This window comes from Stenella coeruleoalba (genome assembly GCF_951394435.1).
Source record: "Stenella coeruleoalba genome assembly, chromosome: 21".
In the NCBI taxonomy this organism is placed as follows: domain Eukaryota; kingdom Metazoa; phylum Chordata; class Mammalia; order Artiodactyla; family Delphinidae; genus Stenella; species Stenella coeruleoalba.
The window spans coordinates 35,371,323-36,397,849 of NC_137167.1; the positions used below are offsets into that span (position 1 = coordinate 35,371,323).

At 44.1% G+C, this 1,026,527-nt stretch overlaps 2 protein-coding genes and 1 pseudogene across 24 annotated transcripts; 2 read left to right on the forward strand and 1 right to left on the reverse strand.

The window, feature by feature from the left end:
• Nucleotides 1-54,261: 54,261 nt before the first annotated feature.
• On the forward strand, nucleotides 54,262-752,117 carry TENM3 (teneurin transmembrane protein 3). Of its 18 annotated transcripts, none has more exons than XM_079909550.1 (30): nucleotides 54,262-54,278; nucleotides 58,789-58,871; nucleotides 319,671-319,971; nucleotides 343,489-343,767; nucleotides 570,614-570,851; nucleotides 596,078-596,316; nucleotides 619,857-619,979; nucleotides 635,306-635,520; nucleotides 640,830-641,040; nucleotides 641,468-641,569; nucleotides 641,770-641,964; nucleotides 643,046-643,246; nucleotides 649,646-649,831; nucleotides 673,810-673,956; nucleotides 687,249-687,465; nucleotides 688,474-688,593; nucleotides 689,393-689,654; nucleotides 693,108-693,375; nucleotides 694,927-695,070; nucleotides 699,022-699,271; nucleotides 699,949-699,969; nucleotides 708,902-709,134; nucleotides 710,411-710,565; nucleotides 711,358-712,232; nucleotides 728,028-728,203; nucleotides 729,977-730,212; nucleotides 737,904-738,200; nucleotides 742,357-743,968; nucleotides 748,042-748,172; nucleotides 750,223-752,115. In XM_079909550.1, exons 3-30 carry the CDS (start codon nucleotides 319,740-319,742, stop codon nucleotides 750,976-750,978), a joined length of 8,121 nt encoding a protein of 2,706 aa, XP_079765676.1. In that variant the 5' UTR covers nucleotides 54,262-54,278; nucleotides 58,789-58,871; nucleotides 319,671-319,739; the 3' UTR covers nucleotides 750,979-752,115. The 18 variants fall into 18 exon arrangements, with proteins under 18 accessions (XP_079765676.1, XP_079765680.1, XP_079765677.1 ...); XM_079909551.1 differs by lacking the exons at nucleotides 54,262-54,278; nucleotides 58,789-58,871 and adding exons at nucleotides 154,349-154,422; nucleotides 191,222-191,512; XM_079909554.1 differs by lacking the exons at nucleotides 54,262-54,278; nucleotides 58,789-58,871 and adding an exon at nucleotides 148,324-148,402.
• On the forward strand, nucleotides 368,356-368,688 carry LOC307179819 (protein CEBPZOS-like; annotated as a pseudogene). Its single transcript has one exon. The product of its transcript is annotated as a protein CEBPZOS-like (transcript).
• A 50,556-nt stretch (nucleotides 752,118-802,673) lies between the features above and the next one.
• DCTD (dCMP deaminase) lies at nucleotides 802,674-830,770 on the reverse strand. Of its 5 annotated transcripts, none has more exons than XM_079909227.1 (6): nucleotides 829,949-830,770; nucleotides 828,105-828,441; nucleotides 827,619-827,754; nucleotides 808,420-808,536; nucleotides 806,756-806,852; nucleotides 802,674-804,821 (listed from the first exon to the last, which is right to left on the reverse strand). In XM_079909227.1, exons 2-6 carry the CDS (start codon nucleotides 828,432-828,434, stop codon nucleotides 804,743-804,745), a joined length of 759 nt encoding a protein of 252 aa, XP_079765353.1. In that variant the 5' UTR covers nucleotides 828,435-828,441; nucleotides 829,949-830,770; the 3' UTR covers nucleotides 802,674-804,742. The 5 variants fall into 5 exon arrangements, with proteins under 5 accessions (XP_079765353.1, XP_079765355.1, XP_079765354.1 ...); XM_079909229.1 differs by lacking the exon at nucleotides 829,949-830,770 and adding an exon at nucleotides 829,637-829,821; XM_079909228.1 differs by lacking the exon at nucleotides 829,949-830,770 and adding an exon at nucleotides 829,634-829,821.
• Between the last annotated feature and the right edge of the window lie 195,757 nt (nucleotides 830,771-1,026,527).

Genomic DNA, 1,026,527 nt, shown 5'->3' on the forward strand with positions numbered 1-1,026,527 from the left:
AACTTCAAGGAATGAGAAGTTGGAGATCCAGAAAATCCAATTAAGTGTATTATTCCACTGCTAATGTTATGAGTGTTGACTAAAATTGATATTTACTGATAATTGCTTGGAAACTTTACCCCAATTATTAAAAATTAGTAAAGTCCTTTATGTTTTATAATAATTCTTGCAAATATTGTGGTTCTTTGAAAGCTCTTATAGTTAAGACTGGAAAATTCGAATTTAACCCCTTTCCCTATCATGTGACCTGCGTCAAGTTATTTAATGTTTCTGAGTTGCTCTTTAAAATTGGGATATCGATATATAGTGACCATTAAACATGGTAGGATACGGTGCTTTCACCAGTCTTTCCCAACTTTCTGCCTCCGTGAAATGCGTGACACGTGACGTATTTTTCACGTACGACGCATACCATGAGCATTAGCTGTAATACCTGTCTTGTCGCTCTCACATAAGGAAAGACTTTAGAACGCAGATGAATTTAGGATACCTAAATCTGTAAAATAAGTAAAATGTTCTAAATGAAGTCTACCAGTGTTTCACAACAAAGATACTGTGATCTATCGTGTTAAAATACACAGCGAATTTGTAGGTGCCCAACCAAATAAGGTGCTATTATTTCAGTAACTATATTAAAATGGAAGGTCTGTTTCTCACTTTGCAGAAATTTCATCCAGGTAGGTAAACATTTTGCAAGTTTGGCTACTACCTGACAAGTAACAATTAGGAAACTCAGAACTTCATTTGTTACCTGATTTAAATGAAAGATACATTAAGCTGTGTTTTTTATCTATTAACAAGATTCAAGTAAACGAGGTTTAGAGAAATAAATAGAATTGTTACTTTGTGCCTGATTTTAATTGTAAAATAACTTTCAAAAACAGCTCCTCATTTGCTCCACTTAGATAATTTCAGAAAGCAAACCTCTGAGCTATAATTGATAGCTTTCAGTTAACACCCTTATCTCAAACACTTGCTTAGTATAAAAGCTAAATCGTATTCTTCTAGGCATATGTGTTATACGACTTTCATTGATTCCTAAATCTAAATTACCAGAAGTCATTTAAATAATAGTGAGCATTACAATGTGTATATAAATAATCGTTATACGTGAAATTTCCAATATATGTAAAACCGAATTATAATTGATGTCAATTTCTGTGGCATATTTATGAAAAGGCTACACAGCGTATAATTAAGCTTTTTGACCTACCTAAAATTATTTTCATCATTGCTCACCTTAGAATTTTTTGATAGAAACTTTATCCCAACGATCAAGATAAAAGAAAAAAAATACTCTTTTGTCTATCATCTTAAAACTTTCACTTCCTGGGGTTCAATCCGAAAGGTAATGCATCTGCTTAACATCAAGCAGTTTTTAGAACTCTCCTTGAGGATCTTTTTCCCCATCAGATTCATAACCATCTCCTTTATGTGACCATATGATATGTCTTTTAAAGTCTACATTTTAAAGTTATTTCAGGGGCCCACTTAATCAGAGTTACAGAGGCCCCGTGGGTTTCCTTTATCTGTTCCCCCACGTGCATTTTGTCTCAGCATTTCTCGGCCTTGTCTGCTGCTGGCCGCTCAAATCATGGTTTGCCAGCCTGCCTTTGACCAAAAGAATAACTCTGGGTTTGCTCCGTACCATGTATTTGGAGAATTTAAAATAAGTAGAAATGAACTCCATTTTTTGTTAGCTACGAATGCGCCCCTACAACAAATGCCCGCGAAATCGGGGTGCTGGGAGGTTAAAGCTTCCTTCTTGGTGATCTGTAAATGGTACTCAGGAGACTAAAATAATTATCAGAGTGAGTGTTTATTATGCGATACAAAACGTAGTATTTTAGACCAGGAATGGAATTGCAAGGAACAGATCAAGCCCCAGAAGCACAGGAATTAGGTGTGTTCTGTTTCCTGCTTTATCCCCTGCACCTAGCAGGGTGCCTGACATGCAGGAGGCGCTCAAAATATATTGATTAGAGAAATAAACAAGGATGTGGGGGTGGGGGGAGAGAGTGAAAAAGAGCAGGAAAGTCAGGAAGAGGCATCCTCATCCAAAACCCTGAGGCGGCCAGTCTGGAAGAATTCCTGGTTGTTTGCATGCAGTTATGGTCATGAATAGCTGATGGCCTTAGCGAAGGTTAACAAAAACAGCAGATAGGGTTGCTTTCAAAATAATAATTGCATCTTCCCCATGTCCACCTATTACATTCTTCACTCTTTCCAGCCAAGCCTACCATTGTACCTTTACTCTCACCCATCCCCACCGGGCAAAGCTCAGTGCAGAAATCCTAAAGCCAAGAAGGAAGCCGTGACTTACCTGGTGGAACCCAATTGTACAATTCCACCGTGAAAGTCCCAGGAAGCAGTGGGTGTCTGGGAACACACCCTAACAGCAGTAGTGGTTTTAATGCCTAGTGGTTTGTACCTCTTAATCCTCTTGTACTTGGTGCAGTACGTCAGACAGAAACAAATACCATATGTTTTCACTTATATGTGGAATATAAAAAAACGCAGGAATGAAAATAACAAAACAGAAACAGACTCACAGAGAACAAACCAGTGGTTACCAGGCTTCCCCCATTTTTAAACCAGAAATAAAAGTTATTTGGGGGTTAGGGCTCCTTTGGACCCTGCTACCAGTAACAAAAGCAATCGGTACTAAGAAAAGTGAGCTATCAGATAGAAACACGAGACGGTTTGGGGGAAAACTGGCTTAAGACATTCTGGGGCTAATGTCTTGGAAAGCAGAGGGCATGGGGCCTGGCCAGGAGAGGTGCGGCGAGCCGGGCTCTGGGCTAATGGAACCTGCTTGTCACAAGTACTGTGTGTAATGTTTGAAACTGTCTGATGTCTTTTGTTTCGGGTTTGCCTAGAAACAGTCCCTGAGGCAAGATTTGAGTCGTTTAATTGGAAAGGGATGTCGGAAAGCCCTTGGAGGGAAATGGAAACGTGAGGTGGAAGGAAGAGGGAAACAGAAGGTTCAATCAAGAGGTGATCACTTGGGGACCTTAAGAGGCTTCCAAGGAGCTCTGCTGGGACCTCTAAGGGACTGCATGGAACATTCCAGAGCTGTCCCACCCGAGGGCAAGGAGGCTGCGGTGTTTTGTCCACCGTTTCCCTTCTGCCACTGGCTCAGGTTCCCCCAGACGCCTCAACTGCACGGCACTGTGGCCTATCCTGCCATTTTCCTGCCGCATTCCTGCAGCCATGCACCACCCTCGGGCAGACGGGGAGGGCAGGTGCAGTGAGGAGCCCGTACAGGACAGCGAGTGCCCGAAGGGGTGTGGGTAGGGGCGCTGCTGTCACTCCCACCAGTGTAGTTCTTTCACTTTTTACAAATATGTGTGGCTTATAAGTTCCTTGGCTTAAATCAGAAAATCTTTGGTCATAGACCAGTAATAATAGTAACAAGTACTACGTGCACATCTTTAGGGACCAGTTCTCTGACAGAGCCATCACCACGTGTCACTCTCCACACCTGGATCTGGGAACGCTCTTTCCCTGGCCTTCCAGGGTCACGGCCTCCTTGTTACTCATGCTAATCTCCTTCCTTCTCCTTCCTGTTTCAGTCTGCTCATGTATGTCCCATCTGCCCTTTATCTTCGAGGTGTGCTCACCTCCATCTGGATTATCACAGTCACTGCTGGGGCACGGCTGGGAGCTCGGAGTCAGGTTCTCTTGGAGGGCAGGAGGCAGGAGCATGCATGGTGTGTTCACGTGATGAACGGGGAGTGATGGGACTGCAGCAGCGGAAGGGGAAGGGGTCAGATCATCTAGGGCTTCATGAGCTCGTGTAAGGGCTTTGGCGCTTTACTCTGAGTGGAATAAATTAATATCAGTGGAAAACACCGGTGGTTTTGAGCACAGGCAAGTGACCCGAGCTCACTTGTGTTCTAAGAGTATCACTCTGACTCCTCTGGAGAAGATGGGTAGGGAGAGGACCAAGGTAAAAGCGGGGAGATTAGGTAGGAGGTTAGTGCAGGGTTCCAGGGAGAGGTGAGGGTATTCAGGCACCGTGGTAGCAAAGACGGGGTGAGGGACCCAGTTGTGGATACGTGTGGAGGGTGGAACCAGGGAGATGTGCTGTGAGATTGTATGTGGCATTAAGACAGAGGGAAGCTGGAGGCTGTGCTCGTTTCCTAGGGCTGCCATCACAGAGTGTCGCAAACTGGGTACCCTGAACAACAGCTCTGGAGGCCGCAAGTCTGAAAGCAAGATGTCGGCCGGGATGGTCCCTTCTGCTGGCTGTGAGGGAGACTCTGTTCCCCGTGACTCCCCAAGCTTCTGGTGGCCTCAGGCATTCCCTGGCTTGTAGATGGCATCCTACCTGTGGACCTGTGTCTTCACACTGTCTTCCGTCTGCTCATGTCTCTCTGTGTCCAAATCTGCCTTTGCATAAGGATATTGGATTAGGACTCACTCCAATGACCTCTTTTTTTTTTTTTTTTTTTTTTGCGGTACGCGGGCCTCTCACTGCTGTGGCCTCTCCCGTCGCGGAGCACAGGCTCCAGACGCGCAGGCTCAGCGGCCATGGCTCACGGGCCCAGCCGCTCCGCGGCATGTGGGATCTTCTGGACTGGGGCACAAACCCGTGTCCCCTGCATCAGCAGGTGGACTCTCAACCACTGCGCCACCAGGGAGGCCCAATGACCTCATTTTAACTTGATCATCTGCAGAGACGTCACATCCGAATAAGGTCACAATGACATGTACTAGGAACTTAGGACTTCAACATCGTGGGCGGATGGGCGGGGCGGAGGGGAGACACAGTTCCACCTGTAACTGAGGATAAATTCAAGAGTTTTGCACTAAACGACTGAAAAGATGGAATTGCCACCAATTGAGAAGTGGAAGGCTGTAGGCGGAACAGGTTTGGATATAGTCATTTTGAGATGTTTATTAGAAATCAAGTGGTAATGTCGAGTAGGCAATTATATCAAATGAAGAAGAGCTAGGGAGATGAGCCTGGGCTAAAGATGAATTTTGGAGTCGTCATTATACAGATGGATAGGATTTAAAGTCGTGATCCTGGATGAGATGAAGACTGGGCCGAGGACCAAGCCCTGTTCAAAGTTAAAAGAGGAGAGAAGAGAAGGAATGAGCAAAGATGACTGAGAAGGGGTGAGCGGAAAGCGGGAAACAAGGGAGGCATCGTGTGCCTTGGACTGGAAGCCGGTTATGGGACAGACGCTGCGCTCCATGTTCTGGACATGTTATCCCCAATCCCTCCAGCAGCACTACGAAGAAAATGGCCTCCTCAGCTGTGCAGATGAGCCAGTTCAGGCTGAGAGAGAGAGGTTTGCTTAGAGGTAGAGTGGAATTCTGCTGTAGAGCGCGAGCCCGACGGTTCGGCTTCACGTTCCCGTTCTGCTCCATCACTGGCTCTGAAATCTCCTGCAGGGTGCTCTGCCTCTCGTGCCTCAGATTCCTCAACTGTTAAGTGGAAGCAGTATCTACTGCTGGGGTTTTTATAAGGGTTAGAGAAATTCAGACTCAAAAACTTAATGAATTGTTTTTCAAGTTCCTTAAAAGGCCTGTCACCTTACCTGTTAATTCAGTAAACTGGCTACAAGTCACACATCTCCAGAGAAGCAGAGAGAGGATTTGAACCTAAGATGTTCTGTATTGAAAGCCTATCCTATTTCTATCAGATCAGTGACTCTTCCCTGATCATGAGTGTCGATTAATTAATCTAATTAGGGGAATTGATCATTTGGAGAAAATGGAGAGACAGTTTTGAAAGGCTGCGTTAAAGCTGTTTTACTAATAGGAAACGAAGTTTAGAGAGGATAAGGTGTCATATGAATGTGAAAACAATAAAAGAGAATCATCAGTGGGCCCAAGGTACCTGGGTCTAGGGTGGGAACGGCCATCTCTAAAGGGTCTCTTTCTCAGAAAATAGAGCACCTGGCGTAGGTTTTTCAGGGTGGCTAAAAGAGAAAGAGTTTTCTCTCACCTGTCTCTCCTAGAGCTGATCCTTTCCTTCTGGACTTACCATCCGGGGTGGGATGCCCAGGAATATCTGTTTAAAGTTCACGCTGAAAAAAGTGACCAGAGAGAATTAGGACAGGATAATGTTCGCAAGGTCCTGGTTGAAGAGGATTGGAACTGAGAATGCTCAGTGTCAAAGACACCAGGAGAGTCGAGGACAGCGAGTGGCCGTGCAGGAGAGCCCTTTCCCAGTGATGATGAAGCCCAGTTATTCCAAAAGAAGCTGCAGTAAAGCAAAGAAAATAAAGTAGTTTTCACAAGATGTGTAAGTGTGGATGACAGAGGTGAAGGCTGGAAGGATCATCACGGGGAGTGGTAGTGGAGGGAATGAATCATTTTAAAGCAGCTGATAGAGAAAATGAAACCAATGAAAATAGACTCATAAACTTTTAGGGCTAGAAGGACCTGTGGCATCATCTCCTTGAACTGTTTCGTACAAGAAGGGAACCAGGTTTAGAGAAATCCAGCGACATGCCCAAGTTCTCGCAGAACCAGGATTTGAAAGAGCTAGATCAGAAGTGAAGGGTCAATTTTGACAGGCTTTCTTAAAGCCAGAAAGGGAATTTACTGACCGATTTGTCTTTTTAAAAGGGAAGGAAGAACAGAAAGCCTGTACGGAGGGGTCAGGTGGGAATTAAGCGGCAAAAGGACACTTCATATCTAAACCTAGGAAAGTAAGAAATAAAGGACCAGAAATAGAGGAGGGAAACCTGAATCCTGGTCCTTCTTTCTGTTTAATAGGACATAAGAAGACCTTTGAGAAGTAACGCAATGAATGAAGGGTTACAAAAGTTACTATCTGGGTGTAGGGAGACTTTGAAAACTGAACACTAGCAAGTTAAAAGAAAAAAAGACATTTGATAGTTATCTTATTTGTAAACGGGAAATAGCACAAATATTTTCTTAAACTTAGCTATTCCACATTTTTTGTTGAAGAAGCAAAATATACACTAAATTAAGCCTGATTTTATAAAAAAAAAAATTCCTTGGATGACTACCATGTTATGGGCTAGGGAATTCAGCTCGAAATTTATAGCACTTATATGGAGTGTTTTCCTCCGTATTTCTTATGTTTGTATTGCAGTAATGAAGAAATATGGAAGCTGTCTGGCGACCAAATAATATCTGTAAATTCCCATGGATAAAGTCTCCCCTTTATATTTCAAAGTTATTAAGTTCAAGTCCTGTTATGGTTCTGCTTTTATTAGTTTTTCCCCATCAATGCAATTACTGATTGATTAATTCTTATTGGCTTTCTAAAGCAGAAAAAAAAATATGGCTGAAGTAAAGCACTTCGTGGAAAGGAAAAAGTAAAGTATATAAAGAGTGAAAAGCTGAGCAGGGTGGGAAGAGCTTTGCCCTAACCCCGCAGTTCTCTCGCACACAGAGGACTTGAGGCAGGGAGAACCTGGGGCTTACGTGTGGGATTGGAGGCACCAGAGCTGCTTGTGTGAGGACCAGTGTTGTCTGTCAGGCTTTTGGGCAAGTAATGATGCTCAGCATTGGCGAAGCCCCTGAACAACGTACAGCGTACACAGCACTCTCACACCTTTCTTCTCACTCTGCCCTACACTGTGAGGCAGACATGGCGGGTGGGACCTTCTAAGAAAAGTAGCTCAGAGATGTCAACTGATCTGCTTCATAGCACACAGCTAAACATGACAGGTCTAGAGTTCAAGATGAAACGGTTCTCTCTCTCTCTTTCTCCTCTTTTCTTTTTCCATTTTCAACACAGACCTCATGATGAGTTTACTGATAGCCATGGCTGGGGTTCTCTGGGGATAGCTGGTCCACTAGTTACCACCTGGGATCCAGAATGGACTTAAAAAAGCCAGGCAGATTGAAAGCTTCTTCTTGAAGAAAGTTGCCTCGGGCACAAACAAACTAGAAGGCATTTTCCCTGGAGGTCCCTGGTCTGTCTTACCAGCTTCACTCAAAGGTGGCCAAGTCTTGTATTTAAAAATGGGGGTGGTGGGGGGATCTTCAGTTTCCCAATGTCAAAGGCAATATTTTAATCCTCAGGGTAACTTGGTATCTGTGTATGTTGGTGAAGTTCTCTCTCGGATAGATGGTGGTCTCCCCTGGGGGCCCACGTGCCTCCTTGGAAGCCGTGGTTGTCTTCACGTTAACTCGTCTCTCCCGCGTTGCAACCTCTCCTCCAGGGTCCTGTGTCACCTGGGAAATCAGGGTCTGGAAGGAGAGCCAGGCTAGGGCTGCAAGAAAGTTACATCTGTAAAATAGTTTAATATCCAAACGTGTTTATTTACAGTGTCTGCGTTGAGCCACATGAAAGTGCCCGTTTGGAGGAAGTCAGAAATGGTTGAATTGTGGCAATTTCATACGTTCGACCGAATAATACGTGTACCATAATCCCATTTGGGATGTTTAATAAGTGTGGTAAAGTTGGGCCAAATCAGCTTACTTACATTGTCTTGTAATCTTAAAAATCACAGCTCCAGATATCTAATTTCTAATTTTTACATCCAAAGTACCCACTAGCTATTTAACAATAAGTAGAATACAAATGAAAATGGTAGTTCCTTCACTGCGATATAAGACAGTGTTGGATTTGGGCTCTCATCTTTGTAAAATCCTGAAACTTATGCCTATGTTTTTTAATTTCGAAACTGTTTCTCCTCTAAGGAATTACGTATACTCAAAATAAATCTACTGAACTAAGCATTAGATGGTTATTTCAAGAAACATGGAGAAACAAGATAAAAATGGATGGATACTGAGTATGTCTCATCGTTGTACAAGAGGCAGCCCATGGCCCCAGTGCCCTAGCATGTGCCATGCTAATTTCACTGCCATGCCTCTTTTCAGACTGGTCTTATCATCTTTAAGGATCTCTTCCTTCTACCCTGTCTCTCCAAATCTCACTCATCGAGCCCCAAATGTTTTCATAAAGTATTCTTTTATTACTAGAGCTCATATGCTTGGCTGTCTTCCTCAAAGTCTCTATATACCATTTAGTACCAACCCCTTCCCTAGGTAAACTGATTTAGGTATTTTATTGCTTCTGTTAATACTCTGGGCATATCTTGACTCTCCTATTTGCTTTTGGGTACCTCCAACAGCCTTAAGCTCAGTAGAAGGACTTGAGGACCTATATAATGAATAACTATTATTAAAATGTAACAGGTATAATCGCTGTACTTTAAAAATTTAATAACAGAAATCAACATGAATATTCAAATCTATCAATACCAAAACATAGAGTTATTAAAGACAAAAGATCATAGGTAGGTATATGACTATCATGTTAGCTTTTTAAAAAGTATAATTCTGTGTAGAGAAACAAGTTTTTCATCAAAATACAATAGAAAAGAAGAGTACTAAAGTACTTCCATTTAGTCAGGTGGAAGCTGGGCTTTGGTAGGGTTTTGGAAAAATGGGTAAGCAAAATGAGAATTTATCATCAGGTATAAAAAGGGAGTTAATAAAACTAGTCCAAAATGACACAGAATAAAAAGGAATGGGAGCATTCATAAGAGACTACTACAAGGATAAAAAAAAAAAAACCATAGTGAAAAAAGGTAGCACATCCTAGACCAGCTGGCTTTATGCGGAAAGGAAAGGTTTAGTAGTATTATCAGGCTGGTAACTGCTCCAGGCTGCTGACAGATGCCCTGTGGCTAGAGAAGAAAAGATGTAGTGAGTTGATCCAAGAGATGGGCTCCATATGTTTTCATTACGTCCCTAACTGGTGGTGTGACACCCCATTTCAGATAACCCATAGACTCGAATTTGAGATGGTAGGTGTAAAGGGGGAAGTGGACGTTTGTCTGAAAGAGCAGGTCCCACCCACACGAGACTGTGAACCTGGAAGAGATCGAACAAGCCCTGTGGGTATGGATGGCGGGAGGAAGCCAAGCTGGGGTCCGTAATAAATATCAGTGGGGCTAGAAGGGAAAACAATAGGAAAGAAAGACGATGGCTATCAAAGAAGTGATAGGAAAAGCAGTAAGGGATGATTTCAGGGGAGGGAATTTCAGAGAAGCGATTAAGCAGAATGAAATCAACTGCACCAAAATGACAAAAAGACCTCTTTGAACAAGAAATAATGGCTTCTGTGATTTTTTTTTTTTACAGAGAAAAGGGTCAGTGAAAACTTTTCCAAAAATAAACCTTGTCTCCAATAGGAAAAAAGAAATCCCAGGTTTCTTAGCATACTATACGTTTTGGGGAGGGAATGTGCAGTATTGAAAATGAAGGTAGCTTTAAAGAATACCTCCTTTTACACAGAATGATTAGACACAAGCCCCTTCCATTCAGTCAGATGCTCTCCCCGAGAGTAGCTTAGGCACTTCTGTAGCTACATTAATCTTTTTCGGTCCCTGGAGCACCATTAAGCACAGGCAGCAGTAATTTACTAAATTGCATACGCGAAGCCCGAAAGAGTTAACGCGGCTCCAGAAGTGCCTAACATTTACCCTGGGAGTAATTTACACACTGGAAGCATCTGGCTGAATATGGATTCAATTGTTTACTGTACTGTGGGTCTCCCAGAAAGGAGGTCACATGCTTTCTCTTATTGAAAAGTTCTGGGGAACAATTTCTTGCATTTAAAAACTATGCACCTACTGCCACATTTTCCTTTGGTAATCTGTTTTCCGAGTCCTGAAAGGAAAGATAGTTGCAGAAAATAAACGGAGAGTCTTTGATTTGCCAAAGCAAACTACTTTATTTTAATTTTACCTTTGTTACCCGAAGATTTGGGGTTTAGAGGGTGGGAGGGATACCGAGGAACTAGTAGATTTGGGAACAGTCTTTATGTCCGCTCTGGAAGAGGCCATTCTGTAGCTTTGTACAAATGTTTGTATTTTACGTCTCAGCATGCCAGAACACTTTAGCACTATGCTGTTTAATAAAGAATAGAATAGGAAGCCATTAGCACGTGAATCAATGCCAAGTTATTCTCAGCTAGTGTGTCAGTATACATGTTCAGGAGTACTCAGATGTCTACAGAAGCACCTGAGTAGGTATTAAATTTTCTTTTAATTCCTTCTGCATGTTATATGCTCCGCACCGCAGACAGTACGTTATAGGAAGAGACGGAGATCTTACACAAAAAGAACTTGTGACCTAAGGTAGGGATACCGATGAAACAATTACACGTAGAATTCAAGATTGAATAGGACACACATGCGAGATAGCTTTTACCTGCCAACATCATCGTATCCTTTCCCAGAATGACTGAACTCTGAGGCTTAGTATATAATTGCTTATACATCTCAAGTGGTTATGTCCACAATCAACATCTTCTATCTCAGCAACAGAAATATGTGGTCATTTTTATTAGTATTGTGTCCATTTCATTAGAACCTCTGGGGTTGCTAAGCCATATAGTTCCTTATTAAAGTTTGCCCCCTATTTAGGTCAAAGTTTACTCGACCTTTTCAAAAGAGTTACTAAGTACAGTTACGAATATAAGCAGAGGTAATGTGAGAAGATTCCATTTTTTCAACCATTTTCTGTTATGTATCAACTATATTTCCTACATAATATTCTGTTTCCACGTACTAGTCTGTATCCACTGGGATTGAATTTTTCCCAGCTAAAATAATGTGTGTTCTTTATATCTACTTGAGAAAAACAGTGACACAGAAATACGGCACAGCTGAATTCAGTTTTAATATAATGAGCTCTTCTCAAAATCCTAAATCTTTGTACTCTGTATCTGTGCAGTCATAAAACAACAAGAGTGTTTTTAAAACCTGATAAGATGCGCCCTTGACCTTCCCTTCTGAAAAAGAGAAATAATCTTTTCACTCTGATTATCATAGTGTTTATGGGTATGAATTCTCACATATATTTTAAGTGTGACTCTGCCTTTTTGGTGATGGAATAACACGCCCCGTTGCTTTCGTTCTTCCCTCTCCCACTTCTCTCTCCGTCCCTTCGCTGAGGGACTCCTAAAGCTGCCTGGAGTGTCTTTAATCCTCCTCGGTTCTTTGCATTTTCCTCTGATCTCAGAGCAGTTACACGGCACCACTTCAGTCCTCACAGCCCGTGGGCCACCATGCTCTCCTTTGGACTCATCCTACTACTCACATGTTGTATTTAATGCACACACAAGTAAACAAATGTATGCACCAAAATTATTGGGGCATATATCATATCTGCATGTTCCTTTGACCATGAAATCCAAAGCAATTTCTAGAAAATGTATGCCTATAATAACCCCTTAAAGTAAATAAGGGCAGGAATGTTGGTATTTTCTGTTTTATGGATTTTTAGAAGTTTGCATAAAGAAAGAAAAGTGACTTTCTTTTTCCTTTGTAGAATTCTTGACAGTTGTTCTAGCTTGCTTTGAATCATGAATTCAGCATTATTTACTCACATTATGTGTGTATGTGTGTTCCAGTTTACTGTGTATTTGAAAAAACCTTTTGCAAAGGATTATAAACTGTATATTATTTGCCCATTAAGCCAAAGACAAAAGGCTCAGAGTAGCATGTTCTAAAGCTAAGTAATCTCTAGTAAATTATGGAGTAACAATATTTGGCATTACTGTGACAGTAATGCACTAAAGTATATATTTTATAAGAAATGCCAGAACCTCAAAGGCTTTTTGTGGCTTGCTTCTTGTTTAAAACAAACAAAAAAAGCGGTGTGTGGGTCCCTTTAAAAGAAAGAAAGAATTTTGACTCTAAATGTGTCCACTGCTGTGTGAAAGTCAAAATAATTCACTGGAGAGACGATCAGGGAGAAGCCTTATAAACAGAGCAGAGAGATGGAATTATGCTGGGGGGGAAAGAGATCACTCTGCAGCTGTTGCACTCGCCAATAGTGACTGCTGCTAATGGGAAGACATCAGATACAATCTTTAAAAAAAAAAAAGAAAAGGGAAATGCTCATTCATTCTTATGTGTCTTGATTTTTCACCCATATTGTAGCTCATTTCTCTCACAAGTGTAGCAATATCTTAATACATAAAATATGTACTTTGCTGCTTTGAAAATTTTTCATTATAGTAGAAGAATTTTTATAATTGCATCATTTGACATGGTAGCATTCATAAAAGAAAAAAAATCCAACATGTTATAAAATTCTGTACCCCTAGTACATCACATACCCGCTGGAAATATCCCAAGCCTTTATTGGGGCAAATCGGCTAAGGTTCCCATGGAGGAAAAACAATGAACTAATATAGGGATCTCGGGACACGTACTTTTTAATCTGCAGGTAGCTGAGACTGCTTCTCTGATAATCAGGTCATTAATCCTCACTAGGTAAAATAATCTCCATCTCTGACACAGGCGGAGATTATTCTCTTGGTTTCGTGAACGAAGGGAACAGATCAGGGCTTAAACGGCTCAAGGAAAACCACATCCGCAGAGCCTGCAAGGAAACTGATGGTGGACTAAGTCCTACATCTTTGCACGACCCACCCTTGCTTTAATTTCCGCATAAGCAGAACAATGGGAGTAAACCTCACTTCGGATAAGTGTGTCTCGGAAAAATGCTTGCAGATTGATATTTTTCAGGCAAATTGTATTTTAAATAAACAATGAGCATCAGAGAGAAGCCGGGGTGGGTTTTTTCGTAACATAAAGAATCTTTTTATAATGTGACTACACTCCATCGTTTATCTACTTTACAGCTTTTGAGTGTGGTATCGTGGTTGTTTTGAAAGCAAGTGCAGCCTATAATTCAATACTTTTCCATTGCTCTTCTAGTTAAGGTCGCCTCTTCTCTTTCTTCACCTGCCTCTAATTACCTGCTTTCCTCCTTTATGTGTGTTTCACATGCCTCAGTCTAGGACAGAGCCCAGGGTTCTGGCTCCACCCAAATACTTGGCAGGACCCACTAGCCAGGGTCAAAATGCAGCGATTCAGTGGGCTACAAATTCCCATTATTCTATTAGGACTCTGACTGGCTGGATGATCGCTGGTGTGGATTTCTGTTGACTGCCTAAAGCATGTTCCAGAGCGGCTCTTCCGCTCACCTAATCTCTGTCAGCCTCTTCTGTCCACTGACAAGATAAGGCAGTGCATTTTCTTCATCTTTCCTCTTCGGCACTTCAGAAATCTTCATTTCAGCTCACTTCTCCTTCCTTTCTCTCTTGAAGGACACGATGTCCCCAGTGCTTTCAGAGTCCAACTTTGCTTTGTGTATCTTTGACCTTCTCCATCCTGCATCCCCCACTTGGTTGCCTCGTCTGTATCCCACTTCTCTGGCAAGTTTGGCCTCTTCCAAGGGTCGCAGCTCTGTTCTCTGGCTGTCAACATCTCTAGGAGCTCATTTGTTCCTAACCCCAACCTCGTCTGTTTTCTGAAGACCATTAACAACATTCTCCTCTCAAAATGCAGTGGAGGTTTGCTTTGGTGTGAGTCTCCATGACACGTCTTCAGTACACTCCAAACTTCCATTGGTCCAAATCTACAACAAACACCATGGCATGTTTGCTTTCCGTCTTGTTCCAAACACATCTTCTTCCCACCCTCTGCCACTGTGCCCTCTCCTTTCTCCGGTCACCTATGTCCTCCCTCTGTATGTTTTCTTGGGAATCGTACTTAGAGCTCCAAAATCGCCAGGATTAATAGGGAACATAGGAAATTATACGCAGCCATTAAATGATAACATACATCTATAGACACAGGCATGTGTTAATTACGTAGCATTTAGTGGGAAAAATTGAATAGATCTATAAAGAAATTCAACATATGAATCGCAGTTACAGTGTAATGATGGGAGAATGAATATATGTTATTTTCTTCCAAAGTTTTTACAATGCTTATAAATCCCCTAAATTTATATCTCCGTTTATAACGTATCTTCCTTGAAGTCGCAACAGAATTTCAAAACCAACTCATCTCAAAACGAAACTCATCAAATTCTGGCCTAAACCTGGCTCCCTTCTAGTATTTTCTGTTTTGCTCTTGACCTCAATCTACTCCTCTGGCCGTGTCCCCATCTGTTCTCTTCCCAAGGTCACAGAGTTAGTAAGTGGCAAAGGTGGGATTGGAATCTAGGCTGTCTGACTCCAAATGTCCTGCTCTTTGCATCGTCCCAAGCCCCTGGCAATCAGGAAACGTGAACAAAGCTACCTTTGCAGTTGTGTAAGGGAATCCGATGGGAAACACGACCAGCCGGAGCCCCTGAGGGAGGCATAAAAGGCTGCTCCCCCTCGGCAACGTGCACTACACGTGCTACACTACACTACACTACAACGTGCACCCCACGTTGACCGTGGGGCTGAACAATCTTCCTCTCAGTTTGATACAAATTCAAAGAAGTCGTGCTTCCCAGTTTCTCTGGTTGACAGTCCTTTCACACAGCCTTGACCGTTATTCGCGGGATCCACTCGGCCACCGGTTACAGTGGAACCTGCAGAACGAGAAACCCGCTCTGTACGTACGCATACACGGCAGTCCTTCAGCATGCCATTTAAAGCGCAGAACTCCGACGGAATCGCCTTTGGGTTTAGTTATTTTTCTAAATTTCTGTCAGACAACAGCATAAGGAAAATGTCATAGCTGAAGTACACATTTCCAGTTTCCTTTGGCTTAATGGTGCTGAGCAAAAAAAAAAAAAAATCTTTCTTCTCTGGATGAGTGACAGCGTTCCAGCAAATGTCATAAGGGCAGAAGGACGAGCTCCCGGGGTGAGACACTGATGCACAGACATGGGAGGAACGCACAGTGATGTCACTGGAGAGACATAGAGAAGCATGACGAGCTGGAGGAAGACAGGGCGAGCTAGAAGTGGAAACATGGGTAGCTTGGTAATTAAACGGGGTAGGGGGTTAAACAAGGAAATGGATTTTTAAAAAATGAGAGTCAAAAGAAATGAAAACTCCCGGCCCAGTTTCCAGAAGAAACAGGATCTCTCCCTTGCTTCTCGTCCTCACGCCCTGGGTATCTCTGCAGCCTCCCTATCTCATTTCATCGCACGCCTTCCTTCACTATCGTATCTTTTTACTTCTTGAACTTCCTAATGTTCTCTAATTCCTTTTGCTTTATTTTGCCTGTATCATATTTCCTGCTGTGCCACCATTATCATAGCCTAGTTCTCTCCGCATAATATAATATATCACCTTAAATCCTTCCATTTTTAATCATCATCCTCTCCTAGCAACCCCTTACCTATCACTTCTGCTAATCTTCCACTAAGCTGTGGTTGTTCACCCATTTGGGGACTTACTTCAGTGGCAACAGCTCTTTCCGCTTCCTCTGCCTTTGCCTAATGCTGTCTGCAAAGACCAGTTGGTGAGAATGCAAGCCAGGAACAGTACAGTTGTCTTTATTGCCACCATTTCTCTCGTGGTAGATGATGATGATGATGGAATAATAATAATAATATCTAACATTAATTGAATCAGATTATGTACCAAGCACTCTTCTAGATATTTTGCATGAAATTATTCACTTAAATCTCACAATCTCCTTCTAAAATGGTACCCTAACTACTCCCGGCTTACGAAGGAACTGAAATACAGATGTGTTAACTAACTTGCCCAAGGTCACACAGCTCTGCTTTCACTGCCATGGATATAGTTACTTATTAGACACCCGAAAGGCAGTCTGCTCATGTTTTTTATAGTGCCCTCTCTTGAGGAACTTGGGATGAGTTGATCAGTACTCAATCGAAGTACCAGAGACACCTCTCCCTGCCCCAAATCTATCAGCATCCTGTGACCGGACACTTCCTGTTTTCTCACCTCCTGCCCAATGGGGTGCCCCTTTAGTGATTAGGACATCTTTGCCTCACCTTCTTTTCTGAGATGCTAAATCCCAAGTCCTGACGTTAAGACCCACACGTCCCATTCATTTGTTTATTAATTTAGTAGCATTTATGGGGAACTCTTTATGTGCTCGAGGAGATCAGAGTGAAGAGGGTCATTGAGAAGTGCTGGGCTGTGCGCCAAGAATACAATTGCCAAGGAAACGCACCTGTCCTGAAACCCAAAGGGAACAGCTCTGCGTCCTGAGGCACAAAAAGAAAGGGAAGAAGAGTGCGGACGGTGTTTTCCTGGAAACTGTGTTTGGAGGAGAGCTCACTTCAGCTGTTGGCCAAACGGTGTATCTCTCAGCCTAGGTATAAAGAGTGAAATAGTAAGAATAAAGTACCTAATAGGAAGTATGGATTGCTTTTCAAGCTGGTTTATAAATACTGGTTTACAAGCTGCTGAAAAATCTTTAGAAATTTTCTTTAGCATATCTATAAAGCTACCTAAACTAAGAGTTTTCAGGACTTTCCTGGTGGCCTAATGGTTAAGACTCCGTGCTTCCCCTCCTGGGGGCGCGGGTTTGATCCCTGGCCAGGGAACTGAGGTCCCACATGCCACACAGTGCGGCCAATAAATAAATAGATAAAGAGATAAACAAACTAAGAGTTTTCAAAAGGATGATGCCAATATCCCAGTAATATGCTTGCATCTTAAAATCACTTATGACATCTCAGTTTAATCATCTTTCTTTCTTTTAGTTTTTCCTCACTAAGTTTTAGATGACTGTTGATATGAAACAATTAATGTTAAGTCAAACTGGCTGTCTGTGCCCGTAAAATGAGAGGATTACGACATCATAAACCACCTTACGTTAGCTATCTAGGTCATCAGCAATTCTCAGTCTCCTGCGTACGGCTATTGGCGTCAACCTGGCAAAATGTTCTGAGAGAATAGATCTGTCCCACCAAGAGCTACCTTGTGATGCTTACATCTGAAAAAAATCGACAAATATGTGATTGGAAAAATTGACAAACAGGTCAGACTTAATTAAATGTAATGTGATGCACAGATAAATATTATTTACAAGAAATATAGTAGTATTAGCTTCAGACAGCAATATACTTGCTAAAACTAAGCTGAGTCACACGTGAGAGTATTTCTGCTTTACGGTACATATAAAAATAATTCATTGCCAAATTATCAGCATTTTCAGAGTCTAATCAGGGCTAACCTCGGCTTACCACACATGCAAGTATCTTCTTTAGTATGCAGTGCATAGTGGTAAACAGCTACAAAAAGGCTGGTTCTTCTAAGCTGGTACATATTGCCTCTGTAAAAGTGCATATTCTATTAAAGATACTTTTAAAGTGTGTTCTTTAAGCTTCATCCAAGCTCATCATACATTATAAATAATAAGGAAATCTAAGGATTCTTGGATGTACAGCCTGGACCCACTGAAACAATACAAGTAAGCAAGTTCAGAGTGACCGTGAATAACCACATGCATACAAGTAAATATACTTATATATTCTTAGAAATCTTCGAAATCTTCTTAGAATTTGTATCTCATTCTGAGTTCCCCTGACTTAAGTTATTTTTTTTAATTCCTTGAATAGCAATCCGGTATCCTCAATCAGATCTCATAGACGAACACCACATTCCAGCCAACAGATTACAGAAACCAGAGCCATATGTCTTTGAACCTGAAAAGATTACCGTCCTAGAGGCAAGATATTTGATTCTACAGGAGTGACATAGAGCCACTCTAAAGCCACAGGGGAGAATTGCGTCTAAAATCCCACTGAACTGGATTTTCCCTTTGTATAGTCATAAGCCAGCAGGCAAGGAGCCATTGTCAATAGATTGCTACTGCGGACAGAAGCCCACGCACAGCCCACTCCCTGAAGTTTACAACTAAAGGCACCCGAAAATTCAAAACTAATAGTAATAAATAAACATCAATATTCAACCGCAGTACTCCTTGCCTCCTTGCCTCCTTGCCTTAGAGAGCCAATCAGACAATTTGAAAGAAAGAAAGGAAGAGAAGAAGAAAAGCAAAAGCCCGAATCATGGGATTGCATTATTGATTAAAAAAAAAAAAAAAAGCTTCCCAAAATATTTTCTAAGCAGACAACAGAGCAGCAGAAAGTGACCGATTCCATGAGGTAGAAGCACATGCAAATAAAATAAACGAGAAGGTATTCAGCTAACTATTAACAATAATTCGTTACCTCTGTGGTGGGGTTATAAGTGATTAGGGGAGGCTTTTCTGTATTCTGAAGAATGCAGCCTTTAGCAGGAATTGCTTTCATAATTAGGAAATAATTTTAAGGCAAAAGGACATACACATTAAATGAACTATTCTACAAAATATTTTTTCCCGTAAGAAAAAGAAAAACTCCTCCTCTAATTTCTTCTCAAAAATATCAGGACGCTACTTCCTCCCCATCTTTCGGTGTAGACCGATCCTTTTGCTCTTTTTCTAGAGAACAGGAGCCTTCCCTCCGCGCGTCAGTATTGATTCGCACTAGCTTGCCTTCTCCGTTTCAGCAGTGGAAATAAGTTATGTAAAAGGTTTCCACCTAGGGCTTCCCTGGTGGCGCAGCGGTTGAGAGTCCGCCTGCCGATGCAGGGGACACAGGTTCGTGCCCCGGTCCGGGAAGATCCCAGATGCCGCGGAGAGGCTGGGCCCGTGAGCCATGGCCGCTGAGCCTGCGCGTCCGGAGCCTGTGCTCCGCAACGGGAGAGGCCACAGCAGTGAGAGGCCCGTGTACCGCAAAAAAAAAAAAAAAAAAAGTTTTCCACCTAGTTGTTGTTTCAATTAACCTGGGTCCCCGAATGACACATAGGCCTAATCAGGTGGTATGGAAGCTCTCGCCGTTAAGTAATTGGTTTGAACCCAAATGCAGGTGTGATCAAAAGTTGTCACCAACCCATGGCTACTCATTGGCCCATGCAAAATGGGTCGGTGGTGTCAGTCTAATTCCTTATGGACCAGTGTCAGTCTCCTTACATAAAGTAGCACTAATTGGTTGATACTCTCAGCGTGAAAGAGTGAATAAAGAGACTAATCTCTAAAATAGCCTTCGAAGTTAGGCTAAGATGGCAAAGGACAGCACAGCACTGAAGGAGTTACTGCTGTTGCTGTAATGGAAAGGCAGATGTCTATTTCCAGAGGTCTTAGCCCAACCCCTTTTCCACAGGCACTGGATGCTGAACTTAAGGAAACTGAAACTTCTGGAGACTTCTAAAATTCTCAGCCTTCCGCCCCTCACAATCCTGCCTTTTACTTAGATATCCCTAGGGAAATTTGAGCAAAGATATTTTACCAAAAGGCAACCGGCTGGAACTGACTTTGCTAAACCTTTAAAAACTTCTCAAAAGGAGATCTAGCTTCATTATTACCAAACAGTGTGTGTTCATCCCTTTAATTATAGGAAAAATTGGTAGGGCATCGGAAAGTACATGACATATCTTACCTGACATTTGTGCTCTTCACTTTATTAACCATGCCTTTCTGAGCAGAAATAACAGGCTGGAGTTTACCAAAAGTCTCAGTATCTGAGAGCAAAGATTTCCCTTGCCCTCAATTTCTCTCATGTATGGTGTCTTTACCATTTCAAATAGCATGTTTTTAGTCAATGAACATGAAAACAAATGGAAAAGGCAATAATGGATGCATTCTCCCATTAGTGCAACCAGGCAGATTACTAATTCACAAATATTGAGACTAGCACTGATTGAGATGAATGAATTTCTCATAATTTAATAATGCAAATCCCACTAACAGTAGAGACCTCCAGTAACCAGTGGCACTAGAATTACTACGAACGCCAGCTGATAAATGTAATATTGATAGAGCTATCCATCTTGTTGCTTTATTCAGAAATGTTTCTGCCTTTTATGATATTTGTTATTTACTCTGTGTCTCTTCACCTTTTATGTTATAAATGACTACTTTCTTCTGAAATCAGAGGCCTGGAACTATGGTAGCTAAATTTTGCCAGTTAATAATTTTGGGTATTTTATCAGATATAGTCCAAGACCTGACACGTCGGAGAGTCAGCAGCTGCTTTAAATGTGTAGGAAACATTACTAGAAGCGTTTTTCAAAAATTATCTTAGAAAAAAGAAAAAGAAAAAAACCCGGCAACATCGCTTTATCACACACAGAAAAAGCAGGGGAAATGCAAACATGTTCTTAAAGAAAAAATATCCAATGAAGTTCCTTTGTGTCTAGTACGTCTTGACGGGTAAAATGTGCTCTTTAAGACATGGTTTTCGTAGCTCTAAATTCCAGCCTTCTACCGTGAAGCTTCATTAAAGTATATAAATTAATACCACTGTCAGAGATGGCATTAAGTATTCAATAAGACTAGACTTAATGCAATTAATAGCAATTAAAGTTATACTTTTATGATGTCAGACACCAGCATTGTAAAGACATAATTGCCTGTGAGGACTTTTGTACCATATTTATCCTCTAAAACTGTCCAATTTATATGAAAAATGCCAAAAACATGTCCCATATGGGTACCATTAACTTCTTCGATTTTTAGAAGTAATCTGTCTTATCCAGCCTGTGCACATTAGGCTAATTTGCTTTAATTAGTTTTTTTCTCATTTTGTTAATAGGCGTGTTGATGTTACGTTTTTATTTGGGAGGTACAGATGCTAACTTGGCTCATTATGTTGTTGCTATTAAAGGGTCAGTATACTTTGTGATAATCTTGGACTTACCCACTTAAATAGCATCCTTCTTCGAAATGTTAGATGATGTAGCTTATTGAACATAAAAACTATATTGCTGTTCTAGTAATAGTGAGCAACTTGAAGTCTTGCTAATTAATTGGTAGTTAAATATGAGAGAACAGCTTTGCTGTTTCTGCTGTGGAAGGCATTTCTGGATGGACATAATAAATTAGATAAATTAATGAACTGATTTCAGAAACAGTCATTTGTGACTCCTCAGAGCAGTCGTGAGAATTACCATGAATCTATACCCGTGTTTTGCATTTAAGCTATAGGAGGCGTTCAAAATAGGAAACTCTTTTATTTCCTATACCTCGCCATGTCTCATGCCACAAATTTGAAAGACATTTATTTAAAGTCGATCTAGTACAATAATGTTATTGTTATTACTAATCTGTAAAATTTTCGAACTGAACTGCTATAAAGAAAACTAATTACATATATGCAAAGAGCAAAACATATAATTAAAAATTTTCCCTGTTGGCTCTCTGAGGACTGAATTTTTTTATATATATAAGTAATTTAGAAGGTTCAGCAGAGTCCCCAGATGAAACTTAGAGAACTTAGGAGAAATATTAAGAGTGGGTTTGCTTTTCTTCTCCCTTTGACAAATAGATTTAGCTCCAAGTTTTATGTCTTTATATCATGAAAGGTACTCATTCTATTCACACAATCATCTTCTGTTCTTAGTTTATGTTTCGATTTTTTAATATGTTTATGCTGTCATCATGAAATAAACTATGTAAAACCCTGCAATTGTACAATTGTAAGATTGTAATAAAATCATAGGACCTCCTTAAAATCAAAAGTACATTGTGTTACAGTAAGCAATAAAATAATTATTAGGTTAGTTCACAGTAGTTTCTTTCAGGAAACTTCCCATGTAAAGAGTGCAAGTTGGGTGGTGGAAGAGATAATCAAGGAAGAAGTTAAGAAGTTAACTTAGTTAAGTTATTTATTTATTTATTTATTTATTTCCTTCCTATTCAGAGGGATCTGAAGTTACGAAGTTCCTATTCTTCAGATCCCTCTGAATAGGAAGGAAATACAATAAGAATTTTGTTAGAACGTAATTATTTTAAATGTCATGTGGTATACATATATTATTTTATTCTCAACATAAAGAAACATATTTCTTCAAGCATATGTCTGTCAACAAAAAGACATGCTCTCTGAATAGTATTACAGAATAGTTTAGAAGCTTCCTGAGAAAACAGCTTCTGTCGGTTTTTGTGTTTTTGTTTCTGCTTTGTGTTTTGGTAAACTCAGTTTATACTCTGTGTAGCTTGAATTGTTTTCTTGAGGCAGCCAATAGTTGTATTGATAAGACCTATACATTGAACACTTTCTTGTAACTAAAAGAAATAATTAAGAAATCAAAATCATAAAAAGGAAAAACTTAATTGCATGCTTCATCCTACGTAACTGTTCATCTCCAAGATTAAAGCGGCTTTCACAGGCAAGAACATCTCACTAACGAAAAACAGAGTAAATAACAGAAACTGGAATAAATTAGGATGTAATGGTCCTTCACAACCTATCACATAAGCCTTTCAGATACAATTCGAATGTAACAAGTTCTTCTGTATTCCTTTTGTTTCCTTTGTATTATAAAGCGTAGTGATTACTCTTCATCAGGCTTGAATTACTCTTGTTTATATTTAGTTTCTTGTTTCTAAGAAAAATAGAATGAATTACACATCTGCGTTTGTCCCATTTGTACAGTGAACATTCGCTTTAAGTCAGTTGTTCATTAAGAATGGAATGAGTGCTGGAAAAATAGGACCCTGAGAAAATGTATACTTAGAAGCATCTTGGTAACAAAATGCAAGCACAGATACTTTTCATGACAAGTAATTCTCAAAGTGCAACCAGGTTGTATTCCAAAAGGCATTTATATGGGAGTTGGTTGTTTAGGTATACAATTTCCCATAGAAACTACTTTAAATGGTGGTTCTAAGCTTAATTAACCCTGAATATAATTGAATTCTAAAAGAAGAAATAGTCATCTATTTCAGGATTCAAAGCCAGATCCTTCATCCTTAGCTCAGATATTGCCCAGGTTTTAAAATAAGTAGGATTACAGGAGGAAGCTTCTGTCTCTTCTAGCAGGTCCCAAATGGCTCTGTAGATGAATACAGTGTTTAGTCCCTACGGTGACACCTCACCGACCTTCCTCTCCTCCCTTAAGAGCTCCAGACCCCAAAGTGGGCCCCGTTCTTCCTCAGGCGAGAACTCCATCACCCACAGCAGCTGACCACAGCTGGGTGTTCAGACGAACGCAATGTGCTGGTGGACGAGCACTGTTTATTGAGCACCTACTATATGCCAGCTTCCACTGAAGAAGCCACTGTAATGAAAACACAAGATTCCTGCCTTCAAGTTTACCTTCTCCTGTGGGAAGAAAGACACGCACAGAAACAGATAAGCCGATAGTGAGTGGTCAGAGTCATGAAGAAAAGGAAAGGGCGAGGTGACTGGTGGGGTAGGGAGAGTCGCAGGGGAAGGAGGGAATCCACTTTAACTGGTAGAGTTAGGAAAACTTCCCAAAGAGGTGGACTTGAGCTGAGACTGAGTGATGAAGGGAGACATCGTCTAAGACTTGTGGGGGAGGGGCTTACAAGCAGAACACATCAAGCACAGAGCCTCTGAGAGGCGGAAGAGCTTATCAGTTTTAAGGCAAGAAAAGAGAAAAGCCAGTACAGCTGGAGCAGCGAGTCAAAGGGGGAAAGTGGTGGCAGCCTGGTGGGGATAGGAGCCCTGGTCGCCATGGGAGTGTTTTTAGGGAAGAGATGCTGACTTGATTCGATTCCCTTTTCTTCCCCATCATTCTGTCTGCTGAGTGGAGAATGGACTCTAAGGGAAGGTGGCTCAGAAGGGGGTGGAAAAGTCGAAAGTCAGGCTGGGAGACAACTGTGACTTAGGTCACGGTTATTCCAGTGGTACTTCAGAGAAGTGTTCAGGTTTGGATGTATGTGGGGGAAGAATGAACAGGGATCGGCCGTACTTGGAGATGCCTTGGATATAGGGTCAAACATGGCCACCAGATTTTGCAGTCTGAAAAGCAGGTTTCTGGTGGTGGTGTTGACACAGAGGGAAGACTTGGGGCCGGGCCAGTTTGGACTAGCTCTTCTGAGGACTGGATTTTTGTGGGATAACATACAGTGAATGGATGACTGATGGTCCTGTAAGTCTCCTTTGCAACCAGTAAATTTTGATGCACAGAAATAATTTGTGATAGAATTTTAGCCATTATGGTAGCAAAATAAAAAATATAGCATAAGCATAGATATAGATTTAGGGGAGAGGCTGAGAGTAATGTTAGAGGTAAGTCACACTTGCTGTGTACATCAGCCTTACCATTCAAATTGTTTGCACTTGGTCCCCTTCAAACATCATGAATTGTCCAACGTCTCCATCTGATTTCTAAATAGCCCGTCTTTATTTGTGTCATGTGGAGCAAAGGTGGCAGTGGCTATTAACCTTGATGGGTTATTTTGCAATTCAGACCTTGGTAGGTGAGTTGGAGGCTGCCTGTGCAAGGGGGATGCCTTTCAAGTGAGATGAAAAACGTGGACCACCCAACTGAGGCTGGCGAGTGTGTGCCTATGGACGCTTGCTTAATGTCCGTGGAGTGTCATCAAGATGAATGTTTCTATCTAATCTCATGAGGTTAGCCCTGTCCTCCTGTCCTCACAAGGGGAGCACAGGTGCCTAGGGCTCTCTGTTGAAGATCTCTTTCATTTCATGAAAGGCCACATCAAAATGCCAGGCAGGAGATAAATGGAATTGATGTGTGTTTGCCAAGAGCATGGAGGTGAAATCAGTGATGGAGCATCTCACTGAGATATCCACAGCCCAAAGGATGCCTTGCTGGGAATTTGGGTACAGGCTGTGGTAGAAATGTAGCGTGTAATACAGCATAAGTCATGACCTGCAAGTTCCTCAGATTGTTTATCTGTAAAAGAGAAACAGTGAGACTCCCCTAATTCAATAGGAATTCATTTTTAAGACTAGCTAATAAGGAGAAACTAAGGTATTTCAAGTGTACAAAATAATTAAAGTCAGGGCTTCCCTGGTGGCGCAGTGGTTGAGAGTCCGCCTGCCGATGCAGGGGACACGGGTTCATGCCTGGGTCCGGGAGGATCCCACATGCCGCGGAGCGGCTGGGCCCGTGAGCCATGGCCGCTGAGCCTGTGTGTCCGGAGGCTGTGCTCCTCAATGGGAGAGGCCGCAACTGTGAGAGGCCCGCGTACCGCAAAAAAAAAAAAAAAAAAATTAAAGCCAAACCACTTTTATTGCTGCAAGAATAAGATTTATAGTCTTGCTTAAACAATTATATTACTTTACATAGAAATTCTGCTTTACCTTTTACTTGAAAAGTTACGGAAGATTTCACAGTCTCATCAGGGCAAGAAGATCTGTACAGATTCTCATAGTTAAAGGAATTGGTAGCCAAAGTAATAGACAACTAGTCTCCACCACTGCTTCAGCAGCTCTTCAAGCAGTGTTGCTATTTGCCAGTAAAATTCTTTAAATCACTGAAGTGCTGTGGAATGTACAAGTGGTTTTCTTTTCTCACGAACATCTGATGAGAGTCATTGTCATTTCTAAATGTTTGGCCCTTTTTAAAATCATGCACAGAATGCAAAAGTTTTCGTTAGCTGATGATTGCCTACTGACCCTTGTGTTAATCGGAAGTGATTTGCGCTCTACTGGCAATGACTTTGCCAATGTAAGAGGGGTCACTCTTACCAGTAGTACTTACATTAACGTCACCTGCAGAAGCCAATATTGAACAAACTGAAAGAAAAAGAGTAGGAAGCTCAAAAAAATGAGAAATTAGGCTTTGTTCTCTCCTGTACCTGAATCCATCCCTGACCCCAAGATATTCAAGAGAGAAACATTGTTTCCCCCGTATCGTAGCCAGGCACCAAGACCAAAGCACACCTAAATAGCCTGACTGGACAACCTTCCTCCTGTTTATGATGTGTAATTAGCTGCCTGGTTCCCTACTCAGTAATTCCTCCATTTGCCAAGATTCTGGGAGACCATTTAAGCCAACGCAACTCCACCTCAGATGTGAGACCCATTCCCCCCTCCCCGTGACCTCAGGGGAATCGCTCAAAACTTACCAGGCCCTCGCTCATCATTAACCCACTCTTGTTAGGACTTCCCATCCTAGTTCCAATAACTATTTTTGCCTTCTTTATTGTGCAAAAGCCTTGGGCCCACTAGAGTTATCTAGAAGCAGCATAACATACTACTTAGAATGTAGGCTTTTTAATCAGATTGACTTGGTTAGATTCCCAGCTCCAACAATTACTAGTTCTGTGAGCTTGGGAAAGATACTGAACCTCTCTGAACTTCAGTTTTATTCAAATGTAAAATGGTCACAGTAAACTATCCTTTATCCACTTCTGGAAGAATTAGAACTACTCCGTGGAAAGCAGCTAGCAGACCTCTTGCTCACGGTTAATTGCTAGCTGCTACTTCCGTTCTGTGGACTTGGTTTTCGTTTCCTGAGTCCTTCCCTTTAGCCCAAGATTTTGGGCCCCTGTGACAATTGCCAGGCCTTCCTATAGCGCCAACAGTCCTGCTTCTCATCCTCCTGTCACAGGATAGGCTTGACTTCATAGACTGTTTCGTAGTTCCCTCCTACTGAAAAGAGACTTTGTGAATGCTGAGACGAGCATGAAAAGAAAAAAAGTCAGGGGCTTCCCCGGTGGCGCAGTGGTTGGGAGTCCGCCTGCCGATGCAGGGGACACGGGTTCGTGCCCCGGTCCGGGAAGATCCCACATGCCGCAGAGCGGCTGGGCCCGTGAGCCATGGCCGCTGAGCCTGCGCGTCCGGAGCCTGTGCTCCGCAACGGGAGGGGCCACAGCAGTGAGAGGCCCGCGTACCGCAAAAAAAATAAAGAAAAAAAGTCAGGATTTAAAGGCTAGGGAGGTACTCCAGGGCACGGCAAGTCGTCCTGGAATATCCAATAAGTAGATGGTACAAAGGAACCAGGACAGACGAGCGAAGTTCTGAGGTTGGCCTAACGTATCACCTGCTCTGATTCACTTGCACCATCCACTTCTCGGCTATTGCAAGAGAGAGGCTGCTTTACCGGTGACTCTTCAGGTGACTTTGCAAAGACGAGAAAGAATGTTACACGTACACAAAACTTGTGAAGCAATGAGCACACGGTGCTTCCGTGGAATAGCGTCAGTGACAGAGTGTTCCTGAAGTGATACGAGCTTGCATTATTAGCATGTGAAAGAACAGCACGGCGTGAGCTGTCACATGTCACACAAAACCTCAGAAGAAGAATGAGGAGAAACCTCCAGTGTTCTTCAGTATAAAAATAGCCTGTATCCCTCTTCAGATTACAAGCCATCCATACGTCTAGATGACAACACAGTCTAAAAGATGTTTTGTTATGACGGAAACGCCAATAGCACAATGCTCTATTCAGGATAGGACATAGGAGGGATTCATTTTCAACCTCAAACTGCGTCCTCCAGTTTGATATAAATTCGTTATGGAAAAGAGCAGCAGTTCATAAACTCCTAGAAACTTTATGCTTATTAAGTATTTAATGAGTTTAACCTTTATGTTAAATATAAAATAATAAGAAACACTGTACCTTACAAAGTGGCAAAACGTTTAATCCTTAGTTTCATCCATCTGATGGAAATTATCATCTATAAATGTCAGAGATCTTAATTTGGTGAAAACTTAGTCTGTGCTCTGGATTTGGGTTGTCTACCTCACACCAACTGGCGTTATTGTTTCTCTTCAGTCTATTAGGTGGGATTATTTCATTTCCAAAGGCTGTTTTTACACAGGCGGTGTAGCTGTTCAGTGAAATGTAATCCAACTCAGCCCCTTCTGCATCCAGTAAACTCGTCAGTCAGTGCTGGGGGAGCAATCATGGCAATGATGAAATAGCAGTAGTGCTGAAATAAGCAATGGAAAATTCTGCAAAAGCTAAAACTATACCACTGGGACTGCCTCCATCACCACAGCCCTTGTCTGGCCGAAAATCAGTTCTCCCTAAGTCACATTATCAAGTATTTGCTCTTGCTTTGCAGTGTCATTGCCATCAGAAATACTGAGCTCAGTGCGTTATTTATTATGAACCCACAAGGTCTGGGCATCACTGCCTGTTTGGTTGTAGGCCACCCTTAAAATGTTTAAACCAGTGCAAATGTGGCATTAGAAGAAATACATAAGAAGCAATATATTCTAAAATTCTAAAGTATTTCTTGCTTCATTTAAGAAAATGGGAGTCTACAGTCAACCTGGGAAGAGTAGAAAGGTTATCATTTGCTGGATTGGGGAAAAAAAAGAAAGGAAAATCAGTGAAAACTTAGATTTTTGTTAGAGCTATCTATTAAATCCCAAAGACCACTATCTTGAGTCAGTTAGGGAGGAGTTGAAGGGTGACTGTATAACAAGAAAGCCTAAAATAATAATTTTGTACATGAAAGTTCAAACAAGTTGAAAACAAGAGCAATGTCGGAAGTGTTTTGAAGAATTAATTAAAAGTAGTCTGAGGACTGACCAAACCACAGGAAGGTAGTTTTCTCTCTTCCTTCCTTTTTATTTTTTAAAGGAATTCCTGCAATAGAACAAACCAGAAAATCTTATTTGTTCTAAAGCTTCAGAGCTACCCTCACCACCACCACCCACCAAGTTATTTGAATTTAAACCTCTGTCTGAAATGTCTCGCTTTCATCCTGTTATATAACCTATTTGTGGCCAAGCAGTTCGGCATTAGATAGTTCAAATATAAGATGTTTTTCCTAGCTTAATGGGTCTTTGTGTATTTAAATATATATATATATATATTTAAACTATTAAATTGGCTGTGCACAGAAGAAACAGAATAACATAGCAAGTATGGGAGGTCTTTTGAAACTATCATTTGTTTTGGCATAAAAAGAAGTGGTCTCTGTTTCTTGCTCTATATATGCCCAGACTCTGAAGGGAAGTGAACTTCTCTGGGCTTCTGTTTTTCCATCCATTACCCAGAAACTGCCTTGGCTTGAATGTAGTGTATCACACCAAGTTACTGCTCAGGAACTAACCAAACAGGATAGCAAACCAAAACTTCCTGCATGAAGGTTGTTTCTTTTAGGAGCTATAATGACTCTTTCAAACCAGTGGAAAACGACAGTAAATTAGAAGTCCCTCAACTACAACTTTTGCCACTTGCCTCTTTTGTAAAAAAGTGTATTCCTCATAGCACTCCCTGTGCACTTAGAGAATCCCGTTGTATGTCTCTGAAGTGCATTGAGTCCCTTAAAAGAATGTTAGCATATATATTGATATTCGTTAAAAATTCAGAGAGAGAAGCAACATGGCAAAATTCAGAGAGGGACAAACAGCCTTTTTGAAAAGACCATTTAGGTGGATTTTATTCTATATGCAAGACCTGGGGTGTTTCTCAAATGAAGGGAAAAAAGAAGCTAGTTAGATCAAGCTGATTGGCTCAATGATTGTAACTTTGTAAATTCCATAGATCATTCAGCACAGAACCCTGAATTAACTCCATATACCAGTAAAGGAACTTTCTGCATGGGCTTTAAATGTCATTAACGTTTTCCCAGATTTCAGTTGAACTTGTCGTCTTGCCTGTCTTGGTTTTGGGCGTATTGACATCACTGACCATCCGTAATGGTCCTTGAATTGAGGCGTTTTGCTCTTCATACCTGTAGGTCACAGGCCACCTGTTCCTCCCGAGGGCCTACCCTCACGTCCGTGCTCTTACATGCTTTTCCTTAAAGCAACCAAAACTCGGCTTTACTGTCATCTCCTAATACTCAGCCTTCTTCCCAAAGCTCATATTGGCCTTGACCCTTGACTTTTCCTGTCTTGCGTCCTAGACCATTATATTGAGCCTGACGCCAGTGTCAGTAAGCCATTCTTTTAACATAAACTTTGTCACTGGATCAATTGACATATTATACTTGTTCAAGTGGGATACATTGGTTATTTTTTTAATTGGGTGGCTACTAGTGTTTTGAATAATAGTTATTTTCAGAAATACAAGTAGGAGAAGCACAGCATGCAGGTAAGTTAAGTACTAACTCTGCCTGGGAGTCAGCGGGTATTTTTTTTTTTTTTTGCGGTACGCGGGCCTCTCGCTGTTGTGGCCTCTCCCGTTGCGGAGCACAGGCTCCGGACGCGCAGGCTCAGCGGCCATGGCTCACGGGCCCAGCCGCTCCGCGGCACGTGGGATCCTCCCGGACCGGGGCACAAACCCGTGTCCCCTGCATCGGCAGGCGGACTCCCAACCACTGCGCCACCAGGGAAGCCCTAGCAGGTATTCTTGATGACTAAGTACCCACCTACTTTCTGATAGTCCAGCCTCTCTCTAATTACAAGTATATTTCATGTCCATCTTATCAGGATTCTTAGAAGAGAACACTGTGTGTACAGTAGTGTAAGAAGGTGGGCTACCAACGTTTTCTTGCAGTTTAGAATACTGTGATCTAAGCATACAGCCTGTGCTTCTTCCCAATTCCCCTGAAGTTAGACAACTCCGTATAAAAGTTTGGAAATAAAATTAGACCGAATATATTATACCCATGATGGGACACCAGCTTAAAACTCACTAAACATATATGCGTGTTAGTCATTTTGATAAAATATCTTATAATTAATTATAAGAATACATTTAAAATTAAGTGAAATTTGGTTTTCCCATAATGATTTGATTTTTTAAATTTTTCTTTGGGAGTTGACACACCACTGTTACGTGCATAATGACATACTGACTTTGTTTTCTTGTTGTTTAGTCACTGTATTCTTGAGGTTGACTAGGGCAATTATATCCCACTAAAGTTTATCAGTCACTACATTTGTCAACTGCTCCAACTTTTTATAAAGCAGTGATTAGCTTTACAATCCTACACCTTTTTTTTGGCCATGTGCAATTCTCTTGAAACTACTTTTAACCTTATAGGTATTTGGCTTTGAAAAATATTTCTCAGTGCATATGTTTGCTGTTCCATTGAGCATTTTAAACATAACATGTGGTTTTATTTAGTTAATCCATTTATGAATACTGAAAAAAGAAATCAGACCTTTTAAAACTTAACCTTTTTTCTTATTCTCATTATTTTAAGGCCAGTGGAAAAGTACATTTATTTTTGTAAGTCAACAGATATGAGGAATTTTGGATCTGTAACCATATTGTGGTTGGCGTACGTTAAAAATAAGCTAGTCTTGATCAACAATATAGCTCTTTGTAAAAGTATAATGAAGCATTACTTTTTTCTTCTCTTTAATTTAGAGTCACTGAATTGAATTTCATTCTGGAAAAGACATTCACATTATGCTTAATAGTATCCCTGCATGCATACAAAATACATGCATATACACATATATGTAAATGTCTTAAAAATTGACCATCTGGTCATGGAAATGTGCTTTAGAGAAGTTATCGGAATATGGTTGAAGACCATTTTCATGTATGTTACATACATAATTATGCATATTCCAATACATACAGGATTTTCTAGTTTAGAAATAAATAATTATCAGCTGATGTGTTATAAAAAGTGCTGTAGATGAAAATAAAGTAATGAAAATTTGACTTTTCAAAGAAAAAGATAGTATGGACTGTGTTCCTGGGAAAGGCTTGATATTCAACTCGACATTGAAACGTTCTCTCTCTTATTTTCTGATGCCTTTAGTGGAAAAAATAATATTGTGCTTCATATAGCATGGTATTATATTATGCTTTATGAAATGCATACCACTTTTATCATTTTTATCTTATTTTTAGTGTGAAATATTAGAAAATTATAACAGCAACAAAACCTTTTAGTTCATTAAGCAAGTTCCTGTGTCTCATGCTAAGAAGTTGTCTTATCCCGGAATGAACACGTTTAGACCTCATCTGATGTGAAGCCTTAGACGCATTCTACACGATCAGGAGTTATGGGCCTTTTCTCTTGGCTTCTGTCTTCAGCTTCCCTCTAATTTCTCTGCAGCACCTTCCCTAGACACTTTGCAGAATTGCCTTTATATTCAGCCAACATTCTGTATCGAATGTTTACACTCTCAAGAAAACCCTATCTATGCTAGCAGCTACAACTACTACCTATACTTGGATGACTCAAATCCAGACCTCCAGCCCTGGCCTCTCCTTGGGCATCCAGCCCTTGATTCCCACTGCACACCTGAACATGTGCAGTCATATCTCTCTGACGCTCAAAATTGAGTTCAGGATCTTCCCCTCAAACCCTGATGATCTTCCAGTTCTCCCTACCTTGGTGATAGACACACCACACTCACAGTTGCACAACCCAGACATTGGGAGTCATTTTTCATAGCACCCTGTCTCTCGTTCCTCATATCCAGACCCGCTAGATTTTCCCTCATATGTTTCTTAAATCTGTTCACTGCTCTCTATCTCTTGCCATATCCCTGGTCCAAACTCACCTACATCTTGCCTTACTTAGCACCCTAACTTCTTAACCAGGCTCTTCATATCCAACTTTACTACTTTCCAGTCTATTCTCTGTGCTGTGGCAAACCTTAGTTTGATATTCCTGTGTGTAAACTTCTTAATGACTTTCCACGTGCTTTAGAAAAAAGACCAACAGTCTTAACGTAACATACGACATTCTGAATAATCTGGTCCCTGCCTACCTCACCAGCTTCATTCTGAGCCACTTTCCCACTGGCTCCTGTACTTCAATTACTGCTGCATTGTATCTTCCAGAAGGAGCCACAATACTATCTCTAGACTCATGCTGTTCTAGAACCTTCCCGTTTACCATTCTCCATCAAGAGGTGGACTCTATTCACCTTCCCTTTGAACTCAAGCAGGTTGATGACTGCTGCAAACAATAGATTAGGGCACAAGTGATGCTGTGTGACTTTTGATGCCAGGGCATTTTAAAGGAATACAGCTCCCACCTGGCTTCTCTTTTGGGGATTCGTCCTTTGGGAAATGAACCACTAAGTTGTGAGGAAGTCCAAACCTAGCCCATTCAAAGAGACCTCATGGAGAGGCCGAGATAAAGAGCAGCTGAGGCCCTCAGCCAACAGCATATGAATGACCAGCCTTCAGATCATTCCAGTCTCCAGCCTTTAGGTCTGCCAGTTAAGTCCCCAGAGATCGTGGAGCAGAGACCAGCCATCCCCACTGTGCCGTGTCCAAATTCTTGACCCTTAGAATCTGTGACCAGAACCAATGGTTGTTTTATGCCGTTCACTTAATGGGGTGATTTGCTATATGCAGCATTAGATGATCCGAACAGTCACCCTGGCCTCTCTCAGTCCCTGGCTCTGAGACACCATCTCCTGTTTTAGCACTTTTCCTCTCCTGAACTTCTCTACACAGATCCTCAGTAACCACTCAATGATTAATGTTTTCTTATCCTTCAGAAATTAGCTCGTATTTCAGCAAAGGGCAATATAGTTATAAAGAATGCATGACCAGAAGCCCACATATCCTGTACCAGAGGAATGGATGGAAAGAACGGTGGAATTGTCTGATTTGCCATGGACATCAGACACATGGCCTCAGGCATCCTGGAAGCTAAATCTTTACTAAAATCTAAGAAAAACAAGAAGGAAATCAACCCATATTTCATGCCCGGTATTATGTGCTGGATAACACTTTTTGGATCATTTTTAAGTTTTTAGTAATTTCTTACCTCCTGGTAAGAAGTTCTTACTCACTTCAGGTCAAGGTTAGAATAACCACTGTCAAAGCATCTACAGCTGTTGTTCTCTCACCACAGTCTGGGGAATATTCTTACAAGGGTGATAAAAAATGGCGGAGCTGCATTAGATCAGGGAAAACTGAGAATAACTGTGAGCACACACAGGACCACTTGAGACATTTTTTATGAAAGGTCCAGATAGTCTGTTTTATGTTTATGTTTCACTTTCACAGAGTTTCCCATAAGCATGCACAATTTCTTCTGCTAGAGCCGGTAATTCATCAGAGCAGTTTCCCCTTGCACCTTCATTATATTTTAAGCATTCCAGCCTCTCAAATAACCCTCCCACCAATTTACTGGTTCATTATATCAAAGCTCTCTGCTTTTCTTTTTGAATGAATGAATGAATGGTGGGCATGCTAAGAGACAGATGGATATGTTCGATTCTGAAATTGCCTCCAAAGACTCTATCTCAGTCTTGAGCCCAGTACTTTGTCTTATACCAGATTATTGCTGTTATGAAAGCGAAGCTTTGGGGTTTGTTTAGTTTTTATTTCTTTTTTTATTGAGGTATAATTGGCATAGAGCATTATATTAATTTCAGGTGTATGACATCATGATTCGATATTTGTGTGTATTGTGAAATGATCACCTCAATAAATCTAGTTAACATTCATCACCTCATATGGTTACAGATTTTTGTCCTTGTCATGAGACTTTTAAGATCTACTCTCTTAGCAACTTTCAAATGTGCAACATAGTATCATTAACTTCAGTCACAGAGCTATACATTATATCCCCATGACACATGTATTTTATAACTGGAAGTTTGTATCATCTTTTGACTCCTTCACCTATTGTGCCCACCTGCCCACCTCCCGCCTCTGGCAGCCACCAGTCTGGTCTGTGTATCTCAGAGCTTGGGATTTTGGTTTTTGGATTCTACAGTAAATGAGATCGTATGGCAATTGTCTTTCTCTGTCTGACTTATTTCATTTAGCGTAATGCCTTCAAGGTCCATCCATGTTGTTACAAATGGCAAGATTTCATTCTTTTTTGTGGCTGAGTAATATTCCGTTGTATAAATACACAGCATCCTTTTTTTTTCATTAGGAAAACTTTATTGAATGTCTATCCTGTGCCACTTACTTTGGTAGACATTGGACGTATCCCTGTGAGCAAGACGGATGAGTTGATATCATGACAGCTTTTGGGATGGTTCTCTTCACTGCAGAGGAACACCAGTTGGGACAGGGGTGGGTGTTTGCCTCTGTCCCAGATTTTTTCTGTTTCAAGTAACAGAAATCCTACCTCATAGCGCTTACATAACAAAGGAAATGTATATGCTTACATATTCATAAAGGCCAGAGGTAACATTGTGTTCTGGAGAGCCTTGATCCAACAGCCCAACCAACCATATGATCCAGGGTCTGAATTCTTTTTGTCTCTCTATTCTGCCACCTATGGGGTTGGCCTCACCCTAACCCTTCCTCCTCTAGGGGTCCAAAGGGGCTACAGCTGTTCCTGGGGTGTATGCTTCTTCGCTTACATCCAACAAGAAAGAAAGAGCATCCTTGTTCAAGCATTCACACCAAATGCTCTATAATACTCTCTGCCTAAATCAGCCCGTTCATCCATCAGTGGGCACTTAGGTTGTTTCCACATCTTTGCTATTGTAAACAATGCTGCAATGAACATTAGGGTGCATATATTTTTTTGAGTTAGCGTTTCCCTTTCTTCACATAAACACCCAGAAGTGGAAACGCTGGATCATACGGTAGTTCTATTTTTAATTTTTTGAGGGACCTCCATGCTGGTTTCCATAGTGGATGCACCAATTGACATTCCCAGCAACAGGGCACAGGGCTTCCCTTTTCTCCAAACCCTCGTCAACCCTCGTTATCTGTTGTCTCTTTTATGGTAGCCGTTCTGACAAGCGTGAGGTGCTACCTCATTGCAGTTTTGACATGTATTTCACTGATGATGAGCGACACTGAGCATTTTCATGTTATCTATTGGCCATGATCTATACGTCTTCTTTGGAAAAATGGCTATTCAGGTCATCTGCTCATTTTTAAATCAGATTTTTTTTTTTTTTGCCATTGAGTTGTATGAGCTGATTATGTGTTTTGGATATTAACCCCTTATCAGGTTTGCAATTTTTCATTTCTTTTTAAAATTACAGGTAAGGATCCAATTTATGACTGCGATAATAACACTGATTTTTCTCCCTAGTAGGTACGCTAGAGCTTATATTATACAAGCAGATGTGTCCTCCTCCAACCTAGGTTTCTCGGGAGGCCCGTGTGTTCTCAGCCCCATTACCCTGGTTCCGTGTGAGTTGCAGTTGCCATGGAGAGGACCTTCCATTTGCAGAAGAATATTAGTTTCATTACTCTGGGTTCACTGACCACTTTTCCTGTTCCAGCATATTTTTCTTTTCCTACTCATGTCCCTTGTTCCCACTTTACTCTGTGCCTCTCCTTCTCCTCTGATACTGAAGTCAGCAGCTCAGGGACTTGTAGGGACCAGTCTAGAACTGAGGGAAATGCCTCTGGGAAGAAAAGCTATGGCTTGGGGAGAATCTGTTGAATCAGCATCTAAGAATGCCATGGATACAATTAACTGAGCACTCTGAATTTGACCAGGAAAAGTCAAATTTTTCCCAAAATTACATTTTCATTTGAATGAAAGACATAACCTTTCTCTGTGAGTATTCTATATATAATTTTGACAATGTTGGTTACCCTAAAAGTAGTAAAATCGTGAGCTGATATGAAGACACACCAGGCAGCTACCTACTATTAACCTCCCGCTCTATGAAATAGACACAAAGTCAGCAAATATGGGGCCATTTTTGACCCGGGGGAGACGTCACTAATCAATCCTAAAACCCTTTCCCACAAAGCCTAGAGCACACTTCACCGTCCTCACCACAGCCATGTCCTCACCTGTCCATCTAAGTTGCCTCAGAAAATAGAATTTACTTGCCATTTCAGAAAGAGAGGGGAGCGCATTTTCTCCAGAAATCTATGATGAAAACTGGGATTTCATGAGGAACAGAGAATGCCAGCAGGGGAAGAAGGAACCTAGAGATGACCCCAGGGCCCCTCCTAGAGTCTGCTCACTGCAGCACGAGGTTAAATTAGATTGATGAAATTAGTTAATTGTCACGTTGGAAGGCACAGGCAGGCTGATCCTGAGATGAGAAACAAAACAAATAAGTTGCAGCAGGACGGACGGGGCACCAGGGAAGTATTCAGCCTCACAGAACCCCAGGCAGCCAGTCCTAATGAGGTGCACTGGGGTGGTCGTCCTAGCAGAAATCTCTGAGCTCCTGAGAGCAGACGCTGGGACCAGAGACCTAGCTCGAAGGGGTCCACCTTTCCAACTGACGTGCAGAGAGATTAACAGAATATATAATTAATGGTAAAGTTCATTAAGCCAATTACACCACTCCTGGCTGTATCTGCTATAAAAGCAAAGTCCAGTATGAGTGGAAATGCACATTCTTACAAATGATCAAAATGAGACTTAGGTTTTTAAATTAAGGGACGCAAGACATACCCCATTTCTCAAAGGGAATTTAAGGGGAATTAAACTGCACTCTACTGTTTCTCTCTACTTCTTCACAACAACCAGTGTTCAGAGCCACCTTTACAGTGTTAGCTGGCGCCGGGTGCTGTCTGGGGTGCTTCTGTGCGAGCCCAGGCCTCCCCTGGGACCACCACGACTGCCCGCACCCTCCTGCAAAGACCATTTAGTTGTTACAGTGGCTGAGGACTCAGCTCTACATAATGGCAGCCAGGTGGTCTTGTAGTCCGTAAACCCCCTTCCCTCTTGTTAGAACCTTCATAGCGGGGAAAAGAGAAAAGGCACGCTGAAAATTTAGCGTCCTGAACATCTTTGTTTTTCTCCATTTGGACTTCCTGCTAGATTTCATAGAGCGGCAGCGATCACCAAGCACAGTCATTTCTGGTGCAGGTGTTCAGAAACCCCAGAAATTTCATCGTTTTACATTTTTTTAAATTCATAATCTTCCAGTTTTAAGGGGACCATTTTAATCACACTTTGCAGTGTATTAGAGATAAACTTCATTACCTTAGAAACATGGAGTTTGTTCTTTAAAGATCTTGGGAATTTTTAGGCTTGTATCAATGAACCGATTCATAATCTTTATTGATTATTTTGGCAACCTGATATTTTCAGCCCCTTAAAATACCTGAGTGATTAAAGATCCGATCTGACGCCTTAATTTAACGTGGGGTGAGTTGTTCTTTTTCCTGTTTCAGAGACATTTATCCTTCGAAGCAGCACTGGCTGAGGTAAATAAACCCTGCAGAAATGTGCTGCATAAAGCAAAATAGTATCATATCCACTTTTCTATTCTTGTTTCTTCGTCACCTTGAATTTCTCCAGTTCTTGGTGTTCTAATCAAGGCACTTGAGGTTGTCTGATCCACAAAAGTTTCCCAGACAGTGAGACTTCTCACCCCATTTATGAAAATAGACTTAATTCTAAATTCTCAAGTAGGAACGCAGTTTGCTTTCACTCCTTATTAGCATGACCTGTTCTGGGTTTTCGATTTTTTACCTGACACCATGTTTATAAAAGCTGGTTTCACAGCTGCTTTGTCCTCTTCCTCACCGATGTCCCCCATGAAGTTCTTTGAGAAAACCTTGGGCTTCAGCGGGACCTCTGAGTACAGAGTAATTACAGAACTGAGTTGTAACTACAAAATGTGATGACATCCATCCGCCATACTAATGTCTGTAACATTCTCCACAGGCAAAATGTATTTGCTTAACAGAGTATTAAAAATATGTGCTTGGGGCTTCCCTGGTGGCGCAGTGGTTTGAGAGTCCGCCTGCCGATGCAGGGGACACGGGTTCGTGCCCCGGTCCGGGAAGATCCCACATGCCGTGGAACGGCTGGGCCCGTGAGCCATGGCCACTGAGCCTGCGCGTCCAGAGCCTGTGCTCTGCAGCGGGAGAGGCCACAGCAGTGAGAGGCCCGCGTACCGCAAAAAAAAAAAAAAAAAAAAAAAAAATTATGTGCTTGGGTTCAAAATATACCCATAATATCATTAAATAATCACATCATGAACTAAAAATTACTTCTTTGCCAGTGAACACAGGCCATTAGTATATACAAATCAGATGTGTTCTCTTTGTAATTTCTTGAAATTTGTTATTAGTATACTATTTAGATTTTTTCCAGTGTTGATTAGTTTTACGCACAAAATAATAAAGTGACAATCATTTTTAATATTTTCATACGAATTAACTGACAATACAAACAATTTAAAACATAAAACATAGCATTTGTGATTTGGGCCATTACATTTTTTTCCTAGATTTGATCAAGAATTCATTTTCCAAAAGTCATAAAATCCTCCAAATCACCCCCATTGTTTGCCTTGTAATTAATACACATTCCAAACGTGGACAAGATGATGCACAAATTTAGGCCGTCTCTGGATCTTAGACGGAGGCCACAGAGCGGGCTGTGGGCTTAGCTCAAGGCCTCTCAAGGCCAGTCCTGCCCCCCTAGTTATTGCTCCCTTGCCAGTGTTCCCCATGGCTGCCACCCTCATCCAGTCCCCCGACCCCCTGCTGAAGCTCTGCTTCACCCTGCCCCCCCAAAATACAGGTATGAGAAGAGCAAGAAGTTTTGTGGTTCAGGAACGTAGGTTGATGGAGAGGTTGGTTGGCTGGTTTGTCTTTGATCTTCTACCACGTCTAGTGAAGATTATGCTCGTGTGTATAATGAAATGGACTTTTTCCTGGGTTGAGTTTCACTTAGTCATTAAGATTAGTGTAATAGTGAGAGAGATAGCACTGCTTATTCTTATATGCAGTATTTAGCCTGTTCTGCTTTGAAAGGTGAATATGATTTTTGAGAAGCATTTGTTCACCATAAACTCTTTATTAATAAGTTTGTGTCAACATTATGATATCCAGATACACACACACGCAACTTATTTGGATAGGAACCTAAGAAATGTAGTCCCGTGGGTTAAAATAATGATGCAGGCTTTTTAAGCAGTTTTTCTTCTAGTTATTGCATGCTTTACATGAGGCCCATATGATAGGAGGCATAGAATCCTATAAATTGTCACAGCATCAATCTGTGTGACAAACTTACATCAGTACCCCAACCGGAACTTGTCATGAGCCCATGAACATGTTCAGAGAGATTGACTAAGGTGATCTTCCCTTGCTCTTTTACAAGCTAAGGGCACACTTTATGATTAATTTGTGATGTCTTCAGAGGAAGAATAAAGACAATACAGATCTTAAAGCTTTTGCGCAAGGTACGGAGCTTATTATATCAGATGATAATGCAAACCTCGAGAAGCTATGGTGAGGCAGGAGAACACATTGCGTATTTGCCTGGAGCTGGAAGTGGTGCTGTGAATGTTTGGAGTTAGGGAACAGCTAATTCTGAGTGAGTAGTTATTTGGTTTGTAGCCCCAGATAAACTACTGCTTATTTCTGTGCTGGTAATGAATGAGTCTTTTGGTTTTCAATGTTAATTAATTGAGATGGAATCGCTAACTTTCTCCTGGTCTTCTTGTAAGTATACGCAAGGAGAATCCTGAGCCTTTCATTCCCTGTAGCCATCCTCCCTGATTAGCCAATGCCATAATGGCACAAACTTGTATTTCCTTTTTCCTTAACTGTTTGCTTAATTCGGAGATGTGCGCTGAATGGAGAAAAACGACAACAACAAAAGAAGTGGCTGAGCTGTCAGCATTTGGCACGTTTGAAATGACTTAAATGGAGGATGTTTTGCTTCAGAGCGCCTCTGTCTAACAGCATTCTCAGGACCTAGGAAAGACAGAATCGTAATCTCAAACGCTGACATTCTTTGACAAGTTACTTTAGTTCCCTGCATCACTCTGACCTTTATGTAATGAGGATAATAATATTTATCTAGCTTAGATGAAATCTTCCATTGCATTTTTCAGAATCCTTCACACTGATAAAGTGGTATTCCCTCTAAGACTCTGCATGCGTTACAAATGCAAGCCATTTAACAGTTGGGCGCTTCCTGTTACATAGATGTATAAACCAAAAAACCCAGAGAAATTGCATTTTACCACAGATTTTGAAATATAATAAGAGCTAATATTTGCTAAACAATCACTTTGCGTCAGACATCGTACATCATCTCATTTAATTCTAGAACAATCCTGTGCAGGATTTTCTTCTTATTTTCATGGTAAAAGACTAAGAAATCTTCCCAGGATCATCCGTAGCGTAAGTGGCAGTGTCCAGACCCTTGTACAACATCTGTAACCTCCCAGGATAACGAAAAGCAAACCACGCAAAAGTTGTATCTCATGGACGTACACGTGAAACAAACTCGCGGAAACGCCTGAGTCGGATTCAGTTGCCCTCTTGCCTCAGCTGATTGCATGTTTAATGACAGCGTTGTTATTTCCCTTTGCTGCTCTCAGCATCTGATCCCTTCAGTGGATGTTTGGTGTTTCTCGGCTGCCCAGCGCCCTGGGAGCAACTGCCCCTCCCAGCTTGGAGATCTGCCCTCCCTCTCTCCAGATTTGTGTGGAACTGAAGTAAAAACTGCAAATGCCCTGAGTCATGTAAGCCAGATCCTGCCCGTGTCACTTGGGCTGGTTCCAGTGCCTCTGGCGAAGCTCCCTCTGGTCCAGTGTCCTACGTCAGGGATGAGCTGAGGCGTTGCAGACTAGCTACAGTCCCTCATGTGGACATTTCCACCCTCCCTGTACACATAATGTCTGAACGTCCCTCAGTTTTATTGCCAACACCCCCAAGTCGACTACCCAGATTAGTTTGCACAGTATTTTTCACTGAGTGGTCTTGCCTGTATGTACCAGTCCTGGTATGAAAGGATAAAAACAAAGTAAGACTTTAAACAGACTAGACGTTTTACCTCCAGACCAAAATTGACCTGTAGCCTTGCCCTCATTTCTCTCGGAAATGTTATGGTAGAAAAAAGATTTAGTTGGGTTTTTCTGCTTTGTTGCATGAGACTCAGAGGCCTGAAGGAAGCCAACGAATTGCTCTGTTTTTATCGTTGCACGGAGCCAGGAATCTCTGGCCAGCTCCATTTTAGAAGTATCCATCGCTTCCCCTGGCCCTGAAACTCATGACTCGTGAAGCTCTGGGAATATCTTCAATATACTTACTGTGTTTTAAAAGCAGTCATTCAAAGTGGCTATTTGAATTGAATCATTTCACTTCCCAACTTAAAAATCCTCTAGTGGTTTTCCATCCCTTCAGGGATAACAAACACAGTCTTCACAGTGGGCTTCAGGCACGGTGAGATCAGGCTGCCGCCCTCTTCTGCAGCCGTACCTGGTACCACGCCCTCCTCGCCGCTCAGTCCTGCAGCGCGCTGACCGACCGGCAGCCTCGCTTTCCAAACCTTGGCACATCCTTCCCTCTTCCTTCTTCCTCCTCTCTTTCCCACTCCACCTAATACTTCTACTTATTTGTCACGTCCCACTCAAACTCCCACAGGAAAGCGTTAACATACACCCAAGACTGGAATTGACCCTCTGTTGTATTCTTCCATACACCATCATTTATTTTTTCACTAAAAGAACTTTTCAAAAGCAGAAACAGACTCACAGACGTAGGAAACAAATGTATGGTTACCAAAAGGGAGAGGAGGGCTGGGGGAGGGATAAATTAGGAGTGTAAGATTAGCAGGTACAAACGACTATATATAAAATAGATAAACAACAGGGTCCTACTGTATAGCACAGGGAACTCTACTCAATATCTGATAATAAACTGTAATGGAAAAGAATATTAAAAAGAATACATATATATTCATATACATATGTGTATATATAACTGAATCACTTTGCTGTACACCAGAAACGAATACAACATTGTAGATCAACTATACTTCAATTAAAAAATAATAATATTTTTTTTTTTTTTTTTTTGTTTTTGTTTTTTTGCGGTACGCGGGCCTCTCACTGTTGCGGCCTCTCCCGTTGCGGAGCACAGGCTCCGGACGCGCAGCCTCAGCGGCCGTGGCTCACGGGCCCAGCCACTCCACGGCATGTGGGGTCTTCCCGGACCGGGGCTCGAACCCGCGTCCCCTGCATCGGCAGGCAGACTCTCAACCACTGCGCCACCAGGGAAGCCCCTAAAAATATTTTTTAAAGATTTGTCAAATTTGTAGTTATAATGCATTTATCCACTGGTGTAATGGTCTTCTAGACTTCTTACTCTGTGAGGGCAAGAGTGGAGCTTGCCTTGTTAACCACTGTGTCCCTTATCGCCTAGGAATATTCAACTAGACAACAGCTGAACAATGAATATTTGCTGAATAAATAAATGTAAGTGGGAAAATGTAATTTCAAAATGTCAAGAGTAGTCAATCTCTTACTTTCTCCTTTAAATGTTTACTTCTTGAAAAGAACATGTACCATCCTTCTCACCAGAAAAACAAAACAAAACAAAAAAAAAAAAGTTCCAAAAGAAAAGAAAGAAAAAAGGAAAGAGGCGTTTACTGAATTGATAAAATCTTGACTCTACAGAAAAATAAACATACTCTAAAAATATAAACTACGAATTCGTATTTTAATAATATGAATAAATGTAAATATGAATATTATTCCCGCTACGGTGTTCTCAATTCATTTTTTACCTTGTATTTCAAAGTCTAGCTTGTTCACAAAGCATTCCGGAGAAGGAAAAAAATTATATCACTTTCTAGCCATTTCTTAAATATCAAACATCATCATAAAATGTCAAAATTTGGGCTCGAAGTCTGAATCGAACATAATTTTAAACACCCTTTAAACATGTGTCAATAATAACTCTTGTCTCAACAAGCTTAAAACTTTTAATAGCATTTCTGGCCCAAAGTGGATAAGTGGGTAAGGTTTGGCGGGGGCTCGGGGGACCTCGTCCAGCTCTTTTTTTTTTATCTCAAATGTAAAAACCTCTTCCAGCTCTTTTTCTTCTCAAATGTAAAAGCTTGTCCTAAGCAGATGCATTTTTCACAGTGCAGTCAGCGCCAGGTCTAATTGCTTTCCATGTAAATTAAGAGCATGTACCTTTGTTTAAACAGTAATCTAGGTCAAAATGAGGGGCTGGTTTATTTGTTTTCGCTTATTTGTCGCTTTGAAATGGCTCTGAAAGCACGGCCCAAAAGTTCTTCTTGACGTTCATTTTTTATGAACACAGTCCTCTTCTAAACTTTTCCCCCCTCCTTTCCACTTACCAATAACAGCGATCCATTCCACACATCATGAAGGCATTTGAAGATACTGGCCAGCTTGGCTGTTTAAAAAGCTTGGGGTTTGGGGCTGCTACTATTTATTTTTAGACCTTTAATGTTTGTTAAAGCCTGATGAATCTGAGAATACATATAGAGGGGAAGTACGGACTCAATAGCTTTTGAGTTTGTCTCAGTTAGAGTTATAATAGGTTTCTCTTTCCCTCCTGGACACAGACACATTTGGGTTTTTTGTCAAAAAAGATATAGACCTACCCTGATATCAGACAAATTTTGAACATAGGTTACGTCACAGTGAGGAGTTTCTGACTGGCCCTTTCTAGCTTATGGTACCACTGACCTTGTGTGTGTGACCGATCGTTGGCCGCCTGTGTGCGGAAAATTCTATCTCAGTGGGCGCTCCCTCAAATCTGGTGAAAAGGCTGTTCATGTGTTTGTGTGTTTGTCTTAGACATTTCCTGACAGCGGAGTATTTTGTGGACAATATGCCACCAAGGAAGCTTATTTTGAAAGATCAAGGAAATGTTTTTCTCATTTATATAATTTGTAGCAGTATAAGATATCATGTCCACCAAAATCCACTATAATTGTAATGCCTTGGTTGTCGTACTCGTGCCTATGGCGCATTGATGATAAAATAATTTAGAAGCATTCCCGACGCTGTAGAGGTCGTGGAGCTACGTGAGTCTAAATTTTCGGCACTTTCTGTGCCGAAAATTCTTTACACACAATTCTTTGCTGCTCTTGTACTGTTAAGTTATTTTATTTCCCTGTAAGAGCACATTATAATAACGCACTCACAATTATACATTTCAGTTTTTAAATGTGTTGTTGACGACGAAGAAAAAATATTGAAGGTAAACTGGATGGCGGGGGGAGAGCAGCCTTCAAAAGATTAACTATTGGTCAGAAAGAAAACTCAGAGTCAGGATTCTAAGAGTAATATTTTTCCTTCAAAAAGCTGGAACACTTCTTTACAAAGATAAGTAAATAAATAAGGCGGGCATTGTTGTATCTTGTATTTGTTTTGCTTACAAGAAAGTGGATTTCTCAAAAAGTCTGTACTAAATACATCCATCCATCAGGAGTTGAACAGTGCGGGTAGAGGGGAGGAGAGTAAAACTGCGACGCTGTAGCACTTTAAGTAAATCACAAAAGTATAGAACGTTTACTACCTGTTGGGGAAGTGAGGTGGATCTTGACGGTGGTTTGCTCATGAGATATTTATGCATGTAGTATTTATTGACACTCTGCCTTCTTTCAAAAAGGATTTAAGGCAGCTAAATCTTGAGGTAACTAATGTATAAAATGAACTGTCATTTTTATTACTAAAACTGTAAGATGCATATGAAACATTTAAACAGTCTTCACATTATCCTGATTATTTATTTAAAAAATAAATTTATTTATTTTATTTATTTATTTTTGCCTGTGTTGGGTCTTCGTTGTGGCGCGTGGGCTTCTCGTTGCGGTGGCTTCTCTTGCTGCGGAGCACGGGCTCTAGGCGCACGGGCTTCAGTAGTTGCAGCACGTGGGCTTCAGTAGCTGTGGCTCGTGGGTTCTAGAGCACAGGCTCAGTAGTTGTGGCGCACGGGCTTCGTTGCCCTGCGGCATGTGGGATCTTCCAGGACCGGGGCTTGAACCCGTGTGCCCTGCATTGGCTGGTGGATTCTTAACCACTGCGCCACCAGGGAAGTCCCTATTATCCTTATATTGATATGAAAAGGAGAGATGTAAAAAGAAAATATATTGGACTTGGATATTTTCAACTTTTTAAATTCAGATAAACTAAGAGCATTGCAAAGATGAGCCATAGAATATTGAGACTTAGTTGGATCATTCATAATATTCGACTGCTCACATCCTTACCATTGGGTAAATATTCAGGTTGGAGGAAGTTGGTTCACGGGCTCCCCACACAGTTTGAATTTTAACGTCATCGTTTGGCAGAAAACACCTTTCAAATACATCTTGTGACATCATGAGACATCCTACAATGACACTTTCCGAAGTCTCATCTATCGCAAGACCTTAAGATTTGTTTCTATCAGAAATAACTCAAAGTGTGTTATTTAAATTGTTTCATTTTGCACGTCGATTTCCAAAGTTTAAATTGCGTTATTTCTGCTTTACATAAAATTGAAAGTGTGGTAACAACAACTCAAATGAGCAGATAGAGCTTGTTATCAAAAACAACAGCAAGATAAATAAATTAGCTTAATGAAGTCGTGACTGAGAAGTATGTAGATCATGTTATTTTGATCAGCAAAATCAATAGCATACTTTGGTCTCGCTTTGCCATTTTAATACTAAAAGGCACCCAGGACACGCAGCAAACTTGAATCTTTGAAACTTTAGAATTTATGAGAACAGGAATTCTGGAACTCACAAGCAGTAGAATTTGCAGAGCTCTGAAACGTTCTGTTTATTGAACATGAGTGTGACATTTTCTACTGACTAGTACTGTTATCTCACCTCGTAAACCTCACCCAGATCCTTTGTTCTTCAGCTGCATGGGTGTCTCTCACTGTGACTTTTCTCTTGCTTCTGCTGTGGCTATTGACATAGTTCCCAATGAGTCTCCAAGCTGTGGCCACAGTACTCAACATGCAAACGTGACCACATGTCTCCTGCTTGAATCCCTTTGAAGCTTTCCGCTGGCCTCAGAATAACAATGAAAATCCTTAATGCGCCCCACCACGCACTGTCAAGGCTGGCCCCTTCTTGACCACCCAACCTCCTCTGCACCAGCAGAGCCCACGCCCAGGGCCCTGAGCCCCCAGAACTGGTCTCTCTCAGGTCTTCAAGCTCACCATTCTCCCTTCTACCACAGGGCCTCTGGATAAGCTATTCCCTCAGTCTGCGAGATTCTCCACTCCCGTTTCTCAAGCCTCCTCCATTGGGCCCGGGTAAATCCTACCATCTTCCTCAAAGAGCCTTTTCTAGGCCTGTCAGGTCTTTCTGCTGTGTGGTCTTGCACTACTCACCATTGTGCTGTGTATACAGCTATGTTTGTGTGATAATTTGTTTAATAACTGCCCCCAGCTACATGAGGACAAAGGCTGATTCTGCCTTTGCTCACCTTTATCCGTAAAACCTAACAGTGCCTGACACATAAACATGCCCCATCGTATTTGCTGAACAAACCAATATACATGTAACTAAGAAGGTGTTCCAGTCAGCTAGTTTTATCTTCCCGTAATGCAAAGACCACTTCCCATAATGCAAAGACCACTTCCCATAATGCAAAGCCCACTTGAATGAATTTTCAAAGTACTGTGTATAGAAGCCACCACTCTTGCTTTTTTCATGTGTTTCTCATATTAAAATGGAAAGTGAGACACCAAAAACATGCTATTAATTTTGCCGATTAGAAAAAAATTACTTAGATATTTCTCAGCCATAACTTTATTGAACTGATTTTTCTTGCTGAGATTCTCTATAACAAGCTCAGTTTGCTTTTTGAAATGGTTTTGACAGTCCACAGACCTGACTGTATTGTTGTCAGCTTCTTTCGTGTTAAAACCACCCTCATCGCCTAAAGTGTCTCCTCCTCTTGAATGTTATGTATTTTCATAAAGAATCTTTCTAATATTTATGTGTAATACAAGGCTCTAAAAAACAAAATTAAGGAGAACAGGGTTCTGTCTATCTATACTCTGATTCTGTTGAATTGTAAATAATTCAAATCATCTTCATCTCCAAACTTTAAAATACAGCTTCAGATTCTTCTCCAGACTATATTACCAAACGTTTATACCACTTGTATTTTCAAAGTAGGTAATTGCCTGCTATCAGCAGAACTGGGTTTAATAATTTTTCTGCAAGAGTCACCTGCCACCTCGAGAGTGAGACAGTAACTTTCCTTGAATGATGTTATTCCTCTATTTTCATTGGCATATTTAAATTTTGTTGCTGTACATTTTTTTTCCTACGGTGTTAAGCTAATCAATTTTTCTTGACATCTTTATTGGAGTGTAATTGCTCTACAATGTTGTGTTAGTTTCTGCTGTATAACAAAGTGAAGCAGCAATATGTATATATGTATCCCCATATTGCCTCCCTCTTGCATCTCCCTCCCACCCTCCCTATCCCACCCCTCTAGGTGGTCACAAAGCACTGAGCTGACCTCCCTGTGCTATGCGGCTGCTTCCCACTAGCTATCTATTTTACGTTTGGTAGTGTATATATGTCCATGCCACTCTCTCACTTCGTCCCATCTTACCCTTCCCCCTCCCTGTGTCCTCAAGTCCATACTCTACATCTGTTTCTTTATTCCTGTCCTGCCCTTAAGTTCTTCAGAACCATTTTTTTTTAATTCCGTATATGTGTGTTAGCATATGGTATTTGTTTTTCTCTTTCTGACTTGCTTCACTCTGTATGACAGACTCTAGGTCCCTCAACCTCACTACAAATAACTCAATTTCGTTTCTTGTTATGGCTGGGTCATATAGTAGTTCTATTTTTATGTTTTTAAGGAACCTCCATACTGTTCTCCATAGAGGCTGTATCAATTTACATTCCCACCAACAGTGCAAGAGGGTTCCCTTTTCTCCACACCCTCTCCAGCATTTGTTGTTCGTAGATGTTTTAATGACAGCCATTCTGACTGGTGTGAAGTGATACCTCATTGTAGTTTTGACTTGCATTTCTCTAATGATCAGTGATGTTGAGCATCCTTTCATGTGTTTGTTGGCCATCTGTATATCTTCTTTGGAGAAATGTCTATTTAGGTCTTCTTCCCGTTTTTGGATTGGGTTGTTTGTTTTTTTGATATTGAGCTTCATGAGTTGTTTGTAAATTTTGGAGATTAAGCCTGTGTCAGTGGCTTCATTTGCAAATATTTTCTCCTATTCTGAGGGCTGTATTTTCAGCTTCTTTATATTTTCCTTTGCTGTGCAAAAGCTTTTAAGTTTCATTAGGTCCCATTTGTTTATTTCTGTTTTAATTTCTTTCATCAGTGCCTATAGTTTTCTTCATACAGGTTCTCTTCTCCTTAGGTAGGTTTATTCCCAGGTATTTTATTCTTTTTGTTGCAGTGGTAAATGGGAGTGTTTCCTTAATTTCTCTTTCAGATTTTTCATCATTAGTGTATAGGAATGCAAGAGACTTCTGTGCATTAATTTTGTATCCTGCTACTTTACCAAATTCATTGATAAGCTCTAGTAGTTTTCTGGTAGCATCTTTAGGATTCTCTATATATAGTACCGTGTCATCTGCAAACAGTGACAGCTTTACTTCTTCTTTTCAGATTTGGATTCCTTTTATTTCTTTATCTTCTCTGATTGCTGTGGCTAAAACTTCCAAAACTATGTTGACTAATAGTGGTGAGAGTGGGCAACCTTGTCTTGTTCCTGATCTTAGAGGAAATGGTTTCAGTTTTTCACCACTAAGAATGATGTTGTCTGTGGGTTTGTCATATATGGCCTTTATTATGTTGAGATAAGTTCCCTTTATGCCTACTTCCTGGAGGGTTTTTATCATAAATGGGTGTTGAATTTTGTCAAAAGCTTTCTCTGCATCTATTGAGATGATCATATGGTTTTTCTCCTTCAGTTTGTTAATATGGTTTATCACATTGATAGATTTGCGTATATTGAAGAATCCTTGCATCCCTGGGATAAATCCCACTTGATCATGGTGTATGATCCTTTTAATGTGCTGTTGGATTCTGTTTGCTAGTATTTTGTTGAGGATTTTTGCATCTGTGTTCATCAGTGATATTGGCCTGTAGTTTTCTTTCTTTGTGACGTCTTTGTCTGGTTTTGGTATCAGGGTGATGTTGGCCTTGTAGAATGAGTTTGGGAATGTTCCTCCCTCGCCTATATTTTGGAAGAGCTTGAGCAGGATAGGTGTTAGCTCTTCTCTAAATGTTTGATAGAATTCACCTGTGAAGCAGTCTGGCCCTGGGCTTTTGTTTCTTGGGAGATTTTTAATCACAGTCTCAATTTCAGTGCTTGTGATTGGTCTGTTTATATTTTCTGTTTCTTCCTGGTTCATTCTCAGAAGGTTGTGCTTTTCTAAGAATTTCTCCATTTCTTCCAGGTTGTCCATTTTATTGGCCTATAGTTGCTTGTAGTAATCTCTCATGGTCCTTTGTATTTCTGCAGTGTCAGTTGTTACTTCTCCTTTTTCATTTCTAATTCTATTGATTTTAGTCTTCTCCCTTTTTTTCTTGATGAGTCTGAATAATGGTTTATCAATTTAGTTTATCTTCTCAAAGAACCAGCTTTTAGATTTATTGACCTTTGCTCCGGTTTCCTTCATTTCTTTTTCATTTATTTCTGATCTGATCTTTATGATTTCTTTCCCTCTGCTAACTTTGTGCTTGTTTTGTTCTTCTTTCTCTAATTGCTTTAGGTGTAAGGTTAGCTTGTTTATTTGAGATGTTTCTTGTTTCTTGAGGCAGGATTGTATTGCTATAGACTTCCCTCTTAGAACTGCTTTTGCTGCATCCCATAGGTTTTGGGTCATCGTGTTTTCATTTTCATTTGTTTCTAGGTATTTTTTGATTTCCTCTTTGATTTCTTCAGTGATTTCTTCGTTATTTAGTGGTGCATTGTTTAGCCTCCATGTGTTTGAATTTTTTACAGATTTTTTCCTGTAATTGATATCTAGTCTCATAGCATTGTGGTTGGAAAAGATACTTGATACGATTCCAATTTTCTTAAATTTACCAAGGCTTGATTTGTGACCCAAGATAGGATGTATCCTGGAGAATGTTCCATGAGCACTTGCAAAGAAAGTGTATTCTGTTGTTTTTGGATGGAATGTCCTATAAGTATCAATTAAGTCCCTCTTGTCTAATGTATCATTTAAAGCTTGTATTTCCTTATTTATTTTCATTTTGGATGATCTGTCCATTGGTGAAAGTGGGGTGTTCAAGTCCCCTACTATGATTGTGTTACTGTCGATTTCCCCTTTTATGGCTGTTAGCATTTGCTTTATGTATTGAGGTGCTCCTTTGTTGGGTGCATAAATAGTTACAATTGTTATATCTTTTTCTTGGATTGATCCCTTGATCACTATGTAGTGTCCTTCTTTGTCTCTTGTAATACTCTTTCTCTTAAAGTCCCTTTTGTCTGATATGAGAATTGCTATTCCAGCTTTCTTTTGATGTCCATTTGCATGGAATATCTTTTTCCATCCCCTCACTTTCAGGCTGTTTGTGTCCCTAGGTCTGAAGTGGGTCTCTTGCAGACAGAATATATACGGGTCCTGTTTTTTGTATCCATTCAGCCAGTCTGTGTCTTTTGGTTGGAGCACTTAATCCATTTACACTTAAGGTAGATATCGATATGTATGTTCCTATTACCATTTTCTTAATTGTTTTGCATTTGTTTTTGTAGGTCTTTTCCTTTTCTTGTGTTTCCTGCCTAGAGAAGTTCCTTTAGAATTTCTTGTAAAGCTGGTTTGGTGGCGCTGAATTCTCTTAGCTTTTGCTTGTCTGTAAAGGTTTTAATTTCTCTGTCAAATCTTAATGAGCTGCTTGCTGGATAGAGTAATCTTGGTTGTATGTTTTTCCCTTTCATCACTTTAAATATGTCCTGCCACTCCCTTCTGGCTTGCAGTTTCTGCTGAAAGATCAGTTGTTAACCTTATGGGGATTCCCTTGTATGTTATTTGTTGTTTTTCCCTTGCTGCTTTTAATATTTTTTCTTCATATTTAATTTTGACACTTTGATTAATATGTGTCTTGGCATGTTTCTCCTTGGATTTATCCTATATGGGCCTCTCTGTGCTTCCTGGACTTGATTGACTATTTCCTTTCCCATATTAGGGAAGTTTTCAACTATAATCTCTTCAAATATTTTCTCAGTCCCTTTTTTTTTCTCTTCTTCTGGAACCCCTCTAATTTGAATGTTGGTGCATTTAATGTTATCCCAGAGGTCTCTGAAACTGTTCTCAATTCTTTTCATTCTATTTTCTTTATTCTGCTCTGCAGCAGTTATTTCCCCTACTTTATCTTCCAGGTCACTTATCCCTTCTTCTGCCTCAGTTATTCTGCTATTGATTCCTTCTAGAGAATTTTTAATTTCATTTATTGTGTTGTTCATCATTATCTGTTTCCTCTTTAGTTCTTCTGGGTCCTTGTTAAACGTTTCTTGTATTCTCTCCATTCTATTTCCAAGATTTGGGATCCTCTTTACTATCATTACTCTGAATTCTTTTTCAGGTAGACTGCCTGTTTCCTCCTCATTTGTTTGGTCTGGTGGGGTTTTGCCTTACTCCTTCATCTGCTGTGTGTTTTTCTGTCTTCTCATTTTGCTTATCTTACTGTGTTTGGGGTCTCCTTTTTGCAGGCTGCAGGTTTGTAGTTCCGGTTGTTTTCGGTGTCTGTCCCCAGTGCCTAAGGTTGGTTCAGTGGGTTGTGTAGGCTTCCTGGTGGAGGGGACTAGTGCCTGTGTTCTGGTGGATGAGGCTGGATCTTGTCTTTCTGGTGGGCAGGTCCGTGTCCAGTGGTGTGTTTTGGGGTGTCTGTGGACTTATGATTTTAGGCAGCCTCTCTGCTAATGGGTGGGGTTGTGTTCCTGTCTTGCTAGTTGTTTGGCATAGGATGTCCAGCACTGTAGCTTGCTGTTCGTTGAGTGAAGCTGGGTGCTGGTGTTGAGATGGAGATCTCTGGGAGATTTTCGACGTTTGATATTATGTGGAGCTGGGAGGTCTCTTGTGGACCAGTGTCCTGAAGTTGGCTCTCCCACGTCAGAGGCACAGCCCTGATGCCTGGCTGGAGCACCAAGAGCCTTTCATCCACACGGCTCAGAATAAAAGGGAGAAAAAGTAGAAAGAAAGAATTAGTAGAAGTAGAAAGAAAGAAAGGAAGGAGGGAGGGAGGGAGGGAGGAAGGAAGGAAGGAGGGAAGGAAGGAAAAAAGAAAGAAAGAAGATAAAGTAAAATAAAATAAAGTAACATAAAATATAATAAAATTATTAAAATAAAAAATTAATTATTAAGAGAAAAAACCCCAAAAAACGGACGGATAGAACTGTGGGACAAATGGTGGAAGCAAAGCTATACAGACAAAAATCTCACACAGAAGCATACACATACACACTCACAAAAAAAGGAAAAGGGGGAAAAATCATAAACCTTGCTCTCAAAGTCCACCTCCTCAATTTGGGATGATTCGTTGTCTATTCAGGTATTCCACAGATGCAGGTACATCAAGTTGATTGTGGAGCTTTAATCCGCTGTTCCTGAGGCGGCTGGGAGAGATTTCCCTTTCTCTTCTTTGTTCTCACAGCTCCCGGGGGCTCAGCTTTGGATACGGCCCCGCCTCTGTGTGTAGGTTGCTGGAGGGCGTCTGTGCTTCGCTCAGACAGGACGGGGTTAAAGGAGCCGCTGCTTCGCGGGCTCTGGCTCACTCAGGCCGGGGGGGTGGGAGGGGCAGGGAGTGCGGGGCGCGCCTGCGGCGGCAGCGGCCAGCGTGACGTTGCGGCAGAGGCCGGCGTGACGTTGCACCAGCCTGAGGCCCGCCGTGCGTTCTCCCGGGAAAGTTGTCCCTGGATCCCGGGACCCTGGCAGTGGCGGGCTGCACAGGCTCCCTGGAATGGGGGGTGTGGAGAGTGACCTGTGCTCGCACACAGGCTTCTTGGTGGCGGCAGCAGCATCCTTAGCGTCTCCCGCCCGTCTCTGGGGTCCGCGCTGTTAGCCGCGGCTCGCGCCCGTCTCTGGAGCTCCTTTAAGCAGCGTTCTTAATCCCCTCTCCTCGCGCACCAGGAAACACAGAGGGAAGAAAAAGTCTCTTGCCTCTTCGGCAGCTCCAGACTTTTCCCGGACTCCCTCCCGGCTAGCCGTGGCGCACTAACCCCCTGCAGGCTGTGTTCACGCCGCCAACCACAGTCCTCTCCCTGCGCTCCGACCGAAGCCCAAGCCTCAGCTCCCAGCCCCGCCCGCCCCGGCGGGGGAGCAGACAAGCCTCTCGGGCAGGTGAGTGCCGGTCGGCACCGATCCTCTGTGCGGGAATCTCTCCGCTTTGCCCTCCGCACCCCTGTTGCTGTGCTCTCCTCCACGGCCCCGAAGCTCGCACCTCTGCCGCCACCCGCAGTCTCCGCCCGCGAAGGGGCTCCTAGTGTGTGGACACCTTTCCTACTTCACGGCTCCCTCCCACTGGTGCAGGTCCCGTCCCTATTCTTTGTCTCTGTTTATTCTGTTTTCTTTTGTCCTACCCAGGTACGTGGGGGGGTTTCTTGTCTTTTGGGAGGTCTGAGGTCTTCTGCCAGCCTTCAGTATGTGTTCTGTAGGAGTTGTTCCACGTGCAGTTGTATTTCTGGTGTATCTGTGGGGAGGAAGGTGATCTCCGCGTCTTATTCCTCCACCATCTTGAAGGTCTCTTCTCCAAATCAGTCAGTTTATACAGAAAGAATCTGCATCTTATTGTTTTGCTCACTATGCTTTGTTTCGAGATAAAATTGAAACTTGGTGGGGAGTAGAGGTTATATTCACTACAGAAAGACACTGAGGATTTACGATCATTTTAATCAGCCTAAAAGATGAAACCTAAGGACAATTATCACTATACTTTCTCTGCTTTACCTGATTTTACATGAGCATTTTCAACAGGTGTTCCCTCCTCCTTCAGTTTGTTGTTCAGGATGGTTGATACGAATTGAAACGTTAGTTCTAGAATAATGTGACTGTTTTCATTATGAATCCAATCAATCCAAACATCCCTTGAAAAATGTCCATTTAAAATACCCCACTACCCATGAAGATTCTGTTCCTACTCTTAAAAGCAATGATTGCAGCTGACTAGGAAAAAGCTATTTTAATGTATAAATATTAATAATAATTAGAATTAAACAGCATTTTAAAATATTAGCTAGCACTCTAAGTGCTTACGAATATTAACTCTATCTCGGTAAATGCATGGAAGATTTCATTCTCTCCCCATTTTAAAGGTGAAGTAATGAAGGCACAGAGAGACTGACTGTCTCACTCAAGGTTACACAGTCATGGCCGTTCCGTAGCAAAGCTGGGGTTCATCCACAGGAATTGGGTTTCAGAACCTGCCCTTTCAGAATCTTACACATGTGACTAGGACAAGTAACACCAAACGTAACAACCCTAATGGTGCTGTGAGATCATTGAGGGTTAGTGTCAGAGCCAGAGGCCCAAGCCCAGCCTGGGCCTTCCCTCAACCTGAAACATAGGTGCTGTAGCGGGGCTCACCCATCAGCAATTACATATGGAAAGAGCCACAGAGTCTAGCGTTCAAGACGAAAGCAGAGCTATGAACTTCTTGAATATCTGCAAGAAACTGCAGTACACATTTTAAAAGATGAAATTCAAATCCAACTTTCGAGGAACCCTGGAACACTTCCTCCAAACCTTGGGTTTCCAGGAGCCATTCCAAGTCCCCTGGTCCCTTCAGTAGCTCAGCTGGTAGAGCAGAGGATTGTAGTTGAAATCCCCGGTACTACAGAGCCAGAGCCTTTACTTCACTGCTCGTTTGCTCTCCAGTGCACAGTGGCTCCCACACAGAGTCCATGAGATGTTAGAATCCTGTTTTCTTGGTCAAAAGATGCTTTTATTTTATTTTTTCTTTCAATAAAGGAATACTGATCCGTGGGCATAGATCACCACATACCAGAGTTGAATTACTTTTCTCTGCTCAAGAAACCATTTCCAACTTCAGGGTGCCTCATCACTCCCCCCTCCCCCTTGATATTTTGTAGAAATCTCCCTTCATGTGGACTCATCTGTAGCCGTTATTGGCTGTGCAACAGTAGCACTGTGGCCGGGCTGCATCCTTAGACCCCCAGCACTCAGCCTGAAGGAGCACGAGGTTTTTACTGAATCACTATGTTGTACACCTGACACTACTATAATAGTGCATGTTAATTCTAACTCGATAAAAAATGAAAACACAGAGGACATATATATCATATCTGTGTCGTATATCAAGTACCCACTGTGTGCAAAGATCAGATGAATTCATGTGAGAGAGAAGACAAGCACGAATGAAGCCATATATATATAGAGAGAGAAAGGTCTACCCATACGAATATACACGTATTACACAGAGAGATAGTGCGCCTAGGATTGATGAATGTGGCTGACATGATTATGGTTAGAAAAAGTACTAGGAAGTAACCTCACCTCCTCCACAAACTCTTGATCTAAGAGCCACTTACTTCTCTCTCTGATGCCTAGCACAGAGCTTAGAGGAAAGAAAGTTCTCAGTAAGTATCTGTTTAATAAATAAATAAGTGAGGAATTAGAGGAAGGAAGCGAGGGAGGGAGGGCAGGAGGGAAAGGGCTTAGTCAACCAATTGAAACATCCAGCCCTGTCTCCAAAATCACCCATTCCTTGACTCTTGTACATCTCCTTGACTAACCAGTTTTTGGCCAACCCAAGATCCCCAACCTTGGTTAGCTTCACCTTTCATTTTCTTAGCTGGAGACTCATGAAGAGTTTCTTGAGAAAATCATGAGAAAATCATGAGAATCCAGGATAAACCTATCCTGCTCAGTCTCACTGGATCCCTACCCGACCTTGTGTGTTCGTTGACGTTTAACACCTAATCGTGGTGCCCAAGCATCCTCTCCAGTCACTTTCATGTTTCACAGTTTCTCAAGTCATCAGCTCCACCCATGTCCCTCTCAAATGACTTTCTCCTTCCTGCCTCAAAAAATGGCATCTCTCCTCCTTTACAGCCAAACCTCCTGCCTACCCTTGACCTTAATTACCCTCCTCTCCTCAGTGGTCTCTACCTCTGTTGCAGTCACATGCTCAAGCTGACTCATCCGTAAGTTACCAAAAGCAAAATGACCACCAAGAAGACATTTTCCTCAACTCTGTCGTACTTTTTCTTTCCCTCTTCTTGTCGTGATCCAGATTTCCTCCTCCTGTAAGTCAACTTTTATACCCTCTATGTGACCACAATATCTGTCTCAGAAGACACAAATGTTTTCCAAAATCAAATCTATGATTTTCAGACAGTTGTCGTCCTTTCAAATCTACCAGTAGCGTTTAACACTGTGGTGCCTGAAAAAAAAAAGAGGCACAACGTAAAAGCTGAGAATTATGTTGATTCAGTGGACTTGCTGGGGACTTAGATCCGGGAGACAGCCTCTCAGATAGCCCTGAGGGACTGCTCCAAAGAGGTGAGCAAGGAGCCAGTTGGACGTGGCTGCAGAGTCTGATAGCTTGATGGCCAGAGCATCCTTTGTTTACTCATGTGGCAGGTGGCATTCTTCCTCCACAACTGTTTACCAATTAGCTCTTCACAAAACACTCCACGGCCTCCAGTGTGACTCCTTGACCAGATTCTTGTCCTCTGTCTCCTTTCCTGACTCTTCCTTCCCCGACACTGTACGTAGATATTTCCTCAAGAGTAGACCAGCTTCTCTGCATCTCTTGGAGAATGACGTCCATTCCATGACTCCCCACACTGCAACTCAACACTTTCAGCGAATGTATTAACTAGATATTGATGTGGCCCCTTGAAAACAAATACAACGGCTTTCTGAAAAACGAGCTCTTTCTCTTCACTTCCCTTTTTCTAATAATTACATCAATTATCTCTTAGTCAACAATGTTCAAAACCTAAAAGTAATTTCTGACCTATCTTATATCCTCCCTGTATTTTTGTTTCTTTGTTGTTATTTTCATTTTTTGTTTCTTGGTATAGTTGAGAAAGAAGGAAAGGGAGGAACAGAGAGAATAAGACTCATTGTTTGACACTTGGAAGTTATTCCAAAGGACGATGATGCTAAAATGAAAACTAAATGTTAAAACTCAAGGAATGGATTCATTTTAGCTGTGATTGCTGTTTAAAATGACTAAGTAAAATGCAAAAACGAGGAACACATGCATTTTTTCCCTTCAACAGAACCAGAAACAAGTATTTGTAAATTCACACAGTAGTAAACATAATCTTGGGCTCTGGGAATGCAGTGTGGCCTAAAGTTTGTCCTACCCTTAATCTAATTATCATCATGTATAATCGGAATTAGCAACAGGGACTGAGTGGGAGGGGCTTTAAACAAGACAAAAAGGTGGCAGGTCTTAGATAAATTCACAAACATTTCACTTTTCGCAAAGATAAATCAGCATATAAATTTCTTGCTTTTACTACTAGAAGAAAAAAGCAAAAAGGCTCTAGATGGACTCATGAAATAAAGTTTAGCTTAACACACTGCTACGGTAGACTTTTTATGATTATTAAGAATTTTTTCCATTCATGAATGTGGAGATTGGGATTGACATATATACACTAATATGTATAAAATAAGTAACTAATAAGAACCTGCTGTATAAAAAATAAATAAATAAAATTCAAAAAAAAAGAATTGTTCCATTTGTTTTAAGTCAGCAGTAATCTCTCGTTACCATGCATCTCAGCTTTTTAAGAGTTTCAGAACTGAAATTATGCATATAAAACATCAGATCAAGCTTTCTTCCAGTTTATATATTTCACTTATTTTGTTTTAGATTTCCTACTCTTCTGAGACAAAGTGATTTCGAATTTCTGTGCAAGCAAGAAAACTCAAGGCGTCTTTAAAGAAGAAGAGAAGGTAAGTCCCGGGGACAACAATGTCTCCAGACCTACCAGATAAGACAAAAAAGTCTTCTTAAAATACACAACTTGTTTGTCTTGACAAAATAAGACCCTTGCGCTAAGCTGCCGTGTACCTTGTAGCTCATTACTAATGCTGTTAACCTCTGTGAATTAGCTGTAGGTAAATGATTCCAAAAAGTGTGATTAAGCTGATTTTCTTATTCTTTCTGATAATATGAAAGCAATAGCATTTCTACAGCTTTTTTATTTCTGAAAAATTAGCTGAATGAGAACATCCTAAAATATGGAATCTCTGCTTTGTAACTAGAGAGAATTTTCCACTAGGACGGAGTAGACCAAACAATGGATTATAGAGCATGTGTGTTTCCCCACTTTGTAAGTGATTTGTTTGGAAGCTCTTTTCTTCCCAGGGAGTCTTAATCCTTTCTAAGCAGCACTTACATGGCAACCTTAGAGACTTGAACTTGTACCTGGTTATTTTTGTTCTCTCCTTGATATAGCTCAGTGCGTTTTCTCAATGGTAACCATGGTCTAGTAATTTAAAGCTTTTGAACCTTGGAAACAGATTCATTTAAAACCTTATTCTGACGGGTTTCCTCAAAATGAAAAGCGTTTTCTACTAGAAAGCTATGAAAGAATTTACAACAGAAAATCTGATAAATGTCCTGCCCAGGATGTGTATATACAGTGGTTCGCCTAGAAGATCCAGTTTCCTAGAGTAAATCATTCAGAAAGTGCCTGACTCTTTGGCTTAATGGGTTGAATTCTTTGAGTTCTTTGACTTTGCTTGATCGATGGCTTGTTTCTTCTTTTAATACATAATTCAGTAAAATTTTCCCTTGGAGAAAGGGTTTTCTAGATTGTGAAATAATTATGAAATACAAATGTGTAAGAATGACAACATTTTTACGTCAGAAAAATTGAGTTACTAGTACATATTTCTTTCTGATGCTCTTCGTTCAAAGACAATATACTGTTCCTTTTTCAGATGAAAAATAAATCATTGCAGAAGTTTAGAGGTTAAGTACCCACATCTTGAGTCTATGACAATAGCTACGGTCGTGTTGCTGATATAATTTTCTATTCAGGTTACTAGATTTGAATTAACTGTATATCCAAAATAAGTAATCTTTTATTTTTTTTCCTCCTTTGAAGTTGACATAAATTTATACTTGCAGAAGAGTTTTTTTGCTTTTCAGCTTAGAGAAGGGCAAAGAGAAAATAGAAGGGATTTTTTTAACAATACAGTTGTGGTGTAATTGCTACACACAATGGTAGCAACCACTGTTGTTTTCTTTCAATATTCTTTCCCGGCACTTATGTTTTTACTTTTCAGGTAAGCATGTCTCAGAGAAAAGCAATAGGAGAATCCTTTAATAAAGTTCTTGCAGACACACACGCACATCCTTACATGCTCAGTAATTAACCAAAACTAAAATAAAGCTCTGGTGTGAGTGGCTGTTATGTGCCACCTCCTGCATGCAGGGTAATTTTTTCCCCTTGATCTCGGTTTAGGTAATGGGGAGATTCTTCTGTTAAGATAAAACAGTTAATACAAAATAGACTTATAATTTACCATCTATATTTTCCTCAGTAGCTGTTAAGATTCTTTCTAAGAATTTTAGCATTATATTTTGCACACAGTCCATGGAAACAAAGACCCTGGGAATGTATGTGCAATATAGATAGATGATAGATAGATAGATAGATATCTTAGATAAGAAGTGATTTACCCAAGTTGCTTTGCTGATACTTTCCTCAAATTCTCCTCCTGACCTTTCATTCAAATGTGAATCATGACGAAGGCTGTGAAAAACCTACCCATATAGTTTGATAATAGACTTCAAATAAATTACATTTTTAGGATAGATTGTCACTGAAGTATTCTGGAATTAGGTGTGTAGCTCTTCTTATTATGAATGGGAGCTACGCACCTAATTTCAAACACCGTAACCTGAAATGTAATCACCTATGTTTTCTCCTATAAAAAGATAACGCGATATTCAGTGCAAAAGCAGTACTTGGTTCTCTGAAATCCATTGTTGATGAGATTCCTTCGGATCTCCAGCATTTCACCCTAGCAAAAGCTCTTCCTATAAATGCCGTGATCATAAAACATGTCGACCTCCCCTTGTTTTCTAAGTACCCTCTCTTCAAACCCTTCTCTTGTCAGTTCATGAAAAGCACTCTTCCCATACCCGGAGGTTCTCGACAACAAGCATCTAGTCTTTAATAGCTAACATATAAACTCAAATGCTTTAGTGCTCCTCTGAGATTCACATTGAATGATAACTTTTCATATGAGACAGTTGCTGCTATGTAGGTAGGCTGCTGCCTTAGAAACTCACATATAAGCATATATCTTGGTGAAGAAACAAAAGGTTACCTTCCACATACCCCCAAACTCTTCCTAAATCAGGCAAATCGACTGCCTGTTTTCTAGCCTGGGAAAGACACCCAAACCAAACCAAAACAAAACAAAACAATGCTAAAAGAGTCTTTCCAAACTCTATTCTCCAGGAAGATTTCAGAGTTTGCCTGTTATGATTTAGAGGTGATGTTGTGAATACGCTTTAGGGTATAGGCTTTAGGTAATATTTTTCAGTGTGATTGTAAACGTACTTTAAATGTCCTAAGGTTCGCCAGATATTTTTAACTAAGCCCAACAAAGATGCCGAAACATTTCCTCAATTAAAAAAATGACAAAATGATGTTTTGCAAAAAATTGCACCTGGAACTAAATATCACACAATTTCCAAGCACAGAATCTTGCTGTTGTTTAAAAGTTGGTAGGAAGAATGGAAAACACGTAGAATGTGGTCCATTTTAGAATTGGAGATGAGGAATATCGTAAATAATTGAAATCCTCAGATAAGCCAGAGCTTCTCATTTTTAGCCAGTAAGCCCCACCCTTTCCCAGGGCTTTATAAAATTGAACTCAAAATTATAAAACCTTTGATTGTATAATTTTTTTTTCCCTTCGATCAACATTGGTCAAAAGAGAAAGAGAAAAGCAAAGAACCCAATAATACTCAAACTGAATATTCCCTCCCTGCCTTGACTGGGATGGGGCACCGATTATATCACTATTTGGTGGGTAATCAAAGAATTCAACGGAATGAAAGAAACAGCATAAATTAACAATATGTCAAAAAAAATCATAAGCCATTCCGACGATTATAAGTATCTCTGTGTTTGTTGCCGTGCGGAACAAAAGTCAGAATGCTGACTCCAGGTTTTACTTTTCATCTGGACGCTTCGGTGTTTTGCAGACACAGCATTTGGTGCAAGGGAAATGTTAGAGTTTAAAATTTGTGAGATACTGTGGTAATTTTTCACTGTGCTTCTTGGTCCCTTCCTCCTGGGTAAGAAGGATTATCCTGGCGCCTGGCCCCAGCAGTGTGGCTCAAGGAGTCCTGCTTGGCCTGAGACTTGGGAAAGAATGTCTGAGCTTTCTGAAGATGCCAGTCTGATCTCACAATTTGGGGAAGTCTGTACCCAAGGGAGCATTCAGCCTGACTGAGTGCTTTGACTGTTCGTGTTTGCATGTGACTTTACAGGAGGGGTTCGCCAAGTACAGTGCCCATGTCTGTCTTCTGTCATTGAGCCAGTGTGACCCTCAGCCTCAATTAAAAAAAAAAAATTGATGGGGCATAAACAGATTTTCCTGTTAAAATATATAACCTATGGGGGAATAGGAACAAAGGACAAGGTGGTTACAAAAAATTTCCTTTTATTAGGTCACTGCTTTTTTTAAATCGTGAATTAAAATTGAACAGTAATTTACTCTATATTAGGAAGTTAGAGAACGAGCAAAATGGATTTGTTAGGGCTGTCCCAGGGCTAGTGAAGAAATGGCAGAAATAACTAATTAATGAAGAAGAGGCATCGGCACTCACATGCTAGGAAGCACCGCTCGTAATTTGATTATTTCAGTTTTGCCTTATATCAGCTATAAAGCATTGCTCTCACTAAGTTAAGGTTGGTAGATATTCCAAGGCCCCTAAAAAACCACAGTGTCGTTATTCTGGGACCTGGATAGGGGCCATACTGTAAACTGATGTGACAAATTGCTTTCTGCACAAGTGCGTGGCTTGGTCATTGGTCATGAGTTGCCATTTGCATGGATTTGCACAGACGGAAAACTGTGTGCTTGAAGAGCACCATGGGGTGGGTGTACCCATGCTGAGACATGTCCGCCAGCCCCAAGGGGCTTCTTCATGTCCTAATGTCTTCTGCCACCAAAGCCCTGGCCCCATGGGATTCTGAGCGTCCTCTGTCTTACGCCGAGAGCCAAGGCTGTGGAAATGCGTCGCCTGGAATAAAGTGATACCCCTCAGACGCTTCCCATCAGCTGAGACCAGACCACTCGCTTCACAGCTGTGGCCCAGCCCACAGGGAACCATGTAGGAAACCAGTCTTTAAAACACTATCAACAGAGAACAAGTAGGAGGGAGGCCAGGCAAGATGACGAAAAGGCAGAGGAACAAATCTTCTGTTTATTAACTCAGGAATCAGAAAATATCTCCTCAGGGATTATATGGACAGTGTTTTGCTAATAGGTGGTACCAGTTCGCCTTCAGTTTTCCAATCAGTAAAAATAAACAAATAAATGCAATGCTACGGCAGATGTTGTTCGACGTAATGATGGCAGCGTGGCAATACTGTCTATTATTCTTGAACACTTCGCGTAAAACCTCATTGCCTTAAAAACTTGGCAATGGTAATTCACTTCTCAGTTTCTTAATCTGTAAAATGGGAATGATAAACCTCCCTACTGTCCTTTTATGAAGAGAAAATGTGGTTAATATACCAAGGTTCCTATATATATAATGCTCAATAAACTATAACTATTATTATTGAAGGTAGTTATTTTACAAGAGCACGACGTTCTACAGCAGGTCTCTATTTTGAACTTCCTTTTCTAAGACCCATTAGGTAAGCGACAGAGTGCAGATATTTTCAACCTCCTTATATTTTATCATATTTATAAGATATTTATTGACAGAGAAGGGATGAAATTTAAACTTGATGAGTAGAAGAAGGAATAGAAACAGGCAATGCCGAGAATTTCTTTTTAGTGGCTCAGCCACAACTCAAGCAGGCCCCGTTCCACCTCTCGGATCAGACCGCGATGGGAAGATTTAGGGAGGTGCAATGAACGTTGAAGGCTTTACCTCTAGGAAATGTAGCCAATTGCCTGTGTTCTCTGCAAGCCATCTTTCTTGTTAGCTTCTGAATGGAAGACTCTGCTTTATGGAAGATTACCAGAAGTAAATAAGCCTGACAAATAGGAGGGTTAGAATGGCTAGCAAAAAACCTAAACTTCCATGGCTCGCTCCAGAGAACTCCAGTACAGAAAGGGCAGACATCAATCTATTTGCTTCTCTGTCCCCGGCCCTGGCCAAATACTCTGTGTCAAGTACATAGTGAAAGTTCCCGAAGTATGTGCTGAATGCGTGAATAAATGAACCATTTTCCTGGGAAATAATATTCTAGGTGGTCTTTGTTCTAGGAGCTCAGAGATGGCTTCTAATGATCACAGCAGACATTGCCAACCCTGTGTGGAGGCGGCCACTCAGCATTCCTTGGCTTTGAGCATCTTGGATTTCGGCATCACAGCAGTGCTTCTTCCCCTCACCTTTCTGCTGTGTGTATCTCCAGCCTGAGCCTAATTAGAAGAAAGGTGCTTTGAGATCTTTTGATAAACTTCTTTACAACTGTGAAGTTGTTTATGATGTTTAGCTAATGTATTTCTTATTTTGTGAGCCTGACCGTATAAGAAATGTCATAGCAAATGCAGCCAGCAGTGGCCCCAAGGAATATTCTATATGAGATTGTGGTTGCCACTCAGATATTACCTAAATAAGCTTCTTCAAATTCCCTTATAATTCACCAAAAGTTTCTCATATAAGAATTTATTTAATCACTTTGAATGTTATAAGCTAAAAGTACCTTCTCATAGATATCCCCCCAATTTTAGCAAAGTATTTTATTGTACAAATTTAGATACTGTGGAGTTCAAATGATAATGGCTATTAAACTGTGATAAAATATGATTGTCTAGAAAGGGATTGTTACCTAATAACAAAGTATTTTTAATTAGTAAATATTACAGGTTTAGGTGAATATCAAAGTACAGTACTGATGTCATAGATTTCTACCTACTTCTATATCTTTCCTTCTTTTTGCTCATTCCCTTGAGAATAGTATTTCCTTAGTTCCAGATTTTGCTGTTTGATGTTTGCTTTATCCAAATACGTAGGTTCACCAGATAATCACCGTCCTTGTTGATTTGTAACATCTAAATGATGCTAATAGTGACGAATTGTTTCACTACAGCAATTTTCTAGAAGAGTCAAATGCCAAAAAAAAAAAAAAAATCTGACTTGTGAACATAATAAAACTCAGTTGAATTAACAAAGGTGACTTCAGTTGAATAGCACGTTCACGGTAAAAGATATTTTTTGTGCCTCTATAAAGGGAACTTTCTCTTTTCACACGTATGTCATTTAAGTGCTGAAAAAAATCCCTCTCAGACACTGTTTATTGAAAAAAATTTCATGAGCGCCAATCTCACTTTTGCAGCAGTGCAGCAGCCTACCTTTCTAAAAGGGGAGCAGGTGATGCTTTTGAAAATACTGCCTGCATGTTGCAACACATTTATTTAAAAATACTGTTTCTATTACCCTTGAACACTTTGTGTAAAACCTCATCGTAAACGGTGTTGTCACCAGGAATGGTAAGTTGTTTTCATGCAAGAACTTCAAACCCTCCTCTGATGTGGTCAGTTAGGGGAGCTTTTTGTAACTCCTTAGGACCAACTGAGGGGACGTTTTGCTGTGATTTTTTTTTCTAGTTGGGTTCTCATTCCTCCTGACCTACTTAGCATGGGGGAGTCAGCCATCGTCTCTCCCAGTTCCCCAAGGAGACATCGACAGTTCTGTGTGCGCGTAGTTAAAAGTCCAGCTACAGACCCACGCGTCACCCACTCTCTCTGTTCAGTTACTTACCATTGACACACTTGGCGAACAAAAGTTCCCTGGTGCGCGTGTGATCTTAGACTAGGTTTAGACGAAGTGCGATCGCCCTTTATCCAAAGAACGAGGTGTGCAGAGAGAAGTCTGGATGAGTGCTCCCTCTGCTGTGTCACATTTTGACCTGGAGCCCGACCTTAGTAGAGTCTGTGGCCAGCTGGAAGAGTTCCTTTCCTCTGGCCTGGAAAGGGCCCGCGGGAGGTGGGCGGAGACAGCGCTTTGGCTCTTCTCCTCTGCAAAGTGCTCAGCGAGCCGGTGTTTCTGGGAATCGCCTCCCACGTCCTCCACCCCGACTCAAACGCCGCCCGTTAGATCCAGCCGGGAAGCTCAGCGCGCAGAGTGAGCGTATGACGTGTCCCACGTACGCGAGCCATTTCCCTGTTCTTGACGGATTTTTAAGGTCACAATTATATTAATTGCCGAATCTCAAAATCAAGATAAAGTGGCCCTCAAAGAGGGATCTGATGACTACTGAAGGGGGAAAAGGAACATCTAAGAAGGATTTGGGTGTCAGTAAGAGGCGACTGCATCTTAGTTTAGATGGTATTTATCTCTACTGTGCACATGAGCTCCGTGAGTGTATAGAAATATCTCTGGGGGAGTAGAGAGTGTAGCTCAGGGAACAATGAAGAGCGTGGTTTTGGTCCTTTCAGACTAAAAGTGTTAGAACTCAGACATTGGAGGGTGTGTGTGTTTGTTTTTTTAACTGAACTACAGTTGATTTGCAATGCTATGTTAATTTCTGCTGTACAGCAAGTGATTCAGTTGTACATGTATATATTCTTTTTCATATTCTTTTCCATTATGGTTTATCACGGGATCTTGAATATAGTTCCCTGTACTATACAGTAGGACCTTGTTGTTTATCCATCCTAGTTCGCATCTGCTAATCCCAGACTCCCAGTCCTTCCCTCGCCCACCTCAGAGTGCAGGTTTTGTCTGGCCTGCATTGGAGAAAATTGGCTTAGAGGAGAAATTGAGTCCCGCAAAGGCCAGGGCACACCCTTAAAAACATGTTGATTTACTGTCATGTGCTGGGTCCTTGGGAGGGATACAGAAAATGCGTCAAACATGTATCTGACCCGCAAAGAGCTCTGAGTCTGCTGAGGGAAATAGTCATAAGAAAACACATCAAATAAAGTGACGCATGACGCAGCAGAGGTCCCCATGACGTGACGCGGGAATTAAGAGGAAGGGGGAAATTAGTGCAGGCTTTCTTAAACACAGTTCTCCTGTTGAAAGCATTTGCCACAGGGATGTTCCACCCGTCTCCAGAGATGACCTTCAGCCACTGGAGGTTGGCAGAGGGACATGGCTGGTGGGGACATAAAATGCCCGTATTCTGTTGTGGGCTTAGTTCATGTCTGCTCTTGGCAGGCCAATTGGCGTAACAGAGAGAGGTACTTTTGAGGCCCATGGGGCCAGAGCTGAACGCAAATGAAGCACTTCTCTGTTCTTAAAAAGCAACATTTATTCACTTAACAAGTGTTTCCTAAGTGCCTACTTCTGAGTATGGCAAACAAATGTGCTATTTTCTGGACTCATGATTTACAGTTATAGTAAAGGCCACCCTGAATAGTACAATTAGATCGTTTAAGATTTTAAAGTTTAAATGCTTTGAGTACCTAAGATCACTGGAATAATTTAGTTGCCTCATCAGAAAGTCATGTCAGAGGTAAAGCACTAAGGGTTTTCCTAAAGTGTTGTGCCTATTCATTTGCTTAGGGCAGTGGTCCCAAGAGGGGACAGTTTTGCCCCTCTGGAGACATTTGGTGTAATTTCAGGAGACGTTTTTTGGGTGTCACAGCTTGGGGACGGGGTGCCATTGGCATCCAGTGGGTAGAGGCCAGGGATGCCGCAAAAGATCTTCCGATGCACAGGACGGCTACACACAGTCAAGAATTATCCAGCCTAAAATGTCAATACCACCAAGGTTGGGAAACTTTTTGACTTAATTCCTCCTCGAGTCACTAATCGTGAGCCCCAGAAGCAATGAAGGTTCTGCATGGAGAGGCCTGATACGAAGGAACAGACACCCCGGCTAGACAGTCAGAGAACTTGGCTAGATAGCGATCGTGTCATCGGAAGCAAGAGAAAATTGTCCAAAAGTTGGAGCGGAGAAGGAGGAGATAAGCCAGAATGCAGACTTCACTGGGCGAGAAGTAAGCGAACTGAGATCCTCGTCAACAGGCTGGAAACGGGCTTCCAGACGCCAGTGACCAACGTGAGAGCTACAGTAAGAGGCATCACCTCTCAAGGGCCAGCTGTGCTGTTGGTGGCTTGCCGCCCATTGCTGCCTGTTCATTTGCATCAAGGACTTAGCTTTTCTTCTTCTTTTCGAAACTGCCAACCTGGCTTCTTTGCCCCTCTGTGATTTCATTCAGACCTTCACCTCAGAGCCCGTGCCCTGAGGTCCCCCTCATTGGCCCCTACTCCAAGGCCCCATGCACCATACTTTCCACCCTGCTCAGCCTTCCCCCCAGCCGGCTTCTCTACTCTGGGCCACTTAGTCACCATATGGTCACAGCAGCTGGGAAATGGGCACAGAAAGACCTGTCCTTATTGCCAGGGGTGCATTGGGAGCTATGTGCTTCTGTCAACCAAGGATGGGGATATTTTCCCAAATTCTTATTTGTATGAATGGCAATCCGACTCTGGTTCCATTAGGACATTACAACACAAATAGATTTTTATAACATGTCCTGAAAATCTAATGAGCTTTTATGTTTGTAAATTTCATTGTATTTTAGGTCTCAAAGACCTGGTTTAAAGATGGCATTTTAGCAGAATTTTCTATGACCAAATGATACAAACACTCCCAGGCTGCGTCAGGCAGCTTTACGGGCTCTCCACCAACTCAGAATGATTCACGTGGTAGAGGGATTTACAGTCGGAGAACACATTTCCTGTGTGTTCACTTGTTTCTCGTATGAGCCCCGGACAGCTGGGCCTCTTTCAGTGCAGAGCCTAGCATTGAATGGATGCATAATGGAGCTGATAAATTAACAAATGCCCAATGTTTTGAAAATGACAAAACATTCTGATCATTAAGACGACTTCCCCAATGAGTCATGGTTTCTTAGTAATGGGTCTAGAGTCCTGCGAAGCTGACACCCCACCCAAGGCTCTTTCATGTTGCGTCTCTGGGCTTGTCTGGACCCGGACAGACACACAGTCACAGGGGTCTACGGCGGGATGGGACTGTTCCCTGCATCCCAGCGTGCTGAGTCATTTCACGGGGAGCACTGTTCAGGAAGGGGTCCTGTGTGCCTGAGTTGTGCTCGATTCCCTCGCACACCTTCAAGTGGGGAGGTCATTTAAGAGCAGTTCCATCAGAGACGGCCCTCCTCTGCTCTTTAAGGCAGGGGAACCCGCCTTGGATTTGTTTTGTATCTCACCACGGACTGAGCACACCCTGGGGGCATTTAATCTGTTGACTTGAAATGATCTAGGCTGCTGGGCTTGGCCCGATGTGAACCTTCACACTGTAGGACTCAGCAGGTCACTGGAACTCATTTCAGTTTAAATCCAAGGCCCCTGACAGCTCCAAGCAACTGTCTCTGAGGTCTACGGGTCTGGTCAAAAGATCATAGCTTTGACACTAGAGGCAGTTAAAGCAAAGACATGCTCTTCCTTCAAAGTCTGTAGGTTGAAGACATAAGATGATCTAGAGCCAGTTATATTGGTCTCCTAATCAAAAACTGCTGTTACCTAAAGAGTAAAGTGCAAAGTCTGTAGCCCAGGATCCTGATCCTAATTTACCTTTTTTCAATTTTTTTCCTCAATTCCTTCATCTTCCATGTGCTTCAAGCCAAGCTGAAGCGTTTTCATGCCTCTAGGTAAGAAACTCGTACCATTTGCTCTGCCAGGAATGGCCTCCCTTTCTCTCTCTCTCCCTCCCTCTCTCCCTCCCTCTCCTCCTTCCTGCATCCCCACCCATCCCTGTGTAACCCGGTCTGTCTGATTCATTCACTCTCCTGCTCAACAAATATTTATTATGTATCTTCTATGTGTCAGGCGGTATGCACAGTGCTGGGCATACAGAAGTGATCAAGAGGGTCAAGGTCCCTTGTGGAGTTTAAATTCTTCAGCAGCAGCTTATATGAAACAAATTAATTAATTAAGTACTTACAAAGTGGGCCGTATTGTTAGGAGGGACATTCACAGGGTCCTGTGACAGAATATAACAGGAGACTCTTAGAAGGAGAATCACGGGCAACTCTTTGGAGATGCCATTCAAGCTGAGAGTTGGGGGAAGAGCAAAGGGCAGCAAACACGACTCTGAGGCAGGAAAACGCCACCTTTCAGGCTGTTTCCATGATGCTTTTTCCCACCACCAACCTGCCCACTCTAGCCCTCAGTTGGAAATAGCAGTTACTTCCTTGAATTCCCATGTGCCTTGTCTGTTCCTCTCTTGTGCTATGTCTACCTTCATTTATCTCACCTCCCCTAAGGGCAGCATGCATGTCGGATTCACTTTGGAAGTCCCCCACAGCAGAGCCACGATGACCCTCCCCTCTTTCTGTCCACTTTGCCACACCCATCCGCATTCCCCCAGGTGGTTCAGTAGAGTGGAAGCTCAATACTCAGCAGAGGCAGGAGACCTTTCCTTGTGGGGCTGGCAGGTAATGTGATCCTTACTCTATTCCTTTCATAGCCAACAGTCCTAATTGCCTGATCATTTGGTCAACTGTCCTGGCTGAGTAGGAAATGGCATGACACTGGGATGTCTTGTAGAACTGAGAAGTGATAAGCTATTTGCCACTCTGGTAGGCATAGGACATAGTTCTAGGGGCGCGTGGGCAGGAGCTATAAGGCCGTATGATGTAAGTTGGAAGGCCTGAAATGTGTGTATATGATATGTATGACTAGTGACAGCAGAAAGTACTGAAGGAAGAAAAACAGAATCATTATATTAAAAAATGCATGCACGGGATGAGAATGCAGGCTTTGTGAAGCAATTTGAAGTCTCTGGTAACTAAAAGAGTTAAAAATCATAGCACAAGAATCGGTCTCATAAAAGAACAATGCTCTGCATTTGCCTTGTTGTGCTATTGAATTCTACTCGAGTAACTTAGGGGCGGCATCTTTGGTTTAGCTGTCATTACAGAACTCAGCGGTAAATGTCAGTCTCCCCACCAAGATCCCACTGAGTTTTGTGAAATTCTCCAAAAACCTCTCCAACAGGAAAAGTTATAAGCTCTGCCGTGTTCGACGGTCTTAATGTGTGAAACTGACCGAGAGATCTACGACTAACCCAATGCACCTCAATTCCAGCTGGTTTGTTTTTTTAACACTGTCTTTGACACATTACGTTATGTCACGTCCCGATCTGATGGAAAATTACTTCCTGTGTCCAACAAGAAATATATTTTAGGAAGCATGCCGACTACACTTATTTTCCTTGCTGTTTCCAATGGCAGGCACTTTGCCACATCTGTCTTCAGAAGGCCAATTATCAGCAACAGAGGTTGTTCCTGGTAAAACAGACGGGCTTAGGCCGGCATCCTTGTCACGTGCCCACCTCTGATTGCAAACTATAGTGTTTTGCATTTTGCACTATATAAGCAACCTTGAAAAAGACCCCACGACATGAGTTCCGAGAGTGATACTGGGAAGTTTCCAAGTATTCTTTTTAAGAGAGGGACGTGATCCTTTCCTGAGCTAAATACAGGTAGCTGCATGCCACATCCTCTGAAAACAGCAAATGCCCTTGCGTTTCGTTCGTCCGTGCCCTGCCGTGGTATTATTCACAGTTAATTTTTAGCAGCATGGCACAAGTCTTAGAGGAGTAAAGAAACTTTATTCATCCCAATCAGTGAACTGACGGAGAGGGGAGGGGCAGGGGGAGGAAGGGCTGGGAGGAAGAATAGGAATTCTTACAAAAGTTTGGTAATATCTAAAACTGAGTTAGGGGCCCTAGTGGGATTCCTCCCTCTTTTAACAACAAAGTGCAGAGTGAAAGAATATGCTCAGCTTACTTTGTCTTCCTACTTTGTTTGATCGGAAAGAACAATCAGATACAACTGATTTCTGAAGACTGCTCAGAATAGAGAGATCTCAGGTGCCCCCCGCGATAGCCCGTCCTTGTCAACAGGAGGCATCCGGTACTGACACCAGCACCTGAGAACACTCAGATGCTCAACGCTTTCTCTTTCATTTTAAAACCTACTGCTGGGAATTCTCTTTACACAATACATTGGCTGGTAAGTGTTTAGAGAGGAATGGATCCCAAGGGAGAGTAAAGCGTGAACCTCCGAGGCTGTGGATGGACACCGAAGGAATCAAATATTTTAAGGTTTAAGTCGAGAAATGTATCTGGGGGGGATGGAGGGGGTGGAGGGAGATAATGAGAGGAGCTGCAGAAAGAAAGACAATGGATTCTCTCTACCTGGACCCACATCTCTCGTTTGACCCCTGGTTGATCACGTGGCCCTCTCCCTACCCGCACACGACCAGCATCGTTAGGTAATCAAACAGTTGGGCATAAAAGGCAACGTCGTAAGAAGGACTCTTCACCTCAAAGGATTCCAAGGCAAGCTGGAAATCCTCTTGGAGGATTTCTGCCGAGAAACTTAGCACCTTTGTATCCCAGATAAAGGCCTCAAGCTTTACGGGAGAGTGCAGATTAATGGTTTTTTTTAAATCCGTTTTTAAACACATGTATGTCACTGACTATGTTAAAAGAGCCACCTTAGCTAAGGCGCAGGATGCCCTGCGTACATAGTAAAGTCAGAGGACAGGTTACAAGGACTTCAGGTTTGCAAATGCTTAATTTAGTGGGAGAGGAATAGCTCAGAAGTTACCTCCTGGCTCTTTTCAATCATATGATAAGATGGGGTTTTTTTGTCTGCTTTTGGTTTTGTTTTGTTTTTAAGCAAGGACACAATTCCACTGGAGGACATTTGATTTTATCTCCAAGTAGGGTGAGTCCTAGGGCTGTAGATAGTTGTATGGCTACCAATTAACTGCACGTGAAAATCAAGAGCTATGGTGTATTTCTACTCTAGAGCTGTTTGCTGTACTTAGTGAAATACAAACTGCATTTTTTGAAATGCAAAACTTAGTTAGAAACAGGTCAAAAAGCCAATGAGATTTGAGGTCTTATGTTGACCCTACTTTATTTTACCCAATTTAGCAACTTACTAAATACATGTAATAAAATTCAGGTTTGGCTTTGAGAGTCTTGCCAGGAAGAGAGTAAAACTGGCCCCAGATATAGAAAAGAAAGGTCACTTTACTTTGAACATTAAGTAAATTGGTCACGAGCAAATGTGCTCTTGTACCTTTTTTATAGAGGTCTATAGTAAAAATGATAAATACATCCTACTTCTAATATCTTTATATATCTGTGATTCAACTCTTCAATTATATCTGAACCTCTGAGAAATAAATCAGTCTGATTTTCAATTGTTCTTTTCATTCTCTAAGAAACTACTTAAAGCTCCTATCTTTGATTATTAACATTTTCCTTTCTATTCATGAAGGACAACATTTTAATCTTTGAAGAAGCAGAATGGTTGTTAAGATGCTCTGGAGTATGATAAAGGCAGATGATAGAAATTTGAAATCATTTTTTCTTATCTTTGAAGGAGCAAAAACCAAAATTTTGAGGAAGAAACCATAAGCTCTTCCTTGCTTTTTTCTTGGAAGCTAGAGTCAGCTAAGTGAAAAGAGATCAGAAATAGTATCCAGAAATCAGACGCTGAGTGGCTGGGGCAGGATTAGGCGAAAAGAGTTGTGAAGAGACAGGATGAGAAAAGGATGAAAATGGGAGACTTGGTCCATTTTATAAGCAACTCAATGCAGTTTTCATGCTACAGACATGATTTTAAGCAGTATGACTTCAACTTTATGCTCCCCTTGATTTTCAAGAGCAATCAACTTTATTACACTTTTTATCGTATTGATTTCTTTAAGCTTTGCTTTGCCCTTACCAAACAATTTTGAATTTACAGCATTTGAGAAGAACCCTATCACCTAAAGAAAATCAATGTCAAAATTCTTAACCAGTTTTACCAAAATGCATATGAGGAATCACAGATTCTTTTTGCTGAGGTTGCTTTTGTATTTCAGTAACGTTTCTAAAACAGATATTGAGCTAATTTTACATAAAATAGGAACAAAGGTTTTGGTGCCCTAGTGGAAGGGAAGTTCAACGAAAAGTGTAAGTTACTACTCACAGATGCACTCATTCATTTTGAGGAAAATATTCCCGGTACAGTATTATGGTATCTTCTTAGGAGTAGACTATGGGCTACCTAGAACCATCAGCTAAATACATTTTCTATAGCAAATCCCAAGTTTTAAACGTTCAACTTGCCACACACACACAAAAGCTGAAGATGATTTTTAAGATATCATAATACACTTAAAATTGCTGACGTCAGTCAAGGGAATATTTCTGGTGTTCTCACTTGCTATGGAATTAAAATCTCAAAAAAATGACTGTGCAGTATTATAGGTCACATATACCTAGAAATTCAGAAGCGTCTGTTGCCTAGACACATATATGCAGTAACTCCGACTGTGGCATCTGCAATTTACGGCATTAAAATACACGTTAAGGGTCCATGTTCCCTATCTCAATACGTCACCATCTCTGAAAGTTCAGGATCTAGTTCAAATTTTGTTTATGAGGTGGAACTCACCAAATAGGGTTTCACTTACGTGATTCAAAAATGAGTCATTCTCTACAAAATGCCTACATTTGGGCTGCTCTGAGTTGCGGACCAGAACTCCTTCATGGAAAGAGCAGGGAAGCAGTTGCAGATGGTGTTGGAGCTGACTGTTGTCCGTTGACTTATCTCGGTCACCTCTAGTTCCTTGCACAGCTTTCAAATCACTACTGATGGGGAAGTGGGCTCCCCGTGCAAAACGATGACCGGCAGGTGAAAGGCAGTCCCTTCGGCTGATGTGCACGACTTTGGTGGCACGGATGGAGTGTCGGGCCGGGTACCCGCATGGCACCTAATAGCTGCTCACTTTTCCATCTTGGTGCGTGTCTGCCTTCAGTCATCTGACATTAAAATAAAAAACAAAAAACCTGCAAAGTTATTTAAAAGACTAAGTCGTTGGGGTTTTTTCCCTGGGCTGTCACTTTAGACCTTGTGTGAACTTCACACATCAGTTTTCATTACCCTCAGTGCTGTACGAATAGGTCCTGTTGCCATACCTGAAGAGAGTCTTCATGTGATTATTACCTTGTCCAAATACTTTATGGAATGCTCCTCTACATATCCATGTGTGTATTTATTTAGTAATTGGCATAGGGTTATGCAAAATCAGTGGAAACTGTCTTTCCTCTTACATTCATATGTGCTTTTAAAGTAAAAAATAAATTTAAAAATTACCTACTTGATTGTACCCACAGCCAGCAATACTGTATGGTACACTGGACTGAACACTACACAACACTGTATCGTACACTGTATTTTACAATTTGTTAAGAAGGTAGATCTCGTGATAAGTGTTCTCACCGCAGTAAAATAATTTGTTTTAAATTTGCATTGTTGAAGCTTTTAATTTTTTAGCCAGTTTCTAAAAAGCAAACATATTCCTGGGTAACCATTTATGGGGTTGCCATTTCAATCCACTTCACTGAGACTCTCAGCATGCATTTGATTGCGTGTCCAAATATATGCCAGACTTTTGGGCTAACTTGCATTTTGCAAAATACATATCCTATAGTCAGACACTTCATCCAGCAGAAGCCTATCTGAGCACCTATAAGGAGGACAAGCCCAGCTTTTGCAAATGCGACTCCTTCCCAATTTGGTGTGTGTGTATACAGGTTTTTTGGCCATAAAGATATGGCCAAGAGCCTCCATGTCAAAATAGAGCAGTCAAATTTACATCTATTTTCTATTTTAGCTGTAAAATGAGTCAGTACATGTCCATGCTGATTCCTTGGGAATGACGTTGATTTAAAGGCTGTCTTGTTTATTTTTCACACGATGACTGAAATATCTATGCATACATTACTTTTATATGTAAAGTTATACAGTGTTGATGGATTTTGTAGTCTTTTTATGACAAGGCAGTATTAAAAAACCTTTCTTTCCATGACTACCAAAGAAAGCATTGGGGTTAAATGACAGCACTCCCCTAGCTATTTGTCTGTCACAGAGAACAGTAAATTGTAGCCTGTCTCAAAGTTGGTATTTAGACACATTTTGAGATTAATGGTTTTGCATGGACACTTGGGAGTCCAAGTGATTTTGAGATGAGATCTATCAAGAATATCCTCTGGTCCAAACTAAACAGAAGGGCTTTTTGAAGTTGAGTACCATGAGTCCCACGTATATGAAATTTTATTGGTAAACAGACTGCACCGACATCGAAAATTCTATCGCATTCTTTATAGGCTAAAAAATGAAGAAAGATCTTCAGCTAAAGCCATGGTAACTGAGCCCATTAATGTCTTGCTTTTATAAATCCAGACCAGAGAGTTATTTTCTTTTTCTACTGAACATTTTCATCAAGCCTGCACATTTGTACTTAAAGAAGCAGATGTCCAAAGAAACGTTTGATATGATAAATGAACAATCGCAAAGAAAACGTTAGTTAAGTAGTATGAGTCACATGAGAAAACAATTCAGCTAAGAAAGTGCTGATTCATTTATTTTCCATAACACCAGCTTATTTTTAGTGCTGTACTATAATCTGATAAGTATTCTTACAGCTGGTGAAGTTGAACACCTTAAAGGTGGTGAACGAAATATTGAAATATGCAGGAGTCTCACAAAGGGAAAAGTGCATAGTAGTTTAGGCTTGCATTTTTTAGCGGATATGCTGACTACTTCTATAAATTAATTTCTCTATATGGACCTCTCATGAAACTCAGGAGAATACGAGGTTTAAAGTAACAGATTTACAAAGAGTAATTTCTTTTCCCTTTAGTCTCAATGTTGGTTCAAGTAAGCACTTGGATAAAAATAAGTTTTAACACTTAATATTTTAAGCACTTTAGTCATATGTTAAAATTAGAAATATTTTTACTAATGCTCACTCTATTTATTTGATGCTCCCCAAATTTCAAAAAATTACATTTTTGTAAAAGATGGAAGAGGTGAAATCCAGTTTTATGAAGAACTTTTAACAAACAGCTCTATAAAAAAATATTTCCCTGGCAGGTAATCTATGAGAATTATTGAACAAATAAATAGTTATTGAACACCTATTGTGAACAAGGCATTGTGCTAGACAGAGTCAGAGATACAAGTATTGGACGTGGTTCCTGCCCTCCTTAGCACTGTCATTGAACTAGTGGTGTGATGATTAGAACTATGAAAAGATACATGCCAGCAACAGACAGAAAACATTTGCTCACCTATGTGAACTCAAATAAAGAGAAGACTCCAGCCCTGAGGGTCATGAATGGTAGTTGGAGAAAAGCAGAAGAGAGTGGAGTTGGTGTTAGGAACAGAATGAGGGAACCCAAGATATGAAAACAGGAACGTAAAAGGTAAAATCAAGACCAGTGCCTAAAACCATGGATTTGGACACCAAACAGACCTGGGTTCAAATCCTACTTCTGAGTTGCACTAGTTATATAATCGATTGGGTCTCTCTATCTGTAGTCTCCTCACTTGTACAATAGCTGGCTTGCTGGGCATTGTCAAACGTAAATGAGATGATGTATGTGGAGCGCTTAGCGTTGAGCCTCCAATAGGTATGTAATTAACCTTCAATCAATCTTAGCTATTAGCTAATAGTATTAATTTTTTTTAAGTAGAAAAGATCCAATTTGGCCTCACATAGAGAAGTTCTAGGATATAAGTCTAAAAAGCAGAGGACAACTCGGAAAGCTAGACTAAGAAATTTGATTTCATTGGGGACCCACTCAAAATTTTTGCATAGAGAGAAGACATCATGGAACAGTGCTTAGGAACCCTAGTGAGGAGTCGGGCTACAGTTGCTTGTGGAGCAGGGAGAGGGGGGAGACTAGAGAAGAGAAGCTATTCCCCTGGCTGACTAGACACGAGGTGAGGCGGGTCTGCCGTAGGGCATGGAAGCGGAGCTAGAACAGGAATGTTCGGAAAATAAATCGTGCGTTGTGGATCTGGTTAGAGCTGACTCTCTAGGAAGAAACCTACTCACTAAGGGCTCTCTCTGCATATTATTGCTGTAACAGTCACAGCAGAAAAATAGGAACAGAACCTTGGTGGTGTGTCTTTTTTGAGATACATGTTGGCAATTGAGGGGAGGTGGGGAAAGCTAGCTGGAGTTGAACTTCTCACACCCCTTTGTTCAGAAATTTCCCTCCAACTTCCTTCCCTGGGTTTTTCCCCTTCATCTCACACATCCAACACCCCTCTGAAATGAAATACGGATGGAAGATTCTATAGCGCAGAGGAGAATGAAACAGACATATCTTAGCCTTTTTTGCCTACTCTGTTACCAAATCGTTTTTCTTACTGGCTAGTTCATTACAGACTGCTAGGGAGGTGGTCTCTGGCTCTATTGCTTAGGACTGTGATTCCACCCAATGTGCCAGGGGCAAAGGGGACTCGGTAGCATAGCATCAGCTAAACCTGACCCACGTGTGTTGGTCATTTTATGCCTTCCTCCAAAGATACATTCCTAGATTTTCCATCATTTATGAAGTCCGATCCTGAAGATAATGCCACCTTTCTTCTGCTAAAAATAATACGTGTCTCAGTGGAAATAAGCCTTGAATCATCTGAACAACGGGGGAAATCATGCCCTCATCACAGGTTTATCATAAGGGTTAAATGATTTCAAGTGGTTTTTAGTTGAGGAGAAATTCATATCAACGTAACAATACCATTGTAAAGTGAACAGTTCAGCGTCATTTAGGACATTCACAACGTTGTACAACCACCACTTCTATCTAGTTCCAAAACATTTTCATCACCCCAAAAGGAACTCAGCCCCCGGTTGCCCGTCATTTCCCCGTCCCTCCCTCCCGCAGCTCCTGGTAGCCAGGAATCTGTTTTCTGTTTCTGGATTTAGCTCTTCTGCATATCTCATAGAAATGCAGTCACACATCATGTGACCCTTGTGTCTGCCTTCGTTCACTTAGCACAATGTTTCTGAAGTTCATCCACATTGTAGCATGTGTCAGTAGTTCACTCCTTTTATGGCTCAATAGTATTCCATTGAGTGTATGTACAGTACCATTAACCATCACCTGTTAATGAACATTCAGGTTGTCTCTGCCTTTTAACTATTGTGAATAATGCTGCTGTGAACATTTGTGTGAGCATTTGTTTGAGTACCTGTTTTCAATTTGCGGGGCTGGGGGGGTATATATTTAGGAGTGGAATTGCTGAGTCATAGAGTAATTCTATGTGTAACCTGTTGGGGACCAGCTGAACTGTTTCCCACAGGGCCGTATTCTATTTTATACTCCGGCCAGTGATGGTCAAGTGTTCCATTCTTCCAAATCCCAGCCAATACAGCTTTCCCCCATTTTTTGCATCATAGCCGTTCTAGTGAGTGTCAGATGACACCTCACTGTGGTTTTTATTTGCATTTCCTTAATAACTACTGATGGTGAACATCTTTCCATGTGCTTGTTGCCCATTTGTATATCTTCTTCGGAGAAATACCTATTCAAGTCAACTCAAATGCTTTTATGTATGCGAAGTACTAAACATATTGCGAAGAAAACAGTAAGCAGTCTATAAACAGCAGCTAGCAATAACAAAGTTAACAGCAGTAACAACAACAATAATAATAAAGAGATTTGGATTCTGGTCTGGGCTCCACCACAGCCAAAGTTTGTGTCTTTAGCCGAATCCATTAGGAAATAAATTTAAAAATAGAGACGGAGAAAGTGCTGACTCCCTGACTTGGGCTCTTTTAAATTTTGTTGATTTTTTTGCATATGTGAAAATAGGGATTATACTGAAAATACAAGCTTGAATACGGAGGACACATTCGCAGAGCCAGCCACATTTTCCAGTGGCATCTTGGCATCCCCTTTCACGGATCTAGGCTCTGCTGGGACCTACTGTGGGTATCTCTGCCCTGGGAGCTTCCTTATCTTCAGTCCATGCAAGTGTCCTTTCTGTCTTCCTTCCTCTGTCTTCCGTCCTCCCTTCACGTCTGCAGCCCTTCAGACCTGAAAGGAGAGTGAGATTTCAGTGCGGAGAGTCTGGCAGCCTTCCGTCTAGGAGCTTTCAGAGATATTACCTTATCTGCTCGCTGCTGAGTGATGCTGAAATACAACTGCAGAAGCCAGATACGATATCTGGTGCAGGGACCCATCTTAGATGAATGGAGTGTTCATGAAAGGGCCTGGTGAGGCTGGGCTGCCTCAGACTAAAGCAGCTTGTTCATGGCCCATGGCCGTAAACGATTGCTCCCCCATCCCCTGCTCAGGGTTCAGTGTTTCCCAGGGAAGGCTACAAAGATATTATTGCATGGATTTACTGTGAGTTTAAGGCCAAAATAAAAGCCACGGTAGCAATACCATCAACTTATAATATGCCTGACCAAAGCTTTGGAAGATACGACCCAAAGCAATAATTAAAAAAGAATCTTCCCGTCTATATTAAATCCCAGCCGTTTCAAAGGAGAGAGGAAAACCCTAGTGGGCTTTTAAGAATTCTGAGTTACCTGGAGAAACCCAGTTCTGCCTCCTGAGATGGATCTGACTCCGTTGCTGGCGTCTTGGTGATTTCTCCAAGGCCCTTCAGGTGCAGTGAGATTCCCTCTCTCTGCTCAGGGACTAGCCGTGCCTGGTCTCTGCAGTGTAGGATGAGTTTAATCTACTTACTTTCAAACATGTTTTAATTATGTTTTAAAAGTTTGTGCTTCTGTTAACTGACAGTCTGATTTCTCTATCTAGGACTGCTTTTGAGGGTCATTTTTTTTTTTTTCTGTTCAGTTACGTTACCATGATTTTAGCCGTCGTTCTGTACTTTGCATTAGTGGACTTGCACTGTCTGCCAGGAAAAGGAGCTAGAAGTTTCTGGAACACCTTCTGCACGATGCACCATGCTGCGTATATCACTCCTGAGGCAATTCCTGAGATTGGCAGTGACATCATTCCCATTTTACCTGAATGCTGAGGTTCAGAGAGTTCCCATAGTTCTGTAGTCAGTGGGTAGCAGAGTGGGGATTTGAGTGGAGCCGTGTCTAACCCGAGCCTACGTTCTTTCCACCAAACTCTCTGCTGGTAGAACAGAAACACATTTCTAAAGGACTTGTTGCTGGGAGAGTCAGTTGGGCAAAGACATCCAGATTTGTTTTCACCTGAAGGCTACCAAATTTGTAAAGGCTACCAAATTAAGGGGTTGAGAACAGCAGTGGGACTTGGCAAAACGCTTCTCATTCTTGAGACTAATGAGAATAGAGACCCTTTAACTTTAAAAAACAAACGCTACCTCTACGTGGAGTTTCATCGCCATTCACAATTGCTTATACCAAGCAATAAACATCTTTTGGCCCCCAGAATGGGAATTAAGGAAATTTTTCATTATAGCAGTTAAACTGTCTAAATGTAATTGATAAATGTAAAAAAAAAGAAACCCAGAAAAGTAATATAATTCCCTACTTGATGAAAAGAGCTTCAAATGTTATATTCTCAAAAGAATATTTAATTAACTTCTGAATAGGAGTATGAACCTTACTTTCTTTTTATTCTAAATCTTCCTAAAATATTCTGGTACTAGGGTCTTTCCTACCCACACACATGCACAAAGATGTTGTAAAGAAAAACATGGCTGGTGATGTATTTTAATGAATCCTACAAAACATTTGAGTAATGATCTGTAAACATGAAGAACTTTGGTAGTTAAAGATGAAAAAATGTATTAGTGATTTACATTAAAACTTCATGATTTGCATTATCTATGAGTACAAATGTTAAAAATGAACATTTTCTAGTATACTGAAATAAATGTTGTAAATCAGTACAAATTAATAGGCATTAGATTTTATACAAGATTAAATCCGCACGGAAAATGGATTTAAAAATTAGACTGAGAGAAAAAAGACATCGCAAAATGAAATAAAATTATACAGAGTTAGAAAATCTTCTGAACCTAATTCACCGCAAGAGGAAGAAACAAAATGCTTCATGAGTAGGGTTAAAGGTAATAAAGCAAAGTACCTAGTTCCATGTCACTTGTAGACCCACTAATAGGCGGCAAAGTAAAAAGAAAATGGATTTAAAGAATTTGTAGAGGTAACTCTGAAAAAAGAGAATAATAAATGAGGCAGCAGAACTATAATTTGTTTCATCGGAAGCCGAATATTCCAATTACATTGTGACACTGAAATATCAGTGTTCCATTGTACAGGGTTTTGGTATTATATTACATTGCTTTGTATCATAACATCATAAAATGAATCCAGCCACTTGCAGTACACTCTTTCTCAGGCCTTTCCCCTGCTCATTAGAATTGAAGGAGACTCACAGGAAGGACACGATTGGAACCAAATCTCCAGGAATTCCTCCCATTCCTGTTCCGTCTTATTTCACTGATGCCTCCTTTTTGGGCTCTCAACTTGAATACACACCCCATATTTGTTTATTTGTCCTTTTACCAGACTTAGTCTAGTGTGCAAACTTTATATTCAGTTTTGCCAGGTGTGTTACACACCAGGCAAATGTTAATTATTTCTTCCTATTTCCAAAACCTGGGACACTCTCAGGAAAATACACACATGCATTCATGCACACAACACACATACACACACACACGGACACTGACACCTAAGAGATGAGAGAATCAGGTCAGACATCCCTCCTTCTGCTCAGAAATCTTGAAGGGCCTCCTAACTCCCTACATACCAGACACTGGGACTACAGATAAAGAAGGAGTTTCTGCCCCTTCTTTATGGTAAAGACAGCCAGTTAAACAGACCATTATAACGCAAGGCATTATAATAATACAGCATGAGAGTTAACTTAAGATCATTGACTTCAAACTGGGATGTCAGAGAAGCATTCCCAGAGGTTAGACTCGAGGTGAGTGTTAAATAAGGGTTTGTTAAGGCAAGAAGGAAGCTAGGAGTGTTTCCATGTGGAAGCTTCAGACTGTGTGGAGATACCGAGGCATGACGTGACCCAATATATCGTGTACCTAAAAGCATTCCGCATGACTGCGTCGCAGGGTGCACACTACACCTGTGGGCAGGGACAGTGTCCCGCTATTAGTTAGGCTCATGGCCATTCGCCCCTTGACCCCAAATGCTTTATGCACAAGCAGGACATCCTGTCTGTCCTTGCACAGCTCTGAAGTCTCAGATAAAGCCTTACAAACACACGGTATTGAATTGAAGATTAAGAATACACATATACAGAATAAAAATGTCGAATGAGGAAAGTACTTTCCAGCAGTGAAAGATGAGTCAGTCATGCAGAAATCTAAGATCCGAAGATGGAGAGGATTCCAGATTAATAAAGTAAGGTTGGCATTCAATCAACTACTTCCTGAGAGATGGTACTTATTTCTCTTAATTCCAGTCATTGGGGAAGGTACTCTCTGAAAGATCAGCTGTGATCGCAGACTCAGAAGATACTCTCACGATAAGCTCCCGTTCTGTGACGTGAGGGCACCTTTCCACTCTTTCTATTCGGCACCTCCTGAAACTGCTCTGGGTTCCTTTGAGACAATCCCTGCAACCCTTGCTTCTGTTGAAATGGTTTGCTCTCTGCCTCTTCCAAGGACTTGAACCTCAGACCTTTCCCTTTCATTCCAGCTCGTGCTCTAACTTCCCCTTGACGGTGAACCCAGAAACCTCAGGACCCACTTTCAAAGTCTGCTACTGACATTTCAACTGGGCAAAGCATTGGTTCCTTTCTCCTGAGAGGAAAAAAAAAAAAAACTGTAGAAATATAGATTCAGGAAGAGCATTCTATTCAAATAATCTTGATGTATTAACATATAGGGCTGTTCTACCTTCAAAATATGTTCTCATGTTATCCAGTGCCTGACATATTGATTGGCACTAATAAATCTACTCTGAACATTGGTGGTTCTGAGTTGTCTCAGGAAAGGCTCAAGGCATCCCCAAATGTGAACAATTGTATTTGGTCTAATACCCACTCAGCTACCGCCTGGATCCTGCCTAATCATGTGTGTAGATTGCAGAGTCAAAAGTGTGCGTACATCTTCTCTCTGTCCATTCCCGTCATTCAGGACTTAAATAGTGAACACCCCTGATGATTCTTCTTAACCATTTATCTTCTTTGGACAATTCTTGTATTTCAGGGCTTTGTAAATGTGGTTTGGTAGCTACAGAAGCCTAAAAATCACATTCAAACTTTTCAAAAATTATTTAGAAGCCAAAAGAACACTAATGTTTGAGGCAGTGTCAAATCGTAGAAATTTTTTCTTATTCATGAGGAGCTGATTTCAGCAAAAATGATAGATAATGCTATCAATGTCTGATTAGCCGTACACAGCTTGAAGACATTTCTGGCCACCCAGTTGTCTTGTCTTGTCTTCTTTCTATGAAGATATTCCTTTGGGGTACTTTTCAACTCTCAAGTCCATCTAGGATCTCTCTCTGTCTGTCTCTTTCAGTCTTTCTATTTCTCTTATATAGATATAGATATAGGTATAGGTATAAGTGTAGATGTAGATGATATACAATATAAATACATTGCAATACATATGTGTGTGTATACGTGTGTGTGTGTGTGTGTGTATACGTGTGTGTGTGTGTGTGTGTGTATACGTGTGTGTGTGTGTGTATATGTACATATATATATACATACTTTCCATTACTTCTATTATTTCTCCTGGGGAGCAATAGCACAGACGTTGCTCGTCAGATCAAGCAGCAGCCTCGGATGAGCTGTTGATCCAGTTACACGTTCCAGTCGGTCGGCACCTGCTTGTAGAGCACTAGACGTACAGGCAGGCGAAGCCCACCAGGAAGGGGCAGGCACTGGGCAGCATCCTTCTGTTACCACAAGTGGGATCCAGCTGCTCGCCACTCGAAAGCCAATACTCAAGAGGCAAGGTCTATGGAAAGGAAAGTTTGCTTTATTTTGGAGGCCAGCAGTGGGGGGCTGGGGGTGGACTCGCAACCAGAGGCCAGCTCCCCACTGACAGTCAGTGGGCAAGCGCTTTTAAAGGGGAGTTTCAGGGGGGTATAGGCGGAGGGAGGGGCTACCTGCAGAAACAGCCCGGTCAGCTCCGACCGTCATCTTGAAGATGGTCATGCAGTGGTCTGACCAGCGTCATTTTGATGGTCTTAAGTACAGTTAGTCTTCAGTTCCAGGGTTGATTTGTTCCCATTTCCTTGAGGCCAGTTCTCGGAATTGTGGCAGCTTATGTCACGGCTACAGACTGGTCATCATGTAGTTAACTCCTTCCACCTGGTGGGGATTTCAGTATCTACAAGACAGCTCCCAGGATATGGCTCAGAATATTATCTGTAGCCCTTGAAGAAGAATTAAAAGTCCTTGACTTTGCTTTATGACTAAACTATTATTATTTTGTCCTATTTGACTGTTTTCCTTTACTTCTGAATTTTCTCGCTTCTCTGATTAAACTTATGCTTTGGCAAAAGATTTTCTACAGATGAAAGGTGGGCAGAGGACATGGCGGTGGAGGAGGCAGGGGCCATAGGGTCCTGGTCCGTTTCACCCCCACCCAATCAATTTTGCTTGACCTAGAAAACTGCAGGGAGTCTATAAAGCAACTAAATTTCACCTTATTGATAATAAAGCAATAAATGATTCAAAACAATATTTAAAGAAATATACACCCTACTGTAGGCATAATCAAGTCTTCTGCAAAGTAAACTTAAAATTTATCAAAATTGCTGCTTAGTCATTTTCTTTAGGGACTGTATAGTGAGGTGAGGACTCTTTCTGAAGGGAAGCCATTCTTTGGGTTCCGCATGTGGTTCCAGGTAGGGCTCTGAAGTGGGCCAGGAACTTTTTGTCGGGTGTTTCGCTGTGTCATCTCATTTCATTGTCTCTCCTCTTCACAACAGCCGTTTAAGGGAGGTGTTACGGACTGAATTGTGTTCTCCAAACTTCGTACGTTGAAGCCATAACCCCCAATGAGACTGTATTTGGAAATAGAACCTTTAGGTAGGTAATTAAGTTTAAATGAGCTCATAAGGGTGGGGCCCTCATCCCATAATACTGGTGACCTTATAGGAAGATGAAGAGGTACCAGAGATGTTTCTGTCTCCACACATGCCCAGAGGAAAGGCCACATGAAGGACATATTGAGAAGGTGGCCATCTCCAAGCCAGATAGGAAGAGCCTCACCAGAAACCAACTCTGATGGCACCTTGACCTTGACTTCCAGCCTCCAGAAGCATGAGAAAGTAGACTTCAGTTGTTTAAGCCCTCCCAGTCTGTGGCATTTTGCTTGGGCAGCGCAGGCAGACAAATAAAATAGGCATCAGCCTCTTTAGTAAAAGAGGAAACCTAAAGGCAGAGGGATTGAGTAAATAACATGAGGTTGAAGAACTCGAATGGGGACATTAGTCTGTCTGAAGTCAAAGCCCACATTTTCCCGCTCATCACACAGGCTTTCTGCAGAGGCACTCAGTCTTGCCCCAGCTCAGTCCTTACCCCAGGGAGGAACAGGGGCTTTCAGCAGCGTCTTGGTCCATGCAGTTTGGCGCAAGCACCATGAAAACCTGGATTCCCAATGGGCAGGAACTGCTCCCTCATCCACCTCTCAACTCACAGAGCTAGCGCAGCATTGCCTTAGGATCATCTGTTTTAACGCCTTCCCTTTGCAGACAAGGCAGGGGAAAGTGAAGGTCATGGAATTAGGTTTGTGGCTGGCCTTTTCCAACTAGGATAAGACCTTGCCTTACATTTTTGGTCTGCAATAGCACAGACCTGCTATCCTATGCATTTCTTATAAAATACTAAAAAAATTAGTTATTCAGTCTTCTGGCAGGGTCCCAGCTGTTATAGCCTGCTTTTGACACAGATTTCTGGACTAACCTGTTTTTCAAGGACCAAATCATTTTTCTCAAAACATAATACACATGTAACCAGATCAAAACCAGGCTTTAGACATGGACGTGTATCTCTAATGCTTGCTCAGCAGAATCCAGGATGGGGTCTGCTCCCCACATACGGAGCAGTGCATCAACGTGTGTTCAGAGTCCCAGGGAGGGGTGACGGGGAAGCACCCCAACTCAGCAGGAGTGCAAGGAGATTAACTACCATTTATAGCATTTCCCTCCCTTGGAATCACATATCCATCAGGAGTTATATTGAAATGCATTGTAGCCTATTTTTAGCAACCAGGCAACACTAGGAAAATGTCCTAGGAAGGATTTTGAAGAACCCTCTTGGGACTGTAACTCAAGCTACCCTCTTAAAAAAACTTCTTGGGAGGAACAGTTTTTGTTTGAGGAAGAATTCAAAATAAAACTCTACTGAAAAGCACCGACAAAAGCTGTTGTGGTTCTTTAAGCAAAGAAGGAATAGATGGAAACTACAATATTAGGAAATGGGGCCAGGGGGTCAGAATGTTTGGTCTGCAGGTAAGATGTGGGCTCTAAGAAATTAGTGAGGGAGAAAAGAGAAAGATATGCCACACTGGAATTAAATCAGAGGTCCGAACCCCAAGGCAGATGTTCACATACATGATCTATCATACTCTAATTAAGAGTCTAAAAAACACACAAACAGGCACAAAATCCCCAGCGTTCAAAAATGAAACAGGTGGACCTTCAGAAAGCTTCAGAAAGGACAGTCAGTAGATATGAGTTCAGGGCAGGAAAAGAAAGGTGAATGTATTAGCTCCACCCCAATTAAAGATTTTTTCAAACTTTATGTCCAGGTGATGGCAACATAGACCACAAATCGCAACGCCCGCAGGGGTTATGTTGCACGAGTAAATTCAGCCTGCTCTGGCCCAGACCACACCGCACAGCTCAGCCCCGGTCCATTGCTGGCGAGCAACGATGCAGGCCCGGTGTTGCCAGATACTCTGATTGATAAAAACCCATAGAAATCTAGATTCTTATGCAAAATATCCTTTCATGAACGCGGACAACTAATTTTTTGAAATGTTCAAGTACCGTGTAGACAAAGAAAGACTGCTCTGTGGGCTAAGTTTGCTCTCAGAGCTCCAATTTTTTCCACCCTCTTCAGTAGACTGCTTTAGTGGTCCCCCAGAATTCCTTTCCATTTCAAGTCATCAGACTCAGAGTCTACAGATCTATTCCCGTTTTCATTCTCCTTGTCCTGGACCAGAGCCTTCCAAGTCTGCCCATTGCCTTCGTGGTGAATTCTGAATGTTTCAGCTAATGCTCAAGACGCTCTGTATCGTTCCCTTGGCCTCATTCAATGAAATTTTCACCCTGTGCTTCCCAGTGGGAATCTTTGGTCCCACCTGGAAGTACTATGTATTTCCCCCCAAAGAAGAGTTGTTCATTCCTGCATTCTCACCTTAGTTCTTAGTGTATCCTCTTTTTCTTTCTTCTATTTCTTGATAATCAGTTTCCTACTGATCATCTGATCCTTCAAGACATCACTCACATGTCCTCTCTTCCGGGCTCCCTTTCCTGACTAATTAAGCCCTTCCTCTTTCTCACCTTGTCCATGAAGCTTCCAATGTGTCTGTTCTAAGCCCATATGTCGTGCAATTTTGGTGTTTTATGCCTATCTCCTCCACTCAAGCCTGAGAGTTTCACTCAGCAATTAGCAAACCTTTTCTGTAAAGGGCCAAACAGTAAATATTTTCCATACGATCTCTGTTGGAACTACTCTGTTCTGCCACTGTAGTAAAGAAAAAAAAACAAAAAAACAGCTGTAAAGAAGATGTAAGTAAATAGGAGTGACTGTGCTCCCACAAAGCTTTATTTTCAAAACCACATGGCCAGCTTTGGCCTGAGGGCGGTGGCTTGCCGCCCCTTAATCTCCGTGGGCAAGGATTGTGTCTTATTCTTGTTAGTATATAATAGATAGTTAACAAGTATTTGTCAGAGGATGAATTCTTCAAAACTCAATTCAAGTTTACTTCTTTCATAATCTTTCCTTGACACTCAAGGACACAGCAGTATTTTTCACTTCTGAACCTCTATAAGTGCCTGTTATCCAGACACCTCATGGGACTGTCACAATCACTGTGTAACAATCACTTAATGCCACTGTGATGAGCTAGGGTTGATCTATGTAATTTCTAGGCTTCTTTGTTCTCAAATTCTGAGTAATCTGTCATCTTGTACTGCCACCTGCTTGTACATTTTAGCCTTTTCTTTCCCTCTGATAAAGTATAAGCTTCTAGAGAATAAGACCATGCATAATTTTTCTTTAGAATTTTGCTAAAATGCCTACTATGATGTCACTGGCATCGTACACCTATTCCAAGCCTATTTTTAGATCAGCATGGTGTGTGACGCAGACTCAAAACAATAAGCAGAAGGGAAGGCTTCTTGCTCCCGTTGACGACAAAGTCTAGCAAACCAGTGATTGTATGATCCAAAATGCTCCGAAAGAGATGCATGGTTTTCTAAACAAATCCTGGGGAAGAGTGGGGGGAAAAGGCAGGGCTGTCTTCCCGGAGGAAGTGAGACTTGAGTCAAGATTCACTAACTCAAACTATTATGTATAAAATAAGCTGTAAGGATCTTGTACAATACCGGGACTAGAGTCAGTATCTTATAATAACTACAGATGGAGTACAACGTTTAAAATTGCGAATCACTGTATTGTACGCCGGTAACTTATATAATATGGTACATCAACTATACTTCATTTTTTTTAATGGTAAAAAAAAAAAAGAAAAAAAGATTCACCTATTCAGCCAGTATTTATTTAGTGCCTGTTATGTGTCAGACACAATTCTGAGCACTTGGAATAGAGTCGTGATCCAAACAGACAGAAGTTCCTGCCTTCGTAGAACTTGTTTTCTAGTGGGATCTGAAGAATGAATAGAAGTTACGTAGAACGCAAAGAGGATCTGAAAAGATATTCAGGAAAGAGGGAAAGCATAAACAAAGGTCCTGGGTAGAGGGAACGTGGCACAACTCAGGAACTGCAGGGGCAGGAAAGGTCCAGCTCAGAGGTAAACAGAGGCCGGTTGAGAGAAGGTAGTATGACCGTATAATTTTTTTCTCTGAAACAGAGCGCTCTTGAGAGTGAAAGAGGCATTATTAATCATGACAACAAGCAGAAACTGGTACTGTTCCAGAAAACTGGGACGTATGCATAGCCTACTCATAGGTCACGTAAACTTTTTAACATGACTACATTTTTTAGAAAGATCACTTGGCTCACTGCAGATAACTGATCTGGGGAGACGCTGTGTCAAGGTGAGGAGACCAGTGGCTATGCTATTGCAGAAATCCAAGTCATAGATGAGTGTGTCCTAAGCTAGTTGGTGAGTAGCGGTGGAAATGGAGAGAGAGAAATAGACGCTGTAGGTATTGAGGAGGCAGCTTTAACAGGACTTGGTTGATATTTTTTGTTCTAGAAATGAATGGAAGAAAGGGGGGTGGGGAGGAATGGGAAGGGAGTGCGGGAGGAGGGTAGAGTTTAGAAAGAGGTTCAGATGCCAAGACCGACTCTTGGCACCAGCAGCTAAGTCCCCGGGGAGTATTTTGAGCGCTGGTCCTGATGAATCTCAAGGCTGCCCTGAGCATTACAACTTCCATTAGTGATTATTAGTGAGAGTATAACTGCGGCTTTGATCCTGGAGAAAGGATGACAGAGCTAAGTGCTCCCCACCGGAAAATAAGTGCTGGTTTGGGCTTCCATCAAGATTGCAGGCAGAGTTCATGCAGTTTTAGGAAAACTGGTGGTGTCGGCAGCCTTCATGGCTCAAGACGAAGAAGGAAGACCAAGGAGGCGGAGGGTGGTTTAATATTGACGGTTCAGTGTTGGACGCCACACACCTGAGTCCAGGGTAAAAGGTAATAGGAAGTGACAACCAGACTAACAAATAAGAGAACAAGAGCCGTGATTTGCGGACGTTGATGTTTCAGAGACAACCCAAGCTATATTTGGAAGCTGAGTTTAATACATAATTCAAAAACCACCTTAACTCGCTGCAGTTTTAAATGAGATGTTGAAAGGGTCGTCTAGTTCCAGCTCAGAGTGACTCTTCATCAGTCATTTCTCTGGCCAGCATAGGCAGCCCAGGTAGGAGAATTTTGTTTAGTTCTCTGAAAGCTATCAGTCAATCTGATTGCATCTGACCGGGGAGGGCTCGGTAGAGATGACACTTGACCCCGTACCCTCAGGCAAGTCAGCAAGGAAAGCAAAAGAAACTCGGGTGCCCAGGGCTCTCCGCTAAAGGTCAGGAATCCTTTTTCCCTTGCTTCCAAGGCTTCACACTAACCCCACTGTTAGCCAGTTATTTTACCCCTTTACTTGGGGGTACCCATTACAAAACTGTTGTGTGTAAAATAGTCACTTGTCTTGACCACGCAGAGATGCTGAAGAAGAAAAACAAGGCAGCTTGAAGAGTGATCTCCAAAGGTGTGCGCGAGCTGCCCTTGTTCCTGACCTTGTACGTAATCCTGATCCCCTCTGCCCTCTGCATAGCCCCCGTTTGAAAACCCTCTAGGAATAAAGCCGTGGCAGTGGTTCCACCCGAGTCCAGTTGTGAAGTTCAGATTCCGACTCAGGGCTGTGAAATGTTGCGCCTTGATTTCTCTCAAAATCAGAATAGTCAAGTATGCAGTCGTTCAAAGAGATGTTATAGAAATGTATTTCAGGACGCTGGAAGATGTTCATGAGAAATTGTTAGATCAAATATTCGATCATAAGAGATCGTGCTCAGTAGAACTGAATTCTTATTCTTCAAACAGGTATAAAAAAACAACTTGAAGAATATAAAGTAAAATCCTAAAAGTCGTCATCACTATGTAGTGAAATTAGTAACAACTTTCTTTTACTGTTATTCTTTTTTTATTGACCTACAGGTAGCTTACCATGTTGTGTTAGTTTCAAGTGTACAGCAAAATGATTCAGTTATACATACATGTATATATATATATATATTCTTTTTCAGATTCTTTTCCATTATAGGTTATCACAAGATATTGAGTATAGTTCCCTGTGCTATACAATAGGTTTTTGTTGTTTACCTATTTTATATTAAGTGAAGTGAGGCAGAGAAAGACAAATATCATATGATATCACTTATACATGGAATCTTAAAAAATGATGCAAATGGGGCTTCCCTGGTGGCACAGTGGTTGGGAGTCCGCCTGCCAATGCAGGGGACACGGGTTCGACCCCTGGTCCGGAAGGATCCCACATGCAGCGGAGCAGCTAAGCCCATGTGCTTCTGTGAGGCCAGGGCCCGTGCTCCGCAACAAGAGAAGCCACCGCAATGAGAAGCCTGCGCACCACGACAGGGAGTGGCCACCCACTTACCACAACTAGAGAAAGCCCGTGCACAGCAATGAAGACCCAACACAGCCAAAAATAAATAAATAAATTTTTTAAAAAAATGATGCAAATGAATTTATTTACAAAGCAGAAATAGACTCACAGAAAACAATCTTATGGTTACCAAAGGGGATCGCGGGGCAGGGGGGTCTGGGCAGCGGGAGATAAATTAGGAGTTTGGGATTAACATATATGCACTAATATATATAAATTAGTCACAAGTTTTATTTTCTTCTTTTGGATTACCTGTATCATCTAAATTTCTTACAATCGTGCACTACTTATATTACAAGAAAACGTATATCTTAAGATGTAGCATTCAATATTCGTCAGTATGCATGGGAGTCTCACTGTAATGCCATCCAGTAGGTGAAACAGGGCTATAACAAGGCCAATTTAGTGTAATGGCGGAGAACACTGACTCCAAAATTGGGCAGCCTTGCTTTGCCACCTTTGGCAAAGATGAATCAATCTCACTGTGCCCCAGGGTCCTATTTATAAAACGGGGGTCCTAATAGTTGCTAATTCTAGAGTCGTACAAATAGATGAAAAACATATTTACAAATTGCTCAGCATATAGTACGCTTCCAATATACATTAGTTAATTTTACTATCACTGTATTTATCCTTATATTCATCTTGAATAGGTACCAGGAAGGTTCTGCAGTGGAGTGTTACATTTTGTGGACGAAAAGTGCTTGAAAGAGGCTGGCTCAAGTGACTGATGCCACACAGATTATAAAAGCAGTGGTTTACGTGAAGCCGTTAGCCAGAGGGACTGACACTCCCTGTCCTTTGCCGTGCGGTTATCTTGCAGCCTTCCTGATACTTTTAAGTAGCTCTGGCTGCCTGTGGATTCTTGGTCTATCCAGTGCAGAAATTCCAGCACTAAACCTGGGAAACATGCCTGATACCATTCCTGGGTTTTTTAGATCACTCCAGACCCTGAACTGAGGCCTCTATTTTTGGACTGTCTAGATAACGTCAAGGACAGTCATTGGCAATAACAAAACCTTTTTGGCCATGCCATTTTATGGGAACTAAAGAGAATTTGGGGTAAATATATATTCCCGGGAAGGTCATTTCACTTGTTTTTAGGGCTGTGTTCAACAACAAATATATTCACTGAAAATTTTCGAAGCACAATTATACAACTTACCCCTTTAGTTATCAGAGTTGAGAAAGTATGGGAGACTCATCTGGGTTTAGCCCATTTGACCTCTTTGAAGTATAGCAGCCGTTACTTTCCTATCTTACTACTGAGTGTTCCCAAATGCTGACAGACTCAACAGCTACACGTGAACAGCCACCAAATATACAACAATTAGATGGGAACATGGCATCGTGCCTGTTTTCAATACCAAGGTCACACAGAAGCCCATTTTCTCAAGAAATTCTGCAGCATAAACATGCCTATGAACATTCAGTACTCAACCCACTTCATTCTGTGTGACCTTGACGGCCTTTTTTAAGGTGTATTTTATGTGGATTTTCTGTGATAGAGGAAAAAAAAAGAGTTCCACTTTTTCACAACGTACTCTACTAGACCAGCTGTCTTTTTTGAGATGTCAAATACCTACTTTATTATAATGAGACAGTGACAGTCAATTTAAATAAGAATTTATGGCGAACATGAGGCGCTGGAAGGACTTTGGCTAATCACTGTAATGTCCCCAAGAAATGGTAAATGGAAGCGTAAGGAAATTGAGTTAACACAAGTTAAAAGTTCACATACTTACAGAATTATATTAGAAGACCTACAACTTAATTAAATTATCTGAAGCTGCTCATCTAGCTTCTACTGTACCAGTGAACATTTTTGCAGTTTTACTTTTAGATATATATTAAGTAATAGGTTTGGATTGGGTCAAACTGGGAGAACCCTAATGAGGCAGAACGGGCGAAAAGCTAATCCGTCATGAGCATCATTCTGCATCTTTAGACTGAACATTACCAGGCAGAGCTTTCCCTGGTTAGTTGGTTACTCTCATATCTATCATTCTGACATTTTGAATAATTGAAAAATCAAATAGGAATTCTGTGCACAAAAAAAGAATCTGATGGAGAAGAAATGTGTTATTGATCACCTAATCTTTGATGTTTTTAACTCTTCTATTTGTTCTATCAACTGTAGAAGCTCAAGAAGTGATAAACGTACAGAATTTTTAAAATTAAGGGCATCGTTAACAGATTTTCCACAAAGGACAATTTCATGAGATGCAAAAGACAAAATTTAGATATAAAGTCACATAAATAATGTTTGTTTATCTACTTTGAATTCATTTAAGGTCAGTGAGTTCTTAAATCCAAGGTACCATGCGGTAGAATTATTACTTTCAAAATGCTTTGAATACACAGTGCAGGATATTCGATAATTGAATATATGTGGCATTTCTTTCCTGTAAGGTTGCCAACCTAACTTTGTCGAGAAGAGTAGAAAGTCTTCGTAACTGAGGTTTGCCACAAATTACATGTGTGTGGCTCTCTCTGGGGTCAGCCCAGCATGAATCCGTGCTCCCTTAAAGACGGTGCCGAAGCAACTGGGAAGTTTGTGTGCAGTGAAAGAAATGGAACCTTTGAATTCAGTCCTTCATATACAATTTAGATGTAGAACTGTAGTTTTCTTTTTAAGTCATAAAACCTTTGGAGAAGTTCTGCCGTTTCTTTTCTTTTCTGATGGAACTACACGTAAAGAATAAATTAATTGGCAGAATACTTGGTAACATAGACGTGCACACACTAAGAAATGGATAAGAAAAAATATGGCCTCCTGCAGACTTGTTTCTAGCTGCTTGCCTGGGGGAAGAGAGTAAGCTGCCTCCTCTTCACTGCCTTTAGAGAATTAATTCTCATATGAAATGAAAGGTCCCGTCCAATCCTATTTCACGGTAGCTTTGAGGGCTTGACTGTCCCCAAGCGAGAGACTTCCCTTGATAGTTTCCTGCTGACATCACTTTACACCAGAAGGTGGCAATTGTTTCAATAATCACACTAACAAATCTGTTTTGCCATCGGATTAGATTTTTAGAGATAGTGTTCATCTGGTTCTTGTCAAGAAGATGCCTTTTAAAATCAGTAGCATTCACTTGTAGATTTCTTTCTCAGGATGGTTTTTCCACACCCATTAGCTGGCTGAAATATTGTACCTCTTTTAGGATAACGTAAGCTGCAAATTTTCTCTATTTCTCCGTATTAAACCTTGTTCTTTCACCTGAACAAGGAACAGGATGCCATATAAGCTGTCAATTCTAGTGAAGGGATAGCATGATAAAAGTATAAGTATATAGTATCATGGACAATGTGAAGAATGCACTTCATTTTTCCCTTAGAAGGAAAACTGGTGCAGACTTTCTTCAGTTGACCATGATAGCTGAAAAGTGTAGTGCACTCATAAGATTCATGTCAATATACAATGAAAAACCATTCACATATAAATCACAAGGCGTGTATGTCTAACTTAACCTCACAAGATAGCAAAATTCCATCAATTGCTCAATTAAAACGGGGTGGGAGGGGCTTCCCTGGTGGCGCGGTGGTTAAGAGTCTGCCTGCCAGTGCAGGGGACACGAGTTCGAGCCCTGGCCCAGGAGGATCCCACATGCCTCAGAGAAGCTAAGCCCGTGCACCACAACTACTGAGCCTGCGCTCTAGAGCCCGCGAGCCACAACTAATGAACGCATGTGCCACAGCTACTGAGCCTGTGCTCTAGAGCCTGTGAGCCACAACCACCGAAGCCCACGAGCCACAACTACTGAAGTCCGCGCGCCTAGTGCCCGCGCTCTGCAACAAGAGAAGCCACCGCAGTGAGAAGCCCGCGCACCGCAACAGAGTAGCCCCCGCTCGCCACAACTAGAGAAAACCCACACGCAGCAATGAAGACCCAATGCAGCCAAAAATAAATAAATTTATAAAACAAAAAACTGAGTGGAAGGTAAAAGGGTTCTTCATGCTCCACAGTTCACAAAAAGCCTATCAGCTTCCTTAACCGTTTGACAAAATGCACAGAAACCTCCAAAATCCCAGCACACTGGACCTGCCTGAGGATTTATCTCCGAAGACAAGTTTCCAAAACCTGTCATCTGAACACTGTTTGCCATCCATAAAGAGAGAGGAAGAGGAAGGGGCAGAGAATAATGTTGTCTCTGTGAAGCCACAGCATTCGTTCCAGATGGTCTCTTTTTTTCCACAGCTTAGGTTACCTACATGACAAAAGGGGGAGAGGCCAGGGGTGAGCACTTTTTTTTTTGTAAAACTGAGAACTCCAGACATTTGTCATCCAGAAAAAATGCCTGCCTCTCAGCAGGGTAGATTTTTAAAAATTGTTCTTAGCGCCTCTCTCTAATTGGGCTTCCTCGACTTTTCACACAGCCTTTCCCCCCGCAAGTCCACAAAAGCCAAAGTTCTCCCACACCTAGTCACCACTGACAGGCCCATAAATCACACGAGGTTGCAAAGAATTGTTTTTCACATTATGCCATTAATGCCTAGAATGTGGAAAACCATTCTATAGTATAAAACATATTAAAGCAATAAGAAGTAGCATGTCAGATTTCTCATTAGTAAATTCTAATAATGGCTAACATAAAAAAAATGTAGCTATCTGTTAATATTTTTTCTCCAATTCACACTTAAAAGAAAAATATTACAGTGTCTTTTAGTATCCGTGCAACACTCACGGAGGAATTTGTTACACCAGAGTGATCTGGCGTGCCTGAACTAGCGTGAGCAATATGAAAATTTAAAGAGCGCTGAATGCCCATTCTTTAATTTTACTAGAATAATGAAAAACATATATTATTTGGGCTCAGGAAACATGTAAATACTGACTCAAACGAAGCATCTGTTTTGTACATATATATTGCATTTTTCTACTGAATATTTAAAACCATTCCTCTTATAATGTTTTTCTTGCTTCTGTCCCCTAAATGTAAAAAGAAATACGAATCTTGAAAACCACCAACTCTTTCTAACCTCTGTCGTTTTCAGCAAGCTTTTCCCTTCAACTCTGAGGGACTACTCTAAGTTGAAATGTGTAATCTCAATCACAGCTTGTAAATTTTAATAGCGTAAGTAGAGTAGCAATAGTTGCTCTTCCTTTGAAATGCGTTGGCATTGGTGTTAGGGCAGTCGGAGGGCTTTGTTTATTTTTTGGGGAACGTTCGGATGTAAACATTAAACCTTTACAGTGGGACTTAGAGCAAGAATTGTCTTCTGCCTCCCAGCTACTGGCCTGACTGGCTCAGGCCTTTCAGAGCAGCCCACTCTGGAGTCACGAACAAACTGTGACACACCAGATGGGCGTCTCCCAGATGTGGCAGAAGCTAACACTATCGTTATAGCCCTGATCCTGTAGGAAGCTAGTGAAGACACCATTGCACAAGGATTAGCATTTGCGAATTCTAAAAATCTGTTGATATTTAAAAAAAAACCAAAACTTTTTTACCTTCCACATGTCTGCTTCTTGACGCATCTGTCTACCTGCCGTGGAGCGCAGACCCTTGAATATTACATGAGAAACGGGGAAGCGAGCTATGGCTGAGGAAGAAAAGGGGAGAGAGATTTGAAATATATTCATTAGTTTTCTTTCAAGTTCATTTTATGGGCTTTTTACAGGAAGGTGTTTTCTCTTCGTTTTGTTTTTTTTTTTTTTGCTCTATTTCTGGCATCAATTGTGCTGGAGTTTGCTTTTGAGTAAGAAAGGTTGAACAGTAGATTAAAGGTAACATGCAGCAGTAAACTGCAGTAGAATTAGGTTATAGTTGCAAAAATCTCCTTCTTTTGTTTTGTTTTGGGGTTGAGTACTCTCAGAGATAAAAATGGGTCTCTAAATCACAGATTATGGCTCTGAGGAATTGAAAACACATGGACTAAATATAGAGAATCCTGCACTGGGACGCAGAAGGCCTTGGAAAGTACCAACGTTGCAGTTATTCACTGCGTAGTTTTGAACAAGTCGTATAACCTCTGTGGGCCTCGATTTGTTACTTCTAAGATTATTCTAACATTGTAAATGAATATTTTGAATTCTCCCAAAGTGTATTTGGTGCAAAGAAGAAATAGAACACTTTTTTTTTTCTTTAACTTGTATTTCACAAAGAAATCCAGGGCTTCCCTGGTGGCGCAGTGGTTGAGAGTCCGCCTGCCGATGCAGGGGACACGGGTTCGTGCCCCGGTCCGGCAAGATCCCACGTGCCGCGGGGCGGCTGGGCCCGTGAGCCATGGCCGCTGAGCCTGCGCGTCCGGAGCCTGTGCTCCGCAGCGGGAGAGGCCACAACAGTGAGAGGCCCGCGTACCGCAAAAAAAAAGACAAAAAAAGAAATCCAGAGCAGAGCTGCTAACCCATCATAAATATAGTCACAAAACCTCTCAGGTGATCACTCAAACGCATCCTGAACTTCCTCAAGTCCATGGGCTGCCCAGGGCTCAGGGGCTATAGGCTTAGGGTTCCCATCATTGAAATCAGAGACTACAAAAGCAAATGTACTAATTAAAAGAAATGCTTAGGGAAGACATATGGGAACATATGTTTATGTATGACTGATTCACTTTGTTATAAAGCAGAAACTAACACACCATTGTAAAGCAATTATACCCCAATAAAGATGTTAAAAAAAAAAAGAAAAAAAAAAAGAAATGCTTATTTTATGCAGATTTACACAATAAGTTCATTCCTACAAGCTAAGTCTGTTTTCATTCAGGGTTGTTGCAGGTCCGTAGAAGTGAAAAAATGTTTAAAATAACACACTTTTATTTTTCTTTCTTTCTTTCTTTTTTGCGGTACGCGGGCCTCTCACTGTTGTGACCTCTCCCGTTGCGGAGCACAAGCTCCGGACGCGCAGGCCCAGCGGCCATGGCTCACGGGCCCAGCCGCTCCGCTGCACATGGGATCTTGCCGGACCGGGGCACGAACCCGTGTCCCCTGCATCGGCAGGCGGACTCTCAACCACTGCACCACCAGGGAAGCCCAAAATAATACACTTTTAATACTGTACTATATCCTCACGAGTTGCTGTGAGAGTAGATCTTAAATGCTCTCACCACAAAAAAGAAATGGAAATAGCTGACATAATGCAGGTATTATCTAACAGTAGGGTGGTAATCATTCTTCAATATTAAGTATATCAAATCAACATGTTGTACACCTTCAACTTACACAATGTTAATATTCATGTATATCTCAATATAGCTGGAAAAAATAAATAAATTTCAGTTTTCATGACAAAAAAAATAATAATACACTTTTGGGGGGAAACACCCAAAATCAAGACTGTGACCAACTCCGAAGGGAAATTCCTCTTCATTGGATAAAAATGAAGGCACGTGATGTCATATGAGATCGTCTGGTGCTTGATGTCAATGAATACATGAAAATAAAGCATCCGAACTCTTTCTCTCGTATTAAGCTTCCAGACCATGTCGTACCGACTTGCGCTGGTAGAAGATAGCATTACTATCAATGAAGGATGGAAGTCTGAGATCTGACGACTTGCACTTGCTGACTGCCTCCCTACTTCCTTTCACGCTAAATCCATTAGTGGAGATGGGTCGGCATTAATAAACAAGAAGCACCAGATAGCTGTCCCTTCAGGGACGGTTCTACGTGACGCGTGGTCCACACTGCCCACACACGGCTGCAAGATGTTTGCCCTATTCGGTGACACTTTTTTATTGATTTATTTATTCTCTGTGCTTCAAGCCAATTTTTCCCTAGGTAGCTTACACTTCTTATACTTAAAATGTATTAAAAAGTTACAGTCTCTGACAGGGAAGGCTTTAAAAATAAATGGAGGAAAGACTCTGGCATTCGTCTTTGTAACCTTTGGGAGCCTTATAGACGGTTGGGCACTGTGGCCTCCGCACAGTAGGTGCTCTATAAATGCTCATTGAATGGAACTGAATTGAATTGTATTGTCAGATTCGGAACCGTTTCATATGATCGTATTTTCACCTTTCTATCCCACTGTAGTTATAGACACATATCTGACCATGTAGGTGTACATATATATTTCTAAAAATAATTTTACACCAGTGAATCCAGATAAAATATATAGGGAATTTTTCCATCGTGGGTTGATATTGAATACTTTAAGTGTTATGTTTACAAATGACTTTTGTTATGAATATGAAAAGAGCCATAGGGTTTTCTGGATCATAAAGTAACTGTAGGTTAGAACTGTGTCTTATAATTGGAATGCAGCAGCATATAGATCATCTGACCTTATGGCCTTCAGAGGGTATCCCTTGTCACCTAGGGGTTCCTTCAAGTACCCTAAGGGCCAGCAGGAAACAGGAAGGCAGATAAAGGGACATAGGCCACCTCCATCCCTTCAACAGAGAAGTCCACTTCCATGGGTTTGATACAGTAATACATTGGGCTTCTCTGTAGAGAAGTATTCACTGCTTTAAACATAACGAAAGCCACTAATCTTTAACACAAAAAGAGAGAGAGAAGGAACCGTGTTGCTAACAGAAAGCTTAGGCACAGAGATCTTTGCCAAGGTTATGCCACGTAACTATGGGGTGCATGAAGCGTGACCGGAAATTAGGTATCCTGACACCCAGTCCAGTCAGGGCTTGCCTAGGTTGCAGGAAAGTGCTAAGAGAAAAATAGACCTTCCTAGATTAGTCTGGGTCACCCCAACATGGGTCTCTACGGCAGCAACGCAGGGAGTCACAAGGAACGGAAAATCTACAGTCAACCAAGACACCAGCCTTGACCTACACTCCCCGCTAGTCACAATAATTTCCAAGAGGCTAATGCCTAGTAAGGCTTTATCGACTTGTAGAAACTACCAGTCTCCCTCTGTCTCTCCTATTGCAGAAGACAAAACTTTTCCGCTTCTTACCCCTATGGCTGCCAAAAAGTAAACATAGTCATTGGGTTACTTAGAGACGCCAGGATTCTGGTTTTAGTTCATTCCCGTGATATCTAAAATACACGTATTTGCTTAATTTATGACTGAGCCCTTCGATTTCCTATTATTTGTATCTGAGGTTTTACTTTCATAAATCACTATTGCATTTATCTATTCATCTGGTACCACACTAGTTATTAAGAGTTTTTAGCCAATGCCACCGAATATAAATCAATACCATATAGTATTAGCTACAAGTATCTTTGAGGAAAAGACATGGTATATTACTTCATAGTATATTTAATGCTTTTAATATGCTATCATATTCATAAAGGCAATATTGACTCAGTCCAACGGGTCTGTACTCCAAGAACAAAAAGTCATTTTCATTATTAACCAACTGAAGTCTCATTAGACTTGAAGATTTTCAGTATCTGGAGAATTTTTTTTTTTTGATGATCAGGCTCATGCTTTTAAACTCTTAGAACTACTGAACGGTAGCAAACCTTAAATTCTCTATGTAATATCTAAGGTTAACTGAACTTTACCTAGTGATTGCTCAAGGTGACATTATTTTAAAGACAGTGAAGAAATACTTTTAAATGAAACATTCCCCCGATCCGTGGGAATATGTAGGGTGTGCTTTTTTGATGGACAAGCAAAAGCAATAATGTTTAGCAACAGACCACCCCATAGTGGGAACCGCTTTTCAGCCTGGTTTTTGTCAGACCAACAGCTGCTCCATCAGTCAATTAATGACCAGGGACAAAAGGCATTTTTTTAAATCAATTAGCAGCCCCTCCAACTGAATAAAATCCCTGGGTATGCTTTTCAACAACAAAACAAGAGCTAGGAGTGAATACAGCTAAGAAGATCATAAATTCTTGGAAATACAGTTCTAAAAGCTGAAAAAAACATTTAGAGGTTAGTTGGTCATACCATGCCCTTGGCAGGACTCCAATAACTCATCCTAGGAAGACAAGAAATATATATACATTTTTTCAGTATATATAGAAATATATGTGTGTCTGTATACCTAGTGTGTTTGTATGTATGCAGAGAATGAGATTCCCATTATTTCTTATCAGCTGATTTTATTAACAACCTTCACGGCAAGAAATCCATTGTAATCCAGCCTCTATTCCACATTCAGTGGCAGAAACACAGTCATGTCATCCCAAAATGGATATTATTATAGCTATTTATTATCTTCCATAAAATCATTCATAATTTTAATATTACACATGCTTTCTGGCTTCTTTAGAGAAATAATAACAGCTTATTTAATCTTCCTTCTTAGGTTTTATCTTCTAATCCCTTTGTCCTACTTCTAAAATATCATTGTTAATCTAAATCTAATTTTCCTGGCATAATGATTTGAGTATATTAGATGCTTTAACAAAATTGAGTTATAAAATTATCATTTCCCCTTGTAATAACAAAGTTAGTATTCAGATATAGGTATTTAAATACTTTCATTAAGCACATATCCATTGACCAAGTTTCAATGGGCGAAAGTGAAAATCATAATTCCCACTCAAAAAAAACGAAAGACGTGAGCCCTTCCTGAGGGCCAACATACCAACATATATTCACTAAAAGAACATGGCAGACCAGTTTGAGAAAATCAGCTGAAAAACCGGGAGAACTTGCAAAACAAGTTCAAATAACGAGTCAGGAAAACAAAAACTACACTAGGTATATAGACCTGAAGAAATTTTATACCAAGTATTAGTTGGAAGGATGAAAGAGTAAAGAAATAAAGAAAGGGATGCCGAAGTATTACCTAAATATCCGTAATCACTAGAAGCAACTCCAACCTGTAGGGCTGAGGCCACCCAGGTAGCAGCGACTGCAGAGAGTAGCTTGCAACCCTCCGCCAGGGGAGCTAAAGGCAAGAGCTGAGATTTCTGCAGCCTCGGAGCTGAAAGGAGGGGCCCTGCGTACTTGGTGCTCAAACCTCCGAGGTCAGCAAGTGCCTGGTGGTTTGGCTAGCAAAGGGCAGGATGGTACCCCGCGGGGCACGGCGTAGCTGGCGCCGACAGTGCCAAAGGGAGATGGAGGCTTGCGCCTTAGCGCTCTTCTTCTATTGGGGCGGTGCCAACAGGACCTGGGAACAAAAAAGAAGTTTTTATTTTCCTTCCTCCTGCCTTCCAATTGTCTACCGTTTGCGGAAGCCTACAAGTTGCCAAGTGCAAGGGAGTGCGGGAAATGTAGTTTGCGGACTCCGAGCCCTAGCACCATGAAGCAGGGTGTAAAAGAAAGGACGTGAAGCCTAGAGACACTGTGTACCCAGAAGCTGGTTCGCTGCCAGATGTCCCAACTTCAGAATTCTCTCTCACCTCCACCTCACCGTCATCTCTTAATGCCGCGCTATGGAGAGCCAAGTTCTCTGGAAACCATTCACTCCGATGTATGACTAGCTGATTACTCTCCTGTAACCATCTCAAAGATACCTGTAACTTAAGCTATGCTCGTCACCTCCAAATCAATCCTTTACTGTTAGAATTTTAGGAAGAGGGACATGTTGGGGAGCAACAGGATCTTACTTTGCATTTATCAGGCAAGTGAGGAGGTCCTCATGAATTACTGAGTTGGGAAGCTTATTAAAAGCTCGGAGAAAGGAAGATGGTGTCAACGGCAGCACAGCTTTTCCGTCTGTAAATCCACACGTAAAAGCAGACAGAACTACTAGAGGGCAAAACCGAAACTCCCTGGACAATATTTACAACAAAGCTGCATAACAAGTTATCCCACACATGCCAAAATACAAGGAGATGGAGATGAACCACCAATAGCCTAAGAGCTGCATGGGTGCCAAGTCTGTGTAGGAGGATGGTAGGAGGGGGCGTAAGAAGCCCACAAGCCTGGCAGGGTTGGTGCAGTGGAGCCAGGAGGGTGCTCTCCAGTGACCCTCTGGGGCACTCTTCCAGGACAGGGCCCCTTCAGGACCAAACTCTCCATCAGGCACAGTAGCCACAATGCCTGGGGCCCACTGGCCTTTTGGGGACCCATGGAATGTTTATATTTCTTTTAAAATCAGAAGGAAAAATGCACTTTTAGGCCAAAGAAAATGTTTTAATATATTCATTTTAATACCAGCGCAGTTGTAAAGGGTAATTTATTAACGTTTTTAATGGAGGAAGGGGCCCACAAGGGCCTAGGAGCCACAGACATCGTGATGCAGCCCTGGGCCCCCTGCAGAGTAGAAAGAGGCGAGCAGGGCGTGGGGACAATAGTGACAAAGTCAAGGGAAAATCCAGAGCAAGGGTAGAGGGGAAGAGAGCCAGGAAACTTGGGAAAGCGAGCCAGCACACTTTTACAGAAAAGCAACAGAAGAGGGAGCCCTGGGAAATTAGAAAAGCTACCCTGAATCCAGCCTCACTCCTAAAGTTCAAGAAAACTAATTTCATATAGAAAGGAACAACAGAAAAGTATTGAGGTCAAATCCCACACAGTGTTATGATGAGAGAAAGAAGAAACCATGTGGAAGAATAACATCCCAACAGACAATGAAAGCGCACCAGAAAGATGTGTCCTCAAAAAAGATCAGATCGGCAGCCTGCTGTTTCCAAACAAGCTAAGGAACATTAAGAAAACATTAACAAAGTGATACAATACCTGAAAGTGCAACAGGAATCACGAGTCAGAACACCTCAGAGGAGAAGTGACAGACTCCAGGAAAGAGTTATAAATTAAAGGGAAAATCATTTTAGCGATGAAGACTAGAGCAGAAGGAGCACCAGAGCTTATAGACGCGGTGGGTAATGTCTCAGGTGAAATAGAAAGTGAAAAGGAGGGATGTTTAAACATCAAAAAGAAATGAAATAGACAAAAGGGATTCGAGAGAAAATGATCAATATTGAAGGAATGAAAAGGAAATCAAACCAGTGATTGATAGGAGTTTCTGAAGATGAAAACCCAAACAAGAAAACAGAATAAATACTAAAAACAGTAACTTGGAAGAGTTCCCTGAAATAAGGATTCATAGCTACAGATGAAAAGTGTGCAGTGCGTTCCTGAGACTCCACAACTACCAACATCAAGACTAGTAACATCATTGCACTGTAAATACAAAGCGAAAATGGGGGAGCATCTTAGGAAAAAAAATCGTGACTATAAGGAAAAGGAAATTAGATTCTCCTCAGACTTTTCAACAACAATGCTTCATGCCAGAAGAAAAACAGAGTAATATATTTAACATAGAAAGAAAGTGTAAGCGAAGGATTTGCTATCTCACAAAACTGACTTTCAAGTATAGAGGGGACAGTTAAACCGTTATCAACATGCAAGAACTCTGGGACTATCGTTCCCATGAGCCCTTCTTGGAGAATCGAGTAGGGACTGAGCTTATGCCTAGAGAGACATTCACTTAAGGGCTGGTGGTGAGCGTGAAATATATATTTACCAGTAAAAGTGAGAGGAAATGAGGGTTAAAAGGCAGAGAGAGTATATTATGTAATGGTTAGAGGCTCTGACAGTGTAGTTATGACTACTAAAAAATGAGGGGAGAACATATATAAAAAACCTTATTTTAAGTTTTCAGCTATCATATTGGTGGTGATACTCGTACTGTTATTTTGAGATTGGTGTGTGTGTGATATGAGATAAAAGCAGATGCGTTATTATGGGATCTTCTAATTTTATCATTTTTTGTTCCTTAAGAAAAAAAATTCAGGGTTTTAAAAAAAGGGAAATAAGGTGTTATAGAGATGGAGCTATGGAAGGTAGGAAGGGACACTGATGAAATAGAGAAGTTAAGTAAAAGCTTCATAATCTTCAACTAGAATTAGAATATAAACAGGAATTCATGAAATTTAAAGGCATGCATATATCTCCTGGTTCTGTGCATTTAAAAGGGCTAGAAACAATGGTCAGCCTAGTAACCATGATCGCCCCCTGGCAGCTTGTGGACTTGAATATCTTCTTTCACTAAAAAAAAAAACTGGAATTTCTGGGAGAAATGGCTAACTCTATTTCTGGGGCAAAAAATATACAAGTGGAACCTGGAACATCTTCTAACAGAAGGTAGCAAAGAAGCTATCAGAGACTTCGAAGGTCATGTCAGAGGGATTCAACAGCCATCCAAGAGGCTCTACCAGCCAAAGACTGGACAAGTGGAACTTCGATAATGATAAACATTGCAGTCGATCAGACCGAGACAATTTGTTTAAATTCATGAGTTCGTAATGATACAGCTTTTTAAATAAGCACTGGTTATCTTCACAAGATAAGGAATCGATTATCTTGAAAAATGGAAAATAAAGGGAAAGAATCCACTGGGGAGCAACTAGTAGATGAAGTAGGTGTCTATTTATATAAGTATTCACCTAATATGTGAAAAGGAAATGATAGAATTAGAACATCACTATTTTTGCAGCCTTCACGAATGAGTAGATGTGGGCATTTAGGATCAATGGCTGCTAAGATCACAGAAAGTGAGATAAACAGATATCGCGTGCCCCAAATAGTCCTTCCAAAAAACATTGTGGAAATGATGACTAAACTAGGAGGGACACTAGGGGATATAAAGACAACTTTAGCGTTGCCAAAGGGATCGAACCTGGGTCGGACCCAGTCTCTGGATTCAGCTGCCAATGTTCAGGAAATTCAAAAAACAGAGGAGCAAGTTGATCTGCCCTGAGAGTATCGCATTAGCAGGATATAGACTACGGGGAACACTACAGGTGAAACAGCCCAAGCTCTTCAGTAAAATGTAAGAAAATGAAAGGGATCTGGGAGAAACCTATAGATTAAAAGGGACTTAAAAGACATATCAAATTTTTTAATGGATGAGCTAAGCTACCATTTGTAGGAATGCATATTAGGGGGATAAAACTATGAGAAGAAAAACTCAAAGAAGAGATTACTCTAAAAGTCAGAATAATAGTTACTTAGGGCAGAAGGAAGGGGGTTATGACTGAGGTGGGTCAGTGGAAGCAGCTTCTGTTAGACAGTGGGTCTCTTTCTTGACCGGGGTGGGGTCCTCCTTACAGTAATTTATTGAGACACACATTTGATTTGCGTGTTTTCTGTGTCTCTGGTTGAAATGAAAAGATTTTAAAACTAAAAAGCCCTGAGAGCAGCTGTTTTACTGTTACTTCTTCTTTTCCTAAAACAACTTCTTTATCTTATTGTAACAACTCTACCCCTCCTATCCCTCCCTAGACTCCATCCTCTGACATGTTTCTTCTTTCTTCCTTGTTATATTAGACGATCAGTGAATATTAGTCATGATTATAGCGCAGAACATGGTGATCTGAGAGCCCGCCCTGCCCACATACCCCTTCTGAGAGAGAGATACCTGGAATTCCTTATATCTAGGTCACTATGCTTTGTCACGTGGGTCTCTTCTAACCCCACTCACAGTTGATAAAACTAAGGGTCTATAAATTCATTCAACATAGACTTGCTTTAGTTTATGTGGCTAAGTACTGGAATCTGGAATTCAAACTCAAGCCATTCAGCGTCAGAACCCAAGACCCTAAACGTAGTCACTAGCTAAACCAGTATATGTCCTCTCTGTTGGAAAACATGAATGTGATTTAGAGAAGGATCCAGCCCGAGGCTGGACAAACTACAGCCTTCAGGCCATAGCCAGCCATGCCAGCCATTTTTACGTGGTCTGTGCGTGAAGAATGTTTTTGCCATTTTTAAATGGTTAGAAAAATATACAAGAGGGATACTATTTTGTGACCTGTAAAACTTACACAAAATTCACATTTCAGTTTTCATTAATAAAGCTTTATTGGCACACAGTCACACCCATCCATGTACACATTGTCTTTGGCTGCTTTTGTGCCCGCTGGCAGAGTCGAATAGTTGCAACAGAGACCGTATTGCCTGCAAAGCTTAAAATATATACTATCTGGCCTTTTAGAGAAAAAGCTTAGAGACTTCTGAGCTAGATAATAAATGGGTGAACTTAAAGAGAGAAAGGAGAAAACAGCAGTAATCAGAAGCCCTATGGCAGTGGAGTCTATCAGCAAACAGAAGCTATGAGTTAAAGAGGAGAGCAGAGGCAGGAGAGAAGGCAAGAGTAGCTGAGACACCATCATCTTAGAGGAACACACACCACTTCCAACGCTTGTCCCGCGAGACGTGTTCTACGCTCGCTCTACAGTGGTTCACGGTCTCAGTTAGTGTTCTGCCTTATTTCTTTATGTTTCCATGCAATAAACACCAAGTCACCTGGGGAAAAATAAAGCGCATCTCTGTTTCTGGTAAGCTGAAAAGGTCTAACACACAGCTTGGCTTTCGTTCTCTTCTCTGACCCCAGGTTCCCCTCAGTCTTCCACCATGACCACCAACAGTAACAAATGACTTGAGCTCGTGATTGCAGAGCTTAATGAAATGCTTACAAATTCTCTAAAATGTAAGGATCATAAACCAACTTTTTCTTTCCATTCCAGTGCTCCCACATGAGAGGGGTGGTACCGCCTCAGTTTAAATTACCTGAGCGTCCATTTCTTCATGTATCTCCCTACTCGGATTCTCCAGTGGCTACACTTACTGCTCGTTGAGTGAAGCCCAAACTCCAAGGCCTTCCTCCATAGCATCTCTCGCCCCCCACCGACTGACCTTAGCCCAGCCCTCTAGACCTTTCTTATGACAAGCAGATAACAAAATAATTATTGGTCAGGACTGGAGTCTGGCATTTCAAGTTCCGTTCACAGATCTATTCCTTAAACTGTGGGCAAAAGGGAAACTCAAAAGTAGAAGCATCTTGGCTGGTATCCAGCGCTCACGTGTAGGGACTAAGCTTTCCTGGGGGAGAGCTTGCCTACCAGAGCCTGTGGCTGAAGCTGAAAGTCTCTTGGGGCCCAGCCACCCTGATAGAGCACCATACACTCAGGAACGATATGTGACACTGAACAGATGAGTAAAAACTAAGGTGACGGCAACCCTCAGTGGGACATAGCTGAGGCCTATGCAAGCACATAACCCTTTAAGAAAACACTAGGGAGTGGGTTCCAGGAGGAGACTTTGAACTTCCAGCTAGTAAGAACGTGGGAGGGTCCAGCAGTTTATTTAAAAAGTAAAATACTTTTGTGCCCTGAAGTAACGAACCCAGTCATGATCCTGGTGATCAGACTACCCTGTACTGGGAGTTATCCTTCCACATCTGCTCGCAAAACTGGCAAATCCATGAGAATGATGTGATTGATCTGCTAGACTTGTTCAATTGATCCATCCGTCAATCAATTACTAGCAATGACTAGGAGACAAAACTTGATTGTTTGAGTATTTGGGATTCCAGTCAACACCGTGGCCAAGACTCAAGATGCTCTTGTTGGGAATTTAATCTCATTTTATCAAATGATGCAAAACAGCTCTCTCCTAGGAACCCCTCAAACTGAGCTACAATTATTTCAGAATCACATGTATGTGGTGAATCAGTTCTGGGGTCTTCCCTGGCTCTGTCCTGTCTGGAGTCTGAGACCAAATAGGAAGAGAGGTGAGAGCACAGCCTTGGGTAAGAGACTGTCTAGGCTGGCCCTGCCTCTGCCTCTTAGAATCTGTTGACCTTGGTCAGTTTCCTAGCCCCTTTAAACTGCAAGTCGTCTTATCTGCAAACTGGGATCAGATTTGTGCTTATCTCCTAGGGATAGTGAGAGGATTAAATGAGATAAAGTACCTCAAGTACTTAGGAGAGAGTCTGGCACTCAGTAAGTGCTCAGTAAATGTCCCTAGTCTCTCAACTGCATTATCTTTTGCATCAGAAAACCGTATTAAGAGGGGCAATTTAAGGAAACGGTATTAAAGTGAATCAGCTTTATGAGAAATTGTAACCATTTTTTAAATAATAGATCACATTTTATTATGCCTTTAACTTCATAAATTGCTTCAAAATCTATCAATAATCTAGTACAGCAAATATCTTTAGCCCAACTTAGCAAATGTGTTTACTCTAATTTCTTTCTTTTTTTAAAAAATCTTTATTGGAGTATAATTGCTTTACAGTGTTGTGTTAGCTTCTGCTGTATAACAAAGTGAATCAGCTATACATATACATATATCCCCATATCCCCTCCCTCTTGCGTCTCCCTCCCACCCTCCCTATCCCACCCCTCTAGGTGGTCACAAAGCACCGAGCTGATCTCCCTGTGCTATGCGGCTGCTTCCCACGAGCTATCTGTTTTACGTTTGGTAGTGTATATATGTCCATGCCACTCTCTCACTTCGTCCCAGCTTACCCTTCTCCCTCCCCGTGTCCTCAAGTCCATTCTCTACATCTGCGCCTTTATTCCTGTCCTGCCCCAAGGTTCATCAGAATCATTTTTTGGTTTTTTTTTTTTTTTAGATTCCATATATATGTGTTAGCATACGGTATTTGTTTTTCTCTTTCTGACTTACTTCCCTCTGTATGACAGACTCTAGGTCCATCCACCTCACTACAAATAACTCAATTTCGTTTCTTTTCATGGCTGAGTAATATTCCATTGTATATATGTGCCACATCTTCTTTATCCATTCATCTGTCGATGGACACGTAGGTTGCTTCCATGTCCTGGCTATTGTAAGTAGAGCTGCAATGAACATTATGGTACATGACTCTTTTTGAATTATGGTTTTCTCAGGGTATATGCCCAGTAGTGGGATTGCTGGTTCATATGGTAGTTCTATTTTTACTTTTTTAAGGAACCGCCATACTGTTCTCCATAGTGGCTGTATCAATTTACATTCCCACCAACAGTGCAAGAGGGTCCCCTTTTCTCCACACCCTCTCCAGCATTTATTGTTTGTAGATTTTTTGATGATGTCCATTCTGACTGCTATGAGGTGATATCTCACTGTAGTTTTGATTTGCATTTCTCTAATGATTAGTGATGTTGAGCATCCTTTCATGTGCTTCTTGGCCATCTGTATGTCTTCTTTGGAGAAATGTCTATTTAGATTTTCTGCCCATCTTTGGATTGGGTTGTTTGTTTTTTTGATATTGAGCTGCATGAGCTACTTGTATATTTTGGAGATTAATCCTTTGTCAGTTGCTTTGTTTGCAAATATTTTCTCCCATTCTGAGGGTTGTCTTTTCGTCTTGTTTATATTTTCCTTTGCTGTGCAAAAGCTTTTAAGTTTCACTAGGTCCCATTTGTTTATTCTTGTTTTTATTTCCATTTTTCTAGGAGGTGGATCAAAAAGAATGTTGCTGTGATTTATGTCATAGAGTGTTCTGTCTATGTTTTCCTCTAAGAGTTTCATAGTGTCTGGCCTTACATTTAGGTCTTTAATCCATTTTGAGTTTATTTTTGAGTATGGTGTTAGGGAGTGTTCTAATTTCATTCTTTTACATATAGCTGTCCAGTTTTCCCAGCACCACTTATTGAAGAAGCTGTCTTTTCTCCATTGTACATTCTTGCCTCCTTTATCAAAGATAAGGTGACCATATGGGTGTGGGTTTATCTCTGGGCTTTCTGTCCTGTTCCATTGATCTATATTTCCGTTTTTGTGCCAGTACCATACTGTCTTGATTACTGTAGCTTTGTAGTATAGTCTGAAGTCCAGGAGCCTGATTCCTCCAGCTTGGTTTTTCTTTCTCAAGATCGCTTTGGCTATTCGGGGTCTTTTGTGTCTCCATACAAATTGTGAAATTTTTCGTTCTAGTGCTGTGAAAAATGTCATTGGTAGTTTAATAGGGATTGCATTGAATCTGTAGATTGCTTTAGGTAGTATAGTCATTTTCACAACGTTAATTCTTCCAATCCAAGAACATGGTATATCTCTCATGCGACCATTTTTGTTCTTTCAGTTAAAAATAGGCAGTCACCAAAATAAATATTTTTTTACAAGTCTAAAAGTTGACCCACTTAAAAAAAATGTTTCACAAGAGACGAGAGGCTGACATAGAATTATACTCAACTGATATTTACAAAATTTCTATAAATATATATGTTAATCTGAACAGTTTGTAAAAAGTAGGCTCACCATCTAAAAAGTCCCTGTATGTGTAAATGTACCTAGTGAGTTCATTCTAGAGAATTAAACAGTTAACGCAACTAAGACACACTGTTAATATTGCCCAAGGGATTGGATAAATATTTTAAATACTAAAATCTGGTAAGAATAAAGGCAGAAATCAATTTTTCTTTCATTTCACCTATAAGATTTTAATAATTAAGTGCAAAAAAAAAAAGAATTTTACATTTTCTGACAGTACTAGTTTGAATTCAGTCAATTGCCTGATAATGAAATTTCTCAACTCAAATTTTTAAATTACAATGAAAGATAAAGTAGAATGGAATGCCAGTGAACACACAACTGATGGCTCACTTACATCTTCACTACTACACAAATCCCAGCTCACAAAGACCTGCCATCCAAAGATACCCATCACTTATCACGTTGCCTACAGTGGTGCCTTTTTTCTGCTGACCTCAAAACCAAAGGAAAGGAATTCTCTTCAGTCAACTTCAGAAAAACTCCCTCTTTGAAATCAGAGCCTGACTGTTACGGCTCTTTTTAAACCATTATGGGTGTACCATTATCATAATGGTTATATGCATACTGGGTGACAAATAATACTTGATATTCAAATGACCCCTTCCAAGTTTTCTGTAGTGTCACTCCTAAAATTAAGATGAACCCTGTCTTTCACAGACCGACACAGATAAGCAAGTGACCTTTATTGTGTCAGGTGTCCTTTTGGTTTGTTTGCAGGTATTGCACTCTGCATTCTTCTAGAGTCAGATGCAGGTTTTTGAATGTCTGTCACGGCTCTCTTATTCAGTGCAGGTATAAAAGGATGAGAAAATATCAGTCTCTCCCTTTGGCACCAGCCTGGGCTTGCACCAGTGAAGTGCGGGTAAATATTCAACAACCAGCGGGTCAGGGGCCTCATTTGTATAATTTGCAGATTTCTGTGGTGTAAATACTCCCTCCGTGACCAATGTCAACCTACCATGTGATATCACTGAAGGTGAGCCGGGGAAGGAATACACACGATCAGCTTTCATACGTGTTGTGAGCCCATGCCAGCACACCACTGGCTTGAACCCCAGATCTTCCCTGAACCAGTGTGTTCCAGGGAAACAACCAGAAAGCCAAGTGAGACCAGGCGCTCGTTATTCAACACGATCCCTTTAAACGGGCTCCCGCTGCTTCTACTTTTCTTTGGTAAATCCCACCACCACACCTTATTGGTCACTGCTTTCCTGGGACCTGGAAAGTGACTGGGAAAAGCCAGCGAATTGAAAAAGGAATAACCCTTTGCTGGAGCCTTCCTAATGACGCCGAAAGCTTGGCCTCTGTGCACCGGTGCTGAATCAAATCTCAGAGACAGTTCTGGGTGACATAGAAAAGAATAGCTTTAGTGCTTTGCCAGGAAAAGGGGGCCACAGTGGGCTCCGGCCCTCGAAAAACTGTGTGTCCCAACCGGGGCGGGGTACGGGAGGGGGGACTTGATGAAGGGTTTTATACCAATAGTTCACGGGTGGGGTTGCTGACAAGATTAGGACATGTTCAGGGCCTGCGCCCCTCTAATCTGGTCTCAGATAATCTTGAGGAGCTTCTCTGGCCCCTTGAATCTCGCCTCAGGTGGTTTCCTGGCTGCTCCTCCCTTGATTAGCAGCTGTTCGAATGTGCCCTTTGGAACCCGGGGAAGGTCCTGGAGGCTGGAGGGGGACAGAAAGGCTCGCATGCCCAGGAGCCCCACAGGGTCCTGCTCGGTTTCAGTAACAGATCATCCAGGGTGGTCACTTCCGGCTCTTCTTTTACGCGTTGGATTATTTTCCAAGCCTGGTATTACCTAGAAAGCTGAACAGGTAAAGATGCTGGGATTGCGTTTCAGGATTCTCTGGCGTATTTCTCGTTGTGGGGCAGGTTATTTTCTTCTAAGTTTGGGTCCTCATTCTCTAGGACAGTGATGCTCACCTTCCGAGAGCCTTAAGAATCACCTGGGGAACTTGCTAATCATGCAACTTCCCAACCTCCCCCCGGTTCTGATTCAGTAGTTTTGAGTGGCTCAGGGAAGCTGTATTTTAAACCACCGCCCCAGGGAGTTCTGATACTGACTGCTGAGTCTGGGCCACTGCAAGGACTTTTGGCCAACTATGAAGTTTAGAGGGAACACTCGACACAAGACCATCCTCACTTGTAACATCAATTGCAAGTTCAGGGAGGTTTCCAAAACCACTGTCAGGTTTCATAATTCGCTAGAAGGACTCATAGAACTCACTGAAAGTCGTTATACTCACAGTTAACGTGTTATTACAGGAAAAATACAGATTAAAAGCGGCCAAGGGAAGACATGCATGGGCATTGGCTGGGAAAGTACCAAACACAGAGCTTTTGCGGTGCTTTCCTTGTGGAGTCAGGATGCCTCACTTTCCCAGTATTGCTGTGTGATGGTACACATGTGGTCTTGCCAACCAGGAAGGCCACTCACGTCTCAGTATTCCGAATTCTTACTGGAGCTCCATTACATAGGTATGAATGACTGGTTACCCACCCGGCTGCTCTCAGTCTCTAGGTCTGTTGACCCATAGCTCCCACCCTAAATCACATTGTTACTATTTGGCTAGTGGAAGACACCAAAGCAAACAAACATTACCTCCAGGGCAAAGGTCTGACCTCTTCCAGGGCAAGGTTACACTCTTTGCTACACACCCACCCCTTGCAAAACGCTTGCAAAGGTAACTTCCATCAGGAGTCAGACTTTTGCCTTCTCAAAGCCCTCTTGGTCACCGAAAACACATCTCCCAGAGCTGAGCTTTCTGCTTGAGGCTGCTGAGAGGTGCGCTCAGATTTCATTTCTTGAAGATGGTTCCCAGTCATCAGCCACGACCAAAAATAAGTCCTTCACGGTTTTCAGGATTATTTAACAAAAGCGTCAAATACCAGATCCATCTCTGAGCACCTCTGAGGCTTGGCCGTAAGTGCTGTGTAAAAGTTCGCTAGTATTAATAGTGTTAGTATTAGCTGTGCAGAGCTGCCAGAGTTGGCCTACTGTGTGTGGAAATGAAACCAGAAGTGTAATCCAGCTCAAAGGACACCAAGGATGAGAAAATATCCCAAGATGAAAGCTGGGCGTAGGGAAAAGGTACAAGTGGAGTCCCTGCTACAATACAGCCTCCAGGAGGGGGCTGAGATTTGCCCACGTAGAACAGGAGCTCGGACCACCACCCTTCTCAGCTCACCTTCCGTTCTCACCCCACTCCATCTAGTTTGCAGCTGTCTGAAATACATTCTGCTGTTTGGACTTTTCCCCACTGAAGCGCCACTGCCCCTTTGCAGAAACTCAGCTTATTTCCAGTGAAGGATAAACCCATCTGTGAACTTACAGAGTCGTAGCCTTTTAAAGGAGGGCAGTCACCTGAAAAGATTTTCCTTTTTTCATTTAATGACACATTCTGAATGAGTTGATGAAAATCTGGCAGGAAGTTTCTGGATTTGCTGAGTACTCAGGCTTAGATTTTTTCCTTATGATGCTTAACTTCAAGAGACAGGTTCAGTTAGAGCCACTGGATATCTAAAGGACTTATTTCCAAATAGTTTCACAGTCCTTAGAATATTTAAGTCGTTACTTTACCCATTTTTTAGATAGGTAAGTGCAATACAATAAAATGCTTAGCATTTTCAAGGAGCGTAAATCAAGGTTCTTAAAGTCACTTTAAGTTTGTTTTGACATTTTCTGTACTTTATCACAGTCAGAGAAGCATCTCATATATAACACCAGTAAAACAAATAGCACGACTTTGTATGCCCTGTGTTAACCCCTACCATAGCTTGAATCTCCATTTAGACCTGTCAGCTTACAGCCTAGTTTGTAGCATCACCAAACGCCCAGCCTGCACGGATAACCCTACCACTATCCCAAGCCCTCAGACATCACATCTTGCCGTTGCCCACAGGCTCGTAAGAAGTTACAGAAAACACCTTATCTGCTGTTACCATGACTAAGGTTGCTGCAGTTCACACTGAGATCTTTAAAATGTCTGTATTATGAAGTCTTGACGGTGAGGCTCCAGTAAGGGAACTTCAGATATAAGAGATTTTTCTTTGCTTCCTTGAAGCTCTCAGGCCAAGGCAACTGAATCAAAATCACCATTTCCTATATACGAAGATAGAATAGAGAAATACGAGATGTCTTTTTGTAATTAATCCAGACAAGTTGATTCGCAAGATAATACAATGCACCCATTCTACAGAAATGCATTAAGCATTTACATGACTATAGGCATTTTGCTCAGTCTGGGGAATATGAAATGAACAAGACATATTCCCTCACTTCTAAGAGCTGGGAGGCTAATATGGGGAGGGGTGGTTGGATCATGGAAGCAAATAATTCCAAAGGTATTGGCCAGCTGCTCTTCACGGTGGGATAAAGAGAAAACCAAGAAAGCACACAGGGTGGAAATTATGACTCAAAATATTATCTCCAAGGTCTTACTGTTTATGTTCCCCTTATTAAACAACTTAGAGACTTTCATTATTAATTATTTAAACTGAGGCATATCCTTTGCTTTTATAGTGGCATGATGAAACAGAAAATTTATCGTCCAAAAAGCATATTAGTGGTCCTAGTTAGCTCAACTTCTTATACCTAAAGTATTTTATTGTCTGCTAAGATTTCTAAGTCGTTAGCATGCCAATTGTACTAGCTTTAGAACCTGAAGCTAATTTACATGGCCAACATATTAGGCCCCAATTCTACAAAGCACCTGTTTGGAAAATGGAATTTTGGATGATTCCACCAACATTTTGATAAAAAAGTACTTCGTATCAGGTTCATGCAAATGTTGTGATTATGCTATACTTTATATAGAATCAGTGAGATTTGGATAATGTAGACAAAGAGTTTCAGATAGTGACTCATTCTCACCATGACAGAAAGAAAAATACGACACTTAACCTCACACACTATGAAAGCTACCAAATTGATTTAAAATGTTAAAAAAGGGCTTCCCTGGTGGCGCAGTGGTTGAGAGTCCGCCTGCCGATGCAGGGGACACGGGTTCGTGCCCCGGTCCGGGAAGATCCCACATGCCACGGAGCGGCTGGGCCCGTGAGCCATGGCCGCTGGGCCTGCGCATCCGGAGCCTGTGCTCCGCAACGGGAGAGGCTGCAACAGTGAGAGACCCGCGTACCGCAAAAAAAAAAAAAAGACCCTGTAAGAAAATCAATGCATTTCAGCATAAAGACAAGATGAGGAAGGATGCACTGGTGCCTCTCAGGTGTGTCTACAGTAACACAGTCCGGACAGCTCACGTCTGCCCTCTCAGCTACCCTGGTTTTGTGACTGAAGTTGGAACGCCACATTGATGTCTGATTTTCGCTTTCCCCTTTGTCCTCCAGACCTTGTTACAGAAAGTACCCTAGGAAATGTGTTGATGATTTACAACAGAAAGTGAAGTAAAATTAATGGCTCTCTCCCCTAAAATAACACGGGTGGATGAGGCTTAGAAACCCTGAGAACCGCATCCTCCGGACCAGGGGCTGGCGAACTAGGGCCTGCGCCAAATGCAGCCTGTGCCGCATGTTGTCTGCACAGCCCACGAGATGAGAATGGATTTTACATTTTCAGATGCTAGAGGAAAAAAGACTATTCCATGACATGTAGAAATTACATGAAATTCAGATTCCAGTGTCCACGAGTAACAGTTCGTTGGAGCACAGCTATGTTCACTCACTTACGTCTTGTCTATAATGGCTTTCATGCCACTGTGGCAGAGTTGAAGCGTTGCTATAGGGATCCCGTGGCCTGCAAAGCCAAGAATATTTACTCTCTGGTGCTTCAGAGAAAATGTTTGCTGGTCCCCGTTCGAGAATACAGGTATCTGCGCTGCTTTGTAAGGATCTTGAAAGCCTAGTCCAGAATTAGGGAAGGGGGTTTTCAATTTGGGCAGGGGTATTGACAGTAATAAGAGAAATCTTCCCATATGTGATGTTATGTATGATGCCTGATGTGCTTTCAAACTAAAATAGTGGAATTCTCTGAAGATGTAAAAGCATTGAGTAGACACTCAGCAGTTTGGCATAGTTTAGATTTCGGCCTGCCTGAAGAGATGGGGCTGAAGCTGAGGACCCAATAGATCACCCAGACCAGAAGAGAGCAACTGGAAGACCATTATAACCTAGTTAGAGTAAGTAACTTTTAGACTATGATTTTGTGAAAATGTGCAATTTCAGGGCCCTTTAACCAGCTAAGAAGCAAAAGTGATATTGTTAGCATTTTGAAAGCTTCCATATCATTTTTTGTGGGTATTCTCAATTTCTTTGTAATCTAAACCAAAAGAGGTCAACCAATAATGAAATACAAATGGTTATGTACAATTTTCCTCATAGTTTCATGTGAAAATGATATAGATTTCTATTAAAATGTCTGGGATAAAAGGACTCTAAATCTTTATTTACAAGTTTGTTTTTTTAGTTAGCATTCTTTCAGAGCCAGTTTAGTCCGTCAGGTAAATCAGCATTTAGGGATTTTTATTGCTCAGACACTAATGCCGGCTTCTCTTCACATACTCTGTAGTACTCGGCTCCCAGAAGCAATAAACCATAATGGTCTCACTCACCAAAGCCTTTTAATTCATGGATCATAGAGATGATAAGTCATAAGAACTCCTCTGGTGGTGCCCTGTTGTCTAGAATGGCCTGATTCTTGCAAGCCAAACACAGAACACCTTTTCAAAGGGCATCTACTCAATTGAATAAGGATGTTCGCATTCAAGACCAGAGATCAAGTGTTTATGGATGCATGTGTAATAGAAGGATAATACGTTTTGAGACAAATGTTGGCCCCCAGATTGCTATGCTTCTATGGATGGATGACAAGGGAGCTTTTTCCTAACCTACCTTTGGGATTCCACTGTTCACCACCTAAAGCCAGTTTCCCCATTTCAATGAGGTAGTTGCAGGAGATTCATTTTCTTTCCTTGATGGAAGATGGGGGGTTTTTCTGGTTTGTTTTTTCCCAGCTATACTGAGATATAATTGACATATAACATTGTATCATTTTATGGTGTATAGTGTGATGATTTGATGTATGTGTAACTGCAAAATGATTATCACAGTAAGGTTAATTAACACACCATCGCCTCACATAGTTGTCTTTGTGTGTGTGTGCGTGTGTGTGTGTGTGTGTGTGTGTGTGTTGAGAACTTTTAAGATCAACTCTCTTAGCAATTTTCAGGTATGCAATACAGTATTGTTAGCTGTCGTCACCATGTTGTACATTACATTTTGAAAACGTATTCACTTTATAACTAGAAGTTTGTACGCTTAGATCACCATCACCAAGTTCCCCTTTCCCCTTCCCTCCAGGCAACCACGAATCTACTCTCTGTTTCTATGAGTTAAGTGTTTTCAGGGTCCATATATAAGTGAGATCATACAGTATTTGTCTTTCTCTGTCTGACTTATTTCACTTAGCATAATGCCCTCAAGGTCCATCCACGTTTTTACAAATGGCAATATTTTCTTCTTTTTTTATAGCTGAATAACATTCCATTGTATATATTTGTCACATTTCTTTACCATTCATTCATTGAAGGACACTTAGGTTGTTTCCATATCTTGGCTATTGTAAATAATGCTGTAATGAACATGAGGGTGCAAATACATTTTTGGGTTAATGTTTTTATTTCCTTACCCAGGAGAGGAATTGCTGGATTATACAGTAGTTCTAATTTTAATTTTTTGAGAAACCTCCATACTGTTTTCTATAGTGACTGCACCAATTTACATTCCTGCCAACAGCGCACAGGGCTTCTGTTTTCTCCACACCCTCATCACTTGTTGTTTATTGTTAACAGCACTTGTTGTTTATTGTCTTTTTTTTTTGAAGTTCAAGATTCTCTATTTTTTATTAGTTACCTATTTTATACATATTAGTGTGTATATGTCAACCCCAATCGCTCAATTCATCCCCCCCCCACCACCCCACTTTCCACCCTTGGTGTCCATACGTTTGTTCTCTACATCTGTGTCTCTGTTTCTGCCTTGCAAACTGGCTCATCTGTACCATTTTTCTATCTTCCACATATATGCGTTAATATATGATATTTGTTTTTCTCTTTCTGACTTATTTCACTCTGTATGACAGTCTCTAGGTCCATCCAGGTCTCTACAAATGACCCAATTTCATTTCTTTTTATGGCTGAGTAATATTCCATCGTATATATGTACCACATCTTCTTTATCCATTAGTCTGTCGATGGGCATTTAGGTTGCTTCCATGACCTGGCTATTGTAAACAGTGCTGCAATGAACATTGGGGTGCATGTGTCTTTTTAAATTATGGTTTTCTCTGGGTATATGCCCAATTTATTGTCTTTTTGTTGGTAGCCAGTCTAATATGTGTGAGGTGACATATCTCGTTGTGGTTTTGATTTGCACTTCCCTGATAACTGATGATGCTGAGCACCTTTTCCTGTCTCTGCTGACCATTTGTGTATCTTCTTCAGAAAACATCTTTTTGGGTCCTTTGCCCATTTTTTAAATTGGATTATTTGTTTTTCTGATACGGAGTTGTATGAGTTTCTTATATGTTATGGATATAACCCCTTATCAGATATATGATTTGCAAATATTTTCTTCCATTCAATAGGTTACTTTTTCTTTTTCTTCTCTTTTTTCCTTTTTAATTTTGATTGTTGGTTTTGCTGTGCAAAAGCTTTTTAGTTTGATGTAGTCTCACTTTTTTATTTTTGCTTTTGTTGCTTGTGCTTTGATATTATATCCAAAAAATCATTGCCAAGACCATTATCAGTGAATGTTTTTCCATATGTTTTCTTCTAGGAGTTTCAGGTCTTACACTTAAGTCTTTAATTCATTTCCAGTTAATTTTTGTGAGGGATGTAAGATAAGGGTCCAGTTTCATTCTTTTGTATGTGGATTTCCACTTTCCGACACAATTTATTGAAGAGACTATCTCTTCCCCATTGAGTATTCTTGGCTCCCTTGTCAAATATTATTTGGCCATATCTATTTATAGACTTTTGATTCTGTTCCATTGGTCTATGTGTCTGTTTTATGCCAGTACCATACTGTTTTGATTACTATAGCTTTGTAGTGTAATTTGAAACTAGGAAGTGTGATGCTTCTGCTTTGTTCTTCTTTCTTAAGGTTTCTTTGGCAATTCGAGGGGTCTTGTGGTTCCATGCTAAGTTCTTGAACATGGATGTTTTTCCATTTATTTTTATCTTCTTTAATTTTTTCAGTAATGTATTATAGTTTTCAGTGTACAAAACTTCACCTCCTTGGTTAGATTTATTCCTAAGCATTTTATTGCTTTTGATGCTATTGTGAATGGGATCATTTTCTTTATTTCTTTTTCATGTAGTTCATGGTTAGTGTATAGAAACACAGCTGATTTTTTATATTGATTTTGTATCCTGCATCTTTACTGAATTAGTTTATTAGTTCTAAGAGCTTTTTCATGGAGTCTTTAGGGTTTTGTATATATAATATCATGTCTTCTGCAAATAGAGGCAGTTTTATGTCTTCTTTTCTGATCTGGATGCCTTTTATTTATTATTTCTTGGCTACTTTCTCTGGCTACAAATTCCAGTACTATGTGGAATAGGAGTGGTGAGAGTGGGCACCCTTGTTTCATTCCTCATCTCAGAGGGAAAGCTTTTCAACTTTTCATCATTGAGTATGATGTTAGCTGTGGGCTTGTCATATATGGCCTTTATTATGTTGAGGTACGTCTTTATACCCAATTTGACAGTTTTTATCAAGAAAGGATGTTGAATTTTGTCAGATGCTTTTTCTGCATCTATTAAGATAATCATATAATTTTAACCTTTCATTCCATTAATGTACTGTATCACATTTATTGATTTGTGTATGTTGAACCATCCTTGCATCCCAGGTGTATGATCATGGTATACTGTCCTTTTAAGGTGCCATTGAATTAGGTTTGCTAGTACTTTTTTGAGAAATTTTACATCTGTGTTTATCAGGGATATTGACCTGTAGTTTTCCTGTAGTATCTTTATCTTGCTTTGGTATCAGGATAATGCTGGCCTTGTAAAATGATTCTGGAAGTGTTCCCAATGGAGAATGTCTTGGCATAACTCAGGGTAGGGCAGAATATCCAAGTTCTCTTTGTTATAACAGAGAGTCCCACAGAGATGGAGTAATAGAGGAAGGACCAGTTTAAAAGCTATTGTCAATAGAATTAACATTTAAATCAGTTTATCCTCTAGAGCACATAGACCCCAGGCTGGGCCACAATAACACATTTTCTCAGTGGTAAAAGTTCTATCTATAAATCTAGAAAAATTCTATCCATCATATACAATGCCGTACCTATTTTTCCTTCTTACTATCTTTCCTTCTTACTATCTTTTTCCTTCTTACTATCTTTTCCTTCTTACTATCTTTTTCTTTTTCCATCCAAATATCTATCTACTAACATGACCGCGTTGACAGGACTGTCAGTTGAACTCTCCCAGATGAGCTTCCTTATCCTCTCTTCCAGAGCAGTTTCTTGGAGCCACATTCATAAGCTGACCTCTCTTCCCTCCCTTCATCACCTTGTGGGGAACACAGATTTTTGTATACAATACACATCTGACTAGGTTCTTCAGATGAATAAAAATAAAAAAATAGCAGCATCAGTAATAGTGTTTTAAAATACTGTGACCCTTTGTAACATCAAAGTTAATGCTAGTTTTTAGGATTTCACTGGGTCTTCAAAAAGAAAGTAATCAATGACTATTGACATCCCACAGCACAACAGATATTAGATGATAATGTTCTGTTGTGTGTCTGAAAGGATTTTATTTTACTCTTTTTGAAGGGAAAAAACATCAGGCTTCAAGTTCTGTTCCCATTTTTCTCAGTGTTCAGTAACTATCAAATATAAAACTGTACACAAATCTTACCCATTTGTGTACGGGATCTTTTCATTGTTGCATTTATGCTAATCACCACCCCAGAATCTCTACTGAGTGATGTTCTTTAGAATTAGCTGCTAAGACCTTGGAGTTCCAGTTCAGTATTGATTCCGTGTTGAATAAATGCTGTTCACACTTAGTAAAAAGGTCAATATTATTGCTAGTTAAGGAACAGCTACGAAGCCTGTTCTAATGCTGAGACTCTGGATGGCATGGCATGTTTGTAAGACTTTGTTAATTCCACGTTTGACAATGTTATTAAATGAAGACTCCCTTGTCTTCCTCATCTGCAGACTATAAAATGTATAAAGATATTCACATTTTAAAATCTAACTGCTCTTCTGAAAGTTAAAACACATATTCTTAAAGCTGCCTTTTAAAATGATTAAATGGTTTGCAAAATAGTTGGTGCAGTTTAATAAAGGACAATCAACTGTTTTATCTGTAAGTGACCCACACTTGCAGAGACAATATTTGAAAAATCATGCCAGTTCATTTTCTTTGATAAGTCATTAAAAATTTCATTTGTTATCTTAATTTTAGCAGAGGATTTAAGAGATCATCCTGTGCTTTGCTTTTTTTTTCTCTCTTGGGTTGTTTTTCTTAAGGTCATTCCACAATTGAAATGAGCCTACAAAGAAGGGGAAAGGAAGCATTGCTGTCTTGTAAAGGACTCAGAGAGAGGAGATTGAAAGTTGTGTTTGGGGACTCTAGGAATAGGTTCCATCTGTTCATTCTGTCCTTACTCTCTATTACCAGAGATAATTGAGAGTTGACTGGACTTAAATGAATAATGAATATATGCCCAATTCATTTTTTAATATATCGGTGAAAATGTTGGATTACTCTCAAGGAACTAGCATCTCATTATATCTGTATTTTCTTAAATATAAACCCACACCATGCTAGCAAAGTTAGTCTGAAACAACTCAAAACACCAAAGAAGTATTATAACTAAAATCAAGTGGGGGGGGGGAGGAGGGAGGGAGAGGGGAGAGAATGAATGAAAGTCACATTTTTATACTCTGGAAGCATCAGGAAGTGAATCACTCTGGCTACTTTTAACCATTTTGATGAGGCATTACCTAAGTGAACTGCTTCCTAATTTCTTAACCAGAATATGTTGAGGTTATACACATAATTTCAACTTCTAACGATGCAGGGCCAACATTATAAATATTGCACAATGACTTTCTAAGAAGATAGTTCCGTTTTATATCAGCTGAAGTCAGACAACCCAGCTTTTATGAGTACCTCTGTCTACTTCAAATATGTTTTTGTTCAGCATTCCTCTTTTCAATGCCTATAGGTAGACTCTGATTTTCTGTATCTAAACCACTACACATTTCAAAGCCATGTAATCAAGTTTGTTAGAGTTCTCTACAAAGTACAAGTTGCCGAGGAAGAACTTAGAAGTTCTTGTGAGTGAAATGCATAGAATTTAGCCTGAGAACTTTTGAATAACTATTTAAACCACTCAAAACAATTCCTTCTCTTTCTCCTCCTTCTTCCCTTCTTTTTTTCTTGATCATAGTCAAAGTCGCCATACTACTGAGTTCCATATAAGAAGGTGTAAATTTGGGGTGGGATGGAGGAATTTACACTAAAGATTGCTTGTATAATATGTGCGTATATAAAATAATTTTCCTTGAAAAATGTATTTCTGTATATACACGTACACATGTGTAGTGTATATTTGATGTATACATAAGAAACATTTCCTATTAAGTAAAATTAATAATGGTGAGAATGAGAATAAATGAGCGTTCCTGTTGTTACACACCCTCACCAGCATTTGGTGCTGTCGGCGTTTCGGATTTTGACCATTCTAATAGGTGTGCAGTGGTATCTTGTTGTTTTAATTTGCAGTTCCTTAATGACATATGATGTGGAACATTCCTTCATATATTTATTTGCCATCTGTATATCTTCTTTGGTGAGATGTCTGTTCAGGTTTTTGCCCATGTTTTAATCTGGTTGTTAATTTTCTTATTATTGAGTTTTAAGTGTTCTTTGTGTATATGTTTTTTAACATCTTTATTGGAGTATAATTGCTTTACGACTATACTTTTTTTATAATTATACAATTATACAATTTCATTTCTGCTGTATAACAAAGTGAATCAGTTATATGTATACATATATCCCCATATCCCCTCCCTCTGGCGTCTCCCTCCCATCCTCCCTATCCTACCCTCTTTGTATATTTTAAGTAACAGTCTTTTACAAACACTTTCTCCAAGTCTGTGGCTAGACTTCTCATTCTCTTGACATTGGCTTTCACATAACAGAAGTTTTTCATTTTATTGAAGTCCAGCTTATCAATTACTTCATTCACAGATCATGGTTTTGATGTTGTATCTAAAAAGTCACCACTGGGCTTCCCTGGTGGCGCAGAGGTTGAGAGTCCACCTGCCGATGCGGGGGACACGGGTTCGTGCCCCGGTCCGGGAAGATCCCACGTGCCGCGGAGCGGCTGGGCCCGTGAGCCATGGCCGCCGAGCCTGCGCGTCCGGAGCCTGTGCCCCGCAACGGGAGAACCCACAGCAGTGAGAGGCCCGCATACCGCAAAAAAAATAAAATAAAATAAAATAAAAATAAAAAGTCACCACTATATCCTAGAATATTAGGTTTATTGCTCTGTTATCTTTTAGGACTTTTGTAGTTCTGTGTTTTACATTTTTTTTGACATCTTTATTGGAGTATAATTGCTTTACAATGGTGTGTTAGTTTCTGCTTTATAACAAAGTGAATCAGTTATACATATACATATGCTCCCATATCTCTTCCCTCTTGTGTCTCCCTCCCTCCCACCCTCCCTATTGTGTTTTACATTTAGTCTGTGATCTGTTTGGAGTCCGCTTTTGGGAAAGGTGTAAGGACTATATCTAGGTTCACGTTTTTGCATGTGGATGTTCAGTTGTTCGAGCACCAGTTGGTGAAAAGACTCTTTTTGATTTCTGGTATTGCCTTTGCTCTCTTGTTGAAGACCAGATAACTACATTTATGTGGACCTATTTCTGAACTCTCTATTCTGTTCCACTGAACTATTTCTCTGTTCTTTTTCTAAGACCTCACTGTGTTGGTGAGTGTAGCTTTATGGTAAGTCTTGAAGTTGGGTAGTGTCTGTCCTCCAACTTTGTTCTTTTCCTTCCATACCATGTTGGTTATTCAGGGCCTTTTGCTCTCGACATAATCTTTAGAATCAGTGTGTCAATATCCACAAATAACTTGCTGGGATTTTGATTGAGGTTGTGCTGAATCCGTAGATCCTGTTGGGAAGAACTGACTTCTTGACGATATTGCGTCTTCCTGTGTGTTAGCATGGAATATGTCACCATTTATTTATTGCTTCTTTGATATCTTTCACCAGTTTCATATTTCTCCTACTACAGATTTTGTTAATATTTAGGTAGACTTACACCTAAATTTGAAAAGAATATATACAGTAGAATATCCCATAGAGCGGGGTAGGTGAGATCAGGCATACCAGTGGATGGGGGAGGAGCCGTTTGCAATTTTAAATATAGGGCTTTCAAATGAAGCCTCCCTGAGCAAAAGAAATTTGAATAAAGACTTTGAGTAAGCTTGCCTGGTGTGTTTAGGGAACAGCAAGGAGATTGTGGAGTGGAATGAAAAGGGAGGATTCTAGAAGCTGAGGTCAAAGAGGTAACGGGTTCAGATCATGCGAGGCCTTCGTAAGTCATTATAGGGACCATGGCTCGTGTGCTGAGTGACAGGTAGAAGCATTGCAGGATTTCCAGCAAAGGCATGACATCATCTGACATATTTTTTGTGTGTGTGGTATGCGGGCCTCTCACTGTTGTGGCCTCTCCCGTTGCGGAGCACAGGCTCCGGACGCGCAGGCCCAGCAGCCATGGCCCACGGGCCCAGCCGCTCCACGGCACGTGGGATCTTCCCGGAATGGGGCACGAACCCACGTCCCCTGCATCGGCAGGCGGACTTCCAACCACTGCGCCACCAGGGAAGCCCCATCTGACATATTTTGAAAGGTTCACTCTGGCCGCTGGGTTGAGAATACATAGTTAGGGGCGGGCAAGTGCAGATAGAGAGAGAATAGTCGGGAGGCTATTGCAATAATACAGGCAAAAGATGGCTGCAGCTCAACATAAGAGTGATTGAAATGGAGAATAGGTCCAAATCTGGATATATTTTTAAGGTAGAGCTAAAAAGTATTTCCTCATAGATCAGAAGAGGGGAGTGAGAGAAAGAGAGGGATCAAATATAAATATGACCACCAAGGGTTTTTTTGTTTATTTATTTATTTATTTATTTATCTTTAGCTGTGTTGGGTCTTCATTGCTGAGTGCAAGCTTTCTCTAGCTGCGGCGAGCTGGGGCTACTCTTTGTTGCGGTGCGTGGGCTTCTCATTGCGGTGGCTTCTCTTGTTGCGGAGCACGGGCTCTAGGTGCACAGGCTTCAGTAGTTGCAGCACACGGGCTCAGTAGTTGTGGTGCATGGGCTTAGTTGCTCCGCGGCATGTGGGATCTTCCCGGACCAGGGCTCGAACCCGTGTCCCCTGCATTGGCAGGCAGGTTCTTAAACACTGCACCACCAGGGAAGCCCCCCACCAAGGGTTTTGACCAGAGTAACTGGAAGTGTTGGAGTGGCCATTGACTGAGATTGGAAGGATTGCAAAAAGAGTAGATTTTAGAATTCAGAAGTTCTGGTTCACACATATTTACTTGAAATTGCGTCTTTAGGCAACCGTGTAGAAATGACGAGTAGATAATTGCATATATGAATCTGAATTTAAGGAGAGAGAAAGAGATCTGAAGTGGGAATATAAATATGGAAGGTGCCAGCATGGAAACGGTACTGAAGTTTTGAGACTCGAGAGTTCCCCGAGGGATGAATCTAGAAATATAAAGAGGAAGAATGGCTGAGCCCTGGGGCCCTCCAAAATTAAAAGGGTGGGGATGAGAATCCCTGAAGGACCTGAAAAGGCGTGGCGTGTGAAGTAGGTGGGAAATCAGAATACAGTGTCCTGAAAGCCAAGTGAATGCAAGTGTATTAAGGAGGGGGAAGTGATATACTATGTCAAATGCTGCTGACGGATTCAAGTAAAATGAAGACTGAGGATCGACCTTGGGATTTAGGTGGAGAGATGCTGGGCTGCCTCGACAAGAGTGGCTTCTGTGGATAAAAGCTTGAATGGATTTAAGCAAGGTGGGAGTAGAGCATTTGGAGACATCAAGTGGAGGCAATCCTTTATGGATTTTTTTCTACAGGGAGAGCAAAAATAATTAATTAAATTAAAAGAGGCAGCAGATGGCAGAGACGTTAAGATAAAGCTTTCTTTTTTTTAAGATGAAAGCAATAACTATTTGGGATAATGACCAAAGGGTAAAATTACTGATAGCAAATATGATAACATATTTTGGGGGGATTTGAAAGACTATAAAATACATGTTTAAATCAATAAGTAACATCTAGTCTGCAAATTGACCCTTTTGCATCCCATTCAAAATTCTGACCCACTGTAGAATGATACCAGTTAAGTAAGTCTTGATCTCTTATATGATTAAAACAACTAGAACTAAAGTGCGTGTTAGGCTTGACATCCCATCTAAAGTCTATTATATTTTTAACAATTTGCAGTAAAATGAATCTCTAACTGGAAGGTATTTTGGGTGGCATTTTTGGACCACTTGAGACATTACTCGTTATATATTTTCTTTTTCGGAGAGTAAAATAAGCTGAGTTAGTATTGTTATCCAGAAAGAAAATGCCCCAAACAGAAGCCTAGATCAAAGAAATGGACAAAAGTCTTTAAAGTAGAAACACGGCTCACACCTCTTCCCCACTACCCACAGCTAAACCCGTCCCCGCCGTAAGTGACAAAGAACAGATTCTCTCCAGAGTCCAACACCGCAAAAGCAGAGTCTATTTGTCACACTGAGGAGTCAGACTGGAAATAGAAATCGGGTGCTTTACAATGAAGAACCTGCTAGCTGGGAGCAGGTTTAGGTGGGTGGGTTCAGGAGGCTTCTTACTGAGCTCTCCTTCGGGGAAGCAAAGCATCTTCAATCCGTAAGTGTGTTTGTCCTCAAAGTTATCTTCTTGCTTTGCCCTTGAAAACCTGTTGGATTCCGAACCTGATTTGACTGAGCTGCAGCAAGTGCACTTATACAAAATGATGCCCTTTTCCCTCTCATCTGAAATCACATTGCTTTAGTGCTGGTTGACTAAATTAACCATACCTGCTGACAGTGCTGAATCTGGAAAAGGAGCCCCAAATAAAACTTTGCTGGAAGACCACGCCTATGACCCATGGATCCCATAGGGTCTGAGCAAAATCTCTGCCTAAGGACTTGACAGCCCTGTGTTCAGTCAAGCCCAAGAATTACTGACTCTCACCCTATTCTTAGCACAGACACTTAGAAAGAGAACTTTCCTGGGCAGAGTAGGGATAGCATAGCATATTACATTTCAGAACCTCAGATCCATCTTTGCAAAGCGTGGCTTTCTTAAACGAGGTGTAGCATACATACGCTTAAATGCATACGTGGACTTAAATGCATGTTGATGAGAAGAGTCCAAGTGAATTAATTTGTAGGATACCGTATACTCCAGTTATGCATAAAGTCATAGGAAAAATCAGGGACTTTCCATGTAAATGATTAAATAAAAATGATGTTTAAGATACCCACAAGAACCGCCTTTCTATTTCTTAAGAATGTGTGCATAAGGGGTTAATATCATATATAAGGTGGACATTTAATGGATAAATTTAAAAGCGGCTAAGAACATAGCATCCTGTGTATAACTTTCCTAATTGTGCGTTCCTCCAGAGATAATGGATATCATTACCAGCGGCGCCTGTCCTAGGGAACTCGGCAAGGTTACGATTGTTTGTTACAGCTTTGGTTACATTAACACACACATTAATATTTATAAATATTTGATGTCATGTTAATTTTTCATAGAAGATGATTTATGTAATGTTGCTGTGCCCTGTTAGAGGGCATTTGCAATATGCTTCAAAAGGGAACTGAACTGATGCGTGTTCTGTAAGGGGACTTGCCTGGATATCACTGTTCTTACAATGCATTATTTGGAACAAAAGGGTTTCCCAATAAATTATGTGAATTGTGGATTTACTCCATTAACATTTTAAATAAAACATAAAGGAAAAGATCATGCCGAAACTATTTGCTGCATTTTTAAAAGGAGCTCTGTTCTCTCGAAGCAGGACAAAGTTTACTGAAACGCTCTTTTTCAAAAACGAAGTCATCAAGTAAGCAGTGCTTTTAAAATTTTGTTTTATATTTTACGTAGTCTATATAGCATGCAAACTGGGATATTTCCAAAGGGATATTAACTTGGGATGGGAAAAAAATTGCAGTACTCTTGTTTTTCTTTGTCAATTTTCTTTTACTAAAGTATATTTTACTGAGACCAAATTTGAATATTAAGGAAATTGAATATAAATTAGGCAGGATATGTATTATAACTCAAATATAAGTTATTAAATAAATATTTGCTTTAGGTGAAAAATATTAATTTGTTTTTAGAAAGTTTAAGCTGCTTTAGGCAGAATTTTAGTTTATGTAGATTGTGGTGACTTGAAACCAATAATATATAGTATAAAGAATTATAGGTTTGTTTAGTAATTATAGTAATGTTTTCTAAATAGTTCCTCAGTCTACATTACCGAATAGTATTGTTAATAATGCTTTGCCTTTTCATTTTGGTCAAAAGAGCCACAGAATAAAATCTGTAGGAAAACTAAAAAGCCCTCTTATATGGTAATTCATTTCCCTGTTATAATAGATGTTACCTTTTTATACATTTTTCTGTGTAGGAATTTTTTAGTGTCATCTGTAATTATGCTATTAGCAGAAGAGCTATTAATAAAATTTGAGTTTGGGTGTACTTTTTCCTTTTTCAGTAATTTAAAATATCCCTTTAATTGTTCCTTTTTCCCTATTAAAAGAAACTTGAGATTCAAGTTGTCTTTAAGGAGAACAACTCAATACTGACTGATTTTTTCTTTCTGCATATCCAAAATGAGACATCACCCTGTGGTATAACAATAAGAATCTAGTTAGTAAATCTGAGAATTTTGGAAATCCTCATTTAAAATATATATGTGTGTACATATACATGTATACATATATGACTCGAATTAAATATTTTATTCTTCTAATTTATCACCAAATAATAATTGTTACTTTTTAAATCATACCTCACATTACATTAAGCCCTTGAAAAACTCAAAAATTGACTCAAGAAACTAGCTTGGAATTGACATTCTAAATTTCAGTTTGCTCGTACTATCTACTTTCACAAAATTAACAATTAACTTGAGTTAAATGTAATGACTTTTTTCCTCATATTTTCATACTCAAATTAATTCTGTCATCACAATTATTCACATTATAAAAAAATTACACCAGGTCATCAGGGAGGAAAATGCCTTAATTTAAGGTTGCCCAGCAAAATCTGTGGCAACAAGGCACTTGGAAAAATTAGAATAAGGGTTACATCCCCAGGTGATAGCCGGCTAGCATTCCACAGAGTATATCACTATCAAGTCATTTTGAATTCACATAATAAATACCATTCCTTACTGAAAAATCAATACCATTATTTTATTGAAAAAAAACGTTGCTAAAGCAAATAGTTTTAGCAAAGCAGTAAGTAGCAGATAAATTGTGTTAAGCATAGATACTGTGAGCGAGCAGCTAAACGTGCTTAGCTTAGAATATTTATATTACAGACGTGGAAATCTACTTCTATTCCATAATGTGTAATACAAAGAAAAGGAAAATGTGGACATAGGGGTTTTTTTACAAAGAGACAAATTTATATTGTTTAATATTAATCAGAATTCACTCTTCAGAATTCTTGCTTCCTAAAGAAGAAGTATCAAAAAATTTTAAGGGGTAATATTGAATATGATGAAAAAGTTACAAAGTGAAGTAACTGAAATTGTTGGATGCATCAGCAGAACCACCTTGTTTGAAAGACCACAACATGTCACCAATCAGGGAAAACCCAGAATTTAAAAGCTCTCGGTATAAAAGGATAACCAAAAAAGGGTAATCGAAGAATGAATCTCACAAAAAGGATGGTATTGTACTTTATATTATATATCAGACTGAAAGTTCTCTGTGATGCACTGATTCTTTTACAGGTGTAAATATGTATTAAGAAAAGAGTAAATCGAGAAAAAGAAGGTAGATTCTTAATTGTATTATTTTTAAAGCATCCGGGAGTAAATACTGCCAAGACACTGTTAGCTTAGTTTATTTTAAAACAATGGCAAAGTATAAAACTATACTAAGAAACACAGATATACAGACATATCTATCTAATCTATTCATCCATATACAGAAACAGATACCCACATGAATATACACATATATCTGTGGTATCTCCAAATTTATAAATCTATATTGAGTTGCCTAGTAATTTTCCTATTGTGAAGTTTCTAATCTAGTCATAATATTGCAAAGAAACAAAACCACAATCAGAATAGCTCACCACTCCAAATTAGATTGTATCTTTTTTCTAAATTTAGGCAAAGCAAACTTTTTTCTTAAATATACTTCAGATGGAGAGAGTGGTCTGAGAAATTATGATTACAAAAATAATGTACAATTTAATTGAAATCAAGGATTTGGGTCCAATTTAAGTTATCCAAATTAAAGAAACGATGACCCCTTCAGATAAAGGTTTAACTGATTTAAAATACTAACCTGCAAAGCAGTTTGTCTAGATAAACATAAAAAAAAAATACTTTGGGGCTTCCCTGGTGGCGCAGTGGTTGAGAGTCCGCCTGCCGATGCAGGGGACACGGGTTCGTGCCCCGGTCCGGGAAGATCCCACATGCCGCGGAGCGGCTGGGCCCGTGAGCCATGGCCGCAGAGCCTGCGCGTCCGGAGCCTGTGCTCCGCAACGGGAGAGGCCACAACAGTGAGAGGCCCGCGTACCGCCAAAAAAAAACAAACAAAAAAAAAATTATTTTGATGGTATTCTCACCAAAATTTGATATGAAAAAGATACTCCATAGAAAATCAATACTAATAAGGTTAAATGGATCAAACTCCTACACATACAAATCACGTTTCTTTTTGAGAAGTCTGCTTCCCTCGTCCGAGGCAGTGCACTCGGCCAAGTTGCACATTTTCTTCACTAATTAAAAGAAGTAGTTATTGAATGAGTGCAGGGGCTCAACATCATGTATCACTGCAGGAAGAGAGAACCCATTTTTCAATCCTGTATACCTTTTGCTCATCTTCAGATCTGTGCAGGTGGTATTAAATAAATGTTTAAAATTAAGACAAACCTAGAAGACTTGTAGCATCACTTCACAGAAATCATCACATTGAGCCGATGACTAATATACGTTATATTCACTTTGGTTTTTACTACACAAGTTGAACTGGAAGAACTATACTTGGTTAGATAAGTGAAAGATATTAATTATAAGCTTCATGGAAACCTTTAAAAATTTTAAATGCTATCTCATTTGATTCTCACAACATCTTGTGACATAAGTTGATATTGCGAAGACTTTCTGTTCCTTCTTGTGTGGTAGATTTAACCCCAGGATGAAATGAAATTTTTACTTGACAAATAGTTCAGTTTGTTGGTGGTGATAGTGATCTTTGGCGTATCAAGTGGATTTGGGGCCACGACCGTCTTCATAAACTAATCTAATCCTTTCAGTAGCTCTCTATGACATGAAATGTGTTGACGTAAGTGTGAAATCTAAAGGTGGTGGGAATTGGAGGAGAAAAAGAAGTTGTTTCCTATAACTTAATCCTCAACATATGGCCTGTCCGTACATGTAAAATCAATGTGCCCAGTACAATCAATAATATAATAGTTTATCAGTCATTAAGGAGCACAACAAAATACGTTTTATCTGTACTAATATGCATCCATTATGAAGATAACCAAAATTAATAAAGTGAGATCAGGCCATAGTTCACTTTTTTTTTGATTTATGAATATGAGTCTGTTCTTTAAGTCCTTTCTAAAGTAACTCTCCTGGGGCTTCCCTGGTGGCGCAGTGGTTAAGAATCCGCCTGCCAGTGCAGGGTACGGGGGTTCAAGCCCTGGTCCGGGAAGATCCCACATGCCGCGGAGCAAGTAAGCCCGTGCGCCACAACTACTGAGCCTGCGCTCTAGAGCCCACGAGCCACAACTACTGAGCCCACGTGACACAACTACTGTAGCCCGCACGCCCAGAGCCCGTGCTCCACGACAGGAGAAGCCACCGCAATGAGAAGCCCGCGCACCGCAACAAAGACCCAACGCAGCCAAAAATTAATTAATTAAAATTTTAAAAATAATAAAATAAAAACTCAAATTAAAAAAAAATAACCCTCCCATCATAATATATCATATCCATAAAGAAGAAAAGATAATGGGTTTACTTTCTACTCCAGTTTCAGTTATTTATATTAAATTCTGCCTTTGGGAAGAGTTATGGGTAACAGAATGCACAAAGGGTCAATAAGGATGTGCATTTTTCCTTCCACTGTGATCTACTGCTATTCAGAACAGTTGATTAGACAGGTTCATTATTGTTTTGCAGCTACACATACGCCATTATTATCCACATTTACTCCCCAAGCTGTTCTCAGGGACAGGTTTTCAATGATTTGTCATTTCAAGCAGCAGCGAGCTTACAAGCCGCCCTTCTTAACTTTCCTGGTCCTCTGAAGAGAATTACCAGCTTCTGCAAGCTAGAGGCCACTGGAGCAGTCACAGCCTTCCTGGAGAATTTTCATCAGAGCCACAAATGTTTATCATTCAAAATGTTTACTATATCCAGACCTTAGAATAGTGATTTAACTCTATGCTGTGGAGATCAGTGGTTGAAGAGAGAATCATCATTCAGTTCTCAAGAGAGAACTGAAATCTTCTGCAAGTGTAACCTTAAGCCATTATTTTAATACAAGTGCTGATGGTTGCAGTAATTTTGTTTATAGATATAGATAAAGGGATTATAAAATATTGGGAGCAATTTTTATTGTAAATCTGTTTACACATAAAGAAAGATGAATAATCTTGCTGTGGACCAGGATTTAAAGTTGCGTCGAGTTCATTTTTTTCACATTGTAAAATAATTAACTTTTCTCAAAAACAGACTCAAGCAAAAGAAAAAGGTGTTTTCTTTGTGGAATTCTCGTCAGAGTTGTGTTTGTTTTAAGAGGCATTTCTCTTTCATTAAGCTTGACTTTGTATTTCTGTGTCTACATGGTTTTGTGTACATGTATAGAAGGTAAACTAAATTATGATCAGAACTTGTTCTTTTCCTCCTGTTTCCAGTAAGGAAGAAATAGGTGTCATTGCTAAGTGTTTGGGCCCTGGAATCAGGGTTATCAATCCTGGCTCTTGGCCACATTACTTACTCTGCAATGGACTCATCTTTAACATGGGGGAAATAAAGTAACTATTTTTGAAGTTGTTATGAAAATTACAGGAGACAATGCATGTTAGGTGCCGAGCACATTGTCTGCAAGAAAGAACTCATGTAGGCAAGGTGAAGCGGGGTAGGAGGAAGGGCCAAATGACGACCAGGTAGACTAATGATATACTAACGAGCAGTTAAGACAATATAAAAAAAGACTTACTTGAATGTCTTTCCCCACTATTCACAGTAAGGACTTTAACTTTTTAATGTAAGGGGAAACAAGATCACATCCTTACATATAATACTAGTACTTCTTCGTTGAAAGTCATATCCTTCAGAGACAAGTCATTGCAAAAGAAGGAAGTGATGCTAGGGTAGAGAGAACGCTGTATGTTAAAAATTTAAGGGCTTTCAGCAAGAGCAGTACTTCTGAGAACCACCCTGGAGATAGCCTGGGATGCTGACCTGTAAAATGCCTCACTTCCAAAGACAGCTTTTAATATTTTGGACAGATCTATTCTTGATTTCTATTAAAAGCTGTGCATGTTGAATCAGTTCTATTCCATCTCACACAAAGAATTCTTTCATTTCTGATAATAAATAGAACTAATACATATTTAAAGGTTCATTCAAGCTCTACATAATGTTAGAATCATACACATACTATTGAACAATGTAGTCAGCCAACATTTGTACTCGGTGATCCAACCATTAAGACGCATAGAAAATGCTATCTCAATTTATAACTCACTGATTTTTCTCCTCTCGGAAAGAATGATTCAAAATCCAACTTTGAAGTGTTAACTGAATTTTCAGCTGGAATTTCTTCAGACAGATATTCTCACCTTCTTCATTTTGTGAATTGGGGTTTCTTCCTTAAGTAGGAATGTGTCACTTTTGAAAATAATTCAACTAGATTTATTTGCATCGAGTTCTCTTGAATAGGCTAATGATAAAAACTGAAATACCTAGTTGCGTTATGTAAAGCGTTTGGCGCAGGGCAATATTGCTCAGACTTCCCTGTACCTAGGAATGCTCTGGAAAGCGTGTGAAAAGTGCTTATGTATCGGTTCCATCCTTGAAGGTTCTGATTCCACAGAGCTGAGGTAGGGCTCGGGAACGAATATTTTATTAAGAACCCCCAGGTGATTCTGATGCATGTGGTCTAATGGTCACAGTTAGAAAAACATTGGTCTCGGACAACCACAGATTTTGTTAGCCCATTTATTATCAAGATAATCATCCAATTTTAATATGGTAAAAATTCTTTATTATCAAAATCTTCAAAATACTATAAAGGTTGATTTCTTTTCGTAAAAAACTGTATTGAAGTATAGTTGATTTGCAATGTTGTGTTAATTTCTTTTATATAGCAAAGTGACTCGGCTATACATATATATATTCTTTTTCATATTCTTTTCCATTGTGGTTTATCACAGGATATTGACTATAGTTCCCTGTGTTCTACAGTAGGACATTGTTGTTTATCCATCCTCTATATGCTAGTTTGCATCTGCTGATCCCAAATCTCCAATCCTTCCCTCCCCTGCCCCCTAAAGGTCGATTTCTAATAAGCTTGAAAATAGATAAGACTTGTGCCCGGGTGTGATTCAAATCTAGTTTCTAAGTAACACAGCAAGCTCTGGAGGCGGGAGTCCAGAACTCACTCATCGGTGTAAATCGAGAGACTCCGTTACAGCAGAGCATCAGGCTAGGACCCGGACCCACGGCTCCCACGGACTCCCTCTTTTCCTCCCAGCATCCTTGAAGTTTCTCTTCAGTGTAAGCTTGTTCTTCCTTCGCTTTCCTCTAACTCAGATTCTCCCTCTGCCAGTTTCCTCCCTCTTTATAAAAGGCTCTTAGCTCGTAATCTTCTCATGGCCTACTTTTTTTTCTCCTAGATATCTTATCCAAGGGTAAAAGAGGGGGAAGGTACATCCTGATCTTTCATAGATTTTGTGGATTAAAAGTGCTAGATTTGGAGGCAAGTGCTAGGAAAGAAGTGGCCAGTTAACAGGACGCTTACTCTGCCTGGGCCAGATTCTTCTTTCTCCCCATCTTCTCCAGAAATGCCAGGCTCCTTCCATTTTTCCCTAAGCCATACAGAACCCAGAGCTACATCTTCATCAGAGAAACGAAAAATCAGACCTTGCAGCCTTGTCAGAACTTACTTTATTCCAATCTGAGTCTTTTAGCCTTTTCATGGCCTTAATCTACAACTCTCCTCTCTTAGTCATGTATTACGCTACAGAGCAAACCAGTCTCTGCGGTCTTAATGTGGTGTAAGCAAAGTGCACTGAAGTTTCAGTCGAGAGAATACCCCAGATGTTAGAAATACCTATTTCTGCACTGTGCGGGCGGCTTATATTCTGAGAGCAGTGCTGTTTAAATCAAACAATTCCACAATCCACGAAGACGATCGCTTAGCCTTCCAGAGCCCAGGCCCATGTGACTGTGATTGAATTTACCTCTGAAATCAGGATTTATGAACGATCCAGTTGCAATCTCTGAGAGAAGTCGGTCGGCATCAAACACAGGCTTGGGTGAAAGTAAAGAGAACAGATCAAAATTCTGTGTTGCCTTGAAATGTTCTAAAGTCTTGGGGAGGTCGGTTTTCTCACTGTCGCCACTTCTCGTGGGTGTAGTGGTCCATGATGTGCTTTGCTATTTTGAGGAAATAGTATACGAGCGTGAATTACAACCTAAATTACACGTGTGTGTTGAGAGTCGCGGTGGTATTGGTGATGTAAACAGCTTTTCTCTCCCAGCGTTTGCGGACAAAATTCTGACTTCCAAAATCAGTCTCACACACGCTGCACACACTTGTGGGCAAAATGTGAAACTCCCCTCTCTGTTTCCGTGTCTTTAGTTGATATTTCACAGACAAGAAGTTTTCTGGGACTGAACCCTAAATGATCTGTTAATGATTTGGGATTTTAAACAGTTCACTCTGAAAGCTGGTTCCTGTAATCAAGTTTGACATGAAAATAGTACTGTCATTAAATTCAAGGAAATACCATCGTTTAATGCTTAATCACATTAAATTTAAGATAATTTGTATGTCATGAAGCTCTATTTTGGAAACATGAATTCAAACTTCACTACTCAGTAGACCATATATATATACATACATACACACAGACATTTAGCCTCAGAGCACTTGGGTATTGAGTTGTAGTTTCAGGAAGTTGGTATGGAAAAAATACCCAATTATTAATTACACTTCAACGCTTTAGAGAATACATACATGTAATTAAAATGCCAATGATGACAAATATGCCATGATTAATTTCTGTGTTTCTTTCAAGGGGGAAAACTCTTGCCCCTTCACCTGTCTCATGAATTCCCAGGAGTATTCCTAGCCTCCGTCTGGTGCGAACTGTGTTAATTTTTTTTTTTTTCCAAGCAGTCCTGATTGTTTGTCTTACATGTTTTTGTGCTTAATTGTTGTGTGGGTGATGGAAGGGTAGAGATTAAGCTGGATTTCTTACAGGGTCAGTCTACAGAATAAATTCTGAAAGAACTGAGCAGAAGAATTACATTTTCAAGCGAATCATTAAAATTATGGTGAGTAACACATACTATAAAGGATATTAACACATACCTAATAGGTCACCCACACCCACACGGGAGTTTTAGTACTTTTTAGTAATTCCATTTACTTGACACAAAGGGTTTCGTCTGATTGCTCTAACCTATCAGGATACCCTGAGCAAAACAACTGATGTCATTCAGTAAGGAGTTAGGATCCATTAAAGAGAATGCCATTATAACATTTTATACAATCTACAATGCAAATGAGAGACTGTTTCAACATAAAATGGAAAAGAAAATCTCAAGGAGGCTAAAGTATTTTCTAAATCAAAAAGAGATTCGTCTTCCCTCCTCAGGTTTCTTAAATGTATTCAAAGTATCCACTCAAAATTGTGTGATACATCTTTGTCTTCCCAACCTCAGGATTCAGACTTCTCATGATGCGTAGAAAGGTCTTCCAGGAGGATCACCTCCCCCGCCCACGCAAGGTTGTGTTCAAACTCCATCCAACTGTTCAGCTAATTCTTATGCTTCTCCAATTTTACTGGATATGATGTTTTTATTGGGGTTCAGGGAAGCATGGCTAATGGCATCAGCAAGCTTTGTAATTTCTCACTGCCAGTTTTCTACACAACTTACACTTTTGTCACTCAAACTGCACCAGATTCCTCCAACAATTAATCTTAAAGCGCAGGAGTAGGGGGACTTTTAAATGGACCCCTTCTTGGGATTTTGTGTTTAAAAACAGAAAAGTTCCCATGGGTGAAGGGGGTAAGTTAGCTTGTCTAGGCTCTGCCTCTCTCTAAGCCTCACTCTTCACTGCTGCCCCCCCCAAAGGAATGAATTCCATTTCTCTTCTTGTCCTTTAAATGAATAGCATAGTTTGGGTGAAATTATCGGGCAATTGCATGCCTTTTATGCAGATAATGCTATTTGATGAAAGCAGTGTTTTGATCTGCTGAGGATAATACAGATCCAGGGTTGGATTCATTGGTAAGAGTAAAGCTGTCTTCTCTGATAACTTCATCTCAGCATGAGGTCAGACGGGGGAAAACTGGATGGGGGATTAAAAAATGACACAGTCGGAGCAGAATTCAGTTCCCTGCTGTGCTCCTAGCTGCACACTATAGCTTATGTTTCTGATCTGTTATGGTATTGTCTGCCTTTCTCTCTGCGAGCAGAAAGAGATTGCTTAAAACTTTTCTTTTTTCAGCTAGAGGGATTAGCTCTGTGCAGCTTTTTTAATTAAAGAAACTGTATCTTTTTCAAGGCAATTTAAAGCTGCTAGGGAAGGACCATCAACATCTGTAACTTAGGACTATCATCTTTAATAAAGTGTAAGCTCTAAATTTGATATTCAGAAGGAGTCGAAGGGAGCCTAGAAGTCTGTTGTGTTTGGAAGCGTCCATGATGGATCAGGTCGCTAAATGAAGACTAGTAAATAAATTATTTTGTGGAAGTCCTGAATCCAGTTCCATACGAAGTAACTTCCAGCCGCTTTGCTTTTCAGTTTAGCTGAGCTTTTGCTTAACTAAATCTTCGCGATGAGGGTGAAGTGCACTTGAAAAGAGTGTAAGAGGAAATAGATTTGCCTATATATCCTTTTCTTTACCCAGAGATCATTTTTAAACATTTCCATTCCACTGAAAGTGATAACAGTAGAAAATGTCTGCTTAATATGGGCAATTTGCATTTAAACAGTGCCAAGTACAACATTATGGTATTTTATCACCACGAACCTTTGCATTTGTGATCAGCGGTCATCATCTTTATTAATCTGAGGGGAGCATGGATTGAATCTATCTTCAAGTGATGATGAATTTGTCAAGATGTATACATTCGAGTGGAATTTATAGCTCAATTTAACCCAGGTTCATGTTGAAAATCCTCGAGTGTTTCAAATAAGGCCTATATGGTTATCACTTTACAAAGCATACAGGCGCTCTGCTTCAGTTGCAACATACACATCTCCAACTAAATTCCGTGCCAGATCAATTAGAAACAGTCCCCCTGAGAAGACAGGAACAAACAGAGATTGTTTCCCCAATACCAGCTGAACCCTTGTCTTGAAGAAATGAGAAGCAGTCATCTTAGGCTCCTTACTTCTTACCGTTAAAAATCCAAAGGAAATTCGGAAGACAGTAAAGGTTTCATAAATCAGGTACCATTTAATAGAAAATTCTTAGAGCGTCTGCATGTAATAGGTACTTACTACATTTTCCCCCAAATTTCAATAAATGGTACATCTTACTGAAAAAGAGGAAAACCAAATTGGCCTTTGCCTTTTCCTATTATTATCTTTTTTTAATGAGTGAGTTTTTTTTTTTAATTAAATTATTTACTTATTTTGGGCTGTGTTGGGTCTTCGTTTCTGCGTGCGGACTTTCTCTAGTTGCGGTGAGCGGGGGCCAGTCTTCATCGCAGCGCGTGGGCCTCTCACTATCGCAGCCTCTCTTCTTAAGAGCGGAGCACAGGCTCCAGACGCGCAGGCTCAGTAGTTGTGGCTCACGGGCCCAGTTGCTCCGCGGCATGTGGGATCTTCCCAGACCAGGGCTCGAACCCGTGTCCCCTGCATTGGCAGGCAGACTCTCAACCACTGCACCACCAGGGAAGCCCCTCCTATTATTTTTGTCTTTACTACTGCATATTTTTCTGAGATAAGCCAGTTAAGTTCAGAGCTAAATTCATGTAGCTTGCTCTCATGCCTAGAATTGTTAAGCAAAACGGATGGGCAGGAAAGTGGAAGAGCATACTTTGCAAATACATTTTCAAAGTCAGTTCTGTTTCTGACATATCCTTTTTTTAAAAGAAAGTCAGAATGACTGAATACAATGAAAATATTTCATCCGTGTGCTCACTCATTCATTCAACAGCCATTTATTGAGAGTCTTCTATATGACACAACTTTGTGCTGGACCCTGTGGGTTTAAAGAGGAATAAGGCCAATGCCTGGTTCTCAGGAGTTCTTCGCTACTGGGAAAGGCCCCTAGAAGAGATGGGGCCATCGCTTATTACATGCCGAAAATACCACGGAAGAGCTTCTCAGGGAGGGGTGTGTCATTAATTGGTGCTCTCAAAAGTAGATGTTCTAGCGGGCTGAGAGCACAAGACATTCCAGACTAGGGAGTCGGCAAAGGGAGAAGAAGGGAGGGCACTTGTGGAAAAGGAGGGGATTTCCAATGGGTCTGATACTGAATTATAGTCACGTGATGCCTTTTTTTTTTTTAACCTATGCTTACAAGTTAACTTATAGCCTGGATTGTGAAATAGCTAACAGACATTGTATCATGGACAAAATTGTCCTGTGTCACTAATTTATAAAACCTACTAGAGCCTACCTTAAATACTCTATATACTTGTACCTCGAATACACTATATGTATACCTGAAATACAGTACATATACTACTTACTAAAATGTGTATAGAAAATATGACAGATTTTAAAAGACACTCCAGCATAACTTTTTTTTCCTTAACAGCTTTAATGAGATATAATTCACATTCCACGCAATTCACCATGAAAAGCGTACAAATCAACAGTTTGTAGTCTATTCCCAGGGTCGTGCAACCACAGTCTAATTTTAGAACATTCTCGTACCTCCAATCCCCCATCCACTGGCCACCGCTAATCTGCTTTTGTCTCTGTAGTTGTGTCTGTTTGGTGTACTTGATCTTACAGTAGATGATATTTCACTCTTTGGTGTACTTGATCTTACAATAGATGATATTTCATGAGTAGTTTCTTTCACTTACCGTAATGTTTTCAAGTTTCACCCATATTTTAACCTGCATCACTATTTCAGTTATTTTTATTGCCAAATAATATTTCACTGTATATACAGGCTAACTATTAATGATAAAGTTTACATCTTTTAGTGTGGAATAATCTGACAGATTTTAAACCCATATATGGAGTTAACCCGAAACATGAAAAGATGCCTCTGTGTTCAAACTCCTTTGCAGAAGCGCATCTTCTCTGTGGCTCAAGCAAAACCAAGTCAGCAGTTGCACTGCGCCTCCCAGCTGTGTTCTCGCCAAAGGTCAGAGGCGCGCATGGCACACAGACTAATGTCCCCGAAAATCATGGTCCCATTTCAAGGCCTGTTTGTCTGATCGCCACGGCACTCAGTGGCTCCAAAAGGCATGGGCGCCGAGAGAGACCATCTTGCTTGAGTCAAGGTAATGAAAGCATATTTCCCACTACAAAGACTCATTTAATTTTATGACATCGTCAGTGATCAGATCAGAATCTTTGTTTTGCAGTTTCCCTCAACGGAACAGCCGAGGGAATAGGTTGCTTATTTTCGCAAAAGGGGGGTAAACGGAACACCTGACGAGAACTTAGAGCTGCTTGAGACTTCCGTGTGCAGGTTCAGTCCTAGTGACGTACAGTCCTCCAGATTAATTGCTTGCTACCTGCAGAGTGATTTGTTTTCCTCGGCGGCTACCAGCCTCAGCCCCTGTTTTAAGGGACTCATCACTTACTTGTTGTCGGTTGAGACATAACCTCCTTTTGGACGGATGTGGATTATGGGTTTTCCTGATCTTCTCGAAGGAAAGCTGGGAGGTCAGGTGCCCGGGCATTTCCTCCCTTTCTCATTAGCGCCTGGAGTCGGGTCAGTGGGAGAGGGTGCAGCCCAGGCAACTCCCGGATCTGAGCTCGGCGGTCAGGTCTCTGTGGCCTCAGTTTGCTAGAGCAGATGCAGTAAGTCCAAAGAACAGCTCTTAAGTCCAGTGGTATCCACGAGCCTCCTGGGAGAGCCTCCTACCTGCCTGACCTGGTACTCCCTTTCTGCACGCCTGAAAGCCCCGGCCAGTCAAAGGAGGAAGCGGCTGCGGGGGACCGGCCGCTCCCCAAGGGAGGGACGCAGGAGCGGCTGCCACCCAGCCCCTTTGGCTACAGGCTGGGGCCTTAGGACAGAAGGAGAAAACTGACAGCCCCGCCTCGCCCCCCTCCCCGGGAAGGCGCCCCTGAAGCTGACTCTAACCGACAAGCTTCACCTTCAGGTGGGGAGTTGACAGAGCCCCGGGGCCCCGTCAGGTCCTTCCCAAGCCCAAAGTGAACCTGCAGGTCCGGCCACTAGCTTCCTCCCCAGCACTCTTCCGAGGCTTGCAAAGGCGGCAGGCCTGCGTTTCCAGGGGAGGGGGTGTGGACTGCGAGGGGAGCTCGGCAGCTTTTTTTTTTTCTTTCCGGAGAGCTGCGTATCAGTGTGACCAGGGGGTCCCCCCGCGAGGGCGACGCCGCCGGCTCGGTCCCATTGTCCCCTGCACGGCCGGCTGCGCTCACACGGCCAAGTCACCGGCAGCAGCCCGGCGGAGTCTGCAGCGAGCAGCCAGAGGTTTGCAGAACAGGCTGCCACGTCTTGCATTTCTTCTCCGCGCTCGCTCGCGCTTCCACCGCAGCCGAGGGCGCGGCGTGAGCAGCCCACCGTCCCGCCCTCCCTCGACAGCAGATCGGCGAGGCGGAAAGCCTGACGGCCCCGTAGCAGGATGCCTGCTTTCCAGGGGTTCATTTGGAGGAGAGGGCGTGCGGTGCAGTTCGGCCCTGCACAACACCGGCTTCTCCTAAGGGCCTCGGAGGACGGAACTTCTTTGTTAGGGAGGGAAGAGGAGAGAGAGACGCCGCGGAGCCCCCAGCCGAACGCGCGTAGCTGCCGGGAGCGCCTGAGCGCTGCTCTGGACACCTGCATGCTTTGTCCGCCGGCGGCGCCTGGCAGGAAGAGCGCGCAGGGCCGTGCCAAAGAGTTCTAGAGTCTTCTGTCTGTGCTGTAGCCAATTAGTGTGAATGTTCAGCATCACCTACTGAATGAAGAACTTTGAATATCCTGTGACGGGGAGCTGGGCTAGAGACAGGCTCCAAGATTTATTACCATTTCTCAATTCTATGAGTTCTATTGTTTCCTACGCTTATTACCAGCGTTAGCTATAATGAGGGTTCTAGGGGGGGGAAAAAAGAAAAAAAAAAAAGAGCTGAAAAGGAGAAACGCGCCAGCTCCCTGGCCCCGGCTCCCACCGTCCTACCAGTAATGTAGCTCTTCTGGTCTGGCCCCTTTGGGCTGGGGCGAAGTATCTTTTCTCGTGTGTGTGTGTGTGTGTGTGTGTGTGTGTGTGTGTGTGTGTGTGTGTGTGTGTGTGTGTGTGTGTGTGTGTGTGTGTGTGTTCCTAGATAGCAAGGTACTGAAAGAACCAGGGGGAGTGTTACTCGGACACTTTATAAAAGTTTTGAAAACTTACCATGTTTTTATGGGAACTGGGCTACAAACAGTGATTTATGAAACATCTTCCAAGTTTCCTTCCGGTCTTGTCAGGGACACAAGTTTTAAGTAGTTTCTGTGGTTGTCATGTAAAATCTGCGGCATGCCTTCGTAATTGGCAAGTTTTCTCAAGAAAATGAGAATGGCTAGAATGAGAGGGGGATAGTAATTAATCTGACCCCGCTGCCTTGGGTTCCCTCTCCCGCCCCCCAAGTGTGAAATGCACGTGGCAGGAAGGAGACTGATCCACCCCGCGGCGACTCTAGAATCTTCGGCAAAGATGCGCCTGTGGTGCTTAGCTTCACTGGCGCCCAGGGGCCCCTGGGAGCGGGGTCGGGTTGCTCAAGTATTGTTGCTACTTCTTAATGCAACGCGTGGCAGTGCGATTGGTCACCTACCGACTTTGGGAGCTCGGACTGCGGGACTGGATACACTAATGAAAGTTCACGTGTTCTGCGTGTCACTTCGACCCCCAGACTGTGGAGAAACTCTCTCCTAAAGGCTCAGGCTTTTCTAGGAGGCATTGTTCTGGTTTTCCGAGGGCTTAGTCTGTTTCCGCACGTCGTTACAAATGCCAGTGTATTTCCTCCGGCCCGAGTCGGGTTAGATGCAGGTCGGTGGAAGCCTCTGCTCAGCAGCTGGGAGCGAGAGATGGAAAGAGAAGGCTCCAGGCACATGAGCCCCTCTGCCAGGTTTCCAGGAACAGGTCTGGGCGGCACGGGGCACTGATTCTCAACTACCCTTCCCCCACCTCCGGGGGATACGCTCGGGCGCCCCAAGAGCGTGCACGCCCCGGCCCGGCCGCCACGGGGTCCCCGAACCGAAAGATGCCAGCGATGTGCTCGCCTGAGGTCGCGGGCTGGCTGTTCCAAAGGTCCGGCGCAGCCTGAGCTTAAAGCCACCCCGGGAGGGCATCTTCCCGCCGGGGGCGGGCCTGGTGTTGGGGGGCTGCGAGCGAGGGTTTCCCGGCGAACTTGAGGGAGTCGGAAGTGACAGTGCTTAGTACACAGTAGTAAACTTTTATTTTCCTCCCACAGCAAACAACGTCAAGGCAGGGGTAGTGTTTAGCTGCTAATCTGGGGGGAGAACGGGGACGGGGGAGGGAATGAGAATGAGGGGTGCGCAGCCTTTGGAGGCCTCCAGAATCCGTCCCCGGGCCAGCGCGGCTTGCTGAGAGTCCCGGAGCTGGAAGCCGAGGGCGGACGCTCGTACCACCGAGTTAGGGCCGCTGAGGGAGTCTGCGTGGGTAGAGCCTCCTCCCCTGTCCGAAGGTCCTTTGCACTTTTCAGCCTCGGAAGAGAGGACTCTCTGGAAAGGAAGGCACGGCACGGGCCGTTTCCAGACGCTCTGTAAGGGACGGGCCGCCTGCCGGGGGTGGAAACCCGTATTTGCACCCTCCTGCCTCGAAACTCATCTCCCCGGCAGTGTCTTGCCCTCTCACGTCCTCGGGTGACTCAGCTGACCTGAAGTGCCCACGCTGTGGAAGACCAAGGGCAGTACTTTTCGAAGAAGGTTGGAGGTTTGATTGCACGGGGACGTGTTTCCACTAAGGTCGAAAGCGGCCACCTGCGCCCTCCGCCTGCCCCTCCTCGGGCCCCGCGGGGAGGAAGGGGACGGACCCGCACGCGCGCGCCCCACGCACTTCGTTGGCGCGTGGGAAGCGCAGCGGGCGCTGTACATCCACTCGTGTTCGCAACCTGCGGCCGGCGGACCCGTCCTCAGAGCCGAAAGCCGGCTAGGGCCATTCATCAGCGTGAAGTGTTACTCAGGGACGACCCCTAAATCACGGCCAGAGTAGCAGGTGCCCTGATTGGTCACCGCCGGGAGCCTCGCCGCTTTCCCGAACCCGACGCGGCCGGGAGGGGGCAACGAGGGAGGGGCGGCGAGCGCGCTCCAGGCCGGCAAATCCCCGTTGGCAGAAAAAGGCACCAGCCGGGAAGCTCTTTTTTTGAATGAAGCAGCAGAGGAAATAAAGTCCCTGTCATCTTGACTAGTGGCGGCGCGGACGAGGCCGCGATTACAAACGATCAGCGCCCGGTCCAGCTCGGCCCGCACGGGGGGAAAAGCGCATGGTAGGCTTGGCTTCTCTGCTCGCCCTCCCTCCCTCTTTCCCTCTCTCTCTCTCTCTCTCCCTCCTCTCCGTCTCTCCCTCTCTGTCTTTCCCTCTCTCTCTCCCTCCCTTTCTCTCTCTCCCTCCCTCTCTCCCTCTCTCTCTCCTCTCTCCCTCTCTCTCTCCCTCTCTCCCTCTCTCTCTCCCTCTCTCCCTCTCTCTCCCTCTCTCTCCCTCTCTCCCTCTCTCTCCCTCTCTCTCCCTCTCTCCCTCTCTCTCCCTCTCTCTCGCCTCTCTCCCTCTCTCTCTCCTCTCTCCCTCTCTCCCTCTCTCTCCCTCTCTCTCTCCCTCTCTCTCTCTCTCCTCTCTCCCTCTCTCCTTCTCTCTCCCTCTCTCTCCCTCTCTCCCTTTCTCTCCCACCCTTTCTCTCTCTCCCTCCCTTTCTCTCTCTCCCTTCCTTTCTCTCTCTCCCTCCCTTTCTCTCTCCCTCTCTCTCCTTCTCTCTCCCTCTCTCTCTCTCCTTCTCTCTCCCTCTCTCTCTCCTTCTGTCTCCCCCCCTCTCTCTCCCCCTCTCTCTCTCCCTCCCTTTCTCTCTCTCCCTCCCTTTCTCTCTCTCCCTCCCTCCCTCTCTCCTTCTCTCTCCCTCTCTCTCCCTCCCTCTCTCTCCCTCCCTCTCTCTCCCTCCCTTTCTCTCTCTCCCTCTCTCTCCTTCTCTCTCCCTCTCTCTGTCCTCCCTCTCTCCGTCTCTCTCTTTCCCTCTCTCCCTCCCTCTCTCTCTCTGTCTCTCTCTCCGTCTCTCTCGCACACACGCGGACACGTGTACGCGCCTGGGCTCGGGCACTCTCGGCCCGGCGCGTCCCCTCGCCACACCGTTAAGGTCCCGGCCCGCCCGCCCTGCCCTCGTCCTCGTCCCCTCCCCCGCCGCCTCCATCCTCGGGCTCCCGGGCGGCCCCGGGAGCGAAAACGCCGGCCCCGCCTCGCCTGCCGCGCGGGGCGGGGGGGGCGGAGGGGCGGGCGGGCGAGGGGGAGCGCGGGGGAGACGAGAAAGTGAACTCCGCGGCGCCCGGCGCGCGCTGCCCCTCGCCGCGTCCCTCGCCGCCGGGCCGGGAAGGAAGTTGTAACGCCCCGCGCGCCCCGCCCGCCCCCCCCCCGGCGGGTCCCCCCGCGCCCGGCTCCTCGAACGCGGCCCGGGGCTGTGCGCGCGCGCTGCTCGGGTGGACGCGGCGGGCAGAGCGCGGTAAGTGCGGCGCCGCCGCCGGCGCGCCCTCCTTCCTTTCGGGGGCCCGGGCCCGGGCCGCGGCGCCGGGGGGGCGGGGGGCGGGCTGTCCCCGGGGCCGGCCGCCGGCCCCCGCCCCGCCCTCGCGTCGGCCCGGTTCCCGGGGACGTGGACCCGCGCCTCCGCCAGCGCCCGCCGAGCCACGCTGGGGCGGAGCGGAGGGCGGGGACGCTGCCCGGAGCGGCGGGCCTCGACGGGACTCGAGCTGAGAAGCCCGGACGAGGCTGGAGGCGGGCACGTGGGTGTCCCGAGGCGGGCGCTTGAGCGCCCGGAGGCCGAGGCGCCTGCAGCTCGGGGTCCAAGTCCGCCTCGCGAGGGACGGCGGGCTAGGGGGTCTTTACGGCGGCTTCCGGGAGTCGAGGCGACACCTCGGCGGCTCGCGGGCCGTCCTCACCGCCGCGCCTTCAGGGCGCTTGGGGGGTGATCTGCCGCTAAGGCTCGCCGCGGAGGAAGGGTAAGGAGGAATTCCGGCGCGTGACAGCGCCAGGACTTTTGGTTTCCGAAGTCCTTGTGATTTAGAGCTAGAGGGAAGTTTCCAGGGACTTCGGGGTGAGCGCGGTGGAAGTGAAGGGGGCGAGCGCTGTCCAAACACTTTTTACAGCGCCCCAGACGGCTGAGATCCCGAGAAGAGGACTGTGTCTTCATGATACTCTCTTTCTTATCTTCTGGCAGTGTATTTGTCAGACATTTGCAGGCTCTGGCAGAATCCACTGGGTGGTCTTTTCACTCGAAATAGAAATATGTTCAGGCATATTACCTTTCCCTTCTGTTGTCAAAAGGAGGAGGAAAAAAAAAAAAGACAGGACTGGCATCTTTGGAGAGCTTGGAAGAGTATCCCAAAAGATGGTTACTGCAACTGAACAGAACTTGGTGATTTGATTCCTTTCGTGAATTTGTTTAAAATACGACACACACACACACACACACACACAGGCACACACACACACACACACAGCCATCTCCCAGTTGCCTGCCTGGAGAAGTACTTGTAGTCTTTCTAGTATATCAGGAACAGAGTTTAGAATTAAGAGTAACTGTGTAATTAATCATTATCGGTTTTAATGTTTCAGTTGAAACAAAAGAGTTTACAGATATGCCAACAATCTTGCTTTGTGCATTCCTTAATATGTTCATTCATTATCTACTTCTAGCTTGTATTTCTTAGTATATGGCATTCTTGGAAGAGCCTTGAAACTTTCGATTTGTGATTCTAAATGCAGAGCAAATATTTAATTCTTGCTCTAAGAGTGAGAGGCTAGTTCAGTAATATGACTTGCTAATCCCACTTTAAAATGTCATGGCATTCACAAATTATTCCTAAATTCTTTAAGGAGGGGGGGTTATAATGAGTTTAGTTATTCTATTTTGTATTTCAGGATTATGTGTATCTCTCTTCCTGTTGCATTTTCCTTAAGTCTTTTTTCTTTGATGAATTTTAATATTCCTCTTACTCAAAGGTACTATTTTTTGCTAGTAGTAAATATATTTTTAATTTTTAGAAGAATATTAGGAGGAAAAGTAGTTCCTTTGAGTAAGACAAATATATTGTACATATACTACACAATTTTAATGAAAAATGTACTTATATGCTAATAACTGTAGGAGCGCTTATATGTTTGGAAAATACATTCGTATCCTCTGCCAGTAGCATCCACATTAGCCACGCATAGACAGAGAACGTCGACCCTAATGAGGATTGCTCGGTTATTTAAAATAAAGCAGATAAATTTATAGTAGAATTCCGAGTACTTATTTTTCAAAATTGAATCATTTTGCATGGCTCTGTTTATTTTCTAGAAAGCATGTTTTAGGTCAATTACAGAGGCTTTTCTTATTATGATCTTGGAGGCGTGTCATGAGTCTTTTTGGCTAGAAAAGGGAACAACGTGCTTTATTAGACTGAGGACAAAGAAAGATAAGGATGCTTACCTTTGCATAGAAGAAGGCACTTAAATAGAGTGAAAGTTGTACATTTATTTGGAAAGAAAACCTAGCTAAACAGTAATCATCCAGTTGGCAAGTTCAAGCTGGTGCTTCTCATCTTTGCTTCTGAGAACCAAGAGTAATTTTTCTCTTTATAAAGAGTCGGGCAAATAAGAAACCAGACAAAAGTGTATGCCTGTCATCGGAGCAGAATGTGCTATCGGAAGTACCTGATCAGCCTTGAGCTGGATGCACAAAAAATGAGATTTTTGCCATAGCTGTGAGAGTGTTTGGAAATGCTGAAGCCTGTCCTTTCTACAACAGTACTGGGAAGTAAGTCCTGAGGATGGCCATAGTCTGCTAGAAAACCACCATGAAGACAACTTTGTTAGTTTATTAATACTGATTATTTTAATATACTTACCTCCTTCCTATTAAACTGTATTTCTCCCTTTAAAAATTTGGTATCTGGGTGGCTGAGGAATGTCATCAAGGTATTAGACTTACGTGAGGCTGTGTACTCAGCAGCATTAATGAACTGTCTGCCCTCTTCTTGAAGATATGCTGTAGAAATCTGTTAAGCATGTTCAGGTACGCGTTGCTTGTCTAACAATGTTTTATTTGATAGTCAAATGTCCATTTTGACTTTTAGGACATACTTTTTTTTTTTTACTTACATGGAGAATATCAGGAAAGAATACAGTAACTTGCTATCAAACTTTTACTCTGATCCGCAATCAATCATACATCCCTTTGAATTTTTTCAATGAAAGTCGTATTTGTTTTATAAAGTAGAACGAGAGTGGGGAAGAATTTCACATGCATTCAGAATAAAGAAGCGTAACCAAAAGCTAGTACAATAATGCCAAGCTACTGAAAAGTTTCAACAACTGAGTCTTAAATATTATGTCACGTAAGCTTCTTTGAGAACACATTCAGAACCTGATTTTGGAGATACCGGCCATTTTAAGAGTCCTGATTGGCACTTTTATGAGTAACAAAAAAAAAAAAAAGATTTCTTAGTTTCAAAACTGATTAATTGTTGTGTCTTATAAAAACTGATTTATTTTATACTTTTTTATACCAAGCATTACCATTATGAAGCTCTCCTTCTAATTGAGATTAATGTTTCTGAGCAAAGAAGTGGTTTGGAGCGCTGCATTCATTTTGAGTGCTGTTGTAATCAGTTTTAGATACAGCATTCCACAATGGACCAGTTTGCATCCAAACCTGCCTTATTATGTAGAATTAACTTGTTGGTGATTGATAGTAATACTTCTACATCCTGAGAAGTCATTTGTTTCCAAACAAGCGTGATGGTTTGTACGAGTTTCAAAATATTACTTCTCGTCATTAAAACATCCTTCGGGAGACCTAATTTGAACTTTCTCTAAGAACTAGATAAAGCATGCAGAAGCAATTCATTAATACATTTTCAACTAAAATAGCCTTTTTCCCCCCAGTACAATATGTCTCAAGGTGTGTTTTCTCACTCATCAAAAGGTTTTATCATCTTTTGGGTCATAAATGGTGAACGTTATACATTTAGGTTATTTCCTTTTTTGTTTATATCAACATTCTAGTTGAGTTTTTAAGGATTTCTTAAAATTGTAGATCTGCATCTCGCGCGTGGGTGATACTAATTTCACAAGGTGGGAGGTATAATCCTGACAGTGAGGGGTTGTGCATGTGGAGGTTATTCTTCATCCTCTTTGGAAACCTGGAGAGATGGTAGATGGTACTGTCCCTGCGGTGCTGTTTGCATTTGTTTCTTAGTTGTGTCCAGCCGGCTTCAGCTTTATCCGCTTTTTATTCTTTTCTGAAAGACCATGTTAAGATTTTCTTGGGCGTGTAGCTTACTGTGCTATGTGCTTATCGTCTCAGTAAAATAAAATATTAAAAGCATAGACTCTAAGATTAATACAGATAAGTATTCGAATGTAGCCTGGTGTGCAGGATACTTAAGCAAGGATGGAGCTGCTCTACAGATACATGTGAAGTTCCACAGTGACATTGTTCTTTGCTTTCAGGAAGAAAAGACTTGGTGGGAAACATGTTTACTGTATTTTAATTTTCCTCTGTATACTCATAGATTATTTACATTGAATCGGTGTTTTTCCAGTTAAGAACATTCATTTAGAACAGTTTTTAATACTAAAATAGTTGACTTAAGTGGCCATTTTCAAAGCCTTTTTTTAGCCAGCCATTAGAATGTAAACCCTCAAAGCGCAGAAACACGCTCTAAGATATACAGATGTTTCGTATACCAAAACTACTGTAGGACTCATTAATTTGAAAGAATTTTGATAATTTTTTTATGGTTTTGATTCAGTAACTCTGATAACTGGCTAGTTAGAACAGCTACATAGTAGTCTCATAAAAGAGAACGTCTACTCAAACCTGTTTATACTTTAAATAAGTCACTGTACAAATTAATGTCAGTATCATAGAATATACTCATCAGCCATGTAAATGAAGGATTGAAACCATCTCAGATATCATACGATGATGATGATGGTGATGATGATGATGGTAATGGTGAGACTTTTACTGCCCTGTTGGTAACTTTTGCAGTCTTGGAAGGGCTAGTCCTGACTTTTCAAACAAGTTCGTGATAGGTGGCAGTCTTAACTGAGTTCCATGGCTTCAGTGAAATAGCAGATGGTTCTAATGCAATAAGCAGCATGGGTAGAATGGAGTGTATCGTATCGTCAAACTGTGGTTGCGTTCTGTATTGTAGATTAGGAGTTAACAACCACTTAATGGAGATGTGGCCGTTTAAAAGTCATTTTCTACATCTGTAGTGCTCTGGCTCACCCGGAGCGTGCAGAACAGGGAACATCCCTTTTGAAAGTGAAGTGTTTTGGAAAAAATAAGCGCATATATTCACACTTGGAAGTTCCTGGTCCATGACATGAAAGTTAGTGTGGGATTCTGTGTGTTGATAAGGTGTTTTCAGGTATTGCAGGAGCAGGGATGATGTGACTTGCGTTTCCAGGGGAGAGAATCATACTACTTAATAATAATCATATTATCAGGTTATTTCATAATAATAATTTTATAACCGGGTCTACTGGGCCTCTGCCTCAAAACCAAAAGGAGAGAGAGAGAGAGAGAGAGAGAGAGAAGTGGGGAGAGGAAGAGGAGACAATATGAATATGAATATCTTTTAGGCTGTGATAGTCCTTTGAGCATTTTCTGTGTTTAGCAGCGTATTTGACAGGAAAAGCATTCTGTAAACGGCATATATGGTCATTTAAGTTAATTGGGTAAGTACAGGAGAAAATTAACTTCTAAATTTTTTTCACTTTAAGTATGTGCGTTTTAGATCCCTGCAAGAGAATATGAACTTTGTTGGTTTTTTAAAAAAAATTCATCGAAGGAATTCTAAATATTGTATATGGTTCTTCTTGTTGACGGGGAAAAGGAAACATATTAACAGCTCTGTTTTATAGGTATACTTCCTTTGTATATGGGACTAAACACCAACTTATAAATTTTATGTAGAGACTTACAAGAACCATTCTGATTATTTTAAAGGCTCGTTTAGGAGGTAACTTACAAGGTCACTCATCTTTGAAGATAAGGCTCATAACCAGTATATTTCAGTCATTCTGTCATTTTGTCCATGATCAGTTATACTTGCCAGAATTGTTGTGATAATTCCTCTTGAGATGGCCACAGTTTAGACAGAAATAACGGCTTGGTAATGACTGTCTTCCTTCAGTCAGGTTCTGAAGCATTTCTGAGTAGTAAGATGATGTGAATTTGTGGTCCCTACTTCCCCCAGCGGGAAAAAAAAAGAAAAAAAAGAAAAGCTAATCTCTTATTAGAATGGATGATTTCATCTCGAGTGAAGCTCGACGAATCTTTTATGGTTAGAATTGTGGACCTCCTATCAGTGTGAGGGAGTGAGGTGTCTTTGATAACAGGGGCATTTCCAGAGAAGAGGTCCTTCTTTCCTCAGGAGCATGTCCAGCACCTACATGTTCAGCATTTGGCCTCCGTACTGAGAGGTATCATAGGAGAGCTCATGGACTTGGACCACACACTGGAAGGTATGTTCTGCAGAGAGTCACAAGACAAGACTGAAATGACTTTCATTTAATTTTTAATTTTTCACGCAACAAGAAATGCATGAAGTATTTTAATGGGTTTGCAGGAAGCACCTGCAACTGCGTTCATGTTGGGATGTGTTTGTTTTGGTAGTTATCATAGTGAACCTATTAAAAAGTATACTTGTTTTTTATCCTCCATCTACCAAATGCTCTTGTAAAGTGTAACATTTCTGCTAATACTTTTATCAGAGAATTTGGAATTTGTCAACGTGGAGGTGGGAAAAATTGGCAGGCGATTGGTTCTTTCAAATAGCTCTTAAAAAACAAAAAAAGCTGGCACAGGGCTTGTCACTTAAAACAATTACGAAAACCAGGAGAAGACAGATGTAAATTTTATTTCTTCAGAATTTATAATAACTTCCAGCTAAAGAAAGCTGTCGTCAGTCCTGTAGTTCTAGAAGAACAAATCTGTGACTTTTAGTTTTCCTCTGAAGAACAACAGCAAAAAGTGTCATGAACAGCGTTATTACATTTTTATAAGCAAAAAAATGAATACTGGAAGTTGTAAATTCCTTTCTCTTACATTTCGTGTAATGAGAATAATAAAGGTAGGAAAAATACTGTAAACAATAACTAATCTAGTAATTTAAATAGAGAAAAGTGACTCACCCTAATAGCATGAAGGAATAAAAGCTATAATGTGGCCAAGCATGTTTTGTCTCTTGGCTGTCACAGATGTAAGGCATTCTTCCTACAGGGTTGTCGCTGAATTCTGTGATAGTATCAATAATACTTGTAGAATAATTCAATATAATCAAAATAACTAAAATGTTAAACCTTTTCATGTTCACTGATACTTAAAGAGACATTCCTAAAGAATTAGAATGCTTTTGAAAGTAACCGTATCTTCTAGGACAAAGAGACTATGTTTGTTTCCTTACTAAGCTGTTGCTGACTTTGGATCCAGGAAGGGGTGAAGCTTGAAGTGAACGTCTTGCCCGATATTATCCTTCAAGTTAGAACGTTTTCCCTCTATGATATATTCCTAAGTTTGTATTTCTACTTTGAGTTCATTTTCAACTTGTCTTTCTCCTGTGAAGCTGTTAGCATATTTAACATTTGAAATAAATTTTAATTTAAACAAAAATGAAAGTTACGACACTCAGGTAAGGTGCACCTGTCAGACCAGAGTTGAATCCTCACTTTGAGTACATTTTATGTCTTTGCATAACTTTTTCTTGCCAACTATTAATAGAATAGCCTGTCCTGTATTTCCTATGATTAAAAAATCAAATAGAGCAAACTTCTTCCTTAGTACAGTCCCTAGAAAATACAGTCTCTGAAAGAGAAGACTCTGGCATCATAAAAATTTTGTAAACAGTGTTGGCATGTTGATTTGACAATAAAATCCTTTTTCTTTGTTACTAATTTTAAAAATTACATGTGTAGCAGGGCCTTTGAATCAATACTTTATGAAAGATAAAATACTTTAATATTTGCTATCCTGTGTTTTGATGGTGATATAATTTTCTTCTATGTTGTTTTAATTTGTATGACATTAGGTGGTGTAGTATGTGTATAGTGTTATTACTTTCAAGGCAAATATATCATTGCAAAGGATGAAATTTTAAAATTAAATTTATTAAAAAAATTCTTTTTGTAAACATTTGAAGCATAATAAATTGTAGTTAAAAATGGAGCCTCTGGCTTCTCTGGTGGCGCAGTGGTTGAGAGTCCGCCTGCCGATGCAGGGGACACGGGTTCGTGCCCCGGTCCGGGAAGATCCCACATGCCGCGGAGCGGCTGGGCCCGTGAGCCATGGCCGCTGAGCCTGCGCGTCCGGAGCCTGTGCTCCACAACGGGAGAGGCCACAGCAGTGAGAGGCCCACGTACCGCAAAAAAAAAAAATAAAAAATTGCAGCCTCAAACAAAAAAAGTCCTCATTTTATATTTTTTCAAATTCAAATATTGTTTTACTAATATGTGTGTGTGTAAATAAACCCTAAATTTAAACTTTCCACTTACAGCTTTTATCTTTTATCCCACTAATCACAGCTTCAGAGTTGTGTTTATATGGGTACTATGCTCTCTAGTCTATAATTAAGGGATTTTAAAATAGTAGTAATCAAAACATGCACTAACTCCAGTCTAAGTATTTAAAGAAACCTAAAAGGAATTAAGACGATTAGATAAATCTGGTGCTCTAGAAATCATAAAAATACTTTGATTTAACGAATATCCCATTTTACATAATCGAGACACTTGGAGAATATTTCTTAATACATATGTGTGCAATGTCCACACAGATAACGAAAAAGTTACATGTTACAAAAATGAAACATGAATGATGTATTTATATTATCTTCCTTAAGTTGCCCAGCATGAATCTGTAAAATAAATGTTATATTTTAAGATACATCATTTACTGATATTCTAGTTTCAAGTCATCTCAGTAAAATTCATATAATCTTGCATTTCATTTAACTGTGATATTAGCAAGTTGGATCAACCTTGAATCAGTATAGCCAGTAACAGAAGCCTAATCTCTTTCTCTTGAAGTTTTCTATAAAATCTGCACCTTCCAGTAAAACAGTTCCGCTCTACAACGCAGGTGTGTGGGATCTCTACGAACGGGGGAGCTGGAGGGGAGGACGCGTGCTCGTTTGTAAGGTGCCATTAATTCTCCGCACATCATCCGACGAAAGGAGCTTTTAAAAACTGCATGTGCTTCAGATAGGAATTGTAACACGCCAAGGTTGTGAATTTTATATTTAGCTATCAGCAAATGATGATGTGAGTTAACACAGATCATTAACGTATCACATCTTAAATGTATCTGTTTATCACGTTTAAGGTATACGGATTGGTGTGTAGTTACCACTTGAGCTTTGAAAAGGCTATATTCTCTCTTCTGGGACAAAGTGAGAGAGTGGCAGGGACATATATACGCTACCAAACGTAAAATAGATAGCTAGTGGGAAGCAGCCGCATAGCACAGGGAGAGCAGCTCGGTGCTTTGTGACCACCTAGAGGGGTGGGATAGGGAGGGTGGGAGGGAGACGCAAGAGGGAGGGGATATGTGGATATATGTATACTATAGCTGATTCACTTTGTTATACAGCAGAAGCTAACACACCACTGTAAAGCAATTATACTCCAATAAAGATGTTAAAAAATAAAAGGCTATAATTCACTGTGGAAATTTTAAATGTTGAAAAAAAGCAAAGTATTAGTGGTTCTCAATCTTGAAGATTGTTATTAGTGTAAGCCTTGGAGGGACTGTTTTATTATTATTATTATTTTGTTTTTGCCTTTTTTAGAAAAAGTCATTCCTTCTGGGGTATGTCTTATCATTTGATTTTAAGCCTGGAGTCTAAGCATTTCATTTAGGAATAGATGTAAATTTTTAGTGCACATTATGCCTTTTCTTTTCCAAAGGAAGGGATCTCAGTGCTTTCTGGGTGAGGTTTTGGTTCTTTTAGGATTAAGATTCATTGGTATTAATGGCTAATTTTGGTGGAAGAGTGTTACATAGTTTTTAAGTCCTCGTTATTACTTTTAAAAGAATATCCCATCAGGAAGAGGGGGCTCTGCGGACAAGTTGTCACTCTTTGATGAAGGATTATACGTCCTCCCCTGATTCTGTGATCCCGGAATCTGTTACACAGCGGTTTTATCAGATAGCACTAGACTAGCCTGGCCATCATTTCACTTCCTTTAAAAAGTTAATTGATTCCTTTCCTAGATCTAATATTTATGTAGCACTGTAGTCTAAATATATATTTTAGGCATTAATAGATTCAGCTCCTAAAATCCAGAGGTTCATAATTTGATGCAAGATAAAAGTTTTGAAGGATGCTTTTTCCTTACATCAGATGATCAGTGAACTAATTATTGCCAGGTTCTCAGTCCTTTAAGTGGCTTTTGCCTCAGTGAAGTTTGCGCATCTGTGGCGGGATTGAAGTTCTTCGTAAGCTCTGTGCTAGTAATAATAGTGAGAGCAACTTGAGGAAGAAAGAAAAGCATGTGAAAATGAAACCATCACATATTATGAAGGTTAGTTAGTTTTCTCTGTGTATGGAAAAGTGAGCATGTTTTTGTCAGGGATTTTTTTAAAAAGGGTTATTCTGTTATTTTATTATATTCCCATTCAGAATGAACAATTCTAAATACAATTGTGAGAGAAGGGTGTCATGTTCAAAGGAGACCTTTTTTGGTCAAAAAATACATTAAATTGAGTGGTCAGGTGGGACAATTAATTGTATTTATATTCATATCAGTTTTTACTTAGTCAATGTCAATCAAATAGAAGACCAGTTCATCCGTTCAAGAATCAAATATCAAATATTGGTCAATTAAGACATTTTCATTGTAAAACACCAGTGATGCCACCCAAAGAAGTACAGTTTATTAGGACAATTAATTTACCTTAATAAATGGGTTCTTATTTCTGACACTTCTAGCTTCTACAAGTTTAAAAACAGTAGCAAAGCTTACTATAAAAATTGCAAAGTGAGGAAGTAGGTACTTTTTTTTAACAGTTAAAATAATTCTGGTTTTTCTATACTTATTCATTGAAACATACTTTACAAATGTCAAAGATGACTTTATAATGTTCATATTCCTGTGCTGACTTATTATCCTCTTAAGATTTTACGTAAAAATAAATATATATATCCGTTCTGAAAGATATATGACTCTAAAAATGTTTTCCATTTTTAAACATTAAATTGAAAGTATTTATAAGGAAACTACTTTAAAAATTATCCTTTATGATCACTTTAATATGACAGTTGATAATTCAGTCCTTTGTAGAGGATTCTAGACTTTTATAATTGGCATAAATATGATGTTAAAAAATAAACGCCACCTAGAAACTAGCAAGAGGTAACCAAGTTTCAGTTACTTTCTAAGATTTTTAGGGAAGAAGAATTTAAATAAGACCTTAGAATATTTTATGTAAATATTGTACGAATTTGCAGTTTATTATCAGTGAGATACAGGTTTAATACATTTTTGAAATAATAGCCTGGTTTCAAAAGAGTCATCGCGTTTACCATTTCTAATTCTTAGAGTATTTTGCGTATAAAGTAGTACAGATTAAGGATTTTGAAGAGCAGGTTTTCTTTCTATCTTTCATCAGCTCTGTAGCCGAACCCTGACAATCCCTTTCTTCATTATTCTAAGCCAGTATCAGATTCTAATCTTTGCTGTCTCCACAGCTGTTTGAGGATTCTTTTTTTTTTTTTTTTTTTTTGCCAATATGATCACAAATACATGTGTTTTGTGCACCTAAGTTCCTATAACTGTGGATAAAAGAAAGTTGGAGGAGAGAGACTGTGCTGTGTGTAGGTCCATGGTTGATTCTGTTTGTTTTCAAATCATTATGTCAGTGGTTATTGGGAAGACTTGCAAGGATTAAAACACAACAGAACTTTAGGCTGCACTGATACTGAGCAATAAAAATCACTGAAAATTTAATAATTTCTTCAGAACAAGTACATTTTTATGGAGTTAAGCACCACTGAATCGAGTGGTTATGCATTTCCATGGGTCATTTTTCTAAAGTGATGGTCACAATTTAAACAAGATAGCTTTTTTCACTTTTTAAAAACCCATTAAAATACGACATTGTAGAGAGAAATTGATCAGCCTCTTGCATTTATTTTGATGTGCCAAGTTGGAGAATGATTGATGTCACATGGGCACTTAACAAATGTACAATGATTTAACCCCGTGGAAATTAGAGAGAGTGCTTTTTGGAGAAAATTCAACATATTTGCTTGCATTAATATTATTTATAGAACAAAACTGGAAACTCTAGCTATCTATAGCCTTAAGTCATGTTAAATTTATCCCCTTTTGAGGACAGCCTGTCTTTATTTGTAATCTCTTTTATAATATCAGAATTTTCTCCAGTCTCTGTGCACAGTAGGACTGCCTGATCTCTAGGAATACGTAAAGGTACCTTCTGGGATTAGAAAAGTGTAGGAAATTATTGAGTTCAGTATCCACAAAGATGTTGCCTATAAACACAATTATTTTTGTTTCCTTCTTGCTTGAGATTATAGAGAATATCTGTTGCCTGGTGAAAATTCTGTGGAGTACCAGTAGGGCAGGCCGAGGGGTTGGTAAATCAGGCTTCTTTTAGAGAAGACAGACACCATAAGTAGTGCATCCTTCTTCTGCTTCTTTTCATGTAAGGGTCCTGAATGTGGGAAAAGGTATTCAAACCGTAAGGCCAAAATACAAGCAATGCTTAGTTTTCATATTTAGTTTACTTTCAGGGGAGCTGTTGAGAGTTGTTCAGGGGAAGAAGTGTTCTGTTTACCACTCAAAACTTTAAAAATCTCCCCTTTTATATTTAATATATTAGAAATAATTAATAATGAGCCACTGCAGCCATGCCTATAAAATCACGAGGCGATATGAATGGCAAACGCTCCGCCTTGCTATGAATGTCTCTCTACTTTTAGTGTGCGCACCTGATTCACACAGGCATGTTCCCACTCCCAGTTCATTTACATCAAACCCCATGTGTTTTGCCGTTGCTCTGTGTCCAAGTGATTGTGCTCTGGGGAAGATTAAAGGACAAAAGACACGATCTCAGACCCACAGGAAGTTTTCACTTCTAGTTGAACACGACATAAAAGAAAACCGACAGTCATTAAGGTTGTTAAGAAAGCCAAAGGAAGTGATGGAAGGATTACTACTTCGGTCAGATTGGATGCTAATAGCCCATGAATCTTTAAATGCCAGACAACTGAAGGGAGTACCAAAACTAGAGTTTCTAGCATTGGAAACACCATAGGGACCTCAACGGTGCTTGAAACTCTGTGGGACACTGGAAGGGACCCGGGGAGGCCTTTTCCAATGTCCCGTTGCTAACAAACAGTGGGAGTGCCGGGGGGCTCACAAGTGATGAAAGGACTAGACAGACGAGTGGCTCAGAACGCCCGCCTTCTCCTTCCCCAGCCCACGTGCGCATGGCCATTGACGCCCCCGAAGAGGGGGCTTTGGAAGCCAGTGACCTGGGAACAACAGAGGTTGACCATCTGCCTCCTTCCCTGTGTAATAACGTGGCAGACTGTTGCGCACTTGCCCACACCCACCCCGGGAAGGAGGAGACCATCCCCTCTCTTGGGCTCAGCACAGCCGCAGCTTGGAGCACAGTGCCCGCCCTGAGGAAGCCATCGGTAAATAATTGATACAGCATTGAACTCTCCCCTCACTCCACATCAGCGTCAAGTGTCCTCACTGGCGAGTAGCTCCTTTCTCCAAAGGCTTGTGGCCTGTAAACTCAGGTCAGCATCATCCAGGACCCCTCGAGTCCTGAAAGTGCACGATTCTGTTATTCTCAGATTACCTGTGATTCATGTTAAACGTATAGTGCCAGCAAGGAGGTGTCAGCATTGAGATGAGAACAGTAAACACGGCTGTAGCCTGTAGATCTCTGGAAAAAGACAGGAGTTGACGTACAGAGGTCAGGGGACTTCAGGAGTGGGAACCGGAATAGCAACAGAGAGATCCAGGACAAACCGGAATGAATTCACGAACAGGTGACCGCAGCGCCGGCAGGTACCCTAGGTGAAAGAAATTGACCTGGTTATTTGCGTATTACCTTTTCACGTCTCCACCAATACGTGCTCTCTCTCGTATCCCTTCAAAGTATGTAGTTCTCTTTGTCTTTCACTTTTCCCACTTTCGAAAGAGACACAGGGACAGAGAAATGTTTCCTCAGTATGAGAAAAGCAATGGAGCAAGTTTGAAAATAAATGGTATTGACACAGCCTCAAGAGTCAGAGACGCACGGGGTGACGGACTCTGCACTGCAGGGCACAGGCTTCGTCCGAAAGGGGACACCCCGTCGCGCCTCTAGACTCGTCCCTGCCATGTGGAGGCGAAACAGTGTTGCCAGGTGGTGAGATTTTTCACGAAATGCCAGCATGTGAATTATATGCAATCTCTAGATTTTTGAATGTTGGCTCATTAAAACAAAAAAGAAAGAAATGAAAAAACCCACAAAACACACAGATAAAACACAACATGACTGCCGGCTGGGCTGGACAGTTGGGCCACCGTTTTGCAACCTGTGGTGTAGAGGCAGAGCTTTGCATACGTATTTGGGGAGGCCACGAGTGCGCAGAGGATCAGCCCATAGAGAAATCTGCCATGAGCGTGGAGAGAGCGCTTCGGGCCAGATTGTGGATTGTCTTAAATGTCATCCTCTTCTCCCCATTTTGGAGAAGAAAATGTTTTCAGTTTGCAGTACACTTTCTCCTGCTGTAAAACAGAAACCCGGGCTGCCAGCAAGCCCCCTGGGAGCGTTCTTCGTGCCAAGGCGGCAGAGGGCTAAGTGACAGGCGTCTCTAGGCTTTGGCCCTTTCAAGGGCCACATCACAGCCCTCTCTCCTAAGTCTGTCCTCTTCCCATCAGGGACTGAATAGTCGAGACTAGGTCTCAACACTCTGAACACACCTACACTTTGGAGGGAAAGTCCAGGAGCGAGCTATGGCTAATGTAGTTTTTTTTTTTCCTTTTACATTGAATTTGAATATTGTCTGAATCCAGATGCTAACTTCTATAGAAAAGGAAAATCCAAAGTTAAACGTGACGTATTGGATTAGGTCTTACCCATGGCCTTCACTGAGTAAAGAGGACACCTGAGATTCCAGGGGCTCTCAGTGGTTTTCATTGTTTTGTGGTTTCTGAGTTGGGCTCTGGCACCAGAGCGGTCACTTGGGTCCTGCGTCTGTCATTCATTTGCTGTGTGACCCTGGATCCAGCCCCCCCATCCCTGAGCTTCGTGTCCTCATCTGAGCTACAGGTTGGTGCTAAGGGCTGATGGCAGTGTCGTCAGCAGGCGCCTGGCAGGTGCCCTGCACGCTCTCCATGCTGGGTGGTGGTGAGTTCAGTCACTGGAGTGGTTGTTGGTAGCATCTTAGAGGGAACATCGTGCTCTCTAGGATGGCTTCGTGTAGGTTTTGAAGTCAGATTTGGAGACCAAAATTCAAGTCCCAACTGTGCCTCTCGGTTACTTTAAGCTTCATAAAGCTGACTTGCTAATAACATACCACGTGCAGGCTGGTTGTGAGGATGAAGTGAGACAAAGCACGGAGAGGGCTCACGTAGCGTCAGGTATGTCGTTAGCCATAAATAACAGGTGTGAGCGTGTGTGTGTCTCAGGAGAGGACGACATGCTTCTGCAGCGGCCACACTGCTGCATCATTAGCTCTGAATTAAGTAAGAATAACAGAAAAGCAGTCATGGGGCTGCCTCTCTTTACTTGGGCTGCTCCCTAGAATCCTGCTTTGAATTCATGAATAACTCTTAATGGCGTTGATTCTCTGATGTGACAAGTTACCGACGAGAAGTGGTACGTTTAAGGAGAGGGGTTTGGCCTGTGGATACCCAGAAAAGTGACAGCATGCCACGTCTTACCCTGGGGGCGACATACACAGTGCCGATGAGAGCAGCCAGCACTCATGGTGAGGGTCCAGCATCATTTAGAGAAGAAAAGGGGGCAATGGGTGTGACACATTTTACAAATATTTATACGAAACAGGTGAAAAGATGTTTGCTATTTCAAGGAATGTAAGATTCATCTTTAAAATTTACCCAAAGGCACATCCCCTAATGATGGCAGACAACTAGGATATTTTATGGAAAAAAACAAAAAACAAAAACCTGTCTTAACAGGGTCAGCATTTTAAGTACATTCTGGTTCATTTTTTTAAATGAAAATGTCTGATCCCTTTTTTCACATTATCGTTGGAATGACCTAAGTACATACTATTTAAATCACAGTATTTTAAATATTCCAGGAGATTTTTCGTGGAAATTTGGTGCCCAAATTTATCACGTATATTTAAAATATATTGATATATTAAGTAGAAATAATTACGAAACGACCTTGAACACAGTAACCATATGTTTCTATTTCACTAACAGAATTACTTAGCATTTGGATATATTGTATGTTTGTTTCTTTAAAAACTATATGGCACAAAACATATTCACTAACCTATTAGCCCATCGGATTGCTTAATGTTTGCTGATGAGAAAATTGTAAACAGTTGTCTGTGAAATGTTAGTTGGCTCCAGTGGAAGGTAGCCTTGTGTCCTTTTCCAGCTCCAGTGTCTTCATCAAGTTATCATTTATTAAGCATCTGTTATGAGTCCAGCATTGGTTTAGGCTCTGTGAGAAAGGGGCGCAAAAATACGGAAGTGGTACATCTTAGGAGTCCCAAAGGAAGCGTCATAATTAGACAGTAGTACTAACAGCGTAGAGCGGTGTTCAGTCGGAAGGAAGAGGTAACACAAGCTCTATGAGCCATAGGAACACAAGGAAGGGAGGAGCATGGAGGGTGGGGTTAGTTCCACGGCACCTCAACTCCATCATTTTTTTTTTTTTTTTTTCCTGCGGTACGCGGGCCTCTCACTGTTGTGGCCTCTCCCGTTGCGGAGCACAGGCTCCGAACGCGCAGGCTCAGCGGCCGTGGCTCACGGGCCCAGCCGCTGCGCGGCATGTGGGATCTTCCCGGACCGGGGCACGAACCCGTGGTCCCCCGCATCGGCAGGCGGACTCTCAACCACTGCGCCACCAGGGAAGCCCCAACTTCATCATTTTTAAGACAGTATTTCCGGTCTCGGGCTTGAGGACCAAGCTCCCCTGCAGTGTGTGCACACTCACCCTCTCGGGTACACGTGCAGAAGCGTGAGAACCGTCTTCCGGACTCTTCGCCCTCCATGTCCAGTCCGTCATCAGGTCCTGCGCGTCCTCCCTTCTCTGGGGTCTGAACCCACCACCCCTTTTCCTCCTCATTGGCTCTCACCATCCCTCATCTTGATGACGGCAGATGTCCTCTAACTGGGCTTCCTGCCACCAGTCTCTCCTGGCTCCGACCCATTTTCCTGGATTGCCTGCAGAGAGTGTTCTTCCTAGTCTCCTGATCTGAGCATGTCACTCCCGTGAACTCACAGTGGCCCCTCTTCATCTGTCGGGTGAAGCGCAGACTTCTCAGTGTGGTCCTCGGGGTGTATTCTTCACGGTCTGCAGGACTCTGCTGACCCCGCCTCCCAGTGGGTCTCTGGTGCAGTGTGCTGCGCACAGACCAACTTACCATTTCCTCAAGCACAGGGCAAGCCTTCCCCCTCCTGTAGGTACCGGTTAAATATTCTCTGTGAACTTGTTCCTTGGCTCTCAGCAGAATTCATGGTTCATCTCCCTCTGCTCCCGTAGTATAGTATTTGTAGAACTATTTATCATTTACCTCATTCTGCACTTTCAGTTTTTTAGAATGAAAGGGTTCTAACTATAGGAAGGAATGTAAAGGTCATAGAGGGGAAGCGTCTTATTTTTAAACGGGACAAAAGCAAGGCTGGGATGAATACGTAGCTATAGCCACGCCTACTTCTTAGGCGTCCTTGAACTTGACCTCAGCTGCATCCTCCGTGAAGGGCTGGCTTCCCTTTGCCCTGTGACACCTCCTCACACCTCTCCTGCGTCTTAGCTACTCCTCTGCGGCATTCGTGTCTTGGCCTCTTCTCTTGGTCTGCGGATGCTGGAGCTCCTCGGAAAATAGCCCTTACGCCTACTGTCGCATTGTGTCCGCTCTTCCCACCGCCATGACATCATTGCCTCCGTGGTTTCGGTGCTCACCCACGAGTAGACAGTTCACAAAGATTCCACTCAGAACGGCTCCCAGCCGAGGATCTAGGTATCTAGGGGGGCCTTATAATTTGTCATCCAAGCATGGCTAACTTGAGAGCGAAAGTGGGCAGAGGGAATGGTAAGATACCAGCGCAAAGAGCATAAACTGGGGTAGTGCTGGGCCCACACGTCCTCCCTACGGTCGTGCTGGGCACACGGAAGGAACCGTCTGGCATAAGCTCTTGGGTGTCTCAGATGCTTCTAGAACTAACATGGGATCTGACCGTGGGGTCTTTCCCTGAAAACCTCAGCCTCCCCCATTGGCCCCGAACTCAGGGAATGACAGGACTGTCCACCTAGTTATCAAGCCAGAAACCTTGACCAATCCTTGGCCATTTCCTTCCCTCCACTCCCTATATCCAGTTCATCGCAGTGTCTAGTTTATTTTTACTTGACTTGCTAAATATCTCATGAAACCGTATGCCTCTTTTGTCCCCACCGCTGCCATGCTAATCCGAGGTCCTGTGGCATCTGGGTGGGAGCCCTTCAGGGGCTTCCTGACTGGTTCATTGCCATCAGTCTGGATCCCCGTCCATCTTTCTCTGCACATCACAGCCGGAGGGATCTTTTAAGTATGCAGAAAGGATGCTATCATCCCTTGTTTAAAACAGCACATAACACAAACCCCCTTATTATGTCTTTCTTTTCCACTTCATTGTGAAACCCATAAAGCCGGGGACCTTGCTAGTATTGCTTCCCTTTTTTTTTACCAATAACATGATATAGCACTTTATACATAGTCCTTGGTGAACACCTATTGGTTAAATGATAAACGAATGAAAGACTCAGGATTCTAAAACTTGACTTCACACTGCTAGTGCTGGAGTCTCTGTACTCTTTTCCCCCCAAAAGATTTTTAACCATCTTAAGGGGGAGCCTGTTTTTTTTACAATTTTTATTCTTCCTCATTTTGGAAAATGGAACATTCCCATCTACTTTCTGTTTATTCAGTACTTTTCAACCATAACTACACCTTAGAATCACCTAGGGAGTTCTCACAAAAAAACAGCGCCGGGATTTCACCCCAGACTGATTAATCAGAATCTCTGGAGTTAGGACATGGTCATAATCAGTAAGTTTAAAGAGTTTCCCAGGTGTCTCTAAAGCACAGTCAGGATTGAGAAACCACTGATTTAAATCTAATCAATCTTTAAGCCTCATCTCAAACACCGTCTCCTTCAGGGAAACATGCATCTCTCACTTTTTCTTAGGACTTGGTAAATGTAGTGGAGCAATTAAATGGTCAAGACTTACTATTTATTTTAGCATTTCCCTTCCTACGTTGTAACATCCTTCAGAGCCGAGATTATGCCTTATATTTAGGAAGCTTCTGATGCCGGAGAAGTTACTTTATAATTTCGTTTTATTTGAGCCACGTTCACCTGTCACTTTGCAAAGACTTGGGATTCATAAGCAAGGTCAGTCTTTATAAACTGATCTGTGATTGTGGCTGCCTTTGTGGCCGGATGTACTAGCAAATTTTCTTACCTGTTCCATCTGATTCCTGACCCTCTGCTGAGCTGCTCTGAGTCGCGTGGTCAAATGAGGCCCAGACACACGTGTTCCGTGTTCAGCTTGGAGGCGCAGGCTGAGCAGATGTCTTCCTGTAGTGCTTAGGACACCAGCTTTCCAGCAGGATCTCTGAGAGCTTTTGGAAACATTCATACAGCTGCCCTACTCTATTCGGTGCTTGTAGTGTGCAGCAAATTGAAGAGAAACCTGAAAGCAGGCTGGGTCCTCTCTCACTCATCCTTTGTGGGTGAGGCAGGGGCAGGTGGAAAGGCAGATTCTGATACGTATGCATACAGTCATTAACCCGGTAGCTCCGCTGACCCCTTAGTAAAGATCCCATATTTAACGCCGCTGTTTTGCAAGGGTGTTCTCCCACAGGCATAATAAAATAGCAGGTTTTTAAAACATACTTTCTTCAGGCTCAGCTGCAACTTTCCACGGGAAACTAAAAAAGGCAGATAACGTCGCAGCACCTTTTTCTAAAGTCGTTCTTTTGGGCTTCGGCGTTAATGTTAGAACCCAAGGCAGAAGGAAGAGACCTCAAGAGTCGCAGCCATTCAGCACGGATGAATCTCGAAACAGCCATTTTAGGGGCATCATCCCTGGAGCCGATTTTGCCGTCATTTTGCAGCTTCCAGGGGAATCTGTGGCAATTCACCCCCCAAACCACAAAACAGTTAGCGAAAGTGCCCAGAGTATGGAAGTAATATTTTCAGTAGTTTTATGATGGACTTTGAAATTTATTTCTAACCCAATTCCTGCTGCCCTTTAAAAAAAAAAAAAAAAATCCGAGTGTTTACACAGGTATCATTATTTATTGTAATTGCTAAATTCTAGTTTCTTTAAGACTTAGAACGTCATAAAGGTAGAGAGAAGCAAGTTATGTTTAGAACTGAGTTGGTTTGGTGTATGACATTCTGTGTTGGATTTTAAAATGGGATTATTAAAATGAGTTATCTATAAAATGGAGCTAATAAAATGTGGGTTTGGGGGCGCTCTCTGTGCTTAGCTGTGGATCCCAAGGAGCCAGTGGACTTCAAGTTCAGTATTTATGTGAAACCACCAAGATAACATCTCACTGTGTAATCTTTGCTGGGGCTCCAGCTGACTGACTACAATGGCTGGCATTTTCACTGTTCTCACACTTATAAAAATAAAATCAGAAAGCATGAGAGGATACAGAGAGACATCTTGTAGTACAAAATGAAGACATTTATCAGAAAGGATGCCTTCTTTCCTCTTGAAAACTACAAAAAGTTTGTTTCATCCAATTTTGCTTAGGAGTATAAATTTCACATAATTAGGAGAAAGTTGAATGAATAAGAGAAAGTTGAAATAAATAGTTTGTCTTGTGTAAAATAAGAGCTTAACTTCATTTCTCTGTTAGATAGCTCGCCTCACTCTATTGAGTATGCTAATTCCAGTCTAAATGTATAATTAGATCCAGGAAGTATATCACAGCGGTAGAATTTGATAAAGAATGGGAGTGACACGCGGAGGACAAAAGAATTCTTGTGCTTACGTGTATCTTTCAAAGAAATGACTTATTACTTCCCTTGTAGAGCTACACTTGTTTTATGATATAGGCTATCAGTCAGTGCATTAAATTTGGATAATATTATAATGATTTTTAGTAAAAAGCACAAGCTTGAATTTCCATCATGCTTTATACTTCTCAGAGCTAGGTGAGTTATATATAATTATAAATGAAAGAGACTAGATTCAGAAGCTGCACATGAAAGTAACCACCTCATCATCTTACTGTTCTCTTTCAGTATTTGTAAAAGTCTCTGCTGTGAGTGTATTGTTGTGATTAACCACCGCCCTGCCCCCCCCCCGCAAAAAAAAGTCATCTTCATAAAGGCAGTATGCTGTACGTACAAGTTTAGAATGTAGCTTTAAATGTAACACAAATTATATGTGTAATTTATAATTCGGGGAGTTTCTGTTGAATTGTGTTGAATTTTCTTCTCTAAGCTGGTATCTCTTCTAGTGCCTCAATCAGTCATCCTATTTTACCTTTTCATTTGTGTGGACCAGTTTTCGTTTATTATATGTTCTGCAAAAAGAACACACTATGTATAATTATTTATTATATTTGTCTAATTTTTTAGAACATTTGTATTCACAGGCTTAAAAATTATTCACCTAGTCCACAGTGATTAAGGTTTAAAAATGAGAATTATATGGGAGAAAATATGTATGTGTATGTTTATATATATAATATACAAAATATATAAATGTGTGTATATATGTACATATGTATATATACATGCTGTGTATATACAAATATATATATACTATATATAGTATATGTATAAGTATGCACATATATACACACGTTTATATATATATAAATATATATATATACACATTCGTGTTGATGGATTTCATCTCCAAAGATCTGTACACTTGACTGCCATTAATCAATGCTTCTTGAAAATTAATTAGATTAGATTAATTCATAAATCAAGTGGTTGAAGCCTGAAGTCTAGCTAGTTAGGTTGGTTAATTGTGTTCCCTCAGGTAGATTAACTGAATACAAAATTCGCAGTGTAGCATTTCAGTAGACCCAGCCAATTCTACCATCGGTTTTAAACATTTATTGTAAAGCTCATTTTAAACCCTTACTAGAAGATACACTGACTCTACCAAAAACTGAAGTGCAAATCTAAACCAGGAAAAAAAAAAAGTCTCTTGAGACAAACTGAATTCTTATGAAGAAAAAAATGTATAATTTACTACCATCTAAAATATTAATGAAGATATATGTGAGTGTCTTTAGAGAAGATTTTATCTTACATTTATTATCAGAAAGTGCTGTACCTTTAAAATCTTTCTTTTGCCCAAATCAAACGGAATTTCCAGTAATTATGAAACACTTATGATTCTGGACCATTTTGTTTACCAAATATCTGGTGTGAGATAACTCTAATGGAATAATCTCTTCCGGTGTAATTTACTCCAGGCTTGTTAGCAGCAAAAGACCTCTCCGTTGGGGGTTAAAAATATTTAATCCTTTAAAGCTGACGTATATAAGATGTAGCTATGCCAGCTACAGCTGTTTCTAAACATCAGTTACAAAATTATAGACAGGTTTTGAAGCTTCTGTGGCGGGAATGAATACATCTGAGGATTCAACTTGCTGACAGTGTTTATGTAATTTAATCTTACCATCTGGTAGAAAGTAAACATTTCTTTTTTATAAAATTAAAGTTTATCAAGTGAATCTCTTATACTTTCCAATTGTTGTGAGTGACAAATTTAAATGTAGTTTCTTGAAAAAATGAATGGAGATTCCGTGTCCACTATTTTGAGATGAATACTGGATTACAGTTGATGTTGCACTTTAATCTGCATTGGTTCCTTAAACAGTAAACAAATGGGTACTTTCATCTCAGCTAAAGAGTCTGCATTTCATGCTACTTGCATTCCTCTAGATATCATGCATGTTTTTCTTATTTCCATGTTACTGAAAAGAAACCAAGACTCAGCAGTGGTGTATGTCAGTAATCTCAGAAAAAGTGAAGTTACAAATAAAATGCATGGCCGAACTTAAAATAAATTATTTCTTTTTGGCATTCCCTGATTCTTCCCGTTACGTAGTAATCTTCATACAATATGCATTTAGCTGCGATGGGAATTATTTCTTTTGGGCGTTTCCTGATTTTTCCCGTTACGTAGTAACCTTTTCACAATACGCATTTGGCTACGATGGGAAGTATTTCTTTTTGGCGTTCCCTGATTTTTCCCGTTGCGTAGCAACCTTTTCACAATATGCATTTGGCTACGATGGGAATTATTTGGCAATGATGCATTACGTTCACTTTGCAAATAGCCCCTTTCTCTGTTCTTAGAAGTCGGCAAATTAGTAGATTTGTGAAACTGACAAGTTAGTCTACAAACCCTGCCAAGTTCAAACTTTATAAATCTGACCTAGATGTTTTACTTGAAATAAATATGCAGAATGATGGACTCGTGTTTGTAGTTGCACCCTGTGTTAAATTGAAAATCTATGCTCTGTGTTGATGTAATAAAATTTAATACGTTGTAAGTCAGGTTTTGGTTTAGTGGTAATTAGTTTAGTGTATAATTATTACATCTAATAGCAATCTGAAATCTGCAAGCATTTTGATCTTTTTCCAAGTTAAGAAAAATAAAAATCTCTAAGATTTATAACAGAAATAGCAATGATAAAAACACATTAGCTAATTTCATTAGACGAATTATGGAAAATGTTAAGTGACAACGTAAAATTTCAGTGATGATGTACATGTGTCCTGCTGAGCTAGTACAGAAAACATTTTAAAGTGAGTTTTTTCTTATTAAACGTAAAGCAATCTAGTGGGACTTTTGATGTTTCTTACTTTTTAAAATGTGTTATCTGTAATTTTGCATGACAGAATTTAATGTTATTCATGTAAAAACTATAGTATTATGATCGTCAGTCTTTACAAACCAAGGAAATTTTATTAATAAGCTTGAAAATTACCTTTAATTTATTGAGCTCTGACAAGTGTTCCCAAATTTTACATGTAAGTATTGCCTACTTTCAACAGGATACAAAGTAGTTTTCAGCGGACAAAACAATTGTGCGAAAATGCACTATTTAAATAAATCTTCACAAACTTTTTAAAGTAGTAAGTTTAATAAATTTAAAAATGTAATGTCTCCCTGAGTTACTTAGATAGTATTATATTTAATTAGTCTCTCTGTGTCAAAGACTAAATTGGGGGCCAGTATATTTACTTTTGCCATCTTCCTACTTTCTTCAATCGCTTTCTCTAATAGGAACACTATTTTTTTGTATAGGATCCAAGTACTGTCTCATGTCCATTTTTTAAATGATGTTTAAAAGCCTTTTTACTTTCCGCAAATTTATTGTTACTTTAAACTTAAAATTTATGACCCAGAGAAATCTGTTGTAATCCACAACACAGTTCAGTACTGAGTGTGTTTTCCACATCAAAGATCATGTGTCTCATCATTTATCTGTCTGACTTGAAAATGTTTAGGTTAAAAATGAAAAGTTCAATAAATAGTGTGTACTGTGAAGAGCGCCATCTTAGTAAAAGTGGGTGAGTTGGTATCACAAGGCTATTAAATAGTTTTAAATGAATTTTCATAGCTTACTAACTGATTTTTATAGGCAGAACTTAGGTTTACTACAAGTGTATGGAAAAGAAATTTTTTATTTCTTCGATAGTATTTTTTCCTCTTCTACTTTATTAGTAAAGGGTCTGTTTTGACTTCAAAAGGGGTCTTATGATCATTTCCATTTGGCAAGGAGAAAGAAGTGATTTGAAGTAAAATATTCATGAACAGACATAATTAAAAATATTAACGGAGACATCTAAATCGGCTTTTACAGCACACCATTATAAATATTTATTCAGACCTTTGCAAAATGTCCGTTGTGAGGTACACATGTTTTACATAGATATCACTTCAGTTTTCTGAAATTTGATTTTATATTTTTTTATGTTGAATTTCTATGAACACATGTTCTTGTGGCATTAATGCTGAGTCTTTGTACGAGAAGTATTTAAGGCAGACCTAGTAGGAACATGGCATAGAACTGAGGGGGGATGGAAAGAATGCTAAGAGGGCACCCCTCCAATCAGTGGACGGTCTTCAGCGTGAGACAACACATGCCCATTAAGGTTAGCAATACAGGGCTTCCCTGGTGGCGCAGTGGTTGGGAGTCCGCCTGCCGATGCAGGGGACACGGGTTCGAGCCCTGGTCTGGGAAGATCCCACATGCCGTGGAGCGGCTGGGCCCGTGAGCCATGGCCGCTGAGCCTGCGCGTTCGGAGCCTGTGCTCCGCAACAAGACAGGCCGCGACAGTGAGAGGCCCGCGCACGGCGATGAAGAGTGGCCCCCGCTCGCCGCAACTGGAGAAAGCCCTCGCGCAGAAACGAAGACCCAACGTAGCCAAAAATAAATAAATAAATAAATAAAAATTTTAAAAAGGGTTAGCAATACAAAATGCTATATAATCAGGTGCCGAGTGGGAGAGATTTGACAAAAGATGAAGCTGGATTGCGGCTTGAGGCGGTTTCTCAGTGGAGTTACTATCCATGCTTAGTTTGGTAAAACCAACCTCACAGAAATTTGACTTCCTCGGTTCTCTGGCTGTGGAACCAAATACACAAGATAACGCTTAATAAATCAATGATCCATATACTAATTTATATTGGGAAACAACCCGGTGTCCAAAATGTTTTTATTGATTACTTTGGGCACTGTCAATCAGAGCGCCCAAAAAGCCTGAAAAACCGCAGTCATAAAGTGACTGGGTAAATTTTAAATTATCTGGTCATAAATTCAGTGAGTTACTGGGTGAGTCCTACTGTATGCAGAGCCCTACCATATGCAAATACCTTGGTGGGTACTGCCGTCCAGAAACACGCAGGGTGGTAAAGACCTTGTGAATAAGATACATCAGCAGAGTCCAGACTCAAAGTAATAACTCGAGTGTTTCAGTGAGTATTTTGCATGAACCACGCCAGAGCTTAGAGAAGCCTTCCTGTGGTGTCATGAAATGGGTGTTCCTGGTGTGCAGCAATTTTAAAATTCAGTTCCGCGAACCAATGTGAATAAGCACAGAGGGTTGGCTAGACTTTGTGACCACGTGAATAGGAATGAAAAGAAGAATCCAGAGAAGACTCTTACAGTTTCTTCCTGGGTCATGAGAATCAAGGCCGCTTCTGTTTCCAATCTGACTCTCTAACTCTCGTGGTTTTGTCAAGTGAGAGTGGAAAATGGCAAGCGGTTTTTAAAATACTCGTTTAGTCAACAAATGTTTATGATGCACTGGGACGTGAGGGTTCAGCACCTAAGAAACAGCACTGCGGTGTCAGGACCAAGCTGGCTCCTGCTCTCCCACATGGAAGGTGACAGTGGCTCGGTGAAAATCCGATAGGATTTGAGGATTCACGACAAGAGTTTAGGGACGATACGTCAGAATGTTTGGTGATAACGCCTTTCAAAATAGGTCTTAGTTAAACCCTGAGAATAAGTGTGTCTCTGGAAAGAGATGGAAGAGGGAGGGTCTAAGAACTACAATTTAGCAAAATCTTCCATACGGGAGCAATAAAATGATCAGGAGCCAGTCCTGGGAATGGAAGTCACATTTATGGAGTTTGGAAAAGTGTCAAGGCCGTGTGCATAGACATTGGCTGGTGTGACCAACGGTTTCAAAATAGGAAGATTGACAGAGAATACGGAAAGACGCTGAAGAATGAAGTTTGGACGAGAGCCTTTGTGCCTGATTAGGAGGAAACGAGTACCATTTGCCTGTACACTCAAGGACACAGTGGAGACCTGGAGTATGCGAAATGCAGAAAAATCTTATATACAGCTTGTTACACAGATTCAACAGTGAAAGGAAGGCGACCACAAGTGGAATATCTATAGGAGGTTTAAAAATAATGTGTGGATGAATATTAGGCCAATTCCTCTCCTATGTTAAGCTCTCCTCAGCTGTATTTGGAGTACTGATAAGATTTTTAACATACCTTAAAAATGTGCACTTTTGGATTACTTCTTTGGTGGTACCAAACAGAAAAAATTGCTATTCTTTTAATTAAGACTATGTTATAATGTATAACATTAAGAATAGAGTGACTTTTTCGTAAATCATAAACCATCATTCAAAAAGCCGGCTTTATGCAAATTGATTACTAAGAATGTGTTTTTCCCAGAAATTAAGATGAACACTCAAAGATTATGGTCTAGGCATCTAGTTTAACTTGACACCCCATCTTTGTTGTCTCAGGAAATTTCTTTTTATCCATTAAATGAATTTTGATACTAGGGGTAGTATCTGTAAGACTAAGAATTGCTTCCTAAAATAATAGGTTCATGTAAACAAAAGCAAACTTATAGATCATCTATTAGGAATTTAATTTATACACAGTATGAAGTCAGGACTGATTCCTTATTTTCTCTCCTTATTCGTTTGGGATTCTGGAAACATGTGAGTGTATATGGCTGCAAAACAAAAGCTCTGGATAATTGCCCACTTTCATTTCCTAGCTGGCACTGTTTTTGTGTTGTTTTGTTTTGGTTTTTTTTCCTGCTGCTGCTGGTTTTATCTTAAGAAAGCCCTTCTTAACTACTAATTCACACACATGCACACACACACACACACACACACACACACACACACACACACGCATATTTTAACAAGGAGGTTGTACCCTCAAGATCAGATTAACTGAGTGACCCACAGTAGTGGAAAGAGTCAGTTAAATACTTAGGGACAATAGGAGTGAGAGATTAAGCCCCACCAGGGAAAGGGGGGCAGTTGAACCGATATTAGGAAGTAGAGAAAATAATTGAAACTGGAGAACTCTAGTCTATTAATCTGGAGGTTCCTTGTATAACCAATGAGCTTTAATATCCGATTTAATGAAAGACGCTTATTTCACGTGCCAGAGAGCAGAAAAATTAATTGGTAGCTATAATTTAAGTTTGGTCTCCTTTCTAATTGAAAGAATGTCTAAAGGGAGGGGGAAAAAAAGGAAAAACATTTTTATTCCACTCATTTTCAATTTTTAATTTCTTTTTTTGAAAAACTTTTATTACAAGTATTGACATTTTCATTATTTCAGTTGGATATTTAATTTGTTACACACTATCTGTAAGTAGGGGAAAAAAACCTCTTGAAAGACAGCAAGCAGTTTAATGAACTTGCAATCTATTCTGTGGGTTTGCAAGGTGTGAGAAGTCCATTTGTCCAGGAAGAACCTGGCACATGACAGTGTTTCAGGAAGTGCATGTTAAGGCAGATAACATGATCCTGCATGTCTTATCTTTTTACCATGTTCGAAATTAATTTTATTAGTGACTCCTCACAACCTACAATTTTTTTTTCAGAGTGTCGTTTGCAGCTGGCCAGGCCTTGGTGCTGTGTTGAGTTACTGATGCTCCCATTTTGGGCACGTTTCTCATTTATCTTTATCACCTCAGGTCTCTGGTCTGCCAAATATAAATATAAATGTAGATGTAAATATAAATGTAAATATTTGCAAACCACAAAAAGTCTACATGCTAATGAAAACAGAAATATTTCATACTCTGTTTCTTTTATGCCATTCTTTTCATTACTCCCCTGCATAATTCTAAAATCAAGGCAAAAATCCCTCAGCGTGCTTGCACAGAAGAGGCCCATGGACTATTTAAGATGTCTGGAAATAACTTAAAGAAGTCCTGCGTACTTTCATCCTCTGCCAAAGAGACACTGACAGCACAGGAAAGCTGATGGCTGCGTTGTTGTCAGTTTTTCTCCTGGATTGAGGACAGGCGATGCTAGAGCAATATGCCCACCATAAATGATTGTTTGCCCAGTTTGTCTTCTTGAGGGCAGTGTAGGAAAAGCCAGTGCATTTGAAAGGTCCTGCATCATCTCCCAAGTAAAGCCAGACGTGCTTCTGCAAGTCTTACGCTGTAGGGGCACGTGGTGCTCATGGAACACTGTGGTGCCTCAGTAGCTCTGGGAGTAGGGATCTGTGTACACAGCTGAAATGACCCACCGTCCAACAATTAGTGAAGCGCTGTCTGGTAGCTTCAACCATTTCGTGTTGCCTGGTGAATGACTTATTTGATCAAACCTAACTGTGCCTTGAAGAATGTAGCTATTTTAGTGGATGAGTTAGGGCTCATGAGAGGTAGAGCATAAATATTCTCTCTGTCCACGTACTGTCAGACCAGTGTTTTCATACACAGAGGACACGGTGCTTGGCAGAGGGCATGGTTTCCAGTCAGCCTGTAATAGATGATGTTTATACGACGGAGGATTGTATAAATGACACAGTTAGGAGGCAGTCTAGCAGAGTGGTTAAGAGTGTGGGCTCCAGAATGAAACTACCTTCTTGAATTATGGCTCTACCAGGTACTGCCTTATGACTTCGGGCAAATTACCTACTCTCTGTGGTTCAATGTCATTGTCTTTGAAGTGGAGATAATAATAGTGCTTAATCTCATAGGTTTGTAGTGAGGCTAAACGACTCCGGTAAAGACATTAGAATCACGCCTGACACGTAATTAACACTCATGAAGTGTTCATTATCAGTAGCAGTATTACATAAACGAATACATAGGATATCCTTTGGTTTGAAAGTGAATATTCTTCTAGAATCACAAGTTCTAAAGGCAGCTGTTGCAATTATTTGGTAAAGTAATCACTGACATTTAAATAATGTTTTAAAGTTGGCAGAACTCTTTTCACACAGATATTTAAAATTTGATACCCAATTTTGTCCAAGCCTTATGATGAGAGAGGTGGGAGGAGACGTTAGAATTTTAGAGGTGATTGGTTTAAAGTGACTTTCAAGAAAAGATGGCCTATGAGTCAGTGATGAGTGTGGTGAGACCCTGGGGTCAAGCCGGAGGCTCCTGCAGTGGCCAGTGCTGGCGTTCAGGTGGTGCTCAGCCAAGCCTCCTTGCTTCCCTTTACCTTGTGTGAGGTGTTACCATCCCACCAGCAGATTAAGTCACTGAGACACAATCATAGCTTAATTCTTAATTCTTTTTAATGAGCGGTTAGGACGATCCAAAATCGAGCCAGATGAAGTCGTCCCAAACACTTTCGTTTTCTCAATCTGAAAAATATCTTACAAATTCTTCTGCCCACCTGTACCTGGACTTGCCGGTTAGCATCCCACTCAGAGCCCCTCAGAGCATCGTGTCTCCAGGCCCCGTTCCATCTGTGGTCCTTTGGATTCGTCAAGCGGATGGTCCTAAATCACCCAATTTGGGGGAAATTCCTGCGATGACGCCACCCTGAAAATTCCCAAATGAGGTGATTACAGAACTATCTAGAGTCAAGATGGAAATGAAGAATTGTCTTTCATTTAAACTATCAGATGTTTGGCATACATGTTTTCTTTTGTTCTGCTCTCAAAAACTACTGAAACGAATCCAGTGAGCTTGCCAATTCAAGGCTGTGGTTAGATTTGTACTTGGTGATCCTGGCAGCAAAGTGATGTTCCCTTTAACTTGAGTTTGAAACATCTTAAAAAATATTGATTAATTATGATTGCTATGAAATCATTTTATTCTGCATTATCGTGTTTATAAAATTACATTGGTAATGAAGCAAAGGGGGCAAAATGTTAATAAGTAGTCAATTTGGGTAAAGGTGTGTAGGAATTTTTTGTTCTGCTTTTGCGACTTTTCTGTAACTTTGAAATGATGTTAAAATTTTAAAGTTATATAAATTGCATTGACAAAAAAAAAAACTTGTTGAAAGTTTTGAGGTTCAGATGAGCCCACAATTAAACTACTCAAGGGAAGTCTTAGGATTTAATCTAGGGCCAAAAGTTTCTTTACACTATTTTATACATTTTGACATAAAATTTTTGCTCTGATAAGAGTTAGCTCCTGTTAAAACACTCCGTGTTTCACGGATGCAGAATGTTTGTATCTTCCTAGTAGATTCTAAGCACCCCAAGGGCAGGAATGGTATTTTGTAATTCTGTTACATCCTACAAAATAGAGCACCGTATTTAATCCCTATCACCTAGTCAAAAGGTAGATGATCGAATCGCACATCCACAACTTAAACTACTGTGCCTTTAATAGCCCCAGATGTCTCCAAGATTTGTGGCAGCTGAGAACATTCAGATACCTAGATTGACAACTTCTGTTCTTTTAGATAGATGGCATCAATTTCTACTGCCTCACCAAAAAATTATGTGGGCCATGGATAGAACTTCCCTTATAAATTTTACAACCAGCTCCAGAGAGGCCAGGGAAAGCTCATTACCTTCCCAGCACTGTTGACCTTTTCTGTGGCTTTTGTCATGATTCAAACAATGTGACAGAAGCCATCCCCCAAAGAAGAGTTTCATAGAATTCAAAAACTATGAACCTACAAATATACATACTAAAATCCGTGTCTTGCATATTCAGGAATTCTCTTTCTTTAGGCCTTAGGATTTCTCATAATATGGGTGTTTCCCTTCTAAACTGAATAACTCATTTTGTTAGCTATGGACTATTTTAGTTAAATGGTTTTAAAAATTAACAAGTTGAACTCATTACTTAATTATTTCTTAGAGAAAAAACTAAAACAACTTCATGGTCATTTTCCCATAGTATCTGTGAGTTTTAACATTATGATTCTATATTTTACCCTGGGGCCTATTAGGCATTCTCAAATTTTTTCTACTTAATTTCTTTATATCACCTTCTTAAACAGGTGGTGTGGTTATTGTACTTCATCTATACATACCTGTAAATGTTCGATTCCAAATATTTAAAAGCAGAGGTCAGCATTGGAATGAAGGAAACCAGAGTATATATTGTAGAGCGAGAAGTGAAATCATTTGTTTTCACCCAAGCCCTTTCCACGATTTTAATTCTTAACTATTCATTGATTGAGGAACAGTTTGGTGTCTTCAAGGTGAGAATTTTTGTATTAAATAACCAAAATAAAGTTTTTAAATTGCTGAGCAAAAACATATGTAAATCTTGTATTTAAGTTAGATTTAACTCTGAAACGCTTTTAAGGACTCCTTTTACTTATTCTCTTGGTGGTCTTTCAAAAGCCAGGTGTCTGGGATGGTCTCCAGGCTTGTGTAAGAGCACCACAGGCTTTGGACTAATACACGAGCTGCTTTTTATTTAGCGACGCCTATTTACATAATGCCTATTCATTTAGACTCACTTGGAATGTGTGGCCGGGATGAACCCAAACCAGAGTGGGTCAGCAGTGCATGATGTTGTTTTTTCATTGAATTCGTTTTAAAATAGTCCTCTCTTCCACAGCTGGAATGAAAAACAAAAACAAAACTACTGTCGAGGCATTTCTTAATTCAACTTCTGTATCCCGATTTCAGAATAAACACTGGATACTTTATAACAATATATAATAGAACAGGAAATTTAAAAAATCTGTGTCTATTTTTAAACATCTCAGCACTATAAAACGTTATAATTTACGTAACAGTACAACAAAGCATCTATATTGCAAACCTCAAAGTCATCTCTGCTCTGACACCATCACTTCCTTTGCACAGAATACATTTACTTAATCCTTGGATTCAGCTTTCAAGTTCAAAAAGCCTCTTGGTGTGTGCACGTGGCTGTGTGAAATATGAAGATTTTTCTTCGTATGAAGATCATTGTCTTCTAAATATTGTTTATTTTTTAAATACAGCAAAAGTCAAATTTAATATTATGGGATGAGATGCTTCTTTAATTTTAGACTTTGCATGAGTTTTGAATATGTTTGTAGCTTAGTAAAAACAGCCGTAACCTTTGTCATTTTGTTCAGACCTCACATTCAAACCCACTTTTGTGTTCTTCCTCCAGAAGGTTATATGGAATCAGCTTTGTATTATGGGCAGGAATCCACTTCACTAAATTGTAACTTGTTTTAAGTATTTACTTAAGTATTTGGGGGACTGAAGTCCTTAATGGTTGCAGTTGCATGCACACTAGAAATTTGAATAAAACCTGCTTTCAGAGTAAAAAAAAGAAGGGTTTTCTTCTTAAAGTAATGTGAACTTTGAATTAGGAAAATGCTGCTTTGAGAAGTTTATTTTCATTCGTAACATTTTAATGCTTGTTTTTCCTTGGCTTTTACCAAGTGACTTGAACTTGAAAATGTTGATATTTAGTTACATATTTATGGAGGATGATAACCTCACCCGTGTGTTTGCATTACTTGCTTCTGTGTTTTTCCCCAAGAGCAGAGTTAATGTGATGTTAATCTGCTGTTACACTTCAGCTATCTTTTTGAAATCCTACTTTAACATCTTTCTTTAGCATGTATTTATGCAGTGATTAGATCTCATCTTCCTTTATAGCATCTCTAGATGCTATATAGTAAAGAGAGCATTTTTTTATACTTCTTTAAGTTGGATAAGTTTCAGAAAGTCATTCTGTGTGAATAAGCATCTCAGCCTTTCTTATTTCAATATTATTCAGTATGCATGTAACATGTAAATTATTGTTGTGGTACTTCTGGATAATAGTCATTTATTTCTTGTTAACAGTATTCTTATTAGAAACCACATTTGTTAAATAACACTTAATTTAGCTTTCTTTTATTTTAATAATATCTCATTGCTCTTCACAAATCACATCCATTTATTAATTTTTATTTTATTTCGTTTATTACATTATTATTTTTATTTCTGGCTATCATCTGGCCTCAGAAGACTTCTTGATGAAATCTTGACATTTCTGGCGGAGATGAGTTCATTTTTTCTTATCTGTATGGCTATAGGAATGAACCAGCTGGGACATTAAAGCCAATCAAAACCCAGTAACCAAGTAAAGCAACAAGACAATTAAGATTTTGAAAGAAAGAAACAAGTTGCTCTGGAATTGCAATCAAGTCGTCTGTATACATAAACTAATCAGGACTGTTTCATTTCTTCCTTTACTATTCCCCTTGCACCTCGGACCTAACAATAGGAAAGAGTAGAAAACCAAAGCCGTGCTGTGGCTCAGTAACACCCTTAAAAGGCATTTGACTGTGACTGGATGTGAATAAGAATGTTCCCCCAAATCTTCTGCTGAAAGATGGGGCCTCCTGAGGGAGTCTTTAATTGTTTTCCTCTTTTTTCTCTGCGGGAGCCACCGAGCTCAGCTTAACAAAACCAGTTTTAGTGAGGTATCGAAACCAAACCTCTCATGTGGTCAGTATTTGACCCCCTTTTTATAAAGTTAATCAAACCTGTTAAGAAGAATGTACAGTAGCAGAATGTTATATTCTGGGAGGAAATTCCAGAGTATAAAATTCCAGCAATTTGACCCTGTGGTAGGTATTTACTTAAAGGAAAAAAAAAAGTGAACTGATTTTTTTCAGCAGAGCCAATTGGTCGATTCAGTTAAAAAGGTTACTTCATTTACGTGTAGATCAGCCTTGTAAATTCAAGGCAACTGTTTGCAAGATGTGTCTCAGATTGCGTCCGATTATTTATATTCAGCATTGCTTGACTTTCATATCCCATTCGGCAAGTGTAAAAAGATAGTGTAATGCATAATCAGTCACCAGTAATATTTCATTACAAATGAATCAGGTGTAAATGTCCCGTTATGATTTTGGCTGAGGTCTTGCTTGTTTGTTTAATTTGGTTGTAAAAAAATTTTTTTAAAGGGTTTAATAGGTAGTACGTCCTTTGGCTTTAAAATATAAATCAATGGTCACATGTCTGTATGATCACATGTAAACTGTTATCTGACTGATACAAGGAAATCCTAATTTAAATTTGTAAAATTCAGTTTCTCCTTTTGAGGAATCATTGCTGATGAAAAATACTGCACTATCCAATTGGATAGTTGTACCCTCCTAGGTCAGTGATGAAAAAGGGTAGGAAAATTTTAGACTTGGTTCTAATAAAGGTCAGGTTTTTTAGATATGATATCATTTGAAGGGCAAACCCTTCCTTCAAGGATCGCTTCTGTTATTGTGTGATGCCTAAGTGATCCCAATAGAATTCCATTCCTATTTTGCATGAGTGAACTACTCCCTATTAAAATGCTAATAGCTCCTGGTCACTTATATCTCATATCTCCTGGTCACTTACTTCGAAGCTTGAACTTTTACATATCAAATTTTGTCCTGTATGAAGGAGAGAATAAGTTCAGGGTGATGAAGTACAGACAACGTGAAGACAGATTTCTTGGTGTTGGTGTAGAAATTCCAGGAGGTAGGAGAAGGGTACTAAATAGTAAAATGGAAGGTCCCTAGATTGCCCTAGTAGAAAACTGTGTTACGGGAAGCCCTTGAAATGGGTCAGGGACAGGCACAGTGCGTTTCTACACTGGCAGGATTACATGTATCTCTTGGTGATCTAGTTCTTCCAAATGGCAATGGTATGAACTTGCCTATTAAAGCAGTGCTGTCCAGCAGCCTGACTGTGACCCTAGACCCCCTGGGTTCTAAGCTCAGCTCCACTGTTGATTAGCGTGTGTTCTCAGGCAGGTAACTTCTATGAGCCTCAGTCCCCTTCTCGGTAAAATGCCTCCCTGCTAGGATTGTTGGGAGGATGAGGTGGTACGACTGTATGTGTGTGAAGAGAACCCACCCCAAGTGGTTTGTTATTTTAAATCGCTGATTTTTTTAAAGTACCCACATGTTGCAAACACACAAGCAATATAACTGAAACCCAACATACCACTAAATCTATTATGATTAGCTAAGGAAGACCCAGGGCAAATCACTTCTCACCCTTGCATACATGTTCCTTTTTCATTAAATTATTCTAATTAGGAAAAAAAATAACGGAAATCAAGTAAGTGTGATTCAGAATGGAATAACTTAAAATCACAGTCATATACTGTGATTCATTATGCTGAAATGTTAGATTTCAGGGTATCTTAATGGACAAACTAGCTCTTTGGTTTCAGCCATCTGGGGGTTTCAAACCAGAGGTTACTGCTTTTAGTAAACTTCGTTTGAATTTGTAGCAGTTTTCTTACTCCCATGCAGACCAGGATTCACTGCAAAAGTAGTCTCTATCTTCATTTCTCTATCTTCATTTTTACTAGTTATAATCTATCTAGATATTTTCTTTCCTGATTGTTCATCTGCTCAAGTATCATTATTTACATTTTGAGGGGTTACATGACTAGCTTAAGATAAAAAAAGAAACCAGTGGCCCAGTCAGATTTCTAAACTGGACATGTTTAACTGAAACCCTACTAGAAGCAATTTACCTTCTGATGTAGGACTTCCTGTTTTCTCCAAAATGTTTTCACTTCAAGAGACTAACAAAGAAATAATAGTAATCGCTATAGGAAATGCCAAAATACTGTGCAATTTGAATTAAATAGTTGGATGGTTAATTTTTGTAGTATTTGGAAAAGTGGGATCAAATGATTAAAACATGATTTATAGGACTGAATATTCCAATTAAAAGGAATATCCATCAATTTGATGAGAATATTAGATGAGACTTGAACAGTTAACATATCAACAACTGAAAAGGTATGGAGTTGCAGAAAATTAAGGGTGAAATTAGGTTTTCAAAGATGAGAACTGCATTTTAGAAGTTTCTGGGAAATATTGAAAGCTACCTTAATCACCACAAAACTCACCTAGAGGATGTTGCATTGTTTTTAACCAATTATTTAAAGGAGTCAGTGCTTTCATGCTCAAAAAGGATTGAGATAGAGGTCTTCACCCTTATTTCTTGCTTGTGGAAAGGGCCTCGATTGTAATTCATTAATATGCAGTTACAGAACCAAGGACTATTTTGGTAGACATAATTTCTACTCCCGTGAACTCAGGGAAGACTCTAAGAATAATAAGGAACGGACCGGGGAAGGATAATTTCCTTCCTTCTTTTCTAGCTATTTCAGCTGAAGTTTAACATACTGAGAGACCAGATAACATATGTCCATTTTTTTATCAGCATTTTCATTTTTACCATGTCCTGAACCATGTGCATATTTACAGAACTGTCCTGAGTAGAAGCATGCCAAGATTGTAGGAGTTATTTCTGAAAAGGCAGCAAACCTTATCTGGATCATATTATATTAGTGCAACGTGCATTTATTTTACATGTTTGTTTTCTATTTTTTCTCATTCAAGTGTCCTAATGTACTTGATCTTTAGTGGAGAATAAAAAACAAACATGTGAAGTTTCTTCCAGTATCTAACTTAGTAATGTTGAAAATATGTTCCATGTTAAAACTAAAAATGTAGTTTACTACATTTATATAAAACCCAATCTTGATATAGAACGTGGTAGTTCTATTTTATTATTCCAAAGGAAATGTTTTATGTATTTTGTAAAATGCTGACCAGCAGTTTGATTCCTCAACTTCTAAAAGTCCAATATTATAAGAAATGGTTTGAAATTACAGCAAGAATGCTTTAGGTTAGACAAGCAGAATATTTTTGGACAAACAAAGATTTTTAAACAGCCTATACTAGAAGGTTATTACGTTCATTCCCAATAGATCGCTAGGTTTCTAAGACTGAAATTTCTGGGATAGAGGTTAATCACATCCTTTGATTGAGTACGCAGATCACTCTACTGGGCATCTGGGGGGTTACATGGGATGTTTCTTTCCTTAAGGAATTTACATTTTGATGTAGAGGCAAGATAAAATCATACGAAAGCACTCCAAGTCTCTAAAAATGACCATTGTACCAAAAGGCATAGGCACTTAATAAAATATATTTGATGATGCTGAAAATATAATTACAACTATAAAGGGACGCCTGATTGAGTATTTTTTAGAAAAGGAGTGAATTTCTTATGGCTTGGATGCAAATTTTTAGTTTCTGAAAGAATTAAATGTGTTTTTAAAACTTCAACAAACCTTTTCAAAATAAACAGAGCCAGCCTATTTCTGTAATTTTGTCATCTATAACTCAGTATTCTCGGTCTTATTTTGGGGGAAATATAGACTGAACACCTGTCTAATCCTCACAAAGAAGAAACGATACGGTCTTGTGAATGGAAAGATGGGTCCCTTCTTTCTTGATTTAAAATTATTTTGTTACAGTCACGTGAAAACCACCTATTTTATACAGATTTTTGGAAGTTGGACAGAAGCTGTCCAAGGAAGCTTCTCAACATGGCTTGGGTGTCATTAGCTCCATCAGTTCTGAAATCATTTCACTCACTCTTTTTTTTTTTTTAATGTCCATGCCTCTCTCTCGCTTTGTCACAGCTTACCCTTCCCCCTCCCCATATCCTCAAGTCCATTCTCTAGTAGGTCTGTGTCTTTATTCCTGTCTTACCCCTAGGTTCTTCATGACATTTTTTTTTTCTTAAATTCCATATATATGTGTTAGCATACGGTATTTGTCTTTCTCTTTCTGACTTACTTCACTCTGTGTGACAGACTCTAGGTCCATCCACCTCATTACAAATAGCTCAGTTTCGTTTCTTTTTATGGCCGAGTAATATTCCATTGTGTATATGTGCCACATCTTCTTTATCCAGTCATTGACTCCTATTATATCAATTTAGTCACCCAAGCAATCTAACCTGTTTCCTCATTTCCATTAACTTTAGTGCCATCACTGGCTTCTGATCAACTGTTGAGCAAAGTTCTATGTGGACGGCACCATAACATAAACAGAGAGTTCTTTTCAAACACTGATCACTGTCTGAACAGAAACTGTTTTACGTATCCTTTACAATGATCTGTTATTTAGACTATATTGGAAACCTGATCAAAGCCAGTGTGAGCCACACTGAATCTTTGGCTTTTCTGAATTTGAGGTTACCATTGGAGTGAAGAACTCAAAAAGGAAGAAAGAAAACTTGCATTCTTACCTAGACAACAAAGACCTTGTTTAGCCATTACTATGTTGTTATTCTTTTCTGGGTAGTCTCACCAGAAGGAGAGCTCATCAGTTATAATTCCATCGGTACTCTCTCTAACAGCCCTTCAAGCCTTCTGTTCGTCAGAGCAGCGCAGAGCAGCACAGAGCGCTGTAGGCCTTTGGACCCAGCCCTCAGAGCAGGAAGCTGAAACAAAATGATGCCCGTTGACTTTAAGGCAATTTCCTTCCCTCTGTGGAAATTTCTCCTTCTCGTATTGAATCGATTCACCGAGTGAAACTTGACCTCTTGTTGTGGTGCATATACACTTTGCAAAGTGCTCAAGTGATTCAAAATGAAACACCAGTTGTATATAGAAAACACAGAGACCGGACTGTAGTGTGTCCAGCTCCTTTTGAAAACGCGCACGCCTTTAAAATCTGCTTTTCTATTAAGAGAGCTACGTTCACCACACATTAGACTTTCTCTGCTCATTGGAAGGTAATTAAAGTAATGGATTCTAGCCTGAACTACCATTGTAAGCACATAGTTAAGCTTCCTTTTTATATAGAAGCTGGAAAGGGAAAATGGTGCAGTTAATTAAAAGAAAAACCTCTCTTTGTTAAGTGGTATGTTTGACCTGAAGTATTGTGATGATCAGTTTCCTACCTGTGCGTGCACACCCAGGCTTACGTGTGTGTGTGTGTGTGTGTGTGTGTGTGTGTGTCCATGGGAGATGAAACACTCATACTAATTTTTTGTCAGTATCTCTTAAAAGGTAGAGAAAGTTAGTAGATTTATGAGTGTAAGAGATAATATTTGAATGAAATCAGTATAGAATCACTTCTGAAGTATATAATTGTTTAAATTATTCCTTTTACAAAATTTGCCTGTTTCAAACATAATTTCTAATATTTATTGATCCGTGCCATTGAATCTATACTGAAGGAAAATGAGCTTATGTTTTTAATAACAGACGCTCCCTTGTTTGTTTTTAACAACAGATTCCTTACTTCACTGGAACTTGTTACTTTTATTACATATCCTTAACTGGGGAGTCAGGCTAAGCCACATCTACATGCACAGAATGAACAGATCTCAAAAAGGCCAATTTTCTGACTCCTTGATTGGGACTGATAACTGCATTTGTCTTAACTGAGTTGCCAGTTCGTGGCAGTGACATGTTTTTTTTAAAAAAAGTCTGTTTGTATGAGCTCAAATAGCTTGGGTAAGAAGTATACTAATGTATCTCATAAATATTATATGTATTTGTATGTAACTCTACCCTGTTGAATAATGTGCGTTAGGCGTCTCATTTCTCCAGATTTCCTAATATTCAGGCAGTTGCTGTGAGGCTGGAAGTAGGAGGTATTGGCAGAGATACCACTGCTTCTTCAGATCTTTAATAAATGTAATTAGTTGAGTTTTATGCCTTGCCTTTTTTTTTAATAGTGAAGCAATTGCAGTGTAAAAAAGAGCAGTTGTTTGACTATATTATTTAATTAAAGAGACTTTCCTCCCTTATTCTTTAAAAGGAAAAGCAGCTATTCAAAGCATAAAAAGAAAAAAAAAGATGAAAAATAATGGTCTGTAAAGTTTGCAAAGTGCATAAGGAAACCTCGTTAACACTGGATGTTTAAAGTATAAACAAAATCTAAAGTAAACACGAGAAAAACAGAAGAAGAGAACTCTGTTGAAGAAAAACAATACGCTAAATTCATTCTAGTTCTTTTTTAAAAACACTTTAACACATAATGATAAACAAAAGCAAAACTATTATCAGAACTCAGGTAGTAAGTTGATTAATAGCACATGATTCCCTGTAGGACCAAGTTTGTGAAGCTCGGACTGCCTTTTAAAGGTTATATTTCTCTGTTTACGTGCACTGTCCATCTTTGAGTAGCAGAAGATTTAAATTTTTTACAGGCAAGTAATTATTTGTCAACTCTCCTTACATGAAGAATAACACCTAAATGGGAAAGTACCCTTTTTCGAAATATTTTGATCTTTCCTACCCCTGTTTTTGGAAGAGCAGAGCTCAGAAATGGGCTTGCTCATTTCATGAAGGCATTGCTCTGATAGCAGAAGCCATAAAAGAAAAGAATTCTTTGGTTGAACAGAAATTAATTAGGAGAAAATGGGGAAGAAAAGGAAAGCTCTAAAGTCAGTAGCATAAGGAAAATAAAAAAACATTCAAACAGCTGTAATATGAGAGAACACACGAACACATTTTTTAATATAATTATATGAAAAAGACATTTTTATATTCCCCTCTTCTGGCATAAAAAGAGTTTTTTGTCAAGCGGTAACAATTTATTCCTTATGGAAGCTGCTGTATTATTGTCTGATGGCCATTTTAGATCCATAAAACGAAATGGATTAAAGAAAATTAAACAGTATTTTTAAGTGTCTACAGCTTGTGACATGTTAACAACAATCTATGTGAAACAGCACCAGAAATGAAGCTGGTGTTTCCAAGACTTTTTTGTACGTAATACAGTCCTTAGATGTTTAACTCTGAAAGTTTTTTTCGGAATACAACTGTGAAAGTCTCAATAATTTAGAGGAGGTAAAACGAGATACAACCCAATGTAAGTGCATGTTATACATATGTTACACGATGCATACTGTAGGTGTACATATATTTTTTCATTCTGCCTCACATTATTTGTTACAGGTATTTTAAAACTTAGATAAATAAAATGAGTACCTTTTGAGACTCAGTAAAATTGCGTTCTAACTGAGTTTGTCACTGAATATGTGATCTTAGCTAAGCCAGTCAAACTCACCGGGCCTCAGTTTCCCTATCTGTAGATGAGAAGACTGGACGCCTCTTTTAAAATCTCAGGTTGTCTCATGATTCTTATTAGTACTCAGATCATCTTCTGACATTACGTTCAACACCCGGAAATGGCTCAGTATCGCTCAGGACCCTGGATGCCCTAATAAAAGCTGTGCATGTTCCCAGAGGTGTGTAACGTACTGTCAGTGGGTCTCACTTCTGTGTTGCCAAGAATGGCAACAAGGAGGTACATATTTTGAATTGGGTTGAGTATGCCTTGGTGAGCTGCTGTGCTTTTGCATGTAATTAACTGAGTGAAGAAAAACAAAACTGACAAGAAATGAAAGATAAGGCTTGACAGGATCAAATGGTCAGGGTGTCAAAACTCTAAGTAGTTGCAAAGAGGGAAGCCTGATTCCTCTAATAACTAGAGCTCCTTGGAGCGAGGCCAGCAGCCTTCTCCGAAGCACCCTGACCTGCTGAGTGCTCTAGATGTACAATGAATGTTTGCTGATTGACTCACGTCCACTTTGCTCGTCACACATCTCTATGTCCCGTCAGTGGGAAACTTCAACTGAATTGCTTATCATTCAGCATCTTTAAAAAAACTGTATACTATAGTTGAGCAAGGATGATGTTAAATATTTATACAGTAAAGCCTATTTCAGTGAGAGCTGTAAGACTGGGAGTAAATAAAAGTAAGTGGAGAATTTTTCAGTATTAAAAAAAGCAAAATGTTAATCCAGTTCTGTTATGGAGTTTTACATGAACTAAAAGTTATGGTGAGGTATCAGTGTTGTTCCTCTTGTGTTTCACGTGATAGAGTGTAACAGGTGACTTTGGTGTCTGATTCTGGTGGCTCTCTCTCTCCTTGTGCTGGAAGAGGATGTAACTTTAGCTCAGTGAGACTTTTCTGGATTAAGTGGGCATGATTGATCAAATGACACCAGGTCATCCATGCTTTGCACTTTTGTCTCATACAAAAAAAAATTCTCTGATGCATAGACTTGATAATGAGTGGGAGATTTTAACTCTAAATAGTACACCCGTGTTACAGCACAACTAGACACACTAAGGTGTATATATTTTTTAATAACGTAATTATATTAGATCTATATCACTTTATTTTATTTATTTATTTATGGCTGCGTTGGGTCTTCGTTGCTACGCGTGGGCTTTCTCTGGTTGCGGCGAGCAGAGGTTACTCCGTTGCGGTGCACGGGCTTCTCATTGCGGTGGCTTCTCTTGTTGGGAGCACGGGCTCTAGAGCACAGGCTCAGTAGTTGCGGCACATAGGCTCAGTAGTTGTGGCTTGCGGGCTCTAGAGCACAGGCTCAGTAGTTGTGGCATGTGGGCTCAGTAGTTGTGGCTTGCGGGCTCTAGAGCGCAGGCTCAGTAGCTGTGGCTCACAGGCTTAGTTGCTCTGCAGCACGTGGGATCTTCCTGGACCAGGGATTGAACCCGTGTCCCCTGCATTGGCGGGTGGATTCTTAACGACTGCACCACCAGGGAAGCCGAAATGTCCAAATGTGTATATTTTTTAGATGTATGTATACAAGAAAGTCCAAAGTTGGAGAAAAGACCCTTGAGGAAACCAGAGCTGGAGACTGCGCGGCGTGTCACCTGGAGATGAGAAGACTGATTCTGTGGGTGGCACAAAGTCTCAGGCCCGTCCCAGGCTCGCTGCTGAGGACCTCCTGGGGGTACGCCTGGGACAGACGGTTTCAGCTCAGCCCACACGTCTCAGAAGCTGGTTCATTTGGTGTCTGGAATATTTCCAAAAGGGTGTGGACTGCAGTTTGTGCAGAAGCATCCTTAGTCATGCCTGCAAATCGGTAAGCGCATGCGTGCGTGCGTGTGTGTGTGTCTGTGTTTGTGCCCGCCTGCCCGAGTGTCCTTGCATAGCTTACACATACGCTGGCCCATAAGGGGACCTTACTTATGGAGGCTAAAGTCCCCTCTATCCAGAATTATCTCCCCTGCTTAGAGGCACGTTTACGGGCGGGGGTGGCAGGCGTCTGCATCTTTGTGAGTACAATTTGCGGGGTTTTACCCGTAGAATTCTTCTTCTTTTAAAAAAGGACTTTAATTATTCTTAGAACTGTTTTCTGGTTTCCCTTTTAAAAAATCTAAAATGACTAAAACTAAAAACTATGAATGACTAATGAGTTGGGAAGATGAACAGGTATTATATTTTGAGGTCTGTATCACATTTTCTTCTCTATAAATACATTGTTGTATGCATATACATTTCTTCGTAAAAAATTGCGTGTAGTTGCAAATTTAAAGAAAAAGAATCCTATTATTTCCTTAGTTGTGTCCTTAATTCTTTTCCCCCTAAACATGAATTCTAGACCCCTAGAATGGGCTCAACAAATACTTCCTAAATTAATTTGCTCTGACAGTACAGACATTCTTAAGTATTTCTGGTGTGCCTCTGACTATATCAGTAATTCAGATAACTACAGAAAACAGTGGGAAAAATCACACAAATATTTGAACAAACATTCAGTGTCCTTTATGTGCGCCTGTGCTCTGAAAGCTTGCTTGAGCAACTGGACACACGTAAAATTTCTGGCCCCTCGTTCAGTGGGGTTATAATTGGACATCCTCTAAGCACCTCATCTCACATGGTTTATCCTAGCACTGTGCTGTACCAAGGTTCACAGGGCACCTGAAGTCAGTATTCCACTTATGGCTGTGTATGACTCTACTCTGATGACAATGCAGAGACCAGGGGGCGTTTGAGAACTGAATTTACCTGCAGGTGTCAAGTGTACATGTCAGGTTTGTTTCTATTAATCAGTTCTAACTTATTGGTTTTTCTCATGCGCCATGTCTTACTAACCGAAATTTTTCACTGAAAAAAAATTATCAGCGACATAAGCCTGGTATAATGCCAACTTTGCCTCCACAGATAATAGGTTGAAAACAGGGGTCGGGGGGGATATATTGGAGGCTTCCAAATTTTCATATGATATTGAAGAAAAGATTTCCTTTCATGTTGCTTAAACTTCAGAATCCAACTTTATTTCATTTGCCTGACATTGGCATAGATCCAAAAGGTAACATACAATCGTTTACCCATTTATTAAGCGTCTGCGCTGTGCTGAGCCCTTTCCTGCTGCACCATGTTAAGCCTGTGTTGTAAACGTCACGTTAATTTTTATTCAGAACAGTGGCAGAAGGATTTTAGAAAGAAATGTGTGGTCTTAAATTATTTTATGAAAATTTTCATTTTGTGATGAGAGTATTATTGAACTTGAGTTATAAAGAAGCCTTCAGCTTTGCTACAATTTCATTTGTATAATAAGAGCTTGAAATTCTTGGCCTTCATCTGCATAAAAACGGAGTCCAAATTCTTCAGGGTAGCGTTCAAAGCCCTCTTTAATATGAATCCATCCTTATCTCTTGTCTGCTACCCACTCAGCCCTTGAGGTTCTCTGAGTTCTCCTTGATCCCTGGAGACTGTATGCTTCCCGCTCCTTCCCTTCTCCCAAGCTCGAATGGGAGAGCTTGCTTAGAATGCTTAGAATGTCCCTTTCTGCCATTTCCACTCAAGTGCGTGCCTCTGATTAGGCGACGGTCTCAAAGACGGCCTCCCGTGTAACGTCATGACAGATCACCCCGCTGGAAGTTCTCCTTTCCCAGCACACGTTGTATCTCAGTTGCTCAACTTAGTGCAGTTGGTTTTATCTAGAATTATTGCAAGAACTGTTTGTTTATCCTTTCAGGATGGTTAGGTCCTAGATATTAGGAACAGTGCCTACTAGCTTACCTTTACATCCTACATGCATCACCATTTCAGTTGAAATTAATGTGGATTTCCGGCCTCCTGGGCGGAAGTTTGCCCTGCATACTCTTCCTGCATGCCAGGGACCCTGGGGTCCATCAAGATCTAAAGATATTTTGTATCGGGATTTCATTTCAGTCTTGCCACTGGAATAATTGTGTTGTCTTCAAACAGATTAGAGCTGCATTTTAGACTGGTAACTATATCTAATCTACTTTTGCATCCCTGACTGGTTACAGTCTGCATTTTCTGATTATACGAGCCAAGAAATTATTATGGTCTTTATTACATAATTATTTTAGAGAAAGGTTTAGCAAACAGGCCCACAGATCAAATCGGGCCCACCACCTGTTTTGTGTGGCCTGTGTGATTTTTACCTTTTTAAGTAGATGACAAGAAATGATAAGAAGAATAGTTTATGACATGGGACGGTTATATGAAATGTCATGTCCTTAGCGGCCCTCAGGAATCTTACTGGAAATCAGCCACCTGGATTTGTTTACGTCTTGCCCATGGCCGCTTTGTGCCGTGATGGCAGAGTTGGACAGTTGTGCCTAGCAGTGTGACCCACACAGCCTAATTCCTATCTGGCTCTTTACATAAAATGCTTTTCGACCCTATTTGAAAGTATCTGAAATGTATTTGATTAGATGGTCAACTCTTTGAAGACAAGGGCCATCTTTGCCTCTCCTGCCGCCCTTCAAACGCATGTCTCTTTGGCCCTTTAAATATCTGTTCATTGTTTAGTTTGTTGCTAGTTGCCGGAGGTCAGGTTAGAGCATCATGAAACAGCAGACAGGGCGGTTTACTTCAGTAAGATGTGTGCCTCTCGTTACTGACGGGCAGGCAGTGAAAGTCAGCAGAGACTCGAGTAATTTTTGGCCGGCAACGTGTTGATTAGTATTTGGCTACTCCGGCCCGTTTCCTGACATGTCGTTCTTTCATGTTTTACAGAGAACACGAATTCTCCCTTTGCAATGTAGTTTCCATTTATTCCCAAGGGTGTTTCTGCATTCGTTTTTGATTAATGGAATGTTTTCTCCTTTCCCAAGATAAGTGGGGAGAAGTTCAACCTATCTAAATTGCATCTGGTGTGTGGATAAGGGCTGAACAACTCCTTTGTGAGCTAAGCACAGTTAAGTCCACGGATTTAGGTTAAAAAAATAAGTAAATAAACAAAAAGGCACTGGGTCTTTTTTCGCTATGCCAGCCACCGAGCTTTCCTAAACTTTTCTCGGTCGCTGGAAAAATAAAGAGCGGAGGAGAATTCTTGTGAAGTCGTGTCCTGTTTAGGCGTATGTATTGAACCAGGAGTTACTCACCTAATCCTGCACCATCATCATCATGTTTTGTTTGCTTGCTGAAATTCAGCAATAGGGTTTCCGATACTTCTTTCATCCTGACATTAAGGTAAGCCTCGTTCGTCCCCATGGGTGTGTTATTCAGCCTTAAATATACCGTCATGGGTTTGGAATTTAAGGACCCTAGGAGAAGTCTCTTTTAGAGAAGTGTGTTTCATTGATAAACAAGGTTCTGAAAAATGAATGGGGAGAATATGTCAGGAGTATAAAAAAAAAGGAAGTGTGTAACATTCATTGAAGTGTTTGTTAAATAATGTATTCAGTCTGACTGTGTTTCCCAGCCTCTTCTTGGCCCATTATATGTTCTAGTAAATTAAAGCTTGGAAACCTTTGTCAGAGTTATAATACTCCAACTGACATCTAATTCCCCCAGACAATAGGTACAAGTCTGCCAGCCTCTCTAATTCTTTCTTGTCTTTACATTTATTGATTCTTTTGTAGACCTGTTTCATTCAATCTATTACAAACAGCACTGGTTAAAAGTGTGAAGTTTACCACATTTGACCGGAGGCATCTTAAAAAACAATAGTGTCCCAACATACATTCCATACATCCCAGGGGTGATGCTCTTAATCTCAGCAACATTTTCATCTATAATGACTACATTAGGTTTGAAGTACCAGTTTGGTTAAAAAGATCGACGTGTTTATTTTTTGGCTAACCTATTTGGATGCATGTGGATTGGATTCCTGTACTGAGTGTGACCCTGTATTACAAATATTTTCGTAGTTGAACAGCAACCCTTTTTATTTTGAAGTCACCATTTCATCAGAGATTTGAAATCCCCTTATAATTATGCAAGGATTCTCACTCACCTCGATATTATAAATAGATCTATATTTCGGAATGCTTTTTAGAGTTTAGTATTATTGAGGTTGTCATTGAAACGTTTATAAGTACCGCATCAAATAGCTTCCACAACTTGATGTCTCATGTTAAGCTTTTATGGAATTAACATAATACGCTTTTCATTGTATGCCGTTTCTCAGGATTATGCCTTTTCTACACATCTGACATTGTAAAACATACTGTGTAAATAATTGATAATGAACAAACAAATTCTACTTTTGCCCTGGTGTACTTCACCAGTTTCAAGGCTTTGAAATTCTGTAAATAGTTTACGGCACTTATTAGCGCAGGCAAATCAACTGGTATCCTTGATCCAAGCTGCTTTCTGTGCCTGTTGTTTCTGAGCAGAATTGTTAAGTGATCCTTCTGATTGGTACCGAAACTGAACGCCCCTGAAAATCACTGTGGCACGCCAGCTGATGTATACTGATGCATGTAGCGTCGCCAAGCCATGGTTATTCACACCAATGAAATTTATAGAGTTACCGGACTATATTCTGAAACAAGGACTTGGTATATCTTTTGAGAGAGAGAAGTGTCTTTTCACCGCGCTTTTTGTTTACCTATGACTCCTTCCACGGTGCATGTTAAGCAGAGGGTTTTCACTCAGTATGCATTCCTTGGCAAAGATACAAGCATGCTGAAAACCATGAACTGAAATATCAAAAGACAGATTATATGATCTTTTTTTAACTCATAAAAGGATAGACAGCAAGCCAGCTAGCCAGACTAAATAACCCACAGTGGTACAATAGTCCTTCTTGGGTGTGGAAAACGCAAGCATGGGAGAGTGAGAAGTGAAGTCTCAGAAGCTATGAGAGATTTATGACTTAAACATTTCTTCTCTTCGTGGTCTTCGTGTTATTTATAATTACATGAATCTTAACCAGAGGTTCCATTGATTTCATAATGAATTCAGATAAAGATTTCAGCTTCTGAGTGAACTTTAAAGGTTAGACTGTTCTTCATGTTTTTTCTAAAAGTTTTCTGTTGTGATGAAATTTATTTTTTTTTTTACCCTGGAAGTATTCAGACATAAGAAATAGGATTACTTCAGACTGTGGTTATAACTGCAAGGCAGATGAAATGAAATGTAACCAATATAGTTATACACACACACACACATTTATATATTAAGAAGGATTTCTTTATAATACTTACACTCAAACAAGCCACGTAAGGAGAAATTTTGTCCCTTTGTGAGGGGGTCAGTATAACATGAGCAATGTATGATGGAATTTCAAGAATTTCAATCAAAAACTACCTTTTTATGGTATTTGCCATCTCTTAGAGGGGTTTGATTTGCAAGGAAAGCCCGTAGAAAGTGCATTTCCCTTCACACCACCATGCCTGAGCTGTCTCCCTTCTAAATGATGGGGACTTGATTGGTGGCAAGGATCAGCGGTCAACCTCTCCTTCTGAAGCGGATAACAGAGTATTTTAGAATACAGTGCCACACGGAGACATAGCTTTGAAAACGTATTTTTTAAGACTCTTGAAATAACAGCATAAATATAGCCTTTTACTAAATTCTGAATATTAATTCCTAATCATTGCTGAATATCAGTTACACTAATATGAATTTTGAATTTTAATTACTACCCATAACCCTAAATTAACTTGTCAACATGCTGTGGAAGACATTTAAAAAGGAATACAAATGCCAAAAAACGTAAAAGATTTGCCTCTGCTGTAAACGTTAACTCAGTCATAGCTTCAAACACTAATTATGACTTTTTATGAAGGAAACTATGGCTTTCCATTATATTCTCAGAAGAAAATCTCTAACCTTGAAAACCTCCCCGAGGCCCTGGCTAGACCTCAACTCCTGCAAGCAGCTTGTAGCTTTGAAATCAATAACCCTTCTGGCAACTTCTTTTCAGGGCCAAGATGAACTGCCCTAGAAAGAGAGCTTATCTTGGATTGAACTCCAGGAAAGAGCTAACAGTCCTCTGTGGTTTCTGCTTCCCTGTGTTTCTCTGCTTGGAGTCTTCTAAGAATTCTCCCGGAAAGTCAGCACTGGAGAACGGTGCTCTCACTCCCCTGCTGTGCCCTAGGAGGAGGGAATTTACCTGGGCTGAGATAGGGCTGCACCACTGTCTCCCCAAGTCAAGACAAGGATCAGAACTTCATGCAGAGAGTTCCTGTAGATCCTCTGTTTACTGGACGTAACACTCAAGTGGTTCAGGAAGATTTGTCACGTGTCCAGAGGCAGGACAAACCGGCAGGGTAGCATCCAGAAACTCAGTGTGGGATTGCCAGTTCCGAAGGTCAGCGGCTCCCCAGGACCAATCTGAGCAAGTACCAGGGCGGCAGGAGGTGAGCCTCGTCCTTGATCCTATAGCCTCTTGGCCTTCATCTCTGTTCATTGTCATCACACTATCTGGGTGGAAAGTTGCATCTGGACTTGAGCCCCCGGGGGCAGTGAAGTGACTGGGGCTGATTGTGGGGAAAGAATAGAGGGCCTGTCTCCGTTTCTGCTAAAGATTTTTAGTCGTTCTTTTTAGCTATAGCGTTACTTTTTAAAGGAACATTCCGATCATTGAAGACATGTTTTTACTTTTCCTTTGTTGTATCATTTCCCACACATTTCAAGGGAACGTGCCAGGAAGTTTTTAAGACAGTCATATCTTGTGAATCTCACATCTCTGTACCCAAACCAAAGACCCGTAGAGCATCCCTGCCTTCAAACCAAGCGCCGTACTTGCCCTGGGCCTTTTTACATCCTCCTCTCTCCCCGTGAAATGCTGCGTGTCAGTCTGGTTATCCTGACAGCAGCAGAGGGACCCAACACCTGACTTGTAAGAGTTCCTTTTTTACCTTCCTTCACTTTTTTCTGTCCTCAGAACCCCTGCTGTAATTTTGCCAACGTGCTATGATTTAACAGTTTAAGCTCCTTCCAGCAGTTTTCTGACTCCACCTACTATTACTTTACTTGCGAATCTATTTCCTGTACAAATAGCCACCTCCATTTTTATTATTTTAGGGTTTTTTTTCCCATTTCATTGTCCTGATTTTTTTTCTTTTTTGAAGCATAGTTGATTTATAATATTATATTAGGTTCAGGTGTACAATGTAGTATTTTTATAGATGATACTTTATTTAAAGTTATGATAAAATAGTGGCTGTCTTTCCCTGTGTTGTACAATATATCCTTGTTGCTTATTTATTTTTACCTAGTAGTTTGTATTTCTTAATCCTCTATGTCTCTCTCTCCCCTCCCCCGCTTCCCTCTCCCCACTGGTAACCACTGGTCTGTTCTCTGTACCTGTGAATCTGTTTCTGTTCTGTTATATACAGTCCTTTGTTTTATTTTTTTAGATTCCATATAGAAGTGATAACAGAGTATTTGTCTTTCTCTTTCTGACTTATTTCACTAAGCACAATACTCTCTACGTCCGTCCACACAGTTGCAAAGGGCAGAATATCATTCTTTTTGTGGCAGAGTAATATTCCATCGTGATGTGTGTTGTGTGTGTGTATCTTCTTTATCCATCTGTTGATGGGCACTTAGGCTGCTTCCATGTCTCGGCTATTGTAAATAGAGCTGCTGTGAACAGAGGTTGCATGTATCTTTTCCAACTAGTGTTTTCATTTTCTCTGGATGTAGCCAGTAGTGGAATTGCTGGATCATATGGTAGTTCTATTTTTAGTTTTGGGGGTTATTATTTTCGTTTTCCGCAAGATTTTTAACAGAGTTGCGCTGAAGAAGTAGGCATTCCGTGTTTCACTTTTGTTAGCTTCATTTCCCTAATTGTGCGCATCTTAAGTCTAGGCCCGTGGTTAATACTCTTACTACTTAATACCTTCTGTAGCAGTGGATTAGAAACATGCCACCGTGACCCCTCCAGGCACGGAGAGTCTGGCCCAGAACAGCCAGTTTCATCCTGGGGGCTGCACTCCCAGTCCAACAAGGGCAGCTCTGCTCTTCCCCCTAAGAGTTTATTTCACCACAGAGCGTATTATTCAGAGGAAAAAGAAAAGTTTCGAAATCACTGCTTCAATTACTTAATAAAAACTCAATAAATAATTATCCCACCATGGTATGGTATAGGAAGATAAGAGGTTGCAGCTCAGTAATACAAAAAAAAGTATAAAATGCCATAAATAGGTACTGTGGTAATAATAAGCATCTTTTGCATATAAATGGTTGAAATAGAACCACTTTAATTATTTAGCAGATTTAGAGCAGCTACCTACTTACATATAATCTGGACTGGCCTTTCAGCAGGGATTCACAGCGCTCAGAAGCGCAGTGCTGGCTTGTTGAGCCTGTTCTTCTGTTTGGCAAGGAGATAAAGGCTCGCTGGGAAGGCCTAGAGGAGATTCCTGACCCAGAATTCTCACCCTGTTCCACAACACATTCTGCAGATTAGATATTCATTTGCACTAATAAACTTCCAAAGTTCCCGTGGAGGTGGCTTAGTTATCAGTCATTTACACCTTAGTGGGTATTACTTTCATCAGGTAATCAGATTACTTTGCTGAGGGAAGAGGCATGTGGATTGAGGGCAAGGTAAGGTGAGAGGTTACGGGAACTCATGGCGGTAGGAGGGAAGCACCCCTAGGTGGAGTGCCACGGCCAGAGAGGTCAGCATGTGGGCCCCGGGTTGCCTTTAAGACCCAACCAATCCTTTTAGGTATTGCTGTGACCTTGGCAGAATGTTGCCGACAGCCTGCCACTTCGGTGACGGAGAAAGGACAATAGCACAAAACTTAAACGGCTGGTGGCCGTGGATGATGGGCAGTGAGAATGAAGCCAGCGAGCAGTCAGCGTGGTGGGAAAGGGTGCAAACAACAAAGGAAGGCAGGCGTCGGGCCGCGCAGAGCCGATGTGGGATGCCTCAGCCGCCGGGCCAGGGCTGGATGCCTAGAGACCGAGGACTCGGGGATGCGGACAGAGGAAAGGGAGGAAGAGGAGGACGAATCAAAGTGTCGGTACAGCCTGGGCTGTACCGTAGAGGCACAAATGGGAGTGGGCAAGGAGCTAGACGGGGGTAAAATCCAACAGGAAGAAGCCAAAGCAAACCATAAACAAAAAGAGTTCCTAACACGTAAAGGAAGACGATAGGCCTTTGCCTCCCTCTGCTGTAATCTCATTTTGCAGACTGTCTGAAGGTACAATATACGTAAGTAAGATCTGTACCAAAATTGAAGTGTATAGTTTGGATAGTGTTGGAACACAAGGGTGGAAGCCAGGCAGTAGAAGCATTGCCGTAAACTTAGGAGTCACCAGTGTGGCTAATGCTGGTGGTCGACCAGGACTGTATGTGAAGAAGCATCACACACGCACATCTCACGATTCAGTATCTTAGAAGCAGAAGTCACCGGTGGTTAGTGAGGAAAATTAAACTTGCATGGACAGAATTTTCAATGAGTTGAACATTGACTGGTGGGAAAGTGTTTGTGTGTGTTTGTATTTCTGCTTGTTTTCTTAGAAAAAATAATAGCAATAATAGCTTAGCATCCAAGCTTACTACAGGTGTGAAGATCCAGGTGCAGGTCTCAGATCACTAGATGTGGAGCACTAGTGTCTGTACACACACAGAGCCGAGTCTCAGACCGCTAGATGTGGAGCACTAGTGTCTGTACACACACAGAGACAAGTCTCAGGTCGCTAGATGTGGAGTACTAGTGTCTGTACACACACAGAGACAAGTCTCAGGTCGCTAGATGTGGAGCACTAGTGTCTGTACACACACACAGAGACAAGTCTCAGGTCGCTAGATGTGGAGCACTAGTGTCTGTACACACACAGAGACAAGTCTCAGGTCGCTAGATGTGGAGTACTAGTGTCTGTACACACACAGAGACGGCTTTTACAGAACCTCATTGAATATTTTAAGTTACGTTTTGCTTCTGTTCTACCAGGAGGTAATTAGTCGTTTCATTTATGAAAAGAATATTGATATTATATTAAATGGACAAGGCTTTCAAAGGAAGAGCTATAAAAGGTCCAGAAATGATGCACATGCAACAGAACAACGTAGAAAATATCAACATTTCTCGTGTAGTCATAGAAAAAAGATCAGTTCAAATGGGCCAATTTTTTGCTAGAAATACATAGTACAGAAATAGAAACTTTAAGTATTAGAAATAGTATTACTGAGCTCAATTCATCTTTAAAACTTATTCCACTAACTCAGAATCAGACACTGAGAATAAAGGGTTTAAAGTAAAAGAAAATATATCCAATTCACACTTCAGGAAAATGAAAATACTACAGACCAAGAGAACATTCTCACTGAGCTTTTTTTCAATGCTCTCGTTTTAACCAGCTGGAATTATTTTTAAAGTACATCCAATTCAACCTTTTAAAATGACAGATTTGCCTTTTAATGGGAAGTATGTATTTCATCATAAAGATGGAGCACAGTGTCCTTGGCTAAGTTATTCTCTACAGAAGGTTGCTCTTTTTTTGTACTTATGCTTTGCCTATAAGGAAGAACACATATTATAGCAAATTTGCTCCTGGCATGGAAGATTAGAAGGATACAGACAGACTGATAAAGAGCAATTAAAAATGCACACTGTTCACTCCAGGCTCCTGACTTCCTTGTGGTAATGTTCATGGTCATGTAATGAGCAGTCCTTACAAACTGAACCAGCAGAGGGGAGGAATAACCTTAGAAGCTAGAGTTCCGTTTCGTATTCGAAGAAGCGACCACCACAACTTTAAACAACCAAACAGTACCTTAGAAAAGGCATCTCCCAAGCTCCCTAATTTGGAGACATTACTGCACTCTTACTGCAGAATGTCGTAAATCTATACTCGTTACAACATTTTTTATTTTTCTGGCGTAAAAAAGCATCTCCATTTCCTGAGGAAAAACAAACAGTTCGCCGATAACAGTAGAGCGGAATGAAGCTATCTCAGTGCTTATGTTAGTAAAACTGACACATTGTCAATTACGATTGACATTCCTGAGACACGGCATGACTGATGCTGTTTGACAGAACCGGATCTGTGAGAGGAGGGTAAATATTCCAGGACTGTGTACAACGGAGAGGGCTGAGGTCAACCAGAGATGCTTATCTAGAGTAGGACAAAGGGGCAGGGAGGCAGCAACGGTCAATCCAGCAGTGGGAGGGTCTAAAATCACCCCAAGGGAGGGCTTGGAGGTCTGGAGGAGAGAGCAGTGCTCAGAAAGCCTCCCTTATGTAAGAAACAAATAGATAACCTGTCTCATCATAGGGCCCTTTTAGAAGGGCTTATTTCAGAACCCACTGCCTCTGTATAGCCAAACATGGAATTAGGTTTTCAACCTGAGGCGTACACTGTCTTATTAATTTAAGTAGTAAAGTTTTGTGCAAGTGCTCAAGGGTCTCTTAGGAAATCGAATAATAACTATGCATTTAAAGATATTTTGGTGGAAATGCCAGCCCGGAATGGTCTATCCGCACAGTCTCTAAAGCTCTTGTACAATCGTAGAAGACAAATTGTATCACTACCTACAAATGTAAACAGAAACACTTGGTCTGTGCGAAAGTCCTTCATTTATCCATGCATCAAACCAGTCAATTGTCTCTGCTTGTGTCCGTGCTAAAGGCGGTCGGTTAAAAGCGGAATCAGACCCAGAGCCTGTTCCAGCCAAAGGATCCAGTGGGATTTGAAAGCGTGGCGCATCTGTAGCTCTATTGGATAGCAACTTGTGCACCTGAGGGAACTCACACTTTTTGAAATGGGCCTGGGAGTTCCTGGTGAATTTTGAATGCACGACTAAGGTGTGTGTACTGTGCTTAAAAAAAAAAATCGAAGCGCCCAAGGCTGCCTTCTTACCTGTGGCCCTGGACCTTGCCCATGAGTGGGCGCGGAGGCTGACCATGCTTGAGAGAGAAAGGGTGGACTCAGACAAACCCACGGCCAGACAGGCGGACAGGAAGCGCAGGTGCAGATGCAGGGAGCCAGGCGCGATGGGCCTGGGCGATGAGGTCAGAGATCAAGAGGGTGGGCGGGGGCCTGCACGGCCCTCCTAAGCCATGGGAGACGGCGGCATCATTATCCAAGCGGACTCAAGTATAACGTGTGGTCCCTTTCCCTCTTCTCACTTAACTGTCCGCTCACACCCCAACTTCAAGGCGACAGGTAGGTTTCCCTAAGCATGGCTCACGCTTAGCGTATCGGAGAGAAAGAAACAGTGTTTGCCTTGTCCAGCCCGCTCCCAACCTTGCAAAATGTTAGGAGGAAAGACATTGGAAGGAAATTGCCTGAAGAAAAGAGGGCAAAGAATGCCTTCTGCTTTCTGGAGCCCCAAGAGCTGCCTTAAGGTCTTCAATAAATGACAAAGGCAGTCGGGAGACTCGAGCTCCTGTTTCAGGGGCCAAGAGTTGAAGCCACAGACTTGGCTCAGAGCAGACGTTGCCCCTCAGAGCCCACACTCTCCAGCCTTGCTCTGCTTCTCTCCTCTCTTTCTGAACCAGCCCCTCCCGGGCCTGAGAGCTGGGGCTTCGATGGCTGCACTGGAGGAATTCGCTACCTTTCTTGTTCCGGTGGAGCATCTTTGGCAAGTGGTTTCCCGTCGTGGGCTCAGCAGCACAGCCCCTCTAGCAGGACATCTGCTCAGCTGCACCGTTGCCCAGGCATACGGCCTTCGGCCTCCCTCCTGAACACGGTGGAAGCCCAGAAGACCTCCTGAAGTCATGAGAAGTTTAGAGCCGGGGAATGACAGAAAAGCAGAGCCATGTTTCAAGAAAGTGAATTCCATCCAAGGTGCAGAATGGATTCAAGGAGGTGGTCCAGGAGCTGTAGCTTTCAAGGTTAAACACTAACGAAGCACCGGAGTGCGGATGGTGATGGGTAGAGGGCAGAGATACTGAAGGAGGAAAATCAGCCGGACTCAGTAATTAGTTGGCTGTGAGGGGAAACAGAAAGAAAAAGAGTCAAAGATGAGGTTTTGAGCTGCATTACGATTAAAAAATAAGGAATACAGAGACAGCTGGATAGAGTATGAGAGTGACAACAGGTTCAGTCTGAGGCAGATTTCAAATGGTGTTATCCTCATGCTGACTGTCAGGGTGTTATCTTTAGGCCCATATAAGAGTTCAGATGGGGCTTCCCTGGTGGCGCAGTGGTTGAGAATCTGCCTGCTAATGCAAGGGGACACGGGTTCGAGCCCTGGTCTGGGAGGATCCCGCATGCCGCGGAGCAACTAGGCCTGTGAACCACAACTACTGAGCCTGCGGGTCTGGAGCCTGTGCTCCGCAACAAGAGAGGCGGCGATAGTGAGAGGCCCGCACACCGCGATGAAGAGTGACCCCCGCTTGCCACAACTAGAGAAAGCCCTCGCACAGAAACAAAGACCCAAAACAGCAAAGATAAATAAATTAATTAATTAAAAAAGAAAAAAGAGTTCAGATGTTTCCAGAATGCATGAGTGTTATTTTAAGTGTGTATGGTACAATAAGTTGAAAACATGTGAAAACCTTTAGTCCAAACTAATTCTTAACAGGTTTTTTCTTCTTTCTTTTTGTTTTTTGGGAAAGAGTGGATAATTCATAATAAGTTTATCTTGAAAATACACTTGAAATAAGTAAGTGATCACGTTTGAGCTTCCTCGCAGGATTCTGTTAGATGCTCTGTACACAGCTCCGTTTTCAGTTCACCATTTTGTTTCAAGCCAGGTTATCTTTAATTTATTTGTTTATTTATTCATTTTGGGGTGTATTGGGTCTTCGTTTCTGTGCGAGGGCTTTCTCCAGTTGTGGCAAGCGGGGGCCACTCTTCGTGGCGGTGCGCGGGCCTCTCACTGTCGCGGCCTGTCTTGTTGCGGAGTGCAGGCTCAGTAGTTGTGGCTGGCGGGCCCAGCCGCTCCGCGGCACGTGGGATCCTCCCGGACCGGGGCACGAACCCGTGTCCCCTGCATAGGCAGGCGGACTCTCAACCACTGCGCCACCAGGGAAGCCCCAGCCAGGTCATCTTAATCACTGTGTCACATGCTCTGTTCTGCTCAGTGACTCCACATAATCAGCACACCACGTCCTTCCGTTCACACGTTGACTCTCCTGCCCATTATTTTAATGAGACACAGGAAATGGCTCTGGCAGATTCCTGAAAACCTTCTCCTACAAGGCTTACACCCAAGTCCAGTGTTAAATTCAGTTTCATGGAAAATAATAATTAAATGCAAATGGAAAGGATTAAAAAAATCAAAAGAAGCACGTGTCTGTTCAATTAAAATTACAGCTTTTCTCTTCCTTGATACACATAGAGACATTTGCATTGAACGATCTGCTGAGAGATTTGTCTAAAAAGTAAATTCACATAAGCTATTCAGGAACACTGAGTCTGTGTCATTCCCATTTCCCCAGGAAGCTTTGGGACTTTTCAGTTTCAGCTGTGGGTCCGCTGATTGTTCGTCCCGTAAGATTCACATTCATTCTTATTCATTCTCTCTCTTTTTTCTTAACTGGGGTATAGTTGTTTTACAATGTTGTGTTCGTTTCTACTGTACAGTGAAGTGGAATTCCCTGTGTTATACAGCAGATTCTCATTAGTTATTTATTTTATACATACTAGTGTATATATGTCCATCCCAATCTCCCAGTTCATCCCCCTCTCCCCCCCATATGTTTGTTCTCTATATCTGGGTCTCTATTTCTGCCTTGCAAACCGGTTCATCTGTACCATTTTTCTAAATTCCACATATATGCGTTAATATGCGATACTTGTTTTTCTCTTTCTGACTTACTTCATTCTGTATGACAGCCTCTAGGTCCATCCACATCTCTGCAAATGACCCAATTGCGTTCCTTTTTATGGCTGAGTGATATTCCATTGTATATATGTACCACATCTTCTTTATGCATTCGTCTGTCGATGGGCATTTAGTTTCCTTCCATGACCTGGCTATTGTATATAGTGCTGCAATGAACATTGTGGTGCATGACTCTTTCTGAATGATGGTTTTCTCAGGGTATATGCCCAGTAGTGGGATTGCTGGGTCGTATGGTAGTTCTATTTGTAGTTTTTTAAGGAACCTCCATACTGTTCTCCATAGTGGCCGTATCAAATTACATTCCCACCAACAGTGCAAGAGGGTTCCCTTTTCTCCACACCCTCTCCAGCATTTATTGTTTGTAGATTTTTCGATGATGGCCATGCTGACTGGTGTGAGATGATACCTCATTGTAGTTTTGATTTGCATTTCTCTAATGATTACTGATGTTGAGCATTTTTACCCCATTGTAGTTTTGATTTGCATTTCTCTAATAATTAGTAATGTTGAGCATCTTTTCATGTGTTTGTTGGCCATCTGTATGTCTTCTTTGGAGAAATGTCTGTTTAGGTCTCCTGCCCATTTTTTGATTGGGTTGTTTGTTTTTTTAACGTTGAGCTGCATGAGCTGTTTGTATATTTTGGAGATTAATCCTTTGTCGTTGATTCATTTGCAAATATTTTCTCCCATTCTGAGGGTTGTCTTTTCGTCTTGTTTACAGTTTCCTTTGCTGTGCAAAAGCTTTTACGTTTCATTTTCTGAATTAAAAATCATCCCGTCTACAGTAAAATACAGTTAGCAAATAATTCTCTCACACTCACTGGATGGTGTAATTCCCACTTAAGCTGCGACTCTGAAAGCACAATTCGGCCATGCCTTAAAAATGCAGTTGATTCTCCCATCCCTTTTCTGCTCACACCCTCTTTCCAACAGTGTACATTTCACAACTCTCCTTCTCTTTGTGAATATTGCTCTCCTAACTGAAACAGTTCACGTAAGCCAAAAAATTCTTTGCATTTAATTGCTAAATAATCGAACCCGCTAACCTCAGCTGTTTGCATCATTGCTTATAGAAGTTGGGGCCTCTGGATGGCTCACGTGCCCCTCTCCCCCCTCGGGCCCACCTTCCACCTCTCACACCTGACTGCCGCCCCCCATTCTTGGTGCAGCTGGTCCCAGACCCCGGCACCCTGCTCTTGATTCTCTGTGACTGTATTTCCTTTGGGCCCCCCAGCTGCAGTGGAGTATTTCTATGACTGATTTACACCCAGCCTTTCTATTCCTGGGTGCTCCCCTGGGCAGCCCCCAAATCACCAGGCAGCATCTGGCAGCCTGACTCATTCTAAAGCTTCACTTCCGTTCATTGTGTCCTTGGCACCGTGGTTTCCTGTCGACAACTCCAGGAACCTTTTATTTATTTGCATATTCTTCTCACATTTGACTGCTGTCCTCCCCCTGTGTAAAGGTTTATCCCGGAAGCTCGGGGGAGTCTGTGTGGATGCTTTCGACTCACAGAAGGTTCCGAAGGCCCCATCTTACTCTCGCGCACACTTAAAGTGCGTTAGGCAGAATATTAGAAAGTTAAGCAGAATGACAATTTTAAGTCATGCTTCTCAAATTTGAAATGTGGCCTCTCGTCAACTGTTGGGCACTTTATCCTTCTCCAAGGCTGACCGAAAGACATAAAAGCAACTGACTAATTTATTTATTTATATTTATTTATTTATTTTTGGCTGCGTCGGGTCTTAGTTGCGGCATATGGGATCTCGTAGCGGCGCGTGGGCTTCTCTCTAGTTGTGGCGCATGGGCTTAGTAGCTGCGGTGCTCAGTCTTAGTTGCCCCGTTGCATGTGGGATCTTAGTTCCCCCACCAGGGATCCAGCCCGCATCCCCTACATTGGCAGGTGGATTTTTAACCACTGGACCACCAGGGAAGTCCTGCAACTTACTACTTTAGACAAGTCACTGAAAGAAGGAATACTTAAAATGGAAAAAAAAAAAAAAAAGAGCTAAACTAATATGGGATCTAATAAAAATGGTTGGTTGGATTTTTGACATGTAAAATTGTCCACATTCCCGTGTAAAAATGTGTCTTCAGAGAATAGAGCACAGTTGAACTATAAGGTAAAGTGTGGGGTAATTACCCTCCCTCCTCAGAACAGGCTTCCTGGGCCCTTGTTGGAGGCCAGCCCTTCTCCGTTGTAAATTTGGTTTTCCTGTGCTGGTGTGGATGGCTTGCCTCACAGACCCTCAGGATTGCTCTCATTCTTAAAAGGGTAAATGCCACTGCTACCCGGATTTTCCCCACTTAGAAGCGTCTCAGATTCAATCATGGCCCAGTCCTGTGAGAAGAAAGCCACGGGACTGCTTCCTTGTGATTCAAGAAAATGTCTCCCTCTTCCCGCGTTCAAGCCTGGAATTCCTGACACTAGAGAGTGAATCCTTTATGAATGCCTTTTCCCCATTCCTAACAGCTATTATTTATTGAGAATTCCGCCAGCATTCTCTATGGTGGGGCTGTCCCATGTGTCATAGACTTGGATTTATTCATTCAACAACTGTTTGTCGAGAACCTTCCATGTTCCGAACTTGCTGAAGGTCAGTTGCTCAAAATTCTAGTGATTTCTGCCCTTTTCTTCCTTCCCTACAAGTCAGTTCCGGATTCTTTTGTCCTGTCTCCCTTCCCAAGAAGTCAATTTCAGGTTATTTGCTCAAAGAATAAAAAATTAGCAGGAGTTGCTGAGGATTCAAGTTCAGGGAGCTTCTTTTCAGGAAGAGAATTTGGCATATCTGCCTAAGTTCTCTAGACTTTAAAATTCTCGATCCTTTTTTTTGTTTTCATTCTTAAAACTCCGCTCTACTATTATTATGTCTAACTCCCTGCATGCGTTCCTATGTGATGCACTCAACCCACGTATGAGACCCTCGGAAGTCTGCTAAATCATCTGGCAAATGGTCTTGTCGATGTCTGCTGAGCTGCTAGGAGCCTGTGGTTGTTAAGTACTTATTACAGGAGTCCAGCCGGGCAAATTAAGAAAGCTACATGTTTGCTTGTTATTTCAGGACTATTATGCTGTGTTTCTGAGGGGCTCCATCCAGGACCTTCTGACCTGAAAGGGTTTACTGTTCTTTAGACAGAGGTTGCTGTGTGGAATCTGAATTTTGACCTGGCAACAATAAAAGCGATTATGTCTTCATTCAAGGGGGAGAAATGTCCTCTTGTTCCTTTCCTAGTTCAGCCTCTGCTGGAAAAATGTAAAACACTTACTTAAGCAGCTCGAGGTTCGCTTCGTACTTCATATTTTAAAACTAAGCTGGGAGCATTTTCTACTTATAAATGAAGTTGTTTACTTCATTTTTTAGCTTAAGTACCTTATGTAAAGAGTACTCTAACATTTGTGCTCTCCTTTTAAGGTGACCATCCCTCCCAGCCCATATATAAAAAGATCTACCGAGTGGTAGAGCTGTTATTAAAAGTATTAGAAGCTGATATTACTGATGCTTATCTTGGAAGTCCGTATAAGTAACTCATACATCACATAGGGTAGTTAAAAAATCACTCGGAAGAAGCCTTTTTAAGAACCATTATTAAAGTAGATTTGGGCTGTCTGAAAACTTTCCCGATATGTTAACTATTGGACAATATGATCAGAAATCGTTTAAGTAAATTAACTGTGGGGTCCCTAAATATGCCAGTTTTCTAAGAACCAGACATTTATTTTTTGTCATCGGTTTTTATTGTATTGTTTTCTACCCGAAGCTCTGCCTTTGGTACCTCCTTTCTGTGTAACAGGCATCACAGCTGTGCTTAAAATCCCTCCCCAGCAGTTTAAGTGGTTGCTCTTAAGCTGTTTCTAAACATTCATCTGGTTAAAGATGCTGATGCTGACATGATTTGGAAGAAAACATCCTTGTAGTAGGATATTAGTGTGTTTCTCCAAACATTTCACAAGCTTTAAAACTGTAAGTGATGCAAAGGAAAGTTGCCCTTGCCTTGTCTACTGTAGGTATTTTTTTAATCATGCAAGCTGCTTATCGCAGAGTTAGCGTCCTAACATGCCTTTTCTAGCAACAGACTTTGTACTTTATAAGTGCATTGTGATGTTAAAAATTTGTGAGGAGTAAAGGAACTTGCCTTTTCAGAATAAAAAACATTGGATAATCCTGCAGCAGCCACGTCATTAAGAAGTCAGGTGCCAAATCTCGATGCAACTAAACACATCATTTTCTGTGAATCTGCCTGTGGGTCTCTGGTCTGGGGAATAAAAGTTACTTCTCATCAAGACGCCTTTAAGGCAGGAGTCAGCAAACTGTTTCTGAAAAAGGATAAACAGTAAATATTTTAGGCTCTGTGGGTCGAGAGGCCAAAGCAAGGGTAGCATGCAGGTACTCAGTGGCAGAGAAAACAAATTTCCACGAATAACGTTTGCAAGCGGTAGAGTGTTGCTCACTCTGTAAGTTAGGTTTTCTCCACGTGTGGTCTTGGGACCATCTGATGTCTCATCACTGAGTTGCTCTGTTAAACGTGCAGATCCTTGGGCTTCCCTGCATATTAAGCTCATCTGATCTGGCCTTTCCCTGCGGATCTTACAACCTTAGTTTAGTTGGCAACGTGTATCTCCTATCTTTAGGAAATCCAGCACTTTCCATGGACTTTTCCCCTTCAGCCTTCAGATAGGCTCAGGTACCCGCTCTGAAACAATAAACATTATTTGGACGCTGCTGTACTCCAGCTGCCATCCCATCACCCCGTTCAAGCCGGACTCTTCCAATGTGCCTCGTTGCCTCTGCCAGCGTGTTCTTCACATCCTTCTGCAATAGCGTTCTCGTCCTCACCGTTCTATCCAAGCTACAGCCCAAGTTGCCAAGACTCTGCTCTTTCAGATCCTCAGTCGTTGTTATCCTAAACGCCTACCTGGCATCTGTCACTGCTAGCAGCCCACCTTCCCCAAACATATCCCCTTTGTTAGTACCTTTCCTGCTAGAGCTGGGTAAGGTCCTTGAAAGAAAGGTTACCTAGTCCAGTAGATAATCTCTTCAGTAGCCATTAGTCATTTTGTAACTGCATCTTATGCCATCGGAAGGGAGTATTGACTGGGTTTACAGGAGGTAAAATAAAATAAACACAGGAGGTAAATAGGTCCTTACACGAGGCAAGAATCTAGGGTTCTGCGAGGGAGACGGAATCTGAAGGATTTGAACATATGAACATATCAGCCTGGCTATACTAGAGGGTATTAAATATTTATACTTGGAAGAATGTGAGCTCGAAGACCAGAGCTCTGCCCCTGCCTTTTCACTGCCAGCTTCTCCTACCTGTGCAAACCCACCTGCTGCCTACCCTCTGGTGTCACTTTTTTTTTTTGGTACGCGGACCTCTCACTGCTGTGGCCTCTCCCGTTGCGGAGCACAGGCTCCGGGCGCGCAGGCTCAGCGGCCACATGGCTCACGGGCCCAGCCGCTCCACGGCATGTGGGATCTTCCCGGACCGGGGCACGAACCCGTGGTCCCCCGCATCGGCAGGCGGACTCCCAACCACTGCGCCACCAGGGAAGCCCCCAGGATTCTTTTTAAGTGTAAAGATAATATTCATGAAACTCTTTGAACGCATGAACAGCGGATGTGGCTCTTGCTTACAAGAAGTATGAATACAGTGCATGCATTGTTCTTTATACTTTCGTCTCTTTTTTTTTTCTGGTTGAAATCAAAGATGGCATTTTTGGGGAGAACACAAATAAATCAGATTCATATGAGCTTCTATGATTAATTATGCCATAATTAAATATTAACCACTCCAGTATGTCTTATATTTATGCTGTGCCTCCCTTTTCTATTTGAAAATTGCTTAATTACATACAGAAATATGTCTAAAATATAGGCTATATTCTGATTCTGAATTTGAAAAGAAATTTGGTGTGTACATGAAGAGAAACCCCCAATGTTAACCACTTAAGACTTGGTAGATTATTCAGAAATCAAGTCTACTGCTACCTGTAAAAAATCATCATCAAATAATTCAGCTTATTAATTTTTTTAAAAGATCCTGAATCCTTGCATCAAGAAAATATACTGAAATCATTTTTTTCAATGCTGAAAGCATTGAATTTCATCACAGTGAGGCAGAAGCAGTGTACACTACTGAAGTACTTTCTGATTTACCAAAGAAAATATGTTTTAAATACACTTTGTTGTTGTTTTTAATTCTTTGAAAATTGCTGCTTTACTTATCATGTGACTTTGCACAAATTCCTCAATCCTTGCAGGGCCCTCAGTTCATTCATCTGTAAATCGGAGACATTACAATTCCTGACAGGTTTGTTGCTAGGATTAAATGGGTTCTTATACATCAAGCATGTAGCACCGAGCCTAGCAGATATGAAATACAGCAGATGGTGTGCTAATATCTATTTATTAAGATAGTTGAAATGTACAATTTGCTAAACCCCATCCCTGTCTCTCAAAGAATATGAATACATATTCTTTTCTTCCCATTATTAGACTACTTTTAAATATGGAATGGAGATGTAAATGCATAGGGATTCCCTTATCTCTTTCATAAGTTTTATAAAAGATTTGTACATTTTCCAAGCGAAACCGAGACAGATACTGAGTTGCGCCTGACTCCTGGGAGCCCGCAGCGATGTGCTCCTTTGCAGTTCAAATCCAGACTTGAAGCCGCCCCCCCTCCCCCAGCAGGGCTTGCACACGGTTTCCAGAGCTGGAAATCAGACACCAGGCACATCGGGCCGCGAGTGGGACAAACAAGTGGAAGGAGAATGAGGCAGCTGCAAACATTGCACCAGCAGCTAAGAGTGTGCCTGGGGTCCCCTCTGCTCAGGTACTTGGGGCTCCGAGTAATAATATAAGGTCAGCCATCGGAGGCTCTCTTTGTCTCAACTACATAAAAAAAAAAAAAAAAAAAAAACTTATGTCAAGTGAGCACTTTACATGTTGTTCACCACTTAGCCTGTGCTCCCTTGGAAGCTGGAATAGATTGCCTCTCCTGGCTCCTCACGCCGCCCGCTCCCCTGAAAGCTACTGCTTCCTAATCCTTTGATGCCCGCACCACTGAGCTCTTGGGGAATGTAACCGGAAGGACAGAGTTGAGATGTTAGTGTGACCAGTGGAAGAAAATCAGTTTTGACTTCCCAGAGATAGAACTAGTGGTACCAAGGATCACCAGTCACAAACAGATGTCCTTTATCGTTGTCCTGGGTGACGAGATGCCGAAGGGGCGGGATGCAGTGCTGACCACAGGAGGTGGGTTTTTTCTTTACTTAAAGAGTAAAAGAAATTAAGTCTTACGTGGAGACCACATTACGAACGTCAGAGCCCCATCCATCCTACGATTCCTTGTCTGTTTGCTTGATGTTACACATTTGAAGCACGGCGGCATTCCATTAGAGGATTTACACTCTGATTAGCAGTTAAAAGCATTGGTCCGTAAGTTTAGTTGGAGGACTGTTTCCTACTCCAGGAAAACCAGACCTTCCCTGTGATTGGCAGTCCTATTTTAAATGGATATTCTGTTAAGCTTCTAAAGAACTTCTAAGAACTTATTAAGTAATTGAATAAAGCAGAGTGCGTTTAGTATTATAGTTGCACCATATTTCAGAATATCATATAACCTATGAGTCAGTTCAAATATTATATGGAAGTGATAAAACATGGGCTAAAAAGCAAACTGAAATTAAAAAGTGACGTGAATTACCATACTACCCACTAATGCATTCCAGACCCATTTAGTCATCCTTTTTCCTAATTATACTGTTAAAGATTTGGCTACAACTATTTTTATCCTCAGAATAAAGCTATTATACCCCCAAAAGTATAAAGAAATTAAGATAGGCTTTTCATAATTCATAACAAACATGGTTGTTTTGAATGGGCTTAATTATTATCTCGATTCAATTGAATACAATGGTGATTTATTGCCTTTTGAGAGCTGTTTGTGACTGTCTCATTAGGAAGAGTTACTAAACGATACAGTACAATCCATATGAAGGCATATTTAATGTCATCTCCGTAAATAGAGATACCACTTCTTTAGCTCTATTTGCCTGGCCAAAATTCTAAGCAACAAACAAACCCCACTATGGAAATAGAATTTAAAAATTAGTCTATATATTCTTGGCTATTGTCTAGAGAGAAGAAATGCAGCTTTTCTTAAATGAGAGGGAGGAAGATGTGCTGTTAGGGAACTAGGGTTTAAATCTACATGGAAATTTGAATGTATTAGGGAAGCATAATACATCACTTGTTGGAAATGAGATATAATTCTCGTTTCTTGACTCCTAGTGTTTCTTAAATATGTGCTTACTCTGTGATCTCCAAGAAAGCGAAGTAAATTTAATTATAGCATAACTAATAGGTTTCTTTGGCCTGCCATCTGATCTGTAGTTTGACTCTATCCTTTGAAAATTTGAAGAATTAAATGGACATCATAGTGTAAGATATGAAGATTTTTTTATATGATCTCATTTAATCATATGATCTCATTTAATCATTATAGTAGCTGTGAACAGCATTATCTTTCCCCCTTTACAGATAAGGAAGCTATGGCACAAATATGCTATAAGATACGAAGATTTAATTACATATGTGTTCTTGATGAGAGACACATATTTACTGCGATGTTTTTGGATGTCCATAATGAACCTTCATTTCAGGAGCTTAAATTCTATTTATCATATTTATTTTTTAAAACACCCCTCATGAACTCTGGGTAATCTTTTCTAAATTTCTACAAGGTGTAACAGAAACATTGTTAACAAAGCACTTAAACTTTGACAGTGATTGTATTGTTAACATCATAATGTTCATGAATAAAGGGCAGTCTTTCTTACAATAAAATTCATCTGTTAGAGAATGTTAGAGACTTGAGAGTAACTAAGGTTATGGATGTCAACAGTCCTTAAGAATGCATTGGAGATCTTCCTAAGTTACCCACATTCTTGAGATCAAAACAAACACATTAGTTTTCTATTATGTCACCCTTTAACTAAATCATGGTACACAAATGAAATTCCAGCTAGAGATAAGGAAGGTGTCTGCAAGAGTGTAATCATTTATCTTGATAGCAGGCGTGAAACTCTGCTGGTAAAAGAGCACATCAGAAACTTTTGAAGAAATAGCTCTGAGCTAGAGTGCAGACGAAGTGCAAAGAACTCGCCTTGTCACGTGGGCAGTGGGCTATAAATGGTATTCTCAAGAGCTTTCCTAGTGGACAAGAAGAGGCACTCAGTCTAGTTGACTCCTGAGAACAAATGTCATTAAAGCAAAGGGTGATGCGAGTGACTGATTCAATCTTTATTAATGAGAAAAAAAAAAATATGATGCCTCCAAAATGAGGCAGTTATAGTTGGATCGAGGCAAGCCCCCTCTTCACTAAGTGGCCACTTCACTCGTCTAGCTTTTTAAAAAGATGCAAAAAAAAAAAAAGAGGTCAGACAGAGATGTTCTGTGGGGTCCTCCGTGTGCTATTGTTTTCCTTGAAAAAGGTGCTGGTTTTTTAATCTACGTGATTAAAAAAAAAAAAAAAGGAAGAGTTTCCCAGTTTCCTAGAGCCAATCAAAATGTATCGAAAAGATCATGGTATATTCTTTTTGTAATGGCAGCAGAGTCACGGAGTAGAAAATTTGAATCAAGTTATCTGTAGACTGTAGGGCCATGGAAATCTATAGATCCTATAGACTTAAGGCACAAAAGCGGCAGCAGGCTTTTCCTTGAATTCTAGAGGAGATTGTTTTCCACAAGCAGGTCTTGTTGTTTGCACCTTGAACACGTCCACAGAGTAATCTTTACTGCAAAGGACATTGGTTCACTTATTTTTCGCTCTGACTCGCAATCAGGTCTCCAATTCCATTGATCTCTAGATACCTTTCTAAGACTGGGGCTTTAGTGTCTCCAGAAGTCCTCTATGAAAACTCACCTTAGAAAGTAATAAAACATCAATTGGAAATGAACAGCTAATTGTGAATGAGAGCTGGAGAAAAGGCTGCAGCTCCATCCCCCCTAGCCCCTGGGTGGTCTCAGAGTCTATGGAGAATTTATATTCGCTGCTGAAAATCCCTTCTTTGATTTTTTTTTTCTAGTTGATTTTTCCAAAGGCCAGTGAACAGTCCGCATGTAACCATGACAAAACAATGGAAATTCCGCTGTATATCTGTTCTTGTATTTACAAATCAGAAAAGATTGCCAGCATACAGTCCTCAAAACGTGTGATTTCCAGCTAGGTCAGACTATATTCACAAAGGAGACAGAAATACTCCTGAGCCAGACCTGCTGATGGGCTCCTTTTGGGTCCAAATGACTGCACATGTGTAAAAGGTACCTAAAGGTGACCAGGTGAATGCAGTTCCCTTCAAGCTAGCGTGGCCTAATTTCAGCTTGTTCAGTCCCCATGTGACCTTGCCCATGGTCATTGCAGTTCCACTGCACTAGGTCAACAAATTCATGATCTGATGTGCTGTCACTTGGTACCTGTGTCCTTTCTTGAAAAGCATAAATCATCTGGGCATCAGTTGTAGTCTGGTGCATACTGTTTGCCTGTCAGTTTGGCTACCTCACCTCCGTCATCAATCCTAACTGAATAGGAAAAATAAAGATTACGTAGATGCAGTCCTCATACACTTTGAAACAAGGGGATAAACAGGAATGTTGTATTTTAGACAGTATTTACTAGAAGCTCTTTCTCAGTTACTGTTGAGTTCCTAGCTGCTGGCTCTGTGTCTGGCATGTATTAGGTGTACAATAAATGCTGAATCGAGTCATGAATCCTGTTAATAGCATTCAGCCACCTTGTTCAGACAGTGCTTCCATACTTTACTTCCTGTAAATGATCCAGGTCTTTTCTAGAACAATGAGACTTGCATCCCCTTAAAGAACTCCACTGACCACCTTTGTAACCAAAGTCCTTTTGAAATGAAAATGGGTGTGATTCAAACACCCATTTTCTTATGTAAATACATAATCAGTGTTTCAGTGCATTTTTTCCTTCAACATCTTTATTGGAGCATAATTGCTCTACAGTGGTGCGTTAGCTTCTGCTGTATAACAAAGTGAACCAGCCATACGTATACACATACCCCATATCCCCTCCCTCTTGCGTCTCCCTCCCACCCTCCCTATCCCACCCCTCTGGGTGGCCACAAAGCACCGAGCTGATCTCCCTGTGCTATGTGGCTGCTTCCCACTAGCTATCTATTTTACATTTGGTAGTGTATATATGTCCATGCCACTCTCACACCTCGTCCCAGCTTAACCTTCCCCCTCCCCATGTCCTCAAGTCCATTCTGTACATCTGCGTCTTTATTCCTGTCCTGCCCCTAGGTTCTTCAGAACCATTTATTTATTTATTTAATTTTTTAAGATTCCATATATATGTGTTAGCATACGGTATTTGTTTTTTTCTTTCTAACTTACTTCACTGTGTATGACACTCTCTAGGTCCATCCACCTCACTACAAATAGCTCAATTTCGTTTCTTGTTATGGCCGAGTAATATTCCATTGTATACATGTGCCACATCTTCTTTATCCATTCATCCAATGCTGGACACTTAGCTTGCTTCCATGTCCTGGCAATTGTAAATAGTGATGCAAAGAACGTTGTGGTACATGACACTTTTTGAATGATGGTTTTCTCAGGGTATATGCCCAGTAGTGGGATTGCTGGGGCATATGGTAGTTCTATTTTTAGTTTTTTAAGGAACCTCCATACAGTTCTCCACAGTGGCTGTATCAGTTTACTTTCCCACAACAGTGCAGGAGGGTTCCCTTTCTCCACACCCTCTTCAGCATTTGTTGTTTGTAGATTTTCTGATGATGCCCATTCTAACTGGTGTGAGGTAATACCTCGTTGTAGTTTTGATTTGCATTTCCCTAATAATTAGTGATGTTGAGTAGCTTTTCATGTGCTTCTTGGCCACCTGTATGTCTTCTTTGGGGAAATGTCTATTTAGGTCTTCTGCCCATTTTTGGATTGGGTTGTTTGTTTTTTTAATATTGAGCTGCATGAGCTGTTTATATATTTTGGAGATTAATCTTTTGTTCATTGATTCGTTTGCAAATATTTCTCCCATTCTGAGGGTTGTCTTTTCATCTTGTTTATAGTTTCTTTTGCTGTGCAAAAGCTTTTAAGTTTCATTAGGTCCCATTTGTTTATTTTTGTTTTTACTTCCATTACTCTAGGAGGTGGGTCCAAAAAGATCTTGCTGTGATTTATGTCAAAGAGTGTTATTCCTATGTTTTCCTCTAAGAGTTTAGGTTTTTAATCCATTTTAAGTTTATTTTTGTGTATGGTGTTAAGGATTATTCAAATTTCATTCTTTTACATGTAGCTGTCCAGTTTTCCCAGCACCGCTTATTGAAGAAGTTTTCTCCATTGTATATTCTTGCCTCCTTTGTCATAGATTAGTTGACCACAGGTGCATCGGTTTATCTCTGGGCTTTCTATCCTGTTCCATTGATCTATATTTAGGTTTTTGTGCCAGTACCATATTGTCTTCATGACTGTAGCTTTGTAGTATAGTCTGTAGTCAGGGAGTCTGATTCCTCCAGCTCTGCTTTTTTCCCTCAAGATTGCTTTGGCTATTTGGGGTCTTTTGTGTCTCTATACAAATATTAAGATTTTTTGTTCTAGTTCTGTAAAAAAAAATGCCATTGGTAATTTGATAAGGATTGCATTGAATCTGTAGATTGCTTTGGGTAGTATAGTCTTTTTCACAATATTGATTCTTCCAATCCAAGAACATGGTATATCTCTCCATCTGTTTGTGTCATCTTTGATTTCTTTCATCAGTGTCTTATAGTTTTCTGAATACAGATCTTTTACCTCCTTAAGTAGGTTTATTCCTAGGAATTTTATTCTTTTTGTTGCAATGGTGAATGAGATTGTTTCCTTAATTTCTCATTCTTTCATTGTTAGGGTATAGGAATGCAAGAGATTTCTGTGCATTAATTTTGTATCCTGCAACTTTACCAATTTCATTGATTAGCTCTAGTAGTTTTCTGGTGGCATCTTTAGGATTCTCTATGTATAGTATCATGTCATCTGCAAACAGTGACAGCTTTACTTCTTCTTTTCAAATTTGTATACCTTTTATTCTTTTTCTTCTCTGATTGCCGTGGCTAGGATTTCCAAAACTATGTTGAATAATAGTGGTGAGAGTGGACATCCTTGTCTTGTTCCTGATCTTAGAGGAAATGCTTTCAGTTTTTCACCATCGAGAATGATGTTTGCTGTGGGTTTGTCATATTTGGCCTTCATTATGTTGAGGTAGGTTCACTCTATTCCCACTTTCTGGAGAGTTTTTATCATAAATGGGTGTTGAATTTTGTCAAAACCTTTTTCTGCTTCTACTGAGACGATCATATGGCTTTTAATCTTCAATCTGTTAATGTGGTGTATCACATTGATTGATTTGTGTATATTGAAGAATCCTTGCATCTCTGGGATAAATCCCACTTGACCATGGTGTATGATCCTTTTAATGTGTTGTTGGCTTCTGTTTGCTAGTATTTTGTTGAGGATTTTTGCATCTATGTTCATCAGTGATATTGGTCTGTAATTTTCTTTTTTGTAGTATCTTTGTCTGCTTTTGGTATCAGGGTGATGGTGGCCTCGTAGAATGAGTTTGGGAGTTTTCCTCCCTCTGCTATATTTTGGAAGAGTTTGAGAAGGATAGCTGTTAGCTCTTCTCTAAATGTTTGGTAGAATTCGCCTGCATTTTGGATGATCTGTCCATTGGTGAAAGTGGGGTGTTAAAATCCCCTACTATGATTGTGTTACTGTCGATTTCCCCTTTATGGCTATTAGCATTTGCCTTATTATTGAGGTTCTTCTATGTTGGGTGCATAAATATTTACAATTGTTATGTCTTCTTCTTGGATTGATCCCTTGATCATTATATAGTGTCCTTCTTTGTGTCTTGTAGTTGTCTTTATTTTAAAGTCTATTTTGTTTGATATGAGAATTGCTACTCCAGCTTTCTTTTGATTTCCATTTGCATGGAATATCTTTTTCCATGCCCTGACTTTCAGTCTGTATGTGTCCCTAGATCTGAATTGGGTCTCTTGTAGACAGCACATATATGGGTCTTGTTTTTATATCCATTCAGCCAGTCTGTGTCTTTTGGTTGGAGCATTTAATCCATTTAAATTTAAGATAGTTATCGATATGTATGTTCCTATTACCATTCTCCTAATTGTTTTGGGTTTGTTATTGCAGGTCTTTTCCTTCTCTTGTGTTTCCTGCCTAGAGAAGTTCCTTTAGCATTTCTTGTAAAGCTGGTTTTGTGGTGCTGAATTTTCTTAGCTTTTCCGTGTCTGTAAAGGTTTTAATTTCTCTGTCGAATCTGAATGAAATCCTTGCTGGGTAGAGTAATCTTGGTTGTAGGTTTTTCCCTTTCATCACTGTAAATATGTCCTGCCACTCCCTTCTGGCTTGGAGAGTTTCTGCTGAAAGACCAGCTATTAACCCTATGGGGATTCCCTTGTACTTTTTATTTTTTTCCCTTGCTGCTTTTAGTATTTTTCTTTGTATTTAATTTTTGATAGTATGATTACTATGTGTCTTGGCATGTTTTTTGTTGGATTTATCCTGTTTGGGACTCTCTGTGCTTCCTGGACTTGATTGACTATTTTCTTTCCCATATTACGGAAGTTTTCAACTACAATTTCTTCAAATGCTTTCTCAGTTCCTTTCTTTTTCTCTTCTACTTCTGGGACCCGTATTCGAATGTTGGTGCATTTAATGTTGTCCCAGAAGGCTCTGAAACTGTCCTCAATTCTTTTCATTCTTTTTTCTTTATTCTGCTCTGCAGTAGTTATTTCCCCTATTTTATCTTCCAGGTCACTTATCCGTTCTTCTGTCTCAGTTATTCTGCTATTGATTCCTTGTAGAGAATTTTTAATTTCATTTATTGTGTTGTTCATCATGGTTTATTTGCTCTTTAGTTCTTCTAGGTCCTTGTTAAACGTTTCTTGTATTTTCTCCATTCCATTTCCAGTATTTGGATCACCTTTACCATCATTCCTCTGAATTCTTTTTCAGGTAGACTGCCTATTTCCTCTTCATTTGTTTGGTCTGGTGGGTTTTTCCTTGCTCCTTCATCTGCTGCATATTTCACTGTCTTCTCATTTTGTTTAACTTACTGTGTTTGGGGTCTGCTTTTCGCAGGCTGCAGGTTCGTAGTTCCTTTTGTTTTTGGTGTCTGCCCCCAGTGGGTAAGGGTGGTTCAGTGGGCTGTGTAGGCTTCCTGGTGGAGGGGACTGGTGCCTGTGTTCTGGTGGATGAGGCTGGATCTTGTCTTTTTGTTGGGCAGGGCTTCATCCAGTGGTGTGTTTTGGGTTGTCTGTGAGCTTAGTATGATTTTAGGCAGCCTCTCTGCTAATGGGTGGGGCTGTGTTCCTGTCTTTCTAGCTGTTTGGCATGGGGTGTCCAGCACTGGAGCTTGCTGGTCGTTGAGTGGAGCTGGGTCTTAGCGTTGAGACGGAGGTCTCTGGGAGAGCTCTCGCCAATTGATATTACATGGGTCCGGGAGGTCTCTGGTGGTCCAGTGTCCTGAATTTGGCTCTCCCACCTCAGAGGCTCAGGCCTGACACCTGGCCAGAGCACCAAGACCCTGTCAGCCACACGGCTGGAGAAGATGGGCTATGAGTTGGGTGTCAGCCACTGCCCTGTTGTAGCTCTGTCTCAGCTGCCTCCAGAGGTCACCCAGATACACTGGGTTATTCCCATTCCTCAGACCTTGCACCTGCCGGTCTGGGCTTTGAGGATGTCCTCCTGATGCTCTTCACTGAGATACTTGGCGTTCATGGTGGTGAGAGACATGCTGATAGTGTTGGTTCTCTGCAGCTCAGAGGCTGGGACAGTCGGAGCCTTCACGTGGCCAAGTCAGGAGCAGCTGGCCAATGGTGCCAAAGTGATCACGTGTCAGATTCCAGAAGGCTTTCTGCAGCGCCCGAGCAGTAGGCCCAAGCAGCCGCTCTGCTCAGGTGCAGCACTCTGACCGGGAACTCGGTGGGACCTTCACACGAGGATTTCTGCCGGCCCTGGAGCCTGACTTGCCCACCCAGGCAAGGAGCTGAGGAGAGCGTCCCCCGGCCCCGTCTCACCGGAGGCGTGGACACCTGGCTCAGTGCATTTTTAAATTTCATCATTTCAATCCATAACTTTTCTGCAAAGTGATTATCTGAATAGCACTGCCAAAGCAAAGACAGTGGCCTGTGTGAGATTCAGCATATAAGATCAAAGTACTTGAAGTTGTATTAAATAAGATTATGGCATGTGTCTAGGTATTCTTAAAGCAAACTGTTTAACGAGCACTTGCCTAACTTCCTGGGCTTACTGTGTGTCAAGTACTCGTTCAAAGCATTTTACACGTGTTGACTGTTTTAAACCTCAGAATCCTCTTATGAGACAGGTGACATTATTATACCCATTTTACAGATGAGGAATCTGAGGCCCAGAGATATTAAATAATTTGTCCAAGGCCATAGAGCCCAGATATGGTGGAACTGAGACTTGGATCCAGACAGTCTGGCCTGATTTTTGTGCTTATAGTCTTTCCGCAGTATGACTAGCTATTACTTTGTGATATTATTTGGAATATCCCTTTTAAAGTATTCTTTCTATCTTTAGGGCAGAAAAAAATTCAATAACAGTGTTATAGGTATTAAAAATCCCATAAAGAAAAAGGTATCCTGCCTAAGAAAAATATTTTAATTAAATATGGAAATGTGTCAGGGGTGATAAAATTGTTTCCTTGGACTTCAGCCGAAAATAAAGAACTTGAGTAAGACAAGCATCATGATAACAATAAAAACACCTTAAGTAACAGGTAACATCCACGTAACATACTCTGTACGGGAAGCAACGTTCCGGGTGCTTCAGGTGCGTTTTCTTATGTGTAAATAAGTCCTATTTTATGGATGACCAACTTACTTGCTCAAAGTGACCTATGTTAGAGGAAGCAGAGTAGGGCCCCCAATCAAAATAAATCTGACCGCAAAATCTGTGGTTTGAACAATGTCCTCTCATTACGGCAATCATCTTGAGCGCATGGAAGAAAGAATGTATTTGGTGTTTCGATGAACCCCTTAATCGTTTGAAGGTGTTTTAACTGAAATCCTGATTGAATGTGTTATATAAGGTATGATGCTGTTGCGCTTTCAGGTTTTGCCGTAATTTATCATAGCTTCCTGGGTGTAGGTCATTGTGCAATTTCATATGTTATCTCACTTAAACTGCCTGGTGACCCTGATGAGTAGGTATCATTATTATTCCTATTTTATAAAGGAGAGAATTGAGGCCTAGAGAGGATAAATTGTTTAAAGTCACGCAGTAGGTGACTTCAAAGCCCATGACCTCTGCTGCTCCACACAGAACGTTCTACCAAAATAGATTAAGCCATTTTGGTAAGTCAGAAAATGGTCAACTATTGGCCATTTCACATTACACAACCTAACTAGTGAGTGATAATTAATTTAACCCTTCTGTATCTTTAACTGTTAAATACATTGAGGGAACACCTAATATATTTGCAAACATATGCATAAGAAGAAAAAAAATCATGAAAATTTGACAGTACCAATGCCTTGATTAGTGTAGATTATGTTAAAATTCATTTTCTTCACTCATGTATACTATCTGGCATGGTATTTTTTTAAGCTAAGATATATAATATTTTGAATAGAAACTAAGTAGTTGAAAATGAAGAAACATAGTTCATTTCTATTAATTTGAATATTGTCAACAAATGCATTTGTCAGAAGCACATCGTGAGAGTTAAAATCCAAAAGCTTCAAACGGTGGCAGTTAAAATCCAACCTAAGAAAACACACGCGATCGTGCTTCTCTGAAATCCAGTTCTAAAATATCCAAATGATGGTTTAAAATAATTGTTTCAGTTTGCATCGCGAGCTCACGCAGATTGACACTTATCCAGTTCCGCTGTCACTCAGTCTGACGGTGAAGTGTGCTCACCCTCCAAAAAAAAAACGGAAGAAAATAAAAGAAAGAAATCCTTGATTTGGAAAATCTTTTTTATGTTATTTGTCAAGATTTTTGGTACTGTAAATGGAGTACTTAATATGCCTCTGGACAGCCTGGGTTTTTCTATTTCTTGGAACACATTTTAGAGAGCTCAGCTTTCAATGTGGCCACATTGAAAGGGCCCACGTTCTTCGGCCCTTAGGAGTGTCTTCCGTTTTGGTGGCTTGTGACACGTCGGCTTGATAAAGAAGATCAGTGGCTGGTCTCAGCTCTCTGCTGCTGGAACAGTTCAGGGCTCTGACAGCTGGACCTTTTCCTCGCCCTTCCCTTCTTCCTGCAATACCTTATGGGATCACGCAGCTCACTGCCATTCCAAGCAGTGTTCCAATGTGAGAGGACCACCCTGGAGCCAGAGTCACCTTAGATTGACAGTAAATTGTGCATCGGAAGAGGTTCACACTACTTGCTAGCCAGAGACCATTTGACAGGTAGAAATATTTACTTCCAAGTCAAACAGTTAGGTAAAAATCATAGCTTTATGATCACATTACATGATATTTCTTATAATTACCAAATAGCTAGCAGATGGTACAGTGTACATTTTATGTGTATAGCAAGACTATAATTTTCCCCATTTTTATTTTTCCTTTAGTAACTGGTAATGAATAGTGTGTGATATAAAACAGTAATCTACAGCTCTGTGAGGGTCATCATGTAAAAAATATTTTTCTTCTTTTTATTCTTGGGAAATTATTCTTATATAAGGGTTATTTAGGATAAGTTTTGAGCTCCAACATGAGAGACTGGAAAAGCCCTCTCTTTACTGATGAGAAAAATTATTTCAGTGGATTTTATCCACCAAAACTATCAGAACGATGGTGCTTCAGAGTGAGTTAGCCTCTCTATACGCGTAGCTTTTAGCAGAGTTTTGTTTTAGCCCTTCACTTAATCAAACGTAATGAAGATTTATGGGTGTCAAGTTACTCAGGATTCTTGGTGAAAGGCACGATTGTTCTGTGTGTGTCTAAGTACCTCAGCTCAAATCCAGTTACACTGCTGCAGAAAAATGTTAACATTTTTAAACAGTTCTTGATTTCATTTGCACTGATTTTATCAAAATAAGGTCGGAGGGGGAGGACACTGTGCCTTTGTTACATGTGGTAAACATGCAATTTTCTCTTTAAATTTTCCTTTTTTCTTTTTAAAGACAAAATTTTAATTTTTTTCTTTTCCCTGCTAAAAGTTAGCCACTTTAAGCTCAGAGAATCAGGTGAATAATATTAGAATATTTGATCTTTTAAAGGATTTGCCATGACATTTATTTTTTAAAGACCAGAAACTTTATTGAAATTGAACTTTAGAAAAGTGCCCTTAGCATCGTGTTTCTGTCCCAAAATGAAGAGGTAATCCAGGAATTGATATAAGGTGGCCACGACCCAAAATCTGGTGGTGGGCCACATGGGAGAACATTTTAGAGTAGAAATACCAGAGCTAAAATCATAATGATGCTGGCAGCCTAACACTGGAAGCTATGTTAGTTACTGTCTTTCAAATGTAGTCTTGTATAATTAGCTAATAATGGTCCAGCCACCATCCTATACATACTCCATCCTGCTCAGAGGTCATAATAGCCTATATAAATTTAAAATTCCAGAATTTGCTAATAGGTGAATGTTTAAATTAATTAGAGAAGGGCATCAAGAAATATTTTTAGATCTAATATTTTCAACCCTTTTTAATTTTTTTAATCCTGGCATTTGATGTCATACAGACTCAATCTACAAGTAAGACATTTTGGGCATGTCATCAGTCGTCCGCACATACTGTATGCAAATGTCATCCTCGCTTTGAAAATACCTTTTGCATTCTAAGCAAGATCCTATTTTGACAGTTCTTTGTGCTTTTCGCGGAGAGTGCTCGTGGAGAGTTAAAAAGAAGCATCTTGAGTTTCTGCCTTGGCATATTCATTTTAATGTTCTCGTTGCTGTTCTATCACAGTTAACCCCTCAATCAAATCACCTGGAAGCCCTTGTTAAAAGTTCAAGGCTTCCATCAACCCCCATCAGTGATTCCAAGCAGGAGGTTTACACATGTTAAAGCACCAGCATGTAAGTTGTTCTTCAGGGTTGCCCTGGGGAGATTTCTACTGCGTTTTTGCCAATTGAATTATGATGTGAGATGGCATGAATATTGATCAAATTTCTAAACTGAATTTCCCAATTTTTAGACTGTGGTGTAAAGTAACCCACAGGTTGTCGTAACCAGTTCACTATGTTTTTAACAATAGTCACTGATGCGTGGAGGTCTTTAAAACCCATTAAAATGTACAGAATTATCTGCACATAGGCTATCAACAAACCTCCCTGAACTCCTTGCTCCCCACATTTCAAACCAACAACAAAATTCGTAGCCAATGAATTGGTGAGTGTATCTGTGTGTGTGTGTGTGTGTGTTTGTTTGTCTGTGGCTTTGGGTTTTTTCTTCTTGCTTTTTCTTTTTCCCGGTCATATTTATCTGGAAGTATGAGGGGACTGGGGGGAAATGTATTTATATACTTTGTGAATACAGATACATCCTCAAAAGATGAGTAAGGAAATTAGTATTGTACATCGAGTGGTATTTCATATTTGCCAAGTGGGTTTGTTTCCTCTAAAGAAAAAATAAATCACATGTCATGACGAGCTTCCATTTCAAGAGGGAAGTTACGTATTTTACATTTATTAAGAATTTCTTTCTAAGTTTTTCCCATTGTTCTAACGTTTAGTTCTTTGCTTTTTTAATTAATACTTTTACAGTGGTGTGGGAGGAGCATCTTCCACAGTTCTGCGTCTGCTCTGGAGAAATTGCTTGAAATGAGAGCACTAATTTGGGTTTCTTTTGAGTCATGATTAGGGGGCCTGCTCCTGGTCTACACCACTGTGACCTCAACCCCACCCCTGGGAGAGCTTTTAGAGCAAGCCATCCTTTGAAGAGGGTCCAGCATTCTTTTTTTTTTTTTAAATCTTTACTGAGTATAATTGCTTTACAATGGTGTGTTACTTTCTGTTTTATAACAAAGTGCATCAGTTATACATATACATATACCCCATATCCCCTCCCTCTTGCGTCTCCCTCCCACCCTCCCTATCCCACCCATCTAGGTGGTCACAAAGCACCGAGCTGATCTCCCTGTGCCATGCGGCTGCTTCCCACTAGCTATCTATTTTACGTTTGGTAGTGTATATATGTCCATGCCACTCTCTCACTTCGTCCCAGCTTACCCTTCCCCCTCCCCGTGTCCTCAAGTCCATTCTCTACATCTGCCTGTAGGTTCTTCAGAACCTTTTTTTTTTTTTTTTTTTAGATTCCATATATATGTGTTAACATACGGTATTTGTTTTTCTCTTTCTGACTTACTTCACCCTGTATGACAGACTCTAGGTCCCTCAACCTCACTACAAATAACTCAATTTCGTTTCTTCTTATGGCTGAGTAATATTCCACTGTATATATGTGCCACATCTTCTTTATCCATTCATCTGTCAGTGGACACTTAGGTTGCTTCCCTGTCCTGGCTATTGTAAATAGAGCTGCAGTGAACATTTTGGTACATGACTCTTTTTGAATTATGCTTTTCTCAGGGTATATGCCCAGTAGTGGGATTGCTGGGTCGTATGGTAGTTCTATTTTTAGTTTTTTAAGGAACCTCCATACCGTTCTCCATAGTGGCTGTATCAATTTTTTTTTTTTTTTTTTTTTTTTTGTGGTATCCGGGCCTCTCACTGTTGTGGCCTCTCCCGTTGCGGAGCACAGTCTGCGGACGCGCAGGCTCAGTGGCCATGGCTCACGGGCCCAGCCACTCCACGGCATGTGAAATCCTCCCTGATCGGGGCACGAACCCGTGTCCCCTGCATTGGCAGGTGGACTCTCAACCACTGTGCCACCAGGGAAGCCCAGCTGTATCAATTTACATTCCCACCAACAGTGCAAGAGGGTTCCCTTTCTCCACACCCTCTCCAGCATTTACTGTTTGTAGATTCTCTGATGATGGCCATTCTGACGGGTATGAGGTGATACCTCATTGTAGTTTTTTTGTTTTTTTGTGTTTTTTTGGCCGCTGAGCCTGTGTGTCCAGAGCCTGTGCTCCACAACGGGAGAGGCACAACAGTGAGAGGCCCGCATACCACAAAAATAAATAAATAAATAAGGTGACCATGTGTGTGTGGGTTTATCTCTGGGCTTTCTATCCTGTTCCACTTCACTATATTTCTGTTTTTGTGCCAGTACCATACTGTCTTGATTACTGTAGCTTTGTAATGTAGTCTGAAGTCCAGGAGCCTGATTCCTCCAGCTCGGTTTTTCTTTCTCAAGATTGCTATGGCTATTCGGGGTCTTTTGTATTTCCATACAAATTGTAAAATTTTCTGTTCTAGTTCTGTGAAAAATGCCATTGGTAGTTAGATTGAGATTCCACTGAATCTGTAGATTGCTTTGGGTAGTATAGTAATTTTCACTATGTTGATTCTTCCAATCCAAGAATGTGGTATATCTCTCCAATTGTTTGTATCATCTTTAATTTCTTTCATCAGTGTCTTATAGTTTTCCGCATACAGGTCTTTTGTCTCCTGGGTAGGTTTATTCCTCGGTATTTTATTCTTTTTGTTGCAGTGGTAAATGGGAGTGTTTCCTTAATTTCTGTTTCAGATTTTTCAACATTTGTGTATAGGAGTGCAAGAGATTTCTGTGCATTAATTTCGTATCCTGCTACTTTACCAAATTCATTGATTAGCTGTAGTAGCTTTCTGGTAGCATCTTTAGGATTCTCTAAGTATACTATCATGTCATCTGCAAATGGTGACAGCTTTACTTCTTCTTTTCCAATTTGGATTCCTTTTATATCTTTTTCTTCTGTGATGGCTGTGGCCAAAAACTTCCACAACTGTGTTGAAAAATAGTGATGAGAGTGGGAAACCTTGTCTTCCTCCTGATCTTAGAGAGAATGGTTCTGGTTTTTCACCCTTGAGAACAATGTTGGCTGTGGGTTTGTCATATATGGCCTTTATTATGTTGAGGTGAGTTCCCTCTATGCCTACTTTCTGGAGGGTTTTTTTCATATATTGGTGTTGAATTTTGTCAAACCTTTTTCTGCATCTATTGAGATGATCTTATGGTTTTTCTCCTTCAATTTGTTAATATGGTGTATCACGTTGACTGATTTGCATATATTGAAGAATCCTTGCCTTCCTGGGACAAACCCCTCTTGATCATGTGTATGATCCTTTTAATGTGCTGTTAGATTCTGTTTGCTAGTATTTTGTTGAGGATTTTTGCATCTGTGTTCATCAGAGATACTGGTTTGTAGTTGTCTTTCTTTGTGACATCTTTTTCTGGTTTTGGTATCAGGGTGATGGTGCCCTCATAGAATGAGTTTGGGAATGTTCCTCCCTCTGCTATATTTTGGAAGAGTATGAGAAGGCTAGTCTTAGCTCGTCTCTAAATGTTTGATAGAATTCACCTGTGAAGCCATCTGGTCCTGGGCTTTTGTTTGTTGGAAGATTTTTAATCACAGTTTCAATTTCAGTGCTTGCGATTTGTCTGTTTATATTTTCTATTTCTTTCTGGTTCAGTTGCAGAAGGCTGTGCTTTTCTAAGAATTTGTTTATTTCTTCCAGGTTGTCCATTTTATTGGCATAGAGTTGCTTATAGTAATCTCTCATGATCCTTTGTATTTCTGCAGTGTCAGTTGTTACTTCTCCTTTTTCATTTCTAATCCTATTGATTTGAGTCTTCTCCCTTTTTTTCATGATGAGTCTGGCTAATGGTTTATCAACTTCGTTTATCTTCTTGAAGAACCAGCTTTTCGTTTTATTGATCTTTGCTATCATTTTCTTCATTTCTTTTTCATTTATTTCTGCTCTGATCTTTATGTTTTCTTTCCTTCTGCTAACTTTGTGGGTTTTTTGTTCTTCTTTCTCTAATTGCTTTAGGTGTAAGGTTAGGTTGTTTATTTGACATGTTTCTTGTTTCTTGAGGTAGGATTGTATTGCTATGAACTTCTGTCTTAGAACTGCTTGTGCCACATCCCGTAGGTTTGGGGTCATCGTGTTTTCATTGTCATTTGTTTCTAGGTATTTTTTGATTTCTTCTTTGATTTCTTCAGTGATCTCTTGGTTATTTAGTAGTGTATTGTTTAGCCTGTATGTGTTTGTATTTTTTACATGTTTTTTCCTGAAATTGATATCTAGTCTCATAGCGTTGTGGTCGGAAAAGATGCTGGATATGATTTCAATATTCTTAAGTTTACCAAGGCTTGATTTGTGACCCAAGATATCATCTCTCATGGAGAATGTTCCATCAGCACTTGAGAAGAAAGTGTATTCTGTTGTTTTTGGATGGAATGTCCTATAAATATCAATTAAGTCCATCTTGTTTAATGTCTCATTTAAAGCTTGTGTTTCCTTATTTATTTTCATTTTGGATAATCTGTCCATTGGTGAAAGTGGGGTGTTAAAGTCCCCTACTATGATTGTGTTACTGTCGATTTCCCCTTTTTTGGCTGTTAGCATTTGCCTTATGTATTGAGGTGCTCCTATGTTGGATGCATAAATATTTACAATTGTTATATCTTCTTCTTGGATTGATCCCTTGATCATTATATAGTGTCCTTCTTTGTCTCCTGTAATTGTCTTTAATTGTTTTTATTTTTTCTGATATGAGAATTGCTACTCCAGCTTTCTTTTGATTTCTATTTGCATGGAATATCTTTTTCCATGCCCTCACTTTCAGTCTGTTATGTATCCCTAGGTCTGAATTGGGTCTTTTGTAGTCAGCATATATATGGGCCTTGTTTTTGTATCCATTCAGCCAGTCTGTGTCTTTTGTTTAGAGCATTTAATCCATTTACATTTAAGGTAGTTATCGATATGTATGTTCCTATTACCATTCTCTTATTTGTTTGGGGTTTATTATTGCAGGTCTTTCCCTTCTCTTGTGTTTCCTTCCTAGAGAAGTTCCTTTAGCATTTGTTGTAGAGCTGGTTTGGTGGTGCTGAATTTTCTTAGCTTTTGCTTGTCTGTAAAGGTTTTAATTTCTTTGTCAAATCTGAATGAGATCCTTGCTGGGTACAGTAATCTTGGTTGTAGGTTTTTCCCTTTCATCACTGTAAATATGTCCTGCCACACCCTTCTGGCTTGGAGTTTCTGCTGAAAGATCACCTGTTAAACCTATGGGGATTCCCTTGTATGTTATTTGTTGCTTTTCCCTCGCTGCTTTTAATATTTTTTCTCTGTATTTAATTTTTGATAGTATGATTAATATGTGTCTTGCGTGTTTCTCCTTGGATTTATCCTGTATGAGACTCTCTGTGCTTCCTGGATTTGATTGACTATTTCCTTTCCCATATTAGGGACGTTTTCAACTACAATTTCTTCAAATGCTTTCTCAGTCCCTTTCTTTTTCTCTCTACTTTTGGGACCCTTATTCATATGTTGGTGCATTTAATGTTGTCCCAGAGGTCTCTGAGACTGTCCTCAATTCTTTGCATTCCTTTTTCTTTACTCTGCTCTGTGGTAGTTATTTCCACTATTTTATCTTCCAGGTCACTTATCCGTTCTTCTATCTCAGTTATTCTGCAATTGATTCCTTGTAGAGAATTTTTAATTTCATTTACTGTGTTGTTCATCATGGTTCGTTTGCTCTTTAGGTCTTCTAGGTCCTTGTTAAACGTTTCTTGTATTTTCTCCATTCTGTTTCCAAGATTTTGGATCATCTTTACTGTCATTATTCTGAATTCTTTTTCAGGTAGACTGCCTATTTCCTCTTCATTTGTTTGGTCTGGGGGTTTTTTACCTTGCTCCTTCATCTGCTGTGTGTTTCCATGTCTTCTTATTTTGCTTAACTTACTGTGTTTGGGGTCTGCTTTTCGCAGGCTGCAGGTTCGTAGTTCCTTTTGTTTTTGGTGTCTGCCCCCAGGGGGTAAGGTTGGTTCCGTGGGTTGTGTAGGCTTCCTGGTGGAGGGGACTGGTGCCTGTGTTCTGGTGGATGAGGCTGGATCTTGTCTTTCTGTTGGGCAGGACTGCGTCCAGCGATGTATTTTTGGGTGTCTGTGAGTTTATTATGATTTTAGGCATCCTGTCTGCTAATGGGTGCGGTTATGTTCCTGTCTTGCTAGTTGTTTGGCATGGGGTGTCCAGCCCTGTAGCTTGCTGGCCATTGGGTGGAGCTGGGTTTTAGTGTTGAGACAGAGATCTCTGGGAGAGCTCTCACCTATTGATATTATGGGGGTCCGGGAGGTCTCTGGTGGACCAGTGTCCTGGGCTCAGCTCTCCCACCTGAGTGGCTCATGTGTGACAGCTCGCAGGAGCACCAAGACCGTGTCAGCCACTCAGCTCAGAAGAAAAGGGAGAACGAAAGAAAGCAAGAAAGAAAAAGTATATAAAATAAAATAAAGTTTTTAAAATTAAAAAAATTATTAAAAATAAAAAAAGTAAAAGTAATAAAAAAAGAATAAAGAAGGAATGAAAGAGAGCTACCAAACCAAAAATCAAATCCACCAATGATAACAAGGGCTGAAAACTATTAAAAAAAACAAACAAACAAAAAGAGGACAGACAGAACCCTAGGGCAAATGGTAAAAGCAAAGCTATACAGACAAAATCACACAAAGAAGCACACACATACACAGTCACAAAAAAGAGAAAAAGCAAAACAATATATATCTCTATATAAAAGAAAAAAGAGGAAGAGAGCAACCAAATCAATAAACAAATCTACCAGTGATAATAAACTCTAAATAGTAAACTAAGGTAAACATAAAACCGGGAACAAATTAGAAGCAGAAAGCAAACCCCAAGTCTACAGTTGCTCCCAAAGTCCACCTCCTCAATTTGGGATGATTCCGTTGTCTATTCAGGTATTCCACAGATGCAGGTACATCAGGTTGATTGTGGAGCTTTAATCCGCTGCTCTTGAGGCTGCCGGGAGAGATTTCCCGTTCTCTTCTTCATTCGCACAGCTCCCGTCAGCTTTGGACTTGCACCAGCCTGAGGCGCGCCGTGCGTTCTCCCGGGGAAGTTGTCCCTGGATCCCGGGACCCTGGCAGTGGCGGGCTGCACAGGCTCCCCGGAAGGGGGGTGTGGATAGTGACCTGTGCTCGCACACAGGCTTCTTGGTGGCGGCCGCAGCGGCCTTAGTGTCTCATGCCCGTCTCTGGGCTCCGCGCTGTTAGCCGCGGCTCGCACCCCTCTCTGGAGCTCCTTTAAGCGGCGCTCTGAATCCCCTCTCCTCGCGCACCAGGAAACACAGAGGGAAGAAAAAGTCTCTTGCCTCTTCGGCAGCTCCAGACTTTTCCCCGGACTCCCTCCCGGACAGCCGTGGCGCACTAACCCCCTGTAGGCTGTGTTCACGCCGCCAACCCCAGTCCTCTCCCTGCGCTCCGACCGAAGCCCGAGCCTCGGCTCCCAGCCCCGCCCGCCCCAGCGGGTGAGCAGACAAGCCTCTCGGGCTGGTGAGTGCCGGTCGGCGCTGATCCTCTGTGTGGGAATCTCCCCGCTTTGCCCTCCGCACCCCTGTGGCTGCGCTCTCCTCCGCGGCACCGAAGCTTCCCCCCTCCACCACCCGCAGTCTCCGCCCGCGAAGGGGCTCCTGGTGTATGGAAACCTTTTCTTCTTCACGGCTTCCTCCCACTGGTGCAGGTCCCGTCCCTATCCTTTTGTCTCTGTTTATTCTGTTTTCCTTTGCCCTACCCAGGAAGGTGGGGACTTTCTTGTCTTTTGGGAGGTCTGAGGTCTTCTGCCAGCGTTCAGTGTGTGTTCTGTAGGAGCTGTTCCACGTGTAGATGTGTTTCTGGTGTATCTGTGGGGAGGAAGGTGATCTCCGCGTCTCATTCCTCCGCCATCTTGAAGCTCCTCCAACATTGTTCATCTTCTGGACCTTTCCCCACTGGTTGATGCAAAACAGCTTGGGCTCCAGAAATGGGAAAGGAATCTGGACTCCCTGAGTGGTGTTCCCGCATTCAGCACCTTGCCAGTCAATAGGAAGGAGAAAAAGAGAGAGAAGAATGGGGAAAAATGCTTTTGAGCGGATTGTAGGGAAAAATGAGATGGAAGAGTTGTAATGCCTTCCTTGTTTTGGTAAAAATAAGTTAATCGCTGTTAATATCCCTTTTCCTGCCAATATAGGGTTCTATTCTTATCTTGTCGGCCACATTGTCTCTCATCTTTTCTCCTCTAAGTTGATTTGGGAAAGAGAAGAATAGCACAGGCAATAAAATGCGTACAAAAAAATCAGTACTAGATTATATTCTAAGTAACAGAAGTATGTTATAGATTTTTATAGTACTTTTAATGATACTTCTCTGCTAGGCCTATGCTGCCATAGAAAAGAACAGCTAAATCAGTTTAATAATAATAATAATAATAATAATGTAGTATATGTTTTATTACACGCTTACACCTTACAGCTTACAACATGCTTTAACATACCTGACAGGACCACATTTGTTCCTAAAACCAAAAAGCCCTTTTAAGAAGTCAACAAGTATTATCTCCGTTATATAAATGAGAAAACTGAGGCTCAGAGAGGTTAAGCACCATGAATAGATCTTCATAGTTGCTTAGTTTGCACCAGGTGTTTCTGGAATATTGAGTGTTTGTGTTTGGGTATGTGTATGAGGATGTAATCATGGAACCCTGCCACAAATGGAGATAGATTGGTAAAAGAAAGAAATTGAATAGCTGGTAAATTATTAGTACTTCTCTAGACCACTCAGCAGCTACGGGATTGCCCTCTGTGTTAATATAAGCAGTAGAGTGTCCAACAGATCGTTTCAATCCAATTAAAGTGATCTGTTAGGAGTGTGTTTGACTGCAGGCAATGGAAGAAAGATGGTGGAAACGTCCTTCCAAGATTATCCTCTTTTCGAATCCAAAATTTGAGAGAATTTTTTCTGAAAGCTGATGATAGTGTGACGTCTTTTCTGTACTCCACAATATAGGTTATCAACTGATAAATCAAGCCACTTTCTGATTTTAATTTTTTCAGTTAAGTACATTTTTTAATGTTTTAATTGAAAGATGAGGCAACCACTTCTCACAGTTTTTATTTCTCATCGGCATGCGAGATCCTTTCAGTAGCAGCTCTGTTCTTTTTCTTTTTTTTTTTTTTTGCGGTACGCGGGCCTCTCACTGTTGTGGCCTCTCCCGTTGCGGAGTGCAGGCTCCGGGCACGCAGGCTCAGCGGCCATGGCTCACGGGCCCAGCCGCTCCGCAGCACGTGGGATCCTCCCGGACCGGGGCATGAATCCACGTCCCCTGCATCGGCAGGCGGACTCTAAACCACTGCGCCACCAGGGAAGCCCTGTTCTTTTTCTTGCTGAATATTTTCCTGAATAAGAACAAAAGCAGCAAAATTAGACAACGTATGGAAGAGGAGCTCCTGGCTTGCAGGTTTTACCAGGGAGAGTAGCCAGACCCTGTATTTCTGGCTGGAATTCTCAAATGGGAGAAAAGTTTTTCCTGACGTGAATTGAGTAACAATTGTTTATGTACCTGGTAGCCTAGAAGACTCTGTCAAAGGTAGTTTTCCTGGTGAAATAATCCTCTGCTTTCAAAGGTGAAAACTATGGTTATCAATATTTATATTTTACTTTTCAATTTTAAATTTATTTTTATTGAAAAATATTTTGAATATATTTAAATTTTTATATTATAAAGTTGGACATAGAAACACACCAGTTCCTGGTCCCAGGTGAGACAAGGGAGATGTTAGAAGCTATGTACACAGCTCGTAACAGCCCACATCCTGCTGGGCTTGTCCATTTCTGCAGGAAGGCAGTGGAGCACCGAAATTAAGAGCGTTAGCTTTGGAGGCAGACGTCCTTACTAGTTTTGAGACCTTGGGCAGGTTGTTTTACCTCTCTATCCTGACTCACTTCACCTGAAGATGGGGTTGAAAATACAATCTTCTTAGGTTTGTTTTGTGGATTAAATGAAACCCACTCTGAATATCATGTACCTCCAAGCCTTGTATATCCTGTTTGCATACTTAGTACGTGACAGCAATGATGATTATTTTTGGTCTCAGGATGTATAACGTCTAGCAGTTAAGTTTTGAAATGGCCCCTGAGAATGGGTCTTATTTGGATTTAGCATGGAGATGGGGACAAATAAACATGGGAAAAATCAAGGTCCTGGAGAGGGAAGGTGTGGCTTTGTCTCTGCTGGAGGCTCTTGGAGGTTTGCTTTCAAAACGGAGTGGTCACGATGTCCACAGAGGACCACAGACGAAACAGCCGGGCTTCACTGAGAGAACCTGCCCCAGTGACTGGTACGCAAACCTTTCCAACGTAAAGTATGTGGTCGTCAGGGAGCTGGGACTATGGTATATGGATGGTTAGGACATCTTAGGGCTGGAACCGTGGAAAGTCAGAGATAAGTGGAACTGACACCTGGAGATTCACACACGATGATCTCAGGGCCAGGGGAGGAATCTTGGGGTCCTTTGAAGGAGGATCTTCCTTCCACAAAGAGGGAACATGGATAATTGTGGGATTTAAAAGGACCAATTAGGAAGGTGTGAGATGTTTCTCCAAAGTCAATGAAGAGCTGCTTGTGCCCCAGAGGAAAAGCTATAGGGGTCAGGAAAGAGAACGGCTTTCTTACGTAAGACATCCGTGCATCTGACAAAGGGGAAGACTGTACCTGGAGTGAAGGTTAGAACACAGCATCTCACAGGGCTCAGAATTTGCTAGATTGCAGCAGTGACAACTCCTAATCTACCATCACAGATCTAAAACAGCTCAGCTCAGTAAAAGGGACCATTTAACAGAGACCTTAAAATATCTTCCAAGAAAGTGACCTTCAGGAAATATGGACCAAGGACAATTACACTGAGTATTCTGTAATGCGTTAGAACCTTTATAACTTACTCTTGTTTTTGGTGTTGCTATTCCATCCGTTTCCTTGTTGATGAGTGCAGTACTTACATGAAGAAGGCCTGTGTGCCCATTTTCAGAGACAACAAAGACAGAAAGCCTGGGTAGGATGTCCTACTCCATAGCTGGGCCAAGAGAAAAGAAATTGGAAAAGTGAAGAAGGTGGCAACCCATAAAGGAAAAGATGAGAATGAGGATGAATTCCTGGGAGACTTTGCTAAGGTTGAGAGGAATGTACAGAGAACTAACCCTTGAAGGAGACATGAGTCCAAGGGCAAGAGATCTATTTTATTCTTTTTTTTAAAATATTTATTGATTTTTGGCTGTTTTGGGTCTTCGTTGCTGCATGCAGGCTTTCTCTAGTTGCAACGAGCCGCGTGCAGGCGTCTCATTGTGGTGGCTTCTCTTGTTGCGGAGCACGGGCTCCAGGCATGCAGGCTTCAGTCGTTGTGGCACATGGGCTCAGCAGTTGTGGCTTACGGGCTCCAGAGCACAGGCTCAGCAGTTGTGGCACACGGGCCTAGTCGCTCCGCGGGATCCTCCTGGACCAGGGCCCGAATCGGCGTCCCCTGCATTGGCAGGCGGACTCTTAACCACTGCGCCACCAGGGAAGTCCCTATTTTATTGTTGATTGCCTCAATCTAAGCACCGAAACTGGACAAGCAAGATGACTAATGCAATTTAATGAGTTTCTATTTCAACAATGCCCAGTCTCCTTTAACTTGGTTCATCAAGAACAAAGATAATAATTAAGAAAAACAAGAATAACATGAAAATAAACTGGAATCAAGCTGCCAGTTGGGAGCAAGCTTAGATATAGATGTGTAAGGAGCTGCATTATAGAAAACGCAGCTGTGAACCTTGAAAGTTATCAAGCCCTGTTTGGTGACTAAGGCTGGAGGGGCTGAGTGTTCAGCCGCTTCTGTTGAGCAGTCGTCCTACACCGTGGTTCCACGCTGCACTGGTCTATCGCAGTGACTGGGTCCAGACTTTGGTCATAATGCGTCTCTGCAAGTTACTAGCATCTTCCTGCAGTGACTTAATGGCAGTTCAGAGCTTTTCTGTCTTAACTCATCTTTTCTACCGTAACTCCTATTGCTGCTGCCCGTTCCTCTTCTATCTTTTGTAACTTTGGGAGTGGCACAAGAGGCCTCAAGTATAGACACTTCTTTCTATGGAATAGGGACGTAGTGCCTTTTTCTTTAAACTTCCCCACTTTGCATTTGGTGAGCTGGATTTCACTCCTGCAGCCTCAAAGGGTGGGCAGGGCAGTCCTCTTTGCCTGGTTTTCCCATTGGTTTCCCAGAGCTGCCCTTTCCTGGCCTGAGAGTATAGATCTGCACTGTCCTGGTGCCCTGGAGACCCACTTAGGGTCACATGACCACAAGGTCCTGTTGACTTCCTGGTCCCGATGCCTGGGCTTTCAGCCTCAGGCCCTTCCCTGGTGATGGTGATCATTACGGGCCACACAGTTAGAATCTTTCCCGAAGGCGTCCCTGACCGCTCCAGTTTCTGCTCGTAGCACCTGGTCTTTGCGTGAGAAGCAGTGGTTTCTGTGAACCTAGCTACTCAGAAGTCTAACTTCAGTCTAATTTTTTCTTTGTGTGTGTGTGTGTCTGTGTGTGCAGTTTCTTTGTTTTGTCTTTTTTTTTGTTTTAATTTTGTTGTCCTTTCAAAATATTCCGTGTTTCACAGCTTCACGGCAAAGAAAAAAAAAATCCTGCATCCAAACCACTCGTGTTCCAAAAGAAAATTCTTTGAAATCTACTTTTTCTTGTTATGCTAGCCCTGAGGTTCAGGGCTTCTGAAATTTTCTTTAAAGGAAAGCATGTTAAGGGGAAGGGGAATACCCCAGTGCTCTGGGAGAGTAAGTGGAGGAGCAAAAAGCGACCTTCTGACTTTGAGAAAATCACTTTACCTTCAGCAGTGTATTTAGGTTTTCTTATGAATAAAATGAGGATGGACTTGATGTTGTTTAAGACCCATGGCAGCTCTAAAATCTGTAACTCAGAGGTTGCGCAGTCGAAATTGGACGACTAAGTCTTTAAGAATAGATATTTCCCTTCACATCCTGTCCTATTGATTTCTCTCCTGGTGACTCTGCAACGACACGCCAGGTCCTAGCGGTTCCAAGATGAGCGTGAGGAATGAAGTCAGCCTTGTCACTGCTAATTGGTGTCTTCCACAGATAAATTATCTAGTTATCAGGTGTCTCTTCACTTTGTGACAACAAGGCGTCAAGAAAATTCGTTAACAAACGCATAGAGAATGTATTCTTACACTCGCAGGTACATATATATATTTTTTAGGATGAACTCTCAAACTTTAGAGGCGTGGGAGCAGATTTGAGACATTCCTCTTTCACTCCTAGCATTATGGTAGGATTTCTATCTTTGTCTTATTCTGTGAGGTGAAATGCCTTTGTCGACTTGAGCACGGAGGCGTCCGTATCTCCTCCTTTGTAGTTTGGAAGCTTCCAGTTTTGTTGTAGAGACACCACAGTGGTGCGTGTTCCACTGGTCACTGGCGAACGGCACTGAGGTGGGCTGGGGGATGGCCCTCAGTGCCCTGAGCTCCGGCCAGCTTGAGACTTGCAACTCTGTGGATCAGGCTGTGTGAATAAGTTTTTAATGATGTTGATGATGACTTAACACCCACGTCTGTTTGCTTTCTATTGTTGCCTTGCCCTTCAGAACATACGCTGTGGAGAGCAGCTTGATGGAATTTCATTGAGACTTCCTTGACATTACGCCAGCAGCATTTTTATTTCAGCTTTAACCTACTTAGTCTTTCTTTTTTCTTTTCAGTAAACAAATCTAGTGCCTTATGTTGAGGCGAGGATTTAGGAGGAGTTTCAGAAAAATCATTCTTCACGTTTTAGAGGTTGTTTGTAAAAACTTTGCTTACGCTATAAAAATGTTAATAGCTTTTGAAGAATAAAACCCCCGTAATAATTGCCCGTCTATAAGCAGAGTCTTATGGTTTCAGCTGCAATCTATGTTCCCGAGTGGTGAAATAGTAACATAATACCTTCTGCTTATGCATGGTTTATGAACTGAATTGCGCAAGGGGCTTTGTATTTATAAAAATGCATCTCACTTTGTATGCATCTTAACCATTTAACGTCTGGTTTGACAACAGGGCAAAATTTTGTTTTTAAAATGCAGCGATATGACCTTAGGCTCTGTGGATACCATTAAGTGCGTCTTCAAAGAGTTTTAAAAGATGACGTTGTAAGAAGATCAGATCCTAACTATAGGTCCTCAGACACTTGAGGAATTCCTATAGCTTAATTTCCATTTCTCTTGCTGATACATAAGTCATAATAAGAGTAACAAAGAACTTCCTTGACCGTAGTGCATATGACACTGAAGAATGTTTCCAGTCTTAAAATTTGAAAGGACGGTGTTTAAGGCACTGTAGTTAGTTATCTCAACAGGTGGTAGCTGGTAATTGATAATTATATTTAAAGTATGTGCATTCATTGTGGTTACTAGTAATATAGCATTTTTATCCACAGATCTCAAAGCATGTGTGAATAAATATGCATTATTTCCCTATTGTAAATAGCCAGAGACTCACTGAACGTTAATTGGATGTAAGCAGACGCAGAAACTTTATGTCCCCTGCCTGCTTGGAGCTACTAAAAAAAAATTCTTCCCAGAAACTGAGGTAAAGAACACAGTGTACCTGATCTCCAAATAACTAGTTTTCAGGGACGTGGCTCCAGCTCCAGGCATGGCCCCTTGGAATGTGCCATGTCCCCCACGTGTGTCCTCCGCCCAGATCCTCACCCCTAGGCCAGCAAAGCGTTCTGGCAAATCTTGGTCAGAAGAGGCCTCAGTAATCATTCTTCTGTGCCCCGGGAGACTCCCTCTAGCCACGCAGCAGGTGAACCAAAGACGGGGAGGTGACAACATTTCTCCCATCCTTCATAGGACTTCCTTCTGAACCCTGAGTAACCTCTTGATTAGGAAAATATTGATTGGAATACCTACTCCGCAGCAAGCTCTTTTCTTTGCAATAGAGCAGTGACCCCAGCAGACAGTCCCTGCCGTGAGGGAGCCGGCGTTCCAGGGAAGAGAGCTGATCCCTGCAGAGCTTCCTTCTACTTACAGCTTTCACACTTATCTCCGCCGTTCTCTGCCTTTGAGGGTGTCCCGCCCTCTTTAACGAAGGCTTTTCTTTTGCATCCTGTTTTCTGCTTAGCCTTATCGGAGAGGGAAATATTTTTGAGCTTTATTTTCTGTCGTTTGTATTATTGTAATTTTTTAAATGTGTGTTATGCAAACAACAGCGAGACGAAGCATGATTTCCCAGACTATACAGCCCTGCTTCTGCCTCCTGCAATCCCATAATTGTGGCAAATTAGGGGCAACTTTCCCAGCCGTCCTGGCTTATGATCGCCGTGACCAACGAGTGTCTTTCCCGGACCAGACCTGGGGTCTCATTGTCAATGGCTCCCATCCGCCAGGCCCAAAACCGTTCTGTGCTGGAGGAGGGAAGAAACTAGAGGGTTGGCTACCAGGGACTCCTTGTGTCACGGGCTCGAAGGACCCCTGAATCACTTCCTGTTTTCTCCTTATACTTCTTTCTTCCCAGATCGCAGAAATGTTTTTCGGATTTCAATTCCCCAACCTCCGTCCTCTTTCATTGCTCTCGGTATTGTTTCACGCGCTGAACATGCGTGTCTCCATTGCCCGGGGAGAGGGCTGGACCTGTTCTGATCAAGTCCTTACCGACCCACAGGGTGTTGACCTGGGAAGCTGGAGTGGATTCTCCTCAGGGAAAGCACAGGGAGATCAGCTCGGTGCTTTGCGACCACCTTGAGGGGTGGGATAGGGAGGGTGGGAGGGAGACGCAAGAGGGAGGGGATATGGGGATATATGTATATGTATAACTGATTCACTTTGTTATAAAGCAGAAGCTAACACAACACTGTAAAGCAATTGTACTCCAATAAAGATGTAAAAAAAAAAAAAAGAATAGAGCGTGAGGGGGAAGTTAGCTTGGGGCCCACAAGCTCTTCTCGCATTCGTAATTCTGCCTGTGATTCCGTACGATCAGCCCAACCCTGTCATCTGCTTTCACTTGAGTACATTCAGCTCTGGACCTCTGTGTCCAGTTGTCCAGGTTTATATTTCACCAGCAGCTGCTCACAGCCTGAAAAAGTGGCGAGAACTCCGGCTAGCAGTGCAAGGAGGCTCCGGCCAAAGGGTTACGCCCAGGGCAGGAATGTTCCTGGCTCCTGCTTCGTGAGGACCTCTCAGCTGTCACAGGAGTGGCTCTTCTCCCAGAACAGTAGTAAGGCTGCCAACAGCATCGTGTTCTTGGTACCCAAGCTGGACTCCTGGGACAGCTGGTCTGCCTGTACACCACCCACGTGCCGAGCTCGGATGCCCTGGGGCTCGGGGCACCAGCAGACTCCCGGAGAATTATTGAGTGATACGCAGCCTTCCACCACAATTTCTAACGATCTGGGTGTGAGGTGAATCTGCAGGAGAAAAAATAGTAGCTGGAAAGCACCTTAGAGATTAAACTGGCCAGAGTCCTGCCTGGCTCATTTGCATATTTTTTGCATGTGTCTGTGATATGCATTTAAAATCACTTGCCTAAACTTTTCACTAACTCTCCAGGAGAATTCGGGATTCTCATTTTCCACACTACACGGGCATCTCTGGAGTTTTGTTGCTGTTGTTGTTATTGTTAGGCTGAGGTCTTCCGGGAAATTAACTGTTGGTAATTTACATACAAATGTCCATTCCAATCACTGGCTTCCCGACTCTCCTGCCCTACTTGGTTGAAAGAGCTTAGAATTCTGCTTCTATTCAGAACCCTAGCTCTGGCTTCTCACCTGGCCCCAGTGTTGGTCCTGGAGAGAACCCTCCTTCACTGCAGGCTGAGAAAGTCAAGGAGGAAAGGGAAGAAAAACAAAGTACCCCAGCACCTTCCTCCACCGCTATCAGGCCCAAGAGGAACATTAACAAACGGTCTGTTGTGTACCTATTCTGGCCATCTAGTAAACTCTTGTTGGTCAGTCATTAAGGACAAGTGTAGACAGTATAGTCTCAGAAATATGCGGAAGAGGGGGGTCTCCAGAGGGAGGAGTACCTCCGTACCCCACAATCACAGCTCCTCCAAATCACCCACTTAGGGCATCAGCACCCTGAAACTGCTCCAGTGACCTGAGGCTGAGGCATCCCTGCTTCTACCGCTTGGCCAAAACAGGACTAGGAGAGCCCCAAGCAGGAGCGAGGGCAATTCCCGGGTGCCTCCACTGGTTTTTCCGCAGGAGAAAATGTGAGCACCGTGCACCTCACACGTGCACTCCCACAGCGGCATGGTCCCGCCCTGGCTGGTCCCGGGCTCGTCAGTCACACTGCACTCCACGTGCATCGTGGCTTCATTCCGCTCAGGAAAGTGACCGCCACGTATGTGACAGTTTCAGTGGGAAATGGGCATTGCCGATTCCCACACGACTGCCTCAGAGACACACTCCTGAAGCACAACCTGTTCGTAAGTTGCGGGTCGCCTATATTCAATACTTTTTTGGCAGTACGATGACACTATTGAAATTTTATGCTTCTCATGGAAGAGGACGTTCTGGAAGCTGCTTAAAATTCACAAAACGTTGGATTCTCTCTCTCGAGTATATTTCCTTTATTCTTGGGCTGTGTGTTTGACACGTGGTCAGGTCACCGTCACAGTTGTTTTTCCCAACAGATGTTCAGATCTGGCGTCTTCCCAGCTGGCCAAGATGAGCTTAGGTAGATTCTTTGACCAGAGGACAATATTCTAGGTGACAAGATAATCCCAATTTTTTTTTCCCATGGAGCAAACAAAGAATCGCTTTAAGAGGCACCATCACCTTCCATTTCGAAAGAAGCTGCAGGTACCTGTCGTCTGGTCGAACTCTCGCACGTTCTCTTGGACGTAAGCACAGGCTTTTGCTCCAAATATCTGGGCTTGTTTCATCTCGGTGAAGTCACTATTTACACTTTTCAGCTCTTCCAGCTTTCCAGGCCTCTGATGTTGTCGTCACCGTTTCCCTTCTCACATGGGGATCTGAGCCACGGGTGGCTGATTCATTTATTGGTTTGAGCCGTCACGGGGCGGTCCTGGTTTAGGGTTTCTGACAAAGGCAGAAAAGTCTGAGTTCCCTGGGAAAGGCTACCTCTTTCTTCATAAGACCTGCCACTTCTTTCTGCACTGCCAGCCATGGGCTTCCCAAGGCGGTCTCTCTCCAGCCCCCGTCTTAGAGGTGAGAATCCAGGCTTACTGTCCACAAAGGTCCATTTGCCCACTCAGAGCGAGTGGCCCACCTTTGATGGGGGAACAGCCGGAGAGCACAGTTCCCTCCTGACCCTCAGCTCTGACCCCTGCCCCTTGCCTCCCTGCTAGGAGTTATCTTTCTGGGAAGTGAATTCAGCGAGAATATTCACTCCTCCTTTCCAGCACCAAGCCTGCTGCGTGCCACATGTCAAGCTAAAGGCTGGAGTTAGAAATACAACTCGGACGCGGTCTGTGTTCTCAAGTGTGAGCGAATCAGGCAGAGAGGTCGTTGTGATAAAGTCTCCTAAGAGTACTGACAGAGGTACTAACCAGAGGGTGTGGGGACTCACTGGGAGAAACCAGTTTGCAGGAAGATGGGAACAGGAAGACTTCCTGGAGGAGGTGAAATTAGCCTGGGCTGAGTTTTAAAGGATGCATAGAAAACAGACACAGGAAGGACATTCCTCCAAACCCAAAGGTCATGCGCAAAGCAGAGCAGCCATGAGGGCACTGGGGTGGCGAGCACTGAGAAACACTTGCCCTGTTGAGACACAAAACCTGCCCTTGCTGAGCCCGGCCCCCGTCTCAGGACCTCACTGGAGGCCAGTGGCCCTCACTTTGTGAATATCCTTGGGGGCAGGTACCAACTTGCTGACAGACAGACACCTGTGCTTGTTATAGCTCTAAAACGCCTCTGGGATACAGTAATGATTCTGGATTGCAAGCATATGGGCGTTTACAGGGAAAACAAATATTAATAGGTTAAAAATGTTCTGTGTGTCTGTGATCTCAAACATCTCAACATGTGTGTGGTTACGCACGGCCTTTATAGAGATCTTGCAGCCAGAATCTTCCTTCCTCGTGGCGGTTCTCGTGGGGCACTGCTACGTGCTAGTCACCAGCGTTCGTGAAGACAGGCTGTCTGGTGACTCGGGCGCAGATTGCGATGCCAAGCTGTCTGCAGTTTCTAAAGAGTGCAAGAACTGGCCTCAGCGTGCTCCAGGGTTTGGGGCAAGAGTGACAGACGACAAACTTGCAGGGGGAGCGTGGCTGCCCTGGGGCTAAGCAGACACGTCCACAGGGGCCATGTCACGGGCAGACAGACAGAACGCTTCTCCCAGGGAGGGGTACAAGCTCTGGCCCTGGAGGAGGGGAGGGAGAAGGCTTATCCGTGCTTCATCCAGACGGCGCTTATTTATCGAGGTCCTATTATGAGCTAAGAAACAGAGGAGGACAAGATCGCTGCGGTCTCCGTCCTCATTAAGCTTACAGTTTTGTGCGGAAATGAGATATTGAATAAGTCAATGCAAATGGCAAGAATATTTCAGAAGGGAAGGTATAGAATAAAGCAGAAAATGGTAACACCGGAAGTTAACCTGGTTTGGGGTTTCAAGGAGGACCTCGGGGACTGGTACAGGGACAAAGGTGATGGCGGAAGAGGGAAATGGGTGGTGAGAAAGGTGCTCTAGGCAAAGGGAGACAGGACCCCACCACCACGTAGGGGAACCGTTGTCATCGGCTGCGTCATGGACTGAAACTTCAAGAATAATTGTTGAGTGCCTATTATGTGCAAGCACTGCTCTAGTCCCTAAGGATAGAGCAGTGAAGGCAGCAGTCTAAAAAAAATCTCTCTCCTCCTGGAACCTACTTTTTAGGGGAACTTTGTCCCAAAGGCAAAGAGAAGCGTCGATGGTTTGATACAGGCAAGTGACACGATCAAATTCGCATTTACCTCGGGTCACTGTATTAATAAGTCTTAGGGCAGGATCGTTTGTGAGTAGAGTGATGAAGAAATACTAGCAGAATCCCTTTTAACCCAATACTTTAGCCAACCTATAAGCTTCAACATGTTATCGACTGTTTTCTCTGAGAACAAAAATTTACTGAGATTTTGTAGCTGTTGTTTTAAAGATGCCAAACAAGTGATGTATAATTATCTAAACCTCCAGGCTTTACACTGCATAGGTTGTCATATTTCTGAAGTTAACACTTCTGGAATAACATGTTTAAGGGGTGCCCCTGATGGACAGTTGCCTGCAGATCTGCCTGCAATTACTCTTATCGCTGCTGAATCGGGGCAGCTGATAAGAAATGACAAACTAGAATATGTGTGGTTAAACAGACCATCTGCCCATTCATAATTTGGACATTAATTCTCATAAACAGTTACTTCAGCCACGGGAAATGCCCGATTGGCCTTCACGATATGGTTATTCATGGGCAGTTCCTTCTCTTTCATGTGACTTTACAATGGACCTTACAAACATTTTTTTTTCCCCAGCGTAGGTTTAAAATCATTTTACGTAAAATTTACATGTGAAATGTTTATGTGTTAAATCATTTATCTGTGGAAATGGTTTAACAAGGTCATCTGGGTAAGAAGTAAGAAACCTTTCTGATGCAGTAAAACGTGGCGCCCACGGTAACAGACAACCACTGGGTCCGGACGTGAAGCAGCATAATCTTGATAGCCATGAATAATGCAGTAGCAGTGCCCCGTGACCTTGCTGAGAATTCTGAATACAACAGCAAGCCTGGCAGTTGCTTGGAGAACCCTTTAGCCAAAACTCATGCCGAATTCAGGATTGCTGGGTTTTAGAAAAGTAATGTGGTAGCCACGTCCGACAATTAAACACTTTTTAACATTTCTTCCACAAAACTTATGAATGTTCAAACTTAGTGAGATAAATAAAGAGTATAAGGCAGCACAGGTTGTTTTGCCATCAAATGAGTTTCTTTTATTCTCTTTAGAGCTTTCCAGGGTTTAGAATGTGATACGAGACTGTGGACCTGTAGTCGAATCCCAAAGGAATTTTGGAGATTTTCCAAGACCAGCCTCTGGCATTCACATGAAGAAATGGCAAATACGTCTGGAAATACTAGTTAACCACAATGGGAATATATAGGTTTCTTTTGTTTTCCATACTGTAAGGCTCCAGGTGACTTGGTTAATAATGCTCCTTTTAAATGAGTTGGGGAAATGAATTAATGAATGAGGGAATGAAAGCACAGTTAAGTCACAAGACCCCACGTTTTAAACGGCAGCTGTCTCTTCCTTCTTTCTTAGCTGCTTTATCCTCAGAAGGGGAGTCTGGGGTCAGATGAGCCCCGGATTCCCCCCAGCCACATAAGGGTTCTATATCAGAATGACTGCCCCAAAGTTTTCCAACAGCTGAGTCCCAGAGGAGACATTTTAAGAATTGGAAGAAGTCAAGCTCATTCTTTCCTAAGGTCTCTGTCATTACTATCCGCTCTGACTGGAACATTGGCCCCCCAGTTTCTCCTGGCAGCTCCTGGTCATCAGTTAGGTCTCAGCTCAAATGGAACCCCCAGGGCTCTCCCCCCAGGCCACCAGCCGGGGCCCCTTTGCCCTGTTTCCTCGTGGGTCTCTGGGATTCTGGTATGCGTTCACTCCCAGTTGATCTGAGCCCCTCACGAGCGTGTGCTCCACTGGGGCAGGAACACGAGCGTGTGCTCCACTGGGGCAGGGACTTTCTGTTCTTGGCTCAGTCCCTGAGGGCCTGGGGCAGGGAGTGGCAGACAGTAGCTCTCCCCGTGCATTAAGTGAATCAATAAATGAATGAATATTTCCATGATTGGTGGCACATAAGAGACCTGGCCTATGCATAAGGACTGAATCATCTTTTCATCTGTAACTTACAACTATTATAATTTTAGACAATGGGGATGATAGTCTTAGGAAAATTATTTAAAGTGGTTTTTTTTGTTGTTTGTTTGTTTTGCGGTACGCGGGCCTCTCACTGTTGTGGTCTCTCCCGTTGCGGAGCACAGGCTCCGGACGCGCAGGGTCAGCGGCCATGGCTCACGGGCCCAGCCGCTCCACGGCATGTGGGATCTTCCCGGACCGGGGCACGAACCCGCGTCCCCTGCATCGGCAGGCGGGCTCTCAACCACTGCGCCACCAGGGAAGCCCCTAAGGTGTTTTTTAAATGCAAACACACGTAATTTTTCTCCTTCTCTTCTTTATTCACTTACATACTCTAGTGACTCTCACTGATATCTGAGCCTTTTTATGCCAGAAACAAACAAGAGAAAAGAGAGACAGAGAGAAAGGGCTGAGATCATAATTTTTGAACAGCTCTTTCTTCTAGATAAATGCTCCCTCTGTGAAAAAAACGCAAAATCTTTCTGAGACTATTCTAAGATATGTGTCGTTTGAAAAAACCTTGATTATACTTTCGTGTAATATTACAACTGCTGCTCCGTTCAATGTTCAACTTGTTGAATCTTTCCATTATTAGTAAATTATATTTTGCTCGTTTCTAAAAATCGGCAAAGGCTTATTACAGTACTACAGTCTAACATGTAGTATGCTGGAAAACCTTTGATATTTGTATCATACAAATAAGTTGTTTCCTCAAGAGTGAAGTTTATCTGGGAGAAAAAAAAAACAATGGTTGACTCTGGAGTTTTCTCCTAGAAAGAGACCTAGTTGAAAATTTAACACCAAATAGAGACCGAAACAGGGGAGGAAAAAAATAGCGTTGCTGACACTTCAAATGAAGTAAGGAGGAAGGACAGTAACATCTAATTTTTTGTTTGTTGCTTTTAGTAATATTATATCCCAAATAATCACCGAAAGGCTGTAAGAGAAGAAATAATTCCACATATCTGATTACAAAGAATCCCCCCCCCCAAATTGATGAATAACTATTTTCAAAGTGTAAAATAGGGTAATTAAGTTTAGATCTCTTGACACATTTGGGCTTTCTAAAATAAAACTTCTCGGAAAAATACTTTCAGAAGAAATTTCACAAAACAACATTCATTAAAATGGTTGGGAAAAAAACATCAGTGTAATAACAGTTGGAGAGAATGCAACTGAAGAAAACTAGGGTAGCATTTCTTGCTTTGCTCATAACTTCATTGAGAGAAAGTTCGTGGAGGAAAAAAAAGGATCCTGGCCTTTGCCTTAAACTCATCATTTAATAAGACCCTGGTCGGCGCCAGCCACCAAGAAATTGCAAAGTGAGAGTCGCTTCACGCACAGGCACCGACTCTAAGTTCAGGACTATACATGGGCCTCTTGTGCCGGGCCCGTCGTGTCATGGGCATCAACTGGGACCAACCGAGATGCCAGAAGTAACCGTGGATTCAAAGCTACGATCGTAGCAGCAGAAGCTCGCTCGCCACATTCCTTAAATACCTGCTCCGACTCTCATCAGAACCTCTGTCTTATCTGGATTAATCCTTTTCTGGCTCACTTTGATCCCAGTCCCCGGTGGGACCCCTCAGACGCTGAATAAATTGTGAAGCTGTGGTGTCAGGATTAGAGATAAAAGGGGCGATGGAGTCCGTGTCATGAGCATACTGATCTCAGAGTGAAAATGCCTCCGTTTTCTCCAAGTTATCTCATGTGGACTTTGAACAGGTGGACGATTACCAGCACTTCCGACAGCCCTCCTTGGGGGGCCGGGCCCTGGGAGGGCAGCAAAGGGCAGGCTGGAGCCAGGGCTCTCCCTTCGTGGCATTCTCCCTGGGGCCAGCGTCACGGGTTTCCCTCTGTAGGAATAGAGCCTGGAGTAGAGGTGCCGTGAACACCATATTCAGTGCAGCTCAGTCACCTACTAGTTGCATGAATGCCACGTTATGTGGCTTTGAGACCAGACCCGTTTGTATCCCTCAGGTTTGGCCTCTGAGCCGTGTAAATGCTATTGCATTTTTACTACCTCTCTTACACTGTTATTCTACGGGCCTTCATTCAGTGCTTCCTCCTTTGAAGCCCACTTCCCACCATCATTTAGCAACCTCAAGATCATCCCCTGGCATTCTTTGAGGCTTTGGGCATCTGGTTTGAAGATTTTCTTTCCATGCAGTTCCCTTAATCTGCCTCGGTCCTTGGTGATTGAATACGGAAGCGGCAATCTCATCCCTGGAGGGCTGGAATCTTCACAAGACTAGTGGTGGCTGCGCTCCAATTTGCTACTGGGTTTTTGGTGCTCAGCTCGTAAGAGACACTCGATAAATATTTGTTGACTCAGTTAAGTATCCAAACACTTTGATCTCTTCTAACAGCTTTCTTTCCCATTTCTGATAACGCTGCCTTCTAATTTGCTAAGACGTGAGAGGCCATCATACACTGACTCCGTTTCTTCTTTACCAAAAGGAAGCATCTTCGCCTGTTCTTCTGTTCAGTGCTGCTCCATCTTCCTTTGCCCTGTGTGGGATTCCTTTTCCTTCCTTGGGATCCTTGCTTTGTCAATCCTTCTTCCACTATCATACCTTCAGTAGCTTCCTTTTCTCTTTCTTTTCCTTGTCAAGTTATAAAATGCACACATCTCAACCATCTTTTTCCTTTTATTGAAGTATAGTTGATTTACAATGTGTACCAATCTCTGCTGTACAGCAAAGTGACTCAGTTTGACAGATACGTACATTCTTTTTTCAGTATTCTTTTCCATTATGGTTTATCCCAGGAGATGGATATAGTTCCCTGTGCTCTACAGTAGGACCTTGCTGTTTATCCATTCTAAATGCAATAGTTTGCATCTACCAAACCCAAATCAACCATCCTTTTAAAAACATGCCTTCAGCACTGCCTCCCCCTGAAACAAGGATCTCATTCCCTTTACAGCAGCATTCTAGAAAGAATAGCATATACTCCATTACTGGATTATCCCATTAAAATCACACCTCCTCCTCTGCCGAAATGACTCTCAAAGGTCAGCAGTGACTTCCTAATTTCTAAAGCCAGGAGTCTCTTTTCAGTCCCAATCTAGTATTTTGTTTTCCATTGTTGGCCCCTCGCCTTTTCCATCAGTTTGCCTTCTTAAAACTTTCTTGGTTCTCCTGCCTGACCACTCTCTCGGAATCCTACCCTGGGTCTACACACCCGTCATCCAGGTGAGCGAGGATGGTAGCTTGTACTGGGGTAGTAGTTATGGGAGATGGAGGAAAGGGGCTGTTTGAAGAACTATTTAGGTGATAAAATTGACAAGAGTTGGTGACGTATTAGAAGTAAAGAGGAAGAGAAGCAGGCAAGCAAGAGAAGCCCGAGGTTTTGAACTTGCATAACTGGACGGTGGTGTCATTCACTGAGACGGGAAGAACTCCGAATAGATTGTGTGGAGGAAGGTACCCTGAATTCACCCTGACAGTTGCCGAGTTTGAGATTTCTTTGACGTGTCCAGGAAGATATGTCAGGTAGGCTTTTAGCTAGGTCTGCAGTCAGGACAAGCATTCTGAACGAAGGATAAACTAAATTGCTGAGTCATCTGGATACAGGCGGGCACTGAGGACACGGACGGCGCCGTCCAGAGCAAGAGGAGAGGGTGAAAGAGGGGATGATTGAGCCTTGAAAACTGGAGTGCTGGAGGCCAAGACAGGACTCGGGAGGAGCCTGAGAACAAGGAACCAAAGGCGTGTGAGGAAAACGGGATGTAGTGGAGCTTGGAAGCCAAGGGAAGAAAGGGTTCGAGATGGTTTAAAATGGAGGAGACGTCAAAAGTATTGTTAACTAATTCCTAATTTTTATTTATTTATTTTTTGTGGTACGCGGGCCTCTCACGGCTGTGGCCTCTCCCGTTGCCGAGCACAGGCTCCGGACGCGCAGGCTCAGCGGCCATAGCTCACGGGCCCAGCCGCTCCGCGGCATGTGGGATCTTCCCGGACCAGGGCACGAACCCGCGTCCCCTGCATCGGCAGGTGGACTCTCAACCACTGCGCCACCAGGGAAACCCCATTAATTCCTAATTTTACATTGTGTAAAAATGTAAAGTTGATATTCACATCAGCAAAATCTTTTAAAGTGGTTGCCCGTTGATGTCAAATATTGTTTTTCTTTTTATTACTGAGGTTGCAGAACTTAGATAAGGAAAGCAGAGAAAGCAGCCACTATGGCTACTGTCTTCTCCCTCTCAAGAAGGAAATCGTGTGTCTTTTCTGTTATAATACAGAACCGAGGGCAGTAGAGCATTCCGGTGATCGAGACGATCCAAGCATAACTGTAGCTGGTTTGCTTTGGGCTGACTGAACTTTAAGCATCTCTTTTAAAATTTTTTTATCTTGACCGACGGAATTGTTTGAAGCAGCTGTACACGTTGGAACAATTCACAGCTACTCATTATGAGGGTTTATGATGCCAGCCACTGTTCTTTCCATTTAGACGCACTTATTTACATGGCCTCCAGGTTAACTAATTTGTATCTGCTTTCCATTCTGTGATTGTAAAATATGTAAGCGCTGGCCACTGGCCTGCCTCCCAGACTGATGGAGGATATGAAGAGGACGACAGGGTCTCCTGGAATCCGGGGCTCACAAGCCCCGCACTCCAGCGGTCCTGGAACCCCACTGCCCCTGTAAGGGGGTCTGAGTAACCGCCATGGTGCTTAACGCAGGTAGAGAAGACCAATTTCTGTGCAGCCTAACAACATGTAAACTCTTCAGGAAAACTTTACTACTTCACAGTTTGCAGAGAGGTCGCAAATATCACTTTACTTCTCACGTTAATGTACCTTCTTGCAGATCAAGTCATGTTGACTTTACTAACCGCGCTCGATGTATTAACCGCGCTCGATGTTGTTTGTATTCGAATTAAATTCACAGGCATCTTGCATTTCTCCACAAAATTCAATTGCCAGAATCGCTTTCTATTTTAATGTCAGCCTCCATAATCAACAAACGCCTTTAATCCCCTTAAATGTTGGGATACTTTGAGTGTTTGGGGAACCAGCCAAAGGCTTCAGAACCATTTAAAGAAATAAAATAAAACGAGCCATCAACTTTTACACTGTTGTTCGTTTGATGAGTAGAGGTCAGTGGCTCTGGGGATATTGACAGTCCGTGACATGCTGAAATCATTCTCTTTTTACCCAGAAATGGATCATGGGATGAGTTTACTTAATCGGTGGACTTTGTTCCCAAAAACTGTTTCAAGGAACAGACACAATTGTTTCCAGCAGCAAAGTTCTCTTGAGAAACGAAAGCCCAGCACCTTTGCTCCGTGTCACGTGTTGTAGCATCCTCCAGCTGCATTCAGAAGAGTGAAGAGCCAGTGGAAAGGAATTGATCCGATCTTCATTTCTCTGTCGCTGTTGTTTCTTTGTGTCACACATTGCTTTTCAGGTGGTCCCCAGAGTAAACCACACATTTTTAGTGGGGGTGTAAATTTTGTTTTGATTTCCCAGGCTGTACTTTTCTTTAAATTCTGTCACAACTTCTAACTGAAAGCAGGGCAGTGGCCCAGTTTATTTCTCCGTTTAGCAAGTGTGGTCTTTTGAACTGTGGCAATGCACATGTTATTTAGGCTCTTTAGATGAATGTGACAACTGTGGTCCCTGCTAGAGTCTGTCTGAAGCAGGTATCTGAGGATGTCGGTATGTGATGTGTTCACAGGACAGAACACTTTCTCTGTTCCGGGGCCCAGCCAGGCCCAGGAGAAAGGAAGAAGAGGCTGCTGTTTTGTTGTCAACACTGAATTGGCCTTAGGACTCTAAGATGCTTTCTTAACATTTCCGTTATTAATCAATGAAAACCAGTAGAATAATAACTGTCCTCATTGATTTTAGAGATTTGTGATGGTTCATAAATCCAAGAATTCGGGGAAAGCAGTTTCTAATTTCTGTTCAGTTACCAATATAACATTTTATGGAGGGAGCTCCTCTGAATACGTGCTCTGTAGTTAGCAGTGACTCCTTTCCGTGTGTGCCCTCCCTGGTTCTACAAAGAACAGCAAATATCATGAGAGCTAACTTGTCTCTCCTGTTGAACAAACAGAGGCAGTAAGAGCTATAGCAGAGGGCAGCACCTATGGGCACGTGTTTTTCATAAATGGCCTGAAATGAGGTCCCTAGAAGTTGTCGCATGGACACACTGCAGACGTCTTAGGCGTCATCGAATTGTTTAACCCCAGGGTTACCACCATCGGTGGCAGCCCCAAGGCGTAGGAAGAGAAAGAATTAGGGAAGACAGAGGAAGACGAGAAGGAAGAGGAGGGAGACGGGGGAGGAAAAGGGGAAGAGAGAGAAAAGCAGAACAGTGCTTATGGGTCAGAGTTACGGCATAGCCTGTCTTAACTCCCTAGAATAACATTTTAGATACAGTTAGGTCGACACAGTACACGGCCAGCTTGTGAAAGGGTACACACGGTGGAAATGTATTTGTTTCCCAGGACGTTTATCGCGTGGTTATCAAAGTCCTCGCTGACAGGAGGTAGGTAAAGAGAACTGTGCTGGATGGTCAGAATCAGAATCCAGCTGGGGTGGTGGGCTACGTCGAACAATGCTAGTCCTTGTAAAATTCAACAGCGCAGTCCCATCGTGTAAGAAGGCGTCTCATCCACATGAGAAAAAGACAGTTCTGTTGACCTCAGACAGTTAGAATAACCAAATGTGGACTGACTGTCAGGAAAACTTGTGCGATCGTGACTGTATTCATAAGAAAATATGGCAACGTGGATCCAGAGCACGGACGTTCCCTCCTGCCCTCTCTTCTTTCCACTTGCCGTGCACTGTTCTAGGCTCCGGCAGCATAAGAATGAACTTGCTTTCTAGGGAGGGAACCGCCAATAAGTAAGTAAGCAAATAAGCAGATAAGTTTAGATGCTGGTGTCAAACTGAAAATAAAAGAGATTGAAGATGGTGACTGGAGAGAGAGAAGTCAGTTTAGTTAGGATCGTGAGGGATGCCTCTCGGGGTGGGGGTGGGGGTTGATTCGTACATTGCAGATTGAAGGATGGGAAGGAACCAGACATTTGAGAAGCTATGGGAAGACACAGAGATGGGCAAATGTAAAGCGTTTTTTTAAAAAAATGGTGTTTTGAAGAAAGGAAGGCATGAGCTGGAATCTGGTGAACAAGGAGACCATGGTTAGATGGGATGTTGGGAAAAAAAGACAGTGGATTTCACCGTGTGCTCATCAGAGCTGAAGTAGTTCAGCAAGAATCGACCCATAAAGGTGAACACAAAAATGGTGAGAAGTTTGTTTTTAAAGCCATATGGAAGTAGCAAAAGGAACTGCAGAGAATTATTTCTAAAATGAGGACTTTGGGGAGAAGAGCCCTGGAAAACGTCTTTAAGCATCTGAGAAGCGTCTTATTGCAAGGGCTGCACGGTGGGCGCTCCACAGAGGAGCTCTCGGGCCCTGGGATGGGGGCCATCGTGGGGCAGAAGTCCGATCGCTTCGCAGGACGGACTCGAACCGTTAGCCTCTTGTCCAGAAGCCTTGTCCACCTCGCAACGCTGTCAGTGTCTAGTCACAGAGTCTGTCAGGCAAGAATAGACAGAAGACTTTTAAGGCCGGTGACCACTATTCTACCTACGTACATCATCACTCTAACACGGTACCTGGCAGGTGATACGTAGCATATATTTGTTAAAAGAATGAACAAGTAAAATACAGCAGAAATTGGTCCACGGATTGATCTAGGTGGCCTGTAAGAACACACCTGATTCTATAGTTTTATAGTTCTGTGGCATGAGTACAATCAGTGATCTTCAATACTTAGACAAAACAATTTATTGGGGAAGAAAATCGTTAACTTTGGTGAAAAGCCTTTTAAAAATAACTTCTCAAACTGTAACAGATGCACTGTTGCCCTGTCAGCCCTCACAGCCACCTAATGCAAACTCTCCTGTGATTCCTAAAGCACTAGTCATACCGCTGCTGTTTGATAATAACATAGAAAATATTATTTAACTTACAGGGGATTTTTCTGGCCTTTACATATGGGGTTTTGAAAGTTGATCTAAAATGTATCATTTCTAATTGCCTTTAGACTTTCAAGCACATATGAAACAAATTTCATTATTTTCTTCATGATATTTCAGTTAATATTTGCTTTTAAATTTACTGTCAACTCTTTTTAAAGTATAATTTCAATAGTCTTAGCCTAAATATCAAAGGAAAAAACCATCGAAAGTCTTAGATTAGTTTCAAAATTCAGAGTATAAAAATGCTGACATGCAACTCTTATTATACATTGATCAAAGACATGATTACAGCATATTCTTTCATTTAAGGTGATTCTTCTGATGTGTAGCCCCAATCATTCTGATCTCTGCTGAAAAGTGATGACATGGGATATTTTTATTAAACATAGATCTACTAAGTTGGATAATCTAAGTAGATAGTTAAATATACCCAGGACCTGAAATAAGCTTGCGTATACGAAGCCTTGATTTATGAAAGTGGCTGAGACTCAGCCAGTAAGAGTATAATTTAAAAATAGCACCTGCGTCAAATGGATTACAAAGGAAATCGTGGTGGTCGTGGTAGGCGGAGTTTGAGGGCTTGGGATAGAACACAGCAGCTAAAGATCTCTGCTCTTACAGAGTTCCTTGTAACTACTAAAGGTCGCAAATGAGATGATGAATGAGTTATTCATTACAGTCATAGGTACCCGTTAACACTTTATAGTTTACAAAGTACCTTCACAAACCGTATTACCTTTAAGCTTCCCCCGAAAACCCGTGGAAAAGTCATAAAATAATACTAATAATAGTAATACAATAATATGACTAACATATTGAGTGTTTACCATGTGTCAGGCACTCCTCTAAAAACCTGACGTGCATTAACCCCTTTGATGTTTACAACAACCTGTGCGATAGGTATCATTATCCCCATTTTGCAGATGAAGAAATTGAGACACAGAGAAATGAACTCACTTGCTTATAACTACACAGCTAATCACGGCGGATCCCGTGCCCTGGTCCCCTGCGCCGCGGCTGCGGAAACGGAAGCGATGAGGCCATGCACTGGCCCAGGTCACACAGCCACGTGGAAATTGAATTTAGGTTTTCTGACTTCAAGGCCGTGCTTTTCTCAGTGGCCCACAGCTGTCTGGCACCGAGCCGTAACGCCGTTGTATTAATTAGTGAGCCTTTGCTGAGTTATGCTGTGATGACAAACACCACCACCATCTTGTGGCTTGCAACCACAAAGTTTTCTTTTTTTACTCGCACTCCATGAGTTGCAGGGGTTGACTGGGCTCCACTCTCTGTTGTTTTCATGCCAGAAGGAGAAGCCCTTATCTCAGACATGGCTGCGCTCGTGGCAGTGAGGAAGAGTAATGGCGGACCGTGCAATTGCTCCCGCAGCTTCTACTTGAGCACAGACTGCACCACTTCTGCTCACATCTTGGCCAAAGCAAGTCATACAACCAATGGGACAAGAAATGTCCACCTGCCCCTGTGAGGGCACCAAGGAGGGGCCCTGTAGGATGAGTCTGATAGAAAAGAATTGCAAATATTTTGAGCAATTGTTATCTATTTTTTATGAAGACGTTTAGTTAGCTTTTAAAACTAATTTATTTGCAAACTACTATGTGCCTGGCACTGTTCTAGTCCTTTTTCAAGTGTAACATCTTTTATTTTACCCAACCCTCTTGGCTTTATCATCCCCATTTTATAGATGAGGAAATGGAATAGAAACAGAAAAGTCGCCCAACTTGCCTAAGGTGACACAATTCTTAGAGGACAGAGTCAGGTTTTAAACCCAGGTTTTCCTTTTCCAAACCTCACACTTTCCACTTCAGTATGCCTCCTGTCTGTAGGGAAATTGCTAACGAATTTGGTTCAGGTTTGGACCATCGAAGTGACTATTTTGTAACCTTGAAAAACTCTTGTCTGGGAAGGATTACCAGCTAGTAAGGTAAAACCTAAACCATCTGTAACCTATCGGCTATCAGTCATCCCAGCTGGGTTTTCCAGGTTACTGAAGCTTTCACCTTTTAAAATAAGGACTTTTATACTTCTGCTGACTGAAAAAAATACACATTTGTAGCAATTTTTACGTAGTCCACAGGGTATTAGATGTGGGATGATTAATTGGTAATGTTTTCTACATCAGCTCTCTCACTTAATGCCACCAGGAATATTAATGGTGCAACATTTTCAGATGGGTGTAAACATCTGTTATGCAAACAAGGATTTGTTTACATCTGATTGCCTCAAAATATCTAAGGGCTCCTAAAACACAGAAACAGATTTGCTCAGGGTGATGGGGACTTTTTCCAGCAAATCAGAGTTTCTTCTTGATGTCCTTGGCCGCAAAGATATTTTCATCTGAAGGATCCATGGCCTTAATTAAATGGCTGCATTTTGGGGTCTGGATTTCCAGGGGAACCTGTTGGGAACTAAAAAAGCCCTTCCACTTAGAAAGTCATCCTGGGAAGTTGTCTTTCACTGTTAAAATGGAAGGGTGTGGGGAGACAATGAAATCGCTGCTATGCTTTCCCATGCTAGGTGGGCCTTCCTTTCTCGTATAATTAGAGTCCGCTTTTTACAACTCTGAATTTAAGATATAAAATAAGGTGGTTGATAGTTTAGTAATCACTAGAATTCTGTTTTTCCCCAAAGGCATTAGTTTCATCTTCCTTAATGGCAGAAACCTGTTTATGTTCATGATGTGTGCCAACATTGTTTATGTCTTACACGTAAAGGTACTGTCTCAAACTCTGAGTTAAGGTGTGTACTGAACATAAAATTCTTGGTCACCGTGAATGAAATCTCTCAACTACAGTGACTTCTTTTGTTCATTTCGGTCCATTAATTTGAATAGCTGCGTGTGAATTTAAATATGCGATTGCTGATAATGTCCCATGCCCCGATGAGTCCATTGCTCTTAATTATTTAAGTATAGACACGACTTTCCTTTATTATGCTCCTTGTAAGTTCAACAGATATGAAATGCAAAGCTTTTAAGACCGCTAAAATCTCTCCGTCAGATCAGATGTATACTGCTATGAGAGTAGAAATTGCCTTCGCGGCTACTTGGAAAGGAAAAAAAATTAAATAACAACGTGATTTAGTCTGCAGTTGGCAAATCAGCGTACTTAAGATACATGAATATTAAAATCAGGAATGCAGTAAACAGAGCTACTGACTTTCTATTTATCAAGCAGCTGACTTTTAAATATTTTTCCACTAAAATTTTCTCTTTTCTTTTTTTTTTTTAATTTTCTTCATAGACCTTCAAATTTCCTTATATTGTTATTTTTCAAGATCACTGTTAGGTAGAGGCTTATTCTACTCATAGAACTCACCTGCCTATTTAAATTGGCATAATTATTATAAAAAGGCTCTGGGATAGCTTTTGGCTCAGGACTTTAGTTGAGACATTTTATATGTAAAAATGACACCTGGCTAACAAAAGGAGGCAAAATGGCATCTATTCGGTGTCTATTAAGTGCCAGGAGCTTTACTCTGTGTCTCATTTAGCCACATTGCAAAAGTCCTTTAGATTGGGAACAATAGTTACGGGTTTTTTTTTTTTTTGAAAGACAAGGAAACCCAGGTTCTTGTAGGTTAGATGTCTGCCCAAAGTCACAGAATTTAGAGAGTAAGAATTTGGACCCAGATTCCTGTGTGTCAAAATCCTTGGCTGTACTCCCTGATCAGCACTTCCTCCAGACATGATATCACCTTAGGAAAGATGAAGTGATCTTTTTTCAGGAAATAAAGCCCTTGATCTCTCTTGTATCACATATTTTATTTTAGGTTTTAACACAGCCTGTGGACAGCCCCAAACACTGTCTTCTTGCGGAAACATTTTTCCCGGTTAGAATTATACAGAGAAGTTGATGGGATTATTCAAAATTTCTCATGTTTCAGGCAAAGTAGACGATTCTATATTGAAAGCATAATTCCAGTATCTTAAAGAAACATTTTCTTTGCTATAAACAACTTGAGGTTTTCCGTACAATACTTGTCTTCTTAAGTTGCCTTCCGTCCTCTTCTCCCTGCAACCTTCAGGCTCTCTGAAAAGTAAATGATATTATCTTTTAAAATTGAAGCAAACTTTTAATTTTTTAAGATTAGTCACTGTCATCTCATCTGTTTTGGTTGAACAAAGTTAATACTTAAAAGAGGGAGTAAAGATGGCATTTGCTTCAAAATTGAGATACTAAATGTCACAAACCAAGTCAATGGCTCTCTAAAAAATACAGTTTATAGCAAAGAGTAAACTTTTCTGAAAAAAAAAACAAACCCACTTCTATTGAAATGACAATTCGCTTGACTGACTTTCAAACTGATGTGTAAATATTGTACATTTTTCTTTGCTTTTGGTCCATCTACCTCTGTTTCCGTGAGTCTAACTACAATCTCATTGCTAGGACCTTCCAGTGACTCTTTTTTGAACCGTTCTCTCTTATTCTCTTCCTATGTGGAAAAGGAGGTTTGCATTATTGGGTTGTGGTAGACATCAGTTTCTTGATGCCAAAACCTGTTCTGTCTGGTGGAGCATGTTTTCTCAATGAGAGAAAAAAACGAGACTTAATGCCTTTAGGTAAAGTTTACATGTAAATTATGAAACAAAGGATTGTGCTGAAAAAGATCAGGTCTGTGCAGGCTGGATAAAGACAAGGCTGGATTTTGGAGGGCTTCTGCGGCTCTCGGGTGACCCTGTGAGCCGTGCCACCTTCAGCTTTTCCGTGTTCCTCTCTCTTTTGAGAGCCGTTTTTTTGGTAGTTATTGAAGCTTTAAAACATGATAGAAAAGAAATTCTCATTTAAATTTTTTTAAAGCGAATAAGATAAGAATATTTCACCAGACTATCAGTCGACTTAAAAACTGACTTGGAAAGTCATTCTTTCAGGGTTTGGCGCTCTTTGAGTAGGGATGCCTTGAGGAAGGCTGGGGTATTTCTAATCCTTCCGGGTCTTTATAAGCAGCAGAACGCTTTGGTTAACAGAGGAGAATCTCCCTCATTTCGGGAGATGTGACACTGCAAATCGTCACTTGTTTGAAGTGCAGATTCTTTTCATTCAAGCATATTAAACTGGAGGAATTCGACGTGTGTAAAAAGCCTTTTATTCCTTTGGTCACAACCTGTTATTTTCTTTAACTTATGGCTTTTAGTTATCATGTAGTGTTTGCGTCCTCCGTTTCAGATTTCCGAAGACATGTAAATAAAACATCCAACCAGTAGTGAAGATAATATACCAAAACATCAATACCCATTGCCATGAGGAAGCAAGAGTGAGACTGTTATAGTCAGCAAAACCCAGTGAACTACGCACTCTGGGTTCTGGGATTGTTTACACATTGTGTGCGTATATTTCAGTTTGTGCAGAGACACAGTCTGTCTCTAAGGCAATTCAGTCAGTACTCACTGAACGAAAGATTGAATACTTTCTGAAAAATTGGAAACTACCTCGAAATTTGAATGCAGGGCAAAGGAACCAGTTTTGACCCTACTCTTCGGGAGTCGTATATAATTTAAATGCGAGAGCTTAATTTTTGTGTCAGTTGGCAAGGATGACAGCCTCTGGGACCCCCTTGCTTTCCCCATCTGCGTGTTGGCCAGATCTAAGCTCTCCTAAGACAGTTTGAGTCCACAGGAGCTCCATCAAGCCATCGTCATAGCGTGCCCCCAAAGCACAAACCTCGTAAACGTTTTCAAACGTTTCATAGAAGAGCTTGTTAACTGTGTTTAGGAAGAAAGCTGGTCGACAGGGGAAGAAAGAGCTTATTACTATTATTTCTTTTTATTTTTTAATTGAAGTATAGTTGATTTACAATGTTGTTTTAGTTTCAGGTGTACAGCAAAGTGATTCAGATATATATATATATATATATATATATATATATATATATATATTCATTTTCAGATTCTTTTCCATTATAGGTTATTAAAAGATATTGAATACAGTTCCCTGTGCTGTACAGTAGGTCCTTGCTGGTTATCTATTTTACATACGGTAGTGTGTTTATGTTAATCCCAAACTCCTAGTTTACTGCTCCTCCTTCCCCCTTGGTAACCATAAGTTTGTTTCCTGTGTCTGTGGGTCTATTTCTGTTTTGTACATAAGTTCATTTTTTTTGACTCCACATATAAGTGATATATGATATTTGTCTTTCTCTGTCTGACTTACTTCACTTAGTATGATAATCTCCAGGTCCATCCATGTTGCTGCAAATGGCATTATTTCATTATTTTTTGGGACTAATACTTTATTGTATAAATACACCACATCTTCTTTATCCATTCATCTGTCATTGGACATTTAGGCTGTTTCCACGTCTTGGCTATTGTAAATAGTGCTGCAGTGAACATTGGGGTGCATGTATCTTTTGAATTATGGTTTTCTCTGGACATATGCCCAGGAGTGGGATTGCTGGGTCATATGGTAGAAAAGAGCTTATAATTATAAAGTAATTAACCTAGGACCTGCACAAGGGCCTGATCCTCCCTTTATGTTACTCACCTGGCATTATGCTGGGAAAGAAATGAAATCAAAACTTGCACAGAATTGTGTATTTTATACTTTTCACTAGACATTCTGAGGTTCCAGAATTACCGGCATCTCAGGCGAGGGTTTTAGCAAGTGCTTGACAGTCAGCAGCTGGGTGTGGGATTAGCTGGCGCTCTCCTGACTCCCCAGGAAGCAGGTCTTCTGACGGAGAGCCGTGAGTGTAGCCTGAGGGCAGGGCGCAGCGGCCAGAGGGATTTCTCCCTGGAGGTTCTTGCCCTGCCGGAACTGGGTTTATATGTTTGGGGGAGGCGATGGGTCCAGAGCGTTGGGCTGATCAGACTAATTCTTTCACTGCCAGTTCTAAAATCTGGGCTCTATGTTGTTACTACTTTTTCCCCCGTAAATGATAAGACTGAAGTACTGAAAGGTTGTAGTCTAAAAACGTAGGTATATTTAACCGCTGCTGCACCGTGGCCTGACTCCACGTACCCTGAAGTCCTCTGTGTATTCCTCTTCTTTGTTCTTTCTAGGCCGTTCTGTCACTTAATTTATTCCTTTAGAACATGTGCGTTTCAGGGCCCTCGCAGCCCCCATTAAAGGCCTATTGAGTGTCCTGGGGCGCCCCCGGGCTCTGGCCGCTCTCCACGTCACTTGGACATACATGTCAGTTCCGGTTTTCCCGTAAATGACGGGGAAACCGACGCTTCTTCCCTTGTAGGGCTTATTGCGGTTATTGTGATAATTGTAAATAATTCCAACCCAAAATGTATAAGAATAAACTGCATGAGCTAATTGTCTTTTTCCCCTTTGGCCATAGCTATAGAGAAGAATGGATCAAATTAGAATATATTACGGGTTCCTTTGCCGCCCGTCTTAAGTGGGGGGCTATTTCCATGTAAGGTGTGAGTGGCAGGTGACGTCCTACTGAGGAGACTTCCTTTGGAACTAGTGAAACTGCCCGATCGCGTACTGAAGCTGGTGACCACATGGGAAACTATATATAATAGCAGTTAAAAGTTTTTGAGTGTACATTTGCTGCTATATCCTGTAGATAAAACTTCAAAATGAAAATGCATTCATCTACTTCTTAAGAGCCTTCAACTCTCAACATTTTAGTATATTGCCCATGAAGAACCTCGACACCAGTGTTTTGAAGGCAACACTGGTTTATAACATTATGTAAGTTTCATGTGTACAAATTATATTTCTACTTCTGTTTACACTACAGCCTGCTGACCGCCAAGAATTTAGTTTCCATCTGTCACCGTACAGTGACCCCTTTACCCATCCCCCTGCCCTGCCCCCAGTGTCCCTCTGGTAACCACTACTCTGTTTTCCTGTGTCTGTGTGTTTTTTCAACACCAGTTTTTCCGGGTTAGTAACATAATCCCCTGTAATTTTGCTTTCCTACTTTTCTCTCGTAAAGTGGCCTTTGGCCATTGAGTCCCTTGTCCAAAGGAAGACCATAGCATTGCAATGATAGATTTTATTTCAGATGTTTATTTAAAAAGCCTTAGGAATTTTGATATTCTTGTTTCCAGATAGAAAATGATTTTAGCGACTATTGGAACATTTCCATTTGTAATATAGCCCAAGAGAAAGCCAAATGAATGGAAATGGTTATAGGCCAAATTCTGTTGAATTATTATTTTTTTAGCTTACTCTTTTCTTGTTTCAAACACTGCTTAAAAAATAAATAAATAAATAAATAAATAAATATATATATATATATATATACACACACACACACATATATACATATAAAAGCTACCCACTCCTGTACCATTTTCTTCTCTCAGCTTCGCACGGAACTCTCTTAGAGTAGAAACGGTGTCAAAACAGGTTCTGAATGTATTCTGTATTTAAGAGTTACCTGCAGTTCGCAGCTACCATTGGGCGTCATGGATATTATATTTAGCAGCTCTCAAACCTTAGTGAGCAGCGCAGTCACTTGAAGGGCTGGTTGAAGGTGCTGGTCCCACCTCAGACTCATTTACCAGGTGGGGACTGGACCTCAAGAGTTTGCATTTGTAACGTGTTCCCAGGCAATGTTGAGCCCCTTGATCTGGGACTAGCCTTTGATACGTAATGTCTGCATTCAAGTGTGTGTGTGTGTGTGTGTGTGTGTGTGTGTGTGTGTGTGTGTGTGTGTGTATTTATATATATATATATTTTTTGCAAGTTGCACAGTGATGCGGTGGCAGCCACACCCACGGACCGGATCATGATTGTCCTCCAAACCTTAGAGGACGCGGTAGATAATGACTGTTTGGAAGGGGCGGCGCCAGTAACGCCTCTGAAACAATCAGTCTGTTGGGAGAAAGCAAAGTGACGAGAGTGAATTCAGAGAACGTAGTATTTGAGTTGACAAAAGTGGGAGCGTCTAGAGGACGTGGTATGCTGCCCAGCGACACTGGCCAAGGGTGCATTTCCGTGCCTTTCACTGATTTGCAGGAGCACCGGGTGAGTTGTGATTGGCAAAGAAAGAATGTGCAGCCACCAGGGCAAAAAGGAGCAGCTTTGGTTTCCAGTGGGTACGATCTTGTTTAATTGCAGCCCTCGGAGATGGCTGTTGGTACCCTCATTATACTGAGGAGAGACTTAGATTCAGAGAAAACACATAATTGCATAAGGTCATAAAGCTATTATATGATAGAAGCCAGGTACAGAACTATTCATCTGGTCCCCAAACTGCTCCCCTTTATACAGTGTCTAACCTGGTGGACATGGAACAAGGCTTTACCAATGATATGGCGCTCCATGGCCCAGCCACCAGTACATTTTATTGCCAACTTTATTGTTTTTCCTACATGAGCAACATAGTATATCCTGATTGTAGAATATGTGCAGAAGTCAGGAGCATGTAGTCTAAATGTATAAAGGATAAATGTACATAGTATATGGTGTATACATATACTATATGAAAGATACAGTCCATAAATAAATGTACGAAGGATAGAGAATAACGTATACAGAGTGTTGTATATGCTTCCAGCCCTTCTGTGCGTTTACAGACGTGTGCGCACGCGGGTACTTGGAGGGAAATTCTCCTCCGTGTATTATTCTGGTTCCCGGGCTTATTACTGAATCGAGTGGTGAATATGCTGGTTGCTAAACGTCACCAAGTACTTAATAGGAAATATTTTAAGTGATTTATAATGACTTCTGTAGACAATTAATAACTCGTATCCAACAGGAATCCTCACGGGGAAAAACAGATTTAACTTTCGTATCTCACAACTGTGAAAAGAACAGTGCCAGTACACACGCTCACGGCACGTTTCATCTGTGTACCCAGCGACCACATGCTTTCAATCGCTTAGTGTGTGTAAGGAAGCCATTTTCCCCCTCAAAAAATAAAGCCAGAGAAACTGGCCAAGGGCTCATTTGCAATTCAAAGAAAAGGGTATTGTTATGTGAGAAGACAGAATAAGATATTTTCATTGCTTTCTGAGTTTCAGCTTGTTCCTTGTAACTGTGCATGTGTTACAGACTTTAATCCCACCGTGGAAAAAGCCGATCTTTGAGTTTTATAACCATATTACAAAATCTTTTTTTTGTAAAAGACCATGCAAGGACTACCTAGTAAACTAATGTCAGGCTTTTAGAGAGGTAGTTCTAACAGAAGGCAACCATTCCTCACCTCTTCTCAGTGAGCGTTTGTGACATAAACATCAATCTGCGAGGGACAAAGCTTTGTGTTTGGAAAGGACTCCAGAAACTCAGCATTGAACACGTAGTAACTTCAAGGCTGTATTGAAAAGGCTGTTTTTGCAGGGCTGTGCTTCTTGTTTAGTTGGCTTTGGATTTATTTTGGAGGATAACAAACAGCTTATAAATGTCTTAGTAATGAGATAAGGCAGATACCTTTGTCTGTGAAGCTACTTATATTTTGCACCTTTCAATGGCACTCCAAGCTAGAAGATGGCAAAGAAATGTTTGAGAAGCGTGAAGCCCAGTAGGAGCAGAGCTGCCTGTGAAGTGGGTGTTGTGTGTGTTCAGATTCCGGCGATCCTGGCTATTAGGATAAGGTCATCAGATCTGACTATGATACTCGCTTCTACGGATAATTTACGGACTATTTCAGGGAGCCACTTCCAAATTCTTAAAAGTCACTTTTATGAATATTTTAAGAGTTATTTTTTAAGAGTTCCTCTTTCCTCCTACGTTGACTGGTAATATGAAAACAGCAGGCAAATCAGTGTTAAAACAAGCAGCTATATACAGTCACTTTGACAACCCAGTATAATAAGTTTATAGCCTGCTAAAGAGTGTTAAGATGTTACAGGAATTATATTACTGGGACTCTACTGTAATAACAGCTCTTTAAAAATACTCTTGTTTGGTTGTTTTTTGATTTTACCTCCAACTCTGAAATGGTTCTGTTAAAAAAATAAATCATACTTTTCAAATAAAAGTTGTTTCTTATCCACAGGGCTACTCTTTGAGTGTAGCTTTCACACTAACAAATGAGCGAATTACTCTTACATATTATCTGTAACATAGAAAATCAAATCAAGATGCTGAACTCAAAATATAATATTGATAACCCTAAAAAATGATCAGTTACTGGATCACGATGGTTATCCTGATGCCAGGAAATAGTATATGAAATGTGCTATCTGGAGCTTAATTCATGTATTTTTAAAATATTCACTTATTCAGTAATGAATCGAGTATATACCAAAGTTCTAGGCACTGATCTGAACATTCAATATTGCAAGCTAGTAAGTTGTACTGTAAAGTTCTGCGTGTTTTTCAAACAAAACCTTTCAGAACTCCAGCACAGGATTGAATGTTACCCCTCAGAGAATCATCACCTTCGGGAGGCTGACGGCTGTCCCAGCCTCGTGACGGTGACAGTCTTCTCTGTCACAGCCAGGCGATGTGACCTGTAGAACACCCTCTAATGAGTGTAACCACCCATTGTTTGCATCTCGGTGTTTTCAGTTAGACATCGTCTTCACTTGACTTAACTCTAAACTTTTAGGTTTTTCAAATAACGTATTTACTTTTAAAGAATGATGACTTTTATCAAAGAGAATAGGAAAAGTAAGAGAATATAATATCGGCTTTTGAACTTGAAAGATGTGTTCCAAAGAAGGCCACAGTAAGAGCAGAGTACTGTCCCGGTTGGGGTCGGACCCCACCACGACCCTTCAGTGGCAGCGCTCCCACTCTCCTGGTCCCAGGGTGCAGGTATGTTGGTTTAAACGTCAGATCGTTACCTAAGGTGCGTAATTCCGTACGTGCCATCACATCACATGTTCCAACTCTCCTGCATGTGCACTTCCTTATCACGGTGGGTTGCTTCAGCCAGCCCTCCATCAAGGCCAGAGGAAAGGCTCATTTGAGAAACTCCACAGTTGATTTTGAGGATCCCCAGATGGCTCTAATCACTTAACCCTTTTCCAAGAAAAGCTGCCAACATCACAAGCCAACCACCTGCTACTATCTTGGAATCAGTGTATCCTTTGTAAGAAAAGGGGGGAGGCACGAGCACCCCACTTCCGGGCGATGGATACGTGTGAGGATAAATAATGAAGACTTGCATTTTTTACATCAGTTAAGCACCTTACCTGGTAATCTCCTGGCTCCATGGCATGGGTAATAACTAAATGACACTAAATGAAATTTAAAGGCTTTAATTAGGAAATTCTACTCAGATGCCACAAGCTATTTACTTACTCTGTGGAGAGTGCATATACTTAAATTTTACTGCCCTTTTATTCTAATTCAAAGAATTCACAATATCAACACAGAGGTCTTGAAATAGACAAAGTTTGGTGGTGCTATTTGTTTTCACAGACTTGAGAGATTATCGTTACCTTCATATGCGTGTGAGCATATTACAGTGTTTGTCTTTTTCTGTGAGTAAGGGATCAGAGCACTGCTGGGCACCATTGCAGTGGCGTGTGGCCGCCGTGACTCGCTAAATCCTGAAGGGGGTTCAGACATCGGCACGGGCCAGAAAAGACCGTCGAGGACGGGGAAGTGAAGGGAAATGATTTACTTTCACAAAGTATAAATGGCAAAGTACCAGGACAGTTGACAAAGGGAAAGTAGGAGAAAATTGGTGCACGGCAGTTACTCTAAATGCTGCTGAGTGATTAAAGGAATGAGTGAGTGAATGAACTCGAGGTTCATTGAGAGGAGATATCAGCAGAGGTGCCTGGAACGAGGCCCCCCCAGCTCAGGCCCTCTCGCCTCGTAGATGGGAAATGACACAGACCTCCACCACCGTCTCCTGTTTGCCTCTCTGCTCTCTCCGCATCTAAGGTTTAAAACTAAGGGAGACCAATCCTTGAAAAACAAAACTGAAGGCAACCTCGAAGATTGATCCATACCCTTTCTCTAGGGAAAAGTACACCCAAACTGTTTTACTTAAGTTTAAATATACAAATGGGTGCATGAGTGAATGAGTGAATAACTTGGGGACCAGGGTAGAAGGACGCACAGCGGCCCGCGACTCACACTCCAAATCCCCACTTTCAGGAAGTGCTCATGTCGAGTCCAACCTGTTCAGCTCAGCTCTGCTTACCATCTGGACCCTCTGAAGCAGAGACTCTCTAGTCAGAATGTTCTCGATTCTTCATATCCTGAGAGGCCACTTCAAAACTGCAACCCAGGAAACCCCTCTGAAAATGGTGTTATCGTTAGAGTCGACCTGAGAGTGGACCTCGGGCTGACAGGCATCTCTGTAAAAATAAGCTTCACACAAACACGAACTTAGGTAGTGTTTTCCATTTCTATGCTTTACTTTGGTTGGGGGACAAAATCATGTCCCTGCCTCCCTTAATCCCTATAAGGGCAGTGTTCTCTTATCTCTGGTCATTTAAAAACTGTAATTCAGCATATAGAAATTCCTCATGCCACGACAGCCAGCGTCTTGTGGGCTGTTAGTGTTTATTAAAACTGCTCATGTTTCCTTAAAACAAGGCTCAATCTTTGTAACCCGTTGGTTTTCACCTTACAGCAGGGCTCCTTCTTTTTTTTCTTGGCAGTTCAAAGTCTCACCAGCCCCTTCCTCAGTGCCGCTGAAAAGATCTTTCCCTGAAATTCACTCTTTAGGGCACCCATTGATTCAGAGAGATGCTGGTTCAGGGTCAAAAGAATTGCATAGGAAACCAAAGCCCTCCTTTTTCCCCCCCGTTGCAATTCTCGTAAATAAGACCTTTCCATCCTTCCACCCGTGCACTGGGGGAGGCGCAGCACATCGGACACAGGTGGGTCCCGTGGTGCATTTCAATTCTTGTCACAGAAGGAGGGGACATGTCCTTGAAAAGTGTTTTGCCTACTTTCCACCTGAGTTAAGAAGGAGGGCACTGGGAGAGAGGGAACAGTAGGGATTTGGAGATGTTTTGATTTCTTTGCTACGTGTGGTGGTTTTGTCTTTGCACCTCAATCCTATGAGCAGTAGCAGTATTTTGTACGGGACTTCCCATCTTCAATAAATTGTATAACAGGGATTAATTCTCACAGCATCCATTTGACTAAAGCATTATTATCCCTGCATTGTAGAGGAGAAAACTGATTTGCCAAACCCCACAAAGAAAGTCAATGTCAGAGTCAGGATTATCGCTCAGGAGGGTCTAAGAGTCTAATCTCGGCTCTGAGATGCTTTTTAATTTTTAATTCTTTTTTCTGTAGGGACAGATGCAGGCGGATTTATCAGGTAAATTCACTAAGGGTATGCAAGCATGGAAGGCAGCTCTGCCCCAGCTGAGTCTTCGTGACTGTCAGACCAGTTTAAGCTGATTAGATGTAGTGGGTTTTCACAGAATCCTGTCAACAAAGATATAAAATACAGGAAGAATTACTGTATGGCGAACAGAACCAAAACTATTGGTCTACCCATTGCCACATAAGTCCAGTCAAGGTGTAGGTTGATATTTATTGAATAGGCTTCTTTTTGCAAAGATTGGGCAGACTGAGATATTTAATTCATATTCTTTCCCATAATAACAACTCATTTATCTGTAGGTCATTAATCTCAAAACTCAACACTGTAATTCAGCAAGAATCGGGAAATTAGCAAAAGCAACGTCCCAGCAGTCTAAAAATATTTTCTCAAATTCCGTAACCCAAGAGTGCATTGCCGCTGTGCGTTGCTCATTAAAAAACTCTGCAGAGCTGACTTACCCCAGGCTTAGCCCTGCTGATAATAGACCTGAACCAGATTCACAGGTAAAGAACCAAATGAAATGAGACTAGGGCACATCTGCCAGGGACCCACACACAGAACCCCAGAGCTGACCCTCCGACGTCAAGGACAGAAACAAGAACTGTAACAGGTACATAAAAACTCAAAAACCTGGGCTTCCCTGGTGGCGCAGTGGTTGAGAGTCCGCCTGCCAATGCAGGGGACGCGGGTTCGTGCCCCGGTCCGGGAGGATCCCACGTGCCGCGGAGAGGCTGGGCCCGTGAGCCATGGCCGCTGAGCCTGCGCGTCCGGAGCCTGTGCTCTGCAACGGGAGAGGCCGCAACAGTGACAGGCCCGCATACTGCAAAAAAAAAAAAAAAAAAACTCAAAAATCTTGTCAGTCTTAGAGCAATATTTTCCTGTATAGGTGAGCTGTTTAAACACTGTATGTAGTCTTTAAGGACAACACTACATTATAACGACTTTAACGATTACTGTTATAATGGTAAACCTGAGTATTCATTTATTTGGTGAATAGTTCTTGAGCCCCTGGGACTCTGACAGTGAACAAGACAGACACAGGCCCTGCCCTCATGGAGTTTATGGTCTAGAGAGGAGAAAAGTCAGTACGTAAGAACGTGCATTATTAAACGATTTCGGCCTGTGATAAGGGCTGTGGGTGAGATCAACAGACCAGGAGAGAATGACTAGCGGGGTGTCTTTTCAGATACAGGAGTGGGAAGTGTCAGATTTGTAGATACCTGTGTACGAAGGGTGAGATGGAGACAGCCACTCCAAGAACCAGGGGGAGAGCATTCTGGGCCTGGAGGGAAGCTCCCTTGGAAGCTGCCTCCCTGTGAGCAAGGGGAAGTGGGGGAGAACGAGGTTGGAAGTAGCTGTCAGCTCCCATGGGGCCTGGGAAGGCTGTAAACTGAGGCGTGCCGAGGTCTGACTTAAGCATGTCCAAGAGTATTAATTGCGAGTTGGGAGGGTTGAGGAGGGCCGTGAGCACGTGAGAGAGCAGGTGGCTTTCGCCAGGATGGTGATGGAGAAGGGGGTACAGTTCAGTGTCCTCTGATAGAAACAGGACAACCTTTCAGACACGATAATAACAACTGAACTAAAGCCCACTGAGCACGGACCCACGTGCCAGGCCCTGTGCCCTGTCCGTCCCCCTGCAGGCCTCAGAGAGAGAAGCACAGTCATTGTCCCATCTTGCAGCTCAGGAGGATGTAGCTGAGGGAAGTTCAGACTTCTGCCTGGGGTCTCACTGCTGATACACGGTATAGCTGGGCTTGGAATCTAGGTGGTTTGCTCCAGAATTTACACCTGTAGACTTGATCTAACTTCCAGAAAATGAGCATTTCCCATTTCCCAATTCCACCTGGCAGACTTTTGAAAAGCAGGTAATTCAGTCAGAAGAACTAGCCCCCAGAAGTCCAACCAGGGCATGCTATTCTCTACTCTTGTGAGGGAGTCAGTAACGTGAGATGGGTACAAGTCCCTGCTTTGTTTCTTTTAAATTAAATATCTTTATTCTCTCAAACATCTTCCAGGAGAGTGTTATTGATTGTACCACATTTCAATGGTACATATTGATTGCAAGGAGGAAAAACTGTGTACATTCTGTTAGAAGGCAGGTGCAAAACAAAGAAAAATCGGGACAAAAACACTCCAAGAGCTTGGCTTACCCTCTTCAGACTTGAGAAGGAGACCACATTCAACACAAGGCAATTGAAAGCAGTGAATAACCTGTTTTCCAGCGACAAAGCGGCTGTGTAAACTGAGAAATGTGAAGACATGCCATTTCAGAAACTCGAGCTTTACCAAAATATTTTGGCTTAAATTTAATTAAGGAGCTTTGTAGTCTAAAGATTAAAGCATAAAAGTAGTTATCTTTCCAGGAAGGATGTTTCTCCTATTAATGCTTTCAGTAAGAATGGCATCTTCTCAGGTATACATACAGGTGTTCTGTCCTCCAAAGATGGACCTGTTAGAGCGACTGAAAGAGGCAACACGATGTGCAAGGAGTTTATAGGGGACACTTTTGACAGATGCCGGAATGAGTGGGAAGGACAGTCTGAAGGGAAAGAAGATACGGAAATAGGCTCCAAGCAAGTAGAAGATGCTAACACAATAATGCTAATATCATGAGAAGAAATCTCTGGGCAAAGCTGGACTAAGAAGACGTTGTGACAGAAATAGTTACAGACGTAGAAAATAAACCTATGGTTACAAGGGGGGTATGGGAGGGTAGAGATAAACTGGAAGATTGGGATTGACATATACACACTACTGTATATAAAATACCTAACTACTGAGGACCTGCTGTATAGCACAGGGAACTCTACTCAATACTCTGCAATGACCTACATAGGAAAAGAATCTAAAAAAGGGTGGATATATCTATATGGATAACTGATTCACTTTGCTGTACAGCAGAAACTAACACAACATTGTAAATCAAATATACTCTAATAAAAAGTTTTTAAAAAAGAAAATGTTGTGAGTTGCTCAGTATGTAATTCACACAGCAAGACTTGGTTTTTACTTATTTTTTTCTTTAAATTTTTTTTTATTGAAGTATAGTTCATTTACACTGTTGTGTTAGTTTCAGGTGTACAGCAAAGTGGTTCATTTATACATATATATACATACATATGTATCATTTTTCAGACTCTTTTCCACTATAGGTTATTACAGGGTATTGAATACAGTTCCCTGTGCTGTATAGTAGGTCCTTGTCATTTATCTATTTTATATATAGTAGTGTGTATCTGTTAATCCCAAAGTCCTAATTTATAAACCCCCCTTCCCGCTTTGGTAACCATAAGATTGTTTTCCATGTCTGTGAGCCTGTTTCTGTTTTGTAAATAAGTTCATTTGCATCATTTTTTTAGATTCCACAAATAAGTGATATCTTATGATATTTGTCTCTGTCTGACTTACCTCACTTAGTGTGATAATCTCTAGGTCCCCCCATGGTGCTGCAAATAGCATTATTTCATTCTTTTTATGGCTGAGTGATATCCCACTGCATATGTGTATAACACATCTTCCTTATCCACTCCTCTGTTGATGGACACTTAAGGTTGCTTCCGTGTTTTGGCTATTATAAATAGTGCTGCTGAGAACATTGGCATCCATGTATCTTTTTGAATTAGAGTTTCCCTCTTTTCTGGATATATGCCTAGGAGTGGGATTGCTGGGTCATATGGTAGTTCTATTTTTAGTTTTTTAAGGAACCTCCATACTGTTCTCCATAGTGGCTGCACCAATTCACATTCTCACCAACAGTGCAAGAGGGTTCCCTTTTCTCCACACCCTTTCCAGCATTTGTTATTTGTAGACTTTTTGATGATAGCTGTTCTGACTGGTGAGAGGTGATACCTCATTGTAGTTTTGATTTGCATTTCTCTAAGAATTAGCAATGTTGGGCATCTTTACATGTGCCTGTTGGCCATCTGTATGACCAACAGGAAATGGCTATTTAGGTCTTCTGCCCATTTCTGATTGGGTTGTTTGTTTTTCTGATATGGAGTTATATGAACTGTTTGTATATTTTGGAAGTTAAGCCCTTGTGGGTCACCGCTGTGGCCTCTCCCGTTGCGGAGCACAGGCTCCGGACGCGCAGGCTCAGCGGCCATGGCTCACGGGCCCAGCGGCTCCGCAGCACGTGGGATCTTCCCGGACCGGGGCACGAACCCGTTTCCCCTGCATCGGCAGGCGGACCCTCAACCACTGCGCCACCAGGGAAGCCCTGTAGGTTGTCTTTTTGTTTTGTTTATGGTTTCCTTTGCTGTGCAAACGCTTATAAGTTTGATGGGGTCCCATTTGTTTATTTTTACTTTTATTTCTATTGCCTTGGGAGACTGGCCTAAGAAAACATTGCTACAATTTATGTCAGAGAATGTTTTTCCTATGTTTTCTTCTAGGAGTTTTATGGTGTCGTGTCTTATATTTAAGTCTTTATGCCATTCTGAGTTTATTTTTGTGTAGGGTTTGAAGGCGTGTTCTAACTTCATTGATTTACATGCAGCTGTCCAGCTTTCCCAACACTGCTTTTGCCGAAGAGGCTGTCTTTTCTCCATTGTATATTCTTGCGTCCTTTGTTGAAGACTGACCATAGGTGTGTGAAGACTTGGTTTTTAAACTGTAGTCTTCTTACTTTTCTTTAGTGTTATAAAGGAAGCATTTAGGGGTGAGGGCAGGAGGCATCATTTGCACCCAAGACCTCCTCAGAAAGGAGAAAGGAGCCAGTCCTAAGAACCTAGGATCCCTATGTGTACTGGTTCCTAAAAACTAAGAAGCTGTGTACTCCTTGACATGCAATCAGGGATGCCGTCTTGACAGATGGGCCGCCTTCAGTGCTGATGATGTAGAGGCAGAGTGCAGAGAGGACCTGTTTTGGGAGGGAAAGAAGGCAAGTTGGGAAGTTAGGGTTGACTGGGGTCCCTTTTTCTCCCCCTCCTACCTCCCAAATCACTTAAAGCCGGCCTGCTGAACTGCAGCGTTTGATGCATGGAACCCTTGATTTTGAAATGTAGATCAACTTCGGTACATAGGGAGTCTAGAAAATTAAAGGCAAATTGTTTTGATCTTTTACTTGGGTTGTGAAACTTTCAAGACAATGATTGCTTTTAGAGAACATATACTGTGCAGGATACCTTGAGATTAAATGACTATTTCAGGGTTTAAGTCAGGTGGATCATAAATTTAATTGTTCAGTGTTTTCTGTTTATCTGATTGTCGATTAATTAGTTGGGTTGGTTGGTTGGTTTCCATTGTCATCTGTGTAATGGCAGAGTTCCTCCCTGTGTGCCACCTGCCTGGAACCTGGTGTGAGGACTGTTCTTGGGCATCCTCTCTGTTGGGCAGAAAGGGCTGCGGAGGTGAGGGTGCAGGACGTGATCCCGGGCAGGCATTAGACATCCCACACACAGCCGGAAGCTGTTCCAGGGCAGGGACTGCATGTTATACATTTTGTTCCCAGCACCTGCTATATTGTAATTGTATCCCCCCTGCCCAAGATTTGTGGGAATATTACCAGACTTTTTCAACATCACACATGCTGTCATTCACAGATTTTGACTTCCTGTCTACAGGGTAGCAAACAGTGTTCTGGGCCCCTGGAAATAAAGTGGAAATAAGGTCCTCGTTCTCATGAAACACATTTTATGGGGGTAATAAAGAAGTGAAAAGATAAGAGGACGAGATAATTTCAGAGCTATTTTTGAAAAGGTATTATGTGTTAGGGTAATAAGGAAGCTACTTAAATTGGCTGATCAGGCAAAGCCCGTCTGAGGAGGTGGGTGTGTTCAGAGCCCAGGATAACGAGAAGTCTTCAGCTATGCAGGGGTTTAGAGAGGGACCCTTGCAGGCAGAGTGCCCAGACCCTAAGAGAGAACGTCATTGTGCTCCTGGAACAGAAAGGCCCTTGTCACCAGGTGGACACATCCTTTCCTGTTTAAGCACAGGGCATGAGGCTGGTTTGCCCTTTATGGTCAAAACCAGATGTACCTCACTGACCTTTTATCAAGTGAAAAGAGCAGAATTCAAGTAAACTTAAATAGTTATCAGGTAACCATATGTGACATCTTGTTTTAGTTTTTAAAAGGGTAGAACATTCTTCAGGGTATTTGCCCCTCCAGCTCTCTCTGAGATAAACATCTGTGATAAGTGTGTTTAAAAAGAGCATAAGGTTTTGTCAGTCCTTTCATCATAAAAAGGATGTGCAGTGCCTCAATTGTTTAAATGCCAAGAATCAGTAAATATTATTATAAACAGTTTTTCAAGAAAATTGTCAAAGGTATTTTCCCACTGAAAGTGAATTACTCATTGCCATCTTTTAAAACACTTGCTGTCCAATTATTTTAAATAATGGATAGCATTTAACTATGTTATTGCCTAGGGAAAGTACTGTTTCAGTGAACACTGTCAGCTAGAGTCTCTTAGGTTATCTGATTTTCCGTTGTTTATCTTATGCTTATTATTTTCCAAAGCGACGTATTTATTACTGTGGTCAGTACGCATGTATAGACCTCGTCACTTGGCAAATTTTGATCTCTCTCTGCTATGCCGAAAGTCTCCTAAATACGGTAAAATGAACGAAATTCTGTGTTGTTTACTGCAATACCTTATTAAACAGAAAGAGTTGTGTGCACTTCATTTTCATTATTATGAAGAATAATCTGGAAAAAGCAAGAAACACTTATCAAAGACCTTGGCAGTGGCCTTTTTTTTTTAATTTATTTTTTAAGTTATTTATTTTTGGCTGTGTTGGGTCTTTGTTGAGGTGCGCGGGCTTCTCACTGTGGTGGCTTCTTTTGTTGCAGAGCACGGGCTCTAGGCTTGCGGGCTTCAGTAGTTGCAGCACGTGGGCTCAGTAGTTGTGGTGCACGGGATTAATTGTTCTGCGACACGTGGGGTCTTCCCAGACCAGGGCTCGAACCCGTGTCCCCTGCATGGGCAGGTGGATTCTTAACCGCTGCGCCACCAGGGAAGCCCTGGTTGTGGCCTTTTATGTCTATGTCTGAACAAAATGACCCGACTTGAAAATAAAATGGAAATATTAAAACATAGCTTTTCTGTGAGGTCAGATCCTATTACCTGGGAATGTTTAAAGAGAAAGCATAAACCAGGCAATAATAGATTTAGAAATTCTGCAATGTGGTCAGAATAGGATCGGGTTTGGTGGAATTAGTTTATGTTGAATATTCAGAGCGAGATTAGATAGCAGTGTTAACCAAATCCACAGATTTTCCTGGGGTGAAAATAGCTCATTTCAGAGAAAACTTATGTTAGGCAAGTATGTTCTTAGAGGTAGAGAGGGGTTTTTTTTGTTGTTTTCTTTTAAAACAAAATTTTTTTTATTGTTTTCTTTTCCATCTGTTGCAGGGAAATCGGGTATTTTTGAGCACTCTTTAATATGACAACTGACCCTTTTGGCTGAGTCACTTGGCTAGATGTGTCCTGGGGACAAATACGTTTTCTAAGCCGTAGCATGTTGCCTTATGAGGGGAGGACAAAATAGGATAGAGGCCCAATTCTATAACACGGCCAACCACTGAAGGCGACGCCGCTCTCATTGCCAGTAGAGTATTATTTGTTTCTTTATTCTACCAAGTGGCTCAACTCTATCAGTAAATGCTACTCAGCAGGCAATTTTAAATTCTAGGCACCTGAGGAAATTTCTAGACAAAGCCCTCCATTTAAACAGTAGTGCAAAACTACTTACATGATGTTTACAGCTTAGGGAGAGGACATGCAGGTAGCCGGCCGGACTCCCTCCTCCTCAAGCCCAGTTATTGCGCCTCCCCTCTGCCTGGCCTCCATCTCGATCATTCTCTTTTCGCCATTTATATTTTTCTACGCAGACCAGAACTGAGGAATAATTAACTGCCCATAAGAAACTCATAGTAGCTGGGTGACCTGTGCAACCTCTTTGAGTTTCTGTTTCCTTGTTGGGAAAATGGGGATCCTATTAAAAACCATCTCTTGGGATGGATGTGTCTGCATAAACATTAGCTTTTGTCATGATGATGATGAAGGTGGCTGGTAGGAAGAAGGTGACATTCTGGGCCTGATTCTGCCACCGGATGGATTATTGGTCCAACCCCCGCCCCCCCCCCCCCCCCCCGAGTACCAGAGGCCCCTAGCGTGCAAAAAAGGAGCCAGGTGTAAGCTCCACCCCTCTGTGACATTTCACGATTTGATTAATTTAATGCAACAAGCTCATTCAGTGGAGCTGGCATGTCATCAGGAGGGATGAAAGTTGGTGGAGCACAGACTGTGTGCAGTGGCGTAGGTTTGGGGGATAAGAAGAGATTTAAGACAGACCCCTGTGTGCTTCCCCGTGTGCTCTGTGTTTTGTGCTAAAACGAACAGCACAGTCAGGAAGTGCCCCAGAGAGGGAGGCTGTGAACAAGCCCCAGGGCCACCACGTACACAGGATGGGCTCGAAGCGAGCAGAGGGAGAGCCCGTGGGCTCCGGCAGAGGGGCCGATGCTCCGGTCTCATACAAGACCTCAGAACACGGAAGGACAGCTCACCGCATTGCAGAAACCAACAATTTAACGATGCTTAGCTAAGCTAAGAAAACCCACGCCAGTTACTAAAATTACGGCCTTGTCTTTAATGATCTACAGTTTCCTTATTTGCTTTAGATCTTTCATCAGAGCCCCATCTTTGTTTTTTTTCTGGGTTGGACTGTTTCAAGTGTCACACATACATGTGTGTATATGTGTGTGTATATAGTGAGAAAGAAGGAGCGTGTTGTTGCTTATAATATGGCTCTCGGGATTATTATTAGTGTCATCTTCAGGATAAAATATGGATCAGTCCTCTTCATACCCTAGGAGTGCAATGAAATACGTTACATCTAGATGGTATTTTGATAGGCTTGCCTGTGTCCCCATGTGCAGCGGGGGTACTGTGCCATGAGACTAGATAAATGAACAAGCCGTTGTTGAAAACGTGCTTCAAAAAGCCAGCAGTCTATGGACAGATACTCATGTTTACGTAAATATTAAATGTATAAAAGAGAATGAGAGCAGAAAATAAGGACATATGTAACGTTTATGAGCCATTTACCTAGTCTCTGTTTTTCTTTCTTTTTTGTTTTTTTTAATTTTCTTTGAAATGCCTCTATGTTTCCATAGTTCTCAGAGTGTGATTTCTGCCCATCGTGGATCCTCCAAGCCGTCATTTTCCCCACATGCTTTATAACTATTTGCTGGGAAGTCCTTTTCAGCTGGAGCCCACGTGCTCTGGGCTGCCTGCAGTGTCCCTGTGGAATGCTTTTGTCTTTGCCTCTGCTGGGCCGTACAGGTTTCGTATCCGTCTTTATTTAATCCTCAGTCAAGGGTTCACAAGGTTGAAAAACTGTCGCCTTGACCCCCCCCCCGCACGTGGTGGCAGAGACTTCAGGGTCCGTCCGCTCTCAAGACCTGTGACCTGAGCACCTCTATGCGCAGACCGTAGGCCTGTGGCAGAATTCTTCCTAGTCACCTTCTCAGAGATGGGACCGTCCTTTTTACCAGCTATGTTCATGCAAAGCAAATCCAGCTTCCTGAGTCCCCTGGCTCCAGCGCAGGTATCAAAACCCCAGTCCATTAAGCAGGGCCTTCAGGCTAAAGTCCAGTCCATCCAGTTGGAGACCTCTTCGGGCCATTTCACTGTATATAAGTAAATGCATATTTATATTATTATATTTAGGTAATATTAATATATAAAATATACATTAATCTATGTATTGTAAAGCCTGTATTTTATGCAGTTTTTCTGTGGATTTAAGGTTTTGGGGGCGAGGTTTCTACTTCTGATCAATCCATCATATCCACTAGAAATTGTGTTCACTGAGGTTTTGTATTCTTGCATAAAAGAAAAAAGAGGAACATCGATCATTTTCCTCTCATTCACGTAGAATGGAGGTCTTTTCAACAAAAATGTTAGAACAGATCATTTCTATTTTTATGGAAAATCTATTCTCACCAAGCATCAACCAGACTCATTGTGTAAAAATAACCTTTTTTTCCCTCCCTTGGATATCGGGCATCAGACGCCTTATTTCGGGAGCCAGATCAGGCTGTGAGTCGAGATGCTTTGGAAAAATGGCCTCCGTCCAGCCTCCTTCTTGTGGATCCAGGTGTGCCATGAACCTGGGGGGTCGAGTGGACTTTGTAACTTGACTTCTCTGGGCATCATGTATAAAAAGGGAGATGTTCAGACTTAGGAAGGCTGATGGAAAACAGGTGAGAGCGGAGGGGATTTCCTAAATGGGGGTGAAAGCCCTTCCTCTTTGGCCAGTAACTTCTAAGGCACCACCGAGAAATCCTCCAGGGAGCCCCAAGGCGGAGTTCATACACCGCTTGACCGGATACCTCTTTTATGTCTAACCCTACACGAGCCTGGGAGAAAGCAGTGGTAGGTACCGCCCTCTGAACATTGTCAGCCGCTCGTCTGTGTTGGGTAATTTCTCTCACATACTCCTGTTCCTTTCTTATAAAGTGAAAAATTCATTCAATAGGAGATTGACTCTGAGTCTCTTTCATATCTTTAAGTTACAAAACTATCATTTTTTTCTTTAATAGGGACCATCTCAGGCAAACTGGCACATATGGTCCCCCTATCTTTAATGATTAAGTGGGGCAGTTTTGGTAGAGTTTCCTGCGATTTAGCAATATTTAATACTATAATAAGGTGTATTTCGTTACCATTTGTCTATGTAATTGTCACTTTAATAACAGACATATTTGCAGATGTTCCCATAAATTGCACATGAACAAAAATAAGACTTCCTTTTTTCCCAAAGATCTTTTTACCGTTGTAAACTCCTTCACTATTGGATTGAATGTAGCCCAACATTAGAAGGAAAAAAATGCTATTAGAGTCTCCTTTCACCTTGAGTATTTTCCTGCACAGACACAGAAACCAGCAAATGTAATTGTGTCTCATGTACCAAATTTCCAAAATGCTATAGTGATATATTATCCTTTAAAATTTAATTCTTCCTGGAAAGGTACTCATCATTATTCGACAGCCAAGTTTTTATTATCCCAGATTTTAAAAATTAACAAGAAAAATATGGCTTGAAGGCAACATGTATAAAATGCTTCAAATGATTCGAATACCAGTAGACTAGGACGAGAAGTCAGAAGGTCCTCAATGCAGAGCCCTTCCTATGGGTGTGTCCATTTCTAAACTGTTCAGGAGAGAGAGGTATCATCAAGGTCACTGCTAAGTTATTTCAAGGAATGTCGTCAGGATTTGTATTTTTATATTTTGCGTTATCTGACTTCTCCATTATATTAGCATGTTCTCTGTCTTCATGTGCTGTATTAAAAGGCAAAGATAAAATTTTCATTATCCTTCTTTTCTGAGGTTTGCATTACTTTTGCCAAGAGTAGTTTCGGTGTGTTAATAGCATGTAAATATGACAATCGAAAGTGCTTATCTGTCATCAGGAAGTGAAAGTAGGTGTGGAGTACCAATGTTCCTTTGTCTGTAATCTGAATTTTTTTTCATGAAACTACAAAAGAAGCTGGATAAAAATTCATAGGCAAATATCTCCTAGTATATGCTTACCCCAGTAATATATTTCACGTACTATTATTTTAAACAAAGAATAAAATAGAATCGCTTCCACTTTGACAGTCTACTGACAGTTTGTAACAATGAAGATGTTGCCTGGTATTTGGATATAGGAGAAAGCGGTGGGTTTCCAATTTTGATAGATTTGGATATTTATTGCATTTTAAGGAATTAAATAGCAACAGCAAATCTTCTTTTCCTTTAAAAAGTTTATTTTTAATTGCATAATAGTTTCACAAACCCATTCTTGTGAAAAGAATAATTAATGTAAGTGAAGCACATCTGTTTGATCTGCACTGTTAATTTTAATGCACTGTATGTTAAGTTGAGTGAATTTAAGATGGTATTAAAAAGGGGAGGGAGCTTTTTTCCACGTTATACGTACCTTTCTTTGTTGCAATTATTTGTCATTGTTATGTTGTTATGAATGACCTAATTTTACTCATTCTTTGTGTTCTCGAGCCAGATGACATGAAAACAATTGAGGCTGTACCGTACGAACATATTTTTGGGGATTAATTTGGACGTGGTTGGCCTTTATCAAGTCATCCTTAATTCTCAATAGACTTTTCAGGATAAAGATATATATGTAGGGCTTCCCTGGTGGCGCAGTGGTTGAGAGTCCGCCTGCCGATGCAGGGGACACGGGTTCGTGCCCCGGTCCGGGAAGATCCCACATGCCGCGGAGCGGCTGGGCCCGTGAGCCATGGCCGCTGGGCCTGCGCGTCCGGAGCCTGTGCTCTGCAATGGGAGAGGCCACAACAGTGAGAGGCCCGCGTACCACAAAAAAAAAAAAAAAAAAAAAAAGATATATATGTAAACATTTCTGGTTCGCTCCCAAAATGTAGGATTAGAACTAATCTGGAGAGTTTCTTTCTAACTTGTGGATGCTTTGGAATAAGAAATTGCACTAGCCAGCTTGGATTCTCCAAAATTTACAAGAGTGAAGAAAAGCAAATGAATGCTTTGATACTGAGGGATAGGGGGTAAAATGGAAGACTATCTGAGGTTTGCTTTGAAATGCTTCCGACAAATAGAAAGAATGGGAAAATAAGTTTTGAATGCAGGTGATGGGTGTATGGGGGTTCATTGTCTTATTTTTCCTATTTGTGAGTGTGTTTGAAACTCTTCACAATAAAAAAGAAGACTGAGGTGTTATTTTTAAGCAATATAAGAAGTATTAACTCAGAGACTTGTCTGAATGCAGGCCTTTTGACAGAGTTGGTGGAATTGCAGTCTTGCAGTGAGCTATGTGCCTCACCTCAACATTACTTTGTAATAGTGTAGTCTTTCTGCCTAACGGAAGTGTTTATTATATGGCTTTTACCTTTTAAAAACTTTAAAAATATTTCCCCTTTACAAAGTTTGAATTTGTAAGACATGAGAGGTTAATTAAAGTAGAAAAACATAGTTGCACGCGTAAGATTAGAGTTTTATTTCAGGGTTACCAGCAGGCGCCTCTCTCCTCTGGCCGGTGTCACTGTCAGATGAAAATGCGTGAATGCAATTGGAGCGTATTGCGCTCTTGTCACTCTCCTTTCTACTCCATGATCGTAGGTTGATGACTCTAAGTTGCGGGATTTTCCAGATGACCCCAGTGGCGCGTATTCACAGGAGTGAATCTCTCATAAACACCTTATTACGGTTTTGATTTTTTTAAAAATATGTATATATACGTTACATGTTATTTGTGTTATATGTAAAAATGTGTTATATGGTTTTAATTTTTTAAAAAATACGTGTTAATGTCCAGGCAGCCTGGTATTGTGTGTACGTTTGTGGGTTGATATTGGTCAACATCACCCTAAAAGGCTATGGGGTTTTAAGTGTCTTGAAGTAAAATGAAGGGGAAAAGGCTGAACCTGTGTTTACTACTACTGTGGAGAAATCTGACACCCCATTGCATCCTTATTATTTTTCATACCCTAAGCTAAATAGACTAACGGCTGTTAAGAAGCTGTCAGGGGAAGCGTGTCAAACACTAGGTAGATCATGCAGTCAGACTGGTGTCGGGTTGGAGAAGTCAGTAGTTAGAAAGGAAAAACAAAGTGACCTTGTACTCCAACATTGTCTTTACACTGAGTAGAACAGATGAGATTGTGAATTATTCAGACCACTGAAAGCTTATAATTGTTAGCAGTGGTGGCCGCAATACAGGCGAGAGACAGGACTATTTTAGTCCAAATGTCTGATTCTATTAAACATCAAAGGAATCTTTTCTTCAAACTATCTTTGGGAATTTGGATGGCGTGGACCCCATAAAGAATCCCTTCCCCTGTTTGATAGCTGTTTGGGAATCTGGGTCAAAGAGGCACAAGTTAATATTTAGCGTAGATTTTTGGAAATGCAGAGTAAAGGAACAAAGACACTCTTGGGAGACAGGATTTGCTGTTTCAGCAGGTAACTGTCTAAGGAGTCAGTTCCCCACGTGACAGAACAGAACCTCTGAACTCCGAGGGGGTCGCACATTTTATGTAAATGATCTTATCTTATTAATAATAGGTTGAATAGGATTTTAGAGGTGAAAGAAAGTATTCTCCACGTAGCTATTAATTGCAGTTTTTAAAATGAGATTTGTAAGATAATAGTCATTTTACATTTTTAGCAATTTCAGATAAAAACTGGTTTGCCTTTGTCATCTTTTTCATTCACGTACCTGGAATGTGGAGAGGTAGCCTTTATTTAAAGCTGGTTGTAATATTAAATTTTGATTTTATTTTAAAGTTTACCGTGGATTTTTAACTTTATGAGCTTAAGTAGTATTTTTTTAGAAGTTCCTTTATAGTTCATTTTGGATTTTTCTCTCCAAAATGAAAAAATATTGATATTTCTCTCTTGAAAACTCATAATAATATTGATGGCATTTTGAAATTTCCACGACATATTTGAAGAACTGTGTGGTGCCTGTGTGTGGAATTAAAATTTAACGTCAGAATTACTTTTAAATGTCAAGACTTGAAGAAAGACATTTAAATAATATTTACTGCATAGTATAAAATGCTATTTTTTTCTATTTTAATGCATTCCATAAAGATTGACTTACAATGTCAAAAATAATTTTCCTTATGGAATAAATGGCTAAGATACTTACGCCTTGCCTCAGTGCTCCCCCAAAAAACGTATCACTTGGCTTTGTCCTGAATCTTATATCTCTACTAGGAACAATCAGAACAAGCATCTTAATAACACGTATCGGCCCCTGTGTTCCAGATTCTCTTCTAGATTTAGAATGTGCATGGTTTTTGGTACAAAGACTATTTTAAACTATGTATCTTTCTATAGAGTCCTTTTATCGAGAGGAATAGAAGAGGTTCAAAATGATGTTTTATTGGAGAAAAGCAGACCAAACCTTCCCTTACAAAACAACCTGATCACTGTTTTTTGTTTTTTGGTTTTTTTGCGGTACGCGGGTCTCTCACTGCTGTGGCCTCTCCTGTTGCGGAGCACAGGCTCCGGACGCGCAGGCTCTGCGGCCATGGCTCACGGGCCCAGCCACTCCGCGGCACGTGGGATCTTCCCGGACCGGGGCACGAACCCGTGTCCCCTGCATCGGCAGGCGGACTCTCAACCACTGCGCCACCAGGGAAGCCCTGCTCACTGTTTTCATCCATTTCAGTGACAGTTATATCCCCTCATTCTCTAGATCCACCACGTACTCTTCATCATTTTATGTATTAGACTCCAACTCCTAAGATGAGTTTCAAAAAAGGCTACTGCTTGTATGTTGTAAAGAAAACCTTCTAACCAAGGGGGAAAAAACTCTGAATCCATTGAATCCCATAGTTAGACCATTTTTACATCAGACAGAAAAGATGATCGGGGGCTACAAAGAGTTTTCTGGGAAAACAGTTTTGGACTTCACACTTACCTGATCCAAATAGGACTCCCAGGCTTCAAACTAAGTAACCTTTGTAGCTTTGAATATAATAACTTATTTTTCCCTCCAGTTTTATTGAGACATAGTTGACAGCACTGTGTAAGTTTCAGTGTCCAGCCGAATGACTTGACTCACACACATCATGGAATGCGGTGAGGCTGGGGGCAGGGAGAACTGGATGAAGACAGTGAAAAGGTATAAAGTTCCAGTTACAAAGTAAATAAGTACTGGGGATGTAGCGTACAACATGATACATAGAATTAACACTGCTGTCCGTTATACATGAAAGTTGTAAAGACAGGAAGTCCTAAGAATTCTCATCACAAAGAAAAAAATTTTTTCTATTTCTTTAATTTTGTATCTATATGAGATGATGGTTTGCTGAATCACTGCTGAATATAATAACTTATTTTTTAATGAAGGGGTTACTCAGGAAACAATAAGGATTTCTCTCGTCTTAAATCTCAGGTCTTTAATTTGTCAACCATTGGTGCAACATATAGTTACATATATTTAACACAGGGACTTCTAAAGAAATACAGCCGCTCGATTATTTCCATATCAGTGTTAATGGTCAGTTTTGAGTTCCTAGTGTCCAGTTCTTCGATATTGTTGTACCTCTCCTTTGTAGGTTAAATACAGGCTTTTTATACAGTGTAGGTAACGTCTGTTAACTGGAGGAAAATTCATCCTATCTAGGTTAATATTTGTTTGTAAATATTTGGGAAGTTTGCTGAGCATGTCTATTCGTGATAGAATTACATTCGAGGAATTAATCTTCGTATAAATTTTAACCATAATTTTGTTTTCTATGTTTCTTATTTAGTTTTTTTTTTGCAAAGACATAAATGTTCAGCATTTATATTCCATATATATTTATTGAGGCTCTGCAGTGTGCCTGAGTGATTGTGTAAGACCAGGTTCTTGATCTTAAGAAGTTTTCAGCTACATTTTCAAGCAACCTGTGATTATAGGGAGATGAGTTATAGAATGCAAGTACTCCAAGAGGTTAAGGCGCGAATGAATCATTTTAAGCCAAAGTAGCTGGGAAAGGCTGCGCGCGAAGAGGGTGGGGACAGAGCTGTTCTGGGAGAATGGGAACTTTTGGGTGGGTGAAGGCTAGTGACGCATGCAGCCTGGACAGAGCATGGAATTGTGAAGGGATGGGTCCGTGGACCGGCCGGGGAAGCTCAGTCTCTGTTCTCAGAGAAAATGATGTTCTCAGAGATGGACCAATGCTGGAGCAGAGCCAGTCACCATTTTTTAAAAAGACCTTTTTTCAATACCAATTTGCAGAGATTAACATTTAGAAAATTCTGCTTTTCCCTCTTGAGTTTTTCTGAAATGGGTGAAACTCCTGTCTTCTTGGATGGGTTTTGATCTTTCTCTTGCTGACACCAGCTGACAGTTGATGGTCTCCCTGTGGCGGGAGACTTCCCAGGCTTCGCTGCCCATTCCAGCCTGGTCCTCTGATATCGGTGATCCATCTGGCTTCAGGTGTTCACCCAGAGCCCCGTCTCAGCTCTTCTGACTGTCAGGTGGCCTCAGAGACTCTTACTTCAGGGATCCCTAAACTGGAGGGCAGGTGTCTTTCCTCTTAGCTAATCACTCTATTTTAACTGACTGGTTACGTGTTTATCTCCCTGAATTGATTGTGAACTAAACAGTAAGGACAGTGTCTTATTCATCTATGGACCCCCAGATCCAAGGGTTCTTATTAACTGAATGAATGAATGAATGAACGATTAGCTGGCGTACTACCTACCTCCTCGCCTACTGGTGCTTTCCAGAGTAGCTCCAGAAACCTAGTTCTAGCAGAGCCTGATTTCTGAATCCTGAAAAGTGAGGCAGTTGCTTCAATATTCCACATCCTTGGGACAACTCTGCCACAGATTTGTCACTAGAATTCCCAGAACCACTACTAGAAGTGATGTGGTCATGAAACCAAACTAAAATTAGAAAAAAAATTTTTTTCTAGTTTTAAATCCAGAAAAGCCTTTTAAAGGGGAATTTCCCTTCACAGGAGGCTTGGCTGGTCAGTAAGTGCTATAAAAGTGAATTATATATTTATGCATATTATAAATGTGAATACATGAGCACGTGAACTCCCTGAGGAATCTTCCCACACGCCAGCTCCCTCTGATGGGCTCCCACTGGGTGAACACGAGCAGGTGTGTCCCGAACACCGTCTGCCCCTGTCTCCAGCTGATTTTACAGAACCTCCTGGAGGAGAGACTCCAAAGGGAGCCCTGAGGCCAGGAGACACAGCCCAAAAAAGCCTGGTCATGCTGGGAGATGCAGGCACAGGCTCCTCTGAGACTTGATGATACTATCACCGCCCTCCCCCATTTTCCTGTTGGGGAAGCAGCCTCAGAGAGCTTGTGTAACCTGCCCCAGGTCACACAGCTGATTAATTGTGCAAATCAGTATTGAGAGCAAGGCCAGTCTTGACTTTGAGAACTTAGGTCCTTCCCTCATTGTGGAGTCGTCTCTGGGGATGTGGTGGATGAATGCAGACGCGGGGGGAGAGCATAGGGCACCGCGACAGTGCCCGCACAGAGGAGCCAGAGGCCGCGCTCACCCAGAATGTTCTCACCAGGTACTTTCTGGTCCCAAACTCAACTGTGTATACAGGGCTCGGAAGACACGGGAAGACTCCAATTATACCCCGTGAGTCACATTTACATTATGCTTCCCTAGAATGATTTTCTTAGTAATCTTATTAAAACTTGGACGTCTCAGATAAGGGCCCGTGAGAAAAGGTCCCCCCTCCAGTATTTTTTCCACTCCTTTTTCAGCCCATGAAAAAGCTCTTTTTGCCATACGAGTGCCTTCTGTTGTTTGTGGAACGAAGTACAATGCTGAAGAACAATTCGGCACCGTTCTGTTTCTTTTAATGAGAAAACTATAAGGCTCTAGAGATTTTTTATGTGAATGTAGGCTATTGGGGGGGGCATATTGATACCTGCAACTAAGCTGATAGGAAAACAAAGCCGGAACCGTTTCCAAGAGGCACAGTGGTTCAGCGTGGTTTTGTAGAAGCCTTCTGTCTGTCTGTAGTATTCCGTTCTTAGACACATCTGCAAATATTTTCTATGTAAAATTCACCTTTAAAAAATGAAAAGTGCACATCGTGGTAATAGAACTGCGTGTCCCACAGAGCTACACCTTGGTCTCTCAGGATCCAGCCAAGTTGTGGAGATGTTTTCGCAAAATATTTTTTGTTATATTTTTCCGCTGTTACTAAATGTTAGCATTCTATGGCTATTATCCGTATGGTTAGAAAAGGACTGTGTCAGCCACCGATTGAAACAGACATGTTTTGTCACAGTGCCTTTGAGATCACAGATCTGCTTGGCCCTGTGGGTAGCTGCTTTGGGCTTTGATCTTTTCTCCCTTTCTCTCTCTCTCTGAAAATCGGTGTTGAGCATGTGCTCTGCGCTAGGTATTGGGGATATAGCGCACAGGTGATTTGCTCTCTGCCCTTAAAGGGCTTACAGTGAACTTGAGGATGCACATGAGGAAGAGCAGCTTGCCTGACACCTGTGCAGCACATGCTAAGGGAGTGCACTGGAGGCCCCGATGGGCTTGGGGTGTTGCTCTAAGGTTTCCCAAAGAAGGACCGTCGCAGCTGAGCAATGAAGAGACAGTACTAAGGGCAGAGGTGAGACAAACCCAGGGCTCATGGGCTCCTTAAAACTTGAGTAGTTTTCTTAGCATCTCATAGCAAGCGAATTCCATGGTCAGGATGTGAACTTGGCCTGCTAACCACTGGACTCTAGTGCCCCATGGGCATCTCCGTAGGGATCCGTCACGGGGAATTCAGCCCAACCAGACGTGGTAAGCACTGGCTGCAGCAAGGAGAGTGGGCAGTGGCCAGGGCACATGTGGCATATGTACACATATAAAGAGATATATATAAAGGTATATAAAGGCCATTTTGTTCCCTGATGCCCTCGAGCTCGAAGTGACGGAGTGCATTCCATAAGATCCAACTTAAGGAAATGCTCTGGGAATCCAACCCCGAACCGGCCATATTACTGACCACTGGCCCACCGTGTCCAAGACGGCCAAACGTTATGATCATTTCCCATCAAACGTTGGATTCCCATGTATAGACACGACCTGAGTGGGTGGAAGGTCTCTTCCATCCAAGGATGTTTGGAGACCAGAGTTCGGGACCCACTTAGAGTGAAGTGGGTGGAAGGACACATCCCTCTTCCTGTTTCTCTTCGTCCTACTCTTTCTTCCTTTCTTGAGATACAAAAGTTGGCCAGACCCAGTGAGTTCCAACTGGGGAAAGGTTTGCAGCCTTCAAAGGCATCCTGATGATTTATTAACCAAGGGGCAAGAATGGTGGTGATGTGCAGTGATGTTTCTGGTGTCCTAAGACCCCGGGCAAAGTGGAAGAGTAGCCAAAGTTTGCCTTTGGCAGCCTTGCACCTCCCCTTCTGGACTCCACCACCCCAGAACCTGCCGTCCTCCTGTCACCTCCTACTTCTTCGGAGACCTCCACCCTGAGTCCCTTCCAAAGGTTTCCTCCCTTCAGCCCACCTCAATCAAAACTCTCTTTCCCTGAGCCCTCAATTAATTAGATCTGATTATCTAATTAAACTAATTCACACCGAGGTATGAATGAGGCTTAATCCTCCCGGGGACATGTGCATTTTAAAAGAAGAGCTTGTTAACCCAAATGCCTCAACAATTCGTGGAAGATGTAGGGAGGTATTTGGGGGAGCTTGGGGCTTTCCTGGGCCCCCTGCTTCCTAGACCATCACTGGCCTGGGTTAACCCAGTATTCCCTCCACCAAGGCGTTAAAAGATTTGGAGACAGCATTGTACATGCCCACCCTGTGCGTCCCACCCTCTCTGCCTTTGACAGTCGGTGGAGTTAAAAACAATATCATCCCTTAAGAAGAGGGCTTCTACCAATACTGTGAGGCTTCAGCCCTGGTTGTGAAGTGCTTTCTTTTCTTAGAATCAGCCTTCAACTCCTGAAGCAGAGAAGGTCTCAGGATTCCTGGGGGCAAAATGATACGATTTCTAGGCCTACCCTCACAGCAGCCACCCTGGTCGTCCTGAAACAGTCAACATTCACTCTGGCTTTTTTCACCCTAATTTTAAATCCCAGAACAGATTCTGCTTTTTCACATGGGAGAGAGAGAAGCATTTGTATTCCAGCCCTGAACTGACGTGAGGCTGAAGTTGACCAGAGTAGGAGGGTCTGGGTTAGAAGCAACTGTGAAAGTCCCTGTGGTAGCGTCTGACCGTGCCGCTCTCTGGGAAGAGATATATAAAGGCCATTGTGTCCCTGATGCCCTCGAGCTCGAAGTGACGGAGTGCATTCCAGCAAGATCCAAGTTCAGGAAATGCTCTGGGAATCCAACCCCGAAGCGGCCATATTACTGGCCACTGGCCCACTGTGTCCAAGACTCCAAATGTTATGATCATTTCCCACCAAACGTTGGATTCCCATGTATAGACACGACCTAAAAATGTATGGAGTGTTCTTTCTTTAAGGTATGACTCAGAATTGCTGAAAATAAGAATATGGACAAACATAATTTATATGCTCATTATTGATCGTTTTGTCCAAGATCTCTTCTTGATGTAACACTTATTTTTGCTATAAATTTGCTATATGCTTATTCATACTTTTTACCTCTTTTCCTGTTTTTGAACGCATTTAAAGGTCCCATATTCTTTTTTTTTAATTTATTCATTTATTTATTTATTTTTGGCTGCGTTGGGTCTTCATTGCTGCGCGCGGGCTTTCTCTGGTTGAGGCGAACGGGGGCTACTCTTGGTTGTGGCGTGCGGGCTTCTCACTGCGGTGGCTTCTCTTGTTGCGGAGCGCGGGCTCTAGGCGCGCGGGCTCAGTAGTTGTGGCTCGCGGGCTCTAGATCGCAGGCTCAGTAGTTGTGGTACACGGGCTTAGTTGCTCCGCAGCATGTGGAATCTTCCCTGATCAGGGATCAAACCCGTGTCCCCATCTTTGGCAGGTGGATTCTTAACCACTGCACCACCAGGGAAGCCCCAAGTTCCCATATTCTTAACATATTGAGGTAGGGTATGGGCAGGGGCTACAGTTTGATATTGTTGACAAAGAATTGGCATTTTCCATTCTATCTTGAGCGATGGATTAAGAGAATTCTTTTATGTGAGTGCCAACTGATTTTGCATACATTCCTGTAATATTTAAATCAACTGAATTTCTTTGAATGATAAAAAAAACTGTTGTATATTATTGATGATATAAAAAATAGTGTTGCATTCACTCAGGAATGCGTATGAAACAGTGGGGATGTCCTCTCCTGGCTCTTATATTTTAAGATTATAACTCTTGCAGCAAAAGCAGCACTACTAATATACAGTAAGGCTTCAAAGAGCAGAGCTTACATGCAAAAGCAAAACAAATAATACATTGGGAAGCAGTAAAGATTGTGATTCAGCCTTTCGTCTGATTACTGTTCATTTCATGTGCTATTGGAGTTTTTGTCTTTATGTTTCGCTTCACGGAAGGAGTAAGTATGACATCTGGACAAGGCATTCACAAGGGAGGACAGAACTGTTTTCTGTGGACATTTTAGCTGTCAGGGCCTGAAAATTAAAGTGGGAGAACTGACCAGCTGGAGAAAACAAAATAGGGTTATACGTCTTAAGTGATTTGGGTTCATGCTTACTTACATGTTTTAAATTATTATGAGATTATCGCTAGCCTATTATATTTTATTTCACCCCCAAATATTTGTTTACTGTTAAATACATCATGGCTCTTTTAAATTTTTATTTTTTTATTGAAGTATAGCTGGTTTACAATGTTGTGTTAGTTTCCGGTATACAGCAAAGTGATTCAGTTATACATATACATATTCTTTTTCGGATTATTTTCTGTTATAGGTTATTACAGGATATTGAATACAGTTCCCTGTGCTGTACCATAGGTCCTTCTTATTTTTCTGTTTTCTGTATTGATGTGTATCTGTTAACCCCAAACTCCTAATTTATCCCTCCCCCTCCCTTTCCCCTTTGGTAACCGTAAGTCTGTTCTCTCTGTCTGTGAGTCTGTTTCAATTTTGTAGATGAGTTCACTTGTGTCATATTTTAGATTCTACGTACAAGTGGTAGCATATGATATTTGTCCTTCTCTGCCTGACTTACTTCACTCAGTGTGATGATCTCTAGGTCCATCCATGTTGCTGCAAATGGCATTATTTCATTCTTTTTTATGGCTGAGTAGTATTCCATTGTATATTATACCACATCCTCTTTATCCGTTCCCCTGTCGATGGACATTTAGGTTGCCTCCATGCATGACAGCTCTTTTAGAGTGTGTGATCAAACTTGAGCTTTCCTGATAAACATGCAAATAAATCATTAAGGATTTTTTTTTCAATTGTACTTAAAGCCTAGAGGTTATTTTGGTTTATGTGCAAAGCTGTACATCACTAAAGGAGGTTCTGAGCCAGAGTGTTTACGATCAGAGCAATCCTTGATCTATCAGAAGATTTACTGAACGCTGATTTTCTGTAAGGAGTGGTGTTCTTCAGATGAGGAGATAGTGGGTTTCTAGATCACATGACGTACGGTTCCCACCCACACCCCCTGTTCTGGGTCACTCTCACGTGCTCGGCACTGCCGTGTGCCCGAGGAGTCTACTTATATAAGTTGCTGCCTTTGATTATGATGTGTTACTCACTCTTTACTGAAAACAGTTCTTAAAAATATTATGGGATTCAGACAAAAGATCCCATGTTTTAGAAACACACTGCTTATGCTAATTTGCTCTTAATTTCCTGTGTGATATTTCTTTGTTTGGTTCTGATTTTGATAGAATAGCCTCCGGGGAAGGAAAATCATCCTTTTCTTTGGAAGAGAAAGAAGATAAAGGTGAGAGGAAAAAACCAGGGACATAGATAAGGGAGGGAGGCCGGTTCACATACGATTCTTATTTTACACGATATTTTATGGTTAATCTCTCTGGGTCTTCATTTCCTTGGCTGTGAAATGCCAGGAATAGTGTTTACCTCATTATGAGGCATAAAGAAGGCAGCGTATGGAGAGCACCTACCTCTGGGCATGACACGTGGTGACAGTCAATACGCCCTAGATTCCTTTTTATTCTCCTCTCTGCTGGTGAAGAACTCAAATTCAGAGACTCTACATAGCGTTAAAACTGAAACCCACATCGTGTTTATCAGAGATGAGCTGTTAGATTGCTTGCGCAGCTATTTGTCAAACCATGTAACATTACCCTTGTTTTAGATCAAGAACAATAGAACATTGGCAGTTCCCTGTGATTTGACCCAATACTGAAACACAGAATTAACACAACTCTTGAGGTCCTGCAGATCGTACCGGTACATTCTTTTTCTGAACCTTCTTGATCTTTGAAGTCAAAGTGCTACTTTTACATGAATGGATGATTTTATTCCTGTACTTCCTTTCCACAATACAAGATAAAAATAGTAGTCCAACATCCTATGGTTTCTGATTCTTCTTCATTACCTCTTCCGTAAAAAGGCCCAAAGTATCCCTTGGTCCTCAGTCTCCCAGCCCCACCAAGCTTCTCTGGTTTCAGGATACATCTACGTGGATTCCCAAGACCGTGTATTAACCATCTACCGATAATAGTTCCTTGTAGTGTTGACGTTCTCTTATGTGTATCATGTATGTTCTTTTAGGCGGCAAATCCAGATAGGGTCAGGTTTCCTCATTAATTGTCATTTTCGATGTGATTCCAGGGAGTATAGAAAACTGGCCTCAGGGCAGCCAGGCCTCAGAGAAAGCTGGAAGGTCATCTGTGCATTTCCCAGATACCAGTATGGCGCTAGTTACCCCATCCCAGGCCTGGGACTCAGTGCCAGTTTAAGTGACTCGATTCCTCCATCTGCGACTGCTGCCCCTTCCTTCTCCCCGTGAAGGACTCTCTCTGGCCTTCTCTCTGCTCTGTGGCCCATGCCACTCACACCAGGGCCTGTGTCATGGCTTCTACCCGGGCCCTTTGATCACTCAGCTGTCTTCAGGGGTGCATCTCATCTTGTGCATCTCAGATTAAACATCACCTCCTTCAGAGGGGATGACCCCCTCCATCACACATACTCACCTCATTCTTCTCCATCTTAGGAACCTGATGTTTTCATAGCACCTATTATAATCCGTAATTATTTATTTGCTTGTTTATTTGTTTGTCTGTGTCCCCCATAGACAAGGGCAAGGTGTCTGTGCTCTACCATTCTAGCCCTGGTACCTAGCACAGTGCCTGGCACATAATAGGCCCTTGAAAAATAATTGTTGAATGAGTAAATATGTGAACCAGCAAGAAACTCTTCTGAAGGGGCTGTGACACCATGGCAGACTCCCCAAGGCTTCTTAGGGAGAGGACTGTCCAGCAGCTTCTCTCTTCTAATGCAAACATTTGAACCACTGTCAGTTTGGATGCCTCACCGAAAGGGAGGCACATTTTTTGCCAAAGCACGTGTCTTTCTGTTGAGGCACTTCTGTCCATTAAGCTAGGATGTGTGTTTTCACACGTTAGCTTTTATTCTGCTGTTAGAAGGAAGTGGTTAGTACACAGAAACGAAACTTGCAGTAAAACAGTAAATAAAAACGGACCTCGGATGGAGAGATTTAAGGGTTGTTCGGGAAAGTGTTGTCTTGGAATTAAATCGCCAGAGAGAAAAGCGTACGTGGGAGCCAGAGAATTGAAAGGAAGAAATATCAGAGTGAAGAGTGGAAGAAATGGAGCCCCAGTGACTGAAGCACATCAGAGAAACAGATGATGGAGTGGCCGGCCGCAGGGTAGAGTTTTGGCGTTTGAGAAGTGAAGCTGGGAGCTAAGAGTGGTGGGAAGACACTGGCAGAGGATTATGCAGGACTGAAAGAGTACCAAGGCATTAAAAACCCCGGATTACGTAATAATCTGTGGCAGACTTTCAGCTGAGCTAGTTTCTCCTAGTTATTAACAGCCACTTGGCGGAAAAATGAAAAAGATTCAAGCAAGGGCCTTTGTACGTCTCTTCGTAAAACTACGGTTGACATTCAAAGCGTCTTCTTTATGGAGCCCTGAAATGCTAACGTGCAGCTTTACCTCTTGCAACTGCATGGAATCACCGTGGAACAGAGCAGGGAAAGAGAGAGGAAGCCTGTGTTACTCTAAGTGAAGAAGGGCTCAGCTTTGTAAGTATTTTAGAGTGTGAGATGAGGAAACAATAAAAAAAATGTTAAGGGAAAATGGGTGATGACACATAATGCTGCTTCTTGTCTTCGCTCACGTTACACAGGAAGGCTGACCTTTTACTGTGTCTCAAGGTCGTGGAAATTGGGAGCGACCGCTCTGCCTGTTAGAAATCTCCGAATTATAGACCTTCAAGTTAGCAGGAACCTCAGGATAATCTCGACCAACCCTTTACTTCCAGAAAGGCAAGATGTTATTATCCCCTGTTCTAGAGGAGCGACAAGTAAATTAAGTTACGTGCTGTGGTCACGTGACTGAGAAATCCTGATGAGCGAGGATGCAGAGGGGAGCGAGGTGGCGGGGCGGGCTGTGCAGAGGCCGACTCCGGTGCGCTCTTAGGGCCTGCTTCCGTCAGACCACAAGCAGGGTGATTCTCACGTCGCTGTGGACCCAGGGGAAGATTGCTGTATTTAAGTGGGCCGTTGTTTACCAAAATAGTTTCTTTCCTTTTTGAAAGAAGGGAGGAAGGAAGGAAAGAAAAAGGGAGGGAAGGAGGGAGAGAAGGTGGAGGGAGGGAGGGAGGGAGGAGAAACCTCAATTGTAAGAAAGTGTCAGTGGATTCTAGGTCCGTATGGTTGAAAAAGGGAGAGAAATCACCTCGACTTGACCTTTTCTGTATTTTGAATTATGGTATCTGATGACCCACATCTGAACAAACAAAGACATTAAAATGTTGGGTCCTTATTACCAGGTCACAGATCTGACCGTAGAATTGCACACGTTGAGAATTTTAATCCCGACAGTGATGTGGACACATTGATGGCTGATGCCCACGTGTGGTCTCAGAGATGGGAGGTTAGGACCAGCGCTCCTCTGTAAGTGGAAATCAGTTCTCTCCCGTCTTGCATCTGCTCTATGTATATATTAGGTGAATAATATTGTTAGCTTTATAGCTCTTTAATCAGGTGAGGGGCCCCGTGTGCACATACCAAAAGGGAATTCTTCTATTTCACTTGATATCATCTTTACATAGAATTCTCTAGCTGATCTGTTGTATTTGCCATGCTTGATTTCTAGAGCTTCCATTCTGGAAAGCTGAGGCTTCTCTGTGATCCACGGGCTCTTCCCAGACGTCTACAAAACATTGAAATGTTTAAAAAGGGTAGAAAAGTGGTGCCAGACTCTCCATTTCTAAAACAAGTCAATTGGATGATGGATCCCAGAATAATTGACTTCAGTTTGTGCTGAAATGACCTTTGATCTCTCTTAGCCTGGCATTTCCGGCCTAGCTTTGTTTTACAGAAAAAAGAAGCATTCCTTTTATTTATTAGTTCTCTGTTGCTTTTCAATTATAAAGCTATCCCTTGTAAAGAAAAACAGACATTGAAAGAAAAGTGAAGAGGACAGCATCTTACGCACCTTAAACCACAATAGTGAGGATGATTAATAAGCCACATACATGTTTCCTGTTACCGTTCCCCATATTTCCTTTGGTTCCTAACTTTGGCAGGAACTTTTCAATCAGGTAGAGTCTGTCATGTGCAGCTGAGGCGTACACCATCCCATCACCTCTCTATGCGTGCCCCAAATTTCTCTCTTCCTTTACTGAAGATTGCAACCAAATTTGGGATTTGTCTGGGCTTTGTCTGTATGAAAAATTTGTATTTTTAAAATACTATCTATTCAAAGAGGATATTTCGAATCGGTTTCTCCTGATATCTCTAGCTTTCCTTTCCCCCGATTCAGCATCAGGTACCATTTTGACAAGGAGCATGACTGAAGACAGGCTGAAGTTAATTGAAGTTAGCAAGAAAAATATGACTGTCAATTTCAGATTCTTTTTCTTTAATTATTTTTAACTCATGAATAATAAACGGAAAAGAAACGTACGTTTAAGAGCATCTTGAAAATTCCCACTTTGGGAAGCATCAGAGGAGAGGTGTCCCTTGTGACACTCTCTAAAATAGGACATACCACCGGCTTTTGGCAGATGACGTAGGTGTTTTTTAATTTTTTTTAAAGGATGCTTCTTTTGAAGTGACAGAATGAATACACCGGGAAGTGGAAGTCGAGCACACACAGCCGTAAAATGCAATTTGTGTTTTCAGTGACAGCATGGCCGCACTGCCGCATCGGGAATGGGAGTGGCAAACAGCTGTAAAGACAGGGTGGTGTTCTATACTGAGAAAGGTAAACAGCCGGTAGGTACAGCTCCGCATCACTGTGTAAGCTCCAAGTCCCCGTGCTTCTGTAGAGCACCATATTGGACCTTTTGGGCTTGCATAGACAGGGAGAGAGGGGGCCTAACAAAACTCACTTGAATGATACATTTTCTTTTAAAGGCCAGGAAGTTGTTTTATCAACCCTGCTTTCTAAGTATCTAAGGCTGTCTGGACTATTGAATTTCTTTTACTGGAAAAAAATGTATTATTTTGCCCAAAATTTAGCAAAGAAGAAAATCCATTTAAAAGATCATTCCACAGCCTGTTGCCCTTGGACGTTTCCCATGTTCATGCCTCAACCCCATCCTTTCTCGGCGTGTGTGATTTGAATACTCTCTCCTTTGTAAGATGAGAGGTAGCATTTTAGTTTCATGGTGATGCCTGTAGAAGGTGGACGTCATGTTAAAAACACTTCTGGGATCTGGACGTGAAAGTGGGCGTCCCCGGAGCATCATTCTTTGTGGGGTCACCCTGTCACGTGTTTATTCAGCAAACGTTTACGGAGCAGCTGTCACTATTCGGGAGGCCGCTCTGCTTTGCTGAGAGTTCACAATGGAACTGTTTTTAAAAGTAAGATACATAGGATGGGATGCTTGGTCATCCGTGACCACTAGTTTTCCTTTTATCTGTGCACTATTCTCCCTTTAACAAGGCTGAATGCCTTTTCCTTAAAAAGTTAAATGGGAAAGTCATTTATCATGTTTGGTCCAAAGCAATGGTAAAAGAAGATCTAAAACTTGAAGCCAAGAATCTGGTGCTGAAAACGATATTTAAAGAGTGTGTGAGGAACTTCCCTGGTGGCACGGTGGTTACAAATCCACCTGCCAATGCAGGGGACACGGGTTCGAGCCCTGGTCAGGGAGGATCCCACGTGCTGCGGAGCAACTAAGCCCGTGCGCCACAACTACTGAGCCCACGTGCCGCAGCTACTTAGCCCACATGCCACAGGTACCGAAGCCCACACACATAGAGCCCGTGCTCCACAGCAAGAGAAGCCACCGCAATGAGAAGCCCGCGCACCGCAACGAAGAGTAGCCCCCCACTCGCCGCAACTAGAGAAAGCCCGCGCGCAGCAACGAAGACCCAATGCAGCCAAAAAATAAATTAGTTAATTAAAAAAAAAAAGAGTGTGTGATAAATGTGCACTTTATCTAATTCTAAAATGGAAGGATAGACATGGCTTTCTTAAGATTCAGATGGAGAGCTGTTCATCTGATGAGTCATCTTTCCTTGAGAGTGCTGCGTTTGGAAGCATTCTTTCTAATTTCCATGTGAGAAGACAGACTTCTGTCATGAAGACCTGAGCTTCCAGGGGTGAGGACCCGGAATATCCATGTATTGAGAGTCATCACTTTGACTAATGGAGGATCCTGATCACTTGTCACCCGAAGCACCTCTTCACAGCGTGTCATTTTTCCAGCTCAGTTGATTTTTGATATATCTGCCTTTGTCAGTCACTGAGGTGGAAACTTCATCACTCTTCCGTGCTTTTTGAGTTTTTCTTAGTGTTTGTTTGTAATAGGTTTTATGGCTGATTAGTTATGTGAATTGCGGCATTCTCGCTGATGGGAACCCATCTTAATTTCACCGGTGAAACCTGCTTCTCTCATCAACTCTGCCATAAACCACAGGTAGGGTTTGTTTTTCATTTAAACATACCTCGTGGAAATCAGTGTATGTACTTTTCATCGTTACTTAGTGTGAAAATTAATAGCTGAATTATCATTGGCACTAATGTTCGAGCGCTGGCCTTTCCGATTCTGTGATTTCACACGTCGGTTACTATGCTGGGACACGCCAGTGACTAACGGTCAGCCTGTGCTCCGCCAGGCGCCGTCAGATGTCGGGATTTTACCGAAGCCCCACTGAACAATGTTATGACGTGAGAGTAAGGTTTCTGCTTCTGCTGCAGGTGATCATTTCTGCCTTAAAAGCTTTCACAGTGCAACACAAGAATTGGTGTTATCAGTTCTTAAACAGAATAAGTCACATTATCTTATTTTATTTTGCCCAGCGTGACTGCATGTATCTGCCCTAATGATCAACACCTGTCGTGGCTCAGTGCACCAGCTTTATGTCCCACAGATCTGGGTTGGAGCCCTAGCTCTGCTACTTAGCAACTGTGTGACCTTGAGTGAGTTACTTAATTTCTCTGAGTGTAGGTTTCTTTCTTGGTAAAAGAAGGTTTAATAAAAGCATCCACCTCATATGTGTGTTGTGGAAATTAAATGAGGTAAATAAATGTTAGCTGTGTGTGTAAAACTTCTTTTAGTCGCTGTTAGGCAACTTTTTAGGGACGCCAGGGCTGTAGGATCCTCAGGTTCACTGTACATTGTCATTTCTGATGGTTTAATTTTTAGTTTGGAGGTCTTTCCTTTTGTTTTAATATTGCATGGTTATAACGAGAATATTCTACACAACCATTATTTTTCTAGATATAAATTTTAGTATGGTACGACTCATGAAGACATTCGAATGTTATAGGGTGATTTTGGTATAATAGCTTCCTCGCTAGATGATCACGTTCCTATTATTCAAGAGGAAGATTTTAAATAGAGTGTGAAGACTCTATAGGGGATAGTGAAAAAATTACACAAAAGCAAATGAACTAAATCTAGTAGTGGCAAGCGAGAGATGCCCTGAAGATAATATTATATTATCTTTTCTCTTTTGAGATAATTTATTTTTCTGTTACAGCCAGCTCCATTGTCTCATTTGGGGTTTTGGGGACACCATGTTCACATAAATCAGGAAACTATTGATTACTGAAGACTTACTATGTGTGAAACACAAAAGTGGATAACATCAGAGAGGGTCTTTTGGATGGGGTGATTCTGAATTTTTTTTTTTAAGTTGTGCATTGCATAAAGACATTTGCCCCGAGAAGACGGCACTGTCTTCTTTCTTTTTTTTAATTTTTATTTTATATTGGAATATAGTTGATTCACATATGTTGTGTTAGTTTCAACTACACAGCAAAGTGATTCAGTTAAACATATACCTATATCTATCCTTTTTCAAATTATTTTCCCATTTAGGCTATTACATAATATTGAGGACAGTTCCCTGTGCTATACAGTAGGTCCTTGTTGATTATCTCTTTTATGTATAGTAGTGTGTACATGTTAATCCCAACCTCCCAATTTATCCCCCTCGCCACCTTTCCCCTTTGTAACCGTAAGTTTGTTTTCTAACTCTGTGAATCTGTTTCTGTTTTGTTAATAAGTTCATTGGTATCATATTTTAGATTCCACACATAAGTGATATATGATATTTGTCTTTCTCTATCTGACTTACTTCACTTAGTATGATAATCTCTAGGTCCATTGATGTTGCTGCAGAAGGCCTTATTTTGTTCTTTTTTAGGGCTGAGTAATACTCCATTGTATATATGTACCACATCTTCTTTATCCGCTCTTCTGTCAATGCACACTTAGGGATGACTGTGAATTTTGAAGTTGAGAAACATGTGGAGTAGTAGAAAATGACGGTCCAAACTTCACTGACAACCCGTGCCCTTCCCCTTCTCAACGGTTGTAACCAAAGTAGTTCAATCTGCAACAGGAATGACATAGCTCAAAGCTGGTTTGCATGGACACAAACCAGAGGACTTGTTTATTGTACAGATCTTTTATTGTCCTGCGGTTTTCAACCGCTCTCCCTTGGCCTGTTCGTGTGCTGCTGCTGAATAAGGGGTGCCAACACCTGGAGATCAGCTTGTCAAGATATTTTGCGGGGGGGGGGGGGGGGCGGTGCACCAAGAAGACACAGGTGGACTGGATCTGGCACCCAGATCCGGAAAGCTGGAAAGCTGGGCTGCACTGGTTTGTGAGAACGGCACGCTTGACCAGCGCTGAGTATCACATTGTCAGGCCGGCTCCAGAAATTACTACGTTTTTACTGAAATGTGAGCATTCTGCCCTGAAAGTATAGAAGAGGATGTGGTCAGGGCAATAAACAGCTCTACGCAAAAAGCAACAGGTTATTAGCAAAGAACAAGTCCCGAAGGGCCAGCGAGTGAACAGTGCGATTAACCAAGAATGCTTGATTCCTTCACTGAGACTGTGAGGCGCTGACTTACTGTGGAAATAACTGCATATGATTGCGGGTGACTTTCCAGTGCTATTTTGAGTCTTTTATTCCTTTCGACGTGCCACCAAGACAGCTAATATTTCACAGGATGCCATGAATAGTGTTGTGGGGTATTTGCTGAACTAGAAAGTTAGGTGTGATCAGGCTAAAATGTTTTTTCAGTGAGCCATCGACAGGAATGTGGAAGAGTATTATTCAAAATGCATATTTTGCTGGGATTCTGCTTATGGACATTGTAGCCATAGTTTATCCTCTTTTACTACAATTTCTTAGCTAGGTACTTCAGACTTGTGCCCTGGTTCCGCTCCCCAGTTACATTCCTTTGCTTCCGCCAAAGCTGCCCTTTTCTGCCTTTTCTCCCTTGGCCTGAGCTGGAGGGATAATCCCCAACAGAGTATTAAATGTCCACACCGAGTCATGGTGGGTATGGCCTGGTATGAAACACCCAGTGCCAGTGTGGTGAGTGGTGTTTAGGTCCCAGAGACTATTTCATGCCTTTTGTTGTGGGGCTTTAAAGGAAGTGGTTGTTATCCAAGGTGTTCTGCAGTTCGGTAATAGTAGTTGGGAAGGTATTCTTGTAACATTGCTATTTACTCCCCAGGCTCTACAGATCCAACTGAAGGGGGGATGACCCAGCCATTTGGGGGATCTAATGCAAAACCAGTAACAGCTTTGGACACTTCTCCGTGAAGGATTCTGCATTGTCCTGCTCAGATACAGCCTAAGAAGAAGAATCAGACTCAGTCTAGTCAGGCAGTGGGGAATCTGGCCCATCGTCTTCCTTGCGGCAGCGAGAAGTTACCTAGACCTGTACTTCATGTCCCCAGGAAGAGGAAGCAGGGTCCCCTAGTGTGCTGCCTTGTGTGACATTTGAGATACATTTTCTCTTTTCAGTGGCTTATTCTTGAGGAACCAGGTTTTCAGAGCCCACTTAACGATCAGAGCATATATGAAAATGCTTAGCAATTGTAATACATTTTCTAAGCAGCCTGGTGTCCTGCGTTAATCTTCTAGATATTTACCACTTGAATCTCTCTTGCACTGAGTTATCTGGATGCATTTCTATTTATTATTATTGGACCAATATTTCGATTCTCATGGTTTTCCGAACCCCATGTGAGTGAGGTCCTTCGTACCTGAGAACTTTTGCCAATAGCACAATGGTAAATGGCCTCAATCACGTAGCTCTTCATCTGCCTCGCGTTTCACGGTGTTTGAGTTGTACACACTGGAAAAGTTCTGTAGATAAAGTATGAGAAGAAAAAAGCCTTACGTACATTAGTTGAAATGGCATCATGTTGCCAAACTGTAATCAGCCTTAGGGGAGCTCAGTGTCGAAACTGCTCAATTGAATGCTGCCATTTCCCATACAATTTAAAAGGCCTGCAGGCGTGCTGAAGTCCTAGCTGGGTCTTTCAGTTAACACTCTGTAACATGACCCCAAAGTCTCATTTACATCACAGCAATTAAAATATATGCCACGTTACATGTTTACTACTATAGACTGTAGAAACAGTCCAATGAAACGTGTCTATTTTCCAAAAATAATCATGGAAATCTTTATGTTCATGATTTCTTTTTTTCTAGGTGGTCTCACCATTTCGTATGCTCAGAGGGGACTGGTGATTGTGAAGTGGGAAAAGGTGGGGGTGGGGGAGGAATGCAAATCTAGACTAATGATAACTAGTAGTCATTACTGCTCGTTTACCCACGTGAAATCCGGTTAGTAGGCTGAGTCCGGGTCATAGGTGACAGGTGTCCATTATGCAAAATAATTGATGTTATCAGTGCTAACTGGCCCCCCTACTGGTAGTTAGAAGTAGAGGGACCACAAATTAAATGAGTGTTAAAATAATACACCTCCTGGTTGCAGAAATGCTGCCCCTGCACTAGGACAGAAACGCCAATGCCCAGTTGGGAAGGTGATGGACAGGCAGACTCACCCGAGGAAGGTGTTTCCTTAAATTAGAGTCCTTTCCTTAATTCTCCATCCAAATTAATTTTAAACTCCTCCCGGGATATGGATTAGAACTATAAATATTAACTGATATCGTAACTATTTTATAATGAGATGAATAGCAAGCTCAGTTATTTTAAAGCAAAGCCACTGTAGCCAAAATTAGATCATATTTTCTCAACAGTGACTTGCATTTTAGTCACGCCTTTCTTTCAAGAAGCACAGAGCAAATGGACTTACTCCAAGTTGCTGTGGTGGTTTAATATTTATTGAGTAGTCACAATTTACTAGCTTACCTTGAAAGTGTGGTTTTTCACAGTTGTCTAGAATACATCATCAAGGTATGAAATACAGTGGCAAAAGTCCAGCTTCTCACCTTGGCAGGCAGTCAGTGGGAAGCCGAGGAAACGGGATTTCTCTCTCCGTGTACTCCTGCTTGCGCTGCCCTTTCCTGGTCAGGAAGAGCCTTGAAAGACTCCTACTTCAGCAGACGTCTGAGAAAGCAACAATCTCATCTGCGTAGGTCCATTTTCACCCCGTGCCTCGGCTTCTACCTACCACTAGTAACAGGAGAAAAAAAATATTTTTTTGCTTAGGCTGCTTCGTCCCGAGCCTTTATGCTAATCATTGAAAGGGGTCCCCCGGAAGCAGACGCAGCCCGTCAGCGGGGCGCTGGGCTGGATGGCGGCCCACACCTCCACCCCTCAGCACGTGCCCCCAACAAGGCAGGCCTGGGTCAGGCCGTATGTCCCCGACTCACACAATTTTTTATGAGTATGATAAATTACGCACATATTTGTCTGTATGACAGAAAACATCCAGGAGATCTGGAACAGTTGACTAATTGGATATACTTTTCCCATTTTTACTTGACTATTTGGCTGCGTTTATACAAAGTCGTAATATTTGAGTATATTATATATATGCACTTTAAGGCGTGTGATTGAACTTGAGATTTCAAAACGGTCTGTTTCGATGTGAGCCTACACCAAGGCAAGCGTCTTTAACTATCCTGATAGAGTTGTGTTAAAATTCACTAAAAAGCAAACAACGGACACCCAAGAAGAGGAAGACGAAGGAGAATGGAATCCTCCTGATGAAGTGCACAGGTTGCTTGCCAGACTGGTGCTGACGACGTCGGTCCTCTTCCCCACACCCACAGAGACTGAGTCTACCGCCAGCTAAGAGGGTTTCCGTGGGTCTTTGGGCAAATCAAACACTAGGACTGAACCAAAGGCATTTTGAAACCCTGAAGCAACTCTGGAATTGCTCTGTCCCCCTAAGCTTCACCGCTTCAAGGAAAAGTGGGGTTTGGGAATCTCTCTGTCCGCATCTCTGCAGGGAGATGCTGTGTTGAGCGAGACCCTCACCTACAGCGCTGAACCAGCGTTTCTTGCTCTCCGGGGGTCTGTGAAGAAGGGGCCATTTGGCTGGTTTGGTGCTTTTCAGACTGAGATGAAAACTATCTGGTGGGCAGTAGACAGAGGACACGTTTATTATAGTAGTTTTGCCTGTGGGTTAGAGAGGCATGAGTAACTGCAGTTATCTTTATTCTCCACATACATGTGGGCACTTATCAGGTCTCCACCTAGGTGTTACTAAAGTGAAGCTCATGTAGTTCTTTCAGTCTGGAGACTCTCAATCAGCTTCATTGCTTCTCCTGGAAGTCCTTCCTGTTGTTTGCTGACTTTGCTTTTTACTACCGAGATGTAAATATTTGGATGTCAGTAGAGATGCAATCATTTTGAAATTATTGGTGTGGGAACTTTTTTTTTTCCTCATTTTGATAACACAGTATTTCTGAATAAGCTCGTAAAAATCCAAACCCCAAGTTCCATTCAAACAGTTTAGCAAAACGTTTTGCTACAGATGTATAATCTCTTGCTCTCCACCTCATAGAACTGAGCTTTCATACGCTTTTCCCTTTCTCAGCTTCCTAAGCCTAATGATGCTAGAAGTTATTCTTGGACATGGAACAGTGCTTTTGAATTTAATTATAATAAATGGTTCTTATCAAGTAGACATTATGTTGTATGCCAATCACTGGGCTAAATGCTTTTAAAACTGTATCTCATTTAATCTTCATAATACCTCCATAAGAAAGACATTGTCATATGCATTTTAAAGAATAAAAGGTAGGAAAGCAAATCTCAGGGAGTTTAAATAACTTGTCCGAGGTCATAAGTCACATGAATTGTAAATAGTGGAGCTAGACTTTTGGCATCATCTGTCTGATCAAAACCCACCCTGTATTCCAACCCAGTTGTATTAGTATAGGTTTTTTTTTTTTTTTTTTTTTTTTTTTCTGGTACGCGGGCCTCTTACCGCTGTGGCCTCTCCCGTTGCAGAGCACAGACTCCGGACGTGCAGGCTCAGCGGCCATGGCTCACGGGCCCAGCCGCTCCGCGGCATCTGGGATCTTCCCGGACCGGGCCACGAACCCGTGTCCCCTGCATCGGCAGGCAGACTCTCAACCACTGCGCCACCAGGGAAGCCCAGTATAGATTTTTTTTTAATTTGAAAAATCCGGGTAAGAACTTGTTGGCTCTCTCTCTGAGGCCTCTTTTCTTCTGCGTAGACTTCGGTGGCAGGAAGGCTCTCTCCACGCGGCGGCAGGAATGCAAACAAGCGCCATGTCTTCGTCTTCCCATATTAGCAGCTCTACATTGTCTGGTGTTGAGTAAGCACATTCCCAGTGGTTTTGTCATGTGTCCTGGAGCTGACCTTTCTGGCCTGAGTTAGGTCACATGTCCATTCCTGACCCAGTCACTGGATTCTGTGCGGGCAGTTCCTTGACTCCACGATCGGGGTCTCTTTCACCCGAACCCTTTAGAAACCGACGTGGGAGAGGAGCATTTATTCAGGGAAATACGGGGCATACAAAACCCCCACCTCTGACCACAATGGCCGTGATGTAGGGGAGCCTTTCTCCTCTAGTAACTAAACTACATGGGATGGGAGACAAGCAAAGGGAATTGTGACGGGGTCCTCCTCTGAAACACAGAACATCACAGTGAGGTATCAGTTATTTCCTCCTAAATTGTCTTTTCCTCAAAGAAGAAGCTTGACAATATTCCCAATATTTTTGATCTTTTTAACTGGATCTTGAATTTTCCACCTTTCTTACTCCTCAGTTGAATAAATTAAATAATAATAACTTAATTATTGTGGTATTTTCAGTATGACAGCCTTCCTTGACTTTGTACTAGATCTGTTGACATCCTGGCACAGTTTGTCAAACTCTTTGCTGTCATTTCTCCCTCTCCCTCACCTTTTGAAAAACTGTTTTCCTTGGTTTTTGGTTGTTTTGTTTGTTTGTTTGTTTATGGCTTAAACTCCCTCTTTGTTCTAAGATTTGGAAGGAGAGGCTAGTATTAAGAGGACAGACTTGTAATTAACCGAAATGTGTTCCAATTCCACTTGGCTACTTCCTGACTCTGTGTCCTTGGAGGAATCAATTCATCTCTCTGGGCTTTAGTTCTCTCATGTGAAAGTGGAATTTATAATTCTTACTACGCAAGGTTGCTGTGAGGATTAAGTGAGGTCATATATGTAAAGCACCTGGTGTATTTTAAGCACTCAATAAATAATCAAGATTGAAATTAATAATTCATCAAGGAGTTTTTATGTCCACTCTTCACGAGAGGAATATGCCCAGCACTTAGGGACATAATCCTATAGCTCTTCACTTAAGAAGCTCCTCCAGTGGCCTGCAGGTCCCCAGCTGTCACCAGGTCAGTAATACCCATAGGTCAGTTTTAAGATAAAGAAGCTGTAGTTGTTTTTAGTTGTTTCCAAAAGACTTGCTTACTTTTCTCGCATTATGGCTAAAGGTTTGAGTTTGGAGTCGATGCTCCACAGGCCTTAGAGTTTGGCAACGGTTCAGAGACGTAAATGGAAGAACAGTGTGTGGGAGTGTGAGTCCCAGCCTGGCCGCTCCCTGGGTGTCTGACTTGAAATTTTTTTATGAATTTCTCATATTTCCTCACCTGTAAAACTGGCAAATATCAGAAAGTTGACGAGCTGTTGTTAGAAGTCGTAAAGCAGTGTGCAACCTACAATGTAAAACTGCTTACTAAGTGGAGGTTATTGTGACGATTGTGTATTTGAGTGTGACTGGCGTGTCCACTGGGGTGAACACGTACGTTTGAAGGTGGCGTGACAGTCCGCGACCCAGTTGAATCAGAACAATACACCGAGTGCTATCACAGTTGTCTATTTGGTTGCTCTTTACCTAGAGTATATTTGAGGCCATTTGGATGACACAGTCTCATGACACGTAACCGTTTCTTTGATTTTCCCTCTGAACCCGATGGCATTACTGGCAATTTTTTCAAAGGCCTGGCTCATTTTGAAGCACTGGTGAATAAAGTGGTGGCCTCCAGATTCAGAGTTCTGGCTTAAACCAACATGAAAATGCTTAACTACATGTGATGGATATATGTGTTGATCCAGGCAGGCAGGCAAATTGAGAGAGATTACTTACAACTTTACCCTAAAGGTCTGGAAGGTAAGAGAGCTGCATTTGGTTCAGCCGCTCTGGATTCTAGAGGACCTTTTCCCAAATTATTCGAAGTATGGAGATTATGACTTTCCTGGCAGTTTTTCCCTCCTTTGCGGCGGTAGCCCACGTAGCTGTGTTAATATATTTTACTACTACATTACTATCGTCCATTGTTTTTATTAGGGAAAATAGAATCACTTTTAATTTCCAATTTTGCACGTGAATTGCTTTATTTGTTTTTACATCATAGAATATATTCCCACTTTACATTACTGGGTGAATTAACCTCGTTATCCATATTTTTTTTCTTTTTTGATCATTTCCAGTTTCTGTTTCCTTCTACATATAAATAATTTTGAAAGAATTTTTAATGATTTGATCAGACTCAAACCACTTTTCTTACAGCCTCAGGCACTGTTCTATATATTTTGCAATTAAAAATTTTCCAGTATTCACACTTACTCAGTAGCTATTTTAGTATATTTCTCCTATTTTGTTTCATTTTCTGAGTTTTTGCTATCTATGATATAGCCTGAAGAATAATTTTCAGTTTTAAAACAATAAGCTTCCTATTTATTATTTATAAAGGCATAAATATATCTTTACTCCCATAAACTGTTTGTAATATGTCAAGTAGAAATAGGTTACACGATCATTTACATTAAATTATAAATTATATATGACATACATACATTCACACACACATGCATACAAAGGGCCTGAAAAGGTGAACACTAAAATGTTATGTGAGCAATAATTTTAAGGATTTGTTTTGCTCTTAACTGTATTTTCTAGTTTCCACAAAGAACAAAGATTACTGCCTAATAATATGTTTTAAATGAAAGAAAAGCGAGAATTGGGAGTGTGCACTAAATAGTTTTGAGGGGCGGCCTCCTGTCCCCTCTGTCTCAGTAGACATCCCCCTTTTCCCGTCTGCTCCAGCCAGCAGCCTGTTCGTCACCCCCAACTCTTTCCTCTTCCTCACCCTCATTTCAGCCCATCACAGGTCTTTCTGATGCCAAGTCTATCTCTCCCACCCACCCACCTCCCTAAATGCCCACTGCCATTTCAGGTCCCCTAGTCCAAGCTCTCATTCTCTTGCCTGGACTTCCGCAAAAATCTGCCAACAAGTTTTCCCGTTTCCTCCCCAGACCTCCATCTTCCCTGTTCTCTACACTTCAGCCAGAGGGATCTCTCCAAACTGGAAACCTGATGGATCATGTCAAACGTGCCATTTAAAGCTCTCCATGGTCCCCCATTAACGGTGGCATATGGGTGAAACTGCCCATCCTGTCCTGTGAAGCTCTGCCTCTGGGCCTCAGGCTCCCTCTGGACTCATCTCATGCCTCTCCCCTCTCTCGCGCTGCTCCAGCCCTGCTGGCATTTGTCCATCAAGCCCCTCCCTGTCTCCATGTGCTGGTTGAACACGTTCTTTCAGCCTGGTCTGCTCGACTGTCAGCCTCTTTTCTGTGACACATACTTGTGGCCAGGTTAAACCCTATTTACCCAACGGCTCTCAGCCTAAATGTCATTTAAGATCAGTCTTTGTTTTTGGCTCTCGGTCTCAATCAGACCCCACCTTCTATTCTCTGTTTTGGCAACTTGCAATTTCTTGCAGCATTTGTTACATTTTTAGTTGTGCATTTATTTGTGTGACTCATTATTTAAACTCCAGCTCCCCTTTCAGAATGAAAGAGTAGAGACTATGTCTTGTTCACCTCTCCATTCCCAGAACCTCTTACCATGCCTGACATGTATGATGAATGAACAAAAAACTTAATGATCACTCTGCCTTGTGCACAATTCCATGTCAATGCGTGTAGATCCGTTGCATTCTTTTGAGTGGCTGCTGGGTGTTCCTCCAGCTGGTCTCGTCTTACTCTTTCATTCAGTCTATCTCAGCCTTTTAATTGTTGTGACCATTTCTGTTTATATTTAATGCAATTATTGATATGGTTAGGTTTCTCTTTTCCATCCATTTACTTTTAACTTATTTGTGTCTTTGTATTTAAGCATGTTTCTTGGAAGCAGCATATAATTGGGTCTTGTTTCTTATTTTTATTTTTTAATCCAATCTGAAAACCTCTGCATTCTGTGGAGTATTCAGACCATTTACATCTCATGTGATCATTGGCTTAGTTAAGTTTAAGTCTGTCATCTTGCTGTTTGCTTTCTATTTGCCCGTATGTTCCTTGTTCCTCTTCTACTTTCTTTGGCTTTGTTGATGTTTTATGCTTCCATTTCGTACGATTCCGTTATTTCTTTTAACTTACTGGCTGTAACCCTCAGTTTTATTTTAGTGGGTGCACTAGGGTAGGCTTTAAAGTAGACATCGTTAGTATAGCAGACTACCTTGAGGCAGTACTATGCTACTTCACATATAGTATAAAACACTCGCGGTAGTACACTTCCGTTTCCCCACTCCTTCCTTTGTGCTAGTGTTGCACTAAATTTTACTTACACATATGTTATCAAATCCACAATACATTGTTATGATATCATTTTGTTTAAACAGTCATCTGTTTTTAAAAGAGATTTAATAAGAGAATAGCTTGTGTATTTAACCAAACAGCTACCACTTCCAAAGGCTATTTATTCCTCTTGTAGATCTGTATTTCCATCTGATGTCATTTTTTTTTTTTCTGCCTAGAGGACTCCCATTGCATTTCTTGTAACGAGAGTCGACTGGTGATTAACTTCTGTATGTCTGAAAAAGGTAGTTATTCCTCCTTCCTTTTTAAGAGATATTTTCATTACTTACAGGATTCTATGGTGACAGATTTTTTTTCTTTCAGTACTTCAAAGGTGTCTCTCTACTGTCTACTTGCTTTCATTATTTACAACAAGAAACTCTGTGTTTAATGTGCCTTTTTCCTGTGTCTGCTTTCAGACTTATTCTTTATTATTGATTTTGAGCAATTTTTTTTTATAACTAAGTTATTTTTTTATTATTTATTTATTTACTTTTGGCTGCACTGGGCCTTCGTTGATGCACGCGGGTTTTCTCTAGTTGCGGCGAGCGGGGGCTACTCTTCGTTGCAATGTGCGGCCTTCTCGCTGCAGTGGCTTCTCTTGCTGCGGAGCATGGGCTCTAGGTGTGCAGGCTTCAGTAGTTGTGGCGTGTGGGCTCAGTAGTTGTGGCTCACGGGCTCTAGAGCGCAGGCTTAGTAGTTGTGGCACGCAGACTTAGTTGCTCTGCAGCATGTGGGATCTTCCCAGACCAGGGCTCGAACCCATCTCCCCTGCATTGGCAGGCGGATTCTTAACCACTGGACAACCAGGGAAGTCCCTGATTTTGAGCAATTTTAATCACAATTAAATGCCTTGGTATACTTTTCTTTATATTTCTTGTGCTTGGGGTTTGTTGAGTTTCTGGGATCTGTAGGGTTTTGTAGCATTTCTCAAATTTGATTATGTTTCGGTTGTTATTTCATCAGCATTTTTTCTGTTCTCTCCTCTCTGTCTTCTCCTTCAGAGATTCCAGTTACAGCTATCTTGGCCTTTTGAAGTAGTCCCACATCTCACTGACGAAGTATTCATTTATTATTTTTTTCTTTCTCTGTGCCTCATTTCATATAGTTTCTATTACTGTATCTTTAAGTTCATTAATCTTTTCTTCTGCGATGTCTAATCTGCCATCTATCTCATCCAGTGTATTTTCCATCTCAGACATGGTACTTCCATCTCTACAAGTTTGATTTGGTTCTTTTTCTTTTTTAATGTCTTTCATGTCTCCATTTAATTTTTTGAACATATGGAATGCAGTTATTAGTAAGTGTTTTCATGTCCTTGTCTATTCATTCTAGCACCTGTGTCAGTTCTGGGTCAGTTTCAATTGCTTGATTTTTCTCCTCATTATTTTCCTGCTTCTTTGCATGCCAGGTACTCTTTGATCAGATGACAGACATTGTGAATTTCACTTTGTTGAGTGCTGGTTATTTTTCTATTCCTATAACATTTCTAAGCTTTGTTATGGGACAGGTAAGCTACTTGGAAACACTTTGATCCTTTCTCGTCTTGCTTTTAAGATTTTTTATTGAGACCAGAATGATGTTTAGCCTATAGTTCTAATTATTCCCCACAATTGAGGCAAGGCCTTTGTGAATACATTGCCTAATAAATTATGAGGTTTTTCTAGTCTGGCTGGAAAAACTACACACTATTCTTGGCCCAGTTTGAGCTTTGAAAACTGTTCCCTGTAATTCAGCAGTCCTTTACAGGGACAGTTTTACCCAGGCAAGACATTTGGTAGCGTCTGAGCATATCTTATTATTACCATGACTAGGCGTGCTACTGGTATCCAGTAGGTTGAGGCTAGGAATGCTGCTAGACATCCTACTATAGGATATCCCCCAACAGAAAGAAAATTTTCCATCTAATGTATCAGTAATGCCAAGGTTGAGAAACTCTGCTATAATCCTTTCCAGTCATTCTTTCTCTGGCCTCCAGCAGTCCCCTCACACACATGTGCTGGTCAGTGCACCACTGAATTCTCAAGAAGGAGCCTCTGCAGACCTGCAGAGTTCTTTCCCCATGCAGCTCTCTTTCCTCCAGCACTTTGTCCTGCAAATTCTTACCAGCTGTTCTACCAGCCTGTGAGCTCTGTCTCTAGCTTAGAGGTTGGCTGAGCTCTTCCTGGGTTCCTCCTTGCTGTGCTACAGCCTGGAAATTCTTTCAAGGCAGTGAGCAAGGGTACTCAAGGGCTCAGCTTGTTTGTTTCCCTTTCTCAAGGTTCACTGTCCTTCATTTCTTCATGTCAATAACTTGAAAACTTCGTTTCATGTATTTTGTCTATTTTATTGTCGTTGCTATTTTAGAGAGGTGGGTAAATCCACTTCCCATTACGCCATCTTGGCTGGAAGCAGAAGTTGACTTCTTATTTATTATTGCTGTCGAATGTTCTCTTTATTTCCTCTCTTGTTTAAAGAAAGCAACCTTCCTTGTTTTTAATCTTCTCAATCACAAATTATTCACTATATTTATTTTTCTCTGTACCTGCATCTTCTCAACAAGCATCAGTTTTGTTAGTCATGGTACACTCTCCTTTCCCTATGTTTCTTTACACGGTTTTGTTTGTGTTTTAATTTTGTGTGATGATTCGCTTGCATTCTTCTATTTGAAACTGTAAGCTCCAATTTTAGTTATGCTTGAATTTAGCATTATTAAAATAATCACCATAACATGATTTTATTTTTGTTCTTAATTATTTCAATTCTTTGATTTACAAATTTGTCTCAGGAAACAAAATTACCCCTGAAATGAACAATAGCAATTGATTTCATCTTGTGTTCAGTTGACAGTAATGTAACTATTCAGTGAAGGAAACATTTTGAAGTGCTTGTGGTGTGCAAAGTTGTATTTACTGTTGGATTAACATAACTGGTAATAAATCATAAATACTAACTTATTAGGGAGAATACGAATTGTGAGTAACAAAAGGCAAAATTGTCTTGGTATTGTGTACAAATAGCTTAATTTAGATCTTTAATCTAAACTATGCCGAGGTAAATTAGTGTTTCTCTGAAATCTGCTTACTCTTTTGGGTGAGCTTTTCCAAACCATTATAAAGTGAGGAGACAGTCTATGCAGAAGGTATTCAAGGTAACATTCAGGAATTTGTAATCCTTACAGAAAATAAATAACAACGGAAACATGAGTGAATTTGATGAAAAGCTTACTTAATCCTTTGGGTTTGGCCATTTGTTTTTATTTCCGTTGCTAGCTTGACACATAAGCTCACAGAATTTTAGAAGTACAGATGATTTTAGGGATGTTTGTCATGGGCCTGAGAGATTGTAATCATTGGCATCAAGGGTTTTAAAAATATACAAAGTCCAATAAAAATCAGATTACTTCCTAAAGGTACAATTTTAAACTGTTTCTTTGGAGTTAAGAACAGGTTATGAAACAATGTGATAATGTCGTTAAGTTCTGTGGCCAAGTTTCAAAGCATGTTGAAATAATATACAGTATCTGAAATAGAGGATACGATCCCTAGTGTCCCTAAGTCAGGACTGCCTGCGCATTCATTCAGACAAACACTTTGCAAGATATTGAGGAAAAACCAATAGCCAAATAATGGAATTTGCTCTAAGACCAGGTGTGTTTTCCAGAGCGGTGCTGTGGGCAGTAACTGAGTGGTTTTTCAAGGAGCTAATGAAAATTAACCACATCAGTTTGATGTTGTCATATACTTGCTGTAGGCAGTTCAACTGAAAGTCTTCGGTCCCCTTTCTCTCTACTAGTTTCCTTTCCTTTTCAAAGGCCCCGCCCCCTGACGCAGCGAGGGTCCTGTTCGTTAACTGCTTTATGCTAGATATGCTGCCAGTGACCCTCTTCCTCTGGTAGGACTATGCAATCACCATCAAAGTGCTTCAACAATTTAACACCACGGTACGCAGGCCTCTCACTGCTGTGGCCTCTCCCGTTGCGGAGCACAGGCTCCGGACGCGCAGGCTCAGCGGCCATGGCTCACGGGCCCAGCCGCTCCGCGGCACGTGGGACCTTCCCGGACCGGGGTTCGAACCCTCGTCGCCTGCATCGGCAGGTGGACTCTCAACCACTGTGCCACCAGGGAAGCCCAAGCAGCTGTATTTTTTTAACCTTCTCGTCTTCAGCTTTGAGTGCAGGAGATAATGCAGAAAACTGCCTTTTTTTTTTTTTAATTAAAAAGAAATTTTTTTTACACTTTTTTTATCGAAGTACAGTTGATTTACAATATTGTGCTAATTTCTGCTGTACAGCAAAGTGACTCAGTTATCCACCTATATACATTCTTTTTTTATATTCTTTTCCATTATGGTTTATCCCAGGAGGTTGGATATAGTTCCCTGTGCTCTACAGTAAGAGCTTGTGGTTTACCCATTCTAAATGTAATGGTTTGCATCTACTAACCCCAAACTCCCAGTATGTTAATTAATATCATAATTTTAATATCAAATAGATAATTATCACACTGGCCTCACACAACAAATTTTCCCGATATCCTTTATGGATGTGATTCTTAAAACTATGTAAATCACAAGATTAATAGTAAATGTAAACAGAAGAAATTATAGATATAGACAAAAGGTTGGAATATTCTAATAAACACCGTCGATTCCATGGGATATTAATCCAAGAAAACTGCCTTTTGAAGTCACATTGAACTCACTGACTTCCATCAGAAGCATATCAGTAGTTGCAAACGTTACAGTGTAAATTAAATCCTTGAAGACTTTGAACCATGTGCAAAACCGGAAATACAGATGCAAAAGATTTTTTATTGTTTGGAAGCTCTAAGCCCAAAATGTCTTTTTCTTTGACGGTGTATTTGAATACTCTATCTTGATTTTTCGTGGCACTTTAGAATTGCTCCACAAATAAAGAAAAGTCAGATATTTTGTGCTAGAGATGTTGTATAAAGCTCAAGAATACATAAAATTATCTTCTGATTCCTAATTTATTAACATTTAACTGGAATTGATTTTTAAACATTGGTAACATTATTGCAAGGATGCATCTTTGCTCTGATGACGTATGTGCATATTATTACTTTAAAGAACTTATTGACTTACCTGGTTTGCAAGACTGAAAAACTGTATCATGGACTATATAGTAAAGAAAATACTTTTTACATTCAAAGGTCCAAAGGGACAAAGAAAAAGACAGAATGGAAATATGTGTGGTCTGACTTAGACATGGGCAATTTTTTTTTTTTCTGTAAAGGGCCAGACAGCAAATCGTTTAGGCTTTGTGGGGCCATCAGATCTCTGTATTAGTTTCCTAGGGCTGCAGTAAAAAAAAAACACAAATTTGATGGCCTGAATCAACAGAAATGTATCCTTTCAGTTCTGGAGGCAAGAAGTATGGCAGTGAGGTGCTGGCAGGGCCGTGCTGCCTCCGAGGCCCTAGGGAGGCATCTGTTCCCCGCGTCTCTGCCGGCTTCTGGTGCCTGCTGGCTACACCGGGCACCCTTGTCTCGTAGCTGCATTCCTCCAGCTCTGCCTTCAACGTCTCATGACCCATTTTCTTGTTTGTCTGTACGTCTCTGTATCCAAATCCCCGTCTTCTATCTCATAAAGAGACCAGTCATTGGATTTGAAGCCCACCCGAACTTACTATGACCTCATCCTAACTCGATTACAACTACAAAGACCATATTTCCAGATAAGGTCACCTTCACAGATACCAGGGGTTAAGACTTCAACATATCTTTCTGGGAGCCACAGTTCAATTCACTACAGTCTCTGTAGCGACCGCTCAACTCTGTTTTTGCAGCGTGAACACAGCCAAGGAGAATACGTAAACAAATACATGTGCCTCGTTCCAGTAAAACTGTATTTACTAAAGCAGGTCATGGGTCAGATTGGGTCAGGGGACTAGAGTTTACCAATGCCTGGCCTAACTAATTGAAACAAAACTGCAGCAGAGAAGAAAAAATAAAACAATTTTTCCTGGCATTAGTTCATTTTTTAAAACATATTTATTTGGCAGCTCCAGGTCTTAGTTGAGGCACACGGGATCTTCACTGTGACGTGTGGGATCTAGTTCCCTGACCAGGGATCAAACCCGGGCCCCCTGCATTAGGAGCACGGAGTCTTCACCACTGCACCACCAGGGAAGTCCCAGTCAGTCCATTTTTAAAGTATAAAAATGCCTACATATTTGTATATATAGCAACACTTATTTTTTGAAAGATGTCAACTTAGGGCAAGAAACGGAACCTTTATAATGATTTCAAATCCCAAAACTCTATTACTAAAAATGCTTGAATGACAATATTTTTCTGGTCAATGAAAAGGTTTTTGAGGATTATTTAGTTATGAGAGTCTATATAAACCTTTCCTCCAAAGAGATCAAGGCTATTTTGGAAACAAGATTTTCCTTTAACTTGGGCATATTTATTCACTCCAGTAGAAGGAATGTGCCTGTTTCCCTCACTGAGCATATGTTCCCTGAGGGCAGGGACAGTGTTTGATTCAGTGGTGTGTTCTCAGCATGTTAGTCATTCAATAAATATTTATCTAAAGTGACTTGTTTGTTGGAATAACAAGAGTAAATCCGTGTGTTGTTGTTTTAATCCCGTTGTACAAATATAGCCCCTGTCACCGCACCTTGAAATTATTTATTGTCTTAAACAGAAAGGAAAGCTACGTTAAGGGGAATCCAATTTCTATTAAAAGCTATTGGGAGAACTTGTAAAGAGAAAAATGGAGTAATGAATCAGAGGGGGTCAGTGAAAAATGTTAGTTTATAAAATAGGAGTCATCAAAAAGTAGAAAAAGGTAGGGAAGTCAAGATACGTGTCAACAACCAAGCTAAGCTATTAGCAGCTGCTTTCACAGTGCAGCTCAGTTCAGTAGCAGAGACACATGGAGCCCCATGTGGGATACCCTCAATATGGGACGGGTAGGATTCAGTTTGGTTGAAGAGGCGGCTGGAGGAGCACCCAACTTTTCCAAGCCTAGGTTCTGGTATTCTGGGGTCAGTCCAGCTCAGAGTTTCCCCACTCTCCTTATCGCTGGAAGGAAGGCAGAAGTTAGAAAGTGAAAGGTATTCGGAGTCATAATTTTGCTCAGATAGAATAGAATCAAGACTTGTTGACAGCGTAGATGTAACCTGAGTTGACGTGGGCAAATCAGAGTCAGCGAAGAGACTCCGAGTTGGAAGCACATTAGAGAGAGCAGTGTGATGTGTTTCATGATGGCCAAGGATGAAGAGAGGGGCAGAGAGACTCTTCCGGAGAAGGACTCTCAGGAGAAAATAGTTAAATACAAGTCCCAGCCCTAAGGACGTGGAACCCAGGAGAAGACCTGGGCCCACCAGGAATCATTTGTTTCAAGTTGGTTATGGAAACACTCACATAAAAAGTGAGCTTAGGAAAGGAGTGGGGCGGGGGAGACACTGAATGCTGAAGACAAGGCCTTAAGGGACCTTCAGACTGAAAGGAAAGACAAAAGGAGAAAGAATTGAAAGGAGGACCACGTAGAATGTGGATGAGCCCTGGACCACGGTGTAGAATGTGGATACGGCCCTCCCTCTTCTGGGCCCTGTATCTTCAGCAGCAGAGCCTTTTCTACCCACCCTGACCCCTGTCCTTTTAGCAAATTCAGGAAAAAGAGAGTTGCTAGGCAGAGAAACACAATTCGCCCTGCTCCTTCTAACTCGTTCTCGCTACCGGCCCTTGCAGGAAACTATCCCATCAATTTAGCTACTTGCATTGCCTTAAAAATCAAGATAGTGCTGATTAAATTCATTTTCTAGAAAGCACAGTGCTTTTGAAGGAGAGGAGTAGAAGCGAAGGATCCGCTTTTTTCCACCTGTCGAGACATTTAGGTCATTAACACATGATAATTGTGCCTTCTGAAGGAAACGTCTTTGTGAAAAATAATCAAATGTTCAACACACTCGACAAAGTTTTACTTCTGTGAAGCTCCCAATTTGCTCCTAATCTTTAATAAATAAATAAAGAAATAAAAGAAATAAAAGTAGTATACGTTTTTGTAAGAAAAAGAAAGGTATTTTTTTTGAATGGAGAAAATGCAGCAAGAGAAAACTTTTCCATTGTGGAAAATTTAGAAAACGTCAAGACCAACTTTTAGCTAGCTCCTGTATCAAAATTTGTGGCTGACCTTCCTTTTTTTTTGTATTAATGTGAAAAATCAGATCTAGTAGCTTAAACAAGCACCCATAGCTCTCATTACCAGAACGTGTGCCTCACTTTCTGATAATACCGGACATTTTACACTGATTTCACGAATTTTCATTTCTTGTGGGAAGCAAGTTTGCTCAATAAGCAATAATACCCTTACTTTCCACCATTCTCCAGATTGAGGAGACAGCCAGTTTGTAGGCGAATGTGACGCTGACATCATGCAAACCTTTTATCTTCACAGACAGGCCAGTGAGAATGGAGCCCTGAGCACACTTCGCCGGGACTGATGCGCGCCCGGAAGGAATGAAGTATGGATGTGAAGGAACGTAGGCCTTACTGCTCCCTGACCAAGAACAGACGGGAGAAGGAACGGCGCTATACCAATTCCTCAGCAGACAGCGCGGAGTGCAGGGTTCCCACACAGAAGTCTTACAGTTCCAGTGAAACCCTGAAAGCTTTTGATCACGATTCCTCGCGGCTGCTTTATGGAAACAGAGTAAAGGATCTGGTTCACAGAGAAGCAGATGAGTTCACCAGACAAGGTAGGTCGTTGCTCTAGTAACACGAAGCACAGCTCCTGCTAACTTGCAGGGGTCACTTTTTTCCCTTCGAGGTGGTATGATTATTTCTTAGATTGATGTCCTATCCTCTGATTTAGACTTTGAGATATTAGGTGATCCCTGAGTATCCCACATTAAAAGTAGAAAGCCACCTATGGACACATGGACCCAGATGCAGGTATGGACCATGTAAAGAATCATCCCACACCCCACATTTCATACGTGAGGTTGCGGTTCTGCGTGTGGTCCCAGTGTTGGTGCCTAAACTGGAAACCCAGGTCTCCAGGGCTCCCTGCCAGGCTCAGGGAGGTGCACACGGACGCTGTTTTTGTAGTTAGAAGTGGCGTGAGGAAACTCATCTTCCCTCATGAGAAAGTAAGAATTCTTCTCTGGATCATGTCGTGATCCATCTGGCCCAGCTGTTTGTCTGTTTATAGAAGAGCCTGCGTCACAAGGGTTCCATTTTCTCTCTCGAAGGCATTTTGGGACGTTAAGTTTAGGCCTCAAAACATCCTAGTTTCCCATAATGTGATCCATTATGTGTTGGTCATTCCCAGGTGTTTGTTGGACACTTTTACGCTCTGTTTTCTGCCTGCGTGTTCTACCAGTGCAATAGCGACTTCTGTAACTCGAGTTCACAGTCCTAACCCTACTGATTTCCGTGCTTTAAAGACAGTGGCTTCTTTAAAATTAGGCATACAGAGGGACATTTTGTTCCTTCCAACACAGCCTTGAGATGTGGGCGACATTGCCACTAATAAAAATAAGATCCTCTTACATCTGCACTGCACAGTTCATTTACCTAGAACTTAGCATCCCGTAGCTAATTTTATCAAGAAACAAGGAAAAATAAATTAAACTTCAGAAATAAAGAATATATTCATTCTTTTCCAGTCACCTTACAGACAGTGTGACTAACAGTTTAATACTGAACAGGAACAAACTTAAGAAAAAGTAACAATGCTATAAATCATTCCAAAGTTTGAACTTTTCCATGGTTCTTTTCTTCTCTACGTTGTGGAAAGAGCCACCCTCAATAGGTTGAAATAGTGTTCCCTCACCTAAACCAGTTTACGTCAAGAAGACTCATTTGATGTGCCAGAAAGATTGTGTTCCCCGCGAAAGCATGCCTTACTAATTACAGGTATCAAATTATACGAAAGAGGAAAAACTTGCTGAACATTTCAAATCCAGTTTTTAAGGGAAACACGGAGCAGATATTTGAGATAGGTACTCTTGCTAAATTAAGGGACTTGAGTTCACTGTCCCATGTGTGATCGTTCTAAACCCCATTTCTTCTTGCATAATCTCTACACAGTGAACAGAGATTATCAGAGTACATTTTTCACCAGTTTCAAAAACAGCAGGTACTGTAGAAATGCAGGCAATCTGAACCCGGTGTGAAGTCTTACCTTTTGTAACAAAAATAACTTTTAGTGACCTGTTGGCAAAGAAGAAGCTACACTGTGGGATCCTGTGAGAGGGAACAAAGCAGCACGTGTGGCGTGATGCGCCGGGGAAGCGCGTCTCTGCCCCCAGCAAGCGTTTAGTTTAGGCAGAGAGGACGCTTAACGGGTTAAAAATAGCGAGCTGAAGTCTTCACCTCCCAGGCAGCGTTCGTCCAGTGCACACTGTTGCTGATGACACGGCGAGACCATCTGTGGAAAGCCCAGAACCAGAGTCTTAGGGGACCAAACATCCCTGTCACCTAGCTCCTTGCCAGCCAAGGACTAGAGAGTGAACGGGGCAGAGGGAAGGGACAGAGACAAGGTAGCCGACAGGGGCCTCTTGTCAGGAGCGGCCAAGTGCAGTGGTGAGAAGAGGTTTCAGAGCGCGGAGGTGCTGCCACCCAGTTGGCGTGTTCCTAAGTCAGGTCGTATTAAGGACGCAAATGGAAGGCACTGCTATGGACAGCTGAGCTGTGCTGATTCCTCACCTCGTTCCAGTCAGTGTGCTCGGAGTCACGTGCACCATCACTGAACTCTCACAGCACCTCGGGACGTAGGGCCCAGGGGCATCGTCCTTTCACAGGTTGAGACGGTCAAGGCTTGGAGGCCTGAGATCCCAGTGAGCGCCGTGCTGGGACTTGAACCCAGGCCTGTCTGCCCCCAGGTGCTCAGGCTTCTAACCTCTGTGCGGTTGCCAAGGCAGAAAACGGGCAGTTCAGTGTCAACCTTGCCCTCTGGTTTCCTGGAGTCAGTCTTAGCCAATTTTGATGGTACCGATCGAGAGAAATGAGGAGACTGGACACAATATTTGGGAAATAAAATGGACGTGATTTTGTGATCGGGTGGATGAGCATGTGGGGAAGAGGGAGGCATTGCAAATGCTTTTTCTTTCGTCTGCTTTGATGTGGGGAATATTTGTAGCAAGAGCGGCAGATGAGGTGAGGAAGGAACAAGGGAAAGTCTGCTATCGGATGATGTGTTTCCCAAGCACGCATGATGAAGAATCCTCCCAGCCTTTCATTTTCTTTGAACCTGACAAATGTCAGTTTTTCCTCCCTGACTATTATGCTGTGGTATTAATTATTTAATTGACAAAATGTGCTTCCTGCCACAGCTCCTGACATCATACACATAATAAAAATGAAAGATTAAAAATATTAATGGTAGCCAAAGACCGTTGAAACTCTTCCAAAGAATCATGCTAATTGAGCTTGTCCATGGAGTTTCAAAGCGCCTTGCCAGTCCAAATCCACTCCTTCTTTGAATGACACAGGAAAATGCAGCTTCAGCCGCAGGAAGGGGTAGTAGAGACGCCTGTTAATGCAATTACATGGAGAATTCAAATCTAGAAACACAATGATTTTAGTCAACTATAAAAAAAAGAAATGTAATATTTTTATTTTTATCGACCAATTTTATGGCTATTATCAAACTTAATTTTAATCATTTTCTATGGCTTTACTGACTGGCAAGTGGCTATTGTTAATTACGTGTTATATTCAGACACTGTAAAGCTAAGGAGGGTTTCCTTTCCATAGTAATGTGTCGTTTGACCGGTTCTCACACAGATCTCTTTCTCTCCTTTTAAATCTCTCCGTGTGGCTTACTGGCTGGTGGGAATAGTCCTTTCAGCAGCTGTGGAGCTCTCTGTAGGTGTGATGGGGTTAGGCTAATAGTGGCTTCTTTGGCATTCTTGGATACTATTTTCTTTGATTCATCTTTGAAGGGAATTTATCCTGTCAGATCTGAGACACATTTCTTATGAAACAGCTGCGTAAGATCATCCCACAGTTTTTAGAGAAGTGATAAAATAAAAGCTCTTTCCTTCTCCGCACTATATACATTGCCTGTGATGTCCTTGACCAAATGCGGAAGCTCATCAACTCCAGTGAGGAACATTGGCCGTGAAGGCGAAGTTTGAAATGAGGTGATATCTGGAAGTGGGAACACTTTTTTTCCACAGAACCCTAACCCTGGAAAAAAAGGAAAAACACCTCTGAGACAGTCTTAACCCAAAGTGTTTACCCGTTAGTCAGTCATCAGTGTCGTGGTTGTGAATTTCAGAATTTTAAAATGAAAAGCCTACCATTTATTCTTCATTTATAGAATGTCAGGGGAGGAAGGTTACCTGTTTTTAAATTTGAAAAGCAGACAGCCTTATGTCTGTGTTTGTACGCACCTGAAATCAAAATACATAATAAATTTACAAAGTAGGAAAGGGAAGGAGGAAGGTCACTGATTTCTGAGTGGGGCTCCCTGACCGCTTGCTTCTGGTCCCAGCAACTCTCCTGTTTCCTCACCGCTGCTCTGGGATTTGCCTTCTCTTCCTGCTTGTCGCCATCAGGGGTGCTCAGCAACCGCCAGCTCCCACAGACACGACTTCTCACCTCATGGTATTGCTGGCCCAAGGCCGGTTCCAGTAGAGTTGGTGGGAAAGGAGATGCCACAAGCCCTGAAGCCTCCTGCTGCACCTGCTTGGTGGGCTGTGTCCTGAGTCCCGGTCCACCTTTTATACAAGATTCCGGATGCTAGACCTTCCCCTGACCAAATGTGACCCTCTTTTGAGAAACAGAAGGGCATTAGAGGCACGGTCTGAGTTTTTCTGTGCACATGTATCCGGGACTGTGGTATAAGCGTTGTTCGAGTCATGCCTCATTTACCCATCTCCCAAATGGCTCTCTACCCCTCCTGATCTGAGCAGTGATGTGGGTGCAAATGAGGTCTAGAACCCTCTTAGGGTCCACGATGCACGTGCCTTTCTTCTTGGGCCAGATGAACGCTCGAAGTGGGGTGAAGCCCTAGCGTGAGGATCAGAGAGGACGCTGTGGCTTCCCGGTGCCGGAGAGAGGCTCCCCGGCCCCTCCCACACTACTCACGGGAGTGGACGTCGTGCTGCAGGGGCAGCTGTCTTCCTTGCCCCTCAGGAGCTGAGGGAGCCTAAGTGGACGCCTTTTCTCCACTCCAGTACTGAGAGTGCCAGCCCCGGAACCCAGGGAGTAGAAAGGCTTGTCCCCAGCGACTAAGACGACTTGTCACTGCTTCCAAGGCAGCCCCCAGGAAAGCAGCGACAAGCTTAATGGCGCCCAGCACGTAGGAAGTGAGGTATGATGCAAAACAGACGGATCAGGAAGCTCCGAATGCAAATGAGCGATGGGAAGAAAAGGAAAGCCCAAACCCAAACGAAAGATTATAATAAGAGCACTCTCAGACATCTAAGCACAAAAAAAAAAGGCACAGGAGCAAAGCCAGCAGTAACGGCCGAGCGCTAAGGTGGGGAAAGGCATAGTTTAGAAACCAGAAGAAGCAGAATAGGCATGTTGAAGAAGGAAGGGTGGTCACTGTTGAAATCCAAATGACTGGTTCTGAAGACCAAGTAGAAGAAATGACTCAGAAGACGAAGTTCCAGGTAAAATTAAGAACACACACACACACACCCCTTAGCACATCCTCGAGAAATTCTTTAACTTTGTGGATGAAGATATTTTACAAGATTCTAGAGAAAGAAAAACAAGTTACTCTTCTTGTGACTTACAAAAGAAACAAATATAAAACTAATGACTCTCTCATCATCAACAGTGAAAACTAGAAGACAACAGAATAACTTCTACCACAAGGAAAAGACTACAGCCCGGGGGTTCTATATGCAGAGAAGATATCATCCATCTCTCAGAGTAAACGCAAGATATTTAGGGACGTGCAGAGATTCAGAGACTGTATCACCAACGCGCACCATCTGAAGTATTCAAGAAGTGATACCAACTGAATCAGAGTCACTACCTGTGAAAGGAAAGGAAAATGTGGTGAACCACCCACCGTGCAGTGTATGTGCGGTCAAATCCCAAAGGACGATAGAGCGAGTGGAAATGTGCAAGAACCACTGCAAGGGAAGCCCTAAGAAAAGACTAGAAATAAAACTCCTTCCGCATCAGCAAAACCCAATAGTTGGGGGAAGCTGGTAGGGAAATTAAAAGTGTTCCCAAAATCTCATCTGAAGAAAGAGGGGAGAAACAGTCATGGCGCAGAGCTTCAGTGGAGGGGAATAATTGCTATCTTGCATTCATGTGGTAATGAAAAATATGTATTTGAATATGAATGTCAGGGAAGGGAAGGTAATCATTAGTGAAATGAAGAAAGCACAATAGACCTACCTAATTAGCAGGGGGGAAAAGGCATGAATAGCGATCTGATCAATTTAGCAAAAACAGCTCCAAGGGGAAAGAGGAAACAGGCAAAATCATGAATAACCATAAAACAAGACGGAAGACGTGAACTCTCCCGTATGACACATTACATGAAATAGGAATGAGCTGAATTTTGACACAAACAGAAACTAACCAGCTGATTTAGAAACGTTATTGGTATTTATAAGAAACAGACTTAAAATGGTTAAAAAGTGGTTGAGAATAAAGAGATGGATATCAAGAGATATCAGGTGAATACAAACAAAAAGAAAGTAGGATTGGCAGTATTAATATCGGGAAAGGTGGAATTTACAATTAAAAACACTAAACAGGGTAAAGAGGACCACTAAGTAAATGGTAAGAGACAACGGGATGAATACTCTTAAAGTGCATACATTACGCAGTATAGTAGCTAAATTTACAAAGCAAAAGCTTTTAGGGAAAAAATGTTGTTAAAACACATTTATTGAGGGATATGTGGTTCACCTCCTTCAGAAACAGATCTAAAAAGACCAACAAAAACGAACATACTGTATATATTAAGAAATAAGTGAAATATCAGGAAAAAGGAACCACAGGAAAATAGGAAGAAGTAGATCATCATGATAAACTTAAATTAAAAGCAAACAAAAAGTTGATGCTTTAAGAAGTCTAAGAAACCAGAAAGCCCCGATGGTCCCGATTAAAGAATAATGAGAGTGAAAATAAGGAGAGATACTGAAGACGTCATGACGACGAAAGGAACTGCTCCAGACAGCACATTTTCTTAAATCCAGGGAAATTTATTTTTTCTTAGTAAAATTTGATCAACCCCAAATTATTTCAAAACATGGAGAAAAGTCATCAGAATCAGTTACCTCAAAAGAGATTAGCAAGGTGATTAAAAGGGACACCATTAAAAAGTACCAGATAGGTTCCTAGGTAAATCTTACATAACCTTCAAAGTACAGCTAAGTCCATAGTTCAAAAAGCTATTCAACACCAAAAAAATAAAAAAGAAAAGAAAAAGATGGAAAGCACTAAAATTCATATTATGAGGTTGACATAACCTTAACAACAAAACTTGATTAACATGGTACAAAAAAGAAACTATCTAGACCAAAATTTCTTCTCAATATGTATGTAATAAAAATTCTAAACAACCATTTGTATATAAGAACCTAGCAATGTATAAAAACGGTAACAGTCTGGACCAGATTAATAACCAAGTGGTTACTAATCCTGGGTGATGATGCAAGGATTTTTCAATGTTGGGAAATCTATTAACGTAATTAGATTAATAAATCAGTGTAGAAAAGCATGATCTTATCACTAGATGATGAAAAGGTTTGGGATAAAATTTTAAACCCATTCCTGATTAAAATAAAACTCACTAAGTAAACAAGAAGGAAGAAAACAAATATGTTAGTCGTGTAAGATGATCAATCAAAAAAATCAGGGCTTCCCTGGTGGCGCAGTGGTTGAGAGTCCGCCTGCCAATGCAGGGGACGCGGGTTTGTGCCCCGGTCCGGGAGGATCCCACATGCCGCGGAGCGGCTGGGCCCGTGAGCCATGGCCGCTGCGCCTGCGCATCCGGAGCCTGTGCTCCGCAACGGGAGACGCCACAACAGTGAGAGGCCTGCGTACCGCAGGAAAAAAAAAAGCATTCTCAAGGGTAAGATTCTAGGACCATTTCAGTTAAAATCAGTAACACAAAAAGGCTCACCTACCCGCACAATTACTATGCAAAATTGTTTAGACATTTTAGCAATTGTAGTAAGAGAAGAAAATGAAACAATTGATATATATTTTGGAAAACGTTAAAATTAGCACTTTTGCTAAATACGTGATTGATTTTGTACATACAAAAACCATGTGAAATAAAAACCACTAGAAAAGTTTTTTTCAAGTTTGAAGCAAATTGGGTAAATGCAAGATGAATCTATGGACATCGCTGGTAGTATATTTAGCATAATAGCTAAGAGTATATTTTCTGGATGAAGATGTGTGTTTGAGACCCACACCTGCCATTCATTAACCAAGCGGCAAGTCACCTCATTTTGGCCGAGTAACTCGCTTGAACAATCACTTAGTTTCTCTGTGCTTCAGTTTCCTTCTGTGTACATTGTGCTTCTGCTTCAGTCTACAGTTTGCTGAGAATGAAATGAGTTGATATATATAAACTGCTTAGAATAATACCTGATGCACGTCGTATACCATTAAGTACTTATTAAACAATAATTGGCTAAACTTGGCGGTCAGAAAAAAATATCCTACCACAATGGCAACAAACACTATAAAGTTCTCTGGGATAAATGTTAACAAGAGTGGTATAGGACCTAATATGAAGAGATCTGTCAATATTATTGTGAGACAGACAACAGATCTGAATAAATGGAAAGACAGTCAATGTTTTCGGATGGGAAGACAGGTATAAAAATACCAGTTCTATGAAAATAAATGCATAGGAGTCAAGGCTTATGTTTAATTGGAGAAAGTGATCTGAAAATTAACGTGGAAGAATAAATGTCAAAAATATATTCAAAAGTGAGGATAAAAGGGCCTTACCATATATTGTTTAAAATAGTATAAAGCCATGTAATCACGTCTATAAGATACTGGCGTAAATAAAGACAAGTTGATCAGTGGAGTTGGCTAAAATTTCAGAACTAGATCCTAGCATACAGGGAAATTTAGCATAAAACAAAAAATGGTTTTTCTATTCATTGGGATTTGATAAATGGTGCTGGCACAGCTGGTTATCCATCTGGAAGAATATAAAATTGGACCCATATCTTTCAGCATATTCAAAAATAAATTAAGATGGATTAAAGACAAATGTAAAAAATAAAGCAATAAGAACTCTAGAAGTTGATTGGAGAGACTGAATAAAGTAGCAATGACTTGACCCGTGAGTAGCAGAAAGTTCCCCAAACAGTGGTTTAAACACCTATCAGAATTATTTTCTTACAAAACAAGAAGTCCAGAGGCAGACCGTCCAGGGTTCAAAGATGCCATCAGGGCCCCAGCTACCTTCTGTCTTTCTTGGCTCAGTCATCTGTAGCATGTGACCTTTGCCCTACGGATCCCCAGATGTTTGCTGCATTTTCATATTCCTGTTGAAATAGAACCAAAGCAAAAGGGAGAAGTGTTTCTCTCCATTGGACTATTTCCTTTCACTCCCCAGAGACGTCTTCTTGCATCTCTTTTTTTCACAACTGTTATCCTTGGCTACGCTTAGCTGCATGAGAAGAGGGAACATTGACTATTTTTGCTTTCCAGCTTTTATAACAGAGGGAGGCAAGGAAAAGCTGGTTGCGAATCTACACGGCCTGCCCCAGGGACTGTGTACATCCCGAGAATAGAGGAGACCATTCTAACTGAAATAAAAAAACCAGAAGAGAAGCCTTATATGATTATTTTTTACTTAAAATCTTTTATATAAAATATAAATAAGCATACCATGGACAAAATTATTTTGTTGGGAAATATGTTTATAATCCATGTGACAGATAAAAGATACACACGCACACACACACGCACACACACACACGCACACACACACACACACACGCGCACACACACACACACACACACACACACACACACACAATAAAGTAAGAGTGACTTTTACAAATTGAAAACAGAAAGACAACCCAACGGGAAATAGCTTCAATTCACAGAAGAGCAAATTCAAGTGGTCAGTGAACACATGAAAAGGTCACGAGTTTTCCTATTAGTCTGAGAAAAGCAGTAGCTCATCCGGGCCCCTGCATCCGCCCTGCACAGCTCGTGTCCTGGCATCCCTCATAGAGCATCTGTGAACCAGGTGACCACCAGTGATTTGCTGAGGAAGTTCCTCCCGGCTTGGTAAGCAGAAAATGAATGGGAGAAGCAACCATAGTGACAGGTGTTCCTGTTTGGAATTCTGCACACATTCTTTTCAGACAGACAGCCTTGTACATTGGAGTCACACCCTAGAATGTTCTTCCATCCAGGTGACCTAATACACTTGCGTGTTCCATCGGGCCTTCCTCCATGTTGTTTCCATTGAAAAATATACAGTGATCCATTATCAACATCTAAACGCAATACATCGATTCCTACAGCAAGGACTTGCTGTACAACTGTGAAGTTTGGGATTAGGAAGAAGCCAAAAAAAATAAAGACCAACTTGTGAATTGCATCACACAAAACTTGACTCAAAAACTCTTAAAAGGGCTTCCCTGGTGGCGCAGTGGTTGAGAGTCCGCCTGCCGATGCAGGGGACACAGGTTCGTGCCCCGGTCCGGGAAGATCCCACATGCCGCGGAGCGGCTGGGCCCGTGAGCCATGGCCGCTGAGCCTGCGCGTCCGGAGCCTGAGCTCCGCAACGGGAGAGGCCACAACAGTGAGAGGCCCGCGTAACGCAAAAAAAAAAAAAAAAAAAAAAAAAAACTCTTAAAAGTATTGAAATAAACACAACAAAATCCATTTGCAGAATTACAAAAAAAGAAAGAAAGAGAAAGGAAAGAAAAAACAGTAAAGTAGTCACAGAGGTTATATTTGGAGAGTGGGGCTATGAGGGAAAACCTGCCGCTCTAAATCATCAAAGGTCAAAGGCAAAAATAATCCCTGTCTTGGAACCATAGGAGTGGGGAGGAGAAGCACCTTTCCAGACAGGCAGATACCGTTGTTAATGTTCACACTGTCCTGAGGGTTGATTTTCAATTCAGGATGAATTCCAGGCACAGTAGGAGCACGGCACAGGGTTTCTGATTTAGTTTAGGGATGAAATATAAACCCAAAGTTCCTGGTACTAAAGGACATTTTAACCCTTGTGACCCGTACTTTTACCAAGGTCTATTCTCTTCCTTTTCCTCCTGCTTGGACTCATGATACTATTGTTCTCAGCCTTGTTTCATGGTCCATTGTGCTACCTTCTTTATGCCTCTGCATAAACTTACGGTTGGGAGATATCTGAGATCCTCTAAGTCCATTTTATAGATGAGGAAAACTGAGACCCATACTTGTGAAAATGCTCACTCAGTCAACAGCTGGTGAGTTCCAGAGCCAGAAATAAACAGAGTCTGATCCTATTATTTTCCTACTCTTTCGCCTTCCTAATTTACAAGAAAAAACCAAGCCCTTTTAAGAAAACCACAGAAAAAGTTAACCATGTTCTTGAGTATGCTTGCAACCTTGAAGTAAGCATAGATAGCTTAGGTCATAAAAAGGACAAAACATAGAAGAAAAAGAAAGTTGATAAATTGGACTTCATCAACATTAAAACTTCTACTTATCAGAAAATACCTTTAAGAAAATGAAACAGCAAGCCACAGTGTAAGAGAAAATTGTGTATATATATATATATATATATGTATACATACACACATACACATATATATGACAGTATATATGTCATATGCATGCATAATATATACACATATATACGTATATGTCATATATATGACAAAGGACTTATATCCAGACTATATAAAGAGCTCCTATAACTCAATAATAAAAAGATTAACAATGCAATTTAAAAATGGACAAAATCCTTCAAAACTACATGGAAAATACACAAATGTCTGATGAGTACCTGAAACAGTGCTCAACATCATTAGCCATCAGGGAACTGAAAATTAAAACTACGACGACATATTACCACTCACCCACTGGAATGGCTAAAGTAAAAAATTCCGCAGCACCAAATATCTGTAAGGATGTGGAACAACTGAACTCTCATACATTGCTGATGGGAGTGCGAAATGTAGAATGGCAAGATTTTCGGAAACTGTTCGGCAACGTCTTATGTAAAGTTAAAAATAACCTCTTCCTTTTGACCGAGCAATGCATATCCTAAGTATTTACATATAAGACAAATGAAGCTTTATCTTCATGGCAGCTTTCTCCATAATCAGCCCAAACAGGAATCACCAAGTGAATGGATGTAACAAATTGTAGTTCCATTCATGCAATAGAACACAGCCCAGTAATACCAAAGATGAATTACTGATAAAGCAACAATGTGGAAGAACCTCAAAAGCATTCCATTAAGTGAAAGGCTCCACAGTCGTTACTGTGTGACTGTTTATATTCAGTTCAAGAACAGACAAAACCTATCTATAATAAAAGAAGTCAGGGGCTTCCCTGGTGGCGCAGTGGCTGAGGGTCCGCCTGCCGATGCAGGGGACACGGGTTCGTGCCCCAGTCCGGGAGGATCCCACATGCCGCGGAGCGGCTGGGCCCGTGAGCCGTGGCCGCTGAGCCTGCGCATCCGGAGCCTGTGCTCCGCAACGGGAGAGGCCACAGCAGTGAGAGGCCCGCGTACCGCAAAAAAAGAAAAAAAAAAAAAAAAGTCAGAACAGTAGTTGCCTATGGTGACGGGGATTGACTTCAGGGGATACGGGAACTTTGCGGGCGTGAAGAAGATGTGCTGTATTTAGCTGGGCTTCGTGGTGGAAACATACGTTAGAACTCACTGAAGTGTCCACTTAAGATTTGTGTGCTTCACTGCATATAGAATTTACCTAAGCAGTAATAACTTTAGAAACAAACCCCCAAGCTAGGCATGCTCAAACAAGTGTAGCTGGACGTGGGAGGTCTGGGGTTTGCTTTCTCTTTGCGTCCAGCTTCAGCCAAGATGACATTTCACTTGGTCCTGGGACAGTCACATTGTCTCCACTGAACCACAAGCACAGTCCTTTTAGAGACCACCTCTGCTGCCAATGCACTACAGTGTTTTGCTGGATAAAGACATTCTGCCCACTAAGATAATGGCAGCCCAACCTTTCCAGGACAGCACCGAGGGAGCGGAGGCCGACTTGTGGCACGTAGCTGGGACCATGCCTTTCAAATATATTCATCCATTTCCAAATAGAAAAAAAGGTCCATTTTTAACTCTTGGATATAGGTTACATGTTTTGGCAGTTTTAATGTTGGAATTCCCTGAAATGATAAATAATTTTTAAATCTTTCCGCATAGTGTGTGTTTCCAGATAGGTCAAAAGAATTAAATTCATATTTCTGAGATGTAAATCATGCAAGATGTATGTATAATTTTAGAATATCACCAATAGCATTTGGCGGATGTAAAAATAATATTCATAGCTCTGTTGATTAAGATACTAATTGTGTGTCTCTCTGTACCATTTTATCCTGTTTTGGAAGTGAAATGGAATACATCCATTTTTTTCTTACTCTTAGTTTTATTTTGTTCCTTTGTATTTTTTGCATTTTGAAAATAGATTAAACATTCAGGCATGTTGGAAACTGTGAAAGAGGAAAATTTGAGACCCAAGAGCAAAATGCTTTTAATTTTAAAGACCGAGATTTCATTTAGTCTTGGATGCCATTATAGTGAATAATGGGAACTGATCCTAGACTTCAAAAGAAATATGACCATGTGGTCTTACCGTTCAGCACTTAATGCTGCTGTGAATTTCCAGTTCTACCCTCTGTCATCTTACAAAAACGAAAGGAATCTGAAACCCTTTTTCATGTTTTCTGAAATACTTCCTGGTGCTAAGAAAACCTTTTCTTCGGGAGAACAGGGTTTCATAAAGAAAGACAAAAACCTGAAACAGACATCAGATCCCCTAGGCTAATTACTGCAACTCCAAAGTTTATTCCTTTTAAATATGAACTCTTTAAAATGATTCATTTAGAGATCAAAATGATTAATCCTTCTCAGTCACTACGAATGTCAGCGGTGGGATTAAAGGATTTAGATGGCCATGTTTACTCAGCTTTAAATTTCTGTACTTAAAGACACCAGTTAAAGAGCTGCAGTTCATCATCATTTCATGTGAATGTTTTCCTCCTAGTTCCCTCTTTTAGCTCCCCTTCCTAACTGATTATTAACTAATTTGGGCTGTTAAGTAGGTAAGTGCCTCTTTCAGACTTGGCAGCCAACCTGCTCTGTAGATTACCTGCCAGAAGGTGTGAGTAGATAGATAGCTTATAGCTCTCCTCTGGACACAGTAGGGGTAATCCTTGCCCCCTGCCTCGGCCTTTATTGGTCTGATGTCCTGAGCACCCTCTTGCTGCTGAACTTGTATCTGGTTCCTTGCCACACTGCCAACTTTGTATCCACATTGTGAAGCACTGTGGTGCCGCTTCAGTCACAATTATTAAACACCTGCTGCTTCGCGCCAAACCACACGCATATTTATACCAATACCTACTGCAGTTCAATTATCAGATAGCAGCAGATACGTTGTAGGGTTGAAGGCGTATTAGCATCCATCGCTGGGTCCCGGGTTGTTCTAAAGAAACAATGACTGGGTAAAAAATAAAAAGCAAATTCATTTTCAGAACGCTTTTGAGAAAAACCAAATTTAAAGTGATTACTCTCCTTACAAATGGGTACAAATGGTTGCTAATGTCAGAATTGCGCTATTCTGTGGCGGGTATCTAAACCCTTCGTGGTACCTGCTTAAGAAGATGCCTTTTCTTTATAAGTCAGCAGACTCACAACCTCATTTTCTTGTTTGAGCCACCAAGCCTCCTCTTCAGTATCCATGTTTGTCCCCGCCGGGGGCTTCACAAATCTTATCGTGAAGAAAATGCATATTCTCTGGGGCTGTTCATCTAATCCTGCTTTCCCTGCTTGCAAATGCACTTGGGGTTTTCCCTTCTCAGGCTTCTCATCAAGTTCACCGTCAAGTCTCAACCACACACTTCCAGGGACAGGTACATAGAGTTCACAGCCGAGTTCAGGATGAATGCTGAGGGGTGTAACCTGCAATGGCTTCCATTAGACCCGTATTTTGAGTGATAAATTGGATTGTAAATATGGTGTACAGTGGTCATTTCCTTTGTCCTCTAGAAATATTAGATACTAATATCTTATGAATAGGAACATCGAGAAGGCTGTTGAATACTGTTGACGATATTTACGTTTTATAGAGAGAGTAAATGGGGTAGGGAAAGTTAAGGTATTTAGTGGGATTTTAAGTTAATTTTTAAAATGTAGTTTTGTGTAGGATCCTGTTAGTCAAGATTTATACCCTCACTGGAGCTTCTACTGCATGTTCAAGGGTGGGTATTCTGTTCAAAGAGTGACAAATTTAACGTAAGGAAGTTTGGAGTATCCCAGAAATTATGCATTAGGACTCAAAGGGGAAAAAATTCCACACGCTTGTTTTACTCTGTGATCTTCTTATCGTTTTACAAACACAGCAAAAAAGGGAACTCCGGGTAAGATGGTGGTGACGCTGAATCCACCAGTAGCAAATGAGAAATGTTTGTCCAGTTTGTAGTTCGGGGCTGCGCTCCGCCCTTGCAGGAGGATGCCTCCACGTCAGAAAGTATATAATTCCATCCAAGCTGGCAACGGCCAAGGAAAAGGCTTAAAGGCAGTTACAGATTATTTTATTTCTGTGTATTACACTTGTATTGATCCTTCTCTCCATTTCCTACACTCAGTTATCGGGCTTGTTACTATAGAAGAAATAGACGCTTATTTGCCTTTAAAAAAGTCCATATATGATGAAGGGAAAGGGAAGAATGAAAAGAAAAACGTTGCTCCTGTATTTCTTACACAACTTCATTTCTCTACAATAAATGAGGAAGGAGTTTTAAAACCCAGCTTCTCCAAGGGAAGGTAGTAAACTAAATTTCTAATTATTGAATGGGAGCTATTAAACAGCAAATCAAGAAAATATATTGGTTCTCTTAAAAGAAGGTAGACTTTCATCTTTCTTTCTTATATTTTTAAATTAATGAAAATTATCATGCAAAGTAAAAATTCAAAACTATAGAAGAGAAAATTACTGATTTCCTTCACTTACGTCTCCTTCTGTGTGGTCCATCTTGACAGTTAATGGCCCCCTCCCCTTTATTCATGCTCAAAACCATAGGCATTTATATAATCTGTTGGGTCTCTTTCTTAGTTTCCAAAAATGGGATCATACTCTACACACTACTTTGCAACTTGTATTTTTTTTACTTAAAATATATATAATAGGCTTCCCTCCAGCACAGAAAACATAGGTCCAAACCCACTCTTTCTGCTATAGCCAGATAGCCTTCCATTAAGGGAATATATCACGTATTTAACAGTCTAAGAGGTAGACTTTCAGCGCTAAAGAATACTTTAACTTTAACAGACAAAATATTTTCAAAGACTAAGGCAGCATAATAGAAGGCAAAGAGAAAAATGATAAAGAAATAATGAGATTGTGTAGCAGACCCGCAGAATCCGTTGCTTTTTAAGAGAACCGTTCGCGGTTTCAGTACCAGTTCCTGTGCCAATGACTTATATAGTCCAACTCCTCACTGCAAGTTTACAGCATGGTATATACACACTGGCAGTGTGACATAAAAGAGAGCCGACAGATAATAAGCGTTGTGAGGATGTGCAGAAACTGGAACTCTCATACACTTGTGGTCAGAAAGGAAAGCGGTGCAGCCACTGTGGAAAACAGTCTGGCGGTTCCTCAAAAGGTTAAACGTAGAGCTAATACGATATGACCCAGCAATGCCTCTCATAGGTACATACACAAGAGAAATAAAAACATATGGTGTTCCGTAGCAGCATTTCCACAGTAGCCAAAAAGTGGAAACAACTCAAATGTCCATTAACTGATACACAGATAAATAAAAGATGATGTGTCTATACAATGGAATATCATTTGGCCATAAAAAGAAATGACTGCTGGCCCACGCTACAATGTGGATGAATCTTGAAAACACTATGTTAAGTGAAAAAAGCCAGTCGCAAAAGTCTACATATTGTAGGACCCCTTTTCTTTGAAATGTCCAGAGTAGACAAATCTATAGTGAGAGAAAGTAGCTTAGTGCTTGCCTAGGGCTAGAGGGAGCGGTGGGGTGAGAGGGGAAATGGCAGGTGGCTGATAATTGGTACAAGGGTGATGAAAATGTTCTAAAATTGATTGTGGTGCTAGTTGCACGCCACCATGTGTATGCTAAGAACCATTGACTTGTACACTTTAAGTAGGTTCACTGTATGGTCTGTGAGTTAATATCTCAATAAAGTAGTTTTGGAAAAGAGAAGAAACAAGTGAAATAGAGAGAAAGGGCACAATCTAAGCATCAGAGAACCTAGACGTAAGAGGGGAGAGAATACCACGAGTTCTCATGTGGGACCACCCTCCTCTGGGTTCTGCAGTCACCCTGTGTCACTCCGAGGCTAGTCCCTCACGTAGAGGCTTTTCCTTTTCAACTCACCCAGACATTGCAGATGTCTTGCCTAATGGTGAACATCACTCTGCATTGCAGCTTTGAAAAATCCCTTCTTCTTCGGACTAGGTTATAGACACCATGCAAGACATAGGCCATTTTTTTCCAACCCCCTTCTTTTATTAAAGAGGTAGCTATGCTCAGTGCTGGTGGAAAGTGGTCCTTTCCATTTTGTCACATACCCTCCCTCATTTTTCAAAATGTGAACCTTTTTTCAATGATGCCACCTGCCTGGGCTGTTTATTCAGTCTTTCTTTTATAGGTTTTTCAAATTTATGAGTGTCATGAAACAGAAATGCCTAATCTAGTCCAAGCTAACCTTGCCTTTTAATCACAAGAAATTTCCTCCTCAGGTACACTTTGTTCCTCCTGCAATTTATTATGTTGGGACTGTTTCAAATTGTAATGGGAAACTCTGTGGCTGGCCTTGCTGATCAAGGTTATCAAAATTCAGTGTGCAGGAGGTAGATACTGATTTCACCAGTCTCGGCCAACAGAATTAATATAAAGACTCTACAGGGTGAAGAAAGAAATTAAGGTAATAGTGTTAGAAGCATTGCAAAGAACACAATCTGAAGAAACCATGGAAAATAAGAATAAATGTATCCTCATCTCCTTCGTGTTACTTGAAGCCAAAGATGAGTTTGAACAAGACGGTCATGTCTTTAGTCTGGTTCCAGAGCATCTTTGCTGCCTTCTTCTGCCAGTCTCTTCCCATTTCTCCACATTGACCTAAAATCCAGTGCCAAGAACCACATCCCAACCCCAAATTCCCGGCTCCATGGTACCAGAGCCAACTGCTTCTTCTCCCAATCAGGAACCCTTCTTTTCACCATCTTCCTTCTGTTTGTCCAAACTGCCTGAGCTTTCCATAAGTATAGCCCATCTTGCTAAACGTTGCTGAATTGTAGGAAATAATCTAATAGACTAATTCATTCAAATGTAATAGCTAGATCTCCCCAGGGGTGTCTGCATTAAAACGAGGGATCCTACAAGCAAGAATCCTTAACCTAAGGGGGGAATCAGCAACAGTGGAATTTGAAGCACTGGGGAGAGAGAGTTTTGAATGAAGGAAAAGTCAACTTTGGTGGTGATGTGACTATTCTAAAATTATTTGAAAACAACCTTGTTCCCCCCCTCAAATTGTCCATTTCTCTATGATTATTACATTTGCCCAGGTGTTTATTTTTTGTCATTTTTCATTTTGCTTCCCTTTATGCTGGCTTCATTTACATAAAGCATCTCTTTTTTTAATTAAAAAAATTTTTAACTGAATGAACGATTCTTTAAATTCTATAGTGCTTTACAATTTTCAAAAGATTCATACATACGATTTCATATAATTCCATAATAACGCTTTTTTTCTCCCCTCCCCCTATACTGTCCTCCCCACTTCCCTCTCCCCATTGGTAACTGCTAGTTTGTTCTCTGTATCTGTCAGTCTGCTTCTTGTTTGTTTTATTCATCAGTTTGTTGTATTTTTCAGATCCTACATATAAGTGATGTCATACAGTATTTGTCTTTCTCTGTTTGATTTATTTCACTTAGCATAATGCCCTCCAAGTCCATCCACGTTGCTGCAAATGGCAACATTTTATTCTTTCTGTGGCTGAGTATATATATATATATATATATATGTACACTCAGTGTTATATATATAATGGATACTACTCAGCCATATATGTATATGTGTGTGTGTATATATGTATACATACTCAGTATTATATATATAATGGAATATATATATATATATATACACACACACACAGCTTCTTTATCCATTTATCTGTTGATGGACACTTAGGTTGCTTCACACTTGGGCAATTGTAAATAACGTTGCTGTGAACATTGAGATGCATGTATCTTTTTGAGTTAGCGCTCTTGTTTATGTTTTGGATATATACCCAGGAGTGGTATTGCTGGGTCACATGGTAGTTCTATTTGTAGTTTTGTGAGAAATCCCCACACAGTTCTCCACAGTGGCTGCATCAGTTTACATTCCCACCAGCAGTGTAGGCGGGTTCCCTTGTCCCCACAGCCTCGCTAACATTTATTTGTGTTCTTCTCGACGATGGCCATTCTGACAAGGGAGGCGGTATCTCACTGTGGTTTTGAGTTGCGTTGCCCTGATGATTAGCGGGGTTGAGCATCTGTGGCCATCTGCATTTCCTCTTTGGAAAAATGACTATTCAGTTCTTCTGCCCATTTTGAAATCAGGTTGGTTGTTTTTTTGATGTTCTGTGAGCTGTCTATATGTGTTGGAAATTAATCCCTTATCTGTCTTATCATTTGCAAATACCTTCTCCCATTCAGTAGGCTGTGTTTTTGTTTTGTCGATGCTTTCCTTTACACTTTGTCAAAGCATAAAGCATCTCTTAAACCCTGAAAAGTGAAAAGATAGTGGTGAAGTGAGTTGAATGAAGCCAGTAAGTGGCTTTAGATTAGGTCCATTGGAATCAAGTTTAGTGTTCTTTCCCAAGAGAGCAAAAGCAAATTTTAATTTAGTAAGGAAATCTAACAGCTTGCTTTCTAGCTTGCATTTCAGAAACAGACCTTAAGAGTTTGAATCATCGCAAGACACTGATTTCAGAGGGTCAGATGTTTGTTTGTTTGTTTTTAACATCTTTATTGGAGTTTAATTGCTTTACAATGGTGTGTTAGTTTCTGCTTTATAAAAAAGTGAATCAGCTATATGTATACATACATCCCCATATCACCTCCCTCTTGCGTCTCCCTCCCACTCTCCCTATCCCATCCCTCCAGGCGGTCACACAGCACTGAGCTGATCTCCCCATGCTACGTGGCTGCTTCCCACTATCTATCTATTTTACATTTCGTAGTGTATATATGTCCATGCTACTCTCTCACTTAGTCCCAGCTTACCCTTCCCCCTCCCCGTGTCCTCAAGTCCATTATCTACGTCTGCGTCTTTATTCCTGTCCTGCCCCTAGGTTCATCAGAACCTTTTTTTTTTTTTTAGATTCCATATATATGTGTTAACATACGGTATTTGTTTTTCTCTTTCTGACTTACTTCACTCTGTATGACAGACTCTAGGTCCGTCCACCTCACTACAAATAACTCAATTTCGTTTCTTTTTATGGCTGAGTAATATTCCATTGTATATATGTGCCACATCTTCTTTATCCATTCATCTGTCGATGGACACTTAGGTTGCTTCCATCTCCTGGCTACTGTAAACAGAGCTACAATGAACACTGTGGTACATGACTCTTTTTGAATGATGGTTTTCTCAGGATATATGCCCAGTAGTGGGATTGCTGGTTCATATGGTAGTTCTATTTTTACTTTTTTAAGGAACCTCCATACTGTTCTCCATAGTGGCTGTATCAATTTACATTCCCACCAACAGTGCAAGAGGGTTCCCTTTTCTCCACACCCTCTCCAGCATTTACTGTTAGTAGATTTTTTGATGATGGCCATTCTGACTGGTGTGAGGTGATACCTCATTGTAGTTTTGATTTGCATTTCTCTAATGATTAGTGATGTTGAGCATCCTTTCATGTGTTTGCTGGCCATCTGTATGTCTTCTTTGGAGAAATGTCTATTTAGGTCTTCTGCCCATTTTTGGATTGGATCATTTGGTTTTTTGATATTGAGCTGCATGAGCTGCTTGTATATTTTAGAGATTAATCCTTTGTCAGTTCCTTCATTTGCAAATATTTTCTCCCATTCTGAGGGTTGTCTTTTCATCTTGTTTATGGTTTCCTTTGCTGGGCAAGAGCTTTTAAGTTTCATTAGGTCCCACTTGTTTATTTTTGTTTTTATTTCCATTTCTCTAGGAGGTGGGTCAGAAAGGATCTAGCTGTGATTTATGTCATAGAGTGTTCTGCCTATGTTTTCCTCTAAGAGTTTGATAGTGTCTGGCCTTACATTTAGGTCTTTAATCCATTTTGAGTTTATTTTTGTGTATGGTGTTAGGGAGTGTTCTAACTTCATTCTTTTACATGTTGCTGTCCAGTTTTCCCAACACCATTTATTGAAGAGGCTGTCTTTTCTCCATTGTATATTCTTGCCTCCTTTATCAAAGATAAGGTGACCATATGTGCATGGGTTTATCTCTGGGTGGAGGGTCAGACGTTTAAGGAGTTTGGGATACACATACCAATTCATAGGGACGATGTCTTGGATATTCATTTGCACAGTGAACTGTGTTTGCACACCCAGATAACATTTTCTGCTTTCCTTCACCCCATAGATTTTTGCATCAAGATAGCAACAGTGGAAAAGTCAGTAACATGGAAAATGTTTCAAGTTACATTTCAGAGATTAGAAAGCGAGTTCTTACTGTCTTTTAACTTGTCTCTTATTTTTATGCTCCAATGTGGGAACCTCCCCAAATAGAGGGAAGATGCACAGGATCTTATCATTCATTTTCACCCTTTAAAAATTGTTTTGGAAAAATCAACATGTTTGATGGTGATGTTTAACCGTTTTATACCCTTTCCCCCCCTCCCCATTTTAGATATGACATATAAATAGTAATGGATAAGCTCTTTCACATTAACTGTCCATTACATTCCATTAACTGTCCATTACATTGACCATTTTTGGATTTACTTTCATAAGTACAGTCCACACTATTTCTTTTAAAAATATTGCCACTACTATGTCTTAGCTCATTAAGCTTGCCCACTTTCTCACTGTTCAATGAGTTTTTATTCCCTCTTCTTTATTTTTGCCACTTCCTTTATTTTTTATTTCTTTTATAGAAAATCTAGGTTGAATATTTGCACTTGGAATGAGAAGACCCTTTTTTAAAATTTATTTATTTATTTGTTTTTGTTTATTTTTGGCTGCGTTGGGTCTTTGCTGCTGCGCGTGGGCTTTCTCTAGTTGCGGCGAGTGGGGGCTACTCTCCGTTGCGGTGCACGGGCTTCTCATTGCAGTGGCTTCTCTTGTTGTGGAGCGTGGGCTCTAGGTGCGCGGGCCTCAGTAGTTGTGGCACACGGGCTCAGTAGTTGTGGCTCACGGGCTCTAGAGCGCAGGCTCAGTAATTGTGGCACACGGGCCCAGCTGCTCTGCGGCACGTGGGATCTTCGCGGACCAGGGCTCAAACCTGTGTCCCCTGCATTGGCAGGCGGATTCTTAACCACTGCGCCACCAGGGCAGTCCCAACTACTTCCTTTGTTTCTGACATACTTTTTGGTTCAGATACTTATTCACATCTCTCTGAGATGATTTGTAGCTAATTTGTAGCAACAGATTTTCATTATTTATGAGTGTCATTGTCAGAATCCATTTGGAAGTCTGACCGAGATAGAGCAGATTCCGACTTGTGATCTGACCACAGCAATAAAGCAACTAACCGCACGGGTTAAAGTGGGCTGAATCCTTGAGGGCGCTGGTGTTTGTACAGCCAAATGTTTACTGTCTTGTGCATTGTGTCTGGTTCATTTCCTAGAAGATTCAAGATGTTATTATTACAAATAATTTATAAGACCCTCTTTTAAAAAATGTAATGTATGTTATTTCTCATACTAGCCAATTAACTTTAGAATGTTTGTGGAAGTACAAAAATGAAAACTCTGAGTAATATAAATGCTTAATATTCTTCAAAGTTTGGTATTGCATGGTAGCACTTGAATCAGCCTTGGTACTACTACTCTTTTCCTGTATTTGGATTCTAGTTGGTACCTAAATCTTAGACTCTACCATGCCAATGAGACGGGAAATGGAAGGCCCATGTGTATGCATCCTCCAAGCAAACATTTTTGTCTCTCTTCTCACCCCTAGTATCATAAAACATAGGTGAAATTTTCAAGAATAAATACAGGATTGGAAAAGCCATTAATAACGGCAGTCATTTTAAAGTGTCACCTAATTTAAACACTTTTGCTGTAAGTTATTGCAGTGTCATGAGTTTTATTATGCTCAATTTATTAGTAAAAGCCTTCAGGGTTCACAACCATTTATTTTGCAGGGAACTTGATTTTGTCATTAATTTTTAAATACATAATACTCCCGCTTTATTTTTTAGAGTGCACTTTATTTGCACAAATTGGTTTACTCTGATCAATACAGATGTTTCCAGGTGTTTATTAAAGCAAAAAATCTGGGAAGTCAGGTGTCTGCACATTTTCATGACATTACGCTCCAAAAGTTAGTGTATGTTTGTACACACATGATACATGTTCATATTGGTTGTTAAGTTTTAGGTGGGAAAATATAATAAAGACTGCCCAGGCTCCGGTTTCTAATTTTTTCTGATTATTGGGTAACTTATTCTGGAGGGCAATCTTTTCTCTTCCAAAGGAGTGACACCTGGGCGGGAAAATCCTACCGTTTGGGATGAGAGCCAGAACCCAGGAAATAATTCTGACCATTTCTATGGCTTCACAAGTCTGCTAAACACAGTTCTATCAAGGATAACTAAGCCTTTCTCTGGGTTGGGTTTTCCTGGTCTGGGCCTCTTTACCTGCCGGGCTCTCTGGAGGTGTTTATGGGCTGAAATAGTTGACAAAGGAGCTCTGAGCCGTGGTGGGTGGCAAGTCAGAGATGGAGCTCCCTGCACCCCACCTGGACCCACGCGACCGCAGGTCATGTGGAGCTAATGCAGACTACCTGGTGCTGAGAGCTGACAAGACTGGATGCTTAAGTGTTTATTTTAGGGAGATTTTGTTTATAAAAAACTGAAACGAGACATATACTCACTAGCTGTCATCTTTTCTCCCCCTAATTAGGACAGAATTTCACCCTAAGGCAGTTAGGCGTTTGTGAACCGGAAGCCCGAAGAGGACTGACGTTTTGTGCGGAAATGGGGCTCCCTCACAGAGGTTACTCTATCAGTGCAGGGTCAGACGCTGACACTGAGAATGAAGCAGTGATGTCCCCAGAGCATGCCATGAGACTGTGGGGCAGGGGGGTCAAGTCAGGCCGCAGCTCCTGTCTGTCAAGCCGGTCCAACTCAGCCCTCACCCTGACAGATACAGAGCACGAAAACAAGTCGGACAGTGAAAACGGTAAGTTCTTTTTTCTTTGGCTTCGTAATGTTGGCGTTCAGTGCTTCTGTCTGTTTCCGTTGACTCTGGAGGCGTGGCTTGCTTCCTTCCTCCCATCTCTCCTTCCCTTGCTTTCTTCTTCCTTTCTTTGTATTGCAACGCTACTAGTAGCGCTCAAGAAATGTCCTTCGTTATTGCATTTTTTTTCCCTGGGAAAAAATCAATATTCGACGACATCAGATTGTAAAATTATGCAGGCTTTCTCTGTTGTGTTAGCTATACTTTTGAAAAACAGTTTAATCGTGATAAGAAAAAAAAAAAAACCACAAAGATTGGCTTTGACTTATCTTGGACCGTGTGACCTGTTATCCTCGATGGAGTTGCAAAGCAAGTGGTGGTAAAGTTTACCCCACAGCCAGCTCGTAATCAGAGATGTCTTTGTAGATTCCTCTTGAAAATATCTCAAAGAAGTTCCAGAATCTTAGAATGGTTGACTGAGCACACGGAATAGTTTATTAACAGGGCTTAATGACTGAAGAACAAACGTGATCATGCTTTAAACTTACTTGTTGATGACAGCAATCGAAATCTTGGTAAAGAGAAGGGAGTGTGGCCTTTGATGTGCTTTGGGGACTGGATCACTCTGCAATTAAATCGATGCACAAAAACTGGATTTTAGGGTATCCAAATAGCATACTGTAAGAAAAATCGATATATTGGGACTCTTTTCCTATCACCAACACAGAATAATAAACAGTTAATTTCTATGCAATAATAGATTTCAAAGAAAACTTAATTTTATAGCATACTGTAAGAAAAATCGATATATTGGGACTCTTTTCCTATCACCAACACAGAATAATAAACAGTTAATTTCTATGCAATAATAGATTTCAAAGAAAACTTAATTTTTAGTCAGTGCAGCTTCTGGGAAGAATTGTAGCATCAGCAGCAATGCACCGGACAACAAAATGACATTTCTCTTTCAGCATTTAATGTTAACAGCATACTTGCTACTTTAATCTAGTTATTAATGCTGTGTATACGGTGTATCAAAAAAGCAGAGAGAAAATTAAAATGGAAGAACTGCATGACGTGTGAAAAGAAAGATGCTGTTTTACTGATGGTTTCCTTTTCGTTACTTATTGAGCAAGCTTGTCAGCTCTGCTTTGCGACAGGAAAGCAGGTCATTGTCAGCTTTTAGTCTCAGCTCAGTCACCAAACCAAGGGGTAGCTACTGCTTCCTACTGCTTAGCACTTGTTTTCTTGCTATCCAGGGAAAAAAAGGTCTACTTTAAACCAACTAAAGCAATATCTTGTGGAGAATACTTGGATGCATTGAACCAAAGTCAGAATCAACTACTAATAGGCACTCAATGTATTCATTTTGGAAGTGTCAGTTCTTGGTGGAGGCTGGACTTATCCCAACCCCAAACAGGAAACAAGGGCAGTTCTGTCTAACAAAATGAGTCTGAGAATCTGACTGCGGCGTTTTCCTGAGCTAATCCATTCACCTCAGTAAAACCTGTGTTTATAGAAATTTTCACTGACTCAGAAGTTTCTAACCTTAAGTATGTAAGATTTGCCGTCAGTTTTGCTTCCTGTCCCTCTGTATGTTTATGTAACACTCTGCAAGCAATTGTAGGCACAGTGGTTATATTCAGATGTGTTATTTGACGTTTGATTTTCCTAAAATACATGAAAACAGGTATGATGGTTTCAGAAAAGAGCAGAGGAGGGTGCAGCAGGACAATGCGTTCAGTTCTGATTTTCTGCATCATGGACCTTCCGTATCCATGTCCATTAGATATCGTCCCACATTGCGTCAGCATGCCCTTTCTATATACACCCTTTGTAGCATCCCTGTTTCTCTCGCTCTCTCTCATAACGAGTGTATCTTGTTATTGTGTCTGTATTGGTAAAATATAAATTAATTTTATTATTTTTTAACTTGTATATCTGCTAAAACCATCTCACAGTGAATTCCCAAACACATGCCATTTTATTCTTTTCAGAAAACTTAGAAGCGTTGCCACCTCTAGTTAACAGTATCTAACATCCAAATGCCTGGGGGCGGGGTGACAAGCCTGATGACTTTCTCATTCTGCCACCCCTCTCTGTTTGCACTTATTATGAACGAGAGGAGGGACTTGCTGCCCCGGGAATCTCCTACTCCATGTCCTTGGAATGATGTAAAGACAAGGAAAGTTACACTCATCCATTTCTCCAAGTGGTGTTCTGAAGCAGAATAAGAGACACAGGAAGATGGTGTCAGGGGCCTTGCCTCGAAGTTCAGAACATTTGGTAGCATTTGTTGAGAGTAAACAGGTCAGCCAAGTTAAGAGTATAAAGTGTCAAAAACAATGTTTGTTGAGCTGGACAAGTGATGACTTAAACTTGTGTTTACTCTTTCCCCAAGGTTTGGCTGTGGTTGTTTTTTGAAACAACATTTTGATGGTCTAAGAACTCCCAGTGAGGTCAGCTTAGGGAAGAAAACAAAAGAGGAAAAAAAATAGAGATGACCTCTTACTGAACACTGGCTGTTTCATAGATTTCGTATGTGTGTCCATAGTAACATTGCAGATTCATTTATTTGTTCTGAATTTTCAGTGATTAGTTAGACAGAGCAAAATTCCATTTAAAGTAATAAATTACACTGAGATCTAGGGAAGCCTAATTTTCTGATATTTAGCAGACCTTATCATTTTGAATTGTGGAATTAAACAAGAGTATTGAGGGTTTTTTTCCGACATAAGAAACTTCTTTTCTTAAGCTGGGCTACAGTAAAAACTAAAATTTGTAATCGTACACAGGGCCTCCTAACATCTTTATAAACAAGATCCTCAAATCCATTACCTGTTTCTACTATTAGTACTACTTCTAGTCAAATATTTGTAATATAAGATTTCTAAAATAATTCAACTTGGGTATTCTTAAATGCTCTCACGCTGAAAGATTATTGATTTTTCCAGCTATATTTACCTTTGACTTTCGCTTATTTAAATTGTCAAATTTTACTCATTTTCATGTTAGCTTGCCGTGTGTCCTTAGACGTTCTATCATATCACTATAAGTTGAAACAAGAAGGATGTGCATAAAATAGCTCACCAAAGTGAAACTAATTGAGAAACCAGACACTGACTTGTTTTTTCCCCCCAGTTTAGCAGGGGAGTTTGGGTTGACTGTTTTTGCCATTTGAAATAATGTGAATAAGGCTGTTTTCCTCAGAAAAAGATAAAATGTTATTCAACATTTGTGCAATTATGCAAGCTGAGTGACTGATATTCTAGTTATAACTTCAAAGAAGAGCTTAGTCACTGCAAGGGATTAGATTTCATTTATTTATTGATAAGGAGGCCAACAGTTCAAGTTAAGAAGGTGCTAGACCTGCTGTGAGGCTAATGAAATTTTGATGGCCTGAGCATCCCATGAGAGTAAAGGAACATTCGGACCATGTCACACGCCTCCGTGTTAGCAGAGATTCTAAACCAGTGATAAAAGATATTCTTTTGCAAAACTAACTCTTCACCAACCATGGGGAGTTGATGTTAAGAAGCAATTTGAGAAAAACAATTTATTACAGTATATTAAGTTTCATATCAAATTTCAAATGTTAATCTTGTTCCGAATTAAGGATGTGGGAGAAGGCCTCTCTTGACACGAACCGACAACTTTCTAAGTCAACCGCCATGCTCCAGGGCAAATACTGGAGGGTCCATGGTTTGTGACCACCTATTAGCAACCGTCCTAGTAAGCGGCTACAAAATAAATGTGCTGGGCTGCCGTAATCAAAGGGAAGTTGCCAGTGTGCTCTGGCTGGCTGAGGCATCTTTCCTGTCTCTGATGGATGTTAAAAGACCCCTGACTGAACACCCACTCTCCGGCTTTGCAAGTCATCTGATCCGAATTCCAAATATCTATGTAAATGTCAGGAACAAAGAACTTTTTTTTTCCAAAACATCAAGCTTTAAGCTTTAAAAAATGTTTATTTGTGCATCTTTTCCCAGAAGCAGCCCGGCATGTATTATTACCCTTTGTCAGCCGGCAGTGTGGTATCGTGAGGAGTGCCTGGATTCAGAATCACAGCGCTCAGGCTGTAAACGCTTTCATTCGACCCCTAAGACCGTTTGCTCCTGAGCCACTCAGAGCTCAAGGTCCCAACTTTCCCGCCTCTGCCTGGCTACTCGGCCAGTGGTACTGCTGGCCCCAGAGATGTGGAGGTCTTTGTCTTGCTTCTTCTGCCTGTCTCCACGACCTCTCCTGCCCCTTGGGAACCGATGACCTTTGACACTAGACAGACCAAGAGGAATTGGCTCTCCTCTCCTCTTCTACCTCGTTGTAACTGGGGACCTCGAGAGCCTCCTCTGAGGGCAACAGTTGAGAACGTGTTGACAGGGGCAGACCACCTGGGATTGTACTGGCTCCACCACCTCCCCGCTGTGTGGCCTTGGGCAAGTGACTTAACCTTCCTGTGCTACCGTTTCCATGAGGGTGAAATGCAGAAGATCACAAATGACGTGCAGTCCTTATAGGGTTGTTGTGAGGATTAAATGAGCTCGGATGTATAATATGCTTAGAACAACGGTGCCTGGCATCTAGTGAACTCCAAACAAGGTGTCCTCTTATTATTATTTGTGAATGGTGGAAAATTATATGTCCTTCTTAAGTGTTGTGAAGATTAAGTGAGGCGCAAGGTATCAAGTACCTACGTAGTCTTGGCGCACAGCGTGTCCCCTGCCCCCCTTCCATTTTCCCCCCTGTCTGCAGTAGTCAAGTATTTGTACGTTTGGCGAATGAGGGAGAGCGAGTGGTCTCCAGGAGACCCACTGCTGATTTGCATGGCCTGGAATTTCTGTCACCATTTATTGACTCTTTTATTTTTCTCTAAAACCCCACATACTTTTAAATTCACTGTAATTAAATGAACGTACATTGAGTGGTGCTGATAATTAGTCTGACGGCTGTAGACTTCAAAGAGTTAAACGTGCTCCTTCCCTTTCTGGCCAAAGGAAATTTCAAAAGTGATGCTTCCCTCAAAGGCATGTTACTTAGACAGCCGGTCAATTAAAAGGCAATTTAACTGGTGCTCATGAGTTCACCCAATAAAATAAATCCCTCCTGGAAGACTTTATTTCTCACCTGGGGTCTTAGCAATATACCTGTGGTAGGACCTCACTAATGCCACACTAACTGTGCAGATACTAGAGTATTCCAGGGCTAATTTGGCTAACAAGAAGCATAGAGCATTAATGTGCAGTATTTTTAAGTGTAATAGATACTTGCTTTGCCAGACTGAAACACTTCAAAAAACCAATTTACTTGTCCTTTGAAATAGTAGTTTTAAAGACTACTTTCTGTATGGATAGATAAAATCTAAAAGTTGAGCTACTATACTTAAAAAAAAGATATACCCCGGGCTTCCCTGGTGGCGCAGTGGTTGAGAGTCCGCCTGCCGATGCAGGGGACACGGGTTCATGCCCCGGTCCGGGAAGATCCCACATGCCGCGGAGCGGCTGGGCCCGTGAGCCATGGCCACTGAGCCTGCGCATCTGGAGCCTGTGCTTCGCAACGGGAGAGGCTACAACAGTGAGAGGCCCGCCTACAGCAAAAAAAAAAAAAAGATATACCCCTTAAACCAATTTGATAAACTGTTGTAGTGATGTTTACATCACTGTCACAGTAGAGAACTTTATTTTGCGATCCGAATTACCACATTGGGCAAAATATGTTCTCTGAAAAAGTGGGCAGGGCAATTTTTTCTCTCTGAGCAACTGCATATAGTTGAGAGAAGAAATGGAAGGATTTGTAACTCTGCTCTCACCAGTTAAGTTCTAGAATAGTGTGGGAGAAACTGCCAGTGGCGTTGGAGTCCCTGTTACGTCACGTACTTGTGATGCTTCTAGCCGTGACACAGACGTCATTCCTCTCCTGGCTCTTCTTCTACACGAGGCTAACCGTTGAGTTTTCCACAAATAATTTGAAGGGAGGGGGATTTTTGCCTGTAGCCTGGTTCCGTTCCTTCAGCTTGATCTTTCTCCACTCTCAGCCTACTTTGGAAATGGATTGTGAGAATTAAGGAGGAATTCCGTTGCTGCAAGAAATAAATGGTATTTCAGTGTTATTCTAATTTGATGAGACTTTACTACACACGCTAAACCGCACCTTGAATATAAATTCCATTATGGGCTCTCTTCTCGCATGTAATGGTCAATTCCATCATGTCCTACTGTTGTAAATTATATTTTATGTTTTAGGTGCGCTGGGATGTCAAAATAGCAAAAGTAATATGTTGCATGCTTCCTAAATCAAGGTCAGAATTAAAGTGCTGCTTTGCAAAATACAGTCAAATAGCTTCCAATATATAAAAATAATTACATCCCCTTGATGGGTGTGTGTTTGTAGTTTAAACAGCAACTTGTCATTCTTTAAGCAAAAGCTTCCATACTTCATTTTGGACGAAATACATTCACTTCATGGATATGTTACAAGTCACTTGAGCACAAGTAAGTGACGATTTAAATAAAACTTTTAAAAATTTAGTATTATGAAAGTAGAATTCAGAATGCCATAAAGTCCACCACCATGGTTGTTATCACTTAAGTGTTTATATACATTTATATTTTCCATTCTAAGAGGATTTTTGGCACTGCTTGACAGTTTGCTACTTGTCACACGGATATTGTCATTTCTACAAAACAACTTGTATTCTAAGTACTTTTGTTCGAAGTATATGGAATATATGCAGTATCTGTTTAACATCCAGATGTTCTTTTAGTTGTGGAGTTGAAATCAAAGTACAGCATATACTAACACAAATCAAAACTGATGAGGCATGCTATTTTGATTTTTGAATGTGGTTTGATATCCTTGGAAAATCACAGTAGTAGTGGTAAAATTGTTTTAATTAATGAATTGAACAGCAACGAATGCCGAGTCAGGTTCATTGATGTAATTATCACTGAACTAGAAAAAATAAGTGTTAGAGCCGTAGAACCGTAGTTTATTTGCCATTCCAAGGGTGTTCAAGTGTTTGAAAAGCAATGAACTGATTTGGGGGGGGGGTTATTTATAGAATATTCTTCTCAGGTCATAATAATTCTGTTAATTAACATTTACCTACACACAAGTTTAAATGTGAAAAATCTTCTCCCTTATTTACTGAGTAGTTTGAACGAGGGTTTCACTCCGTTGGAATTTTCTTCTCTTTATCAGTTGACTTGAGATAGTTTGCCGTAATGAATAGACTGTAAACTAAGTGTAAAAGCTTTCTGAATGCGTATTGAAATGGATACAAATGAGTATAAGCTTGAGAAAGGGGCAATTTAAAACGTCTTACGAGTAGTGCCTTTAAATATCAAGTCACACAGAAACTGAAAACTGAATAAAGTTGAGCTGTGACTTGGAATTGATTTCTCATTGAGTATGTCAGCTACATTCTCAATCAATGAATGGTAAATGCTAGGTGTCGTACCAGGGGCTACAAAACAAGAAAATGAGTGTGATATAGTCTCTGACTCTAGAAGTCCATAGGCTGGTTGGGAAAACAGGCAAGTGGATATTACATTGTAATTGTACTTTAATGTGCTAAGTAATGTTACAACGCAGTACGTGAAGTCAGTGTCAGCACAGAGCAGATTCTTGCCACAGAAATTGAGGGCAGGAGAGGAAAAAAGGTTTTATAAAGGAGGAAGGAGGTGGCATTGTTACCCAGGCTCAAAGGATGTGGAAAAATGCAAGGTGTAGACAAAGCAGTGAAGGAGAGAGTGTGAAATTCCTGGGGACTGTTCCAAGAGCCAGAGGCTCTTTGGTGCCTGGAACACAGGGTGTTGTGTGGATGAGTTATGAGAGTTTAGGCTGTACAGGTAGCCCCAGACCATGTTGCAAAGGGACTTCATGGCCATGCTAAGGAATTTGAACTTTTTCCTGTAGGTAATGGGAGTCTCGGAAGAATTTTCGTATAGAGGAACATTCCAGTCATATTTACATTTTTGCAAAGTACTCAGAAAGCAGTGTAGAGTGTTAACTGCCTTTCCCACAAAGGGAGTAAGCTCCGTAGGGCCGTGGCCCTGTTCACCCTTGTGTCTCTGTGTTCACCTCACCCAGTGCCTGAATTTGGACCTGAAACTGTAGCTGAGCGAATACATAACTGGAGGTCAAACTTGAAAGCAAATTGGCCAATCAGGTAGTATTATAATTATCAGAGTGAGAAAATACAAACATTTGAACAAAGAACTGGAAAGGAAAGGGAGACAAATTGAAATAGGTTCGATTTGATGATTAATTCATTGCGTTGGTGTTAGAGAAGAGGAAAACATTTAAAAAGACCCCCTAATGTGGAAGTGATGCTATAATCCAAGTTGGAGGTTAAAGCATATTGTTTGTGATAAAGTCAGTAATTCCGAGAAGGACAGGTTGTATTTGAGATGTCTGTGGGACATCAAAATTCAGAATATATTAAGCAATTATATATATACATATATTATATATATTATAAAATTTATATATTATATATAATAAAATGTACCAATACATATAATCATATATATTATAAATTTTATATATAATATATAATAAAATGTAATTATATATATAATTATATATATGTATATATAAAACTCAAGTTACATTTAGTTTAGAAACATTTTCTTTATGATCTCTATCATTGCAGTTAAAGCCATAGGCAAAGAGGGACGTTCCATAGAGACAAAAAGAAAACCAAACAAGATCGGTTCACAGAAGAAAAAAAGAGACAGGACATGATTGACAGAGTCAGAAATTTCCAGAAGTGTAGTAAGTTAAGTGCCAAGTACATCCTTTGGATTGCACAGAGGATCTTAATTTCTGTGTAGTGGGTGTGGTCGTCAAGCTGTAGTGGGTGGGGAGATGAACAGAAGCTATGGTACCAGTAAAGGTAGATTATTCTTTCCAAATCTTAACTAAGAAAGGAGAGAGTTAGACGTAACTCCTGGGGAACACAAGGGCGGGGTATTTTTATATTGGAGGACATTTCAGCCTCTTTCTAAGGAAAGGGAAGGAGTAATGAGAAGATGAAAGTGGAGGAGATTGAGGGGGAAATGAAGTCTGGCCTCTGAAGGATCGGGAGGAGAGAGATCTTTGGAACATAAACTTAGGTAACTGTGAATTCCACAGCACTTTTTATCCTGTAAGGTGCTTTTCATCTTACAGCTTTGTGATAGCATTAGTTTAGTGTTTGCTGTAGGAGAGGTGTACTTTAAAAAGGTACATTTCTATGTACACTGATTAAAATCATAGCATAGCATAGTCGGTGTGGTATAAATTGATGACATTTGATGGACTTGACAGTTCATGTCATTAAAAGGTTTGGGGGAAAATACATTCTTATTCAAAACTGAGATTTTATTTAAAACAGTACTGTAAAGCTGTTAAAAACAAAGAAAAGAAAGAAAAGCACATCCAGAGTTTAACAGGAAACAGGTAATTATCAATTCTGGAGCCTGAAGTAAGAGGATCGTTCTCAGTACTACTCCAGGTACAGATACGTAGGGAACGTTCTGTTTCGTTGATCACTGATGTTTGTGTGTGTGTGTGTGTGTGTGTGTGTACAATCTACATATAAACATATAAATATATAATAAAATAGTTGTATAATAAATACATATATAATAAATAGATATGACAAAATAAAAATAGATACAAATATATAATTATATGTAAATCATACACACGCCTATATACATGTATACATATATAAGTGTGTGTTTATGACCTTTGCCTTAAGGATTAAATTAATAGCTTAAGTATAAGTCTTTCCACCTTAGTAACTGCCACATGGTTTTGCACTAGCTATACTGTGTATTTTGCTTAAAAACAAAATGCATGTCTACAAACATAAAATTATACAACCAGATTTGATTATATTAGCAAACACTCTTGAGGAATTACCAAACATTTATTTTTTAAAAATACTCAAAAGGGAGCCAAAAAAATAGAACACAAGTGATTTGTCTGAGAGAAATAAAAATAGGCTATAAAAAGCCAGAGTGTTAGTATTTGCATATTTAAATTTGGAAAACTGACTTTGTGAAATGATTATTCAGACTAAACTGAATAATTGATTCGTCTTAAATTGGTTAATATCAAAGTAATCAGTAGGAAGTAGGCTTGCTCTTCCAGCTGGTTTTTATAGGGGTGTTAAAGTTCACAAAGAGAGATTTTAAAATTTTGACATACATCAGCTGGAGATTCCTGGGGGATTTGAAAGTGCTTGAATGAAATGTCAGTTGCTGCAGAAAGCAAGTATAAAACATTCCCTTATAATGGACTGTGTCTCATTTACTGTGACTGGAGCACCACTGTATAGATTGTAAGGTACAAAATGTGCTTATAGATGAACTAGATTATTTGAATTAACCTATCTAAAGAGTTTAAGGCTTCAGATAATCATTAGAATTTTTTAAGCATTTAATTATTATTTGCATGGTACTGTGTCACTAACCCAAGTAAAATGATAGGTGATGACAGACATAATAAAAATGGAACTTTAGACCAAGCAATTTTAAATATAAAATGTTATGAGTGTTTACATCTATGCCCTTAATTTATCTATTTTATTTACTTAGCATTACATGTCATTTGAAGACACAGAGAAGCATATGGATAATATTCACTACTTTCTATTTTGGTATTTACACTTTCATTCTTTATCTGTGTATATATTTTTATTTTTATTTATTTATTTATTTTTTGCGGTACGCAGGCCTCTCACTGTTGTGGCCTCTCCCATTGCAGAGCACAGGCTCCAGACATGCAAGCTCAGCGGCCATGGCTCACGGGCCCCGCCGCTCCGCGGCATGTGGGATCTTCCTGCCCGGGGCACAAACCCATGTCCCCTTCATCAGCAGGCAGACTCTCAACCACTGCGCCACCAGGGAAGCCCTGTGTATATATTTTTAAATTAGAATTGCAATTTCTGTTTTGACCTAAGTTTCTCCACATTATTAGATATTCTTCTTCAACATAATAGTTTTCCATGCTGTGATTTATCATAATTTGTTTAATATATGCACTACTTCTGAACATCTAGGTTGTTTGAATTTTCACTTTTGTAAATCGTGTTGTAATAACAATTCTAGTGGCTAAATCTTTGCCCCTAATTCTGTATCCCCTAACACCTTAGGATGAATTCTTGGAAGTGGAATATCAGAGCCAAAGTTATGTACAGTTTAAAGCATTTGATATACCCTGTCAAAATGCCCTGCAAAAAAAACCTGTATCAATTTACCTTCCCACCAGAAGCGTGAAAATGTGTCTCTTTCCACATGCCATTGACAAGGAATGTTGCCATGCTTTAAAATTTTGGCAACTTGATGGAAACATAGTATCTTACTGTTGCAATTTATATTCATTTGAGTAATAGATTGAATATATTCTCATATATGTGTGTATATGTTTGTATTTCTTCTATCATGAATTGCCAATTTATGCCCTTTGCCCATTATTCTGTTGGGGTATATGGAGCAATGGGTCTTCCAGGACATTAGGAAACTGAAAGAAGAGATGACATTCGAGGACATTAGGACGCTGACTCTGCCTTTTTCCACCTTGTGTACATGTGGCCTTGATGAGACAGGTTTGGTTGCAGGAGGACCTGATATAAATAAACATCTCCTTAAATGCAGGCCTTCTGCTCATAGACATATGTGTAAGTTCCACAGTAGTGATGAATAATGACATGAATTCCAAGTATAAAAGAGCTGGGGCACAGCACAGACGTAAGGTCTTCAACTCTATCAGAATTCCACCTTGCTTAAACAGCTACACACTCCTTCTTAGAGATTCTAGGTGCCAAGAAAATCTGTATTTACTCCAGCTCGGAGTAGCAAGTTCATTTCCACAAAGTTTCTACATCCTTATTAAATAAATAAAAAAAACTTGAAGAAGATGATAGTAACAGTGGGAGGTAAGACTCTTTCCATCAGTCCATAGGCTGCTGGAAAAGATACAGGAGATGTAGGTATTCATGTACATTGTATACATATTGTTTTCTTGTTGAATTGCATAGTTTTCACAAAACAAGAATCTTAATAACAGTCTCTTTTAAAATATCTAAAGCTTAGTGTTTTGTAAATATTTTCCTCAGTTTAATTTTGTTTTATTTATTTATTATTTATTTGGCCTCCCTAATGGGCCAAACTGTTTTATTTTTGACACAGTTTTTTAGAAACTTTAAAATATAGTCATCAATTATATTATTTACTTTTTTATGCTTAGAAATGTTGACTTTACCCCTAGAACAAATAACGATTTTATTTTCTTCTCTTTTGTATATTTCTTTTTCTTTTTTTATGTTTAAGTTAGCTGAATTTTTAGATATAGTCTGTGGTGTAGGAATTTATATTGATTTTCTTCACATAATTTGCTTTTGTAAATGTCATTTAATTTAATTAGAGGATACTTCATAATGTCTAATAAATATATACTAATCTACTTAAATTTTGGCAAGGAGACATCAATAAAAATTAGTGCTGTTAAATCTTTTTAAAGAAATGGGGTAAAATTTGTGAGATATCTTATATAAATAGTAGTTTTTAGATACTAAATTCAGGTTTGGTAGTTTCTGAGAGATCTAGAATGCTAACTAAAAGTAAACATTTTCAGGAATGCAGTGTTAACCACTAGCAGTATAATGTGTAGCCTTTAGACATTGCAAAAAAATATAGTAGAAAAACAGACTTAAATAGGTTTGTGGAAGTTACATATAATATCAGAAGCAGTTATTGAGATCTCTTTTTCATGAAAAAATAAAGCATGAAACCTGCAGAGTCAGGATGCGTTATGCACATATTTTGTGAACATCCTTATATTAAATACTTTGAGAGATATTTTTACGGAATAAAATGGACCCTTTGCTCTCAAGCTTATGGACTTGGAGCTACAGGGCTCTACAAAGAGAAAACAATTAGAAGACAAAGCAACTGGATGAAGTACATGGGTAAATTGCACGTTGAAAAGAGAAAAGCGATAAAGGTTTAAAAGAGGAAAGAGTCTGCAGAATTAGTAGCATTCCAGCAGGATTTTGAAGGTGGTACAATATGTTTAAATATGGCAGAAAAGTAGTGCATGCTTACAGCTGGAGAAACTTTAAGAAATGCTTGGAAGCCACAAGCGAACAATGGTAGCCTTCCAAGGAGGCCACCCATAGATTCTAGAAGAATCCTCGGGGAACACTGGAAGTTAAAGTTGACAGTTAAGTGGAATCCACTTGCGAAGAACTGTAAATGTCATGCTGATAGGGCGGAGATTGTCCCTGTGGGTCCTGTCTGTCCAGTCGACATCCTAAAGCAGTGTTGAATGGACTGTATGAAGGCCATCTTGGAATTGATGAGCCATGGTTCAACATATACTAGGAAGACGTTATGTTGAATAGAGAGGCAGGAACAAGTTGTAGCAGGGTTGGCAGGACTTTGTCATGTGAGAAAGAAACATAAAGAGTCAAAGATGAGTGCACAACCTCGAAAAGTGTTGCTGTAGTAGGAAAATAAAAAAAGAAAGGCCATAGAAGATAGTTGAACAGACTGTCATCTGCACAATTACATAAAGCCGTCATACAGAAGAGTGCATATGGCAGTCTGTGAACAGTAAACAGTGTGAAAAAGATGTTACCAAAAGCTAAAAATCGATGTGCATTTAAGGGAATATGCAGTGGTTTTATTAGAAAACAAAATGGACAGTGAATAATAGCAGATCTGGTATAGACTCAAAAGAGACAGTTATTCCTCCATTTTTCCTGAATCATCCCTTAGAACAAGACATTCAGTTACCGTACAGTATCCAGCAAGAATCCTAGTTCATGCTATTCCAGTGCACTAATTTACTACTAGAGTAAGAGCCTTAGCAATTGGAGAACAGAGTCTGAAAATATTTTATCCCCATACATTTTAGTTGCTTCCTGCCAAATCTCAAAACAATCACTGCATAAGATAGATTTCCTGTACTTCTTGACTTAATATCTTTGCCATGGCTATAATGAGGGTTTTGCAACAGACGTATTCCCCACGGGAACCACTGGATAACACCATGATGGTACAAGGAAGGAGGCTGCAAATTAGTAGTAGTAAACCTTATTCCCCTTCCGCCAATGGGTCTCAGTCCTGATTAGGATTTTATGTCAGGACAGTTGAGTTCTGTAGATGGCTTGATAAAGGCACAGCGGTGCCCTAACGCTGGGCCAGTGGGCCCTTCAATGCCGTAAAGGCAAAGGACTTACATTCCAGTAGCTCTTGTTGTCCGCATTTGCATCTGTAAGGGTCTAGATGTGAACCTCATGGTTTCACCATTAGCACGTTGAATGTACTTATTATTTTATCTCAAAATCTTATGAGATTAGTGCAGAGGGTCAGAAGAAGAACGATGTTTCTTTAAAGTATTCTCATAATTTTACCTATCTATTCCAAGAGTGATTGCTACAGGGATAAAAATTGACGAAGAGGAATTTATTGGGAGGTGAAAAGTTTGCACTTTAAGGGATAAGAATATTGCCATATGCACCCATGCGTCCTGGTTACTACCCATGCGTCCTGGTTACTACCACCATATTTCAAGTGGTTTGTACTAAATGTATAGCTCAGTGATAGGTGGCAGCTGTCAGGCAAGGTTGCATCTCCTGAAGGAATATCAGAAAGAGTCAGCGCTTAGGTTGACCCTTTCCATGAAATACATTTCTTATCCTTTTTTAATTAGAAGTTTTCACCCACAAAAATCCTCCTACTCCAACCAATTCTGATTTCGCTCTGATGACGTTCCATCATTCCTGGAACAGTTTGTATTCTTCAGAATACTTCGACATCCCATGGGAAGTGTCACTACTCTATAGAAGCATTTTGGAAAAAGAGTCATTTTGCAACAATGATAATCGGTAAGGGTTTTGGATGTGAACGTTGTGGTTATTGTTCTTTAGAAAAGTCATTATATGAAAATCCAAATGGCAGAGTAGAATAGAGATAGAGGCAGAGACAGAGATAGATATTTGGATTTTATTGAGCACCTATTGTAGTCCGCCTGACACCTTTTGAGGTTAGTATTATCCCTATTTAACCAAGGAAAGAAAACTAAGACTTAGAGACTCCAAATATCTTGCTAAGGTCCCACGGGTACTAAGTGACAAAGCCAGGGTTGAAATCCACCATCTAATTCCAAAACCACTATAATACACAGCCTATTCTTGTGTGGAATCTCCTGGAATCTAGACAATAGTAGAGTGAAGGTCCCCTCAGATCACCTACTTTTCAAAGAGAAGGAAAAAGTCTTATAAATTTAAATGTCTTCCATGTCACCTTGAGCTTCTGTGTAGTTGAATTTGTTTCACACTTCTTAGTCTAAGATATAATTCTCCTATTTTAAGCAAAGAGTTCCATAGGCACAGTGCTAAGGACACTTGATTAGAAGTGGAGAGATCTGGGCTGCTATTCTGATTCTATCCTTAACTCATTTTTTTTATCTTGGATCATTCGCCCAGTGTCTTTGTGTCTGAGTTCCTTCAAACTGTGCCTCCTTATTAAACAGTTTCTTAAAATATGCATTATTATATTTTTGGTTAACCTTACAAAGCTAACGTTGCAAAGTTTTTTCTTGAGGATTTACCTCAAGGGAGGAAAGTCACGTTGGGTTAGGATAAGTCCATTGAAGCGAAGATATGAAGCATGAGAATCTAATAAACTACCTAAAGTAGCAAGAAAAATTAGATTCATTATTTGCATCAATCAGATATAATCCAAGTTTCCTTTGCTTCTGTGTATGTCTAAGTATTACATCTACAAAGAGTGGGACATGGCCCTTAAACTAATACATTATTGCCTACAAAGTTTTGTTATCTTTTGTTTTCACAGTCATTTCAGATTCCTAAAATAAATTTGTTTCACTGCCAAGAGTTTTATCTAAGTGTAAGTATTGTATGGTATTTCACTATATAAGCTTAGGAAATTTGCTTAGTAGTGATATTAAGGAAGCAAGTTTTTGGTGATATTTTGCCATACCTGGCAAGCAGGTCCTAAATGTTTAACAGATAAATACAAAAATAACTTTCTTTTTCTGACTTGTTTCACTTAGCAAAATACACTCTAGGTCCACCCACGTTGTCACAAATTGCAAGATTTCAGTCTTTTTTACGACTGAGTGATATTCCTCTGTGTGTGTGTGTGTGTGTGTGTGTGTGTGTGTGTGTGTGTGTGTGTGTGTAAAGCATCTTTCTCCATTCATCTGTCAATGGACACTTAGTGGGCTTCCATATCTTGGCTATTATAAACAATGCTTCAGTGAACATAGGGGTGCATATGTCTTTTCGAATTAGTGTTTTTATTTTCTTCAGATAATACCCAGGAGTGGGATTGCTAGATCATATGGTAGTTCTGTTTTCAGTTTTTTGAGGAACCTCCATACTGTTCTCCACAGTGACTGCACCAGTTTACATCCCTACCAACAGTGCATGGGGGTTCTCTTTTCTCTGTATCCTCGCAAATACTATATGTTTTCACTTTTATGTAGAATCTAAAAAACAAAACAAACGAACAAAAAGAACAAAACAAGACAGACTCACAGATACAGAGAACAAATTAGTGGTTGCCAGAGGGGAGGGGAGAAGGGGAAGGGTGAAATAGGTGAAAGGGATTAAAAGGTACAAGCTACCAGTTATAAAATAAGTGTCAGAGGAATGTAATGTACAGCACAGGGAATATAGTCAATGATATTTTAATAACTTTGTATGGTGCATAATCTATAAAAATATTGAATCACTATGTTATACATGTGAAACTAATGTAAGTCAACTATACTTCAATTAAAAGAACAAAAACAAAAATGACATTACTTAAATATCTCAATCTTTTAAAAAAGATAATCAAGCCAGTTTTAACAAGCGAAAAACAGTCAATAACATTGTCTCTTCCTCTTTCATGCACTTTTCAAAGAAAGATTTGGTGTGGAACATACATTTTTGTTTTGACCATGGTCATACTTGATCTCCATACATGAATCATTTCTACCCCAAACTTCCCCATGTATTATTATCTGTGTCTTTCCTGAGATACTACAGGCTCAAAACACAATCTGGCTCAGGTTATTATTTCACTGAAAAATATTCATGTGATTATCAGCTTGTTTCTAGGGGAAATGATCTCTAAAAATCAATTCTGTTTTGTATGGCTAAAGAATATGCCAGATACTTGAATATCATAATCTGCAAGTCTGACAGAGACCTTGTGAGATACCAGCTTCACTCTCTGTCAGGAAGTCTGGAGAGATACAACTGAACTAGGTATTGCGATTCTTCTGAATTTACCTGTATCTGTGTTTAATTAGAATTTCTTTCATGACTTTTATCCTAAGTTCTTGGCATGAAATGGAGCAATTTTGGTCCTCATCTTCATGTCATAATCCTTCTTATACTTGAGTAGCAAGACTGTTATCCTTCTTTTCTCAAAACTAATTAGTCCCAATAGTCATATTCTTTGATGAATTGATCCTACTTCCTAGACCTAATCATTTTCATTATTCACTGAGGATCTTCCCAATTCATTATGTCTCCTTGGTTTCTGGGGACCTCAAAACACACACACACACACACACACACACACACACACACACACACACACACACACTCACTCTCTCTCTCTCTCTCTCTCTCTCTCTCTCTCTCTCTCTCTCTCCATTTTAATGACAGTAACATCACATTTCTGCTCGGTTATTTTTAGTGCCTAGGACATGTATCAGCAGTATGTTAAAAAGCCTGGCATCTGTCCTCAAAATATGTTTTCAATGGTTAAGTTCCCTTTTATGGCCCTTTAATTCAATTCTGATCTGTCTTACTGTGATGTTACTGGAACCACTCAAAAGAGCCATTACTCGTTACTCTTCCCTTCCTCTTGCTTTTTCATAAATTTCTTTGTAATTTCAACTTTGGATTTCTTTGGAATTTTCCATGAAACTCTTATTTCCCAGAACATATTTCCTCCTGCAGATTACGAGATCAGAATTTACTTACGGCTGTCTTCTCACATCCTCTGATCTTACTAATTTAGTTCAATTGTATTGTAATGTCTAGTTTACTTTCCTGCTTATTAATTATCAGGCCCTCTCTCCCTCTTTCTCCTTCCTGTCATCACTCTAAATTTCTTTGTAAGTAACTGGAGCACTCAAATACATGTTTCTTTCCACCTGCGGTTCTTAATGAGCCAGGATGAGCAGTAACCGTCTATTTGAAAGGCTGACTTAGTACCTTATTCTTATCTCCCACACTCTGAAAGTCCATGCAGCTTTGAAGAGATCTAGGTTTAAAATGGAATACGATATGTTAGTTGAGGAAAGCCTGCTCTACAAGCATGATATTTCAGTTAGATCTGTTTTAAAAATATACCTTAGGGTACCTTATTTTAGTTTGTCACTTACGGTGTTATATAAGTAAATTATGCAAACCCTCATTAACAAAAATAACTTGTTATTCTTTGCAAACATACTTCCAGTTAGAAAACTGCTGTTGGGGAACAGAATGGTAGCTGTCTTTTAGTAGCCTGCTTTTTTTTTTTTTCTAAGGGGTATAAATCATTAGGAATAAATTGTGTTCTGTCATTGTAGCCAGTAATTGGTGACATTTTCTTGTCACCGTGGGACTATAAATAACAGCAATATACATACTGTCAACAGATTCATTATGTTTTGAAGAATATAAACTGGTCTGTTTCTTTCAACTATACTTTGCATATTTTCTATATTAAGTACGATACTGGTATCTTCACCAATTTTTAAGGAATACTTGACAAAGCAGATTTTGTCATTGATGACTTCAGATTGTTTCATTATGCTTTAAATGTATTTGAATTATTTCTATTTCGTCTGTAGTCCACCTGGAAAATATATTCTTCCAATAATATTTTGTTTGCAGACACTTGATCCATAAAACAGAGGGTTTTTTTTTTTTAGTAGTAGTAAAACATACAAGAGATGCAAAAGACTGTAAACATTTGTGATGCATTTTAAAATAGGTCATGTTATAAGGATAACTAAAAACACAAGAACCTCAAATTTTGTGTTTGTATAATAAATAGTGGTGATCTGTCCCCAGACCGAAGAAAAAAATAATCCATTTGGAAGGAACATTCTTGTGGACTAAATCCTCTAATTAACTTGCTTCATCGATTGTTAAATTAGCACATGACTTTCCAATTTGACTGTCCTGGCAACGTCACATGCCTATCACCCCTTAGACCGCCACCCCCTACGCAGGAAGATAATGTCTCTTACTTTCAGTAGCTCCCATTGCTTTCTGGACAGGAGGTTTTATTTTTCTTTGCCTCCTCAAAATTAAGACAGAGAAGCTCCTGCTGGGTTATGGAGAAGGCCCAACAGAAAGCCCTTTCCAGCTTTATTTGGCCTTGTCTTCCCGGACAAGTTGATCAGCCTTTCCCTGGAAGTCTCTGAAGCGAGACTTGAAGGGCATTACTTGCCGCCAGCTCAGTGGACTTTTCTGGGAGCTCTTGACATCACGACTTCCACACTGAGAGGATGTCTTCTAAGTTCCTCTCTTTGATTTTCTCTTTCCAGGTATGCAACATTTTTGAAGTTTATCTCAGATTCCCTCACTTTGAGAAAATACATTATCCAAGTTTTCCTTACTTTGTTTCTCAATTATTCATTCAACGAACACAGTTAAGGCATTGTTTCTGACTTTTCAGAGGCTACAAAGCTGAAAGCCATGACCTTCCAGGGTTGAGAGTGAAGAATCTTAGTAATAACTCTGTTAGGAGTGCCAGACACTTGTAACTTCACACCTCTTTATCACATGTTTGTGTCTTTTAGTATTTTTGAATTAATTTCTCCTTCTTTGGGGCATTACAGCATTCAGATGTCCCCTTTTCCCTGTAAAGGTTAGCCCTTTAGCAGAGTGGTTCTCTTGCTAATAGAGGCACCAATCTTTTTGTTTCACAGGCTGCGTCTAAGTTATATTTGATTTTGAATTCCGCTGTTTCTTTGTTGGCTTCCTGCTGCTGCTTTGATATCCTTTCTATTCCTCTTCCTGCTTAAAGTCTTACTGCCATCGAAAGCTGCAAATGGAAGTTTTTAAAGAAATTTTCCAAACACAAACTGCTATAAATATTTGTTTAAATGAACTCACATGACTTGCATTATACATTTTTCATCATGGCAATCAAAACTCTTTGCCAAAGTGGAGCTCAATTTTCTGTTTTTTATTCCCACTTACCATTTCCAAATCACTTCCAAAATTTCAACATTATTACTTTGTCTTACTTACCTACTTGAAATCTTTTCACTGCTCTATACTTTCGTCAAATTCAAACTGTTTATTTATTTCAAAGGTAGTCTTAGTTCCTGGTATACAGGGAGCATATATATTACTTCATTCAAATTTCTGCCCTTCTTTTGTACTTTCCTTACCTCTAGAAATTTTTATTTCTTTCCTCCAATTCTCTTGATTCCTGGCTCCATAAAATGTCTGTTCATCAGAGAAGACGGAAAAGAAGTTGAATCAACCTTCTTAGGAAGATTTCAGTTCTCTAAGCTCATCTTTCCTGTTAATTAAACACCAAGTGATTTATCTTCCTCTTCTTTCCTTGACATTCCTTATGAAGTAGTATAATGGACTTGTCTTCATTGTTTGCCATCTCGTGAATGAACCATGTGCTTTCTTGCCCCTTGGCCTTGCTCATGGCACGTTGGCGATCTGCATTACCCTCCCAGCTACCCTTAACGGATCAAAATCCTGCCGATCTTCCGTGGCCCCACTTAAGTACCGTTTCATTTTCATTGTCCCAAAGTGTAAATAGCTGGCCTGCCTCTAATTTCCCGTAGTGTCTAGCCACTGTAGTCCTTCCGTGACATTTAGCATTTACTACATTATTTTGAAGTTATCTATCTACCTGTCTTTTTCCCTTCCCTCTATCATAAATGCCTAGAGAAGAGGGACTAGTCTTCTAAGTCTACTCCAAGGATTGTGTAACGGAAGAGCTACACGCAGAATAGGTGGCAGGTTAAAATTTTCAACAAGCAAATGAAGGAATGAAGCGACTGTAAAGAAATTATACTCCAATAAAGATGTTTAAAAAAAAAAGAAATGAAGTGTCCATTGAACTACCCATGATGTAAGAAAATGGTGGGCGGAAGACAAGAGGAAAATTTAGCTCAATACAGACGAACACTTTGGTCTTCTTGGTGGGAAGGTAAATATTTGTATACTCCGACCTGGAAAAATATTTTATAAAGAGCTTTATGTTGTGGATGATTTTTAAAACCACATGTGTAAAAAGGAGAATGAATGCATTGGCTTCCATGACATACTGTTTTCGTTAGAATTCAGACCATTTGTGCAGCCCTTATTATGGTTTTTGTCTTATTTGCATTCACTAGATTTCCCTTCCTAAATGATTTGTACACTTGCATAACTTGAAATTTTAAACATTAAATTTATTGCACATTGTCGTTATACATTAAAGTTATTTTCATAATCTTGAGTACTTCAATATATCTTATGTTCTTATGCATATAAATTATGTTAAGAATTTTCTCCAGCAAGCTTTGCACTGTCATTTGGAGCACTTTAGAAATCAATATTGTAGAATCCTATAAGAAGCAAAAATATTTCTAAAAGTACTCCCCTGTGTTCCCATTAATTTGTGTATTATCAGGTCTTTATTAGGAAGATAGTTGCTAATGTAAGCCTGTAATAAACAGAGTATAATTGAATGTTCAATGTTTTCTCACCTGGGAGTAATTTTCTTACAAGACCTCTGCTCCATCTTCTGACTAATTGTCCGCAGTCACTCAGTATCACCACATTAATGTCACCAAACATTGCAAAAATATCTACCTGATAGCATTATATTTAAAGATATTCATTTCAGGCCCTTGATATTTTCTCCTTAAACTATTTACGTCAATTTTAAATATCATTTAGAATGCAATAAATGTAATGAGCTGACACGTTTTGAAAGTACAAATTCGGACATGAGCTCAGATTAGTTGAGTTGGTGATGAAGCGCTGGAAGAGCAGCGTGGCGGAGCTGAACGAGTCAGGGTGCCAACCCGGGAAGGGTGGACATCAGACCCTCTCCTTCCCTGCGTTCAGCTTGGTTTTTGGTCAGTTTTTTTTTGTTTTCTGTGAACCTCATCTGGGGAAAATCAGGTATTGTGGTGATATTATATTATGCTGAATGGTATCCTAATATATTATCAAAGCTAAAGACAAATAACAGTTGAAAATGCTAGACACAGGTGGATTGGTGGGAGCAAGGGAAAACCTTTGTTGGTGCTACAGTGCTATATGGTTAGAATTGCGCATTTCCCCAAATCCAGAGCGCAGGAGAGCATCCCTGGGACAGTTCAGGTTTCTCTGTTGTTCTAACATAATCAATACTGGCTCCTTTCACTCTTACAGGTGTCTTGGTTTGGTCACTAAATTAAATGGTCACCCGACCTATTACACAGTTTTAGTTTAGTACCTCTCCTATTTCCCATTAGAAATCCTACACTTGACCTACTTTGCAAAAACCCTCAAACTCTTTGTTCAACAGTTAAATTTTGAATGTGGATATGAGCACAGTCGACTTCTATTCCAAACATTTTCAGTGTTTGCTTGTCTGTGATACAATATGTGTATAAAGCAAATCACATAAATATATGATGATACACATGATTTAAGGTTTTTAATTCAGAAGAAAATTTCCCAAGGAGGAATCTTCAGCGTGTGAAACCAAGAGAGCCTGGTGATGCCGGGATCATATTACACACGCCTGCGTATGGACTCGCCTAATTTGATCGCAAGGGCAAAGCTTGAGGGGATGTTCTATCGCGTGATCGTGGAGAAGCACGTCTCTGTGTGGGAGTCAAATCCGTCATATTTGGCAAAAGTGAAGAGTTCTGGTTTCAGATGGCGTAGCTGAGCTCAGTTAAAGCCAGCACTCGTGGGTGCCCACGGTACCCAAAGCCCTGTGCTCAGCCGTGGGGAGGATACAGAGAGAAGGCAGCTAGCTCGCTTGATGGGAATTGCAGGTCGCAGTGGAAGCTGGGCTGCTCTGAGTTCTTAGCTTCGCCTTGCAGGCTCTGTGCTCAGCTTCTTAAAGCAGTGACGGTGGGTTATTGTTATTCCTATTTTATAAATGAGGGGACCGGGGTACAGAGAGATTTCTCTCTTTATTTGTCTGCCTTGAGTATCTCCCTGTGCCAGTGTGATGAAGCAAACAGATACATCCCGTCTTCGTGGGAGCTTATACGTCTAGTGGGAAAAACAGACCTTCCACAAGCAAACCACACAAATGAAATCACTCCACACCTAAGGCAAAGAACTGGCTTCAGTGGGGGCGCGGGGGGGGGGGGGTTCAGGGTGGAGGAGGGAGGGAAGTCTCTGGATCAGATGGTCCAGGAAGTCTTCTCTGAAAATGTGACGACCTTAAAGCTGAGACTCCGAGGGTCAGAATGAGCGAGTCAGAGGAGACGGCGGGAAGGGTTACAGGTGGAAGGAAAGCACCGTGAAGGCTTGAGGGACGCTTGCTGGGGCATTTGAGAAACTGAAGTCAGGCTGTTGAAGGGTAGCTTCGTGGTCAAGACTGGTGTGACTTATGAAATAAGCTTGGCCAGGAATGCTTGCTTGGCAGAGCTTGGATTTTAAAGGAATGTGTATTTGTAAAACATTATGTTGGGTTCCAGAAGTCTTTCCCCCACCCCAAACTGCAGTGGGAAGCCATAAGAGGGTTGTGAGCAGGGAGGGATGTGATCCAACTTGCCTAAGATCCCAGAGCTAAAAATTCCAAGAGCTGGAATCAATCTCGGGCCAACCTGATATCAGAGCCCAGCTCCACGTTCCAACACACTGTTTCCCCCGAGACTCGACAATAACTGAGAACGTGGCAGAAGGTGCGTGTGCAACGAGGCACCCATAACGCATGTGGTGACTCTAAGCAAGAAGAAATAGCATCTGTTTGGGCTTTCATTTAAAAAAGACCAAGGGAGGAGGTGGCACATGTCTAGAGGCTGGAAGGGCAACTCCGGAAAAGGGAAGAGCATAAAAATGGGGCAGGGGGAAGCAGGCTCTTTGCAGGGGGAAGTGAATAGTCCAAGTCCTGAGCATGTGCCGCCCATAGTGGGTGGCCAGCAAATTGCAAAGGTCGGTTGAAAAAAGTCTGCGTGGGGCTTTTCACTCTAGTCTGGGACCTTTGCTTATAATTCAATAATTAGCAAAGAGTCAGGGGAGGCATCTGAGGAGAATAACATGACCAGAGGTATGTTTTAAAAACATATACTATAATGGAAAAGAATATGAAAAAGAATGTGTGTGTGTGTGTGTAAAACTGAATCACTTGGCTGTATAGTAGAAAGTAATACAACATTGTAAATCTAGACTTTAATAGAATACATTTAAAAAATAAAATAAATTTTAAAAATTAATTATACACACACACACCCCTATATCTAGAGTCCAGAGTCTGGCCCTGGAGTCACACTGCCTGATCCCACGTTCAGATCACACCACTAACTAGTTCTGTGGCCTCAGACAGTTTTCTTCGTCTCTTGGTGTCTCCATTTCCTCATGTGTAAGTGGGGTTAATCATAGCAGCAAAGATTGCTGCCATGTCCTGCCTGCTGTCTGCCACACAAGGTGGGGTGTTGCTCCAGGACCTTGCTCCAGATGTGACGGCCCACGCTCTGGAACCACTGGCAAGAAAATCTTTAAAGGAGTTTTAGTAGCTGCACTTGCGGGCATTTTTGGAGCATACTTTTTGTTTAAAAAGATGAACGCCAGCCAAGATTTTAGGCAAACAATGAGCAAGAAATTTCCCTTCGTCTTGGAAGTTTATTACAAATCCATTGGACACCCTGGAATGTACAGAATCAGAGAGCAAAATCAAGAAAAATGGCTGAACAGCAAAAATTATAAATTTGACCGTTGATCAAGGTTTGCTCTTTTTCAAGCAGCAAGATTAAAATTCCATAGTTGGGGGCTTCCCTGGTGGCACAGTGGTTGAGAGCCCGGCTGCCGATGCAGGGGACACGGGTTCGTGCCCTGGTCCTGGAGGATCCCACATGCCGCGGAGCGGCTGGGCCCATGAGCCATGGCCGCTGAGCCTGCGCGTCCGGAGCCTGTGCTCCGCAACGGGAGAGGCCACAACAGTGAGAGGCCCGCGTACCGCAAAAAAAAAAAAAAAAAAAAAAAAAATTCCATAGTTGACACGGATGGATTTTAGAATATTTAAGGCCAAATGTAAATTCTAATTCAATTAGAGGTTTTATTCTTTGGGCTAACTGTGAAGAAATTGATGGAAAGTTGTTTATATTATAAATGGAGTTATGTTTATACTACTCAGAATCAAGTGGTTCTCAAATAATAATAATAATAATAGCACCTACTTCACAAGGCTGTTGAACAGAGTAAATTAGATGATCTGTGTAGAGTGTTACCAGGGCGCTTGGCCTGCAATCAGTACTCAATGCCTGTTCGCTACTTCAGAAAAAGGGCCAGTGCAGGAACTCCTGCGAGAGCTAATTAAGGTTCAACTAGAGTGAAAGCAAAGGAAACGCTAAGGGACGGACTGTAGAAACGATCACGGCGTTAGACCAGAAACTCCATGAGAGTAGGTACTATGACCGCATTGCTTCGTGTCGTATCCCCAGCGGCTAGTGTGGCGCCTGGCATTAAGGAAGCGTGCAATGCATGTGTGTGGATTTGGGTTGAACTCACACACGATGCAGGATAAATGCACGTGTTCTGCTGGATCGGTTATGCTTGTGCATTGCATCTACATATGCTGTTGATGATACGGACCAGTTTGATAATATCAAGACCAACGTGAACGCAATATAAAAAATAAACTCAGAGGTGGAAAAATATTCAACATTATCATTTCAAATGCCTCCCAACTGTGAGAGTTTATGCAGCTCACACAACTCACCAATTTCCCGAATTTTAACCAAGGCCACGTCTTGCTTTACCATTTCAGCAGGCGCGTGGTTCACTTACCAGTGACGCAACTGAGGTTGGCCCAGGCTTTGGCTGACATCCTGGAATAATTTAGGAAAATCTTAGTGAAAGTTTCTGCGCGTGTCCTCTCTGCCTTCCTGACCTATGTCAACCTCCTCTTGTTGGGCCCCCAGTGCCTGGGGGAAGTGGACGAGTTTGTGGGATGGTGACTGCGCTCACTGCCTCTGTGCTCCCAGCCAAGGACCCACGTGAACCAGAAGCCTCCTTGCACTGGGGCCTTTCCACCGACGTGGTCCCGGAGGGACGTGTGTGCTCCGACCAGGGATGAGATCGGACAGCTGTATGAGGGCCTGACCGGTGCTGAACCCAGGCTTGAGAGCAGGTGCTCTTGACAGCTATAGGAAAGAATTGGTCTGAGAGTCCCCCTGACAAAGGGGACTCACAGAAATTAGAGACAGGAAAAAACCTATTAGTCAATTCCCTTGCCAAAGATAAATTGATCCCTAGTGTGTCTTCCTGGTTTCCTGGCCACTCCAGTTACATCTGTGTCAGTGTGCTAGGATGAGGGACCCTGGGGGTGTGGACAAAAGACTGGGGGCCCCAGGCTGGGTTAGTTACCGGGATGAATAAAGATCTGTAACCATAAAGGAGAAGTAATGATATGGGGGAAGAATAAGAACAGTTGACTCCTTTTGTAGGACTGGAAATTTGAATAGAGATAGAGAACTGCATGAGAGATTCTGCGGTTATTGTTTTCTTAATGAGGAGCTGAGTGGTATTTATCCAGAGCAAAGAAGGGCTCTTACTCAGTTTGTTCCTACTTTGCTGCAAAGTAAAGGCATTGAGCAAATACTGTTGACCCTGCAGGATTGTAATTAGAATATGCATTTTGCTTGTGGAATAGGAATGGCAGGGCAGCCTCCTGGGATAATGCTCTGATACAGTTTATTGAAGAGGGAATTGTATGATGATTAGTTAAAATGAGCATTGAATTGACTATCTATAGTCACTTAAGAGCGCCAAAGAATCTTGTTGCTAAAGATAAGATCATATTTAGATGCGAGTAGGTGGAGAATGAAATCCGAATTGGTTCTTATTTGCTTAGACCGTTTTCCTCATCCGTTTGTAAGGAGAAAAAAGGAGATGATTCTCAAAGAAACTGTGCATTAGTCATGTTTCTTGGTTTTAGTCACAGTAAACTAGATGGCTGATTAATTGAATTGACTTGGATTGTCTGGTATTTTTTCACTACTTCATGTTTTTGGATGTTTTCAAATTACACCCGGTCGTTTTGATGCATATCTCACGTTCAAAATAGCTCAGCTGAACAACATCTTCCCAGTCACGCTCAGCCCCTTTCTCATTCACGGTGGAGGTGAAGGACTTATGCAAGAAGTATTCAGGGCCACTTTCTTCCTCTCGTAAGATGTTCATTTTCCAGCTCATCATCGGGGTCTCACCCCTGGTGCCCTTTCCTTCTTAGGTTTCACATCTCTGGCGCTAAGGCTGCTGCTCCTATCGCAGATGCCTGTGATCCAGGATACTGGCCTGATCCTTCAGCCAGATCAACTCAGCACCAAACGGCAGGCAGACAGAGGGTGAAGCCATGAGCCCTGAGTTCATCTGATCTTTAAAAATCTCTTCTCACCAACCCGTTGTCTTGACCCCGCTTCTGCCTTGTGACCTCGTGGTGTGCGGGTCACCTGACGTCAGATCCAGATGGCAGCTTGATGCCTGATGTCCAGGCCAAGCCCTCTACCACGCCTGTCACCCTGTATGCTTCTCAGCCTTCTAGTTCCGCATCTGGATCCCACGGCCTGGGACCACGTACAACTGATACTGTTAAAGAAAAACTGATTCTGACACTTGTTGAAATGGTACCAATTGAGGTGTCAGATGATCTCAGTGTTATATTTGGGTTCAGCTCTGAATACAAGAACAATTAGGGATTTAACCCCAAGGAGTGGGTTAGGGGCTGGTGGATAGAGCATCGATTTCAAGCATAGGGGAGTCCTGTGGCTTAACAAGGGTCTTGGTGAAGGGCAGGCGGACGTCTTATATAGCAAAGGTGGGGGTGAGAATGTATTCAGCTGCGGAGGGTGAGGGATTCTCTCTCAACTGACATGGCAGGAGTCTTGCTAAAACCGGGCTGTGCAGGCTCCACAAGGAGGGGCGGAGGGCTCAGAGGAGCGTGATTATGCTAGATTGTGTATTTGAAAGTTGCCGAGAGAGCAGCCCTTAAAAGTCTTCTTCACACACAAAAAATTGTGTAACTATATATAGTGATGGGTGTTAACTAGACTTACTGTGGTGGTCATTTTGCAAACATATATACAAATATCAAATCATTATGTTGTACACCTGAAATGAATTTAATGTTCTATGTCAGTTATATATAAATAAAATAAAATTTGATAAATAAAAGAGAAAGTTAGGTTTAAAAAAAATAGTTTGCTCAAGGAGAGAGTGTTTGTCAGTGTGACAAGCAACAGTTTTGTCCAAAAACTTCGTATATAAAATTCAGGTAATTGTGGCTCTACTAGTGGCAGGACTGTTTCCGTGGACAGATGTGTGCATTTAAACTCACTCCAGCTTGCCCACCGTCAGACAGAGGGTCATTTTTGCATTCTCCCTTCCGCCATCCATGTTGGGCTGGGACTCTGGCCTGAAGGTTTCACTCAGGACAGATCCTGGGATTTGAGAAGAACCTTGGAAAATGCCTCCTTGATGACGCTCCCACCTTTCACACTCACCCTGTGAAGCAGATTTTATCAAATGAAGAAACACATATGACTCACATGTGATATTTTATTCAGAGGCAACGTTACAAGGGAAGGGAGTTCACGTGTTCATACTCAGAAAAATTGGCTAGTTTTTCTTTCAGAACATCTTGTGCCGTTCAATTTTTTTTTTCTTGAAAGTATCAACTGTTCTTCATTTAGTACCAGGCCTTGGAGAGAAGATTGCAGAGTAAATGCAGGCAGGCTTGCTGAAGAATTTTCTGGTTATGCGTGTTTACAAATGAAGAGTGTAAACAAAGAAATGCATTTGATGGGACTTCCCTGGCTGTCCAGTGGTTAGGACTCCACGCTTCCACTGCCGGGGGCACAGGTTCCATCCCTGGTCAGGGAACAAAGGTCCCACGTGCCGTGTGGCATGGCCAAAAAATTTTAAAAAGTAAAAAAGTAAAAAAAAAAAAGAAAAGAAATAAAGTTTCTCCTCTAAAAAAAAAAAAAAAAGAAATGCATTTGGTATATTTATTGCCGGCCACACATAGTACAATTTGTACTAAAGTCGCCCTTGAACAAGCTAGAAAGTAAATAGGATGAATGGGCTGTTTTAGCTCCTTTCCACTGGCTTTCAAAAACACCACCAATATTGAAATATTAGTGTTTGCTTTGCTGCCAGAGTGGAAGTTCACTGTTCTCCAAACATACAACCCTCCTCTTCCGGCAGCTCGAACCTTCACGCTGCAGCCTTCCCTCGTCTCCGCCAGTTCCTGCTTACTCCTTCCTCTAATTACGCTTCCTTTCTTTCAGAGTCTTTTCACGACTCTTTTCTTGTTTCCCTTTATTCCCTTTTGCCTGCATTCCACATTTCTTTTCCACCCATGGCTTCATTTGGCTACAGGTGCTGAAGACTAATGTTGAGTCTCAAAACTGAATAAGAAGCACCATCTCCCCCAAAACAGTTGTACGGATTTCCTATTGAAAATAGTTAGCGCTCTCCTGGCTTCGGTGCAAGGGAACTCAAAAGACAGGTCGGCAGCTCTTCAACATCCATCCACGACGCCCCCCAAACCAGAGCTTCCTGGGACGTGTTAGCAAACTGTTCTTCAGCTTCTGACTCATTTTTCCGTACATGAAAGGATTTAGCATAGAGGCATCCTCATGCGTCCCAGAAAGGAACCTCCTTCTGCTTTGAGTGAAATTCAGACTTCACCCAAACAGTAAATCAAGAGAAGGTTGAGCTGGGAATCTGTATGGACAAGCTAGGGATCTTATAAGGTAAATCTGGCCAACGGAAGTTTTATTGTGTATCTTATAACAGGTTACCATTACCCTGTTCAACGAAATTTCATTACAATACTTGATACTTTGTAGGAGCTTCTGCTAAAAGTTATTTTTTAAATAAATGAAAATAAAATGAATGGGGAGTGAAATGTAAAAAAAGAAAATTGAAATTTTTATGAAGTTGTCTGTTTATCCTTTTCTTTGCCTCCGAGATAAACTATTTCAACAAATAACTGATATACATTGAGAGTTTCTTAAAGCGGTTAGTAGATGACAGGTGCATGTATCTTAATTATTTCATGAGATACAGTTTTTTTCTCTTGAAAGAATAAATTATCATTCACATTATCATTTTTAATGGCATTTTATAAAGTAACTAAACTGACATCTAAACTGCATTTTAAAAATTGTGTCACCTTTGAACCTATACCTAGGAAAAGTAATGTTTACCTTAAAAAGATGAAAACTCTACCAAGGATACTATAAATTAACGTCATGTTATGTCGTAAGAGGCAAAATCTCATTGTTTAATGACTTAGAATGTAAGAAAAAGAAGGTGAATACTGAACACACAGTGAGTTACTGTTTGGAGAAAATCAATCGTTCAATCAGTCAGATATCACAGAAGATCTTTGTGGCTTTGGCTTAAAAAATTTTAGCAAACATAACACAGTATGATTAGGAACCCTAGAAACTGTGAAGAGTCAATAACTTACCCCGAGAATGGGTTCTCACAAAAGAGAACCTCACAAGAAACTTTGGGTACTGTTAACCCAGAAGGGATAGGATTTTAGCCTTATATATTTTTGAAAGTGTTTCTGCTTTGAAGAGAAAGAATGATATACAAAACAGAATTCTTAAATTCTAAGGGATAGTAATTGGAAATTAAAGAAAATAATTCAGTCTTGCTTTGGGATTGCTTTCCTCCATATGGTCAAGTAAATATGTAAACACACATCTGTTCCCTCAAATGGAGAATGGGCTCTCACAAATTATGAGGAGTTTATTAACTCTTGGGAATTACGGTATTTTCAACCATCTGGATATCTTGGGTTGCTTTTATTTTCTCCAAGGCTGTCTCTTCTGCATTCCAGTTGTTCCCACCCTAGATCAGAGATCCCTCACCGCTTCTCTGGAATCCAGGAACCACTTCCTACCTGCTCTCCCTAACTTATCAAGCTTCCCTCTCCACCCTCTGCCATGGCTAAAGCAAGCTTCCTGAAACCTGTTTCTTTTATGTTATTTTCCTGAAAAACAAACTTCTGTGATGATGACAATAACAATAATACTGCACTAAATATTTATGGAGCAGCTCTACGCAGCAAGCTGTGTTAAGTCTTTTGATATATTATCTCATTTAATCTTCAAAACAATCTTACAGAATGTGTTTGAGTACTAACCATGTTTGATAGGTAAAGATTTCAGGCTTAAGCATTTAGATACTTTGCAGGGGGTTACGCAGCAACTTTTACTGATTCCTCATCCTTTCACACTGTAAATGTAAAATATTCTTCCTGACTTAAACCATCTACGGAACCTACACCCCTCCTTCTCACTGAGCCACACACTTCTTGTTTTATATTTAATTTTTTTCTGGGACATTTGGTAGAAAATTAACTTCATAGAACATCTGGAAATTTGCTGCTACTTTGTTGTCTTATCACACTTTTGAATCTCAAGTTTAGTTCATAAATGAAATTGAATGCGAAACTCTCTAGCTACCCCAGTTTCTCGGGAACATCTACCTGTATCACGAACCCAAGAGCCATTTTGAAAGGGTTAGGGATCAATGAGCAAAAGGAGCTGACCTGCAACGAGAGCAGACTGGTAACCAGCACGGAGACAGATGAAGATGATGCTCCGGGTAGAGGCGGCTTGAAGACCTTCCTTAGCACTGCTGTCCCCCGTCAGTGTCCTTAAATCTGGTCCCTTTCGTAACTGAAATGTTAAACATCAGTTATGTGGTAAGGTCCCTGCAGAAATGTCATAAGGAGGAAAAAAGGAAGACGCTGCTCTCAATACATCCCACATCATTAACATGTCAAATCTCTGATCCCATTAATGAAACTGGGATGTTTTCCAACTTTTCATCTTGCCTGTAAGTGTGGCGCCTGTGTCGGGAAGAGAGGGAAGCATAGATGAAAGTGCTGGTTTTGTGTTTCGACTCATCTGACCCCCCAACCAGCTGGCCGTCCCCCCTGCCCCACCGACTCTGCTCAGAAATTACACGTTCAAACAACTTATCTAAACCAGACCACTGTTGTAGCCATTTCTGCAAAGTGGCGTTTCACAGAGGAAAGAACGGGGTTAAGGAACTATGCCCAGGCCAGAGAAATCAGACTTCAAAATGGAGCTAAAGTAATTGTGAAGCCATTTTACCTATCGGGAAAAAAACGACCTGTAACAATTTTAAGAATTAGTGATTTTAGCTCAGTGGATGTGACACAAGCAAAGAAATCTGCACTGCAGCTATGTAACAAAGAATATGACAGAGCAGAAGGCTGTGTAACTGTGCATCGTCCTGTAAGCAAGTCACCAGCATCAGTTGTTGTTTCTGGGCAAGCATGAGGCTGCGGTTTCAAAGCTACGCTTTAGTAGGTGACTGTGTAGAGGTCATTTTATGAGCATAGGATAATTCCTTTGAGGGCGCCCAGAGCCCATCTCCCTCAGTCTGGTTTTATGTTTCATTGACTATATTAGCATTAAACTCTTTAAGAATGACAGGCTGCAGTAGGGGATCCCAGGTGGGCTATGGGATCTGCGGGGCCAGCTGTTCCTTAGCTCAGATAATTCTTCTTTTTGAGATTTACAGATCCGTTTGCATTTGACAGACCCTGGCAAGTCTTTGTACTGCCCAGTCCTGATGTTTTTAAAGGAAAGCAGCTTAATAATTCATTAACTGCTGCATTTCCTCTGAGCTTTGTCTGTGTGATGCTGAGCTGAGTCACAGAACATTATAAACGTGAAGATCTTCACAGAAGCCCATTCTTGAAGAGAGCCAGGGCCTCTGTGTTACTTTTGCTGTTGCCGAGGACTCCTCCAAGGGCTCCTGTTGGGTGACCTGGTTGCAAAGCAGCAGAAAATGATCAGCTTGGTAAAGTGGACCCGCCATGTCTGTTTTCAGCTTTGTAAAGTGGGGACCCGCCATGTCAGTTTTCAGCTTTGTAAAGTGGGACCCGCCATGTCAGCTTTCAGCTTTGTAAAGTGGACCCGCCATGTCAGTTTTCAGCTTTGTAAAGTGGGACCCGCCATGTCAGCTTTCAGCTTTGTAAAGTGGGGACCCGCCATGTCAGCTTTGAGGTTGCTGATGATGTGCCCTGACGTGCAAGCGTTAGCGATGTAATGACAGTGGAACGTGTTTGTGGCGTGTTTTGGGGCCTTCCTAAGTTGTCTGTGTGCTCCAGTGAAATTACGCTGTCTCAGCTGTGCGCCTTTCCTTATGTGATCCCTTCAACCTGAAGCACACTTCTGTCCCCATGCCTCTCCCCTTCAAAATCTTGGCCATGTTTTTTTTTGTTTTGTTTTTTTTAATTTTTATTTTATATTGGAGTATAATTGATTTACAATGTTGTGTTAGTTTCAGGTGTACAGCTAAGTGATTCAGTTATACATATACATGTATCCATTCTTTTTCAGATTCTTTTCCCATATAGGTTATTACAGAAGATTGAGCAGTTGTCCATGTTTACAGGTGATCTCATTTTATTGATCCGCTTCAAAATGGCTATCACTTTGGCCTTCTTAACGTGTTTATGACACTTACAGATTCTACTTTGGATGAGGACTGTTAGCTTTTGTCCAGTATTGGGTCGGAATGCCATAATGTCGATTGCCGTATTATCCTGGGAATTCCTGTCTGGAATTTAAGAGAGTAGCTGTTCATTCTGTGCCCTAATCCATCTTTCCCGTGTTTCTTGCCCCTTTCCTAATTGCATGTTATTCTTTAATGTTTTCAAAGTGTTGTGAAACTTATTTTAGCCTAAAAAATTAATGACTTTTAGAGACTTTCATGTTAGACTAATAATAAAAATCATATCTGCCTCTGTGAGTTGTTCTTCCATTTTCAGAGATTTTCACATATTATTTCACCATCCCTTGAAGCTATGACCATGCCCATGGGTAAGAAGGAGGAATCTTCTTCTATAGATAGGAACCGAGTTGTAGAGAAGTTAATTAACTTGTACAAAGTTGCACATCTATTAAATCTCAGAGGTTAAAATCAAACCCAGATGTCCTAACGATTCCAACAGGACTCGCTCCACTTACATATTTTTCTCATCAAGTAATTGTTGAGTGCCCACTGTCAGGCCCTGAATAGACACGGTCACATAAGACACTGGCCTCTGCTCCTAGGAGGCTTCCATCGTAGTAACGTGGCTGCAGAGCTGTTAGAAATGACGGTGCACCCATGTTGCCTCACCACCCAGACTGTGCACAATTAAAAGGCAGCATTCATTTTCAGTAACTGAGTAGATTCAACACATTGAATGGCATTTAATGATCATTTAGCTTGTAGCCTCTTTTATTCAAAGGTCAATTTCAATGTGCTGTATTCTCTGTTTATTCTGTTTATAAATGACAGGGATAAATGAATGGGAAACTCTCTACATAGAAATAATTGGCATCACCCTGCATACAGTTGGCACTTAATAAATGTTTACTGGCTAAGGCAGTAGAAATTTCCTCTATGTTTCTGAACTTATCCTTTTTATAATTGGCTTCTTCCTCTACAAAATGGACCCAAAAGTAACTTTTGAGATACAGTGGGGATATACGGCATACTATTTAATTTAAAGCAATTTCAGGCATAAGTTGAACAAATTGCTTAAATGTTTCGTTCCTTCATTTTAAAAGAGATGCTCCGGATACTAGGGCCTGACCAGCGTTTTCCCTGCTTTCTACTTCATTTCACTCGTAATCCAACCACAAGTCTTCTCAAGTTACTGATATACCACATTGAATGGCTATTTTACCTGTTACGTCCTTTTGGCTCAAGTTTCTAAAAATTCGCATATTCAGTGTAAGGGCTTTGGGATTTAAACAGTTAAGGGTAAGTCTTCCTCAAGGCTGCTCTCTGTTGTCATTATAGCCACCTGCTCTACCATACAGAGTTGAGGTAATTAATAAGAGGCATTAACACGTCTGGCATCACTGGGGAGAGGGAAAAACTGAAATCTGTGGGACAGCTTTAACTGTGAAACAGTAAATGTTGATTCACTCACCATCTTTCACTTTTCCACCCAACCTGAGATCATTTCCGCAAGATGAAATAAATGGTAAGCTCACACCCCAATGTAACTCGCATAGATTTAATTACACGTCACTTGAAATATGTGTTTGACTACATGGTCCAGCCACTGATCCGTAAGGAAAAGCAGAGCTGGTGCTCAAGAGAGAGATGGGGATTGGAAATGCAGACTTGGGGAGACAGATGACCCCGTGCAGCCGTGAGTCATCGCTGAGAGCACTGAGAGCTGGGAGAAGGAGACGGAGGGGAAGCCGCCAAGTCCAGAGGGAGACCTACGCTTGGAGGTGAGGGTGGCAATAGAAAAGGACACAGGTGAGGAACAGCAGAGAAATAGGGACAGACTGAAGGGTGTGAATTAAGAGAGACATTAATTTCTTGAGGAAGTGGGTCTTCCAGACGCAGGAGGTAAGTGAGGAAGCAGTGAGAAACCAGAAGAAGCTGTCGTGGCTATTTTTAAATGAAGTTTAATAGTGAATGAGACGAGCTCTCTGCGGTGCAAAATCGAAAGGAGAGGAAGTAAATGTGGGTAGACACTTATTGTAAGGATCGGTGAGATGAGTGTCTGTGTAGACGGAAGTTAAATACCCAGTGGGGAGAGACATAAAGAATAATAAACGGCAGTTTGCCTCAGGGATAAAAGATACCATCAGAGTGTTTCCTCTTGATGAGATCCATTTCCATCGCCCTCTCTACACAGCACATCATTAAAAATAACTAACAGAAAATGTCCTTTTAAGCGACACATTAGTTTACTTAAATCTTTACCTCTGAATCCTCTTCCTACTTATTTCCCTGCACTTGTTGACAAGTCATTAGGAAAGAGCGTGTTGACTTCAGTATTTCCTGTCATCTAAGAGAGTTGTATGGCTTCCATAAAAACTCGATGGATTAATACTATTTTAAAAACAAAAAAGCAACATGCTATGAATGGTCCTGGCTCTATTCACAAGCCATAAACATAGGCACCTTTAGACAAACACAAAAACAAAATGAAAAACAGGAAAATAATAACATACGGAAATGAGGTGGCTAGAATGTACGCAAATGCTATATAATCGAAATACAGAAATGATCGTTGCACGGGTCTGATTTATTAACATATTGTGCTGCCCAGGAGATACTTTGTATCTTAGAATTTCATAATAAACACAATAATTAAATTACACAGAGTAGACGCTGACAAACGTAGCTAATGGACTTTGCAGTTATCCTCTTTTAAGATACAAGTTTCCTTTCACTTGATCCCTTGCTTGATGTTATTTTTAAATACCATCTAATATCCTGTTATAGATTTTTTTAGTAGTCCGGTTAACAAAATGTCACCAATCCATGAGAGCTGGCAGGAAGTCAATGCACTTTATCACAGAGTATCGCTGGCATGTGCATAATAATAATGATACCTGTAATATGCGTTAACGGTTTCCCTTCCGTATCTCAAAACCATTGGCTTTAATTAGATACCAAGTGAAATGTGACCAGCTTGATATGATGACACAAGAGTCATTTAGAGTTCTTACTCACTGACCAGAAACCACACGCTTGGGCAGAGAATAATTACAATTTTATAGTTGTAATCCCAGGGAAGAATCACTTGTAGGTAGCACATGGTGATTCAAAACAAAATTTAGTTAATAGAAGAAAACAAACACCACCCTTGGGCTATTTGAAGACCTACAGGGTAGTTACTTAGGAAGGTCACCAATGCATTTAAGTTCTGTTCCAGAGCCACGCTTGGCCTGTAACTTCTTATGGAAGAGCTCATTGGTTTCTTTTGCTGCCTAGTTTATATTTATTTCTCTGGGGAAGAAATCTGAGAATGTTTTTCTGTTACAGGGATTTTAATTAGGAGCAGAGAAGAGTGCGTTTATCTACCCTGTGTCTCCTCACCGCCCCCTCCACTTCACTATAAGAACAGAACTGTCCTTGCACAACTGAAGCATGTGTGCATACGGAAGCAGAAAGTTACATAAATATGCACTGGCCACCCATAGGCACCGGCTTGGCTCTGCTTGTGCCAAACATACGATCGCGTGCCAGAGTGATGTGGTGATAAGCAATTAACCGATGAATCGGGTGGAATATATCCTCTTAACAGCTGAAGTGCGGTTTTATCGCAGTTGAGAGCTGTGTAATTTCAAAGAATTCTGTGTGAGCTCTGAGGCATGAAGTTCTAAGTTTTTTGTTTTCGTCGTTTATCTTTTTCATTTTTCATAGACACTGGATTATTTTATGTCATCCTTTCCGCGGTAGCTTAAAAATGTAGTCTAGAGAACTAAATTGATTTTTAATTACGAGTCCTTGATTTTAGACTTCAGGTAAACGAAATTGAACCAGAATATTCTTAAAGCATAAACAATGGGTTGCCTAAATTCCCAGCTCTCGCTTCAAGTATTTGCTAATGTGACATTGATCAATCGACAATTCCCAGACTGAGGAGAAGTGATAGGAATATTGGATAAAAAAATACCATACAGGCCAGAAAGATAAATTGTTTGGGTTGTCCTTTTGCAAGTTTGAGGTCACGATTCATTCATCTTCTTACTTCGCTATATCCCTGTAGCGACTTCACTTGCAGGATTAAATATTGAATGGTGGCAGATCGTTCAAAACATAGGTTCTCATAGTTTGGCATTAGAAGGCTTTTTATGCTTAAAATGGAACTGTGTGCTCACACGACGCTAAAGATAATCGTGCTGACGATCTAGTCTGTGAGATTAATCCCTCAACAATATTATCAGACACTTTTTAACACATTGATTTGTCCCTGATATGACACCTGAAACAAACGGATATACTAAGCATTTTAAGGAGAACACTGAGCCCCTTATGCAGTCTGGTTCTTTCAGAAAATTAACCCATTAGCAGCTTTGGCTGGAAACTTCCAACACGTTATCACAACTGATGTTTGTTACCACAAAAATAAAAGTAAAAGTAAAAGATTGAAAATCCCTTTGGGGGAGTATTAGTTAATAGGGGATTAAAAAATAAAAATCACGGGTAGAATTTTGCCCTCATGGCTAAATATGTAGAATAAAAGTACTAAATTAATGCACTATCTAATAAGTCTAATTAGACCAAGAACATTCAAACCTCCTTTTAGTCTGAAATATTCTGCTTAAAATACTTAGTTTAGCTGTTGCTTTCTCTATGCATTTTAGGGGTTGTTTACTTACAAAGCCCATTAAAAGGGAAATGAAAACATTAAAGGTTAGAAATGCGTTATTTAGCCAGGAGAGCCAAGAGCCTTGAAGAATAAATGCATATACTTTTAAAAAATAAAAATGCTTTATTTATAAAACATAAAAATTAAAGCTTGACAAGGACCGAGAGGTCATTCGGTTTCTCTCTGCCTCGGCAGAATTATTTTTTTTCACATTTCTCTGGATTATCTGAAATGCCCCAGGTGATAATTTTTCACTCTTTCCTAAAGTGGCTAAAATCCAGAAGTTCTTCAAGATAAAATTGTTTTGGATGGTTATGAAAGATTTTGCCTGAAATTTTCTTTTCGTAGAATCAGCTCCTTCTCTCTCCCTAGATTATGCTGTTTCAAATCATTACAATGATTCCATTTTGCTCATAAACAGTCATGTCATATTTCACTTTCTTCCTCAACCTAAGCACATTCGGATTTTTTCCTCATTTTTCTCATTACTCATTCATTCTATTCCTTTCATCACCTGGATTTATCTCTGGCTCCCATCCAGTTTATCCACCTCTTTGTGGAGTGTGGCGGTCTAGGTGAAATTTCACTATTATGATGAAGCCTTATGTTTCTAGAGGCAGTAAAAAAAAACAGTCTTTGGAGTCAGACAGCCCTGAGTTTGAATTCTGCCACTTATGACTCTGAGACTTTCATCTGGTTGTTAAAATCCTCTGCGCCTCTGTTTCTTTACCCGCTAAATGGGACTAATAATATCTACGTCACAGGATAGTTGTGGTTCTTAAGTAAAGTAACAGTGGCTGGCGCCAGGTAAGCGAGCAAAAACGGGGGTTATCATAATTACTCTGCATTTTTAGTTAACATAAATCATCTCAGATTGATGATGGATTTCCTGTAAGATCCTTTATGTAGATTTTTTTACCAAAAGGAGATTTTGTATTTGTCTGTGGCTTCTTTTGAATCCAACTTAGTTTAGGTTGGATTTTATAAAAGAAACAAATCCTTCCAGTCAATATACAGTACAAATGAAAAAGCATGAGATTAATAATAAAGGAATCATGAAATCACACGTATAGTCAAATGCAACTGTACACATCATTATATGTTAGGAATTAAGAAGAGTTAACTGTGTAAGGAGGCAGGAAACCTAGACGGATCTGGACTGGAAGTGAGACCCCACTGAGACCCTGACTCAATCTGAGGAAAAGGAAGGAGCAGACTATGAAGACAGGTAGCAAGTCGTTTTGACATTAACACTTTTAAATAAGAGGTGATGAGGGGAGAGCAGAACAAGGGAATGAACGAGAGTCTGGGAGCGGATGACATAGTTGAGCCCCGAGTGTGTCCCTGGGACCACATGAAGCATTTGTTCTAACCCTAAGATGTGTATTTTATCTCCACTTTATAGATGACTTCTCCAAGGCTACAGAAAGGTTAGAAGAGTGCTTGCCCAGGGCTAGAGGTCAAACACAGGCAAATCCTGACCCTAACAATGTTCTCAAACTTCGGGGAGCTTGCGAATCCCCGGGAGGGATGTCAAAGCTGAGCCCATCCCCCAGCCTCCATTCAGTAGGTCTGGGCTGGGGCTTGAGCGGCTGCCGAGGCTGCCCTGGAGACCACATCTTGAGAAGCGCTGTTGCAGACTTGTATTCCGCTTCCTCTGCGGGTTGATAATTATCAAGTGGAACTGCACGTCGGGCCACCTGTGACTTCATTTAGGGGCTTATGTACGGTAACCCATGAGCAGGCTTTAGGAAGTGTGGGATTCAATACTAAAGAAGGACTTTTAGTCCTGGAGAAACCGGTGCGCTGGACAGTCTGTGAAAATTGAAATTCAAATACAGTGACTCCAGCTACAGGGATCGTTGTCTCAGGAGCAAGGCGGAAGCCCATTTACAGGCAGACCTCGGAGATACTGTGGATTCGGTCCCAGACCGCTACATCAAGCGAATATGGCGATGCAGCAAGTCAGACGCATCTTTGGTTTCCCAGTGCATCGAACAGTTATGTTTATGCTACACTGTAGTCTATTAAGTGTGCAATAGCATTATGTCTATAAAAACAATGTACATACCTGAATTTTAAAATACAGTATTACTGGGCTTCCCTGGTGGCGCAGTGGTTGAGAGTCCGCCTGCTGATGGCAGGGGACACGGGTTCGTGCCCTGGTCCGGGAAGATCCCACATGCCTCGGAGCGGCTGGGCCCGTGAGCCATGGCCGCTGAGCCTGCGCGTCCGGAGCCTGTGCTCCGCAACGGGAGAGGCCACAACAGTGAGAGGCCCGCGTACCGCAAAAAAACAAAAAAAAACAGTATTACTAAAAAATGCCAAAACAATTATAATAGTAACATCGAAGATCACTGATCATAGATCCCCGTAACAGAAATAATAATAATGAAAACGTTTAAAGCATTGGGCGGTTTATCGGAATGTGACACATAGAGATAAAGTGAGCCAATTGTGTTGGAAAAATGTCACCAATAGACTTGCTCCACGCAACGTTGCCACAAACCTTCCATTTGTGAAAAACGCGATAAAGCGAAGTGCAATGAAACGAGGTCTGCCTGTACTATAAAGTGAAACGCAAGGTTGGCCCTGGCATGGAGGACACGTCACTGGAGCCTCTACGTATGAAACTAGAGCACATTGAGATTTTGGGGGGGCGGGTAGGAGGGGGTTGTGTTTTGGTTGTGTTTTTTGTTTTTTACTGAGGGTGAAATTGATTCCAGATCCTGGACAGGTATTAGGCTGTGGGTCATATGCTTATCGCTCTGGAGAGAAGGACGGCAGGGACAGTGGCAGGGAGATACACACACACACACACACACACCCCACCTCTCCTGGGATCATTGACGTTACAACTGACGGACCATTACCGCAGCTTTCCTCTATGTATTCCTCTCTCAGTGGTGCTGTTATATACACAGCACGTCGTAGAAATTTAGCGGTTGTTGACTGCCTATCCAGTTAGTATTAGCTGACTTAAACTTGACTGAGTGTGAGGGGGAAAAGGGGCAGAGAAACGTGCAAGCGTCTCACATGTAGTTATTCTCGCTGTACTGAATTCCTGGCAACAAACCACACGCAAAGAGGAGTTAATAAAGTCTCCATTCTTGATGGGTGAAGACCTGAAATGTGGTTATTGAAGCCATGGCAAGTTGGAGGAAAGGTAAAATGTTACATTTTCAGTTTTTATTTAGCTAATAGCTGATACATCTGTGGTGAGAGCTAGGTTTCTTTCTTTAGGGTAAGAAGACGTCATTACATTAGCATCAGAAAGCATTTGGTAAGTTCCTCTTAGAACATGGCAACACCCTGGATCTTATACAGAATAAGTCCAAAGACTTGGCCTGTCATTTGGGAGTTAAAATGGAGAATTGCCCACACTTCAGTTCAATCCAGTTCAGTTCTATTCACTCAGCCTCACCCAGCAAGTATTTATCGATTGCCTACTTACGTTTACACCATGCACAGCCCTGGACTTGGTTTTGTGATGGATAAATACAGGCCCGGTCAGGCTAGTGAGCTACCCCGTGCACTTTAGGAAGAGCTTCTCAGGTTTGAGATGCGTTGACTACTAAGCTTATAAATCATGGCATACAGCCTGTAATAGCTAAGAGGTACCTAAAGGAATGAGTCGACGTCAAATGCCGAATTCACACCCTGGGTAAAATACAACTTATAAGAGTAAATGTTTCTGGTAAAATATTTTAGATGGGAATGAGTAGACACACTGTTTCAGAATACTTAAGCTGGTAAATTTTTTTTCATCTTTAAATAGTCGAGACTTTGTATTTTCATAGAACCCCCTAACTGAATTCTCAACACGTTAAGCATTTCCTTGGCATGAAGGCAACCGGGCAGGAGCCGGTAGCAGTGGTCCCCTTTGGATTAGCATTTTGCTGTTACAGTCAGCAGGGTGCTCCCGTAACTGGTACAGTTTGCCTACAAGGATATATTTTTGCATGTGAAAATTAGCTGTGCGTTTTCTTGGCATCAGCAATTGGTGATATTTCAACTACCTGGTCAGAGGAAAATTGGCAAATCTGCTTGCTCTTACAGGCTATGGTGAAACAAGTCCTCCTCCCCTCCCCCCGCCAGTCTCTGTATTATGCCATGGCCTATTTGAGCTGTAAAATGCACTACTTGTTCAGTTTTTGTTATAACCTTCATGGAAGGTGGAAAATGTACCCCAAACTGCTGTGCGAGAGGATCGTGGCTCGCCGGCCCGTTTGCAGTTCTATATACAACGAGTTACTGTCCTGAATGTGAAGTTTACGGTGAGTGAGTCTCTGACGGTCTGTCTCCTCACCTGACTGTGGTAAAAGGGTCTCCAGGTACTCTGTGTCTGCAACTACTGTAAATATTGCTACATGTGTGGCATCTTGGTAGTGAAATGTCTGAATTAACCAGCATTCCTTCTTTCCTGTTTTAGAAACTGAAGTTTGGTTTCAAAGGCCATTACCTATTTTATTTGTGTGTCTTGGGGGAAAGAGGAGACAGCTGTTAAGATACTGAAAAGATTTTCTTTTACTTTGTGTCTCGAAATTTTTTTGTTACATGTTAGAGACCTTATGTAATGTTTAATGTTTCAATTTACTGTATGCATTTCAGCCTTAGTATTTGTCATCTTGTTCCAATTTAATGAAAGCTTATTTGGCTATGGTTTTCATTGGAAAGCAGAACACACGTACAACTTTCAGCAATAATATATATTTTTCCTTTTCTTTGGATTTGAACAGCCTTCTAAAATTTTCTCCTCTGAAATTCTGGCAGAGTTACTTCTTCAACATTTGGCTGAGGGTTTGGAATGTTTGAAACATTTGAAGTGACTGGGATCAATTACTGTAACCTAAAATGGATAACCTTTAAGACACAAAGCTCATGCTTTTCTTAATCATCTCCTTAAATGACATTTTTCTGTTTGTATATCGATAAACCACTGTATGTCGGCTAAATAAGGCACATTTCATTTATTTCCAAGTACTGCTGATATTGTAACGCTAGCATATTACATATAACATTAAAGGTATTTTTAAGATATAACATCTTTGTGGATGAAAAAACTAAAATTCAGAAGATGGATAAACTTGAAACAATTTAGTAGTCTAACAAAGTACAATAAATAGCAAAATTGTGTATTTGAAGTGAATCTTTAAAAAATTCACAATACAAGCATATTTTCTAAGCGGTGCTTTTCTAATTAAGGGAACTCCAAGAGTTTTCGGATTCATTCTTACTAGCGTTATTTCGTTACTGAAAGTTTTTCTTTTTTCCGCTCTAAAATCACGGCTTCCTCTGAGGGAGTTGCTTACTTAGAAGGGGCTACGCGGTAATATCCTGTTATTTTTATTTATCAGATTAACTTAGGGCTCACAGTGCACTTTCAAGGTGGAAAGAAAGCAAGGCATTAGCAGCTTCAAGATTTGACTTTTGATACATATAAACGTGGAGCAACTCTGCTGATGGTGCGCAGTGGGTGTGACCCGTGGCGGGCAGATGGCTGTGGTGATGGAGAGAAACATTACAGCCAGAGCATTGCCGCTTCGGCTCCAGTGGACTCAGAATACATTAGCAGGGTCCTCTCAGCTTAGAGTTTTTTCCTGATGATGGATTAGTGATAAACTCATATGCAAGTTATTCCAGCGTTCCTTTGAGACCTTAGCTTTTCATGAATGAAAAGGTCATTTGTAAACCTTCTACATTCTTTCCTTGTTTTTCCCATGGAACTGGATTGCTTTGTATAATTTTACATTACAATATTTTCTCTGAAATAATAGCTCAGAGTTCACTTTTAATGTCCTAAGTATTTGGTTGGTGGTTTGGAGAAACGTGCAGTTCAGTCGTGAAATAAATTACACTCAGTAAAGAGAGAATTGAGAGTGAAGTTGAAATCATCCTATAAGCTACAAGCTCAGACTTTCATGAGGCCAGAAGTCTCCTTGCTCATTTTGTCCTAAATGACTTTTGATTTAAGGCCAAACTTTGTACCAGATGTGTGGTATTTTATAATAATTACATGGTGCAAGCCTTCAGTCATTTTGCACTGAGACCATTCAACATCTGTTTTATCAAAATGGTTTTCCTTTTTTTTTCACGACCCCAGATGAGTAAGAATATTAAGTGAGACCCTGAGTCACATATTTTATTATTTTTATAATGTGACTTTCTCTTGCATTTATCTGTTATAAATTACCACAGACCTAAAGATTTCCTTCAGTGATGAGCATAGCAGAGTTGGTTTCTCTGATATTTGGGGGTTAAAATTTTTTTGGGGGGGGTTAAAATTTTAAAGGCATTCACTTATTGGCCTTTATCCATTTCTTTATCTGTTATAGTTCCAAATACAGATGAAAATGTATGGATACAGAAGTGGATGGCAAGGGGATGGCGTGGGCCATTATTACTATTTTCACTTTGAGACCCCTTTATCTATTCGCCAACCCACTTCACTATAGCTTTTCTTTTTTTTTTCTTTTTTTTTCTTGACGTACAGTTGATTTACAACATTGTGTTAATTTCTGCTATACAGCAAAGGGATTCAGTTAATACATACATATGCATTCTTTTTCATATTCTTTTCCATTATGGTTTATCACAGGATATTGAATATAGTTCCCTGTGCTCTACAGTCGGACCTTGTTGTTTATCCAGTCTCTATATAATCGTTTGCATCTGCAAACTCCCACTCCATCCCTCCCCTAGTCTGTGAGTCTGTTTCGTAGATAAGTTCATTTGTGTCATATTTTAGATTCCAAATATAAGTGATATCATATGGTATTTGCCTTTCTCTTTCTGACTTACTTCACTTAGTTTGATAATCTCTAGGTCCATCCATGTTGCTGCAAATGGCATTATTTCATTCTTTTTTATGGCTGAGTAGTATTCCATTGTATATATTGATATATGTACCACATCTTCTTTATCCATTCGTCTGTCGATAGACATTTAGGTTATTTCCATGTCTTGGCTATTGTGAAGAGTGCTGCTATGAACATAGAGGTGCCTGTATCTTTTTGAATTACACTATAGCTCTTCTCATCTGTGTTACATAGAGTTTACAGATATTGATTAACAAAGACAAATGTCAGAGGTCATAAATGGAGGAGATTCCAGAACCATGTGATGGTGTGGAACCCTGGTTCTCATGCACCTGTTAGTGTTTCCTACCCTCCATCAAGGGCAATTCAAGGGCTGCCCTTTGGTTCAGGTGATGGGCGAGTCTCTAGCTCTGAACTCGGTAGATGCTCCCTTCACTCACTTTATTGGAATATCAAAACACACGGGTCCTTTCCTTTGATATTCTTGAATGTTTCATTCAAAACTGTAGGGGGGAAGACCTTTATTTTAATTGTTTCTGACTTACTGGGCAGAATACCATCTTTGCAGAAACATGTACTCTGTCGGTGTACAGTTTTTCACACAGCCTTTCCACATGCCTCCAAACCTATGTACTAACTGGCTGCTAGTGCAGTAAAAACAGAGCTGGGGCAGCTCTTCAACGCATGTGCTTTTGCACTGACGTAGTACAGTAGGCTGTTTGCTGGGCAGCCAACCATAAAAATAAACGTGCACATCCATGGCCCAAAATAAATCAAAGTGGACAGAATGGAAATTTTCCAGTGAGCTTAAAAGAAAATTTAATATACTTCACCTCTTTGGGGGGAGCGTGAGGGAGTTGGTTTGGTTTTCATCGGAATTTTTATGTGGGTAGAACTTCCTGTTTGCTGCCCTTGCCTAGGATCTTCTTATCCCACAATTATGATGTAAACAAAGGAGTAGAAGAGAAATTATATCGATAAATTTTGGTGGACCAAATCAGTGTTTCATGAGACAACTCAAGTTTTTGTAAACTATATAATATTTGAATATAATTTAAAAGAATAAAATGTGAAATTTATTTAAGATATAACTTTCTCTTCAGTGGAAGGATTTTTTGGCCATTTCTCTGCCAAATTTAACTTGAGAATAAAAGGAAAGATATAACCATGATGGAAATGTATTTCTGTCCCAAAGCCGGTTTTTCTCTTAGATATCTTTGTTCACAGTTTAATTATTTCAAAATTATTTTTAGATTCCTGCTTTGGTCACGTACACAGTTTGTGCCTAAAATAGGACCCAAGGGTCAACCTGAGCAGTTCCGAAGCCAGGCCATTCCATCTTCCCATCGTTCAGATACAGTCTGGCAAAGATGGCAGCTCAGTCAAGTGAAATGTACTTTAAGTCCTAAGGTTGATCAGTCAAGAATAAGATTTCTCCAGTAAGACGTTTTTACAAAGGTACAGTGACTGTTCTTTCACAGTTCAAACAAACAGAGCGTAAGGAATTATTCTGAAATGTAATGATGGTAGCAATAAGAAGGTCTGTAATAAATTAAAGGTGGTGCATCTGTTTTAGAAGACCTCTCCCAGCTTTTCCTTGTTACTTGCACAGGCATGATGCCCTCCCTGTATCTTAACTGTGAGTACAGATACCCCACATTATGTGCTCTCTTGAGGAATTTTAGGCGGTTACTGGCGTACTCTCTGATGATTGGGAGAGTAAAATAGAGTTGGGACATCAGATTAAGTTAAGTTTAAACAGTATCTGTTCTTCAGAGGAGAAGATTAGCTTTCATCCGGTTTTCTAGAAGTGGTGGTAGGTCTTTGCTAAGGCAGGCGTATTCTGACCCCCGTGGGACCATAGGATACCTTTGCAAAGCAGCATACAGTTTAAGAGGAGCTTCTTTTTGTATAAAGATTTCTTTCCGTATAAAGATTATTTTCCTAACTGGTAGGAAGAACGTGGGCTTATCATTGTGCTTCAGAAGCTACCAATTCATTTTCGCAATCACCATCAATACAGTCTGTTTTTTTTAATCCTGAAATTTTGCTTCCCCTCCTCGTTCAGTAAAATAGGAATAACCACAACCCTTACATTATTCCGTTCAATAAGACGTCCTAAGGACTATTAAATATAAAGTTCTTAACAGTTCTTCAGTGTGTCACCTAAACGTGAGAAATCTGTGGACGGTTAACAGAGAGCACTCAGTCTGCATCTTTCCCAAGGTCAGAAGTATTATTTGGGAATATGAAAATCTACACCTGCAAAGGGAAGTCGTTCATCACTTTAAAAAAACAAATTTGAGTTTTTTATAGCATCCAGACGAAGTCAGAATGTAAGCCACCAATAAACTTGCCGGAATCTGAAGAGAGTATCACGATGCAACTCTTTTCATGGATCAAGTACAAATGAAGCCGACAGCGTATGTGCCTAGTGGGAGCGCTGAGAGCTGGAAGCTGCAGACAGTACTTTCACTTTCCCATGTTGACACATCGTGTGTTCACGATGTGAATCTCAAGGCTTTGCTCACGTGAAGCGCGTGCCTCCCGAATCTGAGTTATAGAGGCCCCAAACCGCAGCGTGTAAATAAAGCACGTTTATTAATTACTGTGTTCTGTTAGATTGTATTCAAACAGGATGACACGTGGCAAATCCCATCAGTGTAAGCTTACTGTGGAGTAGGCTATGCAGCTCCCAACAAAGGAGCCTAAGAAAAGTAACCACGTGCTGTGAGCTGAGGGCAAGGCCAAGGTGAAGGCATTGCATCCTCGACTGTCCTTGAACGCCGTTCATCGTCAGGGCTCACACTTTCCACGGAGGCAGGTCTCTTCCTTCACGGATTAGAGAGCGCCAGGAAGGCAGCTGAAAGTTGTTTTAAGGTGGCACTATTCTCGCTAACTTCCGGCCTGGCTTTTTGGTAGGTGGATGAAGAATCAACCCAGCACCCAGGCCTGAAAAAGGTACTGGGCATAGTTCCTCAGTGCCCCCCACCGGAGGGTTTCATCGACCTCAGTTCTCCTGACTGTCACCTGGTTCCCCATAAGGTGGAGTCGGCTCCCAGGCCCCTCAGAGAACATTCCCCCATGTCCCTCCCACACTCCACCTGGCTCTCTGGAATGTCTCCTGTTGGGCTTAGACTTGACGTTGTGTAACTAAGGTGGCAGGAGCAGAGCCAGCGCCCTCCTCACCTCCCTCATCACCTTTCCCTTCTGTATGCGGACGCATCTGGGAGTCGTGTGTTTAACAGCGATACAGTGAAAGCACAGGAAGCGTGTGGAACTCTTCCGGACGCGTAAGGTGATGGCAGAGGATAACGTCCTTCTCCTGCTCAAGGAACTGGACACCCGCCAGAGGCTGCAGCCGCCCTGGGCCATGATTGTCTCTCCTCAGTTTCTTCACCTGGCAGCACCTCCAGATGATTCGTGAGGACCATTCTGACTCTCACAAGGAAGGTGATGCTTTAATGGTTACCTGCTTTTGCTTCTGAACATCCGGTGCTCTGGAACTTCTGCAAGAGCCTATGGAGACAGAAATGTCAGGCAGTGTTTTCATGTTAAAAAGTAAATTTGCAAAAGCACGTTTTAATTTTTGCCTCCAGTTCCACTAACAAAAATAGACTGAAATGATGTTTGATTAATTCCATTTCAGACCTTTAATGCCTGTCCTGTACGTGACAAGAAGATTTGCCATCTTCAGACTTCTAGGGCAAAGGAAGGCGATGAAGCAAACTTAGATGTATGGTGGGAAACAAAAGAATGGTCGCCTTTACATCAGACTTCTGTTTGCTTTCATTCCATTTGTACTGATTAGAATTCTGAGGAGGGGATCTGAGGAACTTTCTCTCCATGGTGTAACTGCAGAATAAGAGGATTGATTTTTGATGAGTGGCCCCTGGAAATCAGTTTTATTGCTTTATACGCACTCCCTGAATATCTCAATCCAGTTCTGGTGGACAGAGTTCAAACACAGAAAACAATCTCACGTAAAATAAATCAGTAATATGAGAAGGAATAAACTTTTGCTTATAAATTTAGAAAACTAATTTTTTTACTTCTAGGTGGGATCTAAGCCATTTAGGCTGAATTTTAATACAATCAAGATCTGTTCATTTAAAGATAAATAGAGACTCTCAGGGTCAGCTGCCTCATTTCACAGCAACTAAATTTATCAAAATATGTCAAAATAACATATTATAGGGAAGTGTGACCCTTGAAACCTCTATAAAGAAAAAGCTAGCAGTAAGTAGTTCGCTCTTTTAAATAATGTCACTCCAACAAGAAAGGAAATGTCACATTGTTTGTTACTTTTTGTAACATTGTAACCTGAGTGACATTGGTGTTGGGACCTGGGACCTTGAGCATTTGCTGAGTGTATGAATGACTGAATGTTGTTACGTACTGACCTTCAATAAGAAGAAAAACTTGGGGCTGAACATATTAAAGCTATAAAGAATGACTCTGGATTTTAAAAGTTTCAATAATGAAATTGACATTTGTGCAAAATATATTGCATCATTTAAAAAAAGACATCCCATTAGATCATTAGCAAGTGACCTGGTTTTCCTTAATACCTTTGCTGCTTTATGCTATCTTAAGGAATTCAGTCTTCAGTCCCAGATCTTCCTTCTATTTTGTCAAAAAGTATTAACAAGGACTAGAATGGCAATGCCGATGCATTAAAAATCCCTTTCAAAAAAAAAAAAATCCCTTTCAGAATTGATACATACGTAATTGATATAAATAACCTTGATATTTTCTTCAAGTGTTTATAGGGAACTCCTGCCCATTTTTATAACCCTGAACTACTGAGTACCTTCATTTCTTTCTTCAGAGATGAGCTCATCTTTAATCCTGACTCGCTCTTTGTAAGAATCATCTAGAAGTATAATCATAAACTCACCATGGGAGAAAGGCAAACAGGGCTGTAACCTAATACCTCAGTGTGCAGTGGGAGATATGATATTGACCAGGGAGTTTCTCTTTTCAGATCCTCTTGTTAGTAAATCATTGCAAGAATAGAGATAAAAATTAACTTCATTGTATTTAAACCTTTTCTCCCAAGTTCCACAAAAAAAGACACCAATTTATCAACCATTCCTCCCAGAGGCCCTTTCGTCCAAATTCCTTAGTAGACACTTGCTTCTGTGACAATGAAAGCTAAATAAAATGTAGGCAGAAATATATATTGGATTCCTGGAAATGTGGGGTAAAGGTTTGGAAGCCAATTGACTGGAGAGATTGTGTTCTTCCAGAGAAAATCTTAGGACCAACTGCAAATATTTATCTTCTGTGGACTAAAAGCTCCCCATTCTTGAAAAGGAGAAAGCAAAGAGAATCCTTAACCTGTGAGCATTGACTTGAGGTGGGCGGTAAGGAATCACAGATAAGGCCGCCAGCTACAGTGGCTAGCATCGGGCGACACTGGACTCTTTTTTAAAAATCAAATTGAACTTGCCCAGTTGAAAAGTTTAAAATAAAAATGTCATCTTTTATACTACACTCTTTTCTAATTAAAGTTCGGCGGATTCAGTGTGGATGGAATGGAATTTATGCATCCATTCAAGAAGCATTCTTCCTCAAGGACCCAGACTTCCTGGCCAGTGTTATTCACAACGAAATACTCAACAAAGGATCGCTTGAGTTGGTCTGTGTGTCTATTAGCAGCCTCTTTCCTGTTAAGTTAGCAGGATGGGCATTATTTAAAGACGGGAAACCTCACCTTAGTTGTACTAAGTCAACAAAGCAGCAAAGAGGTCGGTTCCAGATACCCGAGGCCAGTCAAGGATTCAGATAAACATGGCGGGCAGAGGTTTCAGGTAACTCAAACTTGCTTTATCTATGCTGTGGCACACTGACAAATGAGGTAAACACCCCAAATGAGAGAAAGAAACAAATGAAGGGCCAGGGCAAATAGATGTCCTCCTAGCAACATCTACTTTCAACACTGCAGGGGTTTCTAGCGACCCTTTCTGTCCAGGTAAGGGCCATGCCAGATTTGCCCCAATGGAAAATTTTGGTCTTGCCTCCCAGGCACAAGGCCGGCATTTATCTGACTGGGGCACCTGGCATCTCTCTGGGGTCATCTCCCAGGAGATGTACAGGGTCCTAGAAAAATTAAAAATGCAGTGCTTCTGTTATATCACTATTTCTATGAGAAAATACAGCTCCTATTCCAGTTTGAGTTACAAGGTGCTTATTTCCTCGCGTCCCAGCAGCCAGAGCAAAGGCCTCCTGGTCTCGTTTTAGTGAAATAGCCCCAGGACCTTTGGCTACGCTGTTTCTCCCTATTGGGCTCAGATCCAGCGCTGGGGCTGGATGTTCCTCAGCACAGAAAGCTGCAGCCTTTCCACGTACGTGCTGCTGGAGTCTCCCCGTAGCCACTTCCGGTCCTTCAGAGTTGTTGGTGAGGACTCTGCCCCAGCCATCCACTTGCATGGGTAATTCGTCCAATAGATATTAACCAGCAGAGGGCTTGTTGGTTTTATATATTTAAATCCATGCTGAGGGCCGCACCTTAGTAAGTATATTATGAGCTACAAAAAGAAAAAAAAAAAAGGACATTTTCTTTGGGTATTGACATCTTCAAAAACATCTGTATGATTACCGTATTACATTTTATAATTTTAAGTTCACAAGGATCATGTCCTTCTACTTAAAATCTCTACAGTGTCTAATACACTGTGGGGAACACTCGAAGTCAGGAGTGCTGGAAAAATGTCAATAATGAAGAAGACAATGATGGTATGGTCTTGTGTGTAATAATTCATCAGATGACACTCTGATTTTCTTGTTCTGGAAATGGTGTAGCACCCTCAGAAAGATTTTTAACCCAGCGGCGTGTGTGGTCTGGACACTACTCGTAAGTGGACAACACAGCAGATGTAAGGGAGGGTAACACAACCTTGAGATGCCGGAGGCGGCTGTCCTTCTGTCTTTAGAGAAACACGCTAGTTCTCTTTGCTGGGCCTCGCTAACGATTTGCTCTCATCTGGCAGGTCGCCACACAGATTTTTTTAAAAGGTTTTCTCCCAGGTAAAATAATTTTGTGACTCTCCAGTTACACCACGTTGCTATAATTAATGGGACGTGCTTTCTGCTTGGATGCTCTAGAAGTATCAGTGCCACATGGAAATTAAGAAGCGGTAAGGCAGGGCTAACAACAGCGAGGACAGAGGTGAGAAATCATCTTCAGACTGAGGACTACAAATGGAAAGCACGTGAACAGAAAGAAAAGAGAAAAGTTGTCCCAAATATTTAGATAGAGGCGTCACCCTTTATTTTTGATTTACCATATTGCGTTGCTAATGGGAGAGATGAAAGCATTTTTTTTTGCCATTCACTCTATTTGAACTAAAGTTTATTTTGAGTATTTTCTCCGTTTCCCTTAAAATGCGTTCTGCTGGTCTATTAACGTGCGCGGGGCCAGCGTTTACCATTTTGTATTATGTGACTCACGTTTCTCCCCTTGTCATTGCTTCCCTGTGCTCGAAGCGGGTGTAAAGGAAGGAGTTCAACCCGGGCATTAACCTGCTACGAGGCCCCGTCAGCTGCAGTAGTCTGATACACGGACTTATCCCTAAGCCTGGGTCCAGTGGTCGAGGGCTGTTCTCTAAAGCCTGTCCCTCGTAGCTTTCTTCACTCCCGAGCTTTGAGTGGCTTGTCAGTCTCCAGGTAGGCACCACGGTGATTACACAGGAAGTGATTTCTTGGCGGTAACTAACCATAAGATACTGCATGGCGGGCTTGTGAGTGACAGCATCCCCTTTCCTGTAGAGAGTCTGGCGGCGATGGTTGTGTTCAATGCCCTCTCGCTGTCCCTCCTGGGATCACAGGAGAGAGGATCTGGGAGAGTCTGAGAAATAGGATTTTACAACTAGGAGGTTACTGGGGATGCACTGATTCTCAAGACTTGTTTGCAGAAAACCAGCTCAAGTGCAGTTAAAAATGCACACTCCTGGGCTCCCACCCTCGGATATTCCCATATGGTAAATCTGGAGAGAGGCCTAAGAATGTGCCTTTTAAAGGAGGGTTTCAGAGGATCCTAATTCAAGGGCTCTGGGATCCTTGGTTTAGCTAATGGGGGAGGGCGAGAGGCATGGAAGTGTTCCTTCTCCTAAATTCAGATTCCAAGAGGACACGTCCCTTGTGTGCGTTATGTTCACAGGTTGAGGACGTAGTTCGGGAAACAATGACGATTCGTTAACGCCTCCTTGGTTCTAGACACCGAAACTGATAGATAAAGTATAAAAGAGGAAAAAAATGTAAAGATATATCTGTAATTTAAAAACCAGATAAATATCTGTATGGCTGAGAAAGAAGCAGAAAGTATACAGTAGGTGAAGCTGAGGGAGGCCTGCTGAAGTTTGGGTAGGAAAGCAGTCAGGAGACAGAGGAATTTGTCTCCTGCAGGGTGACTAGGGCTAACAGTGCCCCATCAAAGGCCTGGACCTGAGCCAGCCTGTGTGCTTGGAAGCAGGGGCAGCAAAGTAATGAAAGGAAGCTGGGAGAAAAGGTCTCCCTGGAGAGCTGAGTATCACGGTGGTTGCTTGAAGCAGATGCAGCTGCTAGCCAGGACCTGAGCCCACAGTCTCCCTGACTTGGAGACTGGATGTGTACTATCGCCAGTCTTACGGCAGAACACGAGCTCCAAGCTACTGATCTGGTTCCGGACTGGGCTTACGGGGCGCTGGGGGAAGGCAACCAAAATACCACCAAACAGGGAGATACGAATGAAGAAAGAAACAGAGAACATAGATGGAATACGATTCAAAATGAATATGCAAATCACAATGCCAAGATATAGAAGTAAAAGTAATGCTAAGAAAGTCAGTAATGGCAAAGTTTGGGAGATGAATTCAGTGCATATGAAGTGAAAATAATGTTATAAATAAGTACGTTAGTTATCCTGAAAGTGATAAGGGAAGGAATAGCATGCATAAAGAATAATGAACTATGAAAACAAAATAGACAGAGGGAAACAAGAGCAGAGTACGTGAAAAAGTACTGTTAAAAATTCTGAAAAATATGGTCCTTAAAAACATTAATAGGTAAGATAAACACTGGCTTAAACATAGTTGGAGAAAAATAGTGAACTGGAAGTTAATATTAAGGCATTCAGTTAAATGGAGCATAAAGATTGAAAAAATATGAGCCGGCAAGTAAGAAACATGGAGAATAAAATAATTGCTACAAAATACAAGTTACGGGACTATCAGAAAGAGAAAGAATGAAATAGAGGAGAAGCAGCATTCAAAGAGATCAGGGTTAAGGATTTCTCCAGAACTGAAGCATGACCTGAATTCCCAGACTGAATGTACACACCACGTGCAGAGCGGGAAAAAAACGGATACCTTTGGTAAGAAAATTGGGAATGTTCAGGATAGAGACAAAAATGTTAAAGTCGCCTGAAAGAAGAGACAGATTATCTCCAGAGGATCACCTCTTAAACAGGAAACTTCTGATGAGTGTAAACAGAAAACAAAAGATTTTTTTCAAAATGCTTTTGAAGTGCAGAGAAAAAATAATTGATTTTTTTTTTAATTTTTTAATTTTATTTATTTTTTTATACAACAGGTTCTTATTAGTCATCCATTTTATACACATCAGTGTATACATGTCAATCCCAATCGCCCAGTTCATCCCACCCCCGCGCCACTCTCCCCCCTTGGTGTCCATATGTTGTTCTCTACATCTGTGTCTATTTTTGCCCTGCAAACCGGTTCATCTGTACCATTTTTCTAGGTTCCACATATATGTGTTAATATACGATATTTGTTTTTCTCTTTCTGACTTACTTCACTCTGTATGACAGTCTCTAGATCCATCCACATCTCTACAAATGACCCAAATACATTCCTTTCTTTGGCTGAGTACTATTCCATCGTATGTATGTGCCACATCTTCTTTATCCATTCGTCTGTCGATGGGCATTTAGGTTGATTCCCTGTCCTGGCTATTGTAAATAGTGCTGCAGTGAACATTGGGGTGCATGTGTCTTTCTGAATTATGGTTTTCTCAGGGTATATGCCCAGTAATGGGATTGCTGGGTCATATGGTAGTTCTATTTTTAGTTTTTTGAGGAACCTCCATACTGTTCTCCATAGTGGCTGTATCAATTTACATTCCCACCAACAGTGCAGGAGGGTTCCCTTTTCTCCACAGCATCTCCAGCATTTGTTGTTTGTAGATTTTCTGATGATGCCCATTCTAACTGGTGTGAGGTGATACCTCACTGTAGTTTTGATTTGCATTTCTCTAATAATTAGTGATGTTGAGCAGCTTTTCATTTGCCTTTTGGCCATCTGTATGTCTTCTTTGGAGAAATGTCTATTTAGATCTTCTGCCCATTTTTGATTAGGTTGTTTGTTTTTTTAATATTGAGGTGCATGAGCTGTTTATATATTTTGGAGATTAATTCTTTGTCCGTTGATTCGTTTACAAATAGTTTCTCCCATTCTGAGGGTTGTCTTTTCATATTGTTTGTAGTTTCCTTTGCTTTGCAAACACTTTTAAGTTTCATTAGGTCCCATTTGTTTATTTTTGGTTTTATTTCCATTGCTCTAGGAGGTGGGTCCAAAAAGATCTTGCTGTGATTTATGTCAAAGAGTGTGATTCCTATGTTTTCCTCTAAGACTTTTATAGCTTCTAGTCTTACATTTCGGTCTCTAATCCATTTTGAGTTTATTTTTGTGCATGGTGTTAGGGAGTGTTCTAATTTCATTTTTTACATGTAGGTGTCCAGTTTTCCCAGCACCACTTATTGAAGAGACTGCCTTTTCTCCATTGTATATCCTTACCTCCTTTATCAGAGATTAGTTGACCATAGGTGCGTGGGTTTATCTCTGGGCTTTCTATCCTGTTCCATTGATCTACACTTCTGTTTTTGTGCCAGTACCATACTGTCTTGGTGACTGTAGCTTTGTAGTACAGTCTGAAGTCAGGGAGTCTGATTCCTCCAGCTCCGTTTTTTTCCCTCAAGACTGCTTTGGCTATTCAGGGTCTTTTGTGTCTCCATACAGATTTTAAGATTTTTTTGTTCTAGTTCTGTCAAAAATGCCATTGGTGGTTTGATAGGGATTGCTTTGAGTCTGTAGATTGCTTTGAGTAGTATAATCATTTTCACAATATTGATTCTTCCAATCCAAGAACATGGTATATCTCTCCATCTGTTTGTGTCATCTTTGATTTCTTTCATCAGTGTCTTATAGTTTCCTGAGTACAGGTCTTTTACCTCCTTAGGTAGGTTTATTCCTAGGTATTTTATTCTTTTTATTGCAGTGGTGAATGGGATTGTTTCCTTAATTTCTCTTTCTGATCTTTTGTTGTTAGTGTATAGGAATACAAGAGATTTCTGTGCATTAATTTTGTATCCTGCTACTCTACCAAATTCATTGATTAGCTCTAGTAGTTTTCTGGTGGCATCTTTAGGATTCTCTATGTATAGTATCTATAGTATAGTATTCTCTATGTATAGTATCACTGCAAACAGTGACAGTTTTACTTCTTCTTTTCCAGTTTGTATTCTTTAATTTCTTTGTCTTCTCTGATTGCCATGGCTAGGACTTCCAAAACTATGTTGAATAATAGTGGTGAGAGTGGACATCCTTGTCTCCTTCCTGATCTTAGACGAACGCTTTCAGTTTTTCACCATTGAGAATGATGTTTACTGTGGGTTTGTCATATATGGCCTTTATTATGTTGAGGTAGGTTCCCTCTGTTCTCACTTTCTGGAGAGTTTTTATCATAAATGGGTGTTGAATTTTGTCAAAAGCTTTTTCTGCATCTATTGAGTTGATCATATCGTTTTTATTCTTCAGTTTGTTAGTATGGTGTATCACATTGATTGATTTGTGTATACTGAAGAATCCTTGCATCCCTGGGATAAATCCCACTTGATCATGGTGTATGATCCTTTTAATGTGTTGTTGGATTCTGTTTGCTAGTATTTTGCTGAGGATTTTCGCATCTATATTCATCAGTGATATTGGTCTGTAATTTTCTTCTTTTGTAATATCTTTGTCTGGTTTTGGTATCAGGGTGACGGTGGCCTTGTAGAATGAGTTTGGGAGTATTCCTTCCTCTGCAATTTTTTGGAAGAGTTTGAGAAGGATGGATGTTAGCTCTTCTCTAAATATTTGATAGAATTCACCTGTGAAGCCATCTGGTCCTGAACTTTTGTTTGTCGGAAGATTTTTAATCACAGTTTCAATTTCATTACTTGTGATTGGTCTGTTCATATTTTCTATTTCTTCCTGGTTCAGTCTTGGAAGGGTATACCTTTCTAAGAATCTGTCCATTTCTTCCAGATTGTCCATTTTATTGGCATATAGTTGCTTGTAGTCGTCTCTTAGGATGTTTTGTATTTCTGCGGTGTCTGTTGTAACCTCTCCTTTTTCATTTCTAATTTTATTGATTTGAGCCCTCTCCCTCTTTTTCTTGATGAGTCTGGATAAGGTTTATCAATTTTGTTTATCTTCTCAAAGAGCCAGCTTTTAGTTTTATTGATCTTTGCTATTGTTTTCTTTGTTTCTATTTCATTTATTTCTGCTCTGATCTTTATGATTTCTTTCCTTCTACTAAGTTTGGGTTTTGTTTGTTCTTCTTTCTCTAGTTCCGTTAGGTGTAAGGTTAGATTGTTTATTTGAGGTGTTTTTTGTTTCTTGAAGTAGGCTTGTATTGCTATAAACTCCCCTCTTAAAATTGCTTTTGCTGCATCCCATAGGTTTTGGATCATCATGTTTTCATTGTAATTTGTCTGTAGGTATTTTTTGATTTCCTCTTTGATTTCTTCAGTGATCTCTTGGTTATTTAGTACTGTATTGTTTAGCCTCCATGTGTTTGTGTTTTTTACGTTTTTTTCCCTTTAATGATATCTAGTCTCATAGCGTTGTGGTCGGAAAGGATGCTTGATATGATTTCAGTTTTCTTAAATTTACCAAGGCTTGATTTGTGACCCAAGACGTGATCTATCCTGGAGAATGTTCCATGTGCACTTAAGAAGAAAGTGTAATCTGCTGTTTCTGGATGGAATGTCCTATAAATATCAATTAAATCTATCTGGTCTGTTGTGTCATTTAAAGCTTGTATTTCCTTATTAATTTTCTGTCTGGATGATCTGTCCATTGGTGTAAATGAGGTGTTAAAGTCCCCCACTGTTATTGTGTTACTGTTGATTTCCTCTTTTATAGCTGTTAGAAGTTGCCTTATGTATTGAGGTGTTCCTATGTTGGGTGCATATATATTTATAATTGTTATATCTTTTTCTTGGATTGATCCCTTGATCATTATGTAGTGTCCTTCCTTGTCTCTTGTAACATTCTTTATTTTAAAGTCTGTTTTATCTGGTATGAGGATTGGTACCCCAGCTTTCTTTTGATTTCCATTTACATGGAATATCTTTTTCCATCTCATCCCTTTCAGTCTGTATGTGTCCCTAGGTCTGAACTGGGTCTCTTGTAGACAACATATATATGGGTCTTGTTTTTGTATCCATTCAGTGAGCCTGTGTCTTTTGGTTGGAGCACTTAATCCATTCACGTTTAAGGTAATTATCGATATGTATGTTCCTGTGACCATTTTCTTAATTGTTTTGGATTTGTTTTTGTAGGTCCTTTTCTTCTCTCGTGTTTCCCACATAGAGAAATTCCTTTAGCATTTGTTGTAGAGCTGGTTTGGTGGTGCTGAATTCTCTTAGTTTGGCTTGTCTGTAAAGGTTTTAATTTCTCTGTCAAATCTGAATGAGATCCTTGCTGGGTAGAGTAATCTTGGTTGTAGGTTCTTCCGTTTCATCACTTTTTAATATATTGTGCCACTCCCTTCTGGCTTGTAGAGTTTCTGCTGAGAAATCAGCTGTTAACCTTATGGGAGTTCCTTTGTGTGTTATTTGTCGTTTTTCCCTTGTTGCTTTCAATAATTTTTCTTTGTCTTTAATATTTGTCAGTTTGATTACCATGTGTCTCGATGTGTTTCTCCTTGGGTTTCTCCTGCCTGGGACTCTCTGCGCTTCCTGGACTTGGGTGGCTATTTCCTTTCCCATGTTAGGGAAGTTTTTGACTATAATCTCTTCAAATATTTTCTCGGGTCCTTTCTCTCTCTCTTCTCCTTCTGGGACCCCTATAATGTGAATGTTGTTGCATTTAATGTTGTCCCAGAGGTCTCTTAGGCTGTCTTCATTTCTTTTTGTTCTTTTTTCTTTAATCTGTTCCGCAGCAGTGAATTCCACCATTCTGTCTTCCAGGTCACTTGTCCGTTCTTCTGTCTCACTTATTCTGCCATTGATTCCTTGTAGTGTATTTTTCATTTCAGTTATTGTATTGTTCATCTCTGTTTGTTTGTTCTTTAATTCTTCTAGGTGTTTGTTCTTTAATTCTTGTATGTCTGTGTTAAACATTTCTTGCATCTTCTCGATCTTTGCCTCCATTCTTTTTCCGAGGTCCTGGATCATCTTCACTATCATTATTCTGAATTCTTTTTCTGGAAGGTTGCCTATCTCCACTTCATTTAGTTGTTTTTCTGGGGTTTTATCTTGTTCCTTCATCTGGTACATAGTCCTCTGCATTTTCATCTTGTCCATCTTTCTGTGAATGTGGTTTTCGTTCCACAGGCTGCAGGATTGTAGTTCTTCTTGCCTCTGCTGTCTTCCCTCTGGTGAATGAGGCTATCTGAGAGGCTTGTGCAAGCTTCCTGATGGAGGTACTGGTGTTGGGTAGAGCTGGGTGTTGCTCTGGTGGGCAGAGCTCAGTAAAACTTTAATCATCTTGTCTAATGATGGGTGGGGCTAGGTTCCCTCCCTGCTGGTTGTTTGGCCTGAGGTGACCCAGCACTGGAGCCTACCTGGCTCTTTCCTGGGGCTAATGGCAGACTCTGGGAGGGCTAACGCCAAGGAGTACTTCCCAGAACTTCTGCTGCCAGTGTCCTTGTCCCCACGGTGAGCCACAGCCACCCCCCACCTCTGCAGGTGACCCTCCAACACTAGCAGGTAGGTCTGCTTCAGTCTCCTCTGGGGTCACTGCTCCTTCCCCTGGGTCCTGATGTGCACACTACTTTGTGTGTGCCCTCCAAGAGTTGAGTCTCTTGTTTCCCCTAGTCCTGTCAAAGTCCTGCAGTCAAATCCCACTAGCCTTCAAAGTCTGATTCTCTGGGAATTCCTCCTCCTCTTGCCAGACCCCCAGGTTGGGAAACCTGACGTGGGGCTCAGAACCTTCACTCCAGTGGGTGGACTTCTGTGGTATAAGTGTTCTCCAGTTTGTGAGTCACCCACCCAGCAGTTATAGGATTTGATTTTATTGTGATTGCACCCCTCATACCATCTCACTGCAGCTTCTCCTTTTTCTTTGGATGTGGGGTATCTTTTTTGGTGAGTTCCAGTGTCTTCCTGTCAACGATTGTTCAGCAGTTAGTTGTGATCCCGGTGCTCTCGCAAGAGGGAGTGAGAGGCCAATAACATCTTAACATTATTACAAAATAGTCCCAACCCCATGGATCCCTGAAGGGGTCTCAGGAACCCCCAGCAGTCCACAGACCCCAGTTTAACTGCTGTAGGAAACTGTTTTCAACAGAGGTTCTCTCATTTCAGTCAGAAAGCATCAAAATAAGTGATTTCTATTCCCAGCTAAACTGCCATTCAAAGTATTTAATTCAAGCTCCTAATGGAAGGAGATCAGTAATCACTCATTTAATCAACACTAGCAAGTATAGATCCAGGATAGTTTCTGCACTTGGAGGAGCTTTCAACCAAGTTGAGGACTCAGTCCTATCAACACTAATTATAATAAATCTCTTAAATCAAGAGATAATAATGTCAATGAGAATGTAACTTACTCCGTCAACACAAAATTATGCTAAGGTTAGAATATATTTGCATAGTGAAACAATTATAGAAACTAGCAGGTCATAGTTGAATATTTTGTTCATTGTCTTATACACACAGAGCTCATACAATATATTCCTTCCTGTGTTTAGTTCCTGGAAAAATTTATTCTTGCAAATAAATTTGATTTCTTCCTTCAGAAAGTGGAAACTATGGAACTTAACGGTTTCATTTTTGTTACAGTTGCTAAGAAACTAGAGTCAAAGTTTGTGCCTACTTGCGGTGATTAGACTTTCTTGATATCAGATCAGACCAAACCAGGATTTATTTCCCTAACAGTCTGTGCTCTCTGCTCCCTGTAATTCTGTCAAAATTTACCACTAGTTGTGGCTGTTGCTTAATTTTATAAAGTAGTTGAAAACTATTTGGAAGTATATACTGAGGTTAATTTCTTTTAAAAGGAGAGTTAAGTGAAATCAACCATTTTTATAACCAATTTGGGAAAATACTATGGTTTATAGAAAAATCAGTTTTTAATAATCTGGTTATTTCATGATGTGTCTGCATGAGAAAAGAAAAGTGAACTTTATATTTAAAAAACATGCAACTACATTTCCAAAAGCTACCAGAATCATTTGGTTTTGAAGTAATTCTTTAAAATAGGAATTCTGATTCTGCACTTGCCTAGAAATGTAGTGCATTCAAAACATGTATAATACTGAACTAACCTGAAGAAGTAAATCCTTATAAAATTTCCCGGAGATCTATTATGGGGCTGTTTACGAAATATGAAATAATTGTTCAGAACGCACGCACACACACATGCACGCACACACACACACACACACACACACACACACACAGATAAATGTAGAGACCAAAATCATGTAGAGGAGACAAAGGTACAAAATAGATATCAGCTTTACATTTAATTTTTTTTAAATCTGCTATTACTGTAACTGAAAGATTAAAACAGTTTTCAGCTTTTCAGTGATTTCATTTGTGCCACTTCACTAGATTTAAACCTTGGCCATTGTGTAAAGGTGGGTAAACTTCTTGCCTTGAACACTGATTGGTAACACACTATTCATCAACATATACCATTTCAAAATATTTTAATGCCTATTAAGTCCATTTTTTCCATAAGCCTATGGATTTCAGCTGGATCTTTAACAGGAGGGAGAAGAAAGGTCAGCTCTTCCTAACTTCTTTAACTGTGTTTTCTGACCACAGTGATGTTCAAGCCTCATGGCATATTTGAATGGTCTCATCATTCTGGCACTGTCGTCCTTGATTCCAAAAGAGAACGTAGCATTTCAAATGTCGGAAATGTGCTATAGATTTTTTGGCAACAGGAAGGAATTCAGTTTAACTTTCGTGTCTTTAAGAAATATATAATGTTATGACCAAAATTAGTAGTCAGAAATTATTTTGCTTTGAAATTGGAAAGAACTAATATACATCTATTATGTTATACATGAACCCTTTGACTGGGAGCCAAGTTCGAACATTTCTTTTTACTAGAAATCAACTTCATATATTCATTTATTCACTTAGTGTGAAAAGAGAAACAGGCAAAGACGAAAGCAAAAAAAATTGCAAATAAAAATTTTAAACTAATGTAAAGTAAGTTTCATTAGCAGAGAATTAGCATTTACTTTTTTTCATATATGACAGTGAATAAACAATCGTATACAAGTATTTTAATTATACTAAGTTGCCAATCTGTCTAAAAACAGAAAAACTTAAAATACATCAACATAAAATAAATGATTGCTTATTAAAATTTTAAACAATGATCTCAAAGTGAAAATTGACCTAATTTAAATACAGGTTTTTCAGTCGTGATCTGATACGCGTTTTTTTCTTCACATCATATAGTGCAGTTATACTAAGCTACTTGTAGTCATTTAAAAGGAGTTGTTTGGCGTGCGTGTCATCCTGAGACACCTTATAATAGATCCAGTCCCTCACCTCCCCAACATACCATATGTTTAATCAATTAAAAATAAAACTTTTAACCATACTTGTAAAAGTACCAAGAAATTGTCTCAAGGAAAAGCACCTGGAGCCTACATTTTAGAATCCCTACTGTTAGTTGCTATAATATTTGTGAAAATTTCAATATTATAGGGAATGGGTAGTCTTAATTCACACCCCAGAGGAAGTTGTTTTCCTCTCATTGGTGTCTGTTCAAATATCCATAATGTGTTTTTATTTTCAACAGCTGCTTAATATGTTATTTAAGTTGAAGTATGGTTAAGCTTAGTCATATAAAACCTTTGGAGACATCAAGGAATGTGATATTTCTGACCAGCTGCAAAAATGGTAACCTCTTAGAAAAAAATGAGGATCATAAAACAAAAAGTAGGCAGAGAGCATATTAATCTTTTGCCTTCCTTGTATTTTCCCTCTCATATTGCTTTTGGTTTTTTAAACCTTTAATAGAGCTCTAACCTTTAAAAGTTCTTTGAATCAAGCAATTTTTCATGATCTGGCTGTCTCATGATTGTTTTTATTTCAGTTTAACATTTCTTCTGATACACTACATTTTTTCAAGGTATTTATGAGATTTTATTCCTGAGTTCAGTTGAGGTTAATAACTCATGAGTTAAATCAGGTCGTATGCATGTGACCCAAGTCAGTACTTTTTCTAGGATCCCAACTGGTTTCCCAAAGTAACTGTCACAATATTATTTCTAGATAGACTTTGTTGTAAGATAATAAATCTGTCTATATAGTTATGCAAACCATACTCTAATAAGTGGTCCTCCCTATTAATAACATGGAAATTATCTTACCGACCAAGAAACACCTAAGCCTGCAATACAGGGTCTTTAAAAATCTTACAGTAATAAATTATCTACGTTACTGTCTGCGTCTATACTGTGTTTTCATCATAATTTTGTCACGTACCATGTTGTGAATAAATATGAATGACAAAATGCTTAATTCTAAGGTAGTGAATTTCCATTTCCAATCTAGTATGCAGAATGGAAAACCATAATTAGGGAATAAATCTTCAATTTTTTTTCTCATTGATATAAGATTTTAATGTTTATCAGTTTCTCAATAATCAAATATAAAAATTATTATCACCAATGCAAAAAGTATCCAACCCTTTTACTATTCTGAATGGTATATCCCTATCTTGCATAATTTTTTTTTACATTTTGCTTGCATTCGTGTTTTATAGGTCGCTAACATCCATGTGTAGGACAATGAGAGAAAAAGTATTCATGAAATGTAGTCTTTTATAGCTAAAAATAATCAATGCCAGAAATGGCTTATTATCCAATAAAAGCCTAAAAATCCCTTTGAGCAAAAAAAAAAAAAATTGTTACATTGGCATCCTCAAGGATCAAGAAGCAAAGACAAAAACAGGTATCAGGAGAGAAGAGAGATTATATTTTTCGAAATGATAGTTATATTTTCATGTAAGTTTAGTGAAGAGTTACAAATCCATGCTCTTAGGACAGAGCCAAAGACAAAAAGAAACAAGCCAGGAAGAGCCAATCATTTTGATGTTTTCTTTATGCTTTTAACATAGCTCTTTGGAAATGTAGATGATTGAGGACATTTTTCATGTTTTAAATGTTTGGTATCTGCACATCTCTCCAAAATGAAGATTTACATTTCAAACTTTGAATTTATGCCTAAAGATTTGTGTGTATATGGTTTTTTAATATTCCTAATTTTGAAAAAAAATCTCTCATTTGGCCTTACATTATAATAAAAAAGAATCATGATATTATTATCTGTGCCGGTGCTAACATGAAAACGAAAACATGTTCTAAGGTCTGCCTTGGGAACAAATGTTTTTGAAAATATTGGTGAACAACACAACAAAAAATCAGGCCAAAAAAGTACGAGAACATTGCAATCCAAAGGTATAGCATGGTGGGGTTGCTGTAGACAGTGAAGTTGCTGCAGAGAGCTGGGCGGTTCTCTTAGGTACAGCTTCACTTTTATTTTCAAATAACAAGTCAGGATAACAAGTCAAGGAGACAGAAAACACATATAAAGGTTCTCCAATGAGCATCATCTGTGTAACTATAGAATTCATAATGTTCTCCACTTATTTGTTCTTTACTAATTCTGAAATTTCTGTCTGTGAAATTTTCACAGACACAGAAGTTAGCTACCTGAATGGTTGCTGGGGGTTGTGATAGGGTTCTATAACCTGGTTCCAGTGTTGGGGACCCAGGGTGGAGACAGGAACCGAGGATGTAAGAATTGAAAGGAGGAAATCTAAGACGAGTCCCAAGAGTGATATGGCCTGTCCCTCACATCTGCCTCACATTCTGTCTTTAGGATTATGCATGAAAGTCACAAGGAGATTATATACAGAAGATGATTTTTAAAAATAGTTTTGGAAAATTGGTCTTCAAGTCAATGCTGACAGTTCTGAGTTACCAGGATCTTCTATGTATGAAATTATTTATTTATTTGTTTACTTGTTTATTATTTACTTGTTTATTTATTTGAAGATTCTTATTATTAACCACCATAGCAAATAAATAATTCCTGAGCAAATTGTGCTGGCTGTATGCTAAACGTATGTTACTCATGATTTTATTTAACTTTTTATATAAACCCTATGAAGCAAATCCTGTTATTATCCCCATTTTTCAGATGAGAAAACCAAGGTTAAGAAAGGTTAAGAAATGTGTCCGTTTGTATCCAGTAAGTGGTAGAAGTGAGATTTGAGCAAATCTGTCTGATTGTTATAATGTTGTCCAATTTGCCATGCAACCTTATACTTTGAATGAATTTCTAACTCTCACAAACATAAATTTTGTGTTTTGAGAGGCAGGTATTCTGCAGTTCTAAGATGGATGAAATCTTGCTTTAAATTAATCTCTTTGTAGCTATGAAATGAATTAATACTGGACCGCAGTTGACTTGGTTCAGGCACTGTCACTTGGATTACTATGTAATCGACCCCAGTCACCCATAGAGAATAATCCGTTCATGCATCTCTCTCTTTCTGTCTCTCTCTCAAACACACACACACACACACACACACACACACGCACACACACGTGTACTGTACCACCCTGGTGAAGATTTATTTTTGCCACATATGGCTGATAATTTGAGAGGTACGGCCTCTGGGATTCTTCTATGAAATGATGAGTTTTGTCTGGAAATTTCTAGAGCCTTTATAAAATTAAAAAGTGGAGCATAGGTACAATTGCTCATAGGAATTAAAGGAAAACTTCATGGCTGCTTTGGAGGGAAAACCTTGTGGATAAGATTATGTATCATGAACATTCATATTAGGATTGATAAATGGATATATACCAACCTATAGGTATGTCCAAAGTAATGGCTGTATAAAGATATTCTGGGTTGGAGCCATAATAGCAAACCAATAATAAATCAACAGTTTGGAATTCTGGTTTTTATTTGACCACTTAGAAGATATATCTCGAGGTGGAGACGTGAGTTTTCACATGTCCTGCCCACTTCTCCATTTTGGAAGCCTATATATTATCCGGATGACTAGGAATTGATATAAGTGCAGGGAAAATGTTGAGTGCCATAGAAGAAAATCTAGTTCTTCCAGGGACTGGAGATGCTTCATCACTGGACAGCTTGCAGAGCAGCTTGGCGAAGGTAACTCTGAAATGCATGCGATGTCACCCGAGAAGTGACATTTTGGAATAAAACTTTCCCTGTTAGTCTGTTTCTGTTTCATAGATAAGTTCATTTGTGTCACAGAAACGAACATAACATTATAAATCAACTATACTCCAATAAAATAAAGTAATAAACTTTCCAGGTTAGCCAAGTTGAAATCCAAATTCCTGTGAGCCCTTGTATGTATCTCCATCATCCTTACTCATCATCATCTTCACGTCCATCATCATCATCCTTCGTTATCTCATGGTCCTCTCACTGCCAATCACACTGAGAAAAAGGCGATAGAAAAGATATCATCCCCAAAGTAAGTGACAGGGAAGTGTCACTTACCTAAGCCAGTGGCCAAGCCCTGGCACAATATACTCATCCTTCTAGATCAGAGTTTCTCCCCTTATTACATGCTTTATATATGACTTTGAAAGATAAAATAAATAAGAGGTGTATCGTCTTAATTCCCATTTGTTGCTGGATACTCTCTTGAGCATTTCCAGAAGAAACCAGAAGAGAGAACTTATGTTAGTAAATGCTTAGCCTCTGGCCATAACTATCTTCAGATTCGAGGCAATAAGGACAAGCAAGAAAGCAAATGTGAGAATCAAAGGAAACTCGGATTTCTGCTCTCGCATTCATATGGATCTGTGCTATTTTTATGCTTATTAGGATTCTTTTAAAACAAAAGAAAATAAAATGAAATGAGCTATGAAAAGAAGAAACACTCAAAGCTGTTTCTAATCAGCAGGGGATATTGTATGTGGGTCTAAATCAGCCAGCCAACGTCCTCCCAGCCATGACCTTAGGGGCCGTTATGGCCCGTCAGAATTCCCAGGTTCCTGCTGAAGCTCATCATTCTGGATTACCATCGGTTGAAGGTCAAATTTAAATGCCAGCTTTGCAATTCTGTTAGGCAATTGCCCTGGGAAATGAATCCCACTGCGGTTAGGAAGAAACTGTCTTAAGATAACTTCTTAAATGCTCCTTGGTAAAAGATCTCTCATCTCCAAGCTCAGTCTTCTTTTTTGTCTGTGTAAAAACTATTTGTAATGCAAATGCGTCCCTCTGTCATAAAACACTTCTGAAGCCATGCAAAAATTTTTTAATGCAATAAAGATGACTATTTATCAATGGGTAGCTATACTTTTTTTAAAAGTCCTTTTAAAAGAGTGTAAGCTATAGCATTAGAAGCTGCTAAAGCCAAGCAAGCCGTGGGCTGCAGTCCTTTGAAAATGGCATCATGAAATGAAGTTGCATGTTTTGAAACCAAACAGATTAATCCGGTGGTGGCATGGAAGGCGTCACTGCGTTATTTTGACCTGTTGTCACATTGACATCTCTGCTTCTGTTGTTGGCTTCGGGTAACCTTATAACCAAGTCCCTGCTGCCTTAAAAATTAATTATGATAAGAATTTCTTTTCAGTTCAGACTGTTCAACAATGCCTCACGTGCAGGCTGCAAATTATGAAGTGTAAATTAGGGCATCACTGAGCAGGAAAGGTCCCAAGAAACCAATTTAAGAATTCTCTCCGGATTTGGTGGAGACCTGGAAATCATCCCTTCTGGAGGAAGAATTTGAAATTAGAATCTTGGAATCGACTTGCCATTCAGTTTCACTGTGTATTGGGATCAACCTTCTTAGGAAAGAATGTGCTAAATGTATATGAACAAAAAACAGTTTTTTAATTTTGCCACTCGTAGTACAATTGTTTATTAAAAAAATAGTCACTCACAATTGCCACGTGTATATTAAGCAAGCCATATATATATTAACTGACTTAATACTATAGCAACTCTATGAAGTGGGTGTTATTGGAGCCCCCATTTTACAGGTGATGCAACTGAGGCACAGAAAGTATGAGGTGGGGGGTCACAGAGCTAGTAAATCGCAGTCAGTGTCGCTCCATAGTCCTTGTCCCCAACTTCGAAATGACACTGTCTCAACAATTTGACTCCATTTCTGAACTCTCCTTCATTACATTTACAAAGCAAGTGGTAGATGGTTTTGAAGGTGTAGTGAATGAGATTACTTTAAAAATTAATTTTCCACACACCAGACATCTCTGCTTCCTGTGTCGTTCGGAGGTTTTAGGGAAGGAATCAAGTTGCCCCTGGTGGGTTTTGCTTTCTGCTGGCCCTGGGGCTTTAACCTGCTTCCCTCTGCTTCATCCATTGTCACCATTTCATTTGTTTTCCATCTTCCAAAATTTGTCAACATCTCTTATCTGCTCTCATTGCATTTCCTGTTCCCTTTGTTCGTGTGTGTGTGTGTGTGTGTGTGTGTGTGTGTGTGTATGAATTTAAAATGTTTTCTTTATTGTCATTTTATTTTCAGACTTCTGCTTAGGTTGTATGAAACATTTTTGCTACAGGACTTTGGGAAGAAGAGGTGGGGAAAGGGTAGTAAAGAAAACATTAGTTATTCCTTCACATCTTTAAAACCCTTTCTTCCAGATCATCTTATATTTGGAGAAGTTAAAAGTTTAGTCCCAAATAGCTCTGAATATGAAATCCATAATATAAAAGTTTTCACAGCTGTGATCAACATGGCTGCATTATTCTTTCAGACTGTTTGGCGATGTCCTACCTGAAGGATGCAGTGTTCTAAAAACTTGTGCTCACTCCATAGGCTTTAAAAATGGAGTCAACGAAGTTCAGTGAAATAAACTGAAAGTTAGAAATCAGCAGTGCACAAGGGAACAATACCACTACAAAATACTCTTGTTTTCTAAAATGTATGTAAAGCTTCATATGTTAATACCGCAAATTCCAAGAAGACCAATTTATTTTTAAAACAAGAAACACCTGTTTATTATCAACCGTAACACCTGTTTATTATCAACCATAAGATATTTAACTTTGAGTGAATCTTTTCGACAGTTGCTAATAAGCCATATTTTAAGTTTTAAAATAGTTTTAATATATTCTAATGAGCTACTTATAAGGCATGAGGAAATATATTTAGATGTTTCTTGACTTTCACTTAAATCCAGTGACTATTAAACCTATACCTTACATTAGCTTTAGTCATTCTTTTCCCAGATTATATTGATGAAATAATTAATGAAGAAAAATGTACTTAACCGTTCTGTTACTTTATCTTACTATGTTCTATTACTCAAGGAAAAGTTAAGGCAGGATTATCAGTGACCCACAAACATATTTTTGAAAAAGCATTTTTCACTTGTAAAAGTATGTGAGTGTTAAAATAAAATACATGAAGAAGAAACCCTGTCAGTAAATAAGCTGAGAATAGTCATTCAGTTGTATTTCACATCGTTGACTGGTCCAACTTTTCCTACTTTTTATAGTTGCAATTGGTAATATTCTACAGTTAAATAGAAAAATTAACTAAAATTTTTAAAAACATTAATAGTGGCAATTTAACTAGAAGCTCTTTTTGAAAAAAGTGAAAAAGCAAAAATATAAACGGAATGTTTCTTATAAATTTGTGTGTAAAAGTATCGCAGTAAATCTTCAATGGCAATTTGCATTTTCATCTCAGATTTGAGGCTTTCAGTTAAAGTCCCATTTTCTAGTATTTACCCCTTAGAAAGCAAACATTGTAGGAAATTGTTTTCCCTGTTGATTTTTTTATAAATTTATTTATTTATTTATGTTTGGCTGCGTTGGTTCTTTGTTGCTGCGTGTGGGCTTTCTCTAGTTGCGGCAAGCGAGGGCTACTCTTCATTGCTGTGCGTGGGCTTCTCATTGTGGTGGCTTCTCTTTTTGCGGAGCACGGGCTCTAGAGCGCACAGGCTTCAGTAGTTGTGGCTCGTGGGCTCTAGAGCACAGGCTCAGTAGTTGTGGTGCATGGGCTTCGTTGCACCGCGGCATGTGGGATCTTCCTGGACCAGGACTCGAACCCAGATCCCCTGCACTGGCAGGCAGATTCTTAACCACTGTGCCACCAGGGAAGTCCCTTCCCTGTTGATTTTTATTTTTTTACACATTTTTTTTCATTTTGACTGTTTAATTGCTCTTGTCTCTGATTTAGGGGTGCATTTTTTTAAATGTACATGACCAAAAATTTTGAATGGGGCTTCCCTGGTGGCGCAGTGGTTGGGGGTCCGCCTGCTGATGCAGGGAACGCGGGTTCGTGCCCCGGTCCGGGAAGATCCCACATGCCGCGGAGCGGCTGGGCCCGTGAGCCATGGCCGCTGAGCCTGCGCGTCCGGAGCCTGTGCTCCGCAACGGGAGAGGCCACAGCAGTGAGAGGCCCGCGTACCAAAAAAAAAAAAAAAAAAAAAAAAAATTTTGAATGTAAGAATGTTCAAAACACGGGTTCAATCTGAGGATTTTGCCACGTCATCACCCTTAAAAGAAATAACGAATGTACAAAATTCATATAATCTGCCTTTTATAAGCTAAATCGACCTGTTTTTAAGTTAATTTCATAGAGAAGTGAGTGTGTTTGCTAGGGGCAAGATAGGGTACCAACGTCCTCCTCCCTCCATCCACAGACTTGCCTTTTTAAAAGCAATCGAGGTTAAGAGGAATTTTAAAGGGGGAAGCGTAACAACATAGAGAAAAGTGCCGTTTTTGTGAGCTAATTAAATTTTTGCTGACATTATCTCCTAAAATTGTATTTAACCTCAGCAGCTATGCCCTAAATGAAAGCATAGATACATGTATATGTATAACTGAATCACTTTGCTGCACACCTGAAACTAACACAACATTGTTAATCAACTATACTCCAATATAAAATTAAAAAAATTTTTTTAATAAATCAAAATACTGGAAGTATATTTACTCAAATTTTTTATGCTAGTCACAGAGTAACGGCCACTGGCACAATATAGTTTTCACTTTAATCTGTATTATTAACATTTTATCCATCATTTTCTTAAGTTGAAACAATCAACAGAACAGTATATCAAGCTCTGATGTATTAAAAAATATGTTATGTAAAAACTGACTACTTTTTGATACGGCATAACATAGATAAGACAGATTTCTGAGATGTCATATCAAAATTTAGTGCCTGCACATTGATCCTTATTTTTAGATTTTTTGAGCATATCCACTTCTTACATAATTTTACTTTTATTAATGAAGAAAATCATCCAGGGAAATAACCACACCACACATTCAACTCATCAACTCTTTATTTGTCACTTCACACTAGCTGTTGTGCTTTTAAATAATGGCTTCAGAAAATAACATTTTCCATAATTTAGGGGATTATGTTGAACTGAGTTACAGTCTCTGGAGTGATCAAGGAAGATGTTTATTGTTTTTATTCTTTTTATTACTTAAAAAAAAGTCAAACAACCCCAGTTATTCCGCTTGCCTAAGACAACTACTGGAAACATTTGTATTTCTTACATATCCTAAATGCTGATCTTGTCTAACTCATACTAACCTACTCTGTAAGGATCACAAATCTTCAGATAATCTCCTATATCTTAGTAATTTATTTTCTGTCAAACATATAAAACAAATCTCGGTAAAACATTCCATTAAAAAGGGAGAGAGTTTGGAGGAAATTTTTCCATTGTGGTATGCACTGCATTTTCTGTAGTTTCTGATGAAACACAGATGTTTCAAAGTGCCCACAAGGATGGTTAGTCAAGAACAGATTGATCCCTGGTTAATTTCTGAAACCTTGTGCTTCCATTCTTTCTAGCAAAATCTATTGCTTTCTTCTGCTGAATGAACTCAACTGAACTGGCCACAAAAAGTTGAATCAAAAACACTCAAAGTGGAAATTGAACATATTAGGATTTTACAATGGTTTACTATACATTTCTTTCCAAAACGTTACAAATGTAATTTGGTTTGGGAGTAAATGTCTCTTTTGACTCTAAGCAGTGCCAATATTTACACACAGACCACAAGTTCGGTTCTCATGGATATTTTGCAGTACTCTACAGTATTCTGACAATTAATGGATTTACTCGAGAAAGTAATTGGTTGCATGGGTAGCTTAGCTCCTTCCACACTCCAATACTGGAGAACCACTGAGAATGTAGTATTTTATCTAGTATTGAATCTTTGACTTTGAAAAACCAATGAAAAGCAGATACACTGCCCTAGCAAAATTATAAACTCAAAGAAACGACCTGAAGATAGTTAATACAGCTACCAAAGGTAATGACGAAGGACTGCCGTTCCATCGTTGACACTCAGGCAAATCCCTTTGCAGAAGTATGAAGAAAAACACGCGTGGATGCTTTTCTAATCATTTTGATTGTGTTGTCACATGAGTCTGGACAATTAGAGCCGTACTTTTACCAGAAGTTAAAACCAAATAGGGATTAATTTAGTCATTACTGTACTTTGTGGTAAACTAATTGCGTTTCAGAATATTTAGCCCTTATTTCAATGTCTTAATATATTTAGGGCCCAGATCATTTTCCTTAATATGGTATAAAAACCTGTTATTATCCAATTACTTGATCTGACAAGTCTTTTTAAACTTTATGTGATTCTGAACCTAGACTTAATACTTTTGACAAGTATAATTTAAAATAATAAGATTAATTATTGAATTTATAGAATAATTCCCAATCTTTTGGATAGAAAATAAAATACCTCCATATTCATTATCTGTTGAAAAATATCGAATTTCCAAACATGTTTCCAAAATATTTGCCATTCAGTTTTGCGTATTTGTATTTCTAAGTTTCTTTCATGCTGAGGCATCTGTTCATGATTTCTAGCTTATTTTCAAAATCTTTTTGTGTTAATGTGATATTCAGTGTGATATTCAAATTCTTTATGTGCTGAATGACTTCTGGAGACCCAGTCAATAAGACTTTTCAGATTCGTAAGTTTTTCAAAACATTATTGTGGGTTTTTTCCGCTTGGGGAATAGTCAACTTTTCACTTATACACATTAAACAGAGTCCGTGTTATTATTTTTGTTTTGTTTTGACATTTGGACCTTCAAATATATTCATGATGAAGGTCACATTCGCAGTCTTTCTGAAAATTTATTTTTTAAATACAGCTTTAATTCCAGAATATAGAAGAAAACCCTTACGCAAGCAAAAGGGAGTTTCTGTTTGCTTTGGGGAGGGGTAGTCATATGTCGAGAGGAGCTTCTCCTTTGGGAGAGAGAGGAAGCCGGACTCCCCTGGGTGGAACTTCTTGACTCCCTTTTCAGCAACAGAATTGTTACTCATTAAGGTAAAAGCCAGGCTGTGGTTTGGGTTATATGTATTTTCTGTTAATTCACTTAAAAATGCTTTCCTTCCACATATATTCCTTGTAAACTATAAGTCTGCAGGGTAATATATGTGCACATCTTTATCTATGGATATAGAAAATGACACAGATAAATATCACGTTGTGCTAAAAATAAGCCTATAGTAATAGAAAGGTCAGTCCGGGGCCGTAGGGTACATAAAACAGACTGGATTTTGAGTCATGACATCTACACAGACTGCAGTACTGCTGAATTTTCATATTAAGAGGTTTTGGCTGAAGGAATTCAGACACATACACAGTATGGCCCCAGAAATCTTGCCAAGAAAAGTTGGGTTTAAAATGTAGGGGAACCGATCCAAGAACAGGCCTCAAACATGCTGCATTCATTACGCGCAGCTGCGTACATGAGCAGTGACTTTATCCCCACCTACCAAAACCCTATCCAGAGCTGTCACTTTTTTTTTTGCCAACTTGCTGACCTTTCTGTTCCCACAAAAGGAAAATGTGATTGACAGATGATTATTCAAAACATTTTGGCAATAAAAAAGAAACATGCTAATGTATTTGCTATAAATACAACACTTTTTTTTTTTCTTTTTTTTTTGCGGTACGCGGGCCTCTCACTGCCGTGGCCTCTCCCGCTGCGGAGCACAGGCTCCGGACGTGCAGGCTCAGCGGCCATGGCTCACGGGCACAGCCGCTCCGTGGCATGTGGGATCCTCCCGGACCGGGGCATGAACCCGTGTCCCCTGCATCGGCAGGCGGACTCTCAACCACTGCGCCACCAGGGAAGCCCTTCAACACGTTTTTAAAAAGACATTTCTTATAAGCTCAGTTTTTGTGAGTAAATATTCACTAACCAAAGTTATGGAGAAAACCAGCTTGTATTCAGAATGGGGATGGATACTGCATTCGGTGCCTTTGGAATGTAAGGACTTAGAGATACCCAGGTTACCTAGGTGATAAGGAATTATGATCAAGACCCTTGGCAAAGAAAGAGAAAAACAGGAACCCATTTCCATAGGCCTGGAAGAAACAAATGCCAATCATGACACATGAGCAACGGTTGAGCCAGGTTTTAGGGGAGTGCAGGCAGCGTTAAGAGATGCCCCTAGCTACCTAGTTATAGTTACCTGGTTAGGCCACATGTTCTCTGCTTCCGCTCTCCACCATTGTCTCCATCATGACTGATGTTCTCCCATTTTATCTCCAGATCCAGCTTCCCCAAAACAGGATCTGATCAGTGGAGTCTAGTCTCCATCCCATATAGAGCACAACCCAGAGCAATGACGACAGACCATTTACTGGATGTTGGCCCTGCGAGTAGTTAGTGTTCTTTGGATCAGCTTTTAATTTCCTCCGCCCCTTGGAGACAGAGTTACAGGAGTGATGCCATGAAGCCCAGCAGGGACCCACAAAGCGGTCTTTGGAAAGCTTTGTGTGACTTGTGCGGCTCGTATATTTTATCATAAATGCATGCATTAAAATAATAAAGATATTTTTAAAAAATATATGATGCATTTAAAAAATATTTTACTTTGCTAAATTTTCTGAGCAGAATATTTTAATTTCTCCAAGAGGAAGTAAATAATACCAAAGAAAATAATAAGGGGAATAATTTGTATTGTAACTTTTCCTGTCTCTGATGGGAACTAATCCTTATTAAGGGCACTGGACTGATATAAGTGCTTCCCTGTTCCAGTAAGCATAATGGAAGACTACTGTTTGGTCTGGGCACCAATATGTCTGGCACACAGGGAGCAAAGTCAAATATTTCCCAGTGCTAGGAAATATATTCTATCTTTTGACCCAACAGAGCCTGAGACAACTTCTTTCCAAAGACTCTAACCGACTCCATTTTTTTTTTTTCTGGTGAAATGTATTTGGGGATTTTATGACTGTTGATATTCCACAAACAGGGGGATAATCTTTGCATCTTCCAGACTCAGAGAATTTTTGCCAGTTAACATACAACCAATGTGTGTCAGAAATAACGATGCTGCCTCTGTTTCTAAATTCTTCTCCAATTCCATAATGTCATAGGGCTATTAAGCATTATTTGCTGTTGGACATTAAAAACTGACTCTAATTTTTATTTGTGTCCTTCAAAAATGTTTAATTTTAACTTTTAAATCAATGCTTAATTGTACTACATTTGATGATGAAATTTATTTCCATGCACATATATAAATCACATAAGCAATTTCTTCTATATGTGATATAAATGAGTATGATAAAAATAGAAATGCTTAAATACTTGTTTTTACTTATATCACACCTATATTTTAAATTCTTTAGATCCAATATCAGTTTTTTTAAATAATTTATTGTCTACAGTGATTGATTGAATTAATATTTCTGTTAGTATCAAGGAGTAAAACTATTTTGCCTTACCGATTCAGATCAAATTCAAATGATTGGTTTTGGTGTTTGGCAAATTTCTAAATCTTATTACTGTGGAATCAAATGATTATCTAACAGCTACAGTTGGTAATTAACTGGTAATTCAAAATCTGCCACAAATTTAGTTCAGGTAAACCAATTTTATTCAGTGCCTGCACATAGCTAATACTGTCAGGGATTGAATGCTGAATGCAATGTGAACCCGGCTTTTGAGTGTCTACTATATTTAAGTACTATAATCAGTATGTTTCATAAATTATCTCATTTAATTTTCACAGCAATCCAATGACATAGGTATTACATTACTCCTATTTTACATACATACATGAGGCTCAAAAATGTCAGGCGATTTCCCCCAAATCACACATCTAGTGAGTGGAAGAGGCAGAGTTTGAACTCAGGTCTGTCTGACTCCTAAGCGCGCGGTCTTCACTTTTCATCATGCTCAATGCACTGCTCTCACGGAGGTGTGTGATACAGCTGGGTTTTTTGGTCTAGAGGGCGACAAAAGGTAGCAGGTAGAGGAAACATTTGATTTATTTGAATTTGCTAGTTAATGCGTAGAAGAATGCTGTTAGGCCACTCTTTTTTTGCAGAGAGGTAAAGTGTGTGAGGAGTAGTAGGTGGCTTATTTTATAAAAATTGTTCGGTAAAAAAAAAAAAAAATTGTTTGGTATGTTGAGGAAGGGCAGCAGATGAAGATTAAAAAGAAAGCCCAGGGCTTGATGTAAAAGTACTAAGGTGTCCTGATAAGGAGGTTAAATTTAAGACATCAGCAGGTTTGTGTTTTTAAAACATAAGTTTGGTAGCTTTGGAAAGGAGGTCCTGATAAGGTGACGGAAAGAGGAGGGAGAGAATATTTAGGATGCTCTTACAAAAATCCAGGCACAAGATGATGAGGCTGTCAAGCTGGACAGTGGTTCGTGAATGGAAAGGGAGGGGAGAGATTCATGACCTTCTTGAAGAGTAGAAGCGACAGCACATGGTGATGGGTGGTTTTATGTTGGAGCTGAAGGAAAGACAATTGAAAGTTCTACCGCAGTCAACTAGGTGAAGAGCTATAGGAACTGAACTAAGAAGGGCAAGAGGCAGGGATGGCTTTGCAGTGAGGATGACGTGTAATAGATTTGTGTTTGGACCTGTTGCATTAGAACTGCCCACGGGGAAGCCACAGCAAGCATTGGGAATGATGTCGTAAGACAATCGGAAAAGATGTGCACACGTTTTGGTATCTTTTTTGTAATAATTTTCTCTAACATGTGAAAGTATGTCGGGCTGTAGTCAGGTTAAATGTGATATGTGTCCACTCTTCCATTCAATGATATTAAGCCGATCGATCATTTTAATATCATGAAGTATTTTAAGGCACCACATACAACGTAATAGGTACTGTGATTGTTATCGTTTTCTTAAGATAGTAAATATGCAATAATCAACTGGCATCCAGGGCACAGGAAAGCTTTCAGGTAAGGAAGAGGAGACATCTAAGCGAAGACTGAAAGACAAACAGGACTTAGCCAGAGGAGGGTCCTACACCAAAGAGGAGGAATAGCCTTCGCAAAGTGTCAGAAAGTATAGCTGTGGTAAAAAGTGCAAGGAGAGACTAGGTCACAGAGGACCTTATCAATCCTACCTAGGAGTTTGGATGTTTTCATAGTGGCATTGGGAGCCGTTCAGACTTTTTCAGCCAGGAAATTGATATGATTATTTGCATCTTTTTGAAAGGTTTTTCTGAACATAGTGGGAAGAATGTTTGAGGAAGGCAAGAATAGAGGCAGGTATGATATTGCATGTAAGTGAAAAATGCTGATTGCAGCAACAAAGGTAGAGACCATAGTGATGAAAATTGTGAAAATGGTGGAGGGCCTATGGGTTGACTCGATGTGGGGAATGGGGAAGACAGTGCTGATAAGAAGAAAAAAGAATGGCTTCCAGGTTTCTTTCTTGAGCCTTTGGATGGACACAGAGGTTTTGCTCACTAACACAGGGAACCCAGGAAGAGACAGAAATTTGTGGACGATGATTTATTTTATGTTATTTTACTTTTGAAAGGAGCACTGCTGAAAGCCAGCGTTTCCATTCAACTGTCATGAGGTCTTTATTTTCATTTTATTTTTTATTTTTTGGCCACGCCGGGGGCTTGTGGATCTTAGTTCCCCGACCAGGGATTGAACCCGGGCCCTGGGCAGTGAAAGCGTGGAGTCCTAACCACTGGACCACCAGGGGATTCCCAAAGATGATTATTTTAGCTTTGAACATGTTGCATTTAAGATTCCTGTAGACATCCTGTCAAAGCCATTAAGTGATTGGCTATGAGCCTGGCAGGCAATTGGCATTAGGGAATAACATAATTGGTGAATTAGGCCTTGAGAGGTGACAATGATCATGGAAGTCAGAGAGAAAGAAAAAGGGGGAGAGAGAGAGAGAGAGAGAGAGAGGGAGAGAGAGAGAGAGAGGAAGAGTAGAGGAAGAGAGGGGGAGAAGAAGGGCATGTAGGCAGAGGGAGCAATGTGGCACACAAAGTAGCAGAAAAAGGGGAGATGTATGTTTGAGAAAAATCCTATTGTCAGGTGCAACATAAGACTAAAATGGTCCCCTCCTACGTAACAGGTTGACGATGGGGTTTATGCTGTAGTCGGTAGGGTGCCAGTGAGGCTCTGAGCACAGAAGGGGCATTTGTGAATACAGTAAGTCCACTACATACAAACGAGCTCCGTTCAGAGAGCGCGTTCACAAGTCCAATTTGTTCTTAAGTCCAACAGAGTTAGCCTAGGTACCCAACTAACACAATCGGCTACATAGTACTGTCCTGTAATAGGTTTATAATACTTTTCACACAAATAATACATAAAAAACAAACACAAGCTAAAGAACACATTTTTCATCTTACAGGACAGTGCCTTGGAAAGTACAGTAGTCCAGTACAACAGCTGGCACACAGGGATTGGCATCCAGTGAACAGGCGAGAAGAGTTACTGCCTGGAGGAGGGAGAGGAGGCGGGAGACGGTAGAGCTGAGGGATGGTCAGCCATAGGGGACAGAGGGCGAGCTGCAGTGCCGCTCACGCCTGACGCTGATGGTACAGGTGCTGGAACCAGATGCACATCCGCGTCTTTGAAAGTTCACAACAGGAAGGTTCGTATGTAGGGGACGTACTCTGAGTCATTAGGAAGATCTGACTGGAATGTGGATTGGAGTAGGGATGCAGAGACCATGCAGCAGGCTACTGATGTAATGAGTGTTGTAGATGTAATGAGATTGAGAAGTTGGGTAGGAAGTAAAAAGGAAATTTAAAGAAAAAACATGGATGCAAGAGGTACTTGTGAAAATAGAGGTGCTCCCACTACTTCTAACGGAACATGGTAAGGCCAGGGACAGGAGATGACTGCTCGGATAGTGACAACTTGGAGGAAAAGAGAGAAAAGTCAGAAGAGGGATCTGGTTTGGGGAAATGTGTATCTTGTAAGGTATTTAGAACTTTATGATCATAATTCATAGAATTAAAAATAGAAGAATAGTATATCAGTATATTTTTAAACTTGCTTTTTCCCCCTGTTTTCCTTGAACTTCTAAAATTCTATCCCAGAGGTTAGACCGGATGATATATTTCTTTGGCTATGCGCTACAAGAGAAAAGAAAAAAAGGACTTAGAAATCCATTTGGAAAGAAACTCAGGTGAGAGAACTTAGTCATCCTCACCAAGAGTGACAGTCCTTCATCTTTGCTGGGCTGGACCGCTACGGGATGCGGGGGCGGGTGGGGGGGTGAAGGGCGGCCACAGCGGCTGAACTTACGGTCTAAGCCCATCACTTCAGCAGGGCTCAATGAAACAATGGATACAGAAAAGATGTGGGGCATTTCCATGGGAATTGCTAGGACACGAGTTGTTCTTTCGCTGGCGTCTTTGAAGTCTATAAAAATATAATTCTGGACGTGTACCAAGAAGGGTCTGATGCAAAGTCAAACACATCGAGAAGCCTTGATGCCATTTTCGCTTAAGTAGCCGTCCTGGGGGGTGAGGGAGAGTCTTTTCATGCCCTTTGCAGGGCGTGCTCATCGGTTCCACAGTTGTATGGAAGGTGTGGTCTTGTTCAGGAGGGTCGATTCTCCCTGCCGGACCACCACCGAAAGCTATTTCACTTCAGTTGTATTGCTTCAGACAGTCGACAAATACAGGGTTGATTACGTGACTCCTTCCATCTTACATGTGTACACTGAAGGTGAATTTTTTTTCCTTTAGTGGCTTGACTTGCGTGTTGCTTGTTATGACTGTTTCTTTTCTCAGGAAGTCTTCTTTCCAAGGATAAAAAGGTTTTAATTCCCGTTGAAAAGAAAGGGGACCCCAGGCTGTGGACCCAAGTGTTAAGATGCTTTTGAAGACGGTGCGGGGGAGGGGCGGTGCGGGCAGTTGGAAGCTGCTACGAATATGAGATCAGACATTCTGTCTCCGGCAAGGGAACAGGGTTGACATCAGCTGAACAGGCAACTGCTTGCCTGCCTGTCCTCCTCGGGCCAGATAAAGGCCCAGAAGGAGCAGCTGCCAGCCAGGAGGAATGTGAGAAAATAGGAAATTGATTTGAAATAGGATAGGGAAAAAGAAGAATGAATTTAGAATTTTCAGATATTCCCTTTTTAGGCATAAGTAGTTGCTGTCTCCACAGAGAAAGGTGATCTTACTTCCTCTCTCACGAGAGTTAAGAAGGCAGCAAATTCACAGTCATACAGGTATTAGAAAGGCCTGATGTTGGTTTATTGTTTCCTAATTGGAGGAAAATGGGATATGCATCTGTATTCCACTCTTTGGCAATTCTTCTTGATCCTTTTGAAATAAAAAAAAGAAGTGGAAAATTATAATTGTTCTAATTCTAGGCTCAGGAAAAGTAGATTTTTTTTACCTGCTAGTTACAATGATAATTAATTAAACTTCACACTAACCAGAGGGGGCGGGGCAGTTTTGTGTTTGTGAAGGCTGCAGGGATTCTAATTTTCTATTGGCAGTGGTTCTTTTGCTTTGATAAATACCTTTAGGCAAATTCTATTGCCTCTCTACTTCTTTGTTTAAGGGCGTATGGAGAGGGGGTCATGTTAACAATATTTAGGATCGGTAATAAATAGAGCAGATGTCTGTCTTTGGGGTCATAATTACCAGCCGCTCTGTGAGAAGGCAAGGGGGTTCAGCAAGGAGAAGCTATACTTACCAAGAGCCTCCTATCTGTAGTTCACCTTACTTGAAGTTGTTGGTAGGATACAGAGGCATTGGAAGACAGAGACCTTGCAAGGGATGTAAATCTTAGCTAGGTAGAATAAATAGACGTGGTTGCCGCTAACAGTACAATAACAGACAGTATGATGACAAACACATAATAATACAGCTCACGCACACCTTGCTACGTCTCCTGGCTTCTAAAATGAATCACCAGTGCTGTTCTTATGAAATAAAGAACTTTTCACCTCATATAGACATTGGATTGTGGCTGGTATCTTAACACATGGAATGTTAATATATGGAGTAGAATAAAGATGAGAAAAGCTGTTTTCTAAATCACAGCTGCCTTAAAAAGTCAACATTTGGAAATGACTGAGTGGAACCTTTAACTCATTCCTCAAAATAAACAAACGAAAGCTTGATCTTTATACTGATAGTGGATGGACAGGCAACAAAACAATCAGGGCAGCGGGAAACCAGGGTGGAAAAAAGAAAAGCATTAGGAAAATGAGAAACGAATTTAAATATCCAGTAACTGAAAACTGATATCCTAGGGCATTAAAGAAGTTAGAAGAAACTCTTGCATGGCCATTTAAAGGATTCAGAAGACCTGAGAGATTTTCCATTTTTTAGAGGGAAAAATTGAGGCCCAGGTAAGCTAAGACTTAGCAAGGTCACACAGCCAATGAGAAGAGCCATGTCCAGAACCTAGATTTCCTGATTCCCAGAGAATTTGTAGACAAGTGGAGAAAGCCGTGAAGTGTGGGCTGTGATGTGTCTTCACCGTTTCGATGTACAAATTATCAAAGTTACTTTGTTCCTTTTAGGTTCTTTTCTTTTGCACTGAGCCCATTTTATCATCTGGTGTCTGTTCACATCATCTAAAGTGTGGACAAAAAGATGCCCGCTTCTCTGAGTTACAGCCACGGATCTTCGTGACACTGATTATGACACTACATGTTTTTATTAAAACTGCTAGAAATAATCACGAAGCAATAGAATAAGCTTTTTGTGGAGTGAGTGCCTTGCTGTAATTTAGGACCTTGGTCACTAATCATAAATTGCTATTAATCACAACCTAATCTAACTGCTTTTTTCCAGTTAGAAAATTCCTCATTCTAACCATCCTTCTGATATCCTGCCAGAAATTCCTTGAAGGTAAATTTACCCAGCATCCATTCTAGAATACAAGCAGGAAGCATGCAGTTATTCAACCTAGACTCGTCCCTAACTATGAGAGCCTTTCTACATATTCTGTATGCCAGTATCATCTGGATGAAAGCTATCTCAGACTCTGTGGTTAAAGTGACACAGTGATATATTGATCTAATGAGTAATATTATGAAATTAATTCTAAAATACTCTAACTTGTTCTGCCTTAATCTTTAAAATTCATTTGAAGCATCCCATTAGGCAAACCTTTTTTGGAAGATCTTGCAGAGGCCTTTGGCCAAAAATAACATAGAGTTCCACATATTTTCACAGTGGTTTCTATTTCGGAGTCCAATTGCCACCAGGGAGAGTAGACTCTGAAACACCTGTGCTGTCTGGTGTCAGACTCTTCGCCTGGACACCTGCCTTAGTGGTTGGGATCTTTTGTCTGCCATGGATGGCTTCAGGAGTTAGATTCACCTTGCTTTGCATCAATTAAATAGATGCCCTTATTTTGCCTTTCATTCATCTAGATCTTTTGAAAGACCTAATTCCCTTTGTGCCAGTTCTCCTAAAAGAGACAGTCCCGGAAGCGTGCTACCATTCAGAAGCTGAAAGCCCCCAGGACTAGATGTACTATAACTGGAGTTTTCCGTACCTGACGGCCTCTGTCTCTACCTGTTTTTTACTTTATCCTCTCTCACCTTCCCGTTTTTAGAGAACTCATTTCTTCACATTTACTACTTAATGTATATCTTTGTATGATTTCCCGTCCCTAGCAAGACCCTAAGCACACTTGCTTTTTTTTTTTTTTTTTTTAACAGACCAAGACTGATCCTGGGTAGAAATTTGCCTAAAAGTATATTTTCCCCTACAGAGTATTTTAAACCATGGAAATACAGTTTTCTACTCTAGTTTTAAACTAGTATTGCCCCATGAGGTTTAAAAATGGCATTTTATACCAGAGTACCTAAGGTGTTTCGGGTGCATAATAGGCATTCAATAAATGGGAGTGAAACTCATATCTAAATGTTTTGAAGATGAAAACTGGTTTGTAAACTAGCTCTGTCTCCATTTCCCCTCCATCCCCTTGCTCCTCAACCCTTCTTAAACCTGACGTTCACCCCATCACTCTGTTAGAAGTTGTTCATCTTTAGGTCACAGATTGCTTCTTCCGGCCAATTCAAAGAACTTCACCTCAGTGATCAGAAGTATTTATCTGTGACATGTGGCTTTGTTAACTATCACCCACCTCGTTCCCTACCTATGTTCTTGAAAGCTCTCCGCTGGGGCTCCTTTGTCGTGCTGCACCGCTGATTGCATCCAGTTTCCTAGCCGTGGAATTGTCTCCCGTGGTGACTGAACTTCCTCTTGGAGGCCTCTGTATGTGAGAAGCCCCCAAGATTCAGGCTTGGCCCTTTGCTTTCTCAGCTTGCTCATTGCCTCTCATCTCTTCTACTTTCACAATCTTCATCTACTTTCAGAATTAGCGCTGTTCTAGAATGGGTTAGTAAAGGCACATTACAGAAGCAAACCCCTCGTTTGCATCTGTGAACTCCTTGCCGGGACGCTTAAAGACAGATATCCCATGAAATGCACACTGCACTCCATTTCTTTTGTCTTTGTCTTCTCGTTGGGCCTTCTTCTCATCCTGGGCCTCAGTCTCTAAATCTGGAGTCTGATAACCCAGAGGTTGTGGCTCTCAGCCCCACCCCCAAACCCCCATCCTCTAAAGGAGGTTCAGAGAAGAGCCATTAAGACGATGAAAGGAATAAAAATTAGACCCAAGAGGAAAGGGTAAGATAAAACTTAAAAAAATAATAATGGAGATTATTTAGCATGGCCATGTGGAGCTGAAGGGAAGATTTAAGGAGAATCATCTTTAAGTGTATGAAGGGCCCATATTGAGAAATGGTGACCAGCTGCTTCTTGTTTCTACTGAAGCTTGAACAGGGGCATTTGGGTGTAAATTGCGGCTTTAGAGATTTAAGTTAGAGATTCTCAAAATAGAATTGTCCTTGGTAAACAATGTAAAATATTGTAATGTATTATTTAAAATGCACATGGCATGGTAGAGAGGCTTTTTTTTTTTAAACTAATAGATTCATCTGTGGCTGGGGATCCAGAAGTATATGCCCAAAATAGATCATGTATTAAGTTTATGTCCAGTTTTATAATCCTGTGATTTTTATAATGAGAAAGTACACATTTATAGTTTAAAATTAGTGACCTCAAATAACCAATGGTGCCATTAGGGCACAGTCTCTGCCCTAGAAAAGCTGGTTAGGTTAGGTTGGATTAGGTTGGGGGGGTGTGTGTGTGAAAGAGAGAGAGAGAGGAAACCAAATATTACAAATGATCAATACAAGGGACAGAATCGTTTTAATTAACAAGCACTTTCTTCAATGTGGCCTGTGTTTCCAATGGTCCATCCATCTACCCATCCCCAAACCAGTATTTATTTAGAGTCTCCCTTGTGCAATACACTATGCTGAATGCTGGGGAATCAGCAAAGAAATGGTCCTTGCCCTCATGGGTTTATGGTCTAGAAGGAGTTACAGACAAGTACCAAGGCAGCGGAATAAGAATATAGCATGATGAATGTTAGGAAAGGATATTTACAGAGTTCTATGGGAACACAAAGAGAGGGGCCCTTAAACTATTCTTAGTGGATCAGGAAAGGCTAAATAGAGGAGCTGACTTCCAGCCAACTCGTGACCAAGCAGAAATTGGCCAGGTACATAGCAGAAGTAGCAAGCGTATACTTACATCCAAAATGACATAAGTGCACAGAAATAATTTATGTTCACTAAATAGAACAAAATCTATTCCATGGGACTCTGTTTTGAAGCACCTAAAATTAACACGTTATTGATTATCCAGATTTGTTTGTCAATAAAGACCTGGTAAGCTATTTGCAAAAATGACCTTAATACCTATGGGTTCTTTGGAAAATTTTGGATGGTGTACATTTCAAAGAGTGGCTCTAGAAGTTTGTGTGATTTCTATGTTCTATCCCCTGCATGAGGGATTTGACCTGCAGGTAACTATTGCCCCTACAGACAGCTACCCACCTGGCATCATCACTTCATCACTAGCCATCAATGAATACCTAAATTTCGGCGTCTAAACAAAGAAAATAAATTGCTTCTGGTAATGTATTTGATTTCAAAGATATATGACCTAATGATGTTGGAAACAAATAGCCCGGATTGAAGGGATTAAAGCAATTCAGTCGTTTTTCTTTGTCACATGTGCGTTTCTTAAACATGGACTTTCAAAGGACACACCCCCAAGGTACTCTTATTTTCAAAACCTACAAACAAGTTGAACACAATGAGTTGCTAAGCGTGGACAAACAACACTGCCATCCCCGGGCGGGCCTGGGAGTTCATCTTGCTGTTTTTAGACCTTGTGTCCAACCTGCCAGGGATGCGTAGCGCTCCCTCTGACTCGGCCACTCCTGTGCTTCCCCAGTCATGGAGGTTGACTCCCGCACAGAACTAGGGTTCCACGACCGACTACAGACCCCCGTGTAACGTTGCCTTTGGACGTTTGGTGGCTTGACTTGGGGCCTCAGCTCTTGCTACGTACCTGGTTCCTGGCGACCATACCCCCAGCTAACTCTTGCTGGCGATCTGGATTTCTCTTAAAGCTGTGTCCTGCGCCTGTCGTGCTCTCCCCACTGGAGAGGAATGATCTCTCTGCCTCCCCCACGTCCCTCCCACCTGGATATTTGCCAGCACAGGGCTGAAGCTCACTGAGCCTTTTGGATACAGCGTATTGCCCGAAGCCCCTGCAAGGCGTCCAGACCTCAACCCACGCGCCCAGATCCTGCTTCCCCCCCTGCCTGCCTGCCTGCCAGGGCTGTGGAGGACCCAGCGCGCTCCTGCCCAAGGTCACCCGAGTTAGGACAAAAGTCAGAACCAGTTCTTTGGACACACAAGAAACGTGACTGGAGATAAAGAAAGAGTCATGTCTTCATCATGGATCAGATTTCAGAAGGCATTTGTGTTTCTGGTGAAATAACATAACACCTCTAGAAATAAAGAAGAAGACTTACCTTTTAGAAATGATTTTGGATGTGGGTCATTTCAAACAGTTGTGAAGTAAATAGCTGTGCTGTGGGTGGATTTTTCCATAGCTTACAGCAAAGAATCACCTACGTATTATGCTAGCCTTTTTAGATTTACTGTAGACATCTGTGAAAAGTTACGAATTGGCCTTCATTACAAGCCTTGTTTTGAAACCTTTGTTTCTGTTCCGGTGTAAATGATAATTGAACTTCATTGGAAAAAGGACGCAGAAATACGGTTTTAAATACAGTTTATGTCAGCTTATAACAGAGTCCACATAGCTGTTAGAGATTTTCACGCTACTGACAAAATAACACTTTGCAAAACAGAAGATAAAGTCTAAAATTTTATTTACAGCCTGTTACTAAAGTAATTGTACAATTATTATATACCAATTGATGTCAGTGTACTGTAATTTTAGTGACATAAATGGTTCCTTTGACATATTTGTTATTTAAAGAAGAAAAATATATAAATAAGTGCATAATTTTTAACAAAGTCCATTTAGACAAACTGAATTCTAGAGTGACAGATACCTACTGACCTACGCAATCCCTAAATCAGGTGTTTGGGAATGTTTATTAACTATTTCATTCCTCTGTGAGACTCTAGCTGGCAGAGAATACTAATATGTATATTACTTGTTACCTTAACTCTAAAAGCAGCTTCAAAACGCAGGAGGAACCAGATGTGGTGCCTTTTCTCTCTTTCCCCTTCCAAATCCACAAACGGTCAGTTTTTAGAACAGAATATCATGCTTTCAAATCCTTGCCGTGGATTATCCCGACATATTTTATTTAGAAAGTGAACTACACTCCTAATAACAGTTTTTACTAACGAGTCGCTACTATAATAGGTATTTAGTGCAATGGGTTAAGTGTCAGGCTGAGGACCTGAGGCTGGTTTTAGTCTCTAGCACCCTACGTGGGCTGTTATTAACCTCTTTGAGCTCTGGTTTCCTCATCTGTACAATGGGATAATATTACTTTCTCATTGGGGCTTTAGAGAATTAATAAAAATGGTATCTGTCAAACGCTGCTCCATATGGGGAGAGCCACACGAAGTGCTCAATGTTAGTTTTGATCATATTCATATATTTAACACAGCTAAAAGTGTTTGATTATGATTTTGAGGAACATCTCTGACAGTATGGATTCGGTGCTTAATCATTAGCAAGAAAATCATCACCCTGGTTTTGGTTCAACTCTGCTTTTTCTTCAAGGCTTTTGGCCTAAGCAGGCAGAGGGCAGAAGAATCTTAATAGTAAAGCTAAGTTGGTGCCGATCTGAAGTCACAGCTCACGCGTGGACTTTTTTTTTAATACAATTTGCTCTGATTTGATTTGGTTCATGCATTTTTAAAAATCTTCCTCGTGGTGTGCAGTCATTAGGCTTTTATGCCTAAAGAACTGAATTCAGTTATAAGTAAAATTCATTTAACAGCACAAGTATGATTGCATATGGTTATTTATTCACAACAAATTAGCCACATAATTCAACATATTTGATAGTGTCTGCTCATGGAACTGCGGGGAATTCTGCAGATCTCAGACAAGAAACGCTTAAGTTATAGAAGGCAGTATCCATAATGCTAATTATTCCTGACAGCATCAATATGGCAAACTATAATAGATGAAAATAGCAGTTTAAGGTGTGCCTTATTCTATATCTCTATAGGACACTTTAGTGGACCCCCTGTATGTAAAAGAAGGCAGTGACTTAACGCATGGATGGGTGTGGCCCCAAGCCCTTGTATCTTTTCTTAGGAAGGTATTTGTGGAAACCATCAGTTTGAAACCCCGTCTCTCCCTCTCCTTCCCCGTGGGCTGCTGCTCAGCTGTGTTCAGAGTCAGTCCTTGATCATTCTCAAAAGGGATAATCTCTTGGTCTGATTTGAAAATAATTAGTTTCGTATTCAGGAAAGGTAGAACTAGATCTACATGCAGAATATTCCAAGGTAGTCCAATATAAGAATTTACCTAACCTGTATCTGATATTTATAGATGGGCATGGCTTAATTAGCATTCTAAATTGGAATTTTAATAAATCCTACCCAGCAGTGACCAATTTACATAGCATTTATCTGAGGAAACGAGCGTGCCCAAGTATCAGTCTTCTTGAGATTCATCTTGACCCAAGCGGCGACTTAAGATGTTAAAACCTTTCATTCCTCCATTAGAGGAAGGTTCATCTTCCTGTCTCCTCATGTTCTAGTCCAAATCCAGATCTGCTAACCTGGCATCAAAAATCCAGGGGTACGTATCTGAAGCATTCCCAAGTCCCTGGGTCCTGGAAGACTCTCAAGGTGCAACGTTTTACCTATTTAATTCTTCTAAGATTCCAATTGAATACGCCTTCTTCATATTCCAGGGCCTAAATCATTCTACAGTGTTTACTGGCATTACTTCAGGTAACCCTCCCCTCGCCCTCCCCCATGAATCACACACGTGACAGTGATTTGTGAAAGGATCCTTTTCAAAATATTAGGACTTGGGAGGCTATTTGCCTAAGAAGTAGAAGTCTTTCAGTGCCCCACAAAATATCTATTGTTCTATTTTTTGACCCAGTTTTACTAAGGTGAATTTCAAAACCTTGAAATAACTTTGAAATTTAGACTGTGTCAGAGGCATGTTTAAATACTTTCTCTGATACCTTAATGATGTCCTAATTAAAGAGGGAACATATTGATCATTCAGGGAAGAATAAGCACGATGTTTGTGATCATCAGGTAACAGAATGTGTTTGTGAGTCACGATTTTCGAAGAGCCATTGTTATTGAAAGCAAAGCACACTGAGGTGCAGAGGCTGTGCTTCGACACTGAGGAACAGCAGACATTTCCGTGAATGACAATGGATGTGTTGGATGGTAAGGAAAACTGGAGAGGAAGAGTATTCACCGAGAGGCAGGTGAGCTGTATGCACATCACTGTAGCATTACACGTAGAAGGCGACCAAAGTCAAGGTAGAGATAACCTGAAGAGGGAAAAGAAATTGCTGTTGTTAAATCAAGGAAATTGAGAAAAGGATATAATCTGATAAATGAAGGGGGGGGAACACTGGTCCTTTCTTAAGTAGCCATTTGTTGGCTTACTATTTTTAGATGAGCGTTAAAACGTGGAATGACAGCTAATGATGCAAAGATCTGCTGATTGATGCTAGTATTGCAAGGTGCTGCTTGTTGTCTTTGTTTCCTTATTAATGAAAATACCTGAGGGGTTTGCAGGGCTTGGAAGAAAACACGGGTGAGTCTAAAAACTCAGGAACATTCCGTCATTCCGTTCTTAGCTTAATGGAGGAAGAGGCTGAACGGGATGGAATGTTCTGGAAGAAAGAGAAATTAAAGGAAGGAGGGACGTTGGCTCGGAGGCCACGCAAAAATAACGATGAAAGTGCATCTGGAGGGAGGAGAAGGCAATCTTTTAAAGTAAAGCTGTAGTAAGAGCTTGCAGCATCGAAGTGTCTCGCGTTCAGAGTGAAGCCCCTTGGAACGCCGCATCAGGTAGGTGTCCCGGGTCCGGGCTGTCCAGCCCTGGCGCGTCGTTCACAGTTCGCTCAGACCCCTTGAGCTCCTGTGTGCAGCCCCGGAGACCGCCCTCCCTCCCGGCGGAGCGGGCCCGGCGCCACCGACGGCGCTGCGCTGCTGGGGGTCCGAGTCCCCGGTCGGCACGATCCAGGAGCAAGGCAGCTCCGCCCCCCGGCCCGCGGGCCCCGGGGCCGACTCGAGGGGCCGGGCCTCGGCAACCCAGGCCAAGGGGCGATGCGGGCTGAGCCGGTGCCCCCGCTGCGCTTCGCAAGCGACACACACACACAGACACACACACACACACACAGACACACACACACACCGCGCGCGCCCGCCGGCGCCGGACCTCAGGCCCCGCCGGCGACCCCTCCCGCCGCCTGGGCCCCCGCCGGCCCCCTTCCCCGAGCGGCGCGTCCCGCCAGCTCGAGGACTTCGTTTCGCGGCGACGACGGGGCGCGGGGCCACCGCTCGCGTTCGGACGAAGGCCACACCGCCGCCGCCGCCGCGTGAGGCGTGAAGGCTGGCGGCTCAGGGGTCGGGGTTCATCCAGATGCTGGGCAGGAGGTTTTTTTGTGAGCGCAGCCAGGTCGCGCTTCCGGACAAGGACCGACTTGCAAAGATCCACAGCAAGCCGGAGAAGCCCAGGACGGAACGCCGGCGCTGCACGGCCTGCGCGCGCGCGCGGAAGGCCTCGGATCGGGGCCTCCGGGGAGACTGGCGAGCAGCTCGGGGCGCAGCTCGCACCCCCTGCGCGTGGGACGCGGCTCTGGGGACGCCCGGCCTGCGCGCGCGTGCGTGTGTGTGTGTGTGTGTGAGTGTGTGCGTGCGTGCTTGTGGAAGCGGGGGCGGGGGCGGGGGGCGCGGCCGGGAGCGCTGGCGCCTGGGCGGGGGGCCGGCGGGGCGGGGCGGGGCGGGGGCGGCCCGGCCCGGCGCGAAGGGGTTAAGCGCCGCCGCCGCCGCCGCCGCCCCCGCCCCCTCCGCGGCCGGGTGTAAACAGAGGAGCCTCAGCCTATCATGTCTGGCGGCCGCTCGCAGCCGGAGCCCCGAGCCCGGCGCAGTAACACGATACGCTCCAGACCGCGGCAGCTTGGTAGCGCTGGGCTCGGCTCCGCACGGCCACAGCGAGGGCGCGCGGCGGCAAGGTGGGTGAGCGGCGGCGGCGACGGCGGCGGCTCCGCGGCCTGGGCGGCTCCTCGCGGGGCTCCTCGCGAGGCTCCTCGCGCGGCTCCTCGCGCGGCTGGGTCGCTCGTTCGCGCCCGGGAACCGCGGCGGCGGCGGCGGCGGCGGCGGCGGCAGCCCCGCTGTCCTGCCCTGTGGCGTCGGGATGGGAGGAGGCTCTGCGCGGGTTCGAATCGGGGCCCAGGCAACGTGAGCATCAGATCGGCGGGGGCGCTTTGACCCCTGAGGGGCCGCCTTCGGGGTTTAGAGGAGGCGGAGGCTGAACTCTCTGGAGGACTCTGCGTCCCTCGGAGCGGTGCAGGTAGCTGCGGGGAGAATGGTCTTTTGTTCGCGCGTTTTTAATTAAGTGGATATTTTGTTATGAGTAGTGTCCAGGGCTAACCCAGGAGGTAGCGCTGTGCGTTTTCCCCGCGTTCTGTTACTTTTGCGACGTGGCGTGTTGAATTCGTGGGGAGCACATCTGGAGCTGGAGTGATTTGGGATCGTTGATGTCTCCGGGGTTTCAAAATCCGCCTTGAGCTGGAATTAATCAGCCCTTCGGTTTCCTGAACTAAGGTCCGTCGTGCCAGCGGTTTAGGGCGGGGCGGGGCAGGGAGGGAGGCACACAGTAATCTGGCTAATGATTAAAAGAGCAGCTCTTCTCCTGTAAAATACTCAGCGTGTGATTTTCTTCTGGAGAGGGTTTTGCAGGGCAGAGGCTCTAAAAGAAATCCCGCTTTTCCGTCGTGCTTCGATGCAGGTCGCTCTCGTGGAGGAACTAGTTGGGAATGATTTTTGGAAATAACTTGCGCACTGTCTATCGAAGTCGGAATCATTTACCATTTATGTGTGTATCTTAATAAAATAAAACAAGGATCCGTGGCAGCTCTCAGAATGAGAGGTCACATTTCCTCTCTCTCCCTGTGCTGGCATCTCTCTCTCTCTCCGAATATCTCCTAAATGAGATGTACAGAAAATGCGTGCTGTGTCCCAAAGCCATTCTGTCTTCCGAAAGCCTGAGATAATCAAATTCAGCGCCGTTAAGAGGGTGTAGTTGAAGATTTGATCCCCTTCCACTGAAGTGGAAATACTTTCAGTAATTGAAAGCAGATTCACGTCTGGAGTTGTACAAGCCAAGGTTTTCATTTTTAAAATAAACCTTTTGTTCTCTGGCTTTAAAAGTTCCAGAGAGCCATCCAGAGACCTCTGTGTGCGCTAATCGTTAAAGTAGCCAAGGCTTGAACATACCCAGGGAAGGCATTTGAGAAACACAGCCTCCCTGCCTCCCAGCCTCCCTGCCTCCCTGCCTCGCGGTAGCGGACTGTTGAGAGCAGCCTGCACCGTCTGGGCCCCGCGTTTCGCTCTCTCCCCGGATTCCCAGACGTTCAAATGCAGCTGTACTGTTCAGAACCCCCAAACCCCAGGGAGAGCCCATCTGTTTTAAGAGGTTAAAAAACTTGAAAAATTTTGGTGTTATCCCATTGTATGTTGCGATATACACAGTTTGGTGCTAAACTTTGTAATCAAGCATGAAGTATGCTTCATTTAAGCAGATGCCGATTATACCTCAACCGGTAGATTGAAACGTACAAAATACGATCGCACGTTAACATGGTTGCTCTCTCATCTTTGGAGGCTAAGTGTTGAAAGCTTTTAAAAACTGGCTCTTGAAGACTGAAATGAGGATGCATTCTAGACAAAGAGAGAGTCACTTACTCTCTTTTTAGCTGTGAAGATTGAGAAGGATGGTGGTGTACAAGAGCGGTACCTTCCTTCTTCAGGACAAGGAATCGAAGATGAATTGTGTAGTTATGAGGGAAAAGTGAGAAGAGTTGCACTTTTAACAGTGATAACTGAGATCAGAGAAAAAACAGAAAGCAGTGTTCCAAATATTTTTAATAACTACTTTCTTAAACCTAGTTTGGTGATTATCAGTAAGATGTGAATGGGCGTATTTACAGAGTATGACATGGCAGTTTGATTTCTTAAAAACTACTTGGTAGCTCCGTATTTTACCTGGTTGCCTCGTCTTGATAGTTAATCCTTTGAGCACATTAAAAGAAATATGAAGTGAATAACTTGGTCATGATTTAAATGATGTTTTTGTGAACCTGTCTCACGTAAGAGTCATCTTTTATGAAATCAGTATTTAAAAGATTCAGCAAATCTTTAACTACCAAATAAAATCTTACTACATTTTGGTTGTGTTGCATCACCTTTCTTAGATATCATTGGCCTAGTGTGTGGCATAATAGAATTTAATTTTCCTCAAAGATTCAGAAAGAAAAAAGCAACTTCCTGTGGATGCTTACAGATATCTGAACACTGATTTTCAGTGTAAGATCCTTGTCTAAACATTTAAACTCACGCTTTCTGTGACTTCTATTGACTGTTAGTTTTTCTGTCCTTACATTTTTTTTTTTAACTTGGTAACAGGTGTGCATAGGATCTTCTGTCATCTGAAATCACATATTCAATTTATCACAGGATTCCTTCCTTTCATAATGTAGGGAAGTGGCAAAGGAGGCCTTGTCTAAATGCGGCGATCTTGATAATTAATGCCATAAAATAGATTAAAATGCTGTATTCCAGGTATTCATTTCCTTAAAAGGGCCACCAGAACAGCGTTGCTAAGCACCCGTCACTACTGCAAGTAACAGAAAATGACCCAAATTAAAGAACCTGTTCTAAGCTGTATTCTTGCATTTTCTAAAGTGCATTTCAAAAGGTTTAACCAGACTCATTCAATTAGTGGAGAAAAAAGGATCTATTTTCAGCTCTGATCAGCAATTAAAAGATTGGGCTTTGGAACATCAGTCTCTTTATAATTTATTTTGTTTTCTAGACTTTAAACAATTGTGAATAAAGATTTTTAACAAATCACCTTTCTTACAATCCAAAGGTAAATGCTAAATGTAGGGCAGTATATTTGCTTTAAATTTCTGTCTAATTGAGTAATTTTTATTAGCTTTTCCCTCATTTTAAAGAAGTTTAAATTTTACACTAATATGGTAAACTGCTGCTTCACTCTGGATTTCTAACTCTTTCTTTGTGAACCATACATGCGTGTGTGGTTTAAACTAAAGTGTGATTGTCATTACTTGATCTTATCCTAGATATGAGTGCTTTAGCGCCAAGCCCTTGGGAAGTGTTAGGATATGTTTCCTTAGGGATGTTTGGATGGTGTGAATTTGGTACCACGAAGGAGAGAGAGTGATATGTCACAGTGAGAAAGTAAGTAAGTAAATTAGGGGCAGTAGGGTGCTTTTTGTTGTTGTTGTTGTTTAAGAATAAAGTTAGCTGTACCCTTCTGGGTTAGACCAGAGCTTCTACGTAGTTAGGGCTAAAAACCTAAGCCACAACTGTTGAAGTGTTTAATGAGTTACATCTTCCCGGGACCTGGTTCTTAGCTAATCCAACAACAGTCATAAATACAAGTTGGGGAACTTTCTGGTCGAGGAAAGGATTTGATGGATAAGGGCTGTTAGAGGAATAGGAGAGATGAGACAGGAGTTCCCAAGGTTTAGATTCGGATTATTAGCAAGATTTTTTGCTCTATCACATTGATCTGGGCAAGTTTAACGCATATAAACATAGATATTAAGTTATCAATCTTAAGTGATTATATATGAAGTGATTCCGTATCTTCAAACACTGAATATTTTTACAGCCAACATAACACTTAATTCTTTCTTCTGAGAGAGATATTTTACGATAGTAATTCATTATATTTAGTTTTATCAGATCGTTTGGCATTACAGATTAGTCTAGTAATAGATAATATAAAGTACATGAGATTTGTATGACTTTTGTTATAGTGTTGTCTAAAATGGAAAGTTATTTATTGTAATACTTGTTTACGTCTCAGGCCTTTCAACTTGAAGTCTCAGTTTAGGTATTTGGAGTGTGTTTGTTTTGTGACACGTCAAAATTTGTTTTTCCCCATAGAGAATAACATTTTGATGTGTAGAAATGATTTGATCATATGTACTTTTAGCAGCCTTGAAATGGTATATATTTTAATCTTTTAAGAAACCAGTTGTTTTAAAATTGGTGTTTGTATGTTGATTTTAGTTAGGAACCTAGCTGCTTAGTTACAAATCCTATGTGTTTAAGTTTTGAAATATCTACTCTTACTTTTTTACCACAAAAGGATGAAAACAGCTACCTCTTTGGTATCCCAGAAACAATGTATACCATAGATGTCACTGATGGGAAATTCATTTCACAAGGGAAGAATAATAATTGAAGAGTGCCCACAAATATTTGAGTGCCCATCACTTCTAAATAATAGTTCAAGTTGGGAAACCGCATACTATCGTATTTGGAAAAGTTTCTCTTAAGTGTTATTATCCCCTCTCTTAAAGTTAAATACTATTTCACATAAAAGTCTTCTTTTGTACATTTAGAAAGCATAATGGATTCTAGTGCATTCCAAAATGACTAATAAAAACTAATGTAAACAACACTTTAGGTTTTGCTATTTAGACATCTTAACCTGAAATTTTTTTAAATTAAAATAATGTGTGGGCCTTTCCGTGACATTTTTTTCATGATAGTGTCTGCCCAGCCCTCCTTTTTCCATAACCTTAAATTGTTTCCTGCAGGCAGAGGGAACCTGCTGTCTAGAGACCTGTAAAATGGAGCCTGGAACTCTCTTTCTGCTTTTTCTTTGAAATAAAACAAAACCACCATATATAACAAATTTAACACTGTTAGCGTTTTCTAATTATTTAGCCATTATTTCACTTTACCTCCCGCCTAAAAGTTGTACATTGGTGGAGTCGACACCTGGCTGTGCTCTTAAAAGTTTGTCTTTCAGTTCCTGTGATAGTAGGGGGCAGTACATCTCCTTGATTACCTTTGTTCAGGGAAACGCTGAAAGGCCAGGGTGGTTAAACAAGGCCTTTTGGATCTGTGAGGTCAAAGTTAGATGCAAGGAAAGTGGTTAAATGCATTGTCATCCTATTGAGCGCGTCATCCGTACAGTGACCTTGATGCAGGTAGAAAGAGCCATTTGGCTTTTTTATGACAGCCACCCCTGCTTGTTTTATCACTGACACATCTTTACATCCCCCTTTTCCTGTCTCCTTCTTTTTGTTTTCAAATAGTATTTCCTCTGATCCTAGGCCATCACAGTGAAGGGGAGAATTAAAAATTAGTTTCTTTTTAATTGATAGTAGATTTTCCTTCGTACGTTCGTATCATACATTGATGTGTATGGAGGTATTCCTTCATTAAAAATTAAGGTGATCAGGCTGGCCGACCGTTCTGTATTTGCTTTTAAGGATCTTTTAATGGTGATGATTAGTCTCTTTGCAAAGAAGCTGCTATCCTGCTACTTTTCAAATTGTTTCTCGGCTGTTAAACGGAGAGACCTGCCAACCTCAATTTTAGCAGTGGGAATAATGTTTGTTTTTACAAGTGTCTAGGTATGTTGACTTGAAGGGTTTTAGTAGTTCTGTTGCTGCTGTCCTAGAGCCGTCACTTCCCTTAAAAAGGTAAAACCAAACCGGAAGGGTTTTAGTGTATATTTCTTAACTTTATGGCCAAGATTTTCCTTGTGATGTATTTTATGTCAACTCCATTAAAATGGAATTCTTGATTAAATATTTGGACAGGTATTGTTCAGTTATAGGAAGAATTTTATTAAACACGGTACAAGATCTAACCTTTCTGGAAACTCCAGTTAAAGCAATTAAGTGCTGCATACAAGATTGTTTTCCTAGGCAAAGCCGTCAAACATCAATGATCGGCACTTACGCTTTACTTTTTGCTGAATTCTTTTTATTACAATTAATCAGAACTAAGTACACATCTTTTCATAAGGAAGAAAAAACTTGGCCCATTATCAAAATTCCTCGAATATCATTTCAGACCCTATCATCACGCAATGAATTATGTAACACTAAAATCTGAGGAACTCAAAATCACCAGAAATAGTACCGTCAGGCAAGTCAGATTTTCTTGATCGCAAAGGATTTATGTCTATAAGGACTTTTTATTTTAAAAACAGACGTACTGAATTGAAAAATGTTTAAAATGAATTATCCCGCCCCACCTCCCCCTATTCTGCTCTCACAGTAAGGACCTTAGTTCAGGCTCTTTTCCTCTCATGTGTAGACTTTTTCATGAGCCTTCTCATCTGGTTTCCCTGCCTTCTGTCTGTCCCTCCTTTAATCCAGCCTGCACACTATCATCAGAGTTGTCATTCTGAATCATAATTCCGAGCATGGCCCGTCCCTGCATTAAACCTTCGTTATGTCTTTCGGATCAAATCCAGATTCCTTAAGTGTGTTTTATCAGGCCCTTCGTGATCCCCCCTCTGTACCTTTCCATCCGCGCTTCGGCATTTTTACTTGGTCGGTGCCACTTACCTTCTTACCTTTCACAGGTCTTTCGAGAGCCTGCCTGCAGGGCATTTCTTTGGAGCCTTTGCTCTTTGCCCCAGGCAGAGCTGGCAACTGGGACAGGTTTCTGTTACGGGCACTTGACACATTATACTGTAATCGTCTGTTTACAAATCAAGATCACCTAATCCAGACTACCTATTTTATAAGTGGAGAAGCAGGGCTAACCTTTGATTTGTTATGTATTTACTTAGTCCAAATCTCTGTGCTATACCTTTTATATGGACATTATTTTTATCTCATCTTCAGAATGAGCATTTTAACTCCCGGAGTTAAATACTCATAATCTCCATTTTAAAGATGGGGAAACAGGCCTGGACGAGTTACCTGCGTTGCTAGTCAGCTGTGGAGCGCGTGCCCAGGACGCGCTCCTGCACTCCCTCGAGGAAGAGTGGAGATCACCACATCCCTCCGTTAGAAGTGACTGGGCCCCAGAGCCCCTGACTTCCAGTCCAGTTTTGGCATTAAGAAAAATTATTATGACATCTTAAAACACCTAATATGTAGCAGATGGTTTATGAAGAAAATATTCTTACTCCCTAGTTTATAGATGAGAAAATTGAGGCCAAAGAGATTAAGTGATTTGCATAAGGTTATTCGGCTACTAAAGTGCAAAGGCAGGTTGCTGCCAATCTCAAATTTATATCATTCTTCATTACTGAATTCTTCCTCTAGTTTAAATATTAAATTGGGTTTTGTTCTGACTTCAGTCCTAACTTTGCTTTACATGTAAGTTCTCTTTACTGTTATAGAATAGAATTATGCCAGTATACAACCTTTCCTAAATATTGTCACCATTGAATGTTACAAATATTTCCATGTCCGTTCAAGGCAGATCATGTAATTTATCAGCAAGTACTTACGGAGAGAGTATGTGTTTAGTATTTTACTCTGTTTTTAATCTTCTTTAGATTTTTTTTTTTTAGTGACCCATGATTATAAATGATCATCCGTGATATAGCTAATGTCCACCCCTTGGCTAATACGCAGCAATGATTAGCATCATTGATTAGAAAATCAGTAGATTATGCCTGTATCGACACTTCTATTCCCTATTTAATGGTTTGTTTATTTAATTGATGACTAATGCCTTTACTATTAAAGGCTATTAACACATCAAAATGGTAATTATTTAACCTGGCAAAATGATAAATTATGTTTGTGTTTATTCCTTTGTGCCCAAGGCTAATCTGGTGTTCTTTTCTCTTCCTTCCTTCCTTCCTTCCTTCCTTTCAAGTTTTGATATGCTAAGAATGTCTGCTTAGGAAGTCAAATAAATTAGCATTTAAGCTATTATCTGGTGGTGTGACCTTGGAGAAGTTGCTTGACTTTGAGTTGCACCTGTGAAAGGAGGGAAGTAAACCAGATCAGTGGCTTTAGGTAGTATGGATTCTTGTAGAGGTCCTGTAGGATTTCTTCAGTTAATTCAAAATTCTTGGGAAAAAAAAAAAACCAGACTGCAGATGGTAATAAAACATAGCATGCACAATAAAATATACAATAAACATGTATGTCCTGCTTCTATGCATATATTTGCATTTTTGTGAGGGTGTCTTTGGTTAGGGAAGTTAGGGCTCTATACTGGCTTTTTTGTTAATTCGGCTTGCCTAAGGAATAAGATTGCTCATGCCCTGCAGAGCAAATCTGGAAAAGGTGTGCCCTTACTCACCAGCTTCCAGGGAAATGGGTAATGTTCGGTAGACCGTGTATGCTTTGGCTACGTTTGTGTTTGGCTATAATAGAGATTCGGAAAATGAAGGTGGTTGCCCTCATGATGAATAGATAATTACTATTCCCAAGTTCCATCATAGTACCTTGACCAAAACTTTTTTGAAACTATTCTTGAAATTGGGTTTATTTGCAAGACACAGGTAGTTCTTGTTATATGGTTCTTGTTATATAGGCATGTCTCACTTTGATCAGATACCAGGTCAGCTAGTTTGTTGTTTACCTTCCTTCACGGGCCTAACGAACCAGCATTCGGCTATTCCACAGTATTAGATCTCTACTCGGAGAGAGAGTATCTACTACAGATAAATACATTGCATGAGGCCTTTTCAAAAGAGAAATATCAGTGTTATGTTGAGAAATGACTGCATCATCTGAGGAAGGTGATAACCCCTGAGATGGCCTGCAGAGGGCAATTATTTTCACGTGGGTGAATTCTAGTATTTTTTTTTTTTTAAGAGTTGCGTGGCATTGTATTATAGCCCCTTTCACGTGTCAAGATTAACGACTGAACCCTTAATGGGCAGAACAATTAAATTTAGAAATTTAGAAACTAAAACTTTATAGTTGTTTCTAATGTATAATTGTTTATCTTAAACATTCTTAGACTTTTTTAAACCACTAAGGGCTGTAGGTGTGTGATAATATGTTTGATTTCTTTAAAGTATATTTAAATTTCATGCATATTACATTTCATACAGAAAGCTAAGCTCAATCTTTACGTTTATGCTTCCAGTTAGGAATAGGGACTCACGGTGCCAGGTCTTTCATAAATTAAAAAAAATTATTTACTTTCATGCTCAGATATCAGTATAAACACCTGGTTTATTGAAATGCTTATTAGTAAAATATATTTATTCAAGTAGTACCTCAGTTTCTCAAGAGCTGGGCATTAGAATTTTAAACGTACAAATCTTTCCATGCAGAACATGGGTAGAGTTAAATATTAAAGATTTTTTAAGTATATTTATGGAGAAAGAAAGTTGATAGGATTTTTTTCATTTAAAAAACATCTCCTTGTGTGTATTTTATCAAAAGCATCTCCAGCCCCTATTTCTGGGAATATCTCAATTAGCACTAACAAGATATCTACCTCTAAATGCCTGGGGTGTACTTTAATGAGATACCTCATTGGAAGGAGGCCGATTGTTATTAATCTCTGCAGTGTGGAATGGAAGCACTGTGAAACAGAGATAACTAGTTCTAGGCTCTAATAAAATGATAGATCCCCATCAGGACCCTAGGGCAGAGGACCTTACTATTGAATAAAGGTAAATTTGAGACCAATATTGAATTTTTTCTCTATTTCTTAAGTTCCCCAAGAATAAAATTCTGTATATGTTAGACTGTTCCTTTAGGAGAATTCTGTGTTACACTTATTTTTTGACAACTTGGTCGATCATAAGCTAATGAAAAGCTAGCATCTGAGAGTCTGGCTCACACTGTGAAAATACATGTCAGCGACGAAAATCAGCCTGCTTTTACCGTAGGCTAAACTGTTCGAGGCGGCAAGCTGAAACCCACGGTAGAGCACTGCAGTTCAGCGCCTGAGAAGCACACATACCCACTGCACACTGGTGGTTGTGAAAGGACTGGATGGAGGGAGGGAAGAGAAGGACAGAGATGGGAGGAGTGGTCCAGGGGTGTAGCTATTTCTGTTCCATTTTATTTGTTTAAAATAAAGCATGAGATCTGAAATTAACAACCTTTTGTGATACTGTTCTATACATGCTATTTATCACACAACCTCAACTCCACTTACATATAAGGAAAGACCCATTCTGTATATTTCTGTTAAATTATTAATTAGTGTTAACCTGGTTTCTTTTTAAAATGATGGGCTGTAGTAGTTGTGGCACACGGGCTCAGTAGTTGTGGCTCGCGGGCTCTAGAGCGCAGGCTCAGTAGTTGTGGCGCACTGGTTTAGTTGCTCCGCAGCATGTGGGATCTTCCCGGACCAGGGCTTGAACCCATGTCTGCTGCATTAGCAGGCGGATTTTTAACTACTGCACCACCAGGGAAGGCCTACTCAGCATTTATTGAAAACCTATTGTGTACCACCTGGTATGCTTTTCACCATCCTATTCGTAAATCATATAATTCGGAGTCCATTTAGACTTATTTCTTTCCATTTATGTGTACACTCAGTCAGTAGTCACATAAAGTGCTGATTCCACAAACCAGATGTTTTTTGGATCTGCCTGTTACAATGCAACCACAGTCTTTTTTGTTAATATCCTTCTCACTAGCTTCCCTGACTTTAACTTTCCTCTTCAATACCGGAAAAGCGAATCATCTTTCTTGGGGATCTCCTCGATTTTCTCTCTCCTACTCAGGAAATCGTAGTGTCATATCAAGAAAATATTTGAGCCTGAAGGCAGGAGGAGTAAGGTTGTGGAGAGCAGGGCTTCCAGGCAGAGGGAGGTGTGAGCAGAGCTGTAAGAGTGGAATGTGTGAGGTATATTGGAGAAAAAAATCAAATAACCTCCTTGGATCATGAAGTTCGTGAAAGAGAGATTTGGAAGGTGAGGCTAGAGAAGTTGGTTGAAGCCAGGACATGGAGGACTTGAATCTCAGAGGAAAGGTTTATTTTGATGTTCATTTGGGATCCATTGGGTATTTGGCATAGAACACAGTGACATAACAGAATCTGTTTGGGGGAGGATCTCTCTGGTGGATGAATTATAAAAGGGAGATAGTAGAAAGAGAGAAACCAACAATGAACTTTTCCTACTGTTGTTTTCAATGCATGACTTCCTCTGAAATTTTACATTTTATCAATGTGAGCTTCACAAAGGCAGGAGCCTCTGTTACATTTGGTATGCTCAGAGCCCGGAACACTGCCTGGCACTTGGTGGTGCTCAGGGAATACTTGTTGAATTGAATGAATGAGAACACCAAGACCCAAAAAGATTAAGTGACTTTTTCGAATTTACACAGCTAATCGTGACAGACTCAGGACTGCATATTGGTGCTCTTTTGACTATGCGGTGTGAAGCTGTCATTCAGGTCATTTCTTCTAACATACCTTCTTCTTTCTTCCGTGTCAACTCTTATCTTAACTTCTCAACTCATTTCTTCCAGCAAATGATTGCAAAATATCTCATATCTTACATACTCATTACAGCCTCCATGGAGCTCTTAGTAGGTTGCTTTCATACCCAGATGTAATTGGTTAAATTATTTATTCTACTGCTTGTTTTTTTTTTTTTTTGGATGACAAACTCAAGGTCAGAGACTGTATCTTCTGTTTAGGGTTTTGTTTGTTTGCTTGTTTTATTTTTCAGCAGCCCTCCCCTCCCGGAACACATATACTCAAAACACTTTCTCTGAGCATGGAAGCTTGTTGACTGACTACCCAACCTTCAAATGTGTCCTTTAGTTCAAGTTGTTGAGAAGTTACACACATACAGTTGAAATTATTTTTGTCAGGTTGGAAAAGGACCACTTAAAATTTACTTGATATTTTTGTAATAGTTGAAACAAGTAGTGAAATGAAATTTTTAAGGGTTTTCCAGCTCTCCACTTAAAGCAATAGTCTTGTGAATTTAACTAACTAGGTTATCATTTTGCAACTTAAAAGCAAAAGGAAAAAATTCAGAGATATTCTGATTCTGTGAGACCACCTTGAAATAAGATGCCACAAAAAGAGAAGTATTGTATGAAACCATTGCAAAAACTGTGAGATGACCCACTATCATTGTCTGACTTTTACTCAGTAATATTACTCAGTTATTTTCTCTGTTGTCAACATATTGCTTTATTTTAGTAGAACAGTGCAATTAGTGGAGTAGTTTAGTCCAAGTATCTCTTACTTGTGTAAGTATTTTGTTACAATGTCTTTCCCTGAAAAAAGTGTTATTCATTAAGTGTAATAGAGGCTCTTACTATGATTAATAAAATGTTAAAGAATCAATGTTTTTAAATAGACCAAGAAATTGCCACACTTTTATAAACATTTGTAATTGCCAGTGAATCATTATTAGATGTAGAGATCTTTCCCTCACAGTTGACAGGATAAAAGGTAGAAATACTGTACTCATGAAATGTGAGTTTCTCCAAAATATGAAATGTTCACATACGATTCAAAGACATCCTGATATTATATAACTTTCCAGATTTAAAACTTTTTAGAGAGAATTTCACAATTTACTTCAAAATGAATTAAAACTACGGAAGTATGAGCCAGGCTCATGCTGAATATGCCAGTAATATGGAGTTCTGCAAGGTATGAATTTAGAATTTTTAAAGTTGAAAAAATTCCACAATAAAAACACTCAGGCTTTTTATGCTACAGAAAGATAATTTTAGAGAAATATGTGCTTTCAGATAGATTTTGTGAAAGAACCATAGTCTGTATAGTACTCATTTTTACCTTATAACTTTATTACCTTGTAACCATGTAATGTTATTTTGTATGCCAATTAGATTAATTTTTGTTTTTTCCTTTTTTTGTGGTACGCGGGCCTCTCACTGTTGTGGCCTCACCCGTTGCGGAGCACAGGCTCCGAACAGGCAGGCTCAGTGGCCATGGCTCACGGGCCCAGCCGCTCCGCGGCATGTGGGATCCTCCCAGACCAGGGCACGAACCCGTGTCCACTGCATCGGCAGGCGGACTCCCAACCACTGCGCCACCAGGGAAGCCCTATATTTGTATTTTTGTTTGTTGAATTAGAATCTTTCTGAATATGCTTCTGCTCTCATTGCTCAATACTGCCTGCCTAGATGTGTTTATTCTTTTGATGCTTACTCCCTGAATTAAGTTTTAATCTTTGAAAGTCCTTTGACATATTTTAGAGACAGAATTTCTGAGATAATGTCACTGAGGTTTTTTGGAGGATGGGGCAGGGGAAGGGAGTATTGATTCATAATTCTTAGCAGAGTTGAGTAAAGTGATCTGCATAACCCATTAAAGTTATTTTCTAATAATTAAGTCTTAAGGAAAGAGCTTGAGCAGAGTGAAGTAAATGTTTGCAGTGGTTTTATACAAATTTCTAAAAGAAGACACTAAAATGTTTTGGGGCCAAATATATTTGCTGAAATTTTAGAGAACTGGACATTACTCTTCCAGCTATTTAGTAGTAATAATACACTGCTAGAGTATTCAGTTTAATTTAATGAATATGTATTGAGTACCTACTCTGGGTTTACATCAGTGATTTATTAATAGAAGAAGCTCACGAATAAGTATACAGGTTGGAAAGAAAGTAAAACTTAGTAGTCCTTTGTAACACTAACATTTAATAAATATTGACCTGTTCGTTGTAAAAATAATTTTTTTTATTTTTAAGTTTTCTATTTCTCATATTAGGGGCCAAAGTTAAGTCCACCTCTCATTTCTGTATTAAACTTTACTAAACAGAGACAAAACTAAATCATTACTGAAGGTTGAATCCAAAATATAATACCATTTTGAGTAGTAGTTTTAGGCTGCTAGGCTGATGGCTTAGTTCATATTTTAATGTAAATCACCAAAGAATAGATCAAAACAAAGCACTGTCCTAGCCCAAGAAAGATGCAGTTCTTCATTGGCTGGGTTTTTAGGCACTTGAAGATGTACTCGTTTCCTAGGGCTACTATGACAATTATTACAAAGTGAGTGGCTGAAAACAACAGAATTTATTGTCTCACAATTTTGGAGGCTAGAAGTCCTAAGTCAAGGCATTGGCCGGGCCTTGCATCCTCTGTAGGCTCTGGGGAAGAGTGAGACCTTGCCTCTTCCGGCTTCTGGTGGCCCAGGCATTCTTGGGCTGGTACCCACATCACTCTCATCTCATCTTCACTTAGCGGTCTTCCCTCTGTGTCTCTGAATATCCTCTCCTCATATTATTTATTCATCTTATAAAGGGACATCAGTCATTGGATTTAGGCCCACCCTAATCCGGTATGACCTCATATTAACTAATTACATCTGCAAAGACCTGATTTCCAAATAAGGTCGCATTCTGAGGTTCTGGGTGGACATGAATTTTGGAGACACTATTCAACCCACTATAGAGGAAAAGGAAGTAGCGTAGAAAAAGGAGGTAAAAAAAGTGGTCTTTGCTGTTCTCAGCGTTTTGCTTTCCCATTCCTTAGTGGGTTTAGATAAGTTAGAATTGAGTGTTCATACCTTCATACTCCTATTCTTTTGAAGGTATTTTATCTGCCAAAACTGATTTATGCTTCTTTTCTCCTAAGTCTTATGGGAACTTCCAGTGAGAGAGCCATGGAATTTTGAATGTTTGCTATTAAGTCAGAGGGGAGATCAAAATTTAGTTTTTATACTTCTTTTTGTTATTTTCAGAATTTTAAAAACTAGAAAGAAACAAAAAATGATTGAGACTGCCATACTACAGGTATAGCACTCGGAGAATATAGTTATAACCTTTCTACTTGTAAACTGAGTGTCATAGAGTATGCTGTAGTCATTAATTTTGATAAACTTTATGTGGGTGTGGTCTGTTGGCTCTCAATTTCCCTGTAAGTTTTAAACTTATAAACTATTTTTTAATGAAAAAAAGAAGCAGTTTGATAAATGAACTTTACGATTATCAACAAAGCTTATTTGTAATTTATTCCAAAAAATTACCCTTGGCTTTCAATTTAAGTTGCAAAATTGAAATATCCATATATACCAGAAAATAATTTTTAAAAATCAACTGTGTTTTAATCAACATGTGAAATATTGCTCTGTGAGAATGAATAGGTATCTAGGTCAGGAATTTTCAGAGGTTTGTCTTCATCTTTCAAGACAATAAATGATACACTGAAGTCTAAAGTATTATATTCCCAAGGAGTGATGGATGAGATCCTTTCCTGAGAGCAGCTATTGGTTAATTAGACATGGGAAAGGCCCTTTCTGGGTAGTGCAGGGAGGCTGCAGACAGGGGAAAAGCCTCAGTGCTCAAGCTGTCACCTGGCTTTTCGTTCTGCTTTGGATCACCCCTGCAGGAGGAGAGTTCCTACGTGGAATATAATAATACGAGTATAGTTTAAACCCATCTCCATGAACGTTCACCTTGTAAATATCCAGTCTTATAATCAGAATGTTAGGATGGTCTGTCCCTTTTTGGGGTTTGGGGATGGAGAAAGGAAAGGGATTCTGAATCTGGGACTTTCTACCAGTCAGATATTTTGCAGTGTTTATAGATGGGGGTCATCTACTCAGATTCCTCATTCAGACGTAAGAGAATATATCCACTTATATTTTTGGATGATCAGTCAGCCTTCTCTTCAACTGGTGGGATATTTTTGCTACATGAAGAAATCAGGCATCTCCTCCGCCACCCTTCTGAAGTGCGTGTTTTCCCAGGTGTGACTTGCACGCAACTTCAGTCCAGGGGCTGGTTGGAGGAGGGAGATGTATTTTGTTTTTTATTTATTTATTTTTTGGGGGGTGAGGTGGAGATGTATTTTAAATTACAAACGTTTTCCTTCTTTTCTTGTTTACGTACCATTCACGATTAGAATTGATTTTAATTAAAAATATGCTTTTTAAACAGATATCTGCCAGATCTTCCAAAGCAAGTATATTTTATTATATGAAAGTATATCTGAATCTTATCACAGAACATTTTTCCATGTAGAATATTCCAAAAATGACTGGCCCGGGAGAATTTGGGTTGGGTGCTCTTTCGTCTCCTCTGTTCCCAGTTTACTTCCTCTGGAGGAGGAGGAATCGGTGATGATCTCACCTACAAAACGTAAATTCGTAATGCTATTCATAATCATTCAATTTATAAAAATGCTTGCTGGTTTAAAAATGTTTTAAGCTCAGAGGCAGAAAATACAAGGCACACAAATGTTTCATGGTCATCTATTTATTAAATACCTAGTTTCTCATACTTGTTTCAACAACAGGAGTTACTTTGTTAACTTGTTTTCCTATAGAATTAGGATCCGCAGTGTATTTGGCAGTGGTCAGGTTTCTTCTTTACCCGGGGCCACGCACATAGCATAAGGACAAGACCTACTTAACTGCTCTGGGTGTCGGAGATGTGGATGCCAGTCTGTGCTCTGCTGTCGACCGCCTGACTTGGTTTGGATACAAAATCCTAATCATGACTCAAAAGACCTGAAATTCTTCCATCATACTTTTATTGAAGCTGACATGTAACATCCCTCTTTTCAAGTGTACATTATCATTGACCAGAACTGCGTTCTCTGTCTACACCTACATGGAAATTTTCCTGATAATCAAAATAAACATCCCTTTTTTATGATCAGCTTTTTTAGTTATGTTGATTTAAGAATGAACACTCCAACTTGATATATTAATTCTAGTAGTTTCCCCTTCTAGTACTCTATTAAGGTTTGTACCCACAAGTTCTCTAATTATGTCCCAGGAGCCTTTAGGTAAATTGAAAACAAACAAAAACTCCTGTGTGTGTGTGTGTGTGTGTGTGTTTTAATTAGCCTGTTAACACTATATCTTCTTTGCTTCCAGTAATAGTAGTTACTAATTTATCTATGTTTACAACTATTGGTCACAATTATAGTGGAGTCAGCTGAAATTCCTACACTGCCTTTGTAATGTGATGGGTTCATTTAAGTGCTGGGTTATCTCCTGGTTTTATGTTCTTCATTCATTTAAGTTCTTACTAGGAAAGGAAGAAGAGGAAGAGACTGTTAGATGCCTATGCTTACGTTACCATTTTATTCAAAAGTTAATTTAAAAATTATATTCTTTTAAAAATGTATCCATGATTTTCAAATTGTGAGACTACAGAATCCTCGCCCATGGGATTGAGAATGGGTTTGTCTACTATTTTTGTATATTACTTATTTAAAACTGGTCCTGTTTTGCTCTAGTTTTATGAAAGTTTAAATATTCAGTGAAATTACTCAACAGAAGTGTTAGAGAACAAATCATATTTATGACAGAGGATATGTTTAACATTAGATTGAAATGCCAAAGTACCAGAGGAAACTTAGAAGTATTTTGCAGTGCTTAAGAGGTTGATACTGTAGTGGCTTATACCATTAGAAACCCTGACCTCTCTTCCACATACTTCTTTATTCTATTCATAAATTTAACTTGTGTAAATGACAGGTGGTAGCAAGCCCACACTCAGGGATCTCATCTTCACTAATTCATCAGATGTTTTACCTTTCTATAGTCCCAGATGGTTTTAATATCTGTCTCTATTGAACAGTCACTCAGCTGTGTCCATCTCCATTTTTACTGGATAAATAATAATTCATTATCTCTCAAGTGACTATGATAATTGGATTCCAAAAGAGGATTCAAGATTGGTACCTACTCTCCTATTCAAAATTTGAGCTCTGTGTTCCTGTCTCTTGTACATTTGAATACATTCCAGCTTAAGTGGAATTCATGGCACGGTTCTCTTTTGTTTAAGTTACTTAGAATAGATCTTGTGGGGAAGCCCTAAGTATAACCTCTTTGCTTTCTAAAAATGGCATTTACCATTCCAAAATAAGTCCCTGGTGGTATTTCTTGACTCATTTCAAAGTGACCTACACTTGATTAAGTGAAGTCTCATCTAATAGCTGAAACTCCTCAGACATTTTTAGTGGGTGTTTAAAATGAATACTTTTATCTGAAGCCATTTTAGTCTCTATCAAACCTTTACTTTCCCCCTATTTTCAGATTTAGAAAACAGGTTTATTTCTTTTTTTCAGTTTCCTATGAGTAAAAACAAAATAGATGATGTGGCAGTGGTTCACGTGTATGATTTTAAGTTTATTTGGGCTTGGTGAGGAGAAAACAAAATGGTGAAGAAATAAAAGTTTTTAAGACTGGCTTGCCAGTTTCTTTGATGCTGGAGGAGTATGTTTTTAAGGTTAAATTTTTTTAAGTTAAAAAATGTTGATTTTTAAGGTGAAGAGTGGTATGAAGAGCATAAAATTTTAGCAGCCCCTTGTATTCTCTCAGGGTTTAGAAACTACATACACCCACGTCTATGTGTGTGTGTGTGTGTATATGTCTATTTAATTTCTTAAGTTTTCATTGTGCTGATTTAATACTCCAAGTTTACTCTTGCTTTTAAAAAATCCCTCTATCACAACTGCAGAAGTGAACTTTTAGGTCTGACAGTGAAGCTGAACACTTCCCAGGATGGAGTATGTGCACTTGAAGATCAGATGCTTTAAATGTTACAAGAATGTATTGAAAGGAGAAGCTGAAGAATACCAGCTATGCCACTGCCTCCCAGGCGTTAGTGACGCTGCTCCTGCCACTTGCTTGAACCTTCAGAAAGGTTGCTGACGTCTACTTCTTAAAGTTTAAGCTGTTTCAGATAGATACTCTTTCTAAAGCCACATTTCTTCAAATATCACGTTTATGAGTTCACGCGTTTAGTTAGTGTAAGATTTAGGAAAAATATATTAGCAAAATTTATTACGTATATTATTTTGTTTATGTTTCTGATTCTGAGGCACACTGAAAGTCTCTTAGGCCAATTAAACCACCTACGTGATAGTTTGAGCACTCATTTTTCTTCATTACTCTGAAATTCTTTTAAATTTGATAGAGACTGCATCTTAGAAAGTGAACTTAGGGTTGAAGTTAAATTATTTTGCCAAAATTTGTGTAAAGAGAGAGCAGAATTGTCCTTAATGTGTCTTTGCTCTTTCAGCTACTCATTCTTAATTTCATTTCCTTTCATTAGTCTTTCTTTGCTGTCTGGATTTGATTGACGACGGATTTCTGACGTTTCTTCTCAAAGACAAATTGTAAATAACTCAGTTGCCGTAGAGCTGTGTTGTCTTAATCTCTTAGTTCTGGCAAACTTCTTAGAAAACTCACAACCAGAAAATGATCTGATTTTTTGAAAACAGTCTTGTTGCATCTCTGGCCATGTATCCAAACTCACTTGGGTTGATTCTGTGTTAAATGTCCAGAAGGTTCTCTGCACCAGAAGACAGTTGCAAAACAGAGATGAGACTGAAATATTTCTGTGAGATACCTTTTATTTCCAATGCCCATTTCGAGGATTGTGCCATATAGTTAATATCCTTTACAAAATCTTCCATTTGATGAAAACCTTTAAGTACTGTTGACCCTCTGAAATGACTAAATCGCTGTGTAAGGACTGGGCCGCCTTGTGTGTAGAAGGAGCCTCTAGCGAACAGCCTAGCTGACTGTTTACGTGTTTGGGCCCAGAAAGAAGGTGTTTCCTTCTGCCTTATGACATAGTGAGTCTTCAGTGTTTATCGAGATCCCTAGAAAGAAGAGTCTGGTAGCCGTTTGCAGGCACTGTTTACACTGTGGAAAACGAACAAAAATAACCAAGCCCACAATTTATTTCCTATGGTCACAGAGTTCCTAAAAGAAGGGATCTGCATAGGGCCTTTCCTGCCTACCTCTTATCCCTCCTACCATAGCTTTTTGTCAAGGTTTGTAATGTTTTTTCCCCTTTATTGAGTAATTTCTCCATTGCATTCTATGATTTTCCATTCTAAGACGTTATATGAATAAACTGCATACATTTTCAAGGTGACACTTTTTCTGATACAGCAAAACTATTTAATAAATTTTATATGTGAAGTACAAAAGATCAGAGTTTACTACTTTATTTTTCAATACCTATTTTTAATAATCATAAGTAAAGTGTTTTATGCCCTTCTGAAGTTATTATTTCTGGTAAGGGAGATGAATATTGAAAAAAAGCAAAAATAATGAATAAAATTATGGATATGCTCTGGAAAATACTTGGAAAGGTCTAATTCGGTAAAAAAAAAGGAACAAAAATTAATTTATAATACTTTGACATTACATATACTTTGATATACCAATTAAAAATTTTATGCATGGTAACAGCTGTTTCTAAAAATTTCCTTTTGTAAAATGTCTTTCGTGAGCAGATCTGAATATTAATTTAGTTTACTTCATTCTGTGGAGTTTAAGTAGCTTTACATTTTTATTTGTTGAAAATTTGCCATTTTAGAGAACATTAAAAATAACTTTGTCAGCTTGCCTCTATCTAAAAGTAACCAGTCAGTAAAATTAAGGAATTAGCCAAATATTCTCTATAATGTCATGTAGAAAAAATTTACTGAAGTTTTAATTTTCTGACCAGCTATTTTAGTGCCCTTTAAACGCTGACTTTAATGGTTGATGTATGATGCTGTCCTATTCCTGCTCCTCATGTAATTCTTATCATTTTTTTAGCAAATAAAATTTGACTTTCACATCACATACAGAGTTTTCTTTTGTTTAGTAATTTAATTTCCTGGAAAAAGTATGACGTACAGTGTAAAATTTTAGTTCTATCTTTCAGAATTGCCCCCATCATGTGTCTTTTCATCTTCATACAGTGATGTGACTCTTTGCCACTAGAGGGCAGTAAAAAAATTGATGTTAATAAACATCATTTCAGCCTTTTTTTTTAGCTTTTGTACCACTGTTCTAGACTGTCAACCCTAAAAAATTATCTGGATGTCTGCTTTTCAACCAGAAAGGAAGTACACAAACCTGAATAACATTTACCTGCATATCTTCATAGATTGTAATTTAAAATCATCCCTTTTTTGTTACTAGTAATAAATTAGTTGTGAATCTAGACAAAACATTTAATCATGCAGAGTTTTAGAAACATGATTTAAAATGCTCTTGTTTCATTAACATTGGGGTTTATTCTAGGAATTGAGAACTTTATGGCTCATGGTTGTTGATTAAATTTTATTAGATAGATTTTTCTTTGCACATTTTATTTACTAGCATATTTTACTCGAAGGAATGTTTGTCTTATAAGATGATTTCCACTTTTATTGGAAATTGGAGCTAGAAAGTAAAAGGTTCAGTAAGTGAAATAATTTGGATCCCAATACTTATCCATATTTTTCAGTAACTTAATACAGTAAGTGTTCAGTTTAGTTTCTTGTTAGACACGAAAATGTACTCATTTAGCTTGAAAAGCCAAAAGTCTCTGTAATTTTGACTGTTGTGGCTTTTCTAATTCAGAAGTGGATAGAATTACTGAGTGATAGAAATGTTAAAGTTCTCCAGTGATACTACACACATTTATGATTTATTTAGTCCTGTCATGAAATGCCAAAGACCACTTTTAGGGATTAGTCAACCTATGCTTTTATATTATTTTAACTTACCTTCTTATTTATTTTATTTTATGTATCTAAATTCATTAGTTTGAAAGTTACAAATACGTTTATCATAGTCAGCCCATCATCCCCAGAACACTACAGCCTAAACTCAGGCTTATGAATTCTTAATTACTGAATTTGAGAGTGTTAGTGTCTTGTTGAAAAAGCAAAGCTTACGATATTGAATGTGCAATTTGGAAGAAATGAGGAATGCCATTTGTTTTTATTAAGCTGGGATTTGAATGTTTGAAGAAAGCATTGAGGGAGGCATTTCCTTAGAAATTGAGGTAATAATCCTCATTTGTGATGTTGAAAATATTATTTTTACAGTACTCTCATTCTTTACAAATAAACAGAAGTTTATGCTTGAAAGAAATAGGTTTACTTTATGTGTCTACTGATAAATTGCTTTTTGTCATTTTTCATCCTATGGAGAATGCTGTAGAACTTCAAAATTAGAAGTAGACGTTTTTGATCTCTAAATGGGGTGTCATTTTCTTCTGATGAAAATATCAACATATTGATTTAGGATTTCCAATACATGAGGGACTGTTTTATGATGATATTGCTATTCTTGAAAGATAAATAAGTAGATGGAATTATAAAAAGTCTTTTCCCCTGAAGTTTTGCCTGCACATGTAGAAAATAAAGAGAGAAGATAAAAGGAAAGGAATAGTGATTTGTTTAATGGAATCTATATTGCACTCTTCTTTGAATATGATTTATAGTAACAGGAAGTATTTCAATATATTTTCAAAAATTGTGTCAACAGTTTTGAGAAATTATGCTCCATATTACTGCAGAATTTTTAAAGTGGTTTTCAAGCCATCAATCACAGTTTTATTCTCTCCAAGCTGTGTAGAAGATTCACTTATTTTGGTCACGTGAAGCTTCTTTGTGAAATTGGTACTAAAAATAAAACAAAAACCAATAAGAGCTTAATTTAACAAATCTTAAGTGGAATCCTGAGTTTTACAGTAATTTGACCACCATCCTAAATTTCACGCTCCCAGTCTCTCAAAATGAAGCTTTTCACAAACGAAGCTGTAGGAAGCTGTTGGCACAGTTAATTGCTAAAATTTCCTGGAAGTATAGCATGCCAGTTTCCTAATGGTGGTTTTCAAAATCACAAACTCCCTTCTGTCAAAGTGTGAAAGAAGCATTTTTGAAATACAGTTTTTGAGTTTATTTGCAGGTCTTAAGTAACTAATATAGTAACAAATTTGCTTTAAAAATATATTTTTAATTTAAAAGGCTGTTAGTAAAGATGAAAGGTTAAAATGTGAGTTCTAATCATATTTGGAAATTTGTATATTTGAAAAACATTAGTAAACTATTTAATGAACAATTAATTTTGTCAGTTTAATTTTTCTTTCACATTTAAAAAAAATCAAACAAATATTCTGTGAAGTGTTCTTAGGCTTCTTATTTTAACTCTGGGTTTGCATCTTGGATTTCCAGATATAAACTGAATTCTTGATCAATGACTAAAGTATGGTTTTAATATGTCAAATCTCAGTCGACATCTCTTTTAGGTAATTATTTCAGAGAGGGGAGAATTGAGTATTTATGGAGTAATTCTGAGATGTATGCTGAGTCATTTTATTGATTTTGAAAGACACAAGTAGTTAGAAATTTCCTTTTCTTTTTATCAAATATTAGTTTTTCGGAAGAGTACCTTTTGTTTGTTTTAATATAATCCCCTTTAAGAATTATCTGTTTCTTGGGGCTTTGAGTTGAGAAGTTTTATTTTGTTAAAGTGAATAATTGAGTATTTATAACACAAACTCTGAAAAATAATTCAAAATGAGGCTAAGATTTCCTAAATTAAGATTTAAATGTAACAATAAACAAGGAGACAAAAAAATCCGGATATAAACCTATAATTTAAATAGCTTTTCTTTATCTTGCACTTTTTAACAATAAAAAGACACTTAAATCCCCTTTGCCTTGACTTTTTGAAATTTATATATAATAAGTATTGCTTAGGTTTGGTTTTTGTAGTTTTCAAAAAGAATTTTGGAGTTGAAGATTCATTACACTGTGAAAATCCTCAATTTTGTACTTACGTTGAATATTTTTAAATGATAGTTTATTCTATTTTTAAATATAATTATAATTTACTTCTAAGGGTAATTCAGTCATTTTTTACTTTATATCAAAATTTAAGAGGTGATATTTGCTTTTGTGCTTCATTGTCTCTCCTCCCCGGTTATTTTGATGAGGAACAAAATACAGTATACCAAAGAAGCAAATTTTCTTTGGACGATGTACAACATTTTAGTAAATGCAGATACTGTATCTTAATGGAATACATTTAAAATGCAATATGAATTAAATACTAAAGAATAAGTTTATTAACCTAAAAACAAAAACCATCAATTATAAACTGAATTTTGTTAAATATTACACTTAACTAGTAGGAAAATATCTATGATATATCTGTAACTTATGAAATATAATGTAAACTAGATACTTTTCATTTGGACATACTGAACTGGACATACTGAATTTTTCGTTGAAAAATACATTTGGGAGGACAATTATTGTTTTAAGGTAAATATACATTTTTTGTTATACACTAATGCTTTTGAGTTTATGGCTCCTTTTCTTTCAAAAATAATGATAAAGTAAAAATTATTAATATGTTTAAATCCATATTGTAGATTTATTACGTACTCCTATGTACAGATTGATTTCATTTTCCTTCCAATGACATGAACAGAATATAATGTGAAAGTAGCATCAGGAACTGTGATTTAAACAAATATTACACTTAAGTCTAATCCTGCAAGTATGATTGTTGAATATATTAAATGATTAAATGCTGCCATTGCAGAAGAGAATCTTCACTGCATTTTAGATTAGAAAAGAGAAAATAAAGGATCTTTCTTAACCTTTTGCAATTTTAGTACGATTTTCATTGCTAACCTATGGAAATATCTACATATAGGCCACTATCTTGTACATGGCCAGATTGCATTGCCTCCAGGAGATTTGCATTATTTGAGAAGTGCACATTCATGTCAGTTCCTTTCAGAAACCACAAGTAATTATTACACAGGAATATGATCTATTTTTATGGTCTTCTCCCATAGGATGCCTTCTTTGTAACATAGTACAATGTGCTTAAAAGAGGTCATTATATTGAAATAAAAAGGATTCAAGGAAGCAGATACCAGTGCAGATCTTCATAGATGAATTACATTAGGACTTGAGAGTCACCGCTAAAGTCAGTTTTTTACATTTGTTTTAGCTTACTGCTTGTCATATACTTAAAGTTTGCATTGCAACTAAAAATATTATCCAAATTCTTACTTAAGAACACATGCAGGAAAAATGTACTTATTTGTTCTTCAGGTAATTCTTTCTTTATGAATGAGTCTACATCTCCACAATTTCCTATTCAAGCTTCAAAGCAGGACTCATTAATGCATGTTTTATATATGTATTCACCAAACTACAAAATTGTTTACTTGCTTTACCTAGTGGTGACACTTTTTAAGTGGAATAATAGCATTGTGGTTGTTTCCATGCAGCATTAGAAATATGTCTTTGCAGTAGAAATAGTATATGGTAGGAATAAATAGTAGATGTAGACTGTAGTGTGTGTGTGTGTGTGTGTGTGTGTGTGTGTATAAAAGAGCACAATTTTCAGAGCCCTTATTTAATACCGGCACTTAATTGCAAACTAGCCACTTGAGGCTAGTTTATAGCCAAATATATAATGTAATTAGCCTGAGTGATCATGCAACTCAGTTTCTTTGATATTGGGGCTTTTAGACCCCAATTCCCATGAAGGTGATATGACCATTGTTTCTAGAAATTAAACATGGAACTACCACCAACCAAAGGAGCAGCGTGTCATGTGCCCTACTCAGTAACATGCCATCTGCCTAGAACAGCACAGCACTACAAGAAGACTGTCAAAGTACCCATTAGTATGCCTGTTAAGAACTTCAGGAGAGTAGCAGTTGCTTGCAATTTATTTCTAGCATTTAGCCCAATGCCTGAGATATAGAAGAAAATAAGTGATGATAACAGGAAACATGTGCCAGGTACTGTTCTAAATACTCTGCATAGATGAATATATTTAATCTTTACATCAGCTCTATTTTCATCACCTATTTTACAGGAAACGGAGGTACAGAGAGATTAAGTAACCAGTGTAAAGTCACACAGCTAGTCAGTTGTGGAGCTGGAATTGGAAACTAGGCAAGTGTGGTTCAAGGGTTTATGCTGTTACTTATTTCCTTACCTTTTCTCATATTGATGGAGTGAACCGTTTCCTCAGAAGCTTACAGACTTTATTTAATTGCTTTCTCTTTCACACAACTGATAAAATAATGATAATATTTTACCTAAATTTTTTTTCTTCATGGTTATTTTTCACACATAGAGAGAATGAAAGTTTTAGAAGTTAGTTGGTGTAAATTGACCTTTGAATACAATTTAATTTAACTGATTGTGTACCTACATATGAGAATGTTTGTTAAAATTTTATAGGTCATGAAGATTTAGGAAATACAAATTTTTAAAAGGAAATAATAATGATAAATTAAAATTTATCATTATTATTTCTGGATATTGTAGCCATTTTAGAACATATGAAAACTTTTGCAAATTGCTCCTTATTAGAGTTATAGAGAATTGCGCGATTTATTGTTAATGATCTCGAAAGCTACTAGAGTTTGTATTATCTTTGAATTATTTATCTAAAAAGCTACAAGACAAAATGGACTTTTTATTCAGGACAGTTGATATTGGTGCAATTATTGTCATTTAATATATATGATAAAGTTATCTAACTGCCACAGATACCCCATTTTTAGCGATAAATGAGAAGTTTTATGTTTCATTTTAACTTAGATAAGTAATACCTTTATTTTAAACACTGTTTTTTCATAGTTTTCTATGTTAGTAATTCACATACTTTCAAGAACATATTTTACATGCGCTGTAAATAAAGGTATAACTATATTCTTTCAAACTCAGAAAAAATTCTGGTGTAGTATGGCAATCAGTATTTTCTGGTAATGGGTATGCAAATAGCTTTCACAACACTATCCACATTTATTTTTTAGAAGCAACGTAAGTGTAAATAATATTTTTGCTTAATTACAAGTATATCACCAAAACTACTGATACTGGACTTATGAGAGAGATTTCTTAACGCTTCATTTGTATCCTAAACAGTATTCACTGGTTAATTTTAAAAATGAGAGTGATAGAGGCCCTTTGGCCTACTGGCAACTTTTTGGAAATGAGCATTTCAGATGATTTTAGAAATTATTTTTCTTTATACCCCCAAACAAACAAAAAGTATCATGTATAAATCCAGCAAATGTATCCAATAACATACAGTCACACCCAATTTTAATCCTGACCAAGCAATCGATGAATTTAATCAAATTAACTACAAATAAGTGTTGCACTAGAATCTTATAAAGTTTTCTGTTTTTTTAAACATTTAAAAAATATTTATTTGATTGTGCTGGGTCTTAGTTGCGTCAGGCGGGCTCCTTAGTTGCGGCAGGCGGGCTCCTTAGTTGTGGCTCATGGGCTCCTCAGTTGTGGCTCACGGTTGCAGCATGCATGTGGGATCTAGTTCTCTGACCAGGGACCAAACTCGGGCCCCCTGCATTGGGAGCATGGAGTCTAAACCACTGTGCCACCAGGGAAGTTCCTAGAATTTTACTAAAGTTTTCAATGTTTGATCATTGGCTTTAGAGGTAAACAGTGAACATAGAGGCCAAAAAGCGAGATACAATTCGATGTGACTTATGTTTTTGGTTTTCTGGAAATAAATTTAACAGTATTTTAGCATGTTAAGTATTTATTGAGTAACCACTGGTGTGAGGTACTCTGTGAGCCCCTGGGTATGTTGCTGAGGAAGACAGAATTCCTGTTCTCATGGTCTTTACATCTTTTCCTAAATATGGTCAGGTAAACAGGGAGCTTTACAGAGTGACGTGAGTTATGACAGTGTTAAGGATTCGGTGGGCACGCAGGAGGTGGGCACCTTACCTGCTTTAGAGGATTCCTTGGAACCTCGCTGGAGGAAATCATTACTGAAGTTGGCTGGACATGCATGTTTTACAAAAGGGAAAACACGATTTCCTCTGCCCTCAAGTTGTTAATATAGGTAACATACTCACATAGTAAAGGCTTAAGGTATTTTTTAAGTGAGACCTAAATTAGATTCAGGGAATTATTCAAATATTTGTTCTCAGGTTCTAGTAGGTACACATAGTCGGTGTTCCTTAATATTTATTAAGTGCAGTGGTGTAATTTATTGTAGCAAGCAGAGCCTTTAAATTTTGGGCACAAAATAGAATAGGGAGTCTAGAATATAGTAGGTTGAAATAGGAGATTACATATGGCAGTAATGACTTTTAAGCCAGGTCTTTTTTTATTTTTTTATTTTATTTATTTATTTATTTATTTTTGCCGTACGCGGGCCTCTCACCGCTGTGGCCTCTCCCGTCGCGGAGCACAGGTTCTGGACGTGCAGGCTCAGCAGCCATGGCTCACAGGCCCAGCCGCTCCACGGCATGTGGGATCTTCCCGGACTGGGGCACGAACCCATGTCCCCTGCATCAGCAGGCAGACTCTCAACCACTGCGCCACCAGGGAAGCCCAAGCTAGGCCTTTTTTTAAATAATTTTTATTGGAGTATAGTTGATTTACAATGTTGTGTTAGTTTCAGGTGTACAGCAAAGTGAATCAGTTATACATATATCCACACTTTTTTAGATTCTTTTCCCGTATAGGCGATTACAGAGTATTGAGTAGAGTTAAGCTAGGTCTTGAGGGGAATGGAGATAAAGATTTGTACAGATGATGAGGAACTGAGTGTCTTTTGGATAAAATGGCAAAAGCAAGGGCGTAAAAATAATAATGACTAATTGCTTCCAGGTGATGACAAACAGATCTGAAACACATATGGGTAATATGCTGATAAGTACGTAGAAATGGGATTTCTGGCATAAAAGGGGGTCATTGTTGAAGAAGTTTGGTTTGGGAGACCAGAGCTAGGTAGACAAAAGAGGAGCCTCAGCTTGAAGTCATTAGAGCAGTGGCTGAGTCCAAACTGGAAGAGGGTTCTAAGAAATACTGACAAGAGGAAACAAGGTGGCATGATTTAGCCATCTATTTAACTTCCAGAAAGAAAAGGGAAGTTGTTTTAGATAATGTCACTGAAGAGGATGGAGTGACTAATTATAGCGAGGAAGGAAGAGCTTCAATTTTGTGAATTGGTACGTTATCTAAATAAGTCTATTCTGTATACAAATAGAGATATTAGATATAATGCTAGAGAATGGCCCAGGCTGGGGATGTCAGCTGTATGTTATTCTTATCTATTGCATGTGGGAAGTTATATGAAGAATCAAAACAAGAAAACAAATCAAGGAAGTAAACCACACATTCAAGGGGAAGTGAGAAGTTGGCAGTTAACAAATGCGAGGCAAAGAAGTCGTATCTAAGACAGGATATAGCTGGAACAGTCCAGTGTTATAGGACAGGAGAGCTGGAACAGTCCAGTGTTACAGGACAGGAGAGCTGGAACAGTCCAGTGTTACAGGACAGGAGAGCTGGAACAGTCCAGTGTTATAGGACAGGAGAGCTGGAACTGTCCAGTGTTACAGGACAGGAGAGCTGGAACAGTCCAGTGTTATAGATGCTAAGACAGAAACTCTTTCAAGAGGAGGATTTTCATTTTAATTGAGGGATCTAAAATGGAGACTCTATAAAGAAAAGTATGTAATATGTAATCTAATTTCATGTGTATTTGAAACCAGAAAGTATTAATAATTTAAAAGTTCTGGAAGAATGCTGATGATGGAAGCCTGTGTCAGTAAGAGGTGACGCATGGAAGGAATTATACTAACAGTACGTTGCAACTGGCTGGGGAAGAATATTCCTTTCATTTTCAATTTTAAATGACTAATTACAGAAATGTTAGTCAATGGTTAAAAATAATTCTATATTCTTTTCTTCATTTTAAATGAGTTTATTCCTTTTTGGAAAGTGATCATATAGTCTTGAGAGCATACGTCCGTTCATGGACATGATACGGACATACTGTGTTTGGGCTTCTCGACAGTTTTCGTTGTGCACAGTGGAAAGAGTTTCATCCTTAAGGTAAAAAGAGGCTCCAGCATTGGCGAGTAGTCATGTTTTGGAGCCACAGTTGTATTTTGAAGGAGCGAAGGCTTATCACAGCTAGTGCCTTTTATAACGTGCTCTAAAACACACAGGGAAAATGTGTCCTTGCAGAATAATTTAATTCATTCTCTAATTGTTTGCATTTACATGCTCTCCAAAGCTGTGTTTTCATGATTATTTTTACCAGATACATATTACTATGATGTAACGTGGTGTAGAGTAGAAATTTCCAAACCTGTATTGTGTTTTTTCATGACTTGTGAGATCACCTTTGGTTATTTTAGTAGGAAACTGAGCTTTCAGAGTTTGTATGGATTCGCAGGGTGGGGAGGACGTGCCAGGTCACATAGTGGGCATGTATAAAATATTTAGACTTTAATAGAAAGCAAAACCAGCCTTTATTGAGTTAAGTGTGAACAAGAACACCACACTGTTGAAATGATTGATGGTTTTCTCGTCACTTGTAACAGACTAACATAATTTCACAAAACCTTTGCTTACCACTGACAAATTATTCAAAATTCTTTTGCAGTAGAGATAACAGTATATGCTCCCTAGGCAAGCGTTGCCTCACTCCTTGCACGTCTCCCTTTCCTCCCTCCCTCCCTCCCTTCCCTCCTTCCTTCCTTCCTGATTTTGGAGTTTAAATTGTTTTGTGTCTTTTTAAAATAAAAATCTTTAACATACGATTTGATAACTGTTTTCCATCATTAAATATTTTGTAGGAAAGAGACTATACATAATAGAAAATGCACTGTAATAGAAGGTTAGTAAACTAGAGTGAATGACTCACTTCTTCTTTTCTCTTCCTTTCCTCCTTCGTTTTACAAGTATTTTCAGCACTGATGTATCTGAAGCACAACGCCAAGAGTGGTGAGAGATAAGAAAAAGGCATTAATTCATTTATTCGGCACACAGTCTCTGAGTGCCTGCTCTGTACTGGTTATTGGTAATTTATCATTGAACCAGACATGGTAAGTTCTTGCCATAATGGAACTTACATTCCAGTTCTGCAGTCAGATAATAAAGAAGTGATAAGCCGTGGTAATGGAGGGGCGTGAGACAATGAACACATTGAACAAACGATGCCATAGAGTCACTGGAGGAGACATCTCAGGATGGGGTGGTCAGCAGATGCCTTTGTGAGGATGTGACAGTTGACCTGAAAGGCGAGGCTGGAGTAGCCATGCGAAGATCTGGGGAAGGGTATTCAGAGCAGGAGGGAGGAGCACACGTGAAGGCCTGGAACGAGGAAAGATGGGCAGAGAGGCCGGTGTGGCTGCAGATTTTGACAGAGGCAGAGAACGGTGTGGAGTGAGGTGGGAGAACTAGGAAAGGGGCAGGTCACGTGGCATGTGAAGGCTTCCATCAGTGCTTTGCGTTGAAACAGGGAATGATAAAGTCTGATTTTTTTTTTTTTTTTTTAAAGATCAACCACCCTGACGGACGTGTAGAGGTTGAATAGGTGTTGCCCTAACAGAATATGGTAGTCGGGCAGAGGTCCCCAACCTTTTTGGCACCAGGGACCGGTTTCCTGGAAGACAGTTTTTCCATGGGCTGGCTGGGGATGGTTTCGGGATGATTCAAGCGCATTACATTTATTGTGCACTTTATTTCTATTATTATTACATCGTAATAGATAATGAAATCATTATACAACTCCCCATAACGCTGACAGGAGGCGGAGCTTAGGCGGTAATGCGAGCGATGGGGAGAGGCTGTAAATTCAGATGAAGCTTCGCCTGACCGCCCGCCACTCGCATCCTGCCGCGCAGCCCGGTTCGCAATAGGCCGTGGGCCGGTACTGGTCTGCGGCCCGGGGGTTGGGGCCCCTGTAGTGGGGAAGCCCAAAACAAGTATGTAATATAATAGAAGTAGAAAATGATAAATTCTCTACGAGAGGTAAGACCAAATGCTGTTGGAGACAGCAGTAGGCTTAGCCAGGAAGATCAGGAAAGACTGCAGTGGAGACATGCTTCAAACGTGTGAATGACGTAGACCTCAAGAAAAGGAGAAAGGTATTCCGACAACAAGATACGGTCCAGGGAGCTAGTGAGTTCAGTTTGATTTGAACTTAATGGAAAGTAAGTTTGGGACCAGATCATGGAGGACCTTGAACTCAGGATCAAGAATTTGCACTTTCCTAAAAGCAGTCGGATGCCTTGAAGAAATTAATTGTGGTGGTGTATCACAAACCTTAGTTAATTTGGGCTATATGTAAACTATGTTTTTGGGGGAGGGGTCAGCTAACTTTTCACTAACTAGCTGTGCAGCCTTGGGTCCCGGTTTGCTTTGTCTTTATCATCTGTGAAATGAGAAGGTTAAACTAGCTGCTTTCTATGGTCCGTGTTATTTTTAAAACACGACGATTTTTAATATAATAAATACCAGGAATATTTTTAAAATACAAGACGTTTGAATTTATTGATTATTGTAACAAGTTAGTTTCCATAGGAAGTGTGCAGACAGCATTAGTAGATGAGGTCATGTAGAGTATCTTTATTGCCCTTTTCCCCCAGCTTTTGTGTCCTTATTTGTTGGACAGCAAATCTACCATGCTAGCTGGGCAAAAAGTCCAAATATTTTTTTTTCTCCCTGCAAAATACACAGTATTGAACACAATAATTTTCCTCTCCAATAGCATTTCTCTTTTATTTCCTATTTATATTACCTAGGAGGGGCTATGTAAGATGTTCATTAACCCAAGTACTCATGTCAGAGCGTAATGTTCTGGGGTTGTTCGGTTTTGCTTTTGGTTCTCATACTATTATTTAGAGGTCGCTCGCCCTCTCTCCCATTTAGAAATAGGTAAACCAGTCGTCCACTCCCGTTCTTACACAACAGCCTGAAGCCACCATCTAGCACAGGAAGAATCCTTTAATTCTCACTCTATCCTACTGTAAACTTCTGACCACCAGACTGACAGTACAGTTATTATAAATTGTTAATATCTAGGGGTGTTTATTATAATGTTATATAAAATAGTTGCTCTTTTGAATAATTATAAATATTCAAATATTTTATTAATACACGTGTTCATCAAAGATAGATCTTGATTTTCATCTTGTTTAAATAACCATGATCACCACCTGATACTGCTAGGAATTGCTTCAGTTACTCTGTGATCAATTTCTGCATCTTTAGTCATATAAGGCCCTGTGTATTATCCTTCAAATGCTGTCCTCTTCTTTTTTTGCACAGGTAAGGGATAGTGCTGAATAACAGCGTCCTCTGTGCTCTCCTCTCCCGGGCCTTGTGAGTCAAGAGTTCCCCAAACAGTAATTCATATTGCAGTTGGTATATAACAATGTCAGATTACAGGGAAAAAACTGGTGTACTCTAAGTGGGTGTAACTTTTTTTTTTTTGCGATACGCGGAACTCTCACTGTTGTGGCCTCTCCCGCTGCGGAGCACAGGCTCCGGACACGCAGGCTCAGCGGCCATGGCTCATGGGCCCAGCCGCTCCGCGGCATGTGGGATCTTCCCGGACCGGGGCACGAACCCGTGTCCCCTGCATCGGCAGGCGGACTCTCCACCACTGCGCCACCAGGGAAGCCCAAGTTGTAATTTTTGATTTCATGGAAAGGTAAATGCGATGGACGGTTGTGCTCAAGAATGTTATATGAGGTTAAGTATCTCTTATTTATTTTAGTTTTATACCAAAGAATTGCTCAAAACATACATTTAAAGTGATTTTTGTGAATGATAGTCTTCCTGAGATTGTTCCTCGGCATATTTAGTACAACGTGAAAGGGCTCCGTGGCAACTCTGGTGGTATCTTGGGCCTCATGTTAGGCTTGAACTTGCTAACTGTTGGCCTTGCAGCACCAGGACTCACAGTTGATGCTGAGCTGCCATCTTATGATTTCTCGAAGCTTTTCCACCCACCACAGTCTCAGCTTTATGCCTACTTGTGTTTTTCTCACCCTTTCTGGTGACTTCCCAGTATAGTGACATGAGATACTTGTATAATTTTGAGAAAAAAAGAGAATTGAACATATGCAGATGTATGTGGACCTTCATATCTACTATCTCAAAACAGTCTAGTGAATCCACAAGAACTTCACATTCTCCTGACCTCAGCTGTGAGGCTAGTAAGCCTGCTCTGGGTTTTTACATACTGTTTCACAAAGAAAGATTTATGAGGATTTTCTTTGAATGCAGTGTGGTCAGTATTTTTTTTTAATTAACGAAGTAAACTTTAAAGCAAAAAACTACCTTCAAAAATGATTCCAGCACAAATATTTTGCTGTAAACTTTGGGAGATATTTCTTTATCATGGTTCAGTTTGAGGGACAGGATGTTTGTCAGATGAGTGAATGAATTTCACTACATGTATGTCACTGAATATTGTTAAGCAATACTCTATCTCCTTAATTTCATTACATTAAAAATTTGTGATGAAATGTATATATGTATAAATATATAGTCCATATATGTTTTTTTCTACATATGAAAAAGTTTTTTCCATGTATAGTGAAACTTACAGTTTGTAGTGAAACTTATGAGCCATAAGCATTTGGATGACCTGCTATTCTTCCCTATCATTTGATTATGTTTCACACCCTGGTACATACCTCTAATCTAATTTCAAATTTGGATTTCTTTTTAATTAATTCATACAACATGGTACTCTGTTAGATTTCGGTGTGTAGAGTAATTATATATTTTTTTCATCAATGCATTTTGTTAATGTTAAAGTGGTAGGTAGTGTTTTCAAATTGTTCAAGGATTCCATTGAAAATTGTGAAATACGTTAGGGAAAATTGTGTTATTTTTTTCCCCCATCTTATTTTTAAAGGTGAATTATATTCAGTTGATTATAAGAAGTCTCAGGGGTACTTTTTAGTAGCCTTGAGTTGTTTACCATAGGTTTTAATGCAGGACACCTACAGAATCCACTTTTGACAAGGGGAAGTTTGAGGTACTATTGCATGACACTGTCAGCAGGTGCTGCCGTGGACGTTGGTGTGAAGTAAGAAGGAAGGGATTGGGGTGCAGAACAGTAATTGGAAAGAGAGAAGTAAGTCCTCCCCTTTCAGTTGCTTCACTGACTCCCAATGTTCCAGGTAAAGTGTACCTGCTGAGTGGCTGAGAACAGGTACATGCTAGCATCCCATTAATTTCAGAGGAGTGTTGGTGGACTGCGTCTTCCCAGCAGCTGTGATGAGCTAAAGGAAGGAGATGGACTGGGGGAACAGTACAGAGGTGAAAATAGCCCAGTTGACGTGGTTCTCAAAACAAATGACATGAAGTGTGGGACATCTCCTCACAAGCTGTATTTCTAATTGCCTTCCTGTAATTCCTGATGTTACTATGAATTTCTGTAGATTTGAAGCCACGTCACAATTATGACAGCATATGTTAACACTGTGCAGTGTGGCTCAGTAATATAACGCTAACATTTGCCGAAATGATTTTAAAATCCAGCAGACAGTGAAGTTACCCTGATAAGGAACTGGGGTCGGATGACAGTGATGAGACATATGGTATGGTGTCAGAAACTGTCTGCCAGTTGACACAGCAATCTATACTTTATAGATTGCCTTAAAAATTAAAAGGCAAAGTCAATTATAACTAATTATGATGCTACATTTACTTGAGAAGTTATTATATCCTTTGGGATAAAGGAAGTAAGATTCATGTCAGTCAGGAATCTCTAGCTACAGTTTCCTGGTTCTGTCTTAAGGATTTTTCAGTTTCGTTTGGTGAGAAACCTAAGGCACTGAAAGCCTGAAACCCGGCTATTTTTAGAAATAACTGTAGTAGCTGCTGTACATCATTGCACGTTTGTTCCTATTCTGAACTTCTTATCTGTGCCAAATCTTCAGAGAGGTTACTGGAAGTTTTGCTTGATGACTGCTGAATCAGTCAGAAATGAATTTTAAATTATGCTGGAAAAAATAATAATAACCTGAGTTACAGCATCAAGATATTCCTATTGCTAGTGGTTTCAAATACTCAGTAGAAAATGAAAGTCCAAAATATTACATATTTATTAAATCTTTGTTTCACAATGGTCAACATTTTTTTAACAAGCAAAAGCCAGACTCTCTGCAAATGATATTATAAGACTATTTTAGCATCTTTTAAAGGGGTGAAAAGGAGTGGTTTATATTTTCCTGTAACTTTATGTCATAAGGAGAAGAGCTATGACATTCTTTCTTCATAAGAAGGACATTAAGTTATTAGGAGAAAAGAAAAATTCATCTTTGTATAAACTTCCTAGAAAGTGTAATGACTTTACAAATCAATAGCTGCATATCAAGTTATTGGCGAGCCTTCTTTTTTGCATGCTCTGATCATCAAGCCATTTGTACATGTATGTGAAGCACATGTGTTTTATGTTGAATTGACTGGAATTGACTGCGGCACACATAGGTAGCATAGGCTTCTCTCCTTATCTAGGGAAAAAAGAACATTCTGGAGTAACATTCAGGGTATATGTATTCAAAGAAGACAAGCTACAGTAAACTAGGTGTTCGAGTAATATTATACGTTGTTATCCTTTTTATATATTTAGGATTTCATGTTGGAAAGCTTTCAGGGAGTGACCTAGTACATGTGGCAATGACAAAAGCTCCTTGTAACAATTCAGAGCATGCTTTATGCTTTCTGAAATGGGATTGTAAAAGTCCTCTCAAAAATGACATCCAAAATCGCATTAAAACGCAATTTCCTTTGATAAAGCTTTAAGGCACTCACATGAAAAGTGATACCACTTTGAGTGAGCCTGTATCAGCATTATGTGATGTTGTGTTGCTCATAACTGACATTAATCCATTACGGGTGTGAGGGTCATTTATTTTCCTCATGAAGTCATTAAATACCGTTATTGATTTCTGTTCAGTCAGATTGTACCTTCATTTTATGATCATTATATACATTAATGCTGTCTTGATTTCATGCACTTTAAATAATAGATAGTATATTTAAAGTCAGAGTTGAAAATAAAGTTAAAATAGTAACAGTAATGAAAAAGAAATTCTATAATTGGCTCACTAACCAAGATCATGTTTATTAGAATTATAAAAGTGATACTGATGTTGAAAAACTTATAACCACCCATCTTCAGTGTATTGTTTGCTAAATTAACAGATAACTTTTAATTTATTTCTGTTAATAATAAAGTAAAATTAATAAAACTGGAATGTGGTTCTTGATAATATTTCCCTTTCACTGCCGCCATTTTTATAACTAGTGGTACTGCTGTCTGCTGATTTGCAAATGTGTCTACTGCTCTTCCATTTTCAAATTTCCTCCTTTTTGCCATGTAAATGAAAGCGTAGAGTAAATACTGAGCCAGATTCCTGGTTCTCCAGCGTGTTAGGTAGCAAAATGTGGAAGGAAAATGAAAAGACACCAATATATGATATTCTGTTCTAGAAACACAGATGGATAATACTACATGGTTTTGTTAATAGAAGTCATTTTACGTTAAATTGTTCATTTAATTGAAATGATGTAGGTTGCTGTTTCTTTACACTCCCTTGAAATAATTTAGTCAAGAGCAATGGCAGTATAGAGAACTCTGTTCTTTCCAATGTCTGGTTTTTTAAGACCAATAATCTTTAACTTCATACATTATGTTTTACTAGAAGGGATACTTTAACAGTACTAGGAACTTTTTAACTTTCCTACTTTGGGGATGTTTTAAATACTTCTCTTCCCTGTCCTTTTGAAATTTGATCTAGGAATTATTGATTTATGCAGTCATGAGGTGATGTTTATGGAATCACCTTTCTCCTGGGAAGTCATATGGAAGGTGTTTAGCCTATAGTGTAGGAGGACCAAGTGGTACCAAGTTGATTAGAGCAGCATCTTCAGAGAAGTTGTGTGCTCAGCACTTTTCATAGGCTTCTTGCCTGGCTCATTGAAGGAAACCTGAGCAAAGCTGTGATATTAATGAATTATGACAAGCCTTTTGCCTGTCAGGCAGATGTTCCCGCCTTCCTCCTTTACGACAAAATCTTAATGGAAGATGCTCAGATGGGCGAGCTCTCTGATGATACCCCTTAAGTGCTCGGCCCTTTTCTGATGTGAATATCCAGAGAGCCGTGGAGCTGCAAGTGGCAGCGTTTAATACCGTCTTTCTCATAATGCCTGAATAATTTTCCAGAGTGATCACTGCAGCTGCTGTGAACGTGGTTATTTGTTTATTTTTCACCTTGGTCCTGGTGGAATGCTGACCTAGCTAATCTTCAGGACTCACGGGGAAAATGGTTTCATATTCATAGCTCTTCGTTTGGGCTTTCAAATAAACACAGAACTGGAACTTATGACCAGCCACTTTAAATAATAGAGAAATAAGGAGAACGGATTCTTTAGTTTCCTTTAAAAGTGGGGGAAAAAAGACTTAATGAAGAATCTGGTGAAAAATGAAGACAATCTTGCATATTTTTAATGGCTGTTGGTGAGAGGAAAGGAGAAAGCGTAGGCTGTCGTGGTGAGTTATAGAATGTTCCCGAGATTTCCCTGTGGTCAAACTGCTCATTATGTTAAACAGCCAAGCTTTTAAGCCACTGTAGTTTTCGTTTTATGTGTATTGGCCTTCATTTGCTGAAATGCTTGAAGTTCACAGTAGTAAAGTCATTTTGAAAACGGGATGTAATTACAAAGGTAGCTTATGCTTACCAACAGCTTTTTTCGATCAATTTAATTATCATTACTTGTGGATACTGTAAATTGAATATCCCTTCCCTAATTACATTAAACTCAGGGGTTAGCTGCTTAAACATCTAAATGAGAAAAGTTCATCCTTTGCTATAAATAGGAGAATTGTTCTCTTACTTAGACTGACCTCAGAAGCTAAGCATTTTGCATGATATTGTCAGGTGGGCATTTATAAAGACAGTCTGTAATGGGATCTGTAATGAGGAGCTAAGGTATAATGGCCCTTTGAAAAAGTTAATTTATTCAACATTTTCTTATTGCATGATGGAATTAAAGTTTGTGTGTATGTCCAGACCCCTTTTTTTCTAAGGGGCCAGTCACACTGTTCTTGGTTTACTCCTATTCTGCCAGTCGTTTGAAGCGGTGTAATGTTACTATTCCCGCCTGATGGAAGCCACCGTGAAGGCAGTGGCTTAGTGTTGCCCTTTTAAACAGAGCCAGTGTATTTAGGGACTGGAATGCTCCTTTGTCTGCTTCCCTCTTCCCCCCTTTTACACAAATGAAACACAGGAATTTATTCAAGCCACAGAAAGAGCACCTTTTTCTCAGAAGGGAGAACACAACCGTTTTTGCCTCTTGTGGAAAATTGGCCTTTAATTAGTTGATGCGTGTGTATTCGGTTAGTATTTGTTGTCTGTTCAGCTCAAGTGATTTTGTGCTTTGTAAGAAAACAGAGATTGTTCTAAGTGAGAGATTTGATTGATTTCCTCTTGTTACAGTCGTAAGTTTTGGTGCCTGCAGAGCGACTTGCTTTTATTTTCTTTCTCAATTGTAGCTTCATTAAAAATCTGTCCATTACAGTTGAAACCCTTACAAATGTAAACCTGACTACTTATTTTCACAGGACAGTTCCTGCTGAGCGTGCTTTAAGATTTATCATCAAATCTTGTAAGATGGGACAAATTGAGGTGAGGTGTTTAGGATCTGAAGCAGCTCCTGGGATAACCAGAAGAGATTTTTACGATGCAAACAAATAGCTAAGATCATCAATAGCTAATGACCAATTTTGAGACTTGGATCAAAACACATCCTGAATGTTTTCTGAATTTTTTGATGTGGTATATTATAGAATACAACAGAGTTAAGAAAAAAAAATGTAGACTTGATAACATTAAAGAATTAACACGTATTTTTGAGCTATGGGTTTCCCAAAAGCAACTGCAGGATACTCTAAAGTATACCAGGAGTGGTGTATTTACAGCTATTTAAAGTATTTTCTACCATACTAAATTCTAGAAATATACTTTTGGTGGGATACTAAATAACAAAGTGAAAATACTTTGGATTTAAGTACATCTTTTAACACATTTTTAAAGCTAGTTTCTTAAAAATATGGAGACTCACATAGCAGTTTAGTGGTTAAAGGTATGAAATTGAATGTTCATACAAGTGGCAATTTTCCTAATCAATTCAAACAAGCACTGAACTCTGGAATTACATTTCTCATTTTAGAGGACCAACCATAGGCAACCTAACTTTAAAAAAACAGGCAGCAATTTTATGCTTCTGCTACAATTAGACACAGTTACCAGTTCTATCAGTCCATTAGCAGACAGTCAAGTTTTATTCTTCTTCATAAAAAACAAGCAGAGGTAGACATTTAAACGCAGACGTGTACCTATAAGGCAGGAATTGCAAAGGTCCATGCACGTATAACTTCCAGTAAAGGAATCTTGGTAAAGAGACTGTATAAGCAATAGTTGGGTCACGAAAACTCGGGATCATGTAAAGAAGGAATGGTTTGGAGCTGATTGAGGCGACAGTGCATATGATGCCTTTCCTGTTCAAAATTAAATAGAGGTTTGGGTGGTGGTTTGTTTGTTTGTTTGTTTGTCGGTGTGTTCTATCTTCATCAGCATGTGACATCTTATAGTTGTAAAAGTTGAGGTTCTCAGCCCAGAGTTCATGGGACCAAATATACCTAAGACGTCAGCTTCTTAGAAGGAAGATGCTGACGCATGTAATCGCTTTCTGTAATATCTAGTAGAGCACCAGTATGTAAGTGCTTCTGCTATTGATGATGATAACTGATACACATTAAATTTAGCTTAGAAATTAAGGGCTATTAGGAAGACTGCTCATCATTCATCCTCACTTCTTGGGACGTTCTTATGCATCGCGGAATATTTATGCTGATCTGCAGGCTCCACTCACGGTGTCACGGTCCCTTCTGAGCACTCGGATTGTGTCTCACTGAGGTGGCACCACGTCAGGCAAAATGTTGCTGAAACTTCGCTCCCATGAGCTTTTTCAGTGGCATCGTGTGCACTCTCAAATTCTATTAGCAATCCTTTTCTCAGGACTTCATTAAAAGACATGCTTAAAAATTCTAGATTTCAGTACAATGCCCAGGATGGTTTATAAAGCAACTTTGCCATAGGCAAGCTTCCTCAGAGAACGAAGTGGTTTTACCGTAAGTAATATTAAGCATTTACCAGAATGTGTACACGCTTTGTAGTATAATTCTCCTAGAAGCTTGAAAATAAAAGCACAGAGCCCGTGGTCACTCAGTACATATAAACAGTGCCAGGTCTGTGAAATGACTTGACTTGGGAATAAAACCATTCACCTGGTGATGAAGAAGTGTACGGCGGGCTGAGGTTACTTAAACCAGGATGATCTGAAGAATGCCACTCCAAGTTGGAAGTTAAAGAATTCACTCCTAACGTGTAAGGTCATAAAGAAGAACGTACGTTAGAGCCTCAGCTGAAAAAGATACCTTGACATTTAATTTCCACAATTAGCCTCCGAGGAGTTGGCCCCACTTTTCAGATGGCACAACTGAGTCTCACAGGAGTTACACAATTTTCCCAGGTGGTATTTGGCTGGTATTTGAACCCAGGTGTATGTCACTCCAAAGTCATTCAGTGAAAAGCTGCCTACCATATGCCATGGCCCATGGATTGGGTCGTCAAACACTGAGAAAAGGAGCCCTTCCCCACCTCTCTCTTCTTCTGTTTTCTTTTTGTAGATTCCTTTCTTCACAGCTCACCACTATATTCCTCTCCCATAATCTTTATTGTTTGCCCCCAATTCATGACAAATGAATAAGTCTAAGAAAAAAAGTATGCTTGCAACGCGAATGCATCTTCTACACAACTCCTTAATCCTCCCCTGTTAAGACGTTCTAGAACTCTTATTGCTCAAAGCACCTAGGAACCAAACAACCAGACATCTGATGACAGGATATGCAGCTTAATACGGTTTACTGACTGAGAACTGTATATAAACCCAACCATAGGCCAGATTCCCAGCTACTAAAATCTCTACCACCCTTCTCGCAAGATATATCATTTTCTTCTTTAAAACTTGTACAGACTGTAAGAGTGCTGGATACATAAACCTTGGGTAACAGATGTCATCGTACAGTGTCTGTGTGTTTTTAAAGGGAGTGTTAGAAAAGCTTTTTCCAGCGTGTACCTCTTGAAATAGCAACAGGGCCAGAATCCAGAAGAGTGAAAAATAATTTTTAAATAAGGCACTTATATGACTCCTGGTTTACATAACCCTCAAAATATTGTTCCTAAGTGTCAGAAGTAGTTCTGGTCTATGTCTGAAGCATGGAATTCAGGAAGTAAATGCTTGAGTAGCTGAGACATAATAAAGTGAGCCCAAGTAAATATCTGGAGTTTATCAATGGATTCTTGAATTATTATAAATAATTATTAGGTATCATGTTCCAAAGACCATCGTAAAATATATATATATTACCAATTGTATTAAACGTTAAAGGAGATCCTTTTTTTTTAATTTTTTTATTTTATTTATTTTTTTTTGCGGTACGCGGGCCTCTCACTGCTGTGGCCTCTCCCGTTGCGGAGCACAGGCTCCGGACGCGCAGGCTCAGCGGCCATGGCTCACGGGCCCAGCCGCTCCGCGGCATGTGGGATCTTCCCGGACCGGGGCACGAACCCGTGTCCCCTGCATCGGCAGGCGGACTCCCAACCACTGCGCCACCAGGGAAGCCCTAAAGGAGATTCTTACATGACTATAACTTACTTTCATCTTATTTGTACGGTAAACTTGGCATGCATTGTTTTGACCCTTCCTTTCCCATAATCCATCTCTCCTTCTTCTCGCCAATTGTATTATGTTTTTTTTACCTAAAGTCCAAGGAGTAAGCTAGTACAAGCTTAAATAATTCTTATTATGCCAGCCCTAACAATTGTGTTTAATCTTTACTCCTAAAACTAGATTTAGAGTCTACCTCCTTTTTTCCTTTCTGGTCCCGGAATTGTGATTTATGCTGAAAATCTTACGCCAGATAGGTTTGTCAACTAGGGAAAAATGGACATCCAGTGGCAGGGAAGTGATTGTGATTGACTGATATTATCTTCCTGCTACCTTGGTACAGACGCATCAGCAGACCTAAGTTTAGTATAGCAGCCATACTCAGTCTTATGTTTCACTTGCTAATCATCAAAGGCACAAGTCAACGGTATCTAACTTTACGCTATTCAAAATAGCTTTGTGTACTGACAAAAAGGCATTAAATTTTCATCACAAACTCCCCATCCAGAGACCAAATGTGAAAAGAAGCTTTAGAAAGATGCAAATAAGCGAGTTAATGATTTACAAATATGACAGAGCTTTGATAGTCTTAACATATAAAGAGCTTTTACAAATCAATTTGTAAAAGAGACAATAGAAAAATGGGAAATTTATATAAAGTGACATGTAGATACCTAAGAACTGTGAAAAAAATATTCAGCATTATTAATGATCTTAATGACGTCATTAAGTTGAAGAAAAGCACCTGAGATATCATGTTTCATTTCTCACGTTGGCAAAAGTTTTAAAAGGTTACTGATGTCACTGTCACACACTTCCGGTAGGAGTGTTTCCTGGTGAACGGTTTAAGGAGCACAATTAGCAGCTTTTATTAAAATTGTCAAAAGTATACATTTGTTTGCAATGTCAAAAAAAACCCTCAATGGCCAAAAATCAGGGACTGCTTAAAGTACACAGTTTAACACCTCATCGTCTTTGAAAGTGTTTGGATTTAGAGCTGTATGACCTCTAATAATTGTTGAAAGAATTTATGATTATTAAGCAGAAAGAAATAGGTTATAGAAGAGCACAAATAATATGTTCCTATTTAATATATACACAGTGTATGTTTGAATGAGGAAAGTCTGAAAGAGTGCACCCTAAATGATAACCACGGATATCTCTGGGTGGAGAGAGTTGGGGAGGTTTTATTTATTTTGTCTTTTCATTTCTTTGTTGTAACTTTTTTAGAATGATGAGCATGGACTGCTTATAGATGTAAAAAAGCGAAGAGAAAGCCATGAGGCACTGATCAGCAAATGATGTAGTCCATTCTTATCACCACAGAAAAGTTATGCCAAGCAAATATTTATCTTGCTTTTGGGCAGTAAGAGCCCAATAATACAGATGTCTTTAGTTCAGGAGTGGTGGTACCTCCTGTATTCCGTAAAGTGCTTGTCACAGCTGTACTGATCATCAGCATTAAATCAGTCGAGAAATAGCCCTGAAGGAAAAGGAAAAGGAGGAGAGAAAAATTCAGTTTGAAAGAGAGATTGAGATTTTAAAAAATATTTAAATTTACATCTAAAAGTAAAGGATTGTAGTTGAACACTTATCATATATAATTAACCTTTGCAACTTATCTAATTATGTGACATGGTAGCAGGGTGATTTACCCAGACTTTATACATATCCAGTAGGTAATATTATTCATGGCGCTTTTGCAAGAGGGAGTTGGGTCATATTTTAGAGTATTTGTTCTTTCATAAATTATTTTATAATTAAAGTAATTTAGGTACATGTTTAAAAATTCAATTTCAGCTGAAAGAGCCACCATGAAGACTGGCAATCCCTCACCTCACCCCACCCCATTTCCATGTCCAGAAGCAGCTACGGTTAACGCTTTGAGCTGTTTATTTGATGCTTAAATCCATGTCCATAGATAATATACCATTATTCCTTAATTTATTAATTTTAGATGTTATCTGTTGACGTCTTATAACATGAGACACCTGTCTTGCAGCTTGTCTACTTATTTTTTCTCCATTCTTCCAATATAGGTATATGACTGTTTAAAACTTAGTCATTAAGTATATATTGTTAACATAGAACCGTAGATTGTAATCTAATTATAGTTATTCTCCTATACAGCTCTCTATTTTTTCTTCCTTTGCTAGAGCGTGTTCCTAAGGTCCGTAGACTCAGTACAGGGAAGCAGGTTTTCTGAGTCTTTGCATATCTATACATGTCCTTTTCTCTGCCTTCGTATTTGTTTGACAGTTTGGGGTTTTTTTTTTAAGTAAAGGTCACACAAAATTATGTCGTCTCTAAATGCTGTAGTAAGTAAATTGCTTAACATAGTAACTATTAGAAGGTATGATATGGTTGGTGATGCCTCCCTCTGTGAATAATAGATTATTCTTATCTGTCCTTCATTTTAAAAAAATAACACGGTAGTCAACCTACTTGGAAGTGCATTTGTTCTTGTGCAGGTGTGAATGAAGAGGCCTACGCGTATCATGAGCATTTTTATACTGAATACATACGGCATCTGGAGCCGGTATCCAAAGGCCCTGCTTGCTATTTGGGGCGTGCCTTTTAACCTTACAAGTGCAGAAGGCAGCCCCGGTCCTTGTAGCTATAGGCCTGGCTATGTGTCAGCTGCAGTTATTTCCCATCACTTATTAATCATTGCTTTCGACTGTGTCCGTGAACTGTTCATGTGTTGTTTTCTGCTCTGACTGCTTGTAATTTCCGCAGCCTGGGTCGGAGTACAACAGATATTTGGGTTTCGTGCTGTTACATGTTTTTTCCAGTCCAGCATAGTGATACCATGACGGTGATCATTTTCCTGTTACTCGTACGTGAGGTTGATGAAACTCTTTTCAGTAGCATCACAATACTTATTTGTTGACTGTCAAGGGAACCATAAACTTATACCAATATCATCAATATTGCTTAAAACATTTTGAAACTCCCCCTGTAGAACTACCTTTAGAGTCAGCTTATAGGCCCCGTTTTAAGTCTCGTTCTTATGTTCTAGCCTCTTATTTCTAATTAGGCGATGTTTCCTCAGTGTGAACAGCTACATTCTGTAGCATTTTTGTAACTCCAAGTAGCGTGTTTATTTCCAAAAATAAAATCCATTCTGCAAAGATGGGAATCTATATCACATCTAAAATTGTGTGATGTGGATCTCAAACTTGCCTGACAGCATTCCGAAGTGTTCACTTTGAAAGGAAGATAATCGTTTAAGTATCTAAATCCTTTAATATTAGCCTTTTTAAGAGAATCTCTTTACCTTATTGCTGTACCTCTTACTGCCTCTTCTGCTTCATTTTTATATTCTGTTTCCTCATGACATCATCTCTGACTCTTCATAAATCATTCCTTTGTTGGCCTGTCACCCCGTGCTTACTGAAACACCCCTGAATAACAAGGTAGAAGGAGGCCGGTTTCAGCTTTCTTATTCTTAAACCAAAGCGTTACGTTTCTCTTAGGAAAGGTACACGTTGAGTATGAGATGAACTGAAAAGATGCCTCACATAGTAAAATTCCGGGGTTTTGTGAGTGGAAGAGACTTAGGATGATTGCTAATGAAGATAAATGCAGTAGCTCTCTGATCTAGAAAGGGGCAGAAGTTACTGGAGACCTCAGGAAGACAGAGGCAAGGAGAATTCCTGATTGCGTTTTCTCAGCACATTGCTTAATAGCTAGCATCTGCTTGACTTCAGCCTGAAGTAGTGGCATATGATCCTGAAACTGTGTTGGTAACCCTTAAGGCCCTTCAGTTGTTTTGTTTTGGTTTTTAGGTACCCGCTACATTTGAAATGCTTTCAGTATCTAGAGATCATAAGGTATGGTTGAAAGACTGCATGTTTGAGAGTCAGAAAAACTGAAGTATAATCTGTCTTCACTTTAAGCTAAATTTTCCCATCAGTAAGATGGGTGTAGTAGTAACAGAAATAATAGTAAGTGGAAACAGTGTGTGTAAAGATTCAAGCACTGGCCTGGCACGTGGTGGGTACTTAAAAAAATGTTAAGGTATTCCTTTCTGCCTTCTTTATTATTTCATAAGGTTTGTCTGGGGTGTGTGTGTGTGTGTGTGTGTGTGTGTATTTACACATCTCTATCTTATATGCTGTGCTAAAATGAAAAATAATCAAATGCTAAATTTCTGGTCTCAAATATTTTAAATTCTGGTTGAGCTATAACATAAGTGCATGTACTCCAGGTGTATTTACAAAGTGGGTTTTATTAAATGAACTAATAGCTTTGTACATAAAAGATTAAAGTAAAAAAATGATTACAATTTTTAAGAAGTATGGAGGAGGTGAGTCAGGAACCTAATACCAAACCTTCCATGGAAGAGCTCCAAGACATACTTTTGAATTTCCTTAACTGTGTTTGACCATCGTTCAATCAGTCAGTTGGATGGTTCTTCGTCCCTTAAAGATGACTGGCCGTTATTATCCTGATATTAGTGAATATGGGCTGCTGAAGGTTGTGCATGTTTAATCTTCATGGGCAAATACTATAGAACATCTTTATCTGTCATATTCATGATCCATAAAACCTCTTTTGAAGGTTGCGTATTGCAAAAAGTAGAGCTCGAAAGTAGGTCACAGTCCTAAGAGACACACTGGAATCAACATTGAAATTGAAAATCTATTCTCCATCCGTATTAAGTTTTTAGGTTACCACTAAGAAAAAAAAGCATACTAAAATTAGATGAAATAAAGGAAAACTGACTTATTCAAAATGCAAAGACTAGAATTAATGCTAAAATTTTTTCTTTTGTCTTTTTTTCTTCTATCGTTACGTCTAAAAATTGGAGTTAGTCTAGGTAACGTTAGCTCTTAGATCTCTGAGAATCGATCAGCTTTGCTGTCTTCTTGTTTCTTTCTAGTCCAGGCACTTGTGCCCCTGCACCTTTTCTCTGTTCCAGAAATTCGTTGCCAAGTAACGAAGTAACTTTTATAGTACTACTATAAAAGTCAGTGACTGTGGACTTCAATATTTCAGAACGGAATCAACTCCTCGGTTTGATTTTTCGGGGGTCGTTCTTTCATAGGCAGTTGCATCAGCTTTTTCTATAAGTCAGTGTGTAAGGGGTGGGTTTTCTTAATTTAGTGTTGTCCAGAAAGCTGCCAAAGCATGACACTGGAAGAGGGTATTTTTCCATAAAAGGGAGAACACAGTGAATTGCCAGTATGTACTCTTTGTGGGAGAAGTTTTGGAAACAGGGGTTTATAAATTTTCAGTTTGGGGAAGGAGACTCTTTACAGAGCATTTAACCAAGTATCTGGGAAGCTTTTGCTTCTGAAATACGTGCCTCCAAACATGTCTCTTTAAATACTTTCCAGATAGTGATTGTCTTTTTCTTTGGCAGATAATGGTGAATAGAAATAGGAGAAATTTATCTGGGAAGCATGATGCTTTAATATTAATATCTTTACATTACCTTCTTATATATTATCTATGGATTATTTCGTATACTTAAATTGTGAAGATGGTTTGTGTCTTAAATGCCAGTTTGGTCACCTGACTTGTGCTTTCATGGGTCCTAGAGCAGGTGGTCCCTGCCCACTGAGCAGGTGATACTGGAGGCTCTAGAACCCTGATTCTGTCACTCAGTGGCTAGGCGATCTGAAACAGTTTGTTTAACCTCACTAGGCCTCAGTTTTCTGTGTGTAAAATGGGCATTAATGCTGTTTACCCCACTGAGTCACCGTGAAGATGAGACATCATCTGTAATACTGCCTGTGCCTGGTTCACAGTAAATGTAGAATAAATGGTAGCCACCATTATTATGGTGATCATTGTGGGTGGTCTTTGAAGGGCTAGCTTGCATTTTCCGGGTTATAAATATGTTGTAGGGTAGGAACTGTGGACCTTGGTTTCAGATATTTGCAAAGAATGATTTCTTTCATTTGGGGATTTTCAAACTAGTATATGGCTTTCATTAAAACAATAATTCCTCCGAGGGTTTTCTTCATTGTGATTTTGGTGGTCTAAATCTCATTTGGCAATTAAGCACCAATAATATGGTAGTCAGAGAAGAGGCATAGCCACCTGAATTCTGACCTACTGTCAACAGCTACTGAAAGAACGTTTTGTAAAAATTGTCACCATCATTGTTACTTGAATGTCAGGAAATTATGGAACTACTTATCTTTCTATATAGCTAATCAGTATAGTTCCAGATGTCCCATAGGGAGTAATAAATAATACAATTCTAATACACAGCACATTAGTATATTCTGACGTACTATGTACTAGTCAGTATACAATCAACTGTCTGGTTTTGTGCAGGTGAATAAGAGGTGATGAAACAGGGTTCTTTCTTCTGTTCTTTGAAGACAACCTAACTTAGACTTGCAATTAAGCTTTCCAGCTTCCTGTGTTCTTGTATAGGTTTCTTAGGTAGGAACATTTTTTCTGCATGGACAGAAACAGTTGATAAACTCAACTCCAACAGAGAAATAAATTACATGCCAGCTATAATGAGACATCAACGTCTAGGAAATTTTCTTTTGCTTGTAGAAATGTGGCAGCATGAAGTAAGAGTCAATAATTATTTATTGTAATTCCCTAATGTTGGCTTCTGATGCACATGGAAATGATGATGTGACTAAATTGGACAGAATTATCCGTTATTTAACATGTTCACTCTAATGCACATGGATGGAAATGACTGATAATCTAGCAGGGATCCTTTGTGCTCTAGTGAAGCATGTAGGTGTCCATCCTGCAGGCCAGTACAAATGTATTTCTCACTAAATTTAATGAAAATTACCTTTTCTGATAGTGAGCCAGACACTCAGACCAAAGAATAGTCACTGTATTCTCAGATGTGTTAAACTCCATTTCCACGGTTCCACCTTTTTTGGGGGGCTTATAATTTCTAGTTATAAGATTCTTGTGGGAGGTCCAAGGCCTGTTTCTGTTTTGCCTCATAGAGAAATATAATAAGCACTATATACTACTTGATTTGTTTCATTGATATTTCTTCATTTACGTCCCTTTTGCACATGTATTTGATGCTCTGGTAATAATATGCAAGCCACAGTTGTAAATAATTATTCCCATTTTCTAAGGTACCTCAAGGAAAATGCTATATGGAATTTTATTTTCACATGTATAATTCTTTTAAATAATTGTTGTCAGAAGAACTGAGTATCTCTCTTGGATAAATACCAAGTCTAAAAACAAGAAGGATAGAATGAAATCAATGAGCAGGTGGAAAATACTTACCTTAGGTAGATACAGATATAGAGTCTGTACTTCAGATGTAAGATCGTTTCTGAAGCCAAACCAGAAAACATAAACATTTAACACAAAGATACAAATGTGCCAGTAAGCCTTCAGTTGTGCTTTTATCAAATCCTGTTAGATTTTCTTCAAAGGATCTCTCCCAACAGTCTTTTAATCTCTAGGTCATTGCTGTCACCATAGTCCAATCTCTCCAGTTGGTTTATTTGAAATTTTTTCTAACAAAGAGGTCATGTTAATCTAGATTAAACGTTGCTTTATCAATCACTGTCTCAGAAAATTACCAAAGGGGCCTCTTCTTCTCCATCAATACTAACTGATTCCCCTGGTCCAAGCCTTTCCTGACTTAGCTCACCTCTTGCCCTCCGAGCTCATTTTCTTTACTCTGAAGACAAACCCCTTTGATTCAGCTCAGCCCGTCCGCAGTATGATTAGGTCACGTCCCAGCTGCCTCAGACTCAGGTTTCTCTGTAACCCTCAATTTTGAAACCCTCCTTATCCTTTAGAGATCAGCCTCCAGGACCGGTTACTTTTCTGATTACGCCGATTCTCACTGAGAGTCCTGTGCTCTTAAATTCTCTTGCACGTGTTGCATCAATTGGTTCTGACCACTAGGAAGTGCGGGGCTGGGTTACTGACTGAGCTTTAGTAATTACAGAGAATCTTTGCTCTCCATTTCTACGTATTCACTTTCCCTACAGCATTATCTTCATTGTACTGCTTCTCTTTGCAATGATTTCTTCTAACTTTTTAGCCTTCTTCTATACTGTCATCTTGTAAGCCACCTCACAGCCCTGTTAGGAGAGGTTATCTTCCAGGAGGTCTGAGCGCCCTTCACAGTCTTGCTGCCTATAGGCTGCTCTTCACCCAGATCGTTGCTCAGGCTCGTGTTTATGGCAGGAAACCTTGAGGGGGCTTCCCTGGTGGCGCAGTGGTTGGGAGTCCGCCTGCCGATGCAGGGGACACGGGTTCGTGCTCCGGTCCGGGAGGATCCCACATGCCGCCGAGCGGCTGGGCCCGTGAGCCATGGCCGCAGAGCCTGCGTGTCCGGAGCCTGTGCTCCGCAACGGGAGAGGCCACAGCAGTGAGAGGCCCGCGTACCGCAAAAAAAAAAAAAAAAAAACCTTGAGGGATGAAGTGGCGAGCAGAGGAGCAGGCTTGCGTACTGGTGGCTGAAAGCAGTGGGTTCCCCAGGCTCAGTGTTCCTCAGTGGTGACGCTGACCTCCATTGGGGCCCCTGGGACTTAGGGGCCAAGGCAACCAACGTGCATACCGATGCTCACACTGCTTGCTGTACCATAAGCCGTAAAGTCCTTCGCCTCTGACCCAGGGCTCTCGTGTCTTCTGCCAGCGCTCATAGCAGCAACAGGCTAACTCATGCGGTAGCAATTCAGATAAAACAAAATCCTAGACCAAACAATACTTTATGGAAAGATAGAAGCTATTCCATCAGTTAATATAAAAGATGTGTTCTGAGCCTTTAAAACCGACCCGCTGTGCATAGCAGTGTCCTGAATATGCTGATCATGTAATCAGATATAAGTATTTAGACGTACTGTGCCTGACAGAGCACACATTTCATAAAATCACGGCAGCAGTAACAATAATTAAATCGGTCATTTTGTAGAATTATGTCGAGAATCCTCAAGCTATTAAAATTGCTTGACTTTTCTGCTTCAACTAAAAAAATGAATAGAGAATACATTTAACTTCAGCTTTCCTGTGGGGAGCTTTCTGAAGAGCACTTTCGTATAGAATTAACAGTTTTATTTATTTATCTACCTCAGTCTGTGTTCTCCTTCCTTTTATCCTCTTTGTTCTATTCTTTTCTTTTGATTTTTATTCTCACTGAAGTTTTGAGAATGCAGCAATTATTTGTGGACCAGAAGCAGTAACGTGTCTTTAAATTGTGGTTTTAACTCCAACCTTAAGAGATAAAAGGAAATTATGAGCATAGAAATCAATGACATATGACCTCTGAAGAATGGGGGTAGAAAGTTAGTATTTACAGATCAGTTAGCAGGTGCCAGGTCCTTTTAAAGAGCTTTACGTGCATTATATCATTAAATCTCCCAGTAATCTTAAGAGTTCAGTATTACTGAGGAAGACATTGAACTCTCAGAAAGTGAAAGTAAATAGCGTTAGGTAAACAGCCCAGGTTCCTACTGTGGCAAAACATGAATCCAGCCCAGATAGATCAGCCATCGACACCAAAAGCACTTAACCATTAACTCTTATGTCCACGGAGAGTTAAAGCAAAGGAGATAAGGCAGAGACTGCCATGTGTTCATCAGAACCTATTTTCCCATCTTCCTGGGCAAAAGACTACGTTTCCCAGCCCTCTTCTACCCCCTTGCATCTGGGCAGGAACGTAGGGCTAGTTCTCTCTCTACAGTGGATTGTCAGCAGAGGTGATGGACCAGACCACAAGTGTGCCTCTCCTGTGATCTCTCTGCATCTACTTGCTAAAAGCAAAGGATTTGAAGGATCATAGAAGGTGACAGAGTCACAAGATGGAAGGAACCCAGGTCTCTGAGGCATCACATGGAAGACCCCCCCACTGAACACCAGCAGTGGGCTGATATTAGAATGAAAAAAACTCTTCTTACATTACAGCACTGATATTTCAGAGTTTATCCGTTACAGCAGCTCACATTACCTTACTAACACAGATGGAAATGACCAAAATATCACCAGCAGGAGCACTAGAATATATTTAAATGTTTGATAAAATCATGATGGCATTCGTTTTGCGGGGACTTCGATAAGATTTGATTATTACTGTGCATATGTGAAAGAGCAGATATTATTATTACCTTTACAAAAAGAAAAACGGTGAAAATATGCGCACGTTGGGAGTGGTGTAAAGATAGTTGTAACCTGTGCAACGAAATGCCTCTTTTTAATTGGGCAGGTGATTGAATCTCTGTGAGCCCCAGTTCCCTAATCTGTGAGAGGGAAGCATCCAGCCTCTTTAGGGTTGCTGTACAATTGCTGTACTGACAGTGTGCACTCCTCGAGGACAGAAATAGTGTCCAGTTTGTCTGTGTGTCTGTACTAGCCCTGTTTTAGCACATAGGATGTGTCAATACATATGGAATGAATTTCTGATGGAACAGAACATGATATCCTTTTAGAAAGCACTTTGAGTCAAAAGCCATAAATGTATCTAGTCTGGTTGGCCCAGTGTTAACATGCAGCATTATTTATGAAGAGTCCAAGCAAAAGAAGTGAGATCGGATAGGGTCTCAGAAGCCTTATTTTAGCCTTTGGAGATAGTCTAAGTATCTAACTATAACTGAATGATTTGGTAAGGTATGGCAGACTCACTTGCTGCCAGGGTTTCCTGCTTTGAAAAGGTAAATAACCCTGGTGACTGTAGTTAATAATACTGTATTTCATATTAGAAAGTAGCCAGGAGAGTGGGTCCTGGAAGTTCTCATCAGGAGGAAAAAAAAGTTGTAACTGATGGATGTTAACTGGAATGATGGTGTCGATCATTTTGCAGTATATACACTTGGAACTAACATTAATGTTATGTCAATTATACCTCAGTTAAAAAGAAGGAAGAAAGAGAAAAAGAAAGAAAGAGGTAAAAAACACAAACCACGTTAATATCATGAAACTTTATGCTAGATAACTAACTGAAACACAGAAAGGGAGCTATGTCTTTATTAAAATTATGGAAAAAATGAAATTTACACTTAGTAAAGACTTAGAAGGGAACACACAAAGGAGGTTGGATACAGTTTGATATGTTAGTGATAGAATTATGGAACAGTTTTTTTCTCCTTTCAGTAGATCTGCAGGGCAAGATGGGAGAAGTGTCTAGAAAAGAATTTAGGGGCTAGCTATTTAAGGCTCTGGAATGGAGGAAAAAAAAACACCTTTGGATTTCATTGTGTAGGTACTGGGGGGTGGGTAGGCATCACAAGATTTTTATATAGATCTGTGATTGACTCTGGCTTTTAGAAGGATAATTTGTGGTAAGGGAGTGTGGTAATAGGGAGATAGGGTAGACCATTACTGCAACAATTCAGGCAATGGTGGCAAATGTGAATTTAACCATGTCTTTTTTTTTTTTTTACACCTTTATTGGAGTATAATTGCTTTACAATGGTGTGTTAGTTTCTGCTGTATAACAAAGTGAATCAGCTATACGTATACATATATCCCCATATCTCCTCCCTCTTGCGTCTCCCTCCCACCCTCCCTCTCCCTCCCACCCTCCCTCTCCCACCCCTCCAGGCCGTAGCAAAGCACCGAGCTGATCTCCCTGTGCTATGTGGCTGCTTCCCACTAGCTATCTATTTTACTTTTGGTGGTGTATATATGTCCATGCCACTCTCTCACTTTGTCCCTGCTTACCCTTCCCCCCACCATGTCCTCAAGTCCATTCTCTAGTAGGTCTGTGTCTTTATTCCCGTCTTACCCTTAGGTTCTTCATGACCTTTTTTTGTTTTTTCTTACATTCCATATATATGTGTTAGCATACGGTATTTGTTTTTCTCTTTCTGACTTACTTCACTCTGTATGACAGACTCTAGGTCCATCCACCTCACTACAAATAACTCAATTTCGTTTCTTTTTGTGGCTGAGTAATATTCCGTCTTATTTTCTGTTTTCTGATGCTTTGACATCTGGGGCCTTGCTTACCCTGGAGGGACTGCCCTCCCAGGGTTAGCCGCTTTCTAGAGATAATAAATAACTGGCTTAGGAAGATGTTTTTTCAGTTGCAAACCAACCAGTCCAGAGCCCCCACCTCAGTTGCCTCCTTTATCAGACTCTCCTTCTCTGGGCCATTATCCACATGCCCTGATCACCCCCAGGCCAGACACCAGACAGCTAGGGACAGCCCCTATGCTCAGGGCCCACTGAAATTATTCAGACTAGACAATCAGAAACGTGTTAACCCGCCTTTCCCATTCCTTCCTGCAGAAACCACAGTAAAGGCTCTCCCACAGCCCCCCTTCCTCCCCTTTGCCTCCTGAGCGACCCGGTGCTTCCCCCGTGGCCCTGCATGGCATGGCCCTCCCCCTCCTCTTGGGAACTGTTAGTAACAGACTTACCTTTTCAATTATAATAGTCTCCTGATCTGTTTCCTTACCATACCTCAAATTTTCTATTAGTACTCTATATTTTAAAACAAGATGTTGTGGACCTAAATGAAAGCAGTGAAAATGAGGACAGAGAAAAAGATTGAGAGATGTTTAGGAGTCAGAATTAACAGGTTTTGATGGTGATAGGGTGTGTGGAATAAGCAAATGGGGGGAGAAGATGATTACTGACAGATTTCTAGCTTGATGATACTGTGAGAGTGATAAACTAGAAAAGGTTTCGAGGGGGAAAGAAACAAATTTGGTTTGGAGCTTGTAGAGTTTAGGTACCTGAAAGACATCCACATAGAAATATCTAGCAGTTATCAAGTTGTATCCAGCACCGTGGTTTTGAATCTTTTATCACCATGACGCACAGTAGCAAATACATTTTACATCTGTCCCCACACACAGATACGATTTCTTATTTCACAAAATAATACCCCTTTCTTTTGTGATGCACTCTGACAGTTTTTGTCGATGCCATCCATTGTGTTTCACTTTTAAATGTGAGTTGTAAGTCACCAAATTGAATTTATGAACTACTAAAAAGTTATAACCCATTCTTTGGAAAATACTGGTTGGGGCATAAAAGAAACTTAGACTTGAAAAGATTTTGAAGCCGTAAATATACTGATATTAGCTGAAGCTATGGGACATTTTCTGAGGGCCAGGGTGGGGAGAAGGAACGTTTCCCAGATCGTAGCTCTGTAGGATACCAAACATTTAAATATTTTAAAGCACACAGAGGAAGAGGAGGCAGCTTTTGCTGGGAAGGAATAGTAAATCTTAGTAGTAGAATCACTAATGTTGAGAATCCACCAAGGGAGGACTTCTCAAGTAGGCAGTAATCACAGACGCTGATGATACCAAATCATACGAAGAATAACGAGACTGGATTTGTAATCTAAGATGTCATGGGTGGTAAATGAATGAGATGGTAAGTAGGTAAATGAGAGTAGGTTGCAGTGGGTGGAAAGATGAACGGGAGGTAAGGAAAGGGAAGCAAAGAAGTTCGACTTCTTTTTCGGAGTTTGTTCTTTAAAGGAAAAAAGATCTATCTATCTACCTATCTATCTATCTATCTATCTTTCTGAGTGACAGTAACCAGGAGGGCAGAAAAAGGATTCAGGTGACATCCTTGAAACGGGATGGTTTGTTTGCTAGGGATACATGTTAAAGACTGAATCAATGTTTGCTGAATTGTTTTGAAAAGGGATTTAAAGAGTTAAGAGGAAATAGATGAAAGTGACCAACAGGTGGAAAAATAATAGCAACAATTATAATAAAATTATAGCCATTTAATTATTTCACTTGGAAATGGGTAGCCTAGAAACTAATAGCAAGAATCATATAATAAATAGGGCCCCAGATTAAGAGAGATGAAAAAGAGTCTTGTTAAATTGATATATATTTGAATATATGTGCATATACATATATACACATTTATATATTTTATTAAGAATGTATATAGAATTTCTTAGACGTAAGTTGGTTTGGAGAGACTTAACGAATATAAGCTTTGCTAAGCCTAGGAATGAGGTTTAATGGAGATTGAGTAGGCTTTCTGAAATGCATATTATTAATACATATTTTGGATGATGTAGAATCAGTTGCCTAAAAGAAATGGTAAATTACCACTGGAAGTTATTTACAATTCTATGAGTTTGTGATCTTAGCTGTGTTACAGTAAAAGTCCAATCTAATATTGGTTAAAAAGGTTTAACTAGAACCCGCTATATAAACTTATCCTCATTTCAAACAAAACATTTTTGTGATTCCACACACAGCTTTAAGAAGCAATTCTATAGTGATTGCCCTTGCACCCTGCATTAGTCTCCAATTCAGAGGCTTACCGTGGTCTTGCTAGAGCAAATGTTTATAGTTTACTCAAGAAGTAAAGCTTGTAAGTGCAAACGTCTAACATGGTGCTGTTCATTTCACCGCAAATCTAAATATGCCATTGGTCAGCGATGACCCTGGTGGGCACAGAGTCGGCTCAAATTCTCCACCTGATTTGTCGTGGGGGAAGGGAATGGTGAGTAATGTGAACTGGTGGGAAATTGCACTGGATTGTGAGTCAGGGACTGCAGTTCTGTACCACCTCAAGCAAGTCAATCTCATCTTTAAATGGGACTGAAAATAACTGTACTTCCCATCTCATGGGATTTTAATAATTATTCAATGGGATGAGTGTGGAAATATTTTAAGTTTTCAAACAAAGATAAATATAAGGCAACAGTATTGTGATTATCATGACTAGATCTACCCAAACACCACTGTCAGATTTATTACAACAGCAAGTTCCAGGGTACTTCAGCTCATACCGATGTAGCCAAGTAGACTTTTTACTAGGGTTCTTTTTCCAAGTTACGGTGAGCTCGGTTAGAGGTGGCAGTACTTTCCCTGTTCATGCATTGGTATGTGAGCAGATGAAAACTGTGACATAGGATTAATGTATACCACAGGGAAAAAACCTGAGAAGTGACTAGTTCATGTTTTCTCTAAGTTTTCTCTGGGTTCATCCTCATTGGAGTTAGAAGAATGAGTGCATTTTATATCAGAAACAAGAATTTCAAGACAGGTAATTCCTTCTAGATTTTAGAATATGAGGCAGGTACAATGATTCTTAGGTTTTTAAAAGAAAAAAGAAGGGAATAAAAACAATCAGCATTTTTAAAGAACTTTTATCACTTTAACATGCAGCTAGAAGCAAAGGTAAGTCCAAACCCAGCTAAGAAGAGTATAAAACATATAAATGGGACAGACTTACAGCGGCTGCCAAAAGCATAATGTAAAAGTAGGGAAGGGGCTTCCAAAGTGTCGTCATTATTAAACATCTCAGAGCTTCACAGTAATTGAAGTCCGGCAGAGTCTTCTTCCTCTTTTCTGTAGTCTCTCTATTACCGTGTTTAAAAGAACAAAGTTCGTCATAACATAATAAACTGATAGTAAACATAATCCAGGTCTAGGAAAAGAGCTGATGGTTAGCCAGTTCTTTATACTTTACTTGTGTAAACTTAACATTTGTCTTCAATCATGTCAAAGTATACGTTGCACATGTGCATAGTACCCCCAAAATTTGAAATCCTATGAATGTACGTAGGACAGATGAAGAAGTATGTAATCATGAAAGAAACTGCATGTGACTCTACAAGGAAATAAATACAGGTAATCCACTGCATGTCCAGACCAGTGACCTGCTTCTCCTGGGTTCACTGTACCATGACTGGAGAAAGAGGCCACAGATCCTCTTTTCCTTGATCTTTTTTCTTTCCCTTTTCTTGTTCTTTTCTGGTTTTAAAGCCTCGGGATCCTCCAATTCAGATACACAGACCTAGGTCCAAAAAAAGAAAGAAAATAAGGAAAGTTAGTTACTAACTGTGTTACTGTGCCTCGTAGTAACAGAACTCTTTGGAAATATCATTTGAATCAGGTACACTGAAAACAGTCATATTACCAGCAAACAGTAGCCAGTGTACTAGCCGGTGACTGTGTTAGGCAGAATTCTACAATGACCCTCCAGATTCCCACCCCTTGGTGTACACACAAGCTCTGTATCCACTCCTCCCCATGAGTGTGAGTGAGATCTGTGATTAGCATGGAAAGCACTCCTATGATTATCTTACCTTATATGGAAAAGGGATTTTGCAGATGTAACTAAGGCCCCTAATTAGTTGACTACTGGTTAATCTAATGGGAGATGGTCTTTGGTGGGCCTGACCTAATTAGGGGAGCCCTTAAAAAAGATGAGATGTAGCAGGTGCTCTCCAGGAGGCCTCAGGGAGAAAAGCAAACAGCTGAGTTGTGAGAGCTGCCTGTGTGGAGAGGTGAGCTCGAGGGCCCGAAGACCTCCTTCAGCCTGTAGCTGCAGGGAACTAAATTCTGCCACCAACCTAGATGAGCTTGGAAGGACACCTCGGTCAAACTCCAGATGAGAACAGCACCTTGGCCGATAGCTAGATTTCAGTCTAGTGAGACCCCGAGTAGAGAACCCAGTTAACCCAAGCCCGGACTAGCCTGATCCACAGAAACTGTGACATGATAAATGTACTGTTGTAAACAGCGAAGATCAAAGGCGAATTACTACTCAGCAATAGAAAACTAATACAGTAACACAGAGAATACAATCAAAGGCTGCACGGGAATCCCAAATCTATTCAGAGAAACACTGCACTGTCCAGTGCGGTGTCCATGTGCCCCATGTGGCAGTTGGAACATGGGTAGGCTGAATTGACATAAACCGCACTGTGAATAAACGCTGGGTTTTGAAGGCTTAGTGCCAAAAAGAGAACGTAACATCTATCACCTATTTTTATATGTTGGTTCCATGATGAAGTGATATTTTTGGATAAATTAGAATAAATTAACTATATTATTGAATAAATTCAACCTGTGTCTTTTTACTTTTTTAATGTGGTTACTAAAAAATAGAAACTATATATGTGGCTCACATGTATCTTTGGACAGAGGAGAATTTGAAAAACAAGAAAGAAAACAAAACTCCCATTCCACTACCCAGAAAGAACCATTGTTTATATTTTTATGGACTTCCTTTCTGTTATTTTTAAGGTAGAAATTTTTCTTTCCCTCCACAGTTTATTCCATTACAGTGTCAAGAAACAATTATAGGACAAGAGAAAGACACCCCAGGTGAGCTTAAAATGTTTACCTGAGATGTTACACTTGCTAAGTGAAGGAGCTGACCCCATGTCTCTCTGACTCCAAATCTGTTTGCCTCCAAAACCTACATTCTTTTCCTACATATACCGCAATACCTCTCCTGAAAAATCTTTACAAGAAAAATGAAGAGATGACTCACAGTGTTATGTCTTGGAAAGTATTAAACACAGAAAGGAAACTCAACAGGGCCTGCAAGTTTTACATTATTTTGGAGTTTATATTTCTGGAGTTTCTAAGTAGTCACCAAAATGTTTATAGGGTTGATGGTAAATGTTTTTCTAGAATATATTCACGAGGTATAGGTGGGCAGAGGAGGGTGGATATAGTTGACTTTAGCTGCTAATGCTAGCAGTTATTACTAGTTATGTATAGAATTGAGTAAGTAACTGCTTTAGAGAGAATTCTTTTAAAATGAAATTCACAAGAAAAAGAAGTTACAGGCACACTGGAAAGGAACTAGAACTTTGCAGAGTATGTGATCTTGTGTGTAGAAAATCTTAAGGAATCTTTAAAAAAATCTTCTGGAATTAATAAGGATTGAGCAAGGTCACAAGACGCAAGAGCAATATTCAAAACTCAATGGTATTTCTGTATTCTGGCAACAAACAATCTGAAAATGAAATTAAAACAATCACAGTGGTGAATCCAGCCTGTAGCCTAGCAGGGCGTTTCCACCACAGGTAGATACAGTTCTCTGGCGTGTGGACAATACCGGAGATGTGTATTTAGGGTGTTTTACCCTCAAAACATTTCACATTGCTCTGTTCCAGAATATATACTGCTTAGGTGGAGCGTTCGTTTCTGAATTTAGCTGAGAGTAGCTTATTTCACATCCAAGCTCTTTCAAAAAGCGAACCCAAAAGTTAGGCATTAAATTGTTCCCGCTTAACGTACGAGCCGGCAGGAGAGTTTGCTGCTGCTTTTTATTGCACAGCAGGTGTTGGCATTTCAAGATAAAAACAAATTTTTTCCCTAGAAGTGAATTTCCTTCTTTATGCATCAGTTTTGAACAAGTTAGTATAGGCTTGTACCTTCTAGAGAGTATGTGATTTATTATTTTATAACAGAATGGCTTAAAAGGAAAATAATTATCGTACCATGAATTCATACATCATACACAGTTCCTTCCCTTCTCTCCTGGGCCATAGTTCTAATTATTTTTTCTAATGGTAATTGATAACCAGGTGAATTCCCTTGCTATGGCAGCTTTATAGAATTTTTTTTTCTCTTAGCTTTCTTGGGAATAATAGAAAATCTCCAAGTTCAAATATATGTCAAAGTGATGTACTTCTTCTCTCCATAAATAATAACTGTACAGAAGCCTGTTAAAGGTGGCTTTCATTTTTTATTTCAGATTTGCATCAAAAAAGTCATGACAGTTCATTAGCCCTTGAAGTATCTAAAACTTCGAAAATATATTTCACAATCCAAGGTTAAGTGGGTCATCATCAGTTAGGAAAGGAAGTATCATGCACTGTGTAGAATGTTTCACATATTTCAAAGTGTTATCTCTTGCAGGGACACACACCTCACCACTCTTCAGAAAAGTGACATGCCAATAGAAAGATCTATACTGGCTTATCCTGGAATACCTGTGTAAAGAATAGGCTATGCAGACTTTTCTTCAGGGTGAGTTTCACACTGACTAGCGTAGTTGCCGTCGGTGTTAAAACATTAGATGAAAAGGTTTGTGCAGTTATAAATTACCATGCTTTGTATGTGCTTTTGAAGCAGCACTTGTTAATACCGCTGTATTCGCATGTTGAGTTTTAATTAAGCGGTAACTGTCACCACGGGTTGGCTGCAGAAGGCTACAGTCTCCAGCAGAGAAAGCAGTGCTGCTGTCGAGTCCTACAGGTTGGGTAGCAAATGGGGGGTCGGAAACATAAAATCAGACTATAATTAAAAGTGTGATAGTCACTTCTTTCTAATTTAATGAATAATATAAAAATATTTTAAATGTGTTCACTTATTTTTTTAATCATTTCTTATTCCTTTTCATGGCTTTTATATAAGTATTATGAATGTTCCTGCCCCAGTAGGAACTTGTTTTATTTTTTTAAATTTTTTATTAATTTTATTGGAGTATAGTTGCAAAGTGTAGTGTAGCAAAGTGAATCAACTATACAGATACATATATCCCTTCTCTTTTGGATTTCCTTCCCATTTAGGTCACCACAGAGCACTGAGTAGAGTTGCCTGTGCTATACAGCAGGTTCTTATTAGTTATCTATTTTATACATAGTAGTGTGTGTATGTCAATCCCAGTCTCCCAGTTCATCCCCACCCCTCCCCGTCATATCCATCTGTTTGTTCTCTACGTCTGTGTCTCTGTTTCTGCTTTACAAGTAAGTTCATCTGTATCATTTTTCTAGATTCCACATATAAGTGATATCATACGATATTTGTTTCTTTCTTTCCGACTTATTTCACTCTTTATGACAGTCTCTAGATCCATCAACGTCTCTGCAAATTGAAGTTTTGAGGAAATTTTTTTTTTTTTAATTTCAGCACGTGGTTAGTTTTGTAAACTGGGTGATACAAATTCTGAACCATGAACGTTCTGATCCAGGATTTCATCTTTTCCTGGTTTTTCTTTGATTGATTTGAGCCAGGGTTGTCCTTCCACGTTCACAAAAGAATTTTTCTTACAAAGTGACTTAGATCCAAGAGATGGAGTGTTATACTTTCTAGAAAAATCCCTCAGAAAAGAGGCTCATATGAAGTTCTAACTCAGATGAGCTATCGAGAACTAGCGGCTAGGAATATTTTATACATAAAGGTGGACAATGAAGCGGAAATAATTCTGTATTATTTATTCATGGGCTCTTTTTATCCATTTTCAGGTGCATTTTGAAAGAGACTTAATTGTGATTTCCAGTCTTAATCCAGACTGCACACACGTAGATCAAAGGAAGAATGCTCTCGCCACAAGGCGGTGATTCTGATCACGCCTCACTATTTTCCTTTCTGCTTTCACCCTGTCAACCAAGTGATCACTTCTGCTTTGTCCTTAACTAACTGGACCAATTTTAACCTTTTTGGAACAGGCTATGAGATGGGTAGGACAACCTCCCATGCCCTGTTCTCCTAGTAAGTTAGCAGGTACTGAGAAGGGAGAATAATTGCCACGCCGTAACGTAACAACTTAACTTAAACTTAACGTACTCCATCGTTTCTTGATTGAAGTATTTTAAATTACGGCAAATTTTGTTGCCCAAGAGGAAGTTTTGGACAGTCTGAAAATGCTTGTGTTTAGCAACAGCGTATCTTCTGATGTCTTTTATGACTGGCTTTGGTTTTGGGCAAAGCTTGCTGTATATACGACACGCAGCACACCCAGATTGGAAGGGGTAGGATTTGAGCCAATCCTCCTATTTAAAAGTAATTTTTAAGGACTCCCCTGGTGGTCCAGTGGTTAAGACTCCGGGCTTTCAATGCAGGGGGTGCAGGTTCCATCCTGGTCGGGGTACTGGGATCCCACATGCTGCATGACATGGCCAAAAAATTAAAAATTAAAGTATATTGAAAAAGGTAAAAAAAGAAATTATGATCCAATCCATTGAAAAAAAATAATTTTTGTAGTGAGAGACTACTTGGATAATTGGAGAGAACAGAAACAAGGCATTTTACTTTATTACTTTCTTTTGTCATATCGTGTACGTATTCTATAGGGTATTTATTTTCCTCACGTATCATACTACAAGGGAAGGTATCCAGTTTAGAGGGAAGAATTTGCCATGGAAGTAAAAGGAGCCAGAAGACCCAGAAATGTAACTTTCCTACAGTCCCTTTCGTATCCTTTCCTCCTACTACTTCTGTTATCCATCACTTTCCTATAACTTGGATGAAGCCATCATCCTTTTACATTTACAGTTCCAATTGATTAAGAGGCAGTAGTTACTTAGGCTTATTTGAACAAGAGAAAAAGAATATGTTCACAACAGGGGCACAAATTATGCAATTTATTATTTTGGCAAAAACTTGAATGTGTTATCATTTCAAATGGTAACATGTCCAAAATCTTGCATTGAGAACCAAAATGATATCTTTCAGTTCACTCAGAATATTTTTTTTTAACATCTTTATTGGGGTATAATTGCTTTACAATGGTGTGTTAGTTTCTGCTTCATAACAAAGTGAATCAGTCATACATAAACATATGTTCCCATATGTCTTCCCTCTTGCGTCTCCCTCCCTCCCACCCTCCCTATCCCACCCCTCCAGGCTGTCACAAAGCACCGAGCCAATATCCCTGTGCCATGCGGCTGCTTCCCACTAGCTATCTACCTTACTACGTTTGTTAGTGTGTATATGCCCATGACTCTCTCTCGCCCTGTCACAGCTCACCCCTCCCCCTCCCCATAACCTCAAGTCTCACTCAGAATATTGACTTAACATACCTCCATACTGATGAATCTCTTTTAAAACCTAACCAGCATATGTAAATCCAGACTTAGAATCATTGCTTTCTAAAATGAGAGGGAACCGGGCTTCCCTAGTGGCGCAGTGGTTGAGAGTCCGCCTGCCGATGCAGGGGACGCAGGTTTGTGCCCCGGTCCGGGACGATCCCACATGCCGCGGAGCGGCTGGGCCCGTGAGCCATGGCCGCTGAGCCTGCGCGTCTGGAGCCTGTGCTCCGCAACGGGAGAGGCCACAGCAGGGAGAGGCCCGCGTACTGCAAAAAATAAAATAAAATAAAATAAAATGAGAGGGAACCAAATCACATGCAAACAAAGCAAAACGAAGACCTAGGAGAGGTTCAATAATTTACATAATCCTTTAGTTAGGTATTAGTGTCCATGAGGGTTTTTTTTAAGTTTCTTTTTTAACTTTTTATTTTATATTGGAGTATATCCGATTAACAATGTTATGATAGTTTCAGGTGCACAGCAAGGCAACTCAGCCATGCATATACATGTATCCATTCTCCCCCAGAGTCCTGTCCCGTCCAGGCTGCCACATAACATTGAGCAGGGTTCCCTGTGCTATACGGTAGGTCCTTGTTGGTTACCCTTTTTAAATATAGCAGTGTGTACATGCCAATCCCAAACTCCCTAACTGTCCCTTCCCTCCACCCTTCCCTCCCAGGTAACCATAAGTTCATTTGCTAAGTCTGTGAGTCCATTCCTGTTTTGTAAATACGGTCATTTGTATCATTTCTTTTTATATTCTGCATATAAGTGGTGTACGATATTTCTCTTCCTCTGTCTGACTTCACTCAGTATGACAGTCTCTAGGTCCACCCATGTTGCTGCAAAGGGCATTATCTCATCCTTTTTTATGGCTGAGTAATATTCCATTGTATACATGTACCACATCTTTTTTATCCATCCCTCTGAGTGTCCCTGAGTTTTGTATCCCACCTTCTGGATCCTGTCTCTGCCTTCCACTACACTCCACTCTGCCTCTGACTGGAGTAAAGAAGAATGTGGTGGTCGTGAAATGTACCAAAAAATTGACCATAGGGTTACTTTACAAAGCAGCCTCCCATAGTATATTAAAGATGTAATTTTCTAATTAAAAACAAAGACAGAAACTATAGTAGCGACTAGTTTCAGACACCAAGTTCATCTTTACAACCATGCTGTCAGATATGCATTGTCATGTCCAGTGTTACAGATTAGAATATGGAGGCTTGGAGAGGTTAGTTGGACTATTTGCCCAAGGTCAGACAGCGTAGCAGCCAAAACACAGACTTCACAGCTTGTCTGACTTTGAAGACCAACCACTTTCCATTACACTGTGCTTTCTCTCCTTTGTACTTGACACTTTTCAAGCAAAATCAGTTTGTATCTGTTTGAATAAGTGAACACTGCTCTAAAGTATTCTAGAACTGTATCAGTGTCTGCCCATTCCACAGACGTCCGCCTTGTGTCAGAATTGTGTCGGTAATAAGGGATTTCTGCTACCCATAAGCGTTCCACATCATGCCAGTCTCCTGTGCCTCCATGCTTATAGCTCACTTTCCTTCCCACCATCCTTCAAAAGTTACAGGTCTAAAACTACTCAGCTCTTTGTCAGTTAACAGTGTTCATTGCTGTGTTCAATGCCGTGTTCAAAGTGAAGCCAGCAAGAGTTCCAGATAAATGAAAGACATGTTGATAAGGACCAAGCAAGAGGACATAACGAGGAAAAACACTGAATGATCACAATTGATTTGGTGCATTTTCCACTGTTTTCAACGCCTGACATCCCTTTGCCTATCACATCTCCTTTCTGGGACATCCCTACACCTAGCAGAGGCGGTCTCTGACCGTCTCTTTCAACGTGAACTACCCCTTCCAGTACCCCAATGTGGTTTAGTTGTTGGGCGTTGCCCCTTCTCTCTTCACTTTCCTTTTGCCCAAATCAAACACACAACTCTCTCTTCTTCCTTGAGCGGGTCTGCATACCTGGCATGATTGTTAATGCGTTTCAAGTTACGGGAAGCGCGATAAAGGAAATAGAAGGAAGGTTATCGTTTGTTCTGAGCCTGTGTCCTCACTAGAATGTAAACTCCGTGAAGGTAGAGATGTAACTGTCTTGTTCACCTCTCTGTCTTCAGAGCCTCGAACAGTGAACACGAAGGAGTGAATGAACGAGTGAATTGCACTGATTTGCCGGGAAGCCCCAGTAGCTGCCCATTGCTCTTAGCTCGTTTGCTTTCCGACCTTTAGCGTGGCAGCGCGTCTTTGTTACACAACATACAGGGAGTTGCCATTCCTGTGCTGACTCGCACTACATTCGATTCGCCTTCCGCTTGTGCATCTATGCGATAAGCATCCTGAACTGATAATCACTGCCGTGTGTGATGTTGTTCAAGTGGTCACTTGTCTGTCCTGTAGCTTCTTGACACTAATTAGCCCCTCTCCCTCCTTCTTGAGTTCTTTGACTTTTTCTGAGCTCCTAACAATATGTGAAACCTGCTGGTGTGTATATAATACCTTCTGGCAAATGAAGTTTAGATAATTATATTGTTTTTCCTTAGAGATATAATGTGTTTTCTGTAGTGTTAGATTTGAAAGCAAATATTTCAATTAAAGGAGTCAAACGTAGTTGACAGTCAGAGGAGGTGACGAAGTGGAATAGAAAGTTACGAAACGGGTTCTGGCTGTGTTTTTTCCATTACCTACGTTATTTCCTTCAAACTCGAAACATCCTTCTGTTTGGTTTGTTTTAACTTCCTGAAACTGGGATGTATTTTATAACTGATGTCAAAAGAAACCTGCTGGTTGCCAGGTAGAGGAGTAGATAGTGACGAGGTTATCCCTGTGGTGCACTGCCTAATTACGGATGAGCAGAAGTGATCCTTTAGACTTCTGAGAAGGCACGTGATCCTGTTACCAATGCAAAAACTGGTACTTAATTATATGGCTTAAGGGGAACTAATACCTGCTGGTATTAAAAACAGGAAAAACAAACTGTGTACATTTTATGTAGCTTTTTACCCCATACAGGAGGTAATTAAGTTGATGATTGATGTAGAAATTTATGATATCACACATAAGAGGAAATACAGTTGTGTGAATTTGGGTAGGTCATTTAACTTCTCTAAGCATTGATATCTTCACCTGTATATAAGGAATTAGGCCAAGAATATTTTGAGATCCCTTCCAATCCTAATATACTGTATTCTTGTGTTGAAAATGAATCGTCAAAACTTAGCAAGATTTTAAAACTCCTGGAGTTGTCATCTAATATAACATTCTTTGTTGCCTACAAGGGTTTCTCTGGTGTCTTCTCCTAGATCATTTCAATAAAGGAAATTATAGATATGTAAGTCTTTCAATGAAATCACAAAATTCTGAGGAAAAAAAACAGACTTTCTCTCTGATCTTTTTACGTATTTAGGGAAAAAAGAACTGTTTATTTATCAGCAAAGCCCTTTACCCAGAAGCTAAGGACAAATCCGGGTTCCACTTACTCAGACCAAAATGTTTCTTTTATTACAACAGTGATTTATTATGGTAAGTTATGTGTTCATTCTAAAACCAGCCCATTTTGGAGCTCGATGAATCACTCAGGTGGTGAATCCAGATCCCCTCCAGGATCCTGCCTTGAGTGTGGCAGCCAGCACCCGTACGGCCCCTGTACCCTAAGTACTCAGTACATTACGTGACTGTGCACTGTTGTGCTGCGTCCATGTTTAGCTTCAGTGGCAAATGTTTGTGTTTGCTGCGCTTGCAGCTAAAACTCACCGTGGCGCCTGAGCTTGCCAATTTCTGTTCCTATCGTTCTGAAGCGATTTCAGGGTAGATTCTAGCTTCTGGTATTTTCATAGGGAAGTGGGAAGAAGCACTTGACATATTGGGGTCAGTGCAGTAATGGAACCTGAAAGGGTTTGGGGAGGATGGAGATAAGCACGGGGAAGGGTGCTGTTCAGAGGCGAACCCTAAAATGAACCAAAGTCTCAGTATCACTTGGGCTCAAAAAGACTATGTCCTGACTTATTTTGTGTATTATGGATAAATGGGGCGCACTTCCAAGTATATAAAAATTGCTCAACATATCTGTTTTTCTCTTTTATTAAGCATTACCTTTCTTATCACTTCGGAGTTTGTGAGGGTGTCATGACCATTTTGAAAGACAGGTGTCTTCTCTCTCTGCTCTGCTGCTGTTACTGTTATTGTGTATCTCGAGTTGTGAATCCAGGATGGGTTTCGGGCCCCATTTCACCCTTCTTCCTTCCTGCTGGAGTCATAGCAACTTCTTCCCTCTCTACTCCATTTGCCTCTGGAGCCCAGATAGTCCCAAAGGCCAACCCGAACCTTCCCCCTGCCGTGACCAGCGAGCGGTCCCTCCTGCCTAGCCGTCTGTTGGTTCACTCCCTTGTCCGTGTCTTCATTCCTGTGTTCATTTAATGAATATCTGTTCAGCACCAACTTGAGGGCCAAGTGTTTGGAACGTAAATTCAAATTAGGCACCAACCCCACAGACATGGCTTATACGACAGTATACTGGGGAGAAGCGTAAGTCAACAGCTACCGTACAAGGTGATAAGAACGCTAAGTATATGTAGGTGCGGGTGCCAGTGGTCTAAGTCAGACTGTGGCGAGGGAGAGACGCACACTGCTTGGAGCCTTTGCCTCGTCCAGCGTATCAGTAGGTTTGTATGTGTTTAGTTGGCTTTATGTATTTAGTTCAGTGTCCGTGTCGGCAAGATATCCTAATACCAACCAGTAATGGAAAATTACTTTTTGAGATAACTGGGAATTTCAGACTTTTCAGAGAGAAATGTCTTTCATCTTAAAATTACATCATAGATCCATCTATAGATTATAGGTAGATGTGGCCAACATCTCAACCTGTTCACAAACATAATCGTCTCGGATTCAGTGACTTTCTTCTAGGAAAAGCTCTTACTCAAGGGAATTAAGGTAGCAGTCTCATATTATCTTTCGGTCGCTGAAACCGCCTCTAAATTTGATCCACGTCACCCCTTTTCAACAACATACTGCTTTGAGAAACACTGCAGCTTTTAGCTGAACTTCTCCTCCCCTTGTCCATCATGGTCCATTTTACTTGCACTCCGCCTTGATCCGGACAGGACTGATGGTGGTTTAGAGGGTGCGTAAAATAGGCATGGGGTGTGTGAATTAATTAAAATAGGCATGGGGTGTGTGAATTAAGAGTAAGTGTTGCGGCGCCTGCGTTGCCTGGTGTTGAGCGGGGTTCCTCGACCTTAGCACTGTTGTCATGCGGGCCCATGCAGGTGTTTATTGTGAGAGCGGGGGGCCATCCTGTGCACTGTGGGACGTTTAGCAGCGTCTCTGACCTCTACCTCCTAGATGCCGGTAGCGCCTTCCTAGTCATGACAGCCAAAAATGTCTCCAAACCTTGTCAGACGTCCCCTGGGGGACGAGACGGTCCATCTGCCCCCCCGCTTTGAGAGCAGTGGTCTAGAGGGTAGATGTAGGGAAGCAGAGCTACTTTGGAGGTAGAGTTGTCAAGACTTGCTTGTGGATTCCTCGTGGAGGTTGAGGAAAAGGCAAGGGCGGGCGATGAGTCCCAGGTGGTTGGCTTGCAGACTCAGGGCTTGGGAGTGTTGCTCCTAGTGACGGAGAGGGCACAGGTGGTGTGCGGATGGGACACGCGAAAACCAAAGCATTTGGATTGAGTGGGACACGCCGAGTTTAAGACGTGTATCAGAAATCCAAAGAGATGTCGAGTGGACAGGTGACTTTTAGTCTGGAGCCCAAGGGAGGATTTTCTGCAGCAGTTGGACTAGATGAGAACACCTAGGCAGAGGCTGTAGATAGAGGAGGGAAACAGTGATCTCCGAGTCAAGCTCTGAGTGGTCAGAGGAGGGCTGACCAGCGAAGGAGATGGGGCGAGAAGAAAACCAGGAGATGGTGGTGTTGGGGAAACCCAGGGAGGGTACTGTATGGAATATGCACCTGTGTCAGAGGCTTCTGAGCCGTTCAGTACGAAACGCCAGCTTTTACTTTATTATCATAAAGACCTAAAATTATTTTTAGCTTGCAAAAAATTAGGTCCCAAAGCAAATAAAAAGACAGTAGTCATAGTAGAGACACAAAATGGACTATGAAATGAAGTAAAAATGCTAACATTTGCAAATCGCAAAGACCTAAACCCTGGCTCTGGGTGTGCTGCAGATCTTGGCTCTCAGCGTTCCTCTGTAAAAGCCAGTGTTAGCTATCTACACTCACAATGACCATAAAATAAAAACAGACCGTATCAGGGTCCCCAAGACCACCCCCAGGTTAGATGAGCTGCTAGGAGGACTCACGGAACTCAGTATATAGACTCACTCAGATTTCTTGTGGTGAAAGGACCCGGAGCAAAAGCAGCAAAGGGCAAAGGTGTTTGGGGTGATGCTAAAGGAGGCCGGGCGTAGGGTCCCAGGAGTCCCCAGCTAACGGAGTCACACAGGGCTCACTTAAAGCCCTATTAATGAGTTATGACAACACGTGTGAAGTATTGTCTAACAGGGAAATTCATGAGACACTCAGCATGCAGGGGGCCGGTCATGAAGTCACCCTCTGCCTCGCATGTACCAAAACACCAGACTCACAGAAGGAAAGCATGTATTCAGCATGAACCACACTAGTTATATAAAACAGCCTAAGCATGGTGAGCCACTTTTATCGGTTTGGGGAATGGTGGGAACTCTCCCAGACTCTGCGTTGCCAGATGCCAGCCCAGGGCCAGTCGTGCCGGCAGGTCTTTCTGAGGAGAACCGTCTCAGGCCTGCTGTGTTCACTCTTTTTTTGTACACAGGCCAAAGCCCAGGAAAAAACAAGCGTTGTTGGCACTGAGACTAATCAGAATTTCTCCAGAGCAGTCATTTGATTAATAAACCCTTTCCAGCATATTCCAGGTCCTTTGGCTGGGTAGTGGGCCAGAAACGTTGTCGCTGTGTGTTGGGGGGCAGTCTAGCATGTAATAAAACAATCACAGGCTGTGAGAGCGGACAAACCTGGCTTCTGGTCACGGCTCAGCTACTTATTTCCTCTCGGAACCTCCATTTCTGGTCATAAAACCTACCATTTTGAAGATTCCATGAGATATATACAATGCCTGGAGTAGTGACCGGCACATAATAGACATTCGAAAATAGTGGTGGCATTGATATTGCTGTTAATAATTGCGGGAGTAGTTGTTGCTTTATTATTGTCTTTCTACGGTTAGATGTACCATTTCTTTTCTTGGATTAATCGGTTGTAATATCCACCCTACAGTATTTTCAGCTAAATGGCTTTCAGTTTTTCAATTAAAATTTCAGTTGAACAGTATCAGAGGCATTTTAATAAAAATTTTACTGAGCTTGATTAGTTGATGAGAAGTAAATTGCTCATTTTTGATTACCACATTAACTCTTTCTGGCCATTCGGGTACCATTTAGTAAATTACCTCTTTTAGTATGGCGCTGAAAATGTTACCCAAGTGACCAGAAAGAGTTAATAAGGCACCAGCAGACTGAGCCGTTTACCACCTTCTGACTATCAGATCTGTCTCATTACATTAAATGTTTCCCTTCCTATAATTGTCACTTTCTTTAAAAATGAAATATTGGATACAGTTATTTATTTTTAATAGACATTATAAGCTCAATGAAAAGTAGGGTGAGTTCACTCACAAGCCTAAGGGGGTTTAAGGTATTGGTGTTCGCTGTATAATATAGAAAATAAATCCGACGGGGATAATAAATGCATTCTACACAGTGCACAAGAAGGGCATCGTTTTCCGAGGGCACAAGTGATTCCCTGATTATGATCTGAGTACTAGGCAGTCCTATTGATGTGTCTCCCCAAGTGTGTGAGCACTGAAGAGAATTATGTCTCATGGTATTGTAGCAGGTAAACACGTGGGCCTCTCACTGCTGTGGCCTCTCCCGTTGCGGAGCACAGGCTCCGGACGCGCAGGCTCAGTGGCCATGGCTCCCGGGCCCAGCCGCTCCGCGGCACGTGGGCTCTTCCCGGACCGGGGCACGAACCCACGTCCCCTGCATCGGCAGACGGACTCTCAACCACTGCGCCACCAGGGAAGCCCACAGGTAAACTTTTGTGTGGGCAGGAATCCTGCCTTTCTGTAATGTATATATTATCCGTCCCCCATGGCTGTGTTTCTACCATAAATTCTAATACAGCGTTTAATTATTCAGGAGTGACCCTTACTTTCTCATGAATAGACACCTGCAATCAATTCTTAAACTTACATCTCTGACGCAAATATTTTTCCAGGTGGACTGGAAAAATCATTACCACTCACTTGGAAAAATTACTTGACTCCTGAAGTACTAGTTTTTTCACATGAAAGGTTGTCTTTTCATTGATGTGTTATAGTCTGTAATCTGTGAGCCACTAAGTATTTACTGAGTCGTCACTGTATGTGTAACATTATGTTAAGTGCTTTGAGTGATAAAAAGTAACATATGACTGGCTCACTGAGTCATTTTTTTCAGTAGATACTTCCTAAGCCAGCTGTGTGCTTTTGTACTCTAAAAAGACAAAGATAAAGAAAAAGCAACAAAGAACTTGCAGTTTGGTTGAGGAGATGATTAATGATGACGTTGTATTATAATACTATTGCACCTGTAAAAGTGCAGTGACAGGAATGTATCCAGCTACTCAGGGAGGTCAGTGAGGGAGACCTAACCCAGCTGAGAAGGAATCTGGGAAAATTACCTGCAGAAGATGAAGGTGGAATCTTACAGCATGAATAGGAGTCATCTAAGAACAACGGGCATTTCCCCCAGAGAGGAACGATATAAGGGCACAAAGTTGAGAAAAAAATGACGAGGGGCAGAGGGCTGGTGGTACTATGGTGGTTTGTTTTTGCTGAACGTCACATGGACAGCAAAAAGCAAGGCTGGAAAAGTAGGGAGATATCAGGTCAGCGATATACTATGGTTTAAATTTGCTGCGTTTTTAAACCTAATTGGAGAGAGAAAACTAATGTATGCACGTGACATAGACAGCATTACATGTGCTTGACGGTCACTGGAGTCCGTTGTATACATTCTTCCCCAAAACCCGTGAAGGAGGTAGTGTTATTTCCCCCCATTTTATAGATGAAATACCTATTGTTTAGAAATATTAAGTAAATTACCCAAGGATGCAGAGAAAATAACCAAGGGAGATAGAATTCAACTCTACAGGATTCCAAAACACAAATTTTCAGAGAGATTGAATAATTTGCCCAGGATTACACAGTACGTGGCTGAGCAGGTATTCAATTCAAATCTTTTTTCCTTTGCCTGAGGGCAGGACTGAACATGAGTTCCATTTATGGGGATGCAGGGAGGGAACAGTAAAAGCTCAGAGTAAACCTGGGAGTTGGAGAAGGACAGTGGCGTGTAAGCATCTTACGATTATTGTAATAATCGATATTATGACTCTTCTTCTCAAAGACTCTATAGCAAAAAGCGAGTACTTCTATAGAGAATGGACTTGAGGCCACGGGAGGGGGAAGGGGAAGCTGGGGCGAAGTGAGAGAGTGGCAGGGACATATATACACTACCAAACGTAAGGTAGATAGCTAGTGGGAAGCAGCCGCATAGCACAGGGAGATCAGCTCGGTGCTTTGTGACCACCTGGAGGGGTGGGATAGGGAGGGTGGGAGGGAGAGACAAGAGGGAGGGGATATGGGGATATCTGTTTATGTGTAGCTGATTCACTTTGTTATACAGCAGAAACTAACACACCATTGTAAAGCAGTTATACTACAATAAAGGTGTTAAAAAATTTAGTTAAAAAAAAGAGAATACTTCTTAGGCGAGAATTTGGGCAGAGGGGAGAATCTTATCCCATTTCAACTATCTCTCAAGTTACCGTTGTTTGTTCTTATTGCTATTTTATTTTATTTTAGGACATGTTTCTTCAAATATATAGGCCAAAGATTTATCCTTATAAATCTTTACATTTTTTGTGTGATGGTGTTTGATCCATAATGAATTACGTTAGGTATTATTATATGTTAACAATAATAATAGCACCTCCCTGTCAGAACAAATGTGAGAGTTAAATGAGTTAAAGTAAGTCAGTATGTGTGAAACACTTGGGACAGTGGCTGTATGGACAGGTACTCTATCAAGTATTTATTATTATTATCAGTTTTTCTAAAACAGCATGTGGACTTCACAACAATGAGGAATTCTGTCCAGTAGGTAGATAAACGCCACACACACGCACACACGCGCGCGCACACACACACACACACACACACACACACACGGTGTATTTTTATTTACATTAGATTTGCATGTGTCAGCTATTGTTTCTATTATTATTATTTCTACCCACGTTTCCTGTTGACAGCAAGCTTTCCCTCTGGCCAGATCAAATTTGCAACTTGTAATTTTGCTGGGGCAACAGTGTCCAGTGGCACTGTCCAGGGAAAAACTGGGTGAGGTTTATAAACCATTCTTATAAAAGTAACATCCCAGCAGCTTGTCAAGCCTTTCTTCTAGCAGTGTGGCCACGCTAAACAGGCGAGATGCAAGGCCACGGAATGCAAACATCACAGCCAGTGCCTCCACTGGGTAGCTGAGCAAAAGAGCCGCCAGTATGCACGCCGTGCTCTTTTTAACTTCGGTGAAATTCCCGTTACAAACCCGGCGAGGTTTCTTAGTGGCTGATGACAGCTCACAAGAGGGTCAGAGGATCAGATCTTGGCTGCCAGGGAAAGTGTCCACTTTTGTTTCTTTCCTTCTGCCAAGAAACAACAACAAACAACAACACCGACTTGCTGAAGAAATAAGCAGAGGTGACCATGGCTCTTCCGCAGGCCGGGCTCCCATGCTTTCCTGTCTGACTTAGAAGAATCCTGCGCGCACTTAAACCATTCCTGTGATTGTAAGCATCCATCATTCCCTAGCACAGAGCCCATCCCACCTTTGCGAGCTTACCGTGGAAGTTTCTGTGACGTCACTGCTTCTCAACACACGTGCCGCAAAATTTCACTATTGCCTCTCCCGGTCTCAGAAAGCTTGAGTGTAGCTCGAATAACTGTTAGCTATTTCAGTTGCTTGTTCGGTGGGATATCTTAACTACTCTCTCACTGTATGTCAAGGAACCTCTTTTTTTCCCTGCTTGTTTACGTTTTATGCATTCAATGATTATTCACTAAAAGCCTGAGTGTTGGCAAGATATTGATGTGCTGGATACTGTGAAGGAGTGTCCAGGAGAATGAGAGACATAGGTACAGTTAACTGGATGTTTCAGTTGCAGAGAAACAGGATTATGAGGGACTTCCTTGGTGGTCCAGTGGTTAAGACTCCTGCAGAGGGGCGCAGGTTCCATCCCTGGTTGGGGAACTAAGATCCCGCATGGCGTGCTGTGCGGCCAAAAAGAAAAGGAGAAACAGGAATGTGAGGCAATACAGTGGATAAAGTGACCCGGAAGCTCCGATCCCTAGCTGACACTTCAGCTTCAGGTTATAAGAATATCCTTATGTTTCTAGACTTTCCCCGTCTTGTCCTTCTTTCATTCTCTCAGCGCTGTAATAAGTCAAAGTGTGTCAGAGGTGATTTCTTAAATCAGTTTTCAGAAGGGCTGTCGCATCCAGTTCACCGTGAGCCAAAGCCTGCAAGTGCAAGATGTGAGTTCTCACCATGTAGCCAGCCCTGGCCTCTGTCTCTTCTATGTAAGACTGTCCTCTCGCGCCATCTTCTAACGATTACTTTGAAGCCTTTCACCAACTCTTTGCACCAGCTGTCATATCCTTCTGCTTTCGTGATCCTTTCCTGCACTAAACTAGATTCTCAGCTTCAGTCAAGTAAACCACTTATTACTATTTCCTATCACCGTTTGCTTTCTCCTCTCTCTTGGCCTCTGCACTCGCCAGCCCTTTCCACTCACAGGCTGAATGCCTTCCTTTCTCCTCAACATGAGACCCTTTTTGCCTTTGTTCAAAACTTCCCTTCCCTAGGAGGCCATCTCTGCATAATCTCGTCACCGTTGCCTGTAGTCATTCTAACCTTCCCACTTGTGTTTAATTACCTTGCTAGGCTTGTGCCTTAATGATGGTGTTGTGTGCCTGCCTGTGGGTCCATCTGTGTACCTGTCTCTGTTAGTCCTGGTGCCCACAGTGTTTTCTGAATGTGTGAACAGGTGCAAACTGACATATATTTGTGGTGGAACGGAGGACTTGTCTTGCCGCACACTGACCGCTCTTTTCAGAACTGCATCCTTTGTCATCTTTCCAGTAGCTTAACTGTGCACTTTCCACTGGCCTTTAAAATTTTTTAGTTATTTTAGTTTTTTTTTACAATATGCGCTTTATTGAAGTGGTCTGGAACCAAACCCGCAATATCTCCAAGGCAATATAGAAATTAATTGGTCCAACATAAACTTTTGTATAGTATTTTTTTAAATTCACTCGTCAGACTGGTAGGTACATGTCCATGATTGGGCATATTAGAGCAATAAACTGGAATGGGCAGAAGTACAGCTGGTTGGCCAAAGGTCTACCCAGGAAGAGTTTGATGAAACCATTTTATTAACAAGCGTTTGTTGAGCGCCAAGAAGCGTGAGGCGTTTTGCTAGGTGCTGAGGAGACGGGTCAGCCAGTCCAGACAAGGGTCCCGTGTCTTGAGGAGCTTCCAGTCTAACAGGGTACGTCAGTGGAGTGATCGCACAAATAACGTTGCCACTGAGATAGGGCTCACCCAGGAGCTCTCACCCACGCTGAGATTTGAAGGGTGGGTGGGATACAGATGGGTTGGAAGGGCAGGAGAAAGAAGGCGATGGCAGGTAAGGAGGAGAGCGTGTGTGAGGGTAGCAGGGACGTAGACATGACATGTCTGAGGAATTGAGACGCAACCATTGTGGCTTCAGCATAGCAAAGGGGACATAACGCAATGGCGTTCTGTGTGTAAGGACTTGCCAGAGGACGTGACCAGATTAGCATCTTTTTGACTATTATTATGTATTACTTGGACTATCATGTAGAAGAACAAAGTGGAGAGTGCAAGGAGGTGGTAGTAGAGATGAAGAAAGCAAGTGGGGCTTGGAAGGTATTTATGAGAAGATATCAGCATAGATTGGATGTAAGAGTGAGGGAAAGGAGGTTTCCAGGATGAGACCTACACTGACCATCTGCATGGAAGGATGGGCGTCGTGGCATTTTCTGACTAGGTACGCTCAGAAAGCACGACATACGGGGCTGGGGGAAGGTCATGATTTTGTTTGGAACATGCCGAGTTTGAGCACCTGAGCAAAGATATCATCTGAGCAGTTAGCTGTATAGCTGAGCAGCTCGAGCGGAATGTCAGGGCTGTAGATATAAATTCTACAGTGATCATTGTGTGGATGATAACTGAAGCTGTGGCATGGATGAGATTGCTTTCGCTTAATATGTGATTAGCTCTTCTCTGGGTAGACGTCAGCAAATCTCCAAACACTTCCTGGCATCAGTTTTCTTACCTGAGCAAGAGTTGGGGTAGATCTGAAGCCCTGAACCCCGGGACACCAGCATCTGACAGCAGATGCCGAAAACTTAACCTGCCAGACTTCTTTTGGCTAAGTTCCCCTCAGGCATTAACACTTGCTCCACGGTCTCTGAAGAAATAAAAAGTAATGGAAAGTGGTCACTTCTCATAAAATAGGTGTGGTTTTTAGCCAAGATGATATCTAAGATTCCATCCAATTCAGTGTTTTCCGTGACAGAGCTGTGGTTCTATCATACGATTAAAATAAAACTGAGAAAATAATGTGAAGATGACGACAGCAACAACAAAAATCAGTTTATTTGATGTGCCTGTGATTTGCATGGAAATTCTCCTTTTGGGTTTGTAGTAATTCATTAATAGCTGCGTAGTTTTTGATAGGTGAGACATCTAACTGCTGCTGGCATTTCTGTAATATATCTCAAAGCTACCAAATCATCCTCAGTCCCACTCCAGCCATCCGGGTCTGTGCCACTCACTGTCACCTTTTGTCTGGACCACTGCGATTGCCATCTGACTTGGCTTCTAGCCCACAGAATGTTTTTAAGATCAAAAGCCACGTCCTAGTTCTATGCTGTTCAGAACCGTCCATGGTCTACCAGACCCCGCCTAAGCTGGCCTCTGCCTACCTTGCCGTCTTGTCTTGTTCTGCCTTTGCCCCTGCCCTCTGACCTCCCTTTGACTTTAAAGCTTACCCAGGTCTCCCCACCCCAGCACTGTGGGGCAGTGGGTCTCCGCTTCCCAGAAGGCCGCCCTCTGGCTTGCTGTGGTGTCTCATCCTCTGTCTTGATCTCAGCTTCATGGAGTAAATCTTCCCTCACTCCCCTATCGGAGTGCAGGGCGTCCCCATATTTATCTTTTTCTTTGTCCAGTTTGTTACTTTTCATAACAATTACATTGGGGTTTTTTTTCCCCCCTGTTTATTAATTGTTTTTCCTTCTAGAAAAATTGAAGCTCCTGCTGGCAGGGGCCATGTCTGTCCCTCTCCTACTGTCCGCCCAACACCAGACACCGCGTGGGGAACACAGTGGGTGCCTTACAAGTGGCTGTTGAATCCTTGAGTGAATCAAACATCTACCTTCCTATTTGTGTTTTGCTTCAGTTAAGTAAAATAAGTTTTTAATCTCCAAAAACCCACACTGTCCAGGCAACTGAAATAGATGGTCTGGAAATGTACAAAGCAATAGGGAAGCCCACCAGCGATTTAATTTGTCCACAGATCGTCTAGAAAACGGATGCATTACTGATGGGCCATCGAAAGAATGTCCAGGAGGCGTCTGTGTTTGAGAAGGTTCCACACACGCCTCTTCCTCTAGTTAGGAGAGATCACTCCAACAGGCATTCCTATTGGAACCTGAACACGTATGACTTAATACATCTCTGAACACGTATGATTTCAAGTCTTTGTAGACGTGCAGCATGTTTACACTTGTAAGATCTGATCTGTATGATCCCTGCTGAATGAATCCTGTGTGTTCATTTCCAGATCTTGAATATGCATGCTTTTATAAAATGAATATCTCCTTTTCCATCCCCGGGTCTGCTTTATGTGATTAATTCTCACGAGCAAGCAGGGATCTTGACCTGTAGCTACTTACATCTGCCTGTTTGTTTAGCAGAGCAGAGAATTATAGGAAAGCCTAGGAACAGGGCAGGTGCGTGTGTTTGCTCTGCAGACACCTCTCCCTCCTCAGTGCAGAGCCTGCTGTGAGCTCTTAATTTTAGATTTTCTTGGGTACGATGTTACAGATTTGTTTCTAAACTATGTTATCGTTACCTTTTCTCCTGTGCTTTTTAACTGTTTAATAAACTGTTTATATGTTATCACTTGAATGTGAATCTGTTACTCTTAAATGTTAATGAATAACATTCCTTCAAAATAAAATGGTGAGCCTGTGCACTCTCCCGGATACAATCTCCTAGCCCTGATTTCAGTGGTTTTTTTTTTTTTTTTTCCACCTGGTTCCTTCCATGTCATCCTCTTTATCTGGTCCATCAGTTACTGAATATACGCATTCCCCTCCTCCAGTCTCCAATCTCCGTGACAACCAGAGGTTGTTGCTAAGTGCTGGTTTTATCCAGGCCGTTTTGGTGCCGCTGTGGAGTACGCGACCACCCCTGTCTAATGTGGATTGGTGCCGTTTCCATTGGAGTTCCACTCCATGGCAAGAAGATGACAGTTTGTTGATAGTTTGACTCAGTTCTCTGTTTTTCACATCATGTAAGAAACCAAAATCTTATTTTAAACTTGTTACTTGATATCTCTCTATATCAAATTTCCTAGGAATATTTTGTAATTAAAGATATTAAGGGTCTGAGAAGAAATAAATGCCTTATAGTAGCCATATAAGCAGGATTTTTAACCCAACTGTTTGCCATCTCCTGTCAAAAAAAAAAGAAGTTTCCTTCCTGTATCTGATTGGAATAGAAAAAGGGACCAACCATGACTCACCATTCAGAATTTCTCTAGTCCAAACCCAGATTTTCTTCTTGTTTTAGGGAAACATGAGATGCTTTCAGTTGTAAAGTATTCACAGTAGACACATGAGTTCTAGGAACTTGAAGAATGTCTGTATTGATAACACTGACTCGTCACAACTCCAACACAAGTTGCTAATACTTTGGAGTGGAAAGGCCTCTGCAGCTCTCCTGGGGAAAGGGCGCTTGCATGGCCCTGGGTGGGTAGCCTGTTGATCCTGGCACTCTTTGGTTAGTCACCTGACTTAGATCTTCTACTCCAGAGATGAAAAGTGTGTGGCATATATGTTAACATTCCCGCCTCTGATGCTTATAACAGATACTGATCATGGATCATGGCGGTCTTTCCTAGGCAGGCTTGGATTTTCTTAACACAGCAAATCACTGTCAATTGCCAACCTTGTTTTACGAAGGAAGCATCAGCACTCCTTGAAATCCTTCTAGCTCTAAGTTATTCTTATCCTGTCTCCTCTTCTCACTCCACTGCTGTCCCCACCATGGCAACTAGACTCTGATTTCACGATTGCTTCATGATATTTTCTAAAGGACCCGTCATCTGCTTTTATAAAATGAAAACAGAGATGATGTGATTTTTTTTTTTCTCTTTACATTGCAACCCAGCGATAAGTTACCTAAATGAGCAGGAGAGTAGGTAAGGTAAGGTACAAATTTAGGAAGTCTGTCCCAGGTATAATTCTAATGTGTCCAAGTGACATTGCGGAAAATTTTAATTCTCCCAGAACCACGTATTATTCTGGTTTGTGTGTGTGTGTATGTGTGTAAGTGTGCAGTGCTTGTTTGTGTGTGTGTGTGTGTAAGTTACAATCAGGTAAAATGTCAGCATAGTAATTGTAGACCAGAAAAGTTCACTTCAAAGAATTAATTCTGTTCAAAGGCAGATTCATGATTTGGAAACTGGTGTTTTAAAAATAAAGCCTTTTCCTTCAGTTCTTTTCCAATAAAAGATGGGTGGAGTAGTTACCATTCTAAGATGAAGTCTGTAATAGCATAGAAAGCCCTCGGGATACGGAGGAATGTGTTGAGTTTTCCAGCTCGTCTTGTGGGATCTCAGAACTCTAAGCGCTTCGCTTCTAGTGTTTTTCGGATTCGGGTACGTGTTAGGTGAGTTCTCTGCAAGAACTGGAAGGCCAATGTTAGGGCTGTCGGCATCTCAGAAGCACAGAAGCAGCTCCGTCATTGTTTGAGTCACGCTTCCAGAGCTCAGCACTGTTCACTGAGGAGCCTGCGTCTGAAGTATTTTCTTTGCTTCATTTTCACCTTTGAGATCCTTTAAGAAGTATTTTCTTTTTAAAATATCATGCATTCTTCTTGAGGAGAATTAGTCTTTCAGATAGTATAAAGAAACATAGGATACTTGTAATCTGTCAAGTATAGCTGAAAACCTTAGGGCATTAAGAACAGATAGAATGAGGGCTGGAAAAGCAGCAGCTTTGCAGTCTGATTAAAAGTCTGCTTTTCTCCTCCTTTTAATTTAGTCCGACTATAGTGAAATCTACCCAGGCAAGGAAAACAAGAAATTTGGGGTTCATTTAGGAATTGCAGTTTGTTTTTTTAGACGTACTGGGAAGTCAAAGTGGGAATCCTTCTTTGGGGTTATAATTATGTATTGAAATCTTACTTGTATATGAAAGTAGTTAAAGGACTTATAAAGATTCTACTGAAACCCAACACTTACTGTTTTACAAGGAGTAACTTTTAAAAATTATCCAAGATGACCATAAAATGATTTAGAGATTTTAATTTTAAAAGAAGTCAGCGTTAACGTGGGATTTATAGCAGAAAATAGGAATTGCTAAAATAGCTCAAGTGGTCATATGTACGTATGTATGTATGTGGGTTTACAAATTTAAATACAGAGTGTGAGAATTTGAGTATACTTTGATCCACAGATAAATGAAAAGTAGCTGTACTTACAGGCCTGCTTGTTGAGGGCTCATCCTCAGAGTAATATCATATATCGCTGAACAGTAGCTTCTATTTGCTAAAACTAAACACTGGGGTCACAGTCCCTGAAATAATTCTGAGTTTCTTATTCTTTCCTGCTCTAATTAAACTGTGTCTTTTCTCTCAGGTGATAACATCTTTTGCAGATGTTAATAATTTCAGCATCTGGCAGATTTGTTCTTGATTTTGCTCTGTGAAACCTTATTCTGGCTTTGTTAACCTCTGAAGCTTGCTTAAAATGTTTATTTCAGATTCCCTGGGTTTGCATCACCGGAGGCAGGTTATTAATACCCCTAACACTAGGGTAGTTGGAAGCTCTTCTATTACTATAAATCCTGCCTCTCGCCATGTAAGCTATTTGAGGTTAAGATAGAAGGTGTCTATTTTGTAATCCCTATACCTAATGCAGGGCTTAACATAGAGTAGTTACTGAGTAAGTGTTTGTTGAATGAAAACATGTCCTGAGGACTGGGAATGGAAGATGTTTATTTCAACATTCGCTACAGGGATTGAGCAATATTTCAGAGAGTAAGCCAGGCGGGAATTGATTTAAGGAGTTTCTGTTAAAAAAATCTTTATATATAATTGTACCTCCCTCCCCCCTCAGTAAGACAAAGATGATAAACTACGCCTTCTTTTAAACAGAGCTCTCAAGCTAACTTTTCTGACTCTGACAATATTCTGTTCATGCAAATAATCATTTTTATAAAAATGTAAGAGCAAGGGTTGCAGGATAACTCTTGTGAACTGTACAAATACAAACTCAAGTGAGTTTTCATGAAGAAATAACTTTTCAGACTCTGGTGATTAGAAGTGCTACTGATAGAGTGCATTGCATCTATTATAAAGTGTACTAAGGGAGGGAAGTAATATTCATACTACAAGGATAAAATTAATATAAACATAATTTAATAAGACTCATTCAAAATATCATCACTCTTGTAACTGACTTAATGTGACCCCCTGTTCATTATGCAGACTAGTAAAATTTGATAATTGTGCAGAAGTATTCTAAGGTTGCATCTATTACTGTGTTTAAAGTTAAGTGGTATGTGACATTTGGGAGTGACAAGACTGTTCATTAGCTTGGGGCTTGGCAGACATTTTTCCGGTGTTAGCATTTTCCCTTTCCCTACCATCGCTTAAAAATAACAAAAAAAAAAACCAAAAAACAACAACAACAAAAAAAAAGCTCTTGATTTGCTTTCCAGTAGTGGGTGACATTTTGAGCTCTGATGATTGCCGACCCATTAATTCATCATTTATTGAATAGCTGGTATGTTTCAGGTACTACAGAGATGTACAAGACTTGCTTCCTGCTCCCAGGGACCTCTCAGTCTAGCTGTGTGATATTTAAACCATTTTATTTTGCGTTGGTTGGACCTTTACCAGAATTCAGTTTTGCTGCACCGTTCTGAAACTTGAAGAGTGTTCTGAGAGCCACCAAGCTAATTAGAAGCATAGAAAATGAGACTCTTGTGAAAAAAACTCAAGAAGACTTGAATTATTTAGTAGAGAGGAAAGAAAGCTAAAGGGAGATGTATTAATCGTTTTTGAAGATGTAATGGATGGTGACCATCTGGTCCTAGTTTGGGCCAAAGATGGGAAAAAGAAAAAGTAGGTTAAACTATAGAATGAGGTATTTAGGTTAGACTTGAAGATTTAAGACCAAGTGAGTTATTTTAATACAGGTCCTATTAATGAATGTACTCCAGACAAACTTAAAAGATATTTAAAAATTGTATAAAATATATTTTGTTTCCCCAAGTTGAATCTTGATTGAATTTAGGGATCAGCTACAGAAGGTTCAACACTCTCCGTAGTCTTTCAGAAAATTGTAGAGCTTGACCACAGAGAAAGCCAGCACCTGCCCAGGAGGCACATGACATTCAGTCAGTAAAAAACAAAGGTTCGCAGCAAGGGCAGCCCTTTATAAGAAGTACATCCTAATTCATTTTTATAATCTTAACAACTCATTTAGAAAATTGCAACTGTTTTACTGTGAATAAACCTAAGGGTAAGATGCTGATCCTTTTAATGATGACACTTTCTTTTTAAATATTCTGTCGTTCCTTGACTCAGTTACTTACAGCTTAGGAAGAGGTAAACTAAAGAGTTAAAGACGCTCATTTAGAATTGAAAGGCATTCATGCTGTTGGCTTTTACAGCACTTTTTCAAATTACAGCAGCTTGATAACCTGTGTTAGGATCCCAATCTTCAAAGAAAATGGAGAGTTAAGAGCCCATCTGTTTTGTGATTTAACTTGTTTCAGAGCCTCTGATTTTTAAACCCTTTCACTTCAGGTGCCAAATTTCCTCAAAGCACAAGACCCCTTAACTCAATCTTTCCTCTTTGCCAAACGAACAGTTTTATGTCTGCTCCCTTACCATACAGCCCCTGAAGTCTAATATTCAGGAATAGATTAGGAAGGTGTCTCAATTTTGTCTTCATAAAAACCATCTGTATCATGTTACTTTTGGCCAATCTTAGGCACTAGTATATGTACCTCTGTGGTACCTGACCAAAAAAATTAGCCTGGGAAGGTGAATATCCCTTAGGTCAAAAGCTATTCATTTTTTTTCTCATGCTTTGGGTGAGCAGGGAAACATTTTAAACGTAAAAAGGTTTTCTGATGACTAGCCAATTTTTTTTAATTGCTTGATCTCCGATTTGATTAATCTCTTTTGTGTTTTTATTCCTTAGTTGCAATGCCAAAGCCATTTGTACTATTCTTCTAACATACAAAGAATTTACCTTTGCTCACTTAAGTATTCCAACTTTTGGCAAAAGGTAATTACTGTACTCGTCACATCTAACCACTGACCATTTTTATGGTGTGGTTGGACAATTAGTTGAACTACCTTATCCTTGTTATTCATATTTCTTCCAAGAATTATAGTTTTCTACCTTTTTTTCTTAATGATTGAGACAAGACCAATTATGTTCACTTTGAATGTTGGTTTCTCTGCTTTCAGAGAAACGTGTCGTCTGCACGTTTATCATTAACTGCATATCTTTCTCGAAGAATCATTTCAGCCTATTCACAGATCAATAGGTTTGGAGTGACAAATGATTCCTTCTGCAAGGAGACTGTCTCCCAGGATGGGCCAACCTGCATAAAGTGTAACATACTGTAGACATGATAATATCCAAAGATACAGGCCCATTAACCTGTAATAAGAAAATGTGAGCTCCAAAAGAATCTGGGAAGAGCATAATTGATTCTATAGTAGACGTGTTGTCTACTCAGAATTTTAAAAAGCAACACTTAAACTAAAGGACAAAACTGTCTCCAAATATCAACTAGGTTAGGATCCAGAAACTTGGTCCCAGATAGCTTTACACGGATAGTTGAAGTTAAATGCATATCTATACTACTCTTGCTACCTAGTCATGTTTTTTATTTATGCTATTCTGAAATGTGCAGTTAAAAAATCACACGCAGGAAAAATATAATTCAGAAACCTCCGTTATTCAAAGGGTAATTCGGAAAACCAGCTTAATTCTTAATCTAACTTGTAAACATGTTTCTTGACTCTTTCAAACAAGATTATTAAAAAAAATTATTGATTTGAGAAATGGAATACTTGCTATTTTATATGTGTGTATGTGTATATGTAGATAGATGTTTTTAACATTTATTGGGTACCTACTGTGAGGAAGCTAGTATGCCAGGTAGTGTGTGTGTGTGTGTGTGTGTGTGTGTGTGTGTGTGTGTGTGTGTGTGATATCTAATTTAATGTTCATAGCCCTGAGGAGTTGGTATCATTAACCCTGTTTTACAGATGAAGAATCTGTGGCATGGAGAGGTTAAATAACTTGCCCAGGGTCATAGGATTATCAATTGGAAGTTAAGAGGCAGATCTATCTAAAAGCCATGGAGAAAAAAGTAATCAAAAGAATTCTGAAACAAAGCCCACTTCATCCTATGATGAGGACTTGGGAGACATGGAACGGGGTCTGATTTGTCTTTTTGCAGCTTGAATTCTATTTCCACTTCCCTGCTTTTCCTTTTAAGCTTCCTTTTTCTTCTTTCATGATTTATGTTTCTCTTTTTCTTCACCCTTTCTAAAGCCAAAGCACTGAACAGCTTAAAAAGGTTAAGGAAAAGAGAGAATAGGGAGGCAGAACTACTGCGGTCTATTTTTTATGCCTCACGTGTACAATGGACGCCATAATATCCCTGGTCTTCCAAAAAGAAAAAAAAGGCAGTGAATGTGGTTACTTACTTAGTTCACATTAATGGCCGTGTGAGGACATGCTGAAAATGTATGGTTAATGCAAAGTAAGGGTGTGAGTAACATAAACCATTCTACTAGAATTAGTCTGACTAAATGAGGTAAGGGATGCCAAATCATTGTGTATTATTCACTACAATTCTTTTTTCTTTTACTGCGACTCTTTTGATATCAGGTATAAATATAACTGTGTGTTGTAATCACTGACAACCTATTGTAAAGTTGTGTTTTAAATCAAGAAATATTGTTTGACTCGTTCCCCCCATTAACTGTGATGCTGTTTGTCTTATTTCAGATGTCATGCTTTTATGGTAGACATTATGTTAGGATAATTCTGAGAAATTGGTAGTAGCAATAGAAACTTTTTAAAAAGTATTTCAGTAATTTTAAGAAGAAAAATATCTGTATGGCTTGGAGCTTAAACATAGATTTGGGGCTTAAAGTGCAACATTAGAAATGAAATTCCATGGCTGATTCATATTAGGTGCTCAATAAATGAGCCTTGAATGAATGTCCTAATAAATAAAATATTAATATAAACTAAACAGCATACAAGTAAATAGCATGGCAAGGAAAGTTCAGTATCTCAAAAAAACACAAATGCAGATGTTAAATTACATGCATTATATGAATTTTAAATTGTTACCCTTCAAAATTCAATAATGTATTTACTGATCTTGATTTTATGACACTTATAATATTTTTATAATTTTCTGAAAATTAAATTTTAAAATGTAATTCATAAACCCCGTATTCTCCCAAATTAATTTTTTTAACAAATGCTAAAGAGTTGTTCTGAAAGAATAACTTTCTGGCTCCCAGTGCTTAATTCAAAAAATAATAGTAATACTGTTTTTTTTTCTGTTTAGTCTCTCTCTCCAGCCAGTTGCGCCGCCAGCCTGAGTGTCATTGGCCCTCTTCTTAGGAATGTAGAAATCTGGCTAGACGGTAGAACAGCCTCCCTCCTTCCTAGTAGACCAAGGATTCCTATTGTCGGATGCAGTGGGCATGAAAGCAGCAATTTTACAGCACAAAAGCTCCAATAACATTTACTTCAGTTGGCTGGGATTGAAATGCACGCAGGCACTGCTCAGTCTTGGTTGCTTAAGCACCAGCTTCCCTTGGCTTTTTGCCATTTTGTGCATTTCAAAGAGGAATCCTTTAAGGAAAAAGAGCTTTCCTTGTAACTTGCAGTGGAGTAAACAGACCATTCAGGCATAGTTTATTGCATTACAAACTCAACTATGCAAACTATTCCAAGTGGAATGCAGCAAAGCAATTAGTGAAATCATTCAGTCATTAGAATTCATAAGCACGAATTGTCCTATTAAAAAGGAAAGGTTTTCTTTTCCAAAGAATCACTTTCTATTTAGAGAATGACAACTTTAAAAGTTTTTTCTTACTCAAGTATTGAGGTTTAAGGGCCTCCATTTACAAATATCTCTTTTCCCTTCCCACTCCACTGTAGCCAACACTGCATCGAGTTAATTTGGAGAAGCATAAACATGCACATTACATCACAGGCAAACACTGAAGTGAGGATGAGCCACTCATAGGATGAAGTGGTGACCACTCCAGCCCCACGGTATCATATAGGCAGACAGAGCATTTAGTTATCCTGATGCCTGCTGAGCTATAGGTAAAACTGCACACCCACTGGGTTTCTCTACCTCGTCTCAGTCCCTAGAAGCAGACAAGGAAAGGCAAGAGGGCTGAGCATGACGTCAGCCTGGAAGCTGCCTGAATGCATCAATGATTCATTCATCCCAACGGCCAGATTTTATCACACGTCTAATATATGCTAAGAATGAGTTGTTAAATATGGTTACCAGACATTACCTCCTCTTTCTAAGATTCCTAGGTCTCTGTCTGTTTTTTTGGTGGGTTTTGGGGGAGAACCTTAAAATTATAACAACTCACATAAAATGAAAAATGAAATGACTTTTCTCATTTCCACTCAACATTCTCTCTAATTATCTGTATATAAGTCGATTCTTTATATTAGGCCCAACTGCACATTTCAAAAGGATGTTATCAAAACTGTACAAATTGATTAGCACACTTATTAAAAGGGACTCTTTACTGTTCACCGGGCAACTCTGGTCACTTGTGAACTCGGCACCCTGAGCTTCATTAAAGTTACTGTCTATGAGTAAACGATAATCTGTATTTGAACTTCTGCATTTGTGTCTATTTTTCACATTCTTGTTAAATAAGCCAGGGCTCAGCTCTTAATCAATGTTTTCAAATGTTCATTTCTTTTAATAAAGGACTAGCATCTTATTTAAGCTAACAAATGAGCGTCATTTGCAAAGAGCCCCAAGCAAGGGGTTTAATTTATTAACCCACGTGTTAACAGTCTTCCTTATTGATGCATTTGCCCCCTGCTCTGTTTAATCTCGGTGTAGTCTCCACCCAGCGATGCTCAAAGAGAAGCCACAGGGCGCAAAATCATGGGACGTGGAGTTGGAACTGCAGTCTCCCGTCACACCCGGGACAGACAGATGCAAATGCACTCTTTTCCCTGCCTCTGCACTCACCTCTCTTCTCCTCACCAGCCTCCAGCTACTGTGGTGTCACCACACCAGCCGAGAGGCGGAGAAGCTTCGGAACTGATGGTGTCCCTCAGGTGTGCTTGGGCATAAAAAGCTCCATGTGCATCAGAAGCCCTGTTGCCTGGGTGTCTGTACCACTCATACATAATTGGACTCGTTTCTTTCTGGATAAATATGTATAACTATCAACGTTTCCAGTAGAGTTACCTGCCCGTTGCTGAGTTGCAATCCAAGTTCACTGCTAGTCTGATCGGATTGATTCCATTTCTTCAGAGTAACTAGAAAGAGAGAACTTGCAGATGGGCTTGGTGTATTGCCTCTTTACCTCGCCGTGCTTTCATCTGTGGCTGCAATCTGATTTCCCTTTAACGTATTAAGGAAAGATTTAAATGGCATCTGAGGTGGTCCTGAGTTTCTGCGTTATTTTTCAGTAGTTTGCCCTCGTTGGAGTGGAGAAGAGGGAGGAATAGAAATGACCTGCCCTGTCAGTACACGCCTGTAGTGCAAAAGCTTCAGAAAACAAGGGAAGCACTGCTAATGAATTGTGCTTTTGCTTCGCTGAATCCGCACAGCATCTCCATCAGGTTTTTACAGCTGGACTCTAGCTGTAATTGCTACTGGGATGAGATGCACAACATGGGGTGTTGAAGCTAAGTACTCACAGTGTTTTAGTGGCCAAAAATACATGGCATGGAAGGAGCATCATGCTTCGTGGAATTCACACTTGCATATCTTCATGTTCGTCACCCATTTCTGACATGCCGCTGACTTGCCAGCAGGCTCTCGAGATGAAGGTGATAAAAATGGCAAAGCTGAAAGATGCTGTCTCATAAAAGATACTGTACGTCAGTTGAGAAAGAGGAAGTAGATTGGGAATGTAAATGCATAAAAAGCCGCTGTAGCCTTGTTAGTTCTTCAGTAAAGACTGTTGATATTAATCTCATCAGTGCAAACAACACGAGTGAGCAACAGTTTTAATCCGATTGTAATACGGTGCAAAATGACACACATTAAAGTATTTCTCCTAATGTAAACAAAAATTCTGTATTTCTGTAGCATGAGCTGTCAGACCCCGTGTCCTGATTTGTTATTAGATATAAATCAGTGTTTATGCTTCTTCCAGGGAAGTTTTAAAGCCTAATGTTTCCTTATTTGAGATGTTATAATACTGAGGAGGGTAAAATTGATAGTTTCGCTAGAGAAAAGTACCATATGCAAAATTATCATAAGAATAATCCACATGTCCAGGGTTGATCCACCCTTGTGGTTGTTTAAGGCAGAATCATTGAGGCTTTGAGCTTAATGCAACTCAGCTGGCATCATAATTCTCCAGGGTGTTAGCTGTGACCACTGAGTCTCCAGTCAGGTTAGATTATTCTTTATTTAACATTATTCTCAGCATTTTCTATTTTGTTCGCTTTCTTTCTCTTCTCTCTCTTTTTCTTCGTATCTTAGCTTTGTGTTTGGAAAATCACTGCTCTTTATATCAATCCAGCAAAAAGATTTTGTGGTGCTTACATTAAATAATATCTTAAAAGCAGTTTATATTTATATATATTTATTAATCCTGAGGATAATACAGTACACAGGATTGAGTTATTTGAATTAAATTTGCCAAAAGTGGTGTAATGCAAAGAGTGCCCTAAAACCTCTGAAAGGAGTAATTTTCCTTGTTGCCATAGAAATGAGGAGTTCCTTGTTCTTTGGTCCTCGCTCAGATCTCGCTACTTTTGCTTAATTACAATAAAATAGTAACCACTAATCAAAAGATCCTTTGTTCTGTTTAGAATTCAAACTTTTCTCTTGAACAGATTTACCTGCCTTTCTAGGATTACTTTGTAATAGCAAAGCCAGAAACTGGCAACATGATAGCCTGGAATGAAAAGAAAACTGTGTGCCACGTGCAAGAAGCCTACAATAAAACTTGAAGATTTTCTGTTGGTTTTTTTTTTGCTGCCCCAGCTCTGCTGGATTCATTTCATAAATTTTTTTTCCACTCCACACTGGTCACTTTAAGCTTGATTTCATTCAGAATTACTTGAAAGCACATGCTTCTATTGAAATTTAATTTGCGAAATGGAGAATTGGGAATCCTCATGCATTCTTTCAAGAGAAGCTATCCCTACACTACACACACACACACACACACACACACACACACACACACACACCCCCCTTCATCCTGGCAGCATTGCAGTGCACAAGAGTAAGTTATTAGAATTAAAAAGTATCTTAATGCAAACACCCACAATTGCATACACTCACGCACTTCTATTCATTTAAAAACTAAAAAAGAAAAGACAAAAAACTGGAAAATAGAAAGGATAATTGGAATAATAATACATATTCCACAACTCTGTCTCAGATTTCTTGTTTATTAACATTAAGTTGAGAATGATACCCTGTGAAGATGATTCAGCCATTTAATAATTTCAAAACTTTGGTTATTCCCTCGAGTTCACTTCCATTGCTGCTTCTCCTTCAATCGATGATTTCCTGGTGATACCAGCAGAAGCAGAATCTCTCTTCCCTCTGCTAATAGGGAAGAGAGATTTTCAAGGAGAGCCAGGGCTGTTTCTCTTGTTCTTTCCTATGGTTAATGCCATCAGTGGGTGGTCATGCCTGCTCTGTTCTTGAACAAAGGACTTCCTTCTCAGGAGCAGCAGGAATAAAACTGACAAGTATCACATCTGTTTCATGCTGCTTCTCCAGCTCCCAAGGGCTCACAGCACATACAAAACAGCAATTCTGATGGTACCACAAGGAAGCAAGGCAGCAGGGTATCATAAATGAACATAGCCTGCTCAAGGGAAAGAGGAAGGGAAAAGAAAACATTCAAGAACATCTATATGAAAAACGGCATCGCAGAGGAAAAATAAATGGGCAAAGATGCAGCTTGTCAGAGAAGACAATGCTTTAGACATTGATTTAGAAATAGTCTCTCCAATTAGTAAAATCTGAGTGTTGAGATATATATGTGTGTATGTATGTGTGTGTGTGTGTGTGTGTGTGTGTGTGTGTATATATATATATATATAATGTTGGTTTGTTTTTTTAAGTAGTATAGGATATCTCTCCTCAACTATCTCTCCATTTGTAATACAGCATTGATGGAAATGTTCTAAAACTGGATTGACTGATGGGTGTAAAATTCTGTAGATTTGTTTAAAATTGTTGAATTTATGAATTCAAATTTTAAAATTACAAACCTTATAGTATATAAATGATATCTAAATAAAAGTGTTCAAAAAGTAGCTCATATCTTCATAGTGCTTCACAGTTTAAAAAATTCTTCCAAATATTTAATGACATAGGAGAATGCTTATGACATGATGATACATAAAAAATAGCAAAACAAAACAATACAGTATGATCTGAATTGTGACCGTATTTGTACAAGGAAAAAAGGCCAGGAAAGGAAGAAAAAAAAATGCTTCTGGGTATGTGGATTATGAATGGTTTTTGTTTTTTCCTTTTCCTAGTTTTCTTTATTTTTCTGTAGTTCTGTTTCTCCCATTTTTTATACTGCACATGCATTTTTTATGACGAAAAAAAATTTTAATTTAATGAGAAAGTTTTTGGTCGGTACCTATCAAAATTGCTTATGTGGATGAGCTGTGACTCAGTATCTCATTTCTCTAGATGTATCCTGTAGAAATAGTTATGTAAGTGATTGCAAGTATAAGTACTCAGTGGACATTAGAAGCAAACTAAATGTCCATCAGAATGTCCATCAAACTAAATGTCCATTCATGCTATGTAATAATACTATCCAGTTATTATTTTAGAAGTATATTATATAAGATATATTGTGTATATATGTACATAAACAAGAGTGTGTGAGCTGTATGCACACACACGCGTGTATAGATATATACACACTAACTTGAAAAGATACCTATGGTCTATTGTGGAGTGGATAAAAAGGTACTTTGCCAAACTAAGTATGAAGATTGATTTCGTTTTCTAAAAATCTATGTGTGTGCGTGTCTACGCAAGCTTATGCTATGTAAGTTTATGAGTGTCTTTATTCTTTTAATTTTGAGCCCCCATTTCACCAGATGGTAGAAACTCTTCAGATGTAGTCAACTCTTCAGATATAGTCAAATCAGGGTTTCTTATCCATTTCCTAATCTCACCCTAGGAATATGATGATGTTAATGTCATATTATGGTGAGTGCTATGGATTGAATTACCCCCTCAAAATCCCATATGTTGAAGACCTAATCCCAGTGTGATGGTATTTGGAGATGAGGCTTTGGGGAGATATTGAGGTTAGATGGGGTCATGAGGGTAGAGTTCTCCTGATGGGATTAGCGCCCTTATAGGAAGAAGAAGAGACACCAGAGTTCTCTCTCTATTGTGAGGACACAGCAAGAAGGCAACTGTCTGGAAGACTGGGGGCCAAGGGGAGGGTCCTCACCAAGAACCCAATCGCTGGCACTTAGATCTTGGACTTCCCGGCCTGCAGAACTGTGAGAAATAAATGTCTGTTGTTAAGCCACCCAATCTATGGTGTTTTGTTGTAGCAACCCAGTAGAGATTTTGGTATCAAGATAGGGTGCAGCTGTAACAAATATCTAAACATATGGAAGCGGCTTTGGAACTGGGTATTGAGTGGAGGCTGGAAGAGTTCTGAGTTGCATCCATGCTAGAAATATGAATGTTAAGATCGATAGGAGTGAGGTCTCACGTGGAAATGAGGAACATGTTAGTGGAAACTGGAGGAAAGGGGATCCTTGTTATGGAGTGGCAGAAAGCTTGGCTAAACTGTATTCTCATGTTTTGTGGGAGGTAGAACTTCTGAATGATGAAATTGGGTATTTAACTAAGGAGGCTTCTAAGCAAAGTGTTGAAGTGTCATCTTGGTTCCTTCCAGTGCTTAGAGAAAAATGCTAAAAGAGAATGATAAATCGAGTAAGGAATTGTTAGGCAGAAAGCAATCAGAACTTGAAGATGTGGAAAATGCTCAGCCTACCCATAATGCAAAGAATGAGCAAGCTTGTTCTGAAGGGGCCACTAAGGGTGTAGCTGAACAGTCATTTGATAGAGAAACCATGGGTGCGAATCAAGGTCTCAGTCAGCCATTTCAGCAGAAGCCAGGGATAGAGTCGGGGTTATACCAGTTTAAACTAACTGGACAGGAAAAGTGAGATAAGATGAAAGAAGACTGTCCGCCTTCTTATATCCTACACTACTGGAATACAGAGCCAGTGGTCTAGAAACCTGCACTGTTCTTCAAGAAAAGGGAAAAAGGATGCTGAAAGCAATTCAGAGATCATCAGGGCCGCCGCCTAGGTTTCTACAGGCCAGAGGGCATCTGTGTGAAGCGCTGGGGACAGGGCTACCCAGAGCCTTGGGGGTGCAACCACCACCCAGCAGAGCTGTGGAACCCAACCACTGCCCCGTGGGTCTGGGAGGGAGACCATCCAACCACAGCGGATTACTCCTGAGGCTTAAGATCTGGTGCAGTTTGCCTTAATGAGTTTTGAACTTGCTTAGGACCCATCACTCCTTTCTTCTTTCTTATTTCCCCCTTTCAGAAAGGGGCTGTCTATCCTGTGCCTGTCGCACAATTGTATTTTTGAAAGTGTGTAACTTGTCTGGTTTCACAGGTTCACAGCTGGAGAGAATTTTGCCTCAGAATGAATCCTCAAGTCTCACCCATATCTGATTTAGATGATATTTATTTACTTTTTTGTACAGCAGGTTCTTAATAGTCATCAATTCTGTACACATCAGTGTATACATGTCAATCCCAATCGCCCAATTCATCACACCACCACCTGCACCCCCCCCCTGCGGCTTTTCCCCCTTGGTGTCCATACGTTTGTTCTCTACATCTGTCTCCCAACTTCTGCCCTGCAAACCGGTTCATCTGTACCCTTTTTCTAGGTTCCACATACATGCATTAATATACGATATTTGTTTTTGTCTTTGTGACTTACTTCACTCTGTATGACACTCTCTGGATCCATCCACGTCTCAACAAATGACCCAATTTCGTTCCTCTTTATGGCTGAGTAATATTGCATTGTATATATGTACCACATCTTTATACATTCCTCTGTCGATGGACACTTAGGTGGCCTCCATGACCTGGCTATTGTAAATAGTGCTGCAATGAGCGTTGGGGTGCATGTGTCTTTTTGGTTTTCTCTGGTTATATGCCCAGTAGTGGGATTGCTGGGTCGTATGGTAGTTCTATTTTTAGCTTTTTAAGGAACCTCCATACTGTTCTCCATAGTGGCTGTATCAATTTACATTCCCACCAACAGTGCAAGGGGGTTCCCTTTTCTCCACACCCTCACCAGCATTTGTTGTTTGTAGATTTTCTGATGGTACCCATTCTAACTGGTGTGAGGTGATACCTCATTGTAATTTTGATTGGCATTTCTCTAATGATTAATGATGTTGAGCATTCTTTCATGTGTTTGTTGGCAATCTGTATATCTTCTTTGGAGTAATGTCTATTTAGGCCTTCTGCTTATTTTTGGATCGAGTTGTTTGTTTTTTTAATATTGAGCTGCATGAGATGTTTATATATTTTGGAGATTAATCCTTTGTCCGTTGATTCATTTGCAAATATTTTCTCCCATTCTGAGGGTTGTCTTTTCGTCTTGTTTATGGTTTCCTTTTCTGTGCAAAAGCTTTTAAGTTTCATTAGGTCCCATTTGTTTATTTTTGTTTTTATTTCCATTACTCTAGGAGGTGGATCAAAAAAGATCTTGCTGTGATTTATGTCAAAGACTGTGCTTCCTATGTTTTCCTCTAAGAGTTTTATAGTATCCGGTCTTACATTTAGGTCTTGAATCCATTTTGAGTTTATTTTTGTGTATGGTGTTAGGAAGTGTTCTGATTTCATTCTTTTACATGTAGCTGTCCAGTTTTCCCAGCACCACTTATTGAAGAGACTGTCTTTTCTCCATTGTATATCCTTGCCTCCTTTGTCATAGAGTAGTTGACCATAGGTGCGTGGGTTTACCTCTGGGCTTTCTATCCTGTTCCGCTGATCTGTGTTTCTGTTTTTGTGCCAGTACCATATTGTCTTGATTACGGTAGCTTTGTAGTATAGTCTGAAGTCAGGGAGTCTGATTCCTCCAGCTCCGTTTTTTCCCCTCAAGACTGCTTTGGCTATTCTGGGTCTTTTGTGTCTCTATACAGATTTTAAGATTTTTTGTTCTAGTTCCCTAAAAAATGCCATTGGTAATTTGATAGGGATTGCATTGAATCTGTAGATTGCTTTGGGTAGTATAGTCTTTTCACAGTATTGATTCTTCCAGTCCAAGAACATGGTATATCTCTCCATCTGTTGGTATCATCTTTAATTTCTTTCATCAGTATCTTATAGTTTTCTGCATACAGGTCTTTTGTCTCCCTAGGTAGGTTTATTCCTAGGTATTTTATTCTTTTTGTTGCAGTGCTAAATGGCAGTGTTTCCTTAATTCCTCTTTCAGATTTTTCATCGTTAGTGTATAAGAATGCAAGAGATTTCTGTGCATTAATTTTGTATCCTGCAACTTTACCAAATTCATTGATTAGCTCTAGTAGTTTTCTGGTGGCATCTTTAGGATTCTCTGTGTATAGTATCGTGTCATCTGCAAACAGTGACAGTTTTACTTCTTCTTTTCCAATTTGTATTCCTGTTATTTCTTTTTCTTCTCTGATTGCCATGGCTAGGACTTCCAAAACTATGTTGAAAAATAGTGGTGAGAGTGGATGTCCTTGTCTTATTCCTGATCTTAGAGGAAATGCTTTCAGTTTTTCACCTTTGAGAATGATGGTTGCTGTGAGTCTGTTGTATATGGCCTTTATTATGTTGAGGTAGTTTCCCTCTATGCCCACTTTCTGGAGAGTTTTTATCATAAATGGGTGTTGAATTTTGTCAAAAGCTTTTTCTGCATTTATTGAGATAATCATGGTTTTTATTCTTCAGTTTGTTAATATGGTGTATCACATTGATTGGTTTGTGTCTATTGAAGAATCCTTGCATCCCTGGGATAAATATCACTTGATCATGGTGTATGGTCCTTTTAATGTGTTGTTGGATTCTGTTTGCTAGTATTTTGTTGAGGATTTTTGCATCTATATTCATCAGTGATATTGGTCTGTAATTTTCTTTTTTGTAGTATCTTTGTCTGGTTTTGGTATCAGGGTGATGATGGCCTCATAGAGTGAGTTTGGGAGTGTTCTTTCCTCTGCAATTTTTTGGAAGAGTTTCAGAAGGATGGGTGTTGGCTCTTCTCTAAATGTTTGACAGAATCCACCTGTGAAGCCATCGGGTCCTGGACTTTTGTTTGTTGGAAGATTTTTAATCACAGTTTCAGTTTCATTACTTGTGATTGGTCTGTTCATATTTTCTGTCTCTACCTGGTGCAGTCTTGGAAGGTTATACCTTCTAAGAATTTGTCCATTTCTTCCAGGTTGTCCATTTTATTGGCATAGAGCTGCTTGTAGTAGTCTCTTAGGATGCTTTGTATTTCTGCAGTGTCTGTTGTAACTTCTCCTTTATCATTTCTAATTTTATTGATTTGAATCCTCTCCCTCTTTTTCTTGATGAGTCTGGCTAATGGTTTATCAATTTTGTTTATCTTCTCAAAGAACCAGCTTTTAGTTTTTTTTATCTTTCCTGTTGTTTTCTTTGTTTCTATTTCATTTATTTCTGCTCTGATCTTTATGATTTCTCTCCTTCTGCTAACTTTGGGTTTTGTTTGTTCTTCCTTCTCTAGTTCCTTTAGGTGTAAGGTTAGATTGTTCATTTGAGATTCTTCTTGTTTGTTCAGGTAGTCTTGTATAGCTATAAACTTCCCTCTTAGAACTGCTTTTGCTGCATCCCATAGGTTTTGGTTCATCGTGTTCTCATTGTAATTTGTCTGTAGGTATTTTTTGATTTCCTCTTTGATTTCTTCAGTGATCTCTTGGTTATTTAGTAACGTATTGTTTAGCCTCCATGTGTTTGTGTTTTTTACGTTTTTTTCTGTTTAATTCATTTCTAATCTCATAGCGTTGTGGTCAGAAAAGATGCTTGCTATGATTTCAATTTTCTTAAATTTACTGAGGCTTGATTTGTGACCCAAGATGTGATCTATCCTGGAGAATGTTCCTTGTGTACTTGAGAAGAAAGTGTATTTTGCTGTTTTTGGATGGAATTTCCTATAAATATCAATTAAATTTATCTGGTCTGTTGTGTCATTTAAAGCTTCTGTTTCCTTATTTATGTTCATGTTGGATGATCTGTCCATTGGTGTAAGTGAGATGTTAAAGTCCCCCACTATTACTGTGTTACTGTTGATTTCCTCTTTTATAGCTGTTATTAGTTGACTTATGTATTGAGGTGCTCCTATGTTGGGTGCATATGTATTTATAATTGTTATATCTTATTCTTGGATTGATCCCTTGATCATTATGTAATGTCCTTCCTTGTCTCTTGTAACATCCTTCATTTTAAACTCTATTTTGTCTGATATGAGTATTGCTACTTCAGCTTTCTTTTGATTTCCATTTGCATGTAATATCTTTTTCCATCCCCTCACTTTCAGTCTGTATGTGCCCCTATGTCTGAAGTGGGTCTCTTGTAGGTAACATATATATGGGTCTTGTTTTTTGTATCCATTCTGCAAGCCTATGTCTTTTGGTTGGAGCATTTAATCCATTCATGTTTAAGGTAATTATCGATATGTATGTTCCTGTGGCCATTTTCTTAATTGTTTTGGGTTTGTTTTTGTAGGTCCTTTTCTTCTCGTGTGTTTCCCACTTAGAGAAGTTCCTTTAGCATTTGTTGTAGAGCTGGTTTGGTGGTGCTGAATTCTCTTAGCTTTTGCTTGTCTGTAAAGCTTTTGATTTCTCCGTCAAATCTGAATGAGATCCTTGCCGGGTAGAGTAATCTTGGTTGTAGGTTCTTCCCTTTCATCACTTTAAGTATATCATGCCACTCCCTTCTGGCTTGCAGAGTTTCTGCTGAGAAGTCGGCTGTTAACCTTATGGGAGTTCCCTTTTATGTTATTTGTCGTTTTTCCCTTGCTGCTTTCAATAATTTTTCTTTGTCTTTAATTTTTGCCAATTTGTTTACTATGTGTCTCGGCATGTTTCTCCTTGGGTTTATCCTGCATGGGACTCTCTGTGCTTCCTGGACTTGGGTGGCTATTTCCTTTCCCATGTTAGGGAAGTTTTCGACTATAATCTCTTCAAATATTTTCTGGTCCTTTCTCTCTCTTCTCCTTCTGGGACCCCTGCAATGCGAATGTTGTTGCGTTTAATGTTGTCCCAGAGGTCTCTTAGGCAGTCTTCATTTCTTTTCATTCTTTTTTCTTTATTCTGTTCCGCAGCACTGAATTCCACCATTCTGTCTTCCAGGTCACTTATCCGTTCTTCTGCCTCAGTTATTCTGCTATTGATTCCTTCTAGTGTAGTTTTCATTTCAGTTATTGTATTGTTCATCTCTGTTTGTTTGTTCTTTAATTCTTCTAGGTCTTTGTTAAACATTTCTTGCATCTTCTCAATCTTTGCCTCTATTCTTTTTCCAGGGTCCTGGATCATCTTCACTATCATTATTCTGGGTTCTTTTTCTGGAAGGTTGCCTATCTCCACTTCATTTAGTTGTTTTTCTGTGGTTTTATCTTGTTTCTTCATCTGGTACATAACCTTTTGCCTTTTCATCTTGTCTCTCTTTCTGTGAATGTGGTTTTTGTTCCACAGGCTGCCGGACTGTCGTTCTTCTTGCTTCTGCTGTCTGCCCTCTGGTGGATGAGGCTATCTAAGAGGCTTGATGGGAGGGACTGGTGGTGGGTAGAGCTGGGTGTTGCTCTGGTGGGCAGAGCTCAGTGAAACTTTAATCTACTTGTCTGCTGATGGGTGGGGCTGGGTTCCCTCCCTGTTGGTTGTTTGGCCTAAGGCGACCCAACACTGGAGCCTACCTGGGCTCTTTGGTGGGGCTAATGGCAGACTCTGGGAGGGCTCTCACCAAGGAGGAGTTCCCAGAACCTCTGCTGCCAGTGTCCTTGTCCTCACAGTGACACACACAGCCACCCCTTCCTCTGCAGAAGACCTTCCAACACTAGCAGGTAGGCCTGGTTCAGTCTCCCCTGGGGTCACTGCTCCTTCCCCTGGGTCCTGATGCAGACACTACTTTGTGTGTGCCCTCCAAGAGTGGAGTCTCTGTTTTCCCCAGTCCTGTCAAAGTCCTGCAATCAAATCTCACTAGCCTTCAAAGTCTGATTCTCTAGGAATTCCTCCTCCTTCCGGACCCCCAGCTTCGGAAGCCTGACGTGGGGCTCAGAACCTTCACTCTAGTGGGTGGACTTCTGTGGTATAAGTGTTCTCCAGTCTGTGAGTCACCCACCCACCAGTTATGGGATTTGATTTTACTGTGATTGCGCCCCCCCTACCGTCTCATTGTGACTTCTCCTTTGTCTTTGGATGTGGGGTATCTTTTTTGGTGAGTTCCAGTGTCTTCCTGTTGACGATTGTCCAGCAGCTGGTTGTGATTCTGGTGTTCTCGCAAGAGGGAGTGAGAGCACATCCTTCTACTCCGCCATCCTGGTTCAGGCCCGAAGATACTGAGTTTCAACTTTTTTTCCTGTGTGCACAGTCTAGTTTTACTTGCTCCTAGGGTGCTGCGTGCAAAGACTTTCACCCAGCCTTTCAGACCAGAGTTCTTTATGTAATGTGGCTGTGCCAGCACCTCACACCATGAGCAGAAGCGCCGTGCGAGACACCGCAATTCAGGATGGAGGCGACAGGCCGTGTGCGGAGACGCTGCACCAGGCTCCTGCTTTAGCTGATTTTAAATGAAAGGTTAGACTTCAGAATTGATGCTAGAGCAGTTAAGATTTTTGAGGCTGTTGGGGTGGAATGAACGTATTTTTGGATGCGAGAAAGACGTGAATGGGGGGGCAGGAGCAAAATGCTGTGGACTGAATTACATTCACCCAGAATTCCCATGTTGAAGCCCTAACCCGCAATGTGATGGTATTTGGAGGTAGGACCTTTGGGGAGATAATTAGTTTTAGATGCGGTTAGGGTGTGAGGCCCGCATAGTGGAATTAAGGCCCTTCTAAGAAGGAGAAGAGACACCAGGACACCCTCTCCACCATGTAGGAACACAGGTGACCACCTGCCAGCCAGGAGGAGGGCCTTCTTCAGGAACCAAATTGGCTGGCACCTTGGTCTTGGTCTTCCAGTCTCCGGAACTACGAGAAACAATTGTCTGTTGTTTAAGCCACCCAGTGTGTGGCATTTTCTTATCATAGTCTGAGCTAACCAAGACAGTAAGAAACATCTGGTCTTCTTTCACGCTTTGCACATTGAAACCTATCAGTACCTTTGTTTATGAGTTTGTTACAATCACTGTGGCCTCATAAGTCCATACTAACCACAAGACCTTTAAAATGCTAGCCCTCTCTCAGGGATTTCCATGACCCTTCGATGTACAGAAAGTGTATGGCTGCCCCGTTAGGATACACTAGGTGTGGGGAGGCTTGGGGGCCAGAATCTGTTGTCTCTTTGAAGTTGTCTCAGTTGTCTCATCTGCCTAAATGCCCTACCCATCCATCCTTAGTCTTATCCTACTTCACCATGCTGGGGAAAGGGTGAAATTTTGCTGCTCTTGGATCCATCGTTTGTTCCTGTTATTGTATCCAACTTGGAAGGGGCCAGCATTGAGCAGAGTGCCTTCTCGACACAAGCAACCCTTCGCCTATTTTTCTTCTACTCCAGGTAGGCATTAGTAGTCAAGTGCTAGGGTTGGGAAGGGTGGGTGCTAGAAAAACTCTGAATACTCAAGAATTCTTCTGGAACCTTTCTGTTTCTTGCATAAGTCTAAGCTGTTGAAACTCAAAGATCAAGAGTTTATTTATTTATATTCTGCTTCTGTGTTAACAACTTTTTCCTAAGGTACTGTGTGCTCATAGGATGTGGAGAAAGACACAAGAGAAAAAGTCAATGGTGGTGATGGTTAGGAACCTTGATTAATATTGCAAAATATTACTCCGGTACAGCTGGTATCTTTATTATTTTTTAAGATTGTTTTTGATGTGGAGCGTTTTTAAAGTCTTTATTGAATTTGTTACAATATTACTTCTGTTTTTATGTTTTGCTCTTTTGGCTGCGAGGCACGTGGGATTGTAGCTCCCCAACCAGGGATTGAACTCACAGCCCCTGCATTGGAAGGCGAAGTCTTAACCACTGGACTGCCAGGGAAGCCCCTAACTGGTTATCTTTAGAACTTACTATTAAAGAGGGGAAAGAAATTACTTTATATAATTCTATAATATTTAAAAATAATAATAATCCATTTTAAATAAAAAATTAACCACTTCTATAAGTTTCATATGTATCTTTGATCTAGGACAAGGAAGAAAAATGGGAGGCAAGCATGTAATGCACGTCTTCAGTGTGTAAGGCATGTGCTGGGAAAGAAGCTATTAAAAATGTCATAATAATGCCGAGTGTTTCTCTAAGCCCTTATTGGTTAAAAAGCATTTCCAAGGTTACTTTTTGATTGACCTCTCCATTGAAAAAGTTTGTGTCCATCCTTTCATTTCCAGAGATAGCTCCTTCATCCTGGTCTTAACGGTGTCATATTTCAATGACTGCCGTATCCCTCCCTGCTGCTATTTATTCTCTCCAGTACATGCTTCACACCAATTAATTTTGCTAAAATATTGCTTGGATCATATAATCCTCAGGGCCTTAGAATTGCAAGAGCCTCACATAGTTCAGGAATCTCTTCTGAAGGATCCCGGGCACATGATTTTCCAGCCTTGCCTTGAACTGGTGGGTAAGGGATTAGCTGAGGCAGCTTGTCCTATGTTTAGCCAGCTTAAATAGCTGGGAAGTTCCTTCTTATTGCTCTACCGAAGTCCTCCCTTTAACTTCCGTTAAAATGAGTCCATTCTTTCTTTTAAGTGACAGTCGTTCCACGAAAATAAGAATGTCTGTCTCCCCACCTCAATTCTTCTCTTCACCAGGCTGGGCATCCCCAGTTCCTTCCTTGTTTTATTCATTAATGTATCTCTGAGACTACAACAATTCTTGACACACAGCAAGCATTCAACACCTATTTGTTTCCTGACTTAATGAATGGTTAAAATGCCCCGTCATCACAGTATTGCTTTGGTTCCAGTTTTATAATCTGTAAAGGAAGCCTCAATACATATCCTCCATCTGGTAGGTGATCTGTAGTAACTCCTGCAATGATGTAACATCTGTTTCTCTCTTCTTTTAGCTTCACAGAAATGTCAAATATGTCTCTGCCAAGGTATTTTTAAATCTGTGAGTTTGTTCCGTCTCTTTGGTTTTGTCTCTTTTGTTTTTCAACAGCCTCCAGCATTACAGTATAAATACCTTAAATGAATATGTGTCATCTTATTTATCTCCTATATTTGAAACGTTTACCGTTCCGTTTGAGTTTTTCCCCACAGTGTGTGAAAAGTTCCAGTATTCATTAGTGTTCGTATATAATTAGTCCGTCACTAGGATGAAGCAATATGCCTTTATTAATATGTTGACTTATATCATTAGTAAAGATACTCAATTACACAATTTATAAAGCACACATATGAAGGAATAGAATAGAATTAAAAGAGACATTCCTGATGAAATCAGTCTTGATTACTACCTACTTTTGTTTATCCTGCTGTCTCTAGACTTTTTTTTTTTAACCTCCAAGATGATAAAACCAAAAAAGCTGAGAAAGTAGTAAGTCAGTTAATTCTTCTCTGGTAAAGGTGTATAGGCTATGAAGATCGAGGCCACACACTAAATTATATGTGACTTTAAATCATATCCACACCCAGTTATCACAAATAATGAAGAATTTTCTGTAGTTGAATTTCTTAACAATTATTATTCAGAGGCAGCTATTTCAGATTCTCTGTAAATATTTAATGGAGTGTTGCAACTATGTTAGTTATTCAACAATAGAATCTTTAAAAGAAAAGTATAAAGTCAAATGTCTGAGAAAATGGTTTTAAAATGTTATGCATCTTTGAAATCCGTGTCCCTCATACCAATTGCCATTATCAGTATGTTTTCAAACTTTCTGTCTTAAATCAGTGTCTATTTTTATAGTGCCCTTTTAGGCATCCAGATTACTCTCTTAAGTTAAAACACTTGGAAAACACATTTCCTGCTTCCATACATAAATGGATTAAACATCTAGAGTATTCCGCTTTAAAGAAAATTCTTCTTGGCATTCCTTAAGAAGGAAGGAAGAGAGAACAGTGGGATTTTCACATCTGTTAAATAATCATTAGCACGTAAGATTGAATTCTGTCTCCTTTTTCAACTTAAGACCAGCTGTTGAAGTAAACTTGAAGGGCCCCTTAATTATTGCATATTTCAATCGCTTGTAGGTGATTCAGTTACCTAGTTCCACCACTCTGATCAAAGGCACTCCTTTACTCTGTACACCATTGTTATGGAAAGCATTCCTCATTTGATTGTTCTGCTTCTGAAATGTTCTATAAAAGGTCAGACAGGGTGTCTTTCTCTGATTTCATCATGCCTCTGAGAATAACCTCTGCTACCAGTTGTGTGTTCCTCTGGTGGGTGCTAAGATTCCCCGGGGCCTCTTTCCCTGGCCTTTGTACATGATTGCTTTTGTCACTTCTGTTGCTGAGTCAGGGATGTTTCAGTGCCCATATGATCTCTGGAGTCAGTGAAAAACAGATTCAGGGAAGCGGACAGATTCTCTGTCTGCAGCATGATTTGCTCGCGTTGTCAGAAACACGTTTGCCCGGAGCTGTGCATCCCAATCAAAGGCTTTAATTACATGGAAGGTTTTCTCCCTGTTGTGCTTCCTGACTTTTTGTAACCATGGAATAAAGTCTTAACCTGGCATAACACCCAGCTCAGGAAATGACCAAAATGAAGCCAATGCAGAGAACGTTGGCCCTTCCAGGAAGCATGGTATGAATGATTGAAGATGAAAATCGCATCTCAGCTACTTCCAAATAGATCACAGCACTGAATTATCATGCTGGTGTTGTGTTTATTGTTTCTTTCTCCCAGACCATAATGTACTGAGTCAAACTGGCAGACTATACAGCTAGCCCATGAGCCCTTGAATTCGGCCAAGGGGGTGCTCTCCGTTTGTAGGTAGCCTTTCCATTGACTACCAATGTAGAGTGGCAAAGATGACATATTCTGTCTGGAATACGCTTTCATTCTGCACAGTTACCAAATTTTGGATCTAAAGCTGTTTTTCTAAAATAGTGGATGTCAGAATGTTTTTTTGAGCTCCCTTTATAGCAGGTGTACAATAAACTGCTTACCTGGACACTGTTCTTTTCTATCATATTTCACTACTTTCAAAATTAAATTTATTGGTATATACTGTGACATATTTTAAGACTTAGAAAGACCATATTCTTCTTTACCATGAGGAAAGGGGTGTTTTTTCCCCTAAAGATGTATAAGAGAAATAAAGCATACCTTACTTCATACCACAAAGGGTATGTGGGAAGGGAAATAAAATAATAACTTCTAAATAAAGCAGTAAGTATAAGAGACACAATCTAGTCTGTGCCCTTAAAGTCTAATTTTTGGTAGTAGAGCTTAAAGTGGAGGTTGCTTTTAAAGATCTTTCCCTTTTTGTGTGATGGAATGACTTGTAAGTTAAAATTTTGAGTAGGTTGGCTCTATAGTCAACCTAGGATCAGAATCCAACACTCTCCTATCGTCTCTACGGCTAACGTGTTAGTCGCCATCATCTCTCACCTGGATTCTGCAGAAGATTCTATCTGCAGGGGGTCCCTTGGCACCGCCTCCCTATCTGTAGTCAAGACAGTGGCCTGAGTGATTCTTTTAAAATGTAACTTATCGCCTCACAGCGCTCCCCAGCTCCCTCTTTCACTCCCTCTTTCGCTCGGAGTAAGGGCTCATCTTGCTAAGGGTTTGCACCGTCCCATGTGGTCTGGCTCCTGCTGTCACTGAGCCCCTCTCCTGCTCCGCTGCCCCCGTGGTTGCACCTCTCTGGGCTCGTTGACCCTCCTTTCTGGTCCTGGGGTACACCAGGCATGCCTTTGTCCAGTTCGTCCTTCTTTGGAACCCTTCAACCAGAGTTCTCCCTGTTGAACTCTCTCATCTCCTTCATTCAGCCTTTGCTCAATGAGGCTAACCCGACATCCCTACCCTAGTTTACTCTTTGTTTTCTAAAGCACTTATTGCCTTCTAAGTTACCGTATGCTTTACCTTGCAATTATATTTATTATTTGCTGTCTTCCCACAGAAGAATGGAACCCTCAAAAAGACAGAGGTTTACTCTGTTTTGTTCACAGAGGTAAAACCCAAATGCCCAGAACGGCGCCTGACACATACACAGGAACAACTCAGAAATACTTCTTGAGAGAATGAATTGAATCAAAAAGCTAGTGATGTTGGGGAATTGGTTTTAAGGGAATGATATGAATTCAGTGTTGTCTTATTGAGTTTTAGAAGTAAGCAGTAGTGCTTGAAAAGACAATAGGGCTATAGGTGCAGTTAGGGGAGACACGTGCACCATCTCCATCAGCAAATCCTGTCAGCTCTACCTGCAAAGGATGTTCAGAATTGACCACTTTTCACACGTCTGCCATGTTGCACTCATATAAGCCACCCTCATTTCTCGCCTGGATTGGCTCTTCCTTACTGGTCACCGTGTTTTAAGCTCAGCACAGGGAGTTGGAATGCAAGGATCCGGGGAGGAAGAACACGGGAAGCCGCAGGGGAGCGGGAATAATGAATGGAGAGGGAAGTGCAAGGAGGCTGACGAGGCTTAGATCCAGAAGGAGAAAAGAGTGGGAACGAGCAGGGCAGCCTTTTCCTTGAAGCTGTGGGGAGGGCCTTAAGAAGATCAAGAAAGGCCGAGGACCCGTACCCTCCAGCCCGGACTAAAATCAAAGACACTAACACCACCAAATGTCGGGCAGAAGGTAATGCCGGAGCTCGCATGCGCTGCTGATGAGCAGTTAGTTTGGTCCAAACCCCTTGGAGAACTGTTTGATGGCTGTTTCTAAAGTTAAACATCTGGCCTATGACCCAGCAATTGCACCCTTAGATACTTAACCAAAAGGATATGAAAACATGTGTTAAAAAAGACTCATACAAAAATGTTTATATGCGGCCTCATTCATAAAAACCTAAAATTGGAAGCAGCCTTAATGTCCATCAACAGAATTGGTTAATGGTATAAAAAAGAATAAACCACTGCTATTCACGACACTTTAAATGCATCTCAGAAACATCCCATTAAGCAAAAGAGGCCAGATGTGACAGAGAGCATACTGTATGATTCCAATTACACAGATATATAAAACCCAAGAACACACACACTATCTATATATGATGCCAGACATCAGAGAGTGGCTGCCTCGGGTGGAGGGTTAGGGGAAGAGGAAGAGAATTATCTGGAAAGGGGCCCAAGGAAAATTTCTGGGTGAAGAAGATGTTCACTGTCTTGTTTTGCACCCAGAAGAAGATAGCCATCTATAAGCCAAGCCCAGGAGAGAGGCCCTCAGAAAAAAATCAGTTCTGCTGACACCATGACTTTGGACTTCCAGCCTCTCTAACTATGAGAAAATAAGCTGCTGTTGTTTAAGCCTCACCAAAAAAAAAAAAAAAAAAAAATTCACATACTTAAATATATCTTGTTTTGCGTGATGGTAGATGGGTGTACACAGTCGCCAGACTCATGGAACTGAACACTTAAGATCTGTGCACTACATTGTGTGTTAATTATACCTCAATAGAAACATACGTCATAAAAATGTCTGAGCATATATTGCGAGATTCTGAGATAAACGGGAAGGGAAATGCGGGAACTCAAATGCCATGGCTCAAATCTTAGAAAAGTAAGACACCTCAGTCATTTCCTGAGCTTCATGCTTGAGTGATCTGAGTGGAAGATTAGAAGCAGCTTAGAGCAGCCACTTTAAGGAATGTGACAGGAAATTAACAAGAGAAAACAAAAGTATTAGTGAGCAGAAGTGAGGGCCGGACTGGAGCAGACGGTGTGACCGAGCTGCTGTGGAAGCAGTCAGCGTGGTTTTGTGATGAAGGGTGAATAAATTTGATAGCTGCTACTTGGGAAGTCAGGGAGAAAATTGGAGCCTAGGGTGTTTGTGTCTTTCTGGAACTCTTCTCAGGAGAGGTGAGGTTTGAACTTTGCCTCAAAGAGTAAAGTGGCAACTTAGTAGACAGAGAAGGTGCAGGTAGAGTATATTGCGTTGAACAGAATGTATTATTAGAATTAGCTCCACTTGTTTCTTTTTGCTTTCTTTAATTTGATTACTAGAAAATTTTTAATTATATATATTCAATATATATAACTCACATTATATTTCTTTGGACAGTGCTAGCCTTGAAGCGTGGAGAGAAGTTAAACTCATTGCCATAGTCGAGGCCAAAGCTAATGAAGTTCTGGACTCGTGCAGTGGCAGGAGGGGAACGGGAGCCTTAAAGCTCAAGAGAGGTTTCTCAGGATAGCAATGATGCGCCAGGGTCAGTACTTACATTTGGTGGGGCAGGGATTACGGAGCGAGACACATCAGAGATTGCTCTAAAATGCCCGATTTGGATAATATTGGTTGGGATGGGATGCTATAGACCACCTTAGAGGAAACACAGGAAAAAAGAAGCAGATTTGTTAGGGGTTTAGGAAGAAAGAGGGTAATACCACATCTTGAGTTTCAGGCCCTTGATTTTAATGTCTGCAAACATGAAAGAAATTAAGACCCAGAGAGGTTACTAACTTTGTCAAAGATCAGTCAGCTAGAAAGTAGTAGAACCAGGATTTAGACCCATACCAGTGGTGGTTCTAAATGATTTAAAACTTCGGGAAGGGCCAGTGAACAAATGATAGTTTGGGTTCTATAAGTAGTGACGGGTGTGCTTATTCTGAGTCACATTGCGAGAATGCTGTATACCGTAGTTATAGTTTGCTACAAGAACTGACAGACTAGCCAGGAATGCAATAATCAGAAATGGCAGGGTTCATTTGGAAGTGAATGATTCTTAACTAAGTGCAGGATTACAAAATCTGTGCCATTTTGTACAAACAGCTCCAAATAAATATGTGTAAAGGAGAGCGCCTGTAGTAAACGCTAAGTAAGTAACAACCGTTGTTGTGTTTCCTATCTTAGGCTGTGGAGATGAATCTGTATTATAACAAGGACAGGTCCTATACATGGTTTTTTTTCATATTTAGAAATCATACGTTGTTTTCTTTGCATTTTCTTCTCTTTTAAAATTTGAAGGATAGGAAAAATTCCAGTTAACTGAGACTTCTAGTTATACGGGTTGGATTTTCCTGGTAATATTGATATATTTTGGTGATATGGTCTATGTTTCAGACAATGTAAACTTCCACTGAAAAGTAACCATATAAGAAACCATTGGTATGAGCATTTTAAGAATGAGTGTTTTCTTCTGATGTATATAATTAACACGCAAGACTGCAAAATTTCAAACAGTATGGCATCAGTATAAATTGCTATGAAACCAGAACCAAAGGTCGTCTGGCACACAGCAACTGGGAATGATATGACCCGTTTGAAAACAAAGACTCTGGACTGTGGAGTGAGCGGCAGGCTTGCACACAACACCATATTTTATAAACAGCCATAAACCAAAGATTAGTCTTAAAAGGAGAACATTGTTGTAAAGACAGTTTGTTTATCTATCCAGTTGGTCTTTTCAGCCCCACATAAGTAGCTGTCAGTCTGGAGGAGCATATATTTAAATGCCAAAGACAGCAGTACAATACTTTAGTGCACCGAGTCACTTACTACAGCACTATATAGGTAATCTTGGGCACAGGTCTGCGTTTAATTAGTAAATTAGTATCTTCAGAATCACAATGCCCGTGAATAAATCCAGCAGTAGAGTTGACCTTAATGACATTGTCAATGTTGAGAGACCTTACTTATTTTCAGATGGGTGTACCTATTCTCAGTGTCCTGTCTTTTCCTGAATTTTACCAAATTGATATTTCAAACTGATATTTCAATCACTTCTATTTAGAACTAAGTAGAAAAAACAAAATTAGAAGTATTCAGCTTCAGGAAACTTATTTTAGTGGCTTTAAGACGGTAGAAACAGTTGCCCTAGGTTTGATCAAGAGGCTTACATTCACGTACTAAGTTAAACTCATTGTTGGTAACTGCCTGATTCAGGATTTTGAGAAATTTGTACGGCCTTATTGGTGCCCGAGAGTGCCATATATATTAATAGTAGCTGTTAAGGTCACAGACCGCGGGTGGGCGTGCGGGGATGGGAAGGGAAGTAATGAGGGCTTCATATAGCCCTTCTCTAAGGCATGGCTTTGCCGATTCTGCTTAAGTCAGACAGTCATTTTTTTAAAAAAAACTATCATTTACTGATCATCCTCTATCAGTTACAAATTGTGCCAGGTATTACTTCATTGAATTTCATTCTTCTTGAACCTCAAGAGGTAGTAGCTATTAGTCCACATTTTCTACATTAGAAACATGAGACTCAGAGCCTCAAGCCAAGTTGACCAGACTCCCAAGACATTGCTTAGTTTGTGCACCTCCGTACTGTTGAGATTCGAGTGGCAGGACTCGCCTGCATGATGAGATATTTTGGAACACCGTTGACCCTTGCACAAGGTGGGGGGGTTAGTCCGAGTATAATTTATGGTCTGCGTTTGCAGTTCCTACACATCCACGGATTCAGTAACCACTGACCATGGAGTACTGTAGTATTTACTGCTGGAAAATATATGCATATAAGTGGACCCAAGTGGTCCAAAGCCGTTGTTCAGGGGTCAACTGTATAGCCAGTAATGTGTGTTACACTCACATGAACTAAACACTTTTCTGATATTTACAACATAATGTATCAAATCAATTTAAAACATTTTGAAGAAATTTCTGCAAAGCGTTTTGACAAGTTTTCAAGTATATGCCTCTGAATAAAGGTTTAAGTAAGCTTTTTGACGTGGGAATCAAGTCTCTCGATCATATTTTTAGGAGAGCATCGCAATAGTACAGTAATGATGAAGTTTTGTTTGACACCATCAGAAACAATTGTTTATAAAAAGAAACAGGGCTATAATAAAAGAGAAAAGAAATAGTGAAAATCCAGTATATTTGTGTTTTAGCCTAGTTTTCCATATCGAATGAATGCCATAAATATTTATGACTTCAACACAGTGTATTTGTTAAAATTTCTGAAGATTTTTCTCAAGGGTTTGAGATGGGTACTAGAGAAACAGAGGAAAAGGAGTGCTGAAGCTTTATATCAGAATTGAATTGTTTGTGTGATTTAATATTTAAAAGAAAGTTTATTTATAGTTTACTTCCAGATGGTCCCAAATGTTACAATGTTTGATTCATTAATAAGGAAAAATAGAGATTCATATTTCACACATCACTGAAACGATTGTACTTAAGCAGAAACTCTTTTCACATTTGTCATTATTTATTACTCCTTATTTTTTAGAGCTGAAAACATCTTGTTTTTCAGTAATAAAAATAGATTAACTATAATAAAATAACAACTAAAATGAATTCTTCTTAAGGACCTTTAGCTCAATATATTTTCCACTTCAAGCACAGAAAAGTATTTTAATTCACGAACAGACATAGTTTTGAACATGCTTCCTTCTCCATTTATGACTTGAAATGCTTTCTCACAATTTATACAAATACAAAAAATTTGTATTTTTTATTACAACAAACTTGACAGTTCAGTTTGGTTATGTGAGGCTAGAAATTTACATTCTTTCGTATGCCTTTTATCAGTCGTTCAAAATGACTTGTCATGTCCAATTGATTCTTGTAACATGTAGATTTCTATTCTTTTCAGAATTGCAATTTACCACAGCTTTATTATTTATTATTTATTTATTCATTAATTTATTCTCCATTTAATTCCAGAGAGGATATTCACAGGAAGGATTTACTTAAGGATTGTTTTCATTTGGTATGCATTACTTCATGCATTTATTTATTGCTTTCTCAACTAAATTGTATTTATGAAACTTGTGCTTTATTAGTTCCTTGCTTTAGAAATGAAGGAGGCATCTTTAAGCAAATGAATTCTCCCGAGCCGCTCTGTAAAGAATTATTTAAAATGCTGAACATTTCATTGAGCCATTTATAGATGCTATTATGTATTTTAACTCAAACGCATAGTGAAATATATTATTTTTGCCTTTCTGATAATAATTTCAAGTGACTCATATAGATAAAACTTTAATTTTAAGTGACAAACAACTATTAATACACCTAAATTTGGTTACATTTTTTCTTCCTTTTTCTCTTTCTCTACCTGCCACTGCCCTGGTAACCCTCCCTTCCCACAAGATTTGGTAGTAAGAAAGTAAGCTTCTCAGTAAAACTTATCTCAAAAAGGAAAATCTTCACAGTGCAATTGCAGATGGTAAAACGGTTTATTCTGTTCACAGACACAGAGCATGTTTCCTTTTTTAAAATGACTTTACAGATAGGCCCTAAATCTGGCTGTCTTTACCCCATTTTATCTTGCCAACTTCTGCCAAACTTGACACTAACACGAACTTTTTAATTTTTGCTTTTAGAACTGCAATTTTTACCTTCTAAACAAATGATAAGAAAAAGCCCTCATTACTGAGGAAACAAGTTTATGTTTAAAACTGGTCAACATAAAGATGTAGTAAAATTGTATTGAACACACACACACACATACACACACACAACCAGGAACACAAATAAAACTGGGGAAGTCTGACTAAGAAAGCTGGATGTATTGATTTTGGAAGATGTCATCCCCCGGGGAAGTTGAGTAAAGGGTACATGGATGATCTCTGTATGGCTTCTTAAAGCTGCATGGGAATCTACAATTGTCTCAATAAAATTTTCAGTTACCAGAAAACAAAACAAAACACAACTGATTGGCAACCTTTTTCTTAGAGGGCCAGGTGGTAAATATTTGAGGCTTTTATGGGGACTGGCGGCGCTAATCCATTGCTGTAGTAGAGAAGCAGTCAAATGTAAACGAGTGGGCGTGGCTGTGTTCCTTTGAAATTTTATTTATAGAAAAGGGCACAGCACACTTGCTCTCTGCAGATCTCAGGTTTAAAGAAACACAAGCTTTTAATATTCTATCTGTTGCTCCCTTCCAGGAAAAAAAAAATGGTAACAAAAGCTAATTATATATTTATTAATTCTTTTGCTCTTTTTTTAATTTTTTATTGAAGAGTAGTTGATTTATAATATTATATTAGTGTGAGCTACAACGTAGTGATTCAATATTTTTATAGATTATACTCCGTTTAAAGGTATAACAAAATAATGGTTATATTTCCCTGTGCTGTCCAATATATCCTGTTGCTTATTTATTTTATACGTAGTAGTTTGTACCTCTTAATCTCCTACCCCTATCTTGCCTCTCCCCACTGGTAACCACTAGTTTGTTCTCTATATCTGTGAGTCTGTTTTATTTTATGTAACGCTGTAATTTGAAGCTGATCTGTCTTTATAATTTTCTTAATTTGCGTAAGTATTTATATGTAAAGTATACATATACACTTCAGTTTATTTTAAATATTCTGCAAAGCATTGCTTTGGTATAATGTTTCTTTTTTTAAATAAGTTTATTTTATTTATTATTTTTGGCTGCGTTGGGTCTTCGTTGCTACGCGTGAGCTTTCTCTAGTTGCGGCGAGTGGGGGCTACTCTTCGTTGCGGTGCGCGGGCTTCTCATTGCGGTGCTTCTCTTGCTGTGGAGCACGGACTCTAGGCGCGCGGGCTTCAGTAGTTGTGGCGCATGGGCTCAGTAGTTGTGGCTCACGGGCTCTAGAGCGCAGGCTCAGCAGTTGTGGTGCATGGGCTTAGTTGCTCCGCAGGATGTGGGATCTTCCCGGACCAGGGCTCGAACCCGTGTCCCCTTCAGTGACCGGCAGATTCCTAACCACTACACCACCAGGGGAGTCCAGTATCATGTTTCTGGATATTGGGAAATCAAAATAAATTTACTTGTCTTAAGAAAATAAGAAATCCTTTTTAGACAGAGCACTATATAAAAGGAAGAAATAACATGAACTTTCTCTCCTAAAATTCTCATCTCTAAACACGAATAGTAAACAGTTAAAAGAGTAAGGTTCTAAGCTGAAAAATAGCCATTTTCTTTCCTTTTGCTTCTGTTTATCTCTTCTGGCCAAGAGTTGAATTTCCTCTGGAAGAGTTTAGGCTGGGTTCGATTACTCTCCCTTTCAGAGTGTGATGAAGCATTACTGTAAGCAGAATTAAGTCAGAGTGCACTCAGGCCTATGTTTCAGACAGTGTTCAGAAAATCCACTATACAAGGTATTTGTTCAGTAGATTTTACATTTACTCTGTAGGGCTTTGGGTTAACTTTGCTTTCTCCCCATTCCACCACATCCTGAGCTTAGCTTTAAACATTCAGGTTCAGTTTCCCGTCAATACCACATTCTTTCTCCCAGTCTGTTTCTTTTTCCTTCTGCTTCTTCATCTGTTTTTAATGTGAGTAGCTTGTGTGGAAAAATACCTTGAATGTGGGATTTTAAAAAAGAAAAGAATTTGCTTTAGAAAGACATGTGTATTAAGTTTCACTCGGTGCTGTGGAGTGTTCCCGAGACAGACTTTGCAATTTAAAAGAAGAGGCAAATACAAGCACCACCAGACCCTGGTGTGTAAAAAGAACTGTTTCAGTAACCACAGTTCAACAGAAACATAGGCCAGTCCTGTGTCGGTTTCCAGAATGATTAGCGTGGTTAGAGCCGAATAAGGTTAATATGATGAAATCTTGTGATTTTTAAGTGATTTTAAAAGATGAAAGACATTGCTGAAAATATTTTGAAAATTCTATGCTCGTCCCTCTCTTTTACCCCACCCTTCATTTAATGTGTTGCTAAAGGTAATCAGTTTATTCTACCTCTTAATTATCTCTTGAATCTGACCCTGCATCTTTATCCCCACTTCCAGGGCTTTCATTTATGTACTCAATACAGATATTTACGGCAGATCCATACTAACTCTCGTCACCTACCACCCAGCCACACACACTCCACGTCTATCCTCCAAGCTGCTGCCAGAAGAGTCTTCATTACTCCATCTCTGGCCTTGTCGTCGTTTGCTTAAAACCATTCAGCAGCTCCCTGTTGCTAATACAACAATATGCAGATTTCTGTAGTCGGTGCAGAAGGCAAAGCCCATCAACATCTCCCTCCTCCCTGTCTTTGCCACTTCATTTTCTGTCTCATTTGCTGCCGTCCCGCCCCACCCAGCACCCACCCCAGCACCCACCCACACCCTTTATGCTCCAGCTGATCTGAGCTGTTGCTTCATTCCACTCCGCCTCACCTCCGTGCTCTTGCATTTCCCCAGTTTCCCGTAGGTTCTTTGCCTGAAATTGGCATTGCTCGAGACAACTCAAGCATTATATTATCAGAAAAGCCTTGTGTGAACCTTTCAGAATTGAGGCTATTTCATCTCTTATTTACCAGCTAATATTTCATCTCTTTGCATGTTTCTGTACTCAAGAGTGGGAGGGCAGTATAGTATAGTAGGAAAAAAAACTTTGGAGTCAGACACAGTGGAAGCTCCAAAAGGGCAGAAGAGTACTTACCTCATCATCGAACTGCTAGTAGCAGGCATGTACCTGAAATATTGTAGGAGTTTATTGCATATGTGTGGAACGAAGGAAGGGAGGGAGGAGGTGAATGTGTCCTACTCTTTGGAATTGGGTAGGATAACAGCCCAAGAGGCCTTTCTAGACATACTAAGGGTTTAAATGAAGACCCCCTTCTGGAGTATTGCTATAATGAAGGAATGAACATCTAAAGGGAATTTCTAACCATTCAGTAAGTTACATAGGAAACTGTAAGAGTAATTTCAGAAGTAGCAGTGGAGTCATCGTCAAGTTGATCCACGATGTTAACAACATAGAAAATTTAGTGAATCTGGAAGAGAATATATAAATTGGGGGAATATATTTTGTATTAACATCAATAGCTATGGTTATCATGCACATAAATAATAGCACTTATTTTTCCCAGTTTCAACTATCTTCACAGTTTCTCAACAATCTGTATCACCAAAATATCCTAACATGTAAACATTTCTAAACCATTATCAACATGGCTAAAACCTAACTCAGTATTTTTTTAACTGATGTATCCCTCATGCAATGGTAGGTGCTCAGTAAATACGTGTGGAGTGAGTGAATGACCATTACCAATGAGTCTGCTCAGCTCCAGACGTAACAAGATGGCCATCACTTCACAGCCAGGTTGCTCCACAAGGTCCTTGTACCTTGGAAGAGCATCCACGTTAATCTTCCTCTGGCCTCTCTTGTCTCCCTTCCAAGGGACCTCTGCATGGCTTCCCAAATCGAGTACAGATTCTCCCGCTTGGACTTAAAGCCATCAGTTGTCGCCACTTGGTCTATCCAGAACTCTCTCTCTTACTTGCTTTTCCAAACCAGTGTCACTACTGATCTCTACAGGCTTCCTTGTGACCCACACCTTGACTTTCCTAAATCTTTGCTTCTCCCTTCAAGTTTAGCTAAAGGTTAGCCTACACTTTGGTTTGAAGGGGTTAGTTTGAAGCCTTCGAAACTAACCCCTGCACGAAGCAAATGTTTCCTCCTTCCGTTTCCTCATACAATTGAATGTATTTGTTTGTTCGTTGCACTCGCCTGAGATTTGTGTTCTAGCTGCATCAGGTGTGTCAACTCGAAAAAATGCATCAACTCCTTTAGGCCAGTAAACTTATCTTCTCCTTCTGTATCTCCACAGTCCTTGAACATTACTGGGTAAATAAAATGTGGACTTGTGACTTCCAGCAGCGAACCATTCTTGGGTCAAGAAAGAATAAATTTATGAAAATGAAGCTGTCAGTTGTATGCAGGAGAGACTGTAGTGGAGAGAGTCAGTAGGCAAAAATGTCAGCGCAGAGGTTTTCACAGGGCTTATACCTAGTCAACAGGCAAGGGTTTTTATCAAATGACTGAGAGGTGGAGAGGAAGGGTGATAAATCAGGGTCTAGATAGGGTGACGCAATGGCGATCCAGGGGAAAATACAAAACCAAGGTACAGTTTGAACGAACTAACAACCAACTTGATGATGAACTAAGAGTCAAAACTATCACCAAATTTTCGAGGAGAAAATGGTGATTTCAGTGGAAGAATGGAAAGGTTGAGAAAGAGGATTTGGGCTGGGCAAGGTATATAGGAGGAGAAGGGTGAACCTAGTTTTGGGCAGATTAACAATGCATGGTGAGAAGGCAAGACACAGGTTTTCCAAATTCAAATTCTTTTCACATTTAGGTTGTTAATATATAATATTGAGCAGAGTTCCCTGTGCTATACAGTAGGTCCTTGTTTGTTATCCTCTTTAAATAGAGCAGTGTGTACATGTCAATCCCAAGAATTTGAAGAATAGATACATGTATATGTATAACTGAATCACTTTTCTGTACACCTGAAACTAACAAAACATTGTTAATCAACTATACTCCAATATAAAATAAAAAGTTTAAAAAAAAGAAATAGGTTTCCTTTAAGGTGTTTTGGAATAAGAATAGTGACATTACATTGGCTACAACGGAGTTTTGTCAGTTGTGGCCACAGATTTGGAAACTCTTTTCCCCCAGTAGGAATGTACCATCAGGACTCATGTTCATGGATCACACTGTACCCTGATCTTTTAAAATCACATTAGTTTATTTTAAAGCAAGATTGTTAGGGTACTCCGGTACAAAGTAAGTTAATTGAAACATTCATACTAGTATAATTTTGTTGTAATTCTCATTTCAAATTTAATGAGTCGGTACCTGCTGCAAAGGAAGGGGCGCACTGGGCGCCGACTTACCTGTGAAAAGGCAGAGGATGAAATCCTGGTTCTTTTGAGAAAATTGCATGCTGTTGAGGTTTGTTTCTGCTGTGGCTGTTTCTGTTGCTTTAAACAGGATCTCACAATGCTTGAGGACCATTAGGGGACAGAAATCAAATCTTAATCCGCCTGGATGTATTTTTCTGTTTTCTTTAAAAAAGAAAACTTCACTTTAAAGCTTAGGGAGTTTAATTAAAGTAAGTAGAGACAAAAGTACTCTTTTGAGAGCTGTCATTTCTCTTTCGTGCGACACTATTAATAATGTCGTGTAATGCTATTTTGGAAGTTTGGTTCTTTTGCTGTCTTTTGTCTTGTTCTGACTCTTTTCTCCATTCTAAATGAAAGAGGAATAAAGCACTTAAAGGAAGGTGCTATCCTAAATTCCCTGTCTTCTGGTGCACCACATTATCTGTGACCTCAGCAGTAATTCTTTGAAGAAATAACGCCCCTCCCTCCCCGAGCTCTCTTTTTTCTTCCCCTTCTTCTTTTATTGTGAGTCTCTTCTCCCAACAACGTTTGCAGGGTTCTTCCCAAAGAATTTTTTTTTCCCCAATTAGGATAAACACTAGATCATGATGTGAGCGTTTCATTGTGAGTGTAACTTCCCTTTGTGACAGCTGCGTTAGATCTGCTCAGTTATAAATCTTCGTATTTCTGACTGCCTTGAAATCAGGAAGTGTTTTCATTCTGCTGGTTGTGTGAGCAGCAAGCGTGAAGGGTGGCATGGCAGACGTCACAGCCTCTTCAGCCAACTTACCTGCCTTAACCCAGCGCCAGGGCAAATGTTTACGGCGGAACTTCATGATTCGCTTTGATTGCTAATTATGGGCGGTACATTTTTGAATTTAAAGAGCGGCTCTGCGGTCACTTCCATTTTTACGCGCGCAGTAATGTGCAGTGTATAACGTAGATTTCACAGTACTCATTGTTTGAAAGTCAATTAGTATTCTTTGTTAGAATATCTGCTTCTTCGCTTGAATAATCATTTAATTGCATCTGTCTTTCTCACTCGATTTTGGTGGGTGCTTTTTAAGTCAAATTACGTATTTAAAGTGTAATCGCATTGACGTGCAAAACGCCGATTACTAAACATGTTAATATAAACCATACTTGTATTCTGTTCTCATACTCGGTTTTTGGATCATGCATTCAGGGAAGAATCAAAATTATCCATTATTTTAAGATAACAGGAAAGAAGTAAGAAGTTATAATGGGAAGCAGATACTATTTTGTTTTGAATATAATATGTGAAATTGTTTGACCCTATTTTGATGCCCTCACAAAAATAGAAACATGGCAGTATATGATGAAAGTAAGAAATTAAAGAGATAACAGTTCTTTATAAACCAGAAGGCCAGTAACTTTTAATCATGCTGTCTCAAATATTTTTCAGTAAATTGTGGTGATAATCAAAGGTGAGCCTATGGGATTGTGCTTTGTAGTACTGTTTGATTTGATAACTCTAACAAGCCATTAAAAATGTTAGAAGAAATACCGTATGCTGACATTAGCAACTATTATGAGTTTGTAAAAATAACCTGCCAGCCCCAAGTTATAGTATAAGGACAGGAAGGAAGAACAGTAGGAGCTAGGATCTTGTATTTTTTTTAATCATTTCTTTTAGAGGTTTTTTTTTAAACCTAACATATTTTTGTTTCTTAGCGTGAAAGAGATAAACTGGCTTCAGAAAATTTAAAAAGGAGACAAAACACTGCCTACATACTAAAAAATGTTAAACTCTTTGTAAAACTGAAAATAACACTCAAATTATTTTGTCATCTATGTTCCCCATGTAAAATGCTGCGTAGTTTCCTTAGGAAAAAACAATGCTTCTGTTTCTGCTGCTGGGTTTTGGTCTCTACACCAGTCCATCCCCACACTCAGAATAAAACAAGCTGTTTTCCCATTTAATATCGAGTTTCTACAGACCTATGTTAAAGCTAACGTTTCCTCTTCGTTTTCTTCTTGACAACATGCCTGAAACAAAACTGACAAAAATAATTATTCCCGTGTAAATTAGTATGAAAAGCTTTGGAGTCATACTCTGTGACCATTGCTGGAGTTCTCAATTTCTCAGAACTTTTCTCCCCGCTGCTTGTGAAATAGGAATAAATACTGACAGTTTAAGGTGGCTGTGAGATTAAATAATGTATATTGAGCACATAGCGTATAGCTTAATAAGCTTTAGTGAGTATAAATTTCCTTTGTGCATTTTTCTCTCCATTGTGCAACCCCTCTTTGGCATTTAGGATCTATAAGTTTACATTGAGGCTAGATTTTTAGTAACTTCTTTCTGGAATTACTGGGTAAAACTAATTTACTTATAGCTAGCAAAAAAAAAAAACGTAAAATAGAGGGAACATATGTAGTTTCTTTCTTTTTTTTTTTTTAACGTGAAGAGCATTCTCTTTTAAGCACACAATATTTTTTAGTATCAGCTGTAAAGGAATTGTTACAGAGTGGATATGGACGTGTTGGAATGCTTTAAAAATATCGATCCTAGCTAATGGAGAGAATGTTTTTAAAGTGAACTATTGCCATTCCTTCAGTCAACCACATACAGTAGAAAAAATTCAAGTAAACATAGTAGAAAAGGCAAGCTCTTCCTTATAGAATTAATGAGAAGTGCAGTGATCTGCCATATGGGGAAGTGGAGTTGCGGAAACCCTTTTCTACATGTGCGTTATTCCCAATGTCTAGAACCAGGTAAGGAGACTCTAATTTTAAGTGTGCGGTTATCCAGACAAGATGAATGTGCTGTGCGCTGCTGAATAGAACGTCGATCTTAATGTTAATATTTTTATTCTCCTTTATAATAGACATACAGTTGGCAAAGGCCATGTCTGGGAGGTCCCTAAAGCCCACAGATCACTCAGGAGAGATGCAGCCAGATTTCTCTTACATCAACTATGTAGATGCTGCCCAAGGGAGACACATCCCAGAATAAGCCCCTTGCTGTTGTCCTTTGTAATGTTTTTGATCACTTGTTTTATCTTGAGAAGATGTGTATTTTGTAAAACTCAACGTGACAAGGCATAACAGCAGTTGAGACTTCAGCAACCGAAGCTTTAAACTGTGTGTGTATATATGTACGTACACACACACACACACACACACACACACACACTTAAAACACTCTAGGATTTTAGAATTTTCTTTAAACTGGAAAAAAGACCTTAGAAATCATAATCTACCCCTTAATTTTATAGGTAAAGGGAACCAAGACTGAAGGAGTAGAATGTGTTAATGATAGAGCCAGGATCAAAATATGTTGGCTTGTGTTCAAAGCAAAAAACAAACAAAAAATATGTATATATAAAATATCAATGTAAGAATTTTTTTTTACCTGTATCTTTCTAATCTATATATAAGTAAGATTCTTTCATGAGTCTGGGTGTTTAATAAATGAAGTTGAGTTGTCTTTGATGTGCTTGAGGTTCAGAAATTTTGAAATTATTTTTCAGGACCCTTTAAAAATAAATTAGTAATTATATTTTAAAAAATGAAACATACACTTTTGCGGCACGATCCCAGCCAGCGTTCAGTAGTTAGTGTGCACTGCAGCCGCGTCCAGCTGTGTTCTCCTTACTAGGCACGTGATGTGCCTGCTGACTGAAGAAGGCTTCGTGAGCTATGTGTATCTGACACGTACTTTGCATATATTTTAACAGTGATTTACTAAAAGATTTGGGTAAAAGCAGATATGTTCAAGGCTGCTTGCAAATGGCAATACGGCAGATCCGAGTAGTTTTTTTATCGATAAGTAAATTCTAATAATCCAAGTTTCACCTCACTTTTAAGAATCAGTATGGTTTCCAGCAGAAGGACATATTTATTGTAAACCCCAAGCAGCCTTTGTGAAACCTGATAAAGATTTGTGAAAACAGCCTGCAATAAAGATCACACACGCTTCATATAACACTGCTTGATAGCTATCACTTGCACCATTAAGAACTAAACGACAAAGGATGTAATTTCAGTTCTGGCATGCAATATTAATCGAAAGCCTTTAAAACAGCTTGCTGATGGGAACTAGGACTGTGACATTGAAGAATTATGAGCTGAAGACATCTATCTTAATCAGATTTTCAAAGTAAATGCCGTAAAACATAAAGTTGTTTCATTCATCTTTACATTTTCACGTGTTTCCGTGGGAACATCATTTCCTCGTGTGTTGCTTTAAATGCAAAGAATACGATTCAGTGCTTAGAGTGTGAGTTCAGCCTACAGGATCGAAATACATTTCCGCCAGCCGCCCTGCAAACGCAGGGAATTATTTCTCTAATGATGTACGTTTCTTTCCATCTTTTATGCTAGTGATACGTTATCCTAAGAAAACACTCTAATTGAATGATATTAAGAGACACTATAGAAAAATAATTAGGTGTATATTTGCCTTTATACATTTAGAAATGAGAAGAGAATGTTTTTAAAGACATCCCTGTAGAAGGAAATTACCTTATGGGCATACTCACACATAAACATCTTCTCTGGCCTAAAAAAAAAAGGATTAAAATAATTTTATTGCTTTATTTGAATAAATGGGTAAAGTCTGGAAATTAAGAGACATTATCTCTTCTGATCCCCACATTTCACCCCCGTTTTAGAGATGAGGAATCAGAGAGTTTGGAACATGAAATTGATTTGCTCAGAGCTGCACAGTTACTAAATATCAGACAGGGAGCTTGAACCCAGGTGTTAGGGACTGAATGTTCGTGTCCTCCCCTACCCCCAAATTCGTAAGCCCCTAAGCCCCCCCATAACTGTATTTGGAGATAGGCCCTCTAACGAAGTAACTGAGGTTAGATGAGATGGTCAGGGTGAGGCTTGATCTGATAGGATTAGTGTTCAGATAAGAAGAGCCGCCAGAGAGCTCTCTCTCCAGCCCTGTGAGGACACAGGAGGGTTCTCTTCCTGCTCGTCAGTAATAGAACCCTCCCGGGAAAATGACTCTGCTGGACCTGGATCTGGGGCTTCTAGCCTCTAGAGCCGTGAGAAAGTCAACTCCCGTTGCCAAGGTCACCCCATGTGCAGTATTTCGTTACGGCAGCACGAGCAGACTAATAGTCCAGGTCTTTCTTACTCTTCTCTGCTGTAAATCTATTGCTTACTTACCTCTTCTATGGAAAATTTTAATCAACTGGCATTAAAAAATCTGTAGACTCATGAAATAAAAGATCAGAAGATCTGTGAGAGGGTATCTCAGTCACCAGCTTCTTTTTAAACCTCTATTTTGAGAGGAAGGCTTCTAGAGGCAATTCGCATCCTATAGGAAGACACAGGCTTCCAGCCTGAACAAATCATGCTCACCATTTTTTTTTCTTTCATGCTCACCATTTTTAAAGGTGCAACAAAGCCTCAGAAAATACATATCGTTGATCTCCCAAACAATAACAGCGCCTCACTTTACAGTTTATGGAACACTTTCCTATGCATGATCTCGTTTTGATGCTGGTTTTCATTATATCTCCCAGATTTCGTATTCTTTTCACTCTACCATCCTGCTCTCCATTGGTGCTCAGTCATTAAAGCAGCAGAAGAATGTTTATTGGGAAGAGGCTTTTAGTGTTATGCATAGACACACACACACACACACACACACACACACACACACACACACACACATTATCCCCAAATTAATAATGACAGAGAAGGGAATTCAGCAAGTATGCATATGTCAGCTTAAACTATGACTCTATTTCCTTTTTAATCAAAGAGCATCATAGCATGGTTTCCACTTAACAGATCACCCTCATTGCAAATGCCGAGAATGGGAAGGATTCAGTGGGTTCCATTCGGTCCATGTTGCCTCTAGGTAATGTTTAATGTTTGTGATAACACACATCTCTGCTTAGAGGCCATAATACGATTGGAAGGAAACTAAACATTCGATTCTATTTCTATGTAAGACATCGACAGACAATGTGGACTCAATAAACTGCCACATAACAAATATGATATCAAATAATATGCGAAGGAAGAAGATCAACGGCAAAATTAATATTTGGCGGCGGAGGGGGGGACCAGAGCAGCAGGGTTGCTGGGTACTTTCTCTGTATTCTCTAGTCACTTATTTTTCCTATAGTTCCGGAAATATTTTAAAAAATAAAAATTAGGGCTTCCTTGGTGGCGCAGTGGTTGAGAGTCCGCCTGCTGATGCAGGGGACACGGGTTCGTGCCCCGGTCCGGGAAGATCCCACATGCCGCGGAGCGGCTGAGCCCGTGAGCCATGGCCGCTGAGCCTGCGCGTCCAGAGCCTGTGCTCCGCAACGGGAGAGGCCACAGCAGTGAGAGGCCCGCGTACCGCAAAAAAAAATAAATAAAATAAAATTAGAAAAAGGTTCAGGTAAAGTAGGCTGAATCTTTTTCCCATAATTGATTAATTAGCTGTAATTTTTTAAATGTATTATAATTGTCATCATAATTTTTCAAAAACAGGTCAGTTTTATTTAAGTTTGAAAGTTCCATTCTGACTTTTTACATAGCTGTTTTCACAAGCAGTTTTAACAATTGAAATCTGAAGTAAATTGAAATTTGGTATAAAATGATTTTAATTATATGTACCTTAAGATGTTACTAATTACAACATAAGGTAACAGTGTTTTATTTAGAAAAAAAATTATTTTCAGTATTTATAACATAAGATAATATGGTAGAGTGTTTATGATAAGAATTAATATGGTAGAGTTTTCGTGTTTACATTTGAAGTGAAGTAATTTCTTTTACTATATGTCCCTTAAATGTTTTACGTGTATAACTTAAGATACTATGATGAGGTTTTTTAATTACCTTAAATTTTTAATATTTATAACATACACTAATATGTTTCAAGAAAATATTGTATAGTGCCCGAAATAAAGCTAAAAGCTTTAGAATTCACTGCATGACCCATCCGCCCCGCCACCAGCACTATTCTTTGAGGAGGAGAGAAACTGAGGCTCAGAAGTTAGTTGGTTTATATGTGGTTATGTTTAGTCAGATAAAGCAGGTACTCAACCCTACGTCTCCTGTTTCCTTTTCTAGTACTTTTCCTTCTATACCGGACATTTTCTTTGTGATAAAGAATACGTTATCTGAATAGCATAACAAATTCTGCATTACGTGGGGCGTTCAGTTCGCTTTTCTTATTCTTTGTAAGCCATTATCACATAGTAATAGCTTTTAGTTGCCTTCCAGCCTATTCTTCTCCATACTCCAAAATGTGCTCTATTCATATCATACCATATACTCCATTTCAAGTCAGTAAAGTTTAATTGCACTAAAATCAAATGTCCATTAGGAAATCAGAGAGGAGAGAAAAGCGTCTGTTGATTGTATGTCAGCAGTTCTTCCTTGTCAGGATTGGGACAGATTTTTCCTTTTTTGCTTACTCTCTCAGGTAAAATATTTTTTAAATGGGTAGAAGGATATCCTGAAACATATACTGAGACATTCAAAAGGTATTTAGATCCATTTTTCTATGCATATATAAGTTTTATGTATGATTCTGTAAAAAAAAACGGTTATGGAAAACTAAGAATTCTGTAGAGGATAATGTGTCTGTGGCATTATTGGCGTTAAGTATATTGAAAGAGGAACTACTTTAACAAGCAGAAGGCAGCCATTTCCATTTGCTTCCACCCACTAAAGTAGGTTGGGGTGCTTGACAGTAACAAAAAAGAGAATAGCAGAGATAATTCATACGACATGAAAGAGAGAGGAATACATTTACGTTCTCTAGAATTTGACAGCCATGTGTGTGATATTAGGGACTTTGTAGAAAGCTGTTTAAGTAGCTCCGAAGAAAACTCTATTCTCTCCTTCTGGAATTCCCACTGAATGTATATTGAGCCTTCTTTCATTCTTTTTTTGTCTTTGAATTACTCTTTCTTATCTAAGCAGTCTTGGTCTTTCTGATGCCATCTGAGTGATTTTCCCAGATCTCTTTTCCAACTCACCGGTACTCTCTACAGTTGTATTTAATGTATTGTTTGAACCACCCAGTAAGTTTCTAACTTCAGTGTCTGCAAACACATTCTACCTTTTTTTGTAACCGCTCCTTCTTTTTTCATGGTCTCTTATTCTCATGTTCCTAATTTCTTTTAAATCTGTAATCATTCTAAACATACTTATTGTTTTATCTTATGGCCATATTATCGGAAGTTCAGGGAGATAAATTTTTGCTTTTTGTTTTGTCTGTAGATTTTGACTCAAGGTAGATGTTTCCTCTTAAGTTTTGTAATTTTAGACAGTAAATTCAGTGAAAGTAGGGTTTTTTCTGTGGAAATCCTTTGTGACTTGAGTTGAGAGCGTATTCTTCCAGACAAGTTTTGCATTTGCTTCTTCTGGGTCCTTGGGGAGAGGGGGGTAGTGTTGCTGAGGAGCACCACTTTTAATATTAATTTCTTGGCTTGGGGGTCCCACAACTATGTTGATAGTAAAAGTTTCAACTTCATACTCCGACTCCAGAGAAGCCCAGGCTACCGGCTGAAATTTTTACAAGTTGTTTTCTTCCCCATCTGGGTTCAAGGCAGCACAGCAAGATTCCTTATTGTCTTTCTGCGATGAGAAGGTTTTTTAAGTCTACTCTTAGACTGAGGGTATAGCGCTTTACGTGTCCAGGCTGAATGTAGGGGTCTCAGTAGCAGCTGAGGCATGAATTCTTGACGCTTGCTTGTACGTTGAAATATTACAGAGACTGGCAGGTCTCCCCAGGGAAGCTACAGTGTTGGCTCATGTGCACTCAACAGTTTTCCTCTCCCCTCTGTTTCTGGCCCATCCTTTCTTTCTAATTCAGTTATATTAATCAAGTTCACGTTCCACTGGTGGGCTAAGATTGTTGGCTGTTTTGTTCACTGCTATATCCTCAATGCCTGCAACAGAGCCTGGCAAATGTTAGACAATAGATACACTGAATGAAATCGTCCAAAAGATATTTACTATATTTCACCCAGCAATTCTGGATATTTCATAGCAAGGGAGTTGACAGCTAATCCAGGTTGCCACGTTGCTAGAAACAGAAAATACAGCGGACTCTCAAAGAAAAAGGAATACAAAGGTTGAAAAGACTCAGCCCTTGATGATTTCTTCTAATCCTCATTGCAAGGAATGACCGTAAAGAAACGGAACCAAATTCTCACTAACTTAGTAAGAACAGTAAACCAGTTCACGTGTGCTGATTAAATAATGCCTTCTGGCCAGTACAAATCTTCCTTTTACATCTTCTTGTGTATCTTCAAGGTTTTTCATACTCAAATATCTTTATATAAATAGCCTTACAATCCGTCGTCTGATGGTGAAGGTGATGAGAACAATGCTGTTTATGTTTGTAGTATTTTATGGTTTTTAAAGCACATGTTAAATTTTCATTTGATTTGTGTGCAACTGTCAGAAATGTTTCAGTGACAGATACTGTGGTGACAGTTTTTACACAGTGCCATATTTTAACCAAAGGCTTGCAGAGCTATGTAAATGGACAATTCCCTTTCAAATACCTAGCTTGTGTGAGAATCGCTAGATAAAACAATGAACCAGAGGAGCAGGTTTATGTGAAAGTGATTTTCTGAGTGAGGTGAGGTCTCTCTTCTCTAATTTCCATTATACCATTTCTTATCTTTTTATTATAGTATGGAGGATGAGGGTGAGAAAGGAGAGGAGAAGAAAGCACCTTGAATATGTAAATGTTTTCGTTCAATTTGGGCTCCACTGAGTTCTGGTATGACTAAGTACACATATTTTCTTAACTCAAGTTTTTCCCATTTATGAGGAAAATTCTTCCTACTTAATTTTTTTCTCCATAGGGATGTAATGTCAACTAAATGTCTGCAATATATATGATATTTTCTGAGCAAAGGAGATATTTTTAATGCAATGTCCTCTTTTCAGTGTCATAAAATACTTTGTATTTATAATATGCCTTTCCTAATAGCTCCTGAAATGTAGCCAGATGAGGAAGGTGTTTACCATTTTTACCAGTAGAAAAATTTACCATTAGAAAATCAAGGAAAAGCAACTTCTGTAAGGCCACTGAGTTAGTTGATAATGGAACAAAAGAATAAACTAAATCTAAGAATTACATTGGGATTTTCAAACGCAAAAGCTATCTATGGTTTGGTCCTTGTATACTTGGAGCATCCACTCCAAGCCCTGGTCACTAGCAGCACTGTTTACAACAGCCAAGACATGGAAACAACCTCAGTACCCATTGACAGACGGTTGGCTTAAGAAGATGGGGCATATATCTACAGTGGAATATTACTAAGCCTTCAAAAAGAAGGAAATATTGCCATTTGCAGTAACGTGGATGGACCTAGAAAATATTATGCTTAGTGAAATAAGTCAGACAAAGAAGGACAAATACTCTATGGTATCACTTATATTGGAGTCTAAAACATAATACAAATAAATCTATATACAAAATAGAAACAGACTCACAGGCATAGGAAACAAACTTATGGCTACCAAAGGGGAGAGGGAGGGAGGGATAAATTGGGAGTATGGGATTCACAGATACAAACTACTACACATAAAATAGATAAGCAACAAGAATTTACTGTATAGCACAGGAAGTTATACCAATATCTTGTAATAAACTATAATGGAATAGAATCTGCAAAAGAGAAAAAAAAACCTGAATCACTATGCTGTACACCTGAAACTAATGAAATATTGTAAATCAACTGTACTTCAGTAAAAAAAATTAATATGGTAATAAAATATACAACAGCAAGGTGTTTTACAGGTTTTGTTTTGGTGGCCTGTTTTACGAAAGAGGTCAGTTTTGCAGGAAACTTCAGTTTTGCTTGAGACAGGTGGGAGAAGGTAAAGGTACAGCCAGGAAGTAAAGTGAGAATGAATGAATTTGGTGGTAGAGAAACAAAGGCTTTAACCCCACCATTGCTAATCCCCAGTCAACGGGTGTGTCTCCTTCTAAATGTTTGTCTAGTGCTACACGGTCTGTGTATCTTGTAAATTCCTGGGGGGGTCAGAACCAGAGTTTATTCATACATTCAACTCACTGTCTTTGGTATCCAAGAATTCTCAAGCCACTGGAAGAATGCTTCTCCGGTTCTCTAGTAGTTCAGTCAAGTTAAAAACGTTTCTGTTCTTCCTTGGTTCTCTTCCCTTCCCCCAGCCTCATCCCCTGTCCTTCATCTCCCTCCCCCTCCTTCCCCCTCCCTCCCTCTCCTTCCCCCTCCCTTCCCTCCCTCCCCCTCCCTCTCTCCAGCCCTCATCTTCCATCACCCATTTGTCTTTTGTTAGCACACTCCACTCAAACTGCAAACAATTATCTTAAAGCAGCACAGCTGTCAGCCCCTAGCCTTCCATCTCCCTTCCAAAATAGAGTGCTTCCTCCCTGGGGACATTTGTAGCCAGCCCGCCAAAGCCTTAAGGGGCACATGTGCACATGTGGACATGCACCCACACAAAGGTATTTGTATCTCCCAGCAGCTATTATTTTCTCTCCCCACTTTCCTGTTTGAAAGTCCATTTCCACTCTGGCCCCCGAAGACCTCAGCCCAAGGCTGTGAAGCAGAGAGAGCTGGACTGAATTGCACCTAGCTGTCCGGAAGCTGCCTGTAGTGGCTTTTAATTAAAAAAAAAAAAATTCAAACCAGCAAATATGCCCAGTTAGGTTAAAAAAAAAAAAAAAACATGTTCCTTTTTTTTTCAAATTCTTGTCATGATTCTGTGGTTATAGTAGATGGAAAAAAGAGACCCGCTGAACTTCATGACTAAGAGATCAGATTCCCTCTTCTCTGGGAACTGCCAAGACAGTAGTTTATTTTTGATGCCTGTGATATTTCCGATTCTTGCTTTGTTGCCTGTTAAAGGAAAGACGTTTCCTCTTCAGAGATATTGGATAGTGTGTTCTTGCTTCTCGCGGACAAGGCTCTTGAGTTACTTTGTTTTCCCTCATGATGCTCTGCCCTGAAGATGGCTGTTTCTTCCAGCTTAATAAGTTGCCTTCAGCACTTACTGTATGTCAGGCCCTGTATTTTTTAGATTCCTTTAAATAAGCACTATAAAATAAATGAAGCTCAGAGAGCTATGTAACTTATTCAAGAAAACACCCCATGAAAAATAAGTCTCCCATGTTTATTGTCATTTGTCTCTACGGCCCCTCCACCTCACTGGCTCATACAGCAGAGTTGCTATCCAGGCAAGTGGTCAAAAGTTTCTTTTCTTCCCCCTGTGGAGCTCAGTGAATATGCCTTCATTTGCTTGGAATTGGGTTTTATAATTTGATTAAACTGGAATCTACTGCATTGTCAGATAGCTTTGTGTGGTCTAGTAGGCGGCACACCTTACTGTGTATGTTATGATCCAGGCTTACCCCCAGCTGATAGGTTTAATGGGATGGCCTTCAATGTTCTGTCAAAGAGCTAACTTCTTTGGTGGCAAAGAGCTGAGCACAATGAGTGAAGTCTAGTCTGTCTAATGTTTATTACTATAATGTGAATTTCAACAGAGATCTGCTATCATTTGTGTCCAGTTTATCAAATAAAAACAAGCAGCTGTCAGGCTTTCATGAACGTTCTATGAGCGGTAGGCACTTGAACAAAGAAAGATAGGCTGAAAGAAACAGCACTAGTTAGGTACAGTGTATAAAGTCCGGTAAGCATAGTGCCAAGAATTTAATTTTTTTTAAAAAAAGTGGGGAAGACCACTTGGAAAAAATAACCTACATCTTTTCTAAAATACCTAATTTGGAGGATTTTTAATCATAAGCTTTAAAATATAAGGAAAACGTACTATACTTGGCAAATTATAATGCATATTTTATGTATTGTTTCATATCTTATATATTTATATCTTACATATTCTTGTATATTTTAGGTAATTGCTCTATTATTCACACATCTTAAAAGGTCGATTTTAAATATTGGAACATCTGCCATGATTCAAAAGAAATATTCTGAAAAACCAGTTTCTGTAGTGAGTTACATGGTACCTGCCTGGACGAGATGACACCCCCCTCCCAAGGTCCTGTTATTTCATAAGTATCACCAATCATTCAGCATATTTTTAGGAGTCTTTGAAGCACAAGCCTTAGTGAAGGTACTGAAAAATCCAAAGAGCTTTAAATTAGAGTCCCTGCCTTTCAGGATCTAAGAATTTAGTTGGGGAAATAAGACATGTTTGCAAATTACCTTAGAATTAAAGGCAGTACAGATGTGTAACTGAACCACTTTGCCGTACACCTGAAACTAACACAGCATTGTAAATCAACTGTATTTCAGTAAAAGAAAAGAAAAGGCAATATGAGCAGGCCCCACTTTCTACTTCAACTCCCCCTTCATTGACTTCTTCACCAATAGTCATTCATTCAACAGATATTTACTGAGTATCTATCATCGTGTGGTCCTTAGGGGTTCCAAGGTGACTCTCCATAGAGAGTCTAACAGGGGACATGAAACCTATAAAAGGAGTATAATACAGAGGGAAAAGTGAAAAGAGCCGTGGAAAAGAAAGATAAAAGGGACTTCCCTGGTGGAGCAGTGGTTAAGAATCTGCCTGCCAATGCAGGGACACGGGTTCGAGCCCTGGTCCAGGAAGATCCCACACGCCGCAGAGCAACTAAGCCCGTGCGCCACAACTACTGAGCCCGCGAACCACAACTACTGAAGCCCGCGCACCTAGAGCCCGTGCTCCGCAACAAGAGAAGCCACCGCAATGAGAAGCCCGCACACCGCAACGAAGAGTAGCCCCTGCTCGCCGCAACTAGAGAAAGCCTGCACACAGCAACAAAGACCCAGCACAGCCAAAAATAAATAAAATAAGATAAATACATTTATTTTAAAAAAGAAAAAGAGAAGAAAGATAAAAGACTCTAAGAAGACTCAGGAGAAATAACTGATTTCTACTTGAAGAAAACAGAAGGGCTGTCATCATTCTGAGAGCTTGAAATACACAGGGTTTGGATATAGAAAGTTGGAGGAACATGTGTTTCAAATAGAAGCCACTGCACAGAAGTGGAAAGCTGTGGTGGAGATACAGTGCGTACGGCAAGCTTGACTGGAACAGGGATACATGAAGAGATTCATGGGGGTAGCGTTTGCAAAGATACCTTGAACAAGGATCACATCCACCTTTAGCGTTCACTTTATGTTTTATAGGCAAAACGCCTTTGTAGTTTTCCAGGAATAAAATGACATGTTCAGAGCTGTGTTTCAGGAACACTGAACTTGGTGACTCTGTGAGGTCTCATCTGAAACTTCTTCTCAAGCCTATGCAAAGCCTGTATCAGCGGCTTAGCTTAAAGCAAAGGCTACGGTTGATGTTTCAGCTGTCCTTGGGTGGATCTGCCCACCTCTATTAGGTTCTAAGTGCTGGTCTCCAAGTCCAAGCCCTGTTCTCTGTTGCCTTGTGCCCACCTTGGACCTTGGTCATCGAACTTCCCTGGGTGTTCATCTGTCTTCCTATGAGGTGAAAAGAGAATGTTCTCTCTATTCTCAGTACTTTTCTTAAGCAAACTTTTTGATCTTAAAAACACTTCAAATCATGTAACTGATCATGTTTCCTCTTTTCCGTCTTTGCAACAAGGTAATTTAGAGCCAGGTTTGTACCTTTCTCTAAAGATGTGTAGAGCTATGTACAGCAGGCATTTCGTCCACTCGCCTCATACCTGGCTTTATCTTTCCCACTTGCAGTTTTCTTTCATTCTATCTTCCTCTCTGACTATGTTCAATTTTATTTTATCTTGTTATACTTTATAAAAGTAATCTACCTTGAATAAGTCGGTAAAAATAAGTGCCTACGCCAGCTACTTCTCACGTCCTGTAAGCCGGAATCTCTAGAACTAGCGTTGACCTCCCACCGGATCCTTGGATTTGCTTCTGTTTGTGATTCGTCAGAATTTAAATTCCTGGCCATCCACCCCATCTCGCTCAGACTCTGCACTTATTCCGTTCCATCAAATTTTATTTATTTGTTTATTTCGGTACGCGGGCCTCTCACTGCTGTGGCCTCTCCCGTTGCGGAGCACAGGCTCCGGACGCACAGGCTCAGCGGCCATGGCTCACGGGCCCAGCCGCTCCGCGGCATGTGGGATCCTCCCGGACCGGGGCACGAACCCGTGTCCCCTGCATCGGCAGGCGGACTCCCAACCACTGCGCCACCAGGGAAGCCCTCCATCAAATTTAAGATTGAACCTAGCTTTCATGATCTGGATTTGTGTTATTGGTAGTCCTCCTAATTAGGTAGTCAAATCAAAAGAGGTCCCAGCAGACAGAACACGTGTGCTGAAATAACCTCAGACAACTGGAAAAAGGAAGGATGTTTACATGATGTCTTGCACATTGCAAGTTCCTAACGAATACTTGCAAAAGGAATGAGTAATCCAGAGAAAACAGCAGCAGAAACTAATTAGTTTCAAAACCTCAAATGGAAGGTTTTAACCCACGATTTATATTTTGATTTAAGAATAAGAATCTTCCAGAAACTAACACAACATTGTAACGCAACAATACTTCAATAAAAAATAAAATTTTTTTTAAAAACTAAAAAAGAATAAGAATCTTAAGTTCAACATAATGAAATATATAACAGACCTTAAATCTTTTAATGTTTCAGTAACAATCTTAATATTTATAATGCTTTATCATTTACACAGTGCTTTCATCCGTTACTGACTTCGCAGATCCTTAGAACATAGAAGGTTGATAAATGCCTGTGGGATGAATGAGGACGTGTGTGAATAAATGAATGAATGAGTGCATTTCATTGAATCTTTAGATTGCACTAATACCTGGATGGGACAGTGGTATTGGACTGTGCAAAAAGTTCGTTCGGGTTTTCGTAAGATGCTATGAAAAACCCTAACTAACTTTTTGGCAAGCAATATTTCCCACATTACAGTTGAAGAAACAGAGGCTCACTATGATGATGACTGACAGTTAGGAAGTAAATTTGGTACCCTGACTTCTACGACACTGCTCTTCCTGGACATAGTATAATATCTGATGTGTCGTTTATTCTCTGTAACCTCTCTATAATATAAAACCACTCTTCCATGGAGCTGTGCTTAAACACATGCAGTCATCTGCTTCTTTCCAGGCACAGTCTTAATACTTGGTTATGTGTTGTGTCTCTTGTTATGTATTGTTATGTATGAAATGTTTCTCTTCTTTCTCTCTTTGTTATGAGGCCGACCTTGTCTAGGCCCTCATAACTGTAGCTTTTTTTTTTTAAAGTAATTTTATTATTTATTTATTCATTCATTTTTTGGCTGTGTTTGGGTCTTCGTCGCTGTGCGTGGGCTTTCTCTCTAGTTGCGGCGAGCGGGGGCTACTCTTCCTTGTGGTGTGCAGGCTTCTCATTGCGGTGGCTTCTCGTTGCAGCACACGAATTCAGTAGTTGTGGTTCGCGGACTCTAGAGTGCAGGCTCAGTAGTTGTGGCACACGGGCTTAGTTGCTCTGTGGCATGTGGGATCTTCCCCGACCAGGGATCGAACCCGTGTCCCCTGCATTGGCAGGCGGATTCTTAACCACTGCGCCACCAGGGAAGCCCGTAACTGTAGCTTATTATATGTCATCTTATAAACAGCTTCTTGAAATGTTCCTTAAAGACACCTATAGAGATTCTAATCATATGCACTGATGCTAAGAACAGCAAAGCTAAGTAGTTAAATGATACCTGAATAATAAATCTTAGAATTTTAAACTGTTTCTTTTATTCTCACACGATTAAAACTGTATGCGCTATTTTAACCCTGCCATGTCTGCAAAGGCTAATTTCACTTTAACTGAGAATTAGACTTCCGTAACTTTTCATGAGCACCAAAACAGTGGACCAAGTAAGATTTCTATAGTTTCCAGAATGGGAATCTTCAAGAATAGTGACTGTACAAGGAAGCAACTCTGTTCCATAGATTTGGGTGTGATATCTGTCCCTCATTTCAGGAGTAAGAAATTACTAGTTGTTAAATGATATGATACAGATTATTAGAGACGCCTGGAAACATGGTGTTACTAATATTATACACTGTGGGAGGAGTAATTTTAATTGTTGTACCCTGTAAAGAGGTTTGATACTATGTATTCAAACTCTTACATATCATGTATCCATTTCATGCAACCAGAATTACAATGTTAGACTGTGTTAACAATCACTGCTGGAGTTCACACGGTAGATGAAAGATAGTCCCTGTGTTTCCTGTTCTCTTTTAATATGTGCATTTATATTAATAGCATGATTTAATACAACACTTTAAAATTATATTGCACTCTGAACTGAAGTTAGTCAAAAATTGACATCTTATGTGTGCGGAACCATAATAAGTTTAGCATTAAATTAAGGAGTCATCTGTCTGTTGGCTAAAATGTAGTATTTGTGCATTCTAGCATGTCCAAAGCTAGGTAATGAGAATGAGAAGTGGGTCTCAAATGTTCCATTCATTTGCGTATTTTAACTTATGACTTATTAGCTTTAGAGAATTTTTTCCTGGTTACAACCCACTGTTGTGTTTATATTTTGAAGTTGCTGGATCCTTTATGATTCCGGTTTAGAACAAAATATTTGTACCACTGACATAGTGGCATGAGTCGCTCTGATGACTTACACCAAAATGTAGTTCTCCTGCATACTGTGAAATTGGAAAGTCTGTTCTGCATGTGTGCTAATGGATGTAACAGTCATTAAGTATATGAGTCTTCTGACGTTGTAATCAGCTGTGATTCAGTCTGTTAAATATCCATGAAACAACATCTGCTTCACACAGTGACCTTCTGCTGAAGAATACTTAGCGTCTATTAGTAGATCACAGTGCAGATCTGCCTTATTTGAAATGCGCTAGAGTAGTCTACTGCTGTTTAGCAACTAGCTTGTAATAATTTATTGCAGTTAAATAAAGCTTAAAAAAACTCCATTAAATAATTATAGGGATTATATGCATTTCCAAAACCTTTGTGTTCTACAGAAATTACCCATTTAATTTCAGGGTTGGTTTGTTTAAAAAAGCTGAAACCTAAGAGCACATTATGGGAGCTGTCAGATGCTGTTTTCTGTAGGTGTTAATAAAAGCAGATGAAAAAAAAATCTGAAACAAATTAAAACCAAAAGCAATTTTACCATCTGTGGTATATTAATTAGAACTTTGTGTATCAAGGGTAAACTTACTCTTAGAGAATGTCACTGAACACCCGCTTAATAGAACAATAGGCAAGTGTATCAGGTTATGGATTTACATGCATTTTTTTTTTTTTTTTTTTTTTTGCGGTACGCGGGCCTCTCACCCCTGTGGCCTCTCCCGTTGCGGAGCACAGGCTCCGGACGTGCAGGCTCAGCGGCCACGGCTCACGGGCCCAGCCGCTCTGCGGCATGTGGGATCCTCCCGGACCGGGGCACGAACCCGTGTCCTCTGCATCGGCAGGCGGACTCTCAACCACTGCGCCACCAGGGAAGCCCTGCATGCAGTTTTTAATGCTAATTCATCTACAGTGGATCCCCAAGAAACTGGTAGTGTGTATAGATGTGTATGTGCATATACACATAAATATAATGTCTCCATTTCTTTTTTCAGAGCAACCTGCAAACAACCAAGGCCAGTCCACCCTGCAGCCTCTGCCGCCTTCCCATAAGCAACACTCCGCACAGCATCACCCATCCATCACTTCTCTCAATAGAAACTCCCTGACCAATAGGAGGAACCAGAGTCCGGCCCCGCCGGCTGCTTTGCCCGCCGAGCTGCAAACCACACCCGAGTCCGTCCAGCTGCAGGACAGCTGGGTCCTTGGCAGTAATGTACCACTGGAAAGCAGGTAAGCCTTGAAGTTGAGACTTTCAGAGTATTTGATTGTTAGGACCACACAATGTACCTGCATGGAGAATGCGTGTTTGACAACAGTCAACAAACCATATTTTTTAAATATCCGAAATAGAAAGATAAACTAGTCCAACCCTTTCCTCACCAAGAGAGATTTACCATTCTTATATACTCTCTGATTTGTCTTCTCTAGAAACAGTTCCAGATGACTGGTGCTCTTTTAGTTGCTGGACCAATGAAGTTTCCTATCCTTTTCACACATGTTTTAGCCTACAAGAGATGAGAATAAACGGCTTCAGTGAACCTTCTCTTTGCTACCGTTTTTCCTTATCTACAGATGGTCAGGCACGTAGAGAAAAGGATGGAAATGCAAATGTGTTTCTCAGCTCATGACGCAGTGACCATATCGAGCATCTACTTGGTTCCCGACATCCCTGCTTTTCACAGACTCCGTTTTGTCCATCACATCCTAAAATCGTAGTGGACCCCCACTGATGATGCTTCAGCACAAGTCAGAGGACCATTTGTTAAGGATATTTTCGTTTCTTGCAATATGAGGGAGATGGGACCTTTAAGGTTCCTTCCATCATTATTTCCATTCATTTTTAGACAATTCTGTTCGAAAATTCTTCCTTATGATTCCTGAAATTTCCATCCTCTGGTCTTCATCATGCAGTTGAGAATCTGTAACTGTACAAAATCATTTTGCCCCGTTTCTGCAGCATGGCCCGCTCTCGGCATGGCCTGTGGACCCCTTCGCTTCCAGAACCTTCGCCAGCTCAGTGCTCTTTCTCTGACACGTGCTGGTGCTTCAGTGAGGTTCTTAATGACGTCTAGCACATCTCGGGCCACAGCTAGCGACCTGCTCACACAGAGTGTAGGTCAGTAGGAGCTATTTTGAGCTAATTCGTTTCATTTTTAAATATCTCCGGGTACAGAAAATCTTACCTTCTTCCTTTGGCCAGGACCTCAACAGTCAGCATCTCCTTTGTGTCACGCATCACACAAGCAAAGAGTGTGGTGCCCTAACTCATGGGTCTCCTATTGGCAGCTTTGCGGCCATGTTCCTCTAACACTCCTATTGGTATTTATTTCTTTCCTGCCCTAAGGTTCCAGTAGGTTCAGAGAAAAAGACTCATCACCACATAAAGCCAGAAACCAGAGGGCTCTGAACCCCCTGGGAGGGTGCCCTGCCCCGTAGAGCCCCTGGCTAAAGTCAGCATTTAAATTAGCTTCTGGGTGAAGAAACGGGTCTCATGATGAATAAATTCCTTTTACTTTTTTTTTTTGCCATTAATTGCATGATCTAAACCAATTCTGCCCTGAGGACGAGCAAGCAGGATGTCCTCACAGTTAGTTGTCAGCAATAACGTATTTCTGTCTTTTCTTTTACTCTTGACCTAAAAAGAAGTTTCCAAAGAGCCCTTGTCTTTTCATCTACAGTGTCAGCCAAGAGTAGTTGGGTTTGATTATGTATTTTGTAATATTGAACACTCTTCTGGGAAAAATTCGAAAGTGCAGGAGAAGTAGGCCAACAGCAGGATTTTCACTTAAAGACGAAGCATCACGTACACAGATTCTCTTCTTAGCGCAGAGCTAAACTTACATTAATTAGCACACACTGAACAATCAACGCTGATGCACTACTGTCATTTGGAAAAAAATTTATTAGGAAAAAAGTAATTTTCCAGTTGAGTCATCAAATTGAATATGGATAATTGCATTGTAGTTGACAATAATTGTTTTGACAGATATTTATGAAATATGCCAAGTTAGGTCATCGGAAATGTGTTTAATTTAGGGGACGTGGTAGTTAGCACAAAAGCCTCAAAAACCAGTGATAGGAAAGTTGGTATTCCTTGAAGCCACGTCTTATAGAGCAGGTATTTGGAATAACCTGGGGGAAAGATAAGTGTGTTCTTGTTATTCCTCACGTTGTGCTAATGAATATTTGTTGCTGGGAAGTTAGGGAAGAAAGTAGCTCCTTAGAGGACAACCCACAGTAGCTACATGTGAAACTGTAGTTGATTTCTCTAAGTTCAGACCGTATGAGAAATCACTCTCAGGGCGATTTCAAAGCCGTACCATTTGAAATTCCATTTCAAAGCAATACCGTTCGTGAACCATCAATGGAGTTACATTTTATAGTTTTATGAATTGACGTAGTAAGAAAATCTATCAGTTGATATTCTCACACACATATATAGAAAGTATAATGAATTTGAAAATTGTACATCATGCTAAAATTTTTCAATCTGTAGTATGATTTTGTTATTTTCGCCTTTTCCAATGTTCACATCTTATAATATTACTAATCAAAAAAAAATGGCATTTCAACTTGCAGGTACTCAGTGAATCAACCTAGGCAGAGGTGTGACAGTTTCCCACTGTCCTGACATAGTGCCACTGTGGTTTCTTTAATAGTCTCGCTTGGCTGGAACTTGAGGTGAACAACCAGTCTTATTTATCATTGATTTTTCCTTTTTTAGTTAAGGTTCCCTATTGAGCATGATTCTCAGTTTCAAGTATGTTAACGACTTTATCCAGACTTGTGTCTGCCTTTGACTATTTTTTAATCTAGTGGAGTTTCGTCTTTGGTAATTATTGCTATTTATACATAGACTCATCCTACTGATTGTCACTTTTCTGAAACTGTCATTTAAGGGATGTGAGCTATAAAGATGGAAACTCAGTTCTGTGTAGATTAGGATCTCTGGTGTTTTTTCCCTTTGTCTCTTCCCCTTTTCTCCTTTCAGCGTATCCTGATAATGGTTACAAGTGGCGTGTAATAACCCATGAAAATCTCAAGTCATTTGCACCTAAACTTGGTACAAAAGACGTAAAAGATGTGTCCTATCTGTTTCAACAGTAGCTTTCCTTTTGATTTAGTAAAAAGCATGTTTTCTCACCAGCAGTTTCTTGCTTCCGTAAAAGTGTGTATGTCCTTTCTCTAATGAATTTAGCCGTTGCTGCCGCTGGAGACTGTCGATGTTATTGTGTACCGTGCATTTCCACCCACTAAACAGAGTAGCTCTGGTCGCCCATCTCCAGCGAGTTTCAGATCTAGAGTTACATCAAGATGCGAACAAGCATTTGCCATTTATAAGCATATTCTTATTATCTCATCATCTCCTAAAAGTAACAATCAGGGCCTAGACGGAACACCAGTACTTGCTTAGAACTTTTCTGAAGACTCCTTTTCTTTGAGCTCAGTATTTCTTGTACTTTGTATAATTCATTTGTAGGGCATCTGATAGCCTATAGCTCATCCTTTGTTTATTTTATACTTCAGCTGCTTCCGTACATAATAATAGCTGCTACCAGAATATAGAGCGGCTGAAGAAAAGTGTACACTTGACTCAGGATAGCACCACTTAAAGGTGCAGTACGAAGACTCGCATTGAGAATCCTGACCTTCAGCAATTGGAAAGTTAATTGCCTGCAAGTTGCTCACTTACATATGTGAATTACGTAGCTTAGTAGTTACCTATTAGATGTTAACCAAGTGGTTCATGTGTAGCTATTTAATAAAAGATTTATTAAAGTTTCATTTATTGAAGTCTACTTTGGCCTTGATAGTTCATTAGTGATGTTCCCATAGCTTTTTACCTTGTAGCTCAGCAATGCTTTGCTAATTATTAATGTATGAAATTGCATATTAAATTAGCTTTTTATTATTGCATTTTTAATTCAAATATCAAGATGTCTTGGGCTGCTTTAATGTGAGATCAATTGCTACATCTTTTAAAACAAACCTAAACAGAAGTATCATTTACTAAAGTAAGATATTCTCCTTTTTTTCCCCCCTCTTTTATCTTCACTCTAAATGGTTCTGAGGAAAAGGAAAGACAATCAGGTCTGAGTCAGCCTTGCCTATTAGAAGTCTAGGCAGCAACACACACATCCTGGCCGTATAGTACCAGGGTAGAGCTTTCCCAGCTGAAAAATTGTACCTTTACCTACAAGCTGGTAACCAGCTACCTTTAACAAGGCAGTAAGTAGTAAGATCCTCCGTAATTAAAGATACAGCTGTAAGTAAAATATACCTGGGAAGGTAATCTACTGACTTAAGTTTACTGAGTAATGCCATATCCTTTTGTTAAAGATAGTTTGAGGAAACCCAAGGATACCTGTGGGAAAAGAGAAAATCACAAAATACAGTAAAGAGGTAAAACTGAAGAAGCTAAAGTTACTGAACGTAAACTTCAAAATCAGATGTGGATCTAGGATAAGAAATTCTTTTTTTTTTAATAGTAATCTTTTATTTATTCATTTATTTTTATATTTATTTTTGGCTGTGTTGGGTCTCCGTTTCTGTGCGAGGGCTTTCTCTAGTTGCGGCGAGTGGGGGTAACTCTTCATCGCGGTGCACGGGCCTCTCGTTGCGGAGCACAGGCTCCAGACGCGCAGCCTCAGTAGTTGTGGCTCACAGGCCCAGCCGCTCCGCGGCATGTGGGATCTTCCCAGACCAGGGCTCGAACCCGTGTCCCCTGCATTAGCAGGCAGATTCTCAACCACTGTGCCACCAGGGAAGTCCTAAGATATTCTTAATTAATCTTTGAGAGTCTCACCATCTCCATTTGTTTTTAAAAATAAAAAAACCAGTAAACTCATCTAAAATTACATACTAATGAATCGTAAAAATCAAGGAATTCCAGATCTCTTGAAATATTTCACCTTTAATAACTTACGGTATTTGTTAAAAGGCCCATAGAGGGATATGTGTCCAGTTGTAAGAGTAATAGGAAGACAGAGGAAGACGGATGCGTGATTCAGGAGCATTTGCTAGGAGGTGTTTATATTTAAGACTTGTTTCAATTTGTGGCTTAAAAATTTTTGTCTCAATGAGAGGAGGGTAATTCCAGCAGCTGTTGCAGCCCTAGTTCAGCGCCTGTGCTCTATCGTGACCATATAATCGATCATCAAACTAGGGTAATATGAGAGTGAAAGGGGACTGAACAGTTACACCGGAGCTACAGGCATGAACCAAGGCTGTGGTGGGCAAAGAGGCACATGGCTACCCTGCGAAGTTTTATTCCCAAGAGTAAAGTTACTTTGTAAGTTCAAATTATTTTATACATAAGGTAAATAATAACAGAGATCAAGTTAGAGGCAGTGGAAAGGCAGCCCTTGGTTGAATACAGGTGTGACTCCTACTTTGAAACTTTCTAGTTTCTGTTGCCGACATGTAGCAAATATTTAACCCTTTGTCAACCCCTTCACAGAGAAAGCTTCTGTTGGCCCCCAAAATGTGTCACTCCTAGAAATGATACATAAAATGGTCGTCTTTATCTTCTTCTCACAGTATCAAGAGAACAGGAGGGGGCATATAGTGAAGTCAGCATGTTGAATGACTTTTTTTTCCCAAAAAGTTCAAATTTAATTTCTTAAATGTAAAATGTTAAAGGTAAATCATATATTAACTAAAAATGTTAAGCAAAGATAAATTTGATCCTGGTTTTACTCGAAGATCCATGTGTCTCTGGCAACATTATAATTTGGTTTCCGAAACCATTCTCTTATACTGAGAGAGTCCTCATTCTAAAATAAAGTATGAGATAAAGATTCAAAGATGATTACCAAGTGAAAGCAAAAGCACCATGTTTAATACAGGATGCTACCAACCACTGTTGCAATGCTACAGTCTCAATTCGGCTGTTTAGCAGGCATCCTGCCAATAATTGAAATGAGAAAGTAGGCTGTGGGCTGATTGTAGCTCTAAAGTAAAGGTCATTCCCAGGAGTCAATATTGATATATATTCCGGAATAAAACCTAGTAGATCTAGTAGAGATATAAACACAGTTTAGCATCATGAGAAGAACATGTGCTTTGCAGTCAGACCTGATTTTTTTTTTTTTTTTTTTTTTTTTTTTGCGGTACGCGGGCCTCTCACTGTTGTGGCCTCTCCCGTTGCAGAGCACAGGCTCCAGACGCGTAGGCTCAGCGGCCATAGCTCAGGGGCCCAGCCGCTCCACGGCATGTGGGATCTTCCCGGACCGGGGCACGAACCCACGTGCCCTGCATCTGCAGGCGGACTCCCAACCACTGCGCCACCAGGGAAGCCCCAGACCTGATTTTTAATCGTAGATCCCTCATTTAAACTCTCCACGTAGTCATCTACAAATTATTTACTTATTTAAATCTGAGGTCAATTTCCAATGCAATAATAATGCCTACTCATAATAGTGTTGTATTAAATGAAATAATGTAAACAACTCATCTGGCAGTAGGTGCTTCATAAATGTTTTTTCTAAATATGACCAAACAATAATAATAGTAATAACAACCATTGCATAGGATTAGATAACCCAATTGCTTAACAGCTGAATGAATATCTTTTATTATTAAGTAGCTCTCTTCTCTCCAGGAATGAAGAACATATTTGTCTTAACTGGAATAATTATGTCTAATTTATCTTTATGAGTTAGGTAGTCCAAGCCTTAACCATAGTTTTACCAGAATAAAATCTCTTGGTTTTTTTTTTTTTCACTATTCCTGTCATTAAACAAAAAGTACATGAATTTTTGCAAGTCTGTTAATTTTGTTCTTGAGAAGAAAAAAAAAATCTTCAAATTATAATGAAAGGTAACTATTCATATCCCTGAAACATTTAGTTAACTAAAGTAATAAATGTTTGGAATTAATCCATAAAAGCCTTGATACATACATTGTCTTCACATCAGTCAGAAGTTAGACCCCAGTTATATTTAAGGTTTTTAAAGCTTTAGGTATCTTTTGAGTATGATGAAGTTACTGTACAAAAGAGTAGGAGTGTTATTTTGTTTAACTGAGGTGAACCAGTTTTTTTTTAATAGTAATTAAGATACCAAGAAAGTATGTATTAATCATTTGCTGTAGGCCTTAGATGATTTTTGAAAGCATAATTCCAACCAGTTGCAAATACTGTATACTCCGGTAATGTTTGGTTTTGGATAACATCAATCTGTATAAAATATTCATATATGATAACCTGAATTTCCATAGTATCTGGAGTAATGAATTCTTAATTACTTCTAGCACATTTCTGGTCGCTTCTCTGAACATGATCAAAGTAAAAGGTCGTCTGTGCCACTACTCTGGTCATAGCTAATGACTGTGATTTAATCAGAATCTTTTTCTGGATGTGACCCACTCATTTTGAGACACCTCTCTTCTTCCTCGGCAACTGTTTTTGGAAGTTTTAAAAAAATTCTTTTACTCTTCACTAATGTCGTCCGTGAAAATATGTTTCAGTCCTCTTTCCTTGATTTTGTGTGTGTGTGTGTGTGTGTGTGTGTTTGTTGTCTCTACTTAACATCATTACTACATGTTGATTTTATCTTTTCCTAGAATTTATTGTGCAATTTTAAAACTATGTGTTTCTCTCTAAAATTTCATCCCCTGGTTTCATCACCAATTAATATATACCCTGTCAAAGACAATTGCTTTTCTTTTCCTGCGTTTCTTCATTTTGCCTTGACATTCTTGTGCCTGTTTGATTTCTTTCTCCCTTAATTGCAAACCTGAGTCTGTGTCGTATTACACCATTCTCAGAACCCTTTCTTCTTAGCCCATTAAGATTAAATTCTTGAACATGCAATTAGCCAACTAAGTTTAATAAATTCTATTTGATAACCCCTCTGATTCTGCTAAAACCATCTTTATGATTTCTTAGCATCTCACCTCATATTCTGAACCACTTAAAGTGCTACCACCAGAAGTCATCTTGCTCCAGTTACATCCTGCACTAATAGAATATTGCTTCTTTCTGGTCATGGTGTACTAGACACCAGATCTGGGTTAAAATCTCAACATCCTACTAGCTATATAACCTTGGGCCAAGTACTTATACATTTTTACCTGATAACCTGATAACCTTTGATGATACTCCACAAACATTTTATAAGTGTTCCTTGAAATATCATATGTAAAGTATCTGGCATTTCAGTTTCTTTTTTCTTTATTCTCTTCTTACGCTGTACCTTTAAAAATAAAATAATTGAGTTAGCATTTATAAAGGTAAATGACAGCTACCAAGGCAGTGAAGGCAATGACAATTACCAGGAATTTACGCTGATTAACTGCTGTGAGCAATTAGGTAGCATTCTCAGCTTTGGAGCTAGGTATTTTGTTATTGTGAGAATGATCACTATATCCTCAGTTTAATTGGGTGACTTCCTAGAGGAAATAAATTATGAAGTAAATTTTCAAAGACAGGGTTTGGGTTTGTTTTAGAAAAAGCTAACAGTGATAATATGGGGAAGAAATTATCTGAGATAGTGGTGGAGTAGTGATACTTCATAAAATAAAGCCTGAATGCATTCATTCATTCAGCAGATGTTTATGAAATGTACCCATATGAAAAACTCAAGTTTATTATGGAGGACCTGTAGAAGGTATGACTGCTTCTGAAAAAGATTGGACTATATTCCAGAGCAAATTTCAAGGTGGGAACTGATTTTAGAGATTAACTTCTTTGTAAGGTACATGGAGATTTAGTAAAGTGCCTGAGATCATGTGGTCACTAGCATTCAGCTAGATCTCAGGTTCCAAATTCATTACCTTTTCTTCTTGTAGTGTCTCCACATTTTTTTTATTACATATGAAAGAGAAAAATAAAGTACACAACTCCAAAATATATGTGTTTATCAAATTAAAAATTATACAGTTGTAGCAATGTACTAATCTTATGCATGTTATCATACATATATAAAACTAAAACTTGAAAGGATGAAATGAAATAGATAATATTTTTATTTTTTATTTTATTTATTTATTTATTTATTTTGGCTATGTTGGGTCTTCGTTTCTGTGCGAGGGATTTCTTTAGTTGCGGCAAGCGGGGGCCACTCTTCATCGCTGTGCACGGGCCTCTCACTGTCACGGCCTCTCTTGTTGCGGAGCACAGGCTCCAGACGCGCAGGCTCAGTAGCTGTTGCTCACGGTCCTAGTTGCTCCACGGCATGTGGGATCTTCCCAGACCAGGGCTCGAACCCGTGTACCCTGCATCGGCAGGCAGATTCTCAACCACAGCGCCACCAGGGAAGCCCCGATAATATTTTTAAATAATTTTCTTTTATTTAAGTCTATTAAGTTTGTTCATTTAGTAAATTATTTATTAAATATACACTTATGAAGTAATTACATATCAAAGTCATCATACTTTAAACATTTTTCAATCCTATCAATTATATATACTTCCTTTTGACAAATAAAAGTTGTATATATTTAGATTGTACAATTTGTCTTTTTAAGGTGTACATGATGATTTTGTATATGTGTGTGTGTGTGTGTATATCTGAGTTAATTAACGCACCCATCACGTCACATAGTTATCTTTTGTGTAATGTGTGGTGAGAACACTTAGGATCTACTCTTTTAGCAGTTTCAAGTACACAATATAGTATTATTATCTGTAATGACCAGGCTGCACAGTAGCTCCCGACTTACTCACCTTGTAACCGAAAGTGTCTCCCCAGTTCCCCTGCCTCCCAGCCCTGGTCTTGGCAACCAGACCATTCTGCTCTCTGGTTCTATGAGTTTGATTTCTTTTTTTTTTTTTTTTGGCCGTGCAGCACAGCATGTGGGATCTTAGTTCCCTGACCAGGGATTGAACCCACGCCCCCTGCATTGGGAGCACAGAGTCTTAACCACTGGACCGCCAGGGAAGTCCCGAAGTTAATTTTTTTAGATTCGACATATAAATGAGATCATACTGTATCTGTTGTATCTTGGCTAATTTCATTTTCTAGCAAAGTAATTGGATGTTTTTGCAATTTCACATTTTTAAGTAAATGAAGGCAAAACCCACTAAAATTCCATGTTTTGCAGACATTTAAGCAGTTTAGAAAACTGATAATTGGCATAGGTGGCAATCACCGTTCTTGGCAACAAAATTATAATGAAAATAATTCCAAATGCACGTCTTCAAAATATTCTCTCTGGACTAACAGTTCCTTCAGAGCAGCAGTACTTTCTTACTCATTCTTGAATAATACCTGCACCTTAAAGAGACATGGATAATTTTTTCAAAAATAAATTCTTGGTAGCATACTACTGACAGCCACTTGTCATCACCGAAAAGGTCAGCAAATTTGGACCCATTTTATATGTTTAACCCATTTTTATGGTTTATAACTCTTTGGGGGTACTTTGCCATGAGCTCGCTGGATAACCTTTAAGTGGTTAAAAAAGATTTTCAAGATCACTCCACTACTCATCCCAAAGAATGAGTGAAGAATTTTGTATTGCATCAATCACACACAAGCTGCAAAAACTAAAAGGTGAGGACGTTACTGGTAACCCCTCCTCTTGGTGAGCTCTTTTCTCTGTCTCAGGATACCTCATGAACATTAATGACTTTCCAACAAAAGGACTGGCTGTAAGCTCCACAGTCATCCGTGTATTCAATATCGTAAAAGCCTGGTATCTTATTTTTTAAATACGAGATAAATGCAGATAGAAGGGTGCTTTACACATGCATTAAGATACAGAGCTCATTGGGCGACTACTACTATATTACATAACTGGTTAAAAACGTAAGCTTTAAGGACAAAAAGTCATGACTTTGCCCCTGTACTAACTTTGCCAAGTTAAGGCTCAGTTTTCTCATCTTAAGAAAAAGCAGTTTACAATCACACAGAGTGGAGATTTTATGAAGTTTAAATTACATGATTTTTTCTTTGTACACAGTAAATAGGTCCTCAATCAGCCTAATTTAAACCACTCACCACTCTTTGCACTGGTTGTTTTCTGTTTTGTTTTGTTAAATCCTTCTTGTTCACTGTCACACATCTGATTGATTAGGATACCTTCAACATCTCTTAACAACCCTGGAATTCTTTTATTCTTCATCAACTTACATCGACACCTGAAATTCTTCTCTTTACCTATATTCACACTTCCTTCTCAAATTTATAGAAAGAGCTTTGCTGAGCAATTTTAAGCCATCAATAATTAAATGAATTAATAATTAAGTAGATTAAATCTTGTTCAAATAGCACATAGGAATTTTTTTTTTTAATAAATTTATTTATTTATTTTTGACTGTGTTGGGTCTTCGTTTCTGTGCGAGGGCTTTCTGTAGTTGCAGCGAGCAGGGGCCACTCTTCATCACTGTGCAGGGGCCTCTCACTGTCGCGGCCTCTCTTGTTGCGGAGCACAGACTCCAGACGCACAGGCTCAGTAGTTGTGGCTCATGGGCCCAGTTGCTCCGCGGCATGTGGGATCCTCCCAGACCAGGGCTCGAACCCGCGTCCCCTGCATTGGCAGGCAGATTCTCAACCACTGCACCACCAGGGAAGCCCAGCACATAGGAATTTTAAGATCTTTTTCATTTCCATCTTAATTTTAATATATTTAGTATGTAATAACTGCCAACAGTAGTGTAATTGATATCTTTTAATTTATTTATTTTTTCTTTTTTTGCGGTACGCGGCCTCTCACTGTTGTGGCCTCTCCCGTTGCGGAGCTCAGGCCCCGGACGCGCAGGCTCAGTGGCCATGGCTCACAGGCCCGGCCGCTCTGCAGCATGTGGGATCTTCCCGGACCGGGGCACGAACCCGTGTCCCCTGCATCGGCAGGCAGACTCTCAACCACTGCGCCACCAGGGAAGCCCAGTGTAATTGATATCGTAAAACATGTAGGAAAATATCTAATATAGATTTGGGCATTTGATACCATGGCTACACAGTTAAAATAACTAAAATATAACAAAGACTATTAAACTATTTTAGCCATCTTGATAATGGTTAAAAAAAAGTCTGCATATTTAATCTGGTTGTTCAGTTCTTTTTTTTTTTTTTTTTTTTTTTTAAATTTTTATTTATTTGTTTGTTTATTTATTTATTTGGCTGTGTTGGGTCTTCGTTTCTGTGTGAGGGCTTTCTCTAGTTGTGGCAAGCGGGGGCCACTCTTCATCGCGGTGCGCGGGCCTCTCACTATCGTGGCCTTTCTTGTTGCGGAGCACAGGCTCCAGACACGCAGGCTCTGTAGTTGTGGCTCACAGGCCTAGTTGCTCCGCGGCATGTGGGATCTTCCCAGGCCAGGGCTCGAACCCGTGTCCCCTGCATTGGCAGGCAGACTCTCAACCACTGCACCACCAGGGAAGCCCTGGTTGTTCAGTTCTTGATGCTCCCAAGCAAACTGTATAACATGACTTGTTACTTGATTATAAACATGTCTAAGTTAAAACAAGTCATAATAAAAATACTTTGTCTCCTATTGTAGACCTATTTATTTTTTACAACTGTGGTTATACTTAAATTTTATATTTTATGTCTCTTGCTTAAGACTGAAAAGTGAACGTATAAGACAGTAGAGAATTCACTAAAATATATTTCCCACAAATCACCTTAAAACTGTCTAGAATTTTGCCTCCCAATTTTCAGAGATCAGTTAACACATAATGCTGTACTTACCACGTACCTGTTGTACATTCAGTATGATTATAAATTGATACAGAGGCAATTGCTAAAATGTATAATTATTAATACATTCATACTGCAATTTTTTGTAAAATATTATAAAGCAATTTTTTTCTCAAACCTCTTGTACAACCACTAATAGCTCATATTAATTCAGGTGACAGCAGTGAAATGTATCTTGTTTATAAGCTTTTCATTTAAGACATTTTTCTTGCTGGGATCACCTCCTAGTGTGAAAGTTGTCCAAAGATAATAGCACATCAATTCAAAAGTGTAATAGATTTGAGAACACAACATGCTATCAGCATGAAATAGTTTATCAGCCTCACTCACTCACTGTGTCACAGCTAGAATCATTACATACTTTTCTGTTTTCATGTCAAAATATGTAATTTACATTCTAATGCTGATTACTCACTTGGAGGATGTTTAATTTTCTTATTTAGAATATTTTTCTTTAAATGCATACCATAATTAATTTAAAGGTAGTACAAGAAGGGGCATTTTAATTAGTAGGAGTCTAAAATATTTCCTTTTTTTGCAATTCAGGGATGCACAGTATATTATACTGTAAAGCATTTTCAATTAGATTTATAATAATAACACCTTCTATTAGAAGCAAAATAATTAGTCCATTTTGTTTTTTGGGGTTTTTTTAGAAAGTACACTTTTTTTTGGGGGGGGGCTGCGTTGAGTCTTCGTTGCTGCGTGCAGGCTTTCTCTAGTTGCGGCAAGCAGGGGCTACTCTTCTTTGCAGTGCGCGGGCTTCTCATTGCAGTGGCTTCTCTTGTTGCGGAGCACGGGCTGTAGGCGCACAGGCTTCAGAAGTTGCAGTGCTCGGGCTCAGTAGTTGTGGCGCACGAGTTTAGTTGCCCTGCGGCATATGGGATCTTCCCGGACCAGGGCTCAAACCCATGTCCCCTGCATTGGCAGGCGGATTCTTAACCACTGTTCCACCAGGGAACTCCCAATTAATCCATTTTGAACGAGCCCTGTCCAATTCTTAGAAAATTTACACACACACATGTACACATCACCTTTTCTAGACTCGTCCTATTTAGAAATTAGCAGAAATTAAATGATCAAAATGCAAAGTCAAAAAATATTGAGGTTCAGTTTATCATTAACTCACTCGAGGTAAATTTTATTTTTCTTAACTGTTTCACCTTTTTAATCCCCGCTTGAGACAAGCCTCTTCTGGTTTTAGGTCCCGTTTGATCATTTTTTATTCTTAGTTAAAGCTTTTGGCCAGGGCTGCCGCTACCATAGTGGTTATTGAAGAAGTTAGTTAAACACTAGTCCTCCAAATACTTTTTACTTTCCTTCTACCAGTTAAGTACTACTCTTCACTGGTTCTGTCACTCCCACCCTTGAAAGCACGTTTTAATATAATATGTAAAGGATGAAAGAAAAAACTTCACCCGTAATAATGAGGATTCAGTGGGGGATTTCTGCTACCTCTGAACTTCAGGGAAACAATTTTTTTTCATCGTGTAGCTTTGTGGATCCGAAGCTACCACTGCTGCAGCCTTTGTCAGGGTGTGTGTGGTGGGGCACCCGCCGTGGCCAGCGCTGGGGGCAGCACCTCGATTGTCACTGCTTTGTCCTCAGCTGCTTCAAAGGAGAAGACTTAGGGAGAAGGCATGTTGTGTGGGAAAATACTCTTATTTTTTTCCTTCCCCTCAAAGCAGCAGATGTGTAAAGGAGTAAGGAGGTTATGTTTGTGTGTGTGTATACAGTGCTTTTTAAATGTTTAGAACTGAGTTTTCCAGAAGTCTCTTCTAATAGATAAAGAGAATGAGTAGAGATAGCTGTTTCTTTCCTAGATAGATTTTAATCCAGGTAATACCTTGAAGCAAAGTTTTTAGAGGAAAAAAAGAATATATAAAAACAATTCCAACCAAAAAGGTTAAGAGTAGAGAAATAGCATCATGTCTATGAAGAAAAGTAGTGAAACCTTTTGGGAAGCTGTAAATACCCAAGGTGAATTATCAGCTAGCCTTCTACATGACTCACAAGTCCAAGTGTCAAGTTCAAAGAGAAAAGGAAAGAACTCCCTAAAAGAAAGTACTTGTGAAATAAGGTAGTATATTGCTGAATGTTTGATAAGCACATGGAAATATAGATACCTCTAGGAAACGGAAGAGCCAGGAGAGAATGGATACTGGTGTCTAATTTAGAGATAAAGTAAAGGCCAATAAACATGGTAGACATTTAAAAGTAGCAATGAGATTAAAAAGGATGAAGCAACCAATTTCTTAACAGACAGGTGAAACTGAAAGGGAGGAACAATGAAGGGGGGGTATTGGAAGTAAGGAACTGAGTGAAATGACACAAAGCAATGAAATATCTAAACCATTTGATTCTGAGATCAGATGGATTGAGCCTCGTATTGTACAAATTACAGTTGCTCTAAATTGACTACTTGAAGTGAGCTAGCAGCAGGGACTGTCTAAGCAGGAGTCTTTTGAACTGACTTTCTGTTTTGTTGTACCATCTGGATGGGAGTCTTGAATAAAACGTGGTCCCTGGACCAGCCGCTGTGGCTGCTGGCGTTGCACCCCAGAACTTTTCTAACAAGTCTGCCAAGGGATTCTGATATAAACTGAAGTTTGAGAACCATTGCTTTAATGTATGTAATGGTCTCGAAGTACCTTCCTCCTCATGTTGGTGGCCTGACCCTTGAGTATGTAAGTTCACAAGGCCCTACCAAAATCTGTGCGTCCGTCATCAGTCTGATGGACCCGTTTCCATGAGAAAGATAGGTGACTGTAGAATACTTTTTGCAGTCTCACACAGATGTTAGTGTGGGTGGGCTTCTCCCTGAGAATTCATAGCAGCCTCTGCAATCTCTTAGTTCTGGACTCGTCCCAGAACTGCGTAGGGCCATCATCCTTGACTGATGGAGGTTTCTTTCCAAACAGCCAGGTATTTAAGCACAGTAAGTAATTGCAGATGTCTCTGGATATCTATTGAGAATCAGTCGCTGAAAGGTAAGGAAAACCAATAGGAACCCAGCCTTGAATAGAAACAGCTAATTTTCTGCACGCGCTTGCTTTCTTTAGTTTTCTGTTTAGTAGCTGCCCCAAATTTTATATTTGCTTGCATCATTATCCTAAAGCACACCACTTAGATAAACTGCTTTTTCAAGCCTCTTAATCAGTTACCAAATGCTGCTAAGTATATATTTAGCAGATAATCCACTTGGCTTTGGAATTGAAAAATCGGAATTTGATAGTGAAAATTCTGAAGACTGTGATAATGAAGCCCAGGTTTTAAGGTTCAAAGTGCTCAGACAATAGTTAATATCATCTTTCAGTTTTATCATTTCTTATAAATATATACAGACAGGGCTCCCCCGGTGGTGCAGTGGTTAAGAATCCGCCTGCCAATGCAGGGGACATGGGTTTGAGCCCTGGTCCGGGAAGATCCCACATGCCGTAGAGCAACTAAGCCCGCAAGCCACAACTACTGAGCCTGTGTGACACAACTAGAGAAAGCTGCACGCAGAAACGAAGAACCAAAGCAGCCAAAAATAAATAAATGAAATAAATAAATTTATAAATAAATAAATACTGACAAATATTTGGGTCTGTTTTAACTCATGCAATATTTAATGTATATACTCTCAACGATAGATTACAGGTAATTAAGTGAGTGATAATGGGCAATATGAAAGATAACACAATAATTAAATTTTGTATATTTTGAATCTTTTTAGAAAGTATTTTATCTTAAAATGAATTCCAGGCAAACCATCCATTGTTTGGGCATCATCAAGTGACTAAAACTATTTTGAACTCAGTAGTTAATTTTAGCCTTCATATATTACCAGGTAAATTTAATCCACAAGTGTGGGATTCATTTGCTTTAAATCTGAAAATGTCATTTCAGAAGAGCTGTTTGATGTTGAGGAAATCTTATGAGACCTTTAATAAGCCTCTTAAATCCAGAAAGTTATACTTTGCCAGAAGGAAAAAGAACCTATAACTTAAAATTTCCTTAGCTCCTTTTTTTTTGGTGGTACGCGGGCCTCTCACTGTTGTGGCCTCTCCCGTTGCAGAGCACAGGCTCCGGACACGCAGACTCAGTGGCCATGGCTCACGGGCCCAGCCGCTCCACGGCACGTGGGATCTTCCCGGACCGGGGCACGAACCCGTGTCCCCTGCATCGGCAGGCGGACTCTCAACCACTGTGCCACCAGGGAAGCCCATCCTTAGCTCTTAAGTGAGAACTTTGGATTCTGAAAGTGTTGTAAATTTGGCCAAATATTGCCAGTCTTTCTTCTTACTGGCACATTGTCTTTGAAATCAGAGCATACAGTTTGCAGCAAGCAATCTATATTATGGGTAAAATTTTTATTGATTTGCCTAGAAACATAAATAGAAGGCAAGGCATCAAGACATTTAAACAGCTCACGTTTAGTTTGATGTAAAGTACTCTCTCTATTCAACAAAGACTATAAGAAGAGGAAGAAAGCATGACTTCCTGTGCAATGGAGCCTTTCTCCCCATAAGATGTATCGGGTTTTAGACAATAGAAATAGCTTTCCAGGTGTCTGTGTGTCACCAGTGAAGGTTTCAGCTGTGCCTTAGGGACAGGAACTGAACACTCACTACTATTCTCTTTTCATCCTAATCATTTGCTTTGTTTGCTCATCTCTCAAAAGGTTTTTACTACTGTATAAAACATGGAAAAAAAAAAAAAACCTTCTTTTCTATGAAGATAACCAATTATGAAGTTAATCTAATTAAAATTTCGTTCAGTGGTTGCACACTTTCTTTTTGACTTTTGTCTTCTATCCTAATGCCCCACTGAGGAAATGACTCACACGGCTTTAAATGATGCTCTAACACATTTTCCAGGGATGCTTCTCATTCGGTTCCTATAATTTCCGACTTATTAAACCATGTTCTTGAGTTTAGAGGAGTATCATGATTATGTTAAGCTTCTGAACAAAAGACTAACATTAACCTGTTTCCTGGTGACGCTTGTAAGCTTACAATTTAATTGTATTTTATAAGTTGTTTAATTTTGTACTTGATGTTAGGATCTTATAAAATGAGCAGTGAATAAATTGATATTACATATAATATAGAAAGGCACATTTAAATTTACTCCAAAAATCTGATTATTTTTCCACTAAAAATCTTAACAATAGTAAGTTTTATGGTGATTACTTTGGAAGACAAAAACGATCAAAAGTGAAGAGTTACCAAGGAACAAAGTTACCTGCTGAGAGATTGAGGAAAACAGCAAGAAAAAGCAATTGTACGTGGTCTGAGGTAAAGGTAGATAGAAGTTATGACTGGACATATAGAAGTAATTCAGTGTATTGTGCAGGTTCCGTACTTAAAACATGACATTTCACTTGAGAGTAGAAGGAAATGTGAAATGAAAATGTTACTGTGCCCATTCTTGGTGTTTGCCAAACAAATTAAAAAGAGGAGGTTGAGGTATAAGAACTCAGAGAAACTTCTCCACCCTGGCACAAGAAAAGAAAAGAAAAGAATGAAACAGAGAAAAAAGCAAAGGAGAAATGCTGTAAAGGAAAGAATGCAAGATTCTCTGACTGGTTGAATACTGGTTGGGAGGAGGGGGCAGGCAGAAAAGAATGGTAATTGAAAATTACCCCTAAATTCGTCAGTTAGAGAAACATTAAGGACAGAGTTACCGACGGTGACCAAAAGGTGGGAATGGAGACAGCAAGAAGGACAAGGAGATTCAGTCTGTGTCCCTACTAATTTCCTTTTTTATTTTATATTGGAGTGTAGTTAATTTACAGTATTGTGTTAGTTTCAGGTGTACAGCAAAGTGATTCAGTTATACATATACATGTATCTATTCTTTTTCAGATTCTTTTCCATATAAGTTATTACAGAGTATTGAGTGTAGTTCCCTGTGCTCTGCAGTAGGTCCTTGTTGATGATCTGTTTTGTATATAGTAGTGTGTATATGTTAATCCCAATCCCCTAATTTATCCCTCCCCCAGCTTTCCCCTTTGGTAACCATAAATTTGTTTTCTAAGTCTGTGAGTCTCTTTCTGCTTTGTAAATAAGTTCATCTATGTCATTTTTTAGACAGTAATTTAAAATTTGTGGCATGACCTAGAGAAAGCGCCATCACAGAGTCAGTTAGAAATATATGCTAGAACCAAAGGCGGAAAGCTGAAACGAAAAGGCTGGTGTGAAGGCATATCAACAAAGAAACGGATCTTTCAACTTCAGAGGAAAAACGAGCAACTATTAATTGTGCTTAATACTGAGTGATTCTCCCCATTTATGTTTTCGCTGCCTCACGGCGTTACAGTTAATGGTGCCACGCGGTTCCACGGTGCTTGTCTGTTTGTTGTTGTTAATAGAATCCCCCATCAAGGTTCCAAAGCCACAAAGCAACTGTTAGTGTTCGGTGACCTTCTGCACCGGCTGCCTTTGGGGCTTTGAAATTGATTTTCCCCCTCCCAGTCTCCGATAGTTTCTCTTCAAGTGTGCATCTCTCATTTGTCACCAGAGTGAAAGTGGTGGCACAAATGGCAGCGGAAATGGAGACAGGTGCCGTGCAGGGCATCATTAGGAACATCAGAATAAGCTCAGGCTGCTCTGGTATGCCCTGCGTTACAAGGAAACTGCTTCTGCGTTATCGCCGAATACAATGGGGCATATTCTCACAGGATCCACTTGTTTCATTCCCAAATATGGTCTGAGAAGGAAAGAAAACCCTGTCTTTGTTCTCCAAACCTCATGTGGATGCCGGGTCAAGAGCATATGTTTTTGACAGTAATTTTTGCAGAATTTTTGATATGTGAGAAGCATATTCCCAAGGCTGTGTGACGGGTGAAGAGTCTCAGGGTGGGAAAGACCATCATGACACACAGGAGTAGGTGCCTTAGAGAGTATTAGGTGATAAAAGAATTTTCTGGAAACTCCTTGTATACTTTTCATGTAGCTGAATTCCAGTATTCATTTATCTGTTCATTTATTAAATATTTGTGGAATTCTAGACCTAAACTAAGCATTGTGTTCGAGCTTGAAACAGTTTTTTTAAAATCCTGGACTTAAAGATACAGGTAAGTCACAAAATACACTTGTCAGTGTGTGGTAATTTCTGTACTGCAGTGGAAAGGACATTGTTGACTTTGGAAAGACGGCATCCTGTCTGAACCTAAAAATGGACAGATTCCTACCAAATCTGAAACCAAGTGTTCTCTATAGAAAGTAGGTTGACATAGACCTTTTCTACTAGTCTAGTTAATGTTTGAGAGGTTTTTCCATGTGTATTTTAACATATCTGTTTTGAGGCTGTAATGATTCTTAAAGGAATCATCCTCACATGAATGCCATCATTTGTAAGTGGTTTCAAAATACATCGATTTAAGCAGTCTTTACGAATTTTTTCTATACTTACACGCTAGAAAGCCATCTGAAAATATTGAAGGCCAGTCATTCTAAAATACAATTGAAGGTGATTTGGTTTCTCTTTCAGTGTTTTATAATGTTTCTTTATTTACTATGCACTCACATCTCCAAGGCACTAATATGATGCCACCCCCAACATGGTTAGTCATTTAGACAGAGGAAGGGGAAATGCACTTCAGACCTTTAAAGTCAGTGGCCAAAATAACCCCCAAAACAGTCAAATTCTATTTTCTCTTGCAGCGACAAAAGTAAATTTATTTATTAAATAAGTTAGGGGACTTCCCTGGTGGTCCAGTGGTACAGACTCCGTGCTTCCACTGCAGGGGGCACAGGTTCGATCCCTGGTCGTGGAACTGAGATCCTGCATGCCGTGCAGCACAGCCAGAAAATAAATAAATTACTTGAGTTTTACAAAATAAACTAAAAGACTGTATGACAATATCAACAGTACAGTCCTAGATTTATTTAAAAATAAATACAGTTAGAAACTCTTTGAAAGTAAAGAGTCTTCAGTTCTACTAACCTTGATGAGCAGTGTATTTTTGAGTAATATATCTTTGTTTTCAACAATATCTCACAGTTGCATTTTGGTTTAAGAAAAATAATAATTTCATAGTCGTTCAAGCCTAGTTCTTGAAAGAGTTCCTTGCCAGGATCACCAAAGCAGATGGACATCATGTATTGATACCACAAATTTTGGAAACTAGAAAAGGGATGTCTGATTTGAAGTCAGCATGTGTCTAACTCCTTGTCCCGAGCCATGTTTTCAGTGTTAAGGCTAAGGTCATAATCTTTCATGGTCCATAGGCTGAGGTTCAAACCCCATTTCCCGTCGAGAAATGACCCAAAGCGCTCTGAATAAAGCTCTGACACGTTTTCCAGGTTCGGGTTTTGCTATAATTTCCAACTTTTATTTATTTTTATTCCATCATTTGTTTATTAGCTGTGGGTCTTTGTCCAAAAGGTGCTTAATTTCTGTTAGACTCACTGCCCACATCGGCACAATAGTCACCATTTTATTTATTTTACAGGATTTACGGAGCAACAGTTATGTACCAGGAACTTTCTAAGTCCTGAGAATACTTAGAGGCGAATGAGGCTTTGGGGAGTTTACATTCTAACTGGAGAAGACAGACCAGAGGTTTGGGCAGTGGGTATAGTATTCATATCCATCAACTGAGGATACTAGACAAACAACTTCATGTTTCTATATTTCCGTCTCGGTTTTATTTGAAACTCTCATCCCTGGGAACTTGGCTCGGGTGATTTGGGTCTCGGTCTCCCACCCCACCCCGCCGCGATGCTGTGAGTACAGCAGGGAGTCCCAGGCGCTTGAGTCTTCACGCTGTTTCCTCATTATCAGTCGCAGTGTTGCTGCCGCGACAGCTGCGTTCCTGTCTGCGCAGGCCACTTTGGTCCAGTTTCTCTGCTACTCTTGAAGCCGTAGAGGTCACTCTGCTTCCTGTGAATCACGCTAAGATGCAGAAATCCCAGGGAGGGTCTCCACAACTTCATCACCTCAACCCTCCACCCACTAGTTTTCTCTTGGGCACCCTGTGACCTCTGCCGGTCTCTGTCTGAGGTCTGAGGACACGTGTCTTCCATTCTCAGGGCTGCTGATCCGCTCCCTGGCCTCCGCTTCTTTCTCCAGGCACAGTGAATCCTCTGCTCTCAGCGCCTTCTCCCCCATTTCCCTCTTCCTCACGCGTGATGGGAAAATTGTCTGGTCTAAGGGGAATCTTTACCTCCTAAACTTGATTTCTTTCCGACGTTCTGGTTATATCCAGATGCTGTCTACTTCACCCCACCCAGAGGTTCTTCCTGGTACCAAAGACCAAGGCAAAGGCGTCTGTCTTTGGCCACGGGCCTGCATACTGGTCGCTGCTCACATGCTGCTTGTTTCGGGGTGCTTGGCTTCATCGGGTCGCTCGCTCTGCCCTTTCCGTACCCTCCGTCGAGGTATAGAGACAGCCTCAGGCTTCCCTGGAGACCCTCAGCCCCCGCCTCCCTCCCAGCCCTCCCCCGGGCGGGTTTGTCCCACTGGGCCCTGTGGAGCCCTCTGCTCTCATCAGCTCCCCGAGGGTTCTCTTCCTGCCCCCCACCTGGAGAGAAACCCCTATTTTACGTCACACTGCGTTTCTCCCGAACATTCTGGTTATACCCCAGTCCACCCCATTTCACCCAGTAGACTGGGCTTTGGGAAACCGGCAGGACTCTCAGGCTGTTTCTGCTTCTTGTCCTGTCTCGTGTCCCCTGGGGGCAGTGCAACAAGGCAGCTGCTGGAATTGAGAAAGGGGTGGAAGCGCGAAGACAGAAAGCGGGGGAGATTTAAGAAGAAAAATGCACATTTAAAATAGCATTAAAAAAACTTAACCCACCGCCCAAGTAAACAGATGGGCAAGATAGGAACTGACTGTAATAAGCGCTTTGGGGGAAGTAAGCGTGATGATATGATGGAAAGTAAAGGGAACGGGGCTTCAGTAGGATCTCTGTCTGGTTCCATTATCTTTCGTGCCTCACCTTCTCCTTCTCCAAGAGGGGTGGGTATGTATCCTTCAGAATGCGTTTTGTTACTCCTTTCCACCTGCAGGGAGGAAGTAGTCTGTTCCTGTGGGCCGCTGGGACCCTTGCTCACTCACTCTTCATGTATAACCGTGAAGAAAGTGAGAGCCTTGATCAGGGGGTCAGCTGCAGCTCTCAGGCCACATCCAACCTGTCACCTGTTTCTGTAGTGATCATGAGCTAAGAATGATTTTTCCATCTTTAAGTGATTGAAAAAAAGTCAGAAGCAGAAGAATATTTTATGACATGAAATGAAAATTCCGATGTCCATAAATAAATGTTATTTGAACACAGCCATCGTCAAGCATGTATCGTCTGTGGCTGCGGTCACTATAGAAGCAGAGTTGCGACGGTATGGCCAGAGAAGCTTAAAATCGTGACTGTTAGGTCCCTTACAGAAGAAGCTTGCCTGCCCCTGATCTGGACGATCGGGGCCCTCCCTGGTACCACACACTCCATCTTCTCCAGCGTATGTGCCCTCCCATGTGTGGGATCGCCAATGTCAAGTTTGTAAACCAGGGAATTCCTTCTGTAGACATTGCTTGTGAGGGTGTTATATTCTGATTTGGGATTGAAAGTCTTCAAGCGATACTTTTGGGTCTTTTGGAATATAGATTCCAGTGAGTGAATTTGGGAAGAAAACTAGCTAATGCTTCTTCGGCACTTCCCTGGTGCCAGATGTAAGCACTTCACGTAGGTTACTTCATTTAATCTCATAAAATGCCTATGTAGTAGGTACTGTTAGTATTCCCATTTAATGGATGATAAAACCGAGACGCAGAAGATTTGAGCCACTTAGAAACTTCGTGCAGATAGTTATAGGTGAAGTCTGGATTTGAACCCAGACAGTCCGGATCCAGAGCCCACATTCTTAATACTTATGCTGAATATAAATATGGTAGTAGGTGCTAACAGTACTGCTTCCAACATACCATTTAATTCAGGTTATAAACTTTAAAATTTGTTTTGTAAAGTTGTTCCGTGGGGGAAAATGGATTCACAATACAGTCGCTAGTATAATTTACAGAAGTAGTTACTTATCATTTGCATCTGTTCTAATTTTGTGGTTGACAAAGCATCTTTAGACGCATTAACTGGTTTACAACCCTGTGAGATAAGTAAATCATTTTACAGATGAAAATAGGATCATAAAAGGAGGAAATGTTAGACCAGGAACTTAAACCTCAATCTTCTGATTTCTAGCCTAGAATTTTTTCCACTATACCTGTCAGGCAAACTTTCATGACTTTTACCATATCTGTACACCAGCTACACTATTATTCACTTAATAATTTTCTGGAAATGGACTCTGTAACTTAAATACCTGGTTCGCCTTTCATAAACAATAATATTTGTAAAATTATGACTTTGATGTTTTCATTTCTGAAGCACATGGTGCTTAGTGTATTCCAAGTACACTACAGTAAGTATTAACTCATATAAGCCTCATAACAACCCCGACAGGAAGATACTATTATTATCTGTATTTTCCAGATTAAGAAACCAAAACACAGAGAGGGGTTAGCTGTCTTGCCCAAAGACACATACCTAGTAGTAGTAAAGCAGGATTTGAACCTCAGCAATCTAGCGTCCAAGTTCTGTCCTTTTAACCCGTTAACTTGTTTGATATACTCAATGTATTTTCTAATACCCATTAAAATAGGTACATTGTATTACAATTTAAAATAGTCAGCTGTGACCCATCTAAAATCATCTTGCATAAAGACTGTATTGTACCGTGGTGGAATATTCCAGCTTATTTCCTATAGCCTCCTGCATAGAAAAGAGAGAGTAGTCTGTTGACTTAATTGGATGTGTTATTAGGGAAAATGATAGTAAATATTGGGACACAAACTAAATACGCAATGAGATACTAGCATAATATGAAATGTAATCTGTGAAAAACATGGTGCTTTTTTCTAAATTTGGGGACTTTCATTGTTAATAGAAATCTTAAAACGAGTCATCTTTCCTAAAGAATTCCCTATACAGCACTCCTGTCGTGTGATCGTTCAAATTTCTGCTTAAACATTTTCAAGGTAAGAGAGCAGACCGCTTCTTAGAGGCAGTTTACCCCCCTGTCGTTTGGCTCAAGTCATTAGGGAATCTTTCTGTAGTTGATCTAACAACTTGCTTCACTAACCTCTTCATTTATTTAGGCTGGTTTTAGAAAGTGTTCTGTGAGTCCTTTCTTTCTCTCTCCCTCCCTCCAGCAGGTTTACTTTCCTGGTTATGTTTGACATAAGCGAAAGATAAGATTAGTTTGCCCCCCTGGAGAACTGACCTGCTGCCTGTGGCCAGGCTTGACGGTACCCTTTATTGGGGAGGGGAAGGATAAGAAAGTTCGCACACACGTCCAGAAAAGAAATCAGTCTGTACCACGTGATCGGGTGTGCTTGTGTTTGTAGGAGTACATATTCTCAAATAGAGCAAATCCACACATAGCTATAAAGTAATATAATTACTTCTCTTAAGTGAAATGTGAAGATGTTCTGAAGGCAGTTCATAAAGGGAACTTCCACAATGGTTTTGTGCAGGAAATGGTACGATTAGAACAACTCTGCGGTCTCCCAAGACACCTGCTTGAAAGGGCGGTGATCATTTGTGTGCGTAAATCCTCCTGTGTTCATTACAAACCAGTCTCTTTCATCCCGGAGTCATTTTTCTGAGTTGGGTTTTCTGGTTAAAATATTTTCTTAATTTCTCATTTTTTGAATTATATGCAGTAAATGATTTTAAAGCCAGAGAGCGAGCGAGAGGAGAGCTCATGCCTCGCCGTCTCTGTCTCTCACATTTTAATCTATTTGTATCTTATTATGATTTTTTTCCCATCCCGCAGGCATTTCCTATTCAAAACAGGAACAGGGACAACGCCACTGTTCAGTACTGCAACCCCAGGATACACAATGGCATCTGGCTCTGTTTACTCGCCACCTACTCGGCCACTACCTAGAAACACCCTATCAAGAAGTGCTTTTAAATTCAAGAAGTCTTCAAAGTACTGTAGCTGGAAATGCACCGCCCTGTGTGCTGTAGGGGTCTCAGTGCTCCTGGCAATACTTCTGTCGTATTTTATAGGTAAGAACACATTTCTAGAACTCTATTTATTTGGTCAAGGTGTGTATTTGGAGGTTATATGTCATGGGGGAGGGGCTGGTACTGATATATGATAAATCGCAGAGTATTTTAAGTAATTTCCATCATACGTAGATAGATGGAAAAGCTGCCTTTGCATGAGGCACGAGGTCTGTCTTGGACACACAGTGGAGTGTCTGTGTGTGTCGGATCTGTCCCTCGTGAGATATGGGCAGCTCTGTGGCATTTCATGTCCAGGAGATAATTGATGCGCTTGTAGGCGGAATGAACTCTGTGCAGGAATCTCCTTCAGGGCAGTCGATAGGAAGCTCTGTGCTCCTTGCGATGTTACTGTCTTTCAGCCAGCTCGGCTGTCTAAATGTAAAACCCATCGCTCAGGGCCATCCTCTTGCACTCAGGAAACACTCTCTAGAGGACCGACCATCTGTAAAACAATGGCTGGATCACGCGCGCTCTTCTGTGTGGATTTGCCAGCTTTTCCAATGTGGTATCGATCATGGTTTTTGTCACCCACATGATGGGAGCTGCTAATAGAAGTTGTAAATATGCCTTTCCTCTAACTGTTTCAGAGCATAGATGAGTGTTCACACTATTGGAAAGTTGCTTATCCAAGTGTCAGAAATGACCACATCTGACCTTGATCTGCTTCTAAGTGTAGGGCAAGGCCCGCCGCATCGAAATGCAAGTGGTGTCCACTGAGATAAATCACAGGCTGTGTGTTTTGCCAACAAGAACAACAGCCAGTGATGCATCCTCAGGTGTACAAAGCGATGTGTGATGCCCCATGAAATTCTACAGCTGAATAAGAGCATCACAGGGCTGTCTGTAGAATGGTATGACGCTTTTGTGGTGAGCCAGTTTCTATCATTAACTACAGTACCCCTTAGTTATAAATGATGTCCTTTGGAAAGTGAAATAACCATTTTGAGTCACGTCATTTAAGAGGAAAATAGAATTTTAGAGCATGAAGGGAGGAACTTTAGAGGTAATTGAGTCAGGGCTGGCAACTCGGTGGCATGTGGAGTACTGTGACTTCCGATCCTTTGACGGTGGTCGACATCGCTAATGAATCCGGGCACCCTTTCCCACTAAACCTGCACACAGCCTCGTTATCGTCATCGCAGGGCTTCGTACAGCCACTGTCCATCAGAGATGAACGCGAGATGGAACCTTTCTGTCTTTTTTCAATCTAAGTTAACTCCCTCCTTGTAAAAGTGGTCAAACCAGGTACCAAAGGGGTTGCCACTTGGCCGAGATCACACACTAATGATGTACTGCTGTGCCGTTCCATAACGCTCGAGGGACACGAGGAAGGTCACAACAAAAATCTGTGTTCACAGACAGATTGCTAGTATTCAGCTAAAAACTGTCCAGCCATGAAGAGCGTCTCTTCTGGTTACTGTATACATTACTCGTACTTGTCAGCAGCGTGCTGCTGAAGAATTTTAAATGCTTTCTGAAACGCACCGGTCACAAATGGGATGTAATAGATTAAGCATGTGTATTTGTATGGGATTTTTTTTTTTTTTTTTTACTATAGTACATGCTAAACAGGTAGATATGTACTATGCACGGTCAGAGTTCAGTGTCTGTGCTGTGGATGTGTGGTCAGACATCCTTTCTGATCTTACGTACCTGTGTCCTACCAGTTGTTAAATATTTTGAATATCAACTCTGATACCATTTAATTTTATTTACATTGCGTGACTAGGAAGAAAAATAGCATTTTAATGTGAGATCACATCCCTATTATTTGTGAGCCTTGTACTCTCTTTAAGGATCCATCAGTGAATATAATTGAATATCAGACGAAAATAAAGACTTAAATGTTCCCCTTTTTTTCATATTTCCTGTTTTGACTGTTTAGTGGTTAGCATCCCAGTTTACACCTACCAGTACCACTATCATAAATGTCTCCCTTTGATTTTATCTTTCCCCACATGGAAACATACAAATTATATAATTAATATACTCACGTACTTTTGTTAGTTTAACAGATATTTGTTGAACATCTGTTAAGATTCAGTTACTGTCCTAGAAATTAAGCTGATACAATCCAAGTGTTATTTGCCAAAAAATTACTTTTATCATCAGAGAATTATCTCATCATTTTATTGCTTTAATTAAGCACAGATATACCTAGAACTTTCACTGGTCTTCCTGTACTTCAGTAACTAACACTCTAGCATGATGGTTTTTTGTTGTTGTTTAGATCAGGTAAAGCATTTCATGTCTGCATCAGTTAGCATGATAAATCCTTTCGAGAGTGAAGATACTGCCTTTACCCTTGAAAAAAAAAAAATAGGACACTTCTGTCCCCGGGAAGGCTGTCCTTTTCTATTGAGTGTGTGCGTAAAGCAGAGAGGGGGATCTGTCCGGCCAGATCAGCCTGATAGCCCCACAGTCGATGGGAGACCAATGTCATCATCACACTGACCTCACAACCTTCAGCAAAAGGGCAGCCATCCTTAAATTTTCTTGTTTCCATTCCCTTAGAGGTCCCCTTCCCTCATATTGACTGTCAATATAAAGTCAAAGCCTTAAGAAATAAGTAAAATAGAAGGCCTGAGAAATTATTTCTCGCCTAGAATTTTCTTTCTCACCTTCCAGTAAGGTCATGAGAAGTTATGAGATACTGTAGCGTTAACAAGTCTCTTCTCTAAGATAAAATTATCTCAGGATAGTCAGAAAGGGAGGAAGGGAGGGGGACAGACTTTTCTGTTTGGTTGTTTTCCCTATCCCTATAAAAAATTTCAGAGACTAAAGAAAGGCCAAGAAAGAAATTAAAATTAATTCCCATAGGTAAGTGTTATACCTTTGCATAGGTAACCACTGCTAACTCTTTGGTGTCTGCCCTTTGAGATATTTCGCGATGCACATATACATCTACAGTCCCATATTTTTAATTCATTTTGTACCAGACTTTCTCATTTATCATTCATTAAACATCATTTAGCAGCTCTTTTTTTTTGCGGTACACGGGCCTCTCACTGACATGGCCTCTCCCATTGTGGAGCACAGGCTCTGGACACGCAGGCTCAGCGGCCATGGCTCACGGGCCCAGCCTATCCGTGGCATGCGGGATCCTCCCGGACCGGGGCACAAACCCGCGTCCCCTGCATCGGCAGGCGGACTCCCAACCACTGCGCCACCAGGGAAGCCCTAGCAGCTATTTTTAATTAACCGGTTTCCAGGGGGCTTCCCTGGTGGTGCAGTGGTTGAGAATCTGCCTGCTAATGTAGGGGACACGGGTTCGAGCCCTGGTCTGGGAGGATCCCACATGCCGCAGAGCAACTAGGCCCGTGAGCTACAACTACTGAGCCTGCGTGTCTGTGCTCCGCAACAAGAGAGGCCGCGATAGTGAGAGGCCCGCGCACCGCGATGAAGAGTGGCCCCCTGCTTGCCACAATAGAGAAAGCCCTTGCACAGAAACTCAGACCCAACACAGCAAAAATAAATTAATTAATTAATAAACTCTTACCCCCAACATCTAAAAAAAAAGTTCTCAAAAAAAAAAAATTAACCGGTTTCCAAAAAATGCAGTGACTGTTCTCTTATGCGCGTGTGTGTGTGTTTATATGTGCAGCTGGGTTCCGTCGATCAAATCTTTGGTCGGAATAAATTATTTGAAAGAAATTTTCTGTGCCAAAGGACCATGGCCAAATTACCCTCAGTTTACACAACTACCAGTGCCCCTTAATATCAGTATTTGTAATCCTTGGCAATCTCTTAAATTAAAACATTTTATTGTTGTTTTCATTTATTACTGGTAGTGCTGAATATCTTTTCAAATACTTATTGACCATTTGTATTTTTTTTATGTATGTGTAGGACTAGTGTAGTTTCCCCCATGTTTCTATTGGGGCTTTTGTTCTTTTGGGGGGGCAGTTACACATGTTTATTAAGGATATGAATCATTTGTCATATGTTATATACTCTTCCGATTTATTATGAACTTTGTTTTTGGTTGTCTTGCCATATACCATATAGAATTTTTTAAGTAATCAAAGTTATCAATTTTTTTCTTTGTAATTGCTTTTTAGAAATATTTATTTACTTATTTGGTTGCGCTGGGTCTTAGGTTGCGGCCTGCGAACTCTTAGCTGCAGCATGCATGTGGGATCTAGTTCCCTGACCAGGGGTCGAACCCAGGCCCCCTGCATTGAGAGCACGGAGTCTTAACCACTGTGCCACCAGGGAAGTCCCTTTCCTTTGTAATTTCTAATGTTCGTGTTATGCCTATAAAATTCTTATTTACTCCAAGTATTATTTTTTAAGTCACTTAAATTTTCTTCTGGTACTTTTATGGTTTTTCAGTAACCATTTTTAGGTCAACATTTTTCCGGGCGCTCCACTAGGTGCTAGAGGTTCAAATTAGCCCTTCATTCTAGAAGCTCTCAGTCAAGTGATAAAGACATGTACGCAAACACACTTTTAACAGGACATGCTTTCATAGCAACTTGATCCGAATGAGCAAATAAAGAAAAGGAAAGAAGGACACACCTACTCCTGGCTGAAGATGTTGGAGGAAGACTTGATCTAGCAGGTGATATTTGAAAAATGCAGAGGAGTTCAGTTCACTAGGTTTGACCTCAGAATGATTGGTGGGAGATGACCTTGAGAAGAGGTCCTCCAAGGCGTGGAAAGGCAGAAGCGTGAAATGTCCGCAGTGGTGTGCGTGGAGGCTCCCGGTGTGCCAGCCCTGTGTGTGGATCACCTCGTTCATTTTCACGGCAACCCCGTGAGTTATCGTCTCCGTTTAACAAATAGGAATCTACCGCCTAGAGAGGCGCTTCACCTAAAGTCACATAGCCAGTAAGCAACGGAAGCTGGACTGGGAACTACCAACCACCCCAGGACACTGTACTGCCTCCCATGGGGTTTTTTTTTTTTTTAATATTAAAAAATATTTTACTTTAGACTAGTTTTAGGTTTATAGAAAAGTTGTGAAGATAGTACTGAGAATACCCATTTACTTCACATTCAGTTTCCTCTATTGTTCACATTTTATATTAGTAGGGTATATTTGCCATAATGGATGAACCAATGTTGATATGTTATTATTATTAACTAAAGTAACACAGATGATGAAACGAAATTAATTTTAAGGCAGGATGAGAAAATATTTTTTTCTTTTTTTTTGATCGGAGTAGAGTTGATTTACAATGTTGTGATAGTTTCTGCTGCACAGCAAGGTGAGTCAGTTATACATATACATATATTCACTCTTTTTTAGATGCTATTCCCATATAGGTCATTACAGAGTATTGAGTAGAGTTCCCTGTGCTATACAGTAGGTCCTTATTAGTTGTCTATTTTATATATAGTAGTGTTTATATGTCAATCTCAATCTGCCAGTTTACCCATGGGGTTTTTGAAGCGCTGAAAATAGGGAAGAAATGAAAGCATAGCAATGAAAAAGGATCACATTTATGTTTTCCAAAGATTGCTCTAGTGGCATCCCTGAATGTGTAATTCGAAGACGTAAAGTCCAGACTCGTGCTTTTCAGACTTGAATTTGCCTAGGAATCATCGGAGGATCTTGTAATCGCGTGTTCTGATTCAGCAGATCCAGCGTGAGAACCGAGAGTCTGTATTTCAAACAGGCTCCCAGGTGATGCTGCCGTGGTCTGTGACCAGCACTCTCAAATGTGATGCTTAATGACGGAAATGTTTCTACACGGTCCAGTTCAGTAGCCACTAGAAACATGTAGCTATGGAGCCCTTGAAATGTGGCTGATGCAACTAAGGAACTGGAGTTTAAATTTTATTATTGTTAATTAATTTGAACTCACAGCTACATGTGACTGATGGCTACCATTTGGACGGTACAAGTATGGACAACCTCTTACAAAACTAGTCTAAATGAGAGATCATGAAGCCATGTTGGGATAGGGAAGTGAGCGGAATTGAGAAACTGTAACTGACTCATAATGGAATAGATGTGCCACGATTTATCATATACCAATTCTTGAAAATCAAATGTTCAGGCCCGTGCATGTGGCAGACCTCTTTTCAGCAGAGTCACATGTGATTTTCTTTAGATCACTGAGCTCCCAATTAAAATCATTCTCTGCTGCATTAATGTTTAAGTTGATGTTCCCTTGGACAATGAAAATTCTGATTCCCAAACACAAAGGTTGAGTTCAGTGATACAGACCTTTCCAAAAAATACCTGTCCCACTTTTTCTGGGCCCTAATTTACTCATTCTTCTTCTTTGTTTCTAAAATCAGAAAAGTATAAAGATGGGCAGTAGCCAACAGTTGTTCACCAAAGAATGGGTAGAAAAGAAGTGGTCTGTTGGTTACTACTGCTTCTGCTTCTGCTTCTGCACAGTTACAGAATGAGAGGGTGTCTTGATTATTGCTCTTTACTCACAGAATGCTCTTTTCCCTGTGGGGGAGATACCCTGAAATTTTGATGTTCTACACGTTGAAATATGTCCAGAAATCTTATCATGAAGTGTAAACGTTACTGAAGCGTTATTAAATACAGATCAAAATGTGCTGGAATTACTATGTTAACACCAATTAAAACTGCAACAAAGTCAAGTCAAACTTCAAATAACACCGTTATGGACATTTAACCTCATTAACATGACCATATACTGCTAGCAGAGTCTGAAAATCCACAGAATTTCCCCTTAGAGTAGTACCAAAAGTATTTGCGCATGTAATTTAAATCTAAGGAAAACTAGAGAAAACAAAAATCGTACCAAAATACATTATGCTGGCATATTTTCTCAACTTGGGACCCTTTGGGCCAGATTTATTCCAACCAATAATCCCTATGGCAAGGTTTTTGTTTATCACAGCTTATTGAGATATAGTTCGCACACCATATAGTTCATCCGTTTAAAGTATACACTTCAATGGCGTTTCATATATTCATACAGCTTTGCAACTATCACCACAATCAATTTTCGAGCACTTCCATCACCCACAAAAAACCCTATATCCCTAAACACACACTTCATATTGCCCTCCAAAACGCCAATAGTTTTTTTTCCCACAGAAATTGAACTTGTAAGGGAGTGGTTTGTGGGCTCATTTCCCAATGACAAGAGATAACTCAGCATTGTTTTTCTCGTGAACTTCTGACATAGGCTGCTAACCAGAGAACTACTCACATTTTCAATACTCCTTTTCAGAAATACATACGTAGTTATTTATTTACTTTGAACAGCTGCTACCAACCGATTCCTAAAATAGATGTTGTCATATGTCTGCTAAAAAGGCTATTTAACAACATAAGCATTCCCTAGATCAAGCAAAACATAACGTGTCGAATCCAGGTTCATGGCAGTGATGATTCCTTAGCAGTTGTCTGTCCTACTTCTTTGTCTGTTTGGATTTTATGAACATTTTTGCCTCGCCATGTACCTTGAAATTGATTATGGTACTAGCTATATATACGCAACTCAGTCAGGAGGACAAATAAGCCAGCCCTTTATGCTTCGAGAAAAGTTAACCATTTAAATGTAGATGGCAAAATAAAATGTGTTGTGACGTTCTTGCTCCTTTTTGGACGTGTCTTTATGATAAACGCGCTGCTTTATCAGGTTCTAGAGCACAGCCAGGCAGTGAATTACGTACCATTTCTCACTGCAGCTTCTTCCCTTAGCTCCTAGTTGCATTACTTTTAGAAGATGCATTTTGTCTGAGATAGAATGGTAGCATTTTAATACTAATGTGGCGTCACCCAATGTAGAAGAATATATCGTCTGTATTTTAGAGAACTGAAGATTGTAAACTAAAAATTTTTAATCAATATATCAATATTTTATTTTATCCTTGGATACATAAAATTAAGAACATTTTAAAACCTGATTCAATGGTGAATGATGGCTCAGAATAAAACAGTTTACCTCTAGGAGAGGAGGAATATAATAAAAACATACTCCTGCAGTCTTCTGAGCCTGTAAATTCAAAAAGGAAAAGATGTACTACAAAGCCAGTCTAGACAGTTGTGGCTTTTTCTTTATTAAGGACAGCACTTTGTATAGGTGAAAGTGTGCTTTCACATATGTACACCGTTCTAACACCCACAGAGTTTTGGCCATCTTGTCATGTTTGCACTCCATCCTGACTTTCAATATGAACTCTATTAATTTGTAGAAAATATTAGTTTTCTATGTCTAGCGTATCATATAGAAAGCTAGAAAAAATTGAGAGATCACTTAAAAGTCAGTTCATTCTCCAGCCAGCTCTGTATAATCATATCAGTGACTACTGAATTGAACCTAAAGTGGGAAAAATCAATATATTGTACACCCAGGGTTTTTTGGCGTTATAAATTTTTTCTTGCTATTTATTAGCACAACTTAAAGATGTTTAGTTTTAAGTTGATCTTAATATTTATTTATTACTCTAGAGAAAAAGGAGCTCACTACCAAAATCAGGAAATTATACAAATGTAGAACGTACGCTCTTCCTCTCCTCCCTAAAAATAATTTATTTACTCTTAGCTTGATATGAGTTCAGCTAAAGTAAATAATACATGGGAAATACTAGAAACAGACTGTATTTTCCATTCAAATATAAAAATCTCCCTGACTTGAAAAACGTCCAAGGGCGGCAACAAGAAGCAGTAGCTTTAAAGTCAGCTGAACTCCAGTTTGTGCCGTACGTAAATATCTTGTCTGTGAAATATGGGGCTGTTTTCTCTGTTGTAGGATATCGTTTTTGCAGAATGTAGCAACGTCTCCTGACTAATGACAAATGGAAAGCAGAAGGCAGTATTTACCATTTCAGTGGTATGTTGCATAAATATTTAATTGGTGTTGCATATGTCATTTGCTTTTACATTAGTGGTACTGAGAGCGGTGTGCTCCGAGAGAAATATCTACATACAGAGGAGCGAGCGGAAAACTAACTGGCATATATGAGGTTAAAAAGAGAGCTTGATAGATTGCTAGGAATCTTAGGAATGAATTCACCATAAAAACTCTACATTCCATTGAATCTATATTCCAACAAAGGTCTCATCCTCAAATAAAACAGATCACAGACAATGCCAACGTGTATAGGCCCTTTTTAGTTTATTGTTCCTACTTCATTTTAGAATGTCTACAGAGCACTCACACCTTGTCCATCTTCCTTTTTTTTCTTTTTTTTGCGGTACGCGGGCCTCTCACTGCTGTGGCCTCTCCCATTGCGGAGCACAGGCTCCGGACGCGCAGCCTCAGCGGCCATGGCTCACGGGCCCAGCCGCTCCGCGGCATGTGGGATCTTCCCGGACCGGGGCACGAACCCGTGTCCCCTGCATCGGCAGGCAGATTCTCAACCACTGTGCCACCAGGGAAGTCCTGTCCATCTTCCTTAAAAATAAGATTCCACAGTTTCTTTAGTGGCCTAATAATATAATACCAGATAAGGAAGTGACCCTTCATCCATCCATCCATCCATCCTTCATTCATTCATTCAGCATTTATTTCTTGAGACACCGTGATGGATACCACAGTGAACAACACAGTCCTTGCCGTCTTAGATTATATCTTAGCGAATGCAAACACTGAGCGCCTAATTATAATCATGATGACTAGTTAAAAAAGAGAAATAAATGTAGAAGACTAGGACAGTGCATAAAACGCAGTACTTACTGAGTCTGAGCATTAGAGAAAGGTTTTCCTGCTAAAACCAGAATAATAAGTAGGATTATGTGTTTTGAAAAATGCTGACATAAGGACCAATTTTAAGTGTTACCACGTAAACTTAAATGTGGCCCCAAAAATCAGTTCTCAGGAATATTAAAACCAATACATTGTGATATAATAAAAAAATCTAGATGTGTCTGAGGGAAAATAAGTTACGATATTCATTGATTTTCTTTGTCGAGTTAGTCTGGCTAGAACCCTCTTGGTAGTTAACATCTAGAAGTGGAAAGAAATGTTACTTTGGATATTTGGAGTAACTAGATTTAAAATTTCCATACGAATTTATAGTCTGTTTTTGTTTGTTTCTCTCCCTTAGGTTTAGATAACATACTTTCATGCTTTAAGATTTTATTTACAAAGTATACCCAGAAAATAGTTTTAAAACTGTTAAAAGAAATGATATCTCTGGCTTCTTTTCCAAACATTCACGAGTACTCTATTAACCTATTTTGAAGGTATTCTTAAACCACGTGTTTCCATATGTCAGAAGTTGTTTGGAGACAGAGATCATGTCTCTCTGCATTTGATAACCCATCCAATTTGCATTATTGCGTCGGGCCTAGAAGTGGAAAGAACGTTACTTTGAGATCCTTCCATTGGACGGTTTAAGCTCACATCATACAGCAGGGTCCCCACGCCCTGGGCCGTGGACTTGTGCCAGTCTGGGGCCTGTTGGTGAGCGAGCAAAGCTTCACCTGCCGCTCCCCGTTGCTCCCCGTCGCTCGCGTTACCACCTGAACCATCCCCCCTGCCCCATCCATGGAAAAGTTGTCTTGCACGAAACCCAGCCCTGCTGCCAAAAAGGTTGGGGACTGCTGTCATACAGTGAATCAAAGAACAATTATATTTTTTAGCTAGAGCCAATTCTGTATACTACTAATTTGTTTTGGGAGAAAATCTTCAGTGTTTTTAAAGATAAGAACTTCCAGTCTTTTCCTGAGCTGTTGGATTTCATCACTGGTGACTTATCCAGGTTTCCAAAGAAGCTCTTCCTAACGCTTCTCTCCTGGTGGCTTTCTCCATCCGCGAGGCTGGCGTGGCGTTGGCGGACTCTCTCCTGGGCTTGTCTTTTCTCCCTAAAGCTTTAGCCACAGGCTGATCCTTTCGGTCTGCTCCTCTGCTAGTGAGCTCTTTCTCCCCTTTATTGCTTTCATTTCCCAGGGCTGTAGAAGGGTCCCCAAGGCTCCCTAGAATGTACTGCATGTAAAGCTGGGACATGAGGCCCTTGGCTCTGAGGAAAAAAGACGTTACAAGTGCTTTTGCATCTTGCAGATTTTTATTTGTTTTTCCCAGGCATTGCCTTTCAATTATTTCCAGTATCACAGTCAATTTAATTCCATTAAACGTAGCAAGAATCGAATATCCCTCCTAAACACTGAATTCACAGAGAAGAGTATGACATAATCTTTACCACAATGATCTTATGTGGGAAAAAATGATGTCAAATTTGAATATCACATTACAATATATTTTTAGCATGCTGTTTATAAGTACAGAGCCTCAAGGCAGGAAGATCTGAGTCTCTAATCCCACCTCTGTCACGTACTAGCTATTTGATCTTGAGCAGGGTACTTAACCTCCGTAAAACTGGGTTTCCTCATCAGTGTAAACAAGATTAGTAAAAGTAGAGCTCTTCGGAATATTTAATAAAATAATTATTAAAGGACCTGCTGTATAGTACAGGGAACTATTTTCAATATCTTGTAATAACCTATAATGGAAAAGAATCTGAAAAAGAATAGATATATATGTATAACTGAATCACTTTGCTGTATACCTGAAACTAACACAACATTGTAAATTAACTATACGTCAATTTTTTAATGGTTAAAAAAAGAAAAAATAATAATTACTGTGCCTATAAAAATGTAAGTGCTCAGTTGATTTTAGTGATATGATTATTCCTTGTGACAACCTAGTAAACCAAATATTATTATCCACAGTTTTTAGAAAGAAAAGCCTTAGGCCCAGAGATCAGTGACCTGTCTAGCGTTAAAGCCAATCAGTGTTTAAACAGGGACCGTGATCCAGGTCTTTCTATTTTGAGTCCAGAACTTTGTTCCACTATATCATAGGGCATTGTCTCTCATAAGATTTAAGAACTTACAGGTGATGCATGGACAGGAGAATAAATGAGATGGAATGACAAACTGGGATATATATTCCCTTTTGAATTCTTATTCTGTTATATCAGATCATGTCACATGGGAAGATCTCAGAAGATGTTCCCATGTCATGACACCTGTCAACACTTCTTTCACAAATAAAGAACGGTTTTGCTGGCAATAATTTCTATGTAATTTTAATAACATAGTTTACAGTTTACTCTGTTTATTCTTAGTGTTGCCTTCTGTTTATACTGATTTTTCCTTTAAGGTAATACTGTAAAAATTTCATTTTAAAATAAATGTATTTAAAGTTTTAAGTCAGTAATCTCAAGGAAAACTAAATTAGATATATAAATATAAAAATATTTATTTATAAAATAACAATACCATAGAAGGTTCACAATTATACAATAAAGGTGACAAGCACATTAAAAAAGTGCATAGGGTCACTGCTGAGTGGACCGAAAATGCTGTAGGTCTTTGCCATTGGGTCTTTTAATTTCATTCTGGATCCTTAATCTTTTCATTACCTACATTTGTAGTTTTAACAAGCTAGCTTCATGATGTAGTTTGTGAGCCTATGTGAGTTCCATAGAATTTGTACATAAAACCTAACCATATTATTTCAGTCATTTCAAATCACAAATTTTACCAGCATTTTCTATTTTTAGCATAAAGCTCTTGTTAGATAGATGCGTTTTACTTCTTCAAAGAAATTCCTTATGGTCTCAGAAAAGAATCACATATAGAGAAGCAATACATGTTGAAAGTGGGAAAGTGGGTCGTTTATTTTTTAGGAAAGGAGCCTGAGACCACCACATACAGAAGCCAGTGGACAGCAAGAGCAATCTCCAGGAGATCACAGGTGACCTCCTCTGTATGTTGCTTTGAAATAAATTTCCACAAATGCTTCATAAATATCCATTACTTATAGTTAAGTTCATAACTGAGGAAAACTGTTCTCCAAGTGAGCCCTGATGAATGGGGAGCACCTGGGACGCTGGCTTCCTGAGATCTTTTCCAACCCTGCCTGATGAGTTGAGACGGTCCAGGCAGACTGATGGGATGTGTTGAATTTACCGCTACCTATGAGGTACCGGAAGTGGTGGCATGGACTCTGCGTCACTCTGCTGTCACAGGCAACAGAACTTGATAGGGCGACACTGACTAAATCTTTGTTGATGAATATGAATGTGAACAACACACTACTTGAGCTGGTTGTGCCTGGATTCCTGGAGGGTCATTGATTTTGTTAAAAGTTGTTACTTGATAACCAAACGCATGCGTGCTCACGCGTGCGCACACACACACACTCACAATTCATATTCTCTCTTTCAAATGTGACTTCTCAGGGGAGAGTGGACTATTAGGAAGGGATGTTTTGAAGGGAATGTTTTTCTGGATTTTGCCGTAGTTTAATATAGCAACCTTCCTCTAAGAGTCTCCATATACCTAATAGTTGGATCTTTTAATAATGATGATTAAAGTGTCTTAAAATTTAAAAGAGTTGTAATTTTCAGGTCTATTCCACTTTTTCCAAAAGGTCAAAACAAGTCAAGGAAAAATTGTATGCTTAAGTAGGTCACTAACATCCATATACGTTTGTTGCATAAAAGTAGGATATAGCTCTTAAATAACCTTTTCGGAAGAAAGGAATGCAGATGAAAATTGAGTCAGTACGACAAGCCTTTGAACAATGAGCAGGTCCATGGGGTTTCAATCCAGTGGTGAAGCTGCTAATAACTGTCACTAGTGAATCCTCTGTTACAAGCATTTCGTGATAACAACAAACTCAGTATTTTGGCAAGCAGGGAGTAGTCTATAAATCATGTAAATGATTTCGTTCTGTATCTTGAATGTTCTTGGAATAGGTCCTCTTACCATATTCTTTAACGTTGACAGCTGTTACCTCAAAGATTCTCTAGCTTATTGATGATGACTGGCCCCTTTGGGCAGTTAATCACGATGGTGAACACTTTACTCTTTCCGTTCGTTTGGAGCAGGAATGCTTCTTTCATTCAGAGAACAGAACCTGAAAACAAGAGGAAACTAATGAAACACCAGGAAAACAATCTGTTTTATAAATCCCGACTTAACTCCCTTGGTGACAGAAACAATGGCTTGATTTTCATAAGCCTCTGTCAGCTTCAGCGCTGGCTGTCAGGGCAGCTGCAATTGCTGTTTACTAAGCAGCATCTTTAAACGTATTGCACTGAATCTACATAGTAAAGAAAGAAAAAAGGCAATGAAATTTAAAAGTAGAATTTTTTAATGTTATCATTTTCAAAAGAGCAGGAGTCTAATATTCTGGCAGAAACACACCTGCAGAGCTGAATCACTGTCCAGGCTCATCAAGACATTTTGAGAGCCCTGATTCTACTTTCCCATGAATGACAGTGCCAGGAAAGGATAGAAAGGAAAAGGGCACAGTATAGAAATAGAAACTATCAGCAGGCATTCCTTACTTCCCTTTCCCCAAAACACTGTTACTTCATAAAGCCTGGGATTTGCAGTATGTCATCTTATAATGCTCAGAGAACCTTGCTACGTCAAGTGTTAGTTCCTTTGAATATCAAAATATCCTATAGGTGGAATAATTCCTTGTTTTAATGATAATTTGAGCACGTATTAATATGAAAGCGTTCAAAAGAAGTATTGACTTTAAAATAACCGTATTTGGGTCAACAAGGTATAGACTGTTGAAATAATGTTAGCCTTAAAACTTAATAACAGGGCTTCCCTGGTGGCGCAGTGGTTGAGAGTCCGTCTGCCGATGCAGGGGACACGGGTTCGTGCCCCGGACCGGGAAGATCCCACATGCCGCGAAGCGGCTGGGCCCGTGAGCCATGGCCGCTGAGCCTGCGCGTCCGGAGCCTGTGCTCGGCAACGGGAGAGGCCGCGGCAGTGAGAGGCCCGCGTACCGCAAAAAAAAAAAAAAAAAGTTAATAACAAATAATAAGGGGTTCGAATGCCAAAATATTGCCTAACACATTCCATCAACATGTATATGAACACAGCAGGAAATCCAAAACAAAAGCTAATTTATGGAAAACTATGTATTCCTAATGACAATTTAGACCAGTAGGGATCCAAGTTACAAACTGCAATCTTTACATGAGACGCTTTCATTTTACATTGAAAACTTGGCTGCACTGTGGAAGCATGTATCAAATCAAATCATTGCCCTATATTTAAGAGTGTCCTTCTTATTTTTTCTGTAAAATCTAATCATTGTACATGTGCGTCATGTATCTTTATGTATTCATGAAATTGAAATATAAAGTGAAGGAATTTTGCTTTCAAAACCCAAGATACCCAAGGAATCGTATGCATAAACTGATAGTTTGAGCCCATGCAATGTTACTTTATTTTAAAGTGAAAACAAAGGCGCAACGGCATTGGTATTCTAATATATTGATATCTTATTGATGCCAGATGGTTTTTTTCCTATGCTCAATGATTTAGCCCAAATATTTATTTAAATTTTAAAATATTATATTGACATATCATACAATATAAATCTGGAAGAAACCTTTAAGATCGAGTGCAGGCTCTTCAGATTTTTATATAAATAAGCTATCTAAGCCTCAGAGAAGCCCAGGGACTTGCCAGGTTTCCACTAGTTAGAGCCAGAATTGAGACTTGGACCCAGGTCTCTTAATATAAGCTAAAGGCTCCACAAGATGCCACAGACAATCTATGTTGAAAACTGTGTTCTTAAATAAAAAAGATCAGATTCTGATTTTCTTTTCCTGCAGCTTCTGATAACAAGTTCTTAATGATTCTTTCTCAGAAAGAGAACTTTGCGGGGGGAAACGTACCATGGTGGTTGTGAGGTGAATTATAAGACAGGAAAGCTTTAGACCTTAGCTTGCTGAGATGAACTTTAAAGGTTTTGGAGGCTAACCCCAAGTGCACTGAAAACACTTTCAGGATATTTTTTAGCTTAGTTTTTCTTACCAGAATCTGGTTCTCATGTTATCTCACATTTTTTGTCTTTGTGATAATGTTTGCTTGATCTTGTAATATTTTGTAGATGACAAATGTCAGATACTACAGCTGATTTAAAAGGGTTCTGACTGGGGATCATCGTGGAAGTCCATGTTCTCCTGCCTTGAGAAAAGGGAGGAATTGCACTAGGTGCCTTCTAAGACTGCTTCTGACTGTCACCAGTCTCAGATTCTCTGTTGTCACCCCTATTTCTCAGGAACCAAGCTACAGAGAGCCAGCCCTCTAAGAGCAACTCTAAGCAAAATATTGAAAAAGCTGAGTTACATATTAAATTTTCCCCATAACTGTCTTCTCCCATTTTTCCACAGCTAACAGCCTGTACTTTTATTCCCTTCCCCCACAAACTCATCTTTTTCCCATCAAAGTACCTATGTTAACCCCCAGCTGCAGCGATCCTTTTCTGCTTCTCCTACAACCCCCCATTCCTCACACAGCAGAAGGTAAAAAATTTATTCACATATAAGGTGTTATGTTTAAGGTACAATAATATAAAGTGTTACGGCGGTGTAGAGTGGATAGTAATTCCAGGAAGACTTCATAAAGAGGTGTCACGTGAACTAGACACTAAGGCGTTCGTGAGATCTCGTGGGGCAGAGTTTGAGGGAGCTACCTTAGAAACCAGGAATTATGAGGAACAAAGGCATGGAAGCAAGAAAATTAAGGGCATGATCTAAATGGTAGACCAGCAAATCTGGCGAGCTCATGGGGTCTGTGATATCTTCACACTGTTGTGCAACAGATCTCCAGAACTTTTTCCATCTTGCAAAACTGAAACTCATTAAACAATATCTCCCCATTCCCCCCCATCTGCAGCCCCTAGTAACCGCCCTTCTACTGGCTGCCCCTTGGAGTCTGACTATTTTAGATGTGGCCCATGTAAATGGAATCAAACAGTATTTGTCTTTCTGTGGCTGGCTTATTTCATTTAACGTAATGTCCTCAAGGATCATCCATGTTATGGCATGTGGCAAGATTTCCTTCCTTTTTAAGACTGAATAATATTTCATTGTATATTTATGTATATACACGACATTTTCTCTATCCATCTTTCCGTCATTGGACGTGTGGGTCACTCCTGCCTCTTGACTGCTGTGAATAGTGCTGCTGTGAACATGGATGTGCGAATATCCCTTTGACACGCCTACTTTCAGGGATTCTGGATCATATGGTACTTCTAGTTTTGATTTTTTGCGGAACTACGAAACTGTTCTCCATAGTAGTCGCACCATTTTACAATCTCACCGGCAGTGCACAGGGGTTCTGATTTCTTCACATCCTCACCCAGCCAAGTTATAATGTTTTTAAACTACCAGTCCATCCGGGAGGGCCGTGGGCTGATAGTCATTAACCCAATATGTGAATTTGTTTAATCGTATTGCTTTCCTTCTGACACCTGAGATTTACACTAGTTTATTCTAGTTATCGGGGTGAGGGAGGGGCTGTAACAGGCTGTCATACTTGCCTCCCCTGCAGCCTCATAGGAAGGAATGCCTAGACGCCTTATAGAGAAGAGCACCTACAGAGAGGTTTAGGGAAGGTAAAAACATGCCTTCTTCAGCCAAGCTGTGTATCAGATGGCTACTTTAAATAAAGTATTTAAGTATAATATGTAGTTAGAAAAGTGTACAGAACGTAAGTGAGCACACCAGTGGAACTGCCTCCCAGACAGAGAAATGGAACGTTACCAGCTCTCCAGAAGCCGCCACGGGCTCTCCCAGTCACCACCTACCCCCTTCCCCCTAGAGAGAGTCACTCTGGGGGCTTTTACCTACTTTGGAAGTTTATACACATGGACTTAGTCAGTATTCATGGTTTTGTGAATGTATTTGTGAGATTTTTCCATATCATTGCATCTGGGATGGGTTCATTCATTTACATTGCTGTGTGGAATTCCATTGTATGATTATTACTCTAATTTGTTTATCCATCTTACGGCCAGAAGACATCTGAGTTGCTTCCCGTTTGGGGCTATTACAAATATTTCTGTGAACATTCTTGTTCATGCTTTTGGTGCCACGTGTATACATATTTCTTTTTTTTTTTAACTTGGAATGTGAATTACAGTTTATTAAAATTAGTGATATTGTTGGATTCAAATTTCTCATCATACTCTTTGATTTCCATTTGTCCTATTTGTTCTTTTTTAAAATTTTTTATTTTATTGGAGTATAGTTGCTCTACAGTGTTGTGATAGTTTCTGCTGTACAGCAAAGTGAATCAGCCACGTGTACATACATCCTCTCCTGCTTGGATTTCCTTCCCACTTAGGTCACCACAGAGCAGTGAGTAGAGTTCCCTGTGCTATACAGTAGGTTCTCATTAGTTATCTATTTTATACATAGTAGTGTGTATATGTCCATCCCAATCTCCCAGTTCATCCCACCCACCCCCTTCCCCCTTGGTGTCCATACGTTTGTTCTCTACATCTGTGTCTCTATTTCTGCTTTGCAAATAAGTTCATCTGTACCATTTTTCTAGATTCCACATATATGCAGTAATATACAATATTTGTTTTTCTCCTTCTGACTTACTTCATTCTGTATGACAGTCTCTAGGTCCATCCACGTCTCTACAAATGACCCAATTTCGTTCCTTTTTATGGCTGAGTAATATTCCATTGTATATATGTACCACATCTTCTTTATCCATTCCTCTGTCGATGGACACTTAGGTTGCTTCCATGTCCTGGCTATTGTAAATAGTGCTGCAATGAACATTGGGGTGCATGTGTCTTTTTGAGTTATGTTTTTCTCTGGGTATATACCCAGTAGTGGGATTGCTGAGTCATATGGTAGTTCTATTTTTAGTTTTTTAAGGAACTTCCCTACTGTTCTTTATAGTGGCTGTATCAATTTACATTCCCACCAACAGTGCAAGAGGGTTCCCTTTTCTCCACGCCCTCTCCAGCATTTATTGTTTGTAGATTTTTTGATGATGGCCATTCTGACCAGTGTGAGGTGATACCTCATCGTAGTTTTGTATACATATCTCTATTGGATATACAGGCAGACTTTTGTAGACACACTGGGGAGTTAACCACCATTCATAAGATTTTTTAATATGGAGAAAATGTATTCCAATTCCCAACAAGCAACTTACAAATGATCTTGCAAAAATACAACCATTTATAGTTGGTAAACATCTTGTATTTAGAAGCCAGTTTTATCACGTGGACAACTTTTGATCATGTTTGCTACTGTCAAAAGAGAGATAAATTAACAATTTGTGTTAAATTTTTAAAAATTTCTTTGATGTGAATGCTCAGTTTTGATTCAGGTTAAGTAGGAAAACAGCACAGTGCATAAAAAGGAATCCTGAAACAGGGTCAGGAGATCTCGTGTCCTGAGTCCTCTTCATGCACTAATTTGAAAAGACACTGAGTGTGTCACTGATCCCCTCTCTGCCTGTGTTTCGTCCTCATACAACAAGGATAATGACCCTGTCACATGCTACATTATTAGAAGATGATAGATATCAAGGTATTTGAAAATGTGAAAAACACATGGAATGCTTAAATCTACATGAGTACTAATTTCTGTAACTTTAAAATACACACCTATACAGCTTACTTTAAGACTCTTGGAGTTAACCAGAGTAGCCTGTTATTAATTGAATCATCATCATCATATTACTGTAGAAGTTTTCTTTTGAGACAATATGCTATGTGGAAAAGTATTGTATAGAAGGATGGTGATTGGAATATACAAGTGTTACTGATTAATATCTTTCCGGCCCTCAACTCCAGATACTGTCTCTCTCTGCCTTTGGTTTCCTAGATGTGGTAGAGAAGCATATCTCTAGCCTTTGACCCGCACAGAAGTTACGTTCGACTCCTTCCTGTGTGGATTTTCACACTCCACTGCTCTCTGGTAGGATACATATCGTGCTATGTATTCCCTTTACTACCAGAAGGTCTGGGTTTAAGGTCACGGTCCACTGCTTACTTGCTTGGAACCCTAAACTCTCAAAAAGTCTCAGTTTTTGCAGATTTAAAATGAAAAAAAAAAAGTAACTATTCAACGAAGTCTTTGTGAAGCTTAAATGAGATACCGGGTGAAACAGAAGCACAGCACTTGACACGTAGGTTGTGTTCAATGGATATTTTATTTTTTAAAAATATTGCATCCCAGTGGTCTAACACAAAGGACCCTGTCTGTGGCTGAGAGAATGCCTGGTGTGGCTGCCAGCCTGAACCTTCTCACCTAAGCCATCGCCCAGAGGGGTCCAGGGCTCAGCAGAGCACAGAGCTCCCCGCCTCTCCTTGGCACTCTTGCCACACCCTCCATCAGGTCCTGCGCAAACCAAGGATCCATTGTACCGTCATGAAGAGTGGCAGCAGTGCCTTCTCATGGGTTCAAGTCTGCTTTCCAGCCTGGGCATTAAAGAATTGGGATCATCCTTCTTTATTTACAGATGTTATTTTACTTCTCTAATTCTCCCTTTATTTGTCTGCCAAGAGAGCTCATGTAGTTTTATTATAGCAGCTTTCAGGAATTTCTGTAGCACTCTGACTTTGAGTTTGCTGCCTCTCTATCTCTCTCTCTCTGTCTCTCTCTGTGTTTGTCCCTGTCTCTCTCTGTCTGTCTCTCATTAACTTTGGAGTCAGTCTCACCCTGTATTTACATAAAAATCTTAAGTTACACGTAACAAGTGTCAAGAGCTTCACTCAACACCAAACACCAACGCTTTCAAAGTACATATTTCAAAACAGTGTTTAACAAGATATAATATTATTTGGTATGGCTCTCATTATATGACATCCTAAGTAGAACCAAAATCCCATTTTATTGAGATTTTCTGTAATAAAAAATACATGATAAAGCTGTTGCCCATCTGACAGAAAGTAAAATAGCTCCAGACGCAGCCATAACACTACTTCCTAACATTTGACGCCTGCGCCTGACCCCATGGACCGTCTCTCCTCTTCACAGTCTATTAAAACCAATAATATGAGCAAATCTATCATCCAGGAAGACTATCTGTGCTACATAAAAGCTCACAATGATGATACGTTATTTTGTGTAGAAACTTTGACCCTTTTGGAATATTTATCATTGCTATGCGAGAGTGTGCCCATCAAAACTTTTACTGGATGCGGACCTCGCACCCATTATTTTACTCAAAAATTGCCGAATTATCTGAAACCTTGAAAACTGTGTGAAGCGATAAATTTTTAGAAAGCTTCTGACATTTTGCCACTCAAACACTACATAATTTAATGCAAAATGACATAAGTTATACCTCTTTACAAGTTGACAGTTTGTATGTTGGAGAATTCTATAACCTATATCTTAATCCTTGAAAAAAATCAGTCTTTAAAGGGAATTGCTGGAAAACTGTAATTTAAGCAGGGAGTCATGAGTATATACGTTTGCTACAGATTGTACAGAGTGGATACAGCTATGTTCCTATCTATGTTTAGTATGTTTCTTACTATAGGATGATTTTATATCAGGTATTGTTAACAGAAGAATGTGACACTGGTAATAGAATGTCACCAAGCTGTTGACTCTTTTAAAAAAGTCAATCAATTATATATAATGCTAGTGGACTTTTCACAAAACTACTTTTCATAGAGCATAACACTGACTAGTCATTAATTCATTATTAATAATATAACATTCCATTTTTAGGCATTTATGTATTTGTTTTATATTTAAATATTTTATATTTATTAATTTTTCCTTAAATTACTATACTTTTATCCACAACAGTATTGTGTGACATTTTAAAACCTTAGAAAATACAGTCTGTTTCTTTGACAGATACTTAGCGAGATCTGCTCAATAGCAGATACTGTATAAGGCAAATGAGATACACAATATTGGGAGGGATGCTTCACCCAGTCAGGGAGTGCCTTCCCAAGAAGTTGATACCAACCATCTGAGGGAACAAGAGGTATTTTGCAGTGGGTGGAGAGCATTGCAGACAGAGGGGACTGTTTATTGAGAGGGTCTATGGTCTGGTCAGGTGACTGCAAATGGTTCAGTAACCTGGAGTAGAGAACAAATAAATAAAAGACCTATACACTACGGACTGTCCTGCTAGGTGCCTTAACGTATACTGTCCAGAAAGTTTACATCAGTTAAATAAGATAGGTTTATCCGGTCTCGTTTTGTAAGTAAACCTAATGTTTAACAATATTACATCATTTGGGACTTCCCTGGTGGTGCAGTGGTTAAGAATCCGCCTGCCAGTGCAGGGGAGATGGGTTCGATCTCTGGTCCGGGAAGATCCCACATGCTGCGGAGCAACTAAGCCCGTGCGCCACAACTACTGGGCCCATGTGCTGCAACTACTGAAGCCCGCGCACCTAGAGCCCGTGCTCCGCAACAAGAGAAGCCACCGCAATGAGAAGCCCGCACACGGCAATGAAGAGTAGCCCCCAGTCACCACAAGTAGAGAAAACCCGCGCGCAGCAACAAAGACCCAACGCAGCCAAGGGAAAAAAAAAGTGGTCAAAGAAGACAAAAGCCAATCCAGAATTCTACACTAGTGAAAACGTCTGTGAAGAACGAAAGTGAAATAAAGCTATTTTCAGATAAAAGAAAAAACTAAAAAAAAAAAAAAAAAAACTATTAAAAAAAATTACATCATTTGTCTAAGGTTAAATCCTAGATTGAGGTTGAACCCAAATCTAACTACATCTAAAGCCTGTCCTCTTTACACTGTACTAATTTTGTTTTGTTACTATATATTGGATATTTAATAAGGGCTTTTTACAGTGATTGTTATCATACTGTCTCTAACAATACTTTTTAAACATGTCTTTCTCCACCTCTCTGGTAAATTCCAACATGTATAATGAATATATACTGTCAAATAATGTTGAAAAATTCTCCTGCATGACATAGTAATATGACAGTGGGTTTCCCCATGGACACTTAGCCTTCCTTAGGGACTAATTCCTAAACTACATGCTATAGAGCACAAATGAATGTTAAGTGTTAATGGTTAATACGACAGTGATTATTATTCTAAATATTTTTAATAAATAATATATAAAATGATAGATTATGTTACATTTCTCTTTATAATTATATTATCTAGTTACGTATTTTCTAAGTATTTTACATCAAGAAAATTAGTAAACACATTTACAAAATTTGTATCAGTTTCTAAGATTATCAAACCCACGTCAGAAACTCTATATGAAATTACCTGATACCTATGCACGTTGCTTGATCTGTGCTCTTGCTGAACTGTAAGTCATAAATTCGAAGATTATTTATCTTAAATTTAGAACATTCAAATATTACTATATTTTGTGCATCTGAATCCATTCTGAACGTTTCATGCACCAAATTCGTCTGTGGGGCCAGTTGTTACCTTAATCCAAGAGAATAGCATCACATCTCTTGAGAGCCTATAGATATTGCAGCAACGTGTTGTACCTGTGCAAGTGGCCTGTGGTCATGTAAGTTTGGCAAGTACTGCTTGAGAGCATACCACCGCTTACTTAAATGACGGTGCAGAGTAGAACTGGAACAAAGCAGAACAAGCAATGATTCGCTCCTAAGAATTTCCCGGTACCAGTTAACTGAGTCATATCAACTCTGTATCAAAGTGCTGCCGTGTTGCACTGAGGAACTGTTTGTTTCTAATTTCTATTATGCAATCGTCTTTGGTATTCCAGAACATGGAAATTATAACTTTACATGTGACTCTTGTTATAAACATATATACCATTTGATATTGTAGCTAGAAGCAGCAGACCTTTAAACAACTTGTATTTTTTTACCCCCAGCAATGCATCTCTTTGGCCTCAACTGGCAGTTGCAGCAGACTGAAAATGACACATTTGAGAATGGAAAAGTGAATTCCGATACCATGCCAACGAACACTGTATCGTTACCTTCTGGTGACAATGGTAAGAGAAAGAATTATGTGTCCTGTGTTTTTCTTTTAACATCTCTTTTCACATTTCATCTCTTTTAACATTATAAATAAAATAAATTTATTTTTACCCATGTAACATTCATCTTTATATGGGAGAAGGAAAAGGTTTCGGAATTACAAATATTATCTTTTAATGAGTGACTTTTATTCATTTACCTGAAGGATTGGAAATTCACATTTTTATTATAGGAATAATACAGTGCTCTGCCTTCTGAGTCGATGGCTAGGCTTTTCTGCCTCTCCTTCCTGCGAGTGTGCATTTTGTTTTATTTCTAGTCTGTAAATAGATTATAATTCAGTGTATCACCTCATATTACCTCGGGTATATTGAGCTTTCTTTGTTCAGCTAGTATGTGGAGTTGGAATACTATCTTCATTTTGTTTTAAAAGCTTTTACATACAAAACACATGAAAGGATTCTCATTTATTGACCTTTCCTCTGTTTGCCCTTTCTTTAAACCTTCAAAAGTTTACGCTTTGAACTAACAGACTTTCAAATCAACTGGCTCTGAGTTTAAAAATGGAATTTAAGCGGTTAGAGAATGCTGTATTTCATTTTTTCAGAAAAATATGTACATCTGTAAGCACATTTATACCTATTATTTTTATATATGTGTGTGTGCTTGTATGTATGTCTTGGCACTTGGCATCCTCTGACTTTTTGCAAAATGTCCTAATACTTTATGTCTCAAAGCAAGCAGATCAAGACACCTTTTCTGTCACGTGAGAAGTACATCCTTTGCCTTTAAGCATTGCCCTGGCTCTTCTTCCTCTTCGTTTCTTCTTATCTGGTACTTTTGTTCTGCTTTGGCATCTCTTATGTTCACCCTCACGTGGCTAGTTTCTTTGCGAGACTAGAAAGAAGCTATAATATACTTATTTGTATTTATATATATGCTGCTATGTTACATGTACCCATTGGCTGTGACTAATGCTTTTACCATTTTTTTTTTGTTCTTTCCCAGCTTCTGTTTTATTTTAACAATAACACTTTATGACACTCCTCTTCCTTCTTGGGGAGGCTGAGAGGTTTTATAAGACATTAGATTTTCATAGTAATGATAAATACCGCTACCCCACCCCTGTATGGAGTCTTTTGATACAAAGTGCTGTACGTTCCAAAAAACTGTAATCTGGTGGCTGATGACAGTGACAGTGGAAGTCAGTGCACAGTGGATTAAAGAGGAGTGAAGAAAAGCTTACCTAGTTAAAATTGTTGGTGGGAAATTTCAATTAAATGAAATATAATTACTTTAAACAACTGTTTAATTTTTTATGCACTGATAACACACACATGAACAGATCCATCACTACACAGAAATTAAGAGTATTTATTTTTGATTTATAGAGATCGCAGTTTAGACTGTCTTTTAAAGTGGATTGTTCCCACGAAAATGGCCAGACCGCACTTCTTAACCACACATGCAGGGGCTCTTTTACAGACTGAAGGGAAAAATGCTTATCGTAGACGTTTCGTTTATTTTACAACATCCTAGCCTTTCATTACGATCAGAAGGAAAACAGAGTGTGGCTAATGAGTGTCACAGCCCTTGAAATGTGTGATGTTGAGAAAGCTATGGCTTCAGAGGCCCTCCCACAGCCTCGGTGCTGGTTCTTGGGATTTTCTATTCTATTTTATTGAATTTCCCATTTATCACAAATGCTAGTTGAAACTCACTCAGATAATTTTGCAATTTACAAAGGATTGTGGGCCACAGTTTCAAAAACACGGCTCTGAAAGTCCACTTCCCTAAGAGGGACTGAAGTTCCCATGTGATCACAGAACACATGGGGTGCAGTTGACAGGTGCCAGTGGAGCAACTGAATACAGTGATTCCCCTACATACAAACGAGCTCCGTTCCAAGAGCGCGTTCGTAACTCCAATTTGTTCATAAGTCTAACAAAGTTAGCCTAGGTACCCAACTTACACAGTCGGCTACATAGTACCGTACTGTAATAGGTTTATAATACTTTCCACACAAATAATACATTAAAAAACAAACGCAAAAAATAAAGAACACATTTTTCATCTTACAGGACAGTGCCTTGGAAAGTACAGTAGTCCAGTACAACAGCTGGCACACAGGGGCTGGCATCCAGTGAACAGGCGAGAAGAGTTACTGCCTGGAGGAGGGAGAGGAGGTGGGAGATGGTAGAGCTGAGGGATGGTCAGCAATAGGGGACAGAGGGCGAGCTGCAGTGTCGCTCACGCCTGACGCTGATGGTACAGGTGCTGGAACCAGATGCACATCCGCGTCTTTGAAAGTTCGCAACAGGAAGGTTCGTATGTAGGGGACGTACTGTATGCGTGTAAATGAAGGACCATCTTCCTAGCCTCCCACATAAGGAGGAGAGGACAGATGCCCCAGAATGAGTTAGATATACTGGAGAATGGATCCTGCAGCCTGCCAACCGGACAGGGGCATTCGTAGGAATTTCTCTTTATGGAAAGAAGGCTATCTCGGGGCTCAGAGTTTGTCCAAAGTGTGACCTAAATAATAGTCTCACTTGTTATCTTTATTATTTTTCCAGTAGCCCGAAAAACCCTAAATTGGTAAGGAATTCTTATTTTCGTTTTTCCAAGTAAAGGTTCTGGGTATGTATCTCTTAAATACTTATTTAAATACCGGAGTGCAGCGGGCAGGAGGGGACTGTATTTGCAAGAAGGGAGGTATCTTACAAACACTGCTTTTAAGCATCCCTGATGAACCGGCAGAGACGGTGCGCCATCATCTGCTACTTCAGTTTTATAAACTGTGCAGAGAACCAGATCACATCATCTCTAGAAACTCTAGGAGATTATAACCCTTAAGAAATTCTTGCAATTCTGAATGAAGCTCACTGGGAAAATTAACCGTGCTAAGGATGATGGGGAAATTACTTTGTGGCTGCTAGACGCAGTGCTCTTCTTTATGCAGTCCTGTTTTATTCTTATTTTATAAATACAATTCTAAGGAACAGTCATGGTGCTAACAATCATGGTGCTAAACTCCCTGCTCGCTTTTAAGTGAACACTGAACCAAAGCTTCTAAATGGTATTTAGTATTTAAAAGAAGAATTTCTATTACACGCCATGATTCTTTCCTGATTATTCCTAAGACGTTCTTTGACTACAGATTTTAGAGATGAGATGTCAAGTGTGAGGTCTCAGGCAAAACTGATAGAAGTGGGCAACGTGAATAAAGAGGCAAGGATGAAGTTTTTAATTCAAACACCAGTCTCTTTCCAGAAACTAAAATTATTCCGCTGGATCGAGGAATTCACTTAGCCTAATGTGCTGGAGAGCATCGCGCAGCCCTGTATTCAAATCCTAGCTCTTTCATCTGTGTACTCTGTAACCTTGAGCAAGTTACTCAACCTCTCTGAGCCTCAATTTCCTCCACGTAAAGAGGGAGTAATGCCTGTCTCTCGGCTGATCAGCTTCAACAGTCTGGCAGCCCTTCTGTGTTTTCCTTGCAAGCTCTCTCCCCACACGTCTCAACGGTGGTTTCCAACTCTCCTACTATCCTTGAAGCTTCAATCCCTCAGCTCCCAGCAGATGACCTTGTGTTCTGTTCAGCAAAAAAACCAGAGACCTTGATTTCCTGTAAACACAGCTCCATTCCCATGTGCATCTCGATCTGTCTTTCCATCCTTTTCTTACTAATCTTTCCAAGAGCGTTCTTGATCCCATTCTGTACTTCAGAATTTCCTCTCTCAACTGGCTGGCACCTTCCAATCAACATTTGAACATTCCCAAGTCTCTCAAGTCTTAAAAAAAAGAACCCTTGAGTCTGCCTCCTACCCCTGCCCCACCCCATCCTTCTCTTCTCCCCGTGTAGCCAGCCCTTCTGGAACACGGTGTGTACATCGCCGTGAAGTCATGTCTTCACCTTCCACTTACTCCTGTGATAGTGTGGCTTCTTCAGGCTCCTTCCTCATGACTGTCCTCTGCCACCATCACTCACAGACACGGATGTCTTCCCGACTTATCGGTTGTCCTGCCAATAGCATCAGTTGATACTCTACGCTCTTTATCACATTTGAGCTCTTGGTAGCATTCAGTAGGTAACCTATCACTCCTAATTGAAATAGCCTTTTCCTTAGCTTCTGTGATACCATTTCCACTTTCTTCCTGATTTTTTAGCAGTGATTTCTCAGTTTGTTTAGTTGACTCATCTTCCTCTACCCGATCCCCAAACATTGCCGTCACTCAGAATATAATCTCTCTGGGTCCTCAGATCCATTCTCCCGACTTCATGTACGTTCCATGTGCTATGTGTTATGTCACATTCTTTGTGCTCCCAAATCAATAAGTGCAGCCTGGATCTCTCTGTCTTGGAGCTCCAGACATCAACTATGAAAAATCTATCCAAGTATCTTTAGAAAATCCCCACTTGGGTGTCTTCCAGGCATCTCAAACTCCATATGTCTAAAACTTGAACCCAACAACCAATTTGGTTATCTGTTACTGCCTAACAAGCCACATCAAAGTCCAGTGGCTTCAAAGAACAGTTTGTTATCATCTCTCATGGTTCTGTGGATTAACTGGGTAATTTTTGTTTTTTTGCTTGGGTCGCTCATGAAATTGCTTTCAGATGTTGCTTGATCTGTTTGAAAACTCCACTAAACTGAAATTCAAGGTAGCCCACTCACAGGGCTAGCAGTTGATGCTGTCTGTCGACTGGAACGTCTAAACATGGCCTTCCACTTGGCTTGGGCTTCTCAGAGCACAAGTTCTGAAGAGGAGTGTCCCCAGAGGGAGCATTCCAAGAGACCCAGACAGAAGTTACAAGGCTTCTTATAACCTAGAGCATTGGACACTCCGGGATGTCACTTCCGTCATATCTGCTTGGTCAAGAAAGTCAGTAAGATCAGCCCAGATTCACGAGATGGAGAATTAAACCCCACTCTTGACTGGGGAAATGGTGGGGACACATTGCATAAGGACATGTGGGATGGGAGATGTTGTGGCCATCTTTGGAAAACACAACTAGCCCATCATCTTTCTTTCCAAATTTGCCTCTCTTTCTATATCAGGAAATGGCATCATCATTCACCTAGTTACCTGGGCCAGAAGCTTAGGGGTCATGCCTGACCTCTCCCACTCTCTCACCTCCCCTGTGCAATCATTCATCAAGTCCTGTCAATTCTAACTCCAAAATATCTCCTGGATCCCATCAACTCTCACCTGGATTATAGAAGCCACCTTCTATCTGGGATGTATATCTCTAGACTTGCTCATCCGTTCTTCAGATACAGATTTGAAATATCAGTACCCTACTTGACGCCCTTCAGTGATCTAGATTCTGGTCAAACGCCTTTAGATGACTTAACAGGGTTCTCCACAATCTGGCTGTCACACCATGCTATAGCATAGAAACAATAGAGCGGAGAGTTAAAGGCTATAGGGTCTTGAGCCAAACCACCTGGTTTCACATCCTACGGTAGTTCTGACCATTATTAATGCCTTTGATACTTGGGACAAGTTACTGTATAGCATCTTTGTGCTTCAGCTTTCTCATCAATTAGAATGGTCTTGAATAGTCAATGTAAATACTTAAAATGGTGTGCAGTATATAGTAAATGCTTGAAAAATGTTAGTGGTTATAAGCATTACTATTTAATATGTGTCTTCTTTGCTAGAGTGTAAGGCACACTGTTTTTCCACCTCTCTGTTCAAAGCTGTCAGCACAGTTATAGGCATGTAATAGATGCTCAATAAGTACTGTCCAATGAGTGAATGAAAATAGGATGACTAAATGCTATAAAGGATATAAAGGGCCCGACACAGTGCCTTGCATTAACTGTACACAAAGCAGGTGTTGGTACAGCAGAGCGATTAAGGATTAAAGCTATGCACTTGTTGGGTGGCTTTAAGCAAATTACCTTCTTTAACCTCCTGTTTCTTCATAGGGTAGTAGTGAGGTTAAAACCATTTAATGCATGTAGGGGGCCAAGCAGTGATTGGAACATGACAGGAAGGTTATACATGTCAGTAACTATTACTTCACTCTTTTTTCTGCAATTCAAGATTACGTACTTGTATTTGTAGCAAAATTCTTAAGAATGTAGCTCCTTAAATCAGCATCAAAATATCCTCTAAAGCAATATTAGAAATACCTATCATTAGTTATTTATATTTTTAGTTATTTGGATTTTATGAAGAAATCTATTCCTTAATCCTCCTTTGAATGCATAGTATTCATTCATTCTGCATTTATTTATTGAGCATATAATATTATGTGCCATGCACAGAGCATGGTTCTGAGAACATAGCAGTGAGAAAAAAAGACAGTCACATCTGTTGTTCCCAGAGTGTGTGAATTACTAGGCAAGACAGGATTCAAGCAAGCAATTGCAATGAATTAGAAAATGCACGGTAAGGAAAAGTAGAGGATACCAGGGCAGGACATTTGACACTAGCTTTATTGGAAAGAAGCAATAAGACAAATGCTGAAATTCAGCATAGGATAATTTGGGATAATGTAAGACAAAGTATGCAGGCCACAAATTCTGGTTAGTGTAACTCTAGCAAATGACTTCTCCAATCAAAAAAAAAAGAAAGAAAGAAAACTTCCAGTTTTAAAATAAATAAATCATGGGATATAATGTACAGCATGGTGACCATAGTTAACAAAACTTATCATATATTTGAAAGCTGTGAGAGAGTAGATCTTAAAAGTTCTCATCACACATGAAAAAAATGGTAACTATGTACGGTAGAGTTATCGTGGTGATCATTTCACAATATATACAAATAACGAGTCACGTTGTACGTCTGAAACTAATATAATGTTGTACGTCAATTAAATCTCAACAACAACAAAAAACCTTTTGTATGAGTACAGATTGAAAAACTACATATACGTGATTCATCCTCTTTAAACAAAATAATTCAAATTGCTTTTAAATTTTTCATTGTTATTCAGCATGTATGACTTTTCTCAAATACTAGCCAATTTCAGATAATTAGATTTTATAGCAAGTTAAAGATTGCCTGTGAATTGAAGAAATAGAGCTAACGGGGCTGCAAGAGCATTGAGTTTTATTCAATATTGTATATAGTATTTATGTTGTTGCGTTGTATAATAGTTCCTTAATTAGGTGCTATATTGATTTTGTCCATTAAACTATGTTTGCAAGGTAGTGTTTTAATTCACTTAGCTTCTGATGTAACACTCTGTATCCACGATGTTAAGTTATGGCATGTGGTTGTTTATAAAAAGATATGTTCTCTCAGAGCTCTCAAAGTCAGGGTATGAATCCAAGGTTAGGTCATCGAATTGGAGGGTGGGCTATTGATTGTCTATAAATGGCCCAACCTTGCTTCCTGACGTCTTAATTATTAGTGCCGCTGTGGGACTTAAAATGATATTATCATTTACCTTCCTCAGCAGTTGAGTTGGACTTTCACAGTTGGCTTTATTTTCTGCCGTTCCATTTTAATCATTATAGGCTGGTTTACTCACATGATGTGCAGGCAGCAAATTCGTGATATCTGTGACCAAAAAATGCCGTATTTTTTAACTTTGGGTTGTTTTCTGATATCACAAAATAATATTCAAACATACCAAACCTCCTAATTACCGGTATGATTTTAAATACTACTCTGTTTTGTCCTTATAAAATCTAGGGTTCGTAAACTATTATTCGTAAAATATCTCAGAGTACAGAGTTCTTTTTTTAAGGCATTATCTGAAAAATGCCACTTTACCGATGTGTTTTATATAAACTGGGTATCACATAAGAAGGAGAGGAATAACAATAACTTTGTGGTACTCAGTCTCTTTATGTTTTCACACTCTGACAACTGTATTTTAAGACATTAAGACTGTTGTGACACACGCTTAACTGATGAAAGGAAAAATCACAGTTAGTGGGTGAAAAGACGGCTAGTGGCTCCCACACTGAGGCACAACAGGACAAGTTGGGAAAAAAATCTTCAAGATGATACTTTATTGTGTTTGAAGATGTGGTACATCTCACTCTTACTGTGAAGGCTTTAATTGGTTTGATTCCTAACCCACATGCTTTGAGTTTAGAATAACTACAGGGCACTCTGTTGCCCTGTCTATTTTTTCCTCCATCTTTCCTCCTTTTTCTCTTGGTAAAACCTACAGACAACCTTAGTGTTTCCTATGATCATTCCCAGGTTCAGACTCTGGGGGCTTAAGGATGGAGTGATCTCAGTAAGGGGGGCTGGAGAGCACTAAAACTGGCCCTTCTGTTATTTCCTCTGAAGCCAAAGTTTTCTGGAATTCAGGACATGATGAAAGACATCTGTTTCCAGGCTTTTATCTAGGAGGACTGATGAGCTTCAGAGGAAGAGGTTGTCCAAGTATTTACAAGTTTATCAAATGGTGTGAATAGCTCGCGGACTTCCAGGTGTGTTTACGGTCAATAAAGAGCGTTTGAAAACGCTAACAGGAATGACCACACTTGACTTGGCCAAATTAGAGGAGGGCCATGACTTGAAAAGCAACAATGCAGAATTTAAAAAGACAAAGCCCCTTCACAAAACTCTAGTCTCCTGACATTCACATAGAGGCTTTTTAGCAGGAATGTCCTACTGATACTAGCTGGCAGTTCTGTGGACTTAAGCGGAGGAAACTCTGTGATGTCCTTATAGCTCTATATCACTGATTATAATGACAGGGTCAGGTCAGCATCTACCCTTTAGAAAAGACACATTCTGAGACTTTAATTCAAAATAAATCCATTCTAAATAGTGTAATAATTTGAAGCAGAAGTGCCCTTACAAATTAGATTCACATTTCATAGGAAAGGCTAGAATAGATCAGTGATCTTCAAACTACTTTGTTCCTGTGCCTCTAAAACAAAATATGTGTACAAATTGACATTGAATTTTAGCACAGATGTAGAGGACAGACGTACGGACACCAAGGGGGCAGCGGCGGGGTGGTGATGGGAAGAACTGGGAGACTGGGATTGGCATATATACACTAATATGTAGAAAATGGATGACTAATAAGAACCTGCTCTAGGCAACCATAATACTCTTAAGTGTTTTTAAAAATCCATTTTATTCTGTACTGACTTTTGTTTACAATTATTAGTTGTACATATTTGGATGAAATCAACCTGATTATGATATAAATATGTTGAGCATTTTGATAATTATTAAATGTAAAAAGTGAAAATGTATTTAAAATACCTCTGAATGAGATGAATGGGGACTTTTTCAAATAGTTTATGTATTCACTGATGAATATTACTTATTACAAGAGCAAAGCAAGGTTCAGTATCAATTCTGTTCCTGTTATCCTTTGTTATAAGTATAAACATAAGAAATCTTGCTACAAGATAAGCAGAAGAGAGTGGAAGAATTTTTTTGGAAGGATGCCGTTCAATGATTTGAAATCCTTATTAGACCACATTGTGATCTGTTTCCAAAAAGTATATTTAGTGGTCTACAAGCTGTCAACTTCATCACATTTCTTCTGTAGTTTTATTGAAAGCAAAGAATTAGCAACTATCTGCTTTCAAAAAGATTCATTATGCAGTTTTCGAATCAATACGATTTCTCAATTTCTGTGGAGAACACCAGAAAAGGCTTCACCAAGGCTTAGCAAAATACATACTGCCAATTACACCTCTTATTCTTTTACTTCGTGGCACTTTATCTGATACATGCAGAATGGACTGGAAAATGGAACCATTGTTCATTTTCATTTACCTTAGGTGTAATCTCTCTTGAATGCTTTTATCATATTATATACTTTCAGTATCTCTATTTAGTTAGCTCACTAATTTATGAGGAATACCCACTATATCATTTACTGGCAGAGCTAGTTCCCATTAAAATCAAACATTTTCTGTCAGAAAAAAAGTATGACTTGTTTTTTCAGTTCAAATAAATTAATATGCGTTTTGTCACAACTGTCTCAGCTCCGAATTCCTATGCTAGGCAGGCAGTAGAGAGATGAACAAAGACCAAATCCTTGCCAGGAGTTTGACCATTGGATTAAGTAAGGCATCATTGCCTTTAACATTTCTTACTTTATTGATGTTCTCTTTGCAATCATGAAACTCTTCTGCAAATGAAAAGCATTCATGGACAATGTTTGGGTGGGTGATGGGGGCATGAAACAATAAGGTTCTCCCTCCCTTTTGATATATCGGATATTAAAACGTGCCAACAGTCTTAAATACTCCATTTCTCAACTTCACCGCACTTTGCCTTTGATAGAAATACGTGTAAGACAGGAAAAACACTAAAGCCCTACCGTGGGTTTATGGTGTCTTGATTAAAGGAGGTTTATGAACAAAAAATACTTTCAGTTTTGCCTGTTTGACACACTGGAAACTTTATGTTCTAAGACAATGTATGAAGGGAAGATTCTGGATGTGTGAGAGGTGTGCCTGTCTGTTGTAAAGAAGTCTACATATGGAAGTTGTTGAGGTTCTAGAAGTTAATTCCCATAAAATACTCTACCCCTCTTTCCTCATTGGAAAGTCCTCAGGTTCCCTAGGGGTATGACTACTCTTGTTTGAAGACTCCTTGACTAAATGACCTCCAAGGGCACTTGAACCCTGAGATTCTGTGAAGCTTTTTCATTACAGGTACACAAGAAGACTATGATGGTAGCTACTGCTGCCCCATTCAAGCACATCCACTCAGTCTTGGTTATTTTGTCTTACAAATGAAAGAACCTTCTCTCTGAAAGAGAGCCACCTGTTAAATTAGCTGTGGGACTAATGGATAAGTAGATGCACTTATTGACCCATCAGTGGGTACACATATCTTTTCAGTGAGAAAGATTGTAACACCTCAAAATAGAATATGGAGAAGCAACAAAGCAAAACCTGAAAGCCTAGAAGTCAGAACTTGATTACTATTTCCAAAGCTAACGCTCTTGGGCAAAGATGGTGTTTCGGAAAAACAGCTCCAGGATTAGTACCACTTAATGCTTACCAGCTCTCAAAGCATGTGTGCGCTGTTAAAACTACTAAGCCACTTATACCAGCAGGAGATAGGGTGAAGACCAGAGAGCCGATTCAGTCACATAAGCTTCAGAAAATAACAAGAAACTTGTTAATAACGGTAAAGTATAATAATAGCCTTAGAAATGTGTGAACATAATGAGTCCAAATATGAATGATCTCATGTTTACTAACATGTTAGTGGGAAAAAAGACTACTCCTCCACTGGATGTGTTTTAAATAGCACCGTGTGGAAGTCAACCGAAAGACAAAAACGTATTGGGAATCTATAGTAAATTATAACACAAAGAATATTTTGTTATAGTATCCGTGGCACACAAAACTGCCCATTACTTCCTAATAAATTATGTCCTAAAATTGAAAGCTAAGCAGATTCTCTGGTATCTTTCAGTGAGCTAACATACCTGATTTTATATGGAATAGACAAACTTAAAACCCAGTAATTTGAAATAAATATTTTTTAATAAAAAGCAAAGATTATATGGATGACTCTATAGTTCTGGAATTGTGCAGACCCCGATTTGCATCTTGACTCAGCCGTCACTTTAGGCATGTAATTTACTTCTTTGACCCTTAATTTCCTCATCTCAAAATAATATCGACCTCACAGAGTTGTTTTGAAATTTAAAACAGGTAGTACAGGTGAAACTACCTGGCATGTTGTAGGTTCTCACTAAAGGTTAATTCCATTTCTCTTTTCCCCCCTCCTTAATCTTCTTGGTAAAATCTAATTTATGAGAAATTTAGGTTCTTGTGCAAAAGCTTCCAAAATGAAAAGTAGAACTTGATCTCGGGTATTTTAAAATTCCTGTGAATAACGGAAGATATTTGCTTAGATAGCAAGCAAAAGTAATCTCTCTATATTTTTTATCTTTTTATTTATATATTCTAATTTTGCTAAAATGAATATTTATTAATATCATAAGATACATATTTTAAATTTCAATGAATGATGCATGATTTATAGTCTGTGAGTTGATACCTGAAAAATTACAGTGATTACTATAACCCAATTCTGAACTTTTATTTTCAAGAACATTTTATATTAGTAAATTAGTTCAACAAAGATAGACCTGGTAGGTAAAGGACTGTTAACTGCCGTGATTATAGACATCAGGAAAAAAGAAAGGAAGTGAAACTGTAAATAATGACTTTTTCTTAAGCTTTCTTTTACAGCCCCGTCCTGCCTCCTACCTAGGTTATTGCAACTGTATCCTAACTCATCTCTCCACTTCTGGGCTTCCCACACTACTGCACTTTAATGTCCTTGAGACAGTGATTTCGTGTCACCTTTTGCCCGATCAGAACCTTTAATGGGTCTCTGTTTAGGTGTAGCTGTCCTTTGCACCTGATGGTCATATGTCATTGTAGGATGCAGTAGTCCGGATAGAAAAGAATCCCAACACTTACTGATAACACACTCTCCCTCAAACTTCATTCACACTTATCCATAAATGTGATTTGTTGTGAATTACTCTAGACCCTAATGGCCATAACCTGGATATCTACCATAAACGTCTGTTCCTTACTAATCTTTTTTTTTTTTTTTTTTCTGGCTGCGTTGTCTTCGTTGCTGCGCGTGGGCTTTCTCTAGTTGCGGGGAGCGGGGGCTACTCTTCATTGCAGTGCACAGGCTTCTCATTGCGGTGGCTTCTCTTGTTGCGGAGCACGGGCTCTAGGCATGCAGGCTTCAGTAGTTACAGCACATGAGCTCAGTAGTTGTGGCCTATGGGCTTAGTTGCTCCACGGCATGTGGGATCTTCCCGGACCAGGGCTCGAACCAGTGTACCCTGCATTGACAGGCGGATTCTTAACCACTGCGCCACCAGCGAAGCCCGCTTACTAACCTTGAATTGTTTCTCCTGATGACACGCATGCGCACGCGCGCACACACACACACACACACACACACACACACACTAAAACATATTAACAGATAAGTGCCTTTGTAGCATTGAAGTATAATTAACCCATGTTAAATCTATTTCAAGTACCTATTTTTAAAACATGCCATGAATTATATGCATAGTAACACAATGCCTATATATATTTATGTATATACATGTATACCTACCTTCAAGAAAAGGGGTGGAATAATGCTCTTTGACAGAGTTGAAAATACAAAAAAGCTAGTGGGAAGCAGCTGCATAGCACAGGGAGATCAGCTCGGTGCTTTGTGACCACCTAGAGGGGTGGGATAGGGAGGGTGGAAGGGAGGGAGACGCAAGAGGGAAGAGATATGGGAACATATGTATATGTATAACTGATTCACTTTGTTATAAAGCAGAAACTAACACACCATTGTAAAAAATTATACTCCAATAGAGATGTAAAAAAAAAAATAACACACACAAAAAACATTTTTTTAAAAAAGGAACATGAATTATAAAGACCAAATTCTTTAACCTGGTATTCAGGGGCCTCCACCATCTGATATCATTTTTCCTTTTCCAATCTTATCTTTCATTACTTCCGTGACAGACCCATTAATGTCTTCCATTCATTTAATACCTACTGAGAGCCAAGTGCTTTATATAGAATACCTCATGTAATCCTTATAGCAGTCCTGTGATTGCATTATTACTAGCCCCATTTTACAGGTGAGGTTTAGAATCAGAGGTTCAGTATATACCTTCAGGTCACACTGCTAGTTATTGACAGAGCTGGGAGTCAAACCCACGTTTATCTGACTCCTGCCTTTCTTAACTTCTTTTCTAGCCAGATGGACGTCTCTGCTCACCGTCACCCTAACACAGGTTCAGTTCCATTGCCATGTTTTTAGTTGATATTCACCCCAACTCAGAAACCTTAGCCTACTTGTCCTACAAAGTTTAGCTCAGAGCTTACCCCTTCTGTGAAATCTTTCCACCTCCAGCCTTCAGTGATACCACTTTGCTCTGACCTTTAACCATGTGTTGCTTTAGATGGTCATTTAATTTATTAGTTTTTAGGTGTTGTCTTCCCAACCAGGTAACTAGTTGCTTGATGGCAGAAGCCATCAAAGCCAGACTAATCTCTAAGATTCTATTCTCTAATTTATATTTCTTCTTGATACCCACAATTCTGTGTCCCTAGTAAACACTCAAAAATGAACTCAATGTTAAATTAATAATTCTTCATAGATGGAAGACTCTCCTCTGTCATTAAAATAAAATAGTTCACAACTCTCCAACTTGAAGTCATCTAAATTTTGGATTCACAACGTATCCGGTGTTGTATAATAGATATTTTATAACATTATGTAATATCTGAATTAATATTCAGATCAGTGTTCTTAAAAAGACAAATTCAATACTGTCAACGTTGTGACTTTCAAAAAGATTGACTTGATAGAGGATAATCTGCCCACTTCCATTCTCTTCCTTTGCGTTCATGGACCCTTTCCATGGAATAAGAGACAGTGTGGTTTTGTGTCCATTTAAGGCAAATTGTAAAACCTTCTCTATCACTAACCCCCTCAGAATGAGGAAGAACCTTAATGAAGAGGGAAGGAGGCGGAGTCGTACCAAAAAAGAGGATTCTTGGATTTGTTTCCCAAAACTGGGAAGGAGATGGTCTCTAAGAGGGGTCAGAGATTCAGGGAGTGGAGACTCTGTTCTCAACACATTGAAAGGCATTGAGAGGGCTAACACACGTGCGCGGAAGGCTGAAGGTGACGTTGAGGTAAAGATCAGAAGGAAGAGAAGTTGTGGCAGCCTACGTTAAAAACTTCGTGAGAATTTAAACTTACCCCTCCTCCTTCCCTTCCCCTCATAACGTGCCCCCTGCCCCCTCTCAACTGCCCTTCAGGCATCTGAATTTTCATTCATTCTACTATATGGTTTGGAGGGAACTACATGAATCTGTGCCATTGACTGCTTTTGTTGTTTGCTTAAGGATTGATTTGGAAACCTCCATAATCCATTCTGCAATTTCCAATCCATTAATTTACACTTTGCAGGGTTATGGTATGTTTAGAATGACTGGTAAATACCAGACTTGGATTAATCTCTCCCAAGAAATAACAACACATATAATTTGTAAGATAATTATGTTTCAAGCGATCAAGAAAGACTGTAGGTGTGAAAACAGTTGCAGTAATAGGCATACCTTGGGAGGAAGTAAAGGGATGTTGACTTAAATATCTTAAAGGATGTGCTCAGTCAGAGTTGGTTGAACAATATCTAACAAAGAAAAACCTTTTAAAGGAAAAATTAGAAATAAATAAGAGCATTTCATTTATCAGAAGAAAATGAAATTTTTGAGCATTTAAATAAAAAGAATTTTTTGAAAGTCAGAAAGCTGTTCTGTTTTTTGGCTTTGTTTCTTCTTAATTTTTTGTTCTTTTTCAATGGATCTCTTACATTCAGGAAAATTGGGTGGATTTACACAAGAAAATAACACCATAGATTCCGGAGAACTTGATATTGGCCGAAGAGCAATTCAAGAGGTTCCTCCCGGGATCTTCTGGAGATCACAGCTCTTTATTGATCAGCCACAGTTTCTTAAATTCAATATCTCTCTTCAGAAAGATGCACTGATTGGAGTATATGGCCGAAAAGGCTTACCACCTTCCCATACTCAGGTAGGCTCTGTTACCAATAAAATGAAAACTGCTAGTTTACATTTTTAAAGTCATTCTGTTTCTTAAGTTCAGCTGTTTAACTGTTTGACCACTTCTGTGTTGATCTTTTACAGTGAAAAGAATTTTGAATATAGGTGACACTTATCTTGAGATTTTTGAATTAGTAGGAAGAACAGCATTTTCTTCCTGACTTGCTTTAATCATTATTGATTGATTAAAATGTGCAGAATTTGTGAGTAACCTGATGAATATTGAATAGCATCTGAGTACGTAGTAAAGCACCATAGATTTTCCAAGTGTTTTAGAAAGATTCTGTGATCATTTCCAAAGATCATACTCCTTTCATGTAATAGATGCATGACATTTTCATCTCAAACATGTATTCATTCTGTTGAAAATATATTATATACCTTTTACTTTATGTCAGATTTACTCTTTGTAAAGAAATTATGGGAACATAAACAGAAATATCATGATATAAACTTTATCAACTCAAGCCATGATTCCTAGTCTACATATGATGAACACTGAAATACAGAGATAAAAGAGCTTTCATAGGTCACCAAGGATGATCACAAAACAATTCAAATGCCCCTATATCGTAGATTCAAAGAACTTTAAAGTCAATTTGCTTTCATGAAAACCACCTCACAACTGTCACAGATCGATAATCCCACAGATTTTTCATAGTCTAATATTGGCTCACGGTGTATAAATTGGAAATTGTGGTTTAAAGAGGTCCCATTATGTCTAAGAGAAATTACTTAAATTACCTACCACAAAATTGGAGCCCGGACTTTTCCCCAAAACAGGAATTGCAAAAAATGTAATAGATGGTTAATTAAAATTGACAATTAGATGAGCTTAAAGTTAGGCTTGAAAATCAGTTTATTTACTCGTAGGATTTCACGCCGACTTTAATTGGATTTGTCCAGTGAGGACCAGAGGATTTTCATGTATGCTTTATATTATGTAATTTTGTGAGAAATGCTTTTTCTATAACCTCGGAATATAAATTATAAAGAAAAATTGATCCCTATACTAATAAAAATAATATCTTTAAAAAAAAGATGAGTAAGAAAATTTGAACGTGCTCTCTCTAATGTCATGGATCAGGGAAAGTTTCATATACGTACATAAATTATACAGCTGTAAATTTTTGGAATGTCATGCTTTGGTGTATTCATTTTTCTGATTTAACGTTTTTCATATCTACATTGTTAAAGTAATTCCTTTAATGTTTACATGTCAACTTCCTCTTACTGTGTACTGGGGTCCAATTTTAAATTTTAGATTACAATTGCATTTGACTCTAGTTAATGTTATAGGTGACACTGACTAAGATGTAATAACCGGATTTTCTTAAGTGGAAGTGGCCCTCTCTGACTTCAGTTATAGCAGATAGATTGCATTTAGTAGAGCAGTAGTCCAGTGAAATAGGAAAAAACATTTTTTTTTCCACTGGAATCACATACAGGATTAAATTATTTTTGTATAACTCAAGAAACATACCTCTAAACTAAGTACAATAGCGAGCTTGTAACCTAAAAATTCCAAAAATTAATTTCAGAAAACATTCTCTAATGCATTGGGCACTTTAAAGGTTTATTTAAAGATTTAGGGTTGACTTATTGGAGGTTATATATACCATATAAGACTAGGGAATAAAAGGTGTCGTTTCAGGTTTTCTTATAATTCTTCTGGTATTTAAGCACAATATACGTGATAGCCACTCTTCTTTTCTCCCACAATATATGTGTTTAAGTAGGTTATGCATTTTCTTAAGCTCCACAGTTATTAGAGTTCCTTCCTGCAGTTTATTCAGAATCAGCAGAGCAGACAGCTGGTTCTGAGTTCAGTGTTGAAACATGAAATATGCTGTAAAGCAGCCCAATTGAACGTTTCTCTGTTTCTGGGGAACGTTAAATAAATCAACCTGAAATAATTAAAATTGGCCAAGCATACAGAATAATCCCTTGAGGTTTGAAAGTCTTTGTGACCCTTTGTAAACCCTTTGTAAAACTGTCCATATGATTGTTACCACGGAATCGACTGGCTTTCTTCTCCCTGATGCTCAGTTCATTCTCCTGGACAGTTAGAAACCTAAGGAAGCAAGTTAACGCTTTACGGTTAATAGCGTACTGTATCCTTTAAGTGCATCTGCATCAAGGCTATTTTAGAATAGGAGTCGGAAACCTGGGTTCTTGAGCACACACCCCTGCCACTTTCTGACCTTGTGACCTTGCACAAGTCTAACTTCCTTGTGCCTCAGTGTCTATCTGTAAAATGAAGGAGTTGCATCAGGTGATCTTTAAAATCACTCCCTCCTCTATGTCAATGATTTACAGCAAGAATCTACCGCCACCAAAGAGTTGATTTAAGAGCACAGTTAGGTATTCATAGATTCTGCGTTCTCATCATTTTGATAACTGAAATGAGTTAAGAATATGGAAAATCTGTTCAGAAACGAACCACCAAGATACCTTTATCAGGTATAAGCTTTGTCTCATGATTGCTCCTCCAAAGTGGTGAGACTGAATTTTGTCCTAAAAATAGCATAAGATTCTAAGACTTGCTGCGCAGAAAAATCCAGAGGAATCTTACGAAGAGGTTTCACAGAGCAAAGCTCTCAGATTTGCCCACAAGTGATTACTTTACACCCTGGGAACAAAGGTTATTAAATTTCTGCCCCACATAGTTGGTTTCCTTTTCGTGGAGATAGCTTCAGTGTTAGATACGGGACGTGTCTTTAGGTATTTGGGTGCCCTCCTGAAGTTGTGTGTGAAATGCCCCCCGAAGGGCCTCGAACTGGGTAGATACTCAACAACCGTCAGCTACTCCCCGCCCAGCCTCACTTTATTGTTCACACTGTGATGACAAACAATGATCCCTATGATAAAGGTGGCATTTAATAGGGTTTGTTAGGAGAAAAAAGTGTTTATGTGCAACGGGACCATAAAAAGAAACTTTTTCTTGTCTTTTTGCCATGCTAATGCAAGTATTTAAATCTAATGAGAAAATGAATGGCTTATTTGAGGCAGAGGCACCTTTCAAATGTGCTGAATTAATTTCCTCTGATAATTTCGGAACAGAATCCCAGTGAAATTTTGCAGTTCAGATATCCATACCAGTCATTATTTTCATCCTCATAAGCTGTAAATGAAAAAGTGTTTGAATGCTGATTACGTTGTGGCTTTTTTTTATATTTCTCACAGCTAAATGATGTTATAATGCAGTTTGACTACACCAAACAATAACAAAAAAAAGCTTTTATATTTAAATTTAAAATTTAGTATGTCGGAAGCTGAATTAGATATTCTAAATTCTGTCCAATAGTAACAGTAAGAGGTCTGTGTACAGTGGCAACGTATTTAACTGTGATTCTTAGAATCCCACAACTGATTTTTTTTCAATTTGATTGTATTAAGGGATTCAGTATAAATAACCTTTCCTTAGGAAAGATGTGTGATGAAATTCCATTTAAGCAGTCTATCAGAAAGTAGAATATTGATGATTCACATGTGTAGTGCTTTAGCATTAATGATTTGTATTTATAGTGCTGTAGTGTACTTTTCACCATAAATACATACCTCAGGAATAAAATGAAACTGGGTAAGAGTCTATAGACACTATTTAAGAAACTACTGTCTAACAAGTTTATTAAAACTGTGTTGGAAAGTCTTTGCAGTGTCTTCCAAATTCACTGAATTATCTCTGGCTACAAAATTTTACCCCACTATTACCAGTCACATTCCATTTTTTTTCCTATTTATTTATTTAGTTATTTGCTTGTTTATTTATGGCTGCGTTGGGTCTTCGTTGCTGTGCACGGGCTTTTCTCTAGTTGCGGCAAGCGGAGGCTACTCTTTGTTGCGGTGCACGGGCTTCTCATTGCGGTGGCTTCTCTTGTGGAGCATGGACTCTAGGCGCACAGGCTCAGTAGTTGTGGTTCGCGGGCTCAGTAGTTGTGGCTCACGGGCTCTAGAGTGCAGGCTCAGTAGTTGTGGCGCACGGGCTTAGTTGCTCCGCGGCATCTGGGATCTTCCTGGACCAGGGATCAAACCCGTGTCCCCTGCATTGGCAGACAGATTCTTAACCACTGTGCCACCAGGGAAGTCCCCATATTTTTTAAAATTATCTTCAAATTCTCCAGTTACATTCTTCCAACTACCCAATGTTCATGATTAATCTTGCTAAAACAAAAATTAAGTTTAATGATGGTTGACTTCATGATCATATTTGGGCCGGCCATCCCTTCAAAATTCCTCCATTGTTTAATTTTTTAGACTTTTGATCAAAGATGTAAAGGCATCTTGTTATATGTTTTTGATCTAACTGTAACTAAGTAAAAATCCATGCCTTTCTCCATGATGCTCGGAATGGTTACATCAGGGTCACAGAGAGGGGTGGAGTTGGGGTAACGGGAACAGCCCAAGCTTTGGAGCAAAGCGCACTGGAGTTCACATACCACCTGCGCCAATGACCAGATATCTGACCCTGCTCGAGCTTCTCCAGCTTCAGTTTCCTTCATCTTTGAAGTGTAAACATTAATGCCTTCCTAGAAGTGTTGCTAGGAGGATTAAAAATAATCCTGGCACAAAGTAATTATTCAGTAGCAGTGGTTACTACTTGAGTATTAAATAGGAGAAGATCTTAAGAGATCATCTAATGGTCTAACTAAAACAGAGCTGCTGGGTTTGGAATAGTATAGGTTTATGGTTGTATCCCCAAACTGCCTAAACTCACAAACTTAAAAAAAAAATTTTCATAATTTTATTGAAGTATAGTTGATTGACAATGTTGTGTTAATTTCCGCTGTACATCAAAGTTATACATATATATTCTTTTTCATATTCTTTTACATTATGGTTTATTACAGGATACTGAATATAGCTATACAGCAGGACCTTGTTGTTTATCCATCCTATATATAATAGTTTACATCTGCTCATCCCAAACTCCCAATCTATCCCTGCCCCAACCCCCCTCCGTCTCTAGGCAACCACAAGTCTGTTCTGTAAACTCACAAACTTTTTATCAGTCAGAAGAATTAAATGTTTGGAAACCGTATTGCGCATCAAGGGAAGAAATGGTCTGTGATGTTTAAATACAACAATGGTATTTGGTGTGCAGTGGGTAATCTCCATCACCCCTGTAAGTGCGATGCCTAGAAGACCTGTCAATCAGGAACTTTTTTCTACCATTGTGTTTATTAGAGTAAAGGAGAAAAGTTTGGAAAGGAAAGAGAGGAGCGGCCACAACCGTACTCTTTCCGACTACTCAACAGTTCTCCTTTTCCTCATTCTCAGTACGACTTTGTGGAACTGCTGGATGGCAGCAGGCTGATTGCACGAGAGCAACGGAACCTGCTTGAGTCCGAAAGAGCCGGGCGACAGGCGAGGTCCGTCAGTCTCCACGAGGCCGGCTTTATCCAGTACTTGGATTCTGGAATCTGGCATCTGGCTTTTTATAATGATGGGAAAAGTGCAGAGCAGGTGTCGTTCAATACCATTGTGATAGGTAAGAACTGTCTTCAAAGCATCACTTCCGGGCTTCCGGCGTCAATACTGTGTTGCATAGAAATGCAACTGTCTTCACCAATTTGAATGATCCCTAGGATGTTAGAGCCTGAGGTAAAAGTGAGAAATATTTTTTAAATTGTTTATGACTGGTGACAAACCGTGAAGCACTGGAAGACAGTAGCACTTGGAAGTAGCTTGGAGGAGGACAGTGCATCGCGAAAACGCTTTAAAACGTCTGCATTTGAAATGTCAGTGTTTTGCTTTACTATTCGAATAATCTGGTATGAATGAATACTTTTGGGGGGTTATGGAGCAAGCCACCCATGCTTCCTTCAAGCTGTAGCTAAAATGATCGAAGTGACACAGTTTACCCTGCACGAGAGGCAGGCTGCACAGCAAGGACTGCTTCTTTCTCTTTTCTTCAGAGTCTGTGGTGGAATGCCCCCGGAATTGCCATGGAAATGGAGAGTGTGTTTCTGGAACTTGCCATTGTTTTCCAGGATTTCTAGGTCCGGATTGTTCAAGAGGTATGCAACTTAGATTCTTTTCTTAAGCCAATATAAATAAGCTGTAGAAACACGAGCAATTCAGAAAGCTCTCAAGACAGGAAAGAAAAGAGGGGAGAAATGGCAGATTGCTTGTTCCAACGATGTGCCTGTTCTTGGAGAATCTCGATGGGAAACGTGGCTGTTAATTCCTAATTCCTCTGTCGTGTTTTATTTCACAGCAGCCTGTCCAGTGCTGTGTAGTGGCAACGGCCAGTACTCCAAGGGCCGCTGCCTCTGTTTCAGTGGCTGGAAGGGCACCGAGTGTGATGTACCAAATACGCAGTGTATCGACCCGCAGTGCGGGGGTCGTGGGATTTGTATCGTGGGCTCTTGTGTTTGCAACTCTGGATACAAAGGAGAGAACTGTGAAGAAGGTAAACATGTCAAACCTTGCAGAGGTTTGTCGTTATAGCTTCGTAAAGAAACAGCTTATATGTCTAACCCTTAGTTTGGCAGATGAATCTTTTTATATGCCTCCTTCTGAAAGTAATTTTGATTTTGCATTGCTTCATGAACATTTTATCTAATAAAAAGAAGAAAATACCGAGGAGTCCTTTAGCTCTCTCTCAATTGTGTGAATAATTTTTTTTTTTTTACTCTGAGAAAGTACACAAACATTTTTGTCTTAGAACCAAAGGTGGACCGTTGAATTCTTTTTTTTTTTTTTTTTGCAGTTTTTCACCTTGATGCCAGCTTCTAAATCTGGCATTTTGGCCTCTCTAGAAAGACAGAATATTGAACATAGTATACTGATGGAGAAAAACACATCATGGGCTGGTGCCATACTGTATAGAATGTTGATAGTCAAGATGCTGTACTGTAAAGTGCAGTTGGACTGTTTTTTCAAGAAGCACCATTTCCGTTCTTCAGTCAAATGGATTTTATTGATCTGCACACACAAAGTGATGCAATTAAGTCTCTGGAATTAAATTTTCAGGCCATTGACCCTACAAGTGTAAAGTTTTATTGAGTCAAATTGCTAAATTAAATCTCGTCGTCACCTAAAGCACATTAAAGTGAATTAAGAGAGATGGAGAGTCTGCAACTCATTTATTTTTCAAACATTTGAGGGTCCCATACAGCTGTCAGTATTCAGCGGTTATGGATTAGGTCAGCTGATTCAGATTTTGTTATAGAGAAGCCGATACTTATTACTCTCTGATTGGGCAGAACGGAAAGCAATCGTCTGAAACCTCAAGAGCAGAAGTGTGTAATTCACTGGAATTGCAAATCCTTGCAAGAGTCTCAGTTACCTGATGGCACGGTTCTTAATGCTTTACTGTATACACGCTCTGCAGTTTTCAGAAACAAGTTCTTGCAAATAAACAGTGGGTTAACATTTGAGTATCCAAAGCGTTCAGGTAAATTAGACTGAGGTGTAATTCTTTGTTCCATATGTACTTGTGTATATCTTCTAGATTTGACCATAAATGTGTTCTCTTTTCTCTCCACTAGCTGATTGTCTAGACCCTGGATGTTCTAATCATGGTGTGTGTATCCATGGGGAATGTCACTGCAATCCAGGATGGGGTGGTAACAATTGTGAAATCCTCAAGACGATGTGTCCAGACCAGTGCTCTGGTCATGGAACATATCTGCAAGAAAGGGGCTCCTGCACTTGTGACCCTAATTGGACTGGCCCAGACTGCTCAAATGGTGAGGTTCACACATGCCATACGATTGAGCGCTTAATATTGTTTAGCTACAGGTTACGACATTTTAATTTTTAAAACACACTTATTATACTTAATACAGATTTTATTAAAGTGAACATTTATAGAAATAAATATTAAAGTAATGAAATTTGTTATCTTATAATATGGAAAGAAACAGGCTTAGTCAATTTGTCATTAAATTTCTCCTTCAGTATTAATGTAAAGAAGAATCTTTCACTTGTGTAAAGCTCTCTCTCTTCTTAACTCTGAAGCCCTGTGTACAGCTTGGAGATCTAAGCACATTAGCTCATAAACAGAGAAGCTTCAATTAAAAAATTATGTGACAACAGAAAACTTAATATTATCACAATAAAGAGTAAACATATATAGATATTATGGTGTACATAATGGTTCAACACTGAGTTTTTAATTGTAACTGTATGATTATAATAGAAATGACAGGTAGTAATTTTATCCAATCAGTCACGTTGTTTTTGAGCGCCAGCTCTGTGCATGGCTTTGTGATAAGACACTGCAGGGATAAAAGAGTGTCAGTCATCCCTGCCCCGTAGAATACTGGCTTTCAAGTTTTTGACCATGACCTAAATAACGTGTGGTCTTAAATACATTTTTACATTGTGACCTCATATACATATATGTGCATCTACTCACATCACTGAAACAAAAGGTTTACAAAGTGATATACACTGATACTTTCTCCCAAGTCTATTCTACTTTTTTTAATGCCGGTTGCAACCCATGAATTAATTCCATGACCCACTCGTTAGTCGTACAGTTTGAAAAGATGCTGTTCTAGTCTAGATTACAGTTTAATTGGGGAGATGAGATAAGCGCACATGACATACTTAGAAACCAGTGTGTTCCAGTGTAATATTCTGTTGAGTTACATGGACTGATATGCTAAAGTCAGTCAGGATTTAGATCCTGCCTTGATGCCTACTGAAAGTTGTCACGGAGATTTGTGACATTTCTTGCCTTCTTTTAAAGATTGTAGTTAGTGTGGAGGTTGAGGGAATATTTTTTGACTAGGGGAACAGTATTAGAAAGTACTTACGAGCGTGGATTCTGAAATCCGATGTTTGGGTTCATATTCAATCTGTACTACTTGATACCTGTATTCCCTAGGGAAATTACTGTATGCTTCAGTTTGCTCATCTATAAAATGGATTGAAGCATAAGACATTCTTTCCAGAGATGCTGCTGTGGGAATTGCTTGAATTGATGCATGTGAAGTAAATACTTAGTACAAAGCTTAGCCCATGATAAATTCTAAATACAGCTGCCACCACCTTTACTACTACTGCTGCTGCTGCTACCATTACCAAAGACACGACTGTGAGAATCTCACTACATACAGGGGACAGTGATGACAGAGTATTTGGAGGTAAAAACTGAGTTGGGCCCAATTATGAGGGACACATTAGACAATGGAGAATTCACTAACAATAATGATGCCCTTGATACGACGAGAACAGTGGTCCAGAACTACCCCGTGGATCAGACGTCAGAGAGAACAGTGAAACCTGAGCACTAGAAGACACCGTGGCGGGCTTTCCCAGAAGGCACCATGGGGGCTTTCCCAGAAGGCACCGTGGCGGCTTTCCCAGAAGGCACCGTGGCGGGCTTTCCCAGAAGGGCGAAGGGATGAGACCACAGTCCCTTGGAGTTAGTGGAAATGAAAAGGATAAACTGAGGGACGTTTAAAGGCAAAACAGACAGGACTTGCTGAAAAAACGGAACATAAAATAGGGTGAGAAGAGCTGGAAGTCTGAGGCAAGGGAGATTGGGGTTGGTGTTCATGTCTCTGAAAGAGGTGAGAAAGTTGGGAAGAGGTGAGAATCACCAAGTCGGCAGAACGCAGGCGCGGCAGTGGGAGGCGAGTGACAGGTAGAGACGGTGACAACTTCTGTTTGGACCAACTGAGCAAAAATAAATTAAAAAGCAGGAAAAGAAGAGAAGGAAGAATGAGGACAAGAGAAGAAGGAGGAGGAAAAGGAAAAGCAGAGGAGGATAAACAGAAGGGGGGGCGAAGGACAGATTTTATGAGCAGTGTCAGGTACATAAAAATATCGTGCAGAAGCCTTGGATTCAGACAATCCTTGTCTGCTCTTAACCCTGCCCACACCTATTGCCCTCTGAACACCTGCTGCTTAACAGTAAGTGGTTAAGAAACAGGGATTCTGCAGCTGACCTGCCTGGGTTCAGATCTAGGACTGGCTATTTCCTAGCTGTGTGATGTTGGACAAGTTATGTAACTTCTGTGCCTCCGTGTATCTGTAAAATGGGAATACTAATAGTGCCACCTTATATACAATTGTTGTAAGGGGTAAATGACTTAGTATGTGAAAAGCACTTATGATAGGGCTTTATGCGTAGTAAGTACTCCGTAAGTGTTAGCCATTAAGAAGGACTGGTGGTGGCATTGGTAATAGTTATGGTGGTCGAATTCCAAAGGCTAATTGTAGGTCATCATACTTAATTCCTCATCAATTCAGAGGCACTTCCACATAAAAGTATTGATTGGATATAGTTCCCCAAATGTGAAATTTATGAAATGAAACTAATATAATCTGTTAACCTAATGGCATAAGCCTAAATGAAATCTTGCCAGTAGCTAATTAACATGCTTATTTTAAGGGAGGAAAAAAAGACTCATAGTTTTTACAAATCACTCTTTCTTGGCATTTTGAGGAACTTGGGTAACAGGTTTGCTGCCCTATGCGTCAATATCGGCATGAAAGATTCATGGGCCGCTCTTCACCTATTATACGTTGAATCTCGGAAGCCCAAACTAAAGAAAGTCTTATATAGGCTAATTTGTGGTATTGATGGAAAACTTCTGCCGACCCCGTAAGTAGATATCCTAGTTGGAGAAACAGTTTATGAGTTTTCTTCCTGCTCCCCCCCTCACGTTTCTTTTTCCTCCTTTCTTTTCTTCCCCTCTCTCGTCCCCTCTCCTCCCTTCCCCTTTTCTCTTTCTTCCGCCCCTCCTTTTCCTCTGCTTCCCTCATCTGTGGCCATACATTGTTGGAGGCAACCAGGGTTTACAGTTGCTTAGTATTGCTTCACAGAAATGTGAGTTGATTCAGAGAGCTTGGAAAACCAGAGACTGTGGTTAGAAAATGCGAATGTGTGACGGTTAGAGTTGGCAAGGAGTATAGGGTACACAAGTAAAGACCCACATTGGGGCCAGCACTATAGGGGGCCTTGAGGATCTCACTGAAGGGTTTTAAGAAATCATCGCCAACCAAGGTTTATCAAGCAAGGGCACATGGCATTGTTTCAAATAACACATGGGGACTTCCCTGGTGGCGCAGTGGTTAAGAATCCGCCTGCCGATGCAGGGGACACGGGTTCGAGCCCTGGTCCAGGAAGATCCCACATGCCGCGGAGCACCTAAGCCCGTGCACCACAACTACTCAGCCTGTGCTCTAGAGCCCGCGAGCCACAACTACTGAGCCCGTTTGCCACAACTACTGAAGCCCATGCGCCTACAGCCTGTGCTCCGCAACAAGAGAAGCCACCGCGATGAGAAGCCTGCGCACCCCAACGAAGAGTAGCCCCTGCTCGCCGGAACTAGAGAAAGCCCACGCGTAGCAACGAAGACCCAACGCAGCCAAAAATAAGTAAATAAATTACACATTAACTCATTTTGTCCTCCACTTAAAAAATATAATTACAAGAGCAAAATAGGCATTTAGCTCTTTCTTTTGAGTTTTTATTTACATTTCCAGCTTCTATATTAAAGATGTAAAACTCCAATTAAAGTTTATAGATATTACTTGTATACAGTTACTTGATTCGGGCCTCTTACACCTCCATCAGTGAAACAGGCATAATAATACTAGCTATAAAACAATACTTGTTTGAAATATTGTCATTCTAGTTTGTTTCCCACAGTTATCCAAGTAGGCAAGGAATAATGAAATAGCCCCTTTTTTGTGTTCTGTATAAAGTTACTTAATACATTACCAGAATTATTTTATAAAGGATGGTTTGTAATTGATATTAAATAGCTCAAAAGTTAATTTGGTCTTCTTCATAAAATGGTATTGCTATAAATAGCAAAAAAAAAGGATATAAATGTTAATTAAAAGATTAAATTGGTTGCCAAAATTACATATCACTTTTACATATTTAGACTTATTTTTTTCATACTGACGTAACTATTTTGCTAGCTGAAAATCTAATTTTACCTGTATACAAAATGACCACTTAGACATAATGAGTGAAGGTCTTCATCCTATTCATCTTTAAATCCCTAATGCAAAATACACACTTAACACATGTTAACCTCTCAATATAGAGAGTTGAATGATGAACACAGTATGCTTCTTTGGGAGAAAGTAATTAAGCACAGGAAAAAACTTCATTAAACTTTGCTATTTGCTGCCAAAAGACAGAAAACTTACTTAGAATTATTAGTAAAGATCTCAAATACGCATATAGTCGTCCTGTGAAAACACCTGGGTTCACGGGCCTCCAATTTGTCTGCAATTCTCATTGAAAGTTTACAAAAACACCGTTGTTAATTCCCATTTGTGACTTAGAAGTTTACTTGCAGTAGAATTTGGAATTTCTAACCTATTGAATCCTAAAGCAAAACACTTTACCAGCTGCCTCTTTTGTTGTTGTGGAAATGACCTTCAGAGATCTAAATTCAATAGGAGAGTAGATTTTACACCTGATGAAACATTTGGTTAAGCTGCTGAAAGAGAAGAAATGAATTATTTCCATCAGAAAGTTTATAGGTTTGAAAGCAACAGAGGTTTCCTCTCTCTTCAGCAGCAGTTTGTCCATTAATTAGTCCTTCAATTCCACTTCAATTAAATTAACTCTAATTAATAAGTTCATTACAAAGATTGACGCACCTTGCTCAAAGCGAGCTTGCTAATCGCTGCTAAACACCTTCACCCTAATGAAAAATTGATTCGATTGAATAAAAAAGGGAACCTCAGAAAGAAACCTCGCTCTTCTGAGCTGAGGTGACGTTCTGTTCCTCTGAAGTTAATCAAACCATCTTGGATCTTTTAATCAAAAATTTAATTCAAAGGAGATAGAAAATGTGGCATGAAAAAACCACATACCACTCTCCTCCAGTTCATAGTCCTGGCTCTTGTTTACAACTCTCACTGAGCCTGGATGTGGTGTCTAAAAGTCTTCAGCCCTGTGAATTCCAGTGTCTGAGAAACGTTTTATTTGGTCAATGAATGGGGACATGTGATCGTGTGACTACATAAACAGTGATTATTTCTTAATTTTAAAATTCAGCTGTAGTCGTTTTCTGTCTGTCAGAAACGATCTCAGGTTTTTACTGTTGAAAGAAAACCAAAACTAAACAGTAGTCTTCCAATCTTAAGAAAAAAGCTCATTTTATTTAACTTTATATGTGAAGAGTGAAAAATAAAATAACCCTCAAAGTTCTCTGTCTCTCTCAATTGGTTCTAGTCAAAAAAAGCTTCTAAGAAAGTTTTTTAAGAAAAAAATTATTTCAGATGCCTGAATTCTATTTTAACAACCTAACCTGTTGTTACCGTTCTTAAAGTCCTTTGGTCACTTGTGCCCTTTTCAGTAATTCTAGTAATTGAAAATCCTTGCTTTGCAAATGCCAGAGCCGGCAGTTCTATATATTATTAAACCGGCTTTCTACTATGGTTTTGCTTAGCAACTTTTATCTGTCAACTGTACAAATATACTTAATAGGAAAAACAACAGCTTCTTTTATTTAACCAGCACGTCTCTGTGTCAGGAGCAAGCTAAAGTGCATACTAAAGTAGATTCTTTTTTTTTTTTTTACGCTTTTTTTTATAAAAGATTCTTTTCAGTGGAAGTTTCTGAATATTTAAAAAATTTAAGCCATAGGATTAAAAATAATCCCTTTTCAGTTTTTGCTCTATGGGTGAAACCTAACTCCTGTTAGATACCTGACATACACAGACACTTAAATATTTCGTAAATTTTATATCAATTTGATGTATGTGTGCCTGTGTTCCTGGCTGTCGAAAGATACTCCTGGAAACAGGTATGTGTGCGTACATAGTTTCCTCTCCTTATGAATCATTTGTTCTGTTTTGTTAGTAGCGTGTGTGTGTGTAAGCACATATATAATACAGAAAATTGTTTATAACTACCATGTGCATTTTACGCCCAATCGTGGCAGCATATAAAATGGAACAAAGAAAGCAAACTACGTCTGTCGCTCCTAGCCCTCGATGCTGCCATCTACTTAGTAGGTAAATGCTTTCGTACGTATGCTCAGCGACTTTGTTCTTCACCTTGTTGACGCGCGGAGTTTGAGACGAAGCGCTTCTCCCTCGCTCCCCGTCTCACTCGCCGCTGCTCTCCTCTCCTGCCCGGCTTCCTCTCTTTCTCCCCCCAGAGATCTGTTCCGCGGACTGCGGCTCGCACGGCGTCTGCATGGGGGGCGCCTGCCGCTGTGAAGAAGGCTGGACGGGCCCAGCGTGCAGTCAGAGAGCCTGCCACCCGCGCTGCGCCGAGCACGGCACCTGCAGGGACGGCAAGTGTGAATGCAGCCAGGGCTGGAACGGCGAGCACTGCACCATCGGTAGGCCGGCCGCGCCCCGCCCCGCCCCGCCCCCAGAGCGCCCCGCCCCGCCCCGCCCCGCCCCGCGGGCCTGCTGCTCACCTCGGGAAAGCTCCTCCCCCCCCCCCCCCCCCCCCCGTTAGCTTTTCCTGTCCTGTGTTCAGAAGGAGTGGCCGCTAAGGAAGGGTCTCAGGTCCCAACGGCAGCCCAGTTCTTTTTAGAGCCGCTGTCTCAAGTATCGAGTGTAAGAATGTTCTGTGCATGGTGCTGGGGGACGGCCGCCGAGACTGACTCGCATAAGGCTGATTTCGCCGTGTAACGGCAGTATTCTTTACTTGAAGAAAGAGACTCCCAGTATGTAGCCTTTGGGGCTTCTGTAGATTCCAGAATCACACGTCTTAGCACCTGTCCATCTATTTGCGTCTCTGAAAGGAGGCTGGAGTCTTTATGACTTTATCCTGTAGCACCATGAGGAAGAAAGCAGAATAAAATACACCCATCTAGCTTTTCCACAACAGTTTTATATGCTTAACACTTCTTAAAATACGGTGATGTTCTAGCACGTCTGTTGGTTAAATAAGACAAACAGGTGTTTAAGATCAAACTCTTAGTATATAACTGGTATTTCGCCTGGATACAGAAGCACCCGGAACATACATACTAGTTCCATATTTTCAAGGTCTTCAGTGCCTTTGCTTTCACCGTTTGAGTCACTGAAATGAAAACGTCTATTTAAAGAAAATACAACAAAAGTAAGTAATACAGTGCTACCTCACTTCAGTGAAAATGTACAATATTAATTAGAAATGGCACAGTCCTACAAAAATCTCATAATTTGAGGAATGGTTTTTCTCCACATTTATGTCTGTAGGGTAAGATTGGACAGAGCTGTTGGTGGCGTCTTGATGTAGTGAAGGATTTCTTCTTCCAAGGCATCTCTAAGTTTATGTACTTCACTTTAAAAAAAAAACGCATTGGTTAGCCAAGATTTTTTTTCACAGGAAAATTGAAATCACTTACATTTTATAAGCTGTCACAAATGGCATCTCTGCAGAATTTCCAGGAAGGCTCTTTTCAAATCATCTGTTTCAGGGGTCCCACTATCACCCCCCCCCCACCCTCACCGACATGTGGTGATCCGCTGGAAGGGCCCTCTCGGCACAGTTGTGCTCAGGGCTATAGACGTTTCCAGAAAGGGGAAAGACTCATCAGGTGGTGTCTGCAGGAATCCACATCCAGGTTTTCCAGGCTCCTTGTCTCCCACCAGGAGAGGTCACAAGAACCATGCCCCTTTCTCCAGCAGGGAAATGCAGCAACATATGTGCAGTGTTTCCGCCCGTTTGAGGTTGAGAGTTAAAAGGGTTTTATTGGGGCTGCTCAGCGAGGTAGCCTGTGTCAGCCACAGCCGTGAAAATTCCAGGCTCTCCAAAGAAGAGCAGATGTTCAGTGCTGCAGGTGCGCAAAATAACCTCATCAGTGTAGGGAACTCCACCTTTCCAGATGCTGGCCAAGGGCCAGCCCTGCAGACGTCTGAAGATCAGGCCTTTATGTTAACTCTTACCTGCGAATCATACCTACGGTGTCACCTGTTGAAGGTGAGCTACTGCCAGCAACTGGGGAGCTTGTAGTCCTACTGGGGTAAACTGCAAAGTGCTCATCCCCAGCAGCTGGCCCGGATGTGGCTTCCCCTCCTCTGCTCTTTAAGGGAGGCTCCGCAGGGCAGTGCAGTGACTGCCTGTTGTTCACGTGAGCCGCACTTGGGAGCTGCTACGGTAAGGCGGAAAATGGTTGACGGTCACGATTTGCGTATTTTCTGTGGACATGCAGAGGGCAATGTAATATCCCTGTGACCAAACAGCATCATGCTGCAATCCCAGAGTGCACGCACACGAGAGGCGGGGCAGGAACAACATACCTCTAAACATACACCATCGTTGCTCATGACCCCAGCACCCCCCTCATCCTAAGTGAACTGATTCTAGCTAGAGGGAAAATGTTATATATTTGACTATTTGTAGCCTGGGAAGTACAACCCACACTTGTATATATAGCTTGGAAAATGAGGAGGTGTACTATAAAGTTATCCACGAGCAGATTTAACTTGCCAACCAGCAGTCACCAAACAAATCATTCTCTGGGTGTCCTCATTGACCTTGGTCATATTACATGGTTAATTTCCCATGGAGGAGCTGTTCTCGAACAACTTTCCAGTTGTCTAGGAACAAACGGGATTTTTGCTAGGCGCAGGTCCTTTTGTTACAATTTAACGTGTCTTGCTGTGGTTGTTAATAATTCCGTTTTCTATTGTTTCGTTTTATTTTGTTGCTTTTATACTCTGTATGAGTAACAGCGTGGAAGTAAAGGACCTGTGTCATTTAAAAATAAATCTTTGAAGTGAACCGTTTAAAAGATGTAGAGAACCTTTAAATCATTGTTTTGCTCTTTTGTACTCTCAGAAGTAGTTATTCCAAGTTTTTGCATACGAAGATCCAGTTGCCTTTCCCTGTCTACTTCCTACCTGTGTGTATGTCCACAGTGAAGTCTCAGGGGTCCTTTAAAAGGAGGCCTTTGTGAGCCACTGATTAAACAGCGCAGGAAACTACAGTATATTTTCTCGTTCAGGAGAGTTCCTGTTCTGTTCATTTCGTCTCAATTTCAACAGTTAGGCATCTGGCTGGAAGGAGCTTTCACTTTATGAAAGGACGCTCGTAAATCAGCAAGATTTTTTGTCCCTTCTCCATGTTATGTGCCGTCTCATTGAATACAAACAGGGAGGTTAATTGGAAGAGAGATGGAGGAGAAATTAAACAGTTAGAAGCAAACAGAAGTTCCCAATAGAAAGCAAAGAATATTCTTCATTAGTCATCTTACTGTCTTCATAAAGTTTTCATGCTTTCATAAAACCATAGGCATTTTGAGAGTAAAACAGGTTATGAGTTTAGAGTATTCACTGAGCACCCAGCTACCTGAAGGGACTCCATCCTGATATTTTTATGAGCGTGTTTGTACTTTCCTCTCCTTATGAATCATGTATTCAGCGAATTCGGCATATTCGTCCTCAGGTTTGTTGTCCCAAGTCCTTCTTTTTTCTTGAGTTAGACTTTGACTAGTGATGTATACAGATAAAAATGAAACAAAGGGAAATCCACTTGTAGCAATACTATGATTAAAATGAATATTTCTCCCTTCCTCCCCAAAACCCACTTAGGATTGTTGGACCCTTTCATTAATAAAGAGAAGTTACATGGTTGAACCGCGTGGAATAAGCACCAGCGATGTTACTGACGTGGTTTAGTACTGACCGCGCCGGCGTAGGTGCTCAAGCAGCACAATGTCATCCTTTGTGAGCGAACGTGCGCAATCGGCCAAATGATTATCATACTCATTCTCCTCTCTGTGTTTTTCATAAGATCGGACACACGTAAGAACATTTAGAGGATCCAGAAGCTAGTTTAAAAATACTAAATATAAGTAAGTGGTTTCTAAATAATAGTTGACATAATTAGAATGTTATTGTGGCATTTCTGTATGGAAAAGCTTAAACAGTTCTGTACTGTGAGAGCTGTGGTGGTTCAAGGTCCGATCTCTGAACTGGGAGATACTTGGCCTGATTCAGTAAGCTCACCATTTGTAATGTATTCAACTGGAACCGGAATCTGTAAACAGGCAAAGGCAACTCAGTTGGTTTGGCTCTCTCTTTTCTTCTTGCTTAGGAAGAGAGGGGCCAGTTATCTGATTGGCCTGTGCTTGGAATTAATGGGGCACAGAAGCAACATAAATATCACGCCAGCCTCTACTGAGCACATGTTTGGAGGCAGAATCCGTAAAAGTGCAACGCTAACTAAATATCCTGGGCAATGATAAATCCTAAGTACCAAATTTTGAGTAGTAGTAACCTGTACCTTCTCCAGGAAATACTCTTTTTAGCAATTGCTGGAGAAAAGTTGCCCCTACAAGCATCTATTTGTATTGGAGAGCAGGGGAGGCCGTAGATGAGACTGTGACCCAAAGGGTGGGGAAGGGGGGAGATTGGATAACAGCTGCTTGTTATCTACGCGGGGGTTGTTACAAAGGTGAGGAAGGCTCAGATCTCTGTGGATGGCGAATCCCCTTCTGCAGCCTGATCTGCATTTCCCATTGCCCCACAGACACAAACAGAGAAACTGGGCTTACATTGTTTAAAAGTTGCTTAGGTTGGAAACATATTTAAATGGTGGAACAAGATCCCAAAGGAATTTTCGAGTCTCCGTTCCAATAAGTATTAGCGCAATAGCATAATTATGTAGGTGTGAATTGGGAGGCGTTGTTTTTTGGGTTTTTTTCCTTTCTGTTAGTTAGAGGAATGTTTTAGGAGAGGAGTGTTTTTTCACTTTCTTGCATCCGCAGAGTATCTCAGGTTTAAGAGCTTTTGGAGTTTGAATCTTTGCTACATCATTTACTTGGTGTATGACCCTGTGCGAATCATTTAACCTCTCTGAATATGTTTTCTCATAGATAAATATTATGTACCTCAGAGTTGTTAGGATCAAATGAAATGCTAGGATGTAAATCACTTATTAAAGTGCCTAGCAGTGTTCACTAGAGTTTTTATTTTGTTGTTGAGTATAAGTGAGTCAAACTGTAACCCAGACAACGTTTTGGGTGCTGAAATTTTTTTTTTTTTTTTTTAAACGGTAAAACAAAATGGCTATCCAAGGAATTTGCTTTAAGGAGTTAATGTAATTTCCATTTCATTGTTATAAAGTGTGACCTAGTCTCACACTGACTATGGCTTAACAAGAGGTTAATATGTTTGGGATGGCGGTTTTAAAAACCACAGTGATGAAAGACAGGTGGAGTCTATTGTGATATTTTTCTTCTGGTTATGTCTCAAACACAGAGTCGTTTATTGAGCTACATTGATTTTCCTATACTTTCAGGTAATTCAAATGGAAATTTGGCCTAGGGGAAATCCTTATTCCTTTAAGCTACAAAAGACTGGCTGTTTGTTTTAATTCTAATTCTTTAGCACATTGGGAAACAAGATCATTAATAATCACGAAGACATGCTTTGTTTGTTCAGACAAAAGTTCCACGTATAGTACTCAGCACACCTCTAATAAAAACCACCACGGTTGCTCTGGGCTTAGGGGTGCTGGAGATGAGAAATTGAAAATGAAATACACACCGCTGGGGAAGGCATCAGTTAAACAGTATGGGCGTAAAAAAGAGATCAGAACTGTACCAGTGTGGATATGGCTTAGACCTGGTATTCTAATTCTTATCTCAGGATAATGGTGAAAGAATAGTATTTTAGTGGTTAAATTAAAAAAATAGGTGGCATTTTTGAAAAAAAACGACCTCTCTCTTAATATACTTCAGAGATTACAAGATCAATACTCGTGACTTTTGTCGTGTTCTCAAATTGGGAATCATATTCATAATAATATAGAATAAGGAGGTTCTAAAACTATCTTCTTCCGTTTTAAACTTTATGACGCCCCTCTTAACAGGTGCTTACACCCACAAACGATGGCTGTAGGAGGCATTTGGCTTCACACCTGTCAGCGTCGTGTACTGACAGCAGTTAAGAAAGAGGCCTCTGGTGCCACCTGTCTGGGTCGCTGATGGCGCCGTTGACATATTTACTGTGAAACGGGTGAAGCTTAAGCATCAGGGCCCCTCACTTGCACAGGGCCCTTCTAGGATCTTACAAGGCGACCATGGATTTCTATGGTCATATGTTGCAAATCATTTAGGACCTTTGTCTCTTTCCACTCCCAACTCCTCTCCCTCACACTTTCCCTTGCGTAGGATGGCATTGGAGTGGCTGTAGGCACTTTGAGGATTCAGCTAAGGAGAATTTCACCTGGGGATGCATTTAGTTTCCATTTAATTGGATATATTTGTGAGGTGTGGAATCATTGCCATCTGTGATTGTTTCATGCTAGCCGTCTGGAGATGTTTCTGCCACCCACTGACTCATCTAGTGAACATCAGAGTACAGGGTCAGAAATGATAGGAAGATGTGAATTTGTACTACGGAGCCCCACACCAGAGGAGAATAGGTAGTGGAGCGGAAATAAGGCTTGAAACGTATGGAAACTGAAGCCCGTCTCTGGAAAATTCTTCCTGTCGTCAGATATGTTGTAAAATGCCCAATCCAAATGGGAGTTTTCTCTCGTCAGCAATATATTCGATGATGGAACTTATACAGTTATCAATGTGCCCTAATTTTCTCTTTTGATGATTATTTCTTTTTGAGGAATTTATCAGAATTCTTGTATCTTTAAGGCATGAACCTAGAGCAGTACTGCAAAATTGAGCTCATCAGTGTGTGAAGTCACATGCGTCCCAGTGTACCACAGAATCATATGAACAGACCAGGAAAAGCTTCAGGGCTTATGTGACATGAAATACTGATATTGATGAAGATGTTACCAAACTCATGATATTCTAGGATGCCATCACAACAAAGTGGCTAATGAATGTCACCAATTCACAGAGTTTTTTTAATTAATTAATTTTAATTTTTTGTTTATTTTTTTATTTTTTTGTTTTAATTTTTTTAACATCTTTTCACAGAGTATTTAAGCCTAGTTTATTACACCATAAAGTCTTCCCAAATTTGGCAGTAATGCCCCAAATTTGCATAACATTACTAATAACAAATTTTGAAGCCAAATGAAACTTTCTAGATTATCAATAATGAAAACCATATTAAACAATCACATTGAAAAAAGACTGAATTATCTGTCTAGTCTCTCTATACAAAAGAGTATAAAACCATTGTCTTATAAGGAGGCAAAGTAAATGTAGCCCAAAAATTATAGAAAAAAAGTGTTTGTTAGAGACATGTCAGGCACTTAATAATAAAAAATGTTCTGCAGTTTTTTTCTGATGTTTGTGGTGTTTATCAGCTTAAAAACTATAATTTATTGTGATTTCTTGTCATCCTAAATAATGACTCAATTTGTACCTAATTTCATATTTATAATTTGGGGTTCTTTTTCTTAAAGAGAGCCCCCCAATTTGTATCATTTCAGACCCCACAGAAGCTGGATCTACCTGTGTTCCAAACTCTATTACTTGACAGCTGTGTGATTTGGGGAAAATCACTGAAACTCTCAGTGCCTCAGTTTGCCCATCTCCAAAGTGGGAATGAAAATAGTACCTACCTCCTAGAGTTGATGAGAGGGTTGATGACCTAAAACATGTAGAAGGGCACTTGGAACACTGTCTGGCACAAAGCAAACATATAGGGATGCTACTTATTGTTACCGTTGCTAGAGTATATGGACTGAAATTAATAAAAAAGTTCACTGTGGCTGGCTCTTCCCTACTGAGTCTTATCCTAATGCAGCGGAATTAGCCAGCAGGAAAACAGGAGTGCATGCTGGTTCCAAGAACAGCTTCTCCCCTCCACTTCCCGACACACTTAAGTCCACACTACTGTGGACAGAGATGCCTCGTGATCTGTCATACAGGGTGGAAGGTGGGTCATCAGAACGCAGTAGGCATAGAGTTGAGTGGGAGGAAATTCCCCTTAGCTGACTTGGTTGGCCATGAAAATCCAGATAGGCAAAAAATCCTCCCATGAAGTGTGCAAAAAAGGAGAACTTCTTAAGATCCTTCCTGCTCAGCAGTCCCAGTGATTGTAAGTAATTTCACGTGACCGAGAGGCTAGTGATTCCTAAGAGAACTGTGGAAGACCCCCTTCAGAGCTCATTGAGAATCACCGATGTCCTGAAAACCAGGCTGATTTTTAGATGTCGATTTCTTCCTTTGAGATTACATTTGCATCCATTTGGGCTTCTCGATATTATTTTTTTCATTTGAGTCTGATTTATTCAGTTAACAGTTTTATATACAGTGCTTTCTCCTCTGCAATCCCCTCAGAATTGGTTTTTTTTTTTTTTAACGAGGTCGCTTAATCTCCTCTCTCCTGAAAATGCAAAACTAGTTTCTCTGGCCTTTCTGAATGATGGAGGCCCTATTTTGTTAGGTTGTCAGCCCTCTACAGAGTTTCAGGATTTTTTAAACTATCACAGATAGTGTTTATTTCACTAGTCAATGTCACCATGTTCCATTTAGTTTCATTTTTATGAAGAAGTGTTTGGATAATGAGAGCTGTGTTGGGACTTCCCTGGTGGTGCAGTGGTTAAAAATCCACCTGCTAATGCAGAGGACACGGGTTCGAGCCCTGGTCCAGGAACATCCCACAGGCCGTGGAACAACCAAGCCCATGCACCACAACTACTGAGCCTGAGCTCAGGCTGCGCTTGTGTTCGTTTGTTTTTCTTTACATGTACCAATTTCAGCATCAAAGGACATGAAGCCGGTGGGTTCCATTAGCTGCAGCCCAGCATTGCCAACAATGGCAGATCTGTACTTAAAGCGAAAGTAGTCATTTCATTCAGTGTTCAGTAACCTTCGAGAGAGAGAGGACTCAACCAACAAAAAACAAATCCACTGGCCTAAATTTGAAACTTTAGTAAGTTTGACTGTTTCCATCATATATTAAGCCATAATACAGTATGTCCAAGTGTTTTTGTTTTTTATAAATTATTTATTTATTTTTGGCCATGTTGGGTCTTCATTGCTGTGTGCGGGCTTCTCATTGCAGTGGCTTGCTGTGGAGCACAGACTCGAGGCGTGCAGGCTTCAGTAGTTGTGACACATGGGCTCAGTAATTGTGGCTTGCGGGCTCTAGAGCGCAGGCTCAGTAGTTGTGGCGCACGGGCTTAGTTGCTCCGCGGCATGTGGGCTCTTCCTGGACCAGGGATCGAAACCGTGTCCCCCGCATTGACAGGCGGATTCTTATCCACTGCGCCACTAGGGAAGTCCCTGTCCAAGTTTTTGAATCACTCTGAATCTCTGCTAACTTTGACAAGCCATATCCTCTAAAGCTGCAGAGTGGTTATTAGTTTTGACTCGTCTTGTCTTTCTGGGAGGTGCCTTGCAACCTTAACTTTGCAGCATCCCTTCATCCCTTCATTTGTGCCTGCACAAGTCCCATCGTGTCCCAAGAGCCTCATTAGAATTACATTCTCAAATCAAACAAATCCTGGGGAAAGTTTGAATTAGAATCTTCACAGAACTTTTGCACCTTATTTACAGTGTGACCGTCAGTAAAATCCATAGTCCCCAGAGCTGTCCTGATAAATGTGTTTCATTGTGTTGACGATTTATTTCCCTAGGCGTCAGTTTCTTTACCCTAAGAATGGGAGTAAATGTACCTAACCACCTTCAGCTATTGACATCAGGTATTTGAGTGCCACTGTTGTCTGTCTGGTTCTTCATGCTGTGATTTATCCTTACTAAAGAGAGAGGCAGCAGCCTGAAGCCGAGACTCTGTTCTCACGTGGCAGGAGTGCTACTGAGAGGTAAATTTCAGTGACAGTCGCATTGTTTTGGGAAATGTTACACGTGTTCTATACTTTAGAAAAGGGACATTTTTTAAGGACTTCCAGAAGTCAATTCTGCATGTAGGTAATTGTTTTGTGGATGAGTATGTCTCGATTTAACCTAGATCTTTCCATTTAGGTGATATACACATAGCCTATGAGGATGAGAGTTTTGAGGTCTTTAGAAGAAATACGCTTGACGTACTTCACGGTCATGTGATAAAGGATCCTATCCTGCGGTGGTTATTTGTGAACAAATTTTCCCTCCAGTCTACTTCCTGTGGTGTAACTTGGGTCCCAAGAGCTACTATAAATTAACCTTATTCCTACTCAGCTGACGGTGAGGCCTACTGGCTTTAGAGGCAATGTGTTCAGAAAAAAAAAAAGAAAATGGAGGGTTAAATCTACTGTCATTTTTCTCCAATGGGAGCAGTATAAGAAAATATTGATTATTTGTATTGTTTTATGATCATTTAGGTGTCATTGAAATATACCTGATTTCTTTAGGCTTGATAAATCTGATTCCTTCCTTTCTTACTATCTTGTGTTTATTTCCCACCATGAATTTAGTGGTTTTCTAGCTAGTTTTTTTAAGTCTCTCAAAATAAGTTACTGTGTAAGTGCTCTGTGTCTTAGGGAAACAATTTATAAATTATAATTATTATCCAAAAGAAATTTTTGAATCTGTTCCTTTGAATTAAAATGTTATATTCCATAGTTTAAAAAGTTTATGAAGAGATAGGATATCAGAATAAAAGCCAGTTATGTGTCAAATTTATATCGTATTGTTTTATTAAAAGCCTGCCATTGTGTTCCTTTACTAATATACTAGAGTGTCTTTTTCAATTTGGAACACATTGATTTGCATCTTTTAAAAATCATCTAAGACCTTAATTTCCACCAAATCTAGTGTAGAGGGGGTTTGAAAGCTCAATTGACTGGTTATATTGTGTAATTTAACCAGAAATAAAGGCGAAAGATGCTCCTTTTAAATCTTGCCAAGTTCATCAGAACCCTTTTATTGAGAAGTTTAGGTCCAAGGCGTTTGGGAGTGAAACCAGGTGCAAAATAATATGTCATCAGCTATTTCACAGGATTAGTGAGGAAGAGAAGGACCACGACTAGGGCCAGATTATAAATAAGCCACGTTCTTCCCCAAACTCAAGCCAGGTAACCGTAGCCCCAGCCGGCTGGTGAAGTGTTCATGTAGATTTTAAGTCATGTTCACCATCTGCAGAGATCCGTATTATCCTAAGGGAGTAAATAAAGAATCAGAGCTTTGCATTTAGTTTCATGTAAGCGCGGAAGAATTAAGCCTACAATTTCAAGGAATGTGATTATTCCTTCCCGCAATGGTACCTTAGTATTCTTCAGTGGCAGAATTTCTCTGTGTCATTTCTCGAATGTGACAAGTTGAAAATAGCCTCTTTTCATCGCAAACCATTCCTTTTCCACCTACCTGTTTTTAAAATACAAGTTACGGTGTTGGTCCGTACCAAAGCCATGGCCTATATTATTTTCACAGATTACGGTGTGACTAGAGCCGATTTTTTTCTGTTACTCTTCTCCATGATGGGTTCATTGACCCTCTCTTCTTCGAGTGCCTCTTTAGTGAAGCTGGAAAACGGCTGCCTCTAATATGGCCATAATTTCTGGGGTTTAACAGACATGTGCCTTGGATACATTAAGGACCAGTCAAAGGAGGTCCATAAATATGAATACTTTGCCAGCTGCCTTTCCATTAAACCCTGTTGGTTGAATGAAATTAGTAAATAATTACGTTGGTGGGGAATCTGGTAGATCCAAATGGAATATAATGTCTTCCTTTAACAGCAGAGCTTAGTTTTTTTCCTATACACCAAATTAGTTTTTAGGGCAATCTCCATTGCAAATGGACTGATTTGCATTAAAACTATGCCTCCTTGTTCTGATTTGTCAACACCTCTTTTTTAAAAAAGTCTTTAACATTAAGCATGGGTGGGTAAGACCATCTGTTTCTGGAGCTTGCCCGCAGCTCCATCACTTAACACATGAGACAGGTTACAGCTGTTTAATTGTTATGCTGCTGAAGGATGATCATTCTATCCAAAATTAACATTTATATATGTATGCACAGAAAGCGTGTGGTTAAGCATAAGTGGTCTAATTGTGAATTAATGGTGTTAGGTATTCATCAGTTAGACCCGACATGAACAGTGAAGTGTAAAATAATGCTTTTCACAGACAATTCAACTCTTGGGTTTTAAGATGAGTCCCCAGTAGTGATTATTATGCGTGTGAGAAACCCACTCCCAATACATTGGTGTATGCAAAGGGAAAAGATCACCATATAACTCATAAAAAGCAAAGAGAAAACCATCTATGTGGTTACTGCACAAACCCTAACTCTTTCCTGCCCCCAAAAGCACTATCCTCTGGTCTGTGACCAGTGTAGGTACAAGCCCCAGAGTAAAGACCTAGGTGGGCGATTATGGTTGCACGTACCAGCAAGGCACCCACAAGCTACTGGGAACATCTTTCTCAGCCAAGTGAGGGTGGGTTTCCCCTGTATGTAGAAATGGTGACACAGACTCACATCATCGTGCTGCAAAGGCTATAGCCATTTATATTCTGTTAGGTCTGCTCAATACATTCCATAATGAAAAACAGAATGAAAACTTTTCAGCAAAATTGCAGGATAAGGATCGTGATATGCATGTAAAATAAGATATTTAAATGTCTTAGTTCCCAAGTAGTTACTGTAAAAGTGACTTGTATTTCCGAATTTATGAGCAGATTATACGAAGATTTACATAGCCCTTTAAAAATATTAATTTACGTCGCTCGAATCAAATCACTAATGAGGGAACGCGAAATATATAAGGACAAGTTGTGATGTGCTCTTTATTCTAAAAAGCTGAATCACATTTTGATTAGGAACTTTGCATCTATGCCAGCACAGGGTTTATGCGAGACAGAGAATAAGAAAACTTCTCGACACAAAAATGGAGTTGTCTCCACTTTGGGATCTAGCCCGTTCATATGAAGAAGGGTCCCGTCAAAGGGAGTATATCTTAAGCAGGTGGAGCATAGGGGGCCCATCCTGGCGTCGCTGGGGCAGAGTGGACCCCATGGCTTATGAAAACAGATCACTGGCAGCCCGGAGATGCTTTGCTTAAAGTCAGATTTCTTTCTTTCTTCATAGTCTCGTAAAAGATACCAGTGACTTCATGATTTTGTCCTTTTTAAACTGTCTTTATTAAAAAGATTAATTCATAGTACCTGTTATTTAAGGGTTTACTATGTGCTAAGGCACAATGCAAAGTTCTCTGCATATATTATCTTACTTAATTTTCACAACAGCCTTATCAAGTGGAAACTATTAAAATCTCGATTGACAGAACTCAGGCTCAGAGAGGTTCTATAACTTTTCCGTGGATGCACAGCTAGTAACAGACCCAGAACCCAAATCCACATGAACCGTTCCCAAGCCCCTCCTCTTAAGCACTAGACTATGCTGCCTCCTAAATTACTGTTTAATTGTTTTAGCATGTATGTATATAGTAGAATAGGTGAAAACTAAATTTTGTTCTGTGATAAAGATAATATCTACGTACCTGTCACATTCGACTGAATTGTCGTAGAAACAGATGCAGTAATAACCATGTCAGTGATATATCAATAATAAAATGTCACTTTTTTATTCAGGAGAATTTGAATTATAGCTGATAACAGGATCCATAGCTTGCCAAAATAACAATAACAATTGCAGCAACAAAAAAAACAGTTCAGAGAAAATCAATTTGTACTGTAGAAGATTTAAGAAAGTTGCAAACTACTTATTGAAAACTTCACACTTTTTTTTTCACACTTCTTTTTAAAAGTTAAATTTATTTCCAGTTTCTTAGTAGATTGAATACTGTGTATAGACACTGACCACTGAAAAGCACTCATACAAAGTGAGTAGATGACCTGTGTAACCAGTATCGGCTCATGAAAAAAGTCTCAGAAAAGTTTAATACCCAGGATACAAGTGGTAAACATCTATGCACACTCTCTCACACCTGCAAATAAAGAAAAAACACTCTCTCTGTAAACCACCTTTGAAAAGAGCTATTTACCTACAGTTTTTTCCAAATAAATTACAGTTTTGTCTTCAGTAAGTTAAACAGATTGTTCAACTTTGTTCACTATTTTTCCTGGTAAAGTTTTTAAAAATTGACAACGGAAAGACCTAGTATATTTTACATACTTATTCACGCCTTATTCTATAAGTTTTCTTAAATACTAAATGTTATGACTAGACAAAAGTAATGATGGTAGACAAGAAATTACACTCTTTGATATTGACCAAATAGATCGTTTTCATGGTTTCCTGCCACAAGACTTGCTAGCACTACACAGACACCACTTTGGTAATTGCAGTCACCAAGTTCACTGTACCAGAAAGTTAAAGTCCAAATATTTGTTTAGTGTAACATATATTTGTGTCTGATTTTCATTTATTAATGTGAAGAACTGTCTCTGATAGCTTAGTTCCCAAATCAGGGTGCTAAAATATACGTGATTTTTTTTTTAATTTAGGAAATCATAAGGTAATGTGGTTTTGCTCACGTCATTCACTGAACTCAAGCGAGTAAAAATCTGAAGGAGACATGTGCCACTCCATGTTTATGTTATGGTCCAGTAAATGAAATTACGCCACGTGCAAAGACTACCGCAAAAATCGTGCATGACACGCCAAACGACAGTCATCTCCTTCGTAGACTGCGTGCGCGCCAGCATCAGTGAGCCTGCTGTCTGCATTCTGCCTGCTATGCTGTTACTTCTATTATGTAGATGTCATCTGCAGTAAGGCATGAAATGCTAAACTGAGAGAAAACACCAAGCGTAATTCTCCCAGTTGCCTGCACAAAGCTCTGCAGCTTATCCTGGTACTGTCTCAGCAGTGCTGACTTGAAAAATTGTCGTTTATCTCAAAGCACCTTTTCCATAGAATCCAGATTTTTCTTCTGGGAAGACTTAAATGAGGAAAAGTATTATTTCCCTCTTTTGGAATGTCTTGGCATAAATAGTGTTCCAAACTGAAGTATGGGATTTTGCTTGGGTAGGTGCATGCTAGAAGCAATGTATTGTACAGATAATTTTTTCACCAAATTTCCAATCTAGTAAAATAATAAAATGTGCAAACTTTCAAAAACAATTTGTTTGAAGCAGGTTTTCAAAAATGTGCTGCCAGTTTTAGGGGAACAAAAGCTCTTTGAAACGCATGTGCCCACGCGTGTGCTCGCACATACGCACGCGCACACACACATACGCACACACATACACCGTTTTTCTTTACTGGCACAACCTAGTTGTTAAAACTCACTTGCTAGTTGTTATATTTCAAATTAATTGACCCCCCTAAATAGGATAAAATATTTGCAGTGTTTTATCTAATCTTAGAATGAGAATTCTGTGGTGAGAGAGGACATATTTTTAAGGGGCCTGAGTAAATTGTTTTACAGGGTTTGAAATTATGTCGGTGTCATAATCCTTTATGACAGGGTAGTCAGTAATAAAACAGTACAGTGCATATCAGTTAAGGAACATCAAATCAATGGGTATGTGGCTCGCACACTGATTTAAACAGTTGCTGATCGGAATAAATGGATCTAATATGTACTTATTTGCAGACCGTAGCTTTTCTGTCATCCTACAGAAATTGGTACATGAATAATCTAAGAAAGATACCTACTTATAACTTTAATGAGATACTAACGTGAATCATTTTTAAGTCTGTATGATAAAGTATTACGAAACACACAATGCTAAATAAAAACTTGTCCTCGACTCTGAGGACTCTGCAGTGTTCACCGTGGTGAAGGATATGTCTGTATTTTATTATGGACTCATCTGATTGAATTATCCTCTTTTGGAGATGGGCCCCTGAGATCTTCGTGCAGTAATTAAACTGAGAAGTATTTCTAGCGTTCTAGATTCTGTGTTCTTTGCCTGTGTCTAGGATATCCCCAAGAGTGAATTCAATAGCGCAGTGAAAATACTGTCCTATTTAATGTGCTCCAACCAAGCACATTGTTGACAGCAGAAACAGTGTGACTAGATCACAACTACACACATCAGCAACTGTGTACACACAGTCAAACTGTTGGCATATTTTCCCTTGTGAGCTGCCTAACGTAGATATAACCAACTTGGTTTGCCTTTGTTTCTTCTCTGTGTTTTGAAGAATCGGTTTGACAGTGAAAGGAAAGCAAAGTGGGAACTGATCTTATTCCTGAAGACCCCCAATACCCCCGTTTCCCCCCAGACAGGCACATACACTCCTCTGACCTCTTTTTTAAAGGAGCAGCCTTCTTTGGACCTGTCACTCAGCAAATATTTCTTATACAACAGACATCAGCTGAAATGATTCTGGTCTTTGATTTTTCAAACTCACTTGTTTTAATTTTTCCTGGTTTTATCCCTCAGTTTTAATATCCTGCCGATCGGTTTTCCAAACTTGGGACTTTTAGAACAAGTTACAGCAGTTCTCATTATAAAGATTTCTTAAGTACATAAAGTACCCTCCTTTATGAGGCTGTGGCCACAGATTAATACTTCAAGTTGTTTGGATTTTAATCTTACTTCCCAGTTTCTCTCTTTAATTGTCAATGTTGAAATGAGGATTTCCACATTTTTTTGGTCTTATTTTCTCATTCAGGTAAATTCATTGACCAATCCAAAAACAGGTGTGTTTCTCGTCTATCTTACCCAGGTACACAGTTCTGCTTCTGCTGAGTTGTACGTAGAGCTTGTTTATTAAGTGTATGGACTTTGGTCTCAGACCACCTGGTTGGAATTTTGGCCACTTGAGGAAGTTATGTAATTTCCTGTGCCTCAAGTTTCTTCATTTGTGAAGTAGGGAAGATAATAAAAGTACCTATTACCCCATAGAGTGGTGAAAATTAAATGAGCCAGTTCATATAAAATGCTTGGCATAGTTTTCAGCACATAGTGACAGTCAGTAAAGGCTAGTGACTGTTAGTACCGCTGTATATGATTAGGATAGATCGATCGGGCAGGGGGAGAGGAACAGATGGGTGAAGGCGAGGGAAGGATATTGTAAATGAGGTATTGCTCACATATGCTTCTTTCCCACAAGGTAGCCTCTCTGTCATTCGTAGAATTTCTCCAGGAGCTGCAAACACATGTAGGACATAGTGTTACCGAACCCAGGTCCAGCTGCTCGCCACTCGAAAGCCAGTTATTGAGACAAGTGTTGGTAGGAAAGGAAACGTTGCTTTGTTTCGGAGGCCGGCAACCAGAGGAGAGGGTGGACTCCTGTCCGAGAACCAACGCCCGATTGCTGTTCAGAGGACAGGGCCTTTTAAAGGGCAGTTTCAGGGCTGTACAGGCAGAGGGCGGGGGCAGGACAGCGTGGTCAGCTCTGACAGTCGCCCTGAAATCAGGAATGTGATGGTCTCATCGGCGTCACCTTGCTTGTTTTAAGTACAGTTGATCTTTAGTTCCAGGGTTTGTTCCCATTGCTTTGAGGCCAGCTCTCGGAATTGTGTGAAGTGGAGTAGCTTATGTCGTGGCCTCAGTTTGGTCATCCTGTAGCCGTCCTCCTCCAGCTCGTGGAGGGTGTTTGTATCTACAGGGCAGCTCATGGGACACGGCTCAGAATATGATCTGAGCCCTTGAGGAGCTGAAGGTCCTTGACTGTGCTGAATGACCAAACTCCTATTATTTGGTCTCCTCTGACTGTTTTCCTCTGTTTCTGCGTTTTCTCACTTCTCTGATTAAATGTATTCTTTGGCTAAAGTTTTTCCGCAGACAAAAGGCGGGCTGAGGACCTGGGGACGAGGGCTATAGGGTCCTGCTCCGTTTCAGTAGGACCACCATGATAAGTACATTGAATCATTTTCTTCAGCAGGTATTAAGAATCCCTTATGAGCCAGGAGAGGGGAGTACAGTGATTAGCGTGGCCATGGAGTTTGCATTTCTAATGGGGAAGATTTACACATGAAGTCTCCTACGTCTGTATATTGTTAAAGCCTTGCGTTTTCCTGGAATCTCTTAACTGAAATGAATTGATCACGGCTAGTTCTGGATTTTTTTCTCTTCTCCTTTTACATTTACCCTGGTGTTTATAGTCCTAGACTTCATCCACGAGACGTATTCAGGGGGAAGAACGGGAAGAATCGGTTAACTAGAGGAAACGGAGGGAGCAGGGCTGCCCATAATTTTGATAGATAAGCAGATGAGGCCACAGCATGTAGGTAGAATTTCCAAAAAGATGCTGTTCCTCCCTACTCCACATTGGGAACGAAAATGGTACGAGAAGACGAGCTATGAGCCAGCTCCTTCCCAGGGGGCTGTGGAATCCGCGTCCTTTACTAAGCCGCACAGACAAGGGTAAACCAATTTGTGTTCATCCCCACACATCCTCCCCAAAAGTAAAGGGGGGGAAGTATGGTAAACAGGGGCCTTGAAAAGAGAAAGAATTCTTTTTAAAAAGAAGCACCTAGAGGGGAGTGTGTGAAGAGGATACAGTACCAGTCATTTGCTTTGGTGATATTGGAGGTTTATGAGCTAATCATAGAATAAAAATTCTTTTGAGGAGCCAGACCTTTCTCCCACATCTCAGATTTCACTGAGCCTTTGCCCACCTGTACCGGCAATTAGACCAAGGACTTCCAGTGCATGGGCTCGAAACGGGCACAGTTGTTTCATCTGTTATGTTCTGGGATGACTGTGTATCGGATGAGCCCTGGCATTTGAAGACACTCGCCTGCCTTCTGCCACGTAAGGTGGATCCACCTGGCACTTTCCCAAGGAGGCCTGTAGAAGGCATCAAAAAGATGGTGGTGCTGCCCTATGGCTTTTGGGAACAAGTATCTGCTGAGATTCATGTTAGGTCAGGAAAGATTGCACAGTACTTCTGAGATTCTTTCATTCATTTCTTCTACTAAAGAAAAAATTTTTGTTTGTTTCTAAATGTCTAAGAAGAGGCATTATGACATAGTGGTTAAGAGCAGGCTCCAGAGCCAGACAGCCTAGACAGCTAGCCCGTGACCTTGTACAAACTGCCTCTCTCCTCCTTTCTTCATCTGTATTTACTGTGTAACTGTATTTACATCGTAGGGTTGTGGTGAAGATTAAATGAGAGAATGATATAAAGCACTTAGAGCTAGAAATCTGGGACTCAACAATATATCAGCCAGGTGTTTGTAATCTGCAAGTTACGGAACCAGAGCTCCTGAAATGCTAGAATCGTAAGCGGCACTTATGAGCGTGTGTGCATGTTTGTCGGGGGCGAGCGCAGAGAATCCGTAAGTCTCACCACTTGTCTCGGAGATCTGAGACCCCAGAAAGATTAAGAACCACTATCTTATAGGAAACACGGTAACACTCACCTCCTGTACCCCACAGGGGTCTTCTTAAAAGATAAATAAGCAAGAGGGAGGAGATATGGGGATGTATGTATGTGTATAGCTGATTCACTTTGTTATATAGCAGAAACTAACACACCATTGTAAAGCAATTATACTCCAATAAAGATGTTTAAAAAAAAAAGATCAATAATTGAAACTCCAGGGAAAGTGTTTTATGAATACAGCATTTTCCTGGAGAACAGTTTTTGAAGGGCTCCATTTTATATGTCTCGAGCTCATATTTATAAGAGTTTTCTTCTATAAAACAAATTTAAAACTTCTTCGTAGATCTAATAGGAACGACTTTCCTTTAGTGTCAGAACACGGTTGTTCATTTTCAAAGTGATTTTTTTTGCAGCTTGATTTGCATTTCAGCAATTGATAAGTGTATTAATTTTTTAAATATACTGTATTATTTTTTACAATTATTGTTGCTAATGGCTTTTTACAACATACCTGCATTTTTCTGATGATTTCCTGTAGTGGCTTATATAATGATGTTTTTATTGTTGCAGTTATTATCTTTAATAGTTATTTGAACCTCATATATGGACATCTTTTAACTTCTTCATTATTTAGAGCCAGGCTTCTGTGGTATTGTCGGAAATTTTACTCTATGCGGCCAAAATATAGGTGGTGGTTTCCCCCCCTTCTCTCTTACTCTTAAGCTATCAGCCTCAACTATTCCCTATGATATAAAATGCAAATGACACATCTTTGTATTTTTTTCTTCAGTACAGATATTTTTCTTATGGTTAGTTTTACAACTTTTTGTAAAACGTGTTTTAAATATTTTTAATATGTAAAGCTTTATGTAAAATTTGACCTGCTGTATACTTTAAATGTTTTCTAATTTCAGCTCCACTTTCGATATTCTCTTGGCCCAATGGCAAACCTACCTTTACCCATAATCCACTGTTTTGCATAATTGATTCTGTTTGCTAAAATAATGGGATTGGCTGGATTCTAATTTATTCCTCCTTTAAAACTACTAATCCAGATCAGAATTAATTACATTCCTTACTTTGATTGTGTTAACTGAAGTGGACCAGATGTAAAAGCCAAAGGCTTATACTCCAACTCTGATCAGTGTTATTAATTTTCATAAACTAAGAATTCCCTCAGAAGTACTACCCTAGCTGAACCAGGAACTCCACCGTGTTTAAAGGCACTGTGTTCATCCTCCGTATTAAATGAGCCCTTATGGGACTACTGGATTGTATAATGCTTGGAAGGAATTGCTAAGAAAGTATATGAATGATGTTATACAGTAATACATTTTTATTTTAATGTTTGAAAAGAATTATTTTTATGAAATTGTAATTTCAGACTAGTGCCTGACAGTGTTTCTCCTCCCCCTTAATTTCTCCTGCAGTATATTGTCAGTTAGCTGTAAACATGCTTATTTTTATATGCAGTTCAGAAGCCTCTGATGGAATCCTGTGGCAGAGTGAGGCATCCTTTTATATACACGGTACAGATGGGTCTAAACCATTTATGGGTTTGTTTACACACGTGACAGAACTACCAGACTTGAGTAGCTCAACTGAAAGTTATAGTTTAAATCATTCTGTTAAAAGTTCTGCGACCACTTGCATATGTCGGTAATGAAAAATAATCAACATAAGCATCTTTGGAAAGCAATTTTAGACCATTAAGGATGTATGAATTTTGGCAAAGCAAGAAGCTTTGCGGCTTATTAAGAATATATTAGGTCTCTCCAGTGAGTGAACGGAGAGGTATTTACGCCTCTGTTCAAGAGGAAAGGTGTAGGCTAACTGTAAGCTCATGAAAGATTAAATGGACAGGTACAGTAAAAGACTTCAGTCTTCATCCTGACTGTTCCGGCAAAGCTTTTGTGAGAAGCAGAGCCTATTCCTGTATGAATCCTGAAAAGAAACAAGATCTCAGTCCGTACTTCTTAATGGACTGTGTACGTGATACATCACTGTGCATCTGACATGTAGTCAAGGGCTACTGGGTAATCATATTCTACAGAACTTACACATGCCTTTTTCATAATACCATGTTAAATTTGCTCAAGGACTCTCAGTTTCCTTCTTTATTTTTTCTTCTTTATTAACCAAGTTTGATGATTTGTAAATATGCAAGTAACTCAAGAGAGACGGTGAATGAAGCAGAATTTCTGTGGGTTTATCTTGCAGATTGAAGAAAGCATCCGAACATACATAAATGGCTCCTCTGGGCCTTCGGCGTGTTCTTTCCGCCCTTCCACTGTGTGACCCTTATGAAACTACTTTGTTAAAAACAAACTGAAAAAAAGAGAATTATTTTCTCACCTCCCTCCAAAAAAAGTTGATTATTTGTAGATCTCATAGTTGTAAATTTCCAAAATTGTTTAGTAATAAAGAATTGATTCCATTTGTTCTACTTAGCTATGCTTTCGTATAATCTCGGGAAGGATCAGGGTGGGTCCATTCCAAATAATCTGGGAAAGGGAGTGTTAGTTTACCTGCATACTTTCCTGAAAATGCTGAGCATATCCTGGAATCGTGACTACATTTTCTAAAACGTGAATATATTGCATTTTTAGAAGATATGAAGTGCATCTCTGTCATGTAATGGGAGTCTTATGTCAGCTGCAGCTACTCAATTTGCATGTAAATTCTGAAAATTTCCTTGTCCCATGTGACACTTCTGAAATGTCTGTCTGTTCTTTTTTCCTTTTTAATTTCTCAAGCTCACTATTTGGATAAGATAGTTAAAGGTACTGTATACTTGCTCTTTGTTGACGTATCTCTATATAACCGTGTATTAGCTTGCACTAGGTATGAAAATAGACTGTTTTCATGCATATTTTTGTAAATTATAAATCAGGCTTACATTATGTGAAATCCTTTGGATTTAAAGTATTGAGACTTGAATGTCTGTGTCTCACTTTTATAAGTTTGGGTTATTGCAGATTTCATCCTATGTAAAAACATTAGTTTTCACTGGAACCAAAAACTGAAGATAACAGTAATTTGCTGTTTTTTGTTTTTTTTGTTTTGTTTTCTGGTTTGTTTTTTTTTTTTTTTTGGCTTTAAGATCTTCATTGTTGGCAATTCAGCTCATAAGCTTTAAATTCTAAATCAAAGAATCATGAACGCTCACTCTTATCACAGATAAGAAATTGTCAATCTGAAGAAGATTCTGGTTAACATATGTTGAGAGAAATCTCATTTATCCTCATATGGAAACTTCTTTGGCTTTTTCTCAGTGTTTCGAAATATATGTGATATCATAATTTATGTTTTGTGATTTTCTAAAACAACTACAAAATACTGTGCATTCTAGAAAACAAATGATAACACCACTCAGCAGAAAACAGCAGATTCTTTGTCTTCAGTTATCATAGAAATAAGTGAAAACCATATTTTTCAGAAGAGAAAATTCCCTTTCCCTTGCTCCTCAGATTACCTATTTTTTTATTCCTTGTTTGTGCTTTTCATTAGAATATGAAAATATTCATGACAATATCCAGGCTTTCATGTAATAACTCCTTGTGTGCAGGCAGTCAGCTGCTGCACATCTTTGTCAGTGGGGCAGTTAAACCCCTTATTTTTTTTTTTCATTAAAAACAAAACAGAAGCATTCGTAAGGAAAATTCACCTTTTAGGTGACTAATCCGTAAATACAGATGGTACTTGTCTGAAGGAAAAGAAGCCGCAAAATTAATCTTCTCCTGCCCTGATGGTATCCATAAGTGTAATTTCATCATACCCAGCCACAAGAGACTGTCAAAATAGTCTTCTTTCTGTTAACTCTAAGAGACAGAAGGTCTCTTTGAGATCTTTTCGTTTCACGTTCCACAGTGGAGGAGGGGAAGCCAAGATATGAATAATTCTTTTAATACAGACTTAAAATAAACATCCTTAAACGGATTGTTCCCTTAAACTTTGTCACCAAAACAAGAGTAGCATTCTAATTATAAGAAGCTGTAGAACAAACTCCACCTGCCAGAGCAAGTATTGTTTTTACTAATATATATTTTATACCAAATTATAAGTAATTCTTTCCAAAGAGATCTGATTAATAGCCAATTATTCTTGCCATTTTAGAGCATTTATATCCTCGTTTCTGTCAGTGTCGTGTCACGCTCATAGACAAGAGCACCAGAATCTACCCAAGTGTCATCCTCATAAACAGATCATGTTGGCTGCATGCCAGTTATCATCTGTAGGAAGTGGCAGAATTTTTTTTTTTAATGTCATGTTAGGCTGAAACAGTTATAGATTTTGGATATATTAAATTATTTTCATTGTTTCCCAAATTTTCCCTCCTTGCCCATAAAAGCAGACAAGATAGGATATAAAGGTAACAGCATAAAAGCTTTAGGGAGATTGTCACAAACTATCACTCTTCGCGCTCTGTCTTGAAGCACGTGACTACCGTGTTTTTGTTCGGTCTATCGATGTTTTACTGTGGTCCTTATGGTATTTCATTTTGTCCGTCCTAAGTAATCAAATATGCACAGCTATTACATTCGGTTGGAAATCCTGTCGGTCCTATCCCATCCGTATGCAGCCTGAATCCTAATGTTTGTTAGAATAGATGCTAAGCTGCTTCACTATTTCCTGGGCTTTGCTTATTCTGTGAAAAGGAATGTATTCTCGGCATAAAGTATAGTCATTAATACTGGCCTATACTTTGTGCAGTTATTTAATGCACTGTAATTTCACATGAATATACGGCAACTCTGAGGCCAGATGAAATTAATGTTCTCTTTTCAACATCATTCATATCCTTATACCTGCTCTCATGCTTTGAAATTAGAGGGAATTTTTGAAAGCAACAAGGCGCTTTTAAGAAGGCCAGTGTTGTTTACAACAGATTGAAGGTCTCTTCTAGGGCTTCTGAGATGGTCTTGTTGTGACGCTTTTTCACACCTTACAACCAACCTTGTCGCTTTGCTAAAGGAAAAAAATTTAAGTTAATTTTGTCTGGCCTGCAGCAATTTAGTGGATCATTGCAGGTATTTCTGTCCTGCACAGGTAAGTGGTGTCTCAAGGGTCAGGCCAATCAAAGATGCCACTTGGATAAGAATGAGATTCCTTAGATAATGTTGCTGTTTCTATCCATGTGCAATTACAGTATTTGTGCTGTTTCGAAAGGCCTGTTCCCACTAAGTGTCCCTCATTTGTTTATTTGAGGTGCAAAAACTTTCAATACTCAAATCACTTCTGTTGTCCTTCTTTGTCTCTTTTGACAGAGGGGTGCCCCGGTCTGTGCAACAGCAATGGAAGATGCACACTGGACCAAAACGGCTGGCATTGTGTTTGCCAGCCAGGGTGGAGGGGAGCAGGGTGTGACGTGGCCATGGAGACCCTCTGCACAGATAGCAAGGACAATGAGGGAGGTAAGAGACGCTGAGCAGGAAAGCGAGCTTGTGCCGGAACTCAGGTTTATGAGTTCTCGCGGGTACCTGGTTATCTGTTGCCAAAAAAAAAAAAAAAAAATCCGATCCCCACAGATTAAAGTTTTTGAAAAATGTATGAGTGCTGATAGGGTGATTTTGCTCCCTATTTTCCCGGAGACAAATGCAAGATTCTCGTCATTCAGGGAAAAGGCAAGGTAACCAAGCTACCGTGTAATGTACATTGTTCTCCATTCCTCGTGGTAATCTCCAGGTGACAGTTCTCCTTGGTGCAGTTTTTAGGACCCTGTAGATTGGGAGCTCTAAAGCAGTATTTTAATAATGCAACATTCCAAAAGGTGCAAGACAGCTCCCAAGGTCTTCTGTTGGAAGGCCTGGATGAAAAGAAAAAAAAAGGGAACAGAAAGCAATCCCCTTGAAGCTGTACTTCCAGTGTCTATTTTTTCTTTCCAGTGTCTTTTTATCCTTAACCTTACACCCTGTGAAAAGGATTATGATATTCCACCCCATATAAGCCCAGGGTTAAGAAATAATTATTTTCCCTGTTGCGCACATCCTCCGTGCTAGTGTATTTCAATTTCAGAGAATAGAGAAGTGAGAGTTAGTGTTTGTCTCCAGTGATGGAGGACTTGCCCCTGGAGCTGTTCAGTTTTGGTGTCCCTTTGGGACTGAGGTTTTTGGAAGGATTCAGTTTCTGTCTGGACCTCTGTGGTCACCTGCTGTGTGGGTTAGTGTGTGTTTCCCTACCCCCACCTTCATTCCACCTGCCCTTTTGGGAGTGTCCACGTGGGCAATATAGTGTTGGTTAAAAGTGCAGGTTTAGAGTCAGATCTTCCCTCCAACTCGTAGTGCTTATGTGACCTTAGACAAGGTTCTTATCCCTTTACATTTCAATTGCTTCATGTATAAAAGAGTGATAAAGAAGTTTCTGGAAGGATTAAGCTAGAGAATGTTTGTAAAGTACTTAGTGTATTGCCGGGGATATATTATATTGTAAGTAGCAGCTATTATTATCCTATTTTCCTTCTTTTGCTTTCAAAAGTGCTCCCCTTGACTGGGTGAAATTCATAAAAGGTTGTCAGAGAAGGTTGAATGGCCTTTTCCTTTCCAAATAGAGTGGACCTAACTTCAGGCAGACCTCGGAGATGTTGCGGGTCCGGTTCCAGAGCACTGCAGTAAAGCAAGTACCAGAATAAAGCAAGTCCCACTAATTGTGGGGTTTCCCAGTGCATATCAAAGTTATGTTTACCCTACACTGTTAAGTTACCCTATACTGCAGTCTGTTAAGTGGGCAGTAGCCTTATGTCTAAAAAACAGTGTACATACCTTAATATAAAAATATTGCTAAAAAGTGTTAACCGTCATCTGAGCCCTAAGCGAGTTGTAACATCAAAGTCGTAACATCAAACATCAAAAAACCATCATAGATCACCATCACAGATATGGTAATGAAAAAGTTTGAAATATTGTGAGAATTACCAAAACGTGACACAGAGACACAAGGTGAGCAAATGCTGTTGGCAAAACGGCGCGATGGTCTTTGCTTCACGCGGAGTTGCCACAAACCTTCAATGTATGAAAAATGCAATATCTTTGGAGCACAATAAAGGGAAACACAGTAAAAACAAGGCCTGCCCTGTACTGCTCTCTCAGAAGCAGAGTGCCAGAACCAACTGTCAGCTCTCCCCATTGCCCCCAACACACACACACACACACGCACACACACACACACACTACAGTCATTCTGAAACCAAACGTTATTTGTGTCTCAACTTCCTAAGAGTTGCAATTCTCCCCTTTCATTCTAGCACATTGGTCACTATTTTCCCTGTTTTCTTTTAACCTGAGCTCTTGAGAAACTTGAGCCACTGGTTCTGAGCTGAAGCCTCCTTTGCTGTCTGCTCCTGATAGATTTAGGTGGTCCTTAGCCCTCGCAGCCCCTCCTGCCTAATGATATGAAGTTGCCCCGATCCCTCCTCAGCGCGCCCATGTGCCTGTCTTAGGAACCACAACATCAGTCCTCTCTGACCCCCAGCCCAGACGGCAACTTTCCTCCTTGCTTTCCCCCAAGGAGCCCCTACCCCACTGTGTTCTATTGCCCAGGGAGGAAGAGGAGCTTCCCTTCCTCCTTTTTTTTTTTTTAAATTACTCTTTTATTTTTTATTCTTTTGCCACACAGCATGAGGGATCTTAGTTCCCCGACCAGGGATCGAACCCATGCCCCCTGCAGTGGAAGCGCGGACTGCTGGACCGCCAGGGAAGTCCCTTCCCTTCCTCCTTAATCAGATATTTCACACTTGTCTTCTAAAAGATTTACCTTGAGGAGGTTACAGACTCTTGCAGAGGGAAGCAAACTGCAGGGCCAAGTCTGCAGAGACGCTGCAGAGTAACCGAGGGGCTAATCAACTCTTTAGTATTGTTATCAGCTAAGGAGGTTTCTCTCTTTCCTCAAAATTTATCAGCTGTGAACTGGCCGCGTTCCCCCCTTGTTTATTCTTCTTAGCCTGAAGCTAGGCTGTCTCTAGACTTGCCTCTCCAAGGGGAAATCTGAGCTGATAGAAGACCTCCTGTGGATTCTCTACTTAGCTCATATAATTTGTATTCCTGTCCCTAACCTAATTTTGTTGATCTTCTGAGAAGGAATCTCAGTGCCAGCTTTATTATATCCTGAGATTGTAACCTGGGTGCCTTATAACCCAGGCTGGAGGGTTCCTTGAACTTAAGCATGGGCTGTGTGTATACAGACAATATTTTCCACACCAAACCCCAACTCAAGACACATAATCTGGCAATTAAGGATATCATTATCATTATATGAGGACAATAAAACAGAATGTTTAAAATAAGGACTATACTTGAAATTCTATGATACGTAGGAACTGTACCATTAGAGATCTATTGTCTAAACTAAGTTTGATGTCAAAATGGTGAATTAGCCAGAAAGTAGCTATAAGTAATTTGATTTAACACATTAAGTAACTAAGAAGGAGGAGAAGATGAAGAGAGGTTGATTTAGCCCGAATCAGAAATTAAACGTATCATACGAATAGCTGCTAGTCTAGTCTGAGTAATTTTGTAGAACACAACTTTATGAACTTTGCAGAACATACACACACACACACACACACGCATGCACGCACGCACACACACACACACACACAAAGAAAGTTGCTTACTATTCCCAGAACTGAAAAAGATATATTTAAAAATTTTAGAAAGGACAGCCACATACGGTGAAATAAATATTTTTTTCTTACGCCAAGCATCTTCCTTCGCCTCCAAAATATACCTTCCTTTACCAAATCCGCTTCACCGCATTTCTACTGCCTAAGCCTAAAGATCCTCAACCTATGGATCTCACTAAATAAATAAAGAATCCGCCTGCCGATGCAGGGGGCACGGTTGGAGCCCTGGTCCGGGAAGATCCCACATGCCACGGAGCAACTAATCCGTGCACTACAACTACTGACCCTGTGCTCTAGAGCCCGCAAGCCACAACTACTGAGCCCGCAAGCCACAACTTCTGAAGCCCGCATGCCACAACTACTGAGCCCACGCACCTAGAGCCCGTGCTCCACAACAAGAGAAGCCACCGCAATGAGAAGCCCGCGCACTGCAATGAAGGCAGTCCCTGCTTGCCACAACTAGAGAAAGCCCATGCGCAGCAACAGAGACCCAACGCAGCCAAAAATAAATAAAATAAATTTATTTTTAAAAATAATAGGTGACCCTCTCTGCCTGTGGAGCCAGCTTCCCCTTTATGTCTCTAGCAGGCATGGGAAGAGCAGGCTTCGAGGGGAATCTGCAATGAGGACCAAGAGAGGTGGGTTACCAATAAGGTAGCCTCCGGAGGGGCTCTAGCTACTCTCGCAGCACCTGCGTGGTCATGAGAAGTAAATCTCCTGTTCAGTCGGACCTTGTTTCTTTAAGGCTCAAATAAACAGCTGTTGCATACACAGACTCATTCGCTTTTCAGAACTGAGACCACCCTTTACCCACCAGAAAGGCCTTGACAAAGATCCCCGCTCTCTGTGGACTCAACAAGGTGTCTCCCCCTTTGCTTCTCAAATCTGAGCTCCAGGTGTCGCACAGAGGCAGCTGGAGCAGACATCAGGGCAGAGGTGGGCTATGGGAGAGTCAACTTTTAAATCGCACAGTGGACGTCAGAAACTTGTGGTCACTGGACCAGCGAATTGTGGCGAACATCTCCACACAGGGCCTGTAGGCACTTTGGAAGCAAGGACAAGACATCCTTTGCTCATTGGAAACGGCTTCTGAGCAAGGGATCCACGCTGCAGCCTCCACTTGGCTTGTACGTATTTCTTCAGCTTTATCTTCACCTACAAAGTCATCCTCCCTCTAGACGGAGCCACGTCTTGTTCATATCCCGGAACTCACTCTGCTGGTGAAGTCGCTAAGATTAGAGAAAAGACAGGTGAAGAGATGGGAACTGATCCCTAGTAAATGCTGTGTGTCTGGAGTGGGGTTGAAGACAGTGACTCCACACTGCCCCCTCCTCAGCTTATAAAACTGACAAATTTGGAGAGAACTGCACCTAGGCGTACAGACAGTGGTAACAGATATCTGGGTTAATCATCTGTCAACTCTGCTTGTTCTATGCTGCCACCATTCTCAGGATGTCTCTCTCACCAGCTCGAGGTTTACATTCCTCTAGCATAACAAGCCCAGTGCAGGGAGGACACCTTTTTCAATGGTTACGTGAGACCTGGGCCTGGCCTGAGCCCGACTCTCATTGGTCTGAATTAGGTCACCTGCCCTACAAGGAAACTGAAGTTCTGTCTCCAGAATAAAGGGGTGAGGATGGTGGGTAGGCAGAGAAACAGATTCCACTATCGGAATGAAACAGCTGTCGATAGCGTTTGGCTTTAGTGTAACCAGACAGTGTACTCCAATAACCATTTCATATGGCTAGTAGAACTCTGTTAGTTTCAGAAGGAATCTTCTAGTCTCTCTCTCCTCCCTTCCCTGCCAAATTCCAGCCTTCTCACTTGAGAACAAGGAAACCCATGGTGAGCCTCCCCGGACATGCTCTCCATGCCTGAGACTGACGAGGCAGCTCTCAGCTCTCTCCCAAACACTACTGTGCGCATCGTCAGTTTCACCTGGTCACCCTACGACAAGTCTCATTCAATAGGGGGTGTCCTGGCTTTCAGCAGCTCCCCATATGGTGGTCCTGCTGTGGAAGCATCAAAGTGCAACAGCTAGCCAGAGAAAGCTCTGTGTTTTAGAGACTCAAGACGCTTATTAATGAGATGATTTCTCCAAAATATATTGTCTCTGGCAGTGGTTACCATGTTCCTATTGTCCTTCTCATTCGGGAGATCTTGTCAGAGTTTCCTTTGACATCTTGCTTCCCTGTCTGGTCCTCCAGTGGATAGCTCCCCTGTGGGGACCAGAGGCATCCTGCATATTGGATGGTTGAGGGCCCAAGAATGACTTAAAGCCTCTTCCTAAATTTTGTGCAAGATGGTAGAGTGTCAAAGTATAAATCCTGCCAGGAAAGATGCATCTTACTTGTAAGTAGGTAGAGTTATTCTTTGTCCTTCAGAGTTGCTACTTCGTGGGGCTAGATGTCAGGAAGATGTATCTAAAACAGGCTTTTTTTACATCTTCAGAGGTTGATAATTGTAGAGATTACAATTCAACTGAATTAATTTCTAAATAAGCTCAGATTCAACTGAGCTTATTTAGAAATTAAAAAGAAACCGTAATGAGAGAGAGAGAGAAAGGAAGGAAGAAAAATACAAACGAAAGATCCAAACTGCAGGAGAAAGCAGGAGTGTGCTAGCAGTGAAAATGAGGAGGGAAACAATGAATGAAATTTTAATGTAAGCCTCAGAATGAGTGTGATGAATGGACAGAGCTGGTCTAAGTTTGGAGATTTACCAAATGAAAATAGGGAAATCTTTGAAAATAGATTTTTAAGAAGTCCTAGCAGGAGGATGAGACAATGGTGTTCTCCAAAAAACATATTGAAAAATAAAAGTTAAATAAAATAGTAACAGAAATAGGAAGAGGGGGGAAAAATGGTTTAAAAAAAGAAGAAAGAGAGAGGGTGGGAGGGAGGGAAGGGAGGAAATTACTTAGGAAGTTCCTAAGTACTTCTTAAAAAGAATCCAGATATCAGAATATAGAATGGCACTCAGTCTCAGAGCCTTAAAATACGTTAACCTGGCAGATGATTTGGGGCAGGGGGAATTACTATTCATTTGAAAGACCCTATGAGATCCTACTATAGGGAGAGATTCAGGTTACTCTGAACCCTTTTACTATCCACAGAAGTTTTAGAGCCCTGGGAATCCCCTTCTAGGAAAGAAAAGTCCAGCTTGTGCTCTCAGAAGCAAAGGACCCCAGTAGCCTCCTGGTAGTACAAAAGGAACATGGGGTTTGATCACTGTTTTTTGAATGAGTTTTAGAAGGAGAGGAAAATCAGAGCCACACAGGCTGGAACTAAAAGTCTCCCCTGTATTTTACACCCATTACCATTTGCTGCCACTGCAAGGTTCACAGTGTAACAAGGGGCATCGCACAGAACCTCTTTAGAAAGTGTCCCCTTTCTCCATGTAAGAACCTCTGCATTCCTGGGCAGGGTTATTACTAGTAACCATACACAAGTGCTACATTCTCATTGTCAGGAGTAACCACTGTCAACAACTTAAAGAGTATGTGTGCGCCTCCTTCAGTGAATCTAGATGCACACTTATGTTTTTAAACGTAAACGGGATAGGTACTGTTCCAAATTTGATTCTGCCAAAGAAGGTGACTTAGAGATCTTTTCATGTCAGTACATATAGGCCTATCTCCTACTTTATAATAGAAACACGGTTGTCCTAATGAATTTTACCACTACTAATTAATAATTATTTAGTTGTTTCTCTTTGTTTTTGCTCTTCGTATAAGGACAAATCTGTAGTGAACCTGTGTGTGCACCTGCATATAAATCTGTGTAAATGTACAAGTATTTCTTTGGGACAGATTTTTAGAAATGAAATTGCTGGGTCACGGGGTATTTTAATTTGTAATTCTGGTAGCTGCTGCCAATTGCCTTGCAAGTGAGTTTCGCCATTGTGCACGTCATCCGTAGGATAGCGCTTATCTTCCCCATGTTCATGATCTGTACATGATCATTGTACATAAGCAAAGTTGTCCAACAAAATGAAAAATATGAATTTTGTTTGCTGGGTGGAAATGACTCCATTTTTATTGTTTAATTTGCATTTCCCCAATTACTAGTTAGATTGATTCTCTTTATATATGTTCCTTGATTGTTTGCATTTCTTCTTTTGCTAATTGCTTATTTATTTTTCTTGACCATTTTTTTCTATTGAGTTACTTGACTGTTTCTTTTTAATTTTTAGGAGTTCTTTGTATATTCTTCTTATCAGTTCTTTATGAGGTGTGTTGCAGATATTTTATCCCAAGTTTTCGTTATCTTTTAACTTTGTTTATGGTGTCTTTCATCATGCGGAAATTTTCAAACGATAAACTTTTACAAGGTAAATGTTGATAAGGTTTAACTTTTCCTTCATGAATTCTGGGTTGTGTGTCTTTATAAGTACATACGTAAGTTGTACTTATGTGTAGTATTTCCTATAATTTCTTCTAATACTTTTTGTAATTTTATGGATTGCTTAATGTCCAGTTCATCAAGAACATGTAAAGATACCTATTAGAGTAAAAATAGAAACAGGAATTCAAGGATTAGCATAGTGTCTGAGGGCAGGAAAAAGGTGATGAAAGAAAATCAGCACGTGTCTCTGCTGTGCTTTTAAGACATCATTTTGACCTGTTTAGATCTCATAATCTCTAGGAACTGAATTGATTCTTCACTTCATTCAGCAAAATTATTTTATGCGTACTTGGTGCCAAGAAGTATGTGTCCTAAATTCTGGTGCTACAACAATGAACTAGATTAGCCCTCAAGGAACTTCGTGAGACCATTGTCTGAGCTGATCGCTAAAGGAATTGGGGAGGGGGATAAGAGAGCAGGTGAGAAGTCTCCCAGCGGAGGAAATAATAATCACAAAGGTCTTGTAAGCCAGGTTAAGGAGTTCTAACTACTCAGAAAGCAGCAGGGACCAATTAAAGGAAGTATTTTAGCTAGAGAAGTGAAATAACCACATTTGATTTCTACCAAGATTACTCAGATTTAAGTGTTGAGAATGAATAGCTAGGACAAGACTGGCACCTGGGAAACCAACCCCTTGTTGAGATCTTGTCAGGAAGTGACCATGTGGTCTAAACGGTTGTTTCAGTGAAATGGAAAGAAATAGACTGATTCAAGATATGTTTGGGGTGGACAAAAGGAGGATCTGGTCATTGATTAGGTGCAGAGAAAAAGGGAGAAGAGGAATCAAGGTTGACATTCAGGTTTCTGCTTTGAGAAACTGGGTGAGTGGATGGTGGAACCATTCCTTGAAATAGGAAATGCAGAGGAAGCGAGTGTTCAGAGAAGATCATATTTGCTGTGCTTTAGACGTGTGTTAAGTTTTCGATGCCCGTGTAATATCCAAGTGGAAATATCTAGAAGACTGGTTGTGGATTTGGAGTTCAGGAGAATGATCAACCTGGAGTCATTAGCCTTGAAATGTTGTGAACATAGAGAGAATAAAGCCACCAAGAAAGCTCTGCTGTAGACAAACCAAGAAGATATAGAAAACCAAACATGATCCCAATTCAGTAATAAGTGAATTTCATGCATGGTACAGAATGGTGACTTAAAAGAGCAACAAAAGGTATACCCGTACACTTTGAAAAGTCTAAAATCCACAGATAAAATACTGCATGAGAATTTCTACCTCTACCTCCAAGTTGAAGGTGGGGGAGGGGCTTCCAAATACTGTGGGGAAGGGCAGTGGGCATTAATTAATTATCTTTCGAGTAAAGAGGAAAATTCATTCAAAGGAAATTCATGACTTTTTATCCAGTCAGTATGTCAGGGTTTTAAAAAACAAGTCAAAATATCCATAGCTGCTTAAAAGACAGAAGCAGATCAAAGCCAGCATAGAGGGTAAACTAGGAAAAGATGGAGTCAGACATTTTAATTATCTAGCAAAATAGGCATTAAATTTGCCAGAAAAAAAATCAAGAATGATTTAAAGACTATAAGGAAATAGGGCAGGGTAGAAACTTTAAAGCAAGACTAGAGGTTGGCAAACTTACCCCTGGGCCAAAGCTTGTTTTTGTAAATAAAGTTTTATTGAGACACAGTCACACCCACTCATTTACGTATTGTCTCTGGCTGCTTTAGAGCTCTAAAGGCAGAGTTAAATACTTGTAGCAGGGACTATATGGTCCACAAATCTGAAATATTTTTTATCTGGCCCTTTATGAAATAAGTTTGCCAGCCACTGTTACAAACCAATGAAAGGGTTAAGAAAGATGAGAACATGTTTTGAAATGATAACAGAACAATAACACTGAGGATTAAGTGGAAGGAAGCATACTCATTGTCTATATCAAAGTACCACTTACATTGCAAAGCCTAACCAGGAGAAAGAGGGGCTCTTAACTGATCATTGGAGTTGTTATTCAGTGGGTTTTGAACAGTTCTGATTTTCTTTAGATTTTTTTACGGTTAATTCTATTAGCTAAGGCTTCCACACCAATCTCAATTTAAGCCGACCTAATATTCCTGAGACTAGAATGGAACGTTGATGATTTTGAGAAGCTCTTCCACGAAGTCACTTTTACTACCGTATACATTTGGGCAAGTGGGTAATCAGCTTAGTTTTACTAGATAGCCCTAGCCACGTGAGTATAGACAAAGAATGAAAAGTGTTTTCTCGAGTTATAGGAAGCCAGATTCATAACCATCCGTCACTTGCTTGGGCAAGTCACTGATAAACTCTGCAGAAAAATAACAAACCGTGTGTCCCTGCAACTCGGCTGTTGAAAATGAGATTCTTTCTCTGATTGATGTTAGCAGAGAGGCTTGTAAAAATGCATTCCCAACTGACTAGTTCAGAAGGCGTCGATCTCGTGCAGTTTTTTTTTTTTTTTTTTTTTTTTTTTGCGTTATGCGGGCCTCTTACTGCTGTGGCCCCTCCCGTTGCGGAGCACAGGCTCCGGACGCGCAGGCTCAGCGGGCCCAGCCGCTCCGCGGCATGTGGGATCTTCCCTGACCGGGGCATGAACCCGCGCCCCCTGCATCGGCAGGCGGACTCTCAACCACTGCGCCACCAGGGAAGCCCTCATGCCGTTTTATGACCTGCAGACTACATGCCAGATGCATGTTTGCTTTTTATAAACTAACAAAGATGAATGATGAAATTGGAGCATTCCTCTTTGGCCAGCTGTACCATATAGTGCCTAAAGGAAGACACTGCCGGGATATTATAGGAGACAAAGTGGGGGGGGGGGATTTAACCCTTAATTACCAGATTAATGGAGATAAAATATAATGTTTGGAAGTACTTTCACTATTAAGTAGTTTCTACTTATGTTAAAAAAACGAACGTAAGGGAAAAACCTGTAAGAATATAAAATATTTGTGTGGAATTACTCTGCCAAGCATATGCACACCCCATTCTAAATCCATGGAGTCAGAGCTCTTAGATACATCATAAAACAGATTAAAGATTCCTCATGAAGTCTCAACATATGATCATGAATTGTTACTGAATGGGGTTTTTTCAATTGTTTTTTGAAGCTAAAAATGATTTAGGGGCAATAGGTCAACCATCTACGATTTTAAAAATCTGAATCTTCATAACTATGCTTCTATTTCTTTGAGACAGATGGAGAAAAATGCAATATATTGCATTATATAACATATCCTCTTGAAAAATAAGCCTCTATCATAGTTTCATCTTTCTTCCACTAGAAATATTGAAGAATATTTAGACATTTTTTATCTTTGTGGCCTTTTGGCTAAGAAAGCAATATTTTGATAAATTTCTATGGAATTTCAAAGCTCAGTTTCATTTGACTTTCTTAAACATGATTTTAAATTTTTGTCAAAGAATAAATATACAGTTTCAAGTAATTAACCCATTTTTTAGAAATATAAGAGACACCTACATGAAAATGTATCTATAATAAAAAAAACTATGTAATAAGATCTACTTATCAGAAATTCAGACTCATACATTTTCATGTCAAATTATAGTGTCAAAAAGTTAAAATAGTAATGTAAAAAGAGTCCAACACCATACATTTAATTCCAATATTTACGTATTAAGCCTTTTTTTTCAACTATAAGGGAAATAGTGAGATTTTTAGTTAATGTCTCTGGATAAACTGCATCTCTTTCAGTTTCAAGTGACAGAAAGGCCACAACCCAAACAGGCTTAAGGAAGAAGGCAATGCTTTGGCTTCTAGAACTGAAAAGCTCAGGAGGTCAGGGTCAGCTTATTGCAAAAGCCCCAAAGGTGTCACTATGACCTGTTGTCTTAGGTCTCCAGCTCTTGACTTTGCCTCTTCTGGGATGACTCCGTTCCCAGACAGGTTCTGCTGTAGTGGCAGCAAGAGGGATGCAGCAACCCTGGCCTCACAGCCTTACAGCTCCAAGCCTGGGGGGATGGGAGCTGATGGGGCAGGATTGCTTTTTAGATAGTTCCTGAAATTCAATCTGGCTTGCCAAGTTAGGTCACATGTACATTTCTGAACCAAGCACAAAGGGAAGTATGCACGTAGACTTGAGAGTTGGGGAGAACTGGGTACCCAAATGGAAGTTCAGAGCTGTTGCACAAACAAGGGGGAATGAGTGTTAGGAGAAACCACAAGTGTTGACAACGTTCTTCAGGTGGGAGCCAGGCTCCTCATCTCCTGTTTCTTACCTTATCTGCGTTGTTGACCTAATTCTAGACTGGGCAATATAATTCAATTTAGTCTGTTTTCTTTTGTCTCAGTTTGCTGTCAGATAATGAATGGGCAAGCTTATGTTCTATTAATAAGAGTAGCCTAAAGCTAAAGAAAAAAATGACTAGTGTGGTTTTTCTAAAAATAAAAGTTATTTCAAAACACTTGTGTAAATAAAATATATAGGTCAGCTAGATATTTTCAGCTGAGTTTGCCATAATAGGGTCACACCAAGACCTAAAACTTAGGTGTGAAGATTTTATAATGATTTTTTGTCTGTTCTCCCAAAGGTAATTAAAGTCTTCGGAAACTAATGTTTTTATTAATCTACATTGAGAAATGAAATTGCCAAGCAGATCAAACTTCATGTATCAACTGGTCACTGAAAAATGACCTTAAAGGATAATGTCATCAACCATCATAACCTGACTCTTATCTGCTAATGGGATGGTTTAAATGTTTCAAACAAAATTCTTACATGGGGCATTGAATGTAGTTTCCTTCTGATATTTCTGGAGAATGCTCTGGAAGATTCTACCCATTACTCTTGTTATGTGACCAACAGTGTAGGTCCATTTTTAGTGATAGGTTTCTTATCATTTCCAATATTATGGCCTATTTACATTAGCCACATTTTTATTAACATCTGCATTTTAAAGGATGTGTATTAAGAGCTCAGGTTCCTGTTTAAAATATGAGCAATGCGTTAATTTTATACGGAAAACACTTTACCATCCTTGGGAAAATGGTTTCCTTGAAAGGTGGTTGGCTAATCTCATTCATTATATGTTACTCTGTCTGTGTATTTCACGGACTTTCATATTCTGACCTTTACCCAAATTTTAGATGGGGGAACAGACGGTTAGTGGAGCAGTCTGAACACACACAGTATTTACCAATTAAGTCCACCGTTGTGTATGGGCACAGCTCATGGCACGTCAAGACAGTTACAATAGTAACATCAGAGCTCAGTGATCACAGGTGACCATCACAAATATAATAATAATGGAAAAGTGGAGTATCGCGAGAAATACAAAAATGTAACAGAGACACGAAGTGAGCAAATGCTGTTGGGAAAATGGCACCGATAGACTTGCTCCACACGGTTGCCACAAACCTCCGATTTGTAAAAAACTCAATATCTGTGAAGAGCGATAAGACGGGGTCTGCATGTGATGGATTGTTCTAAACAGTCATTTTTTATTTTTTACTCAGAATCAACATTATATGATTTTTTTTCAGCCATCTTCAATCCAAACATTTACTGTCTATGAAAGCAACTGCAGGTATTGTATTTCATTTGGTTTCAAAAAGTATGCCTCCTAGAAATGACTATCAGATAGGGGGAGCGAATCATTTGATGTGGAAAAAGCCAATCAACAAACAAAACGTGCTCTACATCATGGCAGAAAAAGAGGAGTTCTCTTACTGGTTTCCGTTTCTGTCTACAGATGGACTCATTGACTGCATGGATCCTGACTGCTGTTTACAGAGTTCCTGCCAAAATCAGCCCTACTGTCGCGGATTACCTGATCCCCAGGATATCATTAGCCAAAGCTTACAATCACCATCTCAGCAAGCTGCCAAACCCTTCTATGACCGAATCAGTTTTCTCATAGGATCTGATAGCACCCATGTCATACCCGGAGACAGTCCTTTCAATAAGAGGTTAATGCAGCTTTTCCTTACATAGACTTGTAGTGATATTATCATCAGTGAGAAGCCCTTTATATGAAATGCTGATGACTGTGAATTTGAGGAAAGTGCTTTCTTTAAAAGGCAGTTTCTCCTCGTTTGGCACATCCTTCACCAAACTTCGCATCTCAAGCATTTTTGACATAGTTCCCATACTTTGTCAATTTCAGTACCTGAAACATAACAGGACATCCCATTAAGGAGTCAATAAATCTTCATTTAACTAGTTGATTTTTGTTAGCACAGTTGGAAATGTTTCAAGAGAAGCAATGAAAAGACTCCAAAAGGCAAAACAGAAGTGCACTTTTTTTTAAGCTGAGCTCACTAAATAATATAAATTATGAAATAATGTAATGGAACTGCTAACGGCATGGCAGTAAGATTGCATAAGCTGTTGGACTGGTGCTTTGCAGAGCAGTGATGACCCGAAAATAAACCAGTAAGGGAAAGCAGGTGTCTTGTGTCTCACTGAGCAAAAGAAGATGATTTACACCAGAACTCCTAGTTCTGCAGCAGTTTAATAGCATTAATGCAGTTAGACCCAGCAGTTGATTAAAAGTTGTTTCACAAATGTTCCTTATTGCCTGCTTAAATCTTGTACTTTTTGGTCCCTGTAGATTTCCCAATTGCCTTGGAATTAATTGCAAAGTATACTTTCCTTCATGCAAGCACCAGGTATATGACATGAAAAAACTGCAGCTTATAATTTTAAAACTTCATCTCTAAATTATTGGTCTTGATAACTCTCCAAAATCCAGATTGCAATGAATTAAAACCCCTGGTAAACACCAGACATTTCGAGAATGTGGATTACAATGAATTAGAAGGAACATTGTCTTGGGAGTATTTCAGGTCTGGTTTCTGTGAATACAAGTGCATGCAATAGTGTTATTTTATCCTTAGATTGAATTATCTCTACATCATGATAATGTTGGCCTGAAAAGACAAATGTTCATTCTAGTTCTTCTACTTTTCCCACAGCCTTGCATCCGTCATCAGAGGCCAAGTACTAACTGCTGATGGAACGCCACTTATTGGAGTGAATGTCTCGTTTTTCCATTACCCAGAATATGGATATACTATTACCCGCCAGGATGGAATGTAAGTTAATCCCAACACCCTGTCTCTGTTTGAAGTATTTTAAGTATAAAAACTAGGCATGCTTGGGCTTCCCTGGTGGCGCAGTGGTTGAGAGTCCGCCTCCCGATGCAGAGGACATGGGTTCGTGCCCCGGTCTGGGAAGATCCCACATGCCGCAGAGCGGCTGGACCTGTGAGCCATGGCCGCTGAGCCTGTGCGTCTGGAGCCTGTGCTCCACAATGGGAGAGGCCACAACAGTGAGAGGGCCGCGTACCGCAAAAAAAAATAATAATAATAACTAGGCATGCTTGTGTCACCCATTATGTTTTATTGTCCCTTCTAATATGGAAATGCAACAACTTTTATTCTCCAGAAATCTGTGACAGTATACATGGTGGCAGAAATTTAAAGTTATATACTCAGATAGGTCTTTAAAAGTTGATTTCATTTCCTAAGGCATAATAACAGTGTTGTGGTTTTATAGGAGAATGTTCTTCGTCTTAGAAGATTCATGTTAAAATATTTGAAAGTGAGATTTTGTAATATCTACAACTTACGCTCAGATGGTTCTGCAAAAGGAGTAGATAGGTAGATAGATAAAGCAAATTTGGAAAAATGTTAATAAATTAGTAAATCTAAGTTAAGGGCGTATGGATGGTCATTGTATAATTCTTTTAATATTCCTTTAGATTTGAAACTATTTCATATAAACGTTGGGAGAAGAAGTTTTTCTTTATAAAGCATATTGATCTGGGGAGGTGAGTGACTGGAGTTGCATGAGGTCCAGATAATTCATTAAGCATGTCTTGTTTTTTCTTAGGTTTGACTTGGTGGCGAATGGCGGGGCTTCTCTAACTTTGGTATTTGAACGATCCCCGTTCCTCACTCAGTATCATACTGTGTGGATTCCATGGAATGTCTTTTATGTGATGGATACCCTAGTCATGAAGAAAGAGGAGAATGACATTCCCAGCTGTGATCTAAGTGGCTTCGTGAGGCCGAATCCTATCATTGTGTCGTCACCTTTATCCACCTTTTTTAGATCTTCTCCTGAAGACAGTCCCATTATTCCCGAGACACAGGTAGGATATTCTAGCAGGCATTGCTTTTATATAAACCATTTTCAGATCATGGGGTTTCCAAAGAATGTTTTTACAGGATTACAGAATTCCAGTGCTATCCTAAGTAATTCTATAGAGTGACATATAGAATGTGGTATGTGTATGTACAAGGATAGGTATTTCTATAGTAAGATATCTAGTTATTCCTTAAATATCTATTAAAAATACTTTTTCCTCAAGCTATATCTGTATCTTGTATTAATTGTAGCCAAATGGGAAAACAGCTTAAGCTCGACAGCTAATAATGTCTTTGCTCGTGTATTCATTCATTGGAAAAAGGTTTTAGTGCCTGTACCTGACCTCCTAACTGACACTGTACCAAGTGCTACTGTACATGGTCATTACTCTCAATATTTTACTGCTTAATGATTATTGTAAGCCATTCTACATGTGATAAAGATTTGAATGAAGAACTATGGAAGTTCAAAAGAGAGGTCAGTTCCTAAGGAAGCCGAGGAAAACATCACTGAAGAGGCTGGCCTTCAAAGGGGGGAAAGGATATTCCAGATAGAAGAAAATGTGTGAGCAATAGCATGGTGGTAACAACAAATGCTGTTGTATAAAAACTGGTGAGCAATTTAAAGGTGGAGGACACTCATGGGGAAAGACTGGGGCCAGATAATGAATGGCCCAGAAATACCATACAATGGATACCTTGAATTCTTTAGATGACATGGAACCAGGGGGCCAATGTAGATTTTTCAGCATTTCTCTAATGCTAACTCAAGTGACAACATGCATAAAATAATAGAAGGAGACAGATCAGTGAACAGAATAGTATTCACTGTACTTCCATACAGACCCAGCACCCCGAGGCAGAGGGCCCACCAATCATACTGGTTGTGGAAATGAAGAAGAGGGAATGGATTAGACAGATTTGGAGGTAGAGCTGGGAGGACGTGGTTTCCGCGTGTTTAACCAAGTCAAGGATGGAGCTCACAGATCAGGCAGCTGGCGAAAATCGGCTTAATGGTTGGTTTTTCCGCTCGGGCTGGATTTACTTTTCCCACTAATGCAAAAAATATGGTCAAATTCAATTACCAGGAGAAACACATTTTAATGAACTAAATTGCAGGTATTTGTTCCAGGGAAATAGGCTAATGATGACAAAGACAGTAATCAGTTATTAAAATTAGGAATAACACACGATATTTTGAAATACAGAAGTAACTCCTAAAAGACCACAGAAATATATATTCATGGAAGACTGCCTTACCTATGGAAAACCTATCAAATTTATGTGAAATTATTTTGGAAATAAGTTATATGCCTGAGGTTTCAATGACTTATATTTTCAGGGTCATTGAAGAGTCACAAAATCTATTTTTCAAACTAACCCACTGGTATTTCACCCCAGTGATATAGAACAGCGAGTTCTGTTCAGATGATTCACCCTGTACCCTACAGTCTTACAAAAGTACTGTCGATCTTAAACGTAAGGGTGTCCCTAAGTCTAATAGAGCTCTAGAAAGTTTCTGTATCTTCATAAACTATTTTGCTTAAGACAGTCTGTGTCTGAATTCAGTCAGCATGGCTGGTAAGGAAAATGCCAACTGTAATAAACTGGTGTGTCTATGACAGCATAGCAATGCCTTCTTCATCTGCCGGATTGCATCACATCCCGCTTCCTGCCAACACCGACTCACAGGCCGAATGGAAGTTTGTTTAGCCCCTTCTTTTGTTCTACTTCCAACTGCGTGATTGTTTATATTGAAAGTGACAGCTATACCCTCAGTAGCATGGGTTCTACTTAAGTTATTAAAATTTGTATGACAGGGCTTCCCTGGTGGTGCAGTGGTTGGGAGTCCACCTGCCAATGCAGGGGACACGGGTTCGAGCCCTGGTCCGGGAAGATCCCACGTGCCGCGGAGCAACTAAGCCTGTGCGCCGCAACTACTGAGCCTGCGCTCTAGAGCCCGCAAGCCACAACTACTGAGCCTGTGCTCTAGAGCCCACGAACCACAACTACTGAGCCCATGAACCACAACTACTGAGCCCACGTGACACAACTACTGAAGCCGTGTGCCTAGAGCCCGTGCTCCGCAACGAGAAGCCACCACAATGAGAAGCCCGCGCACTGCAACGAAGAGCAGCCCCCGCTCGCCGCAACTAGAGAAAGCCCGCGTGCAGCAACGAAGACCCAACACAGCCAAAAATAAATAAATTTTTAAAAAAATTTGTATGACAGATATACATCATTCCTAACCGTTTCACGTGAGAGGAACTGGAAGGAGGAGAAACACTACTGAACACTGAATCGCTATTCTAAGATTTTTCTAAGCGAAAAAGTAGTCCTTTAAGTCTGAATAATGAATATTCATAGAGCAGTATGAGGCAGGCTTTGAGAATGCTATTTAATTCTTAGTAGAGAAAGTGGTGAGTTCCTGGGGTAGGTTCTTAAACATAGATAGTCTTGCACTTCACGGTAGATGTCGTAAGCCTAGGAAGAGCTATTATTATTAAACAAACTAATAGCATCACTAGTAAGTAGAATCTGAATTGTTTGGATAGATTTTATACACAATGTAACATAAATTTTTCAAAACATTTAAATAATGTTTTGGCATAATATATTTTGCATATGTCAGGATAAATTTGTTGGCATTCGTTGACCAAGGCACAGCGATGCGTACACGGTGGGGTTAAGACTTTGATTTTTTAAATTTGTAAAGGAGATGATTCTTATGCAGGTAATTATGTTAACTTTTTACACTCGTTTCAATTCAAAAAGTATATAGGGAGTGTCTTTTGCGTGCGTTCAACAACACATCAGTTGTTCTCTGGGGGAAAATTTACGCAACTTGAAACTATTAGTTCATGTACCATCATATCAAAAATCGGTGGTGAGTTGAAGCTCAGCGTTTAACTAATTATGAGTATGTGCTATTACCTTCCAACATGAATATGGAATTTGCTACAATTTAACCCAAATGAATTGGTCTGTTTTGCTATCATTCCTGCCTTTAGGAGTAGGTTTAATCCCTGAATGAGCCAGCTGGCGTGGTCCAGATCTTTGGCCTGGACCACATTGCTGTGCTGAGCTAACCGTCTTACAAATGTCTGCTCTAATTCTTCAGGGCCATAGGCGTGAAAGATGGGTTAGTGAGAATCCACAGTGACTATAAACTAACGAGTCATTGCATGTCAGCCTGCTGCAGCAGTCACAGTATTTCCTGTATGAGGGGTAGCACCTGAGCTGTGATTAACTCAGAATAAATGACAAGAAGCTTTTAGGAGAAGAAAAATCGGGCTGGCAGAGGAGTTATTTTTAATTGTTGAATAAGATAACATCTCAAATGCGTGTTTATGATTAGTGACTCTTTAGGGTCTTATTTTAGTTGCTTGGCTCCGTTCTTTTCAATGCATTTTACCTAATAGCCGTACATGATCACCGTTTGCTTTCTCCAACCCTAGGTACTCCATGAAGAAACCACAATTCCAGGAACAGATTTGAAACTTTCCTACCTGAGTTCCAGAGCTGCCGGATATAAGTCAGTACTTAAGATCACCATGACCCAGTCCGTTATCCCGTTTAATTTAATGAAGGTTCATCTGATGGTAGCTGTAGTAGGAAGACTCTTTCAAAAGTGGTTTCCTGCCTCACCAAACTTGGCCTATACTTTTATATGGGATAAAACAGATGCTTATAATCAAAAGGTCTATGGTCTATCTGAAGCTGTTGGTAAGTCCCATGTAAATATATATTCTGAACTGAAAACATTGTCTTGAAGTCAGAACTAACATAAAATGCATTTTGCGACACGTGAAAATCCATGGATAAGCAGAGAGGAAGACAGTAAGGCTGCCTAGGAAAGTGACAGCTGGTTTGTTTAGCCCTACCGTGGGGAAGGGGAATGTACTCCATGTGATGAAAAGGAGAAAGCATCCATTTTTCTGGCTGAAATTATATCTTAGAAGAATGTTCTCAATGAGATTTCAGCTGCCATATCATTTTTTTCATGTTTTTTTCCTTATTGTGTCCCTTCCTTTTTTCGTTTCTTTTTTTCCTTTATAATTTTATTTCATTAGCTTTCCTTATCCTTTTTTTTTTTTTCCGGTACACGGGCCTCTCACTACTGTGGCCTCTCCCGTTGCGGAGCACAGGCTCCGGACGCACAGGCTCAGCGGCCATGGCTCACAGGCCCAGCCGCTCCGCGGCATGTGGGATCTTCCCGGACCGGGGCATGAACCCGTGTCCCCTGCATCGTCAGGCGGACTCTCAGCCACTGCGCCACCAGGGAAGCCCTTTCCTTATCCTTTTCTTAAAATATTTTCAGTATCTAACAGCTAGTGTAGTTTCAACTCATAATGATATTTTAACATGACATCAGACAACATTTGTGTCCAAAAATTATTCCAGCTCTTCTGACTGGAAGAAATAGTCAGCTCAGCGGAATGATATTCTTAAAACATCAAGCTAGTTGTTTCACTGCATGACTGGACAATGCAATCAAAGTTTGACCTGTTGAGGTATGCATAGTGTAGCTCCAAGCTCAGGCTCAGAACATCAAAAACTAAAGGAAAACATGTGTTTTGTTCTATTAGCTGTTACCTGAAAATATAGTAGACATTTTATTCTGAAATTAATATATAATTTGCACTGGAATTAGTTCAAATCAGTCAGATAATTACCACTTCTCCCTTCACTTTGTTCTAAATTTTAAAACCCACGTTTCATTGTGAACTCTGAAGTTTTCCATTTGTAATTTGTTCGTATTAATTTACTGCTAGTTTTATTGCTCGTTCCTGATAACATGTGAATATGGTGTCATAACCTGGCTATCTTTTTGCTATATTGAACCTTACTTATAAATATTTTCCATAACTTAATACTCTTGGAAACTAAACATCACTAATTATTCAGATAGCAAACGTTATATTTAGTTGTTATCATCTGATCAGCATTTGGGGCTGATTTATCGGATCTAATGATTCGCCCAGTTGCCTGATCTGAACTTCATTTTGTGCTGTGAACCCCTTGTGAAAAAGTGGTGTGGGAAAAAATACTACTTTTCTATTAAGTCAGTACAAAAATAATATTTGGAGGTCATTTTTAGACAAACACCTTTTATGTGATCAAATCTTCTCATATAATAATAGACTCTGCTCACAAATAAGTGGAAATACAGTCTCAGAGCACATCAGTGAAAAAAGCAGTTTTATCAAAATAATGAAATAAATTCCATTTCTGCCTGTGGTTGGGAAGATGAACTGTGACTTGTTTTGATTCTAGTGTCGGTTGGGTACGAATATGAGTCGTGTCTGGACCTGACTTTGTGGGAGAAAAGGACCGCCATATTGCAAGGCTACGAATTAGATGCTTCCAACATGGGCGGTTGGACATTAAATAAACATCACGTATTGGACGTTCAGAATGGTAAGATCTTGTTCACAGATAATATTACTCACCTTCAAATTGATTAAACTGCAGCAATATTTTATCCCATGCATGCTGTAGGATCAGAATTAGTAGGGGGAAAAAAGTGTATTTTCAAAGACTATAAAAGCCTAAAGTGGGAACTACATAATACACGTCACAATGTTCATATGCTCGCCACCAACATAGTTTTCCCAGGAAGTCAGTGAGTTGATCCAAAGTGCTTTAGGGAGGTTTACGAAAAATGAAGGGAGGGGGATTTTTTTTAAGTAAAGAAAAAATAAAATGCCAAGTGACTTTACCAAAATGTTTCTAGTAGATCTTAATCCTTAAATAATTAGTCTGTTCTCAGTATCTAGATTATTTTTCAGTTCTTCTTAGACTGTATTTGAGGGAAAAAACTTCTCCCACTCAAATTGGGTTACATATACTGTCATTTGACTTTGCAAGTAATCTAGAAAAAAAAGCAAGAATCAAGAGTATTGTGTGTTGTAGACCTTATAAGTAAATATGCTCTGAAAAAACATGTCAGATCTCACAAACCAAAAGAGATAAATTATTTGCAAAATGTGACCAGCTTCATCTCACAAAGAATATTATTTACATTAAACAAATTCTGTTGTCTTCGCTCTGTTTCTAACATTTTACCCACATGCTGGCTACATCTCAGATAATGTATAGGTGCTTTGCTAGAAAGACAGAATCCTACGGTAACTTGCTCTCACCTCCTATCCTGAACCATATACCCTGCTAGTAACTCTCTGCTCTTCTCTTACGAACAGCCAGAGAAGAAGAGTTCACAGTCTTGTCGAAATAATCTAGCTTTTCTCTTAGCACAGGTTTCTGAGGTTCAGAATGCCGAACTGAGCATGCAGTACAACTAAATATTTAACTATGATTAATGGCCGCTTTTTCAGACTAATGTTGCTTTGATATTGATTCCTTTTGTAAAAAAAAAAAAAGTGTGTCGGAGTTGGAGAGGATACATTTTAAACTTTCCAAACGTGCTAAATCTAAAACAGTTTCCAGGCCAGTGCTTGAAAATGCTGGTGCCTCACCTCCAGAAGAGAATCATACTGAGCGAATCAGTAGTAAGAAAAAGACAAAACAGAAAGACCCTTTGCACCTTTCCTAGTTTATAGCGGTGCTAAGCTCTCCTTCCTTTCCGGCTGTGTCCTGGACATCAGGTTTTAGTTCACTTTGCACCTCAGAAGGTTGGGAGCAGAGCCGAAAACTAGTGCCACGTGCAGCACATGTTTTGGAGACGTGGGGCGTCCCAACCCCAGAGGATGCTCTCTATGCCCTCTCTGGTCATCAGCAGTGTCTGAAGCCTGCTACATCAGTCACACGAGGTTTAACCACGTCTTTCAAAATGCAAAGCCATGTGCCTGCCATGCTAGTAGCGGCTCTCAATTAAATTCTCTACAATTATATTTCACATGGTTTGACATATTGCTATATTCCTCCAGTTCTTTACCAACAAAATGGGAGGAAAAACCTCTCCACATGCATTTTAGTTGTTATGAGAACATGGGGTAAAGTTCATAAGCAGTTCGCCACAGGATTTCACCCAAGAGATTATGAACCAGTAAGAAGAGTACAAGCAAAGAACTTGAGGAAAGCCCGTACCTGATACTCAACACTCAGTGTCATATTCGGGAGGATTAAGAAACGCATAGATATTCTGCGTGTGGATATATATAGTAAAAATACATACAGTCTGCCAGAGAATAATGTATAGTTAATTTTTTTTTTTTTTTGGCTGTGTTGGGTCTTCGTTTCTGTGCGTGGGCTTTCTCTAGTTGCGGCGAGCAGGGTCCACTCTTCATCGCAGTGCGCGGGCCTCTCACTGTCACAGCCTCTCTTGTTGCAGAGCACAGGCTCCAGACGCACAGGCTCGGTAGTTGTGGCTCATGGGCCTAGTTGCTCTGCGGCATGTGGGATCTTCCCAGACCAGGGCTCGAACCCGTGTCCCCTGCATTGGCAGGCAGACTCTCAACCACTGCGCCACCAGGGAAGCCCTTAATTTTTATTAAGATATCAGGTCAGATGTAAAAACTGGGCCACGCCAAATTCCGTCCTCCAAAAAACTGGTTATAAATTATAAAATAGATATTATTTTAAAGTGCAAGCTAACCTAATTCACAGAGAACTGATTGTGATTTCAGATTTTATCCAAGAGCAGTCTGACAAGTAGTGGCTTTTCAAAGTGACGTGTGTCTAATTGAGTAAACAAAGTGATTTGTAATCATGACAAGGTGGATGAGCTATGGAAATATATTAAGGAAGAAGAGAAGACAAAAATGTAGACAGTGACAGGTGTTTGTGCAGGTACCCTGGAACATGGAAATAAATATTCTCATGTTCATCTTTCTATTCTGTCATAATAGAGGAGAATCACGAAAGACCGATCGCTCTAAGAAATGAAGGAATAAGTCAGATGCAGTAGAGCAGTAGGCCGACTTTGTGGGACTGTCCTGATGAAAATTACAGAACTGGCTCTTCTAGGAAATTATAGTCCCGTAATTGTCAAATAACGTAATCACAGAAAGAGAGATCTTAGGGCTCATTAATGTATTCTTTGAATATTCAAGGCAAAATGCCTTTCATCTGCTCTTATGATCCAGCCTTATTTAGATGATTTTCCTTGAATTTGAATAAACCTGTTTTATCAGTCCTGATTTCTTTGTGTAGATTGGCTATGATTATTACATCACCCAAATAGCAAAGCATGAAAAAAGGAATCCCAGAATTCACCTAAAACGTGCTGAGCTATGAGAGGAGCATCATCATTCTGCTTTCTTCTTCACTTTAAAATTATCCCAAAGTGGGAGGAAAAAACACTTTCTCAAGTTTCCTGTTTGTACTTTCATGGGATTGATTCTTCTAACAGTATATCTGTTAAAAAGTATAAACAACGGGTGTTTACAGAGAATAACACATTGAGAAGGATCTTGAATGCATATGGAACAATAACAGCTGACCATCCAGTTACATCAGAGCAAAATGGAACCAGTGATCTATGTATAAAAATGGTAAATGAATAGAGTTAGAATCTCCACTCAAATCCAGTTTCTAACTATGAAAATATTTCCTTGGGATTTTCTCTCAGGTTTTCATTGCAGACCGAAGTAGAGCAGACTGGCATTTTGTCTAAAAGCCCAATTCGCTTTACGTTATAACTGCCCTTCCCAATCTTGTCATGTCTGAAATCTTGACTCGTTGCATGTACATGCATTCTCAGGGCAGGCTGAAGCGTAAGCAAGAAGGATACTCTTCAGCAGTATAGTAGTATGTTGGAGGTTTGATATATATTTCCTACCTCTGTTTCCTATAAAGTGTATTTAACTTCTTAAAAATCAGTGATAAACTCATAAAGAAGAAATTCATATTTACGGTGCCCATTTTTATTAGTTGGATTAATATAGAATGTTTTCGACATCATTTAACAATTAGGCAAACTTGCAGTTCCCTAAAGAACATTGTGTAGAGATGGTTCTCAAACTCGGTTGCACATTAAGAGCATCTGGAGAGTTTTAAAAAATCTCAGTGCCAAGGCTGCACCCCAAATCAATTAAATCAGCATCCCTCAGGGTGAGATCCCAGCATCAGTAGTTTTTACAGCTCCCTTGTCAGTTCCAGTGTATAGCCAAGTTTGAGAATCACTGATGTTGAGAATTTGGGTTTTTACGTTTTCTTGTTAGTCCTTTGTTTCTTCCACCAGACGTTCTTTAATCCGGAACAGACGGCATTTTTTGATGTATCCTCTGTATCTTGCCACATAATATCTTACACTAGGTAACTGAATGGAGTTCTTTCCAAAAGCACTTTAGATGACAGTTTTCCCAGTCCAACTCGAAAAGGCAGTGAATTGTGGTTTCTAGAGTGAACACGTTTGCTTTTCATCTCTGCTCCTTTCATCTTAAGAAAAATGTGTTTTCTCTCTTCTAGGTATACTGTACAAGGGAAACGGAGAAAACCAGTTTATCTCCCAGCAGCCTCCTGTCGTCAGCAGCATCATGGGCAACGGCCGGAGGCGCAGCATCTCGTGCCCGAGCTGCAATGGTCCAGCTGACGGGAATAAACTCTTGGCCCCAGTGGCGTTAGCCTGTGGGATCGACGGCAGCCTGTACGTGGGGGACTTCAACTACGTGCGGCGGATGCTCCCTTCCGGGAACGTGACGAGCGTCTTGGAACTGAGGTATGTCTCTGCGTAGCTCGGGACTTTGATCAGAGCTAAACATGCCTTTATTTAAAAAATGTTGAATCTAACGTACTGATTCATTTATTTAAACGTACCTTTCCAGTGTTTACAATTCTCCTTAGGAAGCAGTTAAATTCTTGGTTAAAGGTAAGAAAAGCCCAACACGTATATGTTGTGCCCTAAATGCATAGAAGACTATGAAGCCACCCAGCGTGTAAGCGTCGCACTGTCCCAGTGAATTCTCTGTGCTCCAATAAGCCATCTTTGGAATAACCTTATGATACAGGTTGTCACTCTTTTGTTTCACATGCGTTGAAATTAAGGCGTAAAATATTTTCCTACAGTGTTGGGACATAATAGCAAACCAACTAAGCCTATAACTTTTACCTAGAATATTGGATCTTCAAGTTGGGTTAACCCATCAACCATAATGCCAGTAGTTAAAGTAACAAGTTGCTGTTTTTGCATTGTTCATTTAAGTGTGATGATCAAAATCGTCCTATTCTGTAAGTTATTTGAGGAACCTTGACCTACAAAATTCATTTCCAGTGTTATTTCTGCTTAAGTCAGCAATTTTCCATAAAATAATTAAAATCTCGGTAGTCAACTCATGATACAGAAACCTTTTCTAACTATGCTTTTTTCTCCGCCTTTTTTTGTCTGCTTCCACCAAGAAATAAAGATTTTAGACATAGGTAAGCATCTTGCTTAAAAGTTATTGTATATTTTTGAATGTCCTTTTTACTTTTCAATGTGACCATCTGACATTGTTTTCTAAGAACATTTCATCATGAGAGAGGAAACTCAGTATCACAGAACATCTAAGGAATGAAAACTACTCAAATGAACTACTATTATACAACATCTTGCAGCTCCTATTGTGCAATTTATATTTTCAGGTTGGCTAACAAAGTAAATTCTGTCACAAAAAAATTAGTATAATGAACATCTCTATGTAACAACAACAAAAAACTCTGTAAACTTCAGTTACTGACTCTGAGCCGTATAGAAGAGAACATGTGAAGCACAGCTGGGAGAGTTCACGGAGAGTTGAGTTGACCAATAGCCAGGGCAGATTCTGCTTTATTGGGCCCAAAGCTTATTCAATCTGGGGGATTCTGTTTAAGAAAAAGAATCTAAAAATAGTTTACTTTGGCAAATTTTTAAAAACATAAGATCGCCTGAATATGCTGCCAGGGCCCTCATTGGTCTTGGAAGGAGCCCATACAAGCGAAGGGGCCCTAAAGGTTAAGCTTTCTTGACTTCCTGGTAAATTCATTGCTGCTGCAGTTAAAACTGTGTGTTTAAAACCCATTTATGTTTTCCTAAGTTGAGAGAATTACTAGATTTGAGTTTTAAGAAGTAGTGTCTCCACTGACATTATTATGGAAGAAAAGACTTTCCTCGAGGCTAAGAATGATTATAGTCGGAGCAAATATATAGGTTCAAAAGTTTTCCAGATTCTGTTTGCTCTGTACGCTTAGCTGAGAAGGTACGGGGCAAGCTTGTATAATATATGGACACTTTTGACTGAAAAACTTTCCTCAGGACAGCAAAAAAAAAAAGGGAGAAAAAATATGTTTGCAAGTAAAGCTAGCCAAAAAAAGGAAGACATACTGGATACGCTAAATGTAGTTTGGCCATTAAAATAACTAATAAAATGATATTAGATAGAAAAATTAGTGATAATTTATGTGACGTCCTTGAGATGAATAAACCCACATGACTCAGTTAAACTGTTGTGTAGAGACTGACAACTAGGAAATTAAAAAGTTCTGCTGAAAGATGTGTAGCTGTCGCATATCGGTACGACCAGGCCTGGTCCTGAGACCTTTTCCTAAGCTCCCCCATTGATCTTATGCTACCAGCTAATAGCCCAGCCCATGCAAAAACTAACACGGAATTTCTCCAGACTTCTGAGCCTGCAAAGCTCTGCTTTTAGAAACCACAGCAGAATATCAAACTTTTTCTGGCCTTGCCTTCTTAGTAACTGTGGAGAAAAGAAGACAACCTGGTGTGTGCACCAACTAAATGCAAAAACACTGGAGGCAATACAGAAAGCCCATCAAAGCAGCCACCTTTTAACAAGCCGGCCTGTTCCATGCCAGGCACGGTGCCAGATACACGGTGCTGCAGACCCACATAACAGCCCTTCCGGGTTACACAGGAACTGACAGAGGCTCAAGGAGGTTGTGTATCTTCCCCAAGATACATAACTAAGAAATGGGGAGCAGAGATTTGAATGCCTCTAAAACGTGTGTTCTTTGCCCTATACCACACAGCCAGTTTTCATCTGTCCAAATGGCCAGGTTTCTATGGGCTAATGCCCTGGGTGTGCAAAAAGCTAGATTTATTTCACAATCATTTGACACATTACCTAGAACTATCATCTCTCTGGGGAAAAAATCTATGAGGTTAGAGCTACCTTTTTTATCAACAGTACTTTATAAAATGAACTCATTACGTACTAACGCGTGCTGTTCGGCAGTGATACTCATTGTAACCCGTCTCTCATGATTCTCCCCTGTACGTTATCCTGGCTACGAGTGGGTGCTTGCATTTCCTTTATGCGCCATGCATGTAAAATAAACTGGTTTGGGTTTTAACTTGATTTCGTCTTTATTAAGTCAGTGTTATCTGATCGCTTACCATGTGCTGGGCTCTTGGACAAATTGTAGTGTGAGACAAAGTCCATGCTCTCAGAACTCCCAATCTAGTAGGGGAAACAAGATGTGCATGTAATGGACTGAATCACATCATCAGTGTCGTTCTTTGACGCTTCATCACATCCGTGGCCTGTCCTGCGAGAGTAACTGTACAGGAAGGGATTCCTGGGAAATGGGAGCGTGGGTCGGAGGTTTCCCGGAAGGTGGGTATTTGCCGTAGCTCTAAGGTGAAGTCTGCTTACACAAAACAACCAGGAGGAAGGAGGGCAGTCATGAATAAAGTGAAACAGGGAGGAGCCCAAGCTGACTACCTGTTGGATCTGTTTCTTTTACCTTAACCCTTGCTTCCCGTTGCTTTTGTTCACTGAAAGGATACTGTCTATACACAATGGCCTGCCCCGGGGAACCCTGCCGCTGTGCCTGAATGTTAAACCAAAGTGTCTTTGTTCAGGGGAGCATCCGGACCCTGCCCACCTGCGGATGGCTGCAAGAAAGGAGAAATTAACACATCCCCTCCCCCAGGCTGGCCATTCCAGGGGATATTTCCAAAACTTGGAGCCTTTTTACTTTACTTCCTCATCTCCTCCCCGTCACTGTGCTATAAAAGAAACTGGCATCCAAAGCCCGATAAGATGGTTATTTGGGGACTGTAGCCTGCCGCCTTCTCGGTCTGCGGCTTTCCCAATAAAGTGGTATCCCCTGCCTCAACACAGCATCTCCGATTTATTAGGCTGTCATGCGGCGAGCAGGGTGAGCTTGGACACGGTAACAAAAGAATATAGAGTAAGTCAACTTACGTGCTCAAAAGAGATGAGCGGGACATGTTCTAAGAGGAGCCCGATCCACTTCAAAATTATAATTTTGATAATATCAAAATTACCATATTGGTAATAATGAGAGACACGGGTAGAAAGGCAGGTTAGGGTCAGAGAGCTCAGGGCCTTGGTAGCTCTAAGGAGGTCCTCTCCTGTCCTACAGGGTAACAGAGACAGTAGGGAACCATGGTCTGGTCTTGAACAAGATAGCGGCATCTCAAAGTGGCCTTTTAGGTGAATCTGGTATCAGTGTTCAGGATGACTTGAAGATCAGTTAGAAGGCTGTTACGTGAAACCACGAGATGCTACCTGAAATAGTCTGGCAAGTCATTGAAGGCAATCAGCCAATAAAATAAAGGAAGGCAGAGGATGGACACACTGTGTATGGCTGCTGAAAAAGAGGAAGATGTAGAAAATAACCAAGGCTTTTGAGTTCAAGTCATCAAACAGAGGACAAAATCATTGACAAAAATAGGGATTCCCTTCACTTAGTAACTAATTTATCAAAATTGACCTAAACAAAATGACGGTATTTCAGCTCATCGGAGCTTCTTCATTTAGCTTAAAAATTAAAATTCTTTTCAGGTGCTTCTTCCTAGTTACCTACCTGTATCATCTTCCTTTTGCCAGATGATAGGATCCACCTGGATTTCTCCTTATCTCCACTTTCCTGGCTAGCATAAACGTCATGAAAGGCTTAGGAGTAAGTGATAGGAAGAAAAAGAAAACTATGTCTAAATCCATGAAAATGGACAGAGAAGTCGGTTGTTAATGATTAAGTAAAGTAGGAAAATGCACGCTTCTGCTCCTCTATGTGTGTTTCATGCCCTGTCAACAGTCTCATTAATTGGACTAATGGGGGGAAAGAATGAATAAAAATATTAGATAGTAAAATAAATATAAAAACAATAGTCTTAATATTTCAAAATATTCTGTCATACCAAATTTATTAAGTACTTGTCAGGATATTGTATCAAATCAAAGTCTCTAGCTATACTTTAATGAATGGTTATAAATACTACCGAACATATTAAACTTTTTACATAAATGGGAGCTTCTGAAATGCTTAGAAAATAAGTTTCTTTTATATATGCTAAACATTTCCTCTTACGATGTTTATAGTGTTAGTTTGCTAACAAACCCTTTTTGTAGGCAGTAAATTTTAGCTCACTCCTCTTCCAATGCTTTAAAATTCCAAAATAAAGGAAACTAAATTAATTAACTAATACCAGCCAAGGGGCATTTAAGCAGGGAGGTCTAAAACTAAACTTTGTGAATTTTATATTGCCAATTAAAAGATCAAAGAAAGGGTCAATCACAGTTCTGTGAAATTGAACCGGTTAAAGTTTAGATACAAAACTATAAAATTTTGATTCAGCACTTCTCATTGACTTAATATTTAAAAATTAAGCAGGCCCAAAAATATCGCATCCCGAAACCCTGCTTGCAATAACATAAACAGTCTTTCATTAGCCAGAAAATCGCAGTTTAATTTTATACATAAATGTAATTTATGCTTCTTCAGACATGAAGAAGCTGGTACCGTTTCCAGCTAAAAGGATGAAAGTGCTAATGATATCTATTCTATAGCTTGTCCTTTGCACATATTTCTCAAGTGTAAGAAGGTTGAATTATGACAAAATAAATGAGCAAATCTAGTCTGCATGTACCGCCGGGTCTGTATCTAACTGAGGAAGATGCAGAGAAAACGGCTTGGTAGCTGTGATGATCCAGGCAGTTCAGGGTGAGCTAAGAATCAGGCACAGTAATAGTAAAGGCTCTTCGCTTGATCTCAGTTTCTTTGATTTTGCTGCTATTAGTCACAATCTCAATGTTGTCATAAACCTTTCTGAAATGAAACTCCCAGTCAGTCACACAAGAAGGCTATTGTACTTCTGCTGCATAGAGATTTCCCCCCATTTCCTGCACCCCAGCTGCCAGCGGCTGACCCTTTGCAGTCATCATAGCCTCCCGTGTTCACAGATGTATTACTGATCTAAAAGCTCATCACCCGTTTGTACCACCATCCCAGCCTCTCCAGGGCTTTGGCTTTTCAGGAAGGCAGAAGGACAAGAACCGCTATCAGAAAACTCTGTGCTTAGATCAGGTGTCCTTGAATCCCAGACCGTCGCACACGTGGCTCAGAGCTTCTTGCCACCAGCCTGGCAACTGCAAATTTCCAAACTCACTTGTCTTTTCTTTTAGAGTTTCAGTACAGATCCCTTCTTTCATTTAGGGAAGGCTGGGACCCAAGAAGCAGCTCTATGTTGCCATAGCAAGCTGCCCTGCCGGCAGTGGATGCAGCTCTCGATTCCTGCTATTCTGTGGGGAGTATTTCCAGGAGCGAATTCTCTTCTCCAGGGCCACGTGCTCCTCCACATTTGTTCTTCTGGACAGTAGAGTTCTCTGCGAGATTAGAGCCTTCACTTGGTGGACATCTTTCAAGCCACTGGCATATACTGCTTGATTTAGAAATTTCTGTGTCCTCGAGGAAGGAGTGCTTCAGGACAGGAAATAGCAAATATAAAGCACCACTTTGGACCTTCTCTTACTGCTGTCCCACTGGGATAAAAGTTATGCCAGTAAAGGCAAAGCTTATGACTCGAATGTCCATTATTTTTGGACCAAGAAAACCCATGCCCTATAGCTGAAGAGAGTGCCTCTGCTACTCAAGCAACCATCTCAGAAATCTGTTGTTTTTCCTCAGAATGAGGGACATCATGAAAAAGGATGCATTCTTCATTTACCTTTATCATCATTGCTCCAGAAACAATTCAAACTGGATGTTTTAGGAAGGATCTGCGTCGTTTTAGTAGTTTAGATGTTATAGTATAACAGCAGGACCAAGGAAACAAATTTGAACGTATCCAAATTTAGAGAATTTTTTTTCCTTGTTTACATTTTCAGAAGTCAAGTTATAGTTTAGTTAACAGTAATTATTACACTTCTACACGGGCTAGAGTTACAAGGCAAAAAGATGTAGCAATGTAAGAGGAGACAGGATACAAGCCATGTCAAGAATAGCTAGGGGGGCTTCCCTGGTGGCGCAGTGGTTGGGAGTCCGCCTGCCGATGCAGGGGACACAGGTTCGTGCCCCAGTCCGGGAAGATCCCACATGCTGCGGAGCAGCTGGGCCCACGAGCCATGGTCGCTGAGCCTGCGCGTCTGGAGCCTGTGCTCTGCAACGGGAGAGGCCACAGCAGTGAGAGGCCCGCGTACCGCAAAAAAAAAAAAAAAAAAAAAAAAAAAAAAGAATAGCTAACGCTTATTTTTTTAAGCATTAAAAATTTTTTAAATTTATTATTTATAAATTTATTTTATTTATTTATTTTTGGCTGTGTTGGCTGCTGTGCGCGGGCTTTCTCTAGTTGTGGCAAGCAGGGGGGCTACTCTTTGTTGCGGTGCACGGGCTTCTCATTGCGGTGGCTTCTCTTGTTGCGGAGCACAGGCTCTAGGCACACGGGCTTCAGTAGTTGTGGCACGTGGGCTCAGTAGTTGTGGCTCGCGGGTTCTAGAGCGCAGGCTCAGTAGTTGTGGTGCACGGGCTTAGTTGCTCCGCGGCATGTGGAATCTTCCCGGACCAGGGCTCGAACCCGTGTCCCCTGCACTAGCAGGCGGATTCTTAACCACTGCGCCACCAGGGAAGCCCAGCTAATACTTACTGAGTACATACTGTGTGGCAAGCACTGTTCTAAGGATTGTACTTGTACTAGTTCATGTAACCCTCTCAGCGTCCTATGAAATCTGCATTATTATCACCTTTACAGATAAGGAATCTGAGGTCACACAGTTAGTGATGCAGCTGGTGTTCAGACCTGGGCACTCTGGTCCAAAGGTCATGCTCATAGCTATGCACCTGGCAAGAAAATAAAATGTATGTATGTATATTTACAACCAACCGTACAATAATTAGTATGTAATCAGGAGATAGGAAAGACTAAAGAATCTCTCCCATGTCATGTCTTCCAAAATAGACCCAGCTTGACTGAGTTGCAGCTGTGTCACCAGCTATATATACGTACCTGGAAGATCAGCTCTGTCGATATCAGACTGATTATGGGGGGGGAAAGCCTCTATAAAATTGCTCTGAATGTTATACTGATATGTAACTTTTCACTTCATTACAGAGTAATAAACTACCGCACTAAGGAACACCATATGTCTCGTTGCATTTAAAACTTCAGGCATCGGGACTTCCCTGGCGGTCCAGTGGTTAAAGCTCGGCGCTCCCAGTGCAGGGGGCACGGGTTCGATCCCTGTTCAGGGAACTAAAATCCCACATGCCGTGGGGCAGCTAAGCCCGCCGCACCTCAACAAAGAGCCCACGGGCTGCTATGAAAGATCCTGCAACTAAGACCCGATGCAGCCAAAAACAAATACCTTTTTTTAATTTAAAAATAAAAATTAAATAAAATTAAATCTCAGGCATCAACTTACAAACATGATACAATAACACTGAGCATGGCAAGTTGATCATCAGCTCTAACCCAGTAGTTCTGAAGGGCTTTTATGTCAGATGGCTTTTTGCATCTCTTTATGAGTTCTTCATATCACTTTTCACCCTTTTCCCTCATATTTACACACTCAAGACCTCTTGCTCTAACCTGTTTCTTGTCACTAAAAGATATTAAAGGCTGGAAAGGAGAATCTGAAGGCGTTCAAGCCTTTGTGGGTCTGGGTGTTTGTCTACCAACATCACCGCCACAGAGCTTTCTAGAGCCCCAGAGCCCTCTACAGACCCCATGTGTGGCCAGCTGTCCCCTCTACCAACGTGAGAAACACCAGTGAACACTAGAGCCTTTCACAGCAGAGCCTTTCACAGCAGAATATCACAGCAGAGACAAGTGCACGTGCTCACCACTTAAAAAGAAGAGCATTAAGTAGTGAGAACTGCTTCATTAGAACCTAACTAGTATTGAGAAAACTACTAAACCATTACTCAGGATAAATATTTTCATGTAGTTAGATTTATACTACATATTTTAAATATCTACATATAAAATAAATGGAAACAAGCCTGTAAGTGTGTGTGTGTGGAGAGAGAAAGAGAATGAGGATAAAATCAGTAAAACCAATTTTGTCATCGAATGATTTGTGGAATCTCCGAGGTTCCTGCCTGTTGACACCTTTGTCAAGGTACCAAATCATTGAAACTCTTTTTAGAATTTTTTTTTCAGAAGGCAATATTTGCACACAGTACAAAATTACATTCATTCCAAGAATGTGGTGTTGAGTATATGTAAGGGGATTACCTTGCAGTTTCAACTATGTGTCATAATTTGTCCATTCCTTGCTAACGTTGGTCTTAACCGTTTTTACAGGTAACGGGACATAACATATTTTACATCTGCACTAATTTAGCTTTATAAAACTGAGGTACTCTGTATTGTGAACAAATGTCTGTATGTCACCAAATTCATAGACATGTTTTAGAGCAGCTTAATTTGCAAATTTTAAAAATGGAAGTGATGAACCCAGCATTCTGACTCAGTGCGTTAGGCCACTAAGACTGCCTCCTTCTCTTGAATGGCCTCATTTTAGTATTTAACCCCATAGCTCAGAACAGACGTTGTCACTGCGTCAGATTACCTTTCTGGATTCCAGTAGAGCAACCCAGACAGACACAGCACTACTTTTTTTTTTCTTTCAAAAGAAGTAATTTTTTTGGAGCCAGGTGGTTTTGGTTTGATTGCAAGAAAAGACAGGAGATTTCCCTACCGTGAGATGCAAGTAAAATCACTAGTATGTTAATACTTCACTGGTGAGTTTGGTAGAGACACCCGTCCCCTGGAATAAACTTGAAGCCTATCGCTCAAAGGCTGTATGTTAATGGCTTTGAATTGAACCAAAAAGATTCCGAGAACTTGCTTCTTTGTTTCAGGCTGGAAGCATGTTGCCTTGTAAAGGTGATTCTTTTTAAGATGGCCGTTTCCTAAATTGTTAAATCCTCGGCAACAGACAAGGAAGGAAAGCAGTCACATTAGAGGTTGCCACCAATTCTTCCAGCCGTTGATCCGGGGTGGGGGGCCGGGGGGGAGGGTCTCGGTTTATAATTAGTTTCTCATCAACTGTTTTATTTTGCTTTCAATTTCTGTGTTTTAGGAGTAACTTTCTTTGTGATGTTTATGTATCATCTTTCTTTACAGCAGCAGCCCAGCTCATAGATACTACCTTGCAACTGATCCAGTCTCAGGGGATTTGTATGTTTCTGACACTAACACTCGCAGGATTTATCGCCCGAAGTCACTCACGGGTGCAAAAGACTTGACTAAAAATGCTGAAGTGGTTGCAGGGACAGGAGAACAGTGCCTTCCTTTTGATGAAGCCAGATGTGGGGATGGAGGGAAGGCTGTGGAAGCCACACTCATGAGTCCCAAAGGTACTGGCATTTATCAATTTGAGGATTTCTTTTTATTAAAAAAAAAAAATGTGGAAAATCCAGTTAGTGCCTGATTGTGTTTCATGCTGCGTCTAATATTTTACCCTCAGCTGTGTTCTGGAAAAGGCTGTTTCACATCTTTTAAAAGCTACTTAGTGTGAAACTGCTAGAATCCTAAGTTGATTTTACAGTAAATATTAGGTTCTTGGCATTTTTTGTCATACCATTTTTTTTTTTAACTTTTGAAAGAATCAAGCAACTACCCAATATCATTCAGGTGGCATCCTGTTCAACTTCAAGGAAGTATCTGAATTCTTTTTTTTTTTTCCCATTGTCCTGGAATTTCTTTGTCATGAATGAGTCCCAGGCCTCCTTAAAAGCCATCACTGGGCTTCCCTGGTGGCGCAGTGGTTGAGAGCCCGCCTGCCGGTGCAGGGGACCCGGGTTCGTGTCCCGGTCCGGGAAGATCCCACGTGCCGCGGAGCCTGCGCGTCCGGAGCCTGTGCTCCGCAACGGGAGAGGCCGCAACAGTGAGAGGCCTGCGTACCACACACAAAAAAAGCCATCACTGAGCAACCCTATTAGCTCTCACTCAGTTTGTAGCTATTAAACTTCAGTTTCTATGCCATGGGAAAAAATGCTTGCTGTGAGGAATTTCTGGAGGTAACAAGGGCTAAAATTCTATGTGATGAAGGTTTCTAGCTTTTAAACCAGTCAGGACTGACTCCTTGCTCATGTTTTATGCCATTTATTACAGTGTTTTTTGGTTTGAGGCTTTGTGTTTTTTGGGGTTTTTTTTTTTTTCATTATAGCTAGATACTATTATGTGAACAAAGACTGGAAGAAAAGTGTTGTGCTGAGTTATTCATACTAGCAAATTTCATTGTAACAAGGTCAATAAAACACTAACCTTGGCTAAGATGTGTTTTTGGTAGAATATAAAGTCCAGTGTAACAGAATAGGACCTGTTTCTATAATTTATAGATGACAACACTGTACAGTCTTTGTATTTAAAACACAGGTACTACCTATATGATTCACACACGAAGGACAGATTCTTACAAATTTCAGTTCTTTATTACATTTTACACTTATACGTAACATGAATGCCTATGTTGGGTTTTTCCTAATGTGTTTGCAACCTGCAGTCTTAACTTGCTGTCTACTGCCCATGTTATCACTGGGGTTAAATGTTGAGTTTCGTGATGGGCCTGAACATTTAATTAAAATTAATCACTTTTGAAAGATTAATAACTGTTACTTCTCTTGGATACAGGAATGGCGATCGATAAAAATGGATTAATCTACTTTGTTGATGGAACCATGATCAGAAAAGTTGATCAGAATGGAATCATATCAACTCTCCTAGGCTCTAACGATCTGACTTCAGCCAGACCTTTAACTTGTGACACGAGCATGCACATCAGCCAGGTAGTGAAAACATTACGCCCAATTGTCTGTTTTTCTTCTAAGTGACTTGATTTCCTGTGTCAGTACGCTATGATGACACTGTGTTAAACCGCGCGTGGCATGGGCATCAGTCGTTGTGGTAGAGCCGCTCCACTAGAATGTGTCTCAGGAGCTAATAATGAAAAGTTATCTTCTTCTCCAGCTCTGCATTTGAAGAATTCAGTGAGATACAGAATAGTTATCACTAAGAAGTGCTAATCATTTGTAGTAAAATACCAGTAAAGTAGCAGCATGCAGATATTCCAAAAAGAACAAAACAGCTTAAATCTCTAATCTTTTGATTGCGTGAGGTCCTTAAGTAGTGGAGAGAACCCACTAGGGTTAGTCCTCAGGGACTTATATTTAGAATTAGAAACTTTACTATTGGCCTGATTAAAAACACAAGGGAACAGTAATGTATTCATAACCTAGAAAGCCCCGCACTGGGTGATTGTTACTGCTAAAAAGAACAAGTATGTTCACATCTCATTGATATGTGTTAACTCACTACTTATGATTCATTTGCTATTTGGCTAGAACTTGCAAATCTTTCAATGAGCTGCATTTTTAAATAAAATTTTATTTCCTACATTTGTCTCCACTCAAAACCTTTTAAGTTTATTTCACTGTATCTATTTTAAAAACAATTTTTAAACAGTTTACCAAATCAATGGTAATTTCCCCAGATTTCCCCAGTGAATTTCTAATTTACTCTTCTGGCAAATTAACAGCAGCTCAGTAACTGAGTAACCAGACCATTTCTTTTTTATGAAGGTACGTCTGGAATGGCCCACTGACCTAGCCATTAACCCTATGGATAACTCCATTTATGTCCTGGATAATAATGTAGTTTTACAGATCACTGAAAATCGTCAAGTGCGCATTGCTGCTGGGCGGCCCATGCATTGCCAGGTGCCAGGAGTGGAATATTCTGTGGGCAAGCACGCAGTTCAGACGACCCTGGAGTCGGCTACTGCCATTGCTGTGTCCTACAGTGGGGTCCTGTACATCACTGAAACCGACGAAAAGAAAATTAACCGGATAAGGCAAGTCACCACAGATGGGGAGATCTCCCTGGTTGCTGGGATACCGTCAGAGTGTGACTGCAAAAACGATGCCAATTGTGACTGCTACCAGAGCGGAGATGGCTATGCCAAAGATGCCAAACTGAGCGCTCCGTCCTCCCTTGCCGCCTCTCCGGATGGTACCCTGTACATTGCAGACCTAGGAAACATTCGGATCCGGGCTGTGTCAAAGAACAAGCCTTTACTTAACTCTATGAACTTCTATGAAGTTGCCTCTCCAACTGATCAAGAACTCTATATCTTTGACGTCAATGGCACTCACCAGTATACTGTGAGTTTAGTCACTGGCGATTATCTGTACAATTTTAGCTACAGCAATGACAATGATATTACTGCTGTGACCGACAGTAACGGCAATACCCTTAGGATTAGACGGGACCCAAATCGGATGCCAGTTCGAGTGGTGTCTCCTGATAACCAAGTGATATGGTTGACCATAGGAACAAATGGATGTTTGAAAAGCATGACCGCTCAAGGACTGGAATTAGTTTTGTTTACTTACCATGGCAACAGCGGCCTTTTAGCCACTAAAAGCGATGAAACTGGATGGACAACATTTTTTGAGTAAGTAAATCAAAATTCTACTCTGATTATAAAATACTGTGATATAATAATGTAATCTAAAATAATAACAGTATAATCCTTTTTCTGTTTATTTGTTCGTTTTTATTGAAGTATAGTTGGTTTACAATGTTGTGTTAGTTTCAGGTGTACAGCAAAATGATTCAGTTATACATATATATATATATATTTCTTTTTCAGGTTCTTTTCCATTTTAAGTTATTACAAGATATCGAATATAGTTCCCTGTGCTATACAGTAGGTCCTTGTTGTTTATCTATTTTATGTACAGTAGTGTGGATAATAATAGTACAATCTTAAGGGCAAGTGGGATTCAGCTTTTTGGGGGGCCTGGAGCTTCTGTAATTTGGGGATCCCTTTTTCTGAAAAAAAAAAAAAAAGACAAAACTAGACTCAGGGTCTTGGAAGGGACCCAGGCAGGTGGGGAGCCCTGAAGCTTAAGTTTCATTACCATCGAGATCAATCTACCTCTGCTTAAAGATTAATTTAATATTTTACTTCATACAGACCTAATATATTAGCAGCAAACTTTTGGGGAAACATACTGCAGCCTTGGCTTTAGGCAAAAGCTTTTGGGGTTTATATTTGCCCGTGTGCTAAAGCTGACTGTTTTGGGAGCTGTCACTGAAGGGAAACTTTAAAAACATGTACAATGAACCTGGCTGAACCCATCAGCACCACAGATAGAAGGGCTTCACTTTTTATCATCAGTGATTGGAGAATCTAAACTCCACCTATAAGGACCTTACCGCTAAATGCAAATGAAATAGCTGGTCACTCTGAAAGCATATGAAAACGTAGAAGGAGCGTCCCGCTGGGGTATTCTACTAAATTTGTGGAGGCGTGGCCCAGGCAACGTGCTCTTTGAACAGTCACATTTTGTGACTGTGTAAAGTCACTTTCCATACTTGTTCATTCCACTAACATTGCACAGATCATAAGGGGAAATCAGATGTGCAGGGACGGCATGCTGACCAACGCAAAACACTCCTGGAAATGAATATTGAGTTCCTTCGTGGGACGTTCTCGATGAAATGCAGAAGCAAATGTACTTTCTGTAGGAACACAGCTCCAAAATTATGAGAAGAGTCAGTAGAAAAAAATGATCCAATACACAAATATTTTCCATACAACTTTTCTGGAATAGAACTTACACATTAGGCTTAGTTCTCCTGTACCTTGGATTGCTTTTCTTTTTTTCACAGATTCCCTTTTCATAAAATGAATGTTACCCAGCAGCATGATTTTGTCAGCGGAACAAACCTTTGCAATTGAATGACATTAAAATTCTGTTCTTAGCATTCCTTTTGCTCATTTTAGGATCACAATAGGAAAGGAATAAATTGGAAGTTAATGGCGAGCACTTCCTTTCAAAGTGATAGCAGGCTCTGTTGCCAAAGAGGCGAAAAAAGAGTAGAGTAAAAATGCTCCCATCAGATGAGACTGGGCAGGAGAGCTGCTCTGATTATAAGATCTTCAGGAAATGATGGTGGCATTTGTAGGGTTTCGGTTTAAAAGCAGGGGCGAAAATAGAGAAATAAGGTTTTAGTACAGTCTAGGACTCAAGCTCTGCTCTGTGAGCCATGTTTGAATGTGTTCTTATTTGTTCCCGGGAATTGACAATGCACAGAAGTTCGTCACGTGGGTTCCTACTGACGCATGGACTTCTGCAACACGCATACAGGTTCACTAATGACCTACAATGAGAAATGGATATACTCCATTGGTGGAGTTGATGTGGGATAGTATAAACAAATTTGGGATTTTTACTTTTTTAATATTATGGTACACAAAGAAGACACATTTCTCTAGTACTAAACACTCTCCAAGAATTTCAGACTTAGTGAAGAATCAACATGACTGCTAAGGTAGAGGCTGAGTTGGCAAACCTGTCTTGTGAATGTAATGGGCAAGCACTGTTTGCAAGAATGAAAGTTTTTAATTAATTAAAATAAATCACAATGATATTTGCACTAATACAGACCCATTACACATCATATTTAAAGTATATCTGTTAAGTCTTACATCTAGATAAATTACAATAAAGGCAACTATTCCAAAAAGCATTATTGAAGTATTCCACCAAATATAAACATCATAATTATATACACACACGCATATAAACATGTGTTTGCTATAACTTAAGAATATAGTAGTTTACAGCACTTGAGAAACAGCTTTTCTAATCAAAGAAACAGAAATATTGCTTTCAAAAAAGTGTTTTTGTTAATTTTCCTTTAGATGTCTGCAGCAAAGACATGATTTAAAAATTTCCAAGAGACATTTGTGCACTTTGCAAAACAGTGTATTACTGTACAAGACAGGAAAAAAAAATAGAGCATTTAACCTAAGTAATTCAGAATCATCATATCAGAATGACAAATGATCATTTTTTTTTGATCATTTTTTTCTTTCTGTACGTTCTTATAATTTAGCTGTGAATGAGCAAGGGTCCACCCTTTCTAAGGGTGAGAAACATTAAAACACGTTCAAAAGTAAGTGCGTAAAGGAGTGTCATCGTCAGGCAGCCCCTCCGAAAGCACCCTCTGGATTCTGACAGAGTGGCCCCTTTCTGTCTGTGTAAGTCTGAGATTGTTGATGGACACACTCAACCCCCCACCTCTACTCGTCAGAGCCTTGACAACAACAGTTTCTGCTTATTCTGTGCTGACTCGGATATATGAGACTGGATGTGAAGGTTCTAGAAGAGCCAGAGGGGACTCTGAATCCCTGTCAAGCTTCCTTGGTGTTTGTCGTTACTAGTGAGCTGGCAGACTCCCAGAACCCTAGTACATGTCTGTAATATTTCCCCTCACGTTCTTATAGTACTACATGTCTAATTTAGACCTTTTAAGGGTACTTGGTACTTTCGTAAAGAAGGGATGTGAGAGGTTTGACAATGGTCACAGTTTTACCAAAACCACAAGGAGATTATGGGGGAAAAAAAACACACTTCACAGTTGAAAAACACCTGTTTTCTATGACTTTTGTGACAGTAGTTCCTCGATCTGTTACATGCTGTATCTATCTACGTACAACTACCTTGCAAAGAAAGATTAAACTTTTCAGCCCAAATTCCCATTTGTATGTGTCCAGCTTTCTAGCTAGCCTAGTGTCTAAAAAGCCTTGAGATTAAAGCTTTATCGGATAGAAACAGATGGGAGAAGACCTGGGATCAATAAATTCCCTACCAGTAAAAAGTGCAGTCGCTGCAGTTTCTGCCAAAGAAATTTTAAAAGAGAATTAGCTGAAATTGCATGTTTTAATTTCACTTCTTTTTTTCTCAGTGCAAACTTTCATTTACCATCAGCACGTCACAGTCTCGCGACATGTGTGGCACAGAACGTACAGAGTGAAATGTGAAAGTATTTTCTAAAATGCAAGCTGTGCTATTATCTCTGTAGCTCCCACGGCTCTTGGGAGCTTGCAGTGCACGTAGAACGCTCCCAACAGCTATTTGTTGAATGAAGGAGTAGAGGAGTTCACCTGTGGTCAGGTGAACGGTTATTTATAGAGAAGAGTCGGATGAAACCTAGAGCTGCCTCCGTTGGGAGAGTATCATGTGAATGTTTGCCTTCTGAAACAGTTCAGACTTTTCCGTAGCAAGAGTTAATGCTGAAAATATTAACACTTCTCATTTTTGTTGTTGATTTTTTGAAATATATTTACCTACTATTACACATTTACTCTCTTTTGCTTTATAAAGTAAGGACTTCCTCAGTTGACCTTGTTATTACAATAATTAACGAAAATTAAAACTTCATACTGGTAGCACTTTCTTCTGAAATGTTGGGATTAAAGAGTTAAAGACAGAAAACATTTCCCATGCAAATACAGTTTAAGTATACTGTTGCCCCTGGTAACAGGAAGAATGGCTCTAGGAAAAGGAAACCCGACTCTCAACTTGAGATTCTCATCAGTCACCAACAAAATAGGGTGACTTTCGGGTTCACTGGTAGTTTGCAAAGCACAAGAAACCTTCATTTCAGAAACTAGAGATACCGTCTTTGGCACAGCAATTTCTCTCCGTGTTACTTGTGATTTTTGTGTCCCTACTGTGATTTGTTAGGGAAGTGGCCAGTGTTCTTAGACATGCTACAGACGGTGTGATAGGAAGACAGGTGTCAGGTAGTTTATAACTCAGCTCTGAAATCCCTGAGTTAGACTAATATGTTTCACGAGCGGAATAATTATTTGTTGCTAATTGAATAAGCCATCTTGCCTCAGACCTCCTCTTCCGTTGAGTTGCTGGGCGGTAGAAAGGATGTCCATCTGGCTCTGGTGTCCCCTTGTCTGAGGACCCTGTGATGAGCCTACTTACCCCCTTCACTTAGTATTAGGGAGTATTTTGTGCTGGTCTTCATACCATTTTCAAACAATTATTACACGTTATAATTCCTTAGCTAGAGTAATTCCAGGGAGACCCAAAAGATCTTACTTGCTAGAAATCTATTATTTAAAAAGTTCATAGCCAGAGCGAAACCTCAGTTCTTCACTTGAATGCACACAAAAGCAAACCCAGTTTATTGAACTGGGCAATTGAGTCAAGTATTTAATGACTAACGGCATTTCACAGTTCTCTGCTTGCTCACCCCGTAAGCTACAAACCGTGCGGGCACATCTAGAGGCTCTTCTGTCTGCTTAGAGAAGACAGCGTGGACAAAACACCTCTGAGTTCTGGCTGACGTGTACGTGCACACAGCCGGGCGGTGACAGTTTTCTATCTTGGGACTTGGAATATTTGGGGCTTTATATGCACGGGGCTGACTGTGGTCTTTCGTGAGCTCTATTCAGATTCACGGAGCAAATAAATGAGTTTCAGCTCTTACACATTCACGGAGGTGTATATGGGTCTCCAGCTTCTCATTTGGGTGCTTTACTGTCCCTCATTCAAGCTGAGCAATTTCAGAACGAGCTTCTTAACCATTTCTTTATAATGAACGTAACCCCGAGCCCACGACAGATCCACAGCTGCCACTGACATCAGTTCCGATCGTCTGGGAGAAGATGGAAAAGGGCATCTCAGAGAAGGAGAGAGAGGCAGCGTAAGGCGTACCTGGGCTTCAGATCCAGAGCAGTGAGCAAAAAGCGCAGGGAACCTAGGAGAACTCAGTGGTGGTTATTCCCGGTCGGGAAAGATGCGTGCGGTCCCCTTGACACTGAATCACGTCTAAATAGCTGGGCATCTGTGCCAGGCTGTGTTCTCTTGGTGTGTGTGTGTGACTATAATAGCTCATGATGTTAGAGAAATCACAGAGGCACCTTCCATGGGACGAAACTGAGAAGATAGCCTTTCCCTTGGTAGGCATCTGACATCAAACCCAGAAATTCAAACGCTGAAGCCACGTTTCGTTGCTATTTCTGCCCAAAATTGCATTAAAAACAAAGCAACCCATTTTACAAATACATTTCTAAAACTGATGCCCAATTCCTCTCCTTTATTTTCCTTTTTCTCTTTCTTTCCTCATGGAAGAAAAAATTTGCTGCATTAAGGATGATTTTAAGAGATTTTATCAGCAGATCACTTAAATTCATGGGAAAATGCTGTGGTTGATTTCCATTTTTGCTGTTTTGTTTAATTGTTTAATAATTTTGCTTTAAGTTTGTAACCAGAATGTATAGTCCCAGGGACATCAGTAAAAAAAAGTGTGTAGCCAATTGAATAATTGTACATTTTTGTACATTTCAAACACTAACCTGAACGCTACTAAGGCAATGCTTTTACTAATGCTTGATTTAATCCAATTTTCTTCTGCAATCTAGTTTTAAGTTAGATGACCTGATAGCATCATATCTGGGTGTGTCAGCAACTTCCCTTACACAGTGATTATCAGATGATTTACTTACTCTAAGACCAAGTTATATACACCAGCCATTTTAAAGGGTTGTCTGATAACAGGGCAAGAAATCTACACGGTGACAACCGGTGAAAGGGAACTTTATTATTTTATAATCACAGAACTGAAGATGGACAGTTGGGTATTTTCCAGAGACTGTCCGGCATCTCTGACTGATTCCTATGATATCAAAATAAAAGCAACCTCAGCATCCCTCCCTCCAGGCTACCCTAACTCCTAGACTCCCAGAAGAAGCCCCTTGCCTGTGTTCCAGGATCCTGGCTTCAGAATATCTTGAGGTGTCAAAGCACAGCTAACGTGGACTCTGTTCTCTTCTGGACTCCATCCCAGGGTTGGGGGAGATGACCTAGGAAGGAGATAAGATGATTGGGGAAACCATCATCCCTGATTCCTCATAACATCCCTAGTTTCTTCCATATAACAAAGTGAATCAGCTATACATGTACATATATCCCCATATGCCCTCCCTCTTGCATCTTCCTCCCACTCTCCCTATCCCACGCCTCTAGGTGGTCACAAAGCACCGAGCTGATCTCCCTGTGCTATGCGGCTGCTTCCCACTAGCTATCTGTTTTACATTTGGTAGTGTATATATGTCCATGCCACTCTCTTGCTTTGTCCCAGCTTCTCCCTCCCTGCCGTGTCCTCAAGTCCATTCTCTACATCTGCGTCTTTATTCCTGTCCTGCCCCTAGGTTCATGAGAACCATTTTTTTTTTTAGATTCCATATATAATCTGAGGTTCTTAGTGAGACCCCTAAAGGTACGAAGCAAGGTGAGCAGGCCGAGGCGGGGTGTCCAGGCCAGAGGAGAGCATTTCCTTGGGAGGCAGAGCGTGGTAGGTTTTAGAAAGAACGTGCAGCTCAGAATGACAAGAGCGCAGAGCATGTGTGAAAGCAGGAAAAAGAAGGTGGGTGGAGATCACAGTTTCGATCAAGCAGGGCTAAACCTGACCACCTGGTGATCCTGGGTGGACAGGCTTCCCATGAAGGAGATTACCAGGAAGGCAACGTGGTCCATCTGGGGACAATATAAGGATGGACTGAATGTAGAAAAGTAGGAGGCTGAGAAAAGGGGGAGAGAGGAGTTAGGAGACAGTAAATCCAGTTGGGAGGTGAAGGCCTGACCCACAGACGGGCACTGAAATTGCAGAGAAGGAGGTGGTTCGTCATTAGGAAATGAAATATAACATGGTGACTGAATGCAAGAGGAGAGGGAAAAGAGAATCTGCTGACCTAGCGACCAAGTGGGCAGGAAATACAGGGAGGACGCAGGTTGGTAGAAACAGATGAGCTCTGATTTGGAAACTATGGCTTTGAGGGGACCGTAGTCCATTCCAGCCCAGCATGTGTTCGGAAACAGCCAGTGAGAACTCAGGGCAAGTCAGTTCTAGAGACGTGGGCATGGGGCCCATGGAAAGAGCTGAGCCCCAAGTGTGAATGAGATCTAGCTGGGGGGGGGGAAACGTGTGAATATATGAATTTACAGACTAGGGTTTCCTATGGCTCAACAACGGAGACAGTACGAGTGTTCACACTTCAGGGTCGCCTTTTCTGCTACTGGACGCCATCCCCCCGATTACTGATGCCATCAGATCTGGGCCTCGCCTTGTGTGTTACCTCCCCTTCTGTATTTGTCCCCTCTTTGCTCCCTCTTGTTCCTTAACTGCCTACGTCTGACCATCCCTCTGCTTTCCCTCCATCCTCACACTTTCCACGATATCCACTTTCTCTCATAAAGCTTGTGAACAGACAGCATTTTAGTCTAAGTGTTGTTCATCTTAGATTCCCAGTCTCCCCACTACGTCTATTGTTTTTCCTCCCAGTCCTTCCTTATTTCCAAATCATTGACGTCCCATTCGTTCCTTGATGCCTCTTTCTCTCTGTTCTCTATTTGCCGTCTTTTCTGAGAAGCAGCGTAAGCTGATTGGGAAAAGGCATTCGGTGTGGAAACTGAGAACCTGGGCTCCAGCCTGACTTTGTCACTTACTCCACCTGTGGGTCCGCGCAAGGCACGGCGCCCCTCTAAAATTCTGTGCCCTCACCTGCGAAACGCAAGGCTTCTTAGTAATTAAAAATTCTTGCTGCTCTAAGAAAATGCGTGATTCTGCCATTTCTCCCCAACTTTTCCTAGGTCCCTGTCAAGGCTGATTCCTAAAGAAACAACATTTAAGAAGTTACCAGATTTCTTTTGCTAAAATAGTGTGGCGTTTCAGCCAAACCTGGTATCTATTATGCCGCTGGTAGTCGTAGCAATTTACAATAATAACATTTCTCTTTCCAAATGGGCTTCGTACTTTTATTTTAACCTTTCCAGCTTTACCATAAGTCTTTCAAATCCACCTTGTCCTCACTCACTGCACAGCCATTTCCTGGGTGGGTCTCAGTGAGTGGCCAGGATACAAAGAGGAGAGCTCCGGAGAAGGATGGGTTTGTCCCCTGAGCGCTCCCGGGCCCCATGGAATCAATCAGGGAGGATGAGGGCATGCACAGTTCTGTCTGACAGATTCTTTGGAACAAAAATTTCCCTGACATCCCCTCTCCAGCAAGTCTACATTTCAAGGCCTGGCCAAGACCTGTTATCTAAACAAATAAGACGTGTCCCACTCGTTTCAGCCTTCCGTAGTCAATAAACCTTTTCTAAATGGTTTGACTGAGATCCTGTGTTAATGAGGGCTCACCCACAGTCTGTCAATCCACAAAGGGCGCTAATTCTGGAATGTCCTGACTCGGATCCCTTTGTCTCAGGCCTGTGAATTTCAGGGCTGGTCATCATCACTTCATCAGCTCTCCCTGATATGGTGATGACCACGGAAGGAAAGAGGCATTGGGCCACTTTTCTTGAATTCGATCTTTGAAAAATATCGAAAATAATGAAAAATGTCCTATCCACGACCATCTGTCACTAGGCTCGATGTTCAAAGTAAGGGCGGGACCAGAGGTGAGAAAGCAAAGATCTGCCTTTGTCTGTGGTCTTCTGAACTCGTGTTGTCCGGGTGTCCGTGGTCTTCTGAACTCATGTTATCTGGGTGTCTGTGGTCTTCTGAACTCATGTTATCTGGGTGTCTGTGGTCTTCTGAACTCACGTTATCTGGGTGTCTGTGGTCTTCTGAACTCACGTTGTCTGGGTGTCTGTGGTCTTCTGAACTCCTGTTATCTGGGTGTCTGTGGTCTTCTGAACTCATGTTGTCTGGGTGTCTGTGGTCTTCTGAACTCGTGTTGTCTGGGTGTCTGTGGTCTTCTGAACTCATGTTATCTGGGTGTTGCCAAACAGGATAGTGGCTTGACTGTAGGCCGCTGCCCTTTCCGGGTTTATGAAGCAAAGCAATGGCCAGAATTTTGCCCCATCGCAAGACCTCTGAATAAAATGCGACAGCAGCAGAGAAATGTAAGTGTGTGTTAACCCCTCTTTCCGCTCCCACCCTTGCAGTTCCACCCGTTCTCATCAGGATCCTCTTAGCCCTGGACACAAACATCATGTAAAATAATACCTTCTTTTGTCTTTCTTACTTTGCATCTTCCCCGTTAGTTCTGGTAATGTGTAGGTAGCAGACAGCTAAGTACCAGGTGAACCAATGATTTAAGGGTTGGTTGATTGCTCTACTTCCCTTGGTGATGGAAGCATTTTGCATTTTCTCTTCAGAACCTGATTTTTTGAGGATTTCTAACTGACAACATTGCTCCTGAATTCAAAGAAATTATGATTTGCCTGTGAGATCGCTGTTAAAATATACAAACCTCAGTTTCGTTCCCAGAATGCTTACACGTAAATTCTTTTGATAAGAGTGTTACAAATCGCATTGTTGCTATTCGGGTTCCAGACAGTCCACCGCGAGAAGCTTAAGTCGGGTTCTGTTCTGGTTTTGCCGTTTGCGCACGTCCTTCACCAGGCCTGCAGACCCAGGAGCGCTTTGTGCATATGTTTGTGTTATGATGAGGTTGATTTTGTTCTGCTTTACCACAATGACAGATAAGAAGCTATTACGGGTTAGCACTGTGAAAAAAGTATTGCCGTACAGATGGCAAGGTTGGGGGGATTTTGTTTGGGGGTTTTTTTTTTTTGGTTTTGCAGGCTGTTAAACAGTGAAAGGACATTGGATTAAAGGAACTCTGATAGATGGGAGAAAAAAATTCTCCCTCTGTGTCGGGGGGACAGTGGGGGAAAGACAGGTTGATTACGTCTTTCCTGGGAATGCTTACTGGGACTCAAGTCTAAAAGCACACGGATGCAGCCCCACTCAGCAGCTTATTCCGGGTGGCCCTGGGGAAGACGCGGAAGAGCCAGCCACGACTGGCTCCCTTCCAGACCAACACCTCCTGGTGTCTCAGCTTCTCAAGACAGGCTGATCTGGACTAGAGAAACCAGTCAGAGGTGACACATGCGTTTAGCTGGCTGGTGTCCATTCCTCTACAGGTGAGGAGAATAAAGGTCTGGGAGAGGAGCATCGCCAACATTTTAGGAGTAAATACATACATTTGTCTCACCTTTGAGACCAGTTCAGCGTGCGGCTGAATCGCAAGGCAAGGGGGACAGGGCAGCCCACTCAAAAGAGCCGCCCCTCTCAGGGCGACGGCTGCCTCTCTTCGCTGGTTTGCTTTCTTCTCTAAAGCCCTGCTCTCATGGACACAGATTTTTCTCAAAAACAGAAGGTAATTTTAGAAATGAAACATTTGATTAAAGAAGACATGGGACTTCCCTGGCAGTCCACTGGTTAAGACTCAGCGCTTCCACCGCAGGGGGCTCGGGTTCGATCCCTGGTCGGGGAACTAAGATCCCTCATGGCGCGCGGGGAGGCCAAAAAAAAAAAGAAGAAGCCATGTTATGGGGAAGCACTGAAGACAACAGATAATCCTGTTGAGTTTTAAAGAAAACTTGTTACCTTTGTTGAATGATGTTAGTTGACTCTACTGTAATGTATCAACTGAATTGAATGTTTGCTTTTGAACAAGACTTTTTCTGGGTAAGAGTTAAAAGGCTTAGAACAAGCTAACAGACAACAGAAATAAGTATATCAGATTTTTTAATGCAACAAACTACATGTTAATTGTTACCTTATTCTTTTTATCTTTAGTAGACACTTTTAAAAGTGTGTAACTCACCAATACGTGGTGTATAATGAAGACAGCACTATAATAAATTAGTTTTGTTCTGATGTTTTAGACCACTTGCAAAAAAAAAAGTTTCCAAGAACTTTGTTTCTACCTGAATACATTTGCGGTATCAATAGTCTATTGACCTTGGTTGGTGACAGTCTCAGTCAGTGTTTCTCTCCGTTGAGGAACCACTAGAAGATGTTTAAGCAGAGAAGCGTGGTACTCGGGGTGGGTTTCGGAAGATGGATTTGGTAGCCGTGAGTATGGGGAGAGGCGACAAGACCAGCTTTTGAAATCTAGGGTGGCTGTGAGAGTGGGAAGATATGTGAGAGACATTGTGAAGGAAAAGTAAAGAGTTGGGAACTTCTCTCTGTAAAGGGAAGCGAGAGAGAAAATTTCACGTCAGAACGGAATCAGCGTCTTCAACTGAGAAGGTCTGAGGCTCTGGCTTTCCGGGGCATTTGTCGATAATCCCGCTGTTTAGGAAACGTAAAAAGAGATTTAAAAATATACCACAAAGGCTAAAACAGCAAGTATAGGCAAAAAAACGCAAAATCAAAATTAAAGACGAACAAACAGAGAAACATCAGTGAAGAGCATCACAAAGGTCGTGGGGAGCCTGAGGGATTTGCCTTTTCCAGCAAAAGGGGCCTTTGTCAAGAGGGGTCAACCGGGAGTAAAGAAGAATGTGCTGTGCGATGAACTTGAAGCCATGCGGCTGCGACCGGATGAGTGGAAAGGGGGGCATCAAGTTGATGTTCTAGTCAGATTCCCTGGAGCCTATCGCATTGTAAATTCAAGAAGCTCATAAAAGAAAACCATGTCTCAGATCTACAAGCTGGGCAGGCCTGGTTCACCAGCGAGGCCAAGCAACATTCCGTAGAGCCGCGAAGCTGTGCGGAAGCAGAGAGTATGTCCAGAGGCGTGTGTTTGATGGGAAGGCCCCTGTTAGCACCCGGGATCAGAGCTTTTCAGAGGACAGGCAAACATCGGCTGCTGCGTTGTTTTTCTGCTTTTGCCAGAGAAGGGATCGCCTGCCATGTCTGAAAGGCATCTTGGCCCCTTGTTCTCTCTCCCTCCCTTATCCGGCATCCCCTGGCAATTCTAATGGCTGCCATCCATCTTGTTGCATTTCTGTTGTCATAGATGCGAATCTGTGCAGAAGTTTTCACAGATCCACAGTGAAATGGAAAAAATAAATAATGATGGGGAGAACGTTTTCATAAAGCTTTACTGGTCCTTGTCAAGAACCTTCACCTGAAGTTAGGTCCTTTCTATCTGTGGCATGAGTAATGGCCTTTCTTTATGAAATGATGCTAGTTAGAGGTGAGGAGTTTTTATTTAAAAACTCTCTGTTGGGCCCCAGTTTTATTTTTTGTACTGGTTTGTGAAATCGGCAAGTCTGGGAAGGAGTCCCTGCTTGACGTGTCACCCCGCCCCTGGGCTCCTTGCTTCCCTTTAAAACCTTCGTCACAGTCCCCAGTGATGAGCCTCCCTCTACCATATCAGGGACCCTACGCGGACCCTCCGCTTCAGTGGGCTCTTCTGCTCCCTGACCTCACAGCCCGTCCGTCCTCAGTCCTCTGCACCCTCTCCCTGGCTGTCTTCCTGGCTGGAATGGGTCCTGTGCCTTCCTTACTCACCTGTATAAATCCGCATCGATTTCAAGGCCCAGCTTAGGTCCCCACCTTGACGTGGCCCTTCCCTGCTCTGCTCCAGCACGATCGCTCCATCACCTGCCCTCAGAGGGTGGGGGACTCTGGACCACCAGACTTCTGATGCTCTGTGTACCCACGATCCCCTCGCACCGTGACTAGCCCACAAAGTTCATTCAGAAACTGGTAGGTGACTGGCAGGGTAGATGCTCTGAGGGCCCTTCCGAAATAGCAGCTTTCCTGGCCGGCCCTGTGCGAGCCCTTCAGCCCTTTTAGTGCCTTAACGTAGATGCAGCCACTCGTCTGAAGGCACAAATTGAGGACTTCCAGGGCTAAACTGTGAAGCTGGGCCACTAGGATGCCCGCTTAACCCTCTGTCATTCTAACTGCACTGCCTACAAAGGCTGCTCGTACTTTTATTTTCCAAAGAACCAAAGGCTAATAGGTTAGCGTCTGAATGTGCAGCATCCGATGCTCTCTGGCCATGCGCTCAGCATCCTGTGATAGGAAATGCCTGCCCAGCAGGACAGGGAACGTGGGGTAGGCCAGCGAAAGAGCAGAGGCAAAGCTTGGGGAAGTGCTTTCTGCAGGAGAAAGGTGACAGACCTGCTTTAGGTTGAACGGAGCTAGAAAACATAAACCAGCAAAGGGGTCGATAAAGGGCAGGTGAGTGACAGCAGCAAGAATGAATCAGCAGAGTGCTGGCAGGCGGCATCACCTGTATAAAGCTACCGTTCTCCACTTCAGGTCAAGCCCTGTGATTTACAGAAGGGCTAAGGGACCTGGGTCCAGTGCATGAAAGTTCCAGTTATGGCCCCATCGTGAGATGCAAAGAGAGCCACATCAAATCACCTGACCACATCACATTTTCGTTTTTCCACCTGTAAAATGGGAAGGGGGTGGGGGCATAGTGCAGCACTGAACTGCCTTTTACGTAGGAGCATTCCAAAGGATGTTAGTTTATTTTTTCAATTTTTCTACAGCTTCTTTTTTTTTCTTCCAGTGTTATTGAGATATAATGGACAGACAGCACTGTGTAAGTTTAAGGTGTACAGCATAGTGATGGGACTTCCATACCTCATGAAAGGATTATCACAATAAGTTTAGTGAACGTCCATCATCTCCTACAGATACAACATTAAGGAACGAGAAAATACACATTTTTTGCTTGTGATGAGAACTCTTGGGATTTTTCTCTCTTTACAACTTTTATATATAACTGACAGCAGTGTTAATTCTATTTATCACGTTGTACATTACATCCCTAGTACTTACTTATCTTAGGGTGTTCATTTCTTTAAAACACAATAGCTTATTTTTCATCGTATCCTATGAGAAATGTAACGCGCTGCAAGCATTATGTCAGGTTAAGATTGCACTTTAAGCTGGTTTGGTCAGTAATTCTGTAACTCTGCTTTGCTGCATAAATAAACCTATGCTTGTTTGTTTCAAGAGTAATAACTTCTTCAAAAAAGCAGTTTTGCTTTCTTTCACTGATGCCTTAATCTGCTGGGGGCATTTGGGTTGCTGGAGAGGGAAGGGAGTCTGCTCTTTCACTTCAGCTCTGCCTTTTATGGGTCCAAACAATGATTACACTCAACGGCACATTCCCTCTCTCTCTCTCTCTCTCTCTCTCTCTCTCCCCCTCTCTCTCTCTTTCTCCATCCGTCGCCCGCCTCTTTCTCCTGAGTGCCCGTTTCTGCCGCTGGCGAAGCAGCAGGGCGAGTTGTCAGATCAAGTCAGGCAAGCCCACGATCTGAGTGATGCTGTCCCCACTGAAGTAACGGGCCCTGAACAGACATCCGTCTCCTTCCTCCCTTCTGCCTTCCTAGCTCCGCCATGACATTGGCCTTCTAGAGTCTGCTCCTAATTCCTGTAACCACATTTTTCAAAGCTAATTTTTACAGTCTAGAAGCCCTCTCTCCTTTTATTCCAAAGTATCATTTAAGTCCTTTTTTCTACCCCTTATTCCCTTGTTGCCCCACGTTTACACCCGTTATTAGGGTCCTCTTCACTGTTTTTCCTCCTCTGGTAGCTTCTGTCTTTCACTAATAAGACTCTTTCTCTCCTAGTTCTGCATCTGGGCTTATTTTAAGTAGGGTATGGTTCAGGTCTCCATTTCACTTAGACCTTTTATTGATGAAGCAGCCTTAGTATTAATATGAAATCCAATCTTAAGTATATTTTTTGTCCCAAGGAAGTCCCTGATTTTTCATCCAGAATTTACATTTTATTCCCTTTCTTCAAACCACCTTGTCATTTTTGAAATTTTCTCTGGTGCTGCCACCAATAGAAAAGTCACCCCCAAAATCAATTTTTTAGTAAAATGTTGTATCTGTAATGCATATTTATGATAATAAGATAGCTTTTTAAATATATCCTAACACTTAAATTATAGGTGCCTCTTATATTTATATGCTAAAAAAAAAAAGTGAGGATATCATAAAAAAGCAAATAGTCATTAAATGTCAGGAAATATTACATCTCATTTCAGTAAACATGATAAATCATCATTCAAGATATCACCCACTCCTACAACATGAGTATAGACAAGATAGATTATCTCCACCCCGCCAACATTAAGTCCCAATTTACCATTATAAAGTAGGTCAATCACTGAGAAATAAAGTCTTTAGAAAAGGCCTTATTATATTAATTTGTTGAAGATGTCTCAGGATACCAAAGGAGTATCTTTCCATATGCAAATACTTACATGCATGTACATACACTGCTTTACAAAATTATATATATTTTTCCATATTGCACTGCCCTAGAGGGCATAAGTTAGTAAAACTTTCAAAAAGGATATAACAGTGAATTAAATCTACTTTATAGAAAATAGGGAGGAATACTAAGAAATTTAATATCAGCAAACATGTTCCCTTTGAAACAGCAAATTAGATGTGCAGGAGGAATGTGGTCACACTTGAGAGAATAACGTGCTGGGGAGGGGAGCTGCTCTGTTTACTCTTGCCCTCGCAGGTGAGGCTTCTCTGTGTTCAACAGGCTTCCGATCACTTCAAAGCGTGTTTGAAGTCCTCACTGCACAGCTCATGCACACAGACAAATATTCTTCCAAATGTGTGCAGCTGCTGTTGCTGCAGACGCTCTCATGAGTAAGAAGAACTTGCAGTTTCCTATTTAATGCCGAGTTCATGCCTCTTTTATTCAGCTATGACAGTGAAGGTCGTCTGACAAATGTGACGTTTCCAACCGGAGTGGTCACAAACCTCCATGGAGACATGGACAAGGCTATCACAGTGGACCTTGAGTCATCCAGCCGGGAAGAAGGTGTCAGCATCACTTCAAACCTGTCCTCCATCGACTCATTCTACACCGTGGTTCAAGGTAAGCACGAAAGCAGAGCTTTCAATGGCCCAGTTTAAAATACTACTGGTGGGGCTTCCCTGGCGGTCCAGTGGTTAAGACTTCACCTTCCAATGTACGGGGTGCGGGTTCGATCCCTGGTCGGGGAGCTAAGATCCCACATGCCTTGGGGCCAAAAAACCAAAACATAAAACAGAAGCAATATTGTAACAAGTTCAATAAAGACTTTAAAAATAGTCCACACCAAAAAAAAGCTCTTTAAAAAATAAAATACCACTGGCACCGGGTAGAAAGTGGCAACCCGCATTTTAAAAGATGAACCAGGAAAGAGAAGGTGGAAATATAAACCCCTAGAGATATCGATGGGATGGTCTAATGTCTACGTGTAGTGTTTATTTAGTGATATATACGTATATAAAATCACATAACATCTAAAACAATCTGTTAACCTAGAAATGACGGTTTTTTTCTTTCCCATTTAATAAAACACGTTAATTCCCGCTCTTCGCTTGCATCTAAAGGCCCTTAGGCCTCATCATCACTGCCGTGGAAGGCCAGCAGGCCGAGCTTTCCGAATCCGTGCACGATGCAGCATTCGAATCGCGTCTCATGCCATCACTGGGGGTTGTGTGCCCATATGTGTAATAGCTCAACTCTCCGTTCTTTCATTCAGTCTGTAGGTATATGTGTCCAATAACTCCATGATGGACCCTCCCACCGTATTCCTTTTTGATGTAATCTTGAAAAGGCCTGTTTACAATGACAATTGCAGCTGTGAGGTCATTGCTCTAAGACTCATTGCTAAGTCTGAGTTAAGCTTCTCTGACTCTTTTTTTTTTTTACCAATTCTGTCAGGTAATCTCTCTCTACAGTCATCTAAAATCAGTATTGCTTGAATTCATTGCTTCCCCAAATGGTCCTGTATTATTCAAAATTTTTAACTTGAGGCAATAGCCTACAATATGAGAGGGTGTTTTGTACAAAATATGACTTCCTTTTTTTTTTTTTTTAATTTATTTGTTTTTGGCTGCATTGGGTCTTCATTGCTATGCGTGGGCTTTTTCTAGTTATGGCGAGCAGGGGCTACTCTTCGTTGCGGTGCGCGGGCTTCTCATTGCGATGGCTTCCCTTGTTGCGGAGCACAGGCTCAAGGCACGCGGGCTTCATTAGTTGTGGCACGCAGGCTCAGTAGTTGTGGCGCACGGGCTTAGTTGCTCCGTGGCATGTGGGATCTTCCCAGACCAGGGCTCGAACCCGTGTCCCCTGCATTAGCAGGCAGATTCTTAACCACTGCGCCACCAGGGAAGCCCGACTTCCTTTTTTAAAGTCAATTTCAGGGGGAAATATCTCCTTATATTTTTGGTATAGAAGGTAGAGATATTAAATCATTTCAAAACATCTTTAACAAAAGATATAGGGATGACTGTTGGGAAGATGTCTTCTAAACCCTTGGAGGAGACACACCAGCCTCTGAAAAGAACACATACTTGGTTCTTTGCAAAACATTTACTGGAGGTCGAACCTTCATTTATTTCATCAGGCAAATAAAGTAGAGAAGGACTTTAAATTCCCCTAAAGTTTGCCTTTAACATTCAGCCAAATGTGTTACAGCATGAGATGCCAGAAATCGAAGTTGTTTTGTTATTTTCTAAAAGGATATCATTAAGTACTTTTCATTCCCTTATAAATGGAGTGTAGTCAATGTTTTAGAAATTCATGTCACTTCTAACCCCGCAAGCGATCTGGTGTTTAATGCACACCTACAGTTCGTGTTTTCTGCTGCTTGTTTTCTAGATCAGTTAAGAAACAGCTACCAGGTCGGTTACGACGGCTCCCTTCGAATCCTGTACGCCAGTGGCCTGGATTCGCACTACCAGACAGAGCCACACGTTCTGGCCGGCACAGCTAACCCAACAGTTGCCAAAAGAAACATGACTCTTCCTGGTGAAAACGGTCAGAATTTGGTGGAGTGGAGATTCCGGAAAGAGCAAGCCCAAGGCAAAGTCAATGTCTTTGGTCGAAAGCTCAGGGTAAGTCAGTGTCAGAGCGAGGTGACAGCCACCCGGTCCTCCGTGTCATGCTGTGGCCTGTCCACGAGGGCGGGCCTAGGACTCATCTCCTGTTCACACTCAGGGTAACACCTTACCTTAGAGCATGAGTTACAGCCAACCATCAAGCCATCAGATCGCTCATAGAAAAACTATTTGAGAAAAGTGTTTTCTTAATATAGCTTTGATTAAAAATCAGTTCTTCCCATAGAGAATGGACTTGAGGATATGGGGAGGGGGAAGGGTTAGCTGGGACAAAGTGAGAGAGTGGCATGGACATATATACACTGCCAAATGTAAAATAGATAGCTAGTGGGAAGCAGCCGCATAGCACAGGGAGATCAGCTCGGTGCTCTGTGACCACCTGGAGGGGTGGGATAGGGAGGGTGGGAGGGAGACGCAAGAGGGAGGGGATATGGGGATATATGTATACGTATAGCTGATTCACTTGGTTATACAGCAGAAGCTAACACACCACTGTAAAGCAATTATACTCCAAAAAAGGTGTTAAATTAAAAAAAAAAATCAGTTCTTCCCTGGGAGACTAGGGTAGCGCACGTAGCACGATTCCAGCTAGCTGGGTGGCCGACAGATTCTTGTCTTACTGATGTTGCCCTAACAACCTTACGCTTTTCCTTTACCCACTCAGGAGTGATGGCTTCCTAATGGGATGGGGATGGGTAAGAGTTGGATGAAATGTTAAAAGTATTCCAAGTCATAAATATGTATCTTGAAAGAGGTGGGTTGGCCTTTGAAAGGTGGATCCTTCCTTTGCATTCTCAATATTTTTGAAGTACAGCTTAGGCACCTGGAAGAGGACCAACGTCGGAAACCCCCTGCCACCTCCTCCCTATTGAAGGGAAACCCAAAGTGACGTTACTGTTATGAGAAGTGTGATGACATTGCTGATTACGCTAGTGTAATTGACCTCTGCAAAGTGTTCTCTGTGTTGCCTTCTTATATGTTTTTATTCCTCCATCTCACATTGTGGGCCAACGAGATCTAGAAAGCAAGCTGTGCTTTATGATAGCTGTTTGGTAAAGACATCATAGATTAACTACTAAAACACAGGTTACAAGGAACCACCTTCAAACCACTATAAACTGAACTGGATTCATTCTTTCTATTAGCAAACAGATTTTCATTTATCAGATAAATGTGGATAACTATTCCTAAAATTACTTCCCTTGCTGTTTAAAAAAAAGTTACTTAAAATCAAGGAGAGACAAAAAACATGGAGGATACCATTCATGTCCTTTTTTCAGCACCAAAAAATGGTTAAATTATTATTATTATAACAGGCCAACATTATTTCCCAGGACAAGCCCTCATGGTAAGAAACAGCTACTACATATTGTCTCTGGCTATTTCCAAGAAATAGAAATGAAGTGAGAAGGAATCAGTGCCTCAAATACAGACTGTCCAACTCACAGTTACATTCTAATTCCTCTTCAGTTGCAAGGCAGGGGTTGGGACTCTAGATGCACGGTCTTCTGAAACCAGTGTTGTGCTCCCACTTCACCCGTCTCCCAGGCTATGGGAGCCTGGATGCCCTAGCTCCGGGGCCCTGCACCAGGAGTTCTGGTGGATAGGAGCTGGGGAGGCTGGAAGGAGGTTATCCCGTGAGAAGGGCCAGAAGAAGATGGAATAGAACCTCAGAAAGAAGAGCATGATTAGGGGGCAAGTAACATGATGGGAAGAAAACAAGCTCCAGGCTCATTCCGGGGTCGCTTTCAGAGGGTCTTGGTCTGTTACCAGAGTCAGCGCCAGCCCTGGCCTTTTCTTCTGCCGAAACAAGGAACTGAGCTGCCTGCGTGCCTGTCGGCTGCTACCACTGACCGCTGCCCCGGGCCGTGCTTGCTTGGGTCACTGCAAACTGGAAGCTAGTTCACAGGCTTTGTCTTAGTCAGCTACCCCTACAGCAGGTGTGGTGTGCCCGCACTCACACAGACACACACGCGCAGAGTCCCACGGGTACCTGGACACGGGACTTACTTCATCAAAAGACACGAAGGTTCTCGCGTTTGTGCTCAAAAAATGTGGGTTCTAGATCAGGCTCCACTTTTTACTAATAGTAGATCTTATAGGAAAATCCTAACATCTGTAAAGCTCATTTTCCTTACCTATATGATGATATCCATATCATGACGGCAATAATACGATATTGTCTAGATAATATCCTGACCTTATGACACAGACACGATATAGATTAGCTGTATTATGGATAAATACAATTTGCCCTACCCTGCCGCTGTCTCACACAATTGTTACAGAACAAATGAGATAATGTGAAAATCCTTGAAAAACAAAAGGCATGATTACATATTCCGTAACCCTAACCCAGAGAATCTGAACCATGGGCGCAAACAGTGGGCATTTATTCCCACACAACAGATGGATAGGAAAAATCTGGTTAACTCACTTGTTACGAAAACACAAGAACGATTATGGGAAATGCTTTGCCCAGAAACTGACCACGTCACATGTGGCCCACTGTTCTTCGAGACAAGCTAGTCTAAGTGCATCCTTCGTTTTCCTTTTTAATACTGATTTTCTAGACATAAAAAAGGAAATAAGAAGAGTAGAGGAAAAAGCCGATTTTAAGTCTCTGATTCTCAGTGTCAGATTCTAAATGAAGAAAACACCTCCCTTTGGGGAGGAAGAGACCAGTGCACACAGGCATGGGTGTGAGTTTCTTTCTAAATACCAGAACGACAATGCCTCAGCAAGTCATTTCAGAAGCTACACTATTTAAAACGGCCTGTTCGTTCACACTGAAAGGAGATTTCCAGCTGATACGTGTGATGGCTCACATAGAGACAGTGCCAAGATCACAAGGGAGGGTTGCGTACTTTCAAGAGAGATATGGGAACATATGTTTATGTATAACTGATTCACTTTGTTATGAAGCAGAAACTAACACCCCGTTGTAAAGCAATTATCCTCCAATCAAGATGTAATAAAAAAAAAGATAAGATTGGATGTGCTAGCTCGGCTTGCTGATTTCATCCTCTGTGGATTCTGAGAGGAATTCTAGGGAGAAAGCAATGGTGTGAACGTCTCGTTGGAGGACCGGACCTGTAAACTGCCAAATTAGGGCGCAGAGGAGGAAGGAGGGGCGTGACGCGAGGCCACCAGGGCCTCTGAATCAGGAATCAGAGAATCAGCCCGAAGAGCCGCCTGTTTTTGCTCCTCCCTTTCCTGAAACAGAGGACGTCTCCTCTCTTACCTTTCATTATCTCCTAGCAGAAACGTCTTTTCATTTTTAAGTTACTGGCCTAAATCTAGCTATGGCCTGACACAGGGTGGGCCCTCAAATATTTATTCAATAAATGAAAGAATGAGGAAGAGCCAGCCTTAGAATCGGGTTATTTCATGGCCTCTAGATCTTCCTCAGAGAGAAGCTGTAGGAATAGCAGCACGTCCTTGCAGATGTTTGACTGCAGGAAACCTAACACTCAGTTGAATAGATCACGTGGATATAATAGGTATAACACTAGATGGAGTGGTTTAAAAGGTAAAAAAAAAAAGCCAAGGAGTACAAAAGGAAAAATTGTACAAGAAATGAGCAACATGGAAAGCATTTTCTGTGAAACTGCATTAAGGGAAAGGGGGTTGGATACATAGGGATACCCAGCAGAGGCAATCATGGCAGAGATGTGGGAAAACAGAACAAAGATGAGACAATTCCTTAGCTTACTCGCTTGTACCTACATTTTTTTTTAAAAAGACATGCATAATAGTTGCTTGTCCTTGTCTTACAGTATTTGGTAAACAGTCCTAATTTTTGTCAGTGTTGGACTTTAGAACCAGCCTTTGATCAATTCCCAAAAATTGTTATGTTATCCTAATAATAAAAGTCATCTTTAAACTTGCCCAGAATTCTGATGCTTAAAGGAAAACATTTAGTGGATTACATGAAAAAGAAATTCTCGAAACTTGAAGGCCGAAAGGGTGTTTCGAGGCATGCGTAAATATGATAGCTTATTTAACTCTTATTATGCCCATCACGTCTGTGTGCCGTCCTGTATCTCACTTTCGTCTGACTGGCAGGGGGCCTAGAGTGGGATGGTGCAGAACAGTTAGCACTTGCTGACGTGTGGAGGGGACACAGAACCGCCTGCAGACAGTTGATGTTCTAACAAGGACACCAGGGAGTTGAGATAGTGTCACAAACAGTCTGGATACCTGAATACAGGCTGACTGTGCTTTGTGTCGTCAAACATACAGACATTGTTTTAACCTCTTTGTGCCTCAGTTTTTCAAGCGTTACAGAGGGAAAATAACTACCCACTTCCCGATATCAAAGGGGCATTATGATTGATTGCAGGCATGCTGGACATGATCTTTGAACATGGGGATTTTCCATGCTTACTTAAAAGAAACGCTGTAGGGCTTCCCTGGTGGCGCAGTGGTTGAGAGCCCACCTGCCGATGCAGGGGACACGGGTTCGCGCCCCGGTCCGGGAGGATCCCACATGCCGCGGAGCGGCTGGGCCCGTGAGCCATGGCCGCTGAGCCTGCGCGTCCGGAGCCTGTGCGCCGCAACGGGAGAGGCCACAACAGTGAGAGGCCCGCGTACCGCAAAAAAAAAAAAAAAGAAACGCTGTATATCACAAAGGAATTCATGGTGAGCTTTTATCCAGACACAACATTTGGATTCATTTTTATGTAGCTGGAGGTATCGTAACGATCTGATAGAAGGTTTTTCATCTTAGGTGAACTACTCAATGTAACTTGATATTTTTTTATGTTAAAAATATTTATTAAAAGGCCACTGGGGCAACAATGCTGGTCCTCTATGACTGTCAAAAAAAAGTTTGCAAAATAGTTGTGATTTCATACAGGTGCAGTTAAGCGACTGTGTTCCAGATGGAAATGTCCCTTGACTTGTGCATTTTGTCTGCAGCACCCAAAGGAGAACGTGCAGGCAGGTTTGAGAGGGATGGAAAAAAACAAAACATCTGTGAGCATCTTCTGAAATGTTACCTATTGAATAACAGTGGCTGGTGTCTGGAAACAGTAAGAACAGTTAAAACCTTGGCTTGTGTTGTGAACGTGGAGAAAAACACAGCCACATTCTAATTCTTTCCTCATTTCTTCAGTTGGAGGACACAAGAAAGGCATTTGTCTGGATAAAAAGAAAAATGTTAACTGCTATCCAGATGTTTGCTCTCGCGGTGCTTCTAGATGTTTCCATATGGTGACATGCGTGGTGTGGCAGCGTTAGATGTTCTCCTGGACGCTTCGGTGTTGTGCAGCCAGAGTCCCAAACCAGAGCGACAAATCAGAAGCCCGGTGGTGGGCGCAGGCATGCGAAGAAGGGGTCCCAGGCCTGCCTCTGGCCCTTCTCCCTTCCTGACCAAGCAGCCATACTGGATCTGCAGAGCAGATTCCCTGTACTCTACCCGCAGGAAATACTGCAGAGACAAAGGAGGGTTCAGGAAGGCAATAAAGACTCGAGATACAAATTAAAATGAATACAAGTAAAACGCAAACAGATGGGGTGCGACTGCGGGCTGCCGTCCATGGCAACTAACTACACAGGCGGCCTCGCTTGGCTATTCGTAGCCTGGAATAACCTGAGGGCGGAAAAAGGAGGGCAGACCTAAACACTCTGTTGTTTTGGTTTTTAAATCACAGTGTGAGAAAAACAAGAGCCCCAGGAAACCATTTAAATTGTGCAAAGCCTCTTCCTAAGGCATCACAAGTGTGCAGATGGAAGCTGAAGAGCTGGATTCTGCCAGTTCAGTATTGAGCTCTTTGATGTCAAATCACATCTGTAAAACTTCAGACTTCAAAATACGTCCTTGTAAGCTAGTAGCTTCCTTCCAAGGTACACAAAGCATCCTGCAAACCTAAACTCATCAAGTCTCACAACATTCACAGACGGCCGAGCAGCTATTCTGCAGACATTTCCATTTGGGAAAACAGAAGCCCGGAAAGCCTTCAGCTGCTGGTCAGAATCATATAAACTCACTGAGAGCCCAGGGCCTCGCTGCTTCTAGACCTTGTGGTGTGTGGAAATGGGGCTTTCGGACTCCTGGCTGCCCCCTCCGACACAGGTGCACGCCCCACAGCAACACACACCAGTTGCTCTATGGCTCGAGGGGTTTTTCTTTTTCCTGCATCAGCTGGATCTGCAGTGACAGAACTGAAAACTTACGGCCTCCTCACTTGCATCCAGGGCTCCGCTTTCTCATTCATTGTGAATCATCTGGGCGCTTCCCCGGCACCCTGACCCCGACCACTTTGCCTGTTAGGCATGAACTTCTTTTCAGCTGATATCTTTACCCTTCCATGGACTTCACAGTCCTCCCCCTGAAGAGCTAATTGGAAAAGTTTAAATAGAGCTTAAGGAGAATTTTTTCATGGGCCTTGTTTAATGGCCGTGATACAAGGCACAAATTTTTATCCCAGATTTTACATAAATATACGTGTATATTATGTATGGACATACATGTATGTTTACATATATTGGGGGGGTGTGTATAAGTGGTGGGTATATATGTGTGTGTATATAAGTGGTGTGTGTGTGTATAAGTGGTGTGTGTGTGTGTGTGTATAAGTGGTGTGTGTGTGTGTGTGTATAAGTGGTGTGTGTGTGTGTATAAGTGGTGTGTGTGTGTGTGTGTGTGTGTGTGTGTGTGTAAGTGATCAGCTGGCACTGTCTGTTTTGAAGGTTCTAGCTAGGACATGGTCAAGTAAAATTAAGATTTTCCCATTTAACTTGTAACAATCCAAACAGTTAATAAGCATTTTGGTATGGACAAGCCACCATCACCACAAAGGTGCAGTAGAAAACCAAAGAATGGACTGGCCCTTGTCTTCTGCAAACACTGTAGACCATGTGTAAAGTAGAATTTAACCAAGGCCACGTGTCCAGCACAGTAGCAGATGCTGGCTGGTGTGTGCCCTGGACCACAGACAGTAACAGCCAGATGTAGTCAGAGATTCTGGACGTGACACAGAGACCCTACGACAACAGCATGGGGCTAGATTTGTAAAGTAAGCACAGTGGTCAGACTGTAGATGTGGGAGTGAAGGATCTGAAGTCCTTGCCAGTGAACCAGATGTTATCAAAGAAAAAGGCATTCCAAAAAATTGTGACACTTCAGCACGTAGCCAAAACCAAGGGTCATGTTTGTAACCTCCCGCTATTTCAACTAATTAATAATTTACAGTAATGTGGGTTCCACATTATCTGCTCTTAACTGCTCCTCGAAGGGCTAGAATCACGTTTACCACCGTTTTATTTAATGTAGCCGTGATTAATCTAGTAAGCAATTATTTCCCAATGTCTTCTGGGCAGGGCGGGGGAGGGATTTGAGTAATGTGCAGAGATGTCAGGTTTACCACCTTCCTATCTTCTGAGCAAACTTGAAAGCAAATGCATTTCGGCATTTTTCTTATCAGTTGCTTAAGGTTACAAAATTTAATTGAAAAGGTTTTGAACAAATGCCAGGCTGTATTTCTGCTTAATGAAACCTTTTAAAAGAGCAGTTAATCTACTGCCTTGCACTTGTGCCCAAGAAGTTGCTAAATTAGTTTACTGACAAAGAGAATCAATCATCATAAGCGGTGTTTAAACAATAGTGGGGACCCTGAGGGGTAATAAGGGGCTGGTACTGGAACGGCGTGATTTATTTTGTCCTCTTGTTTGCGTGGTAACAGGTTAATGGCAGAAACCTCCTTTCAGTTGACTTTGATCGAACAACAAAGACAGAAAAGATCTATGATGACCACCGTAAGTTCCTCCTGAGGATCGCCTATGACACCTCAGGGCATCCGACTCTCTGGCTGCCAAGCAGCAAGCTGATGGCCGTCAATGTCACCTATTCACCCACGGGTCAAGTGGCCAGCGTCCAGCGGGGAACTACGAGCGAGAAAGTAGATTACGACGGACAGGGGAGAATCGTTTCCCGGGTTTTTGCCGACGGGAAAACATGGAGTTACACGTACTTGGAAAAGGTACGCCTGCACACGGAGGGTAAACACAGGTATTGTCCAGCAGTCACCCAAGCGCACTTCCGGGGGGACCAGTGTCACGTGACTGAGCCCCGCTTGTTATTCTGAGTGCCCACATGGAGATCACAGCTGTAGAGCGCTGATGAATTCCTGCATTAGCCGCGGTGTTTCTCCTCAGTTAAGGTCTCCTCTCCGAGACCCTTTTACGTGATTTGTGCTGTGAACAAACAAGCCACAACAGCGCCCACCTGCCAACCTCATACGTCAACAACATTCACAAATTAGACCTTGAGCTTGTTAGTCATTTGTAAATCATCTCCGTGCGAGCTTTTTCATTTGAGAAAGAGCCTTACGCATTCGCACAGTTACAGCTGTCAGTTTTGCGTTGTTGCCCGCAGAGCTTCGACATAACCATAAAAAGCACATACACCTGACTTATGCATTAGTAACCAAAAGAGGCTGTGTTTTAAAAAGCCACGCATCTGGTCCCCTGTGGCCTCTCCCCTTTCTTCTGCATGTAAAGGGCAGCCATTCTTGGGACCTGTGCACACCACCAAACAAGACTTCAAGTTATACGTGTGCAGAATGCCAGGTCGTAGATGCCAGCTTTCGGGTAGTGACTGGGGTCAAGAGAGAATGAAAGGAAAAGGAAAAAGGAGGGACTTCCCTGGTGGTCCACCGGTTAAGAATCCTCCTTCTAATGCAGGGGATGCGGGTTCGATCCCTGGTCCGGGAACTAAGATCCCACACGCCACGGGGCAACTAAGTCCACGCGCCACAACGGCTGAGCCCGCGCGCCCCAAGGAGAGATCCCATGTGCCTCAACTGAGACCCGAAGCAGCCAAAGATAAATATTTTTAAAAAAAGAAGAAAGAACAATAGAGGAAAAGACCACCCCTCTGTAGTTCCTTTCTGAAGAAGTAGAATCCACCAAGAAGCATATTCATGGGAGGTTTCACCTGCCTTTGAGATGCAGGTTCGCACTGGTTTTGCGCTTGGGTGCCTCTCAGCTCAGTGCACCCACACTGCCAGCGACCACACGGCAGCAGAGGCACAGACACAGCTCCCAGCCTCACTGCCTGCCCCCTCCTCGGTTACACAGAATAACCCTGTCCTCCGAACACTCACACGCACGTCACTGTCGCGCTCACTCGCCCCGTGGTGTCTCCACCAGAGATGCTCTGGACCTACCTCTCCCCTGCACCTGAGCCGTCCTGGCTACTTCCTCTTCCTGAGGACCAGTTCGTGTTCAGGGTTCACCTTCAGGCAGCCCGCTAACTCTACAGTGCTTCCAGCTACCACCCTACTTGCCAATTTCTCCTCTTGCAAACCCGCCTATGTGCCCTCCTTAGAAGAGACGCACCCCTGAGACAACGGAGGAGACCCATTAGGTGACAGTTTCCCTCCAGACTCGTCATCACACGCTATGGTTAGTCCTCCGGCTGTTATTTGTTGAGAGAGCACAGAGTAAGCCCCCTCCACACTTACCTTCCTGAGAGCAAATCCCGACACCTGGAGAATAGCTCATCCTGCAACCTACAAGCCCCGAGACAACTCCTGCCTGAAGTTGCTGGGAGTGGAACACTACCTCATTCTGCAACACTCTTCCCAATTTAAATTAAGCGCATTACAGAGAAGAGTAACAGAAATATAAACCCCCAGACTGGGAATTCCCTGGCGGTCCAGTGGTTAGGACTCCGCACTGCCAATGCTAGGGTGTGGGTTTAATCCCTGCTCGAGGAGCTAAGATCCCGCGAGCCGAGCAGTGAGGCCAAAAATAAATAAATAAAATAAACTCTCAGGCCCCCAAAATTGAGAGTAGTGACCATAATGTGACTGAAAAATCTTTAAAGGGAGCAAAGGGGCATGTCATTGGTAAGGGCCACTGTCACAAAATGACACCAGCAGTGACCGAGATCACGTCCATGTATCAACAGGGATGAGAAAAGCCAACGAGCACTTTCTCACCACCTCTCCCAAATCTCTAAAATCCACCCAGACTATTTCCGTTTCCTCGCTAGGATAGGCACCCTAGGCCCAAACTTACCCATGGCCAAGTAAGGAGTATTACTGCCTGCCGTGAGCTGTGATTCTGAATGACTCTGCAGCACTGGGTCCTGGGCCTGTGAATTCGGCAGCGCTCCAGGCTTCCTCGGAAGGCTGCAGACCACCAGGAACAAGTCTCAAGACTGTTGCCGTGGAGTCTGCGCACAAAAATTGCCCCTAGATGTGCCCAGACAGGAGGTTCTGCAGGAGCGTAAGTCAGGCAAACTGCTTCTGAAAATGGTGGACGATAAAGAAGCAAAGAGGGCTTCCCTGGTGGCGCAGTGGTTGAGAGTCCGCCTGCCGATGCAGGGGACGCGGGTTCGTGCCCCGGTCCGGGAGGATCCCACAGGCCGCGGAGGGGCTGGATCCGTGAGCCATGGCCGCTGAGCCTGCGCGTCCGGAGCCTGTGCTCCGCAACGGGAGAGGCCACAACAGTGAGAGGCCCGCGTAAAAAAAAAAGGAGCAAAGAATGAGCCTTGGACACGGGGTTATGAGTTTCTATGTCAAAAGCAAAGAGCGAGTCCCGGTGCGGGGGGTAGGTGGGGAAGTGGGCTCCTAGTCTAACCAGCTCCCAGTTTGGCCATCCTTCCATTCGGTCTACCAGGTTTTAGAGGGGGCTTCCTCAGAGGATAGAACCGCCCATGCACTGCACCACGGCAAGAGCTACCTAACCAGCCTCCAGGTTGGCCTTGTCTCGCGTTGGCCTGATACATTGTCTTTTGTCTTTCTGCAATTACTTGCCAAATATGCAGAGCTTATTTTTTTATTTTATTTTTTTGGGGGTACGCGGGCCTCTCACTGTTGTGGCCTCTCCCGTTGCGGAGCACAGGCTCCGGACGCGCAGGCCCAGCGGCCATGGCTCACGGGCCCAGCCGCTCCGCGGCATGTGGGATCTTCCCGGATCGGGGCACGAACCCGTGTCCCCTGCGTCGGCAGGCGGGCTCTCCACCATTGCGCCACCAGGGAAGCCCCAGAGCTTATTTTTATTTATCTATCTATTCACCTTATAATTTAGCACCAAAGCAAGTCTGTAGCCCAGGAACCATCCTCCCCGCACCTGAGGTACAAGTCTGATTTGGTTCTCACAAAAGGAAATTTCAGAATTCAGATGTTCCTGTCATTACAGATGCCATTTAAGAATCTGCAGACAAGCAGAATATCTGGATCCGTATTCCTAATAAGGGCATTGACAGCTCTCATTCAGCGAGTGATGTGTTTGTAGCAGTGTTTGTTGCTGTTGATGCTTTAGGTACCCATGATCCATTCTGGGCTAATTTTATCTTTCTTCTTTATTTATTTTTAATAAATTTATTTTATTTTTGGCTGCGTTGGGTCTTCGTTGCTGTATGCGGGCTTTCTCTAGTTGCGGCAAGTGGGGGCTACTCTTCGTTGCGGGGCACAGAGCACGGGCTCTAGGCACGTGGGCTTCAGTAGTTGTAGCACGCGGGCTTAGTAGTTGTGGCTCACGGGCTCTAGAGCTCAGGCTGAGTAGCCGTGACGCACGGGCTTAGTTGCTCCGTGGCATGTGGGATCTTCCCGGACCAAGGCTCGAACCCGTGTCCCCTGCATTGGCAGGCAGATTCGTAACCATTGCGCCACCAGGGAAACCCTATGTTTCTTCTTTATAAAGTAATGTTTTGAATGCTTTGCTCCTTCCCCAAATGCCCTGGAAATTAAAACACGATTTGAGTGGTTCTTCAATCAAATGAGGGGGAAAAGCCGCCTTACTAAATAATTGCTAATTATGGACAGGACTGCACTTGCCATATGCTGTTTTCCCCTTGAAATGCTGTCTCTGAAGCAGCTTTGCTCGCGCCCGTATTACGACTTACCGGACTCCATGGACAATCTTCTGCTTGGCTATGAATGCCTGGAAAAAAAAAAAAAGGTCCGGTCCTGAGACCTGAGACACTCACTGCAGAACCCCTCACGATTAAGCATCCAGGCAAATCAGGCAGGAAATCGGTAGCGACGTGGAAAGTCGAGGAGACCCAGTTGGAATGAAAACCACTCTCTCAAGTGGAGTGTTTTGCGCGTTTGTGGTCACTACCTCTGCGTTTGCTCCCCTCCGCCGTTCGCGAGTGCCGGCTAACGGTGTGTCCTCTCTTTGCAGTCCATGGTGCTTCTGCTGCATAGCCAGCGGCAGTACATCTTCGAGTACGACATGTGGGACCAGCTGTCGGCCATCACCATGCCCAGCGTGGCTCGCCACACGATGCAGACCATCCGCTCCATCGGCTATTACCGTAACATATACAACCCCCCGGAGAGCAACGCCTCCGTCATCACGGACTACAACGAGGGGGGGCTGCTTCTCCAGACGGCCTTCCTGGGTACGAGTCGGAGGGTCTTATTCAAGTACAGGAGGCAGACCAGGCTCTCAGAGATCTTATACGATAGCACGAGAGTCAGCTTTACCTACGATGAATCGGCAGGCGTCCTCAAGACGGTAAACCTCCAGAGCGACGGTTTCATTTGCACCATCAGATACAGGCAAATTGGGCCTCTCGTCGACAGGCAGATCTTCCGCTTCAGTGAAGATGGGATGGTGAACGCGAGGTTCGACTACAGCTACGACAACAGCTTTCGGGTGACCAGCATGCAGGGTGTCATCAATGAAACCCCGCTGCCCATTGACCTCTATCAGTTCGATGACATTTCCGGAAAAGTGGAGCAGTTTGGAAAATTTGGAGTTATATATTATGATATTAACCAGATCATTTCCACAGCTGTAATGACTTACACGAAGCACTTTGATGCTCACGGCCGCATCAAGGAAATTCAGTATGAGATCTTCAGGTCACTCATGTACTGGATTACAATTCAGTATGATAACATGGGTCGGGTAACCAAGAGAGAGATTAAAATAGGGCCCTTCGCCAACACTACCAAATACGCTTATGAGTATGATGTTGACGGACAGCTCCAGACAGTTTATCTGAATGAAAAAATCATGTGGCGCTACAACTACGACCTGAACGGAAACCTCCATTTACTGAACCCGAGTAACAGCGCACGCCTGACGCCTCTTCGCTATGACCTGCGGGACAGGATCACCCGACTGGGTGATGTTCAGTACCGGTTGGACGAAGATGGTTTCCTGCGTCAGAGAGGCACAGAGATCTTTGAGTACAGCTCCAAGGGGCTTCTGACCCGAGTGTACAGTAAAGGCAGCGGCTGGACAGTGATCTATCGTTACGACGGCCTGGGAAGGCGTGTGTCTAGCAAGACCAGTCTGGGACAGCACCTGCAGTTTTTTTACGCGGACCTCACTTATCCCACCAGGATTACGCACGTCTACAACCATTCGAGTTCAGAGATCACCTCCCTCTATTACGATCTCCAAGGACATCTTTTTGCCATGGAAATCAGCAGCGGGGACGAATTCTACATCGCGTCAGACAACACAGGGACACCACTGGCTGTCTTCAGCAGCAACGGGCTTATGCTCAAACAGATTCAGTACACCGCATACGGCGAAATCTATTTTGACTCCAACATTGACTTTCAGCTGGTGATTGGATTTCATGGTGGCTTGTATGACCCACTCACAAAATTAATCCACTTTGGAGAAAGGGATTATGACATTTTGGCAGGACGATGGACAACGCCTGACATAGAAATCTGGAAAAGGATTGGGAAGGACCCAGCTCCCTTTAACCTGTATATGTTTAGGAATAACAACCCTGCAAGCAAAATCCATGATGTGAAAGACTACATCACAGGTAAGTGTAATTGTTTTTCCTTTCCAAGTACTTTAATCACTGGATTAACACACGAAATAACGGCCGGTAGTTTAACAGTACGCTTCCCTCATGCAAAATCAAATGCCTAACCTTTTAAATGAAACCAAGGAGAAACCACAGAGGGACACTGAGACATAGTTCGTTTTTTCCTATTCTGCCTGCCAGTGCCCAAGACCACAGGTTTCTGAAATGACATGCAATCCAGTCACTTAAGGAAGGGAAGGGACATGGGGGTGCAGAAAACACGAGGAACTTGGAGTCCCCAAATTGGAGTTCCAATTCCAACGCTTTATAGCCAAGTCACATGACTTTTTGAGTCTGTTTCCTTAAAAGTAAAATGGGGAGAGCAATGCCTACTTTGTGGTATTAAATACAGTGACGTGTGCAGTTGTGCCTCGCAAGTGTGTGAGGCAGGTTTTCCTTTTACACGTGTGTCAAGTTCTAATGAAGGAACCAGTAAGGAACACGACACCACGCGACTCAGCAGCCCATCCCTGGGAGGTGTGTTAACGCGCTCTTCCCCACTGTCGCCTGGGGGCAGTGATGCTTAGCCAGTGGATCCCGTTCCTCTCCTCAGTTGTGTCCTCTTATGCTACTGTCTTCATCACCAGTGAGGGCAGTGTTCTTGGACGGTGGCACTGCTAATGAACACATAAGTTTTTCTGCCAATATGGGTATAGATTTAAGACCTTTCCAAATTTAGTGCATGATCCAATTTAAAACATTGAGTTCCCCTTCTGCCACCACAGAAGCACCAGGATGTGAAACAGAGACAAGTCCTTGCAAGCGTGACTCTGGTTCCCTTTAACGAGCAGCTTCTTTACTCTTTATTGAGGTAACATTGCTTTACAACATTATATGTTTCATGTGTACAACATTCTGCTTCTACTTCTGTACACACGACAGCGTCCTCGCCAACAAAAACTTACGTGACATCCGTCACCATACATAGTTGATGCCGTTTCCCCGCTTTGTCCTCCCCACCTCCTGCCCTTCTGGTAACCACTACTCTGTTCTCTATATCTACATGTTTGGTTTGGTTTGGTCATTCATTTGGTTTTTTTATATCATCTGAGTTAGGGGAATTCCCTGCTGGTCCAGTTGGTAAGACTCTTGTGTTTTCACTGCCAAAGGCCTGGGTTCAATCCCTGGTCAGGGAATTAAGATCCCACAAACTGCACAACGTGGCCAAAAAAAAAAAACATTGTTGTATCATACGAGTGAAGTCATACCGTGTTTGCCTTTCTCCGTCTGAATTACTTCACTTAGCGTCATGCCCTCAAGGTCCAGGCATCCACGTTGTCACAAATGGCAAGATTTCATTTTTTTGTGACTAATATTCCATTTTGTGTGTGTGTGTGTGTGTGTGTGTGTGTGTGTGTGTACACATACCACATCTTCTTTATCCATTCATCTATTGATAAGCACTTAGATTGTTTCCATATCTTGGCTGTTGTAAAGAATGCTGCAATGAACCTAGGGGTGGATGTATCCTTTCGAATTAGTGTCTTTCTATTTTTTGGATAAATATGCAGAAGAGAGATTGCTGGATCAGATGGTAATTCTATTCGTAGCTTTGTGAGGAACGTCCATCCTGTTTTCCTTAGTGGCTGTACAAGTCTACACTCCCACCCACAGTGCACGAGGGTTCCCTCTGGTGAGCTGAGATCTTCCCTCGTGCTCTGCTGCAGGGATTCTGAAGCCTTCTGTTTCCACCTTCCATTCCTGAGTCACACTCTGCCATAATTAACCTCTTGGCTATATTTATGTTTCCTAGAGGAAGGTTATTCTGGAGTTTTCTGTTTTGTTTGGTTTGGGCTCGCGTTAGGTCCTCCTTCCGGCTGTCTGTTTCTCGCCCAGTGCTTGAGGCGTTCCCAGACGTCTGTTTTCCGCGCAGCTCTCCACCCCCGGTTCACTGCGCATCTGCCTCCCGCTTTCCTGGGCTTTTCGTAGCCCTCTCCCTCGCGAGCCAGTTCCGTGTCCCTTCTCTCAGCGTCCTGATTCAGCAACAGCCTTATGGAATTCTCCTTCAGGGTTTTCCGTACTTATCTGCCTTCACGTCCCACTTGTTGGGCAGTAATTTTCAACACTTGATAGGAGCCTCTGATTTTCACTGCTTCACAGACATTGTTCATAATAGGAGTACCTTTGCCCCCAGCACTGCCCCATCCAAAAAGAATTTTCGCTAACATACAAGCCCCCTGTAATCTTACGCACACATTCACACACACACACAAGTGTGTTACTTTCTATCCTCCTCCACCACCAGCAACCCTCCATTTAAAACAGGGAGGACACCACTGGGTTTATAGCCTATATGATGCCTGCACAAAGGGACCTGCCAGCCTGGCAATGAAGTGAGAGTTTGTGCCCTGGAGAAGGAAATGGGGAACAAGTGGCCCTCCATCATCCTGACAAGCAGTTTACCACTGGTTATTTAAGAGGTGTTGACAGTGGCTGAAAGGCTGGAAAGCCCACAGCTCCTGGATTCATCCTCTCCCAGCGATGTGGACGGCAGGGAGTGCCACAGCAGCATTTTCTGAAAAACATCAAGAGAGATGGAGCAGCATAAAATATATTAGGTGAAATGCAATTTCAAGGTTTCCAGCAATGTGCTTAATATATAAAATAATCTACACCCAACTGTACTCATATAGCTGCAAGCCTGCTGCCTCGTTCTGTAACATTATAACCTCCGGAACAGAATCAAAGCCTTATTTTCAGCTTAACGGCTTTTGGAATCACGTGGTGATATTTTAAAATACCATCTTAAAGGTTTCCAGCCTCTTCTCTCCCCCAAAGTTTGTCTCCACCTGTGCACAGTGAGCCTGTGTAGTCAGAACTGATGGGATCAGAACGCCTGTGCCCTTGGCCAGCTTGGCCAGCTTTCACCATTCATCTTTAAGAATCAAGGTTGATCTTCCTACCCACAATTCAGGGTTCTTATTAATAGGAAATGGGTGGTGGAAGCCTGCATATCCTTGGGCAGTCGCTTTTGAACTTCTATTTAAGACAAGCCTTTACTAACTACAATGCCATTTGTTGTCGACAACGCTGTCTGTTTCATGCTTCTGGGCGTCGTTATTCGCATTTTTATCACCATCACCAGCATGAGGGACCGTGTACCCCCTCTGTCGAGGTGAGTCTCTGTTATCTGCATTGTCTGCAGCCCTGTCTCACTTCGTTCTGCTACTGAAGTTATTGTCACCATGTCTGAAAATAGTATTTTTTAAATCTTTATTAGAGTATAATTGCTTTACAATGGTGTGTTAGTTTCTGCTGTATAACAAAGTGAATCAGCTATACATATACATATATCCCCATATCTCCTCCCTCTTGCGTCTCCCTCCCACCCTCCCTATCCCACCCCTCTAGGTGGTCACAACGCACCGAGCTGATCTCCCTGTGCCATGCGGCTGCTTCCCACTAGCTATCTACCTTACGTTTGGTAGTGTATATATGTCCATGCCTCTCTCTCGCTTTGTCACAGCTTACCCTTCCCCCTCCCCATATCCTCAAGTCCATTCTCTAGTAGGTCTGTGTCTTTATTCCTGTCTTACCCCTAGGCTCTTCATGACATTTTTTATTTTCTTAAGTTCCATATATATGTGTTAGCATACGGTATTTGTCTCTCTCTTTCTGACTTACTTCACTCTGGATGACAGACTCTAGGTCTTTCCACCTCATTACAAATAGTTCAATTTCATTTCTTTTTATGGCTGAGTAATATTCCATTGTATATATGTGCCACATCTTCTTTATCCATTCATCCGATGATGGACACTTAGGTTGCTTCCCTGTCCTGGCTACTGTAAATAGAGCTGCAGTGAACATTTTGGTACATGACTCTTTTTGAGTTATGGTTTTCTCAGGGTATATGCCCAGGAGTGGGATTGCTGGGTCTGAGTCAGTTTTTAACTGTAGGGCGATGGCGAACGTGGGCTCCTTTTCAGGGTCATTGTTTGCGAATGTGGGGTTTTAAGGTAAGGCTTTCAGTGCAGGAAAGCACAAGATAAACTCTAAGCCTTTCATTTGGACCCTTCTTTTCTTAGATGTTAACAGCTGGCTGGTGACATTTGGCTTCCATCTGCACAATGCTATTCCTGGGTTCCCTGTCCCCAAATTTGATTTAACGGAGCCTTCTTACGAACTGGTGAAGAGTCAGCAGTGGGATGATGTACCGGTAAGAGACAAAAAGCAAAACCATGAAAAGGTGATAAAGGGCTTACTTGCACCTTATTTTCCCCTGCTTAATCAGACTACCCGGGCGAAAACTGTACCAAAGACCATTTTTAATTTTTTTGACTCTTTCAGGAAAGAAAGCACCACTTCCCTCTTGCATTTCTGTTCAGCAAATCAGGGGCCTGTGAAACAGGCTTAAATCTGGTTTTAGTGATGCTAATACAAACAGAGAAAAGCATTATCAAAAGGTAATAAAATGCGAAAGCTCATTTTTGAGTGCAGGGTTTCTACAGGGAACCCCAGGGACGCACGTTTATAGTATTTGGGACCTTAAGGCAAAGATACAATAAACAGGAGGGCGGGGGGTTCATATCACAAATTAGCAGCTCGCAAGCAATGCCACAAAGTCCCACTTCCTTAAAATACTGGCAGTGTTTCAAGGGAAAGGATTAAAAATAAAAATAAAATGGCCTCTGGTAAGGCACCACCTACTATTAGGTGCTTATGGAATTTTCCTGAAAAGAACAGAGCAGGAAGCCTGGAACTGTTCTGGGAAATAAAAGAAACGGAGAAAGAATGGAAAATTGCAAAGTCAAAGCTGCCATTTCAGAAAGTGGCACTTTTAATTCCCACCATGCAGAGATCAGAAAGGAATGCAACAACGAAACACCAGAATTTCTAGCTTAAAGCAAGAATAATTAAAGGTCAAGAAATTGGGCTACCCCGTAGAAGAGAGAAGAGAGCGCAGAGTTTCTTAGAAAGATTCATTCCCCACCCCCACCCCCGCCCCTTGACCAATTTCCTAGAATTTCAATGAATGCAAAGAGAAAAGGCAATCCTGGCTAAAACACACATACACACACACGTTATACACAGTTCCAATACCTCTGCTTTCTGGTACATGTTTCATGCTTAACATAAAAGCAATTCCTTTTTCAGATGTCACCTTTACATTTAAAAAGTAAAACCCATCCAGCTTCCAGGACCTGGGAGCCATTTTGACTCTAACTGCAAATACATCTGCACTGATCGAGTGCCATGAAGACAGCCTGAAGTCTCCTAATGCCTTTGAGCGCGTCCTAATGGCAGATGACCTCCCAACATGTGTGAAAACACTGAAGTCTCACTGTACAAATGGACTGCCAACTCTTTTTCCTAGGCAGCCTTTCCAGTCAGGCTCAGGTTCTCTGTCTTCAGAAGCACACCATAGGACAGCTTAGGGAATCGAAGGCAAAGACATCAAGGCTGCCCGGAGAGCAGACAAACAAATGTGCCTTCACTGCTGCAAAGGAAACACGTTTCCATTTGGGGAAACCCTGGCCAGACAAGCATCTGGTGGTATAAGAGCTGCCCGAGTTAAAATTCCCCAATTTAAAACCCCTGCCAATGTCGAAGGCCCACTGCCTCCTAAGTCTGCGAAAAAAATAAATGTTTTCCTAAAGTAATAAACACTCGTTGCCAGCTGTCCCACTGTGCGCCGCCCATCGTGGCCGATTATAGTGGTCACGTGCAGCTGCAAACTGTGCACCCGGAGACGGTGCCGAGTTTGCCTGAATTAAAGCACACGCCTTTCAAAGCGTATCGAGTGGGGCGCGGTGAGCCAGCGCTAAGCGCTCCCAGGCTTTCCAGCCTTCCCCTGGGTGCTGGTGCTTTCTCGCCAGCCTGCCATGGAGAACGGTGCTGGGGTGGACGCCCCGATAAGCTGATTCCGCACGTGGGGTGAGCCTGGGAACAGGGCATCTGGAAACGGAGAGAGAAGGCAAAAGCCCCGCATGCTTCGCCCCCATTAGAAAGGAAAACGCTTTGCTAAGCACCGCGCGTGATGGCGTTACCACCTCGCTCTGCCCTTCGAAACACACTGGGGATCAGCCTGAGGGGGAGGACCCCGGGGGCCGGCGAAGCCTCGGCCTCTCTCAAGAGCCGACGGAGGTTCTCCCCAGCCCCCCGCTCCCCGCCTTCCCCGCCCCTCCGTTTTTCCTGCCCGCAGCCGGAGCCCCGCCCGGGCGGAGGCTGTTCTCTAAAGCGCCCTCCTGTTCTGTTTCGCTTTTCAGCCCACGTTTGGAGTCCAGCAGCAGGTGGCGAGGCAGGCCAAGGCCTTCCTGTCCCTGGGCAGGATGGCCGAGGTGCGGGGGAGCGCGCGCCAGGGCAGCGGCGCGCCGTCGTGGCTGTGGTTTGCGACGGTTAAGTCGCTGATCGGCAAGGGCGTCATGCTGGCCGTGAGCCGGGGCCGCGTGCAGACCAACGCGCTCAACATCGCCGACGAGGACTGCATCAAGGTGGCGGCCGTGCTCAACAGCGCCCTCTACCTGGAGGACCTGCACTTCACCGTCGAGGGCAGGGACACGCACCACTTCATCAAGACCAGCACGCCCGAGGGCGACCTGGGCACGCTGCGCCTGACGAGCGGCCGCCGGGCGCTGGAGAACGGCATCAACGTGACCGTGTCGCAGTCCACCGCCGTGGTCAACGGCAGGACCCGCAGGTTCGCGGACGTGGAGCTGCAGTTCGGCGCGCTGGCGCTGCATGTGCGCTACGGCGCGACCCTGGACGAGGAGAGGGCGCGCGTGCTGGAGCAGGCGCGGCAGCGCGCGCTCGCCCGGGCCTGGGCGCGCGAGCAGCAGCGCGTGCGCGACGGCGAGGAGGGCGCGCGCCTCTGGACGGAGGGCGAGAAGCGGCAGCTGCTGAGCGCCGGCAGGGTGCAGGGCTACGACGGCTACTACGTGCTCTCGGTGGAGCAGTACCCCGAGCTGGCAGACAGCGCGGACAACATCCAGTTCCTCCGCCAGAGCGAGATCGGCCGCAGGTAACGCCCGAGCCGGCGGCGGGGAAGCGCGCGCGCGCGCGCGGGGGCCGAACCGGCGGGGCCGCCTGCCTCTCCAGCCCCAGGCGCAGCGCCACCCCCGCGCAGATGTGTCTGGGGCGCGAGCCGAGGGGGCTCCCCGGCACCGAGGAGAGCCAGACTGCTCTTAAAAAAAAAAACAACACCCCCCCCAATCAAAGCAGACAGACAAAAACAAAACCTTTCTTCTGAATGACCTTAAAGGTGATCGGCTTTAAAGAATATGTTTACATATGCATATAGCTGCACTCAGTTGGACTGAAAGTATTGCGAGGAAAACAGATCATTAAAGGAAAAAAAAAAAGCCCAACCATTTTGCCCCGGGCCGTCTGTTCTTCGAGGCACTGTGTTTAAAGAAGGTAGAGATGCATACAGTGTTTCCAGATATTACCCAGCTGTCGACCTTTGCTTACAAGAAGTAGTCTCTCTGCATAGGGTGTGATGTATATCCCTGTTAATGTTAGAATGTGAGGCAGAGTTACTGTTCCTGGACAACCCGACTGCTTCCCCAGTGCTGCTTTGTAAAAGGACATTGGCACAAGTGACTTCTGCCGGGGGCGGGGATTTCTAAGGGATTTTACGAGGCCAACGTGGTGTGCCTCTCGGAGAAAAACACCGGCCCACACAGAATCCTTGTCACTGATGATGAGCAAAGGAAGCCCTGATTTTTTTGTAAATTATGTGAGACAAGTTGTTTATGAATTTTTATATGAATTACAATTTACTGTACATCAAATATTAGTCTCAGAGGAGTTAATTTATGTAAAGTGTTTAAAAAGTTTATACTTAAAAATAAAACGATAAAAACATGTGAACTGTGTGATTTTTTAAAAAGGATTGCACCTTTTGTTATCTGTTATAGCTGTACAGTATAAATTATTATATTGTAGAGATATAACGACTTATGCCTATAATGTCCGGAAGTGTTAATATTTTTGTATCAGGTTGAAAAAAATGTGCCACCTTCTATCGCTAGACCGGTAGGACAGTGCAGTCCTACGTGGGTGGCTGGCTCATCAGAGAACTTCTCCTTTCTCTTCTCTTTTTCATCAGGCCAGTGTCCTCGACCGTTATCAGCTAAGAGGCACGGTAGAAAACTAAGGCTGGTGGAATGTAACGGAAGATACAAACACAAAAACAAACAAACAAAACAACAAAAACAACCAAAATGGGGTGGGAGGAGTTCTCTGGCCCTCTCTCGGCCCTGGAAGTCCGTGGGGAGTTGGTGTCGTTAACCCCAGGGTTCTACTGTTAGCGTTCCTTGAAGCCTCATTTCGTGATGGAGGCGAGAGACCCCGTCGGGTGCTCGGGAAACCTTTGTGAGCAGGAAAGGGGCTGATGCAGTCGTGACCACAAACATGTGTCTTCAGATCCAGGGAAGCGAGCAGAAACCGAGCAGTGGTGAGAGAGCCAGATGGGGAAGGTCAGGGTCCCTCGGCCGGTCTCGAGTTTGGACCCTCGGGTCACCAAGAGGGACAAGAAAGGGAGGCAAAAGCTGCCCTAAGCCCGCACGGCCCAGCCTGCCCGGGAGCTGGTTTGAACGGCAGCCTCGTCTCTGTCTCGGGGACGCCGGGTGTGGCAGACGCCGCGGGAAATGACCTGGCAGCCGGGCCCGCGCGCCCGCGCGCCGAGCGCCTGCACTTCCGTGCGCCTCTGGCCGCTCTGGCACGTCTCTTTCGTGAGCACTCAATTCAGCCACAAAAATATTTTCAGAAAACCTTTCTCAGTTCATTGAGCTATCGTACACGCTGTCTTCCTCTATGTATAATGGTGATAAAACATAGCTAAGTGAACATGTCGTACATATAAAGGTCCAAGTGATGTACTGGAGATAACGTTCTAACTGCTTTGTATCACATACTCTAAATTGCACAGTAGGCGTGTTGGCTGGGAAAGTTTCAAGATAGCTACTGAGTGTCCAGTATCAGTGCTATCACCGTCTGTGTGTTTGGTAGCTACCGAAGTAATTAATCTGATGAATGCCGATATTTTAGTAGAATGAAAGCACAGAGTAGCAGTAATATTTTTTATCCTGGAAATCCTCTGGCGAGTATTATGAAGCCCAAATTTAGAAAACTATGAGATTTCAAACCACATAAACATGGCTCTGTTCTACATTTTATTTTCTACCTGTTGACATAGGTGTTTGCAGCTCTGTTCCACGGCGTCTCTGCAGGGCTGCATTTAGCATGCTGTAAGTACTTTTGGTTGAAAGAGGCTCTGAGCCTAAATTCTCCGAAGTGTTTCTAATGTGTTGACCATGGAAAGCTTGTACCACGTGACAGTAGTGGAGTCACAGCCTTACCCTCCTCCTGACGTGGACTCTGGTCCTTCACACTGGCACCGCTGAGTAACAGATTTGGAGTATCTCCTGGTGCTTATTTTAGATGAAGTCAAATCAACCCAATTAGTGTCTTGTTAGCGGGTATAATGAGCTATTTCTTTGTCAAAAGACTTGTGATCTGGACATGGTTTTACGAGAAATAGTGACCTTGGGGAATATGTAAACAAAAGACCTTTTTCTAAGAGTTGGCAGGGAGGTGGGGGACTGTGTAATGAAAAGAATTCGCTTACAAAAGAGAAATGAATATTCAAAGTATTTTAGGCGCAGCCAGTCAAAACGCTCTCGTGATATTTTGAGATGTAACTCTGGTCTGATTTGTATTGTTCTTCTCATCCGCCTTCTTAACTTTATATGTGACCTGATTCTCCATGACTTGATGACTATAGACTGCATCTAGGCATTCCAATAAAAGCCAACCCAACGTGTGTGTGTGTTTATATATTTTTTAAAACCTTGGGCCAGCCAGGATGGCTTTTGTGTTTTGGGGGTGGAGGATGTAAACAGATGCAGTTGTTGCGGTATTGATTCATCTGCAACCAGTTGATCATATCTTTTCTTTTCTTTTCTAATTGTGGTGTCCACCGGCCACATGGCCTGTTCAACGGTGTGCGCTTCACGGGGAACCCTTCCCGTGGCCTGCTTTAGGAAAACGTTAAGGGCGCCCCTACAAAGCCAAACATTATCACTGTGAAGAAGGAGAAGGAAGAACACATACTACCCGTTACTCCTTGACAGCAGGCCTCACTCCTGTGATCCTGGCAATAAGTGCTCAATTAAAACTCTTGATTAGAACAATCAGTTTGGGCCTGGTAGGCTCCCAGCGTCCTGGAGATGTCTCCATCTACATCTAGAGCGCCTTGTTTAGGGGGTGCTTAGATCAGCGATCCCAGGCTGGCCGGCCAAGGCTTTTGAGTTTAGTCTGAAAAGGCAGGCTTCATCACACTTGCTTTGTAGTGACAGCCTCAACTTGATAACGTTGATCCAGAAGAAGAAGAATCAGGTCACTCCACTCAGCCGAAGCGTCTATTTTTTTCTCCTCGAATTAGAGGTTAACCCACTCAAAACGGGGGTAAGCCAGAAAAACACACGCGGATTCCTGCTTTCACTTTCTACACTGCTTTCCCCAGAAGTCATGTCTGAATGCAGGCAAAGAAGAACGTTGTAGGTGCAAATTGTACCTTCAGAGCAGAGTCTTCTGGGCAGGGGATACGCGGCTGCCGCATCCCGTGAAATGTGCATTCAGGTGTTTACACGCATCGCACGTTACACAACCATCGCGCGCGGTTTCGAGTGTGGACCTGCGCGTAAGTACAATACCTGCCTATAACCACCTTGAACTGGCACCGGTCCCCCAGCGCTTTAAAGATGAGGGGCGACCCCTGCCTGTGATGCTGCCCTAGCCATGCCCACCGCGCTCTCTATGCACCACCTTTTCTTTCTCCTTTTATCCTGGCCGGCTCCCAAGTGAAGCCCTTTCTCTCACCCGCTGAACAGCAAATCAGCTGTCTGAGGTGCTTTTTTAATTTTTATTTATTTATTTATTCAAACATCTTTATTGGAGTATAATTGCTTTACAGTGGTGTGTTAGTTTCAGCCGTATAACAAAGTGAATCAGTTATACATATACATATGTTCCCATATGTCCTCCCTCTTGCGTGTCTCCCTCCCTCCCACCCTCCCTATCCCACCCCTCTAGGTGGTCACAGAGCACAGAGCTGATCTCCCTGTGCTATGCGGCTGCTTCCCACCAGCTCTCTGTTGCACGTTTGGTAGTGAGGTGCTTTTGCATGCAGGGCTCCAGAAGACGCAGCGGGAAGGCACTGATCCGCACCGTGCTCGCTCTGTGGCAAAACCCACCTGGGCAGCGCCCACAGCCGCGCACTTGCTATAGTGCGAAGGAGGAGAAGGCCCCACCCCCACCCCGGGCCAGGATCGGCCCCTCCCTCCCCATCCCCGGCCTCAGGTGCCATCTGACCTCCTGCAGACTGCAGCCAGCCCACCCCTGGGAGTACATGAAGGACCGCAGAGCTCTTCCCCCTTCTACGGGTACCCAGATAGATTCTACCCCACTTTCCTTCCAAGGGGTGAGCTGATTTCCAGCACCCTTTAAAATGCATCAAATTCTAGAAGTGGGAATCAGAAGGGATTTAGAGAAGTTTGAATGAGTTGCCCAAGTTCACAGTAGTGGCTCAAACCCAGGTGAGCAGAGATGCCGTGTCAGCAAGTACACTCCACTGTATCCCGTAGTCTCCCAATGACACCACCCAGGAAATACTGGCAACACTCCTTACCACAGCCATTGCCTCAGGGCATGGGTCTTTCCAAAGCTGCCATAATCTAGAGTCATGACATGCGTTTTTCGTTATATAAAGATGCCCCCGACCCTCGAACAGGGCATGTGTCTTGAATCCGACGCTGCCCGCCAATGTTTCTAGCTCTTCAGCCCCCCTCACCGTAGATAAGAAAGTCTGCCATGCAGTGTTAATGACTTCCTAATTTCTAAAACGACTTATAAAAGAGAGACCACTGATTTGCATATATGCACGTGTCGGGCTATTTATCTAGATTTTCCCTACGGTATTCATCTGGCTTCGGTCATCTTACCAAGACAATGAAAAAATAAAAATTGGTTATAAGTCATTATTACCCACTTTAACCACGGAGTTAAGCCAGAGTACCACAGAGGTAGTGATAAGCCATTTGGGCTTTCTGCCACATAACGAATATCCTCTCTTGCCAGAGTCCTCATTTGCTGTTCGCCACCTCGGCGAGCATGGGCTCTTAATGTCAGTTAATTACGAATAACGGGTAAATTGAGTAAAAACCTTTTCATTTATGCACTGACTTAAAACTCTGTCATGGAGGAATACAGGATTCCTAGAGTCTCCTATAGAGAGAATTTACTATAAACGGATCGTAAGCCTAGAGTAACATCATTATTCAGCTCAGAGTTAATGGGGTCCACAAAGCGAATTTAATATATCCTTCCGGGACCTAAGCTGAGGAAAATTAAAAATTAGACGCGTAAATTGCGACTTCTGGGGCAAGGCAGTGTCTTGGTTACAGCCTTCCTGCTCAGAAGGTGAATCGTGAGCTGGGCCCTAAGGCAGACGTTCAGCCTGCGTTTAGGAAGGGGAATTGCCACCTTCTGCACGTGTGCCGAGATTACCCGGATTCCACCCACGACGGCTATTTCTGTCCAGCGTGACTCACTGCGCAGAGCTGACAGGAGTTACAAGTGGCCCACCGGGCCAAAATGAATTCTTAAGTTCTCACATGTTAACTTCATCAGTGGTCTGTGAGGGGAGCATAAATACCCAAGGAGTTAAAATGACAAGTTCTTTGACGTGACTGAAAGGCTGGAAATGGAACACTGGAGTGTGTGAAGAAGACACAAAAGGCTCCCGTGGACCTCGAGTTCTTATCACAGAAGTGATTAATGACCACAGAGGTGAAGAAACTACCCTACCCCCAATTTTCCTCCAGAATGAATGCTAGGGAGATTCTAGTCTACCTGTTCTACAGAAAATTCTAGAAAAATCATCCGCAGGACTCCTGGCTCTATACCCATCACCCATGATGCTCTTCTAGAGAGCTCGTGTTCCTCGCCCCCCTCCCCTCCCCCTCCTCCTCTTCCTTCTACTTCTTTCCTCTCCCCGCCCCCCCCCCCCCCCCCCACTCACTGGATCTACCCTTTACCACCTGGTAGAAGCTGTCTAGGTTGCAATCAACGCAGGCTGTGTCTAGCCAGGTATCTTTCTAAGGCTTAGGAGGAAACCCATAGACTCCCCTGGTAGACCAGATGGACGATAAATAATTACTCAGGACATCACAGGAAACTAGAGTTCTTTGTCCTCAACTTACTTACAAAAGGTTATTTTAAAATCTCCTCACTTCAGCTATGACATGATTTCTAGGTTGGACCCTGTAGCCAAAAAAACAAAAGAAAAGAAAGAGCAGCCCTGGGGTTTATGCTCCTGGCTCAAGCATGGACAGGTGCCACTGCAGAGCAGAGAGCAGATGCAGAGATGACGCAGAATGGGGGGAGTGGTCAGGGCCGGCCTGGCTCGGAGGGGCGTGGCACGTGGGCAGCAGCAGAGGGAAGAGCTCCTCCAGCGTGGGGCTGCCCTCTTGCCTTCCCTTCAATCTCCAGGGCTCTGGTCCTGCAGGAATGAAAAGCCATCCCAACCTCTGGTGGGAGAGTTGGGCAGGTCCTTCAGAACACTGCCTCCTCCTGAAATCCCAAGGAGGCATCCGGTTAGGGAGGACTTGGGGCCCCGGGGCTCTTCCCCGACGACCCTCCGGGAGATTGCTCCTTCCGAGGAACTTTCGGGAAGGGTTCTAGCGCCCCCTGGTGATGGGCATCGTTGGTGAAGACGTGATCGATGCCAAAGCCGCGGCGCTGGGACCAGCTCCCGCCACCCTCTAGCCCTCTCCCTGGTCAGGCCAGTTCCAATTAGCCTCTACTTTCCCATCTTTGCTCTGCGCACGGACTTTCACACATAAAACGATTACTTCTGCTTCATGCACCGCCTCACTGAGGCCTGGTCCTTGCAAACATCGCTCCCGTAAGATTTCCCGTCCCGTCAAGCAGAAACTTTGTCAAACAATGTTCCTCTCGCTTCGCAGATCAAAATAAGGCCCTTCCTCCCAGGAATTGCCTGCGGGCTGTTTGAGTTTTGCAGCCCCCCAAAAACAGTGGTTTCTGAACTATCACATTGTTTCCCTTTTACTTTTCACGTTTGAACAGTCCTGTCGCTCTGAAGAATCTCCCAGAAGGACAGGTCACTTAAATTCAGAGTGGCGTTTCTATTTCCCAGGGAGCCAGGCTCTCACCGTAAGTGCTAGAGTGACAGCTGGGAGGGGTGAACTCCCTGAAGCCCCTCGGGGGCAGCTGAGGCCTAAGCAGGGCCCGCTGGCCCTCCACCTGGCCTCCCGGGCGGTGGGGACGTCCGTCTCCCCCGTCTGCCAGCCCACGGGGGAAAGAATCCAGGGTTCAACCTTCTTGGCCCATGTTGTCCCCCAAAGGAGCCAACGGACGCTCCTTTTATATGGCAGCCTGCACTGGTGTCCCTGGAGGCCTCTGGGGCCCCCAGACATAGCAGCCCCCTCTTTTCCCCACCCAAGTTTTCACGGAAATGAGGAAAAAGATCAAAGTTGGCATGTGAAAGTGCGAGCATCACCTTAGATAAAAGTGAAAAGCAGGGCTTCCCTGGTGGCGCAGTGGTTGAGAGTCCGCCTGCCGATGCAGGGGACACGGGTTCGAGCCCCGGTCCGGGAGGATCCCACATGCCGCAGAGCGGCTGGGCCCGTGAGCCATGGCCGCTGAGCCTGCGCGTCCGGAGCCTGTGCTCCACAACGGGAGAGGCCACAACAGTGAGAGGCCCGCGTACTGCAAAAAAAAAAAAAAGTGAAAAGCAATACAGATACCAAAATCAGGTAGAGAGACGTCCCGCACTTTGCTGTGAGTGCTGGCCTGGGCGGCCCTCACCTGGGGGCAGTGAGGCCCAGTTCGCCCCACGAGCCCAGTCATACTCCTCAACTCACCAGGAGGGGTAAGCTGCCCTCCTGCCCCACTGGAGCGACGGCGAGAGAGCGGTCAGGCGCGAGATCTCTCTCACTCACACACAGAGCCAGGAGGCGGGAATACTACACCAGATCTCAGGCCCTCGGGTCTGCCTGGCGCTGCCCACAGCGTCACGGCCTCCAGCCACGACGCTTCATCCCTCCGGGCCTCCGTCGGGCACCCCCTTCCTGCTCCGACACCCGTGGAGGCATTTGGTGGCTGTATCGGAAACCAGTCCTGAAACACAAGCTCTCGCCCCGTCCTCAGACTGGCAGCCATCCAGATGAGGAGGGTCTGTTTCATACACCTGCTCCCGAGCTCCAAACCGCCACTCCCCCCGGGAGGGGACAGGCAGCAGAGCCGGGGCTCTGGACTTTGGGGAAGCGCCCCTCCCCATTCCTCTACCTCTTGCTAGGAGGGGGTGGCAGGCTCGCCCCGCTCTTGTAAGTCACAGGGAAGCAGGCCTAGCCCTGCCACCACTCGGGGCTCTTTCTGCAGCCTCGCCAATTAGTGCTCTAGTTCATCAAACTCAGAGAGGCCCTGGGGAAGTGGCGGAGCTGGGCGAAGCCCCAGAGCAGTGGACAAATACCCGTTAGTCCCACCTCGCCTGGCCACCTGCCGTGTCTGCACCTCAGTTTTTCCACCTTTAAAGTGGGCCCAACCTTCTGCTGCTGAGCTGCTCCTTCCCCGCCTCCCCTGCCCACAAGGGGCGCGCGCGTGCGTGCGTGCGTGCGTGTGTGTGACAGAGACAGACAGACAAAGGAAAAAGGAGCCCGTGGTGATGTTATGCCCCAGACATCTTTCAGCATCTCGCTGCCCGAGGCTGCGTTAGGAGGCCCCTCCAATGGGAACGGGGGCTCTCCCTGTAAACTCCCAGAGGAGAGGGAACTGCCGTCTTTGCTGAGGGCCCACACTTTTACCTGCAGGAAAGAGGTGAGAATGAAGCCCCTTCCCACCCAAGCTCTCACTGCTCACCTTAAGATGGTGGAAATTAGTGAGTATGAATATTTATAATCACATACAGACCAAGATAGAATAATACGGAATACACACCTTCAGAATACTGCCCGCAGCCAGCGTCCTGGACGTGGCCCAGCTGCAGAAAGGGAGCGGCTGAGGGAGGGGCAGAGGCAGCAAGCTCAGGGCTGGGGGCCCAAGCCTGAGGGTTCACAACCGGCTCCCTTCCTGCTGGTGGCCTCAAAGGCCAGCGACGACTGGAACCTACAGGATGTGCCCCCGCCGGAGCTCTCTGTCCTGCCGGGTCCAAGGTGTCAGGACATGGCCGTGCTCAAGCCCCCGGCAATTAACACACCCGAAATAAGGGCTCTCTGCAAGGCCATCCAATCCAGAGCCCAAGGAGTGACAGGATGACAGCATGCTCACCTCTGCCGTAGCGATCCCTCTGTGCTGCTGTCTAATCTTCTCATGATGCCAAGAAGAAAAAAAGATTCTGGCAGCTTCTGCCCAGCTCTAGTTTACTGGGAGAGAAAGCAACAGTCGTGGCAGTCTTAGCCTGACAGAACCCCCGGTCTGTTGCAGGCCTCGCGCATCCAGGTGCCAGGCTTGGCCCGGGCAAGGGCAGGAGAGTCCCCAACAAGCTCCGCATCCCGACTCAGAAAGGAGCTGTCAATGCTAAGGGAGCTGAGCAGAGGGAGGGTCCCCAGGCTGTGTGGCTGGGGTCCCCACCTCTCCCTCGTGGGCCCCTCAGGCACGGCAGGGCCACCCCAGCCCTCACGGCCTCTGGGATCAGCGCTGGCCGGGCGTGTGAAGGACCCCCTATCCCAGCCACGGACAGGCACAGACCATACCTCACCACCACACACACACACACACACACACACACACCCATCACCACCATCACACACATACACCCCATCACCACCACCATCACACACACACCCCAACTCCACCGTCACACACACACCCCATCACCACCACCATCACACACACACCCCACCTCCACCATCACACACACACCCCACCTCCACCATCACACACACACCCCATCACCACCACCATCACACACACACCCCACCTCCACCATCACACACACACCCCACCTCCACCATCACACACACACCCCACCTCCACCATCACACACACACCCCACCTCCACCGTCACACACATACCCCATCACCACCACCATCACACACACACACCCCATCACCACCATCACACACACACACCATCACCACCAGCACACACATACAGCCCATCACCACCACCATCACACACACACCCCATCACCACCAGCACACACACACCCCATCACCACCACCATCACACACACACCCCACCACCACCATCACACACACACCCCCTCACCACCACCATCACACACACACCCCATCACCACCACCATCACACACACACCCCACCTCCACCATCACACCCACACACAATCACACATGCACGTGCAGTTCTGCCTGACCCAAGTGAGGCAAACCACTTGGTGTCTCGGCACCTCAGTTTTCCCCGTCTTTAAATTGGGCCCAAACCTGTGTTCCTGAGTCTCTCCTTCCCAGCCTCCCCAGCCCGTGAGCTGCCTGAGAGCCAGAGCGCTTTTCCACTGCTAGAGCGGAGTCCACGCCTGGGCAGACCCCTCTGTGTCTCACCGTGTGGCGGGCTACAGAGACACCTAAACCCCAGGCAGGAAGCCTCCGGCCTCCCAGGGCGCCCCTGGCTGTGGGCCCCCTGCAGGTACCACTGCGACAGCCATGGAGGGTGCCAGCTGCCCAGACCCCTCAAGAAAACCACTGTCGGGACAGAGCCGGGAGGACAGAGCTGCCCTCCAGCAGGATAAGGAGGCCCGGGCCCTCAGTGCTGCCCCCACCTCTAAGCCTGGCCGCTTCACCACGGGGGCTGGGCAGCCAGAGGGGACCCCCGCCGACGGCCAGAGCCTGAGGGTCCTCTGAGAACCCCCATCCCACGGTTTGCAACTAGTCCTTTTGGCGGGGGGAGGGGGACAGGGTCTTTTTGCCAATTAAATCTCACATGAAACCAAAGCTGACAAAGGCCCAGCTGCTCGAATTGAAGTTAAGAATGGGGTCGGGCCACCCTACCTGTGAGGGGCACTGTGGAAGTTCCCAGAAAAGAAAGATTCCCATCCTCCAGGGTTTCCTGTTTAGTCAAGAGGCGACTGCTGTGAACACGGACCAGAGAGCCCAGTCCCACTTTGGGGGGGTCCAGGCAGGCTTCCTGGAGGAGGTGAGCCTGAGCTGGAGCTCCAGGGGAGGAGCAGTGGGGAGGCAGGCAGGCTGTGCAGAGCAGAGTGTAAGGGGGCTGCGGCACAGGCTCCGGAGCCAGGCCGCCTGGGTCTTCCCACGCCATTTACCAGCTGCCTGGACTCACAGGACTTATTCCCCGCTCTGTGGCCCAGTTTCCTTTTTTTATAAATTGAGGACTGGGGCTCCATGGGTCATCGTGAAGCTACAGCTCAGTGAAGCAGCAGATGTCAACAGCTTGGCACAGCGCCCGCCTAGGCTCAGCGCCTCACAGGAGTCCGGCCCCGGCGTGCAGTCACGGCCACAGTGTGGCCCAGGCAGCCGAAGCCACGCCTCCTGAGCACAGGGCTGTGCGGAGAACCGGCGCTCCCAGCGTCCCCTGCCCAAGGGCAGCGCAAGATCAGAACCGCAGTCTACGAGCCCCGGGCACCAGCCTGGGTGGATCAGGGCGGCTGAACGCACATCCCCAGGGACCTCTCCCGGGGTGCAGGCCCAGGACAGCCCCCGTAGGCAGGAGTCTGGAACACGTGGTCCCTGGGCTTCCTGGGATCCCCTGGAACAGGTTAGGAACTGGCCCAAGACGCGTGGCTGGTGCTACAGGAGCTATAGCGCTGAAATTCCTGTCCATCTAACTCCAAACCCATGCTCTCCCCGTACACCTTGCTGCAGCCAAAGCCAGGCTCCGAGCTCGGGATACAGGGCCCCAAACCACTTCAGATGCCCACCCTATTCGCTCTCCGGGCCTTCCGGGCCAGGATATGCTGGGCACCTCCTGAAATCCAGCTAAATGAATGCTCTCCCACTTTCCAAGGAACCGCACCCCTCAAGCCTCGGTGCCTTTGCCTGTGCTGTGCCCCTTGCCCGGCTGCTGGGCGCACCTCGCCGGACTCCCCTCTGGACTGGTAACTGCTTGGTGGTACCACGGCGAGTCCAGGTCTGGAGGGCACCCCGCGCTCTACCCGGGCCGTGAGCAGGCCCAGCTCCTTGGCCCCCACGAGGCACAGGGATGGGGCCGGCCCTCAAGGGGGTGCTTGCTGTTAGAAAGGCATCACCACACCGTGCTCCAAACACGTGGTAAGTCATAAGTACCTGCCATTCTGCAAAACATCCGGGATGCCTCCAGAAAACAGGCCCTTATTTCAAACATAAACTTTAAATTTTAAAACGTCAGCCATTTGTGGTATAGAAAGAAGTGGTCTAAATTATTGAAGAGCTAATTAACCGTTCAAAGCAAAGCGGTAGCAGGTGCCGGCTCCTGTGATGCCCTCGGGCCATGAGACACCGGGCTTGCGGGCTTGCGGGACACAGAACACAAACCTGACGCTCCCGTGGCCCCCATGGGCATCGGGGGGCCTGGGCTTCCTCTGACTGGGGCCCCTCGCCGCTCCTGGCCTCCCTCAGTGCTGCTCGCTGCTGCCTCATCGGTCTCCCTCGGCTGGTCCTGTTAGGGAAAGAGCAGAAGCAGACTTTGCTGTTCCAGAGAAATTGCATAGTCGGTATCCTTTTTTATTTTTTAAAGTTAGTATATTAAACTGTTATATTGCTCTAAAACGGGCCAGTAGGGTGCACGGTGCTGCCTGCTACAAGTTCCCGAGGGCACAGCTGACCCAAGACTGGCCCCTGCGTGCCCCACTCACGGCTCTGGGGACCCCACACCCCAGCTCTGCCCTGTTCCCCCCGTCTTCATCCCTGCGAGCAGGGACAGGAGGACAGAGCTGTCCTCCACCGGGACAACGGGGCCCCGGGCGCCCAGTGCCAGGTCCGCACCTCCACCCCTGGGCTCTTCACCACGGGGGCCAGGAAGCCAGAGGGGTCCTGCGAGGCTGGGGCCTGGGGATCCTTTGGGAACACTTATCCGAAGGTTTGTATTTTTGGGGGGGGGAGGGTGGGTCTTTCCTGCCAATTAAATTCCTTCATTCCTACGAACAAGTCCCTGAGGGGTGCAGAGACCCAGCTCCAGGGAACATGCCCATCCGGCTGGTGCTTCAGAAGCAAAGGCAGCACCATCCACCCGCTGCAGGCATGGGAGGGCTTTGATCTATTCTTCCACCTGGGGCTGGATCCCTGAAAGAAAACACCGCCCCGCCTTAAAGAAGGGGAGGTTTCCAGCCGCAAGCCCGCAGCCCCTCCCCCCAGCCTGGCCGGGGCCGCCCTCAGCTGGCGCCGGGCCCAGCTGGCATTTCTGTCTCCACACCTCCAGCCCCAGCCCTGCCAGAATTCCTGGGAAGGGGGCTTGTTCTCATCGCCCCCACAGGGTCAGCCCTGTTCCCTCTGCTGCTGCTGCAGCCTAATATCCCGGTGGCCCAGGCACGGCCTCCCGGGCACCCGCCTCCTTCCCTCCCGCCCCCGCGGTGATGCTTGCCTCCACCAGCACCCGCTCCGACCCCTCCCCGCCTCTGGCATCCAGGCCCCCTGCCTCTCTGGGGTCCTCGCCATCCGCTGCTCCCCCGGTGTGGGCTTCCCCAGCATCTGTCCTTGGCCTCCTGCACCGTGGGCCCGCCCCCTGGGAAAGGGGGCACGGGGGCGGGGACCCCATCCCTTTTCCTCACTTCTGCGCACCTCACCCTTCCAGTGGGGACCTCTGCTAGGTCTCCCTGGAGAGAGGGGTCTTCTCTGGACCCTGGTACCAGGAAGGGAGAGTGCGGGCGTCCGCAGTGCGGAGCCCCCGTGGGAGTCCCGCTCTGCCCCTTGCCCGCCGCCACCTGTGACTGTGCTGAAGGATCCGGCCAGGACGGCCGCCACCCTACAGACGCCCCCCGAATGCTTCACGGCGGCTCGGGCCCAGTCCCTCCGCGTGCCCTCGGCCCCGCCGGCTCGCTCTCCCTCGCCTGGGCCTTCGAATTCCACAGAAGCCCACCGCCTCATCTGCTCCTGAGTCCCCCGGAATCACTCCCCACGCCCCACCCCGGCCCCTCCCGCCCGCACTAGCTTCTCGCCTCCCCCGGAGGGGAGCTGAAGACAATCCAAAACAGCACGAGTCCAAGTGCAGAGACTTATGCCCAGTGCCGCTCAGCAGGAACCACGGGGGGCCCGGCTCGTCCCGCCGGAACACGCCCGCCGGGCGGCCGTACATGCCCCCCTGTGCACCTCGTCCTGTACGATCCGGTCCTGCCAGACTCGCCTCCAGCTGGCAGGATGTTCAGACTGCAGGCTGCTGGCAGGGCTCAGGCAGCCCGGAGGGAGGCGCACGAGGGGCTAAGAAGCAGCCCTGCGGCCACCCTGACCTTCCACGGGTCAGAGCAGGCCCCGCAGGCCCTTCTGGGAGCCGAGGGGCGGCGGCTGGGAACGCCAGATGAGAGGCAGGACGCCCACTTAAAACTGAACCTCAGATCAAAAATGAATCATTTGTCAATATAAGCATGTCACATACAATATTGGGGACATATACTAAAAGCTTTTATTTGTTATTGATCAGAAACTTTTTTTTTTTTTCAGTAGGTGGGCCTCTCACTGTTGTGGCCTCTCCCGTTGCAGAGCACAGGCTCCGGACGCGCAGGCTCAGCGGCCATGGCTCACGGGCCCAGCCGCTCCGCGGCATGTGGGATCTTCCCGGACCGGGGCACGAACCCGCGTCCCCTGCATCGGCAGGCGGACTCTCAACCACTGCGCCACTAGGGAAGCCCTGATATGAAATTTGATGTAAGAGGGTATCTTGTTTTATTTTGGTGTGTGTGTGTGTGTGTGTGTGCGCACGCACACGCGCGCACACGTACTCTAAATCTGGCAACCCTAGGTCAGGATCTACTGGAAACTCTGATGGTGTTTATCCCTCAGACCCATGCTGGCCCCTCCAGCACGGTGGAAGGACGGAGACATGGGGGTATGTTGGATCCTAGGGCTGCCGTAACAAAGTACTTTGGACGGGGTGGCTTAAATAACAAGAATTTATCATGTCACAGCTCTGGAGGCTGGAAGTCGAACTTGAGGTGTCGGCAGAGCTGTGCCTTCTGAAGCCTCCTGGGGAGGATCCTTCCCTGCCTTCTCCGGCTCCTGGTGGCAGCTGGCAATCTCTGGGGCCCTTTGTCCTGTGGCAGGATTGTCCCGTCTCTGCCTCGATGTCACATGGAGTTCTCCCTGCGGGTCTCCGGCCTCTCCTTCCTCTGTTTAAAAGGACACCAGTCCCTGGAGGGGGGCCCACCCCAATCCAGTATGGCCTCATCTTAACTTGATTACAACTGCAAAGACCCTCTTTCCAAATAAGGTCACATTCTGTGGCCCCTGGGGGATGTGAGGATTCACTCTGCTTTCAGTCACACCCACCTCGCTGAAAACTCTCAGATCCAGAAGACCAGAGCATCGACCAGAAAAGAAAAGTCCACTATCACAGAGCCCACGAGGCCAGAGCCACGCGACTCCAGGGGACACCTGGGGCCAGAGCTGCCCCCCTACCCTTCTGCAAAGAGCCCAAGGGAAAGGGCGCCTACTGGGTCCCGGAAACAGGCCTAAAGCCACCCTCACAGCCACAAGGGAACCTGGGGTTGGGTGTTCGTGTGCTGGGCCCCTGGGTGGAGTTGCCTCCAAAACTCTGTGAGAGGCTGAGCTCCAGCAGAGGGAGAGGAAGCAGCTTCGCAGGCGGAGGCTGCACCGGGCCCGGGCAAAGTCTGTGTGGCCCGAGGGCCCTGGGCTCAGCCCAGATGCCACTCCAGCCTGGGGCCCAGGGCCCGGCTCTGAGGTGCAGAAGGAGGTTCGGATAAGGGATCCGGCCGCATGGGCTTGTGGGGAGCCTCCCGGAAGCTGCTGCTCCCGGGGGAGCCTCTCAGAGTCCCGGGGCCCCGGAGCCCGGCCCCCAGCCCTCCGCGCGGTGGCCCTGGCCCCGTCTGTCTCGGGGTCTGGGCCTGGACCGCACGGGGAAAAGCCACAACCTCGGAGCTGACAGGCCTGGTGCTTCCCTTGTTACCTGGAGCCTTTCTGGGTGGAGGAGGGCCTCGCTGCAGACACCTAACATCAATAAGTAATGGAGCCCGTGGTGTGGGTGGCCAGGGCAAGCAGCAACAGAGTGGACAGCGGTGCCCGGCCCGCCGCAGGGGAGCCCGACGCCACACGTGCACAGCACCTGCCTGAGCTGTGGGGACATGGGCCGGTTCTTGCCCTGGAGCCCTGGTGGGCTCATGGGCTGGGTCTGCCGGGAACACCCGATTTTCCGAGCCAACGGCAGCTTCTTTCTGTTCAGGTAGAGCCTCAGGACGGCCTTCCTGCCTCTTCGCAGCCTGAGGCTGGCACCCTTTGAGGGATTCTTCAGCAACGCGGGGATTCGAGGGCTTGAAGCCTCCATTACGTGGCAGCTGCAAGGGCTCGTCTCCCAGGGAGAGGGTCCAGGGGAGGGTCTTCGAAGCGCCCTGACCCCGCAGGTTCTACTGAGGACTCCAGGGCCTACGGCGCCACGATCTGTGTGCCTTTCCTAAAGGGCCGTCATCATGCGCTCGCGCACCTGCACCGGGGCCCCGTCGTCATCAGGATGCTTCGTTCAGAGGCACCGTCTTCTTCTGGTTGGGAAGTGACGACTTAGCCTCTCCAGAGGGAGGGCCAAGTGCACAGACCCCTGCACGGGAGAGAAGCAGCTTCGGGGTCTTCTAGAAAGAGAAGGAAGGCTTCTTGAGACTGCCAAGTTCCCCGTCCTCAGACCAGGAAGAGCAGTGCCACAAAGGGGACTGTCATTGCCTGATGTCAGGGAGACCCCAAATCACAGGAGCCCAGAAAGAAGCTTGTCACAGGCAATTAGGGGAGAGAGTGGGGAGGGGGAGGGACAGCACAGGGTCTGTCACTCACTCCTCTTCATGGGGCCCCCCGGGGTGTCCAGGACAGGCCGCGTGAGCGACACGTAACTGAAGGCTGAGTTTACCAAGCCCAAGACAGAAGAGAATTTAGTGTTGTCATCAAACAAAGCTTGCAGTCAACTTCATCTGACACACGTACAACGATAGGCAGAATCATGACTGCGTAGCTGCACTGAGGCCTAAGTGGTAATCAATTTGCCTAAATGGCTGCAATTAGTATGGCCTTTCCACGACATGCAGAGCATTTCCAGATTCTGTCAAAGGGCACCCGATCCAGCAGCATCCTTCCCATCTCTAGACCCACGAGGCCCTGACCTTCCTGCTCTTAGGCACACGGTCCCCCAGGACTAAAACTAAAAGCTACTAACGCTCCTTCCTTCGCTTCCCTTCAGGATGTCCCTGAAGAGCAAGCAAGCAAATGTCATGTGAGGGAAGGCACCTGGGCAAGCGCCAAAGCAGTCCTCTCGCCTCAGCAAATCCGTCTCAGCAGGTGCCTGTGCAGCCCCCAGCGCTGCGCGCGGAATGGCTGAAGGCGGCCACCGCAGCCTTGCCCAGCGACACTTAGCTGCAGAGGAATTCCTGATGGGGTACCACAGGAAATGTGTGGCAGAAATTATTTTACATTTGGCCTTTTAAAAAAACCTACTTTTCAAAAATCCGTTAGATCCAGAAGCAGAGTCTAACACCCAGCAAACTTTCAAAGTCAAGTTGCTCTTAGATCCTTCCTCCCCAACATGCAGCTCTCCTCCACCTTCTGCCATCCTCTCCTCCTGCTTCTCAGGAGTCCCGAGCCTCTGTGCTGCCCTGTGTCTGCACTCCCCTCCCTGTTACCCACCCGGCCCTTTCCTCCCCCACAGAGCCTATGATCCCGCATTACTTTTTCTTCCTCTTCCTTTCTCAAAATTCCCTTCCTCCTAAAGGTGACCCAGAGCTAGGAAGTCTAGCACTATTTTACTTTGCTATATTGAGAAGAAAGAAAGAAAAGACAGAAGGGTTTGTGAGGATACATCTCCGCTTCTTCCTCTTCTCCTTTCTTTTTCTTATTTTCATCTTTTTCTTCGTGTGAGAAATAATGAACACTTTGGGGAAATAGACCTGTACCTTCTTTAAAACTGGTCCCGACATCCTGACTAGGGCATTTGCACACTCTGTCACTCTCTACCTCTGGACAAAATTACAAAACTTAACAGAGTTTGTCAACGGGCACTTCATCCCCCTCGGGACGTCCTCCCTCCCATCCACGCATCACTTTTGTAATCCTCCGCACGCCCAATATGTCTCCTGACCTTAAGACAGGTAGCCCTGGCATCAGCTACTTCCATTTACAGGAGTCAAAGCCACAGCAGCTCCAGTTGAACAGTTATTTCAACAGAGGGAATTTAACATAGGAAATTGATCACATAGGTAGTGGAGAGCTGAAAGGGGGAAAAAGGGGCGTGGGACATCAACGCACAGAAGAAAATCATAACAGGAATCAGATACTACCCCCACTGCAAGGGGAACAATGGGAAGGGCTGGGCACCGCCGAAGTTGGAACCTTGGAGGAGGGCCTTGCCCCACGGAGCGGGGACACAGACCTCTGAGCTGGGGTGATGCCCAGATGCTGCTGGCTGGTACCTCTGAAGAGGCGTGATGAGGCTAGTCCCGGGCGTGGAGACAAAAGCCAGCAGCTGCCACCAGGACAGGACGAGGTGCCACTGTTGGAACAGCAATGACAGAAACAGTGGACAAACGAGGAGCAGGAAGCCAGGTCCCCTCCTCTCCCCGCTCCTGTTCCCAGTGGGCCCTTCTGGCGGAACCAGCAGGGGCCAGAGATGCCCCTGGCAGAGACCTAGCACCAGTCGCCCGGAGCTGAGAACAGGAACCTGGTTTGCAGGTGAGAGAGGGAAACGCCTGGAGCTCTCACTGCGTCGGCAAGAGCTTCCGGCTCTAATATTCGGCGTCATCCACCAGAAAACAGAGGCTTCCTGCCAAGAGCTTGCAAAACACTGTCCTACAAAAAGACCATTCACAGGAAACGTGTAGATTGAGGTCGGTGCAAACCTCTGTCGACTTTAGATGCCCTCTGTGAGCACCCTACTCATTCAGGTGTAGGGCACGGGGCAGAAGAGGCTTAGAAGGGGCAGGGAAACCTCTCCAGAGCCCAGGCTTCCTCTGCAGGGCTGCTGGCTGCTCCCCAGGTGCCTGCACACTAGCCCCTCAGGCACTGCCAGCTGTTCTGAGGACGTCCTGGATCCCCGGGGACCCCACCTCCCTGTGCTCCCAGCACTGCCCCCGCCTTCTCCTCCTCACGAGCACTCACGTCGTGGGGGAACCACGCACGCATCGCCAGGACCCTGAGGCAGAAACCCGGCCAGCGCTCGCCCTAGTGGCTGGCGCGTAACGGAACTCCGAAAATTACCTTCCTGCAGAAAAGATCACAGTCGACACTTACTCCGCATTTAACGCTGGGAGGGATGTTCTACTAAGCTCTTTACATTCCGTATCACATTTACGCCTCACCACAGCCCCGTAAAGGAAGGACTCGTACCAGTTCCAATTTACAGATAGCGATATCGAGGCCGGGTAACCACCAAGGACACACAGATCTTCTGTCTTGGGGAAAGTACTGAGCAAATGGCTCAGGGTTCAGTCCAAGACAGTGACTTTAGCACCACACCTGCGTCTCTCAAATCACCTGAGTCCCTCAGCCTTGTTGGCAAAGAAGTGACACTACTGCAAGCTCAGCCCGGCCTGGGCTGTCGTGCTCCAAGTGCCCGATCTGGGCTCCGAGGCTACGGCATTTAAATCCTTAACCGCTGACGTGAAAGATAACTTTACTTTTTCCCTTACAAATCCCTTCACTCGGCTCAGACTCCCAAATTTCTCCCACCCTCCTCCTTCAGAATACTTAACTAATCTAGACAATTCTTTGTTGGAGAGATTTAACCCTGTGTATAAAAGAGTCTCACTTTCCTGGGTTGGATATTTGTTCTTTTAAAACAGTTTGTTCCTTGAAATAAGAAGCAAATTAAACAAAGGAAGGACGGAAGATAAGAGGGGTGTTTGCCAGGAAATAGAAAGTAAAACACACAGAATGGCCACAAACGTGCCTCTCTGCCCTGCACCGTATCTCCGATCAGAGACCCGTCGCCTGAGAGTCCAGACAAGAGTGGCTGAGACGACTCGCAAAACAGGCGTTCTTGGAATTTTCAGAGGGACCTTCTCTGGGGACAGCGCCAGCTGATGTGGGCTTCAGCTACACTTACTCTGCAAGAAATCTCCTTAGACGAGAGGATTTCCTCTCCCCGTCCCAGCCAGGGTGGGACCTGTTTGGATGCCCCCAGCGACAAGGGCCCCTCAACCCCATGAGGTATCCTAGTCCACTGCTGGTCAGCTCCAGTGGTTAGGAACACCTGGCTTGTACTGGCCCCCCAAATACTTGTAACTTCTAACCTCTGGTCCTTACTTGGCTTCCTGGGGTCCTGTGGAACACACGGGATTAAGTCTAATCCCCCTTCCACAAACGTCTGGGTTATCCTGGCTGCCCGCTTCCACCTGCACCAGCCACGACCTTCATCAGGTCTTCTCTCCCTCTGTCCCTCACCCAGCCACTCTCCTCAGGATACCCACCCACATAAAAGGGTCACAAATCTCTGTTAAGCTTGGCCCAGTAACCTAAGTGTGGTGACACCTGCTCAGTACTGAATACCACGCTCAGAGTGTGTCTTAAGATGCCCTGTCCAGCAGTGAGGGAAACAGTCCCACCTGAGGCCCAGACGTCAAAGCCCGATGTCGAAAGACCAAAGCCATTTCCTCAGCTGCTGAGAAGACTTTTTTTTTTTTTTTTAAAAAACAACTACTTAAAAAAAAAAAGAAAAAAGAAAAAGTGTTTGGATGGTTGAATTGTTCCTCTGATTAAAAATAAGAAGAGGCCTTTTTTTCGTTCTCCAACGTGGCCACGATGGGAATCTACCATCAAGTGATCAGCAAGACAATTACGCTGGGACGCAACACAGCAAAAGAGGGGCTTCGGCCTAAGAGCGCTGGGCGTCCCCCTTGCTTTGCTGTTTATCGATCCGATGTACCCGCCCTTCTACCTTAACGACTCATAGTTTAAACTTGTCCACAGGATTTATAGAGAAGCTCAGAGACACTTATTATTCAAGCCAGCACCCCGGGAACCAGGTCCTGCACCTCTTCCGCCGTCACCGCCAGCATCCTGTGAGCTCGGGAGCGGAGGCATCGCGAACTGCCTCAGCATCGGGGGAAATCCGTCAGGAGAGGGCAGGAGACACCGTCTCCAGGGACAGAAGCCGGAGCCGTTAGAAAGGTGAGCATCAAAGTCGAGCAGACGAGACCCCCGCCCTGTCGCTGGAGGACAGACCGCCTTACCCAGGCCCCTCGTCTCTCTCCTGCAGGCACCGAGACACTCAGAGCCAGGGCTTCAGACTGTCCTGGGGGGAACGATGTTAATAACGGTGATCGTGGGTCCTTCTTTCTTCCTCGGCACTTATCACCAGTGCTGTGCGAGTGCTACTAACAATAATAATAATTTACTGCAGACTCTACCGCTTTGGTGTACAGAGGGTACCTGGATTCTAATTATCTGTCTTATTTTAATATTTATAGAATTAATCAAACTTTTTAATGGAAAACGCCACAATGAAATTACCGAGAGCATGCTTCACTGAAGACAGATGCGGCGCTGGGGGGCGCAGCCAGCGCCGCCTCATTAGCACCCCTGGGAAGCAGCTCCATGGTTCAGCCGCCACCCCACCCCCGACCCCTGTCCCCTCGTCAAGCCGCCCCTGCAGCCCGCAGCCCCAGGCAGGGCCCGCGGTGGCCCAGGGAACATCCCCTTTGTGGGCCTGAGGAAAGGGGTTCTCCACAGCCCCGTCACCCCTTTGCTCATGGGCTGGGCTGACCTGCTCACCGAGGCCAAAATGTCCACCCAGGTGGCCCTGGGGCCAGGCCTGGCGCTGACCCTCCAGAGATAGAGGAGCAGCAAAGCCAGATTCAAGTTTCCGCCTGACGGTGAATGAAGATGCTCCCCTTTAGCAGGGCTTTGCCCACGTCCGGCCATCGTCACCTTGGGGTCGTCTACCGTGTCACCAGCAAGCCCAGAGACGTCGTTGCTGGCATCATGGCACACCTGGAGGGCCACAGCCTGGGCTGAGGGGCCGGCTGAGGGTCACCTAAGACCCCGACAAGACTCTGTGGGTCCTGGGGCCTCAGCAAGAGGGTAGGAAGAGCAATGCCCCTCGTGAGACGTATTGGCTGCCATTCACTACACGCTAACACCTGGCAGGTGTGCGGCAAATGCTTTCTGTGTCGTCTTGAATTTGAATTGTCCAGCAACCCCGTCTGTCAGGGACTGTCATGACTTTCCTTTCTACAACTCCTCTGTCAGGGGCGGGGACCCTCGGGCTGCCCCCTGGCTTCCACGGTGTCGTCGCACCCCTGGAATCCTGGGGCCCTCTTCCAACTGGAATTTTACCTGACTCTGCCTGTGTCAACCAGACACCTTCAGGAAGCGGCCAGAGCCGGACAGGCCTGTCAGGACCACCTGGGGAGTTTGAGAAAGTCTGTCACCCTGGCCACACCCCGAACCGCGTATCAAATCGCCAGGGACCAGGCAGCCGTAATTTTTCATTGAGAAAGGAGATGCGAACGTCCATAGATGGCAGCATCTAGACGATTCCACTGTGCAGCCAACGTGCACACCTAAAACGAACACGACGTAACACATCAATTAAGAAAGAGAGAAACAATTCGAATTTTTTTAAAAAAAGAAAGAAAAAGAGGAATTTACCCTGAGAAGTGAGTACTCTTCCCGCAGCTGTCACCCTATTGTCCTTCTGTGTGAGCTCAAAGGTCATCCTCTCAGAGGGCCTCTCCCGGAGCCCATCCCACTTCCTCCCCAGCAGTAGCACGCCCCCCCCCTCCCCCCAGCTCACCGCCACTGTGCTCAGTTTTCTTGTCCTCGGAGCATATCTCACTATACTGGGCCGAAGAGTGCCTCACGCCAAAATTCGTGTCCACCCAGAAGCTGTGAATATGCCCTTATTTGGAAAGAGGGTCTTCGCAGATATAATCAAGTTAAGATGACATCATACTGCGTGAGGGTGGGCCCCATTCCAGTGACCAGTGTCCTTTTAAGCCCCCCCCCACACACACACAGGGGATAATGCCCAGCGAAGACGAGGGGGAACTGGAGTGCTGCGTCTACCGGCCAAGGAACACCGAGCATCGCCGGCAACCGGCAGAAGCCTTCGGCAAGGGCACGGCTCTGCTGACACCTCGAGGGCAGGTTTCCAGCCTCCAGAGCCTCTGGGACGCTAGGTTCCATTTGTCTTAGGCCACGCAGTTTGTGGTGCTTTGTTACTAATCCAATCCCCACGTGAACCGGCGGGTTTATCCATTGCTCTGCTCCCCAGCTGGCACGTCCGGGCCGTGGTGGGTGGGGCTCGTCTGTGTGCTTCACTGCTCCGGCCTCAACACCTAAGACAGTGCCGGGCACGGCGGAGGCCCTCAACACCTTTGGTTGAATGGGTCGGTAAAGGAATAAATAAAATACCTGCCTCTAAGGTAGGGCGAGTGATGCTTTGCTCAGACTGTGTGGATCATAAAGGGAAATACCTTTAATTTGGCACTTACTGCAAGAGGATGATCGTTCTAGATGCTCATATGCTCAAATGGATATTAAACCTCTTAATAAGCCTGTGAAGTAGATGCTATGATTACCCGCATTTTATAATGAAGAAACTAAGGTTCAGAGACGAAGCCAGCTGCCAGAGGCAGACGCTACAGAAGTCGTCAAGGGGAAACGATGACCCCAGGGCCATGTGACTTGAGAAACTCTGTGCTTCCCAAGGAGGGCCCTGGCCCTGCCTTGCTCACCCAGCTGCCACCCAGGATGCACCCCCAGAGGGCAGGCTGAGCAAACCAGCCCCTCACTCCGGAAGGCTGAGAATCTTGGCCTTGGCAAAGGAAAGTTGCTCCAAATCCCTCTTCTCTCAACACTTTTCCTCAATCTCCCTCCCAATGATTCCTGGAGTTAGCGCTGGAGAACTAATTTACCAGAGGCCATGGAGGCTTCTGAAAGATCACCTCAAGAGGACTAGTCCAAGTTAGAAATGTTTACCTTGTTTTAGATGACTCTGCCTTCAGCTCTTCCTCGAAAAGACTTTCTTATGGGATAGAGAAATTGGGCGGAGCTAACCTACACTAGGATCTCAGGTGAGGGCGGGGGAGGAAGTACCACAGAGTAAACATGCTTTTCCTTTTTTAACTTTGGAAAAGATGGGGAAAGTCACACCCCCTGGTGAAGCAGGTAAATCTGATTCTGGCAGAGCCTTTCGCAAGGATCTTAGGAACCCAGGAGAATCTGGTCTCACCAAGCCCTGGAAGCCCAAGTCAGCTGTGTCTGAAAATTCCGAGCAGGGAACTGTTGCTTCTCCTTTCTGATGATAATCGAACATGCTGCTAAATCGAGTGTTCTCTGATTTCCCTTTGCCATCCTGCTAAACTATTCTCACATCTTTCTCCTTTTCTCTGCTGAAATCTAGTTTTAATTAATTTTCAGTAACAAGTCAACTGTACCCCGTTTGTTTCCCCTTCAAAACGTGCTCATCACAAGAGGCACATTCGTCATGAGTGACAGTTATAAACTGAAATCAGTATCCACACAACAGGAGACACCGGAGACACCGATGAGCCCATCAGTCACGGCAACGCCCTGCTCCTTCCCGTGTCCACTCCTTCCTCTCTCGCAAGGCTGCACCTGACCAGGATCAGGGACCAACCCCATCCAGTCCTTTAGTCCTTTAATCAAGTAAGGACTGAGAAGTAGGGAGAAAAGAAAGGGCAGGAAAAGGGAAAGCGACTATGGAAAGAGCGAGCAAGGGAATTTGGAGGGGAGAACGGAAAGAGATTCAGTTTTAGGAGTTAGAAGCTGTGCGAACTCCACATCTTACTGAAGTCAAGGGATGTCCATTCCTGTCCTAGGGAAATAAGAATCAGAGAGGTTGAATGGATATGGAGGGTGTGATATGTACGTGCAATGGAATATTATTCTCCCGAGAGAACGAAGAACATCTTGCCATTTGCGACAACATGGATGGACCTTGAGGGAATTACGCTACGTGCGATAAGTCAGACAGAGAAAGACAAACAGTGCACAATCTCACTTATACGTGGGATCTTAGAAACCAGACTCATAAAAACAGAGAGTAGAATGGTGGTTACCAGGGACTGGGGAGCAGGGGGACTGGGGAGACGTGGTTTAGGGGCACAAACTTGCAACCAGTAGGTAAATAAGACCCGAAGAGCGAATGTAGAGTGGAGAGATTACAGACAACATGCTGTGTTATAAACTTCAAAGTTGCCAAGAGCATAATTCTTAATTGTTCTCACCACAGAAAAGAAACGATAGTTATGTGACATGGTGGAGGCATTTGCTAGTGCTAGGGTGCTTGGGTCGCAGTCGTACTGCTATATGTAGATGTGTCCAGTCACATCCGGTAGCTCTGTAACAATTTCCAGGTCAGAGAACCGGTCCCTCCCCTTCTAAACATCCTCTCCTGGCTTCCCACTGTCCTCAGGGATTGCATTGGTTTCCTAGGGATGTAATAACAAAGTACCACACGGTGGGCAGCTTAGAAAAGCAGAGGGATTGGGGTGATACACCTACAAGGCAAGGAACGTTAGAGATCGCCAGCAACCCATCAGAAGCTAGCCGGAGGCCCCAGAGGACGCCCCTGCAGGCTTCAGAGAGAGTATGGCCCTGCCCCCGCCTTGATTTCAGACTTCTAGACTGCAGAACTACAAGACAATCGGTTTCAGTTGTTTTAAGCCAATAATAACAACAAAGATAATAATGATATCCGATAACTCTTCCAGAGCTGACAAAAGGAGATGATCTCTCTTTCTTTCCCATTTCTAAGGACACAGCCAAGTAAAGGAGATACGGTTCATTTTTCCCATCAGGTTGTTCCATTGTTCTAAATGTTTGGCAAATCACTCTGCCTCAGAGGATGCTACAGGCACTGGGTCAGACCACCTGGCCTGCCCTGGGCCAAAGCCAGGCCGTCTGTTCGCAGCGTCACAGAGAGCCAGGTCCCACATCTCCGCCACCTTTGAGCCAAAGAGAAGAAATCCGAAACGCGCTGCTGCGCACTGCGAGGGTGAGGAGTTCCTGCCCTCATTTCCCCTTGACCTCCCTTCCTTCCCTGAGAGCAGCCTGCTTTCACAGAGGACAGCCCTCCACAGGCAAAGTCACCTGGTCAGACTCTCTGCCGCACTGTCTTCATGATTAGGGCACATTTTAAAAGTAATTAAAGTGTTGTGTTGAACGTTCGGACTTCTGCTGGGCCACCGAGGAGAAACCAGAATTGGGTCCTTGGAAAGCTTCAGTCACTTGAGTGGCAGGCGGCAGTGACAGGGGGCAGGCGTTCGAGGGCAGGGGTGGCCCGTGGATTTCTCATCTCGACCAACTCTCCTCAGAGGAGAGCTTGGCTGATCAGAGCCCCATGCACCTTTCCAGATGGGCAGTGTTACTGGGCGGAATGGTGTTTTCCCCATAGCCCCAGATGTCTGTGTTGAAGTCCCAACCCCCAGTACAGGAGAATGTGACCTTATTAGGAGAGAGGGTTTTCACAGAGGCGATCAAGTTAAAATGGGGTCATTAGGGTGAACTCTAGTCCAGCGGGGCTGTGTCTTTATAAGAAGAGGAAAATTAGACACAGAGATGGGCAGAAAGGGAAGACGATGTGAGTAGACACAGGGAAAAGACGGTCAGTTGCTAGCCAAAGAGAAAAGTCTGGAACAGACCTTTTCCTCATAGCCCTCAGAAGGAATCAACACTACCAGTATCTTGATTTTTTTCACTTCCAGCCTCCAGAACTGTGAGACAATGAATTTCTGTTGTTTAAGCCACCCAGTCTAGGGTACTTGGTTACAGCAGCCTGTAGACAAAGAATGTCACCTGCCTATCAGTAAACAAAGGGTGTTGCTGGCATCAAGCCAGCAACCACTGCAGTCACACCTCGCCCGCCCACCGGTCCACCCTGAAGGATTCAGGGTGGAGAAAAACAGGATACTGGTCCTCGATAGTTAAGGTGCATATCAAAGGGATAGTTTCTGTAAGCCCAGACTCTTGCATCTTCCCGTACATAGAAAAGCGCTAAACGCAGGAATTTGAGGTGTCTGGTTTTCTTTATCAGCACTAATCTTTTGATGTTCCCACTACCTGGGTTTTTTGTTTTGTTTCGTTTGTTTTGTTTTGCAGAAACTCCTGTGTATCCTGACCCCTCCCTGACCGCTTCCCAACAGTCCCTCAGAGCATGTGAGAGCCTGTCTCCCAGGCTTAAGTCCTCAGCTTGTCTGCCAAGCAAAACACAGTTCTCAAGTTTAAGTTGTGCGTTTTTTCCAGTCGACAAGCCCTGGCAGACTCGTGTAGGAAATCACCCCGATTCTCAGAAACCGTCCCCACAGCCTGCTATCCCCTAAAATTTCAGGCAAAGACCATACTTTGCTCACTGTCGTGTGAACTGTTAAATGATAACAACAAGAGAAGAGGATGAAGAGAAGGGGGAGGGTTGATGCTTCAGAAGTGAGGAACCCCACGACAGCCAGACACCAGCCGGACTGACTTCCGCTGGGCCCCCTCAGTAAAGCAACAGGAGAGATCCAGGGCACCCAACCTTCCTGGTCCCCAAATCAAAGCCTTCACACAGGCAGTACTGGGTGATGTGAATCTGAATAGTACGTGTGCTGAAACCAAAGGGATAAAAAAGTTGGAAATTCCCAGGGAGTTGTCCTGTCCGCATGGGAGATCTAACCATTGCTATTTTATTTATATCCCAGCATCAAATAAACACTTTTATCCCACAAATTCATGGGAAGCAGCTTCTCCCCCAAGTATGCAAATGATAATGTACTTTCTGCCCCGCCAGCCAGTGTTTTCAAGAAAGCATTCTCAGTCTTTGACAGGTAGGAAATTTGCATTTCCATTAGCGAGGCCTTTGTCAATTGTGAGTCATAAAAGCCCCAGAAGAATAGGGTTGAGGGAAACGCATTGTACTTTAAAAAGGAGACTTTATTGCACGGTTCCATGGAAGGTACCAAAGGAGATAAAGGCTGCCGAACGGGACTCGGGCGGTTGAGAAACCTCACAATAAGGAAAACGTATTAATGCACGCGCCGGTCACCGGACAAACAGAGGGGAGGCAAGTCTGAATGTGACTTTACTAGTTTGCAATTTACTGCGTTTAACATTAAAATAATGCGCTCTTCGGGGGCGATAAGGGGTATTTGGTGCTGCCGGCCCAGGCCATGTGTTTCTCGCTCCTGGCCCAGTAGCTGCGGCTATAATCTTCTCATTTAAAATCGCTCCCGTTCGGCCGCAGCGGCTCCGGCAGGGCTAGGGCTGTGATTTGTGTATGTGATTTGTTTTACTCTTTCTGTTGAGAAAGTCAAGTTGCCCAAGAAAAATAAACGCTCCAGAACCCCCAGCAGCAGAAAGAATGATGCCGCAGCGCTGCTTCACGTGTTATCTTATTTGCCCTTCAAACTCGGGCCCCGAACACTCACACAGTTAAATAATTCAGCTGCCGCATTAAGCACTGAAAAGGAGGGGCGCCGGGAGGGGAAGATATTAGCAGCACCGGGCCGGGAAAACACGCTTTTCCTAAGAAGCAAGAGACCGCTCCAGAAGGATGTCTGGCCTTTACAAGAGTCTCCCAACGCAGAGGGTGAACCCTCCTTGCTTTAGAGACGAAAGAAGGGAAAAATCTTCTTGCAAGGAACAAGCACAGTTATCAGTGGTGAGCAGGGGCTGAAGCCCCACTTCTCTTGGTTCCTGGTCCAGGGTGTGTCCTGCGGATCGCCCTCCTTCTCCCGGACGCTTCCCTCCTGCATTCGCTGCTCAGATACTGACTGAGTGACCGCTCTGCCAGGTACTGAGGATGCAAAGCAAACGGAGGGGGACCAGATCCCTGCTCTCAAGGGAAGGCTCTCCATCTCAGTCAGTGGTGGAGACAGTGGATAAATGAGAGTCAGCAAGTGCACACAATGACGTCACTGGTGTTGGGTACCATCAAAAGAACAAAAGGATCCAGGGGAAGGGCGGGAACAGGGACTGGTGTGGACCCAGGGCTCAAAGCAGGCTCTCTGGGCAGGTCAGAAGTGGAATGCAAGAGGACGAAGAACAGTCTGCACTGCCAGGTCCCTAAGGTCCGATTCAGCCTTCTCTTCCCACAGCAGAGTCTACCGGAGCTCAAGGGGAGTGAGAGCCGGGCCGCAGAAGGCCAGATCCGGGACTCACGGACAGGAGTTGAGCTTTCTTCGAGTTGTGACGGGAAACCAGTGCAGGATTTCAGGCAAGAAACAACATATCCGATCTGTATTTTGTAAAGCTCCCAGGGGCAGTGAGAATGAATTTCAGGGGAGCGAAAGTGGAGGGATCATTGTAATATTGTTGCAGGCAGGCTGCTGGGGTCTTGGAGGGGCCCCCCAAACAGCTACGCCTCTTTCTGGCCTGAGTCCTGACTCATTTGACAATAAACAGTGGAGCAGCAGATGGAGGCTACACTATTATCCTTAACGTTGGTAACGCCAGGTATAAGAGCCTAGACGGCTTCCTAATACTGACCCCTCGCCCGGATCAGTGCCCCAGCCCCAAGGAGAGGAAGAGCCTGCGGCCAGCATCCCTGCCGGCAGCGCGCGCGCCCAAGAGGAAGAAAGCAGAGCTGAAGAACACGCCCAGTCCATGCTTCCCGGAACTGCCCATCAGTCAGTGCTGCGGTCCAGGGCGTCGAGGGCGGAGAGAGGCACGGAGACTCCTCAACGCGGAAGGACACATCGGCTGCACAGGCAAGGCTTCCTGCCAACCCAGGGGAGAGGCGATGGAGGGTGAGGGCGAGGTGTTGGTGACAGAAATGGAGAGCACCTCAGGAGGACATCCGATCACGTGTGGACTCAAAGACTTATTGCCAGACCGCGTGCTGGCCAGGCCAGGCCCCTGCCCCTGGGGAGCCTGCAGCGTCTGCATCCCCCCGGAGATGGTTATTCATGAAAACGTTGGCAGTCATCAGAGTCCTTCCCCGCGCAGACCTCCTCACGCAGGCACGAAGCTCACCCAGACCTCTTCCAGAAGGGGCTCTGGCCTCCTTGTCATAGCTTCTCGGGCGCCTGAGAATAAGACTCTGTACTGTGTGCTTTTTATGTTTCTCTTTTACAAGTTAAACAACTTACAACTCCTCTGTAACCTTGGCTCATTTCTGCTTCTGATTTGCTGCAGTTTTACTTCATTGCTCTTAAAATTCAGAGAGCAAAGCACGCCGCGGAGGCCTGTCACCGAGCCTGACCTCCGCTGTGTGTGCTCAGCCCCTACGGCTCCCTGGTGACCCCGTGTCGCCCCCTGTCCCTTCTGGCCGGCGCGCGCTCCCTCTGTCAATACCGGCGCGGAGACCCAGTAATCCCCGAGGTTTTGTCGGCTGTGCTGTCTCCCACCTGGATGTGCATAAAATAGCTTGTATTCAGTCCTTAAAAGCATGTTATCCATGTTATTACGGAAAGACACCTTATCATTCATCAAACGTCCGTCTAACTTAACAAGGTTGCCTGGACTTCTCTTCCCGTCTTCCGAACTTGGCCAATTTGGAGACATTTGCAGGAGCCCGAGGAAGGGGCCTCAGGTCCTCACTGCCTCCTCCAGCCTCATGGAGGGCCCTGGAAGGCAGTTCTCTGGGTCCTCAGGGGAGCAACGGCCAGCCGGCGCCCTTCCCTCTGCTCTGCTCTGCTTTGGGCCAGTGTTTCCCAAGCTGGAGGTTCCGGGGACATTTCCAGAGCACCACCCACTATGATGAGTGAACACTTCTCAGAAGTGGGCTGTGAGGTAAAGGCCAACTCCAAGGTCACCTGCCCTGTCACCCAGGCTCTCAGCCCATTGGTTGCCTCACGGATCTCTAAATCCTGCACACTCACTTGAGTGCCGTGGGAATTCAAGGCCACCTGGGGCCCTTCCGCCCGCTTTCAACCTATTTCCGTACTCCTTCCAGTCCAGATTCTTTCTTCCTCAACCACGTGTCCCAGGTGCCACCCTCTGGACTGGCTCTGTCCAGTACAACTTTCTGTGATGCTGGAAATGCTCTGTAGCTGCGACGCTCAGAATGGCAACCACAAGCCGCCCTTGCAATATAGCAACTGAGGCTGAAGAGCTGAATTTTTCATTTTATTTAATTTCAGTCGCCTTATCAGTGGCTATTGATAGCCATTGATCAACTGGTCTACCAGTTAGAAGGCCGTTGAGAAGATGGGCTCGTGCTCACCATCTAGCATGTGGCCCGGCAAGCAGCGGGGGCCGAGGACGGAAGGAAGAGTGCAGGAAGGAAGGCGCACCGTTCAGCGAGCACGTGGACGCAGCCCTCTCTGACGCTGCTCCTCTGCCCTGCTTCTCGCCCCGGGGCCGCCCCTCCCCCTCCCCTCCCCTCCCCCTCCCTCTCCCCTCCTCCTCCCTCTCCCCTTCCCCTCCCTCTCCCCCCTCCCCTCCCCTCCCCCTCCCCCCATCTCCCTCCACGCCCTCCTCGATCCTTGCGGACAGTGGCCCTTAGACGCTTGTCTCTTCCTCTCCGGAGGCTGTGGGAAAGCTCTGCTGTGGGTAGAACCGAGCCCCCCGGCCCATTTATATGTTGAACTCCTAACCCCCAGGACCTCAGAATGTGATCTGATTTGGAAATAGGGTCATTACAGATAGAATTAGTTAAGCTGAGATACGGTCAGACTGGGGGGAGGGTGGGCCCCTAATCCAGTGTGGCTGCTGTCCTTATAAAAGGGGGAATTTTAAACACAGACGCGCACGGGGAGAAAGCCTTGTGAAGATGAAGGCGGAGCCTGGGGTGACGCCTCCCCAAGCCGCGGAACAGCCCAGATGGCCAGCAAACCACCCGCAGCTGGGGGAATGGGCAACCCAACCCACTGACACCTGTGAGCCAATAAGCTCCTGTCGTTTAACCTCCACCCTCCCCTCACCCCACCGCCATCTGCGGCGGCATTTGTTATGGCGCCTAGGAAACTGAGAGATATTCCCACTCACATGGGGCAGAGAAAGAAAGCTCACGTGTCCTCTAGTAGCCCTTTAGATTGAAGGGTCTAGGTTGAGCTGGCGTGTTTTCCAGGATTCTCTGATTTCCTTATAAATACACATGGTTCTAACTTTGCAAGCTCCCTATTCCATTATTGTTTTAGAGCAGAGAACACAGATACACTATTAATAATCATTATCAAAAGTATGAGCAAATCCCTATTCCAGGATGCCAGGGACTCACAGAGCATATTAAAACGCCGCAGCCCTTATTTTCTGGGACACTGAGTCCAAGGCCAGCATGTTGATAGTACGGTGCCGTTTATTTTAATTTGCTAACCCATGCAAGGAATTATTGAGCACCTACTCTGCGTAGTGTGCTGTGAGATGGTTAGTCATAGCCTTGAAAACCAGCAAAGAGAACGGCGTAAAAGGAAGCTTGACATACTGTTTTATTTCAGGACCTGCCTGTCTCCCAGGGGGCCCTGGGTAAAGGGCCAGGTGCACGCACAGTGACTAAGCATCGGAGGCGAGAGGTGGCAGAGCCTGCCAGCCATCCCGCTTCCCCACGCCTGGCGCACTCCTCCCACAGCCCTGTGGCTGCGGCCACCTCAGGACACTGCAGGTGGCCCACCTCCGCTGGCTAATGCTGAGAAGTCAGGCTGCTCTCCTGCAGCTCGGAAGCCAAAAGAAGAGAAATGCATCTTTCGGGCTAAAAGGACGCCCCCTCCCTAGGCCCTGTGCCAGCGACAGCGTTCTGGCAGAGCGTGGCCCTGACTGCCACACGCCGGCGAGCGCGGCCACCGGGAGTCGGGGACTTCTCGCCACTCCCTCGTCCAAAAGGCAGCTGCTCCAGCAAACCCGAGTTAAGGCAGGTGGTGGCTGCGCGCCAGCTGGCAGCCCTTATAAGGCAACAGGCAGACGCCACTGCCGCTGCTGTGCCCTCGAGGCCTTCCATTCAAATACGCAGCTTTCCAGGCATCCTCCCGGCCCCTCCCACCGACCTGCAGGCGCCCCGTGCGCACCTGTGTCCTTGACCGAGGGCGCGGGCGACGGCCACCCCGGTCAACTCGCTCCCTGCGTCCTCGGCAAGGCCTCGGTTCTCCTGTCCTTTTGGTGAGGACCACCACCTGTGGGATTTTCACTTATCTCTGTGAAGTGAAAAGAAAAAAAAAAAGTAAAGCAAGGCGTATTTAAAAGGAAAGCCAAAAAGCTTAAGCTCCTCTTGGGGAAAGCAGTCTCCTCCTGGGACTGGCTTTGCTGTGCAAAGAAAAGCAAAGGCAAGAACAGGAGCTCCGGGCTGCAGCCGCCCCCTGACGGGCAGGTGGCCGGCTGGGCAGGGCCGGGCCCCCTCTTCACGGGCGCGCCTGGTGACTCTATTAGTCAGGGCCCGAGGGGCGAGCGGGGCAGTGTGGCCACTGTCGCCGCCGCGGGCCCCCGACGCCGGGCTGGAGCCAGTCTCAGGCAGACCGTGGGGTTTCGTTGGACTGACGCGCTGCCTTTCTGAAATGGAGATAACTCCACTTTGCACTCCTGCATCTCTAGAGGCTTAATTAATTGACAGCGATTAAATGCTTTGAAATCAAAAACTGCTAGAACAGATAGCACGTCTCATGAAGAGAGGTCACGGCTTCGGCCTTCCTGCTGAGATGCCGGAATCATAATTCAATACCAGCCACTAGTTTTAGTGTGTGGCCTCGATATTTCCGTCTCTGTGCGCTGCAGGCAGTGGACTGAAAGGGCCTTATTACTGCCTGCTCTTTGTCGGATGGATGGACCGTCGTATTCCTCCGTGTTCCCGCTCTAGCTGCCGAGCCCCTGCCCATGCTGGTTCCTGGGCCCGCAGAGCCCTTCCCTACTCTCACACGTCCCTCCCCTTCTCTTGTGGTCTCTCGGGCCCGCCCCTCCAGCCTCAGAGGACACATCTCCCTGGGAAGCCCGCCTGGGCCCCTGGGCACACCCACCACCCCCCTGAGCTGGGCTCTCCCCTCTGGGCTCCCTGTCTCTTTCACGATCCTGCCTTTGTCCCCTTTTGCTGCTTCTGCAGACGGAGCAGGAACTGTGGCTTGGCTGTCCCTGTCAGCTGGCACGGTATTGGCATGTAGTAGGTTCTCAGGGACTCTCTGGTGACTGGAGAACTGAAAAGTGCTGGCGGCGTGACTGATATCAAGAAGTTAATCAAGGAGGGAATAGGCCCCTTTCGTTATTTCATGAGTCTTCAGGGAAACCAAAGCCCACACAGATTTCGGGGAATCCACTTCCAGGTTCTCAACTTCCTGAAACTGATCCATCCATTTCATGATGTACGGAAGTCAAATCGTTATGCTGGACACCTTAAACTTATACAGTGCTGGGTGTCCATTATATCTCAATGAAACTGGAGGGGAAAAAAAAAGAAAACATTCCTGTCACTCATCCTGAATCGCTCTGGAGTGTCAACATCTCTAGGACACCAAGAAAGGGACAATGCCAGAATGCACTATTCCTGAGGACACCCTGAGGGCGAGGCAAGGAGATCTCTAGACGCTTTGACGGGAGCAGTTCACCTGTACAAGGAACCCAGGCAGCGCCCCATCCCTCTGCCTGCATCCGTCTCCGCATCCCTCCGCCTGCATCCGTCTCTGCCCACCGGCTGCCTCTCTCCAGCTGAGGCCAAGATTCAAATGCAGAACTGAGGTGGTCGTCATGGGGATTGATACATCTTCTACCAAATGATGTCTGATTTCGCTGATTGATGTGAGAGCAAAGACTGGCTTTGTCATTTTGGTTTCATGAATTGGATGAACTAAAATCTGCTGCTCCAAGATTTTAATACAATATGTGTTTAAAGCAGGTAGACAATAAAAAATACGCAGGAAAATAAATCTTTTAAAATGATTTAAACATATAATTAAAAATTTGAGCTGTTTACCTAAAAATGTGTGAAGAGATACACACTGTTTCAAAATTGTTTTAGGGGCTAAACAGGCAAAGAAGCAAAAAGGTAGGGGCCACTACAGGTGATTCACAGGCGAGGGGCACAAGAGGACAGGAGGACCCCAGACTCCAGAGGCGGGAAAACCCTAGAATCCAGAGGAGGGTGGACCTCCAGCCTCCAGAGATGGAAGGACCTCAGACTTAGGAAAGAGAAGAGAGAAGTAAAACGCAGGGCAGAATCCACATCCTTGTCTTTTTCGGCATCTAATAGTGACTCATGGCCTCCCACATTCTAGAAGCTTCCTCCATCTTCAAGACAAGCTGAAGAGCATCTTCTCTCCTCTGAACTCCCACCTCCCTTTTATAAGGACTCGATTCCGTCAGGTGCTCCTGGATGATGCAGGGTAATCTCCCCATCTCAAGATCCTTAACGTAGCCATATCTGTCAAGTTCATTTTGCCGTGTAAGCTAACATATTCACAGCCTCTGAGGATGAGAACGTGGACATTTGGGGGGGACCACCATTCAGCCTAATACATGGGGCATGTTGTATATGTCGAGTGCCGGGCGAAAAGAAACAAAACAGGCTCAGGGTGCTGTGGCCGGATGGGAGTGGGTTTGCTCTTTATATGGGGGAGTCAGGGACACCCTCATAGTAAGGTGACTTTTGAGCACAGACTTTACCTGCCTTGGTATTCCTGTGGCGGTCCTGGCAAAAATATTCATCTTCCAAGAACGAGTTCAAGCTCCTCTCCGGTGGAAAACCTGGTGCCGTCCACCGCCTCCCCTGATGAGTCGGTGTGGCCAAGCGAGTTTCCACACGTCCCACTAGGGTAATGCTTGGCATCCTATGCAATCTTTGCTTTTCTTTTCTTTTTTTGCTTATGAAGGGCTTTCCTTATCGGCTTATGCGCTTCTTGAGGGCAGGGACAATGTATTGTGACACCCCCAACCCTGCCCAGCACAGTGCCAGGCACCGATGTCCAGCCAATACTTGCTAACTGGGCTTGGAATCAAACAGGAAATCAAATTCTCCTCTCCTGCATAGTAGTTATACGACAATAGGTGAGCTATTAAATCTCCCCACGACTCTTTTCTCATTTGTGAACGAGATGATGATAATAATAATGTCACCTGCTTTCCGGGATTAATTCGGGAATCCAAGGAGGACAAAAGTATGTAAAACTTCTAGCAACTGGCTTATGGGTTTCTATTTTTTTAAATTAATTAATTAACTTTTATGTTTGGCTGTGTTGGGTCCTCGTTGCTGCGTGCAGGCTTTTCTCTAGTTGCGGCGAGCGGGGCCTACTCTTCACTGAGGTGCACGGGCTTCTCACTGCGGTGGCTTCTCTTGTTGCGGAGCACAGGCTCTAGGTGCGCAGGCTTCAGTAGTTGTGTCACGTGGGCTCAGTAGTTGTGGCTCGAGGGCTGTAGAGCGCAGGCTCAGTAGTTGTGGCGCACGGGCTCAGTAGTTGCGGCACATGGGCCCTAGAGTGTGCGGGCTTCAGTAGTTGTGGCTCGCGGGCTCTAGAGTGCAGGCTCAGTAGTTGTGGTGCACGGGCTTAGTTGCTCTGCGGCATGTGGGATCTTCACGGACCAGGGCTCGGACCCGTGTCCCCTGCATTGGCAGGCGGACTCTCAACCACTGCGCCACCAGGGAAGCCCTGGGTTTCTATTAAATTATATAAAGTTGTGTTCTGATATTGGGGGTGAAGGGCAGTTAATAGAAAAGTAAATGTTGAAAACTTGTCACTAGTAACAAACTTAGGCTGAGGACCTGAGCTGGGTGCCTACTAAGGTGCAGACACCACCCACCCGGGCTGAGGTTTCTAGCCTGGGACCAGCAGGAACCTTGCTTGTTTCCCTCCTGTTGCATCTCCCCTGGGGCCTAGAACATACATGTTTAGCTCAGCAAAGGTGTGTTGAGCACCTTCTGTGTGCCAGGAGCTGTGCTGGGTGCCAGGGGTACACAGTGACCAGAGAGACCCATTTTTTAGCCTCACAGAGGCAACGTGAACTAAATAGAGGAGAAGTGCCCAGACTCTGAGGCCGGTGAGACTCGCAGGGCTGTGCTTTGGGCGGTGTGGGGACATCCGCGTTTCCGGCTGTGGTGTAATTTTGAGAGAAGACGGTTCTTTCTTAAGATACCCCTGATTTTCCACGCAGGCTTCTGTTGACAGCAACACAGGTTTACAACTGTGAAATTCGCTAATGCACAATTCCGCTCTGATGCATTGTAAGGCATTTTATGACATCCGTGTAACTCTGTTAAAGAATATGCTTACGACTGGGAGGAAAGAACAACAGCCCAGGAGCAGAGCAGTGTGGGCTCTCAGGAAATTTCCATCTTCTCGCTTAGAGCTGTTAACCATCATGCTTGGTGTTTCCCTGACTCTAAGATGCTGTTTCTGAGAAAAATGTGAGTTTCCTGGTGAAATGCCCTCTGTCGGCTCTGAGATGGATGTTGACAGGACGTCAGCTTTCTCTGCCCTCCCAGCAAGATAGGAGGCCTGAGCTTCCGTCCCCTGGAGAAGGTGACAGAGGGAAAGCCTTGTGCTTGCTTGTGTTCGCAGGTCGTCACGTCATTGGCACTCGTTTCGCGGCTGGCGAAAGGCCGCTGAGCGCTCCCTGCCCTTCACCACAGAGGTGACTGCGGTCTCCAAGTCCAGGTACCGGTCAAGTGGCCATGGCAACGAACGTGGACACCAGGGGCGCACGGACAGATGCGAGCACCGGGACGTCCCTGGTCCCGCCCAGAAGGTGCTGGGGGCAACCTCCCTGCCACCTGCCCGACGCTCCTAAGCTCAGATTTGCCCCTCACTTGCCAACCTCTGGCCTCTTACGCGCAGTGTCTGCTTTTCCTGGGAGCAGCATCTTTTCTCCGGGTCGCTGCTTAGATTTTTCTTCCTTCCCGTGTGTCCTGGACACTGGCACGGGTTCAAGAATGATGGGAAAGGGTGACATGGCCATGGGGTTTGTGAGGCCCGATCTGGCCTATTTCGAAATGTAAATTTGGTTTTAAGTCATAAAAGAGCTATAAAAACCTTACACTAAATAAGGAAACCTATCCCACTCCGGGGCCTAATCCCAGCCTCGCTCTACCCGGCTCGGCTCCCTCATTATACTTGTTTAATACAGTGTGGTTTCCATTCAGCCTTCTCTTCCTGTTTTTACACTTATTCTTGCTTCACTGACTTCATTATCAGCAGAATTTTGCAACGTTTTTTTAACACAGCCATAAATACTATTCAATTCAACAAATGCATACAAATGGTTTCCATTAGAATTTTAATCTACTCTCAAAATGAAAGAAAAGCTTAATATAAATCTTTTTAAATTACCAGAACATAAATGCAGACAGGGACAGCTCCACCTAGACTATGCACAAGGGGTCACATCCCGCTGTCCTCGCTCATAAATTAATTGAGGTCTCTCGCCACCATCACCGAACAGTGCATCCTGGAAAGATCATATCTGTCAAGATTTCAGATTGGTTCCCTCAGACTTTGTAAAAGTCACAGCGTACAATACCTTCATTATGCCCATGAGGATGGCTGTCTCCCCAACTGGAAAGAAATAGGTGTTTTTGTTCTGTTGGACCAAGATTTACAGAAAGCAATTTTCCTCCATGCAGGAGATATGACAAACCTGCTGGAAAACGATGTCATTTCCCAACATCTTTCATTTCACCACCTTCTTTACGGCGAGATGTAGATTCTGTCCCCTGTGCAAAGGGCTGCAGTGACATTTAATGGCTGAGTGATGAAGTTACCGCTGAGTGGCGGGGCTGAGGGGCGCCTCCAGGAGGGGGTCTGCAAATGTCTCAGCAACTGCCAGCCGAGGGAGCGGAAACACGAGCCCCTGCAGCCCCTGGAGCGACTTGAACTTGAGAACTCACATGAGTCCTGAACAGCCTTTGGCCAACAGCTGAACTTGCCTCTGTTTCCCTCCCGTTGGCTGAGCCCAGGAGCACAGCACACCTGCTCCGTCCTTGAGCAATGGCCACGTCACTCTCAGAGGACGACTGAAGGGCGGAGAGTGGGCTTAGGTTGTTGTGTTTTTTTTTCTTTTTTCCATTTCCTCATGTCATAACCTAATGCTGTTCTAGCAGAGCTTCTGCATATTAAATTGCCTTTTAGCAACTGGAGAGGGGGTGATGTGATCTGTGGAGAAAAGGCCCCTCATGTAAATGTATGATGGGCTGACACTCTCCCCGGAGGAGAAAGGGAAAGACGAGCCCGGAGACCAGAGGTCAGCAAACCCCGGGAAACGTCAGTCTTTACAGCCACTTCTCTCTCCCAGAGTCGAGAGCCACTGTGCAGGGCCCCTCGCCTGCAGCAGCCCTGTCCCAGGCCTGTCACCGCCTGTTCTCTGGGCCGCGGTGGGCGACAAGGCTGAGGGAGTCTAGGGAGGGGCATACGGAAGGGCTTTGGGCTCTGAGGGCTTCTCTGAGGTTTGGGTACCAGACAGAGAGTGAAGACAAAATTAAATCTCTCCCCTGCCAAGGTGGTGCGCCTGGGCCTCGGGCAGCCAGCCGTGCTTCCCTGCTGGGCAGCCTCTTAGCTGCTCCCGCCAGGCAGGGCCGGTCCGGGCCGCTGGACAGCCTAGTGGGGCATCGTGTTTCTGGGCTAGTGAGGAGTTTGCAAATCTGTCTACAATGATGATCTCTAGCCACGTAAAGTGCCACGATAGCCTCTTTGCTTTACCGAGTGCTGCTGGCTGTTGAAGTGCTTATCTCTTGATTCGTAGCCCGTTTGCTTTCCATTAGCAGTAATCCCAAGCCTGCAAAACTCCAGTTACTAAGTGATAATAGAAATTCGGCTCTGCCTCGAATTCTCGGGAGCACGGGGTCCAGAGCAAGCCCTGCTCCCTGCACAGTCGTGTTACAATTGTATGTACGCCAACGAGGGCGGGGTGAGAGGCCCAGGGGCTAAGGGGCACTCACGGTGGGGGGCAGTCTGCACTGCGGGGTCCTAGGGAACGGGGCAAGGCAGGGCCGTCCTCCTGAGACAGCCCGAGACCCTCCGGCAGAGAAAACAAGGCATAACCAGGAAGCTGAGCATGTGCTTCCTTGGATCCTTGAGTTGAGAGCAAGGATGGCTGGGGATCGAGGGACTGTAGAGAGGGACAGTGCAGGGGGCGGGACTAAGTCAGGAGCGCAGCTCAGAAGATCCCCCAAAATGATGAGAAAATTCACGATGTGGCCCCTGTGACCACTCCAGGGGTGGGGCAGCTGTTTTGGTTTTATTTCTCATTGTGGTAAAGCCCGAGTACCGTAAAACTGACCATCTTAATCAGGTCTAAGTGCACAGTTCAGTGGTGTGAAGTGCATCCTCCAGAGTTTTTTCGTCTTGCAAAACTGAGACTCTGTATCCATTAAACGACCTCCCCATCACCACTGCCCTGGGCTCCTGCTAACCGCCCTGCGACTTTCTGTCTCTATGTATTTTTAACTACCGGGGGTAGCTTGTATAAGGGCAATCATGCAGTATTTGCCTTTTTGTTACTGGACTACTTCACTTAGCATAATATCCTCAAGGTTCATCTGTGTTGCAGCAGGTGTCAGGATTTCCTTCCTTTTTAAGGCTGGATAATATTCCATTGCAATGAGACGCCACAGCTTGTTTATCCACCCATCCATCAGTGGACTCCTGGGCTGCTTCCACCTCTTGGCTACCGTGACCAGTGCTGCCGTGCACGTGTCTGTGGGCGGTGTTTCGTGAAGGGGTCATTTCTGACATGATAGCAGCACTGGGGCCGGTCCACCTACCCCGTAACCCCATCCGGCTCCTCCTGAAAGGACTGACCACTCTCTATTCTCCTAAGAAGCTGTACCCTCTCCTCAGTGCTGTCCTTGACTTATTTCTCCCCGGGGCTCCTATCCCTTTAAATGTCTCCACTTTTGCCTATTTCAGGCCTTCAAGAATAACTGTTTTTTTCTCCATTTTATCCTCAACCTTCAAACTCCTCACTACCCTTAGTCTGTTTCACTATGGAGCCCCTCTGCTGAATTTCACCCGGCACTAGCCTTTCTAGTTCCAATTTTTTTCTTCCAATTTTGCTTGACTCCAAGATCCTCTTTTAAATATACTAGAAAGGGAAACTCGTCTAATTTGTCTCTATTTCACACCTAGGTAGAAAGAGATCCCAGCAGACAAAAAGACCATAGAACGCGAAGGAGATCCTGATACCTAACTGTGGTGATTTTTGTTCCTTTGTTTGGATATCTGTACACCTATCCGTCTCAGAAAACTCATAATTCATTAGCATCATCGTCGTGCAAACGCAAGAAGGGTTTCTCATCCGAGTACGTCCATCCTTATGGTATAAAAAGTAGCAAAGGAAACAGGGTGCATGTGCCCTTTCTCTCTGGCCCTTTTGTACTTTTCTGAGTGGCTTCTCACTCAAATTGTTCATTGTGACCTGGCCACTTTTTTTAGGTTTTCTTTCTTCCAGTTTTGAGGTATAATTGACACACAGCACTGTGTGAGTGTAAGGTGCACAGCAGAATTTTGCGACTTACACACACCATGAAATGATGCCCACAGTACGTTTAGTGAACATCCATCATCTCCTAGAGATACAACACTAAACAAAAAGAAAAAAATGTTTTTCCTTGTGATGAGAACGCAGGATTTTCTCTCTTAACAACTTTCGTACGCAGTGTACAGCAGCGGTATTAATTCTATTTATCTTATTGTACCATATCATATACATCCCTAGTATTTATTTATCTTATAGCTGGAAGTTTAGATTTTTTTAAATGTCAGATCTTATTTTTAAGAAGTTTTTTTTTGGCTGCACTGCACAGCATGTGGGATCTTAGTTCCCCGACCAGGGATGGAACCTGTGTCCCCTGCAGTGGAAGCACGGAGTCTCAACCACTGGACTGCCAGGGAAGCCACTAAAGCAGTTTTAGATGTGCAGAAAAATTGAGAGAGAAGTACAGAGAGTTCCCATATTATCCCTCAATTCTCTCCCCCTAGAAGCCATGCACACAAATTCTCCTGTTATTAATATCTTGCATTAGCGCGGCACGTTTGTCACGACTGATAATCTAATGTTGATATGTGATTATGAACTAAGGCCTATAGTTTGCACTTGGGTTCACTCTCTATGCTGTACATTCTGTGGGTTTGACAGAAGTATCCAGCTTTATCATTAAGAGTAGTTCCACTGCCCTAAAAGTCCATGTGTTCATCCCTCCCTCCGGCCTCACCCCTGGGCACCAGATATTTAAAATCACACTTTGCACCAATTTTCGTGAGATTTTCTACTGAGAGTCTCTGTTTGCCTCACACGTCCTTGTTTAAATCCCAAGAGAGGGAGGGGGTGTCAGTAGGACGGAGTGAACTCTGGTTTTCCTGCTGAGGTTTCTGTGTGAGAGGCCGTACACCAGGCGATGGGAGCCCTGAGCCAACTTGGGAATCCTTTCTTCTGTGTCACTGGGAAAAATTGTTATTGGAAAAGAAGAAGCGAGGTGGGGTTATGTATTCTTCTGACACACCGTTCCAGGAGGATGTAATGCAAGTAAATGTTCAAGGGAAAAATGACTGTATTTAATGCATCAAGTGGTCAGACTTATTTTTTTCTCCATATATGGTTCTCAGTTGTAATAAGCTCTTCCCGGCGCCTTCCCGAGACTGTGTCGAGTCCACGTCCTCCTGGCTTCCTACCCCTGAGCAGAGCTTCTTGACATCCTGGAGGAAGGACGGGTCCTTAAGACGGGGACTCGGGAGCTTGAGCCCCTGGCTCGTCCCGGTGACTGAGGTCGGGTCCCAGTTCTGGCGAGGAGGTCGCTGCCCGACAGCCCAGCCCCTTGAGGACAGGGGGCCTGCCTGCCGTGCTCCGGCGGTTCCCCTCTCGCGGTCCTGCCCCGGGGACTGGGGCTCTGTCACCTGCTGACAGTCTCTCCCTGCTGCTCACTTAGACCCCCGCTCCTGGCGCCCCTCCCTGGCTCCTCTGAGCCTCCCACGGTCCCCACCGTGGGCTTGTCCCCTCACTTGCTCACTGCCTCTTGGAAAACCTGTGGCCTTCCCTCCCTCCCATCACCGCCTGCCCCAATTACTGTGCAACTGTGAGTCCGCACTGTGTCTCCAAAGCTGTGGCTGGCCTGTCCCCCCAGCACCTGCCGCACCCCGGCAAAGGATCTGAGTCCAGGGTGTGGAACTGGGCAGTCTGCCTCCGCTGCAGCTGGCCTGACCATGATCAGCCCTACCCCAAGATAGGAAAGCTTCCAAGGATCACGCTGTGGCAGGACTGTAGGGGCGTCATTCACAGAGAACCAGAGGATGGGGCTTCCAGGAGTGACACAACACGACCCCTGCCAGGCTGGGGTAACAGTAACTGGAGGCTGAGGCCACGGGCGAGCAGGTAGTCAGGGTTGGCGTCTCTGAAGAGCAAGGCTTGAGCTGTGTTCAGCGATGGGAAGGGCTGGGGGAGGAAGCTCCCACCCAGGAAGGAAGAATAGCAAACGCGGCAGCCTTGGCCTGGGAAGGAATGTCCAAGAGACAAAACAGAGGCCACAGCAAGGTCAGAGCACCAGGAACAGGGGGCTCGGAGGGAGGCTGGGAACCCAGCGGCGCGTGGGGTCCGCAGAGTCCCGCGTGCCTGCCTTAGCTCAGTGTGACTCGGCCCGGGATCCTGGCGAGGCCTCGGAGTCGGGAAGCCTGCATTTTCATCCCGGTTCTAGCTCTGAGGCTGCAGAAGCCCGGGTAAGTGGACAGTTCAAGAACAGAAGACTGTCAGCTCTGACGTTCTTCAGCAACCGCTGTGCGAGGCTGCGCACCACGGCCGCAGATTCACACGGAGCTCCAAGGCTCCAAGCGCACGGGCACCACGCGGGCATTCCAGGAGCCTTCCCTGCAGGGCCGCTGCCGCCCCCGCCGGAGTGGAAGCCTGCCGACCGCAGCCCAGGGACACTAACAACTCACTCGGCCGGCGAGCAACGGCACGGCCGTGTGCAAGAGAGGACAGGCAGTAGGAGGGAGCCGTCACAGGCAGGGCGCCCGCCCCCCCACAGTGAGGCTCTGAAGAGCCCTGGCTGAGCGAGTCTGAACTGAAGCATCATCCCCGCCCCGCGGAGGGACCGCACGAAAGCACGTGGGAAAAGCATCGGTCCGCGGGGACCCGGGCTGCCTGCGCCGGGCCCGGCCGACCTCCCAGCTGGGCCAAAGCGCAGCCAGCGCCCGCGCGCGCCACGTTCACGGGCGCCACCCTCAGGGGCTGAGGCAGCCGATCCGCTACTCGCTCAGACTGGGCTCCCCAGGCAGCAGGGCGGGGGCGGGGGCCGGGCTCTCGGGACCTGCGCGGGCTCCGGGTCCCGCGTCCAGGCTGCAGAGCCCGGAGCTCTGGGCCCCGGCCCGGGCCGCCACCTCCGCGTCCCGCCCAGCCGGCCCTCTACAGCCCGACGGTCGGTGATGGGCAAGGAGCCCCTCGCTGAATCGCACCCGAGCCGCGCACCTGTCGCCCCGGGAGAACGCGCCGCGACGCTTTGAAAGCCAGCCGGGCGCTGTTGCTGTTTGCGGGCAGGCACGTGTCACGGTGCTGCTCTGTACCTCCTGCCCTTTGGAGCCTTCCCTCCCGGGTGGCTGCTTGATCAAGACGTGCCGTGAAGACGGACGTTCACACCCGGCAGCAAAGCGCTGGATTTACCGACAGGTGCGCTTTGGCCGGGCACGTTTCTGAAGCCAGTTTGCACCGTCCTCCCACTTGTCCTGGGTGTGACGTGGGTCACAGGCTGCGGTCAGGCTGTCTCGGTGAGCGTCACCGGGGATGCAGCAGGAAAGGGACAGGACAGGCTGCAGCGGGCTTCGCCCTTCTTAGCTTGTGGTGTTTGCGAGCTGCGTGAACACTCCTCTGTCCTCGCGCGCAGCCCGGCTTCGCTCTGGGAAGTCAGAGCTGCTGGCGGACGTACCGCAATCAGCTTATCCTCCGCTCCATTTCTGGCTCGCAAAACACACCAAGGTCACAAAACAGGCAGAGAGCATATGCTCGCAGTATGGAGTTCCTCCTAAACAATACTTTCCCGATTCATTTTATTAAGAAAATTAAATCGTTGATCCATTGCAACTCTCATTAATAGATCTTAATGGTGCTTATTATAAGAATGCTAATTAATCATCGGGTTTTTAAAAAATTCACCAGCCAATGGCTAACAAATTAAATGTAAGTAATTAAGTCTGATATTCCTAGAGAGGGATCGCCGGGGGTGGTGCATTAGAGACCCTGTTCTTATTTTGTTTGGTTTTAAACGAAAGGAGCCCTTGCTGGCTGCTGGCTCGCGCCTCCCTGGCCCCCTTCCAGAAGGCAGCGGGCATCTGCGAAGGCAGCTGACCCGGCGGGGCGGCGATTTGGAGGGTGGCCGGGCTGCCTGGGCTTCGGGGCCGAGTCCGTGACCTCGGCCTCATTAGTCGTGGCTCTAACCAGCCGCGCTAATCAGTGCCGACCTGCGTTGTCCAAGTGGTGATGCCCTGTCGCTTATCACCTCTTCGAGGGCTGCCGCGGGTAATTAAAATCTCTAACTCTACCAAGAAGAGGGCCAATCAGCCTCGTGGGGGTTAGACAGAAACACCACTGTTCCCACTCAATGAAAAGGAAGCAAGGAACAAGCAGGCCCCAGAAAGCAGTCCCAGTCTTCATTAGAACTCAGGGCATCAAGGAAGAAGAAATGCTAAAGGTCAAGCTTTTAAGATAAAAGTAGAGTTTCGGTAAACTTGTCTGGCGCCACGAGTTCGACAGCTTCCCAATACTTAAAGGATCTTTCGAATGAGATCAGTTGTGATATTTATAAAAGTGATTTTTGGATACTGTACCGTGAGAGGAGTCAACATGTGGAAGATCCACATGACTCAGTGAACCAGGATTTTCCAAATGACCGAGGCATGTTATAACAGCACGCACAGGTAAAACGCCAATTCAAAGTACAAGATAGACCAGTGGGTTTCCATGTGAGTTAACAGGAAATGTTCAATTCTGATGTGGTTTCATACTTTACATAGCAGCTGTGCTTTAAGAAACTATCACTTATCAACTTCTGGTGGGGTATCAAAAAAGAGTGTTTACAATTTTCTGAAATGGCTATTAAAATACTCCTCCCTTTTCTAACTACCTATCTGCATGTGGCCTGATTTCCTTCATATACTTCCACCAAAATAACATATCACAACACATAAACAGCACTCTAGAAATGACAATCCAACTGTTTCCTATTAAGCCAGACATTTAAAAGAGTTGCAGAAATGTAAGACCATGCTACTCTTTTCACAAAATATGTTTTGTTGTTCTGGAAAATAGTTATTTTCACAAAAGTATGTTATTTATGTTAACATGTAAAGAGTTTATTATTTTAAATCAATTACAATATTTTTCAAACTTGTTTTAATTTCTAATGCGGTTAAATATCAATTGCAATAACCCACATGAACAAAAGTGGTAAAGGGGCCCTGAGACCAAAAAGTTTGAAAATTGTTGCATCTAAGGAATCTTAGCATAAGGCAGCTGGGAAAAGGGGCTCTCTGAGGAATCAGTGCCACTGTGGAAATGTTCTAGATTAAAGAGGCTAAACAGACATGACAATTAAATGTAATATCAAACCCTAGACTGGATCCTGTACTGAAAATGTTACAAAGAAAGTTATCGGGTCAATTGACAAAACTGGAATATGAATGGTAGGTTAAAGTATTGTAATAATATTAACTTTACTGAAGTCTATAAGTATACTGTGGTTATATATGAAAATAGCCCTATTCTTGAGAAACACACACAGTATTTAGGGGCCAAAGGCTATGATGTAACTTACCTTCAAATGTTGTGTGAGTGTATGTGTGTGTGTGTGTGTGTGTGTGTGTGTGTGTGTGTGTGTTTCTCTTTTATAGCTCTGTCCAAATAAGAAACTAAGATTTTCTACACAAGAGTTTGAAAGTCAATACAAAAGTTCACAAAATTCCTGTGAAGGAGGTATCACTTTTCAACTCAATTAATACTTTAACACCTAGTATGTGAACACCAGTTGAGTAGAAATTACATAATTAGACCATTATGCAATTTCTCAAGTAAGGCCCAAATCATTAGTAGCATCTGCTACTAACCTCCTTCTCCCTTGCAGACTCCACTACAGAACTTGGAATGCAAGCACCCTGACAGCCTCCCTTGCAGCTAAGGGGACAACTGACCCACTTGTGGCCAATGAGACATGAGGGAATATTAGCTGGGAGCTTCTGGGAAAGCTTCTGCTTTCCTGATAAAAAGGACAGGCAAGAGGGGAGAAGTCTCTTGCTTGCCCCACCTCCCATCTCCCCCTTCTTGCACTTAAGGGGACACTTGGAGCTTGACAAAACAAGCTTTAAGACATAATGCTAAAGAAAGCCAAGTTAAAATAAAGAAAAAAGCCTAGATCTTTGCCGATATCATCGAGTAGCTGAACTAACTCCAGCAAATGCAGTTATTACGTAAGAAAAATATATTTTTTGTTTAAGCCACTGAGAGTCAGTCAGGTGTCTGTTACTTATAGCTGCATATATTACTGATGACTGCTTCTTCAAGAAAAACAGGGGAAAGGCAGGAGAATTAACACAAAAGGCTGCATGCCATGCATCACTGTGCAGGGGAAGCAATTTAATAACAAAATGCCCATCTAAAACCTGGACCAAATGGCATTTTTAACAATACCAAAGATGTAACAATTTTCATTAGCAGAAGTTAAAATAAAGCATCCCTGCAACAGTAAGCAGTCTATAGTGATTTAAGACCTGTAAAGGTCAAGCCGTCCTCTAATCAGAAGGGTTTAAATGGAAACATCATCTCTAGGGTCTTGGCAAGTATGTATATTATTGCCAACCTTCTAATCCAAAACCATATATAAGCATGCTTTAACTGAAACACAGAAGCTAAAAATAAGACATTTAAATAATAATCTCCCTTCTCTCTCAAAGATAAATGTGCCCGTTAACCCTGGATGCTAACAGGAAGACTTCTTTCTCTTGCATTCTGTTTGACCATATTTCTTCAGGCTGTTCAGGAGGAAATCGGGAAAAAATGATCTAGGAAGTTGGCTCCTGATCAGCCGCTTCACTGAATTAAAGTGCAATCAGGTCCATAACTTTCAAATGGAAATATTAAACACATCTGTGTAAGGTACGATGCAAAGATGTGGGCGGAATGGAAGGCAGTGGGTATAAAGATACACGAGACACATGCTCTCATGGACTTAATCATCCTGTTAGAGCAGGAAGAGATCATTGTGAAAAGTTAAGTGAAATGTCTCAATAACAGTTCTAGACAGTAGGAGAGTTGTCATAAAACTGTGCACGATTCACTGCCGAAAAGATGGTTGCTGACAATAACTGCTGTAGGATTTCAGAGAAGAAATAGATCAGTTCCAGCTGAGGAAGGCCTGGGGAGACTTTACAGAGAAGGCAGGATCCCAGCTCAGTCTTGAAAGAGACATAGAAAGCTGTGCGCGAGCAAAGGAAGCACATTACGAGCCTCTCAGAAAGGCTGGTTTACACACACACAAATGCAAGGAATGTTCCAGAATGTTTGGGTGACTGGTGTAGGGAAGGAGGCAGTCAGGGACCCACGTGGATGATGCCAGGTTGTAGAGGAACATTAGACGTTCAAAAGAAAATGGCAGGGTCTTCCCTGGTGGCGCAGTGGTTGGGAGTCCGCCTGCCGATGCAGGGGACACGGGTTCGTGCCCCGGTCCGGGAAGATCCCACGTGCCACGGAGCGGCTGGGCCCGTGAGCCATGGCCGCTGAGCCTGCGCATCTGGAGCCTGTGCTCCGCAACGGGAGAGGCCACAACAGTGAGAGGCCCGCTTACCGCAAAAAGCAAACAAACGAACAAAAAGAAAATGGCAGCCGAAAGGTGGAAACAATCCAAGAGTCCATCAACAGACACATGGAGAAACAAAATGTGGCGTACAATGGAGTATTATTCGGCTTTCAAAAGGAAGGAAGTTCTGACACGTGCTGCAACATGGACAAACACCGGACACTGTGCTAGGTGAAATCAGCCAGAGTCACAAAGAAACAATTCTGTATGATTCCACTACGGGAGGTAGCTGGATTAGTCAAATTCAGAGACAGAAAGTGGAATGCTGGTTGCCGGGGGCTGGCCAGAGAGGGGAATGGGGAGTTACTGTTTGACAGGCACAGAGTTTCAGTTTTGTAAGGGAAAAGACTTCTGGAGCTGGATGGTGGCGATGGGGGCACGAAAAATGTCATGTCGTTATCACTCAACGGTATATTTGAAAATGGTTAAGATGGTAAATTTTGCTATGTATATTTTACATTTAAAAAATGTATTTAAAAACAGAGAAAGACTAGCTGCTGGCAGCTGAAGATATGGACCGGACTTGAAGAGGGAGCGCAGGGCTGGAAGGAAGAGATCTACTTGGCAGTTGGCCTCCGAAAATAAGGGCAGCATCATTTTCAGGCTCCAGGCCTGTGAGATCCGTGGGCTTCACCAAGCAACTCTGCTACTGAGTGATGAGCAGGTGGTGTACAGAACTCTTCCCTAATTTTCTTTGGAAATACTGAGCTCAATTTAATTTAGTGAAACACCTTTAAAATCTTTTAAAATAAGTGACCTTGGAAATGGAGTAAGAGCCAGGCATCTGCGCACACCCACTTCTGACCCCTGACCTCTCCCCACTGGCCTCACTCAGTGGCTATGGACACTGCAGACAACTCAATCCCGGGGAAAATAAACTGCAGGCCGCGTCAGCAGGCCCTGGCAGGTGGAGAGTGTTGTTTAGCCTGAGACTGGCAAAGCTGGGCTTCATCTAACAATTCTGTGTCTTCCGACTCTAAACGAGGGAGCATTGGAGAACCCACTTTATACTTGGTGAGGCACTCAATAACCATTTGGAGATTCGTACAGCCTGATGCTGCCCTTATTTTTGGAGGCCAATTGCCAAGTAGACCTCTTCCTTCCAGCCCTGCGCTCCCTCTTCAAGTCCGGTCCATATCTTCAGCTGCCAGCAGCTAGTCTTTCTGTTTTTAAATACAGTTTTTGAAGTAATGGCTTTTGAATTTAATGGCTTTCGACCTCTCCAACAGTCCTGAAAAATCGGCCTAGCTCTACGTCTTTCCAGAATTCTTGGGCACCTCTCATCTAAATGGGACAAGCCTTTCCCTCTAAATGTGATCCCGATTCCAAAAAGTCCTGGGCCCAGGGTTACGCTGCTGCTTCTGCCGATGCTAATCCCCCATCACCATGGTTCCCGGGCAGGAGCTAAGTGGGCAGAGCACAGGCTCTCCCACAGGGGAGAGCCGGCTCCTCCCACGGAGCTTAAGGCAGCCCTCCCGACTGATGACTTGTGGAATCTACCATGTTCAGAGTAGCCTCACTTTAAAAAACAAAACCAAGTGAACTCTGCGTGTGAAAACTTCTCACCCGTGTCACTCACAGGAAAACTTCCTGCCCTGCACTCTCGGGCTCTCCTGCAACAGTCGATTCGCCAACCTAAATATTTTCAATCCTCAAGTGGATGTAGACGTCGGAAGATCAAAACTTAGGCCTGGAATAGAGGAAGTTTAGATCACTGGTTGTAGAGGCCTAAATTGTTATTCAAGCTCTTCTCAATTTTTCTTTTTATGCTTGTTCCCTTATTTTGCTTCATTTTTAATTTAGGAGGAAATGGCCAATATCTTAGATCACTTCCACTGCTGTATCTTGTTGGGCTTCAGAAGTCTTTAAGGATGGATTCTTTGAAAAAGAAGAAAAAGCATAAAATGTGCCAGGGAAATGGAATTCCTATCATTTCCCTCAGAAATTTTGCCTTTTAAATGGAGTTCTGCCACCAACGGTTCAGTGAAAGATGGTTTCCTTATTGTCATTTATTACCCATGACAGGCAGCAACACTGCCTCAGATACAACCGCCATTCACCACAATTATCTAACAGAGTCTGCAAGGCAAAAGAAGGCTCAAACCACCTTTCTTCTGGAATACTGTTCCCAAAGGCAACAGTTCAAAGCAAACCTCTATTGACTGGAACATTGATATCTACAGAGTTCTCTGGCCAGAAGATTCCACTCCTCCTGTAGTGATATGGGAAAGTAACACGTACTTACGTACACTCCAGCCACCAGGAGTCAAGTTCAGCAACATGGTCTATACGTGGAAGCCTTATATACCCACACTGGGGGGACGAGCACCACGTACACAGCCCCCCGGACCGTCAAAAGACGTGCTTCCTGCTTAGCAAGGATCCCCCCCATTCACCTCCTCCCAGTAAGGAAAAGAAAAAAAATTTTTTTCACTAAAACTCAATGTAACAAAAAGGGACAAAATATAAGACAGTATCAAAGTTAAATAGATTAGATGCACTGTAGTCAACCCTTGGTGGACTGGAGGACTGGTTCCAGGACCCCCGTGGATACCCAAACCCGCCGATGCTCAAGTACCTTAAATGAAATGGCGTATTTGCATATAACCTACGGATATCCTCCTGTACAGTTTAAATCATCTCCATGTTACTTATAATACCTAATACAATGTGAATGCTATGTAAATGGTTGTACACAATATAAACACCATGTACAGGCAGACCTTGGAGATGCTGCCGGCTCGGTTCCAGACCACTGCAATAAAGCAAGTATCACAATAAATCAAGTCACACACACTTTTTGGTTTCCAAGTGCATATAGAAGTTACGTTTACGGTTGTGTATTAAGTGTGTAACAGCATTATGTCTAAAAAATGCACATACCTTAATCAAAAAATACTTTATTGCTAAAAAATGCTAACCATCATCAGAACCTTCAGGGAGTCGTATGATCTTTTTGCAACGGTAAAACCTCAAAGATCACTGATCACCATAATAAACGTTAGTAAAGAAAAAGTTTAAAATATTGTGAGAATTATCAAAATGTGACGCAGAGACATGAAGTGTGCAGATGCTGCTGAAAAAATGGCGCTGAGAGACTTGCTTCAAGAAGGGCTGCAACCGACCTCCAATAGGTAAAACACGCAGTATCTGCCTGTGAGGTGCACGGCAAACCCGAGTTTTGCTTTTTGGAACTTTCTGGAACTTTTTTCTGAACATTTTCGATGTGAGGTTGGTTGAATCCGCAGATGCAGAAATCCGTAAACACAGAGGGCTGACTGTACAGGGCACTAGCCCCTAGACATATTTACGAATGTGACATAAACAATGACACACTCCTTGCTAAAAGGGCTCACAACTCATTCACAGCAACACAAAAGTCTAACATATTTTCTATCTTTAGGTATCTTTACTGATTTCTTGCTTCGATATACTTTTTGTTTTTGTTTTATGCGTTTTAGAGCAGCGGGCAGGGGGTTTGGAGGAGATAAGAGAGAAAAAATTTGAGGCGAGAAAAGGAGATTTAGAGAAAGAGTACGGTAGGAAAGCAGCAGATAAGCCAGCACTGGAGACTGGAGGATTATGGGAGGGAGGAGGCCTGGGACCTATTGGGTGGTGGAGATGACCTGTCAGATCAGATGGCCACACCTGAGACAGGAGCAGGGCACGATGGAGAGAGAGAGGGAAGAGAGCCTTCCCGGACATCTTCAATCTGGTCCATAGAGACGCATCGCCCTTCAGCCCTGGGGAAGGCACATGGCATCCGTGCCTCAAACTGTTCTCTGAGCATTAAAACATGTGCAAGTGTGCTTCACAGACAACACAGAAGTGACATGCCCCAGAATATGGAATCCAAAACCTCAGAGACAAAATAAAAACTCATAAAGATGTAAGAGCACTTTAAAACGGTCATGATCTTTAGAATAAAGAAACCATTTTCTCAACGAAGGTACTGAGCACATTTAATAAAAATGAAATGAGATTAAAGACAAGGTGCACTGCTACCCATCCCCCAAATCGAAGTGATTCGGAAGGTGAGATGTGTGTCAATGAAGGCAGGGCACCAGGAGCGCAAGTGAGCTCCTGTCACCAAGAGATCCGGACGGAACTGACACCTCCTCACGTTCATTTCACTTACAGGACGGGAGACCGCAGCCCTGGGAATGAACCGTGCTGGCACGTGCAGCAGCGGCGCGGGGCTCCGCCCCCGGGCAGGGTGTGGACCTGGGGGCGACGCAGGGCGACGGGCTGCCTTCCCCGGGCACGACTCATTACTCAAATAAACTAACGTAAGAGCTCTGTGTCACCCACAAAGCCAGAATAAGAAGCACGAACAACAGAAGTCCCCACCATGCAGAGGCACACCGCGGCACCGCCCTGTGGGAGGCAGGACAGCAGAGCGGGGAAAGAACGCCCGCTCAGCTGCAATCATCATCTGCCGGGACGAAGGCGCACCCCGTCCAGGACTTTTGGGCGGGTGGCTGGGCGGCTGGGGGCCCCCTCAACTCTCAAAAGCAAACACTTAAATGCTACTGTCTTGCGGCTCCTTTCCTTCCCCCAAGGGCATTACATGTGCTGCTTCATTCGGGCCCGATGTTCAGATCAGCGTGTCTGCTCATCCCGGCAGGCACACAGCCACAGTTATTTGTCCTCCCAGCACACGTGGCGTTGAAGAGCGGCTGTGAAACGCAGTGGACGACGCACGGCTGACGCCCTTCTGCGCAGCCACCAGCGTCCCAGCGAACCAGGAGACAGGAGGGGAGATGCCCGCTCCAGCCCCGTGCGCACCCACAGCTCCTTTATTTTACACCCTGAATCGACAGTTTCAACACATGCAGATTCCACGTGACAGGAGCGCGAGTCAGGAAGATTCGAGCTTTCACATTCTTCACATGTCGACTTTTGCCGTCCCGGCTATTAGAAAGTTATGTGTAACTTTAAGATGAAAGGCATTAGCAGCTTCTCAGAAGAGGATAATCCGATCTTCTGGAGACTTAATGAGATGTAAGTCACTGGAGCTTCTGACTCGGTCTGCTGTTAATTGAATCAAAGTCAATGACAATCTGGCTGCACTTTGGTGTGAATTTCCTAAAGGTAAGAAACAAAACATATAGAGATATTATCTAGTGAGTAGTTAGAGCCATTTGTTTACTTTGGCTTAACCTACCTTTTCTGCGGGGAGGAAAAAAAATTCCCGGTATTCGCTTGATATTTTGTCTCTATAGGAGCCAATTACAGTGCACCATACCGAGAGAAGCACGGACCGGAAAAGACTAAGACAAAAAAAGATGCATGGGGCGGCTTGGTTTGTGTGTTCGTCAGCTAGCTGAGTTCATGAATTATCGGGAAGTCAGAGGATTTCTAACAAGTTAGCTGCATGACATGACATCCAATGACTAGTTTCCCCACCAGATTTTTCTTATTGTCTAGGAAATGTTTGCAGCCAACTTGGAATCGCTCTAAAGCACAAAAAAAGAGCAAATTTTCTTTTGCTCTCCATACAAAACAACCAGCTCTAGTGGAGTCATTTTTAAAACCAGGTTCTATAAATGCAGAAGTAAAATAAACCCATGATATTTTTTACTCATTAAAATACCTTCTCAAGCAGGTGAAAAGAACATACATGGAGACTAAACATATTCCTTAAAAAAAATCAGTATACAGTAAATATCTAATTATTATGTAAATAAATTGTGTCTCAGAAGGCACAATAGTGCAAGAGATTCATTACGTATAACCTATATCCCTAATGAGTAACCCAAAAGGTTAGGTACGTTACCAATTACAAGGACCCCAACTGCTGACACAAAGACTATAAAGGAACTTCTCCAAAAGTTTTCAGTCTAAAAGAAGTTTCTACCAGAAACCAAAGGTGGTTGACCTGACTTGTGAGTGACACATACCTCCCAATCTGTGTCTACCAAAGGTAAAGCATATAAATATCAATGACTTGAAATCTCAGCTTAAACTATGACTGTAAAGAGGATTCCCAGTGTTCCAACCTGGCAGGTTATTTTCACCTTAAATATTTTATGCCAGAGTTGTTACATCTGCAAAAAGATTTAATGTTAATATTATAAAACTTGTGAATTTTAAAATTTCTCACTATCAGAATAATTAGTTCAAGCCCTGGAAATCTACTAAAAGTAAAGTGTAATCATTACAGATTGTCTTCAGTTACTTCTGTCACTGCCCATAAAAATCTACCCTTAGAATAATCTTTAGAGCCTTAGCCCATCATATTTAAAAAGATGCTTCCTATATCCAGACAAAACTCTAATCCAAAAAAGATACATGCACCCCTATATTCACAGCAGCACTATTCACAATAGCCAAGACATGGAAACAGCCTGAACGTCCATCGACAGATGAATGGATAAGAAAGATGTTGTGTGTGTGTGTGTGTGTACACACACACACAATGGAATATTACTCAACCATGAAAAAGAATGAAATAACACCATTTGCAGCAACATGGATGCAATGAGAGATTATCAAACTAAGTGAAGTAAGTCAGAAAGAGAAAGACAAATACCATATGATATCACTTATATGTGTAACCTAGAATATGATACAAATGAACCTATCTAGGAAACAGAAACAGACTCGTGGACATAGAGAACAGACTTGTGGTTGCCAAGGGGGAGGGGTTGGGGGAGGGACGGAGTGTGAGGTTGGGGTCAGCAGATGTGAGCTTTTATATACAGGATGCATAAACAACAAGGCCCTACTGTAGAGCACAGGGAACCATATTCAGTATCCTGTGATAAACCATAATGGAAAAGAATGTATACATATATATAACTGAATCACTTTGCCGTACGGCAGTAATTAGCACAACATTGTAAATCAACTATACTTCAATTAAGAAATAAATTTTTAAAATAAATAACATAAATAAAAAGATGCTTCCAAGTGTGGAGGTCAGGCATCCCACATAGAAATTAAACATCAGACAAGGTCAAGTGTGTTTTCTTCATCAGGCCTTCCAGCGCCTTCTCCTCCACACGCCTCCCACTCACCTGAAGGAAACCCCGGCCATTTCCAACATGAGCCTCGCAGCTCTTGTCTCATTGCTGTCGTGGTATTTATCAGACATGAAAATAACTTCTTTTATCCCTTAAAAGGCAACAATGAAAGAAACCTCATTATGTGCACATAGAGATACAACAAGAGGCATGCGGACGGAAACCCTGGAGGAGTCTGATTAATCAGCTTTCCTGAGGGTGCGAGCACACGATGTCCAGTGACTGAAATATGTATCTGCTGCTCTCAAATACAGCAGCACATGGATTCTACTTAATCTGCCCTCCAGTCTTTATGGATTTTTTTAAAATAAATGCAAAGTGAAAACATGTCAAATAGTCAAGCCTTGATCCGATTAACAAATTTTCTTTACTGCAGGCAATCAAATATTCTTTATTCGCAAGGCAACGACTCCTAACTCAAGAGGCTAACGGGGGTGGTGGAGAACACGGGCAGAATCAGAGATGAGGACCACCGTGCTGCCAGGAATGGCTCTGCAGACCAGTTCAAGCCAGCTTGACAGAGGGCAGATGTGTTTCCTACCCCTGTCTCACCAGGCAGTTCTAACTTGAGGGCCAAGAATCTGGAGGGCACTTGACAATCACTCGCTCCTCCACAAGCCTCAGAAGGGACCACAGGGGCTTCCCTGGTGGCGCAGTGGTTGAGAGTCCGCCTGCCGATGCAGGGGACACGGGTTCGTGCCCCGGTCTGGGAAGATCCCACATGCCGCGGAGCGGCTGGGCCCGTGAGCCATGGCTGCTGAGCCTGCGTGTCCGGAGCCTGTGCTCCGCAACGGGAGAGGCCACAACAGTGAGAGGCCCGCGTACCGCCAAAAAAAAAAAAAAAAAAAAAAGGGACCACAGGAGGCTGCTCTTCCCATGCACCTGCCGCCGCCGCTGTGCTAAGGATGGCGAGGAAAACTCGCGAAGGGTCGTACACCCCCAGGGAGGGAGACCACGAGACTCCTTAACTGAGATCTTTGATCCTGATTCCACCAGACCCTTCTGCTCAGAGATCCAGGGCTCGGGATACACAGCCCCGTTAAAGCACACATCTGGCTAACGTGGTAAGTCTTTAAATCTCAAGCTGAGAGCTTTATGGAGATAAAGTGTAGATGAATCTTAGATGCGACAGTTTGAAAAAGGTGAAATATTCCGAACACAATGGTGCAGATTTATCGTAACAGTAATGTAAGAAAAACTTCAAGTTGTACCATTTGAGTCTTATGACATTTATATGCAAAGAGATGTTTAGGTCCTCATATATCTACCATATATTAGATACAAATTAAAATTTCATTTACAGACTCCCAGCTGACCTTGTTTCTGACAGAAGTTCACTTCTCTCCCTCCCCCCTAATCTATGCACAATATGTCAGAGAACAGTAAATTGACAGTAAGTACATGCAATGCTGGTGGTGTTTTTTAGCAGCTTGCAGTTTGGGAAGTTGCAAACTAAATTAAAAACATGCTAAGCATCACAGAGGATGCAATTAGCCTCAGAATGCCTGGCACCATTCAAAAACAAGACACAGGAAATATCTTGCAAAGCTGATAGTGCAGTTAATTTAGATCTAAACAACAGCGATTTAAGATCAAACACATCTGCAGTGAGCAGGCAGCAATGCAAATGTGACAAGTGGGAACGGCCCGGGTCCTACCTGCCTGGATGATGAGCTTAGCACATTCATTACACGGGAACAAGGCGACATACATGGTACAGCCTTTCACATCTGCTGAGTTTTTGTTCATAATGGCATTCAGCTCGGCGTGGCACACTGTGGGTTTGAAGGAGAAAGAAAGAAAAACTTAGATTGCAAGCTCATGAAGAATTCGCTCAGAGTGTTGAGGCATTCCGTTTGCCCCTATGAAATAACACAGATAACAGGCTCAATTTTTAAAAAACTGATTAGAGACGGAAAGTACTGAGAAATGCAGGCCACGTGGTCTGACAGGCTGGCGATGAGCAGCGTGGACCGCAGCAGCCCTGGGTCTGTTAGCACCTACAGCAGCCAGGAGGGGCCAAGGTCAATTGTCCCCATCCACCCCAAGCAGAGCGATGGCTCATCGCTCCCCAAGACCCACAAGGCGGGGACGGAACCACCAGCATAAAACGGCTCACTTGTGTGCTGGTAACGCACACGCAGGGATGTTCGCCAGGGCCACTAGCGGGCAAAGGGCAACTCTGAGAGCAAGACAATCAGGAAGTGAAGCTGAGCATTTCTGTCCCCAGGGATCTGCTGCACCTCATGGCCCTCAGCCCACACACACCAAAGAAAAATGCCATCGGATAACCGGCGGTTTGTCTTCCCTACGAAAACCACCCATCCACTTAATGGCCGTGGAAAGTCAAGTTCTTGCCAGACTGGTCAGTGATCCCCAAATGGTGATCCAAGGTCATCCCCAGCCTTGCCTGGGTTCAAGGTTGGGGAGGCTCCCTCCTCTCCTGTCCCGCACCTGCTGACGCCCACCCATCTTCCCAGGCTGCCAGGCTAGGTGTTCCCACCACCCAATCCACAGGTGCTCCTTTGAGGGGGCTCGTAGTATTCGCCTCTCGGATCTACTCCAGAACCCCCGACCTGCTTTGTGAGCTGCTGTGTTGACTTCTAATATCATTACTTACTTTTCTGGGTGCGTTCTCTAAAACTGTTCTCCTTGTCGTGGTGATTCGCAGACTTGTCTGCCTGGTGGAACCCCCCAAGGAGGAAACCGCCATGTCTGTGTCCCCCACCTGGAGACCGTGATGGTCTGGGGTGTGGCCTAGGCTTTGGATTTTTCAGAGATTCTCCCTCATGATTCTAAGCTGCAGACACGTTTAGAAAACACTGCCGTGTAGAACCCTCTCACATCTGCAGGGGACCTAACACACTCTAGGCACGCGAGTGCTAGATAAATGTTTACTGAATGAATTACCATCTGGCCCTGGTCCAAATCATACAAAACTTCTAATTATAAACATGGGGGCCTTCGAAGGTCTCCCCCTCTGTCTCCAACTTATCACCCTCCTCCCCTGAGCACCTTCGTCCAGGAGCACTGAGGCTGTAAAGCAAAGACTCTTGCCCACCACCCAGTCCTACAAGATAAGTCATCAGCCGCGGCACCGCTGACCTACCGTGCGCCCTGAAAGGAATTCAGGCAAAGAACGGGAGGACGCCCTCTGCACTTTGGGAAAACAGGCACGACAGGCCCTTAGTTAGATACACATTTCAGGAAAAATTAGGGATCAATTCCAAGAAAACCTTTTTATGAACCCAGATTCTTGCATCTTCCCATACTTAGGAAAGCACTAAATTCATCAACTGAGATCTCTCTTCCTTGTGACTGGTTATACTGTATGCTGACCGCACAAGCCCCTTAGCCGAGACCGTATATATATGGACCTCCCTCGCTACGTCTTCAGAGCTGTCTCTCAGAGGGTCTCTGAGAGGCTGTCTCCTGGCTCTGGTCCTCAGTAAGACCCTGAATAAAACTCAACTCCCGGCTCTTCCACTCTGCGTTTTTCTTTTAGTCGACAAGACCTTAAAAGAAGAGTGGCCTAAACTCATGGCTCTTGTACACTTTAGCTCGAATGTCCTCACTCAGTCAATAAACTTTACTGGGGGCCCACTCTGGCTCAGACAGGATACAGACCCCGGTCCACCGTCCTCCCAGGCCTCCCGTCTTCAGGGGACGTTGCAAGTGTCCCTGTGAGTCCTGCAGCAGCTCTGCAATCCTGCAGGCAGAAAGCCGAGCTGCAGCCTTCTCAGGAGATCCTGGCGAGTGCTCACCTTAGCCTACGAACACCACGATTTAGTTGTGTGTAGAAATGAACAGTCTCTGGCATTGTTAAGAAAATCTAAAGGGAAAAAAACCAGCCGTGCTTAATCACATCACAGCCCATCAGAGAACAATCCTCACTGGCTGCAGACAGACCCGAGCCTGGCTCCTTGAGACCCTGTCCCGTAAACCCCAAGGGGTGGAGGGACCCTAAGGGCTGTCAGGGCACTGGCCTCGGAGGGGCCCCCAGGCCCCATTTCCTTCCCTGGTGACCGAGATGTTCCCAAGCTGGTATCAACACTGCTCAGTGTAAAAACAATTAGAGGAACTTGTTGCTTTTATTTCCCCCTTGAGGACACAACCCAGGCTTCTAGGTTCTGTGTAGCTCCCTGAGCCTAATGCTATGCCGTGAACATACGGGTGTTAAATATTTACTGAGTGAATAAAGGAGGAAATTCAGATTCCAATTCTTGATGGCAACGTGGGGAAATACAGAAAGTCCTCTTGAATTCAAATATCAAAAGTATGCTTTCCCACCTGATAACTATTTTTTGATGGTGCTGGCATTAATATTCAGGACCAGAGTTTCTGAATCCGTTAGGAAACTCTATGACATCGTCCTCTTATGAATCTCTAAAAATTGTCACATTGACTACAAGTGTCTTCCTCTAATTCATCCGAGGCAGTCTGGGGCAAAATATACTATGTCTGGATTCATTAACGAAAACTATCAGATGAAACAGGTTCTCGCGTGCAGCATCCGACGCCCCTGTGTAAAGGGTGGTTTATAGAAATAACACGCTGGACTATAAACAGACTTCCTTTCTCTTAACCACAAGATCACAGGACAGAAAACACAAAGCTTCTTGTTAGAGAAACAAGAGGTCTCCCGGGCATTTAGAGCAGCTGAGTGCCAGGCGCACGCGAGGCTCTGTAAAGGGAACAGGTCACAACCCACCATCCCACACGTTCAAAAGCAGACAATGACAAGAGCGAAACTCAGGCGTCCCCTCCACACCTCGCTGCCCTCGTTCACCACCGCACACCCCAAACTCAGACGTGGCGAACACCCCCCCCCAGCCACCGGGCACCTGCTTCCCGAGCCTGCACCTGAGGGTCGAGGGGAGGAACCCCTGGCCCGCGAAGCCCCTGACACTGAGCCGGGCCCCTCCCACCTCGTGACCCCCTGCGCTGTGGGTCCAGATCCTCAAGTCTGAAAGGCTGTGCGTTTCTGGCCTGGCTGGCCTCTCGGCACCACGGCATGCAGTCTCTGCGGCCCTGACCCTCCAAGACCGCCCTGTGTTTCTCTCTGGGGCTGATCCGCCCAGGCGGCACCAGGCAGACAGGCCTCGGGCCCCAGACTGTCCTCTGGGCAGACCAACGTGACTGACGACTGTCCATTCGGCTTGTTTAACGTGGGCCAGTCAGGGCGGAGGCTGGGGATTCACTCACCTGGCCTGGCATCTCCACTGGTCACTTAACAGGTAACCGCCTGGAGGAGGCCGTTCCAGGCCCAAGGAGCACCCAGCAGCAGGGCCTGCCTGCGACGGGCTTGCTCCAGGCCCAAGGAGCGCCCAGCAGCAGGGCCTGCCTGCGACGGGCTTGCTCCAGGCCCAAGGAGCACCCAGCAGCAGGGCCTGCCTGCGACGGGCTTGCTCCGGGGCCCTGGCTGGCCTGACCGCAAGGCCGAGCGTCCTTCCCTGTATTCGCGTCCTCTCAGGCAAGTCTGGAAAAACAGCTTTGCTACGGGAGTCAGCCCAGGGTTCAAGGCCCAGTCTTGCCACTTAAAGCTGTGCTCTTTGGTTTGCAGGAATAACAGTGGCTCCAACTAACTAAATAAAAGCAGTTTGTACCATCCCAAGGGAATCCGGTTTTTAGCTTTTCCCCATGTGTCCAGTTTCCTTCCCTCAACCTCTAGAACAGCTGACCTTCTCCAAGACAGGCTGTCGCAACGAAACATGAGGCTTCTCTTCTGTTGCCGCCAAGGGCTGGGCCCTGCTCTCGGCAGCCCCTCACCAGGCGTCTCCTGTGGTGCAGGCTCCCGCGGCCCCATTTCTTCTTCTTTATACACATACACTTAGCCCCCATTCTGAAGACGCTGCCTTTTCAGCACTTTGCGTCTCTTTTCTCCTTCCTTTCGAGATGAAACTGTCTTATCTACAACTGCGACTCTATTTTTAAAATAATCACCTCTTGGCGTTATGATGCACGTAGAACCTCTAGTTTTCTGTAAAACAAGGCTTTCTCAGCTGTACGTCCTGAAATCAGTTTAGTGAGTTATAAACAGCATTTTTTCCTCCTTTTTAAGGAAACAGGTGGAAAGAGAAGGCGAGAGATCAGAATGCATCCCACGTGGCAAGGTTAAGGAGGTTCCTGAAAACTGTTTCGGTGTCAACTATGTTTGCTGCGTCGCCGTGTAAAAAGCTTAAGAAATACCAGTCTGTGGAAACCTGTTGGCCTCTGTAACGCGCTACTACACGCATACAACCAACCACTATAAACACACAAACAAAAAACTAAGCCCTGATTTATAGCCTCTGCCGATCTCTGTGGTGGAAACACTCCTGCAGGGCTAATTCCAAGCCCCCAACGTGTGGTGCGTAGCTGGGGAGAGACGTGATGTGTCGGATCTGCTCCGTGAGCCGACAGGAGGCCATCCCCACACCCTGCCGGGCGGCCTCATAGTTACCTAAACGCAGTCCTTTTCTGGCTGCAGTCTCTGGGCTCCCTGCTCTGCTGGCCCTTGACGCATGACCACCCCACACCCCCGCTCTAACCCGCTCAGCATCACCAGACCACCTCTCTGTGGGTCCCTGTGCTGCTCTCACATTTCTGGGCGTTTCCCAAGGCTCAAGCCTGCTCTTTCGTTTTCCTCCCATAGTCCTGGACTTTAAGGATTCATCCATCCGTAGATTCTGAGAGAACAGATCTACTTGTAAAACCCTGAAATCTACATTTCTAACCCCAATTTTTCCCACCTTCTCTGCAGGCCTCTTCTCTGGGTGGGCTGAGTCTTCTCTGTAACTTTTCTCACTATGATAGAAACACTCCGTAGATATCTGATGGCACTAAATTAAAGAATACATTTATCTTTTTTGAGTGCTAGCGTTTTTATGATGTGGCTTCGGAAGAGCTGCAGCAAGAACTACAAATAGGGCTGAGTACAAAAACCAACGAAGGAGGATGGCTCTGCTACTGACCTCGAGATAAGCCTAGTTTCTACATTCAGGGCAGGAATCAGGACCAAGTATTCCAAAGATACAGTGTCTAGAAAGTATTCAAAAGAAGCTAAATTGTTATATACACACAAGAAGACAAACTTTCCATTTACCTAGAATTACTCATCTGTGGTTGAGCAATAAGCCAAAGAAATCTCCAAATACTACATGTGTATCTGTTAAACACAAAGTGACACAGGAAGCTTCAACGATTCTCCACTGTTTAAAACGAAAAGAATCAAATGCTGAAAATACCAGATTAACGCGTATGAAGTTCTTGATTGATAGAAGGAGAACCTCTGTTTCAGGTAGCTATAAGACAATTCACACGCTTTGGTCTTTTTTTTTTCTTTCCTATTACTAACTGTCAGAATTCAGAACTGCATTAACCTTGGCCCGCTGAGAAGAGACTGCATAATTAGAAAACTGTATTTTTCAAATTCACTCTTACTAGGGCTTGATTAATCCTTACTGTCTCATGTAGGCGTTTCTCTAGAAGTTTGACAAATTAACAGGATATATTCCATCCTTAGTTAGATTTAAGAGATTCAACATTTTATAGATTTAACTTTCATCTCGTTTCATGTAAGACTAATACAACATCTATTTCAGACAGCAGCATTGTTAAGGTTACTTAAATAGGTTTAAAAAAAAACCCTCAGAATAAGGCTAAACAATTGCTAACTGCTGCACAAATCATTTAATAGCGCAATTTTACCCCAAACCGATCGTCATGTGGCTACCAGGACATGATGGGAGATACTGGGGCCTGATAAAATTTGGGGTCAGGAAAACTATGTTTCTATTCCAGTTAGAGAAAGCCTCCAGGTTGTTTAAAATTCCTCATATTTAGTAGTGCAGGATTTTTACTTGAAGAAAATGACTTCCTGGGGCCTGAGGGCTATTCCACCAGGGCTGACCTGGAAAGTGGGGCAGCCTGGTGACACAGCTGGGTTAGGAGCAGGAAAGAGGTCCAGACACAGAGCACCTGTGGAACTTAGCCCGACCTGCCCTGCCTTCTGCCAACACTCTCCAGGCCGGTCTGTACAAGCGTGCTCGGCGTCCCTGGGGACTGCCCCCGTGCCCTTGACTGATGGCTGTGACGGTTCTCAGGGCCAGGCGGCCACCAGCGTTCTGAGCACGGACACTTCAGCTTGCTGCCAAGAGGGAGGGTCTGGACTCGAGAGCCAAGAAGGGTGCGCTCAGGGCCGTGAAAAGGTGGGACGCTCCAGCCTGCAATTAATAACTGACACAAAACGGGGTACCCGAGTTCAAGGTTGACCTGTGCATTTAAAAAAACAACGCAACGTTAATTTTTACAAGATACTCCACTTCTGATGACAAAGCTCTTGGTCATTACTTCTTGAAATCAGGGTCCAAGTGTTTTGACTTCTGGCGTCATACAGGGATCAGAGTGGCTGAATCGGACCCGTCTCTCTCAGAGCACGGGTGCCCCCCTGCTCTGGGTGCCCCTCAGGCGCCCGACGGAGGCTTCCACTGAGGGGTGGGACGTGCACCCACTCCTCAGATCCATTTAGGGAAGCGCTTCCCTGCTTCAGGAGTTGGGACGGAATTTCAACTACTTATTTCTTAATTATTGAAAGATGTCCTGACGGCCTCATCTAGCACCACCAGCCTGCAAAGGACCCATCCTTCAAGTCAAGAACTAAACAAGAGAGTAGCCTCCAGATTTAACCCTTCCCCAACCTCCCACCCCCCAGCACCCCACAAAGGTCGCAAAGTGTTCACTGTCACGGCTACCCCCAATCCAAAGCCAGAATCTGGCCCCAAACAACGTCACCCCTCTGCCTCACCTCCGCTCCATGAAGTTTCCATGTTGGTAAGGCAGTGACTGGACTCGCTATCGAGTTGTCAAAGGATCTGAGGCTACGGTGGGTAGGGGAGAGGGAGAACCGGCTCAGGAAGGGACAACTACATTACTTCTCCGAGACAAACCCAGTGGCACAGGCCTGGTGGACCCCGCCCGCGCTTCTCAGCCTCTGCCCCAGAGCCCCCACCACGGTCTTCCTCTCTGATAGCTGCTAATGCCCCAAAGCCCACGTCCCTCCCACGGCTTCTCACACAGAGCTCTGCCCATCCCCGTCCCCCCTTACCCCCGCCGGAGGAGCATCCCTTGGCGCCAGGCTGCAGCAGGGAGGGAAAGTGGTTTCCAACTGTAGACGCCTCCCAGATGCGTGTCGTTCTAAGTCTTGGTTGCCGGCAGAGTGCCTACAGGCCTGGGCGCTGGCACTGCAGGAGCTGGCAGGTCCCCCCTGCAGAGCTCATGCCCCGCCAGGCAGGAGACGCCCAAGCACGGACAAACCAGAGCCAGGGCTGCAGGCACTGCAGAAGAAAGGCCACGGAAGGCGGGAAGTGTGGCAAAAACCCAGGAAACAAGGGCTCAAATGCACCGTTTGTAGACAGAGGGGAGCTGAATCCGCAGGCAATATTGTTCCTGCAGAAAAATGTATCTGGATTACAGATGGCTTTCAGAACCAAGGGGGCTAAAACCTGGCATCTGCCTGCACCGGGGCACCAGGGTTCAAGCCCAGCCTCATCAACGATGAACAGGAACACGAGTACCTTCCCTTCCTAGCTCGCAAGGTTACAATGCCGAGCACGGCAGAAAATCGCTTTGTGAACTAGAGAGAATTCTGCCGGTGAAGCCACTGTTACCAAGTCAGAACTGCACGTGTTTTCTGAGAACAGCGGCGTCCAATCCAGCTGGGTCTTGCTATGATGAAGACCTGTGGGAGCCAGGAGCAGGGCCCTCCTAAGCAGAGGCGACAGGTGACAGCACTTGGGCCTCACCTGGCCACACCCCAAACAGTGGGAACCCCTCTGCTAAGAACTGGATACGACTGCCCCGCCAACCCCACCCCCTGCACAGTTAGTGGCTTTTCTGTTGAGAAGATAAAGCAACTGCGCCCTCCTAGCTTCTGGCATTGAGGGGCGCATAGTTCAGTGGAGAGTCGTCCCTTATTACAGTCAAAGGTTGTAAGTGAAGATAAAAACAAGGAGCAGTGATAGTGCAGAGGATCCCAGCCCTGCCCCTGGAAAACATCTGGAGTCTGTTCTGTTACCACCTGTGCCCAGAGAGGAGGTCTCTGCTGGAAGAAAAGGACAGCAGAAGGGAATTCTGGCCAGATCTGGGATCTGAAGAGGACGAGCTCCCTCAAAAGGCAGTCGGCAGGGACATATATACGCTACCAAATGTAAAATAGACAGCTAGTGGGAAGCAGCCACATGGCACAGGGAGACCAGCTCCGTGCTCTGTGACCACCTGGAGGGGTGGGATAGGGAGGGTGGGAGACGCAAGAGGGAAGAGAGATGGGGATATATGTATACGTATAGCTGATTCATTTTGTTATAAAGCAGAAACTAACACACCATTGTAAAGCAATTATACTCTAATAAGGATGTTAAAAAAATAAAATAAAAATAATGTAAAAAAAATTCTAAAAGGCAGTTAAATCCTCCAGGCTCTGCATGAAGCCTCAGGCTCAGCTGCCTGTGGCCCAGGCCACTCCTGGAACAAGGCTTTGGGCTGGTCCAGAGACGCCCCAGAGCCCCGCTTCCTCCTGCATGTACCCCAGCCACCTCCTCAGACTCTGCCCCTGCCCCCAGCTGCTAGTGTGAATGACCCTTTGCATCCGGTGAAGCCTCAGCCTCCTGGCCTATGAACCTGAAAGAAAAAGACCTACTTCACTCTGTATGACAGACTCTAGGTCCATCCACCTCACTACAAATAACTCAATTTCGTTTCTTCTTATGGCTGAGTAATATTCCATTGTATATATGTGCCACATCTTCTTTATCCATCCATCTGTCTATGGACACTTGGGTTGCTTCCATGTCCTGGCTACTGTAAATAGAGCTGCAATGAACACTGTGGTACATGACTCTTTGAATGATGGTTTTCTCAGGGTATATGCCCAGTAGTGGGATTGCTGGGTCGTATGGTAGTTCTATACTCCAATAAAGATGTTAAAAAATTAAATTAAATTAAAGTTTAAAAAAAATAAAAATTGTGATCTTTGTACACACACAAAGACCTGCCTCTGAGACCCGCCACCAGGACTAAAATCTGTGATGAGCACAGCACCGAAGATGGACTTGGTAAATGTCGGTGCCGCCTGACCTCTCCTCCCGGGCTGCTCGGCTGGGCAGACAGGAGGACAGGCGTTTTTCCTCCCTCCCTCCCCTGCCCCCTTCTCCTCACTGCCTCTTGCTAAGGCTGCTGGCAGCAACTCAGGGCACCCAGGGGATCCACTTAGCCCCAGTGGTAGTGCTTAGGGCTAAAGAGACTCCTGGCTGCGGTGTTTCCATTATTGACGATAAAGCCCCCAGAACTCTAATTACTTTGCTTCCCTGTGTGCTAAGGACACACAACCAGGTCAGAAGGAGGAGGGAGTGGAGACAGTGTGAGCTGAGCCCACCTCCCTTTCCACTGTCCACGCGCGATACATACATTGCTTGACGTCTAATACGTCCTGAGGAAGCACAGATAGCAGCAGAACACTCACCACTGCTGGACAGCGTTGTGACGGAAAGACCCACTGTCAAGCTTCAAAGCTTCCCTCTCGCGTTAACTGCTTTTAAAGGTGAACTGGGACTGACCGAAGGGCACTGGAACAGCAGTCAGGACCTGTGTTCTAATCGATCCCAGCTCTGCAAGGCACACCTCGGGTGACGCGCGGATCCCGGTCTGGGGTGGAGAAGACGGGGCTTACCGGATCTAACTCAGGACTCCCAGGAGAGACCACACTTGCGACCCTGTCCTACGTTTCCAGGGCGGCCCAGCTCCCTGCCCCACACAGCCACCTCTCGTCTGCCTCCGTCCCCTTTCAGCTCGTGACCGCCCTCATCCTCCACTGGAATGCTGCAGTGGATCATGTCTCCACCTGTGACGCCGTGACCCGAAGGTGGCAGGTTGGCTGTCACCCGCCCCTCTGCCCTCGCCTGGCGTCCTCCCCTCATCGATGATCCATGAGCTTGGGGGCCATCCCCCTCACATCCTCAGCCATCTCCCCCTCCTGGACCATCCTCAGCTGCAGGCAAACGCGTGCTGTAACGACAGACAAACACACCCGGACCCTCCCCTCGGACAGACGGCGCGCACCTCTGCCTTGGCCCCTCCCTTCTGGCTGCCTCTGCCGTGCTGCTCTCTTCCCAGACATCTCAAAACCGGATCTGCATCCGCCCTGCCCATGTCCCCGCCTTCTGCTCTTCCTTCAGCTGCTCCAGTCTGCCTTCCAGCGGGCCCGCCTCACGGAGCTGCCCTCTGCACTGCCAGCACGACTTGCGCGGTGCTAAACCCCACAGGCATATTCCCGCCTTCCCGGACCTCTCGGCGGCCTCTGGCGTGGCCTCCCGCCTTCTGGAAGCGCTGCCCTGTGTGCTTCCTGATACCACAGCCCTTCTCTGCGGGCCCTTCCACTCCCCCAGCCGCCGCTCAGGGATCTGGCCAGGGCCCCGCCTCTGCACCCGCTCCCTGCATCACCTCGCCTACACCCGTGATGCCACCCAGTGCCGGCACGCCATGCTGACTCGGCTGTCCGCTCGCACACCCAACCCGCCGACCTCACACCCCCCCTGGGAGCTCCTACACACACCTTCAACCCCAGAGGCCCAGATCTCCCCCCTCCCCTCCCCCAAACCTAGGCGCTCAACCAGAACCTTTGCAAGGAGCGGCTCTCCCTCCCCAACCCCGCACCACCAGCCCTCATGATGCTGCCTCCCAAGTGCCCCTCTCCCCACCTCCTCCCCACTGCCCTCTCGCCCGGCCTCCTGCAGCTGCCCCCGGCTGTGTCCCTGTTTCCACCTGCCCCCAAACAACCCACTTCCCACACCCCCCAAACTCCTGACCCTGCGGGCCCCCAGCCTTGCCGTGTTACTCCGGCCTTCACCCGCCAGGCTTGGGCCAGACGCTCTCCTTGCTGCACAGTGACCTAGAGCCTTCCTCCTCCAGGGCCTTCACCCAAGCATCTCTCTCTGTGGAACGCGGTTCTCATCCCCAAACACCCATTACGCCATCTTTACCTGACGGGGGCCAATCAAATCCTTCAGATCTCTGTGTAACAGTCACTTCCTCAGAAAGAAACATTCAATACCATCTGTTTATCCCATTCATGTCTACCTGCTCCACCATCAGTCTGCAAGCTCCTTGAACACAGAGAACATGTACATTATTTACTGCTGGAGAGCGCCTGGCACAGAATACATAAGATAGATGCCCTGTAAGTATCTGCTGAGTAAATGAGCAACTACAGGTGAACATGCTCGGAAAAATGTCATGTATTATGAAATACAGTTACAATTTTTAAAAAGCAAGACGCCTTAAGAACTCACCAACAGACAGCTCAACCTGATGTGAGTAGAGGACTCATTTGTATTTATTTCAATTTCTAACTCACGTTAGAAGTTATAACTCACTCGCAGAAGGAAAAAGGACATGAGGAATTCTGCTTCCCTTTTCCACCTAAACTCAAAATTAATGGTATTTTGAACAAAGTCTTTTAATTGTAGAATTTAAAAATTCATGCTCACTTATATTCAATATTTTTTTAAATTTACTATGGCATCTATCACTTGAAAGCACACAGATGAAATTTACACCTCCATGCACTGGCTAGGACCTGCGCGTCAGACGGCATGAGCAGAGAGAAGACGGGCACATTCCAACCACCTTGCTTTCACCAATATTCTCCATTTATCAAGGGATTTCCTGAAGCCAGGCCAGTATCCATGTTTCAATAAACATCACCACACGGACTGATTCACAAAAGGATTTCTCAAGTCCTTTCTTTCTATTTGGTCTTAGAATAACCTCCTGTCTCCAAAGAGTTCTAGGTGTCTCTCCTCTCTTCATACATATTTTCTTGTATTTACGCACGGGGTCTTTTTCTTCATTGCTGTCCTCCAACCTTTTTTCATCCATGTTTGTGGGGTAACCTACACTCTCTGTACCATCTCCATCGGTTTATATTCATCTCAGAACTGGAGCAGATCTGAATCACTAGAAGGAGTTGCGGGGGAACAAAGCCCGTTTCTCTCTATTAATTTGTCCACACGCACAGATGCACGGTCCCTCTGTGTCGCTGCCATCAACAGCTGTTTACTGCAGCTTTCATCCCAGGATGCTTCCCGAACACCCTTAAAACCCCTTAAGCAGAGAAACAGCACCCTAATCAAATAAAATCAAAGCTATATTGTTTAATTTTTCCCGAAAACTCTAGAACTGGAGGAGTCCTCAGTGATCATTTATTTCAAAAAGATACTGAGAAGTGAATGTCAAGTCGTGTATCTGACAACCCCACAATCCCTGGGTTTATGTACATACACCACCCCTGGAGCCCCGGCTCTGGACAGTCAGTCTAGGATTCTCTCACTTGAACCTGATAATTGTCATTTTAAGCACTGTGGAGCTTTTCTTAGCCAACATGCATATTAAAGGTTTGTATGGTACCACGCAAATATAAAACAAAAGTCCTAAGAAGTAAAAGTAATAAACAATATAAATAGTTGCAAAAATCTCTGGCAACCAGATTTTATTGCCTATTTCTGGGAGCAAACTATATACATATATATATATTCTACTTTAATACCAGTATTAACAAAGCTTATGAAAGACAGAGTCTTGATGAAAAAAACTCAAAACAAAACCTTAATAATTCAGGCCAATTTCAGAATAGATCAATCAAAACCCACATAACTGACAGAATAGACCAACAGAATAAAGACTCCAAGGTTCAAGGAGTGTCAGGTGCTCCCTGGAACCACGATGATGGCAACCCTGAGTTTCTAAGCAAAGGCTTATCAACATAGAGAATTAAAGAAGTTATATTTATCATTCAGGTAATTAATGAGCTCACATACTTAATACAACCTAAAATAGGTTGAGTGTGGCCCTGAAATTCTGTTGACGCTATTAATCTCTCAACAAACCTTTTATTTAGAGAGATTGTACAAAGACAAACTTCAGCCCCCTTCCTGGTCATCAATTTGGAAATCACTAACCTTGAATGATTTTTAAGTTTTATTATAAACGTCCATGAAGTAAACTGACTTTTTACAGACAAAGACCGATATGTGTATTTTCAGGGGAGGTTTGATCCTATAGATAAGCATTTGAGCTTTTCCTGCATCTGCTCTTCAGGACAGGTAGTTACAATACATTGTTACTACACATCCCTTGTAGACATTCACGGTGAAACAGTAATCTCTAGCTCTTAGAAAATAACTAGCCCTGAATTTATAGATTAAAATGTATAGCTAAAAATCAAATAAATGAACAAAATCATGATTTATTCTTTTCTGAAGGCTGTTTATAAACACTTATACCTGAATGTGAAATACACTTATGTTAAGCTGGGGGGAGCCTCATTCATAAGCCGTTGTGTTTCCCTGTTTGTCTAAAACACCGCACGGTGAAACCCGAGTTTGCCCCTCTTTTCCTAAAAACAATATACTTTATTTTTTTTACTGTAAACTTGCTCCAAGGTTTTCCATTGATTACACTAGTTATTTTGTACAAAAGTCCCTAATTAGGCCCACTGTCAGGCCACAAGTACTGGATGGCTAGGCAGGGGAGGGATGTTGGGTCGCCACCAGTGAAATTAGAATTCTGCAGGAAAAGAAACAGCAAGTCATCAAATCCATGAATCTGCCCAACAAAACCAGAGGGCATTCAATTTCAACCGGCTGAGGGAATAAATTTGGTCTTAATTACTAAGAAGCTCTTACGTTGTGAGTAAGTTGCAGCTTAAGAAGGATCAGCCTCCTAACTTCCTGATAAGTTAGTTTCTCAAGACTAACCTTTTGGATGCCAAAGAAATACATCACATGCATGGCAGTCGGGAAAATGTCAGTGTTCAAAGGGGTAAAAGGTAAATGGCTAAGTAATCACTAAAACGACATCTACGCATGCTTAACAACATGCTAAATCTGAAAAATAAAGACTACATTTAAATAGAAAATTTAAAGAAGCACTGCCACACGCTGGCAAAACTGTTTCAAGCTGCCACGCTGAACTCTTGCCTTAATTCATTTCCAGCATTATACTTTTTTTTTTTTTTTTTTGACCACGCTGCACGGCATGTGGGATTTCTTAGTCCCCCGACCAGGGATCGAACCCGCGGCCCCTGCAGTGGAAGCACAGATTCTTAACCAGTGAAGAGTTTTCCTGCATAAATATGAACTGACTCTGGAAAAAGTTTCATGCCTCTATGTCTGCCTGATGTATCAGAGTGTGGGGCTACCCCCATCTTGGGACATCAAGACTATGGTCCCCTCCACGAGTGCGATGCAACAGCCAAAGCAATCCTGGCTTCTTGATTGACTGGGATGGAAGAGGAGGCCAAGCAAAGAGGCCTGCTTCCCCACAAATCCCTTCCTCAATGGGAACCAGCATGGCAGGAAAATGCATTCAAGTTTGATGGGCGTGGGAGCTCTGTTAAAAACTGTGAAGTTTAACAATGGCTCCCAAGGAAGAAAGAAGTTGATTCTATGCCAGCCCTCTGGTCTGTAAACAATGTCATCAAAATTGGTTACGAAAACCTGAGGAAAGAGTGATCTCTGAATTACCACAAGTGTTTCGCCTCCATTTTATAAAATTGGTATTTTGATTAAAGGTGCTTCACTGATGAATCGCACGAACAGAAAGGAACTCAAAGTGTCAGCTGAGCGCTTCGCTCTGGGGTTAGCAACCACCCCTCATAAAAATTAAAGTCTTCCAAAGTTTTTTACAAGGTAAATTAGATATATCTGCTCCTTTCCAGTTTTTTTTTCATTGTCATTCATGTGAAAAGGTGTCACTATAATAACGCGGGCTTCTTCCTGCCACTTACTGTTACTGACATCATACTATCTTTTGGATTTCTCAGGAAAAAGATGAGATAAAAGGCAGTTTCCTTGGCAGGGGGAATTTTCATTTTCCATATTAATACCACATTATAATCAAATCGTTTCAATGAAGTTTTGATCCTAAGCCTGGAAGAACAAAAACACCCTTTAAAAATGCCTCTCTAGAGACACAGCCCAGAAAAAACACCATCTCCCTACTCTGTTACACGTATTCTGTGTTTACCTCCCCTTCCACAGAGTGTCAATCAAGACTAATGACTTCCAAACTTACAGAATTAATAAGGAGAATTAAGCTATATATGCTAACCAGTAAACTTAAACTTACACAGCTCCCAAGCTCCCCTTGGGAGAAATGTGAAGGGAAGCCAGGGGCAAACGGCTTCCTGCTTCATCCTAGGCGCAGGGCACCACCACCTGAGCTCTCGACCTCTGGGGGGTCATTTCATCAAAACCTCTGTTTGTTCAAGTGCATAGCGAGAAGAAAATGGGTGGCCCACTGGGCTGCCATGTACCCGCTTCAGAAAAGCCGAATTCCTGTGCCCCACCACCCCCGCAAGGAAGCACAGAGCGCTGGCCTCGGCATTAGAAGATGTCACCCTGCCCGTGTGGCACTGTATTAGTTACTTAACGTTTCTGGGCCTTCAGGTTCCCATCCATGAATGAAGTGGGTAGCTTAGACCCCGTGGGCACAAACCCCAAGGTACCACTGAGGTTCTGCCAGGGCTACAGGGACGGTCCGCAGACTGGCAAACATGTGTCTAGCACTTACATACACTTTTTTCCAAACATCAGGAAAGTTCAGATTAATGCAAAGTGTTACTGATATCAAATAGCTTTTTGTCATCATGGATCTTCTTACTCAAAAGATACTAATAAAAGGTATGATCTCACTTTTGTGTGGAATCTAAAAAACAAAAACAAGCTCACAGATGCACAGACCAGATGGGTGGTTGCCAGAGGGGGTAGGTGGGTGGGAGGTACAAGCTTCCAGTTATAAAATGAAGTCCTGTGATGTTCAGCATGGTGACTGTAGTTAATAATAATACAGCACTGCACACTTGAAGGTTGCTAAGAGAGCAGGTCTTGCAAATCTTCATGGTAAGAAAAAAAACTTTGTAAACATATCAAATGCTGATACGTACGAACCATCATGTCCTGTACCTGTGACTAATGAAACTTTCTATGTCAATTACACCTCAGTTGTTTAAAAAAGATACTACTAGTTAACTAGCATTATATAGGGGTCTTGGAAGGTTTTTTTGACATTTAAAAGAGGGTCCCCATATACTCAGAAGAATTAGGAAGCCAGTGGTCTGGAATCTAGATAACGTCTAAAGCTCCTCTACAGGGATGGACACAGAGTCATCCCTGAGACAGCAGCCCAGCCGCCGTTAACGCTCACCCAAGTCCACACATTATCACTTATTTTTTTTGACTTCTTTTTTTTTTTTTTTTTGCGGTATGCGGGCCTCTCACTGTTGTGGCCTCTCCCGTTGCAGAGCTCAGGCTCCGGACGCGCAGGCTCAGCGGCCATGGCTCACGGGCCCAGCCGCTCCGTGGCATGTGGAATCTTCCCGGACCGGGGTATGAACCCGTGTCCCCTGCATCGGCAGGCGGACTCTCAACCAGTGCGCCACCAGGGAAGCCCCATCACTTATTTTTTTTAATTAATTTTCTTTAAGTCTTAAAACAGAAAAAAAGAATTTGCATTTAGTCAATTAGCAGCGAACATTTCTATTACATCCAAGGCTACCTAAACATTTACTTCTCTGTGACCCAAAATCCCTTCAAAAGGCCAGACCGAGTGGATACTTTACAGCCAGTCATAGTTATTCAGACTTAAAGCCCATCTTTACATGTATTATGATGGTAGTGATACTAAAGGCCTTTTAAAAACCACTCAATACGTTCTCCGACTTTTACGGCACATCAAATTATAGGCTTACTCTCGTGAAAGAAAACTGTCTACATTCTAACACGGCTACATGTAAAATGAATAATTGATAAGTAAGGGGCAAAGAGCTTTGAAAACCTAGAGGTATCACATGGTTAGTAAGAAATAATGCACACAGACAACCAGTGCCCTGAAACGCAGCAACCATTCAATAGAAAACAACCAGTGGAGCTGGACAAATGCCGGTGTGGGTTTTTTTTTTTTAATTCCTTCTGGAAAGGAGCTCTGAAAGGTACTCTCCAACTTGGACAAAAGGCAAGTGTCTCAGAACAAACACAATTAGCTACTGGAGACGCTCTGGAAGTGGGAAGTCGGGGGATGGTAAATACGCTGCAAAGCCTCGGGCTTCTAGGTCACCGCCAGAAATGCGCCTGGGGCTCATGGTGGTTGAAGGAGGCACAGGTCCTACGGGAGAGCCGCCCTGTAACCAGTGAGGACCCCTCTACGCCGTGCAGACCACTGGCATCGTTTTGTCACCAGCCTCAGCGTCACAGACTGACACCTCCCAGGAACTCCTCTACAGGGAAGCTCAGCGCCGGGACCCACAGCCCACTGTCCTGACTCGGTGAATACGGGCTGCGGTCCTTACACACGTCACTGTGGACCTTGAATTCATCAACGCTTTCATCTTTATATGGGACCTTGAACTGTCCTGTGAAAAAGCACCTTTGCGTGTGCCTACAATGAGCGAATCATTTCCCTCCTTTCTCGTCATTGAAAGCACACAGAACCAACAGCAGGGTGACCACGAGTTTCTCAGATACACTGGCGCATCTTTCCCGCGCTCCACTCGGCTATAGAGCTGAGGCTGAGAGGGCAGTTCTACCCTCTTTTCCCCGGGATCCGACTCTTCCTTCTCTGCCAAGGGGGCGAGTTAAATGGACTAACCCGACGATGAAATCCCCTTAATCACAGAAGAACCCTGAGTGCTTTGTAGCTCTCCCCAGTCTCATTCTTCAATTCCTTCTCCACCTCCAGGCACTTTTTTTTCTTTTTCTTTCAAAAACGAAGCAGTTGCCCTGAAGCAGCTTAGAAAGACATTTATGGGGCTTATTTAACATGATTAAGGCCCAGGAACATTAGTAAAAATATATAACTTAGGCTACATGTAGACTTGGAGCTCTTCGTGAGAAAAACTCCAGAGGAAAACCTAGCAGGGAAGAGCCAATGAAACAGAAAGGGCTCACACGACACCGGACCCTTATTTCCTGAGGGCATAGCTTTCCCATTCGGATGGCCTGCATCTACGGCACTTCCAGCAGAGGCAGTCTGTTCATTTCCAGACATAAATTCGGGTCCAAACGTTAAGAAAATTCAGCAACCAGCATATGCAGCCCAATGCGCCTCTTTACAGCATTAGTTGCATATTCTCCAGGGAGTTAAAGGAAAAGTGAGGCTTGGCTGGTCACTCCCAGATAATCTCTGAAGCGAGTCCCCCTGGGGCTCAGATAGCCAACAGATTATAACAAGCATCCTCTCCTAATTTAAAGATGAAAACCAGAGTTGGCCAGGCCAAAGGTCTCGCGTGCGCATCTGGCTCGCGGTCTGGCCAGCGGCCACTCTGGGAATGCGGCGCCCGGGGAAACAGGAGCAAGCGACTGCATCATCCCTCTCCGGGTGTCCAGCTCACAGCTTGTGTCCTGCTTCCCAGAGACGAGCTTGAGCCAGATTTCCTCAGTAGATGGAAATGCACGCTGCTTCTCATCAGAGCAAAGCCCTGGCCAGTACTTGGTTAGCTGGCCCCGCTCCCAAGTAGCCAAGAAACAAATGACAGGGCCACCTCCCCCGGGGGCTGCGGCACTCTGCAGGGAAGCCCACCGCCAGTGAAACACGCGAGGCCCATGAGAGAGCCCTGGCCCCAGGGCCAGGCTGTGTGACCACTACCACGCCTCCACTTCTTGGCTCCCTTTGGCACTTAGGGGAAATTGGGGTACTTCAATAGGAATTTTTTTCTTTCCAGCTGTCGGTAACAACTGAAAAGGAAGATGAGGCTTTCTGACCATCTACCGTATTTAAGCGCTCACCGAGGCTATGACACAAGCAGAATGGAACACACAACATGCCCTACCGTAAGGGTATTTGGTATCCAGTATACTCTCCGCTGTCCTCCTCCAAGGCAAGAGGTCATCGCTGCATCCATTTGGCATTCCATTGTACCCAATGCCCACAATCTTGTTTTCTGCATTCACGATGCAGGCTCCGACCTACAGGAAGACATGCCCAAAGGCTTGGTGACTTCGGGTGGCTGGTCTGCCAGTGGAGAGGCAGTAAGGGAGACCAGAGGCCTGCAGAGCTCCAAGATGGGCACGCTACTTCTGGAGGGGCTAAGAGCTCTGTCTCCTTGGGGTACGAGAGGCAGTGAACGATGGCATGTGACAATTTACTCTCTCACAGGAAGAGGTAAGCAGGCAGGAATGCAGCACAAAAGACAGATTTCCTCTGCTTTTTGTACGTTGGCAGGTGTCCACTGAGCCTCTTCCTCTTGTAATTTGCTCACTTGTAGGTACCTCCGTGTCTGTGAGTGTCCAAACATTCTCCTGTAAAACTCACTTACCGGGCCTCCCTGGTGGCGCAGTGGTTGAGAGTCCGCGGGCCGATGCAGGGGACACGGGTTCGTGCCCCGGTCCGGGAAGATCCCACGTGCCGCGGAGCGGCTGGGCCCGTGAGCCATGGCCGCTGAGCCTGTGCGTCCGGAGCCTGTGCTCCGCAACGGGAGAGGCCACAGCAGTGAGAGGCCCGCGTACCGCAAAAAAAACAAAAAAAACAACTCACTTACCTGGGAGTTTGGATCTTTGCTCCTCTGTGCCGATAAGAAGGCCACTGCCATGAAATACTCAGGCCATTCCAAATAGTCATCACGTTTTTTACAGGGAAATTCACTCATGCTGGGTCTAGAAGAAAAACACAACAAAATAGCAGTGGGCAAACACATTTTGGTCAATCTGCTTTCCAGTTCAACCCAAAGCACATTTCAACTTTGGATCTCCAAACTCAGACAATGTCAATTTACATTTATCAATCAGAAATCACAGCACATGAACCCCAGACGGTCTCTGGTCTTCAGAAAAAAAAAAAAAAAAGAAATGAAGTTACTATTTCGGAAGTTTGGATTCGGCTTATATGGCTGCGCATCCCCAGATATTACACCTATTAGTGCTTTCTCATAGGATTTTTTTGCCGGTTACTACACATGCCTGCCCTACAAATCACTGTCATCCTCTACCTCTCTCCCTTATCACATGGAGCCAGCAAAAGAGGGCAAGGGAAAGGAGAACAACTATTGATCATCTAATATATTTCAGACACCGAAGGTTATACACATTATCTCACTGAAGCCTCGTTCTGAGCTAAAGGTAACTAACATCCCTCTTAGAGACAGGCTCAGAGAATATAAGCAACTCTCCCTAAACCACACCGGATTATTCTCCATGCCAGTTGGATTCCATTTGGAGCTGTCCCAACTGTGATAGTCATGTGTGCCTTCCCTGTCGCTTAGTTTCCCCAGGTGGGACAGACGTTATCCACTGTGAGTACTGAACCAAAAGAGGAGAAACGATGAAGACTGCCAAGTGTCGTGAGTAAGGCAAGATTTCGGTAACACTGCGCTCTACTCCCGGGCAGGCACAAGCGGTCTCTCCAACAGGGAGAGAGCCCTGAAGAGACCTAAAGCTTCCAGTAAGCGGGTGGGGGGATCCTTTCAAGGGAGAGGAACCAAGGGCAAGGAAGGAGGGCAACGCAGAAACCCGGTAGCTCTCAGGGAAAAGTCTGATTTTTAATGTCAAGGGCTGAGGATGTGGAGGCTTTCCCAACAGCTGGGCTTCGGGACCTCGCTGTGAAGCTGACGCGACCGTGCAGCACGTCGGTGCCTGCTGGGAACCTGGTTACCCACTAGGTACGCTTCCCCGATCCTAAGGGTCCTGTAAACCCTCTTAACGCGAAGCGACGCTGGACGGAACTGGTTTACCACGCGGTTTAAGGGGCAGCATCCAAAACCGCTGTTGGGGGCCCGGAGGGGTGCTGGCTAGGCAGGAGGCCAGGCGAGGAAGGAGAGCGAGGAAGGAGAGCGGAGGGAAGGGAACTTACTACCGGCTTAGGATTAGCGCTCGCTGGTGCCCTGCAGCCCCGCTGCAGAACGGACCCAGGGAGACACGGCTGGTCACCGGCCCGGCCGCAAGCCACGCTCCTCCCGCCCCTCGAGGCCAACCCCGGGACGCAGCCACCGGCCCCGCCGCCCACGTGGCAGCTCCTCTCGGAAGCCCCGGAGGCCGCCGCGCGCCCCGCCAGGTTGACCAAGCGCCGCCGGCCCCGCGCCGCTTCCCCGGCAGCACGTTGGACAGGGAGGGGGCGTCCCCGCGGCCGCCCGCTGCCCCGGCCGCCCCTCCGCTCCCCGCCCGCGACCTGCAGGCCGGCGCCCGTCCCCGCCGCCGCCGCCGCTGTCCCGCCGTCCCGCCCGGGAAGGAAGTTGGCAGAGGAGGCGGGGCCGCCGCGTGGCCGGAAGGTGGCGGGTCTCCACGCCCAGGTCGCCAGCGCTTCCTCGTCCCGGCCGGCCGGCGACCTTCCGGGCCGGCGCACGAGCGGCCGCGCCCGGGCCGCCCGCCCGCTGTGCCGTGGCGGCGCTTGGGTTTCGCCCTTGGCTTCCATCTGGCGCCCGCGAACGAGCGCCGAGGCCGCTGGGCCGGCACCTGCACGGTCGCCCCGCCGCCCCGGGTCCTCGGACGGCACGGTTCGTGGCCGCGCCCAGGCCTCCGACTTCTTCGAAACCGCTGCAGTTTCAGATCTCGGGATCTGAGGGTCGTTTCAGCGGTTGCTGGCGAGGGTTTGGGGTTTTTCCTCCTCACTTTTTTCGGGGCAGGACTGAGGGGAAGCGGTTTGGGCCCCTGGAGCGGGCCTGCGACGTCGCCGGAGCAGCTTCACCGTTCCTCGCGGGAGGGGTTTGCTGGCAGGCAGCGAACCGGGTCGGGCGGGAAGGCGCTGCCCTCGAGGCACAAATGCCTCGAAGCTGCATTTGCATAAGCGCTGGGCTTGGCCGGCTTCGTTTCCTACGCCAGGCGTGGGGAAGAGCCTGAGACGCGTGCTGAACGGAAGCCTGCTCCCCCTTCCCAGCCCCACCACTGTGCACACGCCTTCCTGGTGCTCCCCGTAACGCTTGCCGGCTATACAATTGTGCATATTTTGTTAACGATTGTTAGAAAGATCCGAGAAACTGGGTGCAGGTCAATAGGGAAGACGTGGGGTGACATTTCTGAAGGCAGCTGCTCCAAGGAGCGAAATCTGATTTTCTTGAACTTTCTTAGTCTCTTCAGACGTCTAGCCCCGCAGTCGCTGGAACATTGGTTACACGGCAGAGAATGAGGAATGGACCCCTTTCTGTTTCACACGTGGGGCTTGAGGATACTGTCAGGACTCCATAAATAATGGCTACTGTAGCAATCCTGAGTTCCGATCAGCACATTCCAGATCTGAGCCTCGAATCCAAACAAAAGCTTGTTAACTGTATTCCTTTAGCCTAACAGAGGAAGAATGATCAGGATAAACAGTTGGTTCTATCTAATTTCTCACTACAGCAGGCACATCATTCTTCATCTCCATGGTCCATACTGTAGATTCAATAATTAAATTAGGTACTGCCTTCAGTGGATGCCGGGAAAGCAAAGCGGAAAAATTCTTCATCATTAACTATAGATGTTTTCTTTTCTTTTCTTTTCTTTTTTTTGCCTTGATAAGACTCAGGCTGGAAAGAGCTACATAGATTAAGATGGTGATTTTTATGTCAAGTTAACCTGACTTGGCTGTCTCGTTGCCACTAAAGTTTATTATATGCTGAGCCCCTGGTTCCCCTCCCCCTCCCAAATCCACTGCTGGGTCCGGGTCACACTCATGTGTAATCTTTGAGCCTTCATAGATCCGTTTCTCTTCTTACCAACCTCCAACCTATACGTCACCAGTTGCTGCTGGTGCTTCAAGCACAACATCGTTAAGCTTTCTTCCTTCCTCTGCTCTGTAAAGACTGTCATACATAATTTAGTTACTTCTCATCATTCTCCACTTTGGTCAACTCACACACTCCCCTCTGCCATAAATTCAGGATCCTGCTTGCTGCAAACACATTACCCTGAATGTTCCTGCATTTCACTGAAAGTCTCTCATCTTATTAGATGACATCATTCATAATACAGGAAACCCCCCTGATTCATGGTCTCACAACTTGAGGTTTCAATTGTTCTACCCCCACAGCGAACCCAGGCATCCCAGGAGGGGAAAAAACGCCTTCCTCGGTTTATCTGGCTCCTTAACACCCCGTAACTCCAAGTGTAACTGTGGGTGTTAAAGCTCTCCTGTTAATACCTCGTATTCTGGTTTATAGTTAAAGATCTTTCTCCACCCACCACAGATACAGAAGCTTGCTATGTTTTCAGCCACATCAGTTGTGAGCAGAGGGGACTTCACAGGGGGTGAAGACGATCAGCTGTGCGAAGGATTTACTGCCACAGGCTTCGGCTCGGCGCCTCTACTTACCAGCCTGCAGGTTATCTGCGTCGGGTCTGTAGCACAACCTGGAATATATTCAGTACCTTGAAGGTGGCAGATCCAGGTTAAAAAGACAGAAGTCAAAGTAAGAGCCTTCTAGGGTGACCTCACATGGGGCTTTGATGGTATTCATAGATGTCTGCTCTATCAAGATACCACTCACCACCTCTCCCATCACCTCTGTTACCCAGGAAAGGATGTGATTTGCAACCCAGAAACAGAGGCAGGAAGTCTGGAAAGTCACCAATCTGTGGGTATCTAATTTGTCATGTGAAAAAGGGCACAGGCCTCGGGGTCTAACCAGACCTTGATCTCCAGGTCCACTTCTTACTACCCAAATGACCTTCAGAGTCTTTTGTTTCCTCATCTGTAAAATCAACAACATTCACGCATTCGATCGTTTTTTATTAATTCTCTATGCGCTACGTGCTGTGAATCCCAGCGACGAAGAAGATAAACCCGTGTTCTTGCCCTCCTAGAGCTTAGCACCACTGCTGCCCCGCCCCAAATAAATGCTGAATCAAAGAGCCTCATTGCTGGCTTAGTTGACGCAATAAATGCTGTCATGAGATAACTCGCCTGTCGGAATATCTTTGTTCTTAGTCCCGTGATTGTCAAGACCAAAACCTTCTTTCCATAGCTCAACAGCTGCCCTTAGAGGCAAAGGATCACTTTCACTTTTTTATTTTTATTTCACTTTCACTTTTTAAAAAAGAAATCTTTGTTTATGTTTCCATGCAGCAGTCCCAACTAGACTGTCTAAACCTTAAGTAAGGGGATGAGTGGACCAGAAAAGAAGTCAATGTAAATTCTAGAAAAAAAAAATATGGTCTTGTCAATAGATACATTTTTATACGTGTATTAGAGCAAGGAGTCAGTTATTCATGTTTAATGAAAGTCAGACAGACTGCACACTGACAGAACGTTCCTATCCCCGAAACGTCAGGATCTGGGTTATGAGCTGAGGCCCCCAATTATCTTCAAAATGATAACGAAGATCAGTGAGGAAGTGTTAACTCGGCGTGTCCGCAGAGCTGGCTGCTTTGCGATGGTATATCAATAAATGCTGCTGACTAAATAAAAGAATTAATAGGCAATAATTGCTTTACGCCCAATTTTTTGGAGCATCCCACGTGTCAAGAGAAGGCTTCCTCTGTAAACTCTATTATACCTCTCTATCTGCTTCCTTTTTCTCCTTGCACTTGATGGACCTGGAAAGACATTTGATGAGTAAGACACTGGAGATGGCTGGGTCGGGAGCCGAGGGTGAGCTAAGCTGTTTTCAAGACATGCGGTATCTCAGTCCTTGGATTTGAGTCTTGGCCTGAAGTAACCAACCATCTCCAGGACCAGAACGGAAGGCAGCTGGGAGGCGTCTGCAGTATGTCAGTTCTCCCCATGATTTGCTTTTCCGCTACAGGGCTGAACTTGCAGCCTCTTTCATACATAACTGGTTGAAGCTGATGGAAATTACATGTCTTATCACTTCTTAAAAGAAAAAAAATATATAAAATGTAGATCTAAAAGAAATGGGCAATTTTCTTGTACCACTTTATATTTCTGTGTAAGTTACCACATGCCAATCATTCTTACTTTTTAAAATTCAAATTTGTCAAGCAGCATGTAGGCTTTCAGTGTTGTACAAGAAAAGATAATGCTTCGTGCGGAACAGTCACTTATGTTAGTTCTGCAAACGTGCCTACCGAAAGAGAATTTAGCAGATTGCTGGTTTTGTAGAAATATTAACGATCTCATTAAATTACCCCCTCTACTCTGGGGTCACCATGGAAAGGTAATGAACAAGGTATTACGGTTCTGGATAGAGAATTCTTTATTGACATCAAAGTCCCCACTCATTTTGTAGTGTGTATTTTCACTGATGTAACAAGGTGAGCGCCCAAGAACCACTGTAAATGAAAGCCCCTGTGTAAACCGTATTGGGAAGTTAATGGCTATCATAATCTGCTTGACACGTTGTACCTTCCGTCAGCTCACTGGAGCGCTCACTGCGGGTAAACGTCTAAAATGAGAAAGCAAGAATCAAATGGGTATTTTAGTACGGCTGCTCACTGCGTGTGTGTATATTGAGGGTAACATCTGTGGTCTTGCTATGACAACAGCAATCAATGCCGTGAGGTGAAAAGTCAGCGTCTACAGGCACAAACAAACCAAATACGGAAGGAAGCCTATCCTATTTGAGTAACTACTGTCACTGTTCACAGTAAGGAATTCTAAGCTTTGATGCAGGAGGTGATGGAGAACAACATGGCAGTGACAAGGTCAAAGTCTTCAAAAGCCCCTTTTGGACCAACCTCTGTCTGCTGCAGTGTTTGACTGACAACCGGAGATGGTGCCAGGTGTCAGCCACAGAGCTAGTAATGCTGTCTTCGAATTAGCCCTGGACTGAGTTAAATATCAACGAAAAGGAGTGGAAGGATACCTGTGAAAGCATCCTTATGAGAACGGGAGAGATTTAGTAGTTTGGTGGTTCCCGTAGCCACTATCCTGCAAGAAAAATCAATACCTATACAGTGTTAGAATCACACCAAGGGGTCCTGGAGCTGAGCCATGTCACTGAAGAACAAACTCGGATTCATTAGAGCAGCAAGTCAGGATGTAGTGGCAGGTGAAGCACAAATACAACCTGGGCTCTTTTGTCCGAAACCCAAGAAGATGCTCTTCTTTCAGGATCCAAGTATATTTTAAAAGCACAGAATTTACAAAGCTGGAAGTGACCTTAGCAATCACTGAGTCCAGCCCCTTCTTTTTACAGATGAGGAAACAGAGGCCCAGAAAGATGAGCTGGCTTTGCTCCCATTCACATAGCTGATCTGGTGAGATCTCCTCCAGGTACCACACTGCCCATCCCGAGTCTTAGAGTCAATCACAACTGTTCATTCGGAGCCTCTGTGGAAGGCCCTCTGCTGAGCCTTCCAGGAGCATAAAGAAAGCTGAATCAGCTTCCTCCAGTTCTGTGCCAGAGAGAAAACTACCTAACAGTTTGACTCAATAGTTAAGTCGCGGTGTAAGATGACAATAAAAGAGCTGTCCAGGGGAATTCCCCGGTGCTCCAGTGGTTAAGACTCTGCGCTCCCAATGCAGGGGGGCATGGCTTCGATTCCTGGTCAGGGAAACTAGGATCCTGCATGCCACACGGCGTGGCCAAAAAAAAAACCAAAAAACCAAAAAACAAAAAAACCAATCAATTTAAAAGAGCTGTTCAAGGTAGAACATGATTTGTTGTGTGTGTCTTCTACCGAAAACGAGTCCTTTCTGCCCACCCAGGAGGTAGCTTATAGACACAGGGGTCCCCTGCTCCCTTTGTCACTACTGCCATTAAGTGCAATATTCTGTTATAACCCAGTTTCTGTTTTGGAAGAAGTGCAAGATATACAGGATGCAAAGAACAAAAGCCTGCGCAGACACGCAGGACCATACGCATTTCACCCTTGAGCATTAGAAGCTGCTCTAACCGGAGCCCTTCATAACCTGCGGAAAAGATCCCATCTGAAGAAATCGGATTGTGTTTCTAGAGCTGTGCTTAAGCTCACACAAGGAGGAGTGCATGCCCTCTTTTTGTATTCACTGAATATTAAATGTTACTATGTCCTTGACATAATCAGAGCCCCCTGAGAACCATGGAGTTTTGGGCAAATAAATATATAACGCACACACATGGGGTCTTTCTGCTTTGTACTTTTAACTCAACGCGTGTCGAAATCCCAGGGATAACATTACCTTTCAGATAGAGATCTACTATCTTTGCACTCACACAAAAAGCATCACATGAAATCAATCAATCAATCAATCAATCAGTCAAGAGTGTGCAGGGAGTCCACCCTCTCGGACTGGAGAAGATGCCTGGATCTGGCTTAGAGACCGATAGCTAAAAACTAAGTCTGGCTGCTGGGAACCGATAATATCTCCACAGTAATGCATAGACCCCCATGTAAACTCCTTATCTTTGCCTTCCACTCCTTTATGTTTTCGTATTCATGGCTCCCTGTGAAACCCAGAGGAGTCCCTTTCTTGAAAGTCTTTGTTAATAGCCTATTCACTCCCTCGCTGTTCTCATGTCACATATCGCAAATGCTACGTGTTGGCAGAAGGTGAGATAGCGAGTTTACATTGTAGAGTGTAATTTCCTTACGGAGCAATCCGTTTGTTTGTAGCGCCTCTGCCCTGTTCCAGCCAGATCCTGTAGCCAGGCTCTGGGGCAGAGGAAAGAGCTTCATTCTCTAAAGACGGTGACAAATGCTGCTAGTGATTTAGTGGTACATTAAGCCGGTTATTATTAGACAGCGCTGACATTTCACATGCAGGCATATCCTTTACTTGAAAGTCAAGTGTCATTCAAAAGAGGGAGAAATTATTTAGGATTTCTGAAAACATCAAAGAAAGCCCCTGCAAAGCATCCTCATAAATGCCTCAATCAGTTCAGGAATCAGGGCCAGAACTGATGCCTTTGATTTCTCTTTGATGCAAACAATAACACAGAATGGAACAGCTTTGGGAGATGCTCATAAGCAGCGGTTGGGAAAGTGGATTCTTCTATATTCACAGCCAGCCCCCAGTGCCGATGGGCTGAAGCCCAGTTGATGGTGGGGATTATTCATTCACAGTGCACACCACAAAGAACTCCCCCCCTTGCTTCATCCAAACAGAACTGCATCCTCCTGCTGTATGTACAGAGATTGCAGCAGTAACTGAGATGCTTGAAGAGTTTTTCACTGCATATGCCTTTAGAGGTACACATTTGGCTCAGCAGAAGCTAAACATTTTTAAGAGCACAGTAAGAAATAGGCCAGAAAACATCAAAGCTTTATAGCTTTTTGGAAAACTTGATGGTCTTGCTGGTACAACTCCCTATGATATGGTTCAGTTGCAATAACAATGGAAAGTGTATCAGTGCAAACTGCTGATGAAACATCAGAAAATGTAGCCAAGGGTCTTTTAAACACACTTAAGAACTGTTCTTTTGAACTGTGCCTCTTAGCCTCGGAAAACCTCTTCAAGATTTTAAACAGGGCTTTGGATGAACTGCAGAGTGAGAAGCTGAAATTATCTCGTGCACTGGAATCAATATCAAGCGATATTTTCTCTTTGAGAGAAATTCAATCTGGCAGAAAAGAGAAGGAGCCATGAGGAAACGGACCCTGGCTAAAATGCTTGCCTTAGAAACACGCTGTGAAGCCGCCCAAATGAGGCGATGCCACCACAGGCAGGAAACCAGAGTGACGGAATAAGATGTGATCTGGGCTTCAGAATACTTCATTATCACTACCACAGGTCACTAAGGTTCACAAAATGCATCCATCAGCCTTGCTAGCCATTTGCAAGCCGCCGCTGGTAGCTAGATGGCGCAGTGACTGACCGCACAGTCCCATGATCCTGGGGAGAGCAGGGTTCAAACGGAGGCCTGGGTGCCCAGACCCACGTTTGCTAGTCTCAAAGTGCTCTCTAGCGGCCAGAGGAACATAAAATTATCTGATGCTTGGAAGCACGTCGGGGGATGATTCAGAACTAGATGTCTCGGAAAGGCAAGGTAGAGATGCTGTCTAGAGCAATTGGCATCTCCTGGATCCGTGGGAATGTTTTATGAGCAAATTTGCCTTTGCCAATGAAAGCGTTCAGGTTTAAGTGAATCCTTGTGCATTTGTAGGAGGTTCATTAGTGAAAGTTATATCTAAATAGAATACAGAGTACATTTAGCTTTACCGTCTATCTGTCCGTGCGAATGCTCTGTACCGTGCTTCAGAGCATCTTAAGCAGAAGTCACTGTTTAGGGAATGTGATAAGGTTAGGCATTAGGCTTGGCTGAAGGGAATCATTTCTCAACTACCTGTGTATTCCAAGCACAGCCCCATATTTTATCTCAAGTATTCATTTAATCCTCACGAAAAAGCCTCTGATGGAGGAATCATTATCTGGATTTTTTTTTTCCAAATAAGGCAGAGGTTGACAAACTTTTCCCATAAAGGCCAGAGAGTAAATGTTTTAGGCTTTGAGGGCCATCCAGCCTCTGTCACATCTCTGTATTCACTCAACTCTGCGGTTACACTGTGAACGTAGTCAAGGACAATAGGTGAACAAATGGGAGTGGCTGTATCCCGATAAAACTTTACTTACAGACACTGAAAAGTGGAATTCACGTAATTTTCACACGTCTCAAGATATTCTTCTTTTGGTTTTGTTTCAGCCATTTCAAAATGTAAGAACCATTCTTATCTCACGGGCCATACAAAAATAGGTGACCAAGCCGCACAGAAACAGTGGCTGTACTGGCCACCAGCCAGAGTTTGCTGAGTCCTGTGATAAGAAAACTGAATCTCAGTCCACAAGTCTGAGAGCGGTGGCATCAGCAGTCAAGCCAGCCTGACTGTGGTCCAGGCTGAGTTAGGTGTCGTGGGTCACGCCTCCATTTCTAGAACATCAGTCCTCCTCTCCCTCCTGCCATCAGCACCAGAGTAGATTTGGTGTTTGCTTCTTAAGAAAGAGAAAATTCAAAAGAGAACTTCTCCAGGAAGAGCCAAGACAAAGACAGAGAAAGGAAGAAAAAAAGCATTGAAGGTAGCCACTTAAGCATTAAGAAATATGCACAGGGACTTCCTTGGTGGCAGTGGTTAAGAATCCACCTGCCAATTCAGGGGACACGGGTTTGATTCCTGGTCCGGGAAGATCCCACATGCCATGGAGCAATTAAGCCTGTGCACCTCAACTACCGAGCCTGCGCTCTAGAGTCCGCGAGCCACAACTACTGAGCCAGCGAGCCACAACTACTGAAGCCCGCGCGCCTAGAGCCCGTGCTCCACAACAAGAGAAGCCAACACAATGAGAAGCCTGCACACCACAACGAAGAGTAGCCCCCGCTCGCCGCAACTAGAGGAAGCCCGCGTGCAGCAACGAAGACCCAACGCAGCCAAAATAATAAATAAATGAAGTAAATAAATTAAAAAAAAAAAAAAGAAATATGCACAGCGCCCTTCCTGGAAGACCACCATATAAGACGTTATTTGGAAGTTTCCAAATCAGATGGAAGGCACAGTTCCTGAATTCAAAAGACTTGGTATCATATAAGGAACACATTAGAAAATCATGGCAACACACATTTTAAAACTTGGATGTGTCTATCCAATCACCTTTAGTGGGAGGGAAATACACATAACAATAGGTGCTTCTAGGAGACAGACCTCCAGGGAGCCCAGGTTTCCTGATTCCAAAAGTGTCAGGCATTAAGTAGTCTGAACAATTTCAAGCCACAAAACCCAGGTACGAAAAAGAAAAAAGTAAATTTTCTTACCTTTCTAGAATTTAGATTAACTTTTACTTTGTGCTTTAATGCTGTCTAGCAAAAGAAATGTAGACTTGGTCTTTTCAGGTTTAAAATCATACTGAAAATAACTAAGTAAAAGCCAGTCATACGTATGAGCACAAAGGTAGAGAAACGGATTAATGGAACAGAAAGAGAATCTATAAACAAGCTTACTTGTGAATGGAAACTTTATAAATTACCAAGTTAGCAACTGTAGAGCAGTGGGGAAACAAATAAATAGTGCTGGATTAGTTGAAGGTCTGTATGGACAAAATTAAACTTGACCACTACCAAACGTGTCCACGGAAATTAATTCCAGGTGGACTGCTAATCCAAACGTGGGAAGTAAACAATGAACGCTGTAGATCAGTGCTGCCCAACAGAAGTCTCTATGGTGGTAGAACGTTCTATAATTCTGCACGGTCCAATACATTAGCCACTAGTTTCACGTGGTTATTGAGCACTTGAAATGTGGCTACTGCAACTGAGAAACTGTATTTTAAATTAAATTTAATTTTTGTTAATTTAAACTTAAATAGTCATATATGGCCAGTGGCTACTATTGTATTAGCACAGATCTAGAAGATAATTCACGATAATACTTTCATGGCCATGTGGTAGGAAAAAATTTCTTAAATCAGACATCGAAGAGTACTTAATGAAAATTCAGAACTTCTGGGACATTATGCTAAGTGAAATAAGTCACAGTCACAAAAGGACAAATACTTTACAATTCCACTCATATGAAGTATCTAAAGTGGTCAAAACCATAAAAACAGACAGTAGACACGTGGTTGCCAAAGGCTGGGGACATAGGGCAGGGGAAATTATTGTTTAATGGGTACAGAGTTTCAGTTTTACAACATGAGAAGATTCTAGAAATCTGTGGCACAGCAGATTACAACTGTTCAACTGTACCGCACACTTAAAATAGTTAAGATAGTAAATTTTATGTTATGTGTTTTTTACTAAAATTAAAAAATTGGTAACTTCTGTTCTTCATTAAAAGAGTGGAAAAGGTAAGTTACAGCTAAGAAAAAAGCACACTATATAACTGATAGAAGATTTACATTTGGTATATACAGAGAATTCCTACAGGGCTTCCCTGGTGGCGCAGTGGTTGAGTCCGCCTGCCGATGCAGGGGACGTGGGTTCGTGCCCCGGTCTGGGAAGAACCCACATGCCGCGGAGCGGCTGGGCCCGTGAGCCATGGCCGCTGAGCCTGCGTGTCCGGAGCCTGTGCTCCACAGTGGGAGAGGCCACAACAGTGAGAGGCCCGCGTACCGCAAAAAACAAACAAACAAACAAAAAAAAGAATTCCTACAAATCAATAAGAAAAAGATAGTCCAATAGAAAAATGTACAAGGGACTTTTTGAACAGACATTTCACAGAAGAGGATATAGAAATAGCTGATAGATATACGTAAGACGAGCTCAATGCCATTGGTCTTCAGGGAAATGAAAATTAAAACTATAATGACATACCATCATCCTCATGCCAGATTGGCTAAAACTTAAAAGTTTGACAACATCAAGAGTTGACTGGAATGCGTAGGAACTGGCAGCTCTCATACACTGGCCGGTGGGAGTGTCCATTGGTAGAACCACTTTGGACAACTGTTTGGCCTTATCTACAACTGAATATATGCAACCCTATGGCCCAGCAATTACATTTCTAGGCATATACTGTAGAAAATATACACATGTGCACCAAGAAACAGATCTAAGAATATTTATTTTCATTATGATTCATAATAGTAAAAAAAAGGAAACATCCCAAATGCCCATCAACAATAAAATGGTAAATTGCAGTATATTCATACAACCGGATATTATGCAGCAATAAAAAAACTGAACTACTGCCACACATAACATGGATGAATCTCACAAACATATTGAGCTAAAGAAACTCTGCAAGTTATTCAGCTGCTGTCTTCCACCTGCAAGCCCAGCCTTCCAGTCTGTGCTTTGCAGCGCTGAGGCTGGGACTCTGTGAAGCACATTCCTGCTTTGCTAGCTGCCTCCCTGAGAGGTTCTGCCAATAGGGAACACTAGGGACTGCAAGGCTGGAAGAGGAAAATGGACCTGCTCCTTCCTGTAGCATCAATTATTTCTTATTTTCGGTTTTTCCTTCTTCACAGAAAAAACATCATTACATCCCCTCAGAGGTCTGAGCTTCAGCTCCACGGAACCCCCCAAAGTTGGTCTCCTCAATTTTAATAATTCCAGCGTCTCCCCTTTTGCATCCTGAGGTTGCTACTTCCTGATTCGACTCTAGTGTCTCTTTTTGCCTTCTCGGTTCTCCAATACACAGTTAGCAATTCATTATATTCAATTAAATTGTCTCTGTTAAAGGGACTGGTGTGGCTCTTCTGTAACCTGATGCTACCAAACATAAAATAATAGTGTATGATTGCATTTGTATAAAGTCCAGAAACAGGTAAAATATTGGCACCTTTAGAGAGAAGGGAGAGGAATCATCATTGGGAGGATGGGGTGAGGGTGGGGACTGAGGCTCCTGGGAAGCTGAAAACATTCTGCCTGCTAACCTGGAAGGTGATTACACAAGTGTGTTCCCATGTGAGAATTCACTGAGCTGTTCATTTACGCCGTGTGCTTTTCTGTATGCAGTTTTTACTTCAATAACATTTTTTTTTAATGAAACTCTTTTATGCATAAGAAAAGAGATGCCGGAAATGGAAAAGGCACTTTTTCTCCTAGTGTAGACTACTGGCCAGCATCGGGATTACCCGAAGTCATCATTTAAAGTGCAAATGACAGGATGCCTCCCTCAGAGGTTCTAAGTCAGTGGGTCAGGACCTGAAGCATTATGGGCTCTCAAGGAGTATCTTACACAAGCCAAAGTTTGGAATCACTGATATTGACTGACGCGAGTCTCTTCCAGGTAGCTCTGATTCATTATCCTCCCACTGTACTTCTATGAAACCAAGCACTGGCTTTGTTTATCTCCAAATTCCTGTTGACTAGGAATTTCTTGTGTATTTATTTTAATAAGGTTCTGGTGTAAAGAAACCTCTCATGATGTTGAAACGTGACTAATAATCTGTATCTCCTACTGAAGAAAAGACTAGCGGTTTGGAAATCCTTAAGAGATTTAGGTGTAAGATTGACCCAAGTGATGGACATTTTGAGAATCTTCTGGTAGCCTTGAAGCATCTCTGGAAAGGGGCAAAAACATAGTTTGAACACAGTTTTGGGGAGTTCTCAGTCACCCATCCATAAATCTCCCAGAGATCCATGGGTTCTCGATTAAGGGCCTCTGGCTGTGGAGACTCAAAGCCCACGCTCGGTATGAATTTCATTTCAGAAGCATGTAAGACACTGGAGGTTTCTGGGAGAGGGTCTTATGCTCCAAATATTTGCTGATCTGTTTTGAATGCCTCAGAGTGAGAAGCTCAACAAGGGTCAAATTCTGGTTCTATTCCTAACAACTCTGGGAACCTGTTCCCATTTCTTAATTTCTTTTCCAAGTTCCTCACTTGCAAAACGGCCTTAACACTTGCCCTGCTTTCTTCACAGGGCTCTTGTAAGGCTCGGATAAGATGTGACAGTCTGTGCATAGAAAAGCACGAGGCACATGTTGAACACCCACAAAATGGCCCGACATGGGTTATATGTGCGAACATCTGTCAAATATTTATACAAATTCAAGGCGCTATCCGTAGACCACGCACCAGGGGAGTAAAGCTTGCCTCTGGATGTGACAATACAAGAAATAGGTGAAGCCAAGAAATATGGAACAACTGAGATGTTTTTAAAAGAGAAAAAAAGGAAAAAAATAACTCACAGGGGAAAATCAAAGACCCAAGGGTCAACACAGCATACTTATGCAGGAATCACGGTCATGAGGGCATCTGAGCTCTCCAAAGGGGCTCCCCAGGCGCCCCCGTAGAAATACTGGTCCTGGGGCCCTGGACCTCTTTTGACTCCATCCTGTGGCCAGTAGCTGCTCTTCCAATAATCACAGTCCTCTCTTTATGTTTTCTACTCCTACCGCCTGGAAACGTACTTCAGTTAAATTAACTTCAGTTAATGTAATTGATCTCAACTTAGCTGTTGTAGCATCATTTTGTAATCTATCACTACAGATGACATTTTCACTACTCTAGATTATTACAGACCATCGTCTACAGAACATGAAAAACCCAGTCCAACTTCCTGCCTCTTGGAGACACAGCCTTTATCATTAGGCACAAATCCTTTCCATCAATGTTTCCGTCAAAAGACCGATCAAAGGAAGGGTGAGAAAGGGTCACGATCCACATTCCTCCCTCTAATTTGGCAACAGCGTTTGGCTGGCAGGCAGCAATTTTCAATATTTTTGTTGTATTGCTCTTGGCCAGGTTCTACCTTCCATTATTTTTGATACTCTCAAGGCTATGATTTTAATATTAAGAAAAAGCTTCGTTTGAAAAAAGTTGGAATAATTTTTCTTTTAGTATGGGAAAGTATTATATGAATATAACCAAAGTTAATTGCTTCACGCGTGGAGTAGAAGATGAAGCAAACAGATCTCACACAGCTTCAAAAGAATTTGAATTACTTTTTTGAATTCAGACCTGTATCATCAACTGAGATAATAACTGAAAATCTGCCAGGATTTTTCTCCGACAATAACAAATATTGTATGGAATTCATTAGTATGTGAGTCATCAAACAGAGGATTATACCTGGGGAAAATAATAAGTTTAGTGACCACATGAAAGCCAGTACAACATATGCTAAGTCATATTTTTAGTATCAAGGCTTGAAGCCAGAGAGAATATTGATAGATATGTGTGTACTTTTATTTATCATAAACTGATATCCAGTGACATAATCACTAGGCTCACCAAAGCTTCCTATCTCCAGAAGAGAGTAAGCGTTCTAGCTGTAACTCAAAATAATACGATTGACTGTTGTGGAGTCTGTCTCATTACTTTATAATCAAATTGCATGTCCTCTTGAGACGGTTGATCTTTTTCTTTCATTTGTCTTACTTAAAAAAATATGACGTATTAGTTGTCACTGCACAAGTTTTATTTAACTTGTGCTTTTCAGAATCTTGAAGAATATTCTGTCCAACCAGAGCCACCCTTCTCGGTTAACCTCACTTTCTAGAAATTATAAAACTAGCAATGCAATTGGCATACTCTGGAAATGTCTTAAACGTTTGGAAACACCAACATCTTCATCATTATCATCATCATTGCCACTAAGATTTACTGAGCATTCACGTGTATTACATCAGTTAATTACCGTAACAACTCGGGAGAAATAAAATTATACCCATTTCACAGATTAGAAAACTGAGATTACAGAAGTTAAGTAACTCTTCCAGAGTCACACAGGTAGTAAGTGGTGAAGCCAGGAGTCAAACCCAGGCATTTTGTTTGACTCTGGAGCCTGCCACTGTGCTATGCTGTCCTAGTTTCTACATTGTGCTCTCATCAAAAAGGGATGGACATAGAGTTCATAAATACTATGGAATACTAAACAACCAGACAGAATCCTACATTTGAAAAAACACTTAATAGTTGGGAGATTTTCATAATATCTTAAAGAAGAAAGAGAAAAATTTCTTGAGTACTTACCGTATGCCAGACATTGTGGTAAGCCGCTATATATACAATTATTTCTTTTAATCCTCATAGTTACTGATAACATAATTCGTTCTGCTATTCTCTCCATTTTTAAATTGTGGAAACTGAGTCAGAGATTTAAGAATCTTGGCCAAGATCACACAGCTAGTAAATGGCGGAGCCAGCAAGCATTTGAACTTAGTTTTCCTTTCTTCGAATTTATTCTCCAGGTCAGACTCCACGACCTATCCTTTAATCACCTAGTCTCTCTCTCCTTCCATCACACTTGGGCGAACAGACCCAGATTCCCATCAGCTCCAAGTCTGCACCCAGCAGTTGAACTCTGCCAGATTCACACAACTGGGCAAACTGGCTTCCCTTTATACTTCACGATCCCACACCCCAGATGGGCTGTCATTACAACCCAGCAAGCCAGTGCTTGTTTGCCAATAAGATTATTGTTGTTGTCTCCAAGGGAAGCATTTTTCTCTCAAACCTTCTGCCCTTCCTAGTGGCTTCCTCACATCCTCCATATACTTTACCTTCTACTTGGTTGAGAACATAGGACCTCTGCACCACCTGATTTACAAACTTCTCTGCACTTGTGCCATTGTCCATGTTTCCCTTCCTTTGGCAACTGAGCAAACAGCTTCCTTTCCTATCAAGGGCAATGCTTCATGTGTTTTCTGGAACTCATCCCTTCTCAAGGAATTTGCTCCTTAGTTTTCCCTTATTTCATTTTCAATTTTCCCTTAGCTCATTTCCTAAAAAAACCCAGAATCTTCCATCTTTTAACATCTCAGCATATTCTAGGCAAGGCCAAGTTAGGGTGAATAATAGGACCACTTTTTATTGGAATCAGCTAGTGTCAGGGCTAGTCTGCTAGGCTCAGACCAGACTTACCCGCGTCTGTTACAGCCTGACCACATGACCTTTGCTCCCGGAGCGCTGTCCTTGTTTGTCATCCAAGAGAACAGGAATGGCGTGTGCATCACCTCTTCTAGAAACCAGGTGCTCTGGCTGGATATGATGTGTTCTTGCTGAGGTAGGGTGTCCTGGTGTGGGAAACACCATGGTGATGCAGTGATCTCTTATAAGAGGTTTATATTCTAAACCACTTGGAATAATTCCTGGGGCTCCAGCCTCACAAAGCTGACCCCGCTAGAGGCCAATTGTCACATAGATGTTCATGAGACAGGTGAGAGACAGGATAAAGACTGTTGTCCAGGTAACAATGGGAGACTGTGAGTACTGACCACGCACTTGGGCTTTGGCTGTACACTCTCAGGATGCCGGCACATAACGACTGTCGTCCTTCAACCTTTCATTTATTTCTGGGCAATAAACTAAACGTACTGTCTGGACAGTCACTTCCCTGGAGAGGGTTTATTCCAGTAAATTATGTAGATCTTTAGGCTCCAAGCCTCTTTAAGAGTTCCAGGAATCTCTGCCAATCTCTCTGCCCTCCCACTTACCATTACAGATGGTGAAGTCCCTAGACCCAGAAATCTGTTACCCTAGTTTCATCTGACACATTGCCAGTCTGACTGTCCATGGATAGACTGATATGAAGGAGACAGAGGAAGAGTTTCAGAAAAGTGAGATTGATCAGAGAGTCAAATACGCCAGGCTATCGATCTTAGCAAGAGAGAGAGAGTGGTCTATCTTATAGACGCTCCAATCAGAGGGATTTGAGAAACCTAATTCTTACAGAGGACTAGCGGTCTTCCCAAGATAACTTCCCAAGTTATCCTCCTAGGATAACTCAATTCTCCATGCCCTTGACCATACAGGAAAGTCTGGTAGGATGAACTCCAACAGGAAGGCAGAGGTGCAGAAAAAGAGAGAGAGAGTCAAAGGGAAGAAGCTCTCCTAGACATAGAGCTCGGCTGACTCTGAATGAGATGATAGGAACCAATGAGAAAGGAAGGAAATAATTCACCTGTCCTTTGAAACTGTTGTCCTCAAAGTGTGGTCCATACACCAGTGCCTGTCCTTGAACTATTTGTTAAGTGTATGTGGCAAGTACAGAAACAATGGTTTAGAAACTTCAAAAGCAATTTGACAGAGTAATTTTCTGTCTGTTGAAAGTTGGGACTTGTATTTTGTATGTCTTTATTTTTTTCTAGAAATTCATTTTTATCCTATTTTACAAAACTATAGATCTGGTAGGGGTTGTGGGGGGCAATTCTGTTTTTTTTTTTTTTTTTTTTTTTTGCGGTATGCAGGCGTCTCACTGTTGTGGCCTCTCCCGTTGCGGAGCACAGGCTCCGGACGCGCAGGCTCAGCGGCCATGGCTCCCTCCGCGGCATGTGGGATCTTCCTGGACCAGGACACGAACCCGTGTCCCCTGCATCGGCAGGCGGTCTCTCAACCACTGCACCACCAGGGGAGCCCAGCAATTCTGTTTCGTTTTGGTTTTTTTTCAGAAATTATTTGAGAAGCACTGCTTTAGATTCATGTTTGTAGTTAACTCATGGTAAGAGCATCTTCCTTTCGGTGATAAATACACCACTACTTGCCCTCCTGTCCTGGCAGGCTTTACCTGAGAGCCATCCGCATGCCTCAGGCCAGAAAAGGAACAGAGTCTTTGGCGAAGGAGAGGATGAAGATAATAGAAGAAAAAGAAAAGAATGTTATTTATTATCTATTTATGATTTACATTCTACCTTATTTTCTTAAAGAATTGGAAAGACAGCAAATGGGATATGTTTGGGAATAAACTACCTCCTGGGCAGGAAAAGGGATTTAGAGCCAGGAAGTAAGGTACCTCTTCCTTTAAGTTAAAAGAGGGATATAAGAGGGTAAATGAGCTGAGAAAAGAGGAAGCAAGCACAACCGTTTCTATTTGTTTGCTAGGGTTGCCATGGCAATTACCACAGACATGGTGGCTTAAACAACAGGAATTTATGTTCTCATGGTTCTGGAGGCTGGAAGTTTAAGGTGAAGGTGGCGGCAGGGTTGGCTTCTGGTGAGGCCTCTCTCCTCGGCTTGCAGGTGGCCACCTTCTTGCTGCTCCCTCACACGGCCTTTCCTCTGTGTCCTCGCATCCTTGGTGTCTCTTCTTCTTCTTAGAAGGGTACCAGTCATATCCTTAGGGCCCCACCCTTATGACCTCACCTTCACTACTTCCTTAAAAGCCCTACCTCTGAATACAGTCACCTTGGGGATTAAGCTTCATCATCTGTATTTTTGGGGAAAACAATTCAGTCCATGACAGGACCAGGCCTCGGCCGCTACTCAGAGAGCTGTCCTCAGTGTGGGCTACAGGGCAGCAGCAGGACGTATGGCAAGCTTGTGTAGAGAGGGAGAAGGACACATTCCCGGCCTGCAGTTGTACCATATGCGTTTCTTCACCATTCATTCTTGGCCATCCGGTAATTCACTTCACTCCCTTGCTCCCCTGCCATGTCACTGATAACTCAGAATCTGTAGAGTGTGAGTAGTGGATTCTTTCTTAACTCTGGTTCCAAAGGTCATCAAAATGAAATCAAAATTAATTGAAATTGACAAGGCAGGACATTGTATAGGGAAAACTCTTAAAAGTATGGCTAAAGACCAAGTAGCTGAGGTCTATAACTTGCTCATAAAGTAAGTTTAAAAGGTCATCATAGTGGAATATTACTCAGCCATAAACAAGAATGAAATAATGCCATTTGCAAGTCCACATGGATGGACATAGAGATTATCATATTAAGTGAAGTAAGTCAGACAGAGAAAAACAAATATCATATGATATTACTTATATGTGGAATCTAAAAAAATGGTACAAATGAGCTTATTTATGAAACAGAAATAGACCCACAGACAGAAAACAAATTTATGGTTACTAAAGGGGAGAGGACGGGGGAGGAATAAGTTAGGAGTTTGGGATTAACAGATACACACTACTATGTATAAAATAGATTAACAAGAAGGACCTACTGTACCGCACGGGGATCTATAGTCAACATCTTGTAATAACCTATAATAGAAAAAAATCTGAAAAAGAATATATATATATATACATGTGTACATATATATATTCCATAAATATATTCCATGTACATATACATTCCATATATATATTCTTAATCATGTTGATGTATACTAGGAACTAACATAACACTGTAAATCAACTATAAATAAATAAATAAGTAAAGGCAGGCGATTGTAGCAGGTGGTGTCTGTGCCCTGGCCATCGCCTCAACCTTGACAATGTGAAGCACAAGCACCCAAAAGCCTCAGGGCTTTCTCCAGTCCCAGAGCCAGCTCTGCCTGCAGCAGGGGAGGGTGGAAATTCCAGAGAATTAAGCAACTCAGCCCCACCCAAGTGGCCCCCAGCTGGGGACTGAGAAAGTATTCTGTTCCGCACTGACTCCCAGTGGGATTAAGCTCGCAACCACAGCGATGAGTAGCTTGATGCTCTTCCCCACACAGGCTGCTTTCCTGCCCTGTCTCACTCTTCCCCTCTCCTACCTGTGTAGGAGCTTCCAAATAATGACTTGCTTTTCACCTTGTCTTGTTTTTTTCCCACCCTCACAGATTACTTATTAATTACTTATTAATAACAAAAGAAATCTGGCAGACCCCACCCTAAGTGAACAAATTTAGCATCGCCAACAATGGGACAAACTGATTCAGTTGGAAGTACCCCACATCACTTACGAAATATTCTCGACAAAAATCTTCAAGCTCAATTGAATCATACGAAACAATCACACTATTACAGGTTGAATTGTGTTTTCCTCAAAATTCATATGTTGAGGCACTAACTCCCAGTACCTCACAATGTGACCTTATTTGGAAATAAGGTCTTTGCAGATATAATTAGTTAGGTCAAAATAAGGTCATACTGGAGTAGGGTGGACCTTAAATCCAACAAGTGGTGTCTTCATAAGATCACCATGTGAAGACACAAAGGCAGAGATTGGAGTTATGTTATCCAAGGCCAAGGAACACCAAGAGCCACCAGAAGCTGGCAGAAGAAAGAAAGGATTCTCCTCTAGAGCCTTTGGAGGGAGTGTGGCCCTGTCAACTCCTTGATCTTGGACTTCTAGCCTCCAGAACTGTGAATCAACAAATTTCTGTTGTTTCAAGCCACCTGGTTTGTGGTACTTTGTTACAGTAGCCCTAGTAAACTGTTAACACACAAATTCAGATCGTAGGATAGTCTACAAGACAACTAGTTTGATTCTTTAAACATATCCATGTCATAAACTGCACCAACAGAGAAAATAGGTGGGAGATTGTTCTAGGTTGAAGGAGACTAAGGAGACATGATAATTAAATGTAGTGTGTGACTCTTGATTAGATCCTGGCTATTAAAGGGACAACTGGGGAGATCTAAACATGGGTAGATAAGATTATTATACCAGTGTTACACTTCTTGGGTTTGCTAATGCTGCTGTGGTTATACAGGAGATTTCCTCATTCTTAGGAATATGTGTCATGATGTCTACAACTTATTTTCAAATGGTTCAAAGAAAACTATTTTTTAAAAAAATGGTCCTAGATACAGACTGATCAAGCAAATGTGGCTAAACAACTGGTGATTCTAGAAGAAAGGTAAATAAATGCACTACTCTTTCAACTTTTCTTTAGTTTTGTAAATTTCCAAGATAATAAGTTGAAGGAACCAGTATATGTTTTGGGGGTGGTTGTTTATGGCAACCACCATGAGCTTTCACAGATATGATGCCTACACTTATTTTCTAACAAATTAACTAGTTGTGACTAGTTGACTTTTGTTGGTTGACTTTTGCTCAAACCACATCTTGTTTAAGTGAGCAGATATATGGGATATAAGAATGCATCCCTGGCGTTCCAGTGGTTGGGACTCCGAACTTCCACTGCAGGAGGCATGGGTTCGATCCCTGGTCAGGGAACCTAGATCCTGCATGCTGCACGGCTAAAAACAAAAAACAAAAAACAAAAAACAATGCATCCCCTTTGAGAAACCAGAAGGAAACTGAGCAGATCATCTAAAACTTATACCCCTTTGGGAGGTGTGCACCATTTCCTGCTCATATATGCCATCCTGCCTCTTAGGCAATCTAGATTCTAGATGTGTCACGGGCAGACACCCCATAAAACCGACACACTCCCATACACACACATGCAAGCACCACATCTAACAAGTAATTTTCTGAGTTTCAACTAACTTGTATTTTAGCCCTGAAAGACTGGTATCCCAGTTTTAGATTTCAGCATTCTTTTTGAGATTATTATAAAATGCTATGACCTTAACTCATGGAATAAACCTTTTAAAATGTATTTTTCTCATTCAATTATTTAGGTTCAACGTTTACGTGACAGTGTTGAGAACTCTGAATATGTTTCCATCATATTCAAAGTATTTCTACTCTCTGGACTCCTCAGGGTAATTTCTGACATTATGACAAATATAAAAACCTGAATGGCTGAATTTGTGAGTGCCAAGTAGTTATATTATGGCATTATAAAGACTCTCTCAAAAGGGTCCCCTCAGTCATACATGAGAGTTCATTTCTAGAACATGGAATTTCATTTTTACACTGGGGAATCTCAGGAATAGTTGCTCTATATGGTTCCAGGCTTTGCTTCAAGCACAATAAGAAACAACGCCTCTGGCATAACCATAAGAATAAAAGAGTGAAGATGTACTGTTCTGGTCATAATTGTTAGCTGTAATGTCTATAATTTGACCATGTATATTTTAAGTAATTTATTTAAACATAATATTTTTATATTTAGTATCTAGTATGAATAGAATATAAATTTCAATTGGTCAAAAAATGACCAACGAGGGTGAGTCAGGTACAGACTCTGTCTTCGTAGTCACTGTTGACTGTTTCCACTTTTGGAAACTCCTCCTCTGCTGGCTTCCATGATACACATTCTCTTTGTTTTCTTCTGACCTCTCTGTTTACTCAAGTTTATTCTTCCTTTGATGGTTCCTCTTCCTCCAATCACTGCTTAAATATTATCTTTCCCTGGAGACTTTACCTGATTCTCTCTTCATTCTACGCATTCTCTCTGAGGATCGTACACATGGTTCCACCTACCACTGAAGACTCCCAAATATCTCCTTTGAGCCAACATTGCTCTTCAGAGCTTCAAAATCAAGTATGCTTCTTCCTGCTGGACATCTCTGCTTATATGACCCGTAGGTACTCAAGCACAGCATGTCCAAAACTCACATTATCTGTCCCCCAACTATGTTCCTCCTTCTGCATCCCCATGCTCAGCAAGTGATATCTTTTTCCCCACACAAAACTTTGGGATTATCTGAGACTTTTCTCTCTTCCTTGCCCAAAAATTAATTGTTCATTATGTCTATTGAAACTATAGCCTAAATATCTTTTAAATCTATCTGTTATTCTCCATCTTCACTTTCAATGACTTGATTGATGACTCAATATTTCTCTGATATTCCAAAATCATCTCCCTTTTTTGTGACTATTTGTGAATCTACTCCTTACATTATTGTCAGAAGGACTTTCTTAATATGCAAATAATATCATGTCCCCTCACTGCTCAGATTCCTTTAATAATACCTCCCCTTTATTCTCAGGGAACATCCAAACTCCTTAGAATCCTCTACATAGCTCTTTCTGATCTTGAATTTTGCCCATTCATACCTGTTGTGTCACGATAATGAAGTGCATTTAATTTCCAAATCTTGCTCTGCTGTCTCACACCTCTTTGCCCCTGCATATACTGCTTTCTTTCTCTGCAATGACTTTCTTCCATTTGCTTTCCTAGCTGACTCCTACTGTCCTTGGAAGAGTGAGCTGAAGCATCAGTTCATCTGGGAAGACTGTCCCAGTCTGATTAGGTACTTCTCTATGTGCTGACATGCTATTCTGTTTATACATCTACCATGCAATATAATATAGTGATATTAGTTTATCTTCTTGTCTGTGTCCTTCACTGGATCATGAAATTTCTAAAGTCAGAGTCTGTCTTTTTTTTTTAAGTTAATTAATTTATTTATTTTGGGCTGTGTTGGGTCTTCGTTGTGGTGCATGGGCTTCTCATTGTGGTGGCTTCTCTTGTTGCGGAGCACGGGCTCTAGGCATGTGAGCTTCAGTAGTTGTGGCACGTGAGCTCAGTAGTTGTGGCTTGCGAGCTCTAGAGCACAGGCTCAGTAGTTGTGGTGCACAGGCTTAGTTGCTCTGCAGCATGTGGGGTCTTCCCTGACCAGGGCTGGAACCCATGTCCCCTGCATTGGCAGGCGGATTCTTAACCACTGCACCACCAGGGAAGCCCCCAGACTCTGTCTTTTTAATCTCTGTATCTGCATGGCCTGGCACATAACATTTGCAAACAAACATTTATTAAATGGAAATCTATGTTAAAAACTTGCATCAAAGAAGAATTTCAGTGCACTGAGTATTCAAATGTTACAGTTAATACTGAAGTTGAACATTGATGGTGATATCCACAATCAAATACTAGTTTTTCTCAGTGTCAAGTGACCAGAGAGTTGTTGCCATAGAGAGGAAAAAGTAAGTTTTAAAATGGTCTACTGGAATTTGCTATAATCGCTGTAAATTCTCTAATAACATTAAAGTAGAACCATTAATAACAAGATATTGTTCTGTTTTTCTAAGTTCTCAATATATTTTTACTTATATGAGAAACCCCTAACTATTTTTCAACACTCTGGATGTCACTTAAGCTTTCTAATTTGCATTCAGTTGAACTGCAGCTAGCTGGAGATTTAAAGAGGCAATAATCTTTCATCATTTATATAACAAATGCTGCAGGTTCTACAATCTTTATGAGATTCATGTGAACCACTGATTTGTGACAACATCAGTTGACATTTTATAGATCATCAGAATCTTCCTCAAGGCAGACATTTACAGTCTTGTTTCTAATAACCAACAGTCACAGAAGTATTCATGTACCTGCTAACATTTATATTCTTGAGCCTCACTGTACAACTTCATTGTACTGTATAATCTTTGACAGTACTTCTTTCTCCTATTTTCAATCATTCTTGGTTATGAAGCTATAAAATTAAGAAAACATGAGTATTAGAATCTTCTTTTAACATCTTCCTTGACTGTGTTTTTCAACAGAGAAATGAAATGATTCAGCTAATATGGAGACTTACTTAAACCCTCCATTTCTTTTTATTCTCAGTCTGCTTCTTTCCAAGGAAAAGAGATACTTTGCTCTTCAGTATGGAGGAAAAAGAATCTTTACTCCTCTGGAGTTCCACGTTAGGAACTAGAATCCTATTGAGAGCATAGTCTATAGCATTTCCTTTTGTTTAAGATATATGGAGGAGGGACTTCCCTGGAGGTCCAGGTCGTTTGGATGTGGCACTTTCACTGCCGAGCGCCCGGTTTCAATCCCTGGTTGGGGAACTAAGAAGCCACAAGCTGCGCAGCGTGGCCAAAAACAAACAAACAAACAAGCAAAATAAACAAAGTTTTTGTTTTTGTTTTTTAATATGGGGGAAAGTTAGAAAGGAATCCCCAGTATCCGAAGGTCAGGAGAGACAATGATGTGGTAATGTGCAATCATAGTTCAGCACCACGGACAGCGGAACAGCATTCCACTGCCCCCTCTCTGAGTTTTAAAAATATTCTGCCTACATATAATTACCCAAAATGAGTTGCACTAAATGTTCCTTTAGGATGGCAGAAGAAAAATATTAGGACTTCCATTTATAATTATTTTTATCTAAAAGAGTTTAAAGTTAAGCTTAATTAAGTATATGTAGAGATAGGAGTATACATGTATAAGTTATAAATAAATAAATAAATACACGTGTGCGCGCGCACACACACACACAGACACAGACACACTAGGGGTGCATGCTCAAAATACCTTTACTGATATGTACACAATCAAATGAGTTTTGAGATTGCTACTAGGGATGATGGGGCACCACTGAAAATTTTGGCCAGGGAAATGACATGATGAAAGGAGAATTGGGGGAAAAACAATCTAAAAGCAGTATAGGGGTTAGATTGGATAGAGTAGATGTTGAAGTTAGAAAGACTAGTTAGGAGGCATTGCAAGAATCTAAATAGCAGCTATAGGGTGGTGACATGGGGGAAGCAGAAAGCCATGCAGATGTTGTAAAAGAAGAATCTTAAATATTAGGAATAAAAAAATATCAAAGAATAAGTGGAAATTTTGAGCTAGGCTGGGTGGGAAGGAGCAAGGGGAATTAGTTATGAGACGTGAACCACACTGTAATTGCCACTGACAAAACGGCCCACGTAAATAATGCAGAATTTACAGTATTATCTTCTTGAACAGGAAAGTTAAGATCCTGAAAAAGTCCATAGTAGGAGATATATAGTTGAATAACTTAAAACCTTATAGGAAAAAAACAGAATTGTGGGACAAGGATTGTACCCAAACTTATGAAAGCTGTATGAATTTTTATGTTCAGAAAAATAAAATGATAAATACTGAGACCCCTCTGAGTAGTTTTGTATCCACAAAATAAGTAATAAATATTAGATAAGAAACAGCAATCAATTAAGGAAATAGCAATAAAATGTACATATATATGTAACTGGTAGTAATAATTACTATAAATTATTTTCATTTGCCAGCTATAATATACTGGGAACTTTTCAGGTACTTCCTAACCCGTTTTCAAGACGTGCCTTGAAATTTGTTTTTATTTATTTTTTAAAAATTAATTAATTAATTTATTTTTGGCTCTGTTGGGTCTTCGTTTCTGTGTGAGGGCTCTCTCTAGTTGTGGCAAGCGGGGGCCACTCTTCATCGCGGTGCACGGGCCTCTCACTATCGCGGCCTCTCTTGTTGCAGAGCACAGGCTCCAGACATGCAGGCTCAGTAGTTGTGGCTCACGGGCCTAGTTGCTCCACGGCATGTGGGATCTTCCCAGACCAGGGCTCGAACCCGTGTCCCCTGCATTAGCAGGCAGATTCTCAACGACTGTGCCACCAGGGAAGACTTGTTTTTATTTTTTGTTGGACAAATACATAATAAAAAATTTCTTTGTTGCTGTTGAGTCTTATCCGCCAAATTTCTTTCTGATTTTTGACTCGGATATGTTGCTTTCTGTTTCTTGGACCCCACTATGACTCCAAAGATACAAAGTAATTGGGATGCTTAAGGTATAAAATCTTTGGGTAACCTTCAAATCACCTTAACCTTGGCTTTGCCCCTGATAAAGTAGGGCTAAACTACATGACAACAGTGCACCTTAAAATTCTCCCACAGAACCTCTGTTAGCCTTTGTGCAACTAGAAGTCCTCCCTTTGTGTAGATGCAGTCCTGAAAATCACTGCGTGCATTTCAGTCTCCATTCTCACCATTGGCCAGACACCAATGTACAGTGCACAATTTCTGTTGTTTTAAGCCACTCGGTTTGTGATATTCTGTTACAACAGCCCTAGAAAACGAATTCATGCACCATCACCTCTCTCTCACGTCACAGCTACGGCCAGTTCACCAGAAGAAAATAAGGGCTGGTTCAAAGATGAGTCAACAGGCTATGTTGAAGTGAGCTAAAGCAGACAGCTGCTGCCCTGTAGATCCACTCAGAGATGCCCTTGAAAGGCAACGATTACACTGGGCAAAGCAGTGGGCACTGTACCTAGTGATCCCTCTGTATCGAGAGAGAAGTGGTCGAAGGTAAGTATATACGTGGACTCTCGGGCAGTGGTGAATACTTTTGGCACATTTGTTATGGGCATCAGAGGGGTAGGTTTGGAAGGGAACAAGGAGGTCTATAGGGAAGAGACATATGGATGAACCTACGGAAGTGGACACAAAGTGTGGGGCTCTTTCCATTGTGCGGTAATGCCTATCAGAGAGCTTCTGCCACATACAGGGCATTAAACAGCCAGAGAGATGGTATGGCTCATCCAGCTGATGTTAGCCAGCCTCTATCCTTGCCACCCCAGTGCTTGCAAAAGTGCTCATGAACAAAGCAGCCAGGTGGCACAGGTGGAGACTTATGGAATTTGCTCTAGCTGTTCCCTCTTCCTGGAACAGTCTTTTGCAGATTTCTCTGTCCTTCAAGTCCTGGACAAATCTTCCCTTCTCAGTGAGACACACCTGTAGAGGCAGAGTGATGTGTGAAGCTAGCGAAGTTTAAGTTGCCAGACACATCACTCACACAAGCCTCCATGAGGGCTGGAAGTTGCTGGTAGTCGAGTGTGGAGAACAGGACACGGGTTTACAGTTAGGAAGTATTTCTATGTAAACGTTTCTGATAAATGGTTTAAGCAGAAGATAGGGACCTATAACTCTGATGTGACTAATTTCTTATAATCTTTTCTCATTCCACAAATGTTGGCTTTGGGGACTAAGTTTTTAATTCCCAATTTTGCATTTATTTCTTCAGGAGGAAGCCCCCCAAACTTTACAAGCTTTGGGTACCACAAAGCCCGGCTGTCCCTGCCTCTTCCATCCACTCTGTTTTACTGCTTTACTGCCCGTTCCCCCATGGTGACCTCATTTACCCTGCTTTAATTTTTCTCTTCTTTTTCCCATAGCCCTCATCACCTTTGAACATACTATTCGATTTACTGCTTGTTGCTTATTGTTTGAGCCCCCTCATTAAAATGTAAGCTCCAAGGGGGCAGGGGTCTTAGCGTTATTCCTGGACTCCATGTACCTAATGCAGTGCTTTACACATAGCAGATACTCAACAAATATTAGTGGAGGAGAAGACAGAAGGGAGGGAGAGAGAAATGGAGGAAGGGAGCACGGAGGGAGAAAGGCAGAAAGGAAGGAGTGAAGGGAGGAAGCAAAGGCAGAAGCTGGAAACCATTAAGAGTCATAGTGTCAGTAACGGCAAGAGCTGAGGTAGGATTGAGAGAGCACGGGACGACAATAGAGCCCTGACCAGCCGAGAGGATAGACCACAAGCTCATCAGCCTCAGGTGCCAACAGTGGCTGCCAGCAGTGCGCAGGCAGCAGGCGATGGGGACTTCAACCCCGACAGCAACAAAGGCTCAGAGCACAGCACAGTGGCTGTCAGCAGTACGCAGGCAGCAGGCGATGGGGACTTCAACCCCGACAGCAACAAAGGCTCAGAGCACAGCACAGGACCTGAACTTGCCGACCTGAGGCCTCCTCTTCTGACCACCAAGAGGACACTGAAGCTTGTCTCTATACCCAACATCTGGAGGAGGAAAAAGCAAGCGGGAAAAACTCTGAACATCTGAGCATTTACCTGGAGGAGTGTATTTGAACTGGAAGAGAAAGCATTAACTGGCAAATCCTTCCTCCTCTCCCACAAACCTACTATACACATAGACTGGAAGTCTGAAACAAGATTATAACAATTATAGGAATAAACCATGTGTTCTTGGCATGTCTGAGTAGAAGTATATAGCCTTTTAAAGACTGGGAAAAACTAGTGACAGAAGTACGCAGAATAACTGGTAGCGTTTCAATATGCTTTATTCTAAAAGGTCTGAGACTGTTCACAAAAAGGAGAGTATCCATCAATATTTTGGTCATTTTTATAAAACAAGTCTTTTTAGTATTTTTCCTTGCATGTATACTCACTTTTGACTAATGACAGCATATACCCAAGTAAGAGACACCTGGTGGTTTTTATTGTGTCTGTGCTACTTTGAGAAAATCTTGTTTTAGATGAGTTACTATATCATTTATAGCATTTTTGTCACGCAACCTTCTGGCATGTAGCTTCTACTATATTAAAACTTAAATTAATTGGGTCTTAAATAATTTGTAAAACAAATTAATGGAACAAATAGTACCTCTAATACACCTTTTATTTACAGTCACATTTATATTCCAGTCACAAGATAAGGGACATACTATGTATACAGACACACATACAGAGTCTTAGCCTTTGATGTGGAAAATCATTCTCTTTGGCAAAAGAATACATTTATCTGGAATTTAAGGAAGCTAAAAATAAAAAAAATATTTTCTTTTTCTGGAATAAATAAAAACCGACATTGCCTTATGCATTCCCTGCCGGACATGGCAGGAAGCCTTTTCAGTCGGACAAGGGCTAATTGCTCAATAGAAAATGCCAGCGAAGCTCACTGTAGTGGGATTCTATCCATCTGTAATTTCCATTCCCAGAACCAAATACTTTCATCTGTTCCCAAGTCTTCCAAAAGATTAGGACCCTTGGTGGTAAAGGGAAATGTCTACAGATTGTCATCTCATTTTTTCGAGCCATTCAGAGAGAAAGAGGCATACTACAAGCTTGGGACCAGAACAGACTGAATTCATAAAAAAAGGCACAAGCCAAACTGTTCATCTCTGGTGCATGAAAAATTATCACTGTTGTTAAAGCCATATGTTCTAAGTAAGCTCTCTGATAGGCATTACCACGCAATGGAAAGAGCCTCACACTTTGTGTCCACTTCCGTAGGTTCATCCATATGTCTCTTCCCTATAGACCTCCTTGTTCCCTTCCAACCTACCCCTCTGATGCCCATAACAAATGTGTCAAAAGTATTCACCACTGCCCAAGAGTCCACGTATATACTTACCATTCGTCACAGAAAGTTAAGCAACGTCAGAAACAAAACACAAACATCTGTGCCTACCATTTAGAACAAATAAACCCCTCGCAGAATCAGAGGACCCGGAGGGCACATTTCACAGGACCAGCCTTTACTACCAGAAGCTTGGCCAAGATTTTAGCTAATAAGAAAGTATACTTTAAGTTGGTATTGTCTTTCTTGCAAATCAAAAATTCCCACCAACGGGTTTTCTCAATGGCCCTAGAAATTTTGGTCAGCCTTCAAGCACTGTTATACCAAGAACTATAATAAACAAATAGTTTGAACTTGGAACTCTAGGCCCAATATTCAAATCATTTTTTCATGAAAACCTGAGAAATCATATTTATCTCACAGTAGCCTTTGAGAGGACAATAACCTATGACTCTGTACAGACATAAAATCTTATTTTCTGCACTTAATTTTATTTCAACTGCAGGGAAATTGGTATCTTCGTACAATTACAGACACTCACTGGACCTGCCCAGCCTTTGGGAGGCCCCCAATGTTTTTCTCTTTCCAAGGGTGCTTTTCAGACCTCACAATGTTGAGAGAGGTGAAACCAGGGAAACTCACAAGTGCTAAGCAAATAGGCAAAACCAAAAACACCCAGTGGAGCTGCTGAAATGTTGCTGCAACTAGAAATCCTCCATAACTGAGCTTTCAGTAAACGGGAACAAAAAGTGAAGAATTATTACAGGTTTTTTGAAAATTACTGGATTCATTAAAGGAGCCAGATTTAAAAGGAGTCATCAGTGTTTAACAACAGCATAGTATCAAGGTAACTGTTACATCAGAGGATTACAAAGCTCTAAGTAATTTAGAGAACACTGAACTCAAATGTCCTTAGGGAAGCTATGGGTCTGAGAGGCTAAAGGTCTTTTTCAATGTCACACATTATTTATGGCTGGATTAGGATTAGTACCCAGGTCTCCCAAATCTCCCTGTACCGCCACTACTCCAAGGTCTCAGGGAACTCTGCACTGGTGAACTGAATTCAGAACACATAGGAGTTCTTATGTGGCTGCAAGTCCCATGTCCCAAGTGGAGAATAGCCACCGTGGGTTAGTGACATCTACTTTGTTGCTGTCTTTGGCTTGACATTAAGGACTGCACGCTTGATCTCACTGAAATAATGTCTCATGGGAAACAATGCTTACTGGGTATCTCTCACCTGCTACCTGACTGTCCAGATACCTACTGTTCGGAGACTATAAACGGCAACCAATGCTGTTGTGGAAACTATAACCTATTTCAAACTATTCAGTGTACAGAACCAATTTCATATAATGCCCAATAAAAAAGCCACATAGGTTTAAGGTACAAAAAAAATGGGGAGGGGGGAGAAAAACAGCATGGTAGTTCCTCAAAAAATTAAACATAGAATCACCATGTGATCTAGCTTTCCACTTCTGGGTATACGAAAGAATTGAAAGCAGAGACTCAAACAGATACTTATACACCCATGTTCACAGCAGCATTATTCACAATAGCCAAAGGATGGAAATAATCCAGATGTCTGTCAACAGATGATTGGATAAACAAAATGTGGTCTTTACATACAATGGAATGTCAGTCACTCTTAAAAAGGAATGCAATTCTGATACATGCTACAACATGGAAGAACCCGGCGGGCATTGTGCTAAGTGAAGTAAGTCAGACGCAAAAGGACACATGTCGTATGATTCCACTTTTATGAGTTACCTAGATTAGTCGAATGTATAGAAATTGAAAGTAGAGTAGTGGCTATCAGGGGCTGGGGGTTATGAGGTTATGGGAAGAATGGGGAGTTGGTATTTAATGGGTACAGAGTTTCAGTTGAAGAAAACAAGAAGGTTCTGGAGATGGATGATAGAGATGGTTGTGCAACAATTCGAATGTACTTGATGCCACTGAACTGTACACTTAAAAATGGTAAACTTTATGTGATGTATATTTTGTCACCGTAAAAGAGGGGGAGATTTCTACTTGAAATTTGAAGTTGGCGCAGAGAAAGACTTTAGTGAAACAACACATTGTTAGGAAGGGCCCACTTCTAAAGAAACAGGATATTTCACTAAACCCTTAATTGTGTTTGCTACGTCTCAAAAGATCGGAAAGAACCGATGTTGAAATTTAAAGCATCCCTTCCACCACAGTGGGAGAATATTGCAAGGAGAGCACTGTTATCTTGATCTCTGTACCTGGATAAATCTTCTTCTCATGTTTGTTGTCACACTTTGATGTGTGCCCCCAGCCAGCAAGCTACCCTGCTTGGCGATGTAAACTCCCCGTCTTGCCCTCGACCTCGGGGGTGACCTGGTGCATTAGTGACTCCTGGCTGAGGTAAATGATACGGCACGGTAATAAGGGCAACTGTCAGATCTTCCCCTTTTATCTACCTCCATTCACTGTGAAGTGTGTCTCCCCCACTCCCTCCTACCAGGTATCAAAAACGCAGATAAAGGGGAAGGGAGCTATCTGACGCATTGTGTGCCCCTTGTAAGATATCCAATTATTTATGGTCACTGGAGACATTTTCTTTTAAGTGTGCTAGTGAGTGACCTAAATGTAGAGCTTTCCTCCTACCCTTAACAGAGTCTTCCTTTGTCTTGCATTTAAAAATCGTTAGCGGTCTTTTCTCTTCCTCAAGACAAAGACAGAAGTTCCTGAAAACACGCAGTAGCCCATCACAATGCAGAGAAGGTGCAGGTATTGGAGCCCTGTTCTTTAGTTTTCATTTCTCACCTTTTTTTTTTTTTTTTAATTGATCGTAGGACTACTGCTGATGTCGTTTTTAAAATGATGGCTGAGCAGGGCCATAATGCAGAGGATGCCTGTCTTAAATTCTGCTCTGTCAAGACAGGGAAGTGATACAAAAGGATTCCATCGTTGCAGCCGCTTCCGCTGTTCCGCTGTAGGAGCGAGAGGGTAAACCCCTGAGCTCACAGGGGAAAAGCTTCAAAGCCCACTTGGGTGGAGGAATCTTTAGGTAGACCTAAGGATACGTTTCATTCTCTGAAAAGCCTTCCACCTACCTCACCCTTGGTGCCAATTACACCAAAGCAGTTGGAGAGCTCCACATGTGGCCTGATCCAGAGGTTCCGTGAACCGGATGGATGTGAGGGTCTTTGAATCTTTGCCCCAGTGAGTGTTCCCACCTCAGGCGTCCTCACGCTGCTTAAGGAAAGGAGCGCCTGTTCATTTCCTCCGAGACGTTTTGCCGTTGCTGTGTGTGGGATGAATCCGCCAGCAACGTTCCCAACAAGAGCTAGAGAGTGAAAGGACTGGGTTGCATCTAGCACCAGACTCTCCATACAGCCGTGGCCTCCTCCGGATCCATGTTCAGAAGGGGGAGAAAGAGCTGAGGGCCCCGGGGTTCCAGGTCACCCCCCTGTGGAGGCTCCAGACCGTCAAGTGCACAACGGCAGGTCTAACAGCCGCCCGTGCCTCTACTCTTTCCCTTTGCCCCGTGTTCACAACCCTTTTCGTCATTATCATAAGGAGATTCCTTTTTTTTTTTTTTTTTTGGCGGTACGCGGGCCTCTCACTGCTGTGGCCTCTCCCGTTGCGGAGCACAGGCTCCGGACGCGCAGGCTCAGCGGCCATGGCTCACGGGCCCAGCCGCTCCGCGGCACATGGGATCCTCCTGGACCGGGGCACGAACCCGTGTCCCCCGCATCGGCAGGCGGACTCCCAACCACTGCGCCACCAGGGAAGCCCAAGGATATATATATATATTTTTAGACACTTTTTTCCCTAATCGTTCCCCTCCATGAAATTTTAATAGTATAGGTATACTAGATATCTATTTCTGTACTACATGTATACTCGTACTTCATGATAACTATGAGGTTATTGCTCCCAAGAACCAACTGCTGCATCCTTGGGGGTAATATGGCCCCGTTGAAGATGCATGCCCTCACTCCTTTGGAGAGCCAGTTGGACTAGATGTGGCTTGAAGACAGAGTCATGATGTGGCATCTCCCCGTGGCCGGTCTGGCAGAGTGGCAAAGCGAGCCAGCTCTGGAGTGAGACGCACCAGGATCCGCGAGCAAGCGCCACGCTTCCCTGGTGAGAGCAGCTGGATTTAGGGAATTCCCACATTTTCTCAAGGCTCAGACTCCTCATGTATAGAATGGGGATCTTTTCTACCTTCAGGGCTGTAGTGAGAATTACAGGATGAAATATGTAGCAACATTGCAGCAGCGAGCGCCCTTCATGTTAAATGCTTAGCAAATCTTCAGTTCTCCTCTCTCCCTCTTCCCTTTAGTTTCTGTCAAAAATAGAATATTCTGGTTTATGAGAGCTGTCTTGTGTTCTTTAGTAGGATTTCATTCCCTTTTCTGGAGATATACTAGATTGGAAACTAATTTGCAAATGAATATAACATATGTTGCTGCTACAACTGGTGTGTAAATGTTAACGATCAAGAGTGAAGTAAGTCAGAAAGAGAAAAACAAATACCGTATGCTAACACATATATATGGAATCTAAAAAAAAAAAAAAGTGGTACTGATAAACCTAGTGGCAGGGCAGGAATAAAGACGTAGATATAGAGAATGGACTTGAGGACATGGTAGGGGAGGGGGAAGCTGGGGCGAAGTGAGAGTAGCATCAACATATATACACTACCTAATGTAAAATAGCTAGTGGGAAGCAGCCGCATAGCACAGGGAGATCAGCTCGGTGCTTTGCGATGACCTAGAGGGGTGGGATAAGGAGGGTGGGAGGGAGGCTCAAGAGGGAGGGGATATGGGGACATATGTATGCATATGGCTGATTCACTTTGTTGTACAACAGAAACTAACACAGTATTGTGAAGCAATTATACTCCAATTAAGATCCATTAAAACAAAAGAGCTAGTAAACGTAATCATACATCAAGGGAAAATAAAAAGTTATACATGCACTCAAAGTTTACAGCTCACTGAAATTTCTTTGCACTTGAGAATTGAAAACATTCATCACTCTCTTCTCCCTTCTTTCCTTCCCCAATCAGTTTTCAGTCTTCTTTACTTAAAGTTCCATGGTGAAGATACCAACAAAATAGAAAGCATTCGTTCTCTCTTTCCAAGGATAAGCTCCAACAGGTACCCACTCAAAAGGATTTTATAACAAGCGAGCCTCTCATGAAACTTTCAGAGATAACTGGCTTTCTCTGCTCTGCTCCACCCACCCCTTACTACACACCCAAAAGTCAGAGTTAGTTTTAAAATTTGGCCCATTAGGAGTAAAGGTGCAAGGAGAGGGATGCTTTGGAAGTTTTGTGATGGGAGCAGCAGTAGGGCTTTATGGCAATCTAATTTGGGAAGAAAATGAGGCATCTGAAATTACATCAAATGTTGTGTTTCGAAAGTTACTAATCTGCCAGCAAGTACAAGATGTGCTTTAATGCGCACTTCAAACTAAGAAAGTCACAGTTGTTTTAAATAAGTAAATAGATAGGATTAAATGATGTTAAATATCAAATGTAATCTGAGTTTCTGGCATCAGAGACAATGCTTTCCCCACAAGAGTCGGTGGTGAGTGACAGATATTCCTGAATGGGACTGTCACCAGCCTTCAGAGTTTAGGGGTGTCCTTGGGCACCCCTGGGAACAATGGCTGGTAAGTCAGAGTCTCCCAAGGAGAAACTACTCTCCAGGGAGGGATCTCACCCTTAGGCTGCCTTGCACGAAATTGGGGCACAATAAGTATACTTACGGATTTGTGGTTTTGTTTTAGGAAAAGATCAACTGTCCCCTCTTTTTTCTTTTTTTCTTTTTTGGCCACACCACATGGCTGGGGGGGATCTTAGCTCCCCCATCAGGGATCAAACCCAGGCCCTCGGCAGGGAAAGCACAGAGTCCTAATCACTGAAGGGAATTTCCTCAACAAGCTATTCATGTAGTAGGTGATGATAAGCTCGGGTAACAAATCCTGTAATCTCGGTGACGTAGGGTTTCCTAAAGGTTCATCTTCCAGCTTGCACATAGTCTGAGGGCGGCCTGGTGACTTTCCAGAGTGGCCTCCTCCATATCCCTGAGCCAGGTCACTTCAAAGTACTGCTTCCCCAACTCCACGCGGCTTCCAGGACCGCTGTTAGATCCATCATCCAGATCGGCGCTCGTCCTCCTGACCTCTGCCTAGAGCTGGGGCTGAGTGCGCTGGGGAGCACGCCTGCCCCTGCCATGCACAGCTAGACCTGGTCAACTCTACCTGTCAGCATCGTCAGGGGATGGCTCCCTTCTCTGTGCTTCCTCTTGGTTTTGTGTGTACGTGCTGGGGGTGGGCGTGGGGGACTAACTAGAATTATTTATTAAAAGACTAGAAGCCTATTTCCCTCCTGCACGAGGAAGCACAGAGCGATGTGTGCCCTGCCTGCTGCTGAGCAGCAAAGCTTCAGCACAGCTGGCTGGACGAGTAGGCGTTATGAGCCAGTGAGGGCTTGGCTGTGGTGTGGTCTGTCCTGGCCAAGCCACAACGTGAGGAATCAACTTTAAGCTCAAGAGGTCCATCGGCATTGCTTGGTAAAATAAATACTCATCAACTGACAAATTCAGCGTCTTATTTACCAACGTCTACTTCTTTCCTCAAGGTATTTCTGGAATCAAATGGAATTTAGCCTCCTAAGACTGTGTTCCTCCCGGTAAAAGCTAATCCCCAAACCCAAGAGTTTATCTGGAACGTCCAGACATCTGGGACCGCAGCTAGTGAGAAATGGGACTGTCCCAATCAGCACAGATGGCTGGTAAACTTGTGGTACCATGGACCGCGTTCAGGGATGAGATCAGTCACCATTAAGCCAAGTTCTTTTCTTTCATGAGCTTTTAATATTTTTTGGCATGCTTTAAAAGTGCAGTAAAAACGGAGAAGTATTCATCCATATGTGCGCATCTCTGGGGTCCTCTGCTGCGTGGTAATATCATGAATTATTGATGGCTCCCATAGGGCAGTGTGATTCGAGGGAGTGCAGGTGGAATACAAATCTTTCATCCTTGTTTTCGCTCCAGCTCAAGTCATTAGTCCCCCGAGCACCTCCACCCGCCAATTGTGCCGTCAGCACCATCGCATTTTGCGTGTGACATGCTCATTTAGCCTTTCCTCTCTGGAACAGTGCAACCTTCCGGCCGCCTAGAGACACTGGTATCTCTGAACCCCCCTAATGCCACGCCCAGAACAGAGACAGGCTGGGACCGGTATCCAGAGGAAAGACTTTCCTTCTGCATGGGAGACCAGCTCTGCTCCGTTCTGGAGACGCAGCTTGCTCTTTCACCTCCTACAGGCAAGAAATCACATCGGATCCACTTGCAGGGCCATCCCTCTCCTGAAGGCGGCCGAGTCTGAGCTGCTAAGTGCAGCCAGCATGGGACTGGGCGTCCCATGAGCCCCTTTCCTACCCACCAGGCCCTGAGATAAAAGGAAATGCTCTACCCTGGGAAGAAAAGTGAGCGATTGATGGAGAGGGGAGAAAAGGGGAAAGAGAAGAGACTCCAAAGTGAGAGACAGCGGTGAGATCACTACACAGAAGTAGGACGATGGAAGCGGAGAGGGTGGAGGGAAGGACCAGCGCCGTGTCCTTCACTCCGCTGTCCGCAGGGAGGGGGCCCCGGTGTGCACTTGGCCTGCGGGGTCCCCACACCACAGCACTGTCAAGGTAGGACGTGTCCTGGAGGAGGTGGAGAGCTCAGAGCAGGCTGTGCTCCTATGATACCCCCGGGGAGCCCTTCCTTCCGGTTCGGACTCCCTTCCAACTGCAGGAGGCTTCTCAGGGCTGGCCATTCTGCCTTCTAATCAGACAGACCGAGCTGCTGCATTTGAAGATCAGACTTCACCGCAAAGTAAAGGAGATGGATGCCTCTTCCTCTGTGAGGCCTCCTCTGGTTTCCCCTCTCCCAGCTCTCATCTCCATGCATCTTGTTTCCACTCGTCTGCCTCTCCCACCGGCTCCTGAGCTGCTTGAGGGCCGGAACTGTATCTCACTCGCTGTTGTATCTGCAGCTCCCCTCACCCCCGCACCCCCGTGCCTTGGACGTGGTAGGAGAGGAGTGAATGTTTGTTACATCAATTAACAAATGAATGAATAGAACAAGTTATTACCCATAAAAACACAATGCTGAGCCTGGCATTCTTCAACAGAGAAGAGAGAGACTGAAACCCCTTGTGCAGGTATTTTCCCTCTTGAGTGGTAAGTATATTCAGTCCTTCTGGACAGCGTGGAGGAAAGGCGTAGCAGCACACACAGGCCATCCTGTTTCCTTTCACTGACATCCCTTGACCACACAGTGTTTCTTAATCCTATGAATCCTTTTATTTATTTATTCTTTAACATGGCTGCTCATTAACCACAGCTGAGCTTTTCAAGCCAAGTCTCTACCTCAGGACATTTGTATCAGCTGGAGTGCATCCCTGGGCGGCTGCTAGAACAGCTGGAATGGGTGTAGGGAGCCGGGCTGGGGCAGGAGTCCAGGCCAGTGTGACTTTGCTGTGACTGCAGACAGTCAGGTTGTAAAGGACTCGAGTGCTGGTACACTTGGCAGATAAACTAACTTCCAGTTAGATACATTTTGAAAATAGTTAAGTGTTGCCTTATGGACCACAGTATATTATGACCAAGCCCAGACACACTGGTATAACCATCACAGAAATGGAAATAAATATGTGATACATGATCGTTTTAATTGCCACGGAAACTCATAGCACACTTTTGTTTTTGTTCTGCTTTTTTCATTCTAAGCAACTCTTTTTCTGTGGATAATGTGAGGATTATAGTTTCTGAAAATGGAAATCTTGTAAACTTTCCTTCACCATTCAATCCCTTTTTGTTTTGTTTTAAGTAATTGATTCAAACTGATCATCTTTCAGAGGAGAAGAATACATGAAGGGTGTTCTTACTAGTTAGAAACACAATGGCAGGAACCAAGCCCGTCAGACCTGGTCAAGTCTATAAAATTCTAGGCCGAGTGACTGAACCTCCCAAAAACCTGGGTATCCAAGTGGCCAGGACCTTCCCCACCCACATGTCTGCATTCCCTGGTCCTTATTCTGTGGGTTTTCACTGCCGTTCTTCCACCAGAGGCCACAACGGGCTATGACGGCCTGAATACGGCCCACAGACACAATTTCTTTGGCTCGCTCAGCAGTTTTGAAAATTTGCATTAGGTGCTAACATTTAAAAATAAGAGAACTCACATTTAAAAAAAAAAAAAACACCCAAAACCTAGGTTTCCATCTTCTCTTTAAAAATCAGAAGGTGTAGCAACACTGGGCCTGGATTGCTGTATGGCCGCGTTGAGCTCAGATAGGAGCGACTGACTCTTTCACAACTATGACAATAGTAACAGCAGTTATAGCTAATTGTATAATAATAGCATGACCGTTCGCCCTGCACGCTCTCTTAAGCGCTTTGCGCGTATTACATTAAGTCCTTTAATCCTCACGTCAACCCTATGAAGTAGGTATTATAATTATCTTTAATTTCTAAATGAAGAAAACAAGGCAAAGTGAGCTCAAGTAATTTGTTCAAAGTCACACAGCTTTAAACGGCAGAGCCAAGATCTGATTGAACCAAGCAGGCTGGCTCCGAAGTCTGAACAGTTAAGTACTAGTAATATGCTCTCCCCCAAAATGCTGGGTAGGAACAGACTGTTGTAGGTATACGGAGGTCTAGATGCGAAAGCTGTTGAAATTATGCAAAATAGTTCAAAGTAGTATGGGGTCTCATGTCAGACTGCTTCCTTTGGAATTTGGGCTCTGCCACCGGGAGAACTTGGGCAGCTCGATTAACATTTGAAAGTTAATCTTATCTGTAAAATGGGAAAATAATACCTTCCCCATGGATTGTTTAAACAATACAGAATTAAATGAGGAAATAAAGTCCTTATCATAGGTAAGTGCTGAAACACAGTAAGTACTCAGTTAATTGCCACGGAATTGTCTGGGTGAGTCTTAGCTCTGAAAATTTCAAGTGTTGGACTAAGAAACGTTTTTAACACTTTCTCTAATTTCTAACATTTTATAGTTTAAGGAAATGTTTATAGACAAAAATGGTATGGTTCTATGTCTAGGAAACAGTGTTCAAGTACTATTTAGCTGAAGAGCATCACTATATAAAATAAAACTGACCTTCAGTTTAATTTTTACAATACATATTTACTGAGCATCTACTATAGCGTATTCATCATTGCATCTCTAATATTTTAGCTTAGCTCATAGTAGGAGTTTAATAAATATTTGTGGAATAAGTAAAAGATAAAAGTGAGAAGTTGAGAAAACTTTGTTCTTCTAAAAGGGAAGCCAGAAAAAAATTTGGAGAATCAGTTCACATAGGGTAAGCAACAAACAAACAAAAAAGTGTAATTGAAGAAATTTTTCTTGTTAGGATCAGACTGCACTTAATACTAACAAAAACAGATCGCAGACCCCTTCTGACATATTTTATACTGTTTAAAGATAAATATTTGTGTGTTGCAGGCTGCCAGTGGATTCCAACTCCAGCAAGGGCTTCAGAAGCCATCTGCTAGTTTCCTAATGAGTCTGGTAACTAGCACTGTTTACAGTTAGGCAACAGGGGTCACGGGTATTTGTTGTAATGAAAGCCGTGAAGCATCACTGCAGAATGTAAAAGAGCCTGCTTCCCAAGGGCTAATTACACGTTTAGCAAGACCCACAGGTCTTTGGTGTGTACTTTTTAATAAGCTGCTACTTTAAAGTTGGGCCTCCTGGTGCCCAAACTGAACTTGCTGAGTTAGCTAATTCAAGAAGGTGGTTTGGGTCGGGGTGGGTGGAGTGTGGGAGACATTTGATTGCTTAGGGCCACAGAGACAAAGAACTGATTGGCGACTGAATTGTTCACTTTTCAGTGAGCTATCTTAGCACCCCAGAAATGTAGTCTGAATCCTAATTGCTTTGGTCCATATATTGTGGCACTATTTCCACAAGCCACGGGAGAAAAAAGTCAGCGTATTGCATTGGTTGATGAGATCCACATCAGGTCATTCTTCTCAGCATCCCAGACTAGGAAAACTTAAAGTCACAATATGAAGGGGTTCTTATAAAATGTTTCACGTTGGGAGCACCCTCAGAAACTGAGATGGCAAAGATGAGATAATGCTTTTTTATCTCATTTAAATTGCCTGTTAATAGTAATAATAAGACTACAAGGAGAAAAACATCCCATATTTGGAGAATGCTCTCATAGTCAAGTGCATAAAAGTCAAAACCCAAATCAAAAAACACTAAGTAATACACACATCCCTTGGGAAAGAATAGCCAATAAAATTTTGAAAGTAGGAGAAAAATTAGGTGGACTTTGCACTACCAAATATGAAAACCTATTAAGCATACATAAAGTCATCTGGTGCAGATGTAAGAATAGAAGGAGGAACCAGTGAGTGGAACAGAAAGGAAAGATCCACATGCAGCCAGCATGACTGGAGCCCCAGAAGTTGTGCCTAGGTATATAAGAAAGTATATGCAAAAAATGTGGCTTTGGAATAAATGAAGAAAATGAAAATTATTCAGTAAATAACCCTAAGTAATAAGCTAACTTTTTGAGGGATGAGAAAGATACTCACATCTTTTCATATGCCAAAATAAAGTCCAGAGAATTAAAGAATTAAATGTAAAAAAATGAAACTATGAGAAAAACTTTTTAAAAATATAGGCAGATATTTCTCTAATCCTTGGGGTGGGAAAGGCGGAAACCCACAGACCACAGGTGACCTCCCTGTAGACTATCAAGCAGCCTGCAGGAAGCTGCAGAGGAAAAGCTACAAAGCAATGTTGTTCTTATATATTATGTCATGCACTTTAAATGCAAGATCAACTATGATTTTTGCGGAAATGCCATGAAAGAACTAAAAATATCATGAGTTTAGAGGTTGCACAGAAGCCACACACTGTGCTGATCATTTTGGAGGGAGCATGATCCAGTAAACAGGATCTGCTACCTTCTGGTTTCTGTGCTTCCAAACCACTCACGTGGTAGTGCTTACCGAAACACGCCTTTTATTCTGACTCACATGTTGAATCTTTGCTCCATTTCACAAAAGTGGATTAGTGGCTCAGAGTGGTTGATTGAAGTATAAAAACAATAATGAAATAATAACATACATACCGCGACTCAAAACAACATCACACACATGTATAATAAACAAGATCCCAGTACAAATATAGAACGTGAATTCGTGCATGCTGGGACAACTGAGTCTGCGAAGGTGGTGATTTCCTACAAGCACTGGAGAATAAAAGTGTGAATAGGACGACGGATAATAAATACCTGAAAACTGGATTTCATTCAACTAGTAGTCCATTCACTCTTTGCCCCTGGGCACTGCCTGTACTGAAATTTTGTTGCATGATAACACGAAGCCATCAGAATTTTTGCATCATTTTCAGACCAGTCAGTGACCTTTCTAGTATCCATACAAGGCTTTCTGGAATGAAAGCATAATGTTGCTTTCCAAGTAAAAATCTGATTAATTTTATCCCTAAAGACAAAGAACAGATAGTGACAGTAACAGACCATTACAATATATAAATATATACAATATATAAATGTATCATTGCCCACCTTAAATTCACACAATGCTATATGCCAAATGTATTCAATTTTAAAAAAGAGAAATGTAAAACCAGCCCAGAAGTTAATGGCCAATATTATGCATAAAGAGAAAGCAGAACAATTCTTGGCAACATGCCTCTATGCAAGGCTACTGGTGGACATCACGCTAGGTCAATGGCAGACAGAGTGAAAGAGTAATGGCTGCCACGTTCACCTGCTGTGCGGTATTTCTGTTTCCTGTTGGAGAAGAGCACTGAGGAACAGAGGGCAGATCTGCTCCCAGCGTATGTGCAATATATCCTCAGGGAAGACGTGCTCTATGGCTTTTGATTCTATGTAACTCTGAAAAGCCATGCTACGTAAACAGGTATTTTCTTGTTTAGTTAATGTTTATTTAACCCATTAAACGACGATTTAGCCAATCTGTCCTCTCTTTATTCATGGAGAACAGTTGGTGGACAAAGAGACACCTTTTGATCTTAATGAGTATTGCAAGAAATAGTGAAATATGTAGTCAAATTGCCACCACTATAAGTGACCTTGTGTGAAAAAAAAAGAAATGACTGTGAGTGTAGACCTGCTTTTCTACACCGAGGTACACTGGTCATTTAAAGCAAAGGGATTGCCCAAGCTTTCAGTCTTTGGACAATTTTCATAAACTTATTAGTATGCATAACAACCATGTAATGATTTCCAGTGACTTGCTGCCGGAAATTTAATAGAAGTATATTTACTACCATCTCTCAAGTCAAAACTCTGAGTCTTACAGCTTTGACAATGACGGGCTTGTGGGGTTAGCCTCCCGCGGAATAACGAGCATAGACTTTAGCTGAAAAGCTTATCATATTTTCTAGGTTTATGTTCTATCTTAATATACAGAACTAGGTGATAAACCCTCAAATACTTGCTGCCATTCCCAAAAACCTGATAGTTATTAGGAATAAGCTACAGCAGGAGAATAACATAGTTCCGGGGCAAGACAGTGAAAGCAAACTCTAGTTCCCACGGAATGAGAACTGATCCCCCTTCCTGATGAGGGTGGAAAGAATGCATTTTCCAGATTAATAGCCGCATACCATCTATCAGTCCTAGGTAATCTGCTCTAGTAAAGATTCCATATCCAGAACAGCAGCTAAAATGGGGGTATTGCAGTTTAGCTTGTGACAGCCGACCGTCATCTGCCATAGTCCATCCAGATTTCGCGGGGGCCGGTCTGGTGCATTAAAATGGGATTCCAAAGAGAGCCACCATTTTGAGTGATTTGGTCAGACGTGTAAGTCTTCGAGGGTGGCACTAATCTCTGCGATCCTTCTGAAAAGAGATATTTACTGTCGTGGTCAGAGGGGGTAGTTTTAATAGCGTGCACTTGGCCTTTCCCACTGTGATAGTTCTTATTCCACAGTCTGGGAGTCATCGTGAGAATTCTGCCGGTTGCCAAGTGTGAGCATCTGATTCTGTATCCTGGAACCAGGGAAATAGCCACTGGGGTGGGAGGTGGAGGTGAGGGTGTGGACGGGATATGTGGACCCAGTGTGACGCAGACTTTATCAATGACTTTATTTTCTGACACCCACGTCTCCCTGCTCTCACAGAGAGGTCACCAGGGCATTTGGCTCCCAGGGTATCAGTGTTAACTCCACTGCAGTATCTAACAGCCCTGGGGAGATCTGGGTGTTCCCCTCTTTCTCGTATATGGTACCCACATGGGTGGCCACCGTTTCTGTATATACTATATATACCGGGACCTTACCAATGGGGACCTGGCCTCTCCTTCAGTCAATGAACTCTGGGTTGAAAACCGGCTTAGGTCTTGAAATTGTGCAAGAGGTTGTGCCTTTGCATTGGAGACGGCTGACTTTGGCCTCCTCATACCCAATCCTGATCTCTCTCTCTCTCTCTTTTTTTTTTTTGGCCGCGCCGAGGGGCTTGTGGGATCTCAGTTCCCCAATCAGGGATTGAGCCCAGGCCACGAAACTGATCTCTTTTTAAAGCTTAAAACTGCACTGAGGCTTTTATTCAGTATGTTAAGCAAGCCCCTTGCTGGCTGCCCATTTATCTTGCCCCTAGAAACCGCGTGTTCTATTAGCCACTACAGACCCCCCCATAGACTAGCCTCCACAAACCAACACCCTCATGTCATTATAAACTTATTGTCCTTACAGCAATCATGCCATCTAGCTTCTGACAATTATTAAGTGCTGCCGCCTGGCCTCTGCTAGTTTGGGGATCCCGTTGTCCCTACCGCTACCAGAGAGAGCAGCTCTGTACGAGCACCTCCACCGTCAGCCCTGGTCTGCAGGAGGAAGCCACCACCAGTCTCTCAGCGATGCTGGTGCCCCTTGCCCAGGCATTCCTCATCACCAGGGAACACGGTGGGCTGATCGTACAGAGGGGCCTGTTCTCTCACGCCTACTTCTCTGAGTGGTTCTTTTGCTCCAGAGTCTGCTATGGCAGCTCTGCCGCCTTGACCTCATCTTATGCAGGCCGACACTTTTTCCAAGTTCCTAGAAGTCATCCAAGCAGGATGTTAGAGCCGACCCCTGGAGCCCTTGCCTGGGAGTTAAATCCTGCGTGACAGGAGAGGGCCCACGCGGACACACCCTCCCTTAGCCAGCTGTGGGCAGCGCCCTCCTGCAGGCACGCTCCCGGGGTCCTGCCGGGACGCGATGGCCAGGTTCTGTAGCCGCTTTGGTACAGAATCCCTCTGGCCCCTTAGCGGGCTCAGCTCTCCCCCAGTCAGGTTGGGCTGATATTCGGCCCTACTTATGGATCTTGTGGCCAGGATCAGAGGTGCAGGCAGATCCTGAGGAAGACAAGGTTTGTCCTGTAAGGCACCCTCTTACCACATGGTCTCCACGCAAGGAGGCCCACCGTCTTCCAACCAGGCAGTGTGGGCCACTCCTGCAGTCCCACAGGACTCAGGAGAATGTAGCAGTTTCATCCACCTAGAAATCCCCAGTGTAAGCATTAGGGTCCCATTCCATCCCTACCAAGGCCCTGAATTTATCTTCCCACCAAATCAACTTTCTTGTTTCTTTTCTTTCACATTATAAAAAGAAGCATTTTGTGGAGAGCATTGGGTTAAATGTTGGAATATAAGAGATGGGACTGGTGCTTCCTTCATGGGGCTTCAGGGTATGTTGGAAAGCAGAAAACATACATTGAAAAGCGTTAACGCAGAGGGGTCAGTATTTAAGCCAAATCTCTTGAAGTCACTGCCGTATCCCTGAAGCCTACGCAGACGTTTCCACGCTTCGCTCTGCAGAGGGCAGCTCCGTCCTCAGTGAGCAAACATAGAACAAGGGCTCACGGTATAGCCTGCATTCGCTGTGTCACTGGAGAGCTACTTCTCTCCCCTTGCCCAAGCCCACCTTCAAATTTCTTGGTCACAGACTTTGCTGTTTATTCTCACATCTCTGTCCTTTCCTAACTCCTCAGATTTGTCACACTAGCTCGCTTGGCACGGAACCCCCTTGGCCGCCTTCTGGTTAAAACTGCCACCCTGAGGCTGCCCCAGCTTCAATCCTGGCTCCCCGCTGCCACCTCCCAGCCGCGGTGTGAGTCTGTGAACTCGGGAACGCACCAATGTCGCGGGAAAGCTGGAGACTAGTGAGTCTGTTCTGGTCGGAGCTCAGGACACATTTGTCTGCGTTTAGCCAATAAGCTAGGAATGGGAGACACGGCTCCGACTACAGAGAACAGACACTCTAAAAAGCAAGGGCGAGGGAAGATGATACAAAGTCCAGGAAGACAGCAGACACCACAGTTCCTGAAACAAAGCCATCTATTCCTGACAACAGGTAGAAAAATCCCCCGGTGACTTAGGCCCCCCACCCTTGATGGTCCCATGAGATCCTCCTCTGCGACCCTGAGACCTCACCCTCCCAGCTCTGTCTACCTAGCACTGTAGCTAAGGATTTCCTATCTGTTTCTTTCTCTGTGTTAAACATGCCTCAAGAGCAGAAAACACCTCCCATCCACTTGGCCCCTCTGGGGCCTGGATGGGAAATGTCCTCTTTCTGCAGGAAGCAGGAATCTGGGCTAAGCCAAGGCACCAGGCCAGACCACAGGGAGCCAAGCACTGGAGTAACTTCTGCCAGAGCAAACAGAGAGGAAACAGCCGGGAGAGCGAGCACCCGGAGAAATGGGCAGGAGCCAAAGGTTCAGCAACGGCACGTGGGCAACGATTCACACGAGGACCTTAAAGGTCATATGACATAACTGAGGCCTGGAGAGCTTAAGGATCGGCACTTGAACTTCCCTCCACCCCAAGGTGACAAGAACAAGTAGGGTTTGGTTTCCAGAGGAACTGGAATACCAGGCAGAAGAAAAAGACTCAGGAAATTTGAAACAAGAAAGTGAGTACAAGGTTGGCCTTAGTCATAAGGTATAAGGCAAGAATCTAATGAATAAACCAAATAAAAAGTCAGCATGGCAAGGTCTTACCAAATACATGACTAGGCAACATGAAGACAAGTAGAAATATTTTTTGAATGGGTGGAGGGATGAATGGAAAGGTCTTAAGATGCTAGACTATCCAGAGACCAGGCTAGGACCCCTTAGATTCCCACCTGCCAGGAATCAGGTTGGTTCCAGATCTGGGACGTTTCAAGTGAGGACAGAGTGGCCACTGCAGTGGGGATTCTCTGGGCCATGGGTCAAGGGATGCACCAGAACATGGCAGAGCTTAGAGTTAGAGGAAGTGGTGTGGGCGCGGGCACATATAGACAAGAACAGAAGGCTGCGTCATCCCAGGTTTAACTTAAGCTAGAAGTGTTGGTAGCTTGATTTTACATTCACCCTCTCAACGAGGCTGACAGCCAGCACTAACTCATCAACCATATGCATTGATGTTCCATGGGCCATCTTGGAAATGTGTCCTCCAACCTCAGTCAAGGAGCCGTAGCTAAGGCCAAGTAGAGCATAGATGAGCCGTTCCCTCCAGGCCCCGCCCAAGCCACCAAAAAGAAACACATCAATCAACTTCTTGATTTCAGCTATAATCTTCTGGGACGGTTTGATAGACGGCAATAGACACCCAACCCATCCTGCTGTTCCTTCTCCTTCATTGCTTCCTACGTTTGTCCCTTTGACTCCAGCTCTCTTTCTCCTCCCTCATTTCAGGTCCTCCTCAGGTCTGACTGCGACAGATTCCAGCTGGTTCCCTGCTTTTTGCATTGCTTCCTCTCCCACCCTCCACCTCCCAAAGACATATCCCCAAGCTATTCTTCAGAGTCATTTTTCTAAAATATAAATCTGCTTGAAATCCTTCAGTGGCTTCCTTCCGCCTTCCGAATAATATCCAATCTTCTTCATTGGGTATTTAAGGCCTTTTACGGTCAGGATCCTGCTTATTCATTCAACTTTCAAAACACCCCCCTTTCTTCACCAAACTCTGCAGTCGTGTTGAGCTACTTAAATTCCCCAGATGGGCCATGCAGTCTTAGGTTTCTGTGCATTTGAAGATGCTCCCACACAGGCAAGGCTAATGACTACAGGTGGTAAAAACTCAGCTCAGGCTCCACCCCTTTGGGAAAGCATTCCTCATGTCGCTACTCCCCCCACCTCCGTCTTTCTTTTTCTCCTCCTGTTCTCTGCTACCTTAAAGGGGTCGTTCCCATGGAACCCTCTGCATCCCTTATCAGAGCTTTTCACACTATTGCATCTAAATGCTTATTTTTCCGCCTCCACTCTGTTATGATAAGTTCCTCAATGGTAGGGCCAGTGTGTCTTATGTCTGAATCCCCAAAGCACAGCACATTGTTGGGAAGCACAAGTAAGCACAGCTCAGAATACTTCGTTGGGTAAATGAATGCAAGTTATGCAAGTAGAGACAGTATGATGTTTCTTAACTAGTCTCCATGTTCTCTCATTGGGAAGCATTACTCCCAGCCTCCTTTGGAAAACCACTTCTGCTCGCCTATTTATGAGATTTGTATGAGACTGATCCCATCCACCTCTGACTGCAAGAGTGAGTTCACATAGGCTCACGCCAATCACCACTTCCCATCTTCCTTGCTTCAGAGGTGGGGATTCAACCCAAGAGGACCCAGGAGTACGTGAAGACACTGGCTGAGGCTTCTGGGAAGGAGAGGCTTACACTCTTTATCAAGTTTGGGTGCAAACGTGTGAAGCTTGCCTTTCCCTGCAGCATCTTGCAACCCGGATGCAGAAGCCCAGAGCTTCTGGGAAGTGGGCCCAGGAGTTACCACCATAAAACCTGAGCAAGGAGCCAGCCTAGGGGATGCACGGTGGAGAGGAGAATCCTGCTGACATTGTTTCTCCTCTCTGTCAGACCAACCCGGAAGCCATGTCCAACAGGACATCTTGGGCAGGTGAAAGAACTTCCCATTTCTGCTCAAGCCAGTCTGAGAATTTTGTGAAACAGTATAGTCATGGTGCTCTCCCTAAAGGAGCTCATGGTGTAGCAGGAATCAGTCAGAGTTTATGGTAATCAGCCTCATCAATTTATACGATTACGTCAAAAACTGTTCAGTTTTGCTGTATTAGCTTCCCAACCAGCTCATCTGCTCTCTTGGGTCCAGGTCCCAGATGTTCTCCACCAGAATGTGCATTTGTAGCAGACACTCAATGTAAACTTAATGTCCTGATTGTGCAGAAATAAATGAAGACCAACCAGATGAGGTCAAGCAGAGGTGATATACCCAGAGCTTTGCTGTAACATGGGAGTCAACACCTGTGTTTTGGTAGAGACCAAAGGCAGCAGAGGAGTGGGAAAGCTTCATTAGAGGAAAGAAAGGAAGGCTTCAGGTGTGTGCTGACTGGAGGCTGCTGGCCCGAGGAAGCTGTAGATGGAGTAACTAGAAGCGGGCCATCCTATGTGATCAGTTAGGGGTGTATGTGTGGCTTTCTCTGGTTGGTGCTAAGACGGAAGCAGGGACAAAATCAAGGAAGCTGTCAGTTATTATTCAAGTCCTGGCCACTTTGAACTGATTGGTACAGAGGTTATTGTTTGGTTCCCTGCACTGCTCCCGGAGAGTAGCCTGACTTCCTGTAAGTCTGACTTAGAGCAGGCCGAATTCCTGGGCTAGCTGCTGCAGGTTTGTGGATCAACGCTCTGTGTTCACGTGTGGCCGGGCCACTGTCTGTGTGCATGTTCAGTGTCTGCACCTCAGTTAGAGATGTGCCCAGCTGACAGCTCTCTGGTTCCACAAAAAAGCCATAGCGGGAGCACAGCATGACGTTAGCTCTCAGCCCAGGTGAGGTGACAAACCCTTGGTCCCGAAAGGAAGTGTTCTGCTTAATATATTAACAGGGTGAGTGGTATATTTTTTCCCTTCCTCTCCTCCTCTTCTTCCTCTTATTTTTTTAAAATTAACACTCCTTGTTCCCACAAACCTATTTTACTAGATTCGAACTGCCATTTTGATTCCTTCTACTTTTCATCTAGACGAACTTCTGTTGTTCTCACTAGTCCTTCTTTTTCCATGTCTTGTAAGTTTTCACCCCTTCTTTTTCATTTCCCAATTCTCTGAACCCTTTATTTTTATTGGCTAACCATTTGCCACAGACTGAATGTTCATGTCCCTCCAAAATTCATCTGTTGAAATCTGACGCCCAATGTAACCGTATTAGGAGGTGGCGCTTTTGGGAGAGGCAGAGCCCTCGTGAATAGGATTAGCGCTCTTCTACAAGAGACCCCAAAAATGTCCCTTACCCCCTTCCACCACGTGAGAACACAGTGAAAAGACAGCTGCCTATGAACCAGGCAGCAGATCACCCCCCTCACCAGCACTGAATCTACCAGCGTCTTGACCTTGGACCTCCAGCCTCCAGAACTGTGAGGAACAAATTTCTGTTGTCTATAAGCCACCTGGTTGGTGGTATTTTGTTAAAGCAGCCTGAATGGACTAACACAACGTCTAAAATGTGGTGTCTATAATGGTCCTCTTATTTACTTTTTTAGTGATCATTTATTTTCTCTTGTTTCATCAGTGTCTCTATTTTATAAATTTTCTATGCCATCATTTCCTTTATTATTTCAATTATTTTTCCGTTTAAATTCTAGATGATCCCAAACCAAACCAAACCAAAACAAACAAAAAACCAAGTTCAGAGAATTACACTACAAACACCTGGGCCCAGTATTCTGCTAAATTGGTTTCAGATTTTAATTTTCTTGGGAAATTAAAAAAAAAATAGGTCAAGCAAGTTCTTTTCTATTCCTGTTTTTATAAAAACAAAGTGTTATCATGAACTGATGTTGAATTTTATCAAGTGCTATATCTGTGTTTTCCCAGATGCTCTAGCTTTTTCTCTTTTAATCTGTTAACGTGACAAATTACATAAAAGCAATTTTCTAATTTTAAACCATCTTTGCACTCTGCAATTAATCCAATTTGTTCATGATATATTCCTTTATTTCTATATTGCCAAAGCTCAGTTTGCGAAAATTTACTTAGGATTTTTGTACCAGTGTTTGCAGATGAGAGTCTTTGTAACTTTCCTTTCTTCAACTATTCTGGTCTGAGTTGGGAAGCGTTTCCTCATTTGCTATTTAAGAGCTCTTATTATATCATCCAGATAATCATTTGTTATACACTTAAGACTTCTGGGGTTAGGTTTTTTGGTTGATTTTTAACTACTGATAAAATTCTTCCATGACTTTTGATATTCAGCTTTTCTGTTCCTTTTCCAGTCCCTTTTGATAAGTTATATTTATTTGGGGAAATTGTCCATTTTATATGTTCCCAGCATTGGCATTAAGTTGTGAATAGCACTCTCCCCTGGTTTTCAAGATCTCTGCTCCCTCTTGGCAATTTGTCTTACTTAGTCTTAGTGCGTTGTGTGTGGTGTGTGCGCTTCATCTCATGTTTTTCCTGCTCCATCTTACTTGCAGGCCTTACCACTTTATTGCAGTGAATCAGCTTTGGTTTTTATAATCTTCTTTACTGTTTCTTTGTTTTCTATTTTATTAATTTATGCTTTCTATTAATTCCTTGTATCTCCTATTTTCAGGTTCATTCTGCTGAGTGTATATCTCATTCTTTTTCCAGTCTTTTTTTTTTTTTTGCTAAGCTATGGCATTTACGATTATAAATATCCTAGTCACTACCACTTTTGATGGACCCTGCGTGTTTCTACATGTTTTATTTTCATGATCATTCAGTTACAGACTTATTTTCTAAGTGGAGAAGCAGTTTTGGGTTGTGATAAAGAGGATGGTTTTGTAACCGAAAGTGGCATCTGGCCGCTTGCTGCTCAAAAGCTCAATACAGAGGCCAGGTTGGTGGAAAGGAAAGTTTGCTTTATTTTGGATGCCCGCAACCTTGGTGGGGAGGGCGGACTCCTGTCCAAAAGCTGACGCCCCCTCCCCACTGACAGTCAGGGGGCAAGAGCTTTTATAGGTGAAGGGAGGGGCTACATGCAGAAACAGCACAGTCAGCTCTGACCGTCATCTTGAAATTGATCATCGGTGGTCTGACCAGCGTCATCTTGATTGTTTTAAGTACAGTTAGTCTTCAGTTCCTGGGTTGGTTTGTTCCTATCTCCTTGAGGCCAGTTCTCTGAATTGTGGCAGCTTATGTCATGGCTACAGTCTGGTCATCATGTGTTAACTTCTTCCACATGGTGGAGTTTAGTATCTACAAGACAGCTCACAGGACACAGCTCGGAATATTATCTATAGCCCTTGAGGAGGACCTAAAAGTCCTTGACTTTTTGCTTTATGACTGAACTATCATTATCTGGTCTCCTTTGACTGTTTTCCTCTGTTTCTGCATTTTCTCACTTCTCTGATTAAACTTATTCTTTGGCTTAAGTTTTTCCACAGACAAAAGGCGGGCTGAGGACCTGGGGGTGGGGGGCAAGGACTCTAGGGTCCTGCTCCGTTTCAGTTCTGCCTCTTGGAGAAGATATTGAACCACTCTGTTCCTCAGTTTCATTTACTGCAAATGGAGATAATGATAGTTCTTATGGCACAGGGTCTTTACAAGCATTACATTGGCCAATCCATGAAAGATGCATTGAAGAGTGCCTGGCACATAGTCGTTGCTCAGTTAACATTAGCAATTATCATTCCATTATAATTTTTTAGCTACTATGTTTTAGAAGTTCTTTTAAATTTCAAAATATATGAAACTTTGTTGTCTATTTGTTATTAATTTCAAGTTAATAGCATTGAGGTAAGAGAATGGTGGCCGATATGATAAAAATGCTTCGGTATTTGTTGCTATTTGCTTTGTGACCCTGTATCTTGCACATATACGTAAAAATTATGTCTATTCTCTGTGAGGCATAGGGTTTTTTATATAGCAATTGGGTCACACTTGTTATGTTATTAAAACATTATATGTCTTTGCTAAACCCTTACCTGCCTGATCTATCAATTACAGAAAGTGATGTGGTTAAAAGCCTCTCCTTACCCTGGTGCTTTTGTTTATTTCTCACACTCTTCTGTCAATATCTGCACTTTACATTTGAGGCTATGTTATTAGGTGCATACAATTTCAGAATTATATTTTTAGGTGAGTTCATTCATTATTTAACGATTTTCATGATCCCCAATAACGCTTTTCACCTTCAACTCCTTGACGCCCGTTATTGGTAGAGCTCACAAGTTTTGTTCTTTTTTGCTTCTGTTTTGGTTTTGGATAGTGTATGTTTGGTTTCAGTTTGTTCTGATTCCTTATTTTTAACCTTTCTGGGTCGTTATGATTTAAGTATATCTCTTGAATACAGAATATAGCACAAATTTTTAAAATACAATTTTAAAATGATATTGTATCCATTTATGTTTGTTAAAACTACTGATATATTGGATCTATTTCCACCATCTTATTTTCATGCTACTTTCCATACTTTGCTTCCTATTTCTCCTTTCCCATCTCCTAGTGAATTAGTAATTTTCATTACTTCTCTCTTTTATTTTCAACTCATTTGTAAGTTATGTGTTCTACATTGATTCTTTAGGAGTTACTCTTACTACTCATGATGTATATTTGACTTAAAGCCAAAAGTTAACCAATATCCTCACTCTCTTTTCAAATGTCACCAGGGTTTTAAAATGCCTATAATCTTATATGTTACATTTTCCAGTAGCTCAGTTACAACATTGTTCACATATTCTCAAATTAGTCATTATTGTTGTTAGTTTAGCTAGTGTGTTTTAAATTTAGCCGAAGTGTATACATTTGTTTGCTTTCTATTTATTCTTGTAATTTGGTCTTTCCTTCTGAGTGTAGTTTTATTCTTCCTGAAGAGGAAAATTAAATGGTTCTTTGGGTAAGAGTCTGTCAAAGTAAATACACTGTCATGGTCCAGGTACCCCCAAACCAAGAAATGACCATAAACTGACATCTGTGGGCTGGGACCGCGGGTATTTGCCGAATCTACTCTTTCCCTGAGGTTACTGTCTTTCAAGGGCTCCACATTTACGTGGGGGATCTCAGTTCCTACCTCTGCCCACAGGAGGCCCAAGATCCCGTTTCTTGTACCCACAGGAAAGTTAAACCCAAGTTTCTATTTCCAAGGGACACTTTGCTGCTGCTTCCAGCCATGTGCTCACAGCTCCCGGTATTTCTCTGGGTGATGCTTTCCTGAGCGCTAAGCTCTACATTTTAGAGAATAGTTGTTCCATTTTTATTAGCATTTGGAGGAGTTCTCTGGAGGTGGGTTTTCAATATATTTCATGCACAATACTGTCAAGACCTAAGGCTTAGATCTACAGCTTATGTCAAAAAATGGGATCATATTTTAAATCAAGCCTCCCTCTGTGATACTATCGTATATACCTTTCCTCTCTCTCAAAGGCTTAAGTAAATGCTGAAACAAATTACATTAAAATAAAGTCTTAAAATAACTCTCGATAACCACTTTTGCTCTGAGCAGCAGCTCTCTCTCACTCCCTCAGAAATGGGAAGAAGATCGTTTTTCATGGATGGGTTCCTCTTACACTTTTCCTTTTATTACGTGGACAGTTTCTAAGGCAGGTTGGTTGCTGCTACTGTGAGTTACCGATTCACTTTGAACATTTAAAGTACAAGATGGTTCACAGAAATGAAATGTTTCTGCACTAGAGAGGCAGACTGCCAACAGTTTACAAGAATAGGTTCCGGCAAACCCCTTTCCCGAGACCCTGAGAACCAGGTGTTCCTGTGTGGAATATTTATTACAAACTCCTGACACACTGCAGATGTCAATTGCTCTTCAGAAGACCTGTTCTTTAGCACTAAGTTATGTACAGTGGCTGTCACCAAGGGTTTAATTTTATCCTTTCACAGGTCAGACATGCGCACACACACACGTTTCTAAAAAAAACGAAGTCTTTGGAAAGGCTCTTTTTTTAAAAAAAATTATTTTATTTATTTATTTTTAGCTGTGTTGGGTCCTCGTTGCTGCGCGTGGGCTTTCTCTAGTTGCGGTGAGCGGGGGCTACTCTTCATTGCGGTGCACGGGTTTCTCATTGCGGTGGCCTCTCTTGTTGTGGAGCACGGGCTCTAGGCGCGTGGGCTTCAGTAGTTGTGGCACGTGGGCTCAGTGGTTGTGGCTCACGGGCTCTAGAGCGCAGGCTTAGTAGTTGTGGCGCATGGGCTTAGTTTCTCCGCGGCACGTGGGATCTTCCTGGACCAGGGCTCGAACCCGTGTCCCCTGTATTGACAGGCGGAAAAGACTCTTGTTGGGCTCAATTCTCTCCTTATAGCCAAGGAAGGAGAAATAGCAATAGAAAGAGAAAGAAAAACCAAGAAAACAACACACACCCTCCCCTCTCCCCCATTGATGTGCCCCTGGTCTGATCAAGAGAAAGAAAAGACTTTTCTAGTTCATGAAAGTCAGTATCTTAGAAAGGTCTGGGCGGCTCAAGAGGAAAATCGCCACAGCAAAACATTATGGGCTCCATCTTCACGTTTCTCACAACGAGTAAAATGCCGTCATGCTTTTTATTGATGCTTTGAGCCATATAACAGATACAAACGTAGAGTCTAACACAAGCACAGGTGTAACCATGACCCAAGTCAAGAAACAGCAAATGACGGTTGTCAGAGAGCAGCTCCCTAACCATCATTTCCTAGTCGTCCCCTGCCCCTTCCTCCCTATGCAGGTCACGCTCTCATTATTTTCCCCCAAATATGCATTCCCAACAATACAGAATAGCTTTGCATACTTATGAACATCATATGGACTTTTAAATAAAATCATGATGTTTATATTCTTTTGTGACATGTTTCCCCCTTAGCATTGGTTCGTCCAGGTTGTCATGTGTAGCTGTAATTCGTTCATTAGCGCTGCAATATAGTAATCGCCCTCTGACTCTACCAGGATTTACTTCCTTATTCTATTGCTGATCCTTCATATTTTATGGCGATAACCTCCTCCAAATCCTTGATGTTGACCATGTGCTTCCCAGCTCCTCATCCCAGGGGAGAGCATCCAGCTCTTTAGATGCTGTGGGCATGGTGTGTATTATTTTTGTCTTTAATACTCAAGAGAATCTGAAGTTGTTTATATTTTATTTGAAGTTCTTGGAATGCAAAAAGTTGCCTGGCTACTAGTGAATAATATGCTTCAAGGATTTTTTTCATCAGAAATCACAGCATTCATCTCAGATAAAGCACATCGTGAGTGCCCAGCAAATTCTTGTGGGTGATAATACTGATGACGCCTGCCTGGTCGGTCACCAGAAACACTTTCAAGCAGAGTTTTAAGTTAGGTATTTGTTAAGCACATCTTTCCTTTCCACGCTGAACTGAATTATTTAGGTTAAAAGAAATTCACCTGATGCTTTTTAAAATTTTATTTATTTTTTTATTTTTATTGTCTGATTGAATAATCTGTGGCAGTAAAGTGCTTTTAACTTTTTCTTTTCCTTTTTAACTATGAAATATATCAAATATAAATGATATCTAAAGTATCTGTACAGTTCAAGAGGGTAATAAGGCAAACATCCGTATATAACCTGAACCAAGAAACAGAACGTAGGCAGCAACACCCAAAAGTCCCTCCCTCATCCCACCCTGTCCCCAGTAGAAACGATTGCCGTTTCTTTTGATGTTTCTAAGAATCACTTCCTTGCTTTTTTTTTTTTGAAAGTTTTACCATCTATGAAAGCATAGTTTTGCCTGTTTTTGAACTTTGTGTAAGTGGAATTTTATTGTATGTATTATTTTGTGACCTGCTCCTTTTTTTATATTGTGGTAAAATACACATAATATAAACTTTACCACCTTAACCATATTCAAGTGCACAGTTTGTGGCATTAAGTAGAGCCACATTATTATGCTTTCATCACCACTATCCATCCACAGAACTCTTTTTTGTCTCACGAAGTGGAAACTCTGTGCCTGTTACACAGTAATTCCTCATTCCCCACTGCCCCCAAGCTCCTAGCAACCACCATTCTACTTCTGTCTCTATGCATTTTACTAATCCAGGTACCTCAAATAAGGGGAATCATACAGTATTTGTCCTTTATTGACTGGCTTATTTCCCTTAGCATAATGTCCTCGAGGTCTCCATGCTGTAGCATGTATCAGAATTTCATTACTTTTTAAAGCTGGAAAACATTCCATTGTATATATGTATACCGCATTTTGATTACCTATTTATCCATTGATGGATACTTGGGTTCCTTCCACATTTTGGCTGTTGTGAATAATGCTGCTATGAACATGGATGTACAAATATGTCTTCGAGTCCTTGCTTTCAATTCTTTTCAGTATATACACAAAAGAGGAATTGCTGGATCACATGGTAGTTCTAGTTTTAATTGTTTGAGGCACTGCCACACTGTCTTCCACGGCAGTAGCACTGCTTTAAATTCCTACTAACAGTGCACAAAGGTTCCAATCTCTCCACATTCTCATCAACACTTGTTATTTTCTGTTTGTTTGTTTTTTTTTAATAGTGGCCATACTGATGGATGTAAGGTAGTATCTCACTAGTGTTGATTTGCACTAATGATTAATAATGTTGAGCATTTTTTTCATGTGTCTATTGCCATTTGTGTATCTTTTTTTTGATACATGTTTATTCAAGTCCCTTCTCCATGTTTTAATTGGGTTGCTTGTTTTTTTGTTGTTGTGTTTCAGAAGTTCTTTATATAGTCTGGATATTAACTCCTTATCAGATATATAGTTCGCAAACGTCTCTCCCATTCTGTAGGTTGTTTTTTTCTCTGCTAATTTTGTCCTTTGATGCACAGAACTCTTTAATTTCGATCTCATTTTTTGTCTGTGTTTTTGGTGTCATATCCAAGAAATCTTTGCCAAGTCCAGAGTTCAAGAAGCTTTTCCGCTATGTTTTCTTCAAAGAGTTTTATAGTTTTAGGTCTTTGATTCATTTTGAGTTAATTTTTGCGTATGGTGTAAAGTAAGAGTTCACGTTCATTCTCTGCCTGTCTATACCCAGTTTTCCCATCACATGTGTTGAAGAGACTGTCCTTTTCTCATTGAATCGTTGTCGACAATCATTTGAGTGTACACGTAAAGGTTGACTTCTTAGCTGTCTATTCTGTTCCATTCGTCTATATGTCTGTCTTTCAGCCAGCAGCAAAGTCTTGTGATTACTAAAGGTTTCTAGTAAGTTTTGAAACCAGGATGTGTGAGACCTCCAACTTTTTCTTCTTTTTCAAGATTATTTTGAGTATTAGGGTCCCTTGAGATTCCATATGAATTTTAGGATATGACCTGCTTTGTTTGTCAAATGTCAAATGCTTGTGAGTTTCTCCTGGTTTGCACGTAGTGGTAGTTCATTTGTTTCCAAGGCCACCTTTATCCAGTCTACTGCTGTTGGACATTTGGGTCCTTTCCATTAGGGCTACCAAGAACAAGGCTGCTATGCATGTTCTTACACAAATCTCCTGGCACAGATATGTAACAGTTTCTCTAGGATGTATGCCTAGGCATGGAATTAGTGAGTCACATGGTATGTTCATATTCAACTTTACAGAGTAGTGTCAAACTATTTCCTAAAGGGTTGATACCTATTTACACTCCCACTAACAGTATATAAGAAATCCCTTTGCTCCACATCTTCATATATTTACCAAATTTTGTTTATTACAGCAAAAATATTAGAAGCAATGTAAATATCTATCAATGGGCTGTTGGCTAAATAAGTTATGATAGTCATAGAGTGGGATATTTTTCAACCATTAAAAATGACAAGGACAGCTAAGCTTTATTGAGCTAGGCACTTTACAGACATCATCTGATTTGTTCCTTACAACAGCTCCATGAAGTACATATTATTATTCTACCCTTGTTACAGGAGAAGAAACTGAGACAGAAAGATAACAAATTGTTTGCCCAATTTCACGTAGCTCATAAATAGAGGCCAGGATTCATTCTGAGGCAAACTGACTCCGTAGCTATTATAAAATGCTCCAAAATAAAATTTAAAAATCTAACAAAAGTAATCAAGAAAACCAGAAATAAGCAAATCTCTTTAGTCTTCAGGCTACCTAAACTTTAGATGGAATTCTGTGGATTTCTTTTCACCGAAGCTCACAAAAGAAATACAAATTTTCCTCCATGGCCACTCTTCTGAGGCACAATCAGAAGGGTTATGTCATTCAAAGAGTTACTAAAAGTCAAAATAACACTGGAAATATATTTCTCATGCCTAACAACAGGGCCATTCAAAATCCTTTTTGTTTGCAAAATACTCAAAATGTAATACATTTACTCTTTTTCAATCAGCTCCAACATGTAAGTAGTTTTTAGAAACTGCAAGAGGGCTTCCCTGGTGGCACAGTGGTTAAGAATCCGCCTGCCAATGCAGGGGGCACGGGTTCGAGCCCTGGGCTGCGATGTCATTTTAGAGGAGATGTCCCAGGATGTGCCAGATCTCTGAGCTCTAAAGTCTTCTGTCCAATGGCAGGGCTCTGAGTCTTCACAGGGTTCATTTCCCGCCCTCTAGAGTATGTGTGTCTCACAGAGACTTCTTGGTCATCCCGTCTCATTGAAGTGAGACCATCCGTCCCATCCCAGCGTCTCCTGACTCTACCGTTTGCCTGGGTACCTCAGGTCTTTCCACTTAGCTGTGTACTGGTCATCCCTTTCTCCAGGCTTCCAGGAGCTATCCCAGCAAGGAATTCTCCCCATCCCCTGGGGTTCTTGCCAGGATATTAAATCCCATCTCCCAAGAAATTGCTTATCTAGTCCCAGATTCCACTAGCCTTGATTGAGCATCTTTAAAATTTAATTCCAGGGCTGCCCCCCTGGCTCTTGCCAGCAGATGCTGGATGCTTCCTGTCATTATTTTGGTGTATGGTCTCTTTCCTTCCTTATCATGCCCAGCCCATCTTCAGCTGGGTTGCACTGGGATGTAACCCTAGTGATCATTCTGGCTGCCAGGAGAAGAGGTGGGGACCCCCAAGAGGGGACAACAGTTGCCTCGTAGGCAAGGTCTATGCAGTGTCTTCCCATCTAGCACAAGCACTAACTCTGACTGGGGAAGGGTGGGCACCTCTGTAAGCCTGGAGGATGGAGGTAGCTGGTGGTCACAGAGCTGACACGCGCAGGGCATCCATTCAGGTGACCCCATCGTATGTTTCAGAGTCTCAGGTTTTCCCCAACGGGGCTCAAATTTTTGTGTTACAGGCCTGCCATGGCTAAGCTTGCAGATGTCTCTAACAGCTGTCTTCAGCCTACTCTCCACTGCATCTGCTCTTCCACTGCAGGAGAGAAGGGCCCCTCTGTAAGTTACCACTGAGCCTCTCACACTTAGCCATTAACTGCCCTCAGTTTCTCATTATCCCTCTGCAGGGCACCAGTACAATTTAACAGTAATCAGTCAACTCTGTTTTTGTAGGTATGGCTCCCCAATATCGCTTGAGTGCCTGCATCATTGGTGTAGCCCTGGCACTGGGGCACTTTTTCACATCACCGCTGATGAAATCGTTAGTAATTAAGCCTCCACCCTGTGCCAAGGACGGTTCGTGCCCCACCGCCCAACCGGGTTGGCGTCCTCTTGGTCCACTTAGCAGTGCGTGGGGCAATCTCAGATGCACATTTCTCATCTACCGTCTTGGGTTATTCCTGGTACCACTCGGGCTAGTTGAGGTGCTCCAGGAAGCAGACACCAAGACAAGACTAGACATGCAAGGATTTATGAGGGGAAATGCCCGTGAAGGAAAACGAAGAGGCATAAAGGGAATGGCGGGGGCTTAGGGACCTACCGCACTGCAGTTCAGGCCCCTGTGAAGGAGACAAGGAAGGGTGGAAGGTTAGGTGGGAGAGTCTTAAACTGCAACGCAGCGCTAAGAAAGTTCAGTAAGGCTGGAGGGGAGTCCTTGAGCCAAAGTCACCTGTCAAAGGAGTCTCGTGTCTCCCATAAACAGGTTTTCCTCCGGGTCCTTGCTGTGCCTGGACGTGTCCTCTGCGTGAATGTGGTCATGGGCACCACAGCACAGCAGCTGGTGCCAACAGCTATTTATGCTCTTAGTCGCCAGATATCTGAGAGGTGCATGTTCATGGCCGCCACAGACACCTCAGACACTGGGATGCCCAGGCATATGCTGCCAAGCAGCTGCTTTTATGCGTCAAGGAGTAAAAAACTAGCTTGAAAATATCTCCAGGAAACCAGAAACTATAAACATTGCCTTAACAAAGAAACAAATAGAACCTCTAAAGTTGAAAAACTCTGTAACTGAAATTAATTAGTCAAAAAGAGTTTAACAGCAGGCGAGACAGAGCTAAAGAGAACATTCCTGAACCGGATGTTGATGTTGGTCAGAAGAAATTATCTAGAACGCAGCACAGAAGACAAAAAATACAGAAGAGAGGATTAAAGGCATAGAAGATAGAAGAGGAGGGTCTGATATACATTTATTGAGAGTCTAGAGAGGATGAAATAAATAAGCAAAAGACCATATTTAAAAGGATAATAACTAATGACTAATAAAAGAGACAAATCCACAGATTTAAGGAGTTCATCAAATATTAAACAGGAAAAAGAAAATCCACATCTAGACACATCAAAGGAAACTAAAACAAAGCAAAGGAAGTTTCTGAAAAACCCTAAGACAATATCAATTATTTTAAAATCCAAAGCGAAAGACCTTAAAAGCAACCAGAGGGGGAAACATGAATTACCTTGGAAAGAGTTACAGTCAGACTGAGACCTAAGTCCTTAACAGCAACAAAGGAAGCTTAAAGGATGAGATTTTTCAACGTGCTAAGAGACCATAATTGTCAGACTAGAATTATTTCAGGGAGGAGGACAAATAAAGACATTTTCATTCACACAAAACAGAGAGTTCACCACAGCAGAAACTCACTAAAGGAAATTCTGAGGGATATACTTTTAAATTAATTTTATTTATTTATTTTTGGCTGCATTGGGTCTTTGTTGCTCTGCACAGGCTTTCTCTAGTTGTGGCGACGGGGGGCTACTCTTCATTGCGGTGGGCGGGCTTCTCATTGCGGTGGCTTCTCTTGTTGCGGAGAACGGGCTGTAGGCGCACGGGCTTCAGTAGTTGTGGTGCATGGGCTCAGTAGTTGTGGCTCGCGGGCTCTAGAGCACAGGCTCGGTAGTTGTGGCGCATGGGCTTAGTTGCTCTGCGGCGGCATGTGGGATCTTCCTGGACCAGGACTCGAACCCGTGTCTGCTGCATTGGCTGGTGGCATCTTAACCACTGCGCCACCAGGGAAGTCCGGGGATGTACTTTTAAAAAGGAAAATAATCCCATATGGAGGGCCAGAGATGAGGAAGGAATGAATAGCAAAGGAAACCATAAATGTTTGGATAAATTTAATAAACACTGACTGTATCAACCAATAATAATGACGTCTTTGGGGATTTAAAAATGAATACAAATGTAATTGGTATAATCTCTGTGGAGGGAAACTTGGCAATATCTATCAAAATTACAAATGTATATACCCTTTGATTTAGCAATCCCACCAGGAATTCTAGGAATTTATTTGAAGGTTACATAGTTCTTATTATAATTAGTCTTCCCAAATGCTTTGATTACAGATAAGACTATTTGATATGTGCACACTTAGTGGAACTAACAGAATCCTGAAATTGTGTGATTCTTCCCAAATTCTTTGATTCTTACTGGCTCTGTGTTTACCCCCACTGGATTTATAGCAACTTCTATTTCTAAATGTTTTACAATTGAATCACAATTTAAATGCATTCAGGAGATCACGTTATTTAGAGATTCCGTGATAAGTTAAACTATGAAGTTACAAATCTTTTTAATATTATAAACAAAATAGCCCCTAATTTATGTTTTTTAATTGCAGATACGTCTCTTGTTGAAGTGGACTACATTTCAAAAGCTTTTAGCTACTTGTTTGAATTCAAATGAATTTTCCCTAAAAGCGGTTTTATCAATGATGATTATGCTTACTAACAATCTCAAGCAAGCTGATGTAACCCACAATGAGCTGAGAAATAGAAAAAGGAAAATTTATGGAAAGGAGGGAGTCACAGGAGGAGCCCCAAAATCTGCATTTACATTTTCCTTACACGCGTGGCTGATTCCAAAATTCTGCTAAACGATCAGTGTCTTCACCAGAGAACACGACCATTTAATTTTTTCCCCTCCAAATATTTGGAATCTGACTTTTAACTTAGCTGTCCCCGACCATTGTTCATTTTCACAGCTCACTGTGCATGCTCAGCTTGGTGCAAAATCAGAAAAGTTGCTGGAGAAAAAGGAAAGAGCGTGTCTGATACGTTGCTAGTCGGCATCATGGTAAATGCTATTAAGTATGTATCACAGTTTTTCTCTTTTATATCTATTTAATATGTTCTTTATCAAATACAGTTGTATAAAGAATAATACAGAAATAAAAAAAAGAAAAAGGAAAATTTACTATGGCTAGAAAATAGAAAATGGATGAAAAGAATTAGAAATATTTTTCTTCAATGTTGGTGCCTCAGGAAAGATGAATAAAAATAGTGTAGATGCAATTAGACAGGAAGACAAAAAGCGTCTTTTGTGAAACTCTGGGCCCTTTTGAAGCCTTTAGAAGTCTGTGGAAAAATTATAAATTGTATGATTTCCTTTTTCTTTGGAATAATGTCTAACAGCATAACATTTTCGCTTTAAGACATGGTTAGTGTCATTGGTGGTGCCCAGATGGAAGCTAAGCAAGAAGGAGAAGAGAGCTAACCATTTCTAAAGGAACCGACAAAGAACTGAGCGAGGATGGGGGACAGAGAGGGTAAAAGGGAATGAGTCCGTTCCCAAGAAAGCAATTGCATGAGATTAAATAAACTAAATTGTAAATGGTAAAAAAGGAAAAGTATACAGGGATAGGCATGTCCCCTTAGGAATGATCACAATGCCTGGCCCTCATGTCAGCTCAGTAAATGTTTACTGAACACAGCAGACATGGACTGAACTGGATGGAGGATGCCCGGAGGGAACAGCTTGGGGGTAAATGTTAGTTACCCCTGTTGACCACCAGGTGGCAGCAGCATCTCATGCCCTCTCCGGTGTCCCAGGAAAAACCCGGAGGGCAGGAAGAGGTTTCAGGCTACAGGTACTGAATTGTGTGTATGAAAGTTCATCAGTCAAGTGTTCATAATTGGGGAAGAACCTATATGACCTTTCTCAACTCAGGTGAAGTGCACTGGAGTAATATTATTGATGGAATTTTGGCCCCAAACTCCCCATCTACCTTAACCTAAAGTATTGTTCTTCAAAAATTTGCACCGCCCCCCCAAAAAAACTACATGTGTAGGTTTCTAACCATTAATGTCAAGTTTAAAACACATGGACTGGTTGACTTAGCAACAGTTTTGATGACCGACCTTCAGAAAGAACTATTGCTACAAGATGTTACCTTTTTGGTGGCAGCTGTGAACTGACCTATTTCTCCAAAATACAATTATTGCAAGCTCCATTATTTCAGACTGATTCATAGATGAATATTCCTCTGGGTATTACTAAAATAAAAATCAAGTGAAACAGATTAAAAACTATATTTAATGATCCCCAAAGAACCCTTTTTAAAAAAATCTTCTCTCTGCCCATGCTAAAGAATGATACCAAAATAGTTTAAAAGTTTAAAGCAAGTTAAGCAGAAAGAAAAACAAAATGTTCTTAGATCGTGTTGACGAAGATTTGGATAAATCCTTAAGATAGAAAACATAACTGAGAGATAATGTCTTTTTCTTTTTCTCTTTTTTTCCCCTCATTTTTTTTCTCATTTATCTAAGCACTGACTGCTAGATTGGGATCACTTTTCATGAATTCTCCTTTCTGCGTGTGCACACTGAAGGTTCACACCTCTCTTCTCCCTCTGTACTCCCTGGCGGGCGATCCATCCTTCGGCACAGTTCTGTTCGTCTCCTGGGGGAAAACTCCAAAATTACAGCCCTCACACAGATCTCCCTTTCCCTGCCAAGACTCGATCCTTTATCTGCTGAACAACTGCTACCGGAAATCTGTGAATCTTGGATTTGCCCCACGAACAAGACTGAACTGAGGTTACATTTCTTTTCGCTTACTATGCAGGATTTCACATATGAATTCTACCACTTATGCAAGGGTCCTTCAGAACATTTATGCAAGGCTCACTGGAAATACATTTGATTGCAATGGACTTGAGTCTTGGACTCTTGACACTTTCCAAGGAGTGCTTCTGGGCCTTGATCATTTGCAGTTGTGGGTGCAGGGCCATGGTATCCTTGAAGTTTTATAAATAGACCTAGGATGAATGACAGATGCATACACCCAAATTATTATACTCAGGTCTACAGTTTAATGTGGATAAAATGTGATGAGGGCAAAACCACAATGAGATATCACCTCAGGCCTGTTAGGATGGCCATCAGCAAGAAGCCAAGGGGACCGATGTGGGCGAGGATGAGGAGACATGGGAACCCTGTGCACTGTTGGAAAGACTGTAAATTGGTGCAGCCACTAACAATATGCAGGCTCTTCAAAACGTTAAAAATACAACTACCACATGATCCAGCAATTCCACTTCTAGGAATATATCTGAAGTAAACCAAGACACTATGTCGAAGAGATATCTGAGCCCCCAGGTTCACTGCAGCGTTATTTGGAAGCGGCCATTTACAGATGAATAGATAAAGAAGTTGTGGTATGTGTGTGTGTGTGTATAAACATCCACATATACATGTATTTCGGCCACAGAAAACAAGGATTTGCAGCAACATGGATAGGCCTTGAGGGCATTATGCTTAGTGAAATAAATCAGAGAGAGAAAGGCAAATACTGCATGATCTCCCTTATATGTGGAATCTAAAAGACAAAAGAAAACAAAAAGCCCAACAACCTCATAAGAAAAGAAATCTGACTTGTGGTTATCAGAGGCAGAGGGTAGGGGAAGGGGGAATTAGAGGAAGGTGGTCAAAGGAACAAATTTCCATTCATAAGGTAAGTAAGTACTAGAGATGTCATGTACAACATGATGACTGCTGTGTGATATGTAGGGGAGCTGAGAGAGTAAACCGTAAGAGTTCTCATCACAAGGAGAAATATTTTTTTCTTTCTCTTTGTTTTTGTATCTACATGAGATGATGTAAGATACCTAAACCTTCTGCGATGATTGCTTCTCAACGTATGTAAGTCAAATCATTAAGCTGTACACCTTAAACATATACAATGATGTGTGTCAATTATATTTCAATCAAAGTGGAAAACAACAACAACAAAAGGTGTGATGGGAATCCATGAAATTAAAAATAGCATTTATAAAAAACATCAGAATTCTCCTTTGTTCCATTTACCACGTAGGACCTGCCTTGAAGGGAAGTCTTGTAATATACAGAAGACAAGGGCAATATATTTGCAGAACATAAATGCTTGCTTCCTGCAGGTTCAACAACTGGTTCTGAAGTAGTCTGATACGGCAGCGGTGTAAAGTATATTTGCTGATTTTGTGGATATTTTTTAAAATATCCTTTAAAGTTGAAAAGGAAGGCTATTTAATAGATCATAGAAAATCCTGAATGCCAATGGAAGTAATTTGGGCTTTATTTGTTAAATTAGGCAACAAAGGGCCACTAAGATATTTTGGGAAGAAAATACTAGCATTTGTGTTTTAGGAAAATAACTCCTTGAAGGATGTAGATCCAAAGCTGAAGGCAGGGGAAATAAGGAGTAATTTTGCCAAATATTGGGCAACTGCTGATGGGTCCTGGACTTGTGAGGTGACTGGGACAGGTGAGAAGTATGGAAAACTTTGTGGGAATTGAGTTTATGGGGCGTGGGGACAAGGGAGCGGTGAGGGAAGGAAATAAGCGATGGTTGGGTGGTTTCATATTTTGGGTCTCTAAGAAGATAAGGAAGTCATTAAGGGAAGGGGCAAAAGAGGAGGAAAAAGTATGAAAAGACAGTGGGCTTGGCTGGAGGATTTATTAGTAAGACACAGCCGTGAAGATGTCTAACAGGCATCTGAGGAGTCTGTGTAGATCTCAGGAAGGGTGAAACTACAGCTACAGAGTTGCAATTCTTCTGTGTGACGGCCAGAGGTGGAGCCGGGAAAACGGATAATCACCTTGTGAGAAAACGTAGAAAGAAAGAGAAGCGTGCTGAGAAGGAACCTGGGCAACATTTCTATTCTGGGGTGCAGAGATGGCAGAGGAGCCAGTGGGGAGCACTGAGTAGCCAGAGAAAGGGGAGAAGCAGCAGGGTTCAAGGACAGGAAACCCAAGACCGCAGCCAGTTTCAAGGACAAAGCTTGAGACTGGGCTGTGGACTAGTTTGCTAAGGCTGCCATAACAAAGCCCCAAAACATTAGTATTTACCACAGACCAAGTGGCTTAAACGACAGAAAGTTATTTTCTGAAGTCTGCAAGTCCAAGATGAAGGCGTGGACAGCGTTGTTTTCTCCTGAAGCCCTCTCTCCTCGGCTTGTAGAAAGTGTGTCTGCACATGGTCCTTCCTCTGTGTGTGTCTGTGTCCTAATCTCCTCTTCTTATAAAGACACATTGGGTTAGGGCTCACCCCCATGACCACACTTCACCTTAATTATCTCTTTAAAGATCTACTTTCAAATACAGTCACATTCTGAGACACTGGAGGTTAGGACTTCAGCATATGAACTGGAGTGGGACACAATCCAGCCCATAACAGGCTGTGAGAACTGAACATTGCTCACTGGCCAACTAAGGGATATGCATTGTAATGGCCAGAGTTAACCCTTAATGAGCACAAACTACACGCCGGGCCACGTCGGGAGCATCTCACGTGTGTTAACTCATTTTAGACTCGTAACCACCCTATGAGGTAGGTGCTAGTATAATCATCACCTCTTTCTCCAGAGGAAGAAGCAGAGGGACCAAGAGATAACTTGCCCAAGGTCACACAGCTGGTAGAGCCCCTCAGCTCAGATTCTACGCAGTGAACTTTGGTCAATGATTTCCTAGTTTACTATCAGCAGCAGAGATCTGCAGAGGTAGTGATGTTGCTGAACACTAAGTATAACAGAAACATTCGCCCACCAGCTGACACTGATTGCAAGCTTTCTTTGGTGAATTCTGGTGGCTAGGTGCAGCAGTTTGCAGAGAAAGGAAAAGAAATGATAACTAGCAGGTGGTTCTGATCAAAATGCCTCTGATTGAAAAGTGCAAAGAAAAAGTGCAAAGAACCCTATTATGACTTCAAATGTTTTACATCTATTATGACTTCACATTTATTTAAATTGTGCTTCTTACTGGTGGGGCTGTAATCTAAGAAAGTACTGTAAAATGCGGGGAACAAACATTCAATATTGCACGTATATGTCTACAAATAAGGGTATTTAAAAACTGTGGTATCTTCAAACACCTTTTAATCCTGGATTTTCTAGTGATTTGGGCTTTATTGGTTTTTAATCAGAGAAAACTGGGTCAACTCTTTTTTACTAGACTTTAATGTGGGAAGACCAAGGAGAAAGAAACACACTAAGATACCCACACATACACAGTCAAACGTACACTTGGAAGTAAAGAAGTGAGAGGAGAAGAAATAAAATCAGGTCACTAAAAGAGAAATGCAAATCAAAACTACCATGAGGTACCACTTCACATTGGTCAGAATTGCCGTCCCTAAAGTCTACAAATAACAGATGCTGCGGATAGTGTGGAGAAAAGGGAACCATCCTACACTGTTGGTGGGAATGTAAGTTGGTGCCACCACTGTGGAGAATAGTATGCAGTTTCCTCAGAAAACTAAAAATAGAACTACCATATGACCCAGCAATCCCACTCCTGGGCATATATCCAGACAAAACTATAATTCAGAAAGATACATGCACCCCTGTGTTCATAGCAGCACTATTCACAATAGCCAAGACATGGAAATAACCTAAATGTCCATTGACAGAAGAATGCATGAAGAAGATGTGGTACATGCAAACAATGGAATACTACTCAACCATAAAAAAGAATGAAATAATGCCATTTGCAGCAACATGGATGGACCATACTAGGTGAAGTAAGTCAGAAAGAGGAAGCCAAATACCATATGATATCACTTATATGTGGAACCTAGAATATGAACCTATCTATGAAACAGAAAGAGAATCAGGGACATAGAGAACGACTGGTGGTTGCCAAGGGGGAAGGGGTTGGGGAGGGATGGAGTGGGAGGTTGGGGTCAGCACATGTGAGCTTTTATATACAGAATGGATAAACAACAGGGTCCTACTGTAGAGCACAGGGAACTATATTCAATAGCCTATGATAAACCATAATGGAAAAGAATATGAAAAAAAGGATGTATATATATATATGTGTAAGTAAATTAGTTTGCTGTAAGCAGAAATTAACACAATGTAAACCAACCATACTTCGATAAAAAAAGGGAAAAAATCAGGTTACTAAAATTAAATTTCAAGCAGCACCCACCAGTGAGGGTTCCTAAGAGAAGGTGGTAGCCTGTCACTAATCTAGGAGAGAGAATCCCCAGGCAATGGTTCAAAAGACGGGAAATGGCTCTAGAAAGGTCTCAGACACAAGTCCCTTCTTAGACCCCTCTCCAGAAGAGCTGCCTAAAAAGACACGGCGCCGTTCCCGGCAGGCGCAGCGGGTATCCGGAGCCGCAGAACTTGGCGGCCAGGAACGGGCGTGCGGACGAGCCGAGCGCGGGAGCAGCGGGCGGGGGCGGGCCCCGGGCGGGGCGCATGGTAATCGAAGGCAAATGCGGACACCTGCTGCCGCCGCGGCCTCCGGTCCGCGGAGCTTCCGGATCCGAGCCCCGACGGAGGCGGCTCGCGCAGCCTGGGCGCCGCGACCCTTCGGGCCCACAGCGGGACGGGGACGGGGAGGAGGAGGAGGGAGGAGGATTCGTTCGCCTGCTCCGATGCAGACATGGTGGAGCAATCCCGGCGGGGCCGAGAGCAGAGTTTCCTGACGTGCCCCCGCGCGTGGCCCCGCCGCGCCCCACGCCCCGCAGCCCCTCGCCGGCGGCCGGGTCCGGCCGGGTAGTCGCGTTCCCGTCGCGTTCCCGCCGCGTCCCGCGCCGGGTCCCTATGGAGGCGCCGCTAGCCGGCGAGGCCGCTGACCATGCCTAGAAGGGCCGGGAGCGGGCAGCTGCCGCTACCCCGGGGCTGGGAGGAGGCCGGGGACTGCGACGCAAAGTCTTCTACAATCACTCCAACACCCGGAGGATCAGCTGGACCGACCCCCGGGACAGGTGAGCGGCCTGGCCGCGGGTGGGCGCGCGGACCCGCCTCGGAAGCGCGGCGGCGGCTGTTGCCCGGGAGACCTGGCCGAACGGCGGCGCCTGTGGCGTGGGGGGCCGGGAGGGGTCCCGGGAAGGAGGTGCGGGACCGTCTGCACGAGCCGGGGCTGCGTCAGCCGGCCAGGCGCCCTGGAGGGGGCCGGTTGCAGCCGCCCCTTCCAGGGACCTCTTGGCCACCCGCTCTGCGACGGCCCAGGGACCTTTAGACACTCTGGGCGCAGAGGGAAGGGTGGAATTGACGCCCTGGGCGGTCACACTGTACAGTTCACGGACCCAGAGGGGCCCCCTGAGCCCTGCTCCGAGCTCCCCTCCCCTTGAAGTTGGCCAGCTTGAGGCCAGAGGGTCCGTCCGGCCTGGGAGGCGGGGCCCGGCCTTGGGCCGCCCGGAGGAGTAGGCCTAAGTGCCATGCGGGGCCAGCCAGCCTTCCAGGCCACCTGTGGCATCTCTCTGGCAGTCCTTGGCTCCCAGCCTTACCTGCACGTTCTTGACGGGGCGCACCATGGTCGGGCCGGAGACCCTAGGCCTGAGGGGGCCCCGGGCACCCTTCCACGCTGTGCCCTGGTAGTGGGTGTAACTGACTTTGGCCCCCAGAGTTTAGAGACGCTTGTTTGGGGGTTTACTGCTTACTGCTTATATTCACCCGAAAACTTGAACGGACTCTGAGCTCTTGAAAAGGCAGATGCTGTGTTGAACTAACAAGTGGTGAAATGAACAGTGGAACCGAACGTTGGTTTTTGAGGAACGCTGACTTGAGCTTAGCGTGGTTTCTTGTAGTTTTCGACAGTTTTTATTCCAGCTCAGAAGTGAAGTGGAGAAGCAAAACAATACCATCATCTAAGAACCTAGGGTTAGGTTTAGGGTTTAGGGTTAGGGTTAGGGTTAGGGTTTAGGGTTACGGTTACGGTTAGGGTTAGTGGTTAGGTTTAGGGTTAGGGTTAGAGGTTAGGGGTTAGGGTTAGGGATACGGGTTGGGATTGGGGTGAGGGTGAGGGTGAGGGTTAGAGGGTTAGGGTTAGGGGTTAGGGTTAGGGTTAGGGTTAGGGGTTAGGGGTTAGGGATTATGGTTAGGGTTACGGGTTAGGGTTAGGGTTAGAGGGTTAGGGTTAGGGTTAGAGGGTTAGGGTTAGGGGTTAGGGGTACGGGCTAGGGTTAGGGTTAGGGGACGGGGACGGTTTAGGGTCCAGGTGAGGGTACGACAACGGTTTAGGGGGAGCGTACGTGTGAGGGTACGGGTTAGTGTTAGCGTACGGGTTAGGATTAGGGGACGGGTGAGGGTAAGGCTTCGGGGAAGGGTTAGGGTTAGGGTTCGGGCTAGGGTTAGGGTTATGGGACGGGGACGGATTAGGGTCCAGGTGATGGTACGACAACGCTTTAGGGGGAGCGTACGTGTGAGGGACCAGGTTAGCGTTAGCGTACTGGTTAGGATTAGGGGACGGGTGAGGGTCAGGCTTCGGGGAAGGGTTAGGGTTAGGGTTCGCGCTAGGGTTATGGTTAGGGGACGGGGACGGATTAGGGTCCAAGTGAGGGTACGACAACGCTTTAGGGGGAGTGTACGTGTGAGGGCGCGGGTTAGCGTTAGCGTACAGGTTAGGATTAGGGGACGGGTGAGGGTCAGGCTTCGGGGAAGGGTTAGGGTTAGGGTTCGGTCTAGGGTTAGGGTTAGGGGACGGGGACACTTTAGGGTCCAGGTGAGGGTACGACAACGCTTTAGGGGGAGCGTAGGTGTGAGGGCGCGGGTTAGCGTTAGCGTACGGGTTAGGATTAGGGGACGGGTGAGGGTCAAGCTTCAGGGAAGGTTTAGGGATAGGGTTCGGGCTAGGATTAGTGTTAGGGGATGGGGACGGTATAGGGTCCAGGTGAGGGTACGACAACGTTTTAGGGGGAGCGTACGTGTGAGGGCGCGGGTTAGCGTTAGCGTACGTGTTAGGATTAGGGTACGGGTGCGGGTCAGGCTTCGGGGAAGGGTTAGGGTTAGGGTTCGGGCTAGGGTTAGGGTTAGGGTACGGGGACGGTTTAGGGTCCAGGTGAGGGTACGACAACGCTTTAGGGGAAGTGTACGTGTGAGGGCGCGGGTTAGCGTTAACGTACGGGTTAGGATTAGGGGACGGGTGATGGTCAGGCTTCGGGGAAGGGTTAGGGTTAGGGTTCGGGCTAGGGTTAGGGTTAGGGGACGGGGACGGTTTAGGGTCCAGGTGAGGATACGACAACACTTTAGGGGGAGCGTACGTGTGAGGGCGCGGGTTAGCGTTAGCGTACGGTTAGGATTAGGGGACGGGTGAGGGTCAGGCCTCGGGGAAGGGTTAGGGTTAGGTTTCGGGCTAGGGTTAGGGTTAGAGGACGGGGACTGTTTAGGGTCCAGGTGAGGGTATGACAACGCTTTAGGGGTAGCGTGCGTGTGAGGGCGCAGGTTAGCGTTAGCGTACGGGTTAGGATTATGGGACGGTTGCAGGTCATTCTTCGGGGAAGGGTAAGGGTTAGGGTTCGGGCTAGGGTTAGGGTTAGGGGACCGGGATGGGTTAGGGTCCAAGTGAGGGTACGAGAACGCTTCAGGGGGAGCGTAAGTGTGAGGGCGCGGGTTAGCGTTAGCGTACGGGTTAGGAATAGGGGACGGGTGAGGGTCAGGCTTTGGGGAAGGGTTAGGGTTAGGGTTCGGGCTAGGGTTAGGGTTAGGGGACGGGGACGGTTTAGGGTCCAGGTGAGGGTACGACAACGCTTCAGGGGGAGCGTACGTGTGAGGGCGCGGGTTAGCGTTAGCGTACGGTTTAGGATTATGGGACAGGTGAGGGTCAGGCTTCGGAGACGGGTTAGGGTTAGGGTTCGGGCTAGGGTTAGGGTTAGGGGACGGGGCGGTTTAGGGTCCAGGTGAGGGTACGACAACGCTTCAGGAGGAGCGTACGTTTGAGGGCGCGGGTTACCGTTAGCGTACGGGTTAGGATTAGGGGACGGGTGAGGGTCAGGCTTCGGGGAAGGGTTAGGGTTAGGGTTCGGGCTAGGGTTAGGGTTAGGGGACGGGGACGGTTTACGGTCCAGGTGAGCGTACGACAACGCTTTAGGGGGAGCATACGTGTGAGGGCGCAGGTTAGCGTTAGCGTACGGGTTAGGATTAGGGGACGGGTGAGGGTCAGGCTTCGGGGAAGGGTTAGGGTTATGGTTTGGGCTAGGGTTAGGGTTAGGACACGGGCACGGTTTAGGGTCCAGGTGAGGTTACGACAACGTTTCATGGTGAGCATACATGTGAGGGTGCGGGTTAGAGTTAGCGTACGGGTTAGGATTAGGGGACGGGTGAGTGTCAGGCTTCGGGGAAGGGTTAGGGTTAGGGTTCGGGCTAGGGTTAGGGTTAGGGGACGGGGACGGTTTAGGGTCCAGGTGAGGGTACGGCAACGCTTTAGGGGGAGCGTACGTGTGAGGGCGCGGGTTAGCGTTAGCGTACGGGTTACGATTAGGGGAAGGGTGAGGGTCAGGCTTCGGGTAAGTGTTAGGGTTAGGGTTCGTTCTAGGGTTAGGGTTAGGGGAGGGGACAGTTTAGAATCCAGGTGAGGGTACGACAACGCTTTAGGGGGAGCGTACGTGTGAGGACGCGGGCTAGCGTTAGCGTATGGGTTAGGATTAGGGGACGCGTGAGGGTCAGGCTTCGGGAAGGGTTAGGGTTAGGGTTCGGGCTAGGGTTAGGGTTAGGGGACGGGGACGGTTTAGGGTCCAGGTGAGGGTACGACAACGCTTCAGGGGGAGCGTACGTGTGGGGGCGCGGGTTAGCGTTAGCTTACGGGTTAGGATTAGGGGACGGGTGAGGGTCAGGCTTCGGGGAAGGGTTAGGGTTTGGGTTCGGGCTAGGGTTAGGGTTAGGGGACGGGGACGGTTTAGGGTCCACGTGAGGGTACGATAACGCTTCAGGGGAAGCGTATATGTGAGGTCGTGGGTTAGCGTTAGCGTACGGGTTAGGATTAGGGGACGGGTGAGGGTCAGGCTTCGGGGAAGGGTTAGGGTTAGGGTTCGGGCTAGGGTTAGGGTTAGGGGACGGGGACGGTTTAGGGTCCAGGTGAGGGTACGACAACGCTTCAAGGGGAGCGTGCGTGTGAGGGCGTGGGTTAGCGTTAGCGTACGGGTTAGGATTAGGGGAAGGGTGAGGGTCAGGCTTCGGGGAAGGGTTACGGTTAGGGTTCGGGCTAGGGTTAGGTTTAGGGGACGAGGACGGTTTAAGGTCCAGGTGAGGGTACGACAACGCTTCAGGGGGAGAGTACGTGTGAGGGCGCGGGTTAGAATTAGCGTACGGGATAGGATTAGGGGACGGGTGAGGGTCAGTCTTCGGGGAAGCGTTAGGGTTAGGGTTCGGGCTAGGGTTAGGGTTAGTGGACGGGGACGGTTTAGGGTGCAGGTGAGCATACGAGAACGCTTCAGGGGGAGCGTACGTGTGAGGGCGCGGGTTAGCGTTAGCGTACGGGTTAGGATTAGGGGACTGGTGAGGGTCAGGCTTCGGAGAAGGGTTAGGGTTAGGGTTCGGGCTAGGGTTAGGGTTAGGGGACGGGGACGGTTTAGGGTCCAGGTGAGGGTACGACAACGCTTCAGGGGGAGCGTACGTGTGAGGGAGCGGGATAGCGTTAGCGTACGGGTTAGGATTAGGGGACGCGTGAGGGTCAGGCTTCGGGGAAGGGTTAGGGTTAGGGTTCGGGCTAGGGTTAGGGTTAGGGTTCGGGCTAGGGTTAGGGTTAGGTGACGGGGACGGTTTAGGGTCCAGGTGAGGGTACCACAACGCTTTACGGGGAGCGTGCGTGTGAGGGCCTGGGTTAGCGTTAGCGTACGTGTTAGGATTAGGGGACGGGTGAGTGTCAGGCTTAGGGGAAGGGTTAGGGTTCGGGCTAGGGTTATGTTTAGGGGACGAGGACGGTTTAGGGTCCTGGTGAGGGTACGACAACGCTATAGGGGTAGCTTACGTGTGAGGGCGCGGGTTAGCGTTAACGTACGGGTTAGGATTAGGGGACGGGTGAGTGTCAGGCTTTGGGGAAGGGTTAGAGTTCGGGCTAGGGTTATGTTTAGGGGACGAGGACGGTTTAGGGTCCTGGTGAGGGTACCACAACGCTTCAGGGTGAGCGTACGTGTGAGGGCGCGGGTTAGCGTTAGCGTACGGGTTAGGATTAGGGGAAGGGTGAGGGTCAGGCTTCGGGGAAGTGTTAGGGTTAGGGTTCGGGCTAGGGTTAGGGTTAGGGGATGGGGACGGTTTAGGGTCCAGGTGAGGGTACGACAACGCATCAGGGGGAGCGTACGTGTGAGGGCGCGGGTTAGAATTAGCGTTCGGGTTAGGATTAGGCGACGGGTGAGGGTCAGGCTTCAGGGAAGTGTTAGGGTTAGGGTTCGGGCTAGGGTTAGGGTTACGGGGCGGGGACGGTTTAGGGTCCAGGTGACGGTACGACAACGCTTTAGGGGGAGCGTACGTGTGAGGGCGTGGGTTAGTGTTAGCGTACGGGTTAGGATTAGGGGACGGGTGAGGGTCAGGCTTCAGGGAAGGGTTAGGGTTAGGGTTCGGGCTAGGGTTAGGGTTAGGGGACGGGGACGGTTTAGGGTCCAGGTGAGGGTACGACAACGCTTTAGGGGTAGCGTGCGTGTGAGGGTGTGGGTTAGCGTTAGCGTACGGGTTAGGATTAGGGGACGGGTGAGGGTCAGGCTTCGGGGAAGCGTTACTGTTAGGGTTCGGGCTAGGGTTAGGGTTAGGGGACGGGGACGGTTTAGGGTCCAGGTGAGGGTACGACAACGCTTTAGGGGAAGCGTACGTGTGAGGGCGCAGGTTAGCGTTAGCGTACGCGTTAGGATTAGGGGACGGGTGAGGGTCAGGCTTCGGGGAAGGGTTAGTTTTAGGGTTCGGGCTAGGGTTAGAGCTATGGGACGGGGACGATTTAGGGTCCAGGTGAGGGTACGACAGCACTTCAGGTGGAGCGTACATGTGAGGGCGCGGGTTTGCGTTAGCCTACGGGTTAGGAGTAGGGGAGGGGTGAGGGTCAGGCTTCGGGGAAGGGTTAGTTTTAGGGTTCGGGCTAGGGTTAGGGTTAGGGGACGGTGATGGTTTAGGGTCCAGGTGAGGGTGCGACAGCGCCTCAGGGGGAGCGTACGTGTGAGGGCGCGGGTCAGCATTAGCGTACGTGTTAGGATTAGGGGACGGGTGAGGGTCAGGCTTCAGGGAAGGGTTAGGGTTAGGGTTCGGGCTAGGGTTAGGGTTAGGGGACGGGGACGGTTTAGGGTCCAGGTGAGGGTACGACAACGCTTTAGGGGGAGCGTGCGTGTGAGGGCGCGGGTTAGTGTTAGCGTACGGGTTAGGATTAGGGCACGGGTGAGGGTCAGGCTTCGGGGAAGGGTTAGGGTTAGGGTTCGGTCTAGGGTTAGGGTTCGGGGATGGGGACGGTTTAGGGTCCAGGTGAGGGTACGGCAACGCTTTAGGGGGAGCGTGCGTGTGAGGGCGCAGGGTAGTGTTAGCGTACGGGTTAAGATTAGGGGACGGGTGAGGGTCAGGCTTCGGGGAAGGGTTAGGGTTAGGGTTCGGGCTAGGGTTAGGGTTAGGGGACGGGGACGGTTTACGGTCCAGGTGAGGGTACGGCAACGCTTAAGGGGGAGCGTGCGTGTGAGGGCGCGGGTTAGTGTTAGCGTACGGGTTAGGATTAGGGAACGGGTGAGGGTCAGGCTTCGGGGAAGGGTTAGGTTTAGGGTTCGGGCTACGGTTAGGGTTAGGGGACGGGGACGGTTTAGGGTCCAGGTGAGAATACGGCAACGCTTTAGGAGAAGCGTGTGAGTGAGGGCGCGGGTTAGTGTTAGCGTACGGGTTAGGATTCGGGGACGGGTGAGGGTCAGGCTTCGGGGAAGGGTTAGGGTTAGGGTTCGGGCTAGGGTTAGGGTTAGGGGACGGGGACGGTTTAGGGTCCAGGTGAGGGTACGGCAACGCTTTAGGGGGAGCGTGCGTGTGAGGGCGCGGGTTAGTGTTAGCGTACGGGTTAGGATTAGGGCACGGGTGAGGGTCAGGCTTCGGGGAAGGGTTAGGGTTAGGGTTCGGGCTAGGGTTAGGGTTAGGGGATGGGGACGGTTTAGGGTCCAGCTGAGGGTACGGCAACGCTTAAGGGGGAGCGTGCGTGTGAGGGCGCGGGTTAGTGTTAGCGTACGGGTTAGGATTAGGGGACGGGTGAGGGTCAGGCTTCGGGGAAGGGTTAGGGTTAGGGTTCGGGCTAGGGTTAGGGTTAGGGGACGGGGACGGTTTAGGGTCCAGGTGAGGGTACGGCAATGCTTTAGGGGGAGCGTGCATGTGAGGGCGCAGGTTAGTGTTAGCGTACGGGTTAGGATTAGGGTACGGGTGAGGGTCAGGCTTCGGGGAAGGGTTAGGTTTAGGGTTCGGGCTAGGGTTAGGGTTAGGGGACGGGGACGGTTTAGGGTCCAGGTGAGGGTACGGCAATGCTTTAGGGGGAGCGTGCGTGTGACGGCGCGGGTTAGTGTTAGCCTACGGGTTAGGATTAGTGCACGGGGGAGGGTCAGGCTTCGGGGAAGGGTTAGGTTTAGGGTTCGGGCTAGGGTTAGGGTGAGGGTTAGGGGACGTTTCAGGGTCCAGGTGAGGGTACGGCAACGCTTTAGGGGGAGCGTGCGTGTGAGGGCGTGGGTTAGTGTTAGCGAACGGGTTAGGATTAGGGGACGGGTGAGGGTCAGGCTTCGGGGAAGGGTTAGGGTTAGGGTTCGGGCTAGGGTTAGGGTTAGGGGACGGGGACGGTTTAGGGTCCAGGTGAGGGTACGGCAACGCTTTAGGGGGAGCGTGCGTGTGAGGGCGCGGGTTAGTGTTAGCCTACGGGTTAGGATTAGTGCACGGGGGAGGGTCAGGCTTCGGGGAAGGGTTAGGGTTAGGGTTCGGGCTAGGGTTAGGGTTAGGGGACGGGGACGGTTTAGGGTCCAGGTGAGGGTACGGCAACGCTTTAGGGGGAGCGTGCGTGTGAGGGCGCGGGTTAGTGTTAGCGTATGGGTTAGCATTTGGGGACGGGTGAGGGTTAGGCTTCGGGGAAGGGTTAGTGTTAGGGTTCGGGCTAGGGTTAGGGTTAGGGGACGGGGACGGTTCAGGGTCCAGGTGAGGGTACGGCAACGCTTTAGGGGGAGCGTGCGTGTGAGGGTGCGGGTTACTGTTAGCATACGGGTTAGGATTAGGGGACGGGTGAGCGTCAGGCTTCGGGGAAGGGTTAGGGTTAGGGTTCGGGCTAGGGTTAGGCTTAGGGGTCGGAGACGGTTTAGGGTCCAGGTGAGGGTACGGCAACGCTTTAGGGGGAGCGTGCGTGTGAGGGCGCGGGTTAGTGTTAGCGTACAGGTTAGGATTAGGGCACGGGTGATGGTCAGGCTTCGGGGAAGGGTTAGGGTTAGGGTTCGGGCAAGGGTTAGGGTTAGGGGACGGGGACGGGTTAGGGTCCAGGTGAGGGTACGGCAACGCTTTAGGGGGAGCGTGCGTGTGAGGGCGCGGGTTAGTGTTAGCGTACGGGTTAGGATTAGGGCACGGGTGAGGGTCAGGCTTCGGGGAAGCGTTCGGGCTAGGGTTAGGGTTAGGGGACAGGGACGGTTTAGGGTGCAGGTGAGGGTACGGCAACGCTTTAGGGGGAGCGTGCGTGTGAGGGCGCGGGTTAGTGTTAGCGTACGGGTTAGGATTAGGGGACGGGTGAGGGTCAGGCTTCGGGGAAGCGTTAGTGTTATGGTTCGGGTTAGGGTTAGGGTTAGGGGTCGGAGCCGGTTTAGGGACCAGGTGAGGGTACGGCAACGCTTTAGGGGGAGCGTGCGTGTGAGGGTGCGGATTAGTGTTAGCGTACGTGTTAGGATTAGGGCACGGGTGAGGGTCAGGCTTCGGGGAAGGGTTAGTGTTAGGGTTCGGGCTAGGGTTAGGGTTAGGGGACGGGGACGGTTTAGGGTCCAGGTGAGGGTACGGCAATGCTTTAGGGGGAGCGTGCATGTGAGGGCGCAGGTTAGTGTTAGCGTACGGGTTAGGATTAGGGTACGGGTGAGGGTCAGGCTTCGGGGAAGGGTTAGGTTTAGGGTTCGGGCTAGGGTTAGGGTTAGGGGACGGGGACGGTTTAGGGTCCAGGTGAGGGTACGGCAATGCTTTAGGGGGAGCGTGCGTGTGACGGCGCGGGTTAGTGTTAGCCTACGGGTTAGGATTAGTGCACGGGGGAGGGTCAGGCTTCGGGGAAGGGTTAGGTTTAGGGTTCGGGCTAGGGTTAGGGTGAGGGTTAGGGGACGTTTCAGGGTCCAGGTGAGGGTACGGCAACGCTTTAGGGGGAGCGTGCGTGTGAGGGCGTGGGTTAGTGTTAGCGAACGGGTTAGGATTAGGGGACGGGTGAGGGTCAGGCTTCGGGGAAGGGTTAGGGTTCGGGTTCGGGCTAGGGTTAGGGTTAGGGGACGGGGACGGTTTAGGGTCCAGGTGAGGGTACGGCAACGCTTTAGGGGGAGCGTGCGTGTGAGGGCGCGGGTTAGTGTTAGCGTACGGGTTAGGATTAGTGCACAGGGGAGGGTCAGGCTTCGGGGAAGGGTTAGGGTTAGGGTTCGGGCTAGGGTTAGGGTTAGGGGACGGGGACGGTTTAGGGTCCAGGTGAGGGTACGGCAACGCTTTAGGGGGAGCGTGCGTGTGAGGGCGCGGGTTAGTGTTAGCGTATGGGTTAGCATTTGGGGACGGGTGAGGGTTAGGCTTCGGGGAAGGGTTAGTGTTAGGGTTCGGGCTAGGGTTAGGGTTAGGGGACGGGGACGGTTCAGGGTCCAGGTGAGGGTACGGCAACGCTTTAGGGGGAGCGTGCGTGTGAGGGTGCGGGTTACTGTTAGCATACGGGTTAGGATTAGGGGACGGGCGAGCGTCAGGCTTCGGGGAAGGGTTAGGGTTAGGGTTCGGGCTAGGGTTAGGCTTAGGGGTCGGAGACGGTTTAGGGTCCAGGTGAGGGTACGGCAACGCTTTAGGGGGAGCGTGCGTGTGAGGGCGCGGTTTAGTGTTAGCGTACAGGTTAGGATTAGGGCACGGGTGATGGTCAGGCTTCGGGGAAGGGTTAGGGTTAGGGTTCGGGCAAGGGTTAGGGTTAGGGGACGGGGACGTGTTAGGGTCCAGGTGAGGGTACGGCAACGCTTTAGGGGGAGCGTGCGTGTGAGGGCGCGGGTTAGTGTTAGCGTACGGGTTAGGATTAGGGCACGGGTGAGGGTCAGGCTTCGGGGAAGCGTTCGGGCTAGGGTTAGGGTTAGGGGACAGGGACGGTTTAGGGTGCAGGTGAGGGTACGGCAACGCTTTAGGGGGAGCGTGCGTGTGAGGGCGCGGGTTAGTGTTAGCGTACGGGTTAGGATTAGGGGACGGGTGAGGGTCAGGCTTCAGGGAAGCGTTAGTGTTATGGTTCGGGTTAGGGTTAGGGTTAGGGGTCGGAGCCGGTTTAGGGACCAGGTGAGGGTACGGCAACGCTTTAGGGGGAGCGTGCGTGTGAGGGTGCGGATTAGTGTTAGCGTACGTGTTAGGATTAGGGCACGGGTGAGGGTCAGGCTTCGGGGAAGGGTTAGTGTTAGGGTTCGGGCTAGGGTTAGGGTTAGGGGACGGGGACGGTTTAGGGTTCAGGTGAGGGTACGGCAATGCTTTAGGGTGAGCGTGCGTGTGAGGGCGCGGGTTAGTGTTAGCGTACGGTTTAGGATTAGGGGACGGGTGAGGGTCAGGCTTCGGGGAAGGGTTAGGGTTAGGGTTCGGGCTAGGGTTAGGGTTAGGGGACGGGGACGGTTTAGGGTCCAGGTGAGGGTACGGCAACGCTTTAGGGGGAGCGTGCGTGTGAGGGCGCGGGTTAGTGTTAGCGTACAGGTTAGGATTAGGGCACGGGTGAGGGTCAGGCTTCGGGGAAGGGTTAGGGTTAGGTTTCGGGCAAGGGTTAGGGTTAGTGGACGGGGACGGGTTAGGGTCCAGGTGAGGGTACGGCAACGCTTTAGGGGGAGCGTGCGTGTGAGGGCGCGTGTTAGTGTTAGCGTACGGGTTAGGATTAGGGGACGGGTGAGGGTCAGGCTTCGGGGAAGGGTTAGGTTTAAGGGACGGGGATGGATTAGGGTCCAGGTGAGGGTACGGCAACGCTTTAGGGGGAGCGTGCGTGTGAGGGCGCGGGTTAGTGTTGGCGTACGGGGTAGGATTAGGGTACGGGTGAGGGTCAGGCTTCGGGGAAGGGTTAGGGTTAGGGTTCGGGCTAGGGTTAGGTTTAGGGGACGGGGACGGTTTAGGGGCCAGGTGAGGGTACGGCAATGCTTTAGGGGGAGCGTGCGTGAGAGGGCGCGGTTTAGTGTTAGCGTACGGGTTAGGAATAGGGGACGGGTGAGGGTCAGGCTTCGGAGAAGGTTTAGGGTTAGGGTTCGGGCTAGGGCTAGGGTTAGGGTTAGGGGACGGGGACGGTTCAGGGTCCAGGTGACGGTACGGCAACGCTTTAGGAGGAGCGTGCGTGTGAGGGCGCGGGTTAGTGTTAGCGTACGGGTTAGGATTAGGGCACGGCTGAGGGTCAGGCTTCCGGGAAGTGTTAGGGTTAGTGTTCAGGCTAGGGTTAGGGTTAGGGGACGGGGACGGTTTAGGGTCCAGGTGAGGGTACGGCAACGCTTTAGGGGGAGCGTGCGTGTGAGGGCGCGGGTTAGTGTTAGCGTACGGGTTAGGATTAGGGGACGGGTGAGGGTCAGGCTTCGGGGAAGGGTTAGGGTTAGGGTTCGGGCTAGGGTTAGGGTTAGGGGACGGGGACGGTTTAGGGTCCAGGTGAGGGTACGGCAACGCTTTAGGGGGAGCGTGCGTGTGAGGGCGCGGGTTAGTGTTAGCGTACGGGTTAGGATTAGGGGACGGGTGAGGGTCAGGCATCGGGGAAGGGTTAGGGTTAGGGTTCGGGCTAGGGTTAGGATTAGGGGACGGGGACGGATCAGGATCCAGGTGAGGGTACGGCAACGCTTTAGGGGGAGCGTGCGTGTGAGGGCGCGGATTAGTGTTAGCGTACGGATTAGGGTTAGGGCACGGGTGAGGGTCAGGCTTCGGGGAAGGGTTAGGGTTAGGGTTCGGGCTAGGGTTAGGGTTAGGGGACGGGGACGGTTTAGGGTCCAGGTGAGGGAACGGCAACGCTTTAGGGGGAGCGTGCGTGTGAGGGCGCGGGTTAGTGTTAGCATACGGGTTAGGATTAGGGGACGGATGAGGGTCAGGCTTCGGGGAAGGGTTAGGGTTAGGGTTCAGGCTAGGGTTAGGGTTAGGGGACGGGGACGATTCAGGGTCCAGGTGAGGGTACGGCAACGCTTTAGGGGGAGCGTGCGTGTGAGGGCGCGGTTAGTGTTAGCGTACGGGTTAGGATTAGGGGACGGGTGAGGGTCAGGCTTCGGGGAAGGGTTAGGGTTAGGGTTCGGGCTAGGGTTAGGGTTAGGGGACGGGGACGGTTCAGGGTCTAGGTGAGGGTACGGCAACGCTTTAGGGGGAGCGTGCGTGTGAGGGCGCGGGTTAGTGTTAGCGTACGGGTTAGGATTAGGGCACGGGTGAGGGTCAGGCTTCGGGGAAGGGTTAGGGTTAGGCTTCGGGCTAGGGTTAGGGTTAGGGGACGGGGACGGTTTAGGGTCCAGGTGAGGGTACGGAAATGCTTTAGGGGGAGCGTGCATGTGAGGGCGCAGGTTAGTGTTAGCGTACGGGTTAGGATTAGGGCACGGGTGATGGTCAGGCTTCGGGGAAGGGTTAGGTTTAGGGTTCGGGCTAGGGTTAGGGTGAGGGTTAGGGGACGTTTCAGGGTCCAGGTGAGGGTACGGCAACGCTTTAGGGGGAGCGTGCGTGTGAGGGCGTGTTTTAGTGTTAGCGAACGGGTTAGGATTAGGGGACGGGTGAGGGTCAGGCTTCGGGGAAGGGTTAGGGTTAGGGTTCATGCTAGGGTTAGGGTTAGGGGACGGGGACGGTTCAGGGTCCAGGTGAGGGTACGGCAACGCTTTAGAGGGAGCGGGCGTGTGAGGGCGCGGGTTAGTGTTAGCGTACGGGTTAGGATTAGGGGACGGGTGGGTCAGGCTTCGGGGAAGGGTTAGGGTTAGGGTTAGGGCTAGGGTTAGGGTTAGGGGACGGGGACGGTTTAGGGTCCAGGTGAGGGTACGGCAATGCTTTAGGGGGAGCGTGCGTGTGAGGGCGCGGGTTAGTGTTACCGTACGGGTTAGGATTAGGGGACGGGTGAGGGTCAGGCTTCGGGGAGGCGTTAGGGTTAGGGTTCGGGCTAGGGTTAGGGTTAGGGGACGGGGACGGTTTACGGTCCAGGTGAGGGTACGGCAACGCTTTAGGGGGAGCGTGCGTGTGAGGGCGCGGGTTAGTGTTAGCGTACGGGTTAGGATTAGGGGACGGGTGAGGGTCAGGCTTCGGGGAAGGGTTAGGGTTAGGGTTCGGGCTAGGGTTAGGGTTAGGGGACGGGGACGGTTTAGGGTCCAGGTGAGGGTACGGCAACGCTTTAGGGGGAGCGTGCGTGTGAGGGCGCGGGTTAGTGTTAGCCTACGGTTTAGGATTAGTGCACGGGGGAGGGTCAGGCTTCGGGGAAGGGTTAGGGTTAGGGTTCGGGCTAGGTTTAGGGTTAGGGGACAGGGACGGTTTAGGGTCCAGGTGAGGGTACGGCAACGCTTTAGGGGGAGCGTGCGTGTGAGGGCGCGGGTTAGTGTTAGCGTACGGGTTAGGATTAGGGGACGGGTGAGGGTCAGGCTTCGGGGAAGGGTTAGGGTTAGGGTTCGGGCTAGGGTTAGGGTTAGGGGACGGGGACGGTTTAGGGTCCAGGTGAGGGTACGGCAACGCTTTAGGGGGAGCGTGCGTGAGAGGGCGCGGTTTAGTGTTAGCGTACGGGTTAGGATTAGGGGACGGGTTAGGGTCAGGCTTCGGGGAAGATTTAGGGTTAGGGTTCGGGCTAGGGCTAGGGTTAGGGTTAGGGGACGGGGACGATTCAGGGTCCAGGTGACGGTACGGCAACGATTTAGGGGGAGCGTGCGTGTGAGGGCGCGGGTTAGTGTTAGCGTACGGGTTAGGATTAGGGCACGGGTGAGGGTCAAGCTTCGGGGAAGTGTTAGGGTTAGTGTTCAGGCTAGGGTTAGGGTTAGGGGACGGGGACAGTTTAGGGTCCAGGTGAGGGTACGGCAACGCTTTAGGGGGAGCGTGCGTGTGAGGGCGCGGGTTAGTGTTAGCATACGGGTTAGGATTAGGGGACGGATGAGGGTCAGGCTTCGGGGAAGGGTTAGGGTTAGGGTTCAGGCTAGGGTTAGGGTTAGGGGACGGGGACGATTCAGGGTCCAGGTGAGGGTACGGCAACGCTTTAGGGGGAGCGTGCGTGTGAGGGCGCGGTTAGTGTTAGCGTACGGGTTAGGATTAGGGGACGGGTGAGGGTCAGGCTTCGGGGAAGGGTTAGGGTTAGGGTTCGGGCTAGGGTTAGGGTTAGGGGACGGGGACGGTTCAGGGTCTAGGTGAGGGTACGGCAACGCTTTAGGGGGAGCGTGCGTGTGAGGGCGCGGGTTAGTGTTAGCGTACGGGTTAGGATTAGGGCACGGGTGAGGGTCAGGCTTCGGGGAAGGGTTAGGGTTAGGCTTCGGGCTAGGGTTAGGGTTAGGGGACGGGGACGGTTTAGGGTCCAGGTGAGGGTACGGAAATGCTTTAGGGGGAGCGTGCATGTGAGGGCGCAGGTTAGTGTTAGCGTACGGGTTAGGATTAGGGCACGGGTGATGGTCAGGCTTCGGGGAAGGGTTAGGTTTAGGGTTCGGGCTAGGGTTAGGGTGAGGGTTAGGGGACGTTTCAGGGTCCAGGTGAGGGTACGGCAACGCTTTAGGGGGAGCGTGCGTGTGAGGGCGTGTTTTAGTGTTAGCGAACGGGTTAGGATTAGGGGACGGGTGAGGGTCAGGCTTCGGGGAAGGGTTAGGGTTAGGGTTCATGCTAGGGTTAGGGTTAGGGGACGGGGACGGTTCAGGGTCCAGGTGAGGGTACGGCAACGCTTTAGAGGGAGCGGGCGTGTGAGGGCGCGGGTTAGTGTTAGCGTACGGGTTAGGATTAGGGGACGGGTGGGTCAGGCTTCGGGGAAGGGTTAGGGTTAGGGTTAGGGCTAGGGTTAGGGTTAGGGGACGGGGACGGTTTAGGGTCCAGGTGAGGGTACGGCAATGCTTTAGGGGGAGCGTGCGTGTGAGGGCGCGGGTTAGTGTTACCGTACGGGTTAGGATTAGGGGACGGGTGAGGGTCAGGCTTCGGGGAGGCGTTAGGGTTAGGGTTCGGGCTAGGGTTAGGGTTAGGGGACGGGGACGGTTTACGGTCCAGGTGAGGGTACGGCAACGCTTTAGGGGGAGCGTGCGTGTGAGGGCGCGGGTTAGTGTTAGCGTACGGGTTAGGATTAGGGGACGGGTGAGGGTCAGGCTTCGGGGAAGGGTTAGGGTTAGGGTTCGGGCTAGGGTTAGGGTTAGGGGACGGGGACGGTTTAGGGTCCAGGTGAGGGTACGGCAACGCTTTAGGGGGAGCGTGCGTGTGAGGGCGCGGGTTAGTGTTAGCCTACGGTTTAGGATTAGTGCACGGGGGAGGGTCAGGCTTCGGGGAAGGGTTAGGGTTAGGGTTCGGGCTAGGTTTAGGGTTAGGGGACAGGGACGGTTTAGGGTCCAGGTGAGGGTACGGCAACGCTTTAGGGGGAGCGTGCGTGTGAGGGCGCGGGTTAGTGTTAGCGTACGGGTTAGGATTAGGGGACGGGTGAGGGTCAGGCTTCGGGGAAGGGTTAGGGTTAGGGTTCGGGCTAGGGTTAGGGTTAGGGGACGGGGACGGTTTAGGGTCCAGGTGAGGGTACGGCAACGCTTTAGGGGGAGCGTGCGTGAGAGGGCGCGGTTTAGTGTTAGCGTACGGGTTAGGATTAGGGGACGGGTTAGGGTCAGGCTTCGGGGAAGATTTAGGGTTAGGGTTCGGGCTAGGGCTAGGGTTAGGGTTAGGGGACGGGGACGATTCAGGGTCCAGGTGACGGTACGGCAACGATTTAGGGGGAGCGTGCGTGTGAGGGCGCGGGTTAGTGTTAGCGTACGGGTTAGGATTAGGGCACGGGTGAGGGTCAAGCTTCGGGGAAGTGTTAGGGTTAGTGTTCAGGCTAGGGTTAGGGTTAGGGGACGGGGACAGTTTAGGGTCCAGGTGAGGGTACGGCAACGCTTTAGGGGGAGCGTGCGTGTGAGGGCGTGGGTTAGTGTTAGCGTACGGGTTAGGATTAGGGAACGGGTGAGGGTCAGGCTTCGGGGAAGGGTTAGGGTTAGGGTTCGGTCTAGGGTTAGGGTTAGGGGACGGGGCCGGTTCAGGGTCCAGGTGAGGGTACGGCAACGCTTTAGGGGGAGCGTGCGTGTGAGGGCGCGGATTAGTGTTAGCGTACGGATTAGGGTTAGGGCACGGGTGAGGGTCAGGCTTCGGGGAAGGGTTAGGGTTAGGGTTCGGGCTAGGGTTAGGGTTAGGGGACGGGGACGGTTTAGGGTCCAGGTGAGGGAACGGCAACGCTTTAGGGGGAGCGTGCGTGTGAGGGCGCGGGTTAGTGTTAGCATACGGGTTAGGATTAGGGGACGGATGAGGGTCAGGCTTCGGGGAAGGGTTAGGGTTAGGGTTCAGGCTAGGGTTAGGGTTAGGGGACGGGGACGATTCAGGGTCCAGGTGAGGGTACGGCAACGCTTTAGGGGGAGCGTGCGTGTGAGGGCGCGGGTTAGTGTTAGCGTACGGGTTAGGATTCGGGGACGGGTGAGGGTCAGTCTTCGGGGAAGGGTTAGGGTTAGGGTTCGGGCTAGGGTTAGGGTTAGGGGACGGGGACGGTTTAGGGTCCAGGTGAGGGTACGGCAACGCTTTAGGGGGAGCGTGCGTGTGAGGGCGCGGGTTAGTGTTAGCATACGGGTTAGGATTAGGGAACGGGTGAGGGTCAGGCTTCGGGGAAGGGTTAGGGTTAGGGTTCGGGCTAGGGTTAGGGTTAGGGGACGGGGAAGGTTAGGGTCCAGGTGAGGGTACAGCAACGCTTTAGGGGGAGCGTGCGTGTGAGGGCGCGGGTTAGTGTTAGCGTACGGGTTAGGATTAGGGCACGGGTGAGGGTCAGGCTTCGGGAAAGGGTTAGGGTTAGGGTTCGGGCTAGGGTTAGAGTTAGGGTACGGGGACGGGTTAGGGTCCAGGTGAGGGTATGGCAACGCTTTAGGGAGAGCGTGCGTGTGAGGGCGCAGGTTAGTGTTAGCGTACGGGTTAGCATTAGGGGACGGGTGAGGGTCAGGCTTCGGGGAAGGTTTAGGGTTAGGGTTCGGGCTAGGGTTAGGGTTACGGGACGGGGACGGTTTAGGGTACAGGTGATGGTACGGCAACGCTTTAGGGGGAGCGTGCGTGTGAGGCCGCAGGTTAGTGTTAGCGTACGTGTTAGGATTAGGGCACGGGTGAGGGTCTGGCTTCGGGGAAGGGTTAGGGTTAGGGTTCGGGCTAGGGTTAGGGTTAGGGGACGGGGAAGGTTCAGGGTCCAGGTGAGGGTACGGCAACGCTTTAGGGGGAGCGTGCGTGTGAGGGCGCGGGTTAGTGTTAGCGTACAGGTTAGGATTAGGGGACGGGTGAGGGTCACGCTTCGGGGAAGGGTTAGGGTTAGGGTTCGGGCTAGGTTTAGGGTTAGGGGACGGGGACGGTTTAGGGTCCAGGTGAGGGTACGGCAACGCTTAAGGGGGAGCGTGCGTGTGAGGGCGTGGGTTAGTGTTAGCGTACGGGTTAGGATTAGGGAACGGGTGAGGGTCAGGCTTCGGGGAAGGGTTAGGGTTAGGGTTCGGGCTAGGGTTAGGGTTAGGGGACGGGGACGGTTAGGGTCCAGGTGAGGGTATGGCAACGCTTTAGGAGGAGCGGGCGTGTGAGGGCGCGCGTTAGTGTTAGCGAACGGGTTAGGATTAGGGGACGGGTGAGGGTCAGGCTTCGGGGAAGGGTTAGGGTTAGGGTTCGGGCTAGGGTTAGGGTTAGGGTACGGGGACGGTTTAGGGTCCAGGTGAGGGTACGGCAACGCTTTAGGGGGAGCGTGCGTGTGAGGGCGCGGGTTAGTGTTAGCGTACGGGTTAAGATTAGGGGACGGGTGAGGGTCAGGCTTCGGGGAAGGGTTAGGGTAAGGGGACGGGGATGGTTTAGGGTCCAGGTGAGGGTACGGCAACGCTTTAGGGGGAGCGTGCGTGTGAGGGCGCGGGTTAGTGTTAGCGTACGGGTTAGGATTAGGGGACAGGTGAGGGTCAGGCTTCGGGGAAGGGTTAGGGTTAGGGTTCGGGCTAGTGTTAGGGTTAGGGGACGGGGACGGTTTAGGGTCCAGGTGAGGGTACGGCAACGCTTTAGGGGGAGTGTGCGTGTGAGGGCGCGGGTTAGTGTTAGAGTACGGTTTAGGATTAGGGGACGGGTGAGGGTCAGGCTTCGGGGAAGGGTTAGGGTTAGGGTTCGGGCTAGGGTTAGGTTTAGGGGACGGGGACGGTTTAGGGTCCAGGTGATGGTACGGCAACGCTTTAGGGGGAGCGTGCGTGTGAGGGCGCGGGTTAGTGTTAGCGTACGTGTTAGGATTAGGTCACGGGTGAGGGTCAGGCTTCGGGGAAGGGTTAGGGTTAGGGTTCGTGCTAGGGTTAGGGTTAGGGGACGGGGACGGTTTAGGGTCCAGGTGAGGGTACGGCAACGCTTTAGGGGGAGCGTGCGTGTGAGGGCGCGGGTTGGTGTTAGCGTACGGGTTACGATTAGGGCACGGGTGAGGGTCAGGCTTCGGCGAAGCTTTCGGTCTAGGGTTAGGGTTAGGGGACGGGGACGGTTTAGGGTCCAGGTGATGGTACGGCAACGCTTTAGGGGGAGCGTGCGTGTGAGGGCGCGGGTTAGTGTTAGCATACGGGTTAGGATTAGGGGACGGGTGAGGGTCAGGCTTCGGGGAAGGTTTAGGGTTAGGGTTTGGGCTAGGGTTAGGGTTAGGGGACGGGGACGGTTTAGGGTCCAGGTGAGGGTACGGCAACGCTTTAGGGGGAGCGTGCGTGTGAGGGCGCGGGTCAGTGTTAGCATACGGGTTAGGATTAGGGGACGGGTGAGGGTCAGGCTTCGGGGAAGGGTTAGGGTTAGGGTTCGGGCTAGGGTTAGGGTAAGGGGACCGGGCCGGTTCAGGGTCCAGGTGAGGGTACGGCAACACTTTAGGGGGAGCGTGCGTGTGAGGGCGCGGATTAGTGTTAGCGTACGGATTAGGGTTAGGGCACGGGTAAGGGTCAGGCTTCGGGGAAGGGTTAGGGTTAGGGTTCGGGCTAGGGTTAGGGTTAGGGGACGGGGACGGTTTAGGGTCCAGGTGAGGGAACGGCAACGCTTTAGGGGGAACGTGCGTGTGAGGGCTCGGGTTAGTGTTAGCATACGGGTTAGGATTAGGGGACGGATGAGGGTCAGGCTTCGGGGAAGGGTTAGGGCTAGGGTTCAGGCTAGGGTTAGGGTTAGGGGACGGGGACGATTCAGGGTGCAGGTGAGGGTACGGCAACGCTTTAGGGGGAGCGTGCGTGTGAGGGCGCGGGTTAGTGTTAGCGTACGGGTTAGGATTAGGGGACGGGTGAGGGTCAGGCTTCGGGGAAGGGTTAGGGTTAGGGTTCGGGCTAGGGTTAGGGTTAGGGGACGGGGACGGTTTAGGGTCCAGGTGAGGGTACGGCAACGCTTTAGGGGGTGCGTGCGTGTGAGGGCGCGGGTTAGTGTTAGCGTACGGGTTAGGATTAGGGAACGGGTGAGGGTCAGGCTTCGGGGAAGGGTTAGGGTTAGGGTTCGGGCTAGGGTTAGGGTTAGGGAACGGGGACGGTTAGGGTCCAGGTGAGGGTACAGCAACGCTTTAGGGGGAGCGTGCGTGTGAGGGCGCGGGTTAGTGTTAGCGTACTGGTTAGGATTAGGGCACGGGTGAGGGTCAGGCTTCGGGAAAGGGTTAGGGTTAGGGTTCGGGCTAGGGTTAGAGTTAGGGTACGGGGACGGTTTAGGGTCCAGGTGAGGGTACGGCAACGCTTTAGGGGGAGCGTGCGTGTGAGGGCGCTGGTTAGTGTTAGCGTACGGGTTAGGATTAGGGGACGGGTGAGGGTCAGGATTCGGGGAAGGGTTAGGGTTAGGGTTCGGGCTAGGGTTAGGGTTAAGGGACGGGGACGGTTTAGGGTCCAGGTGAGGGTACGGCAACGCTTTAGGGGGAGCGTGCGTGTCAGGGCGCGGGTTAGTGTTAGCGTACGGTTTAGGATTAGGGGACGGGTGAGGGTCAGGCTTCGGGGAAGGGATAGGGTTAGGGGACGGGGATGGTTTAGGGTCCAGGTGAGGGTACGGCAACGCTTTAGGGGGAGCGTGCGTGTGAGGGCGCGGGTTAGTGTTAGCGTACGGGTTAGGATTAGGGGACAGGTGAGGGTCAGGCTTCGGGGAAGGGTTAGGGTTAGGGTTCGGGCTAGGGTTAGGGTTAGGGGACGGGGACGGTTTAGGGTCCAGGTGAGGGTACGGCAACGCTTTAGGGGGAGCGTGCGTGTGAGGGCGCGGGTTAGTGTTAGAGTACGGTTTAGGATTAGGGGACGGGTGAGGGTCAGGCTTCGGGGAAGGGTTAGGGTTAGGGTTCGGGCTAGGGTTAGGGGACGGGGACGGTTTAGGGTCCAGGTGATGGTACGGCAACGCTTTAGGGGGAGCGTGCGTGTGAGGGCGCGGGTTAGTGTTAGCGTACGTGTTAGGATTAGGTCACGGGTGAGGGTCAGGCTTCGGGAAAGGGTTAGGGTTAGGGTTCGGGCTAGGGTTAGGGTTAGGGGACGGGGACGGTTTAGGGTCCAGGTGAGGGTACGGCAACGCTTTAGGGGGAGCGTGCGTGTGAGGGCGCGGGTTAGTGTTAGCGTACGGGTTAGGATTAGGGCACGGGTGAGGGTCAGGCTTCGGCGATGGTTTCGGTCTAGGGTTAGGGTTAGGGGACGGGGACGGTTTAGGGTCCAGGTGATGGTACGGCAACGCTTTAGGGGGAGCGTGCGTGTGAGGGCGCGGGTTAGTGTTAGCGTACGGGTTAGGATTAGGGGACGGGTGAGGGTCAGGCTTCGGGGAAGGGTTAGGGTTAGGGTTCGGGCTAGGGTTAGGGTTAGGGGACGGGGACGGTTTAGGGTCCAGGTGAGGGTACGGCAACGCTTTAGGGGGAGCGTGCGTGTGAGGGCGCGGGTTAGTGTTAGCGTACGGGTTAGGATTAGGGGACGGGTGAGGGTCAGGCTTCGGGGAAGGGTTAGGGTTAGGGTTCGGGCTAGGGTTAGGGTTAGGGGACGGGGACGGTTTAGGGTCCAGGTGAGGGTACGGCAACGCTTTAGGGGGAGCGTGCGTGTGAGGGCGCGGGTTAGTGTTAGCGTACGGGTTAGGATTAGGGCACGGGTGAGAGTCAGGCTTCGGGGAAGGGTTAGGGTTAGGGTTCGGGCTAGGGTTAGGGTTAGGGGACTGGAACGGTTTAAGGTCCAGGTGAGGGTACGGCAAGGCTTTAGGGGGAGCGTGCGTGTGAGGGCACGGGTTAGTGTTAGCGTACGGGTTAGGATTAGGGGACGGGTGAGGGTCAGGCTTCGGGGAAGGGTTAGGGTTAGGGTTCGGGCTAGGGTTAGGGTTAGGGGACGGGGACGGTTTAGGGTCCAGGTGAGGGTACGGCAACGCTTTACGGGGAGCGTGCGTGTGAGGGCGCGGGTTAGTGTTAGCGTACGGGTTACGATTAGGGGACGGGTGAGGGTCAGGCTTCGGGGAAGGGTTAGGGTTAGGGTTCGGGCTAGGGTTAGGGTTAGGGGACGGGGACGGTTTAGGGTCCAGGTGAGGGTACGGCAACGCTTTAGGGGGAGTGTGCGTGTGAGGGCGCGGGTTAGTGTTAGCGTACGGGTTAGGATTAGGGCACGGGTGAGGGTCAGGCTTCGGGGAAGGGTTAGGGTTAGGGTTCGGGCTAGGGTTAGGGTTAGGGGACGGGGACGGTTTAGGGTCCAGGTGAGGGTACGGCAATGCTTTAGGGGGAGCGTGCGTGTGAGGGCGTGGGTTAGTGTTAGCGTACGGGTTAGAATTAGGGGACGGGTGAGGGTCAGGCTTCGGGGAAGGGTTAGGGTTAGTGTTCGGGCTAGGTTTAGGGTTAGGGGACGGGGACGGTTTAGGGTCCAGGTGAGGGTACAGAAACGATTTAGGGGGAGCGTGCGTGTGAGGGCGCGGGTTAGTGTTAGCGTACGGTTTAGGATTAGGGGACGGGTGAGGGTCAGGCTTCGGGGAAGGGTTAGGGTTAGGGGACGGGGATGGTTTAGGGTCCAGGTGAGGGTACGGCAACGCTTTAGGGGGAGCGTGCGTGTGAGGGCGCGGGTTAGTGTTAGCGTACGGGTTAGGATTATGGGACAGGTGAGGGTCAGGCTTCGGGGAAGGGTTAGGGTTAGGGTTCGGGCTAGGGTTAGGGTTAGGGGACGGGGACGGTTTAGGGTCCAGGTGAGGGTACGGCAACGCTTTAGGGGGAGCGTGCGTGTGAGGGCGCGGGTTAGTGTTAGCGTACGTGTTAGGATTAGGACACGGGTGAGGGTCAGGCTTCGGGGAAGGGTTAGGGTTAGGGTTCGGGCTAGGGTTAGGGTTAGGGGACGGGGACGGTTTAGGGTCCAGGTGAGGGTACGGCAACGCTTTAGGGGGAGCGTGCGTGTGAGGGCGCGGGTTAGTGTTATCGTACGGGTTAGGATTAGGGCACGGGTGAGGGTCAGGCTTCGGCGAAGGTTTCGGTCTAGGGTTAGGGTTAGGGGACGGGGACGGTTTAGGGTCCAGGTGATGGTACGGCAACGCTTTAGGGGGAGCGTGCGTGTGAGGGCGCGGGTTAGTGTTAGCGTACGGGTTAGGATTAGGGGACGGGTGAGGGTCAGGCTTCGGGGAAGGGTTAGGGTTAGGGTTCGGGCTAGGGTTAGGGTTAGGGGACGGGGACGGTTTAGGGTCCAGGTGAGGGTACGGCAACGCTTTAGGGGGAGCGTGCGTGTGAGGGCGCGGGTTAGTGTTAGCGTACGGGTTAGGATTAGGGGACGGGTGAGGGTCAGGCTTCGGGGAAGGTTTAGGGTTAGGGTTCGGGCTAGGGTTAGGGTTAGGGGACGGGGACGGTTTAGGGTCCAGGTGAGGGTACGGCAACGCTTTAGGGGGAGCGTGCGTGTGAGGGCGCGGGTTAGTGTTAGCGTACGGGTTAGGATTAGGGCACGGGTGAGAGTCAGGCTTCGGGGAAGGGTTAGGGTTAGGGTTCGGGCTAGGGTTAGGGTTAGGGGACGGGGACGGTTTATGGTCCAGGTGAGGGTACGGCAACGCTTTAGGGGGAGCGTGCGTGTGAGGGCGCGGGTTAGTGTTAGCGTACGGGTTAGGATTAGGGCACGGGTGAGGGTCAGGCTTCGGGGAAGGGTTAGGGTTAGGGTTCGGGCTAGGGTTAGGGTTAGGGTTAGGGGACGGTTTAGGGTCCAGGTGAGGGTACGGCAACGCTTTATGGGGAGCGTGCGTGTGAGGGCGCGGGTTAGCGTTAGCGTACGGGTTAGGATTAGGGCACGGGTGAGGGTCAGGCTTCGGGGAAGGGTTAGGGTTAGGGTTCGGGCTAGGGTTAGGGTTAGGGGACGGGGACGGTTTAGGGTCCAGGTGAGGGTACGGCAACGCTTTAGGGGGAGCGTGCGTGTGAGGGCGCGGGTTAGTGTTAGCGTACGGGTTAGGATTAGGGCACGGGTGAGGGTCAGGCTTCGGGGAAGGGTTAGGGTTAGGGTTCGGGCTAGGGTTAGGGTTAGGGGACGGGGACGGTTTAGGGTCTAGGTGAGGGTACGGCAACGCTTTACGGGGAGCGTGCGTGTGTGGGCGCGGGTTAGTGTTAGCGTACGGGTTAGGATTAGGGGACGGGTGAGGGTCAGGCTTCGGGGAAGGGTTAGGGTTAGGGTTCGGGCTAGGGTTAGGGTTAGGGGACGGGGACGGTTTAGGGTCCAGGTGAGGGTACGGCAACGCTTTACGTGGAGCGTGCGTGTGAGGGCGCGGGTTAGTGTTAGCGTACGGGTTAGGATTAGGGGACGGGTGAGGGTCAGGCTTCGGGGAAGGGTTAGGGTTAGGGTTCGGGCTAGGGTTAGGGTTAGGGTTTGGGGACGGTTTAGGGTCCAGGTGAGGGTACGGCAACGCTTTAGGGGGAGCGTGCGTGTGAGGGCGCGGGTTAGTGTTAGCGTACGGGTTAGGATTAGGGCACGGGTGAGGGTCAGGCTTCGGGGAAGGGTTAGGGTTAGGGTTCGGGCTAGGGTTAGGGTTAGGGGACGGGGACGGTTTAGGGTCCAGGTGAGGGTACGGCAACGCTTTAGGGGGAGCGTGCGTGTGAGGGCGCGGGTTAGTGTTAGCGTACGGGTTAGGATTAGCGCACGGGTGAGAGTCAGGCTTCGGGGAAGGGTTAGGGTTAGGGTTCGGGCTAGGGTTAGGGTTAGGGGACTGGAACGGTTTAAGGTCCAGGTGAGGGTACGGCAACGCTTTAGGGGGAGCGTGCGTGTGAGGGCACGGGTTAGTGTTAGCGTACGGGTTAGGATTAGGGGACGGGTGAGGGTCAGGCTTCGGGGAAGGGTTAGGGTTAGGGTTCGGGCTAGGGTTAGGGTTAGGGGACGGGGACGGTTTAGGGTCCAGGTGAGGGTACGGCAACGCTTTACGGGGAGCGTGCGTGTGAGGGCGCGGGTTAGTGTTAGCGTACGGGTTACGATTAGGGGACGGGTGAGGGTCAGGCTTCGGGGAAGGGTTAGGGTTAGGGTTCGGGCTAGGGTTAGGGTTAGGGGACGGGGACGGTTTAGGGTCCAGGTGAGGGTACGGCAACGCTTTAGGGGGAGTGTGCGTGTGAGGGCGCGGGTTAGTGTTAGCGTACGGGTTAGGATTAGGGCACGGGTGAGGGTCAGGCTTCGGGGAAGGGTTAGGGTTAGGGTTCGGGCTAGGGTTAGGGTTAGGGGACGGGGACGGTTTAGGGTCCAGGTGAGGGTACGGCAATGCTTTAGGGGGAGCGTGCGTGTGAGGGCGCGGGTTAGTGTTAGCGTACGGGTTAGGATTAGGGGACGGGTGAGGGTCAGGCTTCGGGGAAGGGTTAGGGTTAGTGTTCGGGCTAGGTTTAGGGTTAGGGGACGGGGACGGTTTAGGGTCCAGGTGAGGGTACAGAAACGATTTAGGGGGAGCGTGCGTGTGAGGGCGCGGGTTAGTGTTAGCGTACGGTTTAGGATTAGGGGATGGGTGAGGGTCAGGCTTAGGGGAAGGGTTAGGGTTAGGGGACGGGGATGGTTTAGGGTCCAGGTGAGGGTACGGCAACGCTTTAGGGGGAGCGTGCGTGTGAGGGCGCGGGTTAGTGTTAGCGTACGGGTTAGGATTATGGGACAGGTGAGGGTCAGGCTTCGGGGAAGGGTTAGGGTTAGGGTTCGGGCTAGGGTTAGGGTTAGGGGACGGGGACGGTTTAGGGTCCAGGTGAGGGTACGGCAACGCTTTAGGGGGAGCGTGCGTGTGAGGGCGCGGGTTAGTGTTAGCGTACGTGTTAGGATTAGGACACGGGTGAGGGTCAGGCTTCGGGGAAGGGTTAGGGTTAGGGTTCGGGCTAGGGTTAGGGTTAGGGGACGGGGACGGTTTAGGGTCCAGGTGAGGGTACGGCAACGCTTTAGGGGGAGCGTGCGTGTGAGGGCGCGGGTTAGTGTTATCGTACGGGTTAGGATTAGGGCACGGGTGAGGGTCAGGCTTCGGCGAAGGTTTCGGTCTAGGGTTAGGGTTAGGGGACGGGGACGGTTTAGGGTCCAGGTGATGGTACGGCAACGCTTTAGGGGGAGCGTGCGTGTGAGGGCGCGGGTTAGTGTTAGCGTACGGGTTAGGATTAGGGGACGGGTGAGGGTCAGGCTTCGGGGAAGGGTTAGGGTTAGGGTTCGGGCTAGGGTTAGGGTTAGGGGACGGGGACGGTTTAGGGTCCAGGTGAGGGTACGGCAACGCTTTAGGGGAAGCGTGCGTGTGAGGGCGCGGGTTAGTGTTAGCGTACGGGTTAGGATTAGGGGACGGGTGAGGGTCAGGCTTCGGGGAAGGGTTAGGGTTAGGGTTCGGGCTAGGGTTAGGGTTAGGGGACGGGGACGGTTTAGGGTCCAGGTGAGGGTACGGCAACGCTTTAGGGGGAGCGTGCGTGTGAGGGCGCGGGTTAGTGTTAGCGTACGGGTTAGGATTAGGGCACGGGTGAGTGTCAGGCTTCGGGGAAGGGTTAGGGTTAGGGTTCGGGCTAGGGTTAGGGTTAGGGGACGGGGACGGTTTATGGTCCAGGTGAGGGTACGGCAACGCTTTAGGGGGAGCGTGCGTGTGAGGGCGCGGGTTAGTGTTAGCGTACGGGTTAGGATTAGGGCACGGGTGAGGGTCAGGCTTCGGGGAAGGGTTAGGGTTAGGGTTCGGGCTAGGGTTAGGGTTAGGGGACGGGGACGGTTTAGGGTCCAGGTGAGGGTACGGCAACGCTTTATGGGGAGCGTGCGTGTGAGGGCGCGGGTTAGCGTTAGCGTACGGGTTAGGATTAGGGCACGGGTGAGGGTCAGGCTTCGGGGAAGGGTTAGGGTTAGGGTTCGGGCTAGGGTTAGGGTTAGGGGACGGGGACGGTTTAGGGTCCAGGTGAGGGTACGGCAACGCTTTAGGGGGAGCGTGCGTGTGAGGGCGCGGGTTAGTGTTAGCGTACGGGTTAGGATTAGGGCACGGGTGAGGGTCAGGCTTCGGGGAAGGGTTAGGGTTAGGGTTCGGGCTAGGGTTAGGGTTAGGGGACGGGGACGGTTTAGGGTCTAGGTGAGGGTACGGCAACGCTTTACGGGGAGCGTGCGTGTGTGGGCGCGGGTTAGTGTTAGCGTACGGGTTAGGATTAGGGGACGGGTGAGGGTCAGGCTTCGGGGAAGGGTTAGGGTTAGGGTTCGGGCTAGGGTTAGGGTTAGGGGACGGGGACGGTTTAGGGTCCAGGTGAGGGTACGGCAACGCTTTACGTGGAGCGTGCGTGTGAGGGCGCGGGTTAGTGTTAGCGTACGGGTTAGGATTAGGGGACGGGTGAGGGTCAGGCTTCGGGGAAGGGTTAGGGTTAGGGTTCGGGCTAGGGTTAGGGTTAGGGGACGGGGACGGTTTAGGGTCCAGGTGAGGGTACGGCAACGCTTTAGGGGGAGCGTGCGTGTGAGGGCTAGGGTTAGTGTTAGCGTACGGGTTAGGATTAGGGGACGGGTGAGGGTCAGGCTTCGGGGAAGGGTTAGGGTTAGGGTTCGGGCTAGGGTTAGGGTTAGGGGACGGGGACGGTTTAGGGTCCAGGTGAGGGTACGGCAACGCTTTAGGGGGAGCGTGCGTGTGAGGGCGCGGGTTAGTGTTAGCGTACGGGTTGGGATTAGGGCACGGGTGAGAGTCAGGCTTCGGGGAAGGGTTAGGGTTAGGGTTCGGGCTAGGGTTAGGGTTAGGGGACGGGGACGGTTTATGGTCCAGGTGAGGGTACGGCAACGCTTTAGGGGGAGCGTGCGTGTGAGGGCGCGGGTTAGTGTTAGCGTACGGGTTAGGATTAGGGCACGGGTGAGGGTCAGGCTTCGGGGAAGGGTTAGGGTTAGGGTTCGGGCTAGGGTTAGGGTTAGGGGACGGGGACGGTTTAGGGTCCAGGTGAGGGTACGGCAACGCTTTATGGGGAGCGTGCGTGTGAGGGCGCGGGTTAGCGTTAGCGTACGGGTTAGGATTAGGGCACGGGTGAGGGTCAGGCTTCGGGGAAGGGTTAGGGTTAGGGTTCGGGCTAGGGTTAGGGTTAGGGGACGGGGACGGTTTAGGGTCCAGGTGAGGGTACGGCAACGCTTTAGGGGGAGCGTGCGTGTGAGGGCGCGGGTTAGTGTTAGCGTACGGGTTAGGATTAGGGCACGGGTGAGGGTCAGGCTTCGGGGAAGGGTTAGGGTTAGGGTTCGGGCTAGGGTTAGGGTTAGGGGACGGGGACGGTTTAGGGTCTAGGTGAGGGTACGGCAACGCTTTACGGGGAGCGTGCGTGTGTGGGCGCGGGTTAGTGTTAGCGTACGGGTTAGGATTAGGGGACGGGTGAGGGTCAGGCTTCGGGGAAGGGTTAGGGTTAGGGTTCGGGCTAGGGTTAGGGTTAGGGGACGGGGACGGTTTAGGGTCCAGGTGAGGGTACGGCAACGCTTTACGTGGAGCGTGCGTGTGAGGGCGCGGGTTAGTGTTAGCGTACGGGTTAGGATTAGGGGACGGGTGAGGGTCAGGCTTCGGGGAAGGGTTAGGGTTAGGGTTCGGGCTAGGGTTAGGGTTAGGGTTTGGGGACGGTTTAGGGTCCAGGTGAGGGTACGGCAACGCTTTAGGGGGAGCGTGCGTGTGAGGGCGCGGGTTAGTGTTAGCGTACGGGTTAGGATTAGGGCACGGGTGAGGGTCAGGCTTCGGGGAAGGGTTAGGGTTAGGGTTCAGGCTAGGGTTAGGGTTAGGGGACGGGGACGGTTTAGGGTCCAGGTGAGGGTACGGCAACGCTTTAGGGGGAGCGTGCGTGTGAGGGCGCGGGTTAGTGTTAGCGTACGGGTTAGGATTAGGGGACGGGTGAGGGTCAGGCTTCGGGGAAGGGTTAGGGTTAGGGTTCGGGCTAGGGTTAGGGTTAGGGGACGGGGACGGTTTAGGGTCCAGGTGAGGGTACGGCAACGCTTTAGGGGGAGCGTGCGTGTGAGGGCGTGGGTTAGTGTTAGCGTACGGGTTAGGATTAGGGCACGGGTGAGGGTCAGGCTTCGGGGAAGGGTTAGGGTTAGGGTTCGGGCTAGGGTTAGGTTTAGGGGACGGGGACGGTTTAGGGTCCAGGTGAGGGTACGGCAACGCTTTAGGGGGAGCGTGCGTGTGAGGGCGCGAGTTAGCGTTAGCGTACGGTTTAGGATTAGGGCACGGGTGAGGGTCAGGCTTCGGGGAAGGGTTAGGGTTAGGGTTCGGGCTAGGGTTAGTGTTAGGGGACGGGGACGGTTTAGGGTCCAGGTGAGGGTACGGAAACGATTTAGGGGGAGCGTGCGTGTGAGGGCGCGGGTTAGTGTTAGCATACGGGTTAGGATTAGGGGACGGGTGAGGGTCAGGCTTCGGGGAAGGGTTAGGGTTAGGGTTCAGGCTAGGGTTAGGGTTAGGGGACGGGGACGGTTTAGGGTCCAGGTGAGGGTACGGCAACGCTTTAGGGGGAGCGTGCGTGTGAGGGCGCGGGTTAGTGTTAGCGTACGGGTTAGGATTAGGGCACGGGTGAGGGTCAGGCTTCGGGGAAGGGTTAGGGTTAGGGTTCGGGCTAGGGTTAGGGTTAGGGGACGGGGACGGTTTAGGGTCCAGGTGAGGGTACGGCAACGCTTTAGGGTGAGCGTGCGTGTGAGGGCGCGGGTTAGTGTTAGCGTACAGGTTAGGATTAGGGGACGGGTGAGGGTCAGGCTTCGGGGAAGGGTTAGGGCTAGGGTTCGGGCTAGGGTTAGGGTTAGGGGACGGGGACGGTTTAGGGTCCAGGTGAGGGTACGGCAACGCTTTAGGGGGAGCGTGGGTGTGAGGGCGCGGTTTAGTGTTAGCGTACGGGTTAGGATTAGGGGACGGGTGAGGGTCAGGATTCAGGGAAGGGTTAGGGTTAGGGTTCGGGCTAGGGTTAGGGTTAGGGGACAGGGACGGTTTAGGGTCCAGGTGAGGGTACGGCAACGCTTTAGGGTGAGCGTGCGTGTGAGGGCGCGGGTTAGTGTTAGCGTACAGGTTAGGATTAGGGGACGGGTGAGGGTCAGGCTTCGGGGAAGGGTTAGGGCTAGGGTTCGGGCTAGGGTTAGGGTTAGGGGACAGGGACGGTTTAGGGTCCAGGTGAGGGTACGGCAACGCTTTAGGGGGAGCGTGCGTGTGAGGGCGCGGGTTAGTGTTAGCGTACGGGTTAGGATTAGGGCACAGGTGAGGGTCAGGCTTCGGGGAAGGGTTAGGGTTAGGGTTCGGGCTAGGGTTAGGATTAGGGGACGGGAACGGTTTAGGGTCCAGGTGAGGGCACGGCAACGCTTTAGGGGGAGCGTGCGTGTGAGGGCGTGGGTTAGTGTTAGCGTAAGGGTTAGGATTAGGGCACGGGTGAGGGTCAGGCTTCGGGGAAGGGTTAGGGTTAGGGTTCGGGCTAGGGTTAGGGTTAGGGGACGGGGACGGTTTAGAGTCCAGGTGAGGGTACGGCAACGCTTTACGGGGAGCGTGCGTGTGAGGGCGCGGGTTAGTGTTAGCGTACGGGTTAGGATTAGGGGACGGGTGAGGGTCAGGCTTCGGGGAAGGGTTAGGGTTAGGGTTCGGGCTAGGGTTAGGGTTAGGGGACGGGGACGGTTTAGGGTCCAGGTGAGGGTACGGCAACGCTTTAGGGGGAGCGTGCGTGTGAGGGCGCGGGTTAGTGTTAGCGTACGGGTTAGGATTAGGGCACGGGTGAGGGTCAGGCTTCGGGGAAGGGTTAGGTTTAGGGTTCGGGCTAGGGTTAGGGTTAGGGGACGGGGACGGTTTAGGGTCCAGGTGAGGGTACGGCAACGCTTTAGGGGGAGCGTGCGTGTGAGGGCGCGGGTTAGTGTTAGCGTACGGGTTAGGATTAGGGGACGGGTGAGGGTCAGTCTTCGGGGAAGGGTTAGGGTTCGGGATCGGGCTAGGGTTAGGGTTAGGGGACGGGGACGGTTTAGGGTCCAGGTGAGGGTACGGCAACGCTTTAGGGGGAGCGTGCGTGTGAGGGCGCGGGTTAGTGTTAGCGTACGGGTTAGGATTAGGGCACGGGTGAGGGTCAGGCTTCGGGGAAGGGTTAGGGTTAGGGTTCGGGCTAGGGTTAGGGGACGGGGATGGTTTAGGGTCCAGGTGAGGGTACGGCAATGCTTTAGGGGGAGCGTGTGTGTGAGGGCGTGGGTTAGTGTTAGCGTACGGGTTAGGATTAGGGGACGGGTGAGGGTCAGGCTTCGGGGAAGGGTTAGGGTTAGGGTTCGGGGTAGGGTTAGGGTTAGGGGATGGGGACGGTTTAGGGTCCAGGTGAGGGTACGGCAACGCTTTAGGGGGAGCGTGCGTGTGAGGGCGCGGGTTAGTGTTAGCGTACGGGTTAGGATTAGGGGACGGGTGAGGGTCAGGCTTCGGGGAAGGGTTAGGGTTAGAGTTCGGGCTAGGGTTAGGGTAAGGGACGGGGACGGTTTAGGGTCTAGGTGAGGGTACGGCAACGCTTTAGGGGGAGCGTGCGTGTGTGGGCGCGGGTTAGTGTTAGCGTACGGGTTAGGATTAGGGGACGGGTGAGGGTCAGGCTTCGGGGAAGGGTTAGGGTTAGGGTTCGGGCTAGGGTTAGGGTTAGGGGACGGGGACGGTTTAGGGTCCAGGTGAGGGTACAGCAACGCTTTAGGGGGAGCGTGCGTGTGAGGGCGTGGGTTAGTGTTAGCGTACAGTTTAGGATTAGGGGACGGGTGAGGGTCAGGCTTCGGGGAAGGGTTAGGGTTAGGGTTCGGGCTAGGGTTAGGGTTAGGAGATGGGGACGGTTTAGGGTCCAGGTGAGGGTACGGCAACGATTTAGGGGGAGCGTGCGTGTGAGGGCACGGGTTAGTGTTAGCGTACGGGTTAGGATTAGGGGACGGGTGAGGGTCAGGCTTCGGGGAAGGGTTAGGGTTAGGGTTCGGGCTAGGGTTAGAGTTAGTGGACGGGGACGGTTTAGGGTCCAGGTGAGGGTACGGCAACGCTTTAGGGGGAGCGTGCGTGTGAGGGCGCGGTTTAGTGTTAGCGTACGGGTTAGGATTAGGGGACGGGTGAGGGTCAGGATTCAGGGAAGGGTTAGGTTTAGGGTTCGGGCTAGGGTTAGGGTTAGGGGACAGGGACGGTTTAGGGTCCAGGTGAGGGTTCGGCAACGCTTTAGGGGGAGCGTGCGTGTGAGGGCGCGGGTTAGTGTTAGCGTACGGGTTAGGATTAGGGGAAGGGTGAGGGTCAGGCTTTGGGGAAGGGTTAGGGTTAGGGTTCGGGCTAGGGTTAGGGTTAGGGGACGGGGACGGTTTAGGGTCCAGGTGAGGGTACGGCAACGCTTTAGGGGGAGCGTGCGTGTGAGGGCGCGGGTTAGTGTTAGCGTACGGGTTAGGATTAGGGGACGGGTGAGGGTCAGGCTTCGGGGAAGGGTTAGGGTTAGAGTTCGGGCTAGGTTTAGGGTTAGGGGACGGGGACGGTTTAGGGTCCAGGTGAGGGTACGGCAACGCTTTAGGGGGATCGTGCGTGTGAGGGCGCGGGTTAGTGTTAGCGTACGGGTTAGGATTAGGGCACAGGTGAGGGTCAGGCTTCGGGGAAGGGTTAGGGTTAGGGTTCGGGCTAGGGTTAGGATTAGGGGACGGGAACGGTTTAGGGTCCAGGTGAGGGTACGGCAATGCTTTAGGGGGAGCGTGCGTGTGAGGGCGCGGGTTAGTGTTAGCGTAAGGGTTACGATTAGGGGACGGGTGAGGGTCAGGCTTCGGGGAAGGGTTAGGGTTAGGGTTCGGGCTAGGGTTAGGGTTAGGGGACGGGGACCGTTTAGGGTCCAGGTGAGGGTACGGCAACGCTTTATGGGGAGTGTGCGTGTGAGGGCGCTGGTTAGTGTTAGCGTACGGGTTAGTATTAGAGGACGGGTGAGGGTCAGGCTTCGGGGAAGGGTTAGGGTTAGGGTTCGGGCTAGGGTTAGGGTTAGGGGATGGGGACGGTTTAGGGTCCAGGTGAGGGTACGGCAACGCTTTAGGGGGAGCGTGCGTGTGAGGGCGCGGGTTAGTGTTAGCGTACGGGTTAGGATTAGGGGATGGGTGAGGGTCAGGCTTCGGGAAGGGTTAGGGTTCGGGATCGGGCTAGGGTTAGGGTTAGGGGACGGGGACGGTTTAGGGTCCAGGTGAGGGTATGGCAACGCTTTAGGGGGAGCGTGCGTGTGAGGGCGCGGGTTAGTGTTAGCGTACGGGTTAGGATTAGGGGACGGGTGAGGGTCAGGCTTCGGGGAAGGGTTAGGGTTAGGGTTCGGGCTAGGGTTAGGGTTAGGGGACGGGGACGGTTTAGGGTCCAGGTGAGGGTACGGCAACGCTTTAGTGGGAGCGTGCGTGTGAGGGCGTGGGTTAGTGTTAGCGTACGGGTTAGGATTAGGGGACGGGTGAGGGTCAGGCTTCGGGGAAGGGTTAGGGTTAGGGTTCGGGCTAGCGTTAGGGTTAGGGGACGGGGACGGTTTAGAGTCCAGGTGAGGGTACGGCAACGCTTTACGGGGAGCGTGCGTGTGAGGGCGCGGGTTAGTGTTAGCGTACGGGTTAGGATTAGGGGACGGGTGAGGGTCAGGCTTCGGGGAAGTGTTAGGGTTAGGGTTCAGGCTAGGGTTAGGGTTAGGGTTAGGGGACGGTTTAGGGTCCAGGTGAGGGTACGGCAACGCTTTAGGGGGAGCGTGCGTGTGAGGGCGCGGGTTAGTGTTAGCGTACGGGTTAGGATTAGGGCACGGGTGAGGGTCAGGCTTCGGGGAAGGGTTAGGGTTAGGGTTCGGGCTAGGGTTAGGGTTAGGGGACGGGGACGGTTTAGGGTCCAGGTGAGGGTACGGCAACGCTTTAGGGGGAGCGTGCGTGTGAGGGCGCGGGTTAGTGTTAGCGTACGGGTTAGGATTAGGGGACGGGTGAGGGTCAGGCTTCGGGGAAGGGTTAGGGTTCGGGATCGGGCTAGGGTTAGGGTTAGGGGACGGGGAAGGTTTAGGGTCCAGGTGAGGGTACGGCAACGCTTTAGGGGGAGCGTGCGTGTGAGGGGGCGGGTTAGTGTTAGCGTACGGGTTAGGATTAGGGGACGGGTGTGGATCAGGCTTCGGGGAATTGTTAGGGTTAGGGTTCGGGCTAGGGTTAGGGGACGGGGACGGTTTAGGGTCCAGGTGAGGGTACGGCAACGCTTTAGGGGGAGTGTGCGTGTGAGGACGCGGGTTAGTGTTAGCGTACGGGTTAGGATTAGGGGACAGGTGAGGGTCAGGCTTCGGGGAAGGGTTAGGGTTAGGGCTCGGGCTAGGGTTAGGGTTAGGGGACGGGGACGGTTTAGGGTCCAGGTGAGTGTACGGCAACGCTTTAGGGGGAGCGTGCGTGTGATGGCGCGGGTTAGTGTTAGCGCACGGGTTAGGATTAGGGGACGGGTGAGGGTCAGGCTTTGGGGAAGGGTTAGGGTTAGCGTTAGGGCTAGGGTTTAGGGTTAGGGGACGGGGAAGGTTTAGGGTCCAGGTGAGGGTACGGCAACGCTTTAGTGGGAGCGTGCGTGTGAGGGCGCGGGTTAGTGTTAGCGTACGTGTTAGGATTAGGGCACGGGTGAGGGTCAGGCTTCGGGGAAGGGTTAGGGTTAGGGTTCAGGCTAGGGTTAGGGTTAGGGGACGGGGACGGTTTAGGGTCCAGGTGAGGGTACGGCAACGCTTTAGGGGGAGCGTGCGTGTGAGGGCGCGGGTTAGTGTTAGCGTACGGGTTAGGATTAGGGCACGGGTGAGTGTCAGGCTTCAGGGAAGGGTTAGGGTTAGGGTTCGGGCTAGGGTTAGGGTTAGGAACGGGGACGGTTTAGGGTCCAGGTGAGGGTACGGCAACGCTTTAGGGGGAGCGTGCGTGTGAGGGCGCGGGTTAGTGTTAGCGTACAGGTTGGGATTAGGGGACGGGTGAGGGTCAGGCTTCGGGGAAGGGTTAGGGTTAGGGTTCGCGCTAGGGTTAGGGTTAGGGGACGGGGACGGTTTAGGGTCCAGGTGAGGGTACGGCAACGCTTTAGGGGGAGCGTGCGTGTGAGGGCGCGGGTTAGTGTTAGCGTACGGGTTAGGATTAGGGCACAGGTGAGGGTCAGGCTTCGGGGAAGGGTTAGGGTTAGGGTTCGGGCTAGGGTTAGGATTAGGGGACGGGAACGGTTTAGGGTCCAGGTGAGCGTACGGCAACGCTTTAGGGGGAGCGTGCGTGTGAGGGCGCGGGTTAGTGTTAGCGTAAGGTTTAGGATTAGGGCACGGGTGAGGGTCAGGCTTCGGGGAAGGGTTAGGGTTAGGGTTCGGGCTAGGGTTAGGGTTAGGGGACGGGGACGGTTTACGGTCCAGGTGAGGGTACGGCAACGATTTAGGGGGAGCGTGCGTGTGAGGGCACGGGTTAGTGTTAGCGTACGGGATAGGATTAGGGGACGGGTGAGGGTCAGGCTTCGGGGAAGGGTTAGGGTTAGGGTTCAGGCTAGGGTTAGGGTTAGGGTACGGGGACGGTTTAGGGTCCAGGTGAGGGTACGGCAACGCTTTAGGGGGAGCGCGCGTGTGAGGGCGCGGTTTAGTGTTAGCGTACGTGTTAGGATTAGGGGACGGGTGAGGGTCAGGATTCGGGGAAGGGTTAGGGTTAGGGTTCGGGCTAGGGTTAGGGTTAGGGGACAGGGACGGTTTAGGGTCCAGGTGAGGGTATGGTAACGCTTTAGGGGGAGCGTGCGTGTGAGGGCGCAGGTTAGTGTTAGCGTACGGGTTAGGATTAGGGGACGGATGAGGGTCAGGCTTCGGGGAAGGGTTAGGGTTAGGGTTCGGGCTAGGGTTAGGGTTAGGGGACGGGGACGGTTTAGGGTCCAGGTGAGGGTACGGCAACGCTTTAGGGGGAGCGTGCGTGTGAGGGCGCGGGTTAGTGGTAGCGTTCGGGTTAGGATTAGGGCACGGGTGAGGTTCAGGCTTCGGGGAAGGGTTAGGGTTAGGGTTCGGGCTAGGGTTAGGGTTAGGGGACGGGGACGGTTTAGGGTCCAGGTGAGGGTACGGCAATGCTTTAGGGGGTGCGTGCGTGTGAGAGCGCGGGTTAGTGTTAGCGTACGGGTTAGGATTAGGGGACGGGTGAGGGTCAGGCTTCGGGGAAGGGTTAGGGTTAGGGTTCGGGCTAGGGTTAGGGTTAGGGGACGGGGACGGTTTAGGGTCCAGGTGAGGGTACGGCAACGCGTTAGGGGGAGCGTGCGTGTGAGGGCGCGGGTTAGTGTTAGCGTACGGGTTAGTATTAGGGGACGGGTGAGGGTCAGGCTTCGGGGAAGGGTTAGGGTTAGGGTTCGGGCTAGGGTTAGGGTTAGGGGACGGGGACGGTTTAGGGTCCAGGTGAGGGTACGGCAATGCTTTAGGGGGAGCGTGCGTGTGAGGGCGCGGGTTAGTGTTAGCGTACGGGTTAGGATTAGGGGACGGTTGAGGGTCAGGCTTCGGGGAAGGGTTAGGGTTAGGGTTCGGGCTAGGGTTAGGGTTAGGGGACGTGGACGGTTTAGAGTCCAGGTGAGGGTACGGCAACGCTTTACGGGGAGCGTGCGTGTGAGGGCGCGGGTTAGTGTTAGCGTACGGGTTAGGATTAGGGGACGGGTGAGGGTCAGGCTTCGGGGAAGGGTTAGGGTTAGGCTTCGGGCTAGGGTTAGGGTTAGGGTTAGGGGACGGTTTAGGGTCCAGGTGAGGGTACGGCAACGCTTTAGGGGGAGCGTGCGTGTGAGGGCGCGGGTTAGTGTTAGCGTACGGGTTAGGATTAGGGCACGGGTGAGGGTCAGGCTTCGGGGAAGGGTTAGGGTTAGGGTTCGGGCTAGGGTTAGGGTTAGGGGACGGGGACGGTTTAGGGTCCAGGTGAGGGTACGGCAACGCTTTAGGGGGAGCGTGCGTGTGAGGGCGCGGGTTAGTGTTAGCGTACGGGTTAGGATTAGGGGACGGGTGAGGGTCAGGCTTCGGGGAAGGGTTAGGGTTAGGGTTCGGGCTAGGGTTAGGGTTAGGGGACGGGGACGGTTTAGGGTCCAGGTGAGGGTACGGCAACGCTTTAGGGGGAGCGTGCGTGTGAGGGCGCGGGTTAGTGTTAGCGTACGTGTTAGGATTAGGTCACGGGTGAGGGTCAGGCTTCGGGGAAGTGTTAGGGTTAGGGTTCAGGCTAGGGTTAGGGTTAGGGGACAGGGACGGTTTAGGGTCCAGGTGAGGGTACGGCAACGCTTTAGGGGGATCGTGCGTGTGAGGGCGCGGGTTAGTGTTAGCGTACGGGTTAGGATTAGGGCACGGGTGAGGGTCAGGCTTCGGGGAAGGGTTAGGGTTAGGGTTCGGGCTAGGGTTAGGGTTAGGTACGGGGACGGTTTAGGGTCCAGGTGAGGGTACGGCAACGCTTTAGGGGGAGCGTGCGTGTGAGGGCGCGGGTTAGTGTTAGCGTACAGGTTAGGATTAGGGGACGGGTGAGGGTCAGGCTTCGGGGAAGGGTTAGGGTTAGGGTTCGCGCTAGGGTTAGGGTTAGGGGACGGGGACGGTTTAGGGTCCAGGTGAGGGTACGGCAACGCTTTAGGGGGAGCGTGCGTGTGAGGGCGCGGGTTAGTGTTAGCGTACGGGTTAGGATTAGGGCACAGGTGAGGGTCAGGCTTCGGGGAAGTGTTAGGGTTAGGGTTCGGGCTAGGGTTAGGATTAGGGGACGGGAACGTTTTAGGGTCCAGGTGAGGGTACGGCAACGCTTTAGGGGGAGCGTGCGTGTGAGGGCGCGGGTTAGTGTTAGCGTAAGGTTTAGGATTAGGGCACGGTTGAGGGTCAGGCTTCGGGGAAGGGTTAGGGTTAGGGTTCGGGCTAGGGTTAGGGTTAGGGGACGGGGACGGTTTACGGTCCAGGTGAGGGTACGGCAACGATTTAGGGGGAGCGTGCGTGTGAGGGCACGGGTTAGTGTTAGCGTACGGGTTAGGATTAGGGGACGGGTGAGGGTCAGGCTTCGGGGAAGGGTTAGGGTTAGGGTTCAGGCTAGGGTGAGGGTTAGGGTACGGGGACGGTTTAGGGTCCAGGTGAGGGTACGGCAACGCTTTAGGGGGAGCGCGCGTGTGAGGGCGCGGTTTAGTGTTAGCGTACGTGTTAGGATTAGGGGACGGGTGAGGGTCAGGATTCGGGGAAGGGTTAGGGTTAGGGTTCGGGCTAGGGTTAGGGTTAGGGGACAGGGACGGTTTAGGGTCCAGGTGAGGGTACGGTAACGCTTTAGGGGGAGCGTGCGTGTGAGGGCGCAGGTTAGTGTTAGCGTACGGGTTAGGATTAGGGGACGGATGAGGGTCAGGCTTCGGGGAAGGGTTAGGGTTAGGGTTCGGGCTAGGGTTAGGGTTAGGGGACGGGGACGGTTTAGGGTCCAGGTGAGGGTACGGCAACGCTTTAGGGGGAGCGTGCGTGTGAGGGCGCGGGTTAGTGTTAGCGTACGGGTTAGGATTAGGGCACGGGTGAGGTTCAGGCTTCGGGGAAGGGTTAGGGTTAGGGTTCGGGCTAGGGTTAGGGTTAGGGGACGGGGACGGTTTAGGGTCCAGGTGAGGGTACGGCAATGCTTTAGGGGGAGCGTGCGTGTGAGGGCGCGGGTTAGTGTTAGCGTACGGGTTAGGATTAGGGGACGGGTGAGGGTCAGGCTTCGGGGAAGGGTTAGGGTTAGGGTTCGGGCTAGGGTTAGGGTTAGGGGACGGGGACGGTTTAGGGTCCAGGTGAGTGTACGGAAACGATTTAGGGGGAGCGTGCGTGTGAGGGCGTGGGTTAGTGTTAGCATACGGATTAGGATTAGGGGACGGGTGAGGGTCAGGCTTCGGGGAAGGGTTAGGGTTAGGGTTCGGGCTCGGGTTAGGGTTAGGGGACGGGGACGGTTTAGGGTCCAGGTGAGGGTACGGCAACGCTTTAGGGGGAGCGTGCGTGTGAGGGCGCGGGTTAGTGTTAGCGTACGTGTTAGGATTAGGGCACGGGTGAGGGTCAGGCTTCGGGGAAGGGTTAGGGTTAGGGTTCGGGCTAGGGTAAGGGTTAGGGGACGGGGACGGTTTAGGGTCCAGGTGAGGGTACGGCAACGCTTTAGGGGGAGCGTGCGTGTGAGGGCGCGGGTTAGTGTTAGCGTACGGGTTAGGATTAGGGGACGGGTGAGGGTCAGGCTTCGTGGAAGGGTTAGGTTTAGGGTTCAGGCTAGGGTTAGGGTTAGGGGATGGGGACGGTTTAGGGTCCAGGTGAAGGTACGGCAACGCTTTAGGGGGAGCGTGCGTGTGAGGGCGCGGATTAGTGTTAGCGTACGGGTTAGGATTAGGGGACGGGTGAGGGTCAGGCTTCGGGGAAGGGTTAGGGTTAGGGTTCGGGCTAGGGTTAGGGTTAGGGGACGGGGACGGTTTAGGGTCCAGGTGAGGGTACGGAAACGATTTAGGGGGAGCGTGCGTGTGAGGGCGCGGGTTAGCGTTAGCGTACGGGTTAGGATTAGGGCACGGGTGAGGGTCAGGCTTCGGGGAAGGGTTAGGGTTAGGGTTCCGGCTAGGGTTAGGGTTAGGGGACGGGGACGGTTTAGGGTCCAGGTGAGGGTACGGCAACGCTTTAGGGGGAGCGTGCGTGTGAGGGCGCGGGTTAGTGTTAGCGTACGGGTTAGGATTAGGGGATGGGTGAGGGTCAGGCTTCGGGGAAGGGTTAGGGTTAGGGTTCGGGCTAGGGTTAGGGTTAGGGGACGGGGACGGTTTAGGGTCCAGGTGAGGGTACGGAAACGATTTAGGGGGAGCGTGCGTGTGAGGGCGCGGGTTAGTGTTAGCATACGGGTTAGGATTAGGGGACGGGTGAGGGTCAGGCTTCGGGGAAGGGTTAGGGTTAGGGTTCGGGCTAGGGTTAGGGTTAGGGGACGGGGACGGTTTAGGGTCCAGGTGAGGGTACGGCAACGCTTTAGGGGGAGAATGCGTGTGAGTGCGCGGGTTAGTGTTAGCGTACGGGTTAGGATTAGGGCACCGGTGAGGGTCAGGCTTCGGGGAAGGGTTAGGGTTAGGGTTCGGTCTAGGGTTAGGGTTAGGGGACGGGGACGGTTTAGGGTGCAGGTGAGGGTACGGCAACGCTTTAGGGGGAGCGTGCGTGTGAGGGCTCGGGTTAGTGTTAGCGTACGGGTTAGGATTAGGGGACGGGTGAGGGTCAGGCTTCGGGGAAGGGTTAGGGTTAGGTTTCGGGCTAGGGTTAGGGTTAGAGGACGGGGACGGTTTAGGGTCCAGGTGAGGGTACGGAAACGCTTTAGGGGGAGCGTGCGTGTGAGGGCGCGGGTTAGTGTTAGCGTACGGGTTAGGATTAGGGGACGGGTGAGGGTCAGGCTTCGGGGGAAGGTTAGGGTTAGGGTTCGGGCTAGGGTTAGGGTTAGGTGACGAGGACGGTTTAAGGTCCAGGTGAGGATACGGCAATGCTTTAGGGGAAGCGTGCGTGTGAGGGCGCGGGTTAGTGTTAGCGTACGGGTTAGGATTAGGGGACGGGTGAGGGTCAGGCTTCGGGGAAGGGTTAGGGTTAGGGTTCGGGCTAGGGTTAGGGTTAGGGGACGGGGACGGTTTAGGGTCCAGGTGAGGGTACGGCAACGGTTTAGGGGGAGCGTGCGTGTGAGGGCGTGGGTTAGTGTTAGCGTACGGGTTAGGATTAGGGGACGGGTGAGGGTCAGGCTTCGGGGAAGTGTTAGGGTTAGGGTTCGGGCTAGGGTTAGGGTTAGGGGACGGGGACGATTTAGGGTCCAGGTGAGGGTACGGCAACGCTTTAGGGGGAGCGTGCGTGTGAGGGCGCGGGTTAGTGTTAGCGTACGGGTTAGGATTAGGGCATGGGTGAGGGTCAGGCTTCGGGGAAGGTTTAGGGTTAGGGTTCGGGCTAGGGTTAGGGTTAGGGGACGGGGACGGTTTAGGGTCCAGGTGAGGGTACGGCAACGCTTTAGGGGGAGCGTGCGTGTGAGGGCGCGGGTTAGTGTTAGCGTACGGGTTAGGATTAGGGGACGGGTGAGCGTCAGGCTTCGGGGAAGGGTTAGGGTTAGGGTTTGGGCTAGGGTTAGGGTTAGGGGACGGTTTAGGGTCCAGGTGAGGGTACGGCAACGATTTAGGGGGAGCGTGCGTGTGAGGGCGCGGATTAGTGTTAGCGTACGGGTTAGGATTAGGGGACGGGTGAGGGTCAGGCTTCGGGGAAGGGTTAGGGTTAGGGTTCGGGCTAGGGTTAGGGTTAGGGTTAGGGGACGGTTTAGGGTCCAGGTGAGGGTACGGCAACGCTTTAGGGGGAGCGTGCGTGTGAGGGCGCGGATTAGTGTTAGCGTACGGGTTAGGATTAGGGGACGGGTGAGGGTCAGGCTTCGGGGAAGGGTTAGGGTTAGGGTTCGGGCTAGGGTTAGGGTTAGGGTTAGGGGACGGTTTAGGGTCCAGGTGAGGGTACGGCAATGCTTTAGGGGGAGCGTGCGTGTGAGGGCGCGGGTTAGTGTTAGCGTACGGGTTAGGATTAGGGGACGGTTGAGGGTCAGGCTTCGGGGAAGGGTTAGGGTTAGGGTTCGGGCTAGGGTTAGGGTTAGGGGACGTGGACGGTTTAGAGTCCAGGTGAGGGTACGGCAACGCTTTACGGGGAGCGTGCGTGTGAGGGCGCGGGTTAGTGTTAGCGTACGGGTTAGGATTAGGGGACGGGTGAGTGTCAGGCTTCGGGGAAGGGTTAGGGTTAGGCTTCGGGCTAGGGTTAGGGTTAGGGTTAGGGGACGGTTTAGGGTCCAGGTGAGGGTACGGCAACGCTTTAGGGGGAGCGTGCGTGTGAGGGCGCGGGTTAGTGTTAGCGTACGGGTTAGGATTAGGGCACGGGTGAGGGTCAGGCTTCGGGGAAGGGTTAGGGTTAGGGTTCGGGCTAGGGTTAGGGTTAGGGGACGGGGACGGTTTAGGGTCCAGGTGAGGGTACGGCAACGCTTTAGGGGGAGCGTGCGTGTGAGGGCGCGGGTTAGTGTTAGCGTACGGGTTAGGATTAGGGCACGGGTGAGGGTCAGGCTTCGGGGAAGGGTTAGGGTTCGGGATCGGGCTAGGGTTAGGGTTAGGGGACGGGGACGGTTTAGGGTCCAGGTGAGGGTACGGCAACACTTTAGGGGGAGCGTGCGTGTGAGGGCGTGGGTTAGGGTTAGCGTACGGGTTAGGATTAGGGCACGGGTGAGGGTCAGGCTTCGGGGAAGGGTTAGGGTTAGAGTTCGGGCTAGGGTTAGGGTTAGGGGACGGGGACGGTTTAGGGTCCAGGTGAGGGTACGGCAACGCTTTAGAGGGAGCGTGCGTGTGAGGGCGCGGGTTAGTGTTAGCGTACGGGTTAGGATTAGGGGACGGGTGAGGGTCAGGCTTCGGGAAAGGGTTAGGGTTAGGGTTCGCGCTAGGGTTAGGGTTAGGGGACGGGGACGGTTTAGGGTCCAGGTGAGGGTACGGCAACGCTTTAGGGGGAGTGTGCGTGTGAGGGCGCGGGTTAGTGTTAGCGTACGGGTTAGGATTAGGGCACGGGTGAGGGTCAGGCTTCGGGGAAGGGTTAGGGTTAGGGTTCGGGCTAGGGTTAGGGGACGGGGATGGTTTAGGGTCCAGGTGAGGGTACGGCAATGCTTCAGGGGGAGCGTGCGTGTGAGGGCACGGGTTAGTGTTAGCGTACGGGTTAGGATTAGGGGACGGGTGAGGGTCAGGCTTCGGGGAAGGGTTAGGGTTAGGGTTCGGGCTAGGGTTAGGGTTAGGGGACGGGGACGGTTTAGGGTCCAGGTGAGGGTACGGCAACGCTTTAGGGGGAGCGTGCGTGTGAGGGCGCGGGTTAGTGTTAGCGTACGTGTTAGGATTAGGTCACGGGTGAGGGTCAGGCTTCGGGGAAGTGTTAGGGTTAGGGTTCAGGCTAGGGTTAGGGTTAGGGGACAGGGACGGTTTAGGGTCCAGGTGAGGGTACGGCAACGCTTTAGGGGGATCGTGCGTGTGAGGGCGCGGGTTAGTGTTAGCGTACGGGTTAGGATTAGGGCACGGGTGAGGGTCAGGCTTCGGGGAAGGGTTAGGGTTAGGGTTCGGGCTAGGGTTAGGGTTAGGTACGGGGACGGTTTACGGTCCAGGTGAGGGTACGGCAACGCTTTAGGGGGAGCGTGCGTGTGAGGGCGCGGGTTAGTGTTAGCGTACAGGTTAGGATTAGGGGACGGGTGAGGGTCAGGCTTCGGGGAAGGGTTAGGGTTAGGGTTCGCGCTAGGGTTAGGGTTAGGGGACGGGGACGGTTTAGGGTCCAGGTGAGGGTACGGCAACGCTTTAGGGGGAGCGTGCGTGTGAGGGCGCGGGTTAGTGTTAGCGTAAGGTTTAGGATTAGGGCACGGTTGAGGGTCAGGCTTCGGGGAAGGGTTAGGGTTAGGGTTCGGGCTAGGGTTAGGGTTAGGGGACGGGGACGGTTTACGGTCCAGGTGAGGGTACGGCAACGATTTAGGGGGAGCGTGCGTGTGAGGGCACGGGTTAGTGTTAGCGTACGGGTTAGGATTAGGGGACGGGTGAGGGTCAGGCTTCGGGGAAGGGTTAGGGTTAGGGTTCAGGCTAGGGTGAGGGTTAGGGTACGGGGACGGTTTAGGGTCCAGGTGAGGGTACGGCAACGCTTTAGGGGTAGCGCGCGTGTGAGGGCGCGGTTTAGTGTTAGCGAACGTGTTAGGATTAGGGGACGGGTGAGGGTCAGGATTCGGGGAAGGGTTAGGGTTAGGGTTCGGGCTAGGTTTAGGGTTAAGGGACAGGGACGGTTTAGGGTCCAGGTGAGGGTACGGTAACGCTTTAGGGGGAGCGTGCGTGTGAGGGCGCAGGTTAGTGTTAGCGTACGGGTTAGGATTAGGGGACGGGTGAGGGTCAGGCTTCGGGGAAGGGTTAGGGTTAGGGTTCGGGCTAGGGTTAGGGTTAGGGGACGGGGACGGTTTAGGGTCCAGGTGAGGGTACGGCAACGCTTTAGGGGGAGCGTGAGTGTGAGGGCGCGGGTTAGTGTTAGCGTACGGGTTAGGATTAGGGCACGGGTGAGGTTCAGGCTTCGGGGAAGGGTTAGGGTTAGGGTTCGGGCTAGGGTTAGGGTTAGGGGACGGGGACGGTTTAGGGTCCAGGTGAGGGTACGGCAATGCTTTAGGGGGAGCGTGCGTGTGAGGGCGCGGGTTAGTGTTAGCGTACGGGTTAGGATTAGGGGACGGGTGAGGGTCAGGCTTCGGGGAAGGGTTAGGGTTAGGGTTCGGGCTAGGGTTAGGGTTAGGGGACGGGGACGGTTTAGGGTCCAGGTGAGTGTACGGAAACGATTTAGGGGGAGCGTGCGTGTGAGGGCGTGGGTTAGTGTTAGCATACGGATTAGGATTAGGGGACGGGTGAGGGTCAGGCTTCGGGGAAGGGTTAGGGTTAGGGTTCGGGCTCGGGTTAGGGTTAGGGGACGGGGACGGTTTAGGGTCCAGGTGAGGGTACGGCAACGCTTTAGGGGGAGCGTGCGTGTGAGGGCGCGGGTTAGTGTTAGCGTACGTGTTAGGATTAGGGCACGGGTGAGGGTCAGGCTTCGGGGAAGTGTTAGGGTTAGGGTTCGGGCTAGGGTAAGGGTTAGGGGACGGGGACGGTTTAGGGTCCAGGTGAGGGTACGGCAACGCTTTAGGGGGAGCGTGCGTGTGAGGGCGCGGGTTAGTGTTAGCGTACGGGTTAGGATTAGGGGACGGGTGAGGGTCAGGCTTCGTGGAAGGGTTAGGGTTAGGGTTCGGGCTAGGGTTAGGGTTAGGGGACGGGGACGGTTTAGGGTCCAGGTGAAGGTACGGCAACGCTTTAGGGGGAGCGTGCGTGTGAGGGCGCGGATTAGTGTTAGCGTACGGGTTAGGATTAGGGGACGGGTGAGGGTCAGGCTTCGGGGAAGGGTTAGGGTTAGGGTTCGGGCTAGGGTTAGGGTTAGGGGACGGGGACGGTTTAGGGTCCAGGTGAGGGTACGGAAACGATTTAGGGGGAGCGTGTGTGTGAGGGCGCGGTACGGCAACGCTTTAGGGGGAGCGTGCGTGTGAGGGCGCGGGTTAGTGTTAGCGTACGGGTTAGGATTAGGGGATGGGTGAGGGTCAGGCTTCGGGGAAGGGTTAGGGTTAGGGTTCGGGCTAGGGTTAGGGTTAGGGGACGGGGACGGTTTAGGGTCCAGGTGAGGGTTCGGAAACGATTTAGGGGGAGCGTGCGTGTGAGGGCGCGGGTTAGTGTTAGCATACGGGTTAGGATTAGGGGACGGGTGAGGGTCAGGCTTCGGGGAAGGGTTAGGGTTAGGGTTCGGGCTAGGGTTAGGGTTAGGGGACGGGGACGGTTTAGGGTCCAGGTGAGGGTACGGCAACGCTTTAGGGGGAGAATGCGTGTGAGTGCGCGGGTTAGTGTTAGCGTACGGGTTAGGATTAGGGCACCGGTGAGGGTCAGGCTTCTGGGAAGGGTTAGGGTTAGGGTTCGGTCTAGGGTTAGGGTTAGGGGACGGGGACGGTTTAGGGTCCAGGTGAGGGTACGGCAACGCTTTAGGGGGAGCGTGCGTGTGAGGGCTCGGGTTAGTGTTAGCGTACGGGTTAGGATTAGGGGACGGGTGAGGGTCAGGCTTCGGGGAAGGGTTAGGGTTAGGTTTCGGGCTAGGGTTAGGGTTAGGGGACGGGGACGGTTTAGGGTCCAGGTGAGGGTACGGAAACGCTTTAGGGGGAGCGTGCGTGTGAGGGCGCGGGTTAGTGTTAGCGTACGGGTTAGGATTAGGGGACGGGTGAGGGTCAGGCTTCGGGGGAAGGTTAGGGTTAGGGTTCGGGCTAGGGTTAGGGTTAGGTGACGAGGACGGTTTAAGGTCCAGGTGAGGATACGGCAATGCTTTAGGGGAAGCGTGCGTGTGAGGGCGCGGGTTAGTGTTAGCGTACGGGTTAGGATTAGGGGACGGGTGAGGGTCAGGCTTCGGGGAAGGGTTAGGGTTAGGGTTCGGGCTAGGGTTAGGGTTAGGGGACGGGGACGGTTTAGGGTCCAGGTGAGGGTACGGCAACGGTTTAGGGGGAGCGTGCGTGTGAGGGCGTGGGTTAGTGTTAGCGTACGGGTTAGGATTAGGGGACGGGTGAGGGTCAGGCTTCGGGGAAGTGTTAGGGTTAGGGTTCGGGCTAGGGTTAGGGTTAGGGGACGGGGACGATTTAGGGTCCAGGTGAGGGTACGGCAACGCTTTAGGGGGAACGTGCGTGTGAGGGCGCGGGTTAGTGTTAGCGTACGGGTTAGGATTAGGGCATGGGTGAGGGTCAGGCTTCGGGGAAGGTTTAGGGTTAGGGTTCGGGCTAGGGTTAGGGTTAGGGGACGGGGACGGTTTAGGGTCCAGGTGAGGGTACGGCAACGCTTTAGGGGGAGCGTGCGTGTGAGGGCGCGGGTTAGTGTTAGCGTACGGGTTAGGATTAGGGGACGGGTGAGCGTCAGGCTTCGGGGAAGGGTTAGGGTTAGGGTTTGGGCTAGGGTTAGGGTTAGGGGACGGTTTAGGGTCCAGGTGAGGGTACGGCAACGATTTAGGGGGAGCGTGCGTGTGAGGGCGCGGATTAGTGTTAGCGTACGGGTTAGGATTAGGGGACGGGTGAGGGTCAGGCTTCGGGGAAGGGTTAGGGTTAGGGTTCGGGCTAGGGTTAGGGTTAGGGTTAGGGGACGGTTTAGGGTCCAGGTGAGGGTACGGCAACGCTTTAGGGGGAGCGTGCGTGTGAGGGCGCGGGTTAGTGTTAGCGTACGGGTTAGGATTTGGGGACGGGTGAGGGTCAGGCTTCGGGGAAGGGTTAGGGTTAGGGTTCGGGCTAGGGTTAGGGTTAGGGTACGGGGACGGTTTAGGGTCCAGGTGAGGGTACGGCAACGCTTTAGGGGGAGCGTGCGTGTGAGGGCGCGGGTTAGTGTTAGCGTACGGGTTAGGATTAGGGGACGGGTGAGGGTCAGGCTTCGGGGAAGGGTTAGGGTTAGGGTTCGGGCTAGGGTTAGGGTTAGGGGACGGGGACAGTTTAGGGTCCAGGTGAGGGTACGGCAACGATTTAGGGGGAGCGTGCGTGTGAAGGCACGCGTTAGTGTTAGCGTATGGGTTAGGATTTGGGGACGGGTGAGGGGCAGGCTTCGGGGAAGGGTTAGGGTTAGGGTTCGGGCTAGGGTTAGGGTTAGGGGACGGGGACGGTTTAGAGTCCAGGTGAGGGTACGGCAATGCTTTAGGGGGAGCGTGCGTGTGAGGGCGCGGGTTAGTGTTAGCGTACGGGTTAGGATTAGGGGACGGGTGAGGGTCAGGCTTCGGGGAAGGGTTAGGGTTAGGGTTCGGGCTAGGGTTAGGGTTAGGGGACGGGGACGGTTTAGGGTCCAGGTGAGGGTACGGCAACGCTTTAGGGGGAGAGTGCGTGTGAGGGCGCGGGTTAGTGTTAGCGTACGGGTTAGGATTAGGGCACGGGTGAGGGTCAGGCTTCGGGGAAGGGTTAGGGTTAGGGTTCGGGCTAGGGTTAGGGTTAGGGGACGGGGAAGGTTTAGGGTCCAGGTGATGGTACGGCAACGCTTTAGGGGGAGCGTGCGTGTGAGGGCGCGGGTTAGTGTTAGCGTACGGGTTAGGATTAGGGGACGGGTGAGGGTCAGGCTTCGGGGAAGGGTTAGGGTTAGGGTTCGGGCTAGGGTTAGGGTTAGGGGACGGGGACGGTTTAGGTTCCAGGTGAGGGTACGGCAACGCTTTACGGGGAGCGTGCGTGTGAGGGCGTGGGTTAGTGTTAGCGTACGGGTTAGGATTAGGGGACGGGTGAGTGTCAGGCTTTGGGGAAGGTTTAGGGTTAGGGTTCGGGCTAGGGTTAGGGTTAGGGGACGGGGACGGTTTAGGTTCCAGGTGAGGGTACGGCAACGCTTTAGGGGGAGCGTGCGTGTGAGGGCGCGGGTTAGTGTTAGCGTACGGGTTAGGATTAGGGCACGGGTGAGGGTCAGGCTTCGGGGAAGGGTTAGGGTTAGGGTTCGGGCTAGGGTTAGGGTTAGGGGACGGGGACGGTTTAGGGTCCAGGTGAGGGTACGGCAACGCTTTAGGGGGAGCGTGCGTGTGAGGGCGCGGGTTAGTGTTAGCGTACGGGTTAGGATTAGGGGACGGGTGAGCGTCAGGCTTCAGGGAAGCGTTAGGGTTAGGCTTCGGGCTAGGGTTAGGGTTAGGGGACGGGGACGGTTTAGGGTCCAGGTGAGGATACAGCAACGCTTTAGGGGAAGCGTGTGTGTGAGGGCGCGGGTTAGTGTTAGCGTACGGGTTAGGATTAGGGCACGGGTGAGGGTCAGGCTTCGGGGAAGGGTTAGGGTTAGGGTTCGGGCTAGGGTTAGGTTTAGGGGACGGGGACGGTTTAGGGTCCAGGTGAGGGTACGACAACGCTTTACGGGGAGCGTGCGTGTGAGGGCGCGGGTTAGTGTTAGCGTACGGGTTAGGATTAGGGGACGGGTGAGGGTCAGGCTTCGGGGAAGGGTTAGGGTTAGGGTTCGGGCTAGGGTTAGGGTTAGGGTACGGGGACGGTTTAGGGTCCAGGTGAGGGTACGGCAACGCTTTAGGGGGAGAGTGCGTGTGAGGGCGCGGGTTAGTGTTAGCGTACGGGTTAGGATTAGGGCACGGGTGAGGGTCAGGCTTCGGGGAAGGGTTAGGGTTAGGGTTCGGGCTAGGGTTAGGGTTAGGGGACGGGGAAGGTTTAGGGTCCAGGTGATGGTACGGCAACGCTTTAGGGGGAGCGTGCGTGTGAGGGCGCGGGTTAGTGTTAGCGTACGGGTTAGGATTAGGGGACGGGTGAGGGTCAGGCTTCGGGGAAGGGTTAGGGTTAGGGTTCGGGCTAGGGTTAGGGTTAGGGGACGGGGACGGTTTAGGTTCCAGGTGAGGGTACGGCAACGCTTTACGGGGAGCGTGCGTGTGAGGGCGCGGGTTAGTGTTAGCGTACGGGTTAGGATTAGGGGACGGGTGAGGGTCAGGCTTTGGGGAAGGTTTAGGGTTAGGGTTCGGGCTAGGGTTAGGGTTAGGGTTAGGGGATGGTTTAGGGTCCAGGTGAGGGTACGGCAACGCTTTAGGGGGAGCGTGCGTGTGAGGGCGCGGGTTAGTGTTAGCGTACGGGTTAGGATTAGGGCACGGGTGAGGGTCAGGCTTCGGGGAAGGGTTAGGGTTAGGGTTCGGGCTAGGGTTAGGGTTAGGGGACGGGGACGGTTTAGGGTCCAGGTGAGGGTACGGCAACGCTTTAGGGGGAGCGTGCGTGTGAGGGCGCGGGTTAGTGTTAGCGTACGGGTTAGGATTAGGGGACGGGTGAGGGTCAGGCTTCGGGGGAAGGTTAGGGTTAGGGTTCGGGCTAGGGTTAGGGTTAGGTGACGAGGACGGTTTAGGGTCCAGGTGAGGATACGGCAACGCTTTAGGGGAAGCGTGTGTGTGAGGGCGCGGGTTAGTGTTAGCGTACGGGTTAGGATTAGGGGACGGGTGAGGGTCAGGCTTCGGGGAAGGGTTAGGGTTAGGGTTCGGGCTAGGGTTAGGTTTAGGGGACGGGGACGGTTTAGGGTCCAGGTGAGGGTACGGCAACGCTTTACGGGGAGCGTGCGTGTGAGGGCGCGGGTTAGTGTTAGCGTACGGGTTAGGATTAGGGGACGGGTGAGGGTCAGGCTTCGGGGAAGGGTTAGGGTTAGGGTTCGGGCTAGGGTTAGGGTTAGGGTTAGGGGACGGTTTAGGGTCCAGGTGAGGGTACGGCAACGCTTCAGGGGGAGCGTGCGTGTGAGGGCGCGGGTTAGTGTTAGCGTACGGGATAGGATTAGGGCACGGGTGAGGGTCAGGCTTCGGGGAAGGGTTAGGGTTAGGGTTCGGGCTAGGGTTAGGGTTAGGGGACGGGGACGGTTTAGGGTCCAGGTGAGGGTACGGCAATGCTTTAGGGGGAGCGTGCGTGTGAGGGCGCGGGTTAGTGTTAGCGTACGGGTTAGGATTAGGGGACGGGTGAGCGTCAGACTTCGGGGAAGGGTTAGGGTTAGGGTTCGGGCTAGGGTTAGGGTTAGGGGACGGGGACGGTTTAGGGTCCAGGTGAGGGTACGGGAACGATTTAGGGGGAGCGTGCGTGTGAGGGCGCGGGTTAGTGTTAGCGTACGGGTTAGGATTAGGGGACGGGTGAGGGTCAGGCTTCGGGGAAGGGTTAGGGTTAGGGTTCGGGCTAGGGTTAGGGTTAGGGGACGGGGACGGTTTAGGGTCCAGGTGAGGGTACGGCAACGCTTTAGGGGGAGCGTGCGTGTGAGGGCGCGGGTTAGTGTTAGCGTACGGGTTAGGATTAGGGCACGGGTGAGGGTCAGGCTTCGGCGAAGGGTTAGGGTTAGGGTTCGGGCTAGGGTTAGGGTTAGGGTACGGGGACGGTTTAGGGTCCAGGTGAGGGTACGGCAACGCTTTAGGGGGAGCGTGCGTGTGAGGGCGCGGGTTAGTGTTAGCGTACGGTTTCGGATTAGGGCACGGGTGAGGGTCAGGCTTCGGGGAAGGGTTAGGGTTAGGGTTCGGGCTAGGGTTAGGGTTAGGGGACGGGGAAGGTTTAGGGTCCAGGTGATGGTACGGCAACGCTTTAGGGGGAGCGTGCGTGTGAGGGCGCGGGTTAGTGTTAGCGTATGGGTTAGGATTAGGGGACGGATGAGGTCAGGCTTCGGGGAAGGGTTAGGGTTAGGGTTCGGGCTAGGGTTAGGGTTAGGGGACGGGGACGGTTTAGGTTCCAGGTGAGGGTACGGCAACGCTTTACGGGGAGCGTGCGTGTGAGGGCGCGGGTTAGTGTTAGCGTACGGGTTAGGATTAGGGGACGGGTGAGGGTCAGGCTTCGGGGAAGGTTTAGGGTTAGGGTTCGGGCTAGGGTTAGGGTTAGGGGACGGGGACGGTTTAGGGTCCAGGTGAGGGTACGGCAACGCTTTAGGGGGAGCATGCGTGTGAGGGCGCGGGTTAGTGTTAGCGTACGGGTTAGGATTAGGGGACGGGTGAGCGTCAGGCTTCGGGGAAAGGTTAGGGTTAGGGTTCGGGCTAGGGTTAGGGTTAGGGGACGGGGACGGTTTAGGGTCCAGGTGAGGGTACGGCAACGCTTTAGGGGGAGCGTGCGTGTGAGGGCGCGGGTTAGTGTTAGCGTACGGGTTAGGATTAGGGGACGGGTGAGGGTCAGGCTTCGGCGGAAGGTTAGGGTTAGGGTTCGGGCTAGGGTTAGGGTTAGGTGACGAGGACGGTTTAGGGTCCAGTTGAGGATACGGCAACGCTTTAGGGGAAGCGTGTGTGTGAGGGCGCGGGTTAGTGTTAGCGTACGGGTTAGGATTAGGGGACGGGTGAGGGTCAGGCTTCGGGGAAGGGTTAGGGTTAGGGTTCGGGCTAGGGTTAGGGTTAGGGGACGGGGACGGTTTAGGGTCCAGGTGAGGGTACGGCAACGCTTTACGGGGAGCGTGCGTGTGAGGGCGCGGGTTAGTGTTAGCGTACGGGTTAGGATTAGGGGACGGGTGAGGGTCAGGCTTCGGGGAAGGGTTAGGGTTAGGGTTCGGGCTAGGGTTAGGGTTAGGGTTAGGGGACGGTTTAGGGTCCAGGTGAGGGTACGGCAACGCTTTAGGGGGAGCGTGCGTGTGAAGGCACGGGTTAGTGTTAGCGTACGGGTTAGGATTAGGGCACGGGTGAGGGTCAGGCTTCGGGGAAGGGTTAGGGTTAGGGTTCGGGCTAGGGTTAGAGTTAGGGGACGGGGAAGGTTTAGGGTCCAGGTGAGGGTACGGCAATGCTTTAGGGGGAGCGTGCGTGTGAGGGCGCGGGTTAGTGTTAGCGTACGGGTTAGGATTAGGGGACGGGTGAGGGTCAGGCTTCGGGGAAGGGTTAGGGTTAGGGTTCGGGCTAGGGTTAGGGTTAGGGGACGGGGACGGTTTAGGGTCCAGGTGAGGGTACGGCAACGGTTTAGGGGGAGAGTGCGTGTGAGGGCGCGGGTTAGTGTTAGCGTACGGGTTAGGATTAGGGGACGGGTGAGGGTCAGGCTTCGGGGAAAGGTTAGGGTTAGGGTTCGGGCTAGGGTTAGGCTTAGGGGACGGTGAAGGTTTAGGGTCCAGGTGATGGTACGGCAACGCTTTAGGGGGAGCGTGCGTGTGAGGGCGCGGGTTAGTGTTAGCGTACGGGTTAGGATTAGGGGACGGGTGAGGGTCAGGCTTCGGGGAAGGGTTAGGGTTAGGGTTCGGGCTAGGGTTAGGGTTAGGGGACGGGGACGGTTTAGGGTCCAGGTGAGGGTACGGCAACGCTTTAGGGGGAGCGTGCGTGTGAGGGCGCGGGTTAGTGTTAGCGTACGGGTTAGGATTAGGGCACGGGTGAGGGTCAGGCTTCGGGGAAGGGTTAGGGTTAGGGTTCGGGCTAGGGTTAGGGTTAGGGGACGGGGACGGTTTAGGGTCCAGGTGAGGGTACGGCAACGCTTTAGGGGGAGCGTGCGTGTGAGGGCGCGGGTTAGTGTTAGCGTACGGGTTAGGATTAGGGGACGGGTGAGCGTCAGGCTTCAGGGAAGGGTTAGGGTTAGGCTTCGGGCTAGGGTTAGGGTTAGGGGACGGGGACGGTTTAGGGTCCAGGTGAGGGTACGGCAACGCTTTAGGGGGAGCGTGCGTGTGAGGGCGCGGGTTAGTGTTAGCGTACGGGTTAGGATTAGGGGACGGGTGAGGGTCAGGCTTCGGGGGAAGGTTAGGGTTAGGGTTCGGGCTAGGGTTAGGGTTAGGTGACGAGGACGGTTTAGGGTCCAGGTGAGGATACGGCAACGCTTTAGGGGAAGCGTGTGTGTGAGGGCGCGGGTTAGTGTTAGCGTACGGGTTAGGATTAGGGGACGGGTGAGGGTCAGGCTTCGGGGAAGGGTTAGGGTTAGGGTTCGGGCTAGGGTTAGGTTTAGGGGACGGGGACGGTTTAGGGTCCAGGTGAGGGTACGACAACGCTTTACGGGGAGCGTGCGTGTGAGGGCGCGGGTTAGTGTTAGCGTACGGGTTAGGATTAGGGGACGGGTGAGGGTCAGGCTTCGGGGAAGGGTTAGGGTTAGGGTTCGGGCTAGGGTTAGGGTTAGGGGACGGGGACGGTTTAGGGTCCAGGTGAGGGTACGGCAACGCTTTAGGGGGAGCGTGCGTGTGAGGGCGCGGGTTAGTGTTAGCGTACGGGTTAGGATTAGGGGACGGGTGAGCGTCAGGCTTCAGGGAAGGGTTAGGGTTAGGCTTCGGGCTAGGGTTAGGGTTAGGGTTAGGGGACGGTTTAGGGTCCAGGTGAGGGTACGGCAACGCTTTAGGGGGAGCGTGCGTGTGAGGGCGCGGGTTAGTGTTAGCGTACGGGTTAGGATTAGGGGACGGGTGAGGGTCAGGCTTCGGGGGAAGGTTAGGGTTAGGGTTCGGGCTAGGGTTAGGGTTAGGTGACGAGGACGGTTTAGGGTCCAGGTGAGGATACGGCAACGCTTTAGGGGAAGCGTGTGTGTGAGGGCGCGGGTTAGTGTTAGCGTACGGGTTAGGATTAGGGGACGGGTGAGGGTCAGGCTTCGGGGAAGGGTTAGGGTTAGGGTTCGGGCTAGGGTTAGGTTTAGGGGACGGGGACGGTTTAGGGTCCAGGTGAGGGTACGGCAACGCTTTACGGGGAGCGTGCGTGTGAGGGCGCGGGTTAGTGTTAGCGTACGGGTTAGGATTAGGGGACGGGTGAGGGTCAGGCTTCGGGGAAGGGTTAGGGTTAGGGTTCGGGCTAGGGTTAGGGTTAGGGTTAGGGGACGGTTTAGGGTCCAGGTGAGGGTACGGCAACGCTTTAGGGGGAGCGTGCGTGTGAGGGCGCGGGTTAGTGTTAGCGTACGGGATAGGATTAGGGCACGGGTGAGGGTCAGGCTTCGGGGAAGGGTTAGGGTTAGGGTTCGGGCTAGGGTTAGGGTTAGGGGACGGGGACGGTTTAGGGTCCAGGTGAGGGTACGGCAATGCTTTAGGGGGAGCGTGCGTGTGAGGGCGCGGGTTAGTGTTAGCGTACGGGTTAGGATTAGGGGACGGGTGAGCGTCAGATTTCGGGGAAGGGTTAGGGTTAGGGTTCGGGCTAGGGTTAGGGTTAGGGGACGGGGACGGTTTAGGGTCCAGGTGAGGGTACGGGAACGATTTAGGGGGAGCGTGCGTGTGAGGGCGCGGGTTAGTGTTAGCGTACGTGTTAGGATTAGGGGACGGGTGAGGGTCAGGCTTCGGGGAAGGGTTAGGGTTAGGGTTCGGGCTAGGGTTAGGGTTAGGGGACGGGGACGGTTTAGGGTCCAGGTGAGGGTACGGCAACGCTTTAGGGGGAGCGTGCGTGTGAGGGCGCGGGTTAGTGTTAGCGTACGGGTTAGGATTAGGGCACGGGTGAGGGTCAGGCTTCGGCGAAGGGTTAGGGTTAGGGTTCGGGCTAGGGTTAGGGTTAGGGTACGGGGACGGTTTAGGGTCCAGGTGAGGGTACGGCAACGCTTTAGGGGGAGCGTGCGTGTGAGGGCGCGGGTTAGTGTTAGCGTACGGTTTCGGATTAGGGCACGGGTGAGGGTCAGGCTTCGGGGAAGGGTGAGGGTTAGGGTTCGGGCTAGGGTTAGGGTTAGGGGACGGGGAAGGTTTAGGGTCCAGGTGATGGTACGGCAACGCTTTAGGGGGAGCGTGCGTGTGAGGGCGCGGGTTAGTGTTAGCGTATGGGTTAGGATTAGGGGACGGATGAGGTCAGGCTTCGGGGAAGGGTTAGGGTTAGGGTTCGGGCTAGGGTTAGGGTTAGGGGACGGGGACGGTTTAGGTTCCAGGTGAGGGTACGGCAACGCTTTACGGGGAGCGTGCGTGTGAGGGTGCGGGTTAGTGTTAGCGTACGGGTTAGGATTAGGGGACGGGTGAGGGTCATGCTTTGGGGAAGGGTTAGGGTTAGGGTTCGGGCTAGGGTTAGGGTTAGGGTTAGGGGACGGTTTAGGGTCCAGGTGAGGGTACGGCAACGCTTTAGGGGGAGCGTGCGTGTGAGGGCGCGGGTTAGTGTTAGCGTACGGGTTAGGATTAGGGGACGGGTGAGGGTCAGGCTTCGGGGAAGGTTTAGGGTTAGGGTTCGGGCTAGGGTGAGGGTTAGGGGACGGGGACGGTTTAGGGTCCAGGTGAGGGTACGGCAACGCTTTAGGGGGAGCATGCGTGTGAGGGCGCGGGTTAGTGTTAGCGTACGGGTTAGGATTAGGGGACGGGTGAGCGTCAGGCTTCGGGGAAAGGTTAGGGTTAGGGTTCGGGCTAGGGTTAGGGTTAGGGGACGGGGACGGTTTAGGGTCCAGGTGAGGGTACGGCAACGCTTTAGGGGGAGCGTGCGTGTGAGGGCGCGGGTTAGTGTTAGCGTACGGGTTAGGATTAGGGGACGGGTGAGGGTCAGGCTTCGGGGAAGGGTTAGGGTTAGGGTTCGGGCTAGGGTTAGGGTTAGGGGACGGGGACGGTTTAGGTTCCAGGTGAGGGTACGGCAACGCTTTACGGGGAGCGTGCGTGTGAGGGCGCGGGTTAGTGTTAGCGTACGGGTTAGGATTAGGGGACGGGTGAGGGTCAGGCTTTGGGGAAGGTTTAGGGTTAGGGTTCGGGCTAGGGTTAGGGTTAGGGTTAGGGGACGGTTTAGGGTCCAGGTGAGGGTACGGCAACGCTTTACGGGGAGCGTGCGTGTGAGGGCGCGGGTTAGTGTTAGCGTACGGGTTAGGATTAGGGGACGGGTGAGGGTCAGGCTTCGGGGAAGGGTTAGGGTTAGGGTTCGGGCTAGGGTTAGGGTTAGGGTTAGGGGACGGTTTAGGGTCCAGGTGAGGGTACGGCAACGCTTTAGGGGGAGCGTGCGTGTGAAGGCACGGGTTAGTGTTAGCGTACGGGTTAGGATTAGGGCACGGGTGAGGGTCAGGCTTCGGGGAAGGGTTAGGGTTAGGGTTCGGGCTAGGGTTAGAGTTAGGGGACGGGGAAGGTTTAGGGTCCAGGTGAGGGTACGGCAATGCTTTAGGGGGAGCGTGCGTGTGAGGGCGCGGGTTAGTGTTAGCGTACGGGTTAGGATTAGGGGACGGGTGAGGGTCAGGCTTCGGGGAAGGGTTAGGGTTAGGGTTCGGGCTAGGGTTAGGGTTAGGGGACGGGGACGGTTTAGGGTCCAGGTGAGGGTACGGCAACGGTTTAGGGGGAGAGTGCGTGTGAGGGCGCGGGTTAGTGTTAGCGTACGGGTTAGGATTAGGGGACGGGTGAGGGTCAGGCTTCGGGGAAAGGTTAGGGTTAGGGTTCGGGCTAGGGTTAGGCTTAGGGGACGGTGAAGGTTTAGGGTCCAGGTGATGGTACGGCAACGCTTTAGGGGGAGCGTGCGTGTGAGGGCGCGGGTTAGTGTTAGCGTACGGGTTAGGATTAGGGGACGGGTGAGGGTCAGGCTTCGGGGAAGGGTTAGGGTTAGGGTTCGGGCTAGGGTTAGGGTTAGGGGACGGGGACGGTTTAGGGTCCAGGTGAGGGTACGGCAACGCTTTAGGGGGAGCGTGCGTGTGAGGGCGCGGGTTAGTGTTAGCGTACGGGTTAGGATTAGGGGACGGGTGAGGGTCAGGCTTCGGGGAAGGGTTAGGGTTAGGGTTCGGGCTAGGGTTAGGTTTAGGGGACGGGGACGGTTTAGGGTCCAGGTGAGGGTACGGCAACGCTTTAGGGGGAGCGTGCGTGTGAGGGCGCGGGTTAGTGTTAGCGTACGGGTTAGGATTAGGGCACGGGTGAGGGTCAGGCTTCGGGGAAGGGTTAGGGTTAGGGTTCGGGCTAGGGTTAGGGTTAGGGGACGGGGACGGTTTAGGGTCCAGGTGAGGGTACGGCAACGCTTTAGGGGGAGCGTGCGTGTGAGGGCGCGGGTTAGTGTTAGCGTACGGGTTAGGATTAGGGCACGGGTGAGGGTCAGGCTTCGGGGAAGGGTTAGGGTTAGGGTTCGGGCTAGGGTTAGGGTTAGGGGACGGGGACGGTTTAGGGTCCAGGTGAGGGTACGGCAACGCTTTAGGGGGAGCGTGCGTGTGAGGGCGCGGGTTAGTGTTAGCGTACGTGTTAGGATTAGGGGACGGGTGAGGGTCAGGCTTCGGGGAAGGGTTAGGGTTAGGGTTCGGGCTAGGGTTAGGGTTAGGGGACGGGGAAGGTTTAGGGTCCAGGTGATGGTACGGCAACGCTTTAGGGGGAGCGTGCGTGTGAGGGCGCGGGTTAGTGTTAGCGTACGGGTTAGGATTAGGGGACGGGTGAGGGTCAGGCTTCGGGGAAGGGTTAGGGTTAGGGTTCGGGCTAGGGTTAGGGTTAGGGGACGGGGACGGTTTAGGTTCCAGGTGAGGGTACGGCAACGCTTTACGGGGAGCGTGCGTGTGAGGGCGCGGGTTAGTGTTAGCGTACGGGTTAGGATTAGGGGACGGGTGAGGGTCAGGCTTTGGGGAAGGTTTAGGGTTAGGGTTCGGGCTAGGGTTAGGGTTAGGGTTAGGGGACGGTTTAGGGTCCAGGTGAGGGTACGGCAACGCTTTAGGGGGAGCGTGCGTGTGAGGGCGCGGGTTAGTGTTAGCGTACGGGTTAGGATTAGGGCACGGGTGAGGGTCAGGCTTCGGGGAAGGGTTAGGGTTAGGGTTCGGGCTAGGGTTAGGGTTAGGGGACGGGGACGGTTTAGGGTCCAGGTGAGGGTACGGCAACGCTTTAGGGGGAGCGTGCGTGTGAGGGCGCGGGTTAGTGTTAGCGTACGGGTTAGGATTAGGGGACGGGTGAGCGTCAGGCTTCAGGGAAGGGTTAGGGTTAGGCTTCGGGCTAGGGTTAGGTTTAGGGGACGGGGACGGTTTAGGGTCCAGGTGAGGGTACGGCAACGCTTTAGGGGGAGCGTGCGTGTGAGGGCGCGGGTTAGTGTTAGCGTACGGGTTAGGATTAGGGGACGGGTGAGGGTCAGGCTTCGGGGGAAGGTTAGGGTTAGGGTTCGGGCTAGGGTTAGGGTTAGGTGACGAGGACGGTTTAGGGTCCAGGTGAGGATACGGCAACGCTTTAGGGGAAGCGTGTGTGTGAGGGCGCGGGTTAGTGTTAGCGTACGGGTTAGGATTAGGGGACGGGTGAGGGTCAGGCTTCGGGGAAGGGTTAGGGTTAGGGTTCGGGCTAGGGTTAGGTTTAGGGGACGGGGACGGTTTAGGGTCCAGGTGAGGGTACGGCAACGCTTTACGGGGAGCGTGCGTGTGAGGGCGCGGGTTAGTGTTAGCGTACGGGTTAGGATTAGGGGACGGGTGAGGGTCAGGCTTCGGGGAAGGGTTAGGGTTAGGGTTCGGGCTAGGGTTAGGGTTAGGGTTAGGGGACGGTTTAGGGTCCAGGTGAGGGTACGGCAACGCTTTAGGGGGAGCGTGCGTGTGAGGGCGCGGGTTAGTGTTAGCGTACGGGATAGGATTAGGGCACGGGTGAGGGTCAGGCTTCGGGGAAGGGTTAGGGTTAGGGTTCGGGCTAGGGTTAGGGTTAGGGGACGGGGACGGTTTAGGGTCCAGGTGAGGGTACGGCAATGCTTTAGGGGGAGCGTGCGTGTGAGGGCGCGGGTTAGTGTTAGCGTACGGGTTAGGATTAGGGGACGGGTGAGGGTCATGCTTTGGGGAAGGGTTAGGGTTAGGGTTCGGGCTAGGGTTAGGGTTAGGGGACGGGGACGGTTTAGGGTCCAGGTGAGGGTACGGGAACGCTTTAGGGGGAGCGTGCGTGTGAGGGCGCGGGTTAGTGTTAGCGTACGGGTTAGGATTAGGGGACGGGTGAGGGTCAGGCTTCGGGGAAGGGTTAGGGTTAGGGTTCGGGCTAGGGTTAGGGTTAGGGGACGGGGACGGTTTAGGGTCCAGGTGAGGGTACGGCAACGCTTTAGGGGGAGCGTGCGTGTGAGGGCGCGGGTTAGTGTTAGCGTACGGGTTAGGATTAGGGCACGGGTGAGGGTCAGGCTTCGGCGAAGGGTTAGGGTTAGGGTTCGGGCTAGGGTTAGGGTTAGGGTACGGGGAGGGTTTAGGGTCCAGGTGAGGGTACGGCAACGCTTTAGGGGGAGCGTGCGTGTGAGGGCGCGGGTTAGTGTTAGCGTACGGGTTAGGATTAGGGGACGGGTGAGGGTCAGGCTTCGGGGAAGGGTTAGGGTTAGGGTTCGGGCTAGGGTTAGGGTTAGGGGACGGGGACGGTTTAGGGTCCAGGTGAGGGTACGGCAACGATTTAGGGGGAGCGTGCGTGTGAAGGCACGGGTTAGTGTTAGCGTACGGGTTAGGATTAGGGGACGGGTGAGGGTCAGGCTTCGGGGAAGGGTTAGGGTTAGGGTTCGGGCTAGGGTTAGAGTTAGGGGACGGGGACGGATTAGAGTCCAGGTGAGGGTACGGCAATGCTTGAGGGGGAGCGTGCGTGTGAGGGCGCGGGTTAGTGTTAGCGTACGGGTTAGGATTAGGGGACGGGTGAGGGTCAGGCTTCGGGGAAGGGTTAGGGTTAGGGTTCGGGGAAGGGTTAGGGTTAGGTTTCGGGCTAGGGTTAGGGTTAGGGGACGGGGACGGTTTAGGGTCCAGGTGAGGGTACGGCAACGCTTTAGGGGGAGAGTGCGTGTGAGGGCGCGGGTTAGTGTTAGCGTACGGTTTCGGATTAGGGCACGGGTGAGGGTCAGGCTTCGGGGAAGGGTTAGGGTTAGGGTTCGGGCTAGGGTTAGGGTTAGGGGACGGGGAAGGTTTAGGGTCCAGGTGATGGTACGGCAACGCTTTAGGGGGAGCGTGCGTGTGAGGGCGCGGGTTAGTGTTAGCGTATGGGTTAGGATTAGGGGACGGATGAGGGTCAGGCTTCGGGGAAGGGTTAGGGTTAGGGTTCGGGCTAGGGTTAGGGTTAGGGGACGGGGACGGTTTAGGTTCCAGGTGAGGGTACGGCAACGCTTTACGGGGAGCGTGCGTGTGAGGGTGCGGGTTAGTGTTAGCGTACGGGTTAGGATTAGGGGACGGGTGAGGGTCATGCTTTGGGGAAGGGTTAGGGTTAGGGTTCGGGCTAGGGTTAGGGTTAGGGTTAGGGGACGGTTTAGGGTCCAGGTGAGGGTACGGCAACGCTTTAGGGGGAGCGTGCGTGTGAGGGCGCGGGTTAGTGTTAGCGTACGGGTTAGGATTAGGGGACGGGTGAGGGTCAGGCTTCGGGGAAGGTTTAGGGTTAGGGTTCGGGCTAGGGTTAGGGATAGGGGACGGGGACGGTTTAGGGTCCAGGTGAGGGTACGGCAACGCTTTAGGGGGAGCATGCGTGTGAGGGCGCGGGTTAGTGTTAGCGTACGGGTTAGGATTAGGGGACGGGTGAGCGTCAGGCTTCGGGGAAAGGTTAGGGTTAGGGTTCGGGCTAGGGTTAGGGTTAGGGGACGGGGACGGTTTAGGGTCCAGGTGAGGGTACGGCAACGCTTTAGGGGGAGCGTGCGTGTGAGGGCGCGGGTTAGTGTTAGCGTACGGGTTAGGATTAGGGGACGGGTGAGGGTCAGGCTTCGGGGGAAGGTTAGGGTAGGGGTTCGGGCTAGGGTTAGGGTTAGGTGACGAGGACGGTTTAGGGTCCAGGTGAGGATACGGCAACGCTTTAGGGGAAGCGTGTGTGTGAGGGCGCGGGTTAGTGTTAGCGTACGGGTTAGGATTAGGGGACGGGTGAGGGTCAGGCTTCGGGGAAGGGTTAGGGTTAGGGTTCGGGCTAGGGTTAGGGTTAGGGGACGGGGACGGTTTAGGGTCCAGGTGAGGGTACGGCAACGCTTTACGGGGAGCGTGCGTGTGAGGGCGCGGGTTAGTGTTAGCGTACGGTTTCGGATTAGGGCACGGGTGAGGGTCAGGCTTCGGGGAAGGGTTAGGGTTAGGGTTCGGGCTAGGGTTAGGGTTAGGGGACGGGGAAGGTTTAGGGTCCAGGTGATGGTACGGCAACGCTTTAGGGGGAGCGTGCGTGTGAGGGCGCGGGTTAGTGTTAGCGTATGGGTTAGGATTAGGGGACGGATGAGGGTCAGGCTTCGGGGAAGGGTTAGGGTTAGGGTTCGGGCTAGGGTTAGGGTTAGGGGACGGGGACGGTTTAGGTTCCAGGTGAGGGTACGGCAACGCTTTACGGGGAGCGTGCGTGTGAGGGTGCGGGTTAGTGTTAGCGTACGGGTTAGGATTAGGGGACGGGTGAGGGTCATGCTTTGGGGAAGGGTTAGGGTTAGGGTTCGGGCTAGGGTTAGGGTTAGGGTTAGGGGACGGTTTAGGGTCCAGGTGAGGGTACGGCAACGCTTTAGGGGGAGCGTGCGTGTGAGGGCGCGGGTTAGTGTTAGCGTACGGGTTAGGATTAGGGGACGGGTGAGGGTCAGGCTTCGGGGAAGGGTTAGGGTTAGGGTTCGGGCTAGGGTTAGGGTTAGGGGACGGGGACGGTTTAGGGTCCAGGTGAGGGTACGGCAACGCTTTAGGGGGAGCGTGCGTGTGAGGGCGCGGGTTAGTGTTAGCGTACGGGTTAGGATTAGGGGACGGGTGAGGGTCAGGCTTCGGGGGAAGGTTAGGGTAGGGGTTCGGGCTAGGGTTAGGGTTAGGTGACGAGGACGGTTTAGGGTCCAGGTGAGGATACGGCAACGCTTTAGGGGAAGCGTGTGTGTGAGGGCGCGGGTTAGTGTTAGCGTACGGGTTAGGATTAGGGGACGGGTGAGGGTCAGGCTTCGGGGAAGGGTTAGGGTTAGGGTTCGGGCTAGGGTTAGGGTTAGGGGACGGGGACGGTTTAGGGTCCAGGTGAGGGTACGGCAACGCTTTACGGGGAGCGTGCGTGTGAGGGCGCGGGTTAGTGTTAGCGTACGGGTTAGGATTAGGGCACGGGTGAGGGTCAGGCTTCGGGGAAGGGTTAGGGTTAGGGTTCGGGCTAGGGTTAGGGTTAGGGGACGGGGACGGTTTAGGGTCCAGGTGAGGGTACGGCAACGCTTTAGGGGGAGCGTGCGTGTGAAGGCACGGGTTAGTGTTAGCGTACGGGTTAGGATTAGGGCACGGGTGAGGGTCAGGCTTCGGGGAAGGGTTAGGGTTAGGGTTCGGGCTAGGGTTAGAGTTAGGGGACGGGGAAGGTTTAGGGTCCAGGTGAGGGTACGGCAATGCTTTAGGGGGAGCGTGCGTGTGAGGGCGCGGGTTAGTGTTAGCGTACGGGTTAGGATTAGGGGACGGGTGAGGGTCAGGCTTCGGGGAAGGGTTAGGGTTAGGGTTCGGGCTAGGGTTAGGGTTAGGGGACGGGGACGGTTTAGGGTCCAGGTGAGGGTACGGCAACGGTTTAGGGGGAGAGTGCGTGTGAGGGCGCGGGTTAGTGTTAGCGTACGGGTTAGGATTAGGGCACGGGTGAGGGTCAGGCTTCGGAGAAAGGTTAGGGTTAGGGTTCGGGCTAGGGTTAGGCTTAGGGGACGGTGAAGGTTTAGGGTCCAGGTGATGGTACGGCAACGCTTTAGGGGGAGCGTGCGTGTGAGGGCGCGGGTTAGTGTTAGCGTACGGGTTAGGATTAGGGGACGGGTGAGGGTCAGGCTTCGGGGAAGGGTTAGGGTTAGGGTTCGGGCTAGGGTTAGGGTTAGGGGACGGGGACGGTTTAGGGTCCAGGTGAGGGTACGGCAACGCTTTAGGGGGAGCGTGCGTGTGAGGGCGCGGGTTAGTGTTAGCGTACGGGTTAGGATTAGGGGACGGGTGAGGGTCAGGCTTCGGGGAAGGGTTAGGGTTAGGGTTCGGGCTAGGGTTAGGTTTAGGGGACGGGGACGGTTTAGGGTCCAGGTGAGGGTACGGCAACACTTTAGGGGGAGCGTGCGTGTGAGGGCGCGGGTTAGTGTTAGCGTACGGGTTAGGATTAGGGCACGGGTGAGGGTCAGGCTTCGGGGAAGTGTTAGGGTTAGGGTTCGGGCTAGGGTTAGGGTTAGGGGACGGGGACGGTTTAGGGTCCAGGTGAGGGTACGGCAACGCTTTAGGGGGAGCGTGCGTGTGAGGGCGCGGGTTAGTGTTAGCGTACGGGTTAGGATTAGGGGACGGGTGAGGGTCAGGCTTCGGGGAAGGGTTAGGGTTAGGGTTCGGGCTAGGGTTAGGGTTAGGGGACGGGGACGGTTTAGGGTCCAGGTGAGGGTACGGCAACGCTTTAGGGGGAGCGTGCGTGTGAAGGCATGGGTTAGTGTTAGCGTACGGGTTAGGATTAGGGCACGGGTGAGGGTCAGGCTTCGGGGAAGGGTTAGGGTTAGGGTTCGGGCTAGGGTTAGGGTTAGGGGACGGGGACGGTTTAGGGTCCAGGTGAGGGTACGGCAACGCTTTAGGGGGAGCGTGCGTGTGAGGGCGCGGTTTAGTGTTAGCGTACGGGTTAGGATTAGGGGACGGGTGAGGGTCAGGATTCGGGGAAGGGTTAGGGTTAGGGTTCGGGCTAGGGTTAGGTTTAGGGTACAGGGACGGTTTAGGGTCCAGGTGAGGGTACGGCAACGCTTTAGGGGGAGCGTGCGTGTGAGGGCGCGGGTTAGTGTTAGCGTACGGGTTAGGATTAGGGGACGGGTGAGGTTCAGGCTTCGGGGAAGGGTTAGGGTTAGGGTTCGGGCTAGGGTTAGGGTTAGGGGACGGGGACGGTTTAGGGTCCAGGTGAGGGTACGGCAACGCTTTAGGGGGAGCGTGCGTGTGAGGGCGCGGGTTAGTGTTAGCGTACGGGTTAGGATTAGGGGACGGGTGAGGGTCAGGCTTCGGGTAAGGGTTAGGTTTAGGGTTCGGGCTAGGGTTAGGGTTAGGGGACGGTTTAGGGTCCAGGTGAGGGTACGGCAACGCTTTAGGGGGAGCGTGCGTGTGAAGGCACGGGTTAGTGTTAGCGTACGGGTTAGGATTAGGGCACGGGTGAGGGTCAGGCTTCGGGGAAGGGTTAGGGTTAGGGTTCGGGCTAGGGTTAGAGTTAGGGGACGGGGAAGGTTTAGGGTCCAGGTGAGGGTACGGCAATGCTTTAGGGGGAGCGTGCGTGTGAGGGCGCGGGTTAGTGTTAGCGTACGGGTTAGGATTAGGGGACGGGTGAGGGTCAGGCTTCGGGGAAGGGTTAGGGTTAGGGTTCGGGCTAGGGTTAGGGTTAGGGGACGGGGACGGTTTAGGGTCCAGGTGAGGGTACGGCAACGCTTTAGGGGGAGCGTGCGTGTGAGGGCGCGGGTTAGTGTTAGCGTACGGGTTAGGATTAGGGGACGGGTGAGGGTCAGGCTTCGGGGAAGGGTTAGGGTTAGGGTTCGGGCTAGGGTTAGGGTTAGGGGACGGGGACGGTTTAGGGTCCAGGTGAGGGTACGGCAACGCTTTAGGGGGAGCGTGCGTGTGAGGGCGCGGGTTAGTGTTAGCGTACGGGTTAGGATTAGGGCACGGGTGAGGGTCAGGCTTCGGGGAAGTGTTAGGGTTAGGGTTCGGGCTAGGGTTAGGGTTAGGGGACGGGGACGGTTTAGGGTCCAGGTGAGGGTACGGCAGCGCTTTAGGGGGAGCGTGCGTGTGAGGGCGCGGGTTAGTGTTAGCGTACGGGTTAGGATTAGGGCACGGGTGAGGGTCAGGCTTCGGGGAAGGCTTAGGGTTAGGGTTCGGGCTAGGGTTAGGGTTAGGGGACAGGGACGGTTTAGGGTCCAGGTGAGGGTACGGCAACGCTTTAGGGGGAGCGTGCGTGTGAGGGCGCGGGTTAGTGTTAGCGTACGGGTTAGGATTAGGGCACGGGTGAGGGTCAGGCTTCGGGGAAGTGTTAGGGTTAGGGTTCGGGCTAGGGTTAGGGTTAGGGGACGGGGACGGTTTAGGGTCCAGGTGAGGGTACGGCAGCGCTTTAGGGGGAGCGTGCGTGTGAGGGCGCGGGTTAGTGTTAGCGTACGGGTTAGGATTAGGGCACGGGTGAGGGTCAGGCTTCGGGGAAGGCTTAGGGTTAGGGTTCGGGCTAGGGTTAGGGTTAGGGGACAGGGACGGTTTAGGGTCCAGGTGAGGGTACGGCAACGCTTTAGGGGGAGCGTGCGTGTGAGGGCGCGGGTTAGTGTTAGCGTACGGGTTAGGATTAGGGGACGGGTGAGGGTCAGGCTTCGGGGAAGGGTTAGGGTTAGGGTTCGGGCTAGGGTTAGAGTTAGGGGACGGGGAAGGTTTAGGGTCCAGGTGAGGGTACGGCAATGCTTTAGGGGGAGCGTGCGTGTGAGGGCGCGGGTTAGTGTTAGCGTACGGGTTAGGATTAGGGGACGGGTGAGGGTCAGGCTTCGGGGAAGGGTTAGGGTTAGGGTTCGGGCTAGGGTTAGGGTTAGGGGACGGGGACGGTTTAGGGTCCAGGTGAGGGTACGGCAACGCTTTAGGGGGAGCGTGCGTGTGAGGGCGCGGGTTAGTGTTAGCGTACGGGTTAGGATTAGGGGACGGGTGAGGGTCAGGCTTCGGGGAAGGGTTAGGGTTAGGGTTCGGGCTAGGGTTAGGGTTAGGGGACGGGGACGGTTTAGGGTCCAGGTGAGGGTACGGCAACGCTTTAGGGGGAGCGTGCGTGTGAGGGCGCGGGTTAGTGTTAGCGTACGGGTTAGGATTAGGGCACGGGTGAGGGTCAGGCTTCGGGGAAGTGTTAGGGTTAGGGTTCGGGCTAGGGTTAGGGTTAGGGGACGGGGACGGTTTAGGGTCCAGGTGAGGGTACGGCAGCGCTTTAGGGGGAGCGTGCGTGTGAGGGCGCGGGTTAGTGTTAGCGTACGGGTTAGGATTAGGGCACGGGTGAGGGTCAGGCTTCGGGGAAGGCTTAGGGTTAGGGTTCGGGCTAGGGTTAGGGTTAGGGGACAGGGACGGTTTAGGGTCCAGGTGAGGGTACGGCAACGCTTTAGGGGGAGCGTGCGTGTGAGGGCGCGGGTTAGTGTTAGCGTACGGGTTAGGATTAGGGCACGGGTGAGGGTCAGGCTTCGGGGAAGTGTTAGGGTTAGGGTTCGGGCTAGGGTTAGGGTTAGGGGACGGGGACGGTTTAGGGTCCAGGTGAGGGTACGGCAGCGCTTTAGGGGGAGCGTGCGTGTGAGGGCGCGGGTTAGTGTTAGCGTACGGGTTAGGATTAGGGCACGGGTGAGGGTCAGGCTTCGGGGAAGGCTTAGGGTTAGGGTTCGGGCTAGGGTTAGGGTTAGGGGACAGGGACGGTTTAGGGTCCAGGTGAGGGTACGGCAACGCTTTAGGGGGAGCGTGCGTGTGAGGGCGCGGGTTAGTGTTAGCGTACGGGTTAGGATTAGGGGACGGGTGAGGGTCAGGCTTCGGGGAAGGGTTAGGGTTAGGGTTCGGGCTAGGGTTAGGGTTAGGGGACGGGGACGGTTTAGGGTCCAGGTGAGGGTACGGCAACGATTTAGGGGGAGCGTGCGTGTGAGGGCGTGGGTTAGTGTTAGCATACGGGTTAGTATTAGGGGACGGGTGAGTGTCAGGCTTCGGGGAAGGGTTAGGGTTAGGGTTCGAGCTAGGGTTAGGGTTAGGGGACGGGGACGGTTTAGGGTCCAGGTGAGGGTACGGCAACGCTTTAGGGGGAGCGTGCGTGTGAGGGCGCGGGTTAGTGTTAGCGTACGTGTTAGGATTAGGGCACGGGTGAGGGTCAGGCTTCGGGGAAGGGTTAAGGTTAGAGTTCGGGCTAGGGTTAGGGTTAGGGGACGGGGACGGTTTAGGGTCCAGGTGAGGGTACGGCAACACTTTAGGGGGAGCGTGCGTGTGAGGGCGCGGGTTAGTGTTAGCGTACGGGTTAGGATTAGGGGACGGGTGAGGGTCAGGCTTCGGGGAAGGGTTAGGGTTAGGGTTCGGGCTAGGGTTAGGGTTAGGGGACGGGGACGGTTTAGGGTCCAGGTGAGGGTACGGCAATGCTTTAGGGGGAGCGTGCGTGTGAGGGCGCGGGTTAGTGTTAGCGTACGGGTTAGGATTAGGGGACGGGTGAGGGTCAGGCTTCGCGGAAAGGTTAGGGTTAGGGTTCGGGCTAGGGTTAGGCTTAGGGGACGGGGAAGGTTTAGGGTCCAGGTGATGGTACGGTAACGCTTTAGGGGGAGCGTGCGTGTGAGGGCGCGGGTTAGTGTTAGCGTACGGGTTAGGATTAGGGGACGGGTGAGGGTCAGGCTTCGGGGAAGGGTTAGGGTTAGGGTTCGGGCTAGGGTTAGGGTTAGGGGACGGGGACGGTTTAGGGTCCAGGTGAGGGTACGGCAACGCTTTAGGGGGAGCGTGCGTGTGAGGGCGCGGGTTAGTGTTAGCGTACGGGTTAGGATTAGGGGACGGGTGAGGGTCAGGCTTCGGGGAAGGGTTAGGGTTAGGGTTCGGGCTAGGGTTAGGGTTAGGGGACGGGGACGGTTTAGGGTCCAGGTGAGGGTACGGCAACGCTTTAGGGGGAGCGTGCGTGTGAGGGCGCGGGTTAGTGTTAGCGTACGGGTTAGGATTAGGGCACGGGTGAGGGTCAGGCTTCGGGGAAGTGTTAGGGTTAGGGTTCGGGCTAGGGTTAGGGTTAGGGGACGGGGACGGTTTAGGGTCCAGGTGAGGGTACGGCAGCGCTTTAGGGGGAGCGTGCGTGTGAGGGCGCGGGTTAGTGTTAGCGTACGGGTTAGGATTAGGGCACGGGTGAGGGTCAGGCTTCGGGGAAGGGTTAGGGTTAGGGTTCGGGCTAGGGTTAGGGTTAGGGGACGGGGACGGTTTAGGGTCCAGGTGAGGGTACGGCAACGCTTTAGGGGGAGCGTGCGTGTGAGGGCGCGGGTTAGCGTTAGCGTTCGTGTTAGGATTAGGGGACGGGTGAGGGTCAGGCTTCGGGGAAGGGTTAGGGTTAGGGTTCGGGCTAGGGTTAGGGTTAGGGGACGGGGACGGTTTAGGGTCCAGGTGAGGGTACGGCAACGCTTTAGGGGGAGCGTGCGTGTGAGGGCGCGGGTTAGTGTTAGCGTACGGGTTAGGATTAGGGCACGGGTGAGGGTCAGGCTTCGGGGAAGGGTTAGGGTTAGGGTTCGGGCTAGGGTTAGGGTTAGGGGACGGGGACGGTTTAGGGTCCAGGTGAGGGTACGGCAACGCTTTAGGGGGAGCGTGCGTGTGAGGGCGCGGGTTAGTGTTAGCGTACGGGTTAGGATTAGGGGACGGGTGAGGGTCAGGCTTCGGGGAAGGGTTAGGGTTAGGGTTCGGGCTAGGGTTAGGGTTAGGGGACGGGGACGGTTTAGGGTCCAGGTGAGGGTACGGCAACGCTTTAGGGGGAGCGTGCGTGTGAGGGCGCGGGTTAGTGTTAGCGTACGGGTTAGGATTAGGGGACGGGTGAGGGTCAGGCTTCGGGGAAGGGTTAGGGTTAGGGTTCGGGCTAGGGTTAGGGTTAGGGGACGGGGACGGTTTAGGGTCCAGGTGAGGGTACGGCAACGCTTTAGGGGGAGCGTGCGTGTGAGGGCGCGGGTTAGTGTTAGCGTACGGTTTAGGATTAGGGCACGGGTGAGGGTCAGGCTTCGGGGAAGGGTTAGGGTTAGGGTTCGGGCTAGGGTTAGGGTTAGGGGACGGGGACGGTTTAGGGTCCAGGTGAGGGTACGGCAACGATTTAGGGGGAGCGTGCGTGTGAGGGCGCGGGTTAGTGTTAGCGTACGGGTTAGGATTAGGGGACGGGTGAGGGTCAGGCTTCGGGGAAGGGTTAGGGTTAGGGTTCGGGCTAGGGTTAGGGTTAGGGGACGGGGACGGTTTAGGGTCCAGGTGAGGGTACGGCAACGCTTTAGGGGGAGTGTGCGTGTGAGGGCGCGGGTTAGTGTTAGCGTACGGGTTAGGATTAGGGGACGGGTGAGGGTCAGGCTTCGGGGAAGGGTTAGGGTTAGGGTTCGGGCTAGGGTTAGGGTTAGGGGACGGGGACGGTTTAGGGTCCAGGTGAGGGTACGGCAACGCTTTAGGGGGAGCGTGCGTGTGAGGGCGCGGGTTAGTGTTAGCGTACGGGTTAGGATTAGGGCACGGGTGAGGGTCAGGCTTCGGGGAAGGGTTAGGGTTAGGGTTCGGGCTAGGGTTAGGGTTAGGGGACGGGGACGGTTTAGGGTCCAGGTGAGGGTACGGCAACGATTTAGGGGGAGCGTGCGTGTGAGGGCGCGGGTTAGTGTTAGCGTACGGGTTAGGATTAGGGGACGGGTGAGGGTCAGGCTTCGGGGAAGGGTTAGGGTTAGGGTTCGGGCTAGGGTTAGGGTTAGGGGACGGGGACGGTTTAGGGTCCAGGTGAGGGTACGGCAACGCTTTAGGGGGAGCGTGCGTGTGAGGGCGCGGGTTAGTGTTAGCGTACGGGTTAGGATTAGGGGACGGGTGAGGGTCAGGCTTCGGGGAAGGGTTAGGGTTAGGGTTCGGGCTAGGGTTAGGGTTAGGGGACGGGGACGGTTTAGGGTCCAGGTGAGGGTACGGCAACGCTTTAGGGGGAGCGTGCGTGTGAGGGCGCGGGTTAGTGTTAGCGTACGGGTTAGGATTAGGGGACGGGTGAGGGTCAGGCTTCGGGGAAGGGTTAGGGTTAGGGTTCGGGCTAGGGTTAGGGTTAGGGGACGGGGACGGTTTAGGGTCCAGGTGAGGGTACGGCAATGCTTTAGGGGGAGCGTGCGTGTGAGGGCGCGGGTTAGTGTTAGCGTACGGGTTAGGATTAGGGGACGGGTGAGGGTCAGGCTTCGCGGAAAGGTTAGGGTTAGGGTTCGGGCTAGGGTTAGGCTTAGGGGACGGGGAAGGTTTAGGGTCCAGGTGATGGTACGGCAACGCTTTAGGGGGAGCGTGCGTGTGAGGGCGCGGGTTAGTGTTAGCGTACGGGTTAGGATTAGGGGACGGGTGAGGGTCAGGCTTCGGGGAAGGGTTAGGGTTAGGGTTCGGGCTAGGGTTAGGGTTAGGGGACGGGGACGGTTTAGGGTCCAGGTGAGGGTACGGCAACGCTTTAGGGGGAGCGTGCGTGTGAGGGCGCGGGTTAGTGTTAGCGTACGGGTTAGGATTAGGGGACGGGTGAGGGTCAGGCTTCGGGGAAGGGTTAGGGTTAGGGTTCGGGCTAGGGTTAGGGTTAGGGGACGGGGACGGTTTAGGGTCCAGGTGAGGGTACGGCAACGCTTTAGGGGGAGCGTGCGTGTGAGGGCGCGGGTTAGTGTTAGCGTACGGGTTAGGATTAGGGCACGGGTGAGGGTCAGGCTTCGGGGAAGTGTTAGGGTTAGGGTTCGGGCTAGGGTTAGGGTTAGGGGACGGGGACGGTTTAGGGTCCAGGTGAGGGTACGGCAGCGCTTTAGGGGGAGCGTGCATGTGAGGGCGCGGGTTAGTGTTAGCGTACGGGTTAGGATTAGGGCACGGGTGAGGGTCAGGCTTCGGGGAAGGGTTAGGGTTAGGGTTCGGGCTAGGGTTAGGGTTAGGGGACGGGGACGGTTTAGGGTCCAGGTGAGGGTACGGCAACGCTTTAGGGGGAGCGTGCGTGTGAGGGCGCGGGTTAGTGTTAGCGTACGGGTTAGGATTAGGGGACGGGTGAGGGTCAGGCTTCGGGGAAGGGTTAGGGTTAGGGTTCGGGCTAGGTTTAGGGTTAGGGGACGGGGACGGTTTAGGGTCCAGGTGAGGGTACGGCAACGCTTTAGGGGGAGCGTGCGTGTGAGGGCGCGGGTTAGTGTTAGCGTACGGGTTAGGATTAGGGCACGGGTGAGGGTCAGGCTTCGGGGAAGGGTTAGGGTTAGGGTTCGGGCTAGGGTTAGGGTTAGGGGACGGGGACGGTTTAGGGTCCAGGTGAGGGTACGGCAACGCTTTAGGGGGAGCGTGCGTGTGAGGGCGCGGTTTAGTGTTAGCGTACGGGTTAGGATTAGGGGACGGGTGAGGGTCAGGATTCGGGGAAGGGTTAGGGTTAGGGTTCGGGCTAGGGTTAGGTTTAGGGGACAGGGACGGTTTAGGGTCCAGGTGAGGGTACGGCAACGCTTTAGCGGGAGCGTGCGTGTGAGGGCGCGGGTTAGTGTTAGCGTACGGGTTAGGATTAGGGGACGGGTGAGGGTCAGGCTTCGGGGAAGGGTTAGGGTTAGGGTTCGGGCTAGGGTTAGGGTTAGGGGACGGGGACGGTTTAGGGTCCAGGTGAGGGTACGGCAACACTTTAGGGGGAGCGTGCGTGTGAGGGCGCGGGTTAGTGTTAGCGTACGGGTTAGGATTAGGGGACGGGTGAGGGTCAGGCTTCGGGGAAGGGTTAGGGTTAGGGTTCGGGCTAGGGTTAGGGTTAGGGGACGGGGACGGTTTAGGGTCCAGGTGAGGGTACGGCAACGCTTTAGGGGGAGCGTGCGTGTGAGGGTACGGGTTAGTGTTAGCGTACGGGTTAGGATTAGGGGACGGGTGAGGTCAGGCTTCGGGGAAGGGTTAGGGTTAGGGTTCGGGCTAGGGTTAGGGTTAGGGGACGGGGACGGTTTAGGGTCCAGGTGAGGGTACGGCAACGCTTTAGGGGGAGCGTGCGTGCGAGGGCGTGGGTTAGTGTTAGCGTACGGGTTAGGATTAGGGCACGGGTGAGGGTCAGGCTTCGGGGAAGGGTTAGGGTTAGGGTTCGGGCTAGGGTTAGGGTTAGGGGACGGGGACGGTTTAGGGTCCAGGTGAGGGTACGGCAACGCTTTAGGGGGAGCGTGCGTGTGAGGGCGCGGGTTAGTGTTAGCGTACGGGTTAGGATTAGGGGACGGGTGAGGGTCAGGATTCGGGGAAGGGTTAGTGTTAGGGTTCGGGCTAGGGTTAGGGTTAGGGGACGGGGACGGTTTAGGGTCCAGGTGAGGGTACGGAAACGATTTAGGGGGAGCATGCGTGTGAGGGCGTGGGTTAGTGTTAGCATACGGGTTAGTATTAGGGGACGGGTGAGGGTCAGGCTTCGGGGAAGGGTTAGGGTTAGGGTTCGGGCTAGGGTTAGGGTTAGGGGACGGGGACGGTTTAGGGTCCAGGTGAGGGTACGGCAACGCTTTAGGGGGAGCGTGCGTGTGAGGTCGCGGGTTAGTGTTAGCGTACGTGTTAGGATTAGGGCACGGGTGAGGGTCAGGCTTCGGGGAAGGGTTAGGGTTAGAGTTCGGGCTAGGGTTAGGGTTAGGGGACGGGGACGGTTTAGGGTCCAGGTGAGGGTACGGCAACGCTTTAGGGGGAGCGTGCGTGTGAGGGCGCGGGTTAGTGTTAGCGTACGGGTTAGGATTAGGGGACGGGTGAGGGTCAGGCTTCGTGGAAAGGTTAGGGTTAGGGTTCGGGCTAGGGTTAGGGTTAGGGGACGGGGACGGTTTAGGGTCCAGGTGAGGGTACGGCAACGCTTTACGGGGAGCGTGCGTGTGAGGGCGCGGGTTAGTGTTAGCGTACGGGTTAGGATTAGGGGACGGGTGAGGGTCAGGCTTCGGGGAAGGGTTAGGTTTAGGGTTCGGGCTAGGGTTAGGGTTAGGGGACGGGGACGGTTTAGGGTCCAGGTGAGGGTACGGCAACGCTTTAGGGGGAGCGTGCGTGTGAGGGCGCGGGTTAGCGTTAGCGTACGGGTTAGGATTAGGGCACGGGTGAGGGTCAGGCTTCGGGGAAGGGTTAGGGTTAGGGTTCGGGCTAGGGTTAGGGTTAGGGGACGGGGACGGTTTAGGGTCCAGGTGAGGGTACGGCAACGCTTTAGGGGGAGCGTGCGTGTGAGGGCGCGGGTTAGTGTTAGCGTATGGGTTAGGATTAGGGCACGGGTGAGGGTCAGGCTTCGGGGAAGGGTTAGGGTTAGGGTTCGGGCTAGGGTTAGGGTTAGGGGACGGGGACGGTTTAGGGTCCAGGTGAGGGTACGGCAACGCTTTAGGGGGAGCGTGCGTGTGAGGGCGCGGGTTAGTGTTAGCGTACGGGTTAGGAGTAGGGGACGGGTGAGCGTCAGGCTTCGGGGAAGGTTTAGGGTTAGGGTTCGGGCTAGGTTTAGGGTTAGGGGACGGGGACGGTTTAGGGTCCAGGTGAGGGTACGGCAACGATTTAGGGGGATCGTGCGTGTGAGGGCGCGGGTTAGTGTTAGCATACGGGTTAGGATTAGGGGACGGGTGAGGGTCAGGCTTCGGGGAAGGGTTAGGGTTAGGGTTCGGGCTAGGGTTAGGGTTAGGGGACGGGGACGGTTTAGGGTCCAGGTGAGGGTACGGCAACGCTTTAGGGGGAGCGTGCGTGTGAGGGCGCGGGTTAGTGTTAGCGTACGGGTTAGGATTAGGGGACGGGTGAGGGTCAGGCTTCGGGGAAGGGTTAGGGTTAGGGTTCGGGCTAGGGTTAGGGTTAGGGGACGGGGACGGTTTAGGGTCCAGGTGAGGGTACGGCAACGCTTTAGGGGGAGCGTGCGTGTGAGGGCGCGGGTTAGTGTTAGCGTACGGGTTAGGATTAGGGGACGGGTGAGGGTCAGGCTTCGTGGAAGGGTTAGGGTTAGGGTTCGGGCTAGGGTTAGGGTTAGGGGACGGGGACGGTTTATGGTCCAGGTGAGGGTACGGCAACCCTTTACGGGGAGCGTGCGTGTGAGAGCGCGGGTTAGTGTTAGCGTACGGGTTAGGATTAGGGGAAGGGTGAGGGTCAGGCTTCGGGGAAGGGTTAGGGTTAGGGTTCGGGCTAGGGTTAGGGTTAGGGGAAGGGGACGGTTTACGGTCCAGGTGAGGGTACGGCAACGCTTTAGGGGGAGCGTGCGTGTGAGGGCGCGGGTTAGTGTTAGCGTACGGGTTAGGATTAGGGCACGGTTGAGGGTCAGGCTTCGGGGAAGGGTTAGGGTTAGGGTTCGGGCTAGGGTTAGGGTTAGGGGACGGGGACGGTTTAGGGTCCAGGTGAGGGTACGGCAACGCTTTAGGGGGAGCGTGCATTTGAGGGCGCGGGTGGGTGTTAACGTACGGGTTAGGATTAGGGGACGGGTGAGGGTCAGGCTTCGGGGAAGGGTTAGGGTTAGGGTACGGGCTAGGGTTAGGGTTAGGGGACGGGGACGGTTTAGGGTCCAGGTGAGGGTACGGCAACGATTTAGGGGGAGCGTGCGTGTGAGGGCGCGGGTTAGTGTTAGCGTACGGGTTAGGATTAGGGCACAGGTGAGGGTCAGGCTTCGGGAAGGGTTAGGGTTAGGGTTCGGGCTAGGGTTAGGGTTAGGGGACGGGGACGGTTTAGGGTCCAGGTGAGGGTACGGCAACGCATTAGGGGGAGCGTGCGTGTGAGGGCGCGGGTTAGTGTTAGCCTACGGGTTAGGATTAGGGCACGGGTGAGGGTCAGGCTTCGGGGAATGGTTAGGGTTAGGGTTCGGGCTAGGGTTAGGGTTAGGGGACGGGGACGGTTTAGGGTCCAGGTGAGGGTACGGCAACGCTTTAGGGGGAGCGTGCGTGTGAGGGCGCGGGTTAGTGTTAGCGTACGGGTTAGGATTAGGGGACGGGTGAGGGTCAGGCTTCGGGGAAGGGTTAAGGTTAGGGTTCGGGCTAGGGTTAGGGTTAGGGGACGGGGACGGTTTAGGGTCCAGGTTAGGGTACGGCAATGCTTTAGGTGGAGCGTGCGTGTGAGGGCGCGGGTTAGTGTTAGCGTACAGGTTAGGATTAGGGGACGGGTGAGGGTCAGGCTTCGGCGAAGGGTTAGGGTTAGGGTTCGGGCTAGGGTTAGGGTTAGGGGACGGGGACGGTTTAGGGTCCAGGTGAGGGTACGGCAACGCTTTAGGGGGAGCGTGCATGTGAGTGTGTGGGTTAGTGTTAGCGTACTGGTTAGGATTAGGGCACGGGTGTGGGTCAGGCTTCGGGGAAGGGTTAGGGTTAGGGTTCAGGCTAGGGTTAGGGTTAGGGGATGGGGACGGTTTAGGGTCCAGGTGAGGGTACGGCAACGCTTTAGGGGGAGCGTGCGTGTGAGGGCGCGGGTTAGTGTTAGCGTACGGGTTAGGATTAGGGGACGGGTGAGGGTCAGGCTTCGGGGAAGGGTTAGGGTTAGGGCTCGGGCTAGGGTTAGGGTTAGGGGACAGGGACGGTTTAGGGTCCAGGTGAGGGTACGGCAACGCTTTAGGGGGAGCGTGCGTGTGAGGGCGCGGGTTAGTGTTAGCGTACGGGTTAGGAGTAGGGGACGGGTGAGGGTCAGGCTTCGGGGAAGGGTTAGGGTTAGGGTTCGGGCTAGGGTTAGGGTTAGGGGACGGGGACGGTTTAGGGTCCAGGTGAGGGTACGGCAACGCTTTAGGGGGAGAGTGCGTGTGAGGGCGCGGGTTAGTGTTAGCGTACGGGTTAGGATTAGGGCACGGGTGAGGGTCAGGCTTTGGGGAAGGGTTAGGGTTAGGGTTCGGGCTAGGGTTAGGGTTAGGGGACGGGGACGGTTTAGGGTCCAGGTGAGGGTACGGCAACGCTTTAGGGGGAGCGTGCGTGTGAGGGCACGGGTTAGTGTTAGCGTACGGGTTAGGATTAGGGGACGGGTGAGGGTCAGGCTTCGGGGAAGGGTTAGGGTTAGGGTTCGGGCTAGGGTTAGGGTTAGGGGACGGGGACGGTTTAGGGTCAAGGTGAGGGTACGGCAACGCTTTAGGGGGAGCGTGCGTGTGAGGGCACGGGTTAGTGTTAGCGTACGGGTTAGGATTAGGGCACGGGTGAGGGTCAGGCTTCGGGGAAGGGTTAGGGTTAGGGTTCGGGCTAGGGTTAGGGTTAGGGTACGGGGACGGTTTAGGGTCTAGGTGAGGGTACGGCAACGCTTTAGGGGGAGCGTGCGTGTGAGGGCACGGGTTAGTGTTAGCGTACGTGTTAGGATTAGGGCACGGGTGAGGGTCAGGCTTCGGGGAAGGGTTAGGGTTAGGGTTCGGGCTAGGGTTAGGGTTAGGGGACGGGGACGGTTTAGGGTCCAGGTGAGGGTACGGCAACGCTTTAGGGGGAGCGTGCGTGTGAGGGCGCGGGTTAGTGTTAGCGTACGGGTTAGGATTAGGGGACGGGTGAGGGTCAGGCTTCGGGGAAGGGTTAGGGTTAGGGTTCGGGCTAGGGTTAGGGTTAGGGGACGGGGACGGTTTAGGGTCCAGGTGAGGGTACGGCAACGATTTAGGGGGAGCATGCGTGTGAAGGCACGGGTTAGTGTTAGCGTACGGGTTAGGATTAGAGGACGGGTGAGGGTCAGGCTTCGGGGAAGGGTTAGGGTTAGGGTTCGGGCTAGGGTTTGGGTTAGGGGCCGGGGACGGTTTAGGGTCCAGGTTAGGGTACGGCAACGCTGTAGGGGGAGCGTGCGTGTGAGGGCGCGGTTTAGTGTTAGCGTACGGGTTAGGATTAGGGGACGGGTGAGGGTCAGGATTCGGGGAAGGGTTAGGGTTAGGGTTCGGGCTAGGGTTAGGGTTAGGGGACAGGGACGGTTTAGGGTCCAGGTGAGGGTACGGCAACGCTTTAGGGGGAGCGTGCGTGTGAGGGCGCGGGTTAGTGTTAGCGTACGGGTTAGGATTAGGGGACGGGTGAGGGTCAGGCTTCGGGGAAGGGTTAGGGTTAGGGTTCGGGCTAGGGTTAGGGTTAGGGGATGGGGACGGTTTAGGGTCCAGGTGAGGGTACGGCAACGCTTTAGGGGGAGCGTGCGTGTGAGGGTGCGGGTTAGTGTTAGCGTACGGGTTAGGATTAGGGGAAGGGTGAGGGTCAGGCTTCGGGGAAGGGTTAGGGTTAGGGTTCGGGCTAGGGTTAGGGTTAGGGGACGGGGACGGTTTAGGGTCCAGGTGAGGGTACGGCAACGCTTTAGGGGGAGCGTGCGTGTGAGGGCGCGGGTTAGTGTTAGCGTACGGGTTAGGATTAGGGGACGGGTGAGGGTCAGGCTTCGGGGAAGGGTTAGGGTTAGGGTTCGGGCTAGGGTTAGGGTTAGGGGACGGGGACGGTTTAGGGTCCAGGTGAGGGTACGGCAACGCTTTAGGGGGAGCGTGCGTGTGAGGGCACGGGTTAGTGTTAGCGTACGGGTTAGGATTAGGGCACGGGTGAGGGTCAGGCTTCGGGGAAGGGTTAGGGTTAGGGTTCGGGCTAGGGTTAGGGTTAGGGGACGGGGACGGTTTAGGGTCCAGATGAGGGTACGGCAACGCTTTAGGGGGAGCGAGGGTGTGAGGGCGTGGGTTAGTGTTAGCGTACGGGTTAGGATTAGGGGACGGGTGAGGGTCAGGCTTCGGGGAAGGGTTAGGGTTAGGGTTCGGGCTAGGGTTAGGGTTAGGGGACGGGGACGGTTTAGGGTCCAGGTGAGGGTACGGCAACGCTTTAGGGGGAGCGTGCGTGCAAGGGCGTGGGTTAGTGTTAGCGTACGGGTTAGGATTAGGGCACGGGTGAGGGTCAGGCTTCGGGGAAGGGTTAGGGTTAGGGTTTGGGCTTGGGTTAGGGTTAGGGGACGGGGACGGTTTAGGGTCCAGGTGAGGGTACGGCAACGCTTTAGGGGTAGCGTGCGTGTGAGGGCGCGGGTTAGTGTTAGCGTACGGGTTAGGATTAGGGGATGGGTGAGGGTCAGGCTTCTGGGGAAGGTTAGGGTTAGGGTTCGGGCTAGGGTTAGGGTTAGGTGACGGGGACGGTTTAGGGTCCAGGTGAGGGTACGGCAACGCTTTAGGGGGAGCGTGCGTGTGAGGGCGCGGGTTAGTGTTAGCGTACGGGTTAGGATTAGGGGACGGGTGAGGGTCAGGCTTCGGGGGAAGGTTAGGGTTAGGGTTCGGGCTAGGGTTAGGGTTAGGTGACGGGGACGGTTTAGGGTCCAGGTGAGGGTACGGCAACGCTTTAGGGGTAGCGTGCGTGTGAGGGCGCGGGTTAGTGTTAGCGTACGGGTTAGGATTAGGGCACGGGTGAGGGTCAGGCTTCGGCGAAGGGTTAGGGTTAGGGTTCGGGCTAGGGTAAGGGTTAGGGGACGGGGACGGTTTAGGGTCCAGGTGAGGGTACGGCAACGCTTTAGGGGGAGCGTGCGTGTGAGGGCGCGGTTTAGTGTTAGCGTACGGGTTAGGATTAGGGGACGAGTGAGGGTCAGGCTTCGGGGAAGGGTTAGGGTTAGGGTTCGGGCTAGGGTTAGGGTTAGGGGACGGGGACGGTTTAGAGTCCAGGTGAGAGTACGGCAACGCTTTAGGGGTAGCGTGCGTGTGAGGATGCGGTTTAGAGTTAGCGTATGGGTTAGGATTAGGGGACGGGTGAGGGTCAGGATTCCTGGAAGGGTTAGGGTTAGGGTTCGGGCTAGGGCTAGGGTTAGGGGACAGGGACGGTTTAGGGTCCAGGTGAGGGTACGGCAACGCTTTAGGGGGAGCGTGCATTTGAGGGCGCGGGTGGGTGTTAGCGTACGGGTTAGGATTAGGGGACGGGTGAGGGTCAGGCTTCGGGGAAGGGTTAGGGTTAGGGTTCGGGCTAGGGTTAGGGTTAGGGGACGGGGATGGTTTAGGGTCCAGGTAAGGGTACGGCAACGCTTTAGGGGGAGCGTGCGTGTGAGGGCGCGGGTTAGTGTTAGCGTACGGGTTAGGATTAGGGGACGGGTGAGGGTCTGGCTTCGGGGAAGGGTTAGGGTTAGGGTTCGGGCTAGGGTAAGGGTTAGGGGACGGGGACGGTTTAGGGTCCAGGTGAGGTTACGGCAACGCTTTAGGGGGAGCGTGCGTGTGAGGGCGCGGTTTAGTGTTAGCGTACGGGTTAGGATTAGGGGACGGGTGAGGGTCAGGCTTCGGGGAAGGGTTAGGGTTAGGGTTCGGGCTAGGGTTAGGGTTAGGTGACGGGGACGGTTTAGGGTCCAGGTGAGGGTACGGCAACGCTTTAGGGGGAGCGTGCGTGTGAGGGCGCGGGTTAGTGTTAGCGTACGGGTTAGGATTAGGGGAAGGGTGAGGGTCAGGCTTCGGGGGAAGGTTAGGGTTAGGGTTCGGGCTAGGGTTAGGGTTAGGTGACGGGGACGGTTTAGGGTCCAGGTGAGGGTACGGCAACGCTTTAGGGGGAGCGTGCGTGTGAGGGCGCGGGTTAGTGTTAGCGTACGGGTTAGGATTAGGGCACGGGTGAGGGTCAGGCTTCGGCGAAGGGTTAGGGTTAGGGTTCGGGCTAGGGTAAGGGTTAGGGGACGGGGACGGTTTAGGGTCCAGGTGAGGGTACGGCAACGCTTTAGGGGGAGCGTGCGTGTGAGGGCGCGGTTTAGTGTTAGCGTACGGGTTAGGATTAGGGGACGAGTGAGGGTCAGGCTTCGGGGAAGGGTTAGGGTTAGGGTTCGGGCTAGGGTTAGGGTTAGGGGATGGGGACGGTTTAGAGTCCAGGTGAGAGTACGGCAACGCTTTAGGGGTAGCGTGCGTGTGAGGATGCGGTTTAGAGTTAGCGTATGGGTTAGGATTAGGGGACGGGTGAGGGTCAGGATTCAGGGAAGGGTTAGGGTTAGGGTTCGGGCTAGGGCTAGGGTTAGGGGACAGGGACGGTTTAGGGTCCAGGTGAGGGTACGGCAACGCTTTAGGGGGAGAGTGCATTTGAGGGCGCGGGTGGGTGTTAGCGTACGGGTTAGGATTAGGGGACGGGTGAGGGTCAGGCTTCGGGGAAGGGTTAGGGTTAGGGTTCGGGCTAGGGTTAGGGTTAGGGGACGGGGACGGTTTAGGGTCCAGGTGAGGGTACGGCAAAGCTTTAGGGGGAGCGTGCATTTGAGGGCGCGGGTGGGTGTTAGCGTACGGGTTAGGATTAGGGGACGGGTGAGGGTCAGGCTTCGGGGAAGGGTTAGGGTTAGGGTTCGGGCTAGGGTTAGGGTTAGGGGACGGGGACGGTTTAGGGTCCAGGTAAGGGTACGGCAACGCTTTAGGGGGAGCGTGCGTGTGAGGGCGCGTGTTAGTGTTAGCGTACGGGTTAGGATTAGGGGACGGGTGAGGGTCTGGCTTCGGGGAAGGGTTAGGGTTAGGGTTCGGGCTAGGGTAAGGGTTAGGGGACGGGGACGGTTTAGGGTCCAGGTGAGGGTACGGCAACGCTTTAGTGGGAGCGTGCGTGTGAGGGCGCGGTTTAGTGTTAGCGTACGGGTTAGGATTAGGGGACGGGTGAGGGTCAGGCTTCGGGGAAGGGTTAGGGTTAGGGTTCGGGCTAGGGTTAGGGTTAGGGGTCGGGGACGGTTTAGGGTCCAGGTGAGGGTACGGCAACGCTTTAAGGGGAGCGTGCGTGTGAGGGCGTGGGTTAGTGTTAGCATACGGGTTAGGATTGGGGACGGGTGAGGGTCAGGCTTCGGGGAAGGGTTAGGGTTAGGGTTCGGGCTAGGGTTAGGGTTAGGGGACGGTTTAGGGTCCAGGTGAGGGTACGGCAACGCTTTAGGGGGAGCGTGCGTGTGAGGGCGCGGGTTAGTGTTAGCGTACGGGTTAGGATTAGGGGACGGGTGAGGGTCAGGCTTCGGGAAGGGTTAGGGTTAGGGTTCGGGCTAGGGTTAGGGTTAGGATTAGGGGACGGTTTAGGGTCCAGGTGAGGGTACGGCAACGCTTTAGGGGGAGCATGCGTGTGAGGGCGCGGGTTAGTGTTAGCGTACGGGTTAGGATTAGGGCACAGGTGAGGGTCAGGCTTCGGGGAATGGTTAGGGTTAGGGTTCGGGCTAGGGTTAGGGTTAGGGGACGGGGACGGTTTAGGGTCCAGGTGAGGGTACGGCAACGCTTTAGGGGGAGCGTGCGTGTGAGGGCGCGGGTTAGTGTTAGCGTACGGGTTAGGATTAGGGCACGGGTGAGGGTCAGGCTTCGGGGAAGGGTTAGGGTTAGGGTTCGGGCTAGGGTTAGGGTTAGGGGACGGGGACGGTTTAGGGTCCAGGTGAGGGTACGGCAACGCTTTAGGGGGAGCGTGCGTGTGAGGGCGCGGGTTAGTGTTAGCGTACGGGTTAGGATTAGGGGACGGGTGAGGGTCAGGCTTCGGGGAAGGGTTAGGGTTAGGGTTCGGGCTAGGGTTAGGGTTAGGGGACGGGGACGGTTTAGGGTCCAGGTGAGGGTACGGCAACGCTTTAGGGGGAGCGCGCGTGTGAGTGCGCGGTTTAGTGTTAGCGAACGGGTTAGGATTAGGGGACGGGTGAGGGTCAGGCTTCGGGGAAGGGTTAGGGTTAGGGTTCGGTCTAGGGTTAGGGTTAGGGGACGGGGACGGTTTAGGGTCCAGGTGAGGGTACGGCAACGCTTTAGGGGGAGCGTGCGTGTGAGGGTGTGGGTGGGTGTTAGCATACGGGTTAGGATTAGGGGACGGATGAGGGTCAGGCTTCGGGCAAGGGTTAGGGTTAGGGTTCGGGCTAGGGTTAGGGTTAGGGGTCGGGGACGGTTTAGGGTCCAGGTGAGGGTACGGCAACGCTTTAGGGGGATCGTGCATTTGAGGGCGCGGGTGGTTGTTAGCGTACGGGTTAGGATTAGGGGACGGGTGAGGGTCTGGCTTCGGGGAAGGGTTAGGGTTAGGGTTCGGGCTAGGGTAAGGGTTAGGGGACGGGGACGGTTTAGGGTCCAGGTGAGGTAACAGCAACGCTTTAGGGGGAGCGTGCGTGTGAGGGCGCGGGTTAGTGTTAGCGTACGGGTTACGATTAGGGGACGGGTGAGGGTCAGGCTTCGGGGAAGGGTTAGGGTTAGGGTTCGGGCTAGGGTTAGGGTTAGGGGACGGGGACGGTTTAGGGTCCAGGTGAGGGTACGGCAACGCTTTAGGGGGAGCGTGCGTGTGAGGGCGTGGGTTAGTGTTAGAATACGGGTTAGGATTGGGGACGGGTGAGGGTCAGGCTTCGGGGAAGGGTTAGGGTTAGGGTTCGGGCTAGGGTTAGGGTTAGGGTACGGGGACGGTTTAGGGTCTAGGTGAGGGTACGGCAACGCTTTAGGGGGAGCGTGCGTGTGAGGGCACGGGTTAGTGTTAGCGTACGTGTTAGGATTAGGGCACGGGTGAGGGTCAGGCTTCGGGGAAGGGTTAGGGTTAGGGTTCGGGCTAGGGTTAGGGTTAGGGGACGGGGACGGTTTCGGGTCCAGGTGAGGGTACGGCAACGCTTTAGGGGGAGCGTGCGTGTGAGGGCGCGGGTTAGTGTTAGCGTACGGGTTAGGATTAGGGGACGGGTGAGGGTCAGGCTTCGGGGAAGGGTTAGGGTTAGGGTTCGGGCTAGGGTTAGGGTTAGGGGACGGGGACGGTTTAGGGTCCAGGTGAGGGTACGGCAACGATTTAGGGGGAGCATGAGTGTGAAGGCACGGGTTAGTGTTAGCGTACGGGTTAGGATTAGAGGACGGGTGAGGGTCAGGCTTCGGGGAAGGGTTAGGGTTAGGGTTCGGGCTAGGGTTAGGGTTAGGGGCCGGGGACGGTTTAGGGTCCAGGTTAGGGTACGGCAACGCTGTAGGGGGAGCGTGCGTGTGAGGGCGCGGTTTAGTGTTAGCGTACGGGTTAGGATTAGGGGACGGGTGAGGGTCAGGATTCGGGGAAGGGTTAGGGTTAGGGTTCGGGCTAGGGTTAGGGTTAGGGGACAGGGACGGTTTAGGGTCCAGGTGAGGGTACGGCAACGCTTTAGGGGGAGCGTGCGTGTGAGGGCGCGGGTTAGTGTTAGCGTACGGGTTAGGATTAGGGGACGGGTGAGGGTCAGGCTTCGGGGAAGGGTTAGGGATAGGGTTCGGGCTAGGGTTAGGGTTAGGGGATGGGGACGGTTTAGGGTCCAGGTGAGGGTACGGCAACGCTTTAGGGGGAGCGTGCGTGTGAGGGCGCGGGTTAGTGTTAGCGTACGGGTTAGGATTAGGGGAAGGGTGAGGGTCAGGCTTCGGGGAAGGGTTAGGGTTAGGGTTCGGGCTAGGGTTAGGGTTAGGGGACGGGGACGGTTTAGGGTCCAGGTGAGGGTACGGCAACGCTTTAGGGGGAGCGTGCGTGTGAGGGCGCGGGTTAGTGTTAGCGTACGGGTTAGGATTAGGGGACGGGTGAGGGTCAGGCTTCGGGGAAGGGTTAGGGTTAGGGTTCGGGCTAGGGTTAGGGTTAGGGGACGGGGACGGTTTAGGGTCCAGGTGAGGGTACGGCAACGCTTTAGGGGGAGCGTGCGTGTGAGGGCACGGGTTAGTGTTAGCGTACGGGTTAGGATTAGGGCACGGGTGAGGGTCAGGCTTCGGGGAAGGGTTAGGGTTAGGGTTCGGGCTAGGGTTAGGGTTAGGGGACGGGGACGGTTTAGGGTCCAGGTGAGGGTACGGCAACGCTTTAGGGGGAGCGAGGGTGTGAGGGCGTGGGTTAGTGTTAGCGTACGGGTTAGGATTAGGGGACGGGTGAGGGTCAGGCTTCGGGGAAGGGTTAGGGTTAGGGTTCGGGCTAGGGTTAGGGTTAGGGGACGGGGACGGTTTAGGGTCCAGGTGAGGGTACGACAACGCTTTAGGGGGAGCGTGCGTGCAAGGGCGTGGGTTAGTGTTAGCGTACGGGTTAGGATTAGGGCACGGGTGAGGGTCAGGCTTCGGGGAAGGGTTAGGGTTAGGGTTTGGGCTTGGGTTAGGGTTAGGGGACGGGGACGGTTTAGGGTCCAGGTGAGGGTACGGCAACGCTTTAGGGGTAGCGTGCGTGTGAGGGCGCGGGTTAGTGTTAGTGTACGGGTTAGGATTAGGGGATGGGTGAGGGTCAGGCTTCTGGGGAAGGTTAGGGTTAGGGTTCGGGCTAGGGTTAGGGTTAGGTGACGGGGACGGTTTAGGGTCCAGGTGAGGGTACGGCAACGCTTTAGGGGGAGCGTGCGTGTGAGGGCGCGGGTTAGTGTTAGCGTACGGGTTAGGATTAGGGGACGGGTGAGGGTCAGGCTTCGGGGGAACGTTAGGGTTAGGGTTCGGGCTAGGGTTAGGGTTAGGTGACGGGGACGGTTTAGGGTCCAGGTGAGGGTACGGCAACGCTTTAGGGGGAGCGTGCGTGTGAGGGCGCGGGTTAGTGTTAGCGTACGGGTTAGGATTAGGGCACGGGTGAGGGTCAGGCTTCGGGGAAGGGTTAGGGTTAGGGTTCGGGCTAGGGTAAGGGTTAGGGGACGGGGACGGTTTAGGGTCCAGGTGAGGGTACGGCAACGCTTTAGGGGGAGCGTGCGTGTGAGGGCGCGGTTTAGTGTTAGCGTACGGGTTAGGATTAGGGGACGAGTGAGGGTCAGGCTTCGGGGAAGGGTTAGGGTTAGGGTTCGGGCTAGGGTTAGGGTTAGGGGACGGGGACGGTTTAGAGTCCAGGTGAGAGTACGGCAACGCTTTAGGGGTAGCGTGCGTGTGAGGATGCGGTTTAGAGTTAGCGTATGGGTTAGGATTAGGGGACGGGTGAGGGTCAGGATTCAGGGAAGGGTTAGGGATAGGGTTCGGGCTAGGGCTAGGGTTAGGGGACAGGGACGGTTTAGGGTCCAGGTGAGGGTACGGCAACGCTTTAGGGGGAGCGTGCATTTGAGGGCGCGGGTGGGTGTTAGCGTACGGGTTAGGATTAGGGGACGGGTGAGGGTCAGGCTTCGGGGAAGGGTTAGGGTTAGGGTTCGGGCTAGGGTTAGGGTTAGGGGACGGGGATGGTTTAGGGTCCAGGTAAGGGTACGGCAACGCTTTAGGGGGAGCGTGCGTGTGAGGGCGCGGGTTAGTGTTAGCGTACGGGTTAGGATTAGGGGACGGGTGAGGGTCTGGCTTCGGGGAAGGGTTAGGGTTAGGGTTCGGCCTAGGGTAAGGGTTAGGGGACGGGGACGGTTTAGGGTCCAGGTGAGGTTACGGCAACGCTTTAGGGGGAGCGTGCGTGTGAGGGCGCGGTTTAGTGTTAGCGTACGGGTTAGGATTAGGGGACGGGTGAGGGTCAGGCTTCGGGGAAGGGTTAGGGTTAGGGTTCGGGCTAGGGTTAGGGTTAGGGGACGGGGACGGTTTAGCGTCCAGGTGAGGGTACGGCAACGCTTTAGGGGGAGCGTGCGTGTGAGGGCGTGGGTTAGTGTTAGCATACGGGTTAGGATTGGGGACGGGTGAGGGTCAGGCTTCGGGGAAGGGTTAGGGTTAGGTTTCGGGCTAGGGTTAGGGTTAGGGGACGGGGACGGTTTAGGGTCCAGGTGAGGGTACGGCAACGCTTTAGGGGGAGCGTGCGTGTGAGGGCGCGGGTTAGTGTTAGCGTACGGGTTAGGATTAGGGGACGGGTGAGGGTCAGGCTTCGGGAAGGGTTAGGGTTAGGGTTCGGGCTAGGGTTAGGGTTAGGGGACAGGGACGGTTTAGTGTCCAGGTGAGGGTACGGCAACGCTTTAGGGGGAGCGTGCGTGTGAGGGCGCGGGTTAGTGTTAGCGTACGGGATAGGATTAGGGCACGGGTGTGGGTCAGGCTTCGGGGAAGTGTTAGGGTTAGGGTTCAGGCTAGGGTTAGGGTTAGGGGATGGGGACGGTTTAGGGTCCAGGTGAGGGTACGGCAACGCTTTAGGGGGAGCGTGCGTGTGAGGGCGCGGGTTAGTGTTAGCGTACGGGTTAGGATTAGGGGACGGGTGAGGGTCAGGCTTCGGGGAAGGGTTAGGGTTAGGGTTCGGGCTAGGGTTAGGGTTAGGGGACGGGGACGGTTTAGGGTCCAGGTGAGGGTACGGCAAAGCTTTAGGGGGAGCGTGCATTTGAGGGCGCGGGTGGGTGTTAGCGTACGGGTTAGGATTAGGGGACGGGTGAGGGTCAGGCTTCGGGGAAGGGTTAGGGTTAGGGTTCGGGCTAGGGTTAGGGTTAGGGGACGGGGACGGTTTAGGGTCCAGGTAAGGGTACGGCAACGCTTTAGGGGGAGCGTGCGTGTGAGGGCGCGTGTTAGTGTTAGCGTACGGGTTAGGATTAGGGGACGGGTGAGGGTCTGGCTTCGGGGAAGGGTTAGGGTTAGGGTTCGGGCTAGGGTAAGGGTTAGGGGACGGGGACGGTTTAGGGTCCAGGTGAGAGTACGGCAACGCTTTAGTGGGAGCGTGCGTGTGAGGGCGCGGTTTAGTGTTAGCGTACGGGTTAGGATTAGGGGACGGGTGAGGGTCAGGCTTCGGGGAAGGGTTAGGGTTAGGGTTCGGGCTAGGGTTAGGGTTAGGGGACGGGGACGGTTTAGGGTCCAGGTGAGGGTACGGCAACGCTTTAAGGGGAGCGTGCGTGTGAGGGCGTGGGTTAGTGTTAGCATACGGGTTAGGATTGGGGACGGGTGAGGGTCAGGCTTCGGGGAAGGGTTAGGGTTAGGGTTCGGGCTAGGGTTAGGGTTAGGGGACGGTTTAGGGTCCAGGTGAGGGTACGGCAACGCTTTAGGGGGAGCGTGCGTGTGAGGGCGCGGGTTAGTGTTAGCGTACGGGTTAGGATTAGGGGACGGGTGAGGGTCAGGCTTCGGGAAGGGTTAGGGTTAGGGTTCGGGCTAGGGTTAGGGTTAGGATTAGGGGACGGTTTAGGGTCCAGGTGAGGGTACGGCAACGCTTTAGGGGGAGCATGCGTGTGAGGGCGCGGGTTAGTGTTAGCGTACGGGTTAGGATTAGGGCACAGGTGAGGGTCAGGCTTCGGGGAATGGTTAGGGTTAGGGTTCGGGCTAGGGTTAGGGTTAGGGGACGGGGACGGTTTAGGGTCCAGGTGAGGGTACGGCAACGCTTTAGGGGGAGCGTGCGTGTGAGGGCGCGGGTTAGTGTTAGCGTACGGGTTAGGATTAGGGCACAGGTGAGGGTCAGGCTTCGGGGAAGGGTTAGGGTTAGGGTTCGGGCTAGGGTTAGGGTTAGGGGACGGGGACGGTTTAGGGTCCAGGTGAGGGTACGGCAACGCTTTAGGGGGAGCGTGCGTGTGAGGGTGCGGGTTAGTGTTAGCGTACGGGTTAGGATTAGGGGATGGGTGAGGGTCAGGCTTCGGGGAAGGGTTAGGGTTAGGGTTCGGGCTAGGGTTAGGGTTAGGGGACGGGGACGGTTTAGGGTCCAGGTGGGGGTACGGCAACGCTTTAGGGGGAGCGTGCGTGTGAGGGCGCGGGTTAGTGTTAGCGTACGGGTTAGGATTAGGGGACGGGTGAGGGTCAGGCTTCGGGGAAGGTTTAGGGTTAGGGTTCGGGCTAGGGTTAGGGTTAGGGGACGGGGACGGTTTAGGGTCCAGGTGAGGGTACGGCAAAGCTTTAGGGGGAGTGTGCGTTTGAGGGCGCGGGTGGGTGTTAGCGTACGGGTTAGGATTAGGGGACGGGTGAGGTTCAGGCTTCGGGAAAGGGTTAGGGTTAGGGTTCGGTCTAGGGTTAGGGTTAGGGGACGGGGACGGTTTAGGGTCCAGGTGAGGGTACGGCAATGCTTTAGGGGGAGCGTGCGTGTGAGGGCGCGGGTTAGTGTTAGCGTACGGGTTAGGATTAGGGCACGGGTGAGGGTCAGGCTTCGGGGAAGGGTTAGGGTTAGGGTTCGGTCTAGGGTTAGGGTTAGGGGACGGGGACGGTTTAGGGTCCAGGTGAGGGTACGGCAACGCTTTAGGGGGAGCGTGCGTGTGAGGGTGTGGGTGGGTGTTAGCATACGGGTTAGGATTAGGGGACGGATGAGGGTCAGGCTTCGGGCAAGGGTTAGGGTTAGGGTTCGGGCTAGGGTTAGGGTTAGGGGTCGGGGACGGTTTAGGGTCCAGGTGAGGGTACGGCAATGCTTTAGGGGGAGCGTGCGTGTGAGGGCGCGGGTTAGTGTTAGCGTACGGGTTAGGATTAGGGGACGGGTGAGGGTCAGGCTTGGGGGAAGGGTTAGGGTTAGGGTTCGGGCTAGGGTTAGGGTTAGGGGACGGGGACGGTTTAGGGTCCAGGTGAGGGTACGGCAACGCTTTAGGGAGAGCGTGCGTGCGAGGGCGCGAGTTAGTGTTAGCGTACGGGTTAGGATTAGGGCACGGGTGAGGGTCAGGCTTCGGGGAAGGGTTAGGGTTAGGGTTCGGGCTAGGGTTAGGGTTAGGGGACGGGGACGGTTTAGGGTCCAGGTGAGGGTACGGCAACGCTTTAGGGGGAGCGTGCATTTGAGGGCGCGGGTGGTTGTTAGCGTACGGGTTAGGATTAGGGGACAGGTGAGGGTCTGGCTTCGGGGAAGGGTTAGGGTTAGGGTTCGGGCTAGGGTAAGGGTTAGGGGACGGGGACGGTTTAGGGTCCAGGTGAGGTAACAGCAACGCTTTAGGGGGAGCGTGCGTGTGAGGGCGCGGTTTAGTGTTAGCGTACGGGTTACGATAAGGGGACGGGTGAGGGTCAGGCTTCGGGGAAGGGTTAGGGTTAGGGTTCGGGCTAGGGTTAGGGTTAGGGGACGGGGACGGTTTAGGGTCCAGGTGAGGGTACGGCAACGCTTTAGGGGGAGCGTGCGTGTGAGGGCGTGGGTTAGTGTTAGAATACGGGTTAGGATTGGGGACGGGTGAGGGTCAGGCTTCGGGGAAGGGTTAGGGTTAGGGTTAGGGCTAGGGTTAGGTTTAGGGGACGGGGACGGTTTAGGGTCCAGGTGAGGGTACGGCAACGCTTTAGGGGGAGCGTGCGTGTGAGGGCGCGGGTTAGTGTTAGCGTATGGGTTAGGATTAGGGGACGGGTGAGGGTCAGGCTTCGGGAAGGGTTAGGGTTAGGGTTCGGGCTAGGGTTAGTGTTAGGGTTAGGGGACGGTTTAGGGTCCAGGTGAGGGTATGGCAACGCTTTAGGGGGAGCGTGCATGTGAGGGCGCGGGTTAGTGTTAGCGTACGGGTTAGGATTAGGGCACGGGTGAGGGTCAGGCTTCGGGGAATGGTTAGGGTTAGGGTTCGGGCTAGGGTTAGGGTTAGGGGACGGGGACGGTTTAGGGTCCAGGTGAGGGTACGGCAACGCTTTAGGGGGAGCGTGCGTGTGAGGGCGCGGGTTAGTGTTAGCGTACGGGTTAGGATTAGGGGACGGGTGAGGGTCAGGCTTCGGCGAAGGGTTAGGGTTAGGGTTCGGGCTAGGGTTAGGGTTAGGGGACGGGGACGGTTTAGGGTCCAGGTGAGGGTACGGCAACGCTTTAGGGGGAGCGTGCGTGTGAGGGCGCGGGTTAGTGTTAGCGTACGGGTTAGGATTAGGGGACGGGTGAGGGTCAGGCTTCGGCGAAGGGTTAGGGTTAGGGTTCGGGCTAGGGTTAGGGTTAGGGGACGGGGACGGTTTAGGGTCCAGGTGAGGGTACGACAACGCTTTAGGGGGAGCGTGCGTGTGAGGGTGCGGGTTAGTGTTAGCGTACGGGTTAGGATTAGGGGACGGGTGAGGGTCAGGCTTCGGGGAAGGGTTAGGGTTAGGGTTCGGGCTAGGGTTAGGGTTAGGGGACGAGGACGGTTTAGGGTCCAGGTGAGGGTACGGCAACGCTTTAGGGGGAGCGTGCATGTGAGGGCGCGTGTTAGTGTTAGCGTACGGGTTAGGATTAGGGGACGGGTGAGGGTCAGGCTTCGGGGAAGGGTTAGGGTTAGGGTTCGGGCTAGGGTTAGGGTTAGGGGACGGGGACGGTTTAGGGTCCAGGTGAGGGTACGGCAACGCTTTAGGGGTAGCGTGCGTGTGAGGGCGCGGGTTAGTGTTAGCGTACGCGTTAGGATTAGGGGACGGGTGAGGGTCAGGCTTCGGGGAAGGTTTAGGGTTAGGCTTTGGGCTAGGGTTAGGGTTAGGGGACGGGGACGGTTTAGGGTCCAGGTGAGGGTACGGCAACGCTTTAGGGGGAGCGAGCGTGTGAGGGCGTGGGTTAGTGTTAGCGTACGGGTTAGGATTAGGGGACGGGTGAGGGTCAGGCTTCGGGAAAGTGTTAGGGTTAGGGTTCGGGCTAGGGTTAGGGTTAGGGGACGGGGAGGGTTTAGGGTTCAGGTGAGGGTACGGCAACACTTTAGGGGGAGCGTGCGTGCGAGGGCGTGGGTTAGTGTTAGCGTACGGGTTAGGATTAGGGCACGGGTGAGTGTCAGGCTTCGGGGAAGGGTTAGGGTTAGGGTTCGGACTAGGGTTAGGGTTAGGGGACGGGGACGGTTTAGGGTCCAGGTGAGGGTACGGCAACGCTTTAGGGGGAGCGTGCGTGTGAGGGCGCGGGTTAGTGTTAGAGTACGGGTTAGGATTAGGGGACGGGTGAGGGTCAGGCTTCGGGGAAGGGTTAGGGTTAGGGTTCGGGCTAGGTTTAGGGTTAGGGGACGGGGACGGTTTAGGGTCCAGGTGAGGGTACGGCAACGCTTTAGGGGGAGCGTGCGTGTGAGGGTGCGGGTTAGTGTTAGCGTACGGGTTAGGATTAGGGGACGGGTGAGGGTCAGGCTTCGGGGAAGGATTAGGGTTAGGGTTCGGGCTAGGGTTAGGGTTAGGGGACGGGGACGGTTTAGGGTCCAGGTGAGGGTACGGCAACGCTTTAGGGGGAGCGTGCGTGTGAGGGCGCGGGTTAGTGTTAGCGTACGGGTTAGGATTAGGGCACGGGTGAGGGTCAGGCTTCGGGGAAGGGTTAGGGTTAGGGTTCGGGCTAGGGTTAGGGATAGGGGACGGGGACGGTTTAGGGTCCAGGTGAGGGTACGGCAACGCTTTAGGGGGAGCGTGCGTGTGAGGGCGCGGGTTAGTGTTAGCGTACGGGTTAGGATTAGGGGATGGGTGAGGGTCAGGCTTCGGGGAAGGGTTACGGTTAGGGTTCGGGCTAGGGTTAGGGTTAGGGGACGGGGACGGTTTAGGGTCCAGGTGAGGGTACGGCAACGCTTTAGGGGGAGCGTGCGTGTGAGGGCGTGGGTTAGTGTTAGCGTACGGTTTAGGATTAGGGGACGGGTGAGGGTCAGGCTTCGGGGAAGGGTTAGGGTTAGGGTTTGGGCTAGGGTTCGGGTTAGGGGACGGGGACGGTTTAGGGTCCAGGTGAGGGTACGGCAACGCTTTAGGGGGAGCGTGCGTGTGAGGGCGCGGGTTAGTGTTAGCGTACGGGTTAGGATTAGGGCACGGGTGAGGGTCAGGCTTCGGGGAAGGGTTAGGGTTAGGGTTCGGGCTAGGGTTAGGGTTAGGGGACGGGGACGGTTTAGGGTCCAGGTGAGGGTACGGCAACGCTTTAGGGGGAGCGTGCGTGTGAGGACGCGCGTTAGTGTTAGCGTACGGGTTAGGATTAGGGGACGGGTGAGGGTCAGGCTTCGGGGAAGGGTTAGGGTTAGGGTTCGGGCTAGGGTTAGGGTTAGGGGACGGGGACGGTTTAGGGTCCAGGTGAGGGTACAGCAACGCTTTAGGGGGAGCGTGCGTGTGAGGGCGCGGTTTAGTGTTAGCGTACGGGTTAGGATTAGGGGACGGGTGAGGGTCAGGCTTCGGGGAAGGGTTAGGGTTAGGGTTCGGGCTAGGGTTAGGCTTAGGGGACGGGGACGGTTTAGGGTCCAGGTGAGGGTACGGCAACGCTTTAGGGGGAGCGTGCGTGTGAGGGCGCGGGTTAGTGTTGGCGTACGGAGTAGGATTAGGGGACGGGTGAGTGTCCGGCTTCGGGGAAGGGTTACGGTTAGGGTTCGGGCTAGGGTTAGGGTTAGGGGACGGGGACGGTTTAGGGTCCAGGTGAGGGTACGGCAACGCTTTAGGGGGAGCGTGCGTGTGAGGGCGCGGGTTAGTGTTAGCGAACGGGTTAGGATTAGGGGACGGGTGAGGGTAAGGATTCGGGGAAGGGTTAGGGTTAGGGTTCGGGCTAGGGTTAGGGTTAGGGGACGGGGACGGGGACGGTTTAGGGTCCAGGTGAGGGTACGGCAACGCTTTAGGGGGAGCGTGCGTGTGAGGGCGCGGCTTAGTGTTAGCGTACGGGTTAGGATTAGGGGACGGGTGAGGGTCAGGCTTCGGGGAAGGGTTAGGGTTAGGGTTCGGGCTAGGGTTAGGGTTAGGGGACGGGGACGGTTTAGGGTCCAGGTGAGGCTACGGCAACGCTTTAGGGGGAGCGTGCGTGTGAGGGCGCGGGTTAGTGATAGCGTACGGGTTAGGATTAGGGGACGGGTGAGGGTCAGGCTTCGGCGAAGGGTTAGGGTTAGGGTTCGGGCTAGGGTTAGGGTTAGGGGACGGGGACGGTTTAGGGTCCAGGTGAGGGTACGGCAACGCTTTAGGGGGAGCGTGCGTGTGAGGGCGCGGGTTAGTGTTAGCGTACGGTTTAGGATTAGGGGACGGGTGAGGGTCAGGCTTCGGCGAAGGGTTAGGGTTAGGGTTCGGGCTAGGGTTAGGGTTAGGGGACGGGGACGGTTTAGGGTCCAGGTGAGGGTACGGCAACGCTTTAGGGGGAGCGTGCGTGTGAGGGCGCGTGTTAGTGTTAGCGTACGGGTTAGGATTAGGGGACGGGTGAGGGTCAGGCTTCGGGGAAGGGTTAGGGTTAGGGTTCGGGCTAGGGTTAGGGTTAGGGGACGGGGACGGTTTAGGGTCCAGGTGAGGGTACGGCAACGCCTTAGGAGGAGCGTGCGTGTGAGGGCGCCCGTTAGTGTTAGCGTACGGGTTAGGATTAGGGGACGGGTGAGGGTCAGGCTTCGGGGAAGGGTTAGGGTTAGGGATCGGTCTAGGGTTAGGGTTAGGGGATGGGGACGGTTTAGGGTTCAGTGAGGGTACGGCAACGCTTTAGGGGGAGCGTGCGTGTGAGGGCGCGGGTTAGTGTTAGCGTACAGGTTAGGATTAGGGGACGGGTGAGGGTCAGGCTTCGGGGAAGGGTTAGGGTTAGGGTTCGGGCTAGGGTTAGGGTTAGGGGACGGGGACGGTTTAGGGTCCAGGTGAGGGTACGGCAACGATTTAGGGGGAGCGTGAGTGTGAGGGCGCGGGTTAGTGTTAGCATACGGGTTAGGATTAGGGGACGGGTGAGGGTCAGGCTTCGGGGAAGGGTTAGGGTTAGGGTTCGGGCTAGGGTTAGGGTTAGGGGACGGGGACGGTTTAGGGTCCAGGTGAGGGTACGGCAACGCTTTAGGGGGAGCGTGCTTGTGAGGGCGCGGGTTAGTGTTAGCGTACGGGTTAGGATTAGGGGACGGGTGAGGGTCAGGCTTCGGGGAAGGTTTAGGGTTAGGGTTCGGGCTAGGGTTAGGGTTAGGGGACGGGGACGGTTTAGGGTCCAGGTGAGGGTACGGCAACGCTTTAGGGGGAGCGTGCGTGTGAGGGCGCGGGTTAGTGTTAGCGTACGGGTTAGGATTAGGGGAAGGGTGAGGGTCAGGCTTCGGGGAAGGGTTAGGGTTAGGGTTCGGGCTAGGGTTAGGGTTAGGGGACGGGGACGGTTTAGGGTCCAGGTGAGGGTACGGCAACGCTATAGGGGGAGCGTGCGTGTGAGGGCGCGGGTTAGTGTTAGCGTACGGGTTAGGATTAGGGGACGGGTGAGGGTCAGGCTTCGGGGAAGGGTTAGGGTTCGGGTTCGGGCTAGGGTTAGGGTTAGGGGACGGGGACGGTTTAGGGTCCAGGTGAGGGTACGGCAACGCTTTAGGGGGAGCGTGCGTGTGAGGGCACGGGTTAGTGTTACCGTACGGGTTAGGATTAGGGCACGGGTGAGGGTCAGGTTTCGGGGAAGGGTTAGGGTTAGGGTTCGGGCTAGGGTTAGGGTTAGGGGACGGGGACGGTTTAGGGTCCAGGTGAGGGTACGGCAACGCTTTAGGGGGAGCGTGCGTGTGAGGGCGCGGCTTAGTGTTAGCGTACGGGTTAGGATTAGGGGACGGGTGAGGGTCAGGCTTCGGGGAAGGGTTAGGGTTAGGGTTCGGGCTAGGGTTAGGGATAGGGGACGGGGACGGTTTAGGGTCCAGGTGAGGGTACGGCAACGCTTTAGGGGGAGCGTGCGTGTGAGGGCGCGGATTAGTGTTGGCGTACGGATTAGGATTAGGGGACGGTTGAGGGTCAGGCTTCGGGGAAAGGTTAGGGTTAGGGATCGGGCTAGGGTTAGGGTTAGGGGACGGGGACGGTTTAGGGTCCAGGTGAGGGTACGGCAACGCTTTAGGGGGAGCGTGCGTGTGAGGGCGCGGGTTAGTGTTAGCGTACAGGTTAGGACTAGGGGACGGGTGAGTGTCAGGCTTCGGGGAAGGGTTAGGGTTAGGGTTCGGGCTAGGGTTAGGATTAGGGGACGGGGACGGTTTAGGGTCCAGGTGAGGGTACGGCAACGATTTAGGGGGAGCATGCGTGTGAGGGCGCGGGTTAGTGTTAGCGTATGGGTTAGGATTAGGGGACGTGTGAGGGTCAGGCTTCGGGGAAGGGTTAGGGTTAGGGTTCGGGCTAGGGTTAGGGTTAGGGGACGGGGATGGTTTAGGGTCCAGGTGAGGGTACTGCAACGCTTTAGGGGGAGCGTGCGTGTGAGGGCGCGGGTTAGTGTTAGCGTACGGGTTAGGATTAGGGGACGGGTGAGGGTCAGGCTTCGGGGAAGGGTTAGGGTTAGGGTTCGGGCTAGGGTTAGGGTTAGGGGACGGGGACGGTTTAGGGTCCAGGTGAGGGTACGGCAACGATTTAGGGGGAGCGTGAGTGTGAGGGCGCGGGTTAGTGTTAGCATACGGGTTAGGATTAGGGGACGGGTGAGGGTCAGGCTTCGGGGAAGGGTTAGGGTTAGGGTTCGGGCTAGGGTTAGGGTTAGGGGACGGGGACGGTTTAGGGTCCAGGTGAGGGTACGGCAACGCTTTAGGGGGAGCGTGCTTGTGAGGGCGCGGGTTAGTGTTAGCGTACGGGTTAGGATTAGGGGACGGGTGAGGGTCAGGCTTCGGGGAAGGTTTAGGGTTAGGGTTCGGGCTAGGGTTAGGGTTAGGGGACGGGGACGGTTTAGGGTCCAGGTGAGGGTACGGCAACGCTTTAGGGGGAGCGTGCGTGTGAGGGCGCGGGTTAGTGTTAGCGTACGGGTTAGGATTAGGGGAAGGGTGAGGGTCAGGCTTCGGGGAAGGGTTAGGGTTAGGGTTCGGGCTAGGGTTAGGGTTAGGGGACGGGGACGGTTTAGGGTCCAGGTGAGGGTACGGCAACGCTATAGGGGGAGCGTGCGTGTGAGGGCGCGGGTTAGTGTTAGCGTACGGGTTAGGATTAGGGGACGGGTGAGGGTCAGGCTTCGGGGAAGGGTTAGGGTTCGGGTTCGGGCTAGGGTTAGGGTTAGGGGACGGGGACGGTTTAGGGTCCAGGTGAGGGTACGGCAACGCTTTAGGGGGAGCGTGCGTGTGAGGGCACGGGTTAGTGTTACCGTACGGGTTAGGATTAGGGCACGGGTGAGGGTCAGGTTTCGGGGAAGGGTTAGGGTTAGGGTTCGGGCTAGGGTTAGGGTTAGGGGACGGGGACGGTTTAGGGTCCAGGTGAGGGTACGGCAACGCTTTAGGGGGAGCGTGCGTGTGAGGGCGCGGCTTAGTGTTAGCGTACGGGTTAGGATTAGGGGACGGGTGAGGGTCAGGCTTCGGGGAAGGGTTAGGGTTAGGGTTCGGGCTAGGGTTAGGGATAGGGGACGGGGACGGTTTAGGGTCCAGGTGAGGGTACGGCAACGCTTTAGGGGGAGCGTGCGTGTGAGGGCGCGGATTAGTGTTGGCGTACGGATTAGGATTAGGGGACGGTTGAGGGTCAGGCTTCGGGGAAGGGTTAGGGTTAGGGATCGGGCTAGGGTTAGGGTTAGGGGACGGGGACGGTTTAGGGTCCAGGTGAGGGTACGGCAACGCTTTAGGGGGAGCGTGCGTGTGAGGGCGCGGGTTAGTGTTAGCGTACAGGTTAGGACTAGGGGACGGGTGAGTGTCAGGCTTCGGGGAAGGGTTAGGGTTAGGGTTCGGGCTAGGGTTAGGATTAGGGGACGGGGACGGTTTAGGGTCCAGGTGAGGGTACGGCAACGATTTAGGGGGAGCATGCGTGTGAGGGCGCGGGTTAGTGTTAGCGTATGGGTTAGGATTAGGGGACGTGTGAGGGTCAGGCTTCGGGGAAGGGTTAGGGTTAGGGTTCGGGCTAGGGTTAGGGTTAGGGGACGGGGATGGTTTAGGGTCCAGGTGAGGGTACTGCAACGCTTTAGGGGGAGCGTGCGTGTGAGGGCGCGGGTTAGTGTTAGCGTACGGGTTAGGATTAGGGGACGGGTGAGGGTCAGGCTTCGGGGAAGGGTTAGGGTTAGGGTTCGGGCTAGGGTTAGGGTTAGGGGACGGGGATGGTTTAGGGTCCAGGTGAGGGTACGGCAACGCTTTAGGGGGAGCGTGCGTGTAAGGGCGTGGGTTAGTGTTAGCGTACAGGTTAGGATTAGGGGACGGGTGAGGGTCAGGCTTCGGGGAAGGGTTAGGGTTAGGGTTCGGGCTAGGGTTAGGGTTAGGGGACGGGGACGGTTTAGGGTCCAGGTGAGGGTACGGCAACTCTTTAGGGCGAGCGTGCGTGTGAGGGCGCGGGTTAGTGTTAGCGTATGGTTTAGGATTAGGGGACGGGTGAGGGTCAGGCTTCGGGGAAGAGTTAGGGTTAGGGTTCAGGCTAGGGTTAGTGTTAGGGGACGGGGACGGTTTAGGGTCCAGGTGAGGGTACGGCAACGCTTTAGGGGGAGCATGCGTGTGAGGGCGCGGGTTAGTGTTAGCGTACGGGTTAGGATTAGGGGAAGGGTGAGGGTCAGGCTTCAGGGAAGGGTTAGGGTTAGGGTTCGGGCTAGGGTTAGGGTTAGGGGACGGGGACGGTTTAGGGTCCAGGTGAGGGTACGGCAACTCTTTAGGGGGAGCGTGCGTGTGAGGGCGCGGGTTAGTGTTAGCGTACGGGTTAGGATTAGGGGACGGGTGAGGGTCAGGCTTCGGGGAAGGGTTAGGGTTAGGGTTCGGGCTAGGGTTAGGGTTAGGGGACGGGGACGGTTTAGGGTCCAGGTGAGGGTACGGCAACGCTTTAGGGAGAGCGTGCGTGTGAGGGCGCGGGTTAGTGTTAGCGTACGGGTTAGGATTAGGGGACGGGTGAGGGTCAGGCTTCGGGGAAGGGTTAGGGTTAGGGTTCGGGCTAGGGTTAGGGTTAGGGTTAGGGGACGGTTTAGGGTCCAGGTGAGGGTACGGCAACGCTTTAGGGGGAGCGAGCGAGTGAGGGCGTGGGTTAGTGTTAGCGTACGGGTTAGGATTAGGGGACGGGTGAGGGTCAGGCTTCGGGGAAGTGTTAGGGGTAGGGTTCGGGCTAGGGTTAGGGTTAGGGGACGGGGACGGTTTAGGGTTCAGGTGAGGGTACGGCAACGCTTTAGGGGGAGCGTGCGTGCGAGGGCGTGGGTTAGTGTTAGCGTACTGGTTAGGATTAGGGCACGGGTGAGGGTCAGGGTTCGGGGAAGGGTTAGGGTTAGGGTTCGGCCTAGGGTTAGGGTTAGGGGACGGGGACGGTTTAGGGTCCAGGTGAGGGTACGGCAACGCTTTAGGGGGAGCGTGCGTGTGAGGGCGCGGGTTAGTGTTAGCGTACGGGTTAGGATTAGGGGACGGGTGAGGGTCAGGCTTCGGGGAAGGGTTAGGGTTAGGGTTCGGGCTAGGGTTAGGGTTAGGGGACGGGGACGGTTTAGGGTCCAGGTGAGGGTACGGCAACGCTTTATGGGGAGCGTGCGTGTGAGGGCGCGGGTTAGTGTTAGCGTACGGGTTAGGATTAGGGGACGGGTGAGGGTCAGGCCTCGGGGAAGGATTAGGGTTAGGGTTCGGGCTAGGGTTAGGGTTAGGGGACGGGGACGGTTTAGGGTCCAGGTGAGGGTACGGCAACGCTTTAGGGGGAGCGTGCGTGTGAGGGCGCGGGTTAGTGTTAGCGTACGGGTTAGGATTAGGGGACGGGTGAGGGTCAGGCTTCGGGGAAGGGTTAGGGTTAGGGTTCGGGCTAGGGTTAGGGATAGGGGACGGGGACGGTATAGGGTCCAGGTGAGGGTACGGCAACGCTTTAGGGGGAGCGTGCGTGTGAGGGCGCGGGTTAGTGTTAGCGTACGGGTTAGGATTAGGGGATGGGTGAGGGTCAGGCTTCGGGGAAGGGTTAGGGTTAGGGTTCGGGCTAGGGTTAGGGTTAGGGGACGGGGACGGTTTAGGGTCCAGGTGGGGGTACGGCAACGCTTTAGGGGGAGCGTGCGTGTGAGGGCGCGGGTTAGTGTTAGCGTACGGGTTAGGATTAGGGGACGGGTGAGGGTCAGGCTTCGGGGAAGGTTTAGGGTTAGGGTTCGGGCTAGGGTTAGGGTTAGGGGATGGGGACGGTTTAGGGTCCAGGTGAGGGTACGGCAAAGCTTTAGGGGGAGCGTGCGTTTGAGGGCGCGGGTGGGTGTTAGCGTACGGGTTAGGATTAGGGGACGGGTGAGGGTCAGGCTTCGGGGAAGGGTTAGGGTTAGGGTTCGGTCTAGGGTTAGGGTTAGGGGACGGGGACGGTTTAGGGTCCAGGTGAGGGTACGGCAACGCTTTAGGGGGAGCGTGCGTGTGAGGGCGCGGGTTAGTGTTAGCGTACGGGTTAGGATTAGGGGACTGGTGAGGGTCAGGCTTCGGGGAAGGGTTAGGGTTAGGGTTCGGGCTAGGGTAAGGGTTAGGGGACGGGGACGGTTTAGGGTCCAGGTGAGGGTATGGCAACGCTTTAGGGGGAGCGTGCGTGTGAGGGCGCGGCTTAGTGTTAGCGTACGGGTTAGGATTAGGGGACGGGTGAGGGTCAGGCTTCGGGGAATGGTTAGGGTTAGGGTTTGGGCTAGGGTTAGGGTTAGGGTTAGGGGACGGGGACGGTTTAGGGTCCAGGTGAGGGTACGGCAACGCTTTAGGGGGAGCGTGCGTGTGAGGGCGTGGGTAGTGTTAGCGTACGGGTTAGGATTAGGGGACGGGTGAGGGTCAGGCTTCGGGGAAGGGTTAGGGTTAGGGTTCGGGCTAGGGTTAGGGTAGGGGACGGGGACGGTTTAGGGTCCAGGTGAGGGTACGGCAAAGCTTTAGGGGGAGCGTGCGTTTGAGGGCGCGGGTGGGTGTTAGCGTACGGGTTAGGATTAGGGGACGGGTGAGGGTCAGGCTTCGGGGAAGGGTTAGGGTTAGGGTTCGGGCTAGGGTTAGGGTTAGGGGACGGGGACGGTTTAGGGTCCAGGTGAGGGTACGGCAATGCTTTAGGGGGAGCGTGCGTGTGAGGGCGCGGGTTAGTGTTAGCGTACGGGTTAGGATTAGGGGACGGGTGAGGGTCTGGCTTCGGGGAAGGGTTAGGGTTAGGGTTCGGGCTAGGGTTAGGGTTAGGGGACGGGGACGGTTTAGGGTCCAGGTGAGGGTACGGCAATGCTTTAGGGGGAGCGTGCGTGTGAGAGCGTGGGTTAGTGTTAGCGTACGGGTTAGGATTAGGGGACGGGTGAGGGTCAGGCTTCGGGGAAGGGTTAGGGTTAGGGTTCGGGCTAGGGTTAGGGTTAGGGGACGGGGACGGTTTAGGGTGCAGGTGAGGGTACGGCAATGCTTTAGGGGGAGCGTGCGTGTGAGGGCGCGGTTTAGTGTTAGCGTACGGGTTAGGATTAGGGGACGGGTGAGGGTCAGGCTTCGGGGAATGGTTAGGGTTAGGGTTCGGGCTAGGGTTAGGGTTAGGGGACGGGGACGGTTTAGGGTCCAGGTGAGGGTACGGCAACGCTTTAGGGGGAGCGTGCGTGTGAGGGCGCGGGTTAGTGTTAGCGTACGGGTTAGGATTAGGGGACGGGTGAGGGTCAGGCTTCGGGGAAGGGTTAGGGTTAGGGTTCGGGCTAGGGTTAGGGTTAGGGGACGGGGACGGTTTAGGGTCCAGGTGAGGGTACGGCAACGCTTTAGGGGGAGCGTGCGTGTGAGGGCACGGGTTAGTGTTAGCGTACGGGTTAGGATTAGGGGACAGGTGAGGGTCAGGCTTCGGGGAAGGGTTAGGGTTAGAGTTCGGGCTAGGGTTAGGGTTAGGGGACGGGGACGGTTTAGGGTCCAGGTGAGGGTACGGCAACGATTTAGGGGGAGCGTGCGTGTGAGGGCGCGGGTTAGTGTTAGCATACGGGTTAGGATTAGGGGACGGGTGAGGGTCAGGCTTCGGGGAAGGGTTAGGGTTAGGGTTCGGGCTAGGGTTAGGGTTAGGGGACGGGGACGGTTTAGGGTCCAGGTGAGGGTACGGCAACGCTTTAGGGGGAGCGTGCGTGTGAGGGCGCGGGTTAGTGTTAGCGTACAGGTTAGGATTAGGGGACGTGTGAGGGTCAGGCTTCGGGGAAGGGTTAGGGTTAGGGTTCGGGCTAGGGTTAGGGTTAGGGGACGGGGACGGTTTAGGGTCCAGGTGAGGGTACGGCAACGATTTAGGGGGAGCGTGCGTGTGAGGGCGCGGGTTAGTGTTAGCGTATGGGTTAGGATTAGGGGACGGGTGAGGGTCAGGCTTCGGGGAGAGGTTAGGGTTAGGGTTCGGGCTAGGGTTAGGGTTAGGGGACTGGGACGGTTTAGGGTTCAGGTGAGGGTACGGCAACGCTTTAGGGGGAGCGTGCGTGCGAGGGCGTGGGTTAGTGTTAGCGTACGGGTTAGGATTAGGGCACGGGTGAGGGTCAGGCTTCGGGGAAGGGTTAGGGTTAGGGTTCGGGCTAGGGTTAGGGTTAGGGGACGGGGACGGTTTAGGGTCCAGGTGAGGGTACGGCAACGCTTTAGGGGGAGCGTGCGTGTGAGGGCGCGGGTTAGTGTTAGCGTACGGGTTAGGATTAGGGGACGGGTGAGGGTCAGGCTTCGGGGAAGGGTTAGGGTTAGGGTTCAGGCTAGGGTTAGGGTTAGGGGACGGTGACGGTTTAGGGTCCAGGTGAGGGTACGGCAACGATTTAGGGGGAGCGTGCGTGTGAGGGCGCGGGTTAGTGTTAGCGTACGGGTTAGGATTAGGGGACGGGTGAGGGTCAGGCTTCGGGGAAGGGTTAGGGTTAGGGTTCGGGCTAGGGTTAGGGTTAGGGGACGGGGACGGTTTAGGGTCCAGGTGAGGGTACGGCAACGCTTTAGGGGGAGCGTGCGTGTGAGGGCGCGGGTTAGGGTTAGCGTATGGGTTAGGATTAGGGGACGGTTGAGGGTCAGGCTTCGGGGAAGGGTTAGGGTTAGGGTTTGGGCTAGGGTTAGGGATAGGGGACGGGGACGGTTTAGGGTCCAGGTGAGGGTACGGCAACGCTTTAGGGGGAGCCTGCGTGTGAGGGCGCGGGTTAGTGTTAGCGTACGGGTTAGGATTAGGGGACGGGTGAGGGTCAGGCTTCGGGGAAGGGTTAGGGTTAGGGTTCGGGCTAGGGTTAGGGTTAGGGGACGGGGACGGTTTAGGGTCCAGGTGAGGGTACGGCAACGCTTTAGGGGGAGCGTGCGTGTGAGGGCGCGGGTTAGTGTTAGCGTACGGGTTAGGATTAGGGGACGGGTGAGGGTCAGGCTTCGGGGAAGGGTTAGGGTTAGGGTTCGGGTTAGGGTTAGGGGACGGGGACGGGGACGGTTTAGGGTCCAGGTGAGGGTACGGCAACGCTTTAGGGGGAGCGTGCGTGTGAGGGCGCGGGTTAGTGTTAGCGTACGGGTTAGGATTAGGGGACGGGTGAGGGTCAGGCTTCGGGGAAGGGTTAGGGTTAGGGTTCGGGCTAGGGTTAGGGTTAGGGGACGGGGACGGTTTAGGGTCCAGGTGAGGGTACGGCAACGCTTTAGGGGGAGCGTGCGTGTGAGGGCGCGGGTTAGTGTTAGCGTACGGGTTAGGATTAGGGCACGGGTGAGGGTCAGGCTTCGGGGAAGGGTTAGGGTTAGGGTTCGGGCTAGGGTTAGGTTTAGGGGATGGGGACGGTTTAGGGTCCAGGTGAGGGTACGGCAACGCTTTAAGGGGAGCGTGCGTGTGAGGGCGCGGGTTAGTGTTAGCGTACGCGTTAGGATTAGGGCACGGGTGAGGGTCAGGCTTCGGGGAAGGGTTAGGGTTAGGCTTCGGGCTAGGGTTAGGGTTAGGGGACGGGGACGGTTTAGGGTCCAGGTGAGGGTACGGCAACGCTTTAGGGGGAGCGAGCGTGTGAGGGCGTGGGTTAGTGTTAGCGTACGGATTAGGATTAGGGGACGGGTGAGGGTCAGGCTTCGGGGAAGTGTTAGGGTTAGGGTTCGGGCTAGGGTTAGGGTTAGGGGACTGGGACGGTTTAGGGTTCAGGTGAGGGTACGGCAACGCTTTAGGGGGAGCGTGCGTGCGAGGGCGTGGGTTAGTGTTAGCGTACGGGTTAGGATTAGGGCACGGGTGAGGGTCAGGCTTCGGGGAAGGGTTAGGGTTAGGGTTCGGGCTATGGTTAGGGTTAGGGGACGGGGACGGTTTAGGGTCCAGGTGAGGGTACGGCAACGCTTTAGGGGGAGCGTGCGTGTGAGGGCGCGGGTTAGTGTTAGCGTACGGGTTAGGATTAGGGGACGGGTGAGGGTCAGGCTTCGGGGAAGGGTTAGGGTTAGGGTTCAGGCTAGGGTTAGGGTTAGGGGACGGGGACGGTTTAGGGTCCAGGTGAGGGTACGGCAACGCTTTAGGGGGAGCGTGCGTGTGAGGGCGCGGGTTAGTGTTAGCGTACGGGTTAGGATTAGGGGACGGGTGAGGGTCAGGCTTCGGGGAAGGGTTAGGGTTAGGGTTCGGGCTAGGGTTAGGGTTAGGTGACGGGGATGGTTTAGGGTCCAGGTGAGGGTACGGCAACGCTTTAGGGGGAGCGTGTGTGTGAGGGCGCGGGTTAGGGTTAGCGTATGGGTTAGGATTAGGGGACGGTTGAGGGTCAGGCTTCGGGGAAGGGTTAGGGTTAGGGTTTGGGCTAGGGTTAGGGATAGGGTACGGGGACGGTTTAGGGTCCAGGTGAGGGTACGGCAACGCTTTAGGGGGAGCGTGCGTGTGAGGGCGCGGGTTAGTGTTAGCGTACGGGTTAGGATTAGGGGACGGGTGAGGGTCAGGCTTCGGGGAAGGGTTAGGGTTAGGGTTCGGGCTAGGGTTAGGGTTAGGGGACGGGGACGGTTTAGGGTCCAGGTGAGGGTACGGCAACGCTTTAGGGGGAGCGTGCGTGTGAGGGCGCGGGTTAGTGTTAGCGTACGGGTTAGGATTAGGGGACGGGTGAGGGTCAGGCTTCGGGGAAGGGTTAGGGTTAGAGTTCGGGCTAGGGTTAGGGTTAGGGGACGGGGACGGTTTAGGGTCCAGGTGAGGGTACGGCAACGATTTAGGGGGAGCGTGCGTGTGAGGGCGCGGGTTAGTTTTAGCATACGGGTTAGGATTAGGGGACGGGTGAGGGTCAGGCTTCGGGGAAGGGTTAGGGTTAGGGTTCGGGCTAGGGTTAGGGTTAGGGGACGGGGACGGTTTAGGGTCCAGGTGAGGGTACGGCAACGCTTTAGGGGGAGCGTGCGTGTGAGGGCGCGGGTTAGTGTTAGCGTACAGGTTAGGATTAGGGGACGTGTGAGGGTCAGGCTTCGGGGAAGGGTTAGGGTTAGGGTTCGGGCTAGGGTTAGGGTTAGGGGACGGGGACGGTTTAGGGTCCAGGTGAGGGTACGGCAACGATTTAGGGGGAGCGTGCATGTGAGGGCGCGGGTTAGTGTTAGCGTATGGGTTAGGATTAGGGGACGGGTGAGGGTCAGGCTTCGGGGAGAGGTTAGGGTTAGGGTTCGGGCTAGGGTTAGGGTTAGGGGACTGGGACGGTTTAGGGTTCAGGTGAGGGTACGGCAACGCTTTAGGGGGAGCGTGCGTGCGAGGGCGTGGGTTAGTGTTAGCGTACGGGTTAGGATTAGGGCACGGGTGAGGGTCAGGCTTCGGGGAAGGGTTAGGGTTAGGGTTCGGGCTAGGGTTAGGGTTAGGGGACGGGGACGGTTTAGGGTCCAGGTGAGGGTACGGCAACGCTTTAGGGGGAGCGTGCGTGTGAGGGCGCGGGTTAGTGTTAGCGTACGGGTTAGGATTAGGGGACGGGTGAGGGTCAGGCTTCGGGGAAGGGTTAGGGTTAGGGTTCAGGCTAGGGTTAGGGTTAGGGGACGGTGACGGTTTAGGGTCCAGGTGAGGGTACGGCAACGATTTAGGGGGAGCGTGCGTGTGAGGGCGCGGGTTAGTGTTAGCGTACGGGTTAGGATTAGGGGACGGGTGAGGGTCAGGCTTCGGGGAAGGGTTAGGGTTAGGGTTCGGGCTAGGGTTAGGGTTAGGGGACGGGGACGGTTTAGGGTCCAGGTGAGGGTACGGCAACGCTTTAGGGGGAGCGTGCGTGTGAGGGCGCGGGTTAGGGTTAGCGTATGGGTTAGGATTAGGGGACGGTTGAGGGTCAGGCTTCGGGGAAGGGTTAGGGTTAGGGTTTGGGCTAGGGTTAGGGATAGGGGACGGGGACGGTTTAGGGTCCAGGTGAGGGTACGGCAACGCTTTAGGGGGAGCCTGCGTGTGAGGGCGCGGGTTAGTGTTAGCGTACGGGTTAGGATTAGGGGACGGGTGAGGGTCAGGCTTCGGGGAAGGGTTAGGGTTAGGGTTCGGGCTAGGGTTAGGGTTAGGGGACGGGGACGGTTTAGGGTCCAGGTGAGGGTACGGCAACGCTTTAGGGGGAGCGTGCGTGTGAGGGCGCGGGTTAGTGTTAGTGTACGGGTTAGGATTAGGGGACGGGTGAGGGTCAGGCTTCGGGGAAGGGTTAGGGTTAGGGTTCGGGCTAGGGTTAGGGTTAGGGGACGGGGACGGTTTAGGGTCCAGGTGAGGGTACGGCAACGCTTTAGGGGGAGCGTGCGTGTGAGGGCGCGGGTTAGTGTTAGCGTACGGGTTAGGATTAGGGGACGGGTGAGGGTCAGGCTTCGGGGAAGGGTTAGGGTTAGGGTTCGGGCTAGGGTTAGGGTTAGGGGACGGGGACGGTTTAGGGTCCAGGTGAGGGTACGGCAACGCTTTAGGGGGAGCGTGCGTGTGAGGGCGCGGGTTAGTGTTAGCGTACGGGTTAGGATTAGGGGACGGGTGAGGGTCAGGCTTCGGGGAAGGGTTAGGGTTAGGGTTCGGGTTAGGGTTAGGGGACGGGGACGGGGACGGTTTAGGGTCCAGGTGAGGGTACGGCAACGCTTTAGGGGGAGCGTGCGTGTGAGGGCGCGGGTTAGTGTTAGCGTACGGTTTAGGATTAGGGGACGGGTGAGGGTCAGGCTTCGGGGAAGGGTTAGGGTTAGGGTTCGGGCTAGGGTTAGGGTTAGGGGACGGGGACGGTTTAGGGTCCAGGTGAGGGTACGGCAACGCTTTAGGGGGAGCGTGCGTGTGAGGGCGCGGGTTAGTGTTAGCGTACGGGTTAGGATTAGGGCACGGGTGAGGGTCAGGCTTCGGGGAAGGGTTAGGGTTAGGGTTCGGGCTAGGGTTAGGTTTAGGGGATGGGGACGGTTTAGGGTCCAGGTGAGGGTACGGCAACGCTTTAAGGGGAGCGTGCGTGTGAGGGCGCGGGTTAGTGTTAGCGTACGCGTTAGGATTAGGGCACGGGTGAGGGTCAGGCTTCGGGGAAGGTTTAGGGTTAGGCTTCGGGCTAGGGTTAGGGTTAGGGGACGGGGACGGTTTAGGGTCCAGGTGAGGGTACGGCAACGCTTTAGGGGGAGCGAGCGTGTGAGGGCGTGGGTTAGTGTTAGCGTACGGATTAGGATTAGGGGACGGGTGAGGGTCAGGCTTCGGGGAAGTGTTAGGGTTAGGGTTCGGGCTAGGGTTAGGGTTAGGGGACTGGGACGGTTTAGGGTTCAGGTGAGGGTACGGCAACGCTTTAGGGGGAGCGTGCGTGCGAGGGCGTGGGTTAGTGTTAGCGTACGGGTTAGGATTAGGGCACGGGTGAGGGTCAGGCTTCGGGGAAGGGTTAGGGTTAGGGTTCGGGCTATGGTTAGGGTTAGGGGACGGGGACGGTTTAGGGTCCAGGTGAGGGTACGGCAACGCTTTAGGGGGAGCGTGCGTGTGAGGGCGCGGGTTAGTGTTAGCGTACGGGTTAGGATTAGGGGACGGGTGAGGGTCAGGCTTCGGGGAAGGGTTAGGGTTAGGGTTCAGGCTAGGGTTAGGGTTAGGGGACGGGGACGGTTTTGGGTCCAGGTGAGGGTACGGCAACGCTTTAGGGGGAGCGTGCGTGTGAGGGCGCGGGTTAGTGTTAGCGTACGGGTTAGGATTAGGGGACGGGTGAGGGTCAGCCTTCGGGGAAGGGTTAGGGTTAGGGTTCGGGCTAGGGTTAGGGTTAGGGGACGGGGACGGTTTAGGGTCCAGGTGAGGGTACGGCAACGCTTTAGGGGGAGCGTGCGTGTGAGGGCGCGGGTTAGGGTTAGCGTATGGGTTAGGATTAGGGGACGGTTGAGGGTCAGGCTTCGGGGAAGGGTTAGGGTTAGGGTTTGGGCTAGGGTTAGGGATAGGGTACGGGGACGGTTTAGGGTCCAGGTGAGGGTACGGCAACGCTTTAGGGGGAGCGTGCGTGTGAGGGCGCGGGTTAGTGTTAGCGTACGGGTTAGGATTAGGGGACGGGTGAGGGTCAGGCTTCGGGGAAGGGTTAGGGTTAGGGTTCGGGCTAGGGTTAGGGTTAGGGGACGGGGACGGTTTAGGGTCCAGGTGAGGGTACGGCAACGCTTTAGGGGGAGCGTGCGTGTGAGGGCGCGGGTTAGTGTTAGCGTACGGGTTAGGATTAGGGGACGGGTGAGGGTCAGGCTTCGGGGAAGGGTTAGGGTTAGGGTTCGGGCTAGGGTTAGGGTTAGGGGACGGGGACGGTTTAGGGTCCAGGTGAGGGTACGGCAACGATTTAGGGGGAGCGTGCGTGTGAGGGCGCGGGTTAGTGTTAGCATACGGGTTAGGATGAGGGGACGGGTGAGGGTCAGGCTTCGGGGAAGGGTTAGGGTTCGGGTTCGGGCTAGGGTTAGGGTTAGGGGACAGGGACGTTTTAGGGTCCAGGTGAGGGTACGGCAATGCTTTAGGGGGAGCATGCGTGTGAGGGTGCGGGTTAGTGTTAGCGTACGGGTTAGGATTATGGGACGGGTGAGGGTCAGGCTTCGGGGAAGGGTTAGGGTTAGGGTTCGGGCTAGGGTTAGGGTAAGGGGACTGGGACGGTTTAGGGTTCAGGTGAGGGTACGGCAACGCTTTAGGGGGAGCGTGCGTGCGAGGGCGTGGGTTAGTGTTAGCGTACGGGTTAGGATTAGGGCACGGGTGAGGGTCAGGCTTCGGGGAAGGGTTAGGGTTAGGGTTCGGGCTATGGTTAGGGTTAGGGGACGGGGACGGTTTAGGGTCCAGGTGAGGGTACGGCAACGCTTTAGGGGGAGCGTGCGTGTGAGGGCGCGGGTTAGTGTTAGCGTACGGTTTAGGATTAGGGGACGGGTGAGGGTCAGGCTTCGGGGAAGGGTTAGGGTTAGGGTTCGGGCTAGGGTTAGGGTTAGGGGACGGGGACAGTTTAGGGTCCAGGTGAGGGTACGGCAACGCTTTAGGGGGAGCGTGCGTGTGAGGGCGCGGGTTAGGGTTAGCATATGGGTTAGGATTAGGGGACGGTTGAGGGTCAGGCTTCGGGGAAGGGTTAGGGTTAGGGTTTGGGCTAGGGTTAGGGATAGGGTACAGGGACGGTTTAGGGTCCAGGTGAGGGTACGGCAACGCTTTAGGGGGAGCGTGCGTGTGAGGGCGCGGGTTAGTGTTAGCGTACGGGTTAGGATTAGGGGACGGGTGAGGGTCAGGCTTCGGGGAAGGGTTAGGGTTAGGGTTCGGGCTAGGGTTAGGGTTAGGGGACGGGGACGGTTTAGGGTCCAGGTGAGGGTACGGCAACGCTTTAGGGGGAGCGTGCGTGTGAGGGCGCGGGTTAGTGTTAGCGTACGGGTTAGGATTAGGGGACGGGTGAGGGTCAGGCTTCGGGGAAGGGTTAGGGTTAGGGTTCGGGCTAGGGTTAGGGTTAGGGAACGGGGACGGTTTAGGGTCCAGGTGAGGGTACGGCAACGCTTTAGGGGGAGCGTGCGTGTGAGGGCGCGGGTTAGTGTTAGCATACGGGTTAGGATGAGGGGACGGGTGAGGGTCAGGCTTCGGGGAAGGGTTAGGGTTCGGGTTCGGGCTAGGGTTAGGGTTAGGGGACAGGGACGTTTTAGGGTCCAGGTGAGGGTACGGCAATGCTTTAGGGGGAGCGTGCGTGTGAGGGTGCGGGTTAGTGTTAGCGTACGGGTTAGGATTATGGGACGGGTGAGGGTCAGGCTTCGGGGAAGGGTTAGGGTTAGGGTTCGGGCTAGGGTTAGGGTAAGGGGACTGGGACGGTTTAGGGTTCAGGTGAGGGTACGGCAACGCTTTAGGGGGAGCGTGCGTGCGAGGGCGTGGGTTAGTGTTAGCGTACGGGTTAGGATTAGGGCACGGGTGAGGGTCAGGCTTCGGGGAAGGGTTAGGGTTAGGGTTCGGGCTATGGTTAGGGTTAGGGGACGGGGACGGTTTAGGGTCCAGGTGAGGGTACGGCAACGCTTTAGGGGGAGCGTGCGTGTGAGGGCGCGGGTTAGTGTTAGCGTACGGGTTAGGATTAGGGGACGGGTGAGGGTCAGGCTTCGGGGAAGGGTTAGGGTTAGGGTTCGGGCTAGGGTTAGGGTTAGGGGACGGGGACAGTTTAGGGTCCAGGTGAGGGTACGGCAACGCTTTAGGGGGAGCGTGCGTGTGAGGGCGCGGGTTAGGGTTAGCATATGGGTTAGGATTAGGGGACGGTTGAGGGTCAGGCTTCGGGGAAGGGTTAGGGTTAGGGTTTGGGCTAGGGTTAGGGATAGGGTACAGGGACGGTTTAGGGTCCAGGTGAGGGTACGGCAACGCTTTAGGGGGAGCGTGCGTGTGAGGGCGCGGGTTAGTGTTAGCGTACGGGTTAGGATTAGGGGACGGGTGAGGGTCAGGCTTCGGGGAAGGGTTAGGGTTAGGGTTCGGGCTAGGGTTAGGGTTAGGGGACGGGGACGGTTTAGGGTCCAGGTGAGGGTACGGCAACGCTTTAGGGGGAGCGTGCGTGTGAGGGCGCGGGTTAGTGTTAGCGTACGAGTTAGGATTAGGGGACGGGTGAGGGTCAGGCTTCGGGGAAGGGTTAGGGTTAGGGTTCGGGCTAGGGTTAGGGTTAGGGGACGGGGACGGTTTAGGGTCCAGGTGAGGGTACGGCAACGCTTTAGGGGGAGCGTGCGTGTGAGGGCGCGGGTTAGTGTTAGCATACGGGTTAGGATGAGGGGACGGGTGAGGGTCAGGCTTCGGGGAAGGGTTAGGGTTCGGGTTCGGGCTAGGGTTAGGGTTAGGGGACAGGGACGTTTTAGGGTCCAGGTGAGGGTACGGAAATGCTTTAGGGGGAGCGTGCGTGTGAGGGTGCGGGTTAGTGTTAGCGTACGGGTTAGGATTATGGGACGGGTGAGGGTCAGGCTTCGGGGAAGGGTTAGGGTTAGGGTTCGGGCTAGGGTTAGGGTTAGGGGACGGGGACGGTTTAGGGTCCAGGTGAGGGTACGACAACGCTTTAGGGGGAGCGTGCGTGTGAGGGTGCGGGTTAGTGTTAGCGTACAGGTTAGGATTAGGGGACGTGTGAGGGTCAGGCTTCGGGGAAGTGTTAGGGTTAGGGTTCGGGCTAGGGTTAGGGTTAGGGGACGGGGACGGTTTAGGGTCCAGGTGAGGGTACGGCAACGATTTAGGGGGAGCGTGCGTGTGAGTGCGCGGGTTAGTGTTAGCGTATGGGTTAGGATTAGGGGACGTGTGAGGGTCAGGCTTCGGGGAAGGGTTAGGGTTAGGGTTCGGGCTAGGGTTAGGGTTAGGGGACGGGGACGGTTTAGGGTCCAGGTGAGGGTACGGCAACGCTTTAGGGGGAGCGTGCGTGTGAGGGTGCGGGTGGGTGTTAGCGTACGGGTTAGGATTAGGGGACGGATGAGGGTCAGGATTCGGTGAAGGGTTAGGGTTAGGGTTCGGGCTAGGGTTAGGATTAGGGGACGGGGAAGGTTTAGGGTCCAGGTGAGGGTACGGCAATGCTTTAGGGGGAGCGTGCGTGCGAGGGCGCGGGGTAGTGTTAGCGTACGGGTTAGGATTAGGGGAAGGGTGAGGGTCAGGCTTCGGGGAAGGGTTAGGGTTAGGGTTCGGGTTAGGGTTAGGGTTAGGGGACGGGGACGGTTTAGGGTCCAGGTGAGGGTTCGGCAACGCTTTAGGGGGAGTGTGCGTGTGAGGGCGTGGGTTAGTGTTAGCGTACGTGTTAGGATTAGGGGACGGGTGAGGGTCAGGCTTCGAGGAAGGGTTAGGGTTAGGGTTCGGGCTAGGGTTAGGGTTAGGGGACGGGGACGGTTTAGGGTCCAGGTGAGGGTACGGCAATGCTTTAGGGGGAGCGTGCGTGTGAGGGCGCGGGTTAGTGTTAGCGTACGGGTTAGGATTAGGGGACGGGTGAGGGTCAGGCTTCGGGGAAGGGTTAGGGTTAGGGTTCGGGCTAGGGTTAGGGTTAGGGGACGGGGACGGTTTAGGGTCCAGGTGAGGGTACGGCAACGCTTTAGGGAGAGCGTGCGTGCGAGGGCGCGGGTTAGTGTTAGCGTACGGGTTAGGATTAGGGGAAGTGTGAGGGTCAGGCTTCGGGGAAGGGTTAGGGTTAGGGTTCGGGTTAGGGTTAGGGTTAGGGGACGGGGACGGTTTAGGGTCCAGGTGAGGGTACGGCAACGCTTTAGGGGGAGTGTGCGTGTGAGGGCGTGGGTTAGTGTTAGCGTACGTGTTAGGATTAGGGGACGGGTGAGGGTCAGGCTTCGAGGAAGGGTTAGGGTTAGGGTTCGGGCTAGGGTTAGGGTTGGGGGACGGGGACGGTTTAGGGTCCAGGTGAGGGTACGGCAACGATTTAGGGGGAGCGTGCGTGTGAGGGCACGGGTTAGTGTTAGCATACGGGTTAGGATTAGGGGACGGGTGAGGGTCAGGCTTCGGGGAAGGGTTAGGGTTAGGGTTCGGGCTAGGGTTAGGGTTAGGGTACGGGGACGGTTTAGGGTCCAGGTGAGGGTACGGCAACGCTTTAGGGGGAGCGTGCGTGTGAGGGCGCGGGTTAGTGTTAGCGTACGGGTTAGGATTATGGGACGGGTGAGGGGCAGGCTTCGGGGAAGGGTTAGGGTTAGGGTTCGGGCTAGGGTTAGGGTTAGGGGACGGGGACGGTTTAGGGTCCAGGTGAGGGTACGGCAACGCTTTAGGGGGAGCGTGCGTGTGAGGGCGCGGGTTAGTGTTAGCGTACGGGTTAGGATTATGGGACGGGTGAGGGTCAGGCTTCGGGGAAGGGTTAGGGTTAGGGTTCGGGCTAGGGTTAGGGTTAGGGGACGGGGACGGTTTAGGGTCCAGGTGAGGGTACGGCAATGCTTTAGGGGGAGCGTGCGTGTGAGGGCGCGGGTTAGTGTTAGCGTACGGGTTAGGATTAGGGGACGGGTGAGGGTCTGGCTTCGGGGAAGGGTTAGGGTTAGGGTTCGGGCTAGGGTTAGGGTTAGGGGACGGGGACGGTTTAGGGTCCAGGTGAGGGTATGGCAATGCTTTAGGGGGAGCGTGCGTGTGAGAGCGTGGGTTAGTGTTAGCGTACGGGTTAGGATTAGGGGACGGGTGAGGGTCAGGCTTCGGGGAAGGGTTAGGGTTAGGGTTCGGGCTAGGGTTAGGGTTAGGGGACGGGGACGGTTTAGGGTCCAGGTGAGGGTACGGCAACGCTTTAGGGGGAGCGTGCGTGTGAGGGCGCGGTTTAGTGTTAGCGTACGGGTTAGGATTAGGGGACGGGTGAGGGTCAGGCTTCGGGGAAGGGTTAGGGTTAGGGTTCGGGCTAGGGTTAGGGTTAGGGGACGGGGACGGTTTAGGGTCCAGGTGAGGGTACGGCAACGCTTTAGGGGGAGCGTGCGTGTGAGGGCGCGGGTGGGTGTTAGCGTACGGGTTAGGATTAGGGGACGGGTGAGGGTCAGGCTTCGGGGAAGGGTTAGGGTTAGGGTTCGGGCTAGGGTTAGGGTTAGGGGACGGGGACGGTTTAGGGTCCAGGTGAGGGTACGGCAACGCTTTAGGGGGAGCGTGCGTGTGAGGGCGTGGGTTAGTGTTAGCGTACGGGTTAGGATTAGGGGACAGGTGAGGGTCAGGCTTCGGGGAAGGGTTAGGGTTAGAGTTCGGGCTAGGGTTAGGGTTAGGGGACGGGGACGGTTTAGGGTCCAGGTGAGGGTACGGCAACGATTTAGGGGGAGCGTGCGTGTGAGGGCGCGGGTTAGTGTTAGCATACGGGTTAGGATTAGGGGACGGGTGAGGGTCAGGCTTCGGGGAAGGGTTAGGGTTAGGGTTCGGGCTAGGGTTAGGGTTAGGGGACGGGGACGGTTTAGGGTCCAGGTGAGGGTACGGCAACGCTTTAGGGGGAGCGTGCGTGTGAGGGCGCGGGTTAGTGTTAGCGTACGGGTTAGGATTAGGGGACGGGTGAGGGTCAGGCTTCGGGGAGAGGTTAGGGTTAGGGTTCGGGCTAGGGTTAGGGTTAGGGGACGGGGACAGTTTAGGGTCCAGGTGAGGGTACGGCAACGCTTTAGGGGGAGCGTGCGTGTGAGGGCGCGGGTGGGTGTTAGCGTACGGGTTAGGATTAGGGGACGGATGAGGGTCAGGCTTCGGGGAAGGGTTAGGGTTAGGGTTCAGGCTAGGGTTAGGGTTAGGGGACGGGGACGGTTTAGGGTCCAGGTGAGGGTACGGCAATGCTTTAGGGGGAGCGTGCGTGTGAGGGCGCGGGTTAGTGTTAGCGTACGGGTTAGGATTAGGGGACGGGTGAGGGTCAGGCTTCGGGGAAGGGTTAGGGTTAGGGTTCGGGCTAGGGTTAGGGTTAGGGGACGGGGACGGTTTAGGGTCCAGGTGAGGGTACGGCAACGCTTTAGGGAGAGCGTGCGTGCGAGGGCGCGGGTTAGTGTTAGCGTACGGTTTAGGATTAGGGGACGGGTGAGGGTCAGGCTTCAGGGAAGGGTTAGGGTTAGGGTTCGGGCTAGGGTTAGGGTCAGGGGACGGGGACGGTTTAGGGTCCACGTGAGGGTACGGCAACGCTTTAGGGGGAGCGTGCGTGTGAGGGCGCGGATTAGTGTTAGCGTACGGGTTAGGATTAGGGAACGGGTGAGGGTCAGGCTTCGGGGAAGGGTTAGGGTTAGTGTTCGGGCTAGGGTTAGGGTTAGGGGACGGGGACGGTTTAGGATCCAGGTGAAGGTACGGCAACGCTTTAGGGGGAGCGTGCATGTGAGGGCGCGGGTGGGTGTTAGCGTACGGGTTAGGATTAGGGGACGGATGAGGGTCAGGCTTCGGGGAAGGGTTAGGGTTAGGGTTCGGGCTAGGGTTAGGGTTGGGGGACGGGGACGGTTTAGGGTCCAGGTGAGGGTACGGCAACGCTTTAGGGGGAGCGTGCGTGTGAGGGCGCGGGTTAGTGTTAGCGTACGGGTTAGGATTAGGGGAAGGGTGAGGGTCAGGCTTCGGGGAAGGGTTAGGGTTAGGGTTCAGGCTAGGGTTAGGGTTAGGGGACGGGGACGGTTTAGGGTCCAGGTGAGGGTATGGCAACGCTTTAGGGAGAGCGTCCGTGCGAGGGCGCGGGTTAGTGTTAGCGTACGGGTTAGGATTAGGGGACGGGTGAGGGTCAGGCTTCGGGGAAGGGTTAGGGTTAGGGTTCGGGCTAGGGTTAGGGTTAGGAGACGAGGACCGTTTAGGGTCCAAGTGAGGGTACGGCAACGCTTTAGGGGGAGCGTGCGTGTGAGGGCGCGGGTTAGTGTTAGCGTACGGGTTAGGATTAGGGGACGGGTGAGGGTCAGGCTTCGGGGAAGGGTTAGGGTTAGGGTTCGGGCTAGGGTTAGGGTTAGGGGACGAGGACGGTTTAGGGTCCAAGTGAGGGTACGGCAACGCTTTAGGGGGAGCGTGCGTGTGAGGGCGCGGGTTAGTGTTAGCGAACGGGTTAGGATTAGGGCACGGGTGACGGTCAGGCTTCGGGGAAGGGTTAGGGTTAGGGTTCGGGCTAGGGTTAGGGTTAGGGGACGGGGACGGTTTAGGGTCCAGGTGAGGGTACGGCAACGCTTTAGGGGGAGCGTGCGTGTGAGGGCGCGGGTTAGTGTTAGCTTACGGGTTAGGATTAGGGGAAGGGTGAGGGTCAGGCTTCAGGGAAGGTTTAGGGTTAGGGTTCGGGTTAGGGTTAGGGGACGGGGACGGGGACGGTTTAGGGTCCAGGTGAGGGTACGGCAACGCTTTAGGGGGAGCGTGCGTGTGAGGGCGCGGGTTAGTGTTAGCGTACGGGTTAGGATTAGGTGACGGGTGAGGGTCAGGCTTCGGGGAAGGGTTAGGGTTAGGGTTCGGGCTAGGGTTAGGGTTAGGGGACGGTGACGGTTTAGGGTCCAGGTGAGGGTACGGCAACGCTTTAGGGGGAGCGTGCGTGTGAGGGCGCGGGTTAGTGTTAGCGTACGGGTTAGGATTAGGGCACGGGTGAGGGTCAGGCTTCGGGGAAGGGTTAGGGTTAGGGTTCGGGCTAGGGTTAGGTTTAGGGGATGGGGACGGTTTAGGGTCCAGGTGAGGGTACGGCAACGCTTTAAGGGGAGCGTGCGTGTGAGGGCGCGGGTTAGTGTTAGCGTACGCGTTAGGATTAGGGCACGGGTGAGGGTCAGGCTTCGGGGAAGGGTTAGGGTTAGGCTTCGGGCTAGGGTTAGGGTTAGGGGACGAGGACGGTTTAGGGTCCAGGTGAGGGTACGGCAACGCTTTAGGGGGAGCGAGCGTGTGAGGGCGTGGGTTAGTGTTAGCGTACGGGTTAGGATTAGGGGACGGGTGAGGGTCAGGCTTCGGGGAAGTGTTAGGGTTAGGGTTCGGGCTAGGGTTAGGGTTAGGGGACTGGGACGGTTTAGGGTCCAGGTGAGGGTACGGCAACGCTTTAGGGGGAGCGTGCGTGCGAGGGCGTGGGTTAGTGTTAGCGTACGGGTTAGGATTAGGGCACGGGTGAGGGTCAGGCTTCGGGGAAGGGTTAGGGTTAGGGTTCGGGCTAGGGTTAGGGTTAGGGGACGGGGATGGTTTAGGGTCCAGGTGAGGGTACGGCAACGCTTTAGGGGGAGCGTGCGTGTGAGGGCGCGGGTTAGTGTTAGCGTACGGGTTAGGATTAGGGGACGGGTGAGGGTCAGGCTTCGGGGAAGGGTTAGGGTTAGGGTTCAGGCTAGGGTTAGGGTTAGGGGACGGGGACGGTTTAGGGTCCAGGTGAGGGTACGGCAACGCTTTAGGGGGAGCGTGCGTGTGAGGGCGCGGGTTAGGGTTAGCGTATGGGTTAGGATTAGGGGATGGTTGAGGGTCAGGCTTCGGGGAAGGGTTAGGGTTAGGGTTTGGGCTAGGGTTAGGGATAGGGGACGGGGACGGTTTAGGGTCCAGGTGAGGGTACGGCAACGCTTTAGGGGGAGCGTGCGTGTGAGGGCGCGGGTTAGTGTTAGCGTACGGGTTAGGATTAGGGGACGGGTGAGGGTCAGGCTTCGGGGAAGGGTTAGGGTTAGGGTTCGGGCTAGGGTTAGGTTTAGGGGACGGGGACGGTTTAGGGTCCAGGTGAGGGTACGGCAACTCTTTAGGGGGAGCGTGCGTGTGAGGGCGCGGGTTAGTGTTAGCGTACGGGTTAGGATTAGGGGACGGGTGAGGGTCAGGGTTCGGGGAAGGGTTAGGGTTAGGTTTCGGGCTAGGGTTAGGGTTAGGGGACGGGGACGGTTTAGGGTCCAGGTGAGGGTACGGCAACGATTTAGGGGGAGCGTGCGTGTGAGGGCGCGGGTTAGTGTTAGCATACGGGTTAGGATGAGGGGACGGGTGAGGGTCAGGCTTCGGGGAAGGGTTAGGGTTCGGGTTCGGGCTAGGGTTAGGGTTAGGGGACAGGGACGTTTTAGGGTCCAGGTGAGGGTACGGCAACGCTTTAGGGGGAGCATGCGTGTGAGGGTGCGGGTTAGTGTTAGCGTACGGGTTAGGATTATGGGACGGGTGAGGGTCAGGCTTCGGGGAAGGGTTAGGGTTAGGGTTCGGGCTAGGGTTAGGGTTAGGGGACGGGGACGGTTTAGGGTCCAGGTGAGGGTACGACAACGCTTTAGGGGGAGCGTGCGTGTGAGGGCGTGGGTTAGTGTTAGCGTACGGGTTAGGATTAGGGGACGGGTGAGGGTCAGGCTTCGGGGAAGGGTTAGGGTTAGGGTACGGGCTAGGGTTAGGGTTAGGGGACGGGGACGGTTTAGGGTCCAGGTGAGGGTACGGCAACGTTTTAGGGGGAGCGTGCGTGTGAGGGCGCGGGTTAGTGTTAGCGTACGGGTTAGGATTAGGGGACGGGTGAGGGTCAGGCTTCGGGGAAGGGTTAGGGTTAGGGTTCGGGCTAGGGTTAGGGTTAGGGGACGGGGACGGTTTAAGGTCCAGGTGAGGGTACGACAACGCTTTAGGGGGAGCGTGCGTGTGAGGGCGCGGGTTAGTGTTAGCGTACGGGTTAGGATTAGGGGACGGGTGAGGGTCAGGCCTCGGGGAAGGTTTAGGGTTAGGGTTCGGGCTAGGGTTAGGGTTAGAGGACGGGGACGGTTTAGGGTCCAGGTGAGGGTACGGCAACGCTTTAGGGGGAGCGTGCGTGTGAGGGCGCGGGTTAGTGTTAGTGTACGGGTTAGGATTAGGGGACGGGTGAGGGTCAGGCTTCGGGGAAGGGTTAGGGTCAGGGTTCGGGCTAGGGTTAGGGTTAGGGGACGGGGACGGTTTAGGGTCCAGGTGAGGGTACGGCAACGCTTTAGGGGGAGCGTGCGTGTGAGGGCGCGGGTTAGTGTTAGCGTACGGGTTAGGATTAGCGGATGGGTGAGGGTCTGGCTTCGGGGAAGGGTTAGGGTCAGGTTTCGGTCTAGGGTTAGGGTTAGGGGACGGGGACGGTTTAGGGTCCAGTTGAGGGTACGCAATGCTTTAGGGGGAGCGTGCGTGTGAGGGCGCGGGTTAGTGTTAGCGTACGGGTTAGGATTAGGGGACGGGTGAGGGTCAGGCTTCGGGGAAGGGTTAGGGTTAGGGTTTGGGCTAGGGTTAGGGTTAGGGGACGGGGACGGTTTAGGATCCAGGTGAGGGTACGGCAACGCTTTAGGGGTAGCGTGCGTGTGAGGGCGCGGGTTAGTGTTAGCGTACGGGTTAGGATTAGGGCACGGGTGAGGGTCAGGCTTCGGGGAAGCGTTAGGGTTAGGGTTAGGGTTCGGGCTAGGGTTAGGGTTAGGGGACGGGGACGGTTTAGGGTCCACGTTAGGGTACGGCAATGCTTTAGGGGGAGCGTGCGTGTGAGGGTGCGGGTTAGTGTTAGCGTACGGGTTAGGATTAGGGGACGGTTGAGGGTCAGGCTTCGGGGAAGGGTTAGGGTTAGGGTTCGGGCTAGGGTTAGGGTTAGGGGACGGGGACGGTTTAGGGTCCAGGTGAGGGTACGGCAACGCTTTAGGGGGAGTGTGCGTGTGAGGGCGCGGGTTAGTGTTAGCGTACGGGTTAGGATTAGGGGACGGGTGAGGGTCAGGCTTCGGGGAAGGGTTAGGGTTAGGGTTCGGGCTAGGGTTAGGGTTAGGGGACGGGGACGGTTTAGGGTCCAGGTGAGGGTACGGCAACGCTTTAGGGGGAGCGTGCGTGTGAGAGCGTGGGTTAGTGTTAGCGTACGGGTTAGGATTAGGGGACGGGTGAGGTTCAGGCTTCCGGGAAGGGTTAGGGTTCGGGCTGGGGTTAGGGTTAGGGGACGGGGACGGTTTAGGGTCCAGGTGAGGGTACGGCAACGCTTTAGGGGGAGCGTGCGTGTGAGGGCGCGGGTTAGTGTTAGCGTACGGGTTAGGATTAGGGGACGGGTGAGGGTCAGGCTTCGGGGAAGAGTTAGGGTTAGGGTTCGGGCTAGGGTTAGGGTTAGGGTTAGGGGACGGGGACGGTTTAGGGTCCAGGTGAGGGCACGGCAACGCTTTAGGGGGAGCGTGCGTGTGAGGGCGCGGGTTAGTGTTAGCGTACGGGTTAGGATTAAGAGACGGGTGAGGGTCAGGCTTCGGGGAAGGGTTATGTTAGGGTTCGGGCTAGGGTTAGGGTTAGGGGACGGGGACGGTTTAGGGTCCAGGTGAGGGTACGGCAACGCTTTAGGGGGAGCGTGCGTGTGAGGGCGCGGGTTAGTGTTAGCGTACGGGTTAGGATTAGGGGACGGGTGAGGGTCAGGCTTCGGGGAAGGGTTAGGGTTTGGGTACGGGCTAGGGTTAGGGTTAGGGGACGGGGTCGGTTTAGGGTCCAGGTGAGGGTACGGCAACGTTTTAGGGGGAGCGTGCGTGTGAGGGCGCGGGTTAGTGTTAGCGTACGGGTTAGGATTAGGGGACGGGTGAGGGTCAGGCTTCGGGGAAGGGTTAGGGTCAGGGTTCGGGCTAGGGTTAGGGTTAGGGGACGGGGACGGTTTAGGGTCCAGGTGAGGGTACGGCAACGCTTTAGGGGGAGCGTGCGTGTGAGGGCGCGGGTTAGTGTTAGCGTACGGGTTAGGATTAGCGGACGGGTGAGGGTCTGGCTTCGGGGAAGCTTAGGGTCAGGTTTCGGTCTAGGGTTAGGGTTAGGGGACGGGGACGGTTTAGGGTCCAGGTGAGGGTACGCAATGCTTTAGGGGGAGCGTGCGTGTGAGGGCGCGGGTTAGTGTTAGCGTACGGGTTAGGATTAGGGGACGGGTGAGGGTCAGGCTTCGGGGAAGGGTTAGGGTTAGGGTTTGGGCTAGGGTTAGGGTTAGGGGACGGGGACGGTTTAGGGTCCAGGTGAGGGTACGGCAACGCTTTAGGGGTAGCGTGCGTGTGAGGGCGCGGGTTAGTGTTAGCGTACGGATTAGGATTAGGGCACGGGTGAGGGTCAGGCTTCGGGGAAGCGTTAGGGTTAGGGTTAGGGTTCGGGCTAGGGTTAGGGTTAGGGGACGGGGACGGTTTAGGGTCCAGGTGAGGGTACGGCAGCGCTTTAGGGGGAGCGTGCGTGTGAGGGCGCGGGTTAGTGTTAGCGTACGGGTTAGGATTAGGGCACCGGTGAGGGTCAGGCTTCGGGGAAGGGTTAGGGTTAGGGTTCGGGCTAGGGTTAGGGTTAGGGGACGGGGACGGTTTAGGGTCCAGGTGAGGGTACGGCAACGCTTTAGGGGGAGCGTGCGTGTGAGGGCGCGGGTTAGTGTTAGCGTACGGGTTAGGATTAGGGGACGGGTGAGGGTCAGGCTTCGGGGAAGGGTTAGGGTTAGGGTTCGGGCTAGGGTTAGGGTTAGGGGACGGGGACGGTTTAGGGTCCAGGTGAGGGTACGGCAACGCTTTAGGGGGAGCGTGCGTGTGAGGGCACGGGTTAGTGTTAGCGTACGGGTTAGGATTAGGGCACGGGTGAGGGTCAGGCTTCGGGGAAGGGTTAGGGTTAGGGTTCGGGCTAGGTTTGGGTTAGGGGATGGGGACTGTTTAGGGTCCAGGTGAGGGTATGGCAACGCTTTAAGGGGAGCGTGCGTGTGAGGGCGCGGGTTAGTGTTAGCGTACGGGTTAGGATTAGGGGACGGGTGAGGGTCAGGCTTCGGGGAAGGGTTAGGGTTAGGGTTCGGGCTAGGGTTAGGGTTAGGGGACGGGGACGGTTTAGGGTCCAGGTGAGGGTACGGCAACGCTTTAGGGGGAGCGTGCGTGTGAGGGCGCGGGTTAGTGTTAGCGTACGGGTTAGGATTAGGGGACGGGTGAGGGTCAGGCTTCGGGGAAGAGTTAGGGTTAGGGTTCGGGCTAGGGTTAGGGTTAGGGTTAGGGGACGGGGACGGTTTAGGGTCCAGGTGAGGGCACGGCAACGCTTTAGGGGGAGCGTGCGTGTGAGGGCGCGGGTTAGTGTTAGCGTACGGGTTAGGATTAAGAGACGGGTGAGGGTCAGGCTTCGGGGAAGGGTTATGTTAGGGTTCGGGCTAGGGTTAGGGTTAGGGGACGGGGACGGTTTAGGGTCCAGGTGAGGGTACGGCAACGCTTTAGGGGGAGCGTGCGTGTGAGGGCGTGGGTTAGTGTTAGCGTACGGGTTAGGATTAGGGGACGGGTGAGGGTCAGGCTTCGGGGAAGGGTTAGGGTTAGGGTACGGGCTAGGGTTAGGGTTAGGGGACGGGGACGGTTTAGGGTCCAGGTGAGGGTACGGCAACGTTTTAGGGGGAGCGTGCGTGTGAGGGCGCGGGTTAGTGTTAGCGTACGGGTTAGGATTAGGGGACGGGTGAGGGTCAGGCTTCGGGGAAGGGTTAGGGTCAGGGTTCGGGCTAGGGTTAGGGTTAGGGGACGGGGACGGTTTAGGGTCCAGGTGAGGGTACGGCAACGCTTTAGGGGGAGCGTGCGTGTGAGGGCGCGGGTTAGTGTTAGCGTACGGGTTAGGATTAGCGGACGGGTGAGGGTCTGGCTTCGGGGAAGGGTTAGGGTCAGGTTTCGGTCTAGGGTTAGGGTTAGGGAACGGGGACGGTTTAGGGTCCAGGTGAGGGTACGCAATGCTTTAGGGGGAGCGTGCGTGTGAGGGCGCGGGTTAGTGTTAGCGTACGGGTTAGGATTAGGGGACGGGTGAGGGTCAGGCTTCGGGGAAGGGTTAGGGTTAGGGTTTGGGCTAGGGTTAGGGTTAGGGGACGGGGACGGTTTAGGGTCCAGGTGAGGGTACGGCAACGCTTTAGGGGTAGCGTGCGTGTGAGGGCGCGGGTTAGTGTTAGCGTACGGATTAGGATTAGGGCACGGGTGAGGGTCAGGCTTCGGGGAAGCGTTAGGGTTAGGGTTAGGTTTCGGGCTAGGGTTAGGGTTAGGGGACGGGGACGGTTTAGGGTCCACGTTAGGGTACGGCAATGCTTTAGGGGGAGCGTGCGTGTGAGGGCGCGGGTTAGTGTTAGCGTACGGGTTAGGATTAGGGGACGGTTGAGGGTCAGGCTTCGGGGAAGGGTTAGGGTTAGGGTTCGGGCTAGGGTTAGGGTTAGGGGACGGGGACGGTTTAGGGTCCAGGTGAGGGTACGGCAACGCTTTAGGGGGAGTGTGCGTGTGAGGGCGCGGGTTAGTGTTAGCGTACGGGTTAGGATTAGGGGACGGGTGAGGGTCAGGCTTCGGGGAAGGGTTAGGGTTAGGGTTCGGGCTAGGGTTAGGGTTAGGGGACGGGGACGGTTTAGGGTCCAGGTGAGGGTACGGCAACGCTTTAGGGGGAGCGTGCGTGTGAGGGCACGGGTTAGTGTTAGCGTACGGGTTAGGATTAGGGCACGGGTGAGGGTCAGGCTTCGGGGAAGGGTTAGGGTTAGGGTTCGGGCTAGGTTTGGGTTAGGGGATGGGGACTGTTTAGGGTCCAGGTGAGGGTATGGCAACGCTTTAAGGGGAGCGTGCGTGTGAGGGCGCGGGTTAGTGTTAGCGTACGGGTTAGGATTAGGGGACGGGTGAGGGTCAGGCTTCGGGGAAGGGTTAGGGTTAGGGTTCGGGCTAGGGTTAGGGTTAGGGGACGGGGACGGTTTAGGGTCCAGGTGAGGGTACGGCAACGCTTTAGGGGGAGCGTGCGTGTGAGGGCGCGGGTTAGTGTTAGTGTACGGGTTAGGATTAGGGGACGGGTGAGGGTCAGGCTTCGGGGAAGCGTTAGGGTCAGGGTTCGGGCTAGGGTTAGGGTTAGGGGACGGGGACGGTTTAGGGTCCAGGTGAGGGTACGGCAACGCTTTAGGGGGAGCGTGCGTGTGAGGGCGCGGGTTAGTGTTAGCGTACGGGTTAGGATTAGCGGACGGGTGAGGGTCTGGCTTCGGGGAAGGGTTAGGGTCAGGTTTAAGTCTAGGGTTAGGGTTAGGGGACGGGGACGGTTTAGGGTCCAGGTGAGGGTACGCAATGCTTTAGGGGGAGCGTGCGTGTGAGGGCGCGGGTTAGTGTTAGCGTACGGGTTAGGATTAGGGGACGGGTAAGGGTCAGGCTTCGGGGAAGGGTTAGGGTTAGGGTTTGGGCTAGGGTTAGGGTTAGGGGACGGGGACGGTTTAGGGTCCAGGTGAGGGTACGGCAACGCTTTAGGGGTAGCGTGCGTGTGAGGGCGCGGGTTAGTGTTAGCGTACGGATTAGGATTATGGCACGGGTGAGGGTCAGGCTTCGGGGAAGCGTTAGGGTTAGGGTTAGGGTTCGGGCTAGGGTTAGGGTTAGGGGACGGGGACGGTTTAGGGTCCACGTTAGGGTACGGCAATGCTTTAGGGGGAGCGTGCGTGTGAGGGTGCGGGTTAGTGTTAGCGTACGGGTTAGGATTAGGGGACGGTTGAGGGTCAGGCTTCGGGGAAGGGTTAGGGTTAGGGTTCGGGCTAGGGTTAGGGTTAGGGGACGGGGACGGTTTAGGGTCCAGGTGAGGGTACGGCAACGCTTTAGGGGGAGTGTGCGTGTGAGGGCGCGGGTTAGTGTTAGCGTACGGGTTAGGATTAGGGGACGGGTGAGGGTCAGGCTTCGGGGAAGGGTTAGGGTTAGGGTTCGGGCTAGGGTTAGGGTTAGGGGACGGGGACGGTTTAGGGTCCAGGTGAGGGTACGGCAACGCTTTAGAGGGAGCGTGCGTGTGAGGGCACGGGTTAGTGTTAGCGTACGGGTTAGGATTAGGGCACGGGTGAGGGTCAGGCTTCGGGGAAGGGTTAGGGTTAGGGTTCGGGCTAGGTTTGGGTTAGGGGATGGGGACTGTTTAGGGTCCAGGTGAGGGTATGGCAACGCTTTAAGGGGAGCGTGCGTGTGAGGGCGCGGGTTAGTGTTAGCGTACGGGTTAGGATTAGGGGACGGGTGAGGGTCAGGCTTCGGGGAAGGGTTAGGGTTAGGGTTCGGGCTAGGGTTAGGGTTAGGGGACGGGGACGGTTTAGGGTCCAGGTGAGGGTACGGCAACGCTTTAGGGGATGCGTGCGTGTGAGAGCGTGGGTTAGTGTTAGCGTACGGGTTAGGATTAGGGGACGGGTGAGGGTCAGGCTTCGGGGAAGGGTTAGGGTTCGGGGTGGGGTTAGGGTTAGGGGACGGGGACGGTTTAGGGTCCAGGTGAGGGTACGGCAACGCTTTAGGGGGAGCGTGCGTGTGAGGGCGCGGGTTAGTGTTAGCGTTCGGGTTAGGATTAGGGGACGGGTGAGGGTCAGGCTTCGGGGAAGGGTTAGGTTTAGGGTTCGGGGTAGGGTTAGGGTTAGCGGACGGGGACGGTTTAGGGTCCAGGTGAGGGTACGGCAACTCTTTAGGGGGAGCGTGCGTGTGAGGGCGCGGGTTAGTGTTAGCGTACGGGTTAGGATTAGGGAACGGGTGAGGGTCAGGCTTTGGGGAAGGGTTAGGGTTAGGGTTCGGGCTTGGGTTAGGGTTAGGGGACGGGGACGGTTTAGGGTCCAGGTGAGGGTACGGCAACGCTTTAGGGGGAGCGTGCGTGTGAGGGCGCGGGTTAGTGTTAACGTTCGGGTTAGGATTAGGGGACGGGTGAGGGTCAGGCTTCGGGGAAGGGTTAGGTTTAGGGTTCGGGGTAGGGTTAGGGTTAGCGGACGGGGACGGTTTAGGGTCCAGGTGAGGGTACGGCAACTCTTTAGGGGGAGCGTGCGTGTGAGGGCGCGGGTTAGTGTTAGCGTACGGGTTAGGATTAGGGAACGGGTGAGGGTCAGGCTTTGGGGAAGGGTTAGGGTTAGGGTTCGGGCTTGGGTTAGGGTTAGGGGACGGGGACGGTTTAGGGTCCAGGTGAGGGTACGGCAACGCTTTAGGGGGAGCGTGCGTGTGAGGGCGCGGGTTAGTGTTAGCGTTCGGGTTAGGATTAGGGGACGGGTGAGGGTCAGGCTTCGGGGAAGGGTTAGGTTTAGGGTTCGGGGTAGGGTTAGGGTTAGCGGACGGGGACGGTTTAGGGTCCAGGTGAGGGTACGGCAACTCTTTAGGGGGAGCGTGCGTGTGAGGGCGCGGGTTAGTGTTAGCGTACGGGTTAGGATTAGGGGACGGGTGAGGGTCAGGCTTCGGGGAAGGGTTAGGGTTAGGGTTCGGGCTAGGGTTAGGGTTAGGGGACGGGGACGGTTTAGGGTCCAGGTGAGGGTACGGCAACGCTTTAGGGGGAGTGTGCGTGTGAGGGCGCGGGTTAGTGTTAGCGTACGGGTTAGGATTAGGGGACGGGTGAGGGTCAGGCTTCGGGGAAGGGTTAGGGTTAGGGTTCGGGCTAGGGTTAGGGTTAGGGGACGGGGACGGTTTAGGGTCCAGGTGAGGGTACGGCAACGCTTTAGGGGGAGTGTGCGTGTGAGGGCGCGGGTTAGTGTTAGCGTATGGGTTAGGATTAGGGGACGGGTGAGGGTCAGGCTTCGGGGAAGGGTTAGGGTTAGGGTTCGGGCTAGGGTTAGGGTTAGGGGACGGGGACGGTTTAGGGTCCAGGTGAGCGTACGGCAACACTTTAGGGGGAGCGTGCGTGTGAGGGCACGGGTTAGTGTTAGCGTACGGGTTAGGATTAGGGCACGGGTGAGGGTCAGGCTTCGGGGAAGGGTTAGGGTTAGGCTTCGGGCTAGGTTTGGGTTAGGGGATGGGGACTGTTTAGGGTCCAGGTGAGGGTATGGCAATGCTTTAAGGGGAGCGTGCGTGTGAGGGCGCGGGTTAGTGTTAGCGTACGGGTTAGGATTAGGGGACGGGTGAGGGTCAGGCTTCGGGGAAGGGTTAGGGTTAGGGTTCGGGCTAGGGTTAGGGTTAGGGGACGGGGACGGTTTAGGGTCCAGGTGAGGGTACGGCAACATTTTGGGGTTGCGTGCGTGTGAGGGCACGGGTTAGTGTAGTGTGGGGGTTAGGATTAGGGGACGGGTGAGGGTCAGGCTTCGGGGAAGGGTTAGGGTTAGGGTTCGGGCTAGGGTTAGGGTTAGGGGATGGGGACGGTTTAGGGTCCAGGTGAGGGTACGGCAACGCTTTAGGGGGAGCGTGCGTGTGAGGGCGCGGGTTAGTGTTAGCGTACGGGTTAGGATTAGGGGACGGGTGAGGGTCAGGCTTCGGGGAAGAGTTAGGGTTAGGGTTCGGGCTAGGGTTAGGGTTAGGGTTAGGGGACGGGGACGGTTTAGGGTCCAGGTGAGGGCACGGCAAAGCTTTAGGGGGAGCGTGCGTGTGAGGGCGCGGGTTAGTGTTAGCGTACGGGTTAGGATTAAGAGACGGGTGAGGGTCAGGCTTCAGGGAAGGGTTAGGGTTAGGGTTCGGGCTAGGGTTAGGGTTAGGGGACGGGGACGGTTTAGGGTCCAGGTGAGGGTACAGCAACGCTTTAGGGGGAGCGTGCGTGTGAGGGCGCGGGTTAGTGTTAGCGTACGGGTTAGGATTAGGGGACGGGTGAGGGTCAGGCTTCGGGGAAGGGTTAGGTTAGGGTTCGGGCTAGGGTTAGGGTTAGGGGATGGGGACGGTTTAGGGTCCAGGTGAGGGTACGGCAACGCTTTAGGGGGAGCGTGCGTGTGAGGGCGTGGGTTAGTGTTAGCGTACGGGTTAGGATTAGGGGACGAGTGAGGGTCAGGCTTCGGGGAAGGGTTAGGGTTAGGGTACGGGCTAGGGTTAGGGTTAGGGGACGGGGACGGTTTAGGGTCCAGGTGAGGGTACGGCAACGCTTTAGGGGGAGCGTGCGTGTGAGGGCGCGGGTTAGTGTTAGCGTACGGGTTAGGATTAGGGGACGGGTGAGGGTCAGGCTTCGGGGAAGGGTTAGGGTTAGGGTTCGGGCTAGGGTTAGGGTTATGGGACGGGGACGGTTTAAGGTCCAGGTGAGGGTACGACAACGCTTTAGGGGGAGCATGCGTGTGAGGGCGCGGGTTAGTGTTAGCGTACGGGTTAGGATTAGGGGACGGGTGAGGGTCAGGCCTCGGGGAAGGTTTAGGGTTAGGGTTCGGGCTAGGGTTAGGGTTAGGGGACGGGGACGGTTTAGGGTCCAGGTGAGGGTACGGCAACGCTTTAGGGGGAGCGTGCGTGTGAGGGCGCGGGTTAGTGTTAGCGTACGGGTTAGGATTAGGGGACGGGTGAGGGTCAGGCTTCGGGGAAGGGTTAGGGTCAGGGTTCGGGCTAGGGTTAGGGTTAGGGGACGGGGATGGTTTAGGGTCCAGGTGAGGATACGGCAACGCTTTAGGGGGAGCGTGCGTGTGAGGGCGCGGGTTAGTGTTAGCGTACGGGTTAGGATTAGCGGACGGGTGAGGGTCTGGCTTCGGGGAAGGGTTAGGGTCAGGTTTCGGTCTAGGGTTAGGGTTAGGGGACGGGGACGGTTTAGGGTCCAGGTGAGGGTACGCAATGCTTTAGGGGTAGCGTGCGTGTGAGGGCGCGGGTTAGTGTTAGCGTACGGATTAGGATTAGGGCACGGGTGAGGGTCAGGCTTCGGGGAAGCGTTAGGGTTAGGGTTAGGGTTCGGGCTAGGGTTAGGGTTAGGGAACGGGGACGGTTTAGGGTCCACGTTAGGGTATGGCAATGCTTTAAGGGGAGCGTGCGTGTGAGGGCGCGGGTTAGTGTTAGCGTACGGGTTAGGATTAGGGGACGGGTGAGGGTCAGGCTTCGGGGAAGGGTTAGGGTTAGGGTTCGGGCTAGGGTTAGGGTTAGGGGACGGGGACGGTTTAGGGTCCAGGTGAGGGTACGGCAACGCTTTAGGGGGAGCGTGCGTGTGAGGGCGCGGGTTAGTGTTAGTGTACGGGTTAGGATTAGGGGACGGGTGAGGGTCAGGCTTCGGGGAAGCGTTAGGGTCAGGGTTCGGGCTAGGGTTAGGGTTAGGGGACGGGGACGGTTTAGGGTCCAGGTGAGGGTACGGCAACGCTTTAGGGGGAGCGTGCGTGTGAGGGCGCGGGTTAGTGTTAGCGTACGGGTTAGGATTAGCGGACGGGTGAGGGTCTGGCTTCGGGGAAGGGTTAGGGTCAGGTTTCGGTCTAGGGTTAGGGTTAGGGGACGGGGACGGTTTAGGGTCCAGGTGAGGGTACGCAATGCTTTAGGGGGAGCGTGCGTGTGAGGGCGCGGGTTAGTGTTAGCGTACGGGTTAGGATTAGGGGACGGGTAAGGGTCAGGCTTCGGGGAAGGGTTAGGGTTAGGGTTTGGGCTAGGGTTAGGGTTAGGGGACGGGGACGGTTTAGGGTCCAGGTGAGGGTACGGCAACGCTTTAGGGGTAGCGTGCGTGTGAGGGCGCGGGTTAGTGTTAGCGTACGGATTAGGATTAGGGCACGGGTGAGGGTCAGGCTTCGGGGAAGCGTTAGGGTTAGGGTTAGGGTTCGGGCTAGGGTTAGGGTTAGGGGACGGGGACGGTTTAGGGTCCACGTTAGGGTACGGCAATGCTTTAGGGGGAGCGTGCGTGTGAGGGTGCGGGTTAGTGTTAGCGTACGGGTTAGGATTAGGGGACGGTTGAGGGTCAGGCTTCGGGGAAGGGTTAGGGTTAGGGTTCGGGCTAGGGTTAGGGTTAGGGGACGGGGACGGTTTAGGGTCCAGGTGAGGGTACGGCAACGCTTTAGGGGGAGTGTGCGTGTGAGGGCGCGGGTTAGTGTTAGCGTACGGGTTAGGATTAGGGGACGGGTGAGGGTCAGGCTTCGGGGAAGGGTTAGGGTTAGGGTTCGGGCTAGGGTTAGGGTTAGGGGACGGGGACGGTTTAGGGTCCAGGTGAGGGTACGGCAACGCTTTAGAGGGAGCGTGCGTGTGAGGGCACGGGTTAGTGTTAGCGTACGGGTTAGGATTAGGGCACGGGTGAGGGTCAGGCTTCGGGGAAGGGTTAGGGTTAGGGTTCGGGCTAGGTTTGGGTTAGGGGATGGGGACTGTTTAGGGTCCAGGTGAGGGTATGGCAACGCTTTAAGGGGAGCGTGCGTGTGAGGGCGCGGGTTAGTGTTAGCGTACGGGTTAGGATTAGGGGACAGGTGAGGGTCAGGCTTCGGGGAAGGGTTAGGGTTAGGGTTCGGGCTAGGGTTAGGGTTAGGGGACGGGGACGGTTTAGGGTCCAGGTGAGGGTACGACAACGCTTTAGGGGGAGCGTGCGTGTGAGAGCGTGGGTTAGTGTTAGCGTACGGGTTAGGATTAGGGGACGGGTGAGGGTCAGGCTTCGGCGAAGGGTTAGGGTTCGGGCTGGGGTTAGGGTTAGGGGACGGGGACGGTTTAGGGTCCAGGTGAGGGTACGGCAACGCTTTAGGGGGAGCGTGCGTGTGAGGGCGCGGGTTAGTGTTAGCGTTCGGGTTAGGATTAGGGGACGGGTGAGGGTCAGGCTTAGGGGAAGGGTTAGGTTTAGGGTTCGGGGTAGGGTTAGGGTTAGCGGACGGGGACGGTTTAGGGTCCAGGTGAGGGTACGGCAACTCTTTAGGGGGAGCGTGCGTGTGAGGGCGCGGGTTAGTGTTAGCGTACGGGTTAGGATTAGGGAACGGG

What these genes read in the sequence shown, in the direction of transcription:
- TENM3 (XM_079909550.1), top strand. Translation starts at nt 319,740, where the DNA reads ATGGATGTGAAGGAACGTAGGCCTTACTGCTCCCTGACCAAGAACAGA. An exon ending in AGGTCCGGATTGTTCAAGAG is followed by an intron (nt 641,570 to 641,769) that starts GTATGCAACTTA and finishes TTTATTTCACAG; the next exon opens with CAGCCTGTCCAGTGCTGTGT. An exon ending in GACAGTCCTTTCAATAAGAG is followed by an intron (nt 687,466 to 688,473) that starts GTTAATGCAGCT and finishes CTTTTCCCACAG; the next exon opens with CCTTGCATCCGTCATCAGAG.
- DCTD (XM_079909227.1), bottom strand. Translation starts at nt 828,434, where the DNA reads ATGAGTGAATTTCCCTGTAAAAAACGTGATGACTATTTGGAATGGCCT. An exon ending in GGATACCAAATACCCTTACG is followed by an intron (nt 808,537 to 827,618) that starts GTAGGGCATGTT and finishes TCAAACCCACAG; the next exon opens with TGTGCCACGCCGAGCTGAAT. An exon ending in TAAGCTCATCATCCAGGCAG is followed by an intron (nt 806,853 to 808,419) that starts GTAGGACCCGGG and finishes TTGCCTTTTAAG; the next exon opens with GGATAAAAGAAGTTATTTTC.